Source organism: Carcharodon carcharias, chromosome 18 (assembly GCF_017639515.1).
Source record: "Carcharodon carcharias isolate sCarCar2 chromosome 18, sCarCar2.pri, whole genome shotgun sequence".
Classification (NCBI taxonomy): domain Eukaryota; kingdom Metazoa; phylum Chordata; class Chondrichthyes; order Lamniformes; family Lamnidae; genus Carcharodon; species Carcharodon carcharias.
In genome coordinates, this window is record NC_054484.1 from 25,953,739 (window position 1) to 27,107,171 (window position 1,153,433).

Consider the following 1,153,433-nt stretch of genomic DNA (forward strand, 5'->3'; position numbering starts at 1 on the left):
AGGGAGACTGATCCAAACCTTAATAAAGACATTTCAACGGGCTCTGAGCATCTCCACCAGTGACTGCACCATGGCCGCCACCTTTCACAAGGGGATTGTACAACTTGCCCAGTCAACCAATTGCTCTGGTGCCCCCTAAAATGTACATTAATTTGCAGTCTGCACTCAAGAGGTGAAAGGTTCTGGAGCATTTGGTGGCGCTTTCATGCTTTTGCGTTGCTTGAGTGGGCAGAAAAGCTTCAGTGGCCTGACTCCAAGCATGACAATTGATCTGCTGCTGAGCGGTCTCAGATGTGGAAGAATGCTCACTTTTGAAGGTTTTTCTAAGTGCGTGGCCGCTTCCCTCACCCCCTACCCCCACAGCCCGACGTGTGTTTGAATACCTCCTTCAGCTTGTGCTGCCTTGCTCCCCTGCCTGACGTTCAATGGAGCCCTTGCTGCTGCACCACACTGAAAGCCAGCCAGGTAAAGCGACTTGCCTGGATCCCCTGAGTACAGGGCGCCTCTTCCTTGATGTCCTAAGGGTGTTGCTCACGAGAGCTGCGCAAGGTTGTGTGCACTCACCTCCAAGTTCCCCTCGAAGTTCAGGTCGCCAGGTGCACGTCTTTTAAAGGTAGCCCTGAAGCACACTGTTCCGGCGAGCAGGGCTTATAATAAGATGCTAAAGCATTGAAATTAGGTTCCTAATGTGCGGCGACTGCAGGCCCAGCTGCCATTGATGGGTGGAGAGGACAATTGCAAACCGGTTTCACAACATATTCCTTCCCCCACACCCCCCACCCCCCACCTGCCTTGATGCCCGATGCCACCAGACTAGACAATTCCACACACGATTTCTAATTCATATATTTCTGGCTGGATTTTAAGAAACAGTAAACCAAAATCCTATTAAGCCAAGGACTGCCAGCCAGCCACAATATACAAACTTGCATTCCACCAAGGGGGATGAAAAGAGATAGACAACCAAGCCCCCTAAGGAGCGTGAAAGATCCCATCTCCTGTTGGCTTTTACACAATCCTGAAACTTTCCAAAAGTTTCTGAGATCAGAATCAAAGTGCAATTACCTGTCCTAAAAAAACAATGACAGCAGCAGACATGGATTAATCAAATTCCTCTGGAATATACAGCCAGCAGGACTTTAAGAACTGTTCATCATGCTAAAAGAATCAGCAATCAGAATGCTGCACTGGAAGGCTGCAAAGAAACTCTCTCTCTGTCTCTCTCTGAGGTTTCCTAAAGCAAATAAAAATCAAGTAAAAATTTTACACTTGAATTAAAAACATGTCCTTGCTCATGTCCCACGAGGGGACATGTTTTATGACATTTTTATTTTCCTTTTTTTTTAAACAGCGCTTCATCTCCCTTAGGCTGAGCGCCGCCATTCACATTCCACACTGGGCGGCCCGCCAGCATTGAAAACCTGTTGCGATGCCGATCGTGGGCAGCAGTCAGCCTCCTGACTGCCCCCACCCGCCCCCACCGAGCCCGCACACCAAGGGAAAATTCTGCCCAGTGTGTGTGGGGTCTAGGGAATGTGTGTGACGTATAAAAATGGGTGGCTGCAATTCATCTTTTTTTTTAAATTCGGAAAATAGTTTCAAAAACTTATTTTGTTCTTTGTCTAAAGTCAGAAAACCTTTCTGACTAATTCTTTATAACCTGAAACTAAATAGTGGGGCTCCCCCAGTACAGGCAAAGCACATCCTCACTAAATTCACCAAAATTCCTGTTACAGTCAGACCTGGAGTGGTAGAACAGGTGCATAATTTTTACCCCTCCTCACGCAGTTGTAACACTTTTGAATGCTCCATTTGAACCTGCCTCCACCACACTCTCAGGCAGTGCATTCCAGACTTTGAACAATCACTGCATAAACAAGTTTTTTCTCATATCGCTTTTGTTCCTCTTGCCAATTAATTTAAGCTTGTGCCCTCTTGTTCTCAATTCTTTTATGAGTGGGAACGGTTTCTCCCTATCTACTCTGTCCAGGCCCTCATGATCTTTAATACCACAATCATAACTCCTCTCAGCCTTCTTCTCTCCAAGAAAAACAGTCCCACCTTCCCCAATCTATCTTCATAACTGAAGTTCCTCATCCCTGAAACTATTCTCGTCAAACTTTCCTGTGCTCTCTCCAATGCCTTCACATCCTTCCTAAAGTGTGATGCCCAGAACTGGACACAATACTCCAGCTAAGGCCAAGTAAGTGTCTTATACAACATAACCTCTTTGCTTATGCACTTTATGCCCCTAAGAAAAAAGTCCAGGATACTGTATGCTTTATTAACTGTGCTCTCAATCTGTCCTACCACCTTAAATGATTTATGCACATGTATACCTAGGTCCCTCTGCTCCTGCATCACCCTGTAGATTTGTATCCTTTGTTTTCTATTGTCTCTCCATGTTCTTCCTGCCAAAATAAATCACTTCACATTTCTCTGCATTGAACTTCATCTGCCACCTGTCTACCCATCCCACCAACTTGTATATGCCCTTTGGAAGTTCTACATGATCCTCCTCACAGTTCACAATGTGCGCGTGACCCGCTCTGGTGTAAAATGACGCCCGTTAACATCGAGCGAGCGTCCCAATGTCAATGCGCAGTCGCGCAATATTTGGTCGACGGGTGCAGGTGAGAATCGGCGGCACGCCTGCTGACCATTAAAAGGCTTATTAATGCCATTAAAAAGATAATTAACCTAAATTTTTCGCTGCCCATCCAACCTTATGGTTGATGGGCAGGCAAAAAGGCCAAGTGGCCTTTGCATTGTTTTGGAAACCTCATCCACTGGCAGGATGAGGCTTCAACATCAAATAAAAACAAAATAAAACTTTTTAAATTTCATTTATTGAAATGAAATTTAAAACAGAGTCACATGAGGGGACATGTTTTATAACATTTTTAAAATCTTCATTTGTAATTTTTAAAACTCTTCATCTCCCTGAGGCAGCTCTGAGCCTCAGGCAGGATTTGAAGAGCTCACTCATGCGCATCGCGAAGTTCACTGCTCATCCCACTCGCCCTCCTCCCCTGCCTGCACAGGCAGCGCTGAGTGCTGCCACTCGCATTTCATGCATGAAATCTTGGTCCGGCCCCAATTTACTGGCCACCCCCGCCCGCCCCTACCAAGCCCGCCTGATAAAGGCAAAATTCTGCCCTTGATCTACTTGGCCCACCTCATTCCCAAGAACCAGGTCCAGCAGTGTCTCTTTCATCGTTGAACTGGAAGCATACTGCTGTAGAAAATTTTCCTGAAAACACTCTAGAAACTCTTTCCCCTCTCCGGTCTTAACGCTACCACTATCCCAGTCTGTATTCAGATATTTAAAGTCCCCCACTATAACTACTCTATAATTTTTGCATCACTCTGTAACTCTGTAGAGGTTTGTTCCTCTACATCCTTCCCACTGGTTAGTGGCCTATAGACTATACCACGCAATGTAATTTCACCCTTTTTGTTCCTTAGCTCTGTGCAAATAGATTCTGTCCTTGAACCCCCTGGGACAGCCTCTTTCTCCAGCACTGCAATGTTCTCCTTAAACAATACCGGCACCCCTCCCCTTCTCTTCATTTCCTATCCTCCCTGGACACCTTGTATCCAGGAATATTTAACACCCAGTCTTGCCTTATATTGAGCTAGGCCTCTGTTATAGCCATGTTGTATTTCCACATAGAAGTCTGCACCCTAACTCAGTAATCTCATTTACCACACTCTGTGCATTCCCATGCATGCACAGTAACCCTGATTCCAACTTTATTACTTTCTCCCTCACGCTGACCCCCGCCTATTAACATACTATTGCCCATTCCAGTGCTATCTGACTTTCCTGGTATTCTGTGCACCTTGGTATTCCTCTTTATATTATCTCCTGGTTCCTACGCCTCTACCAAGTTAGTTTAAACCTTCCCCAATAGCACTGGCAAAATGTCCTTTGATTATAGTCATAATCAGAATTGATTACCCTAGCTCTTAGACTCATAAAAAACAAACTTACCCTATCTTTGCCTTACCTACACCTTTTACAACCTGCATATATCCCGCTTTGAACAAAGACATCTTAATTCAAAATTATTCCTGTTATTGTTTTATGTAAAACTCTGATTGAAGTTCCTATCGGTTCATTAATATATCAAAACCGCTTCTTACTGTTTGCTTTAGACTCTTGCAGTCACTCTGGCTTTTACTCCAATTACCATATTTACAAACCCCCAACAACCTGTCTTCCAGTACGTAAGAAATATGACAGGGTTATTAATAGAAGAAAAATATTACAATTTCTTATTTTCTTGACACCTCCCCTTTTTTAGAAAATGAACTGTGATAATTCAAAAAGGCAGCTTCATTTTCTCAACCTCTTTCCTATTAATTACTACTTATCTCTATATGCTCTAATGTTACAGTATAAGGTGCATGCATTAACACGATATTATACCAAAGGTTTCAGTAAAAATAGAGTCCATTTCAGTCCTTTAATCCCAGGCTTCACATGCCCAATCTTCCTTACTCCTTAAACTCTTGATAATGCATCTGCAATTAGATTTTCACATCCAGCCACATGTAAAATTTACAAGTTAAATGGTTGTAACAATAGACTCCATCTAAACAGTCTCACATTCTGGTTATGAAACTTTTCCAAAATTAAAATGGGTTATGATCAGTGTAAACAATTGTTTCTGATGAATTGTTGGCAATGTAAACTTCAAAATGTTGCAATGCTAGTACCAAACTCTGTGTTTCCTTCTCAACAGTGGAGTATTTTTGTTTTGAATATTTAACTTCTTTGAAAAATATCCCACAGGTTTTTCAATACCTGAGTCATCTTCCTGCAACAATACAACACCAATACCCACATCACTTGCATCAATAGCCAATTTAAATTGCTTGGCATAATTCGGTGTCACTAAAACTGGTACTGTTGTCAACACAGTTTTCAGATTTTTTAATGCATTTTACCACTCTGATGTCCAGTTGAACTTCTTATTCTATTTTAAGGGTTCAGCTAATGGAACAACCACGCTGTTAAAATTTGGACGAACTTCCTATAAAAACCACTCATGCCTAGAAATCATAAAAATTCCCTCTTTGTTGAAGGCACTGGTCAATCACCTTTACCTTTAAATCTCATGGGGCCATCTTACCATGTCCAACAGTATGGCCTAAATATGTGACCTGTGTTTTCGCAAATTCACTCTTGGCCAAGTTCACCACCAAATTAGCTTCTTGTACATGATCGAATAGTTCTCCCAGATGCTGTAAGTGCTTCTCCCATGCTCAACTGAATACCACCAAATCACCAATGTACACAGCACAGTGACTCAGTCCAGCAATAACCTTATTTGTTAGTCTCTGGAAGGTTGCTGGTGCATTTTTCATACCAAACAGCATGACCTTGAATTGATGAGAGACCATCTGGAGTTACAAAAGCTGAAATATCTTTTGCCCTTTCCGATAGAGCTATTTGCGAATATCCTTTCAGCAAGTCAATCTTTGTAATGAACTTTGATTGTCCCACTTCCTCAATGCAGTCTTCCAAATGTGGAATAGGGTTTAAATCTGCTTTCACCAGTACAATCCCTTTTCGAAAATGCACACATAGTTTTTGTGTTCCAGCCAGCTTCGGTACCATCACAGTAAGTGAACTCCAATTGCTACAGCCCAACTCAATAATGTCATTCTTGAGCATAAATTCAATTTCCTTTTTCACTTGTGATAATTTTACTGGATTCAACCTATAAGGATGTTGCTTAATTGGAACAGAATACCCCACATCTACATCATGTACAGCTACCTTTGTTTTTCCCAATTTATCCCCACAGATAGTTTTATGTGACTGCAATAGCTCTCTCAAGTCACTTTATTCTTATCTGGAAGGTAACTCAGTATTTCATTCAATGTTTTAAGCACTTACTCATTGTCCAATTGAAATTGAAGAAAGTAAATTTCAGATTCTTCCATCCCCATTTCCTTTTCCTGAGTCATCATTACTAACACTTCTTTTTAGTTATCCTCCCTATCGAAGTACTTTTTGAACATATTTATATGACATGCACTCTGGGTTTTTCTTCTATCTGGAGCTATTGCTAAATAATTCACTTCACTTAATTTCCTTTCAATTTGGTAAGGCCCACTAAACCTGGCTTTTAATGGTTCACTTGATACTGGCAACAAAACTAACACTTTTTCCCCAGCTACAAAGCTACGAGTCTTTGCCTTCCCATCTGCTTCTGTATTCATCACCTGCTGTGATATTTTTAAATGCTCTTTAGCTAACTCACATGCTCTGCCCAATCTTTCCCTGAACTTCGATACATAGTCCAAGAGTGTGGTTTCTGAATTCTTACTCACTAACTTCTTCTGAATTAGTTTGAGTGGTCCTCTCACTTCATGATCATATACTAATTCAAAAGGACTAAGCTTTGTTGAGTCATTAGGTACACCTCCAATAGCGAATAATAAAAATGGAATTCCTCTATCCCCCAGTCTTGTGGGTGATCCTGACTATATGCCCTCATCATGGTATTTAGAGTTGATGCCATATCTCTAATGCCCCTCATGATTCAGGGTGATAAACTGACGATTTAAGCTTTGTTATGGCACAGCTGATGGTAAATGCTGAGCTGCCCAAATCTCAATGGGAAACGAAACAACTGCCACAACTGTTTTAAAAGTTGTATAAATTTTGAGATGCGTGCCTTGAATTCAGTGGTAATAAGACCAAATCTTATAGGTTTCCTTCAAAACTAAATTAAACCTTTACTAATAGAAGAAATGATTTTAAATACATACATATATCTACAAATTACTACTGTGATAACTTCTATATCCCCTAATTAATCTAATTCCCAGTTACACTTCTGTTAAGGCAACAGTAAGACACATAGATTTTAGAAGACCCAGGCAAAAAAACACAATAGCCTGAATAATCCAATTCAAAGTGAGTTTTCTTCACTTCAGTTTCTTGTAGACAGCATCTTGAAGCGTAGATGCTGAAGGCTTTTCATGATTGTTAGATCTTAGAATGCCTGCCCTTACACACAGAATTTGCTCCTTTATACATATTTTCCTCTTTGAATGCAAATTCACATTGTTTCACTATGTCTTTGGACTTTACCTCTCTGATAATAAAAATCTCTCATAGTACCTATTTTACAGAATTCTTTACAAAAAATAAACACACTGTTTCTTAACATCTCCTGGCTAGGTGAAACATTTCACTCCTCCTTTGAAATCAATCTAGCCTGCTAGCCTGCTAGCCTGCTTTATTTAAAAATGCAAATGTCCCCTTTACACCTATACCTACTTACTTAACATTTCAAAACTCCTTCAGACAGCTGCCTTTAATTCAATTAAGTCACACACACCCCCTGCCTGCACCCACCCCCCCTTCCCCATTCCCCCCGCAATCCCACTATATCTTCCTGACAACTGCTTTATCCCTAGGCTATTCATGACTTACGTAAACAACTGTGACATGAGATTTGAACACTGATCCAACTGTATTTCTTTTGACAAACCAAATCTTTAAACAAAACAAAAACAGAATTACCTGGAAAAACTCAGCAGGTCTGGCAGCATCGGCGGAGAAGAAAAGAGTTGACGTTTCGAGTCTTCATGACCCTTCGACAGAACTGGACTTAGGTTGGATTCAGTTCTGTCGAAGGGTCATGAGGACTCGAAACGTCAACTCTTTTCTTCTCCGCCGATGCTGCCAGACCTGCTGAGTTTATCCAGGTAATTCTGTTTTTGTTTTGGATTTCCAGCATCCGCAGTTTTTTTGTTCAAATCTTTAAACATGTCTGCAACCCACCTTTCAACATTTCTTTGAATAGGCTGTGAACCCATTTTCACACCTTCAGCTAATACTTCTGATTGCTTTTCTGCTTGAGCAAATCCCATCAGTATGTCTTGTTCTAAAACCTCTGACATTACAGCAAGTTTCATAGTTCCTACTACATACTTCATATGGCCAATCTTATCACAAGAAAACATTTAAGCTTTCTTACAATTTTTCCACTCTCAGCACCTTCCTTCCTAGGCTGAGGTGAAATCTCCTTAGAATCGCCAACTGTTCCTTTTTTTCCCTTGACTATCCACCTTCCTCTCACCTTCCCATTTTCTATCCTTCTCAGATTTAAAAAGGTGTCAAAAAAAGGTTTAGATCTACGAACCAGCTCATAATCACCTACTATCGCTGCTGCCTGCCTAGCAGTTTTAACCCTTTGTCCCTCCACATGGATTCTTGCTACTGAAGGAATTGAATCATTACATTCTTCCAAAAGAATTATTTCTATAAGGGCTTCATGGGTTCCCTTTATCTTCTACTTCCAGACAAGTCTTAGCAACTACCAAAGACATTTTTCAGTCTCCCACTTTAAAATTTCACAATACCACTCCTGGTTCAGTATATGCCTCATCCTTATTGCCTTTAATTTCACCAATCTCAAGCAATCAAGGAATTATTCTTTTAATATCCCACAAAGAGCCCCCAATTTTTGCCATGGCATGGCTGATGGTGAATGCCGAGCTGCTCAAATCCCAGGGGGAAACTTGATACAGCTACCAAAACAGTTTTTGCAATTTGTATAGTATGAGGAGACATTCTGAAATCAGGAAATTATGTCTTTTACTACTTGTAATGATTTTACCACACAGTGCCTTTTTTCCTTGGGGTGTCCTCTGAGGCTGACAGCACCTGATTATCCCGATCTGGCTTTGTTCACAATCTTTTCTGTGAGTTCTGACCAGCTATCCTACTATCTTCTGGGAGATCTAAGCAGCTACCCCCCACCCCCAAATCCCAACAACCCCCACCCCAGATAGGTTTCAGTATTTTCTTAAATGCATTCCATCCCTTTTATCTCGCTATTGTCTCAACCAGTCTCTTTAGAAATGCTTTCTTCCCAGAACTGATTAAACTTGTTTCTTTACCTTAGCTCTTAGACTCTTAAAAAACAAACTTACCCTATTGTTACCTTACTTACACCTTTTGCAACCTGCATATACCCCCCTTTGAACTAAAACAAATTAATTCAAAATTATTCCTCTGTCTGTCTGTCTATCTGTCTATCTATCTCTCTATCTATCACTCAATCTATCTATCTAATCTATCTAATCTATCTATCTAAACTATCTAATGTACTTGAACTGCGCATGTATTAATCTGAGGTAAGAACTGGGTCATTTGCTGTTCGGAAACAAAAACAAAAATTGCTGGAAAAACGCAACAGGACTGACAGCATCTGTTGAGAGGAAGACAGAGTTAACGTTTGGGTCTGTATGACTCTTCATCAGAACTAAAGAGAAATCGAAATGTGGTGAAATATAAGCTGTTTAAGGGGGGCAGGACAGGTGGAGCTGGATAGAGAGCTAGTGATAGGTGGAGGCAAAGGAGAGATTGCCAAAGATGTCATAAACAAAAGGTCAAAGGGGTGTTGACGGTGATGATATTAGCTAAAGGATGTACTAATGGTGACATTCAGGGTAGAAAGCAGGATAAGCAAGTGACAGGTGGCCCTAGTGGGGGGGCCATGGATACCCACATGGGCCCCAGTTATGTCTGTCTCTTTATGGGATATGTGGAACATTCCTTGTTCCAATCCTACTCAGGCCGCCTCTCACAACTCTTTCTCCGGTACATTGATGACTGCTTCGGTGCTGCTTCATGCTCTCGTCTGGGCCTGGAAAAATTTATTAATTTTGCTTCTAATTTCCACCCCTCCATCATTTTCACATGATCCATCACTGACACTTCCCTTCCCTTCCTTGACCTCTCTGTCTCAATTTCTGGTGATAGACTGTCCACCAATATTCATTACAAGCCTACCGGCTCCCAGAGCTACCTTGTCTACTGCTCCTCACACCCCGCTTCCTGTAAGCACTCCATCCCATTCTCTCAGTTCCTTCGCCTCTGTTGCATCTGTTCCAATGATGCCACTTTCCAAAACAGTTCCGCTGACATGTCTTCCTTCTTCCTTAGCCGAGGTTTGCCACCCACGGTGGTTGACAGGGCCCTCAACCATGTCTGGCCCATCTCCCATGCATCTGCCTTCACATCTTCCTCTCCCTCCCAGAACCATGATAGCGTTCCTCTTGTCCTCACTTATCACCCCACCAGCCTCTGCATTCAAAGGATCATCCTCCGTCATTTCCGCCAACTCCAGCACAATGCCACCACCAAACACATATTCCCTTCACCCGCCACCCCCCCCCGCCCCCCCCCCCCACCCCGTTGGCATTCCGCAGGGACCGTTCCCTCTGGGATACCTTGGTCCACTCCTCCATCACCCCCTACACCTCAAACCCCTCCCACGGCACCTTCCCATGCAATCGCAGAAGGTGCAACACCTGCCCCTTTACTTCACCCCCTCCTCACCTTCCAAGGGCCCAAACACTCCTTTCAAGGGAAGCAGCATTTCACTTGTACTTCCCTCAATTTAGTCTACTGCATTCGTTGCTCCCAATGCGGTTTCCTCTACATTGGAGAGACCAGACGCACACTGGGTGACTGCTTTATGGAACACCTTCGGTCTGTCTGCAAGAATGACCCAAACCTCCCTGTCGCTTGTCATTTCAACACTCTACCCTGCTCTCATGCCCACATGTCCATCCTTGGCCAGCTGCATTGTTCCAGTGAAGCTCAGTGCATACTGGAGGAACAGCACCTCATCTTCTGACTAGGCACTTTACAGTCTTCCGGACTTAACATTGAGTTCAACAACTTCAGATCGTGAACTCTCTCCTTCATCCTCACTCCCTTTTTGATCCCCTTTTTCAAATAATAATTTTTTTTATATTTTTTTTTCTCTTCCCACCTATTTCTACTATTATTTTTAAAATGTATTTCCATGCATTGTTTTATCTCCCCCTTTTAGCCTATTTTGATCCCTTCCCGGCACCCCACCCCCACTAAGGCCATCTGTCACTTGCTCATCCTGCTTTCTACCCTTAATGTCACCATTAGCACATTCTTTAGCTAATATCACCACCGTCAACACCCTTTTGACCTTTTGTTCATGACATCTTTGGCAATCTCTTCTTTGCCTCCACCTATCACTGGCCCTCTATCCAGCTCCACCTGTCCCAGGCCCCTTAAACAGCTTATATTTAACCACAGAGATAAAAACAAAAAAACTGCAGATGCTGGAAATCCAAAACAAAAACAGAATTACCTGGAAAAACTCAGCAGGTCTGGCAGCATCGGCGGAGAAGAAAAGAGTTGACGTTTCGAGTCCTCATGACCCTTCAACAGAACTAGTTCTGTCGAAGGGTCATGAGGACTCGAAACGTCAACTCTTTTCTTCTCCGCCGATGCTGCCAGACCTGCTGAGTTTTTCCAGGTAATTCTGTTTTTGTTTTATATTTAACCACATTTTGATTTCTCTTTAGTTCTGATGAAGAGTCATTCGGACTCAAAACGTTAACTCTGTCTTCCTCTCCACAGATGCTGTCAGACCTGCTGCGTTTTTCCAGCAATTTTTGTTTTTGTTTCAGATTTCCAGCATCCACAGTATTTTGCTTTTAATTATTTGCTTTTCGGATTCTGACATGAAAGATGGCTCCTGTTTGCAATACTGGAGCACTGCCTCAGACTGTGAAGCTGAAATCTAACATCAGAGCAGCTACAAGAGAAAGAAAAATAGGAGAATAAAGCATCCGAGAAAATAATGGGAACCTGCGAATAAATTCAACACTATCTGAAAACAACCTCTAGGACCCAGCGGTCATACTCTTCTTTCGCAAGAACCATTAACTATGCAAAGCCGGAAATGACTGTTTTGTGCCGAGAAAGAGTTAACAAACATTTATGAGTTTAAATCAAACATGCTTCTGAACCCACTGGTTTAACAGCTTGACTGGCCTGCAATCTAGTGTGCGCTGTAACAAATGCACAATGAGGAGTCTAGTGGAGCATGAAGTTCAGTTATCTTGATCAGCACCTGTAAACAGTGATAAGCAGCTATTTAAAGCCCTGAGTGCCAATATACATGTCAGAAAGCAGGAAAAGCCAAGCCAGAGGGTCACCTCCCTCAATCCTGCTCCCAAACTCCTGCTCAGCATTATGTTTTGAATGTCTTATTGAGCTTGCCATACTTGGCAGCTGGGCATTGTGGGACCAAAGAGTCCCTGTTTGTCTTGGTTAGTTCAATTACTGCAGTAAAGTAAACAAGCTGCCCTGTTCAATTTTCTCCATGAGTACTGATCTGTCTTTAAAAGGTGTCGGCCGCCCCGATATTAAAATATAACAAATTGGTGATGAGGGTGGTGGACCTTTGCGGTATGCCACTCGGAATTGAAACTAAAGTGAAACAGCTAGTAAAAGGAAATTACTATTTTTAAAAAGGGCACCCTTCGATACTACCAAAGCGCAGAGCTTGAGAATGAAAACAACAAAGTCCCTGTAGAGTTTAATAAAAATGAAAGACGAATTGCTGCTGCTCTGAAGATTAAAAAGAAATGGCAATCAGAGCAGGGAGCAGTGCTGCAGCCCTGGGTTTAAAGAATAGACAGGCCCCAATCCGACAGGCTGAGATGTCTCCCGGTGTGTCTGTCTGTCTATCTGTCTTTCTCTCTATTTCTCTGTCTATCTCTCTATCTATCTCTCAATCTATCTCTCTATCTATCTCTCAATCTATCTAATCTATCTATCTAAACTATCTGATAAAAGCAAAAAACTGTGGATGCTGGAAATCCAAAATAAAAACAGAAACAGAATTACCTGGAAAAACTCAGCCGGTCTGGCAGCATCGGCGGAGAAGAGCACAGTTGATGTTTCGAGTCCTCATGAGTTCTATTGAAGGGTCATGAGGACTCGAAACGTCAACTGTGCTCTCCTCCGTCGATGCTGCCAGACCTGCTGAGTTTTTCCAGGTAATTCTGTTTCTATTTCTGACCTAATCTATCTAATGTACATGAACTGTACATGTGTTACTCTGAGATAAGAACTGGGTCAAGCTTGACCCCAACAACCAACATTTGCTGTTCGGATTCTGACATGAAACATGGCTCCTGTTTGCAATACTGAAGCACTGCCTCAGACTGTGAAGCTGAAATCCAACATCAGAACAGCTACAAGAGAAAGAAAAATAGGAGAATAAAGCATCCAAGAAAATAATGGGAACCTGTGAATAAATGCAACACAATCTGCAAACAACCTTCAGGACCCAGCGGTCATACTCTTCTTTGGCAAGAACCATTAACTATGCAAAGCCGGAAACGACTGTTTTGTGCCGAGAAAGGGTTAACAAACATTTACAAGCTTAAATCAAACATGCTTCTGAACCCACTGGTTTAACTGCTTGATTGGGCCTGCAATCTAGTGTGCGCTGTAACAAAGACCGTGCCCTATGCCAGACGACCAAAAGTCGAAGCTGACCTGGAGTGTCTGGTCAAAATAAGAGTGTTGGTACCTGTCTCCCATAGCGAATGGGCAACACCCATCGTCCCAGTGCTCAAGAAAGACGGCTCCATACGCATCTGTGGGGACTCCAATGTTACTGTTAACCCCGTGTTGTGGCTGAACAATATCCACTTCCCCATATTGAGGACCCTTTTGCCGGCCTAGCTGGTGGACAGAAATTCAACAAACTGGATCTATACCTGGCCTAGTTACAAATGCACGTTGATGAGAAGTCACAAAAATATCTCACCATCACAACACACAAAGGACTGTACCGATATTGCCATTTGCCTTTTGGGATAACTCATCTCCAGCCTTGTTTCAGAGGGCCATGGTCCAGATCCTGAGTGGCTTGCCTGAAATTCAGTGCTACCCCAGCGACATCTTGGTAATGGGCAGGACTGATGAGGATCATCTCAAGAACTTGGATGCCACCCTACAAAGGCTAGAGGAGCATGGCCTACAGATTAGTAAAGGCAAATGTGAGTTTTTTCGGCCCTCTGTGGAATATCTGGGGCACGTCATTGATGCTGCTGGGCTTTACAAAGCACCCTCCAAAGTCAAGGCTATCATGGATGCCCCAGCTCCTCAGAATATCAGCCAGCTTCGCTCATTCTTAGGGCTGCTGAATTATTACAGGAGATTTATTCCACAGCTGGCAACCCTGCTGAAACCCTTTCATGAGCTTCTGTGTCGAAACAAAGCCTGGAAATGGACAGAAGGCTGTGATGCTGTGTTCAAGAAGTCTAAAGCAGCGCTGATAGATTCTGAGGTACTGACCCCCTTTGACCCCTCCTTACTACTACAACTTGCATGTGATGCATCGCCTTAAGGAGTTGGGGCCGTTGTTTCACACTTAATGTCCTCAGGTGTGGAGCGGCCCATCACGTTCCCTTCACGGACTTTAAACAAAGCAGAGAGATAATACGCTCAAATCAAATGCAAAGCAGTGGGAATCATTTTCGGAATCAGGAAATTTCACCAGCACCTGTTTGGATGGAAATTCACACTGCTGACCGATCATCTGCTGGCTTGACTCACCTCAATATTGGGTCCACACACAGGCATCCCTTCTTTAGCTGCAAGCAGGATGCAGTGTTGGGCATTGATGTTGAGTGCTCACACATGTGACATCAATTACCGAAACTCTACCTTGCATGGCAATGCGGCTAGCCTTTCTAGGCTGCTGCTACCAGTCAGCCATGTGGACACTGCTCAGAAAGACATTTCCTACTTTGTACATGTGGAGAACACAACCATTGCTTCAGTCCAAATCAAGAAGGCCACTTGAGTGAACCCAACATTGTCCAAAATCTTGGACTTTGTGATGCATGGCAACTCTTCCCTGAACTTCTCACTCTCACCTGACCTTCATCCTTACATTTCCAGGAGGATGGGGTTATCAGTCACTTCAGGATGTTTGCTTTGGGGTATGCGAGTCATTATTCCACCAACATTGAGGAAACCAGTGTTGGACCAACTGCATTCTGGACACTGTGCAATAGTTCACACCTGAAAGAAATTGCAAGAAGCTTCTTTTGGTGGCCTGGCCTGGGACCAAGACATTGAAGCCAAGGCAAGATCCTGGCCTTCATGTCAAAGTGTGAAGAAACATGCTTCAATTGGCATCGCTCCATCCATGGGATTGGCCGGAAAACCATTGGCAGCACAGCCACATTGATTTTGCTTGACCATTTGAAGAAACAATGTTCATGGTGGCTCTGAATGCTCATTCCAGGTGACCAGACATTTCAGTGATGTCCTCTACTACAACTGGGAGTACAATTGAAAGGCTAAGAGAAATGTTCAGTTGTTACGGATTACCGAGACAACTTGTGACCAACAATGAACCCTTTTTTTTGTATCACAGAAGTGTGAGAAATTTTTGAGAAGTGCTGAAATTCATCACATCACCTCAGCACATACCATCCATCCAGCAATGGATTAGCTGAGAGATTTGTTCAAACCATGAAACACGCTTTAAGTTTGTTATGAGGATGTTCCTCCATTCAAAAGCATCTGGACACATCTCTGCTGGCATACCAAAACATGCCACATGCTATAAGTAAAGCATCTTCAGAATTCCTTCTAATGGGACAACAACTGTGCATTTGCTTTGATCTGCTGCAGCCAACAAAAACACAAGAAGTTATGCAAGATCAACACGACCAAGTGGAGAGAGGAGCACAAAGATCAAAGCCAAGAGTTTTCAATTCTGGTCAAGAAGTTCTAGCTCCCAGTTATGCTACTGGAGCTAAATGGGTTCCTGTTACAGTGATTGCTCAGACAGGACCAGTTTTGTACACAGTCCAAACTGCAAATGATCTCATCTGGTGGAGACTTGTTGACCAAATGTTGCCAAGTCAAGCACCATCTGAGAATACACCTCGTGTGGCTCCAAGTCAAGGAATGCCAACTCCAGTCTCACCTCCTCAGTCTAGCTCCACTGAAGTTGAGGTTGTCTCCCCTTCACCTGCATTAGACACAGCTTCAGATGCTGCAAGTCCTGGGTTGCCATTGGATCCTGATGACCATTGCTCTATCAAAGCATCGGAGGTCTGCCGTAATCCACACTTGGACAGAAGACCTCCTGAGCGTCTGAATTTATAAAGTCAGAGAGTTTAGATGGATCCAGCAGGCATAGGGGCAGTCTACTCTCTTTCCCTAGTCCATAAAATGTTTTGTTAAGCTGACATTTTCAATAAGGGGGGAGGAAAATGTCATGTACTTAATATTTTTGAATGTCTTATTGAGCTTGCCATACTTGGCAGCCAGGCATTGTGGGATCACAGTGTCCTTGTTTGTTTTGGTTAGTTCAATCACCGCAGTAGAATAAACAAGCTGCCCTGTTCAATGGCCTCTGTGAGTATTTATCTTTAAATATCTTATATTTAAATAACTATCTTTAAAAGGGAGTGGCCGCACCAATATTAAAATATAACACTCAACATCTTCTTGCTCTTTGCAAAGCATATTTGTACATTCTACAATTATATGTGTAATATAATCAAAAGTTATAAACCCCAAGCCTCTTACCTGCCTTCAATCTATAATGCAAATAAGTGACTTCACCCTGGCAGTAATTTACACCAAAACAACACCTTTCTGCCTGCAAGAACAAGGGGTTAAATATGTATCGTTCCACACTATCAGATTTGCAGGCACTCAGTATAGTATCAAGGGGGGTAAAATTGGTCGATACCATCAACACATACAAGCTCATAACAAATTGGCAGCTGATTTTTCACTGTGTCTGATCTTCCTGCCGCTGAAGTTCACGGGACGATAGTTCAAACTTTTTTGGGAAACTCGTTTCATCGGAGTGAGTTTTACTGGGGGTGGTAGTCCTCGTCCCCTCCGGGTTGAGAAGCTGTTAGGCATCTCGCTGTAAATCCAGCTGCCAGTGATAATATGCAGTGATGGGCCTAATAACTTGAGAGTGGAACTTCTGCCCCTCAGGGATGGGAAGTTCTGCCCTCGAGAGCTGCCGGCCAATTTGATTGCAGTCCCCGGCAGCGCCAGAAGGCAGCAGTTGCCGCTGCTGGGACTGTATCCAGTCCCCAGAAAGGAAGGAGATGCCTCACGATCTTGACCCCATAAGTCCAGGCATTTCGGTTGGAAACCACAGAAAGTGGGGGGAGAGGGATGGGAAGGTTGTGTTTTAGAGGCCACGGGGGATGGTGTTGAGGCAAAAAGTGGGAGTACCATCTTGGGGTCTGCAGGGAGGTGTCTCCCTGGGAATAGGGGACCTCCCAAAATAGGTAACCACCCCCCCCCACCTTCCTTCCCGGCAGCAGCCCACGCTGTCAAAGTTGCTGGGCTGCTTACCATTCCCCCACCTTCCCCAATTGGATGGCAAATTGCGACGGAGGCAGATTGCACCCTTAAGTGACATTCAATTGTCCACTTAAGGCCTCAATAGGCCTGAGAGCGGGTGAGCTGCCTGACGCCTTACCCCGTAAAATGGTGCACAGGGCGGGGGGGGGTGACAGTGGGCATGAAGGTGGCAGGCTGGCCACCCACTTTATGTTAAATGGCTCCTGGCTCTCAAATACACCAGCAGGGAAGGCGCTGGGGGGGTTGGGGGGGTGGGGTGCGGGGGCAGTAAAATTCGAATACACCGGCAGGGAGGACAGTGGGGGGGCGGTGGGGGGGCAGTAAAATTCAAATACACCGGCAGGGAGGACAGTGGGGGGGCGGTGGGGGGGCAGTAAAATTCAAATACACCGGCAGGGAGGATGGTGGTGGTGGGGGGCAGTAAACTTCACCCCCTAGCCTCACTGTCACTTTTGCTCAGTATGAAATTAAAAATCTTGGCCTTATTTTCCGATGCCAGGGGAAAATAAAAACTGGCATATAGTATGTGGCTGCTGATACACTACGAGCCTGTTTCGCACTGCTAGCTTAGACCATTTTCAGCCCCTTAAAGTAATTTTCAGTTTATCCTGTTTATGTGTCCAGAAAACACAGGGACATATAAGACAAATTCAATTGTACAATTCATCTGCAAAGCACTTTATTTTTATTGGTTCTCCCTTAGCCAAGATGCACGGTGATTTGCATTTTAAGTGGTTAACAAATGGGTTTATGCCAGCAGCCAAATTCCACAGTACTGATTGGAACAGAAGGCTAACTGCTGAGCTTATCACAATTTCACTTTCACTTTTGATTTGCACAGGCAGCCCTGGGGTGTCATTCTTCGTGACTCAGTTGCCATTTTACAGCATTGAGTCATACAAAAGTGCTGACAGCCATTTTGTGAATAGCAGCAAAGATTTTTAGAACCTGCATGTGCAAAGTAACTCTAGTGATAGGTTTTATTTTAGCACTTGTTTGGAGAAAGTTTAAACGTTTGGAACTAGATTCTAAAACAGAAAATGATTTTTCTGTATTGGAAAAAAAAATTCTTGCAACAAATTCTTTAGTGTTGCTCCTAGCGCTCTTCATTTTCCTTTGTTTCCAGAGGTGGCTTGGCACCAATATTTTTAATTTTTAAAATCAAATTTATTCCTCTCTTGAAGGTATGCGCTCATTCCGTTGGGCAGAATTCCGCCAGGTACCTCGGCCAAGTGGTTATTCTTCAAATATGAGGTGAAACAGGAAAGGGTGCTGCATAGACATTAAACAGCATTCAAGAGCAGAAAAGCTGGCTGATCTTTTCCCTTCCACACCCTGGGATGCTGAAGCGAATCAGGGCACCCAAATAGTTTACTCATAACTGGGATCAGCTAACTTAATACAAACTGGGGAATTTAACTCAGAACCTTCCTGGATTGCTTGGTGCAGTTCAACACAAGGCAGTACACTCACCAACAGAGCAATCACAGGGGCTACGATGAGTGTTTTTAAAGGTTTGGAACAGCAGCCTTCCTCGACTCCTCGAACTCAGGCGTATATCCATTCCCATGTGGATCGTTACACCAATAAAAAAAAATATATACACTCCAGCCAAAAAACTGGCAACCTTCAGGGGCAGGATTTTTCATACGGTGGGAGGGCTGGGCAGGAGCAGGCAGGAGAGGGCGCGGAGCCAATCGCCACCCGCAATCTGCTCCACGCTGCCGGTTTTCACGGGCAGGCCAATTAAGGCCCGTCCGGCATAATACGTGACCGGTAGTGCTCAGTGCTCAGCGCTACCTGTGCGGGCGGGTGGAGGAGGGAGAGTCAGGGCCAGCGCTCTTTTGTGCATGGGCGCAAAAAAGCGCAGCAATCTCCCTGAGGCACGGAGCCGCCTCAGAGAGATTAAATGGGTATTAAAATGATTGAATAAATGATTTAAAAATTTATTTAAACATGTCCCCTCACATGAGTGGGGACATGTTTTTAAATTTGTGAAAATGTTTTTATTCATTTAATAAACGCTTTAGGAAACCTCATCTCACTCGTGGATGAGGTTTCCTAAAAAACGCGAAGGCCCGCTTGGCCTTTTTGCCTGCCCGCCAACCTTAAGGTTGGACGGGCAGCATTTAGAATAACTTTAATTTGACCCTTAATGGCCTTTAATAGGCCGTTTACACAGCCGACTCTGGCACGCGCCCGCCGAATGAAACATCACTGCTGGGCGCACTGACGCCGGGAGGCACGCCCATCATTATCACGCGGCATTTTACGCGTTGGAGCATCAGGCCCACCCCCCCACGCCAACCAGAAAATTCGGCCCATGGTGCCTGCTACAATTAGGACCATCATCATGCAGTGGTGAGCACAGGAAACTAATAGTCAAAACGCTAGTAGGTGCCAAAGGAAGCAATCTATTATTCAGAGGGATTTCTTCATGTTTTGTTTGGAAAGTCAGATTTCATGAGTTAGCACAAGGGACCAGTGAGTTATATGTGAGGGCAGCTGAAATACAGGATGGTTGATTACTTCCATCGAGGCAGGAATCTGGATTATCTCATCAAATTAGAATTACTGAAATTAACATTTGAATAATCTGTCCAAGTAGTGAATACTAATTTTTTTTATTTATCTTTCACAGGATGTGGGCATCGCTAGCTATATGCCAGCACTTATTGCCCATCCCTAATTGCCCTTGCAAAGGTGGTGGCGAGCTGCCTTCTCGAACTGCTGCAGTCCATCTGCTGTAAGTACACCCACAGTGCTGTTAGGGAGGGAGTTCCAGGATTTTGACCCAGCAACAGTGAAGGAACGCCGATATAGTTCCAAGTCAGGATGCTGAGTGGCTTGGAGCAGAACTTCCAGGTGGTGGTGTTCCCATGTATCTGCTGCCCTGTCCCTCTAGATGGTAGATGTCGTGGGTTTGGAAGGTGCTGTCTGAGAAGCTTTGGCATGTTCCTGCAGCGAATCTTATAGATAGTACAGACTGCTGCCACTGTACATCAATGGTGGAGGGAGTGAATGCGGGCGAGCTTGGAAATTCATGCCAGTGGCCATTGCCTCAGTTTGTTGGCACCATCCTTCCCAGTGGAGAGGAGGGTGGTGGCACTCAGCCGCAAGCATTGTTAGTCAATCAAGGTAATCAAACAAGCACTTAAGGCATATTGTCAGAGGCTGAGTGAGATTTTCCAGTCATCCTCTGAGCAACTCGAGACATCAGCAATGTGCAGAGCTGTCTGGAGACAGTCAGCCCAGTGGCAGATCAGGAAGCCAGCTATCCAGGCAGGATTTGAGGCAAGGCTTCAGCTGCTTCATCAATGACCTTTCCTCCATCAGGAGGTCAGAAGTGAAGATGTGACGATTGCACAATGCTCAGCACCATTCACAACTCCTCAGGTACTGAAACAGTCAATATCCATATGCAGAAAGACTGGAACAATATTCAGGCTTGGGCTGATAAATGACAAGTAACATTCACACCACGCAAGTGTCAACATTGACCATTTCCAACAAGAGACATTCTAGCCATCACCCCCAGACATACAACAGCAATACCATCGATGAACTCCGCACAATCAACATCCTGGGGTTTGCTATTGACCAGGATGGAGCTGGACTCACAATATAAACACTGTAGCTACAAGAGCAGGTCAGAGGCTGGGAATTCTGCAGTGAGAAACACACCTTCTGGCTCCCCAAAGCCTGTCCACCATCTACAAGGCACAAGTCAGGAGTGTGATGGAATATTCTCCACTTGCTTGGATGAGTGTGGCTCTAACAACACTCAAGAAGCTTGACACCGTCCAGGACAAAGCAGCCCACATGGGTGGCACCCCATCCACCACCTTCAACATTCACTCTCTCCACCACTGATGCACAGTGGCACTTGTGTGCACTATATACAAGCTACACTGCAGCAATTCGCCATGGTTCCTTCAACAGCACCTTTCAAACCCATGACCTCTACCATCTAGGAGGACAAGGGCAGCAGATACATGGGAACACCACCTCCAAGTTCCCCTCCAAGCCATACACCATTCTGCCTCAGAACTCTATCACCATTCCTTCACTGTTGCTGGGTCAAAATCATGGAATTCCCTCCCTAACAGTACTGTGGGTGTACCTACATCATGCGGACTGCAACGGTTCATGAAGGCATCTCCAACTTCTCAAGGGCAATTAGGGATTGACAACAAATGCTGTCCTTGCCAGCAATGCCCACATCCCATGAAAGACTAAATTTTTTTTTAAATCTTAGCACAGAGGCATGATCAAATTGTTAATGCCAGGTACATGATAGAGCAGTAGACATAAAGGAATAAATTCCTTCTCCAGTTTACTCAGTGTAATTTGATTAGAACAGCCAACTAGGGGCCTGCTGTCAACCCAGTCCTTGGGTGGGAACAGAGCATTTTAATGCAGAGAAAATAATAGAGCATGATTTACCAACCCATCAGGTTATAGAATGGGTGGACAAAACACCCACTTCTTTCAGGCAGGCACCTCATTAATGTGTGTAAAATTGGGGTCCTATGATGTACGAGTGCCCAATGGATGCAGCGTATGCTACGCAGGCTCCACCTTTGATATTTGATGTAAAGCAGCCGGACCAGCAATCCTTACAGGGACCACTGCAGGCCATCCAAAAAACACTTCAAAATTCACAAGAATATTCCAATCTGAGGCAATCTATCTGTACTGCACCCCACCACTGTGACCCCTTCCAGCCCCCCCCGCTCTGCACCCACTTTCAGACTTCACCTGCAGCTCAGCTCTCCAACAGCTTTACCAGATTTTCGACTCTCCAACCTCCAATCAGCAAGCCGCCTGTCATTACTGGTAGAACGCTCGCGGCTTGCTGAGACTATGCTACCATGAACATGATTTGGGGATTGCACTGATGCCATCAGATGGCAAACTCACAGCACCCACCTCCTTCCCCATGGAGAGAGAAACAGAGTTAACGTTTCGAGTCCGGATGACTCTTCTTCACTCTGAGTAAAGAACAGTCATACGGACTCGAAATGTTAACTCTGTTTTTCTCGCCACAGATGCTGTCAGACCTGCTGAGTTTTTCCAGCATTTTCTGCTTTTGTTTCAGATTTCCAGCATCCGCAGTATTTTGCTTTTATCCCTCCCTATGGAATTAGTCATAGGGAAATTCAACCCCTAGTCTCTCCAAGTCTACTGACACCAATTTTTAAACACCAATTCATTTACAGCTCATTAATCTTCTTTGATTTCACAAATTGTACCAATTTACGCCCTGCCTGCCATTGGTCACTGGTCCATAATCAGCTGGTTTTGCAGAAGCTGTAATTAGAGTCAGCAACACCATATCCAGCCTCCAAGGTTTAAATGATGAAGTCCTGTTACCTATTAGATCTGTTACAATTATGAGGATTTTAAGATTGTTATGTTTTGGGACTGCATCTTTAATTTAATGTGATCTGCTCTGCGCTCTGTCTTTCAGAAAGCCTGAGTGGCTTAATTGTTCGAGATTAAATGGATTAAACGGATTGTTTTACTGGGAGGAAGGTGCAAAGTGTTTATACTTGGAGATAGTAGCAGCAGCCTGTGTGCGAACAGTGGATAGACTAAGAGTCTCCAAAGTCCCAGAAAAGTGCTGAGAATGTCAAGTTGTAAGCAATTGTGTTTTAAGCTATGAAACCAGATGGACCACCCAGCATCGACTGAGGCACCGGAAACAACAATGGCAAACCCAGCCTTGTCAACCCTGCAAAATCCGCCTTACTAACATTTGGGGGCTTGTGCCAAAATTGGGAGAGCTGTCTCACAGACTAGTCAAGCAACAGCCTGACATAGTCATCTTCAAGGAAATATACCTTACAGATAATGTCCCAGACACCACCATCTATGGGTATGTCCTGTCCCACCGGCAGAGGTGGCGGCACAGTGGTATACAGTCGGGAGGGAGTTGCCCTGGGCATCCTCAACATCGACTCCGGACCCCATTAAGTCTCATGGCATCAAATCAAATATGGGCAAGGAAACCTTATGCTGATTACTACATACCACCCTCTCTCAGCTGATGAATCAGTGTTCCTCCATGTTGAACATCACTTGGAGGAAGCACTGAGGGTGGCAAGGATGCAGAATGCACTCTGGGTGGGGAACTTCAATGTCCAACTCCAAGAGAGGCTCGGTAGCACCACTACTGACCAAGCTGGCCGAGTCCTAAAGGACATAACTGCTGGTTCTGCAGCAGGTGGTGAGGGAGCCAACAAGGGGGAAAATATACTTGACTTCATCCTCACCAACCAGCCACAGAAGCATCTGCCATGACAGTATTGGTAGGAGTGACCACCGCACTGTCATTGTGGAGACAAAGTCCTGCCTTCACATTGTGGATACACTCCATTGTGTTGTGTGGCACTACCACCATGCTAAACAGACCTAGCAACTCAAGACTGGGCATCCATGAGGTGCTGTGGGACTTCAGCAGCAGCAGAACTGTACTCAAACACAATCTGTAACCTCATGGATCAGCATAACCCCCCACTCTACCATTACCATCAGGCCAAGGGATCAACCCTGGTTCAATGAATAGTGCAGGAGGCCATGCCAGAAGCAGCACCAGGCATACCTAAAAATGAGGTGTCAACCTGGTGAAACTATAACACAGGACTACTTGCGTACCAAACAACATAAGCAGCAAGTAATAGACAGGGCTAAGCGATCCCACAACCAATGGATCAGATCTAAGCTCTCCAGATCTGTCACATCCAATCATGAAAGGTGGTGGACAATTAAACAACTCACTGGAGGAGTAAGCTCCACAAATATCCCCATCCTCAATGATGGGGGAGTCCAGCGCATCAGTACAAAAGATAAGGCTGAAGCATTCGCACCAATCTTCAGCCGGAAGTGCCAAGTGGATGATCCATCTCGGCCTCCTTCAGAGGTCCCTAGCATCACAGATGCCAGGCTTCAGCCAATTCGATTCATTCCACATGATATCAAGAAACAGTTGAAGGCTTGATGGATAGTGCAAAAGCTATGGGCCCTTACAATATTCCGGCAACAGTATTGAAGATTTGTGTTCCAGAGCTTGCCGTGCCCCTAACCAAACTGTTTCAGTACAGCCATAACACTGGTATCTACCCGGCTATGTGGAAAATTGCCCAGCTATGTCCTGTACACAAAAGCAGGACAAATCCAATCAGGCCAATTACCGTCCCATCAGTCTACTCTTGATCATCAGTAAAGTAATGGGAGGGGTCATCAACAGTGCTATCAAGCAGCACTTGCTCAGCAATAACCTGCTCACTGATGCCCAGTTTGGGTTCCGCCAGGGCCACACAGCTCATTGGTTCAAACATGGACAAAACAGCTGAACTCCCAACGTGAGGGGAGAGTGACTGCGCTTAACATCAATGCCACATTTGACAGAGTGTGGCATCAAAGAGCCCGATCAAAACTGGAGTCAATGGAAATCAGGGGGAAAACTCTCCGCTGTTTGGAGTCATACCTATCACAAAGGAAGATGGTCGTGGTTTTTGGAGGTCAGTCATCACAGCTCCAGGACATCACTGCAGGAGTTCCTTAGGGTAATGTCCTCAGCCCAACCATCTTCAGTTGCTTCATCAATGACCTTCTTTCCATCATAAGGTCAGAAGTGGGGATGTTCACTGATGATTGCACAACGTTCAGCACCATTCAGGACTTCTTATTATAGGAAGGATGTGATTGCACTGGAGGGGGTGCAGAGGAGATTCACCAAGATGTTGCCTGGGATGAAACATTTACGTTATGAAGAGAGGTTGGATAGACTTGGGTTGTTTTCGTTGGAGCAGAGAAGACTGAGGGGCGATCTGAACGAGTTGTATAAGATTATGAGGGGCATGGACAGGGTGGATAGGGAGCAGCTGTTCCCTTTAGTTGAAAGGTCAGTCACGAAGGGACATATGATCAAGATGAGGGGCAAGAGGTTTGGGGGGATATGAGGAAAAACTTTTTTACCCAGAGGGTGGTGATGGTCTGGAATGCACTGCCTGGGAGGGTGGTGGAGGCGGGTTGCCTCACATTCTTTAAAAAGTACCTAGATAAGCACTTGGCACGTCATAACATTCAAGGCTATGGGCCAAGTGCTGGTAAATGGGATTAGGTAGGCAGATCAGGTGTTTCTCACATGTCGGTGCAGACTCGATGGGCCAAAGGGCCTCTTCTGCACTGTGTGATTCTGTGATTCTGTGATTCTTCAGATACTGAAGCAGTCCATGTCCAAATGCAGCAAGACTTGGACAATATCCAGGCTTGGACTGACAAGTGGCAAGTAACATTCATGCCACACATGTGCTAGGCAATGAACATCTCCAACAAGAGAGAATCTAACCATCGCCCCTTGACATTCAATGGCATTACCATCAATGAATCCCCCAATGACAACATCCTGGGGGTTACCATTGACCAGAAACTGAACTGGATTAGCCATATAAATACTGTGGCTACAAGAGCAGGTCAGAGGCTAGGAATCGTGCGATGAGTAATTCACCTCCTGACCCTCTCAAAACCTGTCCACCATCTACAAGGCACAGGTGAGGAGTATGATGGAATGCTTCACCACTTACCTGGATGAGTGCAGCCCCCACAACACTCAAGAAGCTTGACACCGTCCAGGACAAAGCAGCCATTTGATTGGCACCATGCCCACAAACATTCACTCCCTCCCCCACTGACACACAGTAGCAGCAGTGTGTACCATCTACAAGATGCACTGCAGGAATTCACCAAGGCTTCTTAGACAGCATCTTCCAAACCCACGACCACTTCCATCTAGAAGGACAAGGGCAGCAGATGCATGGGAACACCACCACCTGGAAATTCCCCTCCAAGTCACTCACCATCCTGACTTGGAAACATATCCCTGTTCTTTCACTGTCGCTGGGTCAAAATCCTGGAACCCGCTTCCTAACAGCATTGTGGGTGTACCTACACCACATGAACTGCAGTAGTTCAAGAAGGCAGCTACCACCACCTTCTCAAGGGCAATTAGGGATGGGCAATAAATGCTGGCCCAGCCAGTGATGCCTACAGCCCATGACTGAATAAAAAAAAAATCTGTTGAACACTTGTTTATTCAAAATACTTCTCAGCAGGTTACAGAGGAAGCATGTTGCTCCTAGGCGTGCTGTTCCAACCTCTTTCTTGAGAGTCTAACACATGACAACTGACTAGTGTCAGTGGTACATCATCATCTACATTATATATTAGCATATCCCATCTGTAAACCCTTTATACTACACCTCCCCCCAAGTATACTATCCCATTTTGAACAACAAGATGAAACAATGGATGGAATCATCCCAGATTTGCACTAAGTGTGCTAGCCAGTGGGAAATAGGGTGTTTTACCTGACAGCTGCAATGGCGGTATTTCAAACCATATTGTCCCATTCCCACCTCAATAATTTCACAGCCACAGGAAACACGCCGTGTCATTGGCGTGTGGAGTCTGAATCGCCCGCCACACCATCACAATAACATTTCCTCACTCCGGATACCATATCTAAACTGTAGCCACGCACACAGTTCTCAATGCTTGCAGCCCAGGGCTGCTCCAGTGAAGACAGGGCCCTCTGAAAGCCAAGAAGAGTTCAGTGACCCTCATTGGAATGCCTTTTTGAGGCCCACTGTGTGGACCTCGACCCCCACTATGGCCGCAAGAGGTCCGGCAATCTCACCACTCAGGCTTGGGAGGTGGTGGCCGTGGTGGTCAGTGCCAATGCTGCACAGAAGAGGTTGCCCATCCAGTACAGAAAGAGGATGAATGATCTAATTTATGCCACCAGGGTAAGGCAACCATCTCGTCACTCTAAACACACACACTCACAAGGCCATCACACATTCACTGGCATCTCACTCACTGCCAGCTCAGGGAACAGCACCACTCACTCTGTCTCACACACACCCTCACATCTCCATCTGGCCACATCTCCATCTGCCTCCTCAACCCTCCCCATCTTGAGGGCACTTGCACAGATCAACATGTACACCCACACACAACCTGGGATACCCCCCTTCCCAAGTACAGCCATTGCCCTGCAGCCTCTTCCTTTGCCTGAGGTCTCTTCTCCCCTTTCCCCTAACAAGCCCTAGCCCTGCAGTTGTTGAAAAGCCATCCTCCTTTATGGCTGGTCTGGTAGCTAGAGACCTGCCCGTGAACCCCCCTAAAAGTGATGTGGTGCTGCCTGCAAAGCCTAGCACTGATGACTGTGACTGCTGACCAAAGCAAGGTAGGCAAACAAACCTTAAAGTCCCAAGCGAAATGCAGCTCGCCAGATGCATGTCACTTATGTACAGTTGTGAAATGCCGACATGCCCGAATGATCCAGAGTGGGGGAATGATTCCAGTAGGCAGGGCTTATAATAATATGCACATGTAAGAAAATGAGTTCCCGACATCCAGTGGCAGGAAATGATGCCTGCCATTGACGAGCAAATTTCAAACTGGTTTCACAATGGTACGAAACCAACTTTTGGCCACCCACCATATTGTCTGCTCATGCCCACGATGATGCCTGATGCCAACGGAATGGAAATTCCACCCTATGTCTTTAATTATTTACATTGCATTTCTGTAACTCCCTTTTTACAACTGCAGATTCTACCCAACTCCAGCTCCTACTCTTCCCCGTCCTCAAGTCACAAACCTGAGGCATTCAATCTCTCACAATAGTCTCGGGTCTTAGGGAAAACGTTTTGGAGACAGGTGGGTTTTTTCTGCATCTGGGAGGACATCTTCATCTGCAGAATAGGACAGCAATTTAGCAGCATTGCTGGGAAGCAGATTGTAGGCTTCAGGGTGATGAAACTGCAAGGACAATGAAGACTTCGACAAAAGACTGGTGCAAGATTGAAGACTGAAGAGTATCAACCTTTGGCCTCTCTTGTTGCTTCCTCAAAGCACACATGGGAAGACCTTCAGAAGAGGAATGATCGTCAACTCCAGGGAGGACTGTCACAGCCACATCACTCACTGTTTATTGAAGGCTGAAATGGTATTGAAGATCCGAGATCTCAATTAGCTTAAATGATGAAGGAAAAAGAATGGCAAAATTCCTGTAAGCCTTTCAGGAAAGGGTGAAGAGATGATTTCCCAATGATATTTTGGGAAGACTGTCTACTTTCCCCAGGCAGTGGTAACAGAGCCACACTTCTTTCTGTGTGAAGTTGCTCCACTCTGGGCAACAGGAAGAACTGCTGAGGGTATGGAGACAGGTGGCACCATATTCTTTAAAGAAATGAATTTCCAGTAGATGATTAACTCAGACACGAGACTGCTGTACAGGATTCTGCAACTTTAGGGGTGAAAAAGATTCTGCTGCAGCTTCTGTGCTGACCTCCAGCTCTAGAGGGACAAAGACTTTCAGCTGAGACTGAAGTATGGGTGCCAATTGACTTTCACCCCTGGAAGCCACCAGCTCTTTAACAGTGTGATCCCCTATGGACTCTGACATGGTATCAGGCAAGGCATTCTCTCTGCAGCACTCTTCATGGACAACAAGGGATAGACTAGGTATTACATTAGGTTAGGTGGAACAAAGGTCTGAATGCTGCCCAGCCACTGGGAACACAGCTGACTCCCAGACAACAGAGACTTCATATGGTTTGTCTATCAACTGGAAAGACGAATCATCCTCTAGGACCTCAACCTCTGACAGGTCACTCAGAGCTGCAAGAGATTCTTCCTTATCACTTTCTTCTGGGAAGGCCCAATTCAGGTCCAGCAGGTCTTCATGTCACTGTCTGCCGCAGTGCCTTCTGTTTCTTCCACCTCTGGCCTTACTTCATGAAAAACTGAGAGATTTATAACTTCGATCTCCACCCTGGGTCTAGTGGATGGTTTGTCTGTGAAAGAAAGGAACTTGCTGTTGAGTGTATAATCTTCCTCAGCTGCTGAAGGCTGGATTCCCACTGGTTCTAAATAAAAGGTTGAAAATTGTTCCATGAAATACAGTGAGACATTTAAGTGCGGAGACTCATCAAGTTTTTTTAGGATTCCTAAAGCGATGCCAACTTCACCACTCAAGAAGGATGCTTGTGAAGAACATAGAATAAATCAATGATCTGTTGCCCCTCGTAGGAAAGAGGAGAAGTAATCCTGCCTTTGATAAGAATGTATCTGCTGCCTGGCCTTGTAACTTGATGGTTGATGGATGAAGCATCATTGGCTGAAACCAGTCGAGGTCATCTGCTAATATGAGCTCCAGTATCAATTTTGAAGATGGTATCAAAGCCTTGAACTTGCACTGTAACAGTCATCTGGATTAAGACCATCAACTTCCCCTAGGAACTCTGTAATTTCATCTTTATCTTGATTTCCAATTTCCTGGATGGGGCGTGTTTCATAAATACTTTCTTGTCTTCTGCCACAATTAGAGTTGTTGGATTTGCAGAAATGCTTGAAATGTCCAGTTTTCCACCCCCCCCCCGGAAGCATTCCATGCCCCCTGTTTGACAGTCCTTGTGTCTATGTTGGTTTTTCATGCCACAATGCAAGCATCTCAAAATGGCTGCCAATATGGAGTTTCCCGCCCTTTCGCCCGGTTTGGCAGGATTTCTTGTGGGCATGGCTATTACCCCTGGGCCTACCCAGTCTATGGAGTTCTGTGAAGCCTTGGAGTTGCCCTGAGTTATAGTCCGGTTAAATTCTATAAGCTCAGCGTGCCTTGCATACTGGATCGCTTGTTCCAAAGTAAGATCATCTTTGCTCTGCAGAAAGTTGGAGGGTTTTTCATTCTGTCCCATATCTTCAAGAACTAGCTAGGTGATAGAGGCCGGTGAGAAATAATTCAATCAACTCCCCGAGTCGCTGGGACTTTTAGTTAAAATATACTTAGTCTATAAATAAGTTTCATTTAGGTCTAAAATAGGTGTCAAAAACTTTGAGAATGGTCTCAAAGTCCACAGTGGACTCCTCCACTCCTTGCCCAAGGAGAACATGATCTGCTACTGGACATATAGCAAAAGAAAGGAACTCACTTGATGCTTCTGCTCCTGAAGGCCTGATGCTGCTCCGTACTGGACAAAATGGCACTTCCATAACTCTCATTGCTGTGGGCCCTCAAGACAGTCAAACGGGTGAGGTAGGGGCAGGGACTACTCACCCGGCACAGTCATCATTACTTCTCTTCAGTTTGCCTCCTCCATCTGTCGAATCATAAGCACCAGCTGCTATCAGGTTTTCCTTCACTCCGTGGCTCCTTCAATAACATCGATGCCTCCACTGCTGCCACCACGTTCTGAGATGGTCCTTCTTCTCTGTGGACTTCAAGCATGGTATTTGGTTGGTAGACAGACTGCAGTAACACTCTGGTATCTGCTTAAAACTTGCTTATTGGTACTGCTTCTAAACGGGTTACAGAGTAGGCATGTTGCGCCTAGACCTGGTGTTCCAACCTCTCTCTGACTGATGTCAGCAGTACATTATCATCTACATCATACATTAGCATATCCCATCTGTTAAACCTTTATACTACAATGTCCGCCTGAAACATCTTACAGTCTTGACTGCTGTGCACAGAAGTTCATTTGAAGTATATTTAAAGAGAAGATTCCATATTCCCTGATCACTTCTGGCCCATTTTTGGTATTTGCTTTCTTATCGTCCTTCAGCTCTTCCTACTCTTTGTAATTTTTCCATTGTGCTACCTCCAGAACATTCAAAGCTCTTTTTTAAACCAGTCCAAAATGGCACAATGAGCTCTGAATAATTGGCCAAATGTACCAGCACACTAGGAGGGATAGCAGAACCAGCAGACAGCTCAGAAATTGCAGAATGAATAAGACAAAGTATGGAGGGGTGAACAGGATGCTGACAGATGAAATTTAATGCAAATAAATGTACAGCTGACAAGAAGCAGAAATGGGCAACACATGTTGACCATGAATGGTGCTCAAATAACCAAGTCGAAAAAGAGTCTCAGTGGACTCGATGCCTAACATTTCCAACCAATGCCCGACAGCAATCATCAAAGCCAGACAGAATGTTAAACTGCACAACCCAAACAGTAGAATACCAGTCAGAATAAGTCGACAACTAACTGCTTGCTTTGTCCATTTCTATTCACTGAGACACAAAGGAGACGTAACAGAACAGAATCAGAGGACTGACCCGGGCTCCAAGGTCTGAGTTTCACTTAAACTTAGAGAAACTCAGTCTTCTTAACCTTGATTGGGAGCATTTGAGAGGTGATCTTATAGAAAGGGATATAAGATAGTTAACGGTATGGAAAATGTGAGTCTTAAAAATTAATTTAAATTGAGAGAGTATCTCATAGGTTCAAACAGATAAAAGGCAAATTTAGGATTAATATCAAAGGGTTTTTTCTACACAGAAATAGGGACCCACACATGAAACAACAGGTAGAGTAGTAATGGCAAAAATGTTGCATTCAAATCAGAAATTGCAGCCCAAAACCTGGAGTCATTTGCAAGGCTGGGTTAGGCACATTGCACCTGCAAAATGGCACCAGTAGCCTTTGCCCCAGATGACTAGCTGAAACACTGGTCATGTTGCACTGATAGCAGAGCAGAGGTCCAGTGAGGGTCTGAAGAAACTCCTGTTTTTCATTTTTTCTTCTCCTAGTTTATTAAGCTGGTGTCTTTGGAAAAGTAACCAACTCCATCCAAGTTCAACTACCTGTCCTTTATATCCTCTGACGAAAGGTCATACGGACTCAAAACGTTTACTCTGTTTTGCTCTCCACAGATGCTGCTAGACCTGCTGAGTTTTTCCAGCATTTTCTGTTTTTGTTTCCTTTATACAGAATTGAGTACTTCTTACAGGCCTGAATGGGATACAACAGCTCTCAATGGGACTTAACAGCCCTACTGAGGGTGCAAAAGGCAAAATTCCATCATAGCCTGGGAACTCCCACAGACACACCCTTTGAGCAGCCTCCCACAGGAAATGGAGCGGAATCCTGGCATAACCAATTAGGATGGCAAAGGGAAGGGGATTTGAGTGTTAGGACTATAGACGTCTTGCTACAATTGTTTACAGCCTTAGTGAGACCGCATCTGGAGAAAGTTTTGGCCTCCTCATCTAAGGAAGAATACACCTGCCATAGAGGGAGTGCAATGGAGGTTCACATTCCAAACCCATGACCATCTAGAAGGACAAGGGCAGCAGATAGATGGGAATACCACCACCTGGAAGTTTCCCTCCCAGTCGTTCACCATCCTGACTTGAAAATATATCGCCGTTCCTTTACTGTCACTGGGTCAAAATCCTGGAACTCCCTCCCTACAGCACTGTGGGTGTACCTACACCACATGGGCTGCAGTGGTTCAAGAAGGCAGCTCACCCCACCTTCTCAAGGGCAACTAGGAATGCGCAATAAATGCTGACCCAGCCAAAGAAGCTCACATCCTGTGACTAATCCCTGACATGGCAGGATTGTTTTATGAGGAGAGATTGAGGAAACCAAGCCTATATTCTCTAGAGTTTTGAAGAATAAGAGGTGATCGATCACAATGAAACTCAAAAAATTCCTACAGGGCGTGACAGGGTAGATGTGGATAGGGTGTTTCCCCAAGTTGGTGAGTCTAGAACCAGGGAATACAGACTCAGAATAAGGGTTAGGCCATTTAAGACTGAGATGAAGAGGAATTTCTTCATTCAGAGGGTGGTGAATCTTTGGACACTAATGACATCAAGGGATATGGGGATTGCGGGGATGAATAGTGTAGGAATAGATGATCAATCATGATCTGTTTGAATGGTGGAGCAGGCATGATGGACCGAATGGCCTACTCCTGCTCATTAAAACTGGGCTGAAGAAGCAAGCATTCCAGCCTGCTGACCTCACCACCTGCCCAACTTTATTGCCATTGTCAGACCTGCCTCCAAAGGCAGTTGGGCCTGACTCCATGCTGCCCCCACCTCCCCGGAGTGAAAATAAGGCATTTGGGGGCCCTTTTAAAGGAGAAGGGTCTGTTGGGGCAGGAGGTTTTCTGAAATGACCTCCCTGCCTCCACCACTAAAATCCAGCCCCTCTGTTGCATGGAAAGACTAGAGAAATTGGAGAGATTCTCCTCAAAGAAGAGAAGGTTAAATAGAAATTTGATGGAACTGTTCAAAAGCTCAAAGGATTTTGTTAGAGTAAATAAGAAGAAACTGTTTCCAGTGGCTAAAGGTTGGTAGCCAGAGGACACAGGTTTAAGTCAGCTGGCAAAAGAGCTAGAAGCAACATGAGGAAACCATGCCAATTGTTCTGAAGCGGAATGCACTGTCTGAAAGGGTGGTGGGAGCAGATTCAATAATAACTTTCAAAAGGGAACTGGCTAAGTACTTGCAAAGCAAAAATTTGCTTGGACGGTGAGGAAAGAGCAGGTTCTTTCAAAGAGCAGTCCAGGCACAATGGGTCGAATGGTCTCCTTCTGCACTGTGTCAATCTCTGATTGTGTCAATTATTTTATTTCTATGATTCTATTTTGATCGCTGTCAAAATTTTCAAAAGAAGTATCAGTCTAGTACCCAGAATCATAACTCATCTTGATTGTGTGACTGACGGACTCCTGCACGCCTTACTTACTGCCTGCTTCCCACATACCTTTCTTTTATTCGTCCCCGGAATGTGGGCATCACTGGCTGGGCTAGTATTTATTGCCCATCCCTAGTTGCCCTTGAGAAGGTGGCGGTGAGCTGCCATCTTGAGCCGCTGCAGTCCATGTGGTGTAGGTGCGACCACAGTGTACACCCAGCAACAGTGAAGGAATGGCAATATATTTCCAAGCCAGGATGGTGAGTAACTACTCTGTACAATGAGAATAATTGTAACCCACTCCCTAATTGATTTTAAATGAAAACCTTTTATTCAGGGAAGAGTTTTTGAGATCAATAGTAATTGATAATTATTTTTATTATTCATTCATGGGATGTGAGGATTGTTGGCAAGGCCAGCATTTGTTGCCCATCCCTAACTTCCCTTGGAGCAGGGGAGCTGCCTTCTTGATCCCCTGCAGTCTGCCCAGTGTACATAAACCCACAGTGCTTTTAGGGAAAGAATTCTGGGATTTTAATCCAGTGACAGCAAAGGATCAATAAAATATTTGAAAATCAGGATGGTGTGGGGCTTAGAGGGGAATTTGCAGGTTCCCATGCATTTACTGCCATGTGCTTCTTGGTGGTAGAGGTTGCAGATTTGGAAAATGCTGTTGAAGGAGCTTTGGTGAATTTCTGCAGTGCACCTTGTGTATGGTACACACTGCTGCCACTGTGTGCTGGTGGTGAACAGAGTGAATATTTAAGGTAATGAATGAGATGTTGACCGAACAGGCTGCTTTGACCTGAATGATATTGAGATTCTTGACAGTTGTCGGAGCTGCATTCATCCAGGCAAGTGGAGATTATTTAATCACACTCCTGACTTGTAGCTTATGCTGGACAGGCTTTGGAGAGTTTGGAGATGAGTTACTCTACAGAATTCCCAGACTCTCATCTGCTCTTGGAGCCACAGTATTTATATGGCTTGGTTAGTTCAGTTTCTTGTCAATGGTAACGCCCCAGGATGTCACAGAATCACAGAATTTTAATGTCACAGAAGGAGGCCATTCGGCCCATCGTATCTGCACTGGGTCTCCAAATGAGCATTATGACCTAGTGCCATTGCCCTGCCTTTTCCCCGTACCCCTTCACATTGTTTCTATTCAAATAATCATCTAATGCCCTCTTGAATGCCTCGATTGAACTTGCCTCCACCACATTTCCGGGCAGTGAATTCCAGACCATAACCATTCGTTGTGTGAAGAATTTTTCTCTCACATCACATTTGCTTCTTTTGCAATTCGCTTTAAACTTGTGCCCTCTCGTTCTTGATCATTTTACAAGCAGGAACAGCTTCTCCCCATCTAATCTGTCCAGCCCCCTCATGATTTTGATCACCTCTATCAAAACTCCTCTTAGCCTTCTTCTCTCCAAGGAGAACAGTCCCAACCTCTCCAATCTATCTTCATAACTGAAGTTTCTCATCCCTGGAACCATTCCTGTAAACCTCTTCTGCACTCTCTCCAATGTGTTCACTTCCTTCCTATAATGTAGCACTCAGAACTGTACACAATACTCCAGCTGAGGTCTAATGAGTGTCTTATACAAATTCAGCACAACCTCCTAGCTCTTGTACTCTATGCCCCTGTTAAGAAAGCCCAGGATACTATATGCTTTATTAGCTGCTCTCCCCACCTGTCCTGCCACCTTCAATGATCTATGTTGATAATGAAGAATTCATTGACAGTAATGCTGTTGAATGGCAAGAGAAACTGTTAGATTCTCTCTTGTTGGAGAAGGTCATTGTCTGGCACTTGTGTGGCATAAATGTTTCCGGCCAACTACCAGTTCAAGTTTGCATGGCAAGCTCAAACTGCTTCAGTTTCTGAGGAGCTGCGAATGGTGCTGAACATTGTGCAATCACCAGCGCACATCCCCTGTCCTGACCTTATGTTGGGGGGAATATCATCAATGAAGGAGCTGATGATAGTTGGGCCTATAGATCACCCCCCTGAGGAAATCCTGCAGTGATGCCCAGGGACTGAGGTAATTGGTCTCTATGCCATTGTTACCAAGGTAGCACAGCTCAGGAACAAAAACAAAAAATTGCTGGAAAAACTCAGCAGGTCTGACAGCATCTGTGGAGAGAAAGACTGAGTTAACGTTTCAAGTCCATCTGACTCTTCTTCAGAGCTCAGGGTAAGAAGGGGTTTTAATTGAAGTTTTTTTCATATAAATTCACAATGGTCTATTGCCATCATTTAACTATATTATGCAAGCTGGGAGAAAGATAAGATTCACAATCTAGTCTCAAGAAAAATACCTTTCTCACTCACTCACTTTTCCAGAACTGCTTCATCCAATTCAGAGTCACAGGAAGTCAGAACCTATCCCAACAGGCAATGGGCATGGTACACCCAGGACAGGACACGAGTCCATCACAGGGCACACATTCACACACACTGAAGGATAATTTACTGTAGCCAATCCATCTAACTAGCACATCTTTGGACAGAGGGAGAAAACTAGAGCACCTGGCAGAAAACCACACAGACAGAGGGAGGGTGTGCAAACTACGCACAGATATACACCCAAAGTCAGGGTCAAACCTGGGTCCCTGGAGCTGTGAGGCAGCGGTTCAACCACTGCACCACCATGCTGTCAATGAAAATTCACTAGCATTAATACCATCAGAGGAAAGTTTGACACCGCCTGCTTTCTAGTTAAAGCCCTAGGAGCCAAAAAATAATAATCTTAAAAAAAACAATTAACCCTTGCTGTTCTCATGGTAGCAGCAAATTGCATTGATTTCATACAATGTGTAAAGTATTTTTAACACCATCCTTGACTTGAAAATATATATTTTTTCCTTCAAATCCAGGACCTCCTTCCCTAACAGCACTGTGGTGTACCTACACACATGGACTGCAGAGGTTCAAGTAGGTGGCTCACAACTGTCTTCTCAAGGGCAATTAGGAATATGTAATAAATGCTGGCCAATTTCATCCCAATCTCTTACAATTTATCAGTTGCAGGTCATGGAAGCATGCATCTCTTGCTTTTCCCATCTTCACTCGCTCCAGCATTAGCCTTTTTGCTTTTATCCTTTCAGAATTTCCTTCTGGTCAACAACTGGTGTGGGAGAGCAAAAAGAACAAGTAACAGGTGAAGAAGAAACACCAGCTCTCGATAAGTACACTTGCAGCCACCAGCTCAGATACTGACACCACGCGTGCTTTAGAGGGTAGCTTAGAGGAGAGATCTCCATGTGATACATCACCAGGTACAGTTGGGTTGCAGCAGGGGTGGGGTGACAGGATAAAAGAGGTACCAGTTCCCTTGGGGGGTGAGGCTGCACATAGGTTCTGCTGCAGAGAACTCAGATGAGGGCGACGTAAAGAAAAAGGCTGATAAGCGAGCACGCAGAAATACTTATTGCATTGGAAGGCCTGCCATGTAGGAGCCTATTGTCATTGTAAAGGTGCATGGAGGAGTCCCAGCTCCAACTTGGTACATGGCTTTGCAGAGCTTGAAGTCCATCCTTCCCACTGTGAAAGTGGTGGCTGAATCCATGAGAGCCTTTGTGGGCCTGAACATGAAGTATGTCTGATGACCAATGGCTCAGCTTCCATTGCAGCACAAGCAGCAGCTACACAATATCTGACTGCTACATTGGGAGCTCAGACTGAAGTCATGAGATCTCAGCTTGTTGCCATGCAGACTCAGACTGCCACCATCATTGTAACTATCTGTGCTAAAAGTGGCATGGAGATTCTGACAGCAGGCCAGAAATCTGTTCTCCAACAGACCACGATTGTTGAGGTGCTGACCTAGATGAGTGGCAGGAGCTCCGTGGTGCACAAACCTGTTGGCTTCTCTCAGACTGACAACATTCTTGCTCCCACCATGCCATTCTTCTAGTGCTCCTGTCAGCCAGCCAGCCCAGAATTCTGCTGCCCATGTCACAGTGGCACAATCCAAAGTCTGGTCTTCTGGGCCTATAACTGCTCAGCGTCCTGCTCAGATACTGGCACCACACGTACTTTAGAGGGTAGCCTTCCCCAAATCAGCAGAGTTCCACCAGTTACGCTGCAACCTCTAGGTAGCACTGTGTAGGAAGAGCACTAGGCCAGGCAAAGGCCCCCCCTGCACCCCCCCCACAAGACAGGCACTAATGAAGCACAAGAGTGATTGGTTGCTTTTTGAATGGAATATTGGATGGTTTGTTGAATAAAGTTGTTGTGGAATGGTTGTTTTGAGGTGGTTTTTATTACTGCTGTGTGATCAAGAAGATGCTGCGATGGTCTGTAATAGAGTACGATCAGGTGTGTGTGCTACAGGAATTTGAGATTGTATTCACAGGAACTATTGTGAGGTGTTGAATGAAACGGTCACAGACAGCCCAGTCAGGACAGGGGTGGGCCAGCAGCTCCTTCACTTCCTCCTCTTCGTCTTCTTCCTCAGCAACTTGTCTCATTCCTTGTGGAATTAGCTGTGCCCTCATCACGGCCAGGTTGTGAGGATACAGGAGGCCACCATGAATCGGGACACTTGCTCTGGCGAGTGCCAGAGAGCTCCTGCTGAGCAGGCCAGACAGGAACCGTTGCTTCAATACCCTGATGGTCTGCTCTATGATGTTGCAAATGGCAACAAGGTTCTTGTCGTGACAACAAGCTCCGCGAAATGGAGTCATGAGCCAGGATAGCTCTTTTCACCCAGCAATCACCCTTTGTTTTGACGTGGTGGCTGAGGGGACTGGGGGAACAGCAGATTGGTACAGAATGGAACCATTATGCTGCTGCCAGGATAGTGGGCAATTACCAGCATGATGTGCTGACCGTGGTCACACACCAACTAAACATTCAGTGTACGGTAACCTTTGCGGTTACTGTATATCTCAGCATTGGAGTGTGGTGCCAGCTTAGCCACGTTTGTGCAGTCAATGGCATCCTGCACCATGGGGAGGCCTGACAAAGCCATGCCCATGCTCTGCCCGTTTCCTCTCTGTTCTAAGGGAAAACAATGAACTCCCCCCGCCTGCCATGAAGAGTTCCACACCTGATTCAGCAACGGATGAGAAACTGGCAGTTGTTGCATATGTCGCCTGTAGCATCCTGGAAGGATTCTGACAGGAAGACATTCAGACCAGGGTCACCTACACAGCCACAGGCAGAGTCCTCTATGTCTGGCTCTGTGGCTGTGTTGCAAAAAGTGAGCGCCTCCTTCATATAGCATAGGTGACATGCACACCACTCTTCAATTAAGCAGAGTTAAGAGAAGTGCTCCTGATAAACACTAGGTGAATAAAGCCGAGGGCCCTGTCCACTATTCCCCACCTCCTCTTTGCTGCTTCTACTCCATCGCTCTCTCAGGCTGCCATTATAGCACCCAGGACTGGAGCAATCTGCCTGTCCAGAACCAAGGCCTTCTCCACATGTAGCCCCACTCTCTCCCCACTTCGACAACTTTAACTAACCCTAACCACCAAGCATTTCCACAAACTCACACAGGAACAGTAGAGATTGATTAGTAACTAACCTGAAAGTAGCTGATGATCCCAATTTAGAAAGCACTGGTGAAGGGTGCTTCCTGTTGTTGAACATATTGGACTGTGTATGTTTAAGAGGGGTCAGTAGCTGGAGTGGCGAGCTCGAAAATAGGTAGCTCTGGCATCAAATCACCATGATTGATGTTATAAATTGCCTACTCTGCATACCTCCAGCATTCACTTTTACAATTTTGGTTATCAGGTTCACTTTGTCCGACAAACTCTAGCTGCGCCCTCACTATTAACACATTAGTTGGTGCTTGAAACAATATGGACAGAGACTGATTAACTGAACAAACACCGGTGGTTTATTGGAACTAAGAACAGAGCACTAACACCATGTGTGCTTCTTCAATCACCTCCAGCTCTAGACTTACAGTTACCAAAGTAGTCCGTGCTGTTTAGTCGATACAGTCACATGGTCAATTAACTACATTCCTTTAAAGTTACATAGCACTCCACTTTACCACACTGAGATTCCTTTCGGCGAGAATCAGCCCAGATATCATTTTGTTCCCATACGACACTTGTAGCACTGAAATTATGGAAACATGGAGCCCAATTTGCAGCCTTCAACTTAATAAATTCTCTTTTTGGCTGTAGAAAATACATTTGTATCCATATATTTCTAACACTCAGAGGCACGTTATAGAAAAGCAATTGTCAAGGGAGAAACTATTTCCTCAAATATTTCAGTTTTCAAAGCAATGAGAGATGCTAAGAAGAAACTTAAAATGAAGGAAATATTGATAACCCCTTTAAAACCTTTATACGGGTACCATGGACTTGTCCATGGTTATGCTGGGGAAAGTACTGCAGTGGCTTGCTGCTGCCTCCTACAGTTACAGCTGACCAGGAAACTCTAACCACCAAGCAGATCAGGATACAGGTTAATAATCAACCTGTTGGGCCACATTATGAACACACCACCCATAACCATCAAGTCCTGAAGTAGGGCTTGAATCTGCTGTTTCATGACCTAGAGGTAAGGGCACTAACACTATACCATATGATCTCCACCCTTCAAATATATTCAGTGTAACCTGATAAGGCCTTTAGAGCACCACAGAATGCTGCCACCTACCTGTGATTAAAGGTTCATAACTCAAGGCTTTTGCGGCCTATTTTAATGTTAGTTTTTGTCATCCAAGGAATCTTTTAGGCATCGAACTTGCCAGGCAGACACCAGTGGCTTGTGTTTCAGGGAGAATAATTTCTGATATATTTCCTCTTGACAATTGTAATCCAAGCTGAGCAATAAAAATTACATATTGGAATTAAAGAAACTGCTACGAACATTCAAAAATTCATGACAGCTCAAGACAGCACAAGGTGTAAATTTAGTGAAATCTAGTCACTGGATTCTGAATTTAAGGAGAAATTTGAAAGCTTTACAAAACCCTGGAAAATATTGTTAATAATAATGTGGATAGTTTATTTAATGCATTTCACTGTTTTACAGTGATCTTCCAAAATCCTAATGTAAAGTCATTCATTGGCTATCTTTTCGATGTAAAATACCTTTATAATAATATGATATATATTGTATGTCAATAGAGGGAATTTTTTTCTTGTTGCACAAGCAGTGCTATCAATATTAGGAGTGGCAATTGGCAGAAGGAGCAACACTGAAAGAAAACACTAGGGTAAAGAGAAAAAATGCACTGTTTAAAATACTGGAGCCTTTGTTATTTTTAACAGCAACATATATCAGAATAGGCCATCTTTTAAAACCTTAAGTATCATCCTTCATGGATAACAGTTTGCAGATGTGGTACAAGTTGTCAAAAGAAACATCCTGAGGAAGACTCTGCATTAGCTGGATCAGTACCTACAGGATATTTTCATAAACTTTGCCAGCATTAAAATGATGCTCTTAATATTGGCATTTTCACTGTACTTTGAACACTTGGCTTCCAAATCAATTTTCCTGATCCGTTTTATTTCAATGCAATAACATTAACTGTGATAATCGAATGCCAACCTGCTTTAGTTCAGTGGCTCGGTGATGCTCAGGAAGCTGGAAGCTGTTTTGATTAATCTTCATAGGAGTTGAATTGGGCCATGTGTTGCCTCAGGTTACATTCAGTTTACAGCACCCCCCTCCCCCACAACACCGCCACCCCCCCCAACTCCAACCGCATATTCCAGGGGGAAAGACAAAGGAAATGCTTCAAAGACACTCTGAAGTTCTCCTTGAAGCGCAGCACCGCAATGACATTAATGACTGCGAGGAGCTTGCTACCAATCATTCAAAATGGTGACAACCTGCCCATCAAGCTGCATCATGCTTTCAGTCCAAACATCTCAATGATGAGATTAATGAGGAGGCAGAGCGGCTGCAGAGAAAGAGAAAAAAGGAAGCAAATCCTGCACTCCGAGTCCCACTGCCTCGTGGGAGGTCCTGGCCTACGTGCTCAAAGATCTACGGGTCAAGAATCGGCCTGTTCAGCCAGATGAAGAACCAAACTCGCAACCCTGACGTCATCCTCGAATTGAGGGGCAGCCGACGATGATGACTGCCCCCCACCCCCTCCGCCACCGCCCCCCCCCCCCCCACCACCCCCCCCCCCCACCACCCCCCCCCCACCCCCCCCCCCCCCCCCCCCACCCCACCAGTTGTTCCAATTCGCAGGCATGATGGGCAAAATGTCCCCAAGACCTAACAAATAAAGTAATAAATTAACAGGTCTCCCAATGGCTCAGTGGATGCTGAGCCATCCAGGCTCAGATCTGAATCCCTGGTCAAAGTGGAGTTAATGGATCTCGGCTAGAGTGGGTGGTACAATGGCCACTGTTGGCTTCTGTTATCCTGGCCTATTGAGGAAAATGTGGCTTTTGCTGAGATGTGCACAGTTGTGAACTACACAGTCATATTTGACTTCCTGATGTGCTTCCAACCACACTTCCATGCCATCACTAAGGCCATCTAGATCCATCTTTGTAACATTGCTCGACTCTGCGCCTGCCTCAGATCGTGAGCTGCTGAAACTCTCACCCATGCCTTGGTTACCTTTTGATTTGACTATTCTAATGCATTCCTGGCTGGCCTCCTATATTCTACCGTCCATAAACTTAATGTCAACCAAAGCTTTGCTGCCTGTGTCCTAACTCACACCACGTCCCATTCACCCAACAGCCCTGTGCGTGTTGACCTACATTGATCCTGGTTATTTTAAAATTCGCATCCTTGATTTCAAACCCCTCCTGGTCTTCCCCTTCCCTATCTCTTCCAGCCCCACAGGTCTGCAAGATGTCTACACTCCTCTAATTCGGGCTGTTTGAGCATCCCTGATTTTATCCACTACACCATTGTTGGCCCTGCCTTCAGCAATCCATGAGCCCTAAGCTGTGGGTTTCCCTCCCTAAACCTCTCCACCTCCCTACCTTTCTTTCCCCTAAGATGCTCCTTAAGCCCTCTTTGACCAAGCATTTGGTAATCTGTCCTACTATCTCCTTATGTGGCTCATTGTCATATTTTGTTTTATAATGCTCCTGTGAAGCTCCTGTGTTTTATTATGCTAAATGTGCTCATAAATGCAAGTTGTTGTTGTTATTCCAGAAGGCCTCAATAACCTCCGGACTAGCAGCTACTAATGGTGGATCATTGAGGGTGGAAGCAAGATGTAAACTTGTGTCAGAGGATTGGAGGTTGTGCATGGGTACATATGGTTAGAGGAGATTTGTGAGTTAGATGCATAAAGGCCATGAAGGGTTTGAATGTAACGATAAGGGTCTTCCAGCCAATTTACAGAGGCACAGAGTGCCAGTGAAGCTTGGCTAGGATAAAGGTGGTGAGAAAAGAGAGAGAGTAAAGAAAGAAAGATGGAAGGAAGGAAGGAAATCACTTGCATTTATATAGCATATTTTAGATTCTCAGGAGGTCAGAATGCACTGCTAACATTCTGAATTAGTGGCAATTTGTGGAAAATGATGAGGAGGAGGCCAGATATGAGAGCATTAAAGAACTAAAATCTTGGGGTGGGTCAAGGTACAGTATTGGCTAAGGTTTGGCATCAGTGGAAGATGAGGCAAGGATGGGCAATGTTACAGTGACAGAAGGAAGCACTTGTGATAAAATAAATGGACATGGGATTGAGGAGGGTGTGAGGACGCTGTGCTAGATTTAATCTGTGGTCACAGCTGAAGTAGTCATGGCCTTCGTCTCCATCTTCCTCACAGTGCCTGACCTTCAGCAAATTACCAACGGGTATGGAAATAATTTAGAGAACATACTGGAAACGGTTCAACATCCTCTTCCAAGCCAACATGCCCAGAATCGAGGTGCTAATCACTGAAAACCAGCTCCGCTGGGTGGGACATGTCCTTCATACGCCTGGCATCAGACTTGCAAAGGAGCTGCTCTACTTGAAACTCAGCCGCTGCAAGAGACTCCCAAAAGGACAACAGAAATACTTTAAGTATGTCCTCGGAGTTGGCTGCTGTGTTTCCTATATTACAACGGTAACTATACTTCAAAGGTGCTTCATTGGCTGCAAAATGCTTTGGGATGTCCTGAGGTCATGAAAAGCACTATATAAATGCAAATCTTTCTCGCTAGAGCTATATTATACCGAGCTGAAGAACTCAAGTGTGGATTCTGGTCTGGGAAGAGTTAACTAAACTCAGCTGGAAGAGCAGTTAGGGTTAGGGTCAGCAGCAGTGAAAGGAATAGGGAACATCCAAGTACTTATTTTTGTTCAGTGAGGCCTTAAATGTGAATGTGTGGACATTATGACCATATCAGACTTGGCTGGGAAGTCGTGCATAGAACGTGGAGAAAGATCACTTCAATGAGGCATTGGAGGGCTGTCAGCACCCCTGGAACAGAACCCCAGGCTCTGCTTTCAGGTGAAGAACACCAATTTCAAAGAATATTCTGATATATCTTGATGCCAGATGTTAGTTCAAAAAAATTGTTTAAATATACAACGCTCAATGTGCGAGAATGAAAGACTTAAGCTGGGCTAATGAATGAGACATTGTGTAATGACAGCCTGAAAAGGAGGAAGCACAAAGTAGAAAGACAATCAAATTCTTTCTTAAATTGAACTATTTAACCATGAACAATTTTTTTCCCAAAAATATTGCCTATTCATAAATTTTGCAAATTCAAAAGACAGACAATTCAAAAGAGTGCAATACAAATCATTTATTTAAATACAGTACAGAATACTCTAACGATGCCTCTCAAATAGTCCCAGATTTCTGTAAACACAGGAACAGCCTAAAAAGAATGGCAAGAAATGAGATCTAGATATAATAAACAATGGTCAACATCACATCATAGATGTTATCCAAAAGAGAAGTGATTTTTTGGCAATTTTCATTTTGCTTTTTTAAACATGTACAAAGGTTGTTTTTTAATTCTTTGTGTGAATGCCATTGGCTGTCTTATTAAAATATTTGAATCTAACAGCTCAGATCAGAGCTGCGTGCATGCATATGAACATACTCACAGAATGGAGGCTTTATAAACAAGGAAGTGCATGCCTGAAATCTATGCTGTAGCTACCAATTTCAGCCTGTTAATTATGGTGTAAATACATCATAAATTTGTTTGAACTGATCAGACAAACGGAAAATTTAATCTATTGAACAAGGAATCCAGCATCTGAGATGCCCAGAGAGTCTAGTAAATGTAAGTGGATTTTTTTTTAATTGTTTCAGACCACAGGAGTATTTGTTAGCACTGCACCCGACATTTTCACCTACTGATACTCTTATTAGCTTCTAGAGTGTGAGGGTATCTGAGTCTCAGGCCTGCTGCATCAAGACAATGGGCTGGGGGAGAGGGAGCCATGGTGACAGGGTCTTTAGTACACAGCTGACTAAAGTAGTCTGAACAGAACTGGCAAGGATTTTGTACACCGTCCCTCGCAAAAGAAATCTTCAGAAGGCAGGTGAAGAACTTTGGCCTTGCAGCTCAGAGTGAGCTCAAGGGTCATTTTACCCTGAGAATAATCAGTGGCGGGAGGAGGGGAGCACAATGAAGTATAATAACAGGTCAACACAGCACCTCATCCACCACAAAGTAGTCTATTGCATCACGCGAGGACACAAAAGGGTGGATTCACTTCTGCAATTTCCTAAGAATTGTGTGTAGGTGGGAGGGGAATAGCAGCAGAAATTGTGGGAAAATGGGATGGCAAGGCCTACTGCCACCTCTCTGCTCCGGCTTCAATTTTCCAACCCTGCCTTCAGGACTACTGTCAGTCACCTTTCTTTGCCTGCCATGGGCTGCTGGGCCCAATTCCACGCTAATCCTCTCCTATTGGTCCCTGTCACTTTTGCTTTCTGGGACTGTCTAGTGTAAAGTGGTGGTAGTGCCCAGGGTAGCTATGTTAGTGCCCTCCCAAGTGCAACAGTGGATGGAGAGAGGGCATGGTAGAATTTGGTCCCCAATCTATTACCTATGTAGGCTTCAGCTTCTGCCAAAGCATATAAGTCTGCAGCTCTTGTTGGTTTTGTGGTTTTAGAACTCCTTTTAAGATCCCTGACCTACCTCTTGTGGTCTCCACTGCAATACCACTGGAGTTTCCTGGGCAACAGAAATCTCTGGAGCTTGCCATGCTTGCTTTTTAATGAGCTTCAAATGGGTAGGGATTTGAAGTGCACTGGCAAAGCATTACCACTCCAAGGAACAATGAGACCAAAGGGTGATATCATTTAGTCACTTGGTTGTACAGAACTTGAATATTGCAGAAAAAAGAGACATGCTGTTGAAGCTTTTCATCTTACACTCACTGTGACAGAATCACAAAAATACCAAATCTCGAAAGGAACAATTTGTACTGCATGAGAAGAGGGTCCTGGTTGGTTGGTAAGTGGACACTGATTGGTAGAGGCATTGCCATAGAGGATGGACCAGGGGACAGTTAACTGCCATGCTTTTGTTTAAATTCAAACCAGGCAGGTTGACTCTGATTGGTCAAAGCATTGCATTGGGAAATGAACCAAAGAATAGCTGTCTGCCAAGCTTGTGTTTTGTTGATAAAGGTGGAATGTGTGGACGTGTTCTTTCTGTTTGCAGAGGACAGAGCCTTGTGTGTGAATATATGTGGCTTCTAACATGTGTAAGTGAGCCACACTGCGAACTCAACTGATAATGTTGAATTGGTTGTGTTAGGAAATAGATACATTTTCAAATCAGTTGTATTTGTAATTGTGGGTGTTAGGAATAAGCTATAGCTTTAAGTTTAAGCTTTAGCTTTACATTTATTTGTATTTTTCTATTTGTGTGTTAAGAAAGAGGGGATCTTTGGAGCAGAGAAGACTGAGGGGCGACCTGGTCGAGGTGTACAAGATTATGAGGGGCATGGACAGGCCGGATAGGGAGCAGCTGTTCCCCTTAGTTGAAGGGTCAGTTACGAGGGGACACAAGTTCGAGGTAAGGGGTGGAAAGTTTAGGGGGATATGAGGAAACACTTTTTTACCCAGAGGGTAGTGATGGTCTGGAATACCCTACTTAAGGGTTCCAAACCAGCCTGGCAGGGTGGTGGAGGTGGGTTGCCTCACATCCTTTAAAAAGTACCTGGGTGAGCACTTGGCATGTCATAACATTCAATGCTATGGGCCAAGTGCTGGTAAATGGGATTAGGTAGGTAGGTCAGGTGTTTCTCACATGTCAGTGCAGACTCAATGGGCCAAAGGGCCTCTTCTGCATTGTGTGATTCTGTGAACTTAAGTTTTGGTTTCACTTTAAAATATGCCTGCATTCTAATGAGGTTTTATGACACTTGAAAGGGAGTTAAAATAAACACAAGGCAGAGCAAACTGTGCTGTTGCCTGCCAACAAAGGTCCAGAGAGATGCACCCACAGACACAGACAAGACAAAAGCAGTTTGAGTTCAGTTGGTGATTATGCCCTAAGATGAAGGAAGCAGTTTAACTCTCTCTAGCTGGACATATTAACAGATTGCTGAGGAAAATAAGTCTAAGAATCTTAGATGAGTTGCTTTAAAGTTAAAGTAACCATGAATGTCAAGTGAGCCCTGGATCTCAAGGGAAATCCAAGTTGTCAGCAGCCTACAGGAGCAGGTCCTAAAGGAAAAAGAGAAAGACCCCAAGAAACCTATTAAGTTAAGTCAAAGGACTAGGAAAGGAATTTGGATCAAGATACTGTTCAGTGGAAGTGAAAGTAAGTAGCAGAGAGGAAGGCTCCAAGCTTAAAGGGAGAACATAGCAGGACACAGATTTAAAGCAAAATAGGCTTGCGAGAAGACAAAATGTGCAAGGAGACAGCCCAAGGTCTGTGACTCTTTACTGTGAGCATGTGAAGCAATGGTGTTCTGTTGGCATAGCTGAGTATGAGAGAGAGTGCACAGAAGGCAAAGATTGAATGCACATAGCAATCCAGGAGAGAGGAACAACAGAAGGAGCGTTCAAAACCCTGGAGGTGCACCCTTGTGGAAGGCATCCAAGAGAAATCTTCATTTGGGAGAAGATTCCAAAGCGGGTTCTTCGAGAGTGGAGATTGAAAACCCTCATGTGAAATATGGAGTTCCGTGAGACCAGTTGGCTCACCAGTGTGACAAGCTTCTGGGGGGAGGTTCATAGCATCTGTCTGGGGTGGCATCTGTCACTTGGTTTCAAAGTGTGGTGTGCCTCACCACAGGTTGCCTATTGGTTTACATGGACTATGCACTTACAGGGAACATGAGAGTATAAGATAGCTTTTGTAACTTGTGTTATCCTTACAAATTTGCATATATCTGTAGAGGTATAACTCTTTCAAGTACAAACATGTTTCCATCTGTTCCTATTCAGATGAAGTTACATTGTTTCATAGTTTGCCATTGTGAGATTTGAATTCTTGATCTTGTGGTTACAAACCCAGTACCATAACCACTTGGCTATTTAGGCCAAGCCTTCTGTAGAGGTATAGTTGCAGGTGAAGGAGTATTGTAATATAGCTCATCTTTCCTTGATTAATAAATGTTTTATTCTTTTGTTAAAAGTTCATCAGCTGACTTGGGTGACTCTGTTCAGTAGCCACTCTCCATGCATCTAAAGAAAAAATAAAAGTTAGGATCTATCAAATCGGGTTCCACCCTGGAATCTGGCTTCTCCAGTAGTAACATCAGCTAGGGTCATAACAGTTGTTTGTGTAATTCTTAGCACAATCACGATTGTTTAGTAAGTGTTGTCCAATCATGGAACCTGATGTAAATCACATCACTTTCATATACATGTGCTAGAATCTACATATATCCACACACAGGGGCCTGTCCTTTGTAAACAGAAAGAACATGTCCATAAATTGTACCCTTTTCAGCTAAACCACAGGTTGGGGAACAGCCATTCCTTGGTTCATTCCCCATGGCAATGCCTTGACCAATCAGAGTCAACTTGCCTGGTTTGAATTTAGACAAAAGCTGGCAGTTAACTGTTCCCTGGTGCATTGACAAATTTTACAAAGCTGAGCAGTGAACTGGCAAAAGTGGACTGGATACAGCTACTAGATGCGAAACAATGTTAAATCAGTGTGACATCTTCAAAAGCAAGATTCTAAGCACACAGTGTAGACATGTCCCCACAAAGAAAAAGGGTGGTGCTGCCAAATCTAAAGCCCCCTGGTTATCCAGAAGCATATTGGGTAAGATAAAGCAGAAAAAGAAAGCTTATGACAGTCACAAAAAGTTTAATACTGTGGAAAGCCTAGAGGATTATAGAAAGTACAGGGGTGAAGTAAAAAAGTTAGGAAAGCAAAGAGAGGATACAAAAAATATTGGCAGGTAAAGAAAACCCAAATATACTTTTATCAGTACATTAAGAGCAAGAGAATAACTAAGGAAAGGGTAGGGCCTATCGAGATGTACATAGTAACCTGTGCTCTGATGCTGAAGATGCGGACAGGGTTCACAATGAGTACCATGTCTCCGTCTTCACTAAGGAGAGGAATGGTGCAGACGTTCTAGTTAAAGAGGAAGAGAGCGAAATATTAGATACAGTAAGTGGTCATTTGGTAGTACAGAACCTGAGTATTGCTGAAAAAAGATATTTTGTCAAAACTTTTCATCTTGCACTCATCAGGACAATCCCAAGAATACCAATGTCAAGGGAAGCAACAACTTTACACTGTATGAGAAGAGAGTGCTAATTGGTAGAGAAGTGGACTCTGATTGGCATAGGCATTGCCATGGAGAATGCACCAGTTAATGGTGACTGACAGTTAACTGTCAAGCATTGTTTGAAATTTTAAACCAGGCTGCCTGATTCTGATTGGTCAAGGCATTGCCCTGAGGAATGAACCAGCAAATGTCTATCACTTATTTTGTTTATCTGAAAAGGTGCCATGTGTACATGTTCCTTCTGTCTACAAAGAGCAGGGCCCTATGTATTAATATATGTAGCTTCCAGTACGCATAAATACACCATAAATTGGTTGTCAGCATAATTTTAGCACATTGAGGATTATTTAGCAAATGTTGTCCACTTTTCTATGGTTCTCTCCACTCTGGGCAGCCCATTTTCTCAGACTGATCTTGAAATGGGAACTAGGCCCCTCAATAGATGAAGTCTTAAATTACCATGCCAGATGCCTCAAAATCATCTAAGGCCAATATAACATTGAACATCTTTTTGGGAACCCTAGGAGTGCAGGACGGGGCATAATCTTGCAGAATTGGCCATCTTTGGACTGTAACTTGCAGGATGATGGCCAATTTCCTATAAAGCGTAACAGTTACAGAAGGTGCTACCTGAAGAGCCAATATTGTGAGAAATGCATTGGTTGTTTGTCTCATTGGAAAAAATAGTCATGGAACCAAAATTCTGCCCTCCATGGCATCTTGCTGCTGGGCAAAGCCAGCCTGGTTTGGAACCCTTAAGTAGGGCACTGTCTATTCTGTCCTCCATTATCACCAGAGCTACTTCTGGTCATATTTTTAGGTGAGATCTGGTACAGATTCCATTAAAGCTATCATACAATCTGCTATTATCTGCAGTGAAGAATAAGGCCTCCCTGATATTACTGCCTCCTCAGTCACTGATCTGAAATTGATCATGAGCTTGCTCTTAGGTCTGATTTATTCAAACATTCTTCTTTTCAGGCAAGCACCCAAGAATTCTGGATCCTACGACTCTGAAGCCACAAGAAGCCTTCTGCTCAGCTCCTTCTCATTGGGTTGGTGACCGAACATTTATTCGATAGTAATGGAACATCACTTTGAAGAAACATGCAGCCACTCAAACTACCACCCACTTCTCTGTCTCTTGAGTAATTCTTACCCAGTATTAGCTTCTGATCCTCCATTCCTGCAGATTCACCACAGCAGAGGGTGAGGGAGATGAAGAAGAGGATGATGATGCTGCAGCAGGAGAATCAGAACTCTTTCCTGAGACTTATCAGAATTTCATAGGTGAGCAGGATGATGATGACAATGAGGGAGAAGAAAGTCAAAGTCAAGCTCAATAAAGAGTTGCCTGCAAGGACCTCTTTTGGTCTCATTTCTCTGCCACCTGCCCTTCTATTTCAGCCCCTACATCGCTTATTTTTTTCCCTACCACACACCATCTGAAATTGTGAGAATGGACAACAAGCCTGAGTGCTAGACCACCAAAATCAAATCAAGGAGGGAGAAAGAGAGGAACATTCAGCACAAAGGCCAGGCATCACCATGGCAATGGTCTGGCATTGGACTTTATGTCTGATGCAAGCACAGGTGCACAGGATTGGACTAGGAGCCATCCAGACAACACATTTGTCACGTCCCTGCAAATGCGATGTCTGATGAATAAAATTCATTTATGAACATAAATTGTTTTTTTGTACTTACACTTCTGTGGCCATCTATTATTTGCACCTCGATGTAGCTCACTGCATTCAGTGACCAGATTACACAACTATAGATAATTCACAATTGTACACTACCGACAACAATTCTTTTGAATGCAATAATGTCTAATTGCATAATGACAGATGTGGAAGCTTAAAAAAGAGACTCATATTTCTATACCAGGACCTTGAGACATCCCAAAGCCAATTAAGTTACTTTGAAGTATAAGGATGTAGCAAATGTGACAGCCAAATTGATTTCCAGGATTTGATCGATTTCCGAGGATTTACAATGACAGAATGAACAGATCATCTGTTTTAACAATATTGGTTGAAGTGCAAACATTAGCCAGGACACTGATCTTCTTCAAAGTAGTGCTCTGGGACCATTTACATCCAACTAAGAGAACAGACAGGGCCCCAATATAACATCCTATCTATAGCATCAGCTGAGTTTGTATGCTTAAATCATTTTAAGTCCACAACCTTCTGACTCAGAGGCAAGAGGTGCTAGCAACTGAACCACAGTTCACACTGCTTACAAACTACCAAACTCTGAATGGTCAATGCTACTGAAGCCAGGTGAAACCTATTGGAAAATACAAGATAACCAGAGGCCACGAATAACTTAGATTGTGCGTTAAAGGAACTGCTGGTTTTAATCAAACTCATTGTTCAGATTCCAAGAACCCATTGTAACTCTTTTGAGCACAAACACATTTCCATCTGTTCCTATTCAAATGAAGTTACATTGTTTGCCATTGTGAGATTTGAACTCTTGATACTCTTTTTGAGTAAACCTGTTTCCATCTGTTTCAGATGAAGTTACATTGTTTCATAGTTTGCCATTGTGAGATTTGAACTCTTGATCTTGGGGTTACAAACCCAGTACCATAACCACTTGGCTATTGAGGCCAAGCTTGAACTCTTGATCTTGGGGTTACAAACCCAGTACCATAACCACTTGGCTATTTAGGCCAAGCAAGAACCCATTGTACACGTTGCTGAAAATCACACTGCTCAAATGATTCCTGATGAAGTCCATGATGACACAGCTCTGTGAATTAGATCTTGCTGCTGACTAGCCTTCCTGATCCTTCCTTATTAAAGGTGACAATCCTCGGTTGCTAAGAGACTTTCTTCATTACCGCAGCTCCATTATAGAAAAAAATTCCTTCTACTGAAGCACAGCTATAGGGAATGAGTGAAACAGCTTAAGGATCCCCACCACTACCACCCCTCCCCCCCTCCCCCAATCACATGAAGCCAGAAACACAGTGGGAGAATTGAAGAAAGGGTAAAGTCAAATAGCAATCAGAGAAACATCAAGGCTGTAGAGCAGAGTAGTTATCTGAGTAAAAATAAGCAGAATGAGTCAGGAAGGGACTGGGGCTTAAAGTGCATTACTGATAACAGGGGAAAACAGAAAAACTGTTAAAACATTAAAGGCGCTATACAAAAGCAAACCTTTCCTTTTACAGGGCACTAGGCAGATGCTAAATGTTGAGATTTTTCAAATGCATTTCATTTATCCTCCTCTGCAATTTTGACAATTAAAACCGCTCAATGAATCACACAACCTGTTCACTTGTGCAGCAGAGCTGGTGCTTGCTCAGTTCATTACAGAGTAGAAGGCAGAACAGGGAGGAACAAGCTGTGGATTGTGGCACTGTTCCAGTTTGCTCTTTTGGGTGACTGATGGAAGTTTACTGAAATGAGTAAGAAGGTTATAGGTTTTGTGCCTTGCCCATGCTAAGCTTGGCAGCCTCAGGACATTGCAATTAGCCTCACTAACTCTGACTGGCCAAGTACAAAATCAATCTTTCCTGTCATAACCCCTACCAGAAAGTGAGCATTTGATGAGAACAGGATGCCCTCCACAGTCAACAAACAGTCACTATCAAGGCTCAAAAATGAAGGATGGTCATTCAGACACCTATGGAACTGTACTTGACACCTTGGGCAGAATCTTCTGGTCGGCAGGCAGGGGCAGACCCCGCACAACGACATATAAAATGACGCGCGGTGACATCGGGCATTCTGATTTTCCGTTTGGCAGGTGCACACCGGAGTCGGCTGCGCGCCCACCAAGCTGTCAAAGGCCTGTTAAGGCCATTAATAAACTAATTGAAGCAACTGTCAGGGCGGCCCATTCAACCTTAAGATTGACGGGCAGGCGAAGAGCCCAGGCAGCCTTCGCATTTCTCATGAAACCTCATCCACGGGCGGGTTTATTAATTAATTAAAAAATTTTATTCAAATTCATAAACAAGTCCCAGCTCATGTGACACTGTCACATGAGGGGACATGACTGAATAATTTTATTGTTTGATTTTTAACCATCTTTTGCACTGAACTTAATCTCCCTGAGGCACGGGGCTGCTTTAGGGAGATTTTTTAACTCTTTTGCGCATGCGTAAAAGAATGCAGGCCCTGATTCTCCCTCCTCCTACCCCCCCCACCCGTACAGGTAGCACTGAGCGCTTTCAGATGTGCGTCACGCTGGGCAGGCCTTAATTGGCCTGCCTGCCTAAAATGGAAGCGCGCAGCCGATTGCGGGCGACTTTCGGCACCGCGTCCATCCAGTCACGCTCCCGACTGGCCCACCCAACGGGGAGAAAATTCTCCCCCTTGAGATCAAGGAGGTGAAGGAGAAAACTGAACAAAAACTAATATTCTTTGAAAGACTTGATAACCAGCTCTTATCAGAGGATAGAAATAAGTGGATAAATGGAGTCCACGTTTGAGGAAATAAACTTTTGCTGCTTTGCTTATATATATTCAAAATGTTCATATTGGGAATGTCTTGCCCCAGATAGGCAGTTGGCAATCCTTCCTATAAGCTGGTGGTCACAGCTCAAGGTTGGGGGTTAAGGGTGGCAGAGAGATGTGTACCTTCAGGCAAGAACAAAGTGCACTACCTTGTTGTAGATACTTTAAAAAATATTTTTAAAAGGGAGTTTGCACGTATGGGCCGGGATTTTAGGTTCCCCTCCAGCCTGGCTCGATATTACGGTCCTGCCAAACTGAATGGAGATTTAAATGGCTCTCTGCGTCCGCCCGGGAGAGATACTCTGCAGCGGGGCCATAAAATCCTGGCCATGATATCGTGAGAGCATTTCATTCAAACCTCACAACACCTTTTTTCCCCTGATTGAAAGAATTAAGTTAAACCAATGCTAAGGATTTATACTAACACATCGAAACTAAATCAATCTGAACTTTTCCCACTGTTGTAACATCACATTTTTTTGACAGGATGTGTGCAGCACTGGCAACAGGTGGTTAAAATCATTGCCAAGCGCACAAAAACAGATAAGTCAGCAGTTAGATCAAAAGAGGATTAAGAGAGAATAAGTAAATACCCAAAGTTTATTGCCCATCCCTCTATGCCCATGAGAAGGTGGTGGTGGGCCGTCTTCTTGAACTGCTGCGGTCCATGTGGTGTAGGTACCCACAGTGCTGTTAGGAAGGGAGTTCCAGGGTTTTGACCCAGCGACAGTGAAAGAATGACAATATAGTTAAAAGTCAGGATGGTGTGTGATTTAGAGGTGAACTTGCAGACAGTGGTGTTCCCATGTGTCTGCTGCCCTTGTCCTTCTATGTGGTGGAGGTCACGGGTTTGGAAAGTGCTGTCGAAGGAGCCTTGGTGCGTTGCTGCGGTGCATCTTGCACATGGTACACACTGCTGCCACTGTGTGTCAGTGGTGGAGGGAGTGAATGTTGAAGGTGGTGGATGGGGTGCCGGTCAAGTGGGCTGCTTTGTCCTGTATGGGGGTCAAGCTTCTTGAATATTGTTGGTGCTGCATTCATTCAAGAAGGAGAGAAACGACACCAAATACACTCCTCAAAGGCCTAGGCCATGCAATAAATTAAATAAATGAACTGGGTTATGAACAGTTTGTCTCCTAAGCCATACCCCTGGTCCCACCTCACCACAGTCTAGTCTCACCCTCCGTTCAGTTTTGGGTTTGGTAAAAAAAAGACAACCTAGATTCTACATTTTAAACCTGCTGGTGCACAGCATACAAAGTCTTACTGTTCCCAGTTAAAAGAAGAAAGGATCCCCGCTTTCCCATGAGTTTTATAAAATGCAATTTCTTTCCTCAGGCTGCCATATCAGTGAAAAGAAATATCCCCGTTAAACAAACAGCAGATTGCAGACGCAACAGTCAGTCACTTAGCAGTTTTAGAACAGGATTCGCAGCTGATACTGAGAAAGCTACAGCCAGAAACATGTAGTTAAAATCATTGCCAAGTGCACAAAAACAGATGAGTCAGCAGTTAGATCAAAAGAGGATTAAAAGAGAATAAGTAAAAGCCCAGCTGTGAAAAAATCCTTCACCTTTAACGCAAGTGCACTTTCATCTCAACATCTGGGAAATCAGCACCAGGAGTCAATAAACCCAAGGAAATTTTAAAACAAATCAAACGCACAAGGTGTCAGATAGACATCCAACATTGAACTTTGCTTCTGTGGGCCCCAACTATTGAGCTCTTGGTCTGGGAGTATTGAACATATGTTTTCATGTCTGCTCTATACCACAGGAACTACGTGGTTTATTCACATTTGTTTGATAGTAAGTATGTCTAACATGCATGTTTGACATGAACGTTTCTAAGGAGCCTTGACAGGGTGGGTGCTGAGATGACATTACACCTCATGGGTGAATCAAGAGTTAGGGGGCCTAGTTTCAAAATAAGGAGTCTCCCGTTTAAGACAGAAATGCGGAGGAATTTCTTCTCTCAGAGGGTCATTAATCTTTGGAATTCTCTTCCCCAGAAAGCAATGGAGGCTGGGGTCATTGAATATATTCAAGGTTGAGTTAGACATACTTTTGATCTACAGGTGTCAAAGGCTTTGGAGGGCGGACAGGCAAGCAGAGTTAAGGTCACAATCAGATCAGCCATGATCTAAGTGAATGGCAGAGCAGGCTCGAAGGGCCGAATGGTCTACCCCCGATCCAATTTTTTATGTTCTTGGACAGAATGCTCCATCCTACTTGTGGTCATTCTATCAGTTCAAATGTAAACAATTAGACCAGGTGAGTGGTGTTCCTCTTATCGTGGCTGGTCTGTGGCTTCTGCTATTTTCCATCTAATACTGATAACTCATGCTAGTCCGCAGATCTTAATTTCCAACCCTCCTGACCCTTACCCAAGTATCCAGTTTTCATGCATGACCAAAGACATAGGGCAGAATTTTCCCGTCGGCGAGCAGGGGGCGGGGCCCGCTCGCCGACGCCTAAAATGATGCGGGATGACATCGAGTGGAACTCCCAACATCACCCCGCGTCATTTACATTTTCAGGTCGACTCGGCTGAACGCCCGCCGACTTGTCAACGGCCTATTAAGGCCATTAAGAAACCAATTCAGCTCATTAATGGACCTGCCCGTCCAACCTTAAGGTTGGCGGGCAGGTCAGGTGCCCAGGCGGGCTTGCGAAAAAACATAAAACCTCATCCACTGGCGGGATGATACTTCATAAGGGTTTTTAAATTTTTAATGAAAGATTGCAATAAAAGTTATGGACATGTCACATGAGGGGACATGGCCAGGGAAAGTTTTTAAACTCCTTTATTAAAAGTTTCAAAACGGAGCTGATCTCCCTGAGGCAGCACTTAGACTCAAGGAGATCTGCGCCCTCTTTCGCGCGCATGCTGAAGGAATTCCCCCTCCCGCCCCACCAGCACTGGGAGCAAATAGCACTTCCTGACGGACGTCACGCTGGGCCGCTGATCAGGAGCCCGCCCGCCCCCAAATGGGGGGAAGTTTTTCCCATAGAATCAGTAGTCTTCTTAACCACAGGTAAGGCTGTATATCTTTGATAGGTACAATTTTCCACATGGAGTCCTTGAAGCTTAAAGTCAGGAGGATCTAATGATGCTTATGTATAATTTTATGTAGACATTGGATCCCCTCCTACCATCACCCTCCCCACATACGTACACATAGAGATGAAGATCACAACTCATTCATAAAATGCAACCAATGGCTCATTCAAGGACCTAACACCTGAGCCCAGCTCTGTTCTCATTTAGTCTCCACGAATGCAGTTCCAGCGGCGATCACCAGATAGCAATCAAGGACAGGAGAGACCAAAAGATGGACTGAAAATGACAGAAAGCTGAAAAACACAGAAAGTGTTAGAAATACAAAATAGGTTCATCAGCCTTTGTAAAGATAAAGGACAAGGTTTAACATGTCAGGCTAAGTACCAAAGAAGAGCCTTAACTCAAAATGTGTGCCTGTTTTTAACTAGTAGCATGAATCCTGGCACCTCCACATTCCAGGGTAGTAAAAAACCCATTGCAATGTGCCGCCATCTGAGATCAGTTAGTTCATCAAACAGTACCACAACCAGAGCTATCATATAAAATACATTCAATAATACAGTTAAAAAAAGTGTTAATTCTCTACAAAGTTCTGCAAGATAATCAATTGTCTTGCAAATGAATACAGATGTAACTTCAACAAAATAAACTAAACTCATCAGTGACCACACCTGGCTCAAAGTTTTCAGAACAGTTCCTTAAATTGGAGCCTAGGCGGTCGAAACTAGTCCAGGAGATCACTCTGGCTTTGAATTCCCTGAAGTGCCCACATTTTGGAAGAGGTGATTTCCATCCCAACCAGAAACAGGTTGAAGGAATTCAGAAAATCAGCAACCACCACATAAAACAACAGCCTGTTCCAGATGTTCGCCATTCTCTAGGAAAAGAACCACCTCCTGACATTTAGGACTAATAAGTAGAGCGATGCACACAGCTGTTCTCCTAAAACAGGAGCCATAATATATTAAAAACATTTGAATGCTTTTATTCATTCTGCAGATGGAGGCATCACGGACAATGTTGGCATTTATTGGCCATCCCAGGTTGTCCTCAAGAAGATAGTAAACAACCTTCTTACAAATATCAAGGTTAGATTCTACAATATGAATTCTCTGATGTGTAACTCACCCCCTGAATTCTCAGGGCCTGTCCACCATCTACAAGGCACGTTGGAGGCGTGATGGAGAGGCCACTCTCCACTTGCCTGGGTGGGTGCAGCTCCACCAACACTTAAAAGCTCAACTCCATCCAGGACAAAGTAGCCTGTTTGACTGGCACCTCCTCCACCACCTTAAATATTTAGTCCCTCCACCACCAGTGCAGTGGTGTGTACCATCTGCAAGATGCACTGTGGCAACTCGCCATGGATTGTTCAACAACACCCTCCAAACCCACAACCTCTTATGACCAAGAAGAACAAGGCAGCAAATGCATGGAAACCCCACCACCTGCAAGTTCCCCTCCAGGCCACATACACCATCCTGTCTTGAAACTCTATCGCCATTCCTTCATCACTGCTGTGTCAAAATCCTGGAACCCCAGCCCTAACAGAGCTATGGGTGTGCCTACACCACATGGACTTGGTTCAGGAAGACAGCTCACCTCTATCTACCCACAAGCAGTAAAGAATGAGTAATAAATGCTGGCCTTGCCAGCGGTGTCTACATCCCATGAATGAATATATAAAAATATGAAAATGATAAAACTCCTCTTAGCTCCAGTTTGTATTGGGCCGCTCCTGAGAGCTCAGTGGTGAATCAATTGGGCCACTTAAACCCGGCAAGCCCCAGGTTTATGCTGATCTCAGCCAGGGCAGGCTGGGTGATGTTATCAGAATCACCTCAAACTCCCCTGAACTCTCAAGAAAGGGAAAAAGAGTAACATCAGTCTGGTCTCCTGCTCCCGTGTGTTACCCTGTCACAAAAGCAAATTACTGCTGAAAAATATATATTATGTCTCGCAGAAGCTTTGACAAGGGAAACAGAATTAATATGATCCACCCTTGCTGGAAAGGTGCACAGATAATGTACATCAAATAAGGACAATAAAACACACATGAAGAATGATCATCTGGGTGAAGCACCAGAGGATTTCTTATAAAACTACCAGAGTTTAAGATAGTCACCACCTTTTTGACCAAGAGAACCGGTGAGGTAAAACAACATATTGGATCATTTTTGTAAAGGAGTGTTTAGGAGATCAAAACAAGAAAGTTTAGTTGTAATGAAATTGATTCAAAAAGTTCTACAGTCAGGAGGTAACTTAAATGATGCAATGTGCATCATTAAGAAACTTCTAATTTAACCAGTAAAATAATTTTGAAGATGCAAATATAATACTTTGGCCAAGAAATAAATACTTCTGACTGTCTCTGTACTGTACTGCTAAGAGAGGATGACAGATACTGCCTCATTCTAGAATTTCATTTAACTGTCTGGGTGTAATATTTACTTTCAGTAGTGGTGTTAAATAGTGATATTATGATTGGCCAGCTATTGTACTTACCATCTAGACTTCTTTGCATTGACTTCTGTAAGAAAGACTCGCATAAATGCAAAGTGATTCACGAACACTGGGCATCCCAATGTGCTTTACAGTCAATGAGGTACTTTTGAAGGGTGGTCACTGTTGTAATGTAGAAAACGCGACAGTAATATGCACACAGCGACAAGGTAATGTGGTAAAACCCAGGGAATCTGTTTTTTAGTGATGCTGATTGAGGGATAAATGTTGCTCAGTACACCAGGAAGAACTCTCCTCCTCTTCCAAATAGAAAATAGGGTAGCTTGAATAACAGGAAATCAATTGATATCACACATCTTTACCCCACCACCGAAGATAAAACATATACTTCTGTGTGTGATAAAAACAACTGAATGGGTGTTTCTTACTGGTACAGGGATAATTTGAAGTCCACCTTGCACAGAACAGGGAAAGCAGCTGTCCACTTTCGAACTACAGTAAAGGTTTTAAAGAGTTTACACAGCTTTCAAAGGATGATTATCAGATTGAATCAGATGTAGCTTTTTTATTATAAACATTCATTAGTTATAATATGTAAGTTGAAAGAAGTTTTCAAAATATTATGGGGAATAGATAGGGTGAGTAGAAATAAATTATTCTCACTGGTTGCAGTCTATGAAGGGGGAATAGACAAAAACATAGAACTTTCAGGAATGTTACAACCAGTGAGGTCACATAGGTGTCAGGACTCAGGCTTTCTTCCTCACTCCTTGATTGATTGTAAGAGGGTTTTTTGAAACTTATAAGGATTCAGCATCTGTACTTAACCGTCTACATGTTGATTGCAAAGAGTTCAGTCCAACAGGCTTCCTTGAATTTAAACACAAAGGGGTTTGTTTTTATTGTGCAAATAATCCACCCAGGTAAAGGAACAAAGACAGTTAAAAAGATAACCACAAGTTCTGACTTTCACAACATACAAACACACACAAGCGTGCAAAATTATAAATTACACAGTAGAGGAGGTTAACTTTTGGCCAAATTAGGACTCAATGATAATAGGGAAAAAAAGAGAGTTCACTGTTTACAAGTCCTTCACTGGTGTTCATGGCTGAGGCAGATTTTTCATGGCCAGCTTGAAATTCCAGTGGGGATGAGAAACATTTCTACTCACAAAGGACAGTATAAGTTTGGAACTCTCTTCCGCAAACAGCAAATGCTGGGTCAATTGTTAATTTTAAATATGAGGCTGATAAATTTTGCTATCCAATGTTAGTATGTGATATGGCACAAAGACAGGAATTTAATCTCTTGAATGGTGAAACAGGCTCAAGAGGCTTAATGATCGATTCCTGTTCTTATCTTGGCACATATCATAAACAAGACACACCGTGCAAGTGACATAATTTATTGATTGTGAAGCATTTTATAACATCCAAAGATGTGATAAAGTTCTATAAAACAGTTGCTAAGGAGATACTGATGGGCCTTTGCCCTGGACCACTCTGAATGGTTTGATAAAACCAAATGGTTTCCTAGGCCACTTCAGAGAGTAATATATGCCAAGAGTCAACCACGTTAGTGTGAGAATGGAGTCACAAGCAGGCTGGACTGGCAGATTTCCAGCAGGTTTCCTTGGGGAACCAGTTGGGTTTTGTCATTTCAATCTTTTGCTATGGTTGGTTTGGGATAGGGAAGGAGATGAATCAATCTATAGTATACTCATTTGACTGCTAGGTCTTCTGGAATACAGTCTAGTAGATGGTTCTTTGTGTAGATTTGACTGTCTCAACTCCTGCAGTTTCCTTGACTCTGAAGTCTTCTTCTTTCATAGCTTTCAAGATTATCCAGTTCCCGTGTGATGACTTAAAAACAGAAAATGCTGGAAAATCTCAGGAAATCTGGCAGCATTTGTGGAGAGAGAAACAGAGTTAATGTTTCGAGTCCATATGACTCTTCTTCAGAGTTATCCCGTGTGATGACTTCAATTGTTGCAACCCAAGTACTATCCCAGTGTGAGGAAACAGGCAATTTTGCTGATTCACACCTGTCAGTTAGGGTTTTCTGCTCACATGGAGCTGCACTGGAGATCTGCCATTTCTATACATGTAGCAATTAAGTTGCTAGTTACCACTATCACAAATCCTCCAAATCCACCAAACATGGCTACAAGTGAACCGGGATTCAAAGGTCTGGATGCACCTGCAGGGGAGGGGGGTACCCTCTGGCTTTGTTGTTGACCTGATCTGGGGCTGGTAATCCTGTGCAATGCCTTAAAACACTCATAGGTCTTCCAGAGATTTGCATGGGAATATCTTGGGATCATTTTGACTTTGGGTGATAGAGTGGACCAGCCAATATCAATTCCAATGCCCATTATAAATTTCTCCTGATTTTCATTCCATTTGGAATTAGGGCCAGAATTTTTCAGTTGGCAGGTGGGCTTGGCTGGAGTGGGCGGGGGCAGTGGGGAACCTGACTGTCGCCTGCGATCGGCTCTGCACCGCCATCTTACATGGGCAGGCCAATTAAGGCCCACCCAGCGTAAATCGCGGCTCCCGAAATCAGTGGGAAGGGGTGGGCGGTGGTGGGAGGCCAATGACCGCCGGGTCCAATGGTGACCCGGCGGCCTATTCAAAAATGGTGCAGGCAGCTGTCCTAAGGCTGTCACTGATCTTGGTTAGTTGCAACATGGAGAAAGACTTTGGAGAGCAGGCCAGGCAGGAGGGCAGGTCAGATGGAGCAATCGACCCCAAGGTTCTCGGACGTGTGCCTCACTGCCCTCCTCGAGGAGGCGGCAGCTCACCGCGATGTCCTGGTCCCAAGGGCCGAGAGGAGGAGGCCGCCCTCACCAGCTAACAAAACAAGACTGGGAGGAGGTGGCAGTATGAGTCAGCTCCCACAGTGTGGTGAGATGCATCTTGGTGCAGTGCTGCAAGCGGTTTAATGACCTCCTGTGATTGAGAAGGGTGAGTACCATGTTGGCATGGGTCACTTAGCACAGCAGTAAGGTTGGCCCCTCTGAATTTTGTTGTTTTATTCATTCATCCACAGGATGTAGGCTTCGCTGGCTGGGACAGCATTTATTGCCCATCCCTAGTTGCCCTTGAGAAGGTGGTGGTGAGCTCCCTTCTTGAACCGCTGCAGTCCACGTGGTGCAGGTACACCCACAGTGCTGTTAGGGAGAGAGTTCCAGGATTTGGACCCAGCAACAGTGCAGAAACAGCGAAACATTTCCAAGTCAGGATGGTGAGTGACTTGGAGGGGAACTTCCAGGTGGTTGTGTTCCCATGTATCTGCAGTCCTTGTCCTTTTAAGTGGTGGTGCTCATGGATTTGGAAGTTCTTAAGACTGTGAGTGGCAAATGTGATGGAGGCAGAATCTGGGCAAGGGGGTCAGCCCTGGCTGCTTGGAGTGAGTGTATTGCGGTTCCAGGGTCACGAATCGAATGAGCCCTGCAAGGCTTTCCTCAGGTGGGGGTGGCCAGGCTGCATTGGTGCTGCAGGTATAGGGTGGACTAATCAATGATCCTCTCTCCTTTCAGGAGAAGACAGCCCACAATAATGTAGAGCGGCTGCGGACTGGCAGAGGAGTAAGCCCACCTACTTATCATCACCAGGTATGAGAGAGGCATCATACACCCAGGTCAAGCGGCCGTGGTGAGGTTAGGGTGCCACTGGGAAGTAAGAGTGCCGTGCACTGAGGTCACAATATCTGTCAGTGCAAACATTCCACTGTTGACTGTATAGTGATTTCAGCCTCCAACATGGGATCCCCATTGATAATGGAAGGAGGAGCACATCCTGATCTGAGTGCCAGGCATGCACATTAACAGTGTAATGACTTCAACTAATCAAATCTCCTTGTTCTTCCTTTCAGCCTCACCAGAGCAGCCCGGTCTCAGGAGGCTGAGGGACCGCCACTGACCCCTGAGGGCACAGGACAAATTAACACACCAGAATCACGCCCTCTCAGCCAGGCAGGCACCAGCGCAGATACCAGTGCCTCAGTGGGAATAAGATCATCGGCTAGTACCTTGGTGTACAGCGGTGAGGGCACTTCATACTCGCTTGAGGTGCAGGTGGAGGCAGAGTGTGCCCTGGGCGCCGACTGTCGGGGGACTGCTGGGGGCCCAGGAACATGCTCGTCGGTGGCTGATGATGTGTCTCTGGAGTCATCCCTGAGGCAGCAGATGCTGGAAGTCCAGCAGGGTGCGCAGGAGGATCTGGCGGAGATGCATGATGGAATGAGTGACATGGTCTCCATGATGGAGGACTCCATGTGGAGCAGCATCAATGCAATGACCCTCATGGCTGGGCGCATTGCCTCCTCCATGGACAGATTGGCGACTCTCATGGAGAGACTCCTCCATGAGAACAATCAGGGCTTCCTGGGGATGCGCTCAGACCTGCAAGCCCTCCCATCGGCATTGACCTCAGCTGGTCACTGTCAGTGTGGGAAATGGATCGGGTACCAGTATCCCAGTTAGGTAACCGTCCATCAATGGTAAGCAGGGAGGTCCAAAGAGACCTAACATTGGCGCATGGGCTGCTCGTCTCTGCGGACTCCTCTCAGGGCGCTCCGGATGATGGCAGCAGCTCCTCCGCCCCTCTGCTGGAGACCGTGGCATTCAATGAGGCTGCAGCTACTGGGGAGATGCCAGCCGTGCCACTGGCCACTCCCTCCCATGCAGAGTCAGCACAAGCTCCATGGGCCAGAGGATACCCTCCAATGTCATCAAGGCCAACAGGACAGCAGAGTGACCAGGCTGTCTGCAATGCCGGTGCCAGCGAGGGGGGAGCACCTAGACACAGCACCCGCAAGAGTAAACGTAAAGAACCTTAGGCACAACACGGGCTTATCACTCGTGGTTTTCTTTTGCTCCAATTTTAAGTTTTTTTTAAGATGGTGTCTGCTGATCAACACTTTTTAGTGCACTTTGACTTCTCTATATGAAGTTGCCAATCATTAAATGTTTTGGTTCTAAACAAGCTTCTGGGTGCTTCATTAGTTCTGCAGTTGAAGGGGAACCCATGATGTTATGAGAGACTTGTCTGTTATTGAGTTTTATTGAAATAGCACATAATACATGTTGCTGACCAAGCAAATGTTGCAGGTATCAAGTATGGTGCCTGCAGCCCTGGCATGTGTTGGTGGTTCATCTTTGGCAGGCTAGCTGAAGTAGCGTTGGATCAAAGCCTCCCGGGTGTCCCTGCCTCCCTGGAGGTTGCCCGAGTCTCCTGACCGTGCTCGTCCTCAGACTCACTACTGGACTCATCGTCTGCTGCCAGAGCAGCTGCGTCTACATCTTCTTCGTCCACTGCGTCCCCCCTTTCCAGTGCCGGATCGTGGAGAGTGCAGCGTGCTACCACTATCAGTGACACATAATCTGGGGGGTATTGGAATGCACCCCCTGAATGGTCCAGGCATCGGAAGCACATCTTGAGAAGACCGAAGGTTCTCTCCACTACAGCCCTTGTGGAGGAGTGGCTCCTATTGTAGCGCTCCTCAGCTTCTGTTCTTGAATGGGGGAGAGGCATCACGAGCCATCTTCTGAGGGAATAGCTCTTGTCACCCAGCAGCCATCCATCAAGCTGGCTGGAGCACTGAACAGCCCCGGCACCTGGGAATGTCTGAGGATGTAGGCCTCTTGGGAGCTGCCTGGATACCTTGCACAGACTTGTAGAATCTGCATCCTGTGATCACACACTATCTGCACGTTCATGGAGTGGAAGCCCTTCCTGTTGACGAAGGCCCCGGGCTCACCTGCTGGCGCCTTGATGGCCACATGTGTGCAGCCTATAGCACCCTGGACCCGGGGGAAGCCAGCAATGGCTGCGAAGCCTCTGTCTCATTCTGTCTGGCTGGCCTCATCCGAGTGGAAGTGGATGAAGGTCAATGCACGTCTGAACAGAACGTCTGTCACCAGCTTGACACAACTGTGGACAGCTGATTGGGAGATTCCACAAAGTTCACCTATCGACCCCTGGAAAGAGCCGGAGGCATAGAAGTTGAGAGTCACTGTGACCTTCAGAGCCACTGGCATGGGGTGTCCACCCACACAGCTGGAGCTGATCTCAGGGCCGATTACCTGACAGATGGAGGTCACTGTCTCCTTTGAGCCTCCTTCGGCACTGCACCTCAGACATATTGAGGTAGCTGCATCACTGCCTGTAAACCCTGGCAGCAGGATAGTGGCATCTTCTACAGCCCCTTCCGCCTTGGAATTCCTGTTAGCCCTGCGTCTGTTGTGCCTGTGCCTGTCCTCCCACAGGTGGCTCCCTGGAGACTGAATATAGACTCCTGGCCACCTCCCCCTTCTGGCCCTCCCTTCCTCCTCAGAGGAGGTACCTCCAGCGGAGAGCACAATCTCCATTCCCAGGGTAAGGGAAGGCTGTCAGATACCTGGAAGGCTCCAAGTGTTTTGAATCCTCCGGAGTCCTGAATTGAAGCCTGTTATTTCTGCCAAAGCAGCTCTGAAGCGAAATGAAGTTGTCCTGTTCACACAAGCAAGTAGCAGCAAGTAATAAACTACAGTTCGAACAACTCGCATTTGTGAGCCCACTTTTAAAAGTGTGGCCTACCCGCCTGCCTGTTGCACCCATGCGAAGCCCTGAAAATAGCACGGGCTGCAAAAAATTGTCTTCAGTTGTTGCCTCAAGGGCCTTAACTAGCCCGTTAATTAATGGCGGGCGCACCTCCGAACTCACAGCACGCCTGCTTTCTGAAATATAACGATGGAGCGCAGTGATGTCGGGACGCATGCCTGACATCATCGCGCATGAGTTTACGTACATGCATGTCAGCCCCACCCCTGCACGCCAACTGTGAAATTCTGCCCATAAATTTGGTGAATGCATGACAGCTACTCTCAATCACCCAAAGTCAAAATGACCCTGATGGTATGAATGCTTGCAGGACAGTGAGGCAAAGGAAGTGAATCAGGCAGACCTACGTGGTCTTGGTATATGTGAATCATTGTGCATAGCCACATCCTGAAAACGAGTTTTTTTTTGAATATTTTGTTTGCAACATGTGAGGAGCTGCTGTGCTGCCCATTTTGTGCAGCTTTCTGGGCTCCATCTGTTACTGCCGGTCTCTGGACTCTTTGAAACCCGCAGGTTGCAACTTGCTTCTACTGTTTTTAGACAGGCTAGCCGCTAGCCGCTTCCTGCAGTTTGGGGGTCAATAGTCATGTATGGTTTTTGCTGCCTCCCCATCCCCCATCATATTTCACAGTCCAACGAATGGAGAAGGGGTAATACATCTTTTTGATGTAGTGAGAAGCTGTGGCCTTCAGCAGAGGTTGAAGGAAACAGCAGCAGAACTGACTATCCGGTCAGTACTTGATCATCATTGCTTGCACTGCACTCTAAGTTATCAATTAGATGTAATCCTAGGTTATCGATAATAAACTATAATTACCCAATAAATAAAACAGCCATTGAACAGTAACTTAACTGGACCAGCCACATAAATACTCTGGCTACATGAGCAGGTCAGAGACTGGGTATTCCATGGCAACTAATTCCACTTCTCAGCCCCATTCACACTCCACTTCCACCATCTACAGAGTGCATATCAAGAGTTTGATGGAATACTCTCCACTTGCCTGGAAGACTGCAGCTTCAACAACACTTAAGAAGCGCAAAAACATCCAGGATAAAGCAGCCCGCTTGATCACCACTCCATCACCTTGAACATTCACTCCCTCCACCATGGTCACACCATGTGCCAGTGCACTGCAGCTACTTACCAAAGCTACTTTAACTGCACCTTCCAAAAGACAAAAACTTATATTTCTAAAGTGCCTTTAACATAATGAAATGTCCCAAGGCTTTCCACAGAAGCCAAGCCACATAAGGAGATATTAGGTTAGATGACCAAATGCTTGGTCAAAAAAGTCGATTTTAAGGAGTGTCTTAAATGAGGAAAGCGAGGTAGAGAGACAGAGGGGTTTAGGGAGAGAATTCCAGAGCTAGGGGCCTAGGCAATTGAAGACATGACCATCAATGGTGGAGTTATTAAAATCAGGGATGCACAAGAGGCCAAAAATAGAACAGCACAGGTATCTCAGAGGGATGTGAGACCGGCTGAAATTACAGAGATAGGGAGGGGCAAGACCATGGAAGGATTTGAAAACAAAAGTGAATTTTAAAATGAAGGTGTTGCTTGACTAAGAGCCAATGCAGGTCAGCAAGCACTGGACGATAGAGGAACAGGACTTACTGCAAGTTAAGACACAGGAAGCAGAGTTTTGGATGGCCTCAAGTTTACAGAGGGTGGAATGTGTGAGAGCAGCAAGGAGTGCATGGGAATAATGAAGTCCAGAGTTAATGAAGGTATAAATGATGGTTTCAGCAGATGAGCTGAGACAGAGAGGATCCATGATCTCTACCAGCCAGGACAAGGGCAGGAGGCACATAGGCACACCACCACTTGCACGTTCCATTCCAAGTCACACACCAGTCAGACTTGATAATATAATAGCCATCCTTTCATCATCACTGGGTCAAAATCATGGAACTTCCTACCTAACAGCACTTGGGAGTACCTACACAACACTGACTACAGTGGTTCTAAAAAGCAGCTTATTATAGTATATGGGGCTAATTCTAACGATGTTAATCAGATACTGTGTACATCATCACATGAATATCACATAATCTTGCTCCCCTACACAGCCTCGTGGTAAGATGTAGCCTGCAGTAAGAGATGTTTCAATAAAGTTAATCTTTTACATACCTCAACAGACTCAGCGAATATCCTGTACTAATTTGAGAAAATCAAAGAGATGCTGATATCACCTGATATTTCAGCTCACTACAACCCAGAGCTACCCACTACCATTGCTGCAGATGTATCTTCTACAGGGCTGGAAGCTGTACTCTTTCAGATACAGGTGGATGGAAAATGCAGATCCTTCACTGATAGAGACTGAAAAGAGATCTCAAGAAGCACGAGCTGCTACATGGGCTTATGAAAAGTTCATAGATCATGTTCTTGGTCTCCACTTCAGGGTGGAGACAGACCACGAACCCTTTGTAACACTCTTGAATTCTGCAGAATTAGCAAAAATGCCTCCACAAGTACAACAATTCAGACCGAGTTTGCTAAGACAGAGTAAGTTCTGGGAAAACAGCAGAATACAGTGTATGTTTAGTCTATTGCCAAGGCCCAAACAGGGTGATGTAGCCATTGTTGAAGAGGTAGAAACCTTTGCATTGACAACAACTGCAACGCTACAAGCAACAACTCAGCAACTGAATAACGTAAGAGGTGCACAAAAATCTGATGAAGAATGTGCTCAGTACTGCAACAAAGGATGGCCAGCATACATGCCACACAATCCCATTCTCTATGATCAGAGAGGACAACTCAATGTAGTTGACGATTTACTTATCTATGTGGAGAGTGCTCATTCCAAGACTCAAAAATACTGTAAAGGTTTCACCAAAAACATTTGGGCATCACAAAATGTCAAGCGAGAGCAAGATATTCTGTTTGGTGACTGGGTCTTTCAAAGTCAGTGGAAGAGATTATATCAAGCTGTATTACTTGTGCTATTTATTGTCAGGATACAGGAGAACTGCTGTTGTCATCTTCCTTCCTATCACAACCATGTAAGCTCCTCATGGGAAGAAGATAACTCAACTCCCCACTCTTTACACCAACCCACACATCCTCATGTCGTATGTACAAACTTGGACAAAGTAAGAGAGAAAGAGGAGAAATATCATGCCAGCCAGATGTGGAATTATGACAAACATAACAAAGCACACAACCTGCCAGACCTCCAACTAGGAGGGCCGGTTTGAATCCGAGACCAAGCTCAATGCAGACAGGTCATTGAACAGACACATCCACCGTCCAACCTCATCCAAACAGATAACAGTATGGTGAGACAGAACAGACATGCACTGGTTGCCACACAGAAGCAACCTGCTGCCCAATGGAAGCAGTCATCTACCCAAACTGCCCAGAGATGCTGCATTCATCCACTAGTCCAGATGACAACCTGACTGGTGAACCTGAGTAATCTGCCAATTCCCCTCCTGCCCAGCCAAGTCCAAGAGATCAGCCACAGGATTCAAAACCTTAATCCCCTCCAAAGGAGAGGACCCTTTCTGGTAGACTTGTGAAACTGCCATAGAGGTTGTCCCACTAAAAGGGAGGCAGGAAAGAAGAGGACCTAAGAGAAGAAAACATAATTGAGAACTGCAGCACACCAGAGTTAAAGTCATGGTTTGTTCTATCTTCACAACATAGAAATGGAAGGCAGGATTGGGGTGTTGGGGGTTGTAGGATAATTCACCATCTTGCTCTCATGCCCACATTTTTGTCCTCGGCCTGCTACAATGTTCCAGTGAAGCCCAACACAAGGTGGAGGAACAGCACCTCATCTTCCAATTGGCACTTCACAGCCTTCTGAACTCACCATTGAGTTCAACAACTTCAGACCATGAAGTCTGTCCTCCATTTTGAATTTTTTTTGCCCAATACCAGTTTGCATCTTATTTTCACTTTCAGGCTGAGCTGACCTTTATTCTGCTAATAACACCCACTCTGAACCAATACTTTCTTTACTACACCATTACCACTCTCGTTGCCTTTTGTTCCATGACAGTTTCGGTATTTCATCTCCCCCAACCTCTAACCCATCCGACCTTCACTTTTGTTCCACTTGGCCCTCCCCCCTTTTTCAACAGCATAAAACCCGTCACCTTTCTACCTCTCTTCAGTTGCAAAGGAGTCATATCAGACTGGAAATGGTAACTCTGTCCCTCTCTACTGCTGCCAGACCCGCTGAGATTTTCCAGTGGTTTCTGTTTTTACACCAGAGTTGAAAGTTGTGATTTGTTTGATCTTTGCATTATAGAAATGGAAGTCAGAAGCCTAGAGGGAGATGCAGTATAAAGGGTTAATTCTGACTGTCCAGTATGTTAATCAGGTAGTGTACAAATTATACATCACAGGAAGTGATGCAACATCACATGATCTTGCTCTCACTCGTACAACCTGGTGCTAAGTAGTCTGCAGTAAGGAATATTTCAATAAATTGAGTTTTGCACACTCAAGACTCAAAAATATTCTGCATTAATTTAACATTACCAAGAATACTGTACTTACCACCATCTTCTCAAGGGCAATTAGGAATGTACAATAAGTGCTGGTATGCCCGCATACATGAATGAATTAAAAAAAAGCTCCACTTAAATTTGTATTATGTCTTTTTTTTTGCCAATTCTTGTTCCCTACTTACAGCTCATCCTTCTGATTTTGTCTTTTTTAAAATATCTGTTCATGGATTGTGGGTGTGGCTACAAATCCAGTATTTGTTGCCCTTCCCTAATTTCCCTTGAGAAGGTGGTAGTGAACCACCTTCTTGAAGTGCTGAAGTCCATGTGGTGTCAGTACACCCACAGTGCTGTTAGGGAGGGAGGTCTGGGATTTTAACTCAGCAGTAGTGAAAGAACAGCAATATAGCGATATGTCATTGAATGTCAAGAGGCGATGGTTAGATTCTCTCTTCTTTGGAGATGGTTATTGCCTGGCATTCGTGGCACAAATGTTACTTGCCACTTGTCAGCCCAAGTCTGGATATTGTCCAGGTCTTGTTGCATTTGGACATGGACTGCTTCAGTACCTGAGGAGTCGTGAATGGTGCTGAACATTGTGCAATCATTAGTGAACATCCCCACTTCTGACCTTATGATGATTGACAAAGCAGCTGAAGATAGTTGGGCCTAGGTCACCACCCTGAGGAACCCCTGCAGCAATGCCCTGAAGCGGAGATGATTGGCCTCCAACAACCACAAACCATCTTTCTTTGTGCTTGGTTTGATTCCAACCAATGGAGTTTTTTCTCCTGGATTCCCAACGACTCCAGCTTTAACTGGACTCAGTCACTACTCCTCCACTCACACGGCAGCTACTGGCCTAGAACAATTTGCTGGTGAGGGGAAAGAGGACAAAGTCACTGCCCTCCACTTTACACCATCCTCAGTAACTCACCACACTATTCAATACAGACATAAAACTAAGTTCAGAAAATGCACAATACATCATCAAATGGCAATGTGGTTCAACTTCCTGTTCACTCATTATGGACATTACTAGGCAGGCTAACTGGCCATTCACCTTGTGGTTATTTCAGTATCTTACTGTGCATTTTCTGAAGTCACTGCGTTTCCAATATATGTGCAGCATGAAAGGTATTTCTGAGATGCAATTAAGGCACTACATGAAGTTAAATCTTTTACGAAATTGGAATATCAAACACACTTTTCTATCAACCCAAAAAAGAAAAAGCTTTTAATTTTAAGACATAATTGATACTTTGTACAGTGGTTACTTTGTACAGTGATTAACTAAAACAGGACTATTCACATTTAGAAACAGCCTAATATCAAAAGGACATTGTGACATATTTAAAACCTATAACAAAATTAGAGGTCCTTTACATGACTTACAATGTAATTTCCAGCTCGCATATACATCCAAGCATTGCAACAAAACCGATCACATTGCAGAATTTTATACAAAGTACATATTTTTAAAAAAGTTCCAAGCCATGTTCATTTGATCTAAGTTTGCACGTTGCTCCTCTCGCAGTCATCATCTGTTTTCAGATTATCTGTGGGTCTGACGGTCTGCTCATCATCAGTTCTGGAGCGTTTAGCATCAGGTGACTTGCATGAAGGATCATTTGACGGCGAAGGCCTCTCTAAAATGTTTAAAACATTCTGGTTAATCATGAAATGTAGCTTTGGCCAACAAAACAATGTTAGATAAGGACTGAACTCCGCATGGCTGCAGTGCCTCAGCAAGTTGGATAGCCTGGTAACACTCATATTCAAGGTGAACGTTGAAGTAATAGCCAATTTAGCAAATAACTGGAGAGCACCTAGCACTGATGGAACCATTTCCCAGCAAAGAGACAATGTCCTCAGGTCGGTGGAGAAACCTCAATGATTGCTTTGCTGGAGAAAAAAAAATTATTCACATGGGGATTCTTCACTCATGTTTTGTTTGGAGAGACCTTTTGTTGAAACCTCCAGTTCTTTGCAGCAGCTGTAAAAAATGTTCCCACAACCATTTGTATTTATGGAGCAATTTTAACATCATGAAAAGTTCTAAGACTCTCCCCAAAGAAGATGCGTGATTAAAGGATGCCTAGTTATCTTCAGGCAGTGCAGTGCATCCACATCTAATTATTCAATGTACAAAACCTAATTTCACCAATTCTCCCCCACGACCACAGATTTTCCCCATCAACTCTTTCCCTGCCCTTTCCCAGGGATTCACAACAGCATGAAGCACCTACTGCACTCCAGTGCCTCTTCAATGCCAGTTGGTATCCTGACCAGAGACCAATCCTGTCCTCACCTGGACCACATACGTGTCTTCTGTAGCATGGCGATCAGCAGCAATCCTGGTTAATTTTATTTTCCCTTTCATGGCTCAGGGCAATGAGGCCAGTCATACTGTCCCCACCACCAGCTCGGCCGACAGCAGTGCAGCACCACAAACCAGGGACTGAGCCCAGAAACAGCTGATGAGTTTTTTTTAAAGAGTATTTTTTTGATTATTGAAGAGAATCTATGGTTTCTACAGCCAGACGTCACCCTTTACTGTCAGTAACTATCTTCTTTTTAGACAGTCCCTCAGGATTGAGGAAGACTAACTTTCACTCTGATTCAATGGGTTCGGACATGGCCGATAAGTCCAATGCGCAATCTGAAGAGTCTGCCACTTGCAGGGCAGGTTTTTTTTTTAAATTCATTCATGAGATGTGGGCTTTGCTGGCTAGACCAGCATTTATTGCCCATCCCTAATTACCCTCGCAAAGGTGGTGGTGGTGAGCTTCCTTCTTGAACCGCTGCAGTCCATGTGCTGTCGGTACACCCATAATGCTGTTAGGATTTTGCCCGACAGTGCTTGCAAGAGTTGGAGAGATTTGTACTCTCTCTCTCTCTCTCCAGCACCTTGACTTCAGCTCCGAGTGCTCCCGACCAAATCTCTCGATGTGTTTGGTGCCTTCCCGAAAGAACTTTCTCCAGTTTGGTTGGTCGCAAGCCAGGGTTGGTGGGGATGCTTCAGCTCTTTAAGGATGCTTTGAGAATGTCACTTAAGCATTTCTGCTGTCCTGTGCTCCTGCAGCATTAACCCTACCCTACTTATTATTTACCAGCAAACCAGCCATCAAGTCATGAGTGGCAGCCATCCTTCTGATTCTCAAAGCATGTGATAAAACTGGCTATTTATTTTTTAAATATAGAAAACTGCAATTGAATAAAGAGAAAAGTCACATAACTTAGGATGTGAAAGGTATCAGAAACTGTACACAATCTGCCCTCAGGCACCAGGGGCAATAAGTGTGAGCTCCATTCTCAGTAGCTGTCTCTGCCTAACAGAAACCAGAAACCAGCCCCTATTGGTATTTACAAACACACCTTTACCTACTGGCCTCTTATCATCAGCTCTGCCTTTCTTCATTTGTGTTTCTGTTCTTAAAAATGAAAGAGTGTTTAACTGATAAAGGCCATGCTTCAAGTTCCATTAGTTGATGGTTAATGGGAATCACTACTCACCATGTGCTACTTTTTCTGCTTGGGTTACAGGTGGTGTAGATATCACTTGGGAGGAACTTGGGTTCACAGGAGTCAGTGAGATTCGCCTAGAAGAGAGCCAGATAGCTTGTTACTGGAAGTATCCAGTAATACAAAACATGGGGCACCCAGTCAGATCATCACAAAATACACACAATAACTACAAGACCAAAACTCTTCCTCTTCGCAGCTTCTACATAAGGATTAGTAGAGACAAGCTCAGGAAGCTTACAAGCAAATGAGATGAAAATCATCCTGGATAGTCACACAAAATGAACAAGAACGTATCAGCATCTGTTTTATACTCTGCCCAACTTTCCTTTCTCATTGACTTCAAGTGAAATGTAGGTTCAGCAGAGCTGCCAATGCCCTGCTGCCTGTTCGGTGCTACTGTCAAAGGCGAATTTCGTTTTCGGACTTTAACTTATTCAGTAGGCTGGCCACTTAACACTGTCAACTTGTCAGCTTTATGAAGCTAATCCTAAATTAATCTCAATTTATACCAATCTCCAACACTGATCTTAACTGTAACTTTACCATCGGCATGCAGTTAATTGAACTGTCTTTGAAACCTCTTTTGTCACTTAATCTTATCTGCTAAATTCTTTTGCATACTCAATATGCAAATGCTGCTGACTATGAACAATTGTTAGTGCATGACTTTGATGTATGAATTCTTTGATGGTGGCACAGATTAACATATTCACTCAGTAGCCTCCGTATGGATCCTGGTGGGAAATCAGGAGCGTAGATGCTAATATAACCCAAACTGGCATTGTAGCAAGGTGGTTCAAACTTTGGCATCATTAACTACTGGGCACAAACAGGGCAGAAATGGGGTAACAGGCAATTCACAGCACTACCATGCCACATTCACACTATACACAGCTGCCCATGGTCCATTAGTACACATCCCAGCATCATCATGTCCTATTAACATGGTGTCCCATACATCCTTTGCATTCCACTCAGCCTCCCACACTCCATTTGCACTGCAATTATGGGCTTGATAATAGTGTCAGTAAGCATGCATTCCATTTCAAAGTTCAATTAGGGTGGTTGGCATGTGTTTAATCTCCGAAAGATCATGCACTCCCAGGCAGTCTTCTCCCAGTAGCAACACTGAGTATGGGCAGTATAAAAGTGCCGCAGGTATAATACCACCATTTTTTAAAAAACTCTTTCCAGGGATGTGAATATCATTGGCAACACCAGAATTTATTGCCCATCCCTAGTTGCCTTTAAGGTGGTGGTGAGCTGCCTTCTTGGACCGCTGCAGTCCATGTGGTGTGGGTAGACCCACAGTGCTGTTTGGGAGGAATTCCAGCATTTTGACCCTACGACAGTGAAGGAACAGCGATACATTTCTAAGTCAGGATTGTGAGTGGCTTGGGGGTGGGGGGGGACGGGGGGACGGACTTCCAGGTGGTGGTATTCCCATGCATCAGCTGCCCTTGTCCTCCTAGGGGGTAGAAGTTGTGGGCCTGGAAATCACTGTCAAAGGAGCCTTGGTGAGTTGCTGCAGTGCATCTTGTATATAGTACACACTGCTGCGGCTGTGCTTCAGTAGAGGAGGGAGTGAATGTTTAAGTTGGTGGATGATTGTGCCTTGTAGATGGTGGACAGGCTTTGGGGAGTGGGTGAGTTACTCACCTCAGAATTCCCAGTTTCTGACCTGCTCTTCTCGCCACAGTATTTATACGGCTAGTCCACTTTAGTTTCTGGTTAATAATAACCCCTAGGATGTTGATAGTGGGGGATTCAGCAATTGAAATGCCTTTGAATGTCATAGAGAGATGATCAGATTCTCTCTTTTTGGAGATTTCTTTTCTGCGTTCATGGGATGTGGGCATCACTGGTTAGGCTAGCATTTATTACCCATCCCTGATTGCCCATGATAAGGTGGTTGTGTGCAGACTTCTTAAACCACTGCAGTCCATTAGTGTAGGTACACCCTATAGCTGAGTGGCCCTGGCGGAACCTAAAATAAGCATCCATGAGCAGGTTATTGCTGAGTAAGTGCCACTTGATAGCACTACTCATGACCCCTTCCATCACCTTACTAGTGATCAAGAGTAAACCGATGGGGCAGTAACTGGCCGGGTTGGATTTGTCCTGCCTTTTGTGGATAGGACATATGTGGGAAATTTTCCACATTGCCAGTTAGTTGCCACTGTTGTAGCTGTGCTGAAACAACTTAGCTAGGGCTACGGCTAGTCCTGGAGTCTTCAGTTCTACTGCTGGAATGTTGTCAGGGCCCATAGCTTTTGCAGTATCCAGTGCCATCAGCCGCTTCTTGATATCACGTGGAACTAATCGAATTAGCTGAAGCCTGGCATCTGAGATGCTGGGAACCTCAGGAGAAGGCCAAGATGGATCATCTACTCAGCACTTCTGGCTGAAGACTGTAGCAAATGCTTCAGCCTTATCTTTTGCCCTGATGTGCTGGGCTCCTCCATCATTGAGGATGGGGATATTTGTGGAGCCTCCTCTTCCAGTTAGTTGTTTAATTGTCCACCACCATTCACGGCTGGATATGGTAGGACTGTAGAGCTTTGATCTAATCTGTTGGTTGTGAAATCGCGTAGCTCTGCCTATCACATGCTGCTTACGCTGTTTGGTACACATATATTCCTGCGTTGTAGCTGCACCAGGTTGACACCTCATTTTTAGATGTGCCTGGTGCTGCTCCTGCACTCTTCATTGAAACAGGGCTGATACCTTGGCTTGATGGTAATGGTAGTACAGGGGATATGCCGGGCCATGATGTTACAGATCGTGGCTGTGAACAATTCTGTTGCTGATGGCCTACAGCACCAAATTGTGGAACTAAATTCCAACAGATCTGATAATATATTTATTCACGTATGCCGTCACATTTTCAGTAATTTCTCCAACCTAAGATATGGGAAAGAGGTTAGAAATCTGGATTCTTTGAATGCTACGCTACCAGCACCTGTCGTGAATCATATAGATGAGTAGCACAGCTAGACTCTCATTTAAGCGTCTGGCTTTGCACCCCCCCCACCCCCTCCCACTGAGGTCAGGAATGGTCATTCAGCATTTAGTTTTCTATTTTGCCTTTCAATCTCCTGAAGCTTTTTCGAGCAGTTAACACCAAGAGGCGACAGAAAAAAAAATGTTGAGAGGAGTAGCCATATGGAGAATGCTACAATTGACAGCTTGTCAATTGATCAGAGCTCCGACTTTACCTGGGCGCTGGGGTATTGCTAGGTTTACTCCAGGCCTTCAGCGTGCTCAAGGTGATCCTCCTGGGCTGAGAGGCTTTGCTGCCGTGAGCAGCACCGTGGAGAGGTGTCATGTCCGACAAGGCTGGAGCAGCTTTGGTTGTTAGGGGGTTACCGGGGGTCTCTTTGGCAGGGGCTGCCGCTGCATTGGTTGTTTTCAGCTGAGTAGGGGTAGCCGAGTCCTGTTGGTCCACGTTCCTGGTGGGAGTGCTGCAATCTGTCTGTGGTTTCGGGGTTACAGCAGTCATCCTGTTTGCTTGACCCTTCTTCAGTTTTTTCTCGGAGATGCTCGGGACTTGCATGGAGAGCACCGGCTTTTCTTTCAGAGGTATACCTAACTCATCTTTCTCGAACGTGACAAAGGAGCAGTATCCATCGGTGGATGATATAGTGAGGAAAGTCCCATCTCTCGACCTATTTAAAAAGATTTGGATGACACATGTCAGCAAGATTTTCAGCAACTTTCCTCTGGAACAGACCATTTAAAATTCAACAAAGGAGAGACAGAGAGAAAAAAAAACAGCAAGCGCCTCAGTTTAAAGCCTCCCGTACTGCTGAGGTTCAAATAAAAATTCTCCAGGAACTTCCCAAAAAACAAGCACATATTCAACTTTCAGAGAAACAAAAAAAATGTTCTCACAAATATCACTGGGCAAATTAATGATTTAAGAATTAATTTTAAGAACAATTTTCATTGTTAAACTTCACTCCTAACTCACATGCTTCAATCGCTAAGGGTATGCACTCCCAATGGAAACTCAGACTGATGGTGTGTCAAGCTAACGTGATAACAAGGTGATAGGGCACAGGGTTTACGCTCACCACTGCTACTTTCTAAACTTGGCCGAACCTTCGTGAGCTGATATCCCTTATGAACAGAAGCAAGGTAATTAAAACCTACAGAGAAGTCACCTAAGACCAATAATTACTTAGAAAGTGACAAAGAATAGAGAGTCTGGAAGTAGGCTACCTGCATCTTTTCAGTGAAGGGTGGACCCCCTGCCTGATGCGGGTTGGAAGAGGAAAGGCTAGTAAATCAAGAGTGGTGGAATATTCGAACTTTAACAAAAGGCATTTGGATTACTTCGAAACCACATACAATTTTAAGCAACGATTCTGAAAAACATCTTGTGAACATTTCCAGCAGGTAGGAATTATATTTCAAATTGTGGTCCTGAGTTTGCTAAAGTGGCTTCATTTTTAAGAAAAATTTCCTTTATTATTTCAAAATATTAAACATCTCTGGTTGGCAAAATAATTAACACGAGTGTGACAGGATCCACGAAACAATTCACCTCAAGATCAGGAAATGCACAAACAACTCATTCTTTAACCTTTTAACATTATCAGGCCACTTCCTCTTGTCTCTTCTCACAAAACCAAGCAACATTTAAGGGGAGATCTTGGAGACGACCTTTACCTAAAGCAATATTTTGAGCCAAGGGAGCAGGGCACAAGCTCAAGCTTGCAAAAGCCATCAATAAACACTTTACCAATGTGCTACTAAAACAGGTTCATACAGGTTTAACACTGACAGGTGTTTAAGCCTGAAAAAGAGACATTGTAGAGGGATCTTACAGAGGTAAATTTGATGCTTAAATATAACTGTACTTGGATATAGCAGAACAAGAGTGGTGAGGCTCAGGATTGTGAAGGGTAAAGTGGGACAGACACCAGGAAATAAATCTTTAAAGAGGGTGATGGGCAGCTGGTCGAGAAGGCTGATTGAGGCCAGAACCCTACTGTCATTTATAAATGCTCTAATGGGAAGATGGAAGGTTTGGAGTTAGGAATAGATAAGATCAAATGATCTTAAAATCCTCATTAATGCAAATCATATCTGGTTATCTCATGAAGCTGGGGGGCTAAGATTCAGAAACAATATAAACAAAATGGAAAATTATATGCAATGACATAGAGAGAGCTTCCGTTGCAAACGTTTCCGTACCATGTTATATCACTCAGGGTGTGATAATGGATGTTTGAGATATAACCAAATGGGATTGTTTGTTGTGTATCGTACAAGAGTATGGAATCTTCTGAAGCTACAGCAAACACCAGTCGATATGGCAACTTGAACACGTTTGTTTTCTTAGGTGATTCATCTAAACATTAAAAAAAAACTTAGGTTATAATTCTGTTGGTGGGGGTGAGTAGAAGAACAAAATAGATTAAAGGCAGGGTTCAAAAACTATTTTGCATAAATAGAACAAGCACTAGCTATCTCACATAGAAAGCAGAAAATACTGAAAATGCACACCTCAGTTAAGCATCAGTTTTGATGAAGGGGTGGACGAAAAATATATATTTTTCAAACTTTCTGCCCTGTTACGAAATAGCTAGATTTTATTTTACTTCATTCTTTCTAAAAATATTGCCTGTTAGTTAGTACCTGTATACATTATTGTGACAACAATTATTACGTGAAATGGCTTCCAGGATGTTTAACAAATAATTACGTAATTATTTGTGGGTGTACCTGCACCACAAGGACTGCAGCGGTTCAAAAAGGCAGCTCACTGCCACCTTCTCAAGGGCAACTAGGGATGGGCAAAAAATGCTGGCCTAGCCAGTAAAGCCCACATCCTGTGAACTAATTTTTAAAAAGTTACCACCCTCTTTGTCTCCAATTTTCTCGTCCCCTCCTCAGGTGTTAACACCTTGTTGGGCTAGACAGGCCCAAGGCATTCTCTTGCCAAATGACCATTGCTCATGTGTGAGCTTTTGGCAGCATTAACTAGCTATTTAACCACAGAGGCCCCAGTACTGATTCTGTTCTTTCCCTAGAGGGAGTCACTAAATAGCCATGGAAACGGTTTTGTTTTGTGGTGGTTTAGCAAGTGTACAAGTCTAAATCATGTGACTAGAAAATTTCCCTGCATTATCAATATTAAATTTTTAAACCTCTTTGAAGCTTCGCACCTGGCCTATCAATTATTTTATAATGAGAGCCTCTTGTTGAAGCACCCATCACATTAATCCATAAAATGTCTCCTTCCTCCAGATGCAAGACCTGTGACAAGTAGTCTCCTGTAGACTGTCAGCGCGAAACAAAATGCACTATTTCTGCTCATATTTGAGGTAATAAAGTAAGTTCTCTTTCCCCCTGTCAAGCAGTCTGAGCCTCTACTCATGACTCCTCATAACCACATATTCCACATCAGAAACTTGGCATGAGGCTACCAGTAATCTTAGGCTTGGCAGCAGTGACAATTAATTGGCCACAACTTTGCCTTAGCTGCGAAGTGCTTTGGGATGTCCTGATGAAAGGCACTCTAGAAATGCAACTTTTTTCTTTTCTTCACAAGATTATTGTTATTGTTATTTTTTTTTTAGGGTTGGTTGGGGGCGGAGTCAAAAAGGAACAAAACTGGTCAGGGTTCAAGTACTAGCTAATGACTGTTGCTAAGTACACACTTTGGTATCAGTTGTGGCTAGGATATGACTCAGGTGCGATCTAGTCTATCAGAGGCATAACCCAAAGTTGCCTTCAACTTGTCCTCAAAATGGAACTGGTATCTCGACTGAATATCAGGAAAGCAGAGTGCTAATGATAATTAAACCATGATGGTTTAAAACTTCCTCAACAATAATGAAAGGCAAGCCATCAAAGCCTGCACACAGGTCACCAAAGAGGGTGTAACAATGTCCTACTTTATCTGGACCTGTGTCAGACCCTTTGTTAGTAAAGACCAAAAACCTCGGGAGTAAATGAGTGATCTGACACATCCAGGTACTGGTGATTCATTGACTTGGAGGTCCTCAAGGGTACAAACATGGTTGTACGAGGTGACTTAAATGCGCAAGTTTCTCTGAGACCAAGGAAGGTGGGATTTAAGTCAGCTACTACGGACGGTAAATTTATCCTGGAGGATCTTTGAGAAACAGACAGCACCTGTTCAGATCACCACTCAGAAATCTCAAAAGACTAGCGCCCTTCTCCCACAGGAAGGTAAGGTAACCAGTTCAACAGGATCAGTATATACAAGTTTGGGAAATACTGATACTTGATATGGGGTGGAATTCACCGTGGGCAGTCATACAAGACAGACAAGAGCGTATCGACATCTTTTTGCACTCCCCAAGTTTTCTTTCTCATCGACTTCAAGTGAAAAAGTTCAGCAGAGTGCAAGACAGCTGCCAACATGCTGCTACCTGTCTGGTGCTACTGTCCGTAATGAATTTCACTCAGTCTATTCATAAGATTGGCCACTTAATACTGTCAATTTATCAGCTCTTTGAAGCTAATCCCAAATTAATCTCACCAATTTATATCAATCTCAGACACTGATCTCAACTGTAATTTTAAAATCGGCACACAGTTAATTCTGGATTACTGGGGCATAAACATTGCAAACTCTTATTTTGTCAATTAACCCTGACAGCATTTTTTCGTTTGCACACTCGATGTGTAAATGCTTCAAAGATTCTAAAGTTGATAAACAATTGCTAGTTCATGACTTTTATTTTCTGACCTCCTTTAATAATGGCACATTCACTCAGCAGGTTGTTTGCATCCTGATGGGAAATCGGGAGTGTAAATGCTAATATAATCCAAACCAGTATTGATAGAACAGTTCAAACTTTGGCTTAATTAGCTCCTGGGCATAGGCTGGGCAGAAGACCCTAGACGCTTCTTGATGAGGAGTTATGGTGAAGGGCTTAAGGACTTGCCTAGGGCCTTTAAGAGATAATGCCCAATTTCCAGAGTCCTTATCGATTTAATAGTCTGGCAATGCCTCTCATCCAGGTTTATACATTAAATAATTGACAGTCAACGAAAAGTGTCAGGGGGTTTTCCAGCACAGATCGGATCAGCCCTCAGCATGAATTACAGATTTCACAACAGGGCAGGACAAATTGTTGAGGTAGGGGCAGTAAAGGGAAAAAAAAAAACAAACTCAATTATCCCTGATAATTGCTGTACAAAATCAGATGCTGCCAACTAGTGCTTATGCTGCTTTGTCAGACTCACCTTCTACTTTCTTTTGCCTTAGCTCAAAAAACACCGGGCAGCAGCGAACAGCCAGAGTGGCCTTAGACGGACAAGGCAGATGGGCTATGGGCCTTCAAATAAAAAAAAAGAGATGCGTTGATGAAGTTACCACTCAAATTTCAAGCAAGCATTCAACATTCCAATAATAAAGCAAGCTCCCACCTTTTCAAGTTTTTTCTGGAAAATACATATGTTGTGTTGGTAACATTCTCTCCAGCTTCTACACAACCAGCTGAAAAAGGAAGCAGAAAATTCATGAGAAAGTGATGCAAAGTAAGGTAAAAACCAAGCACAAAAACTGAACACTGGAAATGCAAAGGTCTTGGGCACCTGCAAGCCAGAGGGGTAAACTTTTCAGACAGGTAAATTCAGCAGAACCAGGACCCTGCAGAAAAACTAAGCCAACCTTTACTGTGTATTTCCAACACTTTTTTTATTTCAGCAGTTAACTCAAATAATAGCCAGATTTGTTCCTGAGACATTCCAGTGAACTGAAAGACTTGCACAAAACAACCACTGTGCTTTAAGATACTGGTTAAAGTGGAGGAGGAAAGCCGACACGTACAACTGCACAAAACAAATTCATTAAAGCAGGTTTATGAATGGGTAACCTCATCACTGAGAGAAACAAACTGCAGTACGGTTTTAATTTTGCATCTTCCTCTCACCAACCTGCTCCCAAACTTTCGTGTTACCCTTCCAAAAAGGCACCAAAACCAAAACAAAAGTGCCAAGTTCTTTGCAATTTTAAATTACAGCGGCATGACTCAATTCAACTGCTGATTAGATCATTGCTGTTTAAGTATTGATTCCAATGCAGAGATTTCACCATTGGACCACCAGCCAGTACAGCAAAACAGAAATTAAACGGTCCTTGTTTCTTGATTGCTGCAAAATGACTATTCTATTAGTGGCCATACGTAAATATGTGCAAAGCATATCATGGGGACATTATGAGGGAATTACGGTCCCACATGAACAAAATACTTTCACAGTTTAAAAATAAAGCTCCAGGGTCACAGACAGCTGGAACTACAGCAGATACTAGCTCACCTATAAAGCTACACCACCACCACCACCCCACCACCACCCACCCCCTCCCTCCCCCTCCTCCCTCTTCCCTCCTCCCTCTTCCCTCCTCCCTCCTCCCTCTTCCCTCCTCCCTCTTCCCTCCTCTGCCAAACTAAAACATGCTAAACATGCAGACTTAAACACACAGGTGTCAGGGTTCTGGATGGAATAGAAAGTTGGGACAGAAGATGGTTCTTTCAGCTCAAAACCCATGCCAGACATACAGGAAAAATTCAACACCTCTCTACTCATGAAATCATAGGGCAAGTGGCGCATTTCTGAACCACTGGCTAAGTTAGGGCACACGGTACTGGCAAAGTCGAAGCCGTTTTGCATTCTGCACCTAACTTGCCCTTTTACCCGATGTTCCTAGAATTTTAGGGCATCTCAAGGCCAACTCCTGCCACAAACTAAACCTAATTCCGTTGCTGCTCGACCCAGTTTCTGCAGAACATCGCTGTGTACTCTAAACATATTTACATATAATAGAAAGTTTAACAACAGTAATTCTTATATAAAAAATATAATTTCACTATTAACACAATCAAGCATTAACTCAACCAATACCTTAAGCAAATAATAAAGTGTCAATGGCAATTATTTCAATTTAAAAACAAAAAAACTGCGGATGCTGGAAATCAATTTAAACACTCAGCCTCTTATTTTCAACTGCTTTTTGTGCTCAGTCCAAATGCACATTCTATTCCCGCGGAAGGCCAGCATTTTTTTTTGTTTGGCAGCGAAACAAAGAAACACTAACATTCCAGCGCTGTCCTTGGAGAAGGTCCTTCTCTCGGGTGTAGTTTGTTTTTTGTATCTTGAAGCTCCCTGTGCATCAGCAGAATTCTCAACACAAACATCTTCCAAACGCATGCAGATTACCTGGATGATTTCTCAAGAGCAGCAACTAGATCCATGATATGCGCAAGACTATCGTTTTTGTTTCAGTCGAGCTATAATCCCTACAGGGCACTGGGATTTGTTTTCCCTCATGTACTAGGTATGGTCTGTAAAATAAACCATTGCACCTTCAAGTGAAAATGTAATATTTCATTAAGACTTGAATAACCAGTTCAAAGACTGTACGTAATAATAGTCAGTAAAAAACTCTTTTCTTAGATAGATCAACCTACTCATCCAATGCTGTCTGTCCCTGCAGAGGCAGCTAGCATGTCAAGAATATTTCCACGTCCACTTCTGAAGGCAAGCTTCTGTTGTAACACCTCTTTCTTCTGTCAAACGTACATCAGAAGTTTCTCAAAGGCTATGCTATGGAGGGACAGCCGCCACCATTTTCCACCATTTTGTAGAAACGTTCGCGCTGGACAGTCTGACTTTTCTCACAGAAGGTCTGCCTTCAGCAGCATTTTCACAGAATCTCGTGGAATGTTTATCCTCTTCACTTGTAGCACTGTAATCCTCTGAACAGGCGGCACCATCAAGCCTTGTTTTTCCTTTCAATGATGCACACAGGTTGTTGACACTGTAGCTGAGCTAACTTTATTGACTACGCATTTTCCAAACACATACCTGCAGCAACTGAATGCTATCAAAACAAGCTCCAACATGTGCTAACTGACCTTCAACCCTTAGGTCAGGTGACCCCACATCTAGTAGAGAGTATCGTATAGTATCCAACACGAGTCCACTATCACAATCAACTATTATCATGACATCTCCCTTTTAAAAAAAAACTTTTATACAACTCAAATACACAAAGTCTCCTATCTATTCTTTCTCACTTTGCTTTGATCAGTGTGTTTTGTCTTTTACTCATCTCTATATCTCTGTGGTTTTTTCACAATTCTTCCACTGAATATTCTGAGCGGTGACAAAGATGATTGAAGGACAAAGGGCCTTCTCCAGATGGTGTGTCACCATCACCCCTTGGAGAGTTTTCAGGACTGTAAGGCTTTGTCTGATGATCTGTTGCTTCACTGGTGCATTCTGGTTTTTGATCTTCTGCTATTCTTTCTGGTTCAGACCAGGGTTGCATTTCATTTGTTTTCTGTAGGAATTACCAGTTTCTCCTATACTGTTGTCAGTTTGGAGTCTGCACTATGTAAGACCTTGGTTCTCCTGTGATTCCTGCGACAACAGCAGGATTCCAGGTCCCTTCATGCTGAATCCTCACGGTCTCCCCCATGTTCAGGTCAAGCAGAGGTCGGGCGCCTCGATCAAAGTGCCGTTTCTGCTTCTGCTGCCTCTGTTTGAGCAGGTCCTGCACGATGTAGCTCACTGTTTGTGGAAATAACAGTTGCGGCGCAATTGGAATCTTAGTCCTCAGTCTTCTCCCCATCATGAGCTGTGCTGGAGGTGATCCATTGCCCTCCAATGGAGTATTCCTGAAATCCAGCAGAGCCAGGTATGGGTCTCTACCACCTGCCTTTGTCTTCTTCAACATGTGTTTTGAGGTTTGCATGGTACATTCCACCATTCCAATGGATTGAGGATATTTGGGACCTGACATCGTGTGGAAAACACTCAGTCCTGTGCAAATTTGTGAAACTCAGTGCCTGAGAACAGCAGACTGTTACCTCAGATAAGCACTTCAGATATGGCGTGGCGAGCAAAAATTGATTTTAAATGATTTATCACAGTGGTGCTCTTACTATCATTTTACAGCAGCAGAGACTCAAAAAACTTTGAGTAATAATCCACTGCTAGTAGGTAAAAGGTACTCACTATTGTCAAATACGAACAAGTTCACTCCAATTTTCTGCCAGGGTCTCTCTGGAACATTGTGTGGTTGAAGTGGTTCTTTTAGTTGCGTTTTACTGTACGTTTGGCACACTGCACAAGCACTCACCAATTCCCCAATTTGTGCTCCCATTCCAGTCCAATACATTACATCTCGAGCTCCTCTCCTGCATGTTTCTATGCCGAGGTGATTTCCATGTGTGCGCTGCAGCATTTCTTTCCTCAGTGTTAGAGGCATTATGACCTCTTGTCTCTTGAAAAGTATTCCTTCTGCTACATGAAGTTGCTCACAAAAGTTCCAGTGCTTTTATACAGCAGAAGGGGCTCCGCTCCAGTGTGTGGGCCGGCCAGTTTATACAATCTGCTGCAGTTTTCTCAGGGTGGTATCATTCTTGGTCGCTTCCCTGATCTCATCCAGTTTGGTTACAGCCACAGGTAAGTTCTTGTCAGCATGTGACCCTGTGCTTCCGTTTCTTTATCCTCTTCCTCCATGATGGGTAGGTATGCACGTGACAGAGTGTCGGCAATGTACATTTCCTTGCCCAGTTTGTATTTAACTCTGACCTGATACTTCTGCAGACACATTAGTAATCTTTGGATTCTTGCTGGTACACAATTCAGGGGATTTTTAAGTATAGCTTCCAAAGGCTTATGATCAGACTCTACCTCCACGTCTTTGCCTTAGACAAACAGGTGGAAGCGTTCCAGGCCAAATGCAATTACTAGCAATTCTTTCTCTATTTCTACCTAGCACATAGAAAAATGGTTGTGGTTGACGGAGGTCAGTCATCTCAGCTCCAGGACATCACTGCAGGAGTTCCTCAGAGTATTGTCCTAGGCCCAACCATCTTCAGCTGCTTCATCAATGACCTTCCTTCCATCATAAGGTCAGAAGTGGGGATGTTTGCTGTTGATTGCACAATGTTCAGCACCATTCGCAACTCCTCAGATACTGAAGCAGTCTATGTCCAAATGCAGCAAGGCCTGGACAATATCCAGGCTTGGGCTGACAAGTGGCAAGTAACATTCATGCCACACAAATGTCAGGCAATGACCGTCTCCAACAAGAGAGAATCCAACCATCGCCCCCTGACATTCAATAGCATTACCATCACTGAATCCCCCACAATCAACATCCTGAGTTACCACTGACCAGAAACTGTACTGGACTAGCCATATAAATACTGTGGCTACAAGAGCAGGTCAGAGGCTAGGAATCATGTGATGAGTAACTCACCTCCTGACCCTCTCAAAATCTGTCCACCATCTACAAGGCACAGGTCAGGAGTGTGATGGAATACTCTCCAATTGCCTCCTACAGTGCAGCTCCTACAATACCATCCAGGACAAAGCAGCCCACTTGATTGGCACCACACCCATAAACATTCACTCCCTCCGCCACCGACGCACAGTAACAGCAGTGTATACCATTTTCAAGATGCGCTGCAGGAATTCACCAAGGCTCCTTAGGCAGCACCTTCCAAACCCACAACCACTACCATCTAGAAGGACAGGGGCAGCAGATACATGGGAACACCACCCACCTGGAAGTTCTCCTCCAAGCCACTCACCATCCTGACTTGGAAATATATCGCCGTCCCTTCACTGCCGCTGGGTCAAAATCCTGGAACTCCCTTCCTAACAGCACTGTGGGTGTACCTACACCTCATGGACTGCAGCGGTTCAAGAAGGCAGTTCACCACCACCTTCTCAAGAGCAATTAGGGATGGGCAATAAAGATTGGCCCAGCCAGCGAAGCCCACATCCCGTCAATGATTTTTTTAAAATTGGGCATACCGCTGCTGTGTTTCAGTCATTCCCTTTGAAGCGTATGCCACTGGTGCCCCATTTTGCAAGAGGACAGCTTCCAGGCCAGTCTTCGAAGTGTCCACTGAGATCTTGACCAGCTGACTGACATTGTAATACTTTAACACTGGTGCTGGATCAGTGTTCTCTTCAGACTGGTCAAAGCTTCCTGGTGACTTTGTTCCTAGTGCCAATCCACATCATTTTGTAGAAGTTCTGAGAGGTGCTGTCAGTCTGACATGTTCGGAACGAATTTCCCACGATAGATCACCATTCCCAAAAACCTCTCCAAGTCTTTCTTACATTCTAGGGGTGGCATGGTCACGACTGCTTCGATTTTACTCTGGTCCAGCTTCACTTCCCCACTTGTTAGCACATGTCCCAAGTATTTGATTTCATGAAGACCTATTTTGCACTTTTCCTTCTTCAACTTGAGGCTCCTTTCTCTAGCTCTGGCCAGCACCTGCCTCAGTCTGTGGTCGTGTTCTTCTCGTGAGGCTCCCCAGACCAGCACATCATTGATATAGATTTCCATGCCCTCTAACCCTTCGAACAGCTGCTTCACTGATGTGTGGAACACCTCCGAAGCTGAATTAATACCAGAAGTTAAGTGTAAAAACCTGTATCACCTGTATGGTGTTGAAGGTACAGAGATAGGAGCTGCGTTCATCCAGCTTGACCTGCCAGAAGCCTGAATTCGCATCCAAAACTGAATAGTATTTAGCATCAATTATCTTACACATGATCTCTTCTACTGTGGACAGCTGGTAATGCTTTCCTTATACTGCCTGGTTTAGGTCTCTGGGATCCAGGCAGGCTCACAGATTCCCATCTGATTTTTCTACCATTACAATTGGATTAACCCACTTTGTCAGTTCTTCAATTTTCTTGATGATGTGAAGTTTCTCCATTCTGTCCCAACTCTGCTTTCAGTCACTCTCTCAGCATTACTGGTATTTTCCTGGGTGGGTATATTTTGGGTGTCACAGTTTTGTCAATCTTGATGGTGTGTTCTCCTTTTAGGCAACCAATCCCCTGGAACACATCTTTATATTCGCTCAGGATGTCATCATGGTTACAGTCATTATTCTCACGATTAGCTTCAGATTTTCACAAGCTTTGATTCCAAGAATGGGTTTTGCAACAGTTTTCAACAATGGAAGTGATTGAGACTGTTTTTTTGCAGTTCACTAAGTGTGCAGGTGGCAGTAGCATAGTGGTATTGTCACTGGACTAGTATTCCAGAGGCCCAGGGTAATTCTCTGGGGACCCGGGTTCGAATTCCACTACGGCATATGGTGAAATTTAAATTGAAAATCTGATGACGACCATGAAACAATTGCCAATTGATGTTCACTGATGTCCTGATCTGGCCTACACGTTCCCTGAACAAGGTTAGGGCAATTAGGGATGGGCAATAAATGTTGGTACGGTCACAAATTTAAAAAAAAACTTGCCTTCTATAGCTTCACTTTTGTTTTAGTTAGCTGTTTTTCTTTGCTTATCTTACGAATGACATTTACTTGTGCACCTGTGTCAAACTTGAAATTCATCATCATGTTGGCAATTTTTAAATCAATCTTCCATTCATCTTCTTTGGAATTTGTTGTTACTGCACCAACAAAAAGTTCAGTTTCAGTCTCTGTGTGCACTTCCTTCGGTTTACACATCTTAGCGAAGTGATTTAGTTTATCACAGTTCTTACACTGCTTTCCATAGGCTGGACAACTATGTGGTAAATGCTCTGTCCACATCGACCACTTAAATGTTTTAGTAGCAGTTTTGTTCTTTTTACGATCAGGCTCTCTATTTGTTCTTTCCCAGGGCTGTTTCTGTTTAACTGCATCTAACTGCTTGACTATGTACAGGATTATTATCTTCTGTCAGCTGTTTAATCTTGCATTTTGTCGTCTCTGCCGCTCTGCAGATATTTATTGCTTTCTCCAGCTGAGAGAAGATCAACTTTTCTCAAAAGCCGCTTTCTTACAGCAAAAGTTGTGATTCCGCAAATGATTCTATCTTGGATGAGTGATTCTTCAAACTCTCCAAATTCACATGATTTAGTTTGTTTTCTCAGCTCAGTTACGTACTGACTAATGTTGTCACTGCCTTGTGTGCATGAATAAAATCGGTACCTTTCCCACTTGATGCTTTTCTTAGGGCTGCAGCAGGTTTAGAATTTTTCCATTATTTCTTTTAAGTCATTTTGTTTCTCATCACTTTCAAACGTGAAAGTGCTGTAGACTTCAAAGGCTGCTTCCCCTGATACCTGAGGGAAGATGGAAGACTGTCCCTGAGGGTCTCTTTATCACTGCCTGTCGCTGTGAGGTGCAGCTCAAATTTCTGCCGGAACCTCCTCCAGTTTTCGGCCAGATTTCCCTCCAAGCTGAGCTCTGTTAGCGGTTTCAGAACCTCCATTGTTACGTTTACTTTACTTCTGACACCATGTCTTGTTTTCTGTTTCAATGATGCACACAGGCCGTCCACATTGTAGCTGAGTTAACTTTATTGATAACACATTTTCCTAACATAAACACATATCTGCAGTAACTGAATTCTATCAAGACAGGTTCCAACATGTGCTATCTGACCTTCAACCCCAGGTCAGGTGACCCCCATATTTGTACAGAATACCGTATAGTATCTAATACTAGAGTCCACTACCACGATCAACTATTATCATGACACATCACACGTTTCTCCTATTGCCGCATTGTGGAGTACCACGCTGTACTTCCCTTGTGTTCAAGCACGAATGGTCTGTGAATGCTTTGTGAACGCAACCAACTTGGTTGCTATAGTTGACGTCAAACTCTTAGTGGAGGCCTCATGTAGTAATGTACAGCAAAGTCTTGGAACAACAGCAAACAGAATGCCATGGACTTTCAAACGAGCCCATCCAGAATCTCAAACTTCTAAAACTAAGTTTCGTTAGTGACATAAAAATAAGTCAGTTTGTTTTGTACAAATGGGCCTAAGAAAGTATATTCAAAATAATTCCCATCTGTGAGCAAAAATGGAAAACAGAACACATTCAAATTTAATGTCTTCAAGGGACTTAATGCTGGTGTTAGGTATCTACCTATGAATCAGCCTGAAAAAAAGACATGAACTTGCAGCAGAACTAACGCCTGTGCAGATTAGGCATCCATTCGACTCCCTAATCGCTTTGCTCACAGTTTTGCATCCAAAAGGCAGCACCAAAGCATAATAACGTCTGCCCCACAGTGCTCTATTCCTCAGCTGAGTCTACAGTTCTGTCCCCATTCCTCTGCTCTGATTAATAAGACATTCCTGGCATCATTCCTTTCAACAGCCTTAACCCTCCGTTCTAATATCCTGACATCCTTGAAGCATTGCTCCAGACTCAGTTTATCTGTTTCACTTAATATCTTCCATAATTCTACAAGGTCTTTTCTCTGTCAAGTTCTTTCAAGGCTGAAGAGACCCAGTTTCCGCACTCTTACATAGTATATCAATTAACGTTAGCTTAATGGCTCATCTCTGATCTGCCTCCACAGTGTAAATGCTTCTCTCATGCCTTGGATGTCAAACTAAACAAATTAATCAAGGTAACCCACAGTTCTATTGCGACGGTTTCTGACTTATCTTCAAGTGACACAGGATTCAATAATCCATTAAACATCGTTGCTCCAAACTGATTTAACATCTATCACTAAGGCTATATCTGCATTGTCCATAGTACATCCACAGTGTTGAATTTTCCTGTCAATGCGTTGCATCCAACATCCCCTCTGCACGGTTGCACAGCAACCCAGAAGATGCCTCGAAGCCTCTTCACAAGTTGTCCCATTTAAAGTAACGCGGCTGTACGTTAAAATAATTGAAAACATCACCCATTGAAATGGCCAGACTGTGCATAACAACGACAAAAAAAATATTAGAGTGAGGGTTTCACACTTAACAGTTCTGACTTTAATCTGTCACGGTGCTAATGTTATCCATTTCTTTTTAGGTTCCTGGTTGCTTCATCCTTTAACCCCACCCCTCTCCATCTGTGAACTTGGCCCGTTTAAACTGGGCTCCTCAGTCTAAATCAGTGTTGTCGCTAAGGGACAGTCGGTGTCTCAGCTCCAATCCTCGGACTCTCCACTCAGTTCCTCCCACCCTTCTGATACCACCTCTTCATCAAGTGTTCACTTTCTTTCCTCAGCCAATTCCACATTCATCCCAGGTTTTCCCTTGAATTCTCACTTCTTTCACTTTCTGCAATAATTTTATCAGCAGTGTTCCACGTCAATGCTCACTTTCACACAGAAAAAAATAAATTGTGGTCAGTTAAGGAAGGTCTTCGCTTTTAAGCCATGTTAGCTTGCATTTATGAAATGGTTCTTCTACCCTATTCCTCACATTTGTTCCTGACAATCGTTTCTATCATTATTTTAAGCTGTCCATCATGGTTGCCTTGCTTCCTTGAGTCTGAGTGCTCTGTAGCTGCTTTCTAATCTGCTGCTACCTTCACCCACATTCTTCAGCTTGCTCAAGGGGTTTGCTCACACTTCGTCCCCAAAGAGGAAATGCAGCTTCTATCACTGAGCCATGGAGGTTCCAGTGATTAACAATGCTCTTTACGCTAATCCTGTTGCCTGAGAGGTTTGGATTACAAATCTTATTTCGCTGCTTTCAGCATTTTCACCAGCCTTCATTGCCCTTTCGTTACAAGTTGAGGGGAGGGTGCTGCCACCTGCTGGTTACTACCAGTTTTGTAACATCAGCTGCAGATCTTGCATGAACGGGACTTAGTCACATGACTGCGATGACGCAAGAGGACATCAGGCTGTAGAAATGCTGCAGGGAATTCTGGGAGGGTTAAGTCGGCACTGGGTGAGAAAGCAGCTTTAGAGAGCTCGGTCATGGCAGCTGCCCGATTGAGGGTTCAATAGGCTGCCGAATGGAGCTTATGGTTTAGAAAATGATTTCTGTAGCCTTTACAGGGCATTTTAAATAAAACTGCTCGATGATTCAAAGATATTTTTTAAAATGCACCACTCTGGCATTTGAAGCTTTTGGTGATTAAGGACTATACACCATTCAGTTATTGCTTAAAAATAACACTGCCCTATATTGTTCCCCCTTTGAATGACTGCAGGATAACGCAGCATCGGCCTGCAGTTCCTATTCTGCAGAACAGCACTGGAGAGTCAGTCAAAGGCCTTTTAGAGTAAGGTAGCTCCTCAAAGCAGAATCGCTTGTGACACCCACTACAGGTTCCCTTTAACCTCAACTAGTGTTTCCCTTCCCTCCCCATTTTCTTTCCTTCTCTCCTGAAGGAATTGATTCACACTGGGGTACAACTGCAAACTGCTCTTCCATACCATGTCCAGGTGAGCAACCTTCATGCGTAACTAAGGAGTGAAAGTCTCTGGGCTAGTTTAACTATCATCATTTGAAATACACAAGCGTGCAGCCTACAACACAATACAAACACACTAATTAGGGGCAGAAGTAGGCCACTCAGCCGCTCGAGCCTGCTCCGACATTCAATAAGATCTGACTGTAACCTCCTGCCTACCCCTGATAACCTTTCACCCCCTTGTTTATCATCAAGAATCCATCGAGCTCTGCCTTATAAATAATCAAGGCTCTGCTTCCACCACCTTTCGCAGAAAAGAGTTCCAAAAACTCACGGCCCTCTGGGAGAAAGAATTTCTCCTCATCCCTATCTTAAATGAGCAAGCCCTTATTTTTAAACAATGACCCCTAGTTCTAGATTCTCCCACAAGAGGAAACATCCTCTCCATGTTTTTTTTTATTCATTCAGGGGATGTGGGCATCGCCAGCCAGACCAGCATTTATTGCCCATTCCTAGTTGCCCTTGAGAAGGTGGTGGTGAGCTGCCTTCCTGAGCCGCTGCAGTCCATGTGGTGTAGGTACACCCACAGTGCTGTTAGGAAGGGATTTTCGGGATTTCGGCCCAACGACAGTGAAACAAAGTTGAAATATTTCCAAGTCAGGGTGGTGAGTAGCTTGGAGGGGAACTTCCAGGTGGTGGCAATCCCAGGTGTCTGCTGCCCTTGACCATTTAGATTGTAGTGTTCGTGTCTTTGGAAGGTGCTACCTAAAGAACTTTGGTGAGTTCCTGTAGTGCATCTTGTAGATGGTATTCACTGCTGCTACTGTGCGTTGGTGGTGGGGTGAGTGAATGTTTGTGGATGGGGTGAATGAATGTTTGTGGATGGGGTGAATGAATGTTTGTGGATGGGGAGACAATCAAGCGGGCTGCTTTGTCCTGAATTGTGTCGAGCTTCTTGAATGTTTTGGGAGCTGCACTCATCCAGGGAAGTGGGGAGTATTCCATCACACTCCTGGTTTGTACCTTGTAGATGGTGGACAGGCTTTGTGGAGTCAGGTGGTGAGTTACACACCACAGAATTCCCAGTCTCTGACCTGTTCTTGTAGCCACACTATTTATAAGGCTAGTCCAGTTCAGTTTCTGGTCAAAGGTAACCCCCAGGATGTTGATAGTGGGGAATTCAGCAATGATAATGCCATTGAATATCATGGGCCGATGGTTAGATTCTCTCTTGTTGGAGATGGCCATTGCCTGGCACTTGTGTGGCGTGAATGTTACTTGCCATGTGTTAGCCCATGCCTGGATATTGTCCAGGTCTTGCTGCATTTGGACATGGACTGCTTCATTATCTGAGTAGTTATGAATGATGCTGAATATTGTGCAATCATCAGCAAACATCCCCACCTCTAACCTTATGATAGAAGGAAGGTCAAAAATGAAGGAGCTGGAGATGGTTGGGCCGAGGACACTACCCTGAGGAACTCCTGCAGTTAAGTCCTGGAACTGAGATGACTGAACTCCACAACCATCTTCCTTTGCACCAGGTATAACTCCAACCCGTGGAGAGTTTCCACCCCCCACCCCCCCACCAAAAGCCAATTCCCATTGACTCCAGTTTTTCTAAGGCTCCTTGATTCCACATTCAGCCAAATGCCACCTTGATGTCAAGGGCAGTCATTCTCACCTCACCTCGGGAGTTCAGCTCTTTTGTCCATGTTTGAACCAAGGCTGTAATGGGGTCAGGAGCTGAATGGCTCTAGCGGAACCCATTGAGCGTCAGTGAGCAGGTTATTGCTAAGCAAGTGCCACTTAATAGCACTGATGATGACCCGTTCCATCGCTTCACTGATAATGGAGAGTAGACTGATGGGGTGGTAATTGGCCAGGTTGGATTTGTCCTGCTTTTTGTGTACAGAACATACCTGGGCAATTTTTCACATAGCCGGGTATAAGCCAGTGTTGTAACTGTACTGGAACAGCTTGGCTCAGGTGTGACAATTATGGAGCACAAGTCTATTGCCGGAATATTGCCAGAGCCCATAGCCTTTCCAGCATCCAGTGCCTTCAGCCGTTTCTTGATATCACGTGGAGTGAATCAAACTGAAGACTGGCATCTGTGATGTTAGGGACCCTCCAGAGGAGGCCGAGTTGGATCATATACTTGGCACTTCTGGCTGAAAATTGTTGCGAGTACTTCAGCCTTATCATTTGCACTGATATGTTGGGCTGCTCCATCATTGAGGATGGGGATATTTGAGGAGCCTTTTCCTCCAGTAAGTTGTTTAATTGTCCACCACTATTCACGACTGGATGTGGCAGGACGGCAGAGCTTAAATCTGATCTGTTGGTTGTGTAATCGCTTAGCTCTGTCTATCGCTTGCTGCTTATGCTATTTGGCACACAAGTAGTCCTATGTTGTAGCTTCACCAGGTTAACACCTCATTTTTAGGTAAGCCTGATGCTGCTCCTGTCATGCCCTCCTGCACTCTTCATTGAATCAGGGTTGATCCCCTGGCTTGGCAGTTATGGTAGAATGGGGGATATGCCGGGCCATGAGGTTACAGATGGTGGGTGAGTACACTTCTGCTGATGCTGGTGGCCCACAGCACCTTATCGTTGCCCAGTCTTCTGTTGCTAGATCTGTTCAAAATCTATCCCATTTAGCGTGGTGGTAATGCCACAAAACACGATGGAGGGTATCTTCAATGTAAAGATAGAACTTCGTCTCCACAATGACTGTGCAGTGGTCACTCTTACCGATACTATCATGGACAGATGCATCTGCGGCAGGCTGGGGTCAAGTATGTTTTTCCCTCTTGTTGGTTCTCTGACCACCTGCTGCAGACTCAGTCTAGCATCTATGTCCTTTAGGATTCAGCCAGCTCAGTCGGTGCTGGTGCTACCGAGCTACTCTTGGTGATAGACATTGAAGTCCCCCACCCAGAGTACATTCTGCGCCCTTGCCACCCTCAGTGCTTCCTCCAAGTGGTGTTCAACATGGAGCAGTGCAACATTCATCAGCTGAGGGATGATGGTACATGGTAATCAGCAGGAGGTTTCCTTGCCCATGTTTGACCTGATGCCATGAGGCTTCATGGGTTCCGGAGTCGATGTTGAGGACTCCCGGGCCAACTCCCTCCTGACTGTATACCACTGTGTCACCACCTCTGCTGGGCCTGTCCTGCCAGTGGGACAGGACATACCCAGGGATGGTGATGGTGGTGTCTGGGACATTGTCTGTAAGGTATGTTTCTGAGAGTATGACTGTCAGGCTGTTGCTCGACTAGTCTGTGAAACAGCTCTCCCAATTTGGCACAAGCCCCCAGATGGTAATAAGGAGGACTTTGCAGGGTCGACCTGGCTGAGTTTGCCACTGTCATTTCCAGTGCCATGGTCGATGCCGGATGGTCCATCCGGTTTCATTCCGCATCACCTTTTTAGCGGTTTGAATGGCTTGCTAGGCTTTTTCAGAGGGCATTTAAGAGCCAATCACATTACTGTCCTTACCTAGACTGGCCTACATCTGACGCCAGGTCTCCTTCCCTAAATGACGTTAGTGAACCAGAAGGATTTTTACAACAATGGTTCCATGGTCATCATTTGACTATTACTTCCAGATTTTTATTGATTGAATTTAAATTCCAATATCTGCCATGGTGACATTTGATTCCAGGTCCCCAGAGCATTATCCTGGATCCCTGGAATACTCATCCAGTGGCAATTCCACTACGCCACCCTGTCAAGACCCCTTGGGATCTAATATGTTTCAATCAAGCCACCTCTTCCTCTTCTAAACTCCAGCAAATACAAGCCTAGCTTGTCTAGCCTTCCCTCATAAGACAACCTGCCCATTCCCGGTGTTAAGCCTTCTCTGAACTGCTTCTAACACATTTACATTCTTCCTTAAATAAGGAGACCAATACTGTACACAGTACTCCAGATGCGGTCTCACCAGTGTCCTGTACCACTGAAGCATAACCTCCCTACTTTTATATTCAATTCCCCTCGCAATAAACGATAACATGCTCTTAGTTTCCCTAATTACTTGCTGCGCCTGCATGCTAGCCTTTTGTGATTCATGCACCAGGACACCCAGATCCTTCTGAATCTCAGAACTCTGAAATCTCTCACCGTTTAAATAACATGCTCCTGTCTCATTCTTCCTGCCAAAATGGACAATTTCACATTTTCCTACATTGTACTCCATTTACCAGATCTTTGCCCACTCACTTAGCCTGTCTATGTTCCTTTGTAGCCTCCTTATGCCCTCTTCACAATTCCCTTTCCTACTGATCATGAAAGCTGTCCGGAATACAAGTCCTGGCTTACTTTTCTCCTCTTGACCCCAAATGGAACCGTACACCCATTACTGCTGCCCTGTCTGAGATCAAATACCTCAGCACAGACCGGGGCGCACTAAACCCAGGACTTCCCAAGCCTCCACACCTCAATCCTACACCAACTGGTGCACTCCACTACCCACCCATCAAGTAAAGCTCTTCAACTCCTTTATCCAAGAGAACATGGAATTAAATTGCAATGTTTGTGAAAAATCCACATAAGTACCGTTACCAGTTCCGAAGAAATTTTGAAACAGTTGACTAGGCATTTCTTGTACATCCTAGAAATAATTGCTCTTCAATATTACTCAGAAGAGAGGCATGTGGCCGAAAACTTTCGTCTACGCACATCAGGACAAACACAAGAATTCCAAATTTCAAACGATCACAACAATTTATGCTACAGGAGAAAAGGGTATTGATTGTTTGGCAAGTTCACTCTGATTGGCTGAGGCGTTGCCATGGAGAAAGCAAGGGAGAAACTATTGGCTCCCCAATGTCCCCGGCAATTCAAAAAAGCCTCTTCCATCAATCTACAAAGCATAGATAAGCATGGGAGAACTGCCTACCTGGAGTGAGAAGCAAAGAACCGTCTGGTGTGAAGGTGAGTCGGCGGAAGAACGATTTCATGCCATCGTCATGAAACATTCGATAGCTCTTGGTCTGCCATTGGTCCAAAACAACAAAATACGCAATATGAATCAATAAACTCAATTCTAGGAACTGAACAATCCGAAAGTAAACTGCTTTCCACATCTTACACTTGCATCGGGCTTCTCACTCACCAAGATTCACATAAAGCACAGTAGGTAATGATTGAACGGAAAGCACGAGAAAGAAAAGGTTAAGGAGGGGACAAGAGCATAGTCTAAAAGGCTTCTTCAGATTCTTTGGAAGGCAGGTTGAAGGTGCCAACATTAAGAATGCATAAAAAGCCCACAATGTGAATTTCAGTTTGAGAGCAACAGACTTGAGTCCCACACTAGTGTTCTGAAGTCAAACCAAAAGAGAGGAACTAAAGTGAATGTTGGTCCCTTGGAGGATGAGACTGGGGAGTTAACAGTGGGGAATGCAGAAATAGCAGAGACACTTAATCAATATTTTGCCTCAGTTTTCACAGTGGAGGATACTAGTACCACCCAATAGTAACAGGTAATGCAGAGGGTATAGAGAAGGTGGAACTTAGAACAATCACCATCACTAGAGAAAAAGTACTGAGCAAACTATTAGGATTAAAGGGTGACAAGTCCCCAGGACCTGATGGCCTACATTCCAGGGTCTTAAAGGAAGTGGCAGCAGAGATAGTGGATGCATTGGCTATAACTCCAAAATTCCCTGGATTCTGGAAAGGTTCCAGTGGATTGGAAAAATGCTAACATAACGCCCTTATTCAAAAAGGAGATGGGAGGGGAGGGAGGCAGAAAGTAGGAAACTATAGACCAGTTAGTTTAACGTCTGTCATTGGGAAATTGTTGGAATCCATTATTAAGGAAGTAGTAATGGGGCATTTGGAAAGTCAAAATGCAATCTATCAGAGTCAGCATGGTTTTATGAAGAGTAAATCATGTTTAACTAATTTGCTAGAGTTCTTTGAAGATGTGACAAGCAAAGTGGATAATGGGGATCCTGTGGATGTGGTATATCTGGACTTCCAGAAGGCCTTTGATAAGGTGCCACAAAAAAAGATTAATACACAGTATAAGATCACATGGAGTTAGGGGTAATATATTAGCTTGGATAGAGGATTGGCTAACCAACAGAAAGCAGAGAGTCGGGATAAATGGGTCTTTTTCTGGATGGCAAGCTGTAACTAGTGGGGTGCCACAGGATTCAGTCCTTGGGCCCCAACTATTTACAATTTATGTTAATGACTTGGGTTCAGGGATAGAAGGTACTGTAGCTAAATTTGCAGATGACACCAAAATAGATGGGAAAGTAAGTTGCAATGAAGAAATAAGAAATTTACAAATGGATATGGACAGGTTAGGTGAATGGGCCAAAATTTGGCAGATGGAGTTTATAGTGAATAAGTGTGAGGTTATCCATTTTGATTGGAAGAATAAAAAGGTGACTTATTATTATTTAAACGGAGAGAAACTTCAGAATGTTTCAGTGCAGAGGGGTCTGGGTGTCCTCCTGCATGAGTCGCTGAAAGCTAGTGTGCAGGTACAGCAGGTAATAAGGAAGGAAAATGGAATTTTGGCATTTATTGCTAAAGGAATAGAGTATAAAAATAGGGAAGTGTTGTTGCAACTGTACAAGGCATTGGTGAGACCGCACCTGGAGTACTGTGCACAGCTTTGGTCTCCTTACTTGAGGAAGGATGTAGTTGCATTGGAGGCGGTTCAGAGGAGGTTCACTAGATTGATTCCAGAGATGCAGGGCTTGTCTTATGAGGATAAATTGAGCAGTTTAGGCCTATACTCGCTAGAGTTTAGAAGGATGAGAGGAGATCTAATTGAGGTATATAAGATGCTAAAGGGGATGGACAAAGTAGACGTGAAGCAGATGTTTCCCCTTGTGGGGCATTCTAGAACGAGAGGCCATAGTTTTAGGCCAAGGGATGGTAAATTTAAATCAGAGATGAGGAGGAATTACTTTTCTCAAAGGGTGGTGAATCTGTGGAATTCACTACCTCAGAGTGCAGTGGATGCCGGGATGCAGAATAAATTTGAGGAGATAGACAGATTTTTAATTAGTAACAGGTTGAAAGGTTATGGGGAGAGGGCGGGAAATTGGAGCTGAGGCTTAAATGAGATCAGCCATGATCGTATTGAATGGCGGGGCAAGCTCAAGGGGCTGAATTGCCTACTCCTGCCCCTAGTTCTTATGTTCAGTGAGGAAGATGAGCCACAAGTAATGAATTACCACACATTGCTGGACAAGTTGCATCTCTCCGTCATTAGCCTCACACAAACTATAGCTCACAGCCAACTTCCTAATGAATGTCAGGAAATTGCTGCATTTGAGTGGTAACTACCTATGAATCTTATTGCAGCCAATTAGCCCAGTGTTTCAGGATGCAAGGACCCTATTAATGGTTGATTGATGCTCTTAGATTGCCACATAACCTTGCAGTCTCAGAAAGCCAGCAATTGAAACTGTGGAGTCTTTTCCTGCTTTTCCTTTCTGTCTCTCATTTCCCTCTCCCTTAATTCAATCTTTCTTTTCCTCGCTATTTCTCTTCTCCATGATTCACGTTCTTCTCGATCACAAAATTTTGCTTAACAAGATACACTCTTTGACCCAATGTTAATATGATTAGAAAGATGAGGTTAAAAAAAAATTCCATTTTACATCACATGTCACAAGCTGCACCATTTCCAGCTATTCCTATACCATTGAGGGAAAATCTCAAACCTGCTCCACCATTCAATAAGATCATGGCTGATCTGAATGTAACCTCCCGCCAACCCCCAATAATCTTTCACCCCCTTGTTTATCAAGAATCTATCTATCTGCCTTGAAAACATTCAAAGACTCTGGCTCCATTGCCTTTTGAGGAAGGGAGTTCCAAAGATTCACTACCCTCAGAGAAAATGTTTTTTATCATCTGTCTTAAATGGATGACCCCTTATTTTTAAACAGTGAACCCTAGTTCTAGATTCTCCCACAAGAGGAAATATCCTTTCCACATCCACCCTGTCAAGGCCACCCAGGATCTTATGTTTTAATCAAGTCGCCTCTTACTCATCTAAACTCCAGTGGATACAAGCCTAGCCTGTCTGGCCTTTCCTCATAAGACCATCTGCCCATTCCATGGGGTGAGGACACACTGTCGCTAAAGAAGCAGCGATTGATGCTGGAGGGAAAGGAATAACCAGTACAGTAGAAGAGCACAGTGATAGAGAGTTAAAGTCACAATGGAACTTGAAAATGAGGATATGGATCTTGAGGTCAATTCTTTGGGAGGAGTTGAGGAGTTGTTGGGGTGACAGGTGTTTTAATACAGCATTGCACAAAACAAAAATCTTCAATGTAGCCTTTAATCCCTAACCATTACCACTTTGATTTCAGAACATGATAAGGCCAAGAATACAGCAGAAACTTGCAGTTAGTAGCGCCTATAATGCATAAAGATGTCCATGGTCCTTCACAAAAGGCAGGGTTTTGCAATATATCCTCAGCAATTAGTATTTCTAGTTGCATTGCTTTTTAAGGGGAGGGGAGAGAGAGAATATGATGATCAACAGGCCACTTAGCCTAACATCAGTTGTTAGGAGATGCTGGAATCTACTAGTAAGGAAGTCTTAACAGTGTAAAACAAAAACAGAATTACCTGGAAAACTCAGCAGGTCTGGCAGCATCGGCGGAGAAGAAAAGAGTTGACGTTTCGAGTCCTCATGACCCTTCGACAGAACTTGAGTTCGAGTCCAAGAAAGAGTTGAAATATAAGCTGGTTTAAGGTGTGTGTGTGGGGGGCGGAGAGATAGAGAGACAGAGAGGTGGGGGGGGCGGTGTTGTTGTAGGGACAAACAAGCAGTGATAGAAGCAGATCATCAAAAGATGTCAACGACAATAGTACAATAGAACACATAGGTGTTAAAGTTGGTGATATTATCTAAATGAATGTGCTAATTAAGAATGGATGGTAGGGCACTCAAGGTATAGCTCTAGTGGGGTTTTTTTTTTATAATGGAAATAGGTGGGAAAAGGAAAATCTATATAATTTATTGGAAAGAAAAGGGAAGGGGGAAACAGAAAGGGGGTGGGGATGGGGGAGGGAGCTCAAGACCTAAAGTTGTTGAATTCAATATTCAGTCCGGAAGGCTGTAAAGTGCCTAGTCGGAAGATGAGGTTTGGTTCCTCCAGTTTGCGTTGGGCTTCACTGGAACAATGCAGCAAACCAAGGACAGACATGTGGGCAAGAGAGCAGGGTGGAGTGTTAAAATGGCAAGCGACAGGGAGGTTTGGGTCATTCTTGCAGACAGACCGCAGGTGTTCTGCAAAGCGGTCGCCCAGTTTACATTTGGTCTCTCCAATGTAGAGGAGACCACATTGGGAGCAACGAATGCAGTAGACTAAGTTGGGGGAAATGCAAGTGAAATGCTGCTTCACTTGAAAGGAGTGTTTGGGTCCTTGGACGGTGAGGAGAGAGGAAGTGAAGGGGCAGGTGTTGCATCTTTTGCGTGGGCATGGGGTGATGCCATAGGAGGGGGTTGAGGAGTATGGGGTGATGGAGGAGTGGACCAGGGTGTCCCGGAGGGAGCGATCCCTACGGAATGCCGATAAGGGGGGTGAAGGGAAGATGTGTTTGGTGGTGGCATCATGCTGGAGTTGGCGGAAATGGCGGAGGATGATCCTTTGAATGCGGAGGCTGGTGGGGTGATAAGTGAGGACAAGGGGGACCCTATCATGTTTCTGGGAGGGAGGAGAAGGCGTGAGGGCGGATGCGCGGGAGATGGGCCGGACACGGTTGAGGGCCCTGTCAACGACCGTGGGTGGAAAACCTCGGTTAAGGAAGAAGGAGGACATGTCAGAGGAACTGTTTTTGAATGTAGCATCATCGGAACAGATGCGACGGAGGCGAAGGAACTGAGAGAATGGGATGGAGTCCTTACAGGAAGCGGGGTGTGAGGAGCTGTAGTTGAGATAGCTGTGGGAGTCGGTGGGTTTGTAATGGATATTGGTGGACAGTCTATCACCAGAGATTGAGACAGAGAGGTCAAGGAAGGGAAGGGAAGTGTCAGAGATGGACCACGTGAAAATGATGGAGGGGTGGAGATTGGAAGCAAAATTAATAAATTTTTCCAAGTCCTGATGAGAGCATGAAGCGGCACCGAAGTAATCATTGATGTACCGGAGAAAGAGTTGTGGAAGGGGGCCGGAGTAGTTCTGCAACAAGGAATGTTCCACATACCCCATAAAGAGACAGGCATAGCTGGGGCCCATGCGGGTACCCATAACCACACCTTTTATTTGGAGGAAGTGAGAGGAGTTGAAGGAGAAATTGTTCAGCGTGAGAACAAGTTCAGCCAGACGGAGGAGAGTAGTGGTGGATGGGGATTGTTCGGGCCTCTGTTCGAGGAAGAAGCTAAGGGCCCTCAGACCATCCTGGTGGGGGATGGAGGTGTAGAGGGATTGGACGTCCATGGTGAAGAGGAAGCGGTTGGGGCCAGGGAACTGGAAATTGTTGATGTGACGTAAGGTGTCAGAGGAATCACGGATGTAGGTGGGAAGGGACTGGACAAGGGGAGAGAGAAGGGAGTCAAGATAACGAGAAATGAGTTCTGTGGGGCAGGAGCAAGCTGAGACGATCGGTCTACCGGGGCAGTTCTGTTTGGGGATTTTGGGTAGGAGATAGAAGCGGGCCATCCGAGGTTGGGCGACTATCAGGTTGGAAGCTGTGGGAGGGAGATCCCCAGAGGAGATGAGGTCAGTGACAGTCCTGGAAACAATGGCTTGATGTTCAGTGGTGGGGTCATGGTCCAGGGAGAGGTAGGAGGAAGTGTCTGCGAGTTGACGCTCAGCCTCCGCGAGGTAGAGGTCAGTGCGCCAGACAACAACAGCACCACCCTTGTCAGCGGGTTTGATGAAAATGTCAGGGTTGGCCCTGAGAGAATGGAGTGCAGTAAGTTCAGAGAGAGACAGGTTAGAATGGGTGAGAGGAGCAGAGAAATTAACAGTGTACTTGGAAAGACATAGAATGATTAGAACAAATCAACATGGTTTTAGTAAAGGAAAATCCTGATTGACAAATTTATGATGAGTTTTTTTTGAGAGTGTAACTAGCAGGCTAGATGAAGGGGAACCAGTAGATGTAGTTTACCTGGATTTCCAAAAGACATTCGGTAAGGTGCCACACAAAAGGTTAATAGGCAAGATAAGGGCTCAGAGTTGGAGTTAATATATTGGCATGGATAGAGGATTGGTTAATGGAAAGAAAACAGAGTGTGTTCATAAACAGGGATCTTTCAAGTTGCAGGCAGTGAATAGTGGAGGAATAGTGCTGGGGTCTCAGCTATTTACACTTTATATTAATTACTTAGATGAAGAGACAGAGAGTAGTGTATCTAAGGTTGTTGATGATACAAAACTAGGTGGAAAAGTAAGCTGTGGGGAGAACTCAGCGAAACTGCAAAGATACATATATAGGTTAGGTGAGTGGGAATAAAATGGCAGATGGAGGGCAGTGTGAAGTTATTCACTTTGGTCGTAAGAATAGAAAAGCAGAGTATCTTTTTAAAAGGCAAAGAGGCTTGGGTGTGCTCCAACAAGGAATGCAGAAAGTTAGCATGCAGGTGCAGCAAGCAGGTAGGAAGGCAAATGGTATGTTGGCCTTTATTGCAAGAGGATTGGAGTACAGGAATAAAGAAGTCTTGCTACAGTAGTACAGGGTTTTGGTGACACCACGGAGTTTTGGTGTCCGCATTTAAGAAAGGATATACTTGCATTGGAGGTGGTACAGCAAAGATTCTCTAAATTGGCTCCTGGGATAAGGGGGTTGCCTTATAAAGAGAGGCTAAGTACATTGGACTTATATTCTCGTGTTTAAAAGAATGAGATGCGATCTCAATGCAATCCACAAAATTCTGAAGGGGCTTGATAGGGTGGAAGCTGAGAGATTGCCTGATTAGCAGAAACAATCTAAAACATGGGGGCACAGTCTAAGGGTAAGGGACAGGTCATTTAGGAATGGGATGAGGAGAAATTATTTCACTCAAGTGGCTCTGAATCTTTGGAATTCTCTACTTCAGAGGGCTGTGGATGTTCCGTTATTGAATACATTTAAGGCTGGGATAGACAGATTTTTTTGTTCTCAGAGAATTAAGGAGTATAGGGAGTGGGCAGGATAATGGAGTTGAAGCCCAAGGTCAGCCATGAAAGTACTGAATGGCAGAGGAGGCTCGACTGGCCATGTGGTCTACTCCTGCTCCTATTTCTTGTGTTTTGGTGCTGGTAAGTCCAAGCTTGGGGCACCCATTTGTCCAAGCATCAGGATGCAGCAAAATGCAGCCATGTTTCAGGTTGGTGATCTTCCATCAAAACTGGAAAAAGCTAGAAATATAATCAGTTTTTACAAATGTGGGGTGGGGGGTGGGGGGGGAGAGAGAGAGAGAGAGAGAGAGGGAGAGAGAGAGAAGAAAGAAGGAGGAGGAGGTGGAAAATAGGTAAAAGGAAATGTCTGTGATAGGGTGAAAGGCAGGTTGGTGACCCAGAGCCAAAGGGAGTAGCAATGGGATAAGTAAAGGAACAAAAGATGTGTCTAGAAGAGGTGTGAATAGCAGAAAGATGAAGGGTTGCTGCCCAAAAGCAAAGAACAAGAGGAAATACAAGAGTAAAACTGGAACCTGCAAAGATAAATGGCAAAAAATGGGGTCAGAGATTATGGTCTGAAAACGTCGAGTCTGGAAGGCTGTAAAGCACCTAATCAAATGATGAGGCTCTGATCCTCAAGCTTACATTGGGCTTCAGTGCAACGCTGCAGGAGACCGAGGACAGAGGGGTCAATGTGGAGAATTAAATTGACAACTGACAGGAAGTTTATGCTTGTTCTGCAAAGCAACACCCAATCTGCATTTGGTCCCCCTGATATAGCGGAGACTACATTGAGAACAGTGAGTGCAGTAGACCAAACTGAAAAACTTACGCATAAATCAATTTGACCTAAAGGAGCTTTTGCAGCCTTGGATGGTGAGAAGAGAGGAGATAAAAATAGCAGGTGTTGCACCTTCTGCACTTGCACGGAGAAGTGCCGTGAGAAGGAGAGGGGTGTGTTAGGGCATCACACTGGAGTTGGGGGAAATGGTGGAGAATGATCCATTGAATATGGAGGTGGTGAGGTAGAAAGTGAGGACAGGGGGAACCCTATCATTGTTCTGGCAGGGCGAGGAAGGGGTGAGGGTAGATACGCTGAAAACTGGACAGACAGTCAAAGGCGTCGTCAACGACGATGGGGAAGAGTCCTCGGTTGAGGGAAAAGGAAGACATATCAGAAGCACTGGTATGGAAGGTGGCATCACCAGAACAGACGTGGCAGAGACGGTGAAACTGGGAGGATGGAACAGCACCTCATCCTTCAATTGGGCACTTCACAGCCTTCCTGTCTCAACACTAAGTTCAAGAATTTCAGTCTGTAACTCTGGCCCATTTTGTGTCTTCTAGGTTTTATCCTCGTTTTCTCTTGTTCTTGCTTTTGTATGGCAGCTGTTTATCAGTCTGCCATTCACACCTCATCTAGACACATCTTTTATTTTGTCACAGTGCTGATGAAAGATCATTGACTTGAAACATTAGCATCTGTGGAGTGAGAAACAGGGTGACCAGGCTTGCTGAGTATTCACAGCACTTTCTATTTTTAATTCTGACTTCCAGCATCCGCAATATTTTGCTTTTGCACAGGACAAATGGGTTGCTTACTAGACAGATGGCAACACAATCTAATTGCATTGATGGGAAAAAGAAACATGCTTCACGGCCAGCCAGAAGCTGAAAGCACTATTTTAAGCCCTCATTCATTTACTAAAGGATTAAATAGGCTAATTATCGGAAACTGAAGAACCCAAATTTAGAATCCCAGTGTGGAGGTGCCAGGACAACAAGCCTTGTTAAAGAAAAGGTTTTGAATTTCTATAGCGCCTTTCACGACCTCAGGACATCCCAAATCACTTCACAGCCAAAGTGCTTTTGAAGTACAGTCCCTGTCGAACTGTGGGGAATGCAGCTGCTTCTGTTCACACAGCAAAATCCCGCAATAGCAATGAGACGATGACCACATAATCTATTGTAGTGATTTCTCTCTCTCGAGTTTAATGCTGATCAGCACCCAGGAAAATCAGAGCCCCCCCGCCGCCACCGCCCACCCCCCCCTCCCTGTCCTCCCCACCGCCTTTCTTCTTCAAAATAGTATCATGGGGTCTTTTATGTCCACCAGAGAGGGAGGCAGGGCTTTGGTTCAGTGTCCCATCTAAAAGACGGCACCTACAACACTCCCTCAGCAGAAAGGAAGTTCCAGGGCCAGGTTACATCGATTTGTTCAGACTCGGAAACTCAGTTGGAGGCTCCACTGAATGTGATAGAGAGCCAGTTAGCTTTCTGCCACAAGGGGTCCCCAGAGGCACACAATTGTCAGCAGTGGCTGTAGTGGTAAAAAGCAAGTCATGCAGCATTCAAGCAACCCCCAGAATTCATGGGTTTTTCAGGCAGCTTCATTGAATCAAAAGAATAGATTTACATTTATAAGGCACTTTCCATAACCTCAGAATATTGTAAGCCACTTTCTGGAACTCACTCCCTAACAGCACTGTGGGTGTACCTACACCACATGGACTGCAGTGGTTCAAGAAGGCAGCTCACCACCACCTGCTCAAGGGCAATAAATGTTTGCCTAGTCAGCGACACCCAAATCCCATGAATGAATTTTTTTTTAAAACTTTCCAGCCAATGAAGTACTTCCTGAAGCATTGTCACTATTGTAATGCGGGCAGCCAATTTGCGCTCAGCAAGCTCCCGCAAACAACAATGTGACAATAGGCAGGTAATCTGTTTTTGTGATATTGACTGAGGGATCAATATTGACCAGGATACTGAGGATAACTCCCTTATTCTTCTTTGAAATAGTGCCAGGTGATCTTTTGCATCCACCCGAATAGGCAGCTGGGGGCCTCTGCATGAGACTCAGCATCTCAACACGGCACAGGAGGGTTGGCTTCGATTCTCGTGAGCATGCACTGCCTTTTGGTTCAGTGGCGAGTGCTACTAACTGAGCCACAACTGCACATGTTACAGATGGTGTAACTGGAACTCACTCAGTCTTGCAGCTCCCAACGCCATGGCACTTCAGAAAAACACCGAGGGGTGGGGTTTCCTTCGGGGGTTCCCTGATCCCCTGGCATAATTGCGGAAGAAACCCCGGGGAAATGGCCATTAGCACCAAATCCTCTGTCGAAGTTACAGTGGAAGATTGGAAAAACACACACAGGAATTCCAGGTGTTATACTCCCAGCAATAAGGACAGAGTGTGTTTAGCTTTATGATATGGCCGAATTACATCTTGCTCAAATCCTTGCTGTTGAACCGCGTGAGACCAGGAAATACCACTTGCCCTGCCAGTGACAGCCAGTAATCTCACATGGTGCCACACAGCCCCACTGAGTGGAATGTGGGAAAGCAAGATGAACATCAACCTGTGCACCATGCGCATTGTTAAAGAGCTGGCCAGCTTCAACAGGGCTCGACACAATGAAATTATACAAGGGCTACCTCTCTTACAGTATAGCATACCTCCCCTTCACAACCAGATGACATCTTGCTGACATTAAAGGCTACCCTCCTGGTTTGTGTGCTGTACACTCGCATAACCCTGTTAAACAAAAGACACCAAAGTTACACTTTAAACACCTTGCATTTGTTCAGAAATTGACTTGAACTGTAATACATACAAAATCAATAAGAATATAATTTATGTTCAACCACATAGGATATACAGCACAAAAAACAGGCCATTCAGCCCAACCCAGTCCGAGCCTCTTCCCATCTTTTCTCAACTAGATCTACCACCATGACCAACAATTCCCTTCTCCCTCATCTGCTTGTCCAGTTTCCCCATAAGTGTATCTGTACTCTACATTTCAATTATACCCTGTGGTAGCGCGTTCCACATTCTCACCATTCTGCGGGTGAAGAAGTTGTTTCTGAATTCCCTATTGGATTTCCTGCTGACTATCTTATATTGATGGCCTCTAGTTATGCTCCTCCCCACAAGAGGGAACATTCTCTCTTTATCTGCTCTAACGAAACCTTTCATAACTTTAAAGACCTCCATCAAGTCATCCTTCAGCCTTCTTTTTTCAAGAAACCCAGCCTGTCAATCCTTTCCTGATGTGTATACTAATGCCTTTCTGCGGTCAGACCACAGGCAAACAATAAAATGAATATATTCAAACCACTCTTTTGTCCACAGCTATAAAGAGTACCGATATAAAAAGGCATTCAACATAAATTAGTTTTGAAAACTCCCCAAAATTATTCTGCCATTTATTAACTTTGCTTTGAAGTTGATTTTGCACTATCAGGAGGCTAATTATTGAAATAATTAGAAATAAAAATGAAAGAAAATTAATTTTATATACAGTAAACCAAAGCTGACTAATGGAAATCTAGGAAAAGCTGTCTGATAAATTATCTACGCTTTTCATTGATATCGGCTGGACAACCGATGGGAATCACATGGTGTCTGGTTCAGTTGATAATGCTGCCATTATGTGGGATGTGAACAAAGGTAAATATGTATGTGCTAATGAAATTTGTGCAACTTTCGTTTTTATTCTTTCATGGGATGTAGGCATCACTGACAAGGCCAGCATTGGTGGGCCATCCATAATTGCCTCTTGAACTGAATGGCTTGCTAGGCCATTTCAGAGGGCAGTTAAGAGTCAACCACATTGCTGTGGGCCTGGTAGTCACATGTAGTCAAGACCAGGTAAGGACTACATAATTCCTTCCCTGCCAGGCATTAGTGAACCAAATGGGATTTTACAACAATTGATGATAGTTGTCATGGTCACCATTACTGAGACTAACTTTATATCACAGGTTTATGAATTGAATTTAAATTCCACCAGCCGCCATGGTGGGATTTAAACCCATCTCCCCAGAGCATTAGACTGGATTACTAGTCGAGTGACATTGCCACTATGCCACCATCCCCCTTAACTTTATTTCACTAATGTCTGGCAGGGAAGGAATTCTGTAGTCATTAAGACACCAAGTGAATATAACTCACCGTCATTGGATCAAGACCCTGGAACTTCCTTCCTAACAGCAATGCACCACATGGACTGCAACAGTTCAAGGCGACACCTCACCACCACCTTCTCAAGGGCAATTAGGGATGGGTAATTAAAGCTGGCCTAGCCAGTACCACGCACATCGCATGAAAGAATTTAAAAAGCTCAGTAGGGCTACCCGCTAATGGGGATTGGGATGTGGAAAAAAAGGGTTTCAGCATTTCTTTTTAAAAAGGCAGGGTAAATTACAAAACTTACTGCAACTTATGAGGAATTTGCCTAGAACAGGAAATAAGAGAGAAAATTTCAGCCTCCTTACCGGTCACAACTAAGCGTAGCAATGTACTGCCCCAGAGGATCCCAAGTGACACCTTGCACATAGCTCTTGTGTTCATTAAAGATTGACAGTTTTGCCCCTAAAAAAAATTGACACAAACAATTTGGAATACAAAGAAACAATTCAGCACATGTATGAAATAATATGGTCTACTAATCTCTAACAGTAAGCATCTCAAGTAGAGTTTTAGAATTCATACACAGTATGTATGCACTGATTATCATGCATTTTTAACCCAGTGATATAATCTTGTGCACTTATATTAGGGAAAGGAGGGCATAGTCTGTTGGAGCTTCGGTACGCTGTAGCAGAGAAAATTGTACCATCACTTTGTCACCCCTGACTTTGAACCCAGCAAAACTGAAGAGGTGAAAGTCTCGACTCGCAGGCAACTATGAAGCGTCCTACGAGAAATAAGGTAATCATAGAGTCTGATGGTTGTGCTGGGAGAATTCATAATACAACCTGCTCACAATGTGGCATAAAAAAAGGCAACTTCTATCAATCAGGTGCTGGAAATGTCATACTTGTGGAGGAAGGGGTGGGACTAGGTAGCAATAATATGCAGGGGGAGTAACAAGCTGCACATAACCACTTCTAAAGGAACGCTGGTTACATTCATACATCGCTCAATAACTGCGCCAACAGAGCCTCAACATGTTATCAGCCAGTCTCCCTAATCTCCCAGACAGAGGAGTTAGTGCATGACAGGGAGGCTAAGAGGGAAGTGGAAAAAACTCAAGATCACTTATATTTTTAAAATAAATAAAATAAATTTAAGGGGGATGGTGGCATAGTGGCAGTGTCACTCGATTAGTAATCCAGAGGCCCAGTCTAACGCTCTGGGAAGATGGGTTTAAATCCCACCATGGCGGCTGGTGGAATTTAAATTCAATTAATAAACCTGTGATATAATGTTAGTCTCAGTAATGGTGACCATGACAACTATCATCAATAGTTGTAAAATCCCATCTGGTTCACTAATGCCTGGCAGGGAAGGAATTCTGTAGTCCTTACCTGGTCTTGACTACATGTGACTACCAGGCCCACAGCAATGTGGTTGACTCTTAACTGCCCTCTGAAATGGCCTAGCAAGCCATTCAGTTCAAGGGGCAACTATGGATGGCCAACCAATGCTGGCCTTGTCAGTGATGCCTACATCCCATGAAAGAAAAAAAACGAAAGTTGCACAAATTTCATTAGCACATACATATTTACCTTTATTCACATCCCACATAATGGCAGTATTATCAACTGAACCAGACACCATGTGATTCCCATCGGTTGTCCAGCAGATATCATATACATCCTCTATGTGTCCTCTACAAAAGGAAACACACAAAACAAAGGATATTTAGGTCAACAGCATAAACAAACACAAAATCCAAGTAATTACATCAAAAACCTTCTTCACCTTGAATGCCAGGCTTTAAAGCTCAGAATGCACAGATGATCAAAAAGCGTTGCCGCAAACAGCAGTGCAATAACGGTAACATCATCTGTTTAAGTGATGTTGGTTGAGGGATAACAATCGGCCAGGACATGGGGATGACTCCCCTGCTCGTCTTCGCAATTGTGTAGGGGATTTTTCAGATCCACTTGAGAGAGCAGAGAGCGCCTGGAAAGACTGTTGGCACTTGTGGAACCATAATCCAGAGTTAGCGCATTTTTTGAGGGGGCGGGGGGGGGGCAATAGAATCGAAAGTTGGGTAGAAGATGGGCTTAGAAATGGAGGCGATATAGTACTAAATGGTGTAGTTTAAATTGTAGAGAAAGCTCGAAACAATGGAGGTGCACAGTGACCATTTTCAAATAGAATGGGGTTCCAACAGTGTGAAACGGTAAAACACGCCAAGTCACAAGTTGAGAACATAAAGGGGATAAGAAAAATGAGGAGTGGGCCATTCAGCCCTTATGAGACTAGGTCATGGGTGATCTTCAACGTCAACTCCACCTTCCCGCACTAGCCCCATATCTCTGGATTCCCTTAATATCCAAAATACCACTGATCTCGCTCCTGAATACATTCAATGACTGAATTGCCAGAACTCTGAGGTAAAAGAACTCCAAACTTTCACAATCCTTTGACTGAAAGAATTTCTTTCTCTTCATCTCAGTCCTAAATGGGCAACCCTTTATTCTCAGGCTGTGACCCTCTGGTCCCAGCCAGGGCAACTGTCCTCCCCTGGCAAGCCCTCAAAATGCTCATATGTTTAATTAACATGATTGCATTTCTGAAAGGCATACCCATTAAGTCATTCTATTTTTTTTATTAAAAAAAAGTATAACAGTAAAAAATATTTCCATCATAAATTGGCTGCTCCCTTTAATCCCATCCTCACTATACACTAGCTAGCACTCCGAACCAAGGCTTTTTTTTCATGGAAATGAAGGGCAAGACTATACTGAGATTTCTCCTTACCGTAACGTTTTGAGTACTGTCCAATTCTCCTTATTTAAATGAGTGTCCTCTTCAAAAAGGTTTTGTTCCAATTCTTTGATGTCTTTGTTGTCATTCAGTTTCCATAGCAATATTAGAGCATCTGTGGTACAAGGATGGAGACTTGAGTTAAGCACAAAAAGGTATTTTGGTCATTTTAGTCAGCTCAGTGAACATAATGAGCACACAGTTGTGACAATTCATGCATAATGTGAAGGGCTAGAAAACATTTTCCAATCTCCCCTTCTCCCGTGAGTCTGCTGGTAAACGCGTCTCATGTCAACGCCAGGAGCAATATAAATCAGGGGCCAAAACAAAAACACCTGGAAAAACTCAGCAGGTCTGGCAGCATCAGCGGAGAACAAAGTTGACGTTTCGAGTCCTCATGACCCTTCAACAGAACTGAGTAAAAATAGGAGAGGGGTGAAATATACTCTCCTATTTTTACTTAGTTCTGTTGAAGGGTCATGAGGACTCGAAACGTTAACTTTGTTCTTCTCCGCCGATGCTGCCAGACCTGCTGAGTTTTTCCAGGAATTTCTGTTTTTGTTTTGGATTTCCAGCATCCGCAGTTTTTTGTTTTCATCTCTGTTTTAAATCAGGGGCCATCCTTGCTTCAACCGTTGATCTGCAGAGAGATCACCAAGGCGATAGTGGGAGAGTACAGAAATTTGGTCTCAGCATTCCAAACGTCCTTGCAGGCGAGAAATAATGGCCAGAGTTCCTTTCCAAAATAGCCTGGCTGGATCCAGATGCTGGGTAAGAGTGAGCAATCTCCGAGCAAACATTCCAGTTCTCTGTCCATAGCCTAAGGTTTAAAAGCCTACTGTAGGTACCGCTGCTACTACAATCTAGTCGAGAAACCAGAACATTCATGATGTTCCTGCAGGAGGCACTCTGGCTACATACAGGTATCACAAACATATATCCCAGTCCCTGGGCAATCAGTGATCACCAAAACTTTGTTCACTGACCGAGGCACACTCCACGCAACTGCCCACTACCACCTTTAATGGTCAACCAGCCATAATCAGTGGTTTGGCTAGCCATTATTGGTTCAGTCAGGCTTTTCACTTCTATAAGTTCCAGATACACAATTTTAATACTCACTTGGTCCAAAAGTTTCACTTACCATCTCCTCCTGATGCAAGAATCTCACCATTCGGGGAGAAACGTACAACATTCACCGCCTTTGTGTGACGTATTAAGTTTGATAAAATATCTACAACTGCTTTCCCATCCTGGCCTTTGTCCGCCTTCCATATCTGCAAGAAAATGATGGTGTAAAGCATCTGAAGATCCCTGATTACTCAGCAAGTTTATCCAGTGAGAACCAGAGCTACCTCCGGATTGGGCATCTCTCGGTCAATTACCTTGCCAACACCAACCATCCAAGCTCACAACTAAATGAAAACTCCTTGGGCTTGGTTATAGTGGGGCCCCCAACAACAAGGAGCCATCCGCCAAGTTGAGAATGAAGGAGAGGAGAGAAAACAAACAAGTGGATTTTTTTTTAATTGGTCAATTAGTACAGCAGCACAGTTCTGGGTTTTAACAAAGTTTGTGATCTTCTACCTGCCAGCGTTCTCTGAATAGACATCGGGGTGGTCTGTATTGAAACATGAGAGATCCTGGGGGGACTTGACAGGGTGGGTGTGGAGAGGTTGTTTCCTCTTCTGGGAGAATCTAGAGCTAGGGGGTCACTGTTTAAAAATAAGGGGTCGCCCAATTAAAACAGAGATGAGGAGAATTCTTTTCACTCAGAGGGTCGAAAGTCTTTGGAACTCTCTTCCTGAAAAAGTGGTGAAGTCTTTGAATATTTTTAAGGCAGAGGTGGATAGGTTCTTGGTAAGCAAGGGGGTGATAGGTTATCGGGGGTAGGTGGGGTACAGATTTCAGGTTATTATCAGATCAGCCATGATCTTTTTAAATGGCAGAGCAGGCTCGAGGGGCTGAATGGCCTACTCCGGCTCCTTGTTCGTATAGCGACTCAAGCAGAGGTTACGTAGGCTGCTTCTGTTCGTTGACTAGTAGCCCATCAAGTCACCAGCATTACAGCAGGAAAACAACAGGCCTGCACCAACAGGAAGCCTCAACACTAAGCTGGCTGAATCATTGATAAGCAATCAAAATGGGCTGGAACACAATCCACCTGACCCAGATAAAGTTCAAGTAGTGCCAGCAAGCTACCAGGTTTGGTAGCACAGTGGTTATGCTACCGGACTAGTAATCTAGAGACCTGGATTAATAACCCAGTGGTGCAAGTTTAAACCCCACCGCAGCAGTTTGTGAATGTCAATTCAGCTTATTAAATAAATGAACAGACAGTATCTGTAATGGAGGGCAGGGAATTACATTAAACCAACTGACTCATTCATATTGTTATGAAAGGAAACGAGCTGTCCTTTGCTGGCAGAAATGGGGTTGATCCTGAGCTATCTTTCAGCTAAGCTAGCAAGCCACTCAGTTAAATTAAAACACAGCAAAGAGTATCAGAAGAAAGCCAGAGGACCACCCAGTATCGAACCAGGCATAGCATTCCAACAGGAAGGCACATCCTGCCCAGTCAACCCTGCAAAGTCCTCGATCTGGGGACGTGTGCCAAAATTGGGACAGCTGCCCCACAGACTAGTCATGCAACAGCCTGACCTACTCATACTCAAGGAATCATACCTTACAGTCAAAGTCCCAGGCTCTTCTGTCACTATTGCGGCAAGATAGACCCACCAGAGGCAGCAGCAGTGTTATACAGTCAGGGGGGGTGGTGTCAGGAGCCCTTAACATTGACTCCAGGCTCTAAGGTATAAGGCCAAACATCGGCAAGGAAACCTCCTGCAGATTACAAGCTGCCACTCTCACTCAAGTGATCAATCAGTGCTCCTCCATGTTGAACACCACTTGGAGGAAGCACTGAGGGTTGCAAGGACACTGAATGTACTCAGGGTGAGGGTCTTCAATGTCCATCATCAAGATGGCTCAGTAGCACTGCGGAGTCCTGAAGGACACAGCTGCTAGACTGGTTCCCTCACCACCTACCACAGGCCCACAAGAGGGAAAAACCTACTTGACCTCGTCCTCACCAACCTACCTGTTGCAGATGCATCTGTCCACGACAGTATTGGTAGGAGTGACCATCGCACAGTCCCATCTGCACAGTGAAGATACTTTCCATCATGTTGTGTGGCACTACCACTGGGCTAAATGGGGTGGTTTCAGAACAGTTCTAACAGCTCAAAACTGGCCCAGAGGCAACGTGGGCCATCAGCAGCAACAGAATTGTATACAGCCACAATCTGTAACCTCATGGCCCGGCATATTCCCCCACTCTACCATTACCATCAAGCCAGGGGGTCAACCCTGGTTCAATGAAGAGTGCAGGTTGGCATGCCAGGAGCAGCACCAGGAATACCGAAATATAGGGTGTCAACCTGGTGAAGCTACAACTCAGGACTACTTGCATGCCAAGCAGCAAAAGCGCATGCAATAGACAGAGCTAAGCAATCCCTCAACCAACAGATCAGATCCAAACTCTGCAGTCCTGCCAGATCCAGTCATGAATGGTGGTGGACAATTAAACTCACTGGAAGAGGAGGCTCCACAAATATCCCCATCCTCAATGATGGGAGCCCAACACAGCAATGCAAAAGACAAAGCTGAAGTATTTGCAACCATTTTCAGCCTGAAATGCTGAGTGGATGATCCATCTTGGCCCCCTCTTGAGGTCCTCTGCATCACAGGAGTCATTGTTCAGCCAATTTGATTCAATCCACGTGATAGTAAGATATGGTTGAGCCAGACTTGGGTTGATAAGTGGCAACCTAATATTTGTGCCACACAAGAACCAGGCAATCACCATCTTCAACGAGAGAGAATCAAACCATCTTTCCTTGACATTCAATGGAATAACCATCACTGAATCCTCCACCAATACACCGGGGGTTACCAATGGCCAGATATTTAATTGGACCAGCCATATAAATACTGTGGTACAAGAAAAGGTCAGAGACTGGGAATTCTACAACAACTTACTCACCTGACTCCCCAAAGCCTGTCTACCATCTACAAGGCACATGTCAGGAATGTGATGGAATAATCTCCAAAGTGCAGCTCCAACAACACAAGAAGCTCAACACCATCCAGCCCGTTTGGTTGGCACCCCATCCACTGCTGATGCAGTGGCAGCAGCGTGTTATCATCTACTATATGAACTGCAGCAACTCACCAAGGTTCCCTCAACAGCACCTTCCAAACCTGCAACCTCTACTACCTAGAAGGACAAGGGCAGCACACAGATGGGAACACCACCACCTGGAAGTTCCCCTCCAAGCCACTCACCATCCTGACTTGGAACTCTATTGCTGTTCCTTCACTCTCGCTGGATCAAAATCCTGAACTCCCCTCCTAACAGCACTGTGGGTGTTCCTATGCCACTTGGACTGCAGCAGTTCAAGAAGGCAGCTCACCACCACCTTCTCAAGGGCAATTAGGGATAACAGAATCACACCGTGCAGAAGAGGCCCTTCAGCCCATCGAGTCTGCACCGACACATGCGAAACACCTAAACTACCTACTTAATCCCATTTACCAGCACTCGGCCCATAGCCTTGAATGTTATGACATGCCAAGTGCTCATCCAAGTTCTTTTTAAAGGATGTGAGGCAACCCACCTCCACCACCCTCCCAGGCAGCGCATTCCAGACTGTCACCACCTTCTGGGTAAAAATAGCTTTTCCTCACATCACCCCTAAACCTCCTGCCCCTCACCTTGAACTTGTGTACCTCATGACTGACCCTTCAACTAAGGGGAACAGCTGCTCCCTATCCAAACTGTCCATGCCCCTCATAACCTTGTACACCTCAATCAGGTCGCCTCCTCAGTCTTCTCTGCTCAAACGAAAAGAACCCAAATCTATCCAACCTCTCTTCATAACTTAAATGTTTCATCCCAGGCAACATCCTGGTGAATGTCCTCTGCACCCTCTCCAGTGCAATCACATCCTTCCTATAATGTGGCGACCAGAACTGCACACAGTACTCCAGCTGTGGCCTCACTAAGGTTCTATACAATTCCAACATGACCTCCCTACTTTTGTAATCTATGCCTCGATTGATAAAGGTAAGTGTCCCACATGCTTTTTTCACCACCCCACTTACATGCCCCTCTGCCTTCAGAGATCTATGGACAGACACGCCAAGGTCTCTTTGTTCCTCAGAACTTCCGGGTGTCATGCCGTTCATTGAATACTTCCTTGTCAAATTACTCCTTCCAAAGTGTATCACCTCACACTTTTCAGGGTTATCTGCCACTTATCTGCCCATTTGACCATCCCGTCTATATCTTCCTGTAGCCCAAGATACTCAACCTCACTGTTAACCACCCGGCCAATCTTTGTGTCATCTGCAAACTTACTAATCCTACCCCCCACAGAGTCATCTATGTCGTTTATGTAAATGACAAATAGGTGACCCAGCACAGATCCCTGTAGTACGCCACTGGACACTGGCTTCCAGTCACTAAAGCAGCCTTCTGTCATCACCCTCTGTCTCCAACAGCTAAGCCAATTTTGAATCCGCCTAATCAAATTACCCTGTATCCCATGTGCATTTGCTTTCTTTATAAGCCTCCCATGCGGGACCTTGTCAAGGCTTTGCTGAAATCCATATAAACTACCTCATCTACACACCTGGTCATCTCCTCAAAAAATTCAAACAAATTTGTTAAGCATGACCTCCCTCTGACAAAGCCATGCTGACTATCCCTGATCAAACCTTGTCTTGCCAAGTGGAGATAGATTCTCTCCTTCAGAATTTTTTCCAATAGTTTCCCTACCACTTGAGACTCACTGGCCAGTAGTTCTCTGGCTTATCTCTACAACCTTTCTTAAATAGCATACCACATTAGCTGTTCTCCAGTCCTCTGGCACCTCCCCCGTGGCCAGAGAGGAATTAAAAATTTGGGTCAGAGCCCCTGCGATCTCCTCCCTTGCCTCCCTCAGCAGTCTGGGACACACATCATCCGGACCTGGAGATTTGCCCACTTCTAAACCTGCCAACACCTTGTCACTCCCTACATCAATGGGCAATAAATTGTGGTGTTGCCAGTGATATTCACATCCCAGGGAAGAATTTTTTAAAATGGTGGTATTATACCTGCTACACTTTTATACTGCCCATACTCTGTTGGGAGAAGACTGCCTGGGAGTGCATGATTTTTCAGAGAATAAGCACATGCCAACCAACCTGATCGAATTTTGAACAGAATGCATGCTTACTGACACTTTCATCAAGACCAAAAGTACAGTGCAAATGGAGTGTGGGAGGCTGAGCGGAATGCAAAGGGTGTACCTACACCACATGGACAGCAGAGATTGAAGAGGAGCAATTAGGAGTGGGCAATAAATGTTGACCTTGGCAGCAATGGGAAATCAGCATAAAAAATTAATTCCACAGTGAAGCTACAGAGTAAACTTTTAATAAAAAGCTGCATTTTGAAGCAAGGAGAGAGGGGAAGAGAATTTGTCGATTGTTTTCTTTAAAGGTTTTGACCCTGTCTTTAACTAAAGGGGCAGGGATGGGGGTGAATCAGAATGCTGGCTGCCCAACATGCAAAACCCCTGTAATAACAGCCCAACCAGACCCAGCCACAGCCAACTTGCTTTTCTGCAAACACCAAAATATTTTTAAAGAGCCAGTCACCTTCCCAACTTTTGCAAATCTGAAAGTGCTTACCCGAACCGCGCTGTCTACTCCTGCGGAGGCCAGTCTGTCAATCCTTCCATCTGCTCCATGCTGAAAGTCGACACTGTATACAGGTTCCTTGTTGTGCCAGGCAATCTCACAGGTGACGAACTTCATGCTGGTCAAGCTGAGGGGGGGGAGGGGTGTGGTGTGGTATTTGAGAGAGAAGGGGAGAGAAAAGTTACAATCCAGCGGTCATTATAACACAACAGAAAAAGCAAGCTTCCTTTGGACTTCATATCAGCCTGTGGGGGCAGGGGGAGCTTTCGGATTCCTGCAGAGGTTTCAGAAGCGGCAATGCCACCTGTCAGAATCCGTGTCCTCACGCTGAGGAGCATCAGCTGGAGGAGAGGGAGAGCATTCCCAGTCTCAGCATCAAGCACTCTCAAGCCCATCGTTAACTGCACAACTTTCTACTCAGCCCCATATTCTCTGCAAGGTTCAGCAAGAAACTGTATTTGCAAGTGCTGAATATCAGTTTTCGTTTTGGATCTCTGGTGATTTCTTGAACGTGGAGTCTCAGTGTTGAACCAAATCTTGCAGACTAAAGGAAGTTTATAGTATGAAAGAAAAGCACTCAAAGGCCATTGGTTGAAATGTTAACCCAACCTTCCTCTCTGTACAGATACTGCCTGACTGGCAACATATATTCCAATATTCCCGCTCTTTAATGCAGATTTGTAGATCTGCAGTAGTTTGTTTTTTGCATTTATATTCAGACAGCTATACTGTGGCTTTAATACTATTGGCCTGACCAAAGTTTCACTTATTTTTACACGTTGCTTAAACTATCAACAATTGAGCACAGAGGTGGAAAACAGACCCACTTCCATCACATCTGGAGACCTGCATGCAATCCTCCAGTGGCTTTCCTCACCAATTTCTCAATGCTGGCACAACAGCAGATCTTTACACCTGGCAATTATTTCTTACAGTGTGCCCTCACTGGTGTACAAGTCAGAATCTTTAAACATGGTAATGGAGCATGGAGATTTGGCTGGGCCATGTCATGGGATGTGTGTGTAGTTTTAGCAAGATTGAAACATTTCTCAATTAATTTTCAAGTCGTCAGACCTCTTGAGATTTTTTCAATATACTGGCACCCCAATGGCTCAGTGGGTAAAATTACTGCCCAGTGTGGGCCTGAGCCACAAGGGCCCTAAGGTGCCAGGCATAATCCATGGTCTTTGCTGAGTTAACTGTACCCTGACTGTTGCTTCAGCTGAGGTCAACCAGCCTTGGTAACTCATTGGCTGAAAGAGAAGGGGGAAAGAGTGGTCAACCCAGATTTCTGCAGATGAATGCTATTCAGTGACACATGCGAACACACTGCTAGAAAGTGCGTATTGGGAGAGAGGGAATATCAGGCTTGGTTGTGATCCTTGCCACTGTCACTCTCAAGGTTCACGCATCAAGGACACCTGCCAGGGCTAGATACCGGAGAGTTGTCAATGTTGAAACCAAGGTATTATCATCACTTGCAGAACAGAAAAATGGACAAAACTGGAAGGAGGACAAAGGAAGGGAATAAATTGTTAACCAGCCTGAGAAATACTAATTGTCCAGCCTAACATTTAAACACACTTTTCCTTTCTTTGCTTGAAGTCTCACCCACCAGGGCATTGTGTCCAATATTTACTTTTATGCACTCCTAGCAGGTGTGCAAAATTTAAAAAAAAACAGCTCTATCACAGTCCTATAGAAATCAATAGCACATTAATCCCCAATACCGTATCTAATGTCATGGTCCACTGCATCCTCAATCTATGCCTTCTAACAGCACTTCAAATTATTTGAAACCTAGCTCTGTACAAATGGTCATTATCTCAAGAGATGCAATTAAAAGCCCCATAGCCAAACAGTAACCTGTGTTTTATCTTTCTAGATCCTGACTGGCCTGTTTTGCATTGCCAATATACAATATTCCCAATTACAATTTGTTCAACATTCACAGGGCTGTCAATATTCAATACGTAGCCCTTCAATTAACACTCATCATGTCACCCAATCTTTCAACCAAAATTCTCAATGGCATATTAACATTTTCATAAATTTGCAAATTGTGTGTACATTGGGGGACTGGGGGGGGGGGGGGGGGGGGGAAGGTTGGAGAAAGATCTACTCATACAAGCAAGAAGTTAGCAGTATATTAGCAACAGTGGCCTCTTCAGCAACTTATTCAAAACAACCGGAGGGAAATAAGTTTGAGACAAGCAAAACTCTGCAAGAATTCAACAAAGCTCGTTAGCAAAATAAAACTGAAATGCAGTTTTAAGTCAATCAGTAGGATATACAAAGAGGTTTTTTTAAAAGTTAGCTTACTACAAAGAGATAGTAAACGACTGAGGTGGGGAAAACGGTTGCATTTAATAAAGAAATTTAGAGAGGGAAAAATAAAATTAAGCCCTGCTAAATTGCAGCAACCGCCCCGGTGTATTGAATGACAAGGGGGTTCCCTTACTGCCAGCTGCATCGCAAATGAGTACGTGAACATTTAAGGAGAAAATAATAATTCAATTTAAAGATGGGTTTTTCACATGCTGAAGCTGTGTGGCCTGAGCAGGAGGCCGGCAATGTGCTGACTGTGAAGTAACAACTCAGAACAATACCTTGCCCAGGTCAACGTTCCAATTTCTGCCACAAGTGATTTTCCCGCGCGCGCTTCCTAGGTAACCTTCCTCTCCTCGCTCATCACTGCCAACAAGATCCGCCTCTCCTCCAGCGCCAAGATGTCGCCGCTCCCGGCGCTTCGGGAGGGCGCGCGGAGCGACCGGCAGCGCCACCGCCAGGAGGGGAGGTCGCCGTTCAGCTGGCCTGCTGGGTGAGCATTTGCCTCGCCCTCGCCAACCTCCTGACCCTGTTAGGTCGGCCTGCCTGGAGTCTCCAGGAATTGAGGTTCAATCTCCAGGACGCGGCTGTGTACAATCCTGGAGGAAAGATCATTTGGGACATTTAAAGAGATTTTTGTTTTCTTTTTTGGTCATTTTCTTTGAACATTTCTCTTTACCAGAATTAAAAACATTTAAAATGGGGGGGAAATGGCTGTTTGGCCATTTGGCCATTGTCCAATTGGGTAATGAATCTTCTGCTTTCCAGTTGGCGTAGGGAGGCAGTACATGACAAGGATGGGGGTGTTGGACGACTAATGGCTGGAGCGTGAGGGAAAGTCATGCGATGAAACCTCCAGGAATGCATTTAATCACAGTTGGCAACCCCAATTCTGGCGTTGGATTTTTAAAAATATATTTCCCTAATATTTATTTGAGCAATTCAACTTGGGCTCACTCTGTTTGAGGCCAATGCTCTTCTTCGAATAAGAGAGTTGTCCAGCTGCTGGAGTCACTTTTGTAAGCCAGAGAGTGCAATCATTGCCTTAATTCCTTTTCATAAAAGATAGTAACAAATCCATGTTTTTACAGGATTCTTCTTCAGGATTCAAAAATTGTTTAAGCTCACCACATGGCGACCAGGGCCTGCAACCATGTGCAGACCCAAATCAGACGGAGATAGTGTTTCACACCGGGCTGGGCAGAATTTTAACATGCAAGGAGGGCAGGGGTGGGGGGATGGGTCCAACGTCCAAAAATGCTGGCCCATCACAAACCCAGCTTGATCCTGCACACTTCCACCTTCAACTGTTGCACATTTGCAGACATGTGGGACACACACACACACCCCCGCAAATGGAGGTAGAGAATCTGATATTTAAATATGTTAACAGGCAATTAAATTAAAATTTAACCCATTATTCTACCTTCAGCAGCCAGCACAAGGGTTTCATGAGCTGTTTGAAACTCGACAGGGGCAACAGGGTGAGGGCACAGCGTGGATTGATTGCTCTGTGTAAAGCTTTTAAATACCGAACCAGGACTGCTGCTTCCTTGCTGTTGGATCCCGTGGATCCTCGTCGCCTATTTTTTGAGTGGTGGCCAAGTTGGGGGTATTATAGATAGTGTTGATCCACAGACACTTCTTGGGTAGAGCATTAGCCTCAAACACAAAGTGAGCCAAGTTGAATTGTCTAAATAAATAATTAGTGTATTAACAATATACTCAACAGCAACTATATCTGTGCTTTCAACTTCAACTCCATCTCTGCACTAACTGCTGAGGTAGCCCGCGCTACTCTCCTACTGGTTATACAGACCATGTGATCTTCATTAACAAGTATCATTCTTAAAGGTACATTACACACTAAGCAAAACAATAATTACTATGCTTACGTAAGTGAAAGGCCTTTGTTTACAGGACTTGTTCTCATAGAAGTAGCATTTTGAGAAGGCATTTCTTCTATCCTGGACTTTACTCACCTTAATCTGCACTTCCCTGCTGTCAGCCTTCATGCATCATGCAGCTAACAGCACCAGCTGACTTCTCCTCTGCCACATTCCACTTCACAGGGCAGAGGGGATGGACACAGTGCTCCAGCTAGAAGGAGGGGATAGCCCCAACAAAAAGGAATTCAGGCAGTGGACCAGCTCTCTCGACATGACAGAGCAGCAATGTCTCAGGAGACTTGGGTTTTCATGCAGGTATTGCTGACATCTGCAGCCTTTAAAAACAAGAACTCTTTCCATGTGGGCTAATTTCTTCACTTCAGGATCTATCCACGGATTTTTTTTTGGTTTCTTTATTCTTTTAGGATGTGGCATTTGTTGCCTATCCTTAATTGTCCTTGAACTAAGTGCCTTGCTAGGCCATTTCAGAGGGTAGTTAAGAGTTAGCCACACCGCTGAGAGTCCAGAGTGACATGTAGGCCAGACTAGGTAAGGATGGCAGATTTCCTTACCTAAAGGACATTAGTGAACTCACCCCACCCCCCCACCACCACCCGCCCCAAACCCCCCTGTAAGTGCATTAATTACATAAATTGGGGAGACGGTGGTGTAGTGGTAATGTCACTGAACTAATCCAGAAAGCCAAGGCTAATGCTCTGGGTACGTGGGCTCAGCTCCCACCAAGGCAGCTGGTGGAATTTAAATTCAATTAGTAAATCTGGAATTGAGAGCTAAACTCAGTAATGGTGACCATAAAACCATTGTTGATTGCCTTAAAACCCCATCTGGTTCACTAATATCCTTCAGGGAACAAAATTTGCCTTAGAAACATAGAAAATAGGAGCAAGAGTAGGTCATTCAGCCCTTCGAGCCTGCTCTGCCATTCAATATGATCATGGCTGATCCTCTATCTCAACACCATACTCCTGTGCTCTCTCCATACTCCTTGACGCCTTTAGAGTCCAGAAATCTATTTCATTCTTAAATATATTCAGTGACTTGGCCTCCACAGCCTTCCATGGTAGAAAATTCCACAGATTCACCACCCTCTGAGTGAAGAAGTTTCTCCTCATCTCAGTCCTAAGTGGTCCCCATATCCCGAGACTGTGATCCCTTGTTCCCGACCCCCCCAGTCAGAGGAAACATCATCCCTGCATCCAGTCTGTCCATCCCTGTCAGAATTTTATAACTTTCAATGAGATCCCCTCTCATTCTTCTAAACTCCAGTGAATACAGACCTGGTTGGCCCAATCTCTCCTCATACGACAATCCTGCCATCGCAGAAATCTGTCTGGTGAACCTTCACTTCACGCCCTCCAAGGCAAGTATATCTTTCTTAGGTAAGGAGACCAAAACTGTAATTCAAGTGTGCTCTCACCAAGGTCCTGTACAGCTGCAGTAAGACATCCTCTCACAACGAAGGCCAACATACCTTTTGTCTTTTAACTGCTTACCGCACCTGCATGCTTGCTTTCAGTGATTGGTGTACAAGGACACCCAGGTCTTTCTTGTACATCAACATTTCCCAATCTATTACCATTTAAATAATACTCTGCCATTCTGTTCTTCCTACCAAAGTGGATGACTTCACACTAATCCACATTATACTGCATCAGCCAGGTATTTGCCCACTCAATCTGTCTAAATTGCCTTGAAACCTCTTAACACCCTCCTCACCGCTTACATTCCCACCAAGTTTCATGTCATCAACAAACTTGGAAATACTACATTTGGTTCCCTCATCCAAATCATTGATATATATTGTGAATAGCTAGGACCCAACTGATCCCTGCGGTACCCCATTAGCCACCGCCTGCCACTCCAAAACAGACCCATTTATTCCTACTCTCTGTTTCTTATCTGCTAACCAGTTCTCAATCCATGCCAATATATTATCCCCCAATCCCATGTGCTTTAATTTTACACACTAACCTCTTCTATGGGACTTTATCAAAAGCATTCTGAAAATCCAAATACACCATATCCACTGGTTCTCTATTATCTATTCTGCTAGCTATGGCCTCAAAACCTCTAGTAGGTTTGTCGATCATGATTTCCCTTTCATAAATCCATGTTGACTTTGTTTAATCCCGTTGATATTTTCCAAGTATCCTGTTATCACATCGTTTATGATAGACTCTAGCATTTCCCCTACTACTGATGTTAGGCTAACCAGTCTGTAATTTGTTGTTTTCTCCCCCCACCACCACCCACCTTTTCTAAATAGTGGAGTTACATTTGCCATCCTCCAATCTGCCAGGGCTGTTCCAGACATCCTTATCTGGTCTGGCTACACGTGACTCCAGACCCACAGCAACGTGGTTGACTCTTAAATGCCCTCTGAAATGGCCCAGCAGGCCACTCAGTTGTATCAAAGTGCTACAAATACTACAGCACTGTGAGTGTACCTACACCACATGGACTGCAACGGTTCAAGAAGGCAGCTCACCATCACCTTCTCAAGGGCAATTAGGGATGGGCAATAAATGCTGGCCTAGTCAGCGATGCCCACATCCCATGAACAAATAAATTAAAAAATAAATAAAGTTCTACCCACTGACACTGGAAAATCCTACTTCAGTATCAGAGCCAGATATCAGGTACAGATATCACATGCAAAAAAGTTACCACAACATTTTTCGATGGAAGCTCTGATAGGACATGCTGATTTTAATATTATTAGATCAGTGTCGTCCCATTGGATTTTGATACTCACTAAACTTGTGGCGATCAGGTCACCATATTTGCCACATGATACCAAATATATGCAATGTTAATTGAAGGAATGCACAATCTTTTGAAAATAGGTTTGAGGTTTTAAAACATCAACTATCAACACTGATAGACTCACTGCCAGAGTCAGGAGAACAGCTTGAAAGGTGTTTTGTAATCCAACTGGTTCACAAAGCAAGCCTACTGTATACACTCTCAAGAGGTAGTGACAATTGTTGACTAAAGTGTTCTGTTTCTAACAAAAAAAACAAATTTCTTCAAAAGTACAACTGTTCCTATTTTATCAGTGTTGATATATTAGGCTACAGGGTTGGGAAAAGAATCAATAAATCTCTATGTATTGGCTTCTGCATTCTGACTTTTGCCTTGCTTACGCCCTGTTGTCTGCATTTTTGAACAAAGTGTCTGGACATTTAATCAACCTCCTGTAATCTATCCTCTTGGGCTATTAATTTTAATCACTCGTTTCAGCAGATCTATTAAGATGAAGGCTGAACACATTTGGATGTGGCTGCACAGCCCTAGCTTGTCAAATTTGCACATTGAACTCTCATTGGCAGCCATGCAGTGCTGTCCATTGCTCAGGTACATCAAATGATTTGTGAAAACTGCTAACTACCAGTTAAATAAATTCTTCAATTAGCATCCCTTGCATCACAAGACTACCTAAGAAAATTTCAAAAACAATCAGACCACTGTCATTCCAAAGGCTGGCGCTGCTTTGACAGCACTTCACAGATCTAAATATATCATTATTTAGAGGCATCCAGAGAGAACAGAACAGCTAAGGTAACAAACAGCCAACTATTTCTTGAGCAAGTGACCCTTCAGCTTAGAAACCTAATAACTAAATTCTGATAAACATAGACGCAGTCTGACTGTTATGTGACTTCTGTCTGACAGCAACATAGTTGATTCTTCCTTGCTCAATTAAGGACAAACAACAAATAGGAGTCTAACAAGTGACACCTGTACTCATACCCAGCATTGAAACTTTGACAACTCTGTATATGTGGTTCTAAAATGAACAGAACCAATTTGTCACATGTCTGGGCAATTCATCACATGTGGCAGTGTTGCCCAATGCAATTGCCATTGTCACAATGACCTTGCTGCTTGCAGACTAACGGACTCAGATCCCAGAAAGAGAAACAGACAAGAAAACAGCAGCCATTGTGGACAGCAAGGATAAACATTGTTCTCTACGGGGAGAAGGAGGGAGAATGGCACTAAGGGAATTGCTCATTCAGAGAACTGGTGCAAAGTAATGGGCTGAATGGCATCCTTCTACACTGTAACAGTTCTGTGATTCTGATAGCTACCAGACAGAATGCAGGTGGAGCTCATTCTCTGGTGGAAGAGATGGGACTGGTGGAGATTTAAAGACACTGGAAGATTTGTCCTGCTGTGACCAAGAGAAGGAGTCACTAGAGTGGGTCTTGCTAATCACAGAATCATTACAGCACAGAAGTTGGTTCAAGGATTCTCAGAAGACTGAGAGAAATTATGTTTGATAGACAATGGATGTTATCATTTAACAAAAAGGAGAAAAGTGAGCCCATTGGAAGATGGGAGTAAGTTTGGATTGGTTTCTGTAAAGTCTACAATTCTGCGGAGAGTGCAGTGTGATGTATAAACATGGCATGGGGTTTTTGGTCATGGTAGGAAATTAAGGGTGATATCTTTTCTGTAGTTTAGTGTATTAGTTGCTTCCTAAGTAATGTTTAATTGATGTTGCTTTTAGTGTGTTTGTTACAATAGAGGTCTTAAAACGTGAAATCTTGGGTAGTCCTTTGAGTCAGTCAATGGGAATTCAAATCTCATTTCAAAAGTTATTGGTATATACGGGAATCACAACAGCACCAACTGTGTGTAGTTTGTCCACAGGCAATAAAAGAAAATGAAAGTTAGCACTCCAGGCAGCTGGCCCTCTCTGCTTTACAAAGAAAAAAACATGCAAGGGACAGTGTTGGACAATGTGATCGATTGGCCCGTTAGGATACTAGCAGAAATCCAACTGACGCAAAATCTCATCTTGTTCGAGATTAATTTCTTGAGCTCCTGGTTGGAACAGCAAACTAGAATATCAATTTTTGTGATGTTACCGTTTTAAAATGTAAATCACTTAGATGGTGTTAGTGTTTGGAAGTAATCCACAGCATTAAAACTGAATACAAAAAAAATTAATAGTGAAGAATTATTATTGTAATAAGAAAATAGCTTGCATTACACAATTTATGCTCAAGTTTATATTCAATATATTCTATTTACATTTTTACCAGAGCTTAAATATGCTTAACTGTCAAATCCTCATTAAACATGTTTTAGATAGCAGTCTCTTGTTGTACTAAACTGTATATTCCAAGTGGGTTGCAGGTTTGATTGCTGGTCTGGTCTCAGTGCATTGGAGTGCTGACTGGTCTCTGCCATTCTACTTGGAAAGAGAAAGCTGTCTAAGGTAGCCCCCACCCCTCCAATCTCTAATCAGCAACCAAGGCATTGTGCAAACCTATAAGAGTTAAATTGTTTTTAAGAAAGTCTATTGTAAAATAATACACACATGAATAACAACAACAGTGGCTTCTCCCACCGACACTGTTAACTCTAGAGTTCTCCAAGTGTTTATTGTTGGCCTCCTTTTCTTCCTCACCCGAGTTTTCTCTTTTGCAGAATAGGAAGTCCAAAGCTCTCCAGCTCAGCTGGAAATCTCAGACAGAAGGCTCACCACCTTCTCGGGGTGAGCAGAAATGAGCAATAAATGTGGCCTTGTCAGCACTGCCCATATCCAGAGAACAATACATTTCAAAAATTCTCATTTGGTAGCACAGAACTTGATTATTGCTGAAAACAAAAAGACATTTTTTGTCAGAGCTTTTCGTCTTGCACTCATCAGGACAATTAGCAAGAAAATACCAATGTCTGGAGAAATATGTTGTTTTCCCCGGACATTGGTATTTTCTTGTGAATCGTCCTGATGAGTGCAAGACGAAAAGCTTTGACAAAACTGTCTCTGTTTTCAACAATACTCATTTTGAAAAGCTGCCCCAAGCTGTTTGGTTGCCACCTATTGCATTGTTGCTGATGCCTGACTACCCTTGCTGTAGTACACTGACCAGGGCTGTAGACAGTACTGTGGGTGAGACTGCACATTTGCTTTGTATGAACTCATTGTAACCTCCTGGGAATTGGGCTCTATCCCTGTGGCTACATTTCCCAAGATCCAGTTAAATTTCCTTACTGATGTTGCATACTTCTCTTTCGGTTTCACTGAATTATTCTCCTGTGATGTGTTCTGTAACCTAGAGCCATTTACATTAGATATTACCAACTGCTATGTATTTTCCCTAATCTCATTACCTTGCACGCGTCCACATTAATTGCTTTCTGCCATTCATCTCCCCAACAAGCTAGATCTCTTAGTATATTTGTGTTGTCATTTTCCTGTTGTTGAAATCCCTCTCCAATTTTGTTTAAGCTGCAAACTTAGCATTTTTTCCCCATTCCACACTATTCATGAACAACAATGACCAAGTGCTGATCCCTGAGGCATCCTGCTAGTAACTCCTTGCCACATCCACACAGCTCCATTCACAACACAGCTCCATTTCAGAAGCTTCCTTCCTTTTCTATGCTCATCTATTTTGTCCCATCAGGTGGACAACACAGAAACAGGCCAAATGGTCTGTGTTGTTGTTTATACTCCACACAAGATCCCTCACACCCCACATCATTTTAACCCTATCAGCATATTCTTCTATTCCTTTTCCCCCTCATCTGCTTATCCCCTTCGATGCAGTGATGCTTTTTGCCTCAACTATTCTTTCTTGCAGCAAATTCCACATTCTTACCACTCTTCGGGTGAAAATGTTTCTCCTCAAATCCCTTTTGAAATTATTAATGATTTTCTTAAACTTAAGACCCTTTGTTCTGGCCTCACCCACAAGTGTAAAAAATACTCTACATCTACTCTATTAAAACCTTTCATTATCTTAAAAATCAGGTTACCTCTCAGTCTTTTTCAACCCCATGCCTGGAGAAATGAACTAAGTACTTGGTTTGTTTTTCTTAATTACCATATTAAGCTGTGTGACTATTTTTTTAGGGTTTTTGCTCTTTGCCCCTCTGCCCCATTCAGGCTCTTTGTTAGCCAAACAAGACATGGTTTTCCTTATTCTTCCCACCACCAAAATGGGCAATAAATGTTGGCCTATCCAACGACTCCCACATCCCATGAATGAATTTTTAAAAAGCCGCCCCCTCATGTTTATCTACATTAAAATTAATTTACCACTTATACGCCTATTCTGCCAATGAATTGATGTCTTCCTGTATTTGATTGCATCCTTCCTTTGCAGTAACTACCCTCCCAATTGAGTGTTGTCCATAAATTTTGAAATACGTACTCCCAATTCCTGAGTCAAATATGTTAAGTAATCCCAGCACTGATCTCTGTGGAAAACCACTTGCCAATCCAGGTGGCTACCTTAACTATTGGGTCAAAACCCTGGAACTCCCTTCCTAACAGCACTGTGGGTGTTCCTACAACCCATGCACTGTAACAGTTCAAGAAGGCAGGTCCCCACCGCCTTCTCAAGGCCAATTAGGGATGAGCAATAAATGCTGGGCTAGCCAGAGATGCCTGGGTCCAATGAACAAATAACCCTAACCCTACTCTAGTTCCTGTTTTGTGGTCAGATTCCTATTCATTCTGCCTCCTGTCCCAACTCCACATGTTCTGATTTTAATCATGCAGCATCGTACTGAAGGACTTTTGAAAATCTAAATATATTGCCTTTAGAAAATGACAAACACTGACTATACAGTGATTGTGCCCCTTTGGTAGATATATACATTTAACACCACATCAGCTGTCAAAGTTCCAAATACAGAGCCCTTAAATTTCACCGTATGCTCAATCTTCGTGATTTTCTCCTGTTAAGAACGCAACTGGAATAATTTCTTCAGGAGGGCGAACTTCAAGTATCCACGGCAACTGAGGATGGTTTTCAAGCGATACAGCAAGCTTTCTATTAATGCAGTCCCCACTTCACCACTGGGCCAGATTTTCTTTTTAAAATACACAAGGTCTTGAGGTTCTCAATGTATCAGTAAGGTAAAACAAAACACCATCCAGTACAGTTTCCAGCCACAGATTAGAAGTGGCCAGATGCAATCCCCTGCCTGTGCTGAATTAGCTAATCTCAGCCAAGACAGTGTTTTAGTTGATACCGTTGGTGTCAGTGTAGCTGAGTTAGCCAGAATTCCTACTCTTGATCACTTTCCCATGATTCCTGCTGGAAAGCATGCAGTTGGTCAACAGGCAAAGTTCAGGTCTAGCTGTGAAACCTCTCCAGGGTTAAATATCCTACCAACAGGTTCCACCTAGGTACTTTATGAGGAATGGTCAGTGAGGCAATGTTTCAAATGCTACCCAAGGAACCATATCCCAAACCTGACTCCTATTGCCAGAATCGGAAATAGCTGCAGTAACTGCTTACTGCAATCAGAAAGTACATAACCTCTGTACAAATTCCCCGAGCATAAATCAAAGGAATGTAACATTAAAGAGGTCCAAATGCAGGAATTTAATTGTTTCTTTGTAGTACCTTGCAAAGGATAAATCTTTTTTGGAATTCAAAATGTCACATTTCAAAATAAAACAGAACCTGAACTTGGCAGTCAGCTTATTGTGCTTATTTTTTTAAAAATAAATTACTGCATGAAATCGAATCCACTGATTTACTTCTCAAAATCTTTAAAATTCACCCTAATTTTCTGTTATGCATTTTGCATTAATGAGCTGGAAACAATTAAATGTCTTTTTTTAAATATCGTTCATCCACGAGTACCTTTTGGAATAATTTTAACATTTTGATTGCTTTGAAATTAAGTAGCCTGAAGAACATCTCCCTTGAGGCTACAATATGCTACTTCCAGTAAGATTGCTGCTGCATGAAGGATTTTATAATTAACCTAATTATTTTTTCTACAATGTTTCATATGCATTAAGGCAAAAACATTTGTAATTTTTAAGTCAGCTGGGTACAGCACATTTTTTAATAACACATTAAATAAATGAAAATCTTTTAGCTAAAGATAGAAGAACCTCTCGAACATTAGAGTCAATGTTATTCTCTTAACTTCTTGCACTGTTTCCCACTGATGTTTGTAATTGCTGTCACAACATGTTTCAATTTATTTTGCAGTGTGTGTCTGATGAGTAAGATTTCCACTGATAACACAATTCTACATCCGTGCAATAACTCCCGGAGCAGAGACCAAAACATTCCCAGTTTTCTTAAAAAGAGCAATAATTTTTTTGTGCATTTGGGAGATTCAGTTAAGCCTATTAAACTTCAACTACAGGTCAAATATCCTTGCATCCAAAAACCGAATGATTTTTGAAGAGGTTGCAGTTAATTTGTAAGCTGATAAAGCAATGTAATATTATATTAGAGGTGTAATAAGGTGTCAACAGTTAAGAGGTAGCATATGTGAGAGTTAGCAGCTGAAAAAGCAACCTAGTATTTGTAGACTATAGCTAGCCTAGGTTTAGGCAATTGTAATGTAAGTAGGCCTAGGTCAACCGTATATACAGTAGATCCAAAAACTGAAAACATCTGAAAACTGAAATGCAATCAGCCCCAAGGATTTTGGATAAAGAATGCTCAACCTGATTCAAAATACTTTAATGGACCTTTGGAATTTTTATTCACCCAGCATGAAAATATTTTCTTCAATCAGTGGCAATGATTTAGGCTTGTTGCTACGCTTGTAAATTCCACCCGATTCGACACTGCTGCACATTTCTACCGGGGTCTTTAAAGCCCGACTTTCACAGAAACGCACAGCACAGCATCCATTGGAGAACTCTGTCAGAGCACAGTAGAGTCGGGGTAGACAAGACACACCTTTTATGGCACGAGCTGCCATGTAAGTTTAAAGGTCCACTTTTGAATGTTGGCAAGGTGGGTGAGTGGGGCAAGAGTAGTGAGGTAGGTAAGGGTTGGTGGTCAGTTGTGTAGTTACCAGATATTAGACTAGGTTTTGATCTAACTTTTCCTGGTTAACTAACCAGGTAAGTCCCACGAAACTGTCCAAAGTCTCTGACTCTAACTCTGAATCGAAGACATTCGTGCAGATTCCCGGGGAGCAGACTTGCACATTGGAAGTTAAAACTTCCCAGGCATTTCCCACACAGGTCTGTGCATCAGGACTTCCACAGGGTCCCAAAGTGCATATTCAGTCCTAGGTCCAGTCTCCGACAATCCAGAGGCCAGAAGAATTGGCTGATGGTCAAACATGACAAAACTTTTTTAATAAAACTGGAAGTAAATAAAGTACTCTGGTAAACTTAAATGGATCTTAATATTTATGTTATTTACATAACACACAGGGATTTTGGTGAAATATTTGCATCTATTCAACTTAAATTTCCTGTAGATTTTACTGTTGCTGCAAATTTTGCATTAATGAGGGATCTTAGTGCTCGGAAATGGACAGTTTTCCATTCTAGGCAGCCAGTTTTAACAGCAAGCACTCCTAGAGCAGAGCCTCAAACATATGCTCTGGGCTCAAACCTGAAAGAATATGCATTATTGCAGCAATGCGACACACCATATGTCCTGCAACAGCCATTCTGTGACCTCTCTGATTGAAATAGTCTGTTAGTGTCTGTCCTTATGCTCTGACAAACCACACCCATGGAAGAATTGGATTGAGAAAGCCCAAAATCATTTCACACCAGATCCTCATAGCCAAAGGAGACTTGCATTCTTCAGAGACTGAACCAGCACTCAAGTACCAGAGATGTGAGGTCAATATCTTTGCACCATCCTGGCCTATACTTGTATTTTATGACATTTCCCCCTCAATTCTAAATCGTGAAAATGCTGGATGAAGCTCTTATTAATATTTCTGATACTTAAGTCCAAATACGTTGCTTAATTTTAAACAAAAAAAGGTTCACACAATTTTGTCCTTCATTTTCAGAAGTGTGATAAGGCAGGGCTGCTCATCCATCTGAAACGTCGACTGTTTCTCTCTTGACAAATGCTGCCAGAACTGAGTGTTGAGAATTTTCTGCTTTTATTTCAGTTTCCCAGCACCCAAAGTATTTTGGCCAGATCAAACTTGAGTTCAAAAGTATCAATGAGTGATCTTCAGCTTATCCAGAATAACAAAATGTGGCAAGTTATCTTTTAACAATATATCAATAAGACATATTTAGAATCAACACTAGCCAATTATTTACAGGTTAAAATATGACAATAATCCAAAATTACAAGCAAAACAAAAAAATGTCCTTTTCCCTTTAAACTGGGATAGTAGGGCATTGCCCACATTTTAGTCCTGATTTCAAAAGCTACAATCAGAGCTATTTTTAATCAGAAGTTATTTCAGCAAATGAGCACAAATCGCTTCTGTATGAGGGGGAAAATTGCCCGCGCTCCTGGATAAAATGGTGGTTGGGGCAATGGGAAATCGTTCTGAAATTCAAATGACATGTAGAGTTGTGTGAAAGACTTTTCCTTTGTTATGCTAACCAGCCACACTTCACACAACTCATCAAAGCAGTGATAAAAACAAAAGAACTGCGGATGCTGGAAATCCAAAACAAATACAGAATTACCTGGAAAAACTCAGCAGGTCTGGCAGCATCGGCGGAGAAGAAAAGAGTTGATGTTTCGAGTCCTCATGACCCTTCGACAGAACTTGAGTTCTGTCGAAGGGTCATGAGGACTCGAAACATCAACTCTTTTCTTCTCCGCCGATGCTGCCAGACCTGCTGAGTTTTTCCAGGTAATTCTGTTTTTGTCATCAAAGCAGTGTTCCCTTTACAGCGGAAGGTTTCTGCTCTTCATTATTTCATCTATACACTGCAATTGTAAACAAGCTTCTCTCTGTTGCGATGGTCAGAAATAATGAACAGGAGAAATTTGCCTCCTCTGTCCTCATCTCATTCAAACAGGAAATTGGTCCTTTTTCTTTAAAAAGTAAATAAATTAAATTACCGATTCTGTTTTTGACAAATAAATATTTGCACTTATGAAAACTCAGCAGGCAACACAAAAACGCCTCAAACATTTACAATTTGTTTGCTAACAAATTTCACTTGAAGTGGCTGTGTTGTTGCTAATTAATTCAAAGTCAGACTGTGTCCACTTGTGACAAAGATCCTTCTTAATATTGTTCCGAGTAAGTTCAATAAGCTGCTTCTCTAAACCTTGTATTCTTCGCAATAAAGTGTCATTTTGTGTTTTATAATTGTCCCTTTCTTTAGTCGTTAGTTTTAGCAAGGTCTTCAGGATCTCCAGTTGACTGTTATCTGGTGTGGAGCAGAGGTCACTGTGTTTGCCAGCGGGCTTCGAGAGTGGCAGTGCTTGTTGCTGTTGGAACAGGGAGCTAACGTCTGATTCATTCACAAAATCAGCAGCATCTTCTTCCGCTATTTTTAAACAAAATGGTAGCGTCATAGGCTCTGCATCAAATGGTTGTTGAAAAGATCCACCAAGTAAGTTTTCGCCATCATAGGCAGAATCTTTGGAATGATCTTCAACTTCAGACTTCATCCTTGACAAGTCAACATCCCCTTCATGTCTTTCGTTGTGTTTTTCTTGAGAGACAATTCTGTCACATTCTTCCATACATGGCAGTCCTACCCCTGATCGAATAGTCATTTTGATTTCTCCTTGTCCATTTGAGATTCCTGTTGTGGCCACAGCACGATTAGACAGAACCTGGGCGGCATCGTCCACCTTTAGTCCTTTCAAGCTCTGATTTTTGGGCTTTGAGAGAAGATTTGCATTCACGTGGCTGGAAACACACAAAATAAAGATCATTTTAATCCAAGGGCTCAATATAAATTAACTTCACCAATGGTTGTGACTTTTAAACCTGTTGTATAGGTTTCGAAAACTGACCAGTATTTTTATGATGCAAGCGTTAGCATGGCTCAGCCATGACCAGACTCAGAAAGTTACGGATTCCAGCCCCATTCCAGTCTTTTACATATAACCTGGTCTGACAATTCAGTGAATTGCTGAGGAATTGAGTCATCAGATTTGTCATCCTTTGGGTTTAATGTTGGGCAAGGATCTGTCTGCTTATTCAGGTGGATACTAAAGATCTAGTGGCACTATTCAAAGATGATCTGCTAGTGTTCTGGCTAACATTTTCCTTCAACCAACATCTCCAACATTGCTGTGTGTGAGACCATGCCATGTTTGAAATGGCAACCATATTTGCTTACATTTAAACAGTGCCTCCACTGTAATTTGTGTATGTGACAAGTTTCAGGCCGTTTCTGAGAAAGATGAGGCTCTTGCAGGAACATAGTAGCAGGAGTAGGCCATTTAGCCCGTTAAGTTTGCTCCGCCACTCAGTTAGATCATGGCTGATCATCTATCTCAACACCACTTTCCCACAAATCCCTTGATGTCATTATTCTCCAGAAATCTATTGATTTCTGTCTTGAACATGCTCAGTGATTGAGCTTTCACAGTCCTCTGGGATACCGAATTCCAAAGATTCACCACCCTCTGAGTGAACTCCTCCTCATCTCAGTCTTAAATGGCGTGTCCCTTATTCTCACCTGTGGATGGTACCAATGTCAAAAAAAGTAACAGTTCCCATGGCAGCCTAATATGTAATGAAGCAGCTCTGGGCCAAACAAACTATATGCCTTAATGTTACATTAATACTCTACAGGCATCAAGATCTAGCAATGCCTTCTTTCTCATTAAGATGAAAACATACTGATCAAGAAAATTCTCCTGATTCAGAAACTCTCCTCCCTCTATGCCCTTCAGACTTTTAATATTCCAGTTAATATTGGGATAACTAAAGCCACCACCACACCCCCCCACCGCCCTCCCCCCAACCCCTTATCACTACTCTATAGTTTGTGCATCTCTCTAATTTTCCAGCAAATTTGCTCCACTATGTATTTTCCCTCTAATTGGTGACCTCTAGAACACATTCAGTGGTGTCATGGTGCCTCCATTGTTTCTTAATTCTAACCAAATAGATTCTGTTCTTGACCTCTCCAGGACATCACCTCTCTCTAGCAGTGCAGTATTCCCCTTAATCGATACAGCCACACCCTCTTTCTCTTCATCACTATCTTTCCTGAACACCTCATCTCCAGGGATATTTAGTACACAGTCCTGCCCTTTTTTGAGCGAAGTTTCTACTATCACCACATTCCATGTGGCTATTAGCTCCTTCAGCATGCCAACCTTACAACACTTATTTATCACACATGCACTGTGAACCTAATTTTGAGCTTGTTATATAACCTTAGTCTATACCCTTAGAATTTCTTACTTTATTGCTGTCTTGACAATCCTTCTGCACCTCATTTCTCCTTTCTAATGCTGCACGCTGTGCACCTGGTTTCTCCTTTCTGATGCACATCCTGGCTCCCATTAATAGACTGATCCCTTACAGTTTCTTACTTCATTGCAATCTGTCTCTACAATCCTTGTGCGCCTCATTTCTCTTTTCTAATGCTACACCCTGGCTCCCATCCAGACTCCCCAACAGCACTAGCAAACAGTCAAGAGGACATTGGCCCCATGCTCTGTTGAGGGGTAATCGATCTTAATTTTTGATTTAAAAAAAAAAATTCCAACAATAATTAAATTTTGAAAAGAATAAGACTCCACATTTCTAAAAGCAATTATCAGGGCTAGAGAGGTTGTTTGGCAGTAATTAAGCATTATCAAGCCACTAAGAATTCATCATACCTGAATTCAGCAGCCATAACTTTTTCTGGAATGTTTAATGGGTAAGCAGAGCAACTTCATGGATTTTAATATCAGTGAGGTACCAGTATGGCACAGCGTATATTGGAGCAGGGCAAATCAGACAGCAACTTCCAGATTCCAGTTTTTAACTACACATGTGCAGACTCCAAAATTTGCTGTCCAATTTACTCCAAAATAATGGTGAGTGCCAATAGCCTCATCATTATTCTTAATGCAAAATCCAAGTTGTTTGTCTCTTTATGTGGCTTTGTGTCAAATTTTGTCTAATAACACCCCCATGAAGCACCTTGGGCTTCACTACAATAAAGGCGCCATGCAGATGCAAGTCATTTTGTCAAGGATGCATTTTCCTTTTAAACATTGCAATTGATTTTGTATCCACGGCCTTCTGAGGCGGTGGAACCCACATTCTCTCAAACTTCTGTGTGAATAGTCTTTTTTTTTCTGAATTCGCTTTTTAACTGACTTAAAATTAAATGCATTATGAATAACATTCATGTAGGTGCAGAGAGATATATCCATTACGTACTAGGCTGAATAATGTCTGACCTGGAAGGAGGCCGCTCCAGAGGATTTAGGTTGGCTTTCCTCTGCCCAGTGAGTGTGGAGTTTGAAGCACATGCTGCTGTAGTTGGGCTATTGCCTGAGTCTGATACAGTATTCTTCCCTGTTACTGCCCATTTTGCAATGGGTTGAGTTAATGTGGCCTCAGATTGAGTGGGACTTGGCTGACCATACAATGCAATGCGAAACGTCTGAGACAGAAAAAATAGCACAAACAACAAGTTACAGTCAGGTTAGTTATCCAATATCACTAGATGTTAAAAAATATAGCAGTATATATTCTTAACAGTACCTATATCACATGTACTGCAGCTGTCCTAGAAGGTGGCTCACCACCATCTTCTCAAGGGCATTTAGGGATGGGCAATTTAGGGAACTGGCCTAGTCAGTAACACCCACATCCCATGAACGAAGTAAAAAAACTGTTTTAAGTATTTAAACTTTCTGGGTTATCTGCTTTTCTAAGTTTGTTCCCTTCTCTCTTGGAGTAAATAAAATAAATGAGGAAGGGACAAATGTTCCACAGGTACTGGTAGGCTTCTCGTGCTTCACCCAAGCGACCTTTCTTCAAGATATCAACTACTGGCAATTAATTTGACTGTGGGAAATGTGAACATTAGCCAGTCTTCACCTGGTGTCTACACATTTCTTCATTCCAATAATGATCATTGGAGGAGGGATTAGGAGTGGAAACTATGGGTTATAGATCTCTCACCCATCCAAAGGATGCTCTGGCCAGTTATGTTCCCTTTTGCTGCCAGGTGCTCCACACAGACTAGGAATGATCCTATGATCTTCCAGACTACGAGGACTTTTTACCAATTGACTGAAAAGAAAGAAATTTTATGCAGCACTTTCTCCACAACCTCTGCCAAATTGTGCACAGCAAGATCCCGCAAGCAGCAATGAAGTAAATGGCCAGATCACCTGTTTTTTTTTTTAAAGTCATTGGTTGAGAGATAAATACTGAGCAGGACACCAAGCACTCTCCTTCGAATAGTATCATAGAATCTTTTATGACCACCTGATGGGGCCCCCTTTTAATGTATCATCCAAAAGGTGGCACATCTCTGATCGTGCAGTCCTTCCTCAATATTACAGCCTACAGTATATACACAAGTCTCTAGATTGTGGCTTGAACTCACAACCTTCTGACTCAGAGGCAAGAGTGCCGGCACTGAGCCATGGCAAAATGAGTGACTGGAAACGTAAGAACATGTGTCTTGTAGTTCTAGAAGCCCTTCCATCACTTGTTTGCTCTGCTTATATCTTAAAAAGGTCAAAAGGCAGAAAAAGAAATTGTGTCTGACAATTAACTAATCTTCAGCCCGTCAGGTCCCGAAAAAACAGCAGCAAAAATGGGTCTCTACTGACATTGGCACGAGAGGTTGTATGATTTGCATTTAGGAGCTTGAAAACCATTCAGCCGTAATCTAAGGCACTCCATTATGGTTAAAAGTGCCATCAAATATTACAGGAGATATTCTGCAAAGTAACCCATAGCAGACTATTTTGTTAGATTAAAGTGGTGACATTGAAATCTAATCTTTTTTAAAAATCTATTACTTGCATGATGACCTTATTATTGTGTGATGCCCATATTCTGCTCATAAATGGTGGTCAAAATGTCGGTCACTCTGTGCAAACATGGTTTGCTAAGCTCCCTCAATACAGCCAGTTTACAGGAAGGCCATCTGTACATTATAAAACTAAATGGGAAGGCTGTGGTCCAGTGAGCTCATTCTGCCAAGGCCCAAGCTACAATATAAAGGTGGATTTTGTGGCAATATCAAGTAGTTCTTCCACCACAATGCAAACATTAGGCACAGTACACACAAGAGGTGCATCCAACATGAGACTTAAATACACATCTTTTTGGTTCCCGGAATGGAGTTGTGAGGGCTGATTCGCTGAGTGGGCAGTGTGGTGAGATGTGGTGCTCACAGCAAACACTGGGAAATCATGGGGATGCAGCCTTTAATTTCTTATCTAGCTCTCTTCACTAGGAGGCAGCATGACAATGCAACTGCAGATCTGAAATGTGCTTTTGAAATTTACAGTTATCCAGAAACTAGATACTGACCATCATTGACAAACATTTTCATAACATCACCCTCGAGGTGAAGCTCTTTTGCATGGGTAACATTCCATGAGGGAGTGGGAGTAATTGGACAGCTCCACCACAGAACCAACATAGGCATGATGGGCTGAATGGCCGATAGTTGTGCTGTATCATTCTATGATTCTTTTCTTGCTGCAGAGGTTGACCCACAGTCTCAATTTCCCCTGTAAATTTATTCAAAAGCCTCTATTTTCTTCAAGCTGACATTTCGACACCTTTACTTTTACAGAAAGAAGTTCAGAGAGGTTTCATTTCCCCACTCCACAGATGCATAAAGCAAATAGAAAAAAGGGATTTTAGGATTATTAAGCCCAAAACCTCACAATCCGTCATCCAGTTGGAAACTGATACTTAGGAAAATAAAATTATCTTTGGTTTGTGGGTTTCGTTCCTCTTTCATAATGTAAAGTCTGTTCACCACAATGCCTGCTGGCACGCCACCTGAAGCCCAAATCTCAGCCCTGGTCCTGAAGCTTCTGCTGATCCTGCTTCCGAATTACAGGTTGCACAAGTGCAACACAATTGACTGCAGCTGCCCAGAGAACCAAACGCAAGGCCCCATTCAAGAGTCAAAGTGCCACTCGGAGCCACAGTCGGGCTGCATTGGGCCTGTTGGCCGTCATCAATTCAACATGAAAATGCTTTGTTTACTGTTTACTGTCTTATTAATAGTATGTTAATTATATTGTTCATATTGTTAAGATACACAGGTGAAGGGCATTGTTTAATTAAGAACTTTGAACGCATATAAACAGGGGCCAGAGGCTTGGCCTAAATAGCCAAGTGGTTATGGTTACGCCTTCTCCTCCATCCCAGAAACATGATAGGGTCCCCCTTGTCCTCACTTATCACCCCACCAGCGTCCGCATTCAAAGGATCATCCTCCGCCATTTCCGCCAACTCCAGCATGATGCCACCACCAAACACATCTTCCCTTCACCCCCCCTATCGGCATTCCGTAGGGATCGCTCCCTCCGGGACACCCTGGTCCACTCCTCCATCACCCCCTACTCCTCAACCCCCTCCAATGGCACCCACCCCATGCCCACGCAAAAGATGCAACACCTGCCCCTTCACTTCCTCTCTCCTCACCGTCCAAGGGCCCAAACACTCCTTTCAAGTGAAGCAGCATTTCACTTGCATTTCCCCCAACTTAGTCTACTGCATTCGTTGCTCCCAATGTGGTCTCCTCTACATTGGAGAGAACAAACGTAAACTGGGCGACCGCTTTGCAGAACGCCTGCGGTCTGTCTGCAAGAATGACCCAAACCTCCCTGTCGCTTGCCATTTTAACACTCCACCCTGCTCTCTTGCCCACATGTCTGTCCTTGGTTTGCTGCATTGTTCCAGTGAAGCCCAACGCAAACTGGAGGAACAACACCTCATCTTCCGACTAGGCACTTTACAGTCTTCCGGACTGAATATTGAATTTAACAACTTTAGGTCTTGAGCTCCCTCCCCCATCCCCACCCCCTTTCTGTTTCCCCCTTTCTTTTTTTTCCAATAAATTATATAGATTTTTCTTTTCCCACCTATTTCCATTATTTTTAAATATTTTAAAATCTTTTATGCTCTCCCCACCCCCACTAGAGCTATACCTTGAGTGCCCTACCATCCATTCTTAATTAGCACATTCGTTTAGATAACATCACCAACTTTAACACCTATGTGTTCTTTTGTTCTATTGTTGTTGACATCTTTTGATGATCTGCTTCTATCACACACCCCCCGCCCCCCCGCTCCACCTCTTTGTCTCTCTATCTCTCCGCCCCCCCACACACACACCTTAAACCAGCTTATATTTCAACTCTTTCTTGGACTCGAACGCAAGTTCTGTCGAAGGGTCATGAGGACTCGAAACGTCAACTCTTTTCTTCTCCGCTGATGCTGCCAGACCTGCTGAGTTTTTCCAGGTAATTCTGTTTTTGTTTTGCTTCTATCACTGCTTGTTTGTCCCTACAACCACACCAACCCCCTCCACTTATCTCTCACTCTCCGCCCCGCCCCACACACCTTAAACCAGCTTATATTTCAACTCTTTCTTGGACTCGAACTCAAGTTCTGTCGAAGGGTCATGAGGACTCGAAACGTCAACTCTTTTCTTCTCCGCCGATGCTGCCAGACCTGCTGAGTTTTTCCAGGTAATTCTGTTTTTGTGTTGAAGTGTTTATGGTACTGGGCTTGCAACCCCAAGATCAAGAGTTCAAATCTCACAATGGCAAACTATGAAAAAATGTAACTTCATCTGAATAGGAACAGATGGAAACGTGTTTGTACTCGAAAGAGTTATAAACAGGGGCCAGCTGGGACACTGGGGTGTGAGGAATGTTGAGGCTGAACAAAGTCAATAAATTCTCTCAGTAAGGAAAAGCTCTGTGTCTTGGCTTAGACTTCACCAGCCAGCTTGGATCCTGTTAACACATCTTACCTGTGCACCTAGCTTCTGTCTCACAGTCTCCTGTTCCTTTTGAAGTGCTTCTGTTTCCTTCTTAATTTGCTTAATGAGCTCTTGAAGAGCTGTAATTTGATAAGCTCCTTGTGAGGTAGGCTGCTGAAAGATAAAAACATCTCAATTCATCTAAAGACTTTTCCAGGACCATTCCCTTCTTGACTTTATTTTACTTATCTCTTTATTAAAGCTACATTGTCACCTTTGTGAAATTTATATCTACAGGTACCGGACCCCATATCCGGGAAGCTCAGGAACACAATGTGCTGCATTTGGGGATTTTACAGATTTGGGGTCCAGGGCCTACCAAATGAAGTATGAAAAATAAAAAACAAAATGGTTTCATTCGAATTGCTGCTCAGGGCACCAGCTTTGAACGTAGCTGGATTTTGGGTCTTTCCAGATTTCAGGATGCCGGGTAAGGGGTGCGGTACTTGTACCAGGAGTAGAGCTGAGGATTGGTCAATCTAACATCATCACCAGGTTGTTTTAACATGCTGGTACCATGGAAGAGAAAACTGAATCACTAATAAGTCAATAAATATTCATATGGCACAACACCCTTTTTACTATGTGATCACAGAGGGAGCAACAAATTTCAATTTATGATTTAAGGAATAAAACAACAATTCCCCATTTAGGATAATTTGACAGCTCCCCAGTCTGCCTTTAAAGTCCAGTCTTCAGACCTGTTCTTACTACACTTGAAAAAGCAAAACAAGGAAAATGTTCTGTAAATTTACCTGTGTTTTTTGCTGTGAAATATTCTTGTGATAATCATTTGGTTCTCTGGGAGGAAACAGAACAAGATAAATTTCTATCCCGTTAACCCACATAACTAAGTCTTTGAGGAGGAGCGCCATTTGGGTTATAGAACATAGCTTTCCAATAATGGAAGGCAAGCTTTAGCCTGTTGCATGAAAGGATACAGGAGGATTCCGGACCAATATTCTTTTATCACCCTGTGTTCAGCCCTCCCTCCAAAAGAAAATGATAAAGCAAGAAGGTGGTTATCAATGGAAGGCAGGACAATAACATGCAGTGTTAGCGTAATAATGCACAGCTTCAAAGGCAAACAGGGCATGAATTTATACAGGACAGTTTCTGAGCCACCAAGGAGGTGCGACTGCCCTCTAACTGGAAGAAGAGATAACCTGTAAGAATAATAAACCCACACCACCCCTGTATAATCACAGAATAACACTGCTCAGGGGGTTGAAAGTTCATACTGATTTTGAAATTAGCACCTTTAAACAAACACCTATTAAAAAGGAGTCCAGTGACTGCATGTTACATCAGTGTACATTCTCCAGTCATCCAACGCCAGCCTATTTCACACTCATTGCTCCCTTCATTCCACTAGTTGTCATTTCGTCAATCACCCCCTAGTACAACATGGCTACTTCCCTCCCTGCCTTCAAAAGTAAGTTGAAGGCCTTTCTCTTTGAAGGTGTTTTTTCTTTCTCCTAACATTCTTCCCTGACCCTTCCCAGACTCTGATGTCTATTAACCACCCACCACTATCCAAAGCACTCATAAGACATCATAAGTACATAATGAACATTATAGAACTGCAAGCTATTGAAATTCTGGTTTATTTAGCATAGTCATGCTTTTATGAAAATACAGTACTGTTGACAATAAAGTAAAACTCAATAGTATGTATTTTTATTAAAAACGTCTGTCTCCAAACCTTGTATACTGACGACAATAGACGTCAGAAAGAAGCACCTCTGATGGCTGTGGTAAGTGTATGGACTGGTTTGAACTAAGCAATGCTGACCCTAAATTTAAATGCTGTTGCAGTGGATACATGTATGTTAGGAAGATGATTTGGCTTAGTTGTGAATTAAGCACCTCACCCCCTCCTTGACACCAGGGTTGAACATTCTGCCCAAGCTCATACACAAAGGATGGGCCCTTGGGTAAAGCACCATCAAATTCACACACATAGTGCATATACCCAAAATCAGTTAGCACTTTCGAGGGGAGCAGGAGAGAACGAGAAGACAATGAGCAAAACATTTAAAATCAATTTATACATCAGCATCAGTTCCATTTTAAACTACATACTCCAGGACAAGCAGCTGCAGGAAAATAACAGTCATAGAAACAGCCCATGTAAGTCACATTTAGACAGGTTAGCAAAGCACCGTCTATTATTGCACAGCACGTGACTGTCACTCTCTCACTTGATTCTGAGAGCATCACAATCAAAACATTCTTTTGCATGGATTCGTGTGCTGCATTTTAATTTAGTGCTACCTGTTGCTTTATTTTATTTGTTCACAGGATGTGAGCTTCGCTGGCTGGGCCAGCATTTATTGCCTATCCCTAGTTGCCCTTGAGAAGGTAGTAGTGAGCTGCTTTCTCAAACTGCTGCAGTCCATGTGGTGTAGGCACACCTACAGTACTGTTAGAGAGGGAGTTCCAGGATTTTGACCCAGCGACAAAAGGAACAGCGATATATTTCCAAGTCAGGATGGTGAGTGACTTGGAGGGGGACTTCTATATGGTGGTTTTCCCATCTATCTGCTGCCCTTGTCCATCTAGATGGTAGTGGTCATGGGTTTGGAAGGTGCTGTTGAAGCAGCCTTGGTAAATTCCTGCAGTGCCTCTTGTAGATGGTACACACTGCTGCTGCTGTGCATCGGTGGTAGTGGAGTGAATGTTTGTGGATGTGGTGCCAATTAAGTGGGCTGCTTTGTCCTGGATGATGTCCAGCTTCTTCAGTGTTGTAGGAGCTGCACTCATCCAGGCAAGTGGGAAGTATTACATCACACTCCTGACCAGTGCCTTGTAGATGGTGGACAGGCTTTGGAGAGTCAGGAGGTGAGTTTCTCGTTGCACAATTCCTAACTTCTGACCTGCTCTTGTAGCCACAGTATTTAGATGGCTAGTCCAGTTCAGTTTCTGGTCAATGGTAACCCCCAGGATGTTGATAGTGGGGGATTCAGTGACAGTAATGCCATTGAACATCAAGGGGCGATGGTTGGATTCCCTCTTGTTGGAGATGATCATTGCCTGACATTTGTGTGGCACGAATGTTACTTGCCACTTGTCAGCCCAAGCCTGGATATTGTCCAGGTCTTGCTGCTTTTGGACATGGACTACTTCAGTATCTGAGGAATCGCAAATGGTGCTGAACATTGTGAAATCATCAGCAAACATCCCCACTTCTGACCTTATGATGGAAGGAAGGTCATTGATGAAGCAGCTGGAGATGGTTAGGCCGAGGACACTACCCTGAGGGACTCCTACAGTGATGTCCTGGAGCTGAGATGACTGACCTCCAACAAATACAGCCATCTTCCTTTGTGCTAGGTATGGCTCCAACCAGCAGAGAGTTTTCCCCCTGATTCCCATTGACTCCAGTTTTGCTTGGGCTCCTTGATGCCACACTCGGTCAAATGCTGCCTTGACGTCAAGGGCAATCACTCTCAACTTACCTCGGGAATTCAGCTCTTTGTCCATGTTAGGACCAAGGATGTAACGAGGTCAGGAGCTGAGTGGCCCTCATTGAACCCAAACTGGGCACCAGTGAGCAGGTTATTGCTAAGCATGTGTCGCTTGATAGCACTGTTGTTGACCCCTTCCATTACTTTACTGGAGATGGGGGAGTAGACTGATGGGGTGGTAATTTGCCAGGTTGGATTTGTCCAGCTTTTTGTGTACAAGACGTACCTGGGCAATTTTCCACATAGCCAGGTAGATGCCAGTGTTGTAGCTGTACTGGAACAGCTTGGCTAGGGGCGCAGCAAGTTCTGGAGCACAAGTCTTCAGTACTATTGCTGGAATATTGTCAGGGCTCATAGTCTTTGCAGTATCCAGTGCCTTCAGCCAATTCTTGCTATCACGTGGAGTGAATCGAATTGGCTGAAGACTGACATCTGTGATGCTGGGGACCTCTGGAGGAGGCTGAGATGGATCAGTCACTTGGCACTTCTGGCTGAAGATTGTTGCAAATGCTTCAGTTTTATCTTTTGCACTGCTGTGCTGGGCTCCTCCATCATTGAGGATAGTGATATTTGTGGAGCCACCTCCTCCAATGAGTTGTTTAATTGTCCACCACCATTCATGACTGGATGTAGCAGGACTGCAGAGCTGAGATCTGAACCCTTGGTTGTGGGATCGCTTAGTTATATCACTTGCTGCTTATGCTGTTTGGCACGCAAGTAGTCCTGTTTTATAGCTTCATTAGGCTGACACCTCAATTTTAGGTATGCCTGCTGCTGCTGCTGCTGGCATGCCCTCCTGCTCTCTTCATTGAACCCAGGTTGGTCCCCTGGCTTGATGGTAATGGTAGAGTGGGAGATATGCTGGGCCATGAGGTTAGATTGTGTTCGAGTACAATTCTGCTGCTGCTGATGGCTCACAGCGCCTCATGGATGCTTAGTCTTGAGTTGCTAGATCTGTTCAAAAACTATCCCATTTAGCACAGTGGTAGTGCCACACAACACAATTTAGGGTATTCGCAATCTGAAGGCGGGACTTCGTCTCCACAAAGATTGTGCGGAGGTCGCTCCTACCAATATTGTCATGGACAGATGCATCCGTGGCAGGCAGGTTGGTGCGGATGAAGTCAAGTATGTTTTTCCCTCTTGTTGGTTCCCTCACCACCTGCCACAGACCCAGTCTGGCAGCTATGTCATTTAGGACTCGGCCAGCTCAGTCAGTAGTGGTGCTACCGAGCCGCTTTTGTCGATGGACTTTGAGGTGCCCCACCCAGAGAACATTCTGTGCCCTCAGTGCTTCCTCCAAGGAGGTTTCCTTGCCCATGTTTGACTTGATGCCATGAGACTTCACGGGGTCTGGAGTCGATGTTGAGGACTCCCAGGGCAACTCCCTCCTGAGTCTATACCACTGTGCCACCACCTCTGCTGGGCCTGTCCCTGGTGGGACAGGACATACCCAGGGACGGTGATGGGGGAGCCTGGGACATTATCTGTAAGGTACAATTCTGTGAGGATGACTATGTCAGGCTGTTGCTTGACTAGTCTGTGAGACAGCTCTCCAATTTTGGCACTAGCTCCCAGACGTTAGTAAGGAGGACTTTGCAGGGTCGATGGGGCTGCGATTGCTGTTATCGTTTCTGGTGCAGAGGTCGATGCCGGATGGTCCGTCCAGTTTCATTCCTTTTTTTGTGTCTTTGTAGCAGTTTGTCATAACTGAGTAACTTGCTAGGCCATTTCGGAGTCAACCACATTGCTGTGGGTCTGGAATCACATGTAGGCCAGGTAAGGATGACAGATTTCCTTCCTTAAAAGGACATTAGTGAACCAGATGAGTTTTTAACAACAATCAACAATGGTTTCATGGTCATTATTGGACTTTTAATTCCAGATTTTTATTGAATTCAATTTCCACCATCTGCCGTGGAGGGATTTGAACCCGGGTCCCCAGAGCATTACCCTGGGTCTCTGGATTATCAGTCCAGTGACAATACCACTACACCATCACCTCCCCCTAAACTGCTGATTTTTCCTGGCCAGAAAACCAATGTCACTGCTGCTCTCTGCTGATAATTTCCAAGGTACAAGCTATTTCATTTCTTTTTTTTTCTCTCCCTTTCTCTTTTCCCTGCAGATCGGTGGTTTACTGTAGTTCCTTTTTTGCTGTTTTGAAATCTTAATGAACAGTTAGGAATCCCAATAGTGAAGATTAGTTAGTTATTTATTGCATTTTTAAAAATATAATTCAGCCACTCAGGTAGATTTGACATCTACTTGCTTAGCACAAGAAGTTTAATGAGGTTAACAGAATCACTATGCAATTCGATATGTCCATTTTACCTCTAGAATTGACAATGCTCTCTTGGCCGCCCTCCCAACTCACACCACGTCCAATTCGCACATCACCCCTGTGCTCGCTGACCTACACTGGCTCACAGTCTAGAAGCTCCCCGATTTAAAAATTCTTGCCCATATTTTCAAATCCCTCCCTATCTCTGTAATCTCCTGCAGCCCTACAACTCTCTGAGATAACTGCGCTCCTCTAAGTCTGCCTTTTCGCGCATCCGCAATTTCATCGTTCCACTATTGCTGGCCATGCCAGCAGCTACCAAGGCCCTAAGCTCTGGAATTCCCTCACCAAACCTCTCTGCGTATCCACCTCTCTTTCTTCCTTTAAGATGCTCCGTAAACATACCTCTTTGACCACAATTTCAGTCACCTGCCCTACTATCTCCTAACATGGCTCAGGGCCAAATTTTGTTTGGTATCCCATCTGTAGAGCACCTTGAACAGAAGTACATAAGCCTCGGGATGTTTTGCTTTGTGAAAGGTACTATATAAATGCAAGCTGTTGCTGTAAGGCAGGTGGCAAAATAATTCAAAATGAACGTTGAAGGATCTCGGTGCCCGTGCCTGAAATAGTGTCACTGTGGGATCTCACTTACAGACCTTTGGCAGTTGGAGCTAGCTGGTGGGGATGCTGCTTTGGAGGATGAATGCGACTCCTTTCTGGTGCTCCGTGAATCGCTGGGTGCTGAGGTAGGAGCTCGGTCGTCTGACACCACAGCTGCATTGGCCGGGACAGGCACTGCCTCATTTCCAGACACAACCCAAAGAATTGGACCTACATTAGGAGAAGATGAGGGCAGTGCCACTGGAGAGTAACTGGTATGTCCTGACAACTTAGCCTGAAACTTCTGCGAAAGGGAAAAAAGAAAGTCAATCACACAAATAAACCTCAGAAAATCACTCAATTTTGGGCAAAAAAAGTGGGGAGATGAGAAGAATATCTTTAATACAACGAGTTTTGACATAGAGTAAAGAGCCTGAAAGAGCAGTAAAGCAGTTTCAATAGTAATTTCCAAAAAAAATTAGATATATATTTGAAAAAGAAAAGAATTGTGGGTCATTGGGGAAAGTGCATAAGGGTGGGACTATTTGGATTGTTCCTTCAAAGAACAGGAAGTGGTGTGATGGGCCAAATGGCCTCCTTATGTTCTGTTTGATTTTAATTTCCACAAATTAAGTGTCAACACATCCACCAAACTACCAATAATCTTAACATCTTAAACTCAACTGTTAGATGCTTCATGCACTCAACCGATTTAAATTTAAAATTGGTATGCAGCATTGATTTCTGTTAAAGCTGAGCCTACTGCTACCTTTAACTGTTAAGCAATTACTGTACAGAAATAATGTACCATGCAATCCAATTGTTTTATTCAGTGCTGCTTCAAATGCAAAACTAATTAGTATAATTTCATTCCTAGCACCAAAGGAAAGAGTGTCACTATTGAAGGAGTCCTGAAGAGCCACAAACACATTCCTCACAATGGCATCAATTCTTTGTGATGTGAATTATACTATCATGTCACACATTTACCAAATATAGCCAAAAAGTTTTACATGCAATTTCAAAAAGGGTCAAAATAGCCTTGTCACTCTTATACTTCCTGTTTACTCAAACCTAATTCCAATTCCACAATAACTCACGATTTCCAAGGCAGTTTTCTTGTCTTTCAGTTTAATGCTTTAATTTGTGAAGCGCTCAGCTCATTAGTACAAGTCTCCAGTCTTCCCACTGGCTTGCAGCGGCATCGATTGCTGTTTCTCAGAGAAGTCGATTACAATTTTGTACAACAATGAACTCATGAAGGGATTTGGTGCACCTGATGAGTTGGTTAGAGAGTGTGCTGGGATGGTGGCATGGAGATCTTGTGGCAGAATGGTAGCTTCCCTACTTCCAGGCCAGAAGCTCCAGGTTCAAGCCCCACTTCAAGACTTGATGGTCATGGAAGGCGTGTTCATAACATGACCAAACACTTCAATTATCAGCCGGCAAATCCTTCCAATATGCATGATGGCAGGCAGTAAAGGGCGGGAGAGTTCCTTGGTCAGCCGTACTGCAGAAGGCAAGAGCAAACCACTGCAATACTTTGCCAAGCATAAAAATGGACCAATCTAGCGGAAGTCTATGGTCATGAACACCCTCTTAGGCCATGGTTATGTGGAGGAGCAGGAGGTACAGTGGTATCATCACCTCATTAGAGAATATTTATGTCTTGGAACAACCAGATCTTCAAGCTCCACCCAAAGCCCATCATGTTGACTCACAAGGGGAGTTGCAAAGCAAGCCAGCAATGTCCCCCCCCCAGCTTTGATACCTTTGTGTTGTCATGAGCATGTAATGATATTATAGATTTTTAAGGACAATCATTTGCAAAGCACATTTTCCTAAAAAAAAAACGATCAGAAAAAGGATTTCTATGCAGACAACATAGCATCTTTCTGTTCAAAACTTTATCAGGCTGCTTATCTCAGGAAGGATCACAAAAGACATTTTGAAATTCAATGAGTATTCCACTTGCTGGTCTTCTTTCAGGGCAAAGGCAATTAACTGATAAGGGCCTTAATGGGAAACTATAAAAAAACCCAGGTGGGAGAAAGGTTGTTTGAATGGCCAATACCTAACATGGAAGCATGATTCGTCAATTTGGGAGCAGTCACCTTTGGATTTCACACTTTAAGAAAAAGGCTGGAAGCTGCTTAAAGAGAGAACCAATTTGAACATCATGAGAGAGACACCTTGAAACAGAAACTGCTTCTCAGCAGCGAGAGACTGAAGGAAGTTTCCAGAAACAGATATCTGGCTATCAAGAGCCACCGCCTGCAGTACCATAAAAGTGAAAACAGGAGCCTTCACTTTCTCCCAGGACCTGTTCTGCTTGTTGAGTCCACCTGCAAAGTCAAACTCCAACTCTTCAACTACAAAAGCCATCACAGCTACCAAACCGAACCTCAGGTTTTAACCCCTTCACTTTGGAAAGAAGAAATTCAAGCTATGGGCTCACAACAATATCACAGAGAGTGATTTGAAATCTCATCTTCTTGAAGTAATTTTTCCTAATTTTTATTTTAGTCAATAACTTCATCGCTTTTACCCAAGTAACCTTCAGCAGTAGTTTTTGTAATAAACTAACCTTTATCTGGTTTAAACTGAAGCTTATCTGACCATAAGACATAGGAGCAGAAATTAGGCTATTCGGCCCATCGAGTCTGCTCCGCCATTCAATCATGGCTGATAAGTTGTAAAATTGAATCACTCAAATTAAAAGTGGGCGACATATACACAAACATAAATTCTTATCTGACGGACCACTTTAAGGAAACACCTTTTGTGTGGTCATGATACTGTACAACAGATAAAAGGATGCATTTGTAGGCAAGAACATTTTGAACCGGCCTTTGTTGTTCTCAAAGCTTCACACAAAGCTTTCAGTCTCCTTCTTTGATGCTGCGTCCATTTTTCAACTATGCTGCTGCAAAGTGCCTCAAGATATTTTTCTACATTAAAAGGAGCTAGTTTTTGTGAGTTTTAAACACACAACACATTGACACCATGGTGTCAGAAAATATTGTGTGATTTTACCACAAATTGACTGCTCTAATTCTGACTGATACTATCTGTTGAAAGTGAATAAAAAAATTCAATGTTGCCACTAGATTTATTGGTGCTAATTTACAACAGAAAAAGTCACAGTAAACAAGTGTGATTTTATTTTATGCAATGCACAATAACAGTTTAACATCACACCTGAAAGATGGCACAGTTCTCCTACAGTACTGCACTGAGATGTCAAAGTCTTTGATTTGAGCCCACAATGCTAGGAGTTTGCAATTGGGAATAGATTTCTGCTCATCATAATCAATGGGTGGAGAACTTATACATGAAGTGATGTTTCCTTTCAAGCAAAATGTGTAATGAATGCCAGTACACAGAGCAATACCTGTACTTGTGGAGTCTGCAGAGAGGAGCAAAGACCTCACCTTCACAGTGTTTCCTATTATGTTCCCCTGATGTTGCTGGGATATGTTCCAACCATGCCATCATCTCCCTAATCCTTTTTTAAATATTACTCTAAAGATGAGCGTCAGCAGGTTGCAGGGGTGCGTCACATGCAGCTACCCTCACTCAAAGTCCAAACATGCACTTGGCAGAAAGGAGGAAGGCGGGGTTAAAAAACGGGAAGTGAAAATGAAATGAAAATTCACACTGCATCTCATCCTATCTATAGGACACTCCAAAACAGCTCACTACCAACGGGTTATTTTTGAGGTGCAGTCACTGTAATTACGTAGGTAAACAAGGCAGTCATTGGTGCAGAGCAAGATCCCACAAACTGCAAGTCAGTGAATAACCAGATAATTCTTGCTAGCAACCTGGGAAAGTTCATTTCCTAAACAACATGGACTGTAAAAGAGATAGGAGCCTACAATGTGAATGGTAAAGGGCCTTTTAAAAAAAAAATCATTCACAGGATGTGGCAAGGCCAGCATTTATTGCTCATCTCTAATTGCCCTTGAGGAGCTGGTAGCGAGCCACCTTCTTGAATATAACAGAGTAGCTTGCTCAGCCATTTCAGAGGGGAGTTAAGAGTCAATCACAAATAGGTGGCAGATTTATTTCCTTAAAGGATATTAATGAATGAGAAGGGTTTTTAACAACAAAGAGGCCACTATTATCAATACTATCTTAGTTTATTCCTGAATTATTTGATTGAATTTAATTCCCCCAGCTGATTTGAAGCCATGTCTCCAGATCATTAGTCTGGGCTCTGGATTCATGTCCTGTAACATACCCACTATGCTACTATCTTCAAAGGTGTTTAATTTTTTGGGTTTGATGACAATGGGCAGGAAAAGGATGCTTTGTACCAGACCTCCGATCCACTTACAAGAGGTGCTAAAGACACTTTGTGCAAGGAGTATATCCAGCAAAAGTTTTACTTTCTTCCTATTTGGGGCACGTGAAATAAACCATTCCCTAACAAAGAAGGTAATTTAGACAACCAATTCCTCAGTGTCTGTTCTATTCTTGAGACAACCATTAAAATAACCACAACAAATAGTCCATTCCTGCCTCCAACTTTCTCCCTTTGTCTCTTGCCACCACCTTCTTAAAAGGTCCAAATACAACCAGCAGCCTTGCACTGCTCTTTGCAATGGTGCAGTGTAAGTGTACAGTTTCCCCAGGGTACCACAGTGAGACTTCTGTAAAGGAAGCAAAACATTATTTAACGCAGCTCTTTACAAACAAAATACAAAGATTGCAGATGCTGGGAATCTAAAACAGAAAATGCTGGAAATACTCTGCAGGTCAGGCAGCTTCTGTGGAGAGGGCAAGTTAGTGTTTCAGATGAAGGGTTCACACCTGAAAGGTTAACTTGTCTGTTCCCACCTGAAAGGTTAACTTGTCTGTTCCCTGCACAAGCTGCTGGCAAACCTTTATAATCCTTACCAATTATTTAATGCATTGTTAAAAACCTACAATATATATTATATATATTTCCACCCATTATGAAATGCTTAAAAATATGGGTTGCAACCAGGCTGTTAATTCAAAATTGAAAAATGATGAAGCAAACAGAACATTCTTGTGAATTAAAATGCTACAGTTCACAGCTAATCTTCACTCACCCAGGCTTGGTTCACACCAGGGCTTTCATCGCAAAAGGTTTCAAAGCTGATGTTGTTGCGACTGCGAAAACTTCTGAGCCACCCGTTTGAAGCCTTGAAGTCATTGATACCCAGCTCCTTAGCAAAGTGCAGTGCCGCTTTCTGAATGATAGGCCCATTGACCGATACACCTTGAGACTGGACGTGCTGAAACCATCGGCACATTATCAGGTTGAGGTAACCATGCTCCATGCGGACACACAGCCTTTTGCGAGCGGTGTCTCTGTTGCCTTCATAGGCTTGAAGTATCTCCGCTTTCCTCTTCAGGATGGTCTGCACCTGGGTTTTCCCAATGCTGAACAGCTCAGCCAGCTGCCTCTGGCTCTTGCCTTCACTTTGAAGAATCAGCTCCACTTTCTGCTTCATGGAAAGCTCGTTCCTTGCCATTATTGATAAGAAGGGCAAGGGGTTATCGGCAGCGTACAACAAAAAGAAATTCCACCTTAATCTGTCACACACAAGCCAAGTGCAGACTGCTGCTGAGACTAGTACAATCACCTAGATTTGTCAAGGGCATTTACTTAGCAGTAGCTTATTGGCTGTTTAAAATCATGTGGTCCATGCAACATTTTAAGCATTTTGATGAATTAAGGTCCGGTGTAACATGATCCAGTGACAGGCAAAGAATGCTCAGTTGCCATGGCATCCAAGCTGAAGCACTGAGCTTACTTTTATTGAGGAATTAAGAGCCATAATTACCTTTCAGGCATTAGAAGAATTTTTTGTTGTCACAGGGAGACCATAGCTTGTTCTGTTGTGTGTTGTATTATATCTTTTAAAAATAAAAATCCTTACATGCCAGCCTTGGGGAGAACAATACTCTGGCAGATTTAGAGAAGAAACAGGAAATCATTTCAAATATAGACCTCCTTTTAATCTAATTTCTCACCTTATCCATATGCTGCTTTGAGCAATTGCTGCAAATGCCTTGTGACAAATTATTTTTGGTGGAATCCAATTGTAATTATTGTTCACCTCAACATTTACAGCAGCTTTTGTGTGTGTTATTCTGATACTTTGCGACACCTGGTAGCTGTGTGAACAGAGGTGGAGGGCCAATCCAAGTTTACTGTTCCTTGTAAAGTACAATCTTCAATATTTGGCCCAGTTTAACTTAACTCCTCCATTTCTAATTAAAATTGCCACCTACCTGTGTTTTTCCTGTCTGTGGCTATCCAGAACTTATATGTAAACCATATTACTCTACTTATTAAAAAAGTAAAAGTAATTTTCCCCCCCACTTGTGTGTCGCTGGATGTGAACATGCTATTAACCATTAAAATTACAATTTTCAAAGAATTTCCATCACCACCATTGAAAGTCAAGACTCAGCCAGTTTAACACAGCAGGCATGTATATATGCAGATACCATTGTTCAATGAGATAATGACGATCTCTCAGATAACTTGCAACTACAAAAATGCATTGAGAAAGATGTAAATAAAAGGTCATTTTAATGCACAAAGCATTGAAGTAAATAACATTCCAACCTTCAAGGAATGGCCTGGAATTGAGTAATTTCCAGGACACTGCAACAAGAAACACTGGGGAAAACTCAGATGGCATGTTTTTTCCCCCCAAATTTGCTTAGAACACATTTGTTAAAAATTATTGGAGATGGAATAAAGAATGCTTGACTAGGCATTTGGAGACGAGAGGTCTTCTGACGACACCTCCTGGACTACATTGAGCCCAGATTGATTACTATAGAAGCTAAAGTTCATGTCGTCACACTGAAATGTGGGGAAAAAACCTAACAATTAGTCATTAAATATGGGTATAGGAGCACCAATATGTAAACCCTCTAAGCCGGTCACTCTTCGCCATTCCTATTCACCAAGGCACTCAAACCCTCACTATTTAATGAGACACTACACCTCATTCAGATCCCCATCCTATGATGCACGCATACACATTGGGCTGATGGAATTTAAATTCAATTCATAAATCTGGAATTGAAAACTAATCTCAGTAACGGTGATGATGAATCTATCATCAATTGTTGTAAAAACCCAAATTTTCTTCAGGGAAAGAACCTTATCTGGTCTGGACTACATGACTCCAGACCCACAGCAATGTGGTTGACTCTGTCATAGTTTAAAACTATGAAAGGATTTCTTAATTTTAAATGAACAGCGCAGATTGCAGATCAATTCAGTAGTTAAGGTCAAGAATTAATAGCCATAGATGTGGCAGGAAGTTGAAAACAGGGTTGCAAAACTTTAAACACTGATTTGAGGCTTTGGAATTCATGCCAAGTTAGTAATTGAGGCAGAAACCATGTCAACATTAAAGGTTAGATTGGGTAAATGGATGAAAGGATATTAGAATATGGATATGGATGGTAAATATGTTGAGAGCTCAAGTAGAGGGTATGGGCTGATACAGACTGGTTGGACCAAATAGCCTATTTCCCTGTTGTAAATTCTATGTATTTCTAACCAAGAGATAGGAGAGGCAGACTTAAGAATAATCTGAAAAATGTTTTGGAGAGGAGAGGTGGAGGAGAGTGAACAAATGAGAGGTGGAGGAGAGCGAACAAGTGAGAGGTAGAGAGAGAGCATCGACCTGTAACTTTTAACTTGACCACAATTCTCTATGCTTGCTCTAAATGTTGATTTTTCACACCAGCCATCTTGGTGAGCTTTTTGAATATGACCAGTCCCAGTTTTTTTCTAACTTAAGGGGCAGATTTAATTAAAAACATATTGTGCTTCAAGCTCTCACTGGTTGTAGGATATTGAGGCCTGGATGAGGGATTTTCTAATTTATTTCTGTATTACTGAAGATATCTCCTGCAACATTGCCATAATATCCACTATTCCATCTTGAACATCACAACTATGATCTTGGACACGGAGGTATAACGTGTTCAGCAAATTTTCTCAAGGCAAAGTTAAGCCAATTAAATTTGTTCAAGGGTTTGGAACAAGCCTCTCAAGAATCAATGACGAGTGTTAGAAAACCTTCATTACATTTATGCCATCCTTTATCCTTCAACTTGGAATTCTATTCATTTAATACAACTCAAAAAAGTTTTTTGTGCTCATTAATGCAAGCTAATCTATTTTACACCAAGTTCCACCATCAATATTCACAACTATAGTACATAATTTGTTGGATTCAAAGTAAAACAAACTCTGCCTTTCACTAAGAAGTGGTCATTATGATCTGATAATCAGACTGCTGCCACCTAGAAGTTCCCCTCCAAGTCACTCACCATCCTGACTTGGAAATATATGGTCGTTCCTTCACAGTCATTGGGGCAAAATCCTGGAACTCCCTTCCTAACAGCACTGTGGGTGTACCTACACCACATGGATTGCAGCGGTTCAAGAAGGCAGCTCATCACCATCTTAAGGACAACCAGGGATGGGCAGCGAAACCCACATCCCGTGAAATAATTTTAAAAAATCATTTAATGATCCTTTCACCCTTAACCACGTACTAAACAATCAGGGAAGCTACAAGCGACTTCTTTAATACAGCTTGCTCCCATTTTCAGGGCTCTTTCAAAGAAATGGTTTGCAATTCTTTCAAGGGGTCCGGTAATGGATGAACATCTTGCCAAAAGAAAATGCTGCCCCATCAATATAAGCAATATATACCACCTAAGCATTGAACAATTGATCCTTGAGGTCACAGTGGCAATTGCTCCTTCTGGGCCCAATATATTTTCTGATCCACTCAAGTCAAAAATAACTAATGCAAAAGGGGTAAACTGCTTGTTTTTAAAAATTCTGACCAAGTACCATGTCAGGTGGCATTTTAATCAACAACTAAAAATAAAAGTGGAAGCAAACGTGTCCTGAGAATTTCTCAAATCTTATTGGGTGACAAGACTCAAAATGATCGAGTGTAAGCTGATCACTTAACCATCACAACACTTTTTTCTGCACCTGATTAATGTTAGTAGCAAAGAATAACAGCCTCCATAAACTGACAAATTTTGTTGAGCCAATAATTTATGAAGACAGTGCAATCTTGGCCAGACACTTAAAAAGGTTACTGACAGTCTTGTGGCGCATTGGGTAGCATCTCTACTTGAGCCTGAAGCTCTGGATTTGAGTCCCACCCCAGGGCTTGATGGTCAAAGATGCGTTCATGCACGGCCACATATGGCAATGGTGAGAACAGGAGAGATTCCTGGTCAGCCATGTGATAGAAAGTTGGAGCTTCTACAATCACTATCCTTAACTCTAGGCTACAATGTGCATGTTGCCACAGCAACTTGGTCTCCCAGAATGATCTGTAACACAGAATCACCACGCCCAAGGAGCTCAATGGTTGCACTCAGCATCAGAAGGATGTGGGCTCCAGCTCCATTCCTGTGACTTGAACACCAAGTCTATGCCAACTCTTCAACCCAGCACTGAAGGTGACAACTGCATTGTCAGAGGTGCCATTTTTTGGATATGTTCATGTGAACATATATCATGTCATGTCAGTATTCAACAAGGAGCAGAGGATCCCCTTCAAAATTCTGGCTCATTTATTTCTCAATCAGCATTGAAAAATAGATTAACTGGTCATCATCTCATGGCTGTTTGTGAATCCACACTCCTGTTTGCACCCGCATCACATCACTGCTTAAATACTGGGGCCTACCAGTGCCCACAGTCAAGCAAGTTCTCACAATCATGAAGACATTGAGAAATAGATATCAAAAATGAAATGTCCCCAGTTAACAATTGTATGTTTAATTCTATAAAATATTACAACTTTTCCTCCACCTCAGTCCCAAAAATGGTTAAATAATTAAACTGCAGCCATTGTAAAAATGGAAATTTAATGAGCAAGACAAAGTATAAAATGCTTAAATACACACATTTTAAATCTTTTTAATGGAAAATTCTTGTTTACAAAAATTTCAATACATTCATAAAAAGCTTCCATAATTCTCATTGAAATCTGCACAAAATATTACAATTGCTTTTCATTTGCTGTATTTAAGCTTTGAGGCAACCAAATGCATCTCTCTCAATTCCCCCGATTTAACAAAACATTAACTGTTATGATATATATATATATTAACATTTTATTAAGAACACCAATAATATTAGTCTGTTGCATTTTCTTCATCAAGATTTGTAATCGTTTAGGAAGATGAACTACAGATAACAGATTATTAACAGATAAAAGATAATACATTCAAAACATCTCGTGACACAGGTCACTTCGAACACACGCAAAATGCAGAACATTAGATTGAGAGAGATATGCTACGAGTCAGTTAGAATATTCTGGATGACACTGTTCTGTCAAAATATTTTGAGAACTATGGAGTCTGTACTTGCCAATATTTAACATGCATCCTCAGCAATTTATATACATTTTTAAATAAAACTTAAAGCCATTGTGTTTACTCCCAAAATCTTCCAAAATTTCATCTTTTCTTGGATGATGGAAGAATAGGACAGAAATAATTTAGCCCAAGTAGCCTTCATGATTTACCATTTAAAACTAATCAAGACTTCTCTTTACATGTCTATACTCTTTGAATGTTTTCGCCCAAAAATTAAATTTGTCATATACCTAGTTTTTTCAATCAACAAATGCTGCTTTTGTACAAAAAGAAATTACTTCAAGAAAGTTTTGCATTAATTTCTAGCATAAAATGAAATAAAGCTTCAGACTATTCAGAGATGAATTTGCACCGAAAATTAACCAGTCGATTCATTGCATTTTTGAATAGAACCCAGCATGAAAAGCAGAATGTAATTTTACATATATTTTGATCTTTGAACATTAATTTGAATTAATCTTATTGGTTCACTGAAACAAAATACATCAGCCAGCAGAGAGTCAGAAAGGAAGCATCTTTGAAGATGCTACAAATATAAGTAGATAAATGGAAATATCACCAAATTCTTTTTGGACTTGAAGAAAGCTATTGACAAAGTTCTTCATGAAAAAACTCAACCCAGAAGCCATGGGAATGCAAGGTAAAGCATCGGTCTGGATAAGACTGATTTAAAAATAGTGCACCCAACTGAATTTTGCCTAAGTGGTGAGAATTAAACTCGGAGGAAATGCTGAGTGAAGGCTTGCAGGTGCCCCCATAGTTTCCACACTACAAAAAGTGACCGGAATACCAAAATAGACTGCTAGATGTGGATCTGGAATTTTAACCTTCAAAGTAGCAAATTAAAATTTAATATGGAGAAGGTGAGTGGAGAGCATATGAAGGGTGGGGTGGGGTAGCGGTGACAGTGCTGGAATCTGTCCTCGGTGAAAATGAAGATGGGCAATAGTAAACAGTAGCCATAGTCAATGGAAAACAAAAATCAAGCATGGTGTAAAAAGGTCTGTTGATTAATTATTATTGAATTCATTCGTTCTTCACTGAAGACTAATTTAAGCCTTTGAACTTTTCACATTAACTCATTAGGTTGAAAGGCAGGTGACAAGAAGCCTTCAGATTTCTCCCCCAGCCCCCGAAATATTTATTTTAAGAAAGTTCAGGTGACATCAAGAAGCTGAAAATGTTGGATTTAATTAGCCAAACTACTGCCAAAGGATTAAAACATCAATAAATAATAAAGATGTGCATTAACTGCACAAATCAGCATGCTGGAAGGGTTGCTTTTCATTATGCTCATTTCCTTTCCCATACATTTGTGTCAGTACACTCAACACTGCATAACGTCCTCCAACTTGTATCCTATGGTTCTAGTTGCTTGCCTCAGGTCATTGGATATTTGGGGTAATTTTCAACTCCTGGGGGAGGGGATGGAAGCAGGGAGGCATCTTGGCTACCCCATTGACACCCAATCTTTCAGGCACACCTGCCAAACCTTGAAGCTTAAGCATCCTTTTGTATGGGACTTTTGTTAAATGCATTTTGGAAGTTCAGGTACCTGGCCAACTTGTTAGGTTACTCGTTCAAAAACATCAAGGAGGTTGAATAACCAGGATCTTTCCTTTCTGAGTCCATGCTGGCTGCTGTTCACTGGGTTACCACACAGGCAATCCTCAAAAATTTTATTTAGTTTCATTATAATACCCTAATGCTGATGTAAAGTCTGGCTTTCCAACACATTAACCAGGTGACCGGTATACAATGCTCAGTCTTGATCACACCACATGAAAAATGTGCATTAATTGGAAAGGGAGTGGAGTATATCAACAAGAATCATCCCAAGTGTAAGGGTGAGAAAGAAGGAGGAAAGGTTTAAAAAGCTCAAACTCGACAACATAGAAAGAAAAAAGGTTAAGAAAATGTCCTCACTCAAATGAGGTTAGGATATATCCACATTACTTCAAAGTCAGTCAGGTGAGTAACAAGTAATTTAACTTTGCAAAATATGAGTTTAAAATGGTAATAAGTAGAAACATTTTCAAAGGGTGAACTATGTTTGAACTATGTTTCCAAGCATGGTTGAAACACTGCTAAAGGGATCAAGTTTTATGAGCTAAATGGACTTTAACTTATGTTCTTAAAACATTAGGATGCATTTGAAAGCTATAACATTGATGAATGAAACTTCACAATATTGTAGTTTCTAGATGCAGCAGCACTGACATTCATTTAACAAAATCACAGGTTTTGTGCTCAATATTTTCACTTTGCAGTCAAACTTTTTTTAAATTAACAGGTTTGTTTCCAAAGGTCATCATTTACTTTACACATTTTTCATATACAAAAAGGGCAGCTAAATCTGTCTAGTGCATAGTTTGCAAATACAAAATGAACCTCTGAAATTGCAGACCTGAATCAGAGTACAGTTTTGCTCTTAAATTCGTAGGACGAAATAGTGAATTTTCATCATTTTGAAATGAGGGTTATGGCCCACATTCCATTTCACCATCACTGGAAGTTATTCCGCAGGAGGCAAGCTTTTGTCCAGAGGTATACTGTAATTGTCAGATAACAAGCATAAAATGCAGCATGATTAAAAATTAAAAGTAGTCAAGGGCTGAATTTTGGAAGAGTTGTGTTGGAATGAAGAGCCTTGTAAAGATGTACTCAGTGTGGCCTGACTGAGCAAGTCCAGTATGCACTTAAGTTTCGGCATTTATTTACATCAGTTATACTCAATGCTTGTAAACAATGTTTTGACCAAAGAGAGAGTAGAACATGCAGATTTCAAAACTTTAACACAAGCAAATTACGCAAACTTTTGTAAATATATCTATAATGGTAAAGCTGTTCTCAAAACAAATGTGTCTGTTCAGGTAAGGCAGGTGCAACTGCAAATAAATCTCAAAATGCATAAAATTTACAACGTATCGAGAAATGCAAACCAGAACCAGGCCAGCCAGTGATTCCTTCTTGAATGCAAGAAACATACAATGCATCACAACTTATGCCTTATTATTTTTTTTCTGCTAATATTCAAAAGTTTGTGAAAAGTAAACAAACATACTCAGGGGCTGAAGTTATTATAGGTTTTAGGATGATAGTTCCATCAAATACTTAAAATGCATGTAAACACATGGGATAGGCTAACTTTAACTTCATAAAGAAATTGCTTTACATTTTCCCCATGATACTTTCAGTGCTATGTTATCTGTCATTGCAGGGCCAGTTTAAAACCATTTATTTAATTTTGGTTGATCTATTTTTCCTTCTCTTATATGACCAAATTACACCTTCTACCATGAGCATATCATGGCTGCAGTGTGTACTATGCACAGCCACAACTTGTCAAGCCTTCTTTGGCAGCATCTCAGAAACCCACAACCTCAACCACCTTAGATGGACACAGGTAGCAAGTCTATGGGAATACAGTCAACTTCAAGCTCCCCTCCAAGTTTCACATCATCCCCACTTGGACGTTACTCATCGCCGTTTCATTGTTGCTGGAACAAAATCCTGGAACTCTCAACCGAACAAGAAAGTTGAAGCACTTTCACCATATAAGGGTCACTGTTTAAAAATGAGTCGCCTATTTAAGACAGTGATGAGGAAAAATTTTTTCTGAGGTTGCGTGTCTTTGGAACTCTTTTTCTGAAAAGGCGGTGGAAGAGAGAGCCTTTAAATATTTTTAAGGTAGAGGTAGATAGATTCTTGATAAGCAAGGGGGTGAAAGGTTATCGGGGTAGGTGGTAATGTGGAGTTGAGGTTACAATCAGATCAGCCATGATTGTACTGAATGGCAAAGCAGGCTGGAGGGGCTAGTGGCCTACTCCTGCTAATTAGTATGTTCATATGTTTGTATAGACTATAGCAGTTCAAGGCGGCCCACCAACACTTTCTCAAGGGAAACTAGGTACTGGCAACAAATGCTGGCATTTCCAGCAACATACACATCCGAAAAAATTGACGTCACAAAAATTGAGATAACTGTCTTGGGGAAATTCCAACAATTGAGGCTGGAATTCAAAATTTGGCCATGTGGTCAAGTCCTGCCACCTAGGGTAATATATTTACAGCAATATCAATTTTAAATTAAATATTGTAGATACATTACATTGAATGCCAAAGCGCTACACATCACATGGTAGAACTTAGAAAAAGCAAATAATTAGTGGAGAGGGCTAGTTCTCTGGAGAGAATCTGTTTTTTAAATTTCAACGATGAGTCACTCTTCACAGCTCTGTCACACCTTCTACTTGTTGGCTGATAAACAGCACATGTAACAGTCTGGGATCATTTTGTCTGACTGCCCTTTTGCAGAGTGAACAATGCACAGCAAGAGATAAAAGGAGAAATAGTATGAAAATGAATAAAAGTGAAAGATTTCATTGTATAGCAGACTTGCTTAAAAAGGCCTAAAATTACACTATAGTTACCTGAATAATGAAATTGACAATGAAACAATCCATGCCAGCCTACAGGAGAGGAGCTAAACCTCTGAACTTGAAGTGATATTGGCATCACTTAAATGCCAGGTTTATGACATCTTGAACAAAAGACAGCTTATTCATGACTTTCAGCTGCACTGCCAAAATACATTCTGGAGGCGACTACTGACCAGAAGCTGAACTAAAATCATTCACATCAACATAATGGCTATAAGAACAGGGCAAATCTTGGGTACTCTGGAAAAGGTAGCTCATCATCTTACCCTCTAGGCTTCTTCACCACCTGGCTAGAGTCTGCACTGTAATGGAATATGCACTACTCATCCAAATAGGTGTAAGCACAACATTCAAGAAGCTGCCTTAAGGAAAGGTTGAACTGGCTGGCCTTAGAAGAACAAGAAGTGATCTTATTGAAACATATGGTGGGGGTGGGGGTGGGGGAGGGGGACGGGGGAGGGGTTGGGGGCAGCAGCGACGGAAGAGGGTGTCTTCCCTCATTGGGGAATATAGAACTGGGGGGCAGAGTTTCAAAATAAGGGGTGGCACATTTAAGATGGAGAAGAGAAGGAATTTCTTCTGAGGGTCCTGGCATCACCCAAGCCTGAAGGAACCCACGTGTGATTAAAGCTTCCACTTTTATTTTGAGCATTAATTTTCCCCAGAGAGCACTGGAGCAGACATTGACTATATTCAAGCCTGAGACAGACAGGTTTTTGATCGACAAAGGTTATAACGGTTAGGAAGGAAAGTGCAGTTAAGGCCAAGATCAGATCAGCCATGTTCCTACTGAATGGCAGAGCATGCTTAAAGGGCCATACAGCCTACTTCTGCTCTTACTCTTATGTGCCCAACCAGGACATAGCCATTTTCCTGAATAGTGCCTCTGTCACTGGATTCAATATGCACCATTCCCCTCCGCTTCCAGCACAGTGGCTTCAGTATTTATGATCTATAGGATATATTGAAACAGCTCATCTGGGTTAGATAGTTGACTATATCTTCTCTCGTGGCCTCCAGAAGGACAAAAGTTTTGGGAACCCCCATTACCTCAAGTTTACCTCCAAGTCACATATTTTGATGTGGGTATGTATGAGCACTCCCAGGTCAGAATCCAGAATTTTTCTATTTAACACAATGTTAATTATTATTACAGGAGGATTGTTCAGAGATGGCCCATAGCCATCTGAGGGCAACTGGGATGCGCAATACATGCAGCCTTGTTGGTGACATCCACATTCCAAGAACACACAAAAACAATTCATTGAAGAAGGTAGAAGCATACATGTGCACACTGCTTATACTGTCTGTTGTACATTAAGAGGCACATTAGGAATGGTGGGTATAGAATATCTTTGTATGCATATACTAAGTCAGAGAGATTGAAAGTGGCCTGATAGTACAGTTGTATATTTTCACAAATGAAATTTTGAATATTATAGAAATTTTCCATTAGAAGTTCTGACCATATGGTACATTTTAAAAAAGATAAATAGCTTTTAACTTCATCTTCCTAGGAGCATCAACAGGTACTGAAACAAATCACACCAATGTATTGACTGAGTATAAAGTATTTCAGTGACGGGTCAATCCACATTGCCCCATTTTTGTGTTAAAATAACGCAAGTCAATATTCCATCAGCAAAGCAATTGAAAAATAAATTGTAACCCACATATACAGTCAAATTCTAACTATCAATTTACAGTTTGATATTAACAGAAAGCACTCAACAAAAATTCTTACATGCAAAGATGGGAGGGATATAAAAAAGTGTACTAGACTGGTCTGTGGCCTGGTATGCAGTAACATATTAAATGGGTCGAGGTAACAAACCACAGCTTAGCTGCATCTCAACTCAGAGACTAGTTATTCTATTTATATTCATGCAATTCGCATGAAGTGTTCCATCCTGTCCAGAATTTCCTATGGTAGAGTATGAGGTCATCCACCAATACCCTGCCACAATGAAATGAAGCGATGCTGGGTTTTATTTCAATGGTTTACAGGGAATATAATACTTAATATATATATTTTTCTCCTGTCTTTTACTGATGGCATTGATTTCTGAATGCATACCTGATTCCACACATGCTGGTTGGCCAGCACCTCAGTCAAGTGGGGTAACCCATCTGTATGCCTGAACAGCAAGCATCGCAGTGGGGCACCACAGTAAAGACTGATTCTATCCACAAATACCCCACATGAAATGAATGCCCAAGCCAGCTTTTCCATTCTTAACCTAAGGACATTATTGAGGCAGATTGCTATTGCTGCCCTAGCTGAGAATAGCGACTTCAATACCTGCAGGCTAGTAGGGAAAGTGCAGAAAGCTAGATTTCTCAAACCTAAATCACTATTCAAAAAGAGGCTGAAAAGTGCATGTTCATTCAATTAGAAAAAGATCTGGCTTAGATGCGATAGCCTCTGCAACTGAACAGCCTGGTAAAACTATAGGCTTGCACTTGTTGAATGGCCAAATAGGTAAAGACTAGAAGACTAGAGACCAATGGAACTTCCTGCAAGAGTCTAAAGAGAGGAAATGGGCAAAAATAAATTACCAATATATTTTAAAAAGGCATGTCCTCATCATAGAGCTATAGAATTTCTCTATGTTCAGTAACATAATAAATTTTTTACTATCTCTTAATTAAAATAGAATTACTGGAGAAATGAAGTTTGAAGTAAAGCATATATTGATAAATAAAGGGAATAATGGAGTAGTGAATTTAGCCTTAGATGAATATTTGAATTGTTAACAGTTGTCTGGTACAGAAATGTGCACGCAGAAAAATGGAACAAAATAAACTTCTGCAGAATATCAAAAATGTTAGGGTTGGAAACCAAATAGCTTTGGGCAATCCTTCAACTCCCTGTGCACATTTCAAAATTAAAACAAACTGAGATATCTTTCAATTGTTTAAACTATGTATACATACAAACCTATCTCCTAGGAGTGACCTTGGTTCTTCACAGCCCCACTTTTTTTCCAATCACCAGGAAAGGAAATTAAGCTCTGTACCACATAAACTACATTTTCTCCAATAGAAAAATAATTTGGGATATCTGGTAGAACCAGCCTGAGTGGCTGAGTGGCAGTGCAAATTCATTCACACTTTAAGAACTGATTATAATTAATTTACAATGGGTTGAAAGCATGTTTCTGTACTACAAATACTAGCTAATACTATGTAACACCTTATAGAGAAATTAATGTGATTACAGTAACCATAAGAGCACCATTATTTAGCTTAAAGACCAACAAAACATGCATAAAATCACTGCTTAATGAAACACGAACGAAAACTCTTGAAAGGTTGCTGCATTTCTCTTTTTAACAGAAAATTATACCTAATTGACCAAACAACATAATACTTTCCCATTTTACTGATCCCAAGTTGTTTTGGAAGGTGGGCAGTCAACATCTTAGCCTCATATGGCATGAGCAAAAGAATTGGATAAAATACCTCAAAAGAGAATATCATCTTCATGCAAGAAAGGGGAAAGAAATTAACAATACTAGTTTGAACTGTTTACTGTAATTGAACCTGCGGCTTCCTCAAACATGCTTCAAACTGCCCATAATGCTTACTCAGTCTGCAATATATTAATGCTGCTTTGCACCAAAGCTGGAATAGACTTACTAGCGGCTCACAACTTAAAAAATGTCAACACTTTTGGTCTATTGAAAAAATATTAGAAACCATAGTTATCACAGAAGTGCATAATTCGCTTACTTGTAAGCTCTGGTTTTATCAAAAGTCTATTTGATATGGTTACATAATCCACTGGATACCTTTTACAATAAATCCATGTTGTAAAACACAAGACAGTCTTCATGATGCATTGGCAGATAACACTTGGTCCAAAATCTCATCAACAACTTCACTTTCATAGTTTATTTGTGCTAAGTCCAGTTCAGGTATAATATTAACCAAAAGCTGTGCAACACCAATCCGCAGAGACCGGAGTTTCACGCTGTAAGAGATGAAACGTTCACACATTAACAATTGTGATTTGTTCAGCAGTTCAGTTGAGCTCACTGCAATAACAGCAGATAAGACTGTCTTTACATTTTTTTTTGCAGAGTCCTGCAGAAGGAATGCTCCAACACACATCTACGAGAAGAATGCTACTATAACACTCTTTAGTCTCTTTTGGGAATTTTTAAAAAAAATTATCCATTTTAGTGTTGTAAAATGGCAAAAGCTGCATAATATAATGGTTTCAATTTATTTTTAGTGGCACCAAAACCAAAAAGTAGTAAATTCCACCAGAACAGATTTTAAAGTAGCGTGTATTAAACTCCCAAGTAATTCCAGTGACAATATGAGCTACTCCCGGAGTCAGCTCTGTGCCTTCAGGGAGCTTTCACTGAGCGCACCCCCGCACATGCGCACACTTCAGTGCTCGCACTCCTCCCACCCCCACCCAGGCAGCGCTGAGGTTATCAGTGAGCGTTTCACGCTGGCTGGCCATCAATTGGCTGTTGGGGCCATATAACTGGGCGGCAGACCACTGCGCGGATGCTCCCAGGCACACCCGATGAGGCAAAAATTCTGCCCAATGTGCTTTACACCCACCAAACATTCTTTCCCATTGAAGGAGGAGTGTAAAACAGACTGCCAATTCACTGCCCAGAATCAATTTCTAAAGTGCATCATCCTGATCCTGCCTTCCCCCAGTTAATTCATAATCACATATCATCTGGCATGAAGCACTCTGCATTCATCTTGCCTGTCCTTAGTCAGCTCTACTGACTTCCCATTCTTCAGTATCAAATCCCCATCTTCAATTCCTGCCAGCCACATTCCATCGTATGTAAATAATCTTTTTTTAAAAACCAGAAGTACCAGAAGATGTTAAATATTTTAATTTTCATTGTCTCAAATAAAATCTAAAAACTCAATGTTTTACCTGCTGCCCTCTGGAAGGTTACTCTGTTGTGCTTCAGTGGCTTCACGCTTTAAACATTCCACTTCTTTAGAAAGATTTGCCCATTTGAACTTGAGTGTATCATTTTCACTTTGTAATCGTTCAGCCTTTGCAGGGAAGGGAAAGGAGAAAAAAAACTCAACTTTGTAACGGTTCCTTCCAAATGCGACAATACACCATAGTGCTCATTTTTGGAACAGATTGCTAAAGCCTACAAGCACAGTACAATGGAAAAGTCCCAACATTCTGAGACTTGTTCAGCAGGAAAGAGATTGGGAAATCAGGCAAGGAGGCCAGCACACCAAACTTTCCAACCATCAATAGAAGTGAGACTACACTGCTGAAGAGGAGCCTGGCAACGTCAAAGCTTAAAAAAAAACAAATGCGAAGACATCTTAATTAGAAATTGTAGATGACAGCCTGGTTGCCACAAAAAAGCAAAAAAAATTAAATCAATACTTTGCTAATTAAAGCAAGCATCTGCCTCAAGCATATATAGACTTGGTGTAATAGAGTTGGAAACCTTCACATGCATCAGCCTGACATTCTGAAGAATAAGATACTTCCATTTCCTTACACAAACCACTTAGTCTCTCTGATGATGGTTTTACTGAATTAAACTGGATGTTATGATTACAATTAAATGTTTGCAATAATTATAGGTCCATGGCAGAGCAGCACTCCTCCAGTTTCAGTATAGCAGCTTGATGAATGTGCATGTATCATTGGTGCATTTCAACCAAGGTCAGTGCAATATGAACACAAAATAAGATTGTCAATTGAATAGCAGTGGTGAGTATATACATTTTGGATGAGCATCCAAGAAAGAATTGGATTGAGGCTATTCAAAACTGAGACTGAAAGAGAAAGATTGTGAGAAAACAAGGCAGAGAGCAAACATGAGAGCTCGTGGGTGAGCAACGTTAACTGATCACATCCTCTGTGTTCCTGCATTCAAATCCAGAATCTCAAGGTAAAGAATACCGTTTTAATCCACTCTGCAATCAATCCTTGGTAAGTTTAAAGCATCAAAAAACGCAACCTGGAAACCACTGAGCACACTGGATACATCTTGGCTGTAGTGCTGAAGATTTACACTCCAAGAACAAGTTGTGCTCGTGGCCATGCTGTTTCAGTACACCTGCAATACTGGCATCTACCTGACAGTGTAGAAAATTGCCAGGTATATCCTGTTCAATAAAAGCAGGAAAAATCCAATCTGGCCAATTACTGCCCTGTCAGTCGACTCTCAATTGTAAAATTGATGGAAGGTGTCAAACTTAGCAATAAACTGTGCACCAATACTCAGCTTAGATTCTGCCAGGACCATGTGGCTCCACATACAGCACATCCATTGTGGAAGAATGGGCAAGAAAGTAGGATTCCAGTGGTGAGGTGAGAGTGGCTGCCCTTGACATCAAGGCAACATTTGACTGAGTGTGGCATCAAGGAACCCTTATAAAACTGAAGTCAATGGGAATCAGGAGAAACTCTCCACTGACTGGAGTAATACCTAGCACAAAGAAAGATGGTTGCAGTTGTTAGAGGCCAATTACTTCAGCCCCAGGTCATCAGCCCAGCCACCACCCCATGATATTCAATGGCATTACGATCACTGAAAACTCAGCAGCCAACTTTCTACGAGTCACCATTGATAAGAAAAATAACTAGACCAGCCACATAAGTACCTTGACCACAAGAGCAAGTTAGAGCCTGGGTATTCTGTGCCAAGTAACTCCTGACTCTCAAGCCTTTCTAGCATCTACAAGACACAAGTCAGTAGTGTGGTGGAATGCTCCCCACTTGCCCAGAAATGTGTAGCTCAAGAAGTCTGACACCATCCATGTGATTGGCACCCCATCCACCATGTTACATTCACTCCTTACATCACCAGCACACATGGCTGAAGCATGTACCATCTACAAGATGTACTGCAGCAACCTACCAAGACTTCTTTGATAGTACCTCCAAACCTGCAACCTCCATCACCTAAAGGGTGAAGGGCAGCAGATGGCATGGGAACATCACCATCTGCAAGTTACGAGAAGTACATTGTTATTAGGCCAAAGTCCTGACATTCTTAACTTAATAGTACTGTGGGAATATCTTCAGCAGTTCAAGAGAGCAGCTCACATTCACCTGCTCAAGAGTATGGTCATTAAATGCTCGACTTGCCAGCAATGCCTGGGTCAAAGAAACAAACAAAAAAACGACAGCGTAATGTATGATTATGTCCCCACAATGAGCAGCGCATCAGTGACAAGAAGCCATAGCCAGAGAATTAACACAAGCATCATAAAAGGGGGAGGTTACAAATAATCACTCTTGTACCAGATTGTGACAGAATGCTGTGTCAAAAATAGCTGTTAAATCTGAAACAATCAATACTTAAGATATTAATAAACATGAATGAAAAAAGTAACAGATAATAAAAATTAAATGAGCTTAACAATAGCTAGCATGGATATACAATGTACCAAAGTGATCTTTCGGTGCTGAAATTTCATAATTCTATAAATTAAAATTAATAAGGCGTAACCACACTGGATGATCTACATGCAAAATGCTCCACAATTCATCACAAACATTTGCTATAGACTAAGTAAAGTGATCAATGTACAAACATTTTTCTGTCATGCTAAAATTTGAAAACATATTTGCCCATTTGTATATTTTTGTTACTTACTTCTTCCTTATACTGATCCCGCTCAGACTTGCAGCTATCCAATTGTCGGAACATGCTGTCCAACTGTAGAACTAGCTCGTCTTCCTCCTTTTTTACCAAATGATCATTTTCTTTAAGATTACAAGTGAAACATTCAAACTTTAAATTCTCCAATGTCTGGCACTGTCGCCTTAACTTTTCCATTTCCTGGAGTGCCAGGTCATATTGGGTTGTCTTTTCCTCATTAGTAAGTTTGCAGAAATTTTCCACGTTATCTGCCTTGTCCCCAATAATAAAGTCAGACTGTGTACATTGATGGCAGATCTCTTTTTTGACATGACACTCGCTTTCATCAAATAGCTTTTCTTGCAATTTTTCTAGCTCTTTTTCTAACTGTTCATATTTTGTCTTATAGTGATCCCTCTCTTCAGTCATGGCTTTCAGCAAGTCTTTCTGGATGCTTACTTCTTCGTTGGTTTTAGTTATGCTTTCCTTAGTATCTGCCAAACATTGAAGTGTGCCATCACAGGGCTGCTGAATTTGTTCTTTCTGATCACTGGTGCTACTTGAGAGGCTCTGTTTTTCAGATGTGGTGCCCTCTTCCTTGACAGAAATTGGTGAGTTATCAGTTTGTGTCCCTGTAGCTTTTCCTTCACGGTTGTTGAGCAACACGACATCGTCATTGCAACAGTCAGTCGTATCTGTACTTGTTCTGTGCTCACATTTTACTTTTGACAAGTCAAAAGTTAAAATAGGCCTTGGAGTGCTTTTTTCATCGATAAGGATGACATCGTCATCAAATGTTATATCAGTAACAGTTTCCCCATTCACAGAGTTGTTAAGAGTCACTCCTTCATCTAATTTTGGTTTTTTTGGATTTGGACTTGCACCCTCATAGTTAAGTATTCGTTTAGCACTAAAAAAAAACCAAAATGTTAACTTTAATGTGCATAGTAACTGCAGCATTGTGTTACTCAGTTATTAGGAATTTTTAAATCACTCTCCCAGTATTTGTAGGATATAAATAATTATGATTCAAATGCAAGTAAATTCTCATTTTCAAAAGTACCTTTAATTCCAATTTTATATGCCCATACTTGATCTAATCGCCATACGATTTCTTCAAGTCGCAAGTTATTCTAAATTTCCCTCTCTTGTAGCTGCTTAGGTATTGTTCCACAGCTACCTTTCAGTACCTTACTCGTGTGTGTTTGTTCAGCTAGTGTTAATAGGATACAACCAAGCTCAACCCAGTCCCTGCCCAATGCACATTTTTCAGCAAAGGTTGCTGGTCAAGAACAGGAAACCTAGATGGTTGCAGTGAAATAGACCTGCACTTATATAGCATTTTGTGACCACAGGGCGTTCCAAAGTGCTTTACAGCCAATTAAATACATCTGAAGCGTAGGCACAGTTGTAATTTAGGAAACACAGCAGTCAATTCACACAGAGTAAGCTCCCACAAACAGCAATATGACAATGACCAATTTATGCCTCTGTGGCAATTTTGGAAGTAAATATTGACCAGGACACCGATAAGGCCCCTGCTCTCCTTCAAAGTAGTGTCATGGGATCTTCTACGTCCAGTAAGGACAGATTAAGCCTCAGTTTAACATCTCATCCGAAAGACTGCACCCCCAACAGTGCAGCACTCCCTCAGCATTGCAATGGAATGTCAGTCTCGCCTTGAGTAGGACTTGAACCTGGAAATTTCTGACTCAGAAGCGAGAGAGCTACCAACTGAGCCATGGGTGACACCAGATGAGACAGCAATCATGAACAGAGAACAGGCTGAACTTTGGCCTTCCCAAGGGATGTTTCTATTCAGAATCACAGGAGCAGTACAAATTGAAAATTCTACAATTGGTGGTGAAATGACCTCAAGTTATTTTCAACTATATTTAAATAATTCATTACTTGCTCAAGGAAGCGACAACGCTTAAAAAGATTTATATTACAGATGAAGCTTGCAGCAAAACATAAAATAAAATGAGATTAGTAATCATTTAGTCAAGTTCAGATTTATCCCAAGCAACGCAACTTACTGAACCCACACCCAACAGTATCAAAATAAATCTTGGGATAGCTTCTAAAGGGCAACTAGGGATGGACAATAAATACTGGCCCAGCCAGCAAGGCCCACATCCCTTGAATGATTAAAATAAAAATTGGGATGATGTTTTAATTTTGAATTCCTCTCTGGCCACGGGGGAGGTGCCAGAGCACTTGAGAACAGCTAATGCGGTTCCGTTTTTAAGAAGGGTTATAGAGATAAGTGGTAGGGAAACTATTGGAGAAAATTCTGAAGGAGAGAATCTATCTCCACTTGGAGCGGCAAGGTTTGATCAGGGATAGTCAGCATGGTTTTGTCAGAGGGAGGTCATGCCTAACAAATTTGACTGAATTTTTTGAGGAGGTGACCAGGTGTGTAGATGAGGGTAGTGCAGTTGATGTAGTTTATATGGATTTCAGCAAAGCCTTTGACAAGGTCCCACATGGGAGACTTATCAAGAAGGCAAATGCACATGGGATACATGGTAATTTGATAAGGTGGATTCAAAATTGGCTTAGTTGCAGGAGGCAGAGGGTGATGACAGAAGGATAGATTAGTAATTGGAAGCAGTGTCCAGTGGCATACCACAGGAATCTGTGCTGGGTCCCCTATTATTTGTCATTTATATAAATGACATAGATAACTATGTCGGGGGTAGGATTACTAAGTTTGTGGATGACACAAAGATTGGCCAGGTGGTTAACAATGAGGTTGAGTGTCCTGGGCTACAGGAAGATATAGACGGGATAGTCAAATGGGCAGGTAAGTGGCAGATGGAATTTAACCCTGAAAAGTGAGAGGTGATATACTTTGGAAAGAGTAATTTGACAAGGAAGTATTCAATGAATGGCACGACATTAGGAAGTTCCGAGGATCAAAGGGACCTTGGCGTGTGTCCATTGATCTCTGAAGGCAGAGGGGCATGTTAGTGGGGTGGTGAAAAAGGCATATGGGACACCTGCTTGTTTCTCTTGGACTGCCTGGTGGTCACCCATTCCCTACCTTCCTCAAGTCCCTTCATCTTCAGTGTGACCACCTCTCTAAATGTGCTATCCACGATGTTCTCAGACTCACGGATGCTCCACAGTGTCCCCAGCTGCCGTTCCAGCTCTAAAACCCGAGCTTCCAGGAGCTGCAGCTGGACACACTTTCTGCACACATGCTGGTTCAGGGCACTGGAAATGCCCCCGGCTTCTCACATGGAGCACGAGGAGCACACCACGGCTTTCAGCGCTCCTGCCATGACTTATCCCTTCAAATTAAATCTTTTAAGTCAATTACTCTAGGGCCCTTCTTTCCTGATCCTCGTTACTATAGAATATACAAACTATAAAACACAAAAAGACTTTAAACTATAAGCGATTAAAGTAGTAAATACCTTACCCACTACTTACCAGTGATTCCTTTCCCTTGTAGCCTCTACTGCTGCAGCAGGACAAGACCCATGCTCTGAAGATTTAAGAAGTTGGATAGCAAGGAAAAAATGCAAAGAGCACCTCGCTCCCTATGCACTGAATTCCCACTCTGTACCAAATTGCCCCCCTCTGGCTGTGCCCCCCTCAGGATGCGCTCTCTCCCATGTTCGTGTAGCAGTTCATGTCCAAACGAAGCAAAACCCGGTCAACATCCAGGCTTGGGCTGACAAGTGTCAAGTAACAATCGCATCACACAATTGCCAGGCAATGACCACCTCCAACAAGGGAGAAACTAACCATTGCCTCTTGACATTCAATGGTATTATCATCGCTGAAACCCTCACTATCAACATCCTGGGGGTTACCATTGAGCAGAAACTGAACTGGACTAGCTGTATAAATACTTGTGGCTACAAGAGCAGGTCAGAAGCTAGGAATCCTGTGGAAGTAACTCACCTCCTGACATCCCAAAGTCTGTCCACAATGTACAAGGCACAAGTCAGGAATGGGATGGAATACTCTCCACTTGCCTGAATGAGCAATGCTCTAACACTCAAGAAGCTTTACACCATCCAGGGCAAAGCAGCCCGCTCAATTGGCAACACATTCACAAACATTCACTCCTTCCACCACCGAAGCACTGCGGCAACAATGTGTACCATCTACAAGATGCACTGCAGAAATACACCAAGACTCCTTCCAAACCCAGGAACACCATCATCTAGAAGGGCAAGGGCAGCAGATAGATGAGAACACCACCACCTGGAAGTTCCCCTCCAAGTCATTCACCATCCTGACTTGGAAATATGTCACTGTTCCTTCACTGTTGCTGGGTCAAAATCCTGGAACTCCCTCCCTAACAGCACTGTGGGTGTACTTACACCACATGGACTGCAACGGCTCAAGAAGGCAGCTCACCATCACCTTCTCAAGGGCAATTAGTGATGGGCAATAAATGCTGGCCTAGCCAACGAAGCCCACATCCCTTGAATGACAAAAAAGTGAGGGAGTGACAGAGGGGGTGAGAGGGAGAAAGGAAGGGGAGGTACAGAGGAGTGGTGGGGGAGGGGAATGGGATAACGAGGGGAAAGGAGCCAAAGGGGGCTTGAGGGAATAGAACAGGTAGGAACGAACCAGGAGGGGAGGTGGACAGAAAATGAAAATTCACAAAACAAAAATTTGGTTCCTTGTTACCGCTGTTTCTGCTTTTTCTTTTAAGTGTGCATATTTTTCCCACTGACCATTTAATCTTTGACTAAACAACCAAGTAGGCCTGATTACATAGCAACCCACTAACAAGATGTTTTATACTGAGGCACACATGAGTGTAATGGTTCAGCATCACAAGGTATGAGACAAGTAACTGTCACTTGCACTGGTCAGTTTGCATTTTCCTTCTAGTGAAGGTAAGGTGTGTCCTATTCATAACTTCAAACATGGACTGCATTTTTTTTGTGTCTGATGCACAGGTGAGCACAATTGACATAGTGCTTAAAGTTTCAGGGTGAATGAGCGAATAAATAATCCTCTATTTAAACCATACAAAAGCATGCTATTAGCCAAATTGACTACATACTCAAGGGGGCTAAGAGAGACATTATTCTTTCTAAAACCACACTGATTACAGACAGAAAGGGAAAGGGTACAAGGGCTTCAAGTTCTCCCCCAACCCTGTGTAAAACAGTCCTTTGATCTGAAACTCTGAGCACCAGTATATTTGCGCACACACATAATAAACACAAGGGAATTTTTGAGTTTTGGATGAATCAGAGTATTCGTTATGGGCAGCCCCCAGTATTCTGTCCTTACACTTGCCAACTTAATACAGTAGGTTTTAGCCAGTAGACAAGAGGAGGATAAAAGAGGAAAAGCTCGGAAGAAGATCTGAAGCTTGGTTAAAGACAAAGGTTTTAATAAGAGTCTTGAAATTGGAGAGGTGGAGGGGCAGAGAACTTAGGGTGGAAATTACAGAGCTTAGGGCCTATGAGCAGAAGAGTTTGATCAGCAAAAGTCAGAGGGTTTTAGGATTGGGGGCGGTTACAAGGATTGCAAATGACAAGGCCATGGAGGGATTTTAATTGCTGGATGAGAATTTTTTTTTTTTAAAAGAGGCATTAGGTGTAAAGGGAGATGCTGTAGGTCAACGAGTACAAAGGTAATGGGTGAGCAGGATTTGGTGCAGGTTAGCATGCAGGCAGCAGAGATTTGGATGAGCTTGTTTATGGCTGGTGGATGATGGGATGTCAGCCAACAGAGCATTGGAAATGACAAAACTGGATGTTAACAAAAAGCATGAATTTAGGTTGTTCAGCCACATGACAGCAATGGGATAACTCTCTTTTGGAATCTTAATCAGCTTATCCTTGACTAGTGAGAAAACGTGGACACGAATCTTTAAGGTGGTACAGGGCTAAAACTGCATATTATTTGAATAAAGGCTTTCAGGTCTCTTAATATTAAGCTCAAATCTGCACTAATACAAACTGACCAGTCATATTTGAACACATGACACCAACAAGTATGTGGCTGATGAGAACTACAACTTTGAAAGGTACTCAAGTTGCCAATTTTGATACCCTTGACATGCCTCTAAAATATGCAACTGAACAATTTTAATTCTGAACTGACAGGCAGTTCAAACATTTTCAAGGGTTAAAAATAATAAACCAAGCATGCAACATGAAAAGGAAAACTAGCAAAGACATCATTCTATTACCCTTCAGTTTGCCATCCTGTGCTTTTTTGTAGTGCCCATGAATTGGACATCATTAAAAAAATGAATTCTGCTGGAATAAAGTACTCAACATAGGTGAAGAATGTTTTTCATTATTTAACCTTAATTCTCTGTGCAAGGTTCTCAGTTGCAGTGGTGGGAACAGGATTGGTTAACGTAATGGCACAATAACAACTACAGTTGAGCTCATATGGGGAGACATGTCTGCATTTAAAGATTTGTTATGGTACACAGCAGTATAGTGCAAGAGCCCAATTTTAGTAACAATAAAGTGAGGTTAATTACATAGAAATGTAGACAAACAGATCATGCAAATGGTTTTCAAAGACTGGCCTTATGACTTGACATTAGTGCAGTTGGCCTGCATTTAACCATTGGAGAATTTTCCATCAATATGACAATTATATTTATACCAAATTGCATGTTTCCCCTGCAACAAATGCCACTGGCCCAGAATTTGCTAGAAAAATAATGAAAAGTTCATAGCGCACATTGTTATTAATAATTAAAAATACATCAATTTCTGGCGATTCACATCCTAATTGTATGTCTTGCTTGACAATTTGCATTGCTCCACTGTTAGCCTCGCAAAAACAGGAGCTTACATCCTCCCCTCAAGTGTCAAGAAATTGATATTTATGTTGTAATTGTGATTTAAACTCACTGCTGACAGTTAGAGGTGCTATTTCATGGTACAAGAACTTTGTTATGGTCATCGACATGGAGGGCTGGAAAGGGAGCAATGGAATCTGGTGTTTCACCTGTTGTAGTTAGTAAATTGTTCCTACTGTTTTATAAATCTTAAACCAGGTTTCTGGTACATAAATTTCCATAGCAGTTTTCAAAAGAGTTAATGACAACTAGGGTCAGAGCAATCCCATTAAAACCAAAGTTCGAGGTCCACTGCACAATTATGAAGTCTCCTATCTTTACATGAATAGCATGCAAAATGTTACTAACCTTTGGCCATTTGATGGCATTTGTGGAGATGACAGCGATTTGACTTCCACAATTTGAAGATTACTCACAGGAGAGGCTGAAGCAGTAGTTTCCAGGTTGGGTGATATGTTCAATGTATTATCTCCATTGACCACCCACTTAGTGAGGCTCTGGGCACTCAAAGTTACTTGTGTGTTTTTATGAGAATCTGCCTGTCCTGGCAATATAGCTTGAAAGTTCTGCAACAGAAAATTGTATATTCCTATTATCATAAAAACTGAACTAAATATTTAGCCCCACAACATAATTACTGCTTAAACAAAGATATTCCACTTACAAATTGACAGGCAAGAAAAAGAACCGAGAAGCAATTACTTTTAAATCAATTGCATCCTTTTGGGAAAAAAAAATCAAATTATGACAGGTGAAATTTGCAGGAGTCTCGAATTCCAGTACCACTTTGATGGACAAAGACAGTGTAGCAAAGTGCCAAAATGTTGAAAGTACACTGTTTGTTACTCTATATTTGAGTTTCAACAAGTCAAAACTGTAAACCCATCACACGAGAATAGATTAGGACTAAGTAGTGTATCCCTTATTAAGGAACAATAATCGTGGAATCAACCAAGTGACCAATGAAATCAGTAAGTGTGTTTTCTTCACAAGTCCAGGTCCAAGTCCAATCTCCTGCTCATTCCTTTTAACATTTCTCTTTTCCAAGTACTATCCAATTTCCTTTTAAAAAAAAAATTAAGAATGCTGCTTCAACAATGATTATCCACCTTTCTGTAATACAATTTTCTAGTCTTCCCTGCCTTCCCATAAAAGTCTCAAAGCTTTATGCCCACTAGTTGATGTTATGCTGATCAATGGAAACATTTTATCACCATTTATCTTGTCATTCTCCTTCATGCTCATGAAAACTTTTACCCTTTAACCATCTCCAATCTAGTTAAAAAATCTATCTTCTCAATTTAGCTATTGGAAGTCCTCGTGTTGCTCCTTAACCGGTGCGCAATGACGCTGGATTTCCTTTAGTTGATAAGTCTTAGATGTGGTTGCCAGCTGGGTTTTCACCTCATATTGAGATGGAAAAAAATCCCTTACATTTTGTCACTTTGTGGAGAGGAACAGTAATGGGTTACTATACTATTAACTCAGGGGCTCAGGAAAAGTAACAAATTCTCCCTTACCATTGGTACAGGGGTGCCATAGGAAGAGGAGGCAGCAAGAATCAAGGGAAGCTGAATCTAAAGTTCCCTTAATCCATTTGAGTTGAAAGCCTTTAAGTGGTGCATAGTCCTCTGGGATCTGAAGTCCCAACTTCATAGCCAAGCTGGAGTGAAAACTGTTAAAGATGTGATTGGATTCCTGGGAAATGAGTGCTGAGAAACAGATTATGGCTCCTCCTGTGTTCTTGTAGAGCTAACACTGAAAATGGAGCACTTATCTTGCTCTTCAATAGAAAGCCTGGTCTTAGAAAAGGCTGTATATTCCAAAATTTCAAATCAAATTATTGCAGTGCTGGAGTCTCGTGAAGAGAATTTTGGAGCCAGTCTTAAAGGTCAGTACTAGTACTCATATAATCATTGATACAAAATTTGTCATATGCTGTGAAAGATTTGTTGGAGCAGAAGAATAATCAAAGTTTGATAGGGGATTCCTTAAACAATGTCTTGTTCTTGCATTTGAGAATTTGATGAGAGGTTCACCAGTTGCAGCTAATTCCTCTTGTTGCATGGGGTATTGAGCTGCAGCTGATCCAACTCTTTACAGATGGCTCAAAGAGATGGCAATCTGGGTATTAGTTGAAGACTAGGGGCACAATGAAGGCAGAGTTGATGAAGGCATGTAACTAAGTAACATACACCAGACGGCCAGAGTTTTGATTCCAGTCTGCCTGGAATCAGTTGACCTTAGCCATGCTGGCAATTAGGGTACCACAATTTGCTTTGGTGATCCTGGGGAATTAGCCTGCATCTGATTGCTACTCATTGTTGGAAAGTGACATGTGCCTACTGGATAACGACAGGAATCTGTTTGACTGTAATGGTCCTTAGATGTATGGTGCATGGAAAAAGTCTAAGTTCATACAAGAAAAATGTTTAAGAGAAGCACCAGAGCTGCCCATGCAGCTGTAACCTGGTAAGAATTAATACCTTGTTGCATGTTAAATATTCAATAACTGTACCTTTGCCTGCAGCTTTTGCTGCAATATTGCCTGTTCCTTCCGAAGAGCATCAGCTTCCTTAGTATATTTCTGTATGATGTTCCGCAGGTCTGCACTTTGCTGTGAATCAAACAGAAATGAAGGATCATCTCATTTTTGGTCTCAGCTCTATCTCCAGCCCCAATTTATTTTCGCTCCGTCTTATTCATTGCTTCTTGCACCTTCTTTGCTTTAGTTAGGTTAACTTTGCACAGGCTTAATTTTTAACAAGAATATCATAACGACATGTTTATTCATTAAACGCATATTACTAAGGCACAGATTCAAGAATTACTAAAATTAGTAAGTTGAAGCCTTGACCGCAAACCAGCAATCTTGTGGTTTTAGGATAACTTAGTGACATCTAAAGCTCTTTGGTTTCTGGGTTGTGCTGGCTTTCCAGTGCAATTCACTTGAAATCAGCTAAACTAGCAGAAACAATCTAGGAACTCCAAACACAAATTACATTCAGCGCAAACCAAATTGCTTTTGAAAATTATCGCACTGGAAGCTTGCCCCGTCTATGAAACTGGTTAGGGCCGCAGATTGAATCAGCATGACAAGTTTCTGCTAATCGTTCCCTTTTGTGGCAGTTCAAGGAATCTCTTAAAAATGAGCATTTCTTTTAGATGCATAAGCACCAACAGGCAGCTTTAAAAAAAACTGAAATATGAAAAAATATTTAATTTACGAAAAAACTGACCGATGTACAGCAGTGAAACTAGTCCATTATGCTGGATAATTTGGAGCCATTTAGTTATTTAAAATCACATTACTCAAAAGTAGGTGGTTAGACATTTATTAAAAATGCTTATTTTTTGTGATAAACTCGTTTCAATTGCAAAATGAAACTGGACCAGCTATCACTCAAACATATCAAGGAATAAATTTTAATGCAAGGATAAAAACAACTGCATTCTAAAACACTGCATGATAGTGCTGGTTCATAGATTTATGTTTACTGATGTGACTGAATGAGTGAAAACTTGAGAAACAAAGTCAATGCCGAAAACTAGCGCAACTGAGTGAAAATCGTGGCCAGACTGGCGATTACATCTGAAGCATAAACTCTACCCTTCTATCCTAAAGCTAGTCACATAAATAATGGCTAATCCTCATCAGACCTTCTGACCATATTCTACAAAGTATTCAGGAATAGTATCCCAAAACACCCTGCCCCGAAAATGTTACCCGTCGTTTCTTTCTCTCCTCCTGAAGTTCTTGTTCTTTACGTTTAAGCTGTTCTTCTAAGTATTTCTGTTGAGCGAACATGAAGATCAGAATTCAATGTTGAGGAGAAGTCAATGATTCATTAGTTTTGAGCTATTCAAGGTTCAGCTTTGAAATTGTGGCACTAACAAAATAGCAATTAAAGCTAACAAAAAAAACCCCACATATTTCAGATTTCCTCTGCAATCTCTTTCAGCAGGAACAACAGACTGACAGGGATCAGGTCTGCAGAATGATTCCCCATTCATGCAAGGGACATTTGAAACAGAAATCAGATACCTTCCACAAGGAGGAAGTAAAGGAATAATCAGTGTGACATTACCTTAAACAACTCTTGTGCACATAGATTCAACGGGGAGGACAGAAAGTGGAAACCCTTAGTTGAAAGGCATTACACTGACATTTCTACATTCATTCTTTGACATTAATTTGGGAAAAAAAGGGGCTAAAAGTTGACACATGTATGATTTGGTGCCACAATAAGACATCTTGCCTGTTTGCATTGGTCCCCAAGTCGCTGTCGATTCTTCTCACGGTTTCTTTGTTCTCTGGAATAGTCAAAAAGTTTGTTATATTGGTATGAAAAAAGTTACAAAACTGACTTAGCACCTGCAAGCTACGTACATTTTAAAAAATATGCACAAATTTTGCAGCTTAAAATCACAAGTTCCTAGAAGCCAGTTGTCATGATAAAACAGGTTCAAAGTTACTCTGCTCTGAAGAGTCACACGGACTCGAAACGTTAACTGTCTTTCTCTCCACAGATGCTGTTAGACCTGCTGAGTTTTCCAGCATTTCCTGTTTTTGTTTCAAAATTGCTCAACTGGTTTAGTATTTTCCATGTATTTTTAACCACTGAAATTAATTATTTTGAAATGGAAGTGGGCCTTTTCCTCACTCCAATTTCCTCCCACCTTTCCTTTTACTACAATATGGTTCACATGTGGTAGCTGCTCTCTGATACCTCACCCAAATGGCCATTCTTCATGGGCCTGCCTGGATATGAGCTTGTGTGGGTTAATAAACCTTGGAGGTCATCACACAAGATTCAATCTTGTCCATATACACATGTACTTCCAACACAGGTACTAGATGGCAATCACAGAAGTTAGAAATTTACCACAGAGACTATTTGACCCACTGAGTCTGCGGTCACTCTCACTGAAGCGATCTATTCTAATCCCATTTTACAGCTCTTTCCATGTACCTGTTCAGTATTTTTATTCAAGTGTTTAATTCCATCTTCGTATTTGTGCTACATTCTAGCAACCCTTTATGAAAAGGGATTTCTAATCTCAAGGTCCCAGTACTAATCATAAAATCACAGAATTATGCACAACAGAAGGGGGCCAGTTAGTCCAGTGTCTTGAGTAATCCAAAATTAATACCATTTTTCTGTTCTCTCCATAGCCGTATAATCAACATATGTTTTAAATACGTATTCTATATTCTCTTAAAAGATGCAATGATCTCAGCCATTCCCTGCAGCAAAGCATCCTAAGCTTCTTTTGTATGACAGGAAAAGCTTATAATGGGATGCTGAGTTTGTCAATCCATTCGATGGTCTCTTGAGGTGCCAAGTAGGGAAATGAGGTACCTTCGCAACATTTTGTGGGCAGGTAGAGGTGATGTCTGGGACTCATGGTCAAAACTATACTTCAGGTTGTCCTTCATCTCCCATCCATGGGGCAGGTGGCCACATCGTTCATGCCCTGTAAGAACTCAAGTGAGCGCTGTCCACTGACTTCAAGGGAGGTCAAAGCCATGGATCTCTACTGTTGGGCCAGTGATGAGATGTTGGTTTTTACACCGTGTGCATTCCTCAATTCTGTCCATCTGAATGACAAATTGCTACCAGCTACACAAATGTTGTTTCCCTAGAATGGCCGTGTCATTCTAAGCACTTCCTTTGTAGGTTTTTCAAGTCAATGTGAATCAGAAGGTCAGCATTACTCGTGACATTTTCCATGCACGTGAAGAAATTTTCGCAAACATTATTTTCACTATTTTAAATTGACAATCTCTTGTTACTATCTTCTCAAACACAGAAAATATTGTCTCCTTTTTCACCATGTTATAGCCCTATATGATTTTAAAGACCTCAAATTTCCTCAACCTTCTCTGTTCCAGTAGAAATAATCCAAGCAGCTGCATCATTTCACTAACAGAAGACAAACATGGACAATTTTTTCTTCTCCCTACTCTGGGGGCTACTACCCATACTTTCAGCTGTTGTCATCTACCTGGCCAAACTCATTTGAAACACATTTTTAAATACTTCACATAGTTACAAGTTTAAAAAATGCATCATAGTAGAAAAGATAAGCATGTACAGGGCCCTATGGTTCACAATGTGCTGTGGATTTTAACAAATTAGTTCATGTAATAACTTTCATCAATAATAGAAACTTACTGTTTTTTATATGTTTTCTCATAACTGGGAGTAACTTCAGCAGTGTCTTCAGGTTCTTCTGGGACACTGCAGCTCCTAATGAAGAAAACAAATATTTAATTAAAAACAAGTTGACTATGGATGCAGGCATAAAATATCAGCAATGTACAAAACCTGAGAGAACAGCAAGTTAACATTGTGTGTGATCCTTTACGATACTGAGTTCCACATAAAGCATTGACCTCTCTTTTGCTTTCAGATGCTGACTGCCATACATTTCCAGCACTCCATTTTTTGTGTCAGATTTTCAACATCTGTGGTTTTCACTTTCATCTCTAATATTTGATGGAGGCGGGAACTGCTTTTCATTCAGAAACGTTAGCACAAACATAAAAATTTAAGTTGCACTCTGCATCCTTCAACGACTCTTGCTTACATTTATCCACTGCACCATAAACCATAGAGAATTAAAACTAAATATTTGATATAATCTCTCAAGTACTTAGGTAGTTCAGTACCAAAAAGCTCCACATCAACCCTATTTGAAATAAGGGAATAGCATCATATAGCCAGTGATGTTATTTGGAAGGTGTATTTATTATACACATAAATAAATGGTTTTGTAAAACAATGACTCTTCTACTTCCGCAGCCTAGTTCTCCTATGTAAAACAGGCGACTGCCAAATGTGGCCACATTTCAAAATGCTCGTTTCCTGATAATGGGAGTCAGGACAATGATGTTGTAGTTATTGAAAGAAGCCTTCTGTAGGTATAACAGGGATACTCATGCAAGTAATTTTATGTTGTTCTACAAATCAGGTCCTCCAAACACGCAGACAGAAAAGTTGTAGCAACTTGCTGATGAATGCCATTGGGGAAAATCATCTAAAGTATTGCTGAAAAGAAAGAAACATGCTGTCGAAGCATTTCGACTTGTACTCATCAGGACTGATTCACAAGAATATCAAATTTCAAAGGGAACAATTTATACTGCATGAGAAAAGCATGCTGGTTGGTTGGCAAGTGGTCTCTGATCGGTTGCAGTGTCATCATGGAGAACGGAGGGGACGGTTATGCCCAAGCTTTTGTTTAAATTCATAAAGGTAAGTGATTGGTCAAGGTGTTTCCGTGGGGAATGCACAAGGGAACTGTTGTCCTCCAGGCATTTGTTTAATTGAAAAACGTGCAATACCTGGGCATATTCTCTCTATTTGCAAAAGACAAGGTCCTGCACATGATTATATGGCCCAGATCTTCCATCTTCCAGAGGGGCATACCCAGAGGTACCGTTGAACATGCACTGGGGAGCCCCTCGGAAGTCCCCATGCAAGGACTGTATGGGAATTAACTGGGTAGTTTCAGCTTCCATTGGGCAATTATCCTGCATCTGGAAGCCTCCAAAACTCCGATTTAAAGCTGAAGACTTCGATGGTTCCTGACTCTCTTATCAGAATAATTACTAGGAAAATTTAGAAAGATTAATGCCAGTTGTTACTCCTGGGTAACTATAATACAACCCTCAACCCCCACCCCCCAGCACCTCGACTGCCCCTCTAACCCCGAACACCACCTCCAACCCGCTCCCCTAACCCTGACTAGCTCCCCCACCTCTGATTCCCTGAACAAATCCCCCAGACCACCTGACCCTACCCCCCAACCCAACCCACCCTACACCTTCACCCACTTAGCTTCTCCACTAGTTTGTCAGAGTGGCTGGGACACTTAAACTTAGCGGTTTATGGAGCTAGTGCCATAAAAAGGGGGCATGGTTTTGTTTTGACCGACTATCTTGTAATGCCTCCAGGAGCAGCTACGCTGCACATTTCTCAGCAGGCCTGGGTCAGAAGTCTGGTCGAGAAATGTGAAGCTCCAGTCTAAGGCAAGTTAAAAAGGTGCAGAATGGCAATCCAATGGTGATTGCCACTTCACAGGTTTGGCCCCATGCAGCTTCAAACAAGCTTATGTTAGTCACATTGCGATCCCAACTGATAATCTTAAATTGGTTATTAGTGTCATTCTTAGCACACTCAGGATTGTTTGGCAAGTGCGGCCCAGTCGCGGGTTCACATCTAATTTTGGACAATATTCTGGCAGAAGTACTGAAGGCTTATGCTCTAGAACTTGCTGCGCCCCTAGCCAAGCTGTTCCAGTACAGCTACAACCCTGGCATCTACCCAGCTATGTGGAAAATTGCCCAGATATGTCCTGTACACACAAAAAAAATCAGGACAAATCTAACCCGGCCAATTACCGCCCCATCAATCTACTCTCAATCATCAGTAAAGTAATGGAAGGGGTTATCAACAGTGCTATCAAGGGGCACGTGCTTAATAATAACCTGCTTGCTGATCCCCAGTTTGGCTTCCGCCAGGGCCACTCAGCTCCTGACCTCATTACAGCCCTGGTTCAAATGTGGACAAAATAGCTGAACTCCTGAGGTGAGGTGAGTGTGACTGCCCTTGACATCAAGGCAGCATTTGACCGAGTGTGGCATCAAGGAGCCCTGTCAAAACTGGAGTCAATGGGAATCGGGGGAAAACTCTCCACTGGTTGGAGTCATACCTAGCCCACAAAGGTTATGGTTGTTGGAGTCAGTTATCTCAGCTCCAGGGCATCACTTCAGGAGTTCCTCAGGGTGGTGCCCTCAACCCAACCATCTTCAGCTGCGTCACCACTGACTTTCCTTCCATCATAAGGTCAGAAGTTCGCTGATGATTGCACAATGTTCAGCACCATTCACGATTCATCAGATACTGAAGCAGTCTATATCTAAATGCAGCAAGACCTGGACAATATCGAGGCTTGGGCTGACAAATGCAAGTAATATTCACGCCACACAATTGCCAGGAAATGACCATCTCCAACAAGAGAGAATCCAACCATTGCCCCATGATGTTCAATGGCATTACCATCACTGAATCCCCCAATGTCAACATCCTGAGGGTTACCACTGATCAGAAATTGAACTGGACTAGCCATATAAACACTTGTGGCTACAAGAGCAGGTCAGAGGCAAGGAATCGTGCGATGAGTAACCCATCTCCTGACTCCTCAAAGCCTGTCCACCATCTACAAGGCACAAATCAGGAGTGTGATGGAATACTTCCCACTTGCCTGGATAAGTGCAGCTCCTACAACACTCAAGAAGCTTGACACTGTTCATGACAGAGCAGCCTGCTTGATTGGCATCATATCCACAAACATTGACTTCCTCCACCACAGACGCATGGTAGCAGCAATGTGTACCATCTACAAGACGCACTGCAGAAATTCACCAAAACTCCTTTGACAGCACCATCAGGCCAAAAAGATGGTCTGCCTACCACACAGGTGAGCATGTCATATATGAATTTTAATGCCAATGTGATGCCAGGTATATTAGGTTGTATGTCCCAACGATTAGCGGATTGTATCAAACAGCACTCCTCTTTGGCTGTTTGCAACAGGTAGCGTAATGAACCAGCCTGTGTTGCAAAACTCAGAAGAGTGTCCAACATTAGATGCAATTCCACAATTGGGCGGCACTTACTCATCAATCCAGAGTATGCTAGGAATTACACTAACAACCAATTTAAGATTATCAGTCTGGTTTGTAATGTGACTCACTTATGCTTACTAGAAGCTACATATATTTATATGTAAGATCCTGTTCACTGCAAACAGAAAGACTATGTCCAGGCATTGAGCCTTTTTAAAATTAAACAAAAGCATGGAGGACAATGGTTCCCTAGTGAATTTCCCATGGCAACACGTTGATCAATCATAGTCAAAAAAACTTTAAATTAATGGTACCAGGGAGATCTGTGTTTATAGTAGAGACATTTCTTACTGGTTTGATTTCTCAGGCCTTAAATGGACACCTAATAGAATATGAATGCCATCTCTTCCATTTTGTTCAAAAAAGCCTTTCCAGAAATTCATTGGGGCGGGGGGGGGAAGAGAAAAGAGAGTTCATAAAAATTGTAGATGCAGAATTTGTCTTGCTAAGGCGGTTAAAGCCATGCCAGTGATTCAAATGACAGCCACAGGTCTCTACCTTTGTCAGTTTCAATTGGTTGAATTTTGGGGGTTTGTAGGGAAGTGGTCTACATACCTAAAATCAATTAGCATTGGACAAGTCACAGTCAGAAGTAGAAGAATCTATAGCGATTTTTTTTCCCTAGAAAGAGCAAATTGCTAAATCTTTTGTCTACTTTTGTGGCCTGACTTCTTTCTCAGTTAATTCACTCAGTCAGCACCTTGAGGGTAACCTAAGAGGTTTGTAAATCAAATTAATTCATCTATACTGGGTTAAATGTAGGACCGTTTGGGAGCCTAATCAAGTATCATTCATCCCTATACCTATGCTGGGAGGTAAATTCTCAGACAATTCCTCAATAAAGAGAGAATGCAGGGTTTTTCTGGTTCCTTAGTTTTTGTCAACATATATGAGGAATAAACAGAAGTAAGAGAATAAACATTCCTTTACTCTGACACATCTTGCAAACATAAGATTAAAAGACCATGTAGACCTCTTCGGATGGATGAGCAATGGCAGATGTAATGGATAAAAGTACCTTTCCAGTCAGGGAAGATCAGTATGGAAGGTACAATTTTCCAAGATGTGGTAACACATTTAAAAATCAACTTACCACGCCTTCACTTTAGAGAAGAGTGCAGTATTTTGTAACCTTGCATGAAACAAAGAGCAGTTGCTATGATTAAATCTAAATATCTCTGTGGGCATTATAGAAGTCAATAAAGTGCTGAATACAACAGGTGTGTTAACTGGGAAAGGGCTGCACAGATGTCCAGACTAGCAAGAAAAACCTAAAGCTTACAGACATTACATAATCCTTACTTCTTGTTTTACCCAATGTTGTCTCCTGGTCTTTTTAATCTTCTTCATGTAGTGCACTATGAGGACTGGCCCTCACTTAAGACAGAAAATGGAATACAAAGTATGTAGAACACAAACATGTGAAACCAATAATGGATGGGCAATCATACATGCACATTTTCTTACCTAAAACGTGGATCTGGATTCATGCTACAGAACCATTTATCAGGCAGCTTATCTGGATCTATCCCATCTGGAAGCTTTCGCCATTTTAAACAGCCATCACACTGAGCCCAAACCTGATCAGGAAGTTTCCTGCAAAAAGTTGAAGTACATACAGTTCACAGCTTGGAAAAAAAATGTACATTTATGAATTCAAAGATGAAGAAATAAGTTGCAAGACAAAAAATATACAACTGTGGAGTTGACTTGTGAGCCATAGACATTAAAAAACATTTGTGGATTTTTTTTTTATTGGTGTCTGACTTTCTTTCCTACTTTATTTTGTTTAAACTCTTATTTTGTCCATTAGAAAATTTAGCTACTGAAAAAATAGCAAATGAAAATATTTCAAAGCATTTGAGCTATTTGTGGGAAAAGATAATACAGCACTTAAGTGATTGATCAAAGCCTTTAATTGTATAGTGACTAGAGCCAATTGACAATTTTTCAATTTTAAATGAAGTGAAAATTTATAAATGCAAAAAAGTTGATACCAAAGTGTGACAAAGGCACTTTTTTTAAAGGCAGAAAATGTTCATAAATGTAGGATTTTTAATAAAATAGATTTCTGCAGTCTTCTAACCTTTGTCAAAATTCTGCAGCTTGCAGCATCCAAGACAGAATCATGGTCAGGCAGCTTCATAGAATTATGACATTCACAACTAAGGAAGAGGAGGTCATTCAGTCTGTCATGTCTGTACCAGCTCTCTGAAAGAGCTGTGCAACAACCCAGTTTTTTTTTCCCATAACCCTGCAAATTAGTCCTCTTCAAGTACATATTGAATGGCTTTTTAAAAGTCCCTATGAAAATCTAATTCCAACATCCTCTCAGGTAGTGTGAGTTCTTCACAAGCCTCTAAGTGAAAATTCTCTCATTTTCCCTCTGGTTCTTTAACGAATTATTTTCAATTTATGGTCATCAACCATTTGAGATGATTTAATTAATTGGATCTGTGGAAAATTCTTGTCTCAAAGGGCAAACATCTTACACCGACCAGTGAAGTTAGTGCTCAGACTGGCATTCACTACTAGGAAAAGAGTGAGCAAATTTTTCTTATTCAATGTGACAGAGACTCGACTTTAAAAGAAAAAGCCTCTCAAGCAATTTAGATTTGCACCCATCCATATTTGTGACGGAAAGAACAGAAAGAATACACTGAATGAAATTTCTGACCATAAGAATGAAATGTATATATACTATATATAAAAATTATATACACATCACAAAAGGGTTACCAAGTAGCCTGGGAACTGAATCACTGTATTACAAGAAGCCAAGATAGGCAAGTTGTTTGCATGACTGAAATGTTTTTGCTAAAGTAGTACACTTACTGTAAATCTTCTACTGGTACAATATTCTGTGGATCATCTTGGTTTCTTTTATTCTTTTTCTCATTCCAGTAATCGTTCAGCTTCAGTCCTAGTGCTTGAACTGTCAGTCTTTAATTCAGAAATAGATAATAAAAGGTATATTCCGAGAAATGAAATATTTGCTTGAATTCAGACATTGTTGCTACAATAGGGTTCCACTGCAAAAATGTCTGACTGCCAATTAAAGAAAATAGTTTAGTAGGTCCCTCAACATTGATCAAACTTGCGAAGTAAAAGAAAAGCCAAAGTGTTATAGCATATGAATTTGTGGAAGCAAATTCCCACCAACTCAACAATGGAAGGTAACAGATAGCATGTCAGTCTTACAGAGATGAGCTCAGTTGTGCTTTGTATGAGTAGCTAGCTGCTTTAAATAAGGCAATTAAAAACAATTTTCAAAAAAGATAGTTGCAAAAAGACTCAGCTCGGAAGTCGCTGCCTTCTCTAAGCATCAAGTATGCTCACTGCTACCCTACTTCTAGTTTCTTCAATTATTAGCACCATTCTGAAACATTCCAAACAGATTAAATACTACAATACCATAACATATATAAAAACAAAAAAACTGCGGATGCTGGAAATCCAAAACAAAAACAAAAACAGAATTACCTGGAAAAACTCAGCAGGTCTGGCAGCATCGGTGAAGGAGAAAAGAGTTGACGTTTCGAGTCCTCATGACCCTTCGACAGAACTTGAGTTCGAGTCCAAGAAAGAGTTGAAATATAAGCTGGTTTAAGGTGTGTGTGTGGGGGGCGGAGAGAGAGAGAGAGAGAGGTGGAGTGGGGGTGTGGTTGTAGGGACAAACAAGCAGTGATAGAAGCAGATCATCAAAAGATGTCAACAACAATAATACAAAAGAACACATAGGTGTTAAAGTTAAAGTTGGTGATATTATCTAAACGAATGTGCTAATTAAGAATGGATGGTAGGGCACTCAAGGTATAGCTCTAGTGGGGGTGGGGAGAGCATAAAAGATGTAAAAAATATATATATAAATAAATAAATAATTTTTTTTTTCTTTTTCTCTTTTTATAATGGAAATAGGTGGGAAAAGGAAAATCTATATAATTTATTGGAAAAAAAAGAGAAAAGGAAGGGGGAAACAGATAGGGGGTGGGGATGGGGGAGGGAGCTCACGACCTAAAGTTGTTGAATTCAATATTCAGTCCGGATGGCTGTAAAGTGCCTAGTCGGAAGATGAGGTTTTGTTCCTCCAGTTTGCGTTGGGCTTCACTGGAACAATGCAGCAAGCCAAGGACAGATATGTGGGCAAGAGAGCAGGGTGGAGTGTTAAAATGGCAAGCGACAGGGAGGTTTGGGTCATTCTTGCGGACAGACCGCAGGTGTTCTGCAAAGCGGTCGCCCAGTTTACGTTTGGTCTCTCCATGCCTGTTTCCTATCTCAAAACGCACCATCTAGTGGCCAACTGAGAATGTCTGGCTATTAATAAAATCATTTTGAAGTTTGAAGAAAAGCAATAAATAGGGCAAGATTGATAATTCTTCAGCACTTAATCATTTTTTAGTTGTCTCGCTAGGTTTTTAAACCTTCGTGGTTACATTGCAGATTTAGAATGGAGACAATTAGCCATGTTTCCTGCCTGTAGGATGAGCAAAGCACATTGTTCTGTAATGCAAGGACACCTTTTATGAAGCGTTCACACTCCAGAAGCCTGTACGCAGTCAAAACTGGTTTGCACAAACGTTAAACTTAAGTGCAAAGGCCAAATGATCCTGCTGGATTTGTTAGTGCTATGGGACTTTCCACTTCATCACTACTTAGGCTACATTTACACCATTCCCAATTCGCACCACATGTACCTTGTAATTGCAGTGTCAGTGTTAAGTGTACTCTAAATGTACCCATGTCACAGTCCTTTGATTGAAAACTCAGAGCATGATATATTTTTGGGAAATAATACGATGGGCAATTCCAAGTGGTAATGTTTGTAAGATTATGCTAAATAATGCACAAATTATGCTAAGGCTGGAGATACCTGGCTTGGTGCTGTTTTCTGCACAGTGTTAGGCAGTTTAATTGCTGATTTTTTCAGTATGAGGGCTGACATTATACGCTTGCTGAACTTCAGGCTTCCATGGTTGGTGTGAAAGCTACTTGTGTACTTATCAGAATAATTTTATCCATTCTGAAAAGCTAGAAATGACTAGCAAGCTGACCTTGGAACAACAAAGTCTGCATCAGTTCACAAAAATAAACCCGCATATCCAAAGTCAAATCATCATTATCAAAAGACCATCAAAAACGATGCGATGCAAGACCATTTAATATGACGCATCCTTTCTAAAGAGATCATAAAGGAGAGCATGACAGTTGCAAACTTTCTTCCTCCAAAAAGAGATATAAAAGTGAATGATGAAATTAAAGTCAGCGCATACTTTAAAAGATGTGGCTGGAATTTAAAGTACTTTAAGTATATTGTACTGACAATTCTGTAGTGTTGTTTTACCTATACTCATTTGTATAATCAAAGTCCTGTTTGTTATGTGTGGGCTTGAGAAAGTCGCACTCAATAACTCCAATGACACCCACTCCCATGTTGTTTGCCTGAAAGGAAATGATAGAATGGATTCTTATTATTATTGTACGTTCAGATGCTAAATGTAAATTATAATTTTAAACCATGATTGATCTTATAATTGATAAAAGTACTTACTCTGAGCTGACAGCCAACTTTCTCGTAAGGTTTAATCAGTCTGTTTTTATGGTACATCATTATCCCAAAATGTTCTTTGTTTCTCCAGTTAAAGCCAAAGGTAATTTTTATATTTTTGTTCTTAAAGGGCATTAAGGAAATTACAATACAGCCATAACTATAATGGAAATTAAACAATGAGTAGCCATGGTTTGTGTTCTTCTTCAAACTCAAAAGTAAATAAAGATCTCAATTCTTCCGTTTTGAATTAAACGGACTTCCTGACATAATGAATGGAACTTAAACATTCTTTGGGATCTGCCATTTACCCACATGCCTCAACCAGCATCATGTGTTAATAGAATGTTACCCAAATATGGACAAAGGAATTTAAATATCATGCAAAGTACATATCTTGTTTCATTCCCTCACGATACTGGAGGCATAGAATACTTAAGCATTCCCAACATAAAATTCCTCAGCAACCTAAGGGTAACAGAGGGAGAATTAAAAAATGGGTAAGAATTAGTGTGCTGCCTCTGCTAGGAGGATATTCTTCCCCTCTTTTTCCTATTTGTTCAGAAGGTGTAGGTATTAATGGCAAGGCCAGCAGTCAAATGCCATTCCTGCTTGCCCTTGAGAAGGTGGATTTGAACTGACTTGAGCTGCTGTAGTCTTTGACGTTTAGGTATACCCACAGTAATGTTATGTAGGGAATCGCAGGAATTTGACCCAGTGACGATGAAGGAATGGTAATATATTTTCAAGTCAGGATGGTGTGCAATGTGGAATGGAACTTGCCACCAGTGTGCCTCAGACCTGCTGCCCTTGTCCTTCTCGGTAGCAGGGATTACAGATTTGGAAGGTGTTGTCAACGGAGCCTTGGCAAATTGCTGCTGTTTAATTTGTAGATGCTGCACACTGCAGCCACAATGTGCTTGTGGCAGGGAGAGTGAATACATAAAATTATAGAAGGGATGCCCACTGAGAGGGCTGCTTTGTCCTGGGTGATGTTGAGCTTCATGATGTTGTTGGAGCTGCACTCATCCATGTAAGTGGAGAATGTTCCATCACACACCTGACTTGTGCCTTGTAGACGATGGAAAAGCTTTGGTGGCAAGATGGGGAAAGGGACAAGAGATGTGTTCCTCAGCGCAAACTCCCAGCCTCAGACCTACTCATGTAGCCAAAGTGTGTGTGTGTGTGTGTGTGTGGCTGGTTCAGTTAAGTTTGTCAATGGCGATTACCCCAGGGTGTTGAAGGTGGAGGATTCAATGATGATAATGCCACTGACTGCCAACGGCAGATGGTTAAACTTCACATGGAAATGGCAATTGCCTGGTAAGTGTGAGACAAGACGTTACTTGCCACTTAGCACCCCAAGCCTCAATGTTGTGCAGATCTTGCTGCATGCAGGCATGGACTGCTCCAGGATTGGAAAGATATTGAACACTGTGCAATCAGAAAGCCCCATCATTTCCAATCTTATCAAGGGAAATCATTTAAGCAGCCAAAGATGGTTGGGCCTAGGACATCCTGGATATTCTAGGGCCGAGATGATTGGCCTCCAACAGCCATAACCAACTTGCTTAGAGCACATATGACTCTAGCCAGTGGACAGCTTTTCCGATTTCCATTGGTTTCATTGTTGCTGGAGCTCCTTGATGCCACGCTCAGTCAGCTGCTACCTTGATGTCAAGAGCAGTCAACTCTTGCTACACCTCTGCGATTCAGCTCTTTTGTCTTTGCCAGAACCTAGAAGTCTGGAGCCAAATAATCCTGGTGGAATCCAGACTGAGGGCCAGTGAGTAGGTTAATGGTAAGTGCCACATGATAGAACTGTCAATGATGTCTTCCATCGCTTTGCTTATGACTGAAAGTAGATTGAAGGGGCAATTGTAAACGGCTGAATTGATTTATTCCTTTCAGCGGACAGGACATACTTGAGCAATTTTCAACTTTGTTGGGTAGAAGCTGGTGTTGTAGGTTTACTGGAAAAGCTTGGCTAAGGGCCAGTTCTGGAGCAAAAGTCTTCAGCATCACTGACAGGGTGTTGTCAGGGCCCATGCCCTAACAGTACCCAGTTTCTCAACCATTTCTCTTTATAATATGGAGTGAATGGAACTGGATGAAGACTGGCACTCGTGATGCTGGAAACTTCAGGAGACAGATGGATTTTCCACTCTGCGCTTCTGGCTGAAGATGGCTGCAAACCCTTCAGCCTTGACTTTTGTACTCAGAGGTGTACTCAACTGATTGAGGATGGGGATGTTCGTGGATCCTCCACCACATGCTAGTTGCTTAATTATCCACCACCTAGATCAACTTGATATGGAAGCACTGCAGAGTTTTGGTCTGATCCTTGGTTTATGGAATAGTTTAACAGTCTCCATGCATGCTGCTTCCACTGTTTAGCATGCATAAGATCCTTCACCTAGTTGGTACCTCATTTTTAAGGTATGCCTGGTGCTGCCCCAGCAGGCTCTCCTGTACTCCTCACTGAACCAGGGTTGGCTCCGTGGCTTGAGTGATATGCTGAGCCATGAGGTTACAGGTTGTGTTTGAATATAATTCTGCTGCTGCTGATGGCCCACAGCAATTCATTCATGCTCAGTTTGGATCGGTTCTGAATCTATCCTACTTAGCACGTGGAAATGCCAAGTGAAATCAAGTTTGTCTTCACGTTTGTCTGAAAATAAATATTTTGTATGCGATGTGCTTTGGGATGCCTTGAAGGAGTGAACAACACTATTTAAGTTATATTTCTCTGATAACAGTTAATTATGAAACAAGTAGTAATTTTTCAACTTCCTTTCGCTTAGTAGGTGCTGCCTCATTCATTATTCATTTAACGGAGGATGGACAGGTGTCCTGCATCTTTTTCACTAATAATCCAGTTCTAAAATAAATCATGAGGAAAAATGGCAAGTGTGTTACCTTCTAATTTTTCTTTTCAGGAACCAAAACTAAAATCAATTTTTCACATAGCCTAATCTAGATTAGGAAATCAGCACATGGCTATGGGCTTTCATCCTACCCCTACAGCACTAAACTCCCATTCTGCTCAATTGTTCACCATGAGATGTACGCTTTATAAAAAGGCAGATATTTTATAATACACAAGTCTGCCTGTAAGAATATTTTATTAAAATTAATTTCAAAAAGGATACAATAAATGATGGTCTATATATGTCATGTTCAATATGAGCAAGACTTTTAGAAATAAGCTGAGTTTTGACTTTCATTCCCAGAAGAATGATTTGCATCCGTGGTTTCAGATACAAAACACTACAATAAGCCTGCAAATAAAACATAAGCTGTAAGTACCAAGGAGACTATACCACAGAAATATTCCGAGATCAATTCACAAACATCATCTATAGAGAAACAAATGAAGTTAGTTTCAATTCAATTTCTCAGATTAAATAGTTTTTTTCATTTTTGCCCTTAGTCTATGTTAGAATGGAATAGAATGTCAGAATAAAGCTTTATCAAATGCACCAAGGTCAAGCAATACTCATTTAACAGCGAATGGCCTCTTCACAGAGGTCCCTGTCTGAGCCAGAAACTGCAGGTTCATGTCCCTCTCCAGGATTTGATGGTCAAGGAAGATGAGTTCATAACATGGCCAATTAGTTTGAATATCAGCTTGTAAATCCTTCCAACATATGCTAATGGCTGGTGATAACAGCGGGAGAGACTCCTGGTCAACTATGTGATGGAAAGAAATTGGAGCCTCGACCATCACTAACCATAGATCCAGGCTATAACATGCATATAAATTGTACGTTGCCACAGCAACTTGGACTCCTTGAGGGCCAGTGGCTCAGTTGGTTAAACGGCCGGTATGCATTAGATTGCTGCCAACAGCACGGGGTTCGATCCCTATTCCAGTTGAGGTGGATACGGGACCTGCCTCCTTGCTGTATCAGTGGTGGAGGTTGTGGCGTTGTGAGTCGGTCCCATCTTCGGGCAGAGAACTCGAGAAGAAGAATCTCTTCACAAAGCAATGCTTTCCCTCACATTCACCTTTTAAATTGCCAAACCAGGAAAATTTGAATTAGTACAATACAATCAGAAATAAAACAATTCAGTGGAGACCAAGGGTTTTCGTTAATCAGACACAAACTTCAATCACAAACTGCCTAAGCTCCCAAATTAATAACCAATTTCAAAGCTTGCTAGAAAATCTTTATTTTAAACTTACCCTTAATGAATAATCACTTTCTGGCACAATTTGGTCCATCCGTTCCTGCCTTTTGTACTTTCTCTTTCCTGTGTCGTCATCCAAAACGTCTCCAGGGATTCTGATATCGTGCTTATCAGATTCAAAGTCAAACTCTGGCTTTCCATCCCTGGTTCTTGAAATAAAATAACACTATTAAATCCATAGTTTATTTCAATCCATGAGATTCAGCACCAGAAATTTAACCAAACTCTTTCAAAGAATTGCGACAGCTATTACAACTCGTGTTCTTATAGAGCAAAGGAGATTAGAAGCGATCAAACTGAGGTGTTCAAACTACATGGAATTATGATGAGAAACACATTTCCATTGGTCACAGTCAATAACTAGAGTGCATCTATTCAAGATCGCCACCAAATAAATGGAGAGAGTTACAATTTCATTTATAATCTAGCGATCATTAGGGCATGGAGCATCCCATCAGAAACAGTGGTAGAAGTGGAATCCATATCATCTTTGAAAGGAGAACCAGATCAAAGTTTGAAAAAGAAACATTTTAAAAGGGTATGAGGGAAGAGCAGGGGACTAGTATTAAGTAGATGGCTCCTCCAGAGAGCCAGCACAATCGTGGTGAGCTAAAGTGCCTCATTCCGTCCTGTAAAATTTTATAGTGCCATAGCCATATCAGACACCAGAAAGTGAGCAGTTCAAAATGCATTTTTTTTAAAGTTGAAAGCTAAAGATTAGTGTGAGCTACTGTAACTCCCAACTAATCCGACCATTACATTAATCTCTTTCTAGCAAAATTATTATATTCTTAAGGTACTAACTGACAAAGTTTAACTTACTTTCTTATATTCCAAATGATAATCCTTGTTCCTCGTTTTCCAGAAATAGAATCCAGTTCTGCCAGGAGCTCCTTTTCTGTACTGAATAAAGAATGCTGTAAAATTGCTTTCAAACTTGACTGCATGTCGTCACTTATAAGCTTTCGTAAGATTTGTATTAAGGAATATAAGCATTTATTCAAATATACAACAGCTTGTAACTCATGCAGCGTATCAACATTTCTCAGATTCCCATGAATTTTAACCAAAATTGGATGATCCTTTCAAAGAATTTTGTGAATATAAAAGGGTGACAACACACAAGAAAAAGAATTGGCATCTTGAAGGAGGAGGAATGTTGATCCCTACTCAACACGAGTTGCAATCCTGCAAACAGGACCTTTGATAAGGCAGGTTTCTCAGACTCAAAATATAGAAATAGGTGAAAAAAACATTTAGTGGTAGCTAAGAACAAAATACGACTTCTCATCTTCCCCATGTAGTCTTCATTTAACCTACAGGTTTATTGACTGATAGCTGACCGCAACTCAAGGTCTCAGAATCAAACCACAGCCTGTGTTAATTACCTGGTCACAGCTGAGGCAGCAGAAAAAACAACTGGCCTCAGTGTTCTTGAATTAAGGGGGCAAATTCACAAAAAAAAAAACAGGTTGCCTGTTTCTGATCACTTTTGCAGCAACATATGTGCAAGGATAGTATCAGGCCCCAAGCCCATCCCATAATGAAAACACTTGCTGGCACTCACAAGCACGGTTCAGCATCGGCTGTGACCTACTTGGCCAAGGTAGCAAGATGCCAATTATCACACATGAAACCTTACCCCAGCAAGGATTCATTACCTTGAGAAGAGGAAAGGGAGAAAGCTACCAGGACAAACAATAAATGCAATATCGTTAAATGTTAAACCTACATCGAATGGACTGTAGTGGTTCAAGAAGGCAGCTTCAAGGGCAATTAGGGATTGGCAATAAATGCTGGTTTTGCCAGCGACACCCACATCCCACAAATGAGTAAAACTGCAGAGTATGAATACACCAAGCCAGGGAACAATGGAATGAAAATTCATTTTCACAACATACAACAGTGTTCAACTACCCAACCAAAACAACATATGGGGATGCCAAGTACACGCCACACTTCACAACAGGAAATGTTGCACATCTCCTAGCAACCAATTTTAACATCAGCAATTCCACTCATCAATACGTTAAAGATGCTGTAGAAAAGGAAGGGCAGATAATGCTGTAGCTTAAATAGTAAAGCTTAAAGAACAAATATCTTCAAATAAAAAGGATATGGTTCTGGTTGAACGAAATAATCGGTACAATCACATTTTCTGCTTTTATCGCTTCAAGATAAGTCTGAGACAAGAAGCCCACACTACATGTTTCTCCATTTTTTGTGAAAACCAATGCATCTCTTCCCAATCGCATAGATCCAGACTTGAAGCCATTGCCATAAAGCCCAACAGGAGCATGACCATTTATTGCAACTTTGTCACTGAATCCAAAGCTGGAAAGAATGAGAAATAAATTTATATTAAAATGAATTTTAAAAGTTTCAAACTAATATAGTACATCACTTTTCAAGTTTTAAATAACAAACTTGCATAATCCCAAAGTACAACAGTAAATACAAACAAAATCATTTTGTATTGCAGTACAGGTTCAAGTTAAAAATTCTGAATTACAAAATTCATAATTAATCTTAAAAGACAGACGCAAAATTAGAACACCAGAGTTCCCTAGGAATCTGCTGTCATCACCCCTCTTCTCAAAAAACCAACTCTTGATCCTACTGCCCCTACAAACTACTATCCCACCCCAACCTTCCTTTCCCCTTCAAAGTCCTTAAACTCACTGTCAATTCCCAAATCTGTGCCCATCTTTTGGGATTCTGAAGGAGCTTGATAGGGTAGACAGAGGTTGTTTCTGCTGGTCCGGGAAACTAAAACACGGGTACAGTGTCTCATGATAAGGGGACAATTGTTTGGGAATGAGCTGAGGAGAAATTTCTTCACTCAAGAGAGTTGTGTATCTTTGGAATTCTTTAACCCAGAGGATTGCAGATTCTCCATCGTTGGATACATTCAAGGCTGGAATAAGCACATGTTTAGTCTCAGGGGATCAAGGGAAACGGGGAGCAAGTGGGAAAGCCCAAGATCAGCCATGATCGCACTGAATGGTGAAGCAGGTTCGACAGGACGAATGGTCTATACCTGCTCCAATCTCGTGTTGTGAAACGACATTTTTGAATCCCTCCAATCAGGTTTCCATCTTTGCTACGGTATCAAAATGGCTCTTCGCAAAATCAAAAACGAGAGCCGATGTGGCTTTAACAAAGGTAAGCTGGTTTCATTTGAGGTGAGGCTTAGAGCTTTTTTGCCATCTTCTAACTGTGAACTGTGGAATTTTAGGGATTAACTGAAATACTGGAAATTACTGTCAGACTGAAGCTAGTCCACAATACATATTTGTGGCCAGGTCTCTCTCCCATCCCTGTGGTGCGCTTTAACTTGAAAGAGTATTTCTTACCCAGAGCTACTGCCAATGACTTTAAGCTATTGCTTACACCAACATGAGATGAGCTCACATAAAAAGTCAACCACAAAAGATAACGGTATATCAAGGAATAATTTACTGTTCACAATTCAAAGTTTTGCCATTCAAATTGCTAAATAATTTTAAGCATAAAAAGAACTTTTAATCATGAGAAGAATGTACTTCAGTAATATTCTTTGAGTCTTTTATAACAAAAGCAACAACTTACCTCAACATTTTGTACAACTTGCTTTGATTCATCCCCTGGCCATTGTCAGCAAATATCAAGCAAATTGATTCCTTTATTGTAGTCTTATCAATCCACATCTGCTTTGCATTTACATCTGGGTCATATGCATTATCTGGAAAAGTAAAACAAAAGTCAAATCAAACAAAACATGACTATATTTAACTATAGTCACTTTAGATGCTATTCTTTAAAAAAAAGTACTTATCTGTTTAAGAAACCACTTCTTATGCATAGTAAGATGTAAGACGTGATATCTATCAGGATAAATGCAATGTTGGCAACATTTCAGTTAAAATCAAAACAAAATCACTACATAGATTCAGATGTTTACAGCACAGGAGGCAGCTATTCGGCCCATCTTGTCCGTGCCGATCAACAAAGATCAGACTACACCAATCCCATTTTCCAGCGCTTAGCCCATAGTCTTGGAGGCTATGGCAAAACTAGTGGATATCTAAATACTTCTTAAATTTTACAAGAGTTTCTGACTCAGCCACCTTTTCAGGCAGTGAGTACCAGACTCCCACGAACCTCTGGGTGAAAAAAATTCTAAATCCCCTCTTAACCTTCTACCCCTTACCTTAAATCTATACCCCCTGATTATTGACCCCTCCACTAATGGAAAAAGTGCCTTCCTATCCACCCTAGCTATGCCCTTCATAATCTTATACACCCCCATCAGTTCCCCTCTCAACATTCACTGCTCCAAGGAAAACAATCCCAGCCTATCCAATCTTTCCTCATAGCTCAGACCTTCCAGCCCAGGCAGCATCCTGTTAAATCTCCCCTGCACCCTCTCCAGTATAATCACATGATTCCTATAATGTGGTGACCAGAACTGCACACAGTACACCAGTTGAGGCCTAACCAGTGTTTTATACAGTTCCAGCATAACCTCCCTGCTCTTGTATTCTGGGCCTTGGCTAATAAAGGCAAGTATCCCAAATGCCTTAAGCATCTTATCTACCTGGCCTGCTACCTTCAAGGATCTGTGCATATAGACACCAAGGTCCCTCTGGCCTTCAGTACTTTCCAGGGTCCTATCATTCATAGTGTAATCCCTTGCCTCGTTAGCCCTCCCCAAATGCATCACCTCACACTTTGCCACAATGAATCCCATTTGCTACTGCTCTGCCCACCTGACCAGTCCATTGCTATCCTCTTGCAGTTTACAGCTATCCTCCTCACTATTTACCACCCTACCAATTTTTGTGTTAACTGCGAACTTTATTGATCATGCCCCCTATATTTAAGTCCAAGTCGTTTATGTACACAACAGCAAGGGCCCCAGCACTAAGCCCTACGGAACCCCACTGGAAACAGACCTCCGGTCACAGAAACATCCCTCTACCATCACCCTCTGCTTCCTGTCTTTCAGCCAATTTTGGATCCAACATTACATGCTTAAAAGAAGGATCCATGACAGTAAGAAACAGTCTGGTCTAACAAACCTAAGAATATTTTCTGCTAAACTATGTTACTACATGTGCACAAAGCACAAGAGCTAACATCTTAAATTCTATTAGTGAAGGTAGCATAAAGGTACCACCATAGAGTAAATGCACACCTTCTGTATACTGGTTAGTTGTTGGTAACCTCTTCCAATAATAAAGATGTCTACTCTTGATACACTAAAGACTATCTACTTCCATAGTTTCTGAAAATGAAGACCAAAGAAGAGAAAATTCTGCACAAGCACATCAGGCATTTTACAACACCATAAATCATCCAATGCAATACTGTTACTGTTCCACAAGTTATCAGGTATCAAGCATAGTATTTCAGTGCAATGCCACAATGTCAAAGATGCTGCTTTCCAATGATACATTAAACAAAGATTCCAACTGCACTCATCCCAGTGCACTGAAAAGGTGGTAATTTTCCTGTGTCCTGGCCAATATTTATCATCCAATCAACACCTCGAGAAACAGATTATTCAATTCAATGCTGTTTGTAGAACCTTGCAGCATGCAGGCTGGCTGCCACATTTGTCTATGATACTGACTATGCCAGGAAAGTAATTCATTGGAAGCACTTTTTGTTATCCCAAGTTCATGAAAGGCTATGTATAAAAGAAACAATAAACTTGCTTTAACCAAAGTAACAGCTCAAAAGATGGTCAGATGACGAAGACGGCAAGTTGATGAACGTTATGTATGTAGGCTTCATCAGTTAACAATCTTAATAGTTTAAACAATTTGCATTTGTAATCAGGCCTTTAATGCAGAGCTTCCCAAGGCACTTCATACGACTTTGAAATAAGATTTGACATAGTCATATAAGGAGATATTAGGACAGGTGACCAAAAACTGAGATAAACACAATATGCTGGCACTACTCAGATCTGGCAGCATCTATGGAGAGAAACAGTGTAGGATTCAGTGTGTTTGCATGGTTTGTTTTAATGAGTAACTTTGCAATAGTCGTTTAGTAGTACAGAACTTGAGTGTTGCCGAGAAAAAGAGATGTCGAAGCTTTTCGTCTTGCACTCATCAGGACACTTTGCAAGAATACCAATATAAGGGGAGAACAGCAGTCGGGTTCCCAATGTGGCACATTTGCATGTACTGGAAGCTACATATACTAACATACATGACCCTGTTCTTTGCAGACAGAAAGAACATGTATATACATGGCTTGTATCCTTGGCTTGCTGTATTGTTCCAATGAAGCTCAACGCAAACTGGAGGAACAGCACCTCATCTTCCGACTAGGCACTTTACAGCCTTCCGGACAGAATATTGAGTTCAGCAATTTTAGATCACGAACTCTCTCCTCCATCTCCATCCCCACCCCCTTTCTGAATTTTCCCCTTCCTTTTTGTTTTTTCCAATAATTTATATAGATTTTTCTTGTCCCACCTATTTCCATTATTTTTAAATGTATTTCCATCCATTGTTTTAGCTCTACCTTTTAGCCTTTTTTGATTCCTTCACCCCAACCCACCCCCACTAGGGCTCTCTGTACCTTGCTTGTCCTGCTTTCTACCCTTAATTAGCACATTCCTTTAGATAATATCACCACCTTCAACACCTCTTTGTCCTTTTGTCTGTGACATCTTTTGGTTATCTCCACCTATCACTGGCCCTCTATCCAGCTCTCTTGTCCCAACCCCTCCCTTAAACCAGCTTATATTTCACCCCTCTTCTATTTTTCCTTAGTTCTGTTGAAGAGTCATGCGGACTCGAAACATTAACTGTGCTCCCTTCCACAGATGCTGCCAGACCTGCTGAGTGTTTCCAGGTATTTTTGTTTCTGTATACACATGGCGTCTGTTTCAGCGAAACAAAAGTGATAGCCATCTGCTGACTCATTCCTCAGGGCAATGCCTTGATCAATCGGGGGCAAGCTGCCCACTTTAAATTTCAAACAATGCTCGGCAGTTAACTGCTAGTCACCATTAAGTGGTGCATTCCACGGCAACACTGCTACCAGAGTCCACTTCCCAACCAATCAGCTCTCTTCTCATACAGTATAAATTACTCTTCTCCCATTGTATTGGAATTCTTGTGAAGTATCCTGATGAGTGCAAGACAAAAAACTTCAACATCTCTTTTTTCAACAACACTCAAACTTTGTAATGTTTGTTTTGTATGAAATTGTAATGGCAAAGCCAAGCAGCAAAGCCTGATTGTTAACCTTGTTCAAAAAGATGCCAATGTGTAACTTTAAGTGCTTATGCCATTCTGCATGTACTCCTGACCTTTGTCTAATTAAATGCTGGAAAAACATGTTAAGAACAATAGCAGAGATAAGGAAGGTCAACAAAAACAAGTGCGTGTCCACAAAGACGCAAATATTAATGTAACTCTAATTCAATCATGTTAGCTTGATTAATGTAGCTCTAATTCAATCATGTTAGCTTGATTAATGTAGCTCTAATTCAATTATGTTAGCTTGCTGAGTCATCATGTGGTCATGAGGGAACAATGATGTAACCCAAATTTAATCATGTCAGCCAGAGCAAACCATGGCCTAGTACAACAACCAGCACCAAGAGGGATAAAAGATAGGGAGCCTCAGATATCATTAGTGAAGAGAAGTGAGACTACAGTCAACAAGGACACAGCCAGAAGTCGTTGCCCCAGAGACTCAAGAGCAAGGACCAGAGTTCGCTGTTACACTACTGCCGTTTGGCATTAGACAAAATTGATACTTGAGCTTAATAAGCTTATTTTTAAAAATCGTTCATGGGATGTGGGTGGCGCTGGTTAGGCCAGCATTTATTGCCCATTCCTAATTGCCTTTGTTCAGAGGGCATTTTTTTTTTGCTGATAATCGAAGCATTCACTGTCCGTACATGTTAGGGCAAGGAATGGTTAAGGTCCCCTAATTCCAAAACCTTAAGAGTTAACGTTTTAGCTCGAGATGACCTTTCATCAGGTCTTTCAATCGTATTTTCTGTCAAATTGGTGGTTATAAAGGAGGAAAGAGGAGAAGAGGAGTATAGAGGTTCAGGGATGGAATTCTAAAGCTTATAGCCTTGGCAGCTAAAGGCATGGCCAACATTGTGAAGCAATTAAAATGGGGATGCACAAGAGACTAGAATTAGAAGACAGTAAATATCTCAGGTGGTTGTAGGGCTAGTTAAGATTATAGAGGTAATGAGGAGCAAGGTAATGGAAAGATTTGAAAACACCTTAGGATGAGACTTTTAAGAGCCATTGTAGGTCAGAGAGTACATTGGGTGAATGATCTTGGTCTTCCACTGGTGCCACTAGAATCACTTCTGCTATCAAAACTGGTCATTACTGCCAACACCTCAATCAAATTTCCTCTTATTGTTTCCCGCTCTAAGGGGAACAGCCTCAAGTTGCTCCAAATAATAGAAGGCCTTCATCCCTGGTACCATTCTAGTAAATCTCTTTGGCAGCATCTCCAAGATCTTGACACTATTCCTAAAGTGTGGTGCCCAGAATCAAGCTCAGTGCTCCAGATGAGGCTAGACCAGTGTTTTATATAGCTTTAGCATTACTTCCTCATTTTGCACTGTATTCTATTTATAAAAGCAAGGATCCATAATGCTTTTTTCTTTAAAAGAAAAGCCTCCTAAACATGTCCTTCCACCTTCAAAGATTTGTGGACACTCACTCCCGGGTGCCACTGTTCTTGCATCCCCTTTGAAAGGGTACCATATTGCCTCTTTCCATTTTTCCTATACTATTATACAATCTGATTTAGGCACAATTATGGGTCTGTTGTCTACCTTTGGTTTTGAGAACCTGACAAGGTGTTAAGGTGATAAGCTTAACTATCCTCGGATGTTAACACTGTCACGGCTCACTGGGGATAGTGTGCTGTATTATCAAGCCCCACTGTTCCCTAAGCAGTGACTAATGTGATAAGTTTACAGTCCACCAAATTGCCAGTTCTACCTGTTTAATTTAGGTTAAAAGAATACAAGCACCAGTTTTGTAAAATTAACAAGTAAATAACTGTTTATTAAATAAGTTGTCTGTCACCAGTGACAAAAGAAAGAAATATGAAACTGCTAACTTAAACTCTAACATTTCTTAAACCCCTATACACAAACACAAATAAGTTACACAAAACATGGATTTTAAGGGTGAGATAAAACAGTTCAATAGCACCAATCCAGAGTTCGATGGGTTGACTTTCATTGCTTCCTTTCAAATTTTTTGCAGGTAGTTGTGGCTGACACAAGGTGGTCTCCCAGCACTTGCAGTCTATGGATCTCTAGTTGAAGCTTGCTTTTAATGTCTCTACTGGTGATTTTTCGCCTTTTCCTCCTGACTGGGGTTTCTCAAAGAAAATAGGATACAGCGTTGAGGAATAGCCAATTAGCTGCTATGGCAGGATTACTGGAGTCTTACAAAACACAGGAGAGAGGGGATTTCAGGTCTTTCCTCTTTTCAGACTAGGAGCTGATCAACTGCATTATCCTTATATTGGCTCCTGACCAAATGGCCAGAAGCCAATCAAATGCCATCACTAGGTGTTCCCTCTTAAACCAGGTCTCTGTTCCAGCACCATTCTGTCCAATCTAGCAAACACAGTTCCAGGAGATGGCAACATAGTAGATTTTCTTCTTCTTGCTCTGGTGAACTTCTCTTTTAAACTGCAGCCATGGTAGTTTTTAAAGCCACAGTCCAAGAAAAAAAATAAAAATACGTTCTTTACAACACCTCATTAATGTTGGCCTTCTTCAAACCAGGCTTCCTATTTGGGAGTCACTACATTTTTCAAAGGATCCTCTGGCTCTGTCCAGTGGTTGGCAATTTGCTGTGAACAAACCAGTTGCAGTGATATTGTCAGCTTTCCACATTATTCTGTGGGCTGCTTCACTAACTGCACTGCATTAAATTTGATCTGCCATGTGCTTGACCATTTCACCAGTCCCTTAGGCAACTGTGTATTCATGCTGCCATTCTCCCTTTAATCCCATGGGTTTTAATTTTGCCAACAAGTCTATTAGGTGATACTCTGTCAAACACCTTTTTAAAACTCCACATATGCAACAACAACTGCATCAGATCTGTGCTCCAGAACCAGCTGCTGTAAGATTAACTGTGTTCATGTCTGACAAAATGGTAGGCAGGAGGCTGATTCAATTTGTAACAAATCAGAAAGATTTATTAAGTATCAAACTTAAAATAGGGAGTAATTAACAGGTTTAGACAAGCTTTACTCCCCATGTCAACCTTGAAAGAGAAGCACACAGACTTGGATTAGACATTGCCTTCTCATAACTTGCTTGCAGTTCTTGTACCACTAGGAGGCAGTCTTCTGTGGCATTCTTTTCCTCTGCTTGGCAAACCTGATCAGGAACTTAATTCTCATCCAATAAACCCCTCCCTCTCTTTAATCACTCCCAGCCCTATCGTTGATCATGCACTGACATGCCTTTTTTGACCAACCAGATACAATTCACGTATGCCTCACACCATTACATAATGCTGTTTACGTCCATCCTTGTCCGACTCCCTTATTTCAAGATTTCAGGGTTTTATCTCTTAGAGGGCCCTTCACATTCCATTCTGGTCTATTCTCCTGGTACAAGCAGTTTTAAGCACAAAGTAGGTAACCGTAAGCTCCCTTGGAGCCCGAGGCGCCACACAAAAAGGATTATAACCTATATGAATACATAAATAAACACATAAATGATTTTTTTTTAATCCATGACACAAAATTAGAGTAATTAAAAAGGTTAGACGTAATTAGATTGCAAGTCATGAAAAGATTAATGCCTTTAATGTTATTGGAAATTATTTTTAAAAATAGAGTTTAGTGGTGTCTGTGTCTAGGTGTGTGTATATGTGTGTGTGTCTTAATTGGATTAAAGCCAGCTGGTCTAGAGGCCTTGATGTATAGAAAGAAGTAGGCTTCAAATGATAATTAGATAAGCATGGGGAAGTTTAGAAACATAGGTGTCAAGGAGGCAATTTGCATTTTTAAATAAACCATTCAAAAGAATGGGTGAAATCTTGCACCTAGCTAGAAGGCGCCAAGCAATGTGTTTATTTTTACTAACAAAATTGGTGGAATCAAAGTGTTATTGTTAGAAGAGGTAAAATTAAAAGCCTAGTGACACAATGGAAAATTTACATTCAAAGAGAAAGATAAGCATAAAGGAGAAAGGAGATTGTGGGTAAGGGAGAGACATTTAAGATTCAACAAGTGTATGAAGCCTCAAGCTGCTGTCTGCAAGGACCCAAAGCTGAAAGAAACTCATTTTGAATGCAACTGTTCAGGCTGCGCTTTGCCAGGTGCCTGTTTAAATCTATGAGATTTACAATTGCCTTAATGGGTGTTTAACTGAGAGTCAGAATAATTAGGGGATTTATGTAGTTACAATGGTAGTAATTTTGTAGACATATGTTTATAATCTTTCTTGTATTAATAAATGTTTAATTTAGTTTTATATAAAACCTCTTGAGACTCGGTGGTCTTATTACGACTGAACTCAAAGCCTGCATCTCGAAACATACAAATTGCAAAAAGGAGTGTTATGACTGTTGTTTCAAGATTCCTCCTGGGATTTGAACAACTCAGCCTTACTATCGGCTATGTCATAATATGCACTTTAACCAACCTATTCCACTACAACTATAAACACTAGCATTCTTTCGACAATGTGAAAAATTGCCGAGATATGACCTGTCCATAAAAAGGACAAATCCTTGGCATTGAGGCAGCATTTGATGGAGTGTGGCATCAGAAGTGCTCTGGGGGGAACTCTCCACAAGTCATACCTAGCACAAATGTAAGGTGGCTGTCATTGTTGGAGGTCAATCATCTCAGCCCCATTGACATCATTGCAGGAGTTCCTCAGGATGGTGTCCCTTGCCCAACCATCCTCAGCTATTTCATCAATGATCTTCCCTCCATCATAAGGTCAGAAGTGGACATGTATGCTGAGGATTGCACTGTACAGTACCATTCACAACCCCTCAGTTAACAAAGTAGTCCATGCCCACATGCAGCAAGAACTGGACAGCGTTCAGACTTGGGCTGATAAGTAACATTCACCTCGTACAAGTGCTAGGCAATGACTATCTCCAACAAGGAAGAATCTAACCATCTCCTTTTGATGTTGAATGGCATTACCATCACTGAATATAAATACTGTGGCTTCAAGAGTAGGCGAGAGGCTGGGAATTCTCCAACAAATGACTCATCTCGTTATTCCCAAAGCCAGTCCACCATTTACAAGGCACAAGCCAGTAGTGCAACAGAACAGTGTCTATTTGCTTGGATGAGCACTCCAACAGCACTCGAGAAGGTCAACACCATTCAGGGCAAACTGGCCTGCATGATCGACACCCCACCCACCACATTAAACACTTATTCTACCACCGATGCACAGTGGCAGAGTGCGCCATCTGCAAGACAAAATGCAGCAACTTGCCAAGCCTCCTTCAACAGCAATTTCCAAATCTGAAACCTCTATCACCTAGAAGAACAAGAGCAACAGACGCATAGGAGCACCCTCAAAGTCACAAATCATCCTGACTCTTAAATATAATTGCCATTTTATATCAAAGCTGGGCCAAAATCCTGGAACTCCCTCCCTACCTGTGAGTATACCTATACCCCATGGGCAGCAACAGTTGAAGGGGAGGGGGGGCTCACCAACATCTTCTCAAGGGCAATTATAGAAGAGGAATAAATTACAACTTAGTCAATGATGCTCACATCCCATGAATGAACAAAAAAAAAAAATGAACACATCAGACATTTTTATAAAAGCAAAATACTGTGGATGCTGGAAATCTGAAACAAAAACAAAAATAGCTGGAAAAACTCAGCAGGTCTGACAGCATCTGTGGAGAGGAATACAGTTAACTTTTCAAGTCCATATGATTCTTCATCAGAACTCATTTCTATTGGCATTTCTAAATGATATTTTTATGTTCATCATGCCCTTTCTGCTTGTGCAACACTTCTTTCCCGTGTCAAGCTTCAATTTTCTATATACTACGATGCAATGATGTGACTCAGTGCTGGTATGGTTCTCTTAGCATAATGTAGCCTCTAAGCTAGATGGCACCAAGTTATTGTACCTGTGATTGGCTGAATTCCAGCTGCAACTCAAGTTTTCTGAGGAACTCAGTTATTTATTTCACTTCAAATGCGCAACACTGCTTCTTACTATTTCTAAAAGGATTCAAAGGATCTAAACAAACTTAAATACTGTTCCCCTTGGTGATAGCAGCCCAGCTCTTGACTACAGAGGCTGCTTTCTCCAAAAGGGTTTCTGTTGTCCAAGTGATCCACACTTCACCAATAAATGCTCGAACCTCAAGAATCAATCATTGGAAATCCCTCTGTCACAATCCTAAACCTGCAAGAATTCTACTTCAGGTCAGTTTGTTTTCTGCCACCCTTGGCAATCCACTACACGACTGCAGCCCTCTCTCTCCTAAATCCCCATGGGTTTCAATGTTTAGGGCATTATTCAGAAGATAATTCTGCAATCCTGTGTCCATGATGGGGAGTTAGCATAACGTCTGTCATGGGGAAAATGCTAGAAGCAGGACATTTAAAAAATCATAATACACCTGAGTAAACATGGTTTTGTGAAAGGGAAATTGCGTTTGCGCAATTTAGAATTCTTCAAGGAAGTAACAAGCAAGGTGGATAAAGGGGAAACTGTAAATGTGGTGCATCTGGATTTCCAAAAGGCATTCAACAAGATATCACATCAAAAGGTTACTTCACGGAATAAAAGCTTGTGGTGTTGGGCTAACATATTAGCATGGATAAAGGGTTGGCTAACAGGGAGCAGAGAGTATGGATAAATGGGTCAATTTCAGGTTGGCAAGCAATTACTAGTGGAATGCCATAGGAATCAGTGCTGGGGCCTCAAATGTTTACTCTTTTTTCAACGACTTGGATGAAGGACTGAAGGTGTAGTAGTTAAATTTGCTGATGATAGGAAAATAAATGGTCAAGAGGACATAAAGAGCCTACAGAGGGATTTAGGTTAGGTTAAATGAGTCGGCAAAAAATTGGCAGAAGGAGTATAATGTGGGAAATGTGAACTTATCCATTTGGCAGGAAGAATAGAACAGCAATGTATTATTTCACTGGAGGGAGACTGCAGAACTCCACAGGACAGAGGGATGTGGGTGCCTGCCCCATAATCATGACAGACATTAGGCTAACTCCCCATACATGAATCAAAATTGCTATGCAGGTGCAGCAAGTGATTTGGAAGGTAAATGCAATGTTGGCATTTATTGCAAGGGGAACGGAGTATAAAAGTAGGGAAGTTTGATACAGCTGTGCAGGGCATTAGTGAGACCACATCTGGAGTACTGTGCACAGTTTTGGTCTCCTCACTTAAGGGTATATCTCCTTTAGCAGTTGAGAGAGTATCCATTCAACTGATTTGTGGGCTAAAGGAGTTAGCTTATGAGGAAAGGTTAAGCAGGCTGGGACTAAAACCTTTGGAATTTAAAAGAATGAGAGGTGATCTTATTGAAACATAAGATCCTGAGGGGACTTGACAGAGTGGACGCCAAGAGGTCATCATCTTTTGTGTGTGTTGGGGTTGGGGGGGTAGAGAATCTGAAACCAGGGGACAAAGTTTAAAAATTAGGATTCTTGGGATGAAGAGAATTGTTCTCTTAAATGTTTGTGCAATTCTCTTCCCCAGAGAGCAGTGAAGGCTGCGTCACTGAATATGTTCATGTCTCGTTAGATAGACTTATGATCGGCAAACAAGGCAAGGATTATGGGGGTGGACAGCAAAGTGGAGTTGAGGCCACAAACAGATCAGCTGTGATTTTATCAAATGGGCGAAGAAAGCTCAAAGGGCCAAATGGATAACTCCTGCTCCCAATTCCTGTGTTGACCAACAGTCCAGGGAGTACATCCAGTAAAGTGTAGCTGCACATCCTGAGAAATCACTCCATCATGAATAGAACACTTGTGGGTTGTTTGTGCAGTTTCATGAGAGCACAGCTAGAAACCTTGACTATGCATGGACCTGCCCTCTGCAGGGAAACATGTCCAGGCACTGCACCTCTTCTGAATTAAACAAAAGCATGGGGGACAATAGTTCCATGGTGCATTCTCCAAGGCAGCACCTCAATCATTCTCCATGGCAGCACCTCGACCAATCAGAACGGCCTTGCCAAACAATCGGCTCCCTTTTCTCTTGCAGTATAAATGTTGTGCCCTTTAAAATTTGGCATTCTTGCATCTGCCTTGAGTGCAAGCTAAAAAAACTTCAACAACATGATTCTTCTCAGCAAAACTCAAGTTCTGTACTACCAAATTGTAAACCTTGGATTGACAAATCAACTCTTAGGTAATCTCAGAGCTATACAGATATTGAAGCTTTGAGCATTTAAAAATATATTTCATTGTGAACAGCCTTTGAATATTGCACAATCCCCTACAGAAAGTAGGTCATAGTTGATTGTGAGGAGGATAGCTGTTGTCTCCAGAATTATATCAATGCTTTGGTTGAGCAGATGGAGAAGTGGCAAATGGAATGAGGGGCAATGCATTTGGGGAGGGCAAACAAAGCAAGGGAATACTCAATAAACAGGAGGATATTGAGAGTGGTTGAGGAAGTGAGAGACCTTGGAGTGCATGTCCACAGGTTCCTGAAGGTTGCAGGACAGGTGGATAAGGTAGTAATAAAAGCATATGGAATGCTTTCCTTTATTGGACGAGGTATTGAAATCAAAAGCAGGGATTTAATGACAACTGTATAAAATGCTGGTTAGGCCACAGTTGGAATTGTGTGTGCAGTTCTGGTCACCACTTCACAGGAAGGACATAATTGCTCTGGAGAGAGTACAGAGAGGATTTACAAGAATGTTGCCAGGCTTGCAAAATTGCAGCTATGAGGAAAAATTGGATAGGCTAGGGTTGTTTTTCTTAGAACAGAAGAGGCTGAGGGGTGACCTAATTTAGGTGTACAAAATTATGAGGGGCCAAGATAGGATAGACAGAAAAGACCCGTTTCCCCTAACTGAGGGGTCAACTACCAGGGGGCATAGATTTAAAGTAATTGGAGAAGGATTAGAGAGGGCATGATCCACCCACAGGGTGGTGGGCATCAGGAATTCATTGCCTAAATTGGTGGTTGAGACTAAAATGCTCAACTCATTTAAAAGGGACCTGGATCTGCACCTAAAGTGCTGAAACCTGCAAGACTATGGACCAGGTGCTGGAAAGTGGGATTAAAAATGAGCGGTTAGTTCCTTTTTTCTCTGGCTGGTGCAGACACGATGGGCTGAAGGGCCTCTTTCTACACCGTAACTTATCCATGGTTCTATGGTTTAAATTATGAGACAGGGAGGGTTCTCCATGAAATAATTCTTTAGACAAAATTCAGCAGACACAGGAAACCAAGGAGTGTGGAGGAGGAAATGAAACGTCATAGAAAGAGATGCGTGAAACCTCCCCACATATTACAAAATGTTGTTCTAAACAACTCAAGTGCTAGAGAATGTGTGAGATAAATCTTGATAACTCATTCATATGAAAGGCAATAAACACAAACAATAAGAATGAAAGAGGCATAAGGAAAATAGCCAGCCGGGCCCGGCAGCACTCACCTATCAGCTCTGCCATTGCACTGAACGGCCAAGTGTGACTGGTGGAGTTGGTGTGCAGGAACTTGGGGCTCAGCTGTGTGTACATGAAAGTAAGAGAGAGAAAGTGCGCGAGTTAATAAGCAGTATGTGCAGATCAAACTATAGAACGCACAATCCAACACCTCTCTAAAATACCATCTTCCCTTCAGTGCCTCCTCACTCAGAATGCTAACCCACCCCTCTCACTCTAGTCCCCCTCACTCAGGACACCTACCCCCACCTCTCCAAACCCACTCACTCAGGATACTAAACACCCCTTACAGGATACTAACCCTCTCCCCCATCCTCCAATCCCACTTACTCAGGATACTAACCCCATGCCTCAGGATACTAACCCTACAGCCTCCTTCACTCAGGATACTAACCTCCGCACCCCCCCCAAAACAAACACCCCTCATTCAGAATACTAACCCCCACCCGCCCAGCACTCCCTCACAGGATACTAACCCTCTCCACCCCTCCACTCCAGACCCCCTCACTCAGGATATTAACCGACACTCTCCCCCAGCACAGGACACTAACCCTCTCCCCGGCTTGCAGCCCCTCCTCGCTCAGGACACTAACCCTCTCCCCACTCCCCAACCACCCCCCCCCCCACCCCAGCCTCGCTCAGGACACTAACCCTCTCCCATCTTTCTCGCCTCCAGCACACCCTCCTCCCCACAACTCCAGCATCCAGCCTCTCTCAGGACACTAACCCCCCACCATCCCCACTCACGCCCACCCCACCGACTGACCCACTCAATCCCTCCACCCCACTCTCCAGACCCCCTCCCCAGTCTAGGCACACTCCCCACTCCAGGACCCCAGCCCCCCTCGGCACTCCAGGACCCCAGCCTCCCCACCCCCGCACCACTCCAGCACCCCAACCCCAGCCCCCCTCGCTCCCCCGCCACTCACCAGCCCCCCTTCCCCCCACTCACCAGCCCCCCCTCCCCCACTCACCAGCCCCCCCTCCCCCACTCGCTCCCCTCCCACTCACCAGCACCCTCCCCCTCCCACTCACCAGCACCCTCCCCCCTCCCACCCCACTCCCCCCCCACTCCACTCCGCCCCCACCCACCCCCCCCACACCCCAAATCCCCCACCCACCCCCCACCCATCCACGCCCACCTCCACCCACCCATCCACGCCCACCTCCACCCACCCATCCACCCACTCCCGCCCCCACCCACTCCCCCCACCCCCGCCCCCACCCACTCCCCCCACCCACTCCCCCCACCCCACTCCCGCCCCCCACCCCACTCAACACCCACGCCCCCCACCCCCCACCCCACTCCCCACCACTCACCAAGGACACTAACCCTCTCCCCTCCCACTCCTGCCCCCTGCCCGCCCCGTACAAGATACTAAAGCCTGCCCCACCTCCAGACCCCAACCCCCCCCACCTCCTCTCCCCCCTCCTCTCCTCTCCCCCCATCCCCCCTCCCCCTTCCCCCCATCCCCCTTCCCCCTTCCCCCCCTTAGGGTGGATGAGTCCTCGCGCCCCAGGGGCTCCTGCGACATACTCACTGCGCTCAGAGGGATCTCCTGCTGTCCCAGCCTCAGCAACCCGCCACCGCCGCCGCCGCCGCTGCTCCCGCTCCGCAGGAACGGCGAAGCCATCTTATTGCAGTCGGCTCCTTTAACTGACGGAGCAGATACACACACACACACACCCACCCACCCACCCTCCCCTCCCCCACTTCCCTTCCCTCCCCCACTTCCCTTCCCTCACCGCCGGCCCCGCTCCCACTATTTACAAACTCCAGTCACCCGCTCGACGTCAGGCCTCTCCCTTACCGACCACCCCGTGTGACACACTTCCGCCCGCCCTGACCCCGCCCACCGGAAGTGCGGTTGAGCCCCACAGCTTCCCATCAGCTCGTGGTTGCTCTTCTCTTCATCATCTCTTCACTCGTGTGTGTGTCTCAGTAATCATGATTATATTCTTCCAAACCCTCCAGTGCTTAATGGGATGAGCAAGAGGTTAATTCTGAATTGGAGACGTCCTGGGTTCGAAGGTGACTGACTGTGATTCCCACGTCTAGAAGCACATGAAGCATTTGCCCTGAAGAGGAGTCGTACAGGCTCGATAACGGTTAATTCTTGTTCCTCTCTCCACAGACCTGCTGAGCCTTTTCCAGCATTTTCTGTCTTTTTTTTTTATTTCAGATTTCCGGCACCTTTTTATCGAGCAGATGCCTACGCCGGTTTTCCACGGCTCATTTTCTTTTGCTGGAACCAGCTCCGCCAGTGGCTGTGGCTTGACGGGCACCACTCTCCATCAAATGTGGCCTGCCAGGAGAGGCTCCCATTCTCACCACCTGCCACAGGCGGGTTGGAAGGATTTGTAGGCTGATGATCAAATCTTTTTAAAAACAAAAAACCGCGGAGGCTGGAAATTCAAAACAAAAACGGAATTACCTGGAAAAGCTCAGCAGGTCTGGTGGCAGCATCGGCGGAGAAGGAAAGAGTTGACGCTTCGAGTCCTCATGACCCTTCAGCAGAACTAGAGAATCAATCTTCTTGGCCACTTTAAGATCACACCTTCCATGCTGGAATTAGGACTTGAACCCAGAGCTTCTGGCTGAAAGGCAGGCTCACCACCCACTGCACCACAAGACCTCCTCTGGTCTTTGACTGAAAAAGGTTAAAAAAAAGACTTGCAGTTATATATCATTTTTCACACCTACCAGAGGTTTCAAAGTGCCTTATAGCCAATGAAGTATTTTTTTTAAAGTTGTAATGTCAGAAACATAGCAGCCAATTTGCACTCAGCAAACTCCCACAAACAGCGATGTGATAATGACCCAGATAATGTGCGTTTTTTAATGGGCAGACTTTTCTGCCTGTCAGGCGGGCGGGCCCGACCCAATCTCTGACAGGTGGGGAGCCGATCTCTGCCGGAGAAACAGGCCCCGCCGCCGTTTTACATGAGCGGGCCAATTAAGGCCCGCCCAGCATGATGTCCGGCGGGAAGTGCTATGCGCTTCCTCTGGGGGAGGGGGGGGATTCCCCAAAAGCGAAAGTTCGCTTTCACGCATGCGCACGAAAGAACACACATCTCCCTGAGGCTAAGTGCTGCCTCAGGGAGATCGCTTACACTCTGAAAAATGTAAAAAAATAAAAATTCCCTAACATGTCCCCCTCATGTGACAATGTCACATGAGATGGGACATGTCCATAATATACATACTAACTTTATTAAAATGTTTAAAACTCTGCATGAAACCTCATCCCGCCGCTGGATGAGGATTCATGTTTTATCTATTAGCCGCCGGGGCTGCTGGCCTGCCCGCCAACCTTAAGGTTGGACGTGCAGGTCCTTTAATTGTTTTAATGAGCCTGTCAATTGCCTCAATTGGCCATTGACAGGTCAGCGGGCGCACAGCTGATTTGGCTGCACCCCTGCCTTCCTGAAAATTTAAATGGGGTGGACCCCCAACATCATCCCGTGTCATTTTACATGTCAGCGAGCGGGCCCCACCTCCTGCTCGCCGACGGCAAAATTCTGCCCTATAATTTTGATTGAAAGGTAAATATTGGCCAGGACATCAGGGATAACTCCAGTGTTCTTCTTCGAAGTAGTGTCACATGATCTTTCACATTAACTCGAACAGGCAATGGGGCTGCAGGTTAACGTCTCATCGGAAAAGTGACGGCTCCAGCAGTGCAACAATTCCTCAGTACTGCACTGGATTGTCAGCCTGGATTTTTGTGCTCAAGCCCTGGAGTAGGACTTGAACCCAGGATTCTGTGACACAGAGGCAAGAATGCTATCAAGTGAGCCACGGCTGACAACAAAACTTTGTTTTTCTCTTTGCACGGAGTGTGCTGCCTGACCTGCTCAGCATTTCCAGTATTTTCTTGTTTGTATTATATAGTTCTATGAATGATTGGTACTCAATAGCTATACCAACCGACACTAGTTAAAACACTAGGTAACATACCTAGTGAGTCAATTTGACCTTAAAACTGTTATATATAAAATAGATGCCAAAGCCACCCTCTTCAGCAGTTATTTCTTCAGATTTACAGCAACAAGAAAGTATTTCCAAGCTACTGTGACTCAGTTGCAAAAGTTAATACAGCCAGAATTAACCAGTCTATATTTGATTAACAATACTTGGCAGGGCTCCAACGAACATGACCAAGAATCTGTCATGATGTGACCTGTCATGAAGTGAGCAGGTCACTTGCAACCGCCTTGTCAATCAGGACTTGAGATGATGCACTGGCAAACCATGGCGATCTAACAATTGTAGAAAGCTTAAAGCTTCTCCGTCATTTGTCTTTTATTCATAGGGAGGGGAAGCTTAGGACAGGCTTTCAATTCTACCACGTGTACTGCAACACAATTCCTGTGTTCCCATTATTGCATTCTCGCTCCTGATAGATGACACAGCTCCCTGTCCTATTGCAGATCTGTCCGTTTTGATCTAATATCCACAAAAACAGCAGACCATCCTTGACATATATCCAGAAGGGATTAAGGCTGCAAACCTCCAGAGCAAATCTTCGGCCTTTTGTGAGAACATTGTACCCATATGGGTGTACAAAAGGCCCTACGTACCCATAGATCCCCTCATGCTCTAACCTCCACCATGGCCAACATAACACATCTCTGATCGAGTTGGACTCCTTGTGTTGCCCTTGAGATCCCCTATCCATCTGACAGTAGTTTGTACGGTCTTCCGTCTCTGCTGGGATAAATCATTTGCAATGTTGTTCTGTATCCTCATTTTCATTCTTTATACAGATCCTTTTTCCCTCCCATACCTAATATGCAGTCACTGGCATTTTAGCTCTCGTGCACCTTGTTTTACAATCACCTCCAATAGATTGAAGGGTACCCTCCCGGACAATATCTAATGTTGAGGCCAATGGGGCAATGGCAATCTGACTTTTGTACTCTGAATTATTGAGCCTGCAATTGTCCCTGTTATGACTTCAGCATAAAGCACTGTGCAACACAGCAGCAGTGAGAATAGTGTTCCCATCTTTCCTAGCCTTGTCTTGGCTGATTGGAGAAAGAAATAAAAGTGGAACTGTTGCTTCTGTTTATTTCCATCTTCTCCAAGGGACTGGCCTGACAATGATCCCATTTAGTGCCACTTCTTTATTCACTATGGGCTTAAGCCTAGGCTATTCCCTTAAAGTATAACCATTCTGTACTTGGAGACACATTAGGTGCCCCTTCTCCATCATTCCATTGGATAGGATGAGTCAGCCTAACCATGCTCATGATTATGACTTCTGAACCTGTTGGCAGGCTGGTAAACCTTCATTTAGTTCATGTGCAGCTTTTAATTTGCTGGGACTAATTTTGCCTACAATGCTGTAAGTTCCAATTTTTGATCTGTCAGGGGTCAATGTACGTGGTAGTAGGGAGAAGGGTAATTCTGAATCCTGAACCACTGTCAAACCTAGATCAAACAAGTATAATTTGGCAATCTGTCACCTAGTGTCACAATTTCATACATTTAAAATATCCTTCCTCACCAGGGTGATTTCTGTTCCCTTATGCAGCACCGTAGCCCTGTGAACTACCCTGTCCCCTGTCATGCCCATGAACCCCCTTACGGTACAGACCCTTGACCATATGGACTTGATATTCCCCACTCCAGACCCAAAAGGCTTCTACATTCTGATGTACCTGAAGTACAGCAGCTGTGATTGTGGCCCAAGCACTCCCAGTGCTATCAGGGATGGAGTTCTAAGATTACGACTTAGTGACAGTGAAGGAACCATAATGTAGTTCTAAGTCAGAATGGTGTGAGGCTTGGATGGGAACTTGCAGGTGGTGGGCTTCCTATGCATCCACAGCCTTTGTCCTTCTCAGTGGTAGATGTTGCAGGTTTGGAAGGTGCTGTCAAAGGAGTCTTGGCGAGTTGCTGCACTGCATCTTCTAGGTGGTACATACTGCTGTGAGTTGGTGCTCTATTACTTACACCCCTACCCTGTCGCCTTCCCAATTCCCCTTACAAAGAAGACAGTCACTAACTTATCAGAGAACTCACAAATATATATCTGAGGCCTTAGTTGATTCACACCAACAGGATCTACTTTCAAATAGCCAGATAAGCAGCACAACGTACCTTTAAATGTATGAGTGCATTACTACCCTGGCCTGCAGCAAAGCATACAGCTTCAGCAGCAGCTGCCTGCCTCTAGGCTACTCAAGGTAAGTAACAGACACAGGAACAGCAACAACATGCCGCATGCTTAAGACAGGCAGAATCCACCTCAGCGATTCAGCTATTCTTGGAACCCAAGGCAGGGCCTGCTGAAACACATTGCTCCAGAACACGTACATTGCCTTCCTGGGCAGACAGCAGCTACTGCTGCTGCTACTGCTACTTGTAAGTAGCCAATTCTCACTGTCGACAGAGCGAGATCTCAGATCCACATTTGCTTCACGCTCGAAGTTCAGGAAGCAACATGCTTCCTTAGGCAAGCCCTACTTGTGGATTCCTCTCCAGTCAGCACTCTGGAGACTGGGCACATGTGCAGGCCCCATCAATGGAGTGCAGAGTCACATAGGGTGCATATGTTCTGTTGTAAGGTTATTGACATGTTAACTTCCCTTTTCACAGATGCTGCCCAACTTGCCAGCATTTTCTGATTTTGTTGCAGAGTGCCTTGTAATTAATAATTCTGCATTTTCTTTGACTGCTTTCATTGTTCCAGGAAACAGGCATGACTTCACTTTAATCAATTTTCAAAGAATACAATTGGCAAGTTCTTAACAGTTCACAAAGCTACGACTAAAGGCCACATAACAGTTAGTAATGTATTGTACCCGTTCTGATTGAAGCTGCAGAGTGTGGTGGAGCCAACTGTCCACCACGTACCAAAGGTAACGATGTTATCTAGCAGTGATGCAATGCTGAGTTAGAGGCTAAAAGATTGTGAAGACAGGTTACATAGACTGGGCTTATATCCCTTTAAATATTGAATCCTTCTGGATTCAACATTGAGTTCAACAATTTTAGATCATAACTCTGCCCACATTTAGTTTCATGGTTTTTTTCTGCTGTTTTCACCATGCCCCCCCTACCATTTCTTTTTGAATTCCTTTCCATATGGATGGCTACCATTCACACCACCTCTAGACACATCTCGTTTCTTTACTTGTCCCATTACCCCTCCCTTTGGCCTGCATCATGAAACCTTTTGTCATTTAATATCCCGTGCCCTCCACCCTAATAGACCTTCCCTTGTTCTTCTTCCCAGCACCCCTCTTCAAAACCTATCACATCTCTTTAACGTTTCAGGTCTGTGACTTTTCATCAGACCCAAGAAAAGTTAAGTTTTGTTTCTCTCTCCACAGATACTGCCAGACCTGCTGAGTGGTTCTAGCATTTTCTGTTTTCAATTTTGAAGATTAAGGAGTGGTGTAATTAAGGAATTTAAGATAATTAAAGTATTTGATATGGTAGATAGCAAAAAAACTATTTTCTCTTTTGGGCAAGTCCTGAACAAAGATAACTTAGAACTAGGCCATTCGGGACTGATGTTAGCAAGCACTTCTTCACACCAAGAGTAACGGAAATCTCTCTGTCAAAAGCCTGTTGAGGTTGGGTCAGTTGAAATTTTAAAGCAGACTAACAAAAATATGAAATCAGGTGGGTAAATGGAGTCAAAATTCAGATAAGCTAGTACCTAATTAAATGGCAGAAGAGGCTTGAGGGCTGAATGGACTATTCTTGTTCCTATGTTCCACTGCACTGAACACATCCAGTGCAATACCAAAAGGATTAAAAAAAATCAACAGGGATTTGGACTGGTTCACATGATGTAAACTGAGGGCCATTTTTAAAAAAAAAATATTGGTCACCATTTGCAATGTTAATACATTTTAAATGTAGCCAAAACATATACATGTTCACAAATGGTCTTTTCTGCTCAGCTTAAAAGGTAGGGTTTGTTATAGAGCGAGCCAAAATAAAATGGAGCAGGAGAATTTCCTTTTAAATTCCCTAAAAGAGAATTAAAATATGCTCTATAATCAAGCTTTTTCAAAAAATGGAACCCGAATGGTGAGCCCCTTTCACTAAGCTTAAATCCTTCTGCACCATCTTCTCTGGTCTAACATTTTAAACAAGTCCTCATATTTTTCTAGGCGCTATCTTGATGCAGACATATCACAATTATGAGGTTTATAAGATTATGTTTTGGGACTGTCTTTAATTTACGGTAAAATGAAGGGGGTCACATGACCTGTTCTGAAGATTGCCTGATAACAGGTCTGGGTGATAGGGCTGCTAAAGGTTAAAGGAAGGCCTAGTTTGTTTTACTGGGAAATAGGTACAATTATTCACACTTGTGGACAATGACAACGGCCAGCTGTGATCCTGGTGGACAAACTGCAAGTCTACAGGTCCCAGAAAAATGTTGAGAGGGTAAAGACAAACAGCACCAGGGACAGAGCCAGGCTAGAACGAGATGAAGTGGCCCTGCTTGAGTGACTAAAGATATGTACCTGGGACTGGAGACATCTGCTTGTCATATGATTATGTACTGACAAGATTAGAATTAGAATAATGTAAACAGTTCCGCTTTAAACTGTCCATTTACTTCTAAGATAAGAGAGAGTTGGGTTCTCAAGAATAGCTAATCAGCTATATCCACTGGATATAAGTCCAAGTTGCCATGGAAATGGGCTTTGAGAGGGGAAGGATTTCTACAATATCCCTGAAAACTTTCAGACACAGTCAGCTAAGCTCCAGGAGAAAGAGAGCAGCTAAAGGCCAATGTCTCTGGTTTACCGTGCCAGAATACAGGTGGAAGCTTGTGTTCAGACTGAAAAGACCAAATTCATGAGGAGTTCAAATGATTTGCAAGGTTTGCCTAGCTTGAACCAGAGAAAGGATCTCCAGTATTACTCTCACCATGAAGGACAATTCTGGGTTTAGAAGTTACCAGCCTGAGAAAGGAAAAGAACAGAAATAAACTCTTGGGAACTAAGTATCATTTTGGATTGATTTCAGTAGAATTGAATGTCTACTTTAAGGACAGTGTAATGTATGTCTGTGAACTGTTATTTTCAGTTGTGCTAAAATGAAATGGGGGCGGGGGAGGCGTTCTGTTCTGTCGTTTAAAGAGCGAGCTGTCTTTCAAGATGGTGCTTAGTCAATAAAGCATGAAGTCTTTTGTTACAGTAAGCATCCTAAAACATGAAATCGTGTCATTCTCTCAGCTAAACCTTAAAAAGAAATTCAAACTTCCAGTTTTCATGGGGATTGTAATAATTAACTTGTCATAAATAGATTAGAAAATATTTTTTAAAACAACACATACAGGGATGTGTATGCATATTGAATACATTAAGCATGCATGGCAACAATGGTAATTAAATCCACAAATGTAATGGGACAATCTCCAGGTATGCACAGCTCTGTGGTATAAAAACCATTCATACTGTCATCCTGTTGTAAGAGTTAGACAAGGATTTCTGTGTTTTTAGTAAAACCAAAAGGTCATTAGAATTCTCCAGACAAACCTTGTACAGCATAAGGGCCAATATCAGCAGAACTCTCCAGAAAAACCTTGGGGATCATAAGCAATTAACTGGTTAGGAGACAGAAAAGGGGGATGAGAATAAACAGATAAGGGTAAAGACAAACAGCACCAGGGACAGAGCCAGGCTAAAATGAGATGAAGAAGCCCTGCTTGAGTGACTAAAGATATGTACCTGGGACTGGAGACATCTGCTTATCATGTGATTATGCACTGACAAGATTAAAATTTGAATAGTGCAATGTGTACGTAACTAATTGTGTACAAAAGGATGGTTTTCCTATAATCGGTAGAGTTCTATTTTAGCCAGTCTAAGGCAGACTCTCCCTGCATTTGCTTGAATAAATTATCATTAACCTGTATCTGTCTCTCCTGTGGTCAATTCCTAGAAGGCACTACAACACCTGTAATGAGGTTCTGGATTTTATTTAGTGACCAGGTTTCTATTCTTGGCACATACATTCACAGTATTAAGTTTGCAGATTGAAAATAAGGCTGTAAACTTAAATACAAATCCATAAAGCAATAAGAGCATTCCCTTTCTTCATATTCTTAAGTTTACATTCTCATTAGGATAACTCACACATTTTACAGGGTTATTTCTCTGTTGTGCCAATCTGGCTGGGTATAAAAAATTGAGCCATTTTAGAGTCATTTAGATACAAAGGGAATGCGGCATCTGAAAATAGATATTTATACACTATTGTTTATATATATATATATATATATATACACACACACACACACATACACAGTGAAGTTAATATCTGAAATGGCTATATCAGTTAATAGCATTGTATAAACTAACACCGATACCTTCCATTACAGGTACTGCATTTTTCCAACAAAAGACCCATAACAGAACAGACACAGTACAAGTTAGCTCTAAGGCTACTGCCAGCCTGGATGAGAGGTACTCAACTCTGTCCCTGAATTTCACCCATGGTATTTAACAGCACAGACACTAAGCTTGTTTCAATAGGTGCAGGATAATTAAAAGGATTGGATTGGCCCCAGTAGGTGAGCCATTACCAGTTTATTCCTAGCAAACAGAAATTAATTCTGCCCTTCACCACAATCAAACCACTCAAAAATAACAGTGCAAAAACAAAGGAGTTCCAAAATTTCACGTTTCAAAAATGCTTCATTGTGTTTGGACTTTGCTCTGATAAGACTGTTAAGACACCAGAAGGACAAAACTTCTTGTATATAACTTCAATAACAACTTAGTTCAGTCAGTAACCATGGTTTTACTGCCATAATTAAGATACATTCCATTGAGTTCAATGTTCCATCATCATTTCCAAAAAGTCACGCGCAATATTTTCTTCTATTCTTCGTAAAACAGCACCACCATCAGTGGCCGGTTCCATTAGAGAAGCTGGACTGTGAAGACCATGTGCATTTAGTTCTCCAAGGGATCTATTTGGTTGAGTTTTAAAGATGCAGCTCAGTGTTCTGAAGAAGTGTGCAAGTGTATGGATACTGGACACAGATTGTTGAGTCAAGAGGGGAAACTCATACACATCGCTGGGTGTGATTTCTTCTGCACAGTAAATTTCCTGCATTAAGAAAGAAAAAAAAAATGTTCCTTTTCTCACAATTACACATCAACCTCTGAACACAAGAATAAGCAGGCAGCCAATTTCCAAGCAACCTAAACCAGTGGATGAAAATAGTCAGGTGCCTATATAACTGATCTCCACTCATTCCCTTCCTTATGTAAAAGGATCCCACCCACACCAGATGGCTCCCCCAGCAACCTCAGCAACAGACTTTGGTGAACTTTCAGACAGAAACTTGAGTCCTACCATAAGACAGCACACTGTGGTTATACTAAAAGCCTGCACCCCCGGGAGGCATATTTTCATATTTACAGACAAATAAAAGCCGTTCTGTATGGATTATGATCACTGAATAAGAACAAAGTTTCAAGGGCATTTATAATAGCATTACTCACTAGTTCTAGAGAATATACTGGTAGCTCCTGGATACCTTTTCACCACTAAAAATGCACCGACAACTAAAGTAGGTAAGCCGAAGGAACAAAAATGAAAAAGTAGCTAACCAAAACCTACAAAGAAATGACATTAAACACCAACAGCTGTAAGCAAATTGGTGAATACATGCACTTCCATGGAAAATGTCACAAAAGCTGGACTAAAATGATTAAAGTTGGAAGACCCAACCCTTTCAAACTAATTCTGAAATGTTTGGCCAAAACTCTAACCAAGGAGAATAATTTGAAAAAGCCTCCAATTTCTTTTAGTTACTGAGGTGTAATTAGTAAAAGCTATCCTTGTGTTATTTTAAAATTTAGAACAGGCAATCAGATATGACTAGGACACAGTCAGACTGCAACTTCTAGTTCATGGTGACATGAAGGAGGGAAGCTCAAAGAAAGATAAAGACTTTTATATGACTACATCCAAGTAATCGAGGGGAATTGAAGGTATTACCTCCTGAAAATAAAGACTGTTTATTTGTGCTGCAACACTAGGGGAAGCACTTGCTACCCATGCACCAATGTCAGTTTCAGTTCCCAGAAATGCACTAAGTGCAGCAGCAGGTGGGTAAAATGCAAGTCCTACCCGCCAATGAAAATGGTGGGTTTTCACACTGTATAGCCCTGAACCCACCTCATTTATTCAGTCCCACGGAACTTAACATCCAAGGCGAGTGATCTCTCATTTGCCCACCTGCCATAACCCCGCTGGCCGCCATCTTTAAAAGGCAACCGCCAGCAAAGTGCTCATCGCCACCAGCTCACCAGCGCTGTCCGGGTGACATGGCCAGCAAAGGAAAATAGACTGCAGCCCCCCGCTTCAACGACAGGTCCCTCAAGTGACTGCTGGATGCCGTGGAGGCCTGCTGGGATGTCCTCTACCCCTGTTCTGGCCGCGGGATGGGCAAAGTCACCAACCCGGTCTTGTCTAGCCAGTGCGAGAGCCTCATCCTCAAGGACCCCCTCAACCTCATACCCATCGGCACCCTCCCCATTGGAGGAGAGATGTAGCTCCTCCATCTCCTCCTCAGCTAGCTCCTCTCCTTGTTGCAGCGCCAGGTTGTAAAGGGCGCATCAGACGACGATGATGCATGACACCATCTGTGGACTCTATTGCAGGACTCCTTCAGAACCGTATCTTCAGCTGATGGTCTGCTGCAGCAAGTTGCGAGTTGCTGCATGAGCCTCATTACAGCATCGCTCTGCTGCAGTCTGAGGCCACTGCACGGGTGTCATCAGGCAAGGCCTCTGTGGGTAGCCTTTGTCCCCAAGGAGCCAACCCTGCAGCCTCCATGGATCCTGGAAGACTGCAGGGATCTGTGAGCGATTCAAGATATAGGCGTCGTGCACAATCCCTGGAAACCGTGCGCACACCTGCAGGATGCATTTCTGGTGGTTGCATACCAGCTGCACATCAAATAAGTGGAAGCCCTTGTGGTTGATGAAGTCCACTGAGTGTAGCGATGGAGACCTGAGTGCCACATGAGTGCAGTCAATCGCACCTTGTACCTGTGGGAATCCCGGGATCAAGGCGAATCCAATCGCCCTTGCATCCTGGCTGTCCCAGTCCTGGGCGAAAAGTTGTGTGCCATGAAGATGGTGGTATCCGTGACCTCATGGATGCATTTGTGGCGGCAGATTGTGAAACCCACACAGAGGTTGCCTTTGGAGTCCTGAAAGGAGCCACGGGCATAGAAATTGAGTGCCACGGTCACTTTCATAGCTCCATGGAGATAACCTCCATGTCACCTTGCAACCAAGTCCTGTTGTAAATTGTAGATGTGAGCCACCAGGTCGCTAGACATGTGCAGTCATCAGCGATACTGATTCTCAGTCGTCTGCAGGAATGGCAGGCGTCGACCGTCGACCCTGGGTGTTGCTAGGCGCCAACCAGTTACGGCTTGCTGTCATTCCTGGGAAGCATGTGTGGGAGCCTCTGCTGCCCCTTCTTCATGAGGTTGTGCTTGGTGGCCCTTTGGAGCCTCCACATTGCTTGCATGGGCGGGCAGGCTAGGAGCCTGACCCCAATCATATCACTGTGGCTGCACCTGATCTGTCTCAGTTGCAGAGACATGGTCAGTTTATACAAGTGTCCCTAATGCGTGGCCAATTCCCTCGCTTACCCTGCGCCCCACCTCAATTGCCTGTGCACAGGACGGAGCGGCAGAGCAGCATTTGACGCCTCTCCCCAACAACGGTCGCCTCCGAGGCTGGCCAGCAGTTGCCCCCAGACAACCGCCACCACCACCCCACCCCCCCAAAAACCCCTTAACAGTTGCCTCCGGGGCCAGACATCAGCCATCCCCATCCCCGGTGCCCGAGGCCTGTAAACAAGTGAGCTGTGGAGAACGCTGCTGCTCACTCGCCTCAGTTCCCCCAAAGTGAAGGCCGCCAAGTGCATATCACCTGCGTGCTGTTGCGAAACATGTTGGCGTGCTTTCCCGACAACATGGAACCCCACCACATTGTCCGTCCAAGAGCTTGGCGGGATGGCCTTTTAATTATGTGATGTATCACAATTAGCCCCCCGCCAACCAATGGCAGGAAACATGGCCTACCATCGGCGGATTGAGCAGACAATCGGAACCTGCCTTCACGCTGTCGTGAAGCAGGTCGCACCATATTTTCCATGCACGCCACCTGTCACGCCCGCTGCCAGCAGGCTCAGAAAATTCCGCCCAGTGTCAGTGTCAGTTGCTGCATTTAAACAAAGTTGGCTTGACACAGACTAACAATACTGTGCAGTCCTTAACTGATTGCAAGTTCTTGTGTCCACTTCACCTACCATTTATCAACAGATCTCTCTGTAAACTATGTTGATGATTTAATAAATGTTAAAGAAACATAATCAGGAAATTTCAATAAATGAGATTCACAACTTCCAATGAACTCAGACTGTGGAGAATTTTCTTTTGGTTAAATTTGAATGAAAACTAAAGTAATTTACTATCTCATGTAGGATTCAAAACAATGACCCTGAAATTAAGAGTCTGACTATCATCCAACTGGGCTGTGAGGGGCACACTGCACAAAGCTTTAACAAGCTGGGGGAAAAATAAACTCATTCATTTTATTTTCATGGTGTGCTTTATTATGGCAAGTTAATTGGTATTGTGTGTGGTGGGTCTGATCCCTCTAGATGCATCCATTTCTTTACCTTGATAGCATTTAAGAGCTTTAATAATAAATTAATTGCCAGTCACAGCACTACAACTCATTTGATGTGATGTAAGTAGACAGATTCACAAAACCAGATTTTATATAGTAATTCTGATATAGAAAAATTTCATCCTGCCACTGGCATCAGGAACAGTTGTGCACACACCAGTAACTGCAGTCTGTGTTGAGTGCAAATGCTTGACTGTTCTTGCTGCATCTCTGGTCAGTGGCAGGAGTTACAGTGAGAGGAAGAACATTTACCCCATTTCTTTGATCCAGAATATCCAGAATCCGTACAGTATGTGGTTTATATGCCTGGAACATTTCCACAACATCCATCTGTGGGCTGCAATCTTCAGCATCCACCTCAGGAACAAAAGCCCACCTGTACCTAAAAAGATCATGTAAGATTTTCAGTATCTACTTTTGCAAGTCGATGCAACTTCCAAAGGAAAGGGATCAGATGAGAGCGAGAGAGCGGCTCTCTCTCCAATTTTCTGAGAGCTATCTTCCCTTTAGAAATTGAGATCCAAAATGCAACAACAGGGTGGAAAATGTGGCAAAGAAGTCAAACATAGATGCAAAAGAAAGAGGAGAAGCAGGCCATATAGCCCCTAGAGCCTGCTCTACCATTCAATAGGGACATGGTTGAACTTCTACATCAACTCCATCGCTGGGTCCTTAAACGTGTATTATATTTTGTGAAATGTTTAATCTTATACATCTGCTAATGTATGTAACCAAAAATGACAAATTATTGGAGTATCAATAGTCTTGTTTGTGGGGGACTGCCAAGGGATTGCGGGGAGGGTACGTGTGGCAGGAGTGAACATGGTATTGAGCAACGACAGGTGGCTGGAGGTCAATTTTTAGTTTGGTCTTAAGTTATACTTTTTTGAAGGCATTCAAGGCAGCAAAGAACTCAGCATTAACACCAGTCTAATCAGTAAGTGTTCACTGATAACTGATGGTGAACAACAAAGTCACCAAGAATGGCAGTGTCACTAGGAGGTGAATGTTGGTGTTTGGCACTGAATAAAAAAGGACAGGATCAGGCTGGTCTGTAATGATACTTGCAGTTGAATAGCCTGCTAGTACTCACTGCCAAGGCTCACACATGCATGGTGGTCACTTGAATGAGGTACCAGATGAATGCGAGCATCCATGGACCAATATGCCAGGGAAGAGTCTACAACAGGATTTATGGTTTCACTATCATCAGGTTAAGTCAATCTGGGGAAAAGGAGACTGAGATAACTGTCCTCCATCAACTTACAAATGACATTCCTAGATTGAGCTCTGAGCAAAAAGCTCACCACCAGGATTTTCCCTTTAACTACAAGGGAATACTCGAGTTCTATTCTAGACATGCTGGCCAAACTCACATCAAGAAATCTCTGGACTATTAAGGAAATTAGGCACATAAGCAAAGTAAAGCTGCAGCATTTTTATTAGTCCCAAGAGTCTTGAGAATAGTACACCTCACACTGTAGACTTACATTTGGAATAAAGGCATCGCTTCATGTGGAAAACAGAGTGCTGTATCCAGAAATTTACAAGCGGATAAATACATGTCAAGATCATTCTGCTCCATATCGAACAATAGTGATCCATTTCCATTGTTAACCGTAGATCTTTGACCTGCTTTGCTGAAAAACAGAAGTCAGTTCCATCATCACTGAATGCCGAATGCAATCAAATTCTTGAACGTAAACACAAAAGCAATTTTCCCTACATTGCATGGCATTTTCTTCTTTTACTCACCCAATGATGTTGACTCCTAAAACATAGAAAATAGAAGACGTATGACTCTTTGCTAGGTTAAGGGTCTAAGACTAACATGCAAGCCCTGGCACCTCACCAAAGTGGCCATTGTGCAAGTGCATATCTTGCCACTAAGCAATCGTCAGCTTTCAACTGTGAGGCTGACCCTGACCTGCCCCAACACACAAGGCACCCCTTCTCATGACACCAGCATTTTTGGCAAGTTCAATGTTCAACGTCAGTCATGATTCCCTTTTTGATTAGGCTGGCACCTAATGTTGAGCTTTTGCTATTTTAAACAGCCCAGAATGAAGTAATCAAAAAGCCTTGCAACAAACTGACTTGCTAACTAATTCAGTTAATATTCTAAATAATTTTGCACTTTCAATCCATACTTTTAGACTGTATCTGTCACCTCACCACTGGGATCCTTTAACCTCTGAACTAATACTGCAACAGATCACATTAGTTATATCTTTACCAGTATTTCTTGATTTGGCACCAAACATGGCCTCTTGAGATATCGTTACCATATTTCTTGAGCCCAACTGCAGTTTTCATTCTTCTGACCCTGCTACAGTTGAAGTAGCTGACATTATTTCACTTTCACTTCTGCCACATGCAGTACTACATCCTAAGCACTTTTTCCAAGTTAAACCACAACTGCAAGATATGCGAACAATGACGCAGACTGGCAAAAATAAACAAATTCAAGATATATGTCAGAGATGACAAAGACTTGATTTGAGACCATTTGATGATGGGACTAGATACCTTAGGTTTCCATGACTGATGACACGGATGGGCTGAGTAATCTCCCCATTTGTAACCTTAGAAACCTTGGTTCAATCATAACCATCATTCTGCTCTGTCTCATAAAACCTCTCCCTACATCAACTGAGCATAGATTTTATGTACACCATTATTTTAATGCTGCCATTAACTAGTTTAAAATGCATGAGACAAATCCATGTGATCTGGCCGTCATGGGGACATGGTCACAAGTCAAGCCTTTTTGAAAGTCAGGTGCCAAGTTTTACAACTGGACACAATAGGAAAGTCAGCTATTCTTGCTGCTTACAGGCCTATAAACTCCACTCAGTCAGAGATATTACTGGGTGTACAAAGCAGGGAAGCTATAGCTATGAGACCAGAATGCTTGTAAGAGTCGCTTATCTGCTCAGAAAACCATGACAACAGAACAGATGGCACTTTTGGAGATTTAAGAACCAAGGATTCACCAAAGTCAACCTCGTGGATAGAATTCAGTCCGTTTGTTATAGTAAAAAGTCTAAAAATGTGAAATTTTGTCATGTAATCCTTCGTCACTGAGAAATTCATCTTTTTAAAAAAATTAACAGTCTTTGGAGATTTTAACTTCAAAAATGCTTTTAGTTCAGAAACACCAGTTTCTTCATGCATCCTGCAATTTTGCTAAATAGCTATGATCTCTTGCCTTTGATGGCTCCAATCTTAGTCAATGTTACGATGAAGGCTGAGCAAAAGGATAGAATCTTTTCTTGTCCTCGCCATTTCTAGGACCTCAAATGAAGCTCCCACATATTCTCCAGCTTTTAAGTTCCCTAAAAGAAGCTCATTTTTCTCTTTTGTGTCAAGAACTCTCACTTTAAGAATCATTTGAAATTATATAGAGTCAAGTCTGTCCTACTTGCAAACACTGCTCTCATTTCTGGATGAGCTCTTGTACCATCTCTCACACCTGGACAAGGTACAACAAAAATGCGTCAATTATAGTTTACTTCCTGCCTAACTTCCTTCTCACTGTCACATTTCACATCTTATTCTACACATTAATACTACTACTAGTCATTGCTCAACTGAAATTTGAAACCTTGTTTCATCCAAACTATAATTAAGCTCATCCTCTTGTGCTGAATTCGAGACTTGTCAAACAGTGTTCTGCTCTATCTCATTCTTTTCTAGGAATCACTATATTGATTTTTGCATCAATTTCTTGGCTATTCTCAACCTTCAGGGTACTTGCATTTCAACATTAATTTTAATTAAAATATTTTTAAACATTGTAGTTGATATGCTAGACAGTAATCAGGGGGAGGAGCCTAGATTGATTTTCTTGCCTCTAATGCTGGATACTAAGGCTAATTTTAGTCTAACTCTGCCCCAGGTGAGATCAGTGAACTCAGTGGAGACCATGGGACCTTGCTTGTCTGTATGAATCAACTAGTCACTGGATAATCTCTCTGATAGAATCAAGGTGGTACATGTAACTTATATTTACACCAATAAGGCTAACTTAAAAGAGCTCCTATCATGGTTTATTGGATAAATGCTCTGACCGCGGCCAAGGCAAGCTAATTAAGCACAGACTAAGAATGAACCTTGAACTTTCCTGATCTATATAGCCTAAACAAGGCTAAACGTTTACTGACTGGGCAATCAAGAATGCTTATCATAGCTCTCAGTTACAAATTTCAAATGAGGCCATTCTCAATCTGTGGTTTGCTGGTTAGTCTTATAAACATAACTGAAACAGAAAGTTCCGGAGTGCGATTTCAAAACAAGAAACTTACTTTGAAACAATTTCAAGTAAATCTTCTTCCAACTGCATGAACACATGAATCTAAAGATGACATTAGGAACCTTAGTATTGGTATATTATTAACATAAGAACAGTACATTCATTTTTATCCTTTATAAAAGGTTGGTTTACAACAATAGGCAACTGACATATTTAAATAACTTCCACTGACATACTTAAATAACTTATAAATTGCACACTACCACGAAATGAAGTAAGCACAGTGAAAAGTGACAGAGCACATTTTATTCCAGTTGGCTTGAATCAAACTACAAAAGCAAGACTAATCTGACTCAGGGATTCAAGAGAATGGAGGGGTGTGCTGCACGGGGAGCGAGTGATCTAGAAGTTGAGGGATGATTGGGATCTCTGCTGTGGTCACATTTCTGCAGCAGCTTTACTTTATGAAAGAAAATAAAACTGATGAAAATGGGATTTAAAAAAAAATACACAAATTAGGACATGATCAAAAAGTTCTGAAGCCAGCTAAGAAAAAAAGTTACTTTTTTTTAAAGAAAAAGAGACACAGCATGAATATCACATTGCTGTTATCATCCCCCAAGAGGTCAATTAGAGGGTGGTATTGAAGATATGGCTGAGGCGAAAACTGGCCAACTTTCTTGCCAGGACTGGGAAATAATGAAAAGGGGAGAAGATATTTTTAAAAAGTACTTGGAAGGCTTTTAAAAAAAAAAGTCTCACTGTACAATCTGATGTGCCGATCACACCTTCATGCAGTTATATATTACACACCTGAGGTTGGCTTACACTAGCCAGAATAAAAACTGAAGTCCAATTTGCCAAATATACAAGATACTAATGATGCTCATTGTTGAACTAGATAAGTTTTTACATGTGGAATTAAGCCAATTGTACAAAAGCAGAAGGTGTTATATGCTATTCACAGTTTTTCAAAAAGTATTTATCCTTAGTAAATAGCAAAGCTGCCGAATTCCTTTGTTTTCCCAAGTGAATGCCATGCAAATAGGATGAAATAACTGGGCAGTGCATGATCAACTTAACAGGAAAAAATAGAGGAATTCTCAATTATGTTAATAATATATTTTCAAACAAGCTTATTGTAATAGATTCTCAAGAGTTTTCCTCTATAATTTTACTTCAATGTAAATTAGTATAACGTTTATTACTGTAGTAAGAAAATCTTATGAAAACAAAAAATGCTGGAAACACTCAGCAGGTCAGATAGACTGTAGTTCCGACGAAAAGTCATGTTGACCTGAGACGTAACCTCCGTTTCTCTCTATGGATGCTGCTTGACCTGCTGAGTATTTCCAGCATTTTTGGTTTTTATTTCAGATTTCCAACATCCACGGTATTTTCCTTACGCTCACATCTTCTTTCAGAATCAGCCCACAAACACAGATGCAAGAAAAGAATACATTCTGATACTGTATCTGTTAACTACCATTGAATACATCTCACATTTGGAATATAACCGTAAACATGATGCAATAGTCAGTCAAGCCAAAACTACTGGACTGACTTCTCTTACCAGCTCAGTCACCATGATAGGCCAGAGTGAAGTCAGATGTTGGGGAGAAATTCTCATCAGCAACACTCGGAAGGTCAGAAACATTTGGGCAGTAACAACTGATGACATTCCCACACGAAGAGTTTCTGTCATACGCTCTAAAAAATAAATGGGGTGTGGAAATATTAGTGGTGGTTTTGCAGTGGATCTCACACTCACCATAAGCAGATTAAAACCTATTCGATTATATCCTCTTTACCTCTATCAACGGCTTCCCTCTGACCAGTAATCTATTTTCAGTTCCATTCATCTAAAAAAGGTGACCCTTGGCAACTTCACTCACAGCCACAAAATCAGCTTGACATGTTCACTAAAGACACCCAGCTCTACCTCGCTAACAACTCTGTCAAGCGCTCCAGCTGATCTGTGCTGTCAAACTGCTCCTGACATAGTCTTTGATGAATTTGATTTCCTCCAGCTCAATATTGGGAACAATAAAATCATCATCATTGTCTCCCATCACCAACTGAGTACACTTGCCAACCCTTCAGCCACTAAAGTCTACAAACCGTGCCTACTGTAGCCTTCATAATACCTTTCACTTCTGCCCCTACTGTAACCTATCTACTACTGAAACACTCATCAATTTTTTTTGTCATCTCCATACTAGTCTATTCCAAGGCTCTTCTGACCTGACCAGTCTACCATTTGTAAATGTGAGCTTATCTGAAACTTTGCTGGCTGTATTTTTTTTATTCATTCATGGTATGTGGGTTTTGCTAGCTGGGCCAGTATTTATTACCCATCCCTAATTGCCCTTGAGAAAGTGGTGGTGAGCTGCCTTCTTGATCCGCTGCAGTCCATGTGATGTAGGTAGACCCACAGTGCTGTTAGGGAGGGAGTTCCAGGATTTTGTCCCAACAACAGTGAAGGAATGACGATATATGGGAAATTCCAGGTGGTGGTGTTCCCGTCTCTCTGCTGCACTTGTCCTTCTAGATGGTAGTGGATGTGGGTTTGGAAGGTGCTTTCTAAGGAATCTTGGTGAATTCCTGCAGTGCATCTTGTAGATGGTACACACTGCTGCTACTGTGCGTCAGTGGTGGAGGGAGTGAATATCAGTGGGCTGCTTTGTCCTCGACAGTGTCAAGCTTCTTGAGTGTTGTTGGAACTGCACTCATCCAGGCAAGTGGGGAGTATTCCATTACACTCCTGACTTGTGCCTTGTAGATGGTGGGCAGGCTTTGGGGAGTCAGGAGGTGAGTTACTCGTCACAGGATTCCTAGCCTCTGACTTGCTGTTGCAGTCACAGTATTTATATGGCTAGACCAGTTCAGTTTCTGATTGATGGTAACCCCCAGAAAGTTGATAGTGGGGGATTCAGTGATAAGGGGTGATGGTTAGATTCTCTCTTGTTGGAAATGGTCATTGCCTGACACTTGTGTGGTACGAATGTTACTTGTCATTTGTCAGCTGGATATTTTCCACGTCTTGCTGCATTTGGACATGGACTGCTTCAGTATCTGAGGATACTTCAGTATCTAGGATATCCTCTACCTTTCCAGCTCACCACTCACCCCACTTCCTCTAGTTAAAAGTGTTATATATATTTTAGTTGATATTGAAAGTTAGGACAGACTACTGAAATCCAACTATTTCACCTTGCATGCAAAGCAGCACAACTCTAAATAAGGACATTTTCCACCTTCCCTCGTCCTTAACACACCTTGCCCTCTGCTACTGCCCACTGAGAAAATCACTGAGAATACCATGTGCTGCCTAAGACAATGAATTTGAACGCAGTGAGTGGTCAGTAGTCTTGGGGATTTAAAAATTCAGTTTCTGGTCTCAAACATAATATCTTACAGGTACAATACCACTGACTAGTTTGAAAATTAATAGTCAATTAGAAAACAATAAAACCACCTTAAAATCTTTTTTTTAAGTAACTGATGCAGGCCTATTAATGATGTTCAATCTATTATATATTAACAACCATAAATGAGGCTCCCCTCTTCGATTGAAGACTCTTATGTAGCCCAATATTAATGAGGAAACCATGTTCTGTGTGTCTATATTTACTTTCGGTACCTGTTACACCTATAGGCTACTTACAGATCCCCTTTACATAGTCATAATCCAATGCTGTCATTGATTGAGAAGAAGAGGGCTAGTTAGAGACAAAAGAAAAATTGGGACCTGCATAATCTATTTCAAATATTGAATGTTTTAGAATATGGGGAATTCCAACCCCTGCCCCCCCTCCCCACACCAACCAAAAATGCTTTGCTATTTGCAAAATGATCATTTGGCCATGAACACTTCTGACATGACCCTGTTGTACCACACAACTTTTATTTGTGACGCCTGAAATAATATTGCTGCAAACTCAAGACAAATCCCTGATCTATTCCCCTCCATCATTCTTTCTGAGTTCAATATTTACTGTCCCAGAGGCTCATCAGTCAAAAGAGCTGAATAATCATTGCTGTTCAGCCCACCAGCACCCTCAACAATTTGATAAAATATTCTCAATTACACCAGCTCCCTCACTTGTTGTCCTATTTCTCAGGGGGTAAACTTGACCCATTTATATGACTTTAACAGACTACTAGGACGATTTGTGATCATCTCAGATTCCACCCCCCACCCACCCCTTGTACAAGAATGACCGTCATTCTGGATACTGACTCTCTTTCAATCCACTCACTGCTGTTAAGTGTGCAGAGTGGGTAATTATTTCATCCTACCAACTCCCCCATGCCCACTCACAATGTCTGACAGCGTCCCATGGAATAATGAGTCTTTATACAACCCCCACTGAGCATGTATAATGTGGAAGCAGAAGAATGTCAGCCTGCACCCCCCCCCACCCCACCCACCCACCCAACCACCCAACCACCCGCACCAACCTCTACTCTCCCCAGTCAGCAAACATCTCCCATCTCCTCTCCCCCCCAAGAAGGAATCTAGCTGTAATGAGGAGTCACAAGATTAATTCTATGAAGTGGTGATTAAAAATTAAAAGCAGAGTTCATCTGCTTGATAAGGGTTCAGCAGTTCATAAACATGCCTGGGCATAACTGTGTGCTCAAGAACATCAACATCCTGTGGCACAGGATATGGTATGTCCTCTAACACAAGGTAGTTCCTGACAAACAAGAACTGGTCTCTGCAAATCATGGATACATCACCTCAGTCAGGCATTGATAAATTGTAAGAAATCGCATTCTAACAATTGATAACTTTAAATTTTAAGAATGCCCCTAAATCAATTGTCAACTGAATCTGGAAACTGAGTTCTAACCTTAAGAGAAAATTGTGTAGCAAGCAAGATACCATCATTTGCATCTCTCTGTACCTTGTTTGCTCAAAGGACATTGACTGGAATAAAGGATGTTGTCCAGCACACGTGCTCAACATGCTGCCTGCTGGTTCAGCTCTTTTATGGTATAAATACCGGAACTACACAGTAGAATTTTTAGATTTGTTGGATTCACTCCAGTGTCTCTCAAGGTAAAGCTATTATAATGTAGCGATGATAGTTCTCACCTTAATTGGGATGGAAGTATCTCGCTAGATTTTCTACTCAGAGATTTATGGTAAATACTACTTTAAATATTGATGAAAATCTAACATTATTTAAATCTGGATTTTCTAATAGAAACAAGATTATACTTTCTTTTCCTAGAACTATCAATGCTGCACTTGACTTACCATTAAATATGAATTATATTATGACAAAACCTATGGTAAAGGCTGAATTGTTCAAATCCCAGAGGGAAACTTGAATCAACTGTCATAACCCATCTTAGCAATTTGTATGTTTCAAGATGCAGGCTTTGAATTCGGTAGTTACAAGACTGAGTCTCAAGAGTTTTTTAATAAAACTTAATTAAGCATTTCTTAATACAAGATAGACTGTAAGCACATACATATATCTACAAAATTACTACTACAGTAACTACAAAGATACTCTAATTAATCTGACTCTCAATTGCACCTTTGTTAAAGCAACAGTAAAAAAGATTTAAACAGACTCCTGGCAAAGCACACCCTGGACAGTCTCATTCAAAATGAGTTTCTTTCAGCTCTGGGTCCTTGCAGGCAGACTGGAGGCTTGTAGGCTGGGGCTTTAGATCTTAGAATCCCTCCTCCTTTTACCAACAGTCTTCTCTTCCATTATACATATTTTCCTCTTTGAATGTAAATTCTCATTGTCACTAGGTTTTTAAAAAATTTTAAATCTTCTTACAATAATTTCATAATACCCACTATACTCATAAGCTTTTAAAAATTAAACACAATGTTTCTGAGCTTCACCTGGTTAGGTGTAATATTTCACCCGCTCTTTCAAATGGTCTGTTTAAAAATGCAAATTGCCGCCTTTACACCTCATCTTCTATTTCCCTATGTTTATTTAATTTCCATTTCAAACCTACTTCCCTTCTATGCATCAAAGCCTCTAGACCAGCTGATTTTAATCAATTAAGATACACACACACACACATACATAGACACAGACACCACAAAACTCTTTTTTAAAATAATTTCCAATAACATTATATCTTCGTGACAATTACATATTCAATTCTTTTAATAAACTTTTATATAATTTAGAAAATATATTGTCTCACAATCTTCTGTATCTAAATTCGAGAACCCATCTCCATACACTCTTCAGTGGAGAGATGCCTGGACCCTTATAACATCCAGGTTATAATATGGCTAAACCTTATTAAAAAGGCTATCTGGAGGATGATAATATTCACTGGTGGTTTATTTCCTTCAGGAAGAGTTAGATCAGTTCTTCAGACCCATTTAAGTGTCTATGGGGTCCGTCTTTCTCAATCTTAAATGAGATTAATCATCTGATGAGTACGCCTTACCTGGAATGGTCCCAAAAAAGGGGCTAGGGTTATAATCCACTTCGCTCTCCACCCCACACTTGGTGTTGACTTCCCCGTTCAATATCACTGGAGATCAACTAGGAATCTGAAATCCTTTCTATTTTCTTTCATCACTGGCATGTGCTTGGATATAGTTCCACAGGTGTTGATAATTCAACCCCTATTCCCAAATTCTGAAGTGATAACTATTATTGGTTACAGTAATTATATTTTATTTATTATAAGACACATGCTAATGTCTGAACAGTAATATTAAAGTGCAGCAGCAATACCATGACACTCTGGGGAGAAGGGTGCTCTTCACTTAATCACTCTCTGATCAACCAGTCAATGTGGTACATGTGGTCTTTCTGCCCCTTTTTTCTGCGAGATTCTGTCTGCTGGATGGTCCTAAACCCCTCTGGTCAAATCTCTCTCTCTCCCCTCCCCCAACTAGGGTTCCCTTTTTTATACTTGCTTTTCACAGCAAAGGCTATGGAGAGTTATTTAACCCAATCAGTACCTCGCTGTTATTTGAACAGCCCAATTACAAAAGAGATCACAACCATATGCCTGCCCTTGCCATGTAAATCCCTCAAGATTTCTGCATTTCCACACTCTGACACCTATCAGCTCAGACATTTCAATGCTAGTGCCCGGCCAAAACCACAAAATCATGGTGGCCTTGGCTCCCAGTTACTTTGTCTCAGGTCCAACTCACATCTGGGATTCTGAGATCCTGCAAAGGTGTTCATCTCCCAATTCCCACACAGCCAGCTGTTTTTACACTTAGCTATATTTCTCCTGAAGTTTATTCTTGATCATTTGGTTCCTTTTACTCCTTTCTCAAGCTAATGGTCTGGGGGCAGGGGTTCAATTCCCACTATGGCAGCAGGTGGAACTTAAATTCAATTAACAAATCTGGAATTAATATAAAGCTGGTCTCAGTGATGGTCACCATGAAACTATCATCGATTGTCGTAAAAACCCATTTGGTTCACTAATGTCCTTCAGAGAAGGGAATCTGCTGTCCTTACCTGGTCTGGCCTACATGTGAATCCAAGCCCACAGCAATGTGGTTGACTCTTAACTGCCCCTCTGCAATGGTGGGGCAAGTCCCTCCATTCAAGGGCAATTAGGGATGGGCAACAAATGCTGGCCGTGCCAGTTACGTCCAAATCCCATGAAAGAATAAAAATATTCAGGCCAATAAAGCATTTGGTCAATGAAATTAAATCCAAACGATAGTTTCCCATCATATCACCTCTCAGTCTCTTTTATCCAGCGCATATCACAAAGAGGATTAAAAGTCTAGCTTAGTATAAGATTCAGTATAACAATTAAATTAGTGTGCAGCCAATCATAGAATTTAAGTTAGCTTTCATTAATTGGCCAAAAAAAAACTGATGCAGGGATTTCCCAGGATCCTTACACAAAGTTGTCGTTTTTCACACTGGAACTAAGCCAGCCCGTTTCAATAGGATATTCGACCATAGAGGCATTATAGCTAAACACAGCTCTCACCCAACACTAATAGGTGCACTTTTTCCAGCAAGAGTCACTGAACAATGGTAGATAGAGAGAGAAACTATTTTCCTGGTTGGGGAGTCTAGGGCCAGGGGTCATAGCCTAAAGATCAGAACCAGACCTTTCAGGAGCTAGATTAGGGAACAATTCTTTGTGCAAAGGGTGGTAGAAGATGGAGCTCTCTTCCACAGCTAGATCAATTGTTAATTTTAAAGCTGAGCTTGACAGATTGCTGTCCATAAAAGGTATCAAGGGATATGTGGAAAAGGTGTTAGTACGTGGAATTAGGATGCAGATCAGCAAAGATCTCAGCGAATGCCAAAACAAGACTTGAAAGGCTAAATGGCTTACTCCTGTTTCTGTGTCATATGTTCCTAACAATGGTCAGAGAGCTAGAAGTCCAAGGACATTGAGGCAGTAACTATTGCTTATAGTTCCTTTTTTTAAAAAAAAGTTCTATTAACAGAATATTGCTTTAAAATAAAAACAAAGTGCTGGAAAAACTTGACAAGTCTGGTAGCTTCTGTGGAGAAAGAAACAGAGTTAAAGTCCAATATGACTCTTCTTCGGAGCCCCTCTTTCTTATTGCCCAAATTTATGTACATCGAGAAACATGTCATCATACACCAAATCTGTCACCGTCACATTTCACTAAGCTCAGTTTGAGCAAAAATTGTTTTATCATTTATTTTTGCAAAATGTATTAGTCACCTTGTATGAGTGGGAGATACAGATGATATTGGTCAAGTTCACCACTGAAGATTGCAAAAGCTTGCCGCTTCACTAGCATTGCTTTCTGTTCATAATTAGGAAATAGTTTTAATGAACTGCTCTGCGTGCCTGAAAAGGAGAAAAGATTAATTTAATAAAGGCAAAGACCAGAAGAGAAATAATGATGTGATCTACTGCAAATTACAGCATTTTAATCCACTGTCCGGGTTTGGGGGTGGAGGGGAGGAGTGCACGATAGCAAATGATTAAAACGATTCTTATTCCTGAATTGGCAGGGTTCGTCAACCTTCTTTCATATAATATTTAACTCTGCAAAGGAGAAAAGATAACTGTAAGAAAAAACTATTTTATGGGTTTAATAGTGTCTTGCATTTGTGAATTATTGGAAAAACATTACTTGAGTTGAAGCCCAGTCCTTTGCATTTAAATGGCCTTTTAAAAAAAACTGTTTCGCTACTTTTAATGATTTGAACCTTTTTCCAACTCAACCAATTAGACTCTGTGTGGCCTCCTTACACCTCCTACAGAAATGGATCATCTCACACTGCTACAATAAATTATAGGTTTAGAAGGGTACTTACAGGGTTTAGGCTCAGAAGAGTTGAACAGCTAAAGTTTTACTGGAACTGCTGTCCGATAAAAAATGTTTTTTGACTAAACAGCTATGGGTGTAGTATAGTCAATTGCTGGAAGTGATATAAAAAACTGAAAAACCCAGCTGAAGCAAGCAATACCACAAATGAACCCTCCCAAACAGGCAAGCCTGAATGTGTCTCTAAGCAAGCACATCATACTGAAAAAAAGGGAAGCACATCTGATTTGTTTTCAAAGCTAATTTTAAATTTAATTTTAAAGCAATTCTTTCATGAAGCCTATTATAGCAAGTGCTGTGAGTCAAAAAACAGGAACATGACAGAACACGAGGCAGTGAATAACGATATTTTTGTGGTCTTAAGTCACAATCATGTGTTCTGGGATGTCACAAATGGGTGTGGAGCTTTCCACCTTGAGTTGTTCTTTATTCTTACTGGCTCAAGAAAAAGGGGGAAGGACAGAAGGGAGAAATCCGATAGGTTGGAATAATGGTGAAGGAACCAGACAGGAAGAGAAGGCCTAGCATCACAGTGGAGTTATGGCCTCTACCCAAAAGACAAGGGGGGGTAAAATGATTCTGTGTCTTCTGTAAACTATCACTTAAATATTTTTGTCTATTGGTTCTTGCTTTCGTTCAAATAAAGATAATTTCTGTAAATTATTTGGTGTCAGGGTTGAACAATTGGTTCCGTCAAACAATCTTGATTACCTTTGTCTATATTGAAATTCATCTGCTATATACATGACCATTAAAGCCCAGTTACGGTTCAAGGCGGCAGTTCACAAGGGCTATTAGAGATGGCCAATAAATACTGGCCTTGCTAACAAAGCTCCCATCCCATGAATGAATTTTAGAAAAACAGAAATTTACTTAAAAACAATGGATAGAGGGATTTAAGAATGTGCATGTATGAAGCAATTAGGATTGCCTGCTGTGCTTTGATTATTAACTGCCCAGTGGAATGGTATGAAGGGATCCACATCTGTAATTTTCAAAATAGAGTATGTTATAAATGGTCCTTGTGGGCAGTTGTCAGTAATTAATAGTGCATGACTAAACAGTGCAACTTAACAACCCAACAGATGACTGGTGACATCGAACAGAATTTGTATGGGGCCTAGGGGCAGGAAATATTTGTTTCTCAGGCCAACACCAGGTTTCTCTCTCATTGGGCGAGGTGTTAGCCAGGCTGCTGAATGATTAACACCCCTGTTACACACCTGGTGAGAATATCCTTTTGTGCCCTTTATCCTCAAGTGTTATGTGACGGTTAGAACATCTCCTATCAGCTGTATATTCTCAGTTTGCTCTCCCACTCCCTGATTAAGAAAAAGGGTGAAAACAGATGTTTCGCCCTGCAGGATTAACACTCGGGTCCTTGAACCAATCTTATCATCCAGCACATTCTTTTGTGGAACTGATCAGTCATTTATCACTGGGAACCCGACAACCCTCAAGTCTGCTCCTTAAATGACTGTACACAGCTTTCACATTTTGCATGAGTATATGTGGTCTCTCCCTAACATGCTTTCTATATTCCCACACAAACTTCACCTTGATTAACTGTTCCCTTGCTGCGGCAACAAACAGACACGATTCCCTGACTATCACCTTTTCACCAGAACACCATGTACTCAAATACTACACCCTCACACACAATTGCAACATTGTTCTTAAGACATTGAAGAAAATGTTTATTCACTCATCTTGTTTAAACATTATTCTTTATCAAACATAAAAATATTGAAAATGGGGGATGGGAGTGGTGGGTGGGGAAGGCTGCTTGGCTGATAATCAAGCATCATCCAGTTGTGTGTTGAGTCTTTTCACTTTCCAGTTGGCGAAGGAAAGCAGTGTGTCAGAAGGATGGATATGCTGGCCGACTAATGGTGGGAGCGTAGGGGCAAGTCATGTGATGAAACCTCCAGGAATACATTTTATCACAGTGGATAACCCTACATACCAATAAACAGCATTAAGTCACTTCTGCCTTGCAGCATAATCTCTGCTGCTGTCCTGATTAACCTTTTCTATACTGGCCCATGACCATGTGTACTGGTCCACGGTGTCACTGAAAAAATCCCAACTGAGAATATCGACTATTCTGGGAATGGGCGGGGGGTAATCTTAAATAAAGAAAATATATAAAACAAAAGGCCAACATTAATTGTGGTAAAGTAGGTCAGCATAGCATAGTCTCCATCTTCAACACAAAATGAAGTAGAATTTGCTAATACCTAATAGGATTTCTACTTTCCGGATTAATGCATTCCAAAGGCATCTCAGAACTTGCCAATTGCTTCCTTATCGTCGTTTGCCTTACTCACCCTGACTTGGCATTTTCAACTTACCATGGGTGCTATTTTTGCTCCTTTATTCCTACACGTCTCATATAGATACTGACCAACGTTGCCAAACTGCACTTTGTTATAGTTTCACTTTGTCAGCACCATATTGCATATATGTAGCATTTAATGTAGAAAAAAATGTCCCAAGGTGCTTCAATTAACATGTAATTAGACAAAATTTGATGCTGGGTTAAGGAAGAAGGGATCAGGTGCTGATCAGGAAATAATCATTTCTGGTGAACGTCAGAGAGTTGAATGGAAAGGATTAATCAAGAGTACTGCAGCAGGCTGATTATCACTACGCCAATTCAGAATTAGCAAGTGTTGCTGCTGTGATTCTTAAAAATCATTAACTATGTGAAAATTGAAGAAATATAATCTTAGGCCATAATATTTTGATATAGCTAATAAAACGTTTGGGACATCTGAATGATGGTGCTGATTGCAAAGACACCAGAAGGAGACAAGCATAATAAAGTTCACATGCAATTTGAGAAACAAGGAGATTACAGCAGAGCTGTCACGGTGGGGGGGGGACGGAACACATGGTTTCAGTCTCCCGTGTTTAACTGGGGAAAACAATGATCCAATATTGGATTTTGGACAAGCATGCTGACGCCACAGTGAAAATGGTGGAACCAGCTGTTGTCAGGGTACATGTGGAACTTGACGTCACAACCATAGATAATGGCAATACGATAGCTATTACATGACTACACAGCACTTTGCTCCAGATGAGAAAAGAAAAGTGTCTACTGTATGGGGAAAGAGCAGGGTGTGGGGTAGGGGTGGAGTGGGATGAAAGAAAAAGTTGGTGCAGACTCCCAACAGCCCAAATGGCCTTCTTCTGTGCCCTACTATCTAACAATAGTCCCTAGCTAAAGGCAGAGCCAAAAAGGTAAGGTAACTGAATAATCAATATAAATATCTCAGTGTAAGAGTTAAACAGGGATTTCTATGTTTTTAGTAAAACCAAAGGTCAGCAGCATTCTCCAGACAAACCTTGTACATCATAAGGGCCAATATCAGCAGAACTCTCCAGAAAGACTTTGGGGATCATAAGTGATTAACTGCTTAGGAGATAGAAGAGGGGGGATGAGGATAAACAGAAAAGGGTAAAAACAAACAGTACCAGGGACAGAGCCAGGCTAGAGCGAGATGAAGAGGCCCTGTTTAGGTGAGTAAAGATATATACCTGGGACTGGAGACATATACTTATCAGGTGATTATGTTCTGGCAAGGTTAGAATTTGAATAATGCAAGGTGTATGTGAATAATTGTGTATAAAAAGATAGTTTTCCTGTAATCAGTACAGTTCTGTTTTAGCCAGTCTAAGGCAGATTCTCCCTGTATTCATTTGAATAAACGATTGTTAACCTGTATCTGAGTCTCCTGTGGTTGATTCTTAGAAGGCACCACAACATTGATGTCTATCATAATGGAGAGAATGCTTTCAATAACTTTTCATATAACTGCTTCATATATTGGGTCTAACATTGTTCATGTAAATCAGACTGCAGTTTTGTGGTATAAAGTCTTAATAATTTCTCTGCTTCCCAAAGTCTAGTCAATTAACAGATCAGTATTTAAATCGTAAAACCGTGGGTAAATATGAATTGAAAATCATTATACAATTAATATTCTGTTCTCAAAGACAACAGATGTGTATAATAAACAGGACTTACTCATCAAGTCTTTGAACATTGTTTTCTCATGTGTTAACAGATGATCAATTATGGACTTCCAACTGGGAAAACAGAAACATGATTTAAGAATCACCCTAACGGCATTGATGTCCACCGTTCGTTATCTCTGAGTGAACTCACAACATTTATTTAGATACTTATTTACAAGTGGTGCACTCAGCAAATTGACTCCATTTATTTAAAATAAATGAGATCCAAATATAGCCACCTATTTGCAGCAACTTGACTGAGGCGGTCATGCCTTTGTTGCCAAGTCAAACATGTGGGTTCCAGGCCTACTGCAGGACTTTAGCACATAATCTAGGCCTGTGCTTCAATGGAGCTCTGAGGGATTGCTACACTGTGTTAGAGGTGCCATCTTTCAGATGAAACATTAAACTGAGGCTTCATCTGTCCACATGGTTGGCACCATTCAAAGAACTGGGAGCCCCGTGTCAGGGTTAACAGTTACCCCTCAAACACCATCACAATAAACCATTAACTGGTCATTTAATGAATTCCTGTTTGTGTATCCTTGCCATGTGAAAATTAGCCCCATGTTTCTCTATATTACAATAGTGACTTTTTTTATTCTGGGTGTCGTTGACTAGGCCAGCATTTATTGCCCATCCCCAATTGCCCTTGAGAAGGTGGCAATGAGCTTCCTTCTTGAACTGCTGCTGTCCATTAGGTGTAGATACATCCACAGTGCTGTTAGGGAGGGAGTTCCAGGATTTTGACTCAGCGACAGTGATGGAACAGCGATATACTTCCAAGTCAGAATGTTGTGTGGCTTGGAGGGGAACCTGCAGTTGGTGGTGTTCCCATGCATCTGCTGCCCTCGTCCTTCTAGGTGGTAGAGGTCAGGGACTTGGAAGGTGCTATCAAAGGAGCCTTAGTGAGTTTGTAGACGGTACACACTGCTGCCACTGTTCATCGTTGACGGAGGGAGTGAATGTTGAACTGGCGGATGGGGTAGTCTGTTAAGATGGCAGAGGGGTAGTGAGTGTTGAAGGTGGTGGATGCACTTAAAATTAATTCACTGCCTTTGATGTGATGAAATATCCTGAAATTCTGAATATAGCTATATGAATGCATGTTTGTTCTTGAATTCTTTTACCTAATCATATTCCACCTCCAATCCTTAATATCATCTCTTCAGCTTTGAAGGATGCTCCTTAAACATTTACATCAACATAGCAACCATTACTTTAGGACTATTGAAAAATGCTTAGAAAAACAAATTGAATTCTTCAGTGTATTGACTATCATGGGGTAAAATAGCAAATATGGACTATAGCAAGAGTAGACTGAAGTAAGTTGGAAGAAGTCTCCAGATTTACCATAGTCTATAAGAAATGGAGAAGGGGTGCAGAATTAGGAAGCCATTGACAGCTTGGTGAGCAGCTAATGGAAATGGTCCGAATACAAACCTCTGCGGGGGATATGGTGGCATTGGTTCAAGTACTGTTGTAGGCACAGACCTAAATAGAGCTGTGCTTCACAACCTATTGTCCACACCTCCTTCACCAGTCCAGCAAAATGCAAGTTCTAAACATCCCGCATCCCGACAGTTTCCTTTGACTTAATGAGTTCATACCGTAATTTGACATCTACTTTGGAAACTGCAGCCATAAGAGTCAGATTTGCTGAAGCTTTAGTCTTGCATACGGTAATCAAAGGTTTGATGTCCACTTTCTGTGGGCACGAGGATGCATAGCAGGATATACTTTGGCAAAACTGTAAAGCACCTCCAAGTGAAATTTACATACCCATTCTCAATAAACAGTATAAGAAACTGGAGTTTTACACAGGAAAAGACATTATTTTCCTACTGGTTAATACAAGAGGAGTCCATCTGGAAAAAGAGTGGATCCATGAAGAGATCAAAGGCTTCCTTCTTCCATGCTCTCTTGGTGTAGGCATAGCCACTCAGACTACTCAGTAACTGAGCACTGGCTCGAAAACTGGGAATGTTGTACCCACTGAGAGGAAATGAAAGGAAGAGAGTTTCAGTGTTTACCAAAGAAAAAACACAATAATTAGTATATAATCTCTACACCCAAAATTAAGCACATCTTCAGTTAAACTAAAATGTACACATCCACTTCAAAAGGAAAAAATGCACATGTTCTACATTCTTACAGAAAAATTTTTTTTTTTAAAACTTCATCGTGGTCAAAATATTTCTGGTCAGCAAAGGATTGGCAATAGCCCTGAATAATATAAATTTCCTTTTTTAAAAACGCACTTTTAAAGCAGGACTGAACAAAAAGAAACAAATCTTTTACAGTTAAAAAAGACCAAAGTAACGACGCCCTGTAGTATTATCTAATGCCAAACACAACAGGGAGACAAAGAGAAATGACAGCATCATGGCTACAACTGCTTAAATTCCTCCACATATGGGACAGCAAGATATGAGAATTTTGCCCTAATCTCCTCAGTGCATTTGACGCTTTTTTTTAAAAAACTTACTACATAGCCATCATGTAGCCCAAGTAAAACTCCCAATTTTGTACCAATAAGTACTAAAACTAAAAGTGTCTTTTTCTGCTGCCTAAGAAACGGACATTATTTACACATATAAAATGCAATTATATAATGCAACAATGTTGCTACAGTCTTTGCCAATTCTGCCTGAGGTGCAGTCATGGAGGAGTTTGCAGCCCCCAACCTCAGTATTTTTGACTGGGGGTGGGGCACGTAAAACATTCGGCTGGCCAGCCCAGAGCTCTGAAGAGTCATATGGACTCAATATATTAACTCTTTTTCTCTCTCCAGAGATGTTGCCAGGCCTGCTGAGTTTTTCCAGCACTTTGTTTTTATTTCAGATGTCTAGCACCTGCAGTATTTTGCTTTTATTAAACTATTTTCGGTGGCAATTATGCAACATTTCAACTGGTTTATGCAGACACAGCTAAAATGTCTCCAGATGCCTGGAGTACGTGAAAAGCTATGATGGCAAATGCAATGTACAAAATGCAGCAAAAACATTCCGCAAGTAGTTACTTTTTTTTTGGTAGCTGAAGTAAACTAGATTTCAGTCTAACATCTCATCTGAAGGACAGCACCTCTGACGATGCAGAATTTACATCAACTGGAACATCAGCCCAGTTTATAACTGCTTTTATCCTGATGCTCACTTCAGCGAGATTCTGGATTTATACCACGAAATCCAACCCCTTTATTCCCAGACCCTTTATTCCCAGCTGCAGACTCCGGTCCATAAATTGACACATTTGCTCACATGAAAAACTGGTTTCCATACGCCGAATAAAGTAAGCCTAAGATGAAATGCACAGGCACGCGTAAAACACAGACATTTATATCATTACTTTGACCTCCCACTGACTGAAAGAAGCCGAGATAAAGGTACGGGTTTATTTTGTAGTTTGAAATTCTATACAGAAAATAAATTTTGATCTATTTGGTCCGAAACGCTGGATCCATGAACTCTCAACACCGTAGCAATTGGTTGAAGCAACTGTGTAAACATTTCATCGTTACCTATGGTTTCTCAGGTACGGGAACACATAGTACAGCAGCCGTGAGATGAGAGGCACTGCTTTCTCCTTTTCATCACTGCGGTAAATCATATCAAGAAGTGGAGCGAGCAGCTGAAAATGATACCAAAAAAAAGCCAATTCAAATGAAAGCTGCCAGAAACACAAGGACAAGACTTCGCTTGAAACAAAGTACCTCAGGCACAAGGTACCAAAGGAATAAAACCATTGTGCGGGTAGGAACCCGCAGTGAGATGTACAATTTGCATTAAATTGTTTTAAAAATTATATAAGGATTATAGACATTTCAAACTTTCTCAAAGCTGTATTTTTTTTCCCCTCATTGTGAATCTTTGGAATTTTCTACCCCAGAGGGCTGTGGAAGCTCAGTCATTCAGTATGATTAAAGCAGAGATTTACAGATTTCCAAATACCAATGACATAAAGGGATATGGGGTTAGTGTCGGGAAAAGGCCATTGAAGTGGATGATCAGCCATGATTGTATCGAATGGCAGAGCAGGCTTGATGGGCTGAATGGCCCACTCCTGCTCTATGTTCCTATAACTGGTGGCTCTCATCATCAGGAGAGCTATATTGCTTACTTCGGCATTGTTACTACAGGTCACCGAATGTATAATTCTAAATTTAATTCACACACGCAGCTGAGGTTGCATTCTCCCCAGCAATGAGAAAACAGCAGCCACAACCTGTCAGGAGCACATGGAGGACTGAACTGATCGAAGATAAATAATGGAGAGAACTTATGACCCTAACCCACTTTTCTATACCGCTCGACAAGTATGAGTGGCACTAGCAGGATCCTGGGAGCAGACTACCCATCTATTCTACAGGCTACACAAGGTGAGAAAAACAAAATGCACTTAGAGAGAATAAATAACTTCTCATTAAATTGAAAACTATCCTGAGGGAGGATGAAGAACATGTTTACCTGCAGCACTGAGGGCAACAATGCAGCAGACTCGTAAAATGAGTTAACTTCATTAAAAAAAAAATCACAAGGGTGTAGAGTGAAACACAGAATTAAGGTGGCATTTAAGATTGGCTGAAAAATAATAGGGGTAAAAGTTTAATTATATCAATGAGAATTATCTATGAATTAATTGAAGTTACATGCTTGCACACACAGACTTACCTCAGCCAGCAAAGTTAGAGCCTGCACACTGTATAAAGAAGCGACTGCTGTTGATACCACAGGCAAAGGTGGGGAGAACGAGCCTCAAAATACAAACCAGAACAATGTCTTACTTCACCTGACACTTTAATACACTTCACCCAAACATTGCAAGACCTCAATTACATGTTGCACCTGTGAACCAGGTACGCCAAAAACTTAATATTTTACACAACGAATGGTCACGCACACATCTGAACTGATGAATATTAAAATCCTGTCCACACACTGGTGAACAGAATCTAAGCTATTTATTTTCCTTTATCTTTCATGGTACGTGGGAGACACTGGCAAGACCAGCATTTGTTGCCCATCTCTAATTGCCCTTGAACTGAATGGCAGCTAGGCCATTGCAGAGGGCAGTTAAGAGTCAACAACATTACTGTGGGTCGGGAGTCACATGTAGGCCGGACCAGGTAAGGATGCCAGATTCCTAAAGGACATTCATGAACCAGATGGGTTTTTAACAACAATCAATGATTGTTGTCATGGTCAGCATCACTGAGACTAGGTTTATATTCTAGATATACTAATTGAATTTAAATTCCACCAACTGCCGCGGAAGCCATTTCCCCAAAACATTAGTCTGGGCCTCTGGATTACTAGTCCAGTGACATTACCATTACTGCACCGACACACAGTAGCAGCAATATGTACCATCTACAAGATGCACTGCAGGAATTCACCAAGGCTCTTTAGCCAGCTCCTTCCAAACCCATGACCAACGTCATCTAGAAGGACAAGGGCAGCAGACAGATGGGAACACCACCCACCTGGAAGTTCCCCTCCAAACCACACACGATCCTGATTTGGAAACATGTCACCGTCCCTTCACTGTCGCTGGGTCAAAATCCTGGAACTCCCTCCCTAACAGCACTGTGGGTGTACCTACACCACATGGACTGCAGCGGTTCAAGATGGCAGCTCACCGCCACCTTCTCAAGGGCAAATAGATATGGGCGATTAATGGTGGCCCAGCCAGTGAAGCCCACATCCCGTGAACAAATGAAAAAATGATGTCACCATCTTACATAGATACATTCGACAGACATGTCATCTGGCATAGCATGACATCCCACAATACATCATATTATATTTCTATAGTTACTGCATGCATGATTTGCTGATTGAGCACCACAATTTTGTATTTAAAAAAAAATCACACAAAAGCAAAAATGCTGATTTCTGAATGGATCTAAGCAATAGCAAATCAGATCTATTTTGTAGCTTCAATGCTTTTTATTCCCCAAGTAAAGTGTTTATTTTTCACATTGTGAATGGATCCATTGTTACAGCACAAATGTGAGACAACTTATAAAAACAAGGGCAACCAGCAAATGCCCAACACACAACAAGAAAAAAGCAAAACATGTTAAACACAGACTGTAAGCAAAGGGACATTACACATCAGTTAAAACATGTTCGTTGCAAAATACTGCTTCCAAACACTTTGTTGTTCATTACCAAGCACCAGGAAATTAAACTGCTTACGTAGCTATGTGAATAAAATATTTTTACAAAATATACAAGGGTAGACCAATAAGAAGTAAATGATAGTCTAGACTAATGTTAATCACCAAAAACAATCTGCCTGTTTCTTCAGATATTACACCTATGTCTCCGCACTAAGATTTCGTCAACTTGCCAACTCTGTCCCTTTTGCTTGTTGACATTGTAATAGGCCAATGAGATTCCACAGAATTGGCCTGTATGCCAGGTGCTACTGCACCTTTTGCTTACAGTAGTAAAATTATCTTGAATGTGTGGGTGCCATACAATGGTACATTTAGATGAGAAAAGCTGAGAGGAGGCTTCAGTAGAACATAGGTGACCCAGCCAGCGAAGCACACATCCCATGAATGAATTTTTAAAAATAATAAACATTGATAGGACCTGTTGGGCCGCATAGTCTATGTAACCTATGTAATATGAACCCAATATCCTGGTTCATGTTTGTTCCAAATATATCAGAGGGTGCCTCAACAGATGGCCTTTGTATGGAGGAGTCATGCGACAAGACAATGGTGTTTCTGGTGATAGAATATATGGGATAGAAACAGACCACTCAGCCCAAGTAGCCCAGCAGTTGCTGCTTTTTAAAAAAATCTAGCCATCATAAATTACGCATAACTAAGCAACTAACATTATAGAAATGAGCCTCAAAGAGATTCGAGATATTTACCATGTTCAACAATGTCAGAATTGGTCTCCTCCAAATAAACCTGAGGCCCAGCTTTTACTTCCAAATTTCTGCTCAGCCAGCTGGTCTGTTCGAGCGAGGAACCAACAGCATTCCCTACAGCTTCAATTATTTTTTGGGCCACCTCCTTGTAAAAGAAGGCACAAAACAGTTCCAATGCAAAATATATGAAGGCGCTAGAAATTAGCTTTAATATACTAAATTTAGTCAAAAAATATTCCATCTTACCTGCAGATCTTTCTGATCCTTTTTGTTTTCCAAATTAGGGTTTCGAGACATAAAGTCATTTAATATTCTACAAATTAATTTTAAAAATTAGAAGTCAACAACATTGCAATAAAATGACCTGGATAAGGTCACACCAGAACACAGTGGTATCTGCACAACTCTGATGCTCCTCATGTACCGCAACCAAATCTTAAGCAAAGCTGAGACATAAGCTGTCTATGTGTGCACTCCACAAACCTTCTACAAACTGGGCCTCAGAACAATTAGTGGCATCATAGGCTAATAATGGACCACTTTAGTAGTTGGAAGCCAGTGTCCAGTGGCGTACCACAGGGATCTGTGCTCAGTCCCCTATTATTCGTCATTTATATAAATGACATAGATGACTACGTGGGGGGTAGGATTATTAAGTTTGCGGATGACACAAAGATTGGCCGGGTGGTTAACAGTGAGATTGCGTGTCTTGGGCTACAGGAAGATATAGACGGGATGGTCAAATAAGTGGCAGATGGAATTTAACACTGAAAAGTGTGAGGTGATACACTTTGAATACTTCCTTGTCAAATTACTCCTTCCAATGAACGGCATGCCACTAGGAAGTTCTGAGGAACAAAGGGACCTTGGTGTGTGCGTCCATAGATCTCTGAAGGCAGAGGGGCATGTTAATGGGGTGGTGAAAAAGGCATATGGGATACTTGCCATTATCAATCAAGGCATAGATTACAAAAATAGGGAGGCCATGTTGGAGTTGCATAGAACCTTGGTGAGGCCACAGCTGGAGTACTGTGTGCAGTTCTGGTCGCCACATTATAGGAAGGGTGTGACTGCACTGGAGGGGATGCAGAGGAGATTCACCAGGATGTTGCCTGGGATGAAACATTTAAGTTATGAAAAGAGGTTGGAGAGACTTGGGTTATTTTCGTTGGAGCAGAGAAGACTGAGGGGCGACCTGATTGAGGTGTACAAGATTATGAGGGGCATGGGCAGGGTGGATAGGGAGCAGCTGTTCCTCTTAGTTGAAGGGTCAGTCACCAGGGGACATAAGTTCAAGGTAAGGGGCAGGAGGTTTGGGGGGATTTGAGGAAAACTTTTGTTACCCAGAGAGTGGTGATGGTCTGGAATGCGCTGCCTAGGAGGGTGGTGGAGGCGGGTTGCCTCACATCCTTTAAAAAGTACCTGGCATGTCATAACATTCAAGGCTATGGGCCAAGTGCTGGTAAATGGGATTAAGTAGGTAGGTCAGGTGTTCCTCATGTGTTGGTGCAGACTCAATGGGCCAAAGGGCCTCTTCTGCTCTGATAGATTCTGTGATATGAAATGGGATCTATATAGAGCATTAAAAATACTCTTGTAAAATCATAGAAAGAGTGGAAGCACAAAGTAAAGATGATGAGGACCGTGTGTTCGGACTGAGTGTGACGGGGAACAAGTACTAACTTGAGAATTGGGTGCAGAGGTGCTTCTTTGTATACCTTTCTTCCAGCCTCCAATAGCCTCCATCATTTTCAAGTTAGCAGGTTGTGGCAAATGGAGTGCTGCAAGGATCAGTGCTAAGGCTTCAGCTATTTACAATCCGTACTAATGACTTAGGCAAAGAGACAGAGAGTAATGTATCTAAGTTTGCTGATGATACCAAGCTAGGTGGGAATGCAAGCTTTGAGGAGAACAAAGCGAAGCTGCAAAGAGATATGGACAGGTTAAGTAGGTCGGCAGCAAGGTGGCAGATGGATTTTAATGTGGGGAAGTGTGAAGTTATTCACCTTAGTAGTAAGAATATAAAAGCAGAATATTTTTTAAAAGGTGTGAAACTTGTAAATATTGTTGTTCAGAGAGACTTGAGCATACTCATACGGGGAAGATAAAAAGTTAGCATGCAGGTACAGCAGGCAATTAGAAAGGCAGATGGCATGTTGGCCTTTATTGCAAGGGAACTGGAGTACAAGAATAAATAAGTCTTGCTAAAGTCATACAGGGCTTCAGTGAGACCACACCTGGAATACTTAGTGTATTTTTTGTCTCCATATTTAAGGAAGGATACACATGCACATGGAAGCAGTACAGCAAAGGTTCACTAGATTGGTCCCTGGGATAAGGTGTCTTATGATGAAAGGCTGAGTAAATTGGGTCTATATTCTCTACAGTCTCTAACAATGAGAGGTGATTTCATTGAAGCATTCACGGTTATGAAGGTGCTTGACAGGGTAGTTATAAGTTATTTCCCCTGACTAGGGAATCTAGAACAAGGTGGCACGGTTTCAGAATAAGGGGCAAATCACTTAGGGTTGAGATGAGGGGAAATTTCTACACTCAAAGGTTTATGAATCTTTGCAATTCTCTACCCGACAGGGATGTGGATGTGACATCATTGAATATATTTAAGGCTGAGACAGACAGAATTTTGCTCTCACAGTGAATCAAGGGATATGAGGAATGGGCAGGAAAATGGAGTTGAAGCCCAAGATCAGCCATGATCTAACTGAATGGTGGAGCAAGCTCAATTGGCCATATGGTCTTCTCCTGTTTATATTCTTATGCTTAAATGGGTTCAAAAGCAATTGGATGCATTTCTGGAAGGCTATGGTGAAAAATCACATAGGGAGAATTTTTAGCTTGTGGGGCGGGGAGGCGCATGCCCGACTCAACTGAGCGTAAAACAACATGCGATGATGTCGGGCAAGCATCCCGATGTCATCGCACACTTGCATGATATTTCGATTGGCGCCTACTGACAATTAAAAGACCTATTAACGCCATTAAAAAGGTAATTGAAAGAAAATTTTCACTGCATGTCCAACCTTACGGTTGGCGGGCAGGCAAAAAGGCCAAGCGGCCTTTGCATTTTTTAGGAAACCTCATCCACGGGCTGGATGAGGTTCCCATCAGCAAATCGAAAAGTTACTTACCCAAGTAAAAGGAAATGCCCGGGTGGAGCTAAATTCAATTGAACTGATTCCTTCAACAGGCTGAGCAAGGATGGCAGAACATTCTGTAAACTAGCTATGGAAAGCCTGTAATAAAAGAACATAAATTATAATTGAGGTCAGTTGTCCTTGCTAAAAGTGAAATTCAGTGAAATGGGGGGGTGAGGGTTAAACTAGCTTTGATCCTCATTCTAGTGAGTTCCTGATTCGAACCAGTTACTTTTGAAGTGGAGGAGTGGAGTTTCTCCGAGAGAAAGGGAAGCAGAAAAATAGCATAGTGTTTCTCTACCACCAGCGATTTATCTCCTTATAGTCGCCCAAAGAGTATCGAAATCGGTGGCTCACCTTCATGATATCAGGACGTTCAAGGGAACAAGAAACCGGAAGGGTAGTGTCAGTTTTCATAGGACCAATAAAAATTGCATCAATTGGCAATGTACAAGTGTAAAGAGATAAATGTTGCCTGGTTCAAGCAAAATTCTACTTTGTAGTGTTTTGAAACTATCTCGAATGATGGTTCATCCAATTCACAAAATAATTGAATTTTTGAAAGGCAGTGTAAATGCAATCAGCGGTTTTAGTTAGCTCATCAAATATAAAGAATAGCCAAGAATGGCAAGGAGCTATAATCTAATGGATGAGTTTAGATGAAATTGGAACATTTAATCAACAGACTTGCAAACTCCCACTCATATTCTAGTAATCTGAGCATTAAGTGGACAAGATACTGGAAATAGCTTCTTACTTGCAAAAATTCATACATTTGTAGCAATAATGCAAATTTTCAAGTTTGCTTCACTTCATTCTTTTAACAGTTTTGCCACACCTCAATAATAATCAGTGCAAATGTAAGAAAATATGTTTTAAACTCTTTGAACAACAGAATTACCTCTGAAGCAACGCAAAACTGAACTGCAGCATTGGGATATCAACCAAAGTTGGTTTCTGGAAAAAAAAGCACAATAAAGTTATCCAATAATACAAGAAGCTATCCAATGTTTTAAACCTAACTTTCAGTGGATTTAAACAAATTAGCATTTTACACCGTCAGACTGCATTTCTTCAAGATTGTAAACAATTACGGACTCCCCGATAATTGAATATATAGGCCGGGATTTTCCAACCCCGTTGCAGATGAGACCCGCCATGGGTGAGGCGCCCCCCCCTCCCCCACCGCCAGCCAGAAGTCCATTGACTTGCGGCGGGACTGGATGATCACGTTGGCAGGTGGGTGAGGAAAATCCCGACGATAGGTTCATCATGTAATTACGGTACATAATGATGCAGATAGATTTCACATTTATTTGGTGTGGATCAAGGCTGCTCTTGTCAGACAGAAAAATGGTGGGAAAACGACAACTGGTTTCAGCATTCTTGCTTTAGGGGGAAGGTCAATGATGGAAAAGCCTGATGACAGATGCTAGTCTCACAAGCACTTGGGCAAATAATCAGGAAGCTACCAGGCATGCAAGTGTCAATGCCTTGGGGGCTGGGAGAAATGGAGAAAATTTGGGTGGCGGGAGGGGCTGCAGCAGCGTTAGGAAGCGCGCGCAGTTTTGGTTGCGACTTCTCACCCTGGCCCTGACCCAGACCCCCGGAGTGGTTTTTTCTTCAATGGAAATTACTTTGTTTGTGTGTCACTTCATCTCCTGCGCCACAAATTTCCCCAGCTGACAGGATGGCTGAAGACCTGCTCTGAGACCCCTAACAATATTACATTAAAACCAATTGTTAGCAGACATTTGAACATATATCTTCAGGTGGTTTGTCCTCCAATTTCCTATCTCCCTTTTGTGGTGTGGTGTCTGGCTTCTTAACGCCTACATACAAGACACAGCTAAGGAGGAGAACACTGGCTGAATTAGAGACATACTTAGCACCATGCTTAATCGCCAATGTCCTCTTTTTTATATAATGTAAAGAACATATCTTTTGTTTCCTATTGGACTGTGGATTAAAATTACAAAGGCTGCAGTTGGAAAGACATGTTTACTGGAACAGTGTGAGACATTGCTGTCCTGGAACAGAGCGTACCATGAAAGACAGAATGGTGCTGAGGAATGGTTTGATCTCGTGGGGAACTGCCTGGCAACAACGTTTTAATTGGTTTCTGACCAGGTGACCAGGGTTGTACGAGAGTAGTGCAGCAGCAGAATAGCTCCTAGCCTGAAAGGGACAAGACCCAAAACCTCTCTCTGCTATGTGTGTAAGATTCCAGTAATTCTACAATAACAGCTAGCTGGCTTTTTCCTCTCAACAATCTCTACAATCTGCGCTCTCTCTGAAAATCTCTGTTAAGGGGAAAAGGGGAAAATCACATTAGAGATATTGAAAGGCTAGTATTCAATCAGTGAAATAAAGATTGAAAGTGCTGGAAGACCACCTTGTGTCATCAACAAAGGACTGAAAGGAATTTGGAAGACACTGATCAAAATCAATTCTTTGAATCCTGTACTCCGGAATTGGTGCTATTGAACCGTTATATCCCAGCCTTAAAATCCATGTTTTTGCGTGTCTTTTGTGTCTTATGTGTGTGTCAATAGAGATTTAAGAAGGGGCAGAAATTAGCAGTTCATATTTCTTTCTTTTGCCACTGGTTAAAGACAATTTGTTCAATAATCAGTTGTTTATTTATGAAGTTTACAAACCTGGTGCTCATATTCTGTTAACCTAAATTAAACAATTAGGTGGGTTGATCAAACTTTTTCACATTTGTCGTCACTCAGGTAGCAGTGGGGCTTGATATTGCAGTGCACTATCCCCAGTGAGTCATTCACGGAATGTGGGCTTCACTGGCTAGGCCAGCATTTATTGCCCATCCCTAGTTGCCCTTAAGAAAGTGGTGGCGTAGGTGCACCCACAGTGCTGTTAGGAAAGGAGTTCCAGGACTTCGAACCAGCGACAGTGAAGGAACGGCGATATATTTCCAAGTCAGGATGGTGAGTGACTTGGAGGGGAACTTCCAGGTGGTGGTGTTCCAATATATCTGGTGCCCTTGTCCTTCTAGGTGCTAGTGGTCGTGGGTTTGGAAGGGACTGTCTAAGGACCCTTGGTGAATTCCTGTAATGCATCTTGTAGATGGTACACACTGCTACTACCTGTGCATCGGTGGTGGAGGGGAACGAATGTTTGTGGATGTGGTGCCAAGCTGTGTCCAGGATGGACATACTCTCATAAGCCATATTAAGAAAGATTAGGATAAATCTCTCCAAATAACAATGGCATCAAATTTTGATTTTCAAAAGGGCACTTGGTATACAATAAGCTCTTTTGGAAATGAAGAGGCAATTATTTTTATCCTATTTAAATCTCCTTCGCTTCTCCACCAGCGTCTGTCAGTAGTATTACCCAACCATGGTTGAGACACAAATAGCTCCCATTCCCAACCCAACACCAAAGCTTGGTACTAGACCCAAATCACTGGACTATGACGCTAATGCCCTATTGCCTGGTGCTATTGAAGTCAGACAACAACTATTTTTTTTTCTTTAACAATATTTAAGTACACTCCACTGATGTCCATCCCCACTTGAATCAGATTCGCCTCCAACAAAGTGAACCTGTCTTTGCTAAAGAAAAAAAGTGCACAATGTTTTACCTCTTCTTTGGTTTGAGGTGGCTTCTTGACAACTTCCTTTATCAGTTGTAAAATACTGTCAGTGTTGAGTGTGTCCAGTGCTTGGACCAACCCTACTAGCGTTAGCTGAGCTTCACTGGCTACAGGCAGAATCCGCGCCTACAAAGATAAAGACAACCTTCAAATTATAATCTAAGGACTGGTCAAGAATTACTTTTCAAAACGACTAGTATCCTTTTTAACAAAAGGTTACACCTTTGAAACAGCATGTTTTAGTTGTAAACTTCACCATATGCAACGGATTCATTTCCTATGAAAATTGTTGATACAATTGCAATGGATCGAATGAAACAGATGTTAACCCTGACTGCCGTGGACAAAATTATTTTCTTGTCACTTGTCAAGCTGCAGGAGCTGCTGGTAAATCTACAAAATTTGGATGCATTAAACTTGGGTGTTTCTATGATGTGTGAATGTAAAGCTCCAGAAGTTGGAGTTTGATTGAGTTTAAAAATGGTTCTTATAAACCACATTTTCAACCAATAAAAACACTCTAATAAAAAAACTGCTACCATCAAAAAGGAAGGGGAAAAAAGTTTACAAGATTTACTTTACTTAAAAAAGAACTTGCATTTATTTCAAGGCCTCAAGCTGCCCCAAGGCACTTTACAGCCAAGTGTAGTTCATGTCATAATGCAGGAAATGCAGCAGCCAATTTGTGAAAAGCAAGCTCTCACAAACAGCATTGATAATGGCCAAATATTTTATATTTAAATGATGTTAGTTGTGGCATAATGTTGGCTAGGACAATCAGAGATAGGAAACAGGTAGAGCATATTGGTTAAAAATAATTATGGTGAAAGCTTCAAAAATAGGACATAGAGAAAATGAATAGAAATAAATGTAAAATCTTGCATTTAGAAACAGCTCATCATTTCCTCAGGATGTCCCCACGTATTTCACATCCAATTATCTACTTCTCAAAACATCACGGTTGTTGGGCAGATTCAATTGAGGCATTCAAGAGGGCATTAGATGATTATTTGAATCAAAACAATGTGCAGGGGTACGGGGAAAAGGCAGGTCATAATGCTCAATTGGAGAGCTGATGAAGAAACGATGGGCCAAATGGTCTCCGTCTGTGCTGTTAAAATTCTGTGATTCTGTTATGTAGGGAAGCACTGCAGTCAATTTTGCGCACATCAAGGTTCCACAGGCAGCAAATAAGCCCAAGTTCAAACTCATCAGTTTTGATAATGATGGATGAGGGAGGAATGGTGGTCAAGACATCAAGAGGAAAAAAAAAATCTTCTTTGAATAGCTCAATGGGATCTTTTAAGTCCAACTGCACAGACAGACAGCGCTTCAGCCTAACATCTTATCTGACAACGTAATGCTCTCTCCATACAGCACTTAAGGGTCAGCCTAGGAGAAGTGTTCAAATCCAGGAATAGGGCTTGAACCCACAACCTTTAATTTGTTGGGTTTTAAGCCAATTGAATCAGTGTCATAACGAGTGTAATTTTTAAAAAAAGGGTGCCCCTGATGTTCGGGCTGTTTTATTACAGTAATAGCAATGTTTTTAAGCATTTCAGTACACGAGAATTAATTAATTATACATGAGCTGAAAATAAATAAAATTGATGGCCCAGCAGGCAGGAGTCTTCTTGAACTCAATGAAAGTCAAGATTAAACTAATATCCTTGCAATGCAAACATGCCTTGAGCAATAAACACTGGTCTTACCTTGTTTTGACTCAGTATTTTGCTGCTTTTCTTCTTGTTCCACACTGCTGCCACAGCCGCCATTAGGTGGACACCCATCTGAGCAGCAAATGGATTCAGGAGCTCCAAGATTTTCTGTTTAAGTGTCTTTTAAAATTAAAAAAATGGTATAAGATGTGAAAAATGGGCTCTGGCAGGGTTTTTCTTCTTCTTTGCTCCCATTTTTACAGCCTGATGTTTGCAGTGTGACTGCCCTACCGCAACCTCCCTCCGCATCCAAAACATACTGAAAACCCTCCAGTGAAATCTGTCAGGATTCAGCTTTCACTAATGTCACAAGTGTAGGGAAAATCTTCACCTCCAAATCGTTCTTTTGTTTCTCTAATTCTCCAGTGAAAGAAAGCAAAATGTCCTACAAAGCTTGGTTTTCCTGAGATAAGATTACTGCCAAATAATATGAATAATTTACAGAAGTAGTAAACACAGTTCCCCAAAGGTGCTAACGCTAGGTCTACTGCAATCGTCAACCTGTCTGCTAAAACTCCACCCAACTCAGCCTCATTTGACTGAAGACAAAGTTGGATTTCAGTTACAAGTAGGCGAGAAAGCCCATCACCACATCTGTCTCGTGCTATGATGGGTAATGCCTTTTGAAAAATTTCTAATAATGCAATAAGACTGTGTTGTTTTAAAGTGGCAGGTAATTAGTGGTCAGAATTATACAGGTTATAATTGAACAATTAAGTCAACCTCTCCCCAGTCCAACCCCTCAAAATAAGGGAATTAATCACTACTAACTTTGGTTGATTTAAAGTAAATGGATGACGAGGCCTTGCTAGTATCAAGCAAATTCATGTGCTTTCTCTGGGATTCTTCTCTTCGGACTACACCCCAGAGAAGAGATGTAGAGTTGATGATTAAAGGCAATTCTTCAAGGATAGCATTCTTCGCATTTTTCATGCTTGTGGGGTCACCTGTGGTGGTAGACTGATACAAAATGTATAGACAGTGGAAAAAGACAAAAAGCTTTCTTTAACATATATAAAAGAGAAAGTTGAAGTATACAAGCAAAAAAAAAAGCATTCAAAATGCAGGTCAAGTCAAAAATTCTTATGAAGATACCCAGCTTAATCATGAATTCACCTCTTCAGTCAAGGACATGGGTGTACAGCTCCTTCCCAAGATGCTACTGATACCCAACGCTTGGCCTTGCCCGCCATGAAATTTTGATGGATCTTTTTTCTGTGGGCGTAACTGGTCGGCTGTGCCTTTTCTGTTTGCATTTTACATTTTCTGCATTAGACCAGATTCTTTCCTTTCTTGCTCTTCAAAGCATGGAATAATACTACTGAGGAATGAAACTCTGGCCATTTCATGTACCCAGTGCCAGCATTAAGCACTGCCAAGTCAGTGTCCTTAAACACAGCCCAAAATGGTCATTCAGCCCCAACCACAATAGCACCCCGGCTAGGTGGCTTTTCCTGCACTGGCCTTCTGAGAAAACTAATCAGTGGCAAAGTATAAATAGTTTTGTATTGTGGACGGATACCCACTTAGAACTAGATCGAGACTGCTCACATGTATTTCACATGGAACCCTTAAGCCCAGCAGAGAGAAGGGACCTCCATCCAATCAGGGCTATTTACTCTGCAGCTCTTTAAACTTGCACAGGAAAGGTTTAGTCCTCAGCTATCTGGATTGCTGTAAACATTTTTAATTATGGAGAAATGCAATGTAAGAAATGGATGGTCATTTTCCGCTCCCCCGTCCGCTCCTTCTCTTCTGAAGTCAGTAATGAGCCCGGCGCCACTGAGGTATTGCCCATATGTTAGCCTAACCATTAAATAGGGCATTTAACCATAGAGAAGGGAAGCAATTATAACCTACTCCAAATCCTACCCTCACCAACATATCAAGTTCCTGAGTTTGGACATCAGGGCGAAGGTTAGCTACAGGCCCTCATAAGCAGAACAAAATAGGATGAAGGAAAAGGGTAATATTATGCTTGTTAATATACTAATTCAGTTTAAGCGCCTGGCTCCTTTGAAATTTTTTTTGCACACCCACACAGATGCCATAACTTTAAAGAGCCAACTCGTGCGTAGCCTGTACAGGAACCTTTGGGTTGCTGCACAGTCATGCAGCTCAGGGGCAACACTTATGTTCATATCTTCGCCATAAACAGACCAAGATGTACATATTAAAAGTAGGTGTTAAGGAGTTGCTTTGTTTAGACCTGAGCAATAATGTGCTGACTGGGCATCTGACACCTAACCTTCAGCCCACACTTATACTTGTTGAGAATTTTCAGACTTCCTTTTCTGTTCCTGCTCCCCACATGAAGTGAAACATTGTCCATCTTTCAAGACATTTCCCTCTCACTCTCCTCCATCCCCGGTCTCTCAACAACTGTGCTGTGTTAATGGTATATCAATTGTGTTTCACTGTATACAGGTGGAGGGCATTGAGCACATATAAAGAGACATTCCCTTCAAGAGGCTGCTAATTTGTTTAATTAGTTAATTAGTTTTATAACTAAACTCAAAAGAGTGTAAAGAAATATTTATCGAAACGGTGATGTGGTTAGGTTGGGAGATGTAGGCTTGTAATGTTTCACTCCTCACAATAAATACGAGACTGAATAAAGATCAACTCCAGTACTGTCCTTCACCAACTGGCTTTCTGGAGTACAGCATCACAACAACCAACTGTAGCATAACTGTAGGCACAGGCAATATCTGAACGTGTACGCTCACCGATTCACGAGGAAGTACCTTTTTTGTCTGTGCTGAGCTATCCAAAAGACAATAGTGAGAAATGGTAGTGAGGCCTTCCAAAAGGGTCAGTGGATAATCTGGAGGGATATTTTCCTTTTTTGAAGTTGTGCTAAGGAATAAAAAAGAGAAAAAAATTAAATGAATGCATTTTACATATCAACATAGTGATCTGACAAAAACGTGACTCAAGACTATTAGCTACATAATCAATTGCAGCCCGACCATACCTCTTTTGCACTGACTAGCTCAGATTTGAGATGTCAGAGCCAGATACAAACATTGGTTGAAGCAACTAAATGCTCAAAAAGGTTCAACAATGACTATCTTTCCTCTTTACAGACATCAACAGATTTGCTGCGAATTTCCAGTATTTTCTGATTACAGTTTAAAACAATTCTATGCAGCTCACCATCACCTTCTCAAGAGCAATTGGGAATGGGGGGTGGGGGGGGCACATCCCATGAATGAATATTTTAAAAAGCATATAAAATGCCCAGAGGAGCTCAGGTCATACTTGAGTCAAGAAGATATAATAATGTCTATAATGTTATTGGAAATTATTTTAAAAGAGTTTAGTGGTCTCTGTGTCTATGTATGTGTGTGTGTGTGTCTTAACTGGATTAAAGCCAGCTGGTCTAGAGGCTTTGATGTATAGAAGGGAAGTAGGTTTGAAATGGTAATTAGATAAACATAGGGAAATAGAAGGTGAGGTGCAAAGGGGGCAATTTGCATTTTTAAATAAACCACTCAAAAGAGTGGGTGAAATATTACACCTAACCAGGTGCAGCTCGGAAACGTGTTTATTTTTATATAAAGCTTACTAGTAGCGTGGGTATTATGAAAGGGTTTTATTGTTAAAAGATTTAAAGTTAAAAAAAATCTAGTGACAATGAGAATTTGCATGCAAAGAGAAAATATGTATAAAGAAAGAGAAGGCTGTTGATAAAAGGAGGAGGGATTCTAAGATCTAAAGCTCCAGTCTGTAAGCCTCAAGTCTATCTGCAAGGATCCCGAGCTGAAAGAAACTCATTTTGAATGCGACTGTCCAGGGTGTGCATTGCCAGGAGTCTCTTTAAATCTGTGTGTTTTACTGTCGCCTTAGCGAGGGTCTAACTGAGAGTTAGATTAATTAGGGGATTTTTGTAATTATTATTGTAGCAATTTTACAGACATATGCAAGTGCTTACAATCTTTCTTGTATTAATAAATGTTTAATTTAGTTTAATAAAAAACCTCTTGATACTCAGTAGTCTTATTACTACCGCATTCAAAGCCTGCATCTCGAAACATATAAATTGCAAAAATGGGTTATGTTTCAAATTTCCCTCAGGGATTTGAACAACTCAGTCTTACCATCAGCTGTGTCATAATACTTGACGCAGAGTCAAACCCCGTATCCCCTCCCAAAAAAAAGCACTTCTTAGTGATGTGAAAATAGAAGCATAAATCAAGAATCAGATCCTGAACCACGTCTGGACTGAATCAAAGCCAAATAATGCACAAATTCCTGGCACAGGCCACCTCACATTAATTTGGCATGACATTATGTAGACTATAACATAAAGGCAGTGCCAAATTGAATTCAGGAAGTCTTCAATTATAAAGTTAATCCAGGAGCTTTTAAAAAGATATTTGGAGAAAGCAAATACTGCTGCCTTTATTTTCAAAAAGATGAAATAATTTACTGCCTGGGATCACTGCACTGTGAACATGAGCAATAAGCACACATTTGCAGAGTTCTGGCCTAGTGAAATGCACATGATTTATTATTAAATATCACCTAGGTGTTTGCGGCTGAGCTGTGCATTACAGAAGTTACCGCACCAAATGTCAAGAGGACACGGAATTGGCCTATTCATTCCTCTATCTGGGAGAGGCAGTAAGAATAATACCTCAGGGAAGTTATAAGCCTAATTTCATTTTTGCAAGTTTACACTAAGCATTCACTCTATTTTCTAGCAAAGTGTGATTACAGAATATCATCTCAACTACTACACAACTGCTTTCAGCCATTCTGCTTTCCTAAACTGAGCACAAATTATGGATTGAGCTCAATCTTCCCAATCCATGTGGCTGGAAACCACATTCAGCAACATATTCATCAAATGCAATGTTAAGAGATTAAACTGTTCACATTTGCATATGTAATCACCCAAGAAATACTTCAGCATTATTACTCCTCCAGAACTTATCTTCTAACAGAGTGACTGATATTCAAGGATATTAAGTATAGCTCTTAAAAAGGCATTGGAAGCTTTTTTTTTAAATATATCTGTTTATGGGACCTGTGCAAGGCCAGCATTTGTTGTCCATCTCTAATTGCCCTTGAAAAAGTGGTGGTGAGCCGCCTTCCTGAACCACAACAATTTCTAACAACAAAAACAAAAATACCTGGAAAAACTCAGCAGGTCTGACAGCATCTGCGGAGAGGAACACAGTTAACGTTTCGAGTCCATATGACTCTTCACCAGAACCATTCTGGTGAAGAGTCATATGGACTCGAAACGTTAACTGTGTTCCTCTCCGCAGATGCTGTCAGACCTGCTGAGTTTTTCCAGGTATTTTTGTTTTTGTTTCGGATTTCCAGCACCAGCCAGTTTTTTGCTTTTAATTTCTAAAAACAGTTGCATGTGGAACTGTACGACACCTAATACAGGAAGAGATAATGGCATTATTGCTTCGCTTCAATCAGATTATAATACATCAAATACTGTTGGTTAAATGCTAAGTAAATCAATGACACAGTAATGGAAGCAACCATAACACCACTTTAAACAAACATCAAGTCCCGATGCATTAGGAGACACCTATCAAAAATATCGAGAGAGAAAAAGGATACTTGCGTACCTTGCGGTGTTCTTTTCACTCTCACATTCATCCTGCTGAACAAGATCATCAAGGTTTCTACAGATCCGGGCAACAAATGGTGCAACCACCAGCCCCAAGGATTTTCCAAGGTAAGGCAGGGAGGCAGTGACCAGGCTCACCCATGGTGGATGAATACTATAACCGTATTGCGGTTCTAAGGCCCTGACAACTGCTGACACAAACATTCCCTGGGCGGTGATTGCCTGAGAGTCTACAAACCCCATGGCAGTAATAGAATGTTGGAAGCTCATGACCTTTTGCCACTCCTTGGAAAGGTCAGAGGCGCCCTCGTGCTCAACAGCTGTCTGACCAAGGTGGTGCTCCAGCACAATCAGGACCTGCAGCAACTTCAGGAGTTCAATCTGAAGAGGGTGCTCACTCCAAATCTGGTCCTGACCAAAGTTAATGAGACTTTCCTCGGACAGGCCTTCTTCAACGAATTGATCGCTGGATTCTGCAAAGCTGAGTGTGTAACTCTTCTCGCTGATGTACATGGATGCAGAAAGGGAAAGTAGCACATATTCCTGAACCTTCCACTTGGTCAGCAACTTGTGGATGAGATCAATGTTTTTGCCATCAGTCGATTTCACAATTGCAACCAGCTGCGTCATGATCCGAATCAGGACTTGCACACTATTCACTTGGACATCCCTGTTTCCCAACAAATCCTTGTGACTCAACCTCATCTGGCATGGATAGTAGGATCTCAAGAAATTCAGACAGAGGTAAATTAGCAATTCTATCAATGAGGAATGGTGATGGCATGTGGGCAATGCCTGACTTGAAAGCTTGCCATAAAAACTCATGCCCAGGATGGACTCCTGATGGCGAGCTAGAAGGTTATGTATAAGACTCAGCTGGCTGGTGGAATTGGTATCTATATATGTGGCAGACAGTGCCTCAGTAAATTCTTTGGGAGTGGTTTTCAAAACAGCTTCCAGGACAGAAAAAGCATACAACACCCGTTTAGAATCATAAGGCTGGATATATAACAAGACATGTTTGAACAAAGCTTCCACTAAGGCATGTTTCTCTTGTTGCCGTTTTAAAAGCTTTTCTCGGGTAATTAACTGCAATTCCAAATCTATTTCTTCCTCGTCACTGGATAGCGACTGTGACATCTGTGTTCTTTCAGAGTCAGTATGAACCAGCATCAATTGGGTTTTGGGCTGAGGGCCACTACTGGCCATCCTGTCTATGATAGCTCTCTCATGTAACACAAGGCCCTCTTCTTCAATATTGCTCATGGCACCTTGGTGCTCTGGGGATGGTGGCGAAACAGAGGAGGTGATTCCTGAAGAGACAGCTCCTGAACTGGTATCGGTGGACTCCGTGTGCTCACTGCTATCCTTGCTTTCTTCCGGAGGGACATTCTGGGCTGGTTCGCCAAATGAATGGTTGGTGTTTGTCTTTAACACTTCCCGATTCAGGCCTGATCTTTCAGGCTCTCCTTCCACTTCAGCCCAAAGAGCATCCCTGTCCACTGATGAAACGTGAGCAAATATAAAGCTTTCCTCAGAACTTGTTTCAACCATTTCTAATGGTGTACTAAAGGCTTTCGGGTAGGTAGACACCCTGTTGTACAAATGTAGGACATCTTCTGAAATACAATAAAAAACAATTAATATTTACCTCTTGCTGTGGAAGTCTACCTCAAGTAATCCTGCAGCGTACAAATCTCTCTTTGGACTCAACAGGACCAACATCCAGACTTTCCCACATGGATCAGTTGGCAAAGTTGCAGCCTAGTGTGGGACTGAGACAGATAGACAGGGACTTGCTAAATCTGATCTCTGCTGATTTTGCTAATCTTGTTCATGGTTGCAATTTGAATGGTGACTACTGGCCTCAGGACAGTTGGGCAGAGAACAGAGATGGTGTGATGGAACGGAAAAGGAGACAAAATCACTTCCTGTGACTCGTGCTGGGTGACAGTATGGGTTTGGACAGGATAAGATCCAACTCAGCAGTGATGAGTTATGTGTTTCAACAGTCTAACCTCTCGACGGCACAAGGCACAAGAGTGCCCTGACATCCAAATTCCAGTAAGAGTCATCAACTGGAAAACTACATGTATAGGTGTCAAGCAACCAAAATATCTTCGCCCACTTTGCTGAAGTGGGCACTGGGTGCAAAGCAATAATGGAAATCCATCGCTGGATCATTTATTCTTCCAATTGAAAACTGCATTGAAGATGGGGTCTTATTCAATCAGAGAGAGAAATAAAATGAAAAAGAGGTATCAACACTCAAAAATATTTTAAAGATATTGCTGGAGAGAGAGACATGTTGTCAAAGCTTTTTGTCCAGTGTTCATCAATACCAACAGTAAAGGGAATAACAATTTATACTGCATGAGGAGAGAGTGCTGATTGGTTGGCAAGTGAACTTTGATTGGTAGAGGCTGTAACAACAGCAGTACCAATTATTTACAGGCAATCTGAACTTTTTAAAGGAAGACTTTGTTTTTTAAAAAAATATAAGTAAAAACACTGAGCAAAAGATGGCTAATAATGTATAGTGACCACTTTCTGGAAAATTCCGATCTGGATAGTAATTAACTGATTGGTCCTGAGAGGACATGGAATGTTGTACCTGAAAGGTGCACAGCCGCCTTCAAACAGAAAGGGAGATAGGAAAGATGCAAAAGACTGAACTTTAATTTCCTGTGGTTGCAAAGACAAAAGACTGCCTTGCACATCTCAGCAGATGTTCAAAATCCACCTTCAGTTGATTTATATCTCAGAATGTGTAAATGGTTTGAGATGAAAAGAACATGGACTCTGGGTGTGGGTCATAGTTCTTTCCCTTCCAGAATACACAGGGGAAAATCAGTTAAAAAGCTGATGTGTGATTGTGTGTAAAAGCAAGCAGAACAACAAGAACAAGTCAGTCACCCCATTGCAGCTTACAGGCAAAGGATCTCTCTCTGTGTTGCTGGAGGCGAGGATTAGCAGAAGACACAATCTAAAGGAAATAGGACAACTTTTCAGCCACCCTGCAGAATCAAGTGTCTCTAAACTAACTGCAAAATCGCCAAAGTCAGCTCTACTGGAATCACCCAATGTACCGCCATTCACGCTTCACAAAGAAGCCAAAGGCTGACTTGCATATATTTTTCAAACTTTAATTTGGACTCTTAACTGCTCATTTCTGAAGTGTGTGTATGTGTGTGTGTATGTTGCATTTTTATTATTTTTCTCAGGTTTTAGTAGCTAATAAACTTACTCTTTCTTTCACTCAAGAAAACCTGGTTAAATTGGCTCCTTCTAAAAAAATAAATACATCGGGAAATGGATAAATGAGGGGGTTGGGGGGAGGGATCCCTTTTAAATTAACCTTGTTGCAACCAAAGGGATTGAATAAAAAGGGGTAACCAGCTCATTACTCCTCATCCGAGAGCATAACAAAATTGGAGTCCTGTTTGGGAAGTTAACAAATTGAGGGACCATGCCCTAGGACCAGTCGTCATAAGGCTTTTCTATGGAAAATGTCCCAGGGAACAGTAAACTGCCAAACCTTTGTTCAAATTCAAACCAGGCGATTGGGCAACGCTTGCTAAACAATCCTGACTGTGCTAAGAATTACACTGAAAACCAATTTAAGATTATCAGTTGGGCCTGCAGTGTGGCACACTTACACATGATAGAAGTTACATATAGTCACACATAGGGCCCTGTCCTTTGCAGAAAGAAGGAGAATATCCATGCATTTTCAGCTAAACAAAAATGTCGACGACAGCCATTCATTCCCTGGTTCATTCCCCATGGCAATGCTGTGACCAGATTCGAACCTCCTGGCTTGGCAGTTAATTGTCCCATGGTGCATTCTCCATGGCAACGCCTCCAGCAATCAGAGTCCACGTGCCAACCATTCAGCACTCTCTTCTCATGCAGTAGAAATTGTTGCTGTCTTAACATTCTTGCGAACTGTCCTGATGAGTGCAAGATGAAAAGCTTTGACAGCCTGCCTCTTTTTTCAGTGATACTCAAGTTCTGTACTACCAAATGACTATTTTAAAAATAATTTTGACATTATTGAAACTGTTGGTTACTATGGTAAAATTTCTGTATGGATCTAGCAGCAGAAACAGGAACTGTTCTGCTTGTAATACTGTATCAGTCAAGTCTCTGCTACCTTAATTTCTTCAAATAAAAAAGTAAGCTGAGAGGGGGACATAAGGAGTCTGCAAAGGCATATAGATAGGTTAAGTGAGTGAGCAAAAGTTTGGCAGACGAAGTATAATGTAGGAAAATGTGAACTTGTCCACTTTGGCAGGAAGAATAGAAAAACAATATATTATTTAAATGGAGTGACTGCAGAATTCTGTGGTACAAAGGGAACAGGGAGTCCTGGTACACAAATCACAAAAAGTTAGAATGCAATACGTCAAGTGGTTAGGAAGGCAAATGGATTTTTTTTTTAATTCTTTGATGGGATGTGGGCATCAATGGCTAGGCTAGCAATTGTTGCCCATCCCCAACTGCCCTTGAACTGAGTGGCTTGCTAGGCCATTCCAGAGGATTAAAGAGTCAACCACATTGCTGTGGGTCTGGAATCACGTGTAGGCCAGACTAGGTAAGGATGGCAGATTTCCTTCCCTAAAAGCGCATTAGTGAACTAGTTGGGTTACAAGTTCTGCTTGTAATACTGTATCAGTCAAGTCTCTGCTACCTTAATTTCTTCAAATACAAAATATTCCCTACAACACAATTAAAATAAAAGTGTAAATCTGCAGGGGCCACAACACTGGCTCCATAACCAAAACCCACTGCTAAAATTCTCTCTTCTCGATGGATAGTTCTGAGAGTGACCTGTGTAACTTTATAATAGTCAACTCACCAAAAAAAAAAATTTGAAAACATAAAATATTGGTGCGTCATATTTCTATAGCTTATAACTCAGAAAACAGTGAGTGTAAGTTAGACTAGGATAAAGCCCAACATCCTTAAAGATTACACATTTAGTTATTATTTAGCAGTTACAACACAGGCATAGGCCATTCGGCCCAACAGGCCTATACCAATGTTTATGTTCCACAAGAACATCCTCCTCATCTCTCTTCATCTAAATCCATCAACATACCATCTATACCTTTCTTCCTAGTGTGCTTATCTAGCTTCGCCTTAAATGCATCTATGCTGCTCTCCTCAGCGTATTCCACATTCTAAACTGCTCACCGGCAAACAAAACTTTGCTCGAATTCCCTGTTGGAATTATTAGTGACTATCTTATGCTTCACACTTCCAATTCTGGTCTTATCTGCAAGTGGAAATATCTTGTCCATGTCTACCTTTTCATAATCTTGAAGACTATGAGATCATCCCTGATGAAGAAAGGCAGAGTCTCATAAGTTAGCATAGCTCATTCTCCATTATATTTTTTACTAATCTTAAGATAGAGTAAATGTGGTTTTTCACTCCACAAATGCAATATTTGGTATTACCTCCCAGTACTTTCTTTTTCAGGCACAGGATGGACGTGCGTTGTGTCTTTGGGTTGAGAAGCAGCAGGAAGACCGGTTCTAGAATTCGAGCAACATCATTCAAGGAGAGGGCACGGACAAGCCAACCCTGTGCTGCTGCCCCAATCGCTCCATCAGAACAGTTCAGGCTGTCCAACACCACAAAGAGGCTCCTGAACAGAAGGATTAAACAGACACCATGAGGTTACACAGGGGTTTAAAAAGCACAGAGTAAATATTTCCATCAGCACTGTGGGTGCGCCTACACCAGGTGGACTGCAGCGGGTCAAGCCAGCAACTCGCCACCACCTTCTCAAAGGCAGTTAGGGATGGGCATGAAATGCTGGCCTTGTCAGTGACATAAACATCCCCAGAAATTACTTTCAAAAAAATGGAGCGGCTTACTTTGCTGGGGGAGGTCTTGTGACAGAGTGAGTCGTGACCCTGCCTCTAAGCCAGAAGCTCCAGGTTCAAGTCCCACCCCAGGACTTGATAGCTGAGGAATGAGAGAGCATAATGCAGCCTAACAAGTTGAGTGTCAACCTGCAAATCCTTTCAACGTATGCCAATGGCAGGCGGTAAGAGCGGGAGAGATTCCTGGTCAGCCATATGATGGAACGAACATTGGAACCTCTATCATCGCTATCCATTGCTCTAAACCACAACATGCATGCAAAATATGCATGTTGTCACAGCAATTCAGACTGCCTGAACCACCACCAGCATTTATTGCAATTTCCTCATTACCCTTGAACTGCATGGCTTACTTAGTCATTTCAGGGGACGTTTAAGAGTCAACCACATTGCTGGTAGGCCAAGCCAGTTAAGGACAGCAGAGTTCCTTCCCTAAAGGGGATTAGTGATCCAGACAGGTTTTTACAACAATCAAATGGTTGTTTCGTAGTCACCATTATTGAGACTAGCTTTCAATTCTGGATTTATTAATTGAATGCAATGATGGGATTTGAACTCTTGTCCCCAGAGCATTAGGTTGGGCCTCCAGGGTACAGTCCATTGGCATTACCGCTATGCCACCACCTCCCCCCTAATCCTGTCCTTCTCCAATATCTTGACACAACACCTTTTCCAGTATGAGTCACTGGCTAGTGAGGAAGGACTGTGACCAAACTTTCACTGCTAAGTCTTACACCACCAAACCCGACTGTAGCACACCCCTCCCGCTCCAACTCATTGCTGGCTTAGTTTTCCTTTTTATTTCCTAACGATGTTGATGCAAAGCTGCCAATTGCCTTTCCAACCCACCCTGACAATACCCACAGGAACATTTTCCCTTTAAAAAGGAAATGTACTCTTTGAAATTTCTAGATTATGACATTACCTATCAAATGAACGAGTGCAGAAGGATGTTCTGTTGCTTTGAATGTCCCGTGTAAAATGCCACAATACAGAGAACCTAAAGAGCGCTTCCAGTCGGATTCCCTGTGAGAGAAGAATAAAATCAAAGGCGAATGAGTTAGCTTTGTTCAATAACAGGAGCATCTGGATTTCATTTTTGACCCAGGAATTCAGGATTGGCAGTTTCCGAACCTATGAAACATTTGATTCTGCAGAATGCATTACCTAATCAACTGAAGATTTTGGCAGCGGTGTAAGATTACAAGTGTGAAGAGCAAGTCTAGGGTAGTACACCAATGATTTAGAGGAGATAGACCATTGCATTTTGCTCCCATCTAGTTACAGTTTTCAGGGTTGGAATATGGAATTTTCAGAGTCCCTCTTTGAGCCCATCATTAGCATCGTGGAGGCAGAATATTCCTGAAACAAAAGGCCCAAGCGTGGATCCAAACTGGTCCTCATCAGCATGTTGTCTGTGAGATGATGGCTTTTGCAGAATAGAATGAATTTCTCACATTTCGGGGATAATTCCTGACCGAGACCTGATTTTAATCAAAGGAGTCTTCCTACATCAAGCGAGGGGAGAAGGCAGAAGGACAATTTTGTGCACTGGCTGGTTTCAGAATGGAATGGATATAAGCCAAGGACTCTGCCAGACTTCTGATGTGAAAATGATGAGAAATGAAGAAAACAATTTTTTCAAACAAAAAAGGGAACTTTGATTTCATCAAGGGGAAGGGCAGCACGATGAAGCACAACTAGCCTTGCTTGCTACGGAAAAATAACCAATGCCCACTCTCCATTACAGTACAAGAATGGGGACTTCAAAATGAGAATCACAAATCAGTATCCCTCTGTCCTTTGACGCGCTTTCAGCTTGATTTCCCATGGTTATATGTAATTCAAGCCAGGAGGATATGTTAATGATTCCATTATGTAAACAGGGACGTACAAGCACGGGCTACAATCACAACTTGTAATTATATAGCACTTATAATATAGTAAATACCCCAAGGCATTTCACAGGAGCTTCATCAAACAAAATTTGGCATGAAGCCATAAAAGGAGATACTAGGACAGGTGACCGAAAGCTTGGCTAAAGAGGTAAGTTTTAAGTACTGCCTTAATGGAGACGGCATGTAGAGAAGCAAAGATGTTTAGGGAAGAAATTCCAGCACTTGGGGTTCAGGTACAGCTGCCAAACACGAAAAGAAGATCGAACAAGTCTGCCCGAGAAGCCAGAATATACCTCGGTATATACAAGGACAGATTTTTCTCCCTAAATAACAACCTGCCATATTACATAAAGATGCATTGCAAGGTTGCATTTCCCTCTATTCGCTGATCATTACTGTAGAAAAAAAGTCTTCTGCTTTCGTTTAATGAGGAATTCTAAACTGGATTGTATTCAAATATTAACAGCTGAGAAATCCTTTTACTTCTTTATGAAAGAAAACCCCAGGTAGATAGAGGATTGGTTAGCTAGCAGGAACATATGAATAAGGAGCAGGAGTAGGCCATTAGGCCCCTCGATCCTGCTCCGCCAATTAATATCACAGCTGATCGGACAGTAACCTGAAATCTGCATCCCACCTATCCCCGATAACATATCATCCCCTTGCTTACCAAGAATCTATCCACCTCTGCCTTAAAAATATCCAAAGACTCTGCTTCCACCGCCTTTTCAGGAAGAGAGTTCCAAAGACTCATAACCTTCAGAAAAAAATTTCGCCTCATCTCAGTTTTAAATGGACGCCCCCTTATTTTTATACAGTGGCCTCTAGTTCTAGGTTCCCCCACAAGGGAAAACATCCTCTCCACATCCACCCCGTCAAGTCTCCTCAGGATCTTTAATGTTTCAATGAAGGAAACAAAGTAGGCATAAATGAGTCATTTTCAGGTTGGCAGGTAATGAGTGGAGTGCCACAGGGATCTGTACTGGGCCTCAACTATTAACAATCTCTTTTAATGAAGAGACTGAATAGATGGTTGCTAAAATTGCTAATGACATAAAGATATATGGGAAAGTAAGCTGAGAGGGGGACATAAGGAGTCTGCAAAGGCATATAGATAGGTTAAGTGAGTGAGCAAAAGTTTGGCAGACGAAGTATAATGTAGGAAAATGTGAACTTGTCCACTTTGGCAGGAAGAATAGAAAAACAATATATTATTTAAATGGAGTGACTGCAGAATTCTGTGGTACAAAGGGAACAGGGAGTCCTGGTACACAAATCACAAAAAGTTAGAATGCAATACGTCAAGCGGTTAGGAAGGCAAATGGATTTTTTTTTTAATTCTTTGATGGGATGTGGGCATCACTGGCTAGGCTAGCAATTGTTGCCCATCCCCAACTGCCCTTGAACTGAGTGGCTTGCTAGGCCATTCCAGAGGATTAAAGAGTCAACCACATTGCTGTGGGTCTGGAATCACGTGTAGGCCAGACTAGGTAAGGATGGCAGATTTCCTTCCCTAAAAGCGCATTAGTGAACTAGTTGGGTTTTTACGACAAATCGATGATGGCTTCATGGTCACCATGAGACTTGTTTTCAATTCCAGATTAAATTAACAATTTAAATTCCACCAGCTGCCATGGTGGGATTTGAACCCATGTTCCAAGAGCATTAGCCCGGGATTACTGATCTAGCGACATGAGCACTAAGCCACCACCTTCCTGAAATGTTGTTGCTTATTGCAAGAGGAATGGAATATAAAAATAGGGATATTTTGCTATAGATGTACAGGGCATTGGTGAGACCACATCTGCAGCACTGTGTTCAGTTTTGGTCTCCTTAATTAACAAACAAACAAAATTACATTAGCAGTTCAGAGAAGGTTCACTCCACTAATTCCTGGAATGTGGGAGTTTTGAGGAAAGGTTGGACAGGTTGGGCCTGTAGCCACTGGAGTTTAGAAGAATGAGAGATGATCCCATTGAAATATGTAAGATCCGAAGGGGACTTGACAGGGCAGATGCTGAAAGGATGTTTCTCCTTGTGGGAGAGACTAGAATTGGGGGATACAGTTCAAAAATAAGATGGAGACAAGAAGAAATGTTTTCTGAGTGTCTTGAGTCTGTGGAGCTTTCTTCCACAGAGAAGAGTGGAGGCAGGGTCATTGAATACTTTTTAAGGCAGAGGTAGATAGATTCTTGACTAATAAGGGAGTTAAAGCACATCAGGGGTTAGAGGTGATGGGAAGAAGGTGGAATTAAAGCCACAATCAGCCATGATCTTATCGAATGGCAGGGCAGACTCAAGGGGCTGAATGGCCTACGCCTGTTCCTAAGTTGTATGTTTTTTCTATCCATATGTTTGTAGATTTACAAACATGAATCTGTAGACTAGGAACGGTCAATATTACAATTCCTAGTACAAACTCAATAAATCTGCAAGAAATGTTTGATAAAAAAAGGAAGTGAAACTGTGCCAAGTAACAAACAGTGAAACCTCAGCAACTGCAGCCAAAAAAATATACACACTTCTGAACTCTGGTAGAATAAATGAACTAATGCTAGCATTGCTTAATAGGAGGAACAACTGAACTAGTCAGCTGAGACCAACAGCAGACCTTCCTACTCCCAAAAGGTTTCCTTGTGAACTCAACATTTATATTGCAAGAATTAAAGAAGCAAATAAAACTGGGGATAAAATTTGTACTAATTCTCCAGTAAATAACTTATCACTCAGATAGCTTTGGAATAATGCCCATTCAACGTTCAATCAGACAGAAATTAAATGTAATTGGTTGAATTGGTTTTTAAATGTCACTGTTCTTAGTAACCTAATTATAGTACAATAGATTCTGTTGTCAGTCTCTGAACAACTACATAAACAGAAAAAGATAGGCTAATACATTTTTTTTAACAAGAAGTTCTTTGTCACAACGTGACTCATTTTTGATCTTGAATATTAGTACCTACTCAAAGGTTGGTTTCATTTACTCACTCTGTTTAAGGGGAACGATACAGTAACGATCGAAAAAAATAAAAGGAAGCTCACTTTATCCTTGTGAAGCAAGGCCTGGCAAATAATGTCCTCGCAAATGTTAGCAGCCGGAGCAAGGCAGTGCAATTTATAAAAGAGTTCAACAGAAGTGATGTGGTGCTCCCTGCTCTCCTTATTGAGTTGGTTCCATAACACATGTGCAACTCTCTGTTGAGAAAATTAATACAGATATATTTTAAAACAGATATCTTTATTGAATACTAAACATGAGATTTAACCCATATTTAAAAACACACATTTAAAAAGTATGTATTCATAAGATGTCCTGGAAGTATTAAGGCTACACAATCAACACAGCTATGGAACTAAATGGATAGCTACTTTCAGAGACCCAGCACAGATAATGCACTGAATGGGCTTCTGGTCTGTAATATTTAGTGATTCACTTAAAGAATGCCCTAGAGGCAAAGGAAAGCAGGGTTTTATACACATGTATTATTCACAATAGTTCGGAGGGTAGGCAGTTTTATAATTAGGAGTGTTATGAACAAAGTGTAATGGGGAAAGCGATCTGTACACGTGTAATAATTCCATGAACTGGAATCTCTGATTTTATCAGTTGCTGGTGTGCTTTCCGTGTGTGGAAAGAGATAGTGAGAGAAAGATTTTTCTTCCCCGGAAAGAGGAAAAAAAGTCATGAATAGGCTGATCCACCACCTACTGGCAACTATACGCAGGGCTTGTTTGCAGTGATGTGGGAATAGGACACACAGAAGAATTCCTCAGCTTTGATATGTCTCCAGTGTATCCATGATTCAAGAACTTCTCAAAAGTAAGTTTACACTTGCAAGTTGTTAGCATGATGTTTTTGACAAAAATAATTTGTAGTGAAAAAATAAAGTGTGAAACTTGAAACTCAATTTTTCATTGTTTCCCCAGTAATCACTCATTGATGGACTGTACCCATCAATCCTTCACCCATATGGTACGCCACTCCATAGATTCTTTATAACTAAAATTTGTATATAAGCTTGTCACAGGTGAGCAGAATTACTACAACAAATGTGTGAAATAACACTGCCCAAGTAATGTACCTGATAAAAATTGGTTCTCTCAGCCATAAGCTTCAATGTTGCTGGTGTAATGGGTGGTAAAGTCATCATCTGCAACTTCCCAAGGAATGCTCTGTATTCAGAGCTTTTGTACCGCTTGACTTTGTCTTCGATAACGAGCGCCAATGAGTGAGAGTGGTTAATCATTTCCAGCAAGGTAGATATTGCTACATTTTGTACATGGCAGTCACTGATACAGCAAGATAAAGTCATCAGCGACTTCAGCCAGAGAGGAAGGAAACCATCACCATCACCTGAAGGATTCAAGCAGAGATTGATTGCCATATCAGATGCAGCTCATTAACAAAGAAACCTTAATAACAGAATGTTGCTTTAGTGCACCAACTACCAAAAGAATATTATTTGTACCAAAATGTAATTATGGTGACAGCAGGGTGCAGGGTTTTCTTTGGTTCAATCCCTCAATCTTCTTCAGTGTCAATGGTAAGGGTCAAGATCAGCTCAAATAGCCCAGGAAGGGAGAGGGCAATAAAACATTTAAAGCAGGGCCCACTAAAAGCAGAGTTAGTTGCGAAGAACGCATCTGAGCCACCCAACTAAGATTGCCAGGTTCAGTTCCCACCATGACAGCCATACAGGGAGGGGTGGGAGCATGGGACACGGGGGAGAAAAGCTGCAATTGGCCTCAGTGTGCCTGGGCCAAGGAGGAGAAAAATTATTCAGGGTTTCCACATTTCATCATAAACTAGTGCCTGCCCTTTAAAAGTGGCAAAGGACAGGGTTGGACTTGGTCTTTATTTCAGCAGAGTCCAGTAACCTAGCAACACTCAATTTTCAGGGGCCAAACATGAAGGGCATCGTAGCACAATATGGGAGGGCACTTGGTGCCCCTGAGGCACAAACTTGCAGGAATAAATGCCTTGAGATGTGCTGTGATTAGAAGGGCGGGGGGCAGGGGAAAGAGGGGTAGAAAACGGAGAAGGGCGGTGGGGGGGGGGGGGCACTCTCACACTAGCTTACCAACATCCTGGAATGCAGACAAGTAAAATGTTTCAATCTCTTTGAAAGACAGATACATGGGAAAACTGCTACATTCCAACAGAAGCTGGCAGGTGGCGGCGAATGCCAGCCTGCAATCCTCTGTCAACTCGTCCACTTCTTGCAGCATGTGATCGACATCCCATTCCTCTTCGCCCTTCACACGCTTCTCGCCATCAAACTGCATGAAGAAACCTCGCTGCCGCTTCTTCTGTTTCGACGTTGGCGTGCGGACCGTGAAGAAATCAGACAGCATTTGTTTGAACTGCGGCACGGTGATCTGCTTTTTGTCCCACGCCTTCTTTCCCCCCTTGGTGCCCATCTTCTCATCCTCCCCCGCAACACCCTGTGCCTGGCAACTCGTCCCGAAGATGTATTTTAACGTAAAATGCGCCAGGAGCTGCTGTGTATTCTGCACGGACACTTGAATGCTGCCACTGCTCTTCCACACACCGGTGTAGTCGGAAGATATTCGTCGGCTGCTCTGGTCCTGAGGCCTCTCTGACAACATGGCACTCAATCCAATTCCACTGTCTTCAGATCGCAGTGAAGGGAAGATTGAATCTGCTCCCTCTTCCGGGCTGTGCTCTGCATCAGATACGGTTTCACTGGTTTCCTCCCGTGAGGGGCTCTGAAAATTTGCCATTAATAAGCATTGGTTGTCAGTATTAAACAAAGATATACACGCTCAGATTTTGTATTTTGGCAAAGCATTCACTTATACAGAGCCTTTAATACACCGTGAACTTAAAAGTTAGCAGAACGGATTGATCAAGCCTCGCATGCATTATAGAAAAGGAACTCAGGGCGGGGAAGAATCCCGATTAGAAAACAAACATGAGAATCATCCAGAAGACACTTTTGTCTAAATTCATAATTGAACGTGAAGTTAGCACTGGTTAACACTACTGAACAAACACAAGAAATCTGCCGAATGAGTTCTGCAGAACAATAGGTTTTGAACTCGGGGCGGTGTGTGGAGTTACACAACATATTTAGATCCACATCTCCCTACATTACACCAGTGACTACACTTCATTGGCTCTGAAGGCTCCTTAACATCCCAGGGTCATTCAGGTTCTCTCTCTCTCTCTCTTTCTTCATATTGACTTGGAGGAAGATATGACTCATATCCAAGGCTTGGTGTCAGGACAGGCTGTGTAATAACATGAAAGATTTTGAGCAGTGCCATAAAGGTAGAACTGTGAAAGCATACAAAAGAATGTGACTCCATTACTGTGGATGATGTGATCAAGTGGCAGCATGTAGGGAAGAAGGAAGAAGGGGCTGTGGATAGAGTCTGGGGGAACTGCGGTAGCGACATTGTTGAAGAAGGAACTTCTAGAATTCTTGAATATAAAGACCAGGGGTTATTCACTTAAAAATCTTATTAAGGGAGAGGTGAGGTATTAAGGTAAACTTATTTATGATGAGAGTTGTTGAAATGTGACTCTCTTTCCCCCGTGGAGACTATATTTAAGGGAGAAGTCATTGCAACTTTTAAAGAGAAAAGCGGATAAACATTTGAAATATAGAGGCTGAAATTGGATTGTAGGCAGAGAGCAAGAGAACGATTTTAGTCATGAGTCTTTGGACACCAATCAAACAAAGGAACCTAAACGGATACTTGTTTTTTCCCTCCTGTCCGTAACAACGGCACTGACACCAAATACAGTGCAGCCCTTTTAACACTCTGGCTGAGATTGGCTAACTTGCAGAGACCTGAGATGGAACTGTGGGCTTGGCTAATGTGACCACCTCTTCAACATCACAACCTTACCTCAGCTGGTCTTCGGCCATCTAGCTCAGTTTCTTGTGCACTCCTCCGTGCCTCTGTGTCCATGAATTCTGCAGGCAACTGAATTTTGCCAAGTGTCTTATAGCACATCTTCAGGCTCTTTGTGAGCTCTTGCAGACTCAGGCTTTCCATGTGCTCCATCAAAGCTTGAACAATATGACACAGCATTTGTGGAAGATACTGGGTCTGAATTTCAGAATACAGCTCCTGAAGACATAAGGTGAATATTTAAAATTAATCCACTGAAGACGATAATTTATACAAAACATTTTCGCCAACAGCTACATTGTGGGTTACATCCAACACAAATTGTGCACTGGAAATTCAGCAGAAATGCTCCTTTTATCTCCAAAAATAATTCACACAAAACTCCTGACTATTTATCTACAATCCTCTCCTTGATTCAACATTGCTCTGCTTTCCTCACCCATTGTCTCCACCTATCCACCCTGTTACCCAAGGTACACATTAAAAAAGGCATTAATAATAGTACTAGTGCACATATCAAAAAGGATAAATCAACCGTGAGCTAAAGTAGCATCTCAAAATAGCCCTTCTGACAATAGCTTCCACTGACCACCAAACCTCCACCCCCACCCACCAGCCCCATCTACATTTTCTCTCTTAATGAGCTATCATTCTCCATTGTGGGATCTTTCGAATTAAATAGAAACAGTGAGATAACAAGCCGGTCATACCTTCTGAAGACAGATCCATGGAGTAAAACATTGCAATTAAACAGAAAGAAAGAATTATATACATAAAATGGATTTATTGGCTGCATTTACGTAAATATAATCGATTTGCCTACAGTTCCTGCTGGAAAATTCCTCCAAATTTATTTTCATGGGAGGGAGACATTAAATAGGGACTGAACACGACCCCCCCTCCCGCTAGGGAGGGGAAGCACAAACAGAGATCTTACTTTACCTGGTTTAGGGATTGAATAACTAAAAACAGATGTTGCATAAAATGGAATTTGTTGAGTAGAAGCAGCTAAGTGCAAAGAGTGAACATTTGGCAGCGTTGCCATTATCACTGTTTTAGCGTCATGGACCAATAATTTTTGGGTTGCTATCTTGAGACAACAATTACCCAGCAAAGTGAACCAATGGCAAACAAAGAAAATAACATTACGTTAATCCTTTAAGGGCTACAGTAGCATCTCAGCACCATCACAACGAAGACACAATGAAGTCAAACCCAAAAATAATGGAAATGTCTGCACATATTGCTGCAAATTACATTTTTGTTTTGCAAATTGACGGGCCTGAGACCAGCAGACACTGAAATCTGGTGATCCAGGCCAAAAAAAAAGTTCCAATAAAACACAACTATGTAAAGGCACCATTGAGAGACACACACTTCATTCACATTAACTTTATGTATTACAAAGCATTTTTTTGATGGGCATTGGTTAAGGCCCTGTGGAGATGGCAAGATGAAAATCACATACAATGCACAGAAGTAGTTTTAAAGAGAATTGCCCTGCATCCTTTATTCACCAGCAGATATTTTCCCCCTAATCATTCTCCTTAATTGCACTTGTTATCAATTAAATGATATTCTACTTCTTTGAGGTTTGGATTTATTTTTCCCCTCAGTTTCAAAAAGTATTCCCTCCCTCCCACTATATTACTCCTCAACTGACATTGGCCAATAGTAACTCCAGCAAAGGCACCAACAAAGCATTCGGAAGGAATCATCATCGACTGCTTGTTCAGTAGGTTGAAGGATACATTGGAGGGGGTAGGAAAACATGAAAAAAAATGACAAAATGATCCCTTTCTGTGGTAATCTGATGTGTAATATACCTTTAAGGAGGATGTATAATGGAAGATCACATGACCGTAGTATTTAATAGCAGAGTATGGTGGGCTACCTTAGTAGTCAGCAGGATAGTCTTGAGTTAGAGTCTGTAATGCAGAGACAGTGTTTGAGTTGTAAGCACACAAGTGTAGCTGCTGAGTTCCTTTGTGAATAAATAGAATGTGTTCTACGTAAGAACCATCTGCTGATCTACTCTATGATACCAACTTGGCCATCTCGAAACAAGCGTGCAACTCGGATCCATTAGTCCAACTAAACAAGTGACCAGGATCCAACAAACTAACGATGAGGAAAAAGCAAGGAAGGGTGGGAAGAAAAGCAAGAAAAAGTGAGGAAGGAAATCAAGTGAACCAAAATCGGGCTGTTCTTTGCACAGTAACTGAGTAGAATTTCTGTCCTAATCATCGAAGCAGTCCCCTAGAAGTATGCCGCAGTGTGGAAGAATTGATCCTTCAACCCAACCATAGATGATTGGTCTCGTTATGTTGAACACCTTGTGTTCTTTATCCAAGCTAACGACATTGTGGAGGAGAAGAGGTGAGCGATCCTCTCATCCACGTGTGGGAGTAAGACCTGTGGATTGATTCAAAGTTTGATGGCACCCCATGCCCCAGATTCGAAAAGTTTTGATGACTTAGTGAGTCATTACCAGCTCAAGCCCTCGGTACAGTTTGGCCAAAGAAAAGAGTTACTTTTGGCATGTGATGCATCACCCTACATAGTGGAAGCAGTGCTCTCCCATCAAATGGACAATGGCTCAGAAAGGTTGACTGGATATGTATCAAGAACACTCAACACAGTGGAAAAGGAATACTCAGATATAGAAAAAGAAGGCCTGTCATCATCTTTGGTGTTAAGAAATTTCACCAGGTCATCATTTTACTATTGTTTTGGACCTTTGCTAGGATTATTCAGCGAGGACAAGGCTATACCACCCATAGCCTCAGCAAGAATAAGAGATGGCCATTGATCCTGGCAGCATATGAGTATACTTTTATTCACAGGCCTGGAAATCAGATTGCAAACTCTGATGCAATTCGTTGTTTATCTTTGAAAGAAAACGATGAGGATGTTCCAGTTCCTCAAGGACTCGTTTTATTATTGAACTTCTTACATTCATCACCGGTGTGTGCTAGATAGATCAGAGATTGAACAAGTCGAGACCCAGTCTTATCCAAAGTACGAGAACAAGTTCTTCATGGTTGGTCATAAGAATCTGTATCTGACGAAATAAAACTGTAATTTCACAGAAGATATGAGACAACCATCTTATTGTGGGGAGCTTGAGTGATTGTTTCTCCAAAATGACGAAAACCATTGTTAACTGAACTACACAGAGCACAATCAGGCATTTCCTGAAAGACCATAGCACCTATGGTGGCCTGGAATGGATAGAGGAATAGAGAGCTTATTGAGGAGTTGCATGCAGTGTCAGCAAGTGCAAAAGTTACCTTCAACAGCTCCGTTACACCCATGAGAGTAGTCAACAAGGCCATGGATGCGGTTACATATTGACTATGTGGGACCTTTTATGGGAACAATGTTTCTCATTATTGTTGATGCGCACTCAAAATAGATGGACATATATGAGGCGAAGTCACCAACATCTTCTGTTGGGGGGTGGGGGAGGGGGGTGCGGAGTGGGAAGGGGTCAGGGAACTCAGAAAAGTGAACATGGCCAGCATAATCGTGACAGACAGCTTACCAAAGGAGAGACGATATATGTGAAAAATTTTGGAGAAGGACCCAAGTGGGTATCAGATGAAATAAGTGCAGTGACTGGACCTCTTACCATATGAAAATGGAAGACCGAGTCATACAAGAATATAGATCGTATGAGGAGAGAAACAAAGTACCAGGAAATGATTCCCCCAGGTGTTCATGACTGCATCAATGTCTCCTGTTGAAAGAACACAGCTGAGTACAGATGTGTTTGAAGGATCGGCTGTACCTGCAAAGAGTTGAGGAAACAGATTTGTAGATGCCCACCAAAGAATCTGATGTTCGGACAACACCAGAAAAAGAGATTCCTGGCAAAGCATCTGAAGCTGTAGAGCTGAGACGTTCTACACGCATAAGGAAACCCGCAGAAAGACTGAATTTGTAATTACTTATGTGTAAATAAGTTGATATTTTGAGAAAAATTGGAATTGTAACTGTAAAAAGTATTTGAGTAAAAGGGGGAGGGATGTAGTAATCTGATGCGCGATATACCTTTAAAGAAGAATGTATAATGGAAGACCACATGATCTCATTAACCAATAGCTGAGTAGCATGGGCTACCTCAGATGTCAGTAGGGGTAGTGAGTAGTATAGAGTTAGAGTCTGTACTGAAGAGGCAGGGTTTGAGTTGAAAGCACACAAGTGTAGCTGCTGAGTTCCTTTGTAAAATAATAGAATGTGTTCTACATAAGAACCGTCTGCTGATCTACTCTGTCTATGGCACCAACTTGGCCATCCTGGAACAAGCACGCGATCCAGATCCATTAGTCCAACTAAACTAGTGACCAGGATCCAACACTTTCATTCCTAAATCCTTGTGTCCATGCTACTGTGGTGCTTGGGCCAGTGATATTGTTGTATTGTCACTTCCCAGCAACTGAATGATGTTATGCAAAATAAAAACTACTACTGGTCCCACCCAGTGTCTGGAATCAGGTACTACAACAATATAATCACTGGCTTGGTAACAGGGATAAGGTACCCGACACATCCCTACTGAATTCACTGAACCACAACTGACACAACCACCCTTTGGGGATATTGCATCTTTCTAGAGAAGCATTTCATGTCAGGCTTATTGGAATACTAATAGGATCTGGCCCCCAGCTGTGAACAATGCATACCTCATTTGCTCAGTGCACTATAACGAGAAACACAGCAGCCAGAAAATATGCAACATTTCCAATTAAATTTCACTTGGCTCTGAGATGCTTTAAGCCTCTAGCAGGTTAACAGAATATACAATGGTGGTAAGATCAGATCTGCCCAGTTAGGGCCCACAGGTTAATGGTTTTTAATAGAAGTAGTCGTCTCTTTGACTTGCACTCACTCCTGATCTCTCTAGTGAGCAGCGAGAACCTTGCTGTACAGTTAAGGCAGGGTGATGGATTGGTGGCTGCTAACCAGACGATGGTAACATAATATTAGTGACGTGTTTACTATCGCCTAAATGGGAAAATGCTTATTAACAAGAAGTTTACTCAAATACATTAGAGCAGCAGCTTGTGTCAAAATAGAATTGAAAAATGCAACAGATGTCACAACAGGCAGTATAGTATTATACCACACAACAACTGGGGGAGATGGTGGTGTAACAGTTACATCACTGGACTTATAATCCAGAGAACCAACTAATGCTCTGGGGACAGGGGTTCAAACCTCAGCACAGCAGCTGGTGGAATTCAAATTCAATTAATTAATAAAATCTGGAATTGAAAGCTAATCTCAGTAATGATGATCATGAAACTATCTGGTTCACTAATGCCCTTTAGGGAAGGATAGCTGTTGTCCTTATCTGGTCTGACCTACATGTGACTCTAGGTCAACAACAATGCAATTGACTCCAGAACAACCTTGAAAAGGACGTTTTCTCTTGTGAGTCCAGGACTAGGGGGCACTGATGTGAAACTAGGGGATGCCCTTTTAGGACAGAGATGAAGAGAAATATTTTCTCTCAGGGTTGGACTTTGGAATTCTCTGCCTCAGGCTGTAGTGGAGGCGGGGTCATTGAATATTTTTTAAGGCAGAGGTAGATAGATTCTTGTTAGGCAAGGGAATCAAAGGTTATCGGGGTTAGACGGGAATGAGGAAATCGAAACACGATGATCAGCCATGATCTTATTGAATGGCGGAGCAGGCTCGAGGGGCTGAATGGTCTACTCCTGTTCCTAGTTCTTATGTAATTCTGCAACCAAGCTGCAGTGCTGTGCTGGATGGATAGTGAGCATCACCATCAACTGCTCATATGATCTTTGAACATCTAAGAGACAGGAGATTATCTCAGCTTTTTTGATCAGGCAACCAATGGACATTTGGATATTTATGGGTCTGTTAAAAAAAAAAAGGTGGGATACAAATGGGAAGCATTTTCAAAAATGTTATAAAAAAACTAAAGCGATAAGGACTTTGTGCAGAATTCACTATTGCATCAGCTGTTTGATCATTGCTGTCCTGGCCAATACTTAATCATTCAACCAACATCACAAACAGATTATCTGGTCATTCTCTTCTGGGAGCTTGCTGAGTGTAAACTGGCTGCCACATTCCCTACAATATAACACTTTAAAAGTACTTCATTGACTGTAAGGTACCTTGGGACATCCGGATATCATGAAAGATGCAATGTAAATGCAAGCTATTCTTTTAATAATCAAAAAAGTCCAAAAAATACAAACTACAGAAACAAGTAATGATTACTTCATGATGCAAGAAAATAAACCAAAGAGAGAAATCAAATTAGCCGCACAACAGAAAGCCATTCAAGTCTTTTCACACTGAGAAACCATCGAGTAAATAATGCAGACTTACCAATGGAATGACTTCTAAGAGAAACACAAGCAGACAACAGAGTTCTTGGACAGTTGGAGGAGCACTTGGACCTTCCTCTAGCATGTGACTTCTTGGTTGAGCTCTGCTCCTGTAAATCACAGAGCATCATCCTTGATTCCTCACAATTTCAAAAATGGCACACCATTTCATAAATGGAAGCTTCAAACAGCTATTTAGAACATTCTCCGTCACAGTCACACAAGTTACAAAATGGCAAGAGAATAAACATGAACTTCAACTATTGGGGAAACGATGACTAAATGTCAGCTGTTAAAAAGGTTTTTTTAAAATTCATTTACGGGATGTGGGCTTCACTGGCTGGGCCAGCATTTATTGCCCATTCTAATTGCCTTTGAGAAGGTGGTGGTGAGCTTCCTTCTTGAACCACTGCAGTCCACATGGTGTAGGTACACCCACAGGTGGGTGTAGCGAGTCCGTCCCAGGATTTTGACCCAGTGACAAGTGAAGGAACGGCAATATATTTCCAAATCAGGATGCTGACTGTCTTGGTGGGGAACTTGCAAGGTGGTGGTGTTCCAATCTATCTGCTGCCCTTGTCCTTCTAGATGGTAGTGGTCCTGAGTTTGGAAGGTACTGTTTAAGGAGCCTTGCTGAGTTCCTGCAGTGCATCTTGTAGATGGTACGCACTGCTGCTGTGTGTTAGTGGAGGAGAGAGTGAAGGTTTGTGGATGTGGTGCCAATCAAGCGGACTGCTTTGTCCTGAATGGTGTTAAGCTTCTTGAGTGTTGTTGGAGCTGCACTCATCCAGGCAAGTATTCCATCGTACTCCTGACTTGTGCCCTACAGATGGTAGACAGGCTTTGGGAAGTCAGGGGGTGAGTTACTCTTCACAGGACTCCTAGCCTCTGATCTGATCTTGTAGCCATAGTATTTATATAGCTAGTCCAGTTCAGTTTCTGGTCAATGGTAACCCCCAGGATGTTGATAATAGAGGGGGTTCAGCAACGGTAATGCCATTGAATGTCAAGGGGCGATGGTTAGATTCTCTCTTGTTGGAGATGGTTATTGCCTGGCACTTGTGTGGCACTTGTCACTCGTCAGCCCAAGCCTTGATATGGTCCAGGTCTTGCTGTATTAGGACATGGACTGTTTCAATATCTGAATTGTCGCGAATGGTGAACATTATGCAATCATCAGTGAACATCCCCACTTCTGGCCTTATGATAGAAGGAAGGTTATTGATGAAGCAGCTGAAGATAGTTGGGCAGAGGACACTATCCTGAGGAGCTCCTGCAGTGATGTCCTGGAGCTGAGATGACTGGCCTCCAACAACCACAACAATCTTCCTTTGCACTAGGTATGACTCCAACCAGCAGAGTTTTCCCCCTTATTCCCACTGACTCAAGTTTTGCTAGAGTTCCTTGTTATGACACAAATGATATGTGCCAGGTGGATCAAATACATGAGGGAAACTTGATCAAGCAGTCACAACCGTTTTGCAATTTGTATTTATTTCGAGATGCGTGCCCCGAATTAAGTATTAAAAGTCCACCCAGGCTTCAGGGATTTTTTTCAGAAAACCAAATTAAACATTTATTAACAAAAGAAAAAATTTCAAGTACATACATAAGTCTACAAATTACCGCTGTAATAACTCCTAAACTCCTAATTAATCTGGCTTCCAGTTACATTCCTGTTAAGGCAATGGTTAAAAAAAAAACATTCAGGCATGTCACCACAATACCTTGGATGGTAGAATTCAAAATGGCTTTATCCAGCTTCAGTTTTTGTAGGCCGCAGACTTAATGTACAGATACTGGAAGCTTTTCACACTTCTGTTAGATCTTAAAATCCCTTCTCTAACACAACCCCAATATCCTTTATATATGTTTCTCCCTTTTAATGCAAATTCTATTGTTCCAAATGTCTTTGAAACTTTAACACTCTCATAATATAAATCTTTTCATGATGTTAACCTTCGGGGAAAATAAACACACTGCCTGGCCTAGCTTCTCTGGCTAGATGCAACATCCTACCATCTCTTTGAAATTAAAATTACCCTGATTTATCTCAAAATTTCAAATTCTCCTCACCTCCAAGAATTCAGTCATGTTTATATATTTAGCATTTCAAAACTAGCTTCTTTTAATGAGTCAGAGCCACCAGACCAGCTGTCTCCAATTCAATTAAATCCCCCTCACACACAAGCTATCTAAGCCCCACTATTAACCTACTTTTACAATAAATCACAATAACATTATGAGAATTATTACACTTGCGTGACACTGCTTGATGCCACACTCAATAAATTGCGGCCTTGATGTCAAGGGCAGTCACTCTTACCTCCCCTCTGGAGTTGAGCTCTTTTGTCCATGTTTGAACCAAGGCTGTAATGAGATCAGGAGCTGAATGGCCCTGGTGGAACCCAAACTGAGCATCCGTGAGAAGGTTATTGCTAAGCAAGTACTGCTTGATAGCACTGTTGACGACCCCTTCCATCACTAACGGTCAACAGTGGACTGATGGGGTGGTAATTGGGCGGGTTGAATTTGTCCTGCTTTTTGTGTACAGGGCATATCTGGGCAATTTTCCACATAGCCTGGTAGATGCCAGTGTTGTAGCTGTACTGGAACAGCTTGGCTAGGGGCGCAGCAAGTTCTGGAGCATAAGTCTTCAGTACTATTGCCAGCATACTGTCAGGGGGCATAGACTTTGCAGTATCCAGTGCCTTCGGCCATTTCTTGATGTCATGTGAAGTGAATTGAAATCGGCTGAAGACTGGCATCTGTGATGCTGGGGACCCCAGGAGGAGGCCAAGATGGATCATCCACTTGGCATTTCTGGCTGAAGCAAATGCTTCAGCCTTATCTTTTGCGCTGATGTGCTGGGCTCTCCATCATTGAGGATGAGGATACCTGTGGAGCCTCCTCATCCAGCAAGTTGTTTACTTGTCCACCACCATTCATGGCTGGATGTAGCAGGGCTGAGATGCTTAGATCTGATCAGTTGGTTGTGGGACCGCTTAGCTCTGTCTATCACTTGTTGCTTATGCTGCTTGGCATGCAAGTAGTCCTGTGTTGTAGCTTCACCAGGCTGATGCCTCATTGTTAGGTATGCCTGGTGCTGCTCGTGGAATGTCCTCCTGCCCCCTTCATTGAACCAGGGTTGATCCCTGGCTTGGTGGGAATGGCAGAGCAGGGGAGGTTACATGAGGTTACTGATGGTGGTTGAGTAAAATTCTGCTGCTGATATCCCACAGCACCTCAACTGGGTGCCTAGTCTCGAGCTGCTAGATCTGTTCGAAATCTATCCCATTTATCACGGTGGTGGTGCTACACATGATGGAGGGTATTTTCAATGTGAAGACGGGACTTCATTTCCACAAGGCCTGTGCGATGGTCAGTCCTGCCGATATTGTCATGGGCAGATGCATGGTGGGGATGAAGAGAAATGTTTTTCCCTCTTGTTGGTTCCCTCACCACCTGCCACTGATCCAGTCTAACAGCTATGCCCTTTGGGACTTGGCCAGTAGTGGTCCTACCGGCCCCCCTTGGTGATAGACACTGAAAACCCCCACCCAGAGTACATTTTGTCCCCTTTCCACCCTCAGTGCTTTCTCCAATTCGTGTTCAACATGGAGGGGCACTGATTCATCAGCTGTGGTGGTGGGGGGGTGGAGGGACAAGGAGGTTTCCTTGACCATGTTTGACCTGATGCCACGAGGCTTTATGGGGTCTGGAGTCAATATTGAGGGTTGCAATATTTAGGGCAACTCCATCCTGACTGTATACCACTGTGCCACCACCTCTGCTGGGCCTGTCCTGTTGGTGGGACAGGACATACCCAGGGATAGTGATGGTGGTAAAAGCAAAATACTGCAAATGTAAAAATGGAAAATGCCAGAAAATCCAAGCAGGTCGAAGAGCATCTGTGGAGGAAAAAAAAGAGTTAGCGTTTCGAGTCTGTATGACTCCTCTTCAGAGCGGTCTGAAGAAGAGTCATATGGACTCAAAATGTTAACTCTTTTTTCTCTACAGATGGTGGTGGTGATGTCTGGGACATTGTCTGCAAGAAATGATTCCCTGAGTATGAGTATGTCAGGCCATTGCTTGATTAGCCTGTTAACCAGCTCTCCCAATTTTGGTACAAGCCCTCAGGCTTTAGTAAGGACGACTTTGCAGGGTCAACAGGGCTGAGTTTGCCGCTGTCATCTCCCGTGCCTTGGATGATGCCGGGTGGTCCATTCAGTTTCCTTCCTTTGAGGTGTTAAAATACTTCACAAACGCATGTCCTTTTTTCCATGCTGCAACTAAAGTTTTCAAGGAACCATATGCCCACAAGTGAAACACAGAAAATAAAAGATAATTTTGGAAAAAGAACAGCATGAGGCCTGTAGGCAATACACAAACAGCGCAGATCCAAAGTTTTTAATGGCTTTATAGCAGAAGGATTACTTTGCCTGCAACATTTCAACACATCCACTCAACAACGGACATGACTTGGAAATGCTCTCAAAGTATTGTAAACGACATGGTTATGGACCAACTGCTGAAAAGCTAAATTAGGCCGGATAGTTCTTTGTCGGTTGGCAGATAAGATGGGCTAAAGGGCCTCCTTCTGGGCCATAAATTTTCTATGCATTCATTCAATCTCGACATCAATGCTAGCGGCTCCTTGTCACTGATTCCATCACCCATTACCTAGCCACACCTCCTCAGAGTTTCCAACCCTGCTGAACTTTGAACCTAATTGACCACCAGGTCCCACTTCGCTGGACTAGTAATCGAGAGGCCCAGGGTAAAGCTCTGGGGACCCGGGTTTGAATCCCACCACGGCAGATGGTGGAATCTGAATCCAATAAAAATCTGGAATTAAAAGTCTAATGATGACCACGAAACCATTGTCAATTGTTGGGAAAAACCCATCTGGCTCACTATTGTCCTTTAGTGAAGGAAATCTACTGGTCTGGCCTACACGCGACTCCAGACCCACAGCAACATGGTTGACTTTTAAATGACCTCTGAACCAGGGCAATGAGGGATGGAGAATAAATGCTGGCCTAACCAGCGACGCCCATATCCCATGAATGATTTTTTAAAGTGCCTATCATAAAAGAGACTAGTTTTCCCTTCCAATACATAATTTTTGCACCTACCTCTGTCCCATCAACTATGAAACCATGGTGACCATGTCTTGGTCATCTCCAGCTTCGACTACTCCAACTTCCTCTCTCTAAAACCAAGGCGTTTCACTGAAAGGTGTAAGATTTTTAAAGAGATGACAGGTGGAGAGGTTTAAACCAGAAATGCAAGAAAGAAGGACCCAGGTAATTGTCGCCTGTAACACCACGTGGAGTGAGGGGAAAGAAAACACAAAATCAGAAAAACAGTGTCCAGAGGTTGGAGGGGGCACATGGAGAGAATACAGGGCCAGAGGGGATTGTAGAGAAAGGTTGCTGCTAGAGAAAATTGAAGATAAGAGTGAGGATTTTAAATTGAACGGAATGAAATTGGGAACAGCACCACCTGCAAGTTCCTCTCCAAGTCATTCACCTTCCTGACTTGGAAATATATCGCCGTTCCTTCACTGTCACTGGGTTAAAATCCGGGAACTCCTTCCCTAACAACACTGTGAGTGTACCTACACCACATGGACTGCAGTGGTTCAAGAAGGCAGCTCACCATCACTTTCTCAAGGGCAATTAGGGATGGGCAATAAACACTGGCCTAGCCAGCGACACCCACGAAAGAATAAATAGGGACAGGATTGAAGCACTAAGAAGGTGTGACTTAGGGGAAGATTTGTGTGGTAGGAATTTTAGACAGCTATCCAAGCAGAGTTTTGGATAATTTGAAAGGCCAGAGACCAATGACAGCTGGAGATGACATGAGCATTGACTCCAATGCCAAAAGGGCAGACAAGCAGAGGCACAAAACAGGCAATCTATCAGAGTTGTAAGCAAGTGGTCTTCAGGGTGGAATACTGTGTCTGAAAATCAAACAGGAAACCAAATCTGCAAACAGTCAGGCTCAGGCAGAGACAGTGCTTGAGTAGGGTGATCAAATTAGTGGTAAGGAACCAGAGGACTGATGTGTGGCTTACTCACGTACACATAATTTCTCCCACATGAACTTTCCTTTTAGCTTTGTTGGCACTGAATCATGAGAACCTTGGTTTTCCACTACCCATCCCACTAGGAAACCTAACAGGCATAAAGGTGCCTGTGAAGGACTAAGATCTTACCCTGTACTTTTAAAAAAATATATAAACATATAGAGATATGCTCATTGCTATCTCTAAAAATTTCAACCTGGTCAAAGACCTAAAATGGCTGAATCTATGTTTGTCTGTGACTTCAAAGAAAAGGAACTAAATGGCAATATCGGAGAAATTCACACCTCGTTATCCCTGAAGAGCCACCAATGGGCTGCACAGACCAAATTCAAAGAGAGCTATACAAAGGCCATCTGCATTTCATAACCCAGGCTGGCTAACAGGAGTCTGCTCATCTGCCAAGACAAAGGGCTGTACAGCCTTCCTTTCAATTCCTAACAGTTGGGACATTTAACAATCTCAAGGGCCAGATGAAGGATAAACATCCCTTGTCAAAGAGTGTGTGGAGAGGTGGGAGTCATGTGACATGGGTCTCTGGCTTGTGGAACCAGTAATACTGAGACTTTGCAGTTCAGCAAAGCAGTGTGTTTTTACCATCTGACTAGCAGCCTTATAGGCAAGGAGCTCTGGCCCAGGTTGGGCACCTGCCCCCACCTACACTGCTTCTGCTGGAAATCCTTTACCAATGCGTATAAGACTGGTCCATCTCTACGTGCCCATCTCATTGTGTGAAGTCAACACCATCGGAAGAGTGAATTACACAGCATCAGTTTTCAGCCCGTTGACCTCCATGAAGGAAGACCTCTTTGGTCTTAGATTCTGGACTCTGGAGTCCACGTGAAACAATATTTCCTTCTGCAATCTCTGCACCATAAATCTTTCTTTCTTCTATCCCTTTAACAATGCAATGGAGACAACATTACGACCTTCCTCCTGCATTTTGAGTGTATGCAAATAATTTAATACTTGGGAGTTTATCCTATATCGAGTTTGCTGTGGGGTTATTAATAGAAAATTGAATCGCACCAATACCTAGGGAAATATGCCACTGCTTATTGGGGGGGGGGGGAAGAACAACTCAAAAACACCTTTCTGTTTACGGACAGGTGGTGAGGAGAGAAATCAGTGCTGTTTAAATTAAACCCCCTCTTGCCCATACCAGTGTCACGCAAAACAAGGTAAATATTTTGCCACATGAATATTGAACACTCCAGCTTTACCTGATGCAGTCTTCAAAAAGCCTAGTAAAGTAATCCCACAGGTAATCCGTGTTTAGTGAGGTGATCAGCACATTGACCGTCTTTATTACTTCTGATGCATTTTTATTTCCTTTAATTTTGCTGAGGAGGGTTAAAATAAAGAATTGTATTCATGGTTCTGATGGGTCTGTGGCATTAATTCACAGTAATAAATGAGGAAACTCCTCAGGAGAACAAAAGACAGATTAGGATAAAATAGAAAATTTTATAAAATGGTGTCAAGCGTGTCAATACATTTGCAAAAAGTGAACAAGAAAACAGCAAGATTCACAACTGGAAAAATCCTATAATGGCAAAAACAAAATCAAACGCAACCAAACCTTCACTCAAGTCTTTTTTTCCTACGTACAAATCAATGGAAAACTAGAAATTTTCAAAAATGCTACACACAGTTCGAAAATCAAAAGGAAGGGAGGGGGTGGGGGAGGATAGCGCGAGGAGGGAGGGGGTGAGATGGGAGAGCGAGAGAGAGGAGGGGTGGGGTGGGAGAGCGAGAGAGAGGAGGGGTGGGGTGGGAGAGCGAGAGAGAGGAGGGGTGGGGTGGGAGAGCGAGAGAGAGGAGAGGTGGGGGGAGAGCGAGAGGGGGGGGGAGAGCGAGGGGGGGGGGGAGAGCGAGAGAGGAGGGGGGGAGAGCGAGAGAGGAGGGGGGGAGAGCGAGAGAGGAGGGGGCGAGAGCGAGAGAGGAGGGGGCGAGAGCGAGAGAGGAGGGGGCGAGAGCGCGGGAGGGGGGGCGAGAGCGCGGGAGGAGGGGGCGAGAGCGAGAGAGGAGGGGGCGAGAGCGAGAGAGGAGGGGGCGAGAGCGAGAGAGGAGGGGGCGAGAGCGAGAGAGGAGGGGGCGAGAGCGAGAGAGGAGGGGGCGAGAGCGAGAGAGGAGGGGGCGAGAGCGAGAGAGGAGGGGGCGAGAGCAAGAGAGGGAGAGGGAAAGACAGAAAGAGAGCGAATGAGGGAGGGAGAGGCAAGGAGAGCGCGCAGGAAAGCGCAAGGCATACAAATACCAGTTGAACAACTGAAGTTAGTTTACCACCATTTTAACCTTTTAGTTTTATTTTAAAGTCTATCCATTCTATATTCATGCAGAAGTTTCATCTATACCTTATTAGCAGACTCTCATTCTGGCTTGATTGCATATCTGAATCGAGCATCTCTTTACAAATGGAATAAAAAGCTCTGATCACTTCAAGAAGCAAATCCCCAATGACCTGAGGACCTGTAAAATTGACATAGTTAATTGCAATGACCAGCAGTCTCATCAAACCTCAACCTCTCAAAATAGGTCGAGGTATTAACCCCAATCAGGACACATTTTCCTAGTTCTCCCACCTCCATTACAAGCCAACCCACTGGGAAACTTTGCCACATATCTCACCGTGAAACAAACGTTATCTCCTCTTTACACGATTGCCGCCCCATTTTCTCGTTTTTCTATTCCTCCTAATATATTCAACCGGGCAACGTATATTTTCCATTATCGTCCACTTGGCAGCCAGGTTGCTGTTGATGCTGTTCAGCCTGAATCTTCCTATAAATGAACTGCTTTAAGTACCCCAGTTTATTTCCTACAATCTGTACATTGTGATACATGCATATTTATCAGTTTTCTGTCCAAAGTACACCATCTTCACTTCAGCCTTTGAATACTTCACTGATCTATTTTACCCTTCACTGTGAGCTGGGTGTTGTTTATTTTCCCAGCTCCCTCTCTTTCCTAGTGTGAGGAACTTGTCACTTCCATATTTAACTGTTGGCCAATACATTTGCATCAGCTTTGTTTGATGTAGCTCGTTCTTACAGAATATTGTCCATTTGTCCTAGAACCCATGTCAGTGCCCAACAATATCCAGGCGTTTTATAATTGCCCTGATCTTCCTATACATGGCTGAGGGTATAATTCTGAGATTAGCACCCATAACATCCTGCTCTTTGAACAAGCTTTCCATTCAGTGTAATAGGCTCTTTATCCTAAGCAGCTGGGAAGCAAAGCATCTGGGGCTGTCTATACTGGAATAGACTGCATCAGCACCTCAGCTATTGAATCCTCTACCAAGACTGTGCTTCTAGCTATGTTGCTGATCTTCTCTGTTGTAGGATGGCTGAGTTGTGCTTTTGGTGATAGAGTTGATCTGCAGGCACTTCTTGGGTGGAAACATTATTATTTACAATATACTCAGCAGCAACTACACATGTGCTTTCAACTCCAACTCCATCTCTACACTGGCTGCTGAGGTAACCCACATTACTCCCTTGTTGGTTACTACAGGTCACCTGATCTTTCTTAAGTAGTATTATGCTTAAAGGTTCATTACACACTAAGTAGAACCATAATTGCTACACTCTCCTTGTCTGTTTGTTGGTGCCACTGGACTGGCATTGCCATCTTTCCCCACAGGATGTGAGCATTTTAAATTGGCTTCAAGGCTGTTCTAACCCTTTCTTCCTGCCTTTCCACATCCCTTTGATGGGTGATCACCTTACCTCTCCCATTGCCTGCTCCCCAACTCACTGATGTGACCAACCTCAAGCTCTCACTTCCAGAATTACCCCTTTTCCTCAACTTGACAAATTGCCTCCACCTTGAGTTCTGAGATTCCGAGCTCGATTGATTCATTTTAGAGTTACAAATGGAAGGCATGTGTTTCAAATTCAAAACTGAGTTTGTGTTGCTTGTATTAATCTTGCATCAACTTTAAATGCAAGTCATTTAACAGTCAATGGCCCTTTAAATGAAGGTATAATGTATAAAACATTTGCTAGTTTACCTAGTTCCGGTTTATCAAGTAGACTTATCAGGATACGAAAGGGCTTCTGATGTGCTTGAGGTCCATGTTCTTGATCTGGCTCAGGGTTCACCTGTTGCAGAGTTCTTATCAATGCCTATAAATAAAAACAGATTGCTTCTAAGCAACAATGAACATTTCATCCTTAGTAATGCATTTTCAGGACCAATTGCAACAAAGTTCCAGTCCTTGAAGAACTATTTCATCGTGGCATCAGTCAGAGTTCATCTCACCCAAAACTTGAATAAGGAAAAATTAATAGCATCAATGAGAGTCAACCTCCTCTTTGTACACTTCCTTCACCAGGAAGTGTGAGGCACACCCAAATATCGCTGCAAGGCTGCGGCTACATTTCTCTTAAATTGTACCCCTGCCAAACACATACACCTGCACGGAATTGTTCTACATATCTGTGTATGTTACATTATGACTGTACAAGCACTATATCAACACCATTTATTTACAAACGTACATCAAATGATTGGGCAAGTACTTGTGCAAAAGAATTACTGCTTTACTTTTCATAGCTTAGAAAATGATTCTAAAATAAAGTAATTACGTGGTTTATAAAATAACATTCTGATTTGAGTCGCCGTGTTTTGTAATTTCATGCTGGTAAAGCGCGAACCCAAATTTGATAGCATCACATCAAAAATAATATTCCTTAACTGTACTTACTCGAACTAGCAAGTCCTTGGAATGTTTGTTAAAATAAGCCTTGGTATGATCTTCAGGAGAGATGGAGAAGTCTGTGTCTGTAGTCATGATGCCTCCTTTGATATCTGTACCTAAAAGGATCAACATTAGGCATTGTTATAAATGCAAGTAGAACATAAAACAAAGATTGAATTACCAATAATTTTGTATCATCTGATTGGTATAACAAATGTGTGGAAAAGGATTGTCACCAGAAAATACAAGATAAAATACAACAATATAATATTGTAATTATATAATGTCCATAACAATGTTGCAGCAGTAAAAAAGGTACATGCAAGTATTTTTTTAAAATTCCATTTGGATAAACGTAACCGGATTTTGATCATTTCAGCAATTTCGGACTAGTTCACGTGTACTTCTCATGCAACAGGTGATCCTAATGTCAATAGTGATGAACAAAGATATTCAACTTAACCCGTAAAATACTTATAGAATACAAGATTCCAATGAATAAGATCACGTTCGATGGGGCAGTTCCAAAAGAACGCATAATTTACAGAAACAAGAATTATTAATACGCAAGCAAAAACAAATACGACATATACTAGAAATCTGTCAAAAGTAATACAGAAACATGAAAACGGGTTGGATAAGCCAAAAGTGTATTTTTTTTTCTCCCCCACCAATAAAAGCAACATTTTAAGAAACTTGAATTTGAGTCTTGAAACAAGAATCCACCTACTAAAATATTAAGTCTGGTCAGTAATGAATTATGGATGCGGAGCTTGGAGCACTGGGAAAGAGGGAGAAAAAAATCAGCCACTTCAAAATGCAGTGCTTAAGAAGGATCCCAAAGGTAAGCTGGGCAGGGAAAAGAACTAATGAAGAAGTACAGAAGGAGGCCAGAAGAGCAAGAGAACTCGAAAAATAGCAAAAGGTAAATGGAGTTCTTTGGGCATGTTACCTATGCAGAAGGGCTGCAGCGCCTAATCAGCACTCAAAGAATTAATGGAAGAAAAGCGAAACAGTATAGGAAACAGATTTGGGCAACATGGAAGACGGACTTAACCAGAATTCTAACAATGAGATCATTCACTGTTGCTACGGTCAGAAAGTTTGGAAGACCACGGTCACCCAAGCTACTCAGCATGGCACTTAGATGACAACTGGAAATCTGAAATTATTACTGGGTTCCAAGGTCCCTCCACACTTTTCTGCATTCCCTGGTCTCCCCAGGTCTCTCTCCAATCTATGTCCAGTACTATGTTTGAGCTAAAACAAAAACAGAATTACCTGGAAAAACTCAGCAGGTCTGGCAGCATCGGCAGAGAAGAAAAGAGTTGACTTGCTGATTCTTCTCCGCCGATGCTGCCAGACCTGCTGAGTTTTTCCAGGTAATTCTGTTTTTGTTTGGATTTCCAGCATCCGCAGTTTTTTTGTTTTTATCACTATGTTTGAGCTGATCAACAATCATTTAAACTTTTCCTTCAAACTCTTAATTGCATCCCAAGCTTCCACACACTTCCCTGAATCATCGTGCAGAAGATGCAAGAGTGCAGCTGGTCCTCCAATTTTTTCTTTAACCCATAAGGAACCATAAGTTTGTTGTATGTTTTTCAACAACAGAGACTTGGGGGCTGGATTTTCATCATGGAGATGGAAATTGGGAGTCAGGAATTTTTTAATATCTCCATCTTGGCAATGCCAGGATTTACATCTTTTGAAGGGTGGGATAGCTGCCTCTGGTGGCAGGTCCAAGGCGGAGACTGGGATAGGGTGGTAGATCCTTAAGTGGGTACATTAAAAGGCCCATCCCCTTTTCCTGAGTTATCAGCTCAGTTCTTCAGATCAGTATAAAGCCTCCTTCACCCTTGCCACATCTGCCCTAGTATCCATTTTATAAACAGAATTCACAATTCCTATAGCAATATTTTAAGTCATTGAAAAGCTAATAAATCTATCAAAATAAACAAATATCACTTGAATAAATATTTAAAATCATTATCCTATTCAGCTCATAAATCTGTCAAACACATCAAACTCATGTTCTCTGGGAAAACTCACGTTCCATAAGACCATAAGACATTGGAGCAGAAATTAGGCCAATCGGCCCATCAAGTCTGCTCCGCCATTCAATCATGGCTGATAAGTTTCTCAACCCCATTCTCCTGCTTTCTCCCCGTAACCTTTGATCCCCTTACCAATCAACAACCTATCTATCTCGGTCTTAAATACAATCAATGACCTGGCCTCCACAGCCTTCTGTGGCAATGAATTCCATAGATTCGCCACCCTCTGGCTAAAGAAGTTTCTCCTCATCTCTGTTCTAAAAGGTCTTCCCTTTACTCTGAGGCTGTGCCCTCGGGTCCTAGTCTCTCTGACTAATGGAAACATCTTCCCCAAGTCCACTCTATCCAGGCCTTTCAGTATTCTGTAAGTTTCAATCAGATCCCACTTCATCCTTCTAAACTCCATCGAGTATAGACCCAGAGTCCTCAAATGTTCCTCATATGTTAAGTCTTTCATTCCTGGGATCGTTCTCGTGAACCTCCTCTGGACCCTCTCCAGGGTCAGCACATCTTTCCTGAGATATGGGGCCCAAAATTGCTCACAATATTCTAAATGTGGTCTGACCAGAGCCTTATAAAGCCTCAGCAGCACATCCCTGCTTTTATATTCTAGTCCTCTCGAAATAAGTGCCAACATTGCATTTGCCTTCCTAACTACTGACTCAACCTGCAAGTTAACCTTAAAAGAATCCTGGACTAGGACTCCCAAGTCCCTTTGTACTCCAGATTCCAATTCTCTCCCCATTTAGAAAATAGTCCATGCCTCTATTCTTCCTACCAAAGTGCATAACCTCACACTTCCCCACATTGTATTCCATCTGCCACTTCTTTGCCCATTCTCCTAACCTGTCCAAATCCTTCTGCAACCTCCCCGCCTCCTCAATACTACCTGTCCCTCCACCTTTCTTTTGTATCATCTGCAAACTTAGCCAGGATGCCCTCAGTTCCTTCAACTAGATCATTAATGTATAAAGTGAAAAGTTGTGGTCCCAACACTGACCCCTGCGGAACTCCACTAATTCCCTAGGACAATTGACTAAAAATACTCTGCAGTACAGAATACATTAGTGTTTTTGAAGACAGGCAAAAGGTCATATATCTGTCAATGCTTTCAAACAGATGGCTAAGCTATTCTTCAAATAATGGATTAATGCAATGGGGAGAGTTTAAACAAATAGTGCCGGATCTCACATTGAGTACCCTTTCAATAATGTATAATACAGAGTAGCACTTTATCCAATGGACAATCTATTCCAATGCATCAGGAGACTTAATCATTTTAACAAATGCTTTTCTTTCATTTGACGATTTTCCAGTTGTCAGAAGTAACAACCTAGCAACCACTTTAGTTAATGGTCATTTACCTTTTCCAATCATAGCACTGTCATCACTCACTTTAGTAAACAAACTCATGGTTAAACATGAAATGCTGTAGCCTAAGTGAAGCAACATAATTTTTACTCAGCTTTTTGCCTTAAAACCATGGTTCAAGCCTCCACTCTGCAGGTGTGATTTAGGGATGGCTTCCAAAACATGGCCACCTTAATGAAAACTGCTCACTTCTAGAATAATGACAGTAACTTCTACATTGCTGTGTGTGAGATTCTTGACCCACCTCCTTTCTTGCGCCAGTGAAAATGGAGGCAGGACTTACAGATCCGCATCCCGGCCACCATTTTATTACCCCACTCGAACTCCATTTAGTCCCGAACAGGACCATGAAAATTCAATCCTTGGAATTCAAGTGTAGAGAATCACACGTTCAAATCCACGTCTTAACAGCCCATGGCATGGTGCTTGGTAATGCAGTGAGCTGCCACCAGACTGGATTGCTGGCTCATCATTTGACAACAGTTGTTCACTTGCCTTTTCATGCTGCGGCTGTTGACTCTAGTCTTCTCAGAACACAGATCATCTATCTGCTACCAAAGAATGAAGGAAGAAAGCAAACAAACCAGGCTACTCTGGCACACCCATCAGTCTAACCTACAGTCACCCATCGGTCTAACCTACAGTCACCCATCGGTCTAACCTACAGTCACCCATCGGTCTAACCTACAGTCACCCATCGGTCTAGCCTACAGTCACTACCAGAACAAGCCTTGGAAACATCACCTGCCTGCCCCTCTCAGTGAAGAAATATGCTAAAGGTGAGAATAAATAAGATAATTTCCTTTAAAATCACAGCATGAAAATTAAATAAAGACATTAAAAGTTTTTTTTTTTTACATACCCAAGAGCCATGCATACAGACGCCTGTTCAATGACATGTCTCTCCTCAGTACAGCGTAAAGAGCAGCAGAGAGAACAAGCACCATGTCCTCCCTGGACATTGGGATGGCAGAGTTATTTGGATCCTTGAATAAAAAGGAAAAGAACCGTCAATTACAAACGTTAGTGGAAAACAAACAATGTCAGGCAGTCAGGTAACTCGAGTGTAGAAAACTTTGACGTGGCCCTCCATTTTCAATTTATGACATTTTAATGAATAAAATTAACATCCTTCAGAAACATTTTCAGTGTTAATTAGAAACAAAAAAGCTGAATTTATATAGCACTTTGTGAACTCTGAAGATTCTAAAGTGCTGTCAGGCTAACAGATTGCCCTGAAATGCCTTAATTGTTGTCTGTAAGCCAATACGCAGCTAATTTGTACAAAGTAAGATCGCACAAACAGTAAACGGTTAAATTCAATGAATCACCATTCAATCTGTTTTTGGTGACATTGGTTAAAGGAAGAATGTTGGTCAGAACACCGGCAGGCCTCCTTGCCCTCGCTTGCACAGTGCCCAAGGAGTTTTTAATGTCCAAGGAGTTTTTAATGCCCATCTGAGCAAGCAGACAGAGCGTTTGTTTAGAGATCTCATCTGAAAGATTGCACCCATGACGAGAACATCAGCTTAGCAGTGAACTGCCTGGATCATGAGCCTAAATTTATATTGAGGCCAGAACCACACACACTGACTCAAAAGGTGGCAGCATAAACCAACTGAGGCAAGTCAACTCTGATTTACAGTACTTGAATTAAACAATTCCTTCATCAAAAAAAAGAGACTTTCATTTATGTAGTGCTTTTTGTGGCCATTCAATGTATCAAAGCGCTTAACAGCCAATGAAATATGGAAACATTACTTTAAATGTTCTAATGGAGGAAAGATAACAGCCAGTTTGTGCCTAGCAAACTCCCACAAACTGCAGTGTGACAATGACCAGATAACGCTTTTTGTGATGTCAACTGCGGGATAAATGTTAGTCAGGATCCCAGGGATAACTCCTTTGCTTTTCTTCAAAATAGCGCCATGGGATCATTTACATCCAACCAAGGAGGCAGAAGGGGCCTCGGTTTAATTTCTCACCGGAAAGGCTGCACCTCTGACAGTGCAGCACTCCCTCAGTACTACAGTGGATCGTTAGTACTAAGTAGATTTATTTCCAAAGAATAAATGATACTGAGAGCAATTTATATTTTAGCTCAAAGGTTTACAAACTAATATTATTGTCCAATTGAGACACAACATAAATCTACTTGCATTATATTTCACCAAATCCCATCCAGTCACAAATATCAGGTGCATATTCAAAATAAAAGATTTGAAACTAAAGCAGGTAACAAAACGTGCTTTTTTTTGGCTCACACCAAATCTCTTTTCAATGTGAAGAGTACAGTGCGTTTTGACTTGACGACAATCAGGAACTTCCATGAACCCCACTGGTCAACTTCCCATTCAGCATGATTGGCATCAAACAGTCGGGCACAAATCTGGGCTGCATTCAAACCCAGGTTTCCAATGTGACAGGACAACGTTCTACAGAACTGTGTCAACCTATCACTGCAGCCACAATTCTGAAACATGGTGCATCAATCACATTTTAAACGTGGGAAATTTCTTTGCTAAGTATGCACCAATGCTACCAACCATTTCCCACCCAGCTAAGATTTAATAAAAAGTTAAGGGTGATGCAATATATTAAGCTTCACAAAAATCAACGATGCAGCTGCCAGTTATGGCATGGCACCTGTGACTTGCAAATTAATCTGCTTTTGAACTCTTGGAAAGAGGACACAGATGAACAACTATTGCAATTAGCATTAAACAGATTTAAAAATAGATAGACTAAACACTTACCAGGCATGTGCATAAAGGAAAAAAGTAAAATAGAATGTCTAAGGTGTTTCGTTGTACAAGAACATTAGAATCCTGCATCGAGGCACACAGTGCTTTCACCTGGAAAAAAAAAGTGCCAATGAATTCGCAACACTAAAGATACTGCCCCCTCAGGCTGTACAACTTAAAATGAATGTCTGCCAATGATTGTAATTTTCATTGTTTGTACTGATACACCTTGTGATTCATGTTGTAAAAGTTGAACCTGATTGTATTTTTGTAATGGTGATTTTGAAATGGTTTGAAATGTTTTTGAAGATTTATGAATAAAGTATATTTTTGCGGAAAAAAACACTAAAGATACTGCGAAAGCTGGAAATTTGAAATAAGAACAGAAAATGCTGGAAATATGCAGAAGGTCTGGCAGCATCTGTAGAGAGAGAAACATTGTTAACATTTCAGGCCTATAACCTTTCACCAGAACATCAATCCCTCTGCTGTTAAATCCTTCAATTCCCACAATAGCCATCATTAATCAATGTGTTGTCAGGTATTGTTAGTTTAGTGTTAAATCACAGCATTGTTACAAAAAAGGCCCTTCAGGAATGTCATAGAAGGCACAAACTCACCGAGGTAGATTTTTTTGCCTTGTGTTGTGTAACCTTTACAGAAGCTGCCTGATTTTCATTTAATTTATTTCAGATTAATAACAGTGTAGCTGCATGAACTGAGATCAGCTGACTTCCTAAACACCTCCACCAGAGTTGGTGCCAACTTGAGCCAACCAGTCCAGTCAGCTCACCTTCCCTCCCTTGTGAAGATAGCATGGCCAGAAGAATTAAACACAATAACAAAACATAAACAAAGCACAGGTTGGATTGCATTAATATACTTACCGCAAGACAAGGATCTGTGCCAAACATATGTTTCTGCTCTTTTCCGCACACAGATCTGCTAATGTGGTTGACAACGAAGAGCGAAGCCGGCAGGCGTATAGAGGGGCTGATGAGGACACTGCCCCACAGAGCTCCATAGAATACCTCCTGACCCACTACCAGCATCAGCTTCAGCAGCAAGGTGTCCGTTCTTCACGTCATAGAGAGAGAAAAAAATGTTGGTTAACTCCAACAAAAATTCAAACACAACACCACTCTGATTCCAAGGCAGTGATTCAAATGATGGGTTCAGATCTTGTGGAAACATATAAAACCTGATGAACTTCTTTGTCAGTTGAATACTATAAACATCCAAAAATGAACTAACACAGTTAAGCAGACAATTCCTTCTGGTTTTATATTCTAATTTTTAAGGGAGTTGCGGGGAGAAGGTCTACGTCAGGCAGAAAGGACATCTAAACTGCTCGTCTCCTGGATTCAGCACAACGTCCCCTCAATTTTCAAGGTCAAGCCTCAACATAACTGGTGGGTTGACTGGGAGAGCAGGAAATCCAGCCACCTGAACCAACCTCCACCCTGAGCTCAGAACAAGTGGGCCTCCCACGTTCAGTAGGTGAGATGCTTTCTTCACAACTTTCACCCTGCTCCTGCCCCACTCACACTAAAATATCAGGGTAGTGGAAAGACCAGCTCCAGGGCCTCAAGGTAACATTACCTTGTACTGCAAATCACAGAGGAATTCATCACTCTTACAAATATTCTTGCTCAGAACTCTCGCTTATTCAATAGCCAAACCCAACAACATTTCAAGTTTGCGCCTGTGGCATAAACAAAGTCATTTTAAAGGCGGAAAGTGGAACAAAAGCAAAGCGCACGTGCTTCAGAGAACTAAAAGGTAATGCAGTATCATCAACAAATAACAGTGTTCTCAGAGCTCTGGGGAGGTAAATCACTCCCATCGCTGTCTGCGCGGGGAGCGAATATTTTCATTGATCCACTTAGGTTATTGAGCTGTCAAAGCGGCAGCATCATTGCCAGGGAATCTCTGGACATGCAGCACTTTGTTCTGCAACTCGGTGAAAGGGAAGATGGGTGTTAAGCATTTTCACAGTCACTATTTCCAGTTATGTAGAATAAAATCTGGTCATTTCATATTTTTATTCTTGCATGGAATGTGGGTGTTGCTGGCAAATCCAGGACTTGTTTCCCATCCCCAATTGCCCTTGAACTGAGTGGCTATTTCAGAGAACAGTTGGGAGCCAGCCATGGCTGTGGGTCTGGAGTCACATGTAGACCAGACCAGGTAAGGTTGGCAGATCTCCTTTCCTAAAGGGCATTAGTGAGCCAGATGGGTTTTTATGACAATCAATGATAGCTTCATGGTCATCATTACTGAGGCCAGTTTTCAATTCCAGATTTTACGAATGGAATTTAAATTCTGCCAGCTGCTATGGTGGGATTTGAACCCATGTCCCCAGGGCATTAGCTTGGACCTCTGGATTACTAGCCCAGTGACATTATCACAGCACCACCATCTCCCCCTAAATGCAGCCCAAATGAATTAATCGACCTAAACATGGGCATTGCCCTAAATATTAGCAAGTTATATGCAAGTGTGCACTCCTATTACAATGAGGTTATGAACAGGGATATTAGGCAGTAGACACTTCTGCCCTTTCATGGTATCACTTGAAATAAACTTATTACAAGAGGACAGGATCTACACAAATCCAAAACAATAAATGTATACCCTTATAACAATACTTCAACAGTGTTAATTCTGTAGAATATAGATGCTTTCTACAGCATTCCCAAATGATGTGCGCGGAGTTCAATTTTCCTATTCTGCAAATCAACATTACCTGTACAACGCTAGCACATCTAAAAGGATTTATTTGTCCAAAATATTGGCCTTCAGATTAACTATATATCACAAAAGTTTGGTCTTCTGATTATAACCAGTGCCAATCACAACTTAGCACAGAAGACAACACTCCTTTTTTAATTGGCCATCATTTCTCTCCTCCTCTTCCAGGCGGGGTCTCGACTCTTGCTGAGGCATGGACCTACAGGCACCGTCAATTATATCTCATTTCAAAATGGCCGACCTTCATCTCAGGTGAGAATGGCAACTGTCTACATCCTATTTCACTGTGTAAGGCTTCACAAATGAGCCTGAATAAGCCTTCACTTGAAATGCCCATAAAAAATCACTGTTCAGCAGGGGGTAGCAAGTTGCAATCATAATTAATAAATAATAATAATAAAAATGACCTCATTTTATTCCCCACTTCCACCTTCCCTAACCTGGGGGCAACAAGCTTTACTGAAGCATCCTGATTCCAGCCTAACGGAGATCATTTCACCCAGCCGAAACCAAGAATTATCAGCGAGGCTTCTGGTCTTGTATGGTACAATACCATGCGATAAAATACTTTCTACCACTCAGCCAACAAGAGAGTTGGAATTTACTCTATTTGATCATTTTAAACCAGTTGGGAATTTAAATGTTTCTTTGCTTTATGCATTGTGGCTTTTTCCAGTGGCCTATTCCTGGAAGGTCAGTCACATGACATTCAGCGCAGCCTGCAAAAGTGAGTACATTTACTTAACAGCTTGATATCAGCCTCTAACCTCAGAAACATTATAGATCGCTCATGCAAGCCTATCAAAGTTAGGAAGCAGTTTTGTGCTGTGCAGTTCTCAGTGCTAAGATCATACCAAGGCTGCAAGTCCCAAATCAATTACTGCCTCAGAGTTGATGAATTCACAGTGCTAAAATGCTTAGAACTATTTTAACACTTGACAAATGCCAGCTCTCACGTGACCTAATCTTCCTACAACTGAAAACATCAAAACAAACATAAATCACAGATCAGCAGATCACCATCCCCTCTGGGCCAGAGACAGCAGCAAGTTCCATCAAAAGACAGCATCAAAGCCTGAAGTTTCTAATGGTGAAATGCTAACTCTGTTTCTCGCTCCACAGATATTGGCAGGGCCCGGAAAGCATTCCCAGCATTTTCCGTTTTTATTTTGGTTTTCCAGCATCTGCAGTATTGTACCTTTGTGCTGAACTCTCTCATCTTGACAATGAATTTAATTTTTATATGGTATTTCTAATTTTCATTTGGTATCAGAGGCCAGAGTTATCAGGAAAGATTGTCATATTTTTTGTAATGATGTAAAGGCACCAGTCACTCATAAGAGATTCTGTAACCACATTGTGGGTTCACTTATTTAGATTAGGCACATGAGAACACATATACATGGATAGAAATCTCAAGGGCCTCAGCAGCAGGACTGCGTGCGCTGTGTTCCGCCCACAGGCCAAAGTGAAACTGAGACTGGATTACATGAGACTTCCCTCGCTGCTATCCCTTAAAGGTAAATCACAATAAAAATAACCCTCAATGTGATTAAGTATTGAATGGGACCCCACATAGCAACATTGGCAGCCCAGTAAAAGCTGCCAGCAACTGTGCAACTGTATTTCATCAGTGACTTCTTTCCTAATCGAACTGCCAAGAATCAAATTTCCTAGTGATCTCTTGGGCAGCAAGTTTGATGAGATAGCAACAGCACAGTTTCTTTAATTTGAAGAGATACACTGAGGGGAGGAAGATGTACATTATTTAACCACAAGAATGTCATGGGTAAGGAATACAATAGCTTCATGTCAAAATGACAACTTTTCACACAAACTGTACCATAACTCTGATGACTGGCCCATGATAAGCTAAGTCAATGCTTGAAAAGTCAATGTTAAGTCCATGCTCGGGAAAATATTTCAATAAATGCTATGGTGCGTTAACAAAGTAATTATTGGAATTCTCAGAGTTAACATATTCCAGTAGCAGGGTCCCCTCTGTAATTTCACCTTTAGGTAATCCTAGATCAGATATTGCTCGACTAGATGCAAGGGAAAACGCCCTGCACTCTACTCAATAATGCACCTTAGTGCACATCCTCAGAGCAGCTCTCCCTAATGGATTAGTGCGACACTTTTCCATTCCTGACAACCAGCCATCCTCACATCTGTCCAAGACTGCCAAGTTAGGGCATATTGCATCTATGTTTATTGGGAATTGGGCCAAGATTGCTTAAAGTAATTTTACAATCAACTCACAACTAGCCAAAAGAGAAGATATTTCTCAACATTCTGGGCTGGGTCTAAATCTACATTCAGATAGCTTCATTAAAGCGTTAGTCCAACCAGGATGTGTGTGTCCAGTGGTTAACTGCTTTATAATTGGATGAAATATAGTTCCTTCAAAATCCTTGCACCACTACCTAATTTTTTTTCGAATACAACAAATAAAGTTGAAACACAGTCAAATTAATACTTCTTTCCAAACTCAAAACAGGAAGAAATAGAAATAATATACATCAGCTTCCAACAAAAGCAATTCAATGGCCTCACCTCTCATAAATCTCCGATCCCTCCTCCAACCCTGGTAGCAGTCCAGTGATGAATGCCTGCAGGCTGGGAATTAAGGATTTGTGTAGTGGGAGGTAGTATTTCTCATACAGCCCAAGAAGCACTGGCTTCACAGACATAGCTGCATTGCCCAGCAAGGGAAACAGACCAGAGCTACAGGAGAAACAAAAAAAAAGCCTCATTATCTTGCTAAAAAGGATGCGTTGCTCAGACAGATTTAACAACAACAACAGAGAAGTAACCAGATGTGTAGTGTAATGGAGGATATTAAACTAAGTTCCATTAAGGGTTAACGATAACAGTCTGTGATGTCACGGAAGGAAGAGACATATAGTCATGATCTGGGACTCGAGGAGAGTAAGCATGGTCAGAAGCTAGTGTAAGGTGTTCTCATAACTGTAAATATTTTACAATAAAGTTAGAGTGTTTTGCAGCAAGCAGTCTTTGAAAATTTACGGAAGCTAATCCAACCCAACAATACAACAATACAAGGTGCAAATCCATATTGGTTCAGTGCTCCATAGTCTACCATATTTGCTTAATAACACATCAAGGAAAGCATTATCTTTCAATCTCAGCACCATACAACCATCAAATCTAAATAGAATTTTTATTTTTACGATCTGCAGACTTCGTCATTATACCTCAATACCAAATAAGCGCTTAAGCAACAATCTGCTCAAGAGCTGATCATGAATTGAAGGAAAACACCTGCTGCTTTTTGTAAGAGACTGCAGCAAAGTCCATGTTGAATAATTTTAATAGTTTTAGTTTAGTTATGTTCAATTATCAAAGAATCAAAGTTTATTAATCAATATGGAATCATACTATGAGGGTCTCTCTCTTTCTGTGCATTCCTACTTGACAAGTGATGTGTGCCATATTGCCTCGGGCCAAAGGAGGGTTACATTTTATGGTTTTACCACAGGACAAATGTTGAAGAGAATCACTGTTACATTTTATGGTTTGATTAGAGGATACACGTGAAGTCTCTTGCGGTTTAATCATGAAAGCAAATGCTGCAGAAATGCTGTGGGGACTAGGCTTTGGGAAGGAGTTTGACACATATGCTGTATTCCTCTATTCCTCTCAAAAGTCTGTTGTGTGAAGTAAAACAGCTTTAAATCTCAAACTGCAGTTCTATATCTTAAATTGTATTAGCTTTTTAACTTAAAGTGCTTAAGGAGAAATAGTCACTTTCCTTCAAAGTATACAACAGGTTTTGTGCATTACTGTGGTTATCAGTTTCTGTAATAGTGTTGTAGTTATGTAGCTTTTGTGACTTTTATTTCTTATGAACATTACATGGTATTTTGTAATGCATACTTTACATTAACTTTAACACACCAATCATCTTTATGTATTTATTTTGTATGTGGAGTAGTAATTTTGTAATTACTGTATTATTTTAAGCTTTTTCTTGTATTTTTAGTTACTTGTTTTTAAGTAACTTGCTTCAGGCATTAGCAGTCACTAAGAAGTTACATAAAGGCATTTGAACTTTCCAGAACACCCAAGATGTATCAGTTAGGTTTTTTGGGACATAAGCCCTAAAGGAAATCAAACATTTGGCAGTGACACCATCTTGTCACAAATAAGCAGACACACACTGGGTGGTACCTTGTTATTTCACTGGAAAACCTATCTAGTGATATAGATGGGTTAAGTGAGTGGGCAAAGATTTGGCAAATGGAGTATAATGCAAGCAAATGTGAAATTGTCCATTTTGGAAGGAAGAATGAAAAAGATTACCTAAACACTAAGAGATTGCAGAACTCTGAGGTTCAGAGCAACCTGGGTGCCCTAGTGCATGAATCACAAAAGGTTAGTATGCAGGTACAGCAGGTAATTAGGGAAGCTAATAGAATGTCATCATTTATTGAGGGGGATTGAGCACAGAAGTAGGGAAGTTATGCTTCAGTTGTACAGGGTGCTGGCGAGACCACATCTGGAGCACTGTGTACCGTAGTGGTCTCCTTACTTAAGGAAAGACGTAAATGTATTAGAAACTGTTCAAAGAAGGTTCACTAGACTAATACCAGGAATGGGCAGATTGTCTTATGAGGAAAGGTTGAACAGGTTAGGTTTGTATTAGAAGAGTAAGAGTGGCTTAATTGAAACCGTTAAGATCCTGAGGAGTCTTGACAGAGTAGATGTAGAGAGGATGTTTCTTCGTGGGAGAATCTAGAACTAGGGGTCATGATTTAAAAATAAGGGGTCGCTCATTTAAGACAGAGATGGGGAGAAATTTTTTCTCTCAGAGGGTTGAGTGTCTTTGGAACTCTCTTCCTCAAAAGGCAATGGAAGCAGGGTCTTTGAATATTTTTAAGGCACAGCTGGATAGTTTCTTGATTAACCTTTCACCCCATTGTTATTGGGGGTAGGCAGGAGGTTACAATCAGATAGCCACGATCTTACTGAATGGCGGAGCAGGATGAAGGGCTGAGTGGCCTACTCCTGCTCCATGTTCATATGGAAAAGCTATAAACTTAATAAAATAACAGGGACAAGATACAAAGGATGTTACCACAAATGACTGACATCTTAGGGAACCAGTCTGGAATTAATAGCAAGTGACATCAGCAAGATGACCATACCCTTGAGAGACCAGACATTGATCATGTGCCATTTAACCAAATTAGGGACTGATCATGTGCTATTTGGGCCAATCAGAACTAAAGAATACTACTGATCATGCATAGAGGTGGTTGTTAGCAAAGGTTAATAAGCAACAATTTTCGGTAGCTGGGTGCACAATGCAACATGAAGTAAGAAGAAAGAAGATAGGCTTCAGTTAACAGAACAAGAGACTGTGCCACAGTCAACCATAAGTCGAGAGCTGGTGTTCCAGAGTGAATGGACTGATCCATTGCCTTAAGTATTGTAATTTTGTAAGTAGTCAGGAATTGCAGGTTCCTTTTAGATAACATTTCCAACTCATTCTGACAATTGTAACTGATTTGAGCATTACAACTGAGATTAGAGTGAACCCGAGATCTCAAGTCTTCATCTACTGCACCTGTAAAAGAACAAGTCCTTGGCCAGATATTTGGTCCCGATTATCTTAAATATGACTTCATAGGTTTCCAGTGCTTTCAGGTGGACACCAATGGGAAGTGCCGGATGCAAGCATTGCGCAAGTCTTTTGCCAATGATTAGACGTTTTGGTAGGAGGGAGTACTTCAAATTGCTCTGGAGTGCCTGCAGATACAGAAGATTAAAAAGGCAACACTTAAGACATTATTAAAAAAGTGAATTACTAAATCATAAATGCAAACTGCAAGTCAATAGTTCAAGCTTCCCAAATAACATGACTCCAGTGGCTAAAATTGCACTTGAGGAAAGGACAGCAGGGAACAGGCAAGATTAGCATTAAATCAATGCCTTCTTCACAGCACCATCACTCCAAATGTCAAATGGTACAGAAATTATAAAAGGCAGATTGGGGGCATTTTGATAAAATTAAAGGCATAGTTAATTAAAGGGAGTTTGGCACAACAGAGACAGCAAGTTGGTGAAAAGGTCAGAATAAGAGAATAGTAATTAAGAGATTTTTTTGGAATGGACAAATATGAACAGTGGTGTTTTCTAGTGTCATTATTACAACCATTGCTTTAAGGAAGCATCATTAACTATGAAGAGAGCTGTTAGCAAATCCATATGCAGTTTTGGAAAGCAAAATCATTTCAATTTTACCTCAAGATGTTTTGAAAACTGTATGAAATAAAAGATGCACAGTTTCTTATTCATGATCAGATGAAGATTCTGGTTTATCCTCACATGGTAGAAAATGAATTACAACCTGGCACAGTCAGTTGTTTAACTCGTCTTGCCAGCTGAACTTTGCACCCTACATTACGTGTTGGTAGCCAGGTAATCATTTCCGAAAGCAAAAAAGAGGAACATAAATTATCGACTATTTAAAAGTTAATGGTGACCCAGTTTTGAACCTTGTAAATGCACAAGAGTCTGTTTTGACATTATACTCCCATTAGTGATGTAAACAGAACTGGGATCAGGAAGGACTCTCCAGATTTAACCAGCAACCTGGTCAGCTGCATCACTGGGGAGCCGGGCTGAGTGGCAGCAACTATTTTTTTTTTTAAAAGTACATACGGGAATGCAAAGTAAAAGAAAAATATCACCCAGGGAAGAAATCACTGTCAATTACTTCTGTTCTATTAACTTCACATAGCCCTTTCTGAAAATTTATTTAACCATTGAAGCACCCACATCCCAGTTGCTTCCTCAAAAATATGTCCAGTAAAACCATGAAATATGGCTTATTGCCTGAAACGGTCCCTTTACTATTACAGAACCACTTTAAGAAAGAGTAGTTCTGTGGTATGTTTGGGTTACAACTGTGGAATCCACCCCGCTGATGTTCTGAAAACGGGGAAAGGCAAAATTGATGTTTTGCTTTAATCACAATGCAAGGGCAGGAGGATGCCACTCAGCCCCTCAAGCCTATTCCACCATTTAAGGAGATGCTTGACTGATTTCTCAAGGGCAATTAGGGATGGGCAACAAATGCTGACCTTGCCAGTGATGCCCACATCCCATGAAAGAATCAAACAATTTTGGAAACTAACTCCACAAATCTGCCTTTGCCCCCATAACAACAACAATCTATAAATCTCAGATTTGAAGTTATTAATCGATCTAGCATCAACTGCTATTTGCGGAAGTGTGCTCCAAACGGCTACCATCCTTTATACGTAGAAGTGTTTCCTAATTTCACTCCTGAAAGGTGAAGGTCCGGCTTTAACTTTAAGACTATGCTCCCCTAATCCTAGACTCCCAACCAGCAGAAACAGTTTCTCTCTATCAATTCTATCCGTTCCCCTTAATACCTTGAAAACTTTGATCATATCACCCCCTTAATAGTCTAAATTCCAGTAAATACAGCCTTAATTTGTGTAATCGCACTGCAGAATTTGACCTTTGGGATTCAGGTATCATTCTGGTAAAACTACATTGCATTCCCTCCAAAGGCCAACCTATCTTTGCTAGGGAGAGGCGATGTCGTAGTGGTATTGTTGCCGGACTAGTGATCAAGAGACCCAGGGGCCCAGCTTCAAATCCCACCACGGTAGATAGTGGAACTTGAATTCAATGAAAAAAAAAGTATGGAATTAAAAGTCTAATGATGACCATGGAACCAGTGTCAATTTTTGTAAAAACCCATCTGGTTCACTAGTGTCCTTTAGGGAAGGAAATCGGTTGTCCTTACCTGGTTTGGCCTACATGTGACTCCAGACCCACAGCAATGTGGTTGACTCTTTAAATGCCCTCTGAAATGGCCTAGCAGGCCACTCAACTACACTCAGTTGTGACAAACCACTCCAAAGTCACAAAAAAAGGAACTGCAGTGGTTTAAGGCTCACCACCACCTTCTCAAGGACAACTAGGGATGGGCAATAAATGCTGGCTCAGCCAGAGAAGCCCGCATCCTGTGAATGAATAAAAAAAGTGAAATGTCCAGAACTGCTCACAGCACTACAAGTGTGGTATAGCCAGGCCTTTTGTAAAGCTGAAGCATGACTTCTACCCCTTTGTAGTCTCGCCCTCTCAATATAAATGTGAGCATTCCATTAGACTTTTTAATTATTTTCTGTAGCAGTTCATGATATTTTAATTATCCATGTACCTGGATCCCCAAAACTCTGAGCCTCTACTGTTTCTAGTTTACCATTTAAACGGTACCTCCTATTTGCCTACATTTATTTGCCAGAGTTTTGTCCATTTACCTGACCTATTAATTATCTTCGGGCAATTTTAGGGTTCCATCTACATTGCTTACAATGCCGGCTTCAGCCAAACTTGGTTATGTGGCTCTCTATCCCAACACAGATCCTTGTGCAACAGCACTAGTCACATCCTACCAATTAGAGTACCTGCCCATTTTCCATACTCTCATCTCCTGTCAATCAGCCCATTTCCTAACCAGGTCAATAATTTGCTTCCGACTCCACGAATTTGAACATAAGCTAACAATCCCTGATCAAATTCCTTCCGGAAGTTCACATAAACAACATCCATAGACATTCCCGTTTTCAAAAATTTCAAATCAGGTTAACCAGAAATGGCCCGTTCTTTATGAATCCACGCTGATACTCTCGGATCAGCTGCAAATTTTCAATACGTTCAGTCCGTATCCTTGATGATTGGCTAACTGGTCGATCATTCCTTAGCTTCCCCTCAATCACTTTACCAAATAGCAGGGTGACATGCACAATCTTCCAAAACAAAAACAAAAACAGAATTACCTGGAAAAACTCAGCAGGTCTGGCAGCATCGGCGGAGAAAAGGGTTGACGTTTCGAGTCCTCATGACCCTTCAACAGAACTGCCAGACCTGCTGAGTTTTTCCAGGTAATTCTGTTTTTGTTTTTGTTTTGGATTTCCAGCATCCGCAGTTTTTTTGTTTTTATTTGCACATTTTCCAACCTGGAGGGACAGTTCCCAAATCAACAGAGATTGGGAAGATTATAGCTGGTGCATCTGCAATATCCTCACCTACTTCCTTTCTCTCCCAGATCTTTCAGAGTCACGAGTGAAGATCTATACACAGGCCGGTTAATAAAAATAAATTGGCACCTTACACCATCACCAACCCAGAGAAGCAGGCAAACACCAAATCAAGGCGGCTCTCTATCTTTGCAGTGGCAGTCAGGCCTCCTCAGTTACCTAATTGTGTAGGAACCAAGGCAGCTTTTGAAGCAACGCTTCAGTGCCAAAAGGGAATCTGGTCCTGCCACTTATTGTAACATTAACATTCTGAAAAGGAGCGTGGTCAGCCATTCTCAAAAATGCTTTCCAGCATCTTCCTTTAATGGTGTCAAACTAACTTGCCAAACATTCCTAGATACAAAAAGCACAACACTGCGGGGATGCTGGGAATACGCAACAGAAACAGAAAATGCCGGAAATACTCAGCAAATCAGGCAGCATCTGTGGAGAGAAAAACAGTTAACGTTTCAAAGACCTTTCAACAGAAACGTTCATCAGGAATGATCAACGAGCTGAAATGTTAACTCTTTTCCCTGCTCCACAGATGCTGCCTGACCTGCTGATTATTTCCAGCATTTTCTGTTTTTGTTCCTGGATAAAAAGTCGGACTTTTTTCCAAATCTCAAAGGTAAAAGTTAACAACAAAAAAGGATCGGGTCCCTTTTTATACCGCCAGATGGAAATATGAAAAAGAAATAGGGCAAAATGGTATCATGCACATGCATTACCTCTTGGGAGGAGGGGGGTGAAACACTGCTTACTCGGCCCTTTCTAGAAGAAACATCAAACTGAAAGAAGAGTCTAGGAAACTGTTACCAAACACTTCAGGAGAAGGTGCTTCATTAGCCACTGGATTGCCAGTTTGGTTGAAGCAACCCCCTCCCTCTCCCAAGATTGGTGCAAAGAGTTTCATTTTAAGCAACATTTTAAAGGTCTGCTCCATCCAGCACTCCCATCAAGCTGCAGGAAGTTAACTGGTGCCTGGGAGGAAATTTACATACTTCTCGTGCCCAACAGGCCCAAACAGGAAATACCTGATGAACAACCCCATGGGACATTTCAACAGGCGGAGGGTGGTTTCATAATCTACCTCCATAGATTTTATCTCTGACCTTAGAGGTGAGCAGTTTCCATTACATACACAAGAAGAGTACGTATGATGTGAATTTACTCCTGTTAATGGAATAAGTCCTTAAAGGTTTCTGGGAACTGAAAACATATCAAATTTATTATCCATATTGATAACATACATGTTTTGTTAACTTCCGGAACTGGCTGCTGTCTCATGCAGTGAACACTGATTCACTGAATTCCTTAAACCAAGTGCTGGACTTGTTTCTGGCTGGGATGGTCATTACCTCTTAACAAAGGATAGGCACTACAGGAAACTCAGGACCCCATTAACTCTAAACCCGCACTGCTTCTCCAAATGTGTTGGGGGTGGTTCAGAGGAAGTTTATTAGATTGATGCCTAGAATGAGCAGATTGTCTTGTGAGGATAGGTTGAACAGACTGGGCTTGTTTCCATTGGAGTTTAGAAGAGTGAGGGATGATTTGGCTGAAGTACATAAAGATCCTGAATAGTCTTGACCAGGAGGACGTGGAAAGGATGTTTCCTCTTATGGGTGAGTTCAGAACTAGGGGGCACTGTTTTATAATTAGGGGTCGCCCTTATAGGACAGAGATGAGGAGAAATGTTTTCTCTCAGAGGGTTGTGAGATTTTGGAACTCTGCCTCAGAAGGCGGTGGAGGGGGAGGTCACTAAATATTTTTAAGGTAGAGGTCAATTGATTCCTTTGCCTAACAAGAATCCAAGGTTATCGGGGGTACATGGGAATGTGGAACTCTAAACAAAAAGATCAGTCATGTCCTTGTTGAATGTGCAGTGGGTTCAAGGGGCTGAATGGTCTACTTATGCTCCTATTTCATATGCTCATATGTTCATAAGGTTCCCCCCTCCCCTAGCCCTGAGCTCACATCACTCTCTAGTTTCTATCTACCCTATGCCCTCTCCAAGCTCATCTTATCCATGAAACCTACCTCCTTATCCCTCAACTCTGTTCCCATGGAACTGCTGACCATTCAAATTCCCTTCCTGGCTCCGATGCAAGCTGATTTCGTTAATGGCACTCTCTCCTCGGTTATTGTTCCCCTCTTCAAAAAGCAACTCAGGCCTCCTCTGTCATTGCAAATGACCCATCTTTAACTTCCCTTCCTCACCAAAGCCCTTGAATGTGCTGTCCCCTCCCAGACCCATACACTCATTTTCCTACATCTAGATTTCCTAGAATTGTTCCAATCACCTTTCCATAAGCTATTTTGCCCTGTCCTTCTCGACACAGTTGACCCACCATTCTCCTCCAACACGAAGCAAAAGACTCAGTACTGCACTGGAATGCTAGCCTAGATTTTGAACTCAAGTCTTGGGCGTACAACTTGAACCTAAAACCTACTGACTCAGGCATGAGTGTGTCATCAACTGCGTCATTGCTGATCTGAAGGGTTAAATGGCTAACTCCTACTCTCGTGTTAATATTTGGATTAGGGCAATTAAATCAGTTTAACTGCACCTTGAAATGAAGGCTTTTAAAACACCATAGACCAGAAATTATACTGTGCAAATATAGCCTGTGGACACTTAAGTTATTTGTACAGAACTTCAGAATTGCTGAGAAAAAGAGACATATTATCAAAGCTTTTCGTCTTGCACTCATCAGGACAGATTTACAAGAATGCCAAATTTCAAAGGGAACAATTTACATTACATGAGAAGAGGGTGCTGATTGGTTGGAAAGTGAGCTCTGATTGATAGAGACATTGCCATGGAGAATGCACCAAAAAAAAGTTACCTGACAAGCTTGTTTAAATTCACACAGGCAGGTCAACTCCAATTGATCAAGGCATTGCCATGGGGAATAAACCAGGGAATGGCTGTACCCGAACTTCTATTTAGTTGAAAAAGGTTCAATGGGTGGATATGTTCTGTTTGCAAAAGGTCCTGTGTGTGAATATATGTAGCTTCTAGCACATGTAAGTGAGCCACACTGTGAACCCAACTGATAATCTTAAATTGACTGTTAGCGTAATAGAGTCCACTTGCAACCAATCAGCATCATCTTCTCACGCAGCATAAATTGCTGTCCCCTTTGAAATTTTGTATTCTTGCGAATCTGTCTTGATGAGTGCAAGGCAAAAACTTCAGCAGCACAAGTCATTTGTAAGAAATTATTTTTACTACTATCCCAATTGAAGTACTAACCAGTTTAGAATAAAAGCTTGTTTGCATGGCAATATCCCCCAATATAGTCCCATTTTCCACCAACACATTGTGCGGCCGTATTTCTGCTCAAATTAAATTTTATTTTCACCAATTAAAAAAAGCAATTGTTTAAGAAAGCCACACGTTTAATTGAGCTATGCATAATTTAAAAGCTTTCCTGAACTGTGGTACAAGATGTTTGCATATACATTTTTATCTTCATTCCTTCATGGGATGTGTGCATCACTGCCAGCATTTGTTGCCCAATCCTAATTGCCCTTGAACTAAGTCACTTGTTAGACCATTTCAGAGGGCAGTTAAGAGTCAACCATATTACTGAGAGTTTGGAGCCACTTGTAGGCCAGGCTGGGTAAGAGCAGCAGATTTCCATCCCCATGAATAAACCAGGTGGGTTTTTACAGCAATTGATGATGGTTGGCACAGTGACTGGGGCTGGTTTTCAATTCCAGAATTTATTACTTGGATTTAAATTCCACAGCTGCTGTGATGGCATTTAAACCCACGTACACAGAGCATTTAGCCTGGTCCTCCGGATTACTAGTACAGTGACATTACCAGTACACCACCGCCTGCCCCTGAAATTCACAGTTCTGATCACTTGAGTAACCAGGCCAGTGTTAATTCCTTGGCAGGCAGGTTAGGTCAATCTGAAAAAAATGGGCCAGGGATTTATTCTGCTCTCAGTGTAGAAAAAGATCTGAGCGAGGCTGTTTCACAGGGTCAGCTGCTAGAAACGTCTGACTCACCGACATTAGCAGTTTGTAATACTGACTTATTTTTGCAATCCCAAAATGCATGATCACAGCCCAATTTGTGGAGGCAGGCTGAAAGAGGGATGCATAATGGAAACTGACTGAGGGCAGTCTCATGAGGAATCTCCTCGCCAGCACCTGCAGCAACAATATTAGCAGCGGACATGGGTACTGGCCAACTGCCCGCACACTGATCTGGAGAAAGGGCTTGGGTTTAAAGATAAAATGGTTATAATACAGGGGGCTGCCATTCGGCCTGTCGTTCCGTGCTGGAGAGAGATAAATAAATCACCACTTGTGTATATAAGCCAATCCCTTGCACAAGCCACACTGAACTTCTCGGATCTTTTCCCCCCAGGTTTAGTCCATTGGTCTAAAATTTCGCTCTGCTACTTCAGCAGGGGTGCCGACCAATTTAAACCCTTTCCTTCCCTAAAACAAAATTTACTATACTGCCTTGCTCTCCAATGAAACAACTCTAATGATCAAGAGACAGTTGTTTTGATTGAGCGCTGCAGTCATCTCAACGCCAAGTATACTTTGTAAACAGAGTGCCTGTTCTACTGGATTCAAGTGTAGTGGAATGCTTAGCTTTGTACTATTTCCACAACAGCATAAAGGGCCTATTGCTGTTACCTTGCATCTAGCCGCATGTGCAGTATGCACATTAACAGTCGCCATGGAGTAATTTCATTGATTTAATACTCACAGTAAATAGTAATGGCCTGGCTGCGAATTTATGCAATAGTGTTCCTCAGGGTCAGCATTAGGTCTTGTGAAACCTGTGGGAGCCCAGTGGCTGCATGCAGATTTATAAGTTTAATGATCTTGACCATATCAATGTGCAAAGATTTGGTTTGAGGCCCCCAAAAGGCAGAAACCCCTCCTTATGTTCCTCCCCTTTAAGACTACTGCTGTTAAGTTAAATAGCCCTTTGAACTACTCCCAGGTAAGTTGTAAATGCATATTTGTCATGCCGTTACTTTGCATAATGTAATACAACCTCACTCAGATTACAAAAGAGGAATATTTGCTTTTCTTTTGAAGTTATTTTTCTGGAGAGAACACAAACGGAGACGAATCATTTAATTTACTGCTTTCCCTCACAAGCCTAAACACAACAAGAGTTCACACACCCTAAATATACACGTTGCATATTTGCATAGCATGATGCATTGCAAAATTTCACTGAAACCTTGTGATATGTGCTGCCTCAAGGAGAACTTTACCAAAAGGGTTTGGGATTTTCTTCCTCTTCCAGCCCCATGAATAACAAAAGCAAAATACTGCAGATGCTGGAAATCTGAAATAAAAAACAGAAAATGCTGGAAAAACTCAGTCTGACAGCATCTGTGGAAGGAGAAACAGAGTTAAAGTTTCGAGTCCATATGACTCTTCTTTAGAGCTAAAGAGAAGTAGAAATGTGATGAATTTATACTGTTTGAGGGAGGTGGAGCAGGTAAAGCAGGATAGGAGGTCAGTGATAGGTAGGGGCTAAGAACAGATTGACAGAACTGTCATGGACATGAGTATCTTGGACTCCCACTTGTTGTCCCCTCACATAACATCATACTTAAATTAGTAAATTCAGCAGCAGGGCATCAAATATCCATTGTTTCCATTAAATTATGCCAGTAAAACCCGATTACAAAAAAGCTGAGTGCGCGAGCAAGACACAATGAGCCATAGGATCACACGTCCAATTGGGATAGCAAATGTAGTCTAACATTGCAACTAAAAGGTGGAACCTCTCTTAATATGACTCTGAAGTATCAGTATTGCCACCTGCTCAACAGTATAAAACCCATCATATTTCTACTCCCTTCAGAAGGGTCCTCCTCTCCGAAGGAGTTGTCGTACAGACTTGAAACGTTAACTGTTTCTCTCTTCACAGATACTGCCAGATCTGCTGAGTATTTCCATCATTTTCTGCTTTTATTTCTGAAATATCAGCGGCAATTATATGTCCAAGTGTCTAGTGTGGGGCATGAATTCACAACCTTCTTATGCTACCATCGAGTCAAGGCTAACATCATAGGCAACATGAACGGAATCTAAGCATTTGGTCACATTGCAAAAATCCATTTTAAAGGGAGAGGCAAAATGAACAAATAGGATTCCGTGTGGGATTCCTTGTGATTTTCTTATTATCAGCCAGTTGTAAACTCTTTTATACAAGCAGTCAATTCCAATTGCGAAATGCTAAAATTGATTTTTAAATAAAAGGCAATTGTTCCCTGATAACATGATGGATAGGTGCAGTATATATTTTCTTTTATTCATTCATGGGATGTGGGCTTCGCTGATTAGGCCAGAATTTATTGCCCATCCCTAATTGCCCTTGAGGAAATCCTTCTTGAGCTGCTGCAATCCATGTGGCGTAGGTTTACCCACAGTGCTGTTAGGAAGTGAGTTCCAGGATTTTGACCCAGCGACAGTGAAGGAATGGTGATATATTTCCAAGTCAGAATGGTGAGAGGCGTGAAGGGGAAGTTCCAGGTGAAAGTGCTCCCATGTATCTGTTGCACTTGTCCTTCTGGATGGTAGCGGTCCTGGGTTTGGAAGGTGCTGTCTAAGGAGTTTCTGCAGTGGATCTTGTAGATGGTAGACAGTGCTGCCACTGTGCATCAGTGGTGGAGGGAGTAAATATTTGTGGATGGGATACCAGTCAAGCAGTCTGCTTCGTCCTGGATGGTGTCAAGCTTCTTGTGTTGTTGGAGCTGCACTCATCCAGACTTGTGCCTTGTAGGTATTAGACAGGCTTTGGGGAGTCAGGCGGTGAGTTACTCACTGCAAGATTCCTAGCCTCTGACCTGCTCTTGTAGCCACATGGCTAGTCTAGTTCAGTTTCTGGTCAATGGTAACCCCAGGACATTGATACTGGGGGATTCAGCAATGGTAATGCCATTGAATGTCAAAGGGTGATGGTTAGATTCTCCCTTGTTGGAGATGGTCATTGCCTGGCACTTGTATGGCGCACTGGCATGGCACTGAATCAGGAAAGGTCTTAGATTAATACAATCTCAGACAGGGCGGCACTGACATTAGTCCACCTGAATTCAGGGGCGAAACAGGGTTCCTACTCCAAATTACTGCTGGTTAATATGGACATAGTGTAGCAATAGGTCTGGGTTTAGCTACAATATACCCAAAAGACTTATTGATATTGTGCATAATGGAAATTATGAAGCCTATAACAGCTTTACGGTGGAGTTTCTGGTTTAGTGTTAAATATGTAAATAGTCAACATCAGTGGATATAAGATCACATGACAAGACTATACTGAGAGATAGTTCTTTGTGAAGCCTCATGCTAAGTCCTGTACCGATGTACTTAGTAGAATGTTTAATACAAGGTAAAGTTTACCATAAGCCTTGCCTCCAGCAGTTTCTAGCAATCCTGACTAAGAACAACATCATCTAAGACCCACAACAATGATAACAGACCCACAATGAGGGTTATCTCATGGATGCAGTATATTTTAATTATTTTCATTTGGTACACTATATATACACCAACCTGCAACACAAACCACCCCACTGCAACCCATTTAATTAAAGATAAACCTATTTATCCCAAATTTCCATAAAGTTATATGTACAAGTATAGCCTCCGCAATATATCGCCCTCAAAAAGAAAACTTTGCCCATGAGTCACATGGCCCTTCAGGGAGTCCTGAGACACAGAACTGGTTCCATAATGGTCTGTATACTACTTTCTCGACACCCTATCATCCAAGCATGGGGGAAGCCCTTGGACTAGGCACTCAAGCCAAAATGCAACTCCAAAAGGAATGACATTAATTTCTCAACTTCAGAGATATATTTAGTCGGAAGTCAATCCACAGGCTCCTGGCAAATCAGTCCCTAGTGAGCTATTTATAGTTTACCAGATGCTGTCACAAGCAAAACAATTAAGTTAACCGTCCTCTTGTAGAAAACCACCTAGAGTAAATAGGCCTATCAGTAAACAATCTTAAAGCCTTCATCTGTCCTGTGACTTTCAAAAAACTTTTCAAAGATAAAATAGATGGAACAGAATATATACTTAGGTTCCAAAACTTCCTATAGAACTCTGCTAATTTAGCTGGTAGCATGAGTCTCAAGATTGCATAAAAACTGCAGACCTAAGCTCTTTTGTGTTCTCTCTCATATACATTATATGAAATAAATGTTCCATTATCACACTGTGAATGACTCCAAGGTCAACTGGTCTACTGAGAATCTTATTTCATGATGTGTCAGTTGCACACTACAATAGCAGCTCCAACACCAGCGCTTGCAAATCACTTTTCCTCCTCCACATTAACACAAAACAATTTTGAGATAAATTCTGATTTTCTAGCTATTGCCATTCACATTTATTTTCTGAATAACACTCCCTGAGTGTGACCGAATGGGGAGGAAAAACAGTTACAAGATACACATCGTTATCAATTAGAGCACTGCACAGTTCCCATCACTAATTATACAATGAGGAATTTTAAAAAGGTACTCCATCTTTGACATGCTAAAAAAGAAACAGCTGAATTTAAATGTCACTACCCCTAAAAACCAGGTACAATTTGGTACCTTTTCCTGCTTTTAATGTGGTTTTATTTTATTCAGTTAACTGGCCCTTGCCAATACCAAAAAATAGTGCATTTAAAGATATGCCAAAACTGTGTTTTAACCAGTTTCGCTCATTGTAGAAAACTGACTGCACTCAGCATTTCATATTGATGTCGATGGGGGGCAATTCATTAAAATTCCTTAAAACCAACCCTTTCTCATTGGCATGGCACCATCACATAACACATCTACTCACCTTGTTAAGCTTCCCCAGTGATGAGATAAGGTCCGCCCATTCACTGGAGGATTCAAAGTTCTTCAAAGCTTTATCAATTGTAGCAGAATAACTTCTGTACCTATAATCATTTATCAGATTTGACTCTTCTTGCTCCATCTTTCTTTCTCATAGCAGCTTACTCAGTCCTGAGGACAAAACACAATGAACAAAGCAGGTTAGTTTTATGGCAAACCACTATCGGATGGCACATGCAAAAAAACTGAACAGATAGAAACACAAAGCAGCCATTAATCCAAAAGAATATTTAGTTCAAGATGTGAGAGTCACACAACTTAGGAAAGAAAAATGCAATTAGTTCCAACATTTTCAAGAATCGATGCCACAGTTATGCAGTATAGGCATATTATACTCAATACAGTACTGTGCGAACTGCAGTCGTAACTGCAGCCAACACAAAGCTGACTTTTTAAGACCCAAGAAAGGAATTCATTACACTATTGCCAGAAGCGTCTCTTGCTACAGAATCATTTGATGCAGTACAACTTGAATAAAAATATGCAGTTTGCTGTTATTTCAACACTGCAGCAGCATATGCACATTTGTCAAACCAATTTCAAATAACAAATACAAACATGTATACGTTACTCAAATAAAGGCAATTGAAGTTTGGGGGGGGGAAAACACACAAATCTCAAGTTTACTTTAAGGTCTTTCTGCCTCCAATTTTCTATTCTGCGTTTTTTTTTTTACTTTCCCTTCTCCCTTTGAAAGCAGTGGCTCACAAACTTTCCATTCTTTCTGGGTGAGCCTCAGCTGTGTCAGGTCATTACGCTGTTTGGGAAATCAGAGCAGAATACAATTCTCTCCATACCGTGCCAGCATTAACATCTGTAGTCAGTCAGTCATAAGGAATTCTCCGATTCTCCCTGATGTGAAAAGATCGAGACACCAGCAGTAGCGTTATTCACTAAAATGACAGACCATGATACTTTGAAGCTCTGGAGTCCTTCTCTAGTTGATACTAACAGAAAGTAATAAAGGCCACACCTAGCTAACATACACATCTCTCAGCAGAAAGCCCCTATTTCTAATTAAAGTGCTTCCACTGCTGCTATGGTCAATATCTGAACTCAATTTAGGCCAGGAATCAAACCTGGAATGGCTTAGTATAACACCCCACAATACACTTAACCATTGACCCACCAAGGTCCTAAAGGTCTTAGGTAAGAAAGTTCCCATACAAATTCAAAATTTGCATACAAAAACCCAAGAAAAATGATTTTCGTACATAAGATATAAATTAACAGGTAAGCAGCTGCTGCTTCATCAACTATCAAACCTTCAAATTTGCTTGCAAGCAAAAATAGATACCCGTACAGCATATGAACAATTCGTTTTACTTTTCAAGATTATTTAACCATACGAGGAGAACCATGTTGAAAGGATGCACCTACTAGTATGGTGGCTGGCAACACCAGCGCTGACAGGAAATACATCACATGAATTAATGGCTGTTTTTACACTGCTAAAAGCAGATTTATAAAGCCAGGATTTTAAGTACATAGTCAGATTAACTGTTTATTCAGCAAACTCCCAGTTTCACACAGAGCTTCAAGGGTCAGTCATGGTATGTACATATCACTATTACTTTGGCACTGAAAATTTGAGTAGTTATCGTTCTGTGCAATGTAACCATGGGTAGGCTGTTTGGGGTTGAGGACTGAGGTTTTTTTAATTTGAATTGGAGATAAAAAAAAGTGGAAAAAAAACTGATTTTAAAGTCATGCCATCCTCAGGGACCCCAGGTGACTGAATCATGTTGCAAAGATGTGCTGTACAGAATGTTAGTTTGCAGTGTCGAATGCTGGATATATAATATAACTTATTGAAAATAATCTATTAGCCTAAACAAAAGGCACTGGCCTTTGTCAAGGCCACAAGCCGCTTTATGGAGAGAGATTTTAAAGAGCTCCCAGAGATAATGGCTAAGATAAACCCCAGATTGAAACCAGACAGGTCATATGAACCAGGTCTTTCGTGTAAAATACATTGGATTTGAACTAACAGACAGATTGCCACAGAAAGAGTATGGGCACAGCCTTACTCCTTCCCCCCCTCTGAAACCTCTCTCCACAAAGTTGAGCTTGGTTTGTGGTTTGAAAACCCATCAGAAGACCTCATTGTTGTGAATTGAGAGTTCTTAAAGGCGGATTCCAATTCAACACCACAGTCTTCAAGAGAAAAGAGATTCAATCAGCCATGACTGCAGAGCAACTGGCTCAGTGAGAAACCAAAGTACCAGCAGCCACTGTGGAAAGCGGCTCTTCTAGCTGTGAACAAGCATTCGGACAAACCGTGAACAATTTTTCCGACTTTTACCTTTACTGCTTGGCCAAATTTTAACATTGGATACTCTGTGAAGTTGTATTTCTTTTTGTGCATGCGTAGGAAAGTTGTGCGCGTGCTTTTTTGCATTAATGGGAAGCTGGACATAATGAATGCATAATTTCTGCATCTTTACCTAAATGAGTTATAGCAATAAAACCAACTCCTTAGTTGTTAACTCAAAGAATCTGGCTGGCTTAATTCTTATGCCGCGCTATACACGGTTAAGCATATCTTTTAAGATTCAAACTTTTTTTATAACCAACCCAGGAGAGGCACAAGGAGGTGTCAGCTCACCTCTCCAAACCTGATTGGAAAAATAATTCCAAGTAGCTTTGTCAACTTGCAGCTATGTCACATTAATTTGAGAAGCACTGCATTTAAATTGCAGAAAAAGCAACAAACTGACTGGAAAAAACTAATGGGAGTCCTAAAAGGTGGAGAACACCACGTGGAAACACAATCAAGAGGACAAGGGTAGCAATCCATTTTTAATCTTACCTGCTAAGGAAAGGGCTATTCAACACTGGGGTGCACTTGGCAAATTTCATGCACAAAACTGCAAGTATGTTTTTATAGTGCCTGAGCAATGCACTCCATCCAACACAACTGGTTTGCTTCCACACCCTGTTACTCAAACAGAAATTAAGCCATTTAACAATGTATGTTTAGAAATAATCAGCACGTCATCTCTTTTGATAACATTATTCCAGAACGACCTAGGCCTAATTAATTTTGCCTGATACAACCTCTGAAGCATCTTAGGGTATATTTTTCTACACAAAGGCCAGTTATCGGCCCAGACCTTCTGGTCAGTGGTGGAGGGGGCGTGCCTGTTGCTGACTGACTTAAACTGCTCTCCGACAATTTAACACTGGAGCCTGCGCACCTTCCAGTCTTGGCTCCAGCAGGGATCCAGCGACAAGCAGAGTCAGGAGGTCAACTGGCAAGTCTAATTTCAGTGAAGCCACATCCCTTTTCTCATTATCAACTTTAGCCAAGCCCCTTAAGTTCATTCTTCAGTTCATTGAGTTAAAGTTGTTAAATAGAGCCATCACTGTTGGATCGCGTGGATCCTCGCCGCATGCTTGTTATGAGTGGTGACAGAGTTGGTACTATTGATAGAGTTGGTCAGCAGATGCTTCTTAGGTAGAAATTCTTGGTTTGTTTACAAAGGTACTCAACAGCAACTAAACATGTGCTTACACTTCAAACTCTCTCTACACTACTGAGGTAGTCCACGCTACTCTACTATTAGATACTCAGATCATGTGATCTTCCTTAATAACATTGAAATTAAAGGTATATTACACATCAGATAAAACCATTACCACCACATCCCTCCCCCTTTACTCATACATTTTACATTTACAATTACAATTTTCTCAAAATGGAAAATATTTACACTAAGTGATTTACAAATTCAGATATTTCTAGTGGTTTCCTTTTGCGTGTAGAGTGTCTCAGCTCTACAACTTTAGATGTTTTGTCAGGAACTTCCTTTTCTGGAGTTTCCCAAACATCAGGTGCTTCAGTGGGCAACTGAAGATCTGCATCCTCCACTCTTGCAGGAACATCAGATGTGTCCGTACTGGGTTGAGTTCTCTCAAAAGGAAACGCTGATCCAGTCATGAACATTGATGGATTCATCTCTTGGTGCATGGGTTCTCTCTCCTTAAGATGATCCATATGTCTCCGTTTGACTCGACCTTCCACCTCCACGTGGTAAGATAGAGATTCAGTCACTGCACTTATTTCACCCAGTAACCACTTTGGTCCTTCTCCAAAGTTCTTTATGTATACCGTCTCTCCCACTGTCATAGTCGTGAGAGGAAATTTACAGTTATTTCTAGTTTTCTGACTTCCCTGACCCCTTTCCATCTTACCCCTGAATTCAGCATAATTAAGCTCAATCTCGTTCTGAGGCGGTGTTTCATCAATAATTCCGCAGGTGTGACAGATGGTCCTATAATGGAAAAGAAAGCATGCTAGCTTGGTTGCTGTGGAATCTCCAGTTAGCTTCTTCATGCCTGCCTTGAATGTTTAAACCACACTTTCAGCCAGTCCATTTGAGGAAGGATGGTACGGTGAAGTTTTTACATGAGTGATATCACCGAGGTTGATAAACCACTGAAACTCAGCACTCGTAAATGCTGTGCCATTATCAGAAATGACCACTTCTGGTAATCCATTAATAACAAAATTCTGACGTAAGTTCTCAATTGTAGCAGAAGACGTTGGTGACTTCACCTCATATGTCCATCCATTTTGAGTGGATATCAACAATGAGCAGAAACATTGCTCCCATGAAAGGTCCCACATAGTCAATGAGTAATCATCCCCATGGTCTTCCTGGCCATTCGCAAGGGTGTCACGGAGCTGTTGATGGTAACTTTTACAGTTGCTGATATCGCACACAATTCTTCACTAAACTCTCTAATTCACCATCCATCCCAAGCCACTATAGGTAGCTGTGAGCTATAGTCTTCATTTAGGATATTCCTGTATGTGCGCTGTGTAGTTCAATAAGCAATGCCTCTCCTTCCCTTTGGAGGTGCTATCACTTGTGCTCCCCACAATAAGATGCCATCTGGCTGGTAATTTCATGTCTTCTGTTGAAATACAGTTTCATTTCATCAGACCCAGGCTAGTGACCAACCATGAAGCACTTGTTCTCGTATTTACTTGTCCAGTCTCTGATCTGTCAACATGCACCGGCGACAAATCGAAAAAATTTAGCAATAGAACAAGTTCCTGTGGAACCGGGACTTCCTCACATTTTCTAGAAAAGAAAAACAACTAAGGGCATCGACGTTTGCGATTTGATTGCCAGGCCTATGTACGAAAGTATATCCGTAGGCTGCCAGAATTAAAGCCCATCATTGTATTTTTGCTGAGGCTTTGGGTGGTATAGCCTGTCCTCAGTAAACGATCCTAGCAATGGGTTGTGATCTGAAACAATTGCAAAATGGCAGCTGTGTATGTACTGGTGAAATTTCTTGACACCAAAGATATGGACAGGCTTTCTTTCTCTATCTGCACGCATCCCTTTCCCGCTGTGGTGAGCATTCTTGATACATAACCTATTGGCCGTTCCGTGCTGTCGCCCATCTGAGGAGAGAGCACCGCTCCCTCTCCATAGGAAGGTGCATCACATGTCAGCACCAATTCTTTCATCTGGTCATAATGCATTAATAGATCAGACGAGTGCAACAGTTGTTTCACCTCTATGAAAGATTCTTTCTGGGGTGCCTCCCAAGACCAACATTGACTCTTTTTAAGTAGAGAATACACAGGGGGGCAGCACTGTAGACAAATTGGGTAAGAACTGCCCATAATAGTTGATCATTCTGAGGAATGATTTGAGCTCTGAGGTGTTCTTTGGCACAGGTGTCTCTCTTATGGCTCTCACTTTCTCCTTAACCAGGTGGAGGCCCTGTGGATCTACCCCGTGACCCAAATAGATTATTTCCCTCACTTGGAATGTACGCTTTTTAAAAAAAAACACTCCAGCTTGCAAGAAATGTTTTAGAACTTCTAAGTTTGCCAAATGCTCCTTTTCATTTAATCCTGTCACCAATACATCGTCTAAATAGACTACAGTCTGGGGCAGTCCCTGCAGTAAGCTTTCCATTGTTCTTTGAAAGTTGGCACAAGCGGAGGAGACACTGAGAGGCAATCGTGTACATTGGTACAACCCTTTGTGGGTATTAATTGTGACAAATTCCAGGAAGGAATTATTGAATTCTAGTTGTTGATAAGCATGATTTATGTCAAGCTTTGTATACATTGTCCCTCCTACCAGCTTGGTATACACGTCTTCAATTTTTGGAATGGGGTGCCTCTCTAGCTTAGCTACTTTAATTAACTGTCAGTTCATAGTCTCCACAAGTTTGAACACTTTGGTCGGGTTTAAGGATGGGGACTATGGGTGCTGCCCATTTGGAGAACTGAATAGGTTGTATAACATCCAGTTTCACTAGTCTGTTCAGTTAAATGTCAACTTTTTCTCGCAGGACCTATGGCACCTGTCTCGCCTTCATGAAGCGAGGGGTTGCTTCTGGATCCGCAAGAATCTTGGTCTGCAGGCCCTGGATGTACCCCAGTTCATCCTTGAAGATGGTGACATACTTTCTAAGTAACTCTGGTAGCTCATTTGCTCTCAACTGGAAAGTTTCAGCCCATTCTAACTTAATCTTCTTTAACCAATTTCGTCCTAGGGGGCTTGGCCCTTCACCTGCTACCACTGTCAAGGGTAGCTTTACCGATTGGTTTCCATAATAGACAGGTATTCTGCTTATGACTTTTATTTGAATGTCTTCCCCCGTATATGTTTTTAGCTTGGTGGCTGTTTCTTCTAAACTTAATGATGTTCACCATAATTCAAATATCTAAAGGTATGTTCCCCAGTTACTGTAGTGGAAGCTCCCATGTTCACTCCCATTCTAACAAGTTTGTTATTTAATTTCACTGTGACAAATATTGGTTCTGTCTTTCCAACTTTCAGATTAAACAATGAGTAAATGTCTGAATTTGTTGTTTCAGGCTCTTCTACATTGTAGATTTCATTGGGCTTCTTTCGTTTACAAGTCTGCTTGAACCTTTCTTTGCACTGCCTCATCATTTGTCCATTTCTGTTACAATAGTAGCATTCAAATTTTTTTTAAACTGCCAATCGCTAAAAGACTGACTGTTTCCACCTCTTAAAATTATTCTTCGATTTCGCTGCTAAGTTATTTTTCTTTATTCTTCGGCTAGCGGGGGCTGTCTCCCACCTCTCGGCAGTCTCTTGTTTTTTTGTGCCATTTTCAGCTGAGGTTTCCCACCCGATATGGAGGACATCCTGTATTGCTTTTGAATCTCTTACTGCACTTTCCACAGCCAGCGCTATCTCTAGCACCTTGTTGAAATCCAGATTCACTTCGGACAATAATCTTTTCTGAATAGTGTCCCCTTTCACACCACAAATAAACGATTTCTGAGCATGTCGTTCAGAGTCTTACCAAACTCACAATGTTCCATTAGCTGCTTCAAATGTGCCACGTAGCATGCAATTGCCTCACCTGGGGATCTATTTCGCGAATCAAACCCGAACCTCTTCGTCGTGACCGAGGGCTTGGGTTGAAGGTGACTCTTCACGAGGTCCACAAATTCATCAAAATTCTTCCAATCTGGGGCATTGGGTGCTGTCAAACTTCGAATCAAACTGTAAGTTTGGCTTCCACAAGTACTCAAGGGAATCACTCACCTCTTCTCTTCGCCCGTAATCTCGTTCACTTGAAAAAAAGAACATGAGGCGTTCTATGTACTGAGACCAATGGCCTATGGCAGTTTCAAAAGGATCAATTTTCCCAAATTGTGGCATTTTGAGAGAGGATAACTTCTTCAATTCTAACAGAGCTTGCTACTTACAATCGCTGGGCAAGGTACACAGTGCCGATTTCTTTTTAAACTTGATTCCTTTTGTTTAATCCTGTTTTATCCCATCTTCATTGCCAGTTTGTTGTAGGGTGGCCGAGTTGTGCTATTAATGGTAGAGTCGATCAGCAGACACTTCTTGGGTGGAAGCATTAAATTTATTTACATATACTCAGCAGCAACCATGTGTGCTTTCAACTCCAACGCTATCTCTACACTGCTGCGGTAGCCCTCGCTACTCTATTGGCTACGACAGATCATGTGATCTTCCCTAACAAGTATTATTCTTAAAAGGTACATTACACACTAAATAAAACCATAATTACTAAATATAGAAAAAGGTCATGCAACCTTTTGCACAAAAATAACCTGGTAAGACTACAATTGCTGTCTTACAAGACCAATGTGTTTCAGCTTAAACACAAAGATTAAGAGCCTTGGTCTGGAATCATTAGCTCCACATTTATAGCCTGTTCTGTGGCCCTGTCCCTTATTATAAAATTAATCTGGGGAATAATACCAGCAAAACTAGGGGCTGGATTTTGTAGTAGGTGATGAAGCAATTATTCTCACCATTGACCTTGAATAAGGCTGCCCACAAAGAACTAGCAATTTCTGTGGTTTGGTTTCATTCAGTCAGGTGCAACTTTCCCCCAGGGGTTTTATAGTGAGACTAACAAGGTAAAAGCGGAAGTATAATAAATAATGGAGTAGATTTCAAATCTAATTTCCAAGGCCACAATGGTTTGCCCATGTAATTCACAGAGGACAAAAGCTTGGGTATCTCTGCATTAAAAGCAACATCCCAATTGAGCATTATGCTGGAAGCAAAGGGTCCCATAACACAATTCAAAAAAAAAAAATCAGAGCTCCCAGCATCCTGTCAAAATCCTTCTCTGAACCGCCACCAAAAAAGAAACAAATTAAATCATCATTTGTCTCATTTGCTGCTCGCCAGGCCTGGCTGTGTGCAAACTGACTGCCACATTTACTCACCTATTCGCAGCTCCTCTTTTAAAAAGAGACTCATCAGGCACAAAGCACCTTGGATGCCCAACAGGTGCTACAAAAATGCAAGCTCTTGCTGTCAAACTGTACCAATGGCAGAAGATGAAAATGCTTCCCGGAAGATTGAAAAGAAAAATTCAATTCAACATACCAACTCCACAGAGTGAAGTCTATTATAGGTTTACAGTGTATAGTTTATAGATTGTCAATTTGCATCTAGGAAGCATGGATTTATTAAACGTTGAGGAATTTAAAAGATTTTTTTTTTAAAAAGTGTCAAACATGGGATATCATACCAAAAACAATGGTGGAAGTAGAACCCACAACAGTTTCTAGAATGATCTGAGAGATGGAAATAAATGGAAAGCTTTTTTTTAAAAAGACAGAGAGCTGACACATGGATGTCCTACCAAACAGCCACCTCCTGTACTAAAAATTTCACAGATCTAAAATGTTTTGGTATGGGTGGAAATAACCAAAAGATGTCATAGACATCTCATAACAAGCATACTGAACATAAATGGAGGAAAATTAACTTTTCCAAAGCACTGTCCCTTTAAAGTAACCGCACAAACAGATCTCACTGCATCCACTCAGAACAACTGCTTACTATGAGGTAATCTTTTTAAACAATCACTTGATACAGACGATGTGCAACAGAAGATTGTGCCAAGCCTATCGCAATCCGAGGCGTGTCAAAGGTCAGCTGGAGGACACATGCATCTAACACAACGCATTCCTCTAAAACTTGATGAGATTGCAAAACATGACAAACCGCACACCGATCAAGGCCAGTAATTTCTCCCCAGTAGCACTGAGATCACCTATTATCACATTCCTTAGAAATCACCAGCTTCAACACCTCTTTGTCCTTTTGTCTATGACATCTTTTGGTTATCTCCACCTATCACTAACCCTCTATACAGCTCTACCTGTCCTACCCCCCATTAAATCAGCTTATATTTCATCTCTTTTCTATTTTTCCTTAGTTCTGTTGAAGAGTCATACAGACTTGAAATGTTAACTGTGTTCCTCTCCACAGATTCTGTCAGACCTGCCGAGTTTTTCCAGGTATTTCTGTTTTTGAATAGCACTGATGAGCCTGGCTGCATCAAAAAACAGGATTTTATGATAGTAAACACACACGGTTAGGAAAATGAATGGAGAGCAGGCTCACATACCCCCTGCTCCTCTTTCATATGTTCTTAAAGGCCTCAAGTGAGTTCCTGAGTTAGCAGGACATCTTTGTCTTTTTAAGCAGAGGTAGTCCCTGTGAAGATCCACCAGTGCCTATGCAGACTCACAGCACGAGTAACGACTTAGAAAAATGACGTCAGTGCTGTTCACACCTTTCCAACTCAACTGGTCCTTGACACTACATCACGAGGGAGAATTACAAGAGGAACGGCAGGAGAAATTCAGTGTTCCTGCAGGCATCCCATAAAGTAAACAACGGGCTTTAGAAAAAACTGATGAGGATAAGCAAAATGTCCAAAGATGCAGATTCCAATAAATAAGTTGACTAAAACTACTTTCATGCAGGCAGTCACATATATAACAATTTTGCGACAAACAGAAGGAACTCTCTCACACAACTTGCAGAAACACCATTGGCTGCTGATTCGCCCAGGTGAAAGCAGAAACCCTTGTATTTACCCTGGCAACCACAAGTAGAAACTTGCAAAAAGGAAAGTATGAAATTTATCTCGACCCAAGCTAAGGGGAGCAAAATTCCCCAAGATATTGGTATAAAAATAAAATGCTACAGGTGCTGGATATCTGAAATAAAAATGAGAAAACAATGGAAATACTCAGCTTAGGGTCTTATGGCAACATCTGTGCGTGGAGAAAGAACATTTCAAAAAGACCTTTCATCAGAAAGGTCTGAATGGACTTGAAACATTAGCTCCATTTCTCTCTTCACATCTGCTACCAAGCCTGCTGGGTATTTCCAGCATTTTCTGTCTTTATCCCAAGCTGTTAATATGACTTTGCCATCTTTCAGTTGTGACCACTGGCACTGCAGAAGCTATTCTCTTGGTCCCACATCTAAAGAAGGTGTGCATGTAGACATGATACAAATTAACCGACCCACCCCTTCGATCCATCATCCCCTTTCAGAGCAGAGAGGTAACAGTAAAGGAAATGTGGGAATATTCATAGTGGGAATGGGGAAGGTTAAAACATAAGGAATATTCAAGAAAAAAAAATCATCAGGTGCACATTCCTTTCTACAGTGAAATCTCCATGCGCCAAACTTGGATGACATGAAATTCCACTTGTGTTGAAGTCACCAACCATGCCACCAGCAGAATAGCAAAAGCGATAGAACAATGCCTATGATTAGCCAAAATTCCACAGTGGTCGATCCCAGTTTAGCTGAAAGGTAATGCCTAAATCCTTCGCAAAAGGGAGGCTTTTGCATGCAAGCAAGCTGGCCTCTTCCAACAGGGAATCATGTGCCCACACCGACCAGAGTGGAGTGGTTAGACCGAAACACGCTCAAATATGGAACGCTATTTAATATGGAAACATTATTTCACATCGAGATGTCTCGGTAGCATTTTAAATGCCTACAAACGCAGTCTCTATCGGGTAACATAGAGAAACATTCATGTGGCACATTGGGCCTGAGCAGCTATAATGAAGCCCTGCTTAACCCGAATTTCAAGGCTGTTCTCCTGGGATTTGACTCAATTTATTCTAACAATATTGCTTTGACAGTTTAACACCTTAAATTTTACCTACACAGTTTAGATACACTGCTTCAGCTCCACCAAGTTGCCTGTAGGTAAACTCAACATAAAATACATGAATTACATGGAACTACACTGAAACTAGCAAACTCTCAGTTTGCGAACATGGTTCTAAAATTGATCAAATTAAAGATTGGGCAATCGATTCCAATAAAAACTTTTGATTTTTAAAAAATTATTTGATCATCATGGAACGCGGGCATCATTGGCTAGGTCAGCATTTATTGTCCACCCTCAATTGCCCTTGAGAAGCCGGTGGTGAGCCATCTTCCTGAAAAGCCACAGTCCAGGTGGTGTAGGTACACCCACAGCGCTGTTAGGGACTTGTCCGGCATGACACGTTTCCAAGCCAGAACATCATGTCACTTAGAGGGGAACTTGCAGGCATTGGTGCTTGTTTCTGCCCTCCTTCTAGGTATTGGTGGTCATGGGGTTGGAAGGTGCCTTGGTGAGTTGCTGCAGCACATCTTGTAGATGGTCCATGCTGCTGCCACTGCACGGTAGTGGTGGAGGGAGTGGATGTTGAAGGTGGTGGATGGGTGCCGATCAAGCGAGCTGCTTGGTTCTGGATGTTGTTGCGCTTTGAGTATTGTTGGAGCTGGACTCATCCAGGCAAATGGTAGTATTCTATCACACTCCTGACTTTTGCCATGTAACTGATGGACAGGTTCTGGAAGTCAGGTGGACAGTTACTTGCTGCAGAATTCTCAGCCACTGATCTGCTTTTTAGCAGAGGATGTATGTGGCTGGTCTAGTTCTGTTTCAAGTCAATGGTAACCTCCTGGATGCTGATGGTGGGATTCAGCAATGATAATGCTATTGAACATCAAGTGGAACTGATGAGGTCCTCTCTTTTTGGAGATGGACATTGCGTGGCACTTTTGTGATCTGAGTGTTCCTTGCTACTTATCACCCAAGCCTGAACAGCATCCAGGTCTTGCTGCAATTGGACAGGGACTGCTTCATTATCTGAAAAGTTACAATTGGGAATGAACACTGCAATCATCAGCAAATATCCCCAATGCTGACCATTTGGAGGGAAGGTCATTAATGAAGCAGTTGAAGATAATTGGGTCTAGGACACTACCCTGAGGAACTCCTGCAGCAATGTTCTGGGGCTGAGAAGAATGGTATCCAACCCACAACCATCTTCCTTTGGCAGTGCCACATAACATGGAGGATGACCTCAATAAAGATGGGATTTCATTTCCACAAGGACTGTGCGGTGGTTGCTCCTGCCAATACTGTCATGGACAGATGCATCTGTGGCAAGTAGATTGATTTGGATGTGTTCAAGTAGGTTGTCCCTTCACCATCTGCCACAGGCCCAGTCTGGCCTTTCAAGACTCAGCCAGCTCAGTCAGAAGTGGTGGACATTAAAGTCCCCTACCCATTCCATGCCATTGTTACCGTCACTGTCTCTTCCAAGTGGTGGAGGTTACCGATTCATTACCACATACCGCCTTCCCTCAGCTAACCAGTAGTAAGTTTCCTTGTCTATATTTTACCTGTTGTTGACGATGCCCAGGGTCACTCCTAGCCAACAATGCCACCGCCTCTGATCAGTCTGTCCTGCCAATGGGACAGGACATACCCAGAGATGGTGATGGGGGTGTCTGGAACATTGGATTTTGAGATAGATTTGGTATGAAGATGTTAGCCTGCTGCTTGACTAGTCTATGGAACAGCTCACCAAACTCCCGAGATGTTAGTGCTTTACAGAGTGCACTGGGCTGTGTGTGTCTTTGTTGTATCCAATGCCTAGGTCAATTATGGGTTTTCCATCCCGCTTTACTCTGATACAAACGAGCCGTTGCTAGGCCATTTCAGAGAGCAGTTAAGAATCAACACCATTGTGCGCATATGGAGTCGCACATAGGCCAAACCAGATAAGGGCGGCAGATCTCCTTCCCTAAAAAGGAATTTGTGAACCAAGTGGGTTTTTGATGACAATCTGGTAGTTTAATAGCCACCGTTATGGAGACCAGCCTTTTAGTCCATGTTTATTAAATTCCCCCAGCTGCCATAGTGGGATTTGAACTCATGTCTCTGGAGCCCAGTAACATTACCACTATATCACTCATCCTGGCATGCTTTTTAAAAAGGCAATGCAGCTGCTAGATAATCCTGCAAGTTCCACTGAAAATAAATTGACAGCAATATATTATAGGAAGATATAAGTAGAAGCTAAGAAGAATACAAGAAAATATTTTAACAAAATGACAGGGAAAAGGAGAGATGGTATATGAATACCACATGCCCAAATTTGATGGGGGAATGGTACAACCAAGGTGCAAACCACAAGATCCTTTGATCCAGCCTAATAAGTTGCTGCTCACTCTTCTGATTCCTGCCCTAGAAACCTCCTGGTTCTAGAGGACTAGAATTTTTTTTTTCCCTATTGCTGGATTTTAACAAGTATAGATTTGTTACAGGCAAGTTGCACTTGAAAAACAACGAGGAGAATTGTGAAGAGGCTTCAGAAGACATCAATGACTCAGAATTGATAGCGTGTAGGTCGTGGCAATGGTGAACAGATTGAAAGAGAAAGGAGCTCAAGCAGGATTGGCACTTTACCATCTTATGGAATATGTCAGTCATTGAATTTTGTACACCAAATGGCCCACTATCAGAGCAGCAAAGGCAGCTGCCAATTTATTTGTTTTTTGAAAAATACAAATATATATTCTTCTCTCTCTTTTTCCTTGTGTCAACTCTTCAGAGCGTGAAAGAAGGGATGGGAATTTTCTGACAATAAAAAACAAATTATCCTGTCTCCTTGCGCCCACTAGCACCCCCCCCACCCCCCACCCCCCCGGCTTTTAAGTTATTTGGCTCAAAATCCTGTCATGAAGCTATGCTCCATTATTTTTGAAAATAAGATTTTACAACTTTCAATTGACTGGAAGTTTTGCAATTTGAACTGAGACGGAGCAAACTGCTTAAAAATGCAAGGCCACGATTCAAGCTGAAGCTGAGAAACAAACAAATCACCATCATTGGGAGTATTTAGAGAGATATTTCCTATAATCCAGACAGCCATCAAAGCTCGTCTAAAGAAGAGACATTAAAATGCAAAGTACTTAATATTGAAACAATGGCTGCCACAGGCAGACATACCCAAAACCTCTTGAAATTCTTCAACCATTATGTAATTCCAAGGCAAAGCTACCCAGCCACTTGAGGGAGATTGCAAGAGACACAGGAAATGGCAAGTCTTCAGCAGAGGGAGCAGGCTGAAAGCTGCTCTCTCTCCCTCCCTCCCTCTCTTTTCGAATGACAGTGTGGCCTGGTTTGAGAAGCCAACTCTACCAGAATCCTACCAGCAAGCCAAGGCCTCTTAATAAATGTAACATCTTCTACATCTGATCGCATCCAAGAAACCAGCCAACCCAAATCGGCCGCCACATTTAAAACCTACAGCTCAAGGACAATCAAAGGACCCTTAACCATATATTCTTGTACCTTTTTAAAAAAAATTGGACTCTAACTCCCTTTATCTCTGCTGTGCGCATGTGTACCCAGATGACTGCATGAGGGCCGAATGCTTGACATTGCGATTTTATTATTTTTCTTGGGTTTAGTGGTTAATAATTCTGCTCACTGAATCAAGAAAACTTGTTTGATTAGCTCCTTATTGCAGAGAGTTAAATACATTCCAATTTAGCAAATGCACGTCCTCATAAAAAAGAAACCTAAACCTTTAGATAAAAGCAAACTTAAACCTTTGTTGTGACCAAGGAGGTTTAATAGACGGTAGCTAGTTTATCCCTCTCATCTGGTCATAACAACCCACAGAGTGGTCTATGCGCTTTGTAGTTTCAATTTGTATTCTGTTGATCTTTTCAGGGATAAAGCCACTCAGCATTCTAGCTTAAAAAAAATCAATTTACATGGTAATTTGAGATAAATTAACTGTATTCTCAGCTTTCGCTATTGGGTTTTGAAAAGGTAAATAGGTTTGGCCACAAAACAAAGCTCAGAGTTAAGACTGACATGATGAGATGCATCCATGCACTGTATTTAGCCTGGTTTCGACAGAACAATTTCTAAACTGAAGTAGTGTGTGCATCGAGCTTGAAATGGCCATTATTCAGCAAAAGCTTGTGCAACTGTGCACGTGAATAATCAGTGACATTTTAACAGTGGTGCAATATGATGTAAGCATCACCAAAATAGCATGCATTTGTTCAAGGGGTAGGTCAAAGTGGATCTGCAGTTTACTCATCCTGACGGCAATTATTTCCACTATTACTTTGGCCCCTTGTAGTTTTTCTTCTATAGAACGTCATGACAATTTGAGAAATATGGTTCTTCCATTATAGTTCCATCTAAAGTCACATCAACTCAAAAAAATTCATGCCTTTCATTCTCACTTTTAAAAAACTCTTCATTTGCATTACTTCATGTTTAACCTCTGTCCATGAACCTATCGTAGTCTCTGTACTCAAACTGTTCCTTGTTTTGAAGGCCATGGCTACTTTCTATATAATGCTCAATTTTCAAATGAAACTCGTTGCTATTCCCTGCCCCCAGTCTGTGCTCAGGAGGCTGATCGCAAACAATGTAATATAAAGGGACACAAAAATAAATCGCAACTTTTATTGGCCATGTCAGGAAAAAGCTAAACAGCACCTCAACTCCGATGGGTATCCAATGTTCCTTGCTCAAGAAACACTGGTACAGGCTCGGCTGTGAAATCCTCAAAGTCAAATATCCTCCCAATATTTGCCACAGGAAGGATTACCACTTCATTGAGGTACGAAAGAATTGCTAGCACCCATGGGACCCTATCTCAGCAACAGTCTGAACTGCAGAAGAAGGAAAAATAAACTTGCAAGGGCAAAAGAAAAATTACAAGAACCACTTGAAAGTGCTTGAAAGTCTGCAATGGGATAGAATTAGGGTAAACAGGTCATTATCCAGTGACATCTACTTTCACAGTGTGTGTAGATTGTATTCCTATTTTCACTCCGTCAGTTGTGATTTCACCTATTCTCACAGTCAAACATCTGAATACCATTCACTGCCTTGTCTCTCATATGAAACATCATACACAGGCCACCTTTTGTTCTCCAGAGTAATGCCCCAGAGCGAGTCATTAGTGAGCTTGTACTTTTTCCTGAGACAGGCCCGAACTGAAAACGGAAACAGAAACGGAACCTTTTCAGTTTCTAGAAAAACTAAGGCTGAAAGAAAAAACTCCTAGGAAACTGAAACTGGTTGAAAACAGATGAAAATTATGCAGAGTCATCTGAGCTCAGGTGATGATCCCAGTGGTGAGTGCAGCTAGACTGAAGACGACAGAGACCGGATCCAGGAGCTGGGAATAGGCAAATACACAGTTGCTGCAGGTGTTTCTATTACCTGAAGGTAACATTAGTGGATATGGGCCATCAAGACCATCATAAACAGAGGTTCGGCAGATATGTGCCATTCTGGTGAAGATGGTGCTTGCGGAACTCGGTTTGGGTTGCGTGCTGCTAAGTCACCTGGGGATCAGGCTAAATCCTGGGAAGAGGAAGAACTGGAATTCTTCGTGAGAAAGAGAATTTGAAGAACTCTGGGTTCGAGATAGATGATGTACAGGCTGAGTGGACTGCTGCATAAAATTTTAAGATCTGTCTTAGTTGTATGTGCCATTTAATATACAATTTATAGTTCATTATCAACCACAATTTACCTGTTAATTCATGTTTAACTTAAATTGATTTTGGGTTTGATTGTTAAAGTAAAAACTGTAAAAAGTGAAATTTTGTCCTTCGGTTTTTCATTGGGGTCACTCAGTAAACTCGGTTCATTTGTTTGTTGGTCTGCACGACTATCATAACAACACTATGAAACACAGTGCAAGATCACTTTATAGTGCAGTCAATTTTCAGAATCTAAAGAGGAATTCAGCTGATAAATCATTGCTGTAGTCAGGCTGAGGTCACTGTCACATCCACGTAAACTAAGATTTGATTATTGTAGTCTTCAAACATGATTAATGAAAATTCCCTGTGCAACTTGGAGCTCTTATTTTGTGAATAAAAGATTGTTTTATGTTAAAATGCAGAAACAGCACAACAGGCAGATGAACACAATTGGAGCAGTCTTGTTCATGGCCAAAGGAGAAACACAATGCTTAAGTAAGTGATGTGTAATAGGCCATCACAAACTCACAGCACCACAAAATAATGAAACATTTAGTGGCATAAGTTAATGGCTTTGAAATATATCATTTTCTGCTTTTCTAATTTTAGAAATATATGATCTTACTGGTCTACCCATCAAAGGTGATCAGGACCAAATCTGCTCATGGGACATAGTAAGTCTCAGCCTTCATAGCACTCTCACTACAGAGTCAAAAGGTCTGGTTCAGAAACATGAACAAATAATTTAGCACCAGGATGGCACTGAAAGAGTGCTTTACTATCAGAGGGGTCTGTTTCCTCAGGTGTGACATTATATCAAGACCAGTCCATCTTTTCAGGTGAACATGAAAGCACTAATTTGAGCGAGGAGCTCTTCCTCATGTGCTGGCCAATATTTACCTCTACCAACATAATTAGGAAAAAAATCTCATATCTCTTTGCTATTGGTGGGACTTGCTGTGCTCAAATTGGCTGCCATATTTCCTACAATATGACAGTGACTACATTCCAAAAGTACTTCATTAGCTATCAGACACTTTGCAAATTCTTGAGGCCATGAAGAGTACTACACATATGCAAATCTTTTAAAATCCCAGTTAATGGCCTCCTTTAAAAAAAAACACAACAGCCATGAGCTCAGCTTCCAATTGCCCCTCTAAGGGTAAATTACCCCAATTCCAATGATCCAGTTGAAATGAAGAGTTCATCACTGATGTGGAAACCATGAGGACAAAGCACTCTGCAGTCCACCAAGTGTGCAAATTGGGGCCTGAACCCATCAGGCCTCTTGAAACTGGTTTCCAACTGACTGCACTGCATGCTGTGGATGCTGCGCTTAGTTTTGTTTGTTTGTTTCTTCTCTTAGCCTTTTTTGTCTTAGATGTAAGACAACTTACCCAGTGGTGTTAAAAGGAATTGCTGGAGATTACCAGCAAAAAAGACAAGTTAAAAAACAAAACAAATCCTCATTCCCTTAAAGTACAGACAGAAGGGAAAGGAGGTCTAGTAGGGCAGAGGTCGTGTCCCTACCATTGGGCCAGAAGCTCCAGATTCAAGTTGGACTTCAGGACTTGATGGCCATGGGAAACGCATGCATAATGTGACCAAACAGGTTGATTATCAGGTAAATCCTTCCAATACACCTCAGGAAAGGTGGTAACAGTGGGAGAGTTTCCTGGTCAGCCATACTGCAAAAGGCAACGGCAAACCACTGCAGTACTTTGCCAAGCATAATCATGGACCAATCCATTGGAAGTCCATGGTTGATGATGCCTTCTTAGGCAAAGGAGGAGGAAGAAAGCCAGAAGGAGCAACACTGGATCCCCTGACTGCACACTAAAATTGCAGGCCAATGCTAGCCCTTATTTGATACCCCACCCACACCTCCCAGATTCACCTTGGGCCAGTAGACAACTTTCATCCTCTTCCGCACCTGGAGACTGTTTCTTGGGGCATGACTGGCACCCTTCAGCATGCCAGTTGCATCCTGATGACACATGATGACCAACTTCTTCCACTACTCAACAGCATTAGTCTTGGCTTGATGGTTCTTGGCCACCAAAAAAAATCAGGCACAAGCCAATTTTCAGGCCTGTGAGATGTACTTGGCCAAAGACCAGTTAGTTGGTTTGTATCGTGTTTATATAGTACTTTATATTCTACTCCACGTGTAGATACTGGTAAAATTGTGCATGTCTGATGGGCACTTTGTGAGAGGGAGTTGGGATATGGCTTTGTAGGGGAATCAGGATGGGGAAGGAGGGGAAACAAGTTATTGGTCTGAAGTAAGGCAATATGAACATGCATCAGTGCTTCATGTACACTACCTTCAAGTCCTCTCCCCTTAGTCCTTAAAAAATAAAAACTAATTCCTATTGACAAGATAAATTGGGAAGGTAAACAATTTAAAACATTCACATTCTTTTTCACAATATTAGACCAGGTCTCAAGTCTCTCAGAATCTCACAGTGCAGAAGAGGCCCTTCAGCCCATCGAGTCTGCACTGACACGAGAAACACTTGACCTACCTACCTAATCTCATTTACCAGCACTTGGCCCGTGGCCTTGAATGTTATGACATGCCAAGTGCTCATCAAGGTACCTTTTAAAAGGTGTGAGGCAACCCGCCTCCACCACCCTCCCAGGCAGCGCATTCCAGGCCGTCACCACCCCCTGGGTAAAAAAATTTTTCCTCACATCCCCCCAAACCTCCTGTCCCTCACCTTGAACTAATGTCCCCTCGTGACTGACCCTTCAACCAAGGGGAACTTAGTTGCTCCCTATCCATGCCCATCATAATCTTGTACACTTCGATCAGGTCGCCCCTCAGTCTTCTCTGCTCCAACGAAAACAACCTAAGTCTATACAACCTCTCTTCATAACTTAAATGTTTCATCCCAGGAAACATTGTGGTGAATCTCGTCTGCACCCCCTCCAGTGCAATCACATCCTTCCTATAATGTGGCGACCAGAACTGCACACAGTACTCCAGCTGTGGCCTCACTAAGGTTCTATACAACTCCATCCAACATGACCTCCCTACTTTTGTAGTCTATGCCTCAATTGATAAAGGCAAGTGTCCCATATGCCTTTTTCACCACCCCACTAACATACCCCTCCATCTTCAGAGATCTATGGACACACATGCCAAGGTCCCTTTGTTCCTCAGAACTTCTAGTGTCATGCCATTCATTCAATACTTCCTTGTCAAATTACTCCTTCCAAGGTGTATCACCTCTCACTTTTCAGGGTTAAATTCCATCTGTCACTTATCTGCCCATTTGACCATCCCATCTATATCTTCCTGTAGCCCAGGACACTCAACCTCGCTGTTAACCACCCGGCCAATCTTTGTGTCATCCGCAAACTTACTAATCCTACCCCCCACATAGTCATCTATGTCGTTTATATAAATGACAAGTAATAGGAGACCCAGCACAGATCCCTGTGGTACGCCATTGAACACTAGCTTCCAGTCACTAAAATAGCCTTATGTCACCACCTTCTGTCTCCTACAACTAAGCCAATTTTGAATCCACCTTATCAAATTACCCTGTATCCCATGTGCAGTTGCCTTCTTTATAAGTCTCTCATGTGGGGCCTTGTAAAAGGCTTTGCTGAAATCCATATAAACTACATCAACTGCACTACCCTCATCTACACACCTGGTCACCTCCTCAAAAAATTCAATCAAATGTCCCTTTGACAAAGCTATGCTGACTAGCCCTGATCAAATTTTGCCTCTCCAAGTGGAGATAGATTCTCTCCTTCAGAATTTTCTCCAATAGTTTCCCTACCACTGACATGAGAACCACTGGTCTGTAGATCCCTGGCTTATCTTTACAACCCTTCTTAAATAGCGGAACCACATAAGCTGTTCTCAAGTCCTCTGGCACCTCCTCCGTGGCCAGAAAGGAATTAAAAATTTGGGTCAGAGTCCCTGCGATCGCCTCCCTTGCCTCCCTCAACTGTCTGGGACACAAATCATCTGGGCCTGGTGATTTGTCCACTTTTAAGTCTGCCAACACCTCCAATACCTTGTCACTCCCTATATCAATTTGCTCAAGAACCTCGAGTCTCTCTCCCCGAGTTCCATACCTCCATCCCCATTCTCTTGGGCGAAGGCAGATGTGAAGTATTCGTTCAGCGCTCTACCGATGTCCTCTGGCTCCACCCATAGAGTGCCCCCTGGTCCCTAATGGGCCCTACTCTTTCCCTCGTTATCCTCTTCACATTGATATACTTGAGATTCTTGTGTCATTTACTGGGGAAGAGTGACTAAGATGACCTCCCTTTGCCTTCCTCATGCCTATTTTTCATTTCCTAGATGGTTGTGACCTAACCAAGGGGAAGGCTTTACGGGAAGGGGTGGGGTGGGGGAGGTGGGGGAGATGGGGGAGGTGGCGGGGAGGGAGGGAGGGAGGGCACCCGCATCTAATTGGACACAAGTATCCCTGCTGCATGTCAATCCATGGTATTGGGCCCAAACCCACCCATTCCAACTCGGAGGTAGGCATACTACCACTGAGCCAGTGATCACACTGTCCGGATACAAGTATCCAGCTGGAGGACCACCGAGTATCTAGGAACAATGTTCTCGTCTCCACTTGCTATCTGGAGTGGGACTCAAAATGCATTTTGACTCAGAGACAGGACTGCTAACACAAAGCCATAAACTCACTGCTGTTTATAGTGTAAATGTGTCAAATTCATCATTCTAACAGTCTCTGCCAGGAAAATATTCTGTTCTGTTCAAAACGCACATCATACTTTGCAGCAATTTAAACCAAGTCTCTCAAAATTCCAGTCCATGTGGTATACTCCACAGCATAACTCAACATTAAATACATTTATTAGAGTACTGGATTAAATCGTAACTTAACACTCGAAAATTAAAGCAATATGAACCATTAACATTTAACTTATCAAACTCCACATCAAGTGACCGTGACAGCTAAGTCACTTCAGTTGACATAATAGATATCAACTGCCAAAAAGATACAGGGATAGATTGCAGATGCCAAATGGTCTGTTAAATATCTGAAGAAGAGCTGTCAGAAAAAAGATGCCAGCCAAATTTACTTCACATCGAGACATTCTTAATTTCTGCTTCCTTAACCCGAGACTCTGTGGACTTAAGTGACCCCTCAGCAGATACTGAGCGTACAATAGCATTAAGCACATCAGTTCTTAAACCGAAGTGTAAAATCTGGATCACTGAATTCCCAATGACATTGCTGAAATGATTAAAAAAATTAAAGGGGCAATAATTTAATAATCTTAAACCTCACTTATCGAATACTTAGGTATTTACATTTTGAGCAGAACTGCAGAGAATTAGTCTACATAGCGAAAATATCCCAAATAGCAGGGGAAACAAATTGGCATCTTGACAAAGTGCCCCAATGGAACTTTTTAATTATAATTAATTCACCAGCTAATTTCATAAGAAGCAATAACTAAACATAGGGTGGAATTGCATGGCCCCATCAGGGCAGAGGCAGGTAAAATGCAACGAGCTGTTCATTGACTTTGGCGGGACTGTAAAATCCTGCCAGCGTAAAATTCCACCCATAGAAATAACAGAACACAGAAATAGGCTTTTAGCAGACAAAATCTATAATGGAGGAAAGGCGGGGTTAATAAAAATGAAAGTATATGGATTTAATTGCTGTATACTGTTGCTTCCAAGCTTAAAATTGGTGCTAACCTCCTCTTTCTAATCTGCATTAATTGCAAAACATCACAAAACTGAGCCAGGCCATGTCAAAAGTGATTCAACAACACAAGCAACTAAACCCATCCACTAATAAAAAGTCAGAACAAACGCAGTGCTTCTGATTTCAAAATAATGGAAAAAGGCTCTGTTTATTTCAGTGACACAAAGTTTAAAATCTCAGCTGCAGACTTTGCTGGCATACCTATGCTGTGCATGTTAAATTTGGTCTCGAAATGAAGAGGTTTATTTACCTCAGCAGCTATACAAAAGGAATTGTTCATTACATTACTCAAGTTCAGCTTTTAAAAGAAAACTGAAAACATCATTTCTTGGACCTAAGATCACATTTCAAAAACATTATGCAATTTTCTTTTATCAGTAAGCATACATATTTGTTACGTGTGAAAATGCCATTAAATGAATTTATCACTGTGCTATTCTACAATGCTCATGTCTCGGGACACGTTACAAGATGCCCAAAAAATCAACGCACACCAAGTAGGGGTGGATACAAGGGATTATGGCAAGGCAAGAGGGGATGGAGATCAAAAGCACAGCTGTTGTGAGGATTCTGATGAGGGGGACGACAATGGTGTAGCGGTACTGCCGCTGGACTAGAAATCCAGAGACCACAGGTAACGCTCTGGTGACCTGGGTTCAAATCTCGCCACAGCAGACGGCAGAATTTGAATTCAATAAAAATCTAGTACTAAAAGTCTGATGATGACCATGAAACCATTTTCGATTGTCGTAAAAACCCATCTGGTTCACTAATGTCCTTTAGGGAAGGAAATCTGCTGGCCTACATGTAACTCCAGGCCTACATCAATGTGGTTGACTCTTAAATGCTCTCTGAAGTGGTCTAGAAAGCCACTGAGTTGTATCAAACCGCTGCAAAGCCTCAAAAAAGGAATGAAACCAGACGGATCACCCGACATCGACCTAGCACCGGAAATGACAATGGCAATCTCAGCCCTGTCGACCTTGCAAAATCCTCCTTACTAACAACTGGGGGCTAGTGGAAAGCTGTCTCACAGACTAGTCAAGCAACAGCCTGACATATTCATCCTCACTTACAGACAATGTCCCAGACACCACCAGCACCATCCCTGGTAGCACAGTGGTATACAGTCGGAAAAGAGTTGCCCTGGGAGTCCTCAACATCAGCTCCAGTTCCCATGAAGTCTCATGGCATCAGGTCAAACAAGGGCAAGGAAACCTCCTGCTGATTACCATGTACCGTGTTTCCTCAGCTGATGAAACAGTGCTCCTCCATGTTGAACATCACTTGGAGGAAGACAGAGGGTGGCAAGGGCACAGAATGTACTCTGGGTGTGGGTCTTCAATATCCAGCACCACTACTGACTAGGGTGGCTAAGGGTGCTAAAGGACATAGCTGCTAGACTGGGTCTGTGGCAGGTGTTGAGGGAACCAAGAGGGAAAAACATACTTGACCTCTTCCTTGCCAACCTGCCTCCACAGATGCATCTGTCCATTACAATTTCAGTAGGAGTGATCACCACACAGTCGTTGTGGAGATGAAGTCCAGGCTTCGCATTGAGGATACTCTGCATCATGTTGTGTGGCACTACCATCGTGCTAAATGGGATAGATTTCAAACAGATCTGGCAACTCAAGGCTGGGCACCCATGAGGCGCTGTGGGCCATCAGCAGCAGCAGGATTGTACTCAGAACACAATCTGTAATGTCATAGCCCAGCATATCCCCCACTCTATCATTACTATCAAGACAGGATATCAACCCTGGTTCAATGAATAGTGCAGGAGGGAATGCCAGGAGCAGCACCAAGCATACCTAAAAATGAGATGTCAACTGGTGCAGCTACAACACAGGACTACTTGTGTGCCAAACAGCATAAGCTGCAAATGATAGACAGAGCTAAGCGATCCCACAACCAACGGATCAGGTCTAAGCTCTGCAGTCCTGCCGCATCCAGGCATGAACGGTGGTGAATAATTAAACAACTCACTGGAAGAGGCCCCACAAATACCCCCATCCTCAATGGAGGAGCCCAGCACGTTAGTGCAAAGGATAAGGCATTTGCTGCAATCTTCAGCCAGAAGTGCCGAGTGGGTGATCTATTTCGGCCTCTTCTGGAGATCCCCAGCATCACAGATGCCAGTCTTCAGCCAATTCAATTCACTCCACATGATATCAAGAAATGGCTGAAGGCACTGGATGCTGCAAAGGCTACGGGCCCCGACAATATTCCAGCAATAGTACTCAAGACTTGTGCTCCAGGACTTGCTGCATCCCTAGCCAAGTTGTTCCAATACAGCCACAACACTGGCATCTACCTATGTGGAAAATTGGCCCAGGTATGTCCTGTACATAAGAAAGCAGGACAAATCCAACCCAGCCAACTACCACCCCATCAGTCTACTCAATCATCAGTAAAGTAATGGAAGGTGTCATCAAAAGTGCTATCAAGTGGCACTTGCTTAGCAATAGCCTGCTCAATGACACCCATTCTGGGTTCCACTGGGGTCACTCAGCTCCTGACCTCATTACAGTCTTTGTTCAAACATCAACAAAAGAGCTGAACTCCTGAGGTGAGGCGAGAGTGACTGCCCTTAACATCAAGACAGCATTTGACCGTGTGTGGCATCAAGGAGCCCTAGCTAAACTGGAGTCAATGGGAATCAGGGGGAAAACTCTCCACTGCTTGGAGTCATACCTAGCACAAAGGAAGATGGTTATGGTTGTTGGAGGTCTGTCATCTCAGCTCCAAGACATCGCGGCAGGCATTCCTCAGTGGAGTGTCCTCAGCCCAGCCACCTTCAGCTGCTTCATTAATGTCCTTCCTTCCATCATAAGGTCAGAAGTTCGCTGATGATTGCACAATGTTCAGCACCATTTCAGCACCATTTGTCCTGCTTTCTTATGTACAGGACATACCTGGGCCAATTTTCCACATAGGTAGATGCCAGTGTTGTGGCTGTATTGGAACAACTTGGCTAGGGATGCAGCAAGTTCTGGAGCACAAGTCTTGAGTACTATTGCTGGAATATTGTCGGGGCCCATAGCCTTTGCAGCATCCAGTGCCTTCAGCCATTTCTTGATATCATGTGGAGTGAATTGAATTGGCTGAAGACTGGCTGAAGAGTGACTCCTCTGATGCTGAAGCAGCCCACGTCCAAATGCAGCAAGACCTGGACAACATCCAGGCTTGGGCTGACAAGTGGCAAGTAACATTCGCGCCACACAAGTACCAAGCAATGACCATCTCCAACAAGAGAGAATCTAATCATCACCCCTTGATGTTCAATGGCATTATCATCACTGTCAACATCCTGGGGGTTACCATTGACCAGAAACTGAACTGGACTAGCCATATAAGTACTGTGGCTACAAGAATAGGTCAGAGGCTAGGAATAGTGCAATGAATAACCCACCTCCTGCCTCCCCAAAGCCTGTTCACCATCTACAAGACAAGTCAGGAGTGTGATGGAATGCTCCCCACTTGCCTGGATGAGTGCAGCTCCCAAAACACAAGAAACTTTATACCATCCAGGGCAAAGCAGCCCACTTGATTGGCATCACATCCACAAACATTCACTCCCGCCACCACCAACGCACAGTATAAGCAATGTGTACCATCTACAAAATCCACTGCAGGAATTCACCAAGGTTCCTTAGACAACACCTTCCAGACCCATGACCATTACCATCTAGAAGGCCAAGGGCAGCAGATAGATGGGAACACCACCACCTGGAAGTTCCCCTCCAAGTCACACTCAATCCTGACTTGGAAATATATCACCGTTCCTTCACTGTCACTGGGTCAAAGTCCTGGAACTCCCTCCCTAACAGCACTGTGGGTGTACCTACACCACAGGAACTACAGGGGTTCAAGAAGGCAGCTCACCCCCACCTTCTCAAGGACAACTAGGGATGGTCAATAAATCCCTAGCAGCTCACAACCAATCTAGAAAAGCCAGTGAGGCCCACATCCCATGAATGAATAAAAACAAAACCCTATAAAGTCGAAAAATGGCAAGGTGGAAGGGGTTCAAAGCAGGGAACAGCAGTTGAAAATGAAAGCTCCAACACGGGAGCAGAATGAATAGGGAACAAGCAGTAATCAGGCACTGGAAAACACTTGCTTGATCACAAGACTAGAGAAAAAGTTGGAAATCCAACATGGGGAGGCCATGGAAAAAACTGAAAGCAAAATGGGGATTTGCACTCAATCCATTGGGGCAAGCCAAGCCAATAGAGGACAGGGATAATGGGAGTAAGAGATGCTGAAACTGCTTCTTTGGGATAAAACATTTCAGCCCCACTTTTGCTTCCGATTTTATCATGAAAGAAACATCAACAAAACAAGCTTTGCAACAAAAACTCAAAATAAAAGAACCAGAAATACAAGCTAAAGGTCTTCATTCAATCAGCTAGAATTTGCAATTAATATTTTAGACTGGAGGATAAATAAAGTAGGGCCAATTACCAGACGCTACATTTCTGACCATGACAATTGCTCAGTGCTGGAGATCCAATGGTTGTTATTGTAACATTGGGTGTGACAGGTGTAGGGTCTAGGGTTTAAAGGTGTGTTTTCTCTGCAGAAGTAGCACTATTTCCATGCAGTTCTGATTTTTACAGATGTTAGAGTTCATGCAGAATAACTGCAGTCAACATTGGACCAGACACCAGAGCGAAGCAGTGTAAAACTGACTGCAGAAAGGAGTTCTAATTGTGATTCAGTTTGGGAGTTAACTCACGATTTACATCACAAATTAGCTTCAGTGTTTTTGGAGTTACATGAATCATGCTCAACAGCTTTAAGCCAAGACCACTTTGCAACAACATTAAGAGTGCATTTGTATTCTAAGTTCAAAGTCACTTACCAAGGCAAACAACAAATTATATTTATGTAGCGCCCTTAAAGTAATAAAGCTTTCCAATGCATTTCACAGGAACATTATTAAACAGAATTTGACACCAAGTCATGTTGGGAGCTATCTGGGAGCTATCAGGGCAGATGACCAAGCGCTTAGTCAAAGAGGTAGGTTTTAAGGGTCTGAAAGGAAGAAAGAGAGCCAGAGAGGCTTAGGGAGGGAATTCTAGAGCTTAAGGCCTCTCCACAGATGCCAATGGAAGGGAAATTAAAATCAGGAATGCTCAAGAGGCAAAATTTGGAGGAGCAGAGATATCTGGAGTATTAGGGGGCTGGAGAAGATTAGAGAAAGGGAGGGAGAAGGTGATGCAAATATTTGAAAACAAGGATGAAAATTTTACTTCCAAATGGAAGAAATGCTGACTCCTTTACAAGACACAAGCACTCCAAATTAAAAAGGGTCATTTTAAGTTATATTAGAAGTTAGCACTGTTCTCCTTAGATAAAAGGAGGCTAAGAGGAGATTTGGTAAAGATATTCCAAATCATGACTGGGAACAGTTTCTCCTTATTCATTATGTCCAGGCCCATAATGATTCTGAAGAATCGAGAACGAAAGGATACAGATTTAAAGTAATTAGCAAAAGAAGCAAAAGTGATATAAGAAAAATCTTTTTCATGCAGACAACATTTAAACTCTGGAATGCACTTCCTGAGAATGTGGTGGAGGCAGGTTCAATCAAAGCATTCAAAAAAGACTATTATCTGAAAAGGAAGAATGTGCAGGGTTACGGGGAGAAGGTGAGGAATTGGCACTAAGTGAGCCGGTGCAGGCATAGAACCATAGAACACTACAGCACAGAAAACACGCCATTCGGCCTTTCTAGTCTGTGCCGAAATATTATTCCGCTAATCCCATTGACCTGCACCTAGTCCATAACCCTCCAGACCTCTCCCATCCATGTATCTATCCAATTTATTCTTAAAACTTAAGAGTGAGCCCGCATTTACCACATCAGATGGTAGCTTGTTCCACACTCTCACTACTCTCTGAGTGAAGAAGTTCCCCCTAATGTTCCCCCTAAACCTTCCCCTTTCACCCTAAAGCCATGTCCTCTCGTGTTTATCTCTCCTAATCTATGTGGAAAGAGCCTACTCACATTTACTCTGTCTATACCCCTCATACTTTTGTAAACTTCTATCAAATCTCCCCTCATTCTTCTACACTCCAAGAATAAAGTCCTAACCTGTTTAATCTTTCCCTGTAACTCAACTCCTTAAGACCCGGCAACATCCTAGTAAATCTTCTCTGCACTCTCTCAATCTTACTGATATCCTTCCTGTAGTTAGGTGACCAGAACTGCACACAATACTCCAAAGTTGGCCTCACCAATGTCTTATACAACCTCACCATAACATTCCAACTCCTATACTCAATACTTTGATTTATGAAGGCCAGTATGCCAAAAGCTTTCTTTACAACCTTGTCTACCTGTGACGCCACTTTCAGGGAATTATGTACCTGAACTTCCAGATCCCTTTGTTTCTCTGCATTCCTCGGTGCCCTACCACTTACTGTGTATGTCCTACCTTGGTTTGACCTTCCAAAATGTAACACCTCACACTTTTCTGCATTAAATTCCATGTGCCATTTTCTGACCCATTTTTCCAGTTGGTCCAGATCTCTCTGCAAGCTTTGAAAGCCTTCCTCGCTGTCCACAACACCTCCAATCTCAGTGTCATCAGCAAACTTGCTGATCCAATTCACCACATTATCATCCAAATCACTGATATAGGCAACAAACAACAATGGTGCCAGCACAGATCCCTGAGGCACACCACTTGTCACAGACCTCCAGTCTGAGAAGCAATCATCCACTACCACTCTCTGTCTTCTCCCACACAGCCAATTTCAAATCCAGTTTACAACCTCTCCATGGATACCAAGTGTCTGAATCTTCCGAACTAACCTCCCATGTGGGACATGATTGACTGAATGGCCTCCTTCTGTGCTGTAACAATTCTGTGATTCTGTGATTATTGAAAATGCATTTAAAAATTCAAAGCAAGATAACTGTAGTATAGCCATAACCTATTACCAAAGAAAAATTATGCAAACCAATTAAACTTAAGCAAAATAGATTGTATCTGAAATTTCCTCTCAGCTAATTTGCTTAAGACTAAAACAACATTTCCAAGCAAAGAGAGAAAACTAAAACTACAATTAAAGTTGTTTGTAGGACTAGAATAACATTGGTCAGTAATCCACAATGCGGGAACAAATGTTGGAAAGCAGCAAACAGATAAATAACATCTTAAGTGGTCATTCAAGAGACAGTTCTTATTATATATCAATATTATTTGTGAATGGGGCACAAAGCGAAACAACAGAACTGGAATTTACTTGAAACAAATGTTGAGAGAGAAAAAAAAGTGCTGCTAAATCTATAAGAAAATGGGGGGGCCAACGCGAAACTTGTCTTTTTTGAGTTACAAAAAACTAAAAAATCACAGCAAATTTGAGAACAAACACTGAAAAGAGTAAAATCTATTTCAAGGTCTACAATAAAATGAGACTTCAACCAATTTCTAGGGGCAAAAAATCCTTTGTACGAGTTAATCAGCAGGAAAGCAGACTGGCATCCTTATTGTACTCTACATATCAACAACAGAATAAGTGTAATCACGTTAAACTGCGAGCATCATAGAGAAAGAGGAGTAGCTGTATGCTGGATGCATTTTCAGAATCGTCCCACATTACTGCAACATAGCTGCTGCTTCTTGTGTGGATGGTGCAAAAGCCAGACATTATTACAACACCGCCTTTAAACACAGGGCCAGATCAGCGGCAAAATAAGAGGTTAAACCATTGTTGTCCCTTTCACTTGCACAGCTCGACAGAAACAACGAAAAAAGGAAAATACTGAAAGAGCGAAAGGGGTGGGGGGGGGGGGGGGTTGAGATGGAAGAGAGGGAGGAGGGAGGGAGACACAGACACACACAAAATGGGCCGCCGTGAGGCAGCTACTCACCAGCCAGCCAAGCACAGCACCGTAAGAAAGGGGCTAGGTGACGAGAGCTTTGCTTTGCTCCCCTCCCGCTCCACCGGAGGGTTTACTCGGAGAGAGCAATGTTTCGCCTGCACTGACTGGAGTTGAGCTGGAGCGTTCCACGGCAGCCGCCGGTCAAACAGAAAGCGCTGACATTTCCGCCTCTGGCTCCCAGCATTTCCGCGGACTGAACAGCGGGGGAGCTCACCAGTCGGAGTCTCACTGCTCAGCTCGCACCGCCGGCGCCCCGGGGCGTTTCCCTGCGCCCCCCGGGGAAACTCTTCCTCACCTGGGAAGCGCGTCCCGAGACCTCCCTGAGAGGAGGGCGGCTCTCGCCAGGCACGGATGTGGCACAACCCAAATCCCAGCCGATCCTACAAAGCCTGTTTCCCTTTCCAAGTGAATGGTTCCCACTTGACAAATGCCAAAGTGATGGGAGGGAGAAGGTTACGTATCTACCCGTGTGTGTGCTGGTAGCCGGCTGGCTACCTTCAATCGCAATACTCCTAGATAAACCATTGCAAGTTTATATTACTTCTATCGTTTAAATCATCTGTAACCACTTTTCAGTTCATTTGCTTTCTTTTTTGCACGTTGTTTTATCAAATCCACCCTTTTGTTCCTTCTCACAAGCTGTTCATTTGCCATATCTTCCGGTTCTGATGATAGTTTGTGTCTGAAAAGTGAACAATTTTCCTATTTACAAATGGTGGAGAAAGAATTGCAGGAATTTGGGAAAACGGCAGGGAAAATGGGATCATTTGGATCAGTCTACAAAAGAGCTGCCACAGACTCAATGGGCTGAATGGCCTCCTTGTGTACTGCATTACTCTGATTCCTTGTCTCGCTGATCATCTGCAGCATTTTCTGTTTGTGTTTCAGTATTCCAGCATCTCCAGAGTTTTTCTGTGTTAATTTCCATGTTGGGTCTTACATGCCCCAAGTTAGGTTTTCTGACTACTTTATCTCCAAGAAAAAGTTCCTTTGAATCCATGATACATTTTCACCATCTACCTTGCCTCAGATCATCTGCCACTCAAACCCTGTACCTTTATGACCTCCAGAATATACTATTCCCATACTGGCCTGGATATTGTGGCAGCAATGACAACAAAATTGTCATTACTCTTTTGAAACTGGCATCACATTCTGACATTTGCACATGCACAGTTAAATGCAGAAATCCAAAAGTTGGCATCAGTGATTCCACACTCCTCCATAGAGCTTGCTGTTACAGTGCTCTCAGTATACAATCAATTAGAAATCACTGAATTGATGAGAGCTTGTCCTTCTGCGCTATCAGTCTCACTGTACAAGATATTGAGTGATATGTAACTGGGTTTTTTCTGATGTGCTAACATTATATGTGTTGCCTCACTACTGGCTGCAAAATCCAGGTCATTGACTTCATCAGCCTCTCAACCACAACCCTAAATAAACTTTATCCAAAACTCTTCTACCTGTGCACTGTCCCATCCTTTCCATCAACTAAACCTAAATCTGGAATTCCCTCCCTAAACTCCATTTTAAGACCTTACTTAAAATTTATCTCTGACCAAGCTTTTAGTCAGCCCTCCTAACACCTTATTTTGTTGGCTTTGTGAGTTCTGTCTGATTATGCCCCAGTGAAGTGGCTAATGGTGTTTTTCCCTATGTTAAAGACTCTATGTTAAAGACACCTATGTAAGGTGTTGTAGCGTGGATGTTCATCCTCTACATCCTAATGACAGAAAGGTTAGCAAGTGTGCCGAATCAATCTCCTTCCTGAAAAGGTCTGAAGTAGTTCATACACTCTAAAGTAAATTCTTTTAGTAGCAATGAGAGTTATTTTTTAAGTGAACTAAATGTGTTGTCCCTACAAATATTTCCAATAAGCATTATCTTCAGCAGTACAGAATTTGATGATGTAGAGGAGCTTTGTCCACATCCCTGACACTGAAAAAGTTAGTTGTCAGGGTCACTTCATCCTGGATCCTGAGAGGAGTATAGTCAGACTCTTTAAAGGCAATTCAAGTGTTGTTGATCGGGGCATAGATGCCTCCGTATCTGTCGGACATGAAGTTCCACAGGTTTCTGATGCTCTGCAGGTCCATGATGTCCAACTGGTGGAAAAGTGGCTTCAGCTGCTCCTGCTGCAGTTTGTGCAGCGCCTCTTGCCCGAGGTCCCTGTCCCGGGCGATCAGGTACACATCCCCCTCGATCTGTCGGCACAGAGCCTGCACCAGTGCCAGGCCAATGCCTTTGCTGGCTCCAGTCACCATGGCCACTCGCTTCAACAAGTTAACAGGGAGGTTGGGTTCACTCGGTGCTGGCGTTCAGAGCTGGAACAGACTAAAGCTGATTGGCAGAAACATGGGTTCAGATATTGTGGTTTAAAAAATAATGATGTCCCACTGTCACTGAAACTTAGAGCAGGAAGTTGCTTTTTCAACTGCCTGCAGAAAATGATATAAATCCTCAGCAGGCTAGACAGCAATGCTATCTGAGTTTCCCTCCTCCCTCCATAAGCTGTCCAACACCTGCAGCTCACTGAGAGACTCAACATTCAACAACATGGAAGGACATAAAGCTGCCTGACAGATAGATACCCAGTAAGCTCAACAGAAAGGTTACTGCTTGTCCATTCCAGTGTCAGTAATTTTTGACACATCGTAATTAATGCCAAACAACTTCTCTGACACTGATCTCCCACAATGATTTCAATTGGCTGAGGTGCTCATCCACAGTTCCAGATTGGACAAGGTCAGTGGGGGTCTTGACTCCGGCTGCCTGCCTCTCTTCTATGGCTTGTCCATGCCCAGGATCCCTGGGGAAGGAACACGTGGAGTCTGATAGTATGCTTGAGGCTTTAGAAAAGATGAGAAAGGGAAACCAGTGAATTTTAGATCAATTACCTAACATTTGTCAGGAAATTGCTAGAATCCATGATTAAGGATAGAGTGACTGAATACCTTGAGATTTTTCAGCTGATCAGAAGAGCCAACATGAATAAAGGTTAAGTAACATCTGACAAATCTGACTGAAATGTTTTGAAGAAGTTACTTGAGTAGCTTTTTGTTAGCCAAAGGTATTAGTAAGAGATAAGGGGCAAAGGTGGGTATACAGAGTTATATCATGGATTAGCCATGATCTCACTGAATGGCGGAACAGGCTGGAAGGGCTAAGTGGCCTAGTCCTGTTCCTTTATTCCTTCTGCAAACAGGATGAACACCACAAGGACTGGAAGTGAAGAAGAAGAGTCATATAGACTGAAAACGTCAACTCTGTTTCTCTCTCCCCAGATGCTGTAAGACCTGCTGAGTTTTTCCAGCATTTTCTGCTTTTGTTACTACAGTGCTTAATGAACAGTGAAAATAATACTCTTACTTAATTTGATGTTTCCTTTGTTTTATGACTTAGTTTTCCATTAGACGTGTACATTTGTTAGATTATTTTTATTTGGGTTGACGACACTGGGAAAACCCAGTATCTTTTTGTTGGATCATTCAAAAGAGGAGACAGGATCAGAAAGAAGAGTGATTATATATCAAGGAATTTCTGACTTGGCGCTAATAATTTGTACAAAATCAATTTCACTGAGAACCCTTTCTGGAAAATCCAGCATAAATGCTGGCAATTTAAATTTGTACTACATTCTATTAGCCAAAAATAGCTGGTTGTTTTATTCCTTCCCTACTCCAGGCCAAGAGACTAATTCTATGTTAAGTCTGTATTATTTGACTAACTCTAGAGCATGATTGGTGCATGTTAGAGACCGGTGTCCTTGCTAATTTAATGACAGGACTCTTGTCCTGAGTTAAAAAGTCACTGGTTCAAGCTCCATTCTAGAGATAAGTACATAATTCAGGGTCATGCTGAGGGAGTATCTCACTATCAAGAGGAGTCTTCATTTATATGAGCTTTTAAATGGAGGTCCCATTGCCCTTTTATAAAATTCATTCATGGGATGTGGGTGTCACTGGCTAGGCCTGCGTTTATTGCCCTTGTTCAGAGGGCATTTTAAGAGTCAAGCACATTATTGTGGACCTGGGGTCACATGTAGGCCAGATCAGGTAAGGACAGCAGATTTCCTTCCCTAAAGGATATTAGTGAACCAGATGTGTTTTACAACAATTGACAATGGTTTCATGATCATTATCAGACTTAATTCCAAATTTTTTTTTATTGAATTCAAATTCCACCATCTGTTGTGGTGGGATTCAAACCCAGGTCCCCAGAGCATTACCCTGGATCTCTGGATTATCATTCTAGTGGCAATACCATTATGCCATCTCCTCCCACTTTTGGGTAAATATAAAAGATTCCATTGCAATAGTTGAAGTAGAATGGGGAGTTCTCTCTCAGGACTCAGTGATCTCTTTCCCTGACAACTGTTGAAGAGTGAAGCAGACTGTTCACAACCTCAGCCTCATGACCCTGAGATGAGCCCTTCCAAAGGCATAAGCGTTCACTCGCTCCTCCAATGGTGCACTGCAGCAGTAGTGTGTGTCATATAGAGGGTGCACTGCAGCAACTCACTAAGATGTCTTCAACAGCATGTTCCAAACCCACAACTACCACCACCTAGAAGGACAAGGGCAGCCGGTGCATGGGAACACCACTACCTGCAAGTTCCACACCATTCTGTCCTCGACATATATTGCACTTCCTTCATTTTCATTGGGTTAAATTATTACCTAACAGCACCGAATAAATTCACTGCACAAACTGTGGCAGTTGAAGAATGTGACTGACCACCACTTTCTCAATAGGGATGGGCAATATTTATGCCCATATTACAGCAATGAGTTTTTAAAACATATGCGTCAGTCAGAAGATTTAGGATTTGATGTAATTTATTTTTCCCATCAAAGTGGTAAAAGTGGATTTGGTTCCAGCTAAAATGAATCAATGGTGGAACTTAATTTCCAGTTTCCCAGGCTGGTGACACTAGAGAACAGTTACTGGGGGACTATAAAATGTGGTTTAAATTGTTATAATGCATGAGAAATGAATTTCCAATGAATCTGTCAATTTTTTAAAAATTCATTCATAGGAAGTGTGCATCACTGGCTAGGCTAACATTTATTGCCCATCCCTAATTCAGAAAGCATTTAAGAATCAACCGCATTGCTGTGGGTCTTGGAGTCACATATAGGCCAGACAAGGTAAGGGTGGTAGATTTCCTTTCCCTAAAGGATATTAGGGAAAGATAGGTTTTTATGACCATCAGCAATGGTTTCATGGCCATTACCAGATTTTTAATTCCAGATTTTTTCTTGAATCTCACTACCTACCAAGGTGGGATTCAAACCCAGGTTCTCAGAGCATTATCATGGACCGCTAGAACAATAGTCCAGTGACAATACCACTATGCCATCGCCTTACTGCAATCTGTCTAGAAAAGCCATTTTAGGAAGCTATCAAGAGAGGCACCATTTGCTTTCCCACTGAGTAGCAATAATCAGCTGACCAATGTCTTTACAACACAGCATTTTTCAAAATAAAGGGTTTTTTATGCAGTCATGTGGCCATTCGGGGCATCTCCTTCTCATCTCTGCACTACTTGTAATGGTACTTGAAATTTTTCTTCTAGGGTATGACTGTCAATGCTCTTGCCTGTAAACGTTGATGAGAAGGACCAAGGATGTTGTCCAAGCTCAGTGCTGTCCAAGCCTATAATGACAGAAAATAGATTATCTTCTCAAGTCCTAATTTGAGGGCAATAGTGCTACAAACTGAGCCAAGTGAACACTTTGCAATACAAGACCATAATGTAGTTTGTAAGATTAGATAATTGCTGCAGATCTTTGCTTGCAGTTCCTTTGGAGCTGAACCCCCAAGGTGATGTGAGAGTGACTGCTCTTGAAATCAAAGCAGCATTTGACAGAGTGTGGCATCAAGGAACCCTAGCAAAATTGGAATCAATGGGAATCGGGGGGAAACTCTCCACTGGCTGGAGTCATACCTAGCATAAAGGAAGATGGTTGTGATTGTTGGAGGTTAGTCATCTCAGCTCCGGACATCATCACTGCAGGAGTTCCTCAGGGTAGTGTCCTCAGCCCAACCATCTTCAGCTTCTTCATCAATGACCTTCCTTCCATCATAAGATCAAAAGTGGGGATGTTCGCTGATGATTGCAGAATGTTCACCACCATTCACAACTGCAGCAGTCCATGTCCAAATGCAGCAAGACCTGGACAATATCCAGGCTTGTGCTGACAAGTGGCAAGTAACATTTGAGCCACACAAGTGCCAGGCAATGACCATCTCCAGCTAGAGAGAATCTAACCCTCGCCCCTTGATGTTCAATGGCATTACCATCACTGAATCCCCCACTATCAGCATCCTGGGGATTAATATTGACCAGAAACTGAACTGTTCTAGCCAAATAAATACTGTAGCTATAAGAGTAGGTTGGAGGCTAGGAATAGTGCAACAAGTAACTCACCTCCTGACTCCCCAAAGCCTGTCCACCATCTACAAGGCACAAGTCAGGAGTGTGATGGAATACTCTCCACTTCCCTGGATGAGTGCAGCTCACACAACACTCAAGAAGCTTGACACCATCCAGGACAAAGCAGCCCACTTGATTGGCACCACATCTACAAACATTCACTCCCTTCACCACCCAACGCACAGTAGCAGCTTCATAGTGTGTACCATCTACAAGATGCACTGCAGGAATTCACCAAGGCCCCTTAGACAGCACCTTCCAAACTCACGACCACTACCATCTAGAAGGACAAGGGCAGCAGATAGATGGGAAAACCACCACCTAGAAGTCCCCCTCCAAGTCACTCACCATCCTGACTTGGAAATATATCGCCGTTCCTTCAATGTCGCTGGGTCAAAATCCTGGAACTCCCATCCTAACAGCTCTGTGGGTGTACCTACACCACATGGACTGCAGTGGTTCAAGAAGGCAGCTCACCACCACCTTCCAGAAGGCAACTAAGTTTGGGCAATAAATGTTAACCCAGCCAGCGAAGCCCACATCCCATGAATGAATTTAAAAAAAGAGTCACAAATAATTGCACTGAAAAAGCACCCTTCACAGCCTCAGCATGGCCCCAAGTACTTCAGTCAATGGACCGCTTTAGAGGTGTAACCACCATTATTGTGCATGCAAAAGTGGCAACCAATTTACTCAGAACAAGGTCCCAGAAACAACGACAAATAAATAACATGCAAGGACTTTTTTGGGATGGTGGAAAGAGATTGGACAAAACAACAGGAGAAAACCGTAAACAAAAACAGAATTACCTGGAAAAACTCAGCAGGTCTGGCAGCATCGGCGGAGAAGAAAAGAGTTGACGTTTCGAGTCCTCATGACTCTTCGACAGAACTTGAGTTCAAGTCCAAGAAAGAGTTGAAATATAAGCTGGTTTAAGGTGTGTGAGGGGTCGGAGAGAGAGAGAGAGAGAGAGAAGTGGAGGAGGTTGGTGTGGTTGTAGGGACAAACAAGCAGTGATAGAAGCAGATCATCAAAAGATGTCACAGACAATAGAACAAAAGAACACATAGGTGTTAAAGTTGGTGATATTATCTAAACGAATGTGCTAATTAAGAATGGATGGTAGGGCACTCAAGGTATAGCTCTAGTGGGGGTGGGGAGAGCATAAAAGATTTTAAAATATTTAAAAATAATGGAAATAGGTGGGAAAAGAAAAATCTATATAATTTATCGGAAAAAAACAAAAGGAAGGGGGAAGCAGAAAGGTGGTGGGGATGGGGGAGGAGAGAATATACAGCACAGAAAGAAGCCTTTTGGCCCAAACAGTCCATGCTGACATTTACACTCCAATCGAACCTCCTCCCATCCTTCTCCATCTAATTCTATCAGCATAATTCCCTATTCCCTTCTCCCACATATACTTGCCTAAACTCCCCTTAAATGCATCAAAACTCTTCTCCTCAGCTAATCCCTGTGTAGTGAATTCCGCTTTCTCACCACTCTCTGGGTAAAGACATTTCTTTTAAATTTTCGAATTGATTTCTTGGTAACTATCTTACCTTGATTGCCTGCAGTTTTGCTCTTCCCCCTATGTGCAAAGACTCTCTTTGTGCCTACTCTATTAAAGCCTTTCACAATTTTAAACACCTGGAATAGGTTATCCTTCAGCCTTCTCTTTTCAAGAGCAGAGACCCAAGCTGTTAACCTCACAATTCTGGTATCATCCTGGTAAATCCTTTTTGCACTCTCTCTAGTGCTTCTATATTCTGTTAATAATATGGCAACCAGAACTGTACACGATACTCCTCAAGTATGCTTTAAGTAAAGTGTGAGAATGGATGTTATTATTTTAATATTTTGGGTAATATTGTGTTATTTTGTAAAGAATGCTGGGTGTCTGTGTGTGTGTGATTTAATTAAGCTGGGCAAGAGTTTCATAGGAGTCAGGTTGTCTGGGGGTTTGGAAAAATTAAAAGGATAGAGGTGTTAAGTTGCGGCATAAGTCAATAAGTTAGATCTAACATTTGCATTTTTAGATAAGTTGGGAAGTTGTTTGAATATCAAAGGGGAATCAGAGGTGTCAAAAAATGTTTGCATCTTGCAGGAGCCCATTAGGTAAACAAGTAGCGGGAATAAGATCTTTTATTGACCCAAAAACAAAGGTAAGATGGAAACATGAAAGATCTTATATTTGGAAGGATTTTAGTTTCAAAGGGATGTGTGAACAATGGAAATGAGATGAAAGGGAAAAAAGTATATTAGAGTTACTGTAAATAGCTGTTGGAGTAGAGATGGCTGGATAGCTGTTAAGCTGTAGATGGCTGGAGGTAGCTGGAGATCTGAGCTGGCAAAGGAATGTAGTTTGAATCACCTATCCAGTCAAGCCAGAAACGTATTGGACTGCAGCAAGCAGGTTTATTCTGAAGTGGATTCCACCACAAAGTGGAAGAAGATAAAGGCCATATAGTACACCTTTATTGAAGCTACGGCAGTTTGCCTTGTGTAATATTACTGGATTTCATATTAAAATATCTATAAAGGAGCGTTACCTGGAAAGCTTTTACTTTTGGGTTTGACCAAATAGAGAGTTTGGAGGAATGTTTTGTAAGACTAACCATAATTGTGTAACTGTAATCTTGTGTGCTTATGTTTTCTTTTTTTTTCTTCTTAATTAAACTTTTACCTTTAATTTTTCAAAACCCAAAAGTGTTACTGGACATCTTACTGCTGAGATCAGTACATCTTCTTCTCATTATAGAATACAAGATAAGGTTGTGGCCTGTAAATCAAGTTTCCCCCGGGATCTGGTTTGCGCAGCCATTCACACCGACTGTGGTCATAACACAAAGTACTGTGAGATCTCGTACATCAACCCGAATGGACAAGTTGCCATTCAACATCTCATTAAAAAGATAGCTTATACGCTTAAACCATGTTTTCTGATTCACGTAAGCATCTGAAGAGGGTGTTGGTTGTGTCGACTTTTTAAAAATTCATTCATGGGATGCGAGCTTTGCTGGCTGGACCAGCATTTATTGCCCATCCCTATTTGCCCTTGAGAAGGGGGTGGTGAGCTGCCTCCTTAAACCACTGCAGTCCATGTGGTGTGGGTACACCCACAGTCCTGTTAGGATGGGAGTTCCAGCATTTTGACCTAGCAACATTGAAGGAATAGCGATATATTTCCAAGTCAGTATGGTGAGTGACTTGGAGGGGGAATTCTAGGTGGTGGTTTTCCCATCTATCCGCTGCCCTTGTCCTTCTAGATGGTAGTGGTCATGAGTTTGGAAGGTGCTGTCTAAGGGGCCTTGGTGAATTCCTGCAGTGCATCTTGCAGATGGTACACACTGCTGCTACTGTGCATTGGGTGGTGAAGGGAGTGAATGTTTATGGATGTGGTGCCAATCAAGCAGCCTGTTTGTCCTGGATGGTGTCAAGCATCTTGAGTGTTGTGGGAGCTGCGCTCATCCAGGCAAGTGGGGAGTATTCCATCACACTCCTGACTTGTGCCTTGTAGATGGTGGACAGGCTTTGGGGAGGCAGGAGGTGGGTTACTCATTGCACTATTCCTAGCTTCTGATCTGCTCTTGTAGCCACAGTACTTATATGGCTCGTCCAGTTCAGTTTCTGGTCAATGGTAACCCCCAGGATGTTGATAGTGGGGGATTCAGTGATAGTAATGCCATTGAACAACAAGGGACGATGATTGGATTCTCTCTTGTTGGACACTTGTGTGGTGCAAATGTTACTTGTCACTTGTCAGCACAAGCCTGGATATTGTCCAGGTCTTGCTGCAATAGGACATGGACTGCTGCAGTATCTGAGGAGTCGTGAATGGTGCTGAACATTGTGCAATCATCAGTGAACACCCCCACTTCTGACATTATGATGAAAGGAAGGTAATTGATGAAGCAGCTGAAGATGGTTGGGCCAAAGACAGTACCCTGAGGAACTCCTGCAGTGGTGATGTCCTGGAGCTGAGATGACGGACTTCCAACAACCACAACCATCTTCCTTTGTGTTAGGTATGACTCCAACCAGTGGAGAGTTTTCCTTGATTCCCTTTGACTCATTTTGCTAGCGGTTCCTTGATGCCACACTCTGTCAAATGCTGCCTTGATGTTAAGGGTAGTCACTCTTACCTTACCTCAGGAATCCAGCTCTTTTGTCCAAGGCTGTAATGAGGTCACGAGCTGAGTGGTCCTGGCAGAACCCAAACTGGGTGTCAGCGAGCAGGTTATTGTTAAGCAAGTGCCGCTTGATAGCACTGTTCATGACCCCTTCCATTACTTTACTGACGATTGAGAGTAGACTGATGGGGCGGTAATTGGCTGGTTTGGATTTGTCCTGCTTTTTGTGTACAGGACATACCTGGACAATTTTCCACATAGCTGGGTAGACTTTAATGATATGGGATAAGTAAAATAAATGCACTTCAACATTACAGACGGATAAGTGAAATGGTGTTATTCATTCCTCCAGTTAGATATATAACCCCTTCCTCTTCATGGTGTTTTCCTTCTATTGGCTACCACAAGCTCACTCACTGTTCCAGTTTACATCCTCTCCTTGCGATCATACTGTGTGTCTGCCCAGTGGTCCGAATGCAGCAACTCCACCATCATGTGCTTGTTTTGCCACTTTACTCTTTACCAGTGACTCACGCACTGATATCAAATTATCTGCTTATTAGTGCCTGTACAATGTGTTCAAACTAGTTTGACTTTAGCAATTCCAGTTTAACATGTACTATCTGAAACCTATTAACTCTATGTTTTCTCTAAGCTACTTCCTTACACTGAATGGCAATAGTGCTAAGAACTAAGCCAAAATGAGCTTAGCATAGTTTTAAAAACAAATTTTGCAACATCTTTCCTGAAGACACTAAATAGGTCAGGTGCATGATAGGGAGTCAACTGGACCTTAGCAGTGATTAAGGCAATAAATCACTAAGTGAGGTTTCCCTGACAACTCAGCTAGTTTATTCAGAGAATAGCCCAGGCATTCAGAATAAGAAAGCTACAAATTTAATTCCAGGCCTTTGTTGAAAGTTGAGAGCTGCAGGTGAAGGGTGACAATTAGCCTCAGTGCCACAAGGTTGGGAAGGGGAATAAAGATCAGATACTCCTGAATTCTATTCAGCAACCCCTCCTGCGAGCATTGATCTTGTGTTCCCAAGTCAAAGAGTGTGTTGAGACATAGTAGGCTTCTCCATGAAGAATGGCTACTGGATCATATGGTGAACAGTAACTGGAATGAGACAGGCTCCCTTAGGACAATCAGGCACAGGCAAACAGCAGGAGGAAGGGTATGGATAAACTTGAAGAAATAAAGTAATGAACTTCATGGGATCCTCTGGTGGCTTAGTCGGTGAGTACATCAGGCGGTAGCGATTTTAACAAAAGGTGCAGAATACTGAAACGTCATGGGCATGTTATGTGGGAGCCAGAAACAAAATTGTCAGGGTCCTACTATTTAGAAAAGGTGAAAGGAAAGATGACATGATCAATGATGAACAAATGGGCCTCAAAATTCAGCAATGTCCACTTTCAAGTGCCTCACCTGCAAAGTGCGAACAGCATGCACTCAAACAAGAAGACTCAAGTACAGAATTTTGGACCTCAGACATTATCATGTTGAAGGTACAGTGGTCTGTACATCCACAGCTTCACTTGCCAATGTTCAGGTGAGTGATTGGGTAAGATCGTGGGGGTCTGAAGGAAGAACAGCTGGACCTCAGTGTGATAGGTGAAAGCTAGGAGGTTCGCAAAGAACGTTGGAAGGGGTCTGAAGTATTGTTAGCTGGGCTTTGGAGTGCTGGGATGGGGAGCTAAAGAGGCAAGATGATCGGAATCAGCAGGAGATCCAAGGATCTGTAGGCTAGGGTTGGGAATGAGGTTGGGGATCTCGGGACCAGGGGTGGCAGTGAATTAGGTGAGTACTAATCATTTTCTGTTCTGTGCCAAGTAATGAAAATGTTCAGCAAACCTGTTTTTAATCTAGCTAACTTGAACTATTTACAATATCAGCAGCAGGTAATATTTTTTAAGAAGTGCCAAACCATTTCAAGGCAAAATTATTGACTTTAATGAAAATATTTGAGGAAACTAAATTACATAAGAATTAGTTCATGCAAAGCCAGACATCTACCAAGTGAAATGACACCCATTAATTTTGTCAGTTTTTATTAGTATACAAACGATAATCTTCTGTTCTTTTTATCCTCCAGTTTCCTTGTCTTCCCTCTACCACTAGCCTTTAGGTTTACCATTTCTGAACAGTTTTATTGCTTACATACTCCCCATGTGGGCCATCTGCCCCTGCTGGGAGAAGAGCTAAATAAACTGGTGTCACAGCCCCTTCATCTGGGGTCCCAGGGGCTTTGGGACCAGCCATATCTGTTTTTATCCAGCCAGGACAGCAAGCATTCAAGAGGATCCCGTCTGCTGCTCTCTCCTTACTCAGCATTCGGGCATGGATCCTCGAAAGGACAGTAACACCGATCTTTGAAACCCCGTAGGCAGAGGATGGCCACCCTTGTTGAGCGTGGACTCCTCTTTTAGCATCTTCAACAAATTTCTTCATCAGCTCCACCAGTTCCTCTTCCGTGATCGTCGAACTGCGGAATTTCTTTTGGAGTTCTTGGCTGCAATTGTGCAATGCATTGGAACCGGATACACTGGATACATTCACCACTCTCCCTGCAGGTTCAAAGGAAATCAAAATCAGGTTAAGGGAAAACCATGTTTAACTAACTTGCTGGAGTTTTTTGAGGCTGTAACAGAGAAGGTTGATAAGGGCAATGCTGTTGATGTGCTCTATATGGATTTTCAAAAGGCATTTGATACAGTGCCACACAATAGACTTGTGAGCAAAATTCTAGCTCATGGAATAAAAGGGAGAGTAGGCACTTGGATAAGAAATTGGCTGAGTGACAGGAAACAGAGGGTAGTGATAAATGGATGTTTTTCAGATTGGAGAAAGGTTTGTAGTGGAGTTCCCCAGGGGTCAGTGTTGGGACCCTTGCTCTTCCTGATATATATTAATGACCTAGACTGTAGTGTTCAGGGCATAATTTTAAAATGAAGATTGGAAATGTTGTCAACTGTGATGACGATAGTCTTGAACTTCAAAAGGACATAGACATGTTGGTGGATTGAGCAGACAAGTGGCAGATGAAGTTCAAAGCAAAGAAGTGTGAGGTGATTCATTTTGGCAGGAAGAATATGGAGAGACAGTATAAAGGGAGAAACTCTAAAGGAGATGTAGGAACAGAGGGTCCTTGGTGTATATGTACATAAGTCATTGAAAATGGAACGGGCATGTTGAGAGAGCAGGTAATAAACAGCTAGTATCTTAGGCTTTATTAATAGGGGCATTGTGTACAAGAGTATGGAGGTCATGCTGAACTTCTATAGAACAGTAGTTAGGCCTTATCTGGAGTACTGCGTCCAGTTCTGGGCGCCATACTTGAAGAAGGATGTGAAGGCATTGGAGAGAGTACAGAGGAGATTCACAAGAATGATTCCAGGGATGAAGCACTGTAGCTATGAGGATAGATTGGAGAGGTTGGGAATGTTTTCCTTGGAGAAAAGAAGGCTGAGAGGAGACTTGATAGAGGTGTTCAAGATCCTGAATGGTATGGACAGGGGAAATAGTGAGAAACTGTTCCCACTCAAGAGAACATCAAGAAGTAGAGGGCATAGATTCAAAATAATTGGTGGAAGGAGTAAATGTGACGTGAGGAAAAAAATTGCACTTAGAGGGTGCTTGGAGTCTGGAACAAACTTCCTGAGAGGGTGGTGGAGGCAGGTTTGATCGAGGTATTCAAAAGGGAATTGAATTGCTATCTGAAAAGCAAGACTGTGCAAAGTTACGGTGATAAGGCAGGTGGGTGGGACTAGGTAGAATGCTCTTTCAGAGAGCCAGTGCAGACTCTATGGGCTGAATGGCCTCCTCCTGCACTGTAAAGATTCTATGAGATTACATACAAGAACACAAAAGCATACGCAATATTTCTCTCACTCAATTTGATCTTATTTTCTCTTCCCCTAAAGGCACTGAAACAGGATAAGTAATTGTTTCAAGGCTATTGACAAAGCTTGGACACCTCACCCAAATAATCATTTTGCACATTTGAGACGATCGATCTAATATCTAACTATTAGGACATCACAGCTGGCTGCTGATTCTGTCTCAACATCCATGCAAATATTTTCCAGTGAGTGTTATTTGTCTAGAAGCATGAACCTTGACTTTTTTTTGTTCTCTTCCCTCCAATTCTGAGGCTCATTGTAATGTTCCCACCTTCACCCCATTTGAAGTCCACTCACTCGACACAGGTCCACCCACATACAAACTGGGGCCCTTCTGGTTTACAAGCCTGAGTGACAGACTGTTGGGGCCATTGCAGGTCATGTTTTTGAGACAAATAATTTACAAGTGCAATCAGAAGGCTTGGACATCGCAATAGCTGTAGGCTATTCAGCTTGTCAAGCCTTTTCCTCATTCAGTGAGATCATGGCTGATCTGTATCACAGGTATCTCCAGTTTTATACCCTTGTTTATCTAAAATCTCTGGATCTTGTATTTAAAATTATTAATTCAACTAACAACTACTGCTTTTTGTGCAGGATATTTCCACACTTCTGGCACCCTTTATGTGACAAGTGTTTCCTAAACTCGCTCCCCAGTGGTCTGACTCTGATTGAGGATATTCCCCTGGTCTTCCACCAGTGGAAAAGTTACACTGTATCTGCCCTATCAATTTGAGTCCAAATCCCTAAAACCTCAATCAAATTACCACTTAATTGTCTATATTCCAAAGTATTGAAGCCTAATTTATATAATCTCTTCTCATAATCTAACCCTTGCAGCCCTTGAAACATTATGGTAAATCAGCACTGCACTCCTTCCAAGGCCAATGTTTAGGTATGCTTGATGTAGTCAATGCTTTGTGCAGCTATAGAAACATTTTGTCTCCTCACACCCTGCCCCCCTCCCCCCACCCCACTGTATTTTCTAATCCTGTAGTTGTAAAGGCCAGCAATCCATCCAGACACTTTGATTAATTTTTGTACCAGACTATTACATTTTAATGATCTGTGTAAAAACAAACTGAAATGTCTTTGGATCTCTGCTGTTCACAGCTTTTCAGTATTTAAATAATACTTGGTTCTATAATCTTTTTTGGTCCAAAATGGATGACCACACACTTGGCTGTGTTGAAGTCCAGCTGCACCACAGTTTTTCCACACTCAATCCATTATTAATGTATCTTTGTGATTTTATGCTCCCGTCTACAATACTTAATATACCAACAATCTTTATGCCATTGGCAAACATGGATATATGGCTCTTTATTACCTTATTTAAGTCTTTAATAAATAGTGAATAGCTGTGGCCCAAGCACAAATCCTAGTGGGACATGACTAGTCACTTCCTTCAAGTCACACACCATCCTGACTTGGTACTACATTGCCATTCCTTCACTATTACTGGATCAAAATCCTGGAACTCCTTCTCTAACAGCACTGTGGGTTTATCAACACCACATGGACTGCAGCAGTTCAAGAAGGCAGATCACCACCACCTTCTCAAGGGTAATTAGTGATGGGCAATGAATGATGGCCTGGCCACATTCATTATCCACATCCCATGAATTAATTAATTTAATACTTTAGTGACTGCGTCAAAAAAAAATCAAATAGGTTCATTTAACATGACCTGCCCTTACTAAATTCAGAAAGTGCTGGAAAAACTCAGCAGGTCTGGCAGCATCTGTGGAGAGAGAAATAGAGTTAACATTTCAAGTCAATATGACTCTTTTTGGAGCTGGTTCCAAATAGCATAGTGGTAATGTCGCAGGACTAGTAATCCAGAGGCCCAAGCTATTGCTCTGGAGACATGGGTTCAAATTTCACCAAGGCAGTGTAAAGACCCACCTGGTTCACTTAATGTCCTTTAGGGAAGGAAATTTGCCATCCTTACCTGGTCTGGCCCACATGTGACTCCAAACCGAGAGCAATGTGGTTCACTCTTAACTGCCCTCTGAAATGGCCTAGCAAGTCATTGAAATTGAGGATGGGCAAGGAATGCTGGCCTTGCCTGTGACACCCACTTCCCATGAAAGAAAAAAAGTGAACAAAAAAATATGTTTGTTAGCAAAATTGAAGCCCATGAGATTAAAGGGAGATTAAAGGCATGGACACAAAATTGGTACATGGAGAGAAAGCAGAGAGGCTTCTTTTAAAAAAAAAAGAGTTGGGGGAAGTGTTCTCCAGGGGTTGGTATTAGGAACCTGGCTTTTTTTGATGTGTATTAATGAATTATACAGCACAACATTTCTACATCTGCAGGTAATATGAAACTCAGAAATAGAGTACACCGTGAGGATAGTAACAAATTTCAGGAGGACATAAAGAGTTTGGTAAAATGGGCAGACTCTTGACTGCTGGAATATTAATCCAGAGAAGTGTGAATTTTACTGGTTTTTAGAAAAATAGGTGCTATGTGTCCATTGCATTTAGTATTTGGGAATCATGTCGATAAGACACTATGCTGATCACGAGTTGGGTACCCAAATGAAAGACATTTTTAAAAATCTAGGGTTTCAGTTGAAGGATGCAAAACCATGAAGAGCAGGTAAATCAGCAAACAGTGATAAAGGTAAATTCAAGACTGGATGGTAAAAATAAACAGGCGGGAGAGGGAAGGATTAAGTCAAGCAAGGAGGAATGCAAACAATTACAAAACAGGAACAGGCCATTGAGCTAAACAAGTCCCCATCTCCATGCTAGCTGATATTGTAAATTATTCTCTTTCCTCAATTACTGTCACCCCTCCTCAAAAAAAACATGCTTGATCTCACAGATATAAAAACAAAAAACGGTGGATGCTGGAAATCCAAAACAAAAACAGAATTACCTGGAAAAACTCAGCAGGTCTGGCAGCATCGGCGGAGAAGAAGAGTTGATGTTTCAAGTCCTCATGACCCTTCAACAGAACTAGGTGAATCCAAGGAAGGGGTGAAATATAAGCTGGTTTAAGGTGTGATGGGGGGGGTGGGGCGGTTTGTTGGGTGGGGGGAGAGAAACCAATATCCATTACAAGCCTACCGACTCCCACAGCTACCTTGACTATAGCTCCTCACACCCTGTTTCCTGTTGATGATCTGCTTCTATTACTGCTTGCTTGTCCCTACAACCACACACCCCCCCTCCACTTCTCTCCCCCCACCCAACCACCCCCACCACACACACACCTTAAACCAGCTTATATTTCACCCCTTCCTTGGATTCACCTAGTTCTGTTGAAGGATGCTTGATCTCACTATGCCCGCAAATTACTCAACTTCTCAATTCTCAACTTTCCTTTCCACTCCAAGGTCCTGAAAAGTATTGTCACCGACTGACTCCCTGTCCATCTTTTTCACAACATCATGGAGTCATTGAGCATAGGAGGCTGCCATTCAGCTGATTTTACCTGTCCTCTTGCAATACCTTTCTAAATAGTAGGAATGACCAGGATTTGTTATAAAGGTAATCAATGTTTTTTTTGTCTAAAATAGCAATTTTTAAAAATTATTTGTCCATGGGATGTGGGTATTGCCCATCCCTAATTTAAGAGTTGGGAGTCACATGTAGGCAATGGTTTAAGACCATAAGGCCACAAGACGTAGGAGCAAAAGTAGGCCATTCGGCCCATTGAGTCTGCTCCGCCATTCAAAGAGATCATGGCTGATCTGATAATCCTCAACTCCACTTTGCTGCCTGATCCCCATAACCCTTGATTCCCTTATTGATTAAAAATCTGTCTATCTCAGCCTTGAATATACTTAACAACCCAGCCTCTACAGCCCTCTGCAGTAAAGAATGCCACATATTGACCACCCTCAGAGAAGAAATTCCTCATCTCTGCTTTAAGCAGATGCCCCCTTACCCTGAGATTATGCCCTCTGGTTCTAGACTCTCCCACAAGAGGAAACAACCTCTCAGCATCTACCCTGTCAAGCCCCCTAAGAATCTTATATGTTTCAATAAGGTCGCATCTCATTCTTCTAAACTCCAATGAGTACAGACCCAACCTACTCAACCTCTCCTCATAAGGAAATCCCTCCATCCCTGGGATCAAACCAGTGAACATTCTCTGGACTGCCTCCAATGCCAGTATACCTTTTCTTAGATAAGGGGACCAAAACAATTCACAGTATTCTAGGTGTGGTCTAACTAGTGCCTTGTATAGTTTTAGCAAGACTTCCCTATTTTTATTCTCCATTCCCTTTGAAATAAAGGCCAACATTTCATTTGCCTTCCCTATCACCTGCTGAACTTATATGCTAGCTTTTTGGGATTCATGCACGAGGACCCCCAAATCCCTCTGTGCTGCAGCTTTCTTCAGTCTTCCTCCATTTAAATAATATTCAGCTCCTCTATTCTTCCTGCCAAAGTGGATAACCTCACACTTTCCCACAGTATATTCCATCTGCCACTTTTTTGGCCACTCACTTAAGCTGCCTATATCCCTCTGTAGACTCTTTGTGTCATCCTCACCACTTGCTTTCTCATCAATTTTTGTGCCACCTGCAAACTTGGTGATAGTACATTCATTTCCCTCATCCAAGTCATTAATATATATTGTAAATAATTGTGGCCCCAGCATTCCTGTGGCATTCCACTAGTTACAGCTTGCCATCCTGAAAATGACCCCATTATCCCAACTCTGTCCTCTATTAACTAGCTAATCCTCTATCCATGCTAATATACTACCCTCAATACCATAGGCTTTTATTAAGTAGCCTTATGTATGGTCCCTTATCAAATGCCTTTTGGAAATCCAAATATATTATATTTACTGGTTCCCCTTTATCTATCCTGCTTGTTACCTCATCAAAGAATTCTAATAAATTTGTCAGGCATGATTTCCCCTTCATTAAGCCATGCTGACTCTGCTTGATAAGGTTATGCATTTCTAAATGTTCCGCTATTACATCCTTTATAATAGACTCCAACATTTTCCCAATGATAGATGTTAAGCTAACTGGCCTATAGTTACCTGTTTTTTTGTCTCCCTCCCTTTTTGAATAAGGGTGTTACATTGGCCATTTTCCAATCTTCCGGGACTTTTCCAGAATCTGAGGACCTTTGGAAGATTACGACCAGTGCATCCACTATCTCTGCAGCTATTCCTTTTAATATCCTAGGATGCAACTCATCAGGTCCAAGTGACCTATCGGCCTTTAGCCTCATTAGTTTCCCTAGTGCTTTTTCTCTAATGATGGTTATCGTATTTATTTCCTCCCTCCTTTTGCCCCATGATTATTTGGTATTTTTGGTATGGTATTAGGTCTTCTACATGAAGACTGATGCAAAGTATTTATTCAACTCCTCTGCCATTATCATTTCCCTAGCCTCATTTTCTAAGGGACCCATATTAACTTTGGCCTCTTTCTTTTTATATATTTAAAGAAGCTATTACTGTTCATTTTTATTATACTTGTGAGTTTACCCTCAAAGTTCATTTTCTCCCTCTTTATTTTTTTTTTGGTCATCTTCTGTTGGTTTTTAAAACTTTCCCAATCCCCTGGCTTACCACTACTCTTTGCCATATTGTATGTTTTTTCTTTCACTTGGATACTATCCTTAACTTCCTTGGTCATCCATGGTTGGTTTATCCCCTTCCTACAATCTTTCTTCCTCACTGGGATATATCTCTGTTGTGAGTTATGAACTATTTTCTTAAATGCCTGCCATTGTTCATAACTGTCTTTTCTGCTAAACTCCTTTCTCAGTCCACTCCAGATAACTCTGCCCTCATTCCTTTGTAATTACCCTTATTTAAGTTTAGCACAGATGTTTCCAAACTAAGTTTCTCACTCTCAAACTGGATGCTAAGTTCCGCCACATTATGGTCAATGTTTCCGAGGGGATCTTTTACTCTGAGATCATTTATTAAACCTGCCTCATTACACATTATCAAATCCAAAATAGCCTGATCCCTGGCTGGATCCACAACATATTGTTCTCGGAAACTGTCCCCAATGCACTCTATGAATTCTTGCTTGTGGCTACCTCTGCCAATTTGATTTTCCCAACCTACATGGAGATTAAAGTTACCCACGGTTAATATACTGCCTTTTTACATGTCCTCATTATTTCCTGATTTATTCTCTGTCTGATCGTATAGTTCCTGTTAGGGGGCCTATAGACTATTCCCACCAATGTCTTCTTCCTCTTGTTATTTCTTACCTCCACTAATATGAGCTCCACATCTTCCGATCCAAAATCATTTCCTGCTATTGTACTTATTTAGTCTCGTACTAACAAAGCTACCTCACCACCCTTTCCTTCCTGTCCTTTCAAAAAGTCACATACCCCTGAATATTTAGTCCCCAGCTTAGATCTCCTTGTATTCATGGTCGTTATCAGAATTTTAGTTCTAGATTTTTATTGAATTTAAATTTCACCATCTGCCACGGGATTTGAACCCAGGTCCGGAGTGCATTACCCTGCGTCTCTGGAATACTGAAGAAGTCATACGGACTTGAAACGTTAACTCTGACTCTCTCTCTCCACAGACGCTGTCAGACCTGCTGAGTTTTTCCAGCAATTTTTGTTTTTGTTTCAGATTTCCAGCATTCGCAGTCTTTTGCTTTTATCTCTGGAATACTAGTCAATGAGGATACCACAACGTCACCACCTCCCCATTTGAGGAACTGCAAGTGGTTGCTTACAGCTCTCAAACAGGAGAGAAAACAAACGAATCATCTAAGGAGTTACATGACAAGCCATGGCTCCTCACAGCCAATCTTACAGTCCTACGTCACTTGATCCCTGAAAAAGCTGCCAATTAGTATCCCTGCTCTTTCTCATGAGCTCTGAAATCATTTTGCTTTTTATCCAGTTTCTTTTAGCAAGTGACCAATTAATCTGCTTCTCCACTTTCCATTCGGGTAACGTATTTCAGATCATAACCATTCACTCAGTAAAATCATTCTGTTCATCTCCCTCTTGACTTTTTAAAAAAAAATTATCACAAAGATAAAAGCAAAAAAACTGTGGATGCTGGAAATCCAAAACAAAAACAAAAATACCTGGAAAAACTCAGCAGGTCTGGCAGCATCTGTGGAGAGGAACATAGTTAATGTTTTGAGTCCACGTGACTCTTCAACAAAACTAAGGAAAGTTGGAAAAGGGGTGAAATATAAGCTGGTTTAAGGGGGTGGGTGGGACAAGAAGAGCTGGACAGAGAGCCAGTGATAGGTGGAGATAACCAAAAGATGTCACAGACAAAAGGACAAAGAGGTGTTGAAGGTGGTGATATTATCTAAAGGAATTTGCTAATTAAGGGTAGAAAGCAGGACAAGCAAGGTACAGATAGACCTAGTGGGGGTGGGGTGAGGGGGAAGGAATCGAAAACGGCTAAAAGGTAGAGATAAAACAATGGATGGAGATACGTTTAAAAATAATGGAAATAGGTGGGAAAAGAAAAATCTATATAAATTATTGGAAAAAACAAAAAGGAGGGGGGAAAATCAGAAAGGGGATGGAGGAGAGAGTTCATGATCTAAAGTTGTTGAATTCAATATTCGAGTAAAGTGCCTAGTCGGAAGATGAGGTGCTGTCCCTCCAGTTTGCGTTGAGCTTCACTGGAAAAATGCAGCAACGCATTGTTTTAAAAAACCAATGATCACAAACCTGTGTTTTCTCACCGAGCTTCCTGCCAAAGGAAATATTTTCTCCCTATCTAGCCCCCATCATGTTGAATACCCCCATTAAGGCTCTATTTCATAATGCTTTCATCAGTTGGTCTCATTGTTACCTTCACAGCAAAATTCAGGCCTATGTTAAAGGCTGTTGCTGTGGAGTTGTTTACCCTTCAGGCCCCATAACCAAATCGTTCTAATGACACAAAGGCCAGCGTGTGTGTTGTTCCGAACACCTGTCTGAAAATGTGCACAGTGCTTCATGCACCAAAACTGGGATGAATGCCTGTGAATGATCCAGGAGAGATTCTTTCAAATGCAAAGTGTGTTTGTTGTCTCCTATGTAAACATTTCCAATGCTCAGTACCTTGGGGTTTGATGATGGGGAGGAGCTCAGTGCACACATCCCTGGTACCGAAGAAGTTGGTCGCCAGAGTCACTTCGGCTTGGGTCCCGAAAGGAGCCGTATCTGCCACTTGAAAGGCGATTCCTGCGTTGTTGACCAGGACGTCGATGCCTCCGTATCCCTGGGACATGAAGTCCCGCAGGTTTCTGATGCTCTGCGGGTCCGTGATGTCCAGCTGGTGGAAAAGCGGCTTCAGCTGCTCCTGCTGCAGTCGGTGCAGCGCCTCTTGCCCGCGGTCCCTGTCCCGGGCGGTCAGGTACACGTCCCCCTCGAACTGTCGGCACAGAGCCCGCACCAGCGCCAGGCCGATGCCTTTGTTGGCTCCAGTCACCACGGCCACTCGCTTGGACATGTTCGCGCGGAGAGCTCGGTCTCACTCAGCGCTGGGTTTCAGAGCTGCAACTGGCTCGAGCCCTGACTCAGCGAAACAGAGTCAGTTTGTTATATTCGGCAGGAATGCGCAGACGCCTCGGGAAAGTGAATCTCAACACGGAATCAGTGCACTTCAGTTCACCTCTCCTGATCTTTGGTTGGTTGACACAAGAAACATTCTAACTAAATTTGTTACGTTTCCTTTTTTTAATGATTTTATTGAGCCTATCAAAGAGGCGTTCGTGTTCAATTATGTTTATTCGGGTTTAATCCAAATAGGGGATTTAATTAATAACCAGTCAGGAGTGGTTATGTAAGTCAGGAATTTCTAACTGGATGTTAATATTTTGCTGAGAATCATTCTTTTCTGCCAATATTCTTATGAAAAACACAGTTTAGATGCAGCCAGATTAAATTTGCTGCACCATCTAATTGTTGGAAAGTGTGTGATTCAATTTACAGTGAAAGTACAGGAATAACAAGAATTTCTGAATCTTAAAGCATTCAGAGATGGGTCAGACTCTGGCTGCTAGTGTTTATATGGCCAGCCCACTTCAGTTCCTGGTCAATGGTAACCTCCAGGATTTTGATGGTGGGGGATTGAGTGATGGGAATGCTGTAGAATGTCGAAGGGGAGACAGTTTGAACATAGGAACAGGAGTAGGCCATTCAGCCCATTGAGCCTGCTCTGCCATTCAATATGATCATGGCTGATCATCCACTTCAATGCCTTTTTCCTGACACTATCCCTATATCCCTTTATGCCACTGGTGTTTAGCAATCTGTCAATCTCTGCCTTAAACATATTCAGTGACAGCTTCCACGGCCCCCTGGGGTTGAGAATTCTAAACACTCACAACCCTCTGAGTAAAAAAATTTCTCCTCATCTAAGTCCTAAGTACCTTCCCGCTTGTGTTGAAATTGTGTCCCCCGGCTCTAGGCTCCCCAGCCAGTGGAACCATCTTACCTACATCTACCCTGTCTATCCAGTTAAATATTTTGTAGCTTTCAATGCGATCACTTGTCATTCTTTGAAACTGTAGAGAATACAGGCCCAGTTTCCTCAATCTCTCTTCATAGTCCCGCCATCCAGGGAACAAGTCTGGTGAACCTTCGTTGCACTCCTTCTATGGCAATAATATCCTTCCTAAGGTAAGGGGACTAAAACTACACACAGTACCCCAGGTGCAGTCTAACCAAGGTTCTATACAATTGAAGCAAGACTTCACTACTCCTGCACTCAAATCATTTTGCGACAAAGGCAATATACCATTATAAAAACAAAAAAACTGCGGATGCTGGAAATCCAAAACAAAAACAGAATTACCTGGAAAAACTCAGCAGGTCTCATGAGGACTCGAAACGTCAACTCTTTTCTTCTCCGCCGATGCTGCCAGACCTGCTGAGTTTTTACAGGTAATTCTGTTTTTGCAATATACCATTAGCCTTCCTAATTGTTTGCTGCACCTGCACCTTAGCTTTCAGTGACTTATTGATGAGTACACTCAGGTCTCTTTGTACATTTACACTTTCTAATCTCTTAGCATTTAGGAAGTACACTGCACATCTGTTCCTCCTGCCAAAGTGGATAATCTCACATTTTTCCACATTATATTCCATCTTCCATGTTCTTGCCCACTCACTAAATCTGTCTAAATCTATTTGAAGCTGCTTTGCATCTTCTTCACAATACACATTCCCACCTGGCTTTTTAACTTGGAAATGTCCCCACATCCAAATCATTGATATATTGTGAACAGCTGGAGTCCAAGTACTGATTCTTGCAGGATCCCACTAGTCACAGTCTGCCAATGCAAGAATGACCCACTTGTTCCTACTCTCTGATTTCTGCCTGTTAACCAATCCTTAATCTTGCCAGCATATTCCCTCCTATCCCATGTGCTTTAATTTTGCTAACCGACCTCCTGTGGGGGACTTTATAAAAAGCCTTCTGAAAATCCAAGGAGACTACATCCACCGACTCCCCTTTATCAATTCTGTTAGTAACATCCTCAAAAATCTGCAACAGGTTCGGCAAACATGATTTCCCATTCATAAATCCATGTTGACTATGCCAAATCAGATCATTATTATCCAAGTGTCCATGTATCACATCCTTTAGAATAGATCCTAGCATTTTCCCTAATACTCATGTAAGACTAACAGATCTGTAGTTCCCTCTCCCTCACATCTTAAATAATGGGATGATATTTGCTACCTTCCAACCTTCCAGAATCGATAGAATTTTGGAAGATGATCACCAATGCATCCACTATCACCATAGCTACATCTTTCAACACTCTAGGATGTAGAACATTAGTATCTGGGAACTTATCAACTTTCAGTCCCATTAACTTCTCCAATGTAATCTTTCTACTAATACTAATTTCCTTCAATTCCTCATTCTCCCTGGTCCCTTGGATCTCTAATCCTGGGAGATTTCTTGTATCTTCCTTAGTGAAGTAGTACCTTTACCATCCGTTTTTATGTTTTTTGCTAGTTTACATTCAGATGCTATTCTCCCTTTATCAGTTTCTTGGTCCTCCTTTGTTGTTTTCTAAAATGCTCCCAGTCCTCGGGTTTACTACTATTTCTGGCAACTTTATAGGCCTTTTTTAAATCTTATACAATCCTTAACTTCTTTTGATAGCCATGGTTGACTGACTTTTCTTTTAGGGTTTTGTACCTTGAAGGGATGTATATTTGCTGTAAACTATATAATAATGCTTTGAAGATTATCTATTGCTTATGTACTATCATATCTTTTAATGTATTTTCCCAGTCCACTTCAGCCAATTTGTCCCTCATACCTTCATAATTCCCTTTGTTCTAATCTAACACACTGGCTTCAGATTGAACTACCTCACTTTCAAAAATAATGTAAAATTCCGTCATATTCCTGTCACTCATCCCTAAAGTTTCTTTTACAACAAGATTATTAATTAGCCCTTTCTTGTTACATAATACTAGATCTAAAATAGTCTGTTCTCTAGTTGATAAGCAATGGTAGGCATTTAAGAAAATTATTCATGACTCACAACAAATATGTGTCCCAATGAGAAAAAGGATTCTAGGAAGGCGATAGACTAACCATGGTTAACCAAGGAAGTTAAGGATAGTATCACATTGAAAGAAAAATCAAACAATGTGGCAAAGATTAGTGGTAAGCCAGAGGATTGGGAAAGTTTTAAAAACCAACAAAAGATGACCAAAAAAAGGGAGAAAATAAACTTAAGGGTAAGCTAGCAAGTAATATAAAAGCAGACAGGAAGAACTTCTTTAAATATATAAGGGAAAGGCCAATGTGAACATAAGCCCTTTAGAGAATGAGTCTGGGGAAATAATTAAGGGGAACCAGGAAATGGCAGAGGAGCGGAATAAATACTTTGCATGAGTCTTTATGGTAGAAGACACTAACGGCATTCCATAAATACTAAATAATCAAGGGGCGAAAGAGGGGAAGGAAATAGATACAATGATTATCACTAGACAAAAAGTACCAGGGAAACTAATGGGGCTAAAGGCCAATAAGTCCCCGTTGCATCCTAGGATATTAAAGGAAGTAGCTACACAAATAGTGGATGCACTGGTAGTAATCCTTCAATCTGGAAAAGTCCCAGAAGATTGGAAAACTGCCAATATAATGTCCTTATTCAAAAAGGGAGGGAGACAAAAAAGACAAATAACTATAGACCAGTTAGCTTAACATCCATCATTGGGAAAAAGGATGAAATAGCTGAGCATCTAGAAATGCATAGTATAATCAAACACAATCAGCATGACTTCGTGCAGGGGAAATCATGCCTGACAAATTTATTAGAATTCTTTGAGGAGGTAACAAGCAGGGTAGATAAAGGGGAACCGGTAGAGGTAATGTATTTGGATTTCCAAAAGGCGTTCGATTAGGTACCACACATAGGGCAGAATTTTCTGCCTGTTGGGCGGGCAGGCCTGACCCAATCCCCGGCAGGCGGGGAGCCAATCCCCGCCAGAGAAGCGAGCAGCACTGCCATTTTATGTGGGCGGGTCAATTAAGTCCCGCCCAGTGTGATGTCCGGCGGGAAGCGCTATGTGCTTCCTGTGTGGGTGGGGGAATTCCCCAAAAGCAAGAGTGCACTCTTTCGCTCATGCGCACGAAAGAGCACACATCTCCCTGAGGCTAAGTGCTGCCTCAGGGAGATCACTTCCACTTTGAAAAAGATTAAAAATAGAAAAAAAAAAATTCCCTAATATGGCCCCCTCATGTGACAATGTCACATGATATGGGACAGGTTCATAATTTACACTATAACTTTATTAAACTTTTTAAAATGCTGCAAGAAACCTCATCCCGCCGCTGGATGAGGTTTTATTTTTTCTCTATTTGCTGCCGGGGCTCCTGGCCTGTCCACCAACCTTACGGTCCTTTAATTGTTTAAATGATCCTGTCAATGGCCTCAATTGGTTGGTGGGCCCTCAGCTGGTTTTGCTGTGCCCCCGCCTTCCTGAAAATTTAAACGGGGTGGGATGACGTCGGGGGTTTCGCCCAACGTCATCCCGCGTATCATTTTATGCATCGGCGAGTGGGCCCCACCTCCTGTTCGCCGACGGCAAAATTCTGCCCGAAAGGCTACTTAATAAAAGTCCATGGTGTTGGGAGTAGTATATTAGTGTGGGTAGAAGATTGGTTAACTAATAGAAGACACAGAGTTGGGATAAGGGGGGCATTTTCAGGATGGCAACCTGTAACTATTGGAGTGCTACAGAGATCAGTGCTGGGGCTACAATTATTTACAATATATATTAATGACTTAGATGAAGGAAGTGAATGTACTATCGCCAAGTTTGCAGATGAAACAAAAATAGATGGGATGGCAAGCGGTGAGGATGACACAAAGAGTCCATGGAGGATATGGAAAGGTTAAATAAGTGGGCAAAAACTTGCCAGATGGAATATAATGTGGTAAAACGTGAGGTTATGCAATTTGACAGGAAGAATAGAGGAGCTGAATATTATTTACACGGAGAAAGACGGCAGAAAGTTACAGCATAGAGGAATGTAGAGGCTAGGTCATTAAATATATTCAAGGCTGAGAAAGACAGTAAGGGAATCAAGGGTTATGGGTAAAAGGCAGCAAAGTGGAGCTGAGAATTATCAGATCAGCCATGATCTCATTGAATGGCGGAGCAAACTCGATGGGCCTAATAGCCTACTTCTGCTCCTATGTCTTGTGGCCTTATGGTCTTAAACCATTGCTTACATGTGAATCCCAAATCTTAAATTAATGATGGGCAATACCCACATCCCATGAACAAATAATTTTTTTAAATTGTTATCTTAGACAAAAAAACATTGATTACCTTTATAACAACTCCTGGCTATCCCTACTATTTAGAAAGGTATTGTGAGAGGACAGGCAGAATGAGCTGAATGACAGCCTCCTATGCTGAATGACTGCATGGTGTTGTGAAAAAGATGGGCAGGGAGTTAGTAGGTGACAATACTTTTTAGGACCTTGCAGAGGAAAGGAAAGTTGAGAATTGAGGTGAAACAGACTCAATGGGCCGAGTGGCCTATTTGTGCTCCTATGCCTTATGGTCTTTGTACAGGTCCCACTGGTTCATAACTGGTCCCATGGACTCAGAAATCTGATACCCTCCCTCCAACACCAGTTCTCTAGCAAAGTGTTCAATTGGGCAATCCTCCTATTCCTATGCTCAATAGCATGTGGCATTTGCAGTAATCCTAAAATTACTGCTTTTGAGGTCTTGCTTTTTAATTTCCTTCCTATCTCCCTAAAATATGCTTTCAGGACCTCATCCCTCTTCTTACCTGTGTCATTTCTACCAATGTGGACCACAACCTCCACTTGTCCACTCTCCGTCAGAAAGATGTCCTGCAGCCGCTCCACGATATCCTTGACCCTGGCACCAGGGAGGCGACACACCATTCTGGAGTCATGTTTACTGCCTCAGAAATGCTTGTCTAATCCCCTGACTACCAAATCCTCTATTGCTATTGCTCTTTCAATGATCTTTCTCCCCTCTTGTGCAACTGAGCCACCTGTAGTGCCACGGACCTGGCTCTGGCTCCACTCCCCTGAGGAACATCGCCCTCACCAATATCCCAAGTGGAAAACCAATTAGCAAGCAAGATAGACTCAGGGGACCTGTGCTACCTGCCTGGTTCTCTTAAACAGCCTAGTGGTCACCCATTCCCTCTCTGCCTGCCCAATCCTAACCTGTGGTGTGACCCTAAACATGATATCCACATAGTTCTCTGCCTCGTGGATACACCACTGTGACTCCAGCTGCTGCTCAAATTCTGAAACCCGGAAGTTCAAGCAGCTGCAGCTGATAACATCTCCAGCAGATATGTTCGTCTAGGACACATGGTGCATCTATGACTTCCCACAAATTGCAGGATGTACATTTCACTGAGCAGACTTGGCCTGCCATACCATAACTTTTATAACTTTTTATTACAATTAGAATAAAAAGAATAACTTAATAAGTTATCAGCGTCTTCCCTGTACTGAAATAAGAGCCAGCTCCTTGAGGCTGAAAAAAGGTAGAAAAAGAAAGAACCACCTTTTTCCCCTCTTTACCAAATTCCTTCATTCACCAAACTCCCATTTCACACTCTGTGCACTCGAAGCAGCACTCAGTGAAGGCTGGGTTTCTCTCTTCTTGGAGATGGTCATTCCCTGGCACTTGTGTAGTGTGAATGTTACTTCTCACTTACCAGCCGAATGTTGACCAGATCTTGCTACATATAGGCAAGGACTGCTTCAATATCTGAGGATTTGCGAATGGTACTGAACACTGTGCAATCATTAGGGAATATCCCCACTTCTAACCTTATGATGGAAAAATGGTCATTAATAAAGTAGCTGAAGATGGTTGGCCCTAGGACATTACCCAGAGGGACTTCTGCATTCATACCCTGAGCCTGAGATGATTGGTCTCTAAAAATCACAATCATCTTTTTGCAAGATATGACTCGAAATAGTGGAGAGTTTTCCTCCTGCTTCCCACTGACTTTAATTTTGCTAATGCTACTTGATTCTGCACTCGGACAAATGCTACCTTTATGTCAAGGGCAGTCACTTTCACCTCACCTCTTGAGTTCAGTTCTTTTTCTATTTTTGCCCCAAGTCTAGGATGTGGTCAGGAGCTGAATGACCCTGGCAGAACCCTAACTAAGTATCGGTGAGCTGTGTAAGTGCCACCAGAGAGCACAGTAGGCGACCCCTTCTATCACTTTAGTGGATGATCAAGAGTAGACGGATGGAGCAGTAACTGGAAGGATTGGATTTGCCCTGCTCTTTGTGAATAGGACTTTCCTGGGCAATTTTTCTCATTGGGAATGAGATTCCATTGAAATGAGAAATGAGAATCCAATAGATTCCATTGTTGTAGCTGCACTACAACAGCTCACCTAGGAATAGGGCTAGTACTGGGGAATAAGTCTTCAGTACTCCTACCAGGAGGTTAAGTCAAATTGTTTAAATCATTTAGTAATGTTAATCTTTATCAGTGTTGAATATCCAAGCTAACATAGAACAGGTTACAACGCCAGTATGAAGCATTACTTTTTTTTAGAAAATGACAAATTATTTTGAGGCTGAAAGCTTGGTATTTAGTGAATATATTTCACAGAGTCATTACGCACATTAAGTCCATGCTAGCTCTCTGTAGGGTCATCCAGCTCTATTCCCATAGCCCTGCAAGTTTATTTCCCTCAAGTGTCCATCCAATTTCCTTTTGCAATAATTGATTTTTGCCACTTCCACCACCCTCAGCAAGTTCCAGGCTATTACCACACGCTGATGAAAGAAAAGCCTATTCCTCACATCCCCTTGTTCATCTAGCACAAATCTTAAATCCGTGTCCCCTAATGCTTATACTACCAACTAATCAGCTTTTCTTTGTCTAGCTTATCTAAATGTCATAATTTTGTACACTTAGAACCATAGAACCATAGAAAAGTTACAGCACAGAAGGAGGCCATTTGACCCATCTTGTCCATGCCAGCCCAGGGACACTCAGGTGCCCTTTCTAATCCCACCTTCCTGCACCTGGCCCATAGCCCTGCAGCTTACAGCACTTTAGGTGCAGATCCAAGTATTTTTTTAAAAGAGTTTAAAGTTTCTGCCTCTACCACCAACTTGGGCAGTGAATTCCAGACACCCATTACCCTCTGCATAAAAAAGTTCTTCCTCATGTCCCCCCTACACCTTCTGCCACTTCTACCAGATCGTCCGTCAACCTCCTCTGCTCCAAGAAAACCAATACCAGCTTTTCTCATCTAACCTTGTAGCTAAATTCCCTCATCCCTGGAACTATTTTGGTAAGTCTCCTCCGCACCCTCTCAAAGGTGAACATCCTTACCAAAGTGTGGTGATCAGAACTCGATGCAGTACTCTAGTTGTGGCCTAATCAGAGCTTTAAAGAGGTTCAGCATAACTTCTCTGCTTTTATACTCAATCCCTCTATATGAAGCCCAAGATCTCATATACTTTGTTAACTCTATCAATCTTTCCTGACACCTAGTATCTTCCATCCATGCACACTCTTCAGAACTGTGCCATTATGTGTATATTGCTTCTTCCTAGTCCTCTTGGCAAAATAAAGCATCTTACACTTCTCGGGCATTATCTCTCCTGATAAAGTAATGGAGCAACTCTAGGGACTAAAATCTGACAAACCCCCAAAACCTAAAGGCCAGCAACAAATAGTTACAGAGACAACAGATGCACTGATTCTGATTTTCCAAATTTCCTTAGATTCTAGAACAATCCCAGCAAATTGGACATAAGCAAACGTAACACCGCTATTCAAGAAAGGAAGGAGGGAACTTCAGGCCAGTTAGCTGAACATCAATCATCGGAAAAGTGCAAGAATACATTATTAATTAAGTCTCAACATTGCACTTAGAAAACCATAGTATGATCAAAATAAACCAACGTTGTTTTACCAAAGGAAAATCCCTTTTGTCAAGTTTATTAGAGTTTTTGAGGATGTAATTAGTAGGGTAAATAAAGGGGAATCAATAGATGTATACTTGGGTTTTCAAAAGACATTTGTTAAGGTGCCACAGAAAAGGTTAATATGCACGATAAAAGCTCATGGAGTTTGGTGTAATATATTTGCATGGAAAGAGGATTGGTTAATCGACAGGAAGCAAAGGATAAATGGGGCATTTTTAAGATGGCAGGTTGTGATTAGTGGAGTGCTGCAAGGATCAGTGCTGGGGCCTCAGCTAGTTACAATTAATATAAATGACTTAGACAAAGGACAGGGAGTAATGTATCTAAACTGGCTGACAATACAAAGCTAGGTGGGAATGTAAGCTGTGAGGAGGACACAAAGATATATAGTGCGGAATCGCCCCAGGTTTGCACAAGTGCAGTAGCGGGTTTTCTCATGTAACGTTCCATTCCCGCCTCATTAATTATGCAGCCACAGGAAACACACTGTCTCACTGGTGGGCAGCTTCTGGTTTACCTGCCATGCCGCTACCTTGCTGCTTCCTCATGCAGGGAACCATATTTAAACTGCAGCTGCACGCACACTTCTCAACGCTTGCAGGAGACCCTTCAGCCTCACCACTCCAGCTTGGGACACTGTGGCAGAGGTAGTCAGTGCCAACACTATACTCAACAGATTGGCCATCCGGTGCAGAAAACGGATGCATGATCTCATCTGTGTTGCTTGGATAAGGCAAACCATCTTATTACTCTAAACTTACACGCTTACAAGGCCATCACACATTTACTGGCATCTTATTCAGAAAGCTAAATTCTTTATTGTCTCCCTAATGTAGGCAATTTTATCACACAGTGGTTGCTTTGAATGAAATTAGTTAATCCAACAGAGACCTGGGACCTTGCTGGTTTCCACATCAGGCAATACTGTCTTTCACTGAACAAACTGGTAAAGCTTATCCAGATTTTTGGTCAAAATACGGGCATTAAAGACATTACAGCCAGCCTTGATTGAATGGCCTGCCATGTGACATAAGGCAGAAATTTTCATCCTGCTGGTGGGTGTGTGTCTGGTGGGCGTGACCCAAACGGGAGTAAAGTACCGTGCAATGACAGCGGGCGAGCGTCCCGACATCATCGCGCACTCTCGCGATCCTTCAGTCAGCGGGTGCACACGAGAGGTGGCAGCATGCCTGCTGACAACTGAGAGGCCTATTAGGGCCCTTAAGCAATTAAAAAGTTGCATTTTCCACTGCTCGCTCAACCGTTTGGTTGCTGGGCGGGCAAACAGGCCAGGCAGCTTTTGCATTTTTAATAAAACCTCATCCTGCCCATGGACCCACAGGCAGGATGAGGTTTCCAACGGCTACTAAAAAAAAAATAAAGAATTCTTAACATCCTTTTTTACATGTCCCTCTTCATGTGACTGAGTCACATGTGGGGACATGTTTATATCTTATGTAAAAAAGTTTATTTTTCATTTTAAAGTCCTTGAGCTCCCTGAGGCAGCTATGTGCCTTCAGGGAGCTGTCAGTGCACGTCCCCTGAATATGCGCATGTTTCAGTGCTTGCGCTCTTCCCGCCCCCACCCCAGCAGTGCTGAGGCTCCCAGCAAGCGTTTCACGCTGGCTGGCCATTTATTGGCCAACCAGTGTGAAATCACGGTCAGAGCCCAATCACAGGAGGCGATTGGTCTCCTCAGCCCTCACCATCTTGAAGCCACATGCACAGATCAACATGCGCCCCCACACACCTGGGAAACCCCCCTTCCCCAGTGCAGCCTCTTCCCTTGCTTGAGGCCTCCTCCCCTTTCCCCAACAAGCCTTAGCCCTGCAGCCATTGAGAAGCCACCCCCCGGCTCATGGCTGGTCTGGTAGGTAGAAACCTGTCCGTGAGCCTCCCTAAAAGCAATGTGCTGCTGCCTGGGAAGCCTGGCGCTGATGACCACAAGGACTGCCTGAAGCCAGGTAGGCAAACAAAGAGCTAAAAACAAAAAACTGCGGATGCTGGAAATCCAAAACAAAAACAGAATTACCTGGAAAAACTCAGCAGGTCTGGCAGCATCGGCGGAGAAGAAAAGAGTTGACGTGCTGTCTACTGCATTCGTTGCTCCCAATGCAGTCTCCTCTACATTGGAGAGACCAAACATAAACTGGGCGACCGTTTTGCAGAACACCTGCGGACTGTCTGCAAGAATGACCCAAACCTCCCTGTCGCTTGCCATTTTAAAACTCCACCCTGCTCTCTTGCCCACATGTCTGTCCTTGGCTTGCTGCATTGTTCCAGTGAAGCCCAAAGCAAACTGGAGGAACAGCACTTCATCTTCCGACTAGGCACTTTACAGCCTTCTGGACTGAATATTGAATTCAACAACTTTAGTTCTTGAACTACCTCCTCCATCCCCACCCCCTTTCCGTTTCTTCCCCCTTCCTTTTGTTTTTTCCAATAATTTATATAGATTTTTCTTTTCCCACCTATTTCCATTATTTTTAAATCTTTTATGCCCCCCGCCCCCACTAGAGCTATACCATGAGTGCCCTACCATCCATTCTTAATTAGCACATTCGTTTAGATAATATCACCAACGTCAACACCTCTGTGTTCTTTTGTCTGTGACATCTTTTGATGATCTGCTCCTATCACTGCTTGCTTGTCCCTACACCACCCCCTCCACTTCTCTCCCCACCACCCAACACCGCCCCCCCCCCCCCCCCCCCCCCCCCCCCCCCCCCCACCTTAAACCAGCTTATATTTCACCCCTCTCCTTGGATTCACCCAGTTCTGTTGAAGGGTCATGAGGACTCGAAACGTCAACTCTTTTCTTCTCTGCCGATGCTGCCAGACCTGCTGAGTTTTTCCAGGTAATTCTGTTTTTGTTTAGGCAAACAAACCTCAAAGTTCCAAATGAAGTGCAGCTCGTCAAGTGCATGTCGTTTATATCAAGTTGTGAAACATGTCAGTGTGCAATCACGCTAGCGTGCCTGGATTATCCAGTGTGGGAGGATGATTCTGGTGAGTAGGGCTTATAATTATATGCAGTGCATTAAAATGATGTTCCCAATGTGTAGCGGGCAGAGTGGATGATCGCAAATTGGTTTCATGACAGTGTGAAACTGATTTTTGGCCTTCTCGCCATATTGTCCACTCATGCCCGCCATGATGCCCGATGCCAATGAGGATGGAAAATTCCATCCAGAGTGTCAGCTGCTGCATTAAAACGAACAAGTTGGCTTGAAACAGACTAACAATATTATGCAGTCCTTAACTAATCGCAATTTCTTGTATCCAATTTACCTATCATTTGTCAGCTATTCCTCTATAAAACATTCTTCTGATGATCCAGTGAATGATGAAAATGTATCAGGAAATTTTAGTAAATGAGATTCCCAACTTCCAATGAACTCATAGACCATGGAGAGTTGAGTATAATCTTTATTGGTAAAAATCGATAAAAAAGTATTTGGAATAAGATACTTAAGAAGAGCAAAGGAAGAACATACAAGAAGACATTAATAAACTGGAAGAATAGGCATGTGTTTGGCAATTTTAATATAGGTAAGTGTGAGATGGTGCATTTTGAAAGGAAGAATAAAGTAGCATATTATTTGAACAATAAGAGTCTGAATGTGGTATAAGAGCTGATGAAAGGTCACCTCGACCTGAAACGTTAATTCTGTTCCTACCCACAGATGCTGCCTGATCTCCTGGGTATTTCTAGCAGTTGTTTTAATTTTTGTTCTGTTTTAATTTGTGCTCTAAGCAAAGTTTGATATAAATTTAACATAACTTCATTGCTTTTCAATTTTTCCTTCTCGACATGAACCTCAGTATTTTGTTTATCTTCATCATGGCCTTATTAAACTGTGTACCTATATCTTTGGATCCCATTGGCTCTCAGATGTTTTCGGATGGCTTGAAAATTTACCTGACGTGGGCACACATTCTTCATGTGTGAGTTCTGATAGTGGCTGCAGGCTAAATTATCCATGGGAATCATTACAACAGAGTCCAATCCACCTTAACCCAAAGATAATCACGTGCTTTTTAACATTGGACAAGCACCAAATAGTAATCAGGGACTCAGCAACCATTCTTTTTATGTAAGCCAGAACAGCAAGTGTCAGCAGATTGTACAGTGCTAGGTGAGGAGGGCATCACAGCTAAGCTGCTTTGTGTTGATAAATTGATTTCTCTTTTTATCTCTCACACACATATGTACACCCACAAAAACACATTCAGCAGATCTGTTTGCTTCCTTTCGGCTTTTTTTGGACTATTTTTTATCTTTTTTAAATAGTTCAGACAAAGAAAAAGTTACTGGAAGCTTTTAATGTAGCCATGCATTGCAGTCAATTTATATTGACATTCTTTTTTAAATGAACTTTACAATTAGATTTGGCAACAGATTGCTTCATCTCATCAACATTCCATATATGTGACAAATGTTTAACAAGTGATATGCAAATTGAGGTGGCTTAATAACTGACCTGGTGACTTGTGGCAGCGCATAGTCTCTGGAGAGAATGACTATAAAAGCTAATTACTTTTTAACTCAACGTTTGTTCATTTTATTTAACCTGGTTGAATGCCATGTCACTGTTTAACTTTGTACTTGTTGTTATTGTGGATGCCTGTTGCTACACATTAATAAACCAAGAATGCAGACCAGGTGGTTGTCCATTCTGCATTGAGCTAACAATTCTCATCAAAATGTGAGCTGCAACTGGTCTTGAGCTCCCTGGAATAGGATGGAAAAGAAAATAGGGAAGTTGTTTGTGCTTAGTTGTGATCTGAAACCACTGCAGAAAGTGTGGGTTACGAACAGGATCAAGCTCATTGGTTGCGCATCTCTCCCATCCCCATATGCAAATAGTCCTTACAACCTGCTAATACTTGCTGTCCAGGCTCACACACACAGTTTCATGGGTACTTCTGGAGGGTCACAGTCATGAAACTATATTGCACCATTAATCATCATTTTCAATAAATAAGGGAAAAAATTGAAGATAGAGAAAGGAAACTTGTCTTCATGAATGAAAAGGATTACCCATTGTGTATAACTAAGAAATGCTTATTTTTCATATCACTGAACCACCATATTGTTTCTGATCTAAAAATGTTAACTCTTTTCCACTCCAACTTCCTTCCTTTTGTAAAATTATTGTTACGGACAGGGGAGAGAGGCAAATTGAACTCCTTTATTTTTCTCAATATCTGTCCATAAGCAGAAGTGTTTTAATTTTTGAAATAGACTGTGGCATGCTTCCCCAAAGCCTCTGTTTGTGAAGTCAATTTTAAAGTAACTTGCAGCAAACTCTCCTTAGGGTTAAATCAGAAGTATAATTTATTCATACATTCAAACCCTGTCGGATGGTCGTTGCAACTACATACATACACACACAAGCACAGAAGAAGCAAATAGGAAAGAAAAGAGTTGTACAACTAGGAATAACTTTAAAAAAGGAACCAAAGATATGGATATTAATTCACGTGAATTTCAGAGTCCAGTGAGGGTTCTTTCACATAGAAGTTAAGGTTCAGGCGGGGTTCAGCTAGCTGAAAGCAGGAGTTGCTGAATTCATTTAAAGTCAGTGATGATGCAGCAGGATGAGGCTGGTTTACAGAGACTTGGTCAGCTCTACAGACAATGGCAGGAATTTTCCGAGAACCAGATTTTGAGGAGGTTTAGTCTTGGGGCAGGCTTTGTTGTCAGCCTGGAGTCCAGCTTTGGTGTTGACAGGCTGGATATTTAACAGCAGACTGCCCTGGGAGTCCAGGAATGTAACATTAAAACTTTCCAAAGGCCAAAGGAGCTTCGGTCATTTGGTGTTTCCTATTGATCTGTCAATTTCAGGTTAACAATCAGTTTCAATGTCTCTGGTCAAAATCCATTATTCACCTTAGGAGATAGAAGGTGGCTATTGGCACCTCTGCAGTTTCGATGGCTCTCTATTTGTTATAAGTCCAGGCTGGGGAGACAGACCATCTGCTGCTCCCAATGTTTTGGTGATTGTAATGCATCCACACAATTATAGGTGTGAGATTCCACAAGGGTGAGGATTGAGATTTGTCTTTTAATTACTGTTGGACGTTTCCAGACTTGTAGCCAACTTGCTGTCAGACCTGCTGAGTTTTTCCAGGTATTTTTATTTTTGTTTTACAAATCATGTGACCTGTATCAGCCATGTTTTTGGTCCTTTTAACTAAGCAGAAAGTAAGATTTGATATAAACAGTTTATGATCTCTTTCATGTCTTATGGACATAACAGGATTCAAATCTGGCATTGTTTTTGTTGCAACACAACCATTTTTTCTGTGACAATAAGTCTTAACATAGGTATAGTATACACAAAGGTGGCCTTGTAGTGCAGTGGTGGCATCTGAGCCAGATGCTCTGGTTTCAAGTCCCACTCTGGAACTTGATGCCTATGGCAGGTGTGTTTACACTATGACCAAACAGATTTTATTATCAGCCTGTAAATCCTTCCAATATGGATGATGGCAGGCGGTAGGAGTGGGAGAGTTTCCTGCTCAGCCATACTGCAGAAGGCAACAGCAAACCACTGCAGAACTTTTCCAAGCGTAATCATGGACCAGTCCAATCTAGTTTTGTCAGAAAGTGTCCAGTGAGGAAGGGGAAAGATGGCCCTAGAAGCTACACTGAGCAGAACATACCTGCCAGATGTTAACTTCTGTGATTTTGCTTATGAGCTGGAAGAAACTAATCATTGCAAATCACGTTCAGTTGGAGATTCCTGCTGGCAATGCCCTCTTAGAACATGGTACCTGAATCAGAATCATAGAATTGTTACAGCGCAGAAGGAGGCCATTCAGCCCATCGTGTCTGCACCGACTCTCCGAATGAGCATTTTACCTAGTGCCATTCTCCTCCTAACCCTGCAGACTATTTCTTTTCAAATAATCATTTAATTCCCTCTTGAATGCCTTGATTTAGCCTGCAGGATAGTATCTCATAGAGTCTGAGGAAAAGCACATAAGCAAAGAAATAATGATTACCCAGTTCCTTCCTCAGGGGCAGGGATATAGCCTCATGGATCCGAATCCTGAAGAAAAAGAAATACTATCTACCTATAGTATGGTGTATGGTTGCCCCATGAGATAAATCATCAATGGATTGTCCAGAGTTCCCCCCTTACCTTCCTTTCCCCAAACACCCAGGAATCTCATACACCAGTGCAGCCATCAAAACAGCAAAATCCTAAAACAAAACAACAATCACAAACAGACGCCATAAAAACAATTAATTCTTCCGTTAAAACCCAGGTTGATGCTGACTCCCAGACATGTAATCAGTGAATGATGTATGACTATCAGGCATTTCTAGGGTTGCCAACCCACCAGGATTGGCCTGGAGTCTCTAGGAATTGAAGATCAATCTCCAGGACACTGCGGTGCACAACCCTGCAGCAAAACTATTGGGACATTAAAAAAGATTGTTTTTTTTTTCATTCTCTTAGAATGTTTCTCTTTACCAAATATAAAAACATTGAAAATGGGGAAAAATGGGCTGTGTGGCTGACAGTCAAGCATCGTCCAATTGAGTAATGAGTCTTTTTGCTTTCTAATTGACGTAGGAAGGCAGTGCGTCACAAGGATGGATGTGTTGGCCGATAAATGGCCGGAGGGGCAGGTCATATGATGAAACCTCCAGGAATACATTTAATCACAGTTGGCAACTCTAGGCATTTCCTGTGTTGCAGTTGTTGGTTCTTCATTTGGAAATTGTGGACAATTCAGGGGCCCCTTGGGGACTTGAATTTCAGAAAAGCCTTCACTCTCGGGAGTTTTACTTAGAGGTGGCTCATCAGCAAAGTTTAGCTGACAGTGATTCCTGTGGGTCTGACGAGTCTCTGACTCGCACATTGTAACTTCTTGGACCCACCAAATGTGTGCACGTTCCAGCAGCCCAGGTACTCTGGCCTGGGAATTTCAATTGCACTAAATCATCTGTGCTTTAGCATTCCTATCATAATGATACAGCTGATGCTGCTTAATGTCAACAAGCACTTAGGTGTCTTCTTCAGTCAAATATCGAAGCCTTAAGAGTGAAAGAATTAATGTCTTTCACCTACAACCCACAAGTCTCTGTGCAGGGCTTCTTCGTAAACCTGGCGTGGTGTGTCATTCCAATGGAGCTAAAAGCTCTGAGCAGCCTCCTTACATTTTATGAAGAGTCGTTTCATGATCTTAACAGCATTCTTGGCTTTGCCATCGGACTGTAGGTGATGATGATGTATAATTTCAACACTGCAAATTCTGCAGATGCAAATTGCGAACTGTATTTCATTTCTGTACTGGGATGTCTAGTATGCCAAATCTTGCAAACTTCTCTTGAACTTCACTGAAAACACTGCATGTAGTAATGGAACTTCGATAAAATTAATGATATGACTATGTAATTCATGAAGCTCAACCCCAGCTTTCAGCCAAGTCTGAGTAAATATGTTTCCTTACTTGGAGAACTATGATGAAGCAAAGGAATATCTCGCTTTGCCATGTACAGTTTAAGCTCTGTTGACCTCCTGGGCCAATAGGTGCTGTCGCAAACTATGTGCGTACAACTTTCTATGCTAATGTGTGTTGATCCAGCTACTGACATACATTCTTTACACAATGCAGCTGGTACCATGAGTTGCTGTCCTCTGAATATTGATTCTCCTTTCAAATTTAAAAGTCAAGATAAGGGTGTAAGCATTGAGGTACCTCTGACCTCATCCCAGGCCAGCCTTGCTGAATAATAACCGGCAGTTGCTTCCACACCAGGTTGTTCACTGCAGTATGGTTAAGCTGAGCTGGAATCTCAGCTTAATGTGATTTGCAATGATCAGTTTCTTCCAACTCACAAGCACTGTCACAGAAGTTAACATGTGACAGATATGTTCTGCTCGGTGTCTCTTCTAGGGCCATCTTTCCCTTTCCTCATTAGACACTTTCTGATAAAGCTTTGAGTTTTAACAGTATCCTTTGAAGTCTCTTAGGAGCACTGTTTAGTGTCTTAACAAGTATTGATTCTAATGGACAGTGATCTGTTTCATGATTCACCAAGTACCAGCCATAGATGCAAACTTCAAATTTATCACAAGTGAAAACTAACATTAGAAGTTCTTTCTTGATCTGTGCCAATCTCAGCTCTGCTGCTGTTAATGTCCTTGATGCATACAATACTGGTTATCCATTCTGCATCATTGCTGCTCCAAGTCTAGGTTGTGATACATTGCATTGTAGAGTGACTTCTTTCATATAATTACTTTGTGCAGTTTTGGTCTCCTTATTTAAGGAAGGATGAAAATGCATTGGATGGTGTTCAGAGGTTTACTCGAATGATACCTGGAATGAGCGTGTTGTCTTATGAGGAAAGATTGGACAGACTGGGCTTGTTTCCATTGGAGTTTAGAAGAGTGAGGGTGACTTGACTGAAGTATGTAAGACCCTGAATGGTCTTGACATGGCGGACGTGGAAAGGATGTTTCCTCTTGTGGGTGAGTCCAGAACTAAGGGGCACTGTTTTAAAATTAGGGGTCACCCTTAATGGACAGAGGTGAGGAGAAATATTTTCTCTCAAAGGGTTGTGTGATTTTGAAACACTCTGCCTCAGAAGGCGGTGGAGGTGGGGGCATTGAATATTTTTAAGGTGGAGATAGATTCTTGTTAGGCAATTGAATCAAATGTTATCAGATGTAGATGGGAATGTGGACTTTGAAACACAAACAGATCAGCCATGATCTTATCGAATGGCAGAGTAGGGTCGAGGGGCCGAAAGGCCTACTTCTGCTCCTATTTTGTATGTTCGTATTATAACACATAAGGACTGGCGTGCTGTTGACCACTTTTTTTAAGTCAGACCAGCAATTCTTGTGTTTCTCCTGAGAACCACTCTGAATCCTTCTGGGTTAAATCCTGGGTGGTTTCATCATGTCTTCCTGATGTGTGAGAAATGTACTCAGGCATTGAACAAGTTCAAGCAATCACTCGTTCATCGCTACATCACTCAGTGTTAGCATCTCCAAAACCACTTTAACTTTGGCTGGATTTACACACAGTCCTCTTCCCATTGCAACGTGTCCAATTAAAGGTTCTTCTTCCCTACAAAGTTTCATTTGTCAATGTTTAAGAGCATTCCACAATTATCAATCCAATGCTTATCATGGCCTCCAATCACTACCTTAAATGTTCCTCAAAAACCAATTATCACAAAATCATTGCATTGACTTCTGTCCCTTACAGTCCTCCCACCAGCTCATGCATCGTTCTTTGGTTAACTGACCCCAAAAGGCATATGCTTCGAGCATTATCAACAACAATTTGCATTTATATAGTGCCTTTAACATAGTAGAACATCATCCAAAAGGTGTGGGGAATGTTGTAAGATATGACAACTGTTCGAGTCTCATATCCCATTTCAGATGTCTAGCTCTGTGTAGGCATGTACTTATATCTTCAATCATTGGTAGTGGATAGTATTCTCATTTAGTAGCCCGTTTAAGTCTTTAGGATCTCAGCATATATGTGGTGTGCTATTATTCTTAAGTATGATGGAAAAGAAGAAAGACTTGTATTTATGTAGCACCTTCCATGACCACCAGATGTGTCAAAGTGCTTTACAACCAAGAAAGTACTTTAGAAGTGTAGCTATTATTGTCATATAGGAAATACGGTAGCCAATTTGTGCACAACAAACTTCCACCAACAGCAATGTCATAATGACCAGATAATCTGTGTTTTTTTGTGATGTTGGGTGTTGAGGAATAAATATTGACCACCAAGAATAAGCCCCTGCTCTTCTTCAAAGTAGTGCTATGGGAGTTTTTGTATCCATCCAAGCAGGCAGATAGTGCATCAGTTTAACATCTCACCTGAAAGATGATATCTCCAAGAGTGCAACATTCCCACTACACTGAAGTCCCAGTATTGATTTTTGTGCTCGAAGAGCTGGGGTGGGACTTGAACCCAGAACTTTGTGACTCAGAGGCAAGAAGAGCTACCAACTGAGTCACAGCTGACAATCCAATTGATCTATGAAGTTGATGCTGATACAGGAGCAATGATAACATGCCTCACCAGGTCATCCAGGGTTTCCTTCAGTTTATCCCCTAAAGTCACTGGTACATAACATAATAAAACATCCCAAGTCCTTCACAGGAGTGTTATAAAACAAAATATGACACTGAACCATGTAAGGAGATTAGGTCAAATGACCAAAACAACATAGTGAAAGAGATAGCTTTTGAAGGGAGTCTTAAAGGAGGGACATGAGGTATTGAGATGGATAGATACATTCCAGGGCTGAACTAGTTGGCCTGGATCTACTGCCTTGTCAAGCCTGATTCAGTACTTTAGCTCAACTTGTCATAACCTATCACTGAATATTCAAGGATGTTTCAGTATTAAACACTCCTAGCTAGTGGTTTGTTGGTATTGATTGTGTGCACAGTCACTCCAGTAGGTGTGAATATATTAATTTTATCATTAGATTTGCACCTAATGATGTGCAAGCTCAGGCTGGCCAAGCAACACAGCAGATGTCAAACAGACCAAATAATGACATAATGACCAACTAACACTTATACTCACCAAGTTGCTTCAAGATTCATATTCGTCCTCTAGTGGGGAGACTTATATCTTCATAAGCTACAATCTCAACCTGAAGTGGTTCCAGGATAACAACAGATCTTAAATATTACATAGCTAATTGAGATATATGTTTGCCACTTCGTAGTTCTCCCAGTAAGGAATCATTATTGCTGCACAAAATTGTGGCTAGCCCTTGGTCGAAGGGCTGACCTTTGTGAGTTCTTTGGCTGTACCCTTTGCTGTGTGTGATTATTACTGTAACTTTGTCAAAGTAGCCAATCTCACTTAAATTACCACGTGGAATATCATGTCAAAACTTCAAGAAATGTTGCGAGATTTAGAATACCAGCTGTCTTAGTGATGGCTAATGGTCTACAACTTGGCTTTGCAGAATTTGCAGTGTGTTAGTCGTCATCACCTCACTAACCACAGTCCAATGGCAAAGTCGAGAAAGCTGTCAAGATCATGAAATTACTCTTCACAAAATGCAAGGAGTCCAGTGAATCAAAGCTTCCAACTCTGTTAGATTGCACAACACACTGAATAAAAGTGTAGGTTCAAGTCTTTGTAAGTATCAAAGGTGCAAGGCGCTACTTCCTGTAATGAGGATGCTCCTACAACCTTGATATTCAACTAAGAAAGACACTCAGGTGCTTTATGGCATGAAACAACATCAGCAATACTACTCTGACAGGAGTGCTAAGCCACTTAAAGAAATACCCAATGGTGATACAGTGCGGCTGAAACTCTCTAGCCAGTATACTTAGAGTGCTGGAACATGCACACGTGTGGTGGGTTCTAGAAGTTATGATTTACGAGTTGGAGATCCATCATACAAAGGAATTGCCAGCAGTTGATTTGTACTGATGGGGCACCTATAAGCAAAATTCCTTGTAGTATATTGTAAGAGCCAGTTATGGGCCATATTATACAATAAGGCAAGTGCCTTATGCAAAGTAGGAAGCAGTAAATAAAGAGCTGGATAGATTAGAATCAACCAGGGTAATTAAGAAGGGGAAGAACAGTGAATGGGCTGCGCACATTGTGGTAGTTCACAAAGCAGAGGGGTCAATTTGGATTTGTGGAGGTTATAAGCAAACAGTAAATAAGGTGATCGAGAGTGATACTTCTCCACTGTCAACTAGTGAAGATTTGTTTTCTAATTTAATGTATGAGAATGACAAACTCAAAAGTTAGTAGTTTATATTGTTATAAGTTTAAAGATAACTACTTGAAACGTAAGTTTTGTATACTGGATAAATATCATGGTAAAAGGTTAATTTTACATCTCTAGCCTGAGGGAATTGGTCATACTAGACACAATTGAAAATATTTATATAATGATTTTCATGACCTCAGGACATCTCAAAGCACTTTAGTCACAGAGACATGATTGCAGAGGAGGATTCCATTTAGCCTATCGAGTCCTTGCCGGTTCTCTGTAGAAAAATCCAGCCAGTTCCATTCCCCTGCTCTACCCTGGTGGCCCTGCAAGCTTACTTCCCTCAGGTTGTCATCCAATTTCCTTTTGAAATCATTTATCGTTTCTGCTTCCACTGCCCTGATAGGTAGCAAGTTCCAGGTCATTACCATTTGTTTCACAAAAAAACTTCTTCCTCACATTTCCCCTGCATCTCTTGCCCAGAACCTTAAATCTGTGTCCTCTAGTCCTTGCACCATCAACTAATGGGAACAGCTTTTCTTTGTCTACCTCATCCAAACCTGTCATAATCTTGTACATCTCTCCTCTGTCCCAGGGAGAACAACCCTGGCTTCTCCAACCTAAATGGTAGACAAAATCCCTCATCCCTGGAACAATTCTGGAAAATCTATCCCGGAAGCAGGTCATCACTTGCAGAGGCTACCTGCAAGCTGACCCGTACAACTGAATGTCCATTTGTGGGCTCATTGGGGACACCACCAGGATCTCCCTGGCAATGCAGATGGACCCCCAATGAAGGACCAAGCCCAGCAAGTGCCCAGAGGCAGCCTGCTGGCGGTTAGCTTGAGGGGCCTGCGAGGCCTCCTATGAACACCACCTCCATACCCCACACTGGAGCACCGCCATCAGTGGACATTAGGGAAAGACCTCCACAGAGGTGGCCTCGCAGCTGTGGCCAGAAGGTTTTTTTTTAAACAAAACCAAACCAACAATGGCAGCATCCATCTCATCCAGTGAGGCTGTTAAAAGGCATCAGGTCCTATGATGGAGCCTAAAGTCTCAGGGACAGTCGAGGTAGAGGCGGCCTCTTAATTGGCTGCCTCTGTGAAGATCACAGAATCAGAATCACACAGTGCAGAAGAGGCCCTTCGGCCCATCGATCTCCCAGGCTGCCTCACCGACAGCCTGTGCAGGAGGATCAGGAGTTGGAAATGGCCCTGGCCGCCCCTACCCCCACCCCACCGTTTCCTGAACTGCCACAAGGTTCCTCCCTGAGGGGGACAGTGGCCCTTTAAGAGATGCGCCATCTGGTGGCAAATTTTCATCCCTGGAGCAGAAACAGGGACCTCTCTAGATAGAGGGGCAAACTGGGGTCGGTATCAATCTCAGGACCTGGGGGGTATTTCTGCTGCTGATCAGAGTTTCATTTGGTTAGCTTGTTGCAAAAATGTTTCTGTTTGTGCATTTACTTTGTTCAGTGAAGTTTGTCTGACAGGTTAATAGCCATCAAGACCAGACTTATCAGACAGACGTACATAGTGTGAATTATTGCTGCAGACTTGTTTGCAAAGATACTTTCGTTTATTTTTTTTAATTAAAAAACCCAGCTTTTCTTCTGAAAAAAAAAGCGCAGTGAAATAAAATGCCCGGCATTTGTATCAGTGCAAATTGTGCTTCTGCACTTTAATCATGGCCAAAAGGAAAGGTCGGGCTTATAGAAGGAGGAAGCGGAGAGGTTGCATGAGCCGAGAATGCAAAGGAGCACATGCGGTGGAGACTGGAGGTAAAACCCAGGAGGGATTGATAACTGTCGGTGTGTCCCGGGGTCTGTGGCGCCCCCGTTCCGGCTGGGGTACGGGAGGGTCCTGCTTTCCCCCGCTCGCTTGGCGCATCAGAGAGGCCAGAGAGCCACTGAACCGCTCCGCAGGCCTGCAGCCGCCCCTCTTCATTGTTGTGCGCTTCTCCTCCTTGAGCTCTGGGCTGGTTTAGGATCGCCACCTATTGGCAAGTCCCAGACCAATTGCAAATGAAGGAGCCCAAGTGTGGCGTAAAATGCAGCATTAAATGTAAACAGCCAATATCAGGGTGATATCACCCCCCCTGCCTCCTCTGAAGAGAGGGGTCATTGGATAATGACCTTGATTTCTTCTGTTCTCTCCATAACTCAGAAGCATTGCAAGAAATTGAAATTCTGCATACACAGAGATCATTTAGAGATCAAGTCAAAAATTGGGGCATTACAAAATATTAGTGAGAAGGAGATAGTCCCTGCTAGCCACAGAAGGCTTCCTGCAAATAGACACTGCAGATCCTTAATAAGGTTTTCGTTGCAACATGGTTTGCCTGAACCCTTTTCACCCAAGAAAGGAATTTGAGATTATTTTAATGTTAATGTTGCTCCTTGATATTGATGTTGCGATTGAAGTTAAGTTCCAGTCTGTCCTAATTATGCACGTAGTTGGATGATTTGCTTGCTACCCAGTGACACCCTATGAGAAAATGTCCCTTTGCAAGATCAGGATCAGGCTGTGCTGCACCCCTATTTTGATACACACAGGGTCCGGGCTGGTGGATGAAGAACAGGCGCTTGCCTGCTCTATGTAATCCTATCCCAGTGTGAATTACTTATCTTCAACAAAGGGAGGGCAGAGAAGAAATATGTTTTGCTGCTTGGGAGGGAATGCACATTTGTGTTCAATATCAAGTTAGCCTGAGCCAGATCAATAAGTTTGAGGAAGAGTACTAAACATAATAACCTCTAAGAATGTAATTAAATCTGTCAATTTTGCACAGCCAACATCAGTCATGAGTCGGATTACGTGCAGCTGAGGAAATGGCTGAAAAAGAAGGGTTTCAATGACTTCTACTTGGTGCCAGCAAACTTTCCAGGTACATGATTCCTTTGCTTTATTTTAGTTTCCACGTCCAACTCCCCGCCACTGGCCGGCTTCCTGCTGTATTTGAAGGGGCACTGAATGCATTAGAGGGAGGGGCACAAACTACAACACTTTATTTTGTGATAGCATTACCTAGAGGAAATGCAGTATTTTTACAGTGTATAGGATAATTTGCTGCTTAGATGAACATTAAATATGTGCACAATAAGCAATTAGGCTGAAAACAGAAACTGAAAGTGCGGTAAAACTCAGCAGGTCTTCTGAAGAAGGAGTCATGTTGGAGTTGAAACGTTAACTCTGTTTCTCTCGCCACAGATGCTGCCAGACCTGCTGAGTTTTTCTAGCACTTTCTGCTGTTATTTCAGATCTCCAGCATCTGCAGTATTTTGCTTTTATGACAAATTAGACTTATTGACTATTAAGGTTGGATTCGTGCATTTGGAATTTAGTTTGATTCATAGAATGGTTTGGCCATAGAATAACAGCAGAGCACAACTGAATATTGCCTGTCAACCATATTGGTAAGATTGCAACCAGTTTCTTGAGACCAGCGAAATTAAATTTGCATGCCTGTTTCGAAAGAGCCTCTGTGCCTGTAGAACTTGTGGCATGTTCAAAAACAATTGGTGACTGCTGTCCCTTCCCATCATTATCTGACAGATATATTGATCTACTTAAAAAAAAACCTTCCAAAATGTGCACTTTACAGACTCAGATTGGCAGAGGCCCATTGACAGATACCAGTGCTAGTGAAAATTTCAGTACAGGTGTTGCTGGGTGCTATCTTTAAATGTCAGCATGGCTCAATGTTATCACTCTCATCTCTGAATAATGAGGTTGTGGATTAAAGCCCCGTGCCATTCCACTCTGTGACTTGAGTGATATTCCAATGATGATAGGCTTTCTCTACTGATATCTCATCCACAGAGTCTATAGCAGCTTTTTTTCAAACTTTTTTGTTTTACCCTGGTTAAATATTGATACACCTTTGAACTCCTGAACCCCCAACTCCTGAAAGAAACTCTAAATTATCTAAAGGAAAATACTGCTATTGTTGCTGGAAATGTGTTTTTTTATTTGTTAGCATCCAACAGGAAAACTAAGTGCCAAGTCAACAAGTACAGAAATCCAGTGATTTTGCAGATGTCTGGTGACTCATAACCCTAAGTTATTGCACACACGATTACTTGTATATTCATTATGGTGTTCTTTTGAATTTTTAATGGTGCTATGTAAATGTAGGTTGTTGTTAGTAATATGTCAGTGAAAGAGGAATTTAAGCAATAATACATGTTTTTCTAATAAGCCACTCTGTGAGCATTGCTGGTAATTGTGTCCTATCTTTCTTGCTCAGATATTGGCAGAGGACTAATGACCATAAAAGCTCTACAGGTTGGTGATTCAAATAGTTAATTCCATTATTTTTTTGACTGGTTACTGTTACAATTATAAGGTTTATAAGATTATTATGTTTTGGGACTGTGAATTTAATTTAGTGTAAAATGAAGGGGGTCATGTGACCTGTGCTGATGTCCGCCTGACAACAGATCTGGGTGATGGGGCTGCTAAAGATTAAAGGAAGGCCTAGATTGTTTTACTGGGAAAAAGTTATTCACACTTGCAGACAATGTCGAAGGTAACCGTGATTCTGGTGGATAGATTGTGAATCTCCAAGTCCTAGAAAAGTGTTGCGAATGTCAGGTTGTAAACAGTTGTTCTTTAAGCTGTCCATTTACTTCCAAGATTAAAGAGAGTTGAGCATTTCTGCCTAGATACAAGGCCTATGTGATTCACGTTGCCATCGGGAAGGTTACAGAGAAAGCCATTATAAAGATTGGGTTACAGGCTTCCTAAAACATCACTGAATGTCACAGGCAGGTGGTTTAGTCTGCCAGCACCTGGGAGAGAGAGAGCAGCTAGAGACCACAAGTTTCTGTGGTTCACTGTGCCGGAATGCAGTGGAAGTTTGCACTCGGATTGAAAAGACCAAATTCATGAGGAGTTAAAGCAAAGCTGTAAGATTCACCTAGCTTGCACCAGAGGGAGGATCTCCAGTAATATACTCATCGTGAAGGACAGTTCTGGGGCTTGAAGTTACCGGGCTGAGAAAGGCAAAAAACAGAAGTAAACCCTCGGGAGCTAAGTATCATTTTGGACTGATCCTGGGAGAATTAAGTGCCTGCTTAAAGGACAGTGTAATATATACCTGTGAGGTGTGTTTTTTTCAGTTGTGCTAAAATAAGAAGGGGAGTATTCTTTCTGTGGCTTAAAGTATAAGTTGCCTACAAAAATAATTTGGAGGCAACAGTGTCTTTAGTCTTTTGTTATGTTAGTAAATGTCATAGAATGTGAAATCATCTTGTGTTATCCTTTCAGCTATTAACTGGAAGTCCAAATTTCTTTTTAGAAGTTATCGGTCTCTATAGAGATCCTAATATTACTTTCCTCCTCCTCTGTCACCTTTTTTCTTCAAATGCTACAGCTGCCCAGGCTTAAGTGGCTCCTTGTTCCACTTTGCCCTTCCTTTTCTTTGGGCAGCTCCCCTGATGCACCTCAATATTACCAGTGAATGGGAGTGAATTAAGTGTGTGACCGGGCTGCTTTTGCCTTGGGGTTGTCTGAAGGATGGTACTGTGAGAGTTTTGAAAAGGTCACTTGGCTCATTCTTTCCTAGGAGATGTTGCTTTGGACGGGCGAGTCTCTTGTATGAGATGTTTTTGATATATATTTTCAGATTTGAGGAAAGAAGCTATGGGCGGATTTATAGTTTTAAATTGTTGTTTGTTGTTTGGTTTTGCCCCAGCCTCTTGAAGAAGCAACATGACAAATATAAATAACCTAAACCCACTTAATTCCTGTTTCTTATTTAGCCAGGAGATCTTGTTATTAGATTACCTGAGAAGTGCCTGCTCACCGCTAACACTGCCCTAAAGAGTTATTTGGGTGAATACATTGAGAGGTAAGTTTAGCCCCATGGTGCTAGATTCTGTTATAAAAACCCCGTGGAAGTCTTACTTTGAAAAGCAAATGATCCCTCTTAGTGGAGACTGAGCAATAATCCACCAGACAATGATAGAGGTAATGCAAGTGTCTTATTCATGAAAAGGCTTGTTAGCATGGTGGAGGGTGAGGGCAGGGTTCAAAAAACGCAGGTCACATCTTGTGCCATGAGGACCAGTGCCCTGGTCAAGTATGCAAATAAACTCCAATTTTTTTTTACCAATATTCCAAGGGAAGTCATTTGAGAATTCCAGCAAGTATTAAAACTTGCAAGAGTGGTTGGAAAGCTGGGACAAGGGGAAGCTTCGAATTTGGGAGACTTGTGTTCATGGAATTTCCTAAATTGAATAGCATAACACTGTTTTTCTTGACCCCTGTATGGTTGGAGAAATGGAAGAGAATGTCTTTTGCCTGCTCTGGCTCTGAGGGGGTTACTCAGTGAGTGAAGCTGAGTTATTTCAGACAAAATGGTTGTTGTGTTTTAGCGGGTAACATAAAGAGTTGAGTAAAATTCTCCACTGAAGGCTGATTAACTCTAGTGATCAAGTCATAAAGTAGGAGCAAAGAGCATATCCGAGCCGTAGAACCACATGGTTCCACACTTGACCTAGAGGAGGCATTGTGTAGGTTAATGCAACTCTTTAATTTTTGGTTGATGAAACTAAGTGAATGTGATGCAATGCGTTACTTGCTTGTGAGTAGATGCCCTTGAGTGTTCTTTCCATTACATTCCCATGTCAGACATTTGATTTACCCAGCAACACCAACGTTGTAGTTCAATTTTATAATTTAAAAAAAGATCTTGGCTGAAAAGTGAGAGTTTTATCTTTGTCCAGTGACACTCAATTTAGAGTTGTCCAGTGATGTTCCCAAATAATTTTATTTTTCCAGAGTGCATAGACTTAAAGGGCTTTAGGCCAAAGAAAAATCCTCCATTTCTATTGAAGTGCAGGGAAATGGTACCAAAGGGATAGCTCTGTCAGAGAGCTAACACTGATGTGTTGACCCAAATGATCACCTTCTGTGCTATGAAATTAAATGGTTCTATAACTTACCTAATGGACTATAATTTGCTGTAGAAGTGAATCGCAACACCATGTGTCATTAGTTAGACTCACCCTTGCATGTTCAGGATTTTAAGGCTTTTTGTGTAGCAAGTTGCATTTTGTATAATTTTCAAAATTTGGACCTTTGTCTCCAGGTGGAAGCCTTGTTTGTCTGCCCTCCAAGCCTTGTGTACTTTTCTCATTTCTGAGAGACACTTTGGGAACCAGTCTGCATGGAAGCCCTATATTGATGTCTTACCAAAGACATACTCCTGCCCGGTTTACTTAGCAGAGGAAGTAATTGACCTGTTTCCTGGCCCTCTGGTTAAAAAGATTCAGGAGCAAAAGAGTGCAGTTCGGGAGCTGTATCTTACTTCGCAATGCTTCTTCAGTTCACTGCAGCCCTTGTTCTCTCAGCACGTAGAGAGTATTTTTACTTATGATGCTTTCCGTTGGGCTTGGTGCAGTGTCAATACCAGGACAGTTTATATGGAACATGTGCAAAGCGAGTTCTTTTCCCAAGAACCTGATGTCTATGCCTTGGCACCATACTTAGACCTGCTGAATCACAGCCCTTCTGCTCAGGTAAGAAGACAGTTCACATCAACAAAAAAAAGTGTGTTTAAATTAAAATACATTGTCAAGCACATAGCTGTATAACATTGGTCACAAATCTTTGTACATTAATGCCAGCAGTGGTGATTACTTTGAAGTTGAGCTGATCTAAATTATCTTTAAAAGGTACTTCCCTCTGTTCCCCATACCACCATCACTATCCCATCCTGAAATAATGGTTTATGTTTTTGATATGACATAATGCTGATTTATATTTATATCTATTATTGGATGACCTACTCAAATCCTGTATTACTGCCCACCCCTCTCCGATACTAATGTTGCAGCCAAAGCATATACTTATACATATTCCTGCATTCATTTAAGATTTCAGTTATTTTCTGATAATTTACTTTGTCGTGTCCCATTGTGCCCTTTTTTTGCCTCCTCCTCCATCCGCCCATTCCTTTAGTTGGCAACCTTGCCAAATGCTCAGCAGCTTCTCCTGCCAGGAGCGAAATGTTAATATCTTTCTCCACAGGAAGGAAAAACCTGACTCTGAGCCAACCTGAGCTGTTGATCAATCTTCTCCTAGCAACTGTGTTCAGAGCCAGGTTGACAACTGCCTGGAAGCAGGTACTGTACTCTCTCTTTCTTTCTCTCTCTCACTCTCTCTCTCTTTCTCCCTCCCTCCTCTCTCTCTAACTCCTTCTCACTCTCTCTCTCTGTCTCTCCCTTTCTTCCGTTCTCCCTTTCTCTCTCTCTCTCCCCTTCTCTTTCCTCTCTCTCTCTTTCTCCCATTTTCTCTCTCCCGTCCCTTTGTCTCCCTCCTCTCTCTGCCTCTCCTCCCTCTTTCTCCCTTCTCTCTCCCTCTGTCTCCCTCTCCCTATCCCTCCTTCTCCCTCGCGCTCTCTCTCCCTCTCTCTCCCCCCTCTCCCTCTCTCTCCCCCCTCTCCCTCTCTCTCCCCTTCTCTCTCTTCCCTTCCCTCTCCCCTTCTCTCCCCTTCTCTCCCCTTCTCTCTCCTCTCTCTCTGCCTCTTTCTCTCCCCTTCCCTCTCTCTCTCCCCACCTCCCTCCCTCTCTCACCCCACCTCCCACTCTCTCTCTCTCCCCGCCTCCCACTCTCTCTCTCTCCCCGCCTCCCTCTCTCTCCCCGCCTCCCTCTCTCTCTCTTCCCGCCTCCTGCTCTCTCTCTCCCCGCCTCCCTTTCTCTCTCTCCCTGCCTCCCTCTCTCTCTCTCTCCCCGCCTCCCTCTCTCTCTCTCCCTGCCTCCCTCTCTCTCTCTCTCCCCACCTCCCCCTCTCTCTCTCTCTCCCCGCCTCCCTCTCTCTCTCTCTCTCTCCCCGCCTCCCTCTCTCTCTCTCTCTCCCCGCCTCCCTCTCTCTCTCTCCCCGCCTCCCTCTCTCTCTCTCCCCACCTCCCTCTCTCTCTCCCCGCCTCCCTCTCTCTCTCCCCGCCTCCCTCTCTCTCTCCCCGCCTCCCTCTCTCTCTCCCCGCCTCCCTCTCTCTCTCCCCGCCTCCCCCTCTCTCTCCCCGCCTCCCCCCATCTCTCTCTCTCTCTCTCCGCCTCCCCCCCTCTCTCTCTCCCCCCGCCTCCCCCTCGCTCTCTCCCCCCGCCTCCCCCTCTCTCTCTCTCTCTCTCTCTCCCCGCCTCCCCCTCTCTCTCTCTCCCCGCCTCCCTCCCTCTCTCTCTCTCTCTCTCTGCCCGCCTCCCTCCCTCTCTGTCTCTTTCTCCCCGCCTCCCTCTCTGTCTCTCTCTCCCCCCTCCCTCTCTCTCTCCCCCCCTCTCTCTCTCCCCCCTCCCTCCCTCTCTCTCTCCCCCCTCCCTCCCTCTCTCTCTCCCCCCTCCCTCCCTCTCTCTCTCTCTCCCCCCTTCCCTCCCTCTCTCTCTCGCCCCCTCCCTCCCTCTCTCTCTCCCCCCTCCCTCTCACTCTCCCCCCTCCCTCTCTCTCTTCCCCCTCCCTCTCTCTCCCCCCCCCTCTCTCCCCCTCCCTCTCTCTCTCCCCCCCTCCCTCCCTCTCTCTCCCCCCCTCCCTCCCTCTCCCTCTCCACCCCTCCCTCCCTCTCTCTCTCCCCGCCTCCCCCTCTCTCTCTCTCACCCCGCCTCCCTCTCTCTCTCCCCTGTCTCCCTCTCTTACTCCCCTGCCTCTGTCTCTCTCCTTTCTCTCTCTCACCCTCAGATTGCAGCTCCGCTATTCACCAGGAGATATTAATGTGAGGAAAGGGTGAGTATGAAGAAACACATAGGCACATTCTGAAGGCAGCAAGCTTCAGAGCATTAACAACAACAATCTGCATTTTTATAGCATCTTTTGTGTAGGAAAGAAATGCCCCAAGATGCTCCTCAAAAATATAATCAGCCACAAGTAGATGCTGACCAAAAAAGTAGGTATTAGCAGGAGAGCCTAAAATCACAGTCAAAGAGATGAGTTTCACAGAGGGTCTCGAACGTGTAGAGGAAGGTGGACAGACTGATTGGTTTAGGGGGAATTACAGAGCATGGGGCTTAAAGGACTGAATGTACGCTGCCAATACTGGGACAGAGGGAACGGTGTTGGCTACACAAGATGCCAGAGTTGGAGGAACGGAGAGTTCTTGGATGAGTTGTAGGGCTGAAGGAGGTTACAGAGTTAGGGGTGGGGCGAGGCCATGGAGGGAATTAAACACAAGGAGGACAATTTTAATTTGAAGGCATCACGAGTTGATGTAAATCGGGTTTAACTTGTACTTCTATACTTTCAGGTCGCAGCTGCTTTCAACCAGAAAAGCAGCCATTATGAAATCCGAACAGTCACAAAATGCAGGCAATACGAACAGGTTTTCATCTGCTATGGTCCCCATGACAACCAGCGGCTCCTATTGGAATATGGATTTCTTGCGAGCAGTAATCCACACAGTGTCGTGTATGTCGATAAAGGTGAGGGTGCTGTCCCTGAGCTAAGGGAAGGCTGCATCTCTCGGGCTTTGCTATGGCAGTAAGAATCCATGTGCTCTCAGTTACTTTCTGCCCCACCTCCAGTTTCCCACCCGAATCTAAGGCTCAGAGGATAAGAATACTTCTCCCAGCAACTGCAAATAATACTGTGAAACCAGCCACTGACAAATCTGTTAAACAGACATTTTGGGAATAATTTTAACCTATGGGAAATCCATAGAACTGGCTGGGGTGGGGGATGGGGGAGAAATGTTGGTTTTAGGCCGAGACTAATACCCATTGACCTAATTTGAGAATATAATCCACCTGGGTATAAACCCAATGTTACACCCAATCCACACACTTGGTCCATTGGAGGGATGGTTTAAAATTGCCTCCCCTGTGTGTTTCCTTCTATCCTTTGTCCGCTTGGGGACTCCCTTGGTGCCTCTTCACAATGGCCTCCTGAGGTTAGTAACATAGCAAAGAGGGGAACATGGACTTTGTAACAAAAACAGAAAATGCTGGAAAAGCTCAGCAGCTCTGGCAGCATCTGTGGAGAGAGAAACAGAGTTAACGTTTCGAGTCCGCATGACTTCTTCTGAAGAATGCTGTCGGACCTGCTGAGTTTTTCCAGCATTTTCTGTTTTTGTTTCAGATTTCCAGCACCTGCAGCATTTTGCTTTTATCTTGGCGTTTAATATACATGGACTTTGTGGATCAGTTTTATTCCTAGCTTGCATTTGTGGATATTACTTGGTGAATAAATGGAATTATTTTATTAAAAAGTTGAAGTCACATTTCTGATGCTTGCTTTCAGATCTCCTTTGTAACCACATTTCTCAAAAGGACGAATCAGCGGACAGAAATCTGTTATTTATACAGGGTGAAGGCCTTTTGGAGTAAGTATTGCTGTGTCTGAGTGTGCAGTTAAAATAATTTGAATAGGAAAATGGGTCACCTCCATCAACAGCTTTAGCACAGTATGAAGCAGTGCATTTTGCTTGGAAGAACAGGGAGGTCACTTATTACATGGAAGACATGTGTCCAGGTGGGGTAGAGAAATAAGAGAACTCAAAGTACAAATACACCAATCATTAAAAGTTGCGCCACAGGTTAGCAAAGTCATAAAAAAGCAAACCAAGCACCAGGCTTTATTTCTAGAGGGATAGAATTAAAAAGTAGGGAAGTTAGGGTAAAGCTGTATCAAGCCTTGGCTAGGCCACACTTAAAGGACTGTGTGTAGTTTCGGTCACCTTTACTATAAAAATGGCACCGGGGAGGGTGCAGAGATTTACAAGAATGATACCAGAAATGTATCGGTGTACATATCAGGAAAGGATTGACAGGCTGGGTCTCCTTTCTCTTGGGGAAAAAAAGGCCGAGAAGTGACCTCACAGAGGTTTTCAAAGCTATGAAAGGTTTTGATAGAGTGGATGCAGAGAGGATGTTTCCTGTTGTGGGGAAGAGCAAAACTAGAGGCCATCAATGTAAGATGGATGCCAAGAAATCCAATGAGGAATTCAAAAGAAACTTCTTGACCCACAGAATGGTGAGAATGTTGGAACTCACTGCCACAGGGAGTGGCTGAAGTGAGTAGTGTAGATGCATATGAGGCAGAAGGGAATATTGGGTTACAATGATAGATTTAGAAATGGAAAGATGGAAGGAGGCACGAGTGGAGCAGAAACGATGGCCTGGACCTGGTGGGCCGAATGGCCTGTTTCTATGCTGTTTATCCTGTGTAACCCTATGTTGAGAAGAACTTGCCTTTATATAGTATCTTTCATGGCCTCAGGCAGTTCCAAAGTGCTTTACGGCCAGTGAAGTACTTTTTGAAGTGTAGCACTGCAGCCAAAATCAGTTAGCTCCCACAAACAGTAATGAAATAAATGACCAGAGTGTAGCTCACTTCTGAATTTATATTGTGGGATCAGCAATTGAGTAGCTATGCTGCACAAGATCATAACTTCAATCTCCTGGTCTGAGTTGTGTTAGTTGATCTCAGGGTAGTGGTGGCCTCAATATTTGGGAGGGGAACATCAACCAGAGTTCCTGCCCCTGATCCCTTACCAGTGACTCTTGCTGGAAGTACACTCATGTTGATATCTGATAAAGATTGTATCACAGTCAAGTAACCTAACATAACGCACTGCTGAAGTTCACATATGAGTAATGCTCTATAAAAGCTGTGGTATCTCGCTGAGAGCAAATATTGTCTTTTGAAGCTTGAAACATGACATTAACCGTGTCCAGGAAAAGGAAGTAAAAATTACAGGCAATTTTGTTTTTTAGTTCCATCTGTGTGTACAAAATTATTTCACTGAAACATAAAACATGGTGGTTATTCTTAAATTCAGTTTTAGATTTTATTCATATCCTTTAAAATAGAATCATAGAATAGAATGGTTACAGCACAGAACGAGGCCATTTAGTCCATCGTGCCTGTGCTGACTCTGTGAAGGAGCAGCTCACCTAGCGTAATTCCACAACTTCTCCCCTGCACATTCTTCCTTTTCAGATAATAGGTATTATTTACGGTGACTTCCCCTGCTTCCAATGTCTGTTTGAAATCACTATCGTGTGAGCAGGAGCTTATGTCTGCTAATGAACGGAATAGTATTGAACCTCAAGTTGTTCCCCCATTGGCTCAGGAGGGTGGGGTTTTCAGTCACACCCAGGCTTTTGGACTCAGTGCTAGAGTTTACAGAGCGATTGCTTCAGGGCTGAAAGGGCTGGTGCTGTTTAGACAGTGGCTCCTTCACAATGTACAGGTGGGGCTATGAGTCAGGCAGGGTGTGCCTCTGTACTGCATTCTCTGACTGAAAAGACCTTTCCGACACTTTCCCGTGCATAAACAGAGATCAGAAGCGTGACTTTTTTTTAAAAAAGAGAAAAATAAGTTTTCTTAGCCTCTTCCATGACAGGAAACTAGGATGGTCTGTTTCTCTCCTCATCATGGGAATTCTTACAGGAAATGTCCAGTGTAATTTTGGGAACTCATTCTTTGCTTTACATTTGCTAACTTCAAAGAATGCTGCATAAAGCAGAGCAGAATCACCTACATGCAGTCTGCGCACACAGATTGGAATGCCGATTGGTAAGGGTGGGATGCTGGGTACATTTTTAGTCCATGGCAAATTTATCTCTATAATAAAGCAATTGGTACCATATTCTGTTAATTCAGTGATCTGGTTATAAACCGCTACCCATTACACATCACTAGGCGGCTTTAACACTGTTTCAAGGGCTGCAAAATTGGGCTCTGTAGCACTGCTGATGTCGGTGCTATGGGAGCCCAGAGTCCAAAAATAGTTGTTGCTCTGCTTCTGGCCACATCCGGCCTGTTCAGCATGTCATGTTTGAAAGTGTGCTAGCACAGTTGTGCTGCAGAGCATGCAGAGTGAGCAGATCAGGCTGAGGATGGAACTGCCAGAGTGTTAACGACATCTTTGGCCTCAATTTCTATGCTTCAGGATCCTTCCAGGCTGGTGCAGGCGACACTGCCAGTATCTCACAGTTCACTGTGCATTGCCGCATGAGGGAGGTGACAGAACCCTGTCCAAAAGGAGAGGAACATCAGCGTCTTCCCTGTTACCAGACAGAAGCAGAAGGAGTAGTCAAGCGATATTGCTAGTGGAAGTGGATTCCCATGAGCCCAGGGTGCCATTGACTGCATGCACGTGGCTCTGCGGGCCCTGCATCTCAATGGAGAGGTGTACCAGAACCACAGGTATACCATTCCCTTAGTTGCGATGCGACCACGCACAAAGCATCCTGTCGATGAATGCCCTCGATCCTGGCAGTAGCCACAATACTTTTCACCCGTGCCAGTCAGCCTTTTCTGCCTTATTTGAGCCACTGATTCTGAAGATGGCTACTTGTTGTCGAGGACTACCCACTCCCTTCTGCTGCCTGGCTATGCATGGACATGCAACAAGGAGAGCCCCACTGCCACCAGGTACATCAATGTTCTAAAACAATGGCTCCACTGCCCTTTGTCCCGCATAGGACCTGAGGAATTAAGTCTAAGTAATTAAATCCAGTGTCCGGACCACTCGCGGGCCAACTACAGTGCACGCTGGAGAATCTCTCCAAATTCATAGTGTTCGGTGCACTTTTTCACGTGGCCGTCACAAGGGTGCAGCCCTTGCCCCAGGCCTTTGACAAGGACTGGGGAAGAAGTGAGGAGGAATCCGGGACCCTGTTACTTCGGATGGGCTGTTCATGAGCATATATATCAGACTCTGATTCACATAAAAGCATCCCGATGTCACAAGTGTTCTCCAATTCTTCATCTCTCCATCCCGCTGTGGACCACCCATAACACTCTCTTGGCCAAAAGCCTGAAAAAAGAAGCTTGAGAGGAAATTTACGAGAGATATTCAAAATCATGAGGTGCCTGGACAGAGTACATAGGGAGAAACTATTGCCATTGTGGAAGGATCGAGAACCAGACGGCATAGACTTAAGGTGATTGGCAAAAAAGCAATGGTGACATGAGGAGAAACTTTTTCATGCAGAGAGTGGTTAGGATCTGGAATGCAGTGCCTTAGAGTGTGGTGGAGGCAGGGTCAATCAAGGCATTCAAAAGGGAATTGGAATATTATCTAGAAAGGAAGATGTGCAGGGCTACAGGGAGAAGGAGGGTGTGGTTCTAGGTGAATTACTCCTTCAGAGAGCCAGCACAGACATGACAGGCCAAATGACTGTCTTCTGTGCTGTAATCATTCTATGATTCTATGGAATACACCACCAAAAAAAGTTTGTGTCAACTTTATTCAAGAACACATCATATAATACAACGAAACTGAGCTGCTCACCTTTGTGCCTGTCTTGCGGGTGACTGTACCTGTCCTATAGCTCCTGCACAGTGCTACTCTAGTGACTGCAGCATGGCTAGTGCAAGGCTGCTGGCTTTCATTGGAGGAGACTGTAGATGGCCTTGGAGGACGACCTCTAGAGCTCTGGGCATAGAGGGTCTGGCTTTGGAATGCACCGTCTTGGCATGGGCAGAAGCCGTCTGGGCTGACTGGCTGAAAGGCTTCAACAGGGGCACGAATGGAGTGTGACTGGTGGGAGCACCATACCTGAGAGGGCTCATTAGGTTTGTGCACCTTGGAACCACTGCCACTTGCCTGGGGCAGTGCCTCAGCACTCTAGCAAGCTGTTGGAGCACAGATTGCTGGGCTGCTGTGAGGGGATTCAGTTGAGGACTTTGATGGGATGGCTTAGAGGGGAAGACTGATTAGCATGCTCAGAGAAATGCTTGCTACATTGGCGGATCCCTGCAAGCACCGGTGTCTGCAGCCATGATGGCAGCAGTCTGAGCCTGCATGGCAACAAGTCGGGATCTCTTGACTTCTACCTGAGCTTCCACTTGGGTGCCTTCTGCCTGAGTTACAATGGAAGCAGGCCCTCAGACACTGCAGCATGGCTGGCTCTGCATAGTATTGACATGGATTTAGCCATCACTTCCATTCTGGAAAGGATGGGCTCCAAGCTTTGCATAAAGCCCTGTGCCAAGTTAGAGCCAGATTCCTCCATCCTTGATAGTGATAATGGGCTTTGCGGCAGGCCTGCCAATGTAGCAAGCGTTTCTCTGAGCTTGCTAATCAGTCTTCCCCTCTAAGCTGTCTCATCAAAGTGCTCAACTGAATCCACTAGAGCAGAACCCGTCTCAGAGGGAGCTGGTACATGTGCTACCTTTTGCCTTTGGATTGGAGCAGCCCAGTCATGGCGGGTGACTCACTATGTGCTGATCCCATCTCCGTATTGCTCTTTAACTAACACACTGTGCCAGTATCTGAGCCTAGTGATTGCGAGTGCCAGATCAAGCAACAGTGTTATTTTTCTCAGATGTGTGCTCTTGTTTGTGCCCTTGCATTGGTTGACCTGGTGGCAGTTCTTGGGTATCTGAAAGCAACAATGCAAAGGGGAGGGTTGGGGTAAGGGAAGTGAGAAGCAAGAAGCCCATGGTCACATCATCTGCAGCTTGCAATTCAAGCCAGATACCAGAATGAGGGCGAATTGAGATTTGAGGAGATGTGTTAGGTAGGAACATACCATCATCACGGATTTCCTTGGTGACTCCTGTTGAAACACTCTATCAGCCCAATAACTCACAGCACTGTCTCCTCCAAGAGTCTGGGAGATGCAACTGTGTCTGGTTTCTGTTGGTGCCTCCTGTTACATGTGACCTTGACCTGCAAGTGAGAGGGAAGATTGTTATTGAGTGAGGTGATTGGGTGATGTGCTCATCATAGCTGGAAGTATGCGGAAGAGGCGAGATGTAAATGTGAAGCTTCCGGTATTGAGTCCTGATTGCTAGGTGAGTGATGAGGGCGGTGGTGCATTGAGCAGAGTGTGAGGTTGATGTTATAGTGGATGGGAGATGGGTATTTGAAGATGCATTCACTGACCTTGGCCACATGTGTGAGGTCATCAGACTCTTCTAGCATTGTATCCAGGTCCTTGGAGTCAGATTCCTGGCATTGACCTTTGTGGCTAGCTGCTCCCATTCCCTTTGCTGTTTGTGCTGGGGCCTGGCCTTCCTGTGGAAACACAGCCTCTCTCCTCCTTTGAACTAAGGCCTCAATGTCAAAGAACCTGGGAGCCTTGTCTGTGGCCTGCTGTCCCATGGTACTTTTATTCCTTCCCTGAAACACATTTGATACAGTTTCCCTGGCTCCTGCAGTGAGAATACACCTCCCCTTTAAGCATTGCAGGCTGGCTGTAATTCACATTACCCACGTATGCACCTGGGTCTCCCTACTGAGCTTGCAGCCCGTCAGCAGTGGGTTTAGCTCTGGGCTGCACACCACAATCATAGAGATGCTAAGGCAGCATGAAGTTTATGTGCAATTTTTTTGGTATTTTTAATTAAGGGAGAAATTTTGGCCTGGACAATATGACTAACTCCCTTGTACAGCTTTGAAATAGTGCCATGGGATCTTTTACATCCACCTGAAGGAGCAGACGGGCCTCAGTTTAACATCTCATTCAAAAGAGGGTGTCTCTGACAGTGCTTGAGCCTAGATTTTATCTTCAGGCGTCTGGAGTGGACTTTGAACCTCCAACCTTCTGACTCAGAGGCGAGAGTTCTACCAGTTGAGTCACTGATGACTCACTGACTTCCTTGTGACCTTTCTATAGCCAACCACTAGAAAATGTGCACTTTGAACCCATGATCAAGTTTTTCTTTAAATGATTGTCCCACTCCGCTGCCCCAACCACTCCATCTATGTTGGAGATGACAAGTGTTTTCCAATAACATCTTGTCTGGATTGGATAGTCATTGATAATGGGGATCGAGTCTGCAGCCCCAATAGAATAGTTGTGCAAAATTTTGTCCCTGTCTTCACTGAGTTACCTAATTTTAGTGATAGTGCTGTCTGTGCTACGATTGATCTCTATCCCCGTTCAAATCCTGGGGTTATCAGTCAAGTTTCTTACATGTGGAAAATATTCATCAACTTCTATCAGAAACGTGCATGAGTGGATGTTACTTAAAGACAGGGTTGGGCTCAGCAGCAATGTCCCCACAACTCGATAATTCACTAATGTTTGATCAAGATTCATTGGTTGCCTGGGTGCGAAGCTGGACAGTGTTTGTAATCCGATCGTCCAACAAGGAATCAATGACTTCGGGTGGTGAGGGATGGAAGAGGAACTTGGTAAGAACATAACAAACTGCATCCAGGGAGCCCCCTCAATAGTTCCTACAATCTTACATTTTGGGATAGGAAGATGAGAAGCAAAAGCGGACATCCAAGCAGCAATAACTCAAACTGTTTGCTCAGGCCTCAAGTTAATCATTGGAAGAGTACCTAACTCAAAAATATTTATGCTATTTTAACAAGTTTCTATTTTCATGTAAATCTTTATTTTGCTATCACTCCAGTTACCATTTGGTTCTTTGTTTCTAGAAACCTGACCTTTGGATTAGATGGACCTTCCTGGAGGCTTATGACAGTTCTTAAGCTGTTCTGTCTCAGAGCAGAGGAATAGTAGGTATTTTAAGTTTTAACATTTAGAAAAACTTTTCTCCATTTAAAACTATTCAACATCCTTTGCTAATTTTCCCACCTTTTGCCCTGATCAAAAGAGTGGATAGGAGAACACTGGTAAGACCATGGCCTATGTTGGCTGCTAGAAACATTGTGAGATTTGCCTGATTGTGTCTGTTCCTTGTGGCACTTTTAATTAAATCTAGAACTCGTGTTGTGGTCATCTACAGGTGAAATGTCATGTGGGAGGATTCTGTAGTGAGAGGAGTAAATAGTTTCTTTTGTAGATGTGTCCTGAATGGTACATTGCGTTCTGGGTGCCAGGGTTCAGGACATCATGAAGCAAGTAATAAAGGGTGAGGAATGGGAGGGCCAGCATCCAGAGGCCATGGTTCCTGTGGGAACCAGTGGCCTAGAGAGGAGTAGGTTTGAGGTTCTGCAAAGGAATTTAGAGGAACTAGGTTCTAGATTAACGAGCAGAACCTCCACAGTCGTACTCGCTGCATTACTCCCAATGCCACACACTAGACCACACAGAGAAATTATGGGATTTTCAATGCCTGGTTGGAAGGATGGTGTAAAAGGGAAAGATTCAGATTCCTGAGGTATAAGGATGAATTTTGGGATGAGGGAAGGCTTTCAGATGGAATGGCTTCACCTACATTAGGGAAGCACATGTGCCCTTACAGAAAGGATAAGTGGAGTGGTGGTGAAAGATTTAACTCAGTTAGAGAGATGCAAGGGGGGAACAGCAAGATATTATTGGCAGGATGGAGGCGTTAATGCTGATGAGAGTTCTTTTCATTAATGCCTGTAACATAAATAAAACAAATGAATTAGAACACAATGGATATAATTTAGTAGGCATTATAGAGACCCCAGAGCATGTTTGGTAGCTGAATATATATTTTATTTGTTTGTGGATTCTGAGTGTTGCTGACAAGGCCAGCATTTATTCCCCATCTCCAACTGAGTGGCTTGCTAAGCCATTTCAGAGGGCATTATGAGTCAACTATGTTGCCTTGGGTCTGGGCCAGACCAGGTAAAGACAGCAGATTCCCTTCCCTAAAGGACATGAGTGAACCAGATAGGTTTTCATGACAATCTGTTAGATTCATGGTCACCATCACTGAGACTGGCTTTTTAATTCCAGAATTATTTAATTAATTGAATTTAAATTCCCCAGCTACTGTGGTGAAATTTAAATACATGTCCCTGAATCTTAGTTCAGTCCTCTGGATTACAAGTCCAGTAACATAACCACTATGCTACTGTACACCGTGCAAGCATTAGTAGGGAGAGGAAAAACCAGAAAAGGGGTAAAAATGGCAATATTGATAAGGCACAATTACTGCAGTAGAGAAAAGGATGATTGGGTAGTAGAAAAAGTTAATGATCAGCAAATGACAAAAAATTCTAGCCTACAAATTGTCCAATAATATTTATGTATTGGAGGCTTGTATAAATATGGAGATCAGTGGAACCTATGACAAAGACAAAGTAATTGAAATGAGGGACTGTAATTTTCACATAGACTGGGAGAAGGAGTACAGTTAAGATAATAAAGATAATAAATTTCTAAAGTGTATTCGGGGTCTCCTGAAAACAATGGGCAGAATTTGAACTGACAAAGGGAGGCAGGTTCAGTTGCGAGTGGGTGGGAGGTGCGGGGGTGTTATACCCCTGAAAAGTGGCATCGGGTCAGGAACCCCACATGATGCCGCTCACGTTTAGGTCTTGCCCAGGCGGGTTTGTGGGCAAGCAGGAAACCCCCATGCAGCTGTTGCATAAGCCGTTACAATATGCAAATGGTCAAATAATTTTGATCTTAACCCGTGGGGAGTGCTTCTTCAATGAAACTGACAGGCCGGGTAGGCTTTGACCAGTGAAACTGAGGAGCTGCAGCCCTGCCTAGGTGAGGGGCTGGTGCTCACAGCATCTTCTTCCGAGTGTGTGCTCTTACTGCTTGACAGGTAAATTCAAACATCTCGGAATCTAGTTCACCTGTCTCAGCCTTCACTCTGCTTGATCGGCACTTCTCTGCTGTTACCCTTCACTGTGGCATGGGAGCAGCTTATGCAGCTCCATTTTGGACCGCTGATGAGGAATAAGAGAAGCAGGAGCCGCACCAACAGCAGCAGCTGCCTTCTCCTCAGCCACATGCTGCTCCACAAATTGTCTTTCTATGTTTCTATAGGGTATGGGGAGAAAATGGGAGCAGGCTATTGAGTTGGATGATCAGCCATGATCATAATGAATGGCGGAGCAGACTCGAAGGGCTGAATTGCCTACTCCTGCTCCTAGTTTCTATGTTTCCATGTTTCTACAAGATAGAGGGGATGGACTCAGAGATTCAGCTGGGAGGAGGAGAGACCTCCAACACAGAATCTACAGGCAAAGGATCAGCTGGATAGGCATGCGTGAGCCTCAGGAGACTCTAGATTTCACAACAGGCCGCTGCTGAGATCTGCAGACTCCTGGGACAAGACCTTCTTCTCAGTGGACCCATTGCACATTGCCAGTCGCTGTCAAGGCACCTCTCACTGGAGGGTCACCCCCACTGCCCTCCCTCGACCGCTACTGCCTCTTCCCACTCCACCCACTCCCAGATTTCTGCCTCTCCCTGGAGAGAGAAAGCAGAGAGTTACGAATGTTAGAAATGGCTTTTGTGGAGAGGAGGGGAGGACAATGTTTGTGGAGGGTGAGTGTGAGGGAGAATGATGAGGGTGAATCTGAATGTTGGCTGTTCAGATGGGGATGAGAGGTGCTTGGAGGGGGGGATAGAGGAATGAATAGAGCTGCAAGCTGTGTTGTTCTGAGGAGCTTTGTGCAGAGTGTGGGGCTTGGCTCCTGAAAGTGTTATGCCATTTACCTTTCCCACCCTTCCGAGGTGCTGGATCCTCTTGTGCACTCTCTCCAGGTTGGAGGGACCATATTACAGCTGCTCCTGCTGACTTTCTCGGCCTTTACCACACTCAACTGCTTGCTTAGAGAGGCTGGCCTCTTCCACCTGTCCTTGGGAGCCTTCACCTCACTTAGTCCCTCAAGCCGCGCAGCAGGTCCTTCAGGTAAGAATGAGAGACCCATGGGGCAGCCTTCCCAGGTTTCCTCTCTGCTCCTGCCTCAGTAATCCGTGTACAGTTCAATCATCTGAATCCTGCCGGGATCCCATTAATTAGAAATCCTTCCTTTGACAGATTAGACCAATCGTCCTGTTCGCCCTTTCTGGCTGGGAAGCCCACAAGGGGGATGCTAATGATGTGGCCCAGTCCGAAGGCCCCAGCAAAACCCGCTGCAGATTCCAATGGGTTCCTGACCCAAGAACGATCCTGTTCGGCTGGACTTGAGAGTTGAACATCCTGCACAGAATGCTTTGGAACTGACAAAGAAACGCGCCGTATGTAGATTTAGTGATGAATAATCACGGGTTCTTTACAGTGCAGAAGGAGGCCATTGGAACCATCAAGTCTGCACTGGCTCGCTGAAAGAGCAATCCACCTAATCCCACTCCCCTGCTTATCCCTGTAACCTTGCACATTCTTTCTTTTCAGATAGTAATCCAATTCAAGTACCTTGATCAAACCTCCACCATCCTCTCAGAAAGTTTGTTTCAGACTCCAACCACCCTCTGGGTGAAAATATTTTTCCTCACATCATTTTTACTCCTTTTGCTCCATTATTTTGAATCTGTACCCTCTAGTTCTTGATGTATTCTTGAGAGGGAGCAGTTTCTCACTATTTACCCTGTCCATATCCCTTAGGATCTTGAATACCTCTATCAAGTCTTGTCTCAGACCTTCTCTTCTCCAAGGAAAACAGTCCCAACTTCTCCAATCTATTCTCATACAATTGCTTATTCCTGGAATCATTCTTGTGAATCTCCTCTGTACTCTCTCCAGTGCTTTCACATCCTTCCTCAAGTATGGAGCCCAGAACTGGACACAGTACTCCAGATGAGGCCAAACTAGTGTCTTATAGAAAATCAATATGATCTCCTTACTCTTGTATTCAATGCCCCTATTAATAAAACCTAGAATACCATATGCTTTTTTACCTGCGCTCTCAACATGCCCTGCCACCTTCAATGACATATGTACATATACACTGAGGTCCCTTCGTTCCAGCACCTCCTTTAGAGTTTCTCCCTTTATTTTATACTGTCTCTCCATCCTTCCTGCCAAAATGAATCACCTCATACTTCTCTGCATTGAACTTCATCTGTCATTTGTCTGCCGACCCACCGATATGTCTATGTCCTTTTGAAGTTCAAGGCTATCCTCCTCACAGTCGACAATGCTTCCAATCTTTGTATCATCCGCAAATTTTGAAATCATGCCAGAATGTGTGTGCAATCTGATGGTCTTGCAGATAGTGGCCAGAATATTGCTAAATTCAATCAAACTTCGAAAGAATGAGGTCAGTTCGGCTCACATTGAACTGGGTTGAAATGCTAATGGGTAAACGTATAAACAAAAGGTTGGGAAATATTAAAATAAGTATTTGGTGTGATACAACTTCAGTACCTATCCTTAAATGGCAAAGGCTCCACTTGTGAGGACTTATGTTGACAAATGAGGTTAGAGATACAGATGAAGTGTCCTCCAATGCATGTTGTCATTATGCTCCTGGAACCTAGTGACTTTTGGGGTCTCCGCTGTGACTCCATGACATGAGCCTGAGCACTGAGGGTATGCGTGCTGCTGTCAGCCACACAGGAGTAAAACTTTCACAGACTCAAGATGAGGATGTCAGCACTGTCCTCATTGCATCTGGTCACCATTCTCCATGAATCTTGCAACTAAAAGGGCCTCCTGAGTATGCCTGCCTCATCTGACCAGATGAGGCATCCTCACCTTCAAGGACCTCATCACCATCATCCCCTTCGATGTCCTCCTCATTGAAAGGGATGTGCAGCTCTTCTACCTCCTCCTCAGCCAGGTCCTTCCCCCATTGCAGCATCAGGTTGTGTAGTGCACAGCAGACTACGATGATGTGAGACACCCTTGGTGGACTGTACTGCAGTGCACTACCAAATCTGTCGAGGTACCAGAACCTCATTTTCAACATGCCAATTGTTTGCTCCAGCGAGGTCTGGGTTGTGACATGAGCCTCGTTATACTGTCTCTCTTCTGCAACCTGAGGTCGCCTCATGGGTGTCCTCAGCCACGTCCTCTGTACAAGAGGAACCTACCTTGCAGCCTCTGTGGACCTTGGAAGATGTCAGGGATCTGAGACCTGCTAAGGGTGTAGGAGCCATGGACGCTCGCTGGGAATGGTGAGCAGACCTGCAGGATGTGTTTGTGGTGGTCGCCGACCAGTTGAATATTCAGCGAGTGGAAGCCCTTGCGGTTGACGTGGTTTACTGCTTGTGCCACGGAGATCTAAGTGCTATGTGAGTGCAGTCGATGGCACCCTGCACTTGTGTAAAACCAGAGATCTGGGCAAATCCCAGCACTCTTGCTTCCTGGCTTTCCTGATCCCGGGTGAAATGCACAAAGTTTTTACGAAGATGGTGTCCGTGACCTCCTGGATACACTTGTGTTTGGAGGCTTGTGAGATGCTACACTGGTCACCTGTGGAGCCCTGGAAGGAGCCACTGGCATAAAAATTGAGCACCGCAGTCACTTTCACGGCTACTGGCAGTGGATGCCCTCCGTGTCTCCATGGCGCCAAATTCTGCAGCAGGTGGCATATGTGGCCGATCAGTTCCCTAGACATGCGTAGTCTTTGGTGACACTGATTCTCGGTCATCTGCAGGAATGAAAGGTGCCGTCTATAGACCCTGGGTCTAGCCAAGTGTCTGTGAGTGACGGCTCGCTGTGGATCTTCAGCTGCATGCGCAGCAGGCCCTGCCGCCCCTTCAGCTTGAGGGAGTTGCCTCCCTTTGCCGAGCGAGGACCCTCCACCGCTCTTCTTCTCTGCTCCCTGTAAGCCATGAGGCATACGCTAAATCACCAGGCTCCATGATCCTGATGTTCTCCTCCTCCAGGATCAAAGAGAGAGATATGCAGGTTAGCATAAGTTCTAAGAACTTCTCTTGGTTAAGTCTGAAGGCCTCTTCATGCATGTAGGAGAACGCTGTGCAGCTCTCAAAACACTCGAGAGCTTGACACCGTCCAGGACAAAGCAGCCCGCTTGATTGACACCACATCCACAAACATTCACTCCCTCCATCACCGATGCACAGTAGCAGCAGTGTGTACCGTCTACAAGATGCACTGCAGGAATTCACTGAGGCTCCTTAGGCAGCACCTTTCAAACCCATGACTGCTACCATCTAGAAGGACATGGGCAGCAGATACATGGGAACACCACCACCTGGAGGTTCCTCTCCAAGTCACTCACCATCCTGACTTGGAAATATATCGCTGTTCCTTCACTGTCGCTGGGTCAAAATCCTGGAACTCCCTCCCTAACAGCACTGTGGGTGTACCTACACCACATGGACTGCAGCAGTTCAAGAAGGCAGCTCACCACCACCTTCCCAAGGGCAGCAAGGGATGGGCAATAAATGCTAGCCAGCGAAGCCCACATCCTGTGGATGAATTAATAAAAAAAAATTGGTGGCCAGTGTGTAGTGCACTCATTGGCTGTCTGAAACCCCACCCACCTCTGCCCTACTCCACCTGACCGATTGGCGGCAGCTTCGCCCACTGGACTGCATGCTGTGCTCTCAGCTCAGGCACAGGCATTCTCCTAACCCACACTGCAAGGCTGCGCTGTTAGCTTGATCCATGATGGATACTGGTCCAAACCTTAAGAAAGACATTGCAAAGGGGCTGCGAGCACCTCCACCAGTGACTGCTCCATGGCTACCTTTCGCAAGGGGATTTTACAACGTGCTCAGTTGGTCAGTTGCTCTGCTGTGGCCTAAAACGCACATTAATTTGCAGTCTGTGCCCGAGGGGGGTGAAAGGTTCTGGAGCATTTGGTGGCACATTTATGCTTTTGCGTTGCCTGAGTGGGCAGAAAAGCTTCAGAGGCCCGACTCCCAGCGTGTCAATGGAGCTGCAGCTGAACGGTCCGAGCTGTGGAAGAACGCTCACTTTAGAAAATCTTTCCAAGTGCCTGGCCGCTTCCCTCCCCACCCCCCTCCCCACTCCCCAGCATGTGCTTGTGTGCTTGCTTGGGGCTGTGCTGCTGAGCCGTCCACACCCCGGTCTGACCCTCATTGGAGCCCTTGCCCTGGCATCGCACTGAAAGCCAGCTGTGCAAAAGCGACTTGCCTGTGCCACCTGCCCCCAGCCAAATGCGCACTGCCTCTCCCTTGACGTCCTACAGGCGATGTTCGCCAAGCGCCGCTGAAGGTTGTGCCCGCTCGCCACCGAGTTTCCCTCGAAGTTCAGGTCGCCAGGTACACGCCTTTTTAAAGGCAGTCACGAAGCACACAGTTCTGAAGTCACGCCGACGTGGGCAGTAAATTTGATGTGGGAGGGGGTGATTCCGGCAAGCCGGGCTAATAACGAGATACTAAAGTACTGAAATTAAGTTCCTGACGTGCGGCAGAGGGAAACGCAGCCCACCATTGACAGGTGGAGCGGGCAATCGCAAGTTAATTTCATGGTGGCATGAAACGGATTTTTGGCCTTCTCGCTATATTGCCATTGGCCCCCTCCCCCGTCCGCCATGATGCCCGAAGCCAACAGGACAGGATGATTCCGCCCATAGTCTCAAACTGAAAGAAACGGCCTATACAAATGCAAGGCAAAATAGAACTCCAGCTGGCTAGGGGGGCTATAAAAAGCAGCAAAGGGATACAAAGAAAGCAATAAGATCTGCAAAAAGAAATGAGAAAAAACATGTAAAGGATATCAAAGCTAACAGCAGAAGTTTTTAAAGAAAAAATATTAAGCGAAAGAGAATAGTAAAGGGGAATGGAGCTTGTTAAAGACAGGTGCCAGCAGAACTATAATGAATAATAAGAAAATGATGTATTGGCTAAATAAGTCATTGATCACAGTGGACAAAGAGGGAAAATACTAGCAGTATAAGGGAACCTAAAGTAGATCAATGGGAGGAACTTAGTTTGACTTGGAGGTGTCCATATATACAAATCATCTAAGGCTGGTGCACAGATGCAGAAAGGAATTAAAATGTCTAATAAAACGTTGGCCTCTGTATGAAGGAAATTGGATTTCTAAAGTGAAGAAATTATATTTCAATTGTGCAGAGCCTTGTTCAGAACCCATCTGGAGGATTGCATTCAGTTTTGGGTATGAACCTCAGGAAATATCTATTTGTAGATTCATCAGAATGTTGTTAAGGCTTAAAGGGTCCAATAATGACAGCAGGCTATATAAACATGGCTTGAGCTTAGAAGGCCTGAGGGGTGATCTAACTGAGTGATTTAAAATGGTAAGGAAATTTGATAGGGTAGAGACAGAGAAACTACTTCCTCTGGTGGGGTATCAAGAACAGGATGGGGTTAATTTTAAAATTAGAGATAGGCATTTAGGAGTGAAATCAGCAAGCACTCCTTTTGCTTAAAGGGTGTTGGAAATCTGGAACTTCCTTTCCCCCAAAAAGACTGTGGAGGATGGGCCAATTGAAAATTTCAGGACTAATTGATCGCTTTTTTATTAAGGATATCCAGGGATGTGGGATAAAGGTAGGTAAATGGAGATGAGATACAGAAGAGCCATTTTCTAATTGAATAGCAGAATAGACTAGAGTGGCTGAAAGTTCAGCTGCTGTTCAGTTGTTTTGTCCTTTCATTGTAACTGGGCAAATTTCCTACTGAACATCATTGTGGGAACATCATGACCACAAAGACTGCAGTGGTTTAAGGAGAAGCACCGTTACCATTCCCACTTCATCGTGGCTAGGAATGGTAAATATGCTTTGCTAGCCCTGCTTATGAGCCGAGAACAAATGTGAAAACGTTACATTGAGAGCCTGGTGGGAGAATTCAAAATACTTCATGTTGATAGAATGGTGTAAGAGAGAAACTTGCTACTGAAACTCTGAGAGGATGGTGAAAATTGAATTATTGATTCTTTCTGCCCTGTAGTTTAAGGAGAAAGAACATCTTGGTTGGTCTGCCTGTCTCTGCTGAAAATGAATGGAGCAGTCTGGAACTCGCAGAAAAACTCTGTTTCCATCTTATCAGTGAAAACCAGAAGGTGATGCATGAAGTGAGTATTCTTATACCTTGTGGTGTTTCACTTTGCTTTATGGGATCCTTAGTTTTCTAAGTCGAGGCATAGGGTACAAAAACAAACAAGCAAGTTATGCTAAGCATCTGTAAAACCCTGTTTAAGCTCCAACTGGAGTGTTGTGTCGTGTCCTGTCCTGGCCATCACTGTATCACTGTTTAGGGAAGATGTAAACACTGTGGAGAGGTTGCAGAAGACATTTACCAGAATGATGCCTGGGATGAGGGACTTCAGTTATGTGGAGATACTTGAGAAGCTGAGATTGGTTACCTTAGAACAGAGAAGGTGGTGAAGATTTAATAGATGTTTTCAAAATTATGAGGGGTCTTGACGAGAATCAGTAAGAAAAAGCTGTTCCCATTGACATTAACCGGAGGACACAGATTTGTTTTTATTCATTTATGGATTGTGGCTTTGCTGGTTAGCCCAGCATTTCATGCCCAGCTCTAATTGCCCTTGAGAAGGTGGTGGTGAGCTGCCTTCTTGAACCACTGAAGTCCCTGTGGTGTAGGTTGTTAGGGAAGGAGTTCCAGGATGTTGACCCAGCGACAGTGAAGGAACGGTGATATATTTCCAAGCCAGGATGGTGTGTGATTTGGAGGGGAACTTCCAGGTGTTGGTGTTCCCATGTGTCTGCTGCCCTTTTCCTTCTAGGTAGTAGTGGTCGTGTCTTTGGTCATGGGTTTAGAAGGTGCTGTTTAAGGAACCTTGGTGAGTTCCTGCAATGTATCTTGTAGATGGTACACACTGCTGCTACTGTTTGTTGGTGGTGGAAGGAGTGAATGTTTGTGGATGGGATGCCAATCAAGTGGGCTTCTTAGGTATTGTTGGAACTACACTCACCAAGGCAAGTGGAGAGTATTCCATCACACTCCTGAACTATGCCTTGTAGATGGTGGACAGCCTTTGTGGAGTCCAGAGGTGAATTACTCATTGCAGGATTCCTAGCCTCTGACCTGCTCTTGTAGCCAAGGTATTGTTATGGCTAGTCCAGTTCAGTTTCTGGTCATTGGTAATCCCCAAGATGTTGATAGCGGGGATTCAGTTATAGTAATGCCATTATACGTCAAGGGGCAATGGTTAAATCCTCTCTTGTTGGAGGTGGTTATTGTCTGACACTTGTATGGCTTGAATGTTACTTGCCACTTGTCAGCCGAAGCCTGGATGTTGTCCAGGTCTTGCCACATTTGGACATGGACTGCTTCAGTATCTGAGGAGTCGCAAATGGTGCTGAACATTGTGCAATCATCAGCGAACAACCTCTCACCTGACCTTATGATGGAAGGAAGGTCATTGATGAAGCGGCTGAATATATTTGGGCCGAGGATAGTAACCTGAGGAGCTCCTGTAGTGATGTCCTGGAACTGAGATGTTTGACCTCCAACAACCACAACCATCTTCCCTTATGCTAGATATGACTCCAACCAGCGGAGAGTTTTCACACTGATTTCCATTGTCTCCAGTTTTGCTAGGGCTCCTTGATGCCGCACTTGGTCAAATGCTGCCTTGATGTCAAGAGCAGTCACTCTCACCTCACCTCGGGAGTTGAGCTCCTTTGTCCATGTTTGAACCAAGGCTGTAATGAGGTCGAGAGCTGATTGCCCTTGACGGAACCCAAACTGAGCATCAGCGACCAGGTTATGGCTAAGCAAGTGCCGCTTGATAACAGTGTTGATGACCCCTTCCATTACTTTACTGATGATCGAGAGTAGACTAATGGGGTGGTAATTGGCTGGTTTGGATTTGTCCAGCTTTTGGTGGACAGGACATACCTAGGCAATTTTCTACATAGCTGCATAGATGCCAGTGTTGTAGCTGTACTGGAACAGCTTGGCTAGGGACACGGCAAATTTTGGAGCACACATTTTCAGTACTATTGCTGAAATGTTGTCAGGGCCCATAGCTTTTGCAGTATCCAGTGCCTTCAGCTGCTTCTTAACATCATGTGGAGTAAATTGAATTGGCTGAAGCCTGGCATCTGTGATGCTGGGGACCTCCGGAGGCGGCCGAGATGGATCATCCACTCGGCACTTCTGGCTGAAGATTGTTGCGACTGCTTCAACCTTATCTTTTGCACTGATGTGCTGGGCCCCTCCATCATTGGGGATATTTGTGGAGCCTCCTCCTCCAGTGAGTTGTTTAATTGTCCACCACCATTCACGACTGGATGTGGCAGGACTGCAGAGCTTAGGTCTGAACCGTTGGTTGTGGGATTGCTTGGCTCTGTCTCTTGCTTGCTGTATATGCTGTTTAACACGCAAGTAGTCCCGTGTTGTAGCTTCACCAGGTTGACACCTCGTTTTTAGGTATGCCCGCTGCTGCTTCTGGCATGCCCTCCTGCACTCTTCATTGCCAGGTAGTAATGGTAGAATGGGGGATATGCCAGGCCATGTGGTTACAGATTGTAGTTGAATACAAGTCTGCTGCTGCTGATGGTCTACAGCGCCTCATGGTTGCCCAGTCTTGAGTTGCTAGATCTGTTTAAAATCTATCACATAGGACAGGGTGGTAGTGCCACACAACACGATGGAGGATATCCCCATTGTGAAGATGGGTCTTGGTCTCCACAAGGATTGTGCAGTGGTCACTCCTACCCATACTGCCATGGGCAGATGCATCTGCTGTAGGCAGGTTGGTGAGGCTGAGGTCAAGTATGCTTTTTCCTCTTGTTGATTCCCTCCAGCATCTGCCGCAGATCCAGTCTAGCAGCTATGTCATTTAGGGCTTGGTCAGTAGTGGTGCTACCGAGCCACTCTTGATGATGGACGTTGAAGTTCCCCACCCAGAGTACATTGTGTCCTTGCCACCCTCAGTGCTTTCTCCAAGTGGAAGAGCACTGATTCATCAGCTGGGAGAGGGTGGTATGTGGTAATCAGCAGGTTTCCTTGCCCATATTTGACCTGATGCCATGAGACTTCATGGGATCCTAAGTTGATGTTGAGGACTCCCAGGGCAACTCCCTTCCGACTATACACTATTGTGCTGCCACCTCTACTGGGTCTGTCCTGCCCATGGGACGTGACATACCCAGGGATGGTGATGCTGGTGTCTGGGACGTGACCTGTAAGGTATGATTCCATGAGTATGACTATGTTGGGCTGTTGCTTGACTGGTCTGTGAGACAGCTCTCCCAATTTTGGCACAAGTCCCCAGATATTAGGTGGATTTTGCAGGGTCGACACAGCTGAGTTTGTTGTTGTCATTTCTGGTGCCTAGGTCAGTGCTAGGTGGTCTGTTCGGTTTCATCCCTTTTTTATTGGCTTTTTAGCAGTTGGATACAACTGAGTGACTTGCTAGGCCATTTCAGAGGCAGTTAAGAGTCAACCACATTGCTGTGGGTCTGGAGTCACATGAAAGCCAGACCAGGTAAGGTTGGCAGATTTCCTTCCCTAAAGGACATTAATGAACTAGATGGGTTTTTACAACGATCAACAATGGTTTCATGGTCACCAGAGGGAAGATGACGTGAATTTTTTTATGCAGCAAGCTGTTATGATCTGGAATGTATTGCCTGAAAGGATGTAGGAAGCAAACTCAATGGTAACTTTCAAAACGGAATTGGTTATATTCTTGAAAAGAAAAATTTTGCAGGGCTATAAGGAAGTAGTGAGAATTATTGTCAACGAGCTGGCACAGGAATGATGGGCCTCTGTGCTGTAATATTTTATGATTACTAGTATATATTAAAATGACCTGGCTCTGTAGCCACCTAGACAATTCAATATTGCAACAGTTTCATAATTTTTTTCCAATGATAAATTGCATTCCAGAGGTCAGTTCAGTGCATTGCAATGAAGCTAATTTTCTCTTGAATATAAAAATAGATTTGAAACCAGTGAAAGTGTTCCTCCATGTACAAAGCTGCCCAGTATATTTGTTGTCCCAATGTGAATGCCACACTTGAAAGATTTACTTTCTATTATTCCCCAGCTTTCCAGAACGTGTGGACTCTTGCTCGTGTTTAGCTCCACAGACACCAGCCCATGTAGCCATCCTTCATGACTTTAGTATTGCAACTGAATTGATCCTGTGCTCCTTCAGTGCCCAGACGTGTGCAGCAATCTTAAAATATTTCAGCACACATCAATGGATAATGGTCAAGAGCAAGAACCCTGGCTGAACACCCTTCTCCCAAACTCAAGGCATTCTGGCTAAACTGATACTCTCACCGACTGTCAGCTACAGGCCAGCGGTGAAATCTGGGCTCAGTATCACACCAGGGCCAGGGCATTTAGGATGGTTGTGTTTGCTTTCCATCATCTGAAGAGTCAGTGGGGCACACATCCAATGATCATTAATTGGCTGGAGGCGGGACTTCTGCCCCTCACTCGGGAGGAAGCCCCACCTCAGAGAGCTGTCGGTCAATCTGATTGGCCAGCAGCTCTCTAGTCTCTGTAGCGCCGAAGTTGCAGTGGTCAGGACCGGGATTGCAAGCAATCCCCAGAGCCTAACTTCTGAGAGGCCAGGACCAGGTAAGTTTAGGGATTCTTCAGGCAGGGAGGGGAGTGAGGCCTCGGGGTGGTGGAAAGAGGGGGACTAAGGTGTCAGTGGAGAGGCCGGGTGGGCAAGGAGGACCTGCGGTTACGGGACCTTAAGGGGTGATGGGGGGGGTGGCGCCGAATGTTTAATGGGGTCTACTGATGGAGGTGCCACCTCGTCTTCTCACACGAGGCCTTCAGGCTACCCCCATACCCCAGAACTCCTGCTGCCAGCTGAAAATTGAGGCTGGGTGGGAAACGGCCCTGAAGTGGTCAATAATTGGCCACTTATGGGCCTCAATTGAAGTGCTGGCAGGCCAGCCTAGGCCTTGACCACCCCAGCGTGAAATTGCGGAGAACCCCACCCCCTCAAAATCACCCATCTCTCTCCGCCCCCCACAAACCTGCTGGATGGAGAGGGTAAAATTGTGCCCCAGGTCATTGTGCCTGGGAGCCACTTGTGGAAGAAATTACACTTGGGGCTTTTAAAAGAAATATTTTGACTTAGTTTATGATTTTATCAATTTTTAAATTACAATTCACCCACTACATGAAGGAGTACTTCATGCATCAAACAGTACAATAGACAGAAATGTGTGATGTCCATCGTAACCCAAAATAGTAAGTATAAAAATGCATGAACCTCATATAGAACTGCTTTCAGAAATACCATTTGCTATTTTTAATGGGGTTCTATTCAGTTCAAATTGTTCCATTCAATTCAGCAATGTCACTGCTGACCTCGGCTTGGGACCGGCCACAATGGAGAAGGCTCATTCAGGAAGGCACTGAATACATCAAGGGACTTTGTCGGGAAAGTGCAGGGGTATCGAAGGGAGTGCACAAACCTCCAAACAACCCATCTACCCAATCCTTCAGACACTGTTTTTAAGCGCTTTTTCAACAGAATCTAGCACTTAATTTTTTAGTTTCTCACGATTTGAAAAGTCTCAGAAGCTGTGAGAAGATTCAGTTGTCTGGATTTTACTGAAAAAAACCTGAAGTCTCTGTATTAAATGCAACAAGGTGGTGTTGCGTTCTGCTTGGTTGGAGCCTTGGGCGGTAGATTTTTCAATATTGTCTACTGTAGGTGATTTAACCTCTTCCTTGAGTTCAGAAGCCAAGAATTACGATTGGCACAATCTCACACTAAATCCATCACCTTTTTTGAGAATTTTAAAACAAAAGTTTCAATTAAATCATATAGTTATCCTTCAGATGTTAATTTGAGATAACTGTAGTGATCTTTGACCAAGGTCTTTCTGCTCAGTTCACCGGGACTCTGTCCATCGATATGTATCGTATGCCTTCTTTAAGCGCTTCTTGTTGATACGCATTTTCTGTCTTTCTTGAGTGTTGCTGTGTGAGACTTTTCAAAGGTTTACGTACAGATTATAGTTTTTGATGGAGCTCATGCACAATCCTCTTCTGGATGTGGATTGGTTATTTGGGCGCATGACCAGGTATTGGTTGGCTAACGTCTCCCCAAGTTGTTTTCCATTGGATTAGCCACATAAGGACTCCTCCTTCCTGTCCCGCTGTGATTGTCTTTCTGGTTTCAACTGATTTCCACTGATTTCAACCAGTTTGCTGTGATGAACAGTTCTATTCAATTCAAATTGTTTCATTCGATTCAGCAGAGTCACTGCTGATCCCAGCTTGTGACCGGCCACAATGGAGACGGCTCATTCAGGAAGGCACCGACTACATCAGGTGACTTCGTCAGAACGTACAGAGGTGTCCAAACAACGCAGTAACCTAATCTTTTGAGTACCACCTGTCCTGCATATGGCAGAGCCTGCAGATCACGCACTGAACTTGCCCGCCATCTCAGAAACCATCGAACGGGAGTGGAAGCAAGTCAGCCAGTCCTGAAGGAGTGCCTCAGGAGGCCATCATTGCAATTAATAAGTATCAACGTAGTCCCGTTTCCACAGTAACACTGCTCAGAACTCGTAGACGGTCCATTTTAACCCTTTCCTTACACTACTGTGTTTAAGCAGTTTTCAGTCTAAAGTTAATAGATTAGGAGTAGTGTTTCACAATGTGCATCAAAACCAGAATCCACATTGCTGATGTCCAGTCCTGGTTTTGCATGTCAGTGATACAGATCTCCTTAAATGCTGCTTCCACTAATTGAGAACTGGCATGAGGTGAAATCATAATTTACTGAAAATAGAGAGAACACAAGGAGAGCAGAGACTGCCAGAGAGGAGTTAGAAAAATTGCAGGGAATTGTCAGTCTGCCAGAAAGATGGCCAAAGTAATTGAAGAAAAATGGTCTCTTTATATCGAAGCTTCATCGTGTCTGCAATTTCTGCACTGTATCCAACAGCAATTGCAGGAATGAGACCAGAGATGTTTTTATCAGAGTGCTGACTCTTCTCTTTGCTCCCCTCCCAAAGTTGGCAAATGTTGATTGCTTTCTGTGCCTAATTGGCTTCCAAATGAAGCTCAAGATCCTGAATGACTTTATAAGTAATGTCTGTGAACTAGAAAATTATTTGTTTTTTTATTACACTCTGAGCAATTCATTTTAAGAAGATAGTTGAGAAGCCACCAGATTACAATGTGCACCTAACAAAGCCCTGAAGTTTCAATTTACTTTCCATAGTTTGAGCAGGAACCATTAAGCAGTATGTTGATGGCTAATGAGCATGGAGTAGGAATGTGTGTGTTCTCCTGATCTCAGGCAACCTGTTTTGGGGATGGGTGGAGAGACAAGAGGAAAATGTTGCCCAAAAGAGGAAAACAGGAGCGTCAGTGAACCTGTGCAATGCTTGAGCATGATCCAGCAGTGAACTGAAGAGTAACATTGTCAAGAACCCAGACATTGGTGCTTGTTCATGCTCTTAGCCTGAAAATGGCTTTGAATGTATGGGAAATGCAGGTGGTGAAAAAAAAAAGGCAAATAATATGTGGATGGTTATGCTCAGTAAACAGAGCTGAGGTTACTTGAAATCCACGTTGCCTTTTTAACAAGTACATATAATTGAACCAAAAATGTTGAAAATGCTTTTGCTGGCTAAACTGATGGTGAACTTTACTTCTCTGTTCTTCACATCTGTCGTTTAGAATGCTAGGACTGCCCGGTGCATTTCTGAAATTGTATTGACAGGATTGTCTGACCAATTTATGGGGTTGACAGGATTATTTATTTGAATGGCCTGGATTTCAATAGATTTTTTTTTTGTTGTCCTCTTTTCAGATTTCCAAACTATTGCACGAAATAGCTGACCTTTCAGAACAGCTGGAGTTGGTGGCAACACTGCGAAGAGAAGAACTGAAGATATTGCAAGCTTCAGCTGAAGTATTGCAAAATATGAGGTTTGCTACTCCCAGATGATAATTGGAATGCAGACCACTGGCAATATTCCCTGTTGCTTGAGCAATGAATAGTGATCAGACTTGAACAGCTGTTTGGATCAGGAAAGAGCACATTCATTGTTTGAAACAGTTCATTGTGAATATGTTTACTTTTTAAAATAAAAGGTTTGTATGGCAAATACTGATGCTGCCATAGTTCATCAGAAACTGGAAAGATGATCTTATAAACCGGACTTGTGAAAACTCCAACAGGTTGAATATCTGGTGTTAGCCTTGCCATTGTAGGGAGGTTGTAAGTGGGAACTTTCCACAGGGCGGGATGGAAAATTTAGAGGGAGTGGTTGTCGCAGTGATCTGGCAGAGTGTGTGGTTCCTCAGATATAAGCTGCTCTTGTGGTTTGATTACATTGAAACCCGTCCAGTGAATTACTACCTTACAACTGGAATAAATTGATAAAAATGAATCTAGCTTAACCATGTATTGTTACTTTCTCTATAATGAAAGTGTTGCCATTTTTATAAATGCTATTTTTCTCATATTTAACAAAATGTACCTGTGTGGCTAAAACTAGGAGACAGAGTTTAAAAATAAGGGGTCTCCCACTTGAGACAGAGATGAGAAGAGAGAAATTTTTTCTCTGAGAGTTGTCATTCTTTGGAACTCTTCTCCCCAGAGAGCGGTGGGGCCAGTGTCAATGAATATTTTTAAGGCAGAGGTAGGTAGATTCTTGACCAATCAGGGAGTCAAAGGTTATCAGGGATAGCTGGAATGTGCAGTTGAGGCCACAAAAAGATCAGCCATGATCTTATTGAATGGCAGAGCAGGCTCAAGGGGCCAAATGGCATACTCCTGCTCCGAGTTAATATCCCTTAATTCATTATGAACATACATACTTACTGTAACCTCGTGTGCTTAAACCTACCAATCAATTGTTGACCAGTTGCATTCTCTTGATGTTTCAAGTTTGTATAGGCAGCAAGTAGTAGAACCACACGGACCTTAAAGTCCTGGTGTGCACTGGTTTACCTGATCTTGGCAATGGGTTTGGTAGGGGACAGTGCCTGCAAAAGTGGTGAAAGCAGATGCACTCGTTAACTTAAAAAGAATTAACGTAGATGTATATTTGAGTTTGCATGGATTTGATGAAAGAACAGTAGGACTATTTTGGATTACTCTTTCAACAAGGCAGCGCAGACACAATGGCATGAGTAGCCTCCTTCTGTGGTGTAAAATTATATAATTCTGTAACTGCAAATGGCCTCTGTACTCTTGTGGTGGGGAGGGGAAAGTGAGCCAGAGTGGCTGCTGCTGAATACTATCCTTAACTCCTGCAGGAAAACATAATTGTTCAGAGTTTGAATGAGGACAGGCACAGCACAGCTGCAGTGCTGTACTCACTCTCAGTCTGAGTGGAGACTGAGTAGTGACTTCACTGGTGAGATACTAGAGACTAGAGCAACAGTTGAATCCTCAGCAAGTAATAATGGCTTCAGGGGAGAAGGGAAGAAAATAGTCAGAATGAAAAACTAGTAACTATCTTTGCTCCCTGGTTATCAACTTTTTATCACAAAGTCTGCACGTTTTGGTTTACGTTCCTCCTCCCCTTGGTGGAATTTAGTCCCACAGAACATCTTGGACATGATGTGGTGTTGCTCCAGGACATCCAAATGAGGAGAGAAAATAAAAGAAATCTCATCAAGGAACAGTGGATAAATGGCACCATCTGACAATGACATAAAAACAAAAAACTACGGATGCTGGAAATCCAAAACAAAAACAATTATCTGGAAAAACTCAGCAGGTCTGGCAGCATCAGCGGAGAAGAGTTGACGTTTCGAGTCCTCGTGACCCTTCAAGAGAACTGAGTGAATATAAGGAGACAGGTGAAATATAAGCTAGTTTAAGGTGGAGTGGGGGTGGGGGTGGGGGGGGGGGGGGTGGTGAGAAGTGGAGGGGTGGTGTGGTTGTAGGGACAAGCAAGCAGTGATAGGAGCAGATAATCAAAAGATGTCACAGACAAAAGAACACAGAGGTGTTGAAGGTGGTAATATATAAATGAATGTGCTAATTAAGAATGGATGGTAGGGCACTCAAGGTACAGCTCTAGTGGGGGTGGGGTGGAAAGGCTAGCAGGGCATAAAAGAATTAAAAATAATGGAAATAGGTGGGAAAAGAAAAATCTATATAAATTGGAAAAAACAAAAGGAAGGGGGAAGAAACAGAAAGGGGGTGGGGATGGAGGAGGAAGTTCAAGATCTAAAGTTGTTGAATTCAATATTCAGTCCGGAAGGCTGTAAAGTGCCTAGTTGGAAGGTGAGGTGCTGTTCCTCCAGTTTACGTTGGGCTTCACTGGAACAATGCAGCAGGCCAAGGACAGACATGTGGGCAAGAGAGCAGGGTGGAGTGTTAAAATGGCAAGTGACGGAGGTATGGGTCATTCTTGCGGACAGACCTAAGGTGTTCTGCAAAGTGGTCACCTAGTTTACGTTTGGTCTCTCCAATGTAGAGGAGACCACATTGGGAGCAACGAGTAGACTATGTTGGGGGAAATGCAAGTGAAATGCTGCTTCACTTGAAAGGAGTGTTTGGGCCCTTGGACGGTGAGGAGAGAGAAAATGAAGGGGCAGGTGTTACATCTTTTGCGTGGGCATGGGGAGGTGCCATAGGTGGGGGTTGTGGAGTAGGGGGTGATGGAGGAGTGGACCAGGGTGTCCTGGAGGGAATGATCCCTACGGAATGCCGACAGGGGGAATGAAGGGAAGATGTGTTTGGTGGTGGCATCATGCTGGAGTTGGCGGAAATGGCGGAGGATGATCCTTTGAATACGGAGGCTGGTGGGGTGATAAGTGAGGACAATGGGGACCCTATCATGTTTCCGGGAGGGAGGAGAAGGCGTGAGGGCGGATGCGCGGGAGATGGGCCGGTTGAGGGCCCTGTCAACCTCTGACAATGACACCAGTCATATGTATGAGGAAACTACCAGGTCCAAGTCTCGTTCTATATTGTGAGAGTTGATAGCTTGGAAGGTGAGAGAGGTAGGGGGTGCTGATGGAAGAGATTGTTAAAGGTGGCCACCTACAGAAGGGCAAAACAACCATGGTTCCTACTTCTGATCGCTATCCAGTGACACCAGCTGTTAAGTGAGTAGGTGGATGGCAGATCAAGACAAGATTAAACACAACTCTTATGTTGCACTGTTGAACATGTTGCCAAAACTACTGGTTAGAGTCAAGATAAGATGAAAATGACATTTGGACGAAGAAGAAAGCCAATGCTGGCACTGTGCCTTAGCTAAAATGAGTACTTTCTAAGAGGAATGTTGGAAAAAAAGTAATTTTAAAAAGTATACTGAATGAATACACAAGCTCTAATAAAAAGTTTTTTTTTTTAAACAATTTAACATAACTTCCATTAATGATCAATATGTCCAAGTTCAGTTTTCATTTAATGCTACTTTTCCCTTGTTTTCTGCACTGTGGCTGCATTAGATTACTACAGTACATTTTAGGATGATAGGATATTTGACTGTGACAGACAAGTTCAATTGTGTTCTTACTATTACATACAATCCAGCAATTCCAACAGGAAAAACTGTGCAATTGAAAGTAGATTCTTTTCCACCCTGCACACCTACAACCAGCTCCATCAAGATCTGTCAATTCAACACAGCAGATAGATTTTACGAGACCTTCCTCGATCATATAACTTATCACCATTTTGTGCAGTTGAGTTACTAATACTAATTGACTTACTAAGCCAAATGGTATTTTTTTTTTAAACACAATCTTATCCTGGTTCCAAATTTCAGCATAACTAAAGTGCACAGTGCACATGGAACAATGGAATAAGGGAAAGTATGTCAATTCACTTAGCATTATAAATATCTCCGGCTCTGAATACAGAACAGGATTTCCAGAATCATACACTACAGCCTGAAATGTCCAGTCAGGAAAGTTAAAGATTGAATTTTACTGTGAATTAATGCTCCATTGCCAGCTATTCTGTTATTTTGAGAAACTATCCACTAACACTATATTAAGTTGTGAAGAAATGCTAAGCAACAGGAAAATTACTGGTCCTCTTCCAATGGTGCTATTTACAGATCTGGCACAGGGACACAATAAACAGCTAGAATGGCGTCATCCACAAAAATGCAAAACACTGGCAAATGAAATTTTTTTTGCACGAACAATACCGTTTCTTGCATTTGTACAACAGTTGAAATTTACAAGCTAAAGGTTAAAAGCTTGCGGAGTGTGAATTCTTTAAAAAAGTAGGATAAGGAAGGAAATTATTTATAACTGTTAGGGCAGTTTCTATAAAATATCTTAAACCCAACTACGACAATTTAATTGTCAACATATGAGTGAAAAAACAGTACTGTATGAAAAAAAGTTTCATCTGCCAGTATTTTACTTTTTTCCTCTTTCATCATTCCTGAAGTGTCAACTCTTTCTGGGTGCATTTCTCTGGCATTTCCTTTATAGGAATGGAATGCGGGTGGTATGGCCACTTATTTTACCAACATCATCCATGTACATACATGTGACACATTTTATACGAGGAGGTTGAAGTTTAGGTAGTCATAGAATCATGGAATAGTCACAAAAATTATTACAGCACAAGAGGCCATTCTGCCCATTGTGTCCATGGTGGCTCACTGCAAGAGCAACTCAGTTAGTCCCATTCCCCCACCCTTTCCCCATAGCCCCGCAAATATTTCTCTTCAGGTGCTTGCCCACTTTCCTTTTGAAAGTTACAATGAAAGCTGTCTCCACCGCACTGCACCGAACGCAGGAGTGCGTTCCAGATCCAATCCACTTGCTGCATAAATATCTCAGTTGGTTCTTTTGCCAATCACCTGGCGTTGTTTCAAAGTATTTTTTAAAGACTTTAAAACATGAAAATTCACAAACCATTTTTGCTTCAGCTCAGTATCAACAGCTCCAGAAAGCCCACTTTTTCCTGTTATTGAGCCTTTTGTGTAGAATCCAAAGCATCTGTTCTTATTGACACAGCCAAAAGGAAAAGAAATTCCAACAAACAGGCTTTCTAAAACTTTTATTTATTGCATATTCAACTGCTTTCTATAATTGTCAGAGGCTACTGGCCTGATCGAATTGCGTTAGCCCAGAACAGACAATGATTGCATTGGGATGACAAAGGTACAGGCCTGTGACAACATACTTGACAAAGCTAGCGCAGGGGATTATAAACAATTCACAATAACCAGTCCTGAAAGAAAAAGTTTATTTTAGACGAACCAGCTGGTAAAGAGCCAAACAAAAGTAACTTCTTTTCATTTTGCTCTAAAGCAGGGAGAAATGCTGTATAGTGCGGTTTGAAATAGTTTTAAATTATCCAAGGTAAGAAATTAGTCTGTTTCCAGGGTAACCTTAGTTAGGGGAGCATAAATTAGGAGGTGGTGTTGCGGTGTCACTTCACAACCATAGAGCTCATCATTAAATTCATTGCAGCTGATTCAGGCTTTTACCTTAACACCACTGCGTTACCGAGCTGACCTTGTAGACAGCAGCTATGCTGCTACAATCTTACGTTCTTGTAATTCTGTCTAATTAGTTTCTGCCAACATTTGCAAGATCTGTCTCTAGAGACACTCATCAAATAAATTAAGCCATTTATCCATGTGCTTATCTTCATCAGGTAGTTAATCATTTACATCCTATAAGAAAAGTGGATGCTTTCTAACAGTTTATACATTACAAAATGCTGACACTTGGTTGGCGGGATGTGGGGTAGCAATTGTGACTCTGAATACATAGTTTCCATCAACTACTCTGCTGTTGAAGAGGTATTGCAGCAAACTGATAAGAGACAGTGTAAGCCATCAGAGATGTAAAATTATGAGGATAAGTCTTTTCATATGATTTGAGAGGGTTTTAAAATAACTCAAAATTAAGCTTTTCAGTAATATAAGAGGTACCACAACATTGTAAGGAAACAGGTGGTTATAATGTTAAATTACTGAAGTGGAATTGAAGCTGTCAATTTGACCAGAATAATAGACACTTCTGGAGACAGCGCCACTCTTTTAGCTGTTCACAGAAATCAGTTATAACGACACTGTCTCAGAGTCGAACCACTTGCTTTTTCTTGACTTGTTTCTTCTGAACCATCTCCATAGCAACTGTGGCTTCATATATTGGAATGGGTTCATCCAACTGAGGCCTGAAAAAAGGCAAACAGTTGGAAATGTCTAGACACTGTGCAAAGTCTCCAAACTACCTTGACATTTTTTTCTTTCTTTAGGAGACTAGGAAAGTTGCATCTCCTGAAGCGTTTAGATAATTGACTTTGGTTTTCATCTCATCACCCAACATGCATTTTAAATATAATCATATGCCTCTAGTCAAACATTGAAATTTGTGTTTTTGGTAGGTGTATCCCAAGAGATAGTGTAACACAACCATCTGTACATATATTTAACATATGCAGCGAGGTCTTAATTTCATCACCGAACATTTCGTTTTTTGATTTATTACACAACCGCCTTTGAAAGGCAGATTATACATAGAGGGGGCTCCCTGTACCCCAGCATAAATGTCAGGGGCAAGCCCACCTCCCATCAGTCAGCTCGACCTGCTTTAATTTTTTTGGATGGTAGCCCTTTAATTAGGATGAGGTGGGACTTACATTTATCTCCAGGAGGTGCCAGCAGGAGCAGTGGCCACGGCTGGTGCTGCAAGTAGGCCAAGGAGGTGGTGTTCAGCAATCAACCTGGACATTCTGCTACTTGTAGAGTCTTGCTGGGCCCCAACAAGGAGGAGTGGGGGAGGGAAGGAGGGGATGTGGGGGGTGGGGGGCGGGGGGGGCCTCCAACCGGCACTGGGGCTGGCAAGAGGCACCTCCCCTTTAAAAGGTCAGAATCCCACAGGGTTAAACCTGCCAGGCTGCACATTGATTTACCGGGCAGGGGAGGGTCCAGTGCTCAGAGTGGCGGCAGGCTGAGGTACTTAATTGAACATTAATTGCTATGGCCATGGGTGGGTAACCCACTGAAGCTTTCCCCGCCACTCCTAAAATTGTAGTGGGGCAGGGGGCCAGCAGTGGGCATGTCACCAATGGCACAGTGCCTTAATTTACAGGTCTGCCCACCTGTGGGTGGGCCAGAAAATTCAGCCCCAGGAATGGCTACAGCAAATATAAAAATGTTTACCGAAAGGTTCCAGTGGACAGCTTCTCCATTACATCCTTCAAAATATCTAGGCAATGGCATTCAGGCGTAATAAGCTGCATGTAATGATACGTGAAATGATAAACAGTGGATAAAATATACAAAATTCTTTCATCTATGTAACTTCCTTGTTTCTAAACAGTTTGTGTTTTTAAAATCAGATTGCCAACACTGGGTGTTTTGTAATGATAGCTATTCCACCATTCCAGAATTGTTCTCCTCATTGGTCTGATTTGCATGGCCTAAACTTGTGTAATTATTGTTAAAATCTTTTACAGGGGTTGGGGGTGGAAAACGGGGAGAAACTTGTTAAAGTGCCAGAGCCACAGTCTACAATGTTAAATGAAGTCAGTGGCTAGCTGAGCCTAAGCAAATTACCCCAAAGGTCACAGGTTTAATCTCTGGTCTGTGCTGAGCCTGTTACTGTCAGTGGATGTGGAAGTAAACATACTACAAATGGCTGCAATAAACAGAGTCATAAAGGTCTATAGCACAGAAAAAGGCCATTCGGCCCATCAAAACAGTTATTGAGCTGGGTGTTGATGGGTAGATGGGAAGGCAGCTGGCTGTGGTCCTGATAGCTATCCAATAGGCCTATGCTTGACTGCAATGCTTCCTGCAATTGGGCAGCCTGCTGCTTCCCATCCAGATTCACCCAATGTGAATATCCACATGGGTACTGGCAGTCATAAGAAAATATCCCAGCAAGGAGCCAACATCTTCACCAGGGAGAGAAGATTTGCAGAAAAATGGGGAAAAGATGAGAATAATGTAGCTAACTGCTTGTCCATTGAAAAGGATAAGTGGAACACTGAGCAAATTCTTCAGGGATTATTATATCCTTTAGAAAAACAAGGACTTGCTTTGCTGCCACAAAATTCACAACTTTTAAACTAGCATTGACACGATGAGAACAACACTCAGGGAACCAATTTTAATTTGAATGAGTAACGGAACAGTTACTGATTGAATAGATGCAAAAATATTCTGAAATTTTACTGTATCTACATACAAAAGTTTGGGTAATATCTGTCCATATGTCTGTATTTGACCCCTCCCACCACAAATTTGGTAAAGCTGAGAATTTATAGCCTAGTTACACTGCACATTCTGAATACTGAATGGTTTTGGCTTCATAGCAACACAAAACATGCAGTACAATCGAGACGAAAGCTGAACTGAGGCAGTTTTGGCTATCGGATAAAACCGCACGGAGTGGGTAACTGCAGTTCAGATGGAGGAATTCTAAAGCTTAAAATAACCCTTAAGTGCTTAGAGTGTGCATTACAATTATTAAAGTTTAAACATCATTCAAAACCATAGAGCAGAATTCTGTGCATGTATTTAAGCATTATGTATCCTCTTTTCTGAGTCAGAGGTATAGAGTTTGGAGTATGTGTAATATCAGAGTCAAGTCAGAGTGGAACCATGCCAGTTAAGGCTACTCTTCCCAACCCACCTTTGTTTTACATTTGTTCACCACTACTGCATTGTACTACAGCATTGAAAAATGCTTACGGGTGAGAATGGCTGCAAACTTCTTTGTTGAAGCACACATGGTTTAATATCTTCATTATAATAACCATTCCCCAGGGTCTCTCAGCACTCAGCTGTGTATGTAACTGCATTAATACGTGGAGAAACTTAAAGTGTTGAACAGGCAGCTAATTCAATGAATAAGAGGTCCAATTGTTGGAACACGAGTCAATACACTCCAGTTGCATCTATTTCTTTGACATATACACTTAAGGGATTAAAAAAACATAACTCTGCATCTAGTTTGTTGGAGATGAACAAGGTCAGTGCAAGAAATTGCAAAGGCATTATCTGGGCAAATCTGGAGAAGTCTCTGACATTACAGGTTAGATGAACTAGACTGGATTTTCCCACCGTCTGTAACTGGAAACAGAGCTATCGTTGATGACAGTTTGATGTGACACTCCACTGGGCGATTACCAATAGCTTTCAGATTTTTCATTCCTTGTTAGCACCAATGGGAAGGATATGCCTACAGTGCTGAAAGGAGTGCAACGCTGGCATTTCACAACTTAATGCTGAAGGTACTATGGGTGAAAAAGACCAGCTTGAAATTAATCCTCAAAGTGGCCATTTCATACTCCCTGGACATGACTGCATGTTGAATTGGTGTCAACAAAAAATAAGACAGTAAATGATGTATAACCTAGATGGGAAAATAGTATAAACAGTGGGGCAAAAAAAAGTGAAACCCAGACATCCAGTATATTCAACAGAAACAGAGAGAACTGGATAACCAGATTGGCGATTACAATTCTTTTAACTAGGTAAAAATGTAAGCAAATGTTTAAATTTGTAACAGATCATACAAAAGGAAATTGAAGTTATCATACATGGAATGTAGAATGGTTTCTATCTGCTGAATTGTACATTTAGGGCTGCCAACCCTCCTGCATTGCCCTGAAATCTCCTGGAATTGAAGACGGATAACATTTCCTGGGGGAAACTAGGAGTTCAGTTAACAGGATGTGTCGGTGAACCAATGAGAGGAGGCAGAGCTTTGACTGGCGGGCATCGGGTGATGACAAATTTCCAATAGCAAACCTGACTATGTTAGAGTCTCCGAGTTCCACACAGGAAAGTTCCCAAGTAATGGCTGTATGTTTTTGGTTCCAGCAGTAACTATTTTAGATAAGACTGATAAATCTGATATTCTAAACAATGTTTTTTATTTCCCTTCTCCCTATTTGTGCTACTTATTTTCTTATGGCTGGAATTTAACTGAGGGAATTATCAGTTCACTGTAGTGGTAAGGACCGCAGCTTGAATTTTTTTGCCCCACTGTGAATGTATTTTTTCCCTGACACTTTTCATTGAAGTGGAAGGCGAAATAGCATTTAAATTCCCTCCTTTCCACACGTATTGCCTGTGTGTATGGCAGGTTGTCAATCCTCCCGGATTACAGATGTCGTTTGACTTGTTGAGTGCTTCCAGCATTTTCTATTTTTGTCTGAGTTATCAAGAATTGACTACCTTTGATATTTTTTGCCAGGGCTGGAAAATTGCAGCTACAGAGAAAGATTGGATAAGCTGAGATTGTTTTCCTTGGAGCAGAGGCAGCTGAGGGGAGATCTGACTGAGGCACACGAGGTTATGAAGCGCCTGGATAGTGAATGGGAAGTACCTATTTCCCTTAGCAGAGAGGGCAGTGACTAGGGGGCATGGATTTAAAATGATTGGTAGAAGAATTAGAGGGAAGATGAGGAAATTTTTTTTTTCACCCAGAGAGTGGCAGGGGTTTGGAACTCCGCCTAAAAAAGGTAGTAGAGGCATAAACCCTCAACTCATGTAAAAGGTGTCTGGATATACACCTGAGGTCCCTGAAGGTTACAGGACTAAGTGCTGGAAAAGGCTGGATGGCTTGCTTTTTGGCCAGCACAGCCGATGGGCAGAGTGGCCTCCTTCTGTGCCATATGTTTTTCTACATTTTCTAAATATCAGAAAAGGAGGATGTGGAGAGAGGAAGGGGGTGTGGCTGTACGTGAATTGCTGCTTTGCACAGCCAAGTGGTGGTATGGGATCAAATCAGGAAGTTCTACTCCTGTGGGGTGGGGGAGGGGGTGGTGGGCATCGAGAGTGAAGACTGCACCACCCAGGAACCATTCCTAGGGTAGAGAAATTTCCTGATATCCAGACTGCCCTTGCCAGTGTGAGTAACAGTTTTTATAGCCTCATTGGGGAGCAAAGATACCTACCACAGGGGAACCCTACCTTAAGGAAAACGCGATAACATTGGCAAACTGCAGGCAACTGTTACATGATTAAACCTACTGAGATACTTCTAATCAGAGTTCACAGTTTTATATAGCAAAACTTTAATTTTTAATGTGGGTTATGAAAATCAATAGAAATATCTGTATGTGTACTGTAAAGATATAGGCCTTGTTATTCAATTCCTAAGGGTCATTGTGTAATGTTTACTTAAGTACCTCAAATCCTCCAAAGACTACCAGAAAAGGATACGCAGGTACTTCCCTTGTTGCATGTTTGATAGTTGCCACACTTCCTCATTCAGGAATGAAATGGTTGCTCCTTTATGAAATAGAAATTGACTATCTGGTGGGTCAAGCTGAGAAAGTAGAAATTAATTGGTTTAAAAAGAGATACAAAATTATAATTTAATAATCATAAAATCAACAAAATATGGCAGCTTTTTGCATGCTTTAAATCTTCACTAAAATTTCTGCTTGCTCCCCAAATAGCTTAGCTGTTTATGACCTGGATGGTCACAAGTTCCCCGATAGCTTAGCTGTTTATGACCTGGATGGTCACAAGTTTGATTTCCTGATGTGTGCCAATTTAGTTGATTTAATGGTATTAGAAATGCTATAATTGGCTTCGGCACCCGTGTCAAAAGGGGGAAAATTGTCCTCTCCTGATCACTATCCAGTGACCCTTGCTAGAAGTGTGTGTGTGTGTGTGTGTGTGTGTGTGTGTGTGTGTGTGTGTGTGTGTGTGTGTGTGTGTGTGTGTGTGTGTGTGTGTGTGTGTGTGTGTGTACATGTGAGTTCGTTCCAGTTGCCCTTGTGGTGATACAATTGAATGGCTTGCTAAGCCACTTTAGAGCGCAGTTAAGAGACACACATTGGCCAGGGATGGAGTCATGTATATAGTCACAGATTAGGTCAGGATGGCAAGGTTTCCTTCTGTGAAGGCTATTAGTGACCCAGTTGGGACTTTACAACAATCAAAACCAAATTTTTATTTTTAGCTTTCTTTTTAAATGGTCAAATCCTGAAAATGTATGGTCACATTCCTTGGCTATTCATCCAAGCCTCTAGATTATTTATCCTGTAACATAACCAGAATGCTACTGAAAGGCTAACTGAAAACAGAGCACAGCAAATGTAACTTAAAAGTTGAACATCTGCATCCGATGTACATGAACTTAAAAGTCTTAACGTACAAAGGATCATTGCCAGAAGATTAGAAATGGGGATGCCCAAATTTAGAGAAAACAATTAGTGTGTGGAAGTGGAGAAGAAGCAAGATGAAGGGGGTTATTGGAAGTAGACCTTAAATTGCAAGCAGGAGATCCGAATATGAAGGGAACATTTTTGTTTGACAAAAACATATCAGTTACATTTAGTTTCTATAGCATCTTATTTATTAGGTTATATTTTACATGCAATATCTTCGTCCCCAAGCATGGGGGGGGGGGGGGGGGGGGGGGGGGGAAACGTAACATGGAAATTGGTTCCTTTTGTAGTTACAAGCAACTAATTTGAATCACATACTGTACCAGTTAGTAGCGTAGTGGTTTTAAAGCTAGTTGATCTCCTGTGGTGTTGCATTTAGAGAGCCAAGACAAAGTATAGTATTCAGATCAACTGGATTATGGAGTGTGGGGAGGGGGAGGAGGAGGAAGAGGAGGGGTTGGAGGAGGGGTTGGAAGAGGAGGAGGAGGAGGAGGAGGGGTTGGAAGAGGAGGAGGAGGAGGGGGGGTTGGAAGAGGAGGAGGAGGAGGAGGGGATTTGGAAGAGGAGGAGGAGGAGGGTTTGGAAGAGGGTTTGGAAGAGGAGGAGGAGGGGTTGGAAGAGGAGGAGGAGGAGGAGGAGGGGTTGGAAGAGGAGGAGGAGGAGGAGGAGGGGTTGGAAGAGGAGGAGGAGGAGGAGGAGGGGTTGGAAGAGGAGGAGGAGGAGGAGGAGGGGTTGGAAGAGGAGGAGGAGGAGGAGGAGGGGTTGGAAGAGGAGGAGGAGGAGGAGGAGGGGTTGGAAGAGGAGGAGGAGGAGGAGGAGGGGTTGGAAGAGGAGGAGGAGGAGGAGGAGGGGATTTGGAAGAGGAGGAGGAGGGGGGTTTGGAAGAGGGTTTGGAAGAGGAGGAGGAGGGGTTGGAGGAGGAGGAGGGGTTGGAAGAGGAGGAGGAGGAGGAGGGGTTGGAAGAGGAGGAGGAGGAGGAGGGGTTGGAAGAGGAGGAGGAGGAGGAGGGGTTGGAAGAGGAGGAGGAGGAGGAGTTGGAAGAGGAGGAGGAGGAGGAGGGGTTGGAAGAGGAGGAGGAGGAGGAGGGGTTGGAAGAGGAGGAGGAGGAGGAGGGGTTGGAAGAGGGGGAGGAGGAGGAGGGGTTGGAAGAGGAGGAGGAGGAGGAGGGGTTGGAAGAGGAGGAGGAGGAGGAGGGGTTGGAAGAGGAGGAGGAGGAGGAGGGGTTGGAAGAGGAGGAGGAGGAGGAGGGGTTGGAAGAGGAGGAGGAGGAGGAGGGGTTGGAAGAGGAGGAGGAGGAGGAGGGGTTGGAAGAGGAGGAGGAGGAGGAGGGGTTGGAAGAGGAGGAGGAGGAGGAGGGGTTGGAAGAGGAGGAGGAGGAGGAGGGGTTGGAAGAGGAGGAGGAGGAGGAGGGGTTGGAAGAGGAGGAGGAGGAGGAGGGGTTGGAAGAGGAGGAGGAGGAGGAGGGGTTGGAAGAGGAGGAGGAGGAGGAGGGGTTGGAAGAGGAGGAGGAGGAGGGGTTGGAAGAGGAGGAGGAGGAGGAGGGGTTGGAAGAGGAGGAGGAGGAGGAGGGGTTGGAAGAGGAGGAAGAGGAGGAGGGGTTGGAAGAGGAGGAGGAGGAGGAGGGGTTGGAAGAGGAGGAGGAGGAGGGGTTGGAAGAGGAGGAGGAGGAGGGGTTGGAAGAGGAGGAGGAGGAGGGGTTGGAAGAGGAGGAGGAGGAGGGGGGTTGGAAGAGGAGGAGGGTGGAAGAGGAGGAGGAGGGGGGTTGGAAGAGGAGGAGGAGGGGGGTTGGAAGAGGAGGAGGAGGGGGGTTGGAAGAGGAGGAGGAGGGGGGTTGGAAGAGGAGGAGGAGGGGGGTTGGAAGAGGAGGAGGAGGGGGGTTGGAAGAGGAGGAGGAGGGGGGTTGGAAGAGGAGGAGGAGGGGGGTTGGAAGAGGAGGAGGAGGGGTTGGAAGAGGAGGAGGAGGGGTTGGAAAGAGGAGGAGGGGTTGGAAAGAGGAGGAGGAGGGGTTGGAAAGAGGAGGAGGAGGGGTTGGAAAGAGGAGGAGGAGGGGTTGGAAAGAGGAGGAGGAGGGGTTGGAAAGAGGAGGAGGAGGGGTTGGAAAGAGGAGGAGGAGGGGTTGGAAAGAGGAGGAGGAGGGGTTGGAAAGAGGAGGAGGAGGTGTTGGAAAGAGGAGGAGGAGGTGTTGGAAAGAGGAGGAGGAGGGGTTGGAAAGAGGAGGAGGAGGGGTTGGAAAGAGGAGGAGGAGGGGTTGGAAAGAGGAGGAGGAGGGGTTGGAAAGAGGAGGAGGAGGGGTTGGAAAGAGGAGGAGGAGGGGTTGGAAAGAGGAGGAGGAGGGGTTGGAAAGAGGAGGAGGAGGGGTTGGAAAGAGGAGGAGGAGGGGTTGGAAAGAGGAGGAGGAGGGGTTGGAAAGAGGAGGAGGAGGGGTTGGAAAGAGGAGGAGGAGGGGTTGGAAAGAGGAGGAGGAGGGGTTGGAAAGAGGAGGAGGAGGGGTTGGAAAGAGGAGGAGGAGGGGTTGGAAAGAGGAGGAGGAGGAGAGGTTGGAAAGAGGAGGAGAAGGAGGGGTTGGAAAGAGGAGGAGGAGGGGTTGGAAAGAGGAGGAGGAGGAGAGGTTGGAAAGAGGAGGAGAAGGAGGGGTTGGAAAGAGGAGGAGAAGGAGGGGTTGGAAAGAGGAGGAGGAGGAGGAGGGGTTGGAAAGGAGTAGGAGGAGGAGGAGGGGTTGGAAAGGAGTAGGAGGAGGGGTTGGAAGAGAAGGAGGAGAAGGGGTTGGGGGGGAAGAGGAGGATGGGGGGAAGAGGAGGAGGGGGGGGAAGAGGAGGAGAAGAGAGTGAAGAATGAAGAAAGGGGGCATGCAATTATGCTCAGTGGGGTGGGGAAGAGACTCCTCCTCTTCCAACCCCCCCTCCTCCTCCTCCTCTTCCAACCCCTCCTCCTCTTCCAACCCCTCCTCCTCTTCCAACCCCTCCTCCTCTTCCAACCCCTCCTCCTCTTCCAACCCCTCCTCCTCTTCCAACCCCTCCTCCTCTTCCAACCCCTCCTCCTCTTCCAACCCCTCCTCCTCTTCCAACCCTGTTCTTCCCTCCCATTAGGACAGAACATTCTGTTTATCTGACGTGGATGTGGAGGAAAGTGATGTTTGGGAATGTTCCACGGCACATTCCATCAAATTATGTTGGTGAACTCAAACATGATGGATCTAAAAATGTAAACAAAGCAATTTTTTGGAGCAGATGATTAAGAGCATAAATCTGTGCTATTTTATGACTGGACAATTATAAAAACAGTCCTGCTGTATGGGATGCCACAGAGTGTCAGTATATGACAGGGTAGATGTGACACACTTGAAGTGAACAATCCTAATACAGCACAGCCTATAACATAACTGGGACTATAATGGTTTAGCCCTTAGGGGCAAGGCTATTATGAAAGCTTTCACTGAAATGTGATCTTGGATCCCAAATTTAATATACACCAGACATCCACTATGCATAAAGATACTGTATGGGAGATTAGATCAAGGAAAATATTTCCAATGAGCCTCGTGTATTCATTTATAAAACCTGTTAAAACAAGCTAGGATATTAATGTTAATCGAAGGAGGCATTCCTGTTTTGGGACATACCTGCATGTAAGGCCTTGCCCTGTGCTTACAAGTCACAAAAACAGACATGGAAATATAACTTGTACATCAGGATTTAAGGTTGTAGGTTTCACTTTATGCATTAGTAACTGAAGTATATTAAGACATTTTTTTAAAAATCAAAAGATATGAAATCACATTCCCCACCCCCTATTTGTTTTCATTCCAACTTGCAATATAATTGTTATGAACTGTTTTGTAACTTAATAGTTGGGTTTCCATTCTCTCTCTAGAAAAACTAAAAATAAGAGAAAAGAAGAGAAAGGAACTTTTGGGAGTGACATGAATGATTGGTTTGCATATGAAGTTTAATGTCCTAAATACTGGTGAATGGTATTACATTGACAAGTTACAAATGAGCTGTATGGTGTAAGCTTCTTAGACTACCTGCAGATTCTCCTCTGTTGTTACCCAGTGACCTGCAACAGCCAGAAGACTGAGGATGTCATGTTTATGTGGGAGATGCCGTTTGACAGCTGGCTCATCTTCCTTGCTGTAGAGCTGCACTGTAACACAATAAATTATCAAAGTGCACACTGTTTATATCGTCACAGCTTAACTGACAACAGCAGATAAACGAGACTAAGAAAACAAGGATTGATTCATTTTTAAACACGTAAGATCATTGAGTGAAATCCTCCACGTTAGCAAAAAAGTTGGCATGAGAAAATTAGATTTCATGTTTTGTGCTAAAATTATGGAAGAGGAGTTTTAATCCCTAGGTTTGCAACATTAAGCTTAATCATTATAGAACCTACAATTTTTTTTAAATATAAAAGGACCATATCTAATTTAAAGGAATACTAAACTTGCAGCTTTGAGCTAGTTTATTTTTGAAAAGAGCTTTTGCACTCCACACACCTGTGCCTGGTGAACAGGGTGGGGTAGCTAATCTTCTCACAGTATCACTCTGTTCTATGAGCCAGAGTGTCCCAAGATGACTCTCAGCCCAAATTTTCATCTTTCACAACTTCCCCTATTTGTAAGACTATACATAGATTCCTATACATTCTGATAAAAAGAATTTTGACGCACCAATGTAATTGCACCTCCATCACTGCTAGTATATCTTGTTCAAACAAATGTTATCCAGGATCAAAAGAGGACTAATTTTAAAAAGGAAATCTAAACTGCAGCTATAACAATACACTTCAATAGTTTGCTCAGTCCTATGCTCAATGTGGAGATGCGTTACAGAATTCTAGAAAGAAACACATCACATTTCCCATCCATTAACAAAAAAAAGTAGAAAATAACATTTAATGTCTTTTTTGCCAAATTAGTAGTTAGATTTTTCCTCCTTTGTGCTCACCTGCTGACTTGCTTATTCAACAATAGATTGTTCAATAATGTGCTGAATATTAGTATCTGTTAACGTGTTTTCCAAAATGGAACCATAAAACATGGCAACATTAAATCAGTTTGTTAGCATAATGAAGGCAACTGTTCATCAGCTGAGTGGGTTGGAATCCAGTCATGACTGATAATTGGTAGTCTCTTCTTTCTCTCCGATGCTTGCAAGAATCTGGAGTTTGTTTAGGCTCAATTCAATGGAAATTGTAATTGCCATGTAGAAATAAGAAAAATTTTAAATTGAAATTTATATCATGGGGTGTAGCAGGACGTGTATATTCTTAGAAAATATTCTTGGAATAGTCATTTCTGGAATGGAGTTGAGAGGGGGAAAATGAAGCAAACTGGAATAAAACAAAATTAGTTTGATAATAATTCTGCCCCCCCCCCCACCCGCCCTCCCATGCTTTAAGTGAAAACCATCCATTTTCACTGATCTTTGGAACAAAAAGAAATGCAACCGTCTTTTTTTTTAAATCAAAAAACAGTTCTTAACCACAAGCCGTAGTGATTAAAGTCTGGGCAGTCTCAGAGGGCAAGGATTTAAATCACAATTACTACATTTACACACGGCTATAAAACCCAAACATAATTAGTAACATATGGAGCAATCCTTTGAATTAAGAAGTGATTTTAAAAGCAACCTTTTAGTTGTCTCAAAGTTAAGGTCATCATCTCTGAGCCACACAGACAATGAAACTTCCAGTTCGATTTCTGGTCAGTGCCCAGTTTGCTGATATTAGCTATGGCAAGGTTAGAGACTGCTATTAATTGGCTGCAATGCCCTACGATTGGGTTGGGTGAGTGGGGGTGGGGGGTTGGGGTGGGGAGGGAAGAAACAACTTGGGTTTCTGTTCCCAACTGAACCATACTGGAAGTGCCTATTTGCGGATGCTGGTAAGGGCTGGATCTGGTTTGATTCCCTTTACATTCAGAAAGCCCGGCTACACTTCTTGTCACACAGTTTGCATGTGAATAACAGCCACTTGGATAAGGTAGCAAATGGCCACTGGTATCAATGGAACTGCATTGTAGCCAAGGGGTAATGGCATTAGGATAGGAAAAAAAGAGAGAGAACTAAAGGGAAAACATATTTTTAAAGTTTCATAATGTTATGCAATATTGATGGAAGACTTTATAATAACCAAAATATATGGTTAAATAGAGAACCTTCAAAAAATAAATGATTGGTGCTTAATACACACAGTACAAACCTCCACAGTCCACCACAATATTCACACCCAGGCCACCTGTTTCTTCTAAACAACTGTCCACAAGGTCAACCTTCCCATCAGACAAGTTGATAACCCTGGCTGTGAAAGAGCAGAAAACAAATTAGTGTATGATTGTTCTAATGACAGCATTCTCAATAATGGAAAAACTGGAAAACATATAATTCTGATTGACAACATTTTGAAAACAGAAAATGTTGGAAATACTCAGCAGTTCAGGCAACATCTGTGGAGAGAGAAACAGGGTTCATGTTTTAGTTCTGTGACTAGTTATGGTGAAAGGTCATAGCCTGAAATATTAATGCTGTTTCTCTCTCCACAGCTGCTGCCAGACCTGCTGAGCATTTTCAGCATAAAAGCAAAATACTGGGGATGCTGGGAATCTGAAACAAAAACAGAAAATGCAGGAAAAGCTCAGCAGGTCTAACAGCATCTGTGGAGAGAAAAACAGTTAATGTTTCGAGTCCGTAAGACTCTTCTTCACAGCTCTTCAGACTCTTCCTCAGAGAGTGTTTCTAGCGCTTTGTTTTTATTTGAGATTTCCAGCATCTGCAGTATTTTGCTTTGGTTTTCCATTCTGATTGATGTTTCCAGTCAACAAGAAAACAACAATGGCTGTACTTTTGAATGATGCATTTCTGTTGTGCATCTAAATAGATTTTCTGAAATTAAAAGACAACATTATCCATTTCATAAACCAACTTCATTCAGTAAAAGTAAAAACAGTTGATCAATGTCTAGGTTAAGATTTAGCATTCCTCTTATTGGTCTCTGCCACTAATTGCAAAAAGCTTCAAACATCAGACACAGGCACTAATAAGTGGGATTAATCAAATTATATGATGTTTGCATGATACCAGCGTAGGTTATTATTTTCATAGGATAAAATATTACAAATCATTTAGCCAGGTTAATAACAACATGTTCTGTGGAAGGGTCATGAGGACTCGAAACGTCAATTCTTTTCTTCTCTGCCGATGCTGCCAGACCTGCTGAGTTTTTCCAGGTAATTCTGTTTTTGTTAATAACAACATGGCTTGGCTAACTAACATTAATGATTCATTGATTAGAATAAATTCAATAATTACAATTGAGTTATAAAAATAGTACAGCCATTTATTAAATATGAATTTATCATGCTGTATTGTAGTTATTAAAATTGCATCCCCCAGACAATAGTAAGAAATGAACTGAAGCCAAAAAAATGTAGTAGTCTTGGCTTAGTTACTGTCTCAATTTCACTGGTCAAATTCAAGGTCTGACTGACTAACTCAAATGTTTGTACAGTTCTGCACTACAACCATACTGCTGTCTCCTTGAAATGTAGATTCATCAATTTTATTGATTTAAAATATGTCGCTGTTTAAACAGTGCAATGTTACATTTGCAATCACAAGGATTGGTAGCCTTAAACATGTGAAAATCTTCATTTGTATAGATAGCAAAAAAAAACTTTTAGAAATTGTGCCTCCTTTTGTGAGCTCAAGTTTCCAATTGCTACCTTAACAGTTTCCCTTCTTGCTATGCTGGTTGTCTCAGATTCAGTCTTCCCAATAATCCTCCTGTCCTCTCAACAGCTACTCTACTCAATCATCAGTAAAGTGATGGAAGGGGTCATTGACAGTGCTATCAAGCAGCATTTCTTAGCAATAACCTGCTCACTGATGCTCAGGATGGATTCCCACCAGGATCACTCAGCTCCTGACCTCATTACAGCCTTGGTTCAAACATGAACAGAAGAGCTCAACTCCCGAGGTGAGGTGAGAGTGATTGCCCTTGACATCCAAGCAGCATTTGACTGAGTGTGGCATCAAGGAGCCCTAGCAAAACTGGAGTCAATGGGAATCAGGGCGAAAACTCTCCGCTGGTTGGAGTCATACCTAGCACAAAGAAAGATGGCTATGGTTGTTGGGGGTCAGTCATTTCAGCTCCAGGACATCACTGCAGGAATTCGTCAGGGTAGTGTCCTAGGCCCAACCATCTTTAGCTGCTTCATCAATGGGCTTCCTTCCATCATAATGTAATGCTTGCTGTTGCTTGCAAAATGCTCAGCACCATTAGCGAACTGCTTCAGTGAGGAATCATGTCCAAATCAGCAAGACCTGGATAATATTCAGGCTTGGACTGACAAGTGGCAATTAACATTTGTGTCACACAAGTGCTGGGCAATGACCATCTCCAACAAGAGAGAATCTAACCATCTAACACCCCTTGATGTTCAATGGCATTACCATCACTGAATCCCCCATTTTCAACATCCTGGGGGTTACCATTGGTCAGAAACTGAACTGGACTAGCCTTCCCATTGAGGACGCGCTTCATCATGTTGTGCATCATGTGGTATACATTCGGGAGGAAGTTGCTGTGAGAGTCCTCAACATCAACTCCGGACCTCAAAGTCTTATGGCATCAGGTCAAACACAGGCAAGGGAACCTCCTACTAATTACCACATACCACCCTCCCTCAGCTGATGATTAGCACTCCTCCATGTTGAACACCGCTTGGAGGAAGCACTGATGGTGGCAAGGGTGCAGAATGTCCTCTTGGTGGGGGGCTTCAATGTCCATCACCAAGAGTGGCTCGGTAGTACCACTACTGACTGAGCCCTAAAGGACATAGCTGTTAGACTGGATCTGCAGCATGTGTTGAGGGAACCAACAAGAGGGAAAAACATAAAACAAAAACAGAAATACCTGGAAAATCTCAGCAGGTCTGGCAGCATCGGTGGAGAAGAGTACAGTTGACGTTTCGAGTCCTCATGACCCTTCAACAGAACTAAGTAAAAATAGGAGAAGGGTGAAATATAAGCTGGTTTAAGGTGTTGGGGGGGGGGGGGGAGAAGAAATTAATTTATATAGATTGTTCTTTTCCCACCTATTTCCATTATTTTTAAATCCATACCTTTTATGCCCTTTAAGTCTTATTTTACCCCAGCCCCACTAGAACTATCTGTACCTTACTTGTCCTGCTATCCATTCTTAATTAGCACATTCTTTTAGATAATATCACCACCTTCAACACCTCTTTGTGTTTTTGACTGTGACATCTTTTGATTATCTACTCCCATCACTGCTTGCTTGTCCCTACGACCACCCCCCGCTCCACTTCTCTCAACCCATCCCCCCACCTTAAACCAGCTTATATTTCACCCCTCTATTTTTACTTAGTTCTGTTGAAGGGTCATGAGGACTCGAAACGTCAACTGTACTCTTCTCCGCCGATGCTGCCAGACCTGCTGAGTTTTTCCAGGTATTTCTGTTTTTGTTTTGGATTTCCAGCATCCACAGTTTTTTGTTTTTATATAAGAGGGAAAAACATACTTGATCTCATCCTCATCAACCTGCCTCCCGCAGATACATCTGTCCATGACCAGTATTGGCAGGAGTGACCACCGCACAGTCATTGTGGAGAGGAAGTCCCGCCTTCACATTGAGGATACCCTCCATCAGGTTGTGTGGCACCACCACTGTGCTGAATGGGATAGATTTCGAACAGATCCAGCAACTCCATGAGGCACTGTGAGCCATCAGCAGCAGTAGAACTGCATTCAACCACAATCTGTAACCTCATGGCCCGGCATATCCTCTACTCTACCATTACCATCAAGCCAGGGGATCAACCATGGTTCAATGAAGAGTGCAGGAGGGCATGCCAGGAGCACCAGACATACCTAAAAATGAGGTGTAAACCTAGTGAAACTATAACACAGGACTACTTGTGTGCCAAACAGCATAAGCAGCAGGTGAGAGACAGGGCTAAGCGATTCCGGAACCAATGGATCAGATCTAAGCTCCGCAATCCTGCCACATCCAGTCATGAAGGGTGGTGGACAAATAACACCTCACTGGAGGAAAAGGCTCCACAAATATCCCTATCCTCAATGGTGGTGGAGCCGAGCACATCAGTGCAAAAGATAAGACTGAAGCATTTGCTCCAATCTTCAGCCAGAAGTGCTGAGTGGATGATCCATCTCAGCCTCCTTCGGAGGTCCCCAGTTCAGTTTCTGCCAATGCGATTCACTCCACGTGATATCAAGAATTGGCTGAAGGCACTGGATAGTGCAAAGCCTATGGACCCTGACAATTTTCCGGCAATAGTACTGAAGACTTGTGCTCCAGAACTTGCCGCACCCCTAGCCAACCTGTTCCATTACAGCTACAACACTGGCATCTACCCGGCTATTTGGAAAATTGCCCAGGTATGTCCTGAACGTAAAAAGGACAAATCCAACCCAGCCAATTACAGCCCCATTAGTCTACTCTCCATCATTAGTAAAGTAATGGAAGGGGTCATCAACACTGTTATCAAGCGGCACTTGCTTAGCAATAACCTGCTCGCTGACGCTCAGTTTGGGTTCTGCCAGGGCCACTCAGCTCCTGACCTCATTACAACCTTGGTTCAAACATCGACAAAAGAGCTGAACTCCCGAGGTGAGGTGATGGTGGCTGCCCTTGATATCAAGGCCGCATTTGACTGAGTGTAGCATCAAGGAGCCCTAGCAAACCTGGAGTCAATGAAAATCGGGGGGAAACTCTCAAGTGGTTGGAGTCATAGGAAGATGGTTGTGGTTGTTGGAGGTCAGTCATCTCAGCTCCAGGACATCACTGCTGGAGTTCCTCAGGATAAATGTCCTCAGCCCAACCATCTTCAGTTGCTTCATCAATGGCTTTCATTCCATCATAAGGTCAGAAATGGGGATGTTCACTGATGATTGCACGATGTTGAAACACCATTCGCGACTCCTCAGATACTGAAGAAGTCCATTTCCAAGTGCAGCAAGACCTGGAAAATATCCAGGCTTGCGTTGACAAGTAGCAGGTAACATTTGCACCACACAAGTGTCAGATAAAGACCATCTCCAACAAGAGAGAATTCCACCATTGCCCCTACATCCTGGGGGTTACCATTGACCAGGAACTGAACTGGGCTAGCCATATAAATACTGTGGCTACAAGAGCAGATCAGGGGCTAGGAATCATGCGATGAGTAACCCACCTCCTGACTCCCCAAAGGTGCAAATCAGGAGTGTGATGGAATATTCCCCACTTGCCTGGGATGAATGCAGCTCCCACAACACTCAAGAAGCTTGACAATGTCCAGGACAAAGCAGCCCATTTGATTGCCACCACATCCACAAGCATTCACTCCATCCACCACCGATGCACAGTAGCAGCAGTGTGTGCCATCTACAAGATCCACCAAGGCTCCTTATATAGCACCTTCCAAACCCATGACCACTACCATCTTGAAAGACAAGGGCAGCTGCTAGGTGGGAACATCACCACCTGGAAGTTCCCCTCCAAGTCACTCACCATCCTGTCTTGGAAATATATCGCCGTTCCTTTACTGGTCGCTGAGTCAAAATCCTGGAACTCCCTTCCTAATAGCACTGTGGGTGTACCAACATCATATGGACTGCAGCGGTTCAAGAAGGCAGCTCACCACCACCTTCTCAAGGGCTACTAGGGACAGGCAATAAATCCTGGCCCAGCCAGCGAAGCCCACATCTCATGAATTAATAAAAAAACTGAAATGTGGACCTGGGACTAACTCACTTACAACTGTAGTGAAATTCCAATTAGCCAGGTGGAAGTGCAAGTTAACTTGCTGCAGGTGAAAGAGGACCAGAACAAATTCTGTTAATTTAAAAAATTGATATTTCTTATAAATCAATAAAAGCATGGCAGAACATTATAATTAAAACAATCACCTTTGCTATATAAAAAAAAATGGAAGTCAGATTGTTATTTTTAACTGGATTTAATAGTATCCCAAATGATCCCTTTATTTAAGAGCACTTCCAATTATTCATTTGGAATGTGCCTTAAAGTGTGGCTATTTTACAATCACAAGTTATTTTTCTTATCTGTACAACACAGTAATTGAACACAGTTTTTCTTTTTTCACAGCGCATTAATTCGTTATTTGATATAAACAAATGCTATCTGATACACATGCTTATTTTGCACTGCTGTAACAGTACAAAAAAGGAATAATGAATGAATGCACATCTTCAGGGAGCAAACTCTGCAGAGGTTGAATAAATCAAATTCACTGGGAGTTTGGGAGTCAAATCTCTTTTGTACCTTGCCCCCTCCCCAATATATGTCTTCTGTAAAAAATCATTGTTTTAATGGGCCAGGAATCTTTGAACAGTTTGTGACTTGAGTGTGAAGAGGTGACAATCTAAATCGGTCATGACTAAAATTTTAAACCTTAGTTTTAAGAGAAACATCAAAAGTAATTTCTGCTCCCCCCATAAAGATGGTTGGGCTGAGGACACTACCTTGAGGACCTCCAGCAGTGATGTCCTGGAGCTGAGATGACTGACCTCCAACAACCACAACCATCTTCCTTGGTGCTAGGTATGACTCCAACCAGTGGAAAGATTCTACCCACCATCACCACCACCACCACCAACCCCCCCCCCGCCCCGCCCCCCCAACTTCCCACTGACTCCAGTTTTGCTAGGTCTCCTTGAAAACATCAATACCGCATTTGACCAAGTGTGGCAAGGGCAGCCACTGTCACCTCACCTCGGGAGTTCAGCTCTTTTGTCCATGTGCCATGAAGCTAATGTTTTTCTTTTAAACTAGAGGTCTAGTCTGTGGGTGTGGCTTAATTGGATTAAAGCCAGCTAGTTTGGGTGCTTTGATCTGTACTAGTTTTGAGAGAAATAGAGTGTATTTGCATTTTTTTGAATAGAGCCTTCAAGAAGTGAAGTGAATTCTGGCACCAAGCGAGCAGAGACCATGTAATATGTTTATATTGCTAATAAAATTGGTACTAAGAAAAGGGTTTTATTGTTACAAGAGGCTGGTGATACAATGAGAGTTTATATTCAATGAGTGGTGCAAGGTATAACTTCAGCAGTGTTGTGTAAGTAGGGCAGAGGCAATGTGAGATCAAAAACAGCTGTAAGCCTCCACAGGAACCAAAGTGAAATGAGCCTCATGTTGAATTCGTGAGGTGAAAATGCTTTGCCTGGTGTCTGGTTAAGTCTATGGGTTGCTGTTGCCTTAATGGAGATTAGTTTGGGAATTTGTTAAAAGTTATGATAGTAGTAACTTGTAGCCATGTGTATACATATTTTAATCTGTGTAAATTAATAAAATGTTTCATTTAATTTAATGTAAAACCTAGAGAACTGGTGGTCTGATTCCTGAATTTAGAGTCACATCTCAAACATAACACTTAAAATTATAGGTTATGACAGTTGTTTAAAGTTTCCCTCTGGAATTTTTAAATAACTCAGCTTTACCAACTGCTCGGTCATAACACATGTTTGAACCAAGGTTGTAATGAGGTCAGGAACTGAGTGTCCCTGGCGGAGCCCAAACTGGGCGTCAGCAGGAGGTTATTGCTAAGCAAGTACCTCTTGATAGCACTGTTGATGATCCCTTCCATCACTGTACTGATGATCAAGAGTAGACTGATAGGGCGGTAATTGGCCAGGTTGGATTTGTCCTGCTTTTTGTGTGTAGGACAGACCTGGGCAATTTTCCACATAGCTGGGTAGATACCAGTGTTGTAGCTGTACTGGCACAGCTTGGCCAGGGGCGCAGCAAGTCCTGGAGCACAAGTCTTCAGTACTATTACTGGAATATTGTCAGGGCCCATAGAGTTTGCAGTATCCAGTGCTTTCAGCTGTTTCTTGATATCACGTGGAGTGAATCGAATTGGCTGAAGACTGGCATCTGTGATGCTGGGGGCCTCTGGAGGAGGCCGAGATGGATCATCCACTCGGCACTTCTGGCTGAAGATTGTAGCAAATGCTTTAGCCTTATCTTTTGCACTGATATGTTGGACTCCCCCATCATTGAGGATTGGGATATTTGTGGAGCCTCTACCTCCAGTGAGGTGTTTAATTGTCCACCACCATTCATGACTTTGCTGCGACAGGACTGCAGAGCTTAGGTCTGATCCGTTGGTTGTGGGATCACTTAGTTCTGTCTATCACTTGCTTCTTATGCTATTTGGCACGCCGTATTCCTGTATTATAGCTTCACCAGAATGACACCTCATTTTTAGGTGTGCCTGGTGCTGCTCCTGGCATGCTCTCCTGCACTCTTCATTGAACCAGAGTTGATCCGCTGGCTTGCTGGTGATGGCAGAGTGGGGTATATCCTGGGCCATGAGGTTACAGATTGTGCTCGAGTACAATTCTGCTACTGCTGATGGCCCACAGTGCCTCACGGATGCTAGATCTGTTTGAAATCTGTCCCAATTAGCACGGTGGTTGTGCCACACAACACGATGGAGGGTATCCTCAATGTGAAGGCAGGACTACATCTCCACAATGACTGTGCAGTGGTCATCTGACTGATACTGGTCATGGACAGATGCATCTGTGGCAAGCAGGGTGGTGAGGATGAGGTCAAGTATGTTTTTCCCTCTTGTTGGTTCCCTCACCACCTCCCTCAGACCCAATTTATTGGGCTGAATGGCCTCCTTCTGCACCACAGATCTTCCTTGTTTCTCTGTTATACTACCTAAGAACATAAGAAATAGGAGCAGGAGTAGGCCATTCGACACCTCAAGCCTGCCCCACCATTCAATAAGATCATGGTTGATCTGCCCCAGGCCTCAACTCCTCTTTTATGCCAGCTCCTCATAACCCTCAGCTCCTCGAGATTTCAAAAATCTACCTCCTCTTTAACTACTTTACCCCAGAGAGTTGTGGAGGCTAGAGAATTCCAGACATTCACTACCTTCAGAAGAAATTCCTTCACATCTCATTTTTAAATGAGTGTCCCCTTATTTTTAACTATGTCCCCTAGTTCGAGATTCCCCCACTAGTGGAAACATTTTCTCAACATCTACCCTGTCAAGCCCTCTCAGAATCTTGTGCATTTCAATAAGATCACCCCTCATTCTTCTAAATTATAATGTATAAAGGCTTGTTTAGCTGTTCTTGAATCTCTTTTGAACTGCTTCCAATGCCAGTATATCCTTCCTTAAATACAGTGCCCAAAACTGTACACTGTACTCCAGGTGTGGCCTCACCAACACCATGAACAGTTGGAACAAGACTTCCCATTTTTAAACTCCAACCCCCTTGCAATACAGGCTAAAATTCCATTTGCCTTCTTAATTACTTGCTGCACCTGCATGCTAATTTCTTGTGTTCCAAGAACACCCAGATCCCCCTGTGCTGCACTTTTTTGGAGTTTCTCTCCATTTAAAAAATAGTCTGCCTTTTGATTCTTCCTACCAAAGTGCATGCCTTCACACTTTCCTACATTAAACTCCAGCTGCCAAGGTTTTTGCCCATTCACTCAACCTATCTGTATCCCTTGCAGATTCCTTATGTCCTCATCACAACATGCCCTCCCATGTATTTTTGTATTGTCAGCAAATCTGGATAGATTACACTCTGCCCTCTCCAAGTCATTAATATAGATAGTAAATAATTGAGGACCTCGGACTGATCCTTGTGGCATTCCACTAGTTACGTCTTTCCAACCTGAAAAAGACCCATTAATCCCGACTATCTTTTGTGTGTTAACCAATCCTCAATCCTAATACTGTGAGCTCCTATCTTGTGCCTTTTACATGGTACCTTATCGAATGCCTTCTGGAAATCCAAATACACTACTTCTACTAGTTCCCCTTAATCAACTCTGCTTGTTATATCCTCAAAGAACTCTAGCAAATTTGTCAAACATTATTTCCCTTTCACAAAACCATACTGACTCTGATTGTGTTAAGCTTTTCTAAGTGCCCTATATCACTGAATGCTCTTATAGCCATAGTGCACTCACAGCCATAGTGCACTTCACATCCTCAGCAATTCACTCACCAAGCACTTCTGTCCGCTTTATATGCTAGAACTGATTTTGCCAGAACTCTGCAATGTTATGTGGCTGGGTTCCACAACATTGCAGCAACAGATAAACCGAGTACATACACACTCTTACATGTGCAATTATTTAAAAGTCAATCATTACTTTTATTTTCTGTTCAAAGTCCTGCCCAAAAAATGCATTGCATGCCTACTGGATAGGCAGTGTACAATTTGATTCCTTATTTGCAAGGCCACAGTTGCAGTTTTCAGGGGAATAGTGGATGGAATCAGGAAATGCTTTCAAAAAACAGCAATACAACCCCACAGAATTTCATAATCCCAAACAATAAAGATGGAATTCAACATATTTATTTAGTTAAATTCTGGTCAGAAAATATTCTGGCCAGCAAAGTCTCTACTGAGACTTAGAATACTATTCCCCAAGATAGTTTCTTGACTCCCTCAGAAGCCCCAGCACCACCTGAGTGATAATACAATATTGCTACCAAAGTCACCACTGCCTTTGGCACAGCACTATATTATAAATGGAGCATTATTTAACAGTCTGGCGAATCTACCTTAGGCCGGGGGGAGAAAATCATTTTGGCTTTTGTCGTCAACTTGGCTTAGAACATAGAGGCTTCATTGAAATTATGTTTCACATTACTCAGAAACAATAACTTACCTACCAAAGGTTGTCTGATGCCTTGGGAAATACAGCCACAAGTGCAAAGACAGGAAATAAAAGGAACAACAAAGTGAAAATGATCCATCAAAGCAGTAAAAAAGTTAAGACATGCAAGCTATAAATACAGAAGTACTAGTGCACACACTTGAAGCATGATAAATGCAGATATCAAAATTTAAGACCACCTTAATTTGAAAACGAGTGCAGTATAGCATTATTTAACTGCAATGGCAGATTCAAGATGAACAGCTATTAACTGTGCGATCTATGGACTGTTAGTCACTTGATATTTTCATGCTTTAATCAGATTATAGACTTAAAATGGACCATTTCATGTCAGTGTAAATGTCAGAATTAAGTTATAAATACTGAGTCTTTGAACTTAATGCAGTTTAGCTACTTACTTATATCATCTCCTGGCATATTAGAATGTGATAAAGTGTACATCATAACATCAAAGTTGTAAGAACATTAGACTGTTGCAATATAAATTGGAAATGTCGTAATGAAGTGAGACCACAGAATCAATCTGATGCAATGTGCATAAGTATAGGACTAAGGGTAACTCACATATAGATCAGATTCTTACAAGTGATCTGAATAGTACTGTAGATAGAGCTTATGGAACTTATAGAGACTGGTGATAACAACATGATTAAGATAATCTGGCTATTAGCATTCTAAAAACTAAGTCAAAAATTAGGAATTTACGACAGTATTTTTTAACTGAGACACTCCTCTTCTAAAAGAGAAAGTGACAAGCTGAAAAAGAGGAAATCTGAAGGGAAATGAAACTTTGAAAACTATAATGCTAAATATGCAAGATAGGCAAATGCTGTAAATCAATTAAAATGGGAAGAAGAAAAACAAAATACACCAATTCTACAGTGAAAAAGTAGGGGGGAGAATGTTGAAGAAAATAGTAATTTACTACAACAGTCCAAAAGAGACAGAAATGCAAAAAGGAGTTTATGAAAGAGAATAGCTGAAATTTTAAACATCATATTAAAACACACAGGATAATTTGAGGAATTCTAAAAGATAAAAATGGCAGTGAAATTAAAGATAAAATGCTTTAAATATTTTAGATACGTGCAAGAGGTAAAAGTACAGATGATTTAGAAAATTTCAAAGCCAGCATCGTGCTTCATAAGTTAGGTTGCATTCGCACTCCAATGGTAGTATTACTGAAAAGTAGTTTTTCTTTGCACCAGCACTACAGTTATCAATAGTGCCACCAAGCAACACCTATTCATCAATACCTACTCACTGATCTGGAGTTGGTGCTCCATCAAAGCCACCTAGCTCCAGGCCGCATCACAGCCTTAAACCAGACATGGACACAAAAAGATAGAGTAACTGCCTTTGAGATCAAGGCAAATTTGACAAACCATAGCACCAAGGAACATGAACAAAACTAAAGACAGTGGGGATCGTGGTGAAAATTCTACAGTGAATGAAGTTGTGGCAAATGTAAAGAGGGTTGTGGTTGTCATGGCCTAGTCTCACAGCCTCAAGACAGCATTCAAGCAGAATTCTCTGCTCAATTATTTTCAGTTGCTTTATTTTCACTCCAACACAAAATTGAGAGTACAGCTTTTCGCTAATTGTTTGGCAGCATTCTGTCCTATTCACAGTTCCTAAGATAATGAAGCAACTCGGTCCAGCCAACATCAGAACCAGTCTAAGGCTCACAAGCATCAGATATTATTTTCAAGTACCAGGTAATGACCATTTAAAACAACAGAAAACTCAGCCATCTACCCTTGGCCTTCTAAAGCATCAGCATCGCTGAACCTTCCATCAAAATCTGCAGAGAACTTGCCTCATTCTTAGTCAGCATCTTGCTAGGTTTTCAGTTTTCTTGTGCCCATCACAGCAAGACGTTTTGGTAATGGGGAATAAAACATATTCTAATGTTTAGATTCAAATATCACTATCAAGCACTCCCAGATCAGAATTAGCAGTATCAAATCCATGAGAAACCTCCTTTCATTCTGTCAACAATTTGCCTCTCACAGCCATCATCCTCTCAGCTTCTTTAAGTGAAATTGGGAATGTAGTTTCAACTTGCACAATGTTAGATGCTGCCTGCAAGTGCTGGGTTAAGATTGACAAAAATGCAGAATACTATCCTTTATAATAATCCTGAAGGACTGCTCTTTGGGAAGGCAGAGTTCTGTTGTGACTACCCGCATCTTAAGGGCGGGTAAGGAAGAATGGGAAGGCGGCATTAGATATACAAGATCCAAAGAGTGCTAGGGAGAAGAGAGAGGCAAAAATCCAAGGGTTATCATGTTCTGACTTGTACCACAGATACTGTATTATCAACAACACATTCTACATTCAAGTGTGTCTGAAATTTCTCCAAAAAATTTGAAGACTTATTAGCAGGCAGAGAAATAATTCTTCCATCCCAGGGTGGGCTGGCTTGAAACTCAGGCCTCAGAATTGAAAAAAGGACAGTGTGATGACGCCATGTAATATCTTGTCTCCATCTTGTGCATGACTGCAATTTGACAACTGGGAAGTATATGGTTTGAGAGTGCATTCACATGGTTTTATGATAGATCCTAACAGCAAGATTATTCCACACATTGTTTTGAAAGAAACAATATTATACCTACTTAGTTCATATTTATCAACAGGTTCTGTTATCTCCTTTTGTCAATTTCCCTTCACAACAGGAATCATCAGCTACATATTACAGTTTTTCTTCTTTTTCTCTAACGTTTAATAGATACACAAAATAATGGCAATAAATAATTTTGGGAATATAGCTCATCTTCATGGATCATTTGAATATCAATATCCTTGTTCAGGAGATCATCTGAACATATGGGTTGCAGAGTTCACACCCGTGATCACCCGATCTACTGAGAATTGGACTACAAATATTTAATTACGGGAAAGTAGCAAGGTACTTCTCCACAGAATACAAATAAAGATGAAGGGAAGAATTATCCCCAGGCTGTGATCATAAGTCTTCTAGTGTCCACCTGCAGAATGGTATTAGTTGGTTGGGAGCAGGTTCAGTGTCAGTTTCCGATTGTGAGACGCAGTAGCTCTCCAACAGAGTAAAAGGGAGAAAAATAACTTTAAGGTAGAAACAAGTGGGGCAATTTTCAATGTGAATGATAGCGATTCAGCCGCCTGTTTCGCATCTCTCTCAACAGATAGCGATGTAAAATGGGATGCGGATTCAGTATTGCCCATTTCACAATCAAAATTATCCCCACTGTCACTTAAATAACAAGATACATAAAAGTTGATTGATCTTCTCAAGGCACCCGTTACTCTTCAACATTATTGTTGATTATTTTAAACCATTCCATCATAAATGTTCTAATGATAGGGAAGACAAAATTCAGCTCTGGTAAGGAGAACCAAATGGAAATGTGGTCTTCTGAAGCAATTATCAGGCAATTTATCCCTGAAGAAGAATGCACATTGCAATCTGATGTTGTCAATCATGTGATGGACAAATCAGGTTATAATTTGGTGTGTGCGGTACAGGAACAGGAAAGATGTTTTCAGACAAACTTGATTAGTTTGCATTTGAACTGAACCCAGGGGCTACACTCTCTCTCTGCACTCAGCAGCTAAAAATACATTTAAAATCACATCACTAGCTATGAAGAAATAGTGCTCTGGATATTTATTAGTGAGGCAGGAGAAAAAGGTAACTCGTTTAATTTCCCTCCACTCCCCCCACTCTCCCAGCAATGTTCCATAGGAACATAAGAAATAGGAGCAGGAGTAGGCCATTCAGCCCCTCAAACCTGCCCCGGCATTAAACCATTTATGGCTGATCTTCTACCTCAATGCCATTTTTCTGCACTATCCCCATATCTGTTGACGTCCTTAACATCAAAAAATCTATCGATCTCTGCTTGAACATACTCAATGACTGAGCCTCCACAGCCCTCTGGGGTACAGAATTCCAAAGAGTCAGCATCCTCTGACTGAAGAAATTCCTCCTCATCCCAGTCCTAAACAGCTTACCCCTAATTCTGAGACTCTGTCCCCTGCATTTTGGAATCCTCTCCAGGTCCAGTTCTTGCAAACATATTTGCTGGTTTCCACAAGAAACATTTCTTTGATGGAATGACCACCCCTTGCATATTTCTGTTATGCAGATGGCACGTTTGCTATATTTGAATACACAGCTGCAGGTAAGAACTTCCTTACACACCTTAATGGGCACCATCCTGCGTTTAAATTCACCTTTAAAATGGAGCAGTCAAACAAGCTCCCTTTCCTCGATGTACTACTTCAAAAATCTGCCAATGGGTTCTCTACTACCGTTTATCACAAGCTTACTTTCACTGGTCAATGTACGCACTGGGATTCCTACAGTTCTACATGCTATAAGACTGACTTTACCAGCAACCTCATAAATACGGTCCGAGCCATTTGTTCACTCTATAAGCTTGATGCTGAAATAGGGCACATCAAAGCCATCCTGCGGGATAATAGCTATCCTCATCAGATCATTGCTCGATGTATTTTGTGCAAATTCATGAATGGACTTAAGGCTGCCACTTCTGGTCCTGAAAAGTGCCCAATCTACCTCAGATTACCCCAGAAGGCATCTCAATAATCTGAGCAACAGGTGAAGCTAGCCATTGCACACTGTTACTATGCAGTAGCAACACGAGTGCTATTCTCCATGAACAGGATGCTGCCGTCAAGCCAAATAGATGTTCTGCCTATCACACAAACGATAAATGTGGTATATGAATTTCAGTCCTGCATGATGCCAGGTATATAGACTGTGCATCCCAACAATTAGCAGGTTGTACCAAAGAACACATCCCTTTGGCTGTTTGCAACAGACAAAGTACTGACCGTACCTAACCAGCCCGTGCTTGCAAAACTCAAAATACAATGTTCAAGATTAGATGCGATTACATGATTGGTCAACCCCTGCTAAATCTTGCTGAGAATTAAGCTAAAAATCAATTTAAGATTGTCAGTTGGGCTCACAGTATGGCTCAGTCACGCATACTAGAAGCCACATACATTCACACACAGGGCCCTGTCCTTAGCAGACAAAAAGGAACATGTCAACACATTGTGTCTTTTTCAACTAAACAGTCATTCCCTGGTTCATTTCCCAGTGCAATGCCTTGACTAGAGTCAACCTGCTTGGTTTGAATTTGAAAAAAAGGTGGGCAGTTAACTGTTCCATGTTGCATTTATCATGGCAACACCTCCACCAGAGTCCACCTGAGAACTAATCAGCACTCTCTTCTCATGCAGTATAAATTTTTGTTCCCCTGTTACTGTTGTCATAGATGCCAGTGTTCCAGTATAGTTAAACACTGGCATCTACCAGGCAATGTGGAAAACTGTCTAGGTATGTCTTATACACATTAAGCAAGATAATTCCAACCTGGCCAACTACCGCCCATCAATCTACTCTCAATCATCAGTAAAGTGATGGAAGGGGTCATCAACAGTGCTATCAAGTGGCACTTGCTTAGCAGTAATCTGCTCACTGATGCTCAGATTGGGTTCTGCCAGGATCACTCAGCTCCTGGCCTCATTACACCCTTGGTTCAAACGTGGACAAAAGTGGTGAGGTGAAGTGAGGTGAGAATGACTGCCCTTGACATCAAGGCAGCATTTGACCGAGTATGGCATCAAGGAACCCTAGCAAAACTGGTGTCAATGGGAATCAGGGGAAAAGTCACAACTGGTTGGAGTGATACTTAGCACAAAGGAAAATGGCTGTGATTGTTGGAAGTCAGTCATCTCAGCTCCAGGACATCACTGCAGAAGTTCTTCAGAGTAGTGTACTAGCCCAACTATCTTCAACTGCTTCACCAATGACCTTCCTTCCATAAGGTCAGAAATGGGGATGTCCACTGATGATTGCATAACATTCAGCACCGTTCACGACACCTCAGATACTGAAGCAATCCATGCCCAAATGCAGCAAGACCTGGACAAAATCCAAGGTTGGACTGACAAGTGGCAAGTAACATTCACGACACACAAGGGGTTGCAATGACGTAGAGGTATTGTCACTGGACTAGTAATTCAGAGCCTCAGGGTAATGCTCTGGGGTAAAAACAAAAAACTGCAGATGCTGGAAACATAGAGCAGCTTGAGTCCCGTAGCAGTTCCGTTGAAGGGTCATGAGGACTCGAAACGTCAACTTTGCTCTTCTCCGCCGATGCTGCCAGACCTGCTGAGTTTTTCCAGGTTTTTCTGTTTTTGTAATGCTCTGGGGACCCAGGTTTGAATCCCGCCACAGCAGATGGCAGAATTTGAATTCAGTAAAGGCCGGAATTAAAAGTCTAATGAGGACCATGAAACCATCCGTCGTAAAAACCCATCTGGTTCACTAATGCCCTTTAGGGAAGGAAATCTGCCATCCTTACCTCATCTAGATGTGATTCCAATGAATAATAAAAAAAAGGGCCAGGCTATGACCATCTCCAACAAGAGAGAATCTAATCATCTAATGCCCCTTGACATTTAATGGCATTACCATTGCTGAATCTCCCACTATCAACTTCTGGGGCGTTACTGACCAGAAACTGAACTGGACTAGCCATTTAAATAAATACTGTAGCTACAATCGCACGGTGATTAACTCACCTCCTGACTCCCCAAAGCCAGTCCGCCATCTGCAAGGCAGGAGTGTGATGGAATATTTCCCATGCCTGGCTGAGTGTAGCTCCAATATGCAAGACATTTGACACCATTCACAACAGCCAGCTTGATTGGCACTCTGTCCACCACTGATGCACAGTGGCAACAGCGTTTACCACCTACACCAACTCACCAAGGCTCATTGGACAGTACCTTCCAAACCCACGACCACTACCAACTAGAAGGACAAGGGCAGCAGATAGATGGGAAAACCACCACCTAGAAATTCCCCTCCAAGTCACTCACCTAACTCAGAAATATCTGCCATTCCTTCGTTGTTGATGGGTCAAAATCCTGGAACTCTCTTCCTAACAGCACTGTGGGTGTACCCACACCACATGAACTGCAGTGGTTTAAGGTAGCAGGTCACAACTACCTTCTCAAAGGCAATTAGTGATGAGAAATAAATGCTGGCCTAGCCAGCAATGCCCACAACCCATGAATCATTAAAAAAAAACATTCTTGCGAGTTATCCTGATGAGTGCAAGGTGAAAAGCTTTGATAGCATGCCTCTTTTTTTCAGCAATGCTCTAGTTTTTACCAACCTCTTCTGTGGGGCCTTATCAAAAGCCTTCTGAAAATTCAAATACACCACATCCACTCGTTCCCCCTTACCTATCGTCAAGAACTAGAAATAGTTTAAATAAGTTATATTTTTATTTGTGGGCATTGGGAATGAATTTTAGCTTTAAGTTTAATTTGTGTTTCTGCATTGCTGTGTTAAGAAAGGGGGGAATTTAAGTTTTGGTTTCACTAGAAAAGATGCCTGCATTCTAATGAGGTTTTATGACTCTTGAAGGGGAGTTAAAACAAACGCAAGGTAGAAAAAAATGTGCTGTACAGGGGTCGAAAGAGAGGGACCACACGAGACACAGGAAAACAGAACAACAGTTTTTTTAGTTCAGTTGGAAGCAGGTGCCAGGAAAAGCTGGACACAGGAAAAAGATCCCAGGAAGACAGTGAAGTCAAGGCAGAAAAACAAGAATCTAAACAAGATCCTGTTCAGTGGAAGTGAAAGTAAGGAGCAGAGAAGGAGGTTCCAAGCTTAAAGTTTATAGAGAGAAAGCTGCAGTACACAGACTTAAAGCAAAATAGGCTTGTGAGAGGCCAGAAGATCCAAGGAGACAGCTGAAGGTCTATAACTCTTCACTATGGGCATGTGAAGCAGTGGTGCTCTGTTGGCATGGCTGAGTCGCTGAGAGAGAGTGCGTGGAAGGCAAAGCTGGAATGCACGTGGTGACCCAGGAGAGAGGAACATCGGAAGGAGAGTTTGAAACCCTGGACGTGGACCCTTGTGGAAGGCATCCAAGAAAAAACATCGTTTGGGAGAAGATTCCAAAACGGGTTCTTTGAGAGTGGAGATTGGAAATCCTCATGTGAATGACGGAGTCCAGAGAGACAGGTTGGCTCACGGCGTGACAAGTGTCGGGAGGTGGGGGGGCGGAGTTGATGAGGGATCCATAGCATCAGTTTGGAATAGCATCTGTCACTTGGTTTCAGAGTGTGGTGTGCCTGACCTATTTGTTTACATGGACTGTGTACTTACTGGGAACATGAGAGTATAAGATAACTTCTGTAACTTGTATTATCCTTATGAATCTCTATATATCAGTAAAGATATAGCTGTGGGTGAAGGAGTATTATAACATAGTTCATCTTGTTTAATAAATGTTTTATTTTGTCGTTAAAGTTCATCAGCTGACTCCAGTGACTCTGCTCAGTAGCCACTCCACGTTTCTAAAGAAAAAACAAAAGTTAGGATCTATCAAGCTGGGTTCTGCCCTGGGATCTGACTCAACTGGTCGTTACATCAGCTGGCATCATAACACTTTTCTGCTCGCCAATCCTCAAAAGACTCCAACAGGTTTGTCAAACATGATTTCCCTTTGATAAATCCATGCTGACTCTGCCCAATCGTACCATTATTTTCCAAGTGTCCAGTTATCCCATCCTTTAGAATAGTTTCTAACATTTTCCCTACTACCGATGTAACACTCTGGGATGTAGATGATTAGGTCCAGGAGATTTATCAACTTTCAGTCCCATTAATTTCCCCAGTACTACATTTTACTAATACTAATTTCTTTCAGTTCCTCATTCTTGCTAGTCCCTTGGTTCTGGAGGTTCTTTGTATTTTCCTCTGTGAAAACAAAGTATTTGTTTAAAAGCAAAAAAAATGCAGATGCTGGAAATCCAAAACAAAAACAAAAATACCTGGAAAAACTCAGCAGGTCTGGCAGCATCTGTGGAGAGGAGCACAGTTAATGTTTCGAGTCTGCCTGACTCTTCAACAGAACTAAGGAAAAATAGAAAAGGGGTGAAATATAAGTTGGTTTAAGGGCGGGGGGGAGGGGGGGGGTGGGACAAGAAGAGCTGGATAGAGGGCCAGTGATAGGTGGAGATAACCAAAAGATGTCACAGACAAAAGGACAAAGGTGTTGAAGGTGGTGATATTATCGAAAGGAATGTGCTAATTAAGGGTAGAAAGCAGGACGAGCAAGGTACAGATAGCCCTAGTGGGGGTGGAATCAAAATAGGCTAAAAGGTAGAGATAAAACAATGAATAGAAATACATTTAAAAATAATGGAAATAGGTGGGAAAAGAAAAATCTATATAAATTATTGGAAAAAACAAAAAGGAGGGGGAAAATCGGAAAGGGGGTGGGGATGGAGGAGATAGTTCATGATCTAAAATTGTTGAGCTCAATATTCAGTCCGGAAGGTTGTAAAGTGCCTAGGCGGAAGATGAGGTGCTGTTCCTCCAGTTTGCGTTGAGCTTCACTGGAGCAATGCAGCAAGCCAAGGACGGACATGTGGGCATGAGAGCAGGGTGGAGTGTTGAAATGGCAAGCGACAGGGAGGTCTGGGTAATGCTTGTAGACAGAACGAAGGTGTTCTGCAAAGCGGTCACCCAGTTTGCGTTTGGTCTCTCCAATGTAGAGGAAACTGCATTGGGAGCAGCGAATGCAGTAGACTAAGTTGAGGGAAGTGCAAGTGAAATGCTGCTTCACTTGAAATGAGTGTTTGGGCTGTAGGATGGTGAGGAGAGGGGAAGTAAAGGGGCAGGTGTTGCATCTTCTGCGGTTGCATGGGAAAGTGCCAAGGGAGGGGGTTGAGGTGTAGGGGGTGATGGAGGAGTGGACCGGGGTGTCACAGAAGGAACGATCCCTACAGAATGCCACGGGGGGGTGTCGGGGGGGTGTGTGTGTGTGTGTGTGTGTGTGTGTGTGTGTGTGTGTGTGTGTGTGTGTGTGTGTGTGTGTGTGTGTGTGTGTGTGTGAAGGGAAGATGTGTTTGGCGGTGGCATCTTGCTGGAGTTGGCGGAAATGGCGGAGGATGATCCTTTGAACGCGGAGGCTGGTGGGGTGATAAGTGAGGACAAGGAGGACCCTATCTTGTTTCTAAGAGGGAGAAGAAGGTATGAGGGCAGATGTGTGGGAGATGGGCCGGACACGGTTGAGGGCCCTGTCAACCACCGTGGGTGAAAAACCTCGGTTAAGGAAGAAGGAGGACATGTCAGAGGAACTGTTTTTGAAAGTGGCATCATCAGAACAGATGCAACGGAGGCAAAGGAACTGAGAGAATGGGATAGAGTCCTTACAGGAAGCGGGGTGTGAGGAGCTGTAGTCGAGATAGCTATGGGAGTCGGTAGGCTTGTAATGGATATTGGTGGACAGTCTATCACCAGAAATTGAGACAGAGAGGTCAAGGAAGGGAAGGGAAGTGTCAGAGATGGACCATGTGAAAATAATGGAGGGGTGGAAATTGGAAGCAAAATTAATAAATTTTTCCAGATCCAGACGAGAGCATGAAGCAGCACCAAAGTAATCATCAATGTACCGGAGAAAGGAGTTGTGGGAGGGGGCTGGAGTAGGACTGGAACAAGGCATGTTCCACATACCCCATAAAGAGACAGGCATAACTGGGGCCCATGCAGGTACTCATAGCCACACCTTTTATTTGGAGGAAGTGAGAAGAGATTAATGAGAAATTGTTCAGTGTGAGAACAACTTCAACCAGATGAAGGAGATTAGTGGTGGATGAGGATTGTTCGGGCCTCTGTTCGAGGAAGAAGCGGAGAGCCCTCAGACCATCCTGGTGGGGGATGGAGGTGTAGAGGGATTAGACGTCCATGGTGAAGAGGAGACGGTTGGGGCCAGGGAACTGGAAATTGTTGATATGATGTAGGGTGTCAGAGGAATCACAGATGTAGGTGGGAAGGGACTGGACAAGGGGATAGAGAATGGAGTCAAGATAGCAAGAAATGAGCTCCGTGGGGCAGGAATAGGCTGACAAAGTATTAGTTTAGTTTCTCTTATTCCCCATTATACTCAAGTTCTGTACTACCAAACAACTATTTATTTTCTATTTTCTCTTTCTTTATCAGTTTTTTGTTCCCCCTTTGCTGAATTCTAAAATGTTCCCAATCCTCAGGCTTACAATGTTTTTTTGGCAAGTTTATAAGCCTCTTCCTCTAATCTAATACAATCATTAACTTCTCGTTAGTTTGGATCACTTTTCCTGTTGGGTTTTTGTGCCTCAAATGGAATGTATATTTGTTGTAAGCAATGTATTAATTCTTTAAATGCTAGCCATTGTGTCTATAGTCATACTTTTCAATGTAGTTTCCCAATTTACCTCTGCTAACTTGCCCCTCACACCTTTGTAGTTTATTTTGCTTCAAGACCCTAGTTTTGGATTGAACTATGTCATTTTCAAACGCAATGTAAAATTCTAACATACTTATGGTCATTCTTCCCCAAAGGCTCCTTTATGAGATTATTAATTAACACTTTCTCATTGCACAATACTGGATCTAAAATAGCCCGTTTCCTAGTTGGTTGCTCAACATACTGTTCTAGAAAACTATCGTGTATACATTTCAGGAATTTGTCTTCCACAGTATTAGTGCTAATTAGGTTTACCCAGTCTATGTAGATTTGAGCCCCCCCATGATCACGGTATTACTCTTGTTACATGCACCTCAAATTTCCTGATTTATACCATGCCCCACGTTACCACTGTTGTTTGGTGCCTATGTATAGCTCCCACCAATGTTTGTTGCTTCTTGCTCTTTCTTAGCTTCACCCAAACTGATTCTACAACTTGATGTTCTGATCAATGATCCTGTATCATCAACGTACAGATCTCATCCTTCATTAAAAGCACTATCCCTCCTTTTTTTTCCCCCCTATTCTTCCTAAATATCAAATATCCTTTAATATTGGAGTTCCCAGCCATTGTCACCCTGCAGCAACATCTCCGCAATGACAATCAGATCATACCCATTTACTTCTATCTGTGCCATCAATTCATCTACCTTTTTGTTACTGCTGCGTGCATTCAGGGAGTGCCTTTAATTTTGCTTTTTTAACATTTTTCCATATTTTGACCATATTTGATGCTGAACTTTGTTTCTGCTGCCTTCCAATTTCACCTACTATTTTTCTTCTTACCATCAGATATGTTTTTCTTAACTAAATTCCCTCTCAGGTTCCCAGCCCCCTGCCAAGCTAGTTTAAATTCTCCCCAACAGCACTAGCAAATTTCCCTGAGGATATTGGTCCTGGTGCTGCTAAGGTGTAACCTGTCCATCTTGTCAAGGTCCCATCTGCCCCAGAGCCAGTCCCAATTCCTCAGAAATCTGAAGCCCTCCCTTCTGCATCATCTCTCCAGCCACATGTTCATTTGCTCTATCTTCCTACTTTTGTAGCATGTGACACTGGGAATAATCCGAAGATTACCGCCTCTGAAGTCTTGATTTTTAGTCTCTTTCCTAGCCCTTTGAAATCATTCTTCTTTCTACCCATGTTGTTGGTACCCATGTGAAGCATGACCCCTGGCTGTTCACCTTCCCCCATAAAATGTCCTGCAGCTGCTCAGTGACATCCTTGACCCTGGCACCAGGGGCAACATACCATCCTGGAATCACATCTACAGCCGCAGAAACGCCCATCTGTTCCACGTTCCATGGTTGGGATTCCATCCAGAGCTCAGAAGATGATCAAATGACCTGTCCCCCATTCTCTGCATGGCTATCTAACGCTAATACTGCTGTTTGACTGTATTTTGAAAAGAAAAAAATGGAATGTCCAATAATAGTTTTGAAAGTATATTCACTAAGTAGCTGAGCCATTCAAACCAGAAAAGTCCAATCTTTTTCTGTGCAAAGTTGGCTAAAATTGGGTGGAGTGGCAGTAGGAGTGCTACAAATGAGTTGAGGGGAAAAGCAGAAGAATTTCTATTCTTGATCATTATCCATCAAACTCAATTGGAAAGTGCACATGAGTGGGCGTCACGGTTAGTATAGGTTTGGTCTTGGCTATGGTTATGTCCTCTGTCACTATGAAATAAGGCTCAAATATGAAGATGTATGGCATAACATTACGAACCCAAAAGCATTGTTTCTAGAGATGATATATTTCAAAATTACTGAAGGGTAATGTGAACTCTGATTAGATTAATTTCCCACCCCAGTGGGCAATTTCTCTCGACATCTCCACTGTCTCTAAATTATCACACTGCTTGTCCATCATCTAGATGAGCAGAAATTTCCTCCAACTAAATGTTGGGAAGACCCTGTCACAAACTCCATTCCCTAGCCACTCACTCTACCCTTCTCCCCGACAACTGTCCGAGGCTCGGACAGACTTTTCACAACCTTGGTGCTTTATTTGACCTCAAGGTGAGTTTCCGAGCACATAACTGTGCCACAACTAAGACCCTATTTCTACTTCTGTAATATCGCTCAACTCTGTCCTGCCTCAGCTTTCCATGGCTTCACCATCTCTCCATTTCTGTAACTCCTCCAGCCCTATAATCTTCTGAGATGTCTCCAATTCTGACCTCTTTTGTACATCTCAGATTTTCATCATTCCACTGTTGGTGGCTGTCCCTTCAGCTGCCAAGGTCCTAAGCTCTGGAATTCTGACCCTGAACATCTCTGCCTCTCTACCATGGTCTTACAGGAGGAAACACTCATTAAAAATAAACCACCTCTTTGGTCATCTGTCCTCATATCTTCTTAAGTGGCTTGATGTCAAATTTTGTTTGACAATGCTCCCATGAAGCACCTTGTGATGTTTTACAATATTAAAGGAGCTATATAAAATTCAAGCTGTTGTTTCATTTGGTGCATATTGAAGCCTATTATAATTCTGTCTTTGAAGTCAAAAATTATGAATATGAAAGCAGTTGTAAGGCTATCCATAAGCTTTATAGGATTTGCTTCTTTCCACTGGGAATTTAATTTCATGTAACATATTAATCTATCAACTGAAGCCTCTTATAACATACAGCCACAATAATCCCAAGACAAAACTGATTTACTATAACAGTTGCTCAGTTTCAGCGTCCATGGCATGTTGGGGTTGACCTAGGTTGAAGGTGTACTGACTTAATTAGCTTCAAGAGGCCCATGAGTGAGCCAATATAATCAAAAAAGTTCAAACAGATCATCATACCTAAACATTTTCCATTTCCAATGTTGATCAATGTGCTGAGTATTTCAAATATTTTCTGTTTTTAAGGTAAGTAATAGCAGACAAATGCTCAATGTGTCTGTATAATATTCCTCCATTCAATAAAAAGATAATACCAATGATAAAATATTGTAGACAGAAGAATATCACATAAATGTACTAAACAACATGCATTATTTTGGCCAATAGCAATTTGCAGCTACTATTCTGACCCTGTCAAAATGATTTATTTTCTTGCACTGGAAATGAAAAATCATTACTAAATGCAATCATTAAATATCTAAAGTGCACAAAATATAAGGTTTGCAGAATCCAGACATGGGAAGTTGAATTTTGTGTTCTCATGTGGGCCCGACTTGCTGCCTGCAGCCTGGGATTGACAATCTATTATACTCAACTGATTATTATCGTTCCTCGTACTCATGATTGATGTTCACCATTCTAACAGTCCTTTTTTTGGACTAACTTCACAGGTGTAAGTAACACAAGCTTTTACCGTCTTATACAAGTATAATGGAGGGATGCTAATGTGTTAAGTTAACTCTTTTAGCAAACAGTGCAACTTTATACAGAACATGTTTAAGATGGCTTCTGAAAATTGCCATCAATTTTATTTAATGTTGACCCCCAAAGAAATCATATATAAATCAAGCTAAAAATGCAAAAATGTTATTAACTTTCTCATTTTCTTTGAAGGAATTGTGTATAGTTAGCTGTTGTCTTGTGCATAGGTTTATATGCTTAAAGATTAGCTGCAACCACTATTGAGAATTTCTTTGACCAGCTATCAACATTTTTTTCACTATTCCTAGGGAATTCCCGCAGTGGTGAACTAGGGGGTGAAATTAGCTTGGGGATGAGTGTGTTTTTTTTTTAAATAGACTGGGATGCTCATTTTTAGGACTGTGGCACACAAATCAAACTCCGATTTGTGGGTCAATTGTCATGACTTAGTTTGAGCTAATGGTGGACATCCCTTTGTTGCCATGCAAGAACTGAGGAAAGATCCCATGCCATCTATATTAGAACAGCCAACATCCAGTGTTATAATAACCATTGTATATACTGTTCTGATGAAAGATCATAGCTTGAAACATTAACATTGTGTTTCTCTTCAAATGCTGCCTGACCTGCTGAATGTTTCCAGAATGTTCCACTTTTATTATAATACATACAGTGCTTGATTTGGTTTTTGCATTGCTTCTTCAAGTGCTCATGAAGTGAAAGAAAGGAACAAAACTGTCCAATACTTGGTTCATGCCATGTTTACTAATTTTATCCAGGACAGAAATAGAAGTGATACAATTGACCTCAGCACCCCTAAGAGTGCGTGCGAGAGAGGCAGGAAAATCATGAATAGTTCCCTATTCTAAATGCTAGCTTAAAAATAGTTCTATGTGGATGTTGGAGGATAGGATTGTCTCACCTTAGATTTGGCAACATTTACTATCTGGGGTGAAGTATGGTCATTTGGTTGAGATAGCAACCTTTCATCAACAATGCATCGGGATAAGTCAATGTTTTTAAACAGCAGCAAGAAACTAGAGAAATAAGCTAATTTACTACAATGTAGTTTTTCATTAGAATACATATCAGTCCTAATTTAAGTCATATTTTAAAGAAATATAAAGATTATATCTATGAAGATTAACCTTTTCGTAAGAGAAGTTATTTTCCACAGAAGGGCACACAAACACTTACCAACTGTTGGTCTCAACCCTTCCAAGTATATTTTGTCCTCAAGGTTGTCTACAGTAGAAATTACTTTTGCTCCGCGATTTTGAGCCAATTGAACAACAATGGTCCCAAATGGCTAGAAAAGAATGATAGGTCGTTAAATAACACTCACATATATGAAGTATTCAGTGCACTGAACTACTTTGTTTATAGTGGTACCACTTGATACAACACATCCTTCTATTAGTCAGAGCAAGTACATAGCACTTCTGCTGGTGCATACCATCAATATAAATGAATCAAATTCCTTAGCTGAGAAGAAATTACTTTCAAACCTAATCTTTCTAAAACAGATTTAGTAGGCAAGCGTTCAGGAAAACTCCAGAACGTGTGCATTTCTCAACACAAAACATACTACCAAGAAATACTCAATAATAACAGCAAAAAGATAACTAGTAAGGAAATGAAAACACTAAGGGCAGGATCTTCTGGCCGGTGAGCGGGGGCAGGGCCCACTCGCCGACACGTAAAATGATGCGGGATGACATCGGGTGGAACTCCTGACGTCACCCCGAGTCATTTCCATTTTCAGGTTGGCAGGGGCACAGCCGAGTCAGCTGCGCACCTGCCGACCTGTCAACTGCCTATTGAGGCCATTGAAAAGGTAATTAAGGTCATTAATGGACCTGCCCGTCCAACCTTAAGGTTGGCGGGCAGGCCGGGAGCCCTGGCGGGCTTCGTAAAAAGCATGAAGCCTCATCCACGGGTAGGATGAGGTTTCATGAGGTATTTAAATTTTTAAGAAAGGTTTCAATAAAGCATATGGACATGTTCCAATCCACGTGACAGTGTCACATGAGGGGACATGGCAGGGAAAATTTTTAAACATGTTTATTAAATGTTTTAAATCGGAGCTGATCTCCCGAGGCAGCATTTAGCCTCAGGGAGATCTGTGCGCTCTTTTACGCACTCCTGGCTGAGGGAATCCCCCCCCGCCCGCACAGGGAGCGCATAGCACTTCCTGGCGGACGTCACGCTGGGAGGGCCTTAATTGGCTCGCCCACGTAAAATGACAGCTCGCCCCCGATTGGGGCCACTGATCGGAGGGCCACCCCCCCACCACATTAAGTATCAAGGCTGTCTGCATCTGTCATTCTGTGAAAATACTGTTGGGTATCCCTTATCTTGTGTCAAAAACTACATTGTGCTTCAGGGAGCACATCATCCATAAAGTTTATTAAAACTGAACCTATCATTTTAGATCCATGTTAAATGTTGCGGTCAGTTTTTTCTCTTTCAAATATACAGTAAATGTTGAAACCCAACAGGAAAAATCGAAACTTTGACTGTTTGGTGCCAGGGTTCAGTGAGCTTATGCAGCATAAACAGGGGATTACAGTAGGAGGTTTAAGTGAAGGATTTATTTTTTTTTAAAACCATGAGAGTTTTTTAAAAAAGAGATCTGAAATCTCAAAAAACTCTCCAAATTATACATGGCGTACCATTACCTAATTGATTCTAGCCATTAAATCTTAAGAGAACTGCTTTTTTTTTAAAAACTGAAACTTTAGATGTTGAAAGGTTTATAGTCCAATTTATGCAGACACTTACTGTGTAGTTTGTTGTATAACTTGCATATAGATTCATTGACTGCAAATAAGTCAATAACATGTTGTATTAAACAGGTTATTCACTGAACAAGAACTTAAATGGCATCTACTGGAAACAATCAGATATTAAGGGTGCAGTTTGGAAGAATGCTTATGTTGTTCTGCAATAGGAAAAGATCATAAGGTTTCCACAGACCCCCCCCCCCCGCCACCCCAGTCAACACCACTTATTCTCCTTCTGCTATAAACTGCTTTTTGTTTCTGTGGAGCTAAAACTCTGCACAGCCAATCATATTGTAATATTATTGAAATCAACAATCAGATTTGTTTTTAAAATTGAATACTGTGACAAACCACAGGTTCTTGGATTTCCACAGGCTGGATTAGGCAGCTATGGGGGAACTTCAGTGTTGAAAGAAATAAAATATATATATTTTGTTAATAAAATGAGAAAATCTTGTTTGGGTATTTGCAAGCTGATTTCAGTGGATAACAGTAATTCAATGCTTAATAATTCAGCAAGAAATAGTGACGAGGTCAAATTAAGAAATGTTTTTTGTTCAAGAATACTAAAAACCATATGGACAGTCTAAACATGCAATAAAGAAACCATTGTAAAAGGGACAAAGCAGCTATTGACAAAATCAGATACATAGCACAGAGGTTGAACAGATCAGAAAGGTCAAACACAGACCATCCAAAACTGAGTTTGAATAGATGGACGACATCTACAAATGACAGCAGAAGAGATGTAAAGATCAAATTGAGAGTTCTCAGGACAATAGATTAGCAAGCCATACAATGGGACAGCTTTCCGTTGCATCATCAGGGAACAAGATAATCCTGACTGTCCTATGACCATATGGCACTAACAATTAAAAAAACTTTTAAAGAAGGAGAATAAATCTGTCATGTTTTGTTAACGGGTAAGGACGCACTAGATCTGAAACCGAGCAGGCTTTTAATACATACACTTGCTCCTTCCATTACTAGCACAGTTGTTCCAGCACTGACGTGAGAGTGTGTGTGCAGGGCCATATATGCACGCAATCCATCACGAATAGTTCCTGCAGCATTCACCCAGCTCACATTTTCAGGTTTAGTTACTGCATTTAAAAACAAATACATTAGAAGAAAAATAGTGTACAAATACAAAACAATATGAAAAATTTCCTCCTTTCCCCATCTGTTCAATAACATTTTTTTTTCTTCATTCACGGGATGTGGGCTTCGCTGGCTGGGCCAACACTTACTGCCATCCCTAGTTGCCCTTGAGAAGGTGATGGTGACAACTGAGTGGCTTGCTAGGCCATTTCAGAGGGCATTTTTAAGAGTCAACCACATTGCTGTGGGTCTGGAGTCCCAAGTAGGCCACACCAGGTAAGGATGGCAGATTTCCTTCCCTAAAGGACATTAGTGAACTGGTTGGGTTTTTACAACAATTAACAATGGTTCCACGGTCATCATTAGGCTTTAAATTCCAGATTTTTTTCTAATGAAATCAAATCTAAATTCAAACCCAGGTCCCTAGAGCATTACCCCGGGTCTCTAGATTACTAGGCCAGCAACAATACCGCTATGCCATCATCTCCCCCTATTTATAAAAGTAAGTGGAACAGAAGTTAGTGCCTTTAGTCACCTCGCCTATGTCGTAGGTTTGTAAAGATTTACGAAGGCAGACATTTCCTAAAAATCATACCTTAGTCTAAGGGAGTGTGCACAAAGTGGTCTACTAGACTCTTCATATATGTGGAGGAGAAAGAGGATTGGGATAAGCGAGTATTAAAAATTATTTTGAGAAGCTTTTATGAAACCAGGAAAACAAAGATTCATGCTTCAACCTGAACACAGGGTTTCTCAACTTCAAAAGGCACATCATGGGTTAAACGGTTGAAAGGGAACAATTAGCTAAAAAAAACCATGCATTAAAAAGGAAACAATTTATCACAACGTTGATCACCCACATGTGGTATTTTGGGTATGAGTGTTCGTGCATTTTTTGCCCTATTCAGCTTTTCACAATTTCCACAGCAACGGCCCAATCACTGCAGGGCCTCTGGCGATTGTCATAGAAATCATGACTGTCCAACCAGAAAATGTGCTGATAACACACACACACACACACACACACACACACACACACACACACAGAATCTATGCAATTAACTCTATGCGTGAAGGCCTTAATTTAATTAGGAACACTATAGATGTACTGATGGATTACAGCTGCCAAGGTGTTGCCCTGAAACTGGAAGAATGAACATGTTCACTTGTTTCCATACTTATTGAAAAGAAGTCAGACAGAGAGAGCTTTATTGGGGCAGTGTTTCCATTTTTCAGAACAAACTGAATGTGCTATAAAAGTTGGGGTCTTTGTTAGATTCTTTTTCCTTGGAGAAGATTGCTAGAATACCAGGGACTCAACATTATTTTCATATTTATCCCATTGAGCTCAAAATTCATTATAGTTCACAAGTTGATCTCTCATAGCATTGTTCGTATCCACTTTTTAAATTTGTCTGTCAGCATGGGATCTATTTATTTTTTCCTCTCTCAATGATTCAGATAATTTATCTTGTGGTAATCTTTGTATGTTTATCCACTTGTCCTCTCCATTGTCTTTCTTTCCCTATCATTTTCTCCTGCTCATCACCTTTTATATTTTCTCTATGCAATTGTTTCTCTCTTTTTATATATACATATTTCATTGCTGGCCTCACATACATAATCTGTCACTGTCAAGTAATGAATTATTCCACATTTGTTGTTTGCTCTTGGATAATGAAATATTCCACAGCTGACAAATTATCCCACATTCACCACTTGATCATTAATTTCTCCTTGTTCCACAGCTCTTCTTATAGCACTGACTTTCAGCTGGCAGGTGGTGTCTTTCACTTCTTTGATCTTCATCTTGAACATGGCAATAACATCAGAACACTTATCTCCTCAGCAGCTCCAATGAGGTGCTGCTGGAAAAAAAGATCAAAATGCTTCACTACTCTCGGATTCCCAGCAAAGATACTATGCGACAGTGAGGATGTGGAATGTGCCTGGCTGATGAACATTTAAGTGACTCCTTACACATTTCTAACTCCCACAATGTGCAAGTCTGAGTCTGGGAGAATAGCACTGGATCCAGATTGAAGCAGTGTTGAACATTTTAAGAGAAGAATAACCCTGCATCAAAAGGGGCATAGCAGTCAGACTTGGAAAGCATCCAGGAGTTGTGGCCTAACCATTGTCTTCTACAGATTAAGTACTTCCTTTCAATTGTAGTCCAATATATTTGGATTAAAAGCCCAAAAATTTTTGGATTTTCCACTTGCTTTTCATTGCATTTGAACCCCCAGATCTCAGCATTCCATTAAAAAATATTATGTAGAGTTTGTGAAATCTTTCAATCAGAGCATGCGAAAGTGACACTTCAAGCACCAGACAAAAATTGACTGACAAAGCTATTTATCGATATTTAAACAGCGATAAAAAAGACACAGAGACTTAATAAAGGGGTTTCTATATTTTTAAATAGCTAGTGTGTAAAATTGGTTAGTGTAAAATGTTATGTCTTTCTTTTTAACATTCTAGCCATATTTTTCCATAAAAACCAAAGTAAGCTTTTATTGCTTTCATAGATTTGGATGAAGGAAGACAACTACAGGTCTTATAGAAAAAAATAATAAAACGTGTATATCACATCACTGCATTTAAACATACCAAGGCTGTGCTCATGAACCAGCAGAGTATTGGAGAGCCCAGATTCTTTACAATCCAAAGGCAGGATACCTGTGAGATGGGCAGCACAATGACCACATTAGCACTGCAATTTAACAGAACATTTGCAGAAATGTCAAGCATGTATTGACTTTACTTACCTACGACTTCATCATTCGGCTTAAAGAAGCTCACTTTTGGTCCAACTGAAGAAGTAAATTCAAGAATATAATGACATATAATGTTTCAAACAAACAGGTGTGTGTATTATAGGTCACAATTTTATCTAGTCATATTTGTAAACATGAAATAAATCTCACAATCAAGAACTCTTTGAAATCAAGTGGTTGAAAAGAAGAACTTTACTTCCTTATCTTATATATCTAGCTTTAAAAAAATCTAGAAAAACCACAAAGGATGCAGTTTTGATACTTAGCCTGTGCTGAGGTAGCTAATATCAAACAGGATAGTGCTGGGGTACAAATATTGGCCTCAAGCACCTTAGGTTAGGGAAGAGTCAAATTGACCAGTGTTCAAACATTCGATAACCGTACAGCATCATACGTGCGAGTGTCTGGATGTTGTATGATTGCGCTTAGTTGTGATATCCCTGTGAAAGGATAACCCACCAACATGTAATTTCAAAGATCACACTTGAGTAATGGGTATTTTGACAAAGGACTGGAGGGTATCTGGCTCCTGTTGTGACCATAGTAAAGAGTAATGCCTTTTGGAGAAGAGAAAGGAAAAAAAAACACAATGTTGCCATCCTTTTCATTTTGCTTCCTGTTGATTTCTATTTTTGTTAGTTAATTAGTAATGGTAATTGTTGGGAATGTCAGTGGTAGGAAAGATGAAAGAATGATTTGGAGGGTTACTCTGAAGGAATTGAAATGATATACACACCAATGATGCGCTTTGGATTAATGTTGATACTAATTCGGCTCCCTTATAGTGTCCATGAGCAACTCACCATTAAATCAATATTCTAGAATGATGAAGAAGACTAAAAACAAAGTTTAAACTGTCAGAATTGTTCTTTTCCTTCCCTCCCTCAAGGTGGTGGATTACATAGGCTTCACAGGTACGGCCAACAACAATGCTCTTGACTGCTATCCTGGGACATACAACAACAGGAGATTAACTGACCTTCAGGGGAGGATAGTTTGGGGCTTGCATGGATGCTATTCATGGTTGAAGGATTGGTCTTCATCACTGCCGAGGCCCACAAATAAAGAATGCGCCATGGAATAAAACCTAGCCTTTTGAGAATGAGTAAAAAGGAATGCTGACAACCTCAACATTTTTGTAATTTCCTATTCTTTTTTGGAAAAAAAAACATTTTAACAGCTATTTATTATTAAAGACAGGAATTTTCTTCTATTTGGAAAGGACAAAATTGCTAGTGTGTTTTTTAAACTTTATAGTTTTAAGTCTGTAATTTGTTTTGGAAGAAAGAACAGCAATTCCTAGTTCACGACAGGAAGAGTTTTCCTTTTAAAAAAAGCTTCTCAACAGCCAGCTGAAGAATAAAGGCTATGGTGTTACAACTTCAAAGTACTAGGCTTGAACATTTCTGACAAAGTCAAAATCTGGAAAACTCATGAGAAAGGCATAGTTCCAGAGCAATGCTTGATTGTTTCCTCTCTATTCTGTGCATCTGTTTTTAAATGCTTTTACGGTTGCTCTAAGCGGAAGCACATTATTTTAAACAGTTAAACTACTTTTTAAGTTTGTAATTTTTATTCTCCAACTATAGCAACCATTGGTTTCAACTTGACATCAAAGTAGTGGATTCATTCACATACAAGATTAGTTCACAATTTGGGAGCCAACACTAGCTAGGCAGAAGGTGTACACGAGACTTGTGATCAATGGTACTGCAGTTCACGATAGGGACTACATTCTACTACTCCTGGATCAGTCACACTCTTGATCTCCCTCTCTAGTTCCCAGTCTTTTGTTCCTCTCTGTGACAGTAGTGTATAGTAATGGATTAATAATCCAGACGGCTGGACTAATAATCCAGGGAATGCAAGTTTAAATCTCATCATTGCAATTTAACATGAATTCAGTTTATAAGGATCTAGAAGTAAAATGCTGTATCTGAAAAAAAAATTCGCAGTTGTAAAAACCCACCTGGTTATTATTGTCCTTTAGGAAGAAAACCTGCTATCCTTACAATGTTCGTCTCATATGTGACTTTTAGGGATGAATCCTCCAGACTTCAAATTTGTGGCAGTCAGGTCCATTTTCGGGATTTAACTCTGTTCGCGGAAGCAGAGTGCCTCCTGGAATGGCTTTACAGGGAGATCCTGACTAAAAGGCTGCATCGAGGTTTGCCAACTAATGAAGGATGTCAAGCAGGTGGAGGAAGGAGGGAGAGTCAATGAGTAAGACTAGCTGGCAGCCTTCACTGTGCATGTGGTGAGAGAACTGCTGATGTGCATACGATGTAAGAGGGCTGGACAAAATGGAGGAGTGGAACATTTGGAAGCAAAGGCCTGCATTTCTTCATCACTAGTCCTTACTTAACTGCGGTATCCAGGAGATTCAATGGAAATTTCAAGCCTTGATTTGTATCTTAAGGCAATAGATTTATTTGTCATGATGCTCTGACTTCCAACCCTGCATGTGCCTCCTGTTACCTGACAAGCTGCAGACACTGTGGCAGCAGTAAAAGCTCATTTACATGGGAAAATTGCTTCTAATTTTCTGTTGATGAGGCCTAATTAGCTTCCCACCACTGGAAAGAGAGAGAGGAGGCAGGAACACATTGGAGAACTGGCATGACCACATTATCCATGATTTTCCCCATTCCCACGCCTTCAAATGTGCCAAGTGCCTGGGAAAGCTCCCCCTCAGTGTTAAATATAATAGGCACAATGGAAGAAATGTGAGGTACCAGCATCAGCCCCAAATGACCAATCCACATTTTTATAAACCCAGAGAGTGAGTCTTGTCTAGCTAAGTGGGGGCTAAGTGGGGGAGAACGGCCACTAAATCTTCATTCCTTGCCCATAGATATGCTCCTTATAGCGCATTAAAGATAAGATAATCAGCAGAATCAGGAACCATTGCTGATCTTCCTCTCCCTTGTTCAGGAACGCTAAAGTCAATTTTACACCCCTATCTCTGGCCCAATTAAGGTTAGCTAACTCTGCCTAGATCTAGGAACTGGTTTGATTGGTAAATCTCTGAACTGTGTGCTGCATTTCCTAATGAAGTCTGTGGAAAAAAATTAACTTTAATTAAAATTCTACCATTTCTCAGCATCAATGTTTTGTGCTTCACAAGAAAAATAGTGCTAAAAGTTTCAAGGCAGGAGTTATTTTACTTGCAACAAGACACTATGTAGAAAAAACATTTTCTGAATAAATCCTTGACCAAAGGATAAGGATAAAAGGGCCTCATCATTTTACATTAAAATCAAATCACGTACACTTACCCTCAAGAACTACCCCAGCAACTTCTCTTCCAATGGGTAAAAAATCTTCCTGCAATTTTAGTTCCATCAGCAGCTAAATATAAAGTGAACTTTTTAATGACTAAGAAAGAGATGCTTTTTTTCCAAACTGCAAACTGAAGATTTTGAGAGGATACAATGGCTTTCTAAAACATAACTATGATTACACATGCTAGAGGAGTATTGTTGAATTAAGATTTTTCTGTGCTGAGAGCAACATTAGTTTAAGGGTTGCAGCAAGTTGTTTGTTTCTTTCCTGCACTCTGGAGTTCAGTTAGATTATGGAATAAGGCCCAGACTGCCACTGGCCCTGTTAAATGGGGTGCACATTCTCCTTCTGGATCTTGGAGTGAAGGTGCGCTTATGCATTTGTTACTTTGCTCAAGAATTTTGATCTTGTGTTAAAGATGCTTGACTTTCAGTATCTGATTCCTAAAGCATGTGCAGACGTTTTGCTTCTTTCTAAAATATTTAACCAGATGCAAGAAGAAAATGAATGTAATCGTCCCTGATCTTGGAGAGATTTTTTTCCCCCTAAATTAACTCATTAAGTTCACACGATTCATTAATACAATAAAAGTGTGCATTTATTGATATTAATTACAGTAGTCACCTCACAATGAAAGTATAATTATGACTTAATTTTAAAACACTGTTCCGTATAGAGGAAAAGAGGTATAAGTTTGGTTGCATATACATTTCAAAAATAACTACCAAGCAGTCATTTTGGGCATGGAAATGTAGGCAAGCTTGTTAATTAAAGAGTGTCAAAATAAGCCTGGAAGGAAACACAGATATAACAGGGCATAGTTCCTTAATGAAACTTTATTACAGTAATAAAACACTTAATTATCATTCAAATAACTCTTCCAGTAGCTTATGTGCACCTCCACCCTCCCCACCCCAGCAGAGCTCACACTTCTATCAGATCATTGGTCCAACATGTGGCCTCAGGCAGCTCTACTCCACTTCCACGGCAAAGGGAATCTTGAAACAATTTTGTGAGCATCCTGAAGGCATTAGCTCATTTCACAGAGTTAGAATGCTTGTACCCTTTGTAAAACAAAAAAGTCATCACGCTGGCAGTAGCTGATAGCCTTGAAATTGTTTTTTCATTCAAAAACCAAAGAATTTAACGTATAGAAAAAGCATCAATAATGCAGATGATAAAATATAGAAAAAATATAGGATTAGAGGGTGCTGGAGCTCCAATCTCAAGATCAAATTCACAGTGCCTTTCCTGGTGATTTAGAAGTCTTGTCATGGTGCAGAGTGGTACCCAATTGTTTACCCAAAGCGAGTATGGAAAAATTGGAAAGTTAATTGCTAAGGGCTGCACTCGCATAGGTCTTAGGGACTAAAGATCTCGAAGCAGGTTTCGGATCTGCTCTTTTGACTAAAGTGATACAAAGGCAAGTTCAAAATATTAATGGGGAGATAACAAAGCTTACAAAAAGAGAAGCAGAATGATAAATAAAAGTTATGTTGGTGCAAAAATAAAGGAGTTGAAAAAACAAACAGCAATGGTTAAATGATAAAATGCAACAAAAAACCATGTTTAAACAAAATGTAGCATGCTCTAGCTTGAGTATACTTATATACCCGAATGCATATATGCACAGATTAAAGTAGGCTTACCTTTGTATTCACGGGACTGAAAGCACAAACTTTAACCTGTATTTTGACATAATGATCGCCTACACTAGAAACAAATTCCTAAAAAAATAAAGAAAATTGTTTTGTTAACCAGGTACCTATTAATAAGCCATTGACATTGCTTAACCTTTACTAAATACCTTGTTTGTGCCTCACTGCTGCAGGTGTGCTTCTTGGTGAAACCATCCAGTTTATACTGCAGGGTGATTTTACTAACAACAGCATGGAGTCAGAAGAAGAAAAGCTCCTATTCCCTGAACGCCTACTTCTGATTACTCTTCATGTCATGCTGCCAAGGCCCTAAACTCTGGAATTCCTTCCCTAAATATCTCTCTCTCTCTCCTCCTTTAACACACTCCTCAAAACATCTCTCTTTGATTAAGCTTTTGGTCACTTAATACCTCCTTATGTGGCTGGTATCAAATTTTGTTTGATTACGTTCCTGTGTCATGAAAATATAATAATTTTCATAATATTGTGATTTATTGTAAAGGTAAGTTAATAGTGGGGTTTGGATTAGTTTCTCTGTGTGAAGTTGTGTGTGTGGAGGTTTTAACTGAATTGCAGACAGCTAGTCTGGAGCTTCTGAGTTATCAAAAGAAAAGCTAGGTTTGAAATGCTAAATATGTAAATATGGCTGCAGTTTTAGAATGTGAGGGGTGTGAAGAACAGTTGCATTTTTAGACAAACCAGAGTAGTGAATTTCAAAAATATGGTAAGATGTTACACTTAGAGGCTAAGCCAAACAATGTGTTTATTTTTTTCCCAAAGATTACTGATAAGATGAGTACTATGGGAGATTTATATTATGGAAAACGTAAAGTTGCAAAGACATGTTGGGGCAATGGGATTTAGAAAAACCTGTATAAAAGGAGGTGAGGTTATGTGTAAGAGGAAGGAATTCTAAGATCTAACAAGTGTGAAGAGCATCCAGCCAATGCTGCCTACAGGAACCAAAGCTAAGAGAATTAATCTTGAATATCATTGTCCAGAGTAATGTGTGCTTTGTCTGGACCTGTTAAAATCTGTGTTGTTTTACTGTTGCCTTAATGGAGGAGTAACTAGGAGCTAGATTAATTAGGAGATTTAGAAGTTATTATAGTGGTATTTTGCAGGCCAAAGTGCGTGCTTAAAATTTTTTCTTCTATTAATAAATGTTTAATTTAGTTTTGTAAACACCCTCCCAGTCTTGGTGGGCTCATTACTAATGAATTCAAGGCACGCATCTCAAAATAAAGTACACATTGCAAACAGTTGTGGCAGCTGATCCAAGTTTCCCTCTGGGATTTAAGCAGCTCAGCATTTACCATCCACTGTGCCATAACACTTAGTAAAATATCCTAAGGCATTTCACACATGAAAGGTGCTATACAAATGCAAGTTGTTGTTGAGTTTGTAGTAAAATAAAATCAGGAAATGCCATAAAATACTCAGGTCAGGCAGCATCTAAACATTTTTCTTTATTTTTCTTGGTTTCCCTCTCCACAGATGTTATCAATTTGCTGAGCTTTTTCCAAAATTTTCTGATTTTGTTTCACATTTCAAGCATCTGCAGTATTCTGCTCTAATTCTTGCAATTGATTTGCCTTGGGCCTGACTTGTTTCTGTTTGGGTTTCAATAACGGGGCTTATTCAGACATTTTATTTATCTTCTAGCTTTGTTTGAACTACAGGAGAGGGAATCAAACTCAAGGTGTTTTCCAGCATGGCTTGGGCAAGTGGAAGCATTGTTTGCCAATCATGTTGATTTGTTAACATTGATGTGGGTTTACAATGAGGCAGACTTGGATATCAGAATGGACTCAACTTCACAAAGTCTTCCAAACGAGGCATCTTCACCGCATTTATAGTGGCAATCAGGAGCCAAGTTCAATGATATACTTTATTTGGCTCCTGTTTATCATTACAGAGCATTATCAGTTCCAGATGAATGGGTACTGATTCAAACAAAGTATTCCTATGGACTAATTCATTTCTAATTCAGGCTAATGCTTGATGTAACTACAACATGTGAATGTGTAATCTTAATTTAAAGCACACGCATTCCCTAATTAATCAGCTTCTTGTCAGCCTAGTAGCAGTTAATCACATTTTGCACTCAAGCAACATTGTAGTCGCTCCTCTCAATCTCTGTAATCTCTTCCAGCTCCACAATCTCTGCTTTCCCCCCCCCTCTCTGGCCTCCTGTGCATTACTCAAAAATTCACCAAAATCAACAGTGTCTTTAGCCATAAACCCTCAAACTCTTCCTAAACCTTTCCATCTCCTCTGCTCCTTTAAGATGTTCCTCAAAACCTACCAAGGTTTTAGTCACCCATCCCAATACCTCCTTCTCTGGCTCAGTGTCAATTTTTGTCTAATATGTGACTACATGCCTTAACGGTGCTTGCTGCTGTAGTAAAAAAATACTTATCCCTAATTATAGTTACCAACTGAATTGAAGTGAGCTGTAACTTATTTATGTTTAGTCATTCAGGATATGTCCTGATTTCAATAAATCATTGGCTGTTGTCTGATGGACATGCAATGCCTTGAAATCTGACATCTTTAAGCTGGAATATTTTATACTCGTGACAAAACAAACCTACACTTGCTCAAAGCTTTTAATTGTGCAATTAAAGATATGTCAGTAATAAATCAGGTTATACTTTTCATTAAACCTACAGTTGTTGCAGTGGCATAGTGATATTGTCACTGGACTGCTTATCCAGAGACCCAGGGTAATGCTCTGGTGACCCAGGCTCACGGCAGATGGTGGAATTTGAATTCAATAAAAATCTGGAATTAAAAGTCTAATGATGACCATGAAACCATCGCTAACTGTCATAAAAACCCATCTGGTTCACGAATGTCCTTTAGGGAATGAAATCTGCCATCCTCACCTGGTCTGGCCTACGTGTGGCTCCAGATCCACAGGAATCTGGTTGACTTTGGCAGGCCCCTCAGTTGTATCAAAGTGCTAAAAAGTCTATAAAAAGGACCTATGCCATGTGGACTGCAGCGGTTCAAGATGGCAGCTCATCATTTCTCAAGGGAAATTAGGGATGGGCAATAAATGCTGGCCTAGCCAGCAATGCCCACATCCCGTAAATAAAAAATATCAATATCCTTTATGTACAGTTGTGCATTAAAGTGAATCAGGCAGACAGCTGTTGTCTGTCATCATGCCTGGAGTCATCACAAAACAGGGCATCTTTGGGTGTGACTGACAGTTCTTAACCTCTCAAGCTTTGATCTCACATTTCTGACATCTTGAATCAATTACTGCCTTCATCAAATAGAATGGCAGAACAGGCTTATGGGGCTGAATGGCTTACTTCTGTTCCAAAGTGATCACACCAGGACAACAATTTCTTATATAACTAGGTGCTTTCTTAACTTAATTTCTGAATATGATACTAACCTTGTCCTGAAACACAAACTTCATGTCTTCATTAGCTTCAGTCAACTGGCAATATAGTCCCTTCATTTTGAGCTTGAAAAACAAAAATAAATATTAAATTTGCTGTGATAATGTCTAATTTCATGATTTATAAATTTTAGGGGTAAAACTTTTAGGTTGGGGATTAAAGTTTTAAATAGGAGCTAATGGAGGCTGGCAAACAGACTTAATATAATTGCAATTCAAAGGATGGCCTGTGTTTATTTAACAAGGTCAGAGTTGGAAATGGGAAAACACTGAACAATGGGTAAGCCCTTTGAGTTTCTTAGTGGAGACGAGATGTCTACAGCTGCCTTCATATGGGGTTTAAATTATTAAAGCAGTTTCCCAGATCAAAGGGATGTTTTGGAAAGTAAAGTTAATTAGCTTAACTCTCTAAGTAGGACATCCCAGGGATACCATGTTGCAAAGGGGATAGGTTGCTGAAAGGTACTCTCTTATTTTGGATTTTGTCTGTATAATTTCTCTCAGAAATAGGAAGTGTCATTTGGAGCCTAGGAGCAGAGACACAGAAATTTGCTAGGGACTATAGACTAGAACCAAAGGGCTATCAAAAACAAAGGGTGTTGTTTGAGTTTGGAGATTTCTGAGAAAGAAAGCAGTGAGCTGGGGTGTTGACAATTATGAGGTGGTTAAAGGAGAGTTTGAAGGTCACCTACCCAGATGCTAGCGGAAGGACCCCAAGAAATTTCATACTTCAGAGAACAAAAGGAACCCTGATAAGGCTTCCTGAAATAAGAATTCCTGAAAGCTCTGGCACACCTTGGTTTGGTCCTGGGAGAAGTGAAGGAACCTTCTCAAGATCCTGTAAAGTATACAGGAACTCTTGGGTGGAAAATAAATAGAGCAGGGAATGTCCCGTTGAGATTTTCAGGCTCAAAGAATAAGTGTTTATGAAGTATAGTGTTAAGTTAGTTGTACTTGCTTTGTTTAATTTTTGTACAATAAAAGTTTTTGTTCAAAATGCAAATCTTGTTGGGCAAATTCAAATTTATTTTTACAAGTTACTTGTCTCCCTCAAGATCATAAATCACATACTTTTCTTGCAAACAGCACATGAAGTTCCATTTTTTATTGAAATGTTGAAAATCATGTTCTTGTGGCAGTTATGGGATACAGTCTACTCTTAATTTAAAGTTAAATTCAAATTATCTGACCATTCAATTTTTAGCACTGAATTCCCAGAATGTTATCAACATTACTTAATTCAAAATATTGGATAATTAAAATGTTTTAGGACAAAAAACAAATTCAAGTTATCAGAGGTAGACTATACACATTGAAGGTTTGAGATAATGTACACATTGAAATATAAAAAAAAAACCATGGCTTTTGTAGCCTGACCACGAATTACAGGGTCCCTATCACATACTGCTTGTAGAAGGTTATGCTGAATGATTCTCCAGTAAGGTAGTCAGTTCGCTTGTTACTTATCCAGCTTAATGCAGAGTTCAGATATTACCAGTTCAGACAGGCATTCAGCCAATAATCTCATCCAACTGTTTAATTTGGAGTAACCTTTTTACATGAGGATTAAGGGAAACCTTCCTGTTGCAAGTAGAGTAAGATTGAGTAGCCTATGTATTAAGTGGGTTCTCTATCCTCCTGTTAACAAGCTGGTAAGCATAGAACTGGGACATGATTATGATGACCATGGTTTCTATAATAGATGTGTTTAAAGAGCTAGGAGGTATGACCACAACAAATATAAAAGACATTAATTATATTCTTCTAGCATCAATTTGCTAAAAAAAAAAATGCAGTATACATAGGGTATGACTTTGGATTCACTTTCTCATTCCGCTCCACATGGAACTCAAGATATTGTCACTTTTGATCAGAGCTGAGTCCAAGACCATCATCGCACTCACTTCCAGGAAAGATCCAGATGGTGATCAAGAGATGCACAAGAACCCAAGATGACAAGAAATAGAATTTGGAGTAGATCATGATGCCTGTTGAACCTGCTGCACCATTCAATGTGATTGTGGCGGATCTTGGACTTCAACTCCACTTTCCCGCCCTCTCCCCATATCCCTCAATTCAAAGAGACCAAATATCTGCCTATCCCAGCCTTAAATGCATTCAATGTTGGAGCATCCACAACCCCCTGGCGTAGAGATTTCCAAAGATTCACAATTCTTTTGAATGAAGTAGTATTTCCTCACCTCAGTCCCAAATGATCAGCTCTTACACTGAGACTGTGCCCCGATGTTTTATGTTCCCCAGCCCACAGAAACAACTCCTCAGCGTTTACATGATCCAGCCTTTCAGAATCTAGATTTCAATAAGATTGCCTCTCATTCTTCTAAACGGCAGAGGATATAGCCCAATTTGCTCAGCCTCTCATCATAGGATAACCCTCTCATCCCAGGGACCAATTTAGTGAACCTTTACTGTACCTACTCCAATGCAAGTATATCTTTCCTTAAATATGAAGACCAAAATTGTACACAGTATTCCAGACGTGATCTCACCAAAGCCCTGTAGAAAATGTAGCAAAGCCTCTTTGTTCCTGTCCCCTTGCAATAATGCTAGTTACTTTGTTACTTCAAGCTAAGTGACATTGAAACCAATTATTGTAGCCCCACTACCATGGAACTATGATCAACCAACATATATAAATTCTAGTACCTGTCTGGAATCTTGGAGAAGTTGAAGCGTGTTTCTAAAATATATTGCTTTGCTCCATGTGGTATGATAATGAATCATCTACAAGATTCAGATTCAATTCCTGTTCTATGCTGTAGAAACTGATTTCAGCCAGGACAGGGCAGACAAAATAGATGAGCCAGCATTTTTTTCATTATTGCTGTGCTGTACAGTTCACATGATAATGCTGGAAGCCAGCTATGGTAAAACTACCATAGCTAACTGGGATGATGCATCAGGGGGCTGATATCGCCAGTGAAACTGCACCCAATACGAATCACCACATTTTAGGGTGAAGGGCATAAATTAATAGAAAAATTGTTGAGGCGTAAATATTGTTGAGCTTTAGATCAACCATAAAAAAGGTCAATACCATACTGGGAACCATAAACAAATTACAGAAGTACAATTTCATCCAGGAGCCTGGAGATTTCTAGCACAATAACAACAATGCCCACATTGATTTCAATGTTTACAGGAGTAATGGCAGGGCACAGCTGGATCTGGTCTGAAAATATACTTATTATTTTCTTAAAGATGACTTCAGAAGTCACTCTCAGGTTTTCATTCGGTTTTGATTTCCCCAAGAATGCTTCCAGTTCTCTTTTATTGGTCTAAACCAACTGGCTCCTGCTGGATGCAGAGTTTTTGGAGTCCATTACGATTTAAAACTGATGTTGCCTCTTTGCAAGCTTTTTAATTACTTACATAGTATATAGACGGGAAATGAGCTTGGTGGAATAAATTCACTTATTCCAGCATGCACAGGCAAGACATGCCTATCAACAAATGAATGATGATGATGATAACAATAATGAAGGATACATAACTAGAAACGATAAACAAAAGGGACACACAGTATTCTAGAAATATACAGGTCAGTCAGCTTCTGTAAAGAGAAAACACAGGGTGTCAAACCCTTCCTCAGAACTGAAAACTGAATGTTAATCAAGGCATTTCTACTTTACAAAAGAGGCTTAATTATCTTTCAGTTCTTTCTTTTCTAGCGGTAATTTGTAGGGCAATGTCAACCACATTCCTTGTGGATGGACCCTATAGTACAAAGTGCTGGTAACGCAGCAGGAATTGCAACTTGAATTAGCTGCCCCATTAAGTAAGTTACAGTGGTGTGGAATAGAAAAGTACAGTGCCACAGCAACAGGTGGGTGTTCTGCAATCAGGATTCAAAGAATCATATGCTACAGACAAGCGAAATACAGCTGATTCTGGAAATCTGAAATAACTGAAGATGCTGGAAATACTCAGCTCATCAGGCAGACAAGTCAGTGGAGGCACAAACAGAGTTAACATTTCAGGTCAATGACAAAAGGTCCTCTCCTAAAGCATTAACATTGTCCCTCTGTCAGCCATGGCCCAGTTGGTAGCATTCTCGCCTGAGTCAGAAGATTGTGGGTTCAAGCCCCACTCCAAGACTTGAACACAGAAATCAAGGCTGACACTCCACTGCAGTATTGACGGAGAGCTGCACTGTTGGTGGTGCCATCTTTCTGATGAGATTTTAAACCTATGCCCTGTCTTCCCTCTCAGGTGGATGTAAAAGATTCCATGTCACTATTTCGAAGAGGAGCAGAGGAATTATCCCCAGTGTCCTCACCAATATTTATCCCTCAATCAACAGCACCAAAACAGGTTATCTGGTCATAATCACATTACTATTTGTGTGAGTCTGATGTGTTAATTGGCTACCATGTTTCTGACATCACAACAGTGACTACACTTCAAGGCTACTTCATTGGCTGCAAAGCAATTAGGACATCCAGTGGTCATGAAAGGTGTTATATAAATGCAAGTTTTTATCTCTACCAATGCTGCCAGGCCTGCTGAGTATTTCAAGCATTTTTCATTTTTATGTATTCCACAGAATTACTACACAGTTACAAAATATTACAAGGGGAGGCAGCTAAGAGCTTATTGCCACGTCATTCGCCATTAAATAGTATTCTTCATGCTTTAAGAAAGATATTTGGAGGTATTATGGGAACCTACATTTTTGTACAGCTACATCTGATGTGAGAAGCAAGACTGCTTCTACTCATGGTATTCAGTTATTAAAAAAAAGGGAATCCATTGACCAAGATTGCGCTTGGATATTACTCTTCACTCACAGTTGAATAGCCAGAATCATGTTGAGGTACTATGAAAAATAGCTACTTAAGTTGGAGGTACAGTGGTGCTAGTTCCCAAGGCATTATGGCTCACTACAAGTCACCATTTTAACTAAAAAAACTACTACAGGATGAAGATGATCAGGAGGCAGCTTCATCTCACATTTTAAGACTGGGCTTTAATATTCTGAAGTTTTGTTATGTGGCTATGATATTTAAAGAGTTATCACCCAATTTCAATTTACATTAGTACCTATACCGCAGTATAGTTTTTCTTTCTGGGTAACTGCCAAGATAAAAAAAAAAGAGCCAGTACATTTAGAATCCAGTCACAGAATTGAGCATAGATTAATCTCAATTACAGACCACTTTGTCAATGTACATTGAAATGACAATAGGTAGCTTTTGTATTGAGCATAACAGCAATTTAAAGGGCAAGTAGGACTTTGAGTTCACAAATAGAATTATCAGATTCAAGGTAGCGAGCCAGCTAAGCTAGAATAGGTAAATACTTAATACATTTAAGAACATGAGAAAGCAGCAGGAGTAGGATCTGCTCCACCATTCAAAAAGATCATGGCTGATCAGATCTTGGCCTCAACTCCACCTTCCTGCATGCACCCCATAACCCTTGACTTAAAATAGTAAGGGATATATTGCACAGCACAGTTTATATCCGTCAAAAATACCCTGATTTCAGCCAGAGTAGCAATTGGGATGTGTGTGACTGTCAGCTGATAACAGAATTGGGCAGATAGCCCCAATGTTTAAAAAATGCAATGACTTTCAAAACAGTGTCCTGGTCAATATTTATCCCTGCACCAACATCTGCTCATTATCTCATTTCTGTTTGCGGTCTCTCTTCATGTTGCATCCTTGTTGTCCAATGGTTGCTAATCATGGTTTATGCCAAGATATCACTACAGGGCAAGGTGAGAAGGCAGGTCCCAAGAACGACTTCAGCTGGTACTGAGATTGAACTCATACTGCTGGTGTTATTCTGCACCACTCTAGCCACCTAGCAAACTGAGCAAATTAGGCCCCTCTTGTGGGACTTTACAACGCACTAATTGACTGCCAACATTCCTAAATACAACAATGACAACAATTCCAAGATATTATATTAAATAACTATGAAGTGCTTTGGAATATCCTGAAATAGTGAAAAGCACTAAATAAATACAAATCTTTCTCTCTTCTTTCTGTTCCACCAACTCCATCGATATTATATTCAACAAGTCAATCAATCTAAAGTTGAGTAAGTTCCCATTTTCTTTTGCTAGCCTGTTGTGCCCCTGGTACTGAAATCTTGTAACTAATGAAATAATGTTCCTGAATCTAAATTCTCCTTAACCATGAAGACCTTGAAGATCTGTGTCAAAGTTCACACTCATACTCTTTTTCAGAAAGTTACAAGGGTAAAGAATCTTTCATCCTAACCAAGACCTCTAAATTCATGAATCAGCCTCATAGCCCTCCTCTACACGTCCTTCAATAATTCTATATCTTCTTTAAAATGGTGATGAAAATTGAGCACAGTACTCCAAATGCAGTCTCATCACGTTAAATAAAACATCATCCCCTTGTAAATCAGGGGTACTTATACCAACATTTCATTTGCTTTCACCACCACTGATACAAAGTAAACAATTTAAAAAGGCAGTTCCATAAATAATTTCCTCTTTGGTTCCTAATTAATTTAGATGCAGGAAAGGCTGTTCTACCCACGCAGAACAACCTCCACTTACCACGAATATTAGATTATGGTGTGGTGGGTACAGCATTTATCTTGAAAGTGAAGGCCAGGGGAAGAAACATGAGAAATATATGCAGCAAAGGTAGGAATATAAATGATTGGTTCATTGGCAAACTTATGCTGATATAAATTGCCATGGAAAACGTGACTTGGCGACAATAATTAATTACTTGAAACAAATAAGTGACCAGAATACTTTGTACACGGTTAAAAAAAAGAGTAGGATAGGGAAATAACGTACCTACTACCGTGGCTAACACTCCTACTCCATCCACTCTCTTTAATCTCTAAAATAAATGCTTTAAAGTGAGTACAACGTTATTAATTGCTCGATGTGACAAAAATGATATGCTTTTATAACGCAGATGGGGCAGCGGTAGGAAGCGAAGTTAAATGCCTCCCTTCATTTATAACCTGAACACCAAGTGCAGCCAGAGCGTCGCCATGGTCACTGAGTCAACCTAACTTGACAGCAACATCCAAATCAAAGCACCACCCTTCTGTTCACTCCCGATTCGCTCATTTCTACAGCGCGACGGGGAGATCCGCGCTGTCTATGGTCGGCGCTGCTGTCAATCAAAGGCGGCTTCCGCCCGTTCTGAACCCAGCAAGTTCGGTTGACGGGAAAGCACGGCAGGTTTCCAGAAGCCGGGAGGCGGGGCGCGACAACCAAACTCAGTACCAGAGGAAGCCGTTCTTTATTGGTCAGCGTCGCGAGGAGGTGGGCGGTGATGCACCCTCGGATAGGGCAGACCGCCTGTCAATCACTGAGTTGGAAGGGGCGGCCGTCGTTTCCGTTGTCGGGTTTGGTTGTTCAGGCGCGTCGGCTAACGTACAGAGAGAGAGAGGGAGAGCGAGAGCGTGAGTGTTAGCTTCAGACACTAGGCAACGGGCAGAGAGAGAGAGGGGGGGGGGCGGCCCCTTACCTCATCCGCTAACCGGCAGATCGAGAGGACACCTCGACTTACAAGGTAGACGGAGGGGAGGCCGTGAAGCTGAGGCTGAGTGAGCGACTCTCCCTCCGCCAGCCCTTTCCGAGATGAGGTAAGCGGCTCTCTTCCCAGCCCCTGCAATGGCTCTGCCTGCAGCCAGGGGATTACTGCCTCCTGTTATTTCAGGCACTGCTTGCTGCAAGCTTGTCCCCCCTTTTTTTTAATATATTGTGGTAACTCATTGGTGCTTCTTAGCCTTTAAACCACTTGCCTTTAGGAGCACAGTTCCCTTGTTTTTCTCTTGTACATTAAAAGTAAAGGAAAGTCAGTTGTTGGGGAGGTGAGGGACTCTATATGAGGTTATTTGTTGCATGTTATTGTCGCGGTGATTTTTGTTTCTAATTGCCTGGTGATTCTTGGACTAAGGGAGTATTGCAGGGATAAAACGTGGTGGGATGGAGGTTTATTTAGATCATTTGGCTTTCTGTCCCCTTTCCAGCTCTTCTGTTGCAGGGTGGATTGGGCCCAGGTAGAAGAGAATATTAAGTGTAATCTGATACAAGTATTTTTTGGACCATTGCAAGGAAGCGGGTAGTCCTCGTTTTTTCACATGGCTGTTACTTGATGGGAAGAATAATTTCTGTATATTATTATTTGTTGCTGGACATTTTATCTTGCGAAAATGCGGAGAGTAGCATATGCAAACCTAAAGGATCGTAGCTATCTCCTTTCCCCCGGTTTTTTTTTTCAAATCAAGCGTATTGAGCAACGTTAAAGCAGAACTGTGAAAATTCGATGCTTGCTGTTTCGTTTGCGCTAATCGAAATCGAGGAGTAAGCGAATGCTACAAGAATAGCGTCTTAAGGATTTGTTGGTTTCTAAAGTCGTGGTGGGCTCGGCGCCCGTTCTATACTTCAAAAAAAAATTCATCCAGTCTAAAACAGTCTGATCCTGGCGGTTAATTGACTATAATTGAGTGCGGCAACTCCTACCATTTTTTTTAACATTGACATTTGGAAAAGGTTATTTAGAAGTGTTATTTGTATTCGGCGAAATCTGAAATTTAGCATTGTACAGAGCAGATGATTATGAATTTTTCAGCAAAATGAGTAACCACCTTGAGATTAGGTTAGACTGTTGGAACTACGGTCATTAATCATGATGATGCAACTGACAGTATAACCTGATAACCTGGTGAGTCTTCCCAAATAATCTACTGTAAAATATGATTTATTCCATAGGTAGTATGTTGACTGAGTGTTAATGAACTGGGAAGCATGTGTAAAACGTATTCGGTAAAAGTAATGATTTGAGTTAGTAATCAGTATTGTGATCAGGTTGTTTGATTGGATAATAACACTGGTGTATGCGCATATATTTAGATTTTTGTGATATCCTATAACCCTTTCACTATAAATTGCAAAAAAAATCTTCATGCTGTTGTGAAAAGATCCTTATGCAAACTAAACTTTGACAGGTTTCAGATTGAGTTTTAACAGTCACAAATATCAGAATCTTTAGGAAAAAGTGCAGAACATGCAAATCAAAATTCTAAATGAATATTCTAAATTCTAACTAGAGATTTTAAAAATTTCAATATCAATCTTGTGTGATTTTAAACCTTTCATTTCTCAGCATTAAAATTCAAACCAATTTCTGATGTTTACAATATCAGTGTTTGTATATCAACTGAATGCAATTTGAAATTGTATTGCCAGTAGTGAAAAGATTTGAGTTAAATACCAGGTTTTATCATTCTTTGTGGAACAGTTGTGCATCACAGAGATTGATGACGTATTTTGCTGTTGTCATCAATGCAACTGGAAACAAGATGGTTAGAAATTGCAGTATGTTAAAATTTTATTCTCCATTATTTACTACTCTTTCCTCTTGAAACATACTGATGCCACATAGCTTTGAGAGTCTGTTGGAGACTGCTGTACCATTCTGTTAGTGTAAAATTAAATCATAAGGCTTGAGGAAGGATAGGGTCCTGTCATTTATTCCTCACTTTGGAGTGCCTGGATTGCACTTAACATCTTCCCATGATAATATGACTAAATTTGGGCAACTTACCCCTTTGTGGGGCAAATGACCTGTCCTAATTGATTGTCCCAAGCATTCATTAAATCTTGGCAGAGCATATATGGTTTTTAAAAATCTTCATGCAGAATGGGTTTACAGTTTTGTTACACATAGTCTACAGGACCAATCTTTTTGCAATTTGTCAAATAGTTTGCCCTCAACTGTTTAATGATTGAAACTAAATTGGGAAATAAATCCACTTAAATTTGTGAACAGGAATACTGGTAAAGAGATTTCACAATTCATATAGTTTGCATTGTAGAGACTTTGGTATTCCTTATAAAGGCATAATATGTGGCAATGAGTGAACCATTTAATCATGGTTACTGCTGTGCACAGAAATCATATCAGAAGTGGTTGAATACACTTACAATTAGAGGTTGATTACAAATGAATATATGAGATTCAGTTGGTAGTTATAGAAACGCATGAGGCAAATATGAATTATTAGGATATAGGAGGATTGGAAAGCGTGCAGAGATTTACCAGGATGAAACCAGAAATATGTGAGAATACAGAATAGGAAAGGATTGACAGACTGGATCTCTTTTGACAAAAGAAGGCTGAGGGGTAACCAGTTGGAGGTATGTAGAATTATGACAGATTTTGATCGAGTGGATGCAGAGAGGATGTTTACTCGTGTGGAGAAGAGCATAACATAAGGCCATCAATATAAGATAGTCACCAAGAAATCCAATAGGGAATTTAGAAGAAAACTTCTTTCCCCAAAGAATGGTAAGAATGTGGAACTCACTACACAGGGAATGGTTGAAATAAATGTAAAGATTCATATAAGGGGAAACTAGATGAGCTTTGATGGAGAAGGGAATAGATGGTTACGATAGTAGCTTTAAATGAGGAAAGATGGGAAGAGGCTCAAATGGAGCATAAGCACCAGCGTGGACTGGTTGGGCTAAATAGTCTGTTTGTGTGCCTTATATCCTTTGTAATTCCAAGTATTCTAATAAATGCATTATTATCATTTGTGCTGATATAGCCTTAAGAACCTTAGCTGAGACCCTGTAGGAATTACGCAAAGTAGGATTTATTTCTAACACTAGCATAGTGTCTATTAGATAAGTTGAAGTGTTTAATTTCTGATAACATAGCTGGCATTTAGAAATTGTGTGCTTTTTGTCCTTTTTAAGTTTCTACCTTTCATACAAATTTTTCCTCGGTGCTGGGAATGGACCACTTCTCCAACTTTTGGCACATTGTGTCGGTCTGTAGGGCTATCTGGTTGGTTATGGGGCAGGGGATGTGGCAGATTTTTACCATTTCACACAAAAATATTCAAGTACTTGAATACTGAACTCTACAAGAGTACTCTTACTGTACCGTACGGAATCTCCAGTTTGCCAATACATGTAATCAGTCCAACTATTACATCTCAATGAAATGGGTGCTGAAATAATGTAAAGATTGCTGATAGTTATCCTGATGCAGAAGCTGATTCAGATCATGACATGGATATGATTAAAGCTTTCTTTTTGAATAAAAAATGTACATATAGAAGAAAGTAAAATTTGGAGTAGTTGAAAGGCAAGCTGAGTCAAGGTTCAGAAAAGAGACTGATGACATAATTAAAATAAAGGAAAGGAAAACATCCAATAAGTGTAACTGATTGGTGTTGGCCGAAGGAAGTACTTGGAAAGTGCCAGGCAGACTCTGAATCTAGTAAAGGGCAAAGAAATGATGGGTGATGAATGTAATGTTTGTGAAAAGCAAAGGAAATAGCGGGCAAAAAAAATACAGGAAATTGAACAACGAGCGCTGGAGAGAAAAATTGGCCTAGTGGAACAATGAGGAGTTGGATTGGAGAGACAGAACTGGTTTGTTCTAAGCTGAGGAGGATGGATTATTTAAGCACAGGAAATGAGTTAAAGCAAAAATTCACATGTCTAGCTATTGATGATCTAACTGAAGTACAGAAGAAATCCTAGGAATATATTGAAGAAACGTAGGCAAAGAGGGGAAATAGAAATAGAAAAGGAAGAAGAGGTGGAAGTTGATTGTATAGGCTCTGAAGCCCTTGTGTGAAATGATATTTGCTGTCAGTGAGCTAAAGAATGGAAAGGTTGTAGGCATTGACAAGATTCCACTAGAATTAATTAAACTCATGGGAGAAAAGGCAGCAATCAACAATACCTGAAAATTTAACAGGTTTGGTTGCATATTTGCTTTCATGTAATCACAACCAAAACATATATGAACAAAACTATCAGAGTAATTTACATTTTAAAGGAAATTCTTTTTAATGCTCGGTATGTATATAACAATAATATAATTTAACAAGAGGTGGCACAGTGGCAGCAGTGTGCACCATATACAAGATGGACTACAGAAACTCATCAAGCCTCCTTCAACAGCACCTTCCGAGCCAGCAACCTTTACCACCCAGAAGGGCAAGGGCAGCAGATGCATGGGAGCAGCACAACCTGCAAGTTCTGCTCCAAACCCCACACCATCCTGACTTGGACCTAATATAGCCATTCCTTTACTGGGTCAAAACCCTGGAACTCCCTCCTAACAGCACTATGGACTGCAGCGGTTCAAAGAAATGGCTTCTCGAGGGAAGTTCAGGAAGGATAATAAATGTTGGCCTTGCTAGTGCTGCCCATTTTCAGCGAAAGAATACATTTTGAAAAAGTAATGAAAAGAACAGCATATTTCTTCTTCCTTCATACCTTCAATTAACTTCTCTGGCTCCTTTTTCTTTCTATCTGGCTAACTTCTTCTATTTCCATTAGCTTGAGTCTGCATTCTCAACATCTGTCAACTGAAACTTTGACACTGACTACCAACTAACTCCACTTAATGGTTGGAACTGTGACATTGATTTGTCTTAATCAAAGACCCTTGCTCACTTTGATTTAGCAGTGGATTCTGTGATACCAGCAAACTTTCCCTTTCCTCTGACTCTCGCTTTGAACTGCAAGAGGAATTTGGACTATAGGAGGGTTATCACATTCTCCTTTTGCCTGATTTCCTCTTTCAAGCAAATGATCTACATGACACTGACAGTCTCTCTCCAGTCTTCACTAGATATGTGAAACCACCTAGTCTCTTTACAATAGCTCCAATCACATACATCTCCTTATTGCATTGGTGGTTCTTCACCATGATCTTCTGACCAGCACTAAACTGTCTTAAGCTTCATGCCTGATGTCTCACAACTCATCTTCACTTTGTCTTGCTTTTCCCCCCTTAATTTTTTGTTGATGTAAGGCCTAAGCAAACTAAACCTCGTATTATCAGCGTGTTTAGACACTAACTGGTAAGCTGAGCAACCTGTTGTAGACTGGGGTTATTCTGTAAGAGAACAGAAAATTGTCTAGCCTGTGCCAGAGAGGAACATGGAAACTACTACCTAGCTTGTCACCTAGTAAATACTTTTGCAAAGGCCCCTTCATAATCTGTATACTTCTTTCTGCAGCACTATTTGATGCTAGGTGATATGGTGGTATTAGAGTATATTTGATGTAATTTATACTCAAATATTTCAAACTCTTCTGGCATAAACTGTGGACCATTATCAATTGCCAACACCCTGGCAACCCATGAATCGCAAACCAACTTCCCAAAACCTCAGTAGTTTTGGTACTTGTGGTGTTGGGCGTGGACTCGACGTTTATCCACTTGCTATAGTTATTTTTCCCTTCTGCTTCAAAGAAATCTACATGCAGTTGTTCCCACGGTTTCTTTGTGTTTGACCATGGAATGAAAGGAACCTTGGTTGGACCATTTCTCATTCTGTGGTGCATGTCATAGGATGGTTAAAACTTAATTGTCGCTGTTCTTTCTAATCTACCCAGCTGTTTACTTACTGCTTCCAGCTGTGCATAAGCCATTGGCTTAACCTTGCAAAATGTCAGCTGTACATGCTCTCTTAATGCCTAACATATTCTTACTGAGCCCAACTGTAAGTAACCATTCAGTTTAACAATATTTTCATAAACCGGCTCCTTTCCATCAGGGAAACTTCGTTCCTTCCAGCTACAACTAATAGCAAGTGATAGGGTGAATCATTGTATTCCACTGTAACATTAACTTCACCAATAGTGGAATATTGTTATTGGGATGACTTGTTAGTTTCACACCAGTTTTGCGATAGGGAATGTAACTTGGGGATTTTTTTGTACTCTCCTTCCAAGGTAAGAGACACGGCTGCACAGCTGGAAGCAGTAAGTAAAGAGCTGGATAGATTAGAAAGAACAGGGATAATTAAAATGGTGAAAACTTATGAAGTGCGCCACAAAATGAGAACCAGCCCAATCAAGGTTCCTTTCATTCCATGGTCAAACACAAAGAAACCGTGGGAACAGCTGCATTTGTATTAATAATGAGAGCAAGTTGTGAACCTACGACTTTTGTAGTGCTGGAATTATATCTTCAACCCTTCACTCTCACCTTCCATGTGCTGTTTTTCTTGCTGTCTGAGTGCAACTCTTGATCTTCCTGCTCGATTAATATCAACATCTGTTTCCACATCTGTCATATGCGCGTTCTCAGGTTGCCAGACTTCTGAACTCGTGTTAGATTTGCTACAACCTTGCATTTGTGCATGGCTGCGATCTGGAGCTTTACCATTACCTGGAGCATTACTGTTTCTTCTAGTTCTGCAGGCCAGTTCTTTCCCACAGGCATAGCACTTTGACTTGAAATGGGGGCATTTAAATGATTAGTGGCTACCATGACAACGGTAGCATCTAAATTCCTGGCGATGAGGCTGTGAACCTGACCACCGTGGCCCAGATCTTACTGAAATCTAGTGGACCTCCTCTGTTGGCTCATGAAAAGAACTCCCTTGCAATTTACAACTATGCTTTCTGCCATTTCCTTTCATGTCAGGTTATTGCCTTGCTCAAAAGCTTGGCCTGGATTTTATTGTTCTTTAGGTCTCCTACAAACGTGTCTATAAGGTTGATTTTTAAGTTTGCGCTATACCCAAGGTGACAAGAGTTTCTTTAATTCAGGAATGTAACCTTCAACAGTCTCACTTGGCAACTGCTTTCTTTCATGGAATGCAACTCAGTGCAATCTCATTCTTGGTCATGCCATACTATGAGCCCAGAATCTCATTAATTTCAGAATAGTCCATAGTATTGGGTCTTGCATGCAACATTGATTTGACGTGGCCTTAGAAGCACCTGGCCCATCATTTGCTTTATCCTTATCTCCTATTTTATTTGCTTTCAGCTAAAAGTGTAATCTTCATTCGTAATTGCACCAGTTGTCCTTGAGGTTAGAATTCCACCATTGTCCCCAAATATGTCTTGAGTGACATTTTTGCAATTACATACCATGCTGACTCACTGTCTACCTGAATATGATGTGCATGCACAAAGCAATCTTTGAAATTGCCAAACTTCCTCAAACTCAATTGCAGGAGGTTCTAACGATTTGTCAATGTTCTTCAGTCCTTAATTTCTCAAATTAAGTGTTGGAAAAATTCCACCCCAGCCTCGTTGCCATCTTTCTGTTGTGTATTGCACCAAGGGGTTAAAAAAATGAACATGTGGGCTCACAGCTGGCAGCCATTATTGAAATAACTATTTATACTTCCCCAACAGAGAGGGCAATATGACCAAATGCTCAGTGCTTGGAATATCCTACAACTGTCATTAAAATAATCACATCTCAGTAAAAAAAAACTAAATGCTAGTAGCTTTTTCATACCATCAGTTTGGCACTTTATGCCTGAAAGATTAAGCTCGCATTGCTTATAAGATGACAAAAAAACGGGTACAAATCTTAGGCAAGTGAAGAAAAGGGATAATGAGAGCACTGAGCAAGAGGAGCATAGGATATAATCATTCACATTTGCTTTTGTAGGTTTTGGAAAAGAAACCTTTTTCTGGTGAACGGGATCAAATTAACGGAGATAATAAAAAATATTGGTGTGGATTGGAATTAAAGGCTTTTAACGTAGAGTAAACTGCAGGCGTTGGGCTAGTAGATAGATTCAGATCCACTTGTGGTTAGAAGAGGAATGCAAGAGGACGCTGCTTGTCATCTATGTAGTTTGATGTGTATGCAGAAGTAATGGTAAGATAAGTGCTAATTAAGCAGATTAACAAGTGAAAGTTAGAGGTTAGCTCGTGAAAGCTATCGGATTTGTTGATGACAGTTCCTTGTTAGTATGCACGTGAAGTGGATTATAATTTTGATAGATAGCATCAATACTGCATTAATGAAATACAGAATGAAGATCAGTGTAGGCATGACCAAATTTATGAAGGTTTCTATAAATGCATGTGAATAACTGTGCATTTTAATAAATGTGAAACAATTATATCATCTGAGACAATTTAAGGATATGGGAAGTATGATGACCTAAAATGGCAGATGTGCCAAGGAGTCGAGAGTTCAGAGTGCAAATGGCAACGCTGCATTAAGTACGAAGACAAATATATTGCTTGGAGAACAGAAGACAAGATTAATGAAGAATTTATTATGGATATAGTGCTGAAACATGGACAATGAGGAGCCATACAAGATTAATGTGATTTGATATCAGAAAATGCAAATGAATTGGATTGAGCAGACGCTGAGATGGGAGATGGGATGTTGAAAGAGATGTTAGGGAGACAAAGAGGAAAAGAAGAATGCTTCTGGTCCACTTGATCTGACCTTAATTGAGTCCTTTGAAAATCCAAATCTATTACATTTACCACATTACCCTTATCTGCTACTTCAACCAACTCAATAAGATGGTCAAGCATGACCTTCCCTTTTGAAATCTCTGCTGACTACTCAATTAGCAACATTGGAACAGGAGTAGGCCATTTGGCTCCACTAGTTTGCTTCTGCCACTGTTTAGTAACGTTATGGTTGATCCTTGACCAAACTCCTTTGCCCCAGATCCTTAAATTTTTGTTATCCATAGATATTAATCATTCTCAGATTTAAAATTTACATTTGATCTAGCATCAATTTCTTTTGTGGAAGACAGTTTCAAACTTCAACCATCCTTTGTATGTAGAAGTGTTCCCTAATTTCAGTCCTGAAAGGCCTGGTTCTAATTTTTTAGATTGTGTCCTTTTGGGCTTCAACTCCCTAACCAATTAAAGCTGTTTCTTTCCATCTACCCAATTTGTTCCCCTTAATATCTTAAACTTCAATCAGGTCACCCCTTAATGATCTATATTCCAGGGAATGGAACCCTCGTTTGTGCAATTGCCTAATTGAACCCTTGGAGCCAGGTATGATTCTGGAAACTTATGCTGCACTCTAGGGTAATATATTATGTCAATATACTTAGATTTCCAGAAGGCATTCGATAAGGTGCCACCTCAAAGGTTATTGATAAGGTGCCACATCAAAAGTTATTGCAGAAAATAAAAACTTATGGCGTAGGGTGTAATGTCTTGGCATGTATAGAAGATTGGCTAGCTAACAGGAAGTAGAGTTGACATAAATGGGTCTTTTTCTGGTTGGCAGGATTTGATGAGTGGTGTGCCACAGGGATCAGTGCTGGGGCCTCAACTTTTCGCAATTTATATAAATGACTTGGATGAAAGGACCGAAGGAATGGTGGCTAACTTTCCTGATGACACAAAGGTAGGTAGGAAAGTAAATTGTGAAGAAAACGCAAGGAGGCTACAAAGTGTCATAGGTTAAGTGAGTGGCCAAAGATCTAGTAAATGGAGTATAATGTGGGAAAATGTGAAATTGTTCATTTTGGTAGGAAGAATTAAGAAGCTTATTATCTAAATGGTGAGAGATTGCTGAGCTCTGGATTCAGAGGGATCTAGTATCCTAGTGCATGAATCACAAAAGGTAAGTATGCAGTTACAGCAGGTAATTAGGAAAGCTGATAGGATGTATTGTGAGAGGATTGATTACAAAAATAAGGAGGTTATGCTTCAGTTGTACAGGGCATTTGAGACCACATCTGGAGTACAATACTGTTCTCCTTACTTAAAGAAAGATGTAAATGTGTTAAAAGCCGTTCAGAGAAGGCTTACTAGACTAATATCAGGAATGGGTGGGTCGTCTTATGAGGAAAGGCTGGGCAGGTTAGCTTGTATCCACTGCAATTTAGAAGAGTAAGAGGCGACTTAACTGAAACCTTTAAGATCCTGAGGGATCTTGATAGGGTGGATGTGGAGAGGATGTTTCCTCTTGTGGAGAATCTAGAGCCAGGGGTCACTGTTTAAAAGTAAGGGATCACTCATTTAAGATAGAGATGAGGAGAATTTTTTTTCCTAGCAGTTTTAGAGTCTTTGGAACTCTCTTCCTCAAAAGGCAGTGGAAACAGAGTCTTTGAATATTTTTAAGGCAGAGCTAGATAGATCCTTGATTAACAAGAGGGTGAAAGGTTATCAGGAGTAGGCAGGAATGTGAAATTGAGGTTACATCCAGATCAGCCATGATCTTATTGAATGGTGGAGCAGGCTCGAGGGGCCGAGTGGCCTACTCCTCCTAATTTGTATGTTCGCATGTCAAAGGATTCAATAAGTTTCAAAGCTAGTTTAACCTCTTGACGTTTTTCTATTACTCCTTTGAGTAAGGATTTAATTTATCTTTCCTATCACTGGCATTCTTCTAATTGCTCTGTAGTTCTCTGGACTTGTTCTATCCCCAATTTTAAATATAAGGACCACATTAGCTGTTTAATGTCCTCTGGCAGTATTCTCTTTTCAGTATCAATTTTCATATGTATGTAATAGTTCCTCTGCCATCTCTTTCCCCAACTTTTATTATGCATGGATGGAATCCACCTGGATTCAGTGGTCTTATCCTCTTTAAATTTAGTTAGTTATCTCCCCACTGTGTAGCTATCTTTTAAAATTTCTTCTGTATTGAATATTTCACTATTTAAATTCCTGGGTGATTTTAATTTTGTAGCTTCCCAATGTCTTCCTAATTGTTTTTTTTTAAACTTTTCTAATCTTTACATATTCCTTTTTGGCTTCCTCTCCTTTTTAGTCTAAGTACTTATTGTAGTGCCTTCTTATTTTTCAATATTGCCCTGATTTCTTCTTGTATGATAGCATCCCCTCGCTTTTTAAAGGGACTTTGTTCTACTGGATCCTCTTGATCACTATTAAATGTTTCCCACTGCAGTTTTATTTCCTTGTCTGTCAGTTAATGTTTCCAATCTATTTTCCTGAGTTCCATTTTCATCCTCTTGAAATAACTTCCCCCACCCCCTTCCCACGTCAGTTTATTACCTTGGTCTCAGTCTTGCATATGTCCTTTGCAATCTTTATCTTGATTCCTTACGTAGTGATTGCTATTGTCCAAATGATCCCTGACACTTGCTTCTCATCTGCCTAAAACAGCTAAATACTTTTACAACCATTGTCGCAAATTTAATTAAATTACCTCTGTGTTTCACCCTCATTTGTTAGAAAGAAGCTCTAGTGTAGAGTTGATGCAGGCAAAGAACTTAACTCGCAACATTTCTAATTATCTTATTGCAAGGTTAGAGAAATTGTAAAAATGCACTGTTCTTTTGCTTTCTAATCACGTTGCTGATCAAGAAGCATAGCAGCTTTCCCACTTATTTTTCTTTGCCCAGATCAGGCACAGCACAGGGCAAATGTAGAGCAAAGCTGGTTCTGCTTCCTGTCAACAATGTGCTGTGATCCCAACCTCAGGACCATTCCCTAGTGTCGTGGTATCTATTTTTCCACATTTCAACTTGTATACCTCCAGCATTTTCATTTGCAGTTAAATGTCTCTGAGCACAATACATTAAAGAAGAAGCGGCACAGTACCTGTCGTGCACGAAGGAAAGCAATGAGGATTAGCAGATGGGTGGTGATTCCAATGTGAGAGGTTTAAGGGGAGTTTTTAAAACCACCAAATAGTAAAGCAGAGAGAACTAGATGGAGATCCAGAAGACAGAAGGTGTAGTAGCTGAATGAGCAGCCACCAATTGTATTGTGGAGGAAGCATTATGTTTTAAAGTTCTCTAAATTACATTTTTCATGGATTATAGAGGTTTTTCTTAGATTTTTAGTTTATCTATTTGCGCTTAGTAGAGTAACAAGATTGATTCTATGCATTTACCCTTTTTCAGTGCTGGACCACATTTTTTATGATATTGTGAGAGTAGTTTGACTATATACAAGCTCGTACTAATCCTACTCTTATATTTTTGACCATTCTTGGTTTTTTAAAATCAATTTTTCACTAGATTGCCTGAACAATAGAACTGATGAGGCAGTTATTATTCCATGCCTCTTGATTAATCCCTGTAAGCTCATTCAGTTCTGTTCATTCAGAATCATAGAATGATACAGTCCGTTGCAGTGCATGTGGTGAAGTTATACACAGTGCTGTTAGGGAGTGGTGGTGGGTAGGGATGGGGGTGGGGTGTAGGAAGAGTTCCAGGGTTTTGATCCAGCAGCAGTGAAGGAGCAACAACATAGTTCCAAGTCAGGGTGGTAAGTGACTTGGAGGGAAACTTGCTGATGGTCGTGTTCCAGTGCGTCTGCTGCTCTTTATCATCTAGGTGATAATGGCTGCAGATTTGCTAGGTGCTGATGAAGAAGCCTTGGCTAGTTGCTGTAATCTGCCTTGTTTATAGTACACAGTATATGTAGACCTCTTTCCCACCCCACTCTGGGTTTCTTTTTGCCTGAACCCCCTTTAAAATTGTAAAATTTCATTTACATCACCTTTTCACATTCTCCTGCCAAAAGGTACCACTTTACACTGCTGTGTTAAACTGCATCTGCTGTTTGTGTACCCATTTCACCAATCCTTTGATTTCCTCTTCAACCCTGTTGCTATCCTCCTTGCTGTTCACTTCGGCCTCTTGTGTCATCTGCAAACTTTGAAATTATGCCCATATATCCAAGCTTAGGTTATTAATATGCGTCATAAAGAACACTACTTCTAATGCAATACCTGGGATGTTATTGCTTCCTTTCATTCTGGAAAAACAACCCTTCACCATTTCCTGCCCCTTGGCAAATTTTGAGTTTGCACTGCCACTGCCCCTTTAATCATGTGGCCTGTAATTTTGTTAAACAGTCTTCTATGTGGCACTTTATCAAACTCCTTTTGGAAGTCACAACATCAACTGCAATACCCTCATCAACAGCCTTTGACTTCATCAAAGAGCTTATATTCTTTATGATGCATATTTTTTTCAACTAAGTGACTTTCAGTTTGAACTGGTGTAAAATGATCTGGCAGTATAGATGTAACCTCTCTCAATTGCATAATGCCCATTTACTAAGGTCATTATAGTAATCTAGGAGTTGATTAGATCTATCTTGAGTTTTTTTTCCTGTTTTCTGCAAATTCCCTCCTGAGTCTATGGATTTCCTACTGAGCATGGTTCCACAGGCACCTTTTCCTTGAGTGCTCATGCTTAATGTGGGACTGATCTTGGTGTCCACACCCTCATGCTTCTGTCAGAGATTGGTGATATCAGGAATACAAGTATGCAAACTTGGCTTCTTTCCATCTTTCCTGACTAAGGTGTGCTGGTGCCATGTGTAACATACTCATCAATGTTCAATACAAGGAAATTTTGCTGTCAGTATTTGACAATCAGTGGCAAAATAAAAGTGGGTAGGAGTAACAATCCTGTGACGTAAATGAAGCACAAAAATTTGTTTTGGTGCTAAGCTGAAACAGAATATGTTTGTTTTTTTAATTGCCAGCACATCAGCAAGTGATGAATTTTTAAAAGCATTTTTCTTCAAGCACATTTTTTTTTTGAGTGAATCAATACTGAGAGAACACAGCTGTACAATCTGGTGAACAGAAGGGTGGGTGGTGTGGTGATGAGGTGCTGAAATTCAGATAAGATCACTGGACTGGAAAGAGAAAGCTAGTTTGTTTGTCTTTTTTTTTCTTGACCCAGAGATGTTTAGATGAATTGTAACCCACCAGCTGGGTGCCGCTAACTCGGCACAGACCAGGGATTGGCATGGCTCTTGCACTATGGAGTGCATTTGCTAACTGAGGCCAGGATAATTAAAACATGTATTGCAGTCAGTGTATATTGATCATTACTGGTGTTTCATTCCCTAAAATACTTTTAGAAAGACTAGCTTAGAATACACTTTGTCAGCTCATGCAAATCTAACTATGTGAACTTCAGAAAAAAAATCATTTTACTGAAATCATTTTTATAAATGAACATATACGGACATATGAAATAGTAGCAGAAATAGGCCATTCAGCCCTTCAAACCTGCTCCGCCATTCATTTAAGAACGTGGCGGATCTGTTTGTGTTCTGAATTCCACATTCCCATCTACCCCCGATAACCTTAAACCAATATTAGGCAAGGGAATCAATCTACTTCTCCCTATATTCAGTAACCCTGCCTCTACCTCCTTCTGAGGCAGAGTTCCAAAGTCTCTCAATCCTCAGAAAAAATTTTCTTCACCTCTGTCCAATAAGGGCGACCCCTAATTTTGAAACAGTGCTCCCTAGTTCTTGACTCACCCACAAGAGGAAACATCCTTTCCAAGTCCACCTTGTCAAGACCATTCAGGATCTTACATAATTCAATCAAGTCATTTTACCTCTTTACATGTTACTTTTAACCAAAGTATTAAAACACTATCTTTGGAATGGACTTTGAGCAATTGAGATTTAACTTGCTTTGTTTACCTCCTCTTGAATTGTGATTGCATTCAGCATCTGAATGCCAACATTTGAGACAGCAGACTTTTTTGAGGAAAGCTTCATGGAAATATTAGGTCAAGCTGCAAGTTTGTAGAAAACACCTGAGTTTTTATAATATTTACAATTTTGGTTTCATCTCAGAGGTGTGGCATGGCTTGTACTAATGACAGGTATGCCTATCCAGACCTGTAATTATCCTGGTTTGGATTTAATGATTTAACTCGTATGAGTAAGAATTGTGTGACCGCCCCCCTCAAGAAATCAATCCCTCCATTACTTTATTTTTCTTTACGTATCACTTTTTGTTGATTCAGCATTTGAGTTTAATTTGTAACTGGTTACAAACATACATTCTGTTAGTTTTTTCTCTTAGAAGTCATTCCACAACCAAACACCCCCATAGAGACAAAGGACCAACCCATTCAGGAGCAGGAGATACTGTGCTTTGAAGTGGCCATCTAGCTGCTCCCCTTGTACTACTAGAAACAACACATGTGTCTCCTGATCTTTCTTTTGTTTTGGGCAAATACAGCACATCACCCCTTCTGGGTGGGTGGAATGAATTTTTGGGATGGCTGTGTGCATTCCTGGACAACACCAGCAGGGATGAATGTCAGTAATTGTCCTGTAACTTCTCTGGTGCACTCTTCAAAGCGCCGTAGGGTGTAAGTGGTTGTGCATTTACACTGGGATTTTGCGGTGATAAGGCTGTGGGTGAGAAGGATTGGTGGAGGAGCACAAACGGACCCCAAAGTCAAGCTGGCTTTTGGAAACCAGGTGGCCAGGCGTCCCTAAATGCCATGGCTGATTCACTTTGAGATCTACCAGAAGGTCATTATTCCAGTAAGTCATATAGAGCTGAAGGAATTACTTCAAGTATGCTGGCACCTCCAGCTACCCAATGCTGACCAAACAGAGGGATGGATAGATTGCTTGACGCTGGTAGGAGAATCGCACAGCATCTGAACAGAGAAGAGATGGAAAGAAGGGAAGGTCAGAGGTTGCTTGTTTTCAAGGAGCTGATGGGTTTGTTGGGTGGACTTGAAGCTGAGAAGCAACCATTAGGGGTAGTGGAGGAAAAACCTCCATGTGTTCTTCCCCAACTAGCACTAGCCCAGGCAAATTTAGTCCAAATCTCTTGATGAGATTTCAAGATTTCAGGACAGACAGGGGGAACCTGGACAGAGAGAGAGAGAGGCTAGCTTCATCCACCAGATTGAAAGCAGCACCAACAAGAGTCACTCTGACCAAGAAATCATAGAAACAGTGAAAAGCGCTGTAGTCCCAGGGCCTTCTCTCAGAAGCTACCTTGAAAGTTGAGCTGGACTGACCCTCCCTAGCCTACGTTGTATGCTGAGGTCACACATGCTTCTAGAGAAAAGTGCAACAGAATTGTATCGTGTCTGTCTGGACTGGTACAAGAAAGTAGGAACACTGCCCAATCCTTCCTTGTTCGAATACGACTGTAAGATGTAGGAGCAGAAGTAGGCTATTCAGCCCATTGAATATGCTCCACCGTTCAATGAGATCATGGCTGATCTGATAATCCTCAACTCCACTTTCCTGCCTTTTCCCCATAACCATTGATTCCCTTACTGATTAAAAATCTGTCTTTATATACTTGATCTTAGTCACTTATGTCAGCATGTATATAGGATTTGGGCTTAATTATGATCCTATCATCATACAAAGCATGTTACTGCATACTCTCTTGACAGGACTATGGAGTGAATCAGTTAAGAATGAACTTTGCTCCTATTTAGAAAATCCTGGACCAATGGATAACAAATTGTTTGAGAAGCTTAATGCTGTAGCTAGTCATGAGGCAGAGTGATATGAGAAGCTGGGAAAAGCAAAGAGTGCTATGATCCATGATATCCAAGAAATGAATCGCATTCAGGAGGAATAAAAAGATCAAGGGAAAAGGAAACCTCAGATTACATCATAGAGTAGTTATAATGGGGGCCTTTAATTACCTGTATATAGACTGGGATAGTGGTAGTAGGCATTAAGGGATGAGCATTCCTAGATTGTGGTCAGGAGAATTTCCTACAGTATGTGTCCAGTCTAATGAGAAAGGAGGCACTGCTAGACCTTGTTCTTGGGAATGAGGTGAGCCAAATAGATAAAGTGACAGTGACCGTTGTATCATAAGTTTTAGGATGACGGTTGAAAATGACATTGGTCAATCCAGAGTAAGAATAATCAACTGGCAGCGAGTGGACTTCGATTGGGCAAGAACAGTACTAGACTTGATAGACTGGAACCAAAGGTTGGCAGGAAAAACAGCAGCTGAACAAAGGGCTACCTTCAGAGAGTCAAAAGGGAAGGGTAGGACAAATAAATCCACACATCCCTGGGTGACAAAGGAGATGGAAATTAAGTTAAAAAAGAAAAAGTGTGCTTACGGCAGGTGTCAGGTAGCAAATACAACTGAGAACCAAGCTGAATGCAGAAGGTTCAGAAGGGACATGAAAAAGCAAATATGAGAAGCAAAGAGGGATTATGAAAAAAGACTGGCAGCTAACGTAAAATGAAATCCCAAAGTATCCTATGAGCACATCAATAGTAAAAGGAGGAGTAGGGCATTTTCGGCACCAAAAAGGGGATTTACACATCGAGGCAAGAGGCATGACTGAGGTGTTAAATGAATACTTTGCATCTATCTTTACCTATGAGTGACCGAGGAGGAAACTCTCACTAGAAGGGTTTAAAATTGATAAGGAGGAGGTACTGGATAAGCTGTCGGCACTTAATTGATAAGTCACCGGGACCGGATGAGATACATCCAAGAATATTGAAGGAAGTGAGAGTGGAAATTGCAGAGGCACTGGCAATAATCTTTCAATGTTCCCTGGATTTGGGGGATGTGCTGTAGGGCTGGAGAATTGCAAACATTAGGCTCTTGTTCAAAAAAGGTTGTAAAGATTTTCACTGCAATTACAGACCAGTCACTTTAACTTCGGTGGTGGGGAAACTTCTAGAAACAATTATTTGGGATGAATTAATAATCACATGGAAAAACGTTGATTGATTTGGAAGAGTTGGCATGGATTTTTAAAGGAAAATTGTGTCTGACTAACTTGCTGGAGCTTTTTGAAGAGGTAAGAGAGATAGTTGATGAGGGTAAGGCCGTTGATGTATATCTGGACTTCCAAAAGGTGTTTGATACAGTGCTACACAACAGACTTGAGGAAAGTTATAAAATAAAAGGGACAGCAGCAACGTGGATACAAAATTGATTGAGGGATAGGAAACAGAGTAATGGTTCATGTGTATTTTTTGGGGTGGAAGAATGTTTGTAGTGGAGTTCCCCAGGGGGTTGGTATTGGGACCCTTGCTTTTCTATTTCTATATATATATATATATATATATAATTATTTTTATATATATATATATATATGAATGATCTAGATCTTGCTGTGCAAGGGATAATTTCAAAGTTTGCAGATGAAACAAAACTTGGGAGAATTGTAAGCTATGAGGAGGACAGTGTAGAACTTCAAAAGGATATTGGTGAAGTGGGCAGAAAGGTGGTAGATGAAATTCATTGCGGAGAAGTGTGAGGTGATGCACTTTGTTATAAAGAACAAGGAGCGACAGTATAAAATAAAGGATACTATTCTAAAGGGTGTGCAGGAGCAGAGAGACCTGGGTGTATATGTACATAGGTCTTTAAAGGTAGCAGGACAGGTAGAGAGAGCTGTTACTAAAGCATACAGTGTTCTAGGCATCACTAATAATGGCATAGAGTACGAGAGCAGGGAGGTATGATGAACTTATATAAGACACTGGTTCGACCTCAGCTGGAGTATTATGTACAGCTCTGGGTGCCACACTATAGGAAGGATGTGAACACATTGGAGAGAGAGTGCAGAAGAGGTTTACAAGAATGGTTCCAGGGATGAAACACTTCAGTTCTGAGGAAAGATTGGAGAAGTTGTTTTCCTTGGAGAGGAGAAGGCTAGGAGGAGACTTGATAGAAGTTTTCAAAATCATGAGGGATCTGGGCAGAGTAAATATGGAGAAACTGTTCTTGCTTGTAAATGGATTGAGAACCAGAGGGCACAGTTTTAAGGTGTTTTGCAAAAGAAGCAAATGCAAGGTGAGAAAGTACTTTTTCACACTGAGTCGCTAAAGTTTGGAATGCACTGCCTGGAAGTGTGGTGGAGGCAGGTTCAATTGAGGTATTCAAGAGGGCATTAGATGATTATTCCTATTTAATGTACAGGGTTACAAGGAAAAGGCAGGAGATTAGCACTAAGTTAAAATGCTCAGAAAGCTGATGCAGACATGATGGGCTGAATGGCCTCCTACACCATAACAATTCTGTGATTCTGGTTTGCACACGATGTCTGAGATTGCAGCATTGAGAGCTGGTATGGCTGAGATCATCATTACGAAGAGGCACCTCGCAAACATGCAGGAGGTGCTTGTTCCAGGAAAGGGTACCCCAGTCATCAATCTTGGAGACCAATATCTAAAACAAGACTAAGAGGATGTCATCACTAACAGCATCAAAATAATGAAAATGGTTGTGACCACTGCTTTGTGTGCGGATCAGTTGAGCGTTTTGGGGGTGCCAGTAAAAAAAAGTCAGTGTCATCCAATGGGAAACAGTGGAGTTGCTGCAAAGGGACAGCATTTCCTTACCAAAGTCCCAGATTTGTAGCATCTCTATCTCAAAGCAGACAAACATCACTCGTTTGGTTAAGAGGAGATGTCTGACAAGCTGTACCATTGGGGGCATGAAGACAAGCACTTTGGGATACAGGGCCCAAGTCTCCATTATACAGAGAAAATGGAAAGGTACCCACTTAGCAAATGTTCCCTTGAGGCCATTGAGGACCTCAGGAGCAAACAATCTCAACCTTACCACAGCAAGCACTGCCAATCGTGATGTAGTTCTAAAGAGGTGAATGCCATTGGGCTCCCTACAAATGGTTGATGCAGTTGAAATTTTGCAGTGTACAATAGCATCAGATAAGATGATTTCTTATACTGACTCTCCAAAACCAGTACAGGAGGGCAGGGCTGTGAATTGGGTGCTTCCTGTGGATGTTAGAAGATGTATATCAGGCTGCCACCCTGCTATTCAGAGAAAAGGCAGGAGCATTTACTAGTACTGTATGTACAATTACTAGTATGCATCAATGACCTTAAGATGCATTTTCACCTCAAAGATGATCAGCCTGTGCAGAAGATGTACGTTTTTATCCCTTATCACTTAGAGAGGTCAGACCCTATCTTCAACGCTTGATAAATTAAGACTGGATAATTAAGTCTGAGTCATGCTATTCACCCCTGGTTGTATGTGGGGTCTGGGAAGAAAGATGGGATCCTTAGTCTATATAGACTACCAGGAACTCGATAGCAAAATATAACTAGACCGACAGCCATTATCTAGGATTCAGGATGTCCCGGACAACCTTGGGGGAGTGCGTGGCTTTCTACTCTGGATCGAGGGAAAGCCTGCCACCAAGATTTTGTCTCAGAAGAAAGTTGAACAGCAACAGCCTCCTTCACTCCATGGGACTAATACAAATGATGCTACATTCCCTTTGGTTTAACAAGTGCACCCATGATTTTTCAAAGGTGCATGGAGTTGAGCCTTGATGACTGATGGGAGAAATTGCTGTAGTATATCTGATGATGTTGGCACGTGCAGTAAATCCTTCGAGGCTCATATGCTGGATCTGAAGCAAATCCTGAGATGCCTTCAGGGACAAGGAATTAAGCTGAAGCCCAGCAGATGTTCTTTGTTCAAATGTGAGGTCAAGTACTTGGCACTGATCATCTTGAGAGAGGACTATGAGATGGACCCTGCAGAGATAGATACAGTTGAGGGCCTCCATCACAACAGTCAACAATTGTGGGTGATGTAAGGAAACTTCATGGTTTGTTAGGATATTGCCCTCAATACATTTCTAACTTCTCAAGCATTGTTAAGCCCCTGTACCAACTTGTACAAAAGCTCAGAGAGAGCACTGAGGAGGAGCTCAGTGACGAAGAAATCTTGGGGGAAGGCAGCAAGCAAAGACAGTGGCCAAGTCTCATTTGGATGGAGGATCATTAGAACATCTAGAGGTGTTGCTGAACCACCTTACAACTCCACCAGTTAAGTGTTTTCCAGACTATCAGAACACTGTCCTTCAAAGAACGACAACCTACCATCAGGGAAAGCTAGAACTTATGGCTTTGAAGTGGGCGGTAGCTGAAACTTTGGAGACTACCTTTGCTTTGCACCCTCCTTCACCATATGAACTGACAATAATCTGCTTACTTACATTAGCTTTGCTGTGGAGAGGACCTATCGGGTTAGCGATGGGTAATTGAGCTGGCAAGTTAGTGTTACCATCCGGTGCCTCCCTGGTAAGAACAGTGTGGTGAATGCTCTTTCTAGAATTTCTGTAGTCTTTGACAAATACTGGGAAGACTGCACTAAAAAGATCTCACCACCTATGATCCAAACCATGGGATGGGCAATACAAGTATAATCCAACAGCACTACAGGCTGGTTGAGTGCCCTGACTACCCGATCGCTAGATCTGCCCGATGAAGGAGCAGCCCCCTTCACTCCTGTACGGTCACTCACCAGAAGCATATGAGGGCTGCCCAAGAGCAAGACCCAACCATTGCCCCTATACTTGAAGCAAAACAAGAGAGTTCATGCATCAGTCGGATGTGAGATGTGGATTATGTGGAAAGGCTATCAGCTTCCATGAGTGGAAGCTCTTAAAAGTCACTGATAATGGCATCCTGCACAGGAGATCTGGAGATCATCTGCAGCAAGTACTTCCAGCCGAGTACAAGAACTTGGTCCTTTAACAGCTACGTGATGAAATGGGACTCCTCCGGAGCTGACGGTGTGACCAGTTTGGCTAGAGACTGCTTTTACTGATCACACCTGCAACAAGATGTCGAACATTACATCATTCTATCTTGTGCCTGTAATACTTTCTTTACTCTTTCATGGATTGTGGGTTTTGCTGGCTAGGCCAGCATTTGTTGCCCTTCCCTAATTGCCTTTTGAACTGAGTGACTAGCTAGGCCATTTCAGAGGGCAATTAAGAGTCAACCTTAGGTTTGGAGTCACATGTAGGCCAGCCTGGGTTAGGTTGGCAGATTTCCTTCTGTAAGGGGTTTTTATGATGATGGTTCCTTGGTCACCACTACTGAGACTAGCTTTCAATTCCAGATTTTATTAATTGAATTTAAATTCCACCAGCTGCTGTGGTGGGGAACAGTGGTCTGAAACGACAGAAACCCAACGCCCCTCCCAAAACACCCTTCAAATCAATCTCACCACAAAGCCCTTCGAACTTGTGCCTTTAGACTTCCTTTATCTTGAGAAGAGTACAAGGGAATGCAAGTACACATTGGTGGTCCAGGATCAGAGATTTGCGCAAGCTTACTCAACCACAATTAAATCAGCCAATACATCTGATAAGCTGATAAGTTCAAGGTATTTTTAATTGTATCTTCACTCTAACTTTTCTCTTTGGAGAACAGTGGGAAGGAAATGGAAGGATTCCTGGGTAGATTATCAGTCTTGAACTGTGTCATAAACACTCCTTCCATGGCCAACAAGTCCTGGCATGGGACTCAAACCCGGAGCTTCTGGCTCAGAGGGTAGGGATGCTACCACTGTGCTACAAGACCTCCCTAGTTGTCAGCGACTTCATACTAAGGTTTGGATCCCCCAAGAAATTACACCATGACCAAGGATGAGAATTTGAGAATCACTTGTTCAACCAACTCCACTTATAACAGCAAAATCAGAAAATCCCACACAACACTGTACTATCCAGAGGACAATGGTCAAGCACAGCACTTTAACAGGACTCTGTTGGGGATACCCTGTACTCTGCTTAAGAGAAGTCCAGATGAAAGGACCATGTCAACAAGGTTGCATGTGCATACAACTGCATCTGGCTGGCTGCTCCTGGTTACTCTCCATTTGATCTTTTTGGTAGATCACCACAGCTACCAATGGATGTGGCTTTTGGTCTTCACAATGCAGAGGATGAGTTGTCTACAGCACATGCACAAGTGGAGAGAGCAGATGTGCCAGGTGTATGTCGTAGCATCTCATATTGTAGCGAAATTGTCTGCAAGAGGCAAAAAGCTGTATGATAAAGGCCCAAATGCTCCGCTTAGCCCAGGAGACCGAGTAGTAGTCAAAAAAATTGTTCCTCCATGGGGACCTGGCAAGTTACAATCTTGCTGGCAGGATTCATCAGGTAATCTCGCAAAAGTAAATGCTGGCATATGAAGTAAAGCCAGAATACAGCAAGGCATGTGTTAAAGTTCTGCACAGAAATATGCTACATCCATGTAATTGTTTAGCTATTGATGACTGTGATAAGCCACCTACAGGAAAGACACCAGCTCGACATTAACCAACACAGAAGAACCAGACACAAAATCTACTCAAAAAAGATCAAATATGACTCCTCTGATGCTGAGCCAGAAAGAGAATACTATCTGAGATGGCAAATGGCAGAGGAAATTGAACACTCAGGCCCAGACCATCTAACCGAAGAGATGTCTGAAAACTCAGAGGAGTGAGTGAAATCTCACCTGCGATTGAACTAGGACAAAGTGAAACCAGCCTTCAGGGGATACCTAACGCAACACAACACAAACAAAAGTGATGTGTATGATTCCATTGGTAATGCTAATGACTAGCAGTGCAGAGAAGTGAAAGCCAGCCCTTCAAATAGGAATTGAGGCCAATCTCCCAATGAAAGGGGCAACCATTTCACAGAAGATGGAAGGATTTTGAGAAGGACCTGGAGGCATCCTCAGACATGGCCACACAATGGTTTGAGTTGACCAACTTGGGAGTCCTGCGAGACAAGAGGTAAATGCCATTCTCATTCCTCTCCATCCACAAGTTGGCATAACACTGGAGCAATAGTCTGCACATAGCCCACAGCAACTTGGTCCCTCTGCCCCAGCCTCCATTTGTACCACTTGTTCAGCTGCCTCATACTTGTCACCATCCTGAACTTCATTTCTTGCCTACAACTCAACAGTTGTGATATTCGATAGTCCAGCGTTTCATACAGCCACAACTGTTTCATTAGCCTGTCCAGTGTTGAACAACTGCAGCATAAGAAGGCAGCATCCTAGGAGGATGATCAACGTCTAGGGGCAGTTTTGTTTCTTAAAGGAGTTTGTTGACAAGAACTGACAGTATGATGATGTACCCGAAGAATTCAAATGGTTGACTGCTGATCCAGTGGGGACTCCACATGTTGTCTGGACATTACACCTTGTTTTTAAACAAAATGTATCCCTAGTGAATGATATTGTAGAGTATCGTATTGCCTTCATCCATGCAGCTTCAAAGTGTGTAAGATGATCTAGAGATACAGGATACAAACTCTTCAGGGATGTGTGTATCTCTGAAAAGCATACTTGCCCTATTTGGAAGCAAGAAGGAGAAAGTTTACTTTATTGTAAATACAGGTTAACAGCCTATTGCAATTGGGCATTGATATTATCTTTGTATGATTGCTTTATAGGTAGATTTACTGTCGCACAGTAATTATAGTGCCTCTGTGGGAGAACAGATCAACTTTGAAGAGGGTGTTGAAACAGTGAGGGGGTACTACTTAAAATTGCTTCTCAAAACTGAAGCTGTTCTTTTACTTGTTTTATTACACACCTGTACATTATACAAGTACAGACAATGCTGAAGGTTAATGTCAAACACGTTGATATTTGCGGTTTCCTCTAATTGGAGAAACCAAATGCAGACTGGGTGACCACTTTGTGGAACACTTTCGGTCTGTCGCAAGCATGACCCAGACCTCCCTGTCGCTTGCCATTTCAACACTTCACCCTGCTCTCATGCCTACATGTCCGTCCTTGGCCTGCTGCAATGTTCCAGTGAAGCTCAACGCAAATTGGAGGAACAGCACCTCATCTTCCGACTAGGCATTTTACAGCCTTCTGGACTGAATATTGGGTTCAACAATTTTAGATCATGAAATCTCTTCTCCACCCCCACCCCGATTCCGATCTCCCTTTTTTCCAAAAATTTATATAGATTTTTCTTTTCCCACCTATTTCCATTATTTTTAAATGTATTTCCATCCATTGTTTTATCTCTGCCTTTTAGCCTATTTCGATCCCTACCCACACTAGGGCTATCTGTATCTTTATTATCACGTTCCTTAGATAATATCACCAGCTTCAACACCTCTTTGTCCTTTTGTCTATGACATCTTTTGGCTATCTCCACCCATCACTGGCCCTCTATCCAGCTCTACTTGTCCAAACAGCCCCCCCCACCCCCACCACCACCACCACCACACACACCTTAAACCAGCTTATATTTCACCTCTTTTCTATTTTTCCTTAGTTCTGTTGAAGAGTCATACAGACACAACGTTAACTATGTTCCTCTCGCAGATGCTGTCAGACCTGCTGAGTTTTTCCAAGTATTTTTGTTTTTGTTATTTGTGAAGCCTAACCAGTTGTTACTGGGTTGCAATATGTTACTTTAGTTGCATTCTGGTATAAAACCTGTGGTAAACATTGCTATACCACATTGGAAAAGTTTAGATGGATAAATGTCAGGTGACATATCTTTCAGGAGGAGAAGGTGTGAGACCCACAAGAAATCAGCCCCTCCCTTTTTTTATTTTTCTTTATGTATCACTTTGTTTATTCAACATTCTGGGTTTAATACGTAATTGTTAGCAAATACCACCTGTTAGCTTTTTCCCTTACAAGTCAAACATACCCAGAGAAACAATGGACCAGTCTGTTTAGCAGAGATACTGTGCTCTGAAGTGGCCACCTTGCCACTCCCTTATACTACTTCACACTACACATGTGTCTCCTGATCTTTTGTTTTGGGCAAATATGACACATCAACCCCTCACCCCACCTTCCGGGCTGGTGCAACAATTGTATCTCCTTTGTATTAGGGGATTTGTTTATAACGAGCGCTGGGGGTGGGGAGTGGCATACTGAGCCCCATCTCTTGAGATGGGATGCGCTGGTCAATGCAAAATAAAATTGCTTTCAGAATCACCTGTGTGACCCTGAGCTCTGATTTCTCTCAATTTATAATGTCAAATTGTGGTTAGGTTTGTGCTGATGCCTTTTGCCCATCAAGAAATATGCTGAGACTGTTTCTTGGATCTTCAGATTAATTCAGTCCTGTAAGGCCTGAGCTGGATTCTGTTCAGAGCCATGTGAATGTATGAAAGGTATTAACACAAGATGATCTTACAGAATTTCTCCATGTACCACGAGGATTTGTATTTACTTAACAAAGCTGTTTAGTTGACTTGAACCACTTTGATTATTCCCTCTCCCTGGATTTTGTGAACAAACTTTAGGTTCACATTTAATAAATTAAATTCATTACCACTACACTGCAATAATTGAGACTGGGCTTAGAGCAGGGCATGAGGTTTCTAAAGCTGCGTTTATGTTGTGTGGATGCTATTAACTGCTGGTGGACAGTTCACCCAAAGTCAATGAGTCATTGGTAGCCCAGGGAATCCTCTGTGGCATTGATGATGACTTTTTTGTTGCACAGTCTTGTTTTTTGCTTTCAAAACAGTACTGTGAGTCGGTTCACTGCATCACTGCTCCATTTGTGTCACCATGCGAGCATGCAGACATGCGACACCGCCTCATTGTGAATTTCCTATCCAGTTTCTTCCCCCACCGGTATGCATCTCATTTCTTAGTACAAGTGCAAATGAACCTCCAGAAGCAAGTGACTACAGGAAAATTTGAAAGCTAATGTCTATAGCCCTCTAGTAACCTTAATTGGTAATTTTTGTAGGAATGCACCATATATATTTCAAGTACATTACACTTTCATTGGTAAATGGATCATGCAGAATACTTTATCAATGGTGCAGAAAATTTAAGGTGGTGTCCTGACCAAGATTTAGTGTTGAAACATGTTTTAATAGTTATTGATGAAAAAAGAGACATGTCCAAACTTTTCATCTTGCACTCATCAGGACACTTGCAAGAATACCAATATAAGGGGAAAAAACAATTTATACTGTTTTCCAAATAGGCAGTGAAGGACTCCTTCACCTTTGCGAAGACCGTATAGGACTTGCATGTCAATAGCAATGGTGTGTCCATGTGCTTATTTGACATTGCTAGCCTATTCACCAATGTTCCATTTAAAGAAGCCACGGATATTTGTTCTGCAGCACTATATCATGGCGATCTAGACCTGCCACCATTGCGTGAATCAGTATTCATTGAACTTATGAACTTGGCAATGGGCAGTTGTGTTCAGTTTTAATGACACCATGTATGCCCAAATAGATGGGCCTGGCTCCTGCAAACATCTTTGAGTTCCATGAGAAAAGTGTCTTCAATGGAGTGACACTTAACCTCCTACCCCTTGCATATTTCCGATATATGGAAGATACGTTTGGTATATTTAAATCTGCAGCTGCATGTAACAATTTCCTTACATTTCTTAATGGGTTCCATCCTGCACTCAAATTCACCTATGAAATGGAGTAGTCAAATGAACTCCACTCTGCCAGGGGATTCTCTACTGCAAACCTAATTTCACCGATCAATATATGCGTTGGGATTCTTACAGTTCTACACGCTATAAGTTTGGTCTTATCAGCAACCTTGTAAATGGGGCCAGAGCCATTTGCTCACCATGCAAGCTTGATGCTGAAATAGGGCACATCAAAGGCATCCTGCAGGATAATGGCTACTCTGATCAGATCATTTCACACTCTATATCACGCAAACTCATGAACGGACCTAAGGCCGTCACTTTCAGCCCTGAAAAGTGCCCCGTCTACCTCAGATTACCCTGGAAGGACCAGGTATCACAAAAATTTGAGCAACAGGTGACGCTAGCTGTTTCACACTGCTACTATGCAATAGCAACATAAGTGGTATTCGCCACTAATGGGATGCTGCCATCAAGCTAAAAAGATGTTCTGCCTATCACACAAATGAGTAATGTGGTACATGAATTTCAGTGCCAGTGTGATGCTAGGTATGTAGGCCGTACGTCCCAAAGACTGGCGGATTGTATCAAACAGCATGTCCCAGCCGCTGTTCGCAACGCACAGGGTACAAACCATATCCAACCAGCCCATACTTACAAAACTCAAAACACAGTATCCAGCATTCAGTGTGAGTCTGTGATTGGACAACATTTGTTAATAATCCTCAATGTGCCAAGAATTACACTGACAACCAATTTAAGATTGTTAGTTGGGCTCACATGCCGCATTTGTATGTATTGGAAGCTACATATATTAATACACACGGACCTGTTCTTTTCAGACAGCAAGAACATGTACACACATTGTGCTTGTTTCAGCCAACCAATCAGCACTCTCTTCACATACAGTATAAATTGTAGTTTCCCCCTTATATTGGTATTCAAGCAAGTGTCCTGATGAGTGCAGGATGAAAAGCTTCTCTTTTCAGCAATACTCGAGGTCTGTACTACCAAATGACTACTTTAATAGTTAACTCTTTTAATGCTATTCATAGTGTCATTTGTTACAAAGTGTAAAAAAAACTTAACATTTTGTCACAGCAAATGTTCCTATTTTGGAGCACTAGTGATCAAGTGATACTATAGGCTTTTAAGTGTTGAAGCCTGTGGTTTGGCTACAGCTGTGGTTGCAAGTTTATCGAGCAAATAACTGAGCTGTTTGCGCTGTGAATGTCTTTGTCTTTGGTTTGATCCCTGACCTGAAGTCATTTATTGCTACCCTAACTGAGATCAAATATTGGTATTCTATGGTTATGGAAAATTCACCAGAAGTTTTGCTTATTATTGGTGTCAAGACTTCTGTCAACTTGTTATTTAACAAACGGTTGTTTGGGAAGAGCTGTGATAGCCCCACATGACTCAATAGACTACCTGCTCTCTGCAAAGATTCAACATGTGATTAGTTGCAAATGGTAATGGCAGGAGTCTGTGGAACTTTATCTCAAGAAGGAGTTGATGCCTTTGGAAGTGAAGGAATAACTGGTAACAAGGAATTTCCTGATACATGCACTGTCAGCATGCTCAGGAACCTGCAGGAGAGCTTTTCAATATTTAATGGAACTTAAATTTCTGCTACAAAAATACATTCAAAGAAACAAAATAATAGGTCTCAGGATAAAGTTTTAAAAACATTCAAAAAGTTGCCTATTAAGAATTACTTTATTATGCATCTGCAAATCTAGTCACAGTATGAAGAAGCACCCAACAAGCACAATGCGAGGACACTCGCATAGGAGACCTGGGAGCATAGCCAGTTTAACAGGTGTAGGGTTTCATTCTGGCAGTGAGCTTGACAGACGACTCTGAAAGACATCGAAAACTAGGAAGTGTTGTAGTTCTGCATTTAACTTGCTTACATCTAAAGTTCCACAACTATTAAATGACATAAATTGGTTTCTGCATGCAGATTACGTGTGTAATCATACAGCTGAGAAAATTACAAATTACTACAGGTCGACTACCCTTTACCCGAAACCCTCGGGGCTGGTTGCATTTCGAGTTTCAGTTAATTTTGGTTTTCGGATACTGCATATAAACTTACAATAGTCTAAGCGTGGACTAGCTATAAGCTAAAGTAAATAAAATGGCTAACAAAGTAAGATGTATCACTGAATAATAAATATAGGGTACCTGTAGTAAGTTTTTGTTTGACATGATCGCCACAAGAATCGCAAGGTAAACAATGTAGATAAACAGCTAGACTTGCCGTGCTAAAGGTCGATGAGGTTCAAAATAAAATGTGCAGTTTTTGGATGTGTTCGATTTTTGGATTCACAGATAAGGGATGTTCGACCTGTACTTACTAACACACTTTAACTGGATGCTCTTAAACGTACATTGGGTGACTTTTTATGAATATTTCAATGACAAACTATAGGTTTATAAATTTAAATCATGTGTAGTATTGCAAGAATTGATAATGCATTTCACCACAAAACTCGCATTTAATCCTTTAGCCGCTTAGGCTATCAATAATTTTAGATGAATTGTGGGGTCTGGCATACCAAAATGCAACGAATACCAAATCCACACATCATGGGAAAGCTGTTGTAGAAGAGAACAAAGGTCCAAACTTGCATTTAGGTAGCAGCATTCACAATGACAGGACCTCCCAAAGTGCCACAGTCAATTAATTACTTTTTGAAGAGCCATCACTGGTATAATGGTGGGAAGTGCAGCAGCCACTTGCACACAGCCAGGTCCACAAACAGCAATAAGATGAATGATTAGGTAACCTGCGTTTAGGAGATGTTGGTTGAGTGGTAAATAATGCCCAAAACAGGGAGAATTCCCCTTTTATTCTTTGAATAACATTAAGGAATTTATGTTCACCTGGCTGGGCCTTGGTTTAAAGTCTCACTGCACTGAATTGTCAGCTACGATTATGATCTCAAATCTCTGGAGTGAGGCTTGAATCCGAGCATGAGCAAATGCAGACGCTATGAAATGTGGATATTTGTCCATCAGTCACACTGTTGGAAGCATTTTCTCTTGCATATCTAATGCCCACTAGTTCACTGAAATAAACTTCCTGTTCTCAGACAATCTACTGTGATATTTAAAGAGAATCAAATTAACATTGGGAAAAGATCTATCCCTTTATTTATTTCCCTTAAATGCCCAATTAATTATAAAAGAGGAAAGTATGATAGTAAAGTGAATTGAAGATCCACCGCCACCTTCTCAATGGCAACTAGGGATGCGCAATAAATGTTGGCCCAGTCAATGTAGCCCACATCCATGAATGAATAAAAAAAACTTAAAAGGGGTATATGGCACAAGTTCAGCACTACCCTTGGTTCAGTTGATTTCTGTCCATTTTAAGTGCAGGCATGTTCTGATAAGTTTATGAAGATGCATGGGCATAATTTTGTATCAGCAAAATGGATGTAACTCTGGTGTAATTTCTGGGCTAATTTCCAGGTTGTACGTAGAGCAGAGACTCCAGACCAGTATGTCTACCAAGCACATTATTTTAAATTGGTGAAAAGCTTTTGCAGATTTGATGCATAAAACTTCCAGAAATTTATTGGATCGTTTTCTCCCTTTTTTTTGTATGTACCTTTTTTGACATGTCACCCAACTGTTTTGGGTGGGGTGAAAGCATTTTGCAACCTGTTATAATGCATTGCCCTTAAACAAGAAATGTAAAATGTAATGATGCATATTAGAATTGTAGTTTTTATTCCCCCCTAAAATGAACCCTAGGCACAAAGCTGCAGAGTAATTGCCATTTAGTATTTACAGGCAGTCCTCGACTTTACGATGTTAGAGTTAGAATGAACAGCACTTAACAATGCTTATAAATCTTTTCCACCTCTGTTTTGATTTTACGAACGCCATGCCAGCGAACAAGTTCAAACTTTCATATGTGCACATCGATGTTCTGCACCGCCCATCTCCCTGACTCAGGCTGCTCAGTTGCTGTTCCAATACCATTAGTACAGTACTGTACTATATTTCTATATGTATTTTTAGCTTGTGATTTTTTTGTCAGCATTGCTATTTACAGCAATATATTAATGTTGCTATATTATTCGCCTATAATTGATTGAGTTCAAAATTCTGGATTATTTTGGTGAAAATAGGGTATCGGTCCTTGGTTCAGGATCCAATCCCCCATCTATAACATTGTTTTTATGGGAAATCGGTTCTGAGTTACGATGTTTCGACTTAAGATGAAATTTTCAGGAACCAATTGTGACCTAAGTCCGAGGACTGCCTATACTGAGTAGTGAAAATATCAGTTATACTAATGTTGGATTAAGATGCTTTAAATCTTGATTCACATTTCTATTTGCTGTTTTGCTAGTGCAGGACAGCATGGTAGATTACAATGGTACAAGTTAGATGTCAAAGTAGGTTTATATTTTGAAAAAATGTATTTTGTTAGTTTCCTATTGCAACAAATTAAGCTCTAGTCACATCAATCATATTAGGATAGCCCTTCTTTTATTTCTCTTTGCCATAAATGTGACAACAACATGAACCTGGATTTATGTAGAACCTTTTGATATGGAAAAACATCCCAAAGCATTTCCCAAAAGTACAAGCAGACAAAAATGGACACTGAGCTAGTGAAAGGGCTACAGACTGTGTAACTAAAAGCTTAGTCAAGAGGAGCATTTTAAGGATGATTTTAAAAAAAGGAGGTGCAGATGGAGTGACAGTTTTGTGGAAAGCCTAAGCCATGCCTTTTGTCATTGGTAATGGTTGGGCAAGTCTGGAGGTGAGAAAAGGCATGGATGATGAGTATATTCTGGTAACAGAAGGCCTGAGGTGGAAGTAGGTGGTCTTTGTGATGGAGCTCAACACTGGGTCCAGTTGGATGCAGAGGTGGTGAACTGATTCAACCTGAGATGGTGACTGGGAAAGGCAGTAAAATTGCTAAGAAAGTGTTTGTGTTAAGTGCGAGAAACTATTTTTCAACTGAAGGAAATTGTGACATATCCAGGGCTGGATATTGGACAAGCAATCTCTCAAAATACAGACATTAGAAGGTTCCAGCGAAGGGGTGAGCAAGTAGAATTGTGTCATCGGTGTAGATATGGCACATGACCTCATGCAAGGGGGCAGCATGAGAAATGAGGGGTCAAGGATAGATTCTTGGGGGACTTGAAGTAAAGTTGGAGCAGCAGTAGAAACCAATGCTGGAGGTGGCTGTGATAGGATAAGTAATTGTGGAGCAGAAAGAGGGTAGCCTAATAGAGGAGGGGTATTGGAGGAGCATAGTTTTGAAATAGCTTGGTAAGGTGGAAGGGACGGTGGAGTCTTAATACACTTGGTGCTCGACATATCCAATGTGGAGCAGTAATCAACAAAACCAATTTGTCATGGACAGAATTTGTGTTTTTCTACTGCCATGATCAAAGTGTTTTGTATGTGAAGTGTGTGCACTTTCTTACCCTCAAAAGTGATTGCCCCAATTTAAATAACTTCAGCAACAAGTTTTGTCAATTTAAAAATTGAGAAGATTATTTTAGTATCCCATACTTGTCCCAGAGGTTGAAAAATGTGATGACTCACTCGACTCTGATGCACAATCACTCACGTAAGGATTAGCCGCAGATGAGGAAAAAAATGGTACAATTACAATTTGATTGTCTCAGCCTCTCTTTAGTATCAAGCCTTTGGTTTCTTAGATGAATTGATGGTTTTAGTTGAGGTGAAGGTCTTGTAAGCAGAGATTTCTCAGTACGCTGTGCGCTCTCTTGTTGAATTTCCAGGAGGTTGGTTCTTGGGTGCACTTGATAGAACACTCTCTCTACAAGCAGCTTTTGCTGTGTTAAAAGCAAACCGAAAACATGGCTGTGCTCATCATGTGATTTGCAGAAGTCCAAAGTTTCTTTGTCCAACGAAAGGTGTTGTGTTGATTACACATCCTCTGGTGTTGTTTGACACTTTTGAAACTCATCTGTCTAGTATGGATGAGGGAAACCATCATAATCCAATTGGTGGTGGGGGGGGGTGGGGGCGGCATTGACGGGATCCCTTTCACATTTGTCTAACACGCATCAAGTTTCAATGTTGCTTTTGTCTGTGGTGAAACAGAAAGATGAGTTGGCTGGAATACTATCGTTCTGTTGAGAACAGCCCATCCTTAAACAAAGAGATGTCTGAGTTTCCTGGCTGGCCGTGAATGTCCATACTTAATTAGGCATTTTCTTGAGACTCAGGACTGTCTGGCTTAGAATGCCAAAGGGCACATGATTTGCAGTGTCCATTTTAACAGACTGTGTCCAAAATTTTAAAAAGTATTGTCTGAAAGTTTATGGTATACTAGAGCATGACATAGTTGATGTTCAATTAAATAGCCAGAAAAGTAGATTACAAGCCAGAGCAATATGACCAAATTTCATGGTATTCCAGTCAGACTGCACTTTTGAGTATTGTATTTGGTTTCAGCCACTGAGACAGAAGGGAAACATTCAAGTGTTGGAGGTACTGCATGGAAATGTTATGAGGCTGATTTTTGTCAGAGTTTTGAGTATTGAGGAAAGACTTGAGATTTTGAAAATTGCAGTTAAATAGCAAAATTAGGGCAAGGGAGCATTAATTGAAATTGGGAAAAGATATATTTGGAGCTGAATTTAAAAAGCAAAGAGTAGTGATGAATAGTTGCGTGTTGCTGAAGCTTGTGGGCTGTCACCTTTAACTGGCTGATGATCTAAATGAGTGAGGGGAAAGGAAATTGCCTTTTCCTGGTTAGCTTGTTATATTCTACTCTTCATAAACTTTAGACCATCCAAAACTCTGCCCTTGTCCTTGCTGGCACCAAATCTTGTTTACCCATCACCCCTGTGCTCGCTGACCTACATTGCCTCCTGAATAAGCAACATCTTGATTTCAAGTTCTCATTGTTTTCAGATACCTTCATGGTCTTGGCCCTTCCTGTGCCTGTAATCTGCTGCAGCCCCATAACGCTCTGAGCTCTCTGTGCTGCTCGAATTCTGGCCTGTTGAACATCCCTGATTTTAATCGCTCCACCGTTGGCGGCTGTGCGTTCAGCTGCCAAGACCCTAAGCTCTGATAGTATTCTGGTGGAGGGAATGAAGTTTGTGGAAGGGGTGGGGAAAGCTTGTATGAAAGATGAAATTCAGCATGAACAGGAGAGAGGCTAAATCTGAGGAGTGGAACCAGAGAGAATTGAGTTGGAGGCTGAGGGAGGGCTGAAGGGAATTTATCTTGGTAAGGAATTGTTATGGGACTGGTGTAGGTTGAGTGGAGGAAGAGTTAAATATGCACAAATAGGATTTGAGGGATGGAGGTGAGTGAAATGCTCAAAGGAGGGGAAGGGCCTGAACCTGCACAGACCTAGGATTGAACCTCGAGACTTTGCTCATCTGGAATAAAAGCAGAAAATGCTGGAAAAACTCAGCAGGCCTGGCAGCATCAGTGGAGAGAAAAACAAAGTTAACGTTTCGAGTCCATATGACCCTTCTTTGCTTTGCTCATCTGTTTGACTCTATCTTACTGGATAAACTTTGTTGTTGAGTTATGCTGTCTTTTTGAAAAAATGCTGAAGACTTTGGAAAATAGGTGAGATATAAAAGGTTGATGATTATTCTGCTACAAATAAAATGATATTGAGTAATAATTATGTTGTCGCTATGCAATTTCTGTTGGGCTGTGCTAAACTTAATTTCTATTATATATTATTGTTATGAGACAGCAGTTGTAAAGGCTGAGTTATTTTAAAATCCCAGAGGGAAACTTTAAACAACTGTCATAACATAATTGGTATGTTTGAGATGCAACTCTAAATTCATGAATCAGACCACCAGTCCTCGAGAGGTTTTATATTAACTAAATGAAACATTTTATTAATTTACACAAGTTAAATATGTATACATGGCTACAAATGATTACTATCATAACTTTTAACAAATTCCCAAACTAATCTCCATTAAGGCAACAGTAGCCCATAGACTTAACCAGACACCAGGCAAAGCATTTTCACCTTACAAATTCAAAATTAGGTTCCTCTCACTTTGGTTCCTGTGGAGACAGTTGTAGGCTTACAGCTACATGCTCTCTGCCCTGCACACACACAAGTGCTGAAGTTATACCAAGCACAGCTCATTGAATGTAAATTCTCATTGTATCACTAGCCTCTTTGAACTCCACCTCTTCTGATAATAAAAACCCTTTCGTAGTACCAATTTTATTAGTAATATAAACATATTGCTTGGTCTCTGCCAACTGGGTGCCAGATTTCACTCACCTTCTTGAATGCTCTATTCAAAAAATGCAGATGCACTCTACCTCTCTCACATCTCAAAACTGTACACAACAAAGCACCCAGACTAGCTGGCTTTAATCCAATTAAGACACACCCACAGACTAAACCTCTATTTTAAAAGAAAAATATTTTCCAATAATATTGTATACAATTATGTCTTGGAGTAAGCCTTTGGTTCAAAGTGGGGACATTTCTATGTCAGTCAAAAGGTGCAGCAGGTCTTCTGATGCTTTAGTCATGCTAAGTGGAGACTGGAGATCCTGCTCTGATATGAGTTAACAGCCAATGGGATACTTATGTTGTGTGGCTGACCCCCTTTGCATGGGTTGTAGGACTAAGTGGCCTAGCGACTGTTAAGATGGTTGCAGCCTTAGAAAAGGTATCCATGTTGAAGTTAATAAGTCATTGAATCCTTTTACCAGTTCACGCTAGTCTCCAAGGGGCAATTGTGCAGATCCAAAAACAATATCACAATGTCTGAGCTCACGGCTAACTGTAGTACTGTTTCAAAATATTTGTTACTTAGTTTTAGAAAATCTTAGAGCAACCCATTGTACAATTTATTTTCTATCCAGCATTGCTATTAATATGGAATGTTAGTTGAACAAACTGTTCAGCTGTAGACTTATCACATATGTCTGCTTTCCTGCTTCTTGGCTAAACCAACAGGAAGTGTGCTTGAGTGGTCAAGAAAAGGGTCTGATAGCCAGATTGAACCAGTATGCAACAGGCTACTGGGCAACTGTTTAAAATCTAATTGAGATTGAAATTCAGGCTTTGCTCTCAGTCAAGCAGTTTCATTCAAGTATTAGTGAAATTCAAGTTCACTTTATTTCCTCCCTTTATTTTCTAAGATCTTACTTGTTCAGTTTGTAAACGAGTTGGACTCCTGTCTATTGGGTCAGAGGTAACCTTCAGAGACGTTAATGATGTGATTCAATGCTATGAAATTGGATGAGAATCTTCAGTGCCTGTCAACATTCTGTGGTATTAAACCAAATATTCTGCAGTAAAATTGTTGATTCATTTCACTCCCACATTGTTCTTCTGCCAAGGTGGAACAGTTTGTGTTCACCATTTGGATTGGTCTTCGGGCCTACATCTGTTTCCATAGTTCAGATTAATGGTACACTTGTATATTGTTCACTTGGGATCTTGAAAAAGCCTATTGTCTTAAAAGGCAATTGTAAAAAAAAAAAACCCGTGAGCATGATTTTTGCCAAATGCTGGCTGAAATAATTATGGTTTGTTCTGTTAGAGATCAGCTTTGTAGTTATGGTTAAACTTGATGATCAATTCGCCTGACAGACACTGACTTTGCAGATGTAATAAATGGAATATATTGAGATTTAGTCAGAGTCAACCTTGCACTGTACAATTTCCAGCATCCACTGTATTTTGCTTTTGTATGTATCCAATTTAACTGCCTTATTTGTGTGCAGCTACACTTTAAAAATTTCTCAGATTATCAACAATCTCTGATAGTAAACTATACTGCAGTGCCAAATTTTAAGGTACTTAACTGAATAGCTATGTGTTTTATATCTGCCTATTGAGGAAACATCTGATTTGACAACTTGATTGAGATCAGCGTATTTTTCTGCCCCATAAACATGGCTTTCCAAACAATTAAGCTCAAACTTCTTTGTAATTGAGGGGGGGGGGGGAGAAACTAGTGAATTCAGCAGTGTTTTCTACTTTTATTTTGTTAATCAAATGCTATTCTTTCTAATCCTCGTCAGTTTGCTTCCTCTCCTATCACCATGCAAGCTGCGGACTTCTTGCTCACCTGTACCTCACCTAAGTGACCATAGCATGCAAATATTGGCATTGTTGTTCTAATGTAGGATCATCCCACTGAATCTCCATTCTGTCCACACTTGCACATAGCCAATGGAGCTCACTGGTAATTGTAAACGGGAACTTGAACACATTTCCTTCCTCTCCCTGCCTCCTTCCTGGAGCATTGAGGCCCATTATAATTCCCCATCACTCCCCCATCTGAGATAGGTTAAGTGCAGATTCAATTTGGAAGCTTAACAACAAATTGTGATTATGTAGAGTTGTTAACGTAGTAAAATATCGCAAGACTCTTCACAGCATTTAAGAACAAGTAGATGCTTGAGATGTAGGGCAGATAATCAAAATCTTGGTAAAAGTGGTAGGTTTTATTGAGTAATCTTAAAGGCAGCAGAGAGTTTAAGGATGTAATTCTAGAGGTTAGCGATTAGGCAACCGAAGGCACGGTCACTCTCAATGTGGCTTTTTAAAATTGGCAATGTTCAAGAGGCTAGAATTGTAGTGCCGGTAACTCTAAAGGACGTTGGGCTGAAAGAGATCGGAGATGAGAACTGAGGCCATGGAGGGATTTCAAAATAAGAATGAGACATTAAGCCACTGTTTGACCAGGAGCCAACATTGGTCAGCGAGCACAGGACTGATGGGTGAATGGGATTTGGTTTAGGACATGGGCAGCAGACTTTTGGATGACAGTTTTATTTAGGGTAGAATATGGGAGGCTGGCCAGGATTGTATTGATAGTCAAGCCTGGTGGTAACAACGGCAAGGATGAGGGTTTCAGCAGCAAATGGGCTGAGGCATAGTGGTGTTGGTTGATGTTATGGAGGTGCAAATAGTCAGTAGAAGTGATAGTGGATATATGACTAGAAATTCATCTCGGGTGGTGGGGGTGGTCAAATATGGTACTAAGTTTGGGAATAGTCTGGGTCAGCCTTGTTTGTCAGGGAAAGGGATGGAGTCTGACTAGGGAATGGCGTTTACAGTGGGGACTGATGGCAATGGCTTTGGCCTTCCCAATATTTAGTTAGAGGAAATTTTTGCTCATCCAGTATGGATTTCGAGGCAGCCAGTCTAACAATTTAATGATAGTGAAGGAGTGGAGGGAAGCGATGAGGTAGAACTGGATGTCGTCATGTTCGTGTAGAAACTCTTTGCAGAAGATGTTGCCAAGGGGCAGCATGCAGGTGAGAAGCAGAAGTAGGTCAAGAATAGATCCTCGTCAGACACCAGAAGTAATGGTCCAGGAGTCAGAAGGGAAGCCATTCTCGGTGATTTTCTGTCTATGATTAATATCAGCTAACATAAGGATCGAGTTGGGGGGGGGGTTGGTGATGGTGGGCTTAGAGGTGGTTGGGGGAAGTTGGGTGATCAGTTGTGTGGAAAATTGTTGAAGGAGCCAGAGGTGAGACTGATGGACAAGATGACCTCAGAGAGGGCATGAGGAGAGAGAGGAGCGAAATTAGAGAAGCATGCATATTGAGGGCTTGAGATAACGTGGAGAGAGCCTTGGAGAAAGTTTGGCCCAGTGTGCCTGGGGAAGGGAGGAAATATGGAGAGACATTAAATCAGTTAATTTTATTGATGTTCATGAGCTCTTGGTACTTGTTGGGGGACAGATAAGAATGAAATCAGGAGATTGTAGTCCCAGCAGGAGACTGTGGAAAGGCATTGGAGGAAAATTGTTTGGTCAACCATGTCAAAGGCTGCAGATATGATGAGGAGGGCGAGGATACCTTTGTCACAGTTATTCAGGATGGTTGTGACTTTGAGAGCTGTTTCTGTACTGTGGCAGGGGGTGGAAAACTGGAAGGATTCAAACATGGAGTTCTGGGAAAGATGGGCAGTGATTTGGTAGTTCTCTGCATGTTTACTGACTTTGGAAGGGAAAGGGAAATTGGAGATGGGACAGTAGTTTGCAAGGCTGTGGGGGTTGGGAGGGATTAGTTAGGATTGTTTTTCTTTCCTGTTGAGAGGGGTGATGGAAGATTCGAAGGAGAAGGGGACAGCATTTGAGGGGAGAGGGCCATTAATATCAGCTAACATAAGGATCGGGTTGGGGGGGTTGGTGATGGTGGGTGTGGAGATGGTTGGGGGTAAGTTGGGTGATCAATTGAGTGGAAAATTGTTGAAGGAGCCAGAGGTGAGACTGATGGACAAGATGACCTCAGACAGGGCATGAGGAGAGAGAGGAGCGAAATTAGAGAAGCATGCATATTGAGGGCTTGAGATAACGTGGAGAGAGCCTTGGAGAAAGTTTGGCCTAGTGGGGAAGGGAGGAAATCTGGAGAGACATTAAACCAGCTAATTATATTGATGTCCATGAGCTCCTGGTACTTGTTGGTAGGGATGGAGGGAAAAGAAGGCAGGGTTTATCTTTGCATTTCAGGATGACCCTGGAATAGTGGGCAGTTTTGACAGACAAAAGGAGGACCTGATAATGCTTTGATGTGGTCAGCGAGATCTGGTGGTGAATGCTCAACCAGTTTTCTGCTATATCACAACTGCACCTGTTGAACTTGGGAATGGAGATGTCGATTAGACCAGGGGAATAGCTCTGGAATTTCTTCAACCTCTGTGCCTCGCTTTCCTTTCTATAAGACACTCCTTAACATCTACTATTTTTGACAAAGCTTTCGGTCATCTTCCCTAATATCTCCTTATTTGGCTGAATGTTAAATTTTGTTTTATAATGTTTCTATGAAGCAACCTGGGATGTTTTATTACATTAAAATGCTACATTAATGCTTACTTTATATATAAAAAAAACATTCTGCCCCTCAACCTCCTCCCTTTTAAGATGTTCAAAACTACTTCACCTCTCCTAATATCTCCTCATGTGGCTGTGTCATTTTTATTTGATAGTCACTCCTTTGAATCGCCTTAGGCGTTTTACTGTGCTAGAGGTGCTATACAAATACAAGTTGTTGTAAGTTGCACATAAGTAGATGTGTTTGCACATAAGGCAGGATGAAGCAGGGTTGTGCTGAGTGGGTAACATTAAATTTAAGCTGTGTAAGTTAACTAAGTGAAACATTGCCTATAGAACTAGTGCACTTCAGTGTAGTCACCTTTAGGTATAGCTTAGTCAATTATTTAGTGGTAATGGAATATTTGAGTTTACTGCATCAGTGGATGCTTTGCTCGCTGGCATTTGCCAACCAGAATTGAGCTACAAGATATAAATTGGGCTCCCTCTAGTGGCAACGAACAGTACAGTGCCATTTGTGTAAACATTGGTCAGTTCTTGTTCTGGTTCAGTGAATGAGAATTTGGATCTCCAGATGTGACCAAGTACAGTAACTCTCAGGAATATTTAGTAACACTTGTGTATTCTATTCCAAATCTGAAGGAGGACTCTTCATTTTCTGTTGTGCTGATTTGTTCATATCTTGCAGTCATGAGGATTTTCTTCAATGTATTTATCATTGTTCAAATGTCCTTAGCCATCAGAATGCTTGATATTTGAATTGAAATCTTCCTGCTAAAAGTTAACATCACTGTTCAACTATGATTCGTGCACCAAGGTGAGAAGATTCATTTGCAAGTAATGTTGTTTTGGTGGTTGAAGAACAAGTGCAGACAATCCTCCAAGGTCCCGAGTTTTTACGGCACAGTGCTGGTTATCTGTAGGCTATTAATATCTTTGGTATGACTGGATAACAGCACCTGTGCTTTTCTTGAATTTTACTGAAAGAAGGGCCGAGTGGCCTACTCCTCCTAATTTGTATGTTTGCACTGTTTATGCAACCCCCCTATCTCTTGTATTTTACATATTCAGATGTTTGCCTCTATTTTGACTTGTTGACCTATTTATTTTGTCCTTTTTATACTTTTTTGTTTCTGGGAGACTGATTCTAGTCATTTCCACCTCTCTAGGGGCACACAAAATGTGATTTATTGGATTATCACTACTCATAAAATGATATGTCTGGTGAGTAATTATCTCACTGGATCTGATGTAAGATCAGATGTTCCAGCAGTTTTTTTTGCCCACAAGACCTTTTTTAAGATAGTTTTTAAGTACTTCGTGAATAGCTCTAGCCAGATATCTTGATAGGTAAATAATAATTTCACTGAGTAATTCTGCTTTCTCCCACTTTCCCTTCCCGCCCATCCACTTAGGTAGCTGGCACTAACCGACTTGAACGATATTCATTTTCTGACCATCCAGTTTCTAATCTGGAATTTGCTTTTTAAAACTTGTTCCCTGTTGAAGTGCAATTTGAACAGGAGTTCATGTATCAAGACCAAAATTGGTTGCTCACTCTTAATCTGGATCTTAAAGTTTTCTCCACAGGCTTAAAAGGCTACAACTTGTCCGTGCTTGCCATTTCTGTACGGTTGTGTGCATCATTCCTGCTGCATTAACTAACCCAGCTTTGGGTGTGCATATGAATATATACATTCCATGGAAGAATGCTAGTGTGATGATAGCAGAAAGAAATGTATTCCCAGTTCAATTTCGTGCTTCTCGTATTGAGCATTGCAGTTATTTCTTAATTCCAGGCAGTTTTGAAATCATCTACAATAGGTATGCTTGAAGTACATTGCATTTCTAACAATTCATATATCTTCAGTGAATTTAAAACATGTCAACTTTTTAAATACAAGTTAGAAGTACAAGCTTGTCAGTTATTCTTTAGTTTTTATACCAATTTTATTCACCTGTGTGCATATGAATTAAGAGCAGGAGTAGGCCACTCGGCCCCCCGAGTCTGCTCCGCCATTCAATAAGATCATGGCTGATCTGATTGTAATCTCAACCCCACATTCCCACTGACCCCGATAACCTTTCACCGCCTTGCTTATCAAGAATCTATCTGGCTATGCCTTAAAAATATTCCAAGACTCTGCTTCCACTGCCTTTTGAGGAAGAGCTCCAAAGAGACAACCCCGTTAGAAAATTTCTCCTCACCTCTGCCTTAAATGGGCGACCCCTTATTTTTAAACAGTGGTAGATCTGCTGCTCTTTCTGCCACTTAAACTCTTTCAGTTCTAAGTTTTGTTGATTTTTTTTTAAAGTTTTTTTGGCTGTCATCTTTCACCACCCCCTCCCTCTCCCCTGTCCCTCACATTAAACATTTACAGTGCAGTAGATGGTCAGAATGACCCAAGTAAAAATTTATCCCTGAGGTCTGAAAGTGTACAACTTTCTACAATTAAATCTAGCAGTAGAGCTAGGCGGTAGATAAAGTTTTTACACTGAAAAATCAACACCTGGATCTGTGTTCTGTAGAGAGTAGTGGAATTATTTAAGAAACAGTGAGGTACTGCCTCACTATATGGTCTTTGTGGATGAATTGCCTTCCTCAGCTTGAGCAAGATAGCTGGATAGATGGTAATATAATTAGGCAACTTATATATTCAGGTGTTATTGTCAGAGTTGAGAGTCTGAGTAGTGAGTGAGGCATTGGGGATGCACATAGTATTGGAGGACATCAGCATTACTGCTGTTTGTTTTTGAAGTTTATATGGACAACTTGATATTGATACTAAACAGAACCAAACTGGGAGTATTTTTTAAAGCACAGATGAACTTTAAACCAGAATTTTGAGCATTCAAATCTTGTGCACTATTTTTAACCAAACTGATGTTTAAAAAAAAAACACTCTTCTTTCCTGGAAAGAGAGTACAATTTGAGCAATAAATTAAACTGGTCTGTCTGTAGAGGATAACTTCCTGTGAGAATGTGCCATGTTTAATAATTTTGCTTTGGCTGCAGAAATTTTTTTCTGATGCAGCACATCTGATAGCAGAAGCTGTTGTAAGTTGCACATAGAAGATATTTACTGTAAAACCAAACTGATGGCAAAACAATCAAAAATATCAGCGCACACTTCCTGCACATCTTTTGCAATTGCACAATTGCTGACTCCTTCCTAAGCATGTGCTGTAGTTAAGTCAGAAAATGTCTTTTGTATAATGCTTTCCAAAGCCCCTTGAATGGCATTAAATGAGAATTTTATTTTTGGTGTGCATATAAGTATATCATTGCTAATTTCCACAGACTGTAATAAACCTTTTGAGGCTGTAATCAGCACTTTGTCCATGAAGTTTGTGTATTGCATAAACAGAACTATTAACTTTTGATCTTAGCATTGCCAGTCTCCACCTCCGCCCCTGCCTATCTGCTGCTGAAACCTTCATTTATTCTTGTATTGAAATCCCTCCGTAGCTTCGCTCCTACACTGCAGCTCTCCAGGAGCTTTGTGTTCCTCCAACTCTGTTCTCTTCCACATTCCCTTGTCCTTTCTCCTCCTGAGGGGAGGCATCTTCAGCTGTCTAGGCCTTAGTTGCTGGAATTACCCCTCAACTCCTCAGCCTGTACCTCTGCCGCCTCCTTTAAGGATCTCCTTACACCTAAATTTTTGTTCAGCCTTTCAGCCTGTGCCCTCCCCACAATATTTCCTTTAATTTAACCTTGGCCTTTTTTTTAAAAAAGAACAATTCTTCCATATCATTCCTTGCCTTTTAGCTCTTTTATTTCCCTCTTACATCTTCCCATTACTTGATTGTAACAGTTGTTGCTTCTAAGAGGGGTTCAATAAGATCGTAAAGTATTTTTTAGAATCATAAACGGCTATCCCAGACTTTTGAATATATTTTTAGGCACAACACAAAATAAATGAGATTTCGGAGTGCTGCCTGCCTTAAGCCCTCTTAGAATTGTAATGCCCTTTATTAGAGCATAATTTCTGCTCACCCTCAAGTTCATAGTGACTCATAGTTAAATAGAAAATAATATTTGAATCATGCCTTACTTTGAGTATCCTTTGCAAAAAGAACTGGTCTCAAGTTAGCAGCCTACACTTTTGTTCAAATAGTAGTATCAACTTGAAAGTAAGTACCTAGATTTAAGCTGTATAACATAGATCCATAAGTTGTTACAATCCAGTAATGCTCCAATCCATCGATCAAAGCCTCTAATTGCCATGTAAACAAGATCATATTGCGGGCCTCGGTGTTCATTATTCAGTGCAGTACTACCTCCCTGTTCCACCTTACACAAATTTCAAATATTTTGCAATTCACGACCTGTATAACCATTTTGTGCATTTGTCATGCCTATCCTCACCCAAGTTTCACTGACTTCCTATGCCAGAGAACAAACAAATTCAATGTTCTTGTTCCAGACTTTGTGTCTTCGCTCCATGCTATATGCGTGATCTGCTCCAGCTTTGGCTATGTCCTGACACACACCACCTACTCTGCTAAGTGCTGGACCATTGCTTGTTCTTTGGCCCCTCCTCTATCCAGTTTTATTCCAAAGCTACTTGTTTTAGTGCTTTCTTCTCTCTTACTAAAAAGCTAGTGTTGTGGATTGGATATTCCTTTTTATAGGCAACCTCCAGTTGATCTTGGAGTTTAATGTTCAAGAGATGAATCTTGATTCCCAGTAAATGAAAATGATTCATGTGCACCATGTATTAAAACTTAATTAACCCATCGATGTTTTGCCTAAATGCAGGGCAATGAGATCATGACCCTGTATGATGTAAAGCTCTCCATTCAGATTGAATTTGTTTCATGAGTTGTGCCCTTGAATATTTTATGCATTTTGAATTATGCTAGAGACCTAAAATCTTGAAAGGTTTTTCAAATGCCTTTTACACTTAATTTCAATCTAAAGAGCTCTTTGCAAAAATGTAAATGTTGGATGTATTCAACTTTTGAAAACTAGTAAAAGTACTTGAACCTTTACTGTCAACTCTCTTCATTTTAATGTTCATGCTCATTTTTTTTTAAAGTGGCTTAAATAGCATCTCCTCTCCTTCATCACTGTACATCATGATAGCTGATTTAATTAAATTACTTTGCCAATGGTGATTTTGAGCTAGCAAATCAGCTGTTTGTGATTTCTCCCCCACCCTCCCAACTTTGATGTGGAGAAACCAGTTCACATATCCCAACAGCACAGCTAAGAACATGAACTCCAGAGAATCCTGAGGATGTTCTTTTTGTGTAGCACAAAAGATTATTTAAATAATTATGACATGTCTTGCAGTTCATGGGGAGCGTTGTGTAGTGATGGATTAAAATGAAGGTAACAAGAGCACGCTTGCAGTAATAAATTATTCATGAAAAATAGCACAAGTAAATTTTGAACAGATGAGAGAGAGGGTTAAGAAGTTCATGCTGGTGTGACAGGTCTCATCTTTGGGGCAGAGTTCCAGCCAGTAATGCATTCTGTGGAATTGTATAGAAATTACAACACAGAAGCAGGTTGTTTGGCCCTGTTCATCCGTGTTAGCATTTATACTTCACAGGAGTGAAGTAAAGCCATAAAAGCAAAAAACTGCAGATGCTGGAAATCCAAAACAAAAACAGAAACAGAAATACCTGGAAAAACACAGCAGGTCTGGCAAGATTGACGGAGGAGAGCACAGTTGACGTTTCGAGTCCTTATGACTCTTCAACAGAACTAAGTAAAAATAGGAAAGGGGTGAAATATAAGTTGGTTTGGGTGGGGGGGGTGTGGTTTGTTGGGACAAGCAGCCAGTAATAGGTGGAGATAACCAAAAGCTGTCACAGACAAAAGAACAAAGAGGTGTTAGAGGTGGTGATATTATCTAAAGGAATGGGCTAATTAAGAGTAGAAGACAGGAAAGATAAGGTACAGATAGCTCTAGTGGGGGTGGGGGAAATACTAAAAGATAGAAATAAACAATGGGTGGAAATACATTTAAAAATAATGGAAATAGGTGGGAGAAGGAAAATCTATATAAATTATTGGAAAAAACAAAAAGAAGGGGGAAGAAATGGGAGGGGGTGATGGAGGAGAGAGTTCAAGATCTAAAATTTTTGAACTCAATATTCAGTCCGGAAGGCTGTAAAGTGCCTAGTCGGAAGATGAGGTGCTGTTCCTCCAGTTTGCGCTGGGCTTCACTGGAACATTGCAGCAAGCCAAGGACAGACATGTGGGCAAGAGAGCAGGGTGGAGTGTTCAAATGGCAAGCGACAGGGAGGTCTGAGTAATGCTTGTAGACAGACCGAAGGTGTTTTGCAAAGTGGTCACCCAGTCTGCGTTTGGTCTCTCCAATGTAGAGGAAACCACATTGGGAGCAACGAATGCAGTAGACTAAGTTGAGGGAAGTGCAAGTGAAAAGCTGAAAGGAGTGTTTGGGCCCTTTGACGGTGAGGAGAGAGGAAGTGAAGGGGCAGGTGTTGCATCTTCTGCGGTTGCATGGGTAGGTGCCATGGGAGGGGGTTGAGGTGTAGGGTGTGATGGAGGAGTGGACCAGGGTGTCAAGGAGGGAACGATCCCTACGGAATGCCGACAGCATTCGTCTATCCACGTGAAGGGAAGATGTGTTTGGTGGTGGCATCATGCTGGAGTTGGCGGAAATGGCGGAGGATGATCCTTTGAATGCGGAGGCTGGTGGGGTGATAAGTGAGGACAAGGGGAACCCTATCATGTTTCTGGGAGGGAGGAGAAGGCGTGAGGGCAGATGCGCGGGAGATGGGCTGGACACAGTTGAGGGCTCTGTCAACCACCGTGGGTGGAAAACCTCGGTTAAGGAAGAAGGAGGACATGTCAGAGGAACCGTTTTTGAAAGTGGCATCATCAGAACAGATGCGATGGAGGCAAAGGAACTGAGAGAATGGGATGGAGTCCTTACAGGAAACAGGGTGTGAGGAGCTGTAGTCGAGGTAGCTGTAGGAGTCGGTAGGCTTGAAATGGATATTGGTGGACAGTCTATCACCAGAAATTGAGACAGAGAGGTCAAGGAAGGGAAGGGAAGAGTCAGAGATGGACCATGTGAAAATGATGGAGGGATGGAGATTGGAAGCAAAATTAATAAATTTTTCCAGGTCCCGACGAGAGCATGAAGCAGCACCGAAGTAATCATCGATGTACCGGAGAAAGAGTTGTGAGAGGGGGTCGGAGTAGGACTGGAACAAGGAATGTTCCACATACCCCATAAAGAGACAGGCATAGCTGGGGCCCAGGCGGGTACCCATAGCCACACCTTTTATTTGGAAGAAGTGAGAGGAGTTAAAAGAGAAATTGTTTAGTGTGAGAACAAGTTCAGCCAGATGGAGGAGAATAGTGGTGGATGGGGATCGTTCGGGCCTCTGTTCGAGGTAGAAGCGGAGAGCCGCCAGACCATCCTGGTGGGAGATGGAGGTGTAGAGAGATTGGACATCCATGGTGAAGAGGAGGCGGTTGGAGCCAGGGAACTGGAAATTGTTGATGTGATGTAAGGTGTCAGAGGAATCACGGATGTAGGTGGGAAGGGACTGGACAAGGGGAGAGAGAAGGGAGTCAAGATAGCGAGCAATGAGTTCTGTGGGGGCAGGAACAGGCTGACACGATCGGTCTGCTGGGACAGTCCTGTTTGTGGATTTTGGGTAAGAGGTAGAAGCGGGCCGTCCGAGGTTGGGCGACTGCCAGGTTGGAAGCTGTGGAAGGAAAATCTCCAGAGGAGATGAGGTCAGTGACACTCCTGGAAACAATGGGGGGGTCATGGTCCAGGGAGAGGTAGGAGGAAGTGTCTGTGAGTTGATGCTCGGCCTCTGCGAGGTAGAGGTCAGTGCGCAGACAACAACAGCACCACCCTTGTCAGCGGGTTTGATGACAATGTTAGGGTTGGACCTGAGAGAATGGAGTGCAGTAACTTCAAAGAGAGACAGGTTAGAATGGATGAGAGGAGCAGAAAAATTGAGACAACTAATGTCACGCCGACAGTTCTCAATGAAAAGATCAAGAGAAGATAAAAATCCAGAGGGAGGGGTCCAGGTGGAGGGAGAATATTGGAGGTGGGTAAAAGGATCCATTAAACGGGGAGAAGACTCCTGCCCAAAGAAGGAGCACAGAGACTAAGGCGGCAGAAGAAGAGTTCAGTACGTGCCGAGCCCGAAATTCATTGAGATGAGTGTGTAAGGGTATGAAACTAAGTCCTTTGCTGAGCTCTGAACGTTCGGCATCGGAGAGGGGAAGGTCAGGGAGTATAGTGAATACACGGCTGGGGCTGGGATTGGAAGATGGGGTGGGGACAGAGGGACAGGCAGGGGTGGAGGGTCCTGGATGGGTGTTGATGTCGATGAGTTGTTGGAGCTTGCATTCCTTAGCACTTGAGAGAAAGAGAAAAAGTTTCTTGTTGAAGCATCGGATGAGACAAAGAATAAAATGAAACTGGGGGCACTTGCAGCTTTGAAAAAGGGTGCGGCGGTGCTGCTGGAGGGAGAGGTCGAGTGTGTTCATATGGCGGCGCGTGGCATGGATCTCAGAATGTGACAGGAACAGCAGTCCGAGGAATGTTGTATGTCCCGGAGATACCTGTAATCCTGGGTGGGTTTGAAACATGAGGAATGGAATTTCAGTTGAAATCCACGTGAGGTACGTCGGAGACAGAGACAGTCACTGAGAAAGGAGATATGGCTGTGAAAGCGGGTTTTAGTAAACACGTTGTCTAACACCAGGAGAGAAATGGAAAGCAATGAAGGTGAACAAGGCACCTGTCCTGTCTTCTACTTTGAATTAGCACATTCCTTTAGATAATATCACCACCTTCAACACCTCTTTGTTCTTCTGTCTGTGACAGCTTTTGGTTATCTCCACCTATTACTGGCTGCTTGCCCCAACAAACACCCCCCCCCCCCCCCCCAACCAGCTTATATTTCACCCCTTTCCTATTTTTACTTAGTTCTGTTGAAGAGTCATGAGGACTCGAAACGTCAACTGTGCTCTCCTCTGCCGATGCTGCCAGACCTGCTGAGTTTTTCCAGGTATTTCTATTTCTGTTTTTGTTGTGAAGTAAAGCCATGCCTCTTTCCTTCAAACCCTGTCTAGTGAAATCTTAAGTGTCAGCATGGCCTTTGCTTCAATCACTAACTCTTGACAGCCTCTCAACTGTTCTTCTGCTTTCTGTCTTTCCCGTCTATGGCCTTTTGTTCTAGTTCCCTATTCGCTGGAAGCAGTCTGTCTTTCTCTGCTCTGTTCCATTCTTAACATGTTTAACAGTACCAATTTCCTAAGGGAAAATAATTTTTTTTCAGCAGCTCTAATTTCCATTTGCTATTGCTCATGATACCGTCGGTTTGCAATCATCAAATTTTACATTGCCTAAATAAAAGCTTCAAAATAGCTTGTTCCTAATCTGCCTCCATTGTCGCTGTAACTGATGATTGCATTGATGCTGATTACATTCTCATCAGAGGCCTAATTTAACAGACTGCATGAAATTACAGTACAGATCTTCTGCCTTTCTGTTTTTTCTCGCTCATATCCTGTTAAATATGTTCGTGTTTTCTATGTTAAAGGTGCTGTATAAATACAATTTATTTTATAGATTGTTGGGCACAAGTTTCTTTTATCTCCAATTAAGTTAGGGAAAAAAGGTCTTGTTTTGTATTCAGAAACACATTTGACAGCATTTCTTGTACAACCTTTGGCACTTTTTGATCAAGTTCTTGGTCTGACATTTGAGAACTAGGCAAGCAGACCAATTTGCATCTTTCAATTATCCTACAGTTAGAGATGCATGTTTTTTATATATATGTGGCTATAAATACTGAACTTTCTGTGGCTGACAATTTCACTTATTATTTGATTTGTCTTAATTTTTTTCAGTGATTGTAAAATAGTTATAAAAACCCACTGGTAGCTTCATTGGACTACATTTGGCTTTCATATTTAAAATCATTTTGTAGCAAGAGACATCTGAATAGGGAAAGTTCTTTGTCTGCAACATTTGAAACTAAAACTAAATTGACCCATAATACCTAAACATTTCAAATGATACTGATGCACTTGCATCTTTTCGAGCCCGTTTATTGAACTCCTGGCTAAGTGTTTGCAGATGTAGACATTCTAAGTAGAACTCCCCGTGATGGGTCAGCGTGGAAGAGAATGGTAGATTTTGGAGGTTGCATTTCACCATTATGAAGTATAAAATGATGTCGCAATGCACAATTGAGATACCTGTAACTATGTAAGATTAATTTTTTTATTCATTCATGGGATATGGTGGTGTTGGCAAGACCAGCATTAGTTGCCTGTAGTGTAAGGGTCTGGTGTGTATATATAGGGTTAATGTGGGTCTGAGTACAGTATCGCCCACAGTGATGTAAGAAGGCACATGACCCAGACCAAGAATCAGTGTAGTGTTGAGCAGAGGCGGCTTAAGATCTAGACATGGAGATAGCTCCCTGCCTACATCCTTTACTGTATATATGTATATAGTTACAAGAAGTTAATGAAAACTTGCTGTTAACATATAGAAGACTACGAAGACTTCCTTAAGACACATTCGGTAACGAACACCATTACAACATTGCCCATCCCTAATTGAACTAAATGGCTTGCTAGGCCATTTTGGAGGCCAGTTAATAATCAACCATTTTGTTGAGTCTGGAGTCACATGCAGGCCAGACCGGGTAAGGATGGCAAATTTCCTTCCCTAAAGGGCATTAGTAAACCAGATGGTTTTTACAACAATTGTTAATAGTTGTCATGATTACCATTACTGAGACTGGCTTTCAATTCTAGATTTAATTAAATCATTAATCAGATTTAAATTCCACCAGCTGCTGTGGTGGGATTTGAACCTTTGTCCCCAGAGCATTAGTTTGTGCCTTTGGATTACTAATTCATTGACATTATCACAATGCCACCATCTCTCACTATTTCATAATATTTAAAAACATGTCATTTCAGTAGAATATACTTTGTCTAAATGTTGATATCGGAAACACAGAAGAATGTACTTGACCAGAGTAGATCATTCCAGTCTAGACTATTGATTGCTAATGTTTGAAAAACAGGCTACACAATTTGCTACTTACATCCTTCACCTTATTTTCTCATAATTATAATGCTATCTGTCTCAGGTGGGCAGTCATACGAAATATTGGTTTGAGATAGTTGCATCTGATTAGACCATTCACCTTCCCTCTTCTGACCTTCATCCTCTATTGTTTGTTGTTCTGGCATGCATAGTAAGCAGTTTCTTAAGAATGTGGTTAATTCAAACCCTTACGGATCTTTTAATACTTCAATAAGATCTCTTTCGGTCTTCGCTTCTTTACAGAAACTGTAAGTGTTTGTAGTTGTCTCTGCTTGAAGCTCAGATGTCTATCAGTTATCAGTTTGGTACTCCTTTGCATCCCTCCTAATGATATGATTTCCTTCCTATAATAAATTGATGGAGTAGTACAGACTCTGGCAAATGAAGCTGACAAGGGAAGTCAAGGATAGCATAAAAACTAAAGAGAAAGCATACAATGCGGTGAAGAGCAGTGGGAAACCAGGGGATTGGGAAGCCTACAAAGACCAACAGAGGACAACTAAAAAATAAATGAGGGATAAGATTAAATATGAGGGTAAACAGGCCAGTAATACAAAAGAAGATTGCAATAGTCTTTTTAGATATATAAAGGGTAAGAGAGAGGCAAAAATGGACATTGGGCCGCTGGAAAATGACACTGGAGAAGTAGTAGTGGGGAGCAAAGAAATGGCGGAAGAACTGATTAGGTACTTTGTGTCAGCCTTCACGGTGGAAGACATGAGTAACATCCCCAAAGTTCAAGTGAGTCGGGGGGCAGAGGTGAGTATGGTGGCCATTACCAAGGAGAAGGTGCTAGGAAAACTGAAAGGTCTGAAGGTGGATAAAGCACCTAGAACAGATGGATTACACCCCAGAGTTCTGAAGGAGATAGCTGAAGAGAGAGTGGAGGCGTTAGTGGTGATATTTCAGGAATCACTGGAGTCAGGGAGGGTCCCAGAGGACTGGAAAATCGCTAATGTAACCATGTAACCCCCCCATGTTTAAGAAGGGAGTGAGGCAAAATACAGGAAATTACAGGCCGATTAGCCTGACCTCGGTCGTTGGTAAGATTTTAGAGTCCATTATTAAGGATGAGATTTCAGAATACTTGGAAGTGCATGGTAAAATCGGGCAAAGTCAGCATGGTTTCATCAAGGGGAGGTCATGCCTGACAAATCTGTTAGAATTCTTTGAGGAGGTAACGAGTAGGTTAGACAAAGGAGAGCCAATGGATGTTATCTAGTTGGACTTCCAGAAGGCCTTTGACAAGGTGCCGCACAGGAGGCTGCTCAGTAAGATAAGAGCCCATGGTGTTGGAGGCAAGGTATTAGCATGGATAGAAGATTGGCTGTCTGGCAGGAGGCAGAAAGTGGGGATAAGGCGGTCCTTCTTAGGATGGTGGCCAGTGACTATGGAGTTCCACAGGGGTCAGTGTTTGGTCTACAATTTTTCACTTTATACATTAATGATCTAGATGAAGGAACTGAGGGCATTCTGGCTAAGTTTGCAGATGATACAAAGATAGGTGGAGGGACAGGTAGTATTGAGGAGGCAGGGAGGCTGCAGAAGGATTTGGACAGGTTAGGAGAATGGGCAAAGAAGTGGCAGATGGAATACAACGTGGGGAAGTGTGAGGTCATGCGCTTTGGTAGGAAGAATAGAGGCATAGACTATTTTCTAAATGGGGAGAGAATTCAGAAATCTGGAGTGCAAAGGGACTTGGGAGTCCTGGTCCAGGATTCTCTTAAGGTTAACTTGCAGTTTGAGTCGGTAGTTAGGAAGGCAAATGCAATGTTGGCATTTATTCCGAGAGGACTAGAATATAAAAGCAGGGATGTGCTGCTGAGGCTTTATGAGGCTCTGGTCAGACCATGTTTAGAATATTGTGAGCAATTTTGGGCCCCGTATTTCAGGAAGGATGCGCTGGCCCTGGAGAGGGTCCAGAAGAGGTTCACAAGAATGATCCCAGGAATGAAAGGCTTAACATATGAGGAACGTTTGAGGACTCTGGGTCTATACTCGATGGAGTTTAGAAGGACAAGGGAGGATCTGATTGAAACTTACAGAATACTGAAAGGCCTAGATAGAGTGGACGTAGGGAAAATGTTTCCATTAGTCGGAGAGACCTAGGACCTGAGGGCACAGCCTCAGAATAAAGGGCAGACCTTTTAGAAAGAGATGAGGAGAAACTTCTTTAGCCAGAGAGTGGTGAATCCATGGAATTCATTGCCACAGAAGGCTTTGGAGGCCAGGTCATTGAGTGTATTTAAGACCGAGATAGATAGGTTCTTGATTGGTAAGGGGATCAAAGGTTATGGGGAGAAGGCGGGAGAATGGGGTTGAGAAACTTATCAGCCATGATTGAAAGGCAGAGCAGACTTGATGGGCTGAATGGCCTAATTTCTGCTCCTATGTCTTATGGTCTAAGTAATAATGATCCTTTATAGGTTCAGTGTCACATCCTGTGAATTATGCTCTACATCCAAAGATCCTATTTTGCATTATTTACTGCTCTTGTTCCTAAGAACTGTGCAAGTGGTTTCATTAACCTGTTGAACTCCCCCAAATGTCTTTCCTGTGTTGTATCCTGTACACTAAACCACTTCAGTTTATATTTCCAGTGCTTAATCACTAGTGTTATTATATTCCATTTGGTATTACATTTGCTATTTCTTAGCCCAACCTGTTTGTTTATTCATGAGCCTGCTCTTGAAGCTCCTCCCAAAACTTTCTCAGCAAATTCTGTCTGTCTAATGGGCAAGGAGACAAGGTGAACAGTAAAAGTTCAAGCACTGACGCATCCCACTAGTCATATACTACCCACCTATTCTCTCCGCTTCTGTGTTAGGGACCAGTCATCCTATAAAAGTATTGTACCAATAGTCTTGCTAGCCTCCAGGCAAATAATGTTTAAGATTACTTTATCCATAAGCTTCAGTACCTTATGAATGAATAACAACAGGTTTGGTCAAGCATGATCTCTGTTTTTTGCCGTACCTCCATAAATCAAGATGAATTGCATAGGTGACTTAATATGTCTTCGGGTGTTTTATGATGCCTTTTGCTATGTTCTGTTTTTCCAGTGTTCTGGTATAAACTCCTAATTCTGATTCATCAAAGATCCTTGCCAGATTGACTCATTTCAGTGTTATTTCCTTTGGTGCGTTTTTTGTGCAGACCATCCGGTCTTATGGCCTTATCCTCTTCTGAGTGTTATCAATCTTTCCATTACTTCCTTATCAGTAATTGCTTTTGTTATGAAATACCCTTATTTCCTGGAAAATCAACTTTCATTTCTGGGAGAGAATTTGTTTTTTTGATGCCAAGAGCACGTTTCAGTTATTGCCTTTTTCCTTAATTCCTTCATGGGATGTGAACATTGCTGGTGTGGCCACGCTTGTTGCCCATCCCTAAATGTCCTTGAGAAGGTGGTGGAGAGTTAGATGCCAGATAACATGTCCTGCTTTGTACTTCTCTAAAACTAACTACTTCTAGACACTTTGTTTACTCTGGATGTATATACAGAAACCCTTGCAACCCTAATCTCTTTCTCTGTGCTTGCCAAACCAGTTTTTGAACAGTCTTTTAGCCATCCTTATCTTTCTATCACAGAATCTAAAGATCTAAATTAGGATGCCTACCTCCCTCTCACTAACACAAAAACAAAATACTGCAGATACTGGAAATCTGAAATAAAATGTTTGTGTCATCTTATTTCTGATGAAAGGCCATCGACCTAAAACATTAGTATCTGTGAATAGAGTAACAGAGTTATCAGACCTGCTGAGTATTTGTTTTGAATCAGATTTCCAGAATCCACTGTATTAATTCACCAGAAATGCCTCCACTGAAGTTCTGTTCTTCTCTCCAGACGGATTTCCATTTGTCTCTGATATCCCAGGCGGTCTCACATCCAATTACTAACCTGGCCTGAGCCTTCTTAGCTTCTGTTCCCCCTCATTACTTTCTCTGTCCCTTCTTGTGTTGGCTCAGAAATTCTGATGAAAAGTTATTGATCTGAAATGTTAACTTGTTCCCTTCATGAATGCTGCCTGACCTCAGTATTTCCAGCATTTTATGTTTTTATCCTGTATTTCATGTTTCACTTGGAATTTACAGTGCAATGCAATAGTATATGCATATAATGACTCATTGTCGAATTATGTACCCAACGTTTCATCAGAGAGGTGGAATTATAGTTTACATTCCATCTGTTGTATAGCCTACTGTAAGTTTCAGTATCTGCTCAATCAGCTAATAATTACTAATCTATTCCAGGCATCTGCTGACTAGCTAAAATTAAAGGAAGCATGGCTCAGTTTCCGACTGCTTTTGGAGGTATGTACTTCGCAGAATATCAAATATTTTTTTTATTGCTTTGAGGCTTAAATGTTATCTTGCCCAATTTCTCTGTTTCAGGAATGGTTGATGTGATGGTCCTCATTGTACCCAGCTATCGGAGGCTAGCTGCTGGCCTACATTTAGGGCTTGTTTATCTTAATCTTGTAACATGTGGACAGTTTGCTCAGATTTTCCCTCCCTGAAGATGAAATTGTTCCTGCAGGCTATTTGACTAAGAAGGGAATCTTGAAGTTGAGTTCAGTACTTTTTTTGAGAATGGTACAGCTTGTGTGTTTAATCCCTTGTATTGTCACAATCAGCGTGCAGCCCATTCCCAGAAATACAGTGTACACTAATGCTGCTTTGAACTAGCTGCCGTGGGTTTCAAGAGTCTGGGTTGGTGTAAAATCATTTTTATTATTATATTCTTTATAATAGAAAACAGCTAGGCTCTGTTTAATGCCTCCCAAAGTGCAACCATTTGAGCTGGTGTCTTATTAGCATAGAGATTGCCAACTTATTATTTCACAGCAAAGGTGGTGCAGCAGTATACTGTCTTGTTGAAGCTGACTAACTCGAGCCCTAACAACAGTATAACATTTCATCACATCACAGCAACACTAGCTTATTTCCATGGTGCCTTTAACTTAATAAAGCCTCCCAAGGTATTTCACAGGAACATTGTAAAGCAAAGTAAGACACCAATTCTCATGAGATATTGGGTCAAATGATCCAAAGCTTGATTAAAGAGTAGATTTCAAGGAGCGTCTTAAAGGCAGTAAGTGAGGTAGAGAGCTGGAAAGGTACAGGGAAGGAATTCCAGAGCCTGGGGCCTACCTAACTGAAGGCACAGCCACCAATGGTGGGGCAATTAAAATCTGGCTTGCTTGAGGCCAGAATTAGAGCAGCGCAGATAACTCAAAATTTTGGGGTGGGAGTGGTTCTAGGGATATGGAGAGGAAAGCCCATGAAGGCACTTGAAAGCAAAGATGAAGAATTTTAAAGTCAAGATTTTGCATGACCAGGAGCCAATCAATGTAAGTAGTTTCATTTGGGTAGTGGGGTACTGATGTAACTGCAGAGCAAAAGTTACTGCTCATGGAATAAAAGGGACAGTAGCATCGTAGATACAGAATTGGCTGAAACATAGGAAGCAGAGAGTAATGGCCAATGGATATTTTTCGGGCTGGAGGAATGTTTGTAGTAGAGTCCCCCAGGGTATTGAGACCCTTGCTTTTCCTGATGTATATTAATGATCTAGATCTTGGTGTGCAGGGGACAATTTCAAAGTATGCGGATGATACAAAACTTGGGAGTGTTGTAAAAACTGTGAGCAGGACAGTGTAGAACTTCAAAGGCAAGTTGGTGGATTGGGCAGATAGGTGGCAGATGAAGTCCAATGTGGAGAAGGGTGAGGTGATGCATTTTGGTAGGAAGAACATAGACAGACAATATAAAATGAAGAGTAAAATTTTGATGGGGGTGCAGGAGCAGAAAGACCTGGTTGTATATGTGCATAGTTCATTGAAGGTGGCAGGACAGGTGGAGAGAGCAGTTAATAAAGCATATAGTATCCTAGGCTTTATTAATAGGGGCATAAAGTACAAGAGCAAGGAGGTTATGCTGAATTTATATAAGACACTCGTTAGACCTCAGCTGGAGTATTGTGTACAGTTCTGGGTACCACACTATAGGAAGGATGCAAACACATTGGAGAGAGTGCAGAAGAATGGGTCCAGGGATGAGAAACTTCAATTACGCAGATAGATTGGACAGGTTGGGACTGTTCTCCTTGGAGAGAAAAAGGCTAAGAGGAGGTTTGATAGAGAAGCTCAAAATCATGAGAAGGCTGAACAGAATAGATAGGGAGAAGCTGTTCTCGCTCGCAAAAGGATCAAGAAGGAGAGCGCACAGATTTAAAGTGATTTGCAAAAGAAGCAAATGTGACGTGAGAACAAACCTTTTCACACAAGAAGTGGTTCGGGTCTGAAATGCACTGCCTGAAAATGTGATGGAGGCAGGTTCAATGGAGGCATTCAAGAAGGCATGAGATGATTGTTTGAATAGACCATTGCTGTTTGTTCCTTTTCCATGCATCTATAGACGCCCAGCATAACCATATAACCATTGGTTTCTACCTACAACTATATGTGGAGAATCTTTGCATCTGAAAAATGAGATGTCAAATATCTCAGTGCAGAGCCCCAACTCTTTGATTATATTATTATTATTTTTATTGCTAAACTACTAAATCAAAATTCCCTGATTTAAAAAGTGTAACGGGCAGTCTGCTGTCTCAGTAATTGGCATGGAATTTAGACATAATGAATTGAAAAAAATGCAATTGTGCAAGCTCAATGATTTCTCTGTTATGAGAATCCACATGGAAGCTAAACTTTTTACTCTTCCGTTTGTATCTCTTGAACACTCAGTTAAATTACAGCTGTACACAATTACTTCCAGTTATCACTGTCTGATAAAAACCTCATGGAAAATTCTTCTGGTAGATCTCCATATTCATCAAGTTAATCTAGAAAAAGTAAAGGGGAAAGATTAAGAAACAATAGGTTTTAAGGCATATTCATTATTGCAATAATGTAATGTGGGAACTCCCCCATTTGTGTGGTTGTATTTTTGTACAGTTTTAAAGTTTGTTTTTCTCATGGGGGACCCATTTAACTTAAGCTTTAGTTCTTTTGTACTAGAACCCAGTGGAAAATTATCCATTGATGAACTGATGGTTTTTTTTTAAATAGGGGGCCTGGATATCTGTGCCATTACAGTGGAAGAAAGAGCCAAGCATGACCAGCAGTTCCTTAGTATCAAGCCAGTTGGTGGACTGATTACTGGTAAGAACAAAACAATCCCAAATGCAGGCTCCATTACTACTAGTACTTTCTTTCATACCTCTTTTAACATGGGAAAATATCCTATTGCGAATGGGAAACTGGGCACCAGGTAGGAGTTTAGGGCAGTGATTAAAGCTCATGTTTGAGGAGCTGAGCTGCAAGTAGGCTATCTGAAGTGGTGTGAGATGAAATGAGGTGGTAAGTTTTAAGAAAGGAATTTTGAGCATTGGTGTATGATGGTTAACTGTTCTGCCATAATGATGGCAAGGGATTGGGGGAAGACTACTGTGAGAATAGTGGAGTGTGCCATTTGGAATGCAGGGTTGGAAATGGTTGCAGAGTTTGTGAGAGGAGGTGTCATAGAAGGGTTTCAAAATGGGCGTGAGAATTTTGAAATTAGTGTGCTGAGGATTCTGTCTGCAGTGAGTTCAGTAAAATCATATGATTAATGAGTGTGGCTTGATTCAAGAAAGGGATATGGGTGTTAGAGTTTTTGCACCTTCATATTTGGGAGGCCAGCAAAGAGAGCATTTAAGGAGTTTTCCTAAAGTCACAAACGTGTTTTTTTTCAGTATTGGTGGTGATGAGCTTAAGGGAAGATACAATCGTTGCTCAAGAACATGTGCATAATGTGAAGCTCAACTTTGAAGTTGCAATCTAAAGTGAAGTACTTTTGGGCTCAACATTACAGGAAAGCTGGGAAAGGATGATAGCGATTACTGAAATGGAAAGCTGGCACTGTCCAAAAAAAATATGGTCTTGCTGATTTTGAACTGGAAGTAGTTTGGTTGCATCAGTCAATTGATAGCGTACAGGTAGTCAGACAGCATAGCTGAAGGCATGGAATTGCTAGTATTGGCAGAGGTAAAGGTGGGTTACGCCAGTAAAGATATCCCATAGAAACCCGGAAGGTATCCCATGCTTCCGTTGCATGCCGAGAAAACATGAGGAATGGAAAGTGGTTAAGTATGGAATCTCATGGCATGCTGAAACTTACCTTGGGATGGGCCAAGAAGCCCAAGCAGGAAATTTTCTCTCTATACTGTAACATGTTGAAATTGAAGCATGACAAAGCAGAGCCATGGAGAAACATAGGAAGAGGTAATGGAACAGTCAACTGTGTTGAAATCCAGAGAAACTGAGGAGAGAAGAAGCATTATGGTCACAATTGTAGCATATATTTGGTGATTTTGAGCAGGGTAGATGTGTGAGTCAGAAATCAATTGAAGGAATTCCAGTATGTAGCAATGGGAAAAGTGGGTGGAAATTGGCAGTGATCTGTAGGTGACTGATCAGGCAAGAATTAAGGGCAAGTGAACGATATGTGTTTGAACGGAAAATTGAGAGGAGCTATACAGTACTGTTGCGGGTGAAGTTGATGGGAGTGGTGGTGTAGGAATAGGAGTTGATGGGAGTGGCGGTGTAGGAATAGGAATTGATGGGAGTGGCGGTGTAGGAATAGGAGTTGATGGGAGTGGCGGTGTAGGAATAGGAGTTGATGGGAGTGGCGGTGTAGGAATAGGAGTTGATGGGAGTGGCGGTGTAGGAATAGGAGTCGATGGGAGTGGCGGTGTAGGAATAGGAGTCGATGGGAGTGGCGGTGTAGGAATAGGAGTCGATGGGAGTGGCGGTGTAGGAATAGGAGTCGATGGGAGTGGCGGTGTAGGAATAGGAGTCGATGGGAGTGGTGGTGTAGGAATAGGAGTCGATGGGAGTGGCGGTGTAGGAATAGGAGTCGATGGGAGTGGCGGTGTAGGAATAGGAGTCGATGGGAGTGGCGGTGTAGGAATAGGAGTCGATGGGAGTGGCGGTGTAGGAATAGGAGTCGATGGGAGTGGCGGTGTAGGAATAGGAGTCGATGGGAGTGGCGGTGTAGGAATAGGAGTCGATGGGAGTGGCGGTGTAGGAATAGGAGTCGATGGGAGTGGCGGTGTAGGAATAGGAGTCGATGGGAGTGGCGGTGTAGGAATAGGAGTCGATGGGAGTGGCGGTGTAGGAATAGGAGTCGATGGGAGTGGCGGTGTAGGAATAGGAGTCGATGGGAGTGGCGGTGTAGGAATAGGAGTCGATGGGAGTGGCGGTGTAGGAATAGGAGTCGATGGGAGTGGCGGTGTAGGAATAGGAGTCGATGGGAGTGGCGGTGTAGGAATAGGAGTCGATGGGAGTGGCGGTGTAGGAATAGGAGTCGATGGGAGTGGCGGTGTAGGAATAGGAGTCGATGGGAGTGGCGGTGTAGGAATAGGAGTCGATGGGAGTGGCGGTGTAGGAATAGGAGTCGATGGGAGTGGCGGTGTAGGGATAGGAGTCGATGGGAGTGGCGGTGTAGGGATAGGAGTCGATGGGAGTGGCGGTGTAGGGATAGGAGTCGATGGGAGTGGCGGTGTAGGGATAGGAGTCGATGGGAGTGGCGGTGTAGGGATAGGAGTCGATGGGAGTGGCGGTGTAGGGATAGGAGTCGATGGGAGTGGCGGTGTAGGGATAGGAGTCGATGGGAGTGGCGGTGTAGGGATAGGAGTCGATGGGAGTGGCGGTGTAGGGATAGGAGTCGATGGGAGTGGCGGTGTAGGGATAGGAGTCGATGGGAGTGGCGGTGTAGGGATAGGAGTCGATGGGAGTGGCGGTGTAGGGATAGGAGTCGATGGGAGTGGCGGTGTAGGGATAGGAGTCGATGGGAGTGGCGGTGTAGGGATAGGAGTCGATGGGAGTGGCGGTGTAGGGATAGGAGTCGATGGGAGTGGCGGTGTAGGGATAGGAGTCGATGGGAGTGGCGGTGTAGGGATAGGAGTCGATGGGAGTGGCGGTGTAGGGATAGGAGTCGATGGGAGTGGCGGTGTAGGGATAGGAGTCGATGGGAGTGGCGGTGTAGGGATAGGAGTCGATGGGAGTGGCGGTGTAGGGATAGGAGTCGATGGGAGTGGCGGTGTAGGGATAGGAGTCGATGGGAGTGGCGGTGTAGGGATAGGAGTCGATGGGAGTGGCGGTGTAGGGATAGGAGTCGATGGGAGTGGCGGTGTAGGAATAGGTAGTTGAGTGGGTAGTCTCAACTTGTTAATCATTTTTGTTAGAATCCTTTTAGGAATGGTGGCAAAGGAAAACATTGCACTTAGGGCTAGTAGTTGATCCAATGAATAGTGGCATCAAATCCTTTTCTCGTCTTTTTTTCCACGAGAGTTTTAATTCATTGAGAGGAAATTGGCCACATGCTTTACTAATGTTCAGCCATACCATTTCTCCAGGTTTCTTCAAGAAACAATTTTTAGGCTGCTTTGGAAAATGGATATGCTGAGAATCATTCAGAAGTGCTGTCATTCAACACCATCCATGGAAAATTAAGTTGTTACCTTGGCAATATTTTTAGATTTCTTTCACCAAGCCTAATTAATAATAAGATTTCCGGTATCCACAGTATTTTACTTTAGTTCAAATTAATTACCTCCCCACACTAGATTTTGGCTCCTTTTCAAAATTGACAAAACAAACCAACTCAAAGGCTGACTTTTCACTTAAATAACAGCCATTGTAATTTTGCAGAAGTTTGTCAATGGCTTCCTTTCATCAAACTCTGGCTTTCTTTCCAGCTTGCTTGAAACTCTGCCTGTGCTGGTGACCACTAAAATGTCACATGGGAGTTGATGCAGACTTAACAAATAAAAGCAAACTCTCAAGGTTATAAGCACTGCACTTTAAGCTCAAGTGTTGCAAGGTTTTTCAAAAACTGAGGCTTTTTTGATGCATAAGTGCTCTGCGATTGTTCTTGAGCTTTCTTTGGGATACCTAGATCAAATAGAGAAAAAATGCTTATTGTGACCTTATTGTAGAGAAATTATTTTTAGTTGCAATCTTTAATTATAAAAAGCAACATACCGAGTTTAATTTTCATGCTTAATTTTCCTTCATTGTTATGGTAATTGATCTAGTGATGAAGTTTGTTGGCATATTAGCAGTCAGACCGCAGTTTTATCCAGTACACACCTTTTGAATGGCACGCTTTTCTTGTCCAAAAACTTCTTGTCATAATGTTAAGTAACACTTGTCAACATTTACAGTGGAATTTCCTATGTAAATATTTCAAAATGTGATTTTTTAAATATAGACATTTCCCTGTCATATTGTTTGTTTTTAACCACTTCTGTCAATTGCTCACTTCCATCTCATTTTATGGTTTTCCTAAAGTGTTCTTTCCTGGAAATTTCAGTACAGGTTATCAGTTTTTTTCTTAAAGATGTGCCACACTGGGAGTCTTTTGTAGGAAATATACCTCATAATGATTTCCACTGCTAATGGAAACAAAATGGAATCCTGCTCCCCCATTAGCCTTATCCCACTCACTTAATAAATGGCAATTGTGTCTTAAGCTTTGCTCTCCACTGCAAGATCTAAAGTTCCAGCTCTTAGCCTTTCTCCCCACTGTCAGGTTTTTGTAAAATTTGAAAAAACATGCTGCTCAACCTTTCATGCTGATTATAGCTCCACACTCTCTTTCCCAGCTCCAAATTTCCCTTTGTTCACATCTGCTTAATTGGAACCCAGGTGGCGCAAGTTTGGGGTGGCGGGGGTTTGTTGGGGTGGGTGGGTGCTGTTTTCCTGCTTGGGTCAGCATGGTTTGGCTCTCCAGCCCCACATCCTCTTTACAACGGTGTTCTCTAGCATGTTATCTATTCATCCTTTCTCAACTTAAAAAAAAGTTTCGCGGCCTGCAGGCCCCCTAAAATTTGCCCACTTGGCATTTTAAAAAGATATGTATTTAAATAAAAAACCCTAGATTAAAATAACCTGCCTCCAGTTTTGCTCCATTCAGCTTCTCCCCAAATGCAAGACCACAGGAGATCAACTACTTTTTAAAATAAAGTTTTGCTGAATGGGCACTTGGCCAATAGATTTACCTTGGCATTGGTTAAGTTTCTTGAATTTGAATTTGCACCCATTATCAGTATCAGCGTAAGTTAATTTCAACAGTATTAATTAGTCATGTTTCCTTTGTCGTCAACACAACCATTCCTGGCAGCACAATAAATGTGTTACTCTGAGGTCTCTGCTGCTCTATAACTGATTTTCTCTGAAGAGCAAGCCTCTGTGACTCTGGTTCCCTTTAGTGGCGAGCCGTCTGACTTTTACTTGATGGCTACTCATGTCTGTGTTACTAGAACTGATATCTGACAATATGGGTAATTATGTTGAGTACTGCAGTACCAGCATGTTGGAGTTTCATTTTGCTGTACAGCTCTACTACCCCATATCCAATCTGTCTTATGGCAACCTAGCGATTGCCTAGATTTTGTTGGAGCAGGACATCTTGCAGCCTTCTCCAAGATCAGTTTTTTTGCCCAGCAAATGGCTGGAAGTGAGAGCGGATAACTGCACAACAAGAGCAACTGGGCATATGGGACCTTCTCCTTAACCAGTGAGATTTAACAACTGTAAAAGAAACAGAAAAATAACATGAAAAGGGAATGGGTTGAACTAGAGTCAAATCAGCTACAGGAAAAGAGGGAGAGAAAGAATAATTGAATTGAGAGCAGAAGAAATGAAAAGTAAGGGAGTTTGTTTTTTGTTTTTTAAATCTCCAATTGAGACTCCAAAGATTAAATTGCCCCTTCTCTGGGTCAGGGAGGTTGAGTAGCATTGCAAGTACATCAATCTTGTAATTAAAAAGTATACTTTAATAGTTGAACACTAGCCCTAACTTTCTGCTGCAAGTGTAATTGGGAATTAATGCAGAAGTACAGCAATTTTGTGAAATGCATGGGATGGTTAAAGGCAAGCTGTCATTTTTTATGAGAATAACGATGGAATGGTGTAAGTTGCCCAGCTCATGGCAATTTACAGCTCATGGGATATCTTTCCTTGCCACAAGTTGCTGGACAATTTAAACATTGTGCATATTTAACTCTAGCTTTACTTTGCTAGGAAAATTTGGGCTAACCTTCTATTGTAATCTTGTGGTTATTAATGTTTTTGGACAAGTGAGTGCAGGAATGAATCCAAGGTTGGCCACTTTGGTCTTTTCCTGTATAGTGACCCAGTCCTCTGACCACTTTTTCATGCTCTAATAACTCAAATTCAGATTGTTCTTCATGAGCACCAGGTCTTGCTTGCCTGCCAGCCCCTCTCTCACTGAGCAATATTCCCAACTTCCTTTCCCACCTGTTTGTGGTGTAGAGGGTGGATAGGTGAGAGAGCAAGGTGCAGTTGTGCTTAAACTGCTTTTCCCTTTTGAGCCACCTTGTAGTTCAGCAAAGGAGGCCTGACAACTGAGACTGGAATCAGATGCCATTGGCTTTCTTTCAGATTATTGAATGTTTACCTTGCAACATATGAAATAGGAGCAGAAGTAGGCCATTCGGCCCCTCGAGCCTGCTCCGCCATTCAATAAGATCATGGCTGATCTGTGTTTTGAATTCCACATTGCCATCTACCCCCGATAACCTTTGATTCCTTTGCCTAACAGGAATCTATCTACCTCTGCCTTAAAAATCCCAATTTTAAAAATTAATAATTGGGTTGGGAAAAGGTTCTTTGGATGGTGGTGAAAGGCACCTTCTGGGCTATAATTTGACCAATATGTTTATGGTCAAACTATTTTGAAGGGAATTTTCAGTATTTTGCAAATGCCTGAGAGAAAATTCAGAGCTTTGTGCCCTGAAAAGATGATATCTTGCTAACTATCATAGACAAGGCCTCATGTCTGCCTCCAGATAAAAAGGTGAGAGAAACATATATAAGAATGGGAGATAAATAAAAACCAAGATACTGAAAGCAACTGCAAAATTGATTAAGAGGCACATGAGAGGAGACAGGGAATTGGAGTCATGCATAGAGAAGGAAAGGAGTAGAGAGGAAAATCAATACCATAGGACTATGCTTTGAGAAACACGAGTAGAAAGTAGAAGGGAAATTGAGAGACTTCAGTGTGGGTGAGCAGACATGCAAATAAAGAAAGAGACACAAACTAATTGATTCCTGGCCATATTTGAGCAGATCAATTCATCCTTATATTAAAATGGCAGCATTTTGTAGCACAACATGCAGTGTCTTTAGAAATGCTTGTTTTTAAAATCTTTTGTTCTGTTTGGATGTCTGTGTGTTACATGATATCTCTGCTGCTGTTCATGCTCCACATGAGCCTCCACCCACTTTGCTTCATCTTATCCTGTTAACATATTGATGTGCTTTTTACATGGTTGTTTTTGAACGACTAATGCACTCTAAGCAACTTGTGTTGGCATTTTCACTTGTTGAGAACACTAATTGCAACGTGAAGTTATGTATGATGTACAATTAAGGTCTTAGAATTAACATTATGAGCAGTTTCTACCCTACTGTGAGGACTTTATATTTTTAATTGGATATGTTGCAGTATGTGTGTGTGTATAGAATATTTTGCCTAAATTTGGTGTCATTGTAAGTATCATTTTACTTTTTAAATTCAGGTGATCAGGCCCGAAATTTCTTCCTTCAGTCTGGATTACCTCCATCTGTACTTGCACAAATATGGTAAGTTCCAAGTATGTGGTTGTGTATATTTTTATTTGCTAAACAATCTCCTGAAAAGAAAACGACTACTTAATGTAAGTATTTTCCCGATTGTTTATAGTTAAGTACTGAATCAGCGGTGTTGAGATATCTGTGATATTTGAAAATATTCAGTTGTATATTTGGAGTTTAGGTAGTAAGAATGACTGTCATATAGCCCTTAGAAATAAGTTTCATTTGAGCCACATGGTTGTAGAAGATTGACATACAGGTGTTGCGTAGGTATTAAATTTTACCATTCATGGACAGTTAGGGGAACAAGACTCTGCATCCTGTTATACATATTATATGTTGTTCTTGAATGTAATGTGATTTACCATTTATGCTGTGTTGTTGTTATTGATTTGGCTACCTAATGTTACCTACTTGCTGATGATATGGGCAGAATAGTGCCGCAAGAAACCTAACACGGGAGAATCACCTGAGAAGTATGGCATGAAATTCATTAATAGGCAATGTGCTAGAGTTACTTCCTCAGGAGGACGACTATTATTTCTATTTGTAACTGGAGACTGAAGAAAAATTAAGGGGGAAAGCTATGGAGGGTGATAGTTTTTTTTCTTATGAATGCACAGGTGGTACCACAAAGGTTAGGAAAGCTTACAAACGCAAACTATAAAGTAGAGAACTAAATTATAAGCAGAAGATATAAAGGGGTTTGGTCACACAACATCTTTTACTTGGTTCTAAATTACTTATTGACACTTCATCAATGTAAAATTATTCTAATTCTTGACTATGAAGTTTTTTGTTCTGGTCTTTCTTATTTTAATGCCCATGATGTATTACTGGTCCAGCGCGTAGTTGCAAAAAGTAAAGGTGTGGTAGATTATGGATTTTTTATATAACTCCGGTCTGTAGTACACTAATTGATGAGCAGGAGTAACAAGGTGTTCTGTGTCCATTTTTTTAGCACTTGTATGAAACACCTGCACAAACACTATATTCAGGATCTTTGGAGAGCTTATGGAATTATTTGGATTGTGATAGAACCATAAGAAATATTTCTCAAGTACTATATAAATTGAAAGTAAGGTTTACAGTAAGATTGCCAGAGCAAAAGCAAAATACTGTGAATCCTCGCAATAAAAACAGAAAAGGCTGGGAATATACGGGAGGTCTGGCAGTATTTAAGAAGAGTGAAACAGAGTTGACATTTCAGGCCTGTGACCTTTCATCAGTTAATTCTGTTTATCTCTCAGCAGATGCTGCCAGACCTGCTGAGCATTCCACATTTGGATTGCCTGCGCTTAGAACCAAGTAAAACATGCCTAGTTTTAAACTTTTTCTTTCTTTTTGCAGGGCTCTCGCTGACTTGAATAATGATGGAAAGATGGATCAAATGGAGTTTTCCATAGCTATGAAACTGATTAAGCTAAAACTGCAGGGCCATCAGCTTCCATCCACATTGCCTCCCATCATGAAACAAATACCGGTAGCCATTTCAACAACAGGATTTGGTTAGTGTCACATTGTTTCACAACTTGTCAATTTTCGTTTAGATTGATCACTTAACTTTCGATATTGACTTTGTGCAAATACCTGGCTTCAATTTTGAAAACTGATTTTTAAAATTTTTTTTAAGCTATTTTATCCTATATTAGCAGCAGTATTTGATTTTTTTATCTCCCCATTAAGGTATTGGTAATGTTTCAGCGATGTCCTCCATGGGAGCAGTAGCACCTTTGTCGATGGCACCAATGCCAGTGGTGGGAATGTCACCACCATTAGTGTCTTCTGTTCCAACGGCAGGAGTTCCTTCACTAGCCAATGGGGCACCTCCTATGGTACAGCCTCTTCCTGCTTTTGCTCATACAGGTGAGTGTAATTCTGTGAACAAAGTACAGATCGTTGAAGTGCAGACATTAAACAGCAAGGACTTTCAAAACAGGAAAAAAATCAATTGGGTGAAACAAGGCTGATCCTTTCTCATGGATCAACTCCAGCTACCTTCCCATTCTGTCCCTCAATAATTTTTCTCTCCTGAAATGCATCCAATTGTCACTTGAGCCTGTTTATTTTGCCCATTTCATTGGGCTTCCCTGATAATTTAATTGTACAGTTCTATTGCTCTTCTGAGTAGAAAAAGGTCCTGCCTGACTTCCCCTTTTAATTTTTTAACAATAACATTCTGTTTTTGGACCTCACCTCAGGATTGAGCAAGTTGCTTGCATCAACTTGAGCAGTTCCCTGAATCTTGAAAACATCAGTTAGATAACCTCACAATCTCCTTTTGCCAAGTAGAGAAGTTTATCTTTCACAATAAGTAAAATTATTTGATGTTGACATAATTTTGTGGCTTGTATCTGCACCTTCTTGAGCAATGGTTCAATGATCAGCATGTCAAGAGATGCCCTTGGTGTAAAGATCTTTCTCTTAATTTTGAATGGAAAATTACGAGAACTAATTTAAATTATACAGTTTTAAAGTGGATGCGTTCGTGTACACAAATCTCCGAAGGTAGCAGGACAAGTTGATAAGGCTAAGATAAAAGCAAAAAACTGCGGATGCTGGAAATCCAAAACAAAATTAAAAGTACCTGGAAAAATTCAGATCTGACATCATCTGCAGAGAGGAACACAGTTAACGTTTAGAGTCCATATGACTCTTCAACAGAACTAAGGAAAAATAGAAATGAGGTGAAATATAAGCTGGTTTAAGGGGGGATGGTACAAGTAGAGTTGGATAGAGGGCCAGTAATAGGTGGAGATAGACAAAAGGACAAAGAGGTGTTGAAGGTGGTGATATTATCTAAGGAATGTGCTAATAGGTGACATTAAGTGTAGAAAGCAGGACAGATAGCCCTAGTGGGGGTGGGGTATATAAATTACCCAGACCTCCCTGTCACTTGCCATTTCAACACACCACCCTGCTGTCATGCCCACATGTCTGTCCTTGGCCTGCGATAATGTCCAGTGAAGCTCAATGCAAACTGGAGGAACAGCAACTCATCTTCCGACTAGGCACTTTACAGCCTTCCGGACAGAATATTGAGTTCAACAATTTTAGATCATGAACTCTCTCCTCCATCACCACCCCCTTTCCAATCCCCCTTTTTTCCAATAATTTATATAGATTCTTCTTTTCCCACCTATTTCCATTATTTTAAATGTATTTCCATCCATTGTTTAATCTCTACTTTTTAGCCTATTTCGATCCCTTTCCCCCCACCCCACCCCCACTAGGGCTATCTGTACCTTGCTCGTCCTGCTTTCTACCCTTAACGTCACCTATTAGTACATTCCTTAGATAATATCACCACATTCAACACCTCTTTGTCCTTTTGTCTATGACATCTTTTGGCTATCTCCATCTATCACTGGCTCTCTATCTAGCTCTACTTGTCCCACCCCACCTTCAACCATCTTATATTTCACCTCTTTTCTATTTTTCCTTAGTTCTGGTGAAGAGTCATACGGACGCAATGTTAACTGTGTTCCTCTCCGCAGATGCTGTCAGACCTGCTGAGTTTTTCCAGGTATTTTTATTGAAGTTGATAAGGCTGTTTTGCTTAAAGCAGTACCCTTGGCTTTTATAAGTAGAGGCATAGAATATAAAAACAAGGAAGTTAAGATTAAACAAAAACAAAAATTTCTGGAAAAACTCAGCAGGCCTGACAGCATCTGTGGAGAGAAAGAAAGAGTTAACGTTTCGAGTCCACGGAAGAGTCATACAGCCTTGAAACTTTAACTCTGTCTTTCCACAGAAGCTGTCAAACCTGCTGAGTTTTTCCAGCAATTTTTGTTTTTGTTTCAGGGTTCCAGCATCCTCAGTATTTTGCTTTTATCTTGAAGTTAAGATTAACGTTTATAAATCGGTGATTAGGCCTCAGCTAGCATATTGTCCAATTCTGGACACCATACTTTAGGAAGGATGTCACTGCCCTGGAGAGGGTGCAGAGGGGATTTAACAGAATAGTAGCAGGGTAAGGGACTTCAGTTATGTGAGAGACTAAATGAGCTCTCTATGCTTTGGAGCAGAGAATGTTCATAGAGATATTCAAAATTGAAGGGTTTTGATGGGATAAATAATGGGAAACTCTTTCTACTGGCAAAAAAGGTCAGTAACCAGAGGACACAGATTTACGTCAATTGGTGAAATATTCAGGGGAGATTGTTATAATCTGAAATGCACTCCTGTAAAGTGATGGAAGCAGATTGAATAGTAACTTTCAAAAGGGAATTAGTTATATACTTCCAAAGGAGAACTTTGCAGGGCTATTGGGAAAGAACTAAGGATCATTATAAATGGATAGCTCTTTCAAACAGCCTGCATGGACATGATTGGCTAGAAGACCACATGAGGCCATCTATGATTCTGTAAACCATATGGTAATTATCAATGATGTATGTTATATATTTGTTTTAGTTATTAATAAAAGGCTTAACCCTAGTGCTGGTTGCATGATCAAACAAAAGTAGGTTACTTGGCCATCTTAGCTTATTCATCTAAAAAGACCCTACACTTTTCCTTCCACCCTTTTGCATCATGGATCACTTCAGAAACAATTAGATGCCAGGGCTTTTGTCTTAATGACCCAATATACATTCATCCCCATGTGGTGATCTGTCTTTTGTATGATAGTTTCTGGCGTCAGTCATAAATTTGACATTTATTTATTTGAGCCTGTGTCCCCTTGATGGGTTTAGTGGTGTTCCTGATCCACCCGTTATATGCGGCTTACTGTTTTGTAAATCTTGAAATGGACACTTAAGTTTCTCCCATTTGCACAATAATCTCTTGGGGACCAGTTTGATGCCCTTTGTGTGAACTACCTGTAGGACTTGAATGTCATTCCTGTGTCTCAATGAGTAGCACAAAACACGACTCTTATTGCACTTGCCTGACAAAATCGTACAGTTTGAGCATGAATTACATCAATTTACTCTGTACTGTTTTGATTATATATTTGTCATTCTATTTGCTTTATTGATTCCCCATTTTCAAAGATTGGACATACTTAATCTAAATCATCCACAACTTTCAACTTCATCTTCAGATATTTTAATGGCAATCATTGAATCCAACTTTCATCTCTTTGCTATTCTTTCCTCTTGATCCCCCCCACCTGCCCATTGTCCTTCCACTCTACCACTGGTTGGCGCAGAGTAACTCACTGTGCACCCTGTCTTCTGGAGCTTGTTTCCTTGCAGTATACCTGTTTCCTTTCTTAGTTATAATACTTAAAAACCTGCCTATTTAAGTAGATTGGGCAATTTGTTTCAAGTTCCTGGGTTGCCCCCTCAAAATAAATTACCCCTCCTCGTTTTCTCTTCTCGATTTTGACTGGTTTACATTCAGCTTCTGCATCCAAGTTAATATATATCAGAATCTGACATACCTGAAATACTTCACTCGGCCCTTTCCCCTGGACACAACCTCAGGAATAACTCATCTGACAATACTTGTTAATGCTCAACCTTCACCAATTTAAAATGTCTAGTAATAAACCTGATGTGCTAGGAGTTGGAACATCAGATGTGAATAGTGTTGATCAGTGGATAAGAGGAATGTGTGCAAAACTGTTCCATCATTCATATTCTCCCCAGAAATAACAAAAGGATTACAGCAATCTGCTATATTTGAATAATGTTTCAGGCATGCAGGAAGATGACTCAAAGCGCTGTGCATTAAGGAGGATACAGCAATGGATGCCCAAGAGCTTGATGGAGAAATAGTGCTGCCAAGGGTGGAGAACCAAAAGTGCAGTTTTTAAAAATAAAAGCTTTTGAAGTCCCTGAAAGCAAAGGGGACGATGGCAAGGTGCATAGCACTTGGAAGTAAGTTCCAGAGGACAGGCTCTGCAGTGGGTTAATGTACATCTATCAGTAGTAGGGAGAGGAGACAAAAGAAGGAATAGTGAGATGATGAGAAGTTGTATATGGAAAATGTTGGGTGTACGATGGGAAAAGATAAGCAAGGCAGGGGGGGTATTGAGGGATGAGAAAACAAGTTTGAAAACTTAAGCACAAAATACTGCAGATGCTTGAAACCTGAAATAAAAACAAAATGCTGGAAAAACTCAGGTCTGGCAGCATCTGTGGAGAGAGAAACAGAGTTAAAGTTTTGAGTCGGTATAACTCCTTCAGAGCTTGAGAACTTAGAAATTTGTTTTGAATATCACAGGAGCTACATTGCCAAAGAGTTCTTCCTTCAGTCGCTCTGCATCAGCCAATCAAGCAAATGGAACAAAGCTACAAAAGGCACAATCGTTTGACATAGGGAGCATCAAGTGAGTTACTCACCTGAGTTTGGTTTCATTTATACTGATGTAATTTGCTTTAGTATCATCGAGACACAACATAAATTGCTTTACTTGCCTGAAAAATCAAATCACTATAACTCAAATAATGAGATCACATTCTAGATGGAGCTTAAGTTTAAAGACCAGGGAATAAAATGCTAATCATATCTTGGCTTCTCCAATTTGATTTTCGTTTTAAAAACTTCAGTTAATTTTGGTGATCTAATATAAATTCTTCCCTAAGCAAACTTAATGCTCTCATTAACACAGTTCACAAGCACAGAGAATTTAAATTCTGATTTTAATAAGCAACAATATGTATGTAATCCAGTTGCATAGAATGTGGGAAGTTGTTTCAGATCTATTTTTCAGGCTTGCACCTGGTTGTCAGTGTTCACAAATGCATGATTCATTGTTGTTTTCGGATAAGGGCATAGTGTACGCTGATTATATTTTGTGCAGAAACACTGCAATACACTGACAAGAGACTGTGGTATAAAATTTCAGTACAATGTTTCAAACAAAGCATGAAGAAGAACAACATTGTTCCTCAGCTCACCATGTATTTTTTTTACATACTCTTGAAGACAATGATTAAAACATTAATGTTATCGGCTTAGCATATTGCGTGCATCTGTGCTCAGTTGATCCATAAACAGAAGTAACTGAATTCTAAAATGAATAAATGACAGGAAATCATACAGCTAATATACTGTGTGGTTCTTGTCACAGGAAAAGTCATGATCAAAGGAAGCATCCAAAGAATTGGTCATATCGGAGAGAATTGTATATAAATAAAATGCCGTTTTATTTGTCCAAATACAGCCAGTATAAGCAGCCTGAACAGTAATGACTTGAGCAGTAGATAAGATTTTCTTATTAAGATTGGATTTTCCAATTTGAGACTTTAAGTTGATTGCCTCCTTGTTCCCTTGAAAATGAAATAGCTCGTTTGCAAATTTATTATCCTGCATTGGTGAGGATGAGTAAGCAATGATAATGGGTCAGGCTTGCTTTTCAATGAATGATATCCAGAGCAGGGCAAAGAAAATGCTTCAAAGACACTCTGAAGCTCGCCTTGAAGTGTGGTAGCATTGACATTACTGACTTGGGAAGAGCTTGCTACCAATCGTTCAGATTAGTGACAGCTTGCCCATCAAGCTGCATTGTGCTTTGAGTCCAACTTCTTAATTATGAGACAGAGCGGCAGGAGGGACGGAGAAAAAGAAGGAAGCAAATCCTGCACTCTGGATCCCACTACCTCGTGGGATGTCCTACGCTATTACCCAAAGATCTACGGGTCAAGAATTGGCCTGTTCAGTCACATGAAGACCCTTGGGAGAAAGTCACGCCCCTGAGTAGAAGCTGCTACGTATCTGTAATGACCAGGATTTCTTTATCCCAGCCTTGCCAGGCCACCAAATGGAAGCAGTCAGTGAGAGATATTGTGTACCAACAAAGAACAGAAAAAGATTTTGTGAGCCACCGTTGTTGATGGTGGGGATTCCAGAATTGGAGTTGGCACCAGTGGGTTAGGGAGTGGAGAAGCCCCGAGGTTCCTAATCCAGAGTGCCATCTTGGGATACCTGTTGGAAATTTGTGTAATGGTTGACTGGAGACCAGCTTGGGTTCGTGAGCTTTCTCCTTTGACATGTACCTTTATCCTTATTTTTTTAAACAAGTGGGCTGACTTTAAGTTCAGTTTTAAATTTTAAGATTATTGGTTAGAAATTACTGATGATAGATGAATGTCTGTGTTCAGACAGCATTCTATTTATTTTAAAAGAGCTGGGCTCCAGTTAACATAGACACAAGTGTCATATGAGTGAATTAAGCATTCTTCCACTAATAGTGCTTACAATTTCTAGCCACCTTTTGGTTGCTGTTTTGTGATGGATATTTTATTCCAGCCTTAAATGACTATTTTGGACCTAGTCTATTAAGTTGGTTGCCAAAGGAGTTCCCTTCCATTATTCCTTTTAACCCACCCTAGGAGCAGATAACCCCCGACCTCCAGTTGTTGTGTTCCAGTAATGACATGACTTATGAACTTGCTGTGTGAATGAGATAAATGGGCCTGCATTCATTGTTCTGGAGTTTAGTATACAAGAGCGTTTTCTGTGTCTGTCCGCCTAAAATGAAACCACTCAAAAAGGGCATAGTTGTCTGGCTTTGCTACTGAGTATGTCTTTGTGTCTCTGGTAGGTCAAGATTAGATCGGCAGAACTAACTTTTAGGACATTACATCTCTTGAAGTGCCCAGATAACACATAGGATCTCTTGCCAAAAGAGAATAGTGTAGAGAACAAGCAGCATTGCATCTGCAATGCAACGGAAAACTAGCATGAATTTTGACTTGTAAGTTTTATTTTCAAAGTTTGTGTTGCAATTTAATGAGCATAAATTTTGGTTAGACTTTTTGCACAAAAGGTGAAATATATTGAATATATGTTTTTCAGTGGTTTGGCTCAAGTACAGTGTTTGCAAGAAAAATGCTTTGAGGGAAAATTGAATACATGGAATGTTTCTGTTTAATTAACAGTTGGCCCGTTTCATTTTGGTATGTTTTAGTGTGCCACCTATGGCTGCTGCTGTAGAATGGGCTGTTCCACAGTCATCTAGGTTGAAATACAGGCAGCTCTTCAACAGTCATGATAAAACTATGAGTGGACATTTAACAGGTAAGAGATTTAGCAAATCGGTCATTCCATTCATTCGCTCTCATTCTAATATGTTAATTGAACTCAGTAGCACGTGGATAGATTTGACTGCATGCTTTACAGAATGATAAAGAAAAACCTTATTGTTTTCCTCTGCATGCTGTATTTTACCATTGATAATTTCCAAAATATTTTCAATCTCTTAAGAAATGTGCTTTCCTAAATTGAGATTTCAGCATTTTTAGTCATTGATGAGAAGGCCAGCATTTGTTGCTCATCCCTAATTTTTTTGTAAAAATATACTTCATTCTTAAAATATCTGAAAGAATATTCCAAATTTTTCAGAACCGCCATCACAAAAAATGCAATCATCTTAAAATTTTCCACATGGATCATGCCGCACCTTGAGGTGCTTCAATGCAATCGAGCAACATTACAGACCTTTCATAATGGTCATTACAGACAGTCACACAGTGCAATGGTATTTTAAGTTGTCTGCATAGATCATGTTGCACTCTGAGGAGCTTCAATTCAGGTGTAATATTCATTGCATACATTTAATGTGAGTCATACAGCCCAAGGGGTCTATACAATTCCCGGCTTATCCCTAATTGTCCTTGAAGGCAGTGTAAGCCACTGCCTTAACAATTGAGTGGCTTGGCAAGCCATTTGGGGGCAGTTAAGAGTGAACCATGTTACTGTAGGTATGGAGTCAGACATAGGCCAGACTGGGTAAGGATAACGGGTTTCCTTTCCTAAAGGACATTAGTGAACTAGCTGAGGTTTTATATTAGTAAAACATGATTACTGTTGCTGGTACTAGCTTTTTATTCCAGATTTGTTTAGCTAATTGAATTCAATTCCACAACTGGCGAGGAAGGATTTGAATTCATGTTTCTAGATTGTTAGACTAGTTTACTAGTCCAGTATCATCATCACTCTGCTACCATTCCTATATTCATATTCTAATCCTTCTACACCCACTATTCTCTGTGGTTTTTTTGTCTTAATTTTATTTGGTTTCTGGAACCTCTCTGAATATCTGATACAAATCTGTTTTCACATTGCCAAACTCATTAACCTAAATTTGACTACTATCAGGACAAACTCCCTTTCAGTGGTTCTGTTTTCTAATGAATTGTCATATACATAAAATGGCATCTGCCGTCTCTTTCTGAATTTTCAATAATGTATGGATGCAGTCCATCTAGACCAGGGCTTGTATCCTCTCCGGCCACGTTAGCTTGTGAGACTTCGCAGATTTGTCAGAGCCATCACATAGGACTAAATCTTTGGGCGGTTCTAGAAATGATGGTGGTAGGTACTATGAGTTCTTATTCTGATTTTGGATTGTGGGGATATAGGAATTCAGATGAAATTGATAGTAACAAAACTGCTCTGGCCAAGTCTTTGACCTTCAAGTTATTCTTTCATCTATGGGATAGTTGTTACTTTTAAAATGGATATTTCCACTTAATGAGCTTTGGTTTTAAAAAAGGAAAAGTGCAACTGTCCCATAGGTTTTAAAAGCAGCTTTGTAGTTCTGTAATAGTATTAGAAGACTAGGACTTTCAAGCCTGTAATTACTGTTATCTTTAGCCATGGAATGACCATCAAGGAAAGGGGATGAATGAGAACATACTACCACAGTCTGAGCCTGAGGAGGGCACATTGTCGATTTAAATGTCCAATTAAAGGATGTGCATTTAAGAGCTGTGCCTTCCGAGAACTGAGAACCAGTGGGTGCAGACTGTTATCTCTGTCCGAGAATGGGGTGGTATATGAGGGGAGGGGGCGGGGAAGAGAAATGGTGAGCTTTGAAGAATTTAACCTCCACTCCCCAATTGCACGTTAAGTTTATTTTTGCCAATTGCTGTTTATTACAATGCACAATACATGTTCTGATTGCATTATCCACTTCCACTCTGCTTAAAGTTGCGGCAAGTTACTCATCCCCTGACTCCCCAGAGCTTATCCACCACCTACAAGGCACAAGTCAGGAGTGTGATTTAATACTTTCCCCTTGCCTGGATGAGTGCAGCTCCAACAGAACCCAAGAAGCTCGACGCCATCCATGACAAAGCAGCCCACTTGATTGGCACCACATCCACCAACATTCACTCCCTCCACCACTGACACACAGTAGCAACAGTGTGTACCATCTACAAGGTGCACTGCAGAAACGCAATAAGCCTCCTTACCCAGCACCTTCCAAACCCACGACCACTATCATCTAGAAGAACAAGGCCAACAGACACATGGGGACACCACCACCTGGAAGTTCCCCTCCAAGCCACTCACTGTCCTGACTTGGAAATATATTGCCATTCCTTCATTATCGCTCAGTCAAAATCCTGGAACTTCCCTCCCTAACAGCATTGTGTGTGTGTACCTACACCATGTGGACTGCAGCAGTTCAAGAAGGCAGCTTACCACCACCTTCTCGAGGGAAATTAGGGATGGGCAATAAATGATTTTTTTCGCTCGCCACCAATCCGTTAGCAAAGGTGTTTTGGATTGTTTTTGTCCTTAATAAGCAGTGGGGTATTTCCCAACCCCTCGGTTTTTGTGTGATCTGATTTCTACCAATAACCTCACCGCAAACTCGAGGTAGGCTTAACTCAGAAGGTTAGTTTATTGTACACATTCAAAAACCATGAAAAGGCTGGTCTGCAGCTTAGCTCCTCCACACTCATACATTAAAGGGAGGGATAGAGAAAAGAAGGCTTTACAGTGGAGAGACAGCAGGAGAAAATAAATATAGGTTCAGTTGTCAAGTCTGGCCAAGGCTTGCTTCGGTGTAGCCTGCCAGTCAGATGTTAAACAGCAGACTGGAGCTTGCAGCACAGGAAGGCATCAAGCCAAACTCTTGGGTCATGTGACCATTTCTCTTCACAATGTCTTCAACAAAAGATGTTTATCCAGTGTCTGAAAATTGGCTTTGTGTTCCAGGTTGATAATGCCTCAGCCATTGAGTTGAAAGAGGTGCTATTTGTTGAGCGTCTGGTGTTTGGGAAGTCATTACCTTGGTAGAGTCTCAGACCCCGCTAGCAAGCGTGGGTTGTCAATTGCAAATGGCCTTTTGGTAGCTCCCTTTGAAATTGGGTTGTGGAATCCCCAGGTGGCCTGGCAGAAGCTCCTTGGACATAATGAGTGTGACATTCCTGTAACTGAGAAGTGAATTCTTTTACAAAACAAAAATAAAAATACCTGGAAAAACTCAGCAGGTCTGGCAACATCTGCGGAGAGGAACACAGTTAACGTTTCGAGTCTGTATGACTCTTCAACAGAACTAAGTAAAAATAGAGAGTGAATTCTTTTGTTCTGGTGACTCACAGAGGGTCAGCCATCTTAATGATCTTTGTTCAGTTGAAATGTCAAGTTTAAAACTAAGAAATAGCAATAAGGACGTATTTAATAAGAACATACAGGGTTAGGTTCTGTTCTATCACATTCCATGCAGTGCATTTTTGTTTTTTTTTTCACAGAAGTCGGAAATTTTTAGTCATTAAATTTTAACCCCTATATCTGTGGTCCAAGTAGGAAATCAACAAATTACAGGAATTAACAAAAGATGCAAAAGATTTCACAATGCAATAAACAGTACTGAATGGACACATTTTCGTTTTACAGGTCCACAGGCACGAACTATCTTAATGCAATCCAGTTTACCACAGGCTCAGTTAGCATCTATATGGTAAGTATTTTTCTAATAAAATCATTTCCTAAAATCTGGCATAAGGATTTGAACAATATATTTGTCAAGTGGATGATGTATGAAGCTTTAGCTGCTTGATTCTGTGACTAAAATGTGGGACAGATGATCATTTAAAACAGAATCTCTTTTGCTCTTCTCATCACACGTTCTTTCCTCCATCTTGTACTAAGTATACATCTGTTAATTAGAGAGTATACAGTTTGCTGCTGTCCTTAATTGCTAACAAGCTAAGCAATGCTTTAATTTTTGACTCCCTTCTCTTGCATTGAAGTATCAAGCTTCACTCAATGCCTTCCTCTAAGGAAGAACAACTAAGATTTGGAACTAGCTATATGAGGTATCCAAGGCTGAAATTGGCTGAATGTTGCATCATTGGCACATTTCGACTTTCGAACCATTTTATTAAATTAATCATCTGTCATTCAGAGGGTTGGACACTAACCTTTCACTTTTGGAACCTGCATTCAAATCCAGCCAAATATAACAAAATGAAAGGCTTCTTTGGCGGCAGTAAAGATCCTGTATGAAATGTTTGTCTCAATTGTATTCATGAGCTTTCAGCACAAAATTTACTGTTATTGAAGACCCTTACTCAGGGGCCACAATTGTTAGCATGGTGCAAATTGGAATGTTATTCTGAAGTTGGAGCTGAGGCATGTTGAGATAAAGTACTCTGCATCTTGTCACTCCCACTTCTGCAATGACTGTCTTTGCTTTTTGTTCTGCCATATGATTCTCTGGTCACTGCTACCTGCACCACATGATTACCATAGGAAAGTCAAGCAAATTAGAATACTACATTTACATCAGCTGAAGAAAATGAATCGTGTAAATTGAATGAAGTACTTGTTTTACCATTTCATCGCTCTAAGACCACCATGTTATTGATTTTTGCATTAGAGACATTTAGTGAAGCACCAATTGTTGTACTACAAAATGGCAGAATTTTGTTTATTTACTCATGGTACTCATTGCTGGCAAGATTAGCAATTGTTATCCAGCCTTAATTGCCCATATGATGCAGCTTGTGTGGTTTAGGTACACTCATGGTGCTGCAGGGTAGAGAGCTCCAGGATTTTGATCCAGCAACAACAAAAAAATTGAGGTATACAACCAAATCAAGATGGTGTCTGACTTGGAGAGGTACATGCAGGTGATGGTGTCTGCTGCCTTTGTTCTTGTAGGTAGGGATAGGGGTTCTGAGTTTGGAAGGTACTGGAGAATAAACCTTGGCGAGTTGCTGTAGTGCATCTTGTAGATGGTGCATGCAGCAGCTGTGATTGGCTAGTGGAAGGAGGAATGCTTCAGATGGCGGGTGAGGTACTGAACAAAACGGTTGCTTTGTCCTGGGTAGTGAAAAGCTTCCTGATTGTCGATGGAGCTGCACTCATCCAGACATGTGACGAGTATTCCATGCCAATCCTGATTGTGCCTTGTAAATAATGGAAATAATGTGTATGCAGCCTCAATCATCTTGATGCATTGAGCTTTCCTTTTTAGCTGTGCTCCTATAAGGAAGAAAACTTGAGGCGAGAGCTTCTCTGGGTTATGTTTAAGTAGATTCTAGTCCTGGCTTTAGAAAGGTAAAAATCTTCGGGTAAATATTTTACGGAGATCAAGGATGGGTGTGGACGGGTTCAAAAAAGACCCTTCAAGTCATCAAAAGTTTGGTTAGAGCTATTAATTTTGTTTTACAAACTTTTATGTTATGTAAGCCCATTTCATTCTCTACCTCCAACAAATCTCTTACTTATTCTGTGCAGGAACCTTTCTGACATAGATCAAGATGGAAAGCTTACAGCAGAGGAATTCATTCTGGCTATGCACTTAATTGACATGGCTATGTCAGGGCAGCCATTGCCTCCTGTACTGACTCGAGAACTGATCCCACCAACGTTCAGGTGAGTTGTCATTAAATTGCTAAATTGATAGAACTTCTGATAATGCAGCAGCTCCAGTTTTATCTGGAATATATTTTTTAAAAAGACTATTTTTCTGTTGATGCTAGACTGTCGTAGACTAGTTCATATGATTTGTTTGCGGTTCAGATCAAACTTGGAAAGAAAATTGGCCATATGACAATTTGAATTTGAGATAACATGACTAGCTTAATGGCTGCCGTGGAAACTTGTTTCTGAATTAGGACTTGCAGCTGAGGTTGAGATTTCATGTAAGCGATTTGGACTTTCATCGATGACAAATTGAATAGGAGCGTGCGATATGTGACTTTCTAGCTGAGCGTACAGTATATACTATATTTAAACCTAGTTTCTAATCTTAAACACAATCTTGATCACAAATTTATACCAAGCAGAGTATAGTTTAAAAATGTCTTCATACCTTATTCAATTTGACGCAATAGCAAGTAAACTCACTTCACTGGCCTTAATCAATGCTGCTGAATGTTGATCACTTAAAGGCATATAAGAGAGCACAAGTTAACTGATTCTCTCTTTCTCCTTCCTTATGAAGAAGTGCCTGACCTTAAGCTGGTGGATCAACATGAAAAATGGAAAGACTTGTATTTATATAATGTCTTTCATGACTGCCAGATGTCTTAAAGCCCTTACAGCTAATTTTACAGCTACCTTTTTGAAGTATAGTCACTGTTGTAATGTAGGAAACATAGCAGCCAGCTTGCGCACAGCAAGCTCCCACAAACAACAGAATATGATAATGACCAGATAATCTGCTTTTGTGCTGTTGACTGAGGGGTAAATATTGGCCAGGAAACCAAAAGTAACTCCCCTGCTCTTCGAAATAGTGCCTTAGGATCTCTTATGGCCACCTGAGGGGGCTAGACAGGGCCTTGCTTTAACATCTCATCCAAAAGACCGCTCTTTGGACAGCATAGCACTCCCTCAGTACTGCTGAATTGGAATGTCATCTTGATTTTTGTGCTCCAGTCCCAGAATGGGACTTGAGCCCGCAACATAGTGACTTTTTAAAAAATTCATTCAAGTGATGTGGGCTTCGCTGGCTAGGCCAGCATTTATTGCCCATCCCTAATTGCCCTTGGGAACGTGGTAGTGAGCTGATGCTTGGAGGCAAGAATGCTACCAACTGAGCCATGGCCAACACAAGGCATGATGAAGACCAGAAAAAGATAAATTGCACGCCAGATTACATCCAACAGCTCTGATGGATGGTGCTGGAAACCCAGTGTATTTTGCTATCAAGTCAGCCCACCAAAGTTAACAAAGTGTTTGTCTAAAATAGTTTTGCTTCATTAAGGAAAAAATTAACTTTTATTGTGCTTAAATTAGTAAGAAATGATTTGTTATTTCAAGTGTTTTTTTGTATTGACTGCATATGATGAATTGTATTTAACTCCTTACTTTGAAATCACTTAGATGTTACAGTCCAACAGTTCTATTTGAATATTGCAGAAGAGCCAGGTCTGGTAGTGGAATGTCTACTGGAAGCTCATTGAGTATTGATCAAAGGGTACCTGAAGAACCACAAGAGGAGGAAACTGAAAAGAAATTGCCTGGTAAATTGTATTACTGCAGTGAAATATTTTCAGTATGAACTACATCTTGCTTCCATTTCCACCTACTTAGTGTGGACGCCAGTCACCCAGAATTTCTCCTCATTCCTGTTGAGACAAATTTCTTGCTGCCCCGCTGACAGCCTGTTGGAGATTCCCACTCCCTCAATTTGGAGTGGGAGATGGAGCTTCAGTTTTCTCATTTAAACTCTGTTCCATTCATAAGAGTTGGTTTGAGCTCCACCAAGTAGGTGGAGCAAATGATTTTAGTTTTGTAGTGGGGGGAAAGTACAAGATGGATTGCAGAAGTAAACATCATTGAACTGCTCTTGGTTACCAACAAGCCATTTGTTTGGGGAAAGGAGGGGAGAGGAAAGTGTTGCAATGGGAGATGGATTTTATTTAGAGGATAATCGTGGACTGTATCTTCCATTTTATTGTATGTGTTAATTGTGAGGATGGTGATAAATTGGTTTGCAAAGAGAAAACAAAAGTAAGAATTGAGGCAGCTTTTGTCCCACATGAGTCAGTTTGGAGGCCACTTCTGTTTACACTATATCGATGATTTTAAAGATAGGTCAAGATGGGGCAGTTTGGGAACTTGTGCATCATATCAAAATTGGAGGCATACCTCATTCCTTAGAAGAGTGAAAAGGAAGCTGCAAGAGGATATTGATAAGTCAGGAGAATGCAGTACAAAGTGGTAGATGGAATTCCATGTCAGTGTGAGATGTTTATCTTTTTAAAAATAAAAATCATTAACTATGCTTTAAATTTAAGTATGCTTGATACTATGGAAGGGCAGAAAAATGGGAGGATACAGATTCCCAGGACAACGCCTCAGGCTGATGAGGGTGTTTTTAAAAAAAAACAACAAAGCTAATGGACTTCTAGGTTTAATCAGGTATAGAAAATGAAAGGCAAGAGATCATGATAAACCTATATAAAACTTTACTAACACCTTTAAAGAACTGTGCATTATTGGGTTCCTCATTATAGGAGAAATATTGAAGCTTTCAAGAATATAAAATGATTCACTACGATGCTGCCTGGTGTGAGAAAATACAAATACAATATACCCACTTCTCCCACCCACACTGGTTCCTGATCTTTGAGATCATCCAATAATACGAACAAGGTGATTGGTGGGAGACTTTTTTAAGCTAGTGGGGATTGCAATACAAAACAACAAAAGCGTTCAGATGTTTTAAACAAATTTTCAGTTATCTAATAATAGAACAGTTTGGAGTGAGTTTTAATAAATGGGATATGAGGAGCATTGAAAGTTTGAGTTTATGAAGCCAAATAAGATGACCTGGAAATTATGGGGCCATTTGGTTTTAACTGATGCGATTGTATTTTGAGTGCAGTGACATGTTTTCCTGTATGTGTTCTTGAACTGTTCCTCAACTCAACCTGTTCACAGTGACATTTGAGGATAAGAAGCGTGAGAATTTTGAACGAGGGAATCTTGAACTTGAAAAGCGACGACAAGTTCTTCTGGAACAACAGCGCAAAGAGCAGGAACGCCTTGCCCAGTTGGAACGAGCAGAACAAGAACGGAAAGAGCGGGAGCGGCAAGAGCAAGAAAGGAAAAGGCAGATGGAATTAGAAAAGCAGCTGGAGAAACAACGAGAGTTTGAGCGACAGAGGGAGGAGGAGAGAAGGAAGGAAATAGAAAGGCGGGAGGTAAACTTTGAACAGTATTTTTGTGATTTTGTTTATAATTTGAAATTTGTATATCTTCAGGATGCAACTGCAGTGCAAGAAACATCACAATTCTGCCTTTGTGATTCTGGTTTATTGCACGTGTGCCTATATTATCTTTCTTACATGTCTACTGCACACTACTTTTAAATGTTATTGCTGAAGAATTGGATGTTTCCTTGCAAGCACTTTGCTTTCTGAAAGATGCTTTTTAAAAGTATTATCCATCTAAAAATTGTTTTTAAAAGGGAGCATTTTGTACATGGCAAAAATTGCATGACATGGAATCACAGAATAGTACAGCAGAAAAGGAGACTTATTCAGCCCATTGAGTCTGTGCCAGTTCTTTCTCAAAGCAATCCAGTTAATTACACTCTCCTCTTGCCCCATATCTCTGCAATTTTTGTCGCCTTCAAAGTATTTACCTAATTCCTTTTTAAGGGCTTCTAGTGAATCTATATCCACCACTGTATTGAACATTGCATTCCAAATTCTAAACGCCTGCAGTGTATAAAAAGATTTTTCTCATGTTGCTTCTGGTTCTTTTGCCAATCATCATAAATTTATGCCCTCCAATTATCAACATTTCAGCCATACAGTTTCTACTTAGTTATTCAGTCTAAGCACTTTTATGAACTCTCATTGTTGCCTTCTCTGCTTTAAGGAGAATAACACCCAGCTTCATTAATCTATCATCATAACTGTAATCCTTAAACCATTTCAGTAAATCTCTTCTGTACTCTCTTCAAAGCCTCCACATCCTTCCTGAAGAGTGGTGCCAAGAATTGGACTAAATACCCCAACAGGGCTGAACTAGTGTTTTATATAGTAATTGTTCTATTCCACAGAATGAAGTAAAATCTGAGATGAGTCAGTAGCAGTAGATTACACTTAGAGTTTTTATTTTGAATATTATGTTGTTTTTGGCACAGCCCCTGCGTTCAATAGAGTAATGGCGCGAAGTGTGTTTAGAATTTACATTTCATTACTTCCTGTAATAGTACTTCATTTTATTTAATCCGTTATATCTGTTAATGTGTTTAGTTGTCCAAATTTAGCTTGAGAGATTCTCAGGTTGAATATTTTTGCCAAATATTCAATGCCTACTGTTCCATTACAGACATGCACCCAATTTGTCCCTGTCCAGAGACCTTGGTTGAACAGGAGCCCAAGTATTGGGCTCCAAATTTTTCTGGAGTAATGCTGGTACTTAACCACTTGAACTATATAGCTGACCAGCATAGAGCACTGACCAGCCTCTTACTTATCTGGGAGGACCCCTGCTTTCCCAAATCAAAAGTCATTAAGAATTGATGAGTACAAATACACAGAGCCAAATGGTAGAATATCAGCTATTATGCCTATCACTCCAGGTCCCATTAATGAGCCAGGCTACCTGGAGTGTGGTGTGTGTGCTGTCAGCCTCAGATATTTTATTGCAAAAGCTTGACTGGTTCCAGTTTTAGATCACCAACATGCCACCTTGGAGTAGCCTTGACCCTAAAACAGTGCCCACAAAAGAGATTTTTCTTACCTTCTCTTTGAATCCCATCTCAGGGCCATTGAACATTGTGTATCTGGGTGGCTTATGGTGGAAAGTTGAGCAGAACAACTCTACATATAATGTTCAACTTCCTAAATTCTAACGAGGCTGAGGAGAAACCTTTCCTCATCACTTTGAATAGTAAATTCTGAGTAACCTAATATTGTTAGTTCTTGTAAAAGAAGCAGGTGTCTGTAAATTATAAGAATGAGATGTGCCCTGTTTTCTTCAGATTTTGAACTGCCTCGTTTAAAAACAGGTTAATAATGCTACTGATTTGAAGCGATTAATTGGGAGTAATGATCTGTGATGTTTGTGACACTAATATACATACTATGAAGGATGAATAAACATGTAGTCTTTGTATCTCCAATTGAAATCAATTGTGCCGCATTTATTGAGGAAAGATTTCAGGGTCGCCATTATTTGCCACGTTTCATAATTTGCAATATTCCCTTTCTTTTGATTACAGGCAGCAAAACGTGAACTTGAAAGGCAGCGGCAACTAGAGTGGGAGCGGAATCGTCGACAGGAACTGTTAAACCAACGCAATAAAGAACAAGAAGATATTGTAGCCTTGAAAGCAAGAAAAAAGACTTTAGAGTTTGAACTTGAAGCCCTTGTGAGTTCATATGTTAACAAACCTATCAATTGTTTAGTATTAGAGACTGTGTTTTTGACAGATGTATTTTCTTCTGTTAGAATGATAAAAAGAATCAGTTGGAAGGCAAGCTACAAGACATACGATTTCGTCTTTCCACTCAGAGGCATGAGATTGAGCATACAAATCAGACACGGGAGTTACGAATTTCAGAAATCACACATCTACAACAACAGTTGCAGGTTAGTTTTTAGTTGATGTGAAATTTTGAACAATCAGCATACCCATTCTGGGATACAAGATCCTCCAACTGAACATTAGGCTGATACCCAACTGCAGGATAAAAATATACCTTTTAGATGTGCTAATTTTTTTTTTCTCCTGACCTGTAGGAATTTCAACAGATGCTCAGTCGACTGATCCCTGAGAAACAGTGTCTCAATGATAAATTGAAGCAGGTCCAACAGAACAGCCTACATAGTAAGGATTTTTTAAAAATTAGTATACTTTATAGCTTTGAAAAAGTGTATTTGTATACACCAGAATGGATTTGTTTTGTATTATTTAATAGTACATCAGAATTTGAACAGGATACACTAAATCCTCATTTTAAGTTGTTTTGAAGTCACTTTTGTTTTAGGTCGGTTTTCCTGATTTAAGTCATGATTTCCACTTTAGAGTCGTTTCGCGTCATCGCGCGTCGGCTCCCTTCATGTAATGGGTCCTGTGACCTGATAGGTGCCATGTTAAGGAAGCTGTTTGTATAGTATTTGAGGCAGCATCAATTTAAAAAAAAACCTGGAGGCACCCATAGCCAGAGGTTTTTTTTTCTCTAGCAAAAATTTGGATTTAACTTTGACTTAAATTTTGGAGTTTCAGGAGTGCCTGCTATTGGTACGACTTTTAAATTACTTTGAAACATGAGCCAGAAATGCCCAGTAAGTGGTGTGATTGCTGCTACAAAGAAAGCAAGAACAGCCATCAGCCTAGCAGTAAAATTGAATGTTTTAAAGTTTCTTGAGGCTAGTGAGTGTTATCTAATTTAAATTTATATAGGAGATTTCTTTTATATTTAGTGATTTATTTTTGTTTTGCAAGTTATTTCAGCTAGGAATGCACAGTGGTGCACATAAAATACTGTGCTATACAACTTGCACATTTTTTTTTTCCGGGTGAGAAATGTCTGAAGGAACCTAACTCGAGCTTTAACATTGATTCCTATGGGAACCCCTGATTCACATTAAGTCGTTTCACTTAAAGTTGTGATTTCCAGGGATGTAACCACAACTTAAAACAACGGCTTACTTACAGTATGGCAGCATAGAAAATACTTCATTTGCAGTATTGTTCAAATTAGGAAACTGCACTCTCTCTGACATAGATTAATTTACCCATTTGACCTCTGACTTTTCCATTCTGTGTATTTTTGTTCCCGCTATTGGTGTTTTCTAATAATTCTCCACCACTCCAACCACCGCCATCACTACTTGCACATAAATGTACCTGAAACCAGCATTCAACTTAAAGTCAGAAGCAAAATATTGGGGATGCCATAAATCTGAAATAAAACATGATGATGCTGGGAATACTCAGCAGGTTGGGCAGTATCTGTGAAGAAAGAAAGAGTTGATGTGTCAGGTTGATGATCTTTGATCAGAACTGAAATGTTAATACTATCAGCTTAAGCCAATTACTCCATGAAATGTCAGATTTTTTGCACGTATCAGTATTGGACCTGGATAACATTTTAACAATGCTGTCATTAATGTTTCCAGTAAAGCTACATTCGGCATTTTTATTCTTCTGAGCTCTTATTATATCTTATCCTTTGACTACTCAACATTTTGGAAAACTAACTGAATTAACTACCTTTATAATTTGCACAAATTCTGTTGTGACTTGTGCAAACAAAGTGGAGTTTGTGGTTTAAAACTAAATTAAGTGGTAGGCCATGCTTGGTATTACAGTTTGTAGGTGTTAACATTTGATGCCATTAGACACTTCAAGTATCCCACGATTTGTAATTTACTTCGTTTTTGTCAACATAAAAGTGGTTAAATTGGAAGATATATTAATTGGTTAAAAGCAAAAAACTGCGGATGCTGGAAATCCAAAACAAAAACAAAAATACCTGGAAAAACTCAGCAGGTCTGGCAGCATCTGTGTAGAGGAGCACAGTTAATGTTTCGAGTCCGCATGACTTCAACAGAACTAAGGAAAAATAGAAAAGGGGTGAAATATAAGCTGGTTTAAGGGGTGGGTGGGACAAGAAGAGCTGGATAGAGGGCCAGTGATAGGTGGAGATAACCAAAAGATGTCACAGACAAAAGGACAAAGAGGTATTGAAGGTGGTGATATTATCTAAAAGAATGTGCTAATTAAGGGTAGAAAGCAGGACGAGCAAGGTAGAGATAACCCTAGTGGGGGTGGGGTGAAGGAATCGAAAAAGGCTAAAAGGTAGAGATAAAACAATGGATGGAAATACATTTAAAAATAATGGAAATAGGTGGGAAAAGAAAAATCTATATAAATTATTGGAAAAAACAAAAAGGAGGGGGAAAAATCAGAAAGGGGGTGGGGATGGAGGAGAGAGCTCATGATCTAAAATTGTTGAACTCGATATTCTGTCCGGAAGGCTGTAAAGTGCCTAGTTGGAAGATGAGGTGCTTTTCCTCCAGTTTGCGTTGAGCTTCACTGGAACAATGCAGCAAGCCAAGGATGGACATGTGGGCATGAGAGCAGGGTGGAGTGTTGAAATGGCAAGCAACAGGGAGGTCTGAGTAATGCTTGCAGACAGACCGAAGGTGTTCTACAAAGTGGGAACCCAGTCTGCGTTTGGTCTCTCCAATACAGAGGAAACCGCAAATATCAACGTGTTTGACATTAACCTTCAGCATTGTCTGTATTTGTATAATATACACGTGTGTAATAAAACAACAGCTTCAGTTTTGAGAAGTAATTTTAAGTAGTTCCCCCTCACTGTTTCAACACCCTCTTCAAAGTTCACAGAGGCACTCTCCAATGTAGAGAAAACCGCATTGGGAGCAACGAATGCAATAGACTAAGTTGACCTCTACCTGCTGAGTGCCAACTCGCATACACTTCCTCCTACCTCTCCCTGGACCATGACCCCACCACTGAACATCAAGCCATTGTTTCCAGGACTGTTACTGACCTCATCTCCTCTGGAGGTCTTCCTTCCACAGTCCTTTTGTCTGTGACATCTTTTGGTTATCTCCACCTATCACTGGCCCTCTATCCAGCTCTTCTTTCCCACGACCCCCCCCACCCCCCTTAAACCAGCTTATATTTCACTCCTTTTCTATTTTTCCTTAGTTCTGTTGAAGAGTCAGGCGGACTCAAAACGTTAACTGTGCTCCTCTCCACAGATGCTGCCAGACCTGCTGAGTTTTTCCAGGTATTTTTGTTTTTGTGATATATTAATTGGAATGTTTATGATGATAGATTAAAAAGCTATCAGGGCAGTCTATAAAAGCATCTTTGAATTTGCAGTGTAAAAATTCTGATAATTGAAACTTGCATACAGATGTGCAACATGCTTGCATTTTTGTTTTTGTTGTGACCAAGGTACTTGAAACAAGGTCTGAATGTTCAAATACCACAATTGCTTGCCAGTTGTGAAGTAGAATTTAATAAATCTAACAATTTGTTGCTTGATAAATATCAGTGAAATCTGCTGGATTGTCATTTTTTAAAAATAAGGCGATTCACTAATATGCCTCATGGAATGGAGGTTGACACCTATACCCAGTCATTTCAGTCCACTGTGTGGTTGGCTCTCAATGTGTGATGGGTTAACAAAAGCTGTTTTTCCATTATTGCTCGCATCAAGGAGAATTTAAAAAAAATTTTAGTTGGAATCAGTGTGAAAGGGGTTAAATTAGGATCACATGGGCATTTCTGGAAGGAAAATATATTCATTTTGTTCCAGATGAACTGACTACAGTGTTTTTCTTAACTGTAAATTGAAAAGTCTGAGAACAATAGTAACTGTCAGATATCAATTGACTTGGATGGTTGCATTCAATGACGAGCATCTTGGTGCATTGTCAAAGGTTGCCCTCATTCATCATTGATAAGCAGCCATCTGTTCTCATACATCTGATAGCTTCAGTTATTTGATGCTTTGTCCCCATCTCTGGGGGTTTTTCACAAGCTACCTGATAAATCATTGAGTAGACCTTAGCTTGGGTTAATGGATTTTCCGCTCGGCTATTTCAAATCAGTTATAGAATCATAGAATTGTACAGCACAGAAGGAGGCCATTTAGACCATTGAGTCCGTGCCAGCTTTTTTGTAGTGCAATTCCATTGGTCCCACTACCTTGCTATTACCTCCATATTTTTGAAAGCTTTGAACGTAGATAGGGTATCTGCCACACAGTGTGTTCTAGCTAATCAGAGACTCCCTCTTAGATTTTCTCAGCTAATCTTTAGTGAGAAGTCATTGAGTGTCTCCCTTAACTAATGGTGAAAAAGTACCAGCTAGCCAAAAGAGTAAGGCTAGGGGAAGTTGCAATAAGTGGACTTATGTTTCTTTTTGAGTTTTTGTGGATGACATAAAACTTGAAAGTATCCTGAAAAATAAGAAGGATAGTAATAAACTTCAAGGACATAGATGAGATGGTGGAATGAGTGTATGTGGCAGATGAAATTTAATGCAGAAAAGTGTGAAGTAATTCTTTAGGGTAGGGAGAACGAAGAGAGGCAGTATAAAATAAAGGGTACAATTCAAAGGGGGTGAAAGAGTGGAGGGAGATGGGGGTATATGGGCACAAATCATTGAACATGGTAGGACAGAGAAAGTGATTAGTAAAGCATATGGGATGCTAGGCTTTATAGGCAGAGGTTTGGAGTAGAAAAGCAAGAAAGTTATGATAAGCCTGTATAAAATTCTGGTTTTGCCTCCACTGGAGTATTATGTCCAGTTTGGGGCGCTACACTTAAGGAAGGTTGGCCAGACATTAGAGAGGGTGCAGAAAAGATTCACAAGAATGGTTCCAGGGATGAAAAAGTTGAGCTATGTGGATAGATTGGAGAGGCTGGAGCTGTTCTTGGACAAGACACTAAAAGCAGATTTGAAAGAGGTATTCAGAATCGTCGGAGGTCTGAACAGTGTAGATAGGGAGAAACTCTTCCTATGGATGGAAGTGTCGAGGACTAGAGGACACCGATTTAAGGTGAATGCCAAAAGAAGCAAAAGCAATATGAAGAGAAATCTTTGTACATAGTGAGTGGCAAGGATCTGGAATGTAATAAAAAAAAATGCTGGCAAAACTCAGGCCTGACAGCATCTGCGGAGAGAGAAACAGAGTTAACAATTCGAGTCCACACAATTTCTTCGCAGCCGAGTCGTGTGGACTCGAAACGTTAACTCTGTTTCTCTCTCCAGAGTTGTTGTCGGACCTGCTGAGTGTTTCCAGCATTTTCTGTTTTAATTTCTTATTGCCAGCATCTGCTTTTCTTTTATCTGGAATGTAATGCCTGATACCATGGTGGAGACAGATTCAACTAAGCCTTCAAAAGAGAATTGGATAATTACCTGAAACAAGAAAAATTACGAACTACGTGGAAAAGGTGGGGCTAGGTCAGTTGCTGTTATAAAGAGCTGGCACGGACATGACGGGCCTTCTGTGCTGTGACCATTCTTTGATTAGAGGATGTATGCAGCATCTTTGTGTATTTTGCATGAAGAGAAATGCAAGTCTTGGTTAAATCTATCTTTTGAAAAGTAACCTTATCCAAAGCCCAATTCTTAATTTTGTAAGAGTGTATATCCAGTCATTTTGGGGAGATAGGAAATTTTGTTTGGCATTGCATGGTATTCTTCAGGAGTTGGTTTTGAAATTTCTACACCTATCTATCTGTTATTTGCCTAGATATTGGGTATGAATGGAAACAGTGGAATTATGGGGGCAGATGCTCTAAGGGGAGTGCAGATGATGCTGTAAAGCTATATCTAGCAATTACAACCAAGACGTATCGCAGTAAAAATAAATTTGTATGCAAATTTTTTTTCAGAATTCTTAGCCTCCTGTACGGTTTCTGTCAAGTTTTATGATTTAATTTTTTTTCTGGTAATGTAATTTTTCTTAAAGGGTCATGGGGATCTTGTCGGATGAGTTACTAATTTGCACTTAGTCTTTGGACCACTTTAATGAATTTCAAATGAAGCCTTTCCTCTTATCAAGCTGTCGACTTGCAGAACAGTATTTGTTATTTTTTTAAATTAATAGGAGACACTATTCTTACTGTTAAAAAGTCTTTGGAAAACAAAGAGTTGACTAGACAACAACTTCGTGACCAACTAGATGAAGTTGAGAAAGAGACGAGGGCTAAACTCCAGGAGATAGATATCTTCAATAACCAGTTGAAGGTAATACTGAGCTTTTATTTTTTCTTCTTGCCCTGCTCTATCTTAAAAGTTGCTCACTGTTACACATACTCCTTGAACAAGTGCTGTTTGGGCACTGACTGTCAAATATGTCCATAAATTCCATGCTCTGTACTCTGATTCCATGCTTTGGACATATTCAGCTTCAACATCTCTCCCATGTGGTCATTTTTTTTACATAGCCCAATAAATAATTGGTAAATTGCACTTGATTATAACAGGTGTGCCTGAGTAACGTGCCTGGGTCTAGAATGTGTGAACTACTGAATATTTACACTTTGAGTTTGTCTGCTTTAATGAGTGTGTTTTTCATCCAATGTCTCTCCCAGTTACTCATGAATTACTGTTCATTCTGACAGTTTCCTTTCTTTTAACCATGTTGGTCTTGACTGCAGCCATTATTCTTGTTTTGTATTTCTTTTCCTTGTTTCAGTCATTTTTATTTCCTGTAGATCTGTTGTGAATCCATCACTTCCTAATGGAAGAAGAATATCATAGTATCATAGAATAGTTACAGCACAGGAGGAGGCCATTCAGCCTGCTGTATCTGTGCTAGCTCTGAAGGCGCAATTCACCTAGTGCCATTCCCTGCCATCTCCTCATAGCCCTGCATGTTCTTCCTTTACAAATATATCAAAGTAATTAATTCAAATTAAATCGACTTACTGCTAGATATTGAAGCCCAAATTAAAATTGGGTCACTTTTTGGTCATTAAATTGTGTTAACTCGCAGTTGCAGAAGTATTGCAAGATGATGCCATCATTTTTTCCTTTAACATTGGGTGAACTACTGTGAATGTGATCACTGACAGAAAATTTACATGATTTTCCATCTATTGACAATATTGTTACAAGGCATAGATTAGTGCGTTCTTGGCAATATTACGTGCATGTTAACATTGCCATGCACATAAATAATGTGGCCTCAAATGGTGTAGGGCTAAGGCTTTTTTTTTTTCAAGTTTCTATTGCTGCTTTAGCCGAGATGTGTTACCTTAACACAGTTCTGCCTGACCTGATTTAACTCAGCTACTCATTTAAACCTGCAGAGGTGTTTGAGGAGCTGGGAGCAATTGCCTATTCATTAGCACTTATATACCTATATATTCCACTACTTGTATTATTTGAGTGCCATGTGGACATTTCAATAAACTGGTTGTGGATAAAATTAGACTTATTCTTAACCTAACCTAACCTTGAACATTTGGATAAGGGAGCATATGTTGTGAAAGGATTATGAATCTCTCATATGTTGAACTCTGCACAAACAACCCACCGGTCTACAGTTCTTTGTTTGGGCTAAAGAGCAAGATGAAACAGTATTATGGTTAAAATTTGGAATTGTATTTCGGTCCATCAGCATCTGGGTTGCATTTTGGTTGGTAACCTTTGACATCTTTATCGAAGAAAGGTACTCCTGGCTTTAACTTACAACACTGTATGACATGTAAGACTAACCATCAATTAATTTTAATATAGAGAAAAGACTGCTAGTTAGGATTTGGTCACTAAAATTAGATCTCAACACAATTTTGTCAAAGGCTTTCGGATGATTTATAATTTAAAGTGTGTTCATAGCTACCAAATGGTCTGTAATATCTATGTTAAGGATACTTTGACACTTAACAAACTGGTTTAAAATGTAAAGCATGTTTGTGCCATGTGGTGTTTAGAAAATATGTAATTTGAGAATGTACCACTTTTAGAATAACCAGCTATTATAGAATTTAATGCTGTCCACAGTGCTAATTTACTCTGAATTCAAAGTCTGACTGTGTAGTTATTATTTTGTCTTGTCGGAGTCTGTCTTAGTTGCTTCAGGTGCTTTGTTTTTGTTAAATCTGAGCATTTCTTTCTTCCAGTCTGTGGCTGTGGACGATGTTTTGCTGCAGTGCCTGGGCTTCCTCCTGTGCTGTGTGAACCACTTAGACTTCTTTTTAAAGGTTTCTTCCCTAAATGCGCTTCTGCACAACTGTTGAAATGCATTTCTAAATGGAAGTGTCAAATACCACCTACATGTGTCATCTCCTAGGTACATACAAGGCTGCAATTTCCTACCAGACATATCACTTCTAAGATAGTGCCAAAAGTTACAAATTTCAACCAAATTATTTTCAGATATCTGACCTAAGGTGAACATGCTTCCAAAGGCATGAGTTGGTGTTAATTTCCATCAAAAAATGCAGTTATTGTAAATACCATAACTATCTAATAAAACTATTTTTTGTTTACAGCAAAATTCCAAAGTACAATTTATAATTTTTTCTGTGGGTTGAGGGTAGTGAGAAATGTTCAGAATATCCAGAAATGTAAATTAATCATCTTATGGTTTTTACACCTGAGAAGTAATGCTTATTTATTCATTTGGAACTCAGTTAGGATTGTGCACAAATCGCTATAGGATGTCAAACTTGGTTTGATAGCCTGATGCAGGAAAGTCCTATTAAAGGTGTCCTGAAACCTTTTGGTTGTATTAACATCGATTTTTACAACATCTTTATTTGAACAGTTGAACTTTTAAGTCATTCGAACATAATAATTTTTACACCTGTGCCGCCAATTCACTCCTCCATTTCTGAATGCAATGAGTCATGCTGAGGTATCATTCCATATGCACCACCCACCATCTGATTTCTTGCTGCCTGTGATCATTCATGTGTAAGCTTAGACAGAAGGTGGGAGTAGGGGGAACATAGGATTTTCATGATCCCAGCATTCAGTGTGTTTCCCAGCCACTCAAGATCTTTTGAAGTATATACATTTTTGTAGCGTAGGAAAATGCAGCAACAAATATCAACACCATAAGGCCTCAAACAGTAATGAGATAAATAACAAGATAATCTATCTTGGTGATATTATAATAGCACCACAAAACCATCTTTGAATTATGCCATTGGATGTTTTACTTGCCCTGCATGTGGGCATCACATTAATGTCTTAGCCAAAAAATTGCATCACTAATGGTGTATCACTCCCTCAGTACTGCACTTAAGAATCAGATATGCTCAAGTTTTTGGAGTGGGGCTCAAGCTGAATCTGAAACAAGAGCACTACCATTGAGCTACAGCCAACAACTAAGTAAGCACATACTATTGAAGGAAGGATTGCCCCTTTTTAAATTATTTTCTATTTCCCTCGTCCAAATGTGCATCACCCAAATCACAGTCTCTTGCCAGATCGAGCTTTGTACTTGTGTTTATGGTTTAATTTCACACTGGACACCAAGTGAACTGGAGAGGGTGAGTGGGGAGGATTCCTATGTAAAATTTGCAACATGGATTTTTTTTTTCCCCCATAGCCTATACGGATTTGAAGATTGACTACCGCTGTATTGAAATTGAATTTAGAAACAAGAACGATCACAAATTGAAATAAGATAATGATTGGATAGAGCTTGAGAGTACTGCAAAAAAAGAAAATCAAGATGTTAACGCAGAACTTAAAACACTCCACCGATAGTGACCGAACCTACCAGAAATTCCCTGCCACTTTTAGTCTTCACCTACCTTATCTGGTTTGCATTATACTTGCAGGAATATATTTCAAGTAAGCAATTTCCTGTATTTGACTGCCTAGTCTTCAGTTATTTATTTTGGCTTTCGAAGCCCAAGCTTAAAATCCGAGCAAGCTGCTTGTGCTGCGACTACCACTATTGCCCAGATTTCCTAGTCGTTTCAGTAAATACCAAAGTATAAAATATCTGTGCTCTTAAGATTTCACATTTGTACTTTGTGCACTTTCTATTTGTAAACTTAATTTCTTGCAACTCCTCTGACAAGCAGTAAGCTGTCGCGATATTAAGGTCCCAGCTTCAATTCCTTGTCAGCGTTCAGCTAACTGATCTCATTTGGGCCAATAAATTGCTCTTGGAATGAGAAAATGAGCCATGATTCCTACTCTTGATTGCTATCCAGCGACCTCTGGGGATATAGACAAGCCTTGGCCTGAATTTGCCCTCAAGGTTGTGTAGCCTGCTGAATAAATAATCATTGTCTAGGCTCTTGCCTGAGTCAATGACTTTGGGAGATAAGGAAGACAAATATGGAAATAAAATTTATTCTATTTAGCAGTCCTCATGAATTTAAGCAATTGATGAATAGACAACAGTGTTGGATATTGTTGAGCTCATATCAGTTTACTCTTTTGTGCAGTACATGCAAGTTTTCATTCTGGCCTGTGTATGAACCTAAATTTTCTGTTTAGAAATGCACAATTCAAGTAGCATTTGGTTGTAAATGTTAGAATTGAAGTGTGTACAGGATATGGTGATGACCTTTTAATTCATATCTCAGTGTACATAATTTCATAATTTCTGCTCAGATAAAGGCTTCTAATAAACTAAATATTAAAGAAATGTATTGGTTATGGGTAAGTGCTATTGAAGTGAAAGTCATTTTAAGCTACTATATTGATCTTGCCTAACCAGGTGCTCTTCACTGTGCCTTTACTTTTGCCCTTTGCTCCATGTTCCTTTCTTAGTTAGACAACTGACACCTTAACACTCAAGCTTGGTTGGTTAATCTGCTCACTGCAGCGGTTTATCTCTAGTCACTACATCTTGCTTCTCTCCAACAGTATTCTCTAAGTTTTTATAGCTTCGGGGGGACAGTATGCAATTACTAAATGCAAGTAGCATTTAATTACTCAATCAAAAACTGAAACATTTTTCTAGTCTAAGATATTTTGGAACCTCAATCCAATTCCATCGTACGATGATAATTCAACTATCTATTTCTGAAAAGTAGTTTGTAATGGCCGCACCAGGGGGTTTGGAAAAATTTGCTAAATTTTCCTTGAGTCTTTTCAGCAAAGCATTTTTTTTGCAGGGCAGGAAAGATTCAATTCCATAAAATAAATTTATTGCCTCCCAGTGCTGTTGGGATTAATTTTCATTTTGTTCAAGTTATTGTTCTGACGCAGTTCTGTCATTCAAGCTTGCATCTCATACAATAGACATCGCTGTTGTGTGATCAAGAATTGCTGTCATAATTCATAACATGATAGGAGATGGGGAAGTCTTTCAATTTAGTCATGGAGCTCCTCTCCACTTCCCCTCCATGTTGACAGTTTGTTCAGGGCTTGATGCTGTATCAGTGTATTCCACAGGAAATTGCACAATTCAGCATTTTTCATCTAGTGACACATTTGTAACTTGATGATGTGCCTAGAAACTTCAATACAGGCCAGGGAATTTTGCCTACGTGCCCAATTAACTGTAAGCAAGTGCTGTTAAGGACAGAGAGGCTGCATATATTCATTGCTACTTGTGGAACCATATACCGGGGCTGGTCTTCAATCTGCTGCACAGCTCCTTAGAAATTGAAAATTTTCCAACTTTATGAAGGAGGGAAAAGGCTCTTAACTTAACTGAATTTCAGAGTGCATGTAGAAAATAGAAAAAGTAACTATCGAGCATTAACCTCGTTTTTGAATGTGTATATTATTGAAGTAGAAATGTATGAGGAGTCATAACAAGAAAATAGTTTTATCTTGTATTGTTTCCTCTTTATTCACTAGATATTTTCTTCTTCCTTCCTTACTTCCCAGCCCCCTACAGTTTTTGTAAGTTTGAAAGAAGTTCCTCTTGTGATGCTGTTGCTCAGTAACTATTGCTCTTAACCTTTCCATCAACTCCCTTGTTTGAAGTGTGCACATGGCATTGCCTGTATGACAGAGAATGGAGTGATATTTTGCTGTTTCAAATACTCTCACACTTTGCTTATGCTACCTGCAATCTTTGTGTGTTGCATGGGTTCAATATTTTCAACTTTAAAAATAGTTTTTATGCATTAAACATTTGATTGAATACACTTTTTATTCAATTAATTTTGAGCAATAACTTTTTAAAAAAAGCTATTATCCATTCTTTGCCTTCAAAGGCACGTCTGCTTAAAAAAATCAAGTTTCCACTGCATGATTCAATCCTTTCACAATGGTGTACGTGGCTATTAGAACCATTAATATGCTCCAAGATGAGGCCGTAGGAAACAAATCTTTTTGCTGATGGTGGTGTAGTTGCAAATACTCGGATTTGGTTTGTATCATGGGTATATTCCATTTCTAATTTCTAATGTTTTTACTTGCTATACAAATAGATATGTTTTTAATTGACTCCTACCTTAGTTTTAGGAGGTTGACTTGCCTTAGTTTAGAAGGTTGATTTCTAATCACAAGTATTGTTTTCTCCTAGGAGTTCACCCATGTATACTATACTAACATTTGGCAATATTTCCTTTCATACCTTTGGAATATGGTACTGTGTATGTCACCTGATGTGTAGGCTGTTAATACAGTAGTGCGATTGAGAAGATTGGGAAAGAATATCTTGATCCAATTTTAGTTTATCAATTCATCAGCTTGTTTGGGCAGGTGTTTGAGATGTTTCCAGTTGAGTGCTTCAAGGTTGACTGTTTCTCATTTTTAAAAATGAAATCTTTACACTGCACATCATTGTTCACTTATAGGAACTGAGAGAAATTCATAGCAGACAACAATTGCAGCGACAGAAGGAAGCTGAACTTGAAAAGCAAAAGCAGAAGGAGCAAGAGCGGAGGACAGCGGAACTTGAAAGAAAATATGAAAAAGAAGCTGCCCAGAGGTATTTGGATTTTATTCACTTTGTGCAGTTTCCAAGCTAATGGAAAACATTGCTAGCACCACAAAGAGGGTGAGACATTCATTACTAGCTATCAACATCAGTAACTGATTTCACCACTACTTCACTCACAGCTATCCTTTAACTTTTTCCCACCATGTCCCCCACCTATTAAACCCTTTTTGCTTTTTTCTTGTGGGGGTGAGGGGGTTTGTGTTCTCCTTTACCTCTTGGTTTTCTTGCTGCCCACTTCCCTGCCCCTTCTGTAGTGAAGGATCTGGGGCATGCATTTACATATAGGCTATCACTGGTGTTGAACTTGTATCGAAGATGTACAAAAACTGTGTGCCCCAGAAAATATAGCAGAAATATTCACCGTTGCTGTGCGAGGAGTCGATCGAAATAATGGAATTGCAGCTTATGATATTTTCTTCTTTTAAAAAAGATACCACATTGATTCTGGGTTTGGTTTCGAGCTCTCTCCCTCTTTCTCTTCTCCCCTCCCATATACACAGAAAGTAAAATAATTTATGCAGACACGGTGTCAAGGCTTCTACGTGAATAACATCCATTTGGATGAGGAACCATGTTGGCCTTGGAAGGCCCACAGCAGAGATTCGCCAGAATGACCCTAGGGCTTAAAAAGTTAATTTATATGGACAGATTGCATTAAGTTGGCTTCATTACCCAGGATTTGCCAGCAACTTATATCAGATGTAGCAATGTGTTTGTTGTGAATTAAAAATTTTGCAATACACAATGTTATCCCAGTTTTCCCTTTTCTATTTATTTATTTCCAGTTTTCTTTCCTTTTTGAACCATTTCTTCAAAAGTTGCTTTAACATTTGGTTCCTTGCCTGGGTGACTATTCTTCACATGAGCCTGAACTGAGCTTTGGCAAGTTTATTTGACAAGTTTCTCATAGTCAGGTTTGATCCTGTTGTTTGCCCTGCACCCCCCACATTCCCTGTCCCTGCTGCATCGACACTTTCAGACTTTGCAACAGGAGTCGATGAATTAATGCTAATCGGGAATGGGGATACTGATGTTTTTACCTCAATGTAGTCTGCCTGCTGTTGAAGCCATTTGTAATGACCCATCTGCTGCCACAGCTGAGATCAGGTAGCTCAGCACAGACCAGACACAGAATCTGATACCTTCGGATCTGTAGGCCGTGGTGCTGCTGCCCACTTGTCCTCAAGGAAGTTACTAGACAATTTTTTTTTTTGAAAGAGGTAATTTGTCTAGGCTACTGTTTTTGAAATGTCTATGGTTTTATATACAGTTACTATTTTAATGTTTCCTTTTTCATACTTAGCAAACCAAGAACAGGCAGCAATATTAAAAGCTCAGAGAAAGGGAATCTGCAGTCAGGGAGGAACACGCAGAGGAGAGTTAACATCGTAGCTCTCTTGAGAGAGAGATTCAACTTCAGTAGATGGTTTAGGTATCATCAAACAATGGTGAAGTTTGCCTATAAGCAAATATTGTTAACCTTTAGAAGATTTTGACTAGTATTATAATTTTTAAAAAGCATAGAAATTTAAGGTACATTAATGGACATAATGGGGTGAATAGCCTGTGCTGCTGATTGCTACAGTGCAAAATGAATCCCACTCACTTGCTGCCTCCATATCACTGTATCTTCCTCTGCTTCAAATGTTTATCCACTTTTCCCTTGCTTTTATTTTTTAAAAAATGCTATGGTCTCTTATCACTCCCTGTTGTAAAGCACTCATGCTGTAAGCCATGAGCTGGAAAGAAATTTCTCCTGACCTCCAACCTCGTGCTCAATGACCATATTAAATTAACAATCCTTGCTACTGACTAACCAACTAGAGGAAAATCTTTGTCACAGTCACTACCAAAATGCTTCACAATTTTAACAGCTTGTATTAAATCTTATAATTCCCTTTGCTTAATTTAACAAGTTACTTTCATCAGTAGGTTATTATATAAGTAAAACTGAAGTGATAATTTTGCTACTGTAGGAGTTGATGTGCTCAGCATCGCTATCATTTCCCCCATTATATTGCACACACTAGTAAATTAGAGGCAATTAGATTGTTGAATTAGCTTCACTTTATTGAAGTTTAACTTTGAGGAACATTAACAGTACCTTGGGTACCCATGCCCATATGTGCCTAATGAGCAATAGCCAAAGTATTGATGCTTCAAAATTATGAGCAGCCACTGCTCTCTGTACAGTTAAAAGGGAAAAGATAGTTTCAAAAGTTTAAAAAAAAGTTTTCTTGTTTGTGCCCTCCTGTATTTGTATTATGTTGTTTTCTAATTGGTTTCCATGTGATGGCTGTACCCATTTTTGTGTCCTTTTTCACAAAATTTATTTCTCAGGAGCAGCTTAACAGAAATGTTCATTCCCGAGCAGTCAAAGGAAGAAAAGATGCATGCAGATAAAGGAAGGTTCCCCACGATTGTGAATTTAAATGACCATTTCTAACAGCTTAGATCTGCCTAATATTTTTATTGCATTCACCGCTAGTGGTGATGCTGTTTGACTTATGCCCTGCACTAGCAGTTGAAACATCATGCAACGTGTGAAATTTCACTCAGAATTGGGGGCAGGGAGTTCATCTTGTCCTGCCCATTTGTCTCTTTTTAGGACAAGCAATCAATTCCTTATGTAACCATTTCACTTGAATGAAGGAAATTGCCTAAATAAAAAAAGGAAGGAAGACCACTTGTGATTAGGGAGTATAGAAGACTGAAGAAAAGGGGGAGGAGAACAGTTAAAAATGCAATAGGGACAGGAGGGATTTTCCCTTGTGAATGACACAGGTTACCAGTCCAGTCCTGAACACAAGTGTGCAAAGGGTGAGATATAGCTTTCAAAATGGCTAAAAGGATAATGAATGGCACTGACTTGGCGTATATTTCAATTATTTTCATGAATGTGGTTTTGCTAGGTGTTAGTTTTATTTCTTTGTCACAGCATCAGAATCACAAACTTTACAGTGCACAAGGGAGCCATTCGACCCACCGAGTCTGCACTAGCTCGCTGAAAGAGCAATCTACCTAGTCCCACTCCCCTACCTTATCCTCATAACCTTGCACATTCATTCTTTTCAGATAGCAACCCAATTCCTTTTTGAATACCTCGATTGAACCTGCATCCAGCACCCTTTCAGGAAGTTCGTTCCAGACTCCAGCCACCCTCTGGATGAAAACATTTTTCCTTGCATCATTTCTATTCCGTTTACCCATTTGAATCTGTGTTCTCTAGATGGTCCAAGTGTAAAAGTTTTGACTTTCTAAAAGAGAATGATGCAACGTAAGATTCCTCTCCTCTAATTTCTGTACTTATAAACTGTTTTGCAAAAATCTGATAAATGAAGTTAAACATTTGTTTTTAGATCTGCCCAAGAACGTGATAAACTTTGGCAAGAACAAGTGCAAAGAGATGAGGAAGAACGACTGAGAAACCTCCAGGAAGAGGAAATTCGAAGACGGGAAGAAACTTCCCAAAAGAGAGAACCAGATCCAAAAAACAAGCAGGACGTATTAAACAGAATGTTTCAAAAGCACCTGGAACCATTAAAAGAGCAGACTCCGAGTGGATGGCAGATACCAGGTAACTTCTGGCAAATTGGTAATATTTTAAAATCCATTTTGTCCCTCCTTGCAATTTGACTGCATTGTCATTGAGGATAGAGAAACTTGGGCTTTAAACATTTAATGGGAGTTGTGATCTCCTTAAAGATATGCAAGATGTGAACATTAAGGAAAAGTTAAATATGGATAATTGCCCCCAACTAAATTTGAACAGTAAGATAGACTCAGGTTATAAGTTCAAACTAATGGTGTTGGATGACCAGACTGTGTGGAGTTGCTGGAAGACCAATGCTGCATTTTTTTTTATTCGTTCATGGGATTTGGGCGTCACTGGCTAGGCCAGCATTTATTGCCCTTGTTCAGAGGGTATTTAAGAGCCAACCATATTGCTGTGGGTCTGGAATCACATGTAGGCCAAACCAGGCAGATTTCCTTCCCTAAAGGACATTAGTGAACCAGCTGGCTTTTTATGTCAATCAGCAATGGTTTCGTGGTTATCATAGGACTTTTAAATCCAGATTTTTACTGAATTCAAATTTTACCATCTGCCATGGTGGGATTTGAACCTGGGTCTCTGGAATACTAGTCCAGTGACAATATCACTGTGTCACCGCTTCCACTTTGCCAATTCTTGTATAGATCATCCTCCCTGGCAATGTTGCTTCCTAGGCAGGGGAAGTGGTTGATGTCCTCGATGTTCTGTTGCCCGATATTGATGGGAGGGCGTTGTTGCTGTCCAGCCATCACTGCTTTGGTCTTCTCACAGCTGATGTGTAGATCAACCTTGGCACCGCTATTCTCCAGACTGGTGGTCATGCCTTGGAGGCTGTGTGATTCGTCGGCCAACAAGGTCGTGATGTCTGTGAAATCCAAGTCCGTCAATAGTTAGTGTTGCCACGGGACGCTGGAGTCTGCACCCACCATTGCCTTCCTCAAGATGAAATCAATAACAAAAAGAAAAAGGAGTAGGGATAGTATGCAGTCTTGCTGTAATTTTATGATAATGCAGAAGGAGCCTGTGTTGGTCTTGATTCAGCAGCTGGAGTCATTAAGATCTTTAAGATGTTAATATGTTTCTCCGGGATGCCGCACAGTCTTATGATGCACCAGAGTGACTACTGATGGATGCTATTGAAAGCCGCCTTGAATTCAATAAAGTTGATGACAAGTGGTTTCTGATACGCTAGGCTCTGCTGTATGATATTCTTCAGTGTGAAGATCTGCTACCCTCACAACCTGCCTGTTCTTTGTGAAAGGTATTGTCTGCTTCTGCTTTCAATCTGCTGAGGAGCACTGTGCTGAAGACCTTGCCTGGCACTGACAGCAATGTTATGCCCTTCCAGTTGTTGCAGTCACTGAGATTCCCTTTCTTCGGTAGTGTTGTTGAGTATCTCAAGACACTCGACACAGTCAGCTGTAGGTGAATCAAACAGCAGTTTATTCAATACACGTATGCATACAGGGGATAGCATCTTCAGATTGCTCTAGGAGGCTGCTCAAAGCTAGTTTCTTCTACTATACTATATCATCTTCGCGATACTTCATCATTGAATCACATTGTTCTTGCCTCACACTTCTAGCTCCGTAAGTCTGCGATTCCAGATGATGTCACAAAAAGTCACAAAGTGACCTGACCTTTAACACAAATGATGCCAGCAGTTTATTTAAAAACATAAACTTGCCTTATCTAGCTTGACTGTTTACTAAACTGTCCAGTCATCTGCTTTTCTTAGCCTGACCCTGAGATCAGGCAATCACTTCCAATCAGTCATCTACTTATCCTAGCCTGACCAAAAGGTCATATTTCTTACCGCAGCTACTCTAGTGATCCTTTTTATTGGAAGCACTTTTAAATCTTATCAGCAATTTGGTCAAGCCTCAGTATCCCATTGTACACCACTTCAGCTTGACAATTACTCCTCACCTCCAGTCGTCCAGGACGTCCTCTGCAGTCCAGCTCTTGTTGAGGACGCCTGTGAGCTCTGTTGTGATGGTGTTTTTACAGTGTAATGAGATTTGAGGCTAATGCTGAATGAAGGAGCTAAGATGGTAGAGCAGCCAGCCTTATCCATAATTACCAAGCCTGTCCTTATCTTTGTCCATACTATTTTAAGTGTAAGTCTGAATAGTAAGTGATAACAAGCTACTCAACTGCGGGAGCACCACATCTACTAGATACTGTCCTCATATTTTCCAGCAGATTACTAGATAGGAATGGGAATCATGTCTTTTTAAACTGGCTGCTGAATTCAATCATAATATTGTCACGGCTCACTGGGGATAGTGCGCTGTAATATCAAGCCCCACTGCTCCCCGAGCTGCGACAAGTGTGAAAAATTTGACCAAACCACCAGGTTGCTCCAGTTGTACCTAACTCTTTAATTTAGGTTAACAGAATACGAGCACCAGGTTTGTAAACTTAATAAGTAAATAACTGTTTACTGAACAAATTGTCTTTAACTAATGGCAAAAGAAAGGAATATGCACTGCTAACTTCTAACACTATAACTTAAACTCCACCCCTTCTTAAATCCCAATGCGCACACACATACAAGGCACAAAAAAAAAAATCGATTTTAGGGGTGGGATAAAACAGTTCAGTAGCACCAATTCCAGAGTACAGGATTCAATGGGTTGATTTTGATTGATTCCTTTCAGTTCTTGTTGATGACACAATGTGGTCTTCCAGCACTTTCAGCATTTGGCTCACTGGTTGAGCACTTGTTTTTCAATGTCTCTAACAGTGATTTTCCCCTTTGCCTCTTGACAGGGGTTTTCAGAGAAAGAGTAGGTCATAGAGATATGAGGAGAAGAAGCCAGCTAGCTGTTATTGTAGGATTACTGGAATCTTACACACATAGGAGAGAGAGGTCTTGGGTTTTTTTCTTTCAGGCTAGGAGCTATTCAGCTCTCTCACAAACCCTGGTCACCTGGTCAGGAGCCAATTAAAATGCTGTTGTCAGCAGCTCCCTTAGTCCAGGACTCCTTTCCAACACCATCCTGTCTTTCGTGACACACGAAACATTGTTCCAGTAGACATGTCTTTCAAACTGTAGCCATTGTAGTTTTAAATCCACAGTCCAACAGAAATAGAGAACAATAAAAGGATATGTTCTTTTCAGTATATATCGCCATCTTGTTTTGGCTATGCCTGTGCAGACTGACAATTGAATGTGGGATTTCATGGTTTCTTGACATGTCACAGTTTTACCAATGGAGCCACTTGGGGCATCTTCATGATTTTCATCCATGATTCCATTCCTAGATCAAGCTTGTGCCAAGATCTGGATATGAATTTTTATGGCAGAACACCAATTAAGCAGCAGTGAGCAGGTGTCATTTGATGGCTCAAATCAGAAGAGGCTGATAAGATGATAATTGGCGGGATTAGATTTATCTTGCTTTATGTAGAAAGGCCATAACTTAGTGATCTTGCACATTGAGTACACTACTCCCATTGCTTAGTTTGAGGGCAACTGGTTACAAACTGAATGTTATTTGAGCCCATGGCCTTCGCTGTGCCCAGTGAATCCAGCTGTTTTTTTTCATGTCACATTGAGTAAACTAAATTGACTGCACATTGGAAGCCATGATGGTGAGGACTTCTCTTGAGCTGCCATTTTTGGCTTAAATGCTCATAAACCTTTCAGCCTTGTCTCTTGGACTCTCATGCTGGGCTCTGCTATAGTTGAGTATGGGGATGTTCATGGAGCCCCTCTCAGTTGCTTCATTGTCCACTCCCATTTTTGACTGGATAGAGTAGGACTTAGAGTTTTGCTCTGATCCTTAAATTTTTGCCTGTCACCAGCTTTGGATTCTTAATGTGCTGGTAACCCTTTGTTCTTGTTTCAGTATGTTGGTGTGCCATTCTAAACTACATCTTGTACTGCTCCTGGCATACCCTTGGACTAAGGGAGCCGCCTGACAACAGCATTTTAATTGGCTTCTGACCAGGTGACCAGGGTTTGTGTGAGAGCGGTGCAGCTGAATAGCTCCTAGCCTGAAAGGAAAAAGTCCCAAGAACCCCCTCTCCAATGTGTGTAAGATTCCAGTAATCCTACAATAATAGCTAGCTTGCTTTTTCTCCTCATATCCCTATAACCTTATCCTTCTCTGAAAACCCTTGTCAAGAGGCAAAGGGGAAAATCACTGTTAGAGATATTGAAAAACAAGTGTTCAACCAGTGAACCAAATACTTCCCATTGACTCAGGTTTAAACTCCTGGCTCAATGGAGGAAGAGGTTGTACTAGGCCATGAAATGAAGGAAAAACAGGATAGCATTCAGTTCTGATCCTGTCAGTATCTTGGATGGGAAGTTTTGAACTCTTTGATCTGTCCTTAGTCTCCCTATTCATTATGATTGTATATGACGCTATATGTTGAAGAGTAAATGAAACTGTGGTGGTTACTCCTTGTCAGGGATAGATAAGTTCAAGCAGGTTACTCCCTCCTGTTGGTTCCTTTAGCTGTTGCGGGCTTCGTCTAACATTTGTGTTCTTCAGGACTGGACAGCTTTGGTTGGTTGTCCACTACTTAAGCCTTTTGCTGCATATTGAAGTCCTCAATGTTGCTTTCCTTATTGCTTCCTTCAAATAGCATTCAACATGGAGGAACAGCACTTCTTTAGTTGTGATAGAGGATTATCGGCAGCCTTCTGTGACCTGAAGCCATGGGCCTTCATGGGTACTGGAATTATTGTTGAAGTATTCCAGATTGGATACCAGTCTGCCATCACCTCTTGTCAGACATATCCTGACAGGATAACAGGACATACTCAGGAAAGCTGATGCAGTAGATTGACATGTGTGGATGGATGTGACTTTATATCAATATACCGTCCTGTTCAGTGTCTTATGCCAGAACTTCTCCAAATGCTTTACACTTACAAGTACGGTGACTTGTGTAGGCAAAAATGATATTCAGCACTGTTTCTCAAATGTTAATAATGAATTGCCAGTTAATTTGTTTTGATTGATAACGGCTGAGGGAGGAATATTGACCATTAGGAAAAATTCTAGCAACTCTTCCAATAATGCTGTTAAGTTCATTCACACCCACCTGAACCACAGGATCAAAGGGCTTGTAATTTAATGTCTCATCCAAAGGATGTTGAACGGAGTGATTTTTAATATTGTGGAACTGGGCAATGGAAGCTTAAGTATAAAGCCCCAGCCTACCTCATGAATGCAGTTGTGCAGGATTGTAGTCTACTTGATCTTCATTGCAGTGTTTTCTGGTTTGGTCCATATCATTAATAATGTCCCCTGCAAGTTCGGCTTTTGTAACATATTTCCATACTTTAATACCCTGTGCTCACCTGTTCCTTTTTTTAAAAAAATTGACATGGTTTAAAAGAAGTTTTTGCATATTTTTGAGAATGAATAGAAAGGAAGCTAATAAAAGGACTTGTTGCTTCAGCAGTTCTATACCTTCTGATAGGACTCGTTGATTTTATTCTTACCGCAAACATTTTACCATACTGGATACTAGTGCAAGTTTGATTAGTGTGAAGTGTAATGCTGCGTTGTCACAAGATCCGTGTATGTTTCCACTTAGGAACTGCCATAATTACAACTATGTCTGGCTCCTTCAAGGTGGGGAAATTTTTAGAACTTGAACTGGTGCCCACTGGTGGAAGCGCAAGAATTGATAAATTATAAGATTAATAAGGTGTAGACATCTTTAAAGAAACTTTTATTTCAGGCTTGATAAGTAAAAATGAAGTCCCATGGCCAGCAATGCATATTTTGCTCCTGAATGGAAAGAGCTATGTCCTTTAGGTAGCGGTGCAGGAACTGCTGAAGCAAATTATTACCTTCTATAACAGAGCAAAAAAGTTAAGTCTGAATCTGAATTGACCCATTTCAAACAGGTTTGGATCGGTTTAGATTCCGGATTTGATATTTTCAAGTAATTTGAAGTTGTTAACTACCAGATTACAATGGGAAGAAGTCCACTGTTATGAAATTAAATATTTTTTTTCATTATACTATCGTGGTTTAATGCTAAGTATGTTTATGGGTGTCAGTGGAGATGGTTCTTTCTGTGTGATTTAATTGAATTAGAGTCAGATAATGCTGTGAGGCGAGTAAGGCAGATGAGTTGAGGGTGTTAATTAACACTTAGGGATATGATATCATTCCTATCACGGAGACATGGTTGAGGGAGGGACAGGACTGGTAGATCAATATTCCAGGGTATAGAACCTTGAGGTGGGGGGGAACAAGGAGTCAATTGCTGTAGTAAGGAGGGATGATATTAGAAGGTTTCTCAAATGAGGCCATATGGGTAGAACTTAAAAACAAAAAGGGGCAATCACATTGCTGGGAGTGTACTGTAGACCCTCAAACAATCAGGAAGAAATAGAAGGGCAGATATGTAAGCAAACCTGAGAAGTGTAAAAATAATAGAGTAATAATAGGGGATTTCAACTTTTTCAATATTAACTGGAATAGACAAAGTGTGAAAGGCTTAGAGGGGGGCAGAATTCTTAAAACGTATCCAGGAGAGCTTTTTAAGACAGCACGCAGAAAACTCTATAAGAGAGGGGGCAGTGCTGAGCCTAGTTTTAGGGAACGAAGCCAGGTAAATGGTAGAAGTGTCAGTGGGGGAGCATTTTGGTGATAGTGACCATAACTCAGTAAGATTTAAGGTAGTTATGGAAAGATGGACCAGAAATAAAAATTCTGAATTGGGGAAGGCCCATTTTAATATGATGAGACAGGACCTGGCCAAAGTGGACTGGGAGCAGCTACTTATAGGAAAATCTAGAGTAGTGGGTGTCATTCAAAAAGGAAATAGTGAGAGTGCAGGGACAACATTCTCCTGTAAAGGCGAAGGGTGGGACCAGCAAGTCCAGAGAACTCTGGATGTCAAGGAACATATAGGATTGAATAAGAGAAAAAAGAGAAGCTTATGGTAGACACCAAGGGCTCAAAGCAGCGAAAGCCCTAGAGGAGTATAGAAAGTGCAGGGTTACTTAAAGAAATTAGGAGAGCGAAGAGGGGGAATGAAAAAACACTGGAGCGTAAAGAAAAATCTAAAGGCGTTTTATATGTATATTAGGGGCAAAAGGATAACCAAGAGTAGGGCCCATTAGGGACCAAAGTGGCAATCTGTGTGAGGAACAGGAAGATGTAGATGTGGTTTTAAATGAGTACTTTGCATCTGTATTCACTATAGAGAAGGATGATGTAGGTATAGAAATCAGGGAGTGGGACTGTGATATACTTGAACAAATTAGTATTGAGAGGGAGGTGGTATTAACAGTTTTAGCAGACTTAAAATGGATAAATCCCCGGACCTCAGCTGCTGTGGGAGGCAAGGGAGGGGATTGCAGGGGCTCTAACATTAATTTTCAAACCCTCTGGCCACTGGAGGAGTGTCAAGAGGACTGGAGAACAGCTAATGTGGTACCATTTTTCAAGAACGGTGGTAGGGATAAACCAGGGAACTATAGGCCAGTGAGTCTAATATCAGTGGTAGGGAAACTTTTGGAAAACCTGAGGGACAGAATTAATTTCCACTTGGAGAGGCAAGGATTAATCAAGGATAGTCAGCATGGCTTTGCCAGGGGGGAGATCATGTCTAACAAATTTGATTGAATTTTTTGAGCAGTTGACTAGGTGTGTAGATGTGTAGTGCAGTTGATGTAGTCTACATTGACTTCAGTAAGGCTTTTGACAAGGCCTCCCATGGGTCAAGAGGGTAAGAGCCCATGGGATCCAGGGCAATTTGGCAAATTGGATCCAAAATTGGCTTAGTGGCAAGAGGCAGAGGGTGATGGTTGAAGGTTGTTTTTATGACTGGAAGCCTGTGTCCAGTGGTGTACCACAGGGTTCAGTGCTGGCTCCCTTGCTGTTTGTAGTGTACATTAATGATCTAGACATGAATGTAGGAGGTATCATCAGTAAGTTTGCAGATGACACAAAAATTGATGGTGTTGGAAATAGTGAGGAGGAAAGCCTTAGACTACAGGATGATACAGATGGACTGGTCAGATGGGCAGAAAGGTGGCAAATGGAATTGAATGCTGAAAAGTGAGGTGTGATGCATTTTGGGAGGACTAACAAGACAAGGGAGTATATGTTGAATGGTAGGACCCTAGGAAGTACAGAGGATTAGAGGGACCTTCATGTGCATGTCCATAGATCCTTGAAGGCAGCAGGGCAGGTAGGTAAGGTGGTTAAGAAGGCATATGGGATACTTGCCTTTATTAGTCGAGGCATTGAATACAAGAGCAGGTGAGGTTATGATGGAGCTGCATAAAGCGTTAGTTAGGCCACATCTGGAGTACTGTGTGCAGTTCTGGTCGCTATACTATAGGAAGGATGTGATTGCACTGGAGATGGTGTAGAAGGGATTCACCAGGACATTAGCTGAAATGCTCCAGCTCAAGTATGAAGAGAGACAAGAAAGGCTGGGGTTGTTTTCCTTAGAGCAGAGAAGGCTAAGGGGTGATTGAGGTGTACAAATCATGAGGGGCGTAGATATGAAGAACATTTTCCCCTTAGTGGAAGGGTCAATAATCAGGGGGCATAGATTTAAGGTAAAAGACAGGATGTTTAGAGGGGATTTGAGGAAAATATTTTTCACCCAGCGGGTTAGGGGTGAGTATCTGGATCTTACTGCCAGAAAGGGTGGTAGAGGCGGGATCCTCACAACATTTAAGAAATATCTAGGTGAACACTTGAAATGCCATAGCATACATGGTTACGGGCTGGAAAATGGGATTAGAGTGGATATGGGCTTGAAGATTAACATGGACACGATGGGCTGAAGGGCCTCTTTCCATGCTGTAAAACCCTGACTGAGATAAACTGCAAGCTTGAAATTATCAAAGAAGTGAGGGGTAAAAGGCATTTGAAATGTGTATGAGTAACCATGGATGAGGTCTTAGCATGTAGGTTGTGAAGGAAATTTGAATTTTTAAATAACTGAAGGGGTTGTTAGGGTTTCAAAGGGATGATAGGATATTTACAACGAACAAGATGAGCAAGGTCAAGCAGTGTGTTTATTTTTAAAGGTACTGACCATATTGGCAGCATGAAAGACTTTTATATTATGGGAAAAGTAAATTTCCAAAGACATATAGAACAATGGAATTTACAGATTAAAGAGAGGGAACCACGTATAAAGAGGAATGGAAAGCTATGTTGTGGGGCCATGTAAGATTTAAAGGGACCGTGTAAAACAATCCTGGGGAAGCCTCCAGCCACTTTCGCAGAAGTCTGCTGTGTCCAGTAACCAAAGGTGGAGGAAAGCCTTTGGAATTCCACTGTCGAGTGAGTGCTGCGGTAAACTTGCTGGTTTGTTTCTTTTTTAAATTTAAGATCAATTTTGAACTGCTGCCTTAAAGAGGATGTGTCGTTGGGAGTCAGGTTAATTAGGAATTTTGGGATTTGTCATAGTATTAAGTAGCTGAATCTTTTGTTTGTGCTTGAAATCTTTTATTTTGTTAATAACTGTTTTAATTTAGTGTTTTAAATCTCTCAAGGTGTTAGTGGCCTCATTACTTCTGAAATCAGTGCACAAATCATATTGTAATAAATACAAATTGCAAAACCGTTGTGATACCATGGCCAAGTTTTCCATGTTAATTTGGCCAGTCTGCCATGTCATAACATCCAGATTAAAACCTATAGTGCCCGATTTGACAAGTGAAATTCCTTCAGTACTCCTGCATGTGTTCAGGCTAATGTTACAGCTGTGGCTATTGGTCATGCCACAGTTAAGACAAAATAAATTTTTCAAATCTTAGCGGTCTGAATGCTGCAATATTTTTAATTGTATGAAGTTTTAGCTTCAACCTTTAAAGCAAGATGTTTTCTTTAAAAGCAAGTTGTAAAGTTACTTTATCTCTTTCTCTCTCCCTCTCAAAAGAAAAGCCTGCCTCTGTAAATACTGATCAAGATGGTGTTAAGGTTGTATATTATAGAGCCTTGTATCCATTTGAAGCTAGGAGCCATGATGAGGTTACTATTTATCCTGGGGATGTCATAATGGTAAGTATTCCGTATCTTTCTCTCTGTGAGACAGCTAGTGAGGCGCAGCGGTTTTAGATAGGAAATGTGACTGAACAATCCAGTTTTTAAACTTGAATATAAGTTTAAAACTTTTAAGTGTTAGTAATGAGTTGAAAATATTTCTTTACGAATGATTTTAGATAATGTTTTACAACCTGGTGCACAATGTGAAGATATTAAAGGTCTTCTATTTGCCTGAGTTGCAGTCCAGGAAAACATAATTTTGTAACACCACAGGCTCACTTTTCCATAGAACTGCTGAAATTAAGTTTCAGTCCTGCAATAGTAGGTTATGTTGAGATGTATTTAAATCCATAAAATTTCTTGAATTAAAATGTTATGTAGTTATGTGCATTTCTGTAGTGGCAGTTCACGATTCATCTGCAAGTTATCCAATATTTCCGAAGATCTAATAAATATTTTCAAAATTATCAAGGATAACCTTTATTTAGCAAAGATCATTAAATATAGCGCAAATTTGATTTTGAAGTGTTGAGACAGGAAAACGTTAAGAAACCAACCTTTCTGCCAGGTAAAAGATTTTCCCATTTCCTAGTACTTCATTTTAGTGTATATTAAATAGGAAGAAATGAATTTGTAGGATTCTGAAAAAATATAAACTCTCTTCTCTGAAAATGTGCCATCAGATATAGATGGAGCAAGGGAACCTTTTTTATGTTGAGTTAATTGCTATTTAACATTGTTCACCACTGCCCCCACAATGACCCCTTCCCCAGTTCAAATTGAACTCTTCTTGACATGACTTGGGGTAAAACATTTATAGAATAGAATTATGGAATGGTTGCAGTATAGGAGGTGGCCATTTAGAGTGATGCTTTCCTCCTATAAGGTAGAGATTGATAATGGAATGTTCAAAGCTTTAGCTGCTAACAGTTCTAACAGGCGCCAAAATATAGTAATACCAGGTTTAAACTGCTAATCTCAACTAGTGCTTTTTAAGAACTTGTATCTCATACCAACATCAGAGCTGCTCGTTTGCATAAATCTTTGCAGCTCAGACTATAACCAAATAAGATCTTCAATCGTATCTCGTAACCCAAACTCATTATTCAAAAATCCTGATTTCAAATTAGGGTATGCCACCACACTGGAAATGCTGCTTTAACGTACAAGTGAAAAAGCTTGCAAGATCAAAAGATAATAAGGAACGTAATTTGGCTCCTTCCAGATCATGTATTTGCTCCTATCCCATTGTAGCATCCATTCCTAAATGGTTCCAGTGTTTTTACTTCCACTGCCTGATTGTCCATTCAATGTGTTGACCACCCTCTCCTAAATTTGCCTCTCACACTAAGTTCAATTTGTCCTGTGATCAGTTTCATTTAAAGTTGTCATTTGTATTCACTATTTCTGAGCTGCTTATCACTTTCTGAATTCATGTCAGTGACAGCCTTTCTACCTCCCCTTCTGAATGATTTTTGTTTTTCTTCAGGGGCAAGTTTTTCTTCTTCAGGGGGAAGTTTTTCTATCATATTGTAAAACCACCAAAGGGGCCAGATATTTATAATAATCCTAACTTGCAATGGATCTATACATTTCCCCCAGTTCAGAGAGTTGAAAGCATTTTGAAATCCTGTTTTTCTTTAAATTGCTAATGAGATTTTGTAACTTTTTGTTTTACTGCCCTTTTTTTGATCTTTTGCTTTCCTGTTGGAGGTTAAAGGGGAATGGGTAAGTCAGCTGCAGCATTATTACGGGGGGGGGGGGTGTTCCATTTGTTTTGTATGATTGCATATTTTTCTCTATGAGAAGGACTAGTGAAATAATATGACAATGGGCACTGGTTTATCATGGCTACATCAAATTCTGTTGTTATGACTTGAGGTTTTGGGATTTTTACCATTGTTGGGTTTGAATTCTGAAATTGCATCCATTTTTTTCTGTGAAACTACAAACCAGTGCCCTTAAACTTAGAATGGCTAGCTATTGGTGCTTTCTATTCATGTAAGCTATTGATTACTGGCACAATGATATATTTTGAGTCAACTGAATGCCAGAATTGTGTAATATTATTTGCATCTGGACAAGTATACTGAGTTGTGCCAAAGGCATAAACAGTATCAAATACAAATTTGAAATGTAATTCCCTAAATTGGGCGCAATAGCTAGCCCAGCAATCTAGCAGATAATTGTTGCAGTCGCACTTTGTTTGTGTGTTATTGAGGGAAAGGGTGAAATTCTCTTCCATTTTTGTAATTTATGTTGACTGAAATCTGATTATAGTTCCAAGTAGATGACTCTGCAACAAAATTGCCATGAATTTAATACTAATGGTAATTTTAGAGGATAGGCATTTAACCCCCTTGCAGTGGAAATGTCACGATTGTGACCTGCTAACTTTCTCATGAGAAAAGTAGTCACCTTCTCTTTCATTTCTCTACCGTATTTAAAAATGTTAGAATTCGCTAAATAAGGCAATTAGGAGTAAACTCAAATAAGAATGGGCAGATACTTCTGGTCAGATTTAGCAAGTTAATATTTAAAAATAAATGATTGTGAAAAATTAATTTGGTTAGTTGGTTGTTTTAATAACTGGAAATTTCATCCCTTGAGGATGAAGGGACATTAACGGCGTTCAGAAAGCTAAATGTGGGGATGACGTTATGGGGATGGTGCATTGTCATGTGTTCACTGTGCATGTCTGTGAAGTCCATGTGTTAATCTCATTGGCTGTGCACTTCTCCAAATCTGGGAATTCTTCCCCCCACCTCTCCCATATATTGATGCTGCATGCAAATGTTGTGATTTTTAAGTGTCAAAGTTAGCATATAAATTTTCAGGATTCAAAAGGTATCAAGTTGTAGCTCTTAGAACAATTTTTTTGCTTTTCAATGTGCTCACTATCCTTAATTGGAAAATAATTTGATTTATTATTGGAAAATGAGAAATTTAAACATTTCTAAAACTTAAAATTTTTGTGATTCCAATGTGTTTGCTGATGCTTAGTCAGCAGTCAGACGCCATGAGCAGAATTTTACAGCCCCATCACAGCGGGGTTGGGGCTGTAAAATAGGACAAGCTGTTCAAAAGTCCATTGACTTAAGCGGGACCAGAAAATCCCGCTGTGGGAGAATAAAATGAGTGCTGTTCCTTTCCAATCAATCGTTTTTATGGTCTATGCCAGTGCTTCATAGACTTTTTCCCAGTGTGACCCAATGCATAGACTCTATGCGATATTTGTCACGTGTTAGACACAGGTATATTAAAATTCTTAAATACTCATTTTCAAATCAAAAACATAGGCAACCATTACGAATTGACTGCAATAGACTAAAGTTTAATTACGGGTAAAGTCGTGTGGTCATTCTAGGGCAAACTCAAGTCTGCTCTCTTGGCACACAATAATGTTTTGAGGACTAACTTTCAAGGCAAAATTCAACGCTGCTAAATTGTTTTTCTTAATAGGTGGACGAAAGTCAGACTGGAGAACCAGGATGGCTTGGAGGTGAACTCAAAGGAAAAACTGGATGGTTTCCTGCTAACTATGCAGAGAAGATTCCAGAGAGTGAAGTGCCACCCAATTTGCAACCAGGAACGAAGCTTACTGCAAAGATTGCTCCTCATACGGTGGCTGCAAGTGTTGCGCAGCCAATGACTGAGCCTGCAATGTCCTCCAATTGGGCAGACTTTAGCTCAACGTAGGTACAAGTGTACAGTTTTCAGTTTTCTCAAATATAACTACTGCCGTTTAATTACAGCTGCAACATCTTGGTGTATAACAGGCACATTTTTTCTTGAATGGATGTACCAGATGGTTAAGTGCAAATTAAGCAATCATTTGACGTCAATAGCACTGTGAGCTTTAGTTGGCACATAAGCTTTTTTAAAAGCTAAAAATATTGTCTAGTAGTCTTTGCACAATATTTTTCTAGCTTTTAAGATTTATCTTGTAGCACCGTTAGAAATTGTGGCAGTCCCTTCCTCCGCCTCTTCAAATTCTTGCTGGGGTCTGGTTCCAGAGCAACAAATAGCCCATTGTTAACTCAGTCAGTTAAAGAAGGCTTAATGTGTGAGTGATGATTGATATTGGACCTAGAATGCTTGTATGTTTAGCTGCTAACCAGGTCTTTTCCTTCATGGTCACTGCTCAGCTACTCTGTGGGGAAGTGGTCTAAATAAGTCCTAAGCTGTCAGCATTTAATTACTTTTTGGTTTAGGGGATTTTTAAATTACTAGGTACATTTCCAGCTCCAGGCCAGTTTGAAAAATATAGTATTTCTATTACCTTAAGAGTGTGATAGATGCTCGTAGAACTTTTTTATACATGGATACCTGCAGGTTTTGAAAAGAAAATGCTGCATTTTTGAATTTAAACATGAACGATCTTAGTTGTGGTTTTAAATTCTATGTTTAAATCGAAAATGGCAATGTTCTGTCATGCGATAATGAGACCTGTCCAGTCAACCTTACCTAGTTACAAACTGCAACCTTGTTTGGCAGAGTCCCTTCAGATAGCTGGAGGTGATGAGCATGGATGAGGGGTTTAAGCAGGAGATTAGCTGAGGCAGGGGCAGAGACGATGCTTTATAAAGGAAAATGCCCCGGGAGTGTAATCAACCAAGCAATTACATATTAAGGAGATGTTCGGATTGCTGTCTAAAAGCTTAGTTAAGGAGGTAGGTTTTAAAGAGGGCCTTAAAAAAGGAGAGACACAGAGCTTTAGGAAGGAATTTGCAGAGCTTTAAGGACATCTCCTTAAATGGTAATGAAAATAAGATACAGTGGAGTAGAGCTAGGTCAAATGGAGCTTGGTGACTCAGCCAGATCTGGTGATGAATGACTAAACCAGTTATCTGCCATAAATGTTCAAATCTGCGCTGACTTGAGGGAATTGGGGGTGGTGGTGGTGGGGGGGGCGGGAGGAGGAATGGAATGGGATGGGGTGAGTGGCAGTGGTAGGTGGCATGCCAGAGGGAAAGGCCAGAGAGAGCAAGGATTTTATTGGAGCTGTGTGTGTCAAAAAGAGGTTAGAATAGGATTGAGCAGATTAGTGGCTGGATAAGTGTTCTGTTGAACAGAGGGCAAAAGCTAAACAGTTTGGAAGTTTGAAAGTGCTGTTGTAGAATGCAGAAGAAAATGGGATTGGCAGGGAATGAGAGTGGTGAGGAATATACAGGTGTGATAAAGGTGATCTTGTCAGTGACTTAGACAATGGAAATAATGAGGCTACATGACATGGCAAGATCAAATGGGGGCTGCCATGACAGACGGAAGAGCTTATAAGGAGGAAAAGTTTAAGGGGTAGCAGGATGACAATGAACACAGGAGAGGGGGCAAGATGAGTTGAGGTGGAACTTGCAATCACGAAGGATGAGCAGTTGCCAGGTGCAAAGACTGTAGGTATCTCTTCCAAACTTACTGTGGGGCCTGCGTAGATGATAAAGAACGAAGACATTAACAGACAGGTGAGAACAAGATGAGTGCCCATGTGCTACAGGTGTAGAAGGAGAGATCAAAGTGAGATTATGTAATCTGGGCTAAACCACCACTGTGGTGGTTTGTACAGTTCAGGTGATGGAACATATAGCCATGTATGAAGACTTTGATAAGCTGAGGTTCTATTAAGACCAAGATGATGATGACCATTTTTAAAAACATAGTTGTATAACAAAGCAACTTTTCAACTCTTGTACGTTGTTTTCACTTAGATGGCCTACAACAGGCAGTGAGAAACCTGAGAGTGATAATTGGGATGCCTGGGCCACGCAGCCGTCACTAACTGTTCCTACTACAGGGCAACCTCGGCAAAGATCAGCCTTCACCCCTGCCACTGTGTCTGGATCATCTCCATCACCTGTGTTAGGCCAGGTAGGTAGTATGTGCAAATGAGCATATCTATCATCGTATTACCATAGTTTGAATATTAAATTCAATGAATTTGAATATAAAATATTGGCAATTTTTTTACAAGAGTAAAGATTTGGTGTTACACTCCATAAACACACTTGTTTCATCTCTGGGCCTTAGGCTGGTATTCAGTTCAGGCTGAGAAAGAAGCCTCTTTACTGGCGATAGGACCACAATGAAATGACCTTGTACACTCAACCCAGCTCCAGGCAACCATGGGTTCATAGCAAAAGAAAATACAAAATTAGATGTCTTGGTCAGACTACAAGGGTTTGCTCTGATTGAAATTGACCCAATGCATGTAATTGATCTAATACTTCTCTAAGAGTTGGATTTGAAATATACAGGCAGCTTTATTCAGGATCCATTTGTATTGTACCTGACCTGGAATTGTTTGGTGTTGGCATTTGGGAACAAACACTTTGCCATTTAAATCACCCAGCATTAATATACTGCAGTCCAAGCATGAAAGCACTCAAAATGTTTGGCTGTAGTAACGCTTCTAACAACTCAATCTTACTGATCTCTTTAATCAGTCAGCTTATCCAAGGTGGGATCTTCCGGCTCCACCTGCCACTGGGATCATCCGGTCCTGCCAAAAGTCAATGGACTTTTGGCTGGGTTGCCAAATCTCCCGCGGCAGGTTTTGCCATGACCGGGCCAGAAAACCCCAATCCCGGTGTTTGTTGACCGATTCCTGGGCCATACATAACAGGTAAGATAACACACCCATCTCTGGCTTGTCTAGCAGTTACTGATTGTAACGTTTACCAGTGCTGCGTGTTTGGATATCAGATGAGGAGAGGATTGGATGTGGCTGTGATGCTGTCACGATTGAAACAGCCAAACAAGATTCACTGTTGAGGGTCAGGCATGAGTAAATGGCTATTTGAACAAGATAACGGAGGGAAATGCAACCATTTAACTGTACCCCTGCAAGGAACTGAGCAGAAGTGCGGAGAAAATTGAGCAAAAGCTGAACAACTTAAAAATATGATTTTTACCTTGGGCCAGTTTAATGTAATGCACACCTTTTCTCCCTCCTTCACTTCAATTTTGTTTCAACATTGAATTTTACGTTGATCAAGGTGAGACATTTCTGCAATTAAATAAAATAATTGCATTAATTACAATATGGCATCACACTTGTGAACTGTCTGAATCCATCTGCTAATTTAGGTGAACTGACAGCTTACAACTTAGCCTTTAAGTCAGTTTTTAACAAATATATTTGGTTTTTGAGTTGAGTTTGGTCACCTCAAGTGAAGCGGGATCCTTAAAGTTGGCAGAAAGGATGCCTTCACGCCATCAGTCTCAACAGAATTATGAAAAAACTAGCCTTGAGAAACTAAATCCACACTTTGATCCACTGTGGCATGCAGATTCACCTTTCCTAAAATAGGAGGTCCAAGCAATGGCCTATGTCACTGGGCATCAGCTCCTGAAAACCAGGTAACTTGGTCCCCTTTACATTTTAATTTTTTAATCACTGCTTTGTTCTGTTTGGATTTTGAGAGCCCGGAGGCTTGGAAAGGGCTTTTCGTTAAAGTAAACATCCTTAGACTCACCAATAACTTTTACATTTCATCGTCCACTTAATAGCGACAAGCTTCAGCCATCTTGTAGAAACACTCAGATACGTACTTGGAACAAAATGTTGTTTTTCCTTATTTGATGTGTTTCATTTATGCTGGGCTGTAGGTTCTTGTGGTGAGCAGTGAAAAAAATGTAATGCAATCAGAACTGGAGTACTGTATTGGCTCTTTTTTCTTAATTATTTGACAGGGAGAGAAGGTTGAGGGACTTCAAGCACAAGCTTTATATCCTTGGCGGGCAAAGAAGGATAATCACCTCAACTTCAACAAAAATGACATAATAACAGTTTTAGAACAGCAAGATATGTGGTGGTTTGGAGAAGTTCATGGACAGAAGGGCTGGTTCCCCAAATCCTACGTAAAACTCATTTCAGGACCTGTAAGGAAATCGATCAGGTATGCATGAAGCTATCATTGATTGTTGTAAAAACTCATCTGGTTCACTAATGTCCTTTAGGGAAGAAAATCTGCTGTCCTTACCTGGTCTGGCCTACATGTGACTCCAGACCCACTGCAAATGTGGTTGACTCTGAAATGGCCAAGTAAGCCACTCGGTTCAAGGACAATTAGGGATGGTTAACAAATGCTGGCCTTGCCAGTAACACCCTCATCACATAAAGGAATTAAGAGAAAAAGTTTAGATTTCTGTTGATGAATTAACGTTGCTACTTTGATTCCTTTTCCTTGATGCTGTCCTGATATTGCATTAGAGTGTGAGGTCAACCTAAAATTGGGAACTTGTTATCTGTAGCAATATCTGCCAGACTATCACCCCAAAGCAGTAGCCCAGCTACCAGATGGTATGAACGTTATATTGTGTAAAACCTTTAGACCTTTCCTAGTTTTCTTCAGTTAATTACAATATAATTGGATTACAAATTGACTTTTTTTTGGTCTAAAGATTGTGTATGGTTTTGGCCTTATGATTAATGTTGGTTTTAAAAAGTGAATGCTGGAAATCTGACATAAAACAGAAAATGTTAGAAATGCATGACAAGTTTGGCATCTGAAATAGCAAGATAAGATCACATTGGATATGATTCACTAGAGCAGATGAGTAGCACTTAAAATGCTGAAACGATTAGCTTTTGACAGGGAATGGTCAGTTAATATTCCAGGTGTGGAGAACTCCATATTTGAATCAGATTTCTGCCCCTGCTACAGTAATGAAGCAGTTCTTATCAAAGTCAGAAATGACATTCTGTGACTGTGACAAAGGCAACCTCCTCATCCTTCTTGACTAGTCTCTAGCCTTTGACCCAGTTGACCACATCATCCTCCAGTGCTTCTTTTCTGTCATCCAGCTGGATAAGACTGCTGTTACCTGGTTCCATTCTTATCTATCTAATCCTAGCCAGAGAATGACTTACAGTGGCCAATCCTCCTGCTCCCATACCGTTAATCTGCTGACCTCCAAAGATTGATCATTGGCCCTCCTATTTCTCCTCTACATGGTGTCCCTTGGCGACGTCACCCGGAAGCACAGTATTAGTTTTCACATGTACTCTGATGACACCCAGTTCTACCTCACCATGACCTCTGTTGACTCCTCCACAGTTGCTAAGTTATCAGACATGCTTATGCCAAATCCAGTACTGGATGAGCAGAAATTTCCTCCAATTAAATACTGAGAAGACTGGAGCAGGACCAAAAACAATGGCTTCAAACTCAGTAACTTAGTTACCTATTCCATCCCTCTCCCTGGCAACATTGCAGTATTAAGCCTGTCTGTTTGCAATCTTGGTGCCACATTAGATTCTTTGATGAGCTTCTGATCTCATATTCATGCCATCACTGAGACCACCTATTTCCACTGCTGTAACATCGCCCAACCTCAGTGCTGTCTCAGCTCATCACCTGCTGAAACCCTCATTTATGCCTTAATTACTGCTAGATTCAACTATTCCAATACACTCCTGGCTGGTCTCCCACATTCTACCCTACGCAAACTTTAGGTCATTCAAATGTCTGCTACCTGTGCCTTGACTCGCAGTAAGTCCCATTCCCCCGTCAGCCCTGTGCTTGCTGATCTACATTGGCTCATGCTCAAGCAAAAGCTTGATTTTAAAATTCTTTGTTTTCAAATCCCTTCGTGGCTTCACCCCTCCCTAAATGTGTATCTCCTCCAGCCTCCCCAGTTTTCCAAGCTATCTGTGCTCCTCAAATCCTATCCTCTTTTTCATTCCCAATTTTAATTGCTCCACTCTCAGTGGTTGTGCCTTCAATTGCCTAGGCTCCAAGCTCTGGAATTCCCTCCCTAAGCCTCTCCACATTGCTTTCCTCTTTTAAAATACTCCTTAAAACCTACCCCTTTAAAACCGATCTCTCTCAGCAAGCTTTTGGTCATCTGACCTAATATCCCCTGGTTTGGTGTCATATTTTGTTCTACAATGTTCCTGTGAAGCACCTTGGGATGTTTTATTCTGTTAAACATATTATATAAATATAAGTTGATGTTGCCAGCTTTCATGATCCACTATTTACATATCACTTCCTTTTTAGATGTTGATTTGTATTTTTTCCCATTTTGTATCCATTCAAAAAGTGCTCATTTATGGATACTGAACACAATAATTGTTAGATAAATGTAATATTCTGAGGGGTATGGATTGATGCATGTTTGAAAGATACATTTTATTTCTGCTCTATTTGGAGAGGGGAGGAGGGATATAGTTTTCTTTTCTGTTTGTGCCTTGTAACATTCCTTGCGATCTACTTCCAGGCCTGAATTGCTGAAGATTTGACCATCAACCAGACAGTTTATGGCCTAATTGATCCCTCTTTTCCTTGTAGAGCCCTTGCATCTATGACACCACAGTTGAGATTGGGACTTGTCTTGTAGGGCGTTAGAGCCCTACTAATCCATGTCCTAACAATCTGCCATCATCACATTAGAACTTTAATGTTTCTGGCTATTTTTAAGCTGGAAATATTATGCGTGAGTTTAGAAAAACAAATTATCTCATGGTTGAGAGTCTTTTGGAAGGGGATAGACCCATCTCCTTCAACCTCTCCACTGCAATGGATTTTTAATGCTATTTTGCGATGTGTAATAGCAATTTTGCATTCTTCCAATCCTTACAAATTGGAGGTTAATGACAACTCATCTTGACTATTAATTATATAATATGCTTTGATATCCAAGACCTTTATAAAATCCTGGGCAACTGACTTCAGCGTAGAAACATCTTATTTTTATTTCCCTCGGTGATCCAGCGCATTAAGCCACGGTATTGTGTATTGAACCATATAGATCAGAGAGGTCCCAGGCTCAATCAGTAGCCTATATTAGCTGACAGGACAATAAACTATAATTGGCCTCAGTATCCCCAGACCACCAAAAATGGGTTCCACTACCTGATCTCAGTGCTTGCTGGTAATTGCACATGTTGTCATTGTTTTAGTGCAGGATTGATCTCTGTTGTGAAGGAAGTAGGTGAGCTCTGCAAAATAATTCCCAGTGTCAACAACGTTGGAGCTGTACCAGAGGACTGGAATATCGCTTATGTTGTCCTAGTATTCAAATAAAGAATGAAACTTCCTCCTGGAAAGTGTAGGCAACTTGGACTAAACAAATGTAGTGCAATACATGCATAGAAGTCATTACACAAGGCAGTCTCAATGGCCCACTGAAGAGCACAGAGTCCATACGCAGTGGTCAGAGTGGATTTGGAAGCAATCTAATTTATCTCCTGCATTTGCTAGAATAATTTGAGGAGAATGATAAATTGATAGATGCAGGCCATTCAGCGTATTAAAAAAATTCTTGCATTTGCAGAAGATCTCCGAGGTCCCATCTCTGAAATTTTAAGTGGAAGTTTGTATTGTTTATCACAAATCTGGTTAGACTGTAGAAAAAAGAGGTGTCATCAATGGAAAAGCTATGTCTGTGGATATTGAGCAGCAGTTTTGCCCTGATCAAGGTCCCTGTGGCAGGTCATTGCAAATGGCTTGGAAAATATCTATAACATTTTCTTATGTCAAACTAAGTGACCGATGTAAGGAAATAAGCATTCACAAAACTCTGCATCAATTAAACAATAGTCAGCTGAACTCTCAGTAAAATAAATGTACTGTTTCTTGCGATTGTAATTTACGGGTTTAGGGAAAGTACATTCTCACCAAAACAATCACACACACTTCCCATTACAAGGAAGACAGTATTGACATTCTAGGACAGAGATGGTTTATTAAGGATAAAATACTAAAAGATGGATATTTGGGTGTGTTTGCGAAAACCTGTCAGAAGATCAGTTGAAGTCCATGAGGACGTTGGTTGAACACAGTTTGTTGAAGATGTGGGGTTGACTAAAAGGCCTTTGTTTGCTGTGCTTTGCTTTTGTTCGCTAGCCTGCTAACACTCACTCTTATGAATCTAGATAGGTAACTATTTGTGTAATGTATTGGAGGGGCTACAGGAACCTGTAGAACTGAAATACAGCTAAAGGAGTGCAATTTCAGTAGTATATTTTATCTAATTTTATCTAAAATAATTATTATTCAGAGCAAGAAACTCTACTTGACTGAACCCAGACTTTTGAACGTATGAACTAGGAGCAGGAGTAGGTCACTCGGCCCTTCAAGCCTGCTCCACCCTTCAATAAGATCATGGCTGATCTGATTGTGACCTCCTGCCTACCCCAATAACCTTTCACCACCTTGTTAATCAAGAATCTATCTAGCTTTACGTTTAAAATATTCAAAGACCTTGTTTCCATTGCCTTTTGAGGAAGAGAATTCCAAAGACTCACGGCTCCGAGAGAAAATATTTCCCCTCAGCTTTGTCTTAAATTAGCAACCCCTAGTTCTAGATTCTCCCACAAGAGGAAATATCCTCTCCACATCCACTCCTACTTCTTACTCTTCTAAACTCCAGCAGGTACAAGCCTAACCTGTCCAACCTTTCTTCATAAGACAACCTGCCCATTCCTGGTATTAGTCTAGCAAACCTTCTCAGGACTGCTTTTAATGCATTTACGTCTTTCCTTAAACAAGGAGTCCAATATTGTACACAGTACTCAGACATGATCTCAACAGTGCCCTGTACAACTGAAGCATAACCTCCTTACTTTTGTAATCAATTCCCCTTGCAGTAAATGATAACATTCTATTAGCTTCCCTAATTACTTGCTGCACCTGTATACTAGTCTTTTGTGAGTCATGTACTAGGACAGCCAGATTCCCCTGAATCTGAGCTCTGCAATCTCTCACCATTTAGATATGATTATTTTCTATTCTTCCTGCCAAAATGGACAAGTTCCTTTTTGCCCACATTATACTCCATTTGCCTGGTCATTGCCTGCTCACTTAACCTATCTATGTCACTTTGTAGCCTCCTTGTGTCCTCTTTATAACTTACTTTCCTACCTATCTTTGTGTCGTCAGCAAATTTAACAACCATACCATCTGTCCCTTCATCCAAGTCATTTATATCAGTTGTAAAAAGTTGTGGCTGCAGCACTGATCCCTGTGGCACACCACTTGTCACATCCTGCCATCCAGAAAAAGACCCATTTAAGCCAACTGTCTGCTTCCTGTTAGCTAGTCAATCTTCTATCCATGCCAATATGTTACCCTCCCCTACACCATGAGATTTTATTTTCTGAAATAACCTTTGATGTGGCACCTTTTCAAATGCCTTCTGGAAATCTAAGTATAGTACATCCACCGGTTTCCCATTATCCACACACGCGACTCCTTCAAAGAACTTCAATAAATTGGTTAAACGTGATTGCCCTTTCACAAAACCATGTTGACTCTGCCTGATTGCCTTAGACTTTTCTAAGTGCCTTGCTACAACATTTTTAATAATAATAGCTTCAAACATTTTCCCTATGACAGATGTTAAGCTAACGGGCCTGTAGTTTCCTGCCTTCTGTCTCCCTCCCTTTCTGGATAAAGGAATTAAATTTGCTATTTTCCAATCTGATGGAGCCTTCCACGAATCAAGGAAATTTTGGAAAATTAAAACCAATGCATCCTCTATTTCACTAACTACTTCTTTCAAGACCCTGGGATGAAGTCCATCAGGATCCTTGGATTTGTCAGCCTGCAGATCCAACAATTTGCTCAATACCACTTCTCTGTTGATTGTAATTTTCCTGAGTTCCTCCCTCCCTTCCATCTCCTGATCTACAGCTATTTCTGGGATGTCACTCTCATCCTCTATAGCGAAAACCAATGCAAAATACCTGTTCAATTCATCTGCCATCTCTTTACTTTCCATTATTAATTCCCTGGACTCACTTTCTACAAGACCAACACTCACTTTGTTAAAAGCAAAACACTGTGGATGCTGGAAATCTGAAACAAAAACAAAATGCTGGAAAAACTCAGCAGGTCTAGTAGCATCTGTGGAGAGAAAAAAAAGTTAATGTTTCAAGTCCTTCAGAGCTGCTCACTAAAAACTCTCACTATCCATCTTTATATTTCTAGCTAGCTTTCTCTCATACTCTAATTTTTCCTTCCTTATTAATATGCTGTGTCTGAGAGAAATTCAGCATATGGGTTTAGGATTTTCACTGTGCACTCTTGCCTGACTTATCACTTCAGGAAATTCAGCATTTGAGTAGCTAAAGAATTCTTTTTATTATTTTTTTAAAAAACTAACGCACTTTCAAATGGTAATTGAGTTGAATGCTTGGGTAGAACTTGGAGAAGAAATACTGCTAGGATTGTACAGTCTTCAGAACGTGGGCTTATTTATAAACAAACTTCCCCCATGCTGTTGTAGCCAAAAGAAAAGGCACTGCCAGGATTTCTGTGAAAACAGCATATTGATGTAGTTGGCACAGTACATGCGACACAGTTGAAAGTAAATATCAAATTTCAAAGCATTTTCAAATCCTAAAAACACTTTTTTTCAAGCAGTCTATTTTGCAATTAATGTCCAGTTGTATTGACAACTAGTTTGTTTTATTTAAAGGCAATCCATTCCAAAGAACACAAGGAACAGATTTGGCATGATTTGAAATTCATGTCTGCTCTGGACTTGGACGAAAATAAAGCTTTTAATTGAGACTTAAAGTGCAACAATATATTGGGTACATCGATAAGTGACTCATTAAAATCTGTACAGAACAAATTGAACATTATAAGCACTGATTTGATGTGAAACTTTGGGTGTCTGTTGCCGTGATACGATGTACATTTGTGCCTATGATCTATGCAAACAGCAGCCAACTGACCTTGGTCAGGAACAGGTGCTGAATGAAGACTTGGCACTTCTCTGCACCTGCAGGGAGGGGAAACCTCAGGGCTACAGATGGTTTTGATAGCAGAAGCTTGGGAGCAGATTGTCAATCTCCTTGTTAACAAGATCAGTATGTGGTACAGATGCCTAAATGAGAAGGAACAAGTCACAAGTTGGAGGTCATGTGGGAGAGGCCATGTAGGAGAAGATTTCTTTGAGAAGAGGTATATCTAATAAAGAAAGAAAATGTAGATAATTTGAATGGATTTGAAGAATTTTAATCAAAACCACTATTTTGGAGCACATTTTTCAGGAACTTGTGCTTTTAAACTGCAACTTTGCATCAATTGTCAAGGCAAAAATTATATTCTGCTGGTCCTGAGAGCAAAAGTGAGCTGATACCCCTTGTTGCCTCCACTCCTCTGTTCCTTAAATTGCAAACCAAAAGCTGAATTAATTGATAACTCGTGATCAATCACAATAAGGGAGTTTTATTTTACATTGGTAGTTTTAGTTTTTGAGTGAATTATTATAATTTCAGAGCATTGCAGTTTCAGAACCCTGTAAAACAAATAATATAATTCAGGGTGTGAGAATGTACAAATAACAACTTAACCATTTGTCCTCTTTGAAGCGTGGATTCTACTTCTTCCGAAAGCCCACCCAGCCTGAAGAGAATGACCACCCCACCATCAAAGTTGTCTGCAGCACAAGGTGATGGTAAGTACATAATTGCTGAGCTTCACTGTATCAGGAAAAGATAAGTCGGTTTCAATTTCAATTTGCAACCCACTGACTTGTGACAGATTTAATGCACAAGACTAAAGTAGATAGTGCTGAAACCTGGTGCTGCTTCATTAAAATTTTTATTCTTATGATTCACAGTTGGCTTGTGATACCTGACATATTTGCATTAAATAGAAGTTTTAAATTGGTTGATGTTTGTGATGTATTAATGCATTGTGAAAGGTTTTACTAGAAATGAAAACATCATATGATTTACTATACATTCAATTGGCAATATCAAACTCTATTAAAACATATTCTTAATTTCAAAGTAGCTTTAAAGTGTAAACAACAAAATCTTAATTTGTCAGGTGACCCATTAATTTAATACATAAAACACAAGCATGCAGATACCCAACCGCTATTTTCCCATATTCATCAAAAAGGTGTTGCCATTATAAAATACAAAATCAGCATATTGTACACATTGCAAATATTTGTTGTTGCCAGGTAATTTTTTTCTGCCAATATGGGGGACAGAGTTATTTTTAAAAGCAGTTCAATTTAGTTAACAGTATAAATTAAGAATTTGGAGTTCTTCCTTAATATGTACCAATTGGCAAATGTAGACTGATTATCAGCAATGTGAATTCAGCTCCATTGTTTTGGGGTATCAAAAGACTTCTGCCTTAAATTAGGCTGAAGTGCTGCTCTTAAGAAAATTTAAGTCAATGTGAGTGTACCAATAACAATACTGCTTTTGTTAGTGACTGGAACAAGAGTCATGGCTTTACCTGAATCAAAAGACAACCCAAAAACTTACCACCATTGTGATTCACCAATCGCTTTAAAATATTGTCTAAAACAGTGTTATTTTGTAGAAAGTCGATGAGCCCCAATTTAGAACCAAGGATATTAGCTTGTATTCATGTGGCATTTTTAAAATCAGCCTTTGTTGTGGAATGGGTAATATATGAGAAACATTTAAAATGTTCAGTTTGGTACAGACTTAACTTCCAGCCTTATTTTCAAAGTTGTTTTATTGTCTCAATTTTCTTCCCTTCTTTCTGCCTTTATTGCAAGCTGTTCTAACTTGCTGAATGGGCCACTCATGATAATTCAAAATCATATTTTGCACCAAGTAGTTCAAATTAAGCAGCATAAATAATTTAGTGAAGTGGGAATTAAGTACCATAATGAATTTTGAATTGTGACTTTTAAGTAGGAGCAGGTTAAATTCTCTGTCCCTCAATTCACAAATTCCAACATTCTGCAGTTCAAACCAAGTGCCGGTATTGGCACTATATACTCTACATTTATTTATTGTATTTCAGTTATTTATTTAGTTTTTACCACCTGTAATACTAAATGACAATCATCAGATGGATTTAATCTGATTTCTACTCGTACTTCTATCATTGTGTATTTAACTTAATAAGTTTTAAATAAGTATATAGACTTATTTTTTACTTTGTGTATTAATTCTTAACTTCAGAAGCCCTTTATTTTATAGTTGAGTATTAAAACACACATACATAAGTGGAGAATTGAGTTTTTATACCTCTGATTCTGCCACCGAGTCCTGCCCCTGCAGTAGATATGGTGTCACTTTTTTCAAACTCTTCCCTCCAATTGTTCTAGTCCAGTTGCCACTCAGATGTCACAACTCTTTTTAAAAATTGTTTTGGCAACTTCCCCACTATGTACCAGTCTGTCGTAGCTTGTGTTCCCCAGTGCTATTGTAAAAGCTGCCTGAGGGACTTTCCCATTATGCTGCACTCAGTCACTGCTCTGATTTCTCCATGCTACACAGAACAAAGGTGAACAGCATTCCAGCGCACTTGATACTTGACAAGGCAGTATTAATAGGGCTCTGTGTAGACTTGCCATTGGGTGATTCAACCCTTAGAGCCAATTGGGGAAAAATACAATCTCTATAACCCAGAGTCAAAGTGGTGGTCCTGACTGGAAAAGTAGCAGGAAACTTGATTTTCCAAAAAAGTTATGCTATTCTTAGATGGTGAAGCTCCATGCACACCCTTGAGATTCAATTAACCATGCCTTTTGCCAGCCTGTGCTTATTCTCTCTGGGTAAATGAGTGTGGCCATATCAGGGAAGACCGTCCTCCCCAAGTAGGGAAAACAAACTCCACCTGTGTGGATTTCTCAGTCACTTGGATTGCACACTCTTAAACGTTTTGGATCACCTGATTGCTCAGAGAGAAATTATATATGCCTTATGATTTTATAAACTCAGATTTATGCCAGCCAATTTTCTACCAACGTGCATATGTTAACAATGCATTATACTCTGAATCATAGTCCATTATCTTCTGAAAATTCTCAAAAAATGTCATTCAAGATCCTAATAAAAGTTGTTTTACAACTCGTAAGAAAAATGGATAAAGCATGGTTCTCAGAATTCTGGATATTATTTAAAATTAGAAACATTTTGTCCATTGTGCTGTGACAGCTGAAAAAGAGCCACACCATTTAATTTAAAACCAGTGTCCTGAGTTGTAAATGGCAAAATCATGGAACGTGATCCCAAAACTGGTTTTAAAAAATAACTTGTGAATCCCATGTAATAAAAATGGGATTTGTCTTTCTTGGCCTCTTAATTAACGGCCTAGAGAATTATGCAACTGCCCCAAGTATCACCCCACAAGACATTGTGTCTATTGTAATTTGTTTCCAATCAGGTTACTGCATTGTTGCTCTAGTTTTTTTTATGTATTGTTAGCTATAACATTGTATCGCTGTCACTACATTGTCATTGCTATTTTTGCTCATTTCTGTGCATCACTTTGACTCTTGTTGTCACTTTACTTTATCATGCTGTACTGTTCTTTTCTTTGTTTTCTGATGTCTGCTGTAGAATCTTGCAGGGAGGAGGCTGCTCCGCCTCGACCTCCCTTTCTCCCAAGGAAAGGTACAGTAACTATCTCACTGACGCTTCTAATGAACCAGTCATGCTTTTGTAGCTCACTTGGAATCTTTGTTTTCTGATTAAAATGGCCTCAATTCAGAAGCATTATTGATGTGTTGCTTTGCATGGAAGAGGAAGTGCATTGAATGCCTTTGAAAATACATAGAAACATAACGATTATAACTGTATATTTTGTAACTTGGCATACCGGAATTTTAAATATATATGTAGAATATTAGAAATGTAGCAAATTATAGCAAAATAATATTTGGTTATGGAGAGAATCTCATCATCAGGACTGCACTTAAATTCATCTATGACAAATAATTGAGATTGGCATCCTTATGTTTGTTTGATAAATATTTCTTTGAATAATAAGTGCTAATCTTATTTGAGTGCAGGCTTAGAGTGTGTATTTAATCCACCAGTGTGAGGGAGCTAAATTATGCACAAGTTGATGAAGAACCATCTACCTGTTTCAGTTCTCTGATATGTTTTAATTTTCCTAAATTATTGACCCTGTTGGACTGTGGTTCCATTAACACCAACAGCTTTCTAGTACCTTACCTGTGATGCTCGGTAAAGCGAGAAAAGAAACTCGATTCTGGATAGTTTTATCATAGCATCTGGCACTTTACAAAAAAGTCTCTGATACAAGCTGCTGAGATTCCAAACAAATAAAGTTTGTTCTTGTCAGATATGGACCGTATGCTTAACTAGTTCAGAATGCCTAGGCTCAAGTTGGCAAGAGCTGAGCCTTCAGAATTTCCAGCTGACAGCCCATTGCTCATGGCAAAATACAGTTGCAATAGCATGGTGGATAATTGTTGGACTAAACCGAGAACCTAATTTCAATTTATGAATTTGAGGGGAAAAAATCTTAATTAAAAACCTGTCGGTATAAAGTCACATGTAGCCACTGGTCACCTTAAAAATGCCATGTTCATTCATTCCTTTTAAGGAAGGAAACCTGTTGATTTTTCAAAATCTGGCCTATATGTGACTGCACATATGAGGTTGACTTTTTATCTCTGAAGTGATATAGCAACCCACTAAGTTGTCATGGTCAGGCAGTAAATGTCAATCTCGCCAACAATGCTCATATCCCAAGATTGATCTTTTTTTAAAAAAAAAGTAAACAGCTTACCAGTAAAGAAAGGACTTGTACACTCTGCACCTCACAAACAGAAATGTTACATAGGTGGTTTAGAAACTCTGTATTCACTTTCCATCCATCAGACCCCTAACTTGCCAACTGAATGTCCCACAACTTTACTGGTCATGCCACAATGTTCTTTATTTTCCTCACCATTCCTGACAGAAAGGAAAGCTTCCCTTATTACACACGAGTTATGCTGTGGCCTCTTTTTTACATACGGTTGAAAGTTCGAAAGAAACTTAGCTGTGGACAGTACTTGCCCAGGAGTGCCTAAAGTTACCATATCTAAATCCAGCATCCACTGAGTTGCAGTGGAATCTTTGTCCAAGAGGGCACCCATGGTAGCATATAGCCTGCCAATGCTCCCTTTTTTAAAAATAAAAGATTCAAGGAAAAAAAAATTACAATGCTCAAATCTTTTTCAAAACAAGTCCTGATAATGAGTTCGTGGGAATTCTCATTCTTGATATGTAGAATTCTAACTTCACTCCATATATTTAAATTAAATGAACTGTGGAAGTCAGCAAAGAAATAGTTTATGAAGAACTAGAGTTGGGTAATAGCTTTTGATTTAGTGTCACTAAATGCTAATGGAAATCTTGTCAGTTGAAGTTTTAGCCTCAGTTTATTCTGATCCTTTCAACTGATTTGCATTGCCAATAAAAACAAATTGCTGGATTTGCACAGCTGGCTCTAGAGGCTAATAATTTGCATGTGGACCTTCAAGGTTTGGTGTTCTAGCATTGACCATTTTCTTTATACTCTAATAATTTGTGCACATTTTTGTCACCAACTATTTTGTGCAGTTTTTTTTTATTTATCATGCTTCTCCCCTCCTTTCTGGAACATGTCCCCTTCAGGGGTACAGTTTCACCAGAATGACTTTCTTATTCAAGAATTGAATTATGAGCCTTGGCGGTGAGTGTTGGCAAAGTAATGGATCAGACCAAGAATTGCAGCCATGCCAACGTACCTAATGTTCACACAAGATGGAGTTTCTGGATGGCGATCAGAAACATGAACTGTTGACTGATTTACTGCTTTCTAAACCAGTAGTGCTGAAACCAATTGTAGCACATGCCCCAGCCCAGGAATTAAACTTGGCACCTTGTTGGCCTGTGCATCTTCATGTAAACCCATTGAGCTACCGTGGAAGATGTTGCCATGTGTTTTTATGAAATTAGATCTGTTCTTATTTCTTTTTTTCAACCACCCCATTTCCGAACAAAGCAAAAGTATAATGCAGTTGAGCACTTGACCTATAGAATAGCAAACCCATTTAACACTTCAAGCGAATCAAAACTTTAAGTGCTGTCTAGTTGATGGCTAGGAGCAAGCATTTGGTTTAGAAGATAGAGATTTGACTTATCTGATATCAATATATAAACTTAAGAAAATTGTATTGCATTATATATTTTATGTATGTCCTTCAACATGATCAAACCATAATGGTCCTCATTTATTCAGATTCCAACTTGAGGGTTCCTTGCCCTTCAGAGACACTCTTTGCTGCTTCTGGTGGAGAAGGTAACTAGAATTTTCTGCTTAAACACAGATGGCAAAACCTGTGTTATAATGCAATATGTTTAAGAAACATTGCAACCATCAGTGTGTGCATGTCTGTTTTTCTTTGCTGTGATACCAGTTAAGTTCTAATATATCTTATTCAGCTCTGTGGTCCTACCTTATGCTCTTGTTGAAAACGTTATTCAGCTATTATTGGGAGGCTCATAAAATAACAGTAACCAACTTAACAAAAACAGATTTTAGATTTAGAACACCCATTGTAGCAACATTGAAAAAATTAATCACGTAAGTTTCATTATTTCAGCCCAGAATTTCCTGGAATTTGCTGTAACTGTGGGTAGAGCGGACTTGAGCAGTTTTTGTGTGTGTCACTGGATTTAAAATTAAATTCCCTCAATTGTTTGTAGCACTCCCATCTAATATGCCTGCTAATTCATTTAGCTCTGCCCCATGCAAAAGTAAAATTACGATGGGATTCCTGGACACCTGTGAATAAATTTACACAACTTAAGTGCAGCAAGGTCCAAAGTCACCTGATTTGGATTTCTAATAATGTTATTGAGTTTTCTAACATTTGATAGTGACTTTCTTTGTGATGTAAAAAAAATCTTGCTTTTTTTAAAAGATTTCTTAGCGTTTTACATTTTTGTACAGAGACCTGCACTGAGCATTGTCAGTCTCTGTACCTTAAATTTTTTAAGTACCCCCATGTGTGCCTAAGGATTAAGCCTTTCCATTCTTTATAACAATAGAAGAGAAGAGCAGCAGATACGAGGGGCTGCGACAGCGAGTCTCCATGACGGAAAATATATTTCTCCTGTCAGCACTGTTGCATTCATGTTTGTTTTACAGTGATTTTTATATTGGGTGTAGGCAGATGTGCTGTGCAGTTCCTTTCAGCCCGATTGACGCAGAGACAGGCTTGTTTTCTGTGCAAGTACAATTCAGGAAATTTAAGCCATAGTCACTTAGATTTAGCATAGCACTGTATTTACTATTCCCCCACCACCAAAAGAAAGATAAGCCTTTAATTATAGGCTGCAACTTTGCATGGAACTCCCAGTTTAAACACCTCCCCTTGAAATGGAAAAAATATATTGCAGCTTTTATATTACCAATATGTTTTCCTCAGTTCAAAAGAACTTTGCTTTAATTTTAATAACCGCAGTTTTAAGAACTTTTTTGCATTGTACTATCATGATTCATCAGACTACTTAAATCTCAGTTCCATGTAAATCATTAAGATGTTGATTTTGTAATTAAACAAAGTTGATGCAAAAATCTTGTCGAAGCTTCAGGTTTTTAACTGCTCCGTGAACTGTCATAATGCTAGGTGGTTGCATGAAGAAATCCTGAAATGTTTCGTATACGAAGTTTACTTAGCTGGTTTTCTCCCCTTACTCTATTACATTTAAGAAGTATTTGGATATGCACTTGCTTGGTATACAAGGCTATGGGCCTCGTGCTGGAAAATGGGATTAGAATAGTTAGGTACTTGTTTGACCGGTGAAGACTCGATGGGCTGAAGGGCCTTTTTCTGGGCTGGAGACTTCTATGACTCTATGACAGGATGCTTTTGAGTGTATGCATCTTCTCACTGATGTTGAGAATTTGTCATACATCGAGTTTCAAGTCTGGGAAAAAGTTTGCTGGTGTTTATTAATCTTGTTAACTTTCTTAGTGTTCCAGGTAGAACTAGTAGTAATATTTAGTTTCAAATCTTTGAAAGATATATTTTTAAGAAAAGTAAACTCTTTTCTGATGCTACCTTGAAAAGCAGGGAAGAAAGTTCAGTAAACAAAACTTCAAAGTGTAACTATATAACTGAATTGCAAAACTCACCTGATAAATTAAGGTGGTATTACCTTTCTTCACTAAGCACAGCAAATAACACAACTGTGAAACAACTAGCTACATTCAGCATCTGAAATTAATAATATAAAACCATTAACAAGTGGTAAAAACTGGCAGAATTCACTTTGACACAGATATTAGGAAGTGCTTGTCTCATTTGCAAAGTGAAGAGATTTGAAAACTTGCCTTGTCCTAGAGAATAATCTTGTTAGCATGTTATTTTGGAATGAACACAGTGGTAGTTTGGCTAAAAATAGCAGTTTTAGTCCAATATTATTTTTAGTCCATGCACATTGCACTACTAATTATCTATCTGCAGTGCATATATGTTGAATCCTGCTTATAGTATTGTCCAGTCAATCATTTTAATTCTGCTCCTCAATATAACTTTGAAGCAGTCGGTTTTAGAATCGAGTGAAAATGAACATAACTAGTCTACAATTTAACTAACTGTGTGTGTGGATGATTTTCAGTCTAGTTGCATTTCACTAACACAAGTGTATAGTCATTGTTGTTAACAGACCATGAAATTCTAATTTGGCTTGTTGATTATTGCCCGGAAAGATTAATCAATACATGTCGGCAGTCATGTGAATTTTAGGTAGCATTTATTTATTTTAGGCAGCATATCTTTATTGTTGGCCTTTGGTTTTGACTTTGAGATATTAAGAAATCTGAGTCTGAAGCCAAGGTTGAGAAGCAGAGAGTGGTAGTATATGTAGACAAACTGCTCTGATTTGGTGGGAGTACAAACAGCTTAAGAACAGATTCTTGAAGAATTTGGAACAGTGGGATAAATATTTTACTTTCATTGTTGGTACTCTGCTCTGATAAGATGAAGTGACCCTCCCACTGGCTGTAAGTGATTGAAATGAGGTTTCATAAATGGAGCCCTTTCCAGTATTTCCAAATTGACACAATTTGGCACTGATAATCAGCAATCTCATTCAGAGGCTATGTTTTGACCTCCCTCTGATTTTTTTTCCATGAACTGACACTGGTGTTATACAGATTACTCGTTTAATGCTGGAAATAATGTATATTTTTTGGGCAACATAAGAAGGCATGTACTTGACCTGGAGCACTGGATATTAAAACTCAGTGACAAGAATAGAGAAGTATTTATTTTCTTAGTGGAAGAGCTCCCTTGGTTTTTACAAGTATTGTGTGGCTTTGGGATGGGCTACAGTTCTATTGGCAGGAAATTTGTATACATGCATGAGAATTGGTGCAAGTAGCAGCAAAATGCTATTTTATCTTGATTTAATTAGCACACCGGCAATTACATTTTAATTGCATGCCTTTGTAGTAATTTAGAACAATTAGATTCACATTAAATACCAATTTTTAAATAAGCATGATAAATTCAATTCTGTTAATCATGAATTTATAGTGAGTTGCAAGGAGTTAGATGTCATGAATTTAATGTTTTTCGGTCCTTAATGCAAAAAAGGCACAAGCTAGATTCAGCTCAATTTTGCAGGTTGCAGTTGTTGGAAAGGTGGAAGTTACCATCCTAGAAAATTGATAAAATGCTACAACTGCGCAGTTTTTTAAAGACGTTTTCATTTATTTCAACAGCTTTTAACTTTTGAGAATTAATATTAATTAGTCAGCAGTTCCGACTCATGACAGAAAAAGTGCAATGACAAGAAAAGACTATTTGCCCCCTCGCTGTAGTATTTGGAGCATCTTTGATTTGCCTTCGAAAATTATTCCAAGCATTTATTACTACTTCAATACAAATAAATATACTGTGCTCATTTTTTTTCTGAAATTATTCAATCTGCTTTTCATCTTCCTTTCTTTAGAATTTGTTGCTATGTACACATATGAAAGTAACGAACCAGGGGATTTAACTTACCAGCAAGGAGATGTGATTCTTGTGACAAAGAAAGATGGTGATTGGTGGACAGGAGTTGTAGGAGAAAAAGTGGGCGTTTTCCCATCCAACTATGTCAGACCGAAGGACTCTGAGGTGAATTAACTATGCTGTCTTCTCTTCCATTCCCTTCCCCTCTACCCACAAAACTCCCCATGTTAATTGTAGTGTTCTGAAGTTTTGAGTGTTTCTTCTCTGGGTAAACTGACAAAAATTTATAGTGACAGTTGTTATAATTCCTTGTATCTTACAGTTAAGTAAATCCTGATGTTCCTACTGGAAGTTACGTGGTGTAATATCATTGTTCGTCAAATCACCTATTTTCCATGGGCTGAATTTTGTTGGCCATCTGCAGGTGGAAGAGTGGGCCCTTAGTGGGCAATTAATGCCCAATTAAGGGCCTCATCCCACTACCCCACTGAATTAATGGGCAGTGGGAGAGGCCAGCACGCAACATGCAGCCCGTGAGATTTAATCCTTTGGGCTGCTGACCAATTCGAGGGGAGTGACAATCAGAGGCTCCTCCCCATAGCATTGCCTCCCCAAGTCCATTCTAACCCCCCCCCCCACACCTTTCCCTGTGCTACATGCCCCCCAACCCCACCTTGTCGGGTCTTCTCAGCCTGTCTGCAGCAAGATCCTGCTCTGGAGACGGGCGGAAGTCCCATCTCATGCTAATTAAAGGGCTGTCAATCAAAAAATTACAGCCCTACCATTTAAGCTTTGGTGCGGGGAGCCCTCTCTGTATAATCCAGCCCCATATCTGAGGACCTTGTGGTAACAGAAAATGTTGAGTCACTTAAGGATTGACATTGCTTTTTAATTTTAGCACAAGTATAAAACTAGACTATTAACTGGATGAATTTTCCTTTCCACCCAAATTTCATATCTGAGAGGCAACTACCTGGACACCATTACAAATAAAGCATTTGTCCGGGTTTTGACATTTGTACTTTTCTGCTTTTGCTATCTGAGAATATATTCCAGGCCATTGCATTGCAAGTGGGAACTTTTTATTCTCATTCATGTTTTCTCTCATGCATTTATTCAAATGAGTTTTACTCACTCAGCCATCAGTAGTCAAAGTCAAGTAGAACAATGTGAAAATTGAATGCACGTAAAATATTTTTGGATTAAACGGACCATGTAGTGTTTCTTAACTTTATTCCACTCATGAAGCAAACTGGTACGCTGCACTTGGCTGTTGAGGCTTTTGCGATCCCATCTGAGGTTACCCCGGGACAAGCCTGATCCCAGAGTGGAACCCAGCTTGATAGATCCTAACTTTTTATTTGTTTGTTAGATATGTGGAGAGAAGCTACTGAACAGAGGCACGGGGTCAGCTGACGAATCTTTATCAAAAGAATAAAACATTTATTCGACAAGAAAAGATGAACTATATTACAATACTGCTTCACCCACAACTATACCTTTACATATATATACAGATTTGTAAGGATAACACAAGTTACAAAAGCTATCTTATACCATAATGTACACAGTAAGTACACAGTCCATTTAAATCTATGGCACCCTGTGGTCAGACACACCACACTCTGAAGTGACAGGTGCTACCTCAGCCAGATCCTCCTCAACACCCCAAGATGCTTGTCACACTGAACCAACCAGTATCACTGAATTCTGTCCTTCACACGAAGGTTTCCAATCGCCGCTTTCCAAGATCTTGCCTTGGAATCTTCTCCCAAACCCACACCTTCCGCAAGGGTTCACCTCCAGGGTTTCTGATGTTCCTCTTCCCTGGGTCACCTCATGCTTTCAAGCTGTCTTCCGCCACTGTCTGTCTGACTCAGCCGTCAACAGTATGCCACTGCTTCACACACCCATAGCAAAGAGTTACAGATCTTCAGTTGTCTCTATGGACCTTCTTGCCTCTTGCAAGCTATTCTCACTTTAAATCTGCTTTCTGCAGCTTTTGTCTCTCGAAATCTGAAGCATGGAGCCTTTCTCTCTGCCCCTCACTCTCACTTAACAGGCCCTTTTCCCAGGTTCCTGTCCTCCTTTTGACTAGAAGGTTGTTCTTTGGACTTTCCCCTCTTCCGCTCCCCTGGATTCAGGTGGTTTTTCTTTAGCTTGGGACTGGCTATCTTTGCTCCACTCTCTTCTGGCAGCAACTTTCAGAACCAATTGCACTCAACCAGCTTCCAAAGCAACTGTTGTTTCTCCTCTTCTGTGTGTTTATCTGTGGGAGGAACCTGCCTCTCTGGGCCCCTGTTGCTGGGCATCAGTCCAATCCTTCTACCCTTGTATGTTTACCTTTTCTTTAGGGGTCATAAACCTCCTCATTAGAAATGCAAGCACCTTTTTAAAGTGTAACCAAAGCTCAATTTGACCTTTCTTAACACAAAGGTACAGAAGTACAAATCAAGTTTAAACTTTAAAGCTAAAGCTTATTCCTAACATCCACAACTACCAATATAACTTACTTAAACTGTCTCTATTTCCTAACAAGGTATTCAGTATTCTTTGCCAGTGGAATAAAATTAATGAATGCTCCAAATGGTTTGGAGGTCCCTATGTATTGAATTAGCCACTTCTTGTAATCACTTTAAAACCGTCTTTAATACAGGGACCTGGACAAACGGGGAAGAGTGGAAGCCTTGGCAGGAAGCCTGGTGAGCCTTTGACACGCCTCTATGTTTATCCATTCAGTTTTTACACTTTTCAGGAATTTTCTCTAATGATAACATCACAGATTTGACCCTTTGGATAACCAGAGGATTTATAATGCCTTTCATGTCCACAAGATGTTTCAGTGCTTTGAAACCAATGATACTTATGAAATGTAGACACTATTAATGCATGTTAACAGAACTGTCGATTTGCACACAGTAAAGGTGCACAAACAGGAAATGAGACGAATGACCAAGTAATTTTGGCTTTGTTGTTAATTGAGTGAGAAATATTGGCCTGGACACGGCAAGAGATAAGTAATCTTCATGTTATAGGAGCAGGCAGACAGGGCTTTGGTTTAACAGCTCATCCAAAAAATGTCACCTCTGACAATGCTGCTTGCCCTCAGTACCACATAAGTAGCAGACTAAATTGTTGAATTTCTAGAGTGAACTCTCAATCTTCTGACCTAGGTGGGGATGCCACCAACTAACGTGGGTAAACATCACAGCCATTGTGTACTCAGCAAGGCATGGGAGAGTAGTGGCCATGTCACTGGACTAGTAATCCAGAGGCCCAGGCCAATACACTGAGGACATGGGTTCAAATCTCACTATGGCAGCTGGAATCTGGAATATAAAGCTAGTCTCAGTAATGGTGACTATGACAACTATCATCGTTAGGGAAGGAAATCTACCTTTCTTACCCTGTATGCCATACATGCGACTCCAGACCCACAGCAATGTGATTGACAATTGCTGGCTTTACTAGTGATGTCCAGTTCCCATAAAAGAATACATTTAAAAAAGACCCCACAAGCAATAATGAGACTGACATCTAAAGAGTCTCTTTTTTATAGTTGTGTAGAGGGATTAATGTAGGTCAGGATACTTCTGTTTAAATAATTCCATGGTTGGCACCTTTTGCACCTGTTACTTGGTGAGGACGTTTTTCCTCTCCCTTTACTTAAATACAATGGTGTTTCTCTTTTTTTTAAATCTAGCAAGCAACCCTATATTTTTATACCCTATTTCATGAGAGCTGGTTTGGGAGAAATCTCCTGGATTTGATTGTCCCCATTACTCAATCAAATCTGAAATACGCAGGTGGCTGAGGCTTTAAATACCTGTTATCAACATGTGATTACATTTCATGTTACAAGAATTGGGGAGGTCACAGACCCAAATAAAATTGCCAAAGGACCAACTTTCAGGGTGAACAGCCTTATCAGCATTGGTATAGAAGGTTTGAATATGGCTCGGAGAATGGAAGGACTATGGAGTACATTCAAGGAGATGACTTTGAACGCAGTGGACAAATGTGTGACAGTGCAAAGCAAAGATATTAAGCTTAAAGTTGTTTCTGCTAATTCACCTGGAGTACCAAACAATTCACAATGAAGCAAAGTATTGCATTCAAGGGCATGAAGGAAAATGGTACAGAATTGAGGGTTTCAGTACCAACAGGGCATTAAAATAGCGAAACTAATTTGAATTGAATATGACGTGAAATGACGAATAATTCTTTGTTGAGAAAAAGGGAAACAGTGTAATTGGGTGCAGGATACATGCTGACAGTATGTTGCAAAATGCTAAATACATTTTTCTTGCTCCACTATTTACCGAGGAGGAGATGGGTAAATTATTTGATCTGGAATGGGAGCTAGAGGTTTCTGCAGAGGTGACTCACAACACTATTCACCTTACTAACTGCATAGTTGCTGAACAACCATTGAACCTTATTGTAAAAAAATGATTGTACTTGGAATTCCACAGGAACTTGGTAATGTAGAGCATAACAAGCTGTTTCACCTTGTGCAGAATAGTAGAACTAGAGGACACAACTTAGGCTTGTAGCAGGGTGGAACCGGAGAGATGAAAAACTATTCTCTGCAACGTTATTTGAGTGAATATTAAATCTGAGAATGTGCCCCCTAAGTAGGAACCAGATTAGAGACATTGATTTGATCTAATGCAAATTAAGTAGCGTTCTTTCAGAAAATATTTTGGGATGCAATATGTGAGTAATTTGAGACGTGACATATGGTAGGTGTAGCATGCTTAGGGAGGAACAAGTGGCTTTGGACCTGTGACTCCTAAAGTTTTCCACCACTGAGAGCTCTTTGCTTCATGCCTAAACCTATTTAGGAGTAATTGATAAAGAGTGATTAGTCTACAACTGCATTATAGTTGTGATGCAAAACCATCAGATGGTAAAAGGCAAATCAGATTTTTTTTGCCTATATTTAATCCAGCTGTTCCCAAAAAGTACCTGAAGAGTTTGAATTTGCTTTGCCATGTGTATTGCTGCTCACCTGCTACCCCATGGGCTCAATGCTAAATGCCATTGTATTTGTTTTGTTTGCGTATATGACTGAATCCTCTGACCTGACCAGATATATGCATTCCCAGCCATTTGACCAGTTCTAGATTGTCATTTCTCCAGTACTGTGGGATGTGCACTCCCCGTTGATTAACAAACTTCATTGTAAGAAAAAAACACTTGTGTTTTATCCTTCCTCTCTCCAAGTTTTTTCTTTAATTTTATTAATTTTTGCCTTGATGGGTTTTGGGAATTAGGAGCATAATTTTCCCTCTGGAGACTTGGAAGTGTTGGGGGTGAGAGGAGAAAAGAGGGCAGTTTGTAAAGTGTGTGCTTGAGTATGCTTTAACTTGAGCTGCTTTTCTATTAGTGCTGTCAATTTCTAATGAGTTGACCAAAAGCAACTGACAGCAACACCGAAGTATATTGGATATGCAAGACCAAACCCTGGAAAAAACACTTTTGGCTGGGAATCTTCCCAGCTGCCGGCCTCTGATTCTGGCAAGCATACTGGCTGCATGAGACCTATTTTTTGTGAGCTAACAGCACTCATATAAAAGCACAGCAGTATAAAAGCAGCATGAATTGAAGTCTCCAGAAAAACCAGGACTGAGATCCTCAACTGTGGAGGTGTTACTCCTGTGTGTTGATTTTGTAAAACTCTAAACACAAAACTTTGCAGTAAGAGCTGTCTGGAAATGTTTCTTTTCTCCCAAGAATTGTTTTGATTCACTCTGATGAATTAATATTTCAGTGTCATCTGCCTTTTACAGAAATCGCTCAAGTGATAGCTCCTTATACAGCAACAGGTGCTGAACAACTTACCCTAGCACCTGGTCAGCTTATTCTCATTCGCAAGAGAAATGCTGGTGGGTGGTGGGAAGGAGAGCTTCAGGTAGGGAGTGCGTTCATTCTGCTGTTGTTTTTGCTTCGCTGTTATTTGTTACAACAATTGCTAGTGTTATTTGAATTGAGATTGCCTGTGGTTGGATATCTTGAATATTTGGGTAGTTTCTGTTATAATTACAGTATGTAATTTGGATAGCAATTTAAATGAATTGACAGATATATTAAATACTCCTGTCAGTCTCTTCCTTTAATGTTGTTCAGAGGTGAAGCTTCAAAAGGAGGGTGATGTGTGTGTTGGTTTCATAGTGAAAAGTGCATGGGTATTATTTAAGAAAGGGAATCTAGAAATTGAGTTATGTCGATGATCCAATGGGATATATTGAATTTTCGCTTGCAGGAAAAATAATAAACATGGAAGATCCTAGAGTAATGGGTGGTATCGAACCTTACTTTTTAACTTATGGGTCCAAATACAGTTCAGATTAAAAGCATACTGATTGCTTTGCTTTTTTTTTCTTTAGTTGTGTTTATGGCTTCACTTTTCCAAATTAAATACTGGTAGATAATTTGAAGTTTTTTTGTACTGCTGGATTCACTACTTTTTTTTTGCTGTTGTTACAGGCTCGAGGGAAGAAGCGACAAATAGGATGGTTTCCTGCCAATTATGTGAAACTTCTGAGCCCTGGAACAAGTAAAAGTACCCCATCTGATACTGCAAAACCCCCTATAACATCAAATGTCTGTAAGTTTGTCTTTGTAATTATACAAACATTTATTTTGTCAATAGTGACCATAGAACCAGGTGTTGTTCCAAGCTGTTTCATTCCCATTCTTCAGCCATTTTCTTTTTTTCTCGATGATCAGCACTCTTTTGGCCTTTAGGTCCTCAGTTATCCAACACTTTTTACATCATTACTATTTACAAAGATAATAGGCAGATAATTGGTTCCCATATCTTTCCAAATGGCCTTTTCTTCAGCTCCTTCTTTAGGTTAGGGTCTAGAGATGTGCTGGTTTCCAGCTTTCAGAATAGCCAATCCAACTTGCCCTCAAATTTGTGGACCTATTGTTTCATTTTGTTCCAGTTTTTTTTTTTCTCCTCATTCCTGCTTGGATTACTGTTCACAAGCATTGGCAACTATATGGTACAAGCTTAATTGGGTGGTATTGATGTGGCAGCTTAAACAGTTTTTATTGCTGTCGGCTGGGGCTGGACTTCAGAATACAAATACAACATAGAGGAGCTCTCAACGCCAATAAGAGGGGCTTGTGGGAATTCTAGAAGGCCCAGAAGACAAAGTGGTAGGCTGTGATTCCTGCTTGAACTACCCAAAATAGTTGGTGCACTGAATACAGTTTATCTTTGTAATTCTTTGTAATTGCCGAATTTGATGTTGGTTAACAGCATTTAGCTGATTATAAGAAGCTGTCCAGTATAAGTGGGCATGCTATATGCAAATGAGATATCTGAGGACACTGTGTACTTAAAAATGTGGCTATGTTAGTGATTCAATTTCTAGTCAACCTAACAGATGTACTTGCTACCTCAAGATATTGATAGGCTGTAGGATGCCTGAACAAGTTTGTCTGTTCAGGCCTTTGACACACAACAGCTTTGTCCACATAGCATGAATGATGGACTTATTTTAAAAATTGCTGATGTTTAATAAATTATAAACAAAAACAGAATTACCTGGAAAAACTCAGCAGGTCTGGCAGCATCGGCGGAGAAGAAAAGAGTTGACGTTTCGAGTCCTCACGACCTCAAACGTCAACTCTTTTCTTCTCCGCCAATGCTGCCAGACCTGCTGAGTTTTTCCAGGTAATTCTGTTTTTGTTTTGGATTTCCAGCATCCGCAGTTTTTTTGTTTTTATTTAATAAATTATACTTGTTCTTTTTCCCTCCCTCCCTCACCACCACCACCACCTGCATGCACACACACACCACCCCCCCCCCCCTCACGAAATCATCTAATAAGAAATTTGTAATAATGCTTCTGTCACCAATGGTGCCACATCAAGGTGCAGTGTGTTCCTAATATTCAATCTTTGGGAACATCAGAATAGTAAAACATTTCAATGCAAACTTAAAATTATGCCAAGAATACTGAAGCCTTCTGTGGTTTTGTACTGTAGAATTTTAGCACGGGGAGCTGTCAAGAAGTTTGCTTATGAGTTATGACTGGTTGGTGTAAATTTTGGAAAGTATATCCTCTAATTGTTTCTATGCAGACACACCTATACCTGTATAAAAACAAAGTGCTGGGAAAACTCAGGTCCTTCGGAATATGTGGAGAGCGAAACAGAGTTAATGTTTCGAGTCCAATATGACTTCTTCGGAACTGAAGAGAGGCAGAAATGTGATGGGGTTGTTGCTGTTGAAAAGTGGGGGAGGGGCAGGCTGAGCAAAAGGGAAGGTCAGGGGTAGATTAGAGGACAGAGGGGAGATTACATTTCAAAAATGTCATAGAGCAAAAGACAAAGAGAGTGGGGATGGTAGTAGTAAAGCATTGGTCCAGAGTAGATGCTAGTAGCAGAATAAAGGTCAGCATTGTCTGAAAGCAAAATAGTAGGCTGTGTTAATAGCAGAATAAAGGTCAGTGCTGTCTGAAAGAAAAACATGAGAACAAGATGCAGATTTGCACTAGGGGAAAAAATACAAACTGGAGGATAGAGTTCGTGGTCTGAAGTTGTTGAACTTGATGTTGAGTCCAGAAGACTAAAGTGCCTAACCAGAAGGTGAGGTGCTGTTCTGCAAGTTAGTGTTGGGCTTCACTGGAACACTGTAGCAGGCCGAGGACAGAAATGTGAGCGTGAGAGCAAAGTGGTGAATTGAAATGGAGTCTGGGTCATGCTTGCAGACTGAACAGAGGCACGCTGCAAAGCACCCACTCAGTCTGCCTTCGGTCTCCCCATTGTAGAGGAGACTGCATCGTGAGCAGGGAATGCAACAGATTAAATTCAAATAAGTACTAGTAAAGCAGTTTTACCTGGCAGTTTTTGGGGCCTTTGACATTTAGGAGGGAGGAGGTAAAGGGGCAGGTGTTACACCATCTGCAATTGTATGAAAAGGTGTTGTGGGAAGGGGGTAAGATGTTTTTTGGGAGGGGGGGGGTGATAGAGGAGTGGACCAGGGTGTCGCAGAGGTAACATTCCCTTTGGAATGCTGATGGGAGGGGAAGGGCAGTTGTGCAGAAATGGAGGATAATCCTTTAAATGCAGAGGCTGGTAAGGTGGAAAGTGAGGACAAGGGGAGCCCTATCATAGTTCTGGGAGGGATGCAAATGGGTGAGAGAAGAAGTGCAGGAAGTGGGTTAGACACAGTTGAGGGCCCTGTCAACCTTTGTGGGGGATTCCTCGGGTTGAGGAAAAAAGGCATGTTGGAAGTGCTGTTCTGGAAGGTAGCATCATCTGAACAGATGCAACGGAGAACAGAAACTGAGAAAATGGGATGGAGCCCCTGCAGGAGGCAGGGTGTGAGGAGGTGTAGTCGAGGTAACTGTGGGAGTCAGAGGACTTGTGATGAATATACCTATATGAAACGCTTATACCTTTGTTTGGAATTCCAGTTTCATTTCACATTTGAGAAGAAGAAAATTATACATTCCAAATCATTCTCAAGGATCTTAAAACCATTGAATTCCTGATTCCTCTTAATCTACTATTTCTCTTTCAGGCTTTTAAAACCAAGCCCACCTAATTATTAATTCAGCCTTGGACCCTACTCATTAAACACATCAAACTACCTTTCTTGATTTAAAGATGCAATTTTTTCTGTTCTTGTGTAATTTTGTTTCAATGGCTGTAACTGGCATAAATCATAGCCACACATATCCATATTGCATGCAGACAGCTTTTAAATGCTACAAGTCCACCCAGTGGGGGAGGGTTTAAACGAGACCGGCAAGGGGATGGGAACCTGAGCAAGGAGACGAGAGGAAAACAAAGATAGAAACCAAGGGCAGAAAAATTGAAAGCAAAGGGGAAGGCAGAGGAAATAAGGGCCAACAGCAAATAGGGCCATAGTACAAAAAAATGTGTAAAAATGTTAAAAAGGCAAATATAAAGGCACTGTACCTGAATGGACAGAGCATTCGCAATAAGGTAGATGAATTAACAGCGAAAATAAATGTGAACGAGTACAAAATGATTGCGATTACGGAGACATGGCTGCAGGGTGACCAAGACTGGGAACTGAATATCCAAGGGTATTCGGTATTTGGGAAGGACAGGGAAAAGGGGGTGGGGTGGCATTATTAGTTAAGGATGAAATCAGTGCTATAGTGAGAAAGGATATTGAGTCAGAAAATCCTAGATGTAGATTCAATCTGGGTGGAGCAAAGAAGCAACAAAGGATGGAAAACATTAGTGGGAGTTGTCTATAGGCCTCCAGACACCAGTGGTAAGGTAGGGGATGGCATTCAACAGGAAATTGGAGATGCATGTAGCAAGGGTGCTATGGTAATCATGGATGACTTTAATCTGCATATAGACTGGGCAAACCAAATTAGCAATAATACTGTGGCAGATTATGGTTTTTTTAGACTAGTACGTCGAACCAACTAGGGAACAGCTATCTAGATTTGGTATTGTGCAATGCTAAGAGGCTTGTTGTGGTGTCTTTGATGAACGGACCACAGGAGTCTCAGTTACAGGTTACGATCGTTTATTCATGCAATTGCAAGGAGGGCACCATCTCAATGCAGCTTGAGACAGTACTCTGCTAAACTACAAGTGTTCATCATATTTATACATTATTGGTCACGTACAGGAACGGTTTCTAGATTTCAATCTTGTCAACAAAAATGTTTACATTAAACAGACAAGTCTCTGGTACAAAGGTAAAAGCATCATCTGACCCTACCTTCACCCAGGCAGTGACCTACCTTCTTATCTAAACTGGGACCATCTGTCCTTCCCCTATCTGTTGATGAGCACAATTAATCTATGTTATTGCCATCCTCTGACTCCAGTCTAACTCCCAGGACCTTGCTGGTGATTGCAAACCCTCAGGGTGTACAAAGTTTGAGAGTGTACAAGGTACATCTGATTTAACTGTTCAATTGTTGATTTACTGATTTGCGCTGGCCTGCCTCTAGATTCTAATTTAAGTAATTCATTCCCTTATAATGAATTCTCCCTTACCATAAATTCTCATTTACTTTCTTCCCCCTAACAGGGCTAATTAATAAATCCTGTTGTGTAGGGTCCTTTAGGGAACAGTGATCATAATATGATAGAATTCTTCATTAGGATGGAAAGTGAAGTAGATCAATCTGAAACAAGGGTCCTAAGCCTAAGCAAAGGAAGCTATGAATATATGAGGGGTGAGTTGGCTATGATAGATTGCGGGACTTCATTAAAAGGTGGATAGACAGTGGCTAATATTTAAGGAACGAATGCATGCATTGCAACAGTTATACATTCCTTTCTGGCTCAAACACAACAGGTATAGTGGCCCAACCATGGCTAACTAAAGAAATTAAGGGTAGTATTAGATTTAAAGAGAAGTCATTAAAGTTGCTAGAAAAAGTAGCCCAAGAATTAGGAGCAGTTTAGAATTCAGCAAAGGAGGACCAAGAGATTGATTAAGAGGGGAAAAATAGAGTATGAGAATAAACTTGCAAGGAGCCTAAAAGGGAACTATAAAAGTTTCTATAAGTATGTGAAAAGAAAATGATTAGTGAAGGCAAGTGCAGGTCCCTTAGAGTCTGAAACAGGAGAACCTATAATGGAGAACAAGGAAATGGCAGAGCAATTAAACAACTACTTTAGTTCTGTCTTCATGGAAGAAGACACAAATAACTTCCCAGAAATGCTAGGGAACCAAGCATCAAATGAGGAGGAGGAATTGAAGGAAATTAACATTAATAGAAAAAAAGGTGCTGGAGAAACTAATGGGACTGAAAGCTGATAAATCCCCTGGGCCTGATAATCTACATCCCAGGGTACTAAAGGAGGTGGCCATGGAAATAGTGGATGTGTTGGTTGTCATCTTCTAAAATTCTGTAGATTCTACAACAGTGCTGGCAAATTGGAGGGTGACAAATATCAGCCTACTTTTCAAAAAAGGAGGGAGGGAGACAACAGGGAGTTACAGACCGGTAGACCGGTTAGCCTAACAACAGTAGTAGGGAAAATGCTAGAGTCTATTATAAAGGATGTGGTAACAGGACACTGAGAAAATACCAACAGGATTAGACAAAGTCACCGTGGATTCAGGAAAGGGAAATCATGATTGACAAACATATTGGAGTTCTTTGAGGACATAACTGGTAGAATAAATAAAGGAGAACCAGTGGATGTGGTGTATTTGTATTCTCAAAAAGCTTTTGATGAAGTCCCGCATAAGAGGTTAGTGTGCAAAATTAAAGCACATGGGATTGGGTTAATATATTGGCATGGATTGAGAATTGGTTGACAGAGTAGCTATGAATGGGTCTTTTGTGGAGTGGCAGGCGGTGATTAGTGAGGTACCGCAGGGATCAAAGAACATAAGAAATAGGAGCAGGAATAGGCCATTCGGCCCCTCAAGCCTGCCCTGCCATTCAATAAGATCATGGCTGATCTGCCCCAGGCCTCAACTCCTCTTGGGTGCCAGCTCCTCATAGGCCTCACCTCCCTGATATTTCAAAAATTTATCTACCTTTTTAAATACTTTCAGTAATCTAGCCTCCACGACTCTTTGGTGTAGAGAATTCCAGACAATCACTACCCTCTGATAGAAGAAATTCCTTTGTATCTCAGTTTTAAATGAGTGTCAGTGCTTGGTCCCCAGCTATTCACAATATATATCAATGATTTGGATGAGGGAACTAAACGTAATATTTCCAACTTTGCTGACAACAAAACTAGGTGGGGATGTGAGAGGTGAGGAGGATGTAGAGATGCTTCAAGACAGTTTAGACAATTGAATGAGTGGGCAAATACATGGTGGATGCAGTATAATGTGGATAAGTGACGTTATCCACTTCAGTAGGAAGAACAGAATGGCAGTATTATTTAAATAGTGATAGATTGGGAAATATTGATGTACAAAGGGACCTGGGTGTTCTTGTCCACCAGTCACTGAAAGCAAGCATGCAAGTGCAGCAAGGAGTTAGGAAGGAAAATGGTATGTTAGCCCTCATTGCAAGATGATTTGAGTACACGAGCAAGGATGTCTTATTGCAGCTGTACAGGGCCTTGGTGAGACCACAGCTGGAGCATTGTGTGCAGTTTTGGTCTCCTTACCTCAGAAAGGATATACTTGCCATAGAGGGAGTGCAGCAAAGGTTCACCGGACTGATTCCTGGGATGGCAGTTTTGGTCTCCTTACCTCAGAAAGGATATACTTGCCATAGAGGGAGTGCAGCAAAGGTTCACCGGACTGATTCCTGGGATGTCGTTTGAGAGGTTGGGGCAACTGGGCCTGTGTTCACTGGAGTTTAGAAGAATGAGGGGATCTCATTGGAACATATCAAATTTTGACAGGGCTGGACAGACTGGATGCAGGGATGATGTTTCCTCTAACTGGGAGGTTCTAGAACAAGGGGTCACAGTCTCAGGATACGGGGTAGACCATTTAGGACTAAGGTGAGGAGAAACGTCTTCAATGAGGGTGGTGAACCTGTGGCATTCTCTACCACAGAAGGCTGTGGAGGCCAAGTCCCTACTGAATATATTTAAGAAGGAAATAGATTTCTTGTTGCTAAAAGTGTCAAGGGGTATGGGAACAGAGTGGAAGTATGGCATTGAAATAGAGTATCAGCCATGATTATATTGAATAGCAGAGCGGGCTCGAAGGGCTGAATGACCTCCTTTTTTCTATGTTTCTAAGCAAGCAAAGACTATTGCCGTGCGCCGGATGGGCCCATGTGACACTTCACAAACGTTTTTGCTTCACCTCCATAAATTGAGGTACATTTGAAGTAGCTTCAGTTTCTGAAGCTAGTCAAGGAATTACATTTTTCACTGATCTTTCTATTAGGAAGAAAGCTGCTCTGCATTGTGTGATGTGATAATTAACTGGCTGCTAGATTCAGTATCTGATCTGTGCAGAGTTTTGTGACCTTGGCCAAGATGGCTCTGAGTCCATTGATTTGACCTGAATTTGCTAGGAAGAAAGGGGAAAATAAGCCAGGGTCTCCTATTCCTGTCATCCAAAAGCTCCTTGTTTTTGTATGTAATTCTGAGGAGACAATTAACTTGGACTAGTCAGTAGCCTGTTTACTGCATCAGCTAATATGCTAAGAATGGTACTGTGAATACAGACGAGTAGAAGTAGCTACCTTGTGGTTGTGGAGAGAGCAAGAAACTTTTGAGATCCATTTGATTCCATCAAATTGACTCCATTTTGATGATGTACTTTTCAGTAAGGGTGCCAGCAGATAGGGATATTTCCTCTCTCTAAGAATTAAGCATGGCTGAAAGCAGCTGATAAAATTTTCACACTTTGAAGATGAAACGCAGTTGTTAGTAATGATGTTTGGTGAAATATACCATGATACTCCTAGTTTTTAAATTGTTAGATTGCAATCCTTAAAGTGTTCCATCTCCTGTAAATTTACTAGAATTTCAAAATACTTGCCCTGGGCCTTTAGTAGTAATGTTTTTCGTATTCTACTAAAAATAAATTGATCTATTCCTAGTTTGTTGTGTGACCTTTAGCTGCCTGTTTTATGCAATTACTCACATATTCTCTAGAAGTCTGTAGACATGTTTAAAAATATACAAAGGAAAAGGATGTTGTCAGCAGTGCATCTCACAACCCCCCACACCTCTGTGTTTGCAATAAGTTATTTTCCATTGCAAAAATGCTCATTGTTTGGTTTCAAAAGTGTCCTTTGAAACATTTACCATTTTGGATCAAAAGCTGAAGGCCCAAAATCCAAGTGTAGGGAGGAGACTTTCCTTGTGTTCAGATTGAGAAGTGTAAGTAAAATTCCTTCAATTCCTCAAGTTTTTTTTGACATTGTTACAAAGCTCTGCTGTTGCAATAACTGTAGACTTTGAATCAGCTGTCTGAATCCAGTCTGTTTGTACACATGTGCCCTGAGCTTCCACTTTATCTCGAGTTGGAAGTGAACTGTCCAGTAGAAATAGTTTTCTCATCACTAAAATGGGAATTCTTGGAGTTTAGACATCTGGTATTTCCAGCCAAAGACACCAATTGGATGTTGGAATGGCAAGAGAGATGACATGTTTTTGATTTATTTTTGTCAGAAACTAAAAATTTATCCCTAAACTGAGAAATTATATACATTTGGCATTCAATCACTTGTTGAGCTGTACCAATGCACAGGAATTAGTATTTGGCATTGATAATGCAGCTAATTTGAAAATAACTTAGCATGTATCATTGTTAAATTTATATATTTTTAACATGGTTAGACTCTTGCTGCCAAGTGATGTTTTAGTTTGAATTACAGCTTTTAATCAGGCCACTTTAGTCGGTGCAAAGCAATGTTGCTTAATTATCAAAATTCATTGAGGTCACAAGCCAATGCAAGCTTTAGTAACCTATATTTCAGCTCTTCAGTTAGGAATTTGGCAAATGAACAGAAAATACTGCAGTCCTCCTAGCCACTCCCCAAAATCTCAATTGTCTGTTTCACCAGTGTTATTTTGCCTCCAAACCCAGAAGTAAATATTCTCACAATGCTAAGTCCTGATCTTTAGAGACTTCATGTTGGAATTATGAAAATTCTACTGTAGTACTAATTTCTGTTTCTATTTTGACAGTGTTCCAGGTGATTGGTATGTATGACTACATTGCACAGAATGATGATGAACTTGCTTTTGCCAAAGGACAGATCATCGGTGTTCTTAATAAGGATGATCCAGATTGGTGGAAAGGGGAACTCAATGGAGTCATGGGTCTCTTCCCATCCAACTATGTGAAGCTAACAACAGATATGGACCCGAGCCAGCAATGTAAGTGGCTTATAAAATTTTATTTATTATCTAGTCAGTATGGAAACATGCAGCATTGCTGTGATTCTGCTATGCTGCTGCATTTAATAGTCTCTTTGAAGACCTTCTGTAAAGCAGTTTTTTTCAGTTCCCACCCCTTTTTATTGCATGCACGTTTTTATCATTTGCATCACGCTGTACATGCCCGACTCATTTCCTAGCTTGAATTTGCACATGTTTTGTTTGCTTATGTGTTGTGTTTTCCTCCTTTTTCTAGGATCATATGTTGCCCATCCCCCACTCAGGCTTGAAAGTCCTCAAAGAGACCCACTATCCCATATCACTGCCAGAGGGATGATGGGAGATGCAGCCTTGATCATGTGACTTCTGCATGATCATCAACTGGCTACTGACTAGAAGAACACTGCAGAGCAGTTTTACCTCATTTTACTTTAGTTGCGTATAGTCCTAGATATTTTTAGTTTAAGTCTATTAAAATTTTTTAAAAGGATAGTGGGTCCTTTTGTGGCTTTTGCTGCCCCCAGTTTATTTCTGCACCTGTGGAAAACACTAGTTTTTAAAATCAGCCCTTAATTAAGACAAACCAATGTTTCTGTTTTTAAACATTAATTTTAAATGCCTACATGCTTTTGTCTTGCAAAACGACCCACTATCAAGGAATGCTGCATGTGGTATTAACTCTTCAGTATGTCCTCCTTCAAAGCATTTTTAATTCAGCATCCGTTTATATTGAACAAACATGTCACTGTCCAGTATTAAAAATGATGCAAGTCATAGCAATTCTGTGAAATGCAGAGGTACTTATTGAAGGGGTTATTGATTCGCTTAAGTCAAAGCATTTTGTGATAATTCTCAAATGAATCTTCCTCTGCATATTAACGCTTTGGTTGGCCAATTTCAATTGAAATGTCAGACCGACTACTATGATTTCTAAGAAGTGGCAGAAAACACCTAGTGCAAATGTATTTTGTGTCTTAGCCCCTTCACGTAAGTTTGCTTCTGCATTTCATCACTGGAAAATAGTCATTTGAACAAACAATTCTTGACAAGAAAGAATGTATAGAAATACTATCCTACAATTAACTACAGTGTTTACAAATTGTAATCTTTTAGTGCATTGTATTTATACAAATTAACAAACAATGGAGCTTTTACTTAGAAATGAGACATAAAATTCGATTAAATTCTGTGGCTCAGTTACATGTCACCATCAGGCGCTCTAAGTATGAGGTAAAATTCATGCTAGAAAGCTTGCGTTCCGTTTAAAAAATGGTAATATTGTTTCAGGTCTTTTTTTATTCTCTGCAACATCACTGTTTCCTAATACAAGCAGTATAAGTAGTGTTTGCTTCTCATGAGGCATTTGGGTAGCGCACAAAACAACTGAGGCTCAAATTTGGTTTCATTTGTTTGTGGAAGTATTTCATTGTTATAAATATAAAGTATATATAAATATATATCGTATGACCAGTGTTAAGAACTGGTTGTCACATGCATCCTTGAACTACATGTACAGGTAAAAAATTAAAAGCTCCATTTTAAAATTGACTGTAATGTGTGTCTGTTTCTTTATCATATATAACTAATGTCAGTACTGTATCATTCTTGAGTCATCAAAATCATGTTCGTGACTAATCCTTTTAGCACTATGGAAACCTATGCACGTCAAACTTTCATCGAAAATTGAATATTTTCTATTTACTTTTCAACATTCAAATTTTCAGAGGCAAGTTCTTTTTACACAAAATTAATTATTCTGGGTTGTAAAGTTAATTGAATATTGAAAAAAGCATGCCTCTCCCAATTTCTTCTAATTGGATAGATCACATTTTGCTATGTGCAGAAATCGACACATGCTAAGAGTTGTAATTGCTCCTTATTTACATGCATATTTAGGAGTATAATGAGTTTTTTAATTAGAACAGTTAGTTTTAGAAACTACCTACATATCGGAGTAAATTACGAAATATGAATTAGAAGCAGGAGTATGCCACCTGGCCTCTTGAGCTTGATCCGTCAGTCAGTGAGATCATGGCTGATCTGATTGTCACCTCAACTCCACATTCTTGCCTACCCCATAACCTTTCACCCCCTTGCTTATCAAAAATCTATCTACCTCTGCCTCAAAGATACTCAAGGACTCTGCTTTCACCTCTTTTGAGGTAGAGAATTCCAAAGTGTCTCAACCCTCCATGAGAAAATTTTTGTCCTCATCTTTGTCCTGAATGGGCGACCTCTTATTTTGAAACATCCTTTCCACATTCACTCTGCCAAGTCCCCTCAGGATCTTATATGTTTCAATCAAGTTGCCTCTTACTCTTCTAAACTCCAGCAGATACAAGCCTAGCATGTCCAGCCTTTCCTCATAAGACAACCTGCATAGTCCAGGTATTAATCTGAACTGCTTCTAATGCATTTACATCTTGCCTTAAATAAGGAGACCAATACTGTACACAGTACTCTAGATGTGATCTCACCAATGCCCTGTATAACTTAAGCATAACTTCCCTACTCTGTATTCAGTTCCCCTCACAATAAGCAATAACATTCTATTCAATTTGCTAATTACTTGCTGCACTTGCATACTAACCTTTTGTGATTCATGCACTAGGACACCCAGATCCCTCTACATCTCGGGTCTCTGTAGTTTTTAACCATTTAGATAATAAGCCTTTTTTTTTATTCGTACTGCCAAAATGGACAACCTCACATTTTCTTACATTATACTACATTTTCCAAATTTTTGCCCACTCACCTAACCGATATATATCCTTTTGTGGCTTCCTTATGTCCTCTTCACAACTTACTTTCTTATCTATCTTTGTGTTATCAACAAATTTATCAACCATACCATCGGTCCCTTTATTCAAATCATTATATACATTGTAAAGAGTTGAGAAAATATGAAATAAATCAGATTTCATTCTCACTGTTAAATCAAGATTAAAGTTGAGGTTTGAATTTATGGAAACTCAACTTGAGTCTTTTTTTACCCTGTGCAAACTTCATACTGTTGAGCATTTCTTTCTGCTCTGCTTCACCCTGATCATAAGAAATAGGAGCAGGAGTAGGCCATTTGCCCATTGAGCCTGCTCCACCTTTCAGTAAGATCTTGGCTGACCTAATTGTGGCCTTAACTTCACTCTCTTGCCTGTCCCCTGTAACCTTTGACTCCAGTGCTGATCAAAAACCTGCCCAACTCCGCCTTGAACATATTCAATGACACAGCCTCCACTGCTCCTTGTGGAAGAGAATTCCAAAGACCAACAAGCCTCAGAGAGAAGAAATTCCTCTTCTCCATATTGAATGGAGATTTTTAAACTCTGCCCCCTAGTTCTAGATTCCCCACAAGGGGAAACATCCTCTTAGCATCTACCCTGTCAGAATCTTTTATGTTTCAATACGATCACCCCTCATTCTTCTAAACTCCAATATGTATAGGCCCAACCTGCTCAACTTTCCCTCGTTAAGACAACCCCTTCATCCCAGGAATCAGTGGAGTGAACCTTTTCTGAACTACTTCCAATGCAAGTATATCCCTCAAGTAAGGAGACCAAAACTGTACACAGTATTCTAGGTGTAGTCTCACCAGTGCCCTGTACAACTCCAAGCCCCACTGTCCAATTTATCATCTGAGTCAGTGTGTGAGTGATTTGATCATACAACTGTACCAGTGCTGTTCTGTAATTGTCTGCTCGTCAGTGCAGTTGAGACACTGAAGGTGGTTTGCCTTCTGTCTTTGTGGGAAACTGCCCAGCTTTCACCTGATGGGCTGGCTGAAATTAGAAATTTGCTGCCTAGAGAATGTGAAATAAAACGACCTTGCATCCACTTTTTCTAATTTTGGAGTGAGCTTTTGCCAATGGTGATGGCACCCTATAACCAGCCAATGGAAATTGTGCAAAGATGGGTTTACCAGCTAGTGGAAATTGTGTGAAGGAGTCTTGAGATAACCTTTTTTCACGTAACCTTTTTCTACACATGCACACATGAAGAGTGGACTTGCTTTCAGTGTAAAGCGCATTTCTTGCATGATGTGTCCAAAAGCCTTGATCTTTCTTTATACCTATCCTAATGATCTTTTAATTCCTGCAGTCTGACATATCAATGAAATGGATGCAATCTATTGACATTGTTTCTGGACATTTAGTTATAGCTATCACTCGAACAGCATATAGTTTTCTGTCGATCAGAATTTCTTTTTCATTTCTCTTAGTTTTAAGCTGTATTTTGCTGGTTATTTGATAGTGCAAAATTTCAACATGGACAGATTTAAAACCAAGGAGTTTAAAAGCAGAGACCTGAAAACCATGTTTCTGTGGTTTTGTAAAATACTGCAAGGATACTGATTAAAATTAATTCCCCTCTGCAAATATAATGCTCAGTATTTTTTCATCAGCCAAGTAAGTTAAATAGCCAAAAGCAAAAAATTATTGCATCATTTTTATAGTAAATTTGATATATAAATGCAAGTAGTTGCTAGACGTTCTGGCAATAAGAAATGAGTGAAAGTTAAGATGGTGCACTATGAAGACATTGAGCAGGATTGGACATCCTTGGATTGAATGTGTACAGGGGACCTAATAACTTCACCTAGAAGTAGCTATATGAGAGAATTGAAATTGTGTAGACTGGAATCATCAATTCAAGTCTAAAAATTACAACCAGGGTTTAAAATCCTTGCCATCTACGAGCCCTTCCCTGAATCCAATCTCAAAGTACTTTCCACATTCTACTGTCAGTCTCTATACCGAGCAACTTCTCATCCTCAACGTCAGTCTTCAGCATTCTTTGAATTCATTGCCCTCCTTTTCTTTGGGAACCCTCTTCCTTCCTGTAAACTCACTTATGTTGGTTCATGGCCCCTTAGCCCTCCAATTTCCACAATATCTCTGCAACTGTTCATTTGCTCAGTCACTTCCTTACCTCTACTTTGACCTTGTCCTCAACAAAACATTGACTATTTCCCCGCTGTACCACTGCTCACTCAAGTCCGAAGAGTACAGACCTTAGCATTATCTGGCTTGGCCATCCATTGCCAGAGCTGACTTGAGCACAGGCAGATCTATTTTTGACATTTTTATACTTAGAGAGGAAAAGGACACCTGGCACATTTTTCTGAATAAAATGGTTTTGCTTAGAAATTATGAAGTACCAAAAGAGAAAAATATAGCAGCCCAGTAGCTGAATTGAGCTCACCTCCTTTAAAACCTTGATTCTGAAAAAGCTCCTGGCTCCAATAGATTGTGTTTGAAAACTCAAAGAAATCTACTTAAGTACCCTTATTATTATGCTCATCAAGTGAAAATAGCAGATGTGCCTATATATATGTAAGGAGGTGCCAAAATCGGAACAGAGTAGTTACGGACTATAGCAGTACAACTGCTAGAGGTGTCAAAACGCATTGAGGGTGTAGTGCATTTGAAATTCTTGCAACCTCTCTAGTTGTTAATTTGGTTTCAAAGTAAACTGGTTCAATTGAATAGCTGAACAACCTCATTATGTTGATATAAAGTAATTCAGTGCATTGTCAAAGAGGCATTGAAATTTCTTGTGATCTATCAGGTGACTTCCTCAAAAGATAGAAACAGCATAACTGTCGTCATGTTGCCCTTAAGGAAAGTAGGACAAAGCATCCACCAAGCCAACATTGATGAAGGAAGTGCTATCTAAAGTGGTGGTCCATTTCAGGACCATAGAACCATGGAGTTACGCACAAAAAGAAGCCATTCATATCTGTGCCGACTGAAAAAACTAGCCACCTGTTCTAATCCCACCTTCCCACACCCAGTCCATAGCTTTGCAGGTTACAGCATTTCAGGTTCAGATCCAGGTACCTTTTAACAAGCTGAGGGTTTCTGCCTCTGCCACCAAACCAAACAGTGAATTCCAGACACCCGCCATGCTCTGGTGAAAAAGCTTTTCCTAATATCCTCTAATTCTTCTACCAATCACCTTAAATCTGTGTCCCATGGTAATTGACCTCTCCGCTAGGGGAAACGAGTCTTAGCTATCTACTCTGTCTATGCCCCTCATAATTTTGTACACCACATTCAAGTCACCCCTCAGCCTCTTCTGTTCTAAGGGAAAAACAAATTCAGCCTATCCAATCTTTCTTCATAGCTGCAATTTTCACAGGGTTTCTGTAGTGAACATTAATTCCCCAACCAAAAGACAGGCAATGACTGGCTGGCTGATGTTAGGTTGGTGTAGATTGAACCAAATAGGAGGTTGTCTCATGGCACAATACAATTCTGGTAAAAGCTGATGGTGTTGCTCACCAGTTCTACAAGAAGTTGCAAGCTTTCCTCGGTTACTTTTTTGGCAGGATATTTATACCTGATGTTCATCATAGTAAATGGCAAAGATGGTTGGAAAAGCTGATAGAATTCTCAAGTAAGTTCATGCATGTCCATCACTGAAAATTGAAATGTTATATAAAATCTGATTCTAGCCATTAGAGTACTGCAGTATTGCAAAAAAAAAACTTGTCTTTGTATGGACTTGAAACTGGTAGACTAAATAAGGGTGACAATGCCTGGTGGGATGCACTCTCCATGGTCCTTGTGAAGATTGAAGCAGATGTATTTATAATTTGCTGCCAATGCACATCAACCATCTCTCTTCACCCAAGCACCATTCACCTGAATATTAGTTCATGCACTATTCTGCATTTGGATATTATGGATATGACATATGCATATTATTTGGAATATTTTCCTTTCAATGTAGGTCAAATGATGAGTTAAAAAGTTTTAGTCAGATCTTCTGAACCTTATGGTTGGTATTTGGAAATGGTTCATGAGCAGTATTCATTTGCTTATTGTTAACCTTGTCAGGAGGGTCCCTTTCTACTAAGTCTCTTTCAACATAAATGAGCAGTATGTAATAATTTAGCACCAAGGGGAAAGAAACCTGACTGGTTTAATCTTCACAAACATACCAGTATTGCTGTTTAGACACATGCTGTTTGTCAAGAGAATAAACTTGGCTCATGCAGGTTTCTGCTCACTAAGTTTGAATGAGAGGTCCTCCCTCCCAGGGCCCCCCTACATTACTAAAATGGGAATATGTTTGATTAAAAAGGATGCAAAAGAAAAGGTTATTGTATCTTGAATCACTTTAATGAAATTTCCGACTTGCTCACCATCCGATTCTGGACTTTCATCTCTAGATGCTCCAGTTGGCAAAGTAGAGGCTTTAATCCTGTAGTGTAAGAACTGGGCTTTGATATCTGACAAATATATGCTGAGGATACAGACAAATCCTCAATTTCTTTTTTAATTCCTCATGGAATTGTTTGGGGTTTTACTAACCAGCATGGGTCTCAGGATGAATGGCACAGGTTTTGATTCCTGAATTGTCTTATATTTAACCTCATTCGAATCAGAGCAAATGTTAATTACTAACCCTCAATTGGCTTACCACTAAGCTGAAGTGAGCGAATTAACAACTCTTTGTTTAATTATCACGAAACTAGGCCACAAGTCCAGTACCAAGTAATTATTGATTACGATCACCACTGAAATTTATTAATGGCCAGTGTTACTTAAAACTAAGTAGTAATAGTGTTACAATTCCCTTAGAGACTGTTGAAAGGAATCCTCACAATGCCATTGGAAAGGAAACCATTGGACAATATTTCACTTTTATAAACTTTTACTGTAACAAACCAATTAAATTCAAAGGTTACAGAAACAATTACCTTTCACTAAATTAACATTAATAGATGTTTAACGTTAATTACAGCAAAGACAAGAATGTGAGGCTTTAAATTAGCAACAGATCAGCATAATTCCTTAGATAGCCAATACGTTAACTGCCTTGAACTATTCTATGAAATAGTTCAAGTCTATGTGTAATTAACAACACTCAGCTTACACAAACTCTGCCTTTACAAGTGGCCTTCCTTCCCTGGGATGCGAGTGTTGAATTCTGGAGTGACAAAGCCACCTTTCAGCAGTGGGATTATCCAGTTCACTCAGATTTTATTTCCAATTGAATTCACTGTACACATGGGCAGCAGTACTGGAGCTGGCTTCACTTTTGCTTCCCTTTAACTTCGAGCGCTTATAAAGTTGAGACAGTTTTCATCACAATTGGGTGTAGAGCCCAGAAAACCTAACAGTATTTTACATTTTGTCTAAATATGCTGTACATATAAAGGCACATTTAACTGTTTAATTTTAAAGTTCTTATTGTTTTCAAATCCCTCCATTGCCTCCAGCCCCTATCTCTGTAACCTCTAATAACCATCAGATCTCTGCACAACTCCAATTTTGGCCTCTTGTGCAAACCCAGTTTTCTTCACTGCATATTGGCAGTCATGCCTTTAGCTGCCAAGGCCCTAATCTCTGGAATTCCCTCCCTAAACTTCTCTGCCTCTCCTCCCCTCTCTAATTTAGGATGTTCCTTAAAACCTTACCTCTGTGACCGTGACCAAGACCAATCCTAATATCTATGCAGTTTGCTGCCAAATTTGTTTTATAATCCCTGTGAAGAACCTTGGGACATTTTAAAAGCAAGTTATTGCTGTTAGGTACAAGTTCTTACAAAGCAAAGAACAACTAAATACATTATCAGACAATTACTCCTACAGTAACAGACTGCATGTTCACTCTCAAAGCTGACCATAGATTGTCTATTCCTGCCACTACTTAATGACCAATCATCTTAACACTAACCAGTCTCAGGGATGCACAGTATTCTCTTTTTATCTTAATTTGAAAGAGGGGGGAATCACCCTACACACAAGTAAACAATTAGGATGTCGCTGATGGCTGATGTTTTTGACCCCCTTCTGCCAAACAAAGCTGATTAAAAAGTTGAGTCCTATGACTGTCATTGAGTTCTTGATTGTAGATCTTGTCCATCCTGCAAGGCAAACTTTGCATCCTTGAGTTTTACACCCTCTCCATTACTGGTTTTGTATTTCTCAAGATTTTTTTCTCTCAAACACTAAAAGAAGGCAACTAAGTGGTCCATTACGTGTTACAAGAGGTGTGAGTTGGCTGTATTGACGTCTCCTGCCTGTACAAACATTTCCAGTGTAATTAACCTCGAAGGTTTTACAGCTTTATTCAATTTTATGGCCTTTAGCTCAGAAGATTTTATGGCCAAAAAACTTGGTTGATGGTTTGAACGAGCTGAGAACTTGTATTGACTAAAAGCCTTTAACAAGCATCCATTTCCCCAGCAGAACTCTGTGGCCAATTTTCAAGCCAAAACTTCATTTTAAACACACTTTAGGTAATTTCCCCAAAGAATCTAGAAGGCTTCCTCCGGAAATTTGTGGAACACTGTTCCTATAGTAGCTTTATATAATTTCATTTGTAACAACTTTATTTGTTTCTGTAATTTTGTTAAATAATGTAAACAAACCTCCCCCCCCCCACCCCCATTTCATGTATTTCATTTTGAATATGAGTAGGTATATAGTTGTATATATTTTGTGTTTTATGGATGTGAGCATTGCTGGCAGGTCAGTATTTTATTGCCCATTCCTAATTGTCCTTGAGTGATGAATCACCTTTTTGAACTGCTACAGTTCATGTGATGAAGGTACTCCCATAGCGCGCTCAAGTATCGAGTCCAGGTTTTTGATCCAGTGATTAAATCAGCTTGGTGGAAACTTAGTGATGGTGGTGTTCCCATGCGCTTGCTGCCCTTGCCTTTCTAGATGGTACAGGTCACACGTTTAGGAGATGCTGCTGAAGAGGCATTGGTGAGTTACTGCAGTGCATCTTGTAGATAGTATATGCTGCTGCCACTGTGCACCGATGGTGAAGGGAGTGAAGTTTTAAGGTTGTGGATTGGTGCCAGACAAACACATCACTCTGCCCCGAATGGTATCAAGCTTCTTAAGTGTTGTTGGAGCATTCAGGCAAGTGAGACGTATTGCATCACACTCCTGACTTGTGAATTGTAAATGGTGGTCAGGCTTTAAGGAGTCAGGAGGTGAGTTACTTGCTGCAAAATTCCCAGCCTCTGATTCTTGTGGCCTTAATATTTATGTGGCTAGTGCAGTTTAGTTTCTGGTCAATGGTAACCTCCAGGATATTGATGGGGATTCGAACAAAAATAATACTGTTGAACATCAAGGAGAGGTGGTTTAACTCTCTTTTTGGAGATCCTCATTGCCTGGCACTTGTGGTGCAGATGCTACTGGCCATTTATCAACCCAAGCCTGCATGTTGTCCAGGCCTTTCTGCATGTGGGCAAGCACTGCTTCATTACCTGAGGAGTTGTGAATGAAGCTGACACCGTGCAATCATTTATGAACATCCTCACATGTCATTTTGATGGAGGGAAGGCCATGATGAAGTAGTTGAAGATGGTTGGGCCTTGGATACTCCCTGAGGAACTCCTGCAGTGATGGGAATGAGATGATTTGGTCTCCAAAAACCACAAGCAGCCAGTGGAGTTCCCCTGACCACCCCATCCCCCACAACTCCTATTGACTTCAATTTTTGTTGAGCACTTTGGTGCAATATTTGTTCAAATACTGCCTTGGTGTCAAGGGCAGCCACTCTCACCTCATTTCTGGAATTCAGCTCTTCTATCCATGTTTGGACTAAGACTGTATTCAGTCTGTCACTGAGTGGTCTTTGCAAATCCAAACTGAGCATTGGGAAGTAGGTTATTGATGAGCAAATATCACTGGACAGTGCTTTCAATAGCCCCTTCCATCACTTTTTGATGATTGAGATTAGACTAATGAGATGGTAATTGGTTGGATTGGATTTGTTCTGCTTATTTTTTCTTTGTGGACAGGACATATCTGAGAAATTTTCCACATCGTTGTGTAGATGCCCATGCTGTAACTGCACTGGAATAACCTGGATAGATGCAGGTCTAGTTCTGGAGCACATGTTTTGTGGAGATACAGCAAGATGTTGTCAGGACCCCCATAGCCATTTCTTTATCCAGTGTGCTTAGCCTTTTCCTGGCATCGCATAGGGGTAATCAAATTGGCTGAAGCCTGGCTTCTGTGATGGTCAGGAGCTCTTGAGGAGGCCGAGTATGTTCAACCACTTGGCACTTGTGGCCGAAGACGCTTGCAACAAATTCAACCTTGTCTTTTGCACTTGTGTTTGACTCCACAGTTATTGAGGATGGGGATATTCATGGAGCTACTGCCTCCCTATTGGTTTTTTCAATTGCCCACCGCCATTCACAACAAGCTGTAATGGACTGCAATGATTTTATCTGATCCAATGATTGTGGGATTGCTTAGCTCTGTCTATAGCTTGCTGCTTCTGTTTTTTAGCATGCATGCAGTCCTGTGATGTAGCTTTACCAGTTGGCACCTAATTTTTTTAGGCATGACTGGTGATGCCCCTACTTCTTGTTGAACTGGGGTTGATTCCCTGGATTACTAGTAATGGCTGAGTGAGGGATATGCCAAGCCATGAATCTACAGATTTGTTTTTATTTGTCCTTGAGCATGTTGCTGGAAAGGCCAGCAATATTAGTCATCCCTTGAGAAGGTGATGGTGATCTGCCACCTTGAACAGATGCAGCCTGTATGGTGTATGTAAACCCACAGTGCTATTAGGGAGGGAGTTCCATGATTTTTGACACTGAAGTAGTATAGTATAGTAGTAGTATAGGCAGTATAGTTCTAATTCAGGATGGTGTGTTCCTTGGAGGGATGCTTGCAGGTAACGATGTTTCCATGTGTCTGCTGCCCTTGTTCTTCTAGGTGGTACAGGTTGTGGGTTTGGAAGATGATGTTGAAGAAGCTTTGGCAAGTTGCTGCATTGCAACTTGTATTTGGTGTACACTGCTACCACTGTGCGCCAGTGGCGGAGGTTGTGAATTTTTAAGGTGATGGATGGGTGCCGATCAACAGGGCTGCTTTGTCCTGGTTTGTGGTGGAATATAATTCTGTTGCTGCTTTTACTGATGGCCCACGGTGCCTCTTGGATGCCTAATTTTGAGCTGCTACATCATCTCTGAATTTATCGCATTTAGTACAGTGGTGGTGCCACACATGGAGGATGTCCTCAGTGGTGAAGATGAACTTCATCTCCATAGGACTTTGTGAAGACTGCACCTACTAATAGAGTCACAGATGCATCTGCGACAGGTGGTTTGGTGAGGACAAGGTCAAGTCAGTTTTTCCCTCGTTGGCCCTCTCACTAGCCTGGAAGCTATACCCTTCAAGAGTCGGCCAGTAATGGTGCTAGTGAACCATCCTTGGTGATGGACATAAACGTCCCCCAACAAGATTCTTTGCTCTTTCTTCCAAGTAGTAATCATAATATGGAGGAATACTGATTCACAGCTGAAGGAGGGTGTTAGGTGGTGATCAGCAGGACATTTGCTTGTCCATGTTTCACCTGGTGCCATGAGATTTAATGGAATTTGTAGTCAATGCTAATGACTCCCGGGGCCACTCCCCCCCCAACCATATACCACTGTGCAGCCATCTCTAGTGGTCCTGTCCTGTTGGGATGGTTATGGATGAGGCTGGCACATTGACTAAGAAGTATGACTCTAAGAGGATAACTATGTCAGGCTGTTGCTTGACTAGCCTGTGGACAGTCCTCCCAATTTTGGCCAAAGTACCCAGATGTTCGTGAAGAGGACTTTGCACTGTTGACTCTGCACGGTGTGTCTTTGCCTCTGTTAAATTTTTAATTTCTTTTTCATAGTGGTTTTGATACAAATTAGTGGCTTGTTCAGCAATTAAGAGCCAAATACACTGTTTTAGCACTGGCATCATAGGCCAGATGGGGTAAAGATGGCAGATTTCCTTCCCTTTAAGGTGTTAGTGAACTGGATGTATGTTTATATACTACAAGGGAGACGAGGGTAGTTTGCTATTTAGAGTGTGGGAAGTCATGTAGAATAGTGGAACATACTGTTAAAGTTCATTCAGGTATTACTTAGCATCATCTGATTTTATTTTAAACAGCTACTTATATACTTAAAGCAGAAAAACATCCTGAGATCCTTTCAAGAGAAAAGTTAATAAGAGCAAGAGATGTGTTGAGAGAATTGAGAAAGCCACTCTAAAGCTTACTCAAAAAGATTTTTGAAAATATTGATGGGGCTGAAAAGGTAGGGGAGTTAATGGAAGTTTTTTTTTATTCATTCATGGGCTTCACTGGCTAGGTCAGCATTTATTGCCCAAACCTAGTTGCCCTTGAGAAAGTGGTGGTGAGCTGCCTTCTTGAACCGCTGCAGTCCATGTGGTGTACATACACCCACAGTGCTGTCAGGGAGGGAGTTCCAGGATTTTGACCAAGGGACAGTGAAGGAACGGTGATATATTTCCAAGTCAGGGTGGTGAGTGGCTTGGAGGGGAACTTCCAGGTGGTGGTGTTCCCATGTGTCTGCTGCCCTTGCCCTTCTAGATGATAGTGGTCATGGGTTTGAAGGTGCTGTCTAAGGAGCCTTGGTGAATTCCTGCAGTGCATCTTGTTGATGTGCATCAGTGGTGGAGGGAGTGAATATTTCTGGAAGGGGTGCCAATCAAGCGAGCTACTTTAACCTGGATGGTGTCAAGTTTCTTGAGTGCTGTTGGAGCCACACTAATCCAGGCAAGTGGTGACTATTCCATCACACTCCTGACTTGTGCCTTGTAGTCAGGTGGGTTACTCACCATAGGATTCCTCGCCTCTGACCTGCTTTTGTAGCCACACTGTCTATGTGGCTAGTTGAGTTCAGTGTCTGGTCAATGGTAACCCACAGGATGCTGACTGTGGAGGATTCAGTGATGGTAATGCCATTGAATGTCAAAGGGAGATGGTTAGATTCTCTCTGGAGAGAAGGGCTGAAGCACTTGAAAGAGCTACAAAATTCTTGGGGCAAATGGAGAATGGTTGCAAGAGTCTGAGAATGAAGGATTTGGAAAATGATTTAAGACTAGAGAAGGATGCAAAAGCCAGGTGGTCATGGCAATGGAGAAATTTGAAGATAAAGGCAATAAATTCATTACATTTCAGGAGCCAGTAATGATAGGGGATAGCAAGACAGTAAAGATGAGGTCATGAGTGCCTGAATTTTGGTTGAATATTACAGAGAGGGGAGATTTGGAGGATGGCAAGGACATCATATAATCAATTTTTTGGGCACCATAAGAATGTCTGAGGTTTGGGCAGCAGTAGAGTTTAGGAAGAAATGGAGGTAAGTGATGGACTGGAAATGTGGGATTTGAAATGTAACTGTGCTGAACTGTGGTGAGGTTTTGCTTGGTTTGATTCAACCTGTATGAGTAAGGAGGAGGACGCAATCGGTAGCAAAGGACTAGAGGGCTGAGAACAATGCTTTCAGTTTTTCCTGTGTTAAATTGCAGAAAATTGTGACTTGCCTACAATAAATTCAGTTCAGCATTTTGTCAGGAGAGTTAATCAGCATATCTGCAGAAGCTAACTGAACGCCTATGGAGATTGTTGTCAAGGGGCTGTGGGGAGATGAGGTAGAGGAAGTTGAAAGTACAGAGTTGACGAGAAGCTGTTGCTGGAGCAACGATAACTGAATTTGAACGAGTAGGAGTAAACTTTTAAGAGTGGCACTTTTAAAATAAATGCATCTTATGTTTAAATTGGTTAGATTTTGAGTTACTGTTGTTGATCACAAATCTTACTCCAAATATTTTCTTGACCTTTACAGTTCTGTTAAAGAGCCTGGCACCTAAAACTCGCATAGGAAAAGTTTTTGGGCAAAATCTGCTTAAAGGAACCTTATTGAAATAATGAGCACCTGGGGCAAGTGGGAAGGATTAAAGACTTTAGATCTTTGCTTCTGCTTTACAATTCTCCTCTTGGGCAGTCCCTCGGATCTAGGTCTAGGATGACTTGCTTCCACTCCAGTTCGACGAGTTCTGAGATGGCTGACAACTTCAACACGCGATCTGTAGACTTTCTCACGTACGGGGCAGGTGGTGTTTGAAGGGTTGGGTAGATGGGTTGTTTGGAGGTTTGTGCCCTCCCTCTGATGCCTCGATTTCACCTCCGCACATTCCCAACAAAGTCTCTCGATGTGTTTGATGCCTTCTCTGATGAGCCTTCTCCATTTCGGTCAGTCATAAACCAGGCACTCCCATGAAGTTGGAATGTATAATCCCTCTTCAGAGATGCCTTGTGGGCATCCCTAAAGTGTTCTTCTGGGTGTCTCCTGCTGTGACCAAGCTCCAAGTAGAGCAGTTGTTTCAGGAGTCGACTGTCTGGCGTACAAACTGTATCCGACTGGTGAAGTTGGTTTTGAATGATTAGCACCTCAATGCTGACCATGTTGGCTTGGAAGAGGATGCTGCTGTTGACCTGCCTTTCTTGCCACCAAATTTGGAGGATCCTGTGCAGGCACCGCTGGTGATACTTCTCCAGTGCTTTGAGGTGCCTACAGTAGGTTGTCCAAATCTCCAAAATATATAGGAACTTGACGATCACCGGTAAACAATGACCTTAGCCTTGGATTTGAAATCCTGGTCCTCAAATACTCTTTTCTGTAGTCAGCTAAAGGCTGAGCTGATGCATTGGAGGCGAGGATGAATTTCATCGCCTATGTCTGCCTACATCAAGAGGAGGCACCCAAGATACAGAAAATGGTCCACATTTTCCAGGATTTCGTTAGTGACCTTCATCGAGGGGGCAAAGTGTTGTGCTTTGGGAGCTGGTTGGAAGAGGATGTTAGTTTTCCTGGTGTTTAGAGAAAGGTCTGTTTTCTCAATCACTTTTTGCAATCACTTTAATGAGGTTCAATGTAAATGACAGTGAAATCAATGCCAAAATATATCTTTTAAACTTCAACTTTGCACAATGGTATTCATTATTTCTCAATGATAGACATTGCAGTGAGAGAAAATAGAATTTTTGAAATGTAGTTTCTTTTTGAATGTATAAAATACATATTCTCTGTCAACCTATTAGTCTTGATAAAAGGTTAGGCAGTAATATTCTCGGTATTGGATGGCAGTTTGTGTCTCAGCTGCCTATAAAACCATGTATGTTAGAATGTTGTGTGATGTATATTATTTAGTCTTCCCCTCTTCTGTATAGGGTGTGCTGACTTACATTTATTGGACATGCTAACTCCTTCTGAACGGAAGCGACAGGGCTATATCCATGAGCTCATTGTGACAGAAGAAAACTATGTTAGTGATCTGCAGCTAGTCACTGAGGTAAGATAAAGTTATCTTATGAACATGATGGAACAATTTTCAGGCTGTGCTAATACATCAGTAGGTAAATGTTCATCCCAGTTTCAATCTCCACCCTACATTCTGTTTACTGATCTTACCTGGAGCAGCAGTTTGGTTCGATGCTCCTTGAATAAAAGGGAGAGGGGAAAGCTTAGTTAGAGTTCCTGCTCGTGATCACTATCTAGCGATGCCTGTAGAAGAGTGCATTGGTTTGGCTAACAGCTGAGGACAGTATATTAAGGTGTTCTTTGGTTGCCAAGGCTGCATTTATTGTCCATCCCCTGAGTTATGCTGAGAAGATGGTGGTGGCCCTTCATCATAGCAATTACTTATGCCCTGAATGGCTAGCTTGGACAATGAGGCATTACAAGTCAGCCTTCTAGTAAGGGACTGGAGTCACCAAGTAGGGGCACGAGCTTATAGTCCCGGTATAATAGAGAGCCAGTTGAGTTTTTAAGACAATCCAGCATTTGGCTATATTTTTCTGGCACCAGCCCTCATTATCAGGTTTTTTTTTGAATTCGTTGTCAGATTTACATGAGATCTCTGGGTTACCAGTTCAGTGTTGAAGCTCCTATAGTGTCTCTGGTGCTTCTGTGTTCTTTTTGTAGCATGGAGATCTGAACTCTGCACAGAACTCTTGCATGAAGCTTGGCCAGAGTCCTTTACAAGTTTAACATAACTTCTCTACTTTTAAATTCTATATCCCTAGAAATAAATCCCAGTACTTTGTGAGCATTTTTAATTGCTTTACTGATCTGCAGTGCTGCTTTTAATGATTTGTTCATCTGTGTCCAGAGATCACTTTGCTCTTCTACTCCATTCAGTTTCTTATTTTCCAAGGTGCAGGTGATGTTTGTTGTTCCTACCAAAAGGCACCACCTGACAACTATCCGTGTTAAAGCTCATTTGCCACTTAACTGCTTTGCTTGCAAGTTATCTAATGTCGTCTTGTATTTTGATGCATTCTTCCTCAATATTGGTTCTAACCCACACTTTGGTATCATCTGCAATCTTTGATATTGTGTTGCTTGTTCCCAAGTCCAAATCATTAAATTATATATTTGTAAAAAGTACTGATCCTTATGGAACACCGCTTTCCTGAGTGTATAATCACCTTCCTAAACAACGTAAAGGGATGTGGGGAAAAGGCATTGAAGTGGATGATCATCCGTGATCGTATTAAATGGTGAAGCAGGCTTAATGGGCTGAATGGCCTACTCCTGCTCCTATGTTCCTACAATGTTTTTCCCAGTCTGCAACCAGCGAGCAAAGTCATTACTTTAGCCTGTTCTACCCATAGGGTAAACTTATACTTAGAGATTGCTGAATGATTTTGTTAATTACCTTCCTTTACTCATCAGGAAAGTTTTGCTTGCTTTTAATTACATTTCTGTTGCTGCTAATGATCTGCCTTGTTCCATTAGGTCTTTCAAAAACCATTACTAGAGTCTGATCTGCTGACAGAGAAAGAGGTGGCCATGATTTTTGTGAACTGGAAAGAGCTCATCATGTGCAATATCAAATTGTTGAAGTAGGTACATGCTATGGTACCCTAATGGTCGTCACTTGATAATTTCTTTGTCTTACTAGTTTCCCCACTGACATGTTCAAAATCCCTTTGATATGGGGTATGCATAGTGAGAAATCCAGGACCATCTCCTTGTTAAACAGGAGACGTTGCAACTCTAATTCTGGAATGAAAATGAAGTTTGTGATTCCTTGTAAAGATATGAGTGTCAAATCTGAACTGATGGGTCCATAAAAATGTGACACTTTTCCAAGAAGTGGTAGGACTGAGGTTCACATGCTCGATTCCAAACATGATGAATTTGCAGTCTGTCCCCAGTGCACATCCTAGTGATGTCTTGGTCCTTCTTAGCAAGTCAAGGAAAATTGGAGGCCAGGTCATTTCAAATCTTTGTCCTGGTAAACATGGAGTTGTGGATTGAGACTGGATTGAGCCTAGCTAATGGACTAAAAGGCAATCATCACAACAGGAAACATTTATTTGTTGCAATGTGGAGGACCTACATTTTGAGCTAATTGTTCAGATTTTTATGTTGCTTTTAGTGTAATCTCCCTTGTGGGATAAGATACTTTGATATCAAACAGATGATTTCCTCTCTTTTCATATAGTACACATGGGGCATTTTATTTCCTTGCAATGCGCAACTAAATAAAATGTGTCAGAGCAGCTCAAATCACAGCACAGTCAGCATTTCAATTAAAATCATGTAATTCTATCCTGGGAGCTTGGTGGCTCATTTAGGCATCTAAAACAATTTTGCAATTGGAATAATAGCCTGGAGTACGTTTAAAAGTAGTAACACATTTTCAAGTTCAAATAACATTGATGTGCTTAAGCAGTTTATCAGTTTCATCTGAACCCTTCACTTGATGTTGCATTGTAAGACACTAGAACCTATATATTGTCCCTGTGTATAATGAGGATCAGATACATTCAGCAGTATATTTGATTTCTTGTTGCATTGCTAATGAACACCAAGAACTACCTTGCACACTCTTCTTAATATTGGGATTTAATTCAGATTGTAGGACTTTTGAAATTGGAAAGCTAGATAGTGAGTTCGTTGATCATGTGGAATCAAGTTAAATAGTCAGTTTTAAAGTTTTATAACTATTAATTGATATCAACAAAAGCCCACAGTATTTATACAAGCATTGATAATGATAAAAATTAATCTTTACTAAGCTGATAATGCTTTGATCAGAAAACAGAAATACAATTAAAATACATTTTTAGTTTATTTAAAAAATATGTTGGAATGCAATTACGATTTTTTAAAAAATTCATTCGTGGGATGTGGGTTTTGCTGGCTAGGCCAGCATTTATTGCCCATTCCTTGTTGCAATTGAGAAGGTGGTGATGAGCTGCCTTCTTGAACCGCTGCAGTCCATGTGGTGTAGGTACACCCACAGTGCTGTTAGGGAATTCCAGGATTTCGACCCAGCAACAGTGAAGGAATGGTGATATATTTCCAAGTCAGGATGATGAAAGACTTGGAGGGGAACTTCCAGGTGGTGGTGTTGCCATCTATCTGCTGCCCTTGTCCTTCTAGATGGTAGAGGTCGTGGGTTTGGAAGGTGCTGTCTAAGGAGCCTTGGTGAATTCCTGCAGAGCATCCTGTAGATGGTACACACTGCTGCCACTGTGCATCAGTGGTGGAGGGTGTGAATGTTTATGGATGTGGTGCCAATCAAGGGGGCTGTTTTATCCTGAACGGTGTCAAGCTTCTTGAGTGTTATGTGAGCTGCATTCATCCAGACACTTCTGATGCCTTGTAGATGGCGGACAGGCTTTGGGGGAGTCAGGAGGTGAGTTATTCATCGCAGGATTCCTAGCCTTTGACATGCTTTTGAAGTCACTAGTATTTATATGGCTAGTGCAGTTCAGTTTCCGGTCAATGGTAACCCCCAGGACGGTGATAGTGGGGGATTCAGTGATGGTAATGCCATTGAACGTCAAGGAGTGATGGTTAGATTCTCTCATGTTGGAGATTGTCATTGCCTGGCACTTGTGTGGCGCAAATGGTACTCGCCACTTGTCAGCCCAAGCCTGCATATTGTCCAAGTCTTGCTGCATTTGGACATGACTGTTTCAGTACCTGAGGAATCACAAATGGTACTGAAAATTGTGCAATCATCAGTGAACATCCCCACTTATGATAGAAGGAAGGTCATTGATGAAGCAACTGAAGATGGTTGGGCCGAGGACACGACCCTGAGAAACTCCTGCAGCGATGTTTTGGAGCTGAGCTGACTGACCCCCAACAACCACAGCCATCTTCCTTTGTGCTAGGTGTGGCTCCAACCAGGGGGGAGTTTTACCCCCGATTCCAATTGACTCCAGTTTTGCTAGGGCTCCTTGATGCCGGACTTAGTCAAATGTGGCCTTGATGTCAAGAGCAGTCACTCTCACCTCACCTTGGGAGTTCAGCTCTTTTGTCCATGTTTGAACCAAGGCTGTAATGAGGTCAGGAGCTGAATAGCTCTGGCGGAACTCAAACTGGGCGTTAGTGAGCAGGTTATTGCTAAGCAAGTGCTACTTGCTTAGCAATAAGAATATGTTATATCTGTCTGCATACCTGTCATCTATTCTAATGTGCATCTGTTTTTGCCTCACTGTAGGGCACTGCGGGTAAGGAAGAAGATGTCAGGGGAGAGGATGCCTGTGAAAATGATTGGTGACATATTAACAGCACAATTGCCTCACATGCAGCCGTATATCCGATTCTGCAGTTGTCAGCTTAATGGAGCAGCACTTATCCAGCAAAAGACTGATGAAGTTCCAGAGTTTAAGGAATTTGTGAAAGTAAGGGATCATTGCATTGTCATTGCACAGCAAAAGAAATGACCTCTGCATCACCTTTAGTTGGCTTTCAGATGAAAACCTTGTTTCCAGTCAAATAGTAATTCTGCAAAGCTTTTTAATGCTATTGAAGAGCCGGCTTTGTTCAACAGATAGCAACCTTAGCTCTGTGTCAGAAGGTTGTGGGTTCAATCTTCAACACGAACTGGAACACATAATTTAGGCTGGTGCTTTACTGCAGCTCTGAGGAATTGCCAGAGGGACAGCCTTCCTGATGGGACCTTTTTTGCTTCCAGCTCGGGTAGACATAAGAGATCCTATGATTCTAAGAAGACTGCAGAGTTCTCCTGATATCCTGGCCAAAGTTCCTCCCTCACTGCCAAAAACTGATTGATTATTGATTAATTTGGTTTTTGTGGCATCTTGCAATATAGACATTGCTGCATTTACATATAAAGTAGTGACAACATTGAAGAAATAATTTGCATTTATCCAGCGCTGTTCAAACCCAGGACGTCCCAAAGCACTTCAGAGCCAATGAAGTACTTTCTGAAGTGTAGCCACTGCTGTAATGTGGGAAATGTCTTATTTCAGTAATGGTAAAGCAACTTGGGATGTCCTGAAGAAGTGATAATATGCTGTAGGATATATAACATGTGATTTTCTTAATACTGTGATATCGTTGACACTTGGCTTATTTATATTATGGCAGAGACTAGCAATGGACCCACAATGTAAAGGAATGCCACTATCAAGTTTCCTACTGAAGCCTATGCAAAGGGTAACACGCTACCCATTAATAATAAAAAATGTAAGTACATATTTTTGTGTGTACATTCTTCTACTTGAAACAATTAAAAGCTGTTACGCAGTTTGCTACAAAATAGACAACTCTTGGATGTCTTGCTATCCAACCTTTACAGTGATGCAGGCTGAATAAAACACACAGTTTTGTTACTAATCCATAAGAGAATTTTATTGCTTGAAACTGCTGCTGGGAGAAAGGTCGGATTGGGTATCTATATTTTCTGAGCCAATAATGTAACATTTTTAAGGACAGATCAACATGTATGTTTGTGTGTCATGTCCCTCGTGGTCCCTGGTTCCCTCAGAATGTTCTATGGCCCCTTTAGCACTGTGGTTTCCTTTGGAACAGCTTCTTTAACATTCTAAGCTCATGTTCCTGAGGCCATCTGGCTGCCAGAAAGATTTTCTTTTTTAAATCTGCTTTTAGCAACCAGGGCTCAGAAACACTTAGGAACTGTGAGATCAATTATTGTATCAACATTACATTCTGCAATCTCTTTTTTTTAATTAAAAAAAAGTTGATGTTCTGAAATGGGATATTAAAGGGAAAGCTGCCTCTCAGCACACAGCTCATTTGAATTTAAACTAATTTTCCTTATGAATAAATATCCTAGATTCTGGAAAACACCCCAGAAAATCATCCTGATTTTAGCCACTTGAAACATGCTCTTGAAAAAGCTGAGGAACTGTGTTCTCAGGTGAATGAGGGTGTGCGAGAAAAGGAAAATTCTGACAGGCTGGAGTGGATCCAGACACACGTGCAATGTGAAGGTTTATCTGAGGTAAGGTAGCGAAAGGAACTAAAGTGTGTCATGTCTCTAAATGATTGACTCTCGATGACCCTATAACTGTAGCAATGTTATATGTAGTGTTAAAGTCTCTTGATGAAAGCAAAGGTCATATTTCATGAATATATTTCATTTCGTATTTCACTACTTCAGTCACCTCTTCAAAAACAAAATCAATCAGGTTTGTCAGGCATGATCTACCATTTACAATCTTAAGAGGCGACTGAAGTAGTGGACAGGCAAATGTCTGTGCGTGTCACTTACATGAACTTTCAAAAGGCACTCAGTAGAGTGCCTCAGGAGACTGTTAGCCAAAGTTGAAGTTGTAGGAATTGAAGACCGTTTATTTGACTTGGTTAGAAAATTGGCTGAACAGCAGAAGACAGAGTAGAAAAAATAGGCAGCTATTCTGATGGGGCAGCATGTGGCTAGTGGTATGTCACAATGATCTGTGTTAGAGCCTCCCCTATTCACTGTATTTATTAACAATGTAGCTGATGGGATAGAGAGCCAAGTATCCAAGTTTACTGCTGATACAAAGACAGGCAACATTATAAGTAGTGTAGATGAAAGCATAGATCACAAAGAGATTAATAGGTTAAAGGAATGTCCAAAACTATTGGAAATGAGCTTCAATGTAGACAAATATGAGGTAATCTACTTTGAACCTAAAAAGGAAAGATCAGAATACTTTCGAAATGGTGAAAAGTTAGAAGCAGTGGAGCTCTAAAGAGACTTGGAGGTACAGATGCACAGGTCACAAAAATTCTTTGGACAGATACAAAAAAATCAAAAAGTCTAATGAATTCTGGTCTTTATATCTGGGGGATTAGAATACAAGGAGGTACAAGTTATGCTGCAGGTGTTTTTTTTTAACAAAACCCTGTTAGATCACACCTGGAGTACTGTGGTCAGTCCTGGGCACCACACCTTTGGAAGGATATATTGATCTTGAAGGGGAGTACAGAGTAGATTTTCCAGAATGAAACCTGGACTCCAAGGGTGAAATTATGGGGAGAAATTATGCAAACTAGGGTTGAATGCCCAGGAATTTAGGAGATTAAGGGGTGATTTTATCAAAGGAAAACTAATAAGCCAGATAGAGAGAAGTCATTTCCACTGGTTGGTAATCAAGGACTAAGGGGCATTGTCTAAGAATTAGAGCTAAATTTTTCAAACGCTTCTAAGTAAGTTTGGAACACCCTTTCATAAATGGCAGTTGATTCTAGATCAATTGTTAATTTTAAAACTGAGACTGATAGATTTTGTTAACCAGAGGAATGAAGAGATATGGGACCAAGCTAGGTACATAGAGTTGTGTCACAGATTGTTGAAAAGCAGCTGAACGGTCTCAAGGAGCTAAACGGCCTCTCCTCTGTTCCTATATTCCTAAAAGAAATGAATAATTAAGTGTTCAGAAATTGCAGATTTGTACTATCTTATTGCACATCAGTGATCATGATCTTTACAGTTCGAGTGCCCTGCAAACTCTAGATTTCAGCAAATGGACTTTATTTCTAAATTAATATTGTTCAGTGTCCTGATGCATTTATAATCTTTTAAAGATGATTGCGGTTGTTTCCTTTTTATTTCAGCAACTTGTTTTTAATTCTGTCACAAATTGTCTGGGTCCTCGAAAATTCCTACACAGTGGTAAACTTTACAAAGCCAAGAGTAACAAGGAGCTTTATGGTTTTCTCTTCAATGACTTCCTGCTACTGACACAGATCATTAAACCACTAGGTTCTTCAGGAACCGACAAGGTCTTCAGCCCTAAGTCTAATCTACAGTACAAAATGTACAAGACTGTAAGTAAAATTCAGCATTTCAACCAACACGTAACCTTTCTTGCAGGTAAACAGAAAATAAAATGTAACCTGCAGACTTGACTCATCAGATAATAGCACCCTGATGTGCTGTACTGAGCTACACAGACCCACAAGATCCTAAGGTCAATTGCTGGTTTGCGTTAAATCATTTAACCTCACTCAAGGCTGTGATGGGTGTCTGCAGCTCTCAACATCCATGGCTAGTGAGGAGAAAATCAGCGAGGATCTGTTTTCCAGCGAGCCCTGGTACAAAGTGTGTGTGAATGTTGGAGAGAACAGGATTGTGCTCCCGAATCTTTTGGAGCTCCACCATTACTTACCACAAAACAAAAATTCTGCCAAATACGTTTCAGTAAAAGTTGGGAGAATGGGGTCATTCTTTATGTCAAGATGGAGGATATGCTGCAAAGCTAAGCTACTTCTAATTGTGATGCAAGAATTTACAGTTTAAGGTTAAAGAGCCCCAGTACACAGAGACTCAGTCATAGAAATCAAATAAAAAATGAGCAGCTTACTGATTTAGCAAGAGGCTGTGAGATGCGAGTTTAGTGCAAGTCCCTGGAGAATGGAGAGGGGAGTGGAAATGATTTGATGGGTCGCTAAAAGATGTGGTGTTAATTGATGGTAATTTTCAATTGCCAGCTGCCAGTTTCTCAATTCGAAGGTCATGTAGGCAGCAACTGAGAATTGAGGGAGCACCTCAGCTGCCCCATCTAATTGTGCAACAGGCTGCTTAAATATGCAAACCATTTTGTACCAGATGCTGAGCAGCCTAACCAAAGCTTGTTAAAGGGGTTGTTGGTGGTTGCTCATTGAACTTCTCATTTTTCTGGTGCCCTGAGATGGGCCCCTGGGTCATCAGAAAGAATTGTGCCCTGTTTGAGCAGCACTTCACTCTACCCAACTCCCACCGTGCCTCCCACCACCTCCCCTACCCGCCCAAACCCAACTACCAACTACCCCCATCATGGCAGCCAGCCAGTTTCCTTCCCTCCTGGAACTGGTGTGCAGCAACAGGAGCCCCTTTGGGCATCTAAAACCTGCAGTGATCTATTAATGAAGCCTGGAAGTCAAACAAAATAATATGGATCTCATGCCAGCACAAATGGGCAGGCATAACAGCTGCTCTGCTGACTTCATGTCCATTTTGGGCACTTGTAATTGTGCCCGTTGCCTCTATTAATTATGACTTCTTTGTGTGCAAAGCCAAGTGCCATGTCCAGCTATGTAAGACATCACAGTCGTTGATACGGCAGCTCTCGGAGATCCCACTGAGTTATGTGATGTGGTAGAATTTTATAGTCTATTATTAACCCATGCTAGAACATTGCTTCTGCCAAGAGACTTTATGTTGTGCTTATTTACATCCTTTTTATTTCTGTAATTTCTGCAGCCTATCTTTCTGAATGAGGTATTAGTGAAATTGCCTACAGACCCTTCTGGTGATGAGCCAATTTTCCACATCTCCCATATTGACAGAGTGTACACACTTCGTGCTGAGAGTATCAATGAGAGGTAAGAGGGAACAGACCCCAGTTTTGTTGCTTTCTAACACATGGGGAGGGGGGATTTTCAACTTGGCTAGCTGTAGCAAAATACAAACATACAAACAAACATACGGAGCAGGAGTAGGCCACTTGGCCCCTCAAGCCTGCTCTGCCATTCAATATGATCATGGCTGATCTGATTGTAACCTCCCAATACCCCCCCCACCTCCCGATAACCTTGTACCCCCTTGGTAATTATCCACCTTTGCCTTGAAAATATTCAAAGATTCTGCTTCCACTGCCTGTTGAGGAAGAGAGTTCCAAAGACTCACGACCCTCTGAGAGAAAAAATTTCTCCTCATCTCTTGTCTTAAATGAGCGACCCCTTGTTTTTAAACCGTGACCCCTAAGTTCTAGATTCTCCCACAAGAGGAAACTTCCTCTCCACATCCATCCTGTCAAGACCCCTCAGGATCTTACAGGTTTCGACTGAGTCACCTATTACTCTTCTAAAATCCAGAGGATACAAGCCTAACCTGTTCAATCTCTCCTCATAAGACAAAGTTGTAAACGTGTATACAAAATGCACTTAAATCTCACTATAAGCAGCCAAGAGTGGACCTCTGCTGATGCTGTGCATTTCATTTTTGAACTTTCAAGTTGATAAACTAATATGAGTTTATTTTGAGGAAGTTGCGTATCAGCTGATTTTCCTTCATTTTTTTAAATACCAGCCAGCCCAGAGTATTTTACACTGCAGCAGGTCCTTATTGATGATTATAAATCAGTAAATCGATTCTTCATGCCTCACCTCATTCCCTTACATGCTTAGACAATAATAATTCTTCTTTGAATTTGAAATACTACATCTTGCACAATTCAGCAAGAAACTGTTGATTGCAGTTTTCCAATGCTGTAAAGGTTGTTTAGTTAGCAGAATGGCAAATGTTAAAAATGTATTAAAATGTTACTTTTTTCAATGCTGTGGTGATTTCGAAGTGCATGAAACAATTATATTAAAATCTTGAGAGTGACAAGAAATCTTGAAATGAGAAGAGTCAATTCAACTCAACAAGCCTACTCCTTCCTTGTGGTCCATGTCTGGCTACAATCATGGACTCCATCATCGTCCATGATCTCTGCAGATCTCCCTATTCCCTCCTCCCTCATACGAACTATTCGTATCTCTATAGTGCTTTGTAATGCACCTACCGAGAAGTCGGCTGATAGAAATGATAATGGAGTTGTTATCCAAAAATAGTGATCAACCTCTATTAATTAGTCAACAGCAGACCCAGAAACGACCCAAGGGAATCCCAGTCGTGGAGAGCTTTGGGAACCTTGGGTGCAAAGTCATCTGTTCCTCCCAAGCACATTTACCACATGTGCCTCACATTAGTATCACAAACTGTTATTTTATGAACAAAATCTATCTAATTTGAACATGAATAAGACTCTTAGGGAATCTATTTCATAGACTGGCCACTCACGCATTCACTGAAGTACTGTTTGTAAGGTTTTCAATTTACCCCTCTTTAGGTACAGGACATATCTTCTGGTTCTATTGTTTTAGACAGGTGAAATAGCTTGTAGAGTAAATCTTTCTGTGAAAAACGGGTGTAACATAAACAGAAAATGGGCACTATATCCTTTGCTTATATTTTGCTTCTCTGAAACTATTTCTGTTGTCCCATTGGACTACATCTGAAGATGTAGTATTGTAAATTTCATATCAATGAGCAAAAGAGGACTTTGCACCCAGATTTTGTTCAGTTTCAGTTCAAGCGAAAACTTTGCCCATAAAATCTAATTCAAAAACTGCTATTTTGGTGCTATTTATCTTAAGGGACAAGCTGGTACTCTCAAGAAACATCTTGACTTTGAAAACGTTGTGTGGAATTCTGACAGAGGTGGTAAAAATTGAGGGGTTTTGATAAGGTAAATCAGGAAAGAAGTATTACCATTGGTCAGTAACTAGAGAGGGCATAAATTTGTATATGCAGAGGGTTGTTAGGATGTGGAATGCCCTACCAAAAATTGTGCTAGAAACAAAGTGCACATTAAAAATGAATGTGAATATATATTTGAAGATTAAGAATTTAATAACATACAGGGAAAGGGCAGCAGATTGGGACTTACTAGACAGCTGTTTCATTAAGCAATGCAGTGAATTTGTCCCCCTTTTGTGTCACAGATGTCTGTGGTTCCTAATCTCAACGTTTTTTATTGAATGGGCAATCTCCAATTAGCCTGCAAGGAAGATTTCCAAGGTGTTTCATTTTCTCTGGGAATTCTTAAACTTGTAGCTTCGGTTGAGCACTCACCAGGAGGGAGTTCATCTAATTTAAATGAATTCGTTTCGGGCCCAGATAATATTGCACACAAATTGATTGTGTAAGACAGAATGTAGAATGAAATTGTACAACAGTAAGAAGAGTTCATTATACAGTTGCTAGGGAATGTTGCTATGACTCTCCCCATTCTTATCTAGCATGTTATTGCAGCATCCCAAGGCTATGGAGTAGACTTAACTATAAATCATTTTTTTAATCAATTTCCTTGCCGATTTAGCTTTATTGAATGATAATATTCCAGTAATTTAAAGATATATTCTTGCTAAGAAGTGATTTATGATTGTGTAAAAATGAGACATTTGCTGGAGATCTCTATCAAAATAGCTAATTGGAAGCAAAGCGTTCTGTTTACTAGAACTAATTAAGAGACTTTTGATGTTGCATTGTTATAAATACATCAAACCCATGAGTGGAAAGTTGATGTGTTAATTACTGTGCTGCTGGAATTCCTTTGGGGTATAAATCTTGAAAATATTGCAGATCAATTAGAGGTTTTAGCAAGACACTCAGAATAGCAGGAACATATTGAACCAGACGTCTGGCAAACTGCCCTGTAATGATGACCGAGATTAGTGATCATGTATCCAATCTACTTTTTTTGAAAACAGAACTTTAAATGATTTATATAAAACATTTATGAATTTCTACAAAGGCAAAGATAGAAAGGAAAACTGCAAATCTAATGCAGAAATGAAAGACCCTCAACATTATTTGTTTTTGATACTATTCATTGTTTTTCCATTCTACAGAACAGCTTGGGTGCAAAAAATAAAAGCTGCTTCAGAACTCTACATAGAAACAGAAAAAAAGAAGCGGGAAAAGGCCTATTTGGGTAAGTAAAGCAGTAGGTGCGTGCATAGCAAGAGTTTCTTTGACAGCACTTTATATTAAAGTACATGTTCTCCTTTTGTTTTCTTCTCCGCAGTGCGTTCTCAAAGGGCTACAGGCATTGGAAGGCTAATGGTGAATATAGTTGAAGGCATAGAGCTGAAAGCATGTAGATCCAATGGTGAGAATTACTCAATCTCTTGTGTATTTCATGTTCAACATCAACCCCAAAGGAGATATCAGCCTGAAGAATAATGATGATTTGTTTCTTGAAGTGGGAATACCTTACTACCATATTGTGTATTGTTCTATCTGTATGCACACTTGACAATCATGAAGTGGCAAAATTTATTCAACAGAAAGAAAGTTGGTTTTAAGTTTATGTTCCCAGTTGAGGGTCAAGTGCTGGACCTCTTGAGGTATGGGGATTGATCATTCAGATTTGCCTGTCATGCTTTAACAGTTTGGATTATCTGAGCCTCAGTTAGCATAGGCAATCAGTGAGTGGTCCACATAGGTCAGGAAGACTCAAGATTCAGGATCTGAACTGTGCTTAGTTAGCTAATCTCAGCTGGAGTATCAGTACGTACACAGTAATTAGCCTCAGCACCCCTGTGTTAGGGAGAAAATAACTGGCTGAAACTTCCACCACTGATTACTGCTCAGCAGCCCATGCTGGAAGTCTATATGTATGTTCAGGTGAGGTCAGGGCTAGGCTATGGAAATACTAGCATGCCAGCACTCAAAAATGGGGCGGGGGAGTACCTTCTGTTCCCTGCAATCAACCGCCCCTTCCCTATTTGTTGATCGTGTACATTCCATTCCTGCGTACTACTTCTATGTTGACATTCTTCACCATCATGCTCCATGAATATTGCAGCTTGCTTAGCCTTTCCGGCTACAGCTATTTGTAGAATTATTGCATAATAATCACTCAATAGGACTTTCTTTAAATGACAACCTTGTAACTCAAATAATTTAGAACTTCATTTCCAACCAAAAAAAACATAAATGCAATTCTACAAATTGGTCATATCCAATAATAGAGTTTAATGATCGTTGCCACATTGACAGCCAGAGACCACAGCAAATTCAGGGAACAAAGGGGGATCAAAATGGTAAATATGTGTGTGATGGTCATACCCATCGAAGCTGACCCTATTCTCACAGTCAATGAAACTGAGACAGCTTTCAGATGAGGAACACTAGGTAAAGGATGGAGAAAGGGCACAAACTTGGGCACAAACAGGCATAAGAAGGAAGGTGCCTGCAGATGATGACCTGGTGATGTCAGAATAAGTAGGATTACTGAATATATGAATTTAGATGCAGGAAGTATTAAGGTCTTGTGTTCGGTTTTGGATATCACCTTCAGAAGTACATACAGTTCAGCGAGGATTCACTAGAATGATACCTGAGATGAAGGGACTGAGCTGAGACACCAAGGGCAGAATTTTATGCTGCCCTGCCAGCAGGTTTGCAGGTAGGGGAGGGGGGCCTGTAAAATTTCCTGAGTAGTCTTCCTGCCACCCTCCTAACTTCCCCCAACCTGTCCACAATTTTGCGTGCGGCGTGTGAGGTCTTTCCACATCCCCACACCCACTCCCCCCACCCCGAACCCCACAACTATGTCTATTCCCCACACCTCCCCCTCTGGCCTCTCCATCAAAACCCCACACTCTGTCTGCCCAATGCCCTGGGCCTCCAACTACCCTCCCTGCTGTGAGACCCCTGCACTTACCTGATCCTGGACTCCAAAGACTTAGAACCTGGGGATTGCTTGTAGTCCCAGACCTGGCCACTGCTGCCACTGGCACTGTTTAGGCTGTCGAGCTGTTGGCTAATCAGGTTGGCTGGCAGCTCTCTGAGACGGGTCTTCCATCCAAATGAGGGGCGAGCTCCTCAATTGGTGGGGGTACATTACCTGTCAAATCTTCAGGTGGGGCGGGAAACCCCGCCATCCAAAAAACCCTGCCCTAAATAAACTTGTGTTATGTTCACGGATATAAAGAAAGGTCTGACCAAGCAGCTCAGAGTAATAAAGGGCATTGAGAGGCCTGATGGGGAATGACTATTCTCTAAGAGAAAGAATAGAGAGATAGATATTTAATGGTGAAGTAAGGGCACTAAGAAATATGGAGAAAAGATGTTGATAGGGGAATGCTGGGCTAAATACTATGATTGGTTTACTTAAAGTGAATAAAAGCCAGCAGATGGAGTGCTGGGTTAATACAAAGATGGAGAAAGTGGGTATGTTTCTGTCTAGACTAATGAATATTGGTAGGGATTTCATGGTCTAGCTGGAAACTGAAAAGGCCCTGGTAAACACGTAAATAGATTTATGATCCGAAGATCTCTTGTATCGGGAGTGAATTATCAATTCAGTACCAAAAATAGCAGACTGATTGTTAGTCTCTTTTTTTAAAAATTCAATCATGGGATGTGGGTGTCGCTGGCTCAGCCAGTATTTATTTCCCATCCCCAGACAGTCGAGGGCTGTGGCTCACAAGATGCCTGAGCAGACACAACGATTCAAATGGTCTACTCAAGTTGCTAGACCAAAAATGCCTCAGATCTGATTTGATCTGCACTGAATTAACTAATCTCACTCTGCAGCATTCGGGACAGTATTCCCCCAGCTGGAGAGAACAAAATGAACCCACCTGGGACTGTTTTTGAGTGCTATCAGAACCCTGCAGGAGGTTTGGTTTCAGCTGCAATACTCCCCCACGATTGAATAACCTTTCACCGTTCATTGTCTGAGCTTACAGATAAATGTGTATTCACCGTGATTTACCAAGTTCAAGACGAGATGAAATGAATCTTCAATCTCGTATGCATTTGTAAGTGAATGTGGCAGCAGTCGGTGCCTTTGATTTGGCAGATAATATTGTTTAATATTAATGCTTTCCTAAAGTACCCAAGTAAGTTAAAACATTCTTGAGAAAGTTGAAATTAGACAGCTTGACAACGAAGACTGCGTGTGCACTTTAAAGAGAAGACTCCAAGAGAACCTCTGAAAAAAGTATATTTCCAGCAGATGTTCACTGATTATTGGTAAGGTAGTCCAACAACAGAATAACTCATATGTATATATTTAAAAAACAGGAAATACCGGAAATACTCAGCAGGTTTGTCAGCATCTGTGGAGAGAGGAACAGAGTTAACGTTTCAGGTCATCAGAACAGGGAAAGTTAGAAATACAATAGGTTTTAAATAGGTGAAATGGAGGAGGATGGGAAAGGTCTCTGATACTCAGGTCTCTGATTAACTGACAAGAGTTGATGACGGTTTTATATGTTCCATTCAAGGCTAAGTAGGATTTTAATCTGTTTTTTTGTCTCCCTTTTAGGAAAGAGTAATCCTTACTGTGAGGTGACCATGGGCTCTCAGTGTCACATCACAAAGACCATTCAGGATACTCTGAATCCCAAATGGAATTCTAACTGTCAGTTCTTCATTAAAGACTTGGAACAGGATGTGCTGTGTATTACTGTATTTGAGCGTGACCAGTTCTCACCAGATGGTAAGAATGATTTGTTTCCATTTACTCATCTACGTGAAAACCTGGATCTAATTATATTTCCCTTGTAAAGATCAGTGTCTGTATGTGGATCTTTTTTTATTCATGAACCTAAGCATGATCCACATTTGCTGGGATTGCTTCTCACCATCCTGACTTGGAAATATATCACTGTTCCTTCCTGGGTTAAACCCTATGAACTCCCTCCCTAACGGCATGGTGGGTGTACCTACACCACATGGACTGCAGCGGTTCAAGAAGGCAGCTCACCACCACCTTCTCAAGGGCAATTAGGGATGAGCAATAAATGCTGGCCTAGCCAGCAATGCCCACATCCCATGAATGAATAAAAAGAATACTCAACTCTGCACCAGCAAGACCCAGTCAGCTCAGGTGCCATGACCCTGGATAGTGCTGTTTTGGAAATGTGTCCCAGAAGCTCTCAACAATGCAATACCATTTGAATTATCCTATCTCTTGCCAAGCACAAGTCCAATCCCTCACATCTCAGCCTGCTATTCTTGGTACTGTTAGCTCAATTTCTATATATTTGCCTGTGAAAATTGGACTGTTTGCTGTAAATCCTGAAGCCAGCACATACCGTGAAACTGTGTAAAATAATCTAACCCAATCTCTAAGCCAACCTCAAACCCTCACTAAAAAATAAGTAAAACATTAAGTGACTGGGGGAGGTAATGGCATAGTGGTATTGTGGCTGGGCTAGTGATCCAGAGACCCAGGGCTGACAGTGTAATTGGAATTCAATAAAAATAGGGAATTAAAAGTCTAGAGTTAAAAAGATGACCATGAAACCATTGTTGTAAAAACCAATCTGGTTCATTAATGCCCTTTAGGGAAGGAAATCTGCCATTCGTACCTGGTCTGGTCTACATGTGATCCACAGCAATGTGGTTGACTCTTTAATGCCCTCTGCACGATTAGGGATGGGCAATAAATGCTGGTCGAGCCAGTGACACCCACATCCCATGAATGAATTAAAAAGAGACTGTAAGATGGATGAAGCAGTCTGCTATTTTTAAGTACTGAATTGATAATTCACTCCTGATACAAGAGATCTTCAGATCATAAATCTATTTACGTGTTTACCAGGACCTTTTCAGTTTCCAGCTAGACCATGAAATCCCTACCAATATTCAATGGTCTAGACAGAAACATACCCACTTTCTCCATTATTACATTAACCCAGCACTCCATCTGCTGGCTTTTATTCACATTAAGTAAACCAATCATAGTACTTAGCCCAGCATTCCCTATTCTAAGACATAATTGGGTCCTGATTTCTCTAATATATGTAAATTTCCCTGAATCAGTGCAACCAGTAGATGCTTGCCCCAAGTTTGTGCTTGTCTACTTGTGAACTAATCAATTATTTGGCACAGTATTAAAGCAATGTAAAGGCAAAAACAAGACTTGCATTTATATAGTGCCTTTCATCGCCACAGGACATTCCAAATCATTTTACCAGCCAATGAATTACTATGGAAGTATGGTCACTGTTGTAATGCTGGAAATGCAGCAACCTATTTGTGCATAGCACACTCCCACAAACTGCAATGTGATGATGATATTCAACACCATATAAAAAGATTAAGGGATAAATATTAGCCAAGACATCCAGGATAATTTCCCGGGCTGCCTTTGAAATACATTGGATCTTTTACCTCCACCCGAGAGAATGGAGGTTCATCCCATCTGCGCCTCATCTCATTATCATTGTCTCGTCTGCATTACGTTTTCTCTGACAGTGCAGCCCTCGCAGTGTTTCAGTGGCGTGTCAGCCTAGGCTTTTGTGCTCAGATCCCTGAAGTGGGACTTGAACCCACAACCTTCGAACTCAAAGGTGAGAAAGCTACCAACTGAGCCTTGGCTGACAATGACGTGAACAGATTAAAATAGTTCTTTTTCCGTGTCAGGGAATGGACTTCCAGAAGTCAGTATGTTCCTCCTTGGTGGTGGTGCAATTTTTCCCATTTCCAACACGAGCAATTTTCTGGCCTTTCTGAGTCTGAAAATGACATCTATGGCACATTGAAGGCAGCGTTGTTCAGTGGGCTTGTGCTCGCCAAGACCCAAGTTGAGACTGTCCAGACAATTTTGATGTAGGAAACTTGCAGGATATTAATCTGTAATGCCCCCAGGTTGCGGAAGATCATTTCTTGGTTTGTCAAAATAAAATCCAAGGAATTTTTTTTTAAGTTTTAATTTTCTACTCTTTCAGGTAGACCTTTGTCCTGTGGATCATAAATAGGTCATAAACCCCTGTAATAGAATTTGAAGCATAGGATGTTCAGTTCTATTCTTTAGTCTTTCATTTACTGGTTTATCTTGTTTGAATTGCAATGGCTTGGAGGTTTGCAAAAGGCTGCATTTAGAGTTATTATTTAATTTGGTTCTGAGTCTAAACACCAAGATGATTTTAGTTTACTGTTTCAGATGTATGCAAATTAATATTAACATTGATTTAAGCTTCAAATGTTGCTCATGAGGCTGTCTGAAATAGACCTAGGTCACCCACAAAACAAAAAAGTATTGGCTGCTGCTGCTTCGATATAATCTCTTTGGTCTTTGCACATTTATGGATTCCACAAGCCAAAGGCATGGGGTAAGATTGATCAACTAATGAGAGTTGTATTTAAAAGAGATGGGTGAAGCCTTTGTTAATATGACCGCCTACCTCTGCCAGGTGGCTTGATTATGGTTCTACGCGGTGGGATATCTGAATCATAAATCTAAGAGTTTTAATTTAGTGAATACAAGTATAATTGCAGAGGATGCAGATAATGAGTATCTTTTAAATGTGAATGAATTTTGTTAAACTTGTTGCATTAAAAAAATTGACTATTTACCAAATAGAGAACAATCATCGTAAGAAAAATCAATTCAAAACAATCTCACAACAGATTAAGGTGCACATTATACGGCATTTTGCATTCTTTAGATAGATGTCTTAGATGTCAGCCATGGGCCAAGGGTAGCACTCTTGCCTATGAAACAGCACGTTGTGAGTTCAAGTCCTACTCCAGATACTTGAGCACAAAAATCTAGGTTGACACTCCAGTGCAGTACTGAAGGAGGGCAGCACTGTCAGAGGTGCCTTCTTTTATATGAGATGTTAAACCAGGGTCTTGTCTGCCCTCAGCTGGTTGTAAGATCCAGATGGCAGTACTCTGAAGTAGAGCAAGAGATTTCTCCCTGGTGTCCTGGCCAATATTTATCCCTCACCCAACATCACTAAGAATCCTATTATCAGGTCATTAGCACATTGTTGTTTCTGGGACCTTGCTATGCATAAACTGGCTGCTACATTTCCTCCATTACAGTAGTGACGACACTTCAAAAATATTTCATTGACTGTGAAGCGCTATTTAAACACAAGTTTGTTCTCTTGTTTCTTTTCTGGTTCAGTATAAGGCTATACTGTAAATGTTCTTTATATTCCCCTGCCTCATAGACTTCTTGGGACGTACAGAAATTCGTGTTGCCGATATCAAAAAAGATCAAGGCTCCAAAGGTCCTGTTACGAAGCGACTTCTGCTACATGAAGTCCCTACTGGTGAGATAGTTGTTCGTCTGGATCTTCAACTTTTTGATGAAACATAGGGTAATATAAATGTGTATTTCTGTACATTTAAAAGCCACATATGGCAACTTTATCAAGTACCTGCAAAAGCTGTCTAGGAATGCTGCAACATCCGATGCAGTATCCATGGATCATATTTTGTGTACTCTTTTATACGTGACATTTAAAAACATGGAATTAGAGTTTGTAGATGTCTCCTCCGTTTATTAATGTATAGCTTTATCATCTCTACATTCCAGTTTCAATTTTTCAGACTACGTGATGATAAACATTAAAGTAAGGCAGGTTTTGAACTTGTTTTCCCAAACCGTGACCGGTGCTTCTAAACTGAACTAATTTGGTTGTGAAGTAAAAGTTTGGTGGCTTGCACAAGTTTTTATAGGGGAAATTACAGAAACCAAACTGTATTTTTGGTAACCTTCTTCGGGTGAGGGGAGAGAAATGTACATTTTGGACTGTGTACTTAATTAGGATTAAATTTACATACATACATACACAGGATACATGGGACAGAAAAAGGTTATTCCGCCCAACAAGTCCATGCCGGCATTTGTGCTGCACTCGAGCCTCCTCTCGTCTTTCCTCATCCAAATTTAACAGTGTAACCCTCTATTCCCTTCTCCTTTATATGCTTCATTTCATAAAATTAATCATTTTTGTCCAAGTGCATGATTCCAACACTTAAGGTGTAAATTTTAAAAATAAGTTGCCAAGCCAAGACAGAGTGTCATAAGTTACTATAAAGCAGTTCAAAAGAATTTTTGGTCTCATTTTATCAACTCTGCATTTGTTATTCAAGTTACTGACTAATGATCCTTATTCAGCAAATTAAAGAGGAATTCATGATTTAGTGGTTCCTTGCCATGTGAATAATATTTACTGTGTTAGAGTTTAATGCACTTTTGTAAGTATCTTGTTTGCATTTAATAAAGTTCCTTCATAAATTGGGTAGGAACTTGGAGACCTGGGTTTGAACTTCCACCTCTGCTGACTTACCTAACTGGGCTCCCCTAAGAGGACAGATTTCTCATGTCAGCCAGTTCACCAGCTGAAGCACCAAACAGAGCTGAGATACTTGGTTAAAGAGAGGAATTAGATCTACCTGTAATGTCACTACAATTCTAAGTGGCTTAATGAGGAGTGGCATTAACAGTCCTTGTCGTGGCTAACCTGTTACACCCACTCAGAATACTTGTATGCAGGGGAGTAGGAAAGAGGGAAACCTATCAGAAATTTAAAGAATAAAAATAATATCTGCATATGTTACTGACTTAACATCTTGGTAACTTTAATGCACTTTTAGATTTTGAACAAACTTAAGTTTAAATTGTTTTAAGTTCGCAGATTTTATGTGTAGCCCCACTATACAGTGGATGCTTTTTGCAAATGGGCAATGCTAGTTTAAATTTCGGCATTAAAATGTTTCCACTGTATGAGAGAGGGTAACACAACTCTAATGAATTTCAAAATTTGGTAAAAGTCAGTTCAAGTAGGCATTGTTCATTGTTGATTTTCACTGAAAATATAAATGGTGAACAACTTGTCATTGTACAAAACCCTGTCTGTGTTGACTTATCAAATTTCTTAAATAATTGTCCAGTTTTGCTTCAAGGACAGAGATTTAAGGCATAAGGCATAAAACTGCTTTTAAAATTAACCCACCCAAGAATCATTTAATTAAGTCAGTAGATTTGATTTTTAGTGTCAATTGTAATCTTGTCCTATTAAGAAAACACATGACTACACTCGTGCTTGTAACTAATATAATGAAACACTGATCCCTAGATTAGGTGGGTGGTTACATCGGCAAAATTAGATTTAAAAAAATCAGATTGAATAAATTTATGATATTTAGCACAAAAATAAAAACAAAAGAGATACACATTAGTTGCAGAGAATACATCCAAAAACGATGAACAAGTCAGTCTTATTCACAACACATGCACGTGAGGGGGGACTTCAGTTTCTATTTTAGTTTACTGTCTCTTTTTTGCACATTCAGCTAATATGTAGCACATTACTTAACCTTAAGCGACTACTTTCCCATTAAAAAAATGCTTTGAGATTTGAGAAGAAAAAATTAATCTAATTTTTAAGTAGGTAATTCTGCTCGTGGTTTATGAACCATAGAACATTTAAAAATGTAATAGAACTTGAAATAAGATTAATAAAACTTTCAAAGTCTGCAAATGTGCCAACTGTTTATCAGTAAAATTCGCACTTGCAAAGGCAAACTGTCGTGAGGGACTACAAGTTGTTCATATATGTTTTTACCATCGTCGAGACTTCAAAATCTTTTACTAAATCTTAGCCAGCCTAATTTTTCACCTTGTTTCAGCACTGGATTCTAATATTACTGTTTCCATTACCATGATTGATAGAATGAAATATGACAATCACTTTGCACTTTGAATTTTAAAAAAAATTAACATATCTAAAATGATCAATGTCTTATTCTAAATTATTATTCGAGTGAATAACTAGTAGGCTAAATCTGTTTTGCTAATTTACCTATGTACCTATTAAAGCACTAGATATATTAGCATTAAGGGGTTAATAATTTATGAATCTAGATAGAATTAGGACATATTCATATATACTCCAGAAGTGTTTTATTGCCCTTATAGCAAACTATTATTTTGCACTCATTTCATTTTGTTGGACCTGGTTGTAGTTTCTATTAATGCAGCTGTAGCCTTACTGTGTAGTTACGTTTTTCCATTTTTCAAAAAGGATAGGGAAGTGTGTATTTTTTTTCTTTATTCTTTTCATAGGATGTTGGCGTTGCTGGCAAGGTCATCCTTAATTGCCTTTTAACTGAGTGGTTTGCTGGACCATTGCAGAGCGCAGTTAAGAGTTAATTACATTGTTGTGGGTCTGGAATCATATGCAGGCCAGACCAGGTATGAACGGCAGATTTCCTTCCCAAAGCACATCGGTGAAACAGATGGGTTTTTATGACAATCGATGATAAGTTTCATGGTCATAATTACTGAGACTAGCTTTATATTTCAGATTTATTAATTGAATTTAAATGCCGCCAGCTGCTGTGATATTGGAACCCATGTCCCCAGAGCACTAGCCTGGGTCCCTGGATTACTAGTCCAGTGACATCGCTACCATCTCCCCATCTTGAGCTTTCACACAGTCAATTCTGAAATGTGACTTTATATCAGATCATCAAATAAGAATCCTAAATCTAATATCTAATCAACATCTTGGACACTGTTCAAATCATGTGTTCAATTTATTGGGAAACATTGATTCATAAACAAACATCGCAACATACTGCTGAAGTTCTATTTTCAAATTCATTGCTAGAATTGCTTTGAAGGGGCCCGTTTCATGAAATATGCTGTCCTAAGCCCTATCTGACAAGTTAGTAAGGGTTTGTTGAGTCCCTTCTGCTTAAATCCATAGTGAATTTTATCTAGTCAACTGTTCTTTATTAGCCAGGAAGCTTTTAGAGTATTTTTTTACTTGAGTTAAAGGGTTTGAGGAATGGGGTCTTTGCACATTTTCCATAATTTTGACCATCTATATAGTGCATCACATGTCTGTGCAGAGTTCTTATTAAATTAACGGATTTGCTAATGTGCATATGTACATATGCTTCTGAACATTGAGGTGTAAGGTTACAGGAAATAAATTGTGGAATTATTTGTTACACAAAGGCCATTTGGAGACCAAAACATTGGTGTAGTGTTCCCATACTCTCTCTTGTAAATGTTTGGAAATTGGCTTTAGCCTTTCAAAACTTTTTATGGGAACCCTGAAACCTGTGTTCTTATAGCTTAATTTCGGAAAGCCAACATATTGGCAACTCAGTGAGAGCCCTATACTGCGTGTGAGCAATTCTAAGTCTCACGAGTTCTTGAGCTTTTGCAGTGTGGCTTGATTTGGTTGTTATGATTGTTCTGTACTGCCCTACTTTATTTCAACAGTGGTTAATCACTCTTAAGTAACAGAAACAGTATTACTATTTAGAATGTGAACACTCCATTGCTGGTCGTGTTGTTCAGCTCTCTGTGCACTTTTGTTGTTAAAATAATGATATTGTTATAGTTTGGTTTGCATAATATTGTCTGTAAAAAAAAAAATAGATTAATTGAAATGTAACTAGTATGATTTACATAAGCTAAAATTTTCACATCTTATTGAGGAACAAATTCTGAGCAGAAAGACTCTGGGAGTTTTTAAACTGAAAGCTGCACTTTTAAAATGCAATTCAAAACTTTCAAACCAACACACATTCTGCTATGTATATTTTATTTGTTAATTGTTACTGTTATCGTAACCTATCTCTATTACTAAGTTTTTTTTAACAAAAGATTTTTCCTTTTGTACTAATGAATGTCATATAACATTTCAATGGGCAGTTGCATGTTCTAAACCCTCTATTTTACACCGTTGAGAGAGCAATCAGAAAGAAACAAAACTAAATACTCATCGTCAGAAATTTACACGTTTGGGTCTGTTTTCACGAAGCCGAGGTTAGGCTTGTTCTGTCGGCAGGAATTTTACGCTGGCAGGATTTTACGGTCTCACCAAAATCATTGGGCTTTTAAATAGCTCATTGCATTTTATGGCCCCAACCCCGCTGCAATGGAGCTGTAAAATTCCGCCCTGTATGTTCTCGGCCTACTTTTAAGAACTTTAAAAATTCATATATTACAAAGTTATCAGAAAGAGAATATTTGTAATCATTTTCATTTGATTGAAAACATTTATTTTTCAAAAATGTTGGTGGAGTAAAACATGCAATCTCATCTATTGTGTAATAGAATTAACATCGTAACTTGGTTGAAGGGATACAACCACTTTATATCATAATTTACACTAAACCTTTATTTCAAAGATGTGCACCAATGGGTATGTTTTTAAATAGTGTACACTTGAAAGCAACAGTCACTCAAAGAGGATATTATATTCTCCATTTTCCCTTGGTGTACTGGGCCATACAGTACCTTGTGTCCCAGGAGCAAACAAGTAACTTAATCCCGGGCCTCTGCACATGTTGCTTTTGGACACCATCTTGGAAGCGTGGTAAACGTGTTTGAGAGATGACTCTGCTCTCCATTTTTTCCCATCATCCTAGGAAGGCACTTGACCAGTTTGGAGCCTCTCTGAATAGTTTAAAAGATTAACAGGTAGATACTGAGGGGGAGGAAAGCATGGTCAAACTCACATTCACCCACTGTTGTTGCAGAGAACATCGGTGCTCCAATTAGACTTTACTGTGGTTACTCTAAGTATCAAAATATAATTTTGCCTTGGGGAGGGATTGTCTTAAGTTACTAGAAATACTGCTGCTGTGAGCTTTGTTAAAATAACTTGTCATTTAAAGAACTTGAAATGTAATTTGTCACAACTGAATCAACAATGCAAATGTGCATCATAGGAACATTGTTGAAGTATCAACTCGAGTCTGACAGACATTTAATGTTTGTGTTCGAGAAGTATGGATCTCCCAAGCCAAACCAGACAATATATAGCCAAATGTTACATGTTTACTGAATTGTAAATCGCTGTCAGAGTGCACAGCTAAGCTACTATAATATGTTCTGTGTTCATTGTTCTGCTTGTCACTTTGAGCAGTCTGTTTACATATTGGCAATTTCTCTCTATTGGCAGGGTTACATTTCTCTTAGCTTAAGTATTTAAGTGTATTTTCACAATGGAAAATAAACTTCTGCAAGTTAGTAGTTAGTGAATCTCATTTAATGAAATGGGTCATTCTTCCCTTGAGACTATATAGTGGAGCATACACATGGAGAACCCTCATTGGTCCACTTCATCAGATCAAACTCCTGCTGCTGTACAGCATGAACTAGCAAGAGAAATGGAAGAAGGCAGCTTCTAAATTCCAATGACTGAGCATTTAACTCTAATGCCAAGTAGAAGTAGCCAGGTCCTGGGAAAAAAGAAAGGCAGATCTCCTGTACAATTGCCATGTGCTTTGATCTGCACAGTTTACCACCCTGGGTTGTGTTTTCTGAGCTTCTGCTGTTTAAATCATATAGTATCAACTAAATGTAACTCATTTACCCCAAATAAAGTTCTCAACAAACTTGTGCATGAGTTGTGGCAAGCACTTATTTAATGACCTACTGTTTTAATGGGAATTAACTGTGTTAAACCTGTTCTATAAAAACTGAATATCAAAGTGATTGCTCACTTTAGAATAAATCACCTGATTCAGGTTATGCATTTTGCAATCTTTAGATCTGTGTCTTAGGTGTTACATGAAGAAGCCATGACTGAGATGTAGTCTTGTATACCCACTTAGGTGAGCACAAAAGATCCCTTAAAAAACTACTATTGTGAAGACAAGCAGGGCAGTTCTCCCTGTAGCCTTGGTTGGTATTTCTCATACCACCTCATTGCTGTTTGTGGGACCTTTATGAAGCACTTTAGGACGCCCTGAAGCAATGAAAGATACTATATAAATGCAAGTCACTTTGTCTGAACTTCAGTTTTGCTAACTAAGCATCAATAGTTTATTGCAGCAAGATTAATGCATCTATCTGAATTATTACTGGAAAAAATGAAAAAAAACTTATTTGTACTCTGGGATTGGGCAATACAAGTGGTTCACCAGTTTTGAAAATGACAGTATTTACATGTTTAATTATGAAAAAGTACAAATCCTTCCACTTAATCTTTTTTGATCTTGTCCCCATCTTCCCTTTGATTTCTGTGTTTTGTCAATAAGACATGACACAAAATCCAAAACTCTAGATATGAACTTTATTGTTTTTTACTATTTTTAAAATGACACTCTGCTGAACCAAATGATGGCTGCTACCAGTCACATGACCACGATTGGCCCTTTGTTCTAGAAGCTGGCAACAGGAGTTACAAGAACAAAAGAATCCTCCTGTCATCATCATGGAATCTCACACCCAGTTGTAAGGACATTATAATCACTAAATCAGGGAACTCGCAGACCTGCCTGAAAGGGTGGTAGAAACAGAAACCCTCATAACATTTAAGAAGCATTTGGATGTGCATTTGCGATGCCATGGCATGCAAGGCTTTGGGCTTAGTGCTGGAAAATGGGATTAGAATAGTTAGGTACTTGTTTGACAGGCACAGACTCGATGGGCCGAAGGGCCTTTTTCTGTGCTGTGGCCCTCTATGACTATGAAACTCATTATTCCTGCAGTGTTGTTGACAGACCCATCACAGACCTGAGACTGTCCAGGTCCATTTCAAAAGGAGACATTGAGTGGACAATGGACAACATTTGCATCTTGATAAGCTTACCCGTCTAGCAGAGTCAGTGTGTCTACCGAGACAATAGCTTCCCAACACAAGATCCTCAATATGGATGGTAACTCTTTCAAAAACTAATGGTTGGGACATCATCAGTGCTGAAACCAAAAGCCAGTTGCTGACAATAGATAAACGTCCCTTTTGACGTCATTGCAGAGAAAGAAGATAACATGACTCAAATGACCAATTTGAAATCTCTATATTCCTTTGAGAACTGAGAAACCCAGAGTCTTCTGTTTTAACACCAACCAGAAAGGACTCCAGCAGTCCGGCTGAGCAAGCAGCCGGCTACTACCTTAACTCCTCAAAGCCTGCTTGATTTTAAGAGTCTTTGATCAAACCTGCCAAGCCGTCTAAGCACAGAAAGCCCATCGTACTACAGTGTCATTCACTTCAAAAACTTTCAGATTGTTGTTTCTGACCAGAAACTCATCTGGACTGAATTCCGCCACGAAGGAAACACCCTCTGGACTTTGACTTCTCAGACCCTGGAAATCACATGAACTAATATTCATTTGTGGTTCTTTTACTGCTGGTGCCCATAATTGTAAATCTTCCTTTCTATCCCCCTTTACTGTATATGTGCATGTGTGTGTGAGGTTGGGTTTGATTATGAATGAATGTGAACATGAGCTAATCATAACTTGAGTTTGCTGTGAGTTATTATTAAATTGGACCACATATACTGAGGGTTTGGAGAAACATGCCACAGGTCACTTAAAAATAATTCAAAAATAGCTCAGCTTACAGATAAATGGAGAGACGATGAAGTCAGTTTCTCTTTCTCCTGTCCATAACAGAAATTGGGGGCTCGGGTTCGGGATAGCCCCCTTACAAGCAAGCCAAAAGTCGACTAAACAAGAAAAGCCTGACCAAAAATTTGACCAGAATCCAAATCTAAGAAATGAGCTGTACCTGATATGAAAGGAACCAGCTGGAAGCCAAGAAGGAAAATTTGGTGGCTGAAACGATCTTTAAAACACAAGAAAATAACTGCAGCAAATTCCCTTCCCCTGACAACTAGAAAACATGGCAAATTTCAATGCTCAGCTGTTGTTAAAACAGGGATTTAAATGGAGAGACACTAGCATCCCTAAGCACAGAACAAATGAAAGCTGTAGGTAGGGAAATGCAAGTAAAACTACCCAGTAAGATTAAAAGAAGTGACCCGCTCCAGTTGCTGGTGGAGTATTTGGTCCCCACTTATCAACCAGAACAACTGGACGAGGAGTTCAACCCTGACTCCGAACCCTTCCCCTAGCTAAATTTGAGCTGGAAAAGCTTAGAATGTAGCTAGAATTTTGAGAGGGATAGTAGAGGGAAGAAAGAGAATCTCAGAGAGACAAAGTGAAAAGGAGAGAGAGAGAATTCTAACTCTAATTATTGGAAATGGAGTTATCTTCAATGGGAGAGAGGTGTTAGACAGATGGAAGCTGCTAGAGAAAAACACTCCCTGGTACAGTCTATATCTCTCTACCCCAGAACCAATCTCTGAGGCCCTTAAGTATGCTAGATTTGTTCCCAAATTTGCAGCATTATGTGTAATCCTTTTTTGCCACTTTTGAGAGAGTAGCAGGACAGCTAAGATGGTCATCGGAGATCTGGACCTTTTAAATTCAAAGGCAGCTATCCAGGAGAGCCCAAGAGATCTATTCCATGTTGACTCCTGACGTGTCCACTAATTATGAACAGACCAAGGCTGCCATCCTTAGTGCCTATGAGTTAGCCCCAGAGGCATATTGCCAGCAATTATGCAACACTCATAAGAAACCCATGCAGTCCTATATTGAGTTTAAAAGGCTGAAACAAATTGTGTTCGACTGGTTGGTTAAAAAGCTGCTTACACTCCAACTTAAGGATGCACTTGGGGGAGCAGAGAATCCTCACAGCTAGAGATGCAGCCAGCACAGCAGAGACCTCACCCATAGGCTTGGCAACTCAGGCAGATCCTTTCCACACTATCCCCAAAACCATTGGAAAGATAGGAAGGGTATCATAGATAGGAGAGGCGCTCCACCCAAAACAGAAAGTGCAACTGAGTGTGAGAGAAGCCCTCCAACCTGAAAGGACAACACCTGGAGACCGGTGTGTTTTCTACTGTAATAAAATAAGACACTCCAGACCTGAATGCTGGAAGTTGAAAGGGAAATGGGTGGTTGTATCGAGCTCCACAAGAGTAGCCCCCGGAATGGTTCCCCAGTAGGAAGTGCAACAGAGTAGACAGGGGTCCTTGCTGCAGGAACTAGCCCCACTGAGGGCTTAGCCCTGTGCATAGCCAAGCTGACAGCTTGGAGTTTCGTCCTTTCAGGAATGGTGTTCCTGCACCCATTGCAGGATGTGAGCCAGTCTGTTCTATTTCTCCAGGATACAGTGGTCACTCAGTCCTTAATGTTGGAGGGAAAAATAAGCCTACCCTCCGAGTCCTCCCTGAAAGCTAAGGCACTGATCAGTGGAATGGGAAGAGGATATCTGTCAGACCCCCTCCATTGGATCTACCTACAGTGAGACTTAGTCTCAGGCCTAGTGTTGATAGGAATTGGCTCCAAGCTGCTGGTGACAGGAAATCAACTTACTACTTGGGAACAGTCTGGCTGGTAGCAAGGTGGTTGTCTTCCCTATAGCTTAGGCCAGCCAAATGAAAAGAGAGAAACTGGACAGCTACAGGAGGACGTTCCAGGGATTTTCCCTGGCTGTGTAGTGACCCAATCCCAAGCTAGGCAGGAAAGCTTAGATGACAGAGAGCCAGTATTCCAGCAGGCCAAGCCAGAGGTCAGGTTAGCAGAAGCCTTTTTCAAAAATTTGACTGAAGGGGTGGGGGTGGGGGGTGCAGGTGCTCAGCTAAACCTCCTTGATTAAAGTCCACAGGCTGACCCTGAAGTCATGCGCATAACATAGACTGCCTGCTCTGAAGCAGAAGCCACCCAGGTCCATGTTACTACTGGCGAGACAGGGTAGTAGCGTGGAAATGGATATTGCCCTGGAGACCTACGCATGAAGATTGGATAGTGATCCACCAGATTGTTTTGTCCTCAGAATACCATTGCGAAATTCTAAAAATTGCCTATACTATTCCAATGGCTGGACATGTGGGTACCCGTAAAACTTTAGCCCATATTAGTAAGCAATTTCACTGGCCTCACCTGCGGTCTGATGCAGATGAATACTACAAAACCTGCCATACCTGCCAGGTTGCAGTTTAGACCAACACCCCTCAAGTCCATCCCAGCATTTGGTGAACTATTTGACTGAATACTGATAGACCCTGTGGGGCCACTACCCAAAACCAAGACTGGCTACCAATACCTCCTCATCATAATGGATTTAGCCGTCAGATTCACCTCAGGAAAATTACAGCCAAGGCAGTGATGAAAGGACTAACCCAGTTCTTTACCTAGTGCGGCTTGACGAAAGAGATCCAATCAGATCAAGGGACCAACTTCAATTCCAAAGTGTTTCAGGAGGTTATACAGAGCTTAGGTATTACCCAGCTGAAGTCCTCAGCATATCATCCTCAGTCCCACAGAGCTCTAGAATGATATCAGCAAACCCTGAAAACCGTGATTAGGACTGACTGCTCCAAATATTCCCATGACTGGGCTAAGAGTTTAGGCTTCCTACTGCTACCAGGGACTTCCCAAATTAATCCACTAGCTTCACACCTTTGAATTAATTTACAGGCGTGACGTGTGAGGCCTCCTGAAACTGCTAAAAGAGAAATTTCTAGAACCCAAGGAGAACACCATGTTGGAGTACGTCTCCACCTTCTGGGAATGTCTTTTCAATACCTGTCCTAGTGCTGCTGCTACTGTCCCCCCCCCCCCCCACCCCCTGACCCTTTCCAAGCCAAATTCAGTGGCCTGTATTGGTGGCCAAAAAGGTTAGCGAAGTAAATAATCTGATCCGCACCACAGATAGGAGGAAAAAGCACCAATTATGCCACCTTAACTTGCTAAAAAGGTATTACAGCTGGGAGCCCAGTTAACCAGTGGGTGTTTGCCAAAGGGTGGAGAAACCTGAGGGCAGCCAAGAGGAGTCAGCCAAGGAGGGGGGTCTGGAGGTTCCCCCGGTTGAACCCCTGACTACCAGCCTGGTAAATGCAGCAGACTTGAAAGACTTAAATGCCCAATCAACCTACCTGTCCAAAGAGCAATGGGAGAAAGTGACTGCCCTGCTCAAACAATTTTAAGACCTCGGTAGGGACCAATCAGGGTGTACTACTCTAACAGTTCACAATGTGGACATGGGAGACATCAAACCAAACAAACAAAACCCTTACTGGCTGTGCCCTAACAAGCTGGCTCAGGTCAGACAGGAAATCCAGTACATGCTGGATAATGACATCATTGAGCCTAGCCAGAGTAGTTAGAACTCTCCCATTGTACTAGTCCCAATGCACTAAAACAGCTTTGCATTTATTACTGGGAAGTAAATGTAGTAACCAGGGCCAACTCTTACCCAATTCCACACCTTGTGGTTTTTTGGACAAGGTGGGCCACTCAGCCTACCTCAGCAAAATCAACTGTTTAAAAGGGTACCAGCAAGTCCCCAGGGCGAGAAATCTCAGCCTGTCACAATGGATGGCCTTTACCAATGCAAGGTCATGCTCTTTGGCCTTAAAAATGCCCCAGCAGCCTTTCAGAAGTGGACCAACCAGGTTGTAGCTGGTGTCTGCAATTGTGCAGTGTACCAGGATGATTTGATCATTTCCTGTGACATCCGGAATGGTAACTTAAAGCACCTGGAGGCAGTGTTCTAAGGTCTGAACTTGGCAAAAAATTAGCTTACAAAGGCCAGGTGACTTACCTGGGGCACATAGTGGGACAAGGAAATGTGCTGCCCCACGAAGCCAAAGTACCTGCCCTAATCAATTTCCCTGCTCTGCAAAAACCAGAGGAAAATCAAATATTTTCTAGGAATGCGCAGGTTTGATAGAAAGTTTGTCCTGAACTTTAGCAGTCTAGCCATCCCCTTAATTAACAAAAGATGGTCTGGACAGAGGAATGCCAAGAGGCTTTTGAAAAATTAAAAGCCATCTTGATAAACAAATGGCCCCAGACTTCAGTAACCCTTTGAGTAGCCATAGATAACAGCAATCTAGGGGTGGGAGCTGTCCTACTCCAGAATGACGATTCTGGAATTGAGCATCCAATTGGTAATTTTTCAAAAAGCTCAACTAACACCAGAAAAGATACTCCACAGTTGAGAAAGAAACCTTAGGTCTTTCCAGCTCTCCGGCATTTTGAAATTTATGTTCACCATGGGCCCCGAGAGGCCCTATTAGACATTGATCACAATCTAAAATTTCTGGAAAAATTCAAAGTAACCAATGCCAGGTTATTCTGCTGCTCTCACAGCCCTTCAATCTAAAATTACCACATTGCAAGAAAGGACAATATCATTGCTAGCACCCTATCCTGAGTTTAAACCTCAGAAATGTAGCAGGGAACTGACATCACACCTAATAGCTGTGTTTGATTTGCCAGTGTGAATGAGTGTCAAGAACATATAATTTTCATGTTATTAGTATTGTAGAATAATAGTTTCTCCGTGGCTATGTCTGTGTGTATGACTTAATTCAATTAAAGGTAGTTGGTCTGAAGGCTCTGATGTACCAGAAGATAAACTAGGTTTGAAATGTTAATTAGATAAACATGGGAGAAGTTTTTGAATGTTTTAGGCAAAGGGAACATTTGTCTTACATTTTTAAATAAATCAGACTAGCTTGAATTCAAAGTAGGGATGAAATGTTTTACCTAGCCAGAAGCTAAAGTGTGTTTATTTTTCCCATAGATTACTGGTAAGGTAGAGAGATTTTTATTATTACATTGGTGTAATTTAGTTTTGTAAGAAACCTATAAGACTCTGGTATTATTAATACTGAATTCAAGGCATGCATCTCAAAATTTATACAAATTACAAAACAGTTGTGGCAGTTGTTTCAAGTTTCCCTTTGGAATTTGAGCAGCTTAGCATTTACCATCGGCTGTGCCATAACAATGAAAGAATGTATGTACACCTCTTTTTTCTTTCCTTTTGCAAGACCCCATTAAAAAAATTGTCCCCCCCCCCCCACCGAGTCTAAAAGGACTATTATGTCTAAGACATAAAAAGTCAAAAACTATATATATCAAAATAATTAAGGACATTATAATCACAAAACCATGGAACTCTCAGACCAGAACTAATCATTTCTGTAGAGTTGTTAATAGACCCATCTCGCAGTTTTCAAAAGAGGACCATTGGGTGGACAATGGACATCATTTGCATCTTGATAAGCTTACCCCTCTGGCAGAGCCAGAGAGTCCGCCAAGACAACTGCTTCTCAACACAAGAACCTTAATATGGATGGTACTTTCAAAAACTAATAGCTGGGACATCATCAGTCTGGAAAAGCAAGTTCCCAGCATTAGATAAACATCCCTTTTAACATCATTGTGGAGAAAGTAAGCCATAAGACTCAAATGACCATTTTGAAATCTCTAAATTCCTTCAAGAACTGAGCAAGCCTCCAACTATTCTTAACATCAACTAAAAAGGACTCCAGCAGCTCAGCTGAGCAAGCAGCCGGCTACCATCTCTCAACTCCTCAAAGCTTGCTTGATTTTAAAAATCGCGATCTAAGCAAAGTCCATTGTGATGCAGCGTTATACATTTCAAGGATTTTTGTGGTGTTTCCAACCAGAAACTCATCAGGACTTACCACCAAGGGAACACTGGCTAGACTTTGACTTCTCAGACTTTGCACATCACATGAACTAAAATTCATTTCTGTGGTTCTTTCACTGTTGTTACCCATAGTTATAAATCTTCCTTTTTTCTATCCTCACTTACTGTATGTGTGTGGGAGGTTGCAAACACCCCCCTGGGTTTGAATGTGAATAAACTAACCTTCTGAGTTAATCATAACGTGTGTTTGCTGCTAAGTTATTAAACTGAACTACACCAATTGAGGGTTTGGGGAAAACACACCCCAACCCACTTAAAACACCTCTGCTTATAGACAGGGATAAGAAAGAAGTCAGTTTCTCTTGCTCCTGTCCATAACATCTGTTTCGTTGTTTTATTCTGTTACCTGGAAGCCATTAAATGTAGGATTAATTTGAGTCAATGGCAGTAAAACATCCAGTCCCATGTATCATGTAGGAGCGTTAATATAGTAACTTGGTTGAAGGGATACAGCCACTTTATATCATAATTTACACTAAACGTTTCTTTCAAAGATATGCAATGGGTAAATTTTTTAAATGGTGACCAGTTGAAGCTAACAGTCACTCAAATAAGATATTATATTCTCCATTTTCCCTTAGTATCCCAGGAGCAAGCTAATTTAATCCTGTCTCTGAACCCCACAAAATTTCAATTACTGTTGCTGGGACTCTTTAGCAGTTACAAACAGTTTGGTGCCTTCATAGCATATGCTCGAAGAATGGCAGTCAGGGAGTTAACTTTTTAAAATTCTGCAAAGTGGAGTACAACACCTGAGACAGACAGTGTTCAGCAGTTGACCCTTTTCAAATAGTGCTGGCTTTATCATCAGGATTAATGGGTCAGGTAAGGCTACCCACCCCATTTTGAGGTAAATAGGGGGGAAAGCATGCATTTGTAATATACATTAAAAAAACCTTACAAGTCTATCAAGGTTTAAATTATTACCCTTCTCAGGATTTCATTGTTGCAAAGCTTTCCAAGAAAAAGCACCATATCATTCCTTTAAGTGAGAAGGCCATGGTCATGATAATTTTTCATTCATAATAGCAGTACGCATTTGACCCTGCTCCATCATTTAATAAAATCATGACTGATCTACCTCAACTTCACCTTTCTACACTATCCCCACATATATCTCTTACTACTCCAAAATCTATTGACCTCCATCTTGAACATTTTTTTATTATTCATTTATGGGATGTGGGCATTGCTGGCTAGGCCAGTATTTATTACCCATTCCGAGTTGCCCTTCAGAAGGTGGTGGTGAGCTGCCTTCTTGAACCACTGCAATACCTGTGGTGTCGGTACGGTCACAGTGCTGTTAGGGAGGGAGCTCCAGGACTTTGGCCCAGTGACAGTGAAGGAATAACGATATATTTCCAAGTTAGGCTGGTGAGTAGCTTGGAGGTGAACTTCCAGGTAGTGGTGTTCCCAAGTATCTGCTGCCCTTGTCCTTTTAGATGGTAGCAGTTGAGGAGTTGGAAGATGCTAGCTAAGGAGCCTTGGTGAATAAAGCTCTATAAGCATCCAGAGCTCTCCAAAAAGGCCCCTCCCCCCCCCCCGCAGAGCTCCAACCCCATAAAGCAATTTCTCATCTTCATCCTTAATAGCTGACCCTTTATCGTGACACTGACCTCCCCAGTTCTAGACTTCTCAGCCAGGGGAACATTCTCCCATTTTCCCTGTCAAGCCCTTAGGAATGTTCAATTCTCATTCTTCTAAATTCTAGGGAATATGGGCCTTGTAGGAAAATTTCCTCATCTCAGGAATCAGTCTAATGAAGCTTCATTACATTCCCTCCAAGGCAAATATATCCTTCCTCAAATAAGGTGACCAGAGCTCCAACCCTGCCTCAAACTATTTTCAGTCACGTATTCAACTCTGATCCATTTAACCTCATGCCAGTTTTCATGCGGCTCAAGTAACATTTAATTTCAACCCTAGCTCCTCAAAATCTCATTAGTAGTTCAACCCATGTCATTAGTTCCTGCATGGAAACTGGATCCTCCCCTTCCACAGCTACGAGGCAACTCAACTCCCAGTTGGAGTCACAGAAAACAGCATCTATCACCCTGACTATACTATCTCCTACCACATTCCTTTTCACTCCCCTCCACTTGATTAGCCTCCATGATGCCATGGACAGTTTGCTCATCCACTCTTAGTTATCTTCCTCATCCACAATGGCACTAATCCAGAATTGCAAAATTACAAGGTCCTGCTTCTAAATCCATCTAGCTCCTTGAACTATTTCCACTCCCACCACCCCCACACTTCTTCTTGGATGCTTAAATCATTTGAGAAACTTCCATATTCCAGCACAATCTCCAGAAATATGCATGAGCACATTTTAGCATCTCCAGTTGGAAAGGATTTTTGCAATTATATTGGCTACTGCACATTTCCATATCATTAGCAGGGTGATGTTTCCATAGGTTTTAGAAATTCAGAAAACTGTAAAAAAGACACATACCTAAGTGAGTAATTTGAATTTTATTAATTTTCAGTTGCGCAAAACAATATACTTTAATACCATTGAAACAAGAAAAATAGGTTAAAATATCAGCATCTTGAAAGTGTTAATGCACTTCAAGTTCACATTTTTACATTAATTTAACAGCACAGTATGAAAATTTTTCCTGAATGGTGTTCCATCCACATGTTGCATGTACAATTTCATGAATCATACCTTTAGTAAAAAAATAAGGACTAGATGTACTTTCTCTGGAGGCTCCCATTCTTGATCATGTGTGAAGCAATTACTCAGGAAAATTTTACATATATACACAAGACACACACACGAGTGAAGTCAAAAGTTATTTCAGTTACTTCAAATCCTTGGGTATATTGTTGCTGCAGCCCAGAACTTTCATCATGAAATTAAGACATCTTGCATCTACCTATAATTTCACATCCTTTACTTTTTGCTCTCCAAATCAAATTTCCCTATCAAGCCAATTTTGAGCTAATCAGCCAAGAAATTGAAAACTTCAACAAACAGATTCTCCCTCCATAGTGAGGAAAAAAATGCAAGTTTTATTCAGCATCCTCTCTGCAGTTTAAAGTATAGCAGAGTGAAGTTTTTACTACCCAACCAAAGCCAGTTGTGTTTTTAAAAATTGAGACCTTTGTTAATAAATCAAAGTGGATACTATAGTCAGAAGCAATTCAAAAAAGGTCTTTTGCAATAGGCCAAAGTTGTTAGAACTGCAAAAACATTTAATACACATCTTTGTGGAATGTTTTGCATGGGGGAATGATTTGTAACTTCATATTTTTGGCCTACAATGCGCCAATTAGGGGATTAGATAGCACTGCTACAGCATTCTCCCTTTGCACTGTTCAACAGCTGCATGTTAGAATGCTTTACATTGCAACCAAATCTATTAAGGTTAACCAAGTGGTCCAAAAGGTGGTAATATGGGTGGATACACTTAAGAGTGCAAAAATAAAAAATCCAGCAGAACAAAACATGACACTTCTGCTGCCAGTCACTACTTTGACATGTATAGCTATAATTTAAGACTAGGTAGTTTTAAACGTAGAAATGCTTCTGCAGTTTTGAAATTGATATGTCTTATCCATCACCACAAAAAAGGAATCATTTAAGGGTTTGTATTTTTTGTTTAAAAACACTATGCTCTGAATAGTCCTGTTATTCCTAAACTTTGATGTATGAGGCATATCAATTTCAAGTATTTCTACTATTACAAAACTATTTAGCATGTCCAAAATTATTTCTAAATATAACAACTGATTTTCTGGCAGCAGGAGTTTGAATCCCCAACAACCCTCCAACATTCAGGTTTCACTTAGCGCTCTTTGACTAGCACAAAAGGTGCAATATACTAAGTCAATACAAATGGCTAAGTGAAGTGAGCCATTAATGGAGTATGCAGGTAGCCAATGTTAAATTGACTATTAGTCAACATGGGACAACTAGCTTGCTTAAAACAAAAGGTACCTGCATAATTCCACCTGTATAGACAAAAAAAAGAGAATTCAAGACACCTGCTAAGTTGATATATTTAGACATCATTTTGAATAGGGTATCAAGAATGTCATTGTCATTAGGCCAGGGCAAGGAGGATAAGCTACCTTTGATGGGGTTTCAAATTGTATTTAAGAAAAACTATATTCACTTTATTCCATTCACTTTCTGGAGGCCAGTTGCTTCAAATGGGAACCTTCAGACTGTGTACACATCCTCTTTTTAAAAGATGGATCTTGACAAAAGATTCTGAAATTTAAAAGACACAGAAGGTCAAGAGAATGAAAAACCTCAACACATTATACATTTTTCTGATCAGTCTGATAAAACAACAGAAGTGGGTTTATCACTTTTGCCAGTAATACATATCAGAATATATACCAGAAATAACATACTTCACATTGAGTCAAGCAATAAACATTTTCATATAAAGAATTTTTTAAAATCAAGAATCAATAAGTGAGCACAACTGAGAGAACACCTTGGTTCAAGTACCCAAGGGAATAGCTTTCAATGGGGTAGCCTCATTTGAACATTCTCTCAATAGCACTGAACAGTTTGAAACTGAATCAAAAAACAGAATACCTTCACAAAATAGCAGGATACAGAAAGTGTAATAAAACATGACATAAACATATACATAATTAATTCCACAAACACATCATCAGTGTCTACAGTACACATGAAATTGAGCCTACAACATACTATTTTCCTAAAAGACAAGGATTTTAGAACAATCCATTACCAGAAATAACATTTTATTAAATAATTTTTTACAGTAATCTGAATTAACATACCAAGTTCAATCATTACAGTAACTAGGTTCAACTATAAGGGCCCAACGTTTCCTCTTGTACAGACAGAAGTGTGCACATTAGAAATCTTTAATTTCCCTTTGGCATTATGCCAAGAACGTTGACATCAAAGTACTTAAAATAAAGCAGACTTAACTTCTACTTCTCAATTGCAAGTTGTACATTTTGTTTTGGTGGAGGGAGCAGGGAAAAGCCTGCTAAGTCAAACAGTTAAGAAAACAACTTGCATTTACATGGTGAGTCATTACATCTTCAGATATCGCAGGTCAATGCGCAATGAATCACTTTGCACATAGTCACTATTGTTAGGTAGGCAGTCGTACAGCAAGATCTCACAATGAGATGAATGATCAGTTGTCTGTTAAGGAATGAATAATGCCCAAGGCACTTTGAGAAGCCCTGTGCCTTCTTTGAATATTGCTCCGACACACACGCACCACGCACACGCACCAGAATAGATAGGAATGACTTTGGTTTAATCTGTCAATTGAAAGATAATTTAGTAGTCTTAATCTAGGCATCATTTCAGTGCAACATTATGTGTTCATGTCCTAGAGTGGGGCTTGAACCTGCAACCTTTTGATTCAGAGGCAGTTCTACCACTGAACCAGTTGACAACTAAGAGTGGTTGAAAGCAGGTCTGTCTTGTAAATAGAACAAGGATCTCTTATACAAAGATAAAAAAGGGAGAAAAAAAGAATTAAGCACAGAAAAAAGCAAAATTTATTTGGGGTCTGTAACTCTCTCCACAATGCCATGCAAGGTCCTTGTGCTTGCTAAAAAACAAAATTCCAAGTTTGGTCAATGTGTTCCATAATGCATAGCTTTTCTGTTGAGCACAAGTGGAAAATTTGGACCCTTAATGTCTTAAATTGAAACAAATACAACATAATAAAGCATAGAACAAGAAAAAAGCAATTCAAGCCCATACTCCCAATCATCATATATAATTTTCAGTCACTGAATCACCAAAATTTATTTAGCTTCCTGAAGCAAACAGTTCCTGACTTGACAGTAATTTCAGCAGTCACCCCAAAATATAAAATAATAGAAGCTGAACCCCAATTAGTTGCGATTTGCGCAGTTCCATGGCCCTAACAGGGCTGGAACTATAACAATGGAATAATTTAGGTTTTCCTTTTTATCTTTAAACCTTAAATTCCCATTACTAGATCAACTGTTCGTCAAACTCCTTTTTAAAAAGCAGTTGCATCATGGGAATCTGTTCAGTTGATTTACTAAAGACACACCAACACTGATCTTGTCTGAGACTTCTCTATCTACAATCAAAATAATTCTGTTTGCCACAGAACAGGGATAGACTCAAATCAGAAACTGAGTTAAGTGGGACTTGAAGCTAAGTTTCTTCCCAGAAAGGGGAGTGAAAATTAGAGAGGTCAATCATACCTGAATGGTCCCTAGTACCTCCTTGCAGTCAGTTACAAGGGGTATTGATGATGCCCAGTCAACAAGCCTTGCACCCACCTCATGTACAGAGGAGTCAGGTCAGGCAAGCAAGTGAAGGAATAAAATCAAGAAAAAAAGACAGGAAATTTATCACATTGTACTCCCACAAATATCAAATCTTAAAATAAATCCTTACTTGTCCATATCTTTCAGGGTTTTGAAGAGACCTGGATCATATTACCTCTCAAATCTTTTCTCCAATCATTTCTCCAGTTTAATTCAGTGAGTCTCAATAATACAAATGCTAGATACATCCCAGGCAGCCCATTGGCTAACTCTTTCCAATCAATATCCTCTGGAAAAGTGTCCAAAACTGCACACAATATAGCATGCATAGTTTACATCTTGCCAATAAGATTTCAAATAATCTTCGTCTTACAACCAGAAATCTTAAAAATGCATTTCCATAGTTGACCATCATTGTTAACAGCTTCATATTCACTGGATAGTTTTAGTGAATAGTCAAGCATTATATCCAAATCTTCACCCCATTATTTATAGCGCCCTCCTCCAAACTGTTATGGAATAGTGTAAAAGCAGGAAACTCAATAATTTCCTGCAGAATTCTAAAACTCACGTTTGCCTCAACAGAGCTATGTTTATTTATCAACACCCCAACCTCATTCCAAACAATGAGTACACCATAAAAGAAACCAGAAAATGCTGGAAATATCAGAAGGTCAAGCAGCAACTGTAGAGTGAGAAACAGAGTTAACGTTTTAAATGTGACCTATTAAAAAGGTCAAATCTGAAATAGCTCTCCCTCTCTCTCCACAGATGCTGCCCGACCTGCTTAATATTTTCAGCATTTTCCGGTTTAATTTCAATTTCCACCATCTGCAGTATTTGTTTTTAATAATAATGAGTATACCATGTAAATTTATCTTTGAAAGCTTCAAATGCAGAGTTTATCACTTTCTGAAAATACAAGTCTTATCCAATGCACCACCTGTTGCTGTCTTATTCCACTTCGTCTCTGCTTGTTCAGAAGACTTTCCCCATTATTCACGCAATACTGGTATATAATGTCTGTTTTGCCCTCCATGTGTGCTACTGGCATTTAATGCTCTACTGATCTCAACACATTAGATCTCAAACTCACTTTGATTGTCTCTGCAATTAATTCACAATCTTGATTTAAAAGAAAAATGCCATATCCCATCATTTCTTGATTCCCATATTTATATCCAACTTGCGTCCCTTAAATATTCCATTTGGTGTTTAACAATTTTGACTAACAAAAAAAAACTTAAAATCGCTTCTTTCTTACTGCTGCCAATAATATGCTTATCCATAGTCATCTTACTCCTTTTTAAACACTCATTTTAACAGTTCAGATTTACTGATATAGCCTTTGTATAAACAGATGCCACCTGCTGTAATCTGCAAGCATTCTGAAAATTTTAAAGGTTGTTCAGCGATTTTGCTTTTTTTTTTTTAAGGACTAAAAGGCAACAAACCAATCAATGATTTGTCCACGTTCAAGTATTTTCTTGTGCTGCCTTTGATGCAATAAAGAGCACACTAACAAAAGTGTACCATTTCATCATCCCACCAAATTTTTTCCCTTATCTTTCCTAAAGGGGTTAATTACTTGCTGAGGTACAGTTCCACAGAAACAAGTATTCTCATGTATCTTATTCAAGTGGCCGTTATTTATGTTTCAATTTTATATGTAGGCTACTGCACCAGAAGAGAGGAAGATCACAGCCAATTTCCGACCATATCCTCATTCAACACCCATCTCTGCACTTCCAGCAGGGGTTACTGGACAGCATTAGGAGGAGGAACACTTAACCTGGGCCATGGAGGACAAATTTAGTGTCCCTGCCACTGCTCCAAAATAAGTAGATCAAGGATTGAACCTAGAATTTAAACTTGCTTTGCTACCATGAAAAAATAGTAGACAGCTTCACCCTCCCACTAACCACATCCCCCATCACTCCCATCCAGACAAGATCATATGCAACACATACACATGCATCCACCCACCCCAACCAGCCAGGCCGCAAATTATGATTGATAGGATCTGCCAAAGAAAGTGGAGAATGTCTGACCTTTGTGTTATTGTTGTTCCTTTTGTGCACCAACGCACCATATTTAGTCTGCTTCTAAATCAGCTCTGGATAATGTAAACCTGTAGAATATACGCAAGAACTGATCCCCAAATACTGTAAACTGAAGCAAATCTGTTAACATTGTGACTAATTGATAAATCAAACCAGCTCAATTTCAATAGGAAGTACCTGTAATTGCCACTCAAGTAACCAACTGGCATTCTTTTCAGCTGACTAACTTGTTTTATTACGGTATTCTCAATACTTGTTGCCAAGCAACATATGCCATTTAACCATGTCTAAAATTTAAAATCATTTATAACTTAGAAATGATAATCCACAAAATATAATTCCAGTAACTGATTTGGTACCATTTACCTCATTCCATATCTTCCACATGCATGTAAGTAACAGTATCTAAGTATATTAAACTAAGTTATCTTAATAAAAGCAAAGAAAGTCCAGATCTCAAATTTATCAAAAATATATATACAAAGTCTCGAATGCATTAAACTTGGTATTATGATATCTATTAGAGTGAAGGCAACCTCTATAGCAAATAAACTACATTACCTACCTCCACAGAGGCAGCACAAAACGATAGCAGCAATTTTTCACAGGAAAGGGTAGCCATAGACATATGGTCCAATGTACTGCAGTTCATTAATCAGAGATCAGAATCAGCAAATTATGGAGAAGCTAAACAACTACATATATTGGCTTGTTCAGTAATAGAATACCAGTTCACCAATCCTGTAAAGTACTAACAATACACAGTGGATCAATTACAAAATTTGTAAAATAGCAAATTTTAGTTGGAGAAACAATGAAATTGTCACAATAAGGACATCAAATGAGTTAATGACAGAGCTTATGGACAGCCAATTGTAAGGCAACAATCATTTTAGCACACCGGACAAAGGCTTGGGCTGATGCTAGTATATGCTGGCTTTAAACACTAACGGAAGATTTTGTTCAATAAATATATACAAAATATTGGGCACAATACAGCATCTATCGGTTCATAAATGGTGCAAAGTTTTTTTTTGCCGGAACACTGGGTTCCATGTATTTTTTTTTTTAAAACGAGAATTAATTTCCATAATGGAAATTGTTTTCAGTTGTTTTGCTTCAGAGTGTTGTGACTGGTTTGAGTTTTTTGGATTTAAAATTTTAATGAGTAGCGTGGCTTTCAAAGCGCTTCCTGGTATGGCTTCAGAGTCTCCACAAATATTTCCCCTGAAAGTAAAAGAGATACCATTGTACTATGAACAATTGTTAAAACAATTTTGCAGGGAACAGTAAAAGTGCTCAGCCAATCAGTGTCACTCTGGCCTAGTTACATTTGACTGCCAAGACACTCCAAACCAGTTAAAGCCAGGTGATTAAACAATCTCTCCACATGCGCACACTGATTCACTAGTTGCATTTATAGTCAATTGCTAACTTAAGCCATAGCTCAAAATTATAATAGGATGTAAACCATGGATTCTCATTCACATAAAGCAATGCTTCTATAAGCTAAACACAGAATTAAATCAAACCTCCTTGGCCAGACTGGCTCTCATCTGAATGTCAATCTAGAATTAAAAGGAATATAAAACCATCTAGACCTCACACAGTTTAAATTTAAAAACATGACACGGGGTATGATATATGCACCTAACATAAAACATTTTAATCAACATTCTGTGCAGATTATATACTATGTTGGAATACATATACTCAGAACAACATGGTTCATTTTCAATTATGCTCTATTGGGTCAGTTAAATGTACCAGCAAGGAAAAATTAAAAATTTACCTTCAAAATAAAAATGCAATCTTTCACACTCAAAGTGAACCTTTCTGCTTAGTGGAAGGCTTAACTGGTTGTGGAATATAAAAGGTGGCAGTTTATGCAAGTCATTTCCAAATCTTTAACAAACATGGTCTTTTTGTGCATTTTTCTGCTCACAATCAAGATCTTCAGTTGCATCCACAGCAAAATATTCTTATTCATTTTTATACAAACTACAGTGGAAACTCAATAATTATGTAGATATTACATAATCAAGTAGCATGAAAACCAGGACATGAATATTTGGAGCCTTGTCATCAAACCAGCTTAAGGATTGCCATCTCCTGTAATTATAGAATTTAGAGGCTTACATATAAACCAAAAGAATTATGCTTGAACAAAAAGTTTTTGTTTCGCACAAAAGACCTGTAGCTAATTTTAAACCCTAAAAAGCACAAATCTGCATTGTTTCAGATACTTTTTTACCCTATAACCCCAACAAAATGATAAAACTAAAATTGTTAAACCACATCATTGCAGATTGCAGAAAATGAAATTAAAAGTTTAAAAAATTAATAAGCTTTTTAAAAAAAAGCTGGATGGAGGGTGGGCTGGTTTACGTTGCCAACTAGTCATTTCTGCGCGATTAGATGTACATAGATTTCTGATTGTTTACTGTTACTTTGAACTCGCTGCAGCAAACTTTCTTATAACATACGATTGGATATAATAATGGAGAGTCAATTTCCCCTAAACTTAAAGTCCATAACTCATATGAAATCTTGAAGATCTGAATTAATGTACCAAATCAAGTTGCTTTTCTGGGTTTATGCATATAAAAACATTTTAAATCACCTAATCTATTTTTAAACTGCATTTATAAACTAAAGATTTCTTCATTCTCAGTGTAAAAAGTTGGTTCCTTATTTGTTAACTCCCTCCATAGAACAGTTTCAATGCCATCATTAACAAGCAATGCATCGCCAATCAAAATATTAGTGTGCTATAAAAGCACATTAAGCTTATTGATTTCAAAGATTAATAAGGGGAGTGGCGAGTGACGAGCAGATCAGCTGCAAGATATACCCTGCAGCACTAACTGACCTTTCAACATTAATCCGGCAGCAATATGCAGCAAAATAAGGAATTAATTTTACTCATTTGTCAAAATGGAGAAATTTTAGGCTGACCAGTAAAATTAAATGAGGTGTTAAAATACAATGAAAAAGTATACAGTAACTCATTCTTTTAATCGCCTGACATTTCCCACAAGCCACCACCCAAATGCATCTATGCAATGATGCAATCACTAAACACGACTTTTTACAAACGAATCTGATGTCCTTTTAACAAAGTTTCTGAAAGCGAGGTTACAGTGTATTGTACAATTGAAACAGAATAATGAAACCAAAGCAATTTAGGTCTAAAATAGCCCCAGATCTCCAGAAATTTTTGTCTACATCCCACACCTTTACCATCCAAGTTTCCTCAGATTGGAAGGTCTGGCCACCTAGGTTTGAATCTGCCTAGGTTTAACCAGCAATAGATGGCAACACAGATTTACCCCCCCCCCCCCCCCCCCCCCCACCAAGCCAAAAATTTAATGAGTTCCAATATAAAACAAACATATCTCTGAGCTTAAGAACAATTGTAACCAAGGAATTTAAACAATCTGGATCCAAACTTTATTCATACCACCACTCAGCTACAAGTTACTTTTGATTTGGCATCTAAGTGATCACCAGTTCATGTGGGAACCAACCTTCATTATAACCCCACCTCCCAGTTGTTTCATCATAATCTTGAGCTGGGCAGCATGCAGCTGCTGACAGGAGGAAGCCATTGGTGCAGGTACATTGAGAAGTAATTTTCACTTCCTAAATCAGAATAATTTTTTTTTGAAGAAAAAGCCAAAATTCATGGGAAAACTTGTTCCCATGCTCTTTAACGTTCTGTTTCATTTTTAAAAAAAGAGGAGATGCTCCGCCTTACCTGAGACCAATGCGTTCAATCTCCTCCTGGTTAAAAAAAAACGTATCTCACCAAGGCTCCATCTCTGATGGTCATGCTTCAGGTTGAAGTGCATTCAGCAAGCAAAGCCAAACAGGCTATGAAATGCTCACACAGAAACATCTTATTGGATCCTTAACTGGACTCACCACAATGTGGTCCTAAAAATTTATTTAAAATAATATTGCATTTTCCCCCTCAAACTACAGTCAGATTTACCCAATAAGGAGTTTAGGGGCAAGATGACTGAAGCAGTTACCCAAGAGTCAACATTATCAATGTAGCAATGAACATAATTTACATGCAAGTTACACACCTGGATCATGTCAATATGGAAATAGAACCTGTGTGGATGGAGAAAATAGTACACCATCACTGAAATGCAGACTCTGCAATACATTATAAAGCTAACTTGTAACCTTTACTAACCAGCTGGGAACCACTGATCTAAGGCAGAGAGTCTGTCAATCTGAGCTTAAGCATAATCTTAAAATTCCCTAAAGAGCAACATCTGTGTTGAATTTACCAAGGCAAACGAAAGATGTCCAGGTCTACATGAGGTTATGTATAGGTTAGCTTTAGATTTGCCTGACAATAATAAAGTAGAATGGACTGATGCAGAAATGTCCCAGGTTACAGTCACTGATTTCTACTGAGCTAGTTGATCTCAGTGGTGAGGCCACTATAAGATCCTTAAGTCAAATTTTCTTTGGGCTAGTGATTATCACCTGAAGTGCAGCAGATTAGGGTCTCTGCCATTCAAACCTTTACCCCACTAAACTTACTTGTATAAATTAGTCGAGTTCCAGGTGTTGGTGTGCCTCTGAGAGGCTGCTTGTTTGTGAGTTCTCAAAAAATGCGCAGCAACATAAGGGGCACACAGAAATCAGTTTTGGGTGCAATACAGAAATTATTTCCTCTGAAAATTCTGAACTGAACAGAGTACAAATCCACTAGATTCTGAATTGGAAAAGCAGTTGAGAAGAGAAGGGACAGGAGAGGCAATGTTGAGGCACAGAATTCCATCGGGATCAATGCGAGGAAGAAGCCAAGGGAGTTAGTGTCACCTCAACTACCCTGCAAAAGTGCCAGAAATGTAATATCTTTAAACAGATCAGAGAAGTTAGCCACACCTTCCAAGGATGCAGTATATTAAAGCAAAATTTATCACTTACAATGACCTCTCTTATACAGAAGCACTTTATTCGCTTGCTATCCATGCTCAGATGGCAGCACAGTGCCCTTTACATCCAACCGCCACCTGGAAATTTTTTTTTTCACTCATCATTACATGCAATCATCATACTATAATTTTCATACAGGATACAATTGTTTGCTATAGTCACCTTTCTGCATCACCATAATTGGCTGTATAGGAACACTTGAATTTCATTGTATCTCAGTTACTGAAGCTAACTTAACCCTTTCTCTCTTTTTGAAAAAGGCAGCCGGAGAAACCTGGATTGGAAATCTCTTGCCCCAAGGAGGACGCACTTATGATGAAAAGATTGTTGCATTTAGTGCAATTCATTTATTGCTTCCTTCATGGAGTGCAGCCAGAAGCATTACTTCTGGGAAAACTAGAAGCAGAAGCATTTTGATTTTTATATCTTCAGACATGAGATGACTAAGGTGCTTTGCACCTCTGGTGCTGGCTAACCAGTCTGGCCGACCTCCAATGTCTTTCTTCCTCTGAGGAAACAGATAGGGCGATTGTCAATGGGCATTCCATGCGCTCACACAATGAGGAGAGGGAAAGGAAGACAGGAGGATAGCTGACAGTACCATAGCATAAGATTTAAAAGATAGATGCTAAGCAATTGGTAATATCAAAAACAAGTTCACGAGAAACAGGCCTTTTGCAAAACCTGACAATATAGCTACTAGGATCTTGAAATCCACCTGCATTTTTTGTTGCATTTTGCTACCATGACTGGGTATGATTGTGGCTGTAATTATGGACTAATAGACATATCATCAATTCCTCAGTTTTATGCACCCAGCTAAAGGTGTGATACCAATCACCTTAAAACTGGACAGTGAACAGTGGCTACCAATGTTCCTGCACCAGGATAAGAGATAGAACTTCAATTTCTAGAAAAAATTCACAATATCCAGGACCTTGAGATTAGCCCTCCCACTCCACATTCAGCCACTAGCCCAACTAACTCAAGTCCAACTAACTTCCACAGTTTACCAATGGTCATATCATCTAAGGTCAGATACTTAAAAATACATTCCCACAGCTGCATTTGTTACAAACCACATCAGAACTCTGCCTCAACTTCTTTGTAGCTCCCAAGTTGAACAGATTATCCCACAGAATCTAAAATCACAAATATTCAAAGGGAAACCTGGGCACATATTTCTCTGCTGCACCATCTATAACATTCCCTCAATGCAGTTCATTCATATTTACTCATAGGCTTTGCAAAGCACTGGCTGTGAAATTAAACAAATAATGTCTGGTGCCTAAAAATATCCTGCCCACAATAAGGTTGTTTTCTCATCTCTTTCCTTTATCTTGGCCTTCATAAATAACAAATTTCAGCAATGTCACAAGGCAGTTCCCTTGATATTTCTATCACCTTGTGTGTACCATGCCAGACACCCAAGATATACCATTAATTTTGGAAAAATGGTTCTAATATTGCTGATTGCAAACTTTTGTTCCACTTTATTTTTTGTGGCTTTCCTTCCAAGTTACCAAGAAAGATGTACAATCCAAACTTCAATTTCTCCATTGAAAGCATTAAAAAAAATTAATGCGCGTTTTCAATTCCTTTATGCAGTGTACAGTCAGCCAGATGAGTTGCCAAATGTCCAATATTAAGTCATAAAAAACTTAGTGCATCTAATTTCCAGCAAATCAGTTATGCTTAGTCTGCAACTGCACTACAGAAGTGACTTTGATTAGTCACTAAACTCATCGTGGAAACTGTAATACCAGACTGGTTCAATTTTGCTTTCCTCTCCCAAAAGTAGCTAGAAAAAAAGAAACTTGTTCGCATTACTGGCAGCAGAAATATGTCAAATGCAGAATTTCCCATACTGAGCATTCTTAAAATCATTGCAGCCCATCCTCAAGTAGAATCTCTTAACATACATCGATTAGTAATTTTCTTTGAAACATATTAAAGTAACACTTAGCATTGCTAAGGATTGCTTTTTATGCAAAGTTCATAAATGCACCATTCTATAATTAGTGACATTTGAATATTCAATGAACAAAACGGAAGTATCAAAACCATCTCCAATTTAAATGAAATTTTGATAGTCCCAAAATAGTGAATTTAAAATATGTCGTTAACTGCTGCTTTTTGAGTGCATAGTAGAGGATAAGAAAAGAGGCAAGGAAATGAGTTTTATGTTTGCAGAACAATAACCCAATTGTCTGTTCAAGAGTGAGTGAATGGAAAAGAGGCACATGTGGGAGGTGTATGGGTTCAGAGAGGATTACATATTATTTGCTTCAGAAATTCCTTCCTAGCTTTGAAATGCTAGCTGCATATGAAGTTTATAGATGTGAAACAGACATTGAGATGTTCTCTAGACAAAGCTAGATGACATACAAGTATTCAAAGATAAAGAGATCTTTCCAAATGCTGCAAGTTGCTGTTATTTCCGGACACCAAGTTTAAAAACACATTTGTTCATTTTCACATCATAGTGAAAAAAGACTCGATGGAATTAAAAAATGCACACAGCACAATCACCAAAGCCTACAAGATTGAACATTTAGCCATATTCAAAGCAATTTTAAAAAGCCGATTATTCAACTGAATGTTTGCTTCTGTAAATTATAATTGTGCAAATATAGTCTACTTGACTTTGGCCTAAACTGCCATCTTGAGTGTGTTCCACCTGTAGGTGTGAACAAGAGCATACAGTGAACAAGCAGGTAGGCAGCAAACTACAATGCTAAATAGTTCAACAAGTGGGATACACCTCAACAACAGTTAAACCTGACAGTTTCAGTCAATTGAAATATTTTTTAAAGATCAAATTTGAAACTCATAGCAAGGACAACAGCGAAACTTAAAGGGGGGGGGGTCCTAAGAAATCAGTCTTTTGATACAATTCAGGCAAATTGATCCAATTGTATGGTCCACGTAAGAATAATAAATCAACTATTCAAACGAAAAATTTGCTATGCTCAATTTGTTCTGAACTAATTGCATTAATAACTTGCGTCTGTTGAGTGCCTTCAAAAGCAGAACAAGTCCCACAGTTCTTTACACTAACAACCGTATGAACAAATGCAGAGGCAGATGGATTAAGAGATGGGTTGAAAAGCTTGACTGAAGAGTTGGGATCTAATGTGATTTTTTTTTTGAGGCATAAAAAGTGAAAAAGCAAAGAGCAAGCATGTTCTGGAGAGCAGAAGTAATGCAGTCAAAAGACAAATGATGGGAGGAAAGAGAGGTGAATAGGTTTGAATCAGAGAACAAAAAATTTTCAGGAGGGGTTATATGAAAAAACTCGCAGAGTGGGGCAAGAATGTAAAATAATCCCATGATTCAATGGGAGAGCAGGGGACACTGGAGGTTAGCAAGTTGGAAGAGATGGACAAATTAGAGTGCAAAACGGACATGACCAGCAGGGTTTTACATAACTTAGGAGTTACGAATGGAGGATAGCAGACTAACGAGAAGGGCATTATAATAGTTAATAATGAAGTATAAATAGCATATAAAAGGTTCTAGCAGACATAGGAGCCACGATATATAATGCTGCAGATGTGGAAGTAAGCAATCTCAATAAATGTATAGAATTTAAAGCTCTGCTTGGTGTTAAATATTACACCAAGGTTACAAAAGAAAATGAATGGAATCAGTAGCAAGGGAACAAGAATTTATGGCAGTTGCCCAAGACATTCATCTTCACATTGCTTTGTAGGGGAAAGCTATGGTAATGACAGGATTTATCAAAGCTGTTTGACAGATACAGAGGCATTCAAGGAGTTAAGAGAATTGGTGATGATAGAGTTGAGAGTCATCAAACACATAGAAGGAAGTCTAGCCTAGCAGATGTTGTTGCCAGGAAATAGCACATCCATCAAGAAGAGGAGGAAGATTGATCCTTGGGCTGGGGTGCTTCACAAATGACAATTCACAGATGGATGAAAAGCCATTTTGAAGATGCACTCGCTGCATTTGGATTGCTTTGGATGGAGCCACAGAAGAGGCACTGGAAGGTGGAATTATCAACCATGTGCAATTCTAGAGATAGATCCAAGACAACAAAAGAAAGATAAAAGCACCACAATTGAAGCTACAGAAAATGTTAATCAAGATTTTGGCAAGTACCACCAGCAGGTAGGAACCAGACTGAAGCAGGGTGTTTCAGAAGCAATGTACATACAGCCGAGAAGAGACATGTTCAAAGACTTCAGAGGAGCGGAGTTAGAAATAACATCATAATGAAAGAGGATATTTGGACAACAATTAGGTGGTTAGATTTCCACACTTCAATTGTCAAATATTACCAGATGCAAGTCTTTCAGAAAATATACACCAGGAGATGAAGGGATACATGTATTTCAAATCCTGTGTTAAGTTTTGGATTTTTTCTGTGCAGCTAACATTATTTTTATATTAAAAAAGAATGCAAATTGCACAGCAATTATTATACGATCCTTAACCCTACACTGCAGTCAGCTTCGCAAAAAATATTCTGATTTGTGATTTGTACATCAACTTGCACACATTCTCTTAAACTTCTGTTGCATCTTCACTCTCCAAGGACAAATAAGGAAAAAAGTAATTAACTTCTAAATTATATGGCTGGTTTTACTTAGCAACAAAGGATTCATTTACAAGAGATGTGGAATCGCATACTGGTTCTGGGAATTTATGTTGCAACAGCTACATATGAAACCATTTCAGATCCATACACTTCTGACTTCACCCCAGCCAATCATTTTTAAGCCGCATATGCCACAATTTTGAGGAAACTAGAACAGGAAGAAACAGATACTGCCCTATCAAATAAGTGGTCTCAAGTGCTTATGTCTCAGTACATAAAACAATTTACAAACTAAACAGATTAATTCAACAAACATGTAAAAATGCATCATCACCTAACCAAAGGGACTGCAAAACTAAAGCCTGACCTTTTTAACTTTTTCAAACTTGACCAAAGAAGGGAACATCGCCTCAGGGCAGGGGAATTGGGAACACAATTATCATATAATTGCAATCATTTTACAGAGAAAAATAGATAAACATGAATATACCAATTGACCATACAACAACAAGTCCAACATTTAGTAAGAATTTAATTTTTGGGCTCTCCTGCAACATTTGTAAGGAAGTAACTTCACTTTCTACAGAATCTTTTGCTGTTTTTTTCATACTGTAACTTTTAATTCCACAACACTGATCAAAATATTGCCACCATATGTTCTTCCTTTGTAAGTTATGTTCCTCCTTATCCATTTGGTCCACAACAGTTGTTTGGCCATTTATATAAAGGTCATTGTGTGTCTGATCTTCAGCAGTACATAAAGAGCTCACAGATTTGGGGTCACCACTTCCAGGCATTAATAGAACTAATTCTATTTGACCAGTCAGTGGAGATGAATCCTCATCTTTGTGCTTACAATCAGAAATATCGGCACATCTGGTATCACTACATTTTACCAAACTTTTGTCTGTTAATTTATCAGATTCTTCCTTCTGGCAGCTTTCAATGTCTTGTGTGTCTTTTAATGCCCAGAATGTGGTGTTGCAAATCAGGTCTCTGGAAGGAGGAGGGGTCAGCAGACTCCCTACTACTGCTGTAATAATAGTGGTCCAAAACAAAACTGCTGCTACATACATGTAGTGAATATTTCTGATAAAACTTGGTCTGGTGTCAGACTGGTCACATTCTGGCATGTGATATATAAAAGCAAGAATCAAGCGTGTGATTCCCAAAATGGATCCAATCAACCCTCCACAGAAAGCCCCCTGCTCATTGCAGCGCTTCCAGAAAATACCAAGAAGAAACAGGGCTGCTACTGGTGGGGTGAGATAATCTGCTACCTCTTGAATGTAAAGATACATTTGTCCTCCCTGCATCTCTACAATTATAGGAACCCAAGCAATGCTTACAGCTACCATGAAGACAACAAACAGACGACCTACTATCATAAGTTCTCGAGAGCTGGCAGCCTTTCGAATATGCTTGTAAACATCAAGGGTAAATATGGTGCTGGCACTATTGAATATGGAATCCAAATCACTCATTAAAGCTGCTATCATGACAGCCATCATTAAGCCACGAAGACCTACAGGCAAGATTCCCAATGCTAATCGTGGATAGGCAATATTTGAGCACCCAGCTCTGCTGCCACATACTTGCATACAGTGCTCTGGATTAATGCAAGCAATTTCATCAGTAAAGAGGACTCTGGAAATCATGCCTGGGACGACTATGATAAACATAGGCAAGAGTTTCAGAAAACCAGCCATCAGGGTGGCTCCTTTGGCATGAGCAATGTTTTTTGCTGCCAAGACGCGCTGTACAATGACTTGGTCGGCACACCAATACCAAACAGAAGCTGGTGTTTGACCCAACAGGAAACCAGGCCAAGGAATATCCTCATCAGTTGGTTCACGTAACATCTTTAGAGAATCTTCTTTTGGGTGGATACGGCAAGTACTGGCAGAACTTAAGTTGAATGAAGTAATGACTGCTGTAACATTTGGTGAGGCTAGCATATATTGTCGTTTGAGTTCTTCAAAACCTCCCACCTTGATCATACCGACAACCATCAATGTTAAAGCTCCACCAATCATAAGAATGGCCTGCAGAACGTCTGTGTAGATGACAGCCACAAGTCCTCCTGTGACAGTTAACACTGCAGTCAACCCAATCAAAACGATGATAGAGAGATATAGGTCCCAACCAAGTGACGCCCGGATGAACAGTGCACCAGCATACAAATCGATGGAAAGCTTTGTAAAAACATACAATAGTAAGGACAACAATGCAAAATAGATTTTTATTCTGTTACCGCCATAACGTTTGGAAAGGTATTGTGGCATTGTATATACACCAGACCTGATGTAGACAGGGATGAAAATCCAACCTAATACCTGTAAAATCAACATTGCATTTAACTCCCAAGCTCCCACTGCAAACCCACTGGCTGCTCCAGATCCTGCTAACCCAATGAAATGTTCACTGCCAATATTGCTCACAAACAATGAAGCACCTATTGCCATCCAGGTCATGGATCGTCCTGCAAGAAAGTACCCACTCACAGTACTTCTGTTGGACTTCCACATCACAAAAAACCCAATGCACAATACAAGAATAAAATAAAGTCCTACAACAGCCAAGTCAGCTGTTTCCATCAACCCAAACATTTTATACAGTACAGATTTAATTCAGTTTACAAAGGATATTCAGGCAATGGCCAACCCTGTTACTTGACAGCAGTAAAATAAAAGGGGAGAAAAAGAACATACAATACAGAATGGTAATACTTTGTCCTTTAGTTTGCTGCCCTGATCGAAATTATAGGATTCCAGTTGCACAGGTACTGGGATTCCAACTACTATTTATCTTGTTAACTTCACTTCTGACTATTTCTCATGCTCTTTTTTAGTAGCATTCCACAAGACTGCCAGTGCTTAATTTGTTGGTGTTGAATTTCTTAGCTGTTGCTGACAGGTCTAGTGAGGAATAGAGTTACACTCCTGCAAGACAGCAAAGACAAAAGACAAAGAGGATATTAGAATTATACTCATCAGGCTTATACACAAAATAAAAATTAAATGGCTGGAAAACAAAACTATTTAAACATCTTAATACACACAATGATATACCAAAAAAGCTTTTTAAAAAAAATGTAAAAATGGTAGGGTAAGCCAAACACATGATTACTATCACCTGGCTTTCTTTCACAGCCCACCACAATTAAAGGTGAATGTGCCAAGACATACTCCTAATGGAATAAATTAAAGCATCCAGGGTATGGAAAGAAAACTGGAATTATAAAGATACACTTTAGACTGGCAGCTTTATGAAAAGGAAACAAAGCTATGCAACTGCAAACTCGTTAGTTGTAACAATCGTAAGACAAATAAATAATCTACTTTAGTTAAGCAATCAGTGCCAGACAATTTATACAACACATTTTATTTGCAACTTCTCACAATTCCACTTAAAATGCCAAATTAAAAGTTAGATTTAATAAAAGACTGTGTCATTAAATGCACATCACTTGCAGCAGGACCAAATCAAGTTTTTGTAAACACAGTTAAAGAGATATAATTATTTTATTTTGTTGTGGCTTGTGAAACCATAAACCACAGGTATAAAACCAGTTGTACAAATGGGTGTACATGCACAAAAAGTTGTCATAATGTACATATGTGGATTTATGATATCACTGAACAAAAACTGTTGATTAAGCAGGTAGAGAGCTAGAGTGCTAATTTGCCTCACTCAAAATCATGGATTTATAGCCCATTATAGCTCTAGAACAGAGCTCCACAACAATTCACTGTAAGAAAACAAATCACAAGTTTAGAAAATATGACATATCTTATGCATCACATATCTGTGGCACTAAATCCAGTTATGTCAAAAGCAGACAAGACAAATTGAAGTTACAAATTCATTAAAAGCACTTAGTGCACTTTATAGTTGATTAAAAGCATAGAGATTCACACTTCAAAGCATATTACTTAGCAAAATGCTTAACAGTGCTAACAAAAAGCAGTTGAGATGATCATTATTCAAAACAACTAAATCTAACAACTGAAATAGGATATGGTGATAGGTTAAAAACTTGGTGCAATCAACAACATTTGAGAAAACTAAAATAAATGTTTCTCTGGTGGCATAAGCACATCAAATGAGTTCAAATCATAGCGCCAACAGTCATTTATCCTTAAACGGTAAATTTCAAGCACCCAAAATTGATTGCCTGACAAATATCAACCTATCCTTTTGTCATTCAGATAAAAAAGCAGAAAGTCCAAAGTTAATCCCTCTAGCACTTTCTCAGCCTTGCATTCAATTGCCTTTTCAAACACCACCAACGTTCCATTCAATTACCGCTCCGATAGATTATTCCCAAGGTTTGTCATTCACAGTAAAGTTTTGTTTTTCCAATGCATCGGTTTTGAATTTACTTTTCACTAGTTGAAATTTCTCTCTCCTTCTGATCTTAATAACTAAGCTTGCTTTGAACTCTCCCCATCTATTGTATACTGTGGTTAATAGGTCTTCGAAATATATAAGAATTTCATATAAATAGAAAAACTCACAGGGTCTAAGATATCAGGTACGTGGATTTAAAGTTAATTGACAAAAAAAAACTTCCTCAGAGCAGTAAACATGTTAAACAGCCTACCCAAATACGCAGCAGAATTGGGAGTATAATTTTATTGGGATGATAGATGCTGTTTTGGCAGACAGGGCTACTGGAGACGAGCTAAGAAATCTAAACTTTGGGACTGAGTTGATACATTCAAATACTAATTTCCAATTCTATATACTGACACCTTCCTAAGGAATTCAGGATAGGGGCACATCATATTGTTTATGTACATCTAGTGATACATGAAAAAGGCTAGAGAAATTAAGGCTAGGAATTAAACACTCCGGGTATAACAATTAGAAATGAGGGGGGATGAAAAAGAGTAAGTGGAGAAGCCAAGCTCACTAGGGCTAACAGCAGCAATACAAAGGAATACAGCTATCAGCAAGACAAAAACCATATTGATATAAATAAAAGATGGTAAAGGATGAATCACATAATAAGGTGACTTCTATGGACCATCTAATAGTGGAAGAAGAACAATGCAGATAAATTAAAGGAGCTGAGTAGGAAAACAGAATATTAATGGAGAATTTCATCTACCCCAATACTAAATGTACAGAAGTGGTAGGTAAAAGAGATAAGGGAATGAAATTTATACATTGTGTATAAGACTGCTTTATGTCCTAATTTAAACTATGTTCTAATGTGTAAAAAGCCCAACATGGGAAGATCCGCTATTGGATCTAGTAATAGGGAATGAAACAGAGCAGATAAGAGCAAAAGTGGGGCAACATCTGGGCAATAGTGATCATAGTATAACAAGCTTTTAAGATACTAAGAGAAAAGAACATAAGAATGACGAAAACCAGGTTAATAGACTGGAGAAAAGCCAATTTTGACAGGCAGGGAATAGAACTTGGGAAAATAAAATGGACAATAATTTTTGGAAATAACCGTGTAGAACAATGGGAAATATTTCAAACGCTGTTCAGAGTGCAGAAAAAATATATTCCACTGAAAGGTAAGAACCTAAACACTAGTGAGACTCCATGGACGGATAAATACATAAAAGGGAACAACGGAGGGATAGGAAAGTGGCATGTATTAAATACATAGAGGCTTGATAGGAGAGAATGGGACAGAAGACAGATTAGGAGAGAAGTCAGAACAGAAAGGCAAAGGAGAACTAGGAACATAAAACAAATAGTAATAAAATATTTTACAGGTACATCCATTTAAAAAGGCAGTTGGTGTGGGAATAGGACTATTCGGGGATAGACAGGATATTGTCACAGGTAATAATTGAAATTGAAAGATGGCAGAAATATTAAATTATTTAGTTTTGTATTTACAAGGAAAATAGAACAGGTAAACATGACATTGAATGATGAGACAAGTAATGAGATAAAGCAGAGTTAAAATAAAAAAGGTACGGACAGAATAAAATAAACGCTCAGAGAATAAAGTCCCTGGTCAAGCTAGATGCATCCATGCATTTTAAAAGAATTGAAAGAGATAGCAGAGGCATTACTACATGTATCATTAACAAAAGATGTAGTGCCAGAGTTCTGGCAGATAGCTAACATTTAAGAAGGGGGACAAGAACATGTCCAAGGAATTATGGATCAGTTTAACATTGGTGTAGGAATAAATAATGGAATTCCTAAAGAAGAGAACATCTCGAAAAGAAAAAAATACAATGAATAGTCAACAGAGATCAAAAGGGAAAATCTCACTTGACCATTCTTATTGAATTTTTTGAGACGGTAACAGAGATAGGGGACAATGGTAATCAGTCAATGCAATTTATTTGTATTTTCAGAAGGCCTTCAATAAAAGACCCCATAACAGACTGATGAATAAAGTCAGAGTATGTGGAGTCAGCTGACAAGTGGCAGAATGGATTGATAGCTGGCTTCAAGATAGAAAGCAGAATAGTTATTCAGAGTAACGGAAGGTGGGGGGGTTGTGTTCCGCAAGGATCAGTGCTGGGCCACTGCTGTTCACAACTTATCCTAACTCTTCTCATACCTCACCATTTTACATTTAGAGTAATTGATGAGTTTTTCGTCTCACCTCCTGTACCTCTTTTGAAGTGAATTGACAAATGCTATTTGATGTTACACAACACTGCAAGTATGATCTAACAAGTGTTAGACAAAGCTTCATTGTAACCTGTCTTGCTATAATACTTTAAAATTAAAGCATTTGAGGGAGTTCAGCTACTTAGGTAGATTGGAGAAGTTGGGATTGTTCTCCTTAGAAAAGAAAAGTTAAGAAGAGATTTGATAAAGGTATCAAAAATCTTGAGAGGTCTGACCAAGAGTAGGGAGAAACTGTTCTCCCTGGCAGAAGGGTCAAGAACCAGAGAACACCAAGTTAAGGTGAATGGTAGGAAGAACCAAAGGCGACATGAGGAAAAACTTTTTAGAAGAGATGCACTGCCCAGAAGTTTAGTGATGACAGATTCAAACGTGGTTTTCAAGAGAATTGGATTATCTGAAGAGAAAGAATTTGCAGTGCTACAGGGAAAAGGCAGATAGTAGACCAACCTGAGTTGCTCCTGCAGAGAGCCAGCATGAACATTACAGACAAATGGCCTCCTTCTGTGCTGTAACCATTCTATGATTCTATTGTTGTTTCTCCACAGTATCTCAACATTGAAAGCATCAAATCTATTATTTCCATGCGTCACTTACCAGCCCCAAACCGTTCAGGAAAGCACAGGCCAACTCTGTTTCCTACTAAAAGGACAGATTCTAGCATTGTCAAGCACCACAATTTTGAAAATTATTACCTTATTTTGTACAAATATACACAAAATATTGCAAATAAATGTTAAAAACAATTAAAGCTTATATATGTATATATAAACTGCATTACATTTTGAATAAAACACAAAAATGTTTGTTTGGAGATACAGTGATTACGGATACCAAAGAAACTTGTTTGAGCAAAGTTGGTTGCAAGTGAAAGATCATAATTCACTTACCAATAGAACTGTATTACCATGAGAACTATATTATTCGCTTTTAGATAATCAAAGCAATAACTTCCATTGTTTAGCCTATAAAATTCTGCAGTATACATTTCACAGATCAATGAAAAATTGGTACCTCTGTTTAAAAAAAACACTCACCATCTTAGTTACCAGCAGTTTTGAAAAGTGAGCACTGCAGTTCAGCTACGGAAAATGGGTCAATCTCAGGATCACAACTTTTTTTTGCAAAGAATGCAGTCAGTTTCATTCAGTCAGGCACACAACCTAAAGTACAGCATGTAGCACATACTTTTGATTAGAGAGTTTTGAATTAATCACTCTTTGAATCAATGTCGACAGTGTAGCAATTTGAAGCTGAGCTGACTATTTACTGTAACTGAACTTGAACCTTGCTGCATTTTGATTCAAAGTAAATCAAATTGTTCGGAATTTGTTGCACGAGCATAACAAACATTTTTTCCCCCAAGAGGCTTTTATTGGAACAGATCATCAGTGCATAAAACTTACCTTATGTCTAGTCATACAATAACTTGACCTACTGTAAACTAAGAAAACAGGGCTTTAAATAAGAACAGCATTTGAGCTACGAAGATGAGCTCTTGGAATTCATTACAAAGTAGTTTATGTATCAAGTACCATTGGGGGGTGGGGGAAGAGAAAAGGGAAGGGAAGGAACAAAAAGAAAAGGAGGGGGGCTGTGGTGGCAGAGTGGTAATATCACTGGCTTAGTTTAGTATTCCAGAGACCAAGGGTAATGCTCAGGGGACCTGGGTTCAAATCCCACCACAGAACTCAATAAAAATCTGGAATTAAAAGTCCAGTGACAATGACCACAAAAACATCACTGACTGTTATAAAAAAATCCATCTGGTTCATTAACAAATCTAGCGCCCTTACTACATATTCAAACTTGCCCTCTCAACAAGGGCAATTAAGGATGGGCAATAAATGCTGGCCTAGCCAGCAACACCCACATCCCATGAACAAAAAAAAACCTTATGTTTACATTATTACATAGAAACTAGCAGCAGGCCTTTTGAGCCTGCTCTGCTATTCATTGTGATCATTCAACTCAATAGCCTGCTCCCACTTTCCCCCCATACCCTTTCACCCCAAGAGCTATATCTAACTCCTTCTTGAAAACATACAATGTTTTGGTCTCAACTACTTTCTGTGGTAACGAGTTCCATAGGCTCACCACTCTCTGGGTGAAGAAATTTCTCATCTGTCCTAAATGGTCCACCCCATAAGCTCAGACTGTGACCCCTGGTTCTGGACTCCCCCACCATCAGGAATATCCTTCCTACATCTACCCTATCTAGTCCTGTTAGAATTTTATAGGTTTCTATGAGGTCCCCCCTCATTCTTCTGAACTTCAGCGAATATAATCCTAATCAACTCAATCTCTCCTCATATGCCAGTCCCGCCATCCCAGGAATCAGTCGGGTAAACCTTCGCAGCACTCCCTCTATAGTAAGTACACCCTTCCTCAGATAAGGGGACCAAAACTGCACACAATATTCCAAGTGTGGTCTCACCAAGACCCTGTACAATTGCAGCAAGACATCCCTGTTCCTGTACTCGTATCCTCTGGCTATGACGGCCAACATACCATTTGCCTTCTTTACCACCTGCTGCACCTGCATGCTTACCTTCAACGATTGGTGTACAAGGACACCCAGGTCTCGTTGCACATTCCCCTCGCTCAATTTATAGCCATTCAGATAATAATCTGCCTTCCTGTTTTTGCTACCAAAGTGGATGACCTCCTATTTATCCACATTACACTGCATCTGCAACGCATTTGCCCACTAACTCAGCTTGTTCAAATCACACTGAAGCATCTCTGCATCCTCCTCACAGCTCACCCTCCCAACCAGCTTTGTGTCATCTGCAAATTTGGAGATATTACATTTAGTTCCCTCATCTAAATCATTTATATTGTGAATAACTGGGGTCCCAGCACCCATCCCTGCGGTACCCCACTATTCACTGCCTGCCATTCGGAAAAAGACCCGTTTATTCCTACTCCTTGTTTCCTGTCTGCCAACTAGTTTTCTATCCATCTCAATACACTACCCCCAATCCCATGCGCTTTAATTTTACATGCCAATCTCTTATGTGGGACATTGTTGAAAGCCTTCTGAAAGTTCAAATAAACCACATCCACTGGCTCCCCCTCATCAACTCTACTAGTTACATCCTCTAAAAATTCCAGTAGATTTGTCCAGCATGATTTCCCTTTCATAAATCCATGCTGACTTTGTCCAATTCTGCCACTGTTTTCCACGTGCTCAGCTATTAAATCTTTTATAACGGACTTTAGAATTTTCCCCACTACCGACATCAGGCTGACTGGTCTGTAATTGTTTTCTCTCTGCCTCCCTTTTTAAATAGTGGGGTTACATTAGCTACCCTCCAATCTGTAGGAACTGTTCCAGAGTCTATAGAATCTTGGAAGAGGACCACCAATGCATCCACTATTTCTAGGGCCACTTCCTTAAGTACTCTGGGATTTAGATTATCAGGCCCCTCACTAAAAGCAGGGAGGACTTGACCATACAATTTGTATGTTTACCCTTTCCATTTTCAAAAATACTACCTTAGCGAAACACAGTACAGTCCCACAGCTTATTTTTTTTTAAATCATTTCATAGGACATGGGCACCACTGGTTAGGTCAGCATTTATTGCCATCCCTAATTGTCCTGAGAAGGCGGAGGTGAGCTGTCTTCTTGAACCATTGCAGTCTATGTTATGTAGGTACACCCACAGTGCTTAGGGAGTTCCAGGGCTTTGACCAGATACAGTGAAGGAACGGTGATATATTTCCAAGTCAGGATGGAAAGTGACTTGGAGGGGAACTTCCATGTGGTGGTGTTCCCATGTGTCTGCTACCCTTGTTGTTCTAGACAGTAGCAATTGTGGTTTTGGAAGGTGCTGTCGAAGGAACCTTGACAAGTTCCTGCAGTACATCTTGTAGATGGTACACACTGCTGCGGCTGTGCATCGATTGTGGAGGAAGTGAATGTTTGTAGTTGGGGTACCAATCAAGGGGACTGCTTTGTCCTAGATCTTGTCAAGCTTCTTAAATGTTGATGGAGCTGCACTCATCCAGGTAAGGGGAGAGTATTGAAGACATGTTGGTGCTAATGAGACTTGCAAGCTGTATCAATGATCAGTTTAAAAGAGAAACATTGTCAAAGTAGCAGGTAATGCATTAGACTAGAGAGCAAGCATTGACTGTTGGGGTATCTAAATGTTGAGAACCAAGGTCTATGCATCTATAATTTGCAGCCAGTGCATTGCACAGGATCAGCAAAAGACTTGTGTCTGGCAACCTATCCATTACAAAATTGAGTGGAGCACAGGCATTTGGACCACAAGGAGACAATTGGCCCAAGCAGTGAAATAAATGGGTAGCTGGAGATAAGGAGCATCCTCAGAGGGACAGTAGGGGCAACTGAACCAAATGATGAGGATTCAGAGCCAGAAAAAGGTTAAAGAAAGCTGAAAAACAGAACACCAATAACTGGATAAATTCAAAGGTTATTAAGTATAGTCAACATTTCATCAAGTTGCAGTAAACAAGCTTTTGCTTAAATAGCGAACAGCTGACATGTTTAATGAAGCACTTAACATGTTATAAGCAGCAACTTTATTATTTATTATAATGGAAAAAGAAATTGGTTAGTGCTATCTGGTCAATTTAAAAGGCAGAGAAAAAGGGGAAACAGGGGAGGGGGCCAGGGGAAGAAAAGATGCTGCATTTTATGTAGGGCCTTTCATCACCTTGGGATGTTCCCAAATCGCTTCACATAGACAATTATATATATATTTTTAAGTATATGCTCTGTTGTAATGTAGGAAACACAGCAGCTCATTTGCGCAGAGCAAGTACTAACATGTAATTGTTTAAAAAAAATTCAGAACAGTTCATCTATTTTTTATGGGTCAGTTGAGTAAGGAATATTACCCAGGATACCATGCCCTTTGAGTGAACACAAACATGTACATACAGATTGGTGTTTTGCTTACAGTATCAAAAGCCTCCAGTTAACATGTGCTTTTCAGAAACATGTGAGGCCACAATTTTTGATTGGACTTTGTCCCAATAATTTTTAATCATGTTCAAAGCAAAACTTTTCTTTCATAAGCATCAAGGCACTTTCTAAGAACCAAATCTTGATCTTACAAACAAAATACGTAAAATCTCTAGCTAGCATACAAGGAACCCTTTAACAGTTCGGATATGCATTGGCAGTAGTACATAAGTTCATCTTTATCTGACTTACAGAAACCATCACATAACAGACTGTTAGGTAAAACTAGAGCTACAAATTTGTATTTAAAATCAAACAAAAAGGTTTCAAGTTGATTACCGTACTTCACTTAGCATTTCTCCATGTTTAAAAATAAAAGCTCCAAAATCTTAATAGTCCTCTGTCATTGCTTGGACCACATATCCATGAGAAATGAGAAAAATTAATCCCACGGGGTCCTTTTCTTCATACCGTGACTTGGACCTGCTGTCTCCCAAGCATTCGTCACATTTATTCCCAGTCCGAACTGCTCCTGGCAACAGAAATCCAGAAGATACAACAGGAGGATATAGCTCACATACCATCTTAATTGGCTGGAGCACCCAATACCTGCTTTAACCATGAGATTATAAACATGATTTGCAATTGACTTGCTTTTGAAAAAACAGTGTTTATTTTGCTAGTTTATTCATCAGAAATGGTACTGCGTCATCTTGCAATGGAAAATAGCAAAAGTCCCAGGTAGCTAATCACAATCCAGGCCTTGAGAGGCAACTGGATACACAGCAACATTTGGCAGGGAGAAAATTTTCTGGAGCAGGCATTCCAGAAGGTTGTCACCTCACAGGTTGCTAGTAGTGAAGCATTCACAGGAGACTGAGTAACCATCAGTAGTTAGGGTAAGAAGCCAAAGATGAAGGTAGAAAGGGAATCTATCTGTTGAGCTGAAATTGTCAAATAGGCATAGCTGTTTAGGTACCAGCGATTGGATAAAAAGGCTACAAAAGTAATTTTTCTTTGCATTATGCAGAGATCAGGATGGCATAAAGTGAACTAGATGTGCCTTGCTCTTTTTTCATTTAACATTTCCTATGTTCCTAAAGAGGAGGGTAACCATGAACAACTTCACCATAGTGAGCAATGGGGGAAAAAACAGTGCAGATTGTAAGGGTCAAGTAGCAGTTGCAGGGGATCCTATAGTCAGGGGCTTAAGATCAAATTATTTTGTAGTCATGATCTACAGTTTGAAATTGTACGGTACTTCTCAGGTGCCAGAGAAAGAAGCATTAAGGAGGCAAATCAAAAGGTCCTGGAATATTAGAGTGAGTAGCCAGCATCATGTGGGAATCAATAGCATAGATAGGAGTAGGTTTGAGGATTTATTAGGGGATTGCAAAGAGTTAAGTTCCAAATTAAGAAGCAGAACCAAGGATAGTAATCTATGGCTCAACTCCCAGGCTATAGGCTGGACCATGCAAGAAAATAATATGACTATTAACACTTGGATGGAAGAATCATGCAGAATGGATGGTTTTAGAATCCTGCAACACGAAAATGGATTTTGGAGCCAGGAAAGCCTTTATATGCAGGATGGCCTTCACCTAAACTAGAGAGCAACCTACATCTTGAAGAACGGGCAAATAGAGCAGTGGGGAAAGGTTTAACCTTGTTGGGGTTGGAAGGGAAATCCACACAAAATTAGGATGGATTTCAAAAGTCAAGAAAGCTGTGGCTGCTGTTGACTGAAATTTTCACAACCAAGGTCAAGGGATATGGAGAAAAGGTGGGCAAAATGGAGCTGAGGGACGAATTAGCCACTTATTTGCCTGAATGGCAGAGGGTCAATGATCTACTCCAATTCTTATCTTCCTACAAACGTCAAGGTGAACCATTTATATAATGTTGACTTATTTTCTGCTTTAGAAAAATGAAACTCAAGGTCTAAATATATTTCTGGTAAAGCCATGTACTTGCTACAAATTAAATCCTTGCGACCTAAAAGCAAGAACGAAATGACTTCAGGTCATGCGTCCGACAACCAGAAATGCAATTTCGCAGCCAGCAAAATGTTGCTTTCTTTCCAGCTGCTTCGCAAATACGAGACCCCCCGCACCCACCACCAACCACCTTCCTCCCCAGCCCAGGGCAGTCAAAACAATTAACAGAGCCTCAAAACTAAATGCTCCGGAGGCAATTCATTTCTATAAAATGGAGGACGGGTCGGAATAAAACCTCGGGCAGTGGTGGTTTGCAGCCAGGTGAACCGGGAGCACATCAGAGGAGCCTTCCAGGGGGGACATGGTCTTGCTTTCTTTAGTGGCTTTTAAAAACATGAAAGAGATGGTGATCCAAACGTGCGTGTTATGGTAGAGCCTTTAAAAAAATAGAAGATTGTTTCACGGCATAACTCTAATTTCCCTCCTTTACCGATTCTTTCGGAAAGTTCCCTCTCCCGGGCTCCAGGTTTATTTATTTACCTCCTTTCTCCCCCCCCCCGCCTCTCTCTCTCTCCCCCCTCCCCATCGCCATTCCTGCCTTCCTATTCGAAACTGTTTTCCTTTCACCCATATCCGCCGCCCCCCCCCACCTCTTCTCGAAGCTTCTTCCCCCTCTCCCGTGCCCAGTCTCTCCCTCCCTCCGCCTCACCAGCCGCTTCTCGAAGCTTCTTCCCCCTCTCCCATGCGCGGTCTCTCCCTCCCTCCCTCCATCCGCCTCTCGAAGCTTCTCCCCCGTCGCATGCCCAGTCTCTCTCTCTCTCTATCCCTCCCTCCGCCCCACCCAGCAACCTGGGCTATTTGCTCTTCCGATGTGGAAAATTTCTTCTCGGATTTTCATTGACTCGCCCTCCCTCCTTCTCGAATCTTCCTCCCTCCAGCAAAATTACCCATCAACGGCTCTCCATTTATATATATATATATATATATATATATATATATAAAATCCTCCTTTCATTCGGTCCAGGTTGGTGCTATTTACTGACAGCGGCTGCTTTATGCTGTTGGAAATTGAGATTTCTCAATCATAAAAATTCTTTTTTTAATTAAAAAAAATTATTTTTTTTACAGGACGCAGCGCGAAGCCCCGGTTTGAGTGTTGGGATTACTCACCCGGTCCAAACCGAAGGGATCACCGCCACTCCACGTGCAGCTCCAACCGTTAGATTTGAATAAACAAACGGACCGAGGTCACCAAGATTAAAAGAGGGAAGAACAGCCAGCGGCGGACGCCCCACCAATCGCCAGACGCCGTGGCGGGTCTCGCTCCGCCAATCAGAGCGAACGGCGCGGGTTTTCGCTTTCCATTCGTCCCTTGTGCTGTCAATCAGAGCATCCTCGGGACGTTGGCCTGGCTCTCAATATAAAAGCGGAAAAAAACTGCGGCGGCGGCGGCTGGCAATCCAGGACAAAAACAAAAACAGAAATACCTGGGGAAAAGCTCAGCGGGTCTGTCAGCATCTGCGGGAGAGGAGCACAGTTAACGTTTCGAGTCCGTATGACTCTTCAACAGAACTAAGGAAAAATAGAGAGGAGAAATACACAGGACGCAGCACAAAGCCCTGGTTTGAGTGTTGGGATTACTCATTTCACCTTATTTCTCCTCTCTTCTGTTTTTCCTTAGTTCTATTGAAGAGTCACACGGACTCGAAACGTTAACTGTGTTCCTCTCCCGGAGATGGTGTCAAACCTGCTGAATTTTCCCCAGGTATTTCTGTTTTTGGCCTGGCTCTCAAGCTGTCAAGTCCCATTGTCCCATTGATAAAAACAAAAAAAACTGTGGATGCTGGAAATCCAAAACAAAAACAGAATTACCCGGAAAAACTCAGCAGGTCTGGCAGCATCGGCGGAGAAGAAAAGAGTTGACGTTTCGAGTCCTCACGACCCTTCAACAGAACTTGAAGTTCTGTGGAAGGTTCATGAGGACTCGAAACGTCAACTCTTTTCTTCTCCGCCGATGCTGCCAGACCTGCTGAGTTTTTCCGGGTAATTCTGTTTTTGTTTCCCATTGTCCCATTTGTCAGTGGATTGTATTGAAGCTTTGCTGCGTGTTTTGACATTGGTGTGATGGAGGTGTGCGATTCAGCCTCTGGTACAGCTTGCTTCATTGCACCTATGTATGACTCAATGCAGAGAAGTGTGAAGTGGTGCATTTTTGCAGTAAGAATAGCAAAATTAAGTCCACTTCCAATGGTCTGATTTCAAATCGAGACAGAGTCATTTATTTATGCCACAGAAGGAGACCGTTCAGCCATCGGGTGTGTACAGGCTTGCAATATAGCAATCCAGTCAGTCCCATTTCCTCCGCTCTATCCCCATAGCTAGGGTTGCCAACCCTCCAGGATTGGCTTGGGATCTCCGGGAATTGAAGATCAATTTCCTGGACACTTCTGTGTGCAATCCTGGAGAAAAATCATCAGAACATTAATCATTGGCTGACAAATGCCTGTAGTGGGATTGGGGGGAGTGCAAATTATGAAATCTCCAGGAATACATTTATTCACAGTTGGCAACCCACCCATAGTCCTGCAAGATTATTTCTTTTAAGTGCTGATCCATTTTCCTTTTGAAATCATAGAATGTCTCTGCTTCCATTACCCACTATAGGGAGCCTTGGTATGCAATTCTTTATTTCAGAGTATAGAAGTAAGGAAATGTTAAGGATATGGTGGTGTATTAGTAATATCAATGGATTAGTAATCCAGAAAATCAAACTAATACTCTGGGGACATGGGTTCAAATCCCACCACAGCATCTGGTGGAATTTAAAATTCAATTAATAAATCTGGAATATAAAGTTAATCTCAATAATAGTGACGATGCAACTATCATTGATTGTAATTAAAAACCATCTGGTTCACTAATGTCCTTTAGGGTAGGAAATCTGCCAACCTTACCTGGTCTGGCCTACATGTGACTCCAGACCCACAGCAAAGGTTGACTCTTAAATGCCCTCTGAAAGGACCTAAAAGCCATTCAGTTCAGGGGCAGTTAGGGATGGGTAACAAATGCTTTGCCAGCAATGCCCACAACCCATGAAAGACTAAAGAAAAAATACTCAATTTGTGCAAGACTTTAATTAGGCTGCAATTACAGTTTCTGAGGACCCCATTATAGGGGGAATCTAAAAGTAATGGAAAAGGTGTAATGCATTTTTTGCCATGATGTTGCCAAGGAGGTGGGATCACAGTTATGAAGAGTAACTTGAGGAATTAGTGCTCTGTGCTAGAGCTGAGATTGGATTGCCATTTCACTCCTACTTTTCTCTGCCATGCTGGAGTTCTTCGTTTCTAGCTGGGATTTCCAATCCTGGCTTCTCCAGAAATGCAGAGTATACAGTCCCTCAAAAAGCTTCATTGCAGTGCTGGAGTGTTGGGGGAAGGACAAGTCACATCCTCCTTTTAAGACACTAGCTGCTGCATCCTGGTAAGTAAATAAATTAAATGTCCCAAAACCTCTTTAAAAAGCTATGGAGAGAAGGTAAATGTGCACGGGGGAAGGCTGGGTAAGGGGGTAAGGTAAGTGAGTAACAGGGTAGGGTGGCAGCTGGATTGGGGGTAGGTGGGTAGGTTTGTTGGTAAGTAGGCACGGTAGCGTTTAAATTGGATGACTCATGGAGAACTCTGACACAGATTTGATGGGTTTGATAGCCTGTTTCCATATTGCAACATTCTTGGATTCTGTGAGGTAGTTCAGAAACATAACCATTAAGAGGAGCTCAGGAGGATTGGGGATATGTTTGTAGAACTAGCATCTTAGTGTAAAGACAATGGTTTTTAGTTATTCATAACTAAAGGGAAACAGAACTTTTGGATGGTGCTAGATTTCCATATTTTATGTATGATAAGTTCTGATTATAAATAACAAATTTATAAGCCATTGGTAAAAATGCCTCAGAGTATTTAAAGGCAGTGGTCTACACAGTGGTTCAACACAAATTTCTGTTGGATTTCTCATGCGGTGAGTGTTCCCAGCTCAGCCTCAATCTATTGTGTGGGAAAATACTGAGTATATATTAGAGGGAGGGGGAGTGGTGGAAATCAGAGTGGTTCACTCTAGATTGCTTTTGCACAATTACTTGTACAGTTTGTTACAGTAGTACTTGCAGAGTTCTGGAAGTAGAATTTGAAATTACACTACTGGCTATCAAACATGCCAGATGGAAAATAAACCAAATGCCATTTTAAAATATATATTTTTTATGGTTTTTTAAGAATGGCGGAAAAACTTATTTTCTGTATCCAGACGATGTATTTGAAATTGTGAAAACATCCTGGGCGTTCCCAAATATCCCAAAACTGGTTTAGTTTTGTCTTGTATTCAAACTGTTGTTGTTCAAAAGAAGCTATTTAAATGTTCTTTGAAATACATTTACAGATTCATGCTGACCTGTTAAAAATAGGCTTTACATAGATAATGAAGTAACCTTGAACATAGCTCTCCCTTACAAGGAACAGTAAGTACTCCTCTCCAAGTTTACTTCTATCTTTTTGGCCGTCTTTATGTTGATCTTTGGCTGCAGTTTGGCTAAACAGTGGTCAGATGAAAGTTTATAGCCACCAGATTCTATGTAGAATTACAATGGATTTACAGCATAGCAACAGATTATTTGGCCCAACTGGTCCATACAAGAGTTTATGCTCCACTCATGCCTCCTCCCATTGTACATCATCTCACCTAATCAATATATTATTCTGTTCCTTTCTGCCTCATATACTTCTCTAGCATCCTCTTAAATGCATTTAAGCTATTTGCTTCAACTACACCATGTGGTAGATGGTTCTACAATTTAACTACTTAAACATTATCTGTTGTTATCTGTGTCTGTCGGTTATCCCTTGTTGTGTTTTGGGATTTGAAAATAATGTTTAGAGAATCTTAGAAAGTGTAGTGCTCTGCCTGATGTGATATTCTGCCCCAGAATGTTTTTTCTGTGGCTAGGAAGCCAGATTTTTTCTCCTGATCTTAGTTAGCACCAGCCAGCAAACTAACTCTGGTAATTAAAAATACCGCATCAACAACAGCACAATCTTCAAGGAGTTCCAGAATAGTCCCGATGAGATTACAATACACCAATTTTCTGATTATACAGCGATGGAAAGCACTTTGCTGCTTGGTATGAGGAAGGCAGGTCATGCAAATGAAGTAAATTCTTGAGAATGACATGCAGTAGAAAAGGGTCTTTTTTAAGCTGACTAGTTAAAATTATAACCACCAACCAGGTTATCATTATAAAGAAAGAACGAATTTTCATTTATATATCATGCCTTTCATGATCTCAGGCCATCCAAAGCATTTTACAGCCAATTAAGTACTTTTGAAGCAGCCAATTTGAACACAGCAAGGTCCCACAAACAGCAATGACTAGATAATCTGTTTTAGTGATGTTGGTTAAGGGTTTGGCCATGTCGCCAGGGAGAAATCCCATTCCCTTCTTCAAAACAGTGCCATAGAATCTTTTATGTCCACCAGAGAGGGAAGGCGGGGCTTGATTTAATATTTCATCTGAAAGCTCACACCTCTGACAACAGCACTCAGTAGTATTGTACTGAAGTACAGAAGTTAGGTTAATTATTTCAACATACTCATTCTATGTAAAATTTCTCACAATCTGTTATCCTGTAAATCCACTTTGTGTTTAATAATCATAATAAATGATTTAGTAATTGTTACCTCTTGCATTCTTAAACATCGCATGTATCAACATTGTTATGACTTACTTTATCCTGAATACTTTATCCTTTCCATCTCCAAATATATAGTCTAATTTGTTTGCACAAGTTTCTAATCAATTAGGAACTATTATCTTTAGACAGATTTTACTTTTCCAAATTACATTACAATTTATAATATACTTCACTTCTGCACAACCACTTCTACCACAAATTAAAATGAGTTATCAGCTACACTTAATCACCAATGAGCACTGGGTGTACCAGACATTTATCACTATGGACTTGCAAAGTACACAATATTTTTCTTGCATTAGTGTTTTCTGAAATAAATTTCCTTTGATATTTTTCTCATTTTATCAGTTCTACCCTATTTTGCACACACACAGCTTGCATTCCTTTTCTTGATATTTCTGCATGTCTGCACCTTTAGAAGTCAGTGCACATTGTCATGCAAGTGTTGGCATCACTCATCCATAAAATTATTAACAGTGATTATCATGCCATTCCAATAAATAATTTCCCAGGAAACTATTTCAATAAATAATTTCCTTGGAAACTGCTCAATCAGCAACAGCCAACATTAAGTCTCACTAATGCAAATTCAGCTCTTCGGAGAGAAGGAACAATACTAGATGGAATAGAGCCAGAAACAAAAGAGCTAAATGTGTCTTCCAAGCTGTAGGTTGACTGCTCATAACCTAATCACATTGTAGCAAAAAAAAGACTCTGAAGTACAACTGCAATGATGGACCTTCACCCATTCCATTATATTTCCTTTAAAAAATAACATTTGTAACATAATAAATATCTAGAAAATTACAAATTTGCCCACACCATTTCCAGTGGTTCCAATAAGCAAATAGAAGATAGCAAATGGAAGATTTGAAGACAGAAAGGGCGATTAGAGAAAATGCATGTGAGCCATGCGCAGAGCCAAAAGACAGAAACAGGAATAATGAAAGTGGAATAGCATAAAAAGAGTGATGGAAAACATGGAGAGAGGGAGACATGTAGAAAAATAGTTACAGGAAGAAAGCGAGAAGGTTTCTTTTAATCTGAGATCAACTAGTCCGTTAAAATTAGGAGTATTGGATCTTAAGCATGTCACATCTGCCAAAAGCATCATTTGAGAGTATGACCTCAGAGCCATCACATCTTAAAAGTGTCTACTAAAAGGCATCTTGTCTTTAAATCACCATGCAGAGCAAAACTTCATGTTTTAATTAAATAACTACTTAGTTGTTAAGTGTCTTGGGACATTTCACTACATTAGAGAAGTGACATAAATACAAATACAAACATGAGAAATAGGAGCTGGAGCAGCCCATACACTCCCTCAAGCTTGTTCTGCCATTTGGTAAGATTGTGTCTTCAACCTCAATTTCACTTTACTGCCCGATCCCCATGCCACATAATTGCATCAGAGTCCAAAGATCATAGAATCATAGAATGGTTGCAGCACAGAAGGAGGGTATTTGGCCTATTGAGCCTGTGCCAGTTCTGCAAAAGCAATTCAGCTAGTTCTACTTGATCTTGAATATACCCAATGCCTGTCCATCCACAGCTCTTTGGAGTAGAGAACTCCAAAGATTCACAATTCTCTGAATGAAGAAATTTCTCATCATCTCAGTCCCAAAGAACTGAGTCCTTATGGACCATACTCCCAAGCTTTAGACTGTCCAGCCAGGGGAAACAGCTTCTCCGCATATACCATGTCAAGCGCTCTCAGAATCATACATGTTTCAATGAGATCACCTTTCATTCTTCTAAACTCCAGAGAATGGAGAATGAAGGGCCTCTTCCTGTGCTGTACTTATCTTTGTTCTTTGTTCTTTTAAATTCTATCCTTTTCAAAATGCTTGATTTACTGTTGAACTCCATTTGGAAATTTTATGTCCATTCTGCAAAATTATTAATATCTTCTTGTAATTTAATACAGTCCTCAGTATTAACTATCCTCCCACTCACCAATTTGGTGTTATGTACAAATTTATAAATTGTGTTTTTGATTCCAAATCATTATTTTGATTCTAAACCATGAATATAAATTGTGAACAACAGTGGTTGCAGTACTGACCCTTGTGGAAAACCACTTCCCACCTTCTGCTGCTCTGAATAAGCACCTCTTCACTCATACTCGCTACTTTCTGTCTTGGAGCCAGGTAGCAATCCGTTCTGCTACTTGTCTCTTGACTCTGCATTCTCTGACTTTATTCATTAATCTATTATGTGTACCTTATAAAAGACCTTTTAAAAATGATGTACATTACAGCTGCTAAACTACGCATTTCTACTGTCTCTGTTACCTCTTCAAAACATTCATTAAGGTTGTTTAAGCAAAACTTTCCCTTTTGAAATCCAAGCCGACTATTGATTATTTATTTGGTTTCTAGATATTCTTATATTTTCGCCTTTATTCTTTTATAAAGATTCCATTATTTTTCTTACCATCTAAGTTAAGCTGACCAGCCTATAGTTCCTGGACATGATCTGCCTCCTGTGTTAAATATATATATAATGTTAGCTATGTGCCATTGCTTTGACACTACATCATTCTCTAATAAATTATTAAAAATAGGCAGTAGTGCCGCTGCTATCTCTTCCCCAGAGCCCTTTAAAATGTACAGATGTGATATGTCCGGGGGAGGAGTTTTAGTGTCTTTAATTGTGTGATTACTTTATTTCATATTTCACCTTTTCTTTTTATTTTAAATGCAGTCATCTCAGCCTGTAACTTCCGAGCTCCAGGCAGCGTATCTTGGAGGGGGTGGGAGGGAGGTGCGGGGTACCCCAAACATGTACTAGGGACCCCCCCAACCTCCTGGCACTTACTCGGGAAGTTCAAACTTCTGATGTGCAATTTCCCTGCACTGGGAACCACCCGATAATGTGAGTTAATTTGCAAACTTTGGATGGTTCCGAGTGTGAGTCAGGAAGATATAGGGCAGAATTTTCTGCCTGTCGGGTGAGTGGGCCTGACCCAATCTCTGGCGGGAGGGGAGCAGATCCCCACTGGAGAAGCAGGCCCCAGCGCCATTTTACGTGGGCGGGCCAATTAAGGCCCGCCCAGCGTGAAGCCTGACGGGAAGAGCTCTGCGCTTCCTGTGCGGGCAGGGTGGGGATTCCCCAAAAGCGAGAGTGTGCTCTTTTGCGCATGCGCACTAAAGAGCGCATATCTCCCTGAGGCTAAGTGCTGCCTCAGGGAGATCGCTGACACTTTAAAAAAATATTAAAAATAGAAAAGAAAATTCCTTAACATGTCCACCTCATGTGACAATGTCACATGAAATGGGACATGTTCATAATTTAAATAATAAGTTTATTAAATTTTTAAAAACCTATATGAAACCTCATCCCGCCAGTGAATGAGGTTTCATGTTTCTTCTGTTGCCCGCCAGGGCTCCTGGCCTGCCCACCAACCTTAAGGTTGGATGGGCAGGTCCTTTAATTGTATATTTGATCGTGTCAATGGCCTCGATTGGCCGTTGACAGGTCGGCGGGCCCACAGCTGATTTGGCTGTGGGCCCGCCTTCCTGAAAATTTAAGTAGGCCGGGATGACGTCGGGGATTCCCCCCGATGTCATCCCATGTCATTTTACGCATCATCAAGCGGGCCCCACCTCCTGCTCGCCGACAGCAAAATTCTGCCCATAATAATTATCATAATGTAATTGCAATGTATTGTAAAGTAGAATAATAGTGGTGTGTGTGTGTGTGTGTGTGTGTGTGTGTGTGTGTGTGTGTGAATTGAATTAAAGGCAGCTAGTCTGAAGGCTTTGATGTATCAGAAGATAAGGTAAGAAGATAAGTTAAGTAGGTAAACATGGGTGAAGTTTCAGAATGTGAGGTGTAAAGGGAACATTTGCATTTTTAAATAAACCAGACTAGCTTGAATTCACAAGAGGGAGTGAAATGCTTCACCTAGCCAGGAGAAGTTAAGAAACAGTGTGTTTATTTTCCCCAAAGATTACTGGTAAAACCACTACTATGATAGATTTTTCTTATTAGAGAGGTAACATCCAAAGACAGAGTGAAACAATGGGAATTTGCATTTAAAGGGGAAATCTATGTAAAGGAGATGGGGTTGCATGTAGGAAAGAAGGCATTCTAAGATCTAACAAGTGTAAAAAGCCTCCAGCATCTAAGCCTCAAGCTGCTGTCTACATGGAACCGAAGCTGAGAAAAAGTCCTTTTGAATTTGACTGTCCAGGATGTGTACTTTGTCTGGGTCTGTTCAAATCTATGTTATTTTACTGTTGTTTTAATGGAGGTGTAACTGGGAGTTAGATTAATCAGGGAAGCTAGAAGTTATTATAGTAGTAATTTGTCAATTTTTTTTTATTTAATAAAGGTTGAATTTAGTTTTTAAAGAAACCTATAAAACCTGGAGGCTTCTCTTTACTGAATTCAAAGTCCGCATCTCGAAATAAGTGCAAGTTGCAGATAGTTGTGGCAGCTGCTTCAAGTTTCCCCCTGGGATCTGGGATTTACCCTCCCATAACAAAATTGGGGGCTCTTAGCGGGACATATTTGATATTCCTTGATTGCGTTTGGAGTTGGTGAATCTTAAGGTTACGAGTACGAGAAGCACTTTGAATTCAGGAGTTGGTGTGAGGTTTTTTTTGAAGTGGTGAGGCCGCAATATGGCTTTGGCAGTTGCTAAGACTTGTCTCGGAGCTGAAGTTATAACTTTGGCTGGTTTACAAAAGGTACATACACTTAAGTTAATGGAATTGGTGGATAAGTTACTATTGGGATTACCTGCAGAGGTAAGGAAAACACACATAATTGAAAGTATAGCACAGCATTTGAAATTGGAGGGAATACCTGAGAGACTGAGTTCTCCAAGGGATTGTTCTTTGGAATGGGCTCAAATTCAGTTACAAATGAAAAAATTGGAACTAGAAGCAGAAGAAAAAGAAAAGGCATTTCAAAGGAACGGGCAGAAAGGCAGGAGTGAGAAAGAAAACAGGAAAGGGATTTATAAATGGTGAGGTTAGAAAAGGAGGAAAGAGAAAAAGAGATAGGGAGAGAATTCCAGCTTAAGCAGCTGGCAGTTAAAAAGGACACACCAGAAATTGAGGAAGGATTTATTTCCAGATCATAACCAATGGGGAGATGTTTAAATTTTTACAAGCTCTTCCAAAGTTTGAGGAAAGAATTTTTGAAGCATTCTTTATTTTATTTGAGAAGATAACTAAACTGACGAAATGGCCACAGGAGAACTGGACATTGTTGTTACAATCCAGGTTGGTGGGTAGAGCACATGAGGTTTATGCTTCACTGTCAGAAGAAATGTCAGTGAACTGATGTTGTAAAAAAAAGGGGCTATTTTGAATGCATATGAGTTGGCTGTTGAAGCATACAGGTAGAAATTTAGGAATATGAAAAAATAGCCTGGGCAAACTTATATTGAGTTTGAGAAAGTAAAACAAAGTAATTTTGACCGGTGGATTCAGGCAGTAAAGATAGAGGCAACATATGCAGCTCTTAGAGAAGTAATTCTTTTGAAAGAATTTAAAGATTCAATTCCTTAGGTAGTAAAAACTCAGGTGGAGGAACAGAGGGTTGAAACAGTAAGACAAACAGCAGAGATAACTGATGATTGAGTTAGTTCATAAGATAAACCTTTCTTTCATCACCCTTTTAAATCAGAGAAGGATAGAGAGTGGGAAGGTGAAAGGAAGGTGGGTAGTCAGGGAAGAGAAAGTGTAGGTGGAAATTCCTAGAAAGTTTTTTCTCAGAATAAAAAGGAAGGTGCTGAGGGTAGAGGTGACACTCGAAAATTGAGGTGTTTTCATTGTAATAAAGTTAGACACATGAAGTCAGTGTGTTGGAAATTACAGGGAAAATCTGTTGGGATTGTAGGGGTGCAGAAAAGTTCTGGAAGTAAAAGTACTGTTGGTTCTGAGATTCAGGCACAGGTAAAACACAAAAATCAGTGATAGGTAAAGAAATGGGAATATGTTCACAATTTACCCAAGAGAGATCTGAGGAGCAAGTTGTAGAAAGGTTTAAAGATTTTGTACATGAAGGGAAAGTCTTGCCAAGTATATAGGGTGGAGTTGGTAAAAATGTTAAAATTTTAAGAGACACAGGGGCTAGTCAATCCTTAATGTATTGGGATAGTGACATTTGCTGTTCAGAGGGAGCATTGCAGGAACAGGTGATAACAAGTGTGGTTCATAGGTTTAGCATTCCATTGTGGAAGGTAAATTTAAAGAGTTAGTGGAAAACAGGTGAAGTGGTAGAAAAATTGCCCATTGCAGAGGTTCAATTTATTCTGGGTAATGATATAGCTGGGTCCTAAATGTGGGCGAAGCCTATGTTAGTTGAGCAGGTTGTAGAAGTGTTTTCAACAGGAGTGTTGCAAAGAGAGCATCCTGGATTGCTTCCAGATTGTGTGATAACAAGATCACAGACTCATAAGTTGAAACGAGAAGAATAGGGAGTTCAGAGGCAGAAAGAAGATGTGGAAGTCCAATTAGCTGGCATTGTGTTTGATAAGATTGTTCAGGAAGAAAGACTGGAAGACAATGCAGCTGAAGTGTTTAACTCAAGAAATTTAGTGGCGTTATAGAAAAAAGATTCACAAATAAAACAGCTATGTCAGAGAGCTTACTCAGAAACAGAGGCAGAATGTATTCCAGAATGTTATTACCTTAAGGGTAAGTTTTTAATGAAAAAATGGAGGCCTTATCATGCTTCAGCAAATGAAAGTTGGAGGGAGGTGCATCAGATTGTAATACCATTTGGATATAGAAATTAGATTTTGAGAATTGCTCATGAAATTCCAATCGGGGGACTTTAGGAATTAGAAAGATATGGACGAAAATACAAAAACATTTTTATTGGCTTGGATTACGTAGAGGTGTAGTCAAATTCTGTAGAACATGTCACCTATGTCAGATGATAGGGAAACCACAAGCAGTGATTAACCAGCACCTTTAATTCCAATTCCAGCATTTGAAGAACCTTTTACTAGGGTCATGATTGATTGTGTCAAACCTTAAGACTAAAAGTGGAAATAAGTACTTACTGACAATAATGGATGAGTCTACCAGGTTTTCTGAAGCAATACCTTTGAGAAACATTACAACAAAGAAAATTGTGGAAGAATTGACTATTTTTTTTACACAATATTGTTTACCTAAGGAAATACGATCAGATCAGGGTTCAAATTTCATGTCACAACTTTTTAAGGAAGTAATGAACAATTTGGGGATAAGACAATTTAAGTCAACAGCTTGTCATCCTGAGTCACAGGGGGCTTTGGAAAGATGGCATCAAACTCTAAAAATTATGATGATGGCATATAGTCAGGATTATCCACAGATTGGGATAAGAGAATTCCATTCTTGTTATTTGCTATTAGGGATATTCTTAACGAATTGACTGGTTTTAGTCATTTATGGTCATGAGGTAAGGGGACCATTGAAATTGATTCATGAGAAATCAATGGGTCAAAATTCAGAAACTGCTCTCCTAGATTTTGTATCAAACTTCAGAGTGTGATTGGACAGAGCACGTGAGTTGGCTAGGGAACATTTAATGATATCACAGCAAGTGATGAAAGTGAAGGCAGACAGGAAAGCTACAGCTCAGAGTTTTGTTGCTGGAGAGAAAGTGCTATTACCAGTACTGGTTGACTCATTAAAGACAAGTTTAGTGGGCCTTACAGGATTGAAAATAAATTGAGTGATGTAAATTATTTAATACATACTCCAGATAGAAGAGAGAAGCAAAGGGTGTGTAATATAAGTATGCTTATAAAGTACTTTGACAGTGAAGAGGACCAAAAGTTTTAGTATTATGGTTGCTCCATTGACTGAACTATTAAGAAAGAACAAGAAGTTGCAATGGACTCAGGAGTGTCAGAAGGCATTTGACAGTTTGAAAACTATTAACTACATCACCAGTTTTGGCAGTACCCAATTATGCCAAGCAATTTAAGTTGGCTGTTGGCACAAGTGATATAGGCATTGGGGCCATACTGTTTCAAGAAGATGACACTGGAATTGAAAAACCAATAGGGTATCATGGAAGTTGAATGCACAACAGAGAAGATATTTAACAATCGAAAAGGGAACTTTGGGTTTGATGTTAGCGTTGCAGCATTTTGAGATTCATGTTGCAAGCAATTCATCAGTACAGACCACAATCCTTTAAAGTTTCTGGACAAGTTTTGAGACAGAAGTGCAAGGCTATTCAGATAGAGTTTATTACTGCAACCATTTTATCTACAGATTATACATGTGACGGGACGAGAAAATCTGATTCCAGATGCATTGTCAAGAGTTTGAAGCTTAAATGGAAAATTGGGCATTTAAAAACCTGGGCACTGGGCTGGAATGATTTCTGTTGATACCATTGACTTGTATGTATATTGCTATATTAATACATGCATCTGGTAATGTAATAGTGTAATAAGTATATGGGTTAGTATAAGATAGGTTCAGAAAATGAAGCCGTCTTTTTAAATTATGACAGTTCATTTTTAATAAGGAGGGGTATGTCAGGAAGATATAATTTTCATAATGTTATTGGACTTCATTATAAAGCAGAGTTATAGTGGGGGCTGTTTCTATGGATGTGTGCGTGCGTATATGTGACTTAATTGAATTAAAAGCAGCTGGTCTGAAGGCTTTGATGTATCAGAAGATAAGCTAGGTTTGAAATGTTAAGTAGGTAAACATGGGTGAAGTTTTAGAATGTGAGGTGTAAAGGGAACATTTGCATTTTTAAATAAACCAGACTAACTTGAAGTCAAAAGAGGGGATGAAATGTTTCACCTAACCAGGAGAAGTTAAGAATCCAAAAGATTACTGGTAAAATTGATACTATGATAGCGAGGTAAAGTCCAAAGACATAGTGAAACAATGGGAATTTGCATTCAAAGGGAAACCTGTATAAAGGAGATGAGGTTGTGTGTAGGAAAGAAAGCATTCTAAGATCTAACAAGTGTGAAAAGCCTCAAGCTGCTGTCTACAAGGAAATGACGCTGAGAAAAATTAATTTTGAATCCAACTGTCCAGGGTGTGTGCTTTGCCTGGGTCTGCTCAAATCTATGTTGTTTTACTGTTGTCTTAATGGAGGTGTAACTGAAAGTTAGATTAATCAGGGGAGCTAGAAGTCATTATAGTAGTAATTTGTGAACTTACGTATGTGCTCAAATTAATTTTTTAAAGTTAGTAAAGGTTTAATTTAGTTTTGTAAGAAACCTATAAGACTTGGTGGCCTTTTCACTGAATTCAAAGCCCGCATCTTGAAATAAGTACAAATTGCAAATAGTTGTGGCAGCTGCTTCAAGTTTCCCCCTGGGATTTGGGTTTTACCATCTGCCTGCCATAACACTGTGTTAAAGTAATAGTTACACAGAAAAATTTAAAAGAATTAAATCCACTTCTAGCTTCTGGGTAACTATAGCACTGACCTACTCCAAACACCTATGGGCTCCCCCTGCTTCCCTGACCCCCCACAGATCACAGGACTCCCGTACCCCTTCCCCGACACTGCGAGTAGTCCCCTGACCCTCCTCCCATCTCCCACGGGATTATCTGGCTACTCACCCTCACCCGCCCCCCCCCACCATTGAGTACGCCCTAAACATCTACGGAACTCGATGATATGCCATAGGACCCCCCCAAGTAGATCTCCACCCCCTTTACTGCCCTCCCCACACCCTGACACATCCTGACCCCCCCATGACCATCTGACCCCCACCACTGACCACACCCTACTGTTGAACGCCTCCCACCCAATGACCAGCCCCCATTATCCACCCCCCAACGCTGACCACTCCCCCACTGGCCACCCAATCCCCTCCAATGATCCATCCTTCCTACCCACCCCCCCACCCCACCCCACCCCCACAATCCTGCCCACTTATCTTATAAACCCACCATGTCCCTGGTTTCTCAGTAGCTGGACCTTTAAACTTAGCTATCTTATGGCAGCTAGTGCTGCAAAAAGGGGGCGTGTCCTCTTTACCGCCAATGCTGCAGCCCTGAACAGAAGGCCATGGGAACCCATGGCACTACACAGCCCAGTCTAAGTTGGAAGGTCAGGCGAAATAGGAGCGGCTGGATTTCCAGGCAAGGAACTAAGAGTGGAGTGGCACTCTGTCTTAACTGCCATGTCACCGAAAGTTACGGCCTCTCATTTCTAATTTCATCATCCAATGTCATGTTCACCTGTCCTGTTTCCCTGGTAAATACTGAAGCAAAGTTATTATCTAATATTTCTGCAATTTCTTTATTATTGCCTGTCCTTTTATTAAGTGAGCCTAATCCCATCACAGCTTTCATTTTTTTAATGTAAAATATTTTACTGTTTTGTTTTATGTTCCTTAACGATTTAATTTCATAGTTCCTCTTTTCCCTTTTTTTTTTACTTCTCTTCGTATTCTCCCTTATCATGCTCCACTGCTGTCCTTGTACTTAGCCTGTATCTCTTTCCATCCTGTCAGTTTTTTTCTTGCATCTTTGTTTTATTCTTTCATAGGATGCATGTGTAACTGGCAAGGTCAGCATTTATTGCCCATCACTAATTGCCCTTGAACTGAGTGGATTGCTAGGCCATTTCAGAGGGCAGTTAAGAGTTAACCACATTGCCGTGTGTCTGGAGTCAAACATAGGCCAGACCAGGACAGCAGATTTCCTTCCCTAAAGGGCATTAGTGAACCAGAGATTTATTAAATAATCGATGAAAGCTGTCATAGTCACCATCACTGAGACGAGCTTTATGTTCCAGATTTACTAATTGAATTTGAATTCCATCAGCTGCTATGGTGGGATTTGAACCTGTGAACCCAGAACTTTAGCCTGGATTACTAGTCCAATAATATTACAACCATGCCATTTGTTACGGCACTGCGGATGCTAAATGGTGAGCTGCTTAAATCCCAGAGGGAAACTTGAAATAGCTGCCACAACTGTTTTGCAATTTGCATTTTTATTTCAAGATGCGTGCCTTGAATTCAGTAGTAATAAGTCCACGGAGTCTTAGAGATTTTTTTGACAAAACTAAATTAAATATTTATTAATAAAATAAATGATTTTAAGCACATACATAGGTCTACAAATTACTACTATGATAACTCCTAAATCCCCTAATTAATCTAGCTCCTAGTTATACCTCTGTTAATGTAACAGTAAAACAACATAGATTTCAACAGACCCAGGCAAAGCACACCATACTCTGGACAGTAATATTTAAAATTAATTCTCTTAGCTTTGGTTCCTAGAGACAGCAGTCTGGTATATGGAGGCTGGAGGCTTTTCACACTTGTTGGATCTTAGAATACATTCCTGCTTACACATAACCTCATCTCCTTTATACAAGTTTCTCCCTTTTTAATGTAAATCCTATTGTTCCAATATATCTTTGCAACTTTACTTTTACCATAATATAAATCTTTGCAACTTTACTTTTACCATAATATATGTCTTTCATAGCACTCATATTATCAGTAATTTTTGGGAAAAATAAACACACTGTTTGGCTTAGTTTCTGTTGGCTAGGTGTAACACCTTACCATCTCTTTAAAATTCAGGACTATGGTTTATCTAAAAATGCAAATGTTCTTCACGCCTCACATTCTAAAACTTTAGCCATGTTTACGTATTTAGCATTTCAAACCTAGTTTCCCTTCTGATACATCAAAGCACCCAGACCAGCTATCTGTAATTCAGCTAAAACCCCTAAACACACCTACACACAGAGAAACTAATCCAAACTCCACTATTCACCTACCTTTACAATAAATTACAATAATATTATGAAAATTATTATATTTTAATGACACCTTCACCCATGGTGACTCTTTACTGTTTAGCTTGTTGTTTTTAAATGGAATATATTTTTTCTGTACTCTCTTAAATGTTTGGAATATATTCTGGCCATCCATTTTTGCAGTATTCTCCAATTTTAGCACATTCTTCATCTGATTTATATGCTTGTCAGATTTCACTCAACCTGTGTTGTTGCTGGAGTTTTGTTGTCAGTGAGGTATATGACCCTACATCCTCAACAAAATTTATGTCCTACTGGTCAGCCCTCTGAACAGGAATGCATGACAATGCATCTGTTGTTGTTTGTTGTTTGCCTTGGTCATGTTTGTCCAATTCTTTTACCTGTTGTTCCTGGAAAACCTTCTGGCCAACTTTGTAGATGTGCAAGCTTTAGACTTAACAGTGAACATTCTTGATTTTGGATCATATACAAAAATTATGTGATTTCTCTTCCTTTGTACTGCAGTTTAGCAGTCAACTGTCCCTTGACCTTCAGTTGAATGCCTCTTGGATCATGGAGTCGTATGGCCGATGGCTGGAGAAAGTCTGGTTTTAACCACTGCTTTGGTCTGAAAGAATTGAAACTCCTGTTCCATTGTCTAATTTGAAGTTTGTTTTATGTCCGTTGACCATAATATCTGCGTTCCAATAGTTCCCATCTGATCCTGTAATTTCTCCAAAGAATGGCACTTCATTTTCTTTTTCTTCTTTAACTTTTTGGATAGTACATGATCTTAGTTGTTTCTTCTTTAATTTTTGTGTTAGGATCTTTTTGCTGTGGCATACCAATTTAAAATGGCCTCTCTTCTTGCAGGAATGGCACTCCACATTTTTGACAGAGCATTCTTTGCCTCGATATAACCTTTCCCCACCACAATGGGAACACTGAATAATGGCAGCTGCCACGCCCTGTTCACTCTTTCCCTGTTTTGGATTTGGTGTGATGTTACTTCCATGTGCTACAAATTCCACTGTATGAGCCATGCTTCTCCATGAGATTTCTTTTTCTCCTTGAATAGAAATCTGGTTTTGCTTTCACACTTCTGCCTGTCTTGTCAACTGCACAGCCTTTGACGGGGTCAAATCTGCCCTCGACTGCAGAAAATCTGATGAAGTCTCTTCTAAGACTTGTATGACAATGAGATCCCAAATTAATTCATCTTTCTGTGCTCCATATTTGCAGTTCTCATAATCGCTCACTCCTGGGCCAGGATTTTCCCCTCGGCGATTTGGGCGTGGGGCCAGTTCACTGAGGGGAAAATGATGTCAGGAGGAATCCCTGACATCATCCCGGTCCCTTTAAAATTTTAGGAAGGCAAGCAGACAGTGAAATCAGCTGTCTGCCCGCCGACCTGTCAATGGCCAATTGAGGCCATTGTCAGGCTAGTTAAGATAATTAAAGACCAGCCCATCCAAGCTTAAGGCTAGCGGGATAAAGTTTCATGTCCCTTTTTTAAAAATATAATATATTTTAAGTGTTTATTGTTAACATATCCCATCTTGTGTGACATTGTCACATGAGGGGGACATGTTAATAATTTTAATATTTTTCTATTTTTAGAGTTTACTTACCTCTCATGAATCTCCCTGAGACAGGACTTTGCCTCAGGGAGCAGTGCGCTCTTTCGCACACATGCGCATAAGTTGGGGACAGCGGCCTGGCCGCTGGGCGGGCCTTAATTGGCCCGCCCACTCAAAATGACGGCGGGCCCCGTTTTGGTGGCGGGGGTCGGCTGTCTGCCCACCACCGAGCCGGTGGGGCCCGCACACCATCTGAGGGCAAAATTCTGCCCCTGGTGTTTGGGTGCACATATTGAACTTTGCCCTCTCTATAGTGATGTTCCTCTGAAGATTAAAGGCTTTGATAACTTCTTCATGTTTGGGCTTGTCTTTGTTTATGCCCTGACTGACCAATATGTCATCTCAAATGAGGCCATTTGGGTAGAGCACAGAAATAAAAAAGGGGCAGCCACAGTGCTAGGAGTGTACTATAGACCCCCAAATACTGAAAGGGAGATAGAAGAGCAAATATGTTGGCAAGACACAATAGGACAGTTTTTGGAGACTCCAACTACCCTTATATCAATTGGGATATAAACAGCGTGAAAGGCACAGAAGGCACAAAATTCGTGAACTGCATTCAAGAGAATTTTCAGGTCTTCAGGTGAGACAGGGAAGGAGGTAAAAGAGGAGGAGGTATCGCAGTATTGACCAAGGAATCAATTACAGCAGTCAGGAGGGATGACATCTTAGAAGGATCCTCAAATGAAGCCTTATGGATAGAACTTTAAAAAAAAGGAACAATCACAATGCTGGGAGTGTACTATAGGCCCCCCCAAACAATCAGAGAGAAATGGAAGAGCAGATTTGTAGGCAAATTTCAGAGAAGTGTAAAAATAATAGGGTAGCAATAGTGGGGGGTTTCAACTTCCCCAACATTAACTGCATTAGTCATAGCGTGATAGGTTTAGAGGGAGTGGAATTCTTAAAATGCATCCAGGAGAGTTTTTTAAGCCAGTACGTAGAAGGTCCTACAAGAGAGGGGGCGGTTCTGGACTTAATTTTAGGGAATGAAACCAGACAAGTGGTAGAGGTATCAGTGGGGGAGCAGTTTGCAGATAGTGATCATAATTCTGTTAGGTTCAAGGTTGTTATGGAAAAGGACAAGGATGGTCCAGAAATCAGAGTTGTAAATTGGGGTAAGGCTGATTTTAATAAGATCAGATATGATTTGGCCAGAGTGGACTGGGAGCAGCTACTTTTAAGTAAATCTGCATCAAAGCAGTCAGACTCATTCAAGAAGGAAATAGGGAGAGTACAGGGCCAACATATTCCAGTAAAGACAAAAGGTGGGACCAACAAATCCAGGGAACCCTGGTTGTTGAGGGATATACAGGATTGATTAAAGAGAAAAAGGGAGGCTTATGGCAGATACTGAGGGCTCAAAACGGCGGAAGCATTAGAGGAGTATAGAATGTATGGGGGGGGGGGGAACTTAAAAAGGAAATTAGGAGAGCCAAAAAGGGGCATGATAAAACATTGGCAGGTTAAAAAAAAGGAAAATCCAAAGTTATTTTACAAGTACATTAAGATTAAGTGGATAACTAGGGAAAGAGTAGGGCCCATTAAGGACCATGGTAGTAATTTGTGTGTGGAGCCGGAAGACATAGGTAGGGTTCTAAATGAATAATTTGTGTCGGTGTTCACAAGTGAGAGGGACGACATAGGTATGGAAATCAAGCAGAAGGACTGTGGTATAATTAAAGAAATTAGCATAGAAAGGGAGGAGGTTCTAAGTGATCTGGCAGGCTTAAAAGTAGATAAATCTCCAGGCCTGGATGAAATGTACCCCAGGCTGTTGAGTGAGGCAAAGGAGGAGAAAGCAGGGGTGCTGGCAACAATTTTCAATACCTCTCTGGCCACAGGATAGGTGCCAGAGGACTGAAGGACAGCCAATGTGGTACTGTTATTCAAGAAGGGAGGAAGGGATAAACCAGGGAACTACAGGCCAGTCAGCCTAACCTCAGTGGTAGGGAAACTATTGGAAGCAATTCTGGGGGACAGAATAAATGTACAGGGATTAATCAAGCACAGTCAGCATGGTTTTGTTAAGGGGAGGTCATGACTGATCAATTTGATTGAATTTTTCAAAGAGGCGACCAGGTGTGTAAATGAGGGCAATGCATTTGATGTAGTCTACTTGGACTTCAGCAATGCTTTTGATAAGGACCCGCATGGGAGACTGATAATGAAGGGAAGAGCCCATAGGATCCAAGGCAATTTGGCAAATTGGATCCAGAATTGGCTGAGTGGCAGGAAGCAGAGAGTGATGGTCGAGGGGTGTTTTTGTGACTGGATGCCTGTGTCCAGTGGGGTTCCACAGGGATCGGTGTTGGGTCCCTTGCTGTTTGTGGTATATATAAACGATTTAGACTTGAATGTGGGAGGGTTGATCAGTAAGTTTGCGGATGGCATGAAAATTGGTGGGGTGGTAAATAGTGAGGAGGATGGCCTTAGATTACAGGAGGATATAGACAGGCTAGTCAGATGGGCTGATCAGTGGCAAATAGAATTTAATTCAGATAAGTGTGAGGTGATGCATTTGGGCAGGACAAACAAAGCATGGAAATACATGAATGGTAGGACCTTGGGAAGTGCCGAGGATCAGAGGGACCTTGGTGTGCATGTCCGCCAGTCCCTTAAGACAGCGGGACAGGCAGATAAGGTGGCTAAGAAGGCGTATGGGATACTTGCCTTTATTAGCCGATGCATAGAATATAAGAGCAGGAAGGTTATGCTGGAATTGTATAAAACGCTGGTTAGGCTACAGCTAGAGTATTGCGTGCAGTTCTGGAATCCACATTATAGGAAGGATGCGATTGCACTCGAGAGAGTGCAGAGGAGATTTACCAGGATGTTGCCTGGGCTGGAGAGCTTTAGTTATGAGGAGAAATTGGATAGGCTGGGGTTATTTTCCCTGGAGCAGGGGAGATTGAGTGGGAGCATGATTGAGGTGTATAAAATTATGAGGGGCATAGATAGGGTAGACAGGAAGAAACTTATCCCCTTGTTGCAGGGATCAATAACCAGGGGGCATACATTTAAGGTGAGGGGCAGGAGGTTTAGAGGGGATGTGGGGAAGAATTTTTTCACCCAGAAGGTTGTGGGAATCTGGAATTCACTGCATGAAAGGGTGGTAGAGGCAGAAACCCTCATAATGTTTAAGAAGTATTTGGACGTGCACTTGCGATGCCATGGCATACAAGGCTATGGGCCTAGTGCTGGAAAATTAGATTAGAATAGGTACTTGTTTCACTGGCGCAGACTCAATAGGCCGAATGGTCTTTTTCTATGCTGTAAACCTCTATGACTCTATGGGCAGAATTTTCCCCCCGTCGTGGGGGTAAATTCAGGAGCAGGCATGTGGAGGCGCGCCTCCGATGTTTTTGTGAATGGAAAGTGGTTTCCAGTTGTGTTCCACAGGGCTCAGTGTTGGGTCCCAGGCTCTTTGTGGTATATATTAATGATCTTGGACATAAATGCAGGAGGCATGATTGGAAAATTTGCAGATGACACAAAAATTGGCCATGCAGTTGATTGTGAAGAGGATAGCTGTTGACTCGAGAATGATATCAATGGTTTGGTTGAACGGTTGGAAAAGTGCAAATGGAATTTCATCCAGAGAAGTGTGAGTTAACGTATATGGGGAGGGAAAACAAAACAAGGGAAACACAATAAACAGGAGGATATTGAGAGGGGTAGAGGAAGTGAGGGACCTTGGAGTGCATGTCCACAGGTCCCTGATGGTGGCAGGACAGGTGGATAAGGTTGTAAGAAAAAGCATGTGGAATGCTTTCCTTTATTGGATGAGGTATTGAATACAAAAGCAGGGATGTACTGCTGGAATTGTATAGAACGCTGGTTAAGCCACAGCTAGAATTTTGTGTACATTTCTGGTCGCCACATTACAGAAAGGACATAATTGCTCTGGAGTGAGTACTTAGGAGATTTACAAGAATGTTGCTGGAGCTTGAAAATTGCATCTATGAGGAAAGATTGGACAAGCTAGCATTGTTTTCCTTGGAACAGAGGAGGCTGAGGGGTGACAGAATTGAGGTGTACAAGGTTATAAGGGGCCTAGATAGAGTAGACAGGAAAGACTTGTTTCTCTAGCATAGAGGTCAATTACCAAGGGGCACAGACTTAAGGTGATTGGTAGAAAGATTAGAGAGGACTTGACGAGAAACTTCTTCACCCAGAGGGTGGTGGGTGTCTGGAATGCACTGCCTGGTTTGCTTCTGGAGGCAGAAACCCTCATCTCATTTAAAACGTACCTGGATCTGCACCTGAAGTGCTGCAACCTGCAAGGTTATGGTCCGGTGCTGGAAGGTAGGATTAGAATGGGCAGCTAGTTTTTAATTTTTTTTCTTTTTCATCCAGCACAGACATGATGGGCTGAACGGTCTCTTTCTCTGCTGTAACTTTTCTATGGTTCAATGCACTACTGCCTTTGGTGTAGACTAAGGTTTTGACCTGTTCCTTGCTTGTCTTCTCTGCTAGTCATGAAGCGGTCCTGTACCTGGTAAACCTACAATGCCAGTTTTGCCACTTCTCGGCTTGATCCAAGTCTTTCACGTGGTTGAAATGCTCTGGCAAAGGTAGGATTTTCTCCATGGCTTTCCATCACTATAGCCTTTTCTGGAGCTTGGTTGAAGATTTCCATGTGTTGTTCTCATCCTGAAATAGTTTCTCTCGCTACTTCTTCCAGTCGCTGGGCTCTTCACTGGTTGCTTCTTTCGTTGTGTTTTCTGCTGTCACCATCTGTTATCATCATTGTGAGTCTTGGATTAGATTGTTCCTATCTGGAGGCAAGGCTGTTGTTGAACTTTACCTTTTATTGAACATTATGCTAACTATATACAATACAGACTCAGCATGAGGCTCCATGTAGAACTATCACCCTCCATGCTCTGTTGTCCTGAGGTCTTATGTCACTGATGATGCAGAGTGTATAGTTACATATTTAGCATTAACCCTTTATACTACATAGAACATCCTGATTGACAGGCTACTTGGCCAATGATTGCTGTTGTTCTGAACAACAGCAATCATTGGCCGAGTAGTATGCGCCAGATTCTTCAGGCCCTCTTTTCCTTTCTTGCCTTGTGGACTGTTCTGTATGGGTGTTGTTGGGTGCTACTTTCTTCACTCTTCTTCAGACCTGGTTGAAGGCTGCTGGAAAGCAAGGGTAGCGCGAAGAACCTCTAAGTTTAATTTATCCTCACACAAGGCCCTTCCTAGAAGGAAAAAATAGTAAAAACTGGGAAATAAGAATACTGGTCCAAATTGGTCTAGTATGCATTAAAATGGAACACCAGTAACAACTGGGAAATAAGAGTACTGGTCCGAACTGTTTTTTTCTTCTAGGTTGGGTTCTTGACCTCTCCTCCGAGTCCTCCCTTGAGTCAATAGTGTCTGTGGCCCCAGGCCCTTAGGAACATAGTAACATAGGAGCAGGAGTAGACCATTCAGCCCCTTGAGTCTGCTCCACCATTCACTAAATCATGGCTGATCTTCTACCTCAATGCCATCTTCTCGCAATATGCCTTGATGTCATTGGCATCTAGAAATCCAATGGTCTCTGCTTTGAATATATTCACTAAATGAGCCTCAACAGCCCTCTGGGGTAGATAATTCCAAAGGTTCACCACCCTCTGACTGAAGAAATTCCTCCTCATCCCGGTCCTGTTATTTGGAGACTGTGTCCCCAGGTTCTAGACCCTCCAACCAGGGGAAACTTCCTTCCTGTATTTGCTCCTTCGAACCCTGTAAGGATTTTGTACATATCAATTAGATCACCTCTCATTCTCCTAAATTCTAAAGAATACAGGCCCAGTCTCTTCAATCTTTCCTCATAGGTAATCCTGCTATTCAGGAATTAGTCTGGTTACACTCCCTCTATATATCCTTCCAAAAGTATGGAGACCAAAGCTGCACACAATACTCCTGTTGTGGTCTCACCAAGGCTCTATACAACTGCAGCAAGACTTTTTTACTCCTAAACTCAAATCCCCTTTCAACAAAGGCTAACATACCATTTGGTTTCCTAATTGCTTGTTGCACCTGCATGTTGGCGTTCAGTTACTTATGAACAAGGACGGCCAAGTCCCTTTGAACATCAACACTTCCCAATCTCTCCCCATTTAAGAAATACTCTGCATTTCTATTTTTCCTACCAAATTGGATAAATTCACATTTTTCCACATTATATTCCATCTGCCATGTTCTTGCCCACTCACTTAGCCTGACTAAATCTCCTTGAAGCCTTTTTGCATCCCCCTCACAACTCACATTCTCACCAAGTTTTGTGTCATCAGCAAACTTAGCAATATGACGTCTGGTCCCACATCCAAATCATTGATGCAGATTGTGAATAGCAGGGGGCCCAAGCCCTGATAGTCTTGATACTCCATTAGTCACAGCCTGTCAGCCTGAGAATGATCCTTTTGTCCCTATTCTCTGTTTTCTGCCCATTAACCAATCCTCAATCCATGTCAGTAAATTACCCCCAATCCCATGTGCTCTAATTTTCACTACTAGCCTCTTGTGTGGGACCTTATTGAAAGCCTTCTGAAAATCCGAATACACCACATCCACTGATTCTTCCTTATCTATTCTGCTAGTAACATCCTGAAAAAAACTCCAACAGGTTTGTCAAACATGATTTCCCTTTCATAAATCCATATTGACTATGTCCAATCCTATCATTATTTTCTAAGTGACCTAGTTTCGGACTGAACTACATCACTTTCAAATTTCATATAAAATTCTATCATATTATGGTCACTTTTTCCTTAAGGCTCCTTTACAACAAGATTATTAATTAGCCAATTCTCATAGTACAATACTAGATCTAAAATAATCCGTTCTCTAGTTGGTTCCTCAACATACTGTTCTAGAAAACCATTGAGTATACATTCCAGAAATTCATCCTCCTCAGCATTAGTGCTAATTACGTTTACCCAGCCTATATGTAGATTGAAATCCCTCATGGTTACTGTGTTTCCCTTGTTATGCGTACCTCTAATTCCCTGATTTATATCGTGCCCTACATTACCACTACTATTTGGTGGCATATAAACAACTCCTACCAAATTTTGCTGCCCTTGCTGTTTCTTAGCTCCACCCAAACTGATTCTACATCTTGATCTTCCAATCTAAGATCCTCCCTCACTAATGTACTGATCCCATCCTTTATTAATAGTGCGACCTCACCTCCTTTTCCTTTTCGTCTATCCTTTCTAAATGCTGAATAACCTTGGACTTTCAGTTCCCAACCTTGGTTACCCTGCAGCCATGTCTCCGTAATGGCACTTAGCTCATATCTGTTCACTTTTACTTATGCCGTAAATTCATCTACCTTGTTGCGAATGCTGCATGCATTCAGATAGAGTGCCTTTAGTTCTGTTTTACCATTTTCACCCATCTCTAACCTTAACTGCTGTCCACTCTGTCCCTTCCTGTCACATCCTGATAACCATTTCACTTATTGCTATCCTGCCGTCTTACCTTCTCCTCTTTCGTTAGTCTATCAAATCTTCCCTTATCCCCACTATTTATTTTAAAGCCCTGTCTACTGCCCCAGTTATATGTCTTGCCAGAATACTGATTCTGGCACATTTGGGGTGAAGACCATCCCAACAGTGCAGCTCCCACTCTCCCCAATACTGAGGCAAGTGCCCCAGGAATCGAAATCCATTTCCCCCGCGCCGATCTTTGAGCCACGTATTTAACTCTCTAATCTTATTTACCCTATGCCATTTGTTCATGGCTCAGGTAATAATCCAGAGATTTGAAGTTCTGCTTTTTAATTTATCCCCTATGTCATTGGTAGATACGTGGACCATGACCACCAGATCCTCCCCCTCCCACCGCACGTTCCTCTCCAGCCCAGAGCAGATGTCCTGAGTCCTGGCATGGGGCAGACAACATAGCCTCCTGGACTCTCGCTCTCAGCTGCAGGGAATGGTGTCTATTCCCCTCACAATATTGTCCCCTACCATCACTACATTCCTGTTAGCTGCCTCTGTTTGAATGGCTTCCTGTACCATGGTGCCATGGTCAGTTTGCTCATCCACCCTGCAGTCTCCACTCTCGTTGGTACAGGTTGCAAGCACCTCAAACCTGTTGAACAATTGCAAGGGCTGAGGACTCTCCACTTCTACCTTCTCGATGCCCTTACCTGCCTCACTCCCAGTCACACCCAGCTGTCCCTGACCAGTGACCAAAACAGAAGACCCTATCCTAAGAGACGTGACCGCCTCCTGGAACAAAGCGTCCAGGTAATATTCCCCCTCCCTGATGTGTTGCAGTATCCGTAGCTTGGCCTCCAGCTCAAAGACTGAGTTGCAGCTCCTCAAACCACAAACACTTAATGCAGATATGGATCACACTGGCATCCAGGAGCTCCCACAGCCTGCAGTTGCAACACATCACCTGCCCTGCAATCCTTATTGTATCTTAATTAAGTAACTAATTAATTATTTTCTTAATTAATTTTGAATTAAATTAATGCTTCCTTTCACAACACTTACTGTACTAATTTAAATCTTAATAATCCAATAAACACTATCAGTTAAGAATAAAACAAATAATGGACTCACTAGTTTCTTACTCCCTCTGATTATGTCTCTAAATTAAGGTACTTTAGGGTTATTTAAAAATTTATACTTTCCTAAATTCCAGCCCTATATAGACAGTCCCTAACAGCAGTTACTTACCAACCAATCAACTTATGGCTTTCCTGAGGTCACTATTTGAATTTATTTCTCTCAAACTCAGTGTACGCTGGAAGCTGAAGCTGTGTTCTTCCACAGATTCCTAGCAGGAAGCAGGTCTGCCTCTCTACCGCTGCTTCTTCTGGCTCCCTCTGAATCAGTGACTCCTTGATGGAGTCTCGCTGTTTATACTCCACTCGCCTTGCTGAAGTCTTGCTCTTTCTCTTCCCAACCTGTTCTTAGTTCCTCGATGATGGTGTGGTCCTGGGCCTGGCTTCCCTTGTTTGAGAGTGACTGAGTGTGAGAGTGACTGAGTGTGAGAGTGAGTGGGTGAATGAGAAGAACCCTGAGACTAGGAGGGAGCGGACTGTTGGACACACATATGCACATACAGGCACACATTTTGGCTGCCTTGCTGCAGGCAGTGGGTGGGGGGGGGGGGAGGAGATACACCTTCCCCTTCCTCCTCTTCCCTCTCCAAAAACCTATCCATACACCAGGCTGGGAAAGGAGGAAAACCCAGGCTGAAAGGCAACTCACTTCTGACCCCTACTTTTGTATTCATTCTGCTGAGACCATCTTGGTGTGTGCACCACCAGAGATGCATGCAAAGTTGGCATTAGTTAAACCCAACCCCTTAGCTCGACCCTGGTCCTCTTCCACCTTCCCTGGTGACCAGCACTTGTCTGTGCCTCTAGCTCTGCTTCTTAAGCGAAAAGGCAAGAAAGGTTTTTTTAGTACGCTGTGGTACTTGCCACTTTTTAGTGATCATTTTCCTTAATTATCCTTTTTTTTAAAGTGATCAATTTATTGCTTTGATATTGCTTTATATTTTGCTCAGCACAGTCTTCTGACCTTAACTTTGTTTTTGAAATTCATGTTTAATGTTGTTGGAAACCAGGTTTCAGATAGCTGCTGCTGGGTTTCTTGCTGAAGAGGAGTGAGAGGTTCACAAGAAATCTGATTGCTTTTTGGAGAGCTGGCAAAGGGGTTTATTTTTGCTCCAATGGAAACAGGAAGTGTTGAAAATGCTCAGCACTTCTGGTGGAATCTGTGCAGAGAGAAACAGAGATCAGTGACCCTTCATCAGAACTACTGCAGATCATGGACCTGAAGCATTGATTGTTACTCTCTCTGCAGATGCTGTCTGACCTGTTGAGTATTTCCAGCATTTTCTGATTATATTTCAAATTTCTAGCATCTGCAGTACTTAACTCTCCTATTATATGCTCCACAATGTGCATTTGTAAGTGTGGTTAATTTCAAGTTAGAATGAGAAAATATTTGTCACTCAATGCAAAGTATAATTTTTCATTTAACAAAGCCCAGTTGTTTGGATAGAAATAACACATTATTGCAGGTGAATTGGTTAGTGCTTATTTACTGGAAGGCTTTGCCATTTTTAAACTTGGAAGTAAAACCAGGAGTCATGTGCCAATAGAATATGTTATTGTTAGTTCAAGATATTCCCATTTGTACATAGGATAGTTGCGGTGCATGTGATGTTCAAATCTTTTGAATGTTGTTGTCTGGATATTGGATAGGGCCAGGTTCCAAGAAGTGGAGCAGGTTGCATAATATGAATGACCAAGTCTGACAAAGCCGTGAAGTGAAAGTGGCTGTTGACTGAAACCTGAGCTTTCAATGGAATTTATAAATAGAAGCATAGAGTACAAAAGCCAATAAGTTTTGCTATACCTGTATAAAGCAGTTTACCCCACTTTGACTATGGTTCCCAATTCTGGACACCTGAAGGGTGTGAGGGGGAAGGGTTAAAGGTTGGGGGGGGCGGGTAGATAAGGGTGGGGGGAAGCACCAGGATCCATGATTTCTCTCCCTGGCCCTGATTGAGAGTAGACTAATGGAGCAGTAATTGACCGAATTGATTTGTCCTGCTTTTTTGTAGGCATACCTGGGAAATTTTCCAGATTCACAGGTGGATGACAATGTTGTAGCTGTACTGGAAGATCTTGGCTAGACGTGCTGACCACTACACTTTATTGATCTATTTGCATATACCTCTCTTTCGACCTCCCATGTTCCTAGCTTTTCACGTTCAAAAAATACTCAAACCACACGCTTAATAATGTGTTGAAATCCATCTGCCATAGTTTCTTCAACTCATATAACCTATCAATTTCTCTTTGCAAATTTATGCTCACATTTACATACTTACTATACCAGTAATGCTTGTGGTATCAGCAAACTTGCATAGTTCCTATTGTATTATCCAGTCATTAATAAAGATTGTAAATAGGCTAGATTCCTAGATCCTTGTGGGACACCACTAGCCAATTATATCCATTTTGAGTACATACCTATTTTCCCTACTGCTGCCTAAGTAATCTCCTAATCAGGTTCCCCCCACCCCCCTGCCCCCCCAAATCTTCTGATGTCAGGAAAATCTTAGTTTGGTATTTTACAGTTTTCTATCTCAAAAGGCATAATCAGTACATTGTTGCATAATTTTTCCCTATGAAATTTTGGGGACACCTGTTGGTTTGGTGTAAGAGTGCCTTACTGTTGTGATAGGGCATGTCATGACTGGAAGGGTTTACTTTAGGTAGTTTCCCTGTGCAGACAGAAGTGAAAATCCACTTTTTTTTTATCAGGACTGAAAAGAGGTGGTCATTCTGCATATTTCACTTTTAAAGGAAAAAGGAGGAAGCTTCAATATAAAATATTCCTCTCATTAAACTTGTTCTGAGGAATGTTTACCAAGCCATCTTCCAAAATGAGATATTTACATTTCTGAATGGCAAAGCACAGCTCAGGTCTCTTGACAATCACAGACATGGTTGGTCACGTGATTTATCAGGTGCATTCATCTCTGAAGTTTTACGTAGGATCTTAAAAGAGGTTCTTAAAGGAGAAGAGGAAATGAGAGGCAGTAAAGAGACTAGAATTGGAGGAATGCAGGGTCCTTGGTGGACTGGAGGAGATTGCAGAGATAGCGAGTATGAGAATCTTAAGTTGAATGCACTGGGGGACTGGGAGCCCAGTGCACAGAGATGATAGGTGAGTAAGACTTGGTGCTAAATTTTACTGTGGCCTTTGAGGGACCCCAGCATTGGGGCCCAATGAGTGTCCTGAGCCCACACTTGCTGGCAGTGGAATAGTCTTGCCTGGAGGTGACAAAAGAATGGATGAACATTTTGGCAGCCAGTGGGCTGAGGCAGGGGAGTTGGTGAGGTGACAGAGAAACCAAAGCAGAAGTCTTTGTGATAAAAAGGATATTGCTTCAGAATCTCCATTAGTTGTTAAATAGGATGGAGAGGTTGTAAACAGTCAGCTTCAACCTGAGACAGTGGCTGGGCTAGAGGTGGAATTGATGGCGAGTGTGAGAGATGTTTGAAGAGGGACTTTTGACCTTTCCAATGTTTAAATAGAAGTGGATGGTTGGAAGGCTGAATGTATTTATTCACAATTTTGCTTTTTAAGTAACTCTCTTTATTCTCTTCAGATTTAGCTAGCGAGAATAAATAAATTTAATGTTGCCATATGCCTGTGAAACTTGATCCTCTTAAACCAGCTCTCATTTGCTTTTATATTAAGGCACTGTATATCGAGAACACAAATAGATTTTAATTGACAACTGCAGGTTTTAAAAAATATTTCATGCTTATATTTTGAAGTGCTGTGAGAACAAGCACAAAGGAAGAAAAGTTCAACTTAACCTTGGAAACAGAAGAGTTTGAACCCTCATGAGATAGTGTTACTTTTTTCCATGCCAATCAATATAACTATGTGTCAAATATTTTTCTTCTATAACTTGTAACATTGAAAAATTTCACATGTTTTGTGAAAAGCAACAAACTTCATAAAACGCTTAAGATTTGAGTTCAGTAAAAATATCAGTTTTTCAGTTGCTTATAAATGTTATGTGTAAATACAGTCTTGCCAGTCATGGAGTAGACTATAGTGACTTAATTAAAGAAATACCAACATTTTACCTTGTACTTTAAAATGGTCACTATCAGGATTATTATTGGCCTGGATTTCATGGTCAACGGTGAAGAAGTAGTGTTTGTTGTTGTCTTCAAAAAAAACTGCCGTTAAAGATCCACCAATCACTGTGGCTTTGATTTTTTTCACTTTTAATTAAGATTTTAGAGACCAAAATGAATGATCAGCAACACATGGAATTAAGGCAGAAGTTGAAAAATAACCAAACCTTTTTTTTAAAAAAACTTTTTTTATATACTTCAGAAGGTGTGTCAAAAGGCAACCTTTTAGCTGTGAATGTATGAAACTGTAAATTTGTACTTTCAAATTTAATTTCAAAGGTGAAAACTCTTTATCATCAAGAATATCTTTTCTTCTACCATCACCTTTCTCAAATATAGGCACCTGACCTTCATATATCTTGCAACAAATGTAAATGAGAACTCATGAAAGGAGTCTTGATTAAAAATGCCAACAGTAACTCATGAAAATGCAGGAATTACCAAGAATATTACATTCAGAAAATCTAGCAACATGTCTAGCCCAATAATAGGAGTGCAATCTCCTACTCAGTCAGCCGGATCTCTGCATGGCTATTGTTCAAGTATTTACAAAACAGATGAATTGCAATCAGTCATTTAATTGCAAATATCCTGTGGGACTATTTATTTAGTGGTTACATGGACAGTTGCTGTTTTGAATCCTGTATAGGCCAATTATGGCAAATTAGTAAATGTAGCAAATCAGGATAAGATCTCCGATGCTGAATGTTCAGTGCCCAGCAAAGGACTTAGTTTCATACCCTTACGCCCTCACCTCAATGAATTTCGGGCTCGGCATGATGCTGAACTCTTCTTCCGCTGTCTTCGTCTCCGGGCTCACTTCTTTGGGCAGGAGTCCTCTCCCAGTTCAACAGATCCTTTTACCCATCTCCAATATTCTCCCTCCACCTGGACCCCTCCCTCTGGATTCTTACCTCCTCTCGATCTTTTCATTGAGAACTGTCGGCGCGACATTAGTCGTCTCAATTTCTCTGCTCCTCTCACCCATTCTAACCTGTCTCTCTCTGAACTTACTGCACTCCATTCTCTCAGGTCCAACCCTGACATTGTCATCAAACCCGCTGACAAGGGTGGTGCTGTTGTTGTCTGGCGCACTGACCTCTACCTCGCGGAGGCTGAGCGTCAACTCGCAGACACTTCCTCCTACCTCTCCCTGGACCATGACCCCACCACTGAACATCAAGCCATTGTTTCCAGGACTGTCACTGACCTCATCTCCTCTGGGGATCTCCCTCCCACAGCTTCCAACCTGATAGTCGCCCAACCTCAGATGGCCCGCTTTTATCTCCTACCCAAAATCCACAAACAGAACTGCCCCGGTAGACCGATTGTCTCAGCTTGCTCCTGCCCCACAGAACTCATTTCTCGTTATCTTGACTCCCTTCTCTCTCCCCTTGTCCAGTCCCTTCCCACCTACATCCGTGATTCCTCTGACACCTTACGTCACATCAACAATTTCCAGTTCCCTGGCCCCAACCGCTTCCTCTTCACCATGGACGTCCAATCCCTCTACACCACCATCCCCCACCAAGATGGTCTGAGGGCCCTTAGCTTCTTCCTCGAACAGAGGCCCGAACAATCCCCATCCACCACTACTCTCCTCCGTCTGGCTGAACTTGTTCTCACGCTGAACAATTTCTCCTTCAACTCCTCTCACTTCCTCCAAATAAAAGGTGTGGCTATGGGTACCCGCATGGGCCCCAGCTATGCCTGTCTCTTTATGGGGTATGTGGAACATTCCTTGTTGCAGTCCTACTCCGGCCCCCTTCCACAACTCTTTCTCCGGTACATCGATGATTACTTTGGTGCCGCTTCATGCTCTCGTCGGGACTTGGAAAAATTTATTAACTTTGCTTCCAATCTCCACCCCTCCATCATTTTCACGTGGTCCATCTCTGACACTTCCCTTCCCTTCCTTGACCTCTCTGTCTCAATCTCTGGTGACAGACTGTCCACCAATATCCATTACAAACCCACCGACTCCCACATCTATCTCGACTACAGCTCCTCACACCCCGCTTCCTGTAAGGACTCCATCCCATTCTCTCAGTTCCTTTGCCTTCGTCGCATCTGTTCCGATGATGCTACATTCAAAAACAGTTCCTCTGACATGTCCTCCTTCTTCCTTAACCGAGGTTTTCCACCCACGGTCGTTGACAGGGCCCTCAACCGTGTCCGGCCCATCTCCCGCGCATCCGCCCTCACGCCTTCTCCTCCCTCCCAGGAACATGATAGGGTCCCCCTTGTCCTCACTTATCACCCCACCAGCCTCCGCATTCAAAGGATCATCCTCCGCCATTTCCGCCAACTCCAGCATGATGCCACCACCAAACACATCTTCCCTTCACCCCCCCTATCGGCATTCCATAGGGTTCGCTCCCTCTGGGACACCCTGGTCCACTCCTCCATCACCCCCTACTATGGCACCACCCCATGCCCACACAAAAGATGCAATACCTGCCCCTTCACTTCCTCTCTCCTCACCGTCCAAGGACCCAAACACTCCTTTCAAGTGAAGCAGCATTTCACTTGCATTTCGCCCAACTTAGTCTACTGCATTCGTTGCTCCCAATGTGGTCTCCTCTACATTGGAGAGACCAAACGTAAACTGGGCGACCGCTTTGCAGAACACCTACGGTCTGTCCGCAAGAATGACCCAAACCTCCCTGTCGCTTGCCATTTTAACACTCCACCCTGCTCTCTTGCCCACATGTCTGTCCTTGGCTTGCTGCATTGTTCCAGTGAAGCCCAACGCAAACTGGAGGAACAACACCTCATCTTCCGACTAGGCACTTTACAGCCATCCGGACTGAATATTGAATTCAACAACTTTAGGTCGTGAGCTCCCTCCCCCATCCCCACCCCCTTTCTGTTTCCCCCTTCCTTTTCTTTTTTTTCCAATAAATTATATAGATTTTCCTTTTCCCACCTATTTCCATTATAAAAAGAGAAAAAGAAAAAAAAAAATATTTATTTTATTTTTTACATCTTTTATGCTCTCCCCACCCCCACTAGAGCTATACCTTGAGTGCCCTACCATCCATTCTTAATTAGCACATTCGTTTAGATAATATCACCAACTTTAACACCTATGTGTTCTTTTGTATTATCGTTGTTGACATCTTTTGATGATCTGCTTCTATCACTGCTTGTTTGTCCCTACAACCACACCCCCACTCCACCTCTCTCTCCCTCTCTCCGCCCCCCACACACACACCTTAAACCAGCTTATATTTCAACTCTTTCTTGGACTCGAATTAAATTCTGTCGAAGGGTCATGAGGACTCGAAACGTCAACTCTTTTCTTCTCCGCCGATGCTGCCAGACCTGCTGAGTTTTTCCAGGTAATTCTGTTTTTGTTTTTGTTTAAGATCTATCAGAAATTTCAGCAGCACTGCTGTTCATTGTTTTCACTGTTACTAGTGAATAATCACCTGGGATTAATTTGACAGAGCTAAATTTTCTGTCAATCACAAAGAAAACTGCTATCCATCCCAGTAATTTTAGCTGTATATAAATAAAAAAGATTTCCACTTCCACAATAACAGTGAGACATCTCCAACAAAAATGAAGCATTCATGTCTGCCTTGAATTATTTATTGTTATCTTTCTTGTGGCCATAGTTGCAAAATTAAAGTTGATCACTGTTAGCGATTTTTGTGGGATACAGAAAATGTATACATCCCAGTCTTGTGTTCTGTGTGCATTAATGTGAAGGTTGTTATGTGGATCAAAAGTTGCTTCAATACAATTCTTACGTGCAGATCCATTAGGGTCTTTTGTCCAGCAGTATTCCTGATAGCTGTTGAACAAGTATAAAGTTCCTGCACAGGTTTCTAAGGAAGAAGTCACTCAATTTCAAGCTTTTTAACAATATGTTTAACAGGTGTATTTTTATGGGCAAACATAGCATTGAAAAGTGTGAATGTCTGAATCATCTAACTGTAGTTATCAGAAATACCTTATTTTTAAATTCCCTTTGTTCCAGGGAATCTTCAGAACTAATTGCACTACAGTTTGACTCTAATTACAAGGAGTCAATGGGAGGCCACCAATTTGCAGCTAATCATATGACCCTTATGGTAGTGTACAGCTGTGTAAATAGTGGTGATTATGTCTTCAGAACCAATTTTATGTTGAGGGGCTGTGCAGAAGTTGTTTGACATTTAAAATATTGGTTTATAACTACTGTAAATGTATTAGTTGTAGAGCAAAATTAACACAAGATCTGCTTATATGACTGGTCAGAGAGACGTGGCAGAATCGCTGGCATACTACACACATGAAGATTCCTTGCTGCAATGGATCATGATCAGGTGAAACAAGTTCATGTCATAGTTTTACTAACATGAAACGGAAGAGGCAATTTCTAATTTTCAACTTGAACCTTTAATTTCAGTCCCTTCAAACAGGAGGCAGGTAGTGTGAAAAAGAAAACCAGATATTCTACAACAATAATAGTATTTTTTTCTTTGCTGATTCCCTCTCCTTTCTAAAGTTTGGTTTTGGAATTGCTGGCAGCCTTCTCAGCTTTGCCCTAGTTATCATTCTGTACCTGTCCTTGACAGTGAATGAGAAAAGGCTGTAAAACAGCGGAAGGCTTTACAGCCGAGTCTATTGCTGCCCTCATGTGTCCACGTTCCAACAGAGCAACAACCCTGGCTGAATTCATCCCCCTTTTTACAGATGCACTGAGGCCAATACCTCCCAAATTCTGTCTAGGCTTGATTAAGTTAACTTAGCACTATCATATGCTCTAGCTATGATCATGCAATTTTGAATTTTCTGTGTGCTCTGTTAAATGGCCCAAATATTGCTGAAAACATAATTATGAGCACCATGAATTTGGCATTATTAATGCATAAAAAACCCAGCGATTTGTAGCAAAGAAGAAATAAGCTGAGAGGTGCGAATCACATGTTGCTGTACAATTTACAATGCTGTGCTGCTACCTCACAAAAAAAGAGCTGCCAACCTTCCAAGAGCTTAAAGAAGTTTCTGGATTTGCATTGTAAATTTGAATGAAGCTCATCACAGATATTAGGGCTGATATTTCAAATCACAAGGACCCCATTAATGATTTATGGTCTGATATGAAAAGCATACAAATTAGGAGGGGTAGGCTACTCAGCTCCTTGAGCCTGCTCTGCCATTCAATAAGATCATGGCTGATCCGGATGCGACCTCAACTCCACATTCCTGTCTACCCCCAATAACCTTTCACCCCCTTGTTAATCAAGAATCTATCTAGCTCTGCCTTAAAAATATTCAAAGGCTCTGAATTCACCGCCTTCTGAGGAAGACAGTTCCAAAGACTCAACTCTCAGAAAAAATTTCTCTTCACCTGTCTTAAATGAGCGACCCCTTATTTTTAAACAATGACCCCTAGCTCTATATTCCCCACAAGAGGAAGCACCCTCTCCACATCCACTCTGTCAAGACCCCTCAGGATCTTAAAGGTTTCAAAAAAGCTGTCTCCTACTCTTCTAAATTCCAGTGGATAACAAGCCTAACCTGTCCAGCCTTTCCTCATCGGACAACACGCCCATTCCCGGTATTAGTCTAGTAAACCTCCTCTGAACTGCTTCTAACGCATTTACATCTTTCTTTAAATAAGGAGACCAGTACTGTACACAATACTCCACAATACCTGGAGCAACCTTGGAGATTCAGAAAGGGAATAATTTAAACCTTGGAGTCACATTTCTACAGATTGAAAATTGTTTCTGGATGAATTTTACTTTTTTTTCCTTTTGGCCTTTATTTTCCTCCCATTCCAATCTTTTCCCTTCATTTCTCTAATTCACCCCATCTCCTCTGTCATTCGCTGTTTCTTTCTCCATTATTAAATTTAATTGTTTTTTAACCTGATGTTCCTGAGGTACCCGATGTCCAGTTGACATAACTGTCATTATGAATTCATATTTCCAGTACTTTATGATAAATATGATCTGAAGGGCAAGGTAAAAAGTAATCCAAGCTAAGATGCTTGCTGTGAAATGCATCACGCTAGCAATTTCTGTCCCATCATGTTCACATCACATAATCAACTAAGTGTCATCCTCTCTCCCTTCAGGTATCATGCCCTCAGAGGGCATTGGCAACTATGGACTTCCATATGTTGGTCCATGGTTATACGTGACAAAGTATTGCAGTGGCTTGCAATTGCCTTCTGCAGGTTCTGGTTGACCGGGAGACCATCCCGCTCTTACAAATTAGGAGGGGTAGGCTACTCAGCTCCTCGAGCCTGCTCTGCCATTCAATAAGATCATGGCTGATCCGGATGCAACCTCAACTCCACATTCCTGTCTACCCCCAATAACCTTTCACCCCCTTGTTAATCAAGAATCTATCTAGCTCTGCCTTAAAAATATTCAAAGGCTCTGCATTCACCGCCTTCTGAGGAAGACAGTTCCAAAGACTCAACTCTCAGAAAAAATTTCTCCTCACCTGTCTTAAATGAGCGACCCCATAGGCATATCTGAAGGATTTGCAGGTTGATACTTAACCTGTTTGGCCACATTATGAACAAGTTATCAAGTCCTGGAGTGGGACTCAAACCCACAGCTTCTGGCAGGGATGCTACCACTGCACCACACCAAATGTCATTACTTATTTCAAAATAAAGTTCTCTTCTACGTGTATTAACAGTTGTAGCAAACAGTTTCAAGGATACTTTTATTAAACTTTTTGTACACTAATGAAAGCCAATCACACAGACAGTGATCACTGTACACATAGTGGAGCAGATTTACAATAATTTCCAACAGGAAATTGCTCAGATTCAGGTGATACTCTTATACAGCTTCATTTATCAGTTTGCTGAGTTTTTGAATCTTGGTTTTTGTGGACATATCAGCGTACTTATCACCAATACTGACAATCATTCCACCCAGGATTGAAGGATCAGTCTAGAATTTAAAAGCAAAGGTTATGTTATTTTCTTATAAAATAGAAGTAAGTGTGCTTCACTGTAGTTTCAAAGTCAGTGTTTGATGAAATTAAGTAACCCTCTGATTCCCCTGATAACCCGCTGATTTTAACCAGCAAAAATTTGAGCTAGACAAACTAGAAAGATGATTTCCAATCTATGTCATGTTAGCTGATCTCATCTGGGCAAGTGGCAGCAATTATATAACCGGCTACACAAGCACTTGATTTGTTTAGTGTGGAGGTGCGTAGGGCAGGGTAGTAGGGGTGCAGTAGGAAAACCAACAGAGCTGCTGATTGCTTTCTGGTAACTTCTACTGGAAGCACATATGTGTGAACAGCAGATGAGCAGCACGAGTATAATTAGGCTTGGCTGTTATGTTTATCTGGCTGAACAGCTTGCGATGCTCGAGGCCATTATTTGTGGTTTCCATGGAAAAATAAGCAGAATCTCCAATATCATAGGTAACAAAATAGATTTTAACTTATTCAGCCACCAAATGTAAGGTAGAGTCATGTAGAAATATATCTCAGCAAGGAGTAAACCCCTCAGGAAGGACAAGATAAAGTTGGCTGAAAGAAAAAGGTACAAATGTTGCTTGAATATTTACTGTTTTGGGGATTTTCTCCCTTTTGATTTCTCTAATTTGTTCCAATTTTTTTCCTTCCTCACTATTTCTTGCACCTCTTCTGGGAAAAGAAATTATAAAAGTGACCAAATTAGAATTTAGGAGGAAGACTGCAGAATTGAAAACAAAAATATCAGAAATTGAACAGGATCCGAACTGGCATGAATGGTGTGGCAGAATGTAAAGTAATCAGAAGAAGCTAGGATCCAATCACAATTAGCATTTTTTCCCCCAAATGAAATGATAACTTGTGTCCATGTTATCACTTTTACTTTATTATAAAAAACCTTAAAAGTTTGTCTTTGCATGTCTGTTCTTGTTTACCATGCTTTTGTGTTAAATATTCCCATTAAAAATCTGTGTCCACATTTATAATGGAACCTACTAAAGAAAACTTGTTATGCTATAATTACACCTTCCCTCAATAGTGGCAATATGGCAACAAAGTTTTACATATCCCTGTACTGTAACAAGGCTTCTATGCTCCAACAAACTTTTAATTTTTTTCTTTTAAGGTTGCCATTCATGTTTAAACATGAATATAAATTTAAGTATTATATATAGGCATGACAGGAAAGCAGTTAAGTGTTATAACAAAAAGTTATTCCACAGAAACATACATAGAAGTACATGGAAATATATCATACAAAACAGAGCATTTGGCCCAACTGATGTGTTTATGCTTCAAAAGGGAATTAGATAAATAATTGAAGGAGAAAAAAATTACAGGGATATGCAGAAAGAACGGGACCGACTGGATTGCACTTTGAAAGAGCCAGCACAGATTCAATGAGCTAATGGCTTCTTTTTGTGTACTAATTTGTATGAGCCTCCTTCCACCCCCTCTTCATCTAATCCACTCAGTACAACCTTATGCTTTTTCTCCTTCATGTGCTTATCTAGCTTTTCCTTAAATATATCTATGCTAATCAATTACTCCTTGTGGTAATGAGTACCACAGTCTCTGGATAAAGATGTTCCTTCTGAATTCTCTATTGGATTTATCAGTGACCAACTTATATTTATAGGCCCAAGTTTTGATCCCCACATAAATCTACATCTACAATAATGAAGTCTTTCATAATCTTAAAGTCCTCTATTAGGCCACCCCTCAGTTTTCTCCTTTTTTAGCCCGAAGAGCTACAGCTAATTCTGGCCAATTGTTTGTGCTTCACCTTACCTTGGTCTCCAATTTCAGGGTTTCACTTTTTTTTAGAAAACCAGTAAGAGCAGATTTTAGCTCGGAAAGATTTGCTTCATCCAGGGGCTGACAAATGAATAAAGAAAATGAACATTTCAGATTTTCAAGCAGCCATTTGGTCAACTTGCAATTCCTTATGTTAAGTTTTCTATGTAGCTTCACTATTAGGCTCAATAATTTCTCTGGTACCCACACAGCAAACTGTTGTGGCATGTCCATGGCTCCTAAGAGCTGGTTTTATTTCCTGCAATGTTCCATTGCTTGTATTGGTGTCAGTGACTGCTTCTTCCACCATTTAGTTCTCACTGTGCTCAGAGACAGATCTAAAGCTGCTACGCTAGACCTTGTTGACCTATATGGCATCCCAGTATATTAATGTTGTTTTTCACTCGAATTGATCCACCTGCGCTCAAACTCAGCTTTTTCCTGATAACTCTTAAGTTTCCCTAGGCTTTTACATCAATTACCTCTTTCATCTTTGTTAATTTCCTTTGGCTCAAGCACTCCTAGTACAAACATCTTGGCTGGACCATTACCTTTTGTTCTTCACACTTTCAAATATTAGCCAGAAGTGCTTAGCTTTCATGCCATTATCCTCAATACTCCTTCAATCCATCAGGATTTCTGCACTCTCTACCTGCTTATCTCAATTTTTCTCTATTGCTAAAGTCACCTTCAGGTTTTTCTTCTTCATGCTAAATATTGCTTTTCCCCTTCAACAACTATTAAACCTCTACATAGACACAAATTGATCCAAGGCTATTATACCATTCCCATAATTGGGAATGCTTTACAGTCCTAAATAGCATACAAGAAAAAACTTCACTTTTGATCTCTCTTCCCATTATAAATTTCTTTGTCTTTCACTGTTTTGTCCTTTCTCTTCCCTTCTCCAATAATTCTGAGGCTTTTAAAGTCTAAGTTTTGTGTTATCTAATCAATATTTCCAGATTTACCTCGTCCTCTCTTTTCAACTTGGTCTTTACCTTAGTTTCTCAATAAAAACATTTGTTTTGCTATTTATCGCTCCCAAGTAGTCAATACAAATGAGCAAAACTGTTCAGTGAACTTGAAGTTTTTTTTTTATTCCTTCATGGATATAAGCTTTGCTGGCAAGGCCAGCATCTATTGCCCATCCAAAATTGCCCTCAAGAAGGTGGTGGTGAGTGACCTTGAATTGTTGCAGTCCATCTGGTGTACATACACCTACAGTGCAGATCTTACCATTTAACACAAATTATCAATACAATTTTACACTTAAATAAATCATTTTACCTGAGCAGTAGTGACTGAGCAGAGAACTTCCCCACGATGTGCACTCATGATCTTACTAAAAGCAGTAGCAACATCAGGGGTCTGGCGCAACCGTCCATTCTCAGCTAACAAATCTGAAAAAAAAAGATGGTGAGCTGCCTTCTTGAACTGCTGCAGTCATGTGGTGTAGGTACACCCCCAGTGTTGTTAGGGAGGGAGTTCCAGGATTCCAGGGAATTCCAGCAACAGTAAAGAGATATATATCCAAGTTAGGATAGTGACTGACTTGGAGGGGGACTTCCAGGTGGTGATGTTCCCATCTATCTGCTGCCCTGGTCTTTCTAGATGGTAGTGGTCATGGGTTTGGAAGGTACTGTCTAAGAAGCCTTGGTGAACTCCTGCAGTGCATCTTGTAGATGGTACACACTGTGTGTTGGCGCTGGAAAGAGTGAATGTTTGGAGATTTTTAAAAAAATATTAATTAATGGGATGTGGGCATTGCTGGCTAGGCTAGCAGTTATTGCCCATCCCTAATTGCCCTTGTTCAGAGGGCATTTAAGAGTCAACCACATTTCTGTGGGAACCACAAATAGGCCAGACCAGGTAAGGATGTGAACCAGATGGGTTTTTATGACAATGGTTATGACAATGGCCATGGTTTCGTGGTCATCATCAGGCTCTTGATTCCAGATTTTTATTAATTCAAATGTCACCATCTGCCATGGTGAGATTTGAACCTGGGTCCCCAGAGCATTGCTCTGGGCCTTTGGAATACTAGTCCAGTGACAATACCATTATGCCGCCACCTCCCCCTATGATGTGGTGTCAATCCAGCAGGCTCCTTTGTCCTAGACAGTGTCAAGCTTCTTGAATGTTGTGGGAGCTAGACACATCCAGACAAGTGAGAAGTATTCCATTACACTCCTGACTTGTGCCTTGTAGATGGTGTACAGGCTTTGGGGAATTAGGAGGCAAGTTACTCACTGCAGGATTCTTAGTCTCTGACCTGCTCTTGTAGCCACAGAATGTATATGGCTAGTCCAGTTCAATATCTGGTCAATGGTAACCCCCAGATGTTGATAGTGGGGGATTCAATGATGGCAATGCCATTAAATGTCATGGGGCGATGGTTAGATTCTCTCTTGTTGGAGATGGTCATTGCCTGGCAGTTGTGTGGTGTGAATCCTATTTGCCACTTGTCAGCCCAAGTCTGGATATTGTCCAGGTCTTGCTGCATTTGGACATGGACTGCTTCAGTATCTGAGGAGTCGCAAATGGTGCTGAACATTGTGCAATTATCAGCGAACATCCCAACTTCTGGCCTTATGATGGAAGGAAGGTCATTGATGAAGCAGCCAAAGATGGTTGGGCTGAGGACGCTACCCTGAGGAACTCCTGCAGTGATTTCCTGGAGCTGAGATGACTGACCCCCAATAACCACAACCATCTTCCTTTGTGCTAGGTATGACTCCAACCAGTGGAGAGTTTTCCCCTTGATTCCCACTGACTCCAGTTTTGCTATGGCTCCTCGATGCCACACTCAGTCAAATGCTGCTTGGATGTCAAGGGCAGTCACTCTCACCTCACCAGTTCAGCTCTTTTGTCCATGTTTGAACCAGGGCTGTAATGAGGTCAGGAGCTGAGTAACTCTGGCAGAACCCAAGCTGAGCATCAATGAGCAGGTTTACTGCTAAGCAGGTGCTGCTTGATAGCACTGTTGATGACCCCTCCTATTACTTTACAGATGATCGAGTGTAGGCTGATGTGACGGGAACTTGATGGGTTAGATTTGTCCTGCTATGTGTCCAAGACATACCTGGGCAATCTTCCACATAGTTGGGTAAATGCCAGTGTTGTAGCTGTACTGGAACAGCTTGGCTAGAGGTGAGGCAATTTCTGGGGCACAAGTCTTCATTACTATTGCCGGAATATTGTCAGGGCCCGTAGCCTTTGTATTATGACTTGTTATTCTAATATTCTGTTTTTGCAATGTTGTATGGATTACTGAAAATATTGTCAACCAAAATTATTGTGGGGGTAAGACAACTACTTACTGACAAGGTTGAGCATGATTGGGGAAATCTTCTGCTTCAACAGCACGTCATTCACAGTTTTTTGCTTGATATTGCGCTTAATGTGGGGATTGTTGACCACTCCATAGAACTTGGGATCTTTCAGTATTGACTGAAACATAAACAAGGAGATGAAGAAACTGTTAACATGTCAAATTGTATCAATAAGATGTTTTCTTTTTGAAGATAGTATCTAGAATGACAAATATCCATCAGTGCACAATGATAAAACATGCACGTATTTCTCAGTTGCAATATATTATATTAGAGCTTTGACAACTGTGCCAAATTATAAAGGACTTCAGGTTCTAACATGGCCAACACTAAGGTTGTATTAAAAAAGGTGGTCTCTGTAAACGACTTTTGAACAATTCCAACCACACTGGCAAGCACCCAGAAAACAGAGTGCTTATCTTCAAATATGACAAGGAAACAGTTAGTAAAAACAATGTACGTTATAGTAAAACCAATAGAAGGGTATATCAAGTGGTAAATTAAACATTTGACATCTGTATTGGAAAGCAGGTAGAATCAAGCCATTTGGAGCCATGGCATAAGTTCCATTTAATGGTAGGCCTCTCACACTGGGACAGTCTGTGGGGAAGAAATGTATGCAAGGAATCAAAACAAATAGATAGCACAGCTTACAAAAGAAATCACCCTCTATGATTCCCAAATCAAAAGTTGATCCAATTTCTGGATTTTAAGCTGATTTTTATTGGACATTACACACATAAATGTGTTTGCTACATCATTTTGAAAGCAGTATTTCCAAATTGGTTATCCAGCTTCTGATGATAAAAGATTGAAAAATAATTTTAAAAAATACATATTGCACCTTGCAAGAGAGAACTGGAACTAAAAGTATATTGATTAAATGACAGTAGATGGAAGTTTTTCTGTTGACTTCAAAGGGCACCAAAGGTTTTACAGTAGATACTGGATAGAATCATTGAATAGTAAAGCACAGAAGAAGCCCATTCGGCAGTCTGCACTGGGTCTTTTCAAGAACAATCCAATTAGTCCCACTCTCCCACTTACCCCGTATCCCTGCATTTTTTTCCTCCTTCAAGAATTTAAATAATATTCTTCAAAGGGAATTGGATGATCTGTACCGTCAGGCTGTGCATTCCAAATTGCAACCATTGCTTAAAACAATTTTCTTCTTTGCACCCCCCCCCCCCACCCCCACCACCCCTCCACACACACACACACACACACACACACCCACCCACCCACCCACCTCTGCAGTTCTTTAGCTAAGCACCATAAATCTGTACCCTCTGGTTATTGACCCTTGAGTTATTTGAACAGCTGAACTTTATTTGCTCTATCTAAACCCTTCATGATTTTAAACACCACTATCAAATCTTCTTTTAGCCTTCTCTACTCTAAGGAGAAAAACTTCAGCTTCTCAAGTTTATCCTGTTATGATCCTTGACCAAACCCTCAAGCATTTGGTAAGATTTGGTTAGGGACCAACATGTTTTGTTTAAAGTAGACAAAGCCACAAGATTCCAAGAGTTTTGAACAAACAAAAATAAACTTTACGAGGTCAGAAAAATAAAACAATTTAATATCTATCTATACTCTAACAGTCAGGGTAATTATGAGGTACATGCGAATTAACAAGCAATTGAACGCACCACACTGCACAATAAAATGGCAGCTGCAACTAAGATAGAGTCCATTGGTTTCACAACAACACACCCAGATGTCAGTAAACACAGTCAACCAATCTCATTGAAACTTTGTCGCTCTCAAGAGGGATTCCAATCTTCATCTTTGAAGAACTAATCTTGGAATTCTCTCCAAAAGTTGCTCCAACTTGAATGTATCAACAATGGCCTACCTCATAGGGTTTCAGTCTCATCTCCCAAGATTCCGTTCCTCTGGATTCCTGAGTATGCACTCAAGCACCAACTCACAAGTGCAACTTCAGCTCTTCCGCAGCATCGAGCAGAACGTTACTGCTCCAACTGGGTGCTTTTGCCCCAACGCCAGAAGCAAGGAGTCACCAACCTTTTTGGACCTTCAGGGCTTCTCCTGAGCCCTTCTCAATTACCAGACTCAGGCGTCATCAACAACAGCCCACCTCGCAGGGTTTCAATCTCACCTCCTGAGATTTTGTTCCTCTGGATTCCCGAGTTTGCAACCAAGCGCACCAACTCAAGCTCAACTTTAGATCTTGGCCGTGCCGAACAGAATACTACTGCTCCAAAGCACTACCTTTGCCCTAACGGCTCGCAGCATGAAGTCACCAGCTGCGGCTGCCTTCTTTATTTAAAGCCAGCTCCCCACATCCCTCTACTCTAGTCCTCTCTTTTTAACTGGACTGGGATCGTTTCCTGTCCCTGTCCCCTCTTTGGGACTCTTCCTTTGGGACCTTTCCCTGTCCCCTCTCCATGACTCCTGCCTGGGACACCAGTGTTCCGTGGTGCTCCTGGTCACCTGACGCAGGTACTTTGCACCATTCTTCTTCCTCCACAGGCACACTGGGCCCACAGAACATAAAATTTGCAGAATTGCGCATGTGCAGCCGGTTCCTGGTCTGTGCATGAGTATAAGCTCCGACGTCCATTGGGAGTTGAAGTTCCCAATCTCTGCTTTCAACCAGGTAAGTACAGCTTTCATAAAATCCATAGAACTGGAATCCCACATCCTTGGGACCGTTTAAATGGCTCTCTTCTGTACTCTCTCCAAAGCCTTAATGTCATTCCTAAAGTGTTGCGCTCAGAATTGGATGCAGCATTCCAGCTGGGAATGAAGCAGTATTTTATATTGGTTTCTTACAACTTGATGGCCTTTGTACTGTCTCTATTTATAAAGCTTAGGACTCCATATACTTTATTAACCAAAGATTTGTGCACAAACGCCCCCAGGTGTCTTTGTTTTTGCATCCCTTTTAACATTGTGCCATTTCACACAATTGTATTGTGTCTCATTCTTCCTACCAAAATTTATCATCTCACACTCATCTGCACTGAACTTCATCTGTCGTGTGTCCACCCATTTCACTACCCTGTCATCAGCCTCAACGTAAAGCTAAAGACATTAGGCATAGATTATGCAAAAATATGTGCCTTCAATTTACATTACTGGATTTTATTTAGCAATTTTTAAAAATGGCCTACCTCACCTCTTTTGGACACCTCCTCATGCAGTCTTATCAGCCAGGTGCGCAGGCAGATGACCTGCTCCAGGCCTTTGTCAATACCATTTGAGGTAGATGCTAAGTGATGGAGTCACCTCAGGTAGTCTTTTAGTATCAATTTTCTTCATCATGGAGTAACATACTGCTCCTCACTTATGCTGCCTCCCCAAGCAGCATCAGAGATTTTTTTTTGAGGATGTAACTAGTAGAATATATAAGGGAGAACCAGTGGATGCGGTATATTTGGATTTCAAAAAGGCTTTTGATAAGGTCCCACCTAAGAGGCTAGTGGGCAAAATTAAAGCACAGGGGATTGGGGGTAATATACTGGCATGGATTGAGAATTGGTTGACAGACCGGAAACAGAGAGTGGGAATAAATGGGTCTTTTTTTGGGTGGCAGGCGATGACTAGTGGTGTGCCGCAGGGATCAGTGCTTGGGCGCCAGCTATTCATGATATATAAATGGCTTGGATAAGGGAACCAAATGCAATTTTCCAAGTTTGCTGATAACACAAAACTGGACGGGATTCAGGGCAATTTAGACAAGTTGTGTATTTGGGAAAACACATGGCAGATGCATTATAACGTGGATAAATGTGAAGTTATATGCTTCAGTGTGAAAAACAGAAAGGCAGAGTATTATTTAAATGGTGATATATTAAGAAATGCAGATATACAAAGAGATCTGGGTCTCCTTGTACACCAGTCAATGAAAGTAAATAGGCAGGTACAGCAAACAATTAGGAAGGCAAATGGTATATTGGCCTTTATTGCAAGAGGATTTAAGTTCAGAAGTAGGGATGTCTTACTGCAGAGTCTTAGTGAGACACATTTGGAGTATTGTGTTCAATTTTGGTCTCCATACCTGAGAAAGGATATACTTACCATAGAGGGAATGCAGCGAAGGTTCACTAAGCTGATACCGGGGATGGCAGGACTGTCGTATGAGGAGAGATTGATTCAACTAGGCCTGTATTCACTAGAATTTAGAAGAATAAGAGGGGATCTGATTGAAACGTATAAAATTCTAACAGGGCTAGACAGACTGGATGCAGGGAGGATGTTATCCCTGTTTGGGGAGCCTAGAACCAGGGGCCAGAGTCTCAGGATATGGGACAGGCCATTTAGGACTGAGATGAGGAAAAGTTTCTTCACTCAGAGGGTGGTCAACCTGTGGAATTCTCTACCACAGAAGACTGTGGAGGCTGGGTCACTGAGTATATTCAAGAAAGAAATTGATAACTTTTTGTATATTAGGAGCATCAAGGGGTATGGACATAAAATGGGAATATGGCGTTGAGATAGAGGATCAGCCATGATCATATTGAATGGTGGAGTAGGCTCGAAGGGCTGAGTGGCCTACTCCTGATCCTAGTTTTTGAGGAATTTTTACCACTCCATGATACTTTTTCATTTTGACTCCAATTTTAGTTGCCTTTAAAACTCTAAAGCTAATGTGTGAGGCTCTACAACTTTAAATTAATCTTTAATTTAATATAAAGGCTGTAACGAATCTCCAACTCACAACTATCTTGTGTAGTTCCTGCTCTACTTGGTCCAGTTTCTTCTGCTTGCTGGCAGCAGAGTACAAAGCTGTGGCATATCTACCTTCAACTCCATAGACTTGAATAGGTGGCTAGGGGTAAAAATAATGACAAATTTCAGTACAGCAAAGAATTAGTGAAAATTAACACTTCTCTAAATTTCACAATTAAACATGTGCCAATGATATACAGTGAAGTTGTCTGGTATGATTTTTGTTACAGCATCTGTGTGCTTTAGCAAAATTTATGCAAGCCAATGAACTTGATGTGGTGCGTGTTGCCTTGTGCGACAGTCATGATTTATCACCTCACATTGTCACTTGTAACCGCCATCATCTTAATATCATACATCCCAAAATGCTGTCCAGTTACAGGCCAGGTTTGTGACAGGAGTGGGAAAGACAAAAATCCATAATTATAGTGCTCAATGTTTTTCTCACAGCTAGAAGTGAGCACAGTAAGAACATTTCAAGCACTCAATAATACGCTTTATTTAAATTCTATTGACAATATTAGAATTGGACCTCATAGAAATATGGTGGGTGGCAGGAGACAGACCAAGTTCAAGTAAATGGTATGGTTAACTTAGATAAAATTTATATATTTTAAAACTGTTTCTAGTTGAAAATCATCTCCCCCGACACCACCACAGCAAGGATGTTAATTCCAAATTTCTCCCGTCATCTTAGACTCACTGGATCCTGCACAGAAAACCTACCCATAATACTCCATCCATGAGACAGCAAGTAACAGATGGGGTCTACTTGCTTGTTTATGGGGCTGTGGTGGCACATCTCCATCACCAGGGCAAGTGCATTGGCAAATCAAAACATTGAACCAATGTTACGCCAGTAACTTTAGTAATCTTCAAAGAATTTTTCCAGAATTGTGCCAACAGAAACACCAATGCTTCACACTACATATTACTATGGGAATGAGTCATATGGGTAGTCTAAAACAGAATTGTATCACTATCTCCTCCAAAAGGGTTTATGAGTGGGAATAAATGACAAAGTAATTTGCACTAGAATTCTGTCAAAGCAAGACTGTACTGAAGAGGACCACTAATATAAAAATGAAAACTGCAGGACGCTGGAAATCTGAGTCAAAAACAAAATTCTAGAAATACTCAGCAAGTCTGTTAGCATCTGTGGAGAGAGAAACAGAGTCAGCATTTCAGATTGATGACCCTCCAAGTTAGAGATGTAATAGGTTTTATGTTGGGGGCAGGGGAGCGGGAAGTGAATGAGAAGAAGAACAAAAAGTAAGGCCCGTGTGATAGTGGCGGGGGGGGAAGCAGGAGTGATTAAATGACAAAAGGGTTCATGGTGCAATCTGAAACATTAACTTTGTTTCTCTCTCCATAGATGCTGCCATACCTGTCGAGTATTTCCAGCATTTTTCTTTATTCTTTCACGGGATAAGGGCATCACTGACAAGGCCAGCAAGGCAACCCCTAATTGCCCTTGAACTGAGTGGCTTCTGGGGCCATTTCAGAGGACCATTAAGTAATGTTCTATTTTTATTACTGTTTTATGAGAAACAGTTTCTTTAGGCAGCCAGTAAAACTATTAATCTCTCCTACAAAACTACTTTCGCAATTGGATTTATCAAAGTTAAAGATAAATTAAAAGCTTTAAAATGCGGCCAGTTACATACCATCACCAGTTTGCTCACTGGTTTGACCACTGTAGTGCTGAAGTAACGAACCTACAATCGCAAGGAAATATGTCAGCTTTAATTTATGTTAAGATTCACATTCTCTGGACATGGATCAAAGAGTAAAGCATAAATGTTAGCATACAACGTGAGCCATTGAGGCAGATAAAAGGTCAGGGAAAATCAATGGGGAAGCAACAAAAATACATAAAATTAAAAATACATTTTACACTCAGCCTTCTAAAGATAACTTAGAATATTTTACCAACCCAGCTGAGTCAGTGGCTTTCCAGATTAATACAGTAGTTCTATGGAGCAAGCTCCAGATTTCCACTATCTTGTGTGTGAAAAACTGCTTCCTGATTTCACTCCTAAATGGCCTAGCAATAATTTTAAAGTTATATCCTCTTCTAGATTCCCAAAGGAAATAGCGTTTCTGCACCTACTCTATCAAATCCATTTGTAATTTTAAAGACCTTGATTAAATTACCGCTCAAACTTCTAAACTCAAGGAAATACAAGCTAAGTTTATGCAACCTTTCTTAATCTTAAATCTTTCAGGCCCAGCATCATTCTGTGAATCTACACTGTCGCCGCTCCAATGTTAAAACTAAACGTGGTACACCAGATTCATACCCCAAAGTTCTATACAAATGAATTATCACCTTCTCACTTTTGCATTTTAACACACTTGAGATAAAGAACTTTAGTGATTTTTGTTTTTTTCTTTCTATCAGTTCACTACATTTTAGTAATGTGTGCACCTGGAAACCAAAATTATTTTTCACCTGCACTATCCAATATTAAGAAAATATTCAATTTTGTCTGATTTTATCAGATCCAAAGTGAATAACCACAAATCCCCACAATGAACAACTGCTGCTATAGCTTCTGAATTCAAAATCAAGTTCAACAATTTCAGAGAGTAACAACTGCTCTCATTTTTTCAGACTGCTGGTGCTGGTAATGATTCGGTTGTTGTCATTTACAACTTCTCTAGACCCATCTTTTGTTCCATTAGCCAGCTCTTTTTCCTTGCACCATCACTATTTATTATTTAAATCACTCCTGCCTTCCAAACTATCAAAGTCCTACTCTTTTTGTTCTCCCCCACCACATTCCTGCCTCTGTAACTCTTTCGAGTACAAACATGTTTCCATCTGTTCCTATTCAGATGAAGTTACATTGTTTCATAGTTTGCCATTGTGAGATTTGAACCTTTGATCTTGGGGTTACAAGCCCAGTACCATAACCACTTGGCTACTTGCTTAAAGCCCATTACATCTGTAATGCTTTCCAGTTCTAACAGGTTACCAAACTGAAACATTAACTGTTTCTCTTCCCACAGATGCTGCCTGATTTGCTGGGTATTTGCAACATTTCCTGTTTGCATCTGCAATAGCTTTGCCCAGTCATTTAATCTGTTTATGTCCCTTTGTAGCTCCTACCCACCAACTTAAAATGTGCCTCCTAAATTAATGTTGCCTGCAAACCTGGACATACAACACTCTAGTTTTTCAATCAAGTCATCAACAGAAATGGTGAAAAGTTGAACCCCAGCACAGATTTCTGGAGAACACCATTTATCATACCCTTGCAATCACAGTGCAAACTCTTCATTCTTAATCTATGTCTTCAAAATCCCAACCAACCAAATACTGACCTATGGCACAATGTTATCCACAATTCTGTAATGCTCTCAAATTTACTAATAATCTCTTGCGCAAAACGTTATCAAATGCCTTCTGAAAGTCCAAAATAGACAACATCCATAGATTCTCCACAATACATCACATTAGTAACCTCTACAATAATTCAGTCAGACTACAGGCATAACTACACAAGTTTTCATATTGGCTAATTGTCCAAGTGCTCACTGTATCTAAGAACAGATTCAGTAACTTTCCCACAGTTGATGTTGAACTGACACTCTGTAGTTAGCAAATTTTTCCCTCTTTATATCATTGTGTAACATTTACAATTTTTCAAAACAAAAAGTGCAATTCTTCAATCAGGTGGAGACCCACTATATTTTCAGGCAGCTTTCAGACTACCCTTTGGAAAGTACCAGTGGATAAAATGTACAAACTATTGTGCTAAGGAGTCAGAGGTGGTCTTTGTAGGTCAGGAGAATAAGGAGTCTTATGCACAGTATTGTGCGATTCTGAAAAAGTTCAAGATATCTTACTCTAACAAAAATTGTGCAAGTTAACAGTCTCTGTGTTGAGTTAGATGATTTTAGTCAGAATATAACTGTGCAATGATTAGTTTTATTTTCCTTGAATTAGACAAATTCGGAAAGGGAAAACAATCAGGACACATGAGTTTCTGACAGCTCTTTTTGTTCCCTTGTGCAGGTATGACTCCAGCTACTGCACGCTTTGATCCCTATTGATCTTAGCTTTGCCAGGCTCCCTTCGTACTATATTTAATCAAATGCTGCTTAATGCAGAGGGTATCTTACTATCCCTCAGGTATTCAACTCTTCCATCCACATACAGAGCAAAGCGCTGATGAAATCAGAGATTACCTGTACTGACAGAATCTGAACCAAATGTCAGCAGCTTACTGGTGAGTAGCTTGATGGCATTACTGACGACATTTTCCTGATGGTGGCAAGAGGCTGATAGGGTGATAATTGCTCACAATGGATGCATCTTATTCTTTGTAAATGATATACCTAGACATTTTTAAATCATTGGGTAGCTGACAGAGTCAGAACCTGTTGGAGCAGTTGGTTAGGGAGCACCTAGTTCTGCTGCTCAGATCTTCAGAAGTACAGACAGGATGTTCTCAGGAACCATAGTTTCTACTTTGTCTAGTAAACTCTGCTGCTTGCTGGAATGTGGAGTGAACTGATTTGGGTCACACACACATCTATCATGATGGGAACCTTGTGAGGGGGCTACCTACTTGGCAAATTTGCCAGTCAGGTCTCTTGCAAACATGTGCTGTGATCCACAATTATTAAGGATGGGGTTCATGGAATAACCTGGTAGATGATCACCATTCTTGACTAGGGTGTCATAACTACAGAGTTTTGTTTTTAGCCTATTGGCTGTAGTTTCATTTGGCTGTGTTTATAGCTAGTTACCTTTAGTATTTTTCATTCAGGGAACTGCGCAGTAGCTTCATACCTTTACAGTTTTCAGCTGCTAGGTGCCCTTAGTGTTCCTCTTAGCACAATAAACAATACACCAATTTGCACAAAATGCTAAAATAAAATTAGCTTAATCGTTAAAGTTAATAAAATTCATTGCTGGACTGAAATAAATACTGTAAATATTAAATAAATAACTCAACCAAGTGAATTATACATATCAAGAAAGGATCATGGTGAAGAGCGAAATTTAGATTTAGATTTGACAATCGTTTCTCAAACTTCCTACATTTAAAACATAGCTGAAAAATCTTAACCTTATAAAAATCAAAACCATTAATGACCCCGATACATTTGTCAACATTTCAATTCGACACAAGAGGACAGCAATAGTGTTACAGGTAGATTAGTTAAATTAAACCTTATTTTAATGTATGCAGATTCAGCCAAAACATTAGAAGCTACAGAAATTTTAACAACACAGGTTCTATCCCACGACATGAATTGGCTTTAGCCCTTTCCCCATTACCTTCAAACCAAACCGAGCCGGTGCCGCCATCTTCTTTACCCTGATGTAGGTCAACCCAAGGCCTTGCTGTGATCAGAGGAAGGCTTTCCGCGCAGGCGCGGCTGCGCCGGTGCATCCCGGGACTTGTAGGCAACACGGCGAATCTGAGCGCGGAGAAACAGAAATCTTGGAAGGCGAGGACTACAGCTCCCGGAAACCCCTGCGGCACAAGGCGGACATCGACTGGTGGACAACTCTCGCGAGGAGCAGCCGCGAGAATCCACCCTGAACTTAACCAATCGAATGAAGCTTGCTTGTTATCTCTCCCTTTTCCACCAAAAGCAAGCATGCAGAGGAATTTATTTTATTTTAATTTACTTAATGAACTGGGCAAGGTTGACAGATGAGAGGCAGATAATATTCTAGAACAAAGATAAAAGCAAAATACTGCAGATGCTGGAAATCTGAAACAAAAACAGAAGTTGCTGGAAAATCTCAGCAGGTCTAGCAGCATCTGTGGAGAGAGAAACAGTTAACGTTTTGAGTCCATATGACCCTTCTTCGGAGCATCCTTGTAGTGATGTATTTGGTTTGAAATGCAATCATGTATAAAGGTCCTACCTGCTTGTCGTCAGGTATGAGGCACTGACTGGAATCACCATGTAATGCAAAGTTTTGAAGGCACATTTTAAACCCCAAGAGATTGTAACTTATGAACGGTGTTAGGGCTCAAGGCGAAAAAGAGTCTATTGATTAGTATGTGGCTGCAGCAACACAGCTTGCAGAATCTTGTGATTTCGGGCAACTAAGTGACGACTTCATTAAAGATAGGTTTGTCTTAGTATTAAGAGATCCAGTACTAATATCATGTGCAGTGACAGAGGAGAAACTGACTCTCAAGAAAACAATCGATGTGAAGAAGCGCTGAGGTTATAAATCATTAGTTAGAGCATATTTGTGGCAGAACAGACCAGGCTTTGCATTATGCTGATAGACATTCGGAGCCAAAAGAGCAGAAAGATCACGAACAAAGGGCAGGATGGAAATACTGCGGAGGACATCATACAAAGGAAAAGAAAGCTTGTCCAGCATAGGGAAATCAGTGTTCTAACTGCAAAAAATGGAATCAGTTTGCACACAAATGTTTGGCTAGAAAGAAGCAAAACAGACCTATACAGAGCATCCACTGAACATGAAGTGTCAGCTGCATCATTCAACATCATGATCTTCATCGACTTGTGCAAAGTGACTCAACATGGCGATCCAAAAATGAAACCCTCAAAAGTAAGTTTGAAGGTACGACATTTTGTAAATATTCAGATGGCAGGATACTCATGCCAAGAGGACAAATTAATCTGAGAGCTCAAAGCATTGGCAAGCATGAAGATCTGGAGTTCCATATCATGGACGGTAAGCAAAAGCCACTCATCTCAGCCAAGTAAGTCTAAAGCTTGGACTGGTAACCCTAAACATGCCAAAAGAGATTTACAACATGTCACAGTGTACTAAACCATTGACCGCTGAACAGATCCTAGAGATCTGTTTACAGGGTTTGGATGTCTTCCTGGTGAATATCAGCTAGAAATAGATGAGAGTGTAAGACCAATTCAGCATCTGCCAAGAAGAGTTCCAGCTGCCCTCTAGTCCAGCCTAAAAAACAAGATGGAAGAGCTGGAAAATAAGGGAGTGATCAAGAAAGTGACAACTCCTACGGACTGTATTAGCAGCATGGTAGCAGTGAAACAATCTGGAAAGCTGAGAGTATGCATAGATCCAAAGGATCTAAATAAAGTTTTAAAGAGATCTCACTACCCCATGCCAACCGTTGAAGGAATTTTGCCAAAACTTTCCAAGGCAAAGATCTTTATGGCTTTAGATGTGAAAGATGGTTACTGGCAAGTGAAGCTGGATGAAAGTAGCTGGCAGCATGGTTGGGAGAGGCCAAGGGTGAGCATCCAGTCATGAATCGCTTTCCATTGAGAGTGGGGCAGACTTGATAGGCCCACAGATCTTTGCTTGTCCGTCAATTTTATATATTCAAACGTGAGAGAAAACAAGTCCTGAGTGAAGTGAATGACAGAGATGCCAACCAACTGTGGCCTCAAACAAAGCACAAAACAAATGCAGTTAATTCTTCAGTACCTGAAATAAGGCTCAGTTGGATGACCATAGAATGTTGTAGTGAATTATATTCTGGACATTGTTTGGGAGATGCAGATGGTTGCGAATGCCGTTTGGCATTTCCATGGCTTCAGAAGAGTGTCAATGCAGAGAGCATGAGATTGTCAGTGATCTTAATGATTGGAAGCTACAGTGGATGACCTGTTAGTCTATGGCTGTGGAGACTCAATGGAAGAAGCCATTGCTGACCACAATCAGAATCTAGTGCGACTGCTAGAGAGAGGTCACCAGATAAACGTGAAGCTGAGCAAGAAGAAAAATGCAATTGAAGATACCTGAAGTCAAATACATAGGTCATGTACTGATTGCAAAAGGTCTTTGTCTGATCCTGACAAGGTAAAAGCTGTAACAGCGATGTAGTGACCAACTGATAGGAAAGCAGTGCAACGGTTTGTTGGATTTGTGAACTTTTTTGCAAAATTTTTGCCTAATTTATCATTCGAGTGTGAACCATTACGTCAGCTCACAGCCAGGGATGCATAGTGGTACTTGGGGCACAGAACAAGAAATTTACAAATGGACATGGGCAGGTTAGGTGAATGGGCCAAAATTAGGCAAATGGAGTTAAACGTGGATAAGTGTGAGGTTATCCATTTTGGTCGGAAGAATAAAAAGGCGACTTATTATTTAAATGGAGAGAAACTTCAGAATGCTTCAGTGCAGAGGGGTCTGGGTGTCCTGGTGCATGAATCGCTAGTATGCAGGTACAGCAGGTAATAAGGAAGGCAAATGGAATTTTGGCATTTATTGCTAAAGGAATAGAGTATAAAAATAGGGAAGTGTTGTTGCGACTGCACAAGGCATTGGTGAGACTGCACCTGGAGTACTGTGCACAGTTTTGGTTCCCTTACTTGAGGAAGGATGTAGTTGCATTGGAGGTGGCTCAGAGGAGGTTCATGAGATTGATTCCAGAGATGTGGGGCTTGTCTTATGAAGAGAGATTGAGCAGTTTAGGCCTATACTTGCTAGAATTTAGAAGGATGAGAGGAGATCTAATTGAGGTATATAAGATGCTAAAGGGTTTAGACAAAGTACATGTAGAGCGGAAGTTTCCCCTGTGGGGCATTCATACAAGAGGCCATAGTTTCAGGCTAAGGGGTGGTAGATTTAAATCAGAGATGAGGAAGAATTACTTTTCTCAAAGGGTCGTGAATCTGTACCTCAGAGTGCAGTGGATGCTGGGACACTGAATAAATTTAAGGAGAAGACAGATTTTTAATTAGTAATGGGTTGAAAGGTTATGGGAGAGGGCGGGAAATTGGAGTTGAGGCCAAAATTAGATTAGCCATGATTGTATTGAGTGGTGGGGCAAGCTCAAGGGGCTGAATTGCCTTCTGCTGCTCCTAGTTCTTATGTTCTTTATGTTCAAACATGACAATGAAATTAAGGACCACATCAGCCAGTTTGGTGCTTATGATGAGCACCAAGCTAAGCAAGTTAGAGAGCTGCTAATGACACAGGAATCCCAGACAGACCATGGATGAAGCTGGGAATAGACCTCTTCACTGTAGCAAGAACTGATTATCTTGTCACCGTAGACTACTATTTTGATTACTGGAAATTAGACCAGCTGACTTCAACAACTACTGGTGAGATTGTAGAATGCCTGAAAGCACTCTTCAGTCATTACGGCATTCCAGACATTGTGATGGGTGACAATGGCCCTCAGTTCTTGAGTGAAGAGTTCAGCCACTTCATAAAGGATTGGGAAATTCAACATTATACATCATTCCCACTTTATTTGCAGTCGAATGGAAAGGCTGACACAGCAGTGAAAATCGCCAAAGGAATCATCAAGCAATTGAACAAGTCCAGCACAGCTGTATACAAGGTAGTCCTTCAGTGGAGAAACACACTGACTGAAGGCATGGAAAGTAGTCCAGTGCAAAGACAAATGTCACGCTGCACACATACTACTCCGATAGCAAAAAACACTACTGAAGCCAGAGGAAGTAACATGCTTGAGTGGAAAAAATCAAGGTCTAATGACAGAAAGCCAAATTTTATTTTGGCAAAACTGCCAAAACATTGCCAGAGTTGAGCATTGGAGAGCCAGTCAGGGTATAAACCATCAATGCTGTTAACAGGAGTCAGCCCACGAGCAGTTGTCACCTCAATTGTATGTGGTGGATGTGAACAACCAGATATACCAGTGCAACCCCAGGTATATACCCACAACTAGAGAAGCTGTTCCTTTACTGCAGGCAGTTGATCAGGAAGATGGGAGCTCACCAGCTGCACAGAGTACAGAACGACCATCATTCCCAGAGTTCCACTAGTCTTCAACAACAGAAATGGCACAACAACAACTGTGCCACTGCAACAACAAATGCCACGGGAATGACACTCACCAGAGAGGGAACATCACCCAGGCGAACAGCCAATGACATTGCGCACACATACTATTAAGAGACCTGCACAATTTAATGACTGCAATGCATGTGCAGAGAATTACTAGGATAACAAACAAGTTGGTAATACATGAGGACAGTTGCTATAAAGGAGCTAACTCAGACAACTCACAGTTACACATGATAGCGCATGCAAATTTGTGTTTTGTTCGTTATGCAAAGGGGGATAGTTGGATTGAAATGCAATCATCAACTAAAGATCCTACCTGACTGGAAACAGCTATGTTATATTCAATCCTAAGAAAAATAGAGTACAAGAAGCACTGTACTCATTGAGCTCGTAACAGTATTAAAGGGTGAAAATGCACTTTTTTGTGGATTGATGGTTATTGGTAGAATGGGGAATTTCATCCCATATGGAGCTTAATGATTTCTGGTTCAGCAATCTTGTAAAGAAATATGGCTTGCATTGATAAAAACAACTAAATTATACTTCTTCACACCCTTCCTGTAAGAACTCCAATCCTCTTCCTCAGTTTCTCCATCTCCATTGTATCTGCTTTTACAATGCCACCTTCCATGCTAAAGCTTCTGAAATGTATTTTCGTTCAGGCAGAGGTTTCTTCTCTACCCCAGTAAGAAAGCCCTCGAAGTGTCATTCCTGTGGCACTTGTTGTTGCAGTGGCACAGTTGTTGTTGTGCCATTTCTGTTGTTGAAGACTAGTGGAACTCTGGGAATGATGGTCATTCTGTACTCTGTGCAGCTGGTGAGCTCCCATCTTCCTGATCAACTGCCTGCAGTAAAGGAACAGCTTCTCTAGTTGTGGGTATATGCCTGGGGTTGCACTGGTATAACTGGTTGTTCACATCCACCACATACAGCTCTTACTTCCTCCCACCCCAACTTCTTCCTAGACTGCTAGCGTCTCCCTGGGATTCACCTTACACCTGAGTACCCTCTGCGTTATTAACTTCCTTCATTTCTGACAACTCCAGCATGATCCCACCATCAAACACATTTCCACCCCTCCCTCTTTCGGCATTTCAAAATTTTGTGACACCCTCAAAAGTAAAACTCATTTTATAAAGCATCTTTCACAACTTCAGGACATCCCAAAACACTTCACAGCCACTTGTAATATAGGGAAATAGACTGGGATAGTAGTCGTGTGAAGGGCGGAGGGGCAAAAGAGTTCCTAGAGTGTTTAGGGAAATTTTCTGCAGCAGCGTGTTTCCAATCTAGTGAAAGGGAGGCTTTGTTGGATTTGGATCTTGGGAACTGGGTTAAATATCAGTAGAACATTTCAAGGACAGTGATCATTGTATCATAAGGTTTAGGTTGGCAATGGAAAGAACAAAGAACAATCTAGTGTAAAACTAACTAACTGGGGGAAAGCCAACTTCGATGAGGTAAGAATGAATCTGGGCTGAATAAATTGGAATCAAAGGTTGGCAGGAAAAACAGTAGCTGAACAATGGGCTACCTTCAAAGAAGAGATTGTTTGGGAACAGTCAAGGTATATTCCCTTGACTGAAGGGGAACGTCAGGGCAAACAAATCCAGAGCTCCCTGAATGACAAAAGAGATAATGATTAAGATGAAGAAGGAAAAGTATACTTATGACAGATGTCAGATGGATAATACAGTGGAGAACCAGGCTGAATATACAAGGTTCGGAGGCGAAGTGAAAAACAAGTATATGAAACAAAAAGGGAGTACGAAAAGAGACTGACAGCTAACAAAAAAGGGAATCCAATGGTCTTCTACAGGCATATAAATAATAAAAGAAGGAATAGGGCTGATTAGGGACCAAAAAGGTGATTTAATCCTTGGTAGCAGAGGGAATAGCTGATGTATTAATTGAATATTTTGAATCTGTCTTTCCCAAGGAAGAGACGCTAACCCAGCCACAACGAAAGAGGAGTTTACTAATATACTAGAAGGATTTAAAATTGGTGAGGAGATATTAGATAGGCTGTCTATACATAAAGTTGATAAAACGTCAGGACTGGATGAGATGCATCCAAGGATACTGAAAGAAGTGAGAGTGGAAGTTGCAGAGGCACTGGCGATAATTTTCCAGTCTTCCTTAGACTTGGGGGATTTTTTGTTCAAAAAATGATTGTAAAGATAAGGCCAGCAACTACAAGTTAGTCAGTTTAACTTCAATAGTGGTGAACCTTCTAGAAACAATAATTCTGGACAAAAATAATAGTCACATGGACAAATGCTGGTTAATTAAGGAAAGCCAGCATGGATTTGTTAAGGGAAAATTGTGTTTAATTAACTTATTTGAGTTTTTTGGTGAGGTGATAGACAGGGTTGATGAGGGCAATGATGTTGCTATGGTGCACATGGATTTCCAAAATGAATTTGATACAGTGATATTTGATATACATTTGGTACAACAGACTTGTGAGCAAAGTTGGACATGGATACAAAATTGGCTGAGTGACAGGGAATAGAGAGTAGTGGTTAATGGATGTTTTTTGGGCAGGAGGAAGGTTTGTTGTGGAGTTCCCCAGGGATCAGTGTTGGGACCCTTGTTCATCCTGAGAGTCAGTGCAGACACGATGGGCCAAATGGCCTCCTGTGCTGTAAAAATTCTGTGTTTCTATGAGCTTGGTAGTGGCTGTGATGTGGTAGATTGTATAAATACATAGATAGATGTAGCAAAGGCAGAGTGGTTTTAATGAGGCACTTTAACTTTCATATAGATTGTGATAAGCAGACTAGCACGTCAGAAAGGTAGTGAATTTCTCTATTGTTAGATTCCCACAGCAATGTGTCTAAGAACCGACAAAAGGGTATGCTATATTAAATTGAGTATTGAGCTAGATTTAGTGAACAGTCTAACAATGCATGAACATTTATTTAATAGCAATCATAATATAATTGAATGCAACTGAGTTTTTGAAAAGGAGAAACATGAAACAGCTACTAAGATTCTAGATTTAGATAAGGCTGATTTCAAAGGGATGAGACAGAGACAGTCCATAGGAAACTCGGCAAATCTTTTAATGGGTAAATGGCAGAGGATCAGTGGGGGTGTGTTTATACACAAAGGGGAAAGAACTTGACTTTTCAAAAAAGACAGCCATGGACAACTAAAGAGGTAAGAGGCAACATAAAACTAAATGCAAAAAGAGCACAGTTTCTGGTGATTGGGAAGGAACATCAAAGGATGACAAAACAGGTAGTAAGAACCACAGATAGGGAGCATGAAAAGAAACTTGCAAGAGATATAAAATCATCACCAGATTTTTTTTTACAATTGCAGTGGGAAAAATAGGGGCTCAGGAGATGTGTGGGCCCCTTGAAAACTGACAAGGGTGAAACTGACAAGGGTGAATATTATCAAAATTAACATAAGCAAAATAATGGTAATGAAAAACATAGTGGTGCTAAGAAGTGGCAAACACCCAGCACCAGTTGGGTTCCTTCCCAGTGTTTTAAAAGAAGTAAGTGAGAACATTGCAGGTATCCTAACTTTAATCTTCCAAAGGTCTCTCGACTTCAGAACCATATCATTAGGTTGGAAAATTCACAAATCACTTAGCTATTTAAGAGATGTGAGAAAGGGAATCCAAGGAATTATAGACCAGTTAGCCTGTGTTGGAATAATGTTCAAGTCTATAATTGAGGATAGGGTGATTGAACACTACTTAGGGAGAGCCAGCATGGATTCTAAAGGGTAGGTCATACCTGACAAACCTGATTGAATTTTTTGAAGAGGTGACTAAAGTAGTGGACAGGGGGATTGTCTATGTATGTCATTTAAATGGACTTCCAGAAGGTATTTGATGAAGTTCCTCATAAGAAACTTAGCTTAAGCTAAAGCCCATATAATTGAAGGCAAATTAGGAAATTGGCTGAGTAGCAGGAGACAGAGATTGGGAGTTATATGCAGGTACTCTAATTGGCAGGGTATGTTGCAAGGATCTGTCTTGGGGCCTCAATGGTTCATCTTATTTAATAAAAATTTAGAAAATGGGATAGAAAGTCACATATTCAAATTTACTGATGACACAAAGACAGGCAGCATTGTAAGTACTGTAGTTGTAAGGATAAAATTACAAATCCCATGGCACTATTTCAAAGAAGTGTTTTCCCGGATGTTCTGGCCAATATTTATTCCTCAAACAACATCACAAAAGCAGATTATCTGGTTATTAACATATTGCTGTTTGTAGGATCTTGCTTTGCATAAATTGACTGCCAAGTGTCCTACATTACAACAGTGACTAACCTTCAAAAATAACTTATTGGCTGTAAAAGGTTTTGAGATGTCCGGTGGTTGTGAAAGGTGCTATATAAATGGTTTTTTTAGTCTTCTATCACCTGTAACACACTTCTATCCTCCTGGCATCCTACAGTAGATGCAGCACCTACCTACAGTACCGTACAGAGCCCCAAATACCCCTTCTGCGTGAGCCAGTGATTTATTTGCGCTTGCTTCAACCTAGTATTCTATATTCACGGCTCACGATGGGATCTCCTGTACATCGGGGAGACTAATGGTAGTCACATGATCACTTCTGTTCTACCTGCAGGTGCAACTTTGGGGTCACTGTCATTAGCTAATTTCATTTTCTGTCTATCCCATCTCTTGTCTGTCATTTGCCTCCTGCACTGTTCCAGTGAAGCTTAACATAAGCTCAAGGAGCAGCACTTCATCTTTCTATTAGACATCTTGCAGCTTTCGTCAGACTCCTGGACCAAGAGGGCCTGTACCTATTTGCTAAATTTATGGCACAGAAGAAGGCCAAGTGGCTCATCATATCTGTGCTGGCCAAAAAAGAACTATCCAGCCTAACCCCATTTTCTAGCTCTTGATCCATAGCCCTGTAGGTTATAGCACTTCAGGTGCACATCCAAGTCATTTTAAATATAAGGAGGGTTTCTGCCCCACCACTTTTAATTCTATGTGAAAGAATTTTTCCCCAACTCCCCTGTAATTCTTAGGCCAGTTAGTTTAACTCTATGCCTCCGATTATTAAGCTTCTGCTAAGAGAAATATATCCTTCCAATCCAAGCCCCTCATAATTTTATTCACATAAGCTACAGCGTGCCCATAGTGCCTTGTCAACCCTAAAGTCCATCATATCAAGCACCTGCAAAGAGGTCCTTGGTGTCTCTACCAGGAAATATCATGACTAATTTGACAAAAAAACAGCCAAGAGAAACAGGACCTAATCGAGCATAAATGCAAAGCTTTTGCAGACTGGAAACTTCACCACACCTCAAGAGAAAAGCAGCAGTCCTACAGGCAGCTGAAGTCAGAGGTACAGCATAAAACCTGAGACATAAAGAACAAACAGTGAGTAGACAGAGTGTAGGAGATACAACAACTCACGGACACCAATGATATGGGTAGTTTCTTCAGTGCTGTCAGGACGATCTGTGGCCTAAGCACTCAAGGGCCCACCCCGCTGAGTGCCAAGCATGGAGCGGGCCTCGTTAAGGATACTGAGGCAGTCAGTGCTCACTGGAGAAAACATCTTGAAGAACTCCTCAGCCAAGATTGGTCTTTGACTTGAATGTCCTCAACTCCACTCTTCAATACCATGCCTGGCTCAGTTTTTTCTTTACCCCAGACCAGAGTGAAGTTGAAAAAGTCAATCAATAGCTGAAAAGCATCAAGCCCTCTGGAGCAGCTAGAAGCCCTACTGAAATTCTGAAACATGGCAGGGTTACACTCCTGGCACAGCTGCACAACCTCATATCCCTCATCTGAGAAGAGGAGTTCATGCCGGGGGAATCTCAGGGATGTTGTGTTTGTGACTATTTTCAAGAAGGGAGACAAGTGACTGCGGTAACAACAGAGGAGTGAGTCTCTCTGCTGTCTGCCACAGGGAAGGTCATTGCAAGGATCCTCCTTGATCACTTCCTCCCAGTGACCTAAAAGCTCCATTCCAGAGGTGTAGTGTAGTTTTCGCCCATCGAGAGGCACCACTGAAATGATCTTCATTATGCAGCAAATTAAAGAAAAATACAAGGAACAGCAGCAACCACTATAACATGGCCTTTTTCTACTTCACAAAAGCCTTTGACCCTGTCAACTGCGAAGGCTTATGGAGTATCCTCCTCAAATTTGGCTACACTCAGAAATTTGTCACCATCTTTTGCCTACTCCACGATGACATGCAAGCTGTGATCCTCACCAACAGAACCACCACAGAGTGCCAGTGAAAACTGGGGTCAAAGAAGGTTGTGTCACCCAGCAACCCTCTTTTCCACTTTACTTGCTGTACTAATGCACCTCCAACAAATTTACCCACAGGTGTGGAGATAATCTACAGAACAGATGGGAAACTGTTCAACCTGTGCCGCCTTCAACCAAAACCAAAATGACCCCAAGCTGTCATTGAGCGTTGGTATGCAGATGATGCTTAATTGTGTGTGAGCTCAATCAGAAACTGAGCTCCAGGTCATTGTTGACTCCTTCTCTAAAACAAATGAGAAAATGGGTCTTTCACTAAACACCTGGAAAACTAAGGCCATCTTCCAAACAGCTCCCACAGCACAAAATCCTCCCCCCCCCCGACCCCCCCTGTCAATTAAGATCAGTGGTGAGTGGAAACCTACAGCAGGCACCTCAAAGCACTGGAGAAGTAGCAGCAGTGGCTCCTTTGCAAGATCCTCCAAATCCAGTGGCAAGAAAAGCAGTCCAACAGCATTATCCTCTCCAAAGCCAACATGTGCTGCACTAGTGGCAGCCTTCCGTCTCATAAGATGCTGGTTTGCGCCCTGGTGGTCAACTCTTTAAGCATCACCTGGTATGGCTCAGGCGCACCATTCTGGAATGGTAATCTCTGCTGTGTTTTCTGCAAAGGAAGATAGTGGACGGAGAATGTGCACAATTCACTGGCCTCTGTTTTCTCTGAGCCCACTTCTCAGACAGCTGAGCTTTTAGTTTCTGCCCATCTCTTCCAATGCCCTTCCAAATAGCCTCCATAGCTCACAGCCATCAATGACTGTCTCCCAGTTTTCAGTGTCAATGTTTGCCATCTTCATATCTCACTTGCAGATGTCCTTGTAATGGAGGTATGGACACCCAGAAGGTTATGACCTAGTGGCCGATTCACCGTACAGAAAGTCCTTGCGTTTACAGCTGTCATCCATCCAATGAACGTGGTCAAGGCAGTGCAGTCATCATTGGTTTAGCAATAAGTGTATGCCGAAGGAATAAGTGCACTCCAGGGCCTCTTGTCCTGCCAAGAGATGCTGAGGATATGTCTGAGACAGCATAGGTGGAAACCATTCAGTCTTTTCTCCTGCCTAGCGCATCTATCTAGGTCTCACCATTGTGAGGAGGAGTGTGCTGAGGATGCAGCTCTGGTAAACTCTGAGTTTGGTGTTCTCAGTCAGGTTGCTGTTGTTTCACACTCTCTTACTCAACTTGGACATAACAGCTACAGCTTTTATGATGCGTGTGTTGATTTCAACAGCAAGTGACAGAGTGCTAGTGATTGTACAGCCTAGATATGTAAAGCTGCTAACAACCTCCAGTGTCATATTGTCAATGCTGATATGTCATGACTCACTGGGGATAGTGCATTATAGTATCAAGCCACACTGTTCCCCGAGTCGCGACAAATGTGAAAAGTTTGACCAAACCACCAGATTGCCCCAATTGTACCTAACTGTTTAATTTGGTTAACAGAAAGCGAGCACCAAGTTTGTAAAGTTAATATGTAAATAATTGTTTATTGAACAAACTGTCATTAACCAGTGGTAAAAGAAAGAAATATGAACTGCTAACTTCTAACTCTATAACCTAAACTCTGCTTTTTCTTAAATCCCTATATGCACACACATAAGACACACAAAAACATGGATTTTAAGGGTGGGATAAAACAGTTCAGTAGCACCAGTTCCAGAGTACAGGTTTCAATGGGCTTATTTTGATCAATGTCTTCCAAATTCCTTTCAGTTTTTGTTGATGACACAAAGTGGTCTTCCAGCACTTTCAGTATTTAGTTCACTGTTTGAACACTTGCCTTTCAATGTCTCTAACAGTGATTTTCCCCATTGCCTCTTTACAGGGGTTTTCAGAGAGAGAGAGCAGGTTATAGAGATATGAGGAGAAAAAGCCAGTTAGCTATTATTGTGGAATTAATGGAATCTTATACACAAAGGACAGAGAGGTTTTAGGTCTTTTCCTTTCAGGCTAGGAATTATTCAGCTGCACAGTTGTCATGGAAAACCTTGGTCACCTGGTCAGGAGCCAATTAAAACATTGTGTCCAGGCAGCTCCCTTGGTCCAGGATTCCTTTCCGGCACTGTCCTGTCTTTCATGGCACACTCTGTTCCAGGACTGCAACATTGTATATATCTCTTGTCCTGTTCCAGTGGACAGGTCTTTCAAACAGCAACCATTGTAATTTTAATCCACAGTCCAAGAGAAAATAAAAAGGTATGTTCTTTACAACAGTCCAACAAAAGTAAAAAGATATGTTCCTTGCAGGTGTAACTGGGGAAAGCTTATTTTATTCATTCACGAAATGTGGGATTCGCTGGCTGGGCCACCATTTATTGCTCATCCCTAGTTGCCATTGAGAAGGTGGTGGTGAGCTGCTTTCTTGAAACACTGCAGTCCATGTGGTGTAGGTAACCCACAGTGCTGTTAGGAAGGGAGTTCCAGGATTTTGACCCAGCAACAGTGAAGGAGTGGCATTATTTCTAAGTCAGGATGGTCAGTGACTTGGAGGGGAACTTCCAGGTGATGGTGTCCCCATCTATCTGTTGCCCTTGTCCTTCTATATCATAGTGATCGTGGGTTTGGAAGGTGCTGTCTAAGGACCCTTGGTGAATTCCTGCAGTGCATCTTGTAGATGGTACACACTGCTGCTGTGTGTCAGTGGTGCAGAGAGTGGATGTTTGTGGATGTGGTGCCAATCAAGTGGGCTGCTTTGTCCTGGACAGTGTCAAGCTTCATGAATGTTTTGGGAGCTGCACTCATCCAGACAAGTGGGGAGTATTCCATCACACTCCTGACTTGCGCCTTGTAGATGGTGGACAGGCTTTGGGGAGTCAGGAGATGAGTTATTCATCATTAAGGAGGTTATAGCTGGGCACTTCAAGAAGCTCAAGGTAATCAGGAAGAATCAGCATGGTTTTGTGAAAGGAAAATCATGTTTAACCAATTTATTGGTGTTCTTTGAGGGAGTAAAATGCTCTGTGGATAAAGGGGAACCTGTAGAAGTGTTGTACTTGGATTTCCAGAAGGCATTTGATAAGGAGCCACATCGAAGGATTTTGCAGAAAATAAAAGCTCATGGTGTAGGGGGTAGCATGGTAGAAGATTGGCTAGCTGGCAGAAAACAGTGAGTATGCATAAATGGATCTTTTTCTGATTGGCAGGATGTGGAATTCCGCAGGGGTCTGTATTGGGGCGTCAACATTTTACAATTTATATGAATTATTTAGATGAGAGGAGTGAAGGCATGGTAGCTAAATTTGCAGATTACACAGATAGGTAGGAAAGTATGTTGTGAAGAGGTTGCAGATGGATATAGATAGATTGATTGAGTGGGCAAAAATCTGGCAGATGGAACATAGTGTGCGAAAATGTGAAGTTGTTCACTTTAGCAGGAAGAATAAAAATCAGAGTATTATCTAAAATGGAGAATGGCTGCAGAATTCCAAGGTGCAGAGGGATCTAGGTGTTCTGGTACATGAGTCACAAGAAATTAGATCTTCCAATTCTGAAACCACACTAGGAATTGGGATAGATGTGTTAGCCAAGACCTGCCATCTGACAAGGGTAACACGAGTAAATACTTTTCCACGATGCTCAGTAGGAAGATGCCTTGTTAGTTGTTGCAATCACTGTGGTTTATTCTTGTACAGGGTCACAATTTTTGCATCACACATATCCTGGAACATTGCCCCCTCCTTCCAGCAGAGACAGAAAAGATTGTGCAGATGCTGCAGGAGTGCCAGTTTCTCGTGCTTGACGAGTTCAGGCAGTATAACTTAAGTATCTAGAGCTTTGCCCATGGCAAGTGAGTCAATAGCTTTGCTAAGCTCCTCCAATGCGGGGTCGATATTCAGCTCTGCCATGACAGGCAGGCTTTCTATAGTGTCTAGAACTACTGTAATGACAGTGTTCTTCCTAGAGTACAACTCAAGATGCGTTCTACCTATCTCTCTAATTGTTTTCTGCAGTCGGTGATGACGAGTCTGCCTTTGTTTTCAATGGAGCCGTGCTCTTTGCTGATGGACCTGTTGTCTTCTTAATCCCTTCATACATGACCCTCGCATTCCCTGTGTTGAAGGACATTTGGATATTCTGGCAGAGTTGTAAGCAGTAGTCTTTGGTGCACCACCTGGAAGTTCGTTGGACTTTACTTTGAGTGGCTCTTAGTGCATTCAGAATTTTAGAGTTTCAATTTCTCTTTTAATTAATGAGAGACGACTGCTTGGCTTCAATGACAGGTTCCATCACAGTTATGTTAGCCACAAACCAGTCAGCATTTTTCTGTTTTTGCTTCCATATGTTGAGGGTGTTGGATTATAGATGGTCTCATGAAGTATGTGCCATTTTGCTTCTGCACTGTGTGTGGGATTGCCAGAGAGCACCTGTTCAATCGAGTTGAGGAACTGTTAGTTTTTATCTGGATCAACAGTATGGTTGACTGATGTTGGTCTGAGGATGGTATTTCTGTTTTGAACGAAAAACTTCAAGGGTTGCAACCTCAGCCGTCCTCCCACACCAGAGAGTGATCTGCATCACAGTCAGGTCTGTGGTAGTTGCATGTGTTGTGAATGACATTCAAAGAGTCAAGTCTGGTGATGGTGAGATTCAGCTGTTGCTAATGCCCTGATCTTGGATATCTCCAGGATGCCATGGATATAGTTTGTTCTGAAAGAAGGCATTGTTATCACAAGGCTTGTGGTAGCAGAAAAGCTCAAATAGTCTCTGTCTGTTCTCATTAATCTTGCCCAGATAATGATGTCAGAGGCAGGAGGGCCATGTGTCATGGTCTGTGCCCACTCCCGCTTTGAAATTCCCTCGTACCACAGGTAGGTGATGTTCTGACTTAGGGATTCTGCTGATAGCTGTGTCAAGCTCCTCATAGAACGGGTCTTTCTGTAGTGGAGCACAGTGTTGGAGCTTAGATACTCATGAGGTTAACTAGTCCTGTTTCACTTGAGAAGTGGATGGAGAGAACATTTTCTAAACCATTTGTGGTGGGTTCTATCATCGAGAGTAGCGAGTTCCTTACAGCGAAGCATACACCTTGCTCATGCACTTCCTCTGAACTCTTGCTCTGCCAGACAAATGCGTCATGTTTCCTTTTCAAATATCCTCTCTCGGCGAGCCTGGTCACTTGTAGGGATGCTATGTCAATGTTCAGCCTATCAAGTTCCATGTTGATCATAGCTGTCTTGCACGTGTTATCGACCAGCTGCAAGTCATCTGTCAATCTCTTGCACCTGGTCCTGATATTCCAGCTTGCCGATTGAAGAGTTGGCATCTTCTTTCTTTGCCCAGCATCAAGGTGCTAATCATACAAAACCAGCTCTGCTGGGTGGGAAATGTCATTTGTATGCCTGACACCAGACCCCAAAGCAACTGTTCTAACCAGAACTCAATCAGGGTGGGAGACTCCTAGGAGGACAGTGGAAACGCTTTAGGGAATTTTTTTTCACTTGTTCATGGCACGTGAGCTTTGTTGGCTAGGCCGGCATTTATTGCCCATTCCTAATTGGCCTTGTGAGGTGATGGTGAGCTGCCTTCTTGGACTGCTGCAGTCCATGTGGTGTAGGTACACCTACAGTACTGTTAGGGAGGAAGTTCCAGGATCTTGACCCATCGATGGTAAAGAAACTGCAATTATATTTCCAAGTCAGGATGATGAGTGGCTTGGAGGGGAACTTCCATGTGGTGGTGTTCCCATTGCCTTTGCTGCCCTTGTCCTTCTAGATTGTAACGGTTGTGGGTTTGGAAGGTGCTGTCAAAGGAGTTCCTGCAGTGCATCTTGTAGATGGTACGCACTGCTGCCACCATGGGTTGGTGGTAGAGGGAGTGAATGTTGGTTGATGGGGGTGGGCTTCTTTGATCTGGACGGCGTCAAGCTTCTTGAGTGTTGTTGGAGCTGCACTCAGCCAGGCAAGTGGAGATTCTTCCATCATACTCCTTGTGATTATAAATGATGGACAGGCTTTCGGGAGTCAGGATTCCTAGCCTCTGACCTGTTTGTGTAGCCACAGTATTTATATGGCTAGTCCAGTTCAGTTTCTGGTCAATGGTAACCCCCCAGGATGTTGATATTGGAGCATTCAGTGATGGTAATACTACTGAATGTCAAGGGGGCGATGGTTAGATTCTCTCTCGTTGGCGATGGTCACTGCCTTGCATTTGTGTAGCACAAATATTGCTTGCCACTTGTCAGCTGAAACCTGGATATTGTCCAGGTCTTGCTGCATTTGGACATGGACTGCTTCAGTATCTGAGGAGTCACGAATGGTGCTGAACATTGTGCAATCATCAGCGAACATCCCCACTTCTGTCCTTATGATGGAAGGAAGGACATTGATGAAGCAGCTGATGATGGTTGGGCCCTAGGACACTACCCTGAGGAACTCCTGCAGTGATGTCCTGGAACTGAGATGATTGACCTCCAACAATCAGCACCATTTTCCTTTATGCTAGTTATGAATCCAACTAGTAGAGTGATTTCCCCGATTCCCATTGACCCCAGTTTTGCTAGGGCTCCTTGATGCCACATTTGGTCAAATGCTACCTTGATGTCAATGGCAGTCACTCTCACCTCACCTCTAGAGTTCAGCTCTTTTGTCCATGTCTGAACCAACCAACCTCAAAGCATCACTGAAGAAATCAAACTTTCTGCTAACTCATGGGAGTCCCTAGCTTGTGAGTGACCAAAGTGACCGACCATTCATTTGGGAAGGCAGTGAACACATTAGGAACATGCAGAGCTGATGTTGAGGCATTAGAGAGAGGGCATAACTCTCCAAACAATTTACTTGTCCAATCCTTCATGCACCACTTGCCCTACATCTGGCAGAGCCTGCAGATCACACATTGGACTTAACGGCCATCTCAGAACCCATCTGGGTAGAAGCAGGTCATCCTCTATCTTGAGAGCCTGTCCAAGAAGAACTACCCTATAATTCTATGAGAAGATAGGCAGTTTTTGCCTCAAGTATGATGAACAAAAAAATGTCGCAATAGACAGGAAATAGTTGTATTTTTATAATATAAGTAAAATATAAATACTTATTAAGATATATTCTCACTCATTAGATATATTAGCCACCAGGGGGAAGCATCATCCTGCATAATTTGAAACTGTTGTATATCTTTCAATACAAATTGATAAATTTGAAAGAAGATCCATTCAGGCCATTAAAAGTTTTGTGAAAATTAAGCATAGAATTATATCAGAAATAAGATTTTATCAGTCTACCTACTGTTATTTGTCTTTTGGTATCACAGAAAACAGCTAGAATATTTTCAGCGAATCCTTTAATGACTCAGTCCGATAACTTTAAAATTCTTAGCTGTATTTAGAGATTCCTCCATAGCTTCACCCCTCCTGATCTCTGGGCATCTCCAATTTTGATCTCTTGTGCATATCTGATTTTCCCCACTCCACCGTTGGTGGTTAGCCTTCAATTGTCAAGACCCTAAGCTCTAGAATTCCTTCCTTAAACTTCCCTGGCTCTCAACCTCATTTTCCTCCGTTAAGATGCTCCTTAAAAACTATATCTCTGACCAAGATTTTCACAAAATGACGTGATGTCTCCTTATGGGGCTTGGTGTCAAATTTTGTTTGATAATGCTCTTCTGAAGCATCTTGAGACATTTTGCTATGTTAAAGGCATTATATAAATGCAAGCTGTTGCTTCTGTTGTTGACTGGTAAGACCTATTTTCCATCTATCAATCTAATAGGTACTAGATAGCTATACTGTTTTACACCATAGGCTATCAAATAGTTACATCTTCATCTAATTAGCCAATTTAACCTGTATCTTATGAGATTTGTGCTTGGGCTTTTATTGGACTGGAAAGAGTGGGAATAAGAGAAAGCATATGAATTTTATCTGAACTATGAGAGAAAAATATGATACCTTGCAGCTTCTGGTAAGCTAACTTAAAAGATAAAAACAAAAAACTGCGGATGCTGGAAATCCAAAACAAAAACAGAATAACCTGGAAAAACTCAGCAGGTCTGGCAGCATCGGCGGAGAAGAAAAGAGTTGATGTTTCGAGTCCTCATGACCCTTCAACAGAACTAGGGTGAATCCAAGGAGAGGGGTGAAATATAAGCTGGTTTAAGATTGTGTGGAGGGGGGGGAACTGGAGGGGGGTGGTGTGGTTGTAGGGACAAGCAAGCAGTGATAGGAGCAGATAATCAAAAGATGTCACAGACAAAAGAACAAAAGAACACAGAGGTGTTGAAGTTGGTGATATTATCTAAACAAATGTGCTAATTAAGAATGGATGGTACGGCACTCAAGGTACAGCTCTAGTGAGGGTGGGGGGGCATAAAAGATTTAAAAATAATGGAAATAGGTGGGAAAAGAAAAATCTATATAAATTATTGGAAAAAACAAAAGGAATGGGGAAGAAACAGAAAGGGGGTGGGGATGGAGGAGGAAGTTCAAGATCTAAAGTTGTTGAATTCACTATTCAGTCCGGAAGGCTGTAAAGTGCCTAGTCGGAAGATGAGGTGCTGTTCCTCCAGTTTGCATTGGGCTTCACTGGAACAATGCAGCAAGCCAAGGACAGACATGTGGGCAAGAGAGCAGGGTGGAGTGTTAAAATGGCAAGCGACAGGGAGGCTTGGGTCTTTCTTGCTGACAGACTGCAGGTGTTCTGCAAAGCGGTCGGCCAGTTTACGTTTGGTCTCTCCAATGTAGAGGAGACCGCATTGGGAGCAACGAATGCAGTAGACTAATTTGGGGGAAATGCAAGTGAAATGTTGCTTCACTTGAAAGGAGTGTTTGGGTCCTTGGACGGTGAGGAGAGAGGAAGTGAAGGGGCAGGTGTTGCATCTTTTGCGTGGGCATGGGGAGGTGCCATAGGTGGGGGTTGAGGAGTAGGGGGTGATGGAGGAGTGGACCAGGGTGTCCTGGAGGGAACGATCCCTACAGAATGCCGCCGGGGTGGGGTGAGGGGAAGATGTGTTTGGTAAAAAAGTTCTGTTGAAGGGTCATGAGGACTAGAAACGTCAACTCTTTTCTTCTCCGCTGATGCTGCCAGACCTGCTGAGTTTTTCCAGGTAATTCTGTTTTTGTTTAAGCTAACTTAAAAGTTTGTTCTGGTGGTATTCATAGAGTTTTCTATATGCTGTATCATACATAATGAAAATAAGGGCCAAAAAGGATTGAAACTTGAATTGTCACTTTGTTTAAGGTTGTTCATATTTTAACTCACTGGTTTCAAAGAAATGCATGCAATAGATACAGCAAAGAAGTGATCAGAAAATCAAGTTTAAAGTCAGTTAGAAACAATCTAATGTGAACAGAAACAGATGATATATCTGATTGCCTGTGTAGAAATTGTTCTTTGCTGGACCCTGTCGATTGTTCTGCTCATTGTTGAAATAATAGTGCCTTGGTGATATTGAGCCTGTGACAAGGTAGGGAATCACAGAGAGATGTGATTACATTTTGCCAGGATTTGAGAATTTTAGTTGTGAATTGGATAGACTGGGGTTGTTTTCTTTGGAACAGAGGAGGCTGAGGGGAGATTTAATTGAGATGTATAAAATTATGAGGGACCCAGATAGAGTGGATAGGAAGGAACTTTTTCTCTTAGTAGAAGCCTCAATAAGCAGGGGGATTAGGTTTAAAGTAGCTGTCTGAAGGATTACTGGGGACTTGAGAATTATTTTCACCCAGCAGATGATGGGGGTCTGGAACTCACTGCCTAAAAGGGTGTTCAGGCGGAAAACCTAATCACATTTGAAAGCTACTTGAATATGCAGTTGAAGTGTTGTGACCTACAAGGCTGTGGACCAAGAGCTGGGAGGTTGGTTTGGGCTGGATACGTATTTTTTGCCCAGCACAGACATGATGGACAGAGTGGCTTCCTTCTGTAACACACATTTCTATAACTCTATAAGATAATTTGCTATAAATCTTTAAATATTAGTCAGGGTGTAATTATTATTTTGGTTATTACATTGCCTTTTTATATCAATGGTAGTATGGTTTATTAATATTTTTATCTGTTCAATCATGTTTCCCTTCCAGCTATTGCTCTGAGATGGCTGCAATGTGTCATAAATGATATACTCAATGAATGTGACCACTTTCCCTGATCAACTTCCTTGATGTCTCTGCAGCCTTTGACATGACTGACCACAGCATTCTCCTGCAAAGCTGCTTCTTTGTTGTCCAGCTTGATGGGACTGCCCTTGCTTGGTCCCAGTCTTACCTATTCAATTACTTCAAAGTTTTGGGCCCACGCTTTTACCTTTCAATCTCGATCTCCTCACTTAAGACCCTCTGACCTACTTTTGGTCAGGCCTCTTATTTTTTCTGGCCTATAGCTTCCCAGGTATTGTTGCTCACAGGACATTAGAAACAGGGAAATTTCCATCAGAAAAGTTGTTAACTGTCCCATAACCACAAGATTGTTTCAGTAATGAAATATTCCCAGAAACTAAATGAAACATTAACTGAGATCAGTTATCTCTCTCTCTCACAGCCAAACCTATCTGTACTTTAGCGCAAAATGACTTTGTAGTGGGATTCCAAACAATTTTAATAAATGTATTCACAACCAGGCACAATAGTTGCATTCAAGAATTACGCTTGTTCATCCAGTTGAAGCTCATGTGGTGTCATTCTTACACCAAAATGGAGTAGAATTTTAAATGAATAATGATACAAATAAGGAACACATGAGCCACACTGTCACAGAAACATCTTTTCATAAGAAATCTAAGAACATAAATAGAAGAGTAGACCATGTGACACCTTGAGCCTGCTCTGCTATTTAGTTGGATCATGGCTGACCTTCAACCTTAATTCCATCTCCCTGCCCAATTTCCATCTCCCTTGATTCCTTTAGAGTTCAAAAATCTATCAATCTCAGCCTTAAAATATATTTAACAACTGAGCATCAATGACACCCCCCCCCATTTTTGCCTTTTTAAAAAAATTTCCATTCTTCCTGCCATATTTCCCCACACTGTAGGCCATCAGCCACCTAATTGTCTGCTCACTTAACTTATATATATTCCTTTGCAAATTTTGTTTCTCCTCACATCTTACTTTCCCATCTAGTTTTGTATCATTAGCAAACTTAGAAATATTATACTCATTCCATTCATCTAAATCATTAATATAAATAAAATATTGTAAGTAGCTGAGGACCCAGCACTGATTCTTGCAACACTTTAGTAACGGCCTGCCAACCTGAAAATGAGCTGTCTATTTCTACTCCATTTTCTGTCGTCTAACCAACCCTCTCCTTGCTAATATATTGCCCCAATCCGATAAGTCCATACCTTGTATTTTGTGTGGCACCTTATTGAATGGAAATCCAAATATGTTACATCAATTGGCTCTCTTTATCTACCTGCTCAACGTTACATTCTCAAGAAATTCTAATAGAGTTGTCAAACATTATTTCCCTTTCATAAAGCCATGTTGATTCTGCCTAGTCATTTTTATATTTCTTGATATATTACTCTCATTTTATTGTTTCTTCATTAATTTTTTGGTCATCCTTTGTTGGCATTCAAGAATCTCCCAATCTTCAGGCTTACCATTTTTCTCAGCAACATTATAAACCTCTTGCTTTTAATATAATACTGTCCTTAGTCTCTTTAGTTAGCCATGAATAGATCACTTTCCCCTGCAGTTTTTATTTCTCAATGAAATGTATATTCATTGAGAATTCAGAAATATTTCTTTAAATGCTCACTTTTTTCCTATCATCATACTTTTTAATCTAATTTCCTTAGTTACCTTATCCAACTCAACCCTCTTAAATATATAATTGGTTATATTTAAGTTTAATCCTCTAGTTTTGGTCTCAAGACATCACTCTTGAACTCAATATGAAATTCTATCATATGATTGCTCTTTCCCAAGACAAGATCTGAAAAGGTTGTTCCCTGGTTGATTCTATAACATACAGTTCAAGGAAACTGTCTCAAAAGCATTCCATGAACTCATCCTCCAAACTAACTTCTGCCAATTTGATTTGTCCAGCCTAAATGAAGTCCCCCATGATTGTTGTATTGCCTTTGTTACAAGCTCCTCTTTTTTTTTGATGAACACTGTCCAACTGTGTAACTACCGTCAGGGACCTATAAACTGCTCCAAATAGGTTTTCAAGCCCTTTGTATTTCATATTTCTACGTGTACTGATTCTACTATGTGGTCTTCCTAGCCAAGAATCCTTCCTCATTACTGTCCTTATGTCATCCTTTATTTTCAGGACTAACATTTACCATTTTATCTGTCATCTCGAAATTTCAAGTACCCTGGAATGCTTAGTTCCCAACCTTGGTCACCACAGAATCACAGAATTTTAATGGCACAGAAGGCATCGTGTCTGCACCAGCTCTCCAAATGAACATTATGATCTAGTGCCATTGCCCTGCCTTTTCCCCCTACTCCTGCACATTGTTTCTATTCAAATAATCATCTAATGCCCTCTTGCGTGCCTCGATTGAACCTGCTTCCACACACTTCCAGGCAGTGCATTCCAGACTCGAAGCACTCATGTGAAAAAGTTTTTCTCACACAACTACTTCTCTGCAATAACTATTAGATCAGATAATAACCTTTATTTGTGTTATTACTTTATATCTCTTGTTAGTAATGCTTGGGGCATTCAAATGGGATGCCTTCAATTTCCAATGTTTACCCTTTTTCCCTGATTGAATCTTACTCATTGCTGCTTTATTACCATTAAATTATCTGTCCCTCCCTATCATGCTCCCCTTATTTTACCCAAATCATTCTACTGCTCTTTCATCTTGATATTTCTCCTTCAATTTATAAATTTCCTCTCACCCTTCCCCCCTTTCCATCAGAAGTAGAGTTTCTGATTGATCAATTGAAGTGTTTTGTCACTTCTTAACAATTAAGAATGCACGCACAGCTATCTGCTTCTGAACTCCAACTTCTTGTATGGAAAACACCATTCTTTTATTCCTTATTCTCCACCAGAGGGCAATATATCCGGGACTAAGCACACCCTACTGGCAGGTTTTATATAAAAATTATTTTTAACTAGATGCTCTTTTACAAAAAAAGCATAAACATTAAACACAAACATCACATCAATATACATGCATTATTTTTTTCATTTTTGGTCACATCCCATTTACCTATGGCCAGCGGGTTTTGGCATAGGTTAGCAGAGCCAGGCCTTAATATTTCCTAAGTGTGTGCGGCTATACTGCTGTGATTTTACCAGGCAAAAAAACATATTTTACTGGTGCCCGTCCTAGCTGGATATCCTGGAATGTTAAATTAATTGGAGCATTGGCTTGATGGATTAGTTGAAGCTAAATAGGAGGACTCCCATTTTAAAATGACAGACTTCTCTTCTATTAGTCGCTGAGTTGTCAACAGTTTCTGGAACACTGAGTTTTGATAGGTATTGGTTTTTAGGGTACATGAGAGGCTTGAATTTGATTGTGATCTTCCATCATTTTGGAGCCATATCAAACCCCAAAGAGACGTATGCTTACCTCATGACGATTGCTGTGCATTTTATCACTGAAGTTTTACTCTGAGATCCTTCCTTCATCAGTGATAAGGTTTGAGAAGTGCACTCCTTCTGACCTTGACCCATTTGCTCTTCTGGAAAGTGGAAAATTGATGTTTTGTGGTGCACAATTAGTTAATCTTTTGCAGTTATGAATAATGGGTGAATTTTGTCAAGAAATACTATACAGTTAATGATGTCCCTTTAAAATAGCCAGATAGATGGTCTTGGGTGTGACGTCCATTGTAGAGAAAATGCACTATTGAAGGTGCAGTCTTTTGGTTGAGATCTTAAACTGAGGCCCCATCAGGTGGACGAGAAGATCCCATGGCACTATTTCAAAGAAGAGCCAGGCAAGTTACCTCAGTGACTTTGCCAATATGTATATCTCACTGAATATTTGATTTATTTTGGAATGAAGAACAAGTAGAAGCAATGTAAAATAAAGAATGCAATGGTAAAGGGGGCACTGGAGCAGGGGAATCTGGGGGTATATGTGCACAAGTCATTGAAGGTGGCAGGACAAATTGAGAGAATTAATAAAACACTTAAAATGGGATCCTGGGCTTTAGATTTAAGGTGGTTGGCAAAAGAAGTGACATGAGGAAAAACTTTTTTTTTTACACAGTGAATGGTTAGAATCTGGAAGGTACTGCCTGAGTATATGGTGAAGCCAGATCCAATTGTGGCTTTCAATTGAGAATTGGATCATTACCCGATGAGAAATTAACAGGGAAATGGGACTAGGTGAGTTGCTTTTGTAGAGAGTAGGTATCGACATGACATAATAATCTCCTTCTCTGCTGTAACCATTGTATAATTCTATAACATAACAAAAATAAATTATCTGGTAACTTTGCTGTGCACAAATTGGCTGCACAACAGTGACTAGATTTCAAAAGTAGTTAATTGGCTGTAAAGGACTTTGAGAAGTTTGGTGGTTTGTGAAAGGCACTGCATAAATGCCAATCTATCTTTCTTTGCCTTAGAATAATTACTGTTTAGTTGAGCTGCCAGTGTCTTTAGAGGTATAAAACAAAAACAGAATTACCTGGAAAAACTCAGCAGGTCTGGCAGCATCGGCGGAGAAGGAAAGAGTTGACGTTTCAAGTCCTCATGACCCTTCGACAGAACTGATCAGAACCTCAGTTCTGTGGAAGGGTCATGAGGACTCGAAACGTCAACTCTTTCCTTCTCCGCCGATGCTGCCAGACCTGCTGAGCTTTTCCAGGTAATTCTGTTTTTGTTTTGGATTTCCAGCATCCGCAGTTTTTTGTTTTTATCTTTAGAAGTATACTCCACTAGGGGGGAGGAATTGAAAACAAGGAAAGGTGTCTGCGCCTTTAAGAGAGGGATGAGGGCGCCTGCGCCTTTAAGAGAGGGATGCGGGCGCCTGCGCCTTTAAGCGGAGCGGAGTGGGCAGGGACTTGGAAGCGGGCGTTTCAGAGGCGGGGAGAACAGGGAGGCCGAATCCACGTATAAAGAGAACACGCGGGAGAATCACCGGCGAACGATCACAACATCATGCCCAGATATGAGCTAGCATTGATTCTGAAAGCCATGCAGCGGGTGAGTGTTCACACCAAAAGAAACTGAAAAGAAAAAGAGAGCAAAAAAAAAAGAGCGAAATAAAACAGTCGCCATCTTCACGCTTCGTTGGTTGTTAAATCCAGTGACAAGGGCGGCAAGTCCCCGTCTGTAAAGCAGAGGCTGACGGGGAAACGACATCAACCGGTGATCTCCTCGACCCTTGGCTTTTATATATATATATTTTTTTAAAAAAATGTCAGGATGGTGCTTTTCGTTCTCTTTTTTTAAAAAAAAAACATTAAACCGGTAAAGTCAATTATAAAGCCGTTGAGGCTCCGAGTCGACCTTGGCGCCAGGGAGCGGGTGCCTCAGGTTTGCTGCCCCGCGGAGAGTCACTTCTGAGGGCGATTTAGCTGAAGAAAGTGGGCGGGCTTCGGCTGGAGGGAGAATAGGGGCTGAAACTTCGCCGTCAGACTCCCCCTGTTCAGATCCATGCCTCTGGACCGTGGTGCCTCCCTCGGCTGTTAGGGAACCTTAGGAGACGCTTGTGGGTGAAACCGCGTCCCCGTATCAAAATAACACCCGCCCCCCTTTTTTTTTAAAGAACAAAAGTTTTTTTTTTGTACTGCTCTGCACTTATAAGTTTCTTCAGTCAGTGGGGTAAAGTGAAGGTGTGTTAGTTTCTGCATCGTATTCAATCGTGTGAAGCATTGTTGGGTTTTAAGCTAAAATAATTCATACATTTTAACTCAGTCATTAAAACTATGTTAGCAACGTAATATTTTCATCTTGCAAACTTAGGATTTGGTCACTTTAACGAAAAAGGGGAAAAAAATCAATGGGGTAATGACGCTTGATCTTTTCATAGTCTTTAATACAAATAGTGTTATTTTTTGGCCTTGCAAGTATGTACTGGGCGTCAAAAGTATTTAGCAATTAAATAAAGAAAGGTGTTTGCTGTTTAGAAGAATATCGGTCAACTACAAAATCTTGCCTCCACAGCTCTTGAAACTGCCCAAAAATCATGCCCTACTCTGGTAAACGTTTGATTTACAGTTGAGCTTTTATCTTATTACTGTGCCGAAGGTAAGTTATCTGATGATTACCTATGGTGGAACCCTGTTTTATGGAAATCCTTTCCATCATGGCATGACACAATTTCTGTAGATCAGTTGAGTGTTAATAGGATTTTAAAAAAAACAAAGATCTTTCAAATTCAGTTACAGTAAGAGTTTCAAAACCAGCTAGCTGCATTGTAGACATTGTTTTGAAGAATTTTAGTCTCTAAACCAAGCACATGTTGCATGCTATAAATTACATTTTGTAACTGACTGAAGCTAATTATTTGCTTTGAAAAAAACAGAACTGTAAAACAAAGTTCTAAACTGTAGTATATAGTAACTAAAATGGAAAATTTATCTTTGTAACACGAACTGCTGACTTTGATTTCAGAGAGTTTAAATAGTAAAAGTTGCGTAGATTTGCAAAAAAAGTGTTTTACTGTAATTGTTTTACATTCATTGTCTGGCAAGTCAATTGGGCCAGATTTTTTTTTTCACAACAAAACTGGGTTCCACCATGTTCGCATACATTGCTACACCTTCCAAAAGACTTGTCCAGTTCTAACTTTTGAAGAGTTTATATGAGGTGATAATTTCAGAAAATGTGATGTTTTGACAGTGCTAGAATCAATCCTTTCAATAGGAATCTACTGTACTTTGCTTGAAATTTTGAGACAGGTAAGTGCTGCATTGAATAGTTTGCAGTTTTCTGATGGACAGCTCAGATCTTTCATGTGATCTGTAAATTATTTTAGTCAAACTAAATACATTTGGAATAGAAAGTGGGTTCATATAATGTGACATTATGTTAATATTTTTGAATAGGGAAGTAAGCAATGCATTACCTGAAGGTTCTGTGTTTGAATTTTAATATACTGAAACCTCTCCAGTCTGAAATGCTTGGGACCAAGTCATTTCTGAATCATAGAATGTTGCTGGAAAGAGAGATTTGTTGCTGAAGCTGTTCATCTTGCACTCATCAGGACAAAAAAATGCCAAATTTCAAACTATGATAATTTATGCTACAGGAGAAAAGGGCGCTGATTAGTTGATGAGATTGTAGAATGACACCAGAATGCTTAATTGAAAATGTATGAACCAGAAAATACTGTAGATGTAAATATTTACCTGAAACATAAATCGTTGATAAAACATCCTAAAACAGTGCTAAAATTGTTTCACTTGTCCAAATACTGTAACTTCCATGTTTCACTCCCAAAGTGCTATACTGAAATTATGCCAATGATACGGAGGGAATTTCTGGACAGCTAGTGTTTCAGAACAATGGATTTCTGGGCTGGAGAGGTTGCCGTGTATTTTTATAATTACTGCATTAGTGAAAAAAATAATTGGTTTCCAACTCCTCCCTGTCTCCACCACAGTTAATATGTATTACCCTGGCTAAGAAATTGAACTTCATAGTCCTACTCCCAAGGCTAAATAAAAATGCTGCTCTTTAACTTTAACAGAGGCTGATCTGCACTTAATTCATTTACCCACCTTTGCACCATAACTTGCCCAACAAAAATTTGACTGTCAGTCTTGAAAGCTCCAATTGTCCCAAGGTCCACAGCCCTTTTGTGGAGAGTTCTAGATTTCTTCTTCCCTTGTGGAAAAAGTACTTCCTGACTTTTTTTTGCTTCTGAAGGCCCAGCTCTAATGTTAAGCTTGTAGCCTTGTTCATGCTGCCTCCTTTAGAGGATATAGCTTCTCCACCATATACACCCTAACAAATCCTTTTAACATATTATGAAATGCCTTGATTAGATTGTCTTATGATCATCCACACTCGGGTAAATACAAGCCAAGTTTATGCAACCCGTTCTTATCATTTAACTCTAAGCTCCAGTATGAGATGGGGGTCCGACCAAAGCACTATACAACTGAAGCATAACTTCCCATTGTATTCCAATCCCCTGTGGACAAAGGTCAGCATTCTATTCGTCTTTTTATTTACTTTTTCTATCTGTCTACTAACTTTTAATGGTTTGTGGTACTTGGACTCCCAAATACCTTTGGTCCCCTTAAGTTCCTAGATTCTCCATTTTAGAAAATATTCTGGTTTATCTGTCCTCTATCCAAAGTGGTTGACCTCACGCTTTCATACAAATCCATTTGCTATGGTTTAGCCCAGTCACTTATGCCATGTCCCTTTTGTAACTTGAACCTCACATTTGCACTACTGTCTGTCCCTCCTAATTAGGGTTAACCTGCAAACATGGCTAGTCTCTCCCTTCATCCAAGCCATGAGTAATTTGGTGGAAATTTGAGGGCCCAGAACATTTACTTGGGCAACACCACATGTCATGCCCTGCCAGAATATGTACCCCGAATCCCCATTCAGCCCCTTCCTTTGAGTGAAAGAAATTAGAGTTTATTTATAGTCATAATTTTGTAGGAAACCTGTAACGAGTGCAGTAATTTCCAGTGCACAATGACCCTGACAGCCAAGGTTGCAGTCGAGATTGGAATTCTTGGAATGGGGTGCTGAGAGTGTATATGGGTTTTTCTGTGTGGTGCCACAATGCACAAGAATTTGATCCTTGCTACTAAATCCTGGGACTTCCACCTCTCCACTCCATGCATCCCACCCTGGGAGTGGTGACAAGCCTCCACTTTTGCAACAGGATATGGTCCAATAAGTTAAGAATTTTAATTTCATTTTCGAGGCTGAAAGAACTTTTGAGATTTGAACTATTGCTTTTGGAAAGCCCCAAATAAAATAATCGTTTTAAATACATTGACATAATTCATAAGTTCCTGCTTTTATGACTTCTCAATAAAGAACCATAAACACATTTTGAGTAGAACAATAGTGCTATTTGTTTCTAGAAGTCATGAGAAAGAACCTGGAAGAACAAAACCTAGTTGGAATTAAAAGTAGAATAGCTCGCAGGATTTAAGTTGAACTTGTGTTCTGTTGCGGTTTTATTTCTATTGTTGGTCCAATACTTTTGGAATAAAACTTGCAACTGAAAAGCATATTTATAAATCCTTGTAAGTAAATATAAAAACCTCAACTTTTAAAGTTGTTACAAATATGTTGTAAAACATGGCTAGCAGCAAGGTAATCGAATGTTTATGCTTGTGATTTGGCTTGTTATCCAGTAGTTTTTCTTGTGGCTTTCTTTTATTATCTCTATTCACTAGCCCAAACATATCCTGTCCAACACTGACCAAGGCCAATGGAAATAAATCAATTGAGGCATTGCATATTTTTTTTAATAAGATACTTTACTTTTTAGCTTAGAAGCATTTATTTTATTTAAGCTTTAATGAATATTCCAAAGAGTATGCAACATTGATTTTTATTTCCATTTAAGGTACTGAAATGTAATTCATGGCTGCTTCTTAGTTACATCTAATATGCAGTGTTATCAGATTTGTGTGCAGTGTTGGGTTCTGGTAAATATAAAAAGGATAAATAGTTGCTGCTGATCTGTTGTCATAGTTTGATTAATAAGCATTCCTTGCTAATTTCGATGTTAATTTACCTGGAAAGCCTAGCAAGGGAATATTTGTGAAGGTGAAATATTAATAGAAAACATGTACTCTTCAACTTGGCCATTGTTTATTGGATAACTTAATATTCTCTCTACAATATGTGTACTAGTGTGGTACTGAAGGTAGATAAGATTGACACACTCCAACTGTGTGCAACTTGACCCCAATTCCTAGATTGTCTGTGATAGAATGATAGGATTGTTACCATGCATGACATTTCTGGGCAGAGTTAGTGGGGCCATCAAGATGAGAAAATTGATTCCCAAATTATTTGTGAAATATTTAACTTTTTATGCATGGTTAATAGTCAATATTTTTATTGAGAAACCAAGGTGTAGCAGCAAGGCTCATTGTGGGACGCAGGACACTATCAAATTAGAAAAGAAGCCCAGGTAAATTAAATAGTTACTTAAATGTAACTGAGATTTTTAAAGGCATGAAGGTTGTAAAAGGAAGGAATTAGAATGGGGGCAAGTTGTGGTGGTGGATGGAAGCAGTAAAGAGTCTCTTGGCTTTGGAAGTCTTGGGAACTGATAAAGAGTGGAATCTGTACAATTGATGTTGGCTTCAATGTAGTGAGAATGTAGGGAGGGAATAGAATATTAGTGTCTGTACAGTTGGAGCTTTGAAATGATGAGGAAAGTTCAAAGCATAGAGTTGATAAAGATTTTTAAAAATCAGAATTTTTTCTTGTGGGCTGTCCAGGCACGTGTGAGAATTTCCTTTTCCAACATAGAAGTATTTGAGTCTTGCAGTAAACTTGTTTTACGGAGTTCTTAAAGGGATGTTTGACACAAACATCAGAGTACTTGGGGCCAACTTTTAATAATGTTATAAAATCTCCTGTTGTTGGAAAGGATGGTGAAGCAAAATAATGGAATATGGGTAACAAAAAATTTAAAGATCAGTGCTTTTGATGGACTGAAAGAAATCCCATTCCATTATCTGATTAAAGTAGCTAGAAAAAGCTAAGTTATACAATTCAACGATTTCCGTGCGTGTTCTGCTTGGAATCATATAGCTCAGGAGGAAACCATTCACCTTTTGGCTGCTCTTTGGAAGAATTATTAATTTCCACTTCCCTACTTTTCCTTTATAGCCATATAGTTCTTTCATCAAATATTTATCGCGTTCCCTTTTGGAAGTTACTATTGAATTTGCTTCCACCATCTTTTCTGCCAGTGTATTCTAGATCATAACTTTCTGGTTCTAAAAACTTTCCTCATCAGCCCTTTGATTCTTATGCTTATTATATTAAACCTGTTTCCCCTGGTTACTGACCCTGTTGACAGTGGAAATGATTTCTCCCAAAACCTTCCTTAATTTTAAAGACCTGTTACATCTACTTCTAACTGTCTGTACTTGAAGGGGGAATAACTCCAGTTTCTCTGGTCTCTCGACGTAACTGAAGTTCCTCATCCCTATGGTACCATTCAAGTAAATGTCTTTGTGCACTCTCCAAAGCTATTAAGTCTTTCCTAAAGTGCCCAGAGTTGATTTCAATATGCCAGCAAACTAAAAAAAGGCAGTAACAATGGAGTTAAGTGAATGAGAGATCATGGTGCAGAGAAAAAGTGAAAGCAGTATTTTTAATTCCAAGAATAATTTAAAATCTCAAGGTGTGAGACTCCACACTTTTTAAAAAAAAATCAATTACAATTACATTGAATAGACAAGCCCTACCTCTTTCTGGAATGTTTAGTAGGCACCACAGCTTCACCCCCTTCAGATGTTTTAATGCTTGCTCTCTTGGTGAGATGCCATTATAGCACAGCTTTCAGAGGAGCAGGGAAGAACAGACAGCAGCTTATTAAGCTGCACGTGAGTGGACAGTGGAAGTGGCTGTCTACTTAACACCAGTGAGTGCTAAGCCTCCTTGTTATTCTTGCATCAAAATATGGACAACTATTTAGAAGCACATTTTTGAGGGTGGTTGGTAGAACCCTATAAAATTTTAATGGAATGCAGAATGGAGGATGAAATAAATTTTCCAGCACCAAATGTGAGTATTTTAAAATCTTGCCACTGTATTGTGCAAGATATTAAGTACTGTTGGAAGTTCATGAAAAATTATTGTTTATGCGTGTCTTTTGTGAAAGAATTAGCAATATAAATAGTTGAATAAATGTGCAGTAAAATACTGTGCATTAACGGAATATCATGGAGTATTTAACCACTTGAGACAGATCTCTTTTTCAGTCTTATAAAAAACCTAATCATTAACTGGAGACATGTAGTAGAAGAATGATTACCTCCAATCGTTAGCTGCTTGAAAAAAAACAATCCATTTGCACAACAGTGGTCAGAGCTGAGTCTGGTTACAGTTTGAAAATTTTGAACTAATGTTCCAAAGTACTGATAGCAGTATATGTTAAGAATGTAAATGGTGATTAGGGGGAATCTCTGAAATTTGGTGTGTAAGTTATAATTTCATGCATGGTTATGTCATGTAACAGTAGGTGTATGACTAACTATAAAGTAGAGCTATGACATGTACACTAGATTTGATAGTAGTATTGGATCATTTAGCCTTTTGAATGCAATTACTCCAGCACTTCTGTTAAAGGTGCATTGCTGTCAGTGGTACTTACAGTGCAGCTGTAAGCTTAGGATACCTGCACCATTCATGTGCCTCATGTGAACCTCAAGTGCAAATCTTTTGGAAAACCCGTGGTTTCTCCTTTCTGCATACGTGAGTAGATATATCTTCTAACCATTTACTAGTAACATTCAGTTATGGTAAACTTTTATACAAATGCACTTTATGATATTAAGGTATTTGTATCTATAAGAGCCCCCGTAACATTACCACTACCACACAACCTTTTCTCATATTGCGCCCCTCAATAAATTTGAAGCAACTTTAATGTATGTAATCCTTTCCTATTTGTAATTGGCTGCAAAATAGTAGGATTATAGAATTGATGCTTGGTGAGTACAAAACACCTTGAGCGGGACAGCCCAGAAGTTCCCAAATTTAATCACTGGTCTCTGAGTTAGCTGATTTCAGGTAGGGTTAGGGTGATGTATTATAGTTGGCATCCCAGTCGTCAAGGTGGGAGCAGAGAGGTAAACCAATTGGCTTCTGAATGCTATCCAGTAATCCCTGCCGGAATTAATCTCCTGGATGCTGGAAGAGTACTTGACTTGGGTGGTATCACTGCTGAGTCTGACCGTCTTCCCCACTGTCGAGCTTCCAGGCTTTTTAACATTGAATCCTGAATAATTATCGACAGGAATGGGAATCCTGGTCTCCTTCCTCCCCACACTTCCACCCCAGATCAAGGACATTGAGATTAACTGTAACACCCAGATCATTATCTTGGCTAATTTAGCACAGACCAGGGGTTGAATGCCTCGTTTACGACTACATCACGGTGCAATTTCCCATTAAACAATCAATGAGCCTCCGTTTCTGCTTTTGCCTCTCTCTATTACCATGTTGTATCTGCATTGATGAGGATGATTGTTTCCCCGTTCTTTTTCTTCAAATTTCTATTTGATGCTTCATTTTGTTACCTGTATCCATGAATTTTGAATTTTAAACTACAACCACTTACTAGATTTTTGATTTGTATGTTAAAATTTGTTTTGCAGAAACGGCCTAGAGTTTAAAGTATTTTCTGGTGTCACACATGTTCGCTGTGCATGGTATTTAAAAATTTATTTGTTTTTTTTGCAAAGCATACTCTGAATACTTGATAGTTTGATAATTATGAAAGGTCTTAGGACCCTAAATATAAGGTCATTACTTTTTGTGTGTGTTTTTTTATTTAAAAATCCCCTACCCCCTGAAATACTCCAGAATTATTATGGGTCACATATATATACATGGTCTTTTAGAGAGGCAAAACAGACTGATCACTTGATTCCCACAAAACTTTTTGTCCAGTATCACTTTTTTGCTAGTTTTGAGATATCTTCCTTGGACAGGTATTAATTTTCATTCAGGAATTATATTTGAGCGCATCTATGGTCTTTTTAAATTTGGTGTATAGTGGTATACATCCATCTTGTCACCAATGAAACTTCTCCAAACAGTAGGGATTTTTAAAAATTTCACACTCTCTGGCATATTAGTTTTATGCTGAAAGAATTTAAAACTATCTTTTTTAAGGTTTTCAGTTTTTTTTTCTGTGCATTAATTTTGGACTGCTTCTCATGATTTCGCCATGCATGTCAATTTCTGCAACTTTCCACTAAACGCATACTGGTAAGTTCACCTAAATTTGGTGTGTACACCGAGCATTCATCAGGAGCCAGTGGCCTCTTGAAAATGCCTTTAACATTTTCTCAAAACAAACTACTTGTCTTATGGCTTTCATAGCCTAATATGTGGTACTTGTAAGTTATAGGATTGGCACCACTTAGTTTGTTTTGTGAAAAATAATATTCCTTGAAATGTACCATCTGTATAATTCCATATCTTTGGTTTTCCATCTGCTCTAACCCTAATTATGCCACTTGATATTGTTTGCCCTCACATCCCTGATTCACATGCAAGGTTGGATTGTGGAGTTGAGAGAGTCTGTGATTGATAATGTTGATCATAGGCCTTCAGTCACCTCTTATACCTTAGTCTTAAAATGGAAATTGGATTTTTTTTCAACGTACTCACTTGCATGTATTAAATCATTAGCCATTGAGGAAATTTGCATCATGTAATTTTTTTCAGAAATGAGCCCAATTTTAAAAAGTGCAATTCTAATATCCTCTTTGTCTTTTGTCTTTGCTGTCTTGCAGGAGTGTAACTCTAGGCCTTACTAGACCTGTCAGCAACAGCTAAGAAATTCAACATCAACAAATTAAGCTGTGACAGTCTTGTGGAATGCTACTAAAAGAGCATGAGAAATAGTCAGAAGTGAAGTTAACAAGATAAATAGTAGTTGGCATCCCAGTGCCTGTACAACTGGAATCCTACAGTTTCAACCAAGGCAGCAAACCAAAGGACAAACATTTTACCACTCTATACAGTTTTTTTTCCTACTTCATAGCAATCATAAACGTGCCTGATCATTGGATTTCCTATTCTGTAAATTGAATCTGAAATATTTTATAAAAATGTTTGGTTTTATGGAACCAGCTGATCTAGCTGTTGTAGCACTTTATTTTGTTCTTGTATTGTGTATTGGGTTTTTTGCGATGTGGAAGACTAATAGAAGTACTGTGAGTGGATACTTCCTTGCAGGACGCTCCATGACCTGGGTAGCAATAGGTGCTTCATTGTTTGTCAGCAATATTGGCAGTGAACACTTTATTGGGTTAGCAGGATCTGGAGCTGCCAGTGGGTTTGCAGTGGGAGCTTGGGAATTCAATGCAGTATTGCTTTTACAGTTATTAGGTTGGGTTTTCATCCCTGTCTATGTCAGGTCTGGTGTGTACACCATGCCGCAGTACCTTTCTAAGCGTTATGGAGGTAACAGATTAAAAGTGTATTTTGCTTTATTGTTTTTGACTTTGTATGTTTTCACAAAGCTTTCTGTTGACCTATATGCCGGGGCATTGTTCATCCGGGCCTCACTGGGCTGGGACCTGTATCTCTCTATCATCATTTTAATTGGGTTGACTGCGGTATTAACTGTCACAGGAGGACTTGTGGCTGTCATCTACACGGATGCCCTCCAGGCCATTCTTATGATTGGTGGAGCTTTAACATTGATGGTTGTGGGAATGGTTAAGGTAGGAGGTTTTGAGGAATTGAGACGGCGATATATGTTGGCCTCACCAAATGTTACAGCAGTTCTAGCCTCCTTCAACCTAAGTTCTACCAATACCTGCCGCATCCACCCAAAAGAAGATTCTCTAAAAATGTTACGTGAACCAACTGATGAGGATATTCCTTGGCCTGGTTTCCTGCTGGGTCAAACACCAGCTTCTGTTTGGTATTGGTGTGCCGACCAAGTCATTGTACAGCGCGTCTTGGCAGCAAAAAACATTGCTCATGCCAAAGGAGCCACCCTGATGGCTGGTTTTCTGAAACTCTTGCCTATGTTTATCATTGTCATCCCAGGCATGATTTCCAGAGTTCTCTTTACTGATGAAATTGCTTGCATTAACCCAGAGCACTGTATGCAAGTATGTGGCAGCAGAGCAGGTTGCTCAAACATTGCCTATCCACGATTAGTATTGGGAATCTTGCCTGCAGGCCTTCGTGGTTTAATGATGGCTGTCATGATAGCAGCTTTAATGAGTGATTTGGATTCCATATTCAATAGTGCCAGCACCATATTTACTCTGGATATTTACAAGCATCTTCGAAAGGCTGCCAGCTCTCGAGAACTTATGATAGTAGGTCGTCTATTTGTTTTCTTCATGGTAGCTATAAGCATTGCCTGGGTTCCTGTAATTGTAGAGATGCAGGGTGGACAAATGTATCTTTACATCCAGGAGGTTGCAAATTATCTCACCCCACCAGTAGCAGCCCTGTTTCTTCTTGGTATTTTCTGGAAGCGCTGCAATGAGCAGGGGGCTTTCTGTGGAGGGTTGATTGGATCCATTTTGGGAATCATACGCTTGATTCTTGCTTTTATTTATCAAGCACCAGACTGTGACCAACCTGATACTAGACCAAGTTTTATCAAAAATGTTCACTACATGTACGTGTCAACTTCTCTATTTTGGTCCACAATCTTTACAGCAGTAGTAGTGAGCCTGCTGACCCCTGCTCTTCCTAGAACATATACTTCATGCACCACATTCTGGTCACTAAAAGACACAGACACTATAAAAAACTCCCAGAAGGAAGAATGTGATAAACTAACAAACCGAACCACGGCTGAATGCAATGGCCATGCCACAAGTGCGGATAAGTCTGACAGTAAAGATGCTGATGGAATCGAATTAGTTCTGTTAACACCTGGAAGTGATGATTCCAAATCTTTGAACACGTTGTGTGTCTTGGAAGGACAGACACCAAATGATGGTTATATAAATGGACAAGCAATGGCTGTGGACTCGGAAAGCAAAGAGGAGCCAGAACTGGAAAGAAGCAAATGTTGGAAATTTTTTGACTGCCTTTGTGGATTAAAAAGTTATGATGTGAAAAATCCAGTAGCAAAAATCGCTGTAGAAGACGAAATGGTTTGCTTACAAATGCTTCAAGAAAAACCAAGGATTAAAGTATTGTTAAATATTGGACTTTTAGTTGTATTATCTTCTGGCATATCCATGTTCATTTATTTCTCTTTGTAAAAATCAGCCTGCAAATTCAAGTGATGCTGTTTTTGTTTTGAAGACTTTTTAAAAAAAAAAGTTTCTTTTGTTGGCACAAGTAGAGAACTTGTAACTTTTTTTGTAAAGTAAACAGGAGTGGTGAGGGGGAAGATTAAGCTAACATGAAATTGTAGATGCCCAGTCTGACCTCAGCTGATGCAAAACAGAGGCAGTAAAATTGGCCAAAGTGTCTTACAATTTAATTTTCCCCATCTTAATTATATTTCAGCTTCTAGTTGCTGCTCAGCAGCTGCTGCTGGAAGGACATGTGGGTTTCAGATGAGGACCAAGATCAGGTTCAGTTGTGATATGGCTTTGGTTACATGTCCTTCTGCTGTCCACTGTCAAGGCTCACTGGCCCCTTATGGGGAACCAGTGGGGATTCCTGCCCGGTAAACTATGCTAGACAATTGAATCAGTGCCTTCTAGTGGAGGTAAAAGCGGCTAGAAAAGAAAGTTGAAACCTTGGAATTAAGTCCATGGCCAACTTAATTTTGGGGATTGCAATTTATCACTTATGTTTTATATAAGTAGGTAACTTCATTTTCTTCTATTTATTCTGTGAATTATGTGCAAATGAGCTATGACTCTTTTTAGAACAAGAAAATTCTATCTGATATTTATTTATAAATGGTTTTCCCTGTCCAGATACATTGACAAAAAATGTGTACATGGGGGAACTGAAATTCTAATCTATTAGAATACTTATAATGTCTGAGCACTTAATGTTTTTGCCCCAAGATAAAAATACAATTGAATGGACTGAATTAATTACTACATTTAATCTAGTTTTATGAAAAGTAAAAATATGTAAAATTTTTCATTCTTGACATTTTTTTTGTCCCCCCTCAATTCCTCCTCTTCCCCCCCCCCCCCACCTCATCCACCTGTCTCCACAAATGCTACTCCACCATCTATTGGATGTTGATAACCTGCTTCCTGATCTCTTCTGCTGAGTTAGCTGAAAGAAAAGGTGTCCAGCTGCGACACTGGGAAGATTGTTTTCCCCAAATTCCCTTCCCCGCCTTCGTGAGGGAGTTGACCTATGTTAATACCTTCTTGCACAATTAAGGTCAGGAATTTAGTGGAATGGACAGGAGAGGATTGAAACAGTACCTTCATATTTAGGGATGGATGTTAATTGCTCCAGTGTACTGTTAAGTATTCTATTTTTTTTTTCTAGGTATTAGATCCAATTTTGTTTTAGTTTCTGTCTAACAGATACTGCACTCCAAAAGAAATTCATTGTGAGAAACTAATCTGAAGGTGATATATATGCAAATATATAGGCCAACAAAAGGATCATTGTCTTGAGGTTTAAATTATGAACACTTTAGCTATTGTATAATAATTATGAATGACTTAGGTTTTAAAAAAGCCTGTGTCCCTGTAAAAGAAATCATCTTTTAGCCAAAATCAAATAGAAAGCTGTAATACTTTGTTATGGGGATGTGTTGTCTACTTTAGCTACATTCAGTAGCAACTATATGCATTGTGGTAAGTAAGTTTTCAGCTTAGCTTAGATGGGGTGTTGTGATAATCAAGAAAATATGTAGCCTTTATGGTAACATTAATGGCAATTGTGACTTGCCCGTCCCATTTTTGTCCTAATTAAATTCATAAAGCATAATGATTGGATGGAGGAGAATCAGAACTGTATGCGTTCCCAAGTTACTTTTAGGTGTCAGTTATTTATTTACTAACCCAAAACCAAAAAGATACCTAAATACTGTTAGTTTCAATAAAAGATTATTTTCTTCCTCACCACTCTTTTTCGTGCAGGGAGGAGAACACACCCCATGCATTTTGTTCTGATCGTCTTGATCTGTTTTTTTTTAAACATATTTGAAGGGGTGTTGACCAATTGCAAAAGTTTAAGCGCAAATAAAACAAAAAAATGCTGCAAATGCACACCAAGAACTATCTGCATCTGAAGTTAAAGTAAGGTTTGATTTTAAAATTTTACAATAGATTCTCCTAATTCAAAATTGTCACTTGAGAAATGCTCAGCATAAATCCAGAGATAAATTCTACAGATATATTTGAAGTCAAATAAATGATTTTTGCTCTTCCAAAACTTTTGATTTATATCTAGGTTTCTTTTGATCCGGCACTTGTAACTTAAATACTATTTGAAAGTTTGTTTAAAGTTTGGTAAAATTCTTGCGATATCGGCAGGTGTGACATTTTCATCTTGTCTTTATTTGAACATACATAGAACTTAGCAAAATACGGATTGAGCACTATTTGCATGTGTTCAAAGATCATATGTAGAATGCTCTGTGTAGTTCAGTTGATTGAATTGGCAAGGCTTGTCATCTTGTGGGGAACTAGAAATACAAGTCTGGCAATTTGTTCCAAACCTTGTTGTAAAGTTTTATAAAGAGAAATTTATAGAATTTCTGGGCAATTAGCAGTCATGGATGCAGAGTAAGTGGCCTTGCTTTTTAAAGAGCTTTCTAAAAACTCTTGTTCCCTTGGCGTTACTGTCATGATAAATCATGAGCAATATAAACAGCTGTATTATTGGGATCATCTACCATCATTCTAGCCATATTTAATTTGTAAGGTGTTTTTGGAGAGAGGAACATACAGCTCTGGGATCTCTATATAGCAATACAATGTTTTTATGGCCTGATATGGTAGTTTCAGTACTCTGACAGAGTTGCAAACCATATACATTTACTGTACTTGTAACACTACATTTTCAAACACTGAAGAATTGATTTAGTTATGTTGCCTGTTTCACTGCCTGTTTAATTGAAAGGATGTTTTGAGCTATTTTTAAGAATATTCATGGTTTCACTGCAAATCACAAATATCTAAATTTGTGATCATGTAACATTACCAAACAATCCTAAGATGATGCAGTTAACATTATCCAAAATAAAATATAGTATGGATCTAATTAGGATAGCTAAAGACTGAAGATGAGCGTGTGTTGTTTTTGGCTGTTGCTTGTTTTCCTTTCTGCCTTTCCCATTTGTGCAATCTTGTGTTCTTTTCTAAATTGCAGCCATGCCTACCTTCTGGTCTACAATGATTCCTTTCATAAGTTAACTTTCCATTTTATTGAACTAGGGCCAATATATTTATTGGCTGGCAAATAGCTTGAAGTGAGGATTTCAGCCAGTGAACTGAGTTTATTGAATGTTGACATGGCTGCTGTAAAATGTGTTGGGTCAAATTCCACTGCAGGTTTTTTAAGATGAAATTGAGCAGGAAATCTCCCAAAAAAGCATTGCGAAAGCAGCTTTTTTAGTTTCCTGAATCAAGCTGTCTTGTCAAAAGGACTAAATACATGCCCCCACTTTAAGTAATAAAAACTGAAGATAGAATGGCAATTATAATGAGAATACTGAAGAAATATTCAGAAAGCAAGGTGAAAGAGCTTACTTGTCATACTAAAATTTGTTTTTCTGAAAACAGAACAGCATTTCTTTTTCAGCGAATTCAAATTGGAGAGGTGATGAGGGTAGAAGGGAGTATGTGGAATCGTTCTTGGAATCTAGTAAAGTCAGTTGAAATCGTGGAATTGGGGAAAATGGCAAATTAAGACATTTCAGTAGAAAATAAATCCTCTTATTCTACAGCCTGTCAATTTTTAAAAATTACATGAGTTCCATCTGCTGGCTCAGTTATTTAACTGTTGCCCCGTGTGGGAGTTTTCAAGTTAAACTGCTTATCTCCTAAAGCTGAATTACCTGAATTCAATTGGGGTAGCAGTGGGCACGTTACAGTTTAGACAGATGTGCCTGGGTTTGCATGTCTAACTAATGCAGAACAGCAAATCATCAATGTGAATAAAATGTTGAATAGAATACTAGTTAGGAAGTTAGACCACTAGTCAGTTTGATCACAACTCTCTACCTAGTATTCTACTGTCTAGGTTATATGTGTCAACATTCTCGACACTCATGATGACTTTGAATTGTGCTTGGACCTTTTGAGCTTGTTTCCATTTCTCGTCAAGTGTGATGAAGAAGACAACCTCCCTAATGTTAGAGATCTGAGTTTTGAAGGGAAATATGAATGATTGAAGATAATTCTGAGAATGTGATGGTGTGTATATATAGCATTAGTGAAAATATGTGTTCTCTTCTTTTCCATTATTAGGCTAGATATTCTAGGGTCTTCTGCTAAACATATTTAAATACAGTTGATTTAGGGGAGAGGTGTTAAAGGGGAGATGGTGGCATAGTGGTAATGTCACTGGACTAGATATCCAGAGGCCCAGGCTAATATTCTGGGGATCAAGGGTTCAAATCCCACCACATCAGCTGATGGAATTTGAATTCAATTAATAATCTGGAATTGGAAAGCTAGTCTCTATGGTGACCATGAAACCATTGTTGTAAAAACACATCTGGCTCGCTAATGTCCTTTAAGGGAGGAAATCTGCCACACGTACCTGGTCTGGCCTACTTGTGATCCAGACCCACAGCAATGTCGTTGACTCTTAATTGCCCTCTGAAAGGGTGTGGCAAGCCATTCAGTTCAAGGGCAATTGAGGATGGGCAACAAATGCTGGCCTTGTCAGCGCCCACATCTTCAAAAAAATAAAAAAAAGCACTTGCTGTCGTTGGAAGGAATAAAGGAGATGGGGTATTGCAATAGCATTTTAAATTTGCAGTCTTTGCTGTTTAATTGATCCAAATATAAATAAAGATTTGCTTTTAAAAGATTATTATTACAACTGGAAATTGGGAACAATAGGATGTTTTTAGGAAAGGCAGTTTCAAAGCTTGTAGATTTAAATGGCCAATTCACTAATGCTAAAGGATGCAAAGCCTAACTTCGGAATTGTTTAGCAAGTGGATGAATCTGCCTTTGAACAGATCCTGTTTTGGTCCTACTCATTGTGGGATTAGTGATTAAACAATTATAGCATTTTGCACTGGTCCATTATCCTAGGTGATTGAAAAAGATGTAGGTGACCTAGGTTCTAAAATTCCATATTGCAATTATTGAGTAGCGTTATTAACCTTTTCAGAGATTTTGCTTGGACAGATTAACAAAACTAATCTGTAATTTGGATAATCTCAGTTTGGGTAAATTGGGAAATGATTATGACCATTTGAAGCTATGCTAAGCATCTCCATGACAGAACAGCTATTTTTCATGTGCCATAAAACAAGACTCCCAGGATGAACTTTAATTTGGATATGTAGTGATAATGGACTGTCAGCCTGTTTCCACCTCACCTATAACCAATTCAGGCCCATCAAGTTTGGTTTACCAAATATATATATGAAGATAGATAAACTACTGCAGTTGAAGGCATTTTATCTTATGTATTTTTTAAAAAAAAGCTAATTTTGAGGTGACAGTGACTGGAAGGGAAATCACCTCATACACGATCAGTGTCTTGGTCCCCTACCAGCAATTATACACTAAAAGCCAGTTTTAATGCCTCAGGCATACTTTATCACAAGTATTGAATGCCTTATCAGGCCTTCTCCATTTGATTTGAAAATTACTATAGAAAGATTAATGATTTAAATGCTAAAGCTGTACTTAACAATGAATGTGGTTGCCATTCCTTATGGCTTCCAGTTTTAATGAAGTATTTCCAAATATTTGGAAGTTATCACTTGAGTGAGGTCAGATTGACCTATTCTTTACCACTGACTCCTCCACTACTTGAATTCCAGCATTGATTATTGCCTGCCTACTAGTTTGATAAAGATTATTCCAGTACATATCACCAGTAAGTATTTCAAAAAGTTAAAAAACTCTCCCGATTCCTACTGGGGGGAGAAAACGTGTGAATCTAATTCTTCAAACTCCTAGCTGATGTGAGGGCAGTCGCTTGCCATGTTTCAAATATCTTTTCCTCAAAGTAAAGTGAATTTGAAGATTATAGCCCAGAACCATTCATTATTAACTCATGCTACAATGGCTTGAAAATTCAACTAGCCTGTTCATCCTAGAATTTGCTAGAAAACATTTAGATGGAACTTCTCAACTTGTAGCTTTGGGGAGCTAAGAAACCTGTTTTGAGCACGTTTTTAAAGCTTTGGAGTCATGTATAAATGTGAGAAAATTCCAATGTGACCAATGATGGTTAGAATCTAGATTATTGTTCTTGCTGAATTCATCTCCAGCTTGTATATAGACACATTCTTCATAAGCGTTGATGAATCTAATAAGATTATACCAAATAGAGATTTTCTTTTTGAACTGTGAAATGAGCCCCCAATATCAAGTGATTCCAGTGTTGTGGGTTGAGGGAGCTGGGGTAGTGTTGTTTGAAGTGGAGTGTTAGGAAGTTTGAGCATTAACTCTTCCAATTTACAAATGCAACTGGGCAAAATCGAAAGATCTTGCAAGGCATACATACAATGCTCCTTGTAGAATTTAGCCAGATGAATTTGTTGAGGTTGGAGGGATGGGAAAGTGGGAAAATAGTACCATATTAAGCTCTTTTGGTACAGGGTTTGTTAAATCATCAGGAGGTGTGGCTCTGTATTGTACTATAGGAGTCATAAAAACAGTGAAGAAATGTAAAACACCAAGTTGGATGAAGTGATGCTATTTTATTCTTACTGGGTGATAGACAAGAAGAATTCGATTTAGTTTTGGATTATTCTTTTGTCCAGTTATAAGAAGTCTGTGATTGTTATGTTGCACATGTTCTAATAAATCAGCTTTAACCAAGGATAATAAAATTATATAAATTTTTTTTTACCTGTGATGCCTATGTAATTCTTGTACTTTTTAGAATGAAACAATTATGTACTTGTCAAAATAATTAATAAAAAGTTGAGGAATATTTTACTTGTGTAGTGATGTTTTTCATTCTTCATAGGATTACATAGGAGATACAGGACATTCGGCCTAATCAGTCCAGGCCGGTTTTATGCTCCACTCGAGCTTCCACCCCTCTTTCCTTATCTAAATCTACCTTTGTAATTATCTATTCCAGGAGTACCCAAACTATTTTCCATTTAACATTTGAAAATTAACGAGCCCAGATGCCAAAAAACCCAGCACCAAAATATGTAATTAAATTTTATATATTATAAAGCAACATATAATACATCAAAATATGAAAATCTGTTTTTAAAAATAACTTAAATGCTCACATGCTCAATATGTCATGAGCCGCTGCAGCTCATGGACTTCAGCCAGGAAGCAGCAGAAGCACAGGGTGAGGTTTTTGAGGTGGCTGACTTTGGAGCTCAGGTCTGCAGCACTAGGATGATGAGGTTGGGCTCAGAAAGGCTGCAGCTCTGCAGTAGAGGCATTGCTGCTGGGTTCATGGTTGGGGCAGGGTTTTGAGGAAAATTGAGTGCTTCTGAGCAAACATAGAACATTAACCTGTGACGGTTTCAGCCAAACTCTCCATATTCTCCAGTGACAGAAGACTCCGTGAAGTGACCATGTGAAGGAGCCCACCACCCAGAAAGAGAGTAATAAGCATGATAAGAGAAGGGCCGGATGCAACCTGGGCCCCTGTGCCAGAGTAGGGCACAGCCTCATGAAGGGGTGGTTGAAACCCTCTTTTTTTCTGGGACCCCAGTGGGTCCAGATCCACCTTTTGGGAACCACTGATTTTTAGGAACCATTGAACTATTTCTTTCTCCTCAAATACCTGTCTAGCTTTACCTTAAATGCATTTATACTATATGCTTCAACCACTCCCTGTGATGGTGGGTTCCATGTTCTTTAGGTGAAGAAATTTCTTCTGAATCCCCTATTTGATTTCTTGGTGATTTATCTTCCGTTGATGGCCTCAAGTTACGCTCCTCCCCATAAAACTTTGCGTGATTTTAAAGGCCTCGTCTGTGTTTTATGTGCTATCTTGAGTTTCTGATGTGCAACCTTGAATTTCCGATGCAATAGGAGTTTGGATTTCTAAAACTTAGAGTGCTAGACAGATGATCTGAATTATTAACATCAGTATTGGTGTAAGTAAGATTTTTAGTTTATAAAGTTGTAAATTTAAACCATGTTGCTGATTTAGCCATGGTGTAATTCCATAGACCCTAGTATGCGGAACTGTTAATAGGAGGATACTTGTTTTTAAGAAGTGAGAGGCAGTTGGTCCGTTGGGAATTTGTGATTTGGCAACCATCACAATATTATTGGCTATCAATGGTGTACAAACAACACCCAGCTCCAGGTCATCACCTCTTTCAACCTGCCACCATGTTATCTTGAGTGAGCTGAAAATTGCTGCAGTAAACACTGGGAAGATTGTGTCTTATTTCACCGAGTTGAAATTTCAACCACATATACACTCCATCGTAAAGACTATTTACTTCTATTACATAATATAACCTACCTCTGCTCTTGCCTCAGCACATCTACAGTAAAATCCATGTGTGTTCTCTGGTTGATCCTCCACCTAATGTAAACTTCAGCTCATCCAAAACTCTGATGCCCTGCTTGCCTGCCACCCCTGTCTTTGCTGATCAAATTACTTTTCCCTGACGCCTCTACTTTAAAATTGTCATCCTCTTTTAAACATAAATTCTTCCATGGCTTAGCCCCTCTCCATCTCTCTAGTCCTGCAAATGCTCCGTTCCTCTGACTGACCTTGTGTGTCCCTCTCCGCCATTACCTCATCATTTGGTGGCCGCACCTTCTGCTAAATCCTGCATTCTGGATTTCCTTCCTTTAAAACTCCTGCCTCTTTATCTCACTACCCTCCTAGGATGCGCCCTTTTGACCAATCTTTTGATCAGTGCTCCTAATATTTGCTTTGTTGCAGTGTCCATTTTTGTTTGATTTGTGGCTGCTGTTGAGCACCTTATGTTGCTACTTTGGTGGTTTTATAGATGAATGTTTTTTATTCATTCATGGGATGAGAGAGTCGCTGGCTAGGCAAGCATTTATTGCCCATCCTTAATTACCCTTGAGAAGGTGGCGGTGAGCTGCCTTGAACTGCTGTAGTCCATATGGTGTAGGTATACCCACAGCACTGTTAGGGAGGGAATTCCAGGACTTTGATCCATCGATGATAAAGGAGTGGCAATTATGTTTCCAAGTCAGGATGGTGAGTGGCTTGGAGGGGTACTTCCAGTTGGAGGTGTTTCTCTGTCTCTGTTGTCCTTGTCTTTCTAGATGGTAGCGCTTGTGGGTTTGGAAGGTGTGTTTAAGGAGCTGTGGTGAGTTGCTGCAGTGCATCTTGTAGATGGTACATATTGCTGCCATTGAGGGTTGGTGGTAGAGAGAGTGAATGTTGGTGCCAATCAAGCAGGCTGCTTTGTCCTGGATGGTGTCGAGCTTCTTCAGTGTTGTTGGAGCTTCACTCATCCAAGCAAGTGGATAGTATTCCATCACGCTGCTGACCTATGCCTTGTAGATGATGGGCAGGCTCTAGGGAGCCAGGAGGTGAGTTACTTGTCGCAAGATTCCAAGCCTCTGACCCGTTCTTGTAGCCACAGTATTTACATAGCAAGTCCAGTTCAGTTTCTGACCAGGATGTTGATAGTAGGGGATTCAGTGATGGTAATGCCTGACGAACTCCTGTAGTGATGTCCTGGAATTGAGATGATTGACCTCCAAACACAACCATCTTCCTTTGTGCTAAGTATGACTGAAACCAGCATCTGTGTTTATGTATAACTAAGTGCAACGCTTTTACCATCATTTGTAGTACCTTGGCCTATGGAATGTCTTGGTTTCTTTCCTGAATTCTTGAGATATGGTCCTGATTTCAGTTATTCTCTGCTTCATTTCCACAATCCAGGGAAAACTGGTGCTTTTCATCCATACCTGTTCCTCTGCCTGCTTTCAATTCCTTCACCACCTTTCCTATAGCACCCCAGGTCCAGCTTACTGCTTCTTCACAGCCCCCTGACTCAGGAGCAATGTACCAACACCAGCCGAGACTACTAGGTCCATTGTAGACATAAATTACAGTCCAGACCGCACCTTAAAACAAAATGGAGCAATCAACAAAGTAACATGTGCGAAGGATACAAAAGACAGAAGAATGTAAGAAAAAGTCCTGATCTCTTGATTAGTCTCGATGATCAGAAGTACAAAGATATAACTGCGAGGGTGGGAAGACAAACCAAGGAGGAAACAGATACTTGAGTGAGAGAGACTGCTGCAGGAATTTAGAGGTGCAATATTTTGTCACTTAAAGTAGTTTAAATATTGAGTGTAATACTTGTTTTTAGTTAGGTGATAAGAAATGGCAATAAAGTGGTTTAACAAGTCAGCCAGACAAAAGTGCAAATTTGAATTAAAACTGCGCTGTTATCTTGTTTCCATATTTTCTCTCTCACTACAGTAGCAGAAGAATTCTCAGACTAATCCAACAGTTTTAACATGTCACCACATGAAAGTTCTTTCCATAGCTGTAATCATCTTTATACCAGCTGAGAATGTGGTCAGACTATGGGAGGGCTTCATCTACTGCCACAGCCCATATGATGAGGAGGAGTGGGGTGGTGGTGCGTGGCCACTGGTCGGACACTGGTCTACACTGGGTATCGACCCAGAATTCAGAGTCAGTGTTCCAGTTTGCACTTGCGACTATATTTGAGCGGGATTTGAATTCTGCACCTTCTGACTTGGTGGGGATATCACCACTAAGCCAAAGGCTTGCTCCATGTTCTCTGTAAGCAATTGATAGTGTTTGATGTTTTGAGGATGGAGAAGATTTGCATAGTGTTTGCACGGAAATCCAAAAAATGTAAGGATATAATTTGTAACTTGAATTTACAGAAAAAGTATTGTGAAATACTGATTTAGTGGTGACCCTATTTCTTTCAACGAGTTTGGAAAATCTTCTTGGTAGTTGATGATTAACCAGGCCTTTGTGCATTCTGATGGTCTTGGGTCAACTTGAGTACCAAGAGCACTTCTGGACACCATAACTTAGGAAGGATTTATTGGCTTTGGACAGAATGTTCCTAGGTTTACCAGAATGATACCTGGACTTCAGGAGTTAAAATTACAAGTAACGGAAGTTCAAAGAAACCTAGTACATCAGGTACAGAGACCATTGTTTATTTTAATTGCTCAACAAATGAGGTAGCAAGTGGGTAAGGCACCAGTATACCATACAGTTGAAACTCCAATGTTTGTAATGTAGTGGTTACAGTACTGGCCTAGCAACCCAGTAATCATGGCAAATTGTGAAATAGAATTCAATAAACATGGTAATTTGAGAGATAGCACTGTTATAAAATAATCTGACATCTGCAATAGTAATTTATTGTAACCTCATTAATGCACCTCAGGGAAGTCCATTGTCTGTCCTAAATGTGACTCCATTCCCACACATCAGGATTCATTCTTAATGCCCTCTGAAATAGCAGCTGAGGCCTTACTCAAGTATGAAACAAGATGAGGACCATTTCTTTCTAACTTTGATCCTAACAAGGGATGTTCAATAAATGCAGTCTTGTTAGTGGTGTGTACATTGCAAGACCCAGTAGAAAAATTCTGCAGAAGATGTGGTGGATGCTTAACTACTCACTTGAGTGGCTTGCTAGGCCATTTCACTTGTATCAAACAGCTATAGAAAAGTAGAAAAAGAATAAAACTGGACAGACCAACTGAAAACAGCAAAGCCACACCCTTTCAGTCAGCCCAGAAAAATTCTGGTCACTAATATTTGGGTACTTGTGCCAAATTGAGAGAACTGTATCACAGGCTAGTCAGCCTGACACTGAATCATGCCTTGCTGCCAAGGCCCGAGACTCCTCTATCACTACCCCCGAGTATTTCTTATCCCATCGACAAGACAGACCCACCAGAGGTGCCAGCACCACGTTATACAACTAGTAGGGAATGGTGCTGGGAGTCCTCAACATTAACTCACGACCCCATGAAGTCTCATGGTATCAGGTCAAACATGGCCTGCTGGTTACCACCTACTGCCTTCCCTCAGCTAATTAATCAGTACTCCTCCATGTTGAATACCACTTGGAAGATGAGGGTGGCAAGGGCACAGAATTTACTCCTGGTGGGACATCAATGCCTATCAGTAGGAGTGGCTCGGCACCATCACTGACTGAGCTGGCCAAGTCTTGAAGTATCCACCCAAAAAACTGGAAATTGCCAGATGCGTCTATCCAAAAAAAAGCAGGACAAATCCAGTTCTGCCAATTACATCCTCATCAGTCTACTCAATCATCAGCAAAGTGATTGCAGGTGTTATTGACAGTGCTATAAGATGCATTCACAGCAATAATCTTCTTATTGAAACTTGCTTTGGGCTCTGCCAGGGCCACTCTGTTCCAAACCTCATTACAGCCTTGGTCCAAACACTGACAACAGAACTGAATTCCAGAGGTGAGGTGAGAGTGACTGCCTTGATGTCAAGGCCGTATTTGACTGAGTGGGCATGAAGTCGATGGGAAATGGGGAGAAAATTCTTCACTGCTTGGAGTCGTACCTAACAAAAAGGAAGACGGTTGTGATACTTGGAGGCCAATCATCTCAGCCCCAAGAGACCCCAGAGACCAACTATCTTCAGCTGCTTCATCAATGATCTTCCCTCCATTATAAGGTCAAAAGTAAGGATATTTGCGGATTGCAGTGTTCCACACCATTTGCGACTCCTCAGGTACTGAAGCAGTCCATATCCATATGCAGCAAGACCTGGACAGGCTTGGGTTAATAAGTGACAAATAACATTTGCACCGCACAAATACCAGGCAATGGCCATCTCCTTCAAGAGAGAATCTAACCATCTCCTCTTGACTCTCGATCGCATTACCATTGCTCCATCCCATTTCATCAACATTCTGGGGGGTTACCATTGACCAGAAACTTAACAGGACCTGCCATATAAATACTGTGGTGCATGAGCAGGCCAGAGTCTGGGAATTCTGAAGTAAGTAATTCACTTCCCGATTTCCCCAGAGCCTGCCCACCACCTACGTGGAACAAGTTGAGTGTGATGGAATACTCTCCATTTGCCTGGATGAATGGCACTCCAACTACACTCAAGAAGCTCAACAGCATCAAGGACAAAACAGCCTGCTTGATTGGCACTCCATCCACTGCCTTAAACATTCACTCCCTCCACCACCGATGCACATTAGCAGCAGCCTGTACCATCTACAAGATACTTCAATAGCACCTTCCAAACCTGTGACCTCTAGCTCCTAGAAGGACAAGGGCAGCGGACACATTAGAACACTACCACCTGCCGGTTCCCCATCAAGCTGCACACCATCCTTTCTCGGAACTATATCACTGTTCTTTCACTGTGGCTGGGTCCGAAACCTAGAACTGCCTTCTAACAGAACTGTAGAGGCACCTACACCACATGGACTGTAGCAGTTCAAGAAGGCGTTTCACTACCACCTTCTCGAGGGCAATTGAGAATGGGGTACAAATTCTGGATTGTCAGCGACGTTCATATCCCATCTATGAATAAAGAAAATATACAGAAAATGTTATCCCAATATCCAAAGGAATGAGACATGAGCCTTGAAATTATGCATCAATTAATCCAATGTATATAGGAGGAAAATGCTATGTAGGGTGCTATCAGTTCTCATCTAAAGAGTACAGTGGCCATAAACGGTTCAGCACAGATTTAAAGTTATGGGTTGTGCATCAGTAATCTACTAGAATTCTTTGAGTAGATGGCAAATAGTGGATGAGGGCTATTCTGCATTTTTATACAGTTCCATTTTTTTTAAAGTAGGTCAAGGCTCTTGGGGCGAATGAGTAATTAACGTGTGTGTGTTCAATATTCACTTAGCGATGGGCAGTAGAAAGTGATTAATGGGAAAAGCCTTGATGGCAGGAGGCACTTACCATTGACACTTCACAGGGTTTTAATCTGGGTCCCCTCCTTCTCACACTGTTCAAAAATGGTGGAATTTTCACATCTTACAATTTACTAATGTTAATAACTATATAGCAGACGGACACTCAGCATTTAGTAAGATCTGAACCAGCAAAGATGAAGTCCTAAGGAATGACAGATAGACTTTAATATAGATAAGTGCCAGGTGTATTGGAATAAAACAGCATACACATGATTGACAGAAGCAAATTCATTTACGAAAGGTGCAGGAGTAAAAAACTGGGATGATAATGATTTACTGAATAATTTCAGGCAACTTGAAGGTATTGCATGGAGTGTTTGCATGCAGACACACGTCCTATGCATTTTATTACAAGTCAAAGTAATTTTTTGAAACTTAACATAGAAACTAGGAGCAGGAGTAGGCCATTCAGCCCTTCGAGCCTGCTCCACCATTCATTATGATCGTGGCTGATCATCCTACTCAATAGCCTGCTTACGCTTTCTCCCCATATCCTTTGATCCCTTTCGCCTTATCAACTTATCAATTATTAGTGAGTAATGGGTAAATGGAATAACATTTCTACAAAAGCAGTTTCTTAACCCATTCAGAGAGGAACTGGACAAATAACTGGTTGGCATTGGAATTGAATTACTTAGCAACTGAGATAATCAAATGAGATGATAGGGTCAGAGTGAGATGTGGGGAGTGTTGTTATGACAAAAAATTAGGGTTTTATAACCTAAGCAGCAGTAAGAGTTCCTAGGGCATTGGCCAGCTGGAACATTGAGGATTATCCCTACCCTGTACAATTCCCCCAGTTCACTAAAACCTATCCCAGTGGAGAAGCCTGGGCTGCTGCTTTCAAGTGCTAACATTCCCTGACGTTGACCGGGGGTGTGGATCTGAAATCTGGATTTGACTTTAGTTTGGCAGCTGAAACTAAAAGATAAGGTGTACAGATCCCTGAAGGTAGCAGGGCAGGTAGACAAGGTGGTTACGAAGGCATATGGAATACTTGCCTTTATTAGCTGAGCAGGGAGGTTATGCTGGAACTGTATAAAACGCTAGTTAGGCCACAACTGGAGTACTTCATGCAGTTCTGGTCACCACATTATAGGAAGGATGTGATTGTGCTGGAGAGGGTGCGGAGGAGATTTACCAGGATGCTGCCTGGGCTGGAGGGTCCGAGCTATGAGGAAAGATTGGATAGACTGGGGTTGTTTTCCTTGGTGCAGCAAAGGTTGAGAGTGGACCTGATAGAGGTGTATAAGATTGAGGGTCATAGGGTAGGAAGGTACTTTTTCCATTTGTGTAGGGGTTAATAACCAGGGAGTATAGATTTAAAGTCAGAGGTAGAAGGCTAAGAGGGGAGTTGAGAAATCTTTTCACCCAGAGGGTGGTGGGAGTCTGGAACTCACTGCCTGAAAGGGTGATTGAGTCAGAAACTCTTGTAACATTTAAGAAGTATTTAGATATTCACTTGCATTGCCATAGCCTGGGCCAAGAGCTGGAAAATGGGATTAGTGTAGTCTGATCTTTGTTGACTGGCATGAACACGATGGGCTGAATGGCCTCCTTCTGTGCTGTAAAAGTCTGAGTCTATGAGGTTATAAATGGATAAGGTGCCTCAGATGAGTCACTTTGGCTTCTGCACAGTCTGTTCTGAGGCCCTTGTTATACTATTCACAAATGATACCGAATAATTTATACTATAAACATTTGCTGTCAAGCTGTATGTTCAGGATTAAATCTTAAATGCTCAAATTCCCAGGACTTTTTGTGTAATAATTACTTGAGTTGTAGAATGGCAGAGATTTATGAAGGTAAATGCATACTGGAATGGAAAACATGAGATGTTTACCCAATAATGTATTAATTGGCAAAGGTAGTTTAAAAATTGGGTATGATTATTGGCCAGTCGCTTAAATTACCTAGCCAATCTGTGGATCTTGTTTAGAACACATTTTGAGGGTAAATTGCCATTATTTTAAATTTGTTTAACTTACTAGTAGGACAATTGTGTCAGTCTTGGCTCATTTTTGCCTCTGAGTCAGAATGTTGTAAGTTCGAGCCCTACTCCAGTACTTAAGCACAGCAATATAGGCAGTACTATGCTGAGGGAGTGTTGCACTGTCAGAAGTGCTATATTTCAGATGAGACTATAAAAAGAGGCCACAACTGTCCCCTCAGTTGGACATTAATAATCCCATGGTGGACATAAATAATCCCTACTTTGAAGAGAGCAGGGGAGCTTTCCTGTGTCCTGATCAATATTTATCACTCGGATCAAAAACAGATTATCTGATCAACATCACAAAGTTGTTTGTGGGAGTATACTGTGCGCAAATTGAGTGTCGTGTTTCCTACATTAACACAATGACTGCAAAAAAGAAGGTACTTCATTGGCTGTAAAGAGTTTTTGGACAGCTGATGGTTCTGAAAGGCACTATATATATTCAATTTTTTTTGACAACATTTGAAATATTAATTTTGAACACTTTACTTCAACAGAATACGAACATACATACATACGAACATATGAGTTAGGAGCAGGAGTATGCCATTTGTCTCTTTGAGCCTGCTCTGTCATTCAACAAGTATAATCTGACTGTAACCTCCCACCTACCCCTGATAACCTTTCACCCCCTTGTTTATCAAGAATCTATCTACCTCTGCCTTGAAAACATTCAAAGACTGCTTCCACAGCCTTTTGAGGAAGGGGAGCTGAGGAGAAATTTTTTCACCCAGAGGGTGGTGAGAGTCTGAAACTCACTGCCTGAAAGGTGGTTGAGTCAGAAACTCGTAATATTTAGGAAGAAAGACTCACTATTCCTTGAGAAAAAAAAATTCTTCTCATCTCTGTCTTAAATGGGTGACCCCTTATTTTTGAACAGTGACCATTAGTTCTAGATTCTCCCACAAAAGCAGATATCCTCTCCTTATCCACCCTATCAAGACCCCTTGGGATCTTATATGTTCCAATCAAGTCACCTCTTACTCTTCTAAACTCCAGTTGATAAATGCCTAGCCTGCCCAATCTTTTCTCATAAGACAATCTGCCTATTCCTTGCTATTAGTTTGGTAAACCTTTTCTGAACTGCTTCTAAGGCATTTACTTTACACCCTTCTTTAAATAAGGAGACCAATACTGTACACAGTATTCCAGTTGTGGTCTCACCAGTGCCTTGTACATCTGAAGCATAATTTCCCTACTTTTTCCATTCCCCTCCAATAAACAATAACACTTTATTAGCTTTCCTAATTATTTGCTGTACCTGCAAACTAGCCTTTTATGATTCATGCGCTAGGACACCTAGACCCCCTGCATCTCAGAGCTCTGCAATCTCTCACCATTTAGATAATATGCTTCAATTTTGTGCTTCCTGTTGAAAAGGAAAATTTTATATTTACCAATATTATATTCCATTTGCCAGACCTTTGCTCACTCACTTAACCTATCTATGTCCCCTTGTAGCCTCTTTATGTCCTCTTTACAACTTACTTTCCTACCTATCTTTGTATCATCAACAAATTTAGCAACCATTCCTTTTGTCCCTTCGTACAAGTCATTTATATAAATTATAAAAAGCTGAGGCCCCAGCACCAATCCCTGTGGCACACCGCTCATTACATCCTGCCAACCAGAAAAAGACACATTTATAGCTGCCCTCTATTTCCTGTTCAGTAACAAATCTTCTACCCATGCCAATATGTTAGCCCCTACATCACAAGCTTTTATTTTCTGCCTTTGGTGTGGTACCTTATCAAATGCCTTCTGGAAATCCTAAGTATAGCACATCTACCGGGTCCCCTTTATCCACAGCACATGTGACTCCTTTATATAACATAACAATTACTCCTTCCAATAAGTTGCTTAAACATGACTTCCCTTTCACAAAACCATGTTGAATCTGCCTGATTGTCTTGAATTTTTCTAAGTGCCAACATCTTTAATAATAGTTTCCAACATTTTCCCTATGACAGATGTTAAGCTAACTAGTTTGTAGTTTCCTGCTTTCTGTTTTCCTCCCTTTTTGAATAATAGAGTTACATTCGAGGGATAAATATTGGCCCGGCCTCCAGGGGAATCCTCTGCTCTGATTTGAAATTTTGCCATGGGATCTTTTAAGCCCACCTGAGAGGAAATCCGGGGCCTCAGATCAGCATCTTATTTGAAAGACAGAACAAGGACTTGTCTGGAAAGTCTTTGGTGTCGAGTAGAAATTGCTAATGTATTAATCCAGTGCCTTTACTGGGGTCTCCTCTTGGGGAATAATTCGTTATAAATAGCTAGGCTGCTTCCCGGATTACCAACACATCACAGTTGTTGTCTGTGACTGGGCCTGTTTCTGTACTGTATGTCCTATGTAATCCTATGTTAATCCTAGCTCCTTCTGAACACGGTCATTTGTTCTGTGTTTGAAGTGAGGATCCCATTCAACATAGTTACTATGCGAGATCAGGTTATTTAAATAATCTTCATCCTGAGCATTTTTTAAATCTACGCTGGGAATACAAGGACCCAGTCTTTTGTCTGGAATTTGTATAGGCAATATAAACTGGACCTTTATTGTTGGAAACTTGCTGCTTCTATGGGCAAATTTTATGTCTGCAAAAACAATGTATCACCAAAATTGTAGTTTTTCAATCTCTCTTTGTGGAATTCTGATATTCAGACTATGATGCAGCAACCAACATGACACTTACAGGTAGCAACAGTGAGCCTGTGCTTTGGGGATTTAGAAAAATCTACTTCTAAGGTTTAATATTTTTGTGTTTAAGGCATTAAATAAAAATTCAAGATAATTTGTCATTTAGGATGAATTTGTATGTTGTGTTGCTGAAGGACCCTGATATTTGAATTGGGATCAGAAGAGCAATGTTTCCAGTTCTTTAATTTTTTTATTCCCTCATGGGATGTGGGCTCTGCTGGCTAGGCCAGCATTTGTTGCCCATGCGTAATTGCCCTTGGGAAGGTGATTGTGCGCTGCTGCCTTGAACTACTGCTGCAGCCCATCTGGTGTTGGTGCATCCACCGTGCTCTTAAGGCAGTTACAGCATTTCGACCCAGCGACAGTGAAGGAACAGCGATACATTTCCAAGTCAGGATGGTGCGTGGCTTGGAGGGGAACTTGCAGGTGGTGGTGTTCCCATGCATCAGCTGTTCTTGTCCTTTAGGTGATAGAGGTTGCAGGTTTGGAAGGTGCTGTTGAGGGAGCCTTGGTGAGTCACTGCAATGTGTCTTATATATGGTACACACTGCTGCCATTGTGCATCGGTGGTGGATGGAGTGAATGTTTAAGGTGGTGGATGGGGTTCCAATCAAGCAAGCTGCTTCTTGAGTGTTGTTGGAGCTGCACTCATCCAGGCAAGTGGGGAACATTGTCTTGTAGATGGTGGCTCGGCTTTGGGGAATCAGGTTAGTTACTCGCCACAGAATTCCCAGCCTCTGACCTGCTCTTGTATCTTAACCTGCAGTATTTATATGGCTGGACCAGTTCAGTTCCTGGTCAATGGTAACCCCCCCTAGGATGTTGGTAGTGGGGAATTCAGTGATTGTAATTCCATTGAATGTGAAGGGGAAGATGGTTAGATTCTCTCTTACTCGAGATGGTCATTGCCTGGCACTTGTGTAGTGCGAATCTTACTTGCCACTTATCAGCCCAAGGCTGAGTGTTGTCCAGTCTTGCTGCATATGAATGTTGTCAGATGTTGTGACTTGGGTCAGATAGCCAGTCTGTGCCCAGGCCATTGGAAATGATCATCTGTTCAGATACCACTCATAAAGGGAATAGAGGAAAAATCTCATTGGGCTTTACTACAATAATCTGTTCAACAAGCACTACCAAGCCATTGTACCAAGCAAGAGGAAGATTACCTCATCATGCAAATAAGTGAAATGGGAAGTCAGTTTTAAGAAGACAGCAGGGAATAATAAACAAAACAAAAACAGAAATACCTGGAAGAACTCAGCAGATCTGGCAGCATCGGCGGAGAAGAACAAAGTTGACGTTTCGAGTCCTCATGATCCTTCAACAGAACTAAGTAAAAATAGGAGAGGGGTGAAATATAAGCTGGTTTAAGGTGGGGGGGTGGGGGAGAGAGAAGTGGGGGGGGTGTGGTTGTAGGGACAAGCAAGCAGTGATAGGAGCAGATAATCAAAAGATGTCACAGACAAAAGAACAAAGAGGTGTTGAAGGTCGTGATATTATCTAAAAGAATGTGCTAATTAAGAATGGATGGCAGGACACGCAAGGTACAGATAGCTCTAGTGGGGGTGGGGTGAAATAAGACCAAAAGGGCATAAAAGGTATATATTTAAAAATAATGGAAATAGGTGGGAAAAGAAAAATCTATATAAATTATTGGAAAAAACAAAAGGGAGGAGGAAGAAACGGAAAGGGGGTGGGGATGGAGGAGGGAGTTCAAGATCTAAAGTTGTTGAACTCAATATTCAGTCTGGAAGGCTGCAAACGATAATAAACAAGTTCATCTCCAGCATATACTATAAATGTTTTGTAGGACATTGAACAATAAAATAGAGTGGAATCATAGAAACTGAAAAACACAAGGAGGCTATTTTGCCCATTGCGCCTCTGCCACTGCCAACCCCCCCAGGTTGTTCCTTCCTTGTACCCTTAATATTTTTCTTTGTGTATATCACTCCATCTTAAATTTGAGCTGGATTTGTGCTCGATAGCCACTTGTGGTAACATACTGCATATTTCAACAACTTTAGTGTGGAAAAATCTCTTCTCAACTTGCCTTTTATGCTTCTAGTAATTCTAAATGTATCTTTCCCTTGTTAGCTTTTCAGCAGCAACAATTTGTATTTATATTGTCTTGCATTTAGGAAAACTTTCCGAGGCGCTTCACAGATATGTACCGAGGTATAGTGTATGCCAAGATAAAAGAGGAGATATCCGAAGAGGTAGTCAGTTAGGTGGATTTTTAGGAGAGGAGGTGGAATGACAGAGAGGCTTAGACAGGATATTCCATAGTGGGGTCTAGGTAACTAAGGAGTGCCACCAATGTAGCCACCAAGGAGGAGGGAATACGCGAAACATAGTTGTTTGATGGAATTGGAGTGCTAGATTGTCATTAGAGTTAGAGATTAAACATGATGATGAGAATTTAGATTTGAGCTTTATAGGGTGTAAGAGAGCAAGGATGGGTGATAAATGAGTAGGATGATGTAGGTAGGATACATTTGTTTTGGATGTACAGAAGGTTACATAGGTGGGAGGATAGGAGGCGGGCCAGAAGAGTATCAAGATAGCTGAACCTAAAGAAAACAAAGGGATAGATGAGTATTTCAGCAGTGGATAGGCTGAGGGTAGGGCTGGAGGCAGGCAATGTTGATGAGGAGAAAAAGCGATTTTTGTAATGGAGTGAGCACGGGGTTAAATCTCAGCTTGGACTTGAGTAGGGTACCATGATTGTGGACAGCTGCGAAAGCAGCCAGGGGATGGGGTGTGGGGTGGCTGTGGTTGGGGGAGGTGGCTGCCATGCTAGTTTTAACTTTTACCATTTGGGTGGTAAACCAGCAGAAAGGATTGCATAAAATTTCCCTGATTTCAATTGGATTTTGTTATGTGGTGCTTTGAAAATGATCCCCATATTTTGCAGCAAAAATGTAATTTAAGAAAAATTAGAAATCACATTTTTCAGAGATCCTTTCTTGATGAACAATAATCTTATTGGAATTCCCTGGAAAAACTCAGCAGGTCTGGCAGCATCGGCGGAGAAGAAAAGAGTTGACGTTTCGAGTCCTCATGACCCTTCGACAAAACTTGAGTGAGTCCAAGAAAGAGTTGAAATATAAACTGGTTTAAGGTGTGTGGGGGAGTGGGGTGGGGGGGAAGAGTAGGGTGGGGAGAGAGAGAGAGAGAAGTGGAGGGGGTTGGTGTGGTTGTAGGGACAAACAAGCAGTGATAGAAGCAGATCATCAAAAGATGTCACAAACAACAGAACAAAAGAACACATAGGTGTTAAAGTTGGTGATATTATCTAAATGAATGTGCTAATTAAGAATGGATGGTAGGGCACTCAAGGTATAGCTCTAGTGGGGGTGGGGGGAGCATAAAAGATTTAAAAATATTTAAAAATAATGGAAATAGGTGGGAAAAGAAAAATCCTCACTTATTCTGTTTTTGTTTTGGATTTCCAGTATCCGCAGTTTTTTTGTTTTTATAATAATCTTATTGGTCCTTAATGTCCACTTCAAATGGACACATTCAATGATAGGTGGGAAATCGAAGGCTATAACTTAATGTTGTTATTCTGCTTACCAGTAGATAATGCTGGAAGAACATGAAATTCAGAATATTTGTGTTAAAAGCGGGGAACTTTCAGGTTGGCGAATACTTGGCTTCAGTCTCCCTTCACCAGATTACCACCTGTGAAACTGTTTTCACTAAGTGGAACTTCTAATCTGTATTAAATCTAACTTTGACACTCACTGCAAACAATGTTTAAAAAAAAACATTCTTTGCAGTATTATGGTTCTTTCTAGCCAAGTAAAAGCACATGCTGATGTTTATCAAAAGAAATCATAATATATAATCTTTTATTATTAGCATAGAGAGAGTACTGCCAGAGATCAACCACTAACCTTGCTTTGGTGTAAGAAAAGAATGCTTATCCGACATAAATCACTACAATAGAGAAGAATAAATGTGTGATTGAAGCAAAAAGAATAGACTTGTAACCACAGCAGTAGATAAGCCTTTTCTAATTGTAAAAGCAAAATACTGCAGATGCTGGAAATCTGAAATTAAAACAGAAAATGCTGGAAATACTCAGCAGGTCAGGCAGCACCTGTGGAGAGAATAATTTCATTAGCATACCAATCAGAGCCCACTTGCCAACCAGTTGGCACTCTCTTCTCATACAATATAAATTGTTGTTTTCCCCTTATGTTGGTATTTTTGCGAAGCGTCCTGATGAGTGCAAGATGAAAAGTTTTGACACGTCTCTTTTTTCAGCAGTGCTTAAGTTTTGTACTACCAAATGACTATGTAACAATGATGGTGTGATATGCAGCTGTGGACACGAGGGAAACAGAACAGACACTTGAAGCTGAGCCAGAGCATTTAAAGAAATTGTGGAGTCAACAATAACATAGTTAATGTTGTACCATTTGCCAAGTCAGGAATTGTTTGCCTGTATTGCAGTTAATGTACTGTACACAAAATACCACTACCAGCAGTGGTCTCCACATACATTCACCACAAACAATTCAGCTGTAAGCAATTTCTAAGAAATCAGAACATGCTTCAGAAGAATTGATGTCTAACATTATTATTAAGTAGTGTAATTATAAACTTCATTCTTTTAGGTATCTTGAGAGGCTGGCTTATCAAACCTCTAAATGTATTGTTAGCAATGAAAGGGTCTTCTATGCATGCTGCTTACAGAATTTCAAAAATGTTTGGTCCTACACTGTAGGAGGACATGTTTCATGACCTTCATAATCTTTTCATTTAGCGTGGGGAGCATAATCATACAACGCTCATGACTCATTAGTTTATTTTCATCTGCAGTTACTGTGGAGGGGGTGTGGTGTTTGGTATTTTTTTTGCCATACTCCCATTTGATAAATATAGAGCCACAAGTATCATAACACAAAAAAATCCACAATTAATATTGTGCCATGAAAATTAGGGGATATCCTTGAAATACAATAATTCAGAACGAAAAGCAGATTAATCTGCAGGAGATGCTAGTACATTGATATTTAAGTACAATCTAAATAAAATGCATAAGTATGAAATTAGCAGTATTTTGAACTAAAAAAATCATGAAATATCAATTAAGAAAAGACCCTCAATTTTTGACACTATGGGAACTATTAATACACTTCAACAGAACTCTGAGCAAGATCAAGAGGTTAGAGCACAGATGGAGGCTATTTAGTCCATTGTGTCTTTGCTGGTTCTCTCCCAGAGCAACTTGACTAACCCCACTCCCTCACCCTTTCCCTGCGGCCCTGCAAATCTTTTCTCTTTGGTTGCCTATTCAAATTCCCCCTAAAAGCCATCTTCGAACCTGCCTCCACCATGCTCTCGGGCAGGACATTCTAGATTCTAACCACTCACTGCGTTTTAAAAAAAAGTTTTCCCTTATGTCACCGTTACTTTTTTTGTTAATCACCTTAAATTGGTATCCTCTGCTTCTCGACCTTCCTGCCAATGGGAGCAATTTCTCTCTGTCTACTGCCAAGACCCCTCATGACCACTATCAAATCTCCTCTTGACTTTCTCATATTTAAGGGGAGCAACCCAGCTTCTCCAATCTTTCCACGTAACTGAAGTCCCCCATCTCTGAAGCCATTCTGGTAAATCTTTTCTGCACCACCTCTGAAGCCTTCACGTCCTTCCTAAAGTGTGATGCCCAAAATTGGACATAATACTCCACTTGAGGCTAAACTTGTGTTTATGAAGATGCATTCTGTGCTGTAATGACATTATGATGTGTCATAATTTCCTTGCTTTTGTACTCTAAAGCTCAAGATCCTGTGTACCTTTTTCACCACTTTCTCAGCCTGTCCTGGCACCTTCAAATAGCTGTGCACATATATCCAAGTCCTCTCTCTTCCTGCACCCCCTTTAGAATTGCATCATCTATTTTATATTGCCTCTCCTGATTCTTCTGACCAAATGAATCACTTCCCATTTCTTTGAATTAAAATTCATTTCCACGTGTCTCCCAACCAGTCTATGTCATCTTGAAGTCTATCACTATCATTATTCACCCTACAGCTCACAAAACTTCCAAGATTTGTGTCACCTGCAGATATTGAAATTGTCAGATGTAGCAGAGGTAAAATATATACAGCAAAATATTGCTTGCTTAGTTCTGGAAAATTATAAAGCAGGAAGGCTATTTAAAACACATGCTGAGTTGATTGCTTAAGGAATAGAGTGCATAAATTTCAAAAGACTTGCATTTAGGTCATATCTTATATGACCACTGGCTGTCTCAAAGAGCTTTAGAGCCTTTGGAGCACTTTCGAAGTTTAGTTACTGCTGTAATATAGGCGACACAGCACTAAGTTGTGGTGGGGGAGACGGTGGCATAGTGTGGTATTGTTGCTGGACTAGTAATCTGGAGACCTAGGCTACTGCCTTTAGGGGAGGAAATCTGCTGTCCTTACCTGGTCTGGCCTACATGTGACTCCAGACCCACAGTAATGTGGTTGACTCTTAAAATGCCCTCTGAACAAGGGCAATTAGGGCAATAAATGCTGGCCTAGCCAGTGATGGCCACATCCCATGAATGAATAAAAAAAAGTTGTGCACAGCAAACTCTCTCAAACAGCAATGTGCTAATGACCAGATAATCTGTTTTAATGACGTTGATTGAGGGATAAATATTGGCCAGGTCACCAGGGTTAACTCCCCTGCTCTTCTTTGAAATCCACCCAAGCAGGCAGATGGAACCTCGAATTCAGTTTTATCCAAAAGACAGCACCTCCAAGTTTGCAGTACTCCTTCAGTACAGTATATGGACGTGTCTGTCTTGATTTTTGTGCTCGAGCCCTAAAATGGGAAACTAGAACCTTGTGATTCCAGAAGCAAAAATGCTAGCAACTGAGCCACGACTGATACGATGGATAAAAACAAAAAAACTGCGGATGCTGGAAATCCAAAACAAAAACAGAATTACCTGGAAAAACTCAGCAGGTCTGGCAGCATCGGTGGAGAAGAAAAGAGTTGACGTTTCGAGTCCTCATGACCCTTCGACAGAACTTCAAGTTCTGTCGAAGTCATGAGGACTCGAAACGTCAACTCTTTTCTTCTCCGCCGATGCTGCCAGACCTGCTGAGTTTTTCCAGGTAATTCTGTTTTTGTTTACTGATACGATGGAGACAAGTTGCATGTAGGGAGCTGAAAATCTAGTTTCTGTTGCATTGAATTGCCTGTTTTTGTCACTTATTTTATCACCTCTTTTGAGAGTTTTGCCACTTTTGCATTGTTCTTTTGTTTCACTCAGTTCACTAATTTACTACTATTAACATTTTGTTGTTGTAATAGGGTAATTGAAGTCCCCTACTCTGTTACTCTGTTACATGCCTTTGCAATTTCCTGACAACTTTGTTATCTATCTCTTTCTCACTGTTTGGAGCTCATAACATTGTAAAAGCTCTCCTCCCATTCCTCAACTCAAGCCAAACGGTTTCAGTCCTAGAGCCATGTACTATATCCTTTCTATTTAGAATTATTACAAGTGCCTTAATCTATACTGCTGTATTGCACTTTTCCTTTTCCATTGTTTGTTCCTGAGTAGGAATGTTAAGAACCTATTTTTGCCCTTGCTTGAACCATAGGCTGAATTATATGAAAGGTGTCTGATTCTCCGTGTCCAGGGCTGAAAAGTTGGTGGGGAGCCCACCTTGCAGCCAATTCTGGAGTTGGGATTTCTCTCCCTCAGCAACAGGAAGCCCCACCTCCGAGAGCTACTAGCCAATCAGTAGCTGACAGCGCCCAGGGGATTGACTAAGGAGGGACCCCATGCCTACCACCAACCCATGCAGGGAAACCTGTCAGTCTGGGTGCTTGGCATGGGCCTCTGCTATTGCTGGTTAAATCCCAGCGATGTAACTAGGCCCCTTGAGTGGGAATTAGTTGCCCACTTAAGGGCCTCAATTGGTCCATTGATGGGCAGGCTGTCTAACGCCACTGGTACATTTGCGATGGGTCAGGGACCAGTGGCGGGCAGGATTTAATGAGCCCCTGAACCTTCAAACCCGCCGGTGGGGGAAGTATAAATTCCAGGCCAATTCTCTGTTAATACAATTGCATCCTAATCCCATGTAGCAATTTAAGAACATAAGAAATAAGAGCAGGAGTAGGCAGTGGCATAGTGGTATTGTCACTAGACTAGTAGTCCTGAGACCCAGGGTAATGCTTTGAGGAATTGGGTTCAAATCCCACCATGGTAGAAAGTGAAATTTGAATTAAAAAAAAAATCTGGAATTAAAAGTCTGATGATGACCATGAAACCATTGTTGATTGTTGTAAAAACCCATCTAGTTCGCTAATGCCCTTTGGGGAAGGAAATCTGGCTTCTTACCTGGTCTGGCCTACACGTGACTCCAGACCCGGCCCTGTGAAATGGCCTATCAAACTGCTAAAAGTCTATAAGACATCGACCTAGGCACCAGAAACGACAATGGCAAATTCAGCCCTATTAACCCTGCAAGGTCCTCCTTACTGACATCTGGGGCCTTGTGTCAAAATTGGGAGAGCTATCTCACAGACCAGTCAAGCAACAGCCTGACATAGTCATACTGACAGAATCATTTTAGACAGTGACCCAGCAGAGGTGGCAGCACAGTGGTATACAGTCGGGAGGGAGTTGCCCTAGGAGTCCTCAACATCAACTTCAGATCTCATGAAGTCTCATGGCATCAGGTCAAACATGGGCAAACTTACTGCTGTTTACCACACACTACCCCCCCTCAGCTGATTGCTGAATCAGTACTCCTCCATGTTGAACACCACTTGGAGCAAGCACTGAGGTGGCAAGGGTGCAGAATGTACTCTGGGTGGGGAATTCAATGTCCTTCACCAAGAGTGGCTCCGTAGCACCACTGCTGACTGAATTGGCTGAGTCCTAGAGGACATAGCTGCTAGACTGGGTCTGCAGTAGGTGGTGAGGGAACCAACAAGAGGAAAAAGCATACTTGACCTCGTTCTCATCAACCTGCCTGACGCAGATGAATCTGTCCATGACAATATCAGTAGGAGTGACCACTGCACGGTCCTTGTAGAGATGAAGCCCTGCCTTCACATTGTGGATATCCTTCATTGTGTTGTGTGGCACTACCACTGTGCTAAATGGGATAGATCAAGCCACTCAAAACTTGGCAATCATGAGGTGCTGCGGGCCATTAGCAGCAGCAGACTTGTGCTCGACCACAATCTGTAACCTCATGGCCCAGCATATCCCCCACTCTGCCATTACCTCCAAACCAGGGGATCAACCCTGGTTCAATGAAGAGTTCAGGAGAGCTTGCCAGGAATACCTAACAAATGGCCTATCAAACTACTAAAAGTCTATAAGGAACGAAACCGGACGGACCACCCGGCATTGACCTAGGTACCGGAAATGACAATGGCAAACTGATCCTTGTGGTACCCCACTAGTTACAGCCTGCCAGCCTTGAAAATTTCTATTTGTGCTTCATATGGTTAGTTCATTCTTTTGCATTTACATTTAAGTTGTTAGGCATACTTAACAATGAGGTGTCAACCTGTGAAGCTACAACACAGGAGTGCCGAACAGCATAAGCAGCAAGCGATAGACGTGGCTAAGTGATTCCACAACCAACTGATTAGATCTAAGCTCTGCAGCCCTGCCACATCCAGCTGTGAATGATGCTGGACAATTAAACAATACATTGGAAGAGGAGGCTCCACAAATATCCCCGTCCTCAATGATGGGGGCTCCCAACTTGTCAGTGCAAAGGATAAGGCTGAAGCACCGATTACAATTTTCTTGCCAAGCGGATGATCCATCTTGGCCTCCTCTGGAGACCCCCAGCATCACAGAAGCCAGTCTTCACCCAATTCGATTCACTTTGCATGATATCAAGAAACGGCTGAAGGCACTGGATACTGCAAAGGTTATGGACCCTGACAATATTCTGGCAATAGTACTGAAGACTTATTCTCCAGAACTTGTCACACTGGAGCCAAGCTGTTCCAGTACAGCTACAACACTGGCTTCTACACAGCAATGTGGAAAATTGTCCAGTTATGTCCTATACACAAAAAACAGGACAAATCCAACACTGCCCCATCAGTCTATTCTTGATCATCAGTGAAGTGATGGAAGGGGTCATCAACAGTGCTATCAAGCGACATTTGCTTAGCAATAACCTGCTCACTGACAGTTTGGGTTCTGCCAGGGTCACTCAGCTCCTGACTCATTACAGCCTTGGTTCAAACATGGACAAAACAGCTGAATTCCAGAGGTGAGATGAGAGTGACTGCCCTTAACATCAAGGCAGCATTTGACAGAGTGTGGCAAAGAGGAGCCCTAGCAAAACTGGAGTCAATGGGAATAAAGGGGCAAACTCTGCTGGTTGGAGCCATATATAGCACAAAGAAAGGTGGTTGTGGTTGTTGGATGTCAGTCATCTCAGCTCCAGGACATCACTGCAGGAGTTCCTCAAGGTAGTGTTCTAGGCCCAACCATCTTCAGCTGCTTCATGAATGACCTTCCTAAGGTAGAAGTGGGGATGTTTGCTGATGATTGCACAAGGTTCAGCACCATTCACAACTCCTCAGATACTGAATCAGTCCGTCTTCAAATTCAGCAAGACCTGGAGAACATCGAGGCTTGGGCTGACGAGTAACATTCGTGCCACACAAGTGCCAGGCACTGACCATCTCCAACAAAGAATCTAACCATCACCCCATGACATTCAGTGGCATTACCATTGCTGAATCCCTCGCTATCAACATCCTGGGAGTTACCATTGACCAGAAACTGAACTGGACTAGCCATATCCATAGTCATACTGTGGCTAAAAGAGTAGGTCAGAGGTTAGGAATGGTGTGGTGAATTACTCACCTCCTGACTCCCCAAAGCCTGTCCACAATCTACAAGGCACAAGTCGGGAGTGTGATGGAATACTCTCCCCTTGCCTGGATGAGTGCAGTTCCAACAACACTCAAGAAGCTTGACGCCATCCAGGACAAAGCAGCCCGCTTGATTGGTACCCTATCCACAAACATTCTCCAACTCCACCATCGACGCACAGTGGCAGCAGTGTGTACCATCTACAAAATGCACTTCAGGAACTCACCAAGGCTCTTTAAACCTTCCAAACCCACGAACACTACCATCTAGAAGGAGAAGGTAGCAGATACATGGGAACTCCACCACCTGGAAGTTCCCCTCCAAGCCACTCACCATCCTGACTTGGAAATATGTTGCCATTCCTTCATTGTCACTTGGTCAAAATCCTGGAACTCCTTCTCCAACAGCACTATGGATGTACCTACGCCACATGGATTGTAGCGGCTCAAGAAGGCAGCTCATCACCACCTTCTCAAGGGCAATTAGGGATGGGCAATAAATGCAACCCTAGCCAGAGAAGCCCACATCCCTTGAATGAATAATTAGAAAAAAAAGGCCATTTGGCCCCTTGAGCCTGCTTCGCCATTCAGTAAGATCTGTGTTAACCTATCTTAGCTATACCTTGCTGCACTAAACTCATATTCCTTGATTTCCTTAGTGCCCAAAAATCTATTGATTTGTGACTGAAATACGCTCAGGAACTGAGCATCTGCAACATAACTCGGCTAGAGAATTCCAGAGGTTCACAGCACTGAGTGAAGCAATTTCTCCTTAAGCCAAGATTTTATTCTGAGACTGTGACACCTAGTTCTAGACTTCCCAGCCAGAAGAAATACCTCCCATCAATTACCCTGTCAAACCCCTTAAAAAAAATTTTACGTTTCAATAAGATCAGCTCCCTATTCATCTAAAATTGATAGAATATAGGCACAGTCTACTCAATTTCCCCTCATAGCCCCTCATCTAAGGCAAGAATATCTTTCCTTAGGTAAGGAAACCAAAATTGTATACAGTAATCCAGGTCTGGTCTTACCAAGCCCATTTTTAATCGCAGTAAGACCTCTTTAGTCTTAAATTTGAATCCCTTTGTAAAAAAGACTAACACTTGACTACCATACCATTTGCTTTCCTAATTGCTTGCTATACCAGCATGTTAACTTTCTGTGATTCATGTATAGTAAAAGGACACCCTGATCCCTCTGAATATTAACATTTTCCAGTCTCACCATTTAGTGAATATTCTGCTTTTCTTATCAAAGCGGGTAAATTAACATTTTTCCACATTGTATTTCATCTGCCATCTTCTTGCTCACTGACTTAAGCCGTTTTTGCAGCCGCTTTACATCCTCCTCACAGCTTGCTTTCCTACCTAACTTTGTAACATTAGCAAAGTTAATTACATTACACTCTGTTCCCTCAACTTGGTCATTGATATCGATTGTAAATAGCTGACCCTTTTGGTACCCACAGCCTGCCAGCCCAAAAATTCCTATTTGTGCTTCATATGGTTAGTTCATTTTTTTGTGCAACATTTACATTTAAATTGTTAAGTAATCCTTGTTTTTTGACTTCCTGTATTAATACAAGCTATTTGTACCCAACTGGAATTTCAGTTTTTAACAAACTAATATACACATTATTCAAATCACTGAACACATCAGTTTAAGTTTTGTCAAACGGTTGACAGTTTTGAGTTAGCAGACGGCAGCTTCTTACTGTAGATCAACCATATTTGAATTGACATTTTTAATAGGTGGTACTAAGCATTCATTTGAAGAATTAGGTGAAGTTGATTCCAGTTTCATTTGGGAGAAAAAGTTGATTATTTTATGCACTGCAAGTTAAAAATAGAGCTTTCCTTTATAAAGATGGCGGGAGAGTTACGATATCATTATGCTGAGCAACTTCGGTAGTCTCAAATTATATCTTTCCTGTGGAACATCTGAACCTGAATAGTAGAGTAGTATAAACCTGAATAGTAGAGCAGTAGAAAACAAAACAGTTTAGGCAAAATCTATAGGAATAGTTAGCAAAGTCATTTTTCAAAAGGGAAAAAATAGATACACTTCACATTTGCCATTGTTTTATGAAACTGGAAGTAAATGGAACTAAATATTGTGAGCTAAATTTTTGTTGGCTATGTTAGAATTGCAACAATTGGGATTTAACACTGAATATTACGAAAATTAATTTGTTTTGTGTAAAAGATATATTGTAAGAAAGTGGAGCTGCACTTAGCCATATTAGTGAGATGAATATACAATTTGGGTTAACTTAGAAAGAGATCAATTGAAGTTGAATTTTAAACAGACTGTGCCATTCAGATATTACTCCACTAGAGAGTAAAATAGGTGATTAAAATGGTTAACTTAAAATAAAAAGTAAACTAAGAATCAACATTATGGAGGTAAAATTTTGAAACAAAAACAAAAAATGCTGGGAACACTTGGCGTGTCAGCTTGGCATCTTTAAGGAGAACATAGAAGCTAATGTTTTAGTTTTGGATCCTCCGTCAGAGCTGGAAGATATTGCAGTGGACAGCATACAATTAGACAAATGGGAAAATCACAGGCGGAAAGTACTTGAGTGGAAAACAGAAGATGGTTAAATGGTGATATCAATTTGAGACAATTGGGCATGCAATCCTCTGTAGATTTTATAAGTGGAGTGGGTAAGCAGAAATGAGAAAAAAGATAAAATGGAGAACAAGGGCAGGTAAATTGGACTAAGTAAATAGTGTTTTCAGAGAATTAGCTTAGATGTGATGGGTCGAATGGCCTCACTACATAAAATTCTGTGATTCTAAAATGTTGCTGCAGATGCTTTATTTTCATAGCCCAGTGAACAGATGGATTGGAGTGTAGAAAATACCAAGCAGTGTGTGATGCCTAGCATGATTATACTCTGTATTTCCTTTAACTCTGCCAAACAGGCAGTTTCTGATGCCTTAAATTGCAATACATAAAATAATCACCTAAAGGGTCTTAACGAGTTGAGTTACAAGGAAAGATTGAACAGATTAGGACTTTATTCCTTGGAGTGTAGAAGGATGAGGGGAGATTTGATAGAAGTTTACAAAATAATGAGGGGCATAGACAGAGTAAATGCGAGTAGGCTCTTTCCACTTAGATTAGGAGAGATAAACACAAGAGGACATGGCTTTAGGGTGAAAGAGGAAAGGTTTAGGGGAACATTAGGGGCAACTTCCACTCAGAGAGTGGTGAGAGTGTGGAACAAGCTGCCATCTGACGTGGTAAACGCGGGCTCACTCTTAAGTTTTAAGAATAAATTGGATAGATACATGGATGGGAGAGGTCTGGAGGGTTATGTACTGGGTGCAGGTCAGTGGGATTAGCGGAATAATATTTCGGCACAGACTAGAAAGGCCGAATGGTCTGTTTTCTGTGCTGTAGTGTTCTATGGTTCTAAATAGCACTAAAATCATTCCCAAATAATTATTAATTCAGACAACAACAGCTTATATAGCAGCTTTAATGTAGTAAAACATCCAACGAGCATTATCAAATAAAATATGACACTGAGTCACATATTAGGAAGTTTTGATAGATGGCCAAAAGCTAGATTTTAAGGGCAATCTGAAAGGTGGAAATCAATGTAGAAAGGTGGTGAGGTTTTAAGGAGGGAATTCCAGAGCTTCAGGGCCTTGACAGCTAAATGTTAAACTGCCAATAGTGGAGTGCTTAAAGTTGCTGAAGAGGCCAGAATCACAGGAGTGCAAATATCTTGAAGATTTGTGGAGCTTGCAGCGGTTGAGAGGATGAGAAATTTAAAATCAAAGCATTGCTTAGCCTGGAGCCAGGGGAAACCATGGGGAAACAGAATTGGTGCAATTTAGGATACAGGCAGCAGAGTTTTGGATGGCCTGAAATTTACAGACTGTAGGAGGTAGGAAGCCAGCCTGGAGTATGTTGGAACAGTCGAATCAAGAGGTAACAAAGGTCTGGATGAGGGTTTCAGCAGCAGATGAGCTGATGCGGTGTGGAGTTGGGCAATGTAAAGACTTGGTAATAAGCCGTCTTATTAATAGCTTGTGTATCTTGTTAGAATGTCATTGCGGAGTCAAATGTGACACCAATGTTGTGAACAGTCTGGTTCAGCCTCAGGCAGTTGGCAAAACAAACTAGGTTTACATTTCATTTTGGCCTCAAATTTGGGGTGGTTCTGTTTTTCTGCAAATTAACAAAGATCTGTCTGTGAGTGGTACACTAATCTGTCCACTTTAACCTGATGCTCATCAGGAAGTAGCATTGTCACGTTTAATCTCAGAATAGGACAGAATTGCGATAGAGGGAATGTTGACGTCTTTGTTTGTCAGCTATGACCGGCTTGGTGTAGTTGTCAGTTATGACCAGCTTGATGTAGTTCAGCATGCTGAGGTAGCTGTTTCTCCAGCAGCCCTGTTTGTGGATAGAAGGAAGAAAGCATGGAGGCTAAGCCCAGTATTTTTACTGCTGAGAGTAAGGCAATCATCTTTAACAGTTAAACATTTAGAACTGATATTACAACATAAAGTACAGTCACTCCTCCTGCTAGTTCTGAATATGATCCCTCAGGTGAAGGTGCAATGCTTACTGATCATGTAGTTCCAGCACCTGGATGTTTGGTTAGAGCAGTTATTTGAGTGGAGTGGCAGATGTTAGGATGTGGCATTGCTATGAGAGAAGTCATCATCTCTGCCAGCTCTGTTGCTGAGCACTCCCAATGGCCAGATATTTGTGTGGGAGCAGACATTCGAGAAGAAATGCAATTGTGTTATGACTGTCTCAACCTGATCTCCCAGAATGGTGAATCCAGAGGAAGTAGTACTGAACACTTGTGCTCCAGAACTTGCCGCACCCATTGCCAAGCTGTTCCAGAACTGGCATCTACCCGGCAATGTGGAAAATTGCCCAAGTATGTCCTGTACACAAAAAACAGGAAATCCACTCCAGCCAATTATTGCTCCATCAGACTACACTTGGTCATCAGTAAATCGATGGAAAGGGTCATCAACAGTGGCATCAAGCAGCACTTACTTAGCAATAGCCTGCTCGCTGATGTTCAGTTTGGGTTCTGCCAGGATCACTCATCTTCTGACCTCATTACAGCCTTGGTTCAAAGATGGACAAAAGAGCTGAACTCCAGAGGTGAGGTGAGAGTGACTACCCTTGACATCGAGGTAGCATTTGACCGAGTGTGGCATCAAGGAGCCCTAGCAGAACTGGAGTCAATGGGAATCGGTGGGGGGAAAGCTCTCTGCTGGTTGGAGTCATGCCTAGCACAAAGAAATATGGCTGTGGTTGTTGGAGACCTATCATCTCAGTTCCAGGACATCAATTCAGGAGTTCCACAGGGTAGTGTCCTAGGGCCAACCATCTTCAGCTGCTTCATCAATGACCTTCCTCCCATCATAATGTCAGAAGTGGGGATGCTCGCTGATAATAGCACAATGTTCAGCACCGTTCACGATTCCTCAGATACTGAAGCAGTCCATGTTAAATGCAGCAAGACCTGGACTATATCCATGGCTGATAAATGGCAAATACATCCCAGAGTACTTAAGGAAGTGGACCTAGAAATAGTGGATGCATTGGTAGTCATCTTCCGAGATTCTATAGACTCGGGAGCAATTCCTACAGATTGGAGGGCAGCTAATGTAACCCCACTATTTAAAAAGGGAGGTAGAGAGAAAACAGGGAATTATAGACCAGTCAGCCTGACGTCGGTAGTGGGGAAAATTCTAGAGTCCATTATAAAAGATTTAATAGCTGAACACTTAGAAAACAGTAGCAGAATCGGACAGAGTCAGCATGGGATTTATGAAAGGGAAACCCATGTTTGACAAGTCCACTGGAATTTTTTTGAGAATGCAACTAATAGAGTTGATGAGGCGGAGCCAGTGGGTGTGGTTTATTTGGACTTTCAGAAGGCTTTCGACAAAGCCCCACATAAAAGATTGGCGTGTAAAATTAAAGCGCATGGGATTGGGGGTGGTGTATTGAGATGGATAGAAAACTGGCTGGCAGATGGGAAACAAAGAGTAGGAATAAACGGGTCTTTTTCCGAATGGCAGGCAGTGACTAGTGAGGTACCGCAGGGATGGGTGCTGGGACCCCAGTTATTCACAATATATATTAATGATTTAGATGAGGGAACTAAATGTAATATCTCCAAATTTGCAGATGACACAAAGCTGGGTGGGAGGGTAAGCTGTGAGGAGGATGCAGAGATGCTTCAGAGTGATTTGGACAAGCTGAGTGGGCAAATGCATGGCAGATGCAGTATAATGTGGCTAAATGTGAGGTTATCCACTTTTTGGTAGCAAAAACAGGAAGGCAGATTATTATTTGAATGGTTGTAAATTGAGAGAGGTGAATGTGCAACGAGACCTGGGTGTCCTCGTACACCAGTTGCTGAAGGTAAGCATGCAGGTGCAGCAGGCGGTAAAGAAGGCAAATGGTATGTTGGCCTTCTTGGCGAGAGGATTTGAGTACAGGAACAGGGATGTCTTGTTGCAATTATACAGGGCCTTGGTGAGACCACACTTGGAATATTGTGTGCAGTTTTGGTCTCCTTATCTGAGAAAGGATGTTCTTGCTATAGATGGAGTGTAGCAAAGGTTTAGCAGACTGATTCCTGGGATGACGGGACTGACATATGAGGAGAGATTGAGTTGATTAGGATTATATTCGCTGGAGTTCAGAAGAATGAGGGGGGATCTCATAGAAACGTATAAAATTCTAACAGGACTAGACGGGGTAGATGCAGGAAGGATGTTCCCGATGGTGGGGAGTCCAGAACCAGGGGTTACAGTCTGAAGATATGGAATAGACCATTTAGAACTGAGGTGAGAAGAAATTTCTTCACCCAGGGAGTGGTGACCCTGTGGAATTCGCTACCACAGAAAGTAGTTGAGACCTAAGCATTGTATGTTTTCAAGAAGGAGTTAGATATAGCTCTCGAGGCGAAAGGAATCAAAGGATATGGGGAGAAAGCGGGAGCAGGCTGTTGAGTTGGATGATCAGCCATGATCATAATGAATGGTGGAGCAGGCTCGAAGGGCCGAATGGCCTACTCCTGCACCTAGTTTCTATGTTTCTATGTAAGTAACATTTGCACCACACAAGTGCCAGGCAATGACCATCTCCAACAAGAGAGAATCTAACCATCTCCTCATGACATTCAATGGCATTACCATTGCCGAATCCCCCACTATCAACAACCTGGAGGTTACCATTGGCCACAAACTGAATTGGACTAGTCATATAAATACTGTGGCTACAAGAGCAGGTCGGAGGCTAGGAATCCTGCAGCGAGTAACTCACCTCCTGACTCCCCGAAGCCTGTAAACAAGGCACAATTCAGGAGTGTGATGGAATACTCTCCCCTAGACTGGATGAGTGAAGCTCCAAGAACACTCAAGAAGCTTGACACCATCCAGGACAAAGCAGTCTCCTTGATTGGCACCCCATTCACAAATATTCACTCCCTCCACCACAGAGGCACAGTGGCAGCAGTGTGTACCATCTACAAGATGCGCTGCAGAAACTGACCAAGGCTTCTTCGGCAGCACCTTCCAAACTCATGATCACTACCATCTAGACGGACAAAGACAGCGGATACACCACCACCTGGAAGTTCCCCTCCAAGCCACTCACCATCCTGACTTGGAAATATATTGCCGTTCCTTCATTGTCACTGGGAAAAATCCTGGAGCTCCCTCCCTAACAGCACTGTGGTGTACCTACGCCACATGGATTGAAGTGGTTCAAGAAGGCAGCTCACCACCACCTTCTCAAGGGCAATTAGGGATGGGCAATAAATGCTGGCCTAGCTAGCGATGCCCACATCGCATAAATGAATTTTAAAAAGCAGACTGCTATAGATTGGAGCTCAGAATTTGCATCACACCAGTCAAAGCAGTTGAGAAGCTGAGCCCGAGTTTAGAATGTTGGCCAATTGTCAATATTATATTTCATTAACCATTTAATTTTCTACTTGCATAACTCATCAAAATTATTCCATAGCTTGCTAATTGTTGCCTCATTACTTGTTTCATAGCAAGTAACAAGCTTGCAATTGGCTTTGTGCATCTACACTATTCATGTGAATTGGAAACAGTAGGATTTGAAACACTGACCACTGTAGTACTCCATTCAGTACACCCCTGTCCCCAGTCTTAAGTTACACTTTTTATGATTGCTCTTTGATTCTATGTCTTTACCCAGGGTGTGCAGTCTTAACAATTCAATTCTGAGTTGAGCTGCCACCCCACAACTGGTTTGTTGCCAAGACCATCTTTTCTCTGGAAAATGATGTTCTCCTCTTGTTTTACCAGTACAACTGTGTATATACTTCAGAATAATTCATTGTGTGAAACATTTTGGTGTGTGATAAGTGATTATCTAGTTATATATACTAAAAATGGTGCTCAGTTTTGGAGCCCTATTTGCAACACTGATAGCATTGTTAAATAGGTTTGTGGTTGAGCGGTGCCTTCCAACTATTCGGACTTTCCTCTTGAAAATATTGTATAAATTTTAACTACTCAACTTATCCATCTATTTACCTTCATACTTTTTTTCTTTGATTATATATTTACCTTGAATTACCATCTTAAAGGTTGCCCATTTTTTTCCCTCCATGGAAGCTGTCTGAACACTGCATACCATGTTACTTTTTTTAGCTCATCCCTCAATCTGCTGAACATTTACCCTTTTGAAATCATATATGGCTCTAAGGCTTCTCTGAATATTATTGTAGTGGATTTCCGGAGAGATTTCAGATTTAATTTAGTGTGGTCACTCATCATCATATGTTCTAGTACATCGACAGTTTGGTTGTGATTCTGTATGTATGAAAACGAGGTCTAGATGTAAATTCCCTTTAGTGAGGTTCGTAACAGATTGTATCAAGAAACAATTAGGCAGCAAGTTCTGGTTTTGTTACCTTGCTTCAGTTAATGTGTTGGTTGAAGGCATCCATTATTATTGTATTATTGACATTCTACTGTTCTTATAAGTTGGAGACAGTAAACATGAGCAAGAAGCACATCTAGGTATAAGGGGTTGTGAGAACACGTCCTAACTCACCTTTGTGTGATGCTAACATAGGAACACTTGACATATTTATCTGAAATTAGAGGTACCTTAAAAACAGGTAGCTTTTGGTTAAGTTCTCCTGTGGTATTATGAGTGGAAATCTTTGCCCTCCATTTACAGTCCTCCGAATGATGTCATAGGAAGTGATGTTCTATCTTTGATGACTACTTTCAGGATGTGGTTCCAAAGCATAAAATCAGGCACCTAGAGGGGACTGAAAGATGATGTTCTTCTCCATGTCCTAAATATATGAGAATAGTTACAAAAACAAAAATACCTGGAAAAACTCAGCAGGTCTGACAGCACCTGCGGAGAGGAATACAGTTAATGTTTCAAGTCCGTATGACTCTTCACCAGAACTAAGGAAAAATAGAAAAGAGATGAAATATAAGCTGGTTTAAGTGGGGTGGGTGGGACAAGTAGAGCTGGATAGAGAGCCAGTGATAGTTGGAGATTGCCAAAAGATGTCATAGACAAAAGGACAAAGAGGTGTTGACGGTGGTGATATTGGCTAAGAAATGTGCTAATGGTGACATTATGGGTAGAAAGCAGGAAGAGCAAGATACAGATAGCCCTAGTGGGGGTGGGGTGGGGGGGAAGGGAATGAAATAGGCTAAAAGGTAGAGATAAAACAATGGATGGAAATACATTTAAAAATAATAGAAATAGGTGAGAAAAAATATATATAAATTATTGGAAAAAGGGGGATCGGAAAGGGGGTGGGGGTGGGGGAGAGAATTCATGATCTAAAGTTGTTGAACTCAATATTCAGTCCGGAAGGCTGTAAAGTGCGTAGTCGGAAGATGAGGTGCTGTTCCTCTAGTTTGTATTGAGCTTCCCTGGAACATTGCAGCAGGCAAAGGACAGACATATGGGCATGAGATCAGGGTGGTGTGTTGAAATTGCAATTTATATGAGAACGATTATACAGTTTCATAGGTTCTGAAGCTAGTATGGTATTTAAAAATTTCTCCTCAAACAAGAGGCAAACAAAAAATGTTCCCTTTTATTGGACCTACTTGCCCTTCGAGAGCAGCTCACTTCTTCTGAGTGAGAAATGACTGGGCTTATGAGATGTTAAATGGTGTTTTCGTAGATGTAACCATTGGATTCAAAAGTTTCCATCTCTTTTTCTCTCCTCTTTCCCTGCCTTCCCCTCCATTCCTGCCCCCAACTCCCGTTATTTCTTTAACAGACTGAGACAGCTGCTGCCATACGTCGTACAGTGGAGGCATTACTGGCACGTGGAGCTGTGGTGAGGAACCTGGAGAACTTGGGAGAACAGACCCTGCCATACAAAATATCCAAACACAACCAGCGGCACACCAGTGGCGGGTATGTCTGTTGTAGAGAAGCAAAGATTTGGAGATTGCTATAAATGCTGCTACATTTTGGGAGGTTTTATCCTAGATATTCTCTTTGCCACTGGCCATTCCAGCTGTAAGCATACATAACTGATACGCCTCATGACCCAGTAAATCTTTAACTGTCGAGCAGCTATGTAAATGTACTGAAACCCGAGGGTTAAATGGCGAATTCTTGTCATTGTACTGCTGTTTACTGGGATATCACATGCTCTACCTGCAGTTTCAGAACGTAGATGACTATACGTTCTAGCAAAGTTTAAACCAAAAAGCAAATTTGTTTATTGTTGAGCCATTAAATGAACAGCACTTAATACAAACTCTTATTGTAATTGCATCCTTTTCTTTTCTCCCTGAACTGTCAAAACAAAACACATGTTTCTCTAGTATTAACTCAATATAAATCTGATCTTTGAAACACAATTGCTGGCTTCATTCATGCCATTGTGGAGCCACTGTCTTCAGTCTCTGTCACAAATTTCATTCCCTACCCACCCATTCCATCTCTCTCCCTGTCAATTGCCTGAGGCTGAACTGGACTTTGCAATCTTGATGTTGCACTTGACCTGGAGATGAGCTTTCTAGCCACATATCTGTGCCATCACTGAGACTGCTTATTTGCACCTCCATAACATTGCCTGGCTCTGCCCCTGCCTGAATTCATCTGCTGCTGAAACCCTCACTATAGCTTTGTCAATTGTTGATTTTATTATTCCGTTGTACTCTTGGCTGGCCTCCCATCTTCTACCCACCATGAATTTAAACTCATTCAAAACTCAGCTACCCCTGTCATAACATGCACCAAATCCCGTTCACCCATCATCCCTGTATCTGCTGACCAATATTGGCTCCCATTTAACCAAGGCTTCAATTTTAAGAATCTGAGATTCTTGTAAAATACCTCCAAAGCGTTGCCCCCCTCTCAACTTCTCCAATCTCCTTCAGTCCCACAACTCTCCAAGATAACTGCTACTCTAATTCTGGCCTCCTAGAGCCCTGATTTTATTTGCTCCTGCATTGGTTCCTTTAGCTGCTGAGACCCTAACATCTGGAATTGCCTCTCTACCTGTCTTTCCTTTTTTAAGATTATTCTTAAAATCTATCTCTTTGATCTACCTTTGGGCCGGGATTTTTCCATCGTTGGGTGGGCTTGGCCAGGGGCTGGCGGGGGCAGTTGGTAAGCCGACCGCCACCCGTGATCAGGGCCGGACAGCGATTTCACGCTGACGAGCCAATTAAGGCCCGCCCAGTGTGAAATGCGTGCTGCAGCGCTCAGTGCTGTCTGTGTGGAGGGCAGGGCGAGAGCGCAGGCTCACATGCGCGCAAGTGCGTGCTGGAAAAGTTCCCTGAGGCAAGAGCTGCCTCAGGGAGATGATGAGTTTTGAAAGTGAAAACTAAAAATTTTTAAAACATTAAAAAACATGAGCAGGGACATGTTGTAAATTCGGATGAAATTTTTAAATTTTTATTAATGATGGATCAAAACCTCATCCCGCCTGTGGATGAGGTTTTGCAAAAATCCAAAGGCTGCCTGGCCTTTTCGTCTGCCCATCAACCGTAAAGATGGACGGGGAGCGAAAAATTTAATTCAGTTACATTGTTAATGGCCTTTTAATTGTTGGGGTGCACTACCAACTCCTGTGCGTGCCTGTCGACTGAAATATCGTACGAGTGCACGATGATGTTGGGACGCTTGCCCAATGTCACCGCGTGTCATTTTACGCTCCAGCGGGTCAGGCATACACTCGCCCTCTCAGTGAAAATTCCTGCCCTTGGTCATCCGCACTATGGCTATCTGCACAAATATTTTCTTATATGGTTCGGTGTCAAATTTTATTGATAACATTCCTCTGAAGCACCTTGGGACATTTTACCTCATTAAAGATGCTACATAAGTACAAGTTATTTTTGACTGGTGCGATAGAGATTCTGAGTTCCAGCCTATAGCAGTCTGTTTTCTCTTTCTTCAGCAAGTGTTAGCTTATTAAGTTTCGTTTTATTTGGCAGAAGCCAATCGATGTATATTAATGCTTTTGGTGTGCCTGACACTTTTCCCCTACAATTTGCAGAAAAAGCTACCAGTGTTATAATTAGCCATGTAATGGATAAAAATGCTTTATTTTTGTCACTAGTATCTCATAAGTATACACATTTTCATATATAATTTTGTGTGCGTCAATGAGGGATATTAAGGCTATTAACAGGTGTCAGCTCTTGGGTTCTAGAATAACAATCCCCATGCAGATTTGAGCTCATTCTATTCTACCCACGAGTGTTCCCGCTCCTCAGTTTCAGAAAAACATCTAGTATTGCACTGACATTCATTGTTTCACTGCACAGCAGCCATCATTCTGGCTTCTCTGAGTGAAAATGCCCTTTAATGCCAAATTTTAGAATCTCTTGCTTTGGACCCTTGTCTCCAAGGAGCTAATGGGGACTATCCTATTTCACATTGAATTTTTAATCCCGTTAATCTGGATTGAATTCAAGGTTAGGCACTAAAGGGAAAAGTGGAAGGTGATGGCGTAGTGGTAACATTGCTGAACTAGTAATCCAGAGGTTCAGGCTAATGCTGTGGAGACATGGGTTCAAATCGCACCAAAGCAGCCAGTGGAATTTAAATTCAATCAATTAATAAATTCAACTAATTAATAAATAAATCTGGAATTGAAAGGTAGTCTCAGATATGGTGACCAGCAAGCCATCGCTGATTGTCGTAAAAACCCATCTAATTCACTAATGTCCTTTAGGAAAGGAAATCTGCTGTCTTCACCTGACCTGGATACATGTGACTCCAGAACCACAGCAATGTGGTTGACTCTTAACTGCTCTCTGAAATGGCCCAGCAAGTCACTCAGTTGCACCAAACTGCTACAGCAGAGTCTAAAAGGGGCATCAGATGGGTGGCTGTGATAAAACAAGGTGGGTCACCATCACCTTCTCAAAGGTCAATTAGTTATGGACAACAAATAATGTAACGCCACCCAGTTTCTTCTTTCCTTTCATGCTTTTGTATTTCAGTTTTGATTCCATTGAATAGACATATTTTAGATAGGTTGTAACGGCTGCACCCATGTCCCCACCTGTTCATGGAAATTAAGCACTGCGTGGGTGTTAAATATTTTAAGATCTGAGTTCCAAATATTTCAAAACAAGCCACAAAAAGCTATTTGTGGGTTTTGCCAGCTGAGGAGGTTTATGAAAACAAACATTGAGTTTATCTTCGAGCCAAGTTGAAGTGCTAGAGTTGAAAGGTGGTGTTGCAATGTTGAACACATGATTTTCATGGTATCTTTTTCACCTTTACATCCAAGCTGCTCAATAGAGCAAAAGTGATTTTTTAAAAAACTGTGGTAAATAAATAGCTCCTCTAAACCAATGTCTAAGGAAAATTGATGCACAAGGTCATCTGTAATGATCTTCACTTTAATTCAGTTTCAGCAGCTAGGCTTTTACAAAACTGAACATGCCGTTAAACGTGTTTCTGGCGCAATGTCTTGTTCTGGTCTGTCTTGTTACCTTTAAATAGGCAATATCTAGGTAAGAATATGTAATGATGATTTGGCCTATTAAGCCAAAGACAATATACCATCTACTGTGTCATGAATTCTGTCCTATTCGTTTAATATCTGAAGAGAAGTTTTTGCAGAAGTGTTTTTGATGTTCAAAAAAGGATAATTATTCTAATCTGATACTCCTTGTCAGTACGCAACACCTTAATCTTCACTTTTGTCCCAATTGTTTTTAAATGCAGTTATTAAGGTGAAGGGCCATAGTCCACAGCGCAGGACACAGCCAGGAATTTCTTTAAAAATCACTAGCGTAGACTATAGTTTTACGAGTGGTAGTGGAAAAAGGATTAAGCAGTGTTGGCTTGGCTCAGTGGTTGTACTTGCTACTATGAACCAGAAATGGGGGTCCAGGCCCCAGCTCAGGCCTTGAGCATTCTCAGCTGACATTTCAGAACAATACAGAGGGAGTGCTGTGTTTTGGATGTTAAACTTGAGGCTTCATCCTGACCTGCTATTCAAAGAAGAATATATTCCACCCAATCTTGATTTCAAAGGTAATTAACTGGTTGTGAAGTGCTTCGGGATTCCTTGTGGATGTAAAAGATGCTCATGTAAATGGAAGTTTGTACTTTCTTTAAATACTTCTGAATGCTCAGCTGCTTTCTGACTTTGATCTATTTTTGGCTGAAGTTTGCCCATTTCTCGCCACTTTAATATAATATAGAAATGGAGATGAAATTTCAAAAAACTTGGTTTGACATTAAAGATAGTGCAGTCAGATTGAATAATATGGTCAAGCTATTGGCATCTACACAGTCCACATTGCTATTTCAATGGTTGGTTTTTGTAGCCTACAAAAGGAAAAATGTACATTGCAGGGTACGGGGAACTGAGAGAATCTGCCAATGCATTTAATGGATTAGCACGAACAACCATAGCATCTTGCATTTATTTAGGATCCCTGGTGCAAAAAATTGCCTTGAAGAGTGTATTGATATTTTTCCCAGTAATTAACAGAACCTCTTGGGACCTTGAAACAAGTTACCATGTGGAAGAGATCACTGACTCACCCTTAATTTCTTCAATATCTCATGGGTAGCTTAAGGTTGAAATGTTGTACCAGATGTGTACAATGCGGAATTCTAAACTGCTCCTTTCATTGTTACTTCTTGAAACTTTAGTATGTAACCAGGTATAGCTTCCCATACATTTGAGCACTCAGGGACTGAATTCACTAAGATTCATTAAGTTCTTTTAATAGGCATTCTTATTCCTTCACTTATGGGTGTGCCTGAAGCATGAAGCTTACGGTGCTGTACACCACCAAGGAAAAATTCATTCTCACAAGAAAACTGATTCTTTGAGTATCGGTTGAACCTGGGATAAAAAATAAAAATATGCTGTCCTTTTCTTCAGCATAAGGACTTGACATTTAAATAAGAATTTGTAGAGGGGAAGAGGCTGGAAGATTCTTGTTCCTGCAGATAAGGTGACATTGAATACTGGGAACATTTGGAGCCAGGTTTGTTTGTAGGAAAGTCAACTTTTAATGATATTTTAAACATGTCTTCATGGGGTTGTGAACATTGCTGGCATGGCTGCATTTATTGACCATCCATAGATTCCTGAGAAAATGGTGTGCTGTTTTCTTGAATAGCAGCAGCTCCTGTGATGGTGGAGATGGCATTCTACTATGGTGTTAGGATTTTGACCCAGTCCTGATGGCTGAATGGCATTTTGTACATTCTTGAGGCTAGTGTCAGATTTGGGTTGGAATCTTCCAGGTCCTAAACCCGTTGGCAGCAGCAGCAGGACTTCAGGCCCAGTCTCATGGCTGTTGGCCAATTAAGACCCGTCTTCAGGATCACCATTGAATTAGGGACAGTGGGTGGCCTGAGGGGATGGGAAGGCCAAGCAGTGCCCGCGATGTGAGAGCAGCTGGCAGCCTTCACTGTGCAGTGAGAGTGCTCCTGAACACTCGGGGACACGAGAGAGCAGTGAGATGGAGGGGAGACAAGGCTGATGGCACTACAGGACTTCTCTTTAACTCGATCACTCTTTGTGACAGCACGAGAGACTGCTGCAATGGCAGGCCTGTGCCCCTAAATGATCACTGTCTCACTGTTTTCCCATGCAAAGGTCAGATCGGCTGTAACTGTCAGGCCTCCAGGACCTCCCGCTGTGCTCTCGCATTCTGTGAGCTACCGAGTTGTTGTTACTGCACGGGACTCCTGTTCACCTCTGGAAAGGTTTGAATACCCAGTGAAAATGGCTAATGATTGTCTCCCCACCATTATCATATGGGTTCCCAATGCTGTACTCAGCTCGTTCTTGGGAAAAATGACCGGAGCCAGGATCACTTTGGCAAACCAGCCCAATGCATTTTTTTTGTCAGATGTCCCCGCCCCCCCGGGGTTAGGAAACCCCTCCTTCGATATGTGAAATGGGGTGCAGGATTCCAAGACACTGGCTCTTGCAATTGTGATAATCTGCCCATGATAATTATTTTGTTTTCTCGCCCTCATTCAACCCCCACTCCCTTGCCCCTTTCCAATTTTTTGTGTCTGCCAGTGCCATTTGCTACCATGACAGTGTAGCTAATTGTTGTATAGAGCCAGTTTGAGTGCCAACGAGCTACTTAATTGTTGACACCATTGTAGTTCAGCCCAATATTGTTCTGGCATCCAGTAAGGGTCACTAAATAGCAATCCGGTTTTGTTTATGCTCTCCTGGTCCCCAGTTAAAGAGTTTGGTCTACTTAAAGAGAAGAACTCCAGAGGACCAGTGGTTTTAGCACCCATTGGGTTGAATAGTATAGAGGAGCAAACGGCAGGCCCCCCTCCCCGCCCCAACCACATTGGCATCAGGCCAACCAACAAGCAGCCCCACAGCAATAAGGTGACTTGGGGCTCATTAACGAGGTTTTGAGTCAGTCTTCCGTCCTTCATTGGGGTGGAGGTCCCGCCTTCTGGAGCTGCCAGCCAAACTGATTGGCTGGCGGCTCCATCAGTCCCGGCAGTGCTAGGAGGGCATGAATGGCAGCTACTGGGACTACAACTGAAGAGAGGAGCCCGAGGTCTAGGATCCTTGGAGCAGGTAAGTTGGTAGGAGCGTTCGGGACAGGGGCAGTTGCAGGGAGAGGGTGGGTTTAGGAGGGGGAGCGGATGGGAGGGAAAGGATGGAAGGGACATTCAGTGAAAGGGGGGCTTCCCCGCAATCAGCAAAGGGCAGCCCCCGAAGAGTGACCCCTTCCTCCCTTTTCACTCTTTGACCACTCGAGGTTAAAAACCGGGCTTTCCGCTCCATCCCTCTTGCCCACGCCAAACCTATTATGATTAGAAGCCTAATTGACCCTTAAATGGTCATTTTAATATGGCGGACAGGGTGCCGATTTCAACGTCTGCCTGCCACCCATATTATGGGGTTGAGCTCGGGTGGGTGGGAAGATGGTGGGATGGCTGCCCCCGCCATTTTATATGCCCCCTCTTTTCCCACCCCCCCCAACCACCTTTGAGGGAAACGCACCCACCGGGGGCACGTAAAATTTAGCCCGTTGCCTCTGCCTCGGGATAGATTTGATATCCAAGCAAATTTACACCAGTATATTTTAAGGGTTAACAGTAACAGCTGTGAGCGAACAGAAATGTATAAGGTCAAAATCTTTCTTGCAATACTATAACGTGAAGAACAGAAGTTTGGCCACAATTCAAATGAGAAGAATTAAAGTTTCTACACATTTAATGTTTATATCTGAGATATGATTTCAGTTTTGCTCATTTGTTTTCTCCAGGCTGCAGAGGATAAACATCATGGTCTGGTATCCAAGCTGTCACACTTGCACCTTTTGTCTTCTTGTATCACATGTTTTAAATTGTAGAACTATTACTCAAGTTAAGGAAAATAATGGTGTAAAAACAAAATATGATTGTTATAAATTTGAGTTTAACCAGATGTTAGGAGATATAACCGAACCTATCAAATTTCATATTAAAACAGAAAAGTTTGGCAATGCTCAGCAGGTCTGGCAGAATCTGTGGCGAGAGAAACAGACAAGGGACCGGGTTTTCGTGCCTCATGGAGGTGCGAACTGGGCTGTGAAACGCTGAACATGATTTTTTTTTTGGCTGGGGAAGCAATTTTCCTGTGCCCTCCTGACCCCACACCATATTCATGTGTTTTTTTTTGGTGTATCGGGAAGGCCCCGGGTGCAAATCGTGCACGCACCTCTTCTGAGGTCAGGTCCTCGTTGGGAGGACCACAGGAGATTTGACTTTCCTCCTGCACAATATTTCTGTGTAACTGGTGTGGGTTTTGTAAGTTGTTTAAAAAAAAAGCACACCTCCTTGGAGTGCTCATGACCACCAGGGAAGCCTGCTGAGGAGCTGGGAAAGGTAAGTGTAAAATGTTTTGACACCTTCAAATTTCACTATTAGCTGCTGTATTGTAATATTGATTTATTTTTAATGTGATTCATCATGGGGATCTATACTGCAAAGGTAAGTTGATCCTTACATTGACTAGCATTGTGTAATTATTGTCACGCATTGCAGTATTTTTCCAATTGTCACAAGTGCTATAATGAAAATGCCAAAAAAAAGGTCCTTTCCGCTTCTGCTAACATGTTTTGTGCTGTGCTTTAAGCTGACTGACAGCTCTGGCTGTCTTAAAAAAAAACCTTGGCCTGAACCGAGCGGCATGCATTGCCACTGTGCTAAAAGTTCCCCTGACCCCATGCTGCTGTGTACTTCTTCCAGGATCTTCTGATCTCAGCTGCCACAGAAACGCACAGCACAATATCTCCCCTCTAACTCCAGTGAGCTGAGGAGAGTTGGGGCAAGGAGAGGATGTGCCCCCTTTTTTGCAGCACTAGTACCTTTAAAGGCCCAGTCTTTGAGTGCGGGTGACTGGGTGGTCAAGGATAGTTGGGTCAGGAGTCAGTCAAGTTGGATTGGGGTAATCGGGTCCGGTCGGTGAGTGGTAGGATCGGGGGTAGTCAGATACGGTGGGGTGTTAGTTGGGTTAGATTGGGGCAGGTGATTAAGGAGGTAATTTGTAGTTACCCAGGTATTAGACCAGGGTTTAATCTGTCTAAGATTTCCTGTGTAGCAATGCAGGTAAGTCCTGTGGAACTGTCTGATGTCTCTGATTTTTGCCGAGAGTAGGAGACACTCGTGCAGGGTCTTGGGGAGCAGAGGACTTCTTCGGACATTTAAACTTCTGGGCAATTCTCACTTCTGGATGGTATTAACGTGCATCTTCCGTCATACGTCCGGTCTCTTGACTATCTGGAGACTGGAAGACTTGGGCCCTTGTACCACTCCATTGATTGACAGGCACAGCTTTGAACTGGAAATAGGACACCATTCTGTCCTGTTTCAGGCAATGTAGTTGGAAACTTTTATTATGGCAGCTCTGTAGACATTATGAATGCTTGTCTGGATTTCAAAGTCTGATAAAGGCTTCAGCTCAGTAGGCAGTCTATAGAACAGTTTTAAACTTATTAAGGGGCTCTCAATACTTAATATGCCTTTGATGTGATTTCTTGTTTGTAAACAAACCTAATAGGCACTTAAAGGATTTTTCACTGGAGTAGTTATTTTTCTTCTCAGTTTCAAGAATAGTATGTTTGAAGTCCGGCGTTTATTAGCGTTTTAGAGGCTTTTTTCCCCCAATGATACTAATATAATTCCTATTGCTATTGCATGGCTCCTGAAGTCTGTACATAGTGCAATGGGTGCGTGGCTATGGAGGATACATGTGCATAGTGGTGACATGGGAGATCTGAGGGGGCAATATCATGTGGGTGGGGTGTGAGGGGGCATGCAGGTGGCAGTGACTATTTGAGGTGACATTGGATGGCATGAGCAACCTGAGGGGGTGATAGCTGGGTGAAGGGTGAGATTTAGGGGGCCTTAAAACAATGTGCAGAGCTGGGCTGCTGTGTCGGAGAATGAAGACTGATCTTTCAAATAGCCTGCCTCCGCACCTACACTGCTTGGACACTCCATTTTGGCTTGTAAAATGCACTGTGGGCCCAACCCCTGCACGAAAAGACAAAAGTCCCAGCAAAGTTGCTCATTGGTCGGTATACATTTCAGAAGGTGCAAAAAGGTGCAAGTCAGGTTTTCTTGAGCCCACACGAAAACTTGGGCCAATGTTTCAGGTCAATGACCTTTCATCAGATGGTGTTCACTCTGATTCTCTCTCCACAAATGCTACCAGACCTCCTCCAGGATTTCAGATTTGCAGCACTTTGTTGTTGTGTTAAATTTCATATTTGGAGGGAGTCCCATTTAATTTGGTTTGACAACGTAACCTATTTTGATTAATCTCATTGTTTATTCAAAAAAGTTCCATTTGTTGAAATCCATCTCAATTATAAACCCCACTCTTAACATTTCACTTTATTGAATTGCTCTGGTTTGAAAAAAATACTTTGAACCAAAATCACCTTAATTGATATTTGTCAGATATGTTACACCATACCTTTGTTAGTTTTGCATTTAAAATGTCCCTCATTACACAGAAATGTCACTCTATTGGAGTCTGTACAGTCTATTTTTGCTCACTTTAAAATGATCGACTTCAGTCCATTATTTCTTTGATGATCATGTTATGTAAATTGTAGAGAACAGCTATATTTTAAATGGTGTTTACACTTGGCTTTCAACCTCGAGCAGGAATTTTACATGAAAATGTTTACAAATGGGTAAAGGCCATTAGCCCAAGTCTATCATGTTTGACAGATAAATCATACTTACCTGCTTCAAATCTCCTCTTTTCAGGAATAAGTCCAATGACCTTGAGCCCTTTTAAATTTCCCACATTAATGATTTTCTTGGGTAACTTAGTTCACAACTCTTACTGCCCTTTGGCTGAAGAAGTTCTGCCTGACATTATTTTCTCCTAATCTTTAACTTCTGTTGCTGTTATTAGAATGCAGAACCATTTTGATTAGTGAACCATTTGTCCATAGCAATTTAGTCATTCCCTTCACAACACCGTGAGCATCATTTATGTCATCATGAGATCTTTAATTGTCACATGAACATGTCACAGCACTTTTTAAAAAATACTTGCACTTATATAGTGCCTTTCATGTCCTGGGACATTCTAAAGTGCTTCATGTCCAATAAATTAATTGTCGCTGTTTTATAGGCAGATGAGGCAACCAGATTGCACAAAGCAAGGCCCAGCAAACAGCTGCACCATAAATGACCAGCAAATTTGTTTTTGCTGGTTAATGTAGGGAACATTGTTTACTTTGAAAAATTACCATGGGTTCTTTTACATCTATAGAAGGAGGTGGGGTCTTGGTTCAATGTCTCAGGACAACACCTTCCTAAATTTTGTCAGTCTAGAGTACTGTGGCCCATCAGGGTTCTGAATGCAGCACGTGAGACGTTTTGTTGACTATTGCCCTCGCGCCGGGTTGCCTGATTCCACCGGTTTCCGCAAGCATAGTTATTTTCCAACCGTTATTACTAAAGTAATATGCACGCAACGCAGGGGCACGTGAAGTGAGTTGCATGCTGATTGCACACAACGTTGATGGTGAGAGCCGTGTGCTCCCTCTGCGTCCAATCAAAGCAGTGCTATGGTTCAATCGGCACGCCTCACAAATTCTTATTCATGGGGTCATGGTTAGTGCACATGCCCGATTTCAATCTTGTGGTCCACTGAGATGGAGGAGGGCCACTCATGCAGCCCACTCACTAGTCTAGGTTGCCCATCACTGGTCTGGACACCGAAAGTGATTATATGCTAATTTGCAGAGACATAAAGCATGCTGATCTGGAAAGAGTTCTAAAGGTTAATTAATTAGTTGACTTACCCCACAACCCCCACCCCACCACCATTCAACAGTTTAATTGTTTACATTTTACTCATTAGCCAGGAGTTTTCACTCCCGTTTGCAGTGGGCGCCATAGCAAGTGGACGCAGAATATATCTGGAGCTCGCAAAAATCGGTTTCACATAATCCTAAAACCAGTTTGCGATCATCTGCTCCACCCGTCACTAGCGGGCTGTGTTTCCCACTGCCGCACTAGAACCTCATTATAAGCCCTGCTCGCCGGAATCATCCCCCCACACTGGACTATGAGCTAATCACACTGATGTGTTTCACAATGGTACATAAGCGACGTGCACCTGGCGACCTGCACTTTGCTCTGGACTTCAAGGTTTGTTTGCCCACTTTGCTTTGGTCAGCACTCATGCTCATCAGCACCAGTCTTCACAGGCAGCACCACATCACTTTTAGGGGGCTCACAGGCAAGCTTGTACCTACCAAACCAGCCTTAAGGCGGGGGGTGGCTTTTCAACGGATGCAGGGCTAGGGCTTGCTTAATGAAGTGGGAGAAGTGGCTTCAGGCAGGGGAATAGGTTGCAGGGTGAGGGCTTTACTGCGGAAGGAGGGATATCTCAGGGTTTGTGTGGGGGCACATGTTGATCTGTGCATGTGGCCTCAAGATGGTGAGGGCTGAGGAGGCAGTCTCCAGAGGAGATGAGGCTAGATAGAGATGTGAGGGAGTGAGTGGTGATGTCCTTTGAACTGGCAGTGAGTGAGATGCCAGTGAATGTGTGATGGCCTTGTGAGTGTGTGAGTTTAGAGTGACGATTTGGTTGATCTACCTGGCGTCACGGATGAGATCATTCATCTTCTTTCTGGACTGGATGGCCATCCTCTTCTGTGCGGTGTTGACATTGACATTGACCACCCACTGCCACCGCCTCACAAGCTGTAGTGGTGAGATTGCTGGACTTCTTGTGGCCAAACCGGGGGTAGAGGACGTCGTAGTGGGCTCCAAAAGGCATTCCGATGATGGGTCACTGAACTCTTCTTGGCTTTCGGGGCCATGCCTTCATTGGAGCAGGCCTGGGTTGCAAGCATTGAGAAACGTGGGTGCCATGCCTAAACTGCAGCTGCGAACCGAGTGAGGAAACAGTGAAGTAATGGCATGGCAGGCAATTCAGAGGCCACCTGCCAGTGAGACTGCGTATATCCTGTGGCCGCATAATTAATGCGGCGGGAAACAGATAATACAGCACAAAAACCAACCATTGCGGCTCATGGGAGAAACGTCTTTTTTCACACCAGCCACTGCATTTAGTCGTGCAATTCAGGGAAAATTTTGGCCATTAAATTGGATGGAGCATATCCACCTTCTTTCCTAAGTGGTTTCTGCTTTTCTACTCTGACAGAAGTATGATCTTTAAATGACAGCTTACCATCCTGACTTCAGTCCCAGCTCCTACTGCTGAGTTAAAATTGGAGACAGCCCGTCAGGACATGCACATGTGGAGCAGTTTTATAGAAATTCGCTGGAGTCGAAGGGGAGAGTGGCCATGTGAATACTATAATGCAGGAGGAGTTGTCAGGAAAATATAATAATTTCCATGATTTTGTTAGAATTTTTTGTAAAAATAGAGTAATAGGTGTGTATTGCGTGTGTGTGTGCTGCTTGTGTTCAATTAGAGGCAAACATAGGTGTCAGGGGAACATTTGCATTTTTAAATAAACCGGACTAGATTGTTTTCAAAAGAAGGAGTCAAATATGTCACCGAGCCAGGTAACGTTTAGAAAGGGTCTGTTTATTTTTCCCCAAAGATTACTGGTAAAACTTAGTACTATGAGAGATTTTTACTATCAGAAAGATAAAGTCCAAATACATAGTGAAATAATGGGGATTTGCATTCAAAAGGGAAAATATGTATAAAGGAGAGAAGACTGTTTGTAAGGGGGGCAGTTTAAGACCATAAGACATAGGAGCAGAAATTAGGCCGTTCGACCCATCGAGTCTGCTGCGCCATTCAATCATGGCTGATAAGTTTCTCAACCCCATTCTCCCTCCTTCTCCCCATAACCTTTGATCCCCTTACCAATCAAGAACCTATCTATCTCGGTCTTAAATACACTCAATGACCTGGCCTCCACAGCCTTCTGTGGCAATGAATTCCATAGATTCACCACTCTCTGGCTAAAGAAGTTTCTCCTCATCTCTGTTCCCTTTACTCTGAGGCTGTGCCCTCGGGTCCTAGTCTCACCTACTAATGGAAACATCTTCCCCACGTCCACTCTATCCAGGCCTTTCAGTATCCTGTACTGAAGTTTCAAGCAGATCCCCCCTCTTCCTTCTAAACTCCATCGCGTATAGACCCAGAGTCCTCAAACGTTCCTCATATGTTAAGCCTTTCATTCCTGGGATCATTCTCGTGGACCTCCTCTGGACCCTTTCCAGGGCCAGCACATCCTTCCTGAGATACAGGGCCCAAAATTGCTCACAATATTCTAAATGTGGTCTGACCAGAGCCCTATAAAGACTCAGCAGCACATCCCTGCTTTTATATTCTAGTCCTCTCGAAATAAATGCCAACATTGCATTTGCCTTCCTAACTACCGACTCAACCTGCAAGTTAACCTTAAGAGAATCCTGGACTAGGACTCCCAAGTCGCTTTGCACTCCAGATTTCTGAATTCTCTCCCCATTTAGAAAATAGTCCATGTCTCTATTTTCCTACCAAAGTGCATGATCTCACACTTCCCCACGTTGTATTCCATCTGTCACTTCTTTGCCCTCGATACTACCTGTCCCTCCACCTATCTTTGTATCATCTGCAAACTTATCCAGGATGCCCTTAGTTCATTCAGCTAGATCATTAATATATAAAGTGAAAAGTTGTGGTCCCAACACCGACCCCTGCGGAACTCCACTAGTCACCGGCCGCCATCCTGAGAAGGACCCCCTTATCCCCACTCTCTGCCTCTTGCCAGACAGTCAATCTTCTATTCATGCTAGTACCTTGCCTCTAACACCATGGGCTCTTATCTTACTGAGCAGCCTCCCATGCGGCACCTTGTCAAAGGCCTTCTGGAAGTCCAGCTAGATAACATCCATCGGCTCTCCTTTGTCTAACCTACTCGTTACCTCCTCAAAGAATTCTAACAGATTTGTCAGGCATGACCTCCCCTTGATGAAACCATGCTGACTTTGCCCTATTTTACCATGCACTTCCAAGTATTCTGAAATCTCATCCTTAATAATGGACTTTAAAATCTTACCAACGACCGAGGTCAGGCTAATCAGCCTGTAATTTCCTGTCTTTTGCCTCACTCCCTTCTTAAACAAGGGGGTTACATTAGCGATTTTCCAGTCCTCTGGGACCCTCCCTGACTCCAGTGATTCCTGAAAGATTGCCACTAACGCCTCCACTATCTCTTCAGCTATTTCCTTCAGAACTCTGGGGTGTAATCCATCTGGTCCAGGTGATTTATCCACCTTCAGACCTTTCAGTTTTCCTAGCACCTTCTCCTTGGTAATGGCCACCATACTCACCTCTGCCCCCCTGACTCTCTTGAACTTTGGGGATGTCACTCGTGTCTTCCACTGTGAAGACAGACGCAAAGTACCTATTCAGTTCCTCCGCCATTTCTTTGCTCCCCACTACTACTTCTCCAGTGTCATTTTCCAATGGCCCAATGTCCATTTTTGCCTCTCTTACCCTTTATATATCTAAAAAGACTCTTGCAATCTTCTTTTTTATTACTGGCTAGTTTACCCTCATATTTAATCTTCTCCCTCATTATTTCTTTTTTTAGTTGTCCTCTGTTGGTCTTTGTAGGCTTTCCAATCCCCTGGTTTCACACTGCTCTTCGCTGCATTGTATGCTTTCTCTTTAGCTTTTATGCTGTCCCTGACTTCCCTTGTCAGCCATGGTTGCCTCGTCCTCCCTTTAGTACACTTCTTCTTCCTAGGGATGAATTTTTGCTGTGTCTCCCAAATTACTCCCAGAAACTCCTGCCATTGTTGTTCCACTGTCTTTCCTGCTAGGCTCATCTCCCAGTCAATTCTGGCCAGCTCCTCCCTCATGCCTCTGTAGTTGCCTTTATTCAACTGTAATACCATTATATCTGATTCCAGCTTTTTTCCTCTCAAATTGCAGGGTAAATTCTATCATATTATGGTCACTTCCTCCTAAGGGTTCCTTCACCTTAAGCTCCCTTATCAAATCTGCCTTAAGATCCAAGAAGTGTGAAAAGCCTGCAGCCTGTATGTAACAAACTGCTGCCTCCAGGGTCTAAAGTTAAGAGAACTCGCTTTGAACTCGACTTGTTCAGGCTATCATGTTTCTTTGCCTGGGTCTTTTAAAATCTATGTGTCTTACTGTTGCCTTAATGAAAGTGTAACTGGGAGTTAGGTTGATTAGAGGATTTAGAGGTTATCATAATAGTAACTTGTAGATCTTCATATATATAAAAAAAAAATTCTCTTATTAATAAATGTTTAATCTAGTTTTGTAAAACCTATAAGACTTGGTGGTCTTATTACTACTGAATTCAAAGCATGCATCTCGAAATAAATACAAACTGCAAAACAAGTTGTGGCTGTTGTTTCAAGTTTCCTTTGGGATTTGAACAACTCAGCATTCACCATCGGCTGTACCATAACAGAGTAGAAGAATAGCACATGGGAATACGCTCGTTGAAATGAGCAAGAAGAAAAAATGTGCATTTGTGCATACCAGCCAATATGAAAAGGGAGGATTTTGATAGTCAAAAGGCTTTGTAATGTTAACTGGCATTTTAGAGGAGAGCCCCTTACTTTAGTGGAATTTTGGGGAGTTTTATCTGTTCGACTTTTATACAAGTGTATACTTGCCAAGTCATTAACTGTACAAAAGAATTTAGCAAAGGTCCCAAGACTGGCACCTAGGTCCCCACTCTCAATGTCGCTACAGACTGAGAAGTTCCTATTTTTGGCCACTCTTCATTTCCTGCTTTTAAGCCAGTTTTATACTTAGTGATTCTTTACCTGCTGTATGGCCACTTGATCTCTCACTGTTATTTTTAAAACAACTGCTGCATGTAGAATTTTGCAGGTATCCCCAGGGTGAGAAACAGCAACTTCCTAATTGAAAAGTAATATTTTAAACCTGCACTCTAGTGGGTATTTTGCACCCTTGTTGCTATATCCCACCCCCTAGTATGGAACAGTAATCCTAATGGTTTACAGCACCACCCTTTCAAGCCTGCAACTCAGATTTAAATCCAGACTGTTTCGATGTGATGAAAATCTCATCATGCCAGTTATAAAATGCTAAGTAAAAAAATATCTTGGCACTTTCAACCTATAGCAGGTGGGCACGGATCCATAATGTTATCATTTGGCATTGAACTGATGATCACACTGATCAATGGCTGTGTGGCATTGTTGTATTAATGCAACTAGAGGTAATGTTTGGGCTAAAGCATAATGTTAAGTAGTAATAGGGAGAAATATATTCTGCATTACAGAAATTTTCTATTATTCACATTTTAGTACTGGAAAGCAATGGTTTATACATTGCTTCTTAATAACTTGATAAGCACATCACTTTCTGTTCTTTGATGTTTGAGCAGCCACAGTGCTGACTCTCAGGATCCTCTTTAACTTGTCCTGTTCATTTTTTAAGTCAATTATATAAATTTTTGCATAAACAGTTGAGCCCTACTGACTTCAGCAAAGAATTGGTTTGGGAGGATTATTGAATCCGATGGTTTTGCGGAGCTGAATTAGTTTATGTGGAATCATCCTTGGGTGTGTGACGGTATCTTCAGTGATAATTTATCTCCCCATCTAATTCTATCTGAGCAATATTCTGCAGCTTTCATTGTTTTTAGTTTAAACAATCAGCAGAATTGTAGAACAGAAAGGCTTTTACTTTATCAAACAATGCATTGATGGTGAAATCCTGTCTTTTAATTGAGATGGCCTTAGATTACATTTGAATCTCATTAAAAGTGGTTTTTTTTTTGAAAAGATGTATTTTTTTAGGGCTGGGATTTTGTTGGGCTAACGGGGGTCTTTCCCACTGGTTGGAGAACCCCCTTGTCAGTTCCGTGGGAGAAGCTCGATGGAATCAAGTGCCCTTCAGGCACTTAAGTGGCAACTGTCGGGCTGTCCTCAAGGTTGAGGCCCTCGGTGGTGAATGTCCTGCCTGCTGAGAGCTGCTGGTCAGTCAGAGGCTGGCAGCTCCTCATGCTGCCAGCAGGGGCAGTGGCTGCCGATGGCACTACTTCCATCAAAGGCCCTGGATCATTGTGGGACTCCAGGCACGGGTGAAGGCGGGATGGGGGTTGCAGAAAAGGGGAGGTCAGAGGCAAGGGCAGGGGCTTACAGTGGCCACCCGCCTGCCTGATGCTAGGTCCCTCGATTGGGCACAGAGTGCCTGACAGTGAGGAAATGTATACAGCAGGAAGCTGCTGGCAAACCCAACAGGGTTTGCTAGGTGGCCTTTGTAGGGTGCAGGAGAAGCGTGCAGCTTCCATTTAATCCCTGAGCCACCATTAAATTGTGGTGGCCTCAGGGACAATAGCTGTCAATGGTTCACTAATGAGTCTAATTGACATCCTGTGGCTGGGAACCCCACATCAGAGAGGTTTTGCCGCTGTCAGGGGACTGATATAGGGCCTCTCTCTACTCAGTGTGCCCCGCCATCATGTTTCCCGCTGCGATGGGGGGGCTGCAATATAACCAGCCCTAGATCACTGCTTTGGTTTTCAGTTTATATATGACTTCCAACTAGACCAAACAACCCAGTGCTCACGATTGCTGCTAAAAGTAACTGGTTAATTAGTAATGCTGTTGAGTTCAGATAAGCTCCGCTGTAATCCTATTATAGATTTCAAATGTGCCATGCCGTTTTATGCCCGTTTAAAAATCTTTGTTCAGGCATGCGGTTTTCCTGAGTTATTTGTTTTTAGCTGAAGTTGATTGAAATTTTGATTCAAGCCTTCTTTGTGAATTACTTGCACAATTCGTGAACAAGTACTGCCAACTGTCTAAATGTGGAACAATATAAGTTCTTTGCTGGGTAATTCTGAAAGACTAGTGGACTTACAGGGACATTGAAGTCATTGTTCTAACAAACCGCAAATAGGCACAGATCTGATTTTTCTTTGGAAAAATCTACACTTAAAGGAGATGGATTCCTTAATTTTTTTATTGTTAATAAAGTTTTTAATACTCACACACATTGTTTAAAAAAAAATGAAAGAAGTCAAATGGGAATTGTGTCTGTACCAACGCTGCCTTTTAGCTTGTGGGCTGGTTGAGCAGGCTGCAGCTGGATCCTGTTCCGGTTGAAGTTTGGCTCTTTACTGAGCAGATAGTCACAGATATCAGCAGTTCATTATCGCATGTGTCATTCCAAGAGGCCCAGCTTCTGACAAAGGAAGCTTGTGCCAGTTGGCACTCAGAGATCAATTTACTGATTTTTGTGGGAAACAAATAAGCCTATGGTTCTTGTTTACAAGGAAATACGGGCTTAAAGGCAGTCAAGAAGATTTGTTTGTTTTAACTGACATTAAATTTTCCATGTCTTGTGGTTCATTTGTGCAGTTCTAAAGGTTCTAAATCATAAAGTATTTAGTGAACATCGCTTTTTTTGATTCCTTTAGAATATTTGTACAAGTTCTTACTTACAAATCGACTGCTTGCCATCTTACTGAATATGGAGCCATGGACTAAAAGTGTGCAGCAGACCAATCTGTCCTGCTGGTAATTTGTATATAAGGAACGGAATCTTTGCAAAAAGAATTAAATAAATCTCTGACTTAGTGAGCATCCATTTTAGTTGTAAGGCGTTGTAGCACCAATGTTTGATTTTAAACTTAAAATTCCAAATTTTCTCAGCTGACCTCTAAGTATATCTCAAAGAAAGGTGCGTAGGTTTATTGTGTATATAACTAACTGTTTTGAATGCAAAAGACATGATATTTTGGGTTGGATGTTTTGTTAGTGTTCTTGTGGTTAAACTGGAAATGATATTATCTTAGATTAGCCAGTCAACATTGATCAAATGGAACATGGTTTAAGAAGTTGCAATTAATAACAGCTTTGTTATTTACAAGTAAGATTTACAATTGTGATGGGAAATATGGCTGGTAGGATCAATGGATGCTAAAGCAGGAAATGCTTATAATGCTTTAACATATAGGAAACCAATTGTTTTACCCTCAGAACCACATTTGGGCTAGATTTATTATTTTATTAAATTTTCGTGCCTCTATTACAATATATGTGTAGATGGTGAGAATGGGATTATAATGGGAAGTACAGTTTCTTATGTCTGGCCTTATAAGAAAGATTATCACTATTCATGAAAGATTGGAGACAGAAAGTAGGAAACTATAAGCCAGTTAATCCAACATCTGTCATTGGAAAACTAATAGTATCCATTATTAAGGGGATAATAGTAGGACATTTAGAAAATCATAATACAATCAGGCAGAGGCAGCATGATTTTGTGAAAGGAAAATCATGTTTGACTAATTTATTAGAGTTCTTTGAGGAAGTTACAAGCTGGTAAAGGGGATGTAGTATATTTTGATTTCCAAAAAGCATTCAATAAGGTGCCACATAAAAGGTTACTGCACAAGATATGAGCTCATGGTGTTGGGGTGATATATTAGCATAGATAGAGGATTGGCTAACTAACAGTAAACCTTTGCTCCAGCTCACTTGTGATGTACATCAAACCATGTGACAATCTTGCTATCTCCCTTGGAGGCCCCACTGAGATACATATCTGCGCTGGCGGAGGGTGCACATTAGTCATGCAGTAATACTTCCTCAGAGTGCTCAGCCTCCCCCAGCTCCAGTTCCTGCGTCACACCTGAAGGGTCTGTGGGAGATGAAAGATGACTGGAATTGACTTGGGGAAAGGGTTCAAAGTCATCATTGTGCAGATGCTCAAATTTTAGTTTGTGGTGACAGAAAATCCACATTAGCGATTTATGAGATTATGTGACCTGATTCTGTTGCCATGTATCTGGGAGACCCCTATCTCCCTATTACCAATGGCCATACAATCCACCAGCTTGCTGCACTCCCTGGCTGTTTTCTCCACAGCCGTCAAGGCGGTGCTGCCTGGAGGGCCATCCCTGGTTCTCTGCCTCGCCCTGATGTTCTGCACGCTCTTCTCCTGCAAGGAGAGAAAACAGTTCTGGATGTGAGAGGATGGAATGACAGCATTTATGGAGGGTGACTATGAGAAATGGGTGTGAGATGAGCAATAAGATGAAAGTGAGTGGGATTGTTGGTTGTTCAAATTGGGATGCGAGGAGGTACTTGGAGAGTGAGGAATGAGTGGAGCTGCAAGCTTTGTTGGACTGAGGATTGCTGTGCAGGAGAATGCTGGGGAAGTCGGACTGTGAGGGTTAGGCACTTGAAAGTGAGGTAACACTGACCTTCCCTGCCCCATGAGCTCTTGAAGTGATGAATCCAGGTGTGGGACACCATGCACCTGCTGCTCATTGTGCCTGTCACTTCCAGACATGCTTGTTTGATAGGGTGATGTCTTCCTCTGCATCTGCAAGAAACAATACTTGCTTTCCTGGCCCTCAGCCCACAGCAAGACTTCCCTGGAAGAGCCTGAGAACCAGGGGGGCAATCTTCCCACATTCTGCTTCCATCCTTCTGCTTGCTGAAGTCTCAGGAACCAACTGAGAATGCAGTCAATCTGATCCCTGCCTGGGTCCTTTTAAATAGAGCCCTTCAGTCGACAGGGGTGCATTGTCAGGGAAAACTCCACATTCATTGTGGGATTCTAATATAGCCGCTGAGGTAAACAGACATGGCAAAGCCCACTTCTCTTGCAATCGGGCTCCCAAACCACTGCCAGCCCACCTGCTGTGAGGGGGTCGGTGAGGTAAAACTTTTGCCCTTAGTCTTGAGTAACTTTCAGACTTGACTGCAGGACAGTTACTTTCGAGCACAAATGGGGTAACTTTAAAAGTGCGAGAGGAATAAATAAATATCCAAATGTTTAACATAGTTAAGGTTAGTTGTTTCCTGCATCAATTTCCATTGCTGTCTATTGTATAGGTAAATGTCATTCAACCAAATCTTGTTTTTGGAAAAAAGGATTTGTATTTGTCATGCTTCACATGGGCAATTTGACTGGGAACTAACAATAGTTACAAATTAATTTTAGGCAACTTTCTGACATCTGCGTACCTTCCCCTTCACACTGTAGAAGAGCCGTGTTTTCTCATGAATCTATCTCTAATTGATTATTTTTCCTTCCCCAATTACCATTGGATGTTAATTGTTGCACTAGTTTGTGAGAAAGAGAAATCTTTTCTCTTGCACTGTTCTGTGAGTTCTAGCTCCCTGTCAGTTTGCTGACATTTCTGAAATTATGATGACTTCCTGCAGTTGAGTTCTGTTAGCACCAATCTGGAAGGGCCCAGTATGTTCAGGAAATTGTGAAAGTTAAGATGGTTGCTGCTGATATGGCAAAGACCCAAAGCACATGTCAAACTACAAGGCTGCTCCTGCTCCTGTCGCAAGATGCATAAGCATCTGGTTTGACATATTGGTCAAAGTTGGCTGCACTACGAACTTTGAACTTGGTACCAAGTAAGCACACTCAGAAGTCCAAACAACAGAGAAGAACAGGATACCGCAGCAACTTCGAGTCATTGGTCTGTCTCAGTATCGAGTGATCAGTTGACCCAGTCCTGATGCTGTATTTTGCTGTAAGTATGCATAGCAAAAGAGTTTTATACAATCGATGTCATGGAACAGATTGCAATCACAGGATGTGGCATTCTCATCACTGTCCTTTCATTGGGAGCTAAGCTTACTTGAATCCCACTGATCTGACCATGTAACTGATCCTGATGCCATGCATTGTAACAGGTGCCCTTGTCAGTACAATTGGGTTTCTGCAACAGATTTCTGTTCATAAAGGGGATAGCAGACATGTTGCTGTTGGCTCAAGATTAGCTTGAAATATCTTGGTCCCTACCCTGAGTTGTTATCTTTACATACAGGCAAACTTCATCTGGGACCAACTGAGAAGGCTGTTATATCATGGTATTCACCATAATGGGGTTTGGCAATTTACTGCATCAGAAAAATATCAACCAATTTGAATTGAACATTTTATTATCATTGATAGAAATCTCTATAGTGTTCACCGCTTGATGTTATTTGTGCTTTCCTCAGTGCACACTAGCTTTTTATTGTCAATCAGTCAAAAAAAAATCCTGAGTTCCAGATAACTTTTGGGTAAAGTTTTGCACAATTACAATTGCCTTTCTGAACTCATCCAGTGCAGGGATAATTGGTCTGTGCCTTCCACACCCTATTCACCCAAGAAATTTCTTCATCCTCCCCCTAATTCAACATCACTGATTCAATATTGTCCTGACTGCTCATACTTGTTCATGAAGGATTTGACTTTCTTTAGATTCAATTTTCTGTCATTTTATTTTTGAAATTCCCAGCGTATCACATTCCTAACAGATGGAACTGCCTTCAATCTGTCACCGTTTTCTGTCAGCATCATGTTTGAGGCAGTTCGCAAAACACATTTCTAGTGCATGTTTTGTGTGTGAAGTGTATGGCTTGTGGAATATCAAACTTTAAAAAAAACATATTATTATTGCTGTTCCTGCTCTCAGAAAGAACTTTGTGTGTCAGGTTTTGAAACACTGATTAACACACTGGTGCCGTGCAGGGCATTGTTGGTATACCACATCACTTTATGACATAGAGATTAGATTGCATTTTCTATCCAGACATCTTCACTTACACTAGATACCTCCAGTCATTGCTATTTTTGCTACTCTTGTAGCTTACTTGTAGACTATTAGTAGTAGCTTTACATTTTTAAAACACCAGAAACCGACTGCTTTACTAATTTAAAAAAAGGGGGCAGATGATTAGTTCCATCTATGTTAGCCCCTTGTTGAGGGGTAACCTGCAGTTTGCTTTGTTTTGTGCCAGCACAAACAATTACCAACATTGGCCAGTTTCATTGGGAAAGAGCTGCTAAGAGTCCAGTTTCTATTCCATTTTAGATAGCTCTTAGAATGTAGTTTTGTCTAACAGTTGGACAAATATCACTCAGTCAAGTGCTTGTCCTTTCACCCTCTTTCCCCTGCCCTGGCCAAACTGGCACCACTTCTATCCCAGGCTAGAATGACACGCTTTGGCCTGTTATTATTTTCCCAGCCTACTGCTCTGGCCATTACAGAACTCCTGGTGTCTTCTGATTATGCTGCAATCCCTTCCCAGTTCATGCGAACATTGTTTTCCCTCACCCCTCCAGTTCACACTGGCACCCATCATCCCCTGCCCTCCAGTTTACACCGGCACCCATCCCCCCTCCCCATTGTTCACACTGTACCCATTGCCCCCCCCCATCCCCTCGCACCCAGAGGAACTGCCTACTGCAACATCTTCAATCCAGATCACATTAGCATGCATCCATCCCTCTCTCCAGTTCACAAGGTGTTTTCCTTCCCCTCTGTTAATGGTCATATTCTCCGCTCCACTTCCAATTTGCAATGACATCCTACATAGAAAATTCATAGCACAGAGGAGGCTATTTGGCCCATTGTGGCTTTGCTAGTCCTTCTCCCCTCCCCTTTCATTGCTCCTACCTGATGTTACTGTTGTTCTAGTGGATACATGATGTGAGAAGGGAACGTCTGATTTTGTGAAACTCTCTCAAGTGTTCCCAGCATGTATCTCTAGTCTGTCCTCATAATAATCAAACCCTATCTCTGCCATCAATCTGGTTAGTGAAAGCTGACTGCTCTCTATGGCTTTGCATATTACTTAAAGAAATAAATTTATATTGAAAGATCTGATCTTGTGTGTGGGTTGAGGGTCTTTTTTTGGGAGGGGGCAAGGGGTGTACCTTTTGACAACTGAAAATAATTTTGTTTGGAAAGTTTCACTGCATGTAGTTTGAGGATATAACTGTGTGAAAGAGTACTCAATGTAAATCAATCAGGAAAAGCTTTGCCTGATTCCTTTTTGGGTCTTTCATTAATTCTCCAACATTGCTAATCAGTGTGGAAAAATCCATTTTGTATTGCTGCCAAGGCCTGCAAAATCAGTCATTAGGCAAATGAGGTTTAACTTAGGGAATAAATTTCATGGTTTTTATTGTGACCGGTGACAGTGATTACTCCAACTTTGTAAATATTAGATAGTAAATATATAATTTCAGTTTGCAGCCTGGATTTCCTTTATTCTTTTCATCTTGGTATTTGTAAACCATATTTATGGAAATATGGAAAGCTACTTCATGCAACATGCCTGTCTCCTTTTAACTAATTATTTTAACCTAAAGCAACTATGCAGCCATGTAATTACAAGTGTGTAATTATAATGTACACTTTGCCTCCATGCCTCCAACAGTAACAGCAGTGTAATCAGTAGAGGAGCCTTTACTTTGCAGCTCTTGTGAACTTGAAATGATATTCATTGCGTTTATTGGCAGGAGCCATTCTGATTGGACTAAACTGGTGAACTTTTGGACATTTTTTTCTGTTGACTATGCTTCATTTGACAACTCAGCATGAGTGACTAACTACAGGTATAAGATTTACTTGAGACCTTTGAAAAATGATCAAAGTCTATTTGTAAACTCTGGGTGCTGCACATAAACAGGAAGGCACAATTCCATTTCCTTTCAGTAGAATCTATTTCATTTACTAGTTGTTTGTTTTGAGGTACCCTTTACAAAATGCTTAGACATGTCCTAAGCTAAGAAACCAGAAATCGGCACTAAGTAGATCCTCATGCCCGGGAACCAGCTTTCCACAGAACTTGCCCCATGGCTTGCTCTAAATTGGGCCTTTGGCTTCATCTCTGTAAAGCTGATGAGCTGTGTATACCACTTAGGCATCCCGGTACAGCATGCTGGCCAGCACCAGTGGTTGGCTGGATGCTGGCTTGCAGTTAAATCCTGGCAGCTGAAATGTGAACTGGAGACAATGTGCTCAGGCTGACAAAAGACCCATAGTACCGTTGCTCCCGGCTCTAAGCTCCAGTAAAAAAAAAATGAGTTGCCTTTATGCTGGCAGCCTCAGTTGGTCCCTTTAAGAAGTGTTGTCTAGGCAACCTTTAGGTTCGGATCAGCCGTGTGGAGTGTGTGCAATTGACGCTTCGCCAGTTTCGGCCAAGTTTGGGAGCAGAGTTCCATAAGGTGTTGGGTTCCTGATTAGCATTTTCAAGGACTCATTACCTGTTTCAGATTGTGCACAGTACATGGCCACCTAAAATTATTTCCTGACCACCCACATTTTGAGCCTGATGTTGGCTAATTTCTCACTGTTAGTATTTTACTGCAGAGATCAGAGGCCATTTGGTCTATTGTACCTATGGAGTTCTCACAGCTACTCATTTAGCCTCATTTCACTTTCTTTGTACCCTTCTAAAATTTTTCTGTTAGAAATAATCCACTTCCATTTTAATGCTTACCATGGATCTGCTTTCACTACTAATTTTGAACATCTCTATCTAATTTCCTCTACTTTCTCCTGTCTTATTGGAAATTTAAATGAGCCTTGGATATACCAATTGGGAACCCAGGTTCCCTGGTTGCAGATCACAATTATCCATTTGTAAATCTCTGTTTCCTCTTCATGGCCTTCATATCTTTCCTAAAATAAGACACTCAATGCTAGGCAAAATATTCCAACTATCCAGTTATGCATATAGATTTAGCATTACCATTTTTCTACTTGTGAAACTAAACCCATATACTCTCTAACCCTTTTAAAGTTTAGCAATTTAGTATGTATTCCTTCTCATTGTGAGCAATGGAGCGACCATAAAGGAGGCCCCGCCCCTTGCCTTGCAGCGGAACCCCTTTGTACACCACCGTGATTTACCATGCACTGTCCCCACCTCTGCCAGTAAAATGCTGGCAGAGGTGGGAGGTGACCCTTAATTGGGCTCTTAATTGGCTGCCCAGTGGACGGCTGTGCCACTGATAGTCCCGCCGCTGGTAAAATGTTGTGGCGGTGGAAAGTGGCCAGGATCCCCTCCCAATGCCTTGCCATTTTACCAGCCCTCCCCCTGCCAGCATTTCTCCAAAGGCTTGGTAATATTCAGCCCAGTAACATTTGAGGAGTAACTTTAAACAATGAGAAAGGCAGCTAGGCAATGAATTGCTACTTTGTGTGGGGAGTATAGCAGCTTGAGATTAAAACTGATTTATTTCTCGAAGCAAAATTTTGCTGACCTGATAATTTTCAATGTGTTTTTTAATTTATAGAATCAGTTGCACTTCTCACGATTTCCCTGATTAAAATTAATTAATTAACTCAGCATAGAAAGAGGATTTAAAATTAAACAATTTTGGGATAAGGAAGGACAGCGTGGGAGAGACTTTATGTTCACAGCATATATTGCAATGGTATCTCTGATCCTGTTTCATTTATCACAATGTCGAATGGGAACATAAATGTTTATAGTCACTTGAAAAATAGTCATTTGTTTAAAGTGAGTTTGCTTATGATATTTTGTTTATTTCAGATATTTCTTAGTGGATTTTGATGCCCCTCCTGCCATTATCCCAACCATGTTGGATCATTTAGGACGTGACATAGATGTAATCAGACCTACGATACTCAAGCACCGCACCCCAGAGACTGGTGAAACCTGCCCAGGATTGATCCAACCCAACTATGAAGTGAAATTGCGCTCTAGAAGGAAATGATCTCATGTTATAAGATAATTAACTATTTAAAAGAATATATAACCAAAGCATTCTGTATTGAAAGCTATTGGGATGTTACTTTATTAAAGATGAGAAATATTGAATTACTGGTGTGTTTTTCTTAAATCTCTTGTTATTTTTACCAGCTGGAACATATTGTATTTCTGCTGTATGTGCTCATTCATGTCAGCGTATGGTTCCATTGGATCCTTCTCACCCACTGTCTTTTTTTTGCATGTCTAAGCTGAGATGGCATGTGTTGTTGGTTATTAGATGGCAAGGTTTAAAGTCCAGTGATCCTTTGGTGTTTTCTCAATGACCTTCACTCGATCATAAAGTAAGTAATGAGGCCAACTCCAATGTTCAGCTCCATCTGATAATGAAGCAGCCTGTGTCAATAAGACTTGGATAATATCCAGGCTTGTCATACGGACTTGAGATGTTAACTGTGTTCATCTCTGCAGATGATGTCAGACCTGCTGAGTTTTTCCAGGTATTTTTGTTTTTGTTTTGGATTTCCAGCATCTGCAGTTTTTTGCTTTTATCTTTTTTGCTTTTATTGAACTAACAAGTAGCTGGTACTATTTGTGCCATATTGTTGCTAGGCAATGACCATCTCCTACAAGAAATTGTCCAATCAACATCTTGGGGTTGCTTATTGATCAGAAGCTTAACTGGACTGAATGAAATACCAGGCTGGAGGTTGGTTATTCTGATGACTGGCCAAGCTCCTGACTTAATGTGTCTCCGCCATCTACAAAGCTCAGGTGTGTGATGGAATGTTTCACCAGCTCCACCAACACAAGAATCTTGAGAGCATCCAGGACAGATTGGTACCTGGGGCACTGGATTCCACCATTGGTGCACCATGGCTGCAGTGTTTACGATTTACAGGATGCAGCATAGCAATTCACTTTGATGCAATCTCTATCACTAGGAAGAACAAGAATGCCAAGATTATAGACCCACAAATGTAACCAGTCCGATGCAGTCTTGAGCTGGACATATACACTGGGAAATTCCTTGGGGGGTTCTGCTATCAAAAAATTGATGAAAAACACACCAAGATTGTAGCCAGAGGTTTTATTATTGCTCATCAAAATTAATGTAGTGGTGCTCAGTATCTGGCCAAACTGTCATTCCTTTATTGTTGCTGGACTGAAATCCTTGAATTCCTTACATAATTGGATCAGCGGTTCAAGGAAAAGGCTCACCACCAACTTCTAGAAACATAAGGGGTGAGTAATAAAAAGAAATGCAACAACTCGTATTTCCATTCCTAAAAGCACTGTGGATATACCTAATCCACATAGACTGTAATGGTTCAAGAAGGTGGCTCAACATTACCTTTACAAGAGCATTTCGGGATGGGCAATCAGTGTTGGCCTAGCCAGCGATGGCCGCATCCTGTAAACGAGTAACAAAAAAATAAGTTATATAGAAAATTTCATGACCTCAGGATGTCCCAAAATGTTTTGAGTTAATTAAGTTTTTTTATGAAGTGCAGTCTGTAGGAAAACCTTGGCAGCAATTTACAGTATGGCAAAGTTCCACAAACAACAATGGGATAATGACCAGATAATCTGCTTTTAGGTGGTGGTCGAGGAGTAAATATTGCCCAAACGTAGGGAGAACTCCCCTTCTCTTCAAATACTGCCATGTAGTCTCTAATGTCCACCTGAGAAGGCATATGGGGGTCTTGATTTATGTCTCATTGAAAAGACAGCACCTCCAACAGTACAGCACTATATCTCTATTACATGGGGGTGTCAGTTTAGATTTTGTGCATAAGCCCCTGGAGTGGGACTTAAACCCACGATCTCCTAGGTTTGGAGGCAGGTTTATTACTACTGAAATAGAAGTAAAATGCTGCGGATGCTGGAAAACTGAAAGCAGAAAAATGCTGGAAAAACTCAGCAGGTCTGGCAGCATCCCTGGAGAGAGAAGCAGGGTTAATGTTTTGAGTCCAATATGACTTCTTAGGAATAAAGAGTTATATTCAACTCGAAATGTTAACTCTGTATCTCCCTCCATGGTTGCTGCCAGACCTGCTGAGTTTCTCTAGCATTTTATGTTATTACGACTGAGCCATGGCTGACACACACTCAACGCAGTTTTACCTTTGGCGAACATGCAATGTGAACAAATAATTAGATTTGGCAGTTCCTTCACCTTCTGAGCCATGGAGCAATTCCCCCTTTTTAAAATATATCCTTTATGTACCATAGGTAAAAGAAACACGAACATTGCACATGAGATACTAGTTGCAGATTTAGTCTCTGAACTATGGATTAATCATTGTTGTTTGGACATATTGAGCCAATACAATGCGTTTTAGTTTGATAGTGCAGAATTTGAGTATTGCTGTAAAAAGAGACATGCTGTTGAAGTTTCTCACCTTGCACTCATCAGGGCAGTTTGCAAGAATCCCAATAGTAAAGGGAGCAACAATTTACATGGCAGAAGAAGTGAGTGCTGATTGGTTGGCAAGTGGACTCTGATTGGTATGGGAAATCCACCAGGGAGCAGTTAACTGCCAAGCTTTTGTTCAAATTCAAACCAGGTAGGTCAACTCGGATTGGTCAAGGCGATGCATTGATTCATTAAATATATACTTGCCATAGAGGGAGTGCAACAAAGGTTCGCTAAATTAATTCCAGCATTCGAGAGCGGACCTGTGTGAAAAGGGCAGTGGCGGCAGGAGACAAAATCCGGCGGCAGAGATCCCCTTCAACCTGTTTCTACCTGTCAGAGCCGAAGTGTGACGTCAAAAGCAAACAGGTAGGTGATTGGTGGGTATCTCTTCCATGTCTCTTTTGATTGGCCAAGTGGTTTAAATCAGGAGATGTTATTACAGCTGTAGAATACAGTTAAGAAATTCACTTTTAAAATATTTAACATCCAAATTAATAAATCAAATAGAATAGAGATGGCTGGGCAGGCGATGTGTTACAGCTGCAGTATGTGGGTGCTGGTGGACACCGGTGCAATCCACAGTGACCACATCAGCAAATGTTGGCTGTTTGAGGAACTTTGGCTCAGATTTCGTGAACTGGAGTCCGAGTTGCAGACACTGCGACGCATCAGGGAGGGCGAGAGTTACTTGGATACTGTTTCAGGAGACAGTCACACCCCTTGGATTAATTACATCAAATTTGGACCGTGGTCAGGGACAGGAGGGTGTGACTGCCAGTGAGGCAGGCATGGTGATCCAGAATTTAGCTTTGGAGGAGCCTCAGCCAGTGCTCTTGTCCAATAGGTATGAGGTTCTTGCTCCCCGTGTGGACAAAGGCACAGACTGCAGGGAGGATGAGCGAAATGACAACACCTTGGTATAAAGCACCATTCAAATAGGGGGAAAAAAGAGAAGTGAAGTAGTAACAGAGGATAGCATAGTTAGGAGAATAGATACTGTTCTCTGCAGCAAAGACAGAGAATCCCAAAGGCAGTGTTGCCTACCTGGTGCCAAGGTTAAGGACATCTCTTCTGGGCTGGAGGGGAACTTGGAGTGGGAGGGGAAGGATCTAGTTGTCGTGGTACACTTAGATACCAATGACATAGGCAGGACTAGGAAAGAGGTTCTGCTGAGGGACTATGAGCAAATGCATGGCTCAAAGATTGGTGTGGGAGAAATTAGTTCTGATTCATGGGGCACTGACACCAGTACTGGGGAAGGAGAGAGCTATTCCATTGGGATGGGCTTCATTTGAACAATGCTGGGATCAGTGTCCTGGCAAATCATATAACTAGGGTTGTAGTTAGGACTTTAAATTAATTAGTGGGGGGGAGTGTTCAATTGAAGGGAAGTTTAAAAAATCAAGAAGAACGAGAGACCAGTGGTGCAGGGTAATGAATAGGTGAACAGTAAAATGTGACAGGAAGAGGCAGAAAATATAAGCAGAAGAGCGCAGCAGGAATTAGAACCAGAGTGAGTAATAATAGTAAAAAGTCAAAGCTTAAAGCTCTTTATTTGAATGCACGCAGCATTTGTAACAAGATAGATGATTTGACGGCACAAATAGAAATAAATGAATATGACTTGATAGCTATTACAGAGACATGGTCGCTGGGTGACCAAGACTGGGAACTCAATATTCAAGGGTATTCAACATTCCGGAAAAGGAGGTGGGGTAGCAGTATTAATAAAGGAAGGTATCAGTGTGGTGGTGAGTAGTGATGTAGGTACAGTAGATTGTGATATGGAATCAGTTTGGGTGGAAATAAGGAATAGCAAGGGGAATAAGTCATGGGTGGGAGTTGTCTATTGGCCCTAGAAGAATTGCCTCACTGTAGGACAAAGTATAGATCGAGAAATAATGAAGGCATGTAAGAAGGGCGCTACAATTGACATGGGCGATTTTAATCTGCAAATTGGCAGGGGTAACATGGAAGATGAATTTATACAGTGCACCAGGAATTGTTTCTTAGAGCAATACATTGCAGAACCTACCCGGGAACAGGCTATTTTAGATCTAGTAATGTGTAATGAGGTGGGATTAATAAGAGATATCGTAGTTAACGATCCTCTAGGAGGTAGTGATCACAACATGGTAGAATTTCAAATTATGTTTCAGGGTTAGCAACTCAGATCTCAAACCAGTGTCCTCAACTTAAATAAGGGCAATTACAGAGGTATGAAGAAAGAGTTGTCTAAGGTGGGCTGGGAAAATAGACTAAGGGGAAGGTCAGTGGATGAGCAGTGGCAGACATTTAAGCAAATATTTCATAACACTAAGCAAAGATTTATCCCGGTGGAAAAGGATTAGATGAGTAGGATGAACCACCTGTGGTTAAAAAAGGCGGTCAAGGAGAGAATCCAATCAAAAACTAAGGCATACAAAGTGGCGAAAACTTGTGGTGGGCCTGAGGATTGGGAATTTTTTAGGAACCAGCAGCGGATGACTAAAAAGCTAATAAAGAGGGAGAAAATTGATTATGAAAGTAAATTGGCAAAAAATATAAAGACAAACTGCAAGAGCTTCTATGTGTATATAAAAAACGAGTGGCTAAGGTGAGCATGGGACCCTTGGAGGATGCAACTTGAGAATTGATAATGGGGAACAGGGTAATGGTAAATAATTTAGAACAATATTTTGCATCAGTCTTCACAGTGGAAGACACTATAAACATCCCAATGATATCAGATAAGCAAGGAGCTAATGGGAGGAAAGATCTTGTAACAGTCTCTATCACGAGGGACAAAGCATTTGACAAACTAACGGGACTAAAGGCAGACAAGTCGCCAGGGCCTGATGGCCTGTATCCAAGGGATTTAAAGGAAGTGGCTGCAGAGAAAGTGGAGGCATTGGTCGAAGTATTCCAAAACTCACTGGATTCTGGGAGTGTCCCAGCAGTTTGGAAAACTGCTAATGTGACGCCCCTGTTCAAGAAGGGAGGGAGACAAAAAGCAGGAAACTACAGGCCAGTCAGCCTAACATCTGTCGTTGGGAAAATGCTAGAGTCCATTATTAAGGAAGAAATAGGATATTTAGAAAAGCTTAACACAGTCAAACAGAGTCAACATGGTTTTGTGAAACGGGAATCATGTTTGACAAGTTTGCTGGAGTTCTTTGAGGATATAACAAGCAGAGTTGTTAAAGGGGAACGGATAGATGTAGTGTATTTGGATTTCCAGAAGGCATTTGATAAGGTGCCACTTAAGAGGTTATTGCACAAGATAGGAACTCACAGTATAGGGGGTTATGTATTAGCATGGATTGAGGATTGGAATACATACAGATGACAGAGAATCAGGATTAATGGGTGTTTTCTAGGTTGGAAAGACGTAACTAGTGGTGTGCCATAAGGATCAGTTCTAGGGCCTCTATTTACTGTCTATATTAATGACTTGGAGGAGGAGGCAGAGTATAATACATCCAAATTTGCTGATGATACAAAAATAGATGGGAGGGCATCTTGTGATGACATAAGGAATCTGCAAATGGATATAGATAGGTTGAGTGAGTGGGCAAAAACTTGGCAGATGGAGTTTAATGTAGGAAAGTGTGAGGTCATGTGCTTTGGTAGGAAGAATCAAAAGGCAGACTATAAATAGATAGCTCAAAAATATGCAGCACAGAGGGATCTGGGCTTTCTTGTGCATGAAACACAAAAAGTTAGCATGCAGGTGCAGCAGGTAATTAAGAAGGCAAATGGAATTTTGGCCTGTATTGCTAGGGGAATAGAGTTTAAAAATAGGAAAGTCTTGTTAAAACTATACAGGGTATTGGTGAGGCCACACCTGGAGTACTGTGCACAATTTTGGCCCCTGTATTTAAGAAAGGATATACTGGCATTGGAGGGCATTCAAAAGAGATTCACTAGGCTGATTCTTCCTGGGATGAAGGGTTTGACTTAAAAAGAATGGCTGAAGAGGTTAGGCCTTTATTCATTAGAGTTTATAAGAATGACGGGTGATCTTATTGAAATGTACAAGATTCTGAGGGGGCTTGACAGGGCAGATGTTGAGAGGGGAATCTCAAACTAGGGGACATAGTTATGGAATAAGGGGACACTCATTTAAAACTGAGATGCGAAGGAATTTCTTCTCTCAGAGGGTAGTGAATATCTGGAAATCTCTACCCCAGAGAGTTGTGGGGGCTAGATCACTGAAAGTATTTAAAGAGGAGGTAGATAGATTTTTGAAAAATTGGTGAGTTGAGGGCTATGAGGAGCTGGCATGAAAGAGGAGTTGACGCCTGGGGCAGATCAGCCATGATCTTATTGAATTGCGGGGCAGGCTTGAGGGGCCAAATGGTCTACTCCTGTTCCTATTTCTTATGTTCTTATGATGGAGGGATTGTCCTCTGAGGAAAGATTAAATAGACTGGGCCTTTATTCTCTGGAGCTTAGAAGAATGAGAAGTGACCCCACTGGAGTGTACAAAATTCTTACAGGGCTCAACAGGGTTGATGCAGGAAGGATGTTTCCCCTGGCTGTGGTGGCGAGGTGGGTGGGGTGGGGGGGGGGTGGGATTGCTGAGAACCAGGGGACACAGGCTCAGAATAAGAGGTAGGCCATTTAGAACTCAGATGAGGAGGAATTGCTACAATGAAAGGGTGGTGAATCTTTGGAATTCTCTGCCCCAGAGGGCTGTGGAGATTCAATCATTGAGTATAGATTTCTACACGTTAAAAACAAGGCATAGGGGGATAGTGCAGCAAAATGGTGTTGAAGTAGAAAATCAGCCATGAGCTCATTGGATGGCGGCGTGGGCTTGATGGGCTGAATGACCTACTCCAGCTCTTATTTCTTATGTTCTAATGAAACTTAATGTCATAACTCTCACATCAAGAATGGCAGCTCAGGGTAAGGCACAAAGGGCACTCAGTGCCCTTGAAAATATTCATCAGTGAGCAGGAGACGGGAGCAAGAAAATTCTCAAGCCTTTTAAATTATCTCCCTTTTTACATTCTGAGAAACAGCTTGAATACAAAGGTTAATCTCTTTGATATTTGCCCTGAGGAGGAGATTGTCACCTGACAGAATTTCTAGGAATATTGTGTCCTGTTAGAAGAAAATGCCTTTCTCTGCTATGCTGTATCTTATGTTTCTTGCTCTCAGCTAATCAAATCTCAGTCTTGGCAGGAGATGATGAAATCTGGTTCAAGTTGGATTACATTCTTTTTGTTTCATTGGCAGATGTTGTTTGCAAAGGCGCCATGATGGCGATATAGTTTGTTATTAAATGAATGTCCAACCTCAGCAGGTTGCTCACTTAATTCTGAAATTTGCAGTGCGTTTATGGGGCTGCTTATTGTCCTCGTTCAAACTGGATGACAGCTTTATAAGGAAACTCTGTTGTGTGCATAGGTACCCAGCCATCTATCCATGAAAATAGAACAGCTTCACCCTCGCATCTTCATAGCTTTCATTTTGCGAAGCAATTGAAAACCAACCATTTAGCTATTTTCAGTGACCACAAGTACTGGATATCTGCCTCCAAAACCAGATATTATGGCAATGGAAAGAGGATGACCAGAGATATTACTCCACTCTTGATATCACTCCTTTCCTTTGACACTTGATTGAGAAATTAGCAGCAAAATTGTTTCTGGGAAAGAATGGATGTTTCCATCTTACAAGATCCAGTATATTCGCTGAATCTCTGTAAGACGGTTAAGCACTAGGCCATTTGGTGAGGGGCCAGTTCTTCCCCAAACATAGTCACAATAATCTTTTGTTTTGGTTCCAAATCTGGAATGATCTACATTATACCATGAATTAAATTTTACACTTTGGAGTTTTGTCCCAATCCCTGTAATAAATCTTCCTTTCACAGGGTGTTTATGTTTTAGGCATTGGGATTTAACATCTGTGTTTAATATATGATGTGTATCTTTGTCAATTGCCAGTGATATTGTGCATTTGGCTTTGCAATAGATAATGTGTTATTATTGGATCGATCTTTCTGCTGTGACCCAGCTCTCTTCCGCATCAGGTTTGCAGTTCATTTCAGCTGTGATTGTGAACTATATTACAATAAAGTCTGTCCATGATGATTAAGGATCAGTTTTGATAGTTTATTAATGTATTTCCACTCAAATTAAGCAGTGCTGAAATTTTACAAAATGAAAAATAGCACCATATTTTAGGTCTTGCTTATATAAATCCAGACAGCTAGATGGATGTTTTTCCACAAGAAAGCACACACTTCTTTTTTGTTTCACTAAACTAATCAAAGCTTCCAGATTTGAAGGGCTTGTTGCCAGCAACTTATATTAAGAGAACAATAAACACTTTGGGCACATAAGCTTTTATGCTTAGTCTGTTACTTATTATTGTGGTAATAGACCGTAGGCTGTTTCTCTTTAACTTTCCTGTTATTTTATGACATAATTCCAGTTTGCTGGCATCAGTGATCCCATTGTACCTTGAACTAAGAGCTTTTCACTTTGATCCACAGCAATAGGAATATAAGCAGCTACAGGGGTATTGCAACTTTCCTTTTAACATTTATTGTAGGTGATAAAATATATCTTGACAAAACATTTTTTAGCATAGAATCAAAAGCAGCCAGCTTAATTTTGAGATTTACTAAACATTCATCTTTTTCTACGGTTGTATCTCCTCCTTACTCCAAAGGTACCGACCCTCACTTCCATGCAACCCTCTTAGTGCCTTGACTGAATAATCATCCTTCATGCTGAACCTAGATCCTAGTGTTTGACAAGGTGTTTACTAAAACCCGCTTTCACAGCCATATCTCCTTTCTCAGTGACTGTCTCCGTCTCCGACTTACCCCACGTGGATTTCAACTGAAATTCCACCCCTCATGTTTCGAACCCACCCAGGATTACAGGTATCTCCGGGACATAAAACGTTTCTCGGACTGCTGTTCCCGTCACATTCTGAAATCCACACTTAGTGCCATGCGCCGCCATATGAATACACTTGACCTCTCCCTCCAGCAGCACCGCCGTACCCTTTTTCAAAGCTGCGCGTGCCCCCAGTTTCATTTTATCCTTCGGCTCACCCGACGCCTCAACAAGAAACTTTTTCTCTTTCTCTCAAGTGCTAAGGAACGCAAGCTCCAACAACTCATCGACACCAACAACCATCTAGGACCCTCCACCCCTGCCTGTCCCTCCGTCCCCACCCTTTCTTCCAATCCCAACCCCAGCCGTGTACTCACTATACCCCCTGACCTTCCCCTCTCCGATGCTGAACGTTCAGTGCTCAGCAAAGTACTTAGTTTCATACCCTTACGCCCTCACCTCAATGAATTTCGGGCTCGGCATGATACTGAACTCTTCTTCCGCCGTCTTCGTCTCCGGGCTCACTTCTTTGGGCAGGAGTCCTCTCCCAGTTCAACGGATCCTTTTACCCATCTCCAATATTCTCCCTCCACCTGGACCCCTCCCTCTGGATTCTTACCTTCTCTCGATCTTTTCATTGAGAACTGTTGGCGCGACATTAGTCGTCTCAATTTCTCTGCTCCTCTCACCCATTCTAACCTGTCTCTCTCTGAACTTACTACACTCCATTCTCTCAGGTCCAACCCTGACATTGTCATCAAACCCGCTGACAAGGGTGGTGCTGTTGTTGTCTGGCGCACTGACCTCTACCTCGCGGAGGCTGAGCGTCAACTCGCAGACACTTCCTCCTACCTCTCCCTGGACCATGACCCCACCACTGAACATCAAGCCATTGTTTCCAGGACTGTCACTGACCTCATCTCCTCTGGGGATCTCCCTCCCACAGCTTCCAACCTGATAGTCGCCCAACCTCGGACGGCCCGCTTCTATCTCCTACCCAAAATCCCCAAACAGAACTGCCCCGGTAGACCGATCGTCTCAGCTTGCTCCTGCCCCACAGAACTCATTTCTCGTTATCTTGACTCCCTTCTCTCTCCCCTTGTCCAGTCCCTTCCCACCTACATCCGTGATTCCTCTGACACCTTACGTCACATCAACAATTTCCAGTTCCCTGGCCCCAACCACTTCCTCTTCACCATGGACGTCCAATCCCTCTACACCTCCATTCCCCACCAGGATGGTCTGAGGGCCCTTAGCTTCTTCCTCGAACAGAGGCCCGAACAATCCCCATCCACCACTACTCTCCTCCGTCTGGCTGAACTTGTTCTCACGCTGAACAATTTCTCCTTCAACTCCTCTCACTTCCTCCAAATAAAAGGTGTGGTTATGGGTACCCGCATGGGCCCCAGCTATGCCTGTCTCTTTATGGGGTATGTGGAACATTCCTTGTTGCAGTCCTACTCCAGCCCCCTCCCACAACTCTTTCTCCGGTACATTGATGATTACTTCAGTGCCGCTTCATGCTTTCGTCGGGACTTGGAAAAATTTATTAATTTTGCTTCCAATCTCCACCCCTCCATCATTTTCACGTGGTCCATCTCTGACACTTCCCTTCCCTTCCTTGACCTCTCTGTCTCAATCTCTGGTGATAGACTGTCCACCAATATCCATTACAAACCCACCGACTCCCACAGCTATCTCGACTACAGCTCCTCACACCCCGCTTCCTGTAAGAACTCCATCCCATTCTCTCAGTTCCTTCGCCTCCGTCGCATCTGTTCCGATGATGCTACATTCAAAAACAATTCCTCTGACATGTCCTCCTTCTTCCTTAACTGAGGTTTTCCACCCACGGTTGTTGACAGGGCCCTCAACCGTGTCCGGCCCATCTCCCGCGCATCCGCCCTCACGCCTTCTCCTCCCTCCCAGAAACATGATAGGGTCCCCCTTGTCCTCACTTATCACCCCACCAGCCTCCGCATTCAAAGGATCATCCTCCGCCATTTCCGCCAACTCCAGCATGATGCCACCACCAAACACATTTTCCCTTCACCCCCCTTATCGGCATTCCATAGGGATCGCTCCCTCCGGGACACCCTGGTCCACTCCTCCATCACCCCCTACTCCTCAACCCCCTCCTATGGCATCACCCCATGCCCACGCAAAAGATGCAATACCTGCCCCTTCACTTCCTCTCTCCTCACCGTCCAAGGACCCAAACACTCCTTTCAAGTGAAGCAGCATTTCACTTGCATTTCCCCCAACTTAGTCTATTGCATTCGTTGCTCCCAATGTGGTCTCCTCTACATTGGAGAGACCAAACGTAAACTGGGCGACCGCTTTGCAGAACACCTGCGGTCTATCCGCAAGAATGACCCAAACCTCCCTGTCGCTTGCCATTTTAACACTCTACCCTGCTCTCTTGCCCACATGTCTGTCCTTGGCTTGCTGCATTATTCCAGTGAAGCCCAACGCAAACTGGAGGAACAACACCTCATCTTCCGACTAGGGACTTTACAGCCTTCCGGATTGAATATTGAATTCAACAACTTTAGGTCGTGAGCTCCCTCCCCCATCCCCACCCACTTTCTGTTTTCCCCCTTCCTTTTTTTTCCAATAAATTATAAAGATTTTTCTTTTCCCAACTATTTCCATTATATAAAAAAAAACCCCCTACTAGAGCTATACCTTGGGTGCCCTACCATCCATTCTTAATTAGCACATTCATTTAGATAATATCACCAACTTTAACTTTCTATTGTACTATTGTCGTTGACATCTTTTGATGATCTGCTTCTATCACTGCTTGTTTGTCCCTGCAACCACACCCCACACCTCCCCCCCCACCTCTCTCTCTCTCTCTATCTCTCCGCCCCCCACACACACACACCTTAAACCAGCTTATATTTCAACTCTTTCTTGGACTAGAACTCAAGTTCTGTCGAAGGGTCATGAGGACTCGAAACGTCAACTCTTTTCTTCTCCGCCGATGCTGCCAGACCTGCTGAGTTTTTCCAGTTAATTCTGTTTTTGTTTTGGATTTCCAGCATCCGCAATTTTTTTGTTTTTATCCTTCCAGGTGAAGCTGCGATTTACATGTACTTCTTTCAATTTAGCCTGCTGTATTTGCTGCTGATAAGGCGGTCTTCTCTACAGTGGGGAGTCTAAACGCAGACTTGGTGACTGCTTTGGGAACACCTTAGTAAGCATAGCCCCGAGATTCTGGTCACTTGCCATTTCAATTCACCACCTTGCTCTCATGTCCACACTTCTGTCCTTGGCTTGCTACAATGTTCCAGTGAAGCCCAACACAAACTGAAGGAACAGCAGCCCATCTTCCAGTTAGGCACTTTACAGCCTCCTGGACTCAACTTTGAATTCAACAACTTCAGATCATGAAAGCTGTCCTCCATTTTGAATTTCTTTCCCCAAAGTGCCAGTCTGCATTTTGTTCTCATGTTTTTGCTTTCAGACAGGGCTGACCTTTATTCTGCTATAACACATCCTGCTATTTTTATTTCAAACAGTGTTCACCTTTATTCTGCTATTAACACCTACCGGACCATCTTTGTGTCTTTAATACTATCATTACCACTCCCTTTGCCTGTGTTCCATGATATCTTTGTCATTTTATCTCTTCTGCTCTCTAACCTATCCGTGACCTTCTCTTTTGCCCCAGTTGTCCATCTCCCCTTTACCAACAGCATAAAAATTCATCACATTTCTACCTCTCTTCAGTTGTGAAGAAGTCGTATTGGACTTGAAATGTTAAATCTGTTTCTCTCCCCACAGATGCCCCCAGACCCCATCACTTTCTGTTTTTATTTCAGATCTCCAGATTTGCAATATTCTGCTTTTATTAATTAAATGCTTGGATGTGCACTGGAAATGCCGTAACCTATAGTGTTGTCAAATTGTGAACAGCAACATCCCACAAGCAGCAATTTGCTAATGGCTCATCTGACAGCGCAGCACTCCCTCAGCATTGCACTGGATTGTCAGCCTAGATTACGTACTTACATCTCTGGAATTTCACTTGAAAACTTGACCTTCTGACTCAGAGGTGACAGCACTATCACTGAGCCAAGGCTAATACCAAATGTTTTGTGTATATCCATAGCAGGCAAATTATAAAAAATTTTCCTTGAAGGGAGAACTTGAGTGTAGCTGAACATAATGAGGCTGAAGTTTTACAGATGTAAGACTGACCTCCTACTGTAACTCTGGGAAACAGCACAAACGGCCATTTCCATGGGTCAATTTGGGAGACCAATGAAAGCCATGTGGCATTACAGGCCGCTTAAACTTCATGCTCTCTCCAAGCTCGTCTTGTCCATGAGACCCAACTCCTGCTCCTTTGACCCTATCCCCACTAACCTGCAGATTGCCTACATTCCCTACCTGCATCCCATGCTAGCTGATGTTCTTAACAGTTCTCTCTCCTTTGGGTACTGCCGTGCTCCTCCAAATCTGCTGACATCACCCTCTCAAAAAAAAACATTCACTGGGTAAAGGCAGATAGTAAGGTTGCTGGGTCAAAATCCTGGAACCCCCTTCCTAACAGCACTGTGGGTGCACCTACACCACATGGACTGCAGTGGTTCAAAAAGGCAGCTCACCACCACCTTCTCAAGGGCAACTAGGGATGGGCAATAAACACTGGCCCAGCCAGCGAAGCCCACAGCCCATGATTGAATAAAAAAAGAGTTTATATAGATATTTAAATAATAAAACAGTTAACAAAGTGAGCGTTGGTCCTATAGAGAGTGCATCTGGGAAATTGATAATGGAAAGTGGGGAGATGGTGGATGAATTAAACAAGTATTTTGCTTCACTCCTCACTATAGAGGACGCAAGTTACATCCCGGAAATAGCTGTAAATCAGGAAATGAAAGGGAGAGAGGAGCTCAGGAAAATTACAATCACCAGGGAATGGTATTGAGCAAATTGTTGGGGCTGCGGGCTGACAAAAGTAGAGAGGTTATGCTTCAGTTGTACAGGGCATTATTGAGACTGCATCTGGAGTATTATGCACAGTACTGGTCTCCTTATTTAAAGAAAGATGTAAATGCATTAGAAGCAGCTCAGATAAGGTTTACTAGACTCAAACCAGGAATGAGTGTGTTGTTTTATGAGGAAAGATTGGACAGGTTAGGCTTGTATCCACTGGAATTTAGAAGAGTAAGAGGTAACATAATTGAAACCTTTAAGATCCTGAGGGGTCTTGACAGGGTGGATGTGGAGAGCATGTTTCCTCTTGTGGGAGAATCTAGAACTAGGGGTTACTAGAACTGTTTAAAAATAAGGGGTCAGTCATTTAAGACAGAGATGAGGAGAAATTTCTTCATATCAGAGGGTTGTAAGCCTTTGGAACTCTCTTCCTCAAAAAGCGATGGAAGCAGAGTTTTTGAATATTTTTAAGGTAGAGCTAGATAGATTCTTGATTAACAAGGGGGTGAAAGGTTATCGGGGATAGGCAAGAATTTGGGGTTGAGGCTAAATTCAGATCAGCCATGATCTTATTGAATGGTGGAACAGGCTCGAGGGGCCGAGTGGCTTACTCCTGCTCCTAATTTGTATGTTTGAATGTTCGTACTTCCATCCTTGCAAATTACAGGTCCATCTCCAACCTTCCATTTCTCTTTTAAGTCCTTGAACCAAATCCATACACATCTTTCCTGAAACTTTATGTTGGAATTTCTACAATCAGGGCTCCGCTCCTGCAGTTATACCAAAGTAGCTGTTGTCAAAATCAGAAAATCACAAATCACATCGTATATGATTTGTACCAAGATAGACTATCCCTCCCTGTCCTTCTGGACCTGTCTGTAGCCTTTGATATGGTTGGCCACACCATCCTCCCATAATGCTTCTCCACTGTTGTCCAACTGGGTGGGACTGCCCTCATCTGGTTCCTATCTAACTGCCAGAGAATCACCTACAATGGTTTATCTTCCTGCTCCTGCACTACTACCTCTGGTGTCCCCTGGGGATTAATCCTTGGTCCCTCCTATTTCTTACCTACAAGTTACCATTTGGTGGCATCATCCGATAAAAGAGCATCAGTTTCCACATCCATGTTGACTATGCCCAGTTTTACCTCATCACTACCTCTCGCGACCCCTGAACTCTATCTAAATTGCCAGACTGCAGGTCTGACATCCAGTTTTGGAGGAGCAGAAATTTTCTTAACTAAATGTTAAAAAGACCGAAGCCATTGTGTTTGATCCTCACCACAAGCCCCACTTCCTAGCTACCAGCTCAATTTATCTTCTTGGCAACTGCCTGGAGGATGAAACAGAATTTTCACAACTATGACCCCAAGTTGAGCTACTGACTACATGTCTGTGCCAACCTTAAGACCGCCTACTTCTACATTCATGAACATACAAACATATGAATTAGTAGTAGGAGTAGGTTTTGGCCCCTCGAGCCTGCTCTGCTATCCAATGAGATCATTGCTGCTCTGACTGCAGCTCTTGTGGCCTCAACTCCACTTTTCTGCCTCGCCCCATGTCCTGTGACTCCATTGTTAGTCAAGAATCTATCCACCTTAAATGATTCAATGACACTGCCTCCGCTGCCCTCTGGGGAAGGGAGTTCCACAGGCTCATGAGGCAGTGGCATAGTGTTAATGACACTGGACTAGTATTCTAGAGACCCAGGGTAATGCTCTGGGGACCCGGGTTCGACGGCGAAATTTGAATTCACTAAAATCTGGAATTAAGAAGTCTGATGACGACCACAAGTCCATTGCTGATTGTCATAAAAACCCATCTGGTTCACTTAAGTCCTTTAGGGAAGGAAATCTGCTGTCTTTGCCTGGTCTGACCTACATCTGAATCCAGAGCCACAGCAACATGGTTGACTCTTACATGCCCTCTGAACCAGGGCAATTAGGGCTGGGCAATAAATGCTGGCCTAGCCAACAACGCCCACATCCCATGAACAAATAAAAAAAAGAAAAAATTTCTCCTCATCCCCATCCTATTTTTAAACTGTGTCCCCTGGTTCTAGTCTCTCCTACAAGGGGAAACCCTATTTTTAAACTGTGTCCCCTGGTTCTAGTCTCTCCTACAAGGGGAAACCCTATTTTTAAACTGTGTCCCCTGGTTCTAGTCTCTCCTACAAGGGGAAACTTCCTTTCAGCATCCACCTTGTGAAATCTCCTCAAGATCTTGCATGTTTCATTATCACCTTTCATTCTTCTAAACTCCAATAGATATAGGCCCGACCTGTCCAATCTTTCCTCATAGGATATCCCCCTATCCCAGGAACCAGTCGAGTCAACCTTCTTTGAACTGCTTTTAATGGAATGTTGGCCAGAATTTTCTGCTTCCATTGGTAGCGGGCGTGAGCGGACAATATGGTGAGAAGGCCAAGAATTGGTCTTACGCTGTTGTGAAACCAGTTTGTGATCATCTGCTCTGCCCGTCAATGGCGGGCTACGTTTCCCGCTGCTGCATGTCGAGAACCTAATTTCAATACTTTAGCATCTCATTATAATCCCGGCTCGTCGGAATCATCCCCCCCCACACTGGATCATCTAGGCATGTCGCCATTTCACAACTTTACATAAGCGACATGTGCCTGGTGAGCTGCACTTCCCTCAGGACTTCGAGGTTTATTTGCCCACCTTTCTTCGGGTAGCACTCACAGTCATCAGTGCCAGCCTTCGCAGGCAACACCACATCATGTTTAGGGGGGCTCACGGGCAGGTCTCTACCGACCAGACTAGCCGTAAGGCAGGGGGTGGCTTTTCAATGGCTGCAGGGCTAGGGGGCTTGGGGAAGAGGGAGAAGTGGCCTCAGGCAAGGGAAGAGGCTGCAAGGCGAAGGCTGTACTGGGGAAGGGGGGTATCCCAGGGTGTGTGTGGGGGCACACGTTGATCTGTACAAATAGCCTGAGGATGATGATGCCTGAGGAGGCAGTGTTCAGAGAAAATGAAGCCAGATGGAGATGTGAGGGTGTGTGTGAGAGAGTGGGTGGTGACATCCCTTGAGCTGGCATTGAGTGAGATGCCGGTGAATGTGTGATGGCCTTGTGAGTGTGTAAGTTTAGAGTGATGAGATTGTTGCCTTACCCTGGTGGCATGGATGAGATCATTCTTCCTCTTTCTGCACTGGATGGCCAACCTCTTCTCTGCAGCATTGGCATTGACCACCACAGCCAACGTCTCCCAAGCCAGTGGTGAGATTGTTGGACCTCCTGTGGACAAAGTGGGGGTGGAGGACGTCATGACGGGCCTCCAAAAGGCATTGCACTGGTGGGTCACTGAGCTCTTCTTGGCTTTCAGGGCCATGTCGTCACTGGAGCAGTCCTGGGCTGCAAGCATTGAAAACTGTGTACGCAGTTGCAGTTTAGATATGGCACCGGAAGCGAGGTAATGGCAAGACGGGTGATTCAGAGGCCGTTTGCCAGCGAGAATGTGTGTTTCCTGTGGCTGCATAATTAATGAGGTGGGAAGCCGACAATATGGAGCAAAAATCTACCATTGCGGCCGGCTGGTAAAGTGTTGTTTTCAACGCCCGCTACTGCACTTAGTGCAATTCTGGGACGATTCCACCCTATGTCTTTTCTTAAACAAGGAGACCAAAACTGTACACAGTACTGCAGATATGGTCTCACCAACACCCTGTATAACTGTAGCAAAATATCTCTACTTTTACATTCCATTCCCATTACAATAAATGACAACATTCCATTTGCCTTCCTAATTACTTGCTGTACCTGCATACTAACATTTTGTGATTCATGTACCAGGACACCCAGATCCCTCTGTACCTCAGAATATTGCAACCTCTCTCCATTTAAATAAGATGCTGCTTTTCTATTCTTCCTGCGAAAGTGGACAAGTTCACATTTTCCCACATTATACTCCATCTTGCTCACTCATTTAACCTATCCATATCCCTTTGCAGACTTCTTATGTCCTCTTCACAACTTATTTTCCTGTGTATCTTTGTGTCATCAGCAAATTTAGCAACCATACGTTCGGTCCAGTTATCCAAATTCACTGATATAGAGTGTAAATAGTTGAAATCCCAGCACTGATTCCTGTGGCATTCTGCTCATCACATCTTGCCAACCCGAAAATGATCCATTTATGCCTACTCTGTTTCCTGTTAGCTAACATAGCTGACATTGCCTGACTCCACCCCTTGCCTCAGCTCACCTACTGTTGAAACCCTCATCTATACCATTGTTACCCCTAGACTTGACTAATCCAATGCATTCCTGGCCGACCTCAAAACTTGCACCTTCCGTAAACTTGAGGGCATCCAAAACTCTGATGCCTGTGTCATTACTTACCAAGCCCCGTTCACCCATCATTCTGTGCTTGCTGACCCACACTGGTCCTCGGTTAAGCAAGGTATTTTTAATAGTTTTTTAGTATCGTGGAGCAGGCAGATTGTAAGGGAATTATCTTGCCCCATCTCATCAGGCATAGAACTACCACGTGTAAAGGGCACAACCTTTATTATACTTAAATGACCTATCAAGTTTTGTACATTTTTAAAGGAATGGGATTTGACTGTAGAAAACATTTATATTATCGGCCGTTGTGACAAATCTTTTCAGCCAGAATGTGAACCTATTCTTCTCTCTCAAACACTGACTGACCTGCTGTCCACTTCATGCATTTTCTGTTTGGAGCTCAGATTTTCGGCAGTACTTCATAGGTGGGTGTTCGCTGCAGACAGTTGGGGAACACTTTTAAGTTCATAGGGTTACTAATGTGATTGTCATTGAAAAATACTTAAGTTCTTGAATATTTTGAAGGCATCGGGGAAAATGTAATGTATCCAACTTTTCACAGCTCTTAGACCATGGGAATGGTACCAGAAGATTAGAAAAACACTAATGTTCTATTTTGGTTGGTTGCACGATACTGGGAATTTCAATCCTTCAGCATGATTTATAAGCGGGGAACCAAAGGAGGAATTTAAGTGCAAATAGTGTATTAGAAAGGAAGGAATTCAAGTCTATCAAATCAGAATAACCAGTAGGGAATGGGACGATGCAGTGGATTAGCACTCTTTCACCTGGAACTTGGATCTGAATCCAGAGCAGATGCATAGATTGAAAATCTCAGTTTGTTAGTTGGAGCAGTGAGAAAAGAAAAGTTTGAGCTGGGTCAGTCCAGGGCAAACAGACATATGACAGAAAACCTAATTTGCCACTAAATTAGCTATCCCTCTCAGAAAATTCATGTGGTGAAAATGTGTGAAGGGAAACCATTCATATTAATGCAGAAGCATAGAAAAATAGAAAATAGGAGCAGGAATAGGTCATTCCACTCTTTGAGCCTGCTCCGACATTCAGTATGATCATGGCTGATCCTCTTATCTCAATGCCGCACTTCTGCGCTCTCTCCATACTCCTTGACGCCTTCAGAGTCCAGAAACCTATCTATTTCCTTTTTAAATATATTCATTTTTAAATAAATAAATGTAGTTGTGGGTCTTCTTCTGAGCTGAGAATAATGCACAATAATGGGACAGAGTAGAGGAAATTTTATCTTGTGGTTGCCTTAGGCATTCAAGAATACTTGTTGACATTGCACAGGATGTTAGAATTGTTCTGTTCTGCAGCACTAAAATCTCTTGCCCCGATTGACATAAATAAAGCATTAAAAGTGAGCCAAGGCAATAAATCCAGATCAATGTACATTTATGAAAAGGAAAACAACCCCGGCCAAAGAGCCATAATTATTTGAGAACGCAGCAGAATTAGTGGATTAGAAAAGGCAATGTGGCTGTTGCAAATCCTGATAGTTTTTCGGAAGGCATTGAATAAATTGCTCACAGGAGACTTGTAGGCAGAGCAAAAGCTTTTGAAATAAAGCAGGAAATTGTAAGTTGGATATATAATAAGAAACAAAGGATAAACAAACAAGTGGTACACCCCGCTGATAATTTGAACTTGAAGCAAACGCTGGAATTGCAGAACAAGCCAGTCCGCAGCTGTGGAGAGAACGTATGAATTAGCAGCTCAGATGTACAGCCCTTTGTCAGAACTGAAAAAAATGAAAGCTGAGTAGACATTTTAATGGGATCAGAACGAGGATGACTGGGTGGAAGAGAGGAATTTTACGTGGCCTAACTAACCTGTAATCTGCTTAAAAGAAAAATAGAAGGTAGAAAATTGCGTTAACTTATTACGATCCACCTCCACATGCCTTTCTTCCCCTCAGACCTGACACCCATCACTATCCCCAAGCCCACCCAGACCCTGTCCCCTTCCATTGTCTGAGCCACCTGTCCAGTCCGCCTCCATGACCCCCCACCACGAAACCTTCACGTACCAAACTGTCACCCTGTACTCGCCACCCTACCGCATCCCACTCCCCCTTTGACTGTGACTGTTTCCTCCTATCATCAGTGTCCTGAATTCAACCCCCAGGACCCCGCTGTCGACTTCACTGATCCCACCCTCTAAGACACTCTCTCTCTCCCCCACCTTTCCCTGGGAACTCTCCCCCACCCCATCCAGGCTTAACCTGCCTCCCATGTCTAGCCTCGGCACAGCCTTTGCTACCAGCACTCGATATGAGTGAAGCTATGCGAGGTCCCAAGAAGATGAAAACAGAGTCGACTGACCTCAAGGTTGTGGAAGAAGTGAAGGTGGTCAGGTGCATGCCACTTGTATACGGTTGTAAAAGTGAACGTTCTAATTTCCCACTAGTGGGGAACATAATTTGGAGGGGGGATCTTAATTTGATGAGGTGGCTTTTTGGTGAGCATACATGGCATGCTAATGCATGCAAATGGGGTTCCCAACACCGTTCATCTGGAAACTCAACCAACCTTGAAAGTCAGAAGAACAAAATTCCAACAGTTTATCCCACCATCGGTGAACAGGTTTTTTTGCCCCCCTGCCAAACTAAATGCCCCCGCCACAATTCCCACTGCTGACGGGGACCAGAAGATTCTGCCCCATGTTTCAGGTCGATTACCTTTCGTCGCAAGGTGCAGAAAAGATTCATGGGAACGGCCCTGGGGGGAGAGATACATCGGCAAAGTTGGGGCTGTTCTGCTTAGAGAAGGGAAGGTGGAGAGGAGATTTGATAGGGGTGCTCAAAGTGATAAGGGGCCGGGACAGCGTAGATGGGGAGAAGCTGTTGCCATTGCCAGAAGAGTTGAGAAGTGGAGGATACCTATTCAAGGTGATGGGCAAAAGAAGAAATGGTGACGAGAAAATAAACTTTTTTACTCGACAAGTGGTCAGAAGAAGGAATACACTCTCTGAGAGAGAGCAGTGACAACAGATTCAATTGTGATTTTCAAAAAGGAATTGGATAATCAACCAAAGAGAAAGTATTTGCGGGGTTATGAGGTAAAGGCCGGGGAGTAAGATTTTCTGAACAGCTCTTACAGTGAACCAGTGCAGGTAGGATGGGTCAAATGGCCTCCCTCTGTACTGTAACCATTTTATGATTCTATTCCGTGATTTTCATTAACTATTGTCAATAGCTAAATAAACTAAACAGCTGCATAAATCTCTGCATTTAATATGGGGAGCAATCCTTTATCTTGATCTATTTGGATTTTGATGTTTTATAATAAGCATCAAGATAAAGATAAACCCTTGATTTAATTTCTTATTTAAGTCTTCCCTTTAACAAGCATCACTGAAACAATAAATTTAAGCAGAATTGTTTTTTAGAACATCATAAATTCCATATTTTTATTCAAAAATTCCCCTCAAAGCTTAAATAACGTACAATTGCTAACTCTTCTTGGTATAAACAAAAAATATCAGTAAATGTATCCATTTAGAATATGTAGCAAAGCCTAAAAATTCAATTTTGAAATTTAACATTGCTTAAAGCGTCATTTGCCAGACAAGTAACAAAGAAACAGAGAAAATAGGAGCAGGAGTAGGTCATTCAGCCCTTTGAGCCTGCTCCGCCATTCATTATGATCATGGCTGATCCTCTATCCCAACGCCATTCTGCTCTCTTCACATATTCCTTGATGCCTTTAGAGTCTAGAAATCTATCTATTTCCTCTTAAATATATTTAGTGACTTGGCCTCCATAGCCTTCTGTGGTAGAGAATTCCACAGGTTCACTACCTGCTGAGTGAAGAGGTTTCTCCTCATCTCAGTCCTAAATGGCCTACCCTATATCCTGAGACTGTGACCCCCTTGTTCTGGACCCCTCAGTCAGAGGAAACACCATCCCTGCTTCCACTCTGTCCAGCCCTGTCGGAATTTTATACTCTCAATGAGATCCCCTCTCATTCTTCTAAATGCCAGTGAATACAGGCCTAGTCGCTCAATCTCTCCTCATTCTGCAATCCTGCCATCCCAGAAATCAGTCTGGCGAACCTTCGCTGCACTCCCTCTATGGCATGTTTGTGCTTTCTTAGGTAAGGAGACCAAAACTGCACACAATACTGCAGGTGTGGTCTCACCAACAGCTGCAGTAAAACATCCTTGCTCCTGTATTCAAGTCCTCTTGCAATGAAGGTGAACATGCCATTTGCCTTCTAAACTGCTTGCTGCACCTGCATGCTTACTTTCAGTGATTGGTACAAGGACATCGAGGTCCCTTTGTACATCAACATTTCCCAATCTATCACCATTTAAATAATACTCTGCCATTCTGTTTTTCCTAGTGAAGTGGATAACTTCACACTTACCCTCATTATAGTGCATCTGCCATGTATTTGCCTACTCACTAAACTTGTCTAAATCGTCCTGAAGCCTCTTACCATTCTCCTCACCACTTACATTTCCACCAAGTTTCGTGTTGTCTGCAAACTTGGAAATATTGCATTTAGTTCCCTCAGCCAAATCATTGATATATATTGTGAATAGCTGGGGCTTGGGCATTGATCCCTGCGGTACCCCACTAGCCACCACCTGTAACTCCGAAAAAGACCCGCTTATTCCTACTCTCTGTTTCCTCTCTGCTAACCAAATCTCAATCCATGCCAACATATTACCTCCAATCCCATGTGTTTCAATTTCGTACACTAACCTCTTATGTAGCACTCTCTCAAAAGCTTTCTGAAAATCCAAATACACCTCATCCACTGGTTCTCCCTTATCAATTCTGCTAGTTACATCCTCAAAAAACTCCAATAAGTTTGTCAAATAATGATTTCCCTTTCATAAATCCATGCTGACTTTGTCTAATCCCGTTGAAATTTTCGAGGTGTTGTGTTCTCACATCCTTTACAATAGACCTGAGCATTTTCTCTAATACCGATGTTAGGCTAGCTGGTCTATAGTCCCTGTTTTCTCCCTCCCTCCTTTTTTAAATAGTGGAGTTACATTTGCCACTATCCAATCTGCCATAACATGCTATGAGCAATGGTATGAATATAATAAAGTAATTTCTTTGTAAGAATATTACCTCAACAAAAGTTGCTGAGTTTATGCTTTGTCTTGTCTTTGATGTTTAATACAAAAAAAATTCTGTTTATTTTCATTACTTCAAAATAGTTTCCATGGGTTTTTATTATTAGTAATTTTCCACTGGAGGGTATAGGGCTTACAGATTCTTAAGTCTCTGCATGCTCTATGATTAGCTATAGAGTTTGCCAAGTCTTCCTGTCTATCACAAAAATGTTGTGCACACTGATGTTTGCTAGGAGCTGTGCTAACTTGAGTCAATTCAGCTGAAGAACCTGGGATTCTGCAAACACCCTGGGCTCAACCTTCTCACTTAAACCCAGAAGTAAAATATTTAAAGGCGTTTCGAACACAAAAATGCTGTTGCATAGGTAAGTTTATTCACTTGTGGATTTTTAATATTTTCACAGAATCACTTTAACGACATACAAGGAGACTATTAGGCCCATCATGTCTGCACCAGCTCTCCAAATGAGCATTATGACCTAGTGCCATTGCCCTGCCTTTTCCCCATACCCCTGCACATTGTTTCTATTCAATTAATCATCTAATGCCCTCTTAAATGCCTCCATTGAACCTGTCTCCACCACACTTCCAGGCAGTGCATTCCAGACCCAAATCACTCGTTGTGTGAAAAAGTTTTTTCTCACCTCACATTTGCTTCTTTTGCAAATCACTTTAAATCTATGCCCTCTCACTCTTGATCCTTTTACGAGTGGGAATAGCTTCTCCCTATCTACTCTGTCCAGCCCCCTCATGACATTGAACATCTCTATCAAATCTCCTTAATCTTCTTCTCTCCAAGGAGAACAGTCCCAACCTCTCCAATCTATCTTGGTAATTGAAGTTTCTCATCCCTGGAAACCTCTTCTGCACTCTCTCCAATGTGTTCACATCCTTCCTATAATCTGGCGCCCAGAACTGTGCACAATACTCCAACTGAGGTCTAACAAGTGTCTTATATAAATACAGCATAACCTCCTAGCTCTTGTACTCTATGCTCCTATTAATAAAGCCCAGGATACTATATGCTTTATTAACTGCTCTCTCCATTGTCCTGCCACCTTCACTGAACGATGCACATATACACCCAGGTCTTTCTATTCCAGCACCCCCTTCAAAATTTCACCCCTTATTTTTTATTGTCTGTCCACGTTCTTCCTACCAAGATGCACCATCTTACCCTTCTCCACACTTCTCCACATTGAACTTCATCTGCCACCTATCTGCCCACTCCACCAATTTGTCTATGTTCTTTTGAAGTTCTACACTATCCTCCTCACAGTTTACAGCACTCACAGGCTTTGTATCATCCACAAACTTTGAAATTCTCCCTTGCACACCAAGATCTATATCACAAAAAGCAAGGGTCCCAATACTGACCCCTAGGGAACTACACTACTAACCTTCCTCCAGCCAAAAAAAAACCATTAACCATTACTCTCTGCTTCCTATTTTTCAGCCAATTTTGTATCCACATTGCTGCTGTCCCTTTTATTACATGAGCAATAACTTTTCTCACAAGTCTGTTGTGTGGCGCTGTATGAAATGCCTTTTGAAAGTCTGTGTACACCACATTAACAGCATTAGCCTCATCAATCCTGCATGTTACCTCTTCAAAAAACTCCAGCAAGTTAATTAAACATGATTTCCCCTTTAGAAATCCATGCTGGCTCTTCCTTATCAACCCATGTTTTTCCATGTGACTACTAACTCTATCCCGAATAATTGTTTCTAGAATCTTGCCCACCACTGAAGTTAAAGTGACGGGTCTGTAATTGCTGGGCTCATCCTTATAACCTTTTTCTGAACAAGGGCGTAATATTTGCAATTCTCCAGTCCTCTGGCACCGCCCCCGAGTCTAGGGAAGACTGAAAGATTATGGTCATAAATTTTGTTCTACGGTGTTACAAATATTACTCCAGTAAAACATTTCTCAGCTAATCCAAGATGGTAACTGAAAGGATTTTCAGAAGCATATTTTGCACTTTGATTGCTGGCTGGTACTGACTGCCCATGTTTAGCAGCTTTTGTTTCTGCTTCTTACTTGCTGCTTCTGATCATGTTCAGTTGTGATTTATTGCTGTTTTCTTAATAGGAAATTTGAGCTAACTAGGTGAAAGTTGGAACAAAATAATATTAGACCTGAAGTGGAGCATGCATTCAACAAACTGTTTGGATACCAAAATAGATAAGCAAAAATCATGATTTGCAATGAGCTATTCAAAAATAATGAATAAACCTCAAATCACAAGAGGATTTATTAACACTTAACAAAAGAAGAGTAGGTAATGTTTGCAGTGTTTCCTTTTTCACACTTTTCACGAAATATGGGCTCACTGATGCATTCAAAAGGAAACTAGAACAGATCTCTCACTGAGCCATGAATAGAGGCCACGATACTATCCAGAATGCATTGAAGGTAATGGCAATTCAAATCAAAAATAACCACTCCTAGCCTTATTCACAGTTAATAGTATAATGTTATGAACACAAAAAATAACCTGCAAATGCTAGAAGTTTGAAACAACAACAGAAAATGCTGGGGTACATTCAGCAGGCATCTGTGGAGAGTTCAAACAAGATAACATTTTGGGTGTAGATCTCTCATCAGAACATGAGAAAATTAAAGATGAAAGGCATTTAAACTTGATCCACAATACCAACACTGAGAAAGATTCCTGAGGAAATTGCAAGTACAATAGCGCAAAGAAGGAATCTGTACATATCTAGAAAAATAAATTACATTTCTTTCTCTTCTATTTGTTAGAATTATTCATTCTGAGCCATGTGCTCGATGAACACTCCCTGGTGTCTCAGAACTGGAGTATTGAACTGAGCTGTAAGCAACATGAGGCGAATGACATGATTCCTAGAAGCATCTGTCAGGAGATGCTCCATCAGGTTACTTAGTCAAAATCAGGGCTCAACGTCCCAAGTCATGGGAGTAAAAACTATGGAGGAAACTAACAAATCCCCGACTACCCTCCTGTATAGTGAGATGCAGAGGAAATATTGACGTAGACCAATGGCGTATGATGGGCATAGTATAATATTTTACATTGGCAATCCTTCAAACATTAGCGAGACATTTTCGAGGAATTTATCAGGTCAAAAGCCTTCCATTCCTCATCAGTGATTTCAGCCCCCAGATCAGGTTTCCATATGATGTGGGAGTGAGATGAGCTCCTGTGTCTACGCAAAGTAAAAAGTAACCCCATACCACATCAACAAAAGCTCCAAAATAGTTTCCGTGTTAGCACTTGCATCTGTACTGGTCTGGGTATTCACTGAACGTTCGAATTTCTACCAGAGTACTACATTTCAAATACTGGCAGTTGTACAATTCCACCCAAAGTAGTTGTATAAATAAACACCTATAGAGAGTATGTTACAATGCTAATTCCATTTGGGGTAAATAGTCATTGCAAATATGTTAACGAGCCTTGCAGCTGGGCCTGCAGCTGTGTATAGTGTTTATCGAGAATAAACAAAGAAACTCACCTTGATAGAAAATAACACAGCATTCATTATTTTCACAACTTTGGTCTCCCTGACTTTCAAACTTCACTTCAGTTTGAGCTGGTCATATTCCTAAACACCATTTTTGCTTTGTCTAATTGTGTTGGATCTATAACAATGTATAATTGTGTTTCAAGAAAGCCAGCTGCTCAGAAGAAAACAGAATTCCACATTCTGATAACCTATATCAATCCACCCTATTCCAGAGAGTGGCTCCAGACGGATAAAGGGTTTGGCACTCGATGAACAAAGGAACAATAATACATTGAATATTAGGTCTTCGACCTTTTCTGTTGCTTATTATGGACACAATAGGCTGAATTTTCCAGACTGTTATGATATGGCAGGTGGTAATTGCTGGGCTGATCAACTCCCAAAGGAAACCTTGGTCAAGCTATAACAACAATTTGCAGTTTATACTTTTATTATGAGAAGGTATGTGTACTGAAGTCAGGGGTAAAGGTTCCACTACCACTTTTGGAGATTTTAAATATCAACTTCAAACATTTATTAATAAAAGGAGGGAAAAACAAACACACAAGATTACAATTACACAAATAAATTCAGATTTATAACATTTCCAAAACATTTCTACTTAGCTAGACTCACAAATAAACACCCTTTTTTCAGGCAACAGTCCCTATAGATGCTTAATCTATAAAAAAATCCAGTAATATTACCACAAGGCACCTACTGTTCCTATAGGGGAGATATTTCACAGGCTTCTCTCCCCTTCTCACTCGACAATGGAAATCAAGGCTTGTACCAAAATCTTGCTTTCCAGAACAAAAAAATAATTTTCTGGGGTGGCTGGAGGCTGCTTACTTCACAGGTTTGTCATGACAGCACACTCTTCAAGATATCACCTGGGTTTATGATATGGCAGGTGGTAATTGCCAGGCTGACCAAATCCCAAAGGGAAATTTGGCCAAGCTATCACAATAATTTGCAATTAGCATTTTTATTATGAGAAGGTATGTGCACTGAAGTCAGAAGTAAAGATTCTGCTACCACTTTTGGAGATTTTAAATATAAATTAAAACATTTATTAACAAAAGAAAAGAAAACTTAAACACGCACGATTACAGTTACACAGTTAAATTTAGCCTTGCAACATTTCCAAAGGATTTCTACTTAGCTTGTTATAACACAGCAGTTGTAAAGGCTGAGTCATTTAAAATCCCAGAGGGAAACATTAAACAACTGTCATAAACTATATTTTCAAATGGTGTGTTTGAGATGCAGCTCTGAATTCAGAAATGAAACCACCAAGCCTCCAGAGGTTTTTATATAAATTAAATTAAACCTTTATTAATTTAACAAGGAATTAAGCACATAAACATGTCTACTAATTACTGCCATAATAACTTTTAAACAAACCCTCAAATTAATCACTCCCAGGTAAATCTTCAACAAGGCAACAATAACACATAGGGCAGAATTTTGCCATTGGCGAGAAGGGGGCAGGGCCTGCTCGCCGACGTGTAAAATGATGCACGTTGGGTGGTGACATTGGGCAGAACCCCCGGCGTCACTCCGTGCCATTTAAATTTTCAGGAAGGCGGGGGCGCAGCAAAATCAGCTGCGGGCCTACCGCCCTGTCAGTGGCCAATTGAGGCCATTGACAGGATCATTTAACTAATTAAAGGACCTGCCCGTCCAACCTTAAGGTTGGCGGGCAGGCCAGGAGTGCTGGCGGCAAATAGAGAAAACATGAAACCTCATCTAGCAGCAGGATGAGGTTTCATGTAGGGTCTTAAAAATTGTAATAAAGTTATTCTGAAAATTATGAACATGTCCCAAATGAGGGGACATGTTAGGGATTTTTCTTTTCCCTGTTTTTAATAGTTTTAAAAGTTGAAGTGATCTCCCTGAGGCAGCACTTAGCCTCAGGGAGATGTGCGCTCTTTCATGCACATGTGCGAAAGAGCACACTCTCGACTTTAGGGATTCTCTCCCAGCCGCACAGGGAGTGCATAGTGCTTCCTGGCAGAAGTCACGCTGGGCGGGCCTTAACTGGCCTGCCCACGTCAAATGGTGGTGTGGCCCCGATTGCTGGTGGCGATCAGCTCCATGCCCGCTGGCGATTGGGTTGGGCCCGCCCGTCCGACAGGCAAAAAATTCTGCCCATAGGCTTTAAACATACACAAGGCAAAGCGCATTTTATCTTATGAATTCAAAATGAGGTCCCTTGCAATTTGTTTCCTTTGTAGACAGTTGTAGGGCTTACAGGCTGCTTAGATATCACATGCCTCTGACTCATACACACAAAACTCTTTTCTGTATATATCTAACCTTCCCTTTTAACGCAAATTCTCATTGTTTATAAGGCCCTTTGAACTCCACCTCTTCTAACAATAAAACCCCTTTCATAGTCCCAATTTTATCAGTAACATAAGCAAATTGCTTGGTGTCTCCTAGCTAGATGCAAGATTTCACCCCGAGTCTTTGAATGGTTTATTCCCCAAAATGCCAATTTACCCTCTACCTTACTCTTTAACATCTCAAAACTATTTGACATCAAAGCACCCAGACTAGCTGGCTTTAATCCAATTAAGACACACACACACACACCCACACACACAGACCTACTACAAGTCCAATTTAAAATAATTTCCAATAGCATTATGTACATTAATATTTTCATGACAAACTAGACTCAAAAATAAATACCCTCTCCCAGGCAACAGTCCAAATAGATTCTCAATCTATAAAATGTCAGTAATATTTCTGCCATACACCCACTGTTGCTACAAGGGTGGTATTTCACACCTTCTCTCGTCCTCTCACTCAACAATAAAATTTTAAGGCTTTTAACAAAACCTTGCTCCCTGGAACAGGCAAGAATTTCTCTGGGGTGCTGGAGGCTGCTTTTCACAAGTCTGTCTTCGCACAGCCTATCTTTCATTATCTCACATAGCCACTCCCCATACAGCATTCAATCTTCCCTTAAATATATTTTTTCCATTTTGATCTTTAAAACCCATTGCTTTAGATTTTCTTTGGAAGTTACCTTTCCCAGAATAGCACTGAAGACTTGTGCTCCAGAACTTGCCGTGCCCCTAGCCAAGCTGTACCAGTACAGCTACAACACTGGCATCTACCTGGCTATGTGGAAAATTGCCCAGGTATGTCCTGTACACAAAAAGCAGGACAAATCCAAGCTGGCCAATTACTGCCCCATCAGTCTACTCACGATCATCAGTAAAGTAATTAGAGGGTTATCAACAGTGATAGTCAAAAAGGGAGGCTCTGTATCATGGCCAAAACTTTCCTACCCAGCTCCATTGCCATTAACACAAAACTTATTGAGAGCACAAAGGGTGTTTTGCAAATTTAAATTTCACTTGTAAATATTTCACATTTCATTCATGTGTGCATCATCGCTATTACCTGAGTCAGAGGGCTAAATGAGACTGGCATGCCTCATGGTTGGCACACATTGATGATGATGGGGAAGTTAGGGCCATTTCCTTTATGATAGAAGAAGCAATGTAGTATTTTTAAATTGAATTTTCATGTTAGTGTCCAGTGTTATACTCGCCACTCTGTGGGACATGGCTGAACCTCCAGGCTCAGCTGACCCTCTCTTCCACGCATTGGAAAGGATATTGTCCGAGATCACTCTCAGTGGGGATAATTGAAATATTGCAGGTGAACTCAAAGTCCTGTAAGAACCTTGCCAGCCAACACCCTGAGATGGACACACGTGGACAATACTGACTCCACCCTTTAGGCCTCTCATTTTTTTTGCCTTGACTGACTGTCCCCACCGGACCACCCCACCCAGAACTTCCCAAATTCACTCCTCCATGCCCACGACCCCACCCTCTGTCCTCCCTTGGATCCTTCTACCAATCATCCATGTACTCAATTTTTCAACACCTACCCCCACCCCACTCACCCATTCCACACCCGCCCCCCCACCCCCCAACCTATCTGGAGCCTCCATGCAAGCGGCCATTCTTCTGCTCCCCTCCCTTGTGCCACAGAGTTCAACAAGGAAAGCTCTGACCTCAGACACAGCTGAGGTTCACACTGCTTCTCGCCACCTTTAAACTAATGTGAACCGGATGCCATGAGATTCTTGTGAGCACTGACTTTATCTTGAAGTTAGGACATAATCAAAAAAGTGTTATGTTAATGCACATTCGTGTCCTGAAAATGTATTACAAGTACGAACCCACCACAGTATGGGGGAGGCGATGGTGTAGTGGTACTGTCACTGCACAGGTAATCCAGAGACCCAGGGTAAAGTTCTGGGGACCTGCGTTCGAATCCCACCATGGCAGTTGGTAGCATTTGAGTTCAATAAAAACCTGGAATTAAAAGTCTAATGTTGACCATGGAGTTCACTAATGCCCTTTAGGGAGGGAAATCTGTTGTCCTACATGTGACTCCAGGCCCAGAGCAATGTGGTTGACTCTTAAATACCCTCTGAAATGGGCCTAGCAAGCCACTAGCTTGTAACAAGCCCCTCCAAAGTCACAAAAAAAGGAATGAAACCAGATGGACAACCTGACATTGACTTATTCACAGGAAATGACATGACAACAGCAATTGTAGCCCTGTTGACCCTGCCAAGTCCTCCTTACTAATAGCTGGGGACTTATGTCTAAATTGGGAGAGCTGTCTCACAGACTAGACTAGACAAGCAACAGCCTGACATAGTCATCCTCAAGGAATCATACCTGACAGATAATGTCCCAGACACCACCATCACCATCCTGGCCCACAGGCAGGGCAGACCCAGTAGAAGTGGCGACACAGTGGTATACAGTCAGGAGGGAGTTGTCCTGGGAGTTCTCAACATCGACTCCAGACCCCGTGAAGTCTGATGGCATCAGGTTAAACATGGCTGAGGAAACCTCCTGCTGTTTACCAGGTACTGCCCTCCCTCAGCTGATGAGTCAGTGCTTCTCCATGTTGAGGAAGCACTGAGGGTGGCAAGGGTGCAAAATGTACTCTGGGTGGGGGATTTCAATGCCCAACACCAAGAGTGGCTTGGTAACACTACCACTGATCGAGCTTGCCCTGTCCCAACTGACATAGCTGCTAGGCTGGGTCTGTGGCAGGTGGTGAAGGAAAAATATACTTGGCCTCATCCTCCCCAACCTGCCTGCTGTAGATGCATCTGTCCATGACAGTATGGGTAGAAGTGACCATTGCACATTTCTTGTGGAGATGAAGTCTTGCCTTCACATTGAGGATACCTTCCACTGTGTTGTATGGTACTGCTACTGTGCTGAATGGGATAGATTTCAAACAGACCTAGCAACTCAAGACTGGGCCTCCATGAGGTGCTGTGGGCCATCAGCAGCAGCAGAATTGTACTTGAGCACAATCTGTAACCTCATAGCCTGGCATATCCCCCACTCTACCATTACCATCATGCCAGGGAATCAACCCTGGTTCAATGAAGAGTGAAGGAGGGCATGCCAGGAGCAGTGCCAGGCATACCTAAAAATGAGGTGTCAACCTGGTGAAGACATAACACCAGACTACTTGTGTGCCAAGCAGCAAGTGATAGACAGAGCTAAGTGACCCCACAACCAACAGATCAGGTCTAAGCTCTGCAGTTGTGAATGGTGGTGGACAATTATACAACTCACTGGAGGAGGAGGCTCCACAAATGCCCTCATCCTCAATGATGGAGGAGTCCGGCACATCAGTGCAAAAGATAAGGCTAAAGCATTCACAACAACCTTCAGCCAGAAGTATCAGGTGGATGATCCATCTCGGCATTCTCCGGAGGTCCCCAGCATCACAGATGCCAGTATTTAGCCAATTTGATTCACTCCACATGATATCAAGAAATAGCTGAAGGCATTGGATAGGGCAAAGGCTATGGGCCCTGACAATATTTCGGCAGTAGTACTGAAAACTTGTGCTCCAGAACATGCCGCGTCCCTAGCCAAACTGTTCCAGTCCAGCTACAACACTGGTATCTACCCGGCTATGCGGAAATTTGCCCAGGTATGTCCTGTACACAAAAAGCAGGACAAATCCAACCTGGCCAATTACCGCCTCATCAGTCTACTCTTGATCGTCAGTAAAGTAATGGAAGGGGTCATCAATAGTGCTATCAAGCAGCACTTGATTAGCAATGACCTGCTCACTGATGCACAGTTTGGGTTCCGCCAGGGCCATTCAGCTCCTGACCCCATTACAGCCTTGGTTCAAACATGGACAAAAGAGCTGAACTATCAAGGTGAGGTGAGAGTGACTGCCCTTGACATCAAGATCGTATTTGACAGAGTGTGGCATCAAGGAGCCCAAGCAAAACTGGAGTCAATGGGAATCAGGGGGAAAATTCTCCACTGGTTGGAGTCATACCTAGCCATACCTAGTGTCCTCGGCCCAACTATCCTCAGCTGCTTCATCAAAGACCTTCCTTCCACCATAAGGTTAGAAGTGGGGATATTCGCTGATGATTGCACAATGTTCAGCATTGTTCACAACTCCTCCTCAGATACTGAAGCAATCTGGGCTTGGGCTGACAAGTGACAAATAACATTTGTGCCTCACAAGTGTCAGGTAATGTCCATCTCCAATACGAGAGAATCCATCCATTGCTCCTTGACATTCAATGGCATTACCATTACTGAATCTTCTACTATCAACATCCTGAGGGTTACCATTGACCAGAAACTGAACTGGACTAGCCATATAAATACTGTGGCTACAAGAGCAGGTCAGAGGATAGGAATCCTGTGGAGAGTAACTCACCTCCTGACTCCCCAAAGCCTGTCCACCATCTACAAAGCACAGGTCAGGAGTGTGATGGAATACTCCCCACTTGCCTAGATGAGTGCAGCTCCCACAACACTCAAGAAGCTTGACACTGTCCAGGACAAAGCAGCCCACTTGATTGGCATCATGTTCACAAACATTCACTCCCTCCAACACTGATGCACAGTAGCAGCAGTGAGTACCATCTACAAGATGCACTGCAAGAATTCACCAAGGGTCCTTAGACAGCACCTTCCTAACCCACGACCACTACCATCTAGAAGGACAAGGGCAGCATATAGATGGGAACACCACCACCTGGAAATTCCCCTCCAAGTCACTCATCATCCTGACTTGGAAATATATCAGTGTTCCTTCACTGTCGCTGGGTCAAAATCCTGGAACTCCCTCTCTAAAAGTACTGTGGGTGTATCTACACCACATAGACTTCAGTGGTTCAAGGAGGCAGCTCACCACCACCTTCTCAAGGGCAACCAGGGATGGGGAATAAATGCTGGCTCAGCCAGCAAAGCCCACATCCGTGAATGAATAAAAAAAAACTTCTTAATCTCTGCATCTCAACCTCCCATTGGGAAATTGAAATTTAATCTCCTGTTTAATTCAGTCACCTCGCACACCACATTTCAAGCTCTTGCATGCTCCATAAAATTCCCACCAGAAAGTTAAATCTTGTCCATTTCAGTCTAAGTACCTTTTTTTAATGATGTATTTAGTGTTACTTACTGCCAAGCAACTAAAAACCAATTGTTACAAAGGTGAATTATCATTTCATCAGGTTTCAATTGTTGTTAGAGGATATAAAATGTATAATTTTAAATTATTTTTTATTGCTTTACCTTTTCTGTCTTTGTCTCTTTCTCTCTTTTCAATCTAATCTTTCTTTTTTGATTTTGAACACACTCATTCTAACTTACAAGCCCTTCTCCATCCTTGCGCTGTTAATTTCACAATCATTCAATCTGCTTAACTGAGGAGACATATCATTGGTTGTCTTCTTCAAATAAGTCCCAGCTACCCAGTCTCCCTTGTTTGCAATGTTATCAGCTCACGATTTCAGCTATACATGACACAAAATATCGTCACAATTAGACAGGCAAGGACAACTCTAACTATTAGTAGAAGTTATTCATTGCCCTGCTATGGCAAATTATCGCTCAGTATTATCTTTTCTGCAGACATTTGGCAGAATCAGAGTGAAAAGAGAGAACTGGCCACACAGTGTTTTGAGGCAGGTGGTTTTCTAAAAAAGAAACCTTTGGATGACCTTGGATTATGTAGTTCAGGGTTCTGAAGGACAACTGAAAGATCCAGCCTGCATAACTTAGTATTTCATTGTTCAAAAATTGCTAAGGTTAATTGTTTATTGCACTCATTATATCAATACAAGTTACTTTTCAGTGCATTGAGAATGAATAGAGTTTGGAAATATTTCCTGTTCCATGCACGTTTGCCATTGTGGAAGCCAACTAGGAGTACGTCAACAAATCCTGAACGGCACAAAATACAACTTGCTAAAGAAGTGTTGACTACATGATGATTGGAAATAAAATGGGAGATGTAGATTACAAGGACAATAAGGAGCGGGAATGAGTGTGAGACTGAAGTGAAGGGGAATGCCAAGACTGTTGCCTTGCACCTGAGAATGTTCCTTACATATAATATAGCGGTCTGATCTAAGGTCAGAGACTATCTTTAAATGTATGCACAATTGGGAGAGGCGATAATGTAGTGGCATTGTCACTGGACTAGTAATTCAGAGACCCAGGGTAATGCTCTGGGAGCTAGGGTTTGAATCCCGCCACGGCAGATGGTGGAATTTAGGTCCATTAAAAATATGGAATTAAAAGTCTAATGATGATCATGAAACGATTGTCGATTGTTGTAAAACCCACCTGGTTCACTAATGTCCTTTAGGGAAGGAAAATCTGCTGTCCTTACCTGGTCTGGCCTACATGTGACTCCAGACCCACAGCAATGTGGTTGACTCTTAAATGCCCTCTGAAATGGTCTAGCAAGTCACTCAGTTGTATCCAAACGCTACTGAGTCACAAAAAAGGAATGAAATCGAACCGACCAACCAGCATCGACCTAGACACCGGAACGACAATGGCAAACTCAGCCCCGTCAACCCTGCAAAGTCCTCCATACTAACATCTGGGGGCTAGTGCCAAATTTGGTAGAACTGTTTCACAGACTAGTCAAGCCTGACATAGCCACCCTCATGGAATCATAACTTACAGATAATGGCCCAGACACCACCATCACCATCCCTGGGTACGTCCTGACCCACCGACAGGACAGAGCCAGCAGAGGTGGCGGCACACTGGTATACAGTCAGGAGGGAGTTGTTCTGAGAGTCCTCAACATCGACTTCGGACCCCATGAAACCTCTCATGACATCAGGTCAAACATGGGCAAGGAAACTTCCTGCTGATTACCATGTAGTGCCCCACACCCCCACCCCCCTTCAGCTGATGAATCAGTGCTCCTCCATATTGAACAGCACTTGGAGGAAGCACTGAGGGTGGCAAGGATGCAGAATAGACTCTGGCCAGGGAACTTCAATGTCCATCAACAAGAGCGGCTCAGTAGCACTATCACTGACCGAGCTGGCCGAGTCCTAAAGGACATAGCTGCTAGTCTAGATCTGCAGCAGGTGGTGAGGGAACCAGTAAGAGGGAAAAACATACTTGACCTCATCTTCACCAACCTGCTTGCTGCAGATGCACCTGTACATGACAGTATGGGTAGGAGTGAGTGACCATCGCACAATCATTGTGGAGACGAAGTCCTGTCTTCACATTGAGGATACCCATTGAGGAATGGGATGGATTTTTAATAGATCTAGCAACTCAAGACTGGGCATCCATGAGGCACTGTGGGCCATCAGCAGCAGCAGAATTGTACTTGAACACAACCTGTAATCTCATGCCCGGCATATCCCTCACCCTACCATTACCATCAAGCCAGGGTATCAACCCTGGTTCAATGAAGAGTGCAGAAGGGCATGCCAGGAGCAGCACCAGGCATACTTAAAAATGAGGTGTCAACCTGGTGAAACTATAACGCAGGACTACTTGCATGCCAAACAGCAAAAGCAGTGAGTGATAGACAGAGCTAAGTGAACCCACAACCAGCCATGAATGGTGGCGGACAATTAAACAACTAAATGGAGGAGGAGGCACCACAAATATCCCCATCCTCAATGATGGAGGAGCCCAGCACAGCAGTGCAAAAGACAAAGCTGAAGCATTCGCTACAAGCTTCAGCCAGAATTGCCAAGTGGATGATCCATCTCGGCCTCCTCCGGAGGCCCCCAGCATCACAGGTATCAGTTTTCAACCAATTTGATTCACTCCACGTGATATCAAGAAATCGCTGAAGGCACTGGATACTGCAAAGGCTAAGGGCCCTGACAATATTTAGGCAATAGTACTGTAGACTTGTGCTCCAAAACTTGCTGCGCCCCTAGCCAAGCTGTTCCAGTACAGCTAAAACACTGGCATCTACCCGGCTACATGGAAAATTGCCCAGGTATGACATGTACACAAAAAAAGGACAAATATGACCCAGCCAATTACCACCCCATTAGTCTACTCTCAATCATCAGTAAAGTAATGGAAGGGGTCATCAACAATGATATCAAGTGGCACTTGCTTTGCAATAACCTGTTCCTGGACGATCAGTTTGGGTTCTGCCAGGGCCACTCAGCTCCTGACCTCATTACATCCTTGGTTCAAACATGGAAAAAAAAGCTGAACTCCCGAGGTGAGGTAAGAGTGACTGCCCTTGACATCAAGGCAGCGTTTGACGGTGTGTGGCATCAAGGAGCCCTAGGAAAACTGGAGTCAATGGGAATCAGGGGGGAAACTCTCCACTGGTTGGAGTCATACTTAGCACAAAGGAAGATGGTTGTGGTTGTTGGATGTCAGTCATCTTAGCTTCAGGACATCACTGCAGGAGTTCCTCAGGGTAGTGTTCTCATCCCAGACATCTTCAGCTGCTTCATCAATGGCCTTCCTTCCATCACAAGGTCAGAAGTGGGGATGTTCGCTGATGGTTGCATGATGTTTAGCACCATTTGCAATTCCTCAGATACTGAAGCAGTCCACGTCCAAACGCAGCAAGACCTGGACAATATCCAGGCTTGGGCTGACAAATGGCAAGTAACATTGCACCACACAATTGCCAGGCAATGACCATCCCCAACATGAGAGAATCTAACCATCACCCCTTGACGTTCAATGGCATTACCATCACTGAATCCTCCACAATCAACATTTTGGGGCTTACCATTGACCAGAAACTGAACTGGACTAGTCATATAAACACTATGGCTACAAGAGCAGGTTAGAGGCAAGGAATCATGCAAAGAATAACTCACCTCCTGACTCCCTAAAGCCTGACCACCTACGACAAGGCACCAATCAGGGGTGTGATGGATTACTCCCAACATGTCTGGATGAGTGCAGCTCCCACAACACTCAAGAAGCTTGACACAATCCAGGACAAAGCAGGCCGCTCGACTGGTACCACATTCACAAACATTCACTCCCTCCAACACTGACGCACAGTAGCAGCAGTGTGTACTATGTACAAGATGCACTGCAGGAACTCACCAAAGGTCCTTCAACAGCACCTTCCAAAGCTACGACCACTACCATCTAGAAGGACAAGGGCAGCAGATACATGGGAGTTTCCCTCCCAGTCTTGACTTGGAAATAAATCACTGTTCCTGCACTGTCTCTGGGTCAAAATCCTGGAACTCCCTTCCTAACAGCACTGTAGGTGTACCTACACCACATAGACTGCAACGGTTTAAGAAGGCAGCTCACCACCATCTTCTCAAGGGCAACTAGGGAAGGGCAATAAATGCTGGCCCAGTCAGTGAAGCCCACATCCCATGAATGAATAAAAAAAAAATTACAGAATATATCGTCAAATGACACAAAAGACAATTCTTGGAGCAATTAGCCAATGTTAAGTCACTGTCATTCTAGATAGACCACAACGTTAGTGTAGTACTTGATCAATCTGCCTCAACCACCTTTTGAGAAAAAGAATTCCAAAGTCCCACAACCCTCCGAGAGAAAAAAACTCTTCATCTCTGTCTTAAATGGGTGACCCATTATTTTTAAACAGTGACCCCTACTTCTAGATTCTCCCACAAGAGGAAACATATATAAATTATTGGAAAAAGGGGGATCGGAAAGGGGGTGGGGATGTAGGAGAGGGTTCATGATCTGAAGTTGTTGAACGCAATAGCTGCAAATCTCCTGGAATACTCTGTCTAGCTGCCCTCGTTTGCCCTGAAATGTATAAATATGCCGACTCTTCTGAACAGTGCATCCGTCACAAGCTCGATATGGCTGCATGCTGCGGATTGTGGCACTCCACACAGATCACCAACAGAACCCTGGAAGAATCCTGAGGCAAAGAAATTGAGGGCAACAGTGGCTTTTAGCGCCACTAGCATTGGGTGCCTCCCAAAACAGTTGGAAACTATCTCTAGGGCCTATCATCTCACAGATTGAGCTTACTGCCCCCCCTAGAGAGGCAGATTCTTCTTCAGCACTGGGTCTCAGTTATCTCAGGATAGCTGGATCTAACCCTGTAGACTCTTCCAGCAGGGTATTGGTGCCTTTTCCTGCACCTTCTGTCTTGCAAGGCTTGCTGGTCTTCAACCCCTTCAGGTTGCGCTGCTTGGATTTGTGGGCAGATCCTATTCTGACATTGTCTACGGCCAGCTGGCCCCCCTCTCCCTTCTTATCTGAGGAAGTGCCTCCAGCTGAATAAACAGTGCCTATTTGCCCAATTTTCACCTTCTGCTTTGCAGAGGTCCAACCTTTATTATGATGAGGCCTGTCTGTAAAAGTCTGTATAAGGGTTTAACCCTCCTAGCCTACATAGGAAATGAGATGGATCCTTCATTAATGAAAATGTGCTGCCCATTCTTCCAACTCACTTTTGAATTCTTACCCCGTCACTTCTCCTTTTGACCTGAGCCTTATATGCTGCCCTGGATGTAGAAAGTGGAAAATGTGCGATCCCCACCTTCCCCACCTACTGTAAAAATGAATGGGGCTCTCAAAAATTGCAGTTGATTGCCCCTTTAACTAGCTCAATTGGCCCTTTAATTGACATCGGATATGCTTCTGACATTCGGGCACGTCCGATTAGTCTAATATCGCCATGTGGCGTGCTGAGGTCCTGATGTCATCACACACTATTTCATATGACGTAGGGAGTGCTGGGCGGCTGCAGTGGTGATGTAAAGTTCTAGCCAGGGTGTTTTCTGAAAAAAAAAGTCTGCAATAGACACGTGGAATTTTATTTTATTTAACCTCAGCTTGGGACATGAGGTCTGCCCATGGTGGAAACTGGGTGAGTAAGGGCAAAGGATGGTGGGCAGGGCAGCATGGGTTGGCACTAAGTTGACAAAGGGGCTATAAAGAGCCATGGGGGTAGCTTGGAGGCAACAGGTCCTAGACCTGTTGGAACTGATATGAATAATCCTCACGTAAACATCAATTGTCAATGGTGAAGGGACAAGATGGTGGCAGCTCCCACCGTAGCTACACATTTAACTGCATGGCTCAAGAGACCAGCTCAGCTATGCAAGGATAATTAGGTTTAGCTGCAATTATAGAAAGCTTACAATACTAAGTGCAAGAGATTTGGCACCAGTAAAACAAATAAACCTTTTTTAAAGAGTGTGGCATGCCAGGTGTCGCTGTGTATTTGCAAGGATTGTTCTATCAGAGTCTATCACATAATTTGATCATTCATGTGTTGGCAATCACAAAGACTGCAAATTCAACTGAAGAACACCAAGAGGATTGAGGATTTTTCTCATTTTTAAAAATCATACCGACCTTTTTGTCAATGTTATTAACAGGAAGAATTTCATTCCTGGTAGTATTAGAATTATAGATATTTACAACAAGGAAGCCTTTCAGCCCATCATGTCTGTGCTAGCACTTTGCTTGAACAACTCAAAATGAATGCAATTGCTCCACTTTCTCTCCATAACCTTGTGTCGCCCTCTGCTTCAAATACTTAACTAATTTTATCTTAACAGATGTAATGGTCTCTGCCTCAACCATGACAAAATATTACAAGCTCCAAAAGAACTTTGAGCAAATAATATTTTCCTAGCATGAATCCTTAGCTTCTTAGTGGTAATTTTAAATTAATGGCCAACCATCACAGATCTGTAAGTCATAGAAAGTAAACTTTCCCTATTTACCATTAAAGCTCTTCATATTTTTAAAAATCTCTGTTACAAATGCAGAGTTTATAAGATTGTTATGATTTGGGACTGCTTCTTTAATTTAGGGTAAAATGGAGGAATGAAGGAGGTCATGTGACATGCTCTGAATTCAGCCCGGAATGGGTGTGGAGGCTTGCTGGGTGTAAGGCTGCCTCCGTGCTCTGGCACTGTGTTGAAGTTTAATTTAAAAAAACAGAAAAACATAAAATAGCGGTCCAGCCCACACCTCTCACACTTCGTCACTGCTCCACACACTCTCCATGCCCCACCCATGTCAACCTATGCCCTCCCATGGCCCTCATACCCTTCATGCCATCCAATGCCCCTCTTACCACCATCTATGTCTCTCACCCTCCATGCCAACCTATGCCCCCAACCCTTTATAGCCCCGATGCCAACTTAGTGCCAACTCATGTCATTCCCCCCCATACTCCATCCTTTGCCTTTCCACCCAGTAGCCACCATGGGCAGGCCCCAGGACCCATGCTGAGATTAAATAACATTCCATGTATGTATTGCAGACTCCTTGAAAAAACGCCCTAATTCATAAAAACTCATTTAGTACATTTACATTTCTTCAACTATATTATCCCTTATAACAACAAACATTTTATTTAATAGCATTAACCCTTATAAAAACAAGCATTGGAATTCATGGTCCCACTTAAAAGAATCCATAACCACTGGAGCTGTCAATCAAACTGTGAAATAGCAGATGTCCGACTGTGATAATGCATCATTGTGAAATAAGTCATGCAGCACTAATCTAGCAATGGTAGCCCTAAGGCTTATGTCACCAGACAGAGTGAAATAGCAAACAGTCATTTTATTAACACTCCAAATTTCTCAAAGAATTAAAGGGAAGGAGTTGAGTTTCTACACTTTTTATGCACATCCATGTCTACTTTTAGAATCCCAAAGGGGATATTACCTCTCCCACAGAACGCCTGACCTCCCCACAAATGTCCCAGGACCATATCCAAAGGAGCACCTTACTTCTCCAAAAGGGTACTCTGGCTATTCAAATGAATCCACAAAGTTAAGACTTGCTCCTACCAGATCAAATCTGCACACATCAGGTTTCAAACACCTCTCACACCAAAATCACACATGTGTCAAGCCATCTGCTGATTTCTATAATCAGCTGTCTCTGTGAAACGCGCATGCGCAACCCCAACCTGGGCCCATTCCTACCCCCATGAAAATGGTAGGTGCTGTTTTTGGGAGTGGGACATCTGAATTCGGACCTCTTCAAGAATTTTTGCCACAACAGAGAGGCTCTCCGTCCTGGAAAAAATCCAGGCCAAGTGTCCACTCAAGGGACAGAGTAAAGTATAAACATGGTGTGGGGTTTTTAGTTGTGTTAAAAGTTAAATGGGGAAATGTTTCTGGAATTTATAGTATAAGCTGCCTACTGAATAGTATTTAATCAATTATTATTAATTAAAACAGAAAATGCTGGAAAGTTCCGCAGGTCTGGTACCATCTGTGGTGAGATAAACAGAGCTAATGTTTCAAAACGGTAACTGATACAAATTAAGTTGCTTATTCAGTGAGTAAAGTCTGCTTAGGATTGGAATCCTCATCTTCATAAGCCCATGTCTTTAATGATTGAACCCATGATCCTGTACAATCTTAAGTTCCTTACTTTTAAAAACTATGATTTAAAACGTTAGCTCTGTTTCTCTCTCCACAGACGCTGCCAGGCCTGCTGAGTTTTCTGGCATTTTCTATTTTAATTTCTGATTTCTAGCATCCACAGTATTTTGCTTTTATCTTAATGTTTAGTCAAAGTTGCTTTTAGTTTGGTTGTTATAGGCAAGAACATTAAAACATGAAATCTTCTCATGCGATCCTTCCAGTCAATCACTGGAAATTCAAATATCTTTTTAAAACTTATCAGTCTCTATGGGGATTGCAACATCTCTATTAAATCTTCTTTTAGCCTTCTCTACTTTAATGCAAATAACCCTAGAATCTAAAGCCCATCCTCATTACTAACAAGCATTTCTTCATAACTTATACAAATTAAGTTGCTTATTCAGTGAGTAAAATCTGTTTGGGATTGGAATCCTCATCTTCATAAGCCCATGTCTTTAATGATTGAACCCATGATCCTGTCCAATCTTAAATTCCTTACTTTTAAAAAAACTCGTGCTTACGCTATTTTGGTGTCAAGAGCAAAGAAGTTAGATCACATAGTGTCAAATCTATCTTAATATTGTTTGCTCTTCAAGTTTGGCAACACAATGAAGAACGCCATGGGCTACATCCAAAATAATAGCTGAGAATTGCATACTGAATGTGTTCTTCCCTACAGAGGAAGCACAACTCTTGACATTTTCTCACCTTTAGCTTACTACACAGATAACTATCTGCTAATTTGAACAATTATTTAATTCACTTGTTAGCAAAATGCTAGATGGATTATTACATATAACATCACCCTATGTTAACAACATTAGCCACCAGGTAAAATAAAGTTTCATTTAGCTGGTGCAATGACAAATATTCAAATGTTTGGTCTTGACTCTATATGCAAGACAACAAATTGATTATAGATTGTGTGGAAACACTTTTAATCTGCAACCTGACCTTAGAATCATGTCAGAATTTCAGACCTCCTTTCTGGCACTACGGCATAATTAGATTTGACTGTTGGTTGAACAAATAGGAAAGAATGTCATCTTTGTCATGCTTTGGTTTGCCTTTCTTTCTCTGATTATGTTTCAATCTCCACTTACAAAACCCCTGGCTAACTATCCCCAGAACTGCTGACAACTTGATATTTCTGTGCATTTTGTGTGCATTATTGCTTTAACTCCTGTTTCTCTGCTACTGGCCCCTTGTAGAGAATTGATCTCTGACAACGGAGTGAAATGTAAAATGCACTGGGAGTTATGCCCCTTTGAGAAGCCTATGTAGTTATTGTGAAGCTTGGCTGCAGTATAAAGCCCACGGGTCAGGCTGCTACTGAATAGCGTACAAAATCAGCAGCTAAATTCTGCCCCCCATTTGGATGAGGGACTCTTGATTTGTACATCCAATGTGTGAAGAAGATTGTATCAAAGCAAGTGGTCAAGTATTATCACCTGAAGTAATGCTGTCGGAATTTTTGTAGGAAAGAATGATACAATTGTTTTAATGCTCCAGTAAAGTCTGTTTTCAAAATAACATTTTTAGTATAGTTTCAAAGATGTCAATATGTACACTGCATCTCTAAAGCTGTGCAAGACTTTCTTATAAATACACTGGTACATTGCAGGGCACTCTCATCAGAGAGATATCATGCGCTTTTGTGAAATAATTTCCACCTCCTCTCCACCAACACAACTGTTGGATGACATTCCACCCTTATGACTCACTGTGTGACATCGTTCCAGCTTCTTTGTTTATAGTTTGTTTTTAACGTATTTTTTATAAACAAGTCTATTCATATGTTCCTTCTCCCGTATCAATTTGTTGACTCTTAACTTACCTCTGAAATGGCCTAGCCAGCTTCTCAGTTGTACCAAACCGCTACAGATACCCAATAGGCTGCAACAGGTTGAGAAGGCAGCAATTAGGGCATTTAGGGATGGGCAACAAATGCTGGCCTTAATTGTCAGCAATGCCCACATCCCATGAAGAATTTTAAAAAAACACTTAAATGGAGGCTGCTGGCTCCAAGGAAATCTGGTTCTTGGAGGCAAATGATGTTAATCGAAACAGATGAATTTTCACTGGTCTGCTTTAGACCACAAATTGCTTTGGTATTTTGTGGCCTCTCTTCTATCAGCCAAGTTTCTTCTTTGGTGCCTTTGAAGTGAGACGTTAGCAGCAGGAATTTCCATGATTTCTACTGACCGAGGCTGCTCAACCAGCTTAACAGGGCCTGAGTTACATCCATGACAATGGTCCTGAATACTGAACCGGACTCTTCATGGGAGATGCCAGTCTGCTTTGAATTTTTTTATGACACTGCTTGAGCACAATTCCTTGTTGCCAGTTATAAAGAAGAATTCTGTTTCAACTCTTTTCCTGCGTCATTCCAGCCCTGCTGACATTAGCCAAATCACAGTTAACAATTTTGGAAAGGTCACACTGCTGTTAAGAACATTATCTAAGGAAGCATTGACTTCATATTTGGTTTTCTGAAAGAGCTTATGGACTCCACGTCTGAGTACATCCTCATTCTGAAATGTGAGGTTCCCATGTTAGCGCCTTGAGTGTCCACTCATACAGGCAGATTGGGTCTCAGTTTAACAGCTCATCTGAAGGATGGCAGCTGTTGTGATATTGCGCTCCAGTGGCACTGCACTGAGACGTCAGCTTAGATGAGTAAATTGTATTTCTCCTGAAACTCAGGAAATACTTAATTTTCAAAATATTATTGAAGTCTGCAAGTGACTTTCTGTTTTGCTGCTGAGTTCTTTGAAGTGAAGGCGTTCATTAGGGAATTCCAGTATTTTAATCCATAGCATCAATGAAGGAACAGTGATCTGTGCCTATGTAAGGATGGTATTTGCCTGGTAGGAGAACCTGGAAGTAATAATGTTCCCATCACCTGCTGCCCTTGTCCTTCCCTGGTATCGAGGTAGCTGATTTGACAATGCTGATGAAGAAGCACAGGTAAGTTGCTGCAGGACACCCTGTAAATAATACACACTACAGCCGCAGGTTTTATTAGGTTAATCAAGTACACAGCTTTGTTCTGGATGATATTGAGCTTCATGAGTATTGTTGCAGTTCAATCCATCTAAAAATGCATCACAGTTTCGACTTGTATGTGGTGGAGAGGCTTTAGGGAATCAGGATGGAGCTGCTGGCTGCAACATATCTAATCCCTTGCCTGCTCTAGCAGCCACAGCATTTATATGGCTGATCTAGTACGTTTTTGGTCAATGTTGCTGATGGTGGGGGAATGCTGCACTGGTAATGCTCTTGAATGTCAAGGAGAGGTGTTTAAGCTCTCTTTTATTGGATATATTTATTGCCTGATGTTTTGATGGGAATGTTACCTACCGTTTATCAGCCCAAGCCAGGATGTTGTCCAGGTTGCTGCATGTGGACATGGCATGTGTCATTATCTGAGGAGCTGCAGATGGAATGGAACTGAACAACAATCATCTGTGAATATTCCCACTTCTCACCTTATGACAGAGGAATGGTCATTGGTGAGGAAGCTGAAGATAGTTGGGTTTAGGATGCTGCTCTGAGGAACTTCAGCTATGAAGCTAGACTGGAGAAGTTAAGATTGTTTCTATTGGAGAAAAGAAGGCTGAGAGGAGGTTTTATAGAGGTATTCAAAATCATGAGGGGCCTGGACAGAGTAGTTAGGGAGAAACCGTTTGCACTCATGAAAGGATCGAGAATGAGAGGGCACAGATTTAAAGTAATTAGTAAAAGAAGCAAAAGTGTTATGAGGAAAAACTTCTTCACGCAACAGATGGTTTAGGGCCTGTAATGCACTACCTGAGAGTGTGGTGGAGGCAGATTCAACTGAAGCATTCAAAATGGAATTAGACTGTTATCTGATAAGGGATAATGTGTAGGGTTACGGGGAGGCAGTGGGGAAATGGAAATGCTCAAACGGACAGATGGTGCAAACACAATGGACCAAATGACCTCCTTCTGCACTGTAACAATGATGTGATTCTGTGATTCTGTGAACTCCTGCAGTGATATCCTGGGACTGAGAAGATTGTCTGCCAACAATCGCTACGATCTCTCTCTGTGCTAGGTGTGACTGCAGCCACTAGACAATTCCTGCCAGTGCACACATCCTAGCCCATATTGGCCTCTGTTTATGTCACATGATCAACTGCTGATATGATGTCAAATAATTGATTTGTAAACATCTAGCCACTGCTTGATTTATTTATTTTTTCTTTCATGGGATGTGGGTGTCACTGGCAAACATTTGTTGCCAATCCCTAATTGCCTTTAAGAGGATTCTTGAATTGCTGTAGTCCATCTGGTATAGGTACACCCACAGTGCTGTTAGGAAGGAATTTCCAGGATTTTGTCCCGTTGCCAAGTGCAGGAGCGGCGTTATAGTTCCAAGTCAAGATGGTGCGTGGCTTGGAGGGGAGCTTGCAGGCAGCAGTGTTCCCATGCACCTGCTGCCCTTGTCATTCTAGATGGTAGAGATCAAAGGTTTGGAAGGTACTGTCGAAGGACCCTTGGAGAGTTGCTGCCACTGTGTGGCGGTGATGGAGGGAGTGAAGGTTTAAGTTGGTTGATCAAGTGTGCTGCTTTGTCCTGGATGGCTTTGAGCTCCTTAAGTGTTGTTGGAGACAAGTTCATTTAGACAAGCAGGGAGTATTCCATCACACTGCTGACGTATGGTTTGTTGATGGTGGACAGGCTTTGGAGGGACAGGAGTTGAGTTATTCGCTGCTGAATTCCTAGTCTCTGACCTGCTCTTGTAGCCACAGTATTTATATGGCTTGTTCAATGGTAAGCCTCAGGATGTTGATAGTGGGGGAATTCAGCGATGGTAATGCCAATGAATGTCAAGGGCAGATGCTAAGATTCTCTCTTTTTGGAGATGGTCATTGCCTGGCACTTGTGTGGTGTGAATGTCACTTGCTACTTATCAGTCCAAGTCCAAATCTTGCTGCATATGGACATGACCTGCTTCAGTATCTGAGGAGTCATAAATGGTCTGAACATTGTGCAATCACCAGCGAACATCCCCACTTCTGACCTTATGACGGCGGGAAGGTCTTTAATGAAGCAGCTGAAGATGTTTGTGATTAGGACACTACCCTGAGGAACTCCTACAGTGATGTCCTTGGAACTGAGATGATCCTTTGTGTTAGGTATGATTCCAACTAGTGGAGAGTTTTCCCTCTGATTCCCATTTTTTCTACTTGATTCCACACTCAGTCAAATGTGCCTTGATGTCAAGGGCAGTCACTCTCACCTTACTGTTTTCTGCACTGGATGCTGACCTCTTGTGTGCAGCATTGGCACTGCCCATCTCCGCCACCACCTCCCAAGCTGGAGTGGTGAGACTGATGGACCTCCTGTGGTCAGAGCGGAGGTAGAGGACATCACGGCAGGCCTCCATGGCATCCAGAAGGCGTTCCAGGGATGTGTCATTGAATTGGGGGCGGGGGGTTGAGGGGGGGCGGGGGGTGGGGTCTTCACTCTTCTTGGCTTTTGGAACTGTGTCTTCATTGGGGCAGTCCTGGGCTGCAAGCATTGAGAAATGTGCGCGCGGCTGGAGTTTAAATATGGTGCCCTGCGTGACAAAGCGGCGATGTAACAGCATAGAGGCTGCCCACCAGCGAGAGGGCGTGTTTCCTGTGGCTGCATAATTAATGAGGCGGGAATAGGACGATGGGGCGCAAAAACCCGCCATTGCGGCTGACGGGTCAAAACAACATTTTTTTCCGCCCACTACCGCACTTTGTGTAAACCTGGGACGATTCTGCCCTATGATTCTAGAGTGTTAAAAGGGTTACCAGAAAAATGCAATGGCTTGAACAGATTAAGATATCATAACAGCTATCTGAGCAGTTTTTCGTTTCGTGGTTTCACAGAACAGATGGAATTAATGGTTGATCTTTTACACATGAAATTCACAGTTCATTTTATTAGGACACAGATCATCCAGGAAGATCCATAAACCAGCGAAAACATTGTGGTTGGCCAGAGTGAAATGGGAATATGTTTTAATTTATGAAGCAGCTGACAAGCACGTGTTAGATTTGGCAGCGTATAGCTACAAAAAATGAAGCAATGTGCTTGCAGTTTGTGGGTCTGACTGAGAAATTGCCAAATCAGTTAATGAGTGATTCAAAAGAACTTTGTTCGGAGTTAATAGCTAACATTGTATCCTTGGTTAATAATTGTTTTCCCAATGCAAGCTGGCATTCTAATGTTGCTTTGGTTGTACAATATAAAGTTGGGCATTAAAATTACACACAAATTTCCTAATTGTGGAACACAGGTTCACAAAAGGCTAAGTGTCGCACTGGCTCAAAGGGCAGAAGACATCCTCTTACTCGTGAAAAGCGTAAAAGAAAAACATCGCTGCCTGAAGCCTGTCCTCTCACCTCTGGCCTCTAATCTCACACTTTCTCCATCAGAGCCCTGGGCAGACTTTAATCCAGCCAATCGCGTCGGGAAACGTGGCAGCCAGGCCCACTTAATTGTGGGAGAGGCCGCATGTCAGTCTCCCGACAACGGGAAATACCCCCGCAATTAAGTCAGAGACAGGAAGGGGCTGATGAGCCATTAGACACCAATTATCCCTGAACCCACTGGAGTTTAGTGATGGCTCGGGGATTAAGTAGGAGTTACATGGCTTTTCCGTGCCTCCTGAAGGCTGCCCAGTAAACCCTGTGGTGTTTGCCACTGGCTTGTCACAGGGGTCGCTCATTGCTGAGCACTCTGTGCCCGATTGAGCGACCAGGCATCGGGAATGGTGGGATGGGAGGCGGGGGGGGGGGGGGGGGGCGAGCGGTGGGGTGTTGCCGCTGAAAGCCATCTCCCTGCCCTTGCTTCCGAATGCCCCTGGCCCTCCTCTCCTACTACCCTCTCCCCGTGACCCCCATCCCATCCTCACTCACCTGAATCCAGGGATCCAGTGAAGTGCCTGGAGCACTACTGACAACTGCGCTCTTGATTGCGCTCGGGAGCGGGATTTCCACCACCGGGTTTCTAAATCCCACAGAAGGCCTGGTGCTGGCAAGTTAAGTGCCTGATAGACACTTCATTTGGTCGGGCCTCCTCCACAGGAGCCACATTGGTTTCCCACCAGTTGGAGAACCGGTGGACGAGGAGTCCATCACCAACATTAAATCCAGACCCTCATCAATTGATAATACTGTAATCAGTACTGCCTCTTGGATCGGCTTTGATAGAGTGGATACAGTGAGAATGTTTCTGCTTGTGGGGAAGAGCAAAACTAGAGGCCATCAATTTAAGATAGTCACCAGTAAAACCAATAGGGAATTTAGAAGAAATATCTTCACCCAAAGAGTGGTAAGAATGTGTAGCTTGCCACCACAGGGAGCGGCTGAAGCAAAGAGGAGAGATGCATTTGAGGGAAACTAGACAAACATATGAGGGAGAAGGGAATAGATGGTTATGATGATATATTTTGATGAAAAAAGGTGGGAGGAGGCTCCAGAAGGCACCAACATGGACTGGGCTAAATGGCCTGTTCCTGTGCCAGATATCCAATGTAATCCTTTGCTCTAAGCTTTGTTCTCTTGTTTCTCCTAAACTCTAATTACACTTTCCTTCATTTACTTCATCCCCTCAGGTTGCTCCTGTTGATGTTATGCACACCACAACCAGTCCTCAGGGCAATGGCGCCAGTGATGTAAGTTAGGAATCATTTTTGTTCAACCCAGAGGAAGAAAAGTGCACTTACATTGCTGGAGGTGGCCTGATACTGGAAGGCCTCAATCTAGCAAGCTGCATCGAGAGTGCCCGTTAATGAGTCTGGAACCTTAAATTCATGGACTCCTCTTTGCCACATGTACTGGCCTTTGGCATACTCTGTTGTTCGCTAAACCTAAAGTTAAAATTGACTCCTATGATTCGAATGTGTGATACAGCTAACATCACTGACAGGCGTATAACTGTACTTTTTTAGCCTAACACCATCTTGCCTGCTTGCTGCAATATTCTGTTAAATTTCTTCGCCCCTGACCGTTAGAACCAACTGAACTATTACTGCATATTGTGGATTCATGTTCGGGTTTGATGCAATGTAGTCCTAAACCAATAATTTTCTATTTAATTGTGACTATATTTGATAGAGGTGAAAGACATTAAGGTTAAGAGCACAAATTTTTGCAAACAAGCCAAATAAAGGGGAAATTGATAGCCAGCCTCTCTCCAACAGCTTCTCCCAATAATAGGAAAGATTATACTGTGTATCCTGGATTAGAGCAGTGACTTCACTTCAAAACTACTTAATTGGCTGTAAAGTGCTTTGGGACATCCTGAGGTTGAGAAATGCACTATATTAAAAAAAGTGCGTTGTACTGCAGCCATCCAAATGTTAAAATCTGTACCCCAGTGTTTGGAGGCATTGTGAATGTTTGCCAGTGCTACCAGTTTATTTAACAGCTCTGTATTGTGACAACATCAGTGGTGGCAACAGGTGTTCACCAAACTGCTGCCCTTTATTGTGCAAGTGAGGTCAGGCATTCCACATGCTAATCGCTATAGAGATAAAGCAGAGAAAACACAGTAGTTTAGGTGTTGACGCCAACACATCAAAATGAACTCTTGGATCTGTCAATTTGGATTTGCATGTGAGTTGTGGGGGATGATGTCTGATTCCACACGTATTCTGCTTTAATGAAACAATATTTATGAACAACCTTACAACGTATATTTTTCCTCTCCCTTCTATTATTTCTCACCTTTGAATGTTGTTACGAATCAGTCGAGCCTTATTTTCCTTAAAGGTTTGACTCAGATGGCAAAGGCACCATTGAGGTGATTCTGTGATGAATCACATTGTGCAATTCAGTGAGTGACCCGAGAACCATGCTTGGGTGTTAGTTTCTATGCTTCTGGAACTAAAGTGCAGTCAATAGCAAAGGCATACTCGTGTCACCAATGGCACTTGCATTGGGTCAATCAATTTAAACATCTCCTCCCTCCATCATTAGCTCACTGTGATTGTCGTGTGTACCATCTGCAGAAGGCACAGTGGCTGATTCAGCAGCACCACTTTAAACCCATGACCTTCACCTAGAAGGACAAGGACGGCAGATACATAGGAACACCATCCCCTCCAAATCACACAATGTCCTGACTTGGAAATATATTCCTTCAGTGTCACAGTGCCAAAATCCTGGAACTCCCTAGCTAACAGCATTATGGAAGATCCTTAATCCCTGATAGTTCAAAAAGAAGACCCACTGCCAAATTCTCAAGGACAACTATATATAGGACATACTCTGTTAGGCTCTGTTATGATACCCACACTTTAACAAAATACTAAAAATAATTGGTTCAGGCTGAGGTTGGTGCCAAACTTGAACTTTTAATGTCTTTTAGGTTGTCAAGGAAAGACTGAGGGATGAAAGGAGTTACAATTCTGAGTTGCGGGGAAGAGTAGAAGGTGGATTAATGAGTTTTGACTTCAAAATGATGGGGATGCAGAGAGCAGGAGGAGACTGTAAAATTGTGTACCTGGAGCTTAGGAGAATTTTTTAAATAAAAGATGCTTTTGTCCTCATGGTGATAACATTCCTCAGTTTCTCATTCCTGTCAAACCCAGGAAAGGATTATCCAGTAGATAAATGGTGAAGATATGATATTAGGCAGCTGGATTGTTTCCAATATATGGCATGCTATGGCATGTGATTTGTTTACACAGCTTCCTTATTATTGGAATGGTTTATTGCAAATCAAAGGTGGGCAAAGCAGCCACGCCATCATTCACTGTTTGTTAATTAATTGTCTTGATCTTTGATCATGGTTCCTAAATCTCTTCACAGATGAATCACGTGTTCAGGTGACTCATTGATCATGCACTATGAAAATGAAAGGCATAAAGGCAATGTTGAACTGAAGAAAATTATCCTAACGTCACACAAAATAGGGTCCACAAATATAAGTTGTAATCAGTGTCGGGTGCAGGAACATGAAGAAGCCACAAGAGGCTAAAAGGCAGAAAGATAGATGGAGGGTCAGGGGAACTGTGAAAAAGCTGAAGGTACTTGTAGAGAATGAGATGTGGGGGGTCATAGAGCAAGTATGGCTGTGTCCTTATTACTTATGCTTAGGAACTGGCCTGTCTTATCTCTCCAATGTGTTGCTCGCTGCAATGGAAACATGTATCCAGATGTGCTAGTATTTGCTATCAGGCATGTATGGCTACTGAAAATATTGATTTCTTTCAGAATGAGCAGCAGAGCTCAAATCCAGAGCTCATTTCCATCTATATCACAAATGAATTCCTTATTATGTCTACTTCTGGAGATAGTTGCCTGTGGGGCTGCTCTCTCGCACAGCTTTGGCAGAGGATATGTGGAATCCTCACTTCCTGCTCCACACCCCAGAGAAATGGGATAATGGGACAAAACAGCTGTTGACATCATTTCTTCACGGGTTCTGCTGGTTTTCCGTGAAAGATATGGCAACAGATTGGTAAAACCTCCACAGAAATTCATGGCCAGAGACTCATGTTGGTTGTGAACACTTCCACGGGCACATCCGCATGTTTTTAGGTTAGTTGATCTTGGGAGGCATCATGGAAAAACCTGAGCTGCCCCTACCCCATCTCCACCGAGTAACATGTACATTTCCACACTGACCCATTGAAACATGCCACAATAAATGTTCAAGCTATCCAAAGACTGAAAAATGTTTCTGGAGAGTGGGAGGAACTAGCTTTATATTAACAAAGAGCTTTTGACTCTCGGTGTGTAATTGCAAAATTGATAGCATCCTTTAATATGAACGAATCAAACTCAGATGACCCAACAACATCAGAAATTCAAATTTCTGTGGGTCCTGTGTGAGATACTGATGGGTACCCAGTGTTCTTCATCCATTCATGGGATGTGAGTGTCGCTGCAAGGCAGCATTCATTATCCATCCCTAACTGCCCTTCAGAAGGTGGTGGTGAGCTACTTTCTTGAACTGCTGCAGCCTATATGCTGTTAGGGAAGGAGTTCCTGAATTTTGACCCAGTGATGACAAAGGAGAAGTGATTTACAGTAGTTCTAAGTCAGGATGGTGTGTGGCTTGAGGGGAACTTGCAGGTGATGGTGTTCCCACATGCCTGTTGCCCTTGTTCCCTATTTGGTAGAGGTTGTGGGTTTGGCAGGTGCTGTCAGGGAAACCCTTGCTGAGTTGCTGCAGTGCATCTTGTAGATGGTACACACTGCTGCCGCTGTGCACTGAATGTTTGAGGTGGTGGATGGGCTGCCAAACAAGCAGGCTGCTTTGTCTTAGGTGGTATCGAGTTTCTTGAATGCTGTTGGAGCTGCACTCATCCAGGCAAGTGGGAAGTATTCCATCACATTCCTGACTTGTGCCTTTTGTTCAGTTGAAGCTAACAGAACAGAGCTGCACATTATTTCCATTTTAATGATGGAAATCTGAGATCTGCGTGGCTTGGATCGAACTAATGGCAGCCAAGCCGGAAAAAAGCAGACAGACGTGAAAGAACTCCATTTGAATTCCATTGCCCTTGGACTCACTCAATGGAATATAAAAGGGTATTGTGCATGTGTTGTCCTCCCCGCATTGGGGCTGGTCATACTCTATGTGATGCATTTGCTGTTGAGGGAAGTTCATTCACCTCTCTCTCCTGAGACTGTGCAGGACATCCAATACAACAGGCACAAGGCAAAGTGGAAAAGAAAGTGTGGCAAAAAAAAAGTATTACAAGAAAGTGTGGAAGATAGAAGCTGAATATCAGAAAGGTTTTGGGGAAGGAAGGGGCAGCGGTCAGCAAGCCCATTTGTGATTCGACTGCCATTGCCTATGGGGAATTCAAGAGGCAGGATTTTGACCTCGACATGTGGGTGCGGCCAGTGGGCCTGGGAGCGCCTGGGAAACGGGGCGCCACCCGCGATCGGCCCCCGACCGCTGGTTCACGCTGGCGGGCCAATAAATGCTGCCGAGTTGGGGGCTGGAGGAGGGCGAGCGCTGAAGCCAGCGCAGGCGCGGGAGAGCTCAGAGGGAAAGCTCCCGGTAAAGGCAGAGAGAGCTGCCTCAGGGAGCTGGCAACTTTAAAACCAATAAAAACAGAATTTAAACTGCGGAATGCATTCAACGTCCACACGTCAGAATGAGTCACCTCAACATACAGATGTTGAAAATTACGTCCGCCCATTTTTAATCTATTTTTTAATTAATCTCGGAAACCTCATCCTGCCCTTGGATGAGGCTTCCTCAAACATGCAAAGGCCGCCTGTCCGATTCGCCCGCCCGCCAACTGTAACGTTGGACGGGCAGCGAAAAATCCTTGCTAATTGAAACTTCAACGGTCTTAATAGGCCTCCTAATAGTCGGCGGGCACGCTGCTGACTCTCACACATGCCCGCCCACTGAAATATCCTGCGAGTGCGCGATTGTGTCGGGACACTCGCCTGACGTCCTCTCGCGCTATTTTCCACTTGAGCGTGTTGAGCGCGTGCCTGCACGCCCAGCAAAAAATTTCTGAGTCAGCTGGACCTGTGCTGCAGGCTTAAAGGAAAAACCTGTAAAACTTGGAAATGGAGGGCACCAGTAAAGCCTGCCCGAACCAGTCTCGCATACTTTAAAATGGAACTCCAGAATTACTGATTTTTACCGGGATTTGACAATTTTGAACTGTTTTTTTTTCCTTTTTAAAGGTCCTGAAGGATTCATAGCCTTTTGTGGTATCTTCAAACAGTTGAAGCAGCAATTGACATTCATTATACCACACTTTTTTCCATACAACTAGTCTATAGCATGATCAGGTCATCAGGCAAATTGAGGCTTTTCACATTCTTTACTATACAGCTGAGGAGGCCTTGGTGAACTATGCTACAACAATCTTCAGATGTTTTTCCTAACCCATTTGACTATGATATCACTCTAGTTATTTTAGGTGGTTCAGTTTTATTGCTATGACAAATGTTGCCAATGCTTGCCAACTGGATCAACTACAGTTATTTTCTGTGAGCATAAACGGTAGGTCAAATATTAGGGAAATTACACTCCTGTCAACTGAGGCAGATGAAGGTATAAGCACCGGACCAGTTGAATTTTAATAGCTGTATGATTCAATGTTTTAGTGCTCCATAAAATTGATAGCAATATTACAATTTGTAAACTGGACAGTAATTGATGTATCATGCTGTATCATGCTATGATTCTTGCATTATGACTGTGATGACAGGCGGAATTTTATGCCACCCCCCCAGGAGTGTACTGGAAGGCAGGGAGGAGTTGTAAAATCAGGGGGCATGGTGGGAGGAGGCCCTGTGCCTGTCACCTACCTGCCTCTGCTGGGATTTTACCAGGCCACTTAAGAGCCCCCTCCTGCTGCTGTTGGTATTTTACCAGCAGTGTGGTGTGCCCAAGCCATGTGGTGTGTGGGCGGGGCACTCCTGTTCAGGCACCCTGTGCCCAAGGACGCTACCTCCACCAGTGGAAAAGGCCATTTTGCTTGCCCCCTCTCCCCTGACTTCCGATCACTGCGCCCCCACTTCCGCTTGCTGGGGCCTGCCTGACTGGCTTCTGCGAAAACACCCAACTTACCTTCCATTCCAGCCTCCTCTATTGTTCCTCACTGGAGACTAACTGCAGTCCCAGCGATGGCCACCACTCCCAGTGGTACTGCTGGAACTGAAGCGCTGACAGTCAATTGGTTGGCTGGCTGCTCTGGGAGGTAGGACATCTGGCACATGGGGGTGAAAGCCATGACCTTAAGCAGCTAACTGCCTGATGACAGTAAAATCTCTGTATGGCTTCTCAGGCCTGCAGAGGTTGGCTCAGCTTTGACTTTTCAGCTAGTGGGGAGGGTCATCTGTCTCTGCAAAAAATTCCAGTCTACATTTATTGTCACTTAAGTACTTTGGGATGGTTTGAGGTTGTGAAAGATGCAACATAATTGCAACTTCTCTCTTTTAAAAACTGAACTGAATATAGTAGGCTCTTTAAGTGAATAGTCATTTCCAGCTTTACTAAAGTTACAGGAAAATTCAATACATGCTGCATAATATCTCTTACATTTTCCTGCCTATTTTTCTCTTCTCCCCACTTAATTTCCAAATGTGTTGACTTCTTACTGGAGTAAGGCTGCTTGGCACCTTGACCAGATTATTCTTTATGTGTGATCTGAGATAGTGAGTTTTGGCAGGTTATTTGATCACAAGGGAGCAGAGTCAGATATAGGACAGCTACTTTTAGGTAACTCAATCCTCAAACTCCATCCAGGAGAGGATTCATGAGACTTAGCATCCTTAACAATACTAGGGACAATTTCCTTAGATTCTACCTGCGTTGACGTAATTCCCATCCACCAGTCTCCATTGTAAGTCTTTCCTGCCAGGTTCAGATGGGAGTTGGGCTTGAACTGTGGAAATAAGACCTGTAAGTTGTAATGGTCATGTCGGAAAGTTGAACATGTCTGCTACTGCCATTGACGGAACTTGTTAGGGGTTTAAAGAGATGCATATGCTGCTGTTTGGAGAGCGTGGAGTGACTGTTGGAGTCACACAGGTCCTACTAAAATAAATTCATCAAAAATCCTGATTGCATTACACACATTATCCAGTCTGACTTCCCAGTATTACTCTGTCTGCAATTCCAATGTTATTCCATCTGCCCTTTCAATGTTATTCTGTCCGCCTTCTATTGTTATTTTGCTTGTTCTTTTCCTGTACTATTCTCTCTGTTCTTCCAGTGTTATTTTACTTGCCTTTCCATTGTTTCATCAGTGGTACACTCTGTGAGTCCTCCCAATTCCATTCTTTCTATCTTCTCAATTAATTAAGCCTTTGGCTGACCATGCAATCTAATATATCATCCAATGGCTAGCTCCATGGAATTGCATTTGGAAAGACCTGGAAGTCAGTTGGTTGTTTACTTTTCCAGTTGCAATAATGAGTGTTGTGGGGATGGGAGTGTAATTAGCTTTTTTAAAACAAAAATCGATGAAATGTTTCATTGATGGGTGCAAATAGTGCCAGAGATCTAAGATTAGGTTTTAGTCACAGGATTATTTTCCTGTATAAAGCAAAAGAGATTGGCTTGAATTGGCTTTTATACAAAAAAAGCAATAAGATTTTAGGCCTGTTTGTGATAAATTAAGGAACAAACTGTAATTAGCTGAAACAAAAACAGAATTACCTGGAAAAACTCAGCAGGTCTGGCAGCATCGGCGGAGAAGAAAAGAGTTGACGTTTCGAGTCCTCATGACCCTTCGACAGAACTCTGTTTTTGTTTTGGATTTCCAGCATCCGCAGTTTTTTTGTTTTTATCTCTGTAATTAGCTGATGTGGTTAGATCATGAGCCCACGAAAGCAGTAACAAGCTCTGTTTTCTTAAGAAATTCTCCAATGAAAGGGAGCTAGTTAATCAGGAAGTATCAAAAACCTCTAAGTGTATAAAATGTCATCTGTTGCACAGATTTGAGCAGCACGATACAAAGGTCCCTATTGTTATAACTCTTCTTATTTCCCCATGATGACTATGATCTGAACCCCAGCTTTGCATTTGAAGCTAATCAGGGCATGGCAAGTATGGGGAGTTTGGCTTTATTTTTTTATTTTTTGCAGGAACAATGATTGGATTCCCATCAAAGTGCTTTGCGAGATACATACCATGGCATGATTGATCAGTTGCAGCTTTAATAGAAAACACAGAGTAGCTTCACTAATGTGTGGTACCATACTGCCAGATGAAAAGCATATGAGCTTTCTCATTGGCATCTTGTAAACAGATATATAGGATTCAGTTAAGTTTTGGTTTGGTTTGTTTTTGCAACTGCAGCGGGTGCTGAATTGGATAAAGTTGCTCTTAAATATATCTGTTCAAAGTAATTCACTGTGTGGCTCTTTATACATCTTGTTTATAAGGTCCAGGAGATGGTATAATTGGTTGGAGCTGTTGAAAAGTTGAATTAACTCTATGAAACATAAAATGAGAGACTAAAAGGATGTGTTGTAGGGCTGCTGATATAAAGGGTGACCTTGACGGCCTTTTCCATATTCTTATGTTCCGAACATAACCTTCTTTATTATTGAGACAATTGGGTTATCCAATCTGAATGTTAGAGCTCGCACACATTAATCGAATGTTAACGAATGAATGTTGACTGATTCTCTCTGCACAGATGCTGCCTGATTTGTTGAGCATTTCCAACATTTCTTGTTTCTATTTCAATTTTCCAGCATTCACAGTATTTTCCTTCTGTATGTACAGGAATAGTGCATTTGTGATTTGGTGTTAACTGAACAGGGCATGACATTTTGTCCACACTCTTAAGATTGTTCCTTAGATTGTGCATCATCATTGCACAAATACACCATTAATAATTCTTCACATGCATCATTTTATGCAGTAAGAAAAGTGATTTGCTTATTAATATATCACCATACTTTCTGAGTATATATGTCTAGGCTGCTGACTGCTTTAAGTGATGTGGTTGGTACAGATTACTATGTGTGATTGCTCCACTTTCCTCCTGCAGGACTTGTGGCTGGTGAATGGAAGATGGTACAGTGTGAACTCATAGGCATTGTTACATAGCTTACACAGGTCATACCTGACAAACCTAATAGAATTTTTTTGAAGAGGTGACTAAAGTAATGGACATGGGAATGGCTATGTATGTTACTTAGCTGGGCTTCCAGAGGTAGTCGATAAAATCCCTCATAAGATAAGACTACCTAAGGCTGAAGTTCATGGAATTGACGGCAATATATTTGCCTATTTAAGAGATCAGCTGAGCGGCAGGAGACGGATAGTACGAAAAATTGGCAGGTACACGAATGTGACTTGTAGTGTACCATAGGGAACTGTGTTGGGTTTTCAGTCATTCACTGCATTTATTAATGACTTAGATATGTGGCTCTCTATCCCATCCTCTCTGTTTGCCAGTGACGCAAAGATGGGAGGCATTGTAAGCTGTGCAGATGGAAACATAAAATTACAAAGAGATAGATTAACTGAATGGACAAAGTTGCGGCAAATGAAGTTCAGTGTAGGCAAGTGTGAAGTCATTTATTTTTTGCCCTGAAAAGGATAGATCAGCATGGCCTCTAAGTGGTGAAAAGCTAGAAACAGTGGAGGTCCAGAAAGACTTGGGGCGGAATTTTCACCTCAGTGCAACTGACCCAATCGGGCGTGAGATGACACGCGATGATGTCGGGTGAGTGTCCTGATGTCAATGCGCAGTCACGTGATAGTTCGGTCGGCGGGGCGTGCATGGGAATCAGCAGCGCACCCGCCAACAATTAGAAGGCTTATTAAGGCCATTAAAGAATTAATTAACTTAACTTTTTTGCTGTCCATCCAACCTTACTGTTGGTGGGCAGGCAAAAGGGCCAAGTGGCCATTGCACTTATAAGGAAACCTCATCCACAGGAAGAGATTTCCAAAAGCAAATAAAAATAAAATAAAAAGTGTTACAGCTCATTCATAACAGAGTCACATGAGGGGGCATGTTTTTTAACATTTAAAAATTCTTTGGGCAGAATTTTGCCCTTGGCATGCTGGCTTGATTGGCAGTGCGCTGCGATTTCACAATGGCGGGCCAATTAAGGCCCGCCCAGCTTGAAAGGCGGGCTGGGGAATCAGCGAGAAGGGGCGGGCGGGAGTGGGGGCATCATGTCTGCCGGGTCCAATGGCGACCTGGCGGCCGATTCAAAAGCGGCCCAGGCAGCCTCTGGAAGGCTGCCACGGGAAGGCGCTGAAGCCTCCATGGATCCCGCTGCAGTTGGACATGGCGGGCGGGAGGGCAGGTTGGCGGAGCAGTCGGTCCTGTTTCTCGGGTGAGTGCCTCACAGCAATCCTGGGGGGAGTTGCAGCCAGGAGGGAACCCCTTGTCCCCTTTTGCTTTACATCTTTTCATGGTGTGATTAAAAACACCGGTTAATGTTTATTTCAGCTATGCTTCACGTTCACAATTAAATGAGATGTTATTTTCTGCTATTGGCCTCTGTATGCTTCATTTGTTCTGCAGGTGCAGGGTAGGCCATTATGTAATAATGGGTATCTATCTCCTGAAACTTTTATTGCTCAGGCACAGAGTGTATGTTGCTGGCCAAGGAACTGGTCCTGTCAGGTATTGAGTATGGAGCCTGCAGCCCTGCATGTGCTGGTGGCTCTTATTTGGTACCTTGCACAGACTTGCAGAATCTGCATCTTGCGCTCACACACTATCTGCACGTTCTTTGAGTGGAATCCCTTCCTGTTGACAAAGGCACCCAGCTCATCTGCTGGCGCCTTGATGGCCACATGTCTCTAGTCGATGACACCCTGGACATGGGGGAACCCAGCAATTGCTGCGAAACCTCTGGCTCTCTCTGCCTGGCTGGCCTCGTCCATATAGTAATGAATGAAAGTCAATACCTGCCTGAACAGAGCTTTTGTCACCAGCTTGACGCAACTGTGGATTGGGAGAGTCCACAAAGATCCCCCACTGATCCCTGGAAAGAGCCGGAGGCATTGACGTTGAGGGCTGCTGTGATCTTCAGCACCACTTGCACGGGGTGTCCACCCACACCGTCAGAGCTGATGGAAGTCACTGTCTCTCTTGAGAGGTGGAGCATCCTTCAGCATTGCACCTCGGACATATTGAGGAAGTTGCCTGTAAACTCTGGCAGCAGGATAGTGGCATCTTCTGTGGCCCCTTCAGCCTTGGACAGCCAGCTGGCCCTGCCCCCCTTGTGCCTTCACCTCTCCTCCCACAGGTCCCTCCCCTGGAAACTGCATTAGGCCACCTGCCTTCCTCTCCCTTCTGCCCCTCTCTTCCTCCTCAGAGGAGGTGCCTCCAGCAGAGACCACAATCCCCATTACCAGGGTAAGGGAAGGCTGTCTGATACCTGGAAGAATCCTCTGGGGACCTGGAACACACCAATAAGTCCTGAAATGAAGCCTAGAAATGCTCAGAATGCAGCTCTGAAGCAAAATGAATCTGTCCTGTTCACAGAAGCAACCAGCAGCAAGTGATATCCAAAACTCCTCACCATTCGCATTGACAAGGCCCCTGACCCCTCATCCTGCCCGTGGATGAGCCTTAGCTAGTTATTGCCCGTGCGACGGCTTAAAAATTGTACGGCCTACGTAAGCTCGGAGACAATTGGTGTGTCAAGGGCCTTAACTGGCCTCTTAATTAATGGCGGGCACGTCTCCGTCTCCATTGCGCACCCACCTAACGAAATATTGTGAGAGTGCACGTTGACGTTGGCACTATTGGCCCACTTCATTGCGCATTATTTCACGCTTGAGTGGGTCGGGCGCACGCCTGCCCACCAGAGCAAAAAATCCTGCCTGTTATTTTTGATTTTCAGGACTCTTAATCCCCCTGAGGCAGCTCAGTGCCTCAGGGAGCTTTTCCAGCCCGCATCCACACGCATGTGCGAAGTTCCCCGCTCACCCTGCTCGCCACCCCCACCCCCACACACAGGCAGTGCTTTGTGCTGCAGCATGCATTTCACGCTGGGCTGGCCTTAATTGGCCCACCAGTGTGAAATTGTGGTCTGGCCCTCATCGTGGGCGGCTTGCCGCTTCCTGACCACTCTTGCCCACTCCTACTGAGCCCACCTGCCAAAGGCAAAATTCTGCCCCATAAGTCATCTTTTACTCTTCTAAGCTCCATTGGATACAAGCCTACCCTGTTCAACCTTTCCTCATAAGACAACACACCCATTCCAGGTATTAGCCTGGCAAACCTTCTCTGAACTGTTTCCAGTGCATTTACATCCTTCCTTAAATGAGGTCACTAATACTGTACGCAATACTCCAAGCAAGTTCTCACTAGTGCTCTGTATAACTGAAGCATAACCTCCCTACTTTTGTATTCAATTCTCCTCACAATAAATATTAAGACTCTATTAGCTTTCCTAATTACTTGCTGTACCTGCACACTACCTTTTTTGAGATTCATGCACTAAGGCACCCAGATCCCTCTGCATTTCAGAACTCGGAATCTCTCCCCATTTGGACAGTATGCTTCTCTTTTATTCTTCCTGCCAAAATGGACAATTTTCCATTTTCCCATAGAAATGTGAATGCAAGTGTTCCACAAAGCACTCTCCATATCTGTGTTTGGTCTCCCCAGGGTAGACCAGACTGCAATGAGAGCAGTGAATACTATTTAATAAATTGAAAGCAGTTTAAGTAAATCGCTGTTTTATCTGGAAAGACTGTTTGGGGCCTTGAACAACAAGAAGGGGGGAAGGTAAAAAGCCTGGTGTTACATTTCCTGTACTTGCATGGAAATGTGTCCTGGGAAGGGGAGGGGATGTTAAGGGTGATTGATCAGTGGATCAAGTTGTTGTGGGGAGAACAGTCCCTTTGGAATGCTAAAAGGGGAGAGAAAGAGAAGATGTGCTTGCTCGAGGCATCACACTGTAGCATGATTGGTTGAATACAGAGGCTGATGGGGTGGAAGGGGAACTGTTACAACAGGTAGGGAGGGGATGAATGGCTCCCCTCTTTCCTTCTCCTTGTTTGACTGCAACAGGTTTTTTAAAAATGGGATATGTTTGCCGATTCTGTGAGTGTTTAACTGTTTGTGTACTGTGACCATTAAAGACACTAACAGACAGGTTTTCTTGAGTCTTTAAAAAATGAAAAGAGGGTAGGTTTTTTCATACTTAACCCAGTCTGAGTAAAAGTAATTTTACATGCACATACACACACACTTGAAGTTCACATACACACAGATAGATTACCAAGTGGGGAGCATAAATTAAGCAATTCAGAGTCCAGTAAAATGAAAGGGCTATGCGGATTTTGAAGGTTGGTGACTTGGCTGGCTTCAGGATGAACTCTGTGGTCCTGCAGATTTTGATGCCAAGGCTGTTAAAATCATAGATGGATGATTTATCTATTCTTCTGGAGACAATGTTACTGGGTTGAGTTCTTTTTTTCAAATCTTTGTCTGTAGCACCTGCAGGTAGGGTTCAAAAATTACAAGTTGTGTTGGGGGAGAGAGAGAGAGAGAGAGTGAGTGATGGACAGAGAGTAAAAGAGAAGAAGAAAAAGAAGAAACCCACTTGAGGTCTTATTCCTTCAGTGCCTCAGTTACTTGTCCTGTTTAAAACTCACAAAGGGCTGTCTTGTCACATGACCTTTTCTCGCCGACCACCCAGTGACCCAAACATGGTCATGGTTAGTGTATTCCATTATTAGATCATGGCTGGGAACTCGTCTCTTAACCAGGGTTCCATTGTCCAAGATTTTATGTCTAATGGGTTGCCTCCACCCAGTTGAGTGCTCAGGTGCAAAAGACACTTTGCTAATGGGATAAGAAACAATCCCCATTCATCTCTTTCAATGCATTGTTCCTGGTGCAGCTTTGCTCCCCACTCGGTAATCTGTCTGTGTGTATGTGAACTTCACGTGTGTGAGTGCATGTGAAAGGTAGAGCATTTTTAAAAATTATTTGTACTTAAACTGGGTTAAGTATAATAATTATTTCTATTTCAAATGTTTTGGAATGCAGAAAGTACAGTGATGCAAATGTGCAGCCATTTTTGACCATGGATCCCAAGTAACTGGAATGTGGCTTTAGTCTTGAAAAAAAAATCAATTAGGCGTTTCTAGCCAGTAAATTCAAAAGTCATTTTTTGTTATAAAGCATGGTTTCACAACAGGAGCCCTTTAATGGTTCTGGATTGGGAGGGGAAATGGTGAAAGCAGAAGTGTGTGAAATGGAATAGACATGGTTGAGGGTCCTATCAACTTATGGTGGGGGACGTTCTTGGTTGAGGAAAAAGGAGGACATATTGGAAACTCTGATGGGGAAGGTTTTATCATCTGAACAGATGCGTTAGAGACAGAGAAATTGGGAGAAAGGAATGTAATTTGCACAAAAAGTGGGGTGTGAGGAAGTGCTGTCGAGATAGCTGTGGGAGTCAGTAGGCTTATAGGATATCAACCAATATTCGCTATCTCCGGGAATAGTGGCAGAGAAATCAAGGAAGGGAAGAATCTGCGATTGACCATGTGGAGATGAGAGAAGTGTGGAAATTAGAAGTAATATTGATGAAATTTTACAATTCACATGAAGAACAGGAAATGGCACAGATACAGTTTTCAATGTACTAGAAAAAGGTGAAGGAAGGGACCTGAGTAGGGCTGAAACAAGGGGCGTTCCATATATCCCACAAAAAGACAGGTAGAGCTAGGACACATATGGTACCTAAAGCAAAGCCTTTTATTTGGAGGAAGTGAGTGACAAAGGGACAAGTTGTTCAACGTGAGAACATGTTCAACCAGGAAGAGGAGGGTGGTGACTCATGGGGACTGGTTGGGCCTCTGTTCAAAGATGAAGTCGAGAGTTCTCAGACTGTCCTTGGGGGTGAGGGTGGATGTGCAGAAAAATTGAATGTCCATGGTGAAGAGAAGATGGTTAAGAAACTGGAAACTGTTAAATGCCCAACACTGGAAGGGTTACGTATATAAGTAGAAAGAGGCCGGAGAAAGGATTAGGAAATCTGGGACTAGAGAACATATCCTAGAAAATTCATACAGAGGGTACTGACCATGCTTCCTGGAGGTGACACGAGACTGCCTGGCAGGTCTGCCAATGCACCAAGCATCTCGGTGTGTTTATTCACCAGTATGCCAGCCCCAGCTAAGTCCTCTTCTGAATCCCCTTGAAACAAAACTCACAATAGACCCTACCCTCTAGGGTGCTGAGACACTAGCATTAATTTCAAATGTTAACTGTGTTTCTCTCTCCACAGATGCTCCATGGCCTGTTCAGTATTTCTGTTTTTATTTCAGATTTCCAGCATCAGTAGTATTTTGATTTTGCTCTACTTTACATTGTCCCTTGGTCTTCTCCTAACCTTATGATACAATGATCACTATTACTCAAGTGTTCCGCCATAGCAACTTGGTCCACTTGGCCCAGATCACTCCCCAGCAACAGATCCAGCAATGTTTCCTTCCTACATAGACTGAAAACATACTGCCAAAGAAGTACTCCTGAATTTCACAAATTCCTCCTCCTCTGTACCCTTTATTCTAACATTATTCCATTCGATATTTGGGTAATTAAAGTTCCTCTATAGTTCTTGCAAACCCCTGTGAGTTCCGTGCAGGTTTTCTCCTTGATGTCTCTCTCTCTCACTATTTGGAGGCCGATAGAATACTCCCAGTAGCACGATAACAAGGTTGTTTTCCAACTTTGGCCAAATAGATTCTGTCCTGTCCCCTCAATGACATCCTATCTTTCCAACACAACAATGTCTCAATATTCCAATACCACAATGCCATTCTACCTCCTTTATTCCCTTCTTATCTTTCAGTGCATTTTGTATCCGTGAATATTAAGCACTTAGTCCTCATTATTTTGAAGCCAGGTTTCTGTTATTGTCACTACATTATATTCTCACACAGCCATTTGAATCTGTAGCTCACCTACCTTATTCATCATCATACTTTGTGCATTTACATTCATGCATTCCTAACCTGCCTGTGTATTCTTTGTAGTTATTCTTAGTCTGCTCCTATCTAAATTGATATTGTTTTCTTCTCTAGTACTATCCAACACTCACTCATTTATGGTCCTTATTTCTCTCCTCAACTTCTATGTTCTGGTTCCCACAGCTCCCTGCTAATTTCGTTTAAAATCTCAAAAACCACACCAGTGAACCTTGCCTTGAGGACACTGGTCCCAGTCCTGTTGAGCTGCCACAAGTCCCTTTTTAAGAGGTGCCACCTGCCCCAGAACTGGTCCCAATTCCCCAAGAATCTGAAGCCCTCCTTCCTGCAACATGTCTCACAGATTGATCCTCCCTATTTTCCTATTTCTACTCTTGCTGGTGGGTGTCACTGGGAGTAATCCAGAGATTATAACCTTCGATGTCCTACTTTTTAACTTCCTTCCTATCTCCTGAAAATCTGATGTAAGGTCCCAATACCCGTCCTGTCTCTGTTGCTGGCACCACATGTACCACAGCTTCTGGCTTACAGTCTTCCCCCGTGCAGAATATCTTGCACCCTTTCCATGATGTCCTTTACCCTGGTACATGGGAGGCAAAACAACATGCGGGACTCACAATAACAGTTAGAGAAATGGCCGTCTGCCCTCCTAACTGTGGAATCTCCTATAACCAAAGCATTTCTACGCTTTGCTGGTTCCCAGGCCCCACTCCTGCGGAGTCCCTTGCCCATTGATGCCGTCATCAGGAATGAACTCCTTCAAGGTGTCATCACTACCTGCATTCTTCAGTTAGTATCTTACTTAAACTCTTAGTTTTAATTTTGCCTCTGGACCTCAGCTCTCAAGTCTCATTGTCTCCTGCTCCCTCTCTCAGACTTCTCCTTTTGTTTTAAAATACCAGAACAGCACCTCTTCCCTTCCTGAACAATATTTCCAAGCTTGTCCAAGTTAATTTTCAGTGTCAGAGAGAATGTTTGGCCGTGAATAAGACTTGTCTTTCATTAAAACGTTACTTACACTTGAATGAACAAGCTCTAAATATTTTAGGTACATTTAGTGAGTACCTGGTGACTAAGTACTACATACAACTTCACCCAGTTCTATATGTTTCAATATCAAGTCCCTCAGCGTGACACCATTCCTTTGTTTCTGACCACAACATCTGGGTCATTATTTATTAATAACTTTCTGATCTATAACTTTTAGTGTATTAGAGTTTTGAAATCGCAATATGTATGTATTGTCCACTTGAGGTTACCGCACAGAATTGTACCAGCAGAGGGAGTCTGCAGGAGTATGAAGAAGCTGTTTTAATACAAGAAGCCATTGTGCACTTTTAATTCTGGCTGTCTCTGTCTGTTTCTAGACCCAAGAACCTCACATTGATGATGAGGATAATGCAAAATAAGAAGGTATACCCTTTGGAGGGTTTTGCTTACTCTGCAGAGGAAACACCATTTTAAGTTGGAGCATTTTAAGCTGCAAACTTGGGGAAAACACTCAGGCTGTTTCAAAGGCACACAAAAAGATCAAACAAGCAGGAAAGCTTTACATCACTATTGCTAATGAAAATGGCATTGTCTATGCTCAATCTACCACCTTTTGCAGTATATTTGGAGCCAACCTCAGTATTTCCATGTTGGCAAAAGTGGCTGTGACATTTCAAAGGTGCTCTTGCAGGTTTGGCCATCACAGAGGACAAAAGAAAAGAAGACATAACTTCTCCACTATGGTGGTGAAGAATTAGAAGATATTTTTGAAACATTTACCCCTTAGCAAAATGATTGGAGTCAGCTACTAAGGCACTAACATCTTATTTCATACCTAAGAAAACTACAATATATGAAACAGCTCATTTTCAGATGCATGAAGCAAGAAGCTGAGGAGACAATTGCACGTGCTCGAGGCAACTAGCAGCCAAATCTGACTTTAGTGAAGTTGAACAGATGGCAAGGGAAATAAAAACACAAATCAGCAAAGGTTGTCCCTCCAGCCAACTATGCCTGAAAGCACTTGAGTAAGTCAAAAAGATGTCTGAGCTGTTGGAGCTAGCAAGATCACTATTGCTTTCTGAGTCGAGGGCTGCTGAAGCTGAGGCTCCCAAAACCATACACAAAGTTCCACTCCTGTAAACACAATTCGTTGCTCACGTGCCAGGAACCAACCTGAAGAGCAAAATCAGCAGTCTCACAAACAGAGTTGCATCTTCTCCAAGCAATATTTCCACTGTGGCAGTGCTTACCCACACTGGACAGAGTGTTCTGCTTCCAGTAAACAGTGCAAAGCCTCTGGAAAACCCAACAACTTTGTTTGTGCTTGTCGTTCCTTAGAAAAATCAATTGCTAAGACCAATGTCAACAGAAGGGTGCCATGTATGCTTAACACAGCAAAAGGGCAAGAGAATGCAGCCAAAGTATAGGCAGGAGACTCTGAACATGCTTTTGTGCTCTCTTTCAGACACAGCAAACAGCCACATGTGACAGTGACCATTGGCTGCTCAGATGTCTATGCTCCCATAGATACACAAATGTCTGTCAATGTCATGGGAGATAAAACACCCAAGAAACTTCAGGACTACCCAATTCTCTGCAAACCAGGTAATATGAAAATTCTCACTTACAACAGTGACAAACCACTGAAAATTCTTTGGATTTTTGCAATGCCAATCTCATCTGAAGACACCAGAAGAAATGCTCTATCTTACGTCGTATCTTGAGAATGTAACATGCTTATCAGTTTTCACACTGCAACAGATCTGCACATGTTTACTGTCACATACACGATTCCTACGCATAGCAACAATATTCTTGAATTGTATGCTGACTGCGTCAGGGGTATCAGCAAAATAAAGGGCATTACATGCATTTTGCAAGTAGACCCCAATGTGTCCTCAGTTATGCATTGATGGTGGCAAATGCCATTTCAAGTCAGGGAGCAGCCTGAGAAGGAACTTCAATGTTGACTTAACCTTGATATTGTTGAGAAAGTTGCCTGCCCCTTGGATCTCACTATACAAGGACTTGATGACATGATGAACATCAGTGTTGACATTCTCGTCTATGGTCACACTGAAAATGAACTCAAGACATGCCTAAATGCTTGCCTGCAATGCCTTAGAAAATGTAACCTAACCTGAACAAAGACAAGTGCATGTTGAATGAAAGGAGTGAAGATGGCATGGTGGTAATGTTACTGTATTAATAAACCAGAGGCCTACGCTACTGCCCTGGGAACATGAGTTCAAACCCCTCCATGGCCACTGGTGGAATTTAATTCAATTAATAAAACCTGGAATTGAAAGCTAGTCTCAATAATGGTGACTAGCTTGTTATAAAAACCCATCAGTTTCACTAATGCCCTGTAGGGAAGGAAATTCTGCTGTCCTTACTTGGCCTGGCCCATATGTGACTCTAGGTGCACAGCAATATGGTTGACTCTTCATTGACTCTAACAAGCCATTCAGTTTAAAATCAATTAGGGATGCACAGCAAATGTTGCCCTTGCCAGTGATGCCCACATCCCATGAAAGAATAAAGAAAAAAATTCTTCGGTCACATGTGCATTGGTGAACACGTATCATCTACTCCATGGAAAGTTCAAGCCATTGCAAATGCTGCAGATCCCATAACCACGCAGGAAGTCTGGAGTCTGCTAGGACTCATCATTACTGTGGTTGCTTCATTCTTGACCTTGCCACTCTATCTGCCCCTCTATGGTGATCTGACAAGAGACAACCAATTGGGAGTGGACTGAAAAACTGGCTAGACCAAACACCAGTTGTCAGCAAGTTACACAAATGCCTATTTGAACCTGAGAAAACAGCTCAGGTATTCATGGATGCAAGCCCAGTTGGCTTAGGTGCAGTTCTCATGCAAAAAGACATGGCAGAGAACCCTAATTGATTAATTAATTGGCGTGGCAAGCAGATCGCTAAAACATGTAGAGCAATGTTATTTGCAAACAGAGAGAGAAAAACACTCTCAATCACATGGGGTATCTTACATTTTCAACTCTATTTGTACAGAAGTGAGTTTGAAGTCATAACTGATCATAAACCACTAGTAAGTTTGTTCAACAATTTACATAACAAACCAGCTACTCGAATAGAGTGTTAGGTACTCAAACTACAATAGTACAAGTTTCATGTTGAGTTTCAGCTAGTCAAGCTCAATCCAGTGGGCTATCTTTCGTGACAACAGTCAGTCCTACTCTTTGTGAGAAAAAGGTTTCTGAACAACATCTTAACTACTTAAGCCTAAATGTGGTGCCAAAGTTGCTAAAACTAGCTGACAAAAAAGTGGCAACAGAACAAGATAAGGCATCACAACTATGCATGATGGTTATGGGATCACGAAACTGGAAAGATGCATTTAAAAGAAACTGTGCAAACAAAATCGCTCACACACTACAAGATTTTCACAATGTTCAAAATAAGCTCACCATTACAACCGCATCTGATCTCATGTTACACAACAACGGCATTGTCATTCTACAATCACTGAAGGAATGTGCTGTAGAAATAGCACATGAAAGTCATCAGGGAATTGTCAAACCCAAACAGCTCCTTAGGGAAAAGATATTTCAAAATCAGTCAGTGTTTTCCATGACAAGCAACCACAATGTCAAGTCTTCATGATCCTCTCAAGATGTCTGAACTACCTCCAGGACCATGGATTGAGGTTCGCATTTATTTTGCAGACTTGCACGTTGGTGAAATTGCTGCAGTTGTCACTGATGTCTAGAGAAGATCCCAAGTCATGGATATAGTTACGTCGACTTCCACGAAAGCAGTCATCCCAAAGCTTGACCAGATTTTCACCTTGTTTGGAATCCCTCAAAGGGTGAGAAGTGACAATGGATCCCCATTCAACAGTGACAGGTTCAGTAAATTTGCCATCTATCTAGGTTGGGTCAAAACCCTGGAGCCCCTTTCCCAACAGCACTGTGGGTGTTCCTACACTACAAGGACTGCATGGTTCAGGAAGGCAGTTCACCACCACCTTCTCAAGGGAAATTAGGGATGAGGAATAAATGATGGCCTAGCCAGTGATGCACACATCCCATGACCCAATAAATAAAATACAGATTTCTCTCATCGAAAAATCACACCCCATTGGCCAAGAGCTAATGGAGGAGTCAAGAGATTTATGCATACCTTGAAAAAAGTGATACACACAGCTAGAGCTGAGAGCAAGTCATGACAGCAAGAGCAGTATTGCTTTCTTCATAATTACAGAGCGACACCTCATTCGACTACTTGAAAGCCTCCAGCTACACTCATCTTTGTACATTCTATGCGCACACATGTCTTCCTGAGCTACCCTGCAGAGCTAATGATCAACATGTATGCGGTCGAGAACAGAAGGATTGAATGAGAATAAATGCAGAGCAAAACATGAAATTCAGAGCTACACCACTAAAGCCAGGAGATAAAGTGTATGTGAAACGTGATATTCATGTTGGAAAGCAAACAATCCCTTAAGGCATCCAAACATTTGTTGCGACTAACACAAAAAGATCAGTGATCATTGCTAAGAGCCATTCAGAAATCATCACACAAAACAGGTCATTCTCCAAAGCACTGAAAATACCATTTTGTAAGCATTGAATCCGATTCTGACATCAACATCTCAATCGAAGAACAAGACTTAAATGAGACTGCATCTGATGTGAGACAATATGCTATTCATGAAGGAGGACGTTCACCGTACTTGAGTGAGCTTATTATGAAGTGAACTCTTTATTTGGTGAACAAATATTCCATTGTCTATAACTGAGTGCATTGTTAAATTAATACAAACGTCAGAATGCATAATAACTCGAATGTTCAAGTTATGCTTAAGTTTATTGTTTAGGCATTGGAGATAAATTATTGAAACATGGGGCAGAATTTTACGCCAGTGGGATTTTATGGTCCCGCCAAAGTGAATGGAGTTTAGGATGGTTCGCTACATTTTACGGTCCCGCACCCGCTGCAGTGAGGCTGTAAAATTCCGGCCATGCTGTCTCTCTCATCTACTAAGAAGATATGCAGTGTTGAGTTTTGAAACCGCAATATGTACATATTGTTCCCTTGAAGTTACCATACAGAATTGTACCAGCAGAGAGAATCTGCAAGCAGAAGCTGGTTTATAAAGAAGCTGTTTTAATAAAAGAAGCTCAAGCACTTTTAATTCTGGCTGTCTCTGGCTGTTTCTGGTCCCACAACCCTCACATAACTCATGGGAAAAACTTTACTCCGTGAATTCAAATGTGTATTTTATTACTTTCTGTCACAACATGCTAAACTGAAAAACTGACAAATAGCTCCAAAGAAGCTGGCAATTGAAATAAAACCAAGAAGTCAAAGAAAACCTGGATAAAGGCCAATGGCAGGGTTTTACACCAATAGAATAAGTAATTTATTTATCTGTATGGCTGGGGGAGCAGTTGCAGTTCAATGTCAAGGTTAACAATCCATTCAATGGCTTCAGCGGACGCAATGTGAATGGTTGTGATGCCACCAGGAATGGATCCCTCAGGGCAGAAGTTCAGTATGTGGGCGATGGCCTGACTTGAGTGGCCACAGTCACAATTTGAGCTGTTCCTCACGTTCCACATGTCGAGCAAGTGGCCACATCTTCTCTGGCCTGTCCTCAAGAGGTTGAAGGTTGTCTAGATTTTCTGTGGAAGGTTAAAACCTGGGATTTCATCACTTGGGTCAGTTACCAGGCTCTGGTTGGCGATGTTTGCAGTCAGCCACTGACTGAGGTGGAGCTGTCATTAGTTTGTAGGATGTGGAGTGTGTTCCAGTAGGGGCTATGGGATTTCAGACCAGTGCATGGGTATTTCTTTGAGGTTCTGTGTCAATGGGAGTCAGTTGGTGGTGTTCTTTCAGGAGGGTATTGCTCCTGTGGCGATCAGGAGGTTTCATGTGTGCTAGCACAGGAAGCCACCTGAGCTGTGTTGGTCTCATCATCCCAGGAACAATCCGCATAATTTCTTGGAGTTGGATATGTACCGTGTTTGTATGGCAGCTCCTGAGCCAGGTTGAGCAGAAGGAAGGGAGACAGCAATCTTCATTTGGTCCTCCTGTGAAGTTAAGCTTTCCAACTTGAAAACTTGTGAACTAATACTGTCAAGAGGGCAACTGAACTCCAGCCACAGGGCTCCCAGCCCAAGAAGTAAAAACCTAATGGAAAATAGAATACGTTACATTATATTTTATCACCAGTGATTTGGGATAACATTTCACAATTCATTTCAAAGTGAATCTCTGGGTGAAAAAACAAGCCCTCACAAGTCTAATATCCCCTAAGTGGCTCTGTGTCAAACTCTATGTAATTATAGATCCTATGAAACAGCTTGGACCATTTTAACTGTGTTAAAGGTGCTATATAAATTAAATTTATTATTGTAAAGTCCTTAACTACAAAGTGAAAATAAATAGTTCTTCAGAGAGTGCAGTTGGACATGAACATGTTGTAAGTGATGGCGCAGGTACCCCTGTTGATTTGAACAAGGATAGGAAGTTACTCAGTGGTGAGGGGTACATAGCCAATTTTTCCCTTGGTTTTGGAATCAGGCCTAAGATGCAATCATTTTAATGATTGTGTCATTGACGTCATTTCCAACTGACTCCAGTGTAAAGGAATGCTGCCCCTGGTGATTTCTGCTCAGCAGCTCAGGGGTTGGTTTAAGTTAGCAGGAGTGCTGAGTGATGAAAAACAGGATGAGAAAAACTAACTTGACTGCAAACTGACCAGTCACAAGCTTCAGGCCAGACAGCAGGCTGAATGTATCTCAACAAATCACAGCCAGAAGGTGTGCTGCATATTTGAAAGCGGGCAATTTGGAGAAGGCAGGTAACTGTCAAGAATGATGATGAACAGCCTGTTAACACAAGTTACAAAAATTTGGCTAATGCAATTTATAGCACATGACCAGGTTATGATCAAGTTAATGCGTGAATTTAAAAAAAATTCTTTTACAGGATATGAATGTCTTTGCCAAGGTCAGAACTTATTCCCATCCCCAATTGACCTAGAGAAGGTGGTGGTGGTGAGCTGCCTTCTTGAACAACTGCAGTCCAGGTTTATGTACACCCACAGCGCTATTAGGGAGGGAGATCCAGGATTTTGACCCAGTGGCAGTGAAGGAATGGTGATTTTTAAAATTCATTCATGAGATGTGGGCTTCGCTGGCTGCGCCAGCATTTATGGCCCACCCTTAATTACCCTTGAGAAGGTGGTGGTGAGCTGCCTTCTTGAACTGCTACAGTTTATGCTATGTAGGTAGACTCACAGTGCTGTTAGGAACGGAGTTCCAGAATTTTGGCCCAGCAACAGTGAAGGAAAAGTGATATATTTCCAAGACAGGGTGGTGAGTGGCTTGGAGGGGAACTTCCAGGTGGATGTGTTCCCATTTATCTGTTGCCCTTGTCCTTTTAGATGGTAGTGGCTGCGGCTTTGGAAGGTGCTGTTGAAAGGAGCTTTGGTGAATTCCTGAGGTGCATCTTGTGGATGATACACATTGCTGCTGCTGTAAATCAGTGGTGGAGGGAGTGAATGTTTGTGGATGTGGTGCCAATCAAGTGGGCTGCTTTGTCCTGAATGGTGTCAAGTTTCTTGAGTGTTATGGAAGCTGCACTCGTACAGGCAAGTGGAGAGTATTCCACCATACTCCTGACTTGTCCCTTGTAGATGGTGGACAGGCTTTGTGGAGTTAGGAGTTGAGTTACTCATCGCACTATTCATAGCCTCTGACCTGTGCTTTTGGCCACAGTATTTACATGGCTAGTCCAGTTCAGTTTCTGGTCAATGGTAAGCCTCCAGGATATTGATAGTGGGGGATTCAGTGATGGTAATGCCATTGAACATCAAGGGGCGATGGTTGGATTCTCTCTTGTTGGAGATGATCATTGCCTTAGTTGTGAGGCATGAATGTTACTTTCCACTTGTCAGCCCAAGCCTGGATATTGTCGATGCACTTGGACATGGACTGCTTCAGTATCTGGGAAGTCGCGAATGGTGCTGAACATCATGCAATCATCAGCGAACATCCCCACTTACGATGGAAGGAAGGTCATTGATAAAGCAGCTGAAGATGGTTCAGCTGAGGACACTACCCTGAGGAACTCCTGTAGTGATGTCCTGGAGCTGAGATGACTGACCTCCAACAACCACAACCATCTTCCTTTGGGCTAGGTATGACTCTGACCAGTGGAGAGTTTTCCCCCTGATTCTCATTGACTCCAGTTTTGCTAAGGCTCCTTGATGCCACACCCAGTCATATGCGGTCTTGATGTCAAGGGCAGTCACTCCCACATCACTTCGGGTGTTCAGCTCTTTAGTCCACGTTTGAACCAAGACTGTAATGAAGTCAGGAGCTAAGTGGCCCTGGTGGAACCCAAACTGGGCATCAGTGAGCAGGTTATTGCTAAGCAAGTGCCGCTTGATAGCACTATTGATGACACCTTCCATTACTTTACTGATGACAGGGAAGGTTGATGGGGTGGTAATTGGCTGGAACAAAAACAGAATTACCTGGAAAAACTCAGCAGGTCTGGCAGCATTGGCGGAGAAGAAAAGAGTTGGTGTTTCGAGTCCTCATGACCCTTCAACAGAACTGTTGAAGGGTCATGAGGACTTGAAACATCAACTCTTTTCTTCTCCGCCGATGCTGCCAGACCTGCTGAGTTTTTACAGGTAATTCTGTTTTTGTTTTGGATTTCCAGCATCCGCACTTTTTTGTTTTTATTTTTATCTGTGTGGTAATTGGCTGGGTTGGATTTGACTTGCTTTTTGTGTACACGACATACCTGGGCAATTTTCCACATAGCCGGATGGATGCGAGTGTTGCAGCTGTACTGGGACAGCTTGGCTAGGGGCCCGGCAAGTTCTGGAGCAGAAGTCTTCAGTACTATTGCCGGAATCTTGTCAGGACCCATAGCCTTTGCACTATCCAGTGCCTTCAGCCGTTTCTTGATACCATGTGCTGTGAATTGAATTGGCTGAAGACTGGCATCGATGATGCTAGGGCAATTCAAAATATTTCAGTTCAAACTATAAACATAGCTGTCCTTTTGGGAGGTTCTTGGGTGACATTTTGTCTGACTTTTTTTCTTAAAATTTGTAAGGAAGTATCCCATCTTCACTTTGTTTCTCCCCTGACTGGGAACTCAGGTTAATATGATAGTTTTGTGTTCTATGTTAAATAGCAACTATACACTTGGGTGTATTAACTCTTATTCATGCATAAAATGAAACCATCAATGGGTGTCACCTATTGTTGTCAGGTCTTGTGCTATTTTATATGAGTTCATCATTATTAGCATCAAACTGGGCATTTCAAAAGATACAGTTCAAATTATAAGCAGAGTTGCTTGTCTGGGAGATTGTGGTAGTGATTCTAGGTGATTTTTTTCATTTTTTTCCCCCCTAAAATTTGTAAGGAAGTATCCGATCTTCACTTTGTTTCCCCTATTTAGGAACTCCTTAGCACTGCTTTCCAAATTCAAGAAAAGTTGGAATTTTTCTTGATGACGAGGGACTAGCAAGTGTAGAGAAGCAAAGGGATTTGGATATTCAGGTACACAAACACCTAAATCTTGGTGCATGGGTTTAAAACATAATCAAAAAGGATAAATGACATCTCAAGATGGCTGGAATTCTTGGTTGGACACCAGCTGGAACACTGATTTCAGTTTTGGACACCGCACCTCATTACAGGGGCAGGACATGAACCTTGAGTTTGCTGTACTATTCAATTAGCTCATGACTGATCTGTATAATTGTCCCATTTACCCATCTTAGCTCCACATTCCTACACACATTCACCTAAAATAACTTTTCATCCTCGGTCTTGGGAACACAACTGACACAATCTCCACAGCCTTTTGGGGAACAAATTCCATATTTCTACCAACCTTTGTCTGAAGAAGTTCTTCTTGGTCTCCCTCCTAATTGGCCTAGCTCTAATTTGAAGATTATGCCCCTCGGGACTCCCTCACCTGAGGAGTAGCTTTTCTGTATCTATCCAATCAAAGCCTTTTGAAACTATGTGCACCTCGATGAGGTCACCCCTCAATCTTCATATGAAAGGGAACGCAAACTAATGTATGCAACTCGATCTCATAAATTAACCATCTAAGCTCCGGTTTATTTTGCCAAAGAGAAGAGAGGAATTAGAGAGAGAAAGAGAGGGCAGAAAGGCAAATGCAACACAAAACACAAGGGCCGGTGGAGAGGAGAATGAATCCACAGGAGTCAGTATCTGTAGCCAACCTCATGTTGTTTTTCAGCTCATCACCAAGAAACAAAGTGCCACAGGCAAACAGGTGGATGGAAATTTCCAGTGGCTGGATTTGTTTAAAGCAGGCGGCTGGTCACATGATGTTATTAACGGCTTCTCCATTCTCTGCCAGAAAGTTATCAGCCTTCAGGAGTTTAGCTGGAGCTGAGGTCATGAGTTTTGCACTTTGAAAAGCAGCTCATGAATAGATAACTAAGGGTGTGATGCTAAATTATCAGATGAATCCAGGCAGACCCAAATTGTTCTGGCTCATTCAGAATTCAGGCCAATTAGTCCAGTGCTGGAGGAATGCATTCAAAACTACTCAAATTCAGTGAGCTTAACTTTTTAACCTTTCAAAGGCTACTACTTAAACCTTTATTGTAAAAAATAAACAGAGTAGTTTCAGCACAAATAGAGATGCTAGGGTTAGGTGAGTGGGCACATAAGATCAGAGATATGAGGACAAAGGTAAAGATCAATGATAATGAACAGCTATTTATTAGAGCATAGTATTTGATAGACTAATATAAAAGCACATGAAGCTCCGATCACATGGTGTTGGACTAACTGGACTAATAGGGTAAATTCTGGAAGGGTCAGAACAACTTAGATCAGACTACAGCTCCTCACCCCCCGCTTCCTGTAAGGACTCCATCCCATTCTCTCAGTTCGTTCGCCTCTGTCGCATCTGTTCTGATGATGCTACCTTCAAAAACAGTTCCTCTGACATGTCCTCCTTCTTCCTTAACCGAGGTTTTCCACCCAAGGTCGTTGACAGGGCCCTCAACTATGTCTGGCCCATCTCCCACCCACACGCCTTTTCCTCCCTCCCAGAAACATGATAGGGTTCCCCTTGTCCTCACTCTATAACCCCACCAGCCTCCGCATTCAAAGGATCATCCTCCGCCATTTCTGCCAACTCCAGCATGATGCCACCACCAACCACATCTTCCCTTCACACCCCTGGCAGCATTCCGTAGGGATCGTTCCCTCTGGGACACCCTGGTCTACTCCTCCATCACCCCTACTCCTCCACCCCCACCTACGGCACCTCCCCATGCATATGCAAAAGATGCAACACCTGCCCCTTCACTTCCTCTCTCCTCACTGTTCAAGGGCCCAAACACTCCTTTCAAGTGAAGCAGCATTTCACTTGCATTTGCCCCAACTTAGTCTACTGCATTCGTTGTTCCCAATGTGGTCTCCTCTACATTGGAGAGACCAAACGCAAACTGGGCGACCGCTTTGCAGAACACCTTTGGTCTGTCCACAAGAATGACCCAAACCTCCCTGTCGCTTGCCATTTTAACACTCCACCCTACTCTCTTGCCCACATGTCTGTCCTTAGCTTTCTGCATTGCTCCAGTGAAGCTCAACGCAAACTGGAGGAACAACACCTCATCTTCTGACTAGGCACTTTACAGCCTTCCGGACTGAATATTGAATTCAACAACTTTAGATCTTGAACTCCCTCCTCCATTCCTAACCCCTTTCTGTTTCTTCCCCCTCCCTTTTGTTTTTTCCAATAATTTATATAGATTTTTCTTTTCCCACCTATTTCCATTATTTTTAAATATATACCTTTTATGCTCTGTTAGTCTTATTTTACCCATCCCCACTAGAGTTCTACCTTGCGTGTCCTGCCATCCATTCTTAATTAGCACATTTTTTAGATAATATCACCACCTTCAACACCTCTTTGTTCTTTTGTCTGTGACATCTTTTAATTATCTGCTCCTATCACGGCTTGCTTGTCCCTATAACACCCCCCATGCCACTTCTCTCCCCCACCCCACCCCCCACCTTAAACCAGCTTATATTTCACCCCTCTCCTATTTTTACTCAGTTCTGTTGAAGGGTGATGAGGACTCGAAACGGCAACTTTGTTCTTCTCCGCCGATGCTGCCAGACCTGCTGAGTTTTTACAGGTAATTCTGTTTTTGTTTTGGATTTCCAGCATCCGCGGTTTTTTGTTTTTATCTCTGTGTTTAATTGACTGCCACTTCTCTTCAAGAGATGCCTACCTTGAAGAAGTATTGCTCTTCTCTCCGACAGGATTTCCGTATCTCTCTTTTGCCTTGTTCACCTTCATTGCTTTCCATTTCTCTCCTGGTGTTTGATAAGCTGTTTACTAAAACCCGCTTTCACAGCCATATCTCCTTTCTCAGTGACTGTCTCTGTCTCCGACTTACTCCACGTTGATTTCAACTGAAATTCCATCCCTCGTGTTTCCAACCCAGCCAGGATTACAGGTATCTCCGGTACATAAAACGTTTCTTGGACTGCTGTTCCCGTCGCATTCTGAGATTCACACTCAGTGCCATGCGCCGCCATATGAACACACTCGACCTCTCCCTTCAGCAGCACCGCCGCACCCTTTTTCAAAGCTACACGTGCCCCCAATTTGATTTTATTCTTCGTCTCATCCGACGCCTCAACAGGAAACTTTTTCTCTTTCTCTCAAGTGCAAAGGAACGCAAGCTCCAACAACTCATCGACACTAACACCCATCTAGGACCCTCCACCCCTGCCTGTCCCTCCGTCCCCACCCCATCTTCCAATCCCAGCCCCAGCCGTGTATTCACTATACACCCTGACCTTCCCCTCTCCGACGCTGAACGTTCAGAGCTCAGCAAAGGACTTAGTTTCATACCCTTACACACTCATCTCAATGAATTTTGGGCTCGGCACGATGCTGAACTCTTCTTCCACCGCCTTCGTCTCTGTGCTCACTTCTTTGGGCAGGAGTCCTCTCCCCGTTCAATGGATCCTTTTACCCACCTCCAATATTCTCCCTCCACCTGGACCCCTCCCTCTGGATTCTTACCTTCTCTTGATCTTTTCATTGAGAACTGTCGGCATGACATTAGTCATCTCAATTTCTCGGCTCCTCTCACCCATTCTAATCTGTCTCTCTCTGAACTTACTGCACTCCATTCTCTCAGGTCCAACCCTAACATTGTCATCAAACCCGCTGACAAGGGTGGTGCTGTTGTTGTCTGGCGCACTGACCTCTACCTCGCGGAGGCTAAGCGTCAACTCGCAGACACTTCCTCCTACCTCTCCCTGGACCATGATCCCACCATTGAACATCAAGCCATTGTTTCCAGGACTGTCACTGACCTCATCTCCTCTGGAGATCTTCCTCCCACAGCTTCCAACCCGATGGTCGCCCAACCTCGGACGGCCCGCTTCTATCTCCTACCCAAAATCCACAAACAGGACTGTCCCGGCAGACCGATCATGTCAGCCTGTTCCTGCCCCACAGAACTCATTTCGCGTTATCTTGACTCCCTTCTCTCTCTCCTTGTCCAGTCCCTTCCCACCTACATCCGTGATTCCTCTGACACCTTACGTCACATCAACAATTTCCAGTTCCCTGGCCCCAACTGCCTCCTCTTCACCATGGACGTCCAATCCCTCTACACCTCCATTCCCCACCAGGATGGTTTGAGGGCCTTTAGCTTCTTCCTCGAACAGAGGTCCGAACAATCCCCATCCACCACTACTCTCCTCCGTCTGGCTGAACTTGTTCTCACACTGAACAATTTCTCCTTTAACTCCTCTCACTTCCTTCAAATAAAAGGTGTGGCTATGGGTACCCGCATGGGCCCCAGCTATGCCTGTCTCTTTATGGGGTACGTGGAACATTCCTTGTTCCAGTCCTACTCCGGCCCCCTTCCACAACTCTTTCTCCGGTACATCGATGATTACTTCGGTGCTGCTTCATGCTCTCGTCGGGACTTGGAAAAATTTATTAATTTTGCTTCCAATCTCCACCCCTCCATCATTTGCACATGGTCCATCTCTGACTCTTCCCTTCCCTTCCTTGACCTCTCTGTCTCAATTTCTGGTGATAGACTGTCCACCAATATCCATTACAAGCCTACCAACTCCTACAGCTACCTCGACTACAGCTCCTCACACCCTGTTTCCTGTAAGGACTCCATCCCATTCTCTCAGTTCCTTTGCCTCCATCGCATCTGTTCTGATGATGCCACTTTCAAAAACAGCTCCTCTGACATGTCCTCCTTCTTCCTTAACCGAGGTTTTCCACCCATGGTGGTTGACAGGGCCCTCAACCATGTCCGGCCCATCTCCCGCGCATCCGCCCTCACACCTTCTCCTCCCTCCCAGAAACATGATAGGGTCCCCCTTGTCCTCACTTATCACCCCACCAGCCTCCGCATTCAAAGGATCATTCTCCGCCATTTCTGCCAACTCCAGCATGATGCCACCACCAAACACATCTTCCCTTCACACCCCCGGTGACATTCCATAGGGATCGTTCCCTCTGGGACACCATGGTCTACTCCTCCATCAGCCCCTACTCCTAAACTCCCACCTATGGCACTTCCCCATGCATATGCAAAAGATGCAACACCTGCCCCTTCACTTCCTCTCTCCTCACTGTTCAAGGGCCCAAACACTCCTTTCAAGTGAAGCAGCATTTCACTTGCATTTCCCCCAACTTAGTCTACTGCATTCGTTGTTCCCAATGCGGTCTCCTCTACATTGGAGAGACCAAAAGCAAACTGGGCGACCGCTTTGCAGAACACCTTCGGTCTGTCCACAAGAATGACCCAAACCTCCCTGTCGCTTGCCATTTTAACACTCCACCCTGCTCTCTTGCCCACAAGTCTGTCCTTGGCTTGCTGCATTGTTCCAGTGAAGCCCAACGCAAACTGGAGGAACAGCACCACATCTTCTGTTTAGGCACTTTACAGCCTTCTGGACTGAATATTGAATTCAACAACTTTAGATCTTGAACTCCCTCCTCCTTCCCCAACCCCTTTCCGTTTCTTCCCCCTTCCTTTTGTTTTTTCCAATAATTTATACAGATTTTTCTTTTCCCACCTATTTCCATTATTTTTAAATATATACCTTTTATGCCCTGTTAGTCTTATTTTACCCACCCCCACTAGAATTCTTCCTTGCGTGTCCTGCCATCCATTCTTAATTAGCACATTCTTTTAGATAATATCACCACCTTCAACACCTTTTTGTTCTTTTGTCTGTGCCATCTTTTGATTATCTTCTCCTATAACTGCTTGCTTGTCCCTACAACCACCCCCCCCCAACTTCTCTCCCCCCACCCCCCCCACCTTAAACCAGCTTATATTTCACCCGTCTCCTACTTTTACTCAGTTCTGCTGAAGGGTCATGAGGACTCGAAACATCAACTTTGTTCTTCTCTGCCGATGCTGACAGACCGTCTGAGTTTTTCCAGGTAATTCTGTTTTTGTTTTGGATCTACCTGGATTCATCTGACAGTTTAGCATCGCACCCTTAGTTATCTGGTCATGACCTACTTTTCAAAATGCAAAACACATGACCTCAGCTCCACCTAAACTCCTGAAGGCTGATAACACCCTGGCAGAGAATGGAGGAGCCAATAATAACATCATGTGACATGAAGCTCTGAAGAAAGGTTATACATTCTCAAGACGTTAACTCTGCTTCTCTCTCCACAGATGTTGTCAGGCCTGAAGAGTTTTTCCAGCATTTTCTGTTTTCATATCGACTAAGTTCATTTCTATTTTTTATCAATAAGGTGTTAACATTAAACAGTTCTCACTTTCGTCAAAGATCATGGGTGAAATGTAATGCCCCCCCATTGCGAGTTTGGTGGTAAGGGAGCATTTAATCAGACATCACCTACCAGCCTCCACCCTGATTAAGTCCAGGGTGGGATGGCCTGTGGATAGCCTTCTTTAGCCAATTAATGCCCACTTAAGGGCTTCACATCAGTACCATTGGAATTAACCCTATGTTGGGCCGGTGACTCGCCATGTGGGGAGCATGGCAAGAAAACCCACCATTTTTGCTTGCAGGGCCCTGAGTGGGAGGGTGTCCCTTGTTCAAAGGCACTCAGTGCCTGATTGAGGGACCCGGCATCAGGGGTGGGGAGGCCCAGTGAAAGCAACCCCTCTGTCCTTGCGGCAGACCCCACCCCCGCAACCCCCCCAACGCCAGCCCGTGACCTCCCCCTCCATGACTCCCTACCCACCATCACTCATGGGAGCCTGGATCCCTCCTCAATCTGGGTGGGTGCAGTATCATCAACAGCAAGCACCAGCAGTGGAACTGCTGAGTACAGGAGAGCTTCCAGCCTCTGATTGACCGGCAGCTCTTGGCGAGCAGGGCTTCCATCCCTGGGGTCCCTGATCCTGGGGGAGGACCCACCGCTGGCCTGTCAGGTGCCTGGCTGGCACTTAATTCAGCAGGCCTTCCCTAAAAGGAGCAACACCCGCCAGCACCCCCCATCGCCCCCCTCCCAACCCCCTGTCACCTCCATTAAATCCAGTCCCAAGTCATAACATAGATACACATCAAAGCAAGGAAAATAATGGTTTAGATGATATAATAGCTATCAAATATGTCAATACTGTTTGCACTTTGAAAATAATATTTACATTTAACTCCCAAAGTTCCCCTCACTTGTCTTGATGGCATGGACTCATGTTGGGGTACAGTTCCACAGAGGCTTCCCACTGCCACACACTGGCATTTCTTAATGTGCTAGTTTTGACAGTGAGGGTCAGCGGGTATTTTTCAACAATGAAGGCAACCAACATGAGTCCATTTCTATCCTTACCTGACATCCACAATAGTGCTCTTTCCAGCTAAGGGCACTGGATAGCAGTTAGGAAAGCGTTGCAGACTTTTTTCCTTGCCCTTAGCCCATGGGGCACTGAGACCACCTATATTGCCCTTACTGACATGCTAGCTGAGATGAACAAACTCAACACAGTTCAAGGATAAAGCGCTGGATCTTACCTCATCAGTATTGTTTAGTTCCACCCTGGGCTTACCAACTGAGCCTCAGCAGAGCCTATTATTTAAGTTATGATTTGACGGCTGACTCTGGATTGCATTCCACTTGCCATTTTGCTGCCCACCTGACCAGTCCATTGATATCTTCCTACACAATACTACTAACCACATGACCTATTTTCGTGTCACCTGCAAACTTCTTAACCATGCTCCCTCCAATTGAGTCTAAATCGAAGCACAAACAGGAAGTACCTAGTACTGAGCCCTTTGAGCCCCACTGGAAACAACCTTCCATCACAATTTGCCAAAGCTTTTACACACCCTCTCTTTATTTTTCGAATTTCCTTTTGAATTTTGCCTCTTCACTTTCTATACTCCTCTTGGTTTCTGGATCATTGAGCGTTTGGTATCTGACATAAGCTTCCCTTTTTTTCTCTTATCACCCTCTGAATGCTTTTTAACATCCAGGAGAGTCTAGAATTTGGAGACCCACCATTTTCCTTTGACTTACAGGTGACTCTAGGTTTGTGAGTCCTATCCTTTTTTCTGGGAACTTTTTTGGCCTGAACCCTCTTTAGCAAATCCTTGAGGGCCTCCCATTGCTCTGACACTGATTTACCTTCAAATAGCTATGTTGAGTTCATTTTTTCCAAATCACATCTCAGCTTAGTGAAATTGGCCTTTCCCCAGTTCAAAACTGATATTCTTGTGCTCTTGTTACTTATCTTTTTCCATAACTACTCTAAATCTAACTGAATTGTGATCTCTAAAATACTCTCCCACTGATACCCCTTCCACCTGCCCAGATTCATTTCCTAAAACCAGGTCTAGACCTTGCTATGTAAATTACCCTGAATAAATTTTAAGAATTCTGTGCCCTCTATACCTTTTACAATGAATTTGTCCTAGCTAATATTATCGTGGCTTAAGTCCCTTACTATTACTGTCCTTCTCACCATCACCATCATTACAGAAAAAGTGCGGAGCAAACTATTAGGATTAAAGGGTGACAAGTCCCCAGGACCTGATGGCCTACATCCCAGGGTCTTAAAGGAAGTGGCAGCAGAGATGGTGGGTGCATTGGCTATAATATTCCAAAATTCCCTGGATTCTGGAAAGGTTCCAGTGGATTGGAAAAATGCTAATATAATGCCCTTATTCAACAAGGGGAGGAGGCAGAAAGTAGGAAGCTATAGACCAGTTAGTTTAACATCTGTTGTTGGGAAATTGTTGGAATCTATTATTAAGGAAGTAGTAATGGGGCATTTGGAAAGTCATAATGCAATCCATCAGAGTCAGCATGGTTTTATGAAGAGTAAATCGTGTTTGTCTAATTTGCTAGAGTTCTTTGAAGATGTGACAAGCAAAGCAGATAATGGGGATCCTGTAGTTGTAGTATATCTGGACTTCCAGAAGGCCTTTGTTAAGGTGCTGCACAAAAAAAATACACAAGATAAGATCACACAGAGTTGGGGGTAATATATTAGCTTGGATAGAGGATTGGCTAACCAACAGAAAGTAGAGAGTCAGGATAAATGGTCTTTTTCTGGATGGCAAGCTGTAACTAGTGGGGTGCCACAGGGTTTGGTCCTTTGGTCCCAACTGTTTATAATCTATACTAATGACTTGGATTCAGGGAAAGAAGGTACTATAGCTAAGTTTGCAGATGACACCAAAATAGGTGGGAAAGTAAGTTGCAATGAAGAAATAAGAAATTTTGCAAATGGATATGGACAGGTTAGGTGAATGGGCCAAAATTTGGCAGATGTAGTTTAAATTGGATAAGTGTGAGGTTATCCATTTTGGTTGGAAGAATAAAAGGGTGACTTATTATTTAAGTGGAGAGAAACTTCAGAATGCTTCAGTGCTGAGGGATCTGGGTGTCCTCCTGCATGAATCGCTGAAAGCTAGTATGCAGGTATAGCAGGTAATAGGGAAGACAAATGGAATTTTGGCATTTATTGCTAAAGGAATAGAGTATAAAAATAAGGAAGTGTTGTTGCAACTGTACAAGGCATTGGTGTGACTGCACCTGGAGTACTGTGCACAGATTTGGTCCCCTTACTTGAAGAAGGATGTAGTTGCATTGGTGGCCGTTCAGAGGAGGTTCACGAGATTGATTCCAGAGATGTGGGGCTTGTTTTAGGAGGAGAGATTGAGCAGTTTAGGCCTATGCTCACTAGAGTTTAGAAGGATGAGAGGAGATCTAATTGAGGTATATAAGATGCTAAAGGGGATAGACAAGGTGGGCGTGGAGTGGATGTTTCCCCTTGTGGGGCATTCTAGAACAAGAGGCCATAGTTTTAGGCTGAGGGGTGGTAGATTTAAATCAGAGATGAGGAGGAATTACTTTTCTCAAAGGGTCATGAATCTATGGAAGTCACTACCTCAGAGTGCATTCTCTGGGACGCTGAATAAATTTAAGGAAGAGATGGACAGATTTTTAATTAGTAACGGGTTGAAAGGTTATGGGGAGAGGATGGGAAATTGGAAATGAGGCCTAAATGAAGTCAGCCATGATTGTATTGAATGGCGGGGCCAGTTCGAGGGGCTGAATTGCCTACTCCTGCTCCTAGTTCTTATGTTCTTATGTTCTCAGTACTGTGTACTTCTCAGCAATTTGTCTACATATTTGCTCCCTGATTGTTCGGGGTCTTTAGAATACTCCCATTGGAATGATTGCCCCATTTTTGCTTCAAAGTTCAACACATATGGCCTCATTTTATAATCCATTTAGCATATCATTCCCCCTCACAGCTGTGATTGTTGCTTTATCTAATATTGTGGCCCCCGCTTTCTTTTCTATCCTCCTCTCTATCTCATCTGAAAACTCTGTAACCAGGGACATTGAGCTGCCATTTCTTCCCTGTTTTAAGCCACATGGAGTTGGGGGTAAAAATTAGGCTAGATAGAGGATTGTTTAATGGACAGGAAAAAAAGAGTAGGTGTAAACGGGGCATTTTCGACTTGGCAGGCTGTAACTAGTGGAGTGCTGCAAGGATCAGTGCTGGGGCCTCAGCTATTTACAGCTCATGTTAATGATTTAGATGAAGAGATAGAGAGTAATGTGTCTAAGTTTGTTGACAATACAAAGCTAGGTGGGAATGTAAGCTGTGAGGAGAACACAAAGAGGCTGCAAAGATATTGACAGGTGAAGTGAATGGGAAACAAGGTGGCTGATGGAGTATAACGTGGGGAAGGGTAAGGTTATTCACTTTTGTCATAAGAATAGAAAAGCTGAATATTTTCAAAAGGTGTGAAACTTATAAATGTTGATGTTCTGAGAGACTCAGGTGTACTTGTACAAGTAACACAGAAAATTAACATATAAGTACAACAAGCAATTAGGAAGGCAAGTGGCATGTTGGCCTTTATTGCAAGGGGATTGGAATACAGGAATAAAGAAGTCTTGCTATAATTGTACAAGCAGGCCTGGAATACTGTATACAGTTTTGATCTCCATATTTAAGGAAGGATGTGCTTACACTGGAGGTGGTAAAGCGAAGGTTCACTCAATCAGCCCCTGGGACGAGAGGGGCCGAGTAAATTAGGCCTATACTCTTTGGAGTTTCGAATAATGAGAGGTGACCTCATTGAAACATACAAGATTCTGAAGGGTAGGATAGACACTGAGCTGAGGAATCTGGAACACAGGGTTGCAGCTTCAGTATTATTCAACCCCAAAATTCATTATGTGCAGGATTTTTCGCTTGGCGTGCAGTTGCACGCCTGACACGCCTGAGCGTGAAATACTACGTGTTGATGTCAGCCAAGGGTGCCAACGTCAATGTGCACTCTCACGATAGTTTGGTCACAGGTGCATACTGGAGCCAGCAGTGCGCCTGCCGACAATTAAAAGGTCTATTAAAGCCATTAAGTTAACAATTGTGCTGAATTTTTCACTGCCCGTTCAACCTAATGGTTGACAGTCAGGCGAAAAGGCCAAGTGGCCTTTGCTTTTTTTTTTAGAAATGAGGTTTCCAAAATCAAAAACAAATGAAATAAAAACTTTAATTTTTAATTGAAAACATGTCCCTGCTCATGTGACAGGGTCACAAAAGGTGACATGCTTCACTAATTTTTTCTGCTGTTTATTAATTTTTTCAATATATTCTTCATCTCCCTGAATCACAGAGCTGCCTCAGGGAGATTATTCGGCGCTCTTTCAGGCCTTAACTGGCCAACCTGTGTAAAATCACGGTGCACTGCCGATCGTGTGCAGTCGGCTTCCCAACCACCCCCACCCACCCCCCGCCGATCCCGCACGCCAAGGGCAAAATTCTGCCCATTAAATATCTCCACCTAAACTTGAATCTTCAGATTCGGTCAGGAGACCCAATAGATTGACTTCAGATCTGTTCTGAACCTAACAAATCTCACTTGGGGATTAAGGTAATATTGCCTAATATTTGATGAATATACTTACTTTTATTGACTTGCTTACTCTTAGAATTCTTCGATTTATAACCAAGTAAAGTAATTGCTGGATTCTCTTATATAAATAAGAACTTGTTACCTCTTCTTTTCGGGAGTTATTTAGCTTTGTAAATTATAACTTTTTTATAATCAGGTATGCTTCCTTATTATAATAAATTTGGGTGTATTCTTAAAACTCAAATTGTCTCACCTAAACTTCTGTGAACCCAACTCCTATTCCCTTAATGATGGGTGAATATTTACTGAGGAATTAACCCAGACCCTTATAATAGCCGGGAATATTACAATCTAGCTAAAATATTATTGAAATTTAAAATATCGGGAGGAAGATAAAGCTTCCAGATGATTTTCTTCCTTTGGCTATGTGGCAAGTTAGATTCACTGGACCCAAAAAATGTGTCCATGAGTCCGGCTTCCTCTGGCTGAAGTTGCGGGAAATTAATCAGGGGATACATCTGATCTCGCAGCTCCAAAATAAAGGGCCTAGGAATGTAAAAATACCACAATCTGTGCTCTCAGCTCATCTGTCTTATTCACTAGCTTCCTTGTATTGAAGTATATACCACTAATCGCTGAACAACTTCTTCATTGCTTATCCTCTAGCTTTTGTTTTCTTTGCTTTCTGAACTCGCTTACTAATTTTCTGACTTCCATTTCCAGTTTTGCTTCTCTCCCTTCTAAATCTATACTTAAGTTCCCACTTTCGCTCAGCCCACAAGCATGACCCAGACTTTCCTGTCGCTTGCCATTTCAATTTACCATCTTGTTGTTCTACCCAGATGCCCGTCCTTGACCTGCCGCAATGTTCCAGTGAAGCCCAACGCAAAATGAAGGAAAAGCACCTCATCTTCTGATTAGACACTTTACAGACTTCTGGACTTAACATTGAGTTCAACAACTTCATACCATGAACTCTTTTCTCCATCTTGACTCCGTTTTAAATCCAATTTTTCCCCAAACCACACCCCCCTCACCTCACTGGGCCATCTGTCACTTGTTCTTATGTTTTGCTTTTATAGAGCGCTGACCCCTGTTCTGCTTTTAACACGTTCTACTATCTTATCTTTATGCCACCATCAGCACCTTCTTTAGTCTTTAACGCTACCATTAACACTCCCTTTGTCTCGTGTCCATGACATCTTTGTCAATCTCTCCTGAGCTTCCACCTATCCCTGACCTTCTATTTTGCTCCATCCCCTTTTAACGGTATAAAATACATCACATTTCTAACTCGTTTTAGCTCTGAAGATGAGTCTTACGAACTTGAAATGTTAACTCTGTTTCTCTCTGTACAGATGCTGCCAGCCCTGCTGAGTTTTTCCAGCATTTTCTGTTTTTATTATGACCATTAAACTTTCATTGATTGTCATAAATGGTCCACTAATGCCCTTTTGGGAAGGAAACCTGCCATCCTTACCTGGTCTGTCGTACATGTGACTCTAGAACCACAGGAATCATAACTGCTCTGAAATGACCAAGCAAGCCACTCAGTTCTAGGGCAATTTAGGGATGGGCAATAAATATGGGCCTTTACAGCATGCCCAAATCCCATTAAAGAATAAAAATAATATCACCTAACTCTATTGCTTTCCTGGCTTTTCTCCTCTCTATTACCCCACATGCACAGCTGAGCCACCCGTGGTACCATGGACTTGGCTGTGGCTATATTCCCCAGAAGAACCATAGTCCTTACCATTATTCAGAACTTGATACTGGTTGAAGAACAAGATGTGCTCAGCACCATTTGCCTGGCTCTGCTTGACCGTCTGGTGGTCACCCACTCCCCTCCGCGTGAACATCCTTTTCGTGTTGCACTATTTTGGGTGATGTTCCTGCTGTAGCTGGAAGTATGTGCAAGAAATGGGAGATGGGTCTGAGGCTGGCATCACAGTAAGTTGTGTGATATTGAGGTGGAGCATCTGAATATTAGGTGTGAGTCCTGAGTGCTGGGGACTGTTGCTGATGAGCGAAGAGTGTTTTTTAATCTTTCATGGGATGTGGGTGTCACTGGCAAAATCAGCATTTGTTGCCCATCCTTAACTGCCCTTGAGAAGGTGGTGGTGAGTTGCTTTCTTCAACTGCTACAGTCCATCTGGTGAGGTCTATCGAGCAACGTGCGAGGTTGACGGTGCACTATGTTATTTTGCTGAACATTCATCAGGAGCCAGCCTGTCTTCAACATAGATTTGTTCACAGAACCCATTATAACTTAATGCAGACTACTTTTCCCTTCAATATGGTTCCTCCACCCAGGTGGAAAATGGTATTTATTTAAATGTGCCCTAACTTTTCCCCAATTAGTATTAGCTGCTCTTAATCACAACTACAGCATGCACTCTATTATAGGCACAGTGTTAACATTAACGTGGTAGATGGGTTTGAAAGTGCATTCACTGACCTTGACCATTCACATGAGGTCATTGAGCTTCTTGCGGCACTGCTCAGGCTCTGGACATTGGCGTCCCTGACATTTTCTCCCATTCCCTTTGGAGGGCGATGTTTCAGGTCCCCTTGCCCTCCCCTACTGGAAAAACAAACATATGAATTAGGAGCAGGAGTAGGCCACTCAGCCCCTCGAGCCTGCTCCACCATTCAATAAGATCATGGTTAATCTGATTTTAGCCTCACAATCCTGCCTAGCCCCAATAACCTTTCACCCCCTTGCCTTTCAAGAATCTATCTACTTCTGCCTTAAAGATATTCAAGGACTCTGCCTCAACCACCTTTTGAGGAAGAGAATTCCAAAGTTTCACAACCCTCTGAAAGAAAAAAAAATCTTCATCTCTGTCCTAAATTGGTGACCCCTTATTTTGAAACAGTGACCCTGAGTTCTAGATTCTCCCACAAGAAGAAACATCCTCTCCACACTCACCCTGTCAAGTCTTCTCAGGATCTTGTGTGTTTCAATCAAGTCACCTCTTACTCTTCTAAACTTCAGAGGTTACAAGCCTAGCCTGTCCAGCCTTTCCTCATAAGACAACCTGCCCATTCCAGATTTTACTTCGTAAACCTTCTCTGAACTGCTTCTAGTGCATTTACATCTTTCCTTAAATGAGGAGGTTAAAGCTGTACACAGTATCCCAGATGTGGTGAAACAATCTTCTGTATACCTGAAGCATAACCTCCCTGTGCTTGTATTGAATTCCCCCATAATAAACAATAGCATTCTATTAGCTTCCCTAATTACTGACTGCACCTGCATACTAACCTTTTGTGGTTCATGCACTAGTACACCCAGATCCCTCTGTATCTCAGAGCTCTGCAATCTCTCACCATTTAGATAATATGCTTCTTTTTTATTTGTCCTGCCAAAATGGACAACTTTACAGTGTCCTACATTATACTCCATTTGCCAGACCTTTAGTCCACTCACTTAGCCTGTCCATATCCTTTTGTAGCACCCCTTACTTCTTCTTCACAACTTATTTCCTACCTACCTTTGTGTCATCAGCAAATTTCTCCTTTCTTCTCCTGTCCATCACTAAGGCCTCCAGTGTCACAATTCCCTGGCGCTCTATTTCTGCAGCTCCTACTTGCAGTTAGTGTCAGCACAGTGAAGGTACAGTTGTCCAGCTGTGAAAATGGTCAGACAGGAAATGTGGCCCGACCCATTGAGATTGATCCAAACATTTCTGCAACTGGTCAACGAATGGTTTGATGTAGACTTGCACTCACCAGTTTAATGTTATTTTGCATGGAAAAGTTGCTGCCAGTGAGAGATGGAAACAGTGTAGTGATCTTGACAGAACATCTGTGATCTGAGTGAAAAGAGAAAGCAATTGTGTATCTCCTTAACCAAACAGATTGAAGAATCCATACCAAGACACATGGGGCAACAAATTGGGATCATGTGTGTCCATTTTGTAGCTCAACGAATTCCCTTAGACCTCCAAAATGGCATCCATGATGTTTGTGCACATTTGTGGGGTAAGTTGCATTGGATGGCATTTTGCTGACGATATAAGCGCGTGTACAGTGAATGTCCACTGGAAGTATGCAGAGCAGGCAGATCATGATGTAATTCGGTGTGTAATGCTAATTTGGAGTCAGTGGTGCCACTTTAGAGTTCAAAGCTCCACCTACGCCTTCTCTTAACCTAGCGCAACTGAACCCTTGTCCAGCAACAGGGAGGAACCCCACCAATGCTGTTTAAAGTGATCACTAATTAGAGGTTAGTTGATTTCTTCTGGCTGTTGTTGCAATTCTACAATTATTTGTCACTTTCTACAGGTGTTTCAAGTTGCAAATTCTACAAGGAATGGTGTGGCAAGAGCTGAAGGAGTTTTTACTGACTTTAAGGCTTCTGCCCAAACCAGTTTCTCCCAGATATGGAGGGAATGAATGTTGAAGGTGGTGGATGGGGTGCCACTCAAACAGGTTGTCTTGAACTGGGTGGCATCGAGCTTTTTGAGTGTTGTCAGAGCTGCACCCATCCAGGCAAGTGGAGTGTATTTCCTCACACTCCTGACTGGTGAACAGGATTTGGGGAATCAGGAGGTGAATTGCTTGCTGCAAAATTCCCAGTCTTTGACATGTTCTTGTAGCTACTGTATGTCCATGGCTGGTCCAGTTTGGTTTCTGGTCAATGGTAATCCCCAGGGTGTAGATAGTGGGGGATTCAGCGATGGTAATGCCATTGAATGTCAAGGGGCGATGATTAGATTTTCTCTTGTTGGAGATGGTCATTGCCTGGCACTTGTGTGGCATGAATGTTACTTGCCACTTGTCAGTCCAAGCCTGGATATTGTCCAGACTATTTCAGTATCTGAGGGGTCGTGAATGGCTGAACATTTTGCAATCATCAGCGAACATCCCCACTTCAGACCTTATGATGGAGGGAGGTCATTGATGAAACAGCTGAAGATGGTTGAGCATAGGACACTACCCTGAGGAACTCCTGCAGTGATGTCCCAGGACTGAGATGATTGACCTCCAACAACCACAACCAGTTCCTTTGTGCTAGGTATGACTCCAGCCAGTGGAAAATTTTTCTCCTGATTCCCATTGACTCCAGTTTTGCTAGGGCTCTTTGATGCTACACTCGGTCAAATGTTGCCTTAATGTCAAGGGCAGTCACTCTCAACTCAACTCTGGTGTTGAGCTCTTTTGTCCACATTAGGAACAAGGCTGCAACGAGGTCAGGAGCTGAGAGCCCTGGCTGAACCCAAACTGAGCATCCGTGAACAAGTAAAAGCAAAATACTGCCGATGCTGGAAATCTGAAACAAAAACAGAAAATGCTGGAAAAACCCAGCAGGTCTGGCATCATCTGTGGAGAGAAAAACAGAGGTAATGTTTCGTGTAGCTCTGAAGAAGGGCATTTAGACTCAAAACATCAACTCTGTTTCTCCCTCCACAGATGCTATCAGACCTGCTGAGTTTTTCCGGCATTTTCTGTTCTTTTATCAGTGAGCAGGTTATTGCTGAGTAGGTGCTGCTGAGTTTGCACTGTCACTTGCTGATAATCGAGAGTAGACTGATGGGTTTCTAACTGGCCGGTTGGATTTGGCTGTTTTTTGTGTACAGGACATACCTGGGCAATTTTCCACATTGCTAGGTAGATGCCAATGTTGTAGCTGTACTGGAACAGCTTGGCTAGGGGCATGGCAAGTTCTGGAGTAGAAGTCTTCGGCCGGAAAGTTGTCAGGGCCCATAGCCTTTGCAGCATCCGGTACCTTCAACCATTTCTTGATATCATGTGAAGTGAATCGAATTGGATGAGGACTGACAACTGTGATGCTGGGGAACTCAGGACAAGGTGGAGATAGATCATCCACTCAGCACTTCTGGCTGAAGATTGTTGCAAATGCTTCATCTTTTTCTTTTGCACTGTTTTGCTGGGCTCCCCTATCATTGAGGATGAGGATATTTGTGGAGCCTCTTCCTCCGGTTACTTGTTTAATTGCTCATCTTCAATCACAACTGGATGTGGCAGGACTGCAGAGTTTAGATCTGATCTGTTGCTTGTGGGGTCACTTGGCCCTGTCTATCACATACTGCTTCCGCTGTTTGACATGCAAGTAGTCCTGTGTTATAGTTTCACCAGGTTGACACCTCTTTTTAAGGTATGCCTGGTGCTGCTGCTGGCATGCCCTCCTGCACTCTTCATTGAGCCAGGGTTGACCCCAGCTTGATGGTAATGGTAGAGTGGGGGAAATGCCGGGCCATGAGGTTAAAGATTGTGGTTGAATACAATTCTGCTGCCGCTGATGGTCAACAGTGCCTCATGGATGCCCAATCTTGAGCTTCTAGAACTGTTCAAGATCTATCCCATTTAGTATGGTGGTAGTGCCACACAACACACAATCCTCAATTGAAGATGGGACTTTATCTTCACAAGGACTGTGTGTTGGCCACTCCTACTGATACTGTCATGGACAGATGCATCTGTGACAGATAGATTGGTGAGGGTGAGGTCAAATATGTTTTTAGAGTCATAGAGTCATAGAGGTCTACAGTACAGAAAAAAGCCCTTCGGCCCATCGAGTCTGCGCCTGTCAAACAAGTACCTAACTATTCTAATCCCATTTTCCAGCACTAGGCCTATAGCCTTGCATGCCATGGCAATGGTGGTTCCCTCACCACCTGCTGTAAGCCCAGTCTAGCAGCTAAGTCCTTTGGGACTCAACCAGTTTGGTCACTAGTGGCATTACCAAGCCAGTCTTGGCGATGGACATTGAAGACCCCCACCAAAAGTACATTCTGTGCCCTTGCCACCCTCAGTGCTTCTTCCAATTGGTGTTCGGTACGGAGGAATACTGACTTATCAGCTGAGGGGTGTAGTGCCAGTTCCTCGGGGTAGTGTCCTAGGCCCAAACACCTTCAACTGCTTCATCAATGACTTTCCCTCCATCATAAGGTCAGAAGTGGGGCTGATCGCTGGTGATATTGCAGAGTGCTCAGGGAAATAAGAAAGGAATAATTGGCAAACTCGTTTTGCGGGGCCCCTTGGGGATGAGTTAACATAATATGATAGAATTCTTCATCAAGATGGAGAGTGACGTAGTTGATTCTGAGACTTGGGTCCTGAATCTTAATAAAGGAAACTATGATGGTATGAGGCACGAGTTGGCTATGATGGATTGGGAAACCTTACTTAAAGGGATGACGGTGGATAGGCAATGGCAAACATTCAAAGAGTGCATGGGTGAACGGCAACAATTGTTTATTCCTGTCTGGCGCAAAAGTAAAACTGGAAAGGTGGCCAAATCATGACTTATATAGAAATTAGAGATAGTATTAGATGCAAGGAAGAGGCATACAAATTGGCCAGAAAATACAACAGACCTGAGGATTGGGAACAGTTTAGAATTCAGCAAAGGAGGACCAAGAGATTAATTAAGAAGGGGAAAAAAGAGTACGAGAATAAGCTTGCAGGGAACATAAAAACTGACTGTAAAAGTTTCTATAGGCATGTGAAGAGAAAAAGATTGGTGAAGACACATGTAGGTCCCTTACAGCCAGAAACAGGGGAATTTATAAAGGGGAACAAAGAACCGGCTGACCAACTAAATACATTGATTCTGTCTTCACAAAGGAGGACATTAATAACATACCAGAAATGTTGGGGAATATAGGGTTTAGTGAGAGGGAGGAACTGAAAGAAAACAGTATTAGCAGGGAAATGGTGTTGGGGAAATTGAGGGAATTGAAGACTGATAAATCCCTGGGGCCTGATAATCTACATCCCAGAGTACTTAAGAAAGTGGCCCTAGAAATAGTGGATGCATTGGTGGTCATCTTTTGAGATTCTATAGACTCTGGAACAGTTCCTACAGATTGGAGGGCAGCTAATGTGACCCCACTATTTAAAAAGGGAGGCAGAAAGATAACAGGGAATTATAGACCAGTCAGCCTGACATCGGTAGTGGGGAAAATTCTAGAGTCCATTATAAAAGATTTAATAGCTGAGCACGTGCAAAACAGTGGCAGAATTGGACAAAGTCAGCATGGATTTATGAAAGGGAAATCATGCTGGACAAATCTACTGGAATATTTAGAGGATGTAACTAGTAGAGTTGATGAGGGGGAGCCAGTGGATGTGGTTTATTTGAACTTTCAGAAGGCTTTCGACAAAGTCCCACATAAGAGATTGGCATGTAAAATTAAAGGGCATGGGATTGGGGGTAGTGTATTGAGATGGATAGAAAATTGGTTGGCAGACAGGAAACAAGGAGTAGGAATAAACGGGTCTTTTTCCGAATGGCAGGCAGTGACTAGCAGGGTGCCGCAGGGATGGGTGCTGGGACCCCAGTTATTCACAATATTAATGATTTAAATGAGGGAATTAAATTTAATATCTCCAGATTTGCAGATGACAAAAGTTGGGTGGGAGGGTGAGCTGTGAGGGGGATGCAGAGATGCTTCAGTGTGATTTGGACAAGCTGAGTGAGTGGGCAAATGCATGGCAGATGCAGCATAATGTGGATAAAGGTGAGGTTATCCATTTTGGTAGCAAAAACAGGAAAGCAGATTATTATCTGAACGGTTATAAATTGAGAGAGGGGAATGTGCAACGAGACCTGGGTGTCCTTGTACACCAATCGTTGAAGGTAAGCATGCAGGTGCAGCAGGTGGTAAAGAAGGCAAATGGTATGTTGGCCTTCATAGCGAGAGGATTCGAGTACAGGAACAGGGATGTCTTGCTGCAATTGTACAGGGCCTTGGTGAGACCACAGTTGGAATATTGTGTGCAGTTTTGGTCCCCTTACCTGAGGAAGGATGTACTTGCTATAGAGGGAGTGCAGCGAAGGTTTACCCGACTGATTCCTGGGAGGGCAGGTCTGACATATGAGGAGAGATGGAGTCGATTAGGATTATATTTGCTGGAGGTCAGAAGAGTGAGGGGGGAATCTCATTGAAACCTATAAAATTCTAACAGGACTAGACAGGATAGATGCAGGAAGGATGTTCCCAATGGTGGGGGTGTCCAGAACCAGGGGTCACAGTCTGAGGATATGGGGTAGACCATTTAGGACTGAGATGAGGAGAAATTTCTTCACCCAAAGAGTGGTGAGCCTGTGGAATTCGCTACCACAGAAAGTAGTTGAAGCCAAAACATTGCATGTTTTCAGGAAGGAGTTAGATATAGCTCTTGGGGCAAAAGGGATCAAAGGGTATGTGGAGAAAGCGGGAGCAGGCTATTGTGTTGGATGATCAGCCATGATCATAATGAATGGCGGAACAGGCTCAAAGGGCCGAATGGCCCACTCCTACTCCTAGTTTCTATATTTCTATGTACTGTTTGTGACCCCTCAGATATAGAAGCAACCCATGTCCGTATGCAGCAAGGCCTGGCAACATTCAGGCTTTGGCTGATAAGTGGCAAATAAAATTTGTGCCACACTGGTGCCAGGCAATGACCATCTCCAACAAGAAAGAATCTAGCCATCTCCCCTTAATATTAAAAAGCAATATCATCACTAAATCCTCCGCCATCAACAACTTGGAGGTTACCATTGACCAGAAGTTAACTAGACTAGTGACATAAACACAGTGGCTATGAGAGCAGGTCAGGGACTGAGAAGGCTTCAGCAGACAACTCACCTCCTGACTCCCCAAACCATATCCAGCTTCTAGAAAGCACAAGTCAGGAGTGTGATGGAATACTCTCCAGTTTCCAGGATTAGTGCGTCTCCAATAATGCTCAAGAAGCTTCATACCAGCCAGGACAAAGCAGCCCACTTGATCAGCAACCCATCCACTACCTTAAACATTCACTCCCTTCACCACTGATATACAGTGGCAGCAGTGTGTACCATTACAAGATGCACTACAGCAACTTGACAAGCTGCCAATTCAACAGCACCTTCCAAACCTTCTACCACCTAGAAGCACAAGGGCAACTGATACATGGGAACATCACCACCTGCAAGATCACCTTCAAACCACACACCATCCTGACTTGGAACTAAGTCGCTGTTCCTTCACTGTCGCTGGGTCAAAATTCTGGAACGCCCTTCCTAGCTGCACTGTAAATGTACCAAACCAGATGGACTGCAGTGACTCAGCACCACCAACTCAAGAACAATTTGTGATGGGCAACAACTGCTGGCCTTGCCAGCGATGCTCACACCCCATGAAAAGAAAATTCCATGTTTCAGTGTAGAGTCTCCCAGAATTTCAGCCATTCTTTATTAACAACTGTCTGAAACATAACACATGGAGGAAAGATCAGTCCACATGTTCAAACTGGCATTCTATTACTTCCTGCCGCACCATGTTAATCTGTAAAACCGACAAAACTCAAATGAATGGTAGCTGAAAAAAACACCAAAAATCCAAAAACAGGAACATTTCAAGTTAAGCTATATGTTATCATAATGATTGTCACCAAATATTTTGGAATAACACATCATAATTCATTTCATAGTGAATCTCATGGGAGGGAAAAAGGCCTCAAGTCTAATTCCTCCTAAGTGATTAGCTGTCAAATTCTGTGTGATTATAGATCTTGTGAAGTTTCTTGGGACCTTTTAACTATGTTAAATGCATTATATATTTCTAAATTGCTATTGTAAAATTCTTAATTATAACGTGGGCTATATTCTAGGGGGTGCCAACTCGGGGAGCCCACCCTGGCTCCTGACCGCTGCCCCACAGCAAATGAATACTGGGAGCAGTGTTCATTGTTTTAAGGTGAGACTCCTGGCCTTATTTCAGGAGCAAGTCCCTCCTTAAAGAGCTTCCGGCCAATCGGATGACCAGCAGCGCCACCAGGGAGTGGTCTGGGGTCTCACAGGGGCCTGCCAACCTGTTCCAGAGAGGGGTGAGGGGCCAGATTCGTGAGGACGGTGGGGAGGGCTAAAGGTGGTTGAACTTAGGGAGGGATGCCTCCGATAGGTCCAGGGGGCCTGCAGAGAAAGATCCCTCCTCCCCAACACCAGTCCATGCAACTAAAGCTGCTAGGCTTACTGCATGGTGTGAGGTGCCCCTGCCACTCAAGGACCTTAATTAGGCCCAAGGCAGGAACGTCAAATCCCTTCCCCGCTCCCCCATAATTTCAAACAGGTCGAGGGTGGCAGGAAAACCATTTGCTGGGTTTTACATCCCCTCCACCATCAAACTTGCAGGTGGGGTAGCATAAAATCCAGCCCAGTGAAAACAAATACTTATGTTGAGAGTGCAGTTGGACATGAACATGTTATAATTGATGGTGCAGGTACCCTCATTGATTTGATCAATGATAGAAGATCACTCAGTGGTGAGGGGTACACAGTCAATTTTTCCCTTGATTTAGGAATCAGGCCTAAAATGCAATCATTTTAATGATTACGTCATTGATACCATCACCAAATGACTCCAGTTTAAAGGAATGTTGTCCCTGGTGATTTCTGCTCAGCAGCTCAGGGGTTGGTTTAAGTTAGCAGGAGTGATGAGTGATGAAAAACTGGATGAGAAAGACTAACTTGACTGCAGACTGACCAGTCACAAGCTCCAGGCCAGACAACAGCCAGAAGGTGTGCTGCATATTTGAAAGCGGGCGATCTGGAGGAGGCAGGTAACTGTCAAAAATGATGGCTAACAGCCTGTTGACAAAAGTTACAAAAACTTGACTAATGCAATTTACAGCACGTGATCAGGCTATGATCAAGTTAACACATTGACCATGTGTATGAATAAGTACGGAGAGCAGACTGGCCTATTGTTGTCACAGACCCCCGGCCTTGCTTGATGGTTGGCCTTTAAGAGTGTGTATAAGTATAGAGTGAGGCCAGACAATGGTGATAAAGAAACAAAATCAGATTCCAGGCAGCCATCAGGTTAAGGGCCCTACCCTGAGAGCCACTGAGTAATATGAATGTATGGACATGTGAACATAAGAACTATGAGCAGGGATAGGCCATTCAGACCCCCAAGCCAACTCTGCCATTCAATAGGATCATGGCTGATCTGACTGTTGTAACCTCAACTCCACATTCCCGCCTATCCCTGATAACCTTTCATCCCCTGCTTATCAAGAATCTATTTCTGCCTTAAAAATATTCAAAATCTCTACTTCCACCGTGTTTTGAGGAAGAGTTCCAAAGGTTCGCGACCCTCTGGGAGAAAAAATTTCCCCCCATCTTGCCTTAAATGGGTGGTACCTTATTTTTAAACAATGACCCCCCTTCCCCCACATGAGGAAACATCCTTTCCATATCCACCCTGTCAAGAACCCGCAGGATCTTATATGTTTCAATCAAGTCACCTCTTGTAGTCTTCTAAACTTCAGCAGATACAAGCCTAGTCTGTCTAATCTTTACTCATAAGACAGCCCGCCCATTCTAGGTATTAGTCTAGTAAATCTTCTCTGAACTGCTTCCAGTGCATTTACATCCTTCCTTAAATAAGGAGACCAAAACTGTACACTGTATTCCAGATGTGGTCTCACCAATGCCCTGTATAACTGAAGCATAACCTTCCTATTTTTGTATTGAATTGTCTTTGCAATAAATGATAACGTTCTATTAGCTTTCCTAATTACTTGCTGTACCTGCATACTAACCTTTTGTGATTATTGTAGTCGGACATCCGGTTGACTCTGCACCTCAGAGCTCTGCGACCTCTCACCATTTAGATAAGATGCTTTTTAAAAATTCTTCCTGCCAAAATGGACAATTTTACATCTTCCCACATTATTTGCCAAATCTTTGCCCACTCACTTACCTATCCAAATCCCTTTGTAGCCCCTTTATGTCCTCTTCACAACTTAATTTCCGACCTAATTTGTATCATCAACAAATTTAGCAACTATACCTTCGGTCCCTTCATCCAAATCATTTATATAAATTGTAAAATTTTGAGGCTCCAGCACTGATCTCTGGGAAACACCACTCAATGCATCTTGCCAATCAGAAAATAACACATTTAAGCCTACTCTCTGTTTCCTGTTAGCTAGCCAATCTTCTCTCTGTGACAATATATTACCGCCTATTCCGTGAGCTTTTACTTTCTGCAATAACCTTTGATGTGGCACCTTATCAAATGCCTTCTGGATATCCAAGTGTAATACATCCACCCTTTATCCACAGCACATGTTACTTCTTCAAAGAACTCCAATAAATTGACTGAACATAATTTCCCTTTCAGAAAACAATGTTAACTCTGCCTGATTACCTTGAATTTTTCTAAGTGCCCTGCTATAACGTTTTTAATAGCTTCTAACATTTTTGCCTATGCCAGTTGTTATGCTAACTGACCTGTAGGTTCCAACTTTCTGGCTTCTTCCCTTTTTGAATAAAAGAGTTGCATTCACTATTTTCCAATCTAATGGAACCTTGCCTGAATTTAGGGAATTTTGGAGATTTAAAACTAACGCATCAATATCTCACTAGCCGCTTCTTTTAAGGCCCTAGGATGAAGCCCATTGGGACCCGGGGACTTGTCAGTCTGCAGTTCCAATAATTTGCTTAGTACCACTTCACAGTTGATTGTAATTTTCTTGAGTTCCTCCCTCTTGATTTACAGCTCCTTACAGCTTGGTTTGATTGTTTTTTGTTCTCTACTGAGCAACTATACACTTGAGTGTATTAATCCATATTCATGCTTAAAATAAGATTATCAATGGGTGTAACCTATTGGTGTCAGGTCTTGTGCTATTTTACATGAGTTCAAAAGTACTGTTCAAACCATAAGCAGAGTTGCTTGTCTGGGAGATTGTGGTAGTGCTCTAGGTGATTTTTTTCTTCATTTTTTCCCCTAAAACCTGTAAGGAAGTATCTGATCCTCACTTTGCTTCTACTGTTTGGGAACTCAGTAGCAGTTGTCAGGAAATTATAACAACTTTCATAATGCTCTTGGAATTTATTGTAGAGTAATAGTGGGGTGTGTGCGTGTGTGCACTAGGTTTGAAATCTTAAGTAGGTAAACATTGGTGAAGATCCAGAATGTGAGTTGTAAAGGGAACATTTGCATTTTTAAATAAACCAGACTAGCTTCAATTCAATAGAGGGGATGAAATTTTTCACCTAGCCAGAAGAAGCGAAGAAACTGTGGGCAGAATTTTCTGCCTCTCGGGCCCGACCCAATCTCTGGCAGGCGGGGAGCCGATCCCCGCTGGAGAAGCGGGCCCTGCCGCCATTTTATGTGGACGGGCCAATTAAGGCCCGCCCAGGTGACGTCCGGTGGGAAGTGCTATACGTTCCCTGTGCGGGCGGGGGGGATTCCCCAAAAGCGAGAGTGCGTTCTTTCGTCCACGCGCACTAAAGAGCACACATCTCCCTGAGGCTAAGTGCTTCTTAAGGGTGATCGCTGACACTTTTAAAAAAAATTAAAAATAGAAAAAAAAAAATTCCCTAACATGTCCCCCTCATATGACAATGTCACATGAGATGGGACATGTTCATAAATTACAGTAAACCTTTATTAAACTTTTTAGAACTCTGCATGAAACCTCATCCCGCTGGTGGATGAGGTTTCATGTTTTCTCTATTTGCCCTCGAGGCTCTTGGCCTGCCCACTGACCTTAAAGTTGGATGGACAGGTCCTTTAATTGTTTAAATGCTCTGGTCAATGGCCTCTATTGGCCATTGACAGGTCGGCGGGCCGGCAGCTGAGTTTGCTGCGCCCCCGCCTTCCTGAAATGGGGATGATGTGGGGGGTTCCGCCTGATGTCATCCCGCATCATTCTATGCGTCGATGAGAGGGCCTCACCCCCTGCTCGCCGACGGCAAAATTCTGCCGTGTGGTTATTTTTCCCAAAGATTACTGGTAAAATTGCTACTTTGATGGATTTTTATTATTAGAGAGGTACAAGATCAAAGACATAGTGAAAGAATGGGAATTTGAATTCAAAGGGGAAATTATGTATAAAGGAGTGAAGGCTGTGTTTAAGGGCAGGCATTCTAAGACCTAACAAGTGTGAAAAGCCTCCAGCATCTAAGCCTCAAGCTGCTGTCCATAAGGAACTGAAGCTGAGAAAAACTCGCTTTGAATTCGCCCGTTCAGGGTATTGTGTGTTTCTTTGCCTGGGTCTTTTAAAATCTATGTGTCTCACTGTTGCCTTAACGGAGGTGTAACTGGGCTTTAGATTACTCAGGGAACTTAGAAGTTATCATTGTACTAATTTATAGATGTTTGTATGTACTCAAAATTATTTCTTCTATTAATAAAGGTTTAAATTAGTTTTGTAAGAAACCTGTAAAACTTGAAGGCCTTCTTTTTACTGAATTCAAAGCCCGCATCTCAAAATAAGTACAAATTGCACATAGTTGTGGCAGCTACTTCAAGTCTCCCCCTGGGGTTTGGGCAGTTTGGCATTTACCATACGCCTGCCATAACACAGTGCTCTCCAAATGCAAAAAAAGTTGGAATTTTTCTTAATAACAAGGGATTAGTAAATGTGGAGGAGCAAAGGGATTTGGATATAAAGGTACACAAACACCTAAATCTTGGTGCATGGGTTTAAAACATAATCAGAAAGGATAAATGACATCTCAAGAGGGTTGGAATTCTTGGTTGGACACCAACCAAGAGAGCTTTGCCCTCAGAACACTGGAAGGAGTTGCTGGGCAGCTATACCTGACAAGTGATATCAAATTACTTCTGAAATTTGCCAGAAAATCTCGGATGAGGCTAGTAAATCTGACAGACCAGCTCTCATTCCAGAGCTGTTGGCAGGTCTTATACTTGGATCCATAGATGCGCCTTGAATATGATGGATACCCAGTGCAAGCAAATGTAAAAGTACTTATCAACTATACCTGTACAAACCAGGCTTTAGCCGCACTTCAGAAATACTACTTCTGGACAGCGTTTGGAAGGGAGTATGAAATCACTGGCAACACCTTCTGTAATAGCCATTGAGCTGAAGAAGACTTGAACCACTGGGTTATTGTCACTGGAGATCCTGGTGTCCCACATGCCACTTTGTTTCAGGTACCTCTGCCTATTTGTAAGGATGAAAACTCAAAGGAAAAGCATCCTCGGGCATCACCTGACCACTCAACTCAACGGCCCACTTGTTAATTTAATGAGCTATAACTAATGCTCGTTAGTTACACTGATTTCAGTTTCTTAGTGATGAGCTGAAAAACAACATGAGGTTGGCTACAGATACTGACTCCAATGGATCCATTCTCCTCTCCACTGGCCTTTGTGTTTTGTGTTGCACTTGTCTTTCTACCCTCTCTTTCTCCCCCTAATTCCTCTCTTCTCTTTGGCAAAATGATTTCAGTGGAACACTGATTTCAGTTTTGGCACCGCACCTCATTACAGGAGCAGGTCATGAACCCTGAGTTTGCTGTACTATTCAATTAGCTCATGACTGATCTGCACAATTGTCCCATTTATCCGTCTTAGCTCCACATCCCTTCGCACACTCACCTAAAATAACTTTTCAACCTCGGTCTTGGGAACACGACTAACACAATCCCCACAGCCTTTTGGGGAACAAATTCCATATTTCCACCAACCTTTGTCTGAAGAAGTTCTTCTTGGTCTCCCTCCTAATTGGCCTAGCTCTAATTTGAAGATTATGTCCCTTGGGACTCCCTCACCTGAGGAGTAGCTTTTCTGTATCTATCCAATCAAAGCCTTTTGAAACTATGTGCACCTCGATGTGGTCACCCCTCAATCTTCATATGAAAGGGAACGCAAACCAATGTATGCAACTCGATCTCATAATTTAACCATCTAAGCTCCGGTTCATTTTGCCAAAGAGAAGAGAGGTATCAGAGGGAGAAAGAGAGGGCAGAAAGGCAAGTGCAACACAAAACACAAGGGCCGGTGGAGAGGAGAATGAATCCATTGGAGTCAGTATCTGTAGCCAACCTCATGTTGTTTTTCAGCTCATCACCAAGAAACAAAGTGCCACAGGCAAACAGGTGGATGGAAATTTCCAGCGGCTGGAGTTGTTTAAAGCAGGCGGCTGGTCACATGATGTAATTAACAGCTCCTCCATTCTCTGCCAGAAAGTTATCAGCCTTCAGGAGTTTAGCTGGAGCTGAGGTCATGTGTTTTGCACTTTGAAAAGCAACTCATGAATAGATAACTAAGGGTGTGATGCTAAATTGTCAGATGAATCCAGGCAGACCCAAATTGTTCTGGTTCCTCCAGAATTCAGGCCAGTTAGTCCAGTGCTGGAGGAATGCATTCAAAACTACTCAAATTCAGTGAGCTTAACTTTTTAACCTTTCAAAGGCTACTACTTTAACCTTTATTGTAAAAAATAAACAAAGCACAAAAAAGGAGCTGTTGAGTCATGTGAGGTGGGTAGATCGGTTTGATTGGCGCAGGCTTGGAGGGCCGAAGGGCCTGTTCTTGTGCTGTACTTTTCTTTGATACACAAGATCAGAGACATAATAATGTAAAGTAAGATAATGATCAGTGATACCGGAAAGCTGTCTAGTTGGGGAATGGTATTTTATCGTCCAGGTCTGTTTCTGTTTATTTTATATCATATTATTGCCATTAAACAATTCTCATTTCCACAGAGATCACTTCATAACATAAACACACTGCAAAACAAGTAAAATAATGGTATAGAATGATATCACTGCAGGTTACATGTCAACACAGTTTTTTTTTGAAAAAATTTTCCCCCCACTCATCTCGATGGTACAGACAGTTCCAAAGACACCTTCTGCTGTCGCATGCTGGCGTTTCTCAAAATGACAGTTGGTGAGGGTTTTTCAACACGAGCAGCATCTTATACGAGTTTAAATCTGCCCTTACCTGAAAACCACACTATGTGCTCTTGCCAGCTGAGGGTACTGGATAGCAGTTAGGAATGGCAAAACCTTGTCAACTTTTTTTCTTGCCCTCAGCCTATGGGGCACTGAGATCACTTACATTGCCCTGTGGCTGAGATTTGTCACGCTGGTGGATTGCAGCCCTGAGTTACTTACAGGTATTTTGAACTTTTTAAGGAAGACGTGTTTTTTAATAAAAGACATATAAGCAAAGACACTGGCAGGGATTTTTTTGTGCCCATGGGCTTCGGGCATGTTCAGTGGCATGAGCGGACAATATCGCGCGATCGGTTTCACGATGGCGTGACACCCAGCTCATGATCGTCTGCTCAGCCCGCCAATGGCGGACTGCGTTCCCTGCCATTGGACGCTGGGAACCTCATTGTATTACATCAGCATATCATTAATAGGCCTGCCTGCTGGAATCGTCCCGCACTGCTGGATCGTCCGTCCACGTTGGCGGGAAAACACACCAATGTGTTTCATAGCAGCACATAAGTGACGTGCACTTGGCGGGCTGCACTTCGCTTGAGACTTCAAGGTTTGTTTGCCTACCTTGTTTCGGTCAGCACTCACAGTTATCAGCGCCAGGCTTCACAGGCAGCACCACATCACTTTTAGGGGGGCTCACTGCAGATCTCTACCGACTAGACCAGCCACATGTGGGTGGCTTTTCAATGGCTGCAGAGCTGGGGCTTGCTTGGTGAAGGCAGAGAACTGGCCTCAGGCAAGGGAAGAGGCTGCAGGACGAGGGCTGTACTGGGGAAAGGAGGTATCCCAGGTTGTGTGTGGGGGCACATGTTGATCTGTGCAAGTGGCCTTGAGATGGTGATGCCTCCAGAGGAGATGAAGCCAAATGGACATGTGAGGGTACGTATGTGAGAATGGGTGGTGATATCCCTTGAGCTGGCAGTGAGTGAGATGCTAGTGAATGTGTGATGGGCTTGAGTGTGTGAGTTTAGAGCGATGAGATAGCTGCCTTATCCTGGCGGCATGGATGAGATCATTCATCCTCTATCTACACTGGATGGCCAACCTCTTCTGTGCAACATTGGCACTGGTCACCACTGCCACTGCCTACCGAGCCAGAGTGGTAATGTAGCTGCCCCTCCTGCGGCCAGAGCGGGGGTAGAGGACATCACAATGGGCCTCCATGGCATCTAAAAGGGCTCTTGAGGACTACAGTCTTCTTGCCTTTCAGGGCCAAGCCTTCTTCGCTGCAGTCCTGGGCTGGAAGCATGGTTGTACTTTAAATGTGGTGTCTGGCGTGATGAAACGGCAAGGTGACGGCACAGCAGGTGAATCAGGACCCACCTGCGATGGAAATGTCATGTTTCCCAGGAATGCATAAATAATGTGGCGGGCTTGGGATGATACAGTGTGAAAATTCATCATTGTGGCTGGCAGATAAACCAATGTTTTACCTGCCCGCTGCCACACTTAGTGTAAACCTGGGATGATTCCGTCCACTGAGCCAAATGAGGTTGAGAATGTAAAGTAACCACTTTCTGGAAAATTCCTATGTGTATTATCCTGACGAGTCCTGAGAGAACATGGAATGTCGCACCTAAAGAGTTGTCAAGGCCTACTTCAGACTAAGACACTTGAAAGGAAGAGATGAAATGCAAAAGGCTGAACTCAATCTCCTGTGGTTGCTGAGACAATGATTGCCACATCTCAGCAGATATCCAAACCCATCTCCTGTTGAGTTATATCCCAGAACGTGGAAATTGTCTGAGTTGAAAGAAAATGGACTTTTGGCAAAAGACATGTTGGTTTTTCCCTTCCAGGAATGCACAAGGAAATGGGTTAAAAAGCTAGCTGCAGGCCTGAGCTCTGTGTGCTGGTGTCCTAGGGTGCTAGTGTGTGCTGTGAGAGTCATAGCAGAAGAAGATCAACTTGGCACCCCCTTGCAGCTTGCTGGCAAAGGCTCTCTCCCTCTCTCTGTTGCTGGAGGCAAGTTAGCAAAGCCACAATCCTAAACAGAAATAGCACAGCTTCTTCAGCCAACTTGCAGAACCAAATGTTTCCATACAAATTGCTAAATTGCCAAAGTTAGCTCTACCGGAATCACCCACCCAGCCAACATGGACAAGCCAAACACTGATATGTATATCTTTTTAAACTTTTATTTGGACTCCATTTCTCATTTCTAATGTGTGCATGTGTATTGCATTTTATTATTTTTTCTCAGTTTTTTTTAGTAACTTACTTAATAAACTTACTCTTTCTTTGACTTAAAAAAGCCTGGTTAAATTGGCTCCTTCTAAAACATAAATACATGTGGGCAGGGGAAAGGCATCCACTGGAGAAGGGATGCCTTTTAAATTAACCTTGTTGTGACCAACTAAGGGGATTGAATAAAGAAGGAGAGCCAGCTTATTTCTCCTCACCCAGGAGCAAAACAAAATTGGGGTCTCGTTCGGGAATTTAACATATTGGGGGACCTCGCCCAGGGACCAGTCGTTACAGATTACACATTGGCTGAGATATTAGATTGTTTTACATATTTCCCCATCAATATGGTCAATTCCACCCTAAGATTACCAACCAAGCCTCGGCAGACCCTATTAACTTAATTATAATAACGTGCCTTGAGGATAATTGTTATGGTAGATGTTGGATTCAAACAGAGAACTTCATGAGCAATGGAACATGAACTATATTTTCATTGTGGCTCCTGGGTAACCACATCAGTGCTTTTAAATTTCAACAATAAATATAGTTTATGCCAAGAGCTATTGTAGGTTTGTTTACTTTAAAGACTACAGAGCTTGATTAACTTACTGATTGCAGGTTAGTGGTTCTATGGTTAGGTAATAACTCTTAAAGATTTCAAACTGCATTATAGTAATCTCTCGCAATTAAAACACACGTAGAGTTGGGAGCTGCAAGTTAGGATAAGCAATTAAGAAGAGCTGTACTGTGCTTCTTAAAATGCCCTGACAAATGGCAGTATGTTCCTCCACTGGAACAGCAACCCAACATTCCTGGTTACAGAGCTTTCAGACAGAATAGTGATGGGGATAGAAAAGGAAGGGGGTCTTAATAATGGTTGAAGCAACAATTACAGCTATGATGCTAGAAGAAGCATCAGATGCAGATGAGGCAATATGGGTTGAACTGAGGAACAAAACAAGGGGCTGGGAGTGTACTACAGACTCTCAAACAGACGGAGGGAGATAGAAGAGCAAAGACTTAAGGCAAATTGCTGAGAAGTGCTGAAACATTAGGATTGTAATATTGGGGGATTTCAATTACCCTAATATTAATTGGGATAAATTCAGTGTAATAGGTATAGAGGCTGCAAAATTCTTAAAATCTATTCAGGAAAACTTTTATTGCCAGTTATGTAGCAAGCCCAACAACAGAAAGGCCAGATAAAAGCAAAAAACTGCAGATGCTGGAAATCCAAAACAAAAACAAAAATACCTGGAAAAACTCAGCAAGGGTCATGAATATGGGCAAGAGAGTTGATGTGAAGGGAAGATGTTGGATTCAAACAGAGAATTCATGAGCAATGGAACATGAACTATATTTTCATTGTGGTTCCTGGGTAACCACATCAGTGCTTTTAAACCAAGGGTAATTTGGACTTGAAACGTTAACTGTGTTCCTCTCCGCAGATGCTGCCAGACTTGCTGAGTTTTTCCAGGTATTTTTGTTTTTGTAACAGAAGGGCCAGTCCTGGACTTGGTTTTAGGGAATGAAACTGGGCAGGTGGAAGGGATATCGGTAGGGAGAATTTTGGTGGTAATGATCATATTTCATTTAGATTTAGTATAGGTATGGAAAAGCCCAAAGATAGACCAAGAGGATAAGTTATAAATTGGGAAAAGGCAAGTTTTATTAAAAGTGAACTGGAAATTATCTACGTCTGAATTGTTGAGGAGCATTCATCTAAATTCATATAGTTCCATTTCCTTGACTTCCCTTCACATTAACTCTCTTGCCCATATTCATGAGCAGCCCATTGATCATGGCATCTCAAAAGGCTATGCCACACTTGTCTCTATTACTAAGTCAGTCATCTCCATTTACTGCCTTAGTAAAAAACAGAAAAGGTGCAGGTCAGGCAGTACCTGTGGAGTTGGGAAGCTAACATTTCTGGTCAATGATTTATGGAATCGCAGTTCACCTGAAATATTAACTTCCTTTATTTTTTTAATTTCAGATTCCCAGTGTCTGAATTATTTCCCTTTTCAGATTCCATTTAGTTGCTTGCCTCCTTCAACATTGTGCTACTCCTTTGAGAAAAAAAACCACAATATTAAAATGCATTGCATGCATGCTTGGCAGTATGTTCAGAGTGTTATGTTTGAATGAGAATAACTCAGTGAAGCTTTACTCTCTTCATTTCTGACATCTTTCAAATCCTGGCTTATGAGGGTGGAATTTATGAAATTAGATACTCAGGAGCACACATTGGGAATTCTGTTTGTGAATATATTGGGAATTGTGTGGAGGTCCATTAATTTTAAGGAATGGAAAATCTTACTGCACCTTTAAATTCCTGATATGCACTCCAGGTGTGAAAATTTCCATGCTGGAGTGTAATTTGTAAAATTAACTGTGTTATCTTCGGGCCCATCAATGTGCATAGTCCTATCATTTATCTTGATACTTGATTTTGGAGTTACATGTGCCTAGATCATGACCTACTATGGGGAAATTGGTATAAAAAAAGAAATGAGAGGATTAAAGAGTTCTTCCACTTTTATTATGAAAAATTAGCTGCTATATTGCCAGTTAAAACTTTTTTTATTCTTTCACGGAATGTGACTAGGCCAGCATTTATTGCTCATCCCTACTTGCCCTTGGGATGGTGGTGATGAGCTGCCTTCTTGAACCACTGCTGACCATGTGTTGTAGGTACACCCACGGTGCGGTTAGGGAGGGAGTTCCAGGATTTTGACCCAGCGACAGTGAAGGAATGGCGATATATTTCCAAGTCAGGGTGGTGTTTGGCTTGGAGGGGAACTTGCAGGTGGTGTTCCCATCTATCTGCTGCCCTTGTCATTCTAGGTGGTAGAGGTTGTGGGTTTGGAAGATGCTGTCAAAGGACCCTTGGTGAGTTGCTGCAGTGCACCTTGTAGATGGTTGATACAGCTGTCAACGTGTGTCAGTGGTGGAGGGAGTAGATGTTGAAGGTGGTGGATGGGGTGTCAATCAAGTGGGCTGCTTTGCCCTGGATGGTGTTGAGCTCTTTGAGTGTTGTGCAGCCCAGGGTGATTTCATAATGCCCCAGGAGTCAAAAATTGGTCAAATGATGACTCCACCCAGAAGCACATGAAGGGGTAGTACATGTCAGAGCCTCAACTGCTGCTGGCATCAAATATATATGCGGACTGACTCAAGAAACTTGGATTGATCTTCTTAGAGCGGAGAGGGTTAACTAAGGGGAGATTGATTGAGGTGTTCAAAATCATGAGGGATTTTGATAGAATGAATAGAGAGAAAATGTTTCCATTGGCAGGAAGGTCAGGAACAAGAGGAGACAGATTTAAGATAATTGGCAAAAACGATTAGATTGGATTTGAGGAGAAATTTGTTCAGGCAGTGAGCAGGTTCAATAATAACATTCAAAGGAAATTGTATAAATACTTGAAGGCGAAAAAAATTGCACAGTTATGGGGAACAAGCAGGGGAGTGCGACTATTTGGATAGGTCCTTCAAGGAGCCAACACAGGCATGAAGGGCCAACATTCATCCTTCTGTGCATTGTAATTCAAGAAATCTATGGCCTAAATTTTTCCTGTGTCGGGCAGGCTTGGTGGGAGTGGGTGGGGTGATCGCAGAGCTGACCGCTGCCCGCAATCGGCTCCGCACCGCCATTTTACATGGGTGGGCCAATTAAGGCCCGCCCAGCGTAATACATGAGTGGTAGTGCTACCTGTGTGGGCGGGGGGGGGGGGGTGGAGAGAGAGAGTTGGGTCAAGCGGTCTTTTCGTGCATGCACGTCAAAGTGCGCTTCAATCTCCCTGAGGCACGGAGCTGCCTCAGGGAGATTGAAGCACTTTTGAAAAAAATAAATAAATGTAATAAAAAATGTTATGAAACATGTCCCCTCATGTGACTGTGTCATATGTGACTGTGCCACATGAGATGGGACATGTTTTATTTTTCAGACAAACTTTTTATTTAATTCGTAAAAGCGTTAGGAAACCCCCTCCCGCCTTATGGATGAGGTTTCCTAAAAAACGTAAAGGCCGCTTGGCCTTTTCACCTGCCCACCAACTGTAAGGTTGGACGGGCAGCATAAACTTGAATGAATTACTTTATTAATGGCCTTAATAGGCCTATCAATTATCGGCAGGTGTGCAGCCGATCCTGGCACACGCCCGCCGAATGAAACATCGGGAGAAAGCGCCATGACATCGGGATGCCTGCCCGACGTGATCACGCGTCATTTTACCCGCTGACGTGTCGGGCACATCCCCTGCACGCCGACTGTAAAATCCTGGCCTACAAGCATCTGGACTAGAGGTTGCCATTTTTTCTGGTAAGCTGCAAGTTTAGCTCGGCCTAACCCGTCACACACTACTCAAATAAGGGTCATAGTTTATTAAGACAGGAGCTAAAATTCAGAACCAGCTCAAATTTTAAATAAGTTGTAATGCACGGCATGTACACATCTTTCTTTACAAAATCATATGGGCAGAATTTTCTGGATGACGTGTGTGGGGGGGCGGGCCCCGCAAGTCAGCGCTTAAAATGGCGCCTGCTGATGTCGGGCGAGCGTCCCGACATTGCCACGCGCCATAGCGATATTTAGCTGGGCGGGTGCGCGATGAAGTGCGACACCTGCCCACCATTAATTAAAGGCCTTGTTAATGCCGTTAACCTGGCATCAACGCCGATTTTGAGGCGCCTGTGTGATCTTCGGCTCGGTGCACGGGTGCAACGGACAGGCGGGTAAGTGACTTTTTAACAAAACTCATCCACGGGCGTGATATGTGGGCTCAGTGGGGTTGTCAATGTTTTATGTGAAGTATTTATTGCAGAAAGTGTTTTAAACTTGCCTGTGTGATTGTTAGCAGTTCAGATCGATTCCCAGCAGCTTTCTCTGTACTTTGAAGCTTCAGCTCAGCACTCTGCAGTCAGGAATCTTTATCGGGCCTGCAGCTTTCCGAAGGCCTCCATTTAGCCTGGGGGTATGGACATATCCACTGGAGGCAGCTCCTCTGAAGGCGAAGGGAGGGATAGAATAGGGAGGAGGCCAGGACTGGACAATCCGCCTCCAGGGAGCCACCTTTGGGATGCCAGGCGCAGACACAAGGGGCACAGGGCCAAGAGGTGTCCAAGATGGAAGGGGCTGCAGAAGATGCCACTATCCTGCTGCCAGGGTAGACAGGCGGTGAAGCAGCTACCTCAATATGACTGAGGTGCAGTGCCGAAGGAGGCTCCATCTGTCAAGGGAAACAGTCAACAGATGATTGGCCCTGAGATCTCCCCTAACTGTGAGGGTGGACACCCCATGCCAGTGGTTCTGAAGCTCACAGTTGCCCTGCACTTCTATGCCTCTGGCTCCTTCCAGGGCTCAGTGGGTGATCTTTGAGGTGTCTCCCAATCAGCTGTCCACACTTGTGTCAAGCAGGTTACAGACACTCTGTTCAGGCGTGCATGGACCTTCATCCACTTCCGTTGCGACCAGGCCAGCCAGACACAGCGAGTCAGTGGCTTCGCGGCCATTGCTGGCTTCCCCCGCGTCCAGGGTGCAATAGACTGTACACATCTGGCCACCAAGGCACCAGCAGGTGAGGCCGGTGCCTTCATCAACAGGAAGGGCTTCCAATCCATGAACGTGCAGATAGTGTGTGATCACAGGATGCTGATTCTACAAGTTGGTGCAAGGTACCCAGGCAGCTCCCAAGACACCTACATCCTCAGACACTCCCAGGTGCCGGGGCTCTTCAGTGCTCCAGCTCGGCTGGATGGATGGCTGCTGGGTGACAAGGGCTATCCCCTCAGAAGGTAGCTCATGACACCTCTCTGCTACCCAAGAACAGAAGCTGAGCAGTGATACAATAGGAGCCACACCTCCACAAGGGCTGTGGTGGAGAGAACCATCGGTCTTCTCAAGATGCGCTTCCCATGCCTGGACCACTCAGGAGGTGCACTCGAGTACCCCACAGATCGTGTCTCTCTGATAGTGGTAGCATGCTGTGCTCTGCACAATCTTGCGCTGGAAAGGGGGATGCAGTTGATGATGAAGACCTTGACGCAGTGGATGAGGCTGCACATGATGAATCCAGCAGTGGCTCAGAGGATGAGGAAGCACAGGGAGATAATGAGGGGCCGCACGCCGATCTGCGGCCGTCCTCTGGCCCGTGGAGCCTGTGCTGGCTCCGCCTGGGAGGGAGTGGCCAGTTCCAGAACTGGCACCTCCCCAGTTGTCGCAACCTCAACGGATGCAACGGTCACTGGCAGAGGGGTGGAGGAGCTGCTGCCCTCATCCGGAGCTCCCTGAGAGGAGCTCGCAGAGATGACAGGCAGCTGCTGCGCTGTGAGGTCACATTGGACCTGCCTGCTCACCGCAGATGGATGGGCAGTGAGCTGGGACACTTGGTGCCCAGAACATCTCCCACATTGGGAATGACCACCTGTGGCCATTAGCGCTGTGAGGGCTTGCAGGTCAGAGTGTAACCCAATCAGAAGACTCTCAATCCGATTGAAGCCCCTCTCCATGAGAGTCGCCAATCTCTCAATGGAGGAAGCCTGACGCTCTGTCCTGAGGTTCATGCCATCACTGACACTCTGCCTGGGTTCCTCCACCACAAAGACCAAGTGAAGCACACCCTCATGCAACCCTGCCAGTTGCTCCCGTGCACCCTGCTGCTTGTCCTGCAGCTGCTGCATGGCTGACATCTCCAGAGGCACAGCATCACTGCCCAACTCAGCATGTGGCTGGTCCCCTGCAGTCCTTCGGCTGCTGGCGCCATCGGCACTCTCTGTCCATGCCATCTCCTCCACCGATTGTGAAATGCCTTCTCTACTGTGCCCCGGGACACTAGCCGACGTTATATTCCCCACCGATGTGGTAGCTGCTGTGCTGGTGCCTGGCTCGCTGAAATGATGTGACGCTTGTGCCAATTGATGCCCCTCAGTTGTGGAAGGGGGACTCTGAACGTCCTCCTGGCGGCCATGCGGTGGTGATGCTGAAATTAACAACAAGGACAGTGGATCAGTTAATGTTCAGTCAGTAACACAATTCATCCCTTTCCCCTCAGGCTCATAATGCGCTCAGCCGTCAAGAACCTAAGGAGACGAACATTGGTGGGGTAGTAAACAGTCAAGAGGGTGCCCAAACATTACACGTGCATACAGACAGGCTGGTCAGATGGCCTAAGGAATGCCACATGGAATGTTATGTGGATAAGTGTGAGGTTAAGCACTTGGACAAGACAAGCAAGGTACTGGAATACATGAGTAATGGTAGGACCGTGGAAAGTAAGTACGATTACAGGGACCTTGCTGGGCAGACCGGTTATGGTTGCAGAACAGGAACATAAGGCATTTAACAAGGTCAAAGCCAGACTTGCCTTTATTAGCCGAGGAATAGAATGTAGGAAAAGGGAGGTCATGTTGCAAGTGCAGAAAACACCGTCGAGGCCACAGCTACACTTCTGCGTTCAGTTGTGATCTGCGCTTCATGGGAAGGATGGTATTGGAATGGGGAGAGTGCAGAGGTTCCTGACCTGGATGCATGCTGGCCTGGAGAGTTGGAGTGATGAGGAAACATTGCAAAAACTTGCGACATTGACGTGGAGCACAGGAGATTGACTGGTCACATTATTGACCTTCATACCGTTATGAGGGGCATAGACTGGGTGGACAGAAGGCAACATTTCACCTTGGTGCAGGGATGACTAATCTGGTGGCAGTTATTTAAGTTGGGGGCCCTGAGGTTGTCAGGTGAGGTACTGAGGACCTTTTGGACAGATGTGGGACATACTGGCTGAAAGGGCGGGGGTGGTACAAACTCTCCTAAGATGCAATAAGTCTTTGGATGTGCAGCACCGATGCCATGGCATGTTAGGCCATGGGGATAGCAGTCAGAAATGGGATAAGGTGACTTTGGAAGTTGCTGGAGACACGCATCCTCAAGGGGACGAGGGACCTTTGTGTATGACCCACACGTCTGATTGTATCTCTCTGTGAATGAGCAGTGTTGCTGCATTAATGATTGCAGCAGCCATCAGTGATTTGGAAGGTGGGGAGACAGAGTGGATGGGACTGTGGACCTCAAATACCTGGCCGCTGCACCCCAGCCTCACCAATCCCTGCCGACCTGGCCACTTGGCTTCTTCCCAACTCCATGGCCTGTTCTTCAAAGTGGGTGATGGTGTGCAGCATGGCCTAGCCACCACCAGTGCACAAACACTCTTGGTTGTTGTGTTCAGATTTCGCCGGCAGAACAGAGAACACCATTTATTGGGGCTGATTGCTCATGTACTCTGCATGCGCACGCCACACCCCAACCACAGTGGCCCATCTGAGGCCTCCAACGGCTCCTGTCCACACTACTGGTGATCAGTCCCTAGAAGATAGTACGGCTGCTCCCAAGCCCCTCCCCCAACGGCCACCTTGGACACATTCGGCGTCCATCACTTTGAATAACACACAGGTCTTAGCGCCCATGGCAAGGGGGAGCAACTAGGTGCAGCGCCGAGGCCAGCAGATGGCTCTTGTTCACGACACCTTGAGGCTCCCCTTCCGCCAGCTCATCACCGTCAATAAGACACGTGTGGAGTTCTGAGTATGTGTCTAGCTGCCTCCCCTGCAGGTTGCCCCCAGACTACTCAAATGCGACAAACGCCAACATATGCTGCGGGGAGAGCCCATCTTCTCCTCAACAACTAAGGCTGATGTAAGCATGGTCAGTACCTGTTTGCCCACCCAGCATGTGCCAAATGTCCAATGCAGGAACGACACTAAGAAGGGGGATGGGGGGAGACTCAAAGGCTAAGGCTACCTGCTGGGTTAGATGGCCAAGGCCAACATGGTAGTCACCCTTCCAGAGCGCAACAAATCATTGAAGCGCTTGTGGCCCTGGGCCTATGATTGCCGCATCCAGGGAGCTGACCACCTCTGCCACCTCCTGCCAGGCCTGCTTGGTAACGTGGGGGGGCCCTCCTCTTCCCATCCTCGGGAAACAGGACCTCTCACCGTGCTGCCACCTCCTCAACAAGGGCAGCAAGGCAGGCATCAGAGAAGCAAGGGGCACATTGGCCCGCTGCTGGCCTACCCTGCAGCCTGCCCCCCTCCTCTGGCCTGCCCTCCTCCGGAGCCTGCTGTGCAGACCCCCTGCACCTGTTGCTGGCCATGGTGATCAGCCTAAAAGAGGCTGCCTGGCCTTTCTTTATACAGAAGGCCGGTTCCCCATTGGAACTGGCAGTCTGTGCACGCCCGCCACAAATTTGAAAATCCTGCTCTCCACGGGAGTGTGAAATGCGCTGGACGGGCCTTAATTGGCCCACCCGCGCAGAATGACGATGCGGCCCGCTTCGCCGGTGGTGATTGGCTCCGCGCCCGCCAGCGATTGGGTCAGGCCCGCCCGACGACAAATGGAAAATTCTGCCCATAGTGTGAAGAGCGGAATTATGTTTTTGTAAGAAATGATCTGAATTGATGTCAAAATATGACCTGATTAGGGAGTCTTTCTATGACATGCATGTTATCTAATAATTAGTTAGTCCTTGCCTTTTCCTTGTATTAGCTGGAATAAGTGCCTGCATTCATGTCTTTATGCAGGATAATACTGCAAAGCCCACAGTACTCGTAAAACCTTCAAGGCCAAAGCTTTGCACTGTGCTCTGCCTCTGCCTTTTCCTCTGTTAGATGTCTGGCTACATTTCATCAAGCTGGTTCACTGCCTGTATTGTTTCACAATTACACAAGCCCACTTGTGGTTTTGAACCCCTGGTAGGGGTCAGCTTTCAAACTTGCCAGTCTTGCCAGTACGTGTAATTTTCAATTTGGCTGAAATGAATACGAAACTTTGACATTTCACAAGCCATGGGAACATTTATCGCAGTGATGCTGAAAGCTGTAAAGATGTGTGAGTAGATGCAGGGGGTGCAAATAAAAGAACAAGCCACAGATAAAATAACAGAATACTGAATACAGAATAACAGAATAAAATTCAAAATACAGAAAGGCCCCCAAACAGTAGTTATACCATTGGACAACAAGAAACAACTGGAGCCTGTAACAAAGGCAATGGAGTAATTGTGGGTCTTCAATCTTCATATAGATCGGACTAATGGCAAAAGTAATAAAAACAAAGAACTGCGGATCAGTGCTCAGCAAGGACTTAATTTCATACCCTTACGCCCTCATCTCAATGAATTTAGGGCTCGGCATGATGCTGTTTCATCTCCGTGCTCACTTCTTTGGGCAGGAGTCCTCTCCCCGTTCAATGGATCCTTTTACCCACCTCCAATATTCTCCCTCCACCTGGAACCCTCCCTCTGGATTCTTACCTTCTCTTGATCTTTTCATTGAGAACTGTCGGCATGACTTGAGTCGTCTCAATTTCTCTGCTCCTCTCACCCATTCTAATCTGTCTCTCTCTGAACTTACTGCACTCCGTTCTCTCAGGTCCAACCCTAACATTGTTATCAAACCTGCTGACAAGGGTGGTGCTGTTGTTGTCTGGTGCACTGATTTCTACCTCGCAGAGGCTGAGCGTCAACTCGCAGACACTTCCTCCTACCTCTCCCTGGACCATGACCCCACCATTGAACATCAAGCCATTGTTTCCAGGACTGTCACTGACCTCATCTCCTCTGGAGATCTTCCTCCCACAGCTTCCAACCTGATGGTCGCCCAACCTCGGACGGCCCGCTTCTACCTCCTACCCAAAATCCACAAACAGGACTGTCCGAGCAGACCGATCATGTCAGCCTGTTCCTGCCCCACGGAACTCATTTCTCGTTATCTTGACTCCCTTCTCTCTTCCCTTGTCCAGTCTGCTCCCACCTACATCCGTGATTCCTCTGACACCTTACGTCACATCAACAATTTCCAGTTCCCTGGCCCCAACCGCTTCCTCTTCACCATGGACGTCCAATTCCTCTATACCTCCATTCCCCACCAGGATGGTCTGAGGGCCCTTAGCTTCTTCCTCGAACAGAGGCCCGAACAATCCCCATCCACCACTACTCTCCTCCGTCTGCCTGAACTTGTTCTCATACTGAAGAATTTCTCCTTTAACTCCTCTCACATCCTTCAAATAAAAGGTGTGGCTATGGGTACCCGCATGGGCCCCAGCTATGCCTGTCTCTTTATGGGGTATGTGGAACATTCCTTGTTCCAGTCCTACTCCGGCCCCCTCCCACAACTCTTTCTCCGGTACATCGATGATTACTTCAATGCAGCTTCATGCTCTCGTCGGGACCTGGAAAAATTTATTAATTTTGCTTCCAATCTCCACCCCTCCATCATTTTCACATGGTCCATCTCTGACACTTCCCTTCCCTTCCTTGACCTCTCTGTCTCAATTTCTGGTGATAGACTGTCCACCAATATCCATTACAAGCCTACTGACTCCCACAGCTACCTTGAGTACAGCTCCTCACACCCCACTTCCTGTAGGAATCCATCCCATTCTCTCAGTTCCTTCGCCTCCGTCGCATCTGTTCTGATGATGCCACTTTCAAAAACAGTTCCTCTGACATGTCCTCCTTCTTCCTTAACCGAGATTTTCCACCCATGGGTCCTCAACCGTGTCCAGCCCATCTCCCATGCATCCACCCTCACACCTTCTCCTCCCTCCCAGAAACATGATAGGGTCCCCCTTGTCCTCATTTATCACCCCACCAGCCTCCGCATTCAAAGGATCATCCTCCGCCATTTCTGCCAACTCCAGCAGGATGCCACCACCAAACACATCTTCCCTTCCCTTCACCCCCCCTGGCGGCATTCCGTAGGGATTGTTCCCTCCGGGCCACCCTGGTCCACTCCTCCATCACTCCCTACTCCTCAACCCCTACCTATGGCACCTCACCATGTCCACGCAAAAGTTGCAACACCTGCCCCTTCCCTTCCTCTCTCCTCACCGTCCAAGGGCCCAAACACTCCTTTCAAGTGAAGCAGCATTTCACTTGCATTTCCCCCAACTTAGTCTCCTGCATTCGTTGCTCCCAATGTGGTCTCCTCTACATTGGAGAGACCAAACGTAAACTGGGCGACCGCTTTGCAGAACACCTGCTGTCCGTTCGCAAGAAAGACCCAAACCTCCCTGTTGCTTGCCATTTTAACACTCCACCCTGCTGTCTTACCCACATGTCTGTCCTTGGCTTGCTGCATTGTTCCAGTGAAGCCCAATGCAAACTAGAGGAACAGCACCTCATCTTCCGACTAGGCACTTTACAGCCTTCTGGACTGAATATTGAATTCAACAACTTTAGATCTTGAACTCCCTCCTCCATCCCCACCCTCTTTCCGTTTCTTCCCTCTTCCTTTTGTTTTTTCCAATAATTTATATAGATTTTTTTCCCCGCCTATTTCCATTATTTTTAAATCTTTTATGCCCTGCTAATCTCTCCACCCCACCCCTACTAGAGCTGTGCCATGAGTGCCCTGCCATCCATTCTTAATTAGCACATTCATTTAGATAATATCACCACCTTCAACACCTCTTTGTTCCTTTGTCTGTGACATCTTTTGATTATCTGCTCCTATCACTGCTTGCTTGTCCCTACAACCACACCACCCCCCCAACCCCCCACCTTAAACCAGCTTATATTTCACCCCTCTCCTAATATTCACTCAGTTCTGTTGGAGGGTGATGAGGACTCGAAACGTCAACTCTTTTCTTCTCCGCTGATGTTGCCGGACCTGCTGAGTTTTTCCAGGTAATTCTGTTTTTGTAATGGCAAAAGTAGTCTGGAAAATGAGTAAGTAGAATGCTTTTATAACAGTTTCCCGAAATAATACATTGTAGAACTAAATAGGGATGAAGCTATTTTAGCATTGTGCAATGAGACAGTGTTAATTAATAGTCTCATTGTAAAAGTTCCGCTGCAAGAAAGCAAGCATAATACAATCGAATTCTATTTTAAGTCTGAAAGTGATTCCGGTCCCAAACAAGGATCCTAAAGTTCAACAAACCCAATTGTGTAGGTATGGGGGCGAGCTGGCTAAGATTGATTGGGTCAATAGACTAGAAGATATGGCAGTAAATAAACAGTGTGAAATGTTTAAAGAAACTGTTCAAAATGTTCAAGAAAACTACATTCAATTAATAAACAAAAACTCAATATTCATCATGACTTACAAGTAAGTTAAGGCTAGTGTTAGATTAAAAGAAAAGGCTAATAACGTTACGAAGATTAATAGTCAGCCTGAGGTTGGGAATGTTTTAGAAACCAGCAAAGAGCCACTGAAAAATTGATGAAAAGGAAAAAAAATTAGAATATGAGAGTAAATTGGCCAGGAATATAAAAAAACAGATTGCAAGAACTTCTACAAATATATGAAAAAGGAGAATAGCTAAAGTAAATGTTGGTCCCTTAGAGGCAGAAACAGGAGAAATTATTATGGGGAATGAGAAAATGGGAGAGACATTGAACACATATTTAGCATCTGTCTTCACAGTAGAAGACACAAGTTTCATACCAGGAATAGAGGCCAACCTGGGAGTTAATAAAAGTGAGGAATTTAAGGTGATTAATATCAGCAGAGAAAAAGTACTGGAGAAACTTAAGGGAGTAAAATCCGACAAATCCCTGGGACATGATGGCTTACACCCCCCACTTCCTGCCCGAGTAGGCTAACCTGCTGGGCTTCCTTCCTGTCCCTGACTTCCTCCTGCTGGCCAAAAAATTACAGCCAGGTGGGAGGCAGAATTTAAGTGGCCAATAATTCACACTAAAGGACCTCAATTGGGGCCAGGGTGAGCGGACTGCTCTAGGCCTCGCTCGCTCCCTCATAATGCTGCTACCAGATTAAGCCTAGGTGGGTAAGCGGTGGGAAGGACTCTGGCAGAATTTTATGACTCCCCCCCCCCCATCTCACCTGAATACCAGCCAGTGGGAGACCATAAATTTCAGCCTGGAGTGTAAATAAAGGGGAACCAATAGAGGTAGTATACTTGGATTTCTAAAAGGCATTCAATAAGGTGCCAAGCAAAGGGTTATTACACCAGATAAGGGCTTATGGAGTCAGAGGTAATATATTAGCATGGATAGAGGATACTCCCCATGCCCCCCATGCATCCTCATAACCACTCACCCAGTATCCACTCCAGCTGGACTTCAGGACACTGAGGGATTGTTCTCCCTGGCTGGGAAGTTAAAGCATGGTGAATGGGTGGGCCGAAGTGTGGGGGCAGGGCCCAGTCTCAGGCTAAGGGGTTGATCATTTAAGAATGAAAGGAGGAGAAACAGCTTCACTTAAAGGGCTGTGATTCTTTGGAATTCTCTCCCCAGAGGGTTGTGGGTGCTCCGTCATTAAACATACTTAAAGCTGAGATTGATAGATTTTTGCTTCTTACAGAAGCAAGGGAAATGAGGATGGAAAGAAGATCAGCCATGGTTGTATTGAATGGTTGTGCAGGCTTGAGGGGCCATGTGGTTAATTCCTGCTCTGATTTCTTATGCTGTTATGTTCTTTAGAATTCAGAAGGTAGAGATTTTAATGCAAACAAGTGTCCAGTATCACAGAAATAACAGTGTGCCATGTTATGATTTAAAGAACAAATGAGCCCAGAGGCTCTGATCATTGTTATTTTAAATGCTAATTGGAAAAGCTAAGTTATTATGTCTGATAGCTGATGTTCTGATCCTGGCTAAGCACACAAATGTAAACAACTATCCAATGAGATGACTGCCAGCAGATTTTTGGAGTCACCACCAGGACGAGGATGAGGAAGGTGAAGAAGGGAGGAGCCAACCAAACAGCTCCTTTCCTGGCTGGGCTGTCTATGACTAAAGCATTCGAGTACGATACCAATAGCTGTAACCCTGATTCCCAATTCACCAACAGTGCCAGGCCTTGGGCAGGAATTATCTCGTTTGAGCCGGGAAATGTGAGTCAGGCCAATTCTTGATATTGCATTCCCAACTTCTGAAAGTCAGCTAATTCATGAAGCATTTTCATTTTCCAGAATTGGAGCAGGTTAGGATTGTGGCTGCCATCTCCTGTTGCAGGCTCAAGGTGGGAATGGAGCCAAACAGATGCCAAGGTTGGCAGGTTAGAAGGTGTGCTTCCATTCACTGGGACATCTGTTCAGTTCTCTACATGCTTGTTAGGCACCTTGGCTCTCACCCATCCCCACCGACCGTTAAGCCTCCTCCATGACCCCCACGCATCCTCCGTACCCACTCCAGAACTGTGTCAACAACCTTGCTGAACTCAATCCATTCATGAAGCTTGGAACTCAGCCATGAATTCATAATGAGATTACCTTAAACAGCAGAATAAACAAACCCTCCAGAGTTCAATACAATGGATTATTTGAAGTTGCATGACCAGATAGCTAGCCACCTGCTCCTTTTCTTTGAATGACTCACTGGAGTTTCAAACAAGTCTGCAACTGCTCAGGTTTTTCAAAGTCTGAGAAGATCTCTGGTCTTTTAGTCACTGTAAAACTCAAACCAGTGTGTTCAGATGACTGATTTAAATCAGATTCCCAATACTGTTGAATGCAGAAGAGGACTCTAATGCATATGAACACTTACAGAAATCTGGTCAATTTACTTGTCATTTAGCTTTTAAGAATGGAGCCCTATGATCAATCACTGTATTAAAAACATATTTAAATTATCCTACACCATTACATGGTGGCATTTGAAATTGGCAAGACATTTTAATCTTACCTGTCAAAAGGTTCCCATCCCCACAGCAGGGTTGCCCCAAGATTCAAGAATTGACTTACCTGGCATGACTCTCACGACCTTCAGGAATGCACCAGTCTCGAGTAAAATACCAATGTCAGGAAAAAGTGCATTTTCAGCAAGCATTTAGATATGATCCTGGTATCACTTTCCTTGAGCGTCAGGTCATGACACACCACATTTCCTGCCCAAATGAAAATGTTGGGAATTGGCTGGTGAAGTTAAAATTGTGACTGCACATGACTCTAGTTTGGGTCTCCTGGTGTGGGTTTGGTCAGCATCGGGAGGGGAAATTCCAGCCCCTTATCTTCCCTCTGTTACCGATGATCATAGTGACTAATTGGCTACAATGCTAAAATAAAAGCCAACACAAAACAAGCATCCTAAACCAAATTTATTGTTAAAACCCTACCATATTGCATACAGAAGTCAACTAATCACCATTGCATATTCCCATAGTATCTGTCTTCCGTGTGCTTTTTCCTGTCGTAGTGTTCCTATGCAGTGCTCCTGCAGTGCCTGCACATTGGCAGGTGAAGGCTGCTGACTTTAAGCAGAGGAGACTGCAGATGGCCTTGGAGGGTGGCCTCGAACTGCTCTGAATCTACAAGGCCTGACTTCAGACTGCACCACCTGCGGCAGCAGCCTTAGCTGGCTAGCTGACAAGCAACAGCAAGGGCATTGGCCTGTTGGGAGGACAAATGCTGCCTCCCTGAGAGAGCACAACAGGCTCAAGCTCCATGGAGCCACTGCCACCTCCCCGTGGCTGAGGCTGGGCAATTCCTGTAATTTGCTGGAGCACAGATTGCTGGACTGCTTTGACACTCCTCAGGCTCATTTGCACAAGTCATGATGGCAGCGGCCTGAGCTGTTTGGCAGAGGTTGGGTGGCTACTGCTTTAGCTACAATGAAAGTTGCAGACCTTGCCTCATGGTTGGGTCGGCACGTGTTCTCTTGGAGTTGGTCACCATGTTTATCCTGGAAAGGATGGGCACCAAGCTCTGTGCAATGCCCTGTGCCAAGTTAGTGCTGGGCGCTGCCATGCTCCTTGACATTGACGGCAGGCCTGCCAATGAACCAAGCATTTCATTATACATACCTAGCAGCATTCTTCTGTAGGCTGTCCCATCGATGTTCTCATCTGATCAGTCTTCTGCAGTGGAACCCAGGTGCACCCTCCCCCTCCAGCAAGCTGGCACCTTCGCTACCCTTGTGCCCGGCCCACGCTGTAGCCCAATTGTGCCTGTTGTCTCATCGCATGCAGATGGTCTACTCCATAGTCTAAGATAAGCACCGCATCATTACCTGAGCTGGTGACTGCAAGTGTGAAATCAGGTGATGGTACATCTTCAGCAGCAAGTGTGCTCTTTATGTTCCTCCACTGTCCAGCCAGGTTGCACCTCTTGGATGAATGAAAAGAAAAAGACACAATATGGTGAGGTGGGGGTGGCAGGGGGGAGGGGTTTAGAAGGAAGAGGTGCAGGCTTATACCATCTGTAAATCACAAGAGATTGTGGGATGCGGCAAGTAAAACATTCACCTTAAATATTCACTCCCTCCACCACCGACGCATAGCGGCAGCAGTGAGTACCAGCTAAAAGATACGCTGAAGCAACTCGCCGTGTCTCCTTCGACAGCACCTTCCACACCTGTGACCTCTACCACCTAGAAGAACAAGGGCAGCAGACGTGTGGGAACACCACCACCTGCAAGCCACTCACCATCTTGACTATATTGCTGCTCCTGTACTGTCGCTGGATAAAAATCCTGTAACAGGGCAGCTCACCTCCACCTTCTCAAGGGCAATTGGGGATGGGCAATAAATGCTGTCAGCAATGCCCACATCCCATGAAAGATTTAAAAGAATGTGAGATGTGAGAAGGGGGATTAAGTCTGAGGATATCAGCATCTCTGATGGTTTCAGACCCACCACTGGTCATGACCTCAGCTGCTTCCTCCATGGGCCTTGGGCCATGCAGCCACTCTGATTATCTTCTGCTGCTTCCGGTTGTTCACCACCTTACCTGAACGAGAGAGGGAGGTGTGTCAGTGATTGTGGTGCAATTTGCTTGGGTGATGAGGCCATCATAGTCAAATAGCTGGCAGTGTGAGATGTGGGTAGGTGGCTTGTAGCAGTGCTAAATGTCTGAATATGTGATGAAGTTATGAATGCTAGCTATGAGCTCTGATAAAAAGAGATTGCTGGCAGGTGAATGATGTGTGGGGAGGGGGGTGGGTGGTAGTGATTTGAGCAGTGTCTGAGGCTACTGGTTAAATAGTAAAGATATGGCATTTGAAGATGCATTCACTGATCTTGACCACTGGCATGAGGTCGTTGCCACACTTCTTGTGGCACTGTATCCAGGTCCTCTGGGCTTGACTCCTGACTCTTCTCAGCTATCTGCTCCCACTGCCTTTTGAGTGGGTGCCTGGAGGGACACCTGGTCCCCTGCAGATACAGGACATCTCTCCTACTTCCCTTCTCCTCCTTCAAGGCCTTCAGTGCAGCTTTCGAAAGCTTTGGTGCCTCATGTGTCATTCTTTGCTGTTTCCCAGGTCAGATTCACTTCCTGAATGACTGTCAGCACCTGCTTCAGTCAGAGTACACTTCCCTTTTAAGAGTGCAGGTTAGCTTTAATTGGTATAGTAAGTTTTGATTTTGGGTCCCCTGCTGATGTATGCAGCACTGGCTGCACTCAGAAATCATTCAAATGAACAGGCAGCACAAAATTAGAAAATTACATCGAAATGGTGCGGATTAATCATACATCCTGATAACCGCACCCCTTTTCAGTGGCTATCCAATTTATCCCTATCCTCCATAGTTTTTCCTGGTGTTTTGGGATCACATTGAGTGATTCTGTTCATTTCTCATGAAACCACCAAGTTGTGGCCTTGGCAATAATGGGATCTGGACTTAAAATGAAAGACCGCAAATGTTAGAAAACTCAAAATAAAAGCAGCAGCTGCTGGAAATGTTCAGCACATCCCATCAACGTACCGAAGCAAGAAGTTAACTCTTTTAGGAGCTACCCTGCTGAGGTCTCTGAACTGAAGAATTCACCTGTCTTTTCCTCGCCGAGCTGTCAAACCTGTTCTGGAGTTCCGACATTTTCTGGCTTGCTTGAAGGGATCTTAAAAGAAATAGGGAGCAGCCTGAGTGAGGGAGCAGAAGGCAGCGAGACCCGAGAGCTGAGTTCTAGAGGTTTTAATTAAAATGAATAGCTTAAACAAGGTACTAACTAGATTCGTAAAGGAGGGAATCTAGCGAATGTTGCCCATATGGATTTTAAGAAAGCGTTTGACAAATTGTCACATAAAAGGCTGGTTAATAAAATTGTGGCACATAAAATAGGAGGGACAGTGTCAGCCTGGATAAAAAACTGGGCTTAAGGACAGAAAACAGCAAGTCGCGTTAATTCTTTTTTTTCAGGTTGGAGGACTGGTATGACAGGCAATAATGTTCCCCATGGGGATAGCGGGGACAATGACTCTGACCGGATTGCTGTACAGAGAGCTTGCATGGTCTCTATGGGCTGATTGGCCTTCCTCTGGACAGTAATGAATTATGGGCTGGATTTTACAGAGCACTGTGGTCCCCGGACCCTCCCAACAACACCCCACAACACCCCTCCAAAGTTAAAAAATTGGAGTTGTGGGGGGAGCCAACCCACGACCCTGATGGCTGGCATGAACCAACTTAATGCTGGGGGCAGTGCTGATTGCTTTAAGGTGAGGCTTCTGCCCCTTTCTCGCAGCTGTAGTCCCAACAGCACCAGCCATTGCTGGAACTATGGGCAAGCCCGCCACATCCACCAGGGTAAGTCCAGGGTTGGGGATCTCAGCGAGGGGGACACAAGGGTTGGGGAGCCAGGTTCAAGAGGACAGGGAAGGGTTAAAGTGGGAAGGTGCCTCTGATAGGCCCACAGGACCTGCAAAGGCTGTTTGCCCTCTTGCCCAACACCAGCCATTTAGCGCCATTAATTTCTCCATTACTCTTATCTTGCTTACATTGTTGAATCTCTGACCCTGATTCAATAAGTTTCCTTGGTTTAACTGGCATGCTGTAAATACTGACACCAAAGTATTTTTCAACGTGTCCGTCATTTTCTTACTTTCATTGATAATTTCATTGTTACCAGTTTTCAAAGGTCTCACTTTGATCCTGACCACTCTCTTTACCCTAATGTAATTATAATAGTATTTTTTGTATTGCTATTAATATCCTTTAAAAGTTTCTTTTCATACTCCTTTTTGTAGCTCTATTATCTGTTTTGTCTCTCTTTGCTGCTCTTTATATCTTTCCCCTTCACCAGAATCGGTGACACTTTTTACAATTTTGCCTGTTTTTTCTTTTGTGTTTCCTCTTACATCTTTCATTGTCTATGGCTGTCTTTTGATTCAAGTAGAACTTATGCCCTTTAAGGGTATAAACTGATTCTATATCACATTAAATTATTTTTTGAACACAAACCACTGACCTTCTGTCCTTTTACCCATTAACAGATTTGCCTAGTTAAATGTGAGCCCTCTGTCTCTTCCTCTCTGTCTCTTCTTCTCTGTCTCATCCTCTCTGTCTCATCCTCTCCCCCTCCCCCCACCTTGCCACCCCCTCCCAGTTGAATCGTCGGCTGACATCGGTGGGAAAGAACATTGGTATAGAACATATCTTGACAACTGTGACATGCAGGAGTTGGGACTTACCGCCAGGGCCTTGCTCACATCGCGGACATCCAAGGAGCAGAAGATGCTGGAGCCTGACAGCAACGGCTCACTGGAGGAACGTCCATGGCTCACTGGAGGAACGTCCATGGCTCACTGGAGGAACGTCCATGGCACACTGGAGGAACGTCCATGGCACACTGGAGGAACGTCCATGGCTCACTGGAGGAACGTCCATGGCTCACTGGAGGAACGTCCATGGCTCACTGGAGAAACGTCCAAGGCACACTGGAGGAACGTTCATGGCACACTGGAGGAACGTCCATGGCATGCAGGGTGGATTCTCATGGTCATGACTCTGCTGTGAAGCAGCTCATGGAAATTGGAAAGTCACCGTTGATGCTCATAATGGAGGGGGTGGGAGAGGAAGGTCTAAGATCAACTGGGAGAGTTTGGGAAGGGCAGAATGAAGGTGTCGGGGGGCTGAGGCTGGGAGGGGGAATGAAGTTGTTGGGAGTGAGGTTGGGGGGAGTGAATGAAGGTGTTGTGGGGGTGAAGTTGGGAGTATCTTATGTTCTACAGTTGTGTTGCTTTGCTCGTGAATGCAGTTGCAGGCCTATCTAATGGCTGGTGAGTTGGCAACAATATACTGCAGACACAGAGACCAATATAAGATGAAGCACATACTGTTTAACGGAGCACTAACATGATGTGTGCTTCTCCAATCGGACCCTACTCTAAACTACCCTTATTGTATCCCCAGCTACACAACAATTGGGCCACACAGTTATGTGGTCAATCTGCTCACATTCTCTTAAAGGTGTACCTCAAATTATCACATACCTCCCCCTTTACTTGAAAGTACAATTTACGACTTTTACCATATATTAACTATTTACATAAATAAACTATCTACAAATTCAGTCTCTCTGGAGGCTTTTGCAAATGTGTCGACCATTGTAGTTCTACGACTTTGGATGGTTTATCCGAGGCCTCCCTCTCAGGAGTTATCTGTCCACTAGGCTCCCCATTAGGAACCTGTAAGTTTGTCTCTTCGACTCTCTCCGGCTCAACGGATCTTATGGGTACTGCCAAACCAAGGGGAATTCTTTCTACTTGTGTTGTAGACTCCAACGGGAATGTTTTCACACTCTTTCAGGCCTCATTGCGTGCACTCCTGCTGCCCCTCCCCTTATAGTTCAACAGGACGAAAGGCAACTGTCAGGCAGGTCCTGAGAATCAGGATGTTGGGCGAGGCTAAATTCAACACGGAATGATCGGCTGCCTGTGGTGTAAAAACAACATTCCGGGAACTTGTTAGTAATCCCGCTTTTACTTCCTACGTGTCTTCTTTTGATGGGTTTTCTTCTCGGCAGCGCTGACTTTCATCTCGGCTTCCTCTTCAACTTCCCTAGTGGCCAGACTAGGTTCAGGTATGAGCTCAACGTGAGTGAACACGGTGGTTGAATCTTCCAGCATTTCCTCATCCGTCAGCTCCTTTGAAAACTCAGGGGTCTCTATTCTTAAATCTTCCTGGCTTCCACACGGCTGATTCTTCAGCCCTTCCATTTCTTTTTTATATATTTATTAGTTGTTTCCTGGAGAATTAAGTATTGTTCTGCTTTCTCGGCTAATTGATTCTTCTGATGGCTAGAGATATGCTGAATTCTTTCTGTTCTTCCTCATTCCTTTTTACTGGTACAAATTAGTATCTGAGGGAATCTTGTTACATTCTAAAATCCTTCAGTAGGTTTTCTTTTTCTTTTTGGATGTTACTGCCTTCAACTTGAACTCTGTCCTGAAGCATCAGCTCTATGAATTCCTTTTGTTGAGTCTTTACATGGCCCTTTCTCCAAACAGCAACATTTCTTGCTCCCGATTGAGATCTCAGTAATCTCACAAGATTGGTTGCTCTTAATTCCGAGGAGACTCGGTCATCTGCCTGCTATTGCCATTAGGGATAGAGTAGCAGATTGGCTTCCATACTGTACTGGAACCTTGCATATACCTCTTACTTGTATGTCTTTGCCAGTATACGTCTTCAATTTAGCACCTGAATTCTCCAGCTTTAGTGAGTAGCCTATTCCATTCAGATACTTAAACGTGTTCCCCTATAACTGTCATGGATGTGCCTGTATCCACCTCCATTCGGGTGGGTTTTCCATTGACTTCCACTGTCACGTAGATTGGCTCTGTCTTACCCATTTTTATGTTGTGTAGCGAGTAAATATCTGTTTCTTCTGGTTCCACTATTATATGGATTTCATGATTTCTGCCTTTTTGCTTGAAATTTTGTCTCAGTCTGTCTTTACAATATTCCATAATGTGCCCATTGTTATGGCATTTGAAACACTTGACTGGTCGTGTTTTGCCTCATCACCAGTGGTCATGTTCTACAGTTGGGTCACTTTGCTCTTGAACGCGGTTGAATACCTATCTAACGGCTGGTGAGTTGGCAACAAAAACTGCAGAAGTAGAGACCAATATAAGCTGAAGCACATACTGTTTATTTACACAGATAAAAGAGCACTAACATGATGTGTGCTTCTCCAGGCAAACCCGACTCTAAGCTACCCTTAACATTGTGACCCGCGTTACACAGCAATTGGGTCATACAGTCATATGGTCAATCTGCTCACATTCTCTTAAAGTGTATTGCTCTTCAGATTACCACAGAGGGGAGAATGTAGGTGTTGGGGGAGGTTGGGAGGAGGGGAGGGAGTAAGGGGGAGGAGGAGGTAACGGGGGAGAAGATGGCAACTAGGGAGGTAGGTGTAAGGGGGGGGTGGAAGGCGTAAAAGAAGGAATTTGGGTGGGGAAGGAGTGTGGAGAGTGCAGGGAGTAAGGGTGAAGGAAGGGGTTAGGTAGGGGGAAGGAGTAAAGCTGGATGAAGAATTAAGGGTGTCTGAGGGAGTCAGGAATGGGGAAGGAGTAAGGCTGGAGTAAGAAGTAAGGCTGGAGGAAGAGTTAAGGCTGGAGGAAGGAATCAGTAGGGGGTTAGGGCTAAGGGTGGTGGGAGAAGAAAGGATTTCTGAAGGAGTCAGGAAGGTGGGGGGAAGTCTGGGGTGGGGGTGGTGGGATGACTAAGGGGGAGAAAGGGGTTCTGGGGGGGAAGGGGTGCAGAGAGGGGAAGGGGTTTCGGGGGGGGGGAAGAGGGCTGGAGAGGGGAATGTCTAAGTGAATGCGCAAGGGAGGGTTCTGATGGGTCCATGACTGCCTCCTGAGGAGCGAATAGTGGGTGGGTGTGATATGAAGGAATGGTGAGAATGACTGTGGGCAGACTGAGGCAGTAGGGCTGGAGGGTGAAGGTTCGATGGTAGCAGAAGAAGTGGGTAATTGGTGGGGGCTCAGAGGCAGACACTCAGCTTAGGGGTGAGCAGGAGGAGATTGGGGAGGTTAATGTGGTTGAGGGATTTTCGGGAAGGAAGGGAACATACACGTTCACCAGGACTTCTCCGAAGGAAAAGGCTTGTGACTGGTAGGTCATTGTGGAAGGTGATGCCAGCAGGGATGGTCAACAGTGATGGGGGGGAGAGGAAATGGGTGACTGGAGCAGGGTATAGGAGGGGACTGAAAGTAAAACCGAATCGGCACCATGCTGTCCAAATCAAAAGTGAAACGAGAGTCATGGTGGGCAGGACCAGTTGCTGCATAGGAGTGTGATCACTGGTTGGGCGGAGATGCAGGTCAGCTCAGATGGTCAACTGAAAACAAACCCCAGCAGGCAGCATTGAAAATGCTCAGGACATTGAGAAGATTGCGATACAGGAAGGATCCACGTGCATGGGAGAATACTTGCATGAAGCTCCGGAAGGCACTGTCACCTGCACTTCTCCCTCCAGAATCATTCGTGGGCCAGCTGCTTCCTCTGTGGTGACAGAGGACGAGGCTGAGGCAGTCACGGGTAAAGGGAACTCAGAGGGAGTGGACAGCCTATGAGATTTCTGAGTGGATGACCCAGGGGTGTGCAGCTGCTGCTTCTCCTCCCTTTGGGTGTCTGAGGGCCCCGGCCTGATTTGTTGAGGGGAAAGAGCACGTGGCGAGATGGCGAGGTGCCCCATTTCCCACTTACCTATGGCTCCCACAATGGAGTGCAGGTCTGCGCGCATCTCCGTGTTCTGCTGGACCAGGATGTCCATGGCATCCACCATCCTCCCCATGAGACCTCCATATGTGCACATGTGGGCACCACTTCATCAGAGAGCAGGTGGGCGCACTCCTCTGACTCGCAAGCCACTCTGCTGAGGGTTTCTAACAGCTCTGCGTGATGTTTCCCCACCTTCTGCTGACTCTCTGGGATGAGTTGGAAGGCCGAATCCAGAGACTCATCATCTGACTCAGACCTCATAGATGTATCTTCCCCAGCAGTCCTCCGAATGCCAGGGAGCTTGGCTGAACATGCCTTATTCTGCTGTGGACGCATATCCATGCGGTGACCACCAGACTGTGAACCTGAGCCTGCCTAGATCTAGGTCCCACCGAGGTGTGTATCACTGCGCTGGTGGAGGGTGTGGGTAAGCGCTGTGACAGGTCTTCCAGGCTGCTTACTTCCAGCTCTTCAATGAAGGCGGTGTCCTCTTGGCTATAGGTGAGGATGTGGATGGAGCTGAGAGACTGGTTGGGTGAAGGTGTCGGTCGCTTGGCAGCACTCCCTGTGAACTGAAATGGAGATAATTAGTGCAGTGTAGCACAGTCAAAAGCAGAAGAGAGTGCACTCACAGTTATGTTGAGAGAGGGATGATCTGTTGCAGGATCCTCAGATTGTTGTTTGCCTCCGATGTCACCGTCACCATAAACAGGGTCCATGTTTTTTTTATTCATTAACAGGATGTGGGCTTCACTGGCTGGGCCAGCGTTTATTGCCCATCCCTAGTTGCCCTTGAGAAGGTGGTAGTGAGCTGCCTTCTTGAACTGCTACAGTCTATGTGGTTTAGGTACGATGTCAGTGCGATGGCACATTCCTCAAAGTGAGTGAGGGGCTTAATGTGGACCACTGCACCCTCTGTCTGGGACCTCTCCATGCTGATGTTAGCAGGCTTCTCCTACATGGAAACAGATGGAGAGAGTGTGAATGGGATGCATGGCACTGTATGGAATGTTTGTGCGGTCAGCAGAGCCCTGGACAGGATTAGGATGCGAGCTTGAGAGGATATGAGCCTGATGGAGATGTGAGGGTGTGTGTGAGAGTTAGTGGTGTTGTCGCTTGTGGTGTGAGATCCTTGTGGGTGTGGGATGGGTTTGTGAGTGTGTGAGTTGACAGTGATGAGAAGAGTGAGTTACCCTGGCGGAACAGATGAGACCATTCATCCTCTAATGGCACTGGGTGGCTGTCCTCTTCAGGGCATTGGCCTTGACCACTGCTGCCACTGCTTCCCATGCTGGATTGTTGATGCTGCTGCCCCTCCTGCAACCAAAGCCAAGATAGAGGACATGTCTCCATGGCAGCCCAAAGGCGTTCGAGGGACATGTCACTAAGGCTGGGGGCTGCAGTCTTTTTGGGGGTGTGTCCCGTGCAGCAGTCGTGGGCTGGTAGCTCTGAGAGGTGTGCGCGCAGCTGGACTCTAAACATAGTGCCCGACGTGATGAAACAGTGAGGTGATGGCTTGGTGGGCGAATGAGAGCCTGCCCACCATGGAAATGTCGTGTTTCCCAGGAATGCATAATTAATGTGGCAGGTTTGGGATGATGTGATGTGAGAAGCCACAATTGTGGTCGATGGGTAAAATGTAATTTTATCCACCATCTACTGCACTTAGCGCAAATCTGGGGTGATTCCGCCGTATGTTGTATTTGATCAGTGTTAGCGCTACTAGATAAATGCTCATGTACTGTTAGGCTGTTAACTACATCTGGCTCAGCGATCTGTAGCACTCTAATGCATCTAAAACTGCAAAAGCCAGATTTAAATTAGATTGAAGTTGAAGGTGAATGAACATAGACTGCAGCTTGTGCTCTACCCCTCGATACTGTCTCTTTTATTTTGAAGTGCTGGTGCACCTCTGGTGACATTGACAGAAGACTTCAACAATGTGGATATTTGGAGACAAACATGCGATATGAGTTTTAACGTCACAGTTGTTCAATAATTTATGAGCATATTTTTCTGCTGTGAACTGTGATCAATGACGTGAGAACTTGGGTTTAACTCTAACCCTACCTGATGGGATGGTCCCTCTGTTTGCTCTCAGAATGTGAATCTTCCGCTGGCAAAAGAAAATCAGTAAAGAAAAGCCCTAAGTAGGCCTGACAATTTTACTTGTAAAAGTACTGGTGGAAGAAATGTTGTCAGGTTTGAGCAGGTTTAGCAGGGTCATTCAATGATACTGAACTGGCTGTAATTGAACATTGAATTGTCATGCTGCCCAGAGGGGGACACGTGCTGATGTATGAAATGGAAATCTTACTTGGAGTTCTGTCCTGAAGTTGGAGTTAGAACACATTGGGAGAAGTTTCCTCTGCATTTTGCATTCAACGAAATGACATTTTTTAAATGTTTATAAAGATTGGGATCCTGACATTTCAGGGATCTTTCCAGCCTTTGCTCCAACTTCCCAGAACATGAAATGGGGTGAGAAGGGTTCCTTAGGGTGGAACATCCACATATGCTGCAAACATGGCCCCTCATGTTAAGGGCAGCATGCCGGAGGAAGGAAATCTCAAGACGCGAGGTTCCGTAGTGGTGGCCTGAGTTATGTCAGGCAGTTGATGCACCTGGAGAAATAAGGCTTATTGGCCTCATAAGCAGCACAAGTCAGGCTGTGGGCGGAAGGTGAGGGCGGTCTAGATTGTGTCCTGAACCCAAAGGTAAAACTAGCAATTGATACATTTTGAATCTGTTGGCTCAAGCATGTTAGTGAATAATTGGCTGTTCCAGTTCCTGCACTTGCTCTGGCAAATGACCTAAATGTACTCAAAATGACAAGGACATCTTTCAATAACATGTAAGTGAGGAAATTTCCCCATGTCCCAGATAATCCGACTGGAGGTTACGGATAAGTATGCCTTGGGAGTAAAAATCCACATGTTCCTTTGCTGTGGGCTTAGAACTTCATTACACAGCACACAAAGGAAATTGTCTAATATCTTGGGACTTTGAAGAAAGAATTTTATCCTATACCTACAACATACTATACTTTACCTAGAAATGCTAGTTGCTAAAACTGAACTAAGACAAAAGTTTGTTGCTGAAAATGGAAAGGGATTAATAGAATTCATCCAGGACATTTTACATTTTCCTTACTCAGTATGTTGTGTATGCAATAAGGATGCATCACTAAATCTGACTCTATATTATGTAGCAGGTCAAGTTAATGATCTGAAGGTAGGAGGGTATTTTGGAAATAATAATCATAACATAATTTGGTCTGTAATGCAAATAGGTAAAGAGAAAGAGATGCCAGAGATAAAGTTGCTGGACTGGAAATTGGGTAATTTCAGTCGAATGAAATGTACCCAAACTAGATTATTACAATAACAACATTGACTTGCACTTATGTAACATATTTAATGCAGTAAAATGTCCTAAAATGCTTCATAGGTGCACTATCAAATAAAATGTGACATTCAGCTATATAAGGGACATCAGGGCTGATGACCAAAGCTTGGTGAAACAGGAAGATTTCAAAGAGCTTTAAGAAGAAAGGAAGACAGGTGGAGAGATTTAGGGAGGGAATTTCAGAACTTAGGGCCTAGGCAGCTAAAGGCATAGCTGCCAATGGTGGAACCATTAAAATTGGACATGCTCAAGAGGCCAGGATTGAAAGAATTCAGAGATCTTGGAAGGTTGTAGGGCCAGAAGAGATACACAAGTAGGGAGGGGCAAGGCCATGGAGGAATATGGAAAACAAAATGAGAATTTTGTCTGGGAGCCAATACAGTTCAGTGAGTGTGAGCTTGATAGATGAATAGGACTTAGCATAAGTTAGGATGAACTCAAGTTTACAGAGGGTAGAACATGGGAGGGTAATCAGTAGTGCATTGGAACAATAAAGTCCAGAGGTAACAAAGGCATTGATGAGGGTTTCAACAGTTTGAGCTGAGGCTGGGCTGGTCTCAGCCGATGTTTCAGAGGTGGAAGTAGGCGGTCTTTGTGATGGCGCAGATATGTGGCTGGGAGCTCACCTCAGGGTCATATATGACACCAAGGTTGCGGACAGTTACTGCATTGAAGTATCAGCCTACATTTATGTGCTAAAGTCTCCGGACTAGAATTCGAAACTATCACAACCTCTGACCCAGAGGCGAGAGTGCTAACACTCAGCCAAGGCTGGGTCCAAGCCAACAAGTGTCCAAAAAGGCGTAGGAAAGAAGCAAAAATAAAGATTAGGCAGTCTTTAAGATAATTGACCACACCATCCTTTTCCAATACCACTCCTCCACTATCCAGCTAAGTGGGACTGCCCTTGCTTGATGCTACTCTTACCTCAATAATCATAAGCCAGAGCATCTGTAGCAATCTCTTCTCAGCCCAACATTGTTACCTTCAAAATCCCCCATTCTACCCTTGGCCCCTTTGCCTTAATGTAATACCTCTTGGTGACATCATCTGTAGACACGGGTTCAGGTTGCAAATGTACGCTGAAGACACCTCTCCCTTACTATTCCAGTGCTTCCAATGCCTTAGTGTTGCCAGACTGCTTGTCAGACATCCTGTCCTGGGTGGGTCTCTATTTCCTCTAGTTAAACATGCAGAAGACCAAAGGGCCCTGGCCATAAACACTGTGTTGTTGCCACTGATTCCATTCCCTTCTCTGGCCGCTGTCTGAGGTTGAAGCAGAGTTCACACCCTTGGTGTCCTAGTTGACATTGAGCTGAGTTTCCAACCCCATATCTCTTTTGGGCTGGAGGAGAGTACAGAGATAGGGAGGGTCGAGGCCATGTAGGGATTTAAACACAAGGATGAGAACCTTAAATGTGGTCACACCCCACCTCCTGGCACCCCCTTCAGTTCAGAACCCAGTTTCCCCTCACTTCTGTGAAGTGCCTTGCGATGTAATTTTTATCTTAGAAGTGGTACATAAAGGCAAATTGTTAGTGCTGCATCTCTTTTCATAATGACATGCTGAAGCATAAAAAATTATTGTGTAATTTAAGGATTTTCCCCTTCTTGTGTGTAGTGTTCTTGAACATGTTATCACACAGACTCAGTGTTCATTTTTCCTTCTTGCAACAGGGTTTGTGTAGAATTACCCGTTTCACATGAATATCACACTATTAATACCCATTGAAGATATTGAAGCATTGGAGAGATCTGGCAGAGATCCAGCAGGAGAGAGAAAGAGGCATTGTGTGGTGTTATTGAACTGTTACAGAGTACAGAGTAACGTCAGAAAAGCAGCATTAGTATCAACTTGCTGCACAAGTTGGAGGAGGAGTGTGGAGAAGAAGAGAGATGATCCAGTGAAGTCAGAGATATGCAAAAAGGACTCCAGGGAAAGTATTTAAACAGAGAAGTGATTACCTCAATCTCACTGTATCAGGAGGCCATATTCCACCAAAAATGTGACTGAAGGATTGTGTTATCATCTGAAACCACACCATAGGCCATAGGCCAACAAACAACTGCTATATTAATCTTTTACACCACTAGATCCTATTTCTTATGTTCCAAAGAAAACAACCCTAGCCTATCCAATCTTTCCTCATAACTAAAATTTTCCAGTCCATACTGCATCCTCATATACCTCTTCTGTCTCTCATTCAAACACATCTTTTCTGTATTGTGGACACCAGAATTGCACACAGTACTCCAGCTGTGGCCTAACTAGTGTTTTATACAGTTCCAGCATAAACTTGCAGCTCTTATATTTGATGCCTCAGCTAATAAAGGGATATATCCCATATGCCTTCTTGACCACCTTATCTACCTGTCCAGCCACCTTCTGGGATCTATGGACATGCACTCCAAGATCTGTCTGTTCCTCTACACTTCTCGCCATCATACCATTTGTTGTACATTCCCTTGGCTTGTTAACCTTCCCCAAATGCATTAACTCACACTTCTCTGGATTGAAGTCCATTTGCCCTGTTCCACCTACCTGATTAGTCCACTGATATCTTCCTGCTGCCTTCTTCATTATCAATCACATGACCAATGTTTGTATTGTCTGCAAACCTCTTAATGATACCCCCTACATTCAAGTCCAAACTGCACCTGCCTGATCAGCAACAGTATGTATTCATATACACAAAAGACATGTTATTGGTACACAAGTACACAAAATACAGAACAGCTCCTCCTAAATCTGCAAAATAAAATTCACAGCCTGAAGCAGCATGAATCACCTGCTCGGTTGGAAAATACCAGCTTATTTTGTATGTTTGCTCTTTGCTCCAGATTTCCTCCTTTATTGCTCTTGCTCTTGATGTGCACATGCACGGCTGCCTTATAGAAGCAGAATTTAAGACCTACTGTGCTTTTATTGAGTAGACGCTTATGCTATGAGTTACTAAGGCTGATCCCATTTTGACCAGTAACTTGGCAGTAGAAATTATGGCCAGAATTTTCCAGCCCCTCACGCTGGTGGGATCATCCGGTCCCATCAATGTCAGTGGAGATTTCAATGGTTTGTTGGCCCCGTATCGCTGGGGGGCTGAAAAATTCCAGGCGATGTCTAGGGCCTTGTCGTCCAAGTGTGAACAAAGTCTTGGCAGAATCTGCCTGATATGGAAGTGTGTGCAAGCCTTGTGTTTTAATTGCAGGGAGAAAATATTTATTCACATTACAGAGGAAACTAAGCTTCATGAAGCCAGCTTTAGCTGGTGATGTAGGAGTTCCAGTTGAATGTTGTGCCAGCAGAAGAAGAGAAGCCTGTTCTTAAGACATGAACTTATTTAAACCAAGGCAGAAACAAGCAGTGACAATAACATTCAGAATTTAGGGAGCACAGATTTTTCATTGCCAGTGGCTCCTCCAGAGCTGTGTCCTTGAGAACCTTGGAATCATGTTTATTGGTGGATACCTCATTTTTGTTGTATCAATGAATAAGGATGATATGGTGACTGGGCGTTTTAAAAATGTAAATGTCGTATTGTTTACTTGTGATTACTACAATCACTTAGTAGAGATCTGCCAAATGTTTGTGGTATAAATTTAACATGCATTCAAAAAGACAATTATCACAGATGATTAAGCAAATGGAGGCACTTAAAGGCAAGATGTTTTATAGAGCAAAACAAGGATGTGATACAAGTTTATGATTAAAACTTTGAAAGGAAATTTATTTTTAATCAGATACAGAAGCCCTCTTGAAGAGCATGTTTGTATTGGGCAATGGGAAGCTTTTATGAAGTCAATATATTGTTGTGTAGAAGAATGAGAATATTTGCACAATGACCAATATGGTTGACCAAAACAAGCATTCCACAGAAAAACTCACTCGTATCAAATCAAGATACACAGTAATTTGCATTCTGGGGAAGGTTGAATGAGAGAAAAATCTCTTGGATTGTTCAAAGGGAAATAGCGAAGGAAAGTGACACACAGACATTCGGAATCTTTTCTTGCAATTTAGGGACTCTACAGGCAATTAAACAGAAAATGCTGTAAATACTCAACAGGCTGGATTTTATGGGGGGAGGGGGGGTGGTTTGGGGCAGGAAATGCTTGCGCCACCTGGACGAAAAGTTCATCTTAAACTGACCAACTTTAATTGAGGCTGCCCTGTATTGATACCATGCTGCGGATTGCCTGAACAAACTGAGGGCCAGGCTTCCGCCAATTGGAAGGAAGTCCCAGCCTCAGCAGCTGCCAGTTAATCTGATTGGCCAGCAGCTCTTGCAGTCCCAGCGGCACCAGAACTCATAATGGGTGTTGCTGGGACTGCAGGTAGACCCAGGATGAAGATCATGGCACAAAAACAAAAATAGCTGGAAAAACTCAGCAGGTCCAGCAGCATCCGTGGAGAGGAAGGCAGAGTCAACGTTTCGAGTCTGTGTGACTCTTCATCAGGACAACTGGATCCAGGAGAGGCCTGGGCTTTTAGGCTGGGAAGAGATCAGGCACTGTAGGGTGGGGGTTGCGGGTGGGTGGGTTTTGGAGGCCAGGCAGGGATGCACAAAGGCCCGCAGACAATCTTAGTGGGCGGGTTGCCCCCGGTGTGCACAGGACACCCCCAAATGAATGTAACACCCCCACCCCACTTCCTGCCTTTTCATCAACTTGGATGAAAAAAATTACTTTCTCCCTCTCACCTGCTCTCCACTTCCCAGCGTATTATGGCAGTGGAAGCAGATTGAGGGTCTTAAATGGGCAATAATTAGCCACTGAAAGGCCTTAATAGGCCTAAAGGCGGGCAGGCTAGTGGGCACCTTACCCACCGCGGCATTATGGGACTGGGTGAGGGGATGAGCAGGATGGCGATGGACTAGCTGTCTGACATATTTTATGTGCTCCCTTGCCGAAAACACAACAGGTGGGTGGGGGTGATTGCGGGGCATAAAATCCAGACCAACAGGTCAGACAATATCTGTGGAGAGAACAAGGGTTGGCAGGGGCGTTCCAGTGGCTCTGTGAGTGAGGAGATGTGAGCTTGACTTGGGTTGAGAATCCTTTATTGCTACACGAATGGCGGGGTGGTCTGCGCCCTAGGGTCTACCAGCCTTATTCCTGGATGGCTTACATAGTGTCTGGGGAGCCTGGGCTATGGGAGCCTTCCCCAATTTCCCAGATCTGACAGGATTTCCTTCTGTCTCTTTGTACCCCTCTCTTCACCAGTATAAAACCCCTCACATTCCTACCTCTCTTCAGCTCTGAAGGACCGTCATGCGGACTTAAAACATTAACTCTGTTTCTCTCTGCACAGATGCTGCCAGACCTGCTGAGTTTTTCCAGTATTTTCAGTTTTTATTTCAGATTTCCAGCATCTGCAGTATTTTTGCTTTTACTTTCTATGCATCCTTCCTCCTTTGCTAATCTGCTGTAACCATTTCTCCAGGCCCCTCCTTTGTTACTTTAGTTCTCCTATAATCACTGCCTTTGTCATTTAATTACTCTTGCCCTCAACCCTAGCACAGGCACTGCCACCTCTCTTTCAGGAATTCCCACCTTGAAGAAGTTCAGATCTTCTCTCTGACAGGATTTCCATTTTACCATTTTATCTTTCACGTTGTTGACCTTCATTATTTTCTATTTCTTTTCTTGTATTTGATCACGTATCTACTAACACTGGCTTTCACGGGCTTTTCTGTTTTCCCCCTCTCTGATATTGCTTGAAAGCTGTTCATCTGTAACATCTTCCAGTTCTGATGAAATTGTAACTTGGTTTCACTCTCTACAGATGCCATCCCATATGGCAGACTGATCAGAAAATTAAAAGCTCATGGAATCCAAAGGAAAGTGATGAGCTGGATCCAAAATTGGCTCAGTGGCAGGAAGCAAAGGAAAATTGTTAACGGGTGCTTTTGTGACTGAAAGGTTGTTTCCAGTGGGGATCGACAGGGCTCAGTACTAGGTCCCTTGTTGCTCAAGGTATATACCAATGATATAGACTTAAGTGTAGGGGGCATGATTAAGAAGTTTGCAGGTGATATAAAAATTGGCCATGAGGCTGACAGTGAGGAAGAAACTATAGGTTGCAGGAAGATATCAATTGACTGGTCAGGTGGACAGAGAAGGGGCAAATGGAATTCAATCTGGAGAAGTGGGAGGTAATGCATTTGGGGAGGGCAAACAAGGAAAAGGAATACATGGTAGGATACTGAGAAGTGTAGAGGGACCAGAGGGACATGGAGTGCATGCTCACCAATCCCTAAAGATAGCAGGACAGGTAGATAGGTGGTGAAGAAGGCTTTTGGAATACCTTCCTTTATTAATTGAGGCATAGAGTATAATGCAGGAACTGTATAAAACATTAGTTAGACTTCATTTAGTGTATTATGTACATTTCTGGTTGCAGCGTAACATTAAGGATGTGATCACAATAGAGAGGGTACAAAGGAGAAGACCAAGAATATTGCCACAAATGGAAAATGTTAGCTATGAGGAAAGATTGGATAGGCTGGAGTGTTTTCCTTTGAGCAGAGGAGTCTAAGGGGAGATTTAGTTGAGGTGCATAAACTTATAAGTTACCTAGATTGCATAAACTCATGAGTGACCTAGATAGACTGGATAGGAAGGACCTATTTTCGTTAGTGGAGAGGTCAATAAACTGGGGGCATAGATTTAAAACAACTGGTAGAAGGATTAGAGGTGAGTTGAGAAATTCTTTTCACTCATAGGGTGGTCGGCGCCCGGAACTCACTGCTGGAAAGGATGGTAGAGGCAGGAAACCTACCCAAATTTAAAAAAATACTTGGCAATGCAGTCGAGGTGCTGTAACATATAGGGCTACAGACCAGGAGGTGGGATTAGGCTAGGTAACTCTTTCGGCTGGCATGGAGATGATGGGCTGAATGACCTCCTTCCAGCTCTGGTCCTTGGTCCTGTAAGTTACAGCACCCCATGTGTATATCCCTGTTTTTTTTTACCACACGATAAAGGTATTTCTGTTGAAGTTACGGTCAGGAGCCCACTGGAATAGCCAAGGAATTCCGGCCCTAACGGTGTTTGTTATTTTTGTATAGTTCTTACCATACTTAGTGTGAACAGCCACCTACATTGACCAAGTAGTGCCCAACATTTGCTGTTACTATTGGAGTTAATAATGCTGTTCATATTCTATGGCGCTGTCCAATAATACTTACCCTGTACCTACCATTTAAAATTCTCTGATGATTTCAGCCAAAATCAGATATTTAAGCTATTTTAGTCAGCAGTTCACAACACGGTAATCCCTTATATTGTACTGATTTAAAAGGTTCTGCTCATTCCAGCCAAAATCACATTTTTACGCCAGTTTAATCAACTGTTCACACGTCAATAATGTGCAATTACCTTAGTGATGAGATTCTGGATGAAACTGCCAACAACTAGGATAGGCAATTGCTAAATAAAATCTCGTCATTACAAAATAAATATATTGGTTGCTTTGCTTTTTGATTTTACTGTCCACCACATATAATGGGTATATCATGTCAATTGCAAAGTGCCCATTATAGGTTGGAGACTGCAAAAAGGGATTGAAGATAAAATAGTAACGAAATCAAATTCCAAATCAGCTCTATGGTACTTCCCTTCAGAGTTAAAAAGTATACATTATTGAATGTGCGTACAACTAGATTATTGTCTAACACTGAGGAAATGAATCTAAAGACTTTACACACTGTGTTTCTGCCTACGTCAGTATTAAGTCATAAGATTGAATCCTAACTTGCCAGTAGGTATTTTTGAGATTCAAAAGATCTGCTGATTACGCCCCTTGAGGTTCGAGTATAAAGCTAGCTAGTTTAACAAATTAACTCACTGATGCTATTGTGCGCAATGAATAAATTATTTGGCCTTAATTAAAAACACAAGTTATCCAGTACAGTGTAATATCGGAGAAATGTTTACCATTTAAGTTTCAATCAGTGACTTAGGTCTTTCTTTTATTTAGACCAAATTAATTTCCATTACTCAAATATTATTGGCTGGATGTTGTGGTTCTAATGACAGTGAAACTTTTAGCATCCACCATTGTTACTCTGTGAAGCTGACAGCAACTGCTAATCCCCCCATATGCACATTTGAACATGGAAATCCAGAATTTTTTGTCAGTGTTAACCCGCTCCTCTGCAAGGTGCGCTATTGAAGTCCTTGCAGATGGAAATTAACTAGAAATCACTGAAATGATGTGAATTTCCATTTTTTGCTACAATTCCCACTGTAAGAACCTTTGAAAAAGCTGCATCTTGTTGAATGAGGTGGAATTGGGTTTTTAATACAGTTTTAAGTCAGAATTACTACTGAACAATTTCTCTGACTCTGACTCTGTTGTATTTGTGAAATGCTAAATTACATGATAATTTAAAAAAAATTTTGAAATTGTTTATGATATTTTAGCTTCCACCTCAATCCCATGTGTAGGTCCCAGTCTGTACTTACTTTTTGCTTAATTTGTTCATGGGAAGTGAGCATTGCTGGCACGGCCAGCACATGTTAACCATCTCTAATTGCCCTTGAGAAAGTGGTGGTGAGCTGCCTTCTTGAACCACTTCAGCCCATGTGACGTAGGTACACCTACAGAGCTGTTACAAGGGGAGTGCCATGATTTTCATGCAGCGATAATGAAGGAACAGTGACATAGTTACAAATCAAGGTAGGAACTTGAAGAGGAACTTGCAAGTGGCGGTACTCTCTTGCATGTATTGCCCTAATTTTTCTAGGTGATAGAGTTTGTGAGTTTGGAAGGTGCTTTCAAAGAAACCTTGGTGAGTTGCTGCAGTGCATGTTGTATATGGTACACACCACTGCCCCTGTGCACCGGTGGTGGAGGGAGTGAATATTTAAGATGGTGGATGGGGTGCAATCAAGTGAACTGTTTGTCCAGGGTATTGTCAAGCTTTTTGAGTTTTGTTGGAGTTGCGCTCATCCAGGCAAGTGGGGAGTATTCCATTCGACTCATGACTTATGTCTTGAAGATGTGGACATGATTTGGAGAGTCAGGAGGTGAGTTACTAGCCACAGAATTCTCAGCCCTGACTTGCTTTTGTAGCCATAGTTTTTATATGGATGGTCCAGTCCAGTTTTTAGTCAAAGGTGACCCCCAGGATGTTGATGGAGGAGGATTCAGTGATCGTAATGCTATTAAATGTCAAGGAGAGATGGTTAGATTCTCTCTTGGTGGAGATGGCCATTGCCTGGAACTTGTGTGATGCAAATGTTAATTATCACTCAGGGCCCATAACCTTTGCAGTATCCAGTGTCTTCAGCAGTTTCTTGATATCACTTGGAGTGAATTGAACTTTCTGAAAACTGGCTTCTGTGATGATAGGGTTCTCAGGAGGAGGCTGAAATGGATCATCTACTTGGCACTTCCGGGTGAAGATGGCTGCAAATGTCTTGTCTTTTGCACTGACATCATTGAGGAGATAGATATTTGTCGAGTCACCTCTTCCCATTAGTTGTTTAAATACCCACTATTTTTCACAACAATGTAGCAGACATTTGATCTGATGCATTGGCTGTGGGATCACTGAGCTGTCTGTATCATGCTGTTTCTGCTGTTTAGCATGCATGTAGCTTCAGCAGGTTGGCATCTCATTTTTAGGTATGCCTGGTGCTGCTCCTGGCATGCTTTCCTGACCTCCTGCTTGAACCACGATCAGTCTTCTATCTTGCAAGATATACTGGACCAAGAGGTTACAGATTGTGGTTAAACATAATTCTGCTGACGTTGATGGCCCATAGCACTTCATGGATTTCCAGGTTTGAGCTGCTGGATCTGTTCCAAAGCAATCCCATTTAGCATGGTGATAGTGTCACACAACCCGATAGAGTGTCCTCAATGTGAATCTGGGATTTTGTCTCCAAAAGAGCTGTGCCAATACTGCCATGGAAAGATGAATACACAACAGGTCGGTTGGTGAGGACAATGTCAATTAGGTTTCTCTTACCACCCGTCACAGGCCCAGTTTGGTAGATATGTCCTTCTGGACATGGCCAGATCTCTCAGTAGTAGTGCTACCAAGCTATTCTTGGTGATGGGTATTGAAGTCCCTCAACTAGAGCAAATTTTGTGCCTCACTACCCCCTGTGCTTCTACCAAGTGGTGTTCAAAGTGGAGGAGTATTGATTAACCAATTGAGGGAGGGCGGTAGGTCATAATCAGCAGCATGCTTCCTTGCCGATGTTTGCCCTATTGTCATGAGACTTCATGTGGCTTGGAGTTGATTATATACCACTGTGCCACCACCTCTGGTGTGTGTGTTCTGCTAGTGGGACAGGACGTACCCTGGGATGGGATGGTGATGGAGGTGTCTGGGACGTGGTCTGTAAGGTGTGATTCTGTGAATATGAATATGTCAGGCCATTGCATGGCTACTCTGTAGGACAACTCTCCCAATTTTGACACAAAATCTGCAGAAGTTAGGGATTATCTTGAATTTATCTAAGTGCCCTGCTATAACGATTTTAATGATAGCTTCTAATAGCAGTGTTGGCACAGCTCTTGTGGAGACAAAATCCCAGCTTCACACTGAGGGCACTGTCCATTGTGTTGTGTGGCACTACCACTGTGCTAAATGGGATTGATTTAGAACAGATCTAGCAGCTCAAGTGCTCAGAAGTTAGGGAGGAGGACTTTGCAGGGTCAACTCGGCTGGGCTGGCCTTTGTCCTTTCTGGTGTCTATGTTGGTGCTGAGTTTATTCTTATTCAGATTTTCTGTAACAGTTTGATACAACTGAATGGTTAACTAGGCCATTTCAGAGGGTAGTTAAGAATTAACCACACTGCTGTTGATCTGAGATCACATGTAGGCCAGAGCAGGTAAGCATGGCAGATTTCTTTCCTTAAAGAAAATTAGTGAACCAAAATTGGCTTTAAATGGTAGTTTCATGGTTACCATTACTAAGACTAGAGGCAGAACCTTCTCCTCTTCGATTGTTAGTTTAGATCATTTCTGTGCCCCACTCCTGCAGGAGTCAGAGATGCACTGAAAAGGCAAAACTTCTGGGAGGTGGCCAATTATGACCTGGCTTCTGCATTTGCCATCCAATTAGGGATGGTGGATGGGGTCAGGAGGTGAGACATGAAACTCGGGTGCACTATTTAAAGGGCACCTGCCGGTCAGAAGTCTGGCTGCATGTAGTTTATCAGTGCTGACTGAGTAGAGTGAGAGGAATGGAGCAGAATTCAGCATAGGCATGGAAAGGTAACCTCCAAGGGAAAATGTTAGAAGATTATTATTACATGTTTAATATTATTTAATAAACTTAGATAAATTCAAGATAATCAGGCTGAGTCAACATGGTTTTGTCAAAGGGAAGTAATGTTTAACCAATTTGTTGGAGTTCTTTGAGGAAGTAACATGTGCTATGGATAAGACGGAACTAGTGGATGTACTGTGCTTGGATTTCAAGAAGAAATTTGCCACATCAAAGCTTATTATGGAAAATAAAAGCTCATGGTGCAGGGTAACAATTGGCATAGATCAAGGATTGGCTAGCTAGCATAAAACAGAGTAGGCTTAACTGGGTCATCTTATGGTTGGCAAGATGTAACGAGTAGTGTGCCACAGGGATCAGTGCTGTGACCTCAAGTTTTACAATTTATATAAATGATTTGGGTGAAGGAACAGAAAGCATGGTTGCTAAATTTGTTGATGATACAAAGGTATTAGGAAAGTATGCTGTGAAGAAGCTACAAAGGGATATAGATGGGTGAAGCGAGTGGGCAAAGATCTGGAAAATGGAGTATAATGTGGGAAAATGTGAAATTGTCAATTTTGGCAGGAAGAATAAAAAAGAAATATATTATCTAAATGGTGAGAAATTACAGAGCTCTGAGATTTTGAGGGATCTGGGTGTCCTATTGCATGATTCGCAAAAGGTTAGTATGCAGGTACAGCAAGTAATTAGGAAAGGTAATGGAATATAATTGTTTATTGTGAGGAAGGTTATAGTTCAGTTATAGATTGGCACTGGTGAGACCACATTTGGAGTACCTTGTACAGTATTGGTCCCCTTATTTAAGGAAGGTTGTAAATGCATTTAAAGTTGTTCAGAGAAGGTTTACTAGACCCTGGAATGGGCAGGTTGTCTTATGAAGAAAGGTTGGACAGGCTAGTTTAGAAGACTACAAGAGACAACTTGATTGAAACATATAAGCTCCTGAGGGTCCTTGACAGGGTGGATGTGGAAAGGATGTTTCCTCTTGTAGGAGAATCTAGAACTAGGGGTCACTGTTTAAAAATAAGGGGCTGCCCATTTAGGAAAAAGATGAAGAGAATTTTTTTCTCTCAGAGAATGGGGAGCCTTTGGAACTCTCTTCCTCAAAAGGCGGTGGAAGTAGAGCAGAATATTTTTAAGACAGAGCTAGAAATATTCTTGATAAGCAAGGGGTGAAAAGTTATCAGAGTAGGTGGGAATGTGGAGTTGAGGTTACAATCAGATCAGCCATGATCTTATTGAATGGCAGAGCAGGCTTGAGGAGCCATGTGGCCCACTTCTGCTCCTAATTCATATGTTTGTATGTTTGTAAGATTCACTGACACCTACCTTGAGATGATCACTCTGGAACATTAATCCTGGCCACTGGATTACTTGTCCTGTAACATTACCACTTTGATGCTATTCCCTATGCTTTCCATAAAATTGCGAAAAGTGAATGATACAACCTTTTTGTTACTTCCTGGATTGCTGTCTGTGAGAACTCTTAAATGTGATTGGCTGCTTAGCCTCTATGATGATGTCACTGTTGCTGTTCACTAGAATTAAATTAGCATTGGGAAAGGTGAAATTCATTCATAGAGCTTGCTAGGTCTTTGTGGCACACTTTCATTGAGGTCAACAGCAGGTGCCATAATTTTTGTGGATCGTAAAATTTATTTGAACTAGAGAAAACTGAAATAAAATACGGCTTGTAGTAGGTTTCTAAAATGGATGACAAATAAACAGATTCAACAAGAAAGGCAAAGCTTGAAATACTGAAGCAGAGGAATAAACACAGAGTCTGGTGCTGGAAATTGCCATTAAGCCATCATCTCCAGATCACTGACCTTATTTCCTCTAGAGATCTTCCCTCCACAGCCTCCAACCTTGTAGTCCCCCAACCATGAACAAACCACTTCTAGCTCTTTCCCAAAATCCTCAAACAGGTTTGCCCTGGAAAAGCTTTCATTTGAATGTGATCCTGCCCCACTGAAAGGATTTCTAACTATCTTGGTTCTATTTATTTCACTCTTTGTTCAGTCTCTTCCCGCGTACATCCTTGACTGTAACGTCACCCTCCATCATTTTAACAATTTCCAGTTCCCTTGCCCTAACCAGGATAGTCTGAAGGTTCTCTGTTTCTTCCCTGAATGGAGGTCCATCCAGTCCCCATTCAACAACATCGTCTTCTGTCTGGTTGAACTTGTTCTTGCGTAGGACAAGCTCGCCTTTAATTCTACTCACTTCCTCCAAATAAGCGTGTTGCTATGAGTACCCCCATGAACTCTAGCTCTGCCTGCCATTTTGAGGTATATGTGGAACATTCCTTGTTCCAGTCTTTCTCAGGTCCACTGCCTCATCTCTTTTTCTAGTTCATTGATATCTCTGTCATTCCTTGGTCTCACTCTGAGCTGGAAAATTTAATCAATTTTGCTTCCAATTTCCACCCTTCTGTCATCTTCACATGGTCCATCTCTGACATTTCCCCTCCCTTCCTCGATTTCTCTGTCTCCATTTCTGGGAATAGGTTATCAAATATTCATTATAAGCCTAATGACTCCTACAACTACCTCGACGATGCGTCACATCCTGCTTCTTGTAAGGACTTCATTACATTTTCCCAGTTTCACCATCTCCATCGCATCTGTTCTGGTGATGCTACCTTCCATTCCAGTGATTTGATGTGTCTTCCTCTTACGTCAATGATGATTCTCCCCTTCTGTATTAGACTGAGACCTTGACTGTGTCGTCCCATTTCCTTCACTTCTGCGCTCACCATTTCTCTTCCCCTTCCTCCCAGAACATGATAGGGTTCCCCTGGTCCTCACATTCCACTCCACCAGCCTCCGTATTCAACAGATCATTCTCCACCATTTTCGCCAACTCCAGTGTGATGTCACTATCAAGCCCTCTTCCCCTCCCCGCCCCCCCATTTCAGCATTTCCAAGGGACCATTCCCTCTGTGACACCCTGACCCACTCCTCAATCACCCCCAATACCTGCTCCCATGGCACCTCTCCATGCAAGTGGAGGAGATACAATACCTGTCCTTTTACCTCCTCTCTCCATCCAATTAAGCACTCCTTTCTTGGTGAAACTCCAATTTTCATGTACTTCTTTTAACTTAGTACATTGTAGTTAATGCACATGACTCAGTCTGCTCTACAGTAGGGAGACCAAGTGTAGATTCGGTGATCGCTTTGCAGAACACCTTCATTCATTCCATAAGCATGTCCCCGAACTTCCAATTGCCTGCCATTTTAATTCTCCGCCTTGCTCTCACACCAACTTCTCTGTTCTTGGCCTGAAGCTCAATGAAGCAGCACCTTACCTTTCAATTAGGGACCTTACAACCTTCCGGGCTGTTACTGAGTTCAACAATTTCAGACCGTAGCCCCTGTTCCCATTTTGTTTCCTTTTCCTTTTGCAGCTTTTATAGTTTTAATCTTGTTTTTCCATTGTTTTTGCTTTAGCCCTGCATTACAAACTCTTTTGTCATCTAGGGGAGGATTTTCCCCTCATTGGCTGGGTGGGCCTGGGAGTGGCCATGAAACCGACAGTCACCTGTGATTGGGCCCTGACTGCGATTTCACGCTGACTGGCCAAATTAACAGTCAGCCAGCATGAATCGTATGCTGAAACGCTCAGCACTGCCTGGGTGGGGGTGGGGGGTGGGGGGGGATGGAGACGGGCGAGCATGGAAGTCAGCGCATGCACGCAGGTGCGCTCACAAAAAGCTCCCTGAAGGCGCAGAGTTGCCTCAGGGAGCTGAAGATTTATAACTTTACAAAGATTTTAAAGTTAAGGAAAACATGTCCCCTCATGTGGCAGAGTCGCATGTGCAGGGATATGTTACAAAAAAAAATTTACTCAATGATTGAAACCTCATCCGGCCGGTGGATGAGGTTTCAACCTCACTAAGTAGACATGGCTCATGGTCGCTCAGAGGAGTCATGAACCATGGAGTACTACAGTCCCAAGTGGGGAAGCAAAAAAAAAACAGTTAACTGCTCCTGGAATTCTTCCATTGACAGGTTTTTAAATACAGAAAGAAACACTTGTTCTTTCAGTTTCAATAGTTAGATGCAATATTGTAAGTGAGATGTGTTTTTTCTGCAGTGGTTGATTATAGAGCTCTGCACTGCAAAGGTAAGTTGACCACTATGCTGGATCAGCATTGTGTAAGTGTTAGAGATCCATTAGTGTACTTTTCCTATTGGGTCTCTTCCCCCATTGAGAAAATGTACTCTTATGCATTTAAAACTGAAGAAAACACTACTTGGGATCTCTAATGTAATAATATGGAGTGACTTAAATATCCAGCATCATTTTAAAATGAAAAAAAAACCTTCAGCAGCTTTCCTTCGACTGGACTGCTTTGACATCTGGTGTTGTTTAGAAAACAAAGGCCATCTTGCATTTCAGTTTCAATAGACTCCATTGTTTACATTTACCAGCATTTGTTATTATAGCCCATTATGAATGCTTGGTTGAATTTCAAAAGGTCCAGAACCACTTATGTTAGCAGTGGGCTGTGTTCATGTATTGACAGCTTTATGGACAGTTTTAAGAGGTTATTGATTAAATGATTATCTGCCTTTGATTGACCACTTGAGAGGATTTACATGTTTGAATAGGCTTTATGAAAGAAAGCTTTTTCAGGGGGAAGTGTGTTAGAGTGAGAGCTCTGTTGTATTGTTAGAAGTTAATTTTTTTAAGTAGTCTTTTAGTAGTACCGAATTTGAGTATTGCTGAAAAAAGAGAGATGTCAAAGCTTTTCATCTTGCACTCATCAGGACACTTCACAAGAATACTAATATAAGGGGAAAACAACAATTATACTGTATGAGGAGTAAGTGCTGATTGGTAGGCAAGTGGACTATGATTGGTAGAGGCGTTGCCATGGAGAGTGCATCAATTGATTGTGACTGACAGTTATCTGCCAAACATTGTTTGAAATTTAAACCAAGCAGCTTGACCCCAGTTTATCAAGGCATTGCCCTGAGGAATTAGTCAGAAAATGGCTGTCATTTATTTTGTTTAGCTGAAACAGGTGCATGTATGTACATGTTCTTTCTGTCTGTAAAGAACATGCCCTAATATGGAAGCTAATGTATGTAGCTTCCAGTACATGCAAATGTGCCACACTGAGCCTGACTGGCAATCTTAAATTGGTTGTCAGAGTAATTCTTAGTACACTGAGGATCATTTAGCAAATGTTGTCCAATTGCGGAATCTTCCTGTTAAGGTCAGCCCATACTGAATACTGCGTGAGTAGCTATGGAAGATACAAGGGGATCATGGAGAATATAGGGGAGCATGGAGGGTGCATGGGGGTGTGAGGGGACATGGAGAGAACATGGGGAATATAGGGGAGCAGGAAGAGGCATGTATGGTGGTTGGGGAGGTCAAGAATGATGGTTTGACGGCCTGATAGTCATTGTTTAATCAAGGCCAATGTCCCAGAGGAGGACATTCTAGCCTGGTGGCCTGGCCATTCATCGGTCTCCATTGTGGCCTTAGGCTTGCCTCTGGAGATGGTGGGCCTGATTTCACGTTACTCCTACCTTCCCCACTTAACAATATGGTGGGCGGGGATCCTATTAAAGAAGATGGGTCTGCCAAGTCGAGAAGTATCCCAACTACCTCTTCCACAAAATCCGACCCATTAACTCTGTTTTTCTCTGTCTACAAATGCTGCCAGACCTGCTGACTATTTCCAGCATTTCCTGTTTTTATTCTCGGAATTTCCCTTTCTTTGAAAAGGGTAGAAATCACCATTTTACATTAAAAATTGTAAATTATCACAGGAACAGCAGGAACATATGGTTTCGAAACATCCAATTCCTGAAAGGAGCATCTCAGCTTGGTACACCTCCAAATAATGAAGCTGTAGCACTTCTGAAGCATTCAACAAGATGCTTACCCACCATAATTATTATAAGTTTATTAGCATAGCTGTTCACTGTGCAATCTTTGTACCTAATGGCTCAATGCTCATTGCTGAAGGCACCGATTAAGTAAAAGCTTTTGGCATATGCTGGCACAACGGCAAACCACTTCACCAATCATAATCATGGGCCAATCCAATGGAAGTCCACGGTTGCCAATGCCCTCTTAGGGGCATGGTACCTGATGGGGGAGGAGGGTATACCGGCAACCTTTAGCAATGGATTCTTTCAATTCAATATTTCAGATGGAAAGACAGGCCTCAAATACACTAAAGTAGTAACAACAACAATTTGCATTTATGTAGTGCTTTTAACAAAGTAAAAAAATCCCAAGTCTTCACAGCAGCATTACCAAACAAAATTGGACTATGAGCCAGAGGAGGAGATTTTTGGGCCGATGACCAAAATCTTGGTCAAACAGGCAGGTTTAACATGTGTCTTAAATGTGTAAAGGGCAGAAATGTGAACTTTAGAGAGGGGATTCCAGAGTTTAGGGTCTTGGCATCTGAAAGCATGGCTGCCAGCAATAGAGTGATTAAAATCAGAGATCTTAAGGGGCCAGAAATGGAAGACTGCAGAGTTGTCAGATAATTGTAGGGATGGAGAAGACTACAGAGATAGTCGGGAGGGAGGGATGAGGTCATGAGGATTTTGAAAACAAGGGTGAGGATTTTAAAAGTAAGGTATTAATTAAGTGGAAGTCAATGTCAGAGAGCGCAGGGGTATCAAGCATTCAATTGCTATAGAATCAGTGGGTTCCAAGTAAAATACTTGGACCTGGCAGCAGTCCAGAAGAAGCTGTATGACTTACAGAAGACCACAAGACAGGATAGATATGCTCTGCTAGAAACACTAACCTCTCTTGTCCCTTTCAGCTTTTGAGCCAGTTTTGAGTCTTTTGATTTGTTTTAGATTTCCAGATTTGCTTTTTATCTTCAAACATATCTGATGTGGTTGATGCTGAAGTGACATCACATTATAAATAGACAAATAATTGTAATTCCAATTTTACAAGCTTATGGCTGAAGATGGAAGGCTCTTTCCAGCTTGCTGATCAAATTAAGGAGGACATTCTAATAGTTAATAGATAATCCATTGCTAACATTTCTGGTATTTGTCAGTACTATAGTGGCAAGGGAAGAGATGAAAGTTCATTGAAAAGCCATATTCTGTAACATAACATTTTCTGATACATTTTGCATGAAGTACATTCCAATACCATGTGGTTAGGTGGAGATAGTGGTGCAGTGGTAATGTCACCAGATTAGTTAATCCAGTATGACACCGATTAAAGCTCTGGGGAACAAAGGCTCAAATCCCATCATGACAGCTGGTGGAATTTAAATTCAATTAATAAATCTGGAATTGAAAGCTAATAATGGAGCTAGACCCAGACCTAATAATGGAATCATAAAAACCCAAATGGTTCACTAATGTCCTTTTGAAGAGGAAATCTGCCATCCTTACCTGGTCTGGTTTATATGTGACTCCAGATCCACAGTAATGTGGTTGTCTCTGAAATGATCTAGCAAGCCATTCGGTTCAAGGACAGTTAGGGATGGGTAACAAATGCTGGCCTTGTCAGTGATGCCCACTTCCTAAGAAAGAATAATTTAAAAAATAATAATTGGGAAGTGGCTCACCTATGGGATTGTGATATCCCACCTGAGGATTGTGATCTCAAGCATTTCCCTTTGTATCTGTCACTAGTGAATGAGAGAAAGTAAGGGCAAACTATTTTAGCATCCACACCACTAATCAGGGCTGGCAATATCCGTGGAAAGAAACAGAGCTAACGTTTGGTGTCTGTGATATTTTGTCAGGACTAAGAAAAGTTAGAAATGCAACAGGTTTTGGAGCAAGTGAAAAGGGGGAAGGTGGAAAGGAAAACAAAAGGGAAGCTTTGCAATAGGGTGGAGGGCAGGAGCAATTAAATGACGAAAGATTTCATGGTGCAAAGGCAAAAGGAGTGGTAATAGGGAAAGTAAAGAAACAAATGATGTGTTTAGAGGAGGTGTGAATGGCAGGATAGTAGCCTCTGAAAACAAAGTAAAGGAATTAAGAAAGAAATGCAAGAAAAATACCAAACCAGCATAAAAACACAAAACAAAATGGTTGCAAAGGTTATGATCTAAAATTGTTCAATGATTTGATAATTTATTCTGTTTCTATCTCCAAGACGCAGCTTGACCTGCTGAGTGTTTCCAGCATTTTCTATTTTTAATTCTGATTTCCAGCATCCACAGTACTTGGCTCTTGAATCCACAGCTGTGAAGTGTTCTATTCAAAATTTGGTCAATTTTGGACTCGTTTTCCAGGACCAATTTTAGGGTTAAATATTCCTTGCCCTAAAGGTGTCTGATACCCATGCAACTCCATATTGGCTTGGATATCATTCAGGCATTTCTGGCGGCCACCTAAAACTGGCGTTCTGCCCCTTGGATATGTTGATGAGGGGCCTAATGCCTGTTTAGGGACCTTTCCATAAAATTCACCATTGCTGAGCTCCTAACTCACCAAATGCTTCTGTGATCTCCATAACCAAAGAGGAGAATTCCAATTTGTCCTTAATAAAGTTGACTCAAATCACAATTTCCTCTTACAGGAGCTCCCCGCTGGCACCATCGACCTACAGTGTTTCACAGACATCTGTTGCTATATGCAGGCCCCTAGTGCAAATGAATCCTCAGATTCTGTCCGGTGCCATCAGGTTTAAACTACCCATCCCCACCAACAGTCCTCTGGCAGGACCCCCACCACCTGATTTCCCTACAGCATTGCCCAGAAATTTTCATTACTGCTACTCTGCCCCAAGCCTATCTCTCCTTCCATCTTCCCTCCTTTCCCTTTCTCATCTCCCTTTCCCTCCCTTCCACACTAGTGTCCCACTCCTATCAGCCTCGTTCTTCCCTCTTCCTCTCCCACATTAGTTTCATTACCCCACCTTCTAATCTTGCTCATCCTGGAAAATTCAAATAAGTCTTGACTACCCCTGTGAAATGCCACAGCGGACTGACTAACATGATAAAAATCATGGGCTTAATTTGACGCCCTGCCCCAGGACTGGGCTGGGAGATGGGGTGGGTCTGTTTAATCGGGCAGGAAGGCACAGGGTGGAGACCCTGACGTTCCCGATTAAGTCAGGGGTGGGGGAGATAGAGAATGGACTTCCCACCCCCTAGGGCAATTAAAGGCCACTTAAGTCACATCCCACCGCCACTGGTATCCTACCAGCAGCAAAGGGGGAGCCCCCGTCGCATGGGCAGACTGCCAGCTATACCCTGGCAGGCTTGCCTGTGGGCTGGGGGTGGGGAACCCTTCTGTTTGGGCTCTGCTGACAACAAGGGCTGCCTCCAGAGGAAGAGATCCCCCAAGCCCTCCTCACTGACCCCAGCTCCCACCCTTGCAGGGTCCTACTTGACCGGCCCTGGTGAGGTTCCCCACTTACCTGGATTCTGGAGCCTCCACGGTTCCTTTTTGTCCCGGGCTGCCTGCAGCCCAGTGCCCACCGCTCCTGGTGGTGCTGCTGGAGTGGAAGAGCTGCTGGCTGTCAGATTGATCAGCAACTCTTGGAGGCGGGTTCTTCATCCTGAAAGCCCCAGGAACCTTGACCAGGCAGCTGCCCAATTGGATTTTAATCCATTGGAACTCCCAGTATGGCCTTGACAGAGTTGGCACAGGCACATTGGCTGGTGGAGAGGGCCACCGAACAGCCATTAAATACAGCCCAGTGTATGCATTTTGCAAGCAAAAGTCGTGCATCATACATAGACTTCCAATGTGACCGGGATGAGTGCAGCTACAGCAACACTCAAGAGATCTGGACCATCACAGACAAAGGAGTTCACTTGATTGGCACCCCATCCATCCCCTAAAAGTTTCCTCTACCATCTACACACAGTGGCAACATGTATACCATCTACAAGATGTACTGCTAAGCCTTCTTTGAGAGCACCTTCCAAACCCACAAACTCTACCACCTAGAATCACAAGGGCAGCAGGCCCACAGGAACACCAACACATACAAGTTCCCCTCCAAGTCACCCACCATCCTGACTTGGAGCTATATCGCTGTTCCTTCACTGTCACTGGGTCAAAATCTTGGAACTCCCTTCTTAATAGCACTGTGGGTGTAACTACACCACACACATTGCAGCAGTTCAAGAAGGAGGCCCACCACCATCTTCTCCATGGCAGTTAGGGCAGTTAGGGATGGGCAACAAATTGGCCTTCAATAGCCACAACCACCTTCCTTTGCGTTAGGTATGAATCCTAACTAGCTTTTATCTTAGTGGAGAGTTTTCCCTTATTCCCATTGATTTAAATTTTATTAGGACTCCTTAATGCCACACTTGGTCAAATGCTGCCTCCATGTCAAGGGCAGTCACTCTCACCTCATGACACCTCTAGATTTCAACACTTTTGTCCATGTTTGGACCAAGGCTGTAATGAAGTCAGCACCGAATGGCCCTGGTGGAGTCCAAACTGAGCATCAGTGAGCAGGTTATTGCTGCGTAAGTGATAACTGATAACACTGTCGACAACATCTCCCTTCACTTCACTGAGAGTAGACTGATGGGATGGTAATTGGCCAGATCGCATTTGTTCTGCATTGCACCTAGACAATTTTCCACATTGTAGGGCAGATGCTTATTCCGTTATAAGTCGATGAGGGGTGCAATAGTCACTCCTCACTCACTTTGAGGAGTGTGCCCTCGTGCTGACTGGTGAGGACCTGGACCCTGCCTGCGATGATGGTGAGCTCAGCTGCGAACACGCTCGTGAGGATCCTGCACCACATCATCCCTCTATCAGCACAAATGAGAGTGCTCTCTCTCCTGCTTTTGACTCTGCAAGCATGCATTAATTATCTCTATTTTGGTTCACAGGAAGCTCTACAAAGTGACTAACACCCTCAGCCAGCCAGTGCCTCAGCTGCATCCAGGTCCTCACCTCCAGTCAAGAGGACTCCTCCTTCATTGAAGAGCAGCCTGTAAGACCCATCACAGCGCTTACCTGCACCCTCCACCAATGCAGAGACACACAGCTCGGTGGAACTTAGATCTACAGCAGGCTTGGGTTTACAATCTGGTGGTCACCACACGGACACGTGTCTGCAGCAGGAGGAGGCGGGTTCAGCTGAGCTCAGAGGACTGCTGGGGAAGAGGTATCTGTGAGGTCCAAGTCAGATGATGAGCCCCTGGATTCGGCCTTCCAACTCATCCTGGAGACTCAGCAGAAGACGGGGGATCATCACACAGAGCTGTTGGTGCCCTCAACAGAGTGGCTCGCGAGTTGGAGGAGTGTGTCCACCTGCTCTCTGATGAAGTGAACATGTGGAGGTCTCTTGGGATGGATGGCAGACGCCATGGAGACCCTGGCCCAGCTGAATGCACAGATGTGTGCAGACCTGTACTTCACCGTGGGAACCATGGATGAGTTCCTGCAGTGGCAATGCAAGAGGGAAACGAGGCACCTCGACATCTTGGAAGAGCCCCTTCCCCTCAAGGAGTCAGGTTGGGGCCCTCACACACCCGAAGGGAGGAGCAGCAGCAGCTGGACACCCTGGGTCATCCACTCAGGAATCCGAGTTCCCTTTGCCTGTGAACTTCTCAACTCGCCCTCTGTCACTGCAGAGGGAGCAGCTGACCAACGAGTGATTCTGGAGGGAGAAGTGTGTGTGTGTGTGTGGCAGGGCCTTTCAGAGTCTCATGCAATCACTGTCCCACACACATGGATCCTTCCTATATCACACTCACCTCAATGTCCTGAGCATTTTCAATGCTGCCTGCTGGGGTTTGCTTTCAATTGTCCATCTAGGCTGACTGCATCTCTGCCCACCCAATGATCACACTCCCATGGAGCTCCTGATCTCACCCACCACAACTCTTGTTTCACTTTTGATTTAGTCAGCATGGTGATGATAGAGTATTTAATTCACTCCCCTGATCTTTCCCCTCCCTGAGTCACCCATTTCCTTTCCCTCATCACAGTTGACCCCCCTGGCATCACCTTCCACCTCCCCTCTGTGACCTACCAGCCACAACCCTTTTCCTTCGGTGATGTCCAGGGTACATTCCCTTCCTTCCTGAAAATCCCACCCCCATTCACATTAGCACCACCACCCACCCCGACCTCCTCCTTCCCACCCCCAGGGTCCGTGTCTGCCTCTGAGTCCCCACTAACCACCCTCGCTGACCCTTCTACCTATACCGTCAAACCCTCACCCTCCCACCCTACCAGCTCACTCTGCGCTCGGTCATTCTCTTCATTTCCTCATACCATACCCGCCCTCAGTTCGCTCCCCAGGAGACAGTCTTGGATTCACAAGAGCTCCCCCTTGCACATTCACCTGGACATCACCACCTCTAGACATCTTCCTCTCTTGGAACCCTTTCCTTCCCTGAAACCCCTACCTTCCCTTGGAACTCCTCTCCCCTCAGAACTCCTTTACATCCTCAGAACTCCTTTACATCCCCAGAACTCCACCCCCCTTAGTCCTTCCCCCACCCCCTCCCCCAACAACCCCCGGACTCCCCCACCCCCTCTTAATCTTTATCCCTTCCTGACCCCTTCAGATACCTTTATTTCTTCCGCCACCCTTAGTCCTAATCCCTCCCGATTCCTTCCTCCACCCTTACTCCCTCCCTTCTCTGCGTTCTTTCCTCCCACAGCACCTGACCCCACCCACTAGGACTCTCGTTTCACTTTCGATTTAGACAGCATGGTGCTGATAAAGTATTTTCCCCAGCCCCTGTCACTCATGTCCTTTACCCCATCACATTTGACCTCCCTGGCATCACCTATCACCTCTCCTCCGTACCAGCCTCAAGTCTTTTCTTTTGGGGATGTCCAGGTGAATGTGCACATTCTTATCCTTCCCAAAAATCTCACCTCTATCCCCATTAACCCCCCGACCTCCTCCTTCCCACCCCAGGGTCCGCGTCTGTCCCTGAGTCCTGCTTCCTTCCGCTGGACTCCCTTCCCTCTCCGCTTTCCTTCCCCCCTCCAAATTCCTTCCCTTAATCCTACCACCCCACCTTGTACCTACCTCCCCAGCTGCAGCCTTCTCCCCATTACCCCCTCCTCCCCCCCAACACCTTCGTTTCCCCCCACCAATCTCACCCCCCCCAACACCTTTGTTGTCCCCCTCTCCCAACCTCAACCCCCCAACACCTCTTCCTCTCCCAGTCGATCCTAAACCTTCCTTTCCCACCCCCAGCTACATCTTCCTCCCTCAAACACAGCTGGAGCTTCCTCTCCATCTCCTCGACCATCATCCACTGTGAGCAGACCTTCAACGGTGACTTTCCACCTTCCGTGAGCTGCTTCGCAGCAGAGCCATGCCCATGAGAATCCACCCAACATACTATGGATGTTCCTCCAGTGTGCCGTTGGCGTCGGTCTCCAGCATCTTCTGATCCTCGGGTGTCCGTGATGTGAGCAAGGCCCTGGCGTTAAGTCCCAACTTCTGCACGTCACAATTGTCAAGACGTGTTCTGCACCAGTGTGCAATTGCGCTGACGTGGGTGGATGACCCAATGGGGTGGGGGGGTGGGGTGATGATAAGGCAGGCTGACCTTATAATGATACACAGATGTATGACAATGAGGTTCCCGATGTCCAATGGAAACGCAGCCAGCCATTGACGGGCTGAGCAGCCAATCGCAAACTGATTTTACGATGACGTGAAACCGATTTCTGGCCTTCTCGCCATATTGTCTGTTCACCTGCCAGCGGGCACAGAAAATCCTGCCCTTGGTCTCTGCCATCAATGAGGATGGGATGTTTGTTGAGTCTCATCGTCCCCTTAGCCTATTGCACCAAGTCCCGCTTACCGATCAATGTTATCCTAATGACATACAGGCTCCTGGTCCCCTAAAGCCTACAATTTAAAATTCTCACCTTCATCCCTTTACAGCCTCACCCTACATATCACTGTGACCTCCTTCAGCCTTACAGTGCCTTCCAAATTCTACATTCTTCCAGCCCTGACCTCGTTTGCAACGAGCCCCTTTCCATCACCGCCCCCCCAAATAGGTTCTCATTTATGGCTGTGCCTTCAACCACCTAGCCCTTATGCTCTGAAACTCCTTCCATAAACCCAGCTGCTTCTCCATCTTTCTCTCCTCTAACCCCATCCTTAAAACTCACTATTCTGGCCAATCTAGTGTAGCCATCTTCGGCTTGGCAACCACTTTTGTCTGAGAAATGGGGAGCCTTAAGGTGTTTTCCGTGTTAAGGTTCTCTAAAATTGTAAATTGTTGTTGTTCACACTGAAATCATAATATGTAGAGAGTTTCTCTGCCTAATTCTTTACAGCTGCTTTTGTTTATCTGTTTCTCCAACTACCTCTCTTTGTCTAATAACAACAGTTTTTTGTTCTGTTGATTACAATAACCTAACATTATGGAGAATAGCCAAGACATGTTTGTAAATGTTCACCAGCAAGACGTAGATCTCAGAAACAAATTCTATGTAGCTATACATCTCTCAGGTTTAGATGTCGGGCTAAGAAGGCAAACATTTCAGATTTTTAATTTTAACGAAACATGAACAGAGTCTTCAAGTTTTAAAGATTGTTGCCCAATTCATCAACAATTAAAGGGGCAGGTTTGGGCCTATTACTGCAGGTTTTGCAGATCCTTTAAAAAAAAATGGAAGCTATGGTACTGCTGGTCTTGGGAAGGTGCAAATGTGAGGCCCTGTTAGCTTCTGCCCACTGTCTTTTAGCTGTATTCTGGCACTTACTCCTAATGATGGAGCGCACAATATTTCATCATCACTTAGGAAAGGCTTTGCCAGGCTGCTAATGTTTTCCTTTACTTCTTCAATATATTTCTCAAACAGGCCAATTGCTTGCTTAATCTGTTCTATTGACAAAGCACATGACAATATATTTTGAAGATTGGCTTGCTTTTTTTTTGTATTTTCTGGTTTGTCCTTTGTTTTGGTGGTGCCCATGTTTGCTTGCCCATGCTTGCTGATCTGTTTGAGAAATTGGCTGTTACGTTTAATTGGTGAACGGTAAAATGGGTCTACTCCACTAAATGATCTAACTGATCAAGGACCTTTTTTCCTCTCAGAATTTTTAAACAATGAAAGGAAACACACACACTCATAGAAACAATTGCAGGAATCCGCTTCCTTGATCATAAATTGCATTTTTCTATTCAACAAATGATTGATTAGTACTTGTTGACAAGGATTGAATGTTCAACAAGGCAATGTTGAAATTTCCTAATTGACTAATTTCAATAGCTTTTGCAATGATCTTAGTGACTTTTTTTTGGTTTATATTTTGGAGTGCACTATTAAAGACTGTGGGGATATTATGCTTTGAACAGAAGTGCTTTCAAAAGGAAAAAAATAAGGAAGGTGAATTATAGCTGTTGTGCAGTATTGTTGACCAGGCTGGTTTTGTGAAAATTATCCATTAGCTTGACTTAGAAAAACAAGTTCCAATTTGAATATGTATTATACGGAAGGCCAACGTTATTTGCTCCAATACCATTGGCTTCTGTGTTCCTAGAGCCATTTAATTCATAGTATCCATGGTTTTTTTTATTCTCATCTTCCATTGAAGCACATTAAATGCCATTGCATCATCTGCTCTCCTTCTTAATCTATTATTTTGCATATTAAATATCCTTCCATTGGAACTCAAATACTGAGCTCCAGGAATTATAAATCTGGAGCATGAACGGTGAGTGATTAATTTTAAATTAAAGCTATTTGTCTAATTGCTCTGTGATTAGTGTTAGTGCTGTACTGCCGTCTGCTTAAATTACACGCTTCTGCCATAGGTGGAACTGGAAGCTTGTGCCATGTCGACAACAGAGAAAAATCTATCACTTGATACTTTACAGGCAGGAGGACAGTTAATACATGTTCACTGTCAACATTTACTACACTAGAGGATATTAAACATCAGCAATCTTTGTTTATAGAAGAATCTGTCTGCCCTGGGCAGGTGAGGTATTACAGGATTTACAGCGAACCAGAGTGTAGACAATGCAGGCTGTATATGGAAGGCCTAATGAGTGAAATACAGGTTGGGGCAGGGGAGAGGGGTGATCTCTGCCCAACCTTTTGCTACTGGATGGGTTAGGGGAATACTTTGTTGTGGGCCTCTATAACACGTTTCAAGTGTGAAGACACTGAGGACAAAATTGGATAGGCCCTGAAATCAGGCCTGGGGAAATTGCATGTCTGAGGAACCCATGTCCATTCAAAATAATGTTAACGACAATGGTCTGCCGCCCAAACCTGAAGGTGCTGCTGATTGGCAGCGTACCTCCGCAGGGTTCCCAAGTTCGTGGCTAGCACCACCTGAAGCTTGCCAGCACCTGCTCAAAGCCAGGCTGCACCTTCCAAACCAAAGGCACATGCTTGCTGCAGCAGGGCTGGAGGTAATGAAAGAAGTATTACTAAATAGGAAGAACCTTGAAAAGTGATGCACCATGCCTGAGAGTGGGCCCCAAAGTTCTCCGATAAAGCACTGGAGGCCTTGGTACAGAAAGCGTGTGAGGGAGAGAGGTCCACCTCCCACATGGGACCCGGAGACCTCCCAGACAGATACTGCTGGAAGTAGGTGGCCATTGCACTCAATGGCAGCAGCCTAGCTCTGAGGACCTGGATGCAATGTTGCAAGAATGACCTTACACAAGTGGTAAAGGTCAGTGAATGCATCTCCACATGCCTGTATCCTTACAAATAGACCACTTGCCACACAGTTTTCATCACACCCCATCACTCACCTACCAACAATCTCTTGGAAAAACGACTCATAACACACATTCATAGCTTCATCCCACCCTCACATTCTTAATACTGCTGCACTCACAGCTTGCGCACACTGCCAGCTATTCAACTGTGGCAGGCACATTGCACCACACTCCCTGACATATTTCCCTTTCTCGTGAAGGCTAAGTAGCCTAGACTTGGTGGCAGCAGGAGTTAACTGACGAGGAACAGGCACTGCTGCATTTGTGCATTCTTATGGAGGAGACAGTGCTAGCAATTGTTGGTGCAGCCATGACTGATACTGTGGTCAGGAATGGGGTTGAAACTATAGAGGATGATGGTATGTTCCTACCTAATCTACCTTCTTACATCCCACTTTCCCTTCATCCCACAGTCTGTTATGAAGTACAAACTACAGATGGTGTAACCATACACCACTTGCTCTCCTCCCGTTTCTTCAGCCTTACCCTACAATTGTGGAAATTTATGCTTTCAGGTACCCAAGACCCACCACCCTGACCAGACTGTAGGGTGAGAGGCTAACGTCCTGGAGGAGGAAGAGACTGATGAAGAAGAATCACCTTTACTTGACCTGTCACACAGTCACTGAGCGTACTTTGGAGGGTAGCAAAGAGGTGGGATCTGTGTGTTGTGACTCATCGGGCACTAGTGGGCTGCTGCTGCCAATGTGACAAAATGGGTACTCATGTTTTTGCTGCTGTCTGATGAAGAATCACTGGAAACTGGTCTTTTTGGCATCATGGCCTTTAGGTCGTCTCTGTGCAATCTTGGTCTTTTGCTGTGGCACTAAATATTCTCGGTCTATAAAACGCCTACTCCAACAAACTGTTGCTAAAATCTTTGCTGGACTTGGTTTGATTTGGCCCATTTAAGTGCATATATATGCATTGCATTCCTGGTGGCTATGTGGCCATTCTGACCATTTTGAGGGCACGTTCCCATACATGCCTCTCAAGATCAGGCCAGTGGATGGTCTCTCTTCTAATGGCACATTTAGCCTTTGGCATTATCTTCAGGGTGGATTCCTCCTTCTTCCATTCTTGCACCAGTTTTTCACTATCATCGAATTCCCTCACCGCAGCACAGTTATTTGACGAGTTAGCAAATGTTGCGATTTTTAGCTTGAAACCATCTTTGTACTTTCATTCTTTTTTCCAGAGAACCGATTTCTGTTTGTCGTACACCATGCGTGGTCTGCTCTGTGTAGACGTGTCTTAAACTCCTGTGGATCTTGCCCACTGTTTGATCCCATGTGCCTACTTGTAAGGTGAGTAATGCATGTATTTCTGAGGTGAAAAATTGAGGCTAACTCCTGATGTAGGTATAGCATTTCTTGGTGGAGGAGGGGAGGTCGACTTACACACCGTGCATAGATGTAAACATGATAATTGGTATTGAAAGGATGGGCTCCGAAGAAGAGTCATATTGGACTCAAAATGTTAACTCTCTTTCTCTCTTCACAAATGCTGCCAGACCTGCTGAGTTTTTACAGCACCTTTTGTTTTGATTTCAGACCTCCAGCATCCATAGTATTTTGCTTTTATTTTACTGACAAGAGAGGGTCATCTTATATAACACAAACACAAAAATAGCTGGAAAAACTCAGCAAGTCTGACAGCATCTGCGGAGATGAACACAGTTAACACTCAATTCAAATCTGATGAAGAGTCATTCTGACTCGAAATGTTAGCTGTGTTCATCTGCCCAGATGCTGTCAGACCTGCTGAGTTTTTCCAGCTATTTTTGTTTTTGTTTCAGATTTCCAGCATCTGCAGTATTTTGTTTTTATCTTAGGGTCATCTTATATGATGGGTCAACTTATATGTCACAACCTGCATAACTCTGAATCCCACTGTCTAGTTCCTTCTTGAAACCTGTAATGGTTTCTTATGCCACTGCACCTGTTAGACAATCAGTTCCACATACTTATTACCCTTTTAGTAAAAGGATCCTCCTGAGTTCCTAATTTCTTCTTGTCGAAACCTTTCATAATTTTAAACAATTCTATCACCTTCCGTCTCGGTCTTGTCTAGAGAGAAAGGACCAGAGGAGTCAATGCTTCCTCATAAGTCACCCCCTCAAGTTGCAGAATCAACCATCTAGCCCTGTGTAGTCCTAAATGATCATCTAGGGTCGAAACACCCAGTCTGGCATATGCCTTCTAAATAGAGTTGCCAATCCTCCAGGATTGGCCTGAAGTCTTCGGGAATTGAAGATCAATCTCCAGGACACTGCTGTGTGCAATCCTGGAGAAAAAATTGTTTTTGTCTGTCATTTTCTTTGAACATTTCTCTTTACCAGATGTTAAAATATTTAAAAACAAAAAAACTGCGGATGCTGGAAATCCAAAACAAAAACAGAATTACCTGGAAAAACTCAGCAGGTCTGGCAGCATCGGCGGAGAAGAAAAGAGTTGACGTTTCGAGTCCTCATGACCCTTTGACAGAACTTCTGTCGAAGGGTCATGAGGACTCGAAACGTCAACTCTTTTCTTCTCCGCCGATGCTGCCAGACCTGCTGAGTTTTTCCAGGTAATTCTGTTTTTGATTAAAATATTTAAAATGGGAAAATGGCCCATGACAGTCAAACATCAACTGGGTAATGAGTCTTTTTGCTTTCAAATTGGCACAGGAAGGCTGTGTGTCACAGGGATGACATGTTGGCTGGCCAATGGCTGGAACGTGGGGGAAAATCATGGTCAAACCTCCAGGAATACATCTAATCCCAGTTGTCAACCCTATCTCTAAAGCTCCTTTGCCTCCTTCTCAAACTGCTAATACAGATGAATGCTCAAAGTTGTGGCAATGCACGATGAAATCTGTGGGTATACATGCAAAGGAAACAGATGGCCTGCAGCTTTATAGAATCATAGAATGGTTACAGTACGGTCCACCCTGTCCATGCTAGCTCTCTGCAAGAGCAATTCAGCTAGGCCCGCTCCCCCACCTTTTCCCTGGAGCTCTGCAAATTTTTACTCTTCAAATAATGATCCAATTCTCTTTTGGAAGTCTCGATTGAACCTGCTGCCACCAAACTCTCAGACAGTGCATTCCAGATCCTAACCACCTGCTGAGTAAGAGTTTTTCCTCATGTTGTCTTTGGTTCTTTTGCCAATTGCCTTAAATCTTCTGGTTCCCGACCCTACTGCCAATGGGAAACATTCTACTATCTACTCTGTCCAGATCTCTCATCATTATGAAGCTTGAGATTAAGTTCATTTGTGACAAACAACTGAATGGCCAAGCAGGGTAAACAGCTGAACAGCAAAGTTGCACTCTGGGTGAAAAGTACATCACAAATACACACAGAATGGAGCTGAATGGCATGGTCTTGTTCCTATGGTAAGAGCAAAAATCCAACACGAGGAAAGTGCAGTGCCTATGGATGCTGTGGATCTGTAGTGCTATTCAGGCTCTATGGCTACATTACGGGACATAGCTTTAATTTACATATTCTGCAGGCTGTTGGTGACTGTGGCATGATTGCTGAGCAGATCTCAGGTTTCAGCACTATTGTAATGCAACAATGAAAAACCTGGTGAGCAGCGGCAATGTGGGTGTTAAAATGTATTATCGGCCAACTGTAACCTAGTTGAGGTGAAAGTGGAAAAGTTAATAACGTTAATATATTGTCTTTTATTTTGTTCCACTGCATATAAACAGATCAGTTAAGTAGAGAAAAACAGGCCTGAACCTGTAGGCTATTAAGGGAAAGTGTGTGCCAAACAGGAAACAGTTGTTTATTGTAAGGCTTGGTGGTACTTTGATAAGAAGCAATGTAAATGTTTAGCTTTGGAGTTGATGTTGGCAAAATTACATTCGTTGGTTTTGTGTGATATTTGTGAAGGCTCTAATAAAAAACTGCCAGAACCCAAGTATCCTGCATTACGATAAATTTCCCTTTTAAACTGTTCAACTTTCTTGGCTGTTACTCAGTTGTTCTCAGTAATGTAGACAGTTAAGGACCACTTTCACCTAGCAGGAATGGTGGGAGGTCTGGGAAGGGTATTTAAAATGGAGGAGGAGAGATTTGTACTGTTTTTCCAAAGGATCACCACCGCACCCCCCTCCACTATTTTGAATTCAGACACGGTAAAGCTGCTCACTGCCAAGGAAGGAGAAGCCTAAGAAAATGGCAGTATTGCATCCTGATGATATTGTCAGGACATGCATGCCATTTTAACTGTGGGCCTGACTAAGCCCCATAGGACTCGATTTTGTGTGGGCTTCGGGGCCTCAATGTTGGGACCAAGTATGGGTCCCGAGTTCCCACTGGCTCAGTGGTCTCACAGGGGGCAGCCTCCTAATTGGCCATCTCCGAGCTGGCTATCCACTTAAGGATGGCAGGTGGGTTCTTGAGGCGGCCGGCTCAATCAGAGGGCTGGCAGCATTGGAGACTTGGAAGCCCCACCAGGACAGGTGGGCACTGCTGAGACAGGGCAGACACATTGAAGCCACTTCAACATGGAGCAGCCCTCTGAAGAATTGAACATTTTGCAAAATAAACTGTAGCCATTGAAATCCATTTGTCACAACTTTGTCCATTCACAATTTATCAGTATCTCTTTGTAATTTTACAGTTCAATTTATGCTGCTTACGGTGCCTTCTGGGCATTTCTCTGTCCACTATAGTCTCTTCTTCAAAAAAAACCAGATATTTTGGGTATGACCTACTCTTTATAAATCCATGCTAGCTCTCTCTGATGAGCTAAAGAATTGAAATTGTTCAGTCACTCTATCCTTAATTATAGACAAACAATTTCACAACAATGAATGCTTGGCTTACTGATTTATAATTCATTGATTCTCCTTTGCCACCTTTCTTAAATAATGGAGTGATGTGTGCAATTTACCAATCTAAAGGAATGGCTCCTGTATTGTAAGAACTTTGGTAAATTCTAGTTAGGGCATCTGCATTGTTCCCACCTACTTCATTTAAAACACTGGGATGGAAACTATCTGGTCCTTGGGATTTGTCAATCTTTAGTGCCATTTGTTATGTTTGTGCCGGGTTGCCGTATATATTAGATAACCAAATTATCTCAGAACAATGCAGTGCTGACTCTAGTTCTAAATCTTTATTTACAATACTTTAAAACATCTCAGAACTTACAGGATTTCCACCACACATGGTCTGTGCTAAATCCCTGGTCCTTTTCAGAACACTCCCAGCCTGGTGTCAACACTTAACTCTCCAGCTCCACCCACAATCTTAACAATCAAGCAAGTGTACAGGATCAGTGAACCAGATTAACTAATCAACTAAATTAACTAATCAAACAAAACAATTAAACCATGGAATACTACACCATTAATTTCTCCATTACTGCTATCTTTCTTCCATTCGTTTGGCTAAGCCCCTGTCCCTGATTCAACAATAGTTTCCTCAGGATAACTGGCATGATGCCATTTTCCTCCACAGAAGCAAAATTATTATTCAGCATGTCTATCATTTCCTTATTCTCATTGACAATATCACTTATCAGTTTTCAAGGGGCCCACATTGTTTCTGACCACTATCTTTCTCCTCACCTAATTGTAAAAGTTATTTTGTGTTGATTTTGACACCCCTTGTTTCTTTTCAAACTCCCTTTTTATAGCTCATACTATCTGTTTAGTCACTCTGTTGTGATTTTTGAGTGACAGGGAGGGTGGATTTAGTTTCAGGAGGTGGTAAGATATTTATTATATTTCATTATATAACAGGTGTGGAGGCTTGTGATACAGTGAATAGTGTCAGTGCCTGTGAGCCAGAAGCTCTAGCTTCAAGTCCCACTCAGGACTTGATGGCCAAGGAAGGCACTTTCAAAATGCAGCCAAACAGGTTGAGTACCAACCTGCAAACCCTTCCAACATATGCCAATGGCAGGTGGTAAGAGTGGGAGAAACTCTTGGTCAGCCATGTGATGGAAAGAACGTTGGAGCCTCTACTGTCACTATCCATAGTCTCAGGTGCTAGCAGGAAAAAGGACTGCACAATGTTAGAGCAGTATTCGTGAGCCTGTACTTGAAGCTTTTTGTTTTTATTCGTTCATGGGATGTGAGCATTGCTGGTTAGTCCAGCATTTATTGCCCATCCTTAATTGCCATTGTTTCAATTTGTAAAATACCAGGAAAATTTTGCAGGGTTACCTACCAGGGATTCCACCCTGAAACTCTGAGCAGAAGCAACAAGGAAAATTCAAATTAATAAAAAGCTTTGGAAGTCAGCTTAAAGCCAAAGATGGTTACCGAGTTGAATGGGTCACACTGTGAGCAACATAATAAAATTCTAAGAATAGAGATATGTCCAATCACCAAAAAAGGCAAAGTAGACCCCTTATTTTCTAACTCCCGAGATTTCAGCTTAATGCAAACAACTGACTCCTTTGTGTTGCCGAAGTACGTTTTCATAATATCATTCAACCTATGCAAATGTCAAACAGGTAATTTAATTCCTGCTCCTGGGAGATCGAGTTCTGTAAGTTTCCACCTCATGCACGGTGACATTGTCAGTGACACTAATATCAAAGCAATACAGTGACACTCAAACAACGGGGAGGTGGGTTGAGGACAAAATTGGATAGTGCCCACCCCCACAAATCAATGCATGATTAACCTGCACCCATTCAAAGTGACAAATCCAGCACACAAACCTTGTGTTGCTTGCTAACTATAATGGATCACTAAACTTTGAGATCAACCCCAGTTCAGTGGTTACCAGTCCCTTCAAATATCCTCCATTCGGCGGGACGCAGCAACACTTGGAGGAATAACTGGCATCAGCAGCAATCTGGACCTCCCCATCCATAGAGACCTTCAAGACCTCTCAACTCGCCACATGGCTCTATGAGACCCCCTCCGGAGACGGACATCGCCAACCCCACAACACTGCTGAAACCTGGAGGAAAGCTTGAGCAGAAAACACCCAAACTCCCAAATAAACACGTTGGCCAGAATTTTCCGGCCCCTCCCACCGGCAGGGTCTTCCAGTCCCGCTGGAGTCAATGGGCGTTTGAATGGCCCGCTGCATCCTCAGCGGGAAAACCCATCACGGCGGAGCCGGAAAATTCGGGCCATTGGCTCTGATCCAACATCTTAACAACCAGGCTTCAATCTCCCCTGGACCATGTGGACAACCCTCAATAGAATACCGACTGGACACGGCCGATGTTGCCACACGATGGCACCTTAAAACGTCTCCTGGCTGCAACTGCGGATACCCTGACCAAACCATGGAGCATATGTTAACACCTTGGCCTCAACTCAAGTTTTACTTTTGTCCCATAATTCCACCCAATGCAGCCTCTATTGATAAACTAATTTAAGCACATATCCGCAGAAATCTCAGTGAAGGTATGTTAATTGCAATATAGCTTGCATAAGGAATGGGACATGCCTTGTCTCACAACTGACATGAACATGAACTAGTAGAATCTGAAATGCGCTCTATGCATGGATTTCCCAACTCCCTAAACTTTATTGAAATCTCATTGTATTTCTGGCCACAATCCTGGCCATGGTTGTTAGATCACAGTATTTCTTTTTGAGAGCCAAAGAATTTGTACTGTTATGAAAGACTTGCTCAAATCAGCTCAGATCAGCTCAAAACTTATAAATGGAACAGTCACTTCATCAGTCATCTCTTGCTAATTGTCTTTTAAAGTGGAGACAGCTTGTTCTTCCCTGTCCCAAATGACCTTATCAATCAGGATGTCTTACTTGATCCTCAGTAAAAATAACATTGTTACAGCACAGAAAAATTTGCTTCAGCTTTCTTTACTTCAGGGTTCCATCTACAGCCGGGTTTCCTTCAAGGCATCAATTTGAATAATTATCATGAAGGGTTTGGTTTTCTTGTGCCTTTCATAGTTTTTCTATAATTCTGTTGAGCTTTACCAGATTTGTTGAATCTCCCAACTTCTGTCATGGCACATAAATTATTACATAGGTTATATAGCACAGAAATAGGCCATTCGGCCCAACCAATCCATGCTGGCGTTTATGCTGCACTCGAGGAGCCTCCCATCTTTTCTCATCTAAATCTACCATTGTAACCATCTACTCCTTTCTCCCTCATATGCTTGCCTAGTTTCCCCTTGAATATGTCTACATTATTCACTTCAACCACCCCCTGTGTAGTGAGTTCCACATTCTCACCACTCTTTGGGTAAAGAAGTTTTTTTCTAAATTCCCTACTGGATTTCTTGGTGACAATCTTATATTGATCGCCTTTAGTTATGCTCTTCCCTACAAGAGGAAAAACATTCTGTATCCACTCTACCAAAACCTTTTGTAATTTTAATGACTTCTAGTAGGTCCCCCCCAAAACCTTCTTTTCCAGAGAAAAGAGACCCAGACTGTCAATCCTTTTCTGATATGTACACTCATACGTTTCTGATATCATCCATATAAATCTTATCTGCAACATTTCTAGTGCAACTATACCTTTTTTATAAGTGTGGTGGTGAGAACTGCATGCAGTACCCAAAGTGTGGTTTAACCAAGGTCAAATTGTGAGAAAGTTGCTGAACTATTGACCATGGAGAAGCTGGACAATGCAACAAATGGAGTTTCAGGCATTCTAGAATCAAAGTCATCCCCCTTACCTCACCTCTTTCTCTGATGAGATGTGATGATATTGGACAGTCCCACCCTAACTTCCAGTGTAAGTCCATCTCAACACTCAGCGAGACCGTTAAGATAACCGATGTGGGAACTGGAAAGAAACCTCATTGGACCAATCTGGATCCGAAAGCCTATTGTTGGGGGAGGGAGGGGGCAGGAAACAGAGGGCTGGTATTTGCATCTGCTTTATTTGATCAAGAATTAGTGATGTTAATACTAGGCAATAAAATTAGAAAAGCATTCTGTTTCTCTGTACTGACATTCTGCATCTTAATGAGGACAATAATATAATAATACATGACAACAGGTTACAAATATTGAGCAAAGAATATGTCAACCTTTAAAAGTTAGGTTACTACTCACCTTTAATCATAGAATGAACCAGGAACTTGCTGCTATCCAGAAACATTGGTTAATAATTATCGCAAGTATGGTGAAGAGAAGACGTCAAATACAAAAGGTTAATAACAAAAAGTAAATGAATCAAAAAATACAAGAAAAGGAAAAGATACCAAAAGTTTGGAAAGGAAAAAATTGTAACTAGAAATTAAAAGGATGAGAAGAGGTCTAATTGAAAAATAAAGTTTTTAAGGGGCTTTGTAGCTGAGTAGTTGCTGAAAGGATGTTTCCTGCTAGCTGGAGATTCTAGAACCAGAGATCACAGTCTCAGAATAAGGAATTGACCACTTAGGATTGAGTTGAGGAGAAATTTCTTCAGGCAAAGGGCTGTGAACCTTCGGAATTCTCTCCCCCTAAATGCTCAATTGTTGAGTATATTCAAGACAGAGATGGATAGATTTTTGGGCACTAGGCAATTAAGGAATATGAGATTGCATAGGAAGGTGGAGTCGAGGTAGGAGATCAGAAATGAACTTATTGAGTGATGGAGCAGATTCAAATGCTCCTGATTCTTATATTCTTATCAGAGAAAAGTGGGCAAGAATGTTTAAAAAGTACTCTTTCCTGTTTGTGAATGAAAATTCTCTAATAACAATGTTCTGGATCTCAGGCACCTGTTACCTTTGTTGTCACAAATGGAGTTCTGGACCTTTCCATCACAACCTACCTCCTCTCCTCTTACTCCACTTCTTCTTAACGCGCCACTCTTCCTTTTCTCTGCTCCGCCTTAACCTTCCCCTGTCCTACCCTCTTTTTTTCCTCTTTCCTTCCGCATTTAACAACAAGAACTTGTATTTATATAGCACCTTTAACATAGCAAACCTTCCCAGGGCACTTCACATATGCGTTTTCAAACAAAATTTGACACCAAGCCGCATAAAGATATATAAGGTTAGATGACCAAAGAGCTTGGTCAGAAAGATGGGTTTTAATGAGTGTTTTAAAGGAGGAATGAGAGGTGAAGAGGTTTACTGAAGAAATTCCAGAGCTTAGAGCCTTGGCAGCTGAAGGCATGGACACCAAATGTGGGGTGATTAAAAGCGGAAATGCTCAAGAAGTCAGAATTTGAGGGGATTTGAGATATCTCAGAGGGTTGTAGGACTGGAGGAGATGGGCAGAATAGGAGAGGTGGCAGGAGGCGAGGCCAGGGAGGGAATTGAAAACAGAAAAGCCAGTTTTAAAATTGAGCTATTGCTTAATAGGTTGAGCCAAAGCAGGTCAGTCAGCACAGGAGTGATGGGTAAATGAGACTTGGGTTGGCTATTATGCATCTTTGCTGGTGGGCCGAAGACAGGGGGCCACATTAAACCCAGTGAATGGCCTGCCTGCTGCTTACCTGCTCATGTCCCCAATGCAGTTTTACCAGCAGCCAGGGCATTCTGCTTACCAATGGCCCTTAAGAAGGATTAAACCAACAACAGGAGAGATCCATGCCAAGCTGCCAGCCTGGTGGTGGGGTGGGGTGTCAGCGAACTTCCCAAGCCTGGTCGTGAAGAAGACACTGAGACTAGGAAGCTTTGGTGAAGAGTGTTTATTGCTTGCCAAAGCTTACTTCTCCACTCTAACATCCTATCTCAGTGCTGGCTGACTCTTCTTTATATACACGTCTGAGTATAATGAACTAATCAATACCCAACAACTGTTCACCTTATTACCTTAAGCTATTGTGTATTTAGGATCCATCAACAGAGCCTATTAGGCACTAACAATGGCAGGAGGTGTGGGGGGGTGGGTTTCATTGCTCCCTGCTTAAATGACTCCCTGTGCCTATCAGAACGCCCCCAGGTATTACCTCCCTTCCAAATTCCTCTCCTCCATGGCATGTCAAATCCCGGCCTGCATGCCCCCACCCTGCCTCACCGACACCCATATCCCCGACCCCACAAACGCTTACAAAGTTCTGATCCATTGCTGAACACCTCCTCAAGCCCTGAGTGCAGTAATGGGATTGGACATGGTGGCACTGCCGGCATTTGAGAGCTGCCGGCCTCTGACTGAGTCAGGGCTTGCTGTCCCTGAGGGGCGAAAATCCCGCCTCCAACCTATTAATTGCCAATCGGCTGTTAAATAGTTGTGATGCAGCCATTCTTTACCTGGGCTAGCTCCCCCGATTTTTTAGCCAGGGTAGAGCTGTGGGGCGGTTGGCGGGGACCATGGTGCCTCCTATAATTTAGCCTTTGGTGTTCATGGGCAGCAGTGTTTTGTTAGATGGATTCAAGGTAGCTCCAGCGCTCTCAGCTCCCTAGGGAGCTCTTATTCTAGCATTGTATCTCTCTCCTTGGTCATCTGATGTTCTTTCTCCCCAATCTCCTCCTTTTCATGGTTTAGGTTCTCAGGGGTGCAAGGATGCCTTTGCTACAAATTAACTGTTAGTTTAAACTGCTTACAGCCCTCGTCCTGACCATGCTCGCTCTTTGGTTTTGTCTGTTATGGCTTCAAAATTCCTGGTCTTCTCTGGGCATCGAAACTTGCATTAGTTTGCACTGGAGAACACCCTAAGAATCAGTTGTTGTCTCGCTGATTTGCTGCTCAGTTGCTTAAACTTTAAAGTATATTTTATAGCAATTGTTCGTTTCACACCTACTGGCTGTTGGGCCTGATAACTGGCCTTGGTTCTGCTAGTTTGTCAACTTCGATTACAATCTGGTTCATGGCTTGTTTCACATTCCTGGCCAAAGAACATTTCTCCATTGGCTCTTGTGGTGATCCATGTTCTCTTTCTTTTGCATTGCGCTCCTTATTTATTTAAATGTGCAGACCTTAAATTGTTTTCTGAAGCTGTGCATATCTGGTAATGTTGATGGTAATCTCCACCTTTGCTAACACTTTTTTATCTGCCCTACAACCTGGATCTGGATAACAGTTTGTCGATGGTCCATTTCTTTTTTCTCTATGGTTCCTTCTCTTCTCCTCTACCTTACCTGAGCCCAATAACATACTCACTCTCTAACCTTGCTTGATTTGAATAATGCACATTGACTCCCCATGTGCAATGCCAGGGTTATGGACTAGTATTTTATCATTTTAAAGCCATGTCTTAAAAATACACTATTTATATTCCAGTAAATAATTGTGGCCTAAAAAGCCCATTGTGTAATATTATTGTACAAGTACTTAATGCCTTTGTAAGACATAGGGCTGGATTTTCCCAGGCAACATCACCTAGAATTGGAATGTTTGCAATAAAACTTGATGGAAAATTCAGGTGGTAAGGCATAATGGTCGTTCCCACCACTTGCTTGCCACATGTAAATGACCGTAGATGAAAGATCCCTGAAAAAGTTTCCTCCTGTTCAGTCACTGCTGTTCCCTGGGATATCGAGTGGAAGATTGTAGTGGGTCCAGGGAAGTGATGACTAAAGCTTTAAGAGTTCCCATAGAGAGGTGGTGGGGGTGGCGTTGTGGGGGTGGGGGGGGGGGGGGTGGGGGGGTTACCATGGGGCGTAGCTTGCTGCAGCCTCTTATCCATCCAGCTTAGGCCCAGTGCTTGCTGAAGGTTCTTAGTCAGGACCCTGGGGCCACTTTGGGATGCTTCTGCATCTCTCCCAGTGTTGCTGCAATGTTCTTACTGCAGCCAAATCAGGATTGTGCTCAGCACCTTCTTGGTGGCAGATATAGTGGACATATTAGCAGTTAAAAGAGCTAGCAGTAGAGTACACTCCTTACTTCCATAGGTTAGGCTGGGTTTTAGAAATGGAACAGAGTAAATCAACAAGATTAATCCCAAGTGTAAGGGGATGAGTTCTGAGCCAAGATTAGAGAGCTCTATGACCATAAAGGAAAATGGCCAAGGAGAAACCTAATCTAGATAAGTAAAACGTTTAGTGGCATAAAGAAGGGCAACCAAGGATATTACCTCAAAGAACATAAACACAAAGTAATGAAAAATAAATTTAAAACAGATAACGGGAAGAAATTCAAATGTCAGTAGGGTTTGAGGAGGCTTGTGTGGCGCATCAGCACCAACACAGACCAATTGGCTCCAATGGACCTGTCTTGAAATCATGTTGTGTGTTATTAGAAACAAATGCTTTAATGAATCCCTGTGATGTTTCTCTGCAGACCAAATTCAAGAAACAGAAATATTCACAGTTGAAATGTTGAAGGAATTTCATACAAAGGCTCAGATGTGTTTGTAATATTACACAGAATGATGTAAAGGGAGCCGAGTAACACATGCTAGGACTCAACCTGCAATTGGATAGTATTCTGAGTATGGAAAGGAATGGGAGCTTTGAGCCTCAATAATTCTCAAAAAGGGCATAGAGGCACTGGGGAAAACGCAACACCAATTTACAAGGAGCAATAGGGTATACCAAAACTGAGTAATTATAGTTCTCTAGAAAGGTTGAACATGTTGAGACAAGAAAAGACTTAAAGGAGACATGACAGAGATATTTAAGATTATGGGCAGAATTTAATGCCCTTCCCCTGTGGCATGTTTGATGGCATGGGGCATTTAATTAGGTGGGAGGGTGATGGGTGGGATCCTGCTGCCTTATATCCATGGCAGGAAAGCCTGTGGCCCTCCTGCCAGTTGAGGCCCTTAAGTGGGCAATTAATGCCCAATTAAGCACCTCAGCCTGTTTACCACTGATATTACATAGCGGCAGGCAGGTGGTTTGCTAATCGGGGAGTGTGACAAGCAAACCTGTATAGGGTTGCTTGCGGGTTACCTGTGTGGGAGTCCCTTGTTCAAAGGCACTCAGTGCCAGATTGAGGGACCCGGCTTTGGGAAGGTGGGGCGCAGCACCTGCAAGGAGCCACCTCCCTGCCCTTGCTGCCTACTCACCTTCCCCGCAACCCTCAACCTGCGACCCTTTCCTACCATCACTCAGCTGTGGCCTGAGATCCAGCTACGATACTTGGCCTCAGGTGGGTGTCATACTGGCAGCAGCCACTCTTCAATAGAGTTACTGGCCTCTGATTGTCAGTAGCTTTCGGCAGGTGGGTCTTCTGCCTCTGGGGTTGTTGATCCCGGGAAAGGCCCACTGCTATCCAGTTACATGCCAGGGTGGCACTTAATTTGGCGGACCTTCCTCAAAGAAGACGACGTGGGGCTCCTGGCACCTCTTCAGCTGCCCGGCGAGACCCACATCACCGCAATTAAGTCCAGCCCCTTGAATGGGTTGGACAGGTCCAATGCAGTCCAAAAGCAGCAAGACCTGGACAATGTTGAGGCTAGGGCTGACAAGTGGCAGGTAATATTCGTGCCACACAAATGCCAGGCAATGACCATCTCCAACAAGAGACAATCTAACCATCGCCCCTTGACGTTTAATGGCATTACCATCACTGAATTCCCCACTAACAACATCCTGGGGGTTACCATTGATCAGATATTGAATTGGACTAGCCATATAAATACTGTGGCTACAAGAGCAGGCCAGAGGCTAGGAATCCTGCAACAGTAACTCACATCCTGGCTCCCCAAAGCCATCTACAAGGTACAAGTCAGGAGTGTGATGGAATACTCCCCACTTGCCTGGATGAGTGCAGCTCCCACAACACTCAAGAAACTTGACACCATCCAGGACAAAGCAGCCCACTTGATTGGCACCACATCCACAAACATTCACTCCCTCCACCACTGACCCACAGTAGCAGCAGTGTATACCATCTACAAGATGCACTGCAGGAATTCACCAAGGCTCCTTCGACAGCACTTTCCAAACCCACGACCACTGCCATCTAGAAGGACAAGGGCAGCAGACACATGGGAACACCACCACCTGGAAGTTCCCCTCTAAGTCACTCACCATCCTAACTTGGAAATATATCACTGTTCCTTCACTGTCGCTGGGTCAAATCCTGGAACTCTCTTCCTAACAGTACTGTGGGCATACCTACACTACATGGACTGCAGCGGTTCAAGAAGGCGGCTCACCACCACCTTCTCAAGGACAACTAGGGATCAGCAATAAGTGCTGGCCCAGTCAGAGAAGCCCACATCCCATGAGTGAGTGAAAAAAAGGTTAGATGTGGAATGTTTCTGCGAATGAGAGAATCCAAATCTAGAGGCCATAAGCACAAGATAGCCACAAATCAACACAAGAGGGAAATAAGGAGAAAAACAGAGAATGTGGAATACTGTACCACAGGAGGTGGCTGAGGGAAATGAGCTTAGATGTTTTCAAAAGAAAACTAGCTGAGTATATAAGAGAAAATGAAATAGGAAGATATGTAAAGTCTAAGGTTAGCTCAATTGATTGGGAGGAGACTTGTGTGGAGTATAAATACCACCACCAACCAGCTGGACCAAATGGCCTGTTTCTGTGATGTATGTTCAGTGTAATTCTATGTAATTGTTTGAATGGTCTTTCCTTGTCCTTGACCTTTTATGTTGCAATGTTAATAATTTACTGGGTTGATCTTTGTACAGCTAACAGTATAACCCTAGGTCATGTTAGATTTAAGAACACAAACAGTGGAACTGAGTTAGATTTTTCGTGGAAACCAAGTTACATTCAGTTGCATTTTTATTATGCCTATTTCCATACTAAAGATCAGCCTTTATCTGCCTCAGTGCACAGCTCCTATATTAGATTAGTAGCTACAATTCAAAAGTATTTCATTGCCAGTAATGTGCTTTGGAACTTCTGGTAGTGGTGCAAGGTGCTATTTGGATGCAAGTCCTTTTTTCCAGTCTGTTTGGTATTAAATATAACAACCTTTGCACAGCTGGAGGGAACAGTGGGTTAAAACTAATTTTTATCTTTGGAACCTGAGTCCAATTCTTGTACAACAGCATCTCACCTTTCGATTGGACACGCTAGAACCTTGCAGGTTCAACATTAAGTTCAATGATTTTAGATTGTAACCTCTGTCCACACTGTATTTCATTTTTCTTTACTGGATTTATTATCCCTCTCTTGTTCCTCTCTCTTTCTTTTCCCATTTTGCTTGGCTGCATTTGCTGCCAATGCCGTGCATGCGCAGTTGTATGAGCGGCTGCCAGATTAATAGGGGTCATTGTGCAGCAGGGGGGCATGCGTGGTCATCACAACCTGGAATTGCAAATATTACTTCGCCAGCTGCGTCAGGTTATCACCTTTTCCCAAAAGGAAGCAGTCTCTTTATAATGTTTGTAATTGTGCCCTCCCCCATAGTTTCTGCATCCCCCGCTCTGGAGCCTCTTCCCCTTAATCCGGGTCTCTCACCGGGAACAAGCCACAGACCTGCAGATGGAATTGCGGCCGTCACCGGGTGGGTCAGAAGCCTCCCCTCCCTCCCCCATCCTGACCCCTGGAAACCATGTGAAGGCCGCGCCCGGACTGTCCGCCCGCCATGGGGCTCAGAAGCTGGGTGAACGGCTTCAGGATCTGAATAAGATCCAACTAGTACTGTGATACCTGCAAATGATGTCATTAGTTTCCTGCGCATAAGCGGACAAGTGCGCAGGTGCAGCGGGTATTGCCAGCCATTTTGCTTGGCAGGAGAGACAGTGTGTTTGCATTCAGATGGAGGCCTCTCAGGATCCTGCCATTCATACCTCCTTTAGACATATCTTTTGTTTCTTTACTTGTCCCATTAGCGCTCCCTTTTGTTTTGCACCATTAGGCCTTTTGCCATGCCACCTCTCTTACCTCCCACCCAATCAAAGGCCTTCCCTTTTGTTCTTTTTCCCACCCTCTCCCATACTTGCTTAAAACCTATCGCACCTTTAACTTTTCCCGGTTCGGATCAAAGGTCACGGAGCTGAACCATTTAACGCCCTGGGCAGGATTTCTGGGTCGTCTGGCCGGCGTGCCTGGGGGGGGACCGGGAAACAGCTCGCCCCCCAACAGTTGGCTCCGCCCCCCCCCCCCCCCCCAATCACGCCAATTAACGGGCAGCCAGCGTGAAAGGCTCGCTGAGCAGCTCAGCACTGCCGGGGTGGGAGGAAGGTGAGCGCAAAAGTCTGTACATGTGAGGGGGAGCGCGCACTGAAAGCTCCCTAAAGGCAGGAGGATGCCTCAGGGAGCTGAAGAATTTTAGACCAATGAATAAAGATTTTAAGAATCTGGAAAAAATGTGCACGCAGCGGACTCACTCACCTTAACATGCATATTCGAAAAATTCTGCCTCAAATTTTTACTTTTTAAAATTTAATTAGGGAGACCTCATCCCATCTGTGGATGAGGTTTCCTAAAAATCCAAAGGCCTCCTGGCCGATTTGCCCACTGCCAACGGGCAGTGAAAAATAGCACTTAATTAGTACTTTAATGGCCTTGATAGGCCTCTTAATTGTCTGCTGGTGCGCTGCCGACTCTTCCCCGCGCTCGCGGTCCAAAATATTGCGCGAGTGCACGATGGTGTCGAGACGCTCGCCCGACAACATCGTGGGCTAATTCATGCTTGGGTGTGTCAGGTGCACGCCCGCACGCCAAGCAGAAAATGCTGCCCTCTAAGATTTTGGGCAAGAGATGCAGGGGGGAATGTGAGGAAAAACCCTTTTTTAGGCAGCGAGTGGTAATGAGCTGAAACTCACTGCCCACGAGGGTGGTGGCAGCAGAGACGATCGATGATTTCAAAAAAGGTAATTAGATGGCCACTTGCAGGAAATAAATTTGCAGGGTTAAGGCGATCAGTTGGGGCAGTGGGACTGATTGGATTGCTCTGCAGTGAGCCAGCACGGGCTCGATGGGCCAAATGACCTCCTTCTGTACCATCAATGACTCTATGGGGAGAATTTTCCCCACGTTGGGCGGGCAGTGCGGGAGCAGGCGGGGGCGAGCGTCGACCCGATTGCCACCCGTGATCGGGTCTGCGCCGCCATTTTATATGGGCGGTCCAATTAAGGCCTGCGCAGCATAGTTCACGACTCCCGTGCATAGTGGGAGCGAAAGGGCAAGGGCGGGGACGCTCAGAGTGAACGGGCAACCCGGCGGTCTGTGTAAATGAAGGCTGGGAGAAGGGCTCAGCAGGGGGGACAATGTTGGTGATGCAAGTCCGGAGGGTAGGCCATTGGGACAGGCCAGGCTGGAGGGTAGCTGCCCTCCTGGAGGAGGTGGCAGTGTGGTGGGAGGTCCTGCTTCCGAGGGACGGGAGGCGGAGGCCTCCCCTCCTGACCATGTGTGGGAGGAGGTGGCCGAGAGTGTGAGCTCCCGTGATGTGGTGCGGTGCACATGGCTCTGGTGCCGCAAAAGATTGAATGATCTCCTGCGTTCGGGAAGGGTGAGCACCATGTTGGCTCAGGTCACTTAATGCAGTCGCCACCCTTTCCCCCAAACCACCTCCCCTCCCCCGCCCACCCGGCAACTCTGAGTACAGTAATGGCACTGAATCCTTTACAGCGTGTATCCCTCACCGGGTGAGCCAGCAGATATTGCCCATGCCGGGTGCACCCTGACAGGGTTGAGCTAGGATGTGTCCTGCATCCGCTGCATGTGTGACACTGATACCAAGAGTATAGAGTGGGGGTGAAAGTCAAGGGTCTGCACCCAGGCAGAGTGCTGGAACTGGGAAACATGTCAAAGTCAGGGTGCTAACATGCTGGGAGGTGAGCTTCTAGGTGGTGGGGCACCGATCCATCTGCTGGTCTTTGCGCTCCATCTGCTTGTGCCTCCTTGCTTAGCAAAGTGACACCTTGTGGTGCCACACGTGAAGGAGGCAGCATTTGGGTAATGCGGGGGGGTCAGCCTTGGCTTGTTTGGGTGAGTGTGCAGCAGCTGTGAGGTGATGAAGAACTGGAGACCTGCAATGTCCCACTCTGGCTGGGTTGGCTGGGATGTGATGGGAATTCAGGTGCAGGCTGGACTAATCAATGCTCCTCTCTCCTTTTCAGGAAAAGACTGCACACAATGCCTCTGAATGAATGCAGACTGGCGGAGGGCAGGCCCAGTTCGCCATCCTAACGTCTTACGAACAGCAGGCCATGGATCTGGAGAGGCGCCTTGCCCCCAGGTCCACTGGTGGCAGTGAGACTGGGGTGCCACGAGGAGGTATGTTTGGTGAGCACTCAGGTCACCATGTATGTCCCAGAAGCCATGGCACTGCTGAATGCTCAGTGATTGAAGTTAGCAACATGGGTTTAGCATCGATTATGGCAGGATGAGCGCATAATGATCTAGGGGAGCAGCATGTAAATTGACATTGTCTCCACTGTAACTAATCAAATGTCCTTTTTCTTCCTTTCAGCATCACCAGAACAGGGCCGGGAGGAAGAGGCAGAGGACCCACCTCTCACTCCTGAAGCCTCCGAGCAACTGCACTCACCAGCCTCGCACCATCTCAGCCAGGCAGGCAGCAGTGCAGATACTAGCACCTCAGTGGGATTTAGATGTTCAGCTAGTGACCCAGGGCACGGTGGTGAGGGCACTTCACACTTGCTTGAGTTGTGGGCAGAGACAGAGAGTGCCCAGGGCAGCCAGAAGACTGCTGGGGACCAGGTACATGCTTGGTTGGTGGCTGATGATGTGCCTCTGGAGTTGTCTGTGAGGCAGCGAAGACTGGAAGTGCAGCAGGGTATGCGGGACGATCTGGCGGAGATACATGAGGCTATCTGTGGCATGGTGCCCGTGCTGGAGGAGTCCACGTGGAGCATCATTGGTGCAATGAGCTTCATTGCTGAGTGCCATGCTTCCTCCATGGAGAGAGTGGTGACTCTCATGGAGAGGTTCATCCAGGAGAACAATCAGATACTCCTGGGGTTGCGCTCGGACTTGCAAGCCCTCACAGCAGCATTGGCCACAGCTGGTCAGTGCCAGTGTGGGAGATGGTTTAGGCACCAAGTATCTCAGCTTGGTGCCCATCCATCTATGGTGAGCAGGGAGGTCCGAGGTGACCTCACGTTGGCGCAGCAGCTGCCTTTGGTCTCTGCCGTCTCCTCTCAGGGCGCTCCGGATGAGGGCAGCAGCTCCTCTGCCCCTCTGCCAGTGACCATGGCATCCAATGAGGCTGTGACAACTGGGGAGATGCCAGCTGTGGAATTGGCTGCTCCCTCCCAGGCACGGCCATCAAATGCTCCACAGGCCAGAGGCCATCGAGACCATCAGGACAGAAGAGTGAGCAGGTTGTCTCAGATGCCAGTGCCAGCGAGGGGACAGCACCAAGGCGTAGAACCCGTAAGTGTAAATTTAAGGCACCTTAGGAACACCACGGGTTTCTCATTGGTGATTTTATGTTGGCCCCTATTACTTTGCACCTGTGCGACGCCCTGAAGATCGCACGGGCTGTGAAAAATTGAAATCAATTCCTCAAGGGCCTTAACTGGCCCGTTAATTGATGGCGGGCATCCAAACCTATAGTGTGCCCGCCTTCCCAAACATTGGGGTAGCGCGCGGTGATGTCAGGACGCTCGCCCGATGTCACCACACATAATTTTACGCGTGGGCATGCGTGGCCCATCCCCCGCACACCAACAGGAAAATTCTTCCCTATGACTCAATGTCTCTGCTCACAGATGCTGCCAGACCTGCTGAGTTTTTCCACCGTTTTCTGTTTTTATTTCAGATTTCCAGCATCTGCAGCATTTTGCTTTTGAAACACTTTTTAATATGTTCCAATGCAAGGAAGGGAAAAACATTTTCTTTTGGCAAACACAAGGGAGTAAATATTTGTCTTTACTGCATGACAGATTCTGATGACAGCTGGTCAACAACTGTGTGGAGGATTTTAGAATAAGAGGGATAGCTGGTTTTTGTTCTCTCATGGGAAGAGGGTGTCGCTGGCAAGCCCACCGTTTGTTGCCCATCCCTAAGTCCCCCTGATCTGAGTGGCTTGCTGGGGCATTTCAGAGGGCCGTTCAGAGTCAACCACATTGTTGTGAGCCTGGAAGTCATGTATCGGCCAGAGCAGGTGAAGATGGCAGATTTCCTTCCCTAAAGTTGAATAAGTGAACCTGATGGGTTTTTTACAGCAAACAATGATTGCTTCATAGTCACCATTACTGAGACTAGCTTTATATTCCAGATTTATTCATAAACTCCACCAGTTGTTGTGGTGCTGTGATTTGAGCCCATGTACGCAGATTATGACCTAGGTGTCTGGAATACCAGTCGAGTGCATTACCACCGTGCCCCCATATCCCCATCACTTCAGGCAGGTGGAAGTAATAAGGAAAGAATTCCACTTCAAAATCATGAGGGGATCTGCACAGAGTAGATAGGAGAGACTCTTCCCATTGGTGGAAGGACTGAGAATCAGAGGACATTGATTCAAGATGAATGGCAAAAAAAAAATACACCAAAGACAACATGAAGAAAACCTTTCTCATGCAGCAATCGGTTAGGTTCTGCAATGCATTACCTGAGAGTGTGGTGGAGGCAGATTCAATCATGGTTTTCAATTGGATAATTATCCGAAGAGAACAGGTTTGCAGGGCTCTGGGGAAAGTGCAGCTTGGCCTAAATAGCCAAGTGGTTACGATACTGGGTTTGTAACCCCAAGATCAAGAGTTCAAATCTCACAATGGCAAACTATGAAAGAATGCAACTTCATCTGAAACAGATGGAAATGGGTTTGTACTCGAAAGAGTTACAGAGTACACAGGTGTCTCTGGGGAAAGGGCAGGGGAATGGGCTTAGTTGAATTGCTCTTGCAGAGAGCACAGCCATGACAAGCTAAATGGCCTCATTCTATGCTGTAGCCATTCTATGAGTGTTAAACATTGTCTCGGCAGGGAGAAAAATGTGGTGGGGAGAATTACCCCTCCCTAACAGCATGTGCCTGGCTTTCTAATCATTCAACATAACAGAAGGAAAATTGACATAGTTCTCTTAAAGGCACACCATCCTTCCTGCCCAGTTTTCCTCTCTGTGCTCTGCTTAGTTGAAACTTTACACCCAGGCAGCAAGTGAAAAGCAGAGCACGTTATCATTTTATATGTGTGCGAATTTGGTTTTGTGGGTCAGTTTGACATGGACTGACTCAGTCTGTGCCGGAATTGACTCATCAGAAGAGACTGGCTCGTGAAATCTGACCCAAACCAGCAAAAACAACAATCAAAGGACTAAGGTAATAGATAACAAAGTGATAAAAACAAAAAACTGCGGATGCTGGAAATCCAAAACAAAAACAGAAACAGAAATACCTGGAAAAGCTCAGCAGGTCTGGCAGCAGCGGCGGAGAGGAGCACAGTTGACATTTCGAGTCCTCATGACCCTTCAACAGAACTAAGTAAAAATAGGAAAGGGGTGAAATATAAGCTGGTTTAAGGTTGGGAGGGGGGGAAGGGGGGGTTGTTGGGACAACCCTGGCTGCTTGTCCCAACAACCCCCCACTTTCCCCCCCTTCTCCCACCAACCCCCCCCCACCCCACCCCTTAAACCAGCTTATACTTCACCCCTTGCCTATTTTTACTTAGATAACAAATTGGATTGTCACTGGATATTTTGTAATGACAATGCATTCTCATGACCGTCTGTCATTTATCATTTATAGGGTGCCTACCTCATCATGCTACATTACTTTGTGTATCTAGCATGGTCATTATTGCTACAACTGATTGCTGTCTGGATTACTCCATTGACTCAGTGCAGCCGGTTTTATAGCAGATGATCAGAAACATAGAGAAAAGAAGAGATTATCAGTTCCGAATAATAGTGCATTGTCCTCACTGTCAAGTTTCACAAATGTTTATCGTTCTCTTACACAGCCTGAGGTATTTCTTAGCTTCTCAAATAACATTCAATTCCTTGCCAAGGACATCCAATGCTTCAGTGGCAATAAGCTTTACTTTCACAAAGTTATTTTTAGATGCCATGTCTACTCCAAGACAGACAAATACATTTCCTTTAAATCTGAAAGTGGTGTGTGGTTGAAGATTGACGACCTGAAACATTATTTGAAAAGTTGTGGAGTTGTTTAGCGTTGTGAGATCTGAGCAATAACATTAAAAAAAAACACCTTTAACGTAGAAAAACAACTCAAAGTGATTTACAGAAGTGTATTAAAGAAATTGGCTTCAAGCAATATCTTCAAGGAGGAGAGGGAGGTGGCGGCTGGATGTGGTTTAGGGAGGGAATTCTAGTGTATAGTCCTCTAGCGCTGAAAACAAAGGCTTCAGTGACAAGGTAAAGGGAGGGAAGAATGCAAAGAAGTTAGCCCCAGAGGGATGGAACATTTAGGAGTGGTGAGCTGTAGAGCAGGAGGGGGTTATAATAATAGGGAGGGGAAGGCCATGAACAATACAAACTGTGGGTAAATGGAGAGTTAAGTATTTAGGTGTACAGTAGAATCCTTTGTAAGGTTATCTTAAACAGAGCTAGACTAAGGATCTTTGGGGCTCTGGGTCGTTCTGTGTACTTCAGACAACCTTCCCCCGATCCAATGTCAATACTTATACTGTAACCAGCTTTGCTTCTTCTAACAGTACTTAACTGTTAGCATATTAGTGGTTCTATGAACTACTTCTGTATTATGGACAGTTTTATTGTGGATCCCATTTTTTTTTGCAGCATTCTCCCTTTCTCGTCTTAAAGTGTTAAATGCATTTCAGGTTCACTTCCATGGGTGCCTTGCAGTAGTTCATTCAAGTAAGTGGCCATTCTTCAAGTGAAAATCTAGATAGTTTTCTTGGCAGGGTACTTAATTGCAGGGAACGTCACAGCCTGCTCCAGACAAAGTAGCAAGGTAGCCTCTGAATCAGAAGGCAATAGGTTCAAACTCTAATTAGCATACAGCTCAGACTGCCACTTATGTTCGAATACTGAGGGAGTGCTTCACTGCCAGAGGTGCTATCTCTAAGCTAACATGCTAAACTAAGGCCCTTTTTGCCCTCTCAAGAGATGCCAGAGCACTATTTGAATGAGAACATTGGATTTCCCCTAGATTCATTTGGATGTCTCCTTTGAGACTATTTCTTGCATAGGAAATTTCCCTGAAATGAAGGCAAAGTTTTAACGATTTCTCTTCCCATGTTGGTTCGCCTCTTGGTCATTTATTTGCTACACAAGGTGGCACAATCCAGCAAGAAGTGCATGCAACACCACAGGAGACTCAGACCTTCCTACAGATTCTCAGTCTCGAGATGATCTTATTTGAATATCTTCCTTTGGGTTATGAGTATAGAGGCTACGGGCTTTCTGCAGAAACTCTGGAAGAATGTTGTTATCGGAAAATCTTCACACTTCATCAAGAAACAGGGGTTCACTTAGAAAGCCACAACAGTACTTCAATTATTGGTTACTGGCTCATTACAGCCGAATCAGTGTTCTGTCCTTTTTTGAATAAGGCAAGTCATTGATGTCCTGTTTATCAGGGTACCCCAGTTCATTACATTTGGCTTAAGAGCGGGATAATTAAGTGAGAAAGCCACTAATTGTCATTGGATCACTGGGATTGCATGAGTAGAGCTACTTCACGGAATCACAGAATTGTTACGGCACAGAAGGAGGCCATTTGGCCCATCATGTCTACACTGGCTCTCTAAATGAGCATTTTGATTCAGTGCTTTTCCTGTACCCTTGCACATTGTTTCTGTTCAAATAATCATCTAATGACCTCTTGAATGCCTCGAATGAACCTGCCTCCACCACAATCCCAGACAATGCATTCCAGCCTTGAACCACTCGCTGTGTGGAAAAGTTTTTTCACACATCACATTTGCTTCTTTTGCAAATCACTTTGAATCTGTGCGCTCTCGTACTCAACCCTTTTATGAGCGGGAACAGTTTCTCCCTATCTACTCTATCCAGCCCCCTCATGATTTGAACACCTCCGTTAAATCCCCTCTTAGCCTTCTCCTCTGCAAGGAGAACAGCCCCAACCTCTCCAATCTATCCTCGTAACTCAAGTTTCTCATGCCTGGAACCATTCTGGAAGCATTCACATCCTTCCTAAAGTGTGGTGCCCAGAACTATGCACAATACTCCAGCTGAGGTCTAACTTGTGTCTATATAAGCTCAGCATAACCTCTTCCTTCTGCTTCTACTTAGGCAACACACTGAGATCACAGATGACATTCATCTAATCCAGTTCAATGGATTCTGAGATGGATGATAAACCCAATGCACGATCTGCAGAATCTGCCACCTCGCTGGTCTTGAAGAGCTCCCTTCCATGCTTGGCTCTCAGCAGGATGGGCCCTTGAGTGCTTGGACCACAGCGCTGAAGAAACCGTGCATATTGTTGATTTTTTTTTGACAAATATACTTTATTCATGAAATATCTGGAAGAACATTACAAAACATTTCTAAATGGCCATCACAAAAAGTGCAATCAGATTCAACTTTTACAACATGTATCACAAGGTGCATCAATACAATCAATGAATATTACAATCATTTCAATATGGTCAATGCAGACAATCAGACAATGGTATTGAAGTTATCAACATACATCATGTTGCGCTCTGAGGTGCTTCAATACATTTATAATACAATTAGTATTCAATGCATACATTCATTGTGAGCCGTACAGCCCGAGGGGTCTATACCTTTCCCAGACCCTCAGTGCACAGTGGCAGAAAGGTCTTAGACAGCGACCTTTCCCCATTGCGCCTTTGCAGCGGCTGCCCCAAGCTTTAGTGCGTCCCTCAGCACGTAGTACTGGACCTTGGAATCTGCCAGTTTGTAACACTCAGTCGGGGACAACTCTTTGCACTGGAAGACCAACAAGTTTCTGCAGACCAAAGAGCATCTTTCACCGAGTTGATGATCCTCCAGCTGCAGTTGATGTTTGTCTCGTTGTGTGTCCCTAGGAACAGCCCACAGAGCACAGAGTCCTGTGTCACAGAGCTGCTCAGGATGAACTTCAACAAAAACCATTGCATCTCTCTCCAGACCTTCTTTGCAAAGGCACATTCCACAAGGAGGTGAATAACGGTCTCTTCCCCATCTCAGCCACCTCGAGAGCAATGTGCAGAGGGGGTGAGACTCCTGGCGTGTTGGAAGGATCTGAAGGGGAGGGCCTTTCTCACCACCAAGCTACAACCGTGTGTGTGCATGCCGTTGACGTGTGCGGGTTGTTGGACCTCCTGTGCTCTTTTTATCCATCGTTTGTTCTTTATGTAGCATGTTTTATGCTGCACATTACACTCCAGTCCTTACTGTCAACCGACATCAGTATGTCATCTGGAAGGGAATTCGCATAGATGGAGCTGAATTATTGCCTCAGAGGTGGAAGGCAGGAGCCAGCGTTGTTTCCGGGTCCTTAACCTGCCCCTGGAGAAAACAGTCACTGACTTAGAATTTGACCATTGCGCCTCTTCATTAGCATGGAGACAGGTTCCTTTTCCAACAAAGAGCGGTGGGTGGACTCTCGAAGCTGGATGGCCAACTGGAGGTATTCCAGCTTCAGAGGGGCACCTGGTTACAGTAAAAGCTAAATAACTGAGAGTGTGTTTCAACCACAAGGTGCCCTTTCAGTCCCATATTAAAAACTTAATTTAAAAGAAACAAAAATCAGCCAGGTCACTGCAGTTGGGGGTTGGAAGGAGCCCCCCTCCCCCCACCACAGGATGGCCTTTGGCTTCACCTCCACAGGCAGGCAGGGATAGGCCTGCCAGGAGCACTGGCCCCTGATCTCCCGCTGGCTGCCCACCTCCAGGTATTTAACCTTCCCTGTTTCAATGGGAAACTGGAGGCCAATTGGAAAATCCCAAACCCCCATGAGTAGGAGACTATAAGGAAATGATTCCTCATGGTACTGTTTCAAGCATTATTTCCAAATAGTATGATACTATAATGACTATTATGCACCTATAGTACAAGAATTATTGCAGTTGTACAATAAACCCTTCCAACCTGGATTCCTGCAGACCCAAGGTGATCAGGCTTGATTTCTGGAGGTTGTACTTCCGACTGTGCTGAACCTTAACCCAAAATGCCTTCCCCCTGATATGAGTCATCTCACATGACAGCCCAGAATGCACATTGAAGTGAGGGTCCTTCTCAAATTAACATCCAGGCCTTGACATGATGGGCAGCTTGACAGTTTTAATTCCTAATCAGTTTAACCTGATGTCTCCTATATGGCAATATGAAGGGACAGGGAATACCCTGGACATCCCAGACAGATAATGTGATGATTAGCTGGCTTCCATTTTTCCTAGCCCCCAGTGTTACCTTGCCTCCTTATCTGATTGATACATCGAAATGTGATTAATTTTGATGGGGCACATAGGAAACTCTGAAGAGACAGAGTTAGAAATTGAACTCCTTGAGACAAAGGATCTTGGATCTAGAAAATTATGAGGCAAACTGGCCTGATAGATTTTTAGTGATACAAGAGCAAAATACTGCAGATGCTGGACTTCATAAATGAAAACTGCAAATGCTGGCAGATTTGGCAAGAGAAACAGAATTAAAGTTTCAGGTCGATGACATTTCATCAGAACTGGGTACTGACTTTCAGTAATGTTTGATTAGATTATCTGTAATAACCGGGATGCGCAACTGAAGTTGAACATACAGCCTTTCAGATCATCACAATTACCAATGAAACCTGAAGTCCCATGACAGCCCTCATTCTTCCCCACTTCCTCGGAAACTTCATGTTTTCAACTGGAAAGCTGTGAACTGTGGAGCAACATTTCTTAAAACAATAATTTTGTAAAACTCCAGGAATTTGAAGGGAGTAGTCATTTAGACTCATCACTCTGCACTCCCATATGATTTTTTTTTGTTGTTACTTCATTCTTACTTTAACATTGGCCTGTTAACACAACTTTGGTCTGACAATTTTCTCAATCATCTGAGGGAACTGAGCAGAGAACTGCCTGGTGCTACTGTGCTGAGGTAAAGCAGGGTCCTCACAGACATCTCCTGTTCTTCCACCAGGTATGCGTCGAGAACCTTTGATTCCAACGATCTATACAGGAAGCTAGACTTTCTGAAATTACTAATACTACTAATTCTTCAGAAAAAGAGTACCCTGAATATCTTGAAATGGTGCTCTGGAAATCTTAGAATCCAATAGTTATTGTTCTACCCTTAGTCGCCCAAAGCAAGAATGCCACCAATTTAAGCCTACGTGTTGGAGGTACTGCCCTGTCTCTAAGGCATCTAGATTGGTTGGCTAACAGGGCACAGAGGGTATGGTAAATGGGTCATTTTTGGGTTGGCAAGCTGTAGCCAATGGTGTGCCACAGGGATCAGTCTCATCTATTCACAATCTATATAAGTGACTTGGATGAAGGAACCAAACGTATGGTTGCTAAATTTGCTGATGACACAAAGATAAGTTAAGGAAGTAAACTGTGAGAATGACATAGTCTACAAAATGACTTAGACAGGTTAAGTGAATAGGCCAAAAATTGGCAGATGGAGTATAATGTGAACTCGTCCACTTTGGTAGGAAGAATGAAAAAAAGCATATTATTTAAATTGCGAGAGATTGCAGAACTCTGAGGTACAGAGGGATCTGGGCGCCCTGGGACATGAATCAGGAAAAATTAGTATGCAGATACAGAAACTGATTAGGAAGGCAAATGGAATGTTGTGGTTTATTGCAAGGGGAATGGAACATAAAAGTAGGGAAGTTTTGCTACAATTGTATGGGGTGTTGGTGAGACCACATCTGGAGTAGTGTGTATGATTTTGGTCTTCTTACTTGAGAAAACATATAATACCATTATAAGCAGTTCAGAGAAGGTTCACTCGACTGATTCCTTGGATGAAGGGTTTGACTCCTGAGGAAAGGTTATACAGGTTGGGTCTGTATCAAATGGAGTTTAGAAGAATGAGGAGGTCTAATTGAAACATATAAGATCCTGAGGGGAATTGACAGGGTGGATGCTGAGATGATGTTTTCCTGTATGGGTGAGACTAGGACTAGGGTACACAGTTTAAAAGTTAAGGGTAACAATAGGATATGGAACAAAGCAGGTACACGAGAGGAATGTTTTAAGCATTAAGATGAAGATGAGGGGAATATTTTTCTCACAGATGTTTGTTAATGTGTGGAATTCTTTTCCCCAACGAGCAGTGAAAACAAGATCATTGATTATTTTTAAGGCTGAGTTAGATAGATTCTTGATTGACAAGGGAGTCAAACGATGCATGAGGGTGGACAGGAAAGTGGAGTTGAGGCCACAATCAGATCAGTTATGATCTTAATGCAAGGCAGAGCAGGCTTGAGGGGCTGAATGGTCCACTCTTGCTTCTAGTTTGTATGTTTGTATGTTTATGTGGCACAAGCAGAGATTCCTGCAACTGTCACTTGCTTTAGGTTTCTTTTTGTTCTTGAGAAGTCCTTCCTGATGCTGTCAGTAAGGAAATCATCCAACACAGCTGCTAACAATGCTATCTGGCACAAAGCTTTGGGCCGCCATCATATGGTAGCATCCCTCTTTCCATGGCATGGGTTCATCGACTAAACATACTTCAACCAAAGGCTGCCTTACTGGGCCTCCACTTTGGAACATCCTTCTCCATTTCCGCTGCTTCGTCCTCTAACTTCCCTCAGTTTTATTTGCTGCAATGTCCAATGTCCGCTCCTCATCCAAACTACCCATATACCCGTATCCCAAGTGAAAGAGCCAATAAAAAGAAAGGCTTGCATTTATCAAGCACCCTTCATGACCACTGGTAGCTCAGAACATTTTATAGCTAATGGGGTGCTTATGAAACCTAATCACTGTTGGTAATGTAGGAAGCATGAGGGACTGTGCTGGCAGGAGTCAGGAAAATGGTTTTCCAAGTTATGTGGTCTGGCCACTTCTCTCTCTCTCCCAAACCCTCCAACTTGCAGATTTTTGGCTGCTGAACTCATTCAGAGTCAATTCAACATTTCTTCTGGAACCTTTACAAGGTTTCTGAATCCAACTTTGCGATAATTATTACCATCAAAATAACCTTTCTGCTCAAAGGGGCAAAAGGGTTGGGAATATCACTGAAAACAGGATGACAATATTTTCAGTTTTAATGCGATTGATGCTTGATTTGGAAAGACAAGTGTGGTTTCATACTATTCACTAGAGCCAATAAGATCAAACAAAAAGATTTATTCTGTTATCCTGCTCCTTGGTGTGGAAAACAAGTGTATATTGAGCACATCTTGGAGAATTACATACAATTATACAGAAATTAAAACACTACTGTCATGTACCTGCCTGTTCTCATATCCCATTGTTACCCTTTCCTATCAACACCTAACTAATCTATTCTGATGAGGTCTGTGCTTCAATGCTAACTCCAGTAATGCATTCCACAGCCTCACAACTCTCTCTCTATCCTGTATCACTTACATTAAATGCATATCTATGTCATCCCATCTTAGGCGACAAGCAGCATAGTAGTTATATTACTGGACTAGTAATCCAGATACATGAGTTCAAATCCCACCACAGCTGCTAGGGAATTTAAAGTTGTTGAAAATCTAGAAGGAAAGGCTGGTCTCTGTGATGGTGATGATGAAACTAATGGATTAGTTATAAACCCATCTGGTTCACTAACATCCATGAGGGGAAGAAATCAGCCATCCTTACCAGGTTTGGCCTACATGTGATTCTGGACTCGCTGCAATGTGGTTGACTCTGAAATGGCTTAGCTAGCGACTCAGTTGTTTTGTAGAAGGCAGCTCACCTTCTCAAGGGCAATTAGTGATGGGAAATAAACGCTGCCATTGCCAGCAATGCCCAATGAATGATTTTTTTTAAAAACTGGAAACAAGTCAAACAACGGAAAATGCTGGAAATTCTCAGCAGGTCTGGCAGCATCTGTGGAGAGAGAATCAGAGTTATCAGGCTTAATTTTCCCAGTTCTGAGAAGATGGGTTAGGAGGCAGGGCTGGGAGCAAAGTCAGAATATAGCACATTGGGTCAGCTATTCAGCACTTCCCCACCTCTGAACATTCTTGCTGGATCAATGTGCCTGGCTCTCCCCATCTGGCAGGCATAGGTAGCCAATTAGACCCATTATTAGTTGGGGTCTTTGCAATGGTGATCAGGCTTCCCGCTAAGGCCAGAGCCGAGAATTGAACTGGAGGAGGTACATTGGTGGCAGGCCAGTGGTGGTGGGTGGGGTGGCGGGGGGGCGGGGGGCTGGAGGTGTGGCAAGGAATGCATTGGCACTTTCTTCCCACTATCCCAGCAGTGACCACCCCCGACCCCCCACCCTGCAATGATGACTTGACAGCTGTGTTCATGCTTGAGTTTTTTTTTGCAAACTCCCAGTGTGCCTCCATTTTGGGGTACCCTCACGATTTCTTGCCTGCCTCAGAAGTGCCCCCTTTCTTGGTGGGGCCACTGACCTCTGATTAGGCTTCCTGGTTTCCTGGTCCAGCCGGTGTCCTTAATTGGGCTCAGCTACCAGAGATGGCCCCTTAATTAGCCACCCTAGGGAAGATCGCGAGCGATGTGCTGCCACGGGCAATTCCCTAGCTTTCCAACCCAGAATTTAGACTGATGTCAGGATCGCGATCCAACTAAGGAAATCCAGTCCAATGTTTCAGCTCGATCACCTTCCAGTATTTCAATGAAAGCTGAGTGACTTGAAACGCTAATTCTGCTTCTTCCGTCAAAGATGTTGCCAGACTTGCTGAGTATTTCCAACATATTTTGTTTTTATTTCAGGTTTTCGGCACCTGCAGCATTTTGCTCTGTTTCCACCAGGTCTGTCCCACCACTTTCATCCCTTTAAATATCTCTCTGGAGCATTCTCCTCAAACAGAAAACAGCCTCAGTTGCAGTTTATGTAGCCTGTAGCTTTCAGAGGGCCAATCCCCCTGAGCAACACCGGGAGAGCCAAACCACAAAAGCAGCCCTCTCGCGTATAATGATCATCTAAAATTTATTCAAAAACTAAAGAAAAAAACTTGCCATGACCAACAGAACCTGTTTGCACCTGACTGAAAAAGAGTTAAGTCAGCATAGTTCTCTGCAGTTTTATTGCTTATTGAAGTGTCTGCACGTAATAGTATGTTGGTTGGTTAAGTTTTTGAAAAGCATTTAATCATTGCTTTGGGAAAGAACTATTCAATCATTCACTTTTAAAATGTTGTATCGTGTTATAAAAGGCTCCAGTTTGAATGGAAGAATTCTGTTTAAACTTTACACGATGTAAGAACAATTCTAGCCAGCTATAGTGCTTTGGCATGAGACTTCATGTGACAGAAAGTGTATAATTATTCCAGGTTACATATTAAGTGCCTCATGGTGGTGTGAAAGGTTCTTCTGTGTGACTTGACAAGTGATTCATTTAACTATTATTTGATACTAATACAGCACTGGGAGCTTCTTTCTGAAATCGTAAAGGACAAATTTCTTATCTCGTGGATGCTGAGGCACTTTTCTAATACATTTCTTTTGGCCATTTTGGAGTGAAAGGGTAGGGGGAGCAACTTGTAAAAAGCTGGGTCTCGACGATTGAAGCTGGGCTAAAAATGACCTTGAAAGGCTGCGTTTTTCATGGAAGATTTTTATTATCATTGCGAAGCCAAAGTGAAGGCTAACAGTACCAGAAACCATCAAGGCTGAAAGGAGTAGGCACAGACTGAAGTTGATAATCAGAAGTTCTGAACTGTATAGAATGTACAGCACAGAAACAGGGTATTCACCTCACTGGTCTATACCAGTAATTATGCTCCAAGTGAGCCTTCCTCATTTGATTTCCGCCTGACGTTTGGAATGCCAACCTGGTAAAAATACAACACAGACTTCATGCATGCTGAACAGCAGACAAAACTTACTATAGAAAGAGCTAAACAATTCCACAACCCACAGATCAGATCAGAGCTCTGCAGTCCTGTCACATCCAGGAATTGGATTCAAAATGGTGCTGTGCAATTAAATAATTAACAGGAGGAGGAAGCTGCATGAACATTCCCATCCTTCACAAAGGCAGAGCCCAGCAAATTGAAAAGGCACATGAAAGTCAGCGACTAAGGGAATACACATCAAAATCAACAACATGTATTTATTTAGCACCTTTAACATAATGAAACTTCCCAAAGCACTTCATGGAGGCACCTAAGGAGATATAAGGACCGGTGACCAAAAGTTTGGTCAAAGATATAGGTTTTAAGGAACGTTATTCGAACATTTAAACATATATATGAATATGCAAACAAGGAGCCGGAGTAGGCCACCCACCCCCCTCGAGCCTGCTCCACCGTTCAATAAGATCATGGCTGATCTGATAGTAAGCTCAAATCTGCATCCTGTCTACCGCTGATAACCTATCACCTCTTTGCTTACCAAGAACCTATCCACCTCTGCTTAAAAATATTCAAAGACTCTGCTTCCACCGCCTTTTCAGGAAGAGATTTCAAAGACTCACAACCCTCTGAGAGAAAAGATTTTGCCTCATCTCCGTTTTAAATGGGTGAACCCTTACTTTTAAACTGTGAACCCTAGTTCTAGATTGTCCCGCAAGAGGGAACATCCTCTCCACATCCACCCTATCAAGACCCCTCAGGATCTTATATGCTTCAGTCAAGTCACCTCTTACTCTGCTAAACTCCAGTAGATACAAGCTGTGCCTGTCCAGGCTTTCCTCACAAGACAGCCCACCCATTCCAGGTATTAGTCTAGTAAACCTTCGCTGAACTGCTTCCAACGCATTTACATCCTTCCTTAAATAAGGTGGCCAAGATTGTACACAGTACTCCAGACGTAGTCTCCCTGGTTCTCTGTATAACTAAAGCATAACCTTCCTAATTTTGTATTTAATGCCGCTCGCAATAAATGATAACATTCTATTAGCTTTCCTAATTACTTGCTGCACCTGCATACTAGCCTTCTGCAATTCATGCACTAAGACACCCAGATCCCTCTGCATCACAGAGTTCTGCAATATCTCACCACTTAGATAATATGCTTCTCTTTTATTCCCCTGCCAAAATGGACAATTTCACATTCCCCACATTATCCTCCATTTGCCAGATCTTTGCCCACTCACTTAACTATCTATGTCTTTTTGTAGCCTCAGAGGGCGATAGAGGCTTGGAGAGGCAGAGAGGTGTATGGAGGTAATTCCAGAGCTAAGGACCTGGGCAATTGAAGGTTCACAGTTCACTGGTGGAGCAATTAAAATTGGGGTGCTCAAAATGCCACACTTAGAGGATTGCAGGTTATCTTGGCCAGTTGTGGGGCTGGAAGATATTACAGAGATAGGGAGAGGCAAGGCCATTGAGGGATTAGGAAATAAGGACCATAAGACCATAAGACATAGGAGCAGAAATTAGGCCAATCGGCCCATTGAGTCTGCTCCACCGTTCATGGCTGATAAGTTTCTCAAGTTTCTCAACCCCATTCTCCCGCCTTCTCCCCGTAACCTTAACAATCAAGAACCTATCTATCTTGGTCTTAAATACACTCAATGACCTGGCCTCCACAGCCTTCTGTGGCAATGAATTCCATAGATTCACCACTCTCTGGCTAAAGAAGTTTCTCCTCATCTCTGTTCTAAACGTCTTCCCTTTACTCTGAGGCTGTGCCCTCAGGTCCTAGTCTCTCCTACTAATGGAAACATCTTCCCCACGTCCACTCTATCCAGGCCTTTCAGTATCCTGTAAGTTTCAATCAGATCCCCCCTCATCCTTCTAAACTCCATCAAGTATAGACCCAGAGTCCTCAAACGTTCCTCATATGTTAAGCCTTTCATTCCTGGGATCATTCTCGTGAACCTCTTCTGGACCCTCTCTAGGGCCAGCACATCCTTCCTGAGATACGGGGCACAAAATTGCTCACAATATTCTAAATGTGGTCTGACCAGAGCCTTATAAAGACTCAGTAGCACATCCCTGCTTTTATATTCTAGTCCTCTCCAAATAAATACCAACATTGCATTTGCCTTCCTAACCATTGACTCCCAAGGCCCTTTGCACTCCAGATTTCTGAATTCTCTCCCCATTTAGAAAATAGTCCATGCCTCTGTTCTTCCTACCAAAGTGGATGACCTCACACTTCCCCACATTGTATTCCATCTGCCACTTCTTTGCCCATTCTCCTAACCTGTCCAAATCCTTCTGCAGCCTCCCCATCTCCTCAATACTACCTGTCCCTCCACCTATCTTTGTATCATCTGCAAACTTAGCCAGGATGCCCTCGGTTCCTTCATCTAGATCATTAATGTATAAAGTGAAAAGTTGTGGTCCCAACACTGACCCCTGCGGAACTCCACTAGTCACCGGCCGCCATCCTGAGAAGGACCCTCTTATCTTATGGGATAGTCAATCTTCTATCCATGCTAGTACCTTGCCTCTAACACCATGGGCTCTTATCTTACTGAGCAGCTTTCTGTGCGGCACCTTGTCAAAGACCTTCTGGAACATCCATTGGCTCTCCTTTGTCTAACCTACTCATTACCTCCTCAAAGAATTCTAACAGATTTGTCAGTCATGACCTCCCCTTGATGAAACCATGCTGACTTTGCCCTATTTTACCATGCACTTCCAAGTATTCTGAAATCTCATCCTTAATAATGGACTCTAAAATCTTACCAACTACCGAGGTCAGGCTAATCGGCCTGTAATTTCCCGTCTTTTGCCTCACTCCCATCTTAAACAGGGGGTGTTACATTAGTGATTTTCCAGTCCTCTGGGACCCTCCCTGACTCCAGTGCTTCCTGAAGGATCACCACTAACGCCTCCACTATCTCTTCAGCTATTTCCTTCAGAACTCTGGGGTGATTTACCCACCTTCAGACCTTTCAGTTTTCCTAGCACCTTCTTCTTGGTAATGCCCACCATACTCACCTCTGCCCCCCGACTCTCTTGAACTTTGGGGATGTCACTCGTGTCTTCCACTATGAAGACTGATGCAAAGTACCTATTCAGTTCCTCCGCCATTTCTTTGTTCTCCACTACTACTCCTCCAGCGTCATTTTCCAGTGCCCAATGTCCACTTTTGCCTCTCTCTTACCCTTTATATATCTAAAAAAACTCTTGCAATCTTCTTTTATATTACTGGCTAGTTTACCCTCATATTTAATCTTCTCCCTCCTTATTTATTTTTTAGTTGTCCTCTGTTGGTCTTTGTAGGCTTCCCAATCCCATGGTTTCCCACTGCTCTATGCCACATTGTATGCTTTCTCTTTAACTTTTATGCTTTCCCTGATTTCCCTTGTCAGCCATGGTTGCCTCGTCCTCCCTTTAGTATGCTTCTTCTTCCTAGGGATGATTTTTTGCTGTCTCCCAAATTACTCCCAGAAACTCCTGCCATTGCTGTTCCACTGTCTTTCCTGCTAGGATCATCTCCCAGTCAATTCTGCCAGCTCCTCCTTCATGCCTCTGTAGTTGCCTTTATTCAACCGTAATACTGTTACATCTGATTCCAGCTTTTTCCTCTCAAATTGCAGGGTAAACTCTATCATATTATGGTCACTTCCTCCTAAGGGTTCCTTCACCTTAAGCTCCCTTATCAAATCTGCCTCATTACACATCACTAAATCTATAATTGCCTGTTCCCTAGTGGGCTCCACCACAAGCTGCTCCAAAAAGCCATCTCGTAGACATTCCACAAATTGCTTTTCTTGGGATCCACTACCAACCTGATTTTCCCAGTCTACCTGCATATTGAAATCCCCCATGATCACTGTAACCTTGCCTTTCTTACACACCTTTTCTATCTCCTGATGTATCTTGTGCCCCACATCCTGACTACTGTTCGGAGGCCTGTACATAACTCCCATTATGGTTTTTTTCATCTTTGCGGTTCCTCAACTCTACCCACACAGATTTTACTTCATCTGACCCTACATCATTTTGTGCTATCGATTTAATGTCATTTCTTACTAACAAAGCAACCCTACCCCCTCTGCAAACCTTTTCGATAGGATGTACATCCTTGGATATTTAGCTCCCAGTCCTGATCCCCTTGCAGCCATGTCACCGTGATGCCCACCACATCATACCTGCCAATTTCAATCTGCGCCACCTGCTCATTTACCTTATTTTGTATACTGCGTGCATTCAGATACAACACCTTCAGTCCTGTATTTCCTGTCCCCTTTCTCATTGTCATCCCTTTATCTGATGTGCTTGAAGTTAGATTCCTAGCCCTTTCCAAACACTCTGGATGAGAATTTTGAAATCAAGACATTTAACCAGCAGTCAATCTAGGTCAGCATGTGTAGGGATGAAGAGTGAATGGCATTTGGTGTGAGATAGGACACACAGCAGAATTTTGGATGACCTCAAGTTTACGAAGGTGGAATACGGCAGGCTGGAATAGTCAAGTCTGGAAATAACAAAGACTTGAATGAAGGTTTCAGCAGCAGAAGGGCTGGGGCAAGGGTGGAATCAAGTGATGTTATGGAGAAACAGGTGCTTTAGTGATGGTGTGGATATGTGGTTGAAAGCTCATCTCAGGGTCAAATATGACACCAAGGTTGCAAACAGTCTGGTTCAGCCTCAGACAGCTGCCAGGGCGATGGATGTGAGTGAATGGCATGTGTGGTGAGGACTGAAGACAATGGCTTACAATATTTAATAGGAGCAAATTTCTGCTCATATGGTGCTAAATGTCGGATAAACAGATTGATAAATTAGAGACAGTGGAGGAGTCGAGTCTGGAGGAGTTGAGGTAAAACTGAGTGTCGTTAGAGTACATGTGGAACCTAATGTGTATTCAGATGATGTCGCCGAGGGCAGGAGCAGGAAAGATGGTGATTCTCTGGCTACAATTAAATAGATAAGATTTGAACTGGGCAAGTGCAATCCCACCCAATGGGATGATTGTGGAAATGTGTTGGAGGATGATGGTGTGGTCAGCTGTGTCAAAGACTGCATACAGGTCAAGAAGGACAAGGAGGGAAAGTTTACCTTTGTTACAGTTACATAGAATGTCATTTATGACTTTGATTAGAGCAGTTTCAATACTGTGGTAGGGCGAAAACATAATTGGATGGATTCGACATGGAGTTCTGGAAAGATGGAATAGATTTGGGAGACAATAACGTATTAAAGGATTTTGGAGACATTATGAGGCTGTGCCACTTTATTTAACTTTCAACTGATTGGCAATTTTGCAATTTGAACTGAAATAGAGCAAACTGCTTAAAACGCAAGGCCACATTACAAGGTGAAGGTGAGAAACAAACAAAACATCCTCAGGAGTGTGAAGAGAGAGTCATAATCCAGACACCCATCAAAACCCGTAACTATATAAGGAAGAGGCATTAAAAATGCAAAGTGCTTGATATTGAAACTTTGGCTGCCATAGACAGACAACCCAAAACCCTTTGGAAATACACAATGGATGCCAGCCACTGGAGAGAGATTGCAAGTGACACAGGAAGTGTCAAGAAAATCTTCACTGGAGGAAACAAGCTGAAGGCTGCTCTCTCTCTCCCTCACTTTCTTTTGGAATAAGAGTGTCACCCAGTTCAAGAAGCCAGCTCTACCAGGAACCTACCAACGAACTGAGATCTCATAATAATTGCAACATCTTCTACATCTGACTGCATCCAAGGAACTAGTTAACCCAAATTGGCTGCCACATTTAAAATCAAGGACAATCAAAGGACACTTTACCATATATTCTTTTACTGCTTTTTTATGGAACACTAACTCCCCATATTTCTGATACTATGTGTGTCTGTGTCTGTGTGGGTATCTCTGTGTGTGTCTGTCTGTGTCTGTGTGTGTGTCTGTCTTTGTGTATGTATGAGGGCTGAATGCTTGAGATTGCACTTTTATTATTTTTCTCGGGTTTAGTGGTTGATAAATTTGCTCTTTCTTTGACTCAAGAAAATCTTGTTTGATTGGCTCCTGATTGCTCACAGCTTAAATAGTTAAACACATTCTGATTTAGAAAAGGCACATCCTCAGGAAAAAGAAACTTAAATCTTTGTTGTGACCAACCGAGGAGGTTGAATAGAGGGAAGCCAGTTCACCCCTTCTCACTTGGTTATAACACAGATGAAAGGGAAGTCGGAGATGGGGCAGTAATTTGCAAGGACAATGGAGTCACGAATTGGTTGAAGTGGGGGTGATTGTAAGGAGAGAGGGACAAAACCTTAGTAGAGAAAAGCACTAATAACGTCAGCTAATTGGAGCTAAGACGGGAAGTTGGGTGGTCAGTAACTTAGTGGGAAAGGGGTTGAGAGAGCAGGACCTGGGTCTCATGGACAAGATGAGCTCAGGGAGGGTATGACGGGAGGTAAGAGAGAAACTAGAGAATAAAATAAGCTCAAAGCCAGGGCAGGGGGGAAGCCTTACAAGAAGATTAGCCTGGGATGCTATGGGAAGGGAGGGAAGTGACGGAAGCAGCTGATCGGGTAGTCTCAAGTGTAGTGACAGAGAAATCCATGAGCTTCTCACACTTGTCATTAGAGGTGAGGGTAGAGGAGAGAGGGGAGAAGGATTGGGGAAAACAGTTTGCAGTGGGGGAAAGAAACTGAGTGTTATCTTGGCATTCCAGGATGATCCTGAAATAGAGCAATGTTGTGACCAAGTAGACACTGTGATGGTCAGTGACAGAGGGAAGATATGGGACCACGCTTGGGGCTGTGGTTACTGGTGTCACACTCAGATGAGTTCTTCACAGACAGTCTGAGCAGAAAGGGCCTGTCTGGGTCACCTCCTCCATTTTCCTGCTCCTCAGCTGCTCGCTGGATAGTGGGTGACAAGAAGTGTCCCCTCATAATGGCGAGCTTGTGCACCATACCTTAGACCACCATGAATCTTGACCCCCTCCCTGCTGAGTACTGCAGAGCTCCTCCAGAGTGGACCACACATTGAAAGCATTGTTACAACACACCAACCATCTGCTCTATCACATTTTGTGTGTCAGCATGGTTATCTGCGGATATATGCATGGGTTGCAAACTGGAGTCATCAACAATGCCATGAGCAACTAGCCCTTGTCACCCAGTGACCACCCTTAGGTTTTCTGTGGTGGCTAATGCAGTGAGCTGCTGCAGGATGAAGAAACATGATCATCGTCAGGATATTGGACATTGGGACATTGACCTGCATGGTACAATGGACATTGAGGGAGTGGAATCCGTTTTGGTTCTGGCATATGGCAAAATTGACGTGTTGCACCTATAAAGGAATGTGCATGTATTCAATGGCATTCTTCACTATGTGAAGCCTACAGTCCAACAAAGGGATGTGCTCTCTCCGTCTGCTGGTCTCTGGCAAAAGAGAATGAAATGCAATTAGCTCTCTTGGACTTTGAATCCCAGTGACATCTCCAATGCAAAAATGGATGGCAAAGTGTGAGATGTTGCAAATACCTTCAGTTCGAGCCAGGAAGGAGTCAGATGCATAAAGCTTCATCGCCATGGTCAAAGTCACAGCTGGTAGTAATGTGGTCCTTGTTGCACTCTGAGGTGGTTGCTACAGCTTCAGTGAAAGCATCCCTACTGAAGTGCATTATTCTTCCCTAAGTTTCAGCAAGGAGAATTGATCCCTGAACCCCCTGGATGGTTATGGTGTCCTGCTGAGAGCCTTTCTCCCCTCCTCCTCTTCCCTCTTCCCTCTTCCAGCAGTTTGCCATGCTCTATGTAACCTCTGTTTACACATCATACAGTATTCCAAAGGGAATCCCTTCTAGTGCAAACAGGTCTGGGGACGGCTGGTTTTGCAGAAGCCTTGAAGTCAGCAAAAACTCATTCAGCATCTTCCACACCACTCCTTGTAAGAACATAAGAGCGTAAGAAATGGGAGCAGGAGTAGGCCATTCGGCCCCTCAAGCCTGCCCTGACATTCAATAAAATCATGGCTGATCTGTCCCAGGCCTCGACTCCTCTTTCGTGCCAGCTCCTCATTGCTCTTGATATTTCAAGAATCTATCTACCTCCTCTTTAAATACTTTCAGTGATTTAGCCTCCACAACTCTCTGGGGGTAGAGAATTGCAAACATTTGCTTCTGACTGAGAGAAGAAATTCCTTCACATCTCAGTTTTAAATGAGTGTCCCCTTATTCTGTAACTATGTCCCCTAGTTTGAGATTCCCCCACTAGTGGAAACATCTTCTCAATGTCTACCCTGTCAAGGCCCCTCAGAATCTTGTATGTTTCAATAAGATCACCCCTCGTTCTTCTAAACTCTGATGAATAAAGACCTAACCTGTTTAGCCGTTCAACCCCTTCATCCCAGGAATCAGCCTAGTGAATCCCTATTGAATTGCCTCCAATGCTAGTATATCCTTTCTTAAATACGGGTTCAAAACTATACACAGCCTCACCAACACCCTGTACAGTTGTAACAAGACTTCCAACCCCGAACAATAATAGGCCAAAATTCCATTTGCCTTCTTAATTACTTGCTGTACCTGCATGCTAACTTTTTATGTTTCATGCAGAAGAACACCCAGATCCCTCTGTCTTGCACTTTTTTTGGAGTCTCTCTCCAGTTAAATAATGGTCCGCCTTTTGATTTTTCCTACCAAAGTGCATGGCCTCACACTTTCCTACATTTCTACCTATCAAATTTTTGCCCACTCACTCTACCTATCTATATCCTCCTGCAGATTCCTTATGATCTCATAACAAGATGCTCTCCCATCTATTTTTGTATCATCAGCAAATTTGGATACATTACAATCTGTTGCCTCCTCCAAGTTATTAACATAGATAGTAAATAATTGAGGCCCCAGGACTGATTCTTGTGGCACTCCACTAGTTACGTCTTTCCAACCTGAAAAAGTCCCATTAATCCTGACTCTCTGTCTTCTGTGTGTTAACCAATCCTCAATCCATGCTAATATATTACCCCCAATACCATGAGCCCCTATCTTGTGCAATAACCTTTTATGTAACATCTTATCGAATGCCTTCTGGAAATCCAAATACACTACATCTACCGGCTCCCCTTTATCAACGTTTGCAACTTGAAGCAGCTATAGAAAGAACCAAACTGTTTTAGAATCATAGCAGCAGCCAGAAGAAATCAACCAGCAACTAACTTGGAAGTAGTTTATGATCCTTTAAAGTGGACCTTGGATGGAATTGTCCCAGATTTGCACCAACTGTGGTAGAGGGCGTGAAAAAAGACATTTTACTTGCCGACCGCTATAGTGGGCTTTTGCACTGTATCTCCCCCTCCCACCTCATAAATTATGCAGTCACGGGAAAAACGCCGGATTGCTGGTGGGTGGCCTCTGCTTAGCCCGCCACACTGTTACCTTACCACTTCCTTACCCCGGCACTATATTTAAACTGCAGGCAAGCGCACTTCTCAATGCTTGCAGCCCAGGACTGCTCCTGTGAAGATTTGGCCCCAAAAGCAGCCCCCCCCCGATTCAGTGACCCATCCTTGGGATGCCCTTTGGACACCATGGAGGCCCGTCTCAATGTCCTCTACCTCAATTCTGCAGGAGGCCCATCAGCCTCTCCACTCCGGCTGGAGAGGTGGTGGCAGAGGTGCTCAGTGCCAACGCTGCACGCAAGAGGTCGGCCATCCAGTGCAGTTAGAGGGTGAATGATCTCATCTGTGCCGCCAGGGTAAGGCAACCATCTCATCACTCTAAACTCACACACTCACAAGCCCATGACACATTCACTGGCATCTCACTCACTGCCAGCCCAGGGGACATCACCACTCACTTTCTCCCACACACACCCTCACATCTCCATCTAGCCTCGTCTCCTCTGAAGACTGCCTCCTCACCCAGTCCATGGCTCCAAGCAGCATAAATGCAAGCCTGGCATCCTTCTCTTTTGGCTTGGCATGCGCCTTGCTCTCTCCATCTGTCTTTATGCAGGACAAGATCGCAAAATCACCAGGAGAGGTCCCAGACCCAGGGGTGGAGTGCCAGACATCAAGGTCCTCTGTTCGAGAGTCACATGTTGGAGCTGGCCTCAGAGGATGCGCACCATTCCTGCGGTGACGATGAGGCTGGCGGTGAACACCCGTGTGAGGATCCGGCACCACACCATCCCTCTCTCAACGCTACTCTGAGTCCACTGTTCTGTGTTCAATGCAGCTGCCAAGCACTAATAAACTCTGCTTTCTCTCCTAGGCACATGTGACATGTCGCCCTCAGGCAACCTTAAGCTCGTCCCCAGTGCCAAGAGCACCTTGGATGAGGACCCTGAGGGCAGCACCATTGAAGATCTGTCACGGCGCTCACCCACACTCTCCACCAGCTCAGCGATGCACACACTGGTTGGACCTAGATATAGAGCAGCCTTGGAATCACAATCTGGTGAGCACAGAACACAATCTGTCCCACAGCATGCGGAGGCAGGGATGGTCCTTGGTGTGTGGCACTCAGAGGACCTCTTGAGGCAGGGAATCTGCTGAGTCCGATTCAGATAATGAGCATCAGTTAGTCATTGGATCTGCAAAGACAATCATGGGAACATCAGGAAGGGATGTCTCCTCAGGTTGCAAGGGATGATGGAGGAGTCCATCCGCCTTCATCCGAGGTGATAGCACTGGCATGCTGATGCACCGAAATCCATGGCGGCCATCATGGAGAGCTTGGCCCAGGATATTGGCCCTGCATTGCTGCATGGGCTGAACTCCATCACTGATGCCATAGTTGGCTTCCAACAGTGTCAAGGTGAGAGAGGTGCGGGCAGCTCGGTCTCACTCCAGCTTTCCCTTCTCCTCAAGGTATCAGCCAGGGGCCATTGATCACCAAGAGGGAGGAGGACCAGCAGCTTGACAGCCAGGTGACAGCTGGCCTTCAGCAGGACACCCAAAGCAGGCCGGGGCCCTCCAGTTCTTGGTCCTCCATAAGACACCCGCCAAAGTCATCACTGGCAGGGCATAGCAGTCAGCAGGCTGTGGATGTCCTGGTAGCAACAAGATGTAGTGGCAGGGTTAGGAAAGTTAAGCAGATGTAACTCTTTCGAATACAAACACATTTCCATCTGTTCCTATTCAGATGAAGTTACATTATTTCATTGTTTGCCATTGTGAGATTTGAACTCTTGATCTTGGGGTTACAAACCCAGTACCATAACCACTTGGCTATTTAGGCCAAGCTTTTAAGCAGATGTAACTCTTTCGAGTACAAACCCGTTTCCATCTGTTTCAGATGAAGTTACATTGTTTCATAGTTTTGCCATTGTGAGATTTGAACTCTTGATCTTGGGGTTACAAACCCAGTACCATAACCACTTGGCTATTTAGGCCAAGCCTACCATAACCACTTGGCTATTTAGGCCAAGCCTACCATAACCACTTGGCGATTTAGGCCAAGCGTCGTTACAACATTGTAACTCTTTCGAGTACAAACCCGTTTTCATCTGTTTCAGATGAAGTTACATTGTTTCATAGTTTGCCATTGTGAGATTTGAACTCTTGATCTTGGGGTTTCAAGCCCAGTACCATAACCACTTGGCTATTTAGGCCAAGCTTTTAAGCAGATGTAGTTACACAGCCTGGGCGTAGGTGTTAATCACCTGTGCATAATGTTCATACTGTCAATAAACTCCCAAGAATGTCTCCTTGCCTATGGCTCCTTGTTCTGATGAGCAGTGTTCATGTCAATCAGGTGTGAAACCTTGGTTCCTGCACAAGATAAAGGCAGGTGTCTCAGTCCAGGGCCTCTTCCCTGTGCAATATGTAACCTTCAGACCAAAGTGATGGTCCAGCTTCACAATCACTGGACACATTACAGATGCCTGCATCTCGATGGTGCTTGTCATTGCTGTCATAATGTTGTGGGCAGGCGTCACAGAGTTCCATCATGCTCTCAGCATCTTTAAGGTGGGGCTGGCCCCAACCCTTCAGCATCTGTGACTGGTGATACTGTGCTCCTGATGGGGACAGGTGCTGAAGGAAGACAAAGGATCAGGTGCATTTACAATTTCATGGCTGCATCTCCATGAAATGACTCTGATCATAGAGCGCAAGTGAGCTGCCCTCAGCCTGACAGGAGTCAGATATTCTCAGAGGCTACGTGAAGATCTATGGAGTGTCCTCACTGCATGCCATCATCATCCTCCTGAAATCTAGCAACTATTAGAACCTCTGCTGCATCTCCATGACATGAGCCTGAGCACTGAGGGTATGTGTGCTGCCATCAGCCACACAGGAGTCAAGCATTGACAGATGCAAGGTGAGGATGTCAGGACTGTCCTCACTGCATCTCCTCATCATCCTCCATGAAACTTGCAGCTATGAGGGACACACAAGCGCACCTGCCTCATCTGGCCTGCATCCTTGTCTTCGAGATCCTCATCACCATCATCCCATTTGATGTACTCCTCATTGGAGGAGACTTCAGCTGTTCCATCTCCTCCTCAGCCCAAGTCCTCCACCTGTTGCAGTGCCAGGTTGTGGAGCACACAGCCAGTGACGATGATGTGCAACATCCTCTGGGGATGGTATTGCAGTGTTCCGCTGGACCTGTTTAGGCACTGGAACCTCATTTTCAAAATTCCTATCATTTGCTCCACCAAAGTCTGGGTCACGACATGAGCCTTGTTATACTGTCTCTCTCCTGCAGTCTGAGGCCATTGCATGGACGTTATCAGCCACATCCTCTGTGGGTAGCCCTTGTCCTCGAGGAGCCAATCCTGCAGCCTCTGAGGACACTAGAAGATGTCAGGGATCTGAGACTTGCTAAGGATGTAGGAGTCGTGGACACTCCCTGAGAATGGTGTGCAAACCTCTGGGACACATTCGTGTTGGTCGCACACCAGCCTAACATTCAGTGAGTGGAAGCCCTTGTGGTTGATGTAGTTGACTCCTTGTTGCCACTTAAGCGCAGTCGATGGCTCCCTGCATCTGTGGGGAACATGAGACTCTGGCAAATCCCAGCACACTTGTTTCCTGGCTTTGCTGATCCTGGCCGAAATGCACAAAGCTCTGTGCCTTCATGAAGATGGTGTTCGTGACTTCCTGGATGCACTTGTGAGATCCCGCACAGGTCACCTGTGGAGTCCTGGAAGGAGCCACTGGTGTAAAAATTGAGCGCTGCAGTCATTTCCATGGCCACTGGCAGTGGATGCTTCCATTTCCCCATGGCGCCAAATCCTGCAGCAGGTGGCACATGTGACTGACCAGTTCCCTAGACATGTGCAGTCTTCCGTGACATTGATTCTCAGTCCTCTGCAGGAATGACACATGCCGTCCATAGACCCTGGGTCTAGTGAGGCGTCTATGAGCGACGTCTTGCTGTGGATCTTTAGCTGCGTGTGCAGGAGGCCCTGCCGCCCATTCATCTTGATGGAGGTGCATATGGGCCCTAAGTATGTCTCCATGTTAAGTTTGAAGGCCCCTTCACGCCTGCAGGAGAGGGCTGGCCACCACTTGGTTGGCCAGTGTGTAATGCACTTCATGGCTGTCCGAAACCCCACCCTTCTCCACCCCACTCCACATGACTGATTGGCAGCAGCTTTGCCCACAGGACTGCATGCTGTGATCTCAGTTCAGGTGCAAAAATTCTCCTAGCACGCGCTGCTGTTAGCTTAAATCATGTGGCCCAAACCTTAATTAAAAAATTGCAAGGGGCTCTGAGTGTCTCCACCAGTGACTGCACCATGGCCACCTTTCACAAGGGGATTCTACAACTTGTCCAGCCGGCCAATTGTTCTGCTGCCCCCGAAAATGCACATTAATTTGTCGTCTGTGCCCGAGGAGTGAAAAGTTTGGGAGCATTTGGTGGCAGCTTTATGCTTTTTTGTTGTTTAGGTGGGTAGCAATGCTTCAGAGGCCTGACTCCAAGCAACTGCTGCTGAAAGGACTCAGCTGCGGAAGAATGCTCACTTTTGACAAGCTTTTCCAAGTACCTGGCCACATGCCACCCTCCCCCCCCCCCCCCACCCCCAAACCATCACCCTCCCCCCCCACCCCACCCCCCCCACCCCCCATTCCAACCCCCACCACAGGCATGTGCTGCTGCACTTCCTTCAGTCTGTTCCACCTTGCTCCCGCCACCCAATGCCTGCCCACCCTCCACTATCCCCTCCCCCCCCCCCACCCCCCCACCCCCCCCCACCGCCGGCCTCACCTGCACTGCAGCCCTTACCCCGGCACCGCACTGAAAGCCGGCCATCAAAAAGCAACTGGCCTGTGCCCCCCCCAAGAATGCACGGCACCTCTTCCTTGGTGCCCAACAGGTGATGCTCATGAGTGCAAGGTCGTGCGCACTCACTTCCGAGTTCCCCTCAAAGTCTAGGTCGCCAGGTGCAAGCGTTTTAAAGGCAGTCATGAAACACGCTGTTCTGAAGCCACGCCGACGGTGGTAAATTTGACTTGTGGGGGGAATGATTCCTGTAAGCAGGGCTTATAATGAGATGCCAAAGAACTGAAATTAGGTCCCTGATGTGCGGTGGTGGGAAACACGGCCCTCCATTGACGGGCAGAGTGGTCGATTGCAAACTGGTTTCATGACCGCGCGAAACCAATTTTTGGCCTTCTAGCCATATTGCCTGCTCACGCCTGCCATGATGCCCACTGCCAATGGGACTGGACAATTCTGCCCCTTGTCTGGGTTCTTCCTGCTGCTGAATGTGCTTTGGGAGATTAAGACAGCGAGTTAACTGCACTAAAATGCTCCAAAAATGCATCGTTGGCATCTAATCAGCGTTAACTGTGATTATTGACAAGATGTGCACACTTGTGGGTGCTAACACCCTTGTGAGTTTGGTGTCCAGTCCAATTTTCTTCATAAATGTGTGCACATACTGCAGACATCATTACTGAGCTGTAATGGTGCTTGCAACACCCCAAGAGTGAGCACTAACAATCCCAATTTCTCACCCATTCTCTTTACATTTGGGACTCGTCTTGTCGCTTTCAGTTGATAAGCATGACTGGATGTGAGATTGCTTAAAAATGCAAAGGGCTGCCGGTGGGCAAGTGAACGCACCAGTGACTCACCCAAGCTGACTCAAGCCCAGATGAATAAACTGGCCCTTGGTGAACTAAGGGTAAAACCAGCTGAGTTCATCGAGGATTTTATTACCCAATGCAACGCCTGTTAGGTTATACTGGACTTTGTTATTGGCATAGTTTTGGCAAGAAGGATCAAACAGTTATTGTTACTCAGTCTCCTATATGAGTTCTTAGTATTGATCTATTTGTTAATAATCTTCAAAAGAACTATTTCTGGACTGGCAAGCATTAAGACAGTTTAACTGCACAGGGTGAGTGCTGGACCAATCATGCTGCACACTGAGATTCGCTGTTTTCTGTCACAAGCTGATGCGTTTTATTCAGATGTTAGTTGCAAAGTTTCTGGGAATTTACTGAATTTGCCTATAATTCTTAAATACTTGTCCTCTGCAAATGACCTGATTTGAAGGAAATGGACAAAAAAGACAGCCGTGCCCATCGCCAATTGCAAGAAAAGAACAATTCCAGGTGTGAAAGGTAAAAGAATCTTTTCCTTAATGGGAAAAGGCACTGAACTCACATCCAATGGCTACGCTATAGCGTGTGCCAGGATTGCTTAAGGGATAAATCATTAATGGAAAAGCCACATTGCCAACTGCCACCAAAAACAGCAATACCTGTATAACATTGGGTTGGGTACAAAGTGGTACCCGACAACAGGAAGCTCAAAATGACACCACTTGATCGTTTATTTTATTTAGTGAATGCAAATCCCTGAAGCCAAGTGATAGCCTCCTGATTTGTTGAGTTTAAGGTGATTCATCCGCCGTTTAGCCTGTAGAGGTGACGCTCCCTTGGTAATGTGCAGCATTTTGCTTCTGGATCTCACACCATTTGATGACAGAAGATCATTCAGAAAACTGCTGACAAGGTCACAGAAAATGCACCTGGGCTTTTATGGAGGAGGCTAATGCTGTGGAAGTGCCTCACAAAATGATTGTGACATTTTTGTGGGAACTGAAAAACATCAATTTGCCTATTTTTATGAGAACCCCCCCCCCCCCCCACGCACCCAAATGTGGGGTCGATAAAGCGTCAGTATTTTCCTGGAGTCTCCAGGAATTGAGGATTAATCACCTGTACATTGCTGCCTGGAAGAAAACAAAATCATAAAGGGATTAAATAAATGATGAGATTTCTCTTTACCAGTTACTTTGAACACTTTCAGTTGTTAGTTATGAAAATATTGCTTACAGGGGAAAAGATTGTTTTACCGGGTGTGGCAGTTGAAGTCCTAAGCACCTGTGCTGGTTGAGCAGCCAGCTTCTAAGTGATATGGGTAAAAACTGGCCCAGATAAGTTCTCTTCCCTTCTCCCTACACCTTACTGATTTTAGAGCCACTAATCCCAGAGACTGCTTTTGCACGGCCCCGGGTTTATGCAAAAGCAGACGTAATGATGTAAATGAGATCAGTGAGATCCTGAGAGGGTCTTGTCAGTATTCCAGCTTCAACTACTTGGACGTCAGAAGAGTTAGAGCTTTATACTCAGCTGCTCAGGGTCTCTGGTAACTGTCTGAGCACCCAAGGAAGAAGTCGTTAGGGCTTCTGCCCCATGTTGGGGGTGGTGTTGGGTAGGAGAGGGAATGGTCCCTGCTTCAGATTAGTCTGGAGCTGCCATGTGCTCTGGGGCAGGTACAAGGAGACCCAGAAAGATGCTGCCGATGTGGATAATGAAGCCTTCAAAATTTTTTTTATTAATTCATGCTACGTGGGATTTGCTGGGTAGGCCAGTGTTTATTGCCCACACTCAATTGTCCTTGAGAAGGTGGTGGTGAGCTGCCTTCTTGAACCGCTGCAGTCCATGTGGTGTAGCTAAGCCCACAGTGCTGTTGGGGAGGGAGTTCCAGGATTTTGACGCAGTGACAGTGAAGGAATGGCAGTATATTTCCAAGTCTGAACGGTGAGTGGCTTGGAGGGGAACTTCAGGTGGTGGTGTTCCCATGTGTCTGCTGTCCTTGTCCTTCTAGATGGTAGTGGCCATGGGTTTGGAGGGTGCTGTCTAAATAACCATGGTAAGCTCTTGCAGTGTATCTTGTGGATGGTACTTACTGCCAGTGCATCGATGGTGGAGAGCGTGAATGTTTGTGAATGGGATGTCAATCAAGCAGGCTGCTTTTCCCTAGGTGCTGTTAAACTCCTTGCGTGTTGTTGGAGCTGCACTCATCCAGGCAAGTGGAGAGTATCCCATCACACTCCTGACTTGTGCCAGGCTTTGGGGAGTCATGAGGTGAGTTATTTGCCACAGGATCCCTAGCCTCTGACCTGCTCTTGTAGACACAGCATTTATATGGCTATTCTAGTTCAGTTTCTGGCCAATGGTAACCCCTAGGATGTCGACAGTGGGGGATTCAGCGATTGTAATGCCATCGAATGTCAAGGGGAGATGGTTAGGTTCTACCTTGCTGGAGATGGTCATTGCCTGGCACTTGTGTGGCATGAATGTTACTTGCCACTTGTCAGCCCATGCCTGGACATTGTCCACGTCTTGCTGTATTTGGACATGGACTGCTTCAATTGATATGCAGCAGGCTACCAGGGAGAGTCTTTAAATCTCCTGCCCCAAGATGGTGAGCTCTCAATCAGAGGCAGGACTACCATGGGGAAGTTGCAACAATTAGATTGAACCCAGAAACTGGGAATTGGCGCTTAAGTTGGATGCAAATAGCGCCCTTCCATTATGTATGACAACCGTATTCTATAAAGATTCAATCGAGCCTTAAAAGGGTTGAGTGTGGCAGGATTTGTACCTCTGATTCCCCACAGAGAGTTACTTTGTGCAACCAGATGTCTCACTGGCGATAGGAATGAAAAATTGGATGGATAGTTATATAGGGTTGCCAACTCTAGCTGGACATATTTGGGAGATGTTGGTGGAAGTGGTGTCATGGAAAGCTGACAGTGTGACAGGAATAGGTCTGGGGACGCTTGTAAATACCATCACATTCCCAAGGGATCATCTGTGTCCGAAATATCTCCCTGCAAAGAAATTAAGATGAGGACGGCGAATTATTCTGATGATGAGCCGCCTCCACTGGTTTTGGGCTGCCCTGGTAAAGCCTATCTGTAAACTCCCAGCTCCAGCTCCGGCTGCCCATGGATCAATTAAAGGTCTCAGGCCGGAGCCGCTGTAACCAATCAGAGCGGCTGCAGCCCTACAATGTTGCATTTTCCACTTGGAAGCGAAGTGGCTGTGTCCAATCAGCAGCGAGCTGGAGTGTCTGAATGTTCCACAAGCACTGAGGGTGCAGCTGCAGGCTACACATGTGCGCACATGCGCTGTCAGCTACCTGCATTAAAGATGGTGCAGACCAAACAAACAAAAATGTAAGAAAAAGGCTTTGCCTTGCCAAGCCTGGCCTGCATGCCTACTCCTTTCTCCACTGATGTTGTGGTTCTTTGGCAGCCGATTCCAGGGGACTCCTGGCCATTATGGGAGTGTTGGCAACCCTATGGTTATGTGCACAACTGGCAGTTGGTCAGATAACATCATTCATTGTCCCCCCCTGCACCCACTGTGGATGAAGAAAAGGGTGATGATCTTGCAGGCAGAACATAATAAGGGAGCTGAGTTTTTTTAATATAAATGCTGAATTTACTCATTAAAGCTGGTGCCTATTGATCCAAATGAAAATGGGGCCTATTAAAAGCAGCTATCAATATTTTTTCATAAATCTTGAAAAGGGCTCTTTGCTTCCAGATGTTAATGGGACATGCTGAACAGGAGTGCCTGCTTTTACACTGAGTTTTCTGACACGTGTGGCCTTTCCCTTTAATGCAATGACCGATTGTTGCCACGGTGACTGCTTTGTGGTTTCATGAAAAATTATCAGAATTGCTGAATGTGATTCCAAAACTCTAGAAAGAATCCTGCAGGATAAGGATAAGTTGGATAGTCACTGAAAATGGGTACAAGGATCAGGGGTGTGTGACTAACTCTACCATTTCGATGTAATACAAGCATCCCATCAACTTCATGCTGCCTGCTCATTTGAATGATTTGTGCATGCAGCCAGCACTAACCATGCTCTTCATTGGCTGCACCCATCAGCAGTGGGCCCAAGTCGAAACCTACTAGCACTAGTTAAAACCCACCTGCACTTTTTTTACTTGCTCATGGGCTTTGGACATTGTTGTCAAGGCCATAAAGGGAATTTATGTTTCACTAATTTATTTCCCATCCCTAATTGACATGAGCCACCTTCCTCAACCTCTGCAGTCCATGTGGAGTAGGTGCACCCACATGCTCCAAGGTAGAGAGTTCTAGGGTTTTAACCCAGCAACAATTAAGGATTGGCGATCTAGTTCCAACTCAGGGTAGTGTATGACTTGGAGGGGAACTTGCAGGCTGTGGTGCTGTCATGAATCTGCTGCTCTTGTCCTTCTAGGTGATAGAGCTAAAGGGTTTGGAAGGCGCTGTCGAAGGAGCCTTGCTGAGTTGCTGCAGTGTTTCTTCTAGAGGGTAGATACAGCTGCCCCTGTGCGTCGGTGATGGAAGGAGTGAATTTCTAGGGTGGTGGATCAGACGGACTGCTTTGTCTTAATTTGTGTTGAGCTTCTTGAATTTGTTGAGCTGCGCTCCTCCAGGCAAGTGGAGAGTATTCCATTATGCTCTTGACTTGTGCCTTGTGGATTCTGGACAGGCTTTGGCGAGTCAGGAGGTGAGTTACTCACCTCAGAATTCACAGCCTCTGACCTGCTTTTGTAGCCACAGTATTTGTGTGGCTGGTCCAGTTCAGTTTCTGGTCAATGGTAACCCCCAGGATATTGATGGAGGATTGTAATAGAAGGAGGCTGTAGCGGGCTACTTAGAAAAGCTCAGTGCAATCAAGCAGAGTCAACATGGTTTTGAGAAAGGGAATTTATGTTTCACTAATTTATTGTAGTTCTTTGAGGAAGTTACAAGCAACATGGATACAGGGGAACACATGAATGTAGTATACTTAGATTTCCAGAAGGCATTTGACAAGAGGCCACATCAAACGATACTACACAAATTAAGAGCTCTTGGTATAGGGGGTAACACATGTGCATGGATAGAGGATTGGTTAGTTAACAGGAAACAGAGAGCATTAATAATTGGGTAATTTTTGTGTTGGCAAGATGTAATGAGGGAGTGCCACAGGGTCAGCGCTGGGCCTCAGCTATTTACATTTTATATCAATGAATTGGATAAAGGGACAAAATAAATGGTTGCTAAATTTGTTGATAACACAAAAAAAGGTAGGAAAGTAAGTTGTGAAGAGGACATAATGAGTCCGCAAAGGAACATAGATAGGTTAAGTGAATAGGCAAAAATTTGGCAGATGGAGTATAATGTGGGAAAATGTGAACTTGTCCACTTTGGCAGGAAGAATAAAAAAACAGCATATTATTTAAATGGAGGGAGTTTGCAGAACTCTGAGGTACAGAAGGATGGGTATCCTGGTACATGAATCAAGAAAAGTTAGTACACAGGCACAGCAAGTGATTAGGAAGGCAAATGGAATGTTGTTGTTTATTGCAAAGGGAATGGAACATAAAAGTAAGGATGTTATTCTACCATTGTACAGGGTGTTAGTGAGACCACATCTAGAGTACTGTGTAAAGTTTTGCTCTCCTTCTTTAAGAGAGGAAATAAATACAATAGAAGCCTTGGGAGAGCAGTTTCCCACTATATGGTCATTCCTCCAGCTTCATGCAGTTGGCTTCCCTGCTACTGTCCAGTATGCCATCAGAGGCAGATGCTCCACTATCCAAAGAGGGGTCCACGGGCAGGAAAGGCCATCCGGTGGCCTCATAGGTCCATTCAGAGGGGCCTATCTGCTTGATCTCTCTGATTTAAAATTTTTTTACCTAATTCTCTAAAGATGCCTCCGTGTTGAGGCATCACCTCGATTCCCGACCTAACTCAGCTATGCCCACCCCTCCTCATGGGGCCGCTGAGCCTGTACAGCTGCCAGCCCTGTGATTGGGCTGGAAGCATCTATATCGCATCTGCCGTCCTTAATTAGACAGCAAGCCTGGAGGCTGCAAGTTAGGAGGCATCCTCTGGGAATATTGCTGGGCTGATCCCCATGTTGGCAAAGGTGGGCTTGGGAGCCCCTTTTGTCATCACATTGGGTTTCCGAAGCCCCTGGGAAAATCCAGCCCCTGGGTCCCAAAATCCAGGTTGATGCTCCAGAGCAGGACTGAGGGTGTGCAGCCTCAGCGATGCTGACCTTTGAACCAGACTTTGAACCAATGTCCTTTCTGCCCTCTCAGGCGGATTGAAGAGGCCCCATCGCATTGGTTCAAGGAAGAGCAAGGGAAGAGTTGTCCTTGGTGACCTGGCCAATGTTCATCCCTCAGCCAAGATCACTGAAACTGATTATGTGGTTTTTTTTTATCACTTTGCTGTTTGTGGCAGCTTTGTGTATGCAAATTGATGCTGTGTTTCTTAAATTTCAGGAATTTCACTGATGAAGCAAAAGTGCTTCACTGGTAGTGAAGTGCTTGTGAACACCCTGAAATTGTGAAAGGCACAAAATGTAAATGTTTCTTTGCAGTATGTTTCCACTGTGGATTGTTATTTTCTTTGAATAGGTTTTCATTAACTGGAAATATTACCAACGTTTACATGTGACCAATTGTCCTCTTAATTATCTTCCCATCCATTACAGAGATTGTGTGACAACCACTTTTCAAAGAAAAGCAATAATTCATTATGATTAATGGCTTGTTAAAGTCAGTTTGACAGCTGCATGGTGAGTGTTTTCAGCTAGGAATGGAAGGGGGGAGGTTAGATGGAAGCTGTCTCATCCATCTTTACTGAAGGTGCAAGGTAACTTTGATCACTCGAATATTCAGTTTACCACATCAGGAAAAGAGGGAAAAGAAAGACTTGCATTTCTACAGCACTTCTCGCAACCACCAGCCATCTCAAAGCACTTTACAGCCAATGAAGCACTTTGAGGTGGTCACTGTTTTAACATAGGAAATGCAACAGCCAATTTGCGCACAGCAAGCTCCCACAAACAGCAGTGTGACAATGACCAGGTGATTTGTCCTTCTGATGTTGGTTGAGGGATAAATATTGGGTAGGACACCAGGGATAACTACCTACTCTTCTTTGAAAGAGTGCTGGAAGATCTTTCCCACCCACCTGAGGGTGCAGACAGGAACCTGGTTTAAGGTTTCATTTGAAAGGCAACACCTCCGACAGGGCAGCACTCTCTCAGTACTACACTGAAGTCTGAGCCTGGATTTTGTTCTCAACTCCTGGAGTGAGACTTGAACCAATAAGGAAGACCATTTGGTCAGTGCAGAACTTTCCCATCATCGTTACACTTGTCAAATTCTTCATAAATTATGTTTGATCTTGTCACTTCCCAAAAAAAGTAGTAATATCTGTGGGGTTCATTTCCAATATTCTCATGAACACAATGTTCTACATACATTTCAAATATTCATGGTGACCTAAATTACCTAGTTGCATTTTATCAAACATGTTCAGGTCTCTGTAATGCCCTTAAATCATTACTGTTTTTTAAACTGTTTCCCATGAACCTTCTGTAATAGGTGGGAAGGACAATACGAGGGTATAGATTTTACAGGTGATCATACAAAAATGTCAATAATATCCCCATGTTGTTAATAGCAACTCAAGTAGTTTTTTTTTCCTGAAAAGTAGTCACTGGCATAATAAAGGAAACCAATTTCTGCACAGCAAATTCCCACTAATAGCAATGTGATAATGAGCAGATGATCTGTTTTTATTCATGTTGGTTGTGGAGATAAATATTGGCCAGGACACTGGTGAGAAAATCCTTGCTATTATCCAAAATAGTGCCATAGGATTTTTTATGTCCGCCTGAGAGGGCAGACGGGGCTTTGGTTTAATGTCCCATTAGAAAGCTTAGCACTCCCTCAGTAAAGTTCTGAGTGTCAACCTAGATTTTAACACAAAATGCATGCAAATTTGCATGTTAGGAATTGGAAATGTGGGTGCAGATTGGTGTTGAACCTCTGACCTCTGGTCACAGTGTGACTTGTGTGCACTTGCTCCAGCAAAACAAAATGCAGGAAGTTGCTACCAAACAAGTGGGTGCTTCATTTAACCTAAGTTATGGCAGTGAATCAGGAGCAGACCCAAGGGAATTCATAGCCTTAATTTTGCCCAAATAAATTGGGTGTTTAGGGTTGCTTGGGCATACCCTGCAATAAAAAATGTTTAAATCGGCAACCAGTGCAAGGGACATGCTGTTCGCAATAGGCAAGGTACAGACCATACCCAACCAGCCCGTGCTTGCAAAACTCAAAACACAATGTCTGACATTAGATGTGATTCCGCGATTGGACAACGTTAGCTAAATAATCCTCCATGTGCTAAAAATTACACTAGCAACCAATTTAAGACTGTCAGTTGGGCCCACAACGTGATGCATTTGTGTGTACTGGAAGCTACATATATTAATACACGGGGCCCTGTTCTTAGCAGACAGAAAGAACATGTTCACACATTGCACCTGTTTCAGCAAAACAAAATAAGTGATAGACATTCAAAGGTTCATTCCTTAGGGCAATGCCTTAACTAATTAGAGTCAAGGTGCCTCATTTCAAATTTCAAACAATGCTTGGCAGTTAACTGTCGGTCATCATTAACTGGTGCATTCTCCATGGCAATGCCTCTATCAATCAGAGCCCACTTGCCAACCAATCAGCACTCTCTTCTCATACAATATAAAGTTGTTGGCTTCCCCTGACATTGATATTCTTGTGTTTGTTCCGATGAGTGCAAGACAAAAAGCTTCAACAAAATGTCTATTGTCAGCATTACCTGAACTTACTCTAGGAACAATATGCATGAAAGCTATGATTCACCACAGGAGGCTATAATAATATTGCCCTGTATGCATGTAAGCTAACCTACAGCCAACTTTCAGAGCAGGCATGATGTTGTATTGGCAACGGTTGCCAAGATCACTTCATGCTCATTGCAAGCTGCTACAGAGAACAGGGCAAATGTCAATCATTCTACAGTCCATAGATGTATTAAGTAGTTGACCAAAATGTTGTTTTCCAGAGCTAAGAACTCCAATCCTTTCCTGGTGAAAATTTACATAATCAGGAGGTGGTCCTGGGTTTTATTCAGATAGCAGGATTTCCCAAAGTGCGGGGTATCTTTGACTGAATACATATAGCCCAATATCTTCCTGCCTACTTCAGTGGTGCATTGATTAACTTCAAGGGCTTCCACGCCCTCAGTGTGCAGTTCATCCATGACCATCTATATCTGATCATGCAGGTAAATGACAGCTTCCTCAGCAGCCTTGAAGCTTGTTTTTTAAGGCAATCCAAGGTCACCCACTATTTGACCCAGAAAGAAAAATGAAAACTTGACTCTTGGGAAACCAAAGTTATTCTTGGTAACTGCCATTGATGTGACACCCATGACAGCAGCTTTCATCTTCAGTTCTCTGCCCACAGTACCACAACTCCACCACAGGTAGGGCAAGGAGGCAGGTCCTGAATCTACCCCGGCCAGAATGGGGGGGTGTTGAACCCCATGCTGCTGACACCAGTCTGATCCATACCAGCCATCCATCTCCCAAGGAGTCCAGGTTGCTGTGGCAACATACACTTCTACATACATGTTGCAGTCCAGGGCTATGGATAGTGATGGTAGAGGCTCCAATTTTCTTTCCATTATATGGCTGACCAGGAATGTCTCCCATTCTTATGGCTACCATTGACATATGTTGGAAGGATTTGCAGGTTGATGCTCAACCTGTTTGGGCGTGTTATGAATGCACCTTCCTTGGCCATCAAGTCCTGTGGTGGGACTTGAACTCAGCACTTCTGGCTCAGAGGCAAAGATGCTACCCACTGAACCACAAGACCACCTGACAGCAGCTGACAGCAGCTTACCCCTGAAAACATGAGTGCATAATTAAGCACAGCTCAGGCATGGAGAGCTATACATTCAGATGCCTTGACAGGCTCTACAGTACTGTCCTGCTAAGATCTGGCACATTATAGGTATTTGCTGCTTGTTCACAGCTTTACAGTACAAAGAGAAATCAACATGGACTACCCAGAGAGGATGGCATTTGCAACAAGTGATATTCAGTAGATTGAGAATGTAACTAATGAAACAACTATATTCACTACTGGGGCTCATGCACAAAATTTAAAACCCTTGCTGAATTTTGACTGTTCTTTCACCTATGTTACTTTGACCTACTGTTAAACCTCCAAACATACCGTCCCAGTCGCCTGCTAACACAGCATTCTGAAATCACAACAAGGACACTGTCTGGAAGCAATGGGGAAAAATGGCCTGTGCCACACCCATTCTGTACGTATTAAACAAGAGTTTGGGAATGAAATTTGGGGGCCAGTCTCCAGTATCCAATCCCATCAACCTCCTGCCACACCCCAAGAAATGCTCCAAATTGGAAGCCACTGATTCCAAGTGCCCTGTAGGCCTGGCTAAAACAAACATTAGGCCTCTTAAGTATACTAATAGAGGTGCAGGTGAAGGTTCAATTTCTCAGTCAATGCAACCGAAATGCCAACAAATGTTATTGCTCTGGTGCTTACACTTATTCTCGCCAACTTAATCTAGAACTTTGTCTGCATGCTCCTCTATTGGTAAGAATAGGTGAGCTATTGTGTATTGTGAGTCAGTGGGTCCTCAATCTCTTTAGGTAGCTGCCTGACATAACCCAGCTGTAATGAACTTGGAGTACCAGACAGGTTCCTTGTTAGAAATAGCAAACTTTATTTACAGAGCTCCTGATGAAGCTGCACGCTTGAACCAGGTTCATGACTAGAAAGCTCTGCCCCTAAGATTACCCACGCTTTGGGCTGATTCGCTGTACAGTTACGTGATGCCCAAAACAGTATGAGAAGGTTTACTTACAATCACTACATTCCTCCTCTTCTAATTTTTTTTACATTTGTTATTTACAAGAATATCTTAATCTTAATAACATATATAAATATACACAGTTCATGCAATTATAGATTAAGTCTCTGAGGTGGTTTTCTGATTCAGGTAGAGCGACGTAACTCTACAACTTGAGATTCCACCACTGGATCGACTTGATTAGGAACTGTGACCTCAGGGACATCCCTAGACAATGGCAGTTCAGAATTATTTACTTCCGCAGAGACATCAGGTATTCTATGTCGATCTGGCACCTCAGGGATCAAAGGTTCAACTTCAATCTCCGGTGGAGTAACTGGCTATGGGACTGTCTGTATACTTCTTAGGTGATCCACGTGTTTCTGAACAATCTGGTTTTCCACTTCCACTTGATATGACAAAGGTCCTGTTTCAGAGGCAATTATGCCAGGAACCCAACTAGGTCCATGTCCAAAATGTTGCACAAAAACTGTCTCTCCCACAGTAAACTTTCGAGCTTTACTGTGAACATCATGATTCACTTTCTGACTACTCTGGTTCTTCCCTACCTTTCTGTCTAAGTTTGTAAAAACCAATTCTCAACCTTGTACGCAGGCAGTGTTTCAATAGTAATGCAGACAGTGTTGAACCTGTAGTTCTATGAGGAGTCGTGCGATAGTTGAGAAGAAATTGTGAAATTCATGTTTCTAATGTTCCATCGGATAATTTCTTCATTCCTGTTTTAAATGTTTGTGCTGCTCTTTCTGCTAACCCAGTGGATGAGAAATAATATGGTGCTGTTTTAATATGTTTAATCCCATTTAAGTGCATGAATCTCTGGAATTCCGTACCGGTTGAAAGTAGCGCCGTTATCCGTAAAAATTACTTCTGGGAGGCCATGTATACTAAAATATTGGTGCAACTTTTCAATACTTGCTCACGATATGTAGTCTAGCCCAGGGTTGACCAGGCCACTCCCATGGATACAGTGGAGCTGAAATGGGCAATTTCTGTTGTTGCTGACACTGGAGATAGTGTTTCACCACTTTTTCTATATCACTGTGTATACCTGGCCACCAGGCATAGCTTCGCACAAGCATCTTCAGTTTCAAAATGCTTGGACGTGCACTGTGAAGCTCCGTGAAGAGTGGTTCTCTTCCTTGCAAAGGAATAACGACTCTTGCTCCCCACAACAAGGTTCCATCTTGACAACTTAATTCAGATTTATGGGCATAGTATGGTTTTATTTTGACCATCCTTGCAATACCCGCTCTTGGACTTTTGATAAAATTGGATCCTGGTTTGTCCAATTCTTTATCTGCTTCACACGACCAGCGAGGAGTCCAGGAAATTCAACACAAGTGCGACTCCTTGTGGAACTGGAGCATGTATAACGCTATCTGACAAAGGGTGTCTGCATTTGCTATATGCACACATTCAGACGATGCATAAAGGTGTGCTCATACGCCGACAAAATCAAAGTCCATTTTTGAATTCTGGCAGAGGCTATCGGCAGAATTGCTTTATTTTCAATAAATAGACCCATTCGTGGCTTGTGATCTTACACTATGGTGAAATGTCAACCATGCAAATATTTATGGAATTTCTTTACTCAATATTATGGATAAACCCTCTTTTTCAAGTTGTGAGTTGTGAATGTGTTTCAGAGCCATCTTCCATCCTGTGTGACAACACCATTTCCAAACCGTAGGGAGATGAAACACAGGTTAATATTAATTTCTTTGATGGCTCAGAATATACTAGCAGATATGACTAGTCTAATAGCTTCCTGACTTTTATGAAGACTTCTTCTTGTTGCACCTTCCATGATCATCTGTGGTTCTTCTTCAATAACAAGCGTAAAGGGGCTAACACTGTAGACAAATTTGGCAAGAAGCGACCATAATAATTTATCATGCCCAAAAAGATTTTAGTTCAGTGACATTGGTAGGAGAGGGCACCTCCTTCATTGCCCTGACTTTCTCCTCTACTGGATGCAGCCCCTGGGCATCCACTCGATGACCCAAATAAGTGACCTCAGTCGCTTGGAAAGTATATTTCCCTTTCTTCAATCATACACCAGCTCCAAAAATCTCCTTAAAACCTTTTCTAGGTTGGCCAAACGCTTGGTTTCTGTTGATCCTGTGATCGGGATGCCATCCAGGTACACTACAACTCAGGGAAGTTCTTGGAGGAGACTTTCCATGGTTCTTTTGAACATTGCATGGGCAGATGATACACCAAAGGGTAGGTGTGTATATTGGTACAGGCCCTTGTGTGTGTTGATGGTTATATACCCTTTAGATGTGCTGTCCAGCTCTAGCTGTTGGTATGCATGGCTTATGTCCAGTTTGGTGTAGGATTTTTCTCCATCAAATTTAGCAGATTTTTAATCCTAGGGATTGGATATTTGTCTAATTTAGCAGCCTTGTTCACAGTTAATTTGTAGTTTCCACAAATGCGAATAGTTTGAACTGGTTTCATCACAGGGACTATGGATGCTGCCCATTCTGAAACTGGACTGGCTGGATTATTCCTAACTTCTCGAATTGGCACAATTCTGCATCCACCTTCTTCTTTAGGGCGTAAAGCATAGGTCTGGCCTTAAAGAACTGGGGTGTTGCCTCCGAATCTATGTATATTTTTGCTTGTGAGCCTTTTATCTTTCCCAATTCATCAGGAAAGATGCTGTCATAACTTTTTTAACAGCTCAGGAATTCCTTATGTTCTAACTTGAAAAATTTCTGACCATTGAGCTTAATTTCTTTTAACCAATCATAGCCCAGAAGATGTGGTCCTTCACATGTTTCAACAATCACTGGGAGCTGGGCTGCCTGTTGGCTGTAGGATACATGTACAGAGGTGATGCCTTTCACCTGTATTTCCTCTCTCTCTCTCTTCAGGTACCAAAGGGCGTTGGTGACCTTGGACATCTATGTTGCTTCATGATTATGCTTGGCAAGGTACTGCAGCAGTTTGCCATTGCCTTCTGCAGTACAGCTTCTCAGGAAACTCTCCCACGCTTACCAGCTACCATAGAAATATCAGAAAGATTTACAGGTTGATAATCAACCTGTTTGGCCTCATTATGAATGCACCTTTTGGGGCCATCAGGTCCTGGGTTGGGACTCAAACCTGGAGCTTCAAGCTTAGAGGTAGGAATGCCATCCAATATGCCACAAGACCTCCTGAGCATTCTTATTGCGTAGCATTAAAAGGAAGTCAGAGAGGTGTTGCATAGCTGGTGAAGTCAGTCACCATTTTTAGCACTGTAGTGTGTTGAACAATGCCATTGCAATTAACAGGCATAGCCACCTTGTGGCAAACAACCTCAGCCACTGGTCCCAGTGATCAACAGTGAGAAAGAGGGCTCCCCTCCACTGCCATGCTTGCTGTCATAATACCTCCAGTACCCTATCAGTAAATCAGGACTCTGTGATACTGGGGAGAATAACAATTGTGGGCATGACTGTGGGCATAGCTGCACTGCAATCATTTATCATTCTCTTTTGACTACAGAAGCATGAATAAGACTCTGAGGGAGCTTGAGAGGGAAGACATTGATTCCCCTCCTGGGGAAATCTAGAACTAGGGGCCACAGTTACAAAATAAGGGGTCTCCAATTTAAGACAAAGATGTGGAGGAATTTCTTCTCTCAGAGGAGAATTAGTCTTTGGAGTTCTCTTCCCTAGTGAGCAGTGGAGGCTGGGTCATCGAATATATTCCATGTTGAGTTAGACAGTTTTTTGATCAACAAGGGGGTTAAGGGTTATGGGGGACAGGCAGGAAAACGGAGTTAAGGCCACAATCAGGTCAGTCATGATATTATTGCTTGCTAGAGTTTGCTTGAGGGGCCGAATAGCCTACTCCTGCCCATATTACTTAAGTTCTCATGTTCACTTGAGCTCCTTTTTAAAAGGTTACAGCAGGATCAGAATTCCCCCGATCGAGGTGCCATGCACAGTGGGAGCTCATTCACCAAGTGCTGATTGACGACCTGATGTATACAGAGTGCCAATGCGCAGTGGGACACAGGTTTATGGCACATCATCTGGTGCACGCCACATTGGAGCCCAATGTCAAAATTGACCCCCTGCCCCCATTAAATCCGACTGTCACAGCTTCTTCTATTAAAGGCTGTGACTGTTAAAACAGGGTTACAATGGCCTTAAGCATTAACTGGAACATTCTTTCAACTACCCATATATAGTGAAGCTCCTATAATTACATTCTAAGTTCCTGAGCAAAATATTCTTCTAATTCAAAAAAGAGAACATTTTCCCAATTACTGTTCCAAATTACAGGGCAATTTCATAGACCCTCCTCTCTGCCATATCAGAGGCGCCTTCTTTGTAATAAAAGGTTATTGTACTCTCTGCTACATCACGCTGAGCCTCAAAGTCAAAAAATGTTTTAAGAAAGCTTTCAATGAACACATCCAGCCTTTTTATAACACAACTCATCCAAATGCAGTCTCTGGTGAATGAGCTGATCTTAACTTGGGTGGCCATAGATTTATGGCTATGGTCTTCATGCCTCAGGCATGAGAATGGGAGTCAGTCAGAGGTGCCGCCTCTGATTGCTGTTCATGTACCACGGCTAGAATGTGTGTGTGTGTGGGCTGTGGGACAGGAACAGGTCCAGCTCTGATTCCCATATTGGTGAATAGGGTGCCTGTGCGCGTTGTCATGGTTCAGGGGTAAAGAAGCATGGTCACATGGTAATGATTAGGGCAGGCACATATGAAACCAACCTCAAGAGATGAGGAAAAAATTGGAGTGAAGGAAAACAACTCACCCAGAAGCTTCCTCCTGAGGTGGGGGTTGAGTGAGAATAATGTTAACCCATGGGATTGGGCAGAGCATCAGTTTTACACCCCACCAAAATTAATCTCTGTTTACCTCAATGCAGATTAAACTCAGGTGACGTGTAAAACCAACACTGGACCCAAGCCCATCCCAAAGTGTGGATTAAGTTGCTTCTGGTATTCGAACATTATGTTGCCTTATTTATTCCACACAAAGAGATTTTATACAGGATGGAATCTAAACTGCAATTAAACCTCATTAGAGAGAAAAAACACATATAAAGGTTTAACGAGGATGTGAATAGACAGGCCATAGAACACTGAGTTAAAAACTCACAGGCACAGAATAACAATAACAAAAGGAGTTTCTATAATATGGAAAAAGCTTTCAATTTTTAAAAAAATTTATATGAGAGCTGGGAACTTCATAGAAGCAGTGCCTAGTGAGCATGGTTTTAATCTCGTGATGTCCTCAAATGGCTTTGATTGTCTGAGGGGGTCAGAGAGGAATTTTAGAGAGTTGTTTTTGTCTTACTGGTCTTTGTTTTTTTGGTCTCTTTTTTTCTCACCTCTCCCAGGAGATTACATGGCTGCAAGGGGACAGGTTGAGGTGGGGGAGAGAAGTATTTAGCTATGATGGTCTGGCCATCGTGTTGTGGGAAACAGGCTTGATGGCTCAGTTGGTCTTTTCCTTTCCATCAATTTTGTATGTTTGCAATTAGGTTTATTTAAATAGTGTAAACAAGAAAATAAAGTGACAGAAATCAGAAGTAAAGAACAATAAGAACATAACAAATAGGAGCAAGAGTAGAACATATGGACCCTTGAGCCTGCTCCACCATTCAATGCAATCATGGCTGACCTACCACAACTCCACTTTCGCTCGCTCTCGCTCACCATATCCTTTAATCCCCTGAGAGAACTATCTGTCTTAGGCTTGAATATACTCCATTATGGAGCATTTGCACCCTCTGAGGCAGAGAATTCCGAAGATTCACAACCTTCTGAATGAAAAAAATTCTCCTAATCTCAGCTCTGAATGATTGACTCTTTATCTTGCACCTCTGTGTTCTAGATTCCCCAGCCAGGGGAAACAATTCCTGTGTCTACCCCATGTTGGACATAGTGCCCTTGGTTTATTGGGGCTAAAGGATACAGGCTGCATGCTTGTTTCAGGATGACCAAGTCAGTACAGAGACAGAGAACATCAGTAGATCGTTGTTAGAATAAACACATGATGTTTATTTATAAACTAAACCCTGCAGCTATACTTGTGTGTTCACAACATAAAACTCTGTCTTCACTCATCAGTGCATAATTCAAGACTCTCTCACAGAGGTAGCCCGCACGACTCTGCTATTGGGTATTAAGATCATGTGACCTTACATTACGACACTTGTCTTAAAGATATATTACATATCAGATTACTACACCCTGTCAAGCCACTTCAGAATCTTGCATTTTCAATAAGATCATCTCTTTGGGCCCGATATGTATTGTATAGGCCCAATTTACTCTGCCTCACATTACAGGACAAACCTATCATCCCAGGGACCAATCTATAAACTGCTGCACTGCCTTTAAGGCAAGTATATTCTTCCTTAGATATGGAGACCAAAACTGTGCACAGTATTCCAGGTGTGGTCTCCCAAAGCCTGTACAATTGTAGCAAGACCTCCAAATTCTTGTTTTCCCCTTGCTATAAAGGCGAACATGTCTTCCTAATTGCTTGTTGTACTTGCGTGCTAACTTTCTGCATACTTTGTATGAGTACACAGAAGTCTTTCTGAACATCAACATTTGAGAGTTTCATGCCTGTTAAAACATATTTTGCTTTTCTATTCTTACTATCGAAGTGAATAAACTCACATTTTCCACATTATACTCCATCTGATATCTAGTTGTCCACTTGCTTAACCTGTCTATATCATTTTGCAGCCTCTTTGTGTCCTCATCACAGCTTACATTCCCACCTAGCTTTGTATTATCAGTAAACTCAGATACATTACGCTTGGTTTCTTGTTGTCTAAGTCATTAATATAGATTGTAAATAGCTAAGGCCCAGGCATGGATCTTTGTGGCACTCCACTAGTTACAGCCTGCCAACTTGAAAATGCCCCATTTATGCCTACTCTCTGTTTTCTGTGTGTTAACCAATTCTTCCATGCTTCAATGTTATCCCCAACTCCGCAAGCTCTGAACTTGCATGTTAACTTGTCGTGTGGCACTTTTATCGAATGTCTTCTGGAAATCCAAGTATAATACATGTACTGACTCCCCTTTACCTGACCTACTAAATGTATCCTCAAAAAACTCTAATAAATTTGTCAAACTGGTTTCACTTTTGTTAAACCATGTTGACTCTGCCTGAACATACCATGATGTTCTAAGTGTATTAAGAAGCCCTTAATAATAGATTCCAGCATTTTGCTTTCCTTTGGCAGCCTTCTGCCTCATGAGATACTGAGTGGAATTGTCCCAGAATTGCATTAAGTGCAGTGACAGGCATGAAAATCGATGTTTTAACTGCCGACTGGAATGGTAGCTTTTCACGCCGTAGTGTCTCTTTTCCTCCTAATAAATTACGCAGTCACGGGAAACACACCGTCTTGCTGGCGGGCGGACTCCGATTTTCCCGCCACGCAGTTGCCTCACTGTTTCCTCAGTCCAGGCTCCATATTTAAACTGCAGCCACGCACACTGTTCTCAATGCTTGCAGCCCAGGACTGCTCCAGTGAAGACATGGCCCCAAAAGCCAAGAGCAGAACAATCCCCCTGATTCGGTGAGGCATCCCTGGAGTGTCTTTTTGATGCCGTGGAGGTCCTCCACCCTTGCTCATGCTGCAAGAGGCCCATCAGTTTCACCACTCTGGCTTAGGAGGCGATGACTGCGGTGGTCAGTGCCAATGCTGTACACAAGAGGTCAGCCATCCAGTACAGAACAAGAATGAATGATCTCAACTGTGCTGCCAGGGTAAGTCAACCATCTCATCAGTCTCAACTCACACACTCACAAGCCCATCACACTCTCACTGGCATCTCACTCACTGCCAGCTCAAAGGACATCATCACTCATTCTCTCACATACACCCTCACACCTCCATGGCTTCATCTCCCCTGGAGATCTCTTCCTCATCCCATCCATGGCTCCACTCAGCACACATGCACGCCTGGCATCCTTCTCATTTGGCCTGACATGTGCCTTACTCACACTCTGTCCATCTGCCTTTATGCAGGACAAGATTGTGCACAATCAACGAGTGAGATTTCAGTCTGGAGCTGGAGTACCGGACATTAAGGTCCTCACTCTGTTCGAGAGTCGCACGTTGGAGCTGGCTGCAAAGAGCGTGGATCATCCCTGCAGTGATGGCGAGGTCAGCGGCAAGCGTCCACGTGAGGATCCTGCCCCAGATCATCCCTCTGTCAACGCTACTCTGAGTCCACTGTTCTGTGCGTAATGCGGCTGCCAAGCACTAATAATCTGCACTTTCTCTCCTAGGCACATCTGCCACATTGCCCTAGGCAGTCAGCAGGCTGCCTCCACCTCCACTATGGATGTCAGGGGAGCACCAAGATGCAGCGGCAGGGTTAGGAAGGTTAAGAAGGTGCAGTTGCACAGCCTGGGCACAGGTGTTAATCACTTATACATAATGTTCACTATTGTTAATGAACTCCCAAGAATGTCTCCCTGCCTATGGCTCCTTGTTCTGATGAGCAGTGTTCGTGTCATTCAGATGTGAAACCTTGGTTCCTGCACAAGATAAAGGCAGGTGTCTCAGTCCAGAGCCTCTTTCCTGTGCTGTGTGTAACCTTCAGAGCAAAGTGATGGTCTGGCTTCACACTCACTGGAAATGTTAGTGACGCCTGCACCTCGATGATGCTTGTCATTGCTGCCAGAATGTCGTGGGCAAGCGTCACAGAGTTCCATCATTCTCTCTGTGTGCTCTCAGCATCTCTTCAGCATCTGTGACTGGTGATTCTGGGCTCCTGAAGGGGTCTGGTGCTGAAAGCTGCCAAAGGATCAGGTGCACTTAAAGTTTCACCGCTGCATCTCCATGATATGACCCTGATCATAGAGCGCAAGTGAGCTGCCCTCAGCCAGACCAGAGTCAGACATTCACAGGGGCTATGTAAAGATCTTTGGAGTGTCTTCATTCTCCTGCAATCGAGCGACTATGAAGGCCTCCGCTGCATCTCCATGACATAAGCCTGTGCACTGAGGGTATGCCCACTGCCATCAGCCACACAGGAGGAAAATGTTCACAGATGCAAGGAGAGGATGTCATGAATGTCCTTATTGCATCTGGTCATCATCTTCTACAAATCTTGGGCCTATTAGAGCCTCACGAGCGTGCCTGCCTTGTCTGGCCAGTGTGGTGGCCTTATCGCCAGCATCCTCGCCTTTGAGGACTTCATCACCCATATCCCCTTCAATGTCCTTCTCATTGGAGGAGATGAGCAGTTCTTCCACCTCCTCCTCAGGCAGGTCCTACCCTGTTACAACGTCAGGTTGTGTAGCACACAGCGGTGGACTGTATTACAGTGCTCACCAGATCTGTCGAAGCACCGGGACCCCATTTTCGAAATGCCTGTTGTTTGCTCCCCTGAAGTCTAGGTTGCAGCATGAGCCTCGTTATACCATCCCTCTGCTGCACTCTGAGGCTGTGGCACAGCTGTCATCATCCATGTCCTCCGTGGGGAGCCCTTGTTTCCGAAGAGCCACCCCTGCAGCCTTCATTGGCCCTGGTCAGGGATCTGAGACCTGCTAAAGATGGAGGACTTGTGGGCATTCATTTGGAATCATGCGCAGACCTGCAGGATGTGTCTGTGGTGGTAGCACACCAGCGAGTGGAAACCCTTGTGGCTCACATATTGAACTGTTTGTTGCCACGGAGATCTAAGCGCCACATTAGTGGTGTCAATGGCAGCCTGCACCTGGGAAAACCAGAGATCTGCGTAAATCCCAGTGCTCTTGCTTCCTAGCTTGCCTGATCCTGGGCCAAATGCACAAGGTTGTGTAACTTCACGAAGATGACATCTGTGACCTCCTGGATGCACTTGTGGGTAAATGCTTGTGAGATCCTGCACAGGTCACATTGGAGCCCTGGAAGGAGACACTGGCGTACAAATTGAGTGCCTCGATCACTCTCACGGCCACTAGCAGTGGATGCCCTCCATGTCCTCGTGGCACCAAATCCTGCAGCAGGTGGCAAATGTGACTGACCAGTTCCCTGGATATGCACAGTCTTCGGCAGTACTGGTTCTTGGTCAGCTGCAGGAATAACATGTGCAGTGTATAGACACTGGGTCTAGTGAGGCGCCTGCGAGTGATGGGTCACTGTGGATCTTCAGCTGCAAGTACAGGAGGTCCTGCTGCACCTTCATCTTGAGGGTTGTGCTCCTCCCTTTGCTGAGCCACGCGCTATTTTTTCGTTATTTATGAAGTTTTTGGTTTATGAACTTGCTGATTTCTAAAACTGTTCTGACCCTCACACTTACTACTTTCTTTGCAACATTGTAAGCCTCTCCATTTAATCTAATACTACCCATAATTTCCATAGTAAGCCATGGATAGATCGTTTTTTGCTGGGTTTTTGTTTTTTAATGGAATATGTTCTTGCAGAACGTTTGGAATAATTTCTTTAACTATTTCGCAGTTTATTTACTGCCATACCTTCTGGTCTATTTACCTTATCAACCTTAGCCAGCTCTCCCCTAATACCTATATAACTGACTTTGTTTAAGTTTAAGATTCTTGTTTTGGGCTTGAGTGTGTCACTCTCAAACTTATTGTGGAATTCAATTATCTTATGATCACTTTTTCTCAGAGGATCTTTTGCCATGAGATTACTAATTCATCCTGCCTCATTGCAGAGCTCTAGATGCAAAATAGTTTTCCCCTAGTTGGTTCCAAATATATTGCCCAATGAAACTGTTGCAAAAGCATTCTACAAATTTATCTTCCAGGGTATCTTCTCACCAATTTGATTTGTCCAGTTTATATGAAGATTAAAGTCCTCCATGATTATTTATTTCTTTTTAGCAAGCTCTAATTATTTGTTGCTTAATGCACTGTACAGCAGTATAACTACTGTTAAGGGCACTATAACCTAATCCAACGAGCATTTTCTGACCCTTGTTATCCCCATTCTCTACTCATACTGATTCTGCCTCATGAACTTCTGAGCCAAGATCGTTTCTCAATATAGTCCTTATGTCATTCTTTCCAGTCAGGTCTACTCCTCCTTTCCTTTTTCTGCTCACCCTTTCAAAATGTTGTGTATCTTGGTATTTTTTCCCAGCCTTGGTCACCTTGTATCCATGTAACTGTAATTGTGATTAGATCTATGTATCTCTATTTGTGCTGCTAGTTTGTCTATCAATTATGAATGTTGTCTGCATTCAGATAAATGGCCTTTAATTTTATTTTTTACCAGTATTCTTTGCATGGACCATACTTACTTATACAGTAGTACCATTAAGTCTTCTGTCCCTTCCTGTCCTAGACTTCTTGTCTACCCAAATTGCGGCAGTTGCTCTATTACCTCAACTTTACTCTTTAGATTTCTAAATTTTGCTTCACTTGACCCCTGCACCCTCCTTTTAGTTTAAAACATATCCACAGCCCTGTTTATGTGATTCACCAGGACGCTGATCCCAGCCCTGTTTAAGTGGCGCCTATCCCAGCTCCCTCTCCCCCCAGTACTGGTCCCGGTGCTTGTAAATCAAAATGCCTTTTATCCGACACCATTCTTTGAGCCATGTGTTTAATTGCTTAAGCTGCTTGACCCTATACCAATTTGTTTGACACAGTAATCCAGAGAAGATTACCCTAGACGTTCTGCTTATTAATTTAAAATCCATTTCCTCAAACTCCCATACAGAACCTCATTCTTAATCATTGTTTCCTCCTACTCCACCTTCCTCTCCCAGCGGTGAGGATATGTCCTGAACCCTGGCAGGTAACACTCGTGGTCTCTGGTGCAGAGAACAGTATCTATCCCTTGGCTATTGCTTACACTGTATTCATTGGGATATATTATATCATAGCAAATACTTCAAGGAAGAGTAGTCAAAGAGTAAAAAAGAGAGCGCAGGTTGTATCTATCCAAAAGAACTTCTCAAACTAAATTACTCCACCTCTAAAAAGAACCTTTTCTGTACCTTTTACTATAGAAGAACAAATTTTAAGATTTTGAAGTAAAATGCACAGCAGCTACATCATGCTATTTACCATGATTACATCTGTTTATTTGTTATTTTTTGGTCAGTTATGTGTAGTGATTTATGTTTCTGGCCTGTCCAGTGAATTCTGATGAAGAGCCACAATCCATAAACCTTTGCTGTGTTCTTGGCTTCCACTATTTCCCATTAAGGTTTTAAATTCCCAGAGTGTGGTTTCTTTTTTTGTTATTTTAGGTACTTTCAAGGTTCCAAATCACAACTTTGTGTAAATCACACCCTCGCATTTAGGACATTAGTTTGATTTTTATTTGAAAATGAAACCTCAATTGGAATAGGTTGCCAGCTTCCAGATTTATATTTTTTAGTGGTTTTTTTCTGCTCCACATGATAAACTATAGTGAAATAGAACACTTCCCACTTGTTTACAATGGCAGTGTAGCACATGGTCAGGTAAGGATAAGGTACAGTATGTGCCCGAAATGGAACAAAGCTCCCATTACTGTGCTCAGCAAAGTACTACCATCTTCCAGATGAGACCTGAAACTGATTTCTTATCCAGTTGTTCAGGTCGCTGTTAAAGACTCTATAGTATTTTTAGAAGATCAATGAACTCTCAACTTGTGGAGGAATCTAAAACTAGGGGCCATAAATATAACGTGGTGGAGGTGTGTTACAGTTCACTCAGGGAGACCCTGCACTAATCAGGAGCTATGTTAGAGACTCCAACATTCCTTCCATCATATGGCTGACCAGGAATCTCCTTCACTCTTGCCACCTGCTACTGGCATGTGTTGGAAGGATTGGCAGGTTGATGATCGCCCTTGTTTGGCTGCATTATGAACACACCTCCCTTGGCCATCAAGTCCTGAGGTGGGCGTTGAATCCAGAACTTCAGGCTCAGAGGCGGGACATTACCCACTGCGCCACAATATCTCCGCAAATATAACATGGTCACTAATAAATCCAATAGGGAAGTCAGGAGGAACTTTTTTACCTAGAGAGTGGTTAGAATGTGAAACTTGCTATCACGTTGGGTACTTGACGTGAATAGCATAAATGCCTTTAAGGGGATCATAAGAACATAAGAAATTGGAGCACGAATGGACCATATGGCCAGTTGAGCCAGCTCCCCCATTCAGTATGATCATGGCTGATCTTGGACTTCAACTCCACTTCCCTGCCCATTCCCCATATCCCTTGGTTCCCTGAGAGACCAAAGATCTGTCTATCTCAGCCTTAAATGTGTTCAATGATGGAGCATCCACAACCCTCTGAGGCAGAGAATTCAAAAACCCTTTGAGTGAAGTAATTTCTCCTCACCTCAGTCCTAAATAATCGACCCCTTATTCTGAGACTGCGCCCCCATGTTTTAGATTCCCCAACCAGCAGAAACAATCTCTCAGCGTCAAGCCTGTCAAGCCCCTTCAGAATCTTGTAGGCTTCAATGAGATCGCCTCTCATTCTTCTGAACTTCAGAGAAAATAGACCCAATTTGCTCAGCCTCTCGTCATAGGACAACCCCCTCATCCCAGGGACCAATTTAGTGAACCTTTGCTGTACCGCCTCCAATGCAAGTATATCTTTTGTTAGTTGTGAAGGCCAAAACTGCACACAGTATTCCAGATGTGGTCTCATTGAAACCCTGTCCGACTCTAGCAAGGCTTCTTTATTCGTGTACTCCAAACCCCTTGCAGTAAAGTCCAACATGCCTTTGGGAAGCTAGATAAACACGTGAGGGAGAAAGGGACAGAGGGATATAAATATAGGGTCAGATGAAGTAAGATGGGAGGAGGCCCCTGTAGATAATAAACATCAACCAGTTGCAGCAAATGGCCTGTGTCTGTGCTCTGAATATTATATAATTCTCCTTGTAGCCTGGCCACTATACTTCCCTCAAGGCAGATTAACTGGTCATTCATCTCATTGCTGTTTGTGGGACCCGACAGGTTTGTACCATGTTATTTGCTGTAGGTTTGTGAAGATTGTTTATTTACTTTTGTCAGTCATATATTAATTTTCCTACTAGCCTAACTCTGATGTACAATCGCAACCCATAAACTTTCGATATGTCGCTCATTCACAATCCAGCATTAATTCCTAAGTTGTGAAGGACTTTGGGACATCCGGAGAATTTGAAAGGTACATTATGACTGCAAATTCTTCCTTCCACTGCTCCACAAGTGGGATCTTAGATCTCTCACACCAGGCAGATCTGCAGCATCTATGAGCAAGACTGCCAAATTGGTATGAATTATTGCTAAACTATGAGAGGTCTGTGCTATGGACTGAGTTGAAACTGCCCACAAGCAATTCACTCAGTACCTTAGAGAGCAAAGAGAGAACACTATCATTCAGTCACTCTGAACTGTATTTTAATTAATACTCTGAAATGATACCACAGGATATGAGATGATGAATGCCTGACATACTAATTTTCTATCCCTCTGTTTTTTGAAAGAAATGTTAAAATAAGTGGGTTACAGAGAGGAGAATTTCAGATGAATGCATTAGGAGTCTAAGGTTAGGTTGGAAAATTGTACATGTCACTTTGCTGTTTAAGAAAGGTGACAGAGGGAAACCAGGGAATTATAGACCAGTTAGCCTAATATCTGGGACAGGATTTTAAAAATAGGTTGGGCTCCAGAAGGCTCATGAGGACTCAAAACGCCAACTCTTTTCTTCTCCGCCGATGCTGCCAGACCTGCTGAGTTTTTCCAGGTAATTCTGTTTTTGTTTTGGATTTCCAGCCTCCGCAGTTTTTTTGTTTTTAATGCAATTTGGTGCTGCTAGCCTCTGCACTGGTTTCATGGGTAAAATTTTTAGCTCAGCGGGCAGGCCCACACCCAACTCCACCGAATGTAAAGTGACGCGCGATGATGTCGGGCATGCGTCCCGATGTCATTGCGCACTTGCACGATGTTTAGTGCGCTCGCTGACAATGAAGAGGCCTCTTAAGGCCATTAAAAAGTTAATTAAAATACATTTTTGGCTGCCCATCCAATCTTATGGTCGGCGAGCAGGCAAAAAAGGCCAAGTGGGCCTTTGCAATTTTTTTTGGAAACCTCGTCCATGGGCGGGATGAGGTTTCCAAAAGCAAATAACAATCAAATAAAAACTTTATTTTTCATTAATAACATTTATAAAATCTTGAATTATTTTTTTGAAATCAGTTCATCTCCCTGAGGCAGCTCTGTGCCTCAGGGAGGTTACGTAGAGCTCACTCCCACACATGAGTGAAGGTCGTGTACAATCAGCTCGCGCTCCACCCACCCCTCCCACAATGACAACGCTCAGCGCTGCCGCTCGCGTTTCTCGCTGGGCGGGCCTTAATTGGCCAACCAGGTGTGAAATTGCCTTCCAGGCCTGATAGCTGGCGGCTTCCTGACTGTCCCCACCTGCCCCCATCGAGTCCCCACGCCAAGGGCAAAATTCTGCCCATGATTTTGATGGGGTCAATTGTTGTTAACTGTGGGATATATTAAGGCCCCGTTTCCATGCCAATTAGGATTACCAGTCAGCCATGCATTTAGCCCACAGCACCTGGGATCACTCCAGGCTAACATGGTGGGCTCGGAGTGGGATGAGGAGGGACCATGAGGAACCCCCTTCCTATGGGAACCCCTCTACCACCTCCCCCACCTTCCCAACCCGGACCCATAATGGCTGCCAGGCTACCATTGTGGCTGCTGGCCATTCCCTGGAGGGTTTGCCTTCCAGGATCACGGCCAGGCAGCTGTGATTTTAAAAAAAACTATCCTATCTGCCCTTGTACTTTACTGTTTGCATCCTCAACATCGGCAGCTCCCACATTGGTCGGGGCCCTGAGTGCTGGACGATCTCCTAATGGCCCCTCCAGCACCGGTAGACCACGCACCCATCACTGATTGGATAGTGAGCCCACTCCCTTGCCTTTAATTGGCTGAAGCTTTGAAAATCACTGTGGGCTTGACTATAGCACACTGTAGGAGGCCAGGGTCTGGGACTAGCTCCCAAGTCTGGTTCTCGACCCCTGATTGAATCCAGCCCCTGTTGTCGGGAAATTGCTCGAGTCTCTAATTAAGGATAAAGTGACTGTGAACATCTTGAAATTTTTCAGCTGACTGGAGTTTGGAAAGAGCACCTGGTTGAATGAATCTGATTGAATTTTTTGAAGACGTGGCTAAAGTAATCAGCTGGGGAATGTCCAGGGATGTTATTCATTCGGAATTCTAGAAAGAATTCTAGAAATTCTCGAAATTCTAGATTGCGAACAGATCTAGCAATTCAAGACTGGGCATCCATGAGGTGCTGTGGGCCATCAGCAGCAGCAGAATTGCACTCAAACATAATCTGTAACCTCATGGCCCGGCATATCTCCCACTCTACCATTACCATCGAGCCAGGGGATCAACCCTGGTTCAATGAAGACTGCAGGAGGACATGCCAGAAGCAGCACCAGGCATATCTGTAAATGAGGCTTCAACCTGGTGGAGCTATAACACTGGACTACATGTGTGCCAAACAGCATAAGCAGCAAGTGATAGGCAGAGCTAATCGATCCTACAACCAATGGATCAGATCTAAGCTCTGCAGTCTTGCCACATTCAGTCATGAATGGTGGTGGACAATTAAACAACTCACTGGAGGAGGAGGCTCCACAAATATCCCCATCCTCAATGATGGAGGGGCCACTATCTGTGCAAAAGATAAGGTTGAAGCATTCGCAACAATCTTCAGCCAGAAGTGCTGAGTGGATGATCCATCTCGGCCTCCTCCGGAGGTCCCCAGCATCACAGATGCCAGTCTTCGGCCAATTCAATTCACTCCACGTGATGTCAAGAAACAGCTGAAGGCACTAGATACTGCAAAGGCTATGGGCCCTGACAATATTCCAGCAATAGTACTGAAGACTTGTGCTCCAGAACTTGCCGTGTTCCTAGCCAAGCTGTTCCAGTACAGCTACAACACTGGCATCTACCCAGCTATGTGGAAAATTGCCCAGGTATGCCCTGTACACAAAAAGCAGGACAAATCCAACCCAGCCAATTACTGACCCATTAATCTACTCTCAATCATCAGTAAAGTAATGGAAGGGGTCATCAACGATGCTATCAAGCAGCACTTGCTTAGCATAACCTGCTCACTGACGCCCAGTTTGGGCTCCGCCAGGGCCACTCAGCTCCTGACCTCATTGCAGTGTTGATTCAAAGAAGGACAAAAGAGCTGAACTCACGAGATAAGTTGAGAGTGACTGCCCTTGACATCAAGGCAGCATTTGTCCGAGTGTGGCATCAAGGAGCCCTGTCAAAACTGGAGTCAATGGGAATCAGGGGGAAAACTCTCTGCTGGTTGGAGTCATACCTAGCACAGAGGAAGATGGTTGTGGTTGTTGGAGGTCAGTCATTTCAACTCCAGGACATCACTTCAGGAGTTCCTCAGGATAGTGTCCTAGGCCTAATCATCTTTAGCTGCTTCATCAATGACCTTCCTTCCATCATAAGGTCAGAGGTGGGGGTGTTCGCTGATGATTGCACAATGTTCAGGACCATTCGTGACTCCTCAGATACTGAAGCAGTCCATGTCCAAATGCAGCAAGACCTGGACAACATTCAGGCTGACAAGTGGCAAGTAATATTCGTGCCACACAAGTGTCAGGCAATGACCATCTCCAACAAGAGAGAATCCAACCATCACCCCTTGATGTTCAATAGCATTACCATCACTGAATCCCCCACTATCAACATCCTGGGGGTTACCATTGATCAGAAACTGAACTGGACTCGTCATATAAACACTGTGGCTACAAGGCAGGTCAGAGTCTAGGAATCGTGTGACAAGTAACTCACCTCCTGACTCCCCAAAGCCTGTCCACCACCTACAAGGCACGAGTCAGGAGTGTGATGGAATACTCCCCACTTGCCTGGATGAGTGCAGCTCCTACAACACTGAAGAAGCTGGACACCATTCAGGAGAAAGCAGTCTGCTTGATTGGCACCCCATCCACAAACATTCATTCCCTCCACCACTGACGCACAGTGGCTGCAATGTCTACCATCTAGAAGATACACTATAGGAATTCACCAAGGCTCCTTAGACAGCACCTTCCAAACCCACGACCACTATCACCTAGAAGGACATTGGCAGCAGATAGATGGGAACACCACCACCTGGAAGCTCCTCTCCAAGTGACGCACCATCCTGACTTGGAAATATATCGCCGTTCCTTCACTGTCGCTGGGTCAAAGTCCTGGAACTCCCTTCCTAACAGCACGGTGGGTAAACCTACACCACATGGACTGCAGCGGTTCGAGAAGGCAGCTCACCACCACCTTCTCAAGGGCAACTAGGGATGGGCGATAAATGCTGTCCCAGCCAGTGAAGCCCACATCTCATGAATTTTAAAAAAATCGTTTGATAAAATCACTGTTAAGAGACTTAGCTAAAACTGAAGCTGATGGAATTGAAGGTAAATTATTCACCTTCCTTTAATAAGGGAGGTGATGGTGTGGTGGTATTATCACTGGACTAGAACACCTGGTATCCCGGGTAATTCTCTGAGGACCTAGGTTTGAATCCCACCATGGCAGATGGTGAAATTTGAGTTCAATGTAAAAGCTGGAATTAAAAGTCTAACAATGATGACTGTGAAGCCATTGGTGTGAAAATCCACCAGGGTCACTAATGTCCTTTAGACTTTGAAGTCCAGGCCAGACCAGGTAAGGACAGCATTGAAATCTGCTGGTCTGGCCTGCATGTGACTTCCAACCCACAATAACATGCTTGACTCTTAAATGGCTTAGTAATCCATTCAGTTCTCAAAGGTAATGAGGGATGGGCAATAAATGCTGGCCCAGACAGTGTCACCCACATCCTATAGACAAATGAAAAAAACTTGCAGTTTCAGATAAAGGTTTGTTTTTGTTCCCAATTTGGAGCAAATTTGCTGAATGTTCTTTATTGAAGCATTAACGAAGGTGTCTGGCCCTTCATTTTTAAATAGATATTTATGCAATTTTCTCTGAAAAATGGTGATCAAATTACCTCAGTTTTAAAGCAGTCCAATTGTAGTTCTTCCCTCCCCAATTCCTCTGTTTCCTTTTGGTCCTCATGTGATCTCGGCAAAAGAGCCAGAGGTGAGAAGAGGAATGTTTTTTATCACACAGCAACTTGTCAGGGTCTGGTATGCAAACGATGGAAACAGATTCAATATTAACTTCCAGGACTGACTTGGATTTGCACTTGAAAAGGAAAACGATGCAGAGCTCTTGGGAAAAGCGTGGAGGAGTGGGACTAATTGGATAGCTCATTCAAAGAGACAACACAGTCTCGATGGGCTGAATGAAGGCCTGTGAACACAGACAAAACTCAACACCGTGGGCAGAATATTGTGGGGGCGCGGGGTGGAGGGAGCAGATGGGTCTGACCACCGTCCCCCAACGCTCCCCCCTCCCCCGCTACCGCTATCACCACCGTCCCCCCACACCCACTCCTCCTCCCCCCGCCCACCCCTGCAAGCGAAGTCGAAGTAGAGCCAGCTCACTACAGGCAAGCACCCCCCCCCGCAGCCGTAACATGCTGCTGGTGGGTTCCTCACTGGGGAGGAATTCCCACCCCCGAGAGCTGCCAGGCATGGGCAGAACCCCACTGCCCACTCCCTCCCTCCCCACTGCCCTCTCCCTCCCTCCCCACTGCCCTCTCCCTCCCTCCCCACTGCCCTCTCCCTCCCCACTGCCCTCTCCCTCCCCACTGCCCACTGCCCTCTCCCTCCCCACTGCCCACTCCCTCCCCACTGCCCTCTCCCTCCCTCCCCACTGCCCTCTCCCTCCCCACTGCCCTCTCCCTCCCCACTGCCCTCTCCCTCCCTCCCCACTGCCCACTCCCTCCCCACTGCCCTCTCCCTCCCTCCCCACTGCCCTCTCCCTCCCCACTGCCCTCTCCCTCCCTCCCCACTGCCCTCTCCCTCCCCACTGCCCTCTCCCTCCCCACTGCCCACTCCCTCCCTCCCCACTGCCCTCTCCCTCCCTCCCCACTGCCCTCTCCCTCCCTCCCCACTGCCCTCTCCCTCCCTCCCCACTGCCCTCTCCCTCCCTCCCCACTGCCCTCTCCCTCCCCACTGCCCTCTCCCTCCCCACTGCCCTCTCCCTCCCCACTGCCCTCTCCCTCCCTCCCCACTGCCCCCTCCCTCCCCACTGCCCTCTCCCTCCCTCCCCACTGCCCTCTCCCTCCCCACTGCCCTCTCCCTCCCTCCCCACTGCCCTCTCCCTCCCCACTGCCCTCTCCCTCCCCACTGCCCTCTCCCTCCCCACTGCCCTCTCCCTCCCTCCCCACTGCCCTCTCCCTCCCCACTGCCCTCTCCCTCCCTCCCCACTGCCCTCTCCCTCCCCACTGCCCTCTCCCTCCCTCCCCACTGCCCTCTCCCTCCCCACTGCCCTCTCCCTCCCCACTGCCCTCTCCCTCCCCACTGCCCTCTCCCTCCCTCCCCACTGCCCACTCCCTCCCCACTGCCCTCTCCCTCCCACCCCACTGCCCTCTCCCTCCCTCCCCACTGCCCTCTCCCTCCCCACTGCCCCCTCCTTCCCCACTGCCCTCTCCCACCCTCCCCACTGCCCTCTCCCTCCCTCCCCACTGCCCTCTCCCTCCCTCCCCACTGCCCTCTCCCTCCCCACTGCCCTCTCCCTCCCCACTGCCCTCTCCCTCCCTCCCCACTGCCCTCTCCCTCCCTCCCCACTGCCCTCTCCCTCCCTCCCCACTGCCCCCTCCCTCCCCACTGCCCTCTCCCTCCCTCCCCACTGCCCTCTCCCTCCCTCCCCACTGCCCTCTCCCTCCCTCCCCACTGCCCTCTCCCTCCCCACTGCCCTCTCCCTCCCCACTGCCCTCTCCCTCCCTCCCCACTGCCCTCTCCCTCCCTCCCCACTGCCCTCTCCCTCCCTCCCCACTGCCCCCTCCCTCCCCACTGCCCTCTCCCTCCCTCCCCACTGCCCTCTCCCTCCCTCCCCACTGCCCTCTCCCTCCCTCCCCACTGCCCTCTCCCTCCCCACTGCCCTCTCCCTCCCTCCCCACTGCCCCCTCCCTCCCCACTGCCCTCTCCCTCCCTCCCCACTGCCCTCTCCCTCCCCACTGCCCTCTCCCTCTCCACTGCCCTCTCCCTCCCTCCCCACTGCCCTCTCCCTCCCCACTGCCCTCTCCCTCCCTCCCCACTGCCCTCTCCCTCCCCACTGCCCACTCCCACTCCACTGCCCACTCCCTCCCCACTGCCCACTCCCACTCCACTGCCCACTCCCTCCCCACTGCCCACTCCCTCCCCACTGCCCTCTCCCACCCCACTGCCCTCTCCCTCCCTCCCCACTGCCCTCTCCCTCCCCACTGCCCTCTCCCTCCCTCCCCACTGCCCACTCCCTCTCCACTGCCCTCTCCCTCCCTCCCCACTGCCCTCTCCCTCCCCACTGCCCTCTCCCTCCCTCCCCACTTCCCTCTCCCTCCCCACTGCCCTCTCCCACCCCACTGCCCTCTCCCTCCCTCCCCACTGCCCTCTCCCTCCCCACTGCCCTCTCCCTCCCTCCCCACTGCCCACTCCCTCCCCACTGCCCTCTCCCTCCCCACTGCCCTCTCCCTCCCTCCCCACTGCCCTCTCCCACCCCACTGCCCTCTCCCTCCCTCCCCACTGCCCTCTCCCTCCCCACTGCCCTCTCCCTCCCCACTGCCCACTCCCACTCCACTGCCCTCTCCCTCCCCACTGCCCTCTCCCTCCCTCCCCACTGCCCTCTCCCTCCCCACTGCCCTCTCCCTCCCCACTGCCCACTCCCACTCCACTGCCCACTCCCTCCCCACTGCCCACTCCCTCCCCACTGCCCTCTCCCTCCCCACTGCCCTCTCCCTCCCTCCCCACTGCCCTCTCCCACCCCACTGCCCTCTCCCTCCCTCCCCACTGCCCTCTCCCTCCCTCCCCACTGCCCTCTCCCTCCCCACTGCCCTCTCCCTCCCCACTGCCCACTCCCTCCCCACTGCCCTCTCCCTCCCTCCCCACTGCCCTCTCCCTCCCCACTCCCACCACCTCCCCACCGCCCTCTCCCTCCCCACTGCCCACTCCCTCCCCATTGCCCTCTCCCTCCCCACTGCCCACTCCCACTCCACTGCCCACTCCCACCCCACTGCCCACTCCCACCCCACTGCCCACTCCTGCCCCACTGCCCACTTAATATCAGGCAGCAATGGGCCAAATAATGTTTGCTCAGGGAGTTCATTAGCATTTTCTCGTTCTTTAATTTTTTTATTCATTGAATGTGGGCTTCGCCTGCTAGGTCAGCATTTATTGCCCATCCCTAATTGCCCGTGTTCAGAGGGCAGCTAAGACTCAACCACATTACTGTGGATCTAGAGTCACACGTAGGCCAGACAGGGTGAGATAAGGATGGCAGATTTCTTTCCCAAAAGTGTTTTTATAATAATGGTCATTGTTAGACTTTTAATCCCAATTTTTGTTAAATTCACATTTCATCATCTGCTCTAATGGGATTTGAACCCAGGTCTCCAGAGTATTACCCTGGGTCTCAGGAATACCCAGCCCAGTGATAGCACCACTCTGCCACCACCTCATTAAACAGTGCTCTGAACAGGAGTTCACTTCAACCACAAACACAGCCTGCATTTCTCCAATGCCTTTAATGCAATAAAACACTCCAAGGCACTTCATGGGAGTGTTGTCAAACAGAATTTGGGGCTGATCCATGTAAGGAGATATTAGGCTAGATAACCCAAAGCTTGGTTATAGAAGTAGGATTTAAGGACTGTCTTAAAGGTCTTAGAGGTAGAGAGGCGGAGAGGATTAGAGAAGGAATTTCAGAGTTTGGGGTCTGGGCAGCTGAAGGCACAGACCAGTGGAGCAATTAAAATCAGGGATGCTCATGAGGCCAGAATTGAATGAGTACAGAGATCACACAAACCCTTACGGAATACTGGATAGAATTAGGTTGTCATACATGCCCAAATCTACAGTTCTACTCTATAGTTTAAAACTTTTACATTTAATTTGCGACAAAAACCCATTTCTCTGAGGCCTTAAAATTTAGGACATGTTCAGGAAATTCAAACTGTACCAACAATGAAATACAATCTTGAGTGCACGCTGCTTTTACCCTTACAGATCCCATCTTCAGAATTCTTTTAAGTTCTTGGTGTTCTGGTTTCTTACCTTTAGATTCAATGGAGCAATACCGCCATCCTGTGGTAATGGTGAATATAGCAGCCATTTCGATTGGAACCCAATTCTTGGTCATATCGACCAACGCAAGCAGTAAAAATGATAATAAAATTTGATGCGCACCAGCTTCAAAACTACTCGTCCCGACACTTGAAGATGATGCCTGACACGTTCGCATTACATTTTATTGCCCACATTTTAACACTGCTGTTAATCCAGTTACTTAATATTGTGTAACACCTCCTTAGAATCATGGAGAAGAATTTCATCTTCTTGCATGCATATACTATCAACAATAATATCCAGGTTAATATGTTTTAAATGCCCCCAACAAAACTATATTTGTGAAACTTGAGTCGCAAGTTTGTGAGACTGATTTTACTGTTGTTTATATATTGGGCTGAATTTTACAGGGTGGGTGGGAGGAAGTGTATTATTAACGGGTTGAATAAAATTGAAAGGAAAATGGCCTAATTATTTTTCCCTTAAAAAAGATGTTAAAAAGCCAAACCTTTTCCTCATTCGTAGCAATCCTGTGGATTTAGGAAACAGTGGCTGATGTATTCTACATCGTGGAGATAAGGAGTCGGCACCTACCCCTGGACCCAGGTGCCTGCCTGAGGAACTTCGGTGATGAGGGCACCCCCTAAAAACCCGAGCACCTCACCATCACCACCAAATCTCCCTACAACCACAGTCCCCACTCTCTGCACCAACACAGACCCCACTCTATCCACCAACACAGACCCCAGTCTCTCCACCACCACAGTCCCCACTCTCTCCACCAACACAGACACGAGTCTCTCCACCACCACACTGCCCACTCTCTCCACCAACACAGACCCCAGTCTCTCCACCACCACAGTCCCCACTCTCTCCACCACCACAGACCCCACTCTCTCCACCAACACAGTCCCCAGTCTCTCCACCACCACAGTCCCCACTCTCTCCACCACCACAGTCCCCACTCTCTTCATCAACACAGACCCCACTCTCTCCACCAACACAGTCCCCACTCTCTCCACCACCACAGTCTCCACTCTCTCCACCACCACAGTCCCCACTCTCTCCACCAACACAGACCCCACTCTCTCCATCAACACAGACCCCAGTTTCTCCACCACCACAGTCCCCACTCTCTCCACCACCACAGACCCCACTCTCTCCACCACCACAGACCCCAGTCTCTCCACCACCACAGACCCCACTCTCTCCACCAACACAGTCCCCACTCTCTCCACCACGACAGACCCCAGTCTCTCCACCAACACAGTCCCCACTCTCTCCACCACCACAGACCCCACTCTCTCCATCAACACAGACCCCAGTCTCTCCACCACCACAGACCCCAGTCTCTCCACCACCACAGTCCCCACTCTCTCCACCACCACAGTCCCCACTCTCTTCCATCAACACAGACCCCAGTTTCTCCACCACCACAGTCCCCACTCTCTCCACCACCACAGTCCCCAGTCTCTCCACCAACACAGTCCCCACTCTCTCCATCAACACAGACCCCAGTTTCTCCACCACCACAGTCCCCACTCTCTCCACCAACACAGACCCCACTCTCTCCACCAACACAGACCCCAGTCTCTCCACCACCACAGTCCCCACTCTCTCCACCACCACAGACCCCACTCTCTCCACCAACACAGACCCCACTCTCTCCACCACCACAGACCCCACTCTCTCCACCACCACAGACCCCACTCTCTCCACCAACACAGACCCCAGTCTCTCCACCAACACAGACCCCACTCTCTCCACCACCACAGACCCCACTCTCTCCATCAACACAGACCCCAGTTTCTCCACCACCACAGACCCCACTCTCTCCACCACCACAGACCCCACTCTCTCCACCACCACAGTCCCCACTCTCTCCACCACCACAGACCCCACTCTCTCCACCACCACAGACCCCAGTCTCTCCACCACCACAGTCCCCAGTCTCTCCACCACCACTGTCCCCAGTCTCTCCACCAACACAGACCCCAGTCTCTCCACCACCACAGTCCCCACTCTCTCCACCACCACAGTCCCCAGTCTCTCCACCAACACAGACCCCAGTCTCTCCACCAACACAGTCCCCACTCTCTCCACCACCACAGACCCCAATCTCTCCACCAACACAGACCCCACTCTCTCCACCACCACAGACCCCACTCTCTCCACCACCACAGACCCCAGTCTCTCCACCACCACAGACCCCACTCTCTCCACCAACACAGTCCCCACTCTCTCCACCACGACAGACCCCAGTCTCTCCACCAACACAGTCCCCACTCTCTCCACCACCACAGACCCCACTCTCTCCATCAACACAGACCCCAGTCTCTCCACCACCACAGACCCCAGTCTCTCCACCACCACAGTCCCCACTCTCTCCACCAACACAGTCCCAACTCTGTTCCATCAACACAGACCCCAGTTTCTCCACCAACACAGTCCCCACTCTCTCCACCACCACAGTCCCCAGTCTCTCCACCAACACAGTCCCCACTCTCTCCATCAACACAGACCCCAGTTTCTCCACCACCACAGTCCCCACTCTCTCCACCAACACAGACCCCAGTCTCTCCACCACCACAGTCCCCACTCTCTCCACCACCACAGTCCCCAGTCTCTCCACCAACACAGACCCCAGTCTCTCCACCAACACAGTCCCCACTCTCTCCACCACCACAGACCCCAATCTCTCCACCAACACAGTCCCCACTCTCTCCACCACCACAGACCACAGTCTCTCCACCACCACAGTCCCCACTCTCTCCACCACCACAGTCCCCACTCTCTCCACCACCACAGACCCCACTCTCTCCACCAACACAGACCCCACTCTCTCCACCACCACAGACCCCACTCTCTCCACCACCACAGACCCCAGTCTCTCCACCACCACAGACCCCACTCTCTCCACCAACACAGTCCCCACTCTCTCCACCACGACAGACCCCAGTCTCTCCACCAACACAGTCCCCACTCTCTCCACCACCACAGACCCCACTCTCTCCATCAACACAGACCCCAGTCTCTCCACCACCACAGACCCCAGTCTCTCCACCACCACAGTCCCCACTCTCTCCACCAACACAGTCCCCACTCTCTTCCATCAACACAGACCCCAGTTTCTCCACCAACACAGTCCCCACTCTCTCCACCACCACAGTCCCCAGTCTCTCCACCAACACAGTCCCCACTCTCTCCATCAACACAGACCCCAGTTTCTCCACCACCACAGTCCCCACTCTCTCCACCAACACAGACCCCACTCTCTCCACCAACACAGACCCCAGTCTCTCCACCACCACAGACCCCACTCTCTCCACCAACACAGTCCCCACTCTCTCCACCACCACAGACCCCAGTCTCTCCACCAACACAGACCCCACTCTCTCCACCACCACAGTCCCCACTCTCTCTACCACCACAGTCCCCACTCTCTCCACCACCACAGACCCCACTCTCTCCATCAACACAGACCCCAGTTTCTCCACCACCACAGACCCCACTCTCTCCACCACCACAGACCCCATTCTCTCCACCACCACAGTCCCCACTCTCTCCACCACCACAGTCCCCACTCTCTCCACCAACACAGTCCCCACTCTCTCCACCACCACAGACCCCACTCTCTCCACCACCACAGTCCCCAGTCTCTCCACCACCACTGTCCCCAGTCTCTCCACCAACACAGACCCCAGTCTCTCCACCACCACAGTCCCCACTCTCTCCACCACCACAGACCCCACTCTCTCCACCAACACAGACCCCACTCTCTCCACCACCACAGACCCCACTCTCTCCACCACCACAGACCCCACTCTCTCCATCAACACAGACCCCACTCTCTCCACCAACACAGACCCCAGTCTCTCCACCAACACAGACCCCACTCTCTCCACCACCACAGACCCCACTCTCTCCATCAACACAGACCCCAGTTTCTCCACCACCACAGACCCCACTCTCTCCACCACCACAGACCCCACTCTCTCCACCACCACAGTCCCCACTCTCTCCACCACCACAGACCCCACTCTCTCCACCACCACAGACCCCAGTCTCTCCACCACCACAGTCCCCAGTCTCTCCACCACCACTGTCCCCAGTCTCTCCACCAACACAGACCCCAGTCTCTCCACCAACACAGTCCCCACTCTCTCCACCACCACAGACCCCAATCTCTCCACCAACACAGTCCCCACTCTCTCCACCACCACAGACCCCACTCTCTCCATCAACACAGACCCCAGTTTCTCCACCACCACAGACCCCACTCTCTCCACCACCACAGACCCCATTCTCTCCACCACCACAGTCCCCACTCTCTCCACCACCACAGTCCCCACTCTCTCCACCAAGACAGTCCCCACTCTCTCCACCACCACAGACCCCACTCTCTCCACCACCACAGACCCCATTCTCTCCACCACCACAGTCCCCACTCTCTCCACCACCACAGTCCCCACTCTCTCCACCAACACAGTCCCCACTCTCTCCACCACCACAGACCCCACTCTCTCCACCACCACAGTCCCCAGTCTCTCCACCACCACTGTCCCCAGTCTCTCCACCAACACAGACCCCAGTCTCTCCACCACCACAGTCCCCACTCTCTCCACCACCACAGACCCCACTCTCTCCACCAACACAGACCCCACTCTCTCCACCACCACAGACCCCACTCTCTCCACCACCACAGACCCCACTCTCTCCATCAACACAGACCCCACTCTCTCCACCAACACAGACCCCAGTCTCTCCACCAACACAGACCCCACTCTCTCCACCACCACAGACCCCACTCTCTCCATCAACACAGACCCCAGTTTCTCCACCAGCACAGACCCCACTCTCTCCACCACCACAGACCCCACTCTCTCCACCACCACAGTCCCCACTCTCTCCACCACCACAGACCCCACTCTCTCCACCACCACAGACCCCAGTCTCTCCACCACCACAGTCCCCAGTCTCTCCACCACCACTGTCCCCAGTCTCTCCACCAACACAGACCCCAGTCTCTCCACCAACACAGTCCCCACTCTCTCCACCACCACAGACCCCACTCTCTCCACCACCACAGTCCCCACTCTCTCCACCACCACAGTCCCCACTCTCTCCACCACCACAGACCCCACTCTCTCCATCAACACAGACCCCAGTTTCTCCACCACCACAGACCCCACTCTCCGGTTGCCCTAACTCCCCTGCTCTGGTTCCCGGAACATGGTGCTCCGACTATCAGTGACTGGCTCCTTGCCTGAATGAAGGCCTAGCTGTCAATCAGACTGGGCCTCTGGGCAGGGAGACTGACGTCACTAACCCAGTGTGGAGTTGAAGCAATACGGCATGCAGGGAATCCCAAATGGCAGGTTCCTCCTGACTTCCTGCCCAGCCCACTTCCATGAAAATCATATCAGTAAAAATGCCTCCCACCATGTCAAGTGAGCAATGGGCCATTTGTCGTGTTTATCTGGCTTCCAGTTTACAGCTGAATAATTTGTCAGGAACATAGTAGCTTAGGAACAGGAGGAGGCCATTCAGCCCCTCGAGCTTGTCCCCCTGACATTCAGTGAGATTATGGCTGACCTGCGACCTAACTCCACATACCCTCCTCAGCTCCGTGTCTCTGAATAACTTTGGTTAACAAAAATCTATCGATCTCACGATTAAGATGAACAATTAGTCCAGCATCGATTGCCATTTGCACAAGAGGGTTCCAAATTTCTACTACCTTTTGTGTGTAGATGTCTTGCCTAATTTTAGCCTTGAAGGGCCTGGCTCTAAGTTTCAGCCAAGCTCCTTAGTCCTGGACCAGGGGCCTACAACCTGTGGCTCCGGAGCTGCACACCCCTCAGTCAGGATTCCTGCAGGTCCTGGCCTTGATTAATCAAACCCGTTTCGATGCTAGTTCAATGACTTGCTTTGTTTCTTATAAACTTTTGTTAATGTTGTACTTGTGAGAAAGTATCACTGAATTAACAACTTACATGTGAAAACCTTTAAAATGTTGTTGGAATGTGGCTGTGCCTTGTTTGTCATTGTGATTGTTATTTGAGCACCAGCATCATGACTCTGAGAATATTGCCTTTTTGAGTAACTTTTTAAAAATGACTCTTATGGAGTCATAGAGTTATACAGCACAGAAACAGGCCCTTCAGCCCATCGTGTCTGTGCTGACCATCAAGAACCTATCTATTCTAATCCCATTTTCCTGTAGCTCTGTATGCCATAGCGTTTCAAGTGCTCACCTAAATACTTCTTAAATGTTCTGTGGTTATTAAGGTTGGTAACCCCTGACCCAGGACTGAATAGTACGCCCTGTGGCGGTGGGTGGGAGTTGGACGCCGAAATGAGTGGCGCTCCAACTCATAACTAGCTTTCTCCCTCCGCAGGGTGGCTGTGAGAGGGGAGTGAGGCGTTAGGGAGGGAGGAAGGCCCAGGACCACCTGAAGGATTGACGACAGCTCCCTGCAAGCCCTCCTCCAGGCTGCGAGTTACAGGCAGGAGGTGCTGACACCTGGCGATGGGAAGAGAAGACCACCCAGTATGAGCTGAGCCTGGACCGAGGTGGCCAGGAGTTCAGCCGCTTTGGGGTTGTCCAGGGAACATGGAGGCGATGCTGAAAGAGACTCAGTGATCGTTGAAGATCCGCAAGGGTGAGTAAGAGACTTACATGTCATGGAGACCACTGTAGACATGAGCAGACACGGAATTTCATGGGGAGGCTCCATTTGGGCACTGCCATGTGACATGGCCAGGAGCGTCCAGCAACACCTTGTACAAGTGACACTCCTCCTGGCCCTGAGGCTTATGTAGAGGTGTTGTTGGCAGTAGTAGGGGGTTGGAGGGAGGAGGGTGTGAAGTGCAAAAGGCACATGGGCTACTGACAGCCAACCATTACGCAGACTGTGGAATTCACAGTGCATAAGTGTGAAGGGGGCGAGTGTACCTGAGAATCTAATTCTTTGCCCTATTACACCTCACTGCAGGTGAAGTGGGCCCACATTGCCGGGGAGAGGAGGTGATGTGGCCTTGCTGGAGGAGGAGGTTCTGGGGCTCTCTGTGAGTGACTGGAGGTGGTCAGTTGGCGGAGGTGAGATTGGGGGGGAAGGCCTGGGAGTAGTGAGATTGCAAAGGGAGGTGTTAGGATGGCTCAGGGGAGGGCACATGGTGCCTGGTGTGATGTTGCGAATGACCCATGGATGGTTTATGCGTTTAAAGGCTCTCTCACGGACTGTGGAGGAAACAGTGTCGGCATTCTGGAAGTTGTTCAATGCTAACGACGTGGTGATATCTCACTGTCTGTGCGGTGCTCCATAGTTGAAGGTCGTGTCTTCGCTTACACCACAAAGGTTGAAAATGACCATAACCCGCCCTCCTGCGCAGGTGACCCATCGTCGGCCGACCCCACAAGGGACCCACACGGGCTTCTGAGGAGGAGGAGGAGGAAGCCTCAGAGGGTGCAGCATCACATCCTCTCCCTGCACCAAGCGCCGGTGCAGAACCTGGCACCTCGGCAGGGGTTTGTGTGTCATAGCAACCAGGAACACAGCCTGGTGAGGTCACTTCACAGTCACTGCTGGAGAGTGTGGTGGGGCAGGCCTCGGGTAATTGGAGGGGTGTTCGAGGTGATCCAGAGGCTGAGTCCCAGTCAGATGATGAGCCGCTGGGGTGGTCTGTAAGGTGGCAGATGCTAGATGTTCAGCATGAGGTACATGGAGAGATAGCAGCGGGTTTGCACGTTCTGGAATGTAATCTGGGGGTGTCCATCCAGACCATGATCACCCACTCTTCAGACCTGCCAAATTTCCTCCAAGGACAGACCCAGAGGGGCTGACACAGCAGATCACAGAAGTAACTGTGAGTATGTGCACTGACCTACACTCCACCTGGGCTCTGGGCCCAGACTCAGATTGACAAGGGGACTGGGAGACTGGACACTCAGCCACCTCCTGGGCCCTCAGGGCAGAGGTTGTGCAGCAGCTACCACCATGTGGAAGCACTCCTCAGGGAACTCCTGCCAGGGGCAGCCTCTCCTCCTACCCTCCGCCATTGGCATGGTCAACCTCAATTGCCGCAACAACAGGAGGGCCTGCTGCCACTCAGCGGGAGAGCTCCAGTGTGGCGGGGCCCTCAAGAGCTCAGCCGCACAGAGGACGCCTATGGAAGTCATCAAGAACAAGGGGGGTAAGTGGATCAGGAGCCTCTCTCCACTGCAGCTGAAAGCAGGGAGCTGCAGAACATGGAAGGGATTTAGGAAGGCACCACAGTCACCACCTCTCGGTTCACATGGGTGTGTTTAAATTTCGTGCCCTTGAGATGGGGCATTGGCCAAACGTCAATAAATTGTGTGCTTCATAGACATCATGCAGAGGCCAAGTGGATTATTTATGATGTAAGAAAATGACAGGAGATGTGGTTCATGCAGGTTATTGTGTGAATGTGTGTCAAAGTGCAGCAATGGTTAATGGACGCCTATGGTGATTGTGCTGACAGGGCCTTTGGGATGAATTTGCTGTGAAGGTGGGATTATAAAGATGTGCCAGGTGTGTAGGCAGCTCAGAGGCCTTGGCTACATGATCTGCCGGAGGCTCGGCATTATTAAGGCCTCACGTGTGTCACGGGCATCCAGGCACTCCCGTACAGACCCTTGCACTTCTCTGTCCGGGGGTTCCCCCATGTCCTCACCGGTCTCATCACCAGAGGGTTGACTGCTTCTTATGGGCTTTCGTCTTCCAGGGCCTCCCCTCTCTGCAGCGCCAGGTTGTGCAAAGCACAGCAAACAACGACCATCAGCGACACTCTGGCTGGAGCGCACTGCAATGCTCCTCCTGATCTATTCAGGCATCAGAACCTCATCTTCAGGAGACCAAGTGCGGAATTTTCCGTGCCCACTGGCGTCGGGCGTGCTTGGCGATGTGAGCAGACAATATGGTGAGAGCTGTTGGAAGTGCTCAACAGAGTTGGATGCGAGTCTGAGGAGTGTGTTCGCCTGCTCTCTGATGAAGTGGCGCCCACATGTGAATGTATGGAGGTCTCCATGGGGAGGATGGCAGAGGCTATGGAAACCCCTGGTCCAGCAGAACATGGAGGTGCTCGCAGACCTGCACTCCATCCCTGGAGCCATGGGTGAGCTCCTGCAGAGGCTCTTGGGTTGGAGCTGACTCTCCAGGGTGAGTTGGAAGGCCGAATCCAGAAGTTCGTCATCTGATTCGGACCTCACAGCTGCCTCTTCCCCAGCAGTCCTCCGAGTGCTGGGGTTCTCAGTTCAACCTGCCTCCTCCTGCTGCAGACACATGTCCGTGTGGTGACCAACAGATTGTGAACCTGAGCCTGCTCTAGATCTGGGTCGCACCGAGGTGTGTGTCTCTGCGCTGGTGCAGGGTGTGGGTAAGCGCTGTGATGAGTCTTCCAGGCTGCTTATTTCCAGCTCTTCAATGGATGAGGTTCCTCTTAGCTGGAGGTGAGGACCTGGATGGAGCTGAGGAACTGAGGGTGTCGGTCACTTGGCAGAGCTCCCTGTGAACCTAAGTAGAGATAATTGGTGCATAGCAACAGAGTCAAAAGCAGGAGAGGGAGCACTCACATGTACATTGAGACAGGGGGATGTGGTGCAGGATCCTCACGAGGGTGTTCACTGCCGACCTCACTGTCACCACAGGCAGGGTCCATGTCCTCCCCAGTCAGCATGGTGTCATACACCTCAAAGTGAGTGAGGGGCCTAATGTGGGCCACTCCACCCTGGTCTGGGACCTCTCCCTGCTGATGTGAGCCAGCTTCTCCTGTGTGGAAACAGATGGAGAGAGTGTGAGCAGGACACATGGCGCTGTATGGAATGTTTGTGTGGTGAGTGGGGCCTTGGACGGGATTAGGATGTGAGCTCCAGAGGCTATGAGCCTGATGGAGATGTGTGGGTGTGTGTGAGAGTTAGTGGTGTTGTCCCTTGAGGTGTGAGACCCCTGTGGCTGTGGGATGGGTTTGGGAGTGTGTGAGTTGCAAGTGATGAGAAGAGTGAGTTACCCTAGCGGAACAGATGAGACCATTCATCCTCTAATGGCACTGGGTGGCTGTCCTCTTCAGCAGGGCACCACTGTCACCGCCTCCCATGCTGGACTGGTGATGCAGGTGCCCCTCCTGTGGCCAGAGCAGGTGGAGGGAAACATCATGGCAGCACCCCCTCCCCGTGGTGTCCAAAAGGCACTCGAGGGAGGTGTCACTAAACTGGGGGCGGGGGGGGGGCGCTTAAGTCCTTTTGCCTTTTGGGGCCATGTCTTCTGTGCTGCAGTCCTGGGCTGGGGGCACTGAGGGGTTCACCTTAAATATGCCCCCCCCAGATGAAGCAGTGAGGTGATGGCACGGCGGGTGAATGGGAGCCTGTCCAGCATTGAATTGGCGTGTTTTCTGGGGATGGATAATTATTACGGTGGGTTTGGGATGATACAGTGTGAGAAGCCGCCATTGTGGCTGATGGGTAAAACGTTGCTTTCCCCACCTGCAAATCTGGGACGATTCAGCCCCAACTGTCTGCTCAGAGATGGCCTTGGTGGTCCCATGGCTGTCGTTGCACCTCCTCTCTCAGTCTGTCTTAGGAATCAATATACTGACTTGCCCTTTGGAACATTGCATTGGTGAGGACCTTAATGCATTGGTGGGCAGCAGGCTGCATTATCCCACTGAGGTCTCCACGCGCAACCTGAAAGGACCCAGTTGCAAAAGGGTTTAGGGCCACAGTGACCTTGATGGCAACCGGCATTGGATGGTCACCCAGGCAGTTGGAAGTGGTGACCCCAGCCAGCATCTCACATTGAGAGGACAGCCTGAGTCTCCTCCAGCGCCATGTCTCAGACATTTGAAGGTGACCCATTCCCACCCTGGATACTCGACTGGGAGCATAAGGCCTTGTTCTACGCCTCTGTGTTTGTAGCAACCTGCCCTCAGCAACCCCTTGCACCTGTGCAGGTCAGCCCCCACACATGCTGCCCCTGACCATCTGGCTTTCTCCCTCTCCTTCTCAATCTCCTCCTCCTCATTGGAAGGTACGTCTCCCATGGAGACCACTATCACCACGTTGATCAGAGGAACCACCCGCTCCAGAGACTAAGTGAGGTGGCAGACGGGAAAAGTGGCACATTTCTCTCCCCCCACCTCCCACCTCCCCAGCCCCCCATCGTCACAGGT

The 1,153,433-nt window shown here is 42.4% G+C and overlaps 12 protein-coding genes and 1 long non-coding RNA gene across 39 annotated transcripts; 4 read left to right on the forward strand and 9 right to left on the reverse strand.

Annotated features, from left to right (window-relative positions):
* Positions 1–71,663: 71,663 nt before the first annotated feature.
* On the reverse strand, positions 71,664–122,442 carry chaf1b (chromatin assembly factor 1, subunit B). Its single transcript, XM_041211445.1, has 14 exons — positions 122,313–122,442; positions 119,695–119,830; positions 114,098–114,230; positions 112,948–113,068; positions 111,744–111,847; positions 110,508–110,604; positions 108,684–108,762; positions 98,030–98,123; positions 82,392–82,461; positions 82,209–82,300; positions 79,182–79,338; positions 77,198–77,647; positions 73,968–74,053; positions 71,664–72,100 (listed from the first exon to the last, which is right to left on the reverse strand). The coding sequence occupies exons 2-14, from the start codon at positions 119,818–119,820 to the stop codon at positions 71,961–71,963; spliced, it is 1,749 nt and encodes a 582-aa protein (XP_041067379.1). The 5' UTR covers positions 119,821–119,830; positions 122,313–122,442; the 3' UTR covers positions 71,664–71,960.
* Positions 122,443–135,545: 13,103 nt separating this feature from the next.
* Positions 135,546–144,482, reverse strand: LOC121290418 (MORC family CW-type zinc finger protein 3-like). The gene is made up of 4 exons (XM_041210858.1): positions 144,363–144,482; positions 143,599–143,721; positions 139,034–139,239; positions 135,546–136,529 (listed from the first exon to the last, which is right to left on the reverse strand). The coding sequence occupies exons 1-4, from the start codon at positions 144,480–144,482 to the stop codon at positions 135,815–135,817; spliced, it is 1,164 nt and encodes a 387-aa protein (XP_041066792.1). The 3' UTR covers positions 135,546–135,814.
* Positions 144,483–154,304: 9,822 nt separating this feature from the next.
* Positions 154,305–155,548, reverse strand: LOC121290647 (tigger transposable element-derived protein 4). The gene is made up of 2 exons (XM_041211362.1): positions 155,049–155,548; positions 154,305–154,622 (listed from the first exon to the last, which is right to left on the reverse strand). Exons 1-2 carry the CDS (start codon positions 155,472–155,474, stop codon positions 154,413–154,415), a joined length of 636 nt encoding a protein of 211 aa, XP_041067296.1. The 5' UTR covers positions 155,475–155,548; the 3' UTR covers positions 154,305–154,412.
* Positions 155,549–166,228: 10,680 nt separating this feature from the next.
* Positions 166,229–217,023, reverse strand: LOC121290646 (MORC family CW-type zinc finger protein 3-like). The gene is made up of 19 exons (XM_041211361.1): positions 216,886–217,023; positions 215,335–215,407; positions 202,274–202,406; positions 200,802–201,016; positions 199,505–199,649; positions 198,678–198,831; positions 197,641–197,769; positions 194,492–194,611; positions 194,285–194,382; positions 191,779–191,886; positions 190,411–190,539; positions 185,426–185,500; positions 183,506–183,560; positions 182,974–183,039; positions 181,765–181,863; positions 179,595–179,812; positions 172,454–173,348; positions 169,750–169,874; positions 166,229–168,810 (listed from the first exon to the last, which is right to left on the reverse strand). The coding sequence occupies exons 1-19, from the start codon at positions 216,976–216,978 to the stop codon at positions 168,669–168,671; spliced, it is 3,072 nt and encodes a 1,023-aa protein (XP_041067295.1). The 5' UTR covers positions 216,979–217,023; the 3' UTR covers positions 166,229–168,668.
* Positions 217,024–225,287: 8,264 nt separating this feature from the next.
* On the reverse strand, positions 225,288–358,517 carry dop1b (DOP1 leucine zipper like protein B). Of its 6 annotated transcripts, none has more exons than XM_041211836.1 (37): positions 358,108–358,509; positions 327,312–327,478; positions 314,981–315,162; positions 311,944–312,114; positions 307,521–307,710; positions 306,646–306,744; positions 304,752–304,875; positions 300,468–300,577; positions 299,772–299,886; positions 298,108–298,222; positions 296,977–297,096; positions 289,661–289,769; positions 283,283–283,507; positions 281,485–282,133; positions 280,486–280,610; positions 279,446–279,598; positions 275,431–275,531; positions 274,074–274,264; positions 268,607–270,227; positions 265,757–265,868; positions 263,781–263,969; positions 263,004–263,129; positions 261,280–261,417; positions 258,571–258,626; positions 257,664–257,768; positions 254,761–254,827; positions 254,515–254,659; positions 252,294–252,376; positions 251,144–251,253; positions 249,469–249,618; positions 247,634–247,695; positions 242,985–243,113; positions 235,879–236,015; positions 234,358–234,407; positions 231,541–231,690; positions 230,303–230,432; positions 225,288–226,439 (listed from the first exon to the last, which is right to left on the reverse strand). In XM_041211836.1, exons 2-37 carry the CDS (start codon positions 327,447–327,449, stop codon positions 226,161–226,163), a joined length of 6,756 nt encoding a protein of 2,251 aa, XP_041067770.1. In that variant the 5' UTR covers positions 327,450–327,478; positions 358,108–358,509; the 3' UTR covers positions 225,288–226,160. The 6 variants fall into 6 exon arrangements, 5 of the variants coding, with proteins under 5 accessions (XP_041067770.1, XP_041067768.1, XP_041067767.1 ...); XM_041211834.1 differs by having other exon boundaries at positions 268,607–270,224; positions 280,486–280,757; XM_041211833.1 differs by having other exon boundaries at positions 280,486–280,757.
* Positions 358,518–370,624: 12,107 nt separating this feature from the next.
* Positions 370,625–381,022, reverse strand: cbr1 (carbonyl reductase 1). The gene is made up of 2 exons (XM_041211816.1): positions 380,632–381,022; positions 370,625–371,262 (listed from the first exon to the last, which is right to left on the reverse strand). Exons 1-2 carry the CDS (start codon positions 381,020–381,022, stop codon positions 370,826–370,828), a joined length of 828 nt encoding a protein of 275 aa, XP_041067750.1. The 3' UTR covers positions 370,625–370,825.
* Positions 381,023–381,126: 104 nt separating this feature from the next.
* Positions 381,127–438,614, forward strand: setd4 (SET domain containing 4). 3 transcript variants are annotated; one of them, XM_041211814.1, is made up of 10 exons: positions 381,127–381,199; positions 405,559–405,654; positions 407,017–407,054; positions 408,533–408,621; positions 409,864–410,293; positions 413,006–413,180; positions 413,998–414,079; positions 421,106–421,186; positions 430,197–430,320; positions 438,028–438,614. In XM_041211814.1, the coding sequence occupies exons 1-10, from the start codon at positions 381,127–381,129 to the stop codon at positions 438,163–438,165; spliced, it is 1,326 nt and encodes a 441-aa protein (XP_041067748.1). In that variant the 3' UTR covers positions 438,166–438,614. The 3 variants fall into 3 exon arrangements, with proteins under 3 accessions (XP_041067748.1, XP_041067747.1, XP_041067749.1); XM_041211813.1 differs by lacking the exon at positions 381,127–381,199 and adding an exon at positions 404,090–404,548; XM_041211815.1 differs by lacking the exons at positions 381,127–381,199; positions 438,028–438,614 and adding an exon at positions 404,090–404,548 and having other exon boundaries at positions 421,106–421,190.
* Positions 438,615–443,196: 4,582 nt separating this feature from the next.
* Positions 443,197–503,719, reverse strand: cryzl1 (crystallin, zeta (quinone reductase)-like 1). 5 transcript variants are annotated; one of them, XM_041211912.1, is made up of 14 exons: positions 503,483–503,719; positions 496,669–496,740; positions 493,248–493,325; positions 491,592–491,664; positions 488,305–488,349; positions 488,147–488,215; positions 485,402–485,535; positions 482,844–482,955; positions 466,993–467,013; positions 456,502–456,600; positions 454,322–454,440; positions 449,342–449,447; positions 445,325–445,370; positions 443,197–444,336 (listed from the first exon to the last, which is right to left on the reverse strand). In XM_041211912.1, exons 2-14 carry the CDS (start codon positions 496,732–496,734, stop codon positions 444,237–444,239), a joined length of 1,068 nt encoding a protein of 355 aa, XP_041067846.1. In that variant the 5' UTR covers positions 496,735–496,740; positions 503,483–503,719; the 3' UTR covers positions 443,197–444,236. The 5 variants fall into 5 exon arrangements, 3 of the variants coding, with proteins under 3 accessions (XP_041067846.1, XP_041067844.1, XP_041067845.1); XM_041211910.1 differs by lacking the exon at positions 503,483–503,719 and adding an exon at positions 503,234–503,305; XR_005945893.1 differs by lacking the exon at positions 503,483–503,719 and adding an exon at positions 503,234–503,305 and having other exon boundaries at positions 444,217–444,336; positions 445,325–445,398; positions 449,308–449,447.
* On the forward strand, positions 448,994–487,742 carry LOC121290886. Its single transcript, XR_005945895.1, has 3 exons — positions 448,994–449,027; positions 475,352–475,525; positions 487,282–487,742. It is a non-coding gene; the product is annotated as an uncharacterized LOC121290886 (long non-coding RNA).
* A 342-nt stretch (positions 503,720–504,061) lies between the features above and the next one.
* On the forward strand, positions 504,062–692,748 carry itsn1 (intersectin 1 (SH3 domain protein)). Of its 2 annotated transcripts, XM_041210808.1 has the most exons (41): positions 504,062–504,285; positions 559,486–559,545; positions 562,305–562,397; positions 569,828–569,891; positions 571,233–571,390; positions 571,569–571,748; positions 576,057–576,162; positions 578,746–578,855; positions 582,468–582,531; positions 584,316–584,453; positions 585,942–586,045; positions 587,469–587,731; positions 589,765–589,914; positions 589,995–590,135; positions 590,286–590,373; positions 596,150–596,289; positions 602,772–602,905; positions 606,277–606,494; positions 616,359–616,480; positions 619,928–620,160; positions 622,171–622,330; positions 624,155–624,360; positions 631,791–631,876; positions 634,761–634,814; positions 637,438–637,497; positions 641,163–641,329; positions 643,821–643,866; positions 646,960–647,081; positions 647,657–647,777; positions 656,759–656,950; positions 672,958–673,079; positions 674,528–674,634; positions 677,253–677,436; positions 678,146–678,244; positions 678,855–679,022; positions 680,624–680,836; positions 682,251–682,372; positions 685,448–685,530; positions 685,624–685,707; positions 688,879–689,052; positions 692,522–692,748. In XM_041210808.1, exons 2-41 carry the CDS (start codon positions 559,518–559,520, stop codon positions 692,668–692,670), a joined length of 5,253 nt encoding a protein of 1,750 aa, XP_041066742.1. In that variant the 5' UTR covers positions 504,062–504,285; positions 559,486–559,517; the 3' UTR covers positions 692,671–692,748. The 2 variants fall into 2 exon arrangements, with proteins under 2 accessions (XP_041066742.1, XP_041066740.1); XM_041210806.1 differs by lacking the exons at positions 672,958–673,079; positions 674,528–674,634; positions 677,253–677,436; ... (6 more) ...; positions 688,879–689,052; positions 692,522–692,748 and adding an exon at positions 657,207–658,498 and having other exon boundaries at positions 504,066–504,285.
* A 16,362-nt stretch (positions 692,749–709,110) lies between these two features.
* LOC121290524 (sodium/myo-inositol cotransporter-like) lies at positions 709,111–739,252 on the reverse strand. 6 transcript variants are annotated; one of them, XR_005945815.1, is made up of 6 exons: positions 739,171–739,252; positions 732,160–732,285; positions 727,216–727,446; positions 715,544–715,619; positions 714,967–715,046; positions 709,111–710,876 (listed from the first exon to the last, which is right to left on the reverse strand). XR_005945815.1 is itself a non-coding variant. In XM_041210988.1 (4 exons), exon 4 carries the CDS (start codon positions 727,111–727,113, stop codon positions 724,963–724,965), a length of 2,151 nt encoding a protein of 716 aa, XP_041066922.1. In that variant the 5' UTR covers positions 727,114–727,446; positions 731,720–731,764; positions 732,160–732,285; positions 739,171–739,252; the 3' UTR covers positions 724,871–724,962. The 6 variants fall into 6 exon arrangements, 2 of the variants coding, with proteins under 2 accessions (XP_041066922.1, XP_041066921.1); XR_005945813.1 differs by having other exon boundaries at positions 709,111–715,046; XR_005945814.1 differs by having other exon boundaries at positions 714,967–715,619.
* Positions 739,253–776,469: 37,217 nt separating this feature from the next.
* atp5po (ATP synthase peripheral stalk subunit OSCP) lies at positions 776,470–792,018 on the reverse strand. 2 transcript variants are annotated; one of them, XM_041212036.1, is made up of 7 exons: positions 791,883–792,007; positions 788,254–788,304; positions 786,576–786,686; positions 781,877–782,006; positions 779,844–779,956; positions 778,548–778,634; positions 776,470–776,719 (listed from the first exon to the last, which is right to left on the reverse strand). In XM_041212036.1, the coding sequence occupies exons 1-7, from the start codon at positions 791,910–791,912 to the stop codon at positions 776,606–776,608; spliced, it is 636 nt and encodes a 211-aa protein (XP_041067970.1). In that variant the 5' UTR covers positions 791,913–792,007; the 3' UTR covers positions 776,470–776,605. The 2 variants fall into 2 exon arrangements, with proteins under 2 accessions (XP_041067970.1, XP_041067971.1); XM_041212037.1 differs by lacking the exon at positions 786,576–786,686 and having other exon boundaries at positions 791,883–792,018.
* Positions 792,019–817,548: 25,530 nt separating this feature from the next.
* slc5a3b (solute carrier family 5 member 3b) lies at positions 817,549–896,341 on the forward strand. 9 transcript variants are annotated; one of them, XM_041210617.1, is made up of 6 exons: positions 817,551–817,681; positions 818,645–818,728; positions 825,805–825,858; positions 826,951–829,326; positions 869,052–869,185; positions 896,054–896,341. In XM_041210617.1, exons 4-6 carry the CDS (start codon positions 827,269–827,271, stop codon positions 896,235–896,237), a joined length of 2,376 nt encoding a protein of 791 aa, XP_041066551.1. In that variant the 5' UTR covers positions 817,551–817,681; positions 818,645–818,728; positions 825,805–825,858; positions 826,951–827,268; the 3' UTR covers positions 896,238–896,341. The 9 variants fall into 9 exon arrangements, with proteins under 9 accessions (XP_041066548.1, XP_041066551.1, XP_041066546.1 ...); XM_041210612.1 differs by lacking the exons at positions 869,052–869,185; positions 896,054–896,341 and adding exons at positions 820,547–820,631; positions 824,760–824,899 and having other exon boundaries at positions 826,951–829,474; XM_041210611.1 differs by lacking the exons at positions 869,052–869,185; positions 896,054–896,341 and adding exons at positions 820,547–820,631; positions 824,774–824,899 and having other exon boundaries at positions 826,951–829,474.
* Positions 896,342–1,153,433: the final 257,092 nt, after the last annotated feature.

Excerpts from the sequence above, each read along its gene's own strand:
- chaf1b (XM_041211445.1), bottom strand. The coding sequence starts at position 119,820 with ATGAAGTTCGTCACCTGTGAGATTGCCTGGCACAACAAGGAACCTGTA. Across the intron at positions 108,763-110,507 it reads GCTACGCTTAGTTGTGACCG|GGTTATGCGAGTGTACAGCA; the intron begins GTAAGGAGGCTG and ends TTTGTTTAACAG. Across the intron at positions 72,101-73,967 it reads AGCAGAAAAAGTAGCACATG|AGAGGCCTTCGCCGTCAAAT; the intron begins GTGAGTAGTGAT and ends TAAACATTTTAG.
- LOC121290418 (XM_041210858.1), bottom strand. The coding sequence starts at position 144,482 with ATGGCGCTCCTCCTCAAAGACTTAGTTATGTGGGTTAACGGGATAGAA. Across the intron at positions 139,240-143,598 it reads GACAGAAGCTAGGTGCACAG|ACGTTTCGCATTGCATTGTA; the intron begins GTAAGATGTGTT and ends TTTCTGTCTCAG. Across the intron at positions 136,530-139,033 it reads CTGGAGCGGCCTCCTTCCAG|CCACGTGAATGCAAATCTTC; the intron begins GTCAGACATTAT and ends GTGTGTTTCCAG.
- LOC121290647 (XM_041211362.1), bottom strand. The coding sequence starts at position 155,474 with ATGGCAAGGAACGAGCTTTCCATGAAGCAGAAAGTGGAGCTGATTCTT. Across the intron at positions 154,623-155,048 it reads CTGGTGTGAACCAAGCCTGG|AAGTCTCACTGTGGTACCCT; the intron begins GTGAGTGAAGAT and ends CTTCCTTTACAG.
- LOC121290646 (XM_041211361.1), bottom strand. The coding sequence starts at position 216,978 with ATGGCTTCGCCGTTCCTGCGGAGCGGGAGCAGCGGCGGCGGCGGCGGT. Across the intron at positions 215,408-216,885 it reads AGGAGATCCCTCTGAGCGCA|CTGAGCCCCAAGTTCCTGCA; the intron begins GTGAGTATGTCG and ends ATGTACACACAG. Across the intron at positions 202,407-215,334 it reads TGCAATGGCAGAGCTGATAG|ATAATGCATATGACCCAGAT; the intron begins GTGAGTGCTGCC and ends TTACTTTTCCAG.
- dop1b (XM_041211833.1), bottom strand. The coding sequence starts at position 327,449 with ATGGAGCAAGAAGAGTCAAATCTGATAAATGATTATAGGTACAGAAGT. Across the intron at positions 306,745-307,520 it reads GCACAGATCCTTGTCTTGCG|GTGAAAGCACTGTGTGCCTC; the intron begins GTAAGTATATTA and ends TTTTTTTTCCAG. Across the intron at positions 263,130-263,780 it reads TTTACTTTAAATCAACCAAA|ACACTTAAACAGAAAATCTT; the intron begins GTTAGTAGTGAT and ends TAATTTTAAAAG.
- cbr1 (XM_041211816.1), bottom strand. The coding sequence starts at position 381,022 with ATGTCCAAGCGAGTGGCCGTGGTGACTGGAGCCAACAAAGGCATCGGC. Across the intron at positions 371,263-380,631 it reads CCCCATCATCAAACCCCAAG|GGAGAGTGGTGAATGTATCC; the intron begins GTACTGAGCATT and ends TTGAACCTGCAG.
- setd4 (XM_041211813.1), top strand. The coding sequence starts at position 404,455 with ATGGCCAAAAGGAAAGGTCGGGCTTATAGAAGGAGGAAGCGGAGAGGT. Across the intron at positions 413,181-413,997 it reads TGTCGTGTATGTCGATAAAG|ATCTCCTTTGTAACCACATT; the intron begins GTGAGGGTGCTG and ends GCTTGCTTTCAG. Across the intron at positions 430,321-438,027 it reads ACCAGAAGGTGATGCATGAA|ATTTCCAAACTATTGCACGA; the intron begins GTGAGTATTCTT and ends TCCTCTTTTCAG.
- cryzl1 (XM_041211910.1), bottom strand. The coding sequence starts at position 503,269 with ATGCTGTACCCACCACACCATAATCTAATATTCGTG. Across the intron at positions 482,956-485,401 it reads TAGTAATGGAAGGAGCAAGT|CCATTTGGGACCATTGTTGT; the intron begins GTATGTATTAAA and ends ATTCTTTTCTAG. Across the intron at positions 467,014-482,843 it reads AGGGTTGAGACCAACAGTTG|GCATCAGACAACCTTTGGTA; the intron begins GTAAGTGTTTGT and ends GTATTTCCCAAG.
- itsn1 (XM_041210808.1), top strand. The coding sequence starts at position 559,518 with ATGGCTCAGTTTCCGACTGCTTTTGGAG. Across the intron at positions 586,046-587,468 it reads AACTGAAAAGAAATTGCCTG|TGACATTTGAGGATAAGAAG; the intron begins GTAAATTGTATT and ends ACCTGTTCACAG. Across the intron at positions 643,867-646,959 it reads AAGCCTTGGCAGGAAGCCTG|AAATCGCTCAAGTGATAGCT; the intron begins GTGAGCCTTTGA and ends TGCCTTTTACAG.
- LOC121290524 (XM_041210987.1), bottom strand. The coding sequence starts at position 727,113 with ATGTTTGGGTTGATGGAAACAGCTGACTTGGCTGTTGTAGGACTTTAT.
- atp5po (XM_041212036.1), bottom strand. The coding sequence starts at position 791,912 with ATGGCGGCACCGGCTCGGTTTGGTTTGAAG. Across the intron at positions 779,957-781,876 it reads AATCATGCTCAACCTTGTCA|ATTTGTTAGCTGAGAATGGA; the intron begins GTAAGTAGTTGT and ends TTTTTTTTTCAG. Across the intron at positions 776,720-778,547 it reads CCCTGAAATTGGAGACCAAG|ACTGATCCTTCAATCCTGGG; the intron begins GTAAGGTGAAGC and ends TTTAAATTCTAG.
- slc5a3b (XM_041210617.1), top strand. The coding sequence starts at position 827,269 with ATGTTTGGTTTTATGGAACCAGCTGATCTAGCTGTTGTAGCACTTTAT. Across the intron at positions 829,327-869,051 it reads AAGAAAAACCAAGGATTAAA|ACAGCTGCTGCCATACGTCG; the intron begins GTATTGTTAAAT and ends TAACAGACTGAG. Across the intron at positions 869,186-896,053 it reads CAGCGGCACACCAGTGGCGG|ATATTTCTTAGTGGATTTTG; the intron begins GTATGTCTGTTG and ends TGTTTATTTCAG.